This window comes from Geotrypetes seraphini, chromosome 3 (genome assembly GCF_902459505.1).
Source record: "Geotrypetes seraphini chromosome 3, aGeoSer1.1, whole genome shotgun sequence".
Classification (NCBI taxonomy): Eukaryota; Metazoa; Chordata; class Amphibia; order Gymnophiona; family Dermophiidae; genus Geotrypetes; species Geotrypetes seraphini.
The window spans coordinates 114,882,798-116,036,230 of record NC_047086.1 but is presented as its reverse complement, the minus strand read 5'-3'; the positions used below and the strand labels follow the sequence as shown (position 1 = coordinate 116,036,230).

At 41.8% G+C, this 1,153,433-nt stretch overlaps 1 protein-coding gene across 3 annotated transcripts; it reads right to left on the bottom strand.

The window, feature by feature from the left end:
- Positions 1-278,467: 278,467 nt before the first annotated feature.
- Positions 278,468-1,105,980, bottom strand: SUPT3H (SPT3 homolog, SAGA and STAGA complex component). Of its 3 annotated transcripts, XM_033937114.1 has the most exons (13): positions 1,105,846-1,105,980; positions 1,105,171-1,105,274; positions 732,937-733,021; positions 628,301-628,387; positions 619,463-619,553; positions 605,245-605,393; positions 525,308-525,383; positions 519,904-520,016; positions 514,210-514,317; positions 499,350-499,526; positions 439,830-439,940; positions 296,293-296,358; positions 278,468-279,458 (listed from the first exon to the last, which is right to left on the bottom strand). In XM_033937114.1, exons 1-12 carry the CDS (start codon positions 1,105,921-1,105,923, stop codon positions 296,293-296,295), a joined length of 1,245 nt encoding a protein of 414 aa, XP_033793005.1. In that variant the 5' UTR covers positions 1,105,924-1,105,980; the 3' UTR covers positions 278,468-279,458. The 3 variants fall into 3 exon arrangements, with proteins under 3 accessions (XP_033793005.1, XP_033793007.1, XP_033793006.1); XM_033937116.1 differs by lacking the exon at positions 296,293-296,358; XM_033937115.1 differs by lacking the exons at positions 278,468-279,458; positions 296,293-296,358 and adding an exon at positions 302,686-302,745.
- Between the last annotated feature and the right edge of the window lie 47,453 nt (positions 1,105,981-1,153,433).

Below are 1,153,433 nucleotides of genomic sequence, written 5' to 3'. Positions count from 1 at the left end.
TCCATTCCCTTCTGCCCGGCACCCGCAAATCCCCCCTCAAATGATCGCAGCAGGAGAGATGCCCAGTCACTCCTGCCCAGCAAATCCGACCTCCCCCCCCCCCGTAAGCATCGTGGCAGGAGGGATGCCCAGTCCCTCCTGCTGACACCCACCCCACCCCCAAAGGTTGCCCCCCAGACCCCTCCAGACCTCTCCATTCCCCCCAGGACTCCCTTACCCCCATCCAGACCCCCCTTTAACCTGTTTTAGATGGGAAGACGGATGGCTCCTACCTGCCTCCGGCTAGCAGGCTCACCTTCGCTAGAATGGCGGGCCTGCCCTTCCCGGTGCATCCTGTAGGAGAGGCCTTAGGCACCTGGGTCAACCGGAATCTTAGGCCCATCTCCCAGTTCATTCTAGGATGCACTGGGAGCGGCCTAAGATTCTGTTTGGCCAGATCACATAGGGCAACTCCCCATAGGGGGTGGAAGGGTCCGGTTGGGGGGTCCTGGTGGGCAACCTTTGGGATGGTGGGGGTGTTGCCAGGAGGACATCCCTTCTGCTGGCAAACTTGCAGGGGGTGGGGATGTTGGCTGGAGGGACTGGGCATCCCTTCTGCTGGCAAACTTGTGGGAGGGGGGTGTCAGCAGGAGGAACTGGATATTCATCCTGTCATGATCATTCAGGGGGGTTGTAGGTGATGAGCAGGAGGGACTGGGTATCCCTCCTGCGATCATTTGGGGGAGTTCACAGGTACAGGCAGGACAGATTGGGCATCTCTCCTGCTAGCAATCATTCGGGAGGGGGGGGTCACAGCAGGTTCTGGCAGGAAAGATTGGGCACCTGCACCCCAATGGGAGAAGTCTTAGGCATCTGACCCAGAGCCTTATGCCCCTCACCGGTGTATCCCAGAATGCACTGGGAAGGGGAAGGCCCACTATTTTAGTGTGGCTGGCTTACTGACTGGAGGGTGTAAGCATCCCTCCAGCCTGACTTTCTACAAAGAGGTACGGATATGGGGGGAGGGGTGCTTTGGGGTGCAGGGTGGGAGTCTAGAAGCTAGAGGGGTATGTATGTAGAGTCTGGGGGGATGTTGCTGTTTGGGGGGTCTGGAGGGGTTTGGAAGTTCCAGTAAGATTCTGGCGGGTTCTTTCGGAAGGGAATGGTCATCCATTCTGGCGGGGGGGGAGGGGGGGAGGGTGTCTGGGGTTCTGGTGGAAGGTAGGGAATGGACATCCCTCCTGCTGGGGGAATTATCTGGGAGGTACAGGGGTTCCAGTGGGAAGGAGTGGGCATCCCTCCTGCTTGGGACTTCGTGGAATGGTTCCCTGCTGCAGATGCTCAGCTGATCGTGGCAGTGGGTTCCGTTGCCATGATCAGCTGATGGCAACCCAAATCTCTAACCAGCACCTGTGACATGGGCACCAGTTAGAGAATCAGGACAATTAGGTGGGGTTTAGGCATCTCTCCGTTAGGGCAGATGTGATTCTGTATAAGACGTCAGTCTGTGATTCTCAGCCACTTCTTAGATGGCTGCTGAGACCAGCGTCCTAAACAGAATTCCCCCCAAATTGTGCATCCCACCCACATTCAGCCCAGATGTATGTACACATTCAGAAGTGTGGGTGTAAATAGAATATTGGCATTTATACATGCATATATATACATGCACATATACATGCATATATACTAGAAGTGCACATATACATGCATATATACATGCATATATACATGCATATATACTAGAATTTTGGCCATTTATATCCATTCTTGGTGCCTAAAATTCTTTATAGAATTACCCAATATTAATAGTTGAGTAGCTGTTGGATATAGCAGCACAAGATGAGTCCAACAGGACAAGATCCCACAAACACCAAACAGTAGAGAAAGCAATGGGAACGGACAATATGCAATCCACAAGAGCCAGCGGTATGAGTCAAAGCCTTGTTTATTTTAATCCAGGACGTACAGTAACATGGACCCACTGTAGACAGTCCATGTTATTGTACATCCTGGATTAAAATAAACAAGGCTTTGACTCATTCCACTAGCTATTGTGGATTGCTCATTGTCTGTTCCCACTGCTTTCTCTGCTATTAGCTGTTAGATATCACATAAAACTTATCCCAGAATTTTTTGACCTTACATGAATAAAATTAACTTAACTTTTTAAGGACTCTAATTTCACCTGTATTGTTTTATTAATATTTATTGTGTTTATGTTCTGCTACAAGATGGATTCTAATTTTTAAAAAACATATATAAGATATGGCTAGTACTGAGGTGTAACAAAAAACGAACTTGTGTGTATCTTGACTGCAACAGCAAGCTTAGGATCATATGACACCCTCAGATCTCTGCGCTGCTCAATAATCACATTGAGGCAGCAAATAGCAGATAGGCAGTTTTTCTTTCATCGGGTTGTCATATGTCCCATTCTGAAACTTCTTTTAATGTGTGCACCAAATTACCGGTGAACTGTATTACACCAAATATATAAACAAATAAATAAATAAATAAATAAAGGCAGCACTTAGCTTTATCTAGTTGCTGCTGGTGTGGCAAACAAACGCCTGACTCGTACACCCAATGGCCCGACAGGACCCGTTTCACCTAAAAAGGCTTCTTCAAGGGTCGTAGTGTCCGGGTGCGAACAGCTTGATCCACAGTTAAACGGATCAAAAAAATGGCGCCGATGAAAGAAAACTGCCTATCTGCTATTTGCTGCCTCAATGTGATTATTGAGCAGCGCAGAGATCTGAGGGTGTCATATGATCCTAAGCTTGCTGTTGCAGTCAAGATACACACAAGTTCGTTTTTTGTTTCACTAGTTGAGAATAAGGAACTTGTTACCACCTCATTTGCTAGTAGTATTGAGGTGTAGCAAAAGCAGCTCTGGCTCTTAGAGTGGCAATATTCAGTCACTATCCCCTACTTGATGGACCTTCGGTATGTCCCAGTATGGGAATTCTTATGTTCTTAAAACAAATAAAATCCGGGACAAGATTTAGATGTTGAAAGCAAAATGTATTTGTACAAACCTCTTACCAACTGCACACCTCACAAGAATTGCTGTGAAATAAAACATCTGTCTCATTTGAATTTGACATAAGAAAATTTAGATACACCATGAGCTTGACCTTTAGGAAGCCACAAGGAGAGCCCAGAAACCACAAGACCCAGATCAGCTGAAGGAAATAACTAAATGAAACCATTTGGATGGCTGAGAAACTTAAATGAGTCGATGGCACCTAACTAACTAACCAACGATCAGTGGCGTACCAAGGGGGGTGCGGGGGGGGGAGGTCCGCCCCGGGTGCACGCTGCAAGGGGGTGCACAGCCGGCCGGGTCCGGAACCTCCCGCGCTGCTGAAAACCAGGGCCAGATCTTCCCATTTCTGCCATGGCAGATCGCAGCAGGGGGAAAGCTTCGGGGCAGCGGAGACAGCAGGGCTGCGGCCAATCCATGGCGGGGAGCGGACGAGCATGCGAATCAGGAGGAGAGGTGGGGATGAGCAGCAGTCCAGGCCAATCGATGGGCTTCGGCGGGACTCGGTGACTCCGGAAGTGAAAATCGACAGTAAAAATCCTCCTGATTCGTACGCTAGAAATCGGAGCAGGGCAGTGGAAGGAAGGATGTGATGTCACTAGAAAAACTAGTCCCTCATCTTGGGGCGCGAGCTGCACTGGGATCGGGATGACCTCGGACCGATGCGCTTTCTCACAGCTCCCCTTCCTGTCTCTCACCTGTTCGTGTTGGTGCGGGCTGGCTGCGCGCCCAGCGCCTGGGACTACAAAGTGCCGATTCCGTACTCAGCGCGCGTCCCACCATGCTAGGGTGATGATTGCAGCACGCAGCTTTTGTGTAAGGGGAATGGATGGCATGGAGGGTGACAAAGGGGGGGGGGTCAGGGTGGTATGGAAACATGGTGAAAGGGGAGTCAGGGTGCTAGGGAAATATGGTGAAGGATGACAAAGGGGGGTTCAGGGTGCTATGGAAACATGGTGAAGGGGGGGTCAGGGTGCTATGGAAACACGGTGAAAGGGGAGTCAGGGTGCTAGGGAAACATGGTGAAGGGTGACAAAGGGGGGGTCAGGGTGCTATGGAAACATGGTGAAGGGTGACAAAGAGGGGTCAGAATGCTATGTAAACATGGTGAAGGGTGAAGGGGGGGTCAGGGTGCTATGGAAACATGGTGAAGGGTGACAAAGGGGGTCAGGGTGCTATGGAAGCGTGGTGGATGGAGAGAAAGGGGCAGATGCTGATGGAATTGCAGGGAAACAGATAAGGGGAAACGATACTGCATGGAATTGGGTTGTAGGGAGGGAAAGGGGGCAGATGCTGATGGAAGTGGGGGGAAAGAGAGAGAAGGGACAGATGATGGAAGTGGAGAGAAGGAGAGAGAAGAGGGCAGTTGATGGAAGTGGGGGGAAAGAGAGAGAAGGGGCAGATGATGGAAGTGAGGAGAAAGAAGAAGGCAGATGATGGAAGGAGGGAATAAATAAAAGGAAGGCACATGATGGGGGAAAAGGATTGAATTAGGGAAATACTGGAGGAGGAGAGGGAAAGAATGTGGTGAGCTGTAGGTAGACAGTAAAAAAGGAAATTGATGAGAAGGTAAGAACGTAATCTAGATGGATGCAGAAAATAAACTGAAAAGGAAAATGAGGGAAGAAAGGGATTGCAGAAGAGAGGTGTGGTAGAGGGAAGGAGAGGAGATGCCAGACCAAAGGAGAGATGGAAGTGGGAGGCATACAGTTTCTGGAAGGGGCATAGAAGGAAAGAAGATGCCATATAGGGGAAGAGAGACGGCAGACAGTGGATGGAAAGAAGAGAGTTACAAGAAGATGAGGAAAGCAGAAACCAGAGAAGACAGGTAGAAAATACTTTTCAATTTATTTATTGCTTTAGGAGACATGTGTCACTGTTTCTGTGGTATTGCATTGTATGCAGAGTCCAGCTTCTTGCTGGTTCAATTTAACCTTTGTCTATGTATTTCTATTTTATCCCCCCTTTTACAAAACTGTGGAGCGGTTTTTAGCGCCAGCCGTGGTGGTAGCAGCTCTGATGCTCAGAATTCTATGAGCATCACCATGGCTAAAATCCACACTACAATTTTGTAAAAGGGGAGGGGTTAGTTTGTGATGACATATTCCATACTATGCGAAGGTGTTTTCTGTGTTCTGTGTGTTCGAAAGACATGGTTTTCTGTTAGGATTGACGGTGTAGGATTGATCTGTACTAGTCTGGCTTGTTTAGTTTTACAATGGGTGTATTGATGTACTGCTCACTGCATATGTAAAAGGCTGCCTTTTCCTAGGTGTGACGTGTGGCTTGTTACTAAAAATCATGTTTTTCGTACAGATGGAAGGGTGCCAAAAAATGATGGGCCCCGGGTGTCACATATGCTAGTTACGCCACTGCCAACGATACTTTAAAGAATAGATTTAGTAAAGCATGCTGATAAACATGCATTGTTAGTAAAGAGATCCAATTGCAAATTGAGTGCAAATTGTGTGTGCGTGTGGGGCGGGAGTATGAGAGATACAGACTGAGTGAAGGCTGTGGGGAGTGGTTATGAGAGAGACAGAGCTGAGTGAAGGCTGGAGGGGGGATATGAAAGAAAGAGTGAGTGAAAGCTGTTGGGATATCCCCACTGACACTGAGTATCAGTACGTCTGTAGTTTTGCCTTCTATTCATTAATTTTAAGGTCAATTCATTCCGGAACTTGGAGGTGCAGCTGCATGGACGTGTAACTGCTGAGCTCTCACTCCTAGGCATCTACAGAGCATTTTTAAAGTGGAAATTTTTTTTTCCCCTCAAAGCTGATACACATAATTCTACTAAAGAATGACTTCTATCAGACAAACCAAAGTTGAGGCGACTTCAAATACAGGAGGAAAAGCTAAGAGGCAAAAGGCAGATCCAACTACTCCTTCTAAGGCTACTTTACCTATAGATGCCCTTGACATGATTGAATTGCTGGAAGAAATAAGAAGTATAAAAACAATGATTGCAGCAAATACTGAATAGCTGACAAACCTAGAACAAAAGATGGATGTGATAAGCAGAAGTGTGGGGCAACTAGAAACAAGAGTTGGGAAAATTGAAATGGAGCAGGTACAATTTAAAAACATTCATAAAACTATTCAAGATCTGGAGAAAAGGATGGTGGATATGGAAAACAGATCCAGAAAAAATAATTTAAGAATTTTGGGTTTGGCTGAGGGTATTGAAGGAAAAAATGTGGTTGCCTTTTTGGAGAAGAATATACCAAAGATACTCCCCATTAAACTAAAAGTGCTACTAGAAATTGAGAGGGCACACAGAATATCAGGTAGAAGGGCAAATGGTCAGTCAGGACCTAGACCACTAATTTTTCCGTGTTCTGCGTTTTCAACATGTTTTGGAAATATTAAAAGTTGCAAAGGAAAATAGAAACTTATCTTATAAAGACTCAAAGATCCTTTTAGTTCCAGACTGCAAGAGAAACTGCAAATAAATGTAATTTTTGATAATGAGATGAAAATTACAGAAAATTGGTGCAAGATATGGCCTCTATTATCCTAGTATAATGCGGATCACATATAAAGGTAAAACTATTCAATCTGAAGATCCTGATAAACTACAAGAATTTCTGGAACAGCAAGAAACACCAATGCACTGACTTAACTGTCCTGTGAGTTGTTTTGTTTTGTTTTGTGAGTTGTGGAAAAGGACAGCTTTAATTTATTGGCTTTATGTTTTGATTTGATTCAATGGATATGGCTAATGGTTTCTTTGGTCTGTTAACTGCCATAGAACAGATGATCCCGAGGATATTATAACTGCCTGTGGAAAAAAGCTGTGTGAGTGGACAAAAATCAATCTCAGCTTCATTTTTAGGGAATGGCAGGTTAGAATTGGCTTGTTTCCGCCTACTAGAACATTCCTAATCAGTGGGCACATTTCAGAAGCTGGAGACGACAAAGGAAGGGAATGAAGAGATTTTCAGCCACTACAAATGGAGCGTGAGAGGACAGACAGTATATATTGAATGAAGATGGTAAGGATTGGTTTGGTCTTCGTGACATTTGGAGCACTGAGATAAAGCATCAGATTACTGTGTCTCAATGGACTGCTCAATGAAATGCTGCGTCTCTATTAGACTTGGAACTATCTAATTTCTGTAATCTAACCGGAGTCCAAATTGCTCTATGTAACAAAAAAACCCCATGTCTGCATCTATGAGACAAACATGGGTTTTTTTTGTTACATAGAGCAATTTGGACTCCGGTTAGATTACAGAAATTTGATAGTTCCAAGTCTAATAGATGTTGGCACTGTCATCTTGAATCTGGGACTTTAGATCATTTATTATTTTATTGTCCCTTGATATTTCAATTTTGGAGATCCATTTTGGATCAGGTGAACAAAGTAATGGAAAATCCAGTGGCACTAACATATGACACTGTACTATTTGGCACTTTAATGAAAGCTAAAAGCCAAATATCATCTCACAATAACAAACTTCTCTTCATTATGACAGGGGTTGCCATACAGCTTATTTTAAGGAATTGGAAAAACTGGGATCAATTGAATTATACCTTTAGATGGGAGTCTTTTTGTCATGTCTTTAAAATGGAACGTATTATGGCTATACAACAGGGACATTATAAGAAGTTTCTGAGGATTTGGGAGCCATTGACAAAATTTTGCAAAGAGTTATTGTTGATTTTGCCCTTTGATCATGCACGTCCAGAGTGGGTGGGTGGGAGGGGGGTTGGAAAATATTTTTAAGTCTTTAATTTGAGTGCAATTTTTGAATACAAATATGGGGGGGGGGTGATAAATCTATTAGTCATAGATTATAATTTTGATTGAATTTAAGTGATTTTATAGCGTAATATGATTGTATAATATGCTGCACTTATTTATAGTTTCAAAATGAATAAAGATATTTTTAAAAAAAATAATAATTTTAAGGTCAATATGTAATATTGTTGTAATCCATATAGTTCTCTATTACCGAGGCATAGGACAATTTGGGCTCCTGAAGAAGGAGTATTTCTCTGAAACATGGACTGTGTTGGGTCCGTTCTCCATGTTAATGAGAGCCATTTTCTGGATTACTGTATTTTATTGACATTTATTGACTTTTAACAAAAATTCCTGCACTTTGTACATTCCTCTATGCAGTTTCTTTTTTTGTTTTTGGTCCTCGCCTTTCACTGCAGTTTTGTTGGATTTTTCTTTGTTTTGCATAAAGAAAGAAGTGGCAGGTTTTACCTGTCTGTTGGATTTGCACAGTGGAGTGAGAGGAATCAAAGATGACACCAAGGTTGCAAGCTAATGAGACAGGGTGGATGAGAGTGTTATCCACTGAGATAGAGTGTGTGTGTGGGGGGGAAGAGAGGTAGGTTTGGGCGGAAGAATAAGTAGTTCCGTTTTGGCCTTGTTCAATTTTAAATAATGGCAAGACATCCAGGCAGCAAGCAGGCTGAAAGTCAGGTTTGGATTCCTTTACAGATTTAAGGTATAGAGAGGTAGATCTGGGAATCATTAGCATAAAAGTGATATTGCGGAAATGATAGTGTGGATTACAAAATTTTTTTTAAATATTGAAAGCCATGGAAGGAGATTAGAGCAACAAGGGAATAAGTATAGCTGGAGAAGAGGTCCCAGGACAGAGCCCTAGGGCACTCCAGTTGATAGTGAGATAGCAGCAGAGGTGCGATGTAAGAGGTAGGAAGAGAACCAGAAGAGAACAGAGCCCTGGAATCCAAATGATAACTGCACGTCAAGGAGAAGGCAGTGGTTTACAGTGTCACTAGCAGAGGATAGATCAAGGAGGATGAGGACAGACTAATGGCCTTTTGATCTGGCCAGGAAGAGGTCATTGGAGACTTTGGCAAGGGCAGTTTCCAAAGGATACAGTGGGCAAAAGCCTGATTGGAGTGGGTTAAAGATGGCTAAGGATGATAGAAAGTACAGGCAGCAATGGTGAATGTTTGAATAACCTGGATGACTAAGGATGGAGTAAAATTGGTTGATGGTTTGCAGGGCAGGTGTAATAATGGCATGTTTGAAGGCATGGGTCAGTTGCAGTGGATTTAGGATGTGACAGATAGAAGGGATGACCATAGGAGAGATAGCTATGAGTAGATTGTGGGAATCGGATGAGAGGAGCAGGTAGTGAGTTTGGGGAGCATAGAAAATGTGCAGTTTCCTCTTCAGTGATTTTAGGAAAGGAAGAAAAGATGGCGCTGACCGAGGAAAAGTTGACAGAGTGGGCAGAGGGAGGAAGAGGTGGAGGTGGCATGTGTTGAAAAATCAATGTTAATTTTGTGGACCTTGTCATAGAAATACTCAACCATAGTCTGAGGAGAAAGCGATGGAGGGGTTGGAGGTGGGGGGGGGGGGGGGTGCTTTGAGCAGAGAGTTCAGCATGGCAAAGAGATGGCAAAGGTTGGAGACCAGAGAGTCAGTCTGGTGGATGTAGTAGACTTGTTTGGCAAGTGAAAGAGCAGACTGAAAGGCGGTCAGGAGCAATTTGAAGTGAATGAAGTCAGCATGGGTGTGGGATTTGAGCCAGAAGCGTTCAGTATATACCTGGCTCAGGAGCGTAAGTAGCAGATTTTGAGGTCCTGCCAGGGCTGTGTGCATCCCAGCTTCAGTGCTGACAGCTTTCCACAATGAACCCAGACACAGTGGAGCTGAGGCATCCTTTCTACAAGTCCTTGTCCAGAAGCCAGCTGTGAAACTTCAGTTTGGAGTCTGAGAGGGAAAGGAGAGACCTGCAACACAGAGGGAGCCAAAGGACTTTTCCAGGCAGCCTACAGGTGAGGTCAGTTATCCTCTCTATAGTAAGGGTCAGATAGAAAGCACTGATAAGTTCCAAGTTTGAGTCAGAACCTTTTTGGCATGTGGTTCTCCTTAGGCTAGCATCATTAGTTATATCTCAGGAATAACTATTAGGTGCACTGATATTTTTATCGTACAGTGAGTGTCGGAGCTGTTACCGCTGTGGCCAGCACTAAAAACCGCTTACGGTTTTATAAAAAGGCAAAAACTAAGAAGAAAACAGCTCAATCAATTAAAAAAAGAAAAAAGCTTTACCGCCCCACCCCCCTTTTACTAAGTCAAGGAAGAGGGGTTTCTAAATGCTCTGATGCAGCTCTGACGTTCATAGGAATTCTATGAGCTTCAGAGCATTTAGTATCCCAGGCCGTGGTAGAAACCTCTACTGCAGCTTAGTACAGATGTGTGGGGGTGGGGTGGGGTGGGGGGGGGTTAAGTGCTGAATATCTGAACTGAAAACCAGGCAATATAGTTGGTTTTCAGTTCAGTACTAACCTATTGTTTTTATTTATTCATTCAATTTTTTACAATGTTCTCCCCAGGGAGCTCAGAATGGTTTACAACATGAATTTATTCAGGTACTCAAGCATTTTTCCCTGTCTGTCCTGGTGGTCTCACTATCTGTCTGATGTACCTGGAGCAATGGAGGGATAAAGTGACTAACCCAGGGTCACAAGGAGCAGCATAGGTTTGAACCCACAACCTCAGGGTGCTGAGGCTGTAGTTTTAACTACTGTATCACACTCTTCCACCAACTAATTAGTTAAGTACTACTGAAAATTAGTGCAAATTAACTAGTCAGGAAGTGTTTCTGGCTAATTAAAATCACTTTTAATATTGACCCCATAATTTTCTGATTGGTGTTGCTTTAAAACAGCAACAGCAGCAGGATAAGACTGCATAAAAACCAGTCCCATCTTTGCCCAAGTAAGTATGCAGATACTGGCACTGAATATTGGCTTGCATCCGCATAACTTCCAGGTCTGCCAATGACCCTGATATTTAGTGCTTGTTTTTAAAGAAATGCTGAGTGTCACTGGCCGACTGTCAACCCATCAGTTTCTGGCTATCTGACTGATTTTCTTACGGTGTTGCCCTTCAGTATACAAAAGATTATCACTTGGATCCAGTTTTCAGGATTGGCCGATGTAGTCTTGCTTTTACCCGCTTGCTTGCATAGACTTGTAGTTCTAATTCCCTTAAGAAAGAAAAGCAGGAATGCCAATTTACACATGCAGTAGGAAAACCAGGAATGGCTCTGTCTATTATGAAAAAAAATGGAGCAAGTTCATAAAACTAGATTAGGATCATCCATGTTCATGCATTGCATGCTGGGCGCACACTGTCTCTTCTCACTTTTCAGCTGTTTTTGAAATAGAAGAGCGATTTAACATTAAAGAATACTACTATATGGAGGATTTTCCAGAAATGTCATAAATTGGTGTAATTCTTATCTAATATATAGCTCACATATTATTTTATTTGGCTGTAAGAGTTGGACAGCACTAAAGAGTTATATTTCTGGTTAACTGTTTTTCTGTGCCTATGTGCTTCTGTTAACTCTGGCTAAAATACAGGTCTTTTCTACCATCTCTTTACCTAAGGAGGTGATTTGGGGTTTGTAAAATATTCCAGTTCTGATAGCAAGGAAAAACTTCCAAGATTTAATTTTGAAAAAGAAAAGAAACAACGTTGATTTTGTTGGCCTTTACTATTCTCTGTATATTCCATTTGTATTTTTCAGTTCTTGTGACTGGTCCACTATCAAAACATGGCTTACTATTTCTGGTTCATTTTCACTCTTAGTTTGTAATTCACAGATATTATAGTTATTGGATATTCTTAAACCATTTACTGCCAAGTTTGGAATAATCAAGATTGTCTCTTCAAGAAAAAGCAGTAGGTGCAAACATAGTTACTAATTCATAGTTTTATTATGTTAAAACTAGATATACTCGTATTATTTTCATAGCTTTTTATTTTATAAATGGTGATATATTCAGCATTGTGAGGTGAAACAGCAAAACGTTGTCCAAAAGGTTTACTATAGCAGACACTGGAGAGGTGGCAGGATGATTCAGTGGGCTTGAACAGAGCTACCTAGAGGCCTCCCAGCTCAGATCTTTCTTGGAACACAACCATTTGAGAATTTATTTGAAATTATTTTATAATTTTTCCGCATTAAGTACTATGTGGTAAAGGAAAAATTCCTCATATACTTTCATAATCAAAACTTTCAAACGTCCCAAAAACAGGCTAAGTCGACATTTGACGTCCTAATAGCAGGGACGTCCAACTGCCAATAGTCAAAAACACCTTTCTGGATATGCAGCAGCACTTCTAAGCTGCTGTGTGTTCAGAGATCAAAGGGGCATGTTGGGAGGTGTGTTATGGGCGGGAATCAGGCGGGCTTCAACCTGGACGTACTGCAGCCATAATCAAAGTTTTCCTAGATGGAACTTATACACTGGCAGTTAGACCTGTTTAAGTTGTGTCTAAGTTCCACAAAGGTGCCCAAACTGGTAAGAAGACCACTAGAGGATTTGAGGCATGACCTCCTATTACTCCACCAGTGGTCACTACTACTACTACTTATCACTTATATGTATAACGCTGAAAGGCATATGCAGAGCTGTACATTTTGACATTTATAAACTGTCCTGCTCGGAAGAGCTTACAATCTAACATGGACAGGCAGACATGACATAGAAGGCAGGGGATGCAGAACCCAAGGTGAGAGGAGTTAGGAGTCAAAAGCACTCTCAAAGAGGTGGACTTTTAAACGGGCCTTGAACATTGCCAGTGACGGAGCCCACTGTAGGGATTCAAGCAGCTTGTTCCAAGCATACGGTGCTGCAAGGGAGAAGTGACAGAGTCTGGTGTTGGCAGTTGAAGAGAAAGGCACAGATAGGAGGGACTTATCAACTGAGTAGAGCTCACAGAGGGGATCATAGGGGGAGATAAATGAAGAGAGATAGTGAGGGTTCCAACCCCTCCTACCACCCAAAGAGCACAGAAAAACCCCAAAACCCATAGGCTTCCCATCAGCTGATTGTGGCAGAGGAAACCCCATTAGCTAAGCGAATCCAGCGTCCCCAATCCGTACCGGTGGTGTTAAAGTCCAAATTCAGTCATCAAGATGCCAGCACAAATCAAAAAATCAAAGCAATACTTATCTCCCTGAAATGAGAGCGTAAGATTTAAACACGTAGGCTCCACGTGCTATTTTAAGTTCAACAGAACTCTGTTTTAAAGGTCACTCCCTTCTTCAGGAACTGAAGCACTGTGTCGCTTGCTTGCACATCTCTGGCAATCTGTGAAATGAAGCAGGTAGGTTTGAAAAATGGTGCCATTTTGGATTAGAGGGAAACCATCAGGCTCCCCTATTAAGAGTTGTGAAAACTGAGGACCCTCTCTGCACACAGTTAATCTACTATAATAAAACACTAAGCGCACATGCATACTCCTACCTGCGTGTTCCGTGATTCGTATGTCCGTGGTGGTCTTGCCGGCTCCCCCCATCATTCACAGTAAGTAACTTCTTTGTCGGCACCCCCCTCCCACCCCGTTGCACCCCTACTCGAAGCACCCGAACCCCCGTTGACCCTCCCATCGCGGTCTGACCCTCCCATCCCTTCCTGCCATCTGACCAGCTCACTTAGTTCCTTGCCACCCCCCTTCCCTTCCCGCGGTCCCGACAAACCTGCCAACTCTAGCAGCGTCCGCAGCACTCTACACACGCTGTTTCGGGGCCTTCTACTGCCCTGATTTGCTTTGCCATGTCTCTGATGAGGGACTAAGGGAGCCGGCCAGACGACGGGAAGGGAAAGGAGGGTAGAGGAAAATGCTGCTGCTGCACAGGGAAGTGGTGTGGGGGGAGAGAAATGGAGGGGAGGGAATGCTGCAGCAGCTGCTGTACAGGGAAGTGGGGGGGGGAGGGAAATGCTGCTGCTGCTGCACAGAAAACTGGAGGGGGAAGGATAGAAGGAAAGACAGACAGTGAGAGGGAGACAGAAAGAAAAGAAGAAAGACACAGGGGCAGGAAGAGACACAGAAAGACAGACAGACAAAGGGGGCCAGGGAGAGAGAAAGACAGTGGGAGGGAGAGAGACAGAAATAAAGAAAGACAGACAGACAGATATTCTAGCACCCGTTAATGTAAAGGGCTTAAATACTAGTTTCATAATAATAATTTTTACATTTTTTGGGTGCACTAGTTCTGCTGCTACTTCTCTATCTTAGAAACGCAAGAAGGATTATTTTTGGTATTATTCTTTCATCCTTCTTTATTGGGTTCATTTGATTACAAACAAATCCAAGTTTGGACATTTTGCGGAACGTGGGCAAAAATCCAGTAGCAAACATGACCATTTTCAAAACAGAAAATCTATCTTTGCGTATCAAAAATGTTCATTTCTCAGACATCTCAGTGCATCTATTTTTTGAAACATAAAAAAAAACAACCCAAAACAAATATGTCCACCACATCCTTCCCCCCAACCACTTACCTCTGTAGATCTTTGCCAGCACGAGCACCTTCTCCTGCCAGTTGCTCATGCTGGCCTGTTTCCCCTCTGAATCACTTCCAGGTTGTGGGGCCAGGAAGTAACATCAGAGGGAAACCCAATGCTGACACGAGCAGCATACTAGAGAAGCCACTAGCGCTGGCAAAGATTTACAGAGTTATTGTGGGTGAAGGGAGAGCATGACTGTGGAGTGAGGGGGGCGCAGAAGAAGCAGTGGTGCGGAGAGACACCTCTGCACAGGGTGCCTCCTTCCCTCACTATGCCACTGCACTGGACCCAACTGTACACCATACCAATAGCCCATATGGCTCTAGGTGTCACCTACATGTAAGTACAGTGAGATCTGGGTGGGTTTTGGAAGCCTCACATATTCCACCATAAGTGTAGTAGATAGAGTGGAACATGGGTCTGAGTCCCCTTCTCTATAGTCCACTACATAGACCACTAGGCTACTCCAGGAATCTGCTTGCTGCTCAACTAGGAGCTATCATATAGGCAGGTATATACCGTTTTATTACTGGGAGGGGTGCAGTGACCACTGGGGAATGTGGGGGAGGGGGATCCCGCTTCATCTCTCCAGTGGTCACCTTGGCAGTCTGGTTACCTTTTTGGCACTTACTCTTTATTACAACAGGCCTAGCCCCAAACATCCAAACTGTGCCCTGGACATTTTCTAAAATGTTTGATTATTATTGCAGAAAAACTTCCAAATCATAAGCCTGCCCTAGTCCCGCCCAAACCACACCACCATCATGCCCCCTTTAGATATAGATGAACTGCAGACAGCCACCATGGAAATCTGTCTACAAAATACATTTTGAAAATAGTGAATTGGAAGGGTTTAGTGAGAAAAATGTCCATCTGCCCCTTTATGCCAAATTTTGGACATTTCTCTTTTTTGAAAATGAGCCCCATAGACTCTACTGCATAAACAAAAAAATAGCTTTGCCAAAGGTTTTTAGAATAAACTAAGCCATAAGTCTTATTTTAAACAATAAATATCCCTACTCCAAATGCAGTTCACTGTCTAGTTGGTTCCTAACATGGAACCAAGTATAGGCAAGTTGACAAGTGACCCCTCTAATTATATAGCTGCCGCTATCATCTGCACTTGGCCTCTCCAGCCTTTTACATTTTTTTAGTGCTCCATAGTGACTTATTTCCCTTGCACTATTATGTTTTGCATTCTGTGCACTGTGTACAGTATACCCCCGCAAACTCGCAATTTACAGTTTGCACCCCCAGTCATTTGCGGATTTTTCTGTCCGCTTCCTCTGGCCCCCCGATCTGCTCTGCCTGCCCTGCCCGTGACCTGGAATCCCACTGTGCCCATCATCCGGTGCGCCCCCCTCCCGATCCGCTCTGCCTCACCAGCGATCTTAGCCCGGTTCAGAGCCACAGGCGCTACCATCCGCATCGGCACTCGCAGCAGCTGCCGCCGTCACCTCTGCAGCCCTCTCCCACCTCCGATCCCCGCTCCTAAACCGCATCCAATAATTGCGGTTTTTGGAAGTTTGCGGGTGCTCCTGGAACGCAACCCCCGTGAACTTCAGGGGTATACTGTATTTCCTTTCCCTCAGGAGCAAGCTACACTCATGGGCACTGCCCCTTTAAGACTTAATGCTGCCTCTGCCTTGCTTTGAAGGCTTCAACTTCCTTTCCCCTTCTCTCCATCCCCCAGGGAAACTCCAATGGATGCTTGGCTTACACTAGAGGGTTGAAAACCACAGTTTCTTTAAATGCTTGCTTTATGTTTATTAGTAATAGATATAATGCCCTATCTTGGGGAAGTTCAGAGCAGTGTGCTTTGTTTTTTTTATCAGGTACTCAAAATATTCTCCCTATCTGTCCTTATTGCAAACCACAGTTCCTTTAAATCAGTGTCTCAAATTTTTTTAGCACATTTTTTGCGGTACATTATAACTGAAAGTATAAAATTGCAAAACCAACAAAAATTAAATTTGAGAGTTATTTATTTAAAGTCCTTTAAGCTATATGTGGGTAATTATAACAAGAGAAAAAGTCTCCCCTAACCCGAATCGAGTGAGGGGGAGAGAGCCCTGGCAAGAACACCTAATAAATTATTATGTGTGAATGGGAAGTCCTCAGTCCCACAGCCCGCAATGGGGAAAACACAGCCCCTAATGCACAGCTGTCACAATCATACACCCAACAGGGTATTACGTGTGAAACATCCTAGGACATCCCCATGTGCAATTTGTGACTATCTAGTACACAAATCAGGGTGCTAAAAGTGATTGATTAAATAAACAATAAAAACAAAAAAGAATAAATAACTTGTCAGGCTGTCTCTGTGAAACTAAAGTAGATAGAATAGAATTGCTAATCAATGCGATGGATGTGCTTGTTTTTGAGTTCAAAGTAGCTCAAAATGTGGCTTGATAGTTGACAAGCAATCATGCATTTCATCATTCATCATCTGCAGTTGTTCTCTGTTTTAATTTAAATTCTGTCAGAGCTGAAAATCCAAGTTTGTAAAGATAAGAAGATCCAAATGGTAACAAAGCTTTGATTGCTTTGTTGCTCAAGTTAAGGTAACTACTGCATAAAAAATAAAAATAAAATTACTTACCGTTAGTTTTCAAGGACCAATCACATCAAAGAATGATGCTTGTCTGGGCGATTGTATCCGATGCCTACAGACGCTCATAACTTTGACAGACTCTTGCATACATGTCATCTATTCTAGTGTATACTTATGAAAGGAATTTTTTAAAATAAAGTAAAATTCTGGAATCTCTCGTGGCACCCCCGGAATCTCTTCGTGGCACACCTCTGTGCCGTGGCACACAGTTTCAGAGACACTGCTTTAAATCTTTCATTCGATACCACTCCTCACTTAGTGGCCAGCACAAGCCTCTGCACTTTCTGGACCCAGTGAGGCAGTGAATCACAGCCTGCTCCCAATTCCATATTCCTCAGCATCATGGTTCAGCTTTCCTTGGCCTTTGCCAGGTCAGGAACCTCAACCCCTCCCCAGCACCAGCTTAATTCACAACAGCTGGCACCACTGCTATGTGACTCAGCATTTTGGGGGCTTCCTCACCCAGTGGGCCAGCCCAAAATGTATTATTTTCACTTATTTTACAGTTTGTTGAAGTTAAAATGGGGTAAAATGTAGAGAACACAACCAAGGAGCATGGGTAGGACCCTGAGAAGTAGAAAGGCAGAACTGCTTCTGTACAAATGTCATTGAAAATTACATTTAAAAGTCCCTCCAGACTGAGTCCAGAGCCAGACAGACTACATATTCACTGAAAGGGAACCCAAATAGTATGGTTAATTAGAGCACACATGCAGAGGCAGCCAGACTGTCATTTCAGATTGAATCACAAGACTTGGAACGGCTAGGCATGGAAATGTTATTAGGAGTAGGGTTACCATATGGCTCCAGAAAAGGGAGGATGGATTGAGACATCCAGGTTTTACTTCCATTGAAAGCAATGAGGTAAGGAAGATAGAGACATCTGGGTTTTGTTTCTATTGAAAACAATGGAAGTAAAACCCGAATCTCTCAATCTGCTCTCTTTTTTCTGGAGCCATATGGTAGCCCTAATTAGGAGCAGAGGAGTGAATCTTTCTTAGATATTTAGGACCAATAGAGAAGAAGTAATAGAACTCTCTGATCCTCTTTAGTCTACCAGCCAAACTAAAAAGAGATTTCTGTAAGCAAAAGCCAGTGAAAATGTAAAAATGTTTTTCTGCCTACATCTACACAGAGGAGGTAAAGACAGCAGGATATATATTCTGTTTCCTGCTGAGAAATATATGGAGTGAGTTTTGGCGTATACAGAATCTGATAAATTGTCATGTGTGTGGGATTTCCATCAGGATCATTAGCTATTGAATGTCTTAAAGCTGAGGCGGGAATGGAAATGCAAGTTGTAGGACACTAAGCAGTGAAGACTTAGAAGGTGACTGAACACAAGAAAAGAGCACACCAAAGGTAGAAAAGGTAGTGAAGTGTAAGGGACACAAGAAAAGAGCACCCCAAAGGTAGAAAAGGTAGTGAAGTGTAAGGGACACAAGAAAAGAGCACACCAAAGGTAGAAAAGGTAGTGAAGTGTAAGGGAAACAAGACAAGAGCACACCAAAGGTAGAAAAAGTAGTGAAGTGTAAGGGACATAAGAAGAGAGCACACCAAAGGTAGAAAAGATAGTGAAGTGTAAGGGACACAAGAAAAGAGCACACAAAAAGTAAAAAAGGTAGTGAAGTGTAAGGGACACCCCTGTGTGTTCTCAAGTTTATTCCCAGGATCAGTAACAACAGCAGCTGCAGCAAAGAAATATAGAAAATGAAGACATATATATATATATATATATATATATATATATATATATATATATATATATATAAATTTTTATTAATTTCCATGCATTAGCAGTGCATTACAAATAATAGGACAATAAAAGAAATTACATAAAAATGCACTATAATACACAAATAGAAAAGAAAACCAACCTTTTCTCCCATCCATCTCTCAAATATAAATACCTTAATCATATTATTTATATAATATTATACTCAAATATTTGATTCTTCAAAATACCATTCCCTCATATATTAATCTAAAATATACATGCTCTCCTTTCCTGTAAGGATTATTAAAAATGAGAAGAATAGAAAAAATAAAAAATAAACCCATATTGATATCCAAACCTGTGATTTTAAACTAAGTGAACAGATTGTAGATAATTGGGTGAGATTATAAATGGATCTCTAAAATGGAGTGAAAATGACAGTAGCAAATCTGTTGCTTTGCCATAATGACGTCCAGACATTCTTTGAGACTTTGAAATAACAAGAAGGGTCCATATACTGTAAATAGTGGAAGATGGTAAATATATTCTTCTAATAATAGGTTAGAGCCAGATCGAGCATATCTCTAAAAAAAACCCTCTCTTTTAGAGACTATGGAATTCAACTGCCTGCGGTTATTTGCCATAACATAAAAGTCAGGAAGATTCAAACAAAGAAAATAGTGTTCAATGCACCAATTCCAACAAAGTCAAAAACTCAAAAGAAAGGAAAATAAACAGTTCAAGCTAAGGTCCAACTTTCTCTTTCTTTCAGAGTCAGGAAATAATGCACCTGAGATAATGCTCTCCTCACAGCATCCTAATTACTCAATGCCAGCCCAGCCTGCTCCCAATCAGGTTTGGACAGAAAAAAACTCAAAAATGTAGTTCTCTGCACAAGTTCATACAATTCACAGTACTCAAAATAAAGCCTCAAAATAAAGTTTGAACAGTACTGCTGGGCAATGGAGAGTGCCTTAGGTTTGCCTTGCACAAGCTTTTTCAACAGCCTTCAAAATTCCCTCCCTGGGTGACAGCAAACCTCTCCCCAGAACAGAAAGGCACTTTCAGCTTCTTCAATGTCAGATAATGGCAGAGTTCAAAAACAGTTCATAAATCAAACTCAGTTTCCAGCTCAATGCTTGCATCTGGTGGCTAAGCCTACTTCCATCGGTTCAGGTAAGTTCATCACTTCCTCTGGCAGTTGTGCTTGAAATTCCATAGGTACTTCATCATCCGGCAAAGACAGATTCAATGCTTCACCAGCTTCTTCCACCTCCATAGGTATATATCTATCCCTCCTGCTTGGCCCAGGGAGATCCTCAGGGAAGAAAGGCTTTAACTTTCTCCCTAACCTGCCTGTCTGCCTGTTCCCAACTGCGGGCTTTTCTAATGCAGGGGCACCCCCTAATCTGGCTGGGCAGGGAACTGGGCAGCTCTAGAGCTCCCCTGGTGGTGACCTGAATACTGCCTGCCTAGAGATTTCTTAGATGTTTCTGGCTCCCCCTAGTGGACAGCTGGGAAATCACCGTGATCAGGGTCAGGTCGGGCTTTGTACATTCCCTTCCTGGGTTTCTTATTCACTTTCCTGTCTGCCTTCACTGGGACCATGGCAGGCACGGTGTCTGACTGGTCACAATCTTGATGCAGTAAATAATTGATCCACTTGTATCCGTTCTACACCACTCAGGATTTTGTAGACTTCAATCATATCTCCTCTAAGCTGTCTCTTTTCAAAGCTGAAGAGCCCTAACCTCTTTAGTCTTTCTTCATATGAGAGGAGTTCCATCCCCTTTATCATCTTGGTCATTCTTCTTTGAACCTTTTCTAGTGCCACTATATCTTTTTTGAGATAAGGAGACCAGAACTGAGTGCAATACTCAAGGCGAGGTCGCATCATTGAGCGATTCAGAGGCATTCTAAGTCTTGTTTACCATGCCTTTTCTAATCATTTCTAGCATCTTGTTTGCTTTTTTGGCTGCTGCTGCACATTGGGTTTAAGATTTCAGCATATTGTCCATCCATTGAGCTCTGACCCCCCCCCCCCCCCCCAAGGTGGACCCTAGCATCCAGTAACTATGATTTGGATTATTCTTCCCAATGTGTGTTACTTTGCATTTGTCCACATTAAATTTCATCTGCAACTTGGACGCCCAGTCTTCCAATTTCCTAAGGTCTTCCTGCACTTTTTCACAGTTTGCATGCGTTTTAATAACTTTGAACAGTTTAGTGTCATCTGCAAATTGAATCACCTCACTCATTGTTCCAATTTCCAGATCATTTATAAATAAGTTAAATAGCTCTGGTCCCAGTACAGATCCCTGTGGCACACCACTATTTACTCTCCTCCATTGAGAAAAATGGCCATTTAACCCTTTATTTTTTTATCCAATAACCAATTCTTAATCCACAAATGAACATTGTCTCCTATCCCGTGGCTCTTTAATTTTCTCAGGAGCCTCTCATGAGGAACTTTATCAAAAGCTTTCTGGAAATCTAGATGCACTACATCAACTGGCTCGCCTTTATCCACATGCTTATTCACACCTTCAAAGAAGTCAAACAGATTGGTGAGACAAGGCCTTCCTTGGTTGAACCCATACTGACCCTTTCTCATTAAATCAGGTTTGTCTACATGTTCCACAGTTTTATTTTTTATAATTGTTTCCATTATTTTGCCAGGCACTGAGGTCAGGCTTACCGGTCTGTAATTTCCTGGATCTCCCCTGGAACCCTTTTTAAATATCAACAATTTTAGTGACAGGTAACAGATCACTAACAATAGATCAGCAATTTCATGTTTGAGTTCTTTCAATACCCTGTGATTTATACTATCCGGTCCAAGTGATTTATCACTCTTTAACTTGTCGATTTGGCTTAGTAGTCTTCCAGGTTCACTGAGATTTCTTTCAATTCCTCCACCTCATCACCCTTGTAAACCATTTCCGGTTCTGTAAGATTTTTTATATCTTCTTCCGTTACAATCGAAGCAAAGAATTCATTCAATCTCTCTGCTATGGCCTTATCCTCCCTAAGTGCACCTTTTACTCCTTGCTCATCCAACAGTCCCAAGTAGATAGAATGTAGGGTCTGCTCAGTGTTAAAGTATTGCAGGAGCATTAGGGGGGGAGAAAAGAGAAAGAGAGCTAGGAGATTCTTGTGGGGGGAGAACAGAAAGAGACAGCTTGCTAGATAAGGGGCACTGGATGAAAGAGATAGAAAGAGGGCAGGTGCCATATAGGGGAGAGGCCAGGAGAGAGAGCAGATGCTGGATGGAAGGGGCAGAAAGGGCAGACACTGGATGGAAGGGACAGAGAAAGAAGGCAGATGCTGGATGGAAGGAAGACAGAGGGCAAATGCTGGATGGAAAAAAGAGAGAGGAGCAGATGCTGGATAGAAGGGAAGGGCAAAGATAGAGGGTAGATGTTGGATGGAAGGGAGACAGAGGCAAATGCTGGATAGAAAGAGAGAGGGGCAGATGCTGGATGGAAGGGAAGGGCAGAGAAAGAGGGCACACACTGGATGGAAGGGGCAGAGAGAGAAGGCAGACACTGGATGGAAGGGAGAAAGAGGACAGTTGCTGGATGAAAGGGGCAAAGAAAGAGGACAGCACTAGATGGAAGAAAGTGAAGAGAAGATGGGGAAAGCAGAAACCAGAGATGACAAAGGTAGATAAAACAAAGATTTTATTTTTTTGCTGTAGTATAAAGCAAGAACTCTCCATCCAGTCCTCAGGACACACCTGGCCAATCAGGTTTTTCAGGACACCCATAATGAATATGCATGAGATAAACCTGCATACACAACTTCCATTGTATGCAAATCTCTCTCAAGTATATTCATTGAGATTATCCAGAAAACTGACTGGCTAGGTGTCCTGAGGAATGGATTGAGAACTCCTGGGATAAAGTAGTATTGTAGCTGTGCTAATAAATATTTATAAACAGAACATGGAAATAAGGTGATCTTTTTATTGGACTAATTTTAAAACATTTTGACTAACTTTCTGGAGATCAAAACCCTCTTCAGGTCAGGATAGGATACCACAACAGTAGTATACTGTACTGACATGAGTAAAGAGGTTTTGGCTTCTGAAAGCTAATTGAAAGATGTATTAGTCCAATAAAATGGTATTATCATATTTGTTTTCTTTCTATTTATTAACTTGTAAAGTGGTGATTGGTATCTGCCAGGGTTATTTTTTCAAATTTACATCTTATATCTTTATATATTGCACATTACTAGCGGACATGCATCACTGTTTTGTTTTTGTAGTGTTGCACTGCATGCAGAGTCTGGAGATTTAGTTTAATTTTTGTCTTCATATTTCTATATTTAGCTTGTGGTTACTTGTTCCATACTGAGTGAGAGTGTACATAGGAGCCAACTTTTGAAAGTGATTGGAGGTGCTGAACTCATAACTCACAACAAATTTACTCTCACCAAGAAAAGCAAAAAAGGAAAAACAAAATACTTCTGAATGACCAGCTTATATCTAAATGTCAAGAACAGGGCAGGTAAATTGTGAGCCGCTTTGGCTAAAAGCAGAATACAAATGTTTTAAATAAATAAAATAAATCAAAAGCTAGGGTCCTGCCCCTCTCTCCTTTTCTTACAGCTAGTTAGCATCATACACACTCTCTCATTCCACCCCTACATTCAGGCCATCCACAGCACTTTTCTCCAAGCAGCCCCTCTCTTCCATCAGCCCATCCTTGTAATGAATACCTTATTTACCCAGTGACTGCAAGATTGAAACAAAAGAGCAGATACCAGCAGCTATCCAAAACTGACCTACTTCATTGAGCAATATCTTCATGTCCATCCAGTGATTCCTGGGCTCGTTGAGTTGTGGGGAAAATTATCTTTTCTTTGCTTGTTCTTGATTTTATCTTCCTAATCTCATCTCTCCTGCCACTTCCATCTTTTTCTTCACCCCCTTAGTGCAGTGTTCTTCAATGCAAGGCCCAGGGGTAGGTGGTGGCCCTTAGAGGCCTCTGAGTCAGCCCTCATCATCAATGTAGCTTTTTTTCTGTTATTCACCGCCTCTCTAACCAGGTTAATGAAAGAATAAGGTAAGTGGATGGGAGGAAGAGGCATATGCTGAAAAGAGAGAGAATTTCTCAATAGATATAGATAATTCATTTGGAAATGCTATCTCTTTAAGGATTCACCTAATAAACAGTTTGAAGACGGGATGGTGGGATGAATGCCATCAACATACATTGGTCAGCAGTGTCATGACCTTGCAAGGAAAAGCATTTGTCAGCTCTCTTTCAGCTTATTGGATCCAAAGTGGCCCTGACTTAGAGATTAGTGAAGACCATTGCCTTAGTGCTTCTTCCCTCCAATCTGATCCTTTCTTCTCAGAACCCTTTTCTCAGAATATCTACTATTACTACTACTATTTTACCATTTCTATAGCACTGATAGGCATACGTAAGTCTGCCCCATGAAATCTCGGCAGACATTTTGAAAATCTTGCAATGGCAGCGGCAGCAGCTCTAGCAGCAGCAGGGGCAGGACAGAGTTGGGCTCTGCCCTGCCCCTGAAGAAGCCACTAGACCACCAGGGATGATAAGGTAGGGCAAAGGGGGGGGTTGGGTCAGCACCATGGGGAGGGACTGTTTGGTGGGAGGAGGGATGGATGGCAGGGGAGGGAAAAGAGGGATGGACGTAAGGATGGCAGGCAGAACAGGAAGAGAGGGATGGCATCGGGGAAGCAGGCTGGGCTCCAACAGTCCTTGTACCTCCCTCTCTTCACTCTCCACTGGCTTCAATAGGTCAAAGTCAGTGGCAATGATTGCTATAGACTGCCTGGTGGTAACCAGAAGCATCTCCTCTGCCCCTGTTACAACTTCCTATTTCTGCTGGGGCAGGACGCAGCAGAGGAGAGGCTTCCGGATTAGTGACAGGCAGCCTGTAGCAATTGATGCCATTGACTGTGACCCATTGAAGCCAGTGGGAAATGAAGAGAGGGAGGAGCAGGATCCCAGACTGCTTCCCCAATGTCAGCAAGAGGGAAAGTTAGCTGTAAGGGCAATGGAGGAGGGATAGGAAGGAAAGATGCTGCATGCGAGTTGAGAGGACAAGAGAAGAAGGCTTGAAAGACATGAGGTGGAGGGGAGAAAGGGAGAGATATTACAAAGGGGTGAAGAGGGGCAAGAAAGGGAAATGTTACATATGGGGTAGAAGGGAGGGACAGAGACTGCAAGGAGAGGAGCAAGAGAGGGAGAAATGTTAAAAATTATGGTGGAAGGGAGGAAGGGAGAAATGTTTGACCCAGGGCACAAAAGAGGAGGAGAGAGATGATGGATAGTGGGAGAGAGGCAGAGATTTGGACATGGCAAAGAGAAATACTGCATGGGGAAGGGAGAAGAAAGATGCTGGACCAAAGATGCAAGGGAGGGAGAGGGGAAGAGAGAGATGAACATGTATGAGAGGAAGGGAGAGATACACAACAGGTGTTAACTTTTAATGTGGTAATTGTAATGTCAGTTTTTAAAATTTACATCTACTGTCTTTATATTTTGCACTGTTCAGGGAGATATCACTTTTTCTCTTTGGTGTTGCATTGTGGCTTCCTGGGGATTCAATTTAATATTTTTTCTATGCATTTCTTTTTTTTTGTAATTCTTTATTCATTTTTATAACTTACATCAAGTACATCAAAAGGTATCAACTATTTTAACTTAAATATATCACTTGAAATTCTACAATTCTTCATATTAAATAGAATTATCCCTTTCCCTCCCATCCTTTCAACATCTCATAACGCTTATACCATATGATAAAATCCCCCCTCCTCCACACCATTCTTACATTTGTACAAATCAAGGAAAATAATACTTATTCATTGCAATAATTTGTTAATGGACCCCACACATCTTGAAAGTTATTAAAATTTCCTTTCTGAATAGCTAATGTTCTTTCCATTTTATAAATATGACACACTGAATTCCACCAAAAACTGTAGTTTAATCTATTCCAATTTTTCCAATTGCATGTTATTTGTTGTATGGCAACTCCTGTTAAAATAAGTAAGAGTTTATTATTTTTGGAAGATATTTGGCTCTTAACCCTCATAAACATTCCAAATAGTACTGTATCATACGATAATACCACATGGTTTTCTAATAAACTATTAATTTGGCCCCAAATTGATTTCCAAATATCCATAATAAATGGACAATAGAACAATAAATGGTCTAAAGTCCCTGCTTCAAGATGACAATGCCAACATCTATCAGACTTAGAGCAATCTAATTTTTGTAAATGAACAGGGGTCCAGAATGCTCTATGCAACAGAAAAAAACATGTTTGTCTCATAGATGCAGACATTGTACATCTCATCCTCCAAGACCAAATTTGTGGCCATTGAGACGCAGTAATTTGATGCTTAATCTCAATGCTCCAAATGTCCCGGAGACCAGTCTTTGTTTTTTTATTCATAAATCCAGATATTAATTTGTACCACTGTGTCCTGTGGCCTGTGTCCCAGGAAATCCACCTGAAAGCATAAGAACTCTAAACTATATTGATTATTAAGATTTTTCCATTCAGGGAACCCCATATGAATGGCCTGCTTCTTGGGGATTCAATTTAATATTTTTTCTATGCATTTCTATTTTTAATTTGTGGTTGAAGATCTGTCTGTGTTCTGCGCATGATGGATCTGTACTAATCTTGCTTCTTTAGTTTCCCAATATGTTTATTGATGTTCTAGTATTCATTGTAGTGTTTGATGCTGTGTTTTCCTAAGTAGGTCCTTGTTACGTGACTCGTGGATGTTACTGCTATTATGGTATGGTAGAATTGTTCTTCAGGACCTGAGTGACATTTGTAGTATTATGTATTACTTCACAGTATGCCTGGTACTAGACTTGGATTTGGATCACACCTTTCTTAGTAAAAGCTTAAGGCAAGTTTCATTCAGATACAATAGGTATCATTTTCATCATTCGGGAGGGTTTACAATTTAAGTTTTGTACCTGATTCCTTGGATGGTTGAGTGACTTGCCCAAGATTTCAGGGAGTAGCAGTGATATCGCTGGTTCTCGGCCTTTCAGTCTATAGGTACAGTTAATACAGATGGCACATATTATCTATATTAGCTGTACCTAATCATCGGTAACTCAGCCCTTACTAATGGCTAGCAGAGCTGAAGCCTGGTGGCCATTTGGCAACCTACCAAAAACTGAGGTTTATGGTTGCTAGTAACCTCAGGATTTTTGGTTAGTGCTGTTGAAATATCAGTGTTTACATGGCCAACAGGAAAATACTGGACTAGCAAACTAAGTATTAAAATTCCAGAATACTGCAAATATGTTCAATATGTTTTCTATGCATTGTTTTGATTTTTTTATATACATACTTCCCTGGAAGTAATGTTCCATTTTTTAAAGAGTGGTTTTAAAGAGTGGTGCTCATACATGGCAGGACAGTATTCCTTTTAAGCTGCATTAAACATCTAGTATCTGAATTTTATTTAGGTAGCTATAAACTATATATGAATAAGCAGGGAAAGGATGCAAAATATGGCAATTTCCAACTTCCCTGCGATGTTTCTATATATATATAGGTTTAAAATGTTTATTTCCAATATCCTAGACTCATAAAATTGCATAAAATCATGTGTCTGCTTTGAGCAGGGAGACCTTGAGAAGAAAATTAAGACTGTGGGGACGGGATGGGGATGAAAACTTAGGAGACGAGGATGAATTTTTGTCCTTGTGTCACTCTTTATTGAAGTGCCCCACTGCTCTGCTGGGATGTGTGTGTAGCCAGTTTTCTAAGATCGCTGGCCCCTCCTACATCCTAATGGCTCGTTTTATGCGTGTCCTTTTGAACTTTTTTTTTTTTTTACCAAAACGATAGAGACACTGAGCACAAACACATCTAAGAAATGTTCATTTTGAAACAAAAAGATAGGAGTCCTTTTTACTAAGGCGCGCTAACCCATTTTGTGCTAAATGCTAAGGTGCCCATAGAATATAATGGGCGCCTTAGCATTTAGTGCACCCTAATCATTAGCGTGCGCTAAATGGTTCACAGTCATAAGCGCGCCGGACAAACGGGTGCCGACAAATTGGAGCTGACAATTGAGCGTAAGACAGCACGCTGCACAAAAACCTTATTTTAAAGGGCTCCGACGGAGGGGTGTGGGGGGAACCCCCCCCAGTTTACTAAATACTGTTCGCGCTGCCGTTGGGGGTGGTTTTGGGGGTTTGTAAACCCCCCCCCCATTATAGATGAAACTTAACTTTTTCCCTATTTTATAGGGGAAAAGTTAAGTTTTTGTATAATGTGAGGGGTTACACTTCCCAACACGGCAGCGCGAACAGTATTCAGTAAAGTGGGGGGGTTCCAACTGGTGCAGAATGCGGCAATGATTTTGGGTCTGAAGAAGTTCGACCATGTAACTCCTTCCTACTGACTCCTGCATTGGCTGCTGAAAGAGGCACATGTGAAGTTTAAATTTGGATGTTTCTGCTTTAAGGTACTTTCCGGCCTAGCCCCCAGATATATAACCGACCTTTTCTCTTTCTCAACCAATCGACTTAATTTTGTTTCTCCATCGGTTAAAGGATGTAAATTTAAAAGACATCATCAACATCTCTTCTCTTACCAGGCAGCATTATGGAGTAAAGATCTGAAACAATTACTCATGCTCGCAAACACTTATGGGGAATTTAGGAGACACCTAAAAACATATTTGTTCCTAAAGTACTTAGGCAGCTACACTGAACAATCTTTCCCCCAAATAACCAACTGCTAAATCTTAACTCTGTTAGTACTACTCAATCTGTAACTTTTTAATCATTGCAAACCGCATAGAATTTCACGGTCCTGCTGTATATAAACTGTTATTATTATTATTAACTTGATGATGAGTCAATTAAAGTCCCAATATCTCCTTGAGTTGTAATCCGTAGACTTGACCAAGCCAGTTGATCCTTATATTCATGATCCAATAAGAAATGCTTAATCAGTTCTGAGGTTCTCTCTTCTTAATCCTTATTGTTTTCCAGTTTTAGTTACTTATAGTGTTCAATCAGCTTAAGCCTCCAACTACAGCTGAGTTTCAGTTGAATCCATCATCAGGAAGGCTGAAGATATAAGTACTGAAATTACTTCTGATACAGATCTACGGCTGAGAGTTCCTGCTGATTTAATGCCATCAGGATGGCATTGCATTGATATCTGGTGATTCTCTTTGTGTAAAGCAAGGAAGAGAATATTAAATGCAAAGGCAGACCCAAGACTCTGGGAAATTTTATAAATTAGAAGGCTGAAACCTATTCAAGAGGCCAGTAGTATTTGCACAGACTACTCCGTGCTCAATCCTCCATGATATGAACAAATAGCAATACAGCAAGGCATTTCTTTAACTAGGCGATTGCAGTTACATGCTCCTTGCATGTGTAAGTGGTTCTGAAATTGGTACTTATTTCATTTCATTTATTAAAAATGCATATCCTGTTCTCAATGTAATCCTGTTGGCAACATATTCCAAGCCATAGGACCAGCCACCGAGTAGCTTCATTTATGCATCTTTTCAAGTCAAACCTCCTAAACTGTTGGTACTATCAGTTGAGGTGAAACTTCAGATTGCAGAGATCTCCATGGAATATACCACTGTAACTGGATATGCAGGTATTTACAAGGACATTGGTACAGAGACTCATTTATCATCATCAACAGTTTGAACTTGACCCTATTCTCAACAGATAACCTTTGTAAATTCCTATAATGAGTCAGATGGAACTTTGGATCATTTACTTTACTATTGTCCCTTGATACTACAGTTTTGGAGGTCTATTTGGGACCAAGTAAATAATATGTTTGAGAATCCAGTGGCTTTATCTTATGATACTATTTTATTTGGTACACTTATGAGAGCTAAAAGCCAATTATCAAAGAGAAATAACAAACTTCTTTTAGTAATGACAGGGGTTGCCATGCAGCTTATTTTAAGAAACTGGAAAGATTGGGATAGGTTGAATTACTCATTTTGGTGGGAATCCCTGTGATCGTTTTAAGACTTTTATGGATGTTTGGGAGCCATTGGCCATGAATTTGGACTTGGAAGATGAGATGTACAATGTCGGCATCTATGAGACAAACTTGGTTTTTTCTGTTACATAGAGCATTATGGACCCCTGTTCGGTTACAAAAATTGGATAGCTCTAAGTCTAATAGATGTTGGCACTGTCATCTTGAAGCAGAGACTTTAGACCATTTATTATTCTACTGTAAAGAAGAATAATTGAGTTTTATTTAATAGACAAGTACACATACACATCCTGGGGGGGGGGGGGGGGAAGGAAGGGAATGGTATAAGAATTGGTCCAAGGATTTTATGTATAGTTTCCTGAAAGTTTGATATATTTGTTTTTTCTTTTTTTATTTGGAAGGGTGGGTGAAACTTCTTTATGTAGCAATATTTGTAAGTTTTGTTGCGCTTATTATATAATGTACAAATCTGTGAATCATTTATTGTGCATTTGTAGTTTGAAAATCAATAAAGAATTTGAAAAAAAAGTCCATTTTCAAAAACTATGTCCAAAATATATATATTTTTTTCAAAAATCGTCTAATTGTACGTCCAGCCATTTGCTCATCCAGACCACTAAGTCATCTATATACCCTATTTTCGACCAAAATGAACTTTTAACATGTCCAACTTTGGGCGACTAGCAACTTAGGCCTAAAACAGATTTAGACATTTCTTTTGATTATGCCCCTCCACATCTTTTAGGCCAGAATTTTATCTTTTATGATTGATTATTTGAAAAAGAAGGATCATTAGTAAATTTCTGAAATAAATATGTCTTCAGTACTTTACGAAAAGTGGGTAGATGAGAGAGAACTCTATTTATAGAAGGAAAGTCATTCCAAACTTTTATGAATAAAAAAGAAAATGATCAACAAAGATTGGCCATGGTTTTTATAACTTTAACAGTGGGAAAGCCAAGTTTATATTTCTTAGAGCTCCTAGAATTAGAGATTTCATGTGAATTAAATGAAACAGGAACCAAAGAAAAAAAATACCATATAGGATTTTGAAAATTACAGTTGCACATTTAAATTGGATCCTCCAGTAAACAGGAAGCCAGTGAAGGGATCTCAGTAAAAGTGTGACATGATCATATGTATGTTTACCATATATCAGTTTAGCCACCGTATTCTGGATAAGTTGTAGCCTCCTCAAATTACATTTACTTAAACAAGCATAAAGTGAATTGCTATAGTCCAAGTGAGATAAAATAATGGCCTGAACCAAAACTGCAAAATGTTGCTGAAAAAAAACTGTTGAGAATGAATGCAGGAGCCCCCGGAGCCAGAATTATGTCTTATACAAAATGCCCCATAATACTCCTGGCCCCACCAACTGCACCAAAGCTACTATAAGAGAGACAATGGATGGGGAGCGATTTTTAAGCCTCTGTCTCTCTCTTGCATCCTGTATGGCTTCACAGTCCACACAACCCTCAAGATGGCCCTGGGTGAATTCATAGCCCCTTGAATTGAAATAATGGTCAAGCATATTCTTTTTTTTTCCAAATGGGATGATCTCTTTCAGTCAATAAAATGTACTGAACTGGTATAAGTTTTAAACAGAATTCACTTCTAATGTTACTGGTGTTTCAATTGGAAAATGTTCTCTCCTGGACATTGAAATATGCTCCTCTAATTATAGACATTTATTAGCAGCTGCCAAAAGGAATGTGGCAAACCTCTGGCAATCCTTGCCTAAGCCTTCACTGGGTCTGTGGATTAAAGTGATTTTGGAAGTGTAAAGAATGGAGAGAGTGACTTACTTTGTTAGAGATAATTATATAGTTATTGATATAGTTTGGCAGCTTTTTCTGTAGGTAGATGGATGAGAAGAATGGTTTGCATTATGTTAAGCTATGGAATCTGACATTTCTTTCCAAACAGTGATCCAAAAAAGCTCTGTATATAGAATATTAGTTGTGATATTGAAAGAATCCGTTCTGTCGTCTACCCTTTTTTTCTTGATTGTTTCTGAATGTGCTGTTCTAGTCTGCTCATATTTTGAACTTTGTGTTCATATTTTCTTGTGGCGTCCAACCTCAGCCCTCAGCCCAGGTCAATTTTTCAGGATTTCCCAAATGAATATGCATGAGATCTATTTGTATACAATGGGAACAATGCATGCAAACAGATCTCATGCAACTTCAGTCAGAAAATCCTGGAAACCCAGACTGGATTGCGATCCTCGAGGACCAACATTGGACAACCCTGTTGTATATTATATACAAAGAGGTAAATATTCAGCTAACGGCAGTGAGCATTTTGCTGACCACTGCCGGCGTTATTCCTAGATATTAGCTGTCAGGCAATGTCCAGGCCTGAATATTTGTTTTTTTGCAGAGCCGGCTAATGCATAGCCAGTTAAGTTAATATTCTTCACTTAAATGGCTATGGGCTACTGGAAAAGGATAGGACAGCCTTTTATGCAATTACCCTGGCTGATTAACTGCTGTATATCAGCACTTGACGGGGCAAGTGCTCACCCTGTCCCGTCCCCTCACCGGACCCCCCCCCCCAAAAAAAAAAAAAAATTGCCAGTTTTCACTTAGGTGCTAACTGCTAATTTTAAGCAGTAATGACCGGTTAAGTGCCACTGAAAATTAGTGATTAACCCTGAACATGTGATTCAGTGATGAAGTGAGGGTAGGAGGTATCCGGGGCAGTGGTGCTCCCCTGCGCACCACTCTCCACCCCCACCCCCCATATCACTCTTTGGCAGTGTGAGCAGCTTCTCAGGACCACAGTAATTGCAGCTCTAACTGTGCCCAGTTAGTTATCCAAACACTAGCATCAGATATCAGCTGGACCTGGATAAGTTCTAGCACCCCGCAAATATGCAGTATTTAGAGTCGGTAGCCAGATTAGGTCTAGCACTGAATACCCTGGTGTAATCCAACCTGGGTTGGCTGGTGCTTTAAAAAAAACCCAAAAAAAACTACCAGTCATGGGCTGAATATTAACACTACTATTTACACATGCATTCAGTTATAAAATTACATGCAAAGATGGCAATAATCTATGCAATTCATGTGGGTCAATTATTGCTCCATTTTATGTGTATAAAAGTGTGCACATGCTGATAACAATGTGGTATTAGATCAGAGAAGTAAATTATGTATGAAGACTGTGCAATTACATTTCTGAATGATTCTGGCATATACAATGCACTTGCTTCAATGCAAATGGAAAACTCAGAGCAGGCTTTTTCTGTGGGTTACTGAAACTCCCATGGATGTCCACAATTGGCCTCCTCCAGGGTAAATTGTCAAAGGCTTAGGACAACTTTTACTAATGTTTTTTTTTCGCCATTCTGAGCCTTTAGGAAATAAGTTCAGTGAATCGGGCTGTGAAGTAAGGCGCCTGTTTCTCAGGAAAAAAAATAATCTCACCTACTTAAATCATCCACTTGGAGGCAAGGGAATTTTCAGCTGTTTTAAACTATGCACCTTCTCTCTTCAGGTCAAAAATAGTAAAATAAAAACAAAGGTGTTTTTGGAGGTGTTTAAAATGTGTGTGTACACTTTGGGCCTGTTTTACAAAGCCATGCCAATGGCTGCCGCACAGCAACAGCCCCGAAGCCCTTTAAATCTCTGTGGGCTTCGGGCCCATTACCGCACAGCAGCCGCTAGTGGCTTTGTAAAACAGGCCCTTTGCCTTTTTCAGAAGGTACATATGCCACCAATATGCCAAATTTTACCTCCCTATTTCACACTGCCTAAATTATCCATGCAATCATCTACCTGCACAAGATGATTTTCAAATATGGTTATTTTTATTTGATATACTGGCTTTCCTCCACGGATATCAAAGCAGTTTACAATACAGTGAAATCAGGTACTCTTAAATATTTTCCCTATCTGTCCCAGCAGGCTCATTAACTGTGGTCCCTCGGGCAATGGAGGGATTAACTTCTGGATTACCTAACTGGTGCTGAAGTCGGCAGCTGCCTTAAAAGTGGTCGCTGATCACATGTCAATTATGCGACAGCACCTGTTAGAGAATCACCCCAGGGCCTACCATCAGCTGATCACAGCAGGGAAATCCCCAATCATCTGAGCCATCTTCGGGGCATCCTGCTAGCTTAGATGATCAGGGATTCCCCTGCTGAGATCAGCTGAACCGACAAGGAGATCCCCATTTCCTCTCTTCCTCCCACCCACTGAACCCCAGCACCCCTCAATAGAGAGCCCCCTCCTGCCGTGTCCAACACCCCACACCACCACAACACCCTTCCACACCCCTGACACTCCTACATATCCCCCAACATCCACCAAGCCCCCTTCCAACATCCCCACATACCCCTCTACATCCCCACATACTTTTGTATGAAACATCGGCAGGAGGGATGCCTATTCCTTCCTGCCAATAGGGCTGCCCCCTTCAAAATGGTAGCCCTTCCCCCTCCCAGTACATCTTGGGATGCACTGGGAGGAGCCTAAGGCCCTAAACCAATCAGGGCCTTAGTCCCTCCCAATGCATCCCAAGCAGCCCTGATTGGCTTAGGGCCTTAGGTCCCTCCCAATACAGCCCTTATAGAAATGTGAATGCTTATCCACCCAGAGTTGTGGAAGACCAAAGAAGGAAGACAACAAAATTGAGTGCATAATTAAAAAAATGTAAACCACTTTGGTTGTAACACAGAAAAGTAGTATATTAAATCCATGACCCTATGCAGTCCTTAGGGTCCTTTTACTAAGCTGTTGTAAGCAGTACCGTATTTGCCAGCGTATAAGACGACTTTTCAGTACCTTAAAATCCTCCCCAAAGTCGGGGGTCGTCTTATACGCCGGGTACTGTTTACATGCCCTTACTTTACATTAGAGAGCTTCACGGGGACGCCCCTAGGGTCGCGGGGATCCCGTGGGGACGCCCCCTAGGGTCGCGGGATCCCATGGGGATGCCTCCGAGGGTCGCGGGGCTGGATGTACTCAGTCTTCTGGATGTACGCGGCTCTTCTTCTCCCTACCTTCTCTGCTTGCAGCACAGAGCCGAACGGAAGTCTTCCCGACGTCAGCGCTGACGTCGGAGGGGAGGGAGGGCTTAAACAAAGCCCTCCCTCCCTCCGACGTCAGCGCTGACGTCAGGAAGACTTCCGTTCGGCTCTGTGCTGCAGGCAGGGCAGATAAGGAGAAGGAGAGTAGCCTCGCGGTTCGAGTGGCTACCAAGGGAGAGGGGCGGCCCGCCCCGCCCCGGTTGCAGCACAGCCGGCCAGGTTCCCTTACTTTTGTGGCACTTCCCCGACCGACCGATAACAGCCCGGGTCCGACAATCCTCCCTGCCCTGTAGCCGCGAATCTAAATTACCTTCTTACAGCAGCTGTAAGAAGGTAATTTAGATTCGCGGTTAAGGGCAGGGAGGTTTGTCGGACCGGGGCTGTTGTCGGTCGGTCGGGGAAGTGCCACAAAAGTAAGGGGACCTGGCCGGCTGTGCTGCACCCGGGGCGGTAGAGAAGGAGGGGGGGAGAGGGACGCTGAAAGGCCATGGTGAAGACATGAGGGGGGGGGAAGGACTCTGAAAGCACTTGAAGACAGAGGAGGGAGAAGGACGCTGAAAGCACATGGGGGAATACAAAGGGGTGGAGAAGGACGCTGAAAGGCCATGGGAAGGGCGGGGGGGGAAGGACTCTGAAAGCACTTGTGGAAGACAGAGGGGGGAGAAGGATGCTGAAAGCACATGGGGAAGACAAAGGGGTGGAGAAGGACGCTGAAAGGCCATGGGGAAGACAGAGAGGGAGAAGGACGCTGAAAGGACATGGGGAAGATGGGGGGGGAGAAGGACACAAAGGAAATGAGGAAGAGAGAGTAGGGAGATGATGCTGGCAGGTAAGAAGACAGATGCCAGACTATGGGGGGAGCGGAGAGAAGAAGATGGGTGCCAGACCAATTTGGAAGGGGGAAGAAAGGGAGAGGCACAGTAACAGAGCAAATGGAAGATGCAGAAGGAAGAGAGATAGTGGATGGAAGGAATTGAATGAGAACATGAGGAAAGCAGAAACCAGGCAACAAAGGTAGGAAAAGAATTCTATTTCTTTTTTTTTTTTTTGCTTCAGGATAAAGTAGTATATTAGTTGTGTTGATAAAAATTTATAAACATTAGAGGCTCTGGTAGAAACCCGTTTACAAAGTATGTATTCTTCCCAATTAATATTTTCAAATTAATAAAGTCTTTTTGCTTATTTGTAAATGGGTTTCTACCAGAGCCTTTAATTCAGTAGCATAATTAAATGAAATAACTATTTCTGAAGTTTATAGGGACGGGCGGGGACGGAGGGGATTCCTCGCAGGGACGGGTGGGGACGGAGGGATTCCTCACGTGGACGGGTGGGGACGGGTGGGATTCCTCGTGGGGACGGGTGGGACTTTGGCAGGGACGGGTTGGGACGGGTGGGATTTCTGTCCCCGCGCAACTCTCTACTTTACATGCCCTAACATCTCCTTCCTTACCTCCTTACGGTGCTTACGGTACTAGTAAACCTGCTGGGACATCAGCGGGGCCATGGAGGGACATCAGTGTGACAAGGGTGCCAGCTCCTTCATCCTGCGCAGCGGGAAGCAGTGGCGCTCTGGCCCCACCCCTTTTCTCTTTACTACGTCTCTCGCACATGCGGCCGTGTATGGAGTCTAGCCCTTAAGGAAGTTGCGGGGGCGAACAGGAGGCTTTTGAAGGCTTTTAAAGGGAAACTGTCATGCCAGCAAACTTGCTAGGGACTTGCCCGGCACTTGCTCTCTCCCTCTATGTGTTATCTTCCTTCTATCATTGACCGTTTCAGTTTGGTTAACAGTTTAGAAAACAAATAGCATGGCAGCTCCCATGGGTTTATTGTTCTATTCAGCTTTAGTGAATTAATTAAAATTGTTGAAATAAATTCTGATGTTCTTTTAAGTTTTATTTGTTGTGCAGAAGGTGTGCGGAAGAAGGGGTAGTCTTATATGGCGAGTATATAACAAACTCTATATTTTAACTGTAAAAGTTGGGGGGTCGTCTTATACGCCCAGTCGTCTTATACGCCGGCAAATACGGTATTTGTTTATTTATTTATTTAATTCATTTTCTGTCCCGTTGTCCCAAAAGAGGTCAAAATGGTTTACAGGTTGAATATACATAAAAGACTGTTAACAGGTTATGATTTGCCATACTTACAGTACAGTTTATGATACAAGTTTTTTTTATTCTAACTTGTTCTATACTAGGGTCTAATACCAATATACTAGACTAGTCTTTAAGCCCGTTACATTAACGGGTGCTAGAACATATGTGTGTGTGTGTGTCTTTATTTCTTTCTCTCTCTCTCCTTAGCCGCTTTCTTTCTTTCTGCTTTTCTTTTTCCTTGGCTGTCCTCTGTTCCTTTTTCTTCACCCCCCCTGTCCATCAGCATCTCTTTCCTTCTCCCCCTGTCCAGCAGTAGGCATCCCTTCCTTTTTTATCACCCCTCCTCCTTCTTATCCCTATGATACTCTTACCTTGCTCTGTCCCTGATCAGAGGTTCCCGACAGCCGCCCAGTTGCACCCATTGGAAAAGTTCCCACTGCCGCATCCCGTACCCCTCCTGATGCGGCTCCCGCTGTCCCTGGCCCCCTTTGCCTGTCTGTCTTTCTGTGTATCTCCCTGCCCCTGTGTCTTTCTTCTTTCTCCCTCTGTCTGTCTGTCCAAAGCAGCATTCCATCCCCTCCATTTCCCTCCCCCCACACCAGTTCCCTGTGCACCTGCCCCTGTGTCTTTCTTATTTTCTTTGTGTTTCCCTTCCTCTCTCTGTCTGTCTGTCCAAAGCAGCATTCCCTCCCCCTCCATTTCCCTCCCTCCCCCACCCGTTCCCTGTGCAGCAGCATTAGCGTTTCCTCTACCCCCCCCTTCCCTTCCCGTGGTCCGGACTACAAACGTGATGATTCCAGCAGCGCTTGCATCAGTCTCCACACGCTGCTTCGGGTCCTTCTACTGCCTTGATTTACTCTGGCACGTCCCTGATGACATCATCAGAGACGCGGCAGAGAAAATCAAGGCAGTAGAAGGGCCCAAAGCAGCGTGTGGAGACTGATGCAAGTGCTGCTGGAATCGCCATTCGGGCCCGCGGGAAGAGATGGGGATGGGTGTTAAAGGAGGAACGGAGATCGGCGGCGGCAGGAGGAATGGAGATCGTCGTCTGGCTTCGGTCCGGCTTGTGGAGAGCAGGGAGGCTGTGACGTACAAAGCAAGTAGGTGGTGACGTAAAACCCGCGCATGCGCACTCGTATTTTCACGATGGATCAGGGAACACGTTTTTTTAGTGCGCATGCGCGGCCTATCATTTTATTATATTAGATAACAGTTTATAGGTTACATTTTGTCACAGTCATCCTTACAGTCCAAGTTTTTCAATACCAATTATTAATCTAGCTTGACATATACAAGGGATAAAATACCAATATACATAATATATAATTTGCAGGTTAAATGTCCATAGTTACCATGGAAGAGTTTCAATTTAAGTTTTTACCCTAATGGGTAAAAACTCTAGTACCCATATACTGTACATTTCTTTGTAATCCATTGGTCATGGTCAGTGCAGTTAGGTAAAAAAAAAAAAAATGTTTTAATTGCTTTCCTAGAGTTGTGGAGAACTTCAAGGGATCTGATCTGCAGGAGCAGTCAATTCCAATGGCTTGGTATGAAGTGAGAATAGGCACATTGTTTGGCAGTTTCCAATTGTATGGTATGGCTAGGGGGTGTTTCGAGGCAAATTTCGTCCTGTGAGTGGAGGGACCTGTTTAGCACGTACAGAAGAAGCTTGGCTGTCACTTAGCCTGGTGCCATGTTGTTCAAGGATCTGAACGCTAGCTTCAGGCCCTTGCATAGTATTTGGCTATGGGTAACCAGAGAGCCGATGTTAGAGCCTGAGAGACAGAGTCATGGGCACAGAGGTTTTTTTAGAAGTTTGATCACTGCATTTTTGTACACATTGGAGACAATGTACATTCATTGCCATTAGACCGTTGAATAGCACATTGCAGTAATCCATGCAGGAGAGTACTAAGGCATAAAGTAGTTGAGTGAAGTCAGATTCTGAGAAGTAGATCCTTATTTTTCGGAGCTGTCGCAGGTAGCAGAATGATGAGGATACCACCACCTGAGAGGTATGATTGGAAAGCAATAGGTTGCCATCAAGGAGTATTCCTAAGCTGTGCACTTGGTCTTTCATAGTTATGGTAGTTGAGTCCCAGTATAGCAAGGGTACAGCCCTATGGCAGTCGCAGTGTTCTTTGTGGATCCAAAGGGGTTCCGTCTTGGAAGCGTTTAGTTGCAATTTGTTGACTGACATCCAGTTTCTGATTTCTAAGAGGCAGTTTAGGAGTATTGCAATCTGGACGTCACGGGTTTCTCCTAGCAGAAGGTACAGTTGTATGTCATCTGAAAAGGAGTGGATCTGTATTTGGTATTTGTAGGCTATGTCTAGAACAGGTCTGATATAGAGATTGAATAATAGGGGGGTTAGCAGAGACCCCTGCGGAACACCATATTTGATTGGTCTTGATTTCGATAGCTCATCATTGAGTTGAATGCATTGAGATCTATTTTTCAGGAAGGAGGTGAACCATCTTAATGCAGTGTCTTGGATTCCAATTTCAGAGAGCCATTCAATGAGGAGAGGATGGTCAATAGTGTCAAAGGCCACACTGAGATCCAGCAGCACCAGAAGGACATCGTTATCTTTGTTCATGAGTTTCCAGCAGTCATCAATGGTGTCAAGGACAGTTTCAGTACTGTGGAATTTCCTAAATCCCAATTGGAAGGTGGATAGGGCTCCTTGTTTGTCAATGAAGGGGTACAGTTGGTTTAACAGTGTTTTTTCCAGGATCTTGGAGATGAAGGGTAGGTTGGAGATAGGTCTAAAGTTGTCGGGCATGTTGGGGTCGAGCGTGGGTGTTTTTAAGAACAATCTGATAACCATTGACTTCCAGCAGGTTACTGCAGGTTAAAATACACTACCGCAGGGTGCGCTCAGGCTAGGGTTACCTTATGGCTCCAGAAAAATGAGGAAGGATTGAGTGAGACATCTGGGTTTTACTTCCATTACTTTCAATGAAAGTAAAACCCAGAGATGGGAATAATTAGTGAGATAATTAAATTTGCTGATGACATAAAGTTGTTCAAAGTTGTTAAATCACAAGAGGATTGTGAAAAAAATTGCAAGACAACTTTGGAAAACTAGACATCAAAATGGCAGTTGATGTTTAAGGTGAGCAAGTGCAAAGTGATGCATGTGGGAAAGAGGAACCCGGACTATAGCTGCGTGATACAGGGTTCCTCTTTCTCAGGAGTCACTGCCCAGGAAAAGAATCTAGGTGTCAACATTGAGAATAAGTTGAAACCCTCAGTTCAATGTGCAGAGGCAGCTAAGAAAGTAAGTAGAATGTTAGAAATTATCAAGAAAGGAATGGAAACAAAGATGAAAATTTTATAATGCCCTTGTATCACTCTATGGTACGGTCGCACCTCTAATATTGTGTGCAATTCTGGTCACCGTATCTCAAAAAAGATGTAGCGGAATTAGAAAAGATACAGAGAAGGGTGACGAAAATGATAAAAGATATGGGACAACTTCCCTATGAGGAAAGGCTAAAGTGGCTAGGACTCTTCAGCTTGGAAAGGAGACGGCTCAAGAGTGATATGATAGAGATTTAGCTCAGAATTACATGAGCCCTTATCGCTTAGAAAGTAGGTGTTGGTACCTGCTCACATGTTAGCGGCCATGCGCTAAAGAGGAAAATTAGCACGTGGCCATTAATGGGAATAGTGGAAAATGGGGCTATTTTACCATCATCCTAAAAGTGTTCTCAGTGCACAGGAAAGACCTGTACTGGGGATAGCGCTGGACACTTTTTTGGCGCAGCATACTAAAAGGGCCTCTTAGTTATAGCATTTTAGACTTCAACAACCAGACAAACCCACTGGCCTTTCTCAGTTTCTCATGTGCTATGTTAATATAAACCCTATCAAAATTTGCTCTTCAAGCACAGTTCCCTGGATATTGCCAGAAAAATGAACTTTCATGATTCTGGACTCATATTGACCCCATAATCTGAAAGTATAGGATATAACCTCCAGACTATACTGTGGATATGCACTAGAGATGTAAGGTTATCACAGTCTTCAGTCATGCCGTTTTCTTAATATTATTTCCCTCAAAAGATTGGAATTTAAGGGTTAGGAGAGGTCATGTTAGTTTTAAAATTATGGTCGACTGTACAAGCTGGGTTGCTTTAGGTCACAGTGATACAATTCCCTATCGTTGTCCTGTAAATGAGTAGTTCACAAAAATTCCACTAAGGCTGGGAACAGCAAATCCTTGCCAAATTCCCGAGCAATGCAAAACAGACTTACCTGTTTTATATGCTGCTTAACTAATTATTTTATAAAGAAGCTGCCAAGTTGGAACAACCAAGATTTTCTTCAAGCTGGAACATTTAAGAAAAAGAGTTCAGGGAGAAATAATATATCTATACAATGGAGCACCATTAGTACATGGTGGTTGAGAGTCAATGTTATATAACTGCATACAAATGGAGTACTTATAACTGGAATAACAGAGTAGCATCAAAGACCAAGTGTGAACTTTTATTTACAGCACTGAATGAATTGACAGATGGTATACCGTATTTCTGCAACAATACAAGATAAGAGTCAATACTGCATCAAACCACATTGAAAACCAAAAAATAAAATAACTGATATGGCATTATAAAGTCTATTTTAAACTAAAAGTAGGCCATTGCTTATTTTTTAAAGTCAGTAAACCTTAGCTAATTTAGGTTAGTGATGTTTTTTTTTTTTTCTTACAAAGTCTGTTATTCGCCTAAGGTACATGGGCCCAAATTCTCTAATATCACCGTTAAATCCTTCAGGTCACTCAAGAGCCGGGAAATTGTCTGATTTCAAAACAATTTTGCATGCAAATGAGTTTCACAGAGATCCACCATAATCCCACCCGATCAGTCATTGGAAAAGCGACTGACACATGCACAGAGTCAGCAGGGGAAGCCTGAACAGCTGAGCGGCACGGGAAGCCCCGAAGCAGCTTCCTGCCACTCAGCTGTTTGGGGCAGGAAGACTTTCTTTTTTTTCTTAATGGCAACAGATGTTCTGCATGCTACATATGCACAAAATCTGTCCTGATTGAAAATAAAAATGTCACGCCAGCCCCCCTTCCCGATGATGGCCCACTCCCCCCTGTCTTGGTGGACACCAGTGCACCCCCTATACCCGCAACACCCTCCCCCCTCCCCGTGAAGTTCAGCAGGATGGATATCCACTCCCTTCTGCCAGCAGGCCCGCATCTTCAAAATGGTAGGCCTTACACTTTCTGGTGCATCCAAGACTGATTGGTTCTGGCACCTAATGTCCCTCCTATGGGCAGGACCTTAATCACCCAAGTCAATCAGAGCCTTAGGCCCCTTTCCTAGCAGTAATTTTGGGTCGTTAGAAGTCATCACTATATTTTGTGCATCACAAAACGATGTTAGGGCATCGGTCAGAGTGCTCATTTTAATATTAATGACCTCGTTTTACATTTGTGTAGCAGATGGATGCTGCAACGAGCCCACGGAAAAGCTCACGGTGATCCATTATGTGCATCAGTCAGTGAATTACTTTGATACTAAACCGGTTCAGACTGGTTTAGTGTTGATCATTACAGGTGTGATGAGTTTAGAGCATCCAGGCCATGATTTCTTTATTTTTTTTTTTAATTATCTTTATTAGCAATTGCAAAGGGAACATACAACCAGGAAGGTTCTGCCCCATGTTCCTCCATAAATTTGATAACTTTATCAATAGCAGAGATTGCTTCATTAGGTGAGATTTTCATACTTGGGATGACATCATTGTCATCCTCATCACTGGTGTTGTTTTCTGGGATATCGTGCTGTGGTTGAACAGCTTATATATTGTTCTCCTCTGACATAAATTCTGTATTAGGAACACCTTCATAATTATTTCTGTCCTACTCTTACAAGTCGCTAATCATTTCAACAGAAGTTTCTATATCAGTCTTTTAACAAATTGTAGCTACAGGCAGCTTTTTGCTCATTTATCTGGTTAAACATATTTGATATCTGTTTTCAGTGAAACTTTCAGACTCGCTCTCAGAGACCCCGGAAGAACTGCTTTTGGCAAAGGCATCACCCAAGCCTCTCATCCAACAGTTTTCAATGTTGTTTTACATCATCCCATATCTTCTTAATGATTATAAATTTCAGATTCAACTTCTTCAGACATTTAGGAATGTTAAGATTTTCTGATGAAACAAGGGCCAAAATTACCTCTTGTATGCAATTGTATTTAATGTTCTGGATAATGCCTTGATCTAGTGGTTGGATTTTTGATGTGTTCAAGGGAAAGTAAAGAACTTGAATTTTCCTGTCTCTAGAGATCTGTTGGAGGGTGTGTAGGGCACTTATCGAGCAACAGGATTATCTTTTCCTTAAGCTTCTTTGAATGCAGATGCTTTTGAACAGATGGAACCAATGACTGATGAAACCATTCGTCCAACAAGGCACTGGTCATCCATGCATTCTTTTTGCTGCTTTTATAAATTACAGGCAATTTTGATTTATTTAGGCAACTGAGGCATCATGGATTTTCAAATCAGCCAATCAGCAGCAGAAGTTGCTTTGTGGCTGCTAGTTTTATTTATGCAGAAAAGCAGAGTGACACGATCTGTAATTTTCTTATAGCCAGTTGTTTTATTGGGCTTATGTTTAAATGCCAGTTTTATCTGGTAACCATTTTATAAACAAGGCTGTTTCATCACAATTACACACTTGCTCTTCTGTATAGCCTCCATTTTCAAGGGCAGCCTTTAACTCGCTGGGGAACATGCTGGTGGCAGCTTTGTCTGCGGAATGGCTTTCCCACCCCCCAAAAAAAAAATCAACACTTGAAATTCCATGGCATTTCTTGGACCTATTTATGTACCCTCTACTAGCAGAAAATTCATGTCTAATCAAAAGTCCACATTTTTCAGCTTGGGCTTGGAATTTTGGGCCACTAAGAAGTGTTCCTTTATCTCATTCTTGTGCAACCTACCTTCACAGTGCTTTATCAATCTCAGGCTTGGCCTTATCCATACGTTTTCATTCATGTCCTTATGAAGTGTCAATATGTTTAATGAAGTCAAATTGTTTAGCTTCATTTTCAAGCCAACCTCTGAGTGTTGATTCAGAAATTTTGAGGTCCTTCGAAATTTTAACTTACAACTTTCTTTTGTAGACTCTATCCACAGCTGATGATTTGTACTTGACAGAATAGTAGCGCTTTAGCTTATTTCCATCCATTCCAAATTTAAAATATGTAGAATTAGGCAGAAATATGTCTCACCAGTGTTACATTTGGACTGGAAAGAAAATTCATTCTTGCTACTACCAGGTCATTTCCAGTACAGCCTACTGCGTATTATAGAGTTTTGTGCTTTAATTTGATGATTTGGGGAGGTAGGTTATTTATAGCTTAAAAAGTAATCAAGCACATTAAAAATGCACCAACAATCGGCATTCACTTTGCTAATTTAAAATCAAGATCATAACATAAATATCCTATAAAAATGCAGGTTAATATGTGCTGACGGTTCGTTGAGCTTATGTGGGAATAAGGATCTCTTGGTTTGTTTTGACTGCTGCTGTCCCGAAGAAGCTGCTTGCCTAAGTGACCACTTAGTCTTGCCTAATCATTGGGCTGTCCCGAATATTAATAGAATGTATGAAAACAGCAATGGGAAGGTTTTTTTTTTTTTTACCACAGCAGTGTCATTTGTTTCCTTGCCTAAGCCAAGAGAGTGCTCTGAATTAAAGGGCCTGCAATTACAGAGCAATGTTAAAAGCAATCACCGGTTTTAATCAAATGTGCTGCTCTTCAGAATGTTAATCCCCCGGAATGCATCTCATTACTATATACCATTCATTTTCCAAGGCCTAGCATGGGCAGTGTTTCAAGTGCACCACTTAAAATAATAAACATGAAATATAAAGAAAACAGTTCTTAAGACATGATGGAACCATTTTAATGAAGTAAATCACTAAAAGTGTAAAAATCCCTTGTGCCAAAGAGTTAAATAGATTGTGTGACCTCTTAAAGCAAGAAAATGCTAACACATTATGTAACTGGACAGGAATTGTCAGATGCATGACAAGTTTCTCTCTGCCACAGAAACCTATGAACTGTGATGGACTTGTGGAGGGTGATTTTCAAAGTCATTAAGCCAGGTAAATACCAATGTGCCTCCTCAGATTGCCCTATTTGAAAACTGCCCATGTGATCTTGCTGTAATCAAATGATCTAAAAATAGCAATAAAAATAAAAGAACCTAAAAGTCTGGTGGATTTTTATCTTCATAGAAAATGTTCTTTTTTTCAAATATGCCTTAATAGGTTGTGAGCCTACCAGGACAGATAGGAAAAAATGCTTTGAGTACCTGATTGTAAATGGCTTTGGTATAAGAGGTATATTTATTTATTTAAAAAATATATGAATCGCTTAAATCTAAGCAATGTACAAAATATTTACATCCATAATTTCAAGCACAAACATTGTAAAATGCAGTTAACAAATAAGTCTTCCCCATAAATTTCCTCAATACCGAATTCTTTAAATCTAAAACAAATAATAGCCACAGAGTTAAAGAAAGGCGTCCACAAGTAATTGTGTTTTTAACATTTTCTTAAAAGACACACGATCATTGCATAATCTCATTATACCTGGAATTGAATTCCAGAGATTATTACCAGCAAGTGAGAAAATCAATATTCAAGATTTATATGTTATGAACAAATAAATAAATACGACTTTTGAATGACTATCGGTTATAGAAGCCACACTGTTGCAAAAGGGAGAGATGGATGCCAAAAGTGTGGCATTTTCCCTTGAAAACACTGAATCAGAAGTCAAGGACAGGCCTCAACGATGAAACGGAAGCACACAACAAGGAGTCATGAGGACAAGATGTTGGAAGTTCAGCCAAGGGTATATAGTTCAAAAAATCACTTTATTGGAGAATATGTCACAATAGCTCAAAGACTCGATACTGGCAGTATTTTGGCGTACGTGCCTTTATCAAGAGTCTGTCTCGAATGTAGGCACCATGAATACACGCACTTTGGTCTGGTGAAAGCAAGGTAGAAACAAGTGTCTGCACAAAAACTGAACTTCCAACATCTTGTCCTCCCATGTTCCCTTGAAGAACATGTCAACTGATTGAAGCATCAAACTGTAGTCAGAATAATCTCTTCTGCCAAACTTTAGAACTGTAAACATTAATGACTGATGTCTTCTTAGATTCTCAACAGTGACTTGGACACCCACACACAATCTCATCTCATCCAGTGTTCAGAGGACTAGGATGCAGATTTGTTCTACTAACATTACTGGGCTCATTTCTCACCTTCATCGCAGTTCTTAGATTTTACCTAACATATGCTGGGTTTTATTAGGTTTCTACCACGGCCCGGAGCACAAAATGCTCCGATGCTCATAGAATTCCTCTACAACGGCTTAGTAAAAGGAGCCCATAGTCACACTCATTATTCATGATGAAATTAGTTTTCTCTGGTATTTTTGGGACATAGACTGTAGAAGTCTGCCCAGCATTGCCCTTAGGTTCCAGCTACTGGAGTTGCCGTCAAAGCCCACACCAGCCTATCCAAATCATCTTGTCATTTGTGGGACACAGACTGTAAATGTCTGTCCAACCCTGTCATTGAATTTCCAACTATATTTTAACTTAATATACCACCTAGAGAAGACAATCAAAACGGTTTACATTCATAATGTGTTCAGGATACAGAAAATAAATTACAATAATATAGGAGAGAAAAGAAAGCAGGAAAGATTAATATGTGCAAAGTTAAGAGACATAAGACGCTGTTTGGAGAGAGAACCTGGACCTCATACATGACAAGCACTCCCAAAGAACAAATGCTTTATCAGAAAGATATGTTTGAGTTTGTTCTTAAAAGTAGCGAAGGAAGTTTCTAGATGTAGTTCTAATAGACATGAATTCCATGATTGTGGTCCCTGTGCACTGAATATGTTTGCTGTAGTGGTAGTGGAAGAGAGGTGGTGAGTGTAGGAAGAGGATATTCGCAAGAATTGATTTTGTGATGAGCGGAGGGATCTCGAAGGGATATAAGGCATCAGAAGCTTCAAAAGATATTGCAGCTGACCGGAGTGTAAACTGTTTAAAACAAGGACAAGTAGTTTAAATGAAATATGGGAGGGGACTGGAAGCCACTGCTCAAGACATCTCCTAACACACTAACCCTAAGGTGTGATTGGCCCAGGCTCGTAGGCACCTGGGCCAATCAGGCCTTAGGATTAGTGGGGATGGGCGGACCCGCTGTGCCTAAGGCCTGATTGGTCCAGGCTTCTAGATCCTGGGCAAATCAGGCCTTAGACTTAGCGGGGTTGGACCGGGAAGGGGCGGGCCCGTCTCATTTTGACGAGGCGGGCCTGTCGGCTGGACAGCAGCAAGACCTGTCCAGCCGACCAACATTTAAAGGTTAGTTGGGGTGGTAGGTTAGTTGGGGGGGAGGGTAGGGGAGTCATGGGGGGGAGGTCTTTAGCATGGGGGGTCCAGAGGGGGGTCTGGCTTTCCGGAAAGGGGTTGGGCACCTTCCTGCTAGCGATTGGGAGTTTGGGGGGGGCGGTGTTCCAGCAGGAGGGGTTCAGCAACCTCTTACCGGCGATTGGGAGTTGGGGGGGCGGCGTTCAGGCAGGAGGGGTTCGGCACCCTTCTGCCGGTGATCGGACAGGTGGCCGCGATCGCTATACTTATTGCGGCAGGGAGATCCCTTGCTGCGATAAGTATAGCGGCCGCGTCTACTTACAATGTAGTCTGGGGTTGTTATCAGTAGATTGGAGATTTGGTTGTCTAGTTTTGCCACTTGAGTGGCTAGGAGACCGTCCTATAGTTTTTATCCGTTTAACTTCTTTGATTGGAGGGTGTGTGAATGGGGTGTGAGTTTTCCTATGTCTGGTTGAGGTAGATTGGATGAGGTGGTTGTTCAGGTAGGTTGGGCTGTCTCCGTTTATAGTTTTGAATAGTATACAGTAAAACTGAAATAATATTCTTTCTGGAATTGTAAGCCAGTGTGAGTTGAGGTATGCCTCTGTAATGTGGTCATGTTTCCTCAGTGAGTATACGAGCCTTAGAGCTGTGTTTTGAATTGTTTGTAATTGTTTTGTCATTGTTGCAGGGCAGGGGAGATAGAAGGATTGCGAAGACCTGCAACGTGACATAAACACGCTTGATAAATGGGCCGCGACATAGCAAATAAAGTTTAATGAGGATAAGTGTAAGGTGATGCATGTCGGTAACAAAAATCTTATACACGAATACAGGATGTCTGGTGCGGTACTCGGAGAGACCCCCCCAGGAAAGAGACCTGGGAGTACTGGTCGACAAGTCGATGAAGTCGTCCACACAATGTGTGGCAGTGGTGGCAAAAAGGGCAAACAGAATGCTAGGAATGATAAAGAAGGGGATCACGAACAGATCAGAGAAGGTTATCATGCCGCTGTACCGGGCCATGGTGCACCCTCACCTGGAGTACTGCGTCCAGCACTGGTCGCCATACATGAAGGACACGGTACTACTCAAAAGGGTCCAGAGAAGAGCGACTAAGATGGTTAAGGGCTTGAGGGAGCTGCCGTACAGTGAAAGATTAGAGAAACTGGGCCTCTTTTCCCTCGAACAGAGGAGATTGAGAGGGGACATGATCAAAACATTCAAGGTACTGAAAGGGATAGACTTAGTAGATAAGAACAGGTTGTTCACCCTCTCCATGGTAGGGAGAATGAGAGGGCACTCTCTAAAGTTGAAAGGGGATAGATTCTGTACAAACGTAGGGAAGTTCTTTTTCACCCACAGAATGGTAGAAAGCTGGAATGCTCTTCCGGAGGCTGTTATAGGGGAAAACACCCTCCAGGGATTCAAGACAAAGTTATACAAGTTCCTTCTGAACAAGAACGGGCGCTGGTAGGGCTAGTCTCGGTTAGGGTGCTGGTCTATGATCAGAGGGCTGCCGCATAAGCGGACTGCTGGGCATGATGGACCACTGGTCTGATCCAGCAGCGGCAATTCTTATGTTCTTATTGTTTTATTTATTTGAGGTTGCACAGTGCAGTATCTGTCTATCGTCATTCCTTGTAGTTTAGGGTGGTTTGAATGGGGTAGTTGATTGAATTTATTTCTATATTGGTTATGGTTGGAACTTTGTTATTTTCGAGGAGGAGGAATTTTGTTTTGTCTGGGTTCAGTTTCAGTTTGTGATCTTTCATCCAAGTCGCTATTGTTTCTAGTGTTCGGTGTAGTGTGTCTGTCATAGAGGGATTAGGTTGATCAAAAGGTATGAGAATGGTGATGTTGTCTGCATAGCTAAAGGATGTTAGGCCTAGTTTGTCCAGGTATGCACCGAGTGAGGTAGTATAGAGATTGAAGAGGGTGGGGATAGTGGGGATCCTTGGGGTAAGCCATATGGGTTGGACCAAGGCTCTGATTTTTCTTTATCTGATTTTACTCTGTATGTTCTGGATTTTAGGAAACCTTCAAACCATGAGTATACTTTATTGTGTCCAGAATTTGTAGTAGGATGCCGTGGTCTACCAGTTCGAATGCTGCGGTCAGGTCCAGTTGTATGAGCAGCATTTTTTTTTCCTGTGCTGAGGTGTTGTCTAGCTGTCTCCATAAGGGAATCTAGTAAAGTCTCTGTGCTGAAGTTAGTTCTGAAGCCAGATTGTGTGGGGTGGAATATGTTGTGGTCCTCTAGATAGTTAGTGAGGAGTTTGGCTACTAGTCCTTCTGTTAGTCAAACTCCTCACTAACTATCTATAGGACCACAACATACTCCACCCCATACAATCTGGCTTCAGAACCAACTTCAGCACAGAGACTTTACTAGGTTCCCCTATGGACACAGCTAGACAAAAATCAGTTGGCATCCATTCATCATTGTGCCTTCTCTAAACATCTATCGATGCAAAAATCTGAATTTCTCATTTAGGATTTTTTTTTCCTTCTCACAGAAAGGTACTGACCTTGCCACATAAGGAGGTCAGACATTCAAAGAGGCCTAGTACTTGGATGGGAAAAGAGTTTTGGGGCAGCAGAGGGGGAGGAAGGGAGCCAGGTAGAAAAGAAGGGACTAAGGACTTGGAAGGGTCATAGGTAGGTCTACATAGGGCAGGGTCATAGGCAGGTTAGAACAGGGGTAAGAAAATGGGAGATAGTCAAGGGTATAGAGGGGGAGGGATACTTAAAGTTAGGAATGAGGAGAAGTTTAAGGGGTGATGTCAAAGTGGGTGAAGACTAGGAGCATGAAGAGGGGCATTTGCAAGGCCATGATCACCATTTTGCCTTCAGCTCTAACTAAGGATGCAGACTATCACTATATTCAGTGACGTAGTGAAGGTAGGATACACCTGGGGTGGTGGCCCCCTGCTCCTTCACACCCCCCCCCCCCTCACATCACATTCGCTCCCTTCCTTTCCCCCATACCTCCTTAAATCTTTGCCAGCGGGAACAGCTTCTCCAGCCTGTTGCTTGTGCAGGCGTTGGCTTTCTCTCCTTGCCCCGCAGCCCGAACATGATTTCTGAGGGGAAGCCAGGCCAGCGTGAGCAGCAGGCTGGAAAGTTACTCGTGTTGGCAAAGATTTAAAGATGGGAGGGCACGAGCATGGTGTGGGGGGCAAAGAGGTGCCAGTGCCCCACCAAGACAGCACCTGGGTTGGTCTGCCCCCCCCCCCCTTACTATGCCACTGACTATATTATAGCCTTTTATTGTTCCAGACATGGAACCATCCTCCAGCCCACCTCCACATATCTACAACTACAGTATCTTCTTTGCAACCAAATTTGAACCTCATGTTTAAATCAGTGCTATAATGCAGCCTATTCCTTATTATGAGCAAGCAGTACCTTGTAAAATGCTTTGATCTTTGCCATTAGCTGTTTCTGCTTGTGTACTAATGCTTGCACAACATCCACTCTGTGCGATTTTACCCCCACACACCTCTTTTTTTACATGCATGGAATTTTTTTTCATGGATTTGAATTATAGCTACTTGTGTTAGGTGCCTCTTGGTTATTTTACTGAATGGTACACGTTCAAGTTTCGCAGCCATGCAAATGGTTTCATTTAGTTATTTCCTTCAGCTGATCTGGGTCTTGTGGTTTCTGGGCTCTCCTTGTGGCTTCCTAAAGGTCAAGCTCTTGGTGTATCTAAATTCTCTTATGTCAGATTCAAACGAGACAGATGTTTTATTTCACAGCAACACTTGTGAGGTGTGCAGTTGGTAAGAGGTTTGTGCAAATACATTTTGCTTTCAACATCTAAATCTTGTCCCAGATTTGATTTGCTTTCTTATCCAGTGTCAGGTATGTTTGCTTTGGCAGGAAGAGCATTCCATTCTTTAACCTTAACCTAAAAATTGTGTTAATTCTTGGTGTTGTACTATTATTCCTTAAGGTTATATTTAGGGAGGAATTAATCAAGTAGAGTTAGGGCTTTAAGTTGTTATTGGCTTCTACTGTGACAAACAGCCCTGACATTGCTAGTCCAAAAATTAGCATGGCGATATTTAAGTTGAAGCACATTAACAAGTAATGATATGCAAATACATGTTTTGCATCTCATTACAATGCAAATCACCTAACATGACTTATAGTGATAGACTGTAAATTACATTAGGGTGTAAAATCCACGGTAAAATTACCCCAGCTCTTTGCTGGGGTTATTTTACTGTCTGGGAGCATCAGGCCATGCAAAGCTATGGCCCGATGTTCCCTGGCTGAAGTGATAAATTCCACCCCATCCCCTAAACCTTAAAAATCATTGGGGGTCCAGGAAGGGTCTAGTGGTGTGCAGAGAGGTCTTTTAGTGGGGTGCAAGGGGGTCAGCCAGGAGTGATAGCCAATCGCTCCTGGCCACTCTGGCACCAAAGTCAAAATGGCACCCCTAGCGGCAGTCTCACTACCACAGTGGGGGGGGGGGGGGGTCATATTTCCATATGAGATGGCTCACAAGCAGCGTTATTCCTATAAAATGCGAATTCAGCAACCTTGGGTGCTGGAATACTACAGGTTGCTGAATCCCATGGGGCAGCAAGGTGTGATAAAGGATGAACCTTTACTACATTTCTTGGTGAATGCCCCCCGACTTAAGCATTTTAATTTCCAGTACTGTTATTCTAGTATGCCTCATTAACTCTGAAAAGTCAGGACAATTTAAGAAGAAATAAAGCATGTCTCTGCAGTTCCATTTAATGAGACCAGTGCTTCCTAAAGCTGATGTCACAATGTGAGGTTATTCCTTCCCTTTGTCATGTCTCTATAATTTGGCTTTCATTCTCCTTCTGCTTTCTCTCTTTGTCTTCTAGCTTGCGCATGATGATTCTGAAAAGTTAAAATTCAGAATTAGGACCAAAATACTTAGTTGAACTGTATTCAATCATTACATCATCCTTGCTGTGAAATCTCTACGTTGGCTCCTGAGAAGATTTTTTTCACGCTCATTGGTTTGGCTCCAAGGCTACTGGAGTTACTCACTTGCTCCATTTTGCCTAAAGAGCTGCTTGTGTCTGACAGACATCCTCAGACTCTGAGATCAGCTACTAACGATTTATTGATCAGTCAAGAATTCTGACTCAGAATTGTGGGCACTTCAGCTTTGGGATCTTCTGACCTCCTTCTATGGAAGTAGCAGCATTTTGGCAAACCCTTTGTATGCACTTGAAAACAGAAAACATTTGTCTTTTTCTACAGTAGACCTCAGGTCTAGGGTATTTTGTTTCTAAAACAACTTGAGTTACATACAATAGTTCTATTGTTTAACTGATAGAAAACCTCAGACCATCAAATATATCTTTCTTTAAACTACCCACTTTTGGACATTTTTTAACCCATAGTGTTCTATAGGAGATAAAATAAATGACTGAACTCAAGTTGCCACAGATAATGATAGGGTAACAAGCTTTTTCACATGCCTATTTTATAAGGTCAAGTTATTCCTATTTAAATGCAGTGGTGTAGTAAGGGTAGATGGGAAGGCAGACCACTCCGGGTGCCGTCTTTGGGGGAGGAGGGTGCCGGCAACTCTCTGTCCCCCCTGCCATGCTCACACCTTCCCTTCTCCACTCCCGTACCTTTATGGATCTTCACCAGCGCGAGCAACTGCTCTGGCCTGCTGCTCATGCTGGCCAGGATCCCTCTGAAATCACTTCCAGGTCGTGGAGCTAGGAAGTGACATCAGAGGAAAAGCCAACACCGGCGCAAGCAGCAGGCTGCAGAAGCTGCTCGCACTGGCGAATATTTAAAGAGGTATAGAAGTGGGAAGGGAGGGCATGAGTGTGGCATGAGGCGTGCGGAAGGAGCGAGGATGGTGGAGAGGAGGGCATGGGGGGAAGCACCACTACACCAGACACCTCCTAGCCTTGCTACACCACTGGGTACATGTATACATGTGGGCATTAGCACTTACACCAGCTCCAGGATTCGTGTAAATGTTAACTTGTACTTTCTGCCCTTCATGCATACATTAAGGAACTTTATAACCTAAGTGTAGACTCCATCCAAATTCCATACCTATGCACACCCACAGTGAAAGTACGCATCATAAAATTTACATGCACACTTTTACATGCATTTGTGGTCACTTTTGTTTGCAAATGACTAAAATGCAGGCATTTATTCTGCCTTCTCAGTGGCTAAAACTATTATATATGGCTCTTTATGAAATTACTTCCTGAAAGCAACCTGAAAATCTTTGAAGACTGCTATAAGATTGCAGATTTGGAGAGGAGTGGTACCAAGATAGTAAAAGTCTGTGATGCATAGGGCTCTGTGTTGATACTTACCTTTTTTTCCTTATCTGGGCAAATGGAAAGGAAAGACAATGGTCTATCCCTTGGAGTCTTCAAAACTCTGATGTCTGGACCAATTGATACATTTGTAACCCATAGAGGTCCTTAAGCAAATGGAATAATTGAAGCTTAACCATTTAGCGGGGACTGCGGAGGAGGAATAAGAAGATTTGCCATACTAGGACAGACCGAAGATCCATCAAGCCCAGTATCTTGTTCCGAACAGTGGCTAACCCAGGTTCCAAGTACCTAGCAAGATCCCAAGTAGATTTAATGCTGATTATCCTAGGAATAAGCAGTGGATTCCCCCAAGTCATCTCAATAATGGCTTGTGGATTTCTCTTTTAGGAAACTATCCAAACATTTTTTAAACCCTGCTAAGCAAACTGATTTCACCAAATTCTCTGGCAATGAATTCCAGAGTTTAATCACACTTTGTGCTGAGCTTTGTTCTATTACCAGTGCTTAAAGTTAGGCACAGTTTATAGAATAGCACTTATACTCAAGAATCATGTCTAACTTTAGGCACATTTATTCCAGGAAGGCCTGGATCTCCCTTATTCTATAATTACATGCATAACTTGCAGGAACACTTCCAATCCGGATATGATCCTCCCGTTTCCATACCCTCTTTATGGACTCAAGTAAAATTTAGGCACAGATCCCCACTTAAATTTATTCATGTATTTCTAAAACAATTAGCCCCAATTTCCAATCTATAGAGAATAAATTGATACAACACACTAAAGAGCTTAAGGGTTTAAAAGAAGATCAGACAAGTTCAAAATCTTCTATTCAAAAGCTTGATCAAGATTTAAAAGTATCTAAACAATTACAAGAGACCCTGGTTAAGGACAATGTGAACCTAAGAAGGATATTAGAAATGTTGGAGAACAATTCTCGAAACAACAATTTGAGACATTAATTTCTCTAGATTACCTTTGGTAACTCCCAGGGAGATGCTTAAGAGATATTTGGTAGAAGCACTACAAGTTCCAGAAGAAAATTTACCTCCATTCTCTCAGGTGTATTATCTACCAAATAAAAAAAATGGGCCTCAAGCACAGTTGAAACCAGGTCAAGTACAATTGAATGTATCTGAAATTCTGGAAATGTCTGATAAGGACATGGTAAATCCTTCTACTTTGATATTAACAGTAGCTCTATCGATAGATAAAGCATGGTTATTGAGGCTTTTCTTTAAAAATAAACAGAAGGACTTTCTTGGATGCAAAATTCAAATGTTTCCTGATCTTTGTAGAGAGACTCAAAAACGTCACCGAGAATGTCTTCTTTTGAGACCTGGGGGTCATCTTATTGGGGGCTACATTTTACTTGAGACACTCTTGCCACCGCTCAGTCAAATATGTTTTCTTTGAGCCTCAACAGTTAACTGCTTTCGTGGCCCTGTCCTGAATGGAAGAGGGAAAATCAAAATCAAGTGCTCTATAGTTTAAAATGTTACTCCTACCTCAGCACTATGTATAGCATATTCTAATCTCTTATAATAAAACCCTAAGCGGTGTATGCACACTCTTATCGGCGTGCTTCCATGATCCGTAGGTCCATGGCCGGCAAGAGTGCGCATGTGCGCTTACTACGGCCCCACACGCGGCAGAGAAATTTTAAAACGCGGCACTCCCTGCTCTCCAGCAATGGCATTTTCTGCACGGCAGTTTCCCCAGATTAAAAAACAGACTACGGCGGTGGAGATAATAAGGGAAGCCGAAGAACCCAGCTGTTTGCAACGGCCCCACACTTGTGGTCTCGCTGGCTCCCTTGCTGGGGTTTTTTGCAGTGGCGGCTCCTCTTGTGTCCAGCCCTGTGTCCAGGGCTTCTCCGGGGGCTGACTCCCATGGAGATGTTGTTTTTCTGTTTGGGGCTGCGGTGGCGGCTTCTCTCGGGAGCCACACCAACGTCAGAGACCTCTCTGACGTCACAACATCAGAGACAAGGCTTCCAACGCTGGTGCGCCTCTTGAGGGAGGCTGCCTCCGCGGCTTTGGACAGAGGGGTAGCATTTTCGTGGGAGCCAGCCTTCGGAGAGGCTTGCGACGCGGGGACGGAGGCGGGAGGAGCTGCCGCCACGAAGGGCTTTGGTGGGGGAGCCAGCCATTTACTTATTATTAAAAGCACCAGATTGTGATGCCAGATAAACTTCTATGATCTGTATTCGTATGCGGCAAGATGGATCAAAAGCAAGGATGTGTATCTTATACTATATATATCTCAAAATATGGGAGATATTACCAAAAATAGCTGGATGAAATAATCAATAAATATCTAAAATCTCAGCTTTATTAATACATTTTCTTTAAAATATTTTTCTTTTTCTTTCATACATTCATAAAGTGCTCCATCGGTGTAGTCATTTGTGCGTGAATAACAAACTACAGTGGTTATTCAGAGGACTTCATACTCTTCTTTATCGTATTATCAATCTTCTATCATTGGGCTAAATCGCTCATTTATAGTCTCTCTTTAAGTTGATTTTTGTTTATAATCACTGAATAAAAGTGAACTAGTGCAAAAAGTGCTGTGATTTAAACTCCTTCGGGTTACATTTACCCCCCAACTCGAGTTTCGAGAATATCTTCGTCAGGAGGGGTACTAGGAGCATAAAAGCAATACAAAAAGTAAATTACTATATGCTTTTAAAACTCACGTAAACAACTCTAATGCTTATACATCATAAACTTAAATGATTGTTTCATTAGGTTAAATATTAAATCATTTCAAATATTCTTTCATACCTGTTAGTCGGCTCTTTCTCTTGGGGAGGACGAGCAATACCAGCGTCTCTCTCTATTCTTATCCCAACTTTATATATAGTATCCAATTACCTATTACCCATACCGGAATAACTCCTTCTAAACCGGAAGTGAAACATTTACAGAGCAGTCCACTCTACTTCCATATTTAACCCTGTGGTAGTGAATAATATAAAGAAAGACCTGTCAAAGCTTGAAGAATGGTCTGAAATTTGGCAGCTAAAATTTAATGCTAAGAAATGCAAGGTCATGCATTTGGGCTGCCAAAACCCGAGGGAACGGTACAGATTAGGGAGTGAAGAGCTTATGTGCATGACAGAAGAGCAGGTCTTGGCTGTGATTGTATGTGATGATCTTAAGGTGGCCAAACAAGTTGAAAAGGCGACGGTGAAAGCTAGAAGGATGCTAGGGTGCATAGGGAGAGGTATGGCTAGTAGGAAAAAGGAGGTATTGATGCTCCTTTATAAGACTTTGGTGAGACCTCATTTACAATATTGTGCACAATTTTGGAGGCAGCACCTTCAAAAAGATATAAAAAGGATGGAGTTGGTCCAGAGGAAGGCTACTAAAATGATATATGATTTTCATCATAAGACGTATGGGGACAGACTTAAAGATCTCAATCTGTATACTTTGGAGGAAAGGCAGGAGAGGGGAGATATGATAGAGACATTTAAATACCTACGTAATGTAAATGCACATGAGTCGAGTCTCTTTAATTTGAAAGGAAACTCTGCAATGAGAGGGCATAGGATGAAGTTAAGAGGTGATAGGCTCCGGAGTAATCTAAGGAAATACTTTTTTTCAGAAAGGGTGGTAGATGCATAGAACAGTCTTCCAGAAGAGGTGGTGGAGACAGAGACTGTGTCTGAATTCAAAAGGGCCTGGGATAAGCAAGTGGGATCTCTTGGAGAGAGAATGAAATAATGGTTACTATGGATGGGCAGACTAGATGGGCCATTTGGCCTTTATCTTCCATCATGTTTCTATGGTTCCATGTTTCTATGGGACCGGATAATGCCAACAAGACAGCCAAGGGCACTCATAATGCATCTTGGTGGAAATGCCAGGTCTATCCGTTCACTGACAGGCTCACTAATCATATATCTCGGTGGGAATGACATAACTGCCACATCGTCCCTCACTGAGTGTGAGAGGTAAGGATAGTGGAGACAACCAGACAACAAAGTTAAGCAGGGAATGGGCACTTCATATGACAATGTTCAACAGGTGGATGCGCAAATATCATATACCCATGATCCAGGGATCCATTATTCCACGTGAACTGATACATTTCTCGGACATAGGTCTGGATACTTTATTGGCGACATTCAGGATGCAACTGACCATTTGTTCCTTCATTAGGCCACAGCAGCTAGGCCTGAGGTGGGGACTTTCAGCAAGTGAGCTGTCACTGCCTTGAGTGGTGGCAGAATTGGTGACCCAGGAGGGCCATGAGATGAACAGGGGAGGTCCATGTAAGAGGAAAAGGACTAGGATTTGTGCCATTCTAAAGTGAGAGCTTCTACCCCTCGATAGCTAATGAGAAACCCTTCTAAGATGGAAGGGCAAGCCCAAGAAGTGACCAGCAGAACCCACTCGCTTGAATGGTGAAAAGGGTGCAGGAGCAGTCAACGGGGCCCTAGAAGCTTGGATGGTGGCTCGGGCCGACTTGAACAGCGGTGCCTACTCAGTTACAATCAGCTACACATTCTGAAATGACTAATGGAAATGGCAGCAGACCCAGCTTCACCCATTTTTGTGTGTGATAATGTGGCTCCCTGGGTCTAGATTAGGACAGCTACTAGCCAGGGTAGAAATTAGTGCTAGATACCGTGTTTCCCCGATGATAAGGCAGGGCCATCAAATAAGACAGCCCCCCCTTTTTAGAAAAAAATGTAAAATAAGGCACCCCCCCGCAAATAAGCCACCCACCGATACCTGCGCTTACCCGAATCGGGTGGTACGGTGGGTGACTCCGTGTGGTCCCTCCGTCTACCTATTTGCCTCCATGGCTGCGTGCCGTGCTTCGTCATGAAGTGAAGAGGAGGAAGTGACAGGACTGCAGCGTGCGCTCGTGACTCCGCGCCAGGAAACACAGGCAGCTTCCCTCATCCCTCCCTACAAAATTTTTTTTACATAGTTCCCCCCCCGACGTCCAATTCACCCCCCGCAGGACAGCTCGCACACACCCGCACCCCCACCCCGAAGGACCGCCGACTCCCCGACTCCCCGACACGATCGGGGCAAGAGGGAGCTCAAGCCCTCTTGCCCCAGCCAACCTTGGCACCCCCGACACGATCGGGGCAAGAGGGAGCCCAAGCCCTCTTGCCCCGTCGATTCCCCAACTCCCCGACAATATCGGGCCAGGAGGGAGCCCAAGTCCTCCTGGCCCTGGTGACCCCCCCCCCCTAGTTGTTCGGGCTAGGAGGGAGCCCAAACCCTCCTGGCCAAGGCGACCCCCTAACCCCACACTGCACTACATTACGGGCAGGAGGGATCCCAGGCCCTCCTGCCCTCGACGCAAACCCCCTCCCCCCAACGACCGCCCCCCCCAAGAACCTCCGACCGCCCCCCCAGCCGACCCGCGACCCCCCTGGCCGACCCCCACGACACCCCCAACCCCCTTCCCCGTACCTTTCTGTAGTTGGCCGGACAGACGGGAGCCAAACCCGCCTGTCCGGCAGGCAGCCAACGACGGAATGAGGCCGGATTGGCCCATCCGTCCCAAAGCTCCGCCTACTGGTGGGGCCTAAGGCGCCTGGACCAATCAGAATAGGCCCGGGAGCCTTAGGTCCCTCCTGGGGGCGGGGCCTGAGGCACATGGGCCCAACCCGACCATGTGCCTCAGGCCCTGCCCCCAGGAGGGACCTAAGGCTCCCGGGCCTATTCTGATTGGCCCAGGCGCCTTAGGCCCCACCAGTAGGCGGAGCTTTGGGACGGATGGGCCAATCCGGCCTCATTCCGTCGTTGGCTGCCTGCCGGACAGGCGGGTTTAGCTCCCGTCTGTCCGGCCAACTACAGAAAGGTACGGGGAAGGGGGATGGGGGTGTCGTGGGGGTCGGCCAGGGGGGTCGGGTCGGCTGGGAGGGCGGTCGGAGGTTCTTGGGGGGGGGCGGTCGTTGGGGGGAGGGGGGTTTGCGTCGAGATCAGGAGGGCCTGGGATCCCTCCTGCCCATAATGTAGTGCGGGGTGGGGTTAGGGGGTCGCCGTGGCCAGGAGGATTTAGGCTCCCTCCTGGCCCGAACAACTAGGGGGGGTCGCCAGGGCCAGGAGGACTTGGGCTCCCTCCTGGCCCGATATTGTCGGGGAGTTGGGTAGTCGGCGGGGCAAGAGGGCTTGGGCTCCCTTTTGCCCCGATCGTGTCGGGGAGTCGGCGGGGCAAGAGGGGAAGCAGCAGGACACCGGTAGGAGCTTCTACATGATGGGGGGGGGTCGGGAGGATGTGGGGGTGCGAGCGGTCCTTCAGGGTGGGGGTGCGTGTGAGCGGTCCTTCGGGGTAGGGGTGCGAGCGGTCCTGCGGGGGGGGGGATGAATCGGATGTCGGGGGGGGGGCATCAGGCTTTCAGGGTGGGGCAGGACTTCAAGGGGGAGAGGAGAGTCGGGGCGGGCGAAAGAAGAGTCGGGGTGGCCAGAGGAGAGTCGGGGCGGGCGACTGGAGAGTCGGAGACATTGTCTGGTTATGCTGGTTTGTAATGACAACTACCGTTATTACCATTATACTGTACCATATACAGGTAATAAAATTCTGTTTTTTTTCAACAATAACTGTGTACTGTAGTCTTCTTCATGGGTAAATAAGGCATCCCCCCGAAAATAAGCCCTAGAGCATATTTTGGCCTTCCAAAAAAAATAAGACAGTGTCTTACCATCGGGGAAACAGGGTAAGTAGTTATTGCTAGTGCTAAGCATTGTTATATCTATGTAGGAATTAAGTTGCATGTTGGTTATAATTACTGTATTGTTAGAGATGTCCAGGAAACCCGGACATGTCCAGAGGACTGAGTACCCAGATGGACTTTCCAAAAACCCAGTAGTTTGTCCAGGTTTTGGAAATCCCCGACCTCCTGGCCATGTCTGGAGGGCTTCTGAGAATGCACGGATGATGTCACAGGCCCATGCTCGGAAAGCCCCAAGATACGGCCTGGAGGTCAGAAAACAAAGACAAGGTTTTGCGGGGGTGGGGGGCAGGGCTGGAGGTGGAACGGGGTGTGGCTAGGGGAAGAACGAGACAGGGCCACATGTGTCTGGGTTTCTCAGGACAAAAATCTGGTTACCTTACTTATTGTTATGTAACCATGCTGCAGCCAACAATAAAACTTCTCTTAGTGGTAAATTTATAATGGACTCAGACTGCAGTTTGTTGGGAGGGAGAAAGGGAGGTGGGTGTGAAGGGGCAGGAGCAGATTAACCCGGCTGAGGCCTCCTCACTTTGTGGAAACAGGATACTGGGCTAGATGGACTATTGGTCTGACCCAATATGGTTATTCTTATGTTCTTATCAAAAGGCCAAAATATGAAAAAATGTTGCAGAAGGAAAGTAGACATCAGGAATTGTTTTTCATCCTTAAATTTGAGCAAGCATTTCAGTTAATCAAAGGAATGAGTGAGAATCCATGAAAACAGGAAGAGAAGGAAGCAATAACATTTGCAATACATGAGAAAAATTATTTAAATCTCGTAGATCAGCAAACAAGTTTAAAAAAATGGCAAATGTAAATATAAATACAGTGGGGAAAACAAAGTGTTACTTCAAGAATCATACATCAATCAAAACCTGACACATGAATGCTCAAAGAGAGGTGAACGGAAACTAAAGAATAAGAGACAAATTTCAGACGAGATGATTCACAGCAAGAATAGGAAAAATAATGGTATAACAGAAACGTGTAGATTCTGTAAAGAAGGGCTGGAAATGATTAATCATCTCATAGCTGGCTGTGAAGTTCTCATAGGAGAAAAATTCTATGCAAAGACACAATAAAGTGGCTTGACTCATCCACTTGAATTTTTAAAAACACTATAACATCATTGTAGTGGAAAAGCACTGAGAACATAAACCTGCAGGCACTGCGATCACCTGACATGAGAGGCGTTCAATAATGTATCTACCTTTAGAGTTTTTTAAAAAAATTTGTATTTTGTTTTTCAATATAGTTCTGATAGCTCCATACACCTCATCCATTTTTCCTGCAATTACTGTATCCCCTTTGAAAAGAATTCTTCTTGTTAGACTTTCAAACCAGGAGGTCACAGCTTCCCAGGGATAGATTTCTTCAAAACTCAGAACAGGAAATAATCTGAGGGAGCCAGGTCAGAACCATAGGGTGGATGGTTCAGCTGCTGAAACCCAGATTCTCAGATGGCAGTCTCTGATTGTCATGACATTGCACTGGCACACTGTTGTGAAGAAGCAACATGCCTACTGTGAATTTTCCTCATCTTTTCTCCTTGATTGACTCCCACAAAGCGATCATTGTGTTTGTGTAACTCTCTCCAGTTACAATTTGTTTGTCTTGTGTGGCATGAACTCCAGGAGCAAAAGTTCTTCATCATTCCAGAAGACAGTTTCTATGACTTTGCCTGCATATTTTTATGTCTTGAACTTTTGGGGGGTGGGGTCTGACTTGTGCTTCCATTGCATTGACTCTATTTTAGACTCAGGATCTCTATAATAGACCCAAGTCTCATCTCCAGTCACAAAATGATGAAAAAAGTTCACTTGGTCTTCATGGAGGATCTCCAAGTTCTCCTGAAAGCAATGGAGCCTTGTGGCCTTCAGACATGGCATCAGCATTCTTGGAATCCATCTTGCACTAACCTTGGACATACTCACCTTTTCATGAATTATTTTCCAAACTGTACTTGCCAAGATGATCATTTCTTCAGCTATTTGGGAAACCTTAATTTGTCTATCTGACAAAATTAAATTCTCGACTTTCTTGCACTTTCCTGAGGAAGTTGCTTCTACAGGCCATCCGGTGTGAAGGTCATCTTCAATAGACTCTCTACCTCACTTAAATTGCTTGCTCCAAAATTTTACTTTGTAAGATGACAGAAATTGCTGATCTGCTGTTAGTGATCTGTAACCTATTGCTAAAATCATCTATAGTTCCTGAAGATTAGAGAGTGGCTAATGATACGCTGATATTTAAAAAACCTTCCAGGAGGGATCTGGGAAATTACAGACTGGTGAGTCTGACTTCAGTGCCAGGAATAGTTGAAACCATTATAAAAAATAAAATTACAAAACACATAGAGGGACATTTTCAAAACATAAGTCTAAGTTCGATGTGGACAAATGGCGCTAGACGTCCAAAGTCGGCAGTAAGAAAATGCCTATTTTCAAAAGGCAAACGACTATACGTCTAGAAATAATTTTTTTTTAAAAAATCCTATATCTGGACGTCTAGACCATTGGGACATCCAGATCGCCAGGATAGAAACATAGAAGCATAGAATAAGACGGCAGATAAGGGCCGCAGCCCATCTAGTCTGCCCACCCCAATGACCCTCCCCTATTTAACTCTGTGCAGAGATCCCACGTGACGATCCCATTTCTTCTTAAAATCAGGCACGCTGCTTGCCTCGATCACCTGAAGTGGAAGTCTATACCAGCGATCAACCACTCTTTCGGTGAAAAAGTATTTCCTGGTGTCGCCGTGCAACTTCCCCCCCCCCCCCCTGATTTTCCATGGATGTCCTCTTGTCGCTGTCGGACCTTTGAAAAAAAAAGAAATCCTCTTCTACCTCGATACGGCCCTTGAGGTACTTGAACGTCTCGATCATATCTCCCCTCTCTCTGCGTTCCTCGAGTGAGTATAGCCGCAATAGGATGTCTATCTTTATTCCCCATTTTCAACTAAAATTTTGTCCAAGTCCCAGACACCCAGAACAAGACCATTTGGACGTGGGAGAGGCCAATCTTGTAATGGATTGGCCACCCAGACATGGCAACAGAGCAGTGGGGCACCTTACAGGATACTGCTGTGAACTTCACATAAAGAGTGCCAGATAAACATCTCACCAGAACTTCCATATAGGTTATGATGAGCCACGTACAGCAAACCCAAAACCCACTAAACCCACCTGTCTACAACCCAAACAGCCCTTATGGCTGCAGGTGGCACCTATATGGCAGTAGAATAGGATTTTGAGGGTGGGGGTTTGGTGGGCTCATATTTTCCACCATGAATGTAGTGGGCAGAGTGGCTTATGGGACTTGCTTCTCCTGTATATGGTTCACTAGCCCACCCACCAGGCTACTTAAGACACCTGTGCGCAGCTCTACTAGACTTTCCTATACCAGGTGCTGATGTTCTGGAGACATGTATGTACATTTGTATTCTGATCTTTGTGGGTATGAGAGGGTCAGTGAGCACTGGGGGAGTGTGGGGGTATCTTACCTTGATACATGCAGTAGTCATCTGGTCAGTTTGGGCACCTTTGTGGCACTTAGAGACCCTTCTAAAACAGGTTTGGTTCCAAACGTATAAGTTCCATCCAGGATGTCTTGCAAAATGTTTGATTATCGCAGCAAGATGTCCATGTCTAACCCACCCTTGAGAATGGCCAAAGCCCATCCATAATATGCCTCCACCAAGTCCATCTTGTGCTCTGAATGTACAGAGGCTGGAACACCTTGCTAGACGTACAGAAAGACGGTTTTGATTATCGGCATTTGGACATCCTAGCAATTAGGATGTCCAAGTGCTGATTTAGGATGCTTTTTGGACATCTATGTTTTTTTATTATGGGCTATACTCACGTCAAAAAGGAGGCAAGATCCACAAAATTATATTACTACTAGTTTTTTAGCCCGTTATATTAATGGGTGCTAGCAGCCCTTCTCCCTTACTTTTACCTCCTCCCTGTCCAGCAGCACGCTCCCATTCCCAGTTCCCCCTGTCCAGCAGTAGCCCTTCTCCCTTACTTGAACCTTCCCACTGCCCATTAGGAACCCTTCTCCCTTACCTGCAAACCATGCAGCCTTGGGGCTTTTGATAGGCCGGGCCACCTTATATTTTAGAAGTCCCCCACACCATTCCCTATGCAGCAGGGCAGCAGCATTTATTTTATTTTCTGGCCGGCTCCCTTGCCAAATTTCAAAGCCGCAGGCAGCGGCGACTCCTCCACCGATCCGCGCTTACAACGGCCCCACACTCGCGGTCTGGCTGGCTCCCTTACTAAAGCTTTTCGCGGTGGTGGCTCCTTTTGCATCCGGCCCTGTGTCCAAAGCTTCTCCGAAGGCTGGCTCCCATGAAAATGTTATTTTTCTGTTTAATGCCGCCGCGACAGCTTCTCTCAAGAGGAGCAACAGCGTCGGAAGCCTTTTCAAAAAAGATAGACGTCCAAAAGGCAGCATAAACCAGCACTTGGTTGTCTTACTAGTCAAAACGTCCAAGTGGGCATTTTCAAAACTGACTTTCTAGAAGTCTTTCTGGTCATTTTGTCTCCAGTGCATCTAAATATTTAGAATGTGTATTAGAGTGGGATTAGGGAGGGCTTAGCACTTGGACAGTGATAATCAAACATTTTACAAAACGTCCAGGGCACAATTTGGACATTTTGGGCTAGATCTGTTTTTAAAACAAATAAGGTCCAAAAAGGTACCCAAACTGACTAGATGACAATGGGAGGGATGAAAATATACCCCCCTCAAACACTTCTTGGCCCCCCTCCCGCCCCCACCCACACCTCCAAATATCTACACAAAACAGTACATATCTGTCTCTATGATTGCTGCAGATATTATGACCAGTCCTAGTAGAGCTGTAGGCAGGTCTCTGGAGTAACCTGGTGGGCAGTGCAATGGTTTTTAGAGGTCTGCACGGGAACGGGGATCGTGGGGATCCCGTGGGTTCCCCCCCCCTGGCCCACAGGACTCCCACGGGGACACCCCCTGGCCCACGGGACTCCCACGGGGATGCCCCCCTGACCCACGGGACTCCCACGGGGACGCCCCCCTGACCCAAGGGACTCCCACGGGGATAAAAACAGCCTACCTAAATTCTGGCGATGCAGGCATGCAGCTTACAAGTCCGGCGTCGCGCCGGGAAATAGCCATGCTGAGCAGTGAGCTCAGCACGAACACAGATGAAAGCCTTGCTTGCTGATTGGTCCGGCGGCCCCGCCCTGCCGTGCCGCCGGACCAATCAGCAAGCAAGGATTTCATCTGTGTACGTGCTGAGCTCACTGCTTAGCATGGCTATTTCCCGACGCGGGCATTAGGCTGTTTTTGTCATTTCGGGTGGGGGGTGGCAGCGGCAGCAGCAGCCTGAAAAAGAAATCATCCTGGCCAGGGTCGGTGTCATGCTCCGGAGCTTCTACAGCCTTCCTATCTCCCTCTCCCTTCTACCTGCTTCCGGCCACACCCCCTGCTCCGCGGCTCTCTTCGGCAACTCAGCAGCAGCGATCGACACAAGCTTCTGATGTCGGGGCCTACCCTCTGCGAATCCCGCTTGTTTCAACTTCCTTTTTTCACAAAGGCGGGACTCGTAGAGGGAAGGCCTCGATGTCGGCAGCTTGTCTTGATCACCGCTGCTGACGAGTTGCTTAAGAGAGCCGCGGAGTAGGGGGGTGTTGCCAGGTGCAGGTAGAAGGGAGAGGGCCAGATGTAGGACTCGTGGGTGAGGGAGGAGAAGAGAGAGAGAAAGAAAGAGGGGAGGAAAACAAAAGGAAATATTTCATACTGGGCTGGGCCGGAGTGGAGGGAGGGTGGAAAGATTCTGGCTACTGGGTGCATTAACAAAGGAAAAGTGGGGAAAGCTGAAAATGGAGATAGTGACACAAAGAAGAGAAAGAGTAAGCAGGACCTACTGAATAAGGATAGAGATACAGAGGGGACATGAAGAGGAGGTGAAATAGAGACACAGAAGTAATGCTGAAAAAGTGTGTGTGTGGGGGGGGGGAGATAAAGACATTGAAAGGGTAAATGGTGAACATGGGGTAAAGACAAGGACAGAGACAAATGAAGATTCTGAAAAAGTGGTAAGATAGGGATATAGGTGAGATGGACACAAAGAAGGGTGATGCTGGAAAATAGGTGGAATGGTAATTCTGACAGACACAGAAGGGAAATGCTGGATCAAGGAGAGATGGGGCTCAGGCTGAATGGAATGAGGAGAAATGCCTTGTTGGCCGAGAACTTCCTCTCCTACGTCAGAATTGACAACAGGGAGCGGAATGCTGGTCAGCGCGACGCTTCTGCAGGGAAAGCTAGGGACGGCGGTAGCTTGGGGGCTACTCCTCAACGGCGGTGGCAGCAAACCGAGTAGCTTGGGGGAGGGCACGGAGAAAGAAAGAAAGGGGGCAGGCTCACCACTCTGCCTCTGCTGGCAAAAGCACAGTCTGTCCCAATCTAGGGGGAGAAAACCTAGCAGGGACCAGGCTGCACCACAATACTGGCTTCTAGAAAGCACAATGGACTGGGGGTGGGGTCTAGCAGTGTGTGGCACCATTTGGACCCATGTAGACTTGCACGGCCATTCAGATGCTGACCTGAGGTCCCTTTCCATTCAGCATCTGCCCCTCCTCCTCTTTCAATCCAGCATCTGCCCCTCTGTCTGCTGCTTCTGCCCAGCATCTGATGTCTACTCTCTTCCTCCTTTCTGCCCCCTCTGTCATCCCATCCATCATCCACCCTTCTTTCTCCCCCTTCCATCCAGCATCTGCCCATCTTTCCCCCCTTTCAGCCCAGCATCTGCTTCATTTCTCTTTCTCCCCCTTCTATTCAGTGTCTGCTCCATCTTTCTCTTTCCTCCCTTCCATCCGTATCCTCCCCTTCTCCTCCTTTCCATTCAATGTCTTCCTCCCCTCTCCTTTTCTTTACATCCATCATCTGTATTTTTCTCTCTCCCCAGGCATTCCAGCTTGTCTTATCTTTCCCCTTTCATCCAGTGTGTCTGATCCCTCCCCATTTCTATCTACAGTCTGTCTCCTCTCACCTCCTACATCCAGTATCTACCCCCTCCCACCTGACACCTCAGCCACCGCCAGACTGATGCAAAGCCTTCCCTCCGATGTCAGCTCTGACTTCAGGGGAAGACTTCTGGGTCGACTACATATGGCTTGCTGCAGGCTGCCTCCAACCCCTGCTGTTATCTGGACTCGAATGAAGTGGTGGAAGGGAGTGCATTTTTGGACACAGAAGTCATGAACTGGGGAGAGAGGAAGGGAGGGAAAGAGATGCTGAGGTGGGGGAGGGAATAGAAAGAGAGAATTGGGCGTGGGTGTGTCAATGAGCGGGAAAGAGAGATGGTTGTATACACACGGCAAATGGAAGAAAGAGGAGAATTTTTGGTCGTAGGGAGGAAGGTACAGAATGTGATAGGGAAGAAAAAGATGAGAGTGAGAAATGTGGCAAGGGAACAATGGGACAGATTGAAAGGGATGCAAGAGGGAGGAATATTGGACAGTGGTGAAGGGAATGGAGGGAGAGATGTGACATAGTGTTGGAGAGGGGTGATAGAAGGAGAAATCTTGGGCATGAGGCTGGTGGGCAGGCACGAAAGATGAGAAAGGGATAAATGCTGGACCATGGTAGGGGGAACCAATGGACAGCAACAGAAGAATTTACAGAAGATGGGAAAGCGGAAAAAAAAAAACTAGGACCAACTTTATGGAAAAATAAGTCTCCAGACAACAAAGGTAAAAAACGGAATTTATTGACTAAAATATGTTAGCTTTGGGAAATGTATATGGCAGATGTCTTTGTTTTGTGTTCAAAAGAAAAGGAAATGCATTTCTGGTTTTATTTCTACAGTGTTGAAGTACTTGTTGACCCTTGCTGTGACTGGTGGGGATCCCCAAGCACCGCCAGCAGAGGACCTCCTCCACCAAGCGCAGCAGTCGCTGGCAGCATCCATGAGCCACTGAGGTGCCAGCATCTGTGACTCAGGGACGCTACTGCTGCCTGCCAAGCTTGGCAAAAGGGACCCCCGGCCAACTGCAAAGGAAGTCTTCAGCTGACAGTTTGTGGGTTCTCATCAGCTGAGTATTTATATTTTATATTTACATTAGAGGTTCTGGTAGAAACCCATTTACAAAGTATGTATTCTTCCCAATTAATATTTCCAAATTAATAAAGTCTCTTTGCTTATTTGTAAATGGGTCTCTACCAGAGCCTTTAATTCAGTAGCATAATTAAATAAAATAACTATTTCTGAAGTTTATAGGGAAGGATGGTGACGGAGGGGATTCCTCGCGGGGACGGGTGGGGACGGAGGGGATTCCTCACGGGGACGGGTGGGGACGGAGGGATTCCTCACGGGGATGGGTGGGGACGGAAGGATTCCTCACGGGGACGGGTGGGGACGGGTGGGATTTTGGCGGGGACGGGTGGGATTTCTGTCCCCGCGCAACTCTAGGTTTTCTCAAAACGTCCAAAATCTGATTTAAACGTCCAATTGAAAATGCCCCTCTACCAATGTTATAATGCTTCTGTATCATTACTGCATTCAATTCTGGTTGCTATATTTCAAAAAAGATATAGCAGAATTAGAAAAGGTTCAAAGAAGTGTTACCAAGATGATAAAAGGGATGAAACTCCTCTCATATGATGAAAGACTAGAGAGATTAGGGCTCTTAAGCTTGGAAAAGAAACAGCAAAGGGGAAATATGATTGAAGTCTACAAAATCCTGAGCGGTATAGAATGAGTACAAGTGAAACAATTTTTTTCTTCGTCAAAAATTACATGGATTAGGGGACACTTGATGAAGTTACAGGGAAATACTTTTAAAACCAATAGGAGGAAATATTTTTTCACTCAGAGAATAGTTAAGCTCTAGAACACATTGCCAGAGGATATGGTAAGAGCAGTTTACGTAGCTGTTTTTACAAAAGGTTTGGACAAGTTCTTGGAGATAAGTCTATAGTCTGCTATTAAGACAGACATGGAGGAAGCCACTGCTTGCCCTAGATCCGTAGCATGGAATGTTGCTACTATTTCGGTTTTTGCCAGGTACTTGTGACCTGGATTGGCCACTGTGGAGATGGAATAACCCAGTAAGGCTATTCTTATGTTCTTAAGATATATAGATTAGAGTGACATAAGAATGCAGTTGTGTGTGTGTGTGTGTTTATTACTGAAAATAGATACTTTATAAAGCTTTACATATAGGTAGACGATCTGACCAAATCATTAGCCTTCCACTAATACAATGTTCACACCAGCAGTTGTCTGGAATTCTAACACAGTCAACATCTTCTTGCATTTTATGATATAAGAGTCATGTATTATACACATCCCAGATTTTTTAATACAGATTTTATGAATCACTTGATGTGGCTTGGAATGGTTACATGCCTTTGCATGTATAAGAAATTCATTAAAACAACAAAAATGGAAAACAGTTTTTCAGCATCTGAAATTATTTGCCAGTCATTTAAGACCCACAATGTTAAAATGTGGTTGTCCCAAAGGGAGGAAGAATACAGTTCATCTTTGTACTTTTAAACTTATCCTACATAAATAACCCTTGCAAGGTTGACATCTACCCTTTAATTCTATAAACTAGCATGCTCAACTTTCTGACTAGTGTGAAAATTTGCACATGTACATTATAGGATAAGGCTAGTTGCACACATAGCAATTCAATAATTGGCTAATTGGCATTAACAGCCAATTATTGGCTATAAAGAGCTTTAATTGTCTCTAATTATCACCAGTTAGCAGTTATACACATAATTGCCCTTAAAGCTAGATTTACAAAGCAAACCGATCGTGTACCAATCGGTTTGCGACCCTTTGCGACCAGATTTCCCTCCTGCACTATTCACTAACCTCTCCAGCGATCCGCTTCAAATCCGTGCATACAAATGAGGGGAAATGCATGCAAAGTAGGCAGGGACACGATTCACCAAGCAAATTTGGGACACTGATTGGGCTGGTCCAAGAATAGAAGCGACTGCTGGGGACCAGTCGCACACGTCTTTGCCGACTCTCCTGCTCCATTGCCCTGCTCTCTGCCCCGATGCTGTGTAGGAAGAAAGGTATGCAGCACCGGGGGAAATAAACACATTCCTCTTCGCGGCTCCTGTCCCTGCTCTGGTCTCCGCCCTGAGCTCTTCAACCTCTTTGCGGCTCCTGTCCCTGCTCTGCTTTCTGCCCCGAGCTCCTACTCTCTGCCGCCTTCCCTGCAGTGCGAGCCCGCAGATTTAAAGCGGGGCTGCACGCAGTAGTGCAGCTCCGCTTTAAACCCGCGGGTTTGCACTTCAGGGAAGGCGGTAGAGAGCAGGAGAGTCGGTGCGCATAAAAATCAAAAACAAACCAGTAATAAAAAAAAAACCCCGGACACAAAACGCATGCGCAGCCCATCTGCAGGGAAAGCAGATGGTCTGCGCATGCGTGGGGATTGCATACCAGTGATCCGTGCCGGCAGATGGGGGCGTTCCCCATTTCAATAATGCGAAGCGGGCTGGCCTAGCAAAAGCCCTGAGGCTGCCCAGCCTAGTGGATGCTGGACAGTGAGCAGGTAAGGGAGAAAGGGTACTACAGGGGGAGGTAAAAGGAACATAGAAGGGCTACTGCTGGACAGGGAAAGTAGGGAAGGAGTAAAAGGAATGGAGAAGGGCTACTGCTGGACAGGGGGAGCAAGGAAGGGGTGCTGGTGGACATGGGAGAGGTAAAAGTAAGGGAGAAGGGAAAACAGCCAGGGAACAGAAAGAAAGAAAGAAAGAAATGCCTAAGTCTACACATCTATTCTAGTAATGTAACGGGCTAAAAAACTAGTAGATATATAATTTCAGATATGTTCAGGGAGTCCACAAAGCACTATTTTTTACACATATGAAGTGCAATTCTATAACTGGTTCCCACCTTTATGCACCCTTGCATGTTTGTATCCATAGCCTCCTGGATTCTACTACGGTACCCAAAATTTGGCACCAAAATGAGTTTAGAAATAGTAATTGGGTGCTAATAATCAATTACTGATGTTAATTGGTGTTCCTAAAAATTTGTGTGTGAACTAACTTCAACCAGGCCTTTTTATTTCTTTAAAAAAAATTATACTCTGCCTATAACTAGGCGATATACAAATAAAAAGGAAGCATGGGACGGGAGCATGTTAGGGCATTCCAAAATTTTTCACATGGATTTACAGAATTTTTTCATTTTTCTTGATATATAAGTTCTTTCTTCAACCAACTCAGTTTCTAAAGCTTTCATTTCTGCCAATTTTTCTTCCTGTTTTACCAATTTCTCAGTTGCTTTTTTTTAGAGCCAAACCCTGCTGCTCTACTTTGGAAGAGATAGTCCCTTAATCCGTGTTTAAAGTAGAAAAGGAAAGCTTAAGATTTGCATCCATTACTGAAATGGCCTGCCATAAGGCTTCCAAATCTATCTTATCAGGTCTCTCCAAAACCCCCAAATTGATGTTAGACCTGAAAGTAGGACCTCTCACCTCTGCCCTAGTGTGGGGTAATTGATGATGAGGTTGGTGTTGCTGGCCCTCCAACGCTGAGGTCTAAAACCTCCTGTCCGGGCTTCGGCTCCTCAGAGTCTTCCTCCACCGGCTTCCTTCCTGGTTGGGGTGGAACCTTTGCTCCGGGCTTAGCACCGCCCGTTCCTGTAAGCCAAGTTTGCCCGAAGAACTCAGGCTGTCCCCCGAAGTAGCTATAGCAGGTTTGCCTGATCGCAAAAAGGCTCCCTCTATAGTCGTCTGAATCAGCCATTGTGGGGTCGCCGCCATGACCGGAGGGTTAGTACGAGGGGCTCCCTTCCTCTTCCCCATATTCAAATATGGGGATCGTTGTTCAGCAACGCTGATAAGGGCGATTTAACGGAGCCTCTCTCTCAGGCGTCCGCTCTCGTCGCCATCTTGATTTCGTCCGACAGTTAAAGTTTTGAAACAGATACAAGCAAACTTGGAAATAATTCTGGCTTCCTTTGGCAACCAATGTAATTTTTTATAATAAGGGCTAACATGATCTGTGTTTTTTAAAGCCATAAATAAGACGAACAGCTGAATTTGGAATAATGTTCAATTTTTTGATAGTTCTCTTATAAGAACTAAGATATATTATATTACAATGATCAAGGATACTCAGTATTAAGGAGTTATCTTTAAGACATATTATTTTACCACTAACTCATGCAATTCTAGCACAAGTCCCATTTCATGCAATGTAACCTAGGGCTCCTTTTACTAAGGTGCGCCAGCGTTTTTAGTGCGCGCTACAATGCCACGCACATTAACCCCCGCGCTACACGGAAAATACTAATGCAAGCTCTATGGAGGCGCTAGCGTGTAGCACACCTTAGTAAAAGGAACCCCTAGTTCTTAATAAATGGGATTAATTATAAAATAACATATCTTAATGGTAGCCTATGTTGATAAATTCCTAATAATTTCTCCAATTCCTTCGGAATTCCACAAGGCTCAATTCTTTCACCGCTTCTATTTAATATCTTTTTAGCACCTTTACTAATGCTCAGTCAATCTATTGGGTCTTCTACATTTGCATACGCAGATGATATCCAATTACTTCATCCTTTAGATCTACTAGATTCAAAAGAGATAACATCCATAAATAATAAATTACTACAAATAAGCCAAAGGCTTAAGGATAATATGTTAGCATTGAATCCAACAAAATCCTCCGTGATGTTCTTCCCTTGGAAAAAAAGAGCTAAAGGAACAATTTTCATCTCAGATACTACTAAATAATATTCCCCTTCAGCAAGTGAATACAACAGAAATATTGGGAGTAACCTTAGATCAAGAATTTAGCTATCATAATCAAATCAGTACAGTGGTCAAAAACTGTTTCAATAAATTGCAACTTATCAGATCATTAGCTAAGGTCCTTAAACCGGAAGCACTTAATGTTCTTATTCATTCTCTAATCATCTCTAGATTAGATTATTGCAACTCTTTGTACTGTGGTATAGCTCATAAAGAAATAAGAAGACTACAGATAATACAGAATACAGCAATAAAAATTATAACAAATTCAAAAAAATATGACCATGTTACACCACTCCTACAAGATGCACACTGGCTACCCATCATACACAGAATAATGTTTAAAATTATATTATTAACATTCAAAATTCAACAATCACATGAGCCGTTATTTCTGGACAGACTACTAATACCTTACTCTTCACTTAGGACGCTACGATCATCGCAACAAAATTTATTAACTATTCCCTCTTTGAAAATAATCAGGACTAGAAGAGCAACTATATTTTCAGTACAAGCACCCCAACAGTGGAATAATTTACCAATCTATTTACGTAACGAATCATCCTTAGACAAATTCAAACGCGGCTTGAAAAGCATTCTTTATAAAGATGCATTCAATACATAGATAGAATATTCCAATAATTCCTGTACCTAGTCCTCAAAGAATTAAATGAACAGGATATCAATATGGAAACTATAAGTGCTTTTATAATCTAATCTTCTTACTTTTCTCTTCTTTTAAAAGGTCATTATTATTAATCTTAGTCTTCTTACTTTTCTCATGCTAAAGGCCTTCTACACTTAAAGTGATCAATCTTTCTCAACATTACCTAATTTTATTTTATTTTTTTTTCAAAATAATTAACGCCTTTTCAATCAATTCTTTTTATATTCTCTCTCAAATGACCCTATCCTTGTGTGCAAACCTTAAATGGTTTTTGTTTTGTTTTTTTTTATTTTATAAATTGTATAAATTGTATTTCTACCCTTTACCTATTTGTTCCAGTTTGTATTAATAGAACAAAATGATTAGTCTGTATAACTATGTCTTATTTGTATTTGTCATCCCTGGCTTGTATTGTATATTAGAATTATGTAATACGCATTGAAATACTGGATATTGTGTACAATCAAAATTTATTATTAAACTTGACACTTAAACTTAAACTTGAAACTTTAATCAGTAAATAGAATAAGATAAACTACTTATCATCAGATCAACCAGCTTAAAATTAAAATTGTACTGAAACCACATCAGATTTCTTATCATAGCCCATGTTGTGCCCATCTTTTAAAAAAAATTTATTCCAATATAAGCATCACACTTAGGGCTCCTTTTACTAAGGTGCACTAGCGTTTTTAGCTCGCGCTGCATTGCCGCGCACGCTAACCCCGCGCTACACACCAAGAACTGACGCCAGCTCAATGCTGGCATTAGCGTCTGGCGCGCTTAGCATGCACTAAAACCGCTAGCGCAGCTTAGTAAAAGGAGCCCTTAATAAAGGAAAATAAAAAGTCTACATTAAAGGAGAAAGAGAAATAAATCACCAGTCAAAGAAATAGACATAGAAGAAATCACCTGAAATGACAAAGGGTTAATATCAAATCATTCACCTACTGATCTTTACTATTTACAACCAATATAGCTTCCCTATCTTACATGAATCTTTCCAGCTGATCAGGCTCATAAAAATATACCCCACCCCCCCTTTTACTAAACTGCAATAGCAGTTATTAATGCAGGGAGCAGCACGGAGCATTCAGCGTGGCTCCGTGCGCTAATAACCACTATTGCGGTTTAGTAAAAGGGGGGGGGGGGATAATGAACATTTAAATAAGTAATCATACATTTGGCTGGAAATTTTTTAAAAATAGGTTGCTCCAAGAGCCAAAACTCTAGACTTATATTGAAGAAATTATTTACATCTAACTTGTGTTGCTCTAGAACAGGGGTAGGGAACTCCGGTCCTCGAGAGCCGCATTCCAGTCGGGTTTTCAGGATTTCCCCAATGAATATGCATGAGATCTATGTGCATGCACTGCTTTCAATGCATATTCATTGGGGAAATCCTGAAAACCCGACTGAAATACGGCTCGCGAGGACCAGAGTTCCCTACCCCTGCTCTAGAAACATTTGTAAATCTTTTCTCTGAAAATAACTTTTCAAAATCATTACCTTATCAAGCGATTTGCTACTGTTCAATTTGTCAAACTGACCCATTACACCATCCAGATGTTACAGAGATTTGTATGAGTTTCTCTGATTCATTAGAACTGAATACAGTTTTTGGCAATGGTATCTCCCCCACATCTTCCTCAGTGAATTAAAACAAAAATTCAAAACATTAGGAAATCCATAATTCAAAACTAAACAGCTCTCTCTATAACATTCTAAAAATGCCACTAAACAATTAATCACACTCACATTCAAACTTGTATATTGCCTTTCTTCAAACTTTCCCAAAATGGCGCCAATGTTTTAACTGACATTAAAGGCAAAAACTTTTACCACCTGACTCATGACATCAGGGTTGGATTCAGGCAATGAAAACAACCAGAAAGAATTCACAAAGACTTCCACTTGATTTCCAAGTTCAATCCATGTGGGTGAACTGTATTTAAATCAAACATTTTTGTTTCTTCAGCGGACCTCTACCCTGATGCAGGATACAAAACACTGGCTGTGTTGACAGTGGTCCGGTAGAGTGGCTGTAATGCAAGATAATTTTCCTGTTTTTTTGCATTCAGAAGTGTGGAATTTAAAAATTAAATATTCAAACATTCAAAAGTGGAAGCAGGAGACCAATGAAGTGGCTTTGAGCAATTCTTATGAATGTCTCTACAAAGCTCGATAAAGAGGATCTCCATATGCTAAAGCAACGTCATTAGTAGAATAACTGATTTATTTTGAAACTTGTGCTGGGTTTTTGACCTTGCAATTTAAAATTTAATTGATTCATGTTATAAAAATATAATCAGAATGGGCTATTTGGGCACTGAGCGTACTAACAACTGAATCTAGTCATCATTGGAACACTGTTGCTAATGGAAGACTCTAGTGAGATTTACTTTGATGCTGACACACATCAAGTGAAGTTTTTCACCTTCTGGTAAGGATAATGTAGCCAAGATGTTGAAGTGGTGGGTGACTCATTGCTAATACAGACGGTAGGAGCAGGAGCTATATGCTGTAAGTGTCTAGCTTGGACAAATGTTGGACACTCAGGGAAATAAAGCCTGAATGATATAAATAAAGAGATTAGCACTAGATTCCAAAAACTGTTTCTGAAACACTGCTAAAGAAAACATGAAATCAGGGAATACAAAAGGAAATTTTCTTACAGAAGATCACAATTAAGGCTTGGCAGACAGTTTCTACCCACTAGCCAACAAAATTCTATTTCTCGGTCAAATTCTCCAACTTGTAACTATCCTAATTGCCAAAAAGAAAAAGCTGTCTGGGATTTGATAAGAGAGCATAAACAAAACAAATGCAAAAATCAAGATGTACAGTATCTGGAATGGCAGACATGCTAGCAATAAACTGGGTACATTAATGAAAATTGACAGAAGAAATGCTTGCATTATGCTTAGTAGCATAATTCACAACTTATTACTGGGCAGCTTAGCTTGAAACACTATACTGTATTACTGGTGGTCAGGTGGGAACAATAAGTACTGAGTCCAAATGAAGGCTGCATGGGTCTTTGTGAAGAAAAGGGAGTTTAGCTGTTTTCGCATAATACTGTAATTATAACAGTACTGTAGATAGTCCCTGGTGGGTGTTGGTCTTAGCATTTGAGAAGAAATGGTCCGATGCAAAATTTTAAATTACATACCATTTGTTGTCATTCTCTCTTGTGCTGTTTTGGATGCTGTGTTTTCTGCTTGTTCTGCTCATGGTTGTATGTTCCATTGCAATTGTTAATAAAGATAATTTGGGGGGAAAAAAAAGAAATGGTCATGAAACTGGGCATGGACCTATCATTTTCTCCTTCTTCAATTTTGTGAAATTCTAAGTTCAAACCAGGGACAGATCATCTGGAGATGTTGGGGAGATTAATATTACAAGGGTGAAAGATTTTATACAAGTCCAAAAATTAGGCTCCTTAAAATTATGATTTTTGAACCATTGGGACTTCAAGTGCTGCACACCTTATCCCATGCAGAATTAAATCTACTTTGTTTTTAATTTCAGCAGATTTAATTCTGCATTCCGCTAAAACTGAGGGCCTTATATCTTCTAAGGAATTGTGATTCTTATCTCAGGATTTTCCATGGGTTCCTGATATTTACTTTATCCCTAAAATACACAAATCTCCAACAAATCCCCCCCGGACGCCCTATAGTAGTGGGTATTGGTTCAGTTATGGAGCCTTTGTCCCAGTACATAGATGGTTATTTGAAGAGATTCGTCCCTAAGGCCAGGTCATATATCAAAAATTCAGCACATTTTTTACAAATAATAGATGAGCTTTCATGTCAGCAGATATCTGAGAAGTCCATTATGGTTACAGCAGATGTGGTAGCTTTGTATACCAATGTGCCCCAGTCAGCAGCCATTTCCTTGGTCAGAAACCAGTCGAAATATTTAAATACCAGTAGCAAAGCAATTTATGGTAAACCAGTTAGCAGAAATAGTAATAGTGAACAATTATTTTAAATTTGAAAATTAAATTGTTTCTCCAGACTGAGGGAGTGGCTATGGGGGCAACTGTTGCCCCCACGCTGGCATGTCTGTACACGTCCCACTTTGAGGACTCTTTTGTGTACACTTCTAGACACTTTCAGCAAGTCAAATATTGGAAAAGATACATAGATGATGTCTTCTTTGTGTAGACTGGTGGAGAGGCTCAGTTGAAGCAGTTCCTTGGGGAACTTAATCAGCAAAACAGCAATATTAAATTTACCAGTAAAATGGATAAATATAAAATTTCTTTTTTGGATATTAATATATACAAACAAGGTAATAGCTTCTTCACCAGTCTACACAAAAAAAGTCAAATCGAAATACTTTGCTTTAATATGAAAGTTTTCATCCCAGAGTTCTCAGAAACAGCATTCTGAGAGGTCAATTCCTCCGTTTGAGGAGGATCTGTTTGGATGATAATGATTTTGGCATACAGGCCAAAGGGATGTACCACAAGTTTAAGAACAGAGGATATCCATGGAAGATAATCAAATGTGCTTGGAAGAGAGCCAAAAACTGTCAGCATCAGTGGCTTTTACATCCGGTTACTCATAAAGCTGACAATAACCTGGCTTGTATTTTACCTTATACTAACAACAGTAATGCTATTAAAAAAATTATACAAAAGCATTGGCCGAGCCCAATGGCATTAAGAGACTTACCGGTCGATGTGCTTCAATCCAAGATGGCCACGAGTGGTTGAACTCGGAGCGTCTCCTGAGCGTTCGATAGACTTACTTTACCTGTTCTGGTTATTCAGCTTGTTCTGAAGTTATCCTCATGCCTAAGAGGAGAGGGAGAAGTGCCGCCGGAGCCTCGCGGCGTTCTGTAATTCCTCCTCCTCTCACTATTGAGCGCCTCTTGACGCGGCTTCAGAGGGAGCCGACAACTTCGGGGAATCGCCCGCAGGACTTGGCGGTACGGGGTGACGCCGCTAGAATCCAGGGGCTAGAGGTTACGCTGAGCCCGGAAGTAAGAGATACTCCCCCCCAACCGCAACATACAAGCTCGCCGCAGGCACAAGGCATGTCCATAGAGGCACTGCCGCTAGCCCCGGAGGCTGGTTCATCTTCGAGTGATGTAATGGACCTATCAAAAGACTTTTTAAGTCTGGAGAAGGAAACTGCGGCTGGAACATCAAGGCAAAGGGAGATACAACAAGACTCGATTCCTACAAGTATGGCAGGTGAGACTCCCTTCTTTTTGGTTGATAAACCCACTGAAATTACAATGGAGTCTCTCTGGGACTTAGTAGTCAGACTGGGAAATTCATTGAATCCACAACTTAAGGCATTAGAAATGAAAATTGATAAGCAGGAACAAGAATTGACTCAAATGCAATCAGAATTGACTATAGTTAAAGCTATCTCAGAAAAAAATAAAAATGAGATAGTAGGGGTCAAACAAGTACAAGAAACTATGATCAGAGATAGTACAAATATCAGGATGAAACTGGAAATGATTGAAAATGGCCAACGAGCCAATAATTTGCAGTTCCTAAATTTTCCCAGGATATCTTCTATGTCTCCTAGGGAAATGTTAAAAAAATACTTCTTGGAGATTTTCTCAGTCTCAGAAGAATTAATTCCACCATTTACACAAGTATTTTACCTGCCTGATAGAAAATTGGATCAGCAATTGATCAACGAGGGACAACAGGAATCAAAATTGGACATTACTACATTATTGGAAAGTTCAATGAAAGAATTAGTTAAACCTGCGACATTATTGGTAACAGTTGCATTGATGCCACATAAGAACTGGATTATGAAGATGTTCTTCAAAAATAGAACTAAAGAGTTCCTGGGTCAGAAAGTACAAATTTTTTCTGATGTTACCAAAGAGACTCAAAAATGAAGAAAGCAGTTTTTGTTATTAAAACCAGGCGTAACTTCAGTGGGAGGAAAATTTTTCCTTAGATTTCCTTGCAAATGTATTGTTCATTATGGTTCTGATAAATATGTTTTCTTTGATCCGACACACCTAACCAAATTTGTGGTATTGAAACGTCTTGAGAAAGGTGAAAAAATGGAAATAACAACAGAAATACAAGATTAGCTACCCACGATTTCATCCATTTAGATTCTCTTAAGTATAAGATTAATCTTATGATCTTTTTTCTTTATTTCACCCTATTGAAGTCTAGGATCCAATAATTGTGGACTAGAGATTGTCTTTATAAGAAGAAGATGTTATGATATTTAATATCTTCTATATTGTATTGTAATTTGTTTTCTTTTTCTTTACTTGTTTTAAACAATCTTACTGTACAAGATGTTTATGCTTGGGAATAATGTATAAAATTATAAATAAATAATAATAAAAAAAAAAGCATTGGCCGATTTTACAATATCATGCTGTCGTGGCCAATAAGCCTAAATTTGCCTTTTCGAGGGCACAGAATTTGGGTGAGAAACTTAAATACAGAAAAACTGAAAGTTTGATATTTAGACCACCCTCCCCCCCACACACACTTGGAATATTGTGTCCAACACTGGTCTCCCTACCTAAAGAAGGATATAAAACTGCTGGAGAGGGTGCAGAGGTGAGCAACGAAGCTAGTAAAAGGTATGGAGAACTTAAGCTACAAAGAACGACTTAGAAAACTGGGACTATTCTCCCTTGAGAAGAGGAGACTGCGAGGGGATCTGATTGAGACTTTCAAAATACTAAAAGGAATTGACAAAATAGAGCAGGAAAAAAGTTATTTACGATGTCAAATGTGACTAGGACAAGAGGTCATGGACTGAAGCTGAGGGGGGACAAGCCCAGGACAAATGCCAGGAAGTTCTGCTTCACACAGCGAGTGGTGGACACCTGGAACGCTCTCCCGGTGGAGGTTGCTGCAGAACCCACCATTCTAGCATTTAAGGGCAAGTTAGATGCACATCTCCTCGCAAGATGCATAGAAGGATATGGGTGACTAAGGATTCGCCAGGTTACACCTGGCTGGGCCTCCGCGTGGGCGGATCGCCGGACTTGATGGACCTAAGGTCTGATCCAGAGATAACAGTTCTTATGTTCTTATGTTATTATCACAGATTATAATTAATTATCTCCCTAGAAGTTTGAGCTTCCAAAATTGAACACAATACTCTAAGTGCGGCCTCATCAATGACCTGCACAGGGGCATCAACACCTCCTTTCTTCTGCTGGTTACACCTCTTTCTATACACCACTGCCTTGTCACACTTTTCATCATCTTCAGATCCTCAGACACTTACCATTCCAAGGTCCTGTTCCCTGTCTATGCATATCAGCCTCTCACCTCCCAGCACATACATCTCCCTCAGATTTCTACTCCCCAAATGCGTTTCTCTGTACTTCTTTGCATTGAATTTTAGTTGCCAAACATTAGACCATTCTTAAAACTTTTGCAGATCCTTTTTCATGTTTTACACTGCCTGAGGGGTGTCCATTTTATTACAAATCTTGCTATCATCCACAAAAAGGCAAAACTTACCTACCAATCATTTGGCGGTCGCTCATAAATGGTTAGGGCTCTTCAGCTTGGACAAGAGAAGGCTGAGGGGAGATATGATTGAAGTCTACAAAATCCTGAGTGGAATAGAACAGGTACAAGTGGATCGATTTTTCACTCCGTCAAAAATTACAAAGACTAGGAGACACTCAATGAAGTTACAGGGAAATACTTTTAAAATCAATTGGAGGAAATTTTTTTTCACTCAGAGAATAGTTAAGCTCTGGAATGCATTACCAGAGGATGTGGTAAGAGTGGATAGCATAGCTGGTTTTAAGAAAGGTTTGGACAATTTCCTGGAGGAAAAGTCCATTGTTTTTGAGAAAGACACAGGGGAAGCCACTGCTTGCCCTGTATTGGTAGCATGGAATATTGCTATACCTTGGTTTTTGGGCCAGGTACTAGTGACCTGGATTGGCCACCATGAGAACGGGCTACTGGGTTTGATGGACCATTGGTCTGACCCAGTAAGGCTATTCTTATGTTCTTATTGAACAGAATTGGCCCCAGCACCGATCCTTGAAGCACTCACTTTTCCTTCCTCTGAGTGAATATTAACCAGGGAGATGTCTGTTTGTGAACCAGTTTCTAATGCAGTTCATCACTTTGGGTCCTAACTTCAGCCTGCCAAACTTGTTCAAGAGTATCCTATGAGGAACCATGTCAAAAGCTTTGCTAAGTTAATTATTTTATTTATTTTTCTATACTATTTTCCCAGGGGAGCTCAGAATAGTTTACATGAATTTATTCAGGTACTCAAGCATTTTTCCCTGTCTCTCCTGGTGGGCTCACAATCTATCTAATGTACCTGGGGCAATGTGGGAATTAAGTGACTTGCCCAGGGTCACAAGGAGCAGTATGGGTTTGAACCCACTACTTCAGGGTGCTGAGGCTGTAGCTTTAACCACTGCACCACTCTCTCTCCTTATATCTAGCACACATCCTTGAGGAGTTCTTGTATAAACCAAAAAGGGGAGCAGTCTTAGTAGCATAATTGTTTAAAATACATTCAAATAAAGAACAATCTCCAGAAATAGTGAATCCTGTTTGCAAAAATAGAATAAAATAATTCAAATAGGGTACACAGCTTCAAAGAATGTGCACTATTAGTGCACACTTTTTTTTTTTTTTTTTTGAATAGCGAGCATTCATTCCAAAGAGTGTGTATTTTCTCCTGACAATGTATGCATATGCACACTATCAGGAAAAAATGTGCACAATTTGCAAATAGGATTCACTATTTGTGAAGGTTGTGCTTTATTTGACATTTTTAATTCAATTATGCCACTATGATGGCTCCCTTTTATGGTTTATACAAGAATTGCTCTGCTGAGTATACCCTATCACAAATAGTGCACACTCCTTCCATAGAGGGTACAGTTTTTCCCTGTTATTTCAGGTTAAAAAAAAAAAAAGACAGAAAACAACACGTGAACAACATGAGAAGGACCATTTCAAATGAATGCATATCCCCAGTGAAACCACCCACTTACTTTTTCCTATTTGGGATGGCGGACAGAAGCTATTTTTTAAAAAAAGCTCTGATACATTGTTTTTAAAAATTGCCTTCACTTTGGATAAGTGCTCTGAATAAGAGCACCAGTAACACAGGATTAAATCTAAAAGGTCAACAGTTATTTAAGACAGCCACATAAAACGTATTTTTTACAGCTCATTCTAACACTATGTATATAACGAAACAGTTATGCACTGTCTCAGTAAAATTATTAAATTAGCTGTACAATAAGGAGGCAGACTGGAAATATGTTAGTAAGCACAGAGCTAGTGGAAACTAAACTGTTACTAACAATACAAAGAATTCATTTTACCCATTACTTATACGTTTTCATATCTGGTGTGTGTGAAAGAAAGAGAGAGGGAGAGTTAGTTTATTTGGGAGATAGGGAGAGACTGGGGAGGAATGAAAGGACTGGTTGATACAATGTATTATCACAGGAATTTAAAGCTTCTAACCTGTTTGTTGTTGTTATGAATCAAATCTCAGACCATATTGGCCTTCTTCATTTGATACATAAGTAAACTCCCCCCTCCCCCCACCCAAGACACAATAGGAGTCATTTTAGAAAGATTCTTCTGCAAGTAAATCCTGCTTACCTCATGAAAATGTAGTACCGTATTTTCACGCAGATAACGCGCACCCGTGTAAAACGCGCACACGGGTATAGCGCGCAGAAACCACGATTTTATGTACAAAAACTTTTGTATACCGCGCTCACGGGTATACCGCGCATGCAGCCCGACTGTCCTTTTGCCCGCCCCGACTCTCCTCTGGCCACACCGACTCTCCTTTCGCCCTCCCCGACTCTCCGTGCGCTGTCCCGACTATCTGTCAGGTTGGGCCCATGTGCCTCAGGCCGCGCCCCCAGGTGGGACCTAAGGCTCCAGGGCCTATTCTGATTGGCCCACGCGCCTTAGGCCCCACCAGTAGGCGGAGCTTTGGGACGGATGGGCCAATCCGACCTCATTCCGTCGTTGGATGCCTGCCGTACAGGCGAGTTTGGCTCCCGTCTGTCCGGCCAACTACCAAAGGTACGGGGAAGGGGGGTGGGGGGGTCGTGGGGGTCGGCCAGGGGGTCGCGGGTCGGCTGGGGGGGCGGTCGGAGGTTCTTGGGGGGGGGCGGTCATTGGAGGGAGGGGGGTTTGCGTCGAGGGCAGGAGGGCCTGGGATCCCTCCTGCCCGTAATGTAGTGCGGGGTGGGGGTAGGGGGGTCGCCGTGGCCAGGAGGGTTTGGGCTCCCTCCTGGCCCGATATTGTCGGGGAGTTGGGGAGTCGGCCGGGCAAGAGGGCTTGGGCTCCCTCTTGCTCCAATCGTGGATGCGGGTATGGGTGGGAGCGCGTGCGAGCGGTCGTTCGGGGTGGGGGTGCGAGCGGTCCTGCTGGGGGGGGTGAATCGGGCGTCGGGCGGGGTGGGAACTATGTAAAAAAAAATTTGTATACCGCGCTCACGCGTATAACGCGCGAGGGGTATGCGCGGTAGGTAAAAACGCGTATAACGCGCGCGTTATATGCGTGAAAATACAGTACATCAAAAGAAAAATCACTTTCAACTCCTAAATGGTAATTCATAAAAATGATATCAACTTATAATGAAAATCGTGCTCAGAAACATGGAGGTGAAACAAAGTGGTGAACCCCTAAACTATCACCTCACCACCCAAACATCGCATATTCAATATATTGTCAGTTGATATTTTAAGACTTGTTGTTTAGCTGTATACCCTCAGGTTAAAACTTGTTCATGTGGTATCTTAAATGCCAGGTTCCCGTGAAAATGGCTAGTGAAACACAGTTGAGAACTCCAAAGGCCTTATCTCCTGATGCAGGCAGTTTGCCAAAATGTGACTGTGTCAGATTTCCTTTGATGATGGCTCTAAAGAGTTTCTGTGGTTGCCATACTGCCTTTCTGTCTTATGTTGCTCATGCTGGAATACTGCTGGGCATTGTTGCATAGTGCAGGAGAAAAGATGGTCTTTTAAGGCTCTATTATGTGGGATAAACACAAAGGAATCTTATATTGAAAGAGAATGAACCAAACATAGTGGTGGTTAGATGGCAACTCCAGTAGTTGAGAGGCAAATCTCTAGTTATCTCAAACCCAAAGCTACTTAATATTCCTAGCCCTAAAGATAATTTGATTGAAATAGAACACATATTTTGGGGCCTTTTTAATAAGAACATAACAATTGCTATACTAGGTCAGACCAATGGTCTATTTAGTCCAGTATCCAGAAGTTCTAGTTTTTGATATCTCTCAGTAGAGAAAGAAGGTCTGAGTTTTCAGCAGTTAAGGAAGATTGGTGGTCTTGCAATTCCACCTGAACATAAGAACATAAGAATAGCCTTATTGGGTCAAACCAATGATCCATCAAGCCCAGTAGACCATTCTCATGGTGGCCAATCCAGGTCACTAGTACCTGACAAAAACCCAAAGAGTAGCAACATTCCATGCTACCAATCCAGGGCAAGCAGTGGCTTCCCCCATGTCTTTCTCAATAACAGACTATGGCCTTTTCCTCCAGGAAATTGTCCAAACCTTTCTTATAACCAGCTATGCTATCTGCTCTTTCCATAACCTCTGGCAACGCGTTCCAGAGCTTAACTATTCTCTGAGTGAAAAAATATTTCCTCCTGTTGGTTTTAAAAATATTTCCCTGTAACTTCATCAAGTGTCCCCTAGTCTTTGTAATTTTAGACAGAAAGAAATATCGATCCACTACTACCCATTCTACTCCACTCAGGATTTTGTGGACTTCAATCATAGCTCCCCTCAGCTGTTTCTTTTCCAAGCTGAAGAGCCCTACCCTTTTTAGTCTTTCCTCATACAAAAGGAGTTCCATCCCCTTTATCATCTTTGTCGCTCTTCTTTGAACCTTTTCTAGTGACACTATATCTTTAATGAAATAAAGAGACAAGAATTGTACCCACGGATTCCCTCACAGGTTTTCTGCTTCTGATGTACCTAAAAAATTATTATGACTTTTTGCTTCTGGCAAGTTTCTCTTTATATTCTTTCTTAGCTTTCTTTATCAATGCCTTGCATCTAATTTGCCAGTTCTTGTGCCTCTTCTTATTTTCTTTATTCGGATCCTTTTCCCATTCTTTAAAGGATGTTTTTTTTTGGCTCTAATAGCCTCTTTCACTTCAACTTTTAGCCATGCCGGCTCTCATTTCTTCTTCTTTCCACCTTTGCTGATACGTGGAATACATCTGGTCTGGGCTTCCACAATGGTATTTTTAAATAACATCTATGCCTGGTTTACAGTCCTAACTTTTGCAACTGATCCTTTTAGCTTCTTTTTAACTAATTACCTCATTTTATCATAGTCGCCCTTTCAAAAATTAAATGCCTCTATAGTGGATTTATTTTGTGATGTCACTCCTGGTATCAGTTAAAATTTAATCACTTTATGATTACTGTTTCCCAGCGGACCCAACACAGTTAACTCCTAAGCATTTTTAGTGCACGCACGAAATTACCGCACGGTACGCTTCTAGAATAACGCCAGCTCAATGCTGGCATTAAGGTCTTGCGCGCACGGCAATTTAGCACGTGCTATTCTACGCGTTAAGGCCCTAACGCACCTTAGTATAAGGAGCCCCTAGTTACTAATGACCGGGGTTAACAGTGAAGTTCTACTTCTTAATGACAGCCCGCATTGATAACTCCCTTTCCACTTTATTGTGCTGTAAAAGAAAAACTGATTTCATAGACGCGCATGTTAAAAAAAAAAAAGCAAATAATTTTGCCAGAAGTCCATAACATGTTTACAGTTTTAACATTACTTATCTAGTTATAGCAACTATCTTTCTATAAGCATAATTGATACCACACGCTCAACAGGCCAGTACCATTACAAGGTTTGTTTGCACTAATTTTGCAGTTCAGACCAATAACAGAAATGTCATCTATAACATATAAACACATCATTTTTCAAGGACACATCACATTAACAAACTGGACTGGAGGTATATAGTCTAGGAGGCAGATAAATTCCACATGGCATAAAAATTTACTCTCATCATCCACAGAAATTTAAGGCAATGAAGACCAAAAGACATTACATGTGCTAGTATTTCTTTGGTCATAATACTGTGATCTATCTCCTTGTTCCAAACCTTTATTCTAAGCGCAAGATGTATGGATTCTTTTGAAAGATGATTCAATAATGAATAAAAATGAGTTAAAGTCGTATTAGCTAAGACTGCATTCTTGATAGTTTCTATAACTGCTCACAGATTTTTAGGCTTGTACTAGCTGTTTTCAGTTCTTTTCAGAGTCCCTAGAGCAAGCCTCTAAGTGGGTCATTTTATAAAGAATTTTTCACACATAAATGACTAAGAGGACTTGCAAAACCATTGAAAATGAAGTCTGTGGAAGGTGAAACCAGTTGGAGCAGCAGCAATTATAGCAAATTGATCATATGTCTTCTTAGTGTTCCACTAACCCTCCTCCCTCTGCACTAGGCTTTTTTATCGCCGCAGCGGTATTATCTCCAATGCACATAGGGATTCTATGAGTGTCGGAGCTAATTCCGTCATGGTCAGCGATAAAAAAAGCCTAATGTAGTTTTGTAAAAGGGGGGTATATTTGCTGGTTGGCATGGTCTGCCTATTATGGTGGGAGAGAATGTGATCCTGTTTTAAATACAAAGCACAGTAGACCAATCCACCGCAAGTCCCCCTTAGAACTTTGCGAACCATAGATCAAAACATACTCACAGTGCCTTCTCCAAAAATAATTAATACAGGACGCAATTAAATATTCATAGTGCATGCCCCTCAGTTATGGAACTCTATGCCCTCTTTTCTCAGAAGTGTGCCATCTCTAGACAAATTTAAGCGTTCCTTAAAATCTTTTGAAAAGTAAAACTCTGTGCGACTCCTCTTTCTTTATCTTATGTTTTATTAAAGGATAAATGCCTTAAGTTCGGATGTAAAGAGGCTATGTTTATTTTTTTATTTTCAAAATTTCTATACTGTTTTTTTTTTCCAAAACGGTTTACAAGGAGTTACATACATAAAATATTAAGAGTCTATGCAAGATAAAAATAAAAACAGACAAATTCAGTCTTACATAAAATCAGTTGCTCAAAGAAATGGATCTACCAATAGTTGAGTCTTTAACATTTTCCTAAATGAATTCCTCTCTCCATATTTTCGAATCTGGCCAACAAGGCCATTCCATAGCTTGACTCCTGCACATATGAAAGTCATGGCATTTGTTTCCACATATTTAGGGTTAGCCTTTGTTTTCAGCAATACAGTACTTTCGGAATACAGAGATCTTTGTGGTTGATAACAAGACATCATATTCTTAAAAATTTCAGGCATCGTACCATATAGAATTTGATGACATAACATAATTGCTTTGTATTGATTTCGAAACACAACTGGTAACCAATGCAATTGTCGAAGATACGGAGTAATATGCTCATATTTTCCCTTATTCCCTTTTGTACTTTCCCTTACATGTCTACTTTCCTATAATTAATTGTAGTTCTTTCCCTTTTTTCCTTTTGTATCAAGTTAGTCTATGTCTAAGTTGGTTTTCTTTTTAAGCTGTAAGATAATGATTTTATTTTTAATATGTACATCGCCTAGAAGTTTTATAGAAACATAGAAACATAGATAGAAACATAGAAATAGACGGCAGATAAGGGCCCACGGCCCATCTAGTCTGCCCACCTTAATGTCCCTCCCCTACCTTTGCCCTGTGAATAGATCCCATGTGCCGATCCCATTTGGCCTTAAAATCAGGCACGCTGCTGGCCTCAATCACCTGTAGTGGAAGACTATTCCAGCGATCAACCACTCTTTCAGTGAAAAAGAATTTCTTGGTGTCACCTCGTAGTTTCCCGCCCCTGATTTTCAACGGATGCCCTCTTGTTGTCGTGGGACCCTTGAAAAAGAAGATATCTTCCTCCGCCTCGATGCAGCCCGTAAGATACTTGAACGTCTCGATCATGTCCCCCCTCTCTCTGCGCTCCTCGAGCGAGTATAGCTGCAATTTGTCAAGCCGTTTTTCGTATGGTAGATCCTTGAGTCCCGAGACCATCCGGGTGGCCATTCTTTGCACCGACTCCAGTCTCAGCACATCCTTGCGATAATGCGGCCTCCAGAATTGCACACAGTACTCCAGGTGGGGCCTCACCATGGATCTATACAATGGCATAATGACTTCCGCCTTACGACTGACGAAACCCCTTCGTATGCAGCCCATGATTTGTCTTGCCTTGGACGAAGCCTGCTCCACTTAATTGGCAGACTTCATGTCCTCACTGACGATTACCCCCAAATTTTAAATAAACCTGACACATGAAGTCCAGAAATAACCCATAGCAACAATTAAACACCATTTACTGTTGTGATTCTTCATCTCCTCCACTGTTGCTTTGGCTTGTTTTGGATACCCATGACATTTGGAATTGTTGGGAAAATATAGTTTAATATCTGTTTATTGTAAACCAAAAATAAACTACAAACCACTACAATACAGTACATGCTATTTCCATTTCTTCTATACTGTAGGAACAGAGAATAGTAGCAGAATCATACCATGACCAGAGACCCTACTCTTGTGTCTCCAGTCTTGGGTACAAATTGTCTAATTACAATATAATTTCTTCTCACCACCCATTAACCTAAACCAGCATAGTCCCCTCCTATTAACTTACACCAGCCCTTAAAGTTCCCATATACTCCCCATATAAAATCATAAAAGAGAACAATATCTTGAGATGACTTCATGAAAAGGACCTACTGTATATCAACATTAATCAATATAAGTTACAAATTTAACTTATTGAGTATTAAACTAAGGACAAGTGCCCACCCTATAGGGGGCAGCAATGACAAAAGGGCCAAGGCCGTTGCCCTGGGGGGGGGGAAGGGGTGAACGGAAAGGGAGGTGGGGAGGAGAAACTCGGGGTAGAAGAAATAGGATTAGGAGGGGGGCAATGAGGGTCAGGGATGTAGGCACGAGGGACGGGGGAACAAGGTCGAGGCAACCCGAGCTGTAGCAGAAGCTGCAGTTCGGCCCTCGCCATGGAAGCGTCGTGGCATTTCCTCCCTCTCACCCCAAAGGCAACCATAGATGCAACCATAGATGCAACAACGGGCGGAAATAATCATAGTGGGGTCATAGGCACAGCATACAGATAAGAAAGAACACTGCATTACAGTTGTTGATAGCAAAAGATGTGGCGAAATATAGCCTTGCAGAAGTAAGTGAGGTAAGCACTCAGAGGCTTGCTTGTCTCCCAGCTTCGACGGCGAGGAGGACATAACTTCTACAACCCAGACTACAAACACGGATCAAATTTGTAAACTATCCAACCCACACTCTGATGTATTGCAAATTAACAAAAATGGGGGTCTAGGATGACTTATACTTCCTTTAGTACAATTTTTCTCTCGCACCTACAGTGCTTTAAATTATAAATAATTAAATTTATTGGCAATAATTTAAAGCACTGTAGGTGCGAGAGAAAAATTGTACTAAAGGAAGTATATAAGTCATCCTAGACCCCCATTTTTGTTAATTTGCAATAACTTCTACAACCGACAGGTGGATGGCCCCTCCTTGAACAGGAGGGGGAGATGGCGGAGCAGCTTGAACGGCTCTCCCACGAGAACAATGGTGGCCCAGCCAGAGATGCTGGGCAGGATACGGATCAGTTGATGGATGTAAGGACTGAGATGCAGCAATATGATGTGCCTATGGTATATATATATATATATATATATATATATATATATAATGTTCAGGTTAATGAATATGATGATATACATTGGCATCTAAATTGTGCATGGTTAAAGTTTTGGTATGTTGGTATTTGCTGTTTGTAGATGATGTTGTAGTAGGGCATTTTTGGCTGCGGCCATTAATAAATCCACATATTGTTGAAGAACAGTGTGTCTGTGTAATACTTGCAAGTTATTAAGAGTTGGGTGGGAGGCAACAAGTGCCGAGTGCCAATTTTGTGAATTTTAGCTGGTAGGGCATTAACATAATGCTCCCAAATAGACCAAAATTGCTTTTTCCTTTTATAAGTCAAACAAGCATCTCTTGCCCCCACCCCCCCTCCCATGTCATTAATTGATGCAGCACATTTCTCTATTACCATAAGGAGGGCAGTATATTTTGTACATTTGTGAAATACATTTCTTCCCCATGTTTTTGGGAGAAAAAAACAATTACCTGATCACGTACCCGACCCAAATGTGAATTTCCCAAACAAAACCCCTGGTGGTGTAGGTAGTATTATCCATTGCAGTAGAGCCCCTATATAGTCAAATATTTGTGACCAAAAGTGGTTTGAATGTAAACAAGGCCACAGGGAGTGGGTAGGGGATTCCCTTGCCATGATTAGTTGATGGCAAGGGATCAGGCGTGATTCTCTAACTGGTGCCTGTGACATGGGCACCAGTTAGAGAATCGAGGCAGATAGGCATCTATCCATTAGGGCAGACACGATTCTGTATAGGGCACCAGTGTGCGATTCTCAGCCCCTTCTTAGGCAACTGATGAGACTGGCATCCTATACGGTTCTTTCTACACAGACGCGGCAAGACCCAGAAACTTGCTACAATTGTGATGCCAGCCGTGGAAGTCTTAGAGAACAGTAAGATCTTTGAGACTGTCACAACCCCAGCCTTAAGGCTAAGCTTGTGCCAGGTAAATCTCCTCATAATCCAACCCTTACCCTGAAAAGGGCTAACCAGTGTGACAGCTTAAACTCAGACAGACAGATAGGGTCTGAGTTCCAATGGAACCACCAGGTTACAGAACCCTGGAGAGGGGAAGATGAGTGGGAGAACAGCCTGGAGCAGCAGGAGGTGCCTTACAAAAAAGGACAGCCTAAGAGGCAGGCTCAGAGCTCAGATAATGCACAACTGCTGGGTCCAATTAAGGCCCAAAGGAAAACTCAGCATTAGCAGCAGGTTGCCCTTCCCCCTCACAGGTTAGGGCAGGGGTGCCCACACTTTTTGGGCTTGCGAGCTACTTTTAAAATGACCAAGTCAAAATGATCTACCAACAATAAAATTTAAAAAAAACACAACGCACACTGTACGCATAGAAAATGTTAATTATCATTCCTATTCCAGGGTTTTTCAAAGAGGTCAAAGCAGATGACTCTATGCACTATTACCTCAGTAACAACCATACAAAAATAGACAAATATACTCCCCTCCCTTTTTACTAAACCACGATAGCAGTTTTTAGAGCGCAGGGAGCTGCACTGAATGCCCAGCGCTGCTCTCGACGCTCATAGGCTCCCTGCGCTAAAAAACTCTATTGCGGTTTAGTAAAAGGGGACCTTAGTGTAAAATATAGACAGCAGATATAAATTGAAACACATTTCGATCACTAAATTTAAAATAAAATCATTTTTCCTACCTTGTCTGGTGATTTCATGAGTCTCTGGTTGCACTTTCTTCTTCTGACTGTGCATCCAGTCTTTCTTCCCTTCTTTCAGCCTGTATGCTTCCTCTCCTCCACACCTCATTCCCTCCCCCAACTTTTCCTTCCTCTCTCCCTGCCCTTTCTTTCTCTCTGCCTCCCTTTCCTTTTTTTCTGTTTCTCTTCTTTCCTTCTGTCTCCCTGCCTGCCCTTTTTCTTTCTTTCTTTCTCCCTGCCCTCCCCTAAGACACTGCCAGGACCCAAACCGCCACCAATAACAGGCCCGAAAGCCGACGCCAATAACACGCCCAAAAGCCGACGCCGCCCCAACCTCTCCCTGCTTCGGCCGACCAGCATCGCGAGGAACTGTTGGGGGAAATGCTGCCGGGTCCTGCCTTCGCGGAAACAGAAAGTAGGCAGGACCCGGCAGCAAGAAGAGGAAATGCTTCACTAACATGTCTCCCGCCTTAGCCCGTAGCGAACGCTTGCTTCAGGGCTCTCAACATGTGCGTGCAGGCTTCCCTTCTCCCCTCCCCTCCCCCTCCCCGGGCATAACTTCCGGTTTCGGAGGGAAGAGAAGAGAAGCCTGCACTCACACGTTAGAGCCCGGAGCATAAGTTCGCTAGGGGCTAAAATCTCTAAGCCGTTTTTTGGGGGTTTTTTTTTAATGTTCAGCAGCGGCAGATGACAGCTGGGCGGACCGCCCAGCTAAAAGGCCCTAGGGAGAACACTGGAGAGGAAGGCTGATCGGCCCGTAGATCAGGACGGCAACACGAGTGCGATCGACTCGAGTTGCCTTCCTGAGCTACTGGTCGATCGCGATCGACGCGTTGGGCACCCCTGGGTTAGGGCATGGCCAGCTCAGTGCTTTAGAAGCTGAGCTGAGAAAGACCAAATCAGTCTCCCCTGGGCCAGCCCAGGAAGGAGGCTCAAGGGACTGGTCTCCTGAGTCCACACAAAGCCAGGACATTGAAATGTTAGATGTAGCTCCTGTCCCTGAAGCCAGCCAGACAGCTAGCCCGGATGCCATGGAGTTTATGGACACTGCCATAGAACCGGAAGAAATATTCATGGATGAAAGCTAAGTGAAATAGCTTGACCTTTTTTTTTTGTATGCTTTGAATCTTGAAGTTTTCTTTTTGAACTGCCTGGAAGCACAAGTCTGGGACCAAGTGAGCTGTGCTAGGCTCACCGCTGCAGGTGTGCCTGATTTTTGGGACATTTAATGTAGTGTGGGTTTTTTTCTTGGCATTTCTACTTTTTGCCTTTTTGCTGCTTGTGTGGGGCTGGATTGCTGATTGGGTGAAGGGGTAGTAGAGTGGGGAGAATCCACACAAGATCCTCAGGGTGGGATTGTGCGGCCAATTGTGGCAAATTTATTTAAAGTGGATTCAGCTACTCCCCTCCCCCACCAGCTGCTTGTTAAGTTGGCTGGGGAAGGCCTGTTAAAAACCAGGCCTAAGCAATACGTTCTACAAGTATTTAGGAATCATAGTGAATGACCAGTAAAGAGACTGGATAGTTCTTGTAGCCTTATTTTGCCCTTTTTACTGTGGGACTGATAGGGCAGTGCTACAATATAATCATTTGGACACTTACCTGTAAGAAAGGTGTGGCTATGTTTTGGAAGCCCGGATTTTCTGTTCATGTTTTGAATGCTAAGCCTAAACTGTAGCAGCTTGCTACCTAGGAAATAAAGTTGGACTCCAGTTTGGTGGAAAAACTTTATTGTTCCTGACATTTTTTCTTTATTATACTTATAAGTACCAGCAGGACCTTCAACATCTTTTGAAGGCACGTCAAGATCGGTCGTTGCTGAGCCCTGGTCGGTGGTCAGTTGCAAAACCCGGCACCAGCAGGCTCACAAGATCAGCAGAGGTAGTGCTATTAGATGTACCTTCATTCAAGTCAGTTAGGCTGGAAGAATACAGAAATACTATACCTTTTACATCTCAGGTCCTAAACTGTGGAATATGCTACCTTTATCTTTGAGGATGGAGCAGGACGTTAAAACCTTTAAAAAGAATTTGAAAACTCTGCTGTTTTTTTAAGGCCTATCCAGTGGTGTAATCAAGGGTGATGGCGCACCTCCCCCGCCCTCTTCCCCACCCCCCTGCCGCATGCCCCTTCCCTTTCCCCCTACCTTTTAGAGTGAAACAATGTTTTATTGATGATAAGAACCCAACAAAAAGGTACAAACAGATCACCAAAATTGGAGAAAAGGTACAAACAGAAGAAAAAGCATCAAGGGCAAACAGTATCATCAAGTTTTAACAAAAACTGATAGAATACAAACATATCCATCCCAAATACAAAGCAAGAGTACAATCACAACCAACTCAGGGCCCTGGACTCTGAGGGGCCCCAAGGATCAAGAACAGAACCCCCCCTCCAACCTCCCCCCAACCCCCCATGCACCAACCCTTCCCTTGAAGGATTGGGCGGAAAGATGAGAGACAAAGATTGAGAGAACGGGCAAGGAACCCACTACAATAGAAAAAAACCAACCTCAGGAGAGATGCCAACAACAGTGCCCTCCCCAAAAACAAAGAAAAGAGAAACAATAAGAGAAAGAAAGAGAGGTAAAGAGAGCCGTAAAGAAGAGGAAAAAAGAGAGAGAAAAGGAAAAAAGAAAAAAAAAGGGGGGGGGGAAGGAGGCTTCATATAAAGGCATGGTAGAGTAAGGGCAGAAGAAGGATAAGAGCTTAAAATCCATGGCAGACCATCACCGAAGCCACCAGACTCAGAGGAAATTCAAGGCTAGACTGCGGGCTTTATGTGGCAGTGAATCAATATACAGACCCCAAATTTGTAGAAACAATTTCTTCTGTTGGAAGGACTCCTTCACCCGACCCTTCTCCAGGAGCATGAGAGCATGAATCTTATTACACCACATCCAAAAAGAGGGTGAGGCAGTGGAGATCCACACCCCTACAATAACTTTCTTGGCTACAAGCCCAGCCTTCCGTACGAAAAGCCGAGGAGAACTAGCAGGCAGGCGGAAGGCCTTATATTTATCTAATAGGAAACCCACTGGTGTCAAAGGAATAGGACGGCCCAATAAACGTTCAAGATAACGAACAGCTCTCCTTCAAAAGGCCTGTGTCCCTGGAGAGCTCCAAAAGGCATGGAAAAAGGACTTATCCACATTCTGATAATGTTCACATTGGGCCGAGACCGACAAACTCAATCTGTAGAGTTGTACCCAAGTGAAATAAACCCTATGTAACACCCAAAACTAGCATTCACGAAGCTCAGCAAAAGACGACAGGGACGGAATGTGGCCGATAAGGCAGCCCATATCCAAATCCTGAGGCAGAATACCTAAATCTGGAGCCCGAGTGCATAATTGCTCCCAGGATCTGCTAGGGGAGATAAGATATAAAGCCTTGTGGAGTAAAGTGACAGCCAGGCCCTCCTCGCCAAATCTACCAAAAAAAAGCTACGATATTAGTCTCCAAACTGCACCGCAAGCCGTCTGCCTCCAAGGATGCCACATAATGCTGTAACTGAAGATAAGCAAAAAATCTGCCGGCACAACACCTGGTTTACACCTAAAATCATCCCAAGGGATCAGTGACCTATCAGCCCAGAGAACATGGGACAACAAAGAGATGCCTGAATCTTCCCACCTCCGAAAGGGAGCATTATCACAGCCGGGCAAAAACTGAAGATTTCCCCTCAGCGGTAATAAATCGGACAACCCTGGCTGCCCCCCCCCCCCCTCCAAGGTCACCAAAGCCCTCCATGTGTCTCTCAGAGAACCAAGCAAGAAGCTGGACCACAAATAGGAAGGAAGGAGCAACCTGGGGGCCTGAAGCAAAGAATTGAGGCACCGGGGCAGTATCTGGCTAGCTCATAAGTAAAACAATAATCTCTCTATCTTTTAAATATCTCCAGCTTGAGCAGCATGCTGTCCACATTGGTGTCATCTCCTCTTTGGTGTCACTTCCTAGGTGCGGGTCCCGGAAGTGAAGTCAGAGAGAGCTCCAAAAAGGTATGGGGGAAGGCAGGGGTCATGGCGAGGAGCAGGAATGGAGCAGATGGGCGGGAGAGCGGGGGCAGAGAGGAGGTATGCTGTCACGCCCTTATGAAGACTATGCCCAGGGCAGACCATACCCCCCCCCCAACATCCCTTACTACTCCTATGGGCCTATCCTTCAGAAGTATGAGCTGAAAGTTCAAGCTGTGGGTATTGTCACCTTGTGTCACCAGGCCCGACCACGCCCAAAGCAGGGGTAGCCAAAAGAGCCCAGAGCACATGGTGCTGACCGAGCAGTTTTAATCAGTTCCCTCTGGAGTGATTAGTTCAAAAATCAAACAGCTTTATTTCTTCATGGACTTCAACATTTTAACAGTTCAAAATAAGCATTGCTGGGTTTCTTCACTTTCAGACATCACAACAAAATTCAATACTTTTGCATATGTTTCACTTTTCACACAGGCTTTTATAGCTCCTCAGTGTTGAACACAAACTTCAAAAGATTCAAGAGAAATCACAGCTTCAAAAATGTTTTCCAATATGGCCTCCCTTAGGCCTGTGCCTACCACTTCTATGTAGTTCTGCTCCCTTAGGCAAAAATAAATGCCTCTTCCCTGTGACAGTATGCTGTGTGTAGGCAGAACAGTTTGATAACTGAGTATTATGTGACATTTTACATGCATCCTAGTTTGTTTTTTGTAATTATTTTAATTATTTATGTAATCCCTGTACACCACTACAAATGCTAGAGCGGCAGCATATAAATGTATTAAAATCATAAATGTTAAATCCAATTACCAGCCTAATCACTGGTGCATGTACAGACGTCTATAATTCACAAACACAGCCTTCCTCTTCCCTGGAGGCATTCTGCATGAACTCTGCGACACACAATTGTACAGAATTCCCCTAGAAATAAAACCACCGTTAGCTTCTCCTTCTGGGTCAGGTTTTAGGGATGTATATGGACAAAAAGTTTCATTCCTTTTTGCTTCATTGGGGGGTTTTCCCAATTTTCTGACTTTTAGAGCTCCTTTCACATATTTGCATTAATATAAAAAATTTTTTTTAATATGCATTAGAACTCTGTAACATCCTCTAATCCATGTAATGTGTATTAATTCATAGGTTAACACAGGTTAAATTGATTTAGCAGGAACTAAATTTTTTTAAAATCATCTAATGAACCAAGGGCTAGATTCTATACACGTCGCCCTAGTTACCGTAGATGCCACTAGGTACCATAATTGAGGACACCTAAGGACATCTAACTAAAATCTGCACCTAATCTACATTAAATCAAGTTTCAAGTTTAATAAAATTTTGATTAATCACTTAATCGTAATTCTAAGCGATGTACACAGTACTAAAATTACAAAATTTAGGGAACAATACAACGCATAACAAGAGCTAAGTCTTGGAGGACTATTGACAAACTTGACAAACCTATAAAACACTAGGGAGGGAAGTAAAAAATAACTACATGTTGTTTGAAAGCAAGACATTCAAGGATAATACATGAAGGTATGGGAAATCAAAATGCTACAATGAGGTTATACAGTAGAATTAAAATCAGCTAGAAAACTGGCTAGCTAAGTATCAAAAGTGTCTTTAAAAAGGAAGCTTTTTAATTTACTCTTAAATTTTTCCAAGTCGCGTTCTTCCCTCAAATAAATAGGAAGCGAATTCCATGTTTGGGGGGATGTGACAGAGAAAATAAATTGCCGTCTTGTATTAATAATTTTGAGAAAGGGGATCGTCAATAAGTGCTGTTCATTGGAACTCAACGTTCTATTTGAAGTATAGGGAATTAATAATTTATAAATGAAAGCAGGAGTTTTATAAAGTAGGGATTTGAATGGCATGGCAATTGACCGCGCCATTGAAGTTAATTGAATAATTAATTTTAAAAAATTAAAATTAAAAGTTACGCATAGAATTCCACACTGTGCCTAACGACACAAGTAGAGGCACCTTCCAATGTCTAATGATGCCTACCTTAAAAGTAGGCATGATTAGGGGTGGAAAATAGGCTTGTTTGACTTAGGCATCACTAGGCATCTGAGCTAGGTGCAGTAAATTAGGCCTGGTAAAACCTATCACAGGGCGCCTACCACAAGGATGTCTAATGACACCTAAGCATGACTAGGCCTCACTTGGAGAGATTCTATAAACGGTACCTAGCTGTTGTTTGACAATTGTGCCGTGTGACACCTACAATTTAGGCACTGCTAGGTGCCATTTATAAAATCAGGGCCCAAATGCATGCTAATAAATGTCCATCAGTGTTGGGTTTGTGTGATTCATAAATTCTGTTGTAGACCTCCTGTAACAGAATGGCCTTCCCTGTCCTATCATTTTTAAATACTGTACTTGTTTTCATTTTAACATACTCGGAAGTACAGGAAAGAAAGTTGCCAGAGGATGTGGCTACAGCAATTAGCATAGTTGGGTTTAAGGGTTGGACAAGTTCCTGGAGCAAAAGTCCATAGCATGCTACTGAGACAGATGTGGGGGATGCCACTGCTTGCCTTGGATCAGTAGTATGGAATGCTGCTAATATTCGGATTTCTGACAGGTATTGTGATCTGGATTGGCCACTGTTGGAAACAGGAAACTGAGCTAGACCATTGGTCTGACCCAGTATGACTGTTCTTATGCTCTCATATCTATATCTTGAGGCAATCAAATAAACCGGAGGAAAAAGCCTAAGATGTCCTGTTGAGCACAGCTCAAAAAAAACCCCAGTTGCAGTGGCGTACCTAGGGTATGTGGCACCCGGGGCCCATCATTTTTTGACACTCCCCCCCCCCCCCCCCCATGTAAAAATTTTTTTTTTTTTTTTTTTTTTGCAATAACCATGAAATGGAATAAATGGTCAGAATAGAAACAGGCAGTGAAAATTTTCTTTTATTGAACCTCATATATGTAACCATTATTCCAAACATAACATAACATAAATTATGTCTAAATTGTCATGACATTAGAAGTACATATGGAGTAGTTGCAGGTGATGCTTGGGACAGTTCTGATTGTGTTAGTTCGGTTTTATGTGTTTTTTGAATAGAAGGGTTTTTATTTCTTTTTGAAGGTTTTGCAGTCTGTGGTTGATATCAATTGGTTGTAGAGTTGGGGGTCGAGTGTTGCAGCTCGAATGGCTAGGAGGTTGTCGAACAGTTTTTTTCTTTTGACGTTTTTGGTTGGAGGGTGTGTGAATGGTGCACAAGTTCTCCTATGTCTGTTTGAAGTGGATTGAATTATTTAGCTGAAGAAATTAGTTACCCCCCCATTCCACACACATTAATTCTCTTCCATTTTTGTTCCCATTATAAAAAAACACTGATGTTCCCAGGAAAAAAATACATTAAAATAAGAAGTGAAAACAAAGGCCCCTACAGATGAGAACATAACATAAGAATAGCCTAACTGGGTCAGACCAATGGTCCATCATGCCCAGTAGCCCATTCTCATGGTAGCCAATCCAGGACACTAATACCTGGTCAAAACCCAAAGAGTAGCAACATTCCATGCTACCGATCCAGGGCAAGCAGACACTTCCCCCATGTCTTAATAACAGATTATGGACTTTTCCTCCAGGAATTTGTCCAAATCTTTCTTAAAACCAGCTACACTATCTGCTTTTACCATAACTTCTGGCCACTTCATTTTTAAGTTTAGATCTTTCCTTTCAAACAGAGACCTTGCTAGATGTCAAATACAGCACAAGGTAACTTCACATGGACTTAGCTGTGCAGGAAATGTGAATCTCCTCATACACCCACCATATAGTGCAAAAATGTGCAAAGGTCTGTTTTTTTCTTTCAATCACTACATAGCCTAATGCCACACAAGCAGCGCTGTTACAAACATATTCTGTAGGTCAATGCTAAGGATAACAAAGTTTCCTTCCTTGGACCAGAAGGAGATAAACCACTGGAAGAGATCCCAAAACAACACCCAAAGACCCACTCAGTATGTGAATCAGTTGAGTGGAGTGGACTAACTGGGGGGTGGAAATGGGCCCGGAGTTTGCTCAGCAGAATCTCCCAGACCACCTCTTCCTCTCAAAACATTGACACGCTGCCACCATCACCACTAGGAACACCTCACTGGGTAGGCCAGCTATGCTATAAACTTTATAAAACACATTATTATATTTTCTTATAAAGCACATATTTTAACTGACCTCTCTGACATCCTCAGCCTTTCCATTCACAAAAATAGAAGGAAGAAAAGTTCCCATTTCCTGCTGTCTCATGTCCCCGGCCTATACAATATTTTTTTTCTGCAGACCCTTCAAAAGTCTGACCAAATCCTCGTTTCACTTGCATTATAAAGTACTGAGGATGCCATCTCTCCCCAATCCCAGGTCCTAAAGTCTAAGACAGTAGCGCAAACTAATGCTGCCAGATACAGGAAAAAAAATTTTGATTCGATTCAGCCCTATTGAATTGGTTTTTCAATTCGATTTTCCTGCCCAGTTGGGTGAATTTTTTCAAAACTCCTGGTGGGTTTTATAGCTTTTTCACCCCCTTTGGCTTCTCCTAACCACACTGGCGCTGTGGTGTAAATAAAATAAAGAAACAAAAAGGACTTTTCCTCTTTCTGTTAAATCCTAGCTCACGTTTGCAGTCCAACACCAGCTCTGGCAGGATACACATTTCAAATCTGACATGTTATAATCACAAAACAGAAAATAAAATTAATTTTTCTACCTTTTGTTGTCTGGTTATATTTAAAATCTTGTTGGTCCAAGGCTCTGGTTTTCTTCTGATAACTTGCTTGCCAGGGTCTCCTTCTTTCTGCATGCTAACCATCCATCTGCCAACTCTGTCCTCCCTTTCCATTTCCCTTCCCTTCCCAGGAAGTCTGGTATCTTTCCTTTTTTTCATCTCCCTCCACAGATCCACCTTTTCTTAAATACCCTTTCATCCGGCATCTCTCCCTCCTTCCCCACCATCCCAGAGTCCACCATCTCTCCCTTTCTTTTCCTAATTACCCTCCTATCCAGTATCTCTATCCCTCCTCCACACCATCCCTTGTGTCCAATTTCTCTCCCTTTCTGTTCCTTCCCTCCCTAAATCCCATGGTCCATCATCTCTCTCCCTCTCCTCTATTTTCAGACCCATTATTTCTTCCCCCCCCCCCAAAGTTTGGCATATGCATGTCTCTTTGAACACCCCCTTCCCTCCGTGTACTTCTAAATCATGGTCCCCCCCCCAAAGGCCTGTCCCCCCTTAAAGGTCTGCCTGTTCCACCTTGAAGGCCTGCACCCCCCTTGAAGGCCTGTCCCTTCCCCTTGTAGGCCTGTCCCCCCCTTGAAGGCCTGCCTGCCTGTCCCCCCCTTGAAGGTCTGCACCCCCCGAAGGCCTGCACCCCCCCGAAGGCCTGTCCCCCACTTGAAGGCCTGTCCCACCCCCTTGTAGCTTCTCCCCCCCCCCCTTGTAGGCCTGTCCCCCCTTGAAGGCCTGCCTGCCTGCCTTTCCCCCCTTGAAGGCCTGTCCCCCCTTGAAGGCCTGCACCCCCTTGAAGGCCTGCACCACCCCCCTCGAAGGCCTGCACTCCCTTGAAGGTCTGCACCCCCCCACCGAAGGCCTGTCCCCCACTTGAAGGCTTGTACCACCCCCTTGTAGCTTCTCCCCCCCTTGTAGGCCTGTCCCCCCCTTGAAGGCCTGCCTGCCTGCCTTTCCCCCCCCTTGAAGGCCTGCACCCCCTTGAAGGACTGCACCCCCCCCCGAAGGCCTGCACTCCCTTGAAGGTCTGCACCCCCCCGAAGGCCTGTCCCCCCCCCTTGAAGGCCTGTCCCCCCCTTGAAGGCCTGTCCCACCCCCTTGTAGGCCTGTCCCCCCCTTGTAGGCCTGTCCCCCCTTTAAGGCCTGCCTGCCTGCCTTTCCCCCCCTTGAAGGCCTGTCTCCCCCTTGAAGGCCTGCACCCCCCTTGAAGGCCTGCACCCCCCCTTGAAGGCCTGTCCCCCCCTTGTAGGCCTGTCCCCCCCCCTTGTAGGCCTGTCCCCCCCTTGAAGGCCTGCCTGCCTTTCCCCCCTTGAAGGCCTGTTCCCCCCCTTGAAGGCCTGCACCCCCTTGAAGGTCTGCACCCCCCCAAAGGCCTACACCCCCCCCGAAGGCCTGCACCCCCCTGAAGGCCTGCCTGCCCCCCTTGAAGGCCTGCACCCCTTGAAGGTCTGCACCCCCCCCCCGAAGGCCTGTCCCCCCTTGAAGGCCTGCCTGCCTGCCTGTCACCCCCCTCCCCCTTGAAAGCCTGCTTGCCTGCCCGCCCGCCCCACCCTGAAGGCCTGATGCCCCGACCCACCCCGAAGGACCGCTCGCCCCCCTGGCCTCCCCGCACCACCTATGAAGCAGCCGCAGCAGGATCGCGAAGTCAGCGTCAGCGATCCCTGCGCTGCTTCCTGCGCCACGGTCCCGCCCCTCCTCTGACATCAGAGGAGGGGGCGGGATCGTGGCGCAGGAAGCAGCGCAGGGATGCTGACGCTGACTTCGCGATCCTGCTGCGGGCTGCGTCACAGGTGGTGCAGGAAGGTCAGTGGGGCGAGCGGTCCTTCGGGGGTGGCGGGGGACTGAACGGCAAGGCCGGGAACACCCCCTTAGGGCTGGCACCCGGGGCGGCCCTCCCCCCCCCGCCCCCCCCCCTAGGTACGCCACTGCCCAGTTGTGCTCCATATTGAACTAACAGTCTGCATATGAGACTGGAGATTATTTTTCACTTTAAGAGACAGGTCTTAATGATGCTAGCTGCTGGGGGATGTTTTGAGCCAATTAAAGAAAATTGTCCTGAGTAATTCCAGCAATTGAAACAAAGTAGATGTGTACAACAGGACACCTGAGGCTTTTTCCTCCAGTTTATTTGATTGCCCTCAAGTGTATAAAGATTCTACTTTACTTTTTTATTTTCAAATGATGAATTGATTTTTGAGTGGTATCTTTCCCATTGGCAGAGGTGCTTATATCTATATCTGCCATTATTCAAAGGGAAATATTTGGACAACTGTAACCATTGGCTGCCATTGGAATCCAGAGTTTTGTTTAAGTTCTCATGCATTTGTTACAAAACAGTATTTGGCATGCTACCGGGTTATCTTATCCCTCATTTTACATTGAGTTACACTAACAAGAGCTCTCAAAGAATACACTTGTTTGCATATCCCTCAATAAAATTATGTCATCACAAAAGGTTCCTTGAAAGAACCTTTTCTTTTCAGGCGGCCAAACTGAATTTATGACTTGCCAATACTGTGTTAGAAGCCTCTTCTTATCTTGATTTTAGAAAACAGATAAAAACTCAATTATTCAATAGATTGGGTTCTTAATGTATTCTATTATTTTATCATTTTTATTCCATTTTAAAATTGCTTGTATCTTTTTTATATTGTATATATTTCTCCCTATATTGTATGTATATAACTTACCGAATCTCAAATGATTTGCACTGTTTGTACTATGCTTAATTGTTGTGAACCGCCTAGAACTTTCAGGTATGGCGGTATATATAAATAAATTATTATTATTATTATCTGGCTATTACGCTTAGTAGAAGCTAATCAGGGATATAAGAACATAAGAATTGCAATACTGGGACAAACTGAAGGTCCATCAAGTCAGTATCCTGATTTCAACAGTGGCCAACTTAGATCACAAGTATCTGGCAAGATCCAAAGGAGTAAAACAGATTTTATGCTGCTTATCCTATGAATAAGCAGTGGATTTGCCCAAGCCATTTCAATAATGGCCTATGGACTTTTGTTTTAGGAAATTAACCAAATCTTTTTTAAACCCTGCTAAGCTAACGGGAAATTACATTCAATCAGATCATATTTCGATACTTCCTCTCTTAGACTATTAGTGTAGTCTTTGATTCTCAGTATTCTGGATTATTATAACATCATTTATTATGCAGGTCTTCAAAAAAAAAAATCTTTATAGCCTGCGTATCATTCAAAACACTGCTGTAAGATGAATTTTCAATTTAAGAAAGTTAGATCATGTAACAAATTGCACTAGCTTCCAATTAAAGCTAGGGTGATATTTAAATGTGGATCCATGTGCTATAAGGTGTTACATGGCCTCACAGCAGATTATCTTTTGGATCATTTCATATTTTCCAACTCTAGATGTAGGCGGTAGCGGCTAACGCGTGTGGCAGTTTAGCGCACGCTATTTTGCGCGTTAAGGCCCTAGCGTGGCTTTGTAAAAGGAGTCCAAAGAGTTTAATAATCATTTAATTGTTAATTCTGCATCCTATCGACACTTTAGAAAATTATTTAAAACTTACTTAAATGATGCATTTTTGTAATTATAAGTTCTGTACTTTGCTGAAATTGTTCATTCTCTTTGAATTATGAACCGCATAGAACTGGAAGGTATTGCGGTATAAAAAATACATTTTTATGTTATGTTATGTTAATGACTTCACCACATTCTCCAGCAACGAATTCTAGAGTTTAATTAAACATTAAGTGAAGAAATATTTTCTCTGGTTTGTTTTAAATCTACCTGGTCTGGCCCAGCAGTGGCAATTCTTATGTTCTTATGTTATTATGCACCGGAAATGTAGGCTCAACATTCTCTAAATGCTCCTAGGCCCAAGAAAACTGCAACTGGAGGCCACAAGGCACAGAACCAGTGGTATAAGGGTAGGAGGCACTGGGGCAGTGGTGCCCCCCACCCTGCACCCCCTTGCCATCTGCTCCCACTCCTTCTATGCCCCCCGCTCCTTCTCACCGCCATTCCATACTTGCACTTTCCCTCCCCCCCAACCCATACCTCTTAATCTTTGCCAGCATGAGTGGCTTCCGGAAGTGATTCAGAGGGGAACCAGGCATGAGCAACAGGCAGAAGTTGCTCCCACTAGCAAAGATAATACAGAGATACGGGGTAGGGGAGGGATGGCTTGAGGGTGGCATGGTGTGCGGGGAGGGGGGCAGAGAGGTGCCAACACCCCCACCAACTTGACGCCCATGGTGGTCCACACCCCCTTACTACGCCACTGCACAGAACATTCTATTTTCAAGTGCCAGCTACATGGAAATGCCTCTCTTTATCTATCTGTAACATATCTTCCTTCAAGGATTTCAAAGTTGCTGTAAAAACATGGATTTCACCAAAGCCTATGATGTTTAACTAAGTCATGAGATTAATTCTCCAACAATGGTTTACTCTGCCTACGTCTTGTTACTCTATAGCAGTGTTTTTCAACCTGTGGTATGCGTACCCCAGTTGGGACGCGGGACACCTGTTGGGGTTATGTGGTCTGGCTACCACCCGGGATTTCTCCCTGCCTGCCCCCGTGGAAGCCACCTCCGATTCCTCCCTGTCACCCAATACGCTACATCCACATCCCCCCCCCCCGGTCCGACGCCACCACTCCATCCAATTATTCCCCATGCTCCATCCAATTATTCCCCACCGCCACCGCAACTCCAGGCAAGGCAATTGGCTGACCCAGAACCTTCTCTCCGACGTCAGAATTGAAGTCAAGGGGGAAGGCTTGTGGGCCAGCATTGTGCAATCACTATACGCGCTTGGCCCTTCCTTGCCCGGAGTTGTGGCAGTGGCGGCAGGGGATGATTGGATGGAGCATGTTGGGTGGTGGCGGCGGGTGCAGCGGCGGACTGAGAGAGGTGGATGTAGCGTGGCAGGTGTCAGGGAGGAATCGGCAGCGGTTTCAGTGGGGGGCAGGTAGGCTTTGGCGCGGGTCGGCATCAGGGGAGGAAAGGGGAGAAAAGGCTGGAAGGCAGTGAGGGGGAGGGTGCACAAACGGAAGGAAGAGAGGGGGGCATTAACTTGGGACACAAGGGAGGGAGGAAGGGGACACTAACTTGGGACATGGGAGGGAGGGAATAGAAAGGGACAATTGTTGGGCCTGAGTGTGTGAGTGAGAGGGAAAGAGATGGTGCACATGGGGAAAGGAAGAGGAAAATTGGGCAGAGAGAGAGAGGAGTGAAATAGAGAGGTATGTGGAATAGAAGGGAGAAATGTTGGATATGGTGGTGGAGAGGGAACAGAGGGATAGATTGAAGGGAATGCAAGGGGGAGGAATGTTGGGCATAGTGATGGAGGGGAGATGTGGCATGGTGTTGGAGAGGGGTGATAGAAGGAGAAATGGGCATAGGGTTGGTGGGCAGTGGTGAAAAATATTGCACAGAATCTGGGGGATGAGAGGAAGAAAAATTGGACTCTTGGAGGATTAGAGAGAGATGTTAGTTAAATGAGGTCTGGAGGAGAGGAAGCATGCAAGAGAAAGAAAGAAATTATTTTATTTTCAATTTAATGATCAAAATGTGTCAGTTTTGAGAATTTATCTCTACTGTCTATATTTTGCAGTATATTTGTCTATTTTTATTTAGTTGTTTCTGAGGAGCATATTTTAAAGTCATCTGCCTTGGCCTCTTTGAAAACCCCCTGAATATAAATGATAATTAACATTTTCTCTGCGTACAGTGTTCTTTATCTTTTATAATTTTGTGGTTACCATTATGTATTAATAAGATTATACTGTGTGTATATGAAAAATGGATAGAAGAAATTGCATTACAATTAGTACTAGTATTATGGGGGTGGAGTCAGGGGCAGGGTTTGGGTGGGTCAGGGCAGAGTTTGGTCGGAGGTACTTGGTTGGTATTTGTTAGGCTTAAGGGGTGCTTGGCTTGAAAAGGTTGATAAACACTGCTCTATAGCGCATCCCCTCTATTAGGATGACTGTCAATTTTTAGTATTTTCTCATTTAATTCTTTTGATTGATTGGTTGATGTGAGTGTGGATCTTTCCTATCATTTTGAGGGTGTTCCTTTCCTCCTTTTGTTTCAGTCTGTAAACAGCTTAGTTCTGCCTGCTCAGTTTTGGCGGTATAGCAAATTCTTAAATAAAGAAATAAACTCCACCCCCAGAGTGCCCCCAAAATAGCTGGTTTTGCTTTAAGCACTAACTGGTCTTTTTCAGGATTACTATGTGGATAAATGCCACTGAAAATGACCAATCAGCCATTTCTGGTCGGTTAAATCACTTTGAATACAGTCAACTCCACCTAAGTGCACGCTACGGTTATCCTCACCCTACCACCACGGTCCTGTTTTTTTTTTTTTACATTAAAGTCAATGGGCGTAAATCCGTATATTTGCAATGCGGATAAGCACACAATCCACTTATGTGCATTGATGTCACGTTACCTTCACTCCGGTTAAATCATGTTCTGACTGGGAAGAAACAGACTAGCAGAACAGATTGGCCACAATGGCTAGACTTCACACAGCACTGGGACAGCTGGGAAAGTGAGTGCTCCGCTTCCACTCAAGGTGTAGGGCATAGCTTTCCTGTACTTTAGGCTCCAGCAGCCCACGTACCATATTTAAATTGAGCTAGTTTAACTACAGCCTCCCCCCCTCCCACTCCTATTAAGCACGATCTCCGTTTAAGTGCACATGGCAACCCGGTCCGAAGGCCGTGCACTTAAGCGGAGTCGACTGTATCAACCCAATAATGATTACTGTATTAAACCAGTGCTGTGTTAACCATATTTATGCTGTTCTGAAAGGCCTGGAAAGTATAGTAACTCTTTCCTTGGTTTTCAAAATAGAACTTGACTATAGTGGAAGGCTTTGTAGTCAGAACGCTTATCCTTTGAGCAATCTTTGCATTACTAAGGTTTGCCCCAAACATACTGCACCATCAGAAACTCTGCAAACAGCGTGAGGTGTGGCTTAGTGGTTAAGACTATAGATTCATAACACAAGAGAAGGGGGGTTTAATTTCCAAATGCAGCGTCATATTCAAATCAGGATTAAGGCTAGGGTGGACTTTGATGGCAACTCCAATAGTTGGGAAGTAGGATTGGTGCCGGGCAGACTTCTAAGGTCTGTGCCCCAAGATTGGCAGGGAGAGACAGAGATAAAATATACTAGTATTTAATCATGGAGAAGTGGAACCTATGTAGAGTGCCAGATTCAACTTTGGCCACCTTGATGGACAGACTGGATGGAGCATGCAGGTCTTTTATCTGCCTACATTTACTATGTTATTAGTAAATCGGCTCACTGATGGAGAGGTAATTTAGTCTCATAATCACTAGTATAACTTAGTATGGCTTGGCAAGCAGCAAAAGCTCACCATGCATTTCTTCCTGAGAAAGAGCTCATTTTATTTGCGTACGAATGTGCAGGGTTTCATCCTCTGTGTGGAGCCCGTGTTAAGTTTTTCTAAGGCAAAACAAGAAACAGTCAGCTTTTGAAAGTTCAGCATGTGCCTGACGGAAATAGCCTTTATGGTGTATGATGTATGTCAGATGCTTTGAAGCAAACAATTTGCTTTCTTATTTGTATTTTAAATTGAGTTGGCCTTTTAAGGTGTCATCATGAGGCAGCCTTTTGCAATTAAGCAGTGACTTATAGATAGATACCAGAGGCATGATTTTAGAGTATTATGAAACTCTATTTTGCTTAAAGTGGTTTCAAAAACAGTTGACATATGTTGAATTTGAGTACAAGAAAAGGATAAAATCTGTTTATAGACTTTAATAAAATAGTAGAGCGTCATATTGCATTTAGGCAATTAACTTGACAGGGTAGAACATCTGTATATTTATATGAATAAGGACTTTCTTCTTGTACAAGGGAAACTTGGTAATTCAGTCACTATATTTTAATGTGAACATTAAGGGGTTCATTTTCAACACATTAAGATATCCAAAAATCATCCCTTGGATGTCTTCTTTGCCAAAATGTCCGAAGTGCCAATTTTCAAAACCAAATTTTTGCATATCTTGTTAGGTTCTTAGCCACTGTGCATCCAAAATTTGAAAGGGTATGTTATGGGTGGACTTTGGGTGTACCTTGCATTTGGACGACTCACAGTGATAAACATTTCCTAAGTCGTTCGGGATGGAACTTAGTTGTCTGGAGCTAGACCTGTTTTAAAGTGTCTAAGTGCCAAAAAGAATTGCAGACTGATCAGATGACCACAGGTGGGATTAAATAATGACCCCCCACACATCACCCAATGGTCACTGACCTCCTCTCACTCCACACATATCTGAATGAAATAGTACATACCTGTCACTAGGATAGCAGTACCTGGTATGGAAAATCTTAGTAAAGCATCACACATAGAAACCTGATGACAGATAAAGACCAAAAGGTCCATTCAGTCTGCCTGTCCACAGCATCCACTACCTCCTCCTCTCCCTAAGAAATCCTACTTGCCTATACCACGTTTTCTTGAATTCAGACACCGTCTTTGTCTCCACCATCTCTACCAGGAGACCATTCCACACATTTACCACCTTTTCTGTAAAAAAGTATATCCTTAGATTACTCCTGAGCCTATCACCTCTTAACTTTATCCTATGCCCTCTCATTCCAGAGCTTCCTTTTAAATGAAAGAGACTCACCTCATGCGCATTTATGCCACATTGGTATTTAAACACCTCTATCATATCTCCCCTCTCCCGCCTTTCCTCCAAATATACATATTGAGATCTTTAAGTCTATCCCCATATGCCTTATAACGAAGACTACTGACCATTTTAGTAGCCTCCCTCTGGACCAACTTCAGTCTCTATATCTTTTTGAAGGTGTGGTCTCCAGAACTGCACACAGTATTCTAAATGAGGTCTCACCAGAGTCTTATACAGGGGGATCAATACCTCATTTTTCCTACTGATATACCTCTCCCTATTCACCCTCTGACTTTCACCATCACCTTTTCAACCTGTTTAGCCACCTTAAGATCATCACATACTATTAAACCCAAGTCCCACTCCTCTTTTTTGTACCTAAAATACATAAGAATTTGAAGGAAGGCCCTTAGTGAATACAAGGGAAACTTTATTGGAACCTCTTTCCAAATTTCTAGATATTTTTTTGAGCCAGGAAGCTATGAAAGTTCCCTCTTTTCTAAAAGATACTTCACATTTATTAAAGAATGTTAGCGGAGGACATCCAGGTTCAGGAAGATACTTGGCTAGTAACCTTGGATGTCGTTTCATTATACACCCAAATTCCTCAAGAGGGAGCTTTATCTATTAGTGGAATTCTACATGCAAGAGAGGGAGAACAAAGAATTACCACACCATTTTTGGAGAAGTTAGCTTATTGAGTTATATTTCAAAATTATTTTGTACATAATGGTATATTTTACCAACAAAGCCAGGGGGTGGTGATGGGGGCTACATTACCCCCTTTGTCCCTACATTATATGTAGCATGTTTTGAAACACGGGAAGTTTATCCATCAGAGTTTTTCAAGAGGATATCCCTGTGGAAATGTTTTCTAGACATTATTTTCTTCCTTTGGGAGGGCACAGAAAGTGATTTGAATCAGTTTGTACAGTGGATAAACACGAGGGATCCTAATTTGCAGTTTACAGTCATATATAGTCAACATAAAATTGAATTTTTAGTTATAGAAATCAAGAAAGTCAGGTCTCAATTAAGTACTGTCCTTTGTATGAAACCAGTAGCATGAAACACATTATTACATTTTTCAAGATTTCATCCTTATCGCCTTAAATATAGCCTCCTGATAAACCAGTTTTTAAGAGCAAGGAGGGTTTGTTCGGCCCTCCAAGACTTTAAGATGGTAGCTAGATATTTAGAACAGCAATTTGCAGCCAGGGGCTACCCTAGTAAAGCCATCAAGCAGGCATACCTGCAAGCACGGTATGCCCAAAGGGAACTATTGCTTCAAGAAAAAATAAAGACAGAAGAATGAGAAGTTGATTTGTGTGTTACCATTTTCAAAGGCATCTAAGAAGGTGTTGATCTCTCTGCTAAAAGAACATTGGCCTATTCTTCAGCTTCATGGGGTATTTTTTTATGCCCTATGTTCGCCTTTAAGCAGGGGGTCAAACGATTGGCCAATCTTTCATTCATCAAAAATTAGGAAGAACAGTTGATGTAATAAGAGGGGTCCATGAGCGATGTGGGCATTGTCAAGGGTGCGACCGTGTGTTAGAGGGGCATCAGTGGCAAGATCCCCAGATGGGTCAAATACTTAGAGCAAGATCTGACACAAACTGTATGTCAGCAAGGGTGGTTTATTTGTTGATATGCCCCTGTAATTTAGTTTGTTGGTCGCACTATATACAGTTAAAATTGAATGAGCACAAATCCCGTATACACACTGAGTCTTTACAGGCTCCAATTGTTCAGCACTGGCTGGAGAAAAAACACACAATAGATCAGCTGCGTCGGACGGTGATTGATACTTTACAAGCAGGGAGGGAGGGTGGCAATTTGGAGGAAAGACTGAATTTCAAAGAGCAACGTTGGATATATTATTTAAATACAGTTTCTCCGGTTTAACCGCATGATTTAAATGCAGTTTCTCTGGTTTAAACGCATGGTTTAAATGCAATGTTAGAGTGGCTGTCTCTTGTCTAATTGAGGTTTGGAAGGGGAAGGAGCTAAGAATTGACAGTAATATTCCCCCCTGGAGCCATTGACACTGGTGACATAGTCCCAGCTGATGCGTATTTAATTGGTAGTAAAAGACGACAAGGTCATCTTTATTGGATGATGTGGTCAAAGACGTTGGCAGATAAGTTATTAGGTAAGGTGAGAAAGTGATGTAGTACTTTAAGGGGAGTATTTCTTCCCGATGATTTAGATGATTTAGCTTGAGTGCTCTGTTAGAATCTAGATTGAGAGTTAGTAACATTGATAAAGCACAGGACGAAACATGTTGGTGAAAATATCCCGATTCAGAGACCACAAAAGCTAAGTACTTCTTTAAAAATTAAAAATCTAAATTTATTAAAATATTGAGGAAGTTTATACCTAATAAATAAAAGATCAGTGATGATTTGACACATAAATCTTCAGACAATGAGATTTTGTTGAGCCTAAAGTGGTGCTGCTGAGGATCAGGTTGTAAAATTAGCAACACTGAATGAGGTATTAAATGTGATAGTGCTAATGATAGGCTATTCAAATAATAATAATAATAATTTTATTTCTTATATACCGCTATACCCTAAATTCGAAGCGGTTTACAGTGAAAGTCGTGTCTAGAGAGAGTACAGTGTTACCAGTAGGATACAAGATAATACAAAGTGAGCAGGTACTGGAATTACAATAGGTAATAAAAAAAAGCAGTTACAGGATGTTTACAATAAGATATGTGATATTATGCATATGTTCTGTCATTTTGTTCTTTATAATAGTCTCTACCATTTTGTCCGGCACCAACATCAGACTCACTGGTCTATAATTTCCTGGATCACCTCTGGAACCCTTTTTAAAAATTGATGTCACGTTGGCCAGCCTCCAGTATTCTGGTACTATGCTGGTTTTTAAAGAAAAATTACAAATTACTAACAATAGCTCTGCAAGTTCCTTTTTCAGTTCTATGAGCACTCTGGGATGTACACCATCCAGTCCAGGCGATTTGCTTCTGTTCAGTTTGTCAAATTGGCCCATTACATCATTCAGTGTTATAGAGATTTTTACGACTTTCTCTGATTCATCAGAATTGAATACAATTTCTGGCACCGGTGTCTCTCTCATGTCTTCAGTGAAGACCGAGGCAAAGAATTCATTTAATCTCTCCGTTATGTCCTTCTCTTCCCTGAGAGCCCCTTTTACCCCTCGGTCGTCTAGTGGTCCAACCGAGTCTGCTCCCATCTTCTTGTTTTTAATATACCTAAAAGAGTTTTTACTATGTGTTTTTGCTTCCAGCACTTTCTTTTCAAGATTTCTCTTCACCTTTCCTATTAGCACCTTGCATTCGACTTGACATTCCTTGTGTTGTTTACAATTATTTGCAGTTGGATCCTTCTTGCACTTTCTGAAGGATTCTCTTTTAGCTCTAATAGCTTCCTTCACCTCACTCATTAACCACACCAGCCTCCATTTGGTCTTCTTTCCTCCCTCTTTAATACATGGAATATTTCTATTCTGGGCTTCCAGGATGGAATTTTTAATTAGCATCCATGCCTGATATATATTTTTTACCTTTGCAGCTACACTTTTAAGTTTCTTTTTTACCAATCTCCACATGTTATCATAGTCTCCTTTTTTAAATTTAAATGTTGTTGTATTGGATTTCTTTAGATGTCCATAGGTATTTCAGTTTCTCGGTCATGGTTCCCACTCTATGAAACTCTCTCCCTCTCTATCTCAGTAGTGAGTCCTATTTTGCAAGATTTAAATCCCAGTTAAAAGCATATTATTTTTCTGTAGCTTTCAAAGACTAGGGGCTCCTTTTACGAAGGCGCGTTAGCGGTTTAACACACGTAATAGCGTGTGCTAAACCGCCAGACACGCTAGCCGCTACCGCCTCATCTTGAGCAGGTGGTAGTTTTTTGGCCAGCACGGGGGTTAGCACGTGATGAAAAGTCATGCGCATTAACCCCGCTAGCGCACCTTCGTTAAAGGAGTCCTATGACGTCCAATAACAAATAAAAGGTGTTTAGCCATATATGAGAGGAAAAAGGATCTCAGAAACCTGCTCAGTAACTGATGGAATACTGAAAGATTCAAGTCTGAGGGCTCCTTTTACAAAGGCGCGCTAGCGGGGTTAACGCGCGTGACTTTTCATCACGCGCTAACCCCCGCGCTGGCCAAAAACTACCGCCTGCTCAAGAGGAGGCAGTAGCGGCTAACGCGCCTGGCGGTTTAGCACACAGTATTAGGTGCGTTAAACCGCCAGTGCGCCTTTGTAAAAGGAACCCTGAGTCTTATCAGTTCCAGATTTCAATCACACATCCTATTTTTATTTTTTTTTTTAAACCTCTCATATTATCAAACACCCTATTTTGTGTATATTTATAATTTTTAAATATTTTTAACTAATTTTAAATACTAGGGATTGGACTGAGGGACTTATTTTGAGATAAGTTTGGTGGCTCTTTATTTTCACGTCAGCAGTTATTATCCAATATTCAATGTGCATCTGGTTATAGTCCAGAAAAATTGATCTATAATTTCCAGTATAACTTCATTCACTACATATATAAGAATTAATGAATGTACAGTAGTGTCTGAAGATATCACTTTTGAAAGTATTTAAAAGTATTTGTTATTGGAAGTCATAGTTTCATTTGAGCTTGGACTATTATTATGACTTTCAATCCATCTCATTTGTTGGGTAGTGCTGTCACTTTATTTTCCTTCCCTTCAAACCCTTATTAATATTCAAATCTTTCCTTCCCCTCTTTTCCTTTTGCTTCTGTAAGTCCTGTATTGTTTTTCATAATGTCCTCAGTAACCCCTTCCCCTTTTTTCTATTTTGTAAACCACCTAGGGCTCCTTTTACTAAGGTGCCCTAGCGTTTTTAGCGCGTGCACAAGATTAGCGTGCGTTACCTGAAAAATTACCGCCTGCTTAAAAGGTGGCGGTAGCGGCTAGCCCATGCGGCATTTTAGCGCACGCTATTCCGCACATCAAGGTCCTAACGCACCTTTGTAAAAGGAGCCCTTAGATTTTATTTGTTTACTGTATGTGATCCACCAGATTCCATATAGGTCACCCAAAAGTGTGGCGCACAGGTTTGGATACATCGCAGATCCGCATGTAAACTAATTAGGTGTTAACAATCTGTGGGTGTTGAGAGCACTTAATTGGCAGTAGTTAGGAGTTACGTGCAGATCTGCCTTATGCTCCATTCTATAATATGCATGCATAACTTTCATATCCAGTGAAAGTGTGTTGTTGTTTCTTACACTCTGTGTATGACCTCATATAGCCATTCTCTCCCCACGATCCTCAGAAGCGCCACCTCGGACTCCACTACTTCATTGTCCCAGGATTTAAATATGACATCCTCACTGGATCCTGTTATTGCTATTACAATTTTAATAAATAATTTATTAATATCACTTAGCGTTTTTAGTTCGTGAAATTGCTTAGCTTATATGTGGTCTTCTTTTCGGGGATAGCGGTGCCAATATGTTTCACCCGAATGTTTTATGAAGGCCACTCATTCCTATCAATAACTGGAAAAAACATTCTCATTTATCAATAGATATATTTATAATTCTCCCCCGCTAAGATCTAAAACCTGCCATAATAACAGAAACAAACTTTTCATCTGAGGCTACTTTGATATGAGGGGGCTTTGGTTGGGGAGTCCGTCCATGGTTTAGATAATGTCAGAAGTGCGTTTTGAGGATATTTCACTTTAAGGGAGGCTAAGCCCTTGCTGGGGACGCTGACAGCAGGAGAGATGATATAACCGCCAGCTGACCGACACAGGCGGGTGTTTAAGAAGGGAGGAGAAAGCCGCGGAGGCCATGTTAATGTATACCGTGGCCTGGTGGAGTGGCGCTAAGCTTTGTGAAGGTAAAAAATAGAAGCTGGTAACAGATGAAAAGTTTGTTTCTCTTGTTATGGCAGGTTTTAGATCTTAGCAGGGGGAATTATAAATATGTCTATTGATAAATGAGAATGAGAACATTTTTTCCCATTTATTGATATGAATGAGAGGCCTTCATAAAACTTTTGGTTGAAACATGTTGGCACCACTATCCCTGAAAGGAAGACCACATATAAGCTAAGTAGTGGCCTAAATCTTACACAGAGTGTAATAAACAACAATACACTTTTACTGGATGTGTTATTGGTGACTCTCACAAAGAAATATAGACTTGAAGAATTAAGTGCTATCATATGCATAACTTTCATGGCACATAACTCCAAAGGAGCATGGCCATGGGAGGGGCATGAGTGGGGCCAGAGCCATTCTCAGAAATTAGACATGATATTATTGAAAATCTGCATGTGCATGCCTAACTGCTGGCCTTTGGCAAGTGTAAGTGTTGACATTCAAAATGTGCTACGCTAACATTCTGTAAGGGTCGTTCCACATAGTGCGCCCTTTACAGAATACTAGCTTATGAGGGGATCACCTCAGTGCCTAATCTGAGGTGCCATTTATTGAATTTCTCCAAACTAGTGTGACCAACTTTGGAAAACCTCTAGAGCAGGGGTGCCCAATCACGATCGACTGGTAGATCTCGAAGGCAACGCGAGTCAATTATGGAGCTCATACAGGGCTCCGTGATAGACTCGCGTTGCCTTTGCGACCTACCGGGCTGATGAGCCTTCCTCTCCCCGACGTCCCCCACCGTCGCCCCAAGCTCTCCCTGTAGAAGCATTCTCCCCGACACCAATTCTGACGTCAGAGAGGAAGTTCTTGGCCAGCCAATCTCAGCCTGGTTGGCCCGGAACTTCCTCTCCAACGTCAGAATTGACATTAGGGAGAAGGTTGCTGGCCTGTTGCAGCGTCGGAAAACGAAGAACTTAGCAATGGCGGTGTCTGCGGTGGCTTGGGGGCCTGTTCCCAGATGACAGCCCCGACAGTGGCTTCGGGAGAAAGAAAGCAGATACAGTAAAGACAGAGAGGCAGAACAGGGAGACAGAAAGACAGGCAGAGAGGCAGAAAGAAAGAAAGGGGGGCAGGGAGACAGAAAGACAGACAGAGAGAAAAAGAAAGAAAGGGACAGGGAGACAGACAGAAAGAAAGGGGAGGGGAGGCAGGGAGAGAGAAAGAAAAAGTTGGACTCTTGGAAGGACAGAGATGTTGGTTGGGAATGGAATGAGGTCTGGTAAATGAAAGTGCAATCAGAGACTCATGAAATCACCAGACAACAAAGATAGGAAAAATAATTTTATTTTCAATTTAGTGATCAAAATGTTTCCGTTTTGAGAATTTATATCTGCTGTCTATATTTTGCACTATGGCTCCCTTTTACTAAACTGCAGTAGCGGATTTTAGTGCAAGGGGCCTATGAATGCTGAGAGCAGTACGGGGCATTCAGCGCAGCTCCCTGCGCTAAAAACTATTATCGCGGTATAGTAAAAAGGGAGGGGGGTATATTTGTCTATTTTTGTATAGTTGTTAATGAGGTGACATTGCATATTTTAAAGTCATCTGCCTTGACCTCTTTGAAAAAAACCCCAAATATAAATGATAATTAACATTTTTTCTGCGTACAGTGTGCTTTGTGGGGGGGGGGGAGTTAAAATGTTATTGTTGGTAGATCATTTTCACTTGGTAATTTTAAAAGTAGCTCACAAGCCAAAAAAGTGTGGGAACCCCTGCTCTAGAGAATCCAGCAGTATACACTCAGAAGATTTTATGACCAAATGTGGAGATATGCTCTGATTAAAGTTACAGCCCAAGTCATGATTTTCTGAGGTATTTACACCTCAAAATTTAGAAATATTGTAAAAGACTGTTTCATATAGTTGTAATATTATAAGCCATTGTAGCAAACTCTTTAATTTCTTTACCTTATATATTCCAGGCTCCCCAGTCTGTCAGCTTGGGTGGCCAAGGAGCGTTACTAGGAGTGAAAACTAATTGAGTATTTTACTCACTCTACCAACTATTTATTCAACAGCCTATAGTTCCCTCCATTTAAAAGCCAAAGGATTTCACACCTGATGGAGTTCACACTGTAAACATTGGAATATCCCATGAAGCAAGGCCCGTGGAGGGGCATAAAAAAAAAAAAAGTCTGTCACCTTTTGGTCTAGGCCCTAAACGGTGAAAGTAGAAGCAGGGAAAATGTCCATTCTCAAAAAAAACGTCCAAAATAATGGCCTACATCTATGTTCAGCTGTTTAAACGCCCAGACCACCACTACGTCTACACTTACAACATATTACCAACCAAAAAACAGCCTAAGTCCCAAACGCCCAAAACCAGGCCTTTTAGGCGAAGGAGGGGCCAGTCCTTCGCCTAAAAGCTGGATTCTGTACTGGTGTCTGTCAAAAACAACACCGGTTACAGAGTCCACAAACCCGCCCCCCCCCCCCCCCAGCAACGATCGCGGCAGGAGAGATGACTCATCTCCCATGCCACAATGGCGACTGCCCACCTCCCCCGAATCATGGCACTTCGGGGTGAGCATCGTGGCAGGGGAGATAAGCTGCAGGTTGGGGTGAGCGATCGCCATCGCTGCAGGAGAGATACCCACTCTGCTGCCGCGATCCACCCCCCTCCCCCTCCCAGATCAGATCGGGCAGGAGGGAGCTCAAACCCTCCTTCCACTACGCAGCCCCCACTGCTCCAGCGACCCCCCTACCCCCCCCCCACTAAGATACGGGCAGAAGGAATCCCAGGCCCTCTTGCCCATGACGAACCTTCCCCATGACCACCCCCGATCCCCTGATTGGCCCCCCATACCTTCACCCCACTCTGCAACACCCCCCACCCCCGACACCCCCCCTTTACCTGAAAGAAGTTGGCCGGACGGACGGGTCCTAAACCAGACCGCCCGGCAGGCCCGTCATCCTCAGAATGGCGGGGCTTAGGGGCAACCGGTTGGCACAGGTGCCTAAGGCCCCTCCTGTGGGTGGGTCTTGAGGTGCCTGGGCCAATCAGGCCCTAAGGCCCGCCATTCTGTGGATGATGGACCTGCCGAGCGGACGGGCTTGGGACCCGTCCAGTCAACTTCTTTCAGGTAAAGGGGGGTGTCAGGAGTTGGCAGGGGGTGTCGTGGGGTAGGGACAGGGTTCGTGAGGCTGATCTGGGGTTCGGTTGGGTGGTCATGGGCAGGAGGGCCTGGGATCCCTCCTGCCCATATCATAATGGGGTGCGGGTGGGGGTTAGGGGGGGTCACTGGGGCAGAAGGGTTTGGGCTCCCTCCTGCCTGGATCGTGTCAGGGGGTCTTTGGGAAGGAGAGGTTGGGCTCCCTCCTGCCCGATCCGATCGGGGGAGGGGGTGGATTGCGGCAGGAGAGATTTGCTATTTCTCCTGCCGTGATAGCGATCCGAAGTGCCGTGGTTGGCGGCACTTCCGGGAATGGTTATTGCGGCAGGGGAGATGAACCATCTCTCCTGCCCTAATCATTGTGGTGGGGGGGGGTAGGCAGTTTGCCGGGGCCGATAAGCTGATCGCGGCTGCTGCAATCAGCTCAGCGGCCCCTTTTTCAGCGCTTATACCTGTTTTGACTTGGTCTAAGTCAAAACGTATAAGTGCCAACAAGGCAACCTGTCTAAACTTTTGGTTATACCTGCTGTATGATTATGTCTAGGTCGGCCCTTTCTCATCCTCTAAAAACGTCTCTTTTCGCTCTATTCGTTTAGAGGCAGGGGAAAGGCTTACGCTGGTTTTCGATACATCTAAAACCAGCTTTGGTTATGGGTACTTGGACGATCAGGATTTTTGATCATCCAAGTACCCATTTAGGCCAGTTTGTAGACGTTTTTGTTTTTTGATTATGATTACTAAATGAAAGCACATTAATTGGATAATTCCGAATTCTTCACATCTAGCTTCATCCTTCAAAACCTTAAATTTAGAGCTATTCATCAAAAGAGTATTATAAGGGTAGTTTCTAAAAGCATTGCCACAAATAAAACAGGATATTTTTTTCTCAGAAATGGCTTTCTTGAAAATTTCCTACCCAATCTTTACACTTGTGCCCTCCATTTGAAAGTTGCTCCGAGTACTTCAGTATCCAAATACTATCAATGGTTATGCATTATATTTGCAGATGGAAAGAGATGATATGATCACTGTAGTAGTAGGTCTAGGAGCTACAAAGACAACTTATAGAAGATGATGAAAAAAGAGGGCAGAGCTCTTGATCCTAATCTACTTAGGGGTATATAAAGATGGCAGAAAGACAAACAGAAAACATATGGATTTTAATTTTTTGGTTTTATTTACAGTGCATGGAACTGAACTAGATCCTAGAAATTATAGTCTATTTAGCTTAATCTTTGTGGTTGGAACAAAATTCTTATATCATTTTCAAAACAAACAATGGAAAGTTGCTTTGAGGGGAAAGATCCTATTAGCAGAGTCAGAAGAAATCAGTGGAAAATTTTAGCAAAATCTTTAGGGATTTTTTTTTTTTTTTTACTGCATTTTACAATGGAGACTTTCCCATTTCCTCTCCTCATTACTGACCTCCCATATAGAATATAAAAATATAACCTTGGAAAAGACAGCTGGCTACGTAACAAAACAGAAAGGTCAGTGAGAGAAGACCAGTGGAAATGTGGGAGACATTTTGCTACTTCCCTTAACATATAAAAAAATAAACAAGCATCTACCCTGTGCCAAAGATCATACAATAGAATGACCCAATGCAGCCTTTCTAGGCTACTATATGTCTCTTTACTGTGTACACAGATTCAGTGGGTTTGCATAAGGTCACATGCAAAGACATTTACAAAGAGAAAACATTTAGAGAATGGGCTAGAATAGATACCGTGTTTTCCCGAAAATAAGACAGTGTCTTATATTAATTTGGGGGTCCAAAAAACACACTAGGGCTTATTTTCGGGGATGTCTTATTTTTTTTCATGTACAACGATCATCTCTCTTCCTCTCCTCCACCCCAATTCTTTCTCTTTCTTTTCTTCCCTCCCCCCCCCATGTGCAGCATCTTTCCTCCCCTCTCACCCATCCCCTTGCACATTTTCTATCTCTCCCTCTCATGCCACCGTGCTGCAGAACCCCACTGACCCTCTCATCCATCCCCTTGTGCAGCATCTTTCCATCCCTCCCTCCCATCCCCCCAATCAGCAGAACTCCACCGATCCTCCCACTGTGAGACCAACATACCTCTGCTTCAAACAGCAGCGGCGGCAGCACTCTAAACAGGCTGCTTTGTGGCCTTCCCTGTGCCGCGTCACTAATGGCATCATTTATTATGGGAATGCTTAACAACATTGGTATTAAACAGGCAAATCAAGGGTTAAAGCAGCCTCAAAATGCCTGGGATTTCAATAGATGCCAGAGATGGAGTATGATGTAGTGATTTAGGAAGTTTATTATAGGTAGATGATACAGCAAGACTTTGTCCCAACTAATGGAGGAGTAGAAAACTGAAGGTTCAAACTAGGGAACCTTCTCCATGGTAGCACACAGCACTTGTTACCTAAGCCATTGAAGAAGGGTAAATCATGTTCTGTTAGTTTTGGTTTATTTTGCATAGGCTATATTAGCAAAACCTCCTTCTTTATCACACTGGATATTCAAAAAAAGACACTGAGCATGGGGAATAAATAGGTAAATATTTCTTAAGTGAAGGCCCTACTCTGTATTTGAGCATTTTTGAATTTGATGTGGTACATGAGCTTTTGACCAGTCTTCGAAGAAGATATCGAAACGAGGCGCTCATCGGACTCATTCAACAACAAGCCAGCATGCAGATAAGTTTCTTGGCTTAAATAACAGGCATTTTTAGACGCTGAGCACACACATTTCTTCCTTGAACTGTCAGTTTTTGTTGAGTTTTTGCAATACATAGGACTGCTTTAAACAGTGAATGGACACTGAGCAAAGTGAAACTGGGACACTTGTATTTTTATTTGACACATAATTCTCACGGAAAGGTGTGTGCACAACACAGGGAGAGAGCATTTGTGATGTAATTGCAGCACTTGCTTATTGAGAATCTTTCTCGCATGCAGTTGGCTGAGCAGTGGGTACTGCTGAAATTACTGTTCTCCCCTTCACTTAAGAAATATATACCTATTTATTTCCCATGCTCAGTGTCTTTTCTTCAATATCCAGTGCGATAAAGTAGGCAGTTTTGCTGATATAGTATTTGTTAATTACTCCTATTAGGGATTTTCTGAGATTGAAATTATATTGCAAAGAGCCACTGTGAAGCTCTGCTATAGCAGGCTGACCCATTTTAAGCACACCAGTGCAACATGGGAAGTGCCTATTGTAAACAGTACTTCCCTGAAATTCACGGGGGTTCCGTTTCAGGAACACACGCAAATTTTGAAAAACCGCACATGCGGTTTTGAGTATGTCAAGAGGCAGGAGAGGGCAGCTGGGGCGCTGGCGGTACAGTAAATCATACCCGGTATGCTCTGGCCGTCTGTCAAGAGGCAGGAAAGTCAGGAGAGGGCAGCTGGGGCGCCGGCAGGTGCACTAAATCATATCCAGTATGCTCTGACCGCCTCTTCCTGTTACTAAAGTCAGGCTACACCAATCAGCAACTGCTTTGACACGCAGCTCCTGATTGGTGTAGCCTGAGTTTAGTACAGGAAGATGCGGTCGGAGCATTCCACAAATTACTGAGTCCATGATTCGTGAACCGAAAATTCGCGGGGGAACACTGTAATGGTATCTGGGAGCACCAATTCTGTAGTAGACTACTAGCACAAACCTAAACTGTGGATGCCTAAATTTAGGCATAACCACTTATACCTGGTCAATGGCATAAATGCATCATGAAATGCACGTAACTTAAGCTATGCGGCTCATAATCGAACCAAAAATACATCTAAAAACCCTCCTAAGTCAGCACTTGGAAGACCTAAGAGACATATCATCCAAGTGCCGATAATGAAAACGGGTTTTTAGACGTATCTAGAGGCATTTTAGGCCTCTTACTGCCACTGTGCATCCAGAGCGAAAAGGGGCATTTTTCGAGGAGTAGCTAGGGCAGGAGGTGGGATCAAACTTAGTCATCCTGCAGTGATAAACCCAACCCCCCCCCTAACCTTTTTTAGATGGCCGGACAGACAGGTCCTTTCTGCTTCTGGCCAGCAGGCCTGCCTTCACTAGAACAATCAGGAAGTTAAAAAAACAGTGAGATATAATAACGAGCCAATATAAATTAACATCTGTAACAGAGGTGTCTGACTTATATAAGGGTAGAAAGTACCATTGCAGTCATCCCAAAAAGGGGATGCTATAATTAAATGGCCTATACCCCATCTCTACTCTAAAATGGTATGATCCTGGATGCAGGAGCATACTGAGATAGTGAGGGTCCTGACACAAATACTGTCATGTACTATTACTACTACTTATCATTTCTACAGCACTACTAGATATATCCAGCGCTGTACGCTATATAGGTTGCCTACAAAATCATCACCAACTAGTATGGCGTTGAGCGCAATTCTATAAAAGTTAGGTATACTGTAAAGAACAGGGATGGGCAACGAGGGCCGGCATCCAGTCAGGTTTTCAGGATTTCCCCAATGAACATTCATGAGATCTATTTGCTTGCACTGCCTCCCATTGTATGCAAATGGATCTCATGCATATTCATTGGGGAAATCCTAGAAACCCGACTGGATTCCGGCCCTCGTTGCCCACCCCTGGTATAGAATCATGCATAGCGCTCATACCTAAGCGGCATCAGGTGCTGCTAGGCATCCCTAAGTTTAGACGCACTGTATTTATTCCAAGGTTTTCTTGGCCTATATATGTGCACCAAGTCAAAATCAGACACCTAACTCGAAAATACATTCATGATCTGCCCATATAACCATGCCTGCTTCTAAGTAGGCACTTTGAACTAGGCACCTACTTTTTATAGAATCCCATTTTCAATTAAGTCCAATTAAAGGCAATTATGAAGTGATAAGTGCCAAGTATCAGCACTGATTAAGCCTATTAATAAATTAAGTTAGGCTAGGCATGCCAATATAGGTATCTAACTTTAGGTGGACTTTATAGAATTTAGGAGTAAAGGCCTGATAATGTATATAGTACCAAAAAATTGGCACCTACTGGAATGGCGCTCAGCACAATACTGCAAGGTGCATGTATCTTTTTATAGAACTGCGCAATACGCCAGTGTATCAAATAACTTTTAGGCCATCTAGGCCAAGGAAAACCAGGCCTAAATACCTGCTCCTAACTTGTACACGCATCGGGCGTATTCTATAACAATGAGTATAACTTTTAGGAATGCCCATGATCCACCTATGCCCTTCCCCTGGCTATTCCCCCTTTTCAAATTCATGCATTAGAACTGATTTCATAGAATCGTGCTTTCCTAGTTGTGCCCATAACTTTTAATTTGTGCCAATTAGCATCAAGTATGATGTGCTAATTGCCATTTATCAGCGCTGATAAGGCTTAATAAACAATTATTTTTTCAATGCAAAACAGCTGTGTGCACCAATTTGTACACACAACTTAAGGCGCCATATAGAGAACTTGGGGATAGATTCATCAACCTGATTGATCCGGGCAGGTCCGTTGAATTCTGGAAGATAAAATATGCAGATGGGGCGATCGGAGGAATGCCCCCATCTGACTACATGGATCGCTGTTGTGCGATCCGCACACATGCGCAGACCATCTGTAGATGGTATGTGCATGCCCGTCCGAGACACAACTCTTTTTTTTTTTAACTTTAAACTTTTTAGTTTTTAGCCCTGCGAGCCCGTAGGAAAAGGACCTCATAATTTGTTATTGTCAAAAAAGACTGAATGAAAGGAAACAACCAGGCAAATGGTCCACCAAAGAGTCCAAAGTGGAGCAAAAAAAGATCTGTAGGCAATATGGAGGAGTGTGTGGCGCAGTGGTTGGATCTACAGCCTCAGCACCCTGGGGTTGTGGGTTCAAACCCCGCGCTGCTCCTTGTGACCCTGGGCAAGTCACTTAATCCTCCATAGTCCCAGGTACGTTAGATAGATTGTAAGCCCACCGGGACAGAGAGGGAAAATGCTTGAGTACCTGATTGTAAAACCGCTTAGATAACCTTGATAGGTGGTATATAAAATCCTAATAAACTTGAAACTTGAATATGGAGATTAAATTCAGATTTATTCGAGATGCTCCCAGCAACAGTGCCTGACGCGTTTCGCCGAGCTGTTGTTTTGCACCAGCTGGCTTTTAATGTTGGTGGAAGCTTTTCCTTATCCCAGTCTGTTACATGCCCCGGAGGCAGCCTTGTTTGGTGAAATGCATTGGGCGCTGGGAGCATCTTGAATAAATTTGAGTTTAATCTCCATATTGTCCACTGATCTTTTGATCCACATAAAAAGACTGAATTACATGTTTAGTCATTAGTACTAAAATAAATATATCATCCACATAAGATAAAAGAAACCGACCTTTTTCTAAACAAATTAAAGCCGGAGAACTCATAAAAACGTTAAATAAAATGGTGAAAAACGTTAAATAAAATGGTGACAGGGATGAACTCTGAGGCACACCACAAGGAGATTGCCAAGTGGATGAAAGAATACACTTCATTTTTAGCATATAACTCTTCTTTGACAAAAATTTCTGAAACCAGCTAAGTACTACACCAGAGATTTCTATTTCAGTCAGTTTAACAAGCGACACTGTATGGTCAGCTGTATCGAAAGCAGCAGAAATATCAAATAATTGATTGAGTGCAATTTACTGAGTGGGACAGCAAAATAGATTTAACTGCTATGTGACAGAATTCCTGACAAGGTCAGATAGAAGGATGAGACTATAGCTGATCCATCTTAAAAGAGTTTCTAATATATAATTTAAAAGGAACTTTCTGAAGAAGAAAAACTAACCCCCTCTTCTACAACCCCCTCTTCTATTATCGCGCTAGCGGCTGCTGCGCCATAATAGCCCCGAAGCCCATAGAGATTTTAAGGGCTTCAGGGCTGTCACTGCGCGGCGGCCGCTAACTTGGCTTTGTAGAAGAGGGGGTAAATTTGGTTGTGACACTCAGGGGCGACGGCCACAGAATAGAGCAGTTAATGCTTAGAGTGAGATTGCTAACTTCAATATTTCACTGGCAGAGATGAAAAGTTGGCTTTGAAAGAAAATTGAAAAGTTATGACTTAGAAACAGTTTAAAGATATCCTAATTCAGTGCAGCTATACTAAATAAAGAGTGAGATGTAGTAGAATTGTGTGAAAGGGAATCGTATGAAATGTTAAAATATTTGAGTGGTTTTTTTTTAGCATTATTTAATTACATATTTCAATCGAAATAAAGCAAATGAAATAGATAGTCCACATAAACAGGAGAAGGCAACAAGAAATCATTTTAGCAATTAATACCATAAAGGAAAAGATATGGACCCCATCTTCCTTTCTGCATTCTATATTGAATTCGTTCCTTAAATCGCCTGTCCCACAACAGAAACCTCTTTTTCAATCAACAATCTCTCAAGCTGAGAAGGATCAAAGGAAATATATCTATTAGACTGTAAAGTTATTATACATTTGCAGGGAAAATAAAGGAAAAAATAACCCCCCAAAGACAAAACTTTCAATTTTTCAATTTCAAAAATTCAATTTCAATTTCAAAAATTCCTTGCGATGTACTTGTGTGGACCTAGCCTCATCAGGAAAAATCCGGATGGGTTGACCACAGAACTGGGAATTTTTATTCCAGAAATGTTTTTTCAAAACATTTATTTTCTCCGTTGAAAAGTTGCAAGGAGGATTGTTCTTGTGGAAATTTCCTAGAAAATCTGTTAAATTCAAAGATTCTTTAGCACCCTCCTTTGCATTTCCCTCAACAATCTCAGCTTTTGGTACTGACACATATCTACAATCAAAAATAATTAAGGGCTCCTTTTACGAAGGCGCGTTAGGGCCTCAACGTGCCGAATGCGTGCACTAAAATGCCGCACGTGCTAACCACTACTGCCTCCTCTTGAGCAGGCAGTAGTTTTTCAGCTAGCACACGCTAATCCGGTGCGTGTGCTAAAAACGCTAGTGCACCTTCATAAAAGGAGCCCTAACTCTTCAACTTTATCCCAAAGCAATATCTCCCACAGTAAATGCTCCGATGCCCATAGGAATTGAATGGACACTGGAGCATTTTTCTGTACACAGAGTCCCAAGAGTATTAGTTATTTATATACTGCTTATCAATGGATGTTGTGTAAGTGTTTGAGGGGGGGGGTTTACATTCAGGTATTGACGTATTTTTCCCCATCTGTCCTGGAATGCCTGGTGCAATGGAAAATTAAGTGACTTGCCCAGGGTCACAAGGAGCAGTGCTGGGCTTGAACCCACAGCCTCAAGGTGGAGGTATATTACAAACTGTCCAACTACAAACACATATATGCAGCTCCAGAACACAAGAAGCTATAAACATTTATTTTGCAATGTTTTTGTCTCTAAATAGAAAATTAATTTTGTTTATACATCTAGGGCCTTATTCTATATATGGTATCTATAAACAGTGCTTCAAGTTGAGCACCATTTATAGAAAAGTGCTAAGCACCCATTTCCGTGCAAAAAACCATCCACTGATCAAAATCTGCACTGATGCTCCATGAAGATATTTTTACACCAAGCTCATCGCCAACATTGGAACATAATGTGTGATGACATCATATGTTGGTTGACAGTAGGAAAATTGGCATCCACCCAATGAGAGGCTTAGCAAGACCTCAAATTTTGGATGGGCCACTGGCAAAATGGGTGGATACTTGCGGTCCCTACATCCCTTCCCCCTCGGCCAACTTAAAGCATTATAAATACCTGAGCTGGTGGGGATCTCCGAGCCCCTCCTGTGCAAGGGTCCTCCAGTGGCAAGAAATCCTCCCTCTCCCACTTGCTCCAGCCCGCGGCTCTATCCATGCACTGCCGCTACCCCACCCTGCGCTCCCCACACATGATTAGTTTTCATACATGAGAGAAACTGAGTGCGTGCAGCAGGGGAGAGACTGGGAGATGGCCAGAGCAATGTCTCCATTTGGACAATGCTGCGGACTGGTGCAAGTGTTGTTCTGTGTTCATGGATGAAAGACTGAGGGTAAGACCACAGAAAACAAACACAAATTGGAACAGATGTGATCAGAGTATACATATTGAGGTCTCTAAGTCTCTCCCTGTATACTCTGGAATAAAAATGGGAGCGAGGGAATATGATAAAGACATTTACCGTAAATAGCTCCATGGCATTAATGTACAGGAGATAAGACTTTTTCAAATGAAGGAAAGCTCTGGCATGAGATGGCATAGGATGAAGTTAAGAGGTGATAGGTTCAGGAGTGATCTACGGAAATACTTTTTTACAGATAGGGTGTTAGTTTTCCTGTAGAGGTGGTGGAGACAAAAACTGCTTCTGAATTCAAGACTAGTACAGATCAATCCTACACCATCAATCCTAACAGAAAACCATGTCTTTCGAACACACAGAACACAGAAAACACCCTCGCCTAGTATGGAATATGTCATCACAAACTTACCCCTCCCCCTTTTACAAAACTGTAGTGTGGATTTTAGCCATGGTGGTAACAGCTCTGATGTTCATAGAATTCTGAGCATCAGGGCTACTACTACCATGGGTGGTGCTAAAAAACGCTCCACATTTTTGTAAAAGGGGGGATAAAATAGAAATACATAGACAAAGGTTAAATTGAACCAGCAAGAAGCTGGACTCTGCATACAATGCAACACCAAAGAAACAGTGACACATGTCTCCTAAAGCAATAAATAAATAGAAAATTTTTGTTCTACCTTTGTCTTCTCTGGTTTCTGCTTTCCTCATCTTCTTGTTACTCTCTTCCTTCCATCCACTGTCTGCCTTCTTTCTGCCCCTATATGGCATCTTCTCTCCTTCTATGCCCCTTCCAGAAACTATATGCCTCCCCTTCCATCTCTCCTCTAGACCCCCCCCCCTTTGGTTTGGCATCAATCATCTTCCCTCTGTTCCCTCATGGTCTGGCATTTTTCTCCTTTCATCTCTCTTTCCCTCCCCACTGTGGTTTTTAGCATCTCTCTCTTCTCATTTCCTCTTCTCAGATCTGATATCCTTCCCCATTCTCTGGCATCTCTCTCTACTCTCTCTATTCCCTTTCCTTCTCTGTTCTTCCTTCTTTATTTTCTGCCTCCGTCTAAATTAAATTCTTTCTTACTATGCAGCACTCAGTTTCCCTCTTTTCACTGTGTCTACCCACAGCATGCCACCCCTTTCCTTCACCTCTCCACTATCTCACTAACTCTATCTTCTTCCCCCATCCAGCATATGTCCTTTTTCTTTATCTCTCCTTCCATCCAGTATGTGTTCTCCTTCTCCACTTCCATTCAGCATTTACTCTCCCTTTTACCCACTTCCATCATCTGCCTTCTTCTCTCCCCCACTTTCATCATTTGCCCTCTTCTCCCCACTTCCATCATCTGCCCTCTTCTCTCTCTCACTTCTCCTCACTTCCATCATCTGCCCCTTCTCTCTCTTTCCCCCCACTTCCATCATCTGCCCCTTCTCCCCACTTCCATCATAGAAACACAGAAACATAGAAGATGACGGCAGATAAGGGCCATAGCCCATCAGGTCTGCCCACTCTACTGACCCACCCCCAAGTCTACTATCCTAGGGATCCCACTTCTGGTGACAGGTTCCCTTGGCTTAAGCCTCTAAGGGATCCCACATGGGCATCCCATTTGCTCTTAAATTCTTGCACGTTGTTTGCCTCGATCACCTTCACCGGGAGCTCGTTCCAAGGATCAACCACTCTCTCGGTGAAGAAATATTTTCTGGTGTTGCCATGAAATTTCCCGCCCCTGAGTTTGAGCGGATGCCCTCTTGTGGCTGAGGGTCCTTTGAGAAAGAGAATCTCTTCTTCCATCTAGATACAGCCGGTATTATACTTAAACGTCTCGATCATGTCTCCTCTCTCCCTACGTTCCTCGAGTGAGTACAGCCGCAAATTTTTCAGCCTTTCCTCGTACGATAGATCCTTGAGCCCCGAGACATTCCTGGTGGCCATCCGTTGCATCGGCTATACTCTCAGCACATCTTTTCGGTAGTGTGGCCTCCAGAATTGCACACAGTATTCCAAATGAGGTCTCACCATGTTTCTGTATAATGGCATTATGACTTCAGGCTTCCGGCTGACGAAACTCCTGCAGATGCAACCTAACAACTGTCTTGCCTTAGATGAAGCCTTCTCCACATGATCAGCAGTTTTCATGTCTGCGCTGATGATCACACCCAAGTCTCGTTCTGTTGAAGTTCTAGCTAAGGTTTCACCATTCAAGGTGTAAGTTCTGCACGGATTTCTGCTGCCAAGGTGCATGATCTTGCATTTCTTAGCGTTGAAGCCCAGCTGCCAGGTCAAGGACCAAATCTCCAACAAATGTAGGTCCTGTGTCATACTATCGGGTGAATTGCCGTCTCTCACTATATTGCATAGTTTGGTGTCGTCAGCGAATAACGTTATCTTACCTTGAAGCCCCTGAGTTAGGTCCCCTATGAATATGTTGAAAAGGAGCGGGCCCAAGACTGAGCCCTGCAGTACTCCACTGGTCACCTCCACTGCCTCTTCTCTCTCTTTCCCCCCACTTGCATCATCTGCCCCTTCTCTCAATATCTCCATCCATCACAGGCCCATCTCTATTCCTTCCTCTCACCTTTCTTTCCGATTTTGGCAACAAGATCGGCAAGGCCCCCCCCCGCCCCTGCAATGACACTGAAGTTAGGCAATGGGCTTCCTTATCCCCCCCCCCAGCATCAACAGTACTTCAGATCGGCAACCATGGTGCTCAGGCAAAGCTTCCCTCCGACTCGAACTGCCTGGGCAGAAACAGGAAGCTGAGTCAGAGGGAAGCTTTGGACTGAGCATCACAGTTGCTGATCTGTAGTGCTGTTGATGCCGGGGGGGACCCGTTGCCGATCTTAAATTGTGTCGGGGAGGGGGGGCGCCGATGCATCCCAGATGCTGCCGATGGCCCCAATCCGATCTTGCCGGCCCTTATGCTGCCCTGCGCGGACTGGCAACAGATGACCCAGACCTGACTAGCTGTATACCCCTTTAAGGCGTGCACCCAGGGTGGACTGCCCCCCCCTTGGTACGCCACTGGGCTATGTATATATTCTAGACATTTACAGCCAGAAGGGATATATAAATGCAGATGCCTAGATTTAAAATTACCATTAATATGTACTGTATAAGGGGTGCAGGTATAAAATAGCGATTATAAGGGAATGAGGCTTAGAACAGGGCAGGATAGCTGTTGAAAAGTAAAGAACAGAACAGGTCAAACTGATCCTGAAGAAAATGAACCCGGTCTTTTTAAAGTACCTTTTTTTCTGGAAAATATTACCCTGTATTTAAGAAGAGGAGATAGATAAAATGTGAATATATTTACCTTTCCAAACCCTTGGTGATTATAGTACCTGGATCAATGTGACTTGCCCAAGGTCATAAGGTTCAACACTGGAAGACGCAGGATTCCAAACCAGTTTCCCTGGCTTTCAACTTGCTGCTTTAACCACTGAGCCATTCTTCATTTTCATAAAAACTAATGAGAGTTGCATGATTTACCTCACCCAAGGAAGGAACAGGAGTAAAATAAAAATAGAAATGTGCGAGATCTCCTGAAGATCAATAAAATGCATACATGTATTGGACGATGATTGCGGATATGTAAGTAGATGGAGGGAAAGATGGCAATGGAATGTCTAAAGTCTTCATTTCAGGCTATAATTAATATTTTTTTTCCATAATATTTTCTGAATATCTGCTTTGTATAACTGTAGCTATTCAAGGATTTTTCCCCGCTATTTGGCCTCCAGAGTCCAAAAAAGAATTTGGCAAATTAAGCCAATAGAGAGTGTACCTAGTAACTTTTGAAGGTCTCTATTTTTTCATAATTTGACTTATTAACAAAGACACACTATTTTCTCTCTCTTTTTTTTTTTTTTAATCCCATGCACATCCTGAGCTAGAAATAGCAGTGTATATTTTAAAAATAGACTTAAATGGAAAGTGCAAAATTCACATAGAAGCATCTATTTTAGAGGAAACCTGGTCACTGCACATGATCTTGGACCATTTCATTTTCTTTCCTATACTTATTAGGCTGAGTGATTTACCGAGCAGCGTGTCTGGCTATGACTTACACATTGTCCAAAACTCCATAACTGTCGAACACATCATGGAAAGCTCCCAGGAAAGCTCCCTAGATGAAAAGCAAAAGTTCTGGAACATAACCTTTGCTGCCACGTATAGTGATTTATCAGTAGCACTCCTTGAGGAACTGATGCACAGATCAGTTTCCAAGTTGTACCTCCGTAATTTGACCTGCCAGATAAAATGCATGTTCCTCAGAGGTTTAACTGACTGCACAAGCGAAGACAGCAAACCTTATAGAGTTACTACTGAAAGGAAGGGCTCTGCATTTTGACTGCAAACCGTGAGTGTAAACAGGCAGGTTTTATTTCTCTCCCATTGTAATTAAAGTTCCTAGAAAAAGAAGATGAAAACGAGAGAAGAAAAATAATATAAATAAGGAAAAAGAACTCTTGTTTGAGTATCATTTTGGCACATTAGAAAAATATTCCAAAGAATGCATGCTGGGGATTTGACTGCATGTCCATTTACGATGGTGATGTTGTGACAAGAACCTTTCAGCATGATATCTGAAACCTTTGCCAGGGTAAGCTTATGAGGTGCAGTATCTGTTTAAGGATCTCTCACAAGCAGCATCGCAAGGAGGAAGGGATCTACCTCTGGGGTCTTCAAGAAACCCAGGCAGACATTCAAAGCTACTGATGTCAGCTTGAAAACACATACATTAGTAGCTGCAGTCTGTTTTAAATTTGGAGATCCTTAATATGAAGGTGTTTTCTGTGAAAATGTTTTATAGCACATAGTCAGTGCTTGTAATAGATACTATTGTGGCACCACTGGAAATTAAAATCATTTATTTATTCCAGAGAAGGGCAACCGGTGGCCGTCCATTGAATTTTATGTAGCCTGCAAAATCATGGGAAATAAACTTTGAGATCGATAGCATGGAATCTTGTTACCCTTTGAGATTCTGCCAGGTATTTGTGATCTGGATTGGCCACTGTTAGAAGCAGGATACTGACTCAATATGTCTATTCTTATATTCTTAGGCAGAGAAAATACCATTAACCTGAGCTTTGGCTATTTTAAATACAGTACTCCCCATTCCAGGAACCCCTGCAAATATTGAAAAACTGCGAATACGGTTTTTTTGCCTGGGGAGGCAGGAGAGGGCAGCTGGAGAGGCAGGATAGGGCAGCTGGAGCACTTGGCGAGTGAAGGAAATCACTCGCGGTATGCTTCAACCACCTCTTTCTGCACTAAAGTCTGGCTTCACCAATCAGGAGCTGCTTTGAAACGCATCTCCTGATTGGTGAAGCCCGAGTTTAGCACAGGAAGTCCCGGTCACAGAATACCGTGAATGACCGGAGGAACACTGTACTGTATTTCACAAATATTTTCAGAATAGCCAGTCTAGCAATTTGTTCCCATAGTTTTACGTTATTTACTTATGTATTTATTCATCACAGAAGGTCTGTGCATTTTCAGTTGTGACATTATGGGCTCCTTTTACGAAGCCGCGTTAGCAGCTTTATCGCACGTGACTTTTTATCACGCACTAGCTGAAAAACTACCGCCTGCTCAAGAGGAGGTGGTAGCGGCTAGCATGGCTGGCAGTTTAGCGTGCGCTATTATGCGCGTTAAACTGCTAACGCGGCTTCATAAAAGGAGCCCTATGTTATATTGCGGCCTGCTAAGGATTCATGTGGCCTTCTGAGCAGTGACAGTACCAGCTTTCTCACATTGCCCTGCACATATGCCTCCTTCCTGATCTGGAGGAACAATCCAAGGCACTGAGTCCTCATACTCATTCATGCTCAGATTCACTAAAGATAGCAATTCAGTTGCTGTTAGCTGATTCCTGTCCAATTTTAAAACAGCAATTGATTCACTATTTTTATTGCAGGCAAATGATTTGCACAGAGGTGCAAATCATTTGCATGCAAGCTCCCAACTCAGTCACTCAGTAAGCGATTGAGTCGGGGCAGAGACCTGACAGTGGTGACAGGAGAAGCAGCCTCCTGTCACTGCTGTCAGGGCTTCTCCTGGCTTTTTAAATTTTTTTTATGGGCCAGATATTTTGCGTGTATTAAACACACAAAATATCAGCCCAATAAAAAACAAAATAAATAAAGCCCCCCTCTATTCCCAATAAAGTGCCAACTCCCTCCCCAAACCCAAAAAAGATGCCCCCCGCTGCCGCCTGCTACTTCACAATTATGGCAAGAGAGATTCCCACTCTCTCCTGCCATCGGGCCGACTCCCAACTCCCCCCAAAAAAACAAATGGCAGGAGGGATGCCTACCACTGGATGCCCCCTCCCCGTTCCCATTTCCCTAAAACTTTCGCTTGTATTTTAAATTCAGTTTTAGTAAAGCAAAACCGACGATACTGCAAAAATTGCGAATTAGGCAAGCTCTCCTTTAAATGTACCGGGTGAGAACTTGAGAAATCCAAAAAAGTATTTCTATCGGTAATTTTCCGATAAATGGAGGTAAAAAAATCTTCTTTTTGTATTTTTATGAGAACATCCAAGAAAGAAATTTGATGAGTATCAAATGTCATTTCAAAATGTATTGGCGGAAGACAACTGTTCAAAAAAGAAACAAATGAACGCAGATTCACTTCAGAGTCATCCCATATCAGAAAAATATCATCTATATATCTGCACCACAGAGTTACACCAGTGAACCATACTGAAGTATAGACAAAATTCTCTTCAAAATATGCCATGAATAAATTGGCCAATGAAGGGACACATGTAGCCCCCATCTCTGTACCTGACGTTTGCTGATAGAACGTGCCCAAATATGTAAAGTAGTTCTTTTTCAAAGAGATTGAAAGAAATTTAATCAAAAAGTCAGAAGGTACTTGATGAGGTCGTTCACATTGATTGAGACTTTCTTCAAGACAAACTAAGGCTAAATCTTGTGGAATGTATTCAAATCCATGCTAAAAGCCCACTTTTTTTGAAGCTGTTTTTACTGTTTTTAACCCAAACCCACTTGTAAAGCAATCATATCTGTTTTGCTATTCCCTCTATAGCTCCCCACCCTTATCTGCCTTATCATTCCCTTTGTAATTCCCTACCTGAGCAGCGTATATAGATTCACCCTTTTTGTCTTGTTTGTCACTATTAGATTGTAAGCTCTTTCAAGTACGGACTCTCTCTTGCATGTTAATGTACAACACTGCACACATCTGGTAGCACTGTAGACATGATAAGCAGTAGTAGTAGGAAATGCATAGAACTTCCCTTGCCAGTCCAGTAGAAATTAGTCCACTTCCAGACAATTGGGAGAGTAGAGTCTGGAGCAGAAGAGTGGAAGTTTGTTGTGTGGGGGGGAAGCAAAAAGATCTATTTTGGGGGTCCCCAATCTGAGAAGATCTAACATAAGACAGATGTGTGGAGAGACCACTTGTGAAGTTGAAGGAATCTGCTCAGTTTGTCTGCTAAGACGTTCTGTTTCCCTGTTAGATAGACTGCTTTGAGGTGGATATTGTGCGCTATCACCCAATTCTATATTTCTATTGCTTCTTGACAGAGAAGGCGAGAGCCTGTACTTCCTTGTTTGTTAACATAGAACATGTCAATTTGACTGTTGGTTCAGATAAAGATGACTTGATTGTGTAAATGATCTTGAAAGATATGGAGGGAATTACAAATTGCTGGGAGCTCTAAGTGATTGATATGGAGAGTTTTCTCATGAGTACTGCAGTGTGGAGGCCACTGAGATGGGCTCCTCGGCCTAGTATGAAAGTGTTTTTTTCATAAGGAGCTTCTGGTGAGGAAGAACGTTAGGAGCAGCGTGGGCCATTCAGCATGGCTCCCCGTACTAGAAACCACTAGTGCAGTTTAATAGAAGAGGCCCTAAATGTCCTGCATGGCATGTAATTATTCATGAATGTTTCTTAGTGTATGCAATGCTTTCATTTTGCTTTCTATAGGATCATCACTGGTCTATATGTGCTGGGGAGAGAGTATATGGGCATTTTGGCAGTTTTGGAATAGTCCAAAAAGGATAATTACTGCAAGCAAGCATTATATATGTGATACTCATATTATAACCCCTTTTTTTTTTTTTTTAACAAAACCATGAAAGCGATTTTTAGCACAGGCCGGTGCGCTGAATGCTCTGTGCTGCTCCTAACGCTCTTAGGAACTCTCTAAGTGTCGGGAGTAGGGCAGAGCATTCACGTGTGCTCTCCTGTGCTAAAAAATGCTTTCACAATTTTGTAAAAGGGTTGGGGTGGATGATAGGGGTTGGGGTGGATGATGAGATATTTATTTTTCAGACTGATTTTTCATCCTTTTATTTCTATTTTAACAACAAACTTTAGTAAATATTCAAGATATTTGCTAACTGGAAAAATGTGATGTTGATGCCTTACTGATATGAATAACATTCATTTTATGTTATTCACAAGGCTGTTAAAAAAAACCCCCAAAACTTGCAGCCACATGTCTGGCAGGACATTTTAGAACTCATTAATCATTCAGTAGTGAATGCTGCTTGTATTACCATCTCATCTATGAATACTAAAACACCAATCTTAAGATGAATGGTATAGTTGTACTATAATGAACATCTATGCCATGAAATATAAGAAACAGTCTTATTAGTCTCTCACACCAACTTAATTATAGCTCATTAATTTATACTGATTTACAGTATCTAAAAGTGCCAATTTTACCCAAACTTTATGCAAGCTATTAAAAGGTTAATAAAGGAAAGGTCTTTGGGTTGATAGTAATTTGAAAGACACAAGTCATCAATATTAATTTCTAGATAGTCTGGCTCTTCCCTTAAGATCTTCTTGTCCTTAAGGTTGACCTATATTGAAATTTATCAGAAAAAGCCAATTAACTATTAGCTGCAAATGCAGCACCTTTGAGAAAGCATAAAATATAGGTCTATTGACTCATTCCTTCATTGATGGAAGGCAGTCAGAGGAGCTAAATCCAGGACATTTTAAATGTGTACATTATAAAATATGTGATTACACCTCTAACTTTGTGAATTTATTCACTCTAATTTAGGTTTACATTAAGAGAGCATACAGACTGTATATCTTATATATTCCTGCAAGATCTTATATATTGGATAAATGATGCAATCTATTAAACAACCTCGTATTACAAAACACTGTTACACAATTTGAAATGGAAAGGTCAACACACTGCTTGCAGCACATTGGCAACAATTCTTACAAATCTTAGAAGATTTTAAATATTTTGTGATGAAACAAAGTATGTTAATGAAGGAGATTTATCTAAAGTATATTTATTAGTGACCAATTATGAGCACAACAAACTTTAATGCAGAAATAGAATGACGTGCTTTCTATTCATTTTGAGATTTTTGGCAATAGCTGCCCCCAATGCATTCTGGGATATCTAAGAAAGTGTATGTGTGAGGCTGGGAATTAAGATAAGCAGATTGGAAAAAATAGGTTGAAGGGGCATCCAGCTGGATCTAGTTCCAAAGAAGGAGACCTAGATGCAAGACAGCCTAAAAGTGTTTAGATTGATGAGGGCAATGCTGGAGAAGACTGCTGGCTTTTGTTCTGAACTGATGCTTTCTGCATTTTGTTGTTGGCGTTTGCACTGCCGCTGGTGATATCGGCCCTGGACAAGCTTTTTCTGGGCAGTTTTCTTCTGTTGGTGCCTGCTTGCCTCTCCAGGACAGCGTGAAGCTCTGCCCTCTGTGATGCCATGGTGTGGCGGGAGCTTTAAATTGATGAGGACAGTACCGTAGGCACGCTGCACCAGAGGCCAAGCGCCAACTTCATTATGCTGATGAAGCATGACAAAGGAGCGCTCCTTTATATGCTCCTTCACGTGGACTTTGGAGGGCTGAAGAAGTGATATTGGTCTGTGGTCAGTCATGGGCTTTATACCTGTTTGTATAGGGAAGGGAAGGTATGGTTTACTATCGTGGAAAAATGACTTATCAGACTATCTTATAGAGGGCTAAAAGAAGTACATATTTCTGGGGACAACTGAGAAGTTGGTGTTTCTGACAGATTAAGCTTGATATTGGTCAACATGCAATCTGTATGAAACAAAATTGATATAATTATATATCTATTGTGTTCCAAAAAACCAGATGTTATATGTATCAAGGAATCCTGGTTATTAGATTCTGACCAAATGTTGTTGACTCAACTTTGTGGTGCTGATTATTATGCTTTCTCTAAATCTCATTGTGGGAAGAAGGGGATGGTATTTTAATTCTGCCTAATCTTACATGTAAATTCTCTGTTGATACATTGTTTCATCAAGGCAGTTTAGAATTTTTGATGATCTCCACTGTGCATTCTGTTGTGTTATTGTCCTGTCAGAGTGTTGATCAATGATTGTCTCTAGTATTGTCTCTATATTGTCTCTATTATTGGAATTTCTTATTGAAAATAAGATAGATGCCACATGTATAATTCTGTTGGAGATTTTAATATGTGGGTAAATCATAGTGAGACTGACACGCAGGTGGCTACATTCCTCACTACACTTGAGGGTCTAGAGTGGAAGCAAATCGTGTCTTCTCCTACTCACAAGGATGGTCACATCCTTGACCTATATTAGTTCAGATATGTGTTAGCGTTCGATTGTGATGGGTTGTCCATATGAGGTTCCATGGTCTGATCATTATGTCCTCTTTCAGCTTCCCGATCGCTGGATTGGTTGAGCAGGAGATTAAGAAGCCTTCATTGGTTATTAGAGAAGACGTTAACTTGCCAAAATTACAGTCAAAATGGTTGATGTTAGTCATGCTGTTGAGGGCTGGTACTCTTCATTAGTATCATGCTTAGATGACATTGAGCCTATGAAGGAAAAGGTGCCTTGCCGCATTCATCTGATCTTAGGGAATTGAAACAGAAGTTGTGCAGATGGTTGTGGCATAAGAATCCTAATCCTGACTCCTTGTTGGCTTATAAAAATATGCTTGATGTATATATGAGTTTGATGTTGGCAGCTAAGAAGGAATTTTTGCAATGTAAAATTGGGACTTCTGTTTCCTCATCCCAGGAATTTATTTAAAATTGTGAAGAAATTTACATCTGCTCTGTCGTGGCATTCTGAATGTTCCTTTGCGAGTCGGGATTTCTTGCTATTTTTTAATTCAAAAGTATAAAATATTGTACTGGAGTTCCCTAGAAATCAGTTTCCTTTTCTAGAATCAATTAATGATTCACTGTGGTCTGATTTTAAGGCTGTTACTGAGTTTGATATAAAATATTATTCAGCAAATGAATAAGGCGACTTGTTCACTTGATCCTTGTCCGATCGGGGTGCTTGCTTCGTTGATAGTTATTTTAACACTATCCATGCTACAGATAATTGCAAAGTCTTTGAAAACAAGTTGTGTTCTTCCCAGTTAAAGAAACCAATTGTGCGACCTTTATTAAAAAATCGTATGGATGGGTTAATGGGTTAATGGTAGACCATTTTTGTCGCTAAACTTTTTGGCTAAGGTGTTAGAAAAAGTTGTCTTGGAACAGTTAAATGAGTTTTTGGAAACTTTTAACATTTTGGATGATTACCAGATCCAAATATTCTATGGAATTGCTGCTGCTTTCAGTGCTTGATGATGTACGGAGGGGCTTGGATCCTGGTGAAAGCTTTTTTATGATCTTGTTGGACTTTTTTTGCTGCATTTGATACTATCATCAAATTTTGTTGAAAAGGTTGAGTGCTTTGGGCATTGGAGGAAAAGTGTTAGACCGGTTTCAGTCCTTTTTGGAAAATCGAATGTTTTGTGTAGCGATAGGTCAAGAGAAGTCTGGCTGGTATGAAGTCACTTGTGGTATTCCCCAAGGTTCCCTCAACTGAAATATTGCAATAGCCTAATCTTGGTTTTTAACACTGTCAATATTACATATGCTATAAATCTGCCGGCATTAAACATTCATTTGGAATTGTGAATAATAATTCATCAATAATTTATACTATACTATGGTCTTCAGATCATGCCAACCACCAGCCAAAATATTCATAGGCTTTTCTGTTTATAGGCTTTTTGTTTCTTGGCATTTTTGCCTATAGGTCCCACCCAAGGTTCAAACATACAATCAAAAATACAACTGAAGCTAAGCTAAGTACAAAAGCAATTTAAGGTTTCTAAAAAAATGTTATTTAAAAAAATGTTTTAAAATGAATTCTTCAATGATATGCACAATGAACTGCACAGAGCACAAAGCACTTTAAGTAAATTATTTATTAAGGTCTTATGATGACTAAAACAACAATAAACAAAAAGCCTACAAACAAAAAAGCCTACGAATATTTTGGCTGGTGGTTGGCATGATCTGAAGACCATAGTATAGTATAAATTATTGATGAATTATTATTCACAATTCCAAATGAATGTTTAATGCCGGCAGAATTATAGCATTCCCCAAGGTTCGGTATTGTCTTCTGGTTTATTTAGCGATATTTCTGAAGGGCTTTCGGGTAAGATTTGCCTCTTTGCAGATGACACCAGGATGGTGTGAATAACATGAAGAAAGACCTGGCGAAGCTTGAAGAATGGTTTGAAATTTGGCAGCTAAAATTTAATGTTAAGAAATGCAAGGTCATGCATTTGGGATGCAAAAACCCGAGGGAACGGTACAGCTCCGATTGATGTGATGTTGTTTACTATAAGATATATATTCTATGCCTCATACCTATGAATTCTAACCAAGCAGTCATTCTTTCTCTTTTTTTCTCTTTCTCATTTCTCTCTCTTTACTATTGATTTACTATTTATGTTAGTTTCCTTTCATATTACTCCTCTTAGTTGTAATGCAATGTCTGAACTCAGAATTTATTTCTCCAATCACTCATACCTAGATGCATTACCTTATGTAAGCCTGATCTTATTGTTACTATTTTGGTTGTCATTTATTGAAAATATAATAAAAATATTTGAACTTAAAAATATACCACAATGTTAATAGATAAATGGTGAAGCTACCCACTGAAATACATTTATTAATAGTAGAGAAAAAGCCTCAACTGCATTCAAAAATGCTTTCAATATCAAACAGCAACCCAACGGGTTATAAGCCAGTCAATTTCTGTCTCATAGGCAAAAAATTCCACAAAGTACAAAATGCTACTTTCAAAATGGGTTACCCAACACCACTGTGCACATTTAAATACATATGTGGCATAAGTACTCATGAGCTGAGTCTCTTTCAATTGAAAGGAAACTCCATAGTGAGAGGGCATAGAATGAGGTTAAGAGGTGATAAGCACAGGAGTAGAGAATAACATGAGGACAAATTTGTCCCCTCCCCACAGCAACTCGATTTCCCTGTCCTGTCCCTGCAAGTTTTGTCGCTGTTCCTGTACCAGCCCCATTCCTGTAAGCTCTGCCTTAACAGCACAAACCTCAAACACTTATGATTTTAAAGTGAGGCTTGTGCAGATGATGACAGAGCTTGCAGGAATGGGGCAGAGACAGGAAAAGAACTCACAGGGATGGGACAGGAAAATGAGTTCCCGTGGGGATGGGGAAAAATTTGTCCCCGTGTCATTCTCTACTCAGGAGTAATCTAAGGAAATACTTTTTTTTACAGAAAGGATGGTAGATGCATGGAAAAGCCTCCCATTAGAGGTGATAAAGACAAAGACTGAATTCAAGCATGGGATCTCTTAGGGAGAGGAGGAGATAGTGGATGCTGCGGATGGGCATAGTAAATGAGCCATTTGGCCTTTATCTGCCATCATATTTCTAAGTTTCAAAATGCATGCAGCCTGCATTTACCATACAGGTTTGACTTTCACTTGGTTATTTTTGCTTTAAATGTGCAGTAAGTGCAAAACTTACCACAGTTTAATAAAAGACCTCCTAAGACCTCTTGTGTTTCTATGTTCACTCAGACCTGACATCCTCAGTTGGCAAACTGCTGATAAAAGGCAAGCTTGACCCTTTCGATGTGTTGGCAGAGTTTAATGGCTGGGCCTAGTTTCAAGTCCATACACTCTTGGACAGCGGGCAGGGTCAGTAGAAGAAGTACTTGACCATCTATTTCCTGTTAATAAATACATAGGCAAAAGAGTTTATCAGGAAAAAAAACCCAAGTACCCCCCAGTACTTCCTATACTGGAATGTACTGGTAACTTGCTTTGAGATACCACCAAAAAAAAAAAAATGAGCTAAATTCAAAACCCCTTCCCTTAGTTATTAGACAATGAAAACCCAGGAGGCATTCTTACTTCAGTTGATATCAACTAGCAGTGAGCATCCTACAGTCTGATGATGTTAACTTGGGAGCTAAACACATTATCAGCTCTTTGAGCTTGGACTTGGACCAGCCGAGAAGAATAAATATTAAGCAAATGGTTTTGTTTTGCAAAGAAATACAGAGCTGTAGTCCAAACAGTCTGCTGCTTAGTATGAGTTTTCCTTTTCTTGCTCTTTGCCAGAAAACCCCACAGTGATAGGAGAGAGCGCCAGCAGAGTTAATCCCAGGTTTTGGCTGTTCATCAACCCTTTTCATTTTAACTTGTTCAAATACGGCTCTGTACATATGCAGGAAGGAGATGCTGCTGGGACGGTCAATCAACAAACCGCAGTCTTGCTGGGAGCTGCAAGCTCAATGGAATGCTCAGGTCTTGAATGATAGACACTGTGGAAAAAGTAGCCTTAACAGTGAAAAAAAATCTTATTATCCAGATTAATATTGAGCGTATGCAACAGGGCCTTATGAATCTGAGTTAGGTAGAAAGCAGAAACCAGGAAAATTTCTGTGAATGTTAGGAAATACAGTTAGGGTGGAGCTTCAAAGATACATTTTTTTTCCTGTCTTTTTAGTTAGATTAAATACACACAGTTGCATAGAGCAGTGTCCCTCAAATTTTTTAGCTCCAGCACACTAAATGGAGGAAATATTTTTTGCAGCACACTAAACAGACCAAATGTTTTCCACAGCATATAATAATTGAAATTAAAATTGCAAAACCAACATAAAAATTAAATTTGAGAGTTATTTATTTAAAATCCTTTAAGCTATTTATGGGTAATTGTAACAACGGTGCAGTGGTTAGAGCTACAATATCAGCACCCTGAGGTTGTGGGTTCAAATCCCACGCTGCTCCTTGTGACCCTGGGCAAGTCACTTAATCCCCCATTGCAACAAGTACTTTAGAGAGAGTGTGAGCCCATCAGGACAGATAGGGAAAAACGTTTGAGTACCTGAATGTAAACTACTTAGGCTATAAGAGGTATATAAATGCTAAAAATAAATAAATGTGATGGATATGTTTGTTCTTGAGTGCAAAATAATTCAAGACGTGGCTCGATAGTCAACAAGCAAATACACATTTCATCATCTAACATCTGCAGTCATTCTCTTTTTTTCAATTTAATTTCTGTCAGAGCTGAATATCCAAGTTCACAAAGATAAGAAGATCCAAATGGTAATAAAGCCTAGATTGCTATGTTGCTCAAGTTAGGATAACTACTGCATAAAAAAATAAACACAAAAATAAAATTCCTTGCCGTTAGTTTTCAAGGACCAGTCACATCAAAGAATGATGCTTGTCCGGGTGGTTCCATCCTTATGGACACAGATGCTCATAACATTGACAGGCTCTTGCATTCAAAATGTACATGTCATCTATTCGAGTGTATATTTATGAAGGGAATTTTTAAAAATAAAGTACAATTCTGGAATCTCATGTGGCACACCCGGAATCTCTTTGGGGCACACCACTGTGCTGTGACACAGTGTTTGAGAGGCACTGGCATAGAGTGTCGATTTTCTTTTTGGGGGGTATAACATGCATGAAATGGTTGGTGTGAAGAGAGAGCAAAACGCTGGGGTCGGCTGGAGGGCACCCTCCAGCCGACGGGTGTTTAGGTTCCTGAAGAAGAGCTCCTCCCCAAAACCAGCGCGGTTGAACCTGTTTGCCTGGCGTATTTCTATCTTGTGTTTCAGCTATGCGATTTTTCATTTTGCAGATAAGTACATGGTATTTTGTTTTATATTCTGTATTTTGATTTTTGGGTTGACGTTTTTTTGGGGTTTCAGCTGGTAGGGTTTGTTTAGGGGTCGCTCAGGTTTCATTGGTTTACTCACCTGTTTGATTTATTGGTTTGATTGGTGGATATTTTCACTTTGATTTTCAGCACACTCAGGGTGCTCAATGATGGTGTGCAGGTGGGGGTTTATCACCTCTACCTAAAAGGTGAAGCATTGGAGCTGGACTCCTATCTCTGGTGGTTCACACTGAGAGCACCCTTCATTTTGATACCATTTTTATTAGGCTGCACGTGGTTTGTGCGGTGTGCATAGTCTGTGACCCTGAGCGCCCCCTTAATGAACCTTGATTTGACTAGGTCTGTTATCATATTTAAAACAGGTATTTCATTACACATGAATTTCTCTTCCAAAATTCTGGGTATCATCCTGGACTCATTTCTCACATTTCATGATCAGATAAACTTGCTAGCAAAAAAATGCTTTTTTTAGTCTACGTATGCTGAGGAAAGTTAGATCACTATTCCATCAGGAACACTACTCAGTACTGGTTCAGTCTATTGTGCTTGCTCAGTTGGATTACTGTAATTCTGTTTAAGCAGGCATCAAACATGGCAGTCTAAAACGAATGCAGTTACATACAGAATACAGCAGCGAAACTCATTTTTGGGAAGAGAAAGTACGACCACGTCTCCCCTTTGTTGAGAAAGCTTCACTGGCTTCCAGTTCATTTTAAGATTCAGTTTAAGCGTGCATGTATTGTCTAAGTTTCTTTAAAGAATTTTTGACCCTTTTGTTCCTTTACATTGGAATACTTCTAGATCTGGCCACTCAAGAATTATACAGAAATATAAACTATCGTTCTCTTCTCTCAAGGGAATTACATCTGTTGGGAAGCTTAACCAATCTCTTGTGTTCAAACTGGTAGAAACTTGGAATAAACTCCCTGACTCTGTTAGATTGATACGTCATTTACAACAATTCTATAAAGTTCTAAAAACATTATTGTTTTCACAATATCTTAATGACTTACCTTCTGAATCAATGAACTAATAGGGTTTTAACACTTTTTTCTCATGTTCACATTTTATGTTACCTAATTTTAATTATTTGTGAACAGAGTTGAGCTCTACTATGGGATGACTCGGTATATAAACCAAAGATTAGACTAGACTAGATCAATTCCTTCTCCAGTTTTTGTGCACCATGGACAAATATTTGAAGTTGCTTTCTAATATTACCAGATCAGCAGGGAACAGCCTAGCTTTTAAAGATGCTTTGCCACAAACTTAACTAGCATTAGTTATTAATCTTTAATATTTATTATTTGCCAATGAGAATTGTGAGATCTAATGAAAAAGAGGGAGACATAAAGGAGTTGCAAGATCAGCTAGATTTTGATTTGACTAAGTTCTTATATAAGTCTTGAAAATGTTACTACCAGGGCTACTCTTTTGGTCACTTGGGCATCTGAGATGGATAAAACTGCTGTTTTGAAGGCATATTTTAAGAAAAAGGATCTTTCATACTATGAACAAAAGTTACAAATTCTTCCAGATACTGTAACATCTACACAAATGAGGCATAAAGCTTTTCTTTCTTTATGATCCAAGGATCTTGCATTGGGAGCTTCTTTTTATTTTAAGTTCCCTTGCAAATGCTTGGTTAAATATCAGAATATGAATTATGTATGTTTTCTTTGAAACTTCACAGCTCAAAAGATTTTCTTTTAGATAGAAAAGGATCTGTAGCTAGTGTGCTTTTGGTGGTGGTTTAGATTAAATGGGGGCTATGTCTAACCATATTTAAATAGAGGGGTGGGGTGGCAGTGGCATAGGAAACAGCTAGGGATTGGGAGGAGGTGACAGAAAAGTGAAGGGGCAATAGGGAGGGATGGATGATTTTGGCACTGCATACATGTGTTCATCGTAAAACACTTGGTGGAAGAAGGTCATACTAGGGAGCATATTTTCACTTGAAATGATCACATATCTGATTGTTTTGTTTACATGGGCACTTGCAATAAATTCCCAATCAAAAAACTACTGGGTCAAAATATATATATAACGCCGTCCCCCAAAAGGTAGAACCAAACAACTAACAAAACAAGGAGAACTTCATGTGTAAAAAAACTTTCAAGAGAGCAAAACCAAAGTGGAATTGTCCAATCAGAATGGTGCACAAAAAAAGTGTCTTTCAACTCATCTGATAGATCCAAATGCCTTTATTCATCCAAAGTTGTACGGATTCATACAATGACTCAATGACTCGACATGTACACGTTTCGGCCTACCCGGCCTGCATCAGGAGTCTATAAGTTATGTATATAAACATGAACAAATCAATAGACATATAAAACATAAAAACAATTTTGGAAAACAGCAAAGACTAGATTAATAACCTTTAATAAAAATGTCATGCTATTCCCAACCTATGAATAAAGATATGTAGTACATATGGTAAAAAAACTTTCAACCATAGAGGTGCTCAGAACCTTGAAGAAGGTGGTGGAAGCACTAACCGGGGACAAGCCCCTGTAAGTGTTTCAATGCTCTATCATCGCATCATCTTTGTTGTAGAAATAATTTTTTTATATATAAAAGACTTGTGAAGCAAAATTAACTTGTCCCCGGTTAGTGCTTCCACTACCTTCTTCAAGGTTCTGAGCACCTCTATGGTTGAAAGTTTTTTTACACATGAAGTTCTCCTTGTTTTGTTAGTTGTTCACTTGTAATAAATGCCACTTACACAGCAGACATGTATCCGGATGAGTTCATTCCTCACAACAATTAAACACTGGTAGGCCTGTTGGAGTGTTAGGTCTCCTTGCTGCATAGTCCCCTTCTTTATCAATGTCTTGGCTTGCTAGGATCAGGGCCTGCGGATCAGGTATCCATCAGCTGATGGTGAAGTGATGAAGCACACAGCAGGTCACAAAGATGTGACATACTTCAACTGGGATGTGGGGAAGTTCAGCTCTTGACCTGACCAGACACATGATCCCTCTTCACAATAACAGAAGTAAGGAAGAGGTTGGAAACTACAGGCAGGTAAGTCTGACTTTTATGGTAAGTAAATTAATGGTAACACTTTTAAAACAGAGAACAGTAAAGTTTCTGGAATCCATTGGATTACAGACCAAAGGCAATATGGTTTCACTAAATGCAGGTCTTCTCAGACAAATCTGATTCTTTGGATGACCAGAGAATTGGCATAAGGAACGCTAGATGTATTTAGATTTTAGCAAAGCCTTTGACACGGTTTCCTATAGACAATTCATTAATAAACTGAATGCCCTCAGTATTGATCCTAAAGTGACAGACTGAGTTTGGAACTGGTTGAGTGGACGGCAATAGAGGGTAGTGGTAAATGGAACTCATTCTGATGAAAGGGATGTTATCATGTTTATTAGTATATCCTGCAATTGAAGAAAAAGACAAAGGGTTCCTTTTACTAAGGGGCGCTAGCGTCTTTAGCACGTGCTGCCGATTAGCGTGCGCTAACCCTCGTGCTACGCATATAAACTAATGCCAGCTCAATGGTGGCGTTAGCGTTTAGCGCACGCTCAAACAGCTAGCGCGGTTTAGTAAAAGGAGCCAAAAGTGGCTTACAATAAAATAAATAAAACATTAATAGAATGACAGGAATGCTAATAAAAATAGTAAAGAAAAAGATCAATCAACCAGATTTTAAAAAAGAGCAATCATACAGGAGGAGGCATAAGAGTGCTAAACTGAACAAATCTGCCTCCCACAGTTCTTTGGTCATGAAATAGTAAAAAAGAATTGCTCTAAAGTGCAATTAAAGGTCAATTTGAAAAAATATGCTTTCAATAGAACTTTAAATTTTAGAAATGATAGTTCTGATCTAAGGAGTGGAGGGAGGCTATTACAAAGTGAAGGGGATAACAAAAAGTAAGCTGAAAGTCGTATGCATATCTAGGTGAAGGAAGGACCAGTCTGTGGGCATCTAAAAAGTATAAGGAATGAGTAGGTGTGTAGGGGGATTGTAACCAAAGATAAATACAGCGGTATCCCTACAAGTAATACAACTCCTTCCTGGACAGAACCTTCATGTTTCAAGCAAACAGACAGCAATCCTGGCTGGGAAACTGCATAAATGAAGCCAAATAGACCTACAACGCATTCCGAAAATCAATTAAAACCACTCTATTTGACAAATTCATTGCCTAAACAGATGACCTTCTCTCACTATGTTAATTTCCCACTGCAAACCCTGATGTAATCTCTCCGGTAACTCCAATATCTCATGTATTCCTTCCCCATGTAACTCTAATTTCTTATGTAACATTTCTCTTCATGCATTCTGTAATTCGCTGATTGTCCAGCCTTCTTTCAATGTGAACCGCCTAGAAGTCATTTGACTATGGCGGTATAGAAAAATAAAGTTATTATTATTATTATTATTAATAAAATTCAGGGAACTAAGAGGGTAAAATTGATAGCCAGACAAGACAGCCATGACTTATGAATTTCAGAGATGTGCCATCTTTCCCTGGCCAGATCATTGCTACCCATTTAGGGAAGCCAAAGATGGAAGGCTGAGAATAACGTCTAGTAGCCCAACATTATAAAATTAGATAAGTATGGCTTTGGCTCATGGATATCAAGGACGTAATGAGCTGTACATGAGAGAGAAGGGAAGAGGCACTGATACTTAGAGTCTCATTTTCAAAGCACATAGACTTACACAGTTGCATATGTTATATGGAACTTTAAGGGCTCCTTTTACTAAGCTGTACTAGCGGTTTTAGCGCACGCTACAATGCCGCATGCACTAGATGGTAACGCCTCCATTGAGCTGGCGTTAGTTTTTCCGCATAGTGCATAACGCTACCGCAGCTTAGTAAAAGGAGCTCTAAGTCTATATGCTTCGAACATGAACACCTAAATGTTGTGTTAGAATAAATTATTTTTCTTTCAATAAAGTTGTGTCAATTTGTACCTCGTACAAGCATTTATTTACTTATTGGGACTTAAAAATCACCTTTATGAAGAGTTTCACCTAAGTTCAATATAAAACTGCATTGTGCACAACCTCCTCTTTGGGGGAAGGAGGGGCAGATGTCTATAATGAATAAGTGACAGAAATATATTACATTTAAGCAAAGCATGATAGAATGTATATAATTCCCTATAACTGTTATAAAGGAATTTGATTTCAAAAATAAATATAAACCTAAGCAACATGGGCTCTTCTGGTGTTGATTTTTATCTAGTTTCAAGCCCTGTATATCTATAAATATTTCCATCAAACCCCTTGAGATAAGTATGATCAGGTATATTAAAGCTGGAATGCTTTTGGCAGCAATTACCATCTCAGATAACCTGCCTAGGGTTCCAGGGGTATGCCAACAATCTGTGCAATAATCGCTTTCATTTGGCCTGTTTATTTTCCTAGGCTGTCTGACACTCTACTGGTGCTGTGGAGCACTTAGCTGTCAGCTTCTATTAAATGCTTCACAGATTGGTCCCTCCTAAGACAGAACTGAGATTATCATTCATTTTCACATATTCATTAAAGTACTTCCCAGAGGAGGGACGCAAACAAAAAAAAGGACAACCAAAGAAATCATCCCTGTACAAATAATGAAACTTGATTGATTTTGTTTGGTGAAAGTGCCAATAAAAGCAAATGCTTGTCAATCTCAACAGTCATAGCCAAAAAGATGTCACATCAATTGCTACTCTGTTGAACAATGGGGATCTGGCATATGTTGCTCAGGGGAAAAAGAGAAGCCAGAATGATATTGTTTGAATCCATAATTAATCGTACACAATGATGCAAAATCCATTTATATATCATTGCACTTCCTAGCAAATAACAAAAAGATGAGCTAATTCTCTGACTTGCTAGCTCCACTAGGCAAAATTAGCATTGATATAGGTGGGACTCCACCAGAGGATTGGTAGTGAAACTGATGTATGATGCTCATTTCAAAATATGCAAAAGAAAAAGGACTCCTAACAAAACAGCTACAGCTATGAGATCTTCGGATAGCTCCTGTTGGACCTGTAAATCCTCTGAAGGCTCCTTATGCCATATGTTATATGATTGTCCCCATTTACAGGTTTTTTGGACATCTATTTGGCATATGATTACGAAAATCTTTTCTTTTAATGACCTCTTCTCATTTGATATCTTAATTATTGGACCCTTGGCTCTTTCCACATCTCTTTCTATGTATCATGATCGCCTCCTGACCCTTTTGTTATTTCTCGCTCTTCAATTAATCCTGCAAAATTGGAAGGACTTCACAAAATTAGACTTTAATCATTGGTGGAACTCTGTTTGTCTCCATATAAAATATGAACGCCATATGGAGGAACTTTGCAACTCATTATCCTCATTTACTAAAACTTGGTCGATTTTGGTGGACTTTTGTGATAAAGACCTTTGAATACGTACTTACTTGATTTTTTTTCTTGTACTGTAACACCAATCATTTTGATAACCCATGCTAGAATCTTCTGATTTAGCATGGGTCCTATTTGTAATTCATGTACCTGACATTGTTCTGCAATACCTTTGGTTTTCTTTCTTTCTCTCTTTATACAATTATTTTGGTGTACTCGTTCTTCTATTAACTCCTTTTATTGTTATATATTATATTATTATATGAATGCTGTATTGTATTATGTTTCTTTTCTTTTCTTGCTGACCTACTTTCCTACTGCAATCTGATGTACTTGATGGGTGTCTGTATCTCTGTTTTTTTTCCTTTAGCTTCCTCGGAAGCTTCTCTTTTATATTGTAGTTCTCATGTATTTAAAACCAATAAAATATTTTGAACAATAAAAAAATTCTTTATTAATTTTCAAAACTACAACAGTGCAATACAACTAATGCAACGCATAGTAATACAATAAAAGCACATTCATCTTTCTCATGTTCATAATTATACATTTCCCCCACCTACCCACCCACCCAAACAATAATCATTCAGTATAACACAAACATATATTATCATAAATATCCTACTTTATTCTGAATAATGATATCTTCTCACCCATCCCAATTATGAATATTCAAAAATCAATTTATGACATAAAGAATCCCCCTCCCACCCTGCCCTGGATATGTACCAAAGTAAAGAATAAACTGACTCACAGTCAACAAACAATTACAATGAGGTAACATATTAATGGGCCCTACATTAATTTAAATATATTACCATGTCCTAAATTTTCAGCTTTTATTCGTTCAGATCTATAACTAGAGCAAAGACTTGCTCACCAGAATGAAAAATTTAAACAATCACAGTTCTTCCAATTTCGAGTGATCATCCGGATGGCTATCCCTGTCACTATAAGGAAAAGATGACCTTTATATTGATAATATTGAAAGATAATTTTCAATTTTAGCCTAGTAACAGCAGTCACTGCAGCTGGGTTTATAAAAAGGTTTCTACAAGTTCCTAGAGAAGTCCATAGTCTGTCATTGAGATAGACATAGGAAAAGCCACTGCTTGCCTTGGGATTGGTAGCATGGAATGTTGCTAAATATTTGGGTTTTTGCCAGATACTTGTGACCTGGATTGGCTACTGTTGGAAAAATGACACTGGAATAAATGGACTATTGGTCTGATCTTGTCTGGCTATTCTTAGTTCAATTATTTTTACATAGGTAGTTACTAGTTTGTGTTTATAAAAAGCCCAACTGAAAATTGTCCTCCCCCCATTAGAAAAAAAGGAGAAGATCTGGGTGTTGTCTTCATTTGTCATGAGTGAGAATTCAAAAGTGGTGGTTATTAACTGATATCAACTCTTTGCAGAGACCTTAAACACATTGCCTATGTCAAAAATGTATAATATTTGTTCATAACTTTCAATAGGCACTCTTCACAAGAAAATTAATCATGAGAATCCCAAACAAGTCTCAACTAAACATGTATGCACTTGCCACCTAGTTTATGTGGGCAGGAGTAGTCGGGTGATATGTATGTGACTAACAGAGCATAAATCTAGGATCTCTACTATGAATATGCAAGCTCCGCTTCTTCAACACTGGAGTGATATGAAACATACCATTGAAGATATTCGATGGAGGGTAATTGACCAGATATCAGTTGGGTGGGAGGGTGGTGATTTTGAAAGATTATTGAATTATAGAGAACAACAGTGGATTTATTTGCTGAATACAGTGACACCATTCGGGTCGAGACTGAATGGATGTCATTGGTGTAAAAATAGGGCTCAGGGATTTCCTGTCTCCTGATCAGCTGATGGAATTAAATATCAGAAGAAAAATGCTATGGCCATCTTGGGAAAGATTCTAGGTGAGATATCAGGCGTGATAAAGCAAGGTATGTCTGTAGGAAGTTTATTTTGACCTGCTACCTTTTTATAAAAAGTTCTAGTAGGTATCAATAGAATCCTAACTAGAGATTGTTTATTACAGGAGACATGCCTTGAGACAGCTGTATGGAAAACTTGATATGTCCCCATTGATCAGATGTGACTGAAGAAACTAAAAGTGAGAATATATAATTTGTAGATATCTATGAAAAAATTCAAAATAATTGATAAGAAAAACATCTGAATGCCATTGTTGTGACTGGACTAATGATGAATCTGACATACTGAAGCTCAGTTTGGACCACATTAGTCCTCTAAGGGTAGCCACTGAGGTGTGTTATTAATTCGTATAAATATATAAGAGGTCTTTTTTGTTCTCTATACTATTTGTTCTTGACAGAAGAGGTTAGCCAAGTAGTTCAGTTAGGGGTTACGTATGATAATGATAATGCATGGATTGGAGACATGATAGTAAGATACTAATATCAATTGTTAAAGTATAGGCAAAACATCCAGAATGTGGCAGACATTTTTTACCTTGTAAATCATCCAAGCTTTAAATCAGATGAAGATTTGTGGTGGTAAAAAAAAAAGTTGACCACTAAGACAGTCCCCAAAATAAGATAACTAAGTTGACCACTAAGACAGTAAGATAACACTGCTGTTATTATCTAGAGTATTTTTACTACTAGGGTTACAAGTCTTTGTTTAGTATGAGGAAACAGCTGTCAGATTTAGCATTGTACCCAAATTTATTACTCTGTGATTCTTTCTCAAGGATAACAGAAAATATGGTTGAAGATGCACTGAATACCATCAGAAGGGGTGAGGGAAGAGAAGTAACCCATGCATGTTCTAGTTGGTGAAGTCTTTGAGATCAAAGTAGTTGTCCATTTTCATTGAACAGGACCTTATTTTGCTATATTGAAGTAGGAGGTAAGTTATTGTTACTGAAGAGCAATTAGAAATAGAGAATGACACAGAGACAAATTTTTCTCCATCCCCGCAGGCACTCAATTTCCCTGTCCCATCCCTGTGAGTTTTGTCACTGTCCCTGTCCCTGCCCCATTCAAGCCTCGAACACTTATGATTTTAGAGTGTTTGAGGCTTGTGTAGAAGAGGATGGAGCTTGCAGGAATGGGGCAGGGACGGGATGGGGAAATTGAGTGCTTACGGGAATGGGGAAAAATTTGTTTCCATGTCATTCTCTAATTACAAACTAATTTACTATGAACTACGAACAAGTCTCCAATCTTCCCACCATGTCTCAGTTGGTAGAGAAAATGGCATTGGAGTTTTTTAACTGAGTATCTTGAAGAACATTACCTGCTATATGAAAGAAAGGGACGTAATATGAAAAAAAATTATATTAATTTTTCAGCAAACAAGAGGTATACTGCAGAGTTTGAGGAGTGAAATGCTTGACTTCTACTGCTTGACTTCTCCTCCAAACTTGACATTGTATACCATGAATTACTTTTAGCCTGGCTGCATGCACTAGATACTTGTGGTATGGAGTTAAAATAGTTTTGTAGCTTCTTAGTTAAAAGGCAGCAGAAATGATATGGGAAGGACATGCTTCAAACTGGGAGACAGTGGAGTCAGTAGTCCCTCAGATCTCCTCCCTGTCTACCACACCATTGAACATTATTAAACAATTTTTTGCATTCTTTCTCAGGTGGAATGAATATCAGTTTTGTCTGTCTGGATCAAACATTTATTACTAGTGAGGAGTTAGCAGCAGGTTTCTACTGCAGTGCTGCTGGACCTGCAGCTTGTTCATGATTGGCCGAAGCAGAATAGTTTGGTTTTGAACATGAGGAAAACAGAGATCTCGAGTTTGTATTTATTTGATGAGATCCATAAAGCTTGAAGGTAGCAGATTCCAGTGTTGTGCAGTTTTGGGATTCAAGTTGCCACTTGAATGTGTAGTTTGAAACAAATCAAATCTGTGGTTTCTGTGTACTTCTTCAGGCTTAACTTGCTTCTTAAATTGTGAAACTTAGTAGCTGTGCAATTATTCGTCTTAACTCTTCAGCAAGCTGGATTACTGCAACAGTCTTTATTATAGGCTTCCAAAATATGTATTTCATACCCTTCAAAACGATTTAAAATGCTGCTGGCAGATTGGTGACAGGATGCCATTTGAGGGAAATATGTTAAGCGTTATCTAGAAAGAGCAACTAAATGGCCTCTCAGTGGTGCTGTGGTTTCAAGCTCATACTTGGAGTTATGAGTTTAAAGGTGTTTCTAGGTGAAGGTCCTGACTATGGGGGCAATTCTGTAAGTGGGCATTTAGATGACCCAATGCTGTACAGAGAGAGCTTATTCTATAATAGGATGTGGGCATGCAGATTCTGTTATAGAACTGGAAGAGACTTAATTACAGTTTCTGGTGGAACTCTTTATGTCACATTTATAAAATGGAAAGGACAATAGTCACACAGCAGGAGAATTCTAGAAAATTTCAGGAGATTTGGGAGCCATTAACAAAATATTGTAATGATTGAATATTATTTTTCCCCTGCACATCCAGAATGGGGGGAGGGGGATGGGTTTTTTGATTTGAATATTAAATAAGGTATATAGGAATGGAGTTTATGGTAGGTTTTCTTGAATTTAAAGAATGTTATTGATTAGGGGGGAGGGGGGATAAATTCTGATATGGATTTTAAAAGTGTTGTATTTGAGTTTAAAATGTTATAAATGCTGTTACACTTATTGTAAATTTTTAAAAAAGGAATAAAGAATTGGGGAAAAAAAAGAAGAATAACAGCATAATCTGGTATTGAAACATAGAAACATGATGGCAGATAAAGGCCAAATGGTCCCTCTAGTCTGCCCATCCCCACTAACCATTATCTCTTCCTCTCTCTAAGAGATCCGACATGCCTATCCCAGGCTTTCTTGAAATCAGACACAGCCTCTGTCTCCACCACCTCTTCCAGAAGACTGTTTCACGCATCTACCACCCTTTCTGTAAAAAAAAATTTCCTTAGATTACTCCGGAGCTTATCACCTCTTAACTTCATCCTATGCCCTCTCATTCCAGAGCTTCCTTTCAAATGAGACTCAACTCATGCGCATTTTCATTACGTAGGTATTTAAGCGTCTCTATCATATCTCCCTTCTCCCGCCTTTCCTCCAAAGTATACAGATTGAGATCTTTAAGTCTGTCCCAATAGGGCTTATGATGACAACCACATACCATTTTAGTAGCCTTCCTCTGGACCGACTCCATCCTTTTTATATCTTTTTGGTATGCCTTATATTTACTTGCCCACAGTTACATCAGCCATAAACTTGGCATAACTGCAAGTACATAAATGTGGCAGGGATGAACGTATCTAAGCACAGAAACATAGAAACCTGATGGTAGATAAAGGCCAAATGACCCATCCATTCTGCTCATCAACTGCATCCACTATCTCTGTGTTTTGGTTATGTTTAAGCAAAACTTGTTAGCCATCAACCGTGATTTCACTGTATTCAAACATGATCCAAGAAAGGCAAAGGTGGTCAGAAATCCTGTCTTTTCTTGGAAAAAAAAAACCCTGTAGGCCAACAGCATAGAAACGATAATGAATTCCCAAACAAGCTAGACATTTACAAAGTGGAACAATGTAGATGTTAGCCAATAATGAAGAACGTGAAGATTTTGTGGTACACCAGAGTAAACATTAAGCCATGAAAAAGTCTTAGAACCTACCTTGAATTGGAACAGTCACCCATCTAAAAATGACTCAGGCCACTTAAAACCTGAGCCAGTAATACTCAGAGCTTTTAATTACATCAATAACAAGTTGTGGGGTATTAGAATAGCTACCTTTTTCTTGGTATGGTTATATCTTTCTGACAGCACAGAACATTTTCCTTTCCTGTCCTTTGTCTGCTAAGCTCCTTGGAAGCATTCTACAGGGTTGAAAATCAGCCAAAAATAAAACTTGCACATAAGCAGTTAATATTCAGGATTGTAAGTTATGTTCAGTGTATTGCCTTACAAAATCATGCATTTTCAGCTCTTGAACAGCTGCCATATTTATTTACCTTTAATCTACAGAGTGACACATACGTAGAATTTACAAAACTCTTAAATTCCAAAGGAGTAATCCTATTTTGTTGGGAGTTTCTTTCCATAAGCAGCTGTGATCCTAGCTGCTAGTTGCCTTGTTGGTTTAGTCGACAGGCAGCTCATCAAATGTAATGCGTGTAAACAATTTTCTTGGTCAGAAGGTTTTTAGAAAAATTAGCAGTTAAGTTGTAGCAAATATGGACACAAGTTCAGCAGCAGGGACCAGCCTCACAGAGTTTAATGATACTAGCCACGATTACCCATGCATTTGGCTACTTGACACTTTCAAATGGCCCATAAAAGTTTTTTCTATAATTGTACAAAAATTCTTTCTTAGATCATTACTGTGGAGTTATATTTATTTTTGCATTATGTGTGGTCCCTCTCCCCCCCCAGTTCATTGTTTTCCCCCTTGTTTCATGGGCCATTTGAAAGTGTCAGGTAGCCAAATGCATGGGTAATCGTGGCTAGTATCATTAAACTCTGTGAGGCTGGTCCCTGCTGCTGAACTTGGGTCCATATTTGCTACAACTTAACTGCTAATTTTTCTAAAAACCTTCTGACCGAGACAAATGAACTGGGGGGGACCACACACAATGCAAAAATAAATATAACTCCACAGTAATGATCTAAGAAAGAATTTTTGTACAATTACAGAAAAAACTTTTATGCTCATAACAAACGAGAGGAAGCTAGCAACAAACTGGTGTCAAAACCACATCCTGCTTTTAATCATGGCAAAAGGGGTTGATATTAAAAACAATATAACTGGCCAGAAATAGTCGCTGACTGGGTAAGCCACTTGTTCAGGGCTATGCACTCATTTTCAGCAGCAATAACGGGTTAAGCACCGCTGAAAATTAGTGGTTAGCACCTAAGTAAAAACCAGCTATTGTTGAGGGGCAGATCAACCCTTGGCCAGTTAAGTGCCAATATTCAGCACTTAACCGGCCAGGATAACTGCTTAACTAGGACCACATAAAAGCCAGTCCTATCTTTGGACCCGTTTTACAGAGCCATGGTAGTGAGACCCAGCACAGCAAATGCAACGCAGCTCATAGGACGTGAATGGGCTGCGTCGCATTTGCCGCACAAGACTTGCTAATGTGGATTTATTAAAGGGGCCCTCTATGCACTACCCCATAGCTGATTACATAGTGAACAATAGCATAGTAAGGGGGGGGATGGGAGGCAGACTGCTCCAGGCACCATCTTCGCGGGTGGCACCAGCGCCTTGCCTCCCCTTTGCCCCCTGGTGTACCTCTTGAAATGTTCAGCGGCGCAAGCAGCATCTTCCGCCTGCTGCTTGCGCCAGCCTCAGCCCCCTTCTGACATCACTTCTTGGTCACGGGACCAGGATGTGACATCAGAAGGGAGCCGAGAATGGGTGTGAGCAGCAGGTGGAAGATGCTTCTTGCGCCGGAAAACATTTCAAGAGGTACACAGGGGGCAGGGGTGCCCAAGCAAAGGGGAAACATAGGGGGGCACATGGCACCTAATGCTGGGCACCACCATCCCAAGCGCCAACCTCCCTTGTTATGCCACTGATAATGAATATCAGCCTAACCAGCTATGTGCTAGCCATCTCTGCAAAAAACGATTATCACATTACATAGATTCTTATGTATCGCAATGACCTCACGGTTCTGTGCAGTTTACAAGTCAAGAATTACTAACAATGTAGCAGATCACAATCGATCATAAAGTTTACCAGAGATTATATTTCCAACAATTATCTAAAAGCTGAAATGTAATAGATCACAGTGAATTAGTCATGATGTTTACCAAAAAAGATATGTTTTTTCAACATTTTTCTAAAGGCTGAATAAGATTTGAGAAATGATGTATGAATACCAATTTCTTTTTCCCATAAAGCTGCCTGAAATACCAACATTTTACCAAGGAAACGTTTGTAGACACATCCCTTTATAGATGGAAAATCAAAGAGGCATACTATATGTAAATGTTTCCTATTAACAAGTTTGAAAGAATCAAAGAGATAGCTAGGCAGCAATCCATTCAAACATAAGCAATCCATTAAAACATAAACAGCCCAATTTGAAAATCACTCTAGCCTCAACTGTCAACCAATACAATTTATAATAATACTGCGAAACATGGTCTGTTCGTTTCAATCCAAAGATCAACCTTACCGGTAAGTCTCACATCAATAGTGTGCAAACTTATGGAAACGTTGATTAAACACAAATTAGATGCGATCCCGAGCAACGAGAGGCTGAGGGATCCCCACCAGCATGGATTTACAAAGGGAAGGTCCTGCCAATCCAATCTAATCAGCTTCTTTGACTGGGTAACAAAAAAGTTAGATATGGGAGTGTCCCTGGATGTCGTGTATTTGGACTTCAGTAAGGCTTTTGATAGTGTCCCACACCGTAGGTTACTGAACAAGATGAGTTCATTGGGACTAAGAGAAACATTAACTGCATGGGTTAAAGACTGGCTTAGTGGCAGACTCCAGAGGGTGGTGGTAAATGGTACTCCCTCCGAAATATTGGAAGTGATCAGTGGAGTGCCGCAGGGCTCGGTCTTGGGTCCAATCCTATTTAATATCTTTGTACGGGACCTGTCTCAGGGACTTCGAGGTAAAATTGCATTATTTGCTGATGACGCTAAACTGTGCAACGTAGTGGGCAAAGGCAACGTGCCTGACACTATGACACAGGACCTACTTTTACTGGAACAATGGTCCACAACTTGGCAACTGAGTTTTAATGCCAAAAAGTGTAAGGTTATGCACCTTGGCAGCAGAAACCCACACAGAACTTACACCCTGAATGGTGAGACCTTAATAAGAACTGTTTGAGTAATCATTAGTGAAGATATGAAGACTGCCAATCAAGTGGAGAAAGCATCATCCAAGGCTAGACAAATGCTGGTTTGCATCCGTAGAAGTTTTGTCAGCCGAAAGCCTGAAGTTATAATGCCGTTGTACAGGTCCATGGTGAGACCTCATCTGGAATAATGTGTTCAATTTTGGAGGCCACATTATCAAAAGGATGTGCTGAGAATGGAGTCGGATCAGCGAATGGCCACTAGGATGTTCTCAGGCCTCAAGGATCTCCCATATGACGAATGTCTAGGTAAGTTGCAGCTATACTATCTCGAGGAACACAGAGAGAAGGGAGACATGATAGAGACGTTCAAATATGTTACTGGCCGTATTGAGGTAGGACATCTTTTTCCTTACAGGACCTACGGCAACAAGAGGGCATCCGTTAAAAATCAAGGGTGGTAGATTTCATGGTGGACCTAGAAAGTATTTCTTCATCGAAAGGGTGGTTGATCGTTGGAATGATCTTCCACATCAGGTAATTGAGGCCAGCAACATGCTCAATTTTAAGAGAAAATGGGATAAGCTTCAAGGAAGTGCTTGGAGGGAGGGTTCTTAGAGTGGGCAGACTTCTTGAGCCGATGGCCCTTTTCTGCTGTCATATTCTATGTTTCTATATTTTGGATGATCTGCATCCTATTTATATTTTGCTTAGAGATTGAAAGATAAGGATATTACAGCAATTCACCACCAATGATTGAATACTAACCCCTATATCTTCAATGCCCAAATGATTTCATTAAAAATCTCATAAATAAATGCATCAAAAATTCAAAAAGACTGTATAATCACATAATTCCTTCCCAATTATATCTTTAAATTGTCACTTGGATATCCTAGAGAAGGTGATCATGCAGTCTTTTTTGAATTTTTGATGCATTTATTCATGAAAATTTTAATGACTCATACTGTTTCATTTTTTTCCACCTTTGTAATGATTATACGTTCTAAAAGTTAGATATGTTTTTTTGACACTGGTTCGGTGCTGGTATCCTCTCATTTAGTATGAGAACATACTTTTTTGTGAATATTTAAACACAATTATTTTTAAAACTGTTGCATGTGGCTATATTTGTTTTTACTTTCAAATGGACGGCACTGTGATGTTTACAGTCATGACTACTTTTCTCCCACATGTGGTGCGAAAATTCATTTTATAGTTACAGTAAGTTCAATTGTCAGTACTTTTACTTGTCACGAGATAACTTTTTTTTTTTGCCTTCCTTTTTACTTGTAACTCATTACAAGTAAGCTGTACTTTTGTACTTTGTAATGAAATACATGTTTAACAAGTATTTCCAGGACCATACCTCTGCTTCTTCCCCTCTACAGGTGATGTCAGACCCAGTTAACAGATGATTGGGCCCAAACCTCTGATCCCATAAAATAGAGGAGCTGGGACCGGAAGTTCAGAACCAAACTGACATCATTAGTCCCTGCATTGCCTGAACCATAATTCTTGTAAATGTTGCTGGAAGACTTGCTGCTGGGTTGCTTCTCCTCGTGCCATGCTGAAGTTGGTAAGGGTGCAGGGAGTGAGGGAAGGAGGAGCCTGGAGCATATGGGGAGGCCCAGGGCCTGTAAAAAAAAGAAAAGGGCGGGCTGGAATAAAGATGGATGGATGGATGGATGATTAGAGTGAGTGATGGGCCTGGAGCATATCAGGCATACTCTGCCACCTTGGTCCCTGGTAGCTACTGACATACAGGCCCTCCTGCGCAGCTTAAAGGAATTGCCAGAGACCATGGCAACAGAAAAACAAGAAGCAGCCTGACATGCTGCTGGGCTGCTCCTTCTCACCCCATGTTGAAGCTGGTGAGGGTGCAGAGAGGGAAGCAGTGAGAGGCCCAGAGCATGGGGAGGGAGGCTGTGAAAAACAGTGGGTGATGCACTTGGGGGTTTGAAAAAAAAAAAAAAAAAAAAAAGGTGTCTGATGTTTGCGTGTGTGTGTGTGTGTGTGTGTGTGGAGGAGGGAAGAGGTGTGTGCTTGTTTTATATGATCAAATGATTTGCTATATGCATACCATTTTCATTGTAGATTAATTTTACTTTTGTAAATGGTTTTAGAAGAACACCAGACTCATCTGGTATGATATAACATTAGATGAGCTGATGTCACCTGCTGGTAATATTTATTGGATGGTGGTGTGGGTAAAATGGGAGGGGGGCCAGAAGGTGAGGAGAATATATGAGGTGATGTCAAGGGTCTGTAGAATAAGGATTGAGAAGTTTATAAGAGGAGGTAAGAAAGGGTTAATAGAGATAGCCTGTAAGAAGAAAAAGGATTGGGGAGGTTTCTAAGGTGATGGGGGTGGAGCAGTCATGAGATTGGGTGGATATTGTGGCAGGTTAGAGGGAGTTCTATGAAGAAAGGGGAAGAGTAGAGTAGTCTCTTCAGGAAAAAATTATCCCTCCCTCCCATGTTTGCTGGTGGTATGTTTTGTGTCAGTGTTGGTGTTTGTGTGTGTGTGGGGGGGGGGGAGGGGGGGTTACAGGTTAAATGTGGATTTGGGTAGGTTTGAGCTTATGGGGTTGAGGAGGTGGTTGCAGCTTTGGGCGGGGCAGAAAATGGGATGAGCAGTTAATAAATAAGTAAATGTAACACAGCTGAAAGGGGAAGCATGGCCTGGCGTCACCGTGGGTCATGTTTGGGGGGAGGGGAAGCATGGCCTGGTGTCACTGTGGGTTATGTTTGGGGAAATGTTATAAGTTTAAAGACTTAATGGGAGCTAGTTTCGACAACAAATAGCTCCCTGGGGATGTGTGAAATATGCATTGGGGGTTTGTTGGTTTTGGACATGGATTATAATTGTAAGAGGAGATAATAATAAGATAGATAATAAAGCTGCGGCCAAATATTTATTCCAATAAAATTGAGTTGTATGATTATTGATTCATGGTGATTAGCTTTCAGTTGCGAATGCTAATGTTATCTTTCTTAATTTTACAAACAATACACTTCACACTTCTGTTTCCTTTTCTTATATAAAAGTAAACAAGGGATCACTCTGGTGTGAATGAAGATTAGAATTACAAACAGTGGTTTTCTGGGTTTTCTCAGTGATTTAGGGGAAGGGGTCTATTCTTACAAAACAATTTCAACATAGGCTCACTAACAGTTTTAACAAGCTTGCTAAGAAGGTTGATAAGTACATATGATCCTTGCCAATACTTGAATCAATGTACCAGGAGTCCATAATCACAAATCAGTACTGCTTGTTAACCTAATAGATTTTGAGATCTAACTTGAATACTTTTTACTTTGTAATTAAAAAGTAGTTTTAAACCTTGATAAAAGATACTACGAGCTTAAGGAGGAAAATAGAAATGTTAGAAAATAATGTCCGCGCATTTGCATTTTTTGAATTTCCCCCATGTTTTCTCTATTAAGCCTCGAGAAATGTTGAAAAGGTATTTAGTTGAGATAATAGGGGCCCCTTTTACTAAGCTGCGCTAGCGGTTTTAGCACTCGCTACAATGCCCCGCGCGCTAGACGCTAATTGAGCTGGCGTTAGTTTTTCCGCATAGCGCGGGGGGGGGGGGGGCAGCATGCGCTAATCTGCAGCGCGTGCTAAAAACGCTACTGCAGCTTAGTAAAAAGAGCCCTGGGTGTTACTGAGGAGTCAATTCCTCCATGTACTCAAGTATATTATTTGCCTAGTAATTCTAAAGAGCAACAAGAAGTTGATCAGAGTCAACAATTAGATGTAACAACACTGCTGGAGATCTCAGTAACAGAGCAGGCTAAGTCCGCAACTCTCTTGGTGACTGTAGCACTTACATTAGATAAAAATTGGTTGATGAAATTATACTTTAAGAATAGGAATAGAGTTCCTTGGTAAGAAAATTCAGGTTTTTCCAGATGTCTGTAAAGAGACCCAATCCTGAAGATGCCAATTTCTGTTGTTAAAACCTGGATTTTTAACCTTGAAGCACCTGGAGAAAAAAGGAACAACAGCAATGATTTAATTTGACTCTCTCATATAATGATTAGTTAGTCTTATTTCCTCTTTTCTTTTTCTTCTTTAAATTAATAATTATAGTATCCACTCATTAAAAATCTTGGATCACAAATTGAGGACTAGAGATTGTTATGTTTGGGGTTTTTACTTGATTTTCTTCTTTAATGTTTATCCTATTTGCCGTAATCTTTTCTGTACAAGATGTTTAAAATGCTTGTTAAATTTTGAAAATTGATTAATAAAATAGTAATAATAATAAAATAAAAAAAAGTAATTTTAAGAGCTGTACTTTTTGTACTCGAGTACTCTTACTTCACTATTTTGTACTTGAGTACTTTTACTTCACTATTTTTGAAACCAATACTTTTACATTTTACGTAAGTACTTTTAAAAAATAACCACCACATCTCTGTATGTTACCACTCATATCCATCCCCAATCTGTGCAGGCCAAGGATAAAACTACCCAGAGAGGACAGTGTGGAGAAGAATCTGAACCAAAGGTTAGTTTTCATTCATTTTTCTGTTTATTTATTTAATTTTCTATACCATTCTCTGAATGGTTTATATGAATTTATTCAGGTACTCAAGCCTTTTCCCCTAAGATTACACACTTACCCCTTCCCCCTCCCTTTTACAATATCGCAATAGTGGTTTTTAGCACAGGCCAGCATTCTGAATACTCTGCGCTGCTCACAACACTCATAGAGTTCCCATGAGCATTGGGAGCAGTGCAGAACATGCCGGCCTGTGCTAAAAACTGCTATTGTAAAAGGGGGGGTTATTTATATATTTATTCAATTTTCTATACCATTCTTCCAGGGGAGCTCAGAATGGTTTACATGAATTTATTCAGTTACTAAAGCATTTTTTCCCTCTCTGTTCTAGTGGGCTCACAATCTATCTCGTGTACTTTGAGAGGGTTACCAGAAGAGTTAATCAATTATTATCCCTATTCTCCTAAGTTGCAGGAATAAGCTTCCTTTTTTGTGTGTTTCCTTTGACAAAGATTTTATTATACAAAGCAATAATTTTAACTTCAGCAGTGGCAGCTATAATTGTTTCCCACGTACTCACCTTTATAGGACCCCCAGGGTCAATAAATTTTAGGTTCTGGAAGGATCATAGGGGATCAGTAGTCTATCTATGAATGCCGGGGCATTAGTTTGCATAGTTTTAAAGGTCAAGAGGGAAATTTTATATGTAATCCTATGTAGAACAGGCAACCAGTGGGCTTTTTGTAACAAAGGGGTGACTAAGGACTTTTCCTCCAGGAACTTGTCCAACCTTTTTTAAAAAAACAGCTCATTAACTGCTTTTACCACGTCTTCTGGCAACGCATTCCAGAGCTTAACTATTCTCTGAGTGAAAAAATATTTCCTCCTATTGGTTTTAAAAGTATTACTGTGTAACTTCGTCAAGTGTCCCCTTGTCTTTGTAAATCTTGATGCAGTAAAAAAACCAATCCGCATAAGTGTGCATCCTGCTCATACTCTGCCCTTATGTATTTCCCCCTTGCAAATACGAGCTATTCAAGATACTAGCATATTCCCAGAATATTTCTTAGGTGAAATAACCAGCATACGGAAACATGACTCCTAGCAGTAGTAGTGCAAGACTACCACTAGGGGCACAATTTTGAGGGATGAGACCAATAAGAGCAGGCGCAACTATCTATCGCTCCTTCCCAAAGGACCCATTAGACCATTAGGTACAGGCTGGTTGGCCCCTGGGGTGGGGGTTCACATCGGGGAGAGGGGTTTTTGTTGGGTGATGGGGTTCCTCATCAGAGGTGGGGAGAATTGTTATTGGGAGGGATCCTTTTCAAGGGGTCCTTATCAGGGGTTTTCTTGGGGGAGGGGGTTCTAATCACCAGGGTGGTGATGGGTCAGGGAGATGCAGATGCAAATCAGAGGGTGGAGGGCAGGCTAGTGGCCCTTTAAAGATGCAGACCTGAAGGCCCTGAATGGTATAAGAAGTTTAATTTTTAGCTGGGATTAGTTTACCGGCTGTACGTGGCTTGCAGTGTACACCAGGTGTACATAGCAAGGCACATAATAAGCTGCTTTATATATATTTCAATGTTTTGAATATCTTTACTTTGTTTCTTGCATTTACTTAAATAACTTTGCATTAGGGCAAGACAACCTGTGTTAGTGCCCTTTGTCATATTAAGGGTCAAATAATGCAGGTTATTGCCCTATAACAGATTGATAACTTCCCCGGCTAGTCATTCTTTCACCCCATAACAGGAGAGGATTATAGTTTAAGATACCTTTCAGTTTGCAAAAATGAGAAAGTGGTTTATTGGTCATCAGCCCTTGTAGTCTTTTATATGTACAAAAAATATTGACAGTTTAATAGAAGATCAATTGAACATAAACATGGCTTTAAAAGAAGCATAACAGACAAACTGCTTCATTCTTGAAAAAACATAACTTTAATGATTTCCTTTTTGTTGTTGTTTCTATGCCATATTTATCATGGAGGAGTGGAGATCTTGACACATTACTTTTGAGGATTGAACAGCAATTCACTTTTAAATCATATGGACTGAATCAAGAAGATCTTGGAGTGTTTTTTGCTAAGGTTCATACTTGACTGCTTATTGATTAAAAATATACTTTAATTTCATTTTATTATCAGCTGTTTGTATTATCTTCCTCATTCTATAATTTTGTACAGACAATTTTGTACTTAACAGACAAAATTAAGCACACAGTTTATAGAATACCTGCAGTTGTCTGTAACTTAATTAGGCCATATGGTCTTTATCTGCCTTCATATTCTATTTGTTTCTATGTAATTGACCAATTAGCTGCAAATTGGCACTAACAAGACATTTAGGGGCTGATTCTATAAACGGGAATCCCAATTGTAGGTGGCAGAAGGCATCCTACTGCCATCTGGCAGCCAATCGGGATGCACGTTAAAAAAAAAAACCAACCCTGAGGCAGGACATCTACACTGTAGGCATTTGTCACGGGTCTAGGGAGCAAAATGTTAGCCTACATTTGAAACATTAAAAGTAGACACAGCCAGTTGAGCTGATCATGGCAAGGGAATATCCGATCAGCTGGGCCGGCAGGCCTCCCTGAGGAAGGGGACTCCCTCAACAATTACCCCCAAAATTGGCAGTAGGGATTTCCACTCTCTCCTGCCACTGGCCCCTTCGATCTTCATAATCCCCCCCCCCCCCAGAATCTTTGGCACATACCCCTCCTGAAGTAGCCCTGCAGGAGGGAGACCCATTTCCTCCTACTGCCCCCCCCCTCCAAGTCTTAGGCCATGCCCATTCCATCTCAGGATGTACTGGGAAGAGGCCGACGGTTCTGACTGGCCCAGGTGCCTAAAGTGCATGGAAGGCGCTTTGGTAGAAGGGATTCTCATCACAGGTAGGCATCATAAATGTAGGCCTGTAAAACCCGGGTCTACATTTCCAGCGCCTATTCTTGATGTGGCTGCGATTCTGTAAATGGCGTCATACCATTATTGACACATGAACAGCGCCACTTATGTAGGTGGCAACCAATTTCAGTGCTGTTTCCAGAATCCAGCCCTAAGGGGCTCCTTTTCAAAGCATTTAGATGCACAAAATGTCATAGGTTACTATGGCACTTTATGTAAGTGCTTTGAAAATGAGCTCCTATGGTTATAGAATATCAACAGTTATGCATACAAGTAGGACATTTGAAGGACCTTTTAATAAAGGGATTCTAAGGCAGTTGGCTTCAGAGGTCTCTCCTGTTTTTACCAGAATTGTGAATAAATCATTAAGAGATTGTGTGATTCCAGATATCTGTAAGCAGTTCACTGTTAAACCAATTTTGAAAAAGGAAGGTTTAAAAGCTATTTTGATGTATAATTATCATTCTATATCGGTGGTTATGTTCTTGGGAAAGGTTTTGGAGAAATTAGTTTTACAACAGTTAGAGAAGTTTGTGGAGAATGTTGGCTGCCTAAGTCCATTCCAGTTTGGGTTTTGGCAGGCACATAATGTCGAATTATTATTGTTGTCTATTGTGGAGGTATTGAAAGAAGGTTTAGATCAAAATGAAACTTTAAAAAAAAATTTCATTAGATGGTTCTGGTGCTTTTGATTTAGTAGATTTGCATATTTAGGAAAGATTCTCTGCTCTACTAATTAATAATGGTACACAAATATACAATACAATACAACTTCTTATATTCTGCAATTTTCAATAAGGAATCATTGTGACTTACAGCAAGATGGGTTACATTTGTGGTACAGTGTTGTAGAGAAGCGAGATTAAACCCCCAGTGCTCATGGATCCCCTCATGCCCACAAAGATTAAAATACAAATCTACATACATTTGTATTTTAATCTTTGTCGGTGTGAGGGGATCCGTGAGCACTGGGGGAGTGTGGTGGTGCCTTACCATGATGCAGTGGTCATCTGGTCAATTTGGGCTCCTTTGTGGTACTTACACCCTTCTAAAACAGGTCTAGTTCCAAACGTATAAGTTCTGTCCAGTATGTCTTGCAAAATGTTTGATTATCGCAGTAAGACGTTCATGTCTGACCTGCCCTTGAGACTGCCCAAAGCCCACCCATAACATGCTTCCACCACACACATCTCGTGCTCTGAACATACAGAGGCTGGAGTACCTTGCTACATACAGAAAGATAGTTTCAATTATCGGCACTTGGACGTCCTGGCGATTAGGACATCCATGTGTTAATTTAGGATACTTTTTGGACATCTATGTCTTTTGATTATGGGCTCCACAATGTTAGTTTCTTACGTCATATGTTAACATAGGTCAAGATATCCCCATACATTACTGCTTTGGCTGTGTCCCAAAATAATATGGGGTTATCAATATGTTGGGCATTATTGGACTCATAATCTTCCCATTTTTTGTATAGCATACCTTTGGAAATCTGGGCTAGAATATAGATAGGGCAGGAATTGCCACATTCTAATCACAGGGGAAACCTTCACAAGTTCCAAATCCATCCAAATCATGGCATGATCTAAGATTTCCTCTGGACCTATCTCAGCAGATCAAACTTTACAGAACAAAGTTTCACTAACTAAAATATAATCTAACCGAGACACTATATAATGGGCTCTAGAAATGTGGGTATAATCACACTCATCAGAACAGAAGAGTCTCCAAGAGTCCACCAATGACAGGGTTCTACAAAAGCAATAAAGAGGAGAAGGTCCCTTTGATTTGAGAGATGCTACTGACCCATCCATCATTGCATCAAGTACCAAATTGAAATCACCAGTCACAGTAAGAGGGCCAGTTAATTTGTGAGTGCCAATCTCCAGTAGCTTCTAAAGGAATGAAGTCTCAGAACTGACACCAACTATATCTCTGAATATTGAGTCACAACAGTATCCAACCATCATAACTATTATGGAGCATTTCAGCCATATAATGTAAATTCTTTCTAAACAATATGGCTTATTCCACCCAGTTTTCCTCCCAATGTTGAAGAAAAACCTCCCCCACCTAGCGAGACTTTATTTTTTCATATTCTTTGATAGATAAGCAAATCTCCTGAAGGCAAATTATGTCTGCAGCCTGTCTATTGAAAGCTGCCAACAGTTTGCTTCATTTCACTGGCAAGGTGATACCTGCTACATTCCAAGAGAGAATTCTAATTGATTTATCCATTCTTAGCCAGGAGACCCACTCGTGCATCGAAGCATCAACAGAAAGAGATGTCATAGCTGGGCGCTCAGCCCTCACCCTGAGTATCACCAAAAGACAATTATTATGACTGAAAACCCACAGCAGTACTCTTCGAATCTTATAAGCTATCACATCCCACTCCCCTAATCTTCTACCCACTCAAACACTACCCCATTCCCCCATAAACATACACTTCCACTACTAGCACACCTGCACATTCCACTGTACAGGAGTACTGGAGAGCATGTTTAATGCCATGCCTCCCCCCTTCCCGAGCACAATATTAATGAATATTGTTTTCAAATAAACATAGCAATGAGACATAAAGAAAAGGATATATCAACCATGCATATTATACTCAAATACCACCAGAAAAATAAAAGAAGAACAAGTCTCTATTAATGTGAAATTGAGATATGCTAAAACTGGATGCTTCAGTTGGAAAGAATTAATCCAAAAAGTAGCCAAGAAAACATATCAGTTTTTCTCAGTTTCGACAGAAGATGAAGCATTAATAAATTCTTGTGCTTCTCCATGAGAATCAAAAGTTTTCCAGACACCATGATGATATATATTTTAAGCAGCATTATGTTCAGGAGCATGAATCTAATCTTGCGTTCAAATAATGATTGGCAAACAGATGTAAATTTCCTTCTTCTTACAAGCTGAGCAGCCACATAGTCTTGGAACATTTTTATTGGCATCTCTTCATAAGTAAGATGATCTTTCTTGGTGTGATATTTCCTTAGTATTTCCACCTTATGTGCGTAGTTAAGAATCTTGACAATCACAACATGCGGTCTGGACTGACCATCCTGTCGGCGTCCCAGCCTATGCGCTAGCTCAATGACACAGAGCTCCGAATGATCTGTTATTTGAGCTCTGATAATAGCCACTACTCCAATATCTGAGGTAAACATTGGATGGATTTAGGGAGGCCCCTTGGTGCAAATTATTGTGCATTGAACCTGTTCTCTAGGTCCACCAATTTTACAGCCTGCATTGCCTATGCTTATTTAAGCTCCTTGGTATCCTCCAGAATGAAGACTCATTCATCTAGAACAGATTTTCTCTGCATTAATTCTGTCATCAAAGTCTCCAAGGTTTGAAATTGTCTGGAAAGTTTTTCTAATTGCGACTCCAAAGCTTGGACTACCGTAGTAATAAATTATGAAATCTGAGCCTCCATTATTTGCAAAGCCAACTACAAATTCCTGGCCACCATATTGCCTTCTTGTGACCTGCTTTGCTCTTTGTCTTTCTTCTGTCTTGAGGCCATATTATCTCCTGATTTCTTTACAAATTTGCCCATAAAGTGAAGTCACACTGTGCAATGAAGTCTAGAGTCTCAATTATCCAGCCAAAAGTTCTGATTATCCTGGATTAGGGTAAGGGGGACTGGGAGCAAGACAGAGACCAGCCTGCTTCTCACTGCATCACAAGATTCCCCCCACCCCCATACACACACAGACCTTATTCTGTAACGGTGCATATGAATTGTAGGAATTCCCCTGGTCCTTCCATGACTATGCCCCGTTTTTGGAACCACATGTGGATCCTGCACCTACATTTATGTATATAATTTTTAATTAATTTCAATGTTCTTCTCATCTGTATTTACTAACGAAAACACATCCAACATGCCGGAACCTGAGAAATTCTTCAATGGAAGTCAAGCAGAAAAATTAACATTCATAGAAGTGAGCATTGAGGACGTTCGTAGGCAGATCGAAAAACTAAAAACTGACAAATCTCCGGGTCCGGATGGCATACATCCAAGGGTTCTGAAGGAATTAAAGGAGGAGATAGCGGAACTACTGCAGCAAATTTGCAACTTATCCCTGAAAACAGGCGAGATCCCGGAGGATTGGAAAATAGCCAACGTTACGCCCATCTTTAAAAAGGGATCAAGAGGTGATCCGGGAAACTACAGGCCAGTGAGCCTGACTTCAGTTCCTGGGAAAATGGCAGAAGCACTGATAAAAGAAAGCATTGATCAACATTTTGAAAAACACGAACTTCTGACAGCCAGCCAGCATGGTTTCTGCAAGGGAAGATCGTGCCAAACAAACTTATTGCATTTCTTCGAAGGGATTAACAAACAGATGGACAAAGGAGACCCCATTGACATCATATATCTAGATTTCCAAAAAGCCTTTGACAAGGTGCCCCATGAACGTCTACTCCGGAAACTGAAGAACCATGGGGTGGAAGGTGACATACATAGATGGATCAGAAACTGATTGGAGGGTAGAAAACAAAGGGTAGGACTGAAGGGTCACTACTCCGACTGGAGGAGGGTCACGAGTGGCGTCCCGCAGGGCTCGGTGCTCGGGCCGCTACTATTTAATATCTTCATAAATGATCTAGAAACAGGGACGAAGTGCGAGATAATAAAATTTGCGGATGACACTAAACTGTTTAATGGAGCTCGGACTACAGAGGAATGCGAAGAATTGCAAAGGGACTTGAACAAACTAGAAGATTGGGCGATGAGATGGCAGATGAAGTTCAACGTTGAGAAATGTAAGGTATTACATGTGGGGAGCAGAAACTCGAGGTACAACTATACAATGGGAGGGATATTATTAAATAAAAGTACCCAGGAAAGGGACTTGGGGGTATTGGTGGACATGACATTGAAGCCGACGGCACAGTGTGCAGCGGCCGCTAAGAGAGCGAATAGAATGCTTGGTATAATCAAAAAGGGTATTACAGCCAGAACGAAAGAGGTTATCCTGCCATTGTATTGGGCAATGGTGCGCCCGCATTTGGAGTACTGCGTCCAATATTGGTCGCCGTACCTTAAGAAGGATATGGCATTAGTCGAGAGGGTTCAGAGGAGAGCGACGCGTCTGATAAAAGGTATGGAAAACCTGTCATATGCTGAGAGATTGGAGAAGCTGGGTCTATTTTCCCTGGAGAAGAGAAGACTTAGAGGGGATATGATAGAGACTTATAAGATCATGAAGGGCATAGAGAGAGTGGAGAGGGACAGATTCTTCAAACTCTCGAATAATAAAAGAACAAGAGGGCACTCGGAAAAGTTGATAGGAGACAGATTCAAAACAAATACTAGGAAGTTCTTTTTTACCCAACGTGTGGTGGACACCTGGAATGCGCTTCCAGAGGACGTGATTGGGCAGAGTACGGTACTGGGCTTCAAGAAAGGATTAGACAAATTCCTACTGGAAAAGAAGATAGAGGGGTATAGATAGAAGATTACTGCACAGGTCCTGGACCTGCTGGGCCACCGCGTGAGCGGACTGCTGGGCACGATGGACCTCGGGTCTGACCCAGCAGAGGCATTTCTTATGTTCTTATGTTCTTATGTTCAATCAGCATTAATAATTGCTTGTTAAGATCCCAATTATTCAATTAAATTATGCATGCAAATTGGGCACATATCCAGTTTTGTGCATGCAATTTTTAGTGCCTTTTGCAGAATTCAGGGGTTAATGCACAAAGTTGTCCATCCAAGTTATAGAATAAAGTAAGTTATATATGTGGAGCGGCATAATAAAAAAACAAGGCTAAGTCCGTTTTGGGCATAGAGCACTAGTCACCTAAAGTCGGCAGTGTCCAAAGCCTATTCTCAAAAAATATGTCCCAAATTTCTTTTTTTGGAGAATCGTCTAATTATCGTCCAGACTGCTAGTACCTTTATCTTCATACCACATTCTCGTCCAAAAATCGTCCACGTCCAAAACACCTAGAAAAAGACCTTTTGGATGTGGGAGAGGTCAGCAAAGTGATGGACTAGCCACCCAGACATAGCAACAGAGTAGTGGGGCACCTTACAGGGCACTGCTGTGAACTTCACAAAAAGGGTGTCACATAAACATCTCACCATAGCTCCCTTGCAGATCATGGTGAGCCCCCTCCAAACCTATTATATTCACCTGTACCACCTGTGATACGTATGGGATATATATGATATGAGAGTTGTTTTTAGTAACAATGGCTGTTTAAGAAACCATCTTCTACTAAAAGGATCCTAATACCAAATAACAACTTTCTTTTTTTAAAAGGGGAACTAGAGTTCAGAAAGATAACTTGCACCTGGTGAGCCAGATTTAGTCAAAACAGGATATGGATGACTCAATCGAGAAAGGGGGAAAAGCAGGATATGCATAAACCGGATCCTGACCATAATACTTTGAGTAAAAAAGTGCCTATATGCTCATGTTTGAGCACAATACAGGAACCGGATCCTGACCATAATACTTTGATAAACCGGATCCTGACCATAATCTGGGCATAAAAAGACAGGCAGAACTCAGTGGAATCGGGACTTCTCCACTGCTGAAGAGCCGTGTGATGCTGATATGAGATGAATGCGCTGCCTCCGATGTTTCGCTAGTCCCCCGATATCGGAGTGATGATGCAATATATGGTAATAAATTATTGATTCCTTACTGCATGATTTCATTATTCTAAAATTGTATGAATAAACCTATATTATGCTTTCAGTCATCTGTGTATGCTATTAATTTTCCCAGTCAGGGAGCTGGTGAGGGGAAGGGAAAGTGGGATATAGCATTACCCTAAGAATAATAGCAGTACATTAATTGGCGTAGTCGGCAGGATCTCCCTAAATAAGACCGAACAATGTTCCGGCATAAGGAGAAATCTAAAAAAAGAACCTGCAGGGATACCTGGCTGGACCGGGGACCCGTATGAAATAATAGCGGCAGAAATGGCCAATCATGGATTGGTGGAATCATGGAATAAGGAATTAAGGGAATTTGAACCAAAGAATGTGGTACAAGTACTTGAAACAATCCCTGTGAAAACAGGTGAAGCAGTTACCCTGGCTCGAAGGAGTTGGGTGTTGGCCTCTGCATACCGTGGGGTGCACAAGCGGTTGCAGACGGCACTTAAACCAAAGAATGGTGTACAAGTACTTGAAACAATCCCTGTGAAAACAGGTGAAGCAGTTACCCTGGCTCGAAGGAGTTGGGTGTTGGCCTCTGCATACCGTGGGGTGCACAAGCGGTTGCAGACGGCACTTAATGAGAAAGGGAGAGTAGAACAGAGTAGGTTAGAATTAGAGGGACGGTGTCTGGTGCTGGAATGTAATAGTAAATTATTAAAGGATAAACTGGAACATTATCAGGATGTAGCAGAAAGAGCAGCTGTAAAAGTGGCACAATATAAGTATAAAAAGAAGAGAAGGAGGGAAATTCCACAGTATGGAGATTTTCTTTGTCTGAGCTGCTGAGATATCTTTCAGAAATAGGTATCGATCTTTAAAATGTGCTTAAATATTAACATATGGTGGATTTCAAATGTAGTAACTTGCAATTACCTTGTTAGCAGCAGGAGGATTTTTAGATTTTTAGAATGAAAACTTTACGAGCATACACAGGGAAATGTATGCTGTTTGGAATTCCGATCAGCCGTGGGGAAAAGTTCTTGTTGTTTTTGATGTTCAAGAAACAAAGAATGTTTGCGTATGTTGATTTAAGTTCAAAAGAGTTTTGGCAGTGTAGATCTGTGCTGTTAAGAATAATTAAGGTATTTTAGTAGTTTAGGAGCTGTTTGTCTGAAAGTTCTGTACGAGAATGTAGCCTGAATTTTTCCCTTGTTTATTAGAATGTTGAAAGAAAGGTAATGCAAAGTATGTTAGAATAAGGAATGTGATTTGAGACAAATAATTTTGTCAAGCCAGATAGTTACATGTTCTGGCAGTTGTAAGAGTGCCTGCTGGTTTATACAGCACATTTGTTTGAAGGTAAGATATGTGAAAGCTGGATCTCAGGCATGTTACAGTAAAAGAATACTTTTCTGAAAAGAAGAAAGATTTATTCTAGCAATAGATGCCATGCTTAAAAGAAATATTGTGTTTGTGACGGTGTGCAAAAGAAAAAAAGTTTCTTTGCCTTTATCTCAGTGTTTCAAATTAGTTTTGAATATGACTTTTTGTGCCCCTGCATGGTTTATAAAGTATTTTTTAAAAGTATGCATTGCCCGAAATGTATGATTAGGGAGTAATTAAATTTAAATGCATTTTAAAATTAAATTGGGAAGTTTAAAATAAAAAGATTAACAAAAGTAGAGGTTAAGTACCTATACAATTAAAATAAATGTGAAACAAAAGGCTTGTTAACCTTGTTACCGGAAAAGAATAAGTATAATAAACTTTTATGTAAGTGGATGAATTCGGAATTGAAATTTTGCTTACTTTTTACAAGTAAGCTCTTCAGGATAGGAACCTAATAAAGAATATGGATTAAGAAGAATAATTCCCTGATGTTAGGAAAAAGACAGTCTAATTTTAGAATGTATCTGCCTGTTTAAATTTTCCTGTGGCCATATATGGTACCACAGGACCCTGAAATAAGTCTATTTAATCTGTGTGTTTTGTGTTTCAGGAACACAGAGACTGTGACTCTGCAATACAAGAATTAGTACTGTTTGCAGAGGGGAAAACGTGCCATGTGTTTCTTTTCTTTGTTCTTTTATTAATGAACATGTGCTTTCCTTCCAGGATTTACACTACCAGCAGTACCACATTCCACCACTAGAGCTGTGGAGAACACAGAGAAAAATTCCGAAAGAACATTATGAGCAATTGGTAACCAGATCCAGTTATGCCTCAAAAGGAATAACTGTCTTGGGAGGGGTAATTGATGCTGACTATCAACACAGGGAGAAAGAATTGCACAACTGTTGCTAATTCCTATATATATAGCTCCGGTGAGAGAACCCACAGCCCCTACAGAATTGACGGTTAGGGGGGGCAAAAGGGTTTGGATCCACAAATACTGTAAATGTTGGGGCCAAAATATGGATTAGCAACCGAAATGGTCCCCCTTCTCCCGCTGAAGTGATAGCAGTGGGACAAGACCGTACGCTCTTGATAATGAGGCCCGGGGTAGAAAGATGGGAATATGTCCCACAGGAGAAATGTTACCTACGGGAGTAATACTGTGTTTAATTTTACAGGAAACCCTAATCGTCCTATGTGTATTCACCGTCCTTGGTATCGTATCTTTGGGTCACGTAGAAGGATGGACTCCGGCTAGGCGTCTGGTTTTGGATGACAATGCTCGATTTCAATGGGGATGGAGAAGTGCTACCAGCAGACGACAACAGGAAAAGTTTAGTTGTGAAAAAGGACAGAGATGTACAATAGCTAACATCACAACTAATGTGGACATATGGAATCTTTAGCAAATAGGCTGCATAACGCTGGAAGTAAAATTAATGATGCTTTAACTATACAAGCTAATTGGATGCCTACTATTTGGTACCCAATGACACTAGCAGCTGGCGTGGATAACGATATGTTAGATCTTTTTAATGCTAGTAATTCTCTAACCTTCCTTATAGATACTAATATTACTCACATAATCAATTGGACTATATGTTCTTTGCAAACATTACAGCAGCAACAACAGAAAAATGTCTTTCAAACACAACTTTTGACAGCAAATGAACAAGTGTGGAGGACCGTTTTTTCTGATGTAATCCGTGCAGGCCATTGGCTACAAATACCTAGTTCGGGGATAAGGTGTGAGGAAACCCTATGTCAGGGATATTTTACCATTTACAATGTAACCAAACAGAGTATAATGTGTAAATACATAGTGATGCCTTTACTAATTGGGTCAGCTCCTAATCAACACTTTTGGACCCCCACCTTTTATGGACAGGTGATAGATATGTATAATCGTACCCATGATTTAACTTTTTGTGATAACACTTTAAATGGAAAAGTTTGTAAATTACAATCTGCTGTATATGAACCATGTTTATTGCAAAATACTGTAAACAAATGTGAATGGACTATTATGCCAATAACATATAGGTATATGGTCGAAATAGCACCACAAGTAGTATGTGTAGTAACTGATCAACCAGTGATACCAGGAATGGCAGTGCCTTTTTCGGGATGTATTCATAACATTTCAGTATTACACTGGGAAAATGACACATTCATATTAACTTCCGATGTGGATAAACACGTAGCTATCATTTGGAATAGCACTAAATGGGATGTTCCAAATTGGGATGTAAATTTGACCAGATTTAAGAACATATTAACTCAATCAACCAAAATACAGAGTGCCATCCAATACCTAAATCAAAGTATTATGGCTCATCAGCTTACCACCACTATTGCAGCAGACTCGATAGTGACAATAGGATCAGGAATAGCTGATGCTACTTCACATCATTGGTGGGATATATTTTTAGGATACTCACCTTCAGCCAAAACGACTCTGGATTGGATCATCCATCCTCTGTTAATAGTTGTTATTCTGGTAATAATTTTATCTATCTGGAATTGTTATGTGGCATATGGCATTTGTTGTAAACAACAAAAAGTGATGATGGTTACATACAACACTCATTGTTAAGGACCGAATGTGATACGTATGGGACATACCTGGAGTCTGAGAGTTGTTTTTTGTAACAATGACTGTTTAAGAAACCATCTGCCATGCAAAAAGGGATCTTAATACGGAATAACAACTTTCTTTTTTTAAAAAGGGGAACTAGAGTTCAGAAAGATAACTTGCACCTGGTGAGCCAGATTTAGTCAAAACAGGATATGGATGACTCAATCGAGAAAGGGGGAAAAGCAGGATATGCATAAACCGGATCCTGACCATAATACTTTGAGTAAAAAAGTGCCTATATGCTCATGTTTGAGCACAATACATAAACCGGATCCTGACCATAATACTTTGAGTACATGTTCATGTTTGAACACGTACATAAACCGGATCCTGACCATAATCTGGGCATAAAAAGACAGGCAGAACTCAGTGGAATCGGGACTTCTCGGGACTTCTCCACTGCTGAAGAGCCGTGTGATGCTGATATGAGATGAATGCGCTGCCTCCGATGTTTCGCTAGTCCCCCGATATCAGAGTGATGATGCAATATATGGTAACAAATTATTGATTCCTTACTGCATGATTTCATTATTATAAAATTGTATGAATAAACCTATATTATGCTTTCAGTCATCTGTGTATGCTATTAATTTTCCCAGTCAGAGAGCTGGTGAGGGGAAGGGAAAGTGGGATATAGCATTACCCTAAGAATAATAGCAATACACCACCCCAATAGCCCTTATGACTGCAGGTGGCATCTAAAGTATATGGCAGTACAGTAGGATTTGGGTTTTTTTTTTGGTGGACTCACATTTTTCACATGAATTTAGTAGATTTAGCAGTGGTTAGAGTGGCTTATGGGCCTGGGTCCTCCTCTCTATGGTTCACTAGCCCACCCCCCAGACTACTTAAGCCACCTCTGTGCAGTTCTAGTAGGCTTTCCTATGCCAGGTGCTGATGTTCTGGAGGCAGCTATGTATGTTTTTATTCCGATTTTTATGGCGGTGTGTGGGGAGGGTCAGTGATCACTGGGGGAGTGGAGGGGGGGCTGTACTTTGTCCCTGAAGTGGTTATCTGGTCACTTTGGATACCTTCTGTGCAATTAGACCAGTTATTAGATCGCCTAGGTCACAACGTATAAGTTCCGTCTAGGCAGTCTAGTCAAACTTTCAATTATCGCTGCAGGACGACCATGTTTAGTCAGCCCACCTCCCATCCTAACCACTCTTCAATAAATGCCCCTTTTTTCTCTGGATGCACAGCAGCAGTCCAAAGGACTAAGCTGCTTTCAGATATGTCTAAAACCCGTTTTGATTATCAGCACTTGGATGATCTGTCTTTTTGATCGTGCAAGTGCTGATTTAGGCGGGTTTATAAACATTTTCATTTTGATTATATACCTCATAGCCTAATTGATTAATTAGAGGCTAATTGGCTTTAACAACCAATTATTGGCAATAATTAGTGCTAATTTTTATGTATCTTTGTACTATTCTTTTGTGGTATTGATCTGCAGTCTCTACATTCTATACAAATGGGCCTTTACATCTGGCCCAAATTATCTCACAAATTACCATAAGGAAATTAGGGAAATCTTGGTGAATATAAATTTTTTAAAAGGGTTCATAGGTGAGCTAGGAAATTATAGACCGGTGAGTCTGATGTCAGTACCGGGCAAAATGGTAGAAACTATTATAAAGGACAAAATGATAGGGCACATACATATGCATTGATTAATGAGACAGAGCCAGCATGGATTTAGTCATGGAAAATCTTGCCTCACCAATCTACTACATTTCTTTGAAGGGGTGAATAAACATGCGGAAAAAGGTGAGACAGTCAATATTGTGTATTTGGATTTACAAAAGGCATTTGACAAGTACCTCATGAAAGACTTCTGAGGAAATTAGAAAGTCATGGGATAGGAGGTAACATCCTATTATGGATTAAAATCCAGTTGAAAGACAGAAAACAGAGAGTAGGGTTAAATGGTTAATATTTCAATGGAGAAGGGTAAATAGTGGGGTTCCTCAAGGGTCTAAGCTGAGATCATATATTTATCAGTGGTCTAGAGATGGGGATAGCTAGTGAGATAATTAAATTTGCTGATGACACAAGGTTGCTCAAAGTTGTTAAATCTCAAGAAGATTGTGAAAAATTCCAAGAGGACCTTGCAAGATTGGGAGACTGGACATCAAAATGACAGATGATGTTTAATGTGAGCAAGTGCAAATTGATACTTGTGGGAAAGAGGAACCTGAACTATAGCTACATGATGCAGGGTTCCACTTTAGCAGTCACGGTCCAGGAAAGTGATCTACGTGTCATTGCTGAGGATAGTTAGAAACAGAAACATGATGGCAGATAAAGGCCAAATGTCTCATCTAGTCTGCCTATCCCAGGCCATCTTGAATTCAGACACAGTCTCTGTTTCCACCACCTCTTTCAGGAGACTGTTCCACACATCTACCACCCTTTCTGTAAAAAAGTATTTTCTCAGATTACTCCGGAACCTATCACCTCTTAACTTCATCCTATGCTTTCTCATTGCAGAGTTTCCTTTCAAATGAAAGAGACTCGACTCATGCACATTTATATTATGTAGGTATTAAACGACTCTATCATATCTCCCCTCTCCAGCCTTTCCTCCAAAGTATACAGATTGATATCTTTAAGTCTGTCCCTATAAGCCTTATCACGAAGACCACACACCATCCTTTTTATATCTTTTTGAAGGTACAGCCTCCAGTGTGTGACAACGACTAAGAAAGCAAATGTTAGGAATATCAGGAATTATCAGAAAAGGAATGGAAAACAAAGATGAGAATGTTATAATGCCCTTGTATTACTTCATGATGCAGCTTCACCTCAGATACTGTGTGCAATTCTGTTTGCTGCACCTCAAAAAAGATATAACAGAATTAGAAAAGGTACAGAGAAGGGCAATATAAATTATAAAAGGTATAGGACGACATTCCTATAAGAAAAGACTAAAGCAACTAGGGCTCTCCATCCTGAAGAAGAAACAGTTCAGGAGATATAAACTAGAGGTTTGTAAAATATTGAGTGGAGTGGAAAAGGTAGGTGTGAGCAAGTACAAGCAGAAAAGAAGGACCAGTGTTTCAAGGACGAAACTGGAAATGATAACACAAAGAAGAATACAAGTCTCTGGATGTCCAGGAAAAAATTATTTATTCAACTAGTCAATTTGAAGCAACCTCAGGATTAATTAGGTACAGAATGTGTTGCTGATGGTACATGCTCACAAAAGTGAGACTCAGACCCTACACGGTCTGTGTTTCTGCTAATGATCAGCCTTCCTCAGGGGTCCCAAATTTGCTGACACAAAAAGTGTGGTACCTAATGCCTTAGATCAGGGGTGTCCAATGTCGGTCCTCGAGGGCCGCAATCCAGTCGGGTTTTCAGGATTTCCCCAATGAATATGCATTGAAAGCAGTGCATGCACACAGATCTCATGCATATTCATTGGGGAAATCCTGAAAACCCGACTGGATTGCGGCCCTCGAGGACCGACATTGGACACCCCTGCCTTAGATGAACTATGAAGAATGTCCGGAGCTAGCCTTCAGAAATGAAAAATGTTCAGAGCTGACCTTTCAAAATGAAAGTGAAACCAAACAGGTAGATGTGAATTACTTGTTTACTCTTTCCATAAATACTAGGATTAGGATGCATGTGATGAATCTACTGGGAAGTAGATTTAAACCAAACCGAAGAAAATATTTCTTTACTCAATGTACAATTAAACTCTGGAATTCATTGCTGGAGAATGTGGGGATAGCAGGGTGTAAAAGAGATTTGAATAATTTCCTAAAAGTCCATAAGCCATTATTAAGATGGACTAGGAGAAATCCACTGCTTATTCCTAGGATAAGCAGCATAAAATCTGTTTTACTCCTTGGGATCTTGCCAGGTATTTGTAACCTAGGTTGGACACTGTTGGAAACAGGATACTGGGATTGATAGACCTTTGGTCTGTCCTAATAAGACAGCTCTTATGTCAGACGTAAACATATTACTATGAGGGCATTATTTGGCTATTCTTTGCCTTCTGGCTCACCCACTCATACCTGCAATGTGCAAGTTAAAGAAAGTATAGCAGTCACCATGTTAGCCCACTTAAATATGCAGAAATAAATGTCACCTGCAAATTATTTGCTGATCTTGATTTTTACATAAAATGAGAAAATGGTAAGTAAACTGAACTGTAACCAAGATGTGGACTACACAAGAAAGAGAACTATGTAACCAAGATGTGGACTACACAAGAAAGAGAACTATGTTAAATCATCATTTGTGTCAGTTGCAGTATGTCTGTGTCTGTTGCTGTTGGCCTGGCTCATCCTTAGTGAAGGCCAAGCAAATGTGCTTGATGTATGCTAGGAAAAGAGAAATGGTAAGTGATAGAAATGAACACGTTAACCTTTTAATTTATATCCTAACTATAATTACATTTGGAATGGTTTGAAAAATATAAATATTTGCATTATTAGTGAAATATGAAATTAGATCACATGCAATGTGAAATTAGATCACAAGGATCAGATTAATGTAACAAAAAAGCCTGAATTCAAACTGTTGACCTTATTTATCAAGCATTTCTTCCATTCTATAAAAAAACTTATAATTAAGACCTCTGGACTTGACTTAATGTGATTAGATGCTGCCTCTGGCTAGATACAAACAGCTCAATCAACCAAATGCAGCCTGATCAAGTGCCTTAGCAAACAGTTTCTTTATTTTCCTTTTATCAATAGCACAGTTCCACACCCCCAAGGCACCATGGTCACTTCAAATATATATGGAAAACCCTTCGAAATAGGCTATCACAGCTCTCTGCAACAGTCAAATATTGTTTTCTGCTGATTTTGTCATGCCACCCCACCATTCCTTGGCAGCTGTCTTCCCATTGCACTTACTGGGGTATTTCCAACCTAAAGAGTCTCATCTAATCAGCCTCTGTTTCGCTTTGGCTCTTCAGCAAACTCCCAGCTTTAGCAATCACCTGTTCCAAGAGAGACTAGGCTCTAACTACCACACTTATGGTGGAATATGTGAGTCTTCCAAAACCCACCCAAATCTCACTATACCTATATACAGGTATACAGCTGGGTCCAGTAGGTTTGGGTGGTTTTGGAGGGCTCACCATACACTATAAGGATTTATAATGAAATGTATACCTGGGTCTTTTTTAGGTGAAGTTCACTGCAGTGCCTCCTAGGATATCCCACTGCTCTGCTGGTATGTCTGTGTGGCCAGTCAACTAAAAATGCTGGTCTCTCCTACATCTTGATGACTTGTTTTGTGTACTTTACTTTTGGATATTTTTTTTTTTCAAAAATGTTTCAAAAAAGATAAGACACACATATGCAAAATGGCCATTAAAAAACAAACAAACTTGATAGATGTTTTGAAACTGGGCGTGTTTGGTACTGGATTTTTATGTGAGTTCCACAAAACGTCTAAACTCGGATTTAGACATCATATAAAAAATGGCCCTCCACATCTTTTTTGAGATGAGACAACCAAAACTCATGGCAGCCATTTTTTGATTGTGGCTCTGCACAGGGCAGTAACATAGAACATTAATAATACATAATACATTATTACCTTTGAGACTTTTTGATGTTTATAAAAATAAAATAAGTGCCTTTTGAGAATTTTAATATGCTTCCAAAATTACCCCCAGTATGTGGTTAGTGTGCTGTGCTTGACTTATACATTGTTTATACTTTATTTTGCAATCTACCCTGAACATGATTTATTGGATTAGAGGAATATAAGTCATGCGAAATAAATAATAATAAATATGTATCTAGGAGAATGTCATAACTTGTTCAAGGATTATAGAATCTGCTTGAGATGGCATTCTACCATGAATCACCTCTCGAGAGACACTAAAACAGCTATGAACTGTTCAGAATGTAAACAGTGACAAATGCATTAGCACTCTTTAGTCAGATGCTGCAAAATCTAACACTCCATAGTTTCTACTCTGTATTACGATATGGCAGGGAGAACAATGATGAAAGGAAAATATTGCCAGATATTAATAACAAATGTATTTATGTCACAAAGGTATTTAAACATCTCTATATCTCCCCTTTCCCGCCTTTCCTCCAAAGTATACATATTGAGATCTTTAAATCTGTCCCCATATGTGTTAAGACGAAGACCACCGACCATTTTAGTAGCCTTCCTCAGGACCGACTCCATCCTGTTTATTTCATTTTGAAGGTGCGGTCTCCAGAATTGTGCACAATATTCTAAATGAGGTCTCTCCAGAGTCTTATACAGAGGCATCAATACCTCCTTTTTCTTACTGGCCATACCTCTCCCTTTTTAGCTTTCGCCATTGCCTTTTCTACCTATTTGGCCACCTTTAGATCATCACATATTATCACACCCAAGTCCTGTTCCTCTTTCGTGCAAAAAATTTCTTCACCCCCTAAATTGTTTTTTTGTTTTGGATTTTTGCAGCCCAAATCAATGACCTTGCATTTCTTAGCATTAAATCCTAGCAGACAAATTTCAGACCATTCTTCAAGCTTCATTATGTTATTCAACCTTTATGTTATTCAACCTTCCTCATGTTATTCACCAACTCTTCAAAAGTTTTCTGGCACCACTGCTGACTCTAACCCAATCTATCAGTTTCACCACTTTTGCTTACGCCAATATTCAGCTCTTATACCCTCTGAACCCTGACAACTCCGAAGAGATTCTTGATTTAAATTGAAAACTTGACCAAATCAGTCTTTGGTTGAGCCAAAACATACTTGTCTGAATGTAGAAAAAAGCCAAAGGTATACTGTTTCATTGCTCTGACAAGGAAGATCTTACGACCCCCATCTGTATCAAAAACACCTCGATCAAAATGGACTCTAGAATAAAATTACTGGGAGTTACTCTTGACAAATTAGTACTGTTGTCAAAAAAATCCTTCTTTAAACAAAAAATGATCCGCTCTATTTCTTCGCTTCTAGATTCATCCTCTCGCAACATCCTTACTCACTCTCTTGTTATTTCCCATATTGACTATTGAAATTCCTTATATCAAGGTTCGACACAAAAAGAAATCTGCAGGCTACAGATCTTACAAAACATGGCAATAAAACTTATCCATAAGGCAAATAAATATAATCACATTAACCCTTGCTCTGAAAAGCACACTGGCTACCTATTTCCCATTGGATCACCTATAAACTACTCCTTCCCACCTTTAAAATAAGACTTACAAACTCTCTCGCATTCATCGACAAACTTATTACTCCCCTAACTCCTCTCTCTAAGATCCAGCACTCAAATTCTTCTTGCAGTGCCCTTTATTTGTGAAATTTTCTATGATCATACCCACAAATCTATCTTCTCCTCTATGGAATGCAATGCCCAACAAACTCAGACTTGAATCTTCCTTACCAGCATTCAAATCTAAATTAAAAACTTTCCTATTTCAAGATGGTTTCGATGCAGGTTAACCATCTTATACCCTTCTGTCAAATATATTTCCCTCACCTACTGTTCTATTCCTACCCGATACCCTTTTCCAAAGCTAATTTTATTGTAACTTTACTTCCCTCTCCAACCTCCCTCTTATATTTGTTTGTCTGTCTTCCCTCCACAATGTTTTAGATAATATTTTATTCTTTTTTCTTTTAACCTATTGTAAACCGTCTAGATACTTGGGATAGATGGTGTAACAAGAAATAAATAAACTTGGAAACTTGGATTCACACTATCAAAATGTCTACTCTGTTACAGATTTTGGTATCATCCGCAAAGAGGCAAATCTCACCTGACAGCCTTTAGCAATATTGCTTACAAAAAATGTTTAAAAGAACAGGCCCAAGAACTGAACCTTGAGGCACACGACTGGTAACTTTCCTCAGAGTGATCTTCATTACCCACTACCCATTGTCACCTTCCACTCAACCAATTCCTAACCCATTCCGTTACTTTGGGGCCCATATCAAGGGCACTCAGTTTATTTATTAGATACCTGTATGGAACAATATCAAAGACTTTGTTAAAATCTAAATATACCACATCTAGTGCTTTCCTGTATCACCCAGTCAAAGAAATTGATCAGATTTGTCCGACAATTCTAGTGAATTCATGTTGCTAAGGTCCTATAAACCACTGGATTCCAGAAAAGTCACTATTCTTTGTTTTAAATGTGTTTTCATTAATTTACTTACCACAGAAGTCAGACTTACCATCCTGTATGAGTAGTTCCCTACTTCTTTCTTCCACTTTTGTGGAGAGGGAACACATCTGTCCTTCTCTAGTCTTCTAGTACTGCTCCAAACTCTAAAAAAAGCATTGAAAAGGTCAGCAAGAATGACAAAATACATTTTTAGTATTTTGTATCACCTACAGTGATTACCTATGGGCTCAGTATGGCACTGGAATGGGAAAAAGGTACAGTAGAGAATGTCAAGCAGTTTTACATAAAAGAAATGCTATATTCCACATTTTAAGAACTCAATGTACATAATTTGAGGAAAGATTTCTATGGGAACATACTTCTTTTCAGAAAGGTTAGTAGATATGTGGAATAATATATTGGTGGAGACAAAGACTCTATCTGAAATCAGGAAAATACGAAGAGGAAAGGAGAGTAGACAGTATGGATGGGACGACTAGATAGGCCATATGGTCTTTATCTGTCATCATTTTCTTTGCATTTTTGTTAATGGACTTAATAGATCAATATTCAGAAGTACTTGTCAGATAGCACCTGCTATCCAGATAAGCGCAATGGCCTGGGGCTATCTTGCGATTTCCACTGAACCTACTGATTCAAATTAAGACTCGTTTCAATCACACAGTGCATTTTTCACACAGTGCATAGCTAAGAGTGTATCAAACAGTTGTCATCGTTGTCATTTTTTTCCCACCACCACATCTGTTTAAAGGGCCCTCTATGAAGGCTTCTCCATGGGCTGCTAATTACAATGCTGAAAAAATGGACAAAGGCAACTGCTGCCCTCCACTACAGGGAGAGATTTGGATTTGAAATGTATTAAGCACTTTTTACAAATCCAGGCTCAAAGTACAGTACAGGATATACTTTTCTGTGCAAATGGGCTCACAACAGATTCCTACCTAATGGAAAATAAAGCAACTTGCCCAAGTTCACAAGGAGAATCAGTGAGAGATTTGAACCCTGGCTTTTTTGGTTCAGTATCTGCTTCTCTAACCACTATGCTACCAATGATTTTTCACAGTGAAGGAATTTTTCATACGACAACAATTGGAAAGTATGGGGGGAGGGTGGAACAATCAACTACATGTAGGATTTCATTCTTAAATCCTCTCCTCAGTTCAGCATTGACTTTGTCTCTGCTGATAAGAAAGTGCAAGGTCAGATGATTCCAATCTAGCAATCTTTCAGTAATTAGAGAACCATAGTACTATATCAGGAATGTGGTTAATATAAGTGGAAACTTTGACATTTGAATCCTGTCCCCCCACAAAACAGGCTCGGTTTTAACAGTAACCAACATATACAAATTCTGTATTCAGAAACTATGTTCACATTTTTAAAATTTGCACTGTATGAAGACTAAAACCTAGATGCTTTTTTGGTAGTGGCCCAGAGCCCTAAAGACCATTACCATTATCTAGCAGTAATTAGAATGCCTTATATAAGTATTTATACCAAGCGGCTGGAGAGATTCCTACTCAGTTAAACCATGCTAAGCAGGCTGGTTGTTGATATTCAGCAGCACTTAACTAGGCAGTGCTGCTAAATATTAGTTCTGACGAGCCATTCTCAAACCGAGGAGGGTGGTCCAGGATGGAATTGGGCAGGGCCCAGGAGTTAGGTGAGTACCAGTGTTAGTGTTGGTGAACACAGAGCTAAATGACTACATAGGAACACAAAAAGACTGTCTCTTCAATTACCGTATTTTCACGCATATAACGCGCGCGTTATACGCGTTTTTACCTACCGCGCGTTATACGCGTGAGCGCGGTATACAAAAGTTTTTCTACATAGTTCCCACCCCGCCCGACGCCCGATTCACCCCCCCAGCAGGACCGCTAGCACCCCCACCCCGAACGACCGCTCGCACGCGCTCCCACCCGCACCCGCGATCGGAGCAAGAGGGAGCCCAAGCCCTCTTGCCCGGCCGACTCCCCGACAATATCGGGCCAGGAGGGAGCCCAAACCCTCCTGGCCACGGCGACCCCCTACCCCCACCCCGCACTACATTAAGGGCAGGAGGGATCCCAGGCCCTCCTGCCCTCGACGCAAACCCCCCTCCCTCCAACGACCGCCCCCCCCCAAGAACCTCCGACCGCCCCCCCAGCCGACCCGCGACCCCCCTGGCCGACCCCCACGACACCCCCACCCCCCTTCCCCGTACCTTTGGTAGTTGGCCGGACAGACGGGAGCCAAACCCGCCTGTCCGGCAGGCAGCCAACGACGGAATGAGGCCGGATTGGCCCATCCGTCCCAAAGCTCCGCCTATTGGTGGGGCCTAAGGCGCGTGGGCCAATCAGAATAGGCCCTGGAGCCTTAGGTCCCACCTGGGGGCGCGGCCTGAGGCACATGGTCGGGTTGGGCCCATGTGCCTCAGGCCGCGCCCCCAGGTGGGACCTAAGGCTCCAGGGCCTATTCTGATTGGCCCACGCGCCTTAGGCCCCACCAGTAGGCGGAGCTTTGGGACGGATGGGCCAATCCGGCCTCATTCCGTCGTTGGCTGCCTGCCAGACAGGCGGGTTTGGCTCCCGTCTGTCCGGCCAACTACCAAAGGTACGGGGAAGGGGGGTGGGGGTGTCGTGGGGGGCGGCCAGGGGGGTCGCGGGTCGGCTGGGGGGGCGGTCGGGGGTTCTTGGGGGGGGCGGTCGTGGGAGGGGGGGGGGTTTGCGTCGAGGGCAGGAGGGCCTGGGATCCCTCCTGCCCGTAATGTAGTGCGGGGCGGGGGTAGGGGGTCGCCGTGGCCAGGAGGGTTTGGGCTCCCTCCTGGCCCGATATTGTCGGGGAGTCGGCCGGGCAAGAGGGCTTGGGCTCCCTCTTGCTCCGATCGCGGGTGCGGGTGGGAGCGCGTGCGAGCGGTCGTTCGGGGTGGGGGTGCGAGCGGTCCTGCTGGGGAGGGTGAATCGGGCGTCGGGCGGGGTGGGAACTATGTAGAAAAACTTTTGTATCTCGTGGGCTCTTATTAGACTCTCTGCTGTGTCTTCCAGAAGGGAGGATATTTAGTGGGCAAGCCATAAGCTTCTAATAAAAGCATTTATGAGGGGGCGGTCGGAGGTTCTTGGGGGGGGCAGTCGTTGGAGGGAGGGGGGTTTGCATCGAGGGCAGGAGGGCCTGGGATCCCTCCTGCCCATAATGTAGTGCGGGGTGGGGGTAGGGGGTCGCCGTGGCCAGGAGGGTTTGGGCTCCCTTCTGGCCCGATATTGTCGGGGAGTCGGCGGTCCTTCGGGGTGGGTGTGCGAGTGGTCCTGCCGGGGGGGGCAGGGCAGGGCGGGTAAACGGAGAGTCGGGACAGCGCACGGAAAGTCGGGGAGGGCGAAAGGAGAGTCGGGGTGGCCAGAGGAGAGTCGGGGCGGGCGAAAGGAGAGTCGGGGTGGCCAGAGGAGAGTCGGGGCGGGCGAAAGGACAGTCGGGCAGCATGCGCGTTATACCCGTGAGCGCGGTATACAAAAGTTTTTATACATAATATCGTGGTTTCTGCGCGCTATACCCGTGTTCGCGTTATACACGGGTGCGCGTTATCTGCGTGAAAATACGGTAGATAAATAGTTTTCCTTTATATTTCTCCTTTTTTTCTTTAGTACAACCCTGCCCCCCCCCACACACACACACACTTTAGTGGTCTAAGGAAAACTCTATATTGCCTGAATACTACAGTATACTTGTATACAGTATTCTACTATTTACTTGTTTTCTATCTATATTTCTGATTCAAGAGTATTCTTGTATGTTAATTTCTTGGAAAAATTGAAAATAAAGAATAAAAAAACAAAATAAAAAAGACTGTCTTAAAGTCGGACACTTACAAAGGTGCGCTAGTGTTTTTAGTGCGCGCACGCTAGCCTAAAAACTACCGCATGCTCAAGAGGAGGCGGTAGCGGCTAGCACACGCTATTCCACACGTTAAGGCCCTAACGCACCTTTGTAAAAGGAGCCCTTAGCTATGCGGATGTTGGCACTGAATATTGGTCAGCACCCAATAACTTCCAGATTGCAGTTGTTGGGTTGCTTATCCAATCATTCCCCCATCTCCCTGATCTCCCACTCCAATCTCCCAAATTCCCTTTCCCCAGTTCCGATCCTCTGCCATTGGCTCCACTTTCTGATCCATTCTCTCCCTTCAGAAATCCCCCTTTTGATATGGTGCCCTACTCAGAAACACCCTTTCCTGATCTAACCTTCAACACTCAGATCCTCCTCCGATACTTTCCACCCATTGTGACCCTTCAAGAACACAACAACATCTTCTCATAATTCCCTCCATTCGACAGTTATTCTATGACATACCTCATAAAACCATTTACTCAATGGTAGCACCTACATTATGGAACTCTCTTCCAATAACCTTGAGACAGGAAACTAATTCTAATAATTTCAAGTCTAATCTCAAAACCTCTTTAAAGATGCGTACGAGATCTAGTCCAAGAGCTCTTCTCAGATTACTTCCCTTATCCTGTTTTATCCTTCACCATCTCATGTTTATTTTAAGTAATATAACCCCACCCAGTTTCCTTATGTATCATATCTAGTCCATTAAAATTTTTAACATGTATGTCTTTACCCTATTTTTTTAAAGAGTTTTGTTAGAATTTGTATAATGTAAACTGTTTTGGAAATTAAAGTGGTATATCAAGCCATAATAATAATAATTCATTTTTATATACCGCCAAACCATCAGTTTGTGGCGGTTTACACAATGGTATTACACTAGGGAACAGAAATGCAAAGTCATAAAACAATTTTTAAAATAGAAGAAAACACAATTCAGAATAAAAGCACTAGGGAAAAGAAACAACCTTGTAAAACATGTAGAAGATAGTGATTACACAGTACAATTAATTACAATATAGTAAATAGAAATTACACAATACAGTTGATTGTACGAATAATCATAAATTGATTCGAAGTTTAATACCTTAATAAATTTTAAAAATAAAATCAATTATGCATGTTATATTTTTGAATAGATAAGTTTTAAGATTTTTCTGACATTGATAAGAGGTGAGGGATGGAGAGATTAAGGCGTTCAAACATGAATTCATTACTCCTGCCTGGAAAGCCATGGTCCTATCCAAAAAATTTTTATAACGACATTCTTTAACTGAGGGGAAAGAGAACCAACCTGAGCTTCGTGTATTTTTCTTAATAGTATAAAATCTAAAATGGGAAGAGAGATAAGTTGGTGCTAAACCAAATAAAATTTTTAAACAGATACAACCAAATTTAAATAACACTCTGGCTTCAAACGGCAACTAGTGAAGTTTTTGATAATATAAACTGATATTATCATGTTTTTTTAAATTAAAAATCAAACAAATTGCTGTATTTTGTATCATTCTCAATCAACTGATTGTTTTTTATAGGAACCTAAGTAGATGATATTACAGTAATCTAATATGGAAAGAATTATTCTAAAGAGCCTTAACACGGGTTCATTACCTCAGTTATGGAAAGCATCAACAATTTTTCCAATAATAAAAGATCATAAATCTAGCCACGAGGATGCTTCAAATTATCGCCCCATCGCTAATATACCATTCTTGGCTAAACTAACAGAAAGATTAGTATTTGACCAACTATCAGATTTCGTTGAATCAACCAATGTTCTACATCCAAACCAGACAGGATTTAGAAAAAACCACAATACTGAGTACTCACTGATTGGACTGACTACAAATATACTGTACCACTTAGATCATCATTTCTCCGTTATTCTTTTCTCTTTAGATCTGTCAGCAGCATTTGACACCATCGATCATGTCTTACTTCTTGACAGACTAAAATCTATAGGTGTCTGTGACCAAATACTTGATTGGTTCACTTCCTTCCTCTCTAATCGATCATCCATAGTTAGTTTCAATAGCACGACATCAAAGTCTTATTCTGTCAATTATGGCATTCCCCAAGGATCCATTCTATCCCCACTATTGTTTAACATCTTTCTATCTCCTTTATTAATTCTATGTCAATCGATAGGCTTTACTACTTACGCATATGCCAATGACATCCAAATCTTGCATCCCCTAAATCCAGAAAATACAGAGGAAATACTTGAGATCAACAAAAAACTTGAAACAATCAAAGACTGACTTAATTCCAACATGCTAGCTCTAAACATTCAAAAAAACAAAAGCTTTACTTTTCCCGTGGAAAAAGGGAATAAGCTTGACTATTCCTTTCACTCTCAATAGCATTCATTTGGACTTAGTAACATCTTTAAAAATATTGGGTGTCATAATTGACAATGAGTTTTCTTATCACGAACACATAAGTAATACTGTTAAATTCTGCTTCTATAGACTACGCATGATTCGCTCGATCTCCAAGTTTCTTGAGCCAAAATCATTAAACATTCTCATCCACTCCTTAATTATCGCCAAACTGGATTATTGCAACTCATTACTGATAAACATCACACAAAAAGAAAAGAAGCATCTTCAAATAATACAAAACACAGCCGTTAAACTTATCCATAATGATAAAAAATATGATCATGTTACTCCCTTTCTGATTAATTCACATTGACTTCCCATCAACCATCGTATCACCTTTAAAATATTACTCTTAGCATTTAAAACTCTGTCCACTAATGAACCACAATTTATTAACAGATTGCTTATTCCTTATAATATACCGCGCTCCCTCCGATCCATAAACCAAAAGCTTATAGTAGTCCCTTCTTTGAAAGTTATCGGTACCAGACGTTACGATATGTTTTCAGTGATGGCCCCGCAACTTTGGAACACTCTGCCTCAATATTTAAGAGATGAAAATGATCTTAGCCGTTTTAAATATAATTTAAAAAGTTTTCTTTTTAAAGATGCTTTTAATCTTTAATTGTAAAATAGTTATCCTCCAGGCTTATACTATTCCCTCCCTAATGTTTTTCCCATCTGAGGCTCTTTCTATTTTAAAGCACTGATTTGTAATTTAATTCCTCCGTTCCTTGTGTATCAATTAGTCTGTAAATTTGTCAGTCTAACCCATTATTTTGTTTTAAAATTTTAACCAACATTTTTAAACGTATTTTATTGTAACTCTCTTAGTAAATTGGAATAAGCGTTTTATCAAATCAAAATAAAACTTAAAAACTTGAAACTTGAATTGACGATTGAACCAAAATTTTAAAGGATATAAAATCCAAATATTTCCTACTTCCAAAGGGTAGTAAAGCATCTCTTGACCAGTAGTAAAGCATCTCTTGACAAGTAAATCTGTGTGAGCTTTAAACGTGAAACTTGATCTACCCAGGGGTCATCTGTGATGGTCTAGCAAGAAAGGGCAGGAATTTTGTACCTGGAGCCAGGCAGGGTAGGAGCAGAAGGGGACTACTCCTACCCCCCTCCTACTAGACTACCACAGTCCTGGAGATTTTGGGGGGAGGCATTGGTGGTGTAGGGTTCTGAGTGGTAGTGGTAGGGAGTGGGAATGGACAATGAACACTCCACTGAAGATCACTGATGTAAAACCAACTTGTTTATTTCAGAAAAGGACACAAGCAGAAGCTGTGTCCTTTTCTAAAATAAACAAGTTTTGTTTTACTTCAGTGATCTTCAGTGGAGTGTTCATTGTCCTTTCCCACTTCCTTTTGTACTGTTTTATACCCGTGGGTTCTCTGTCCTGTTGGATTTTTTGGCATTTACTTGGTAGTGGTGAGGGTCAGATCAAAAAGGGGGGGTTCTGTGTGAAGAAGGTGGATAGAGTGGCCTCTGATAGAGGGTTGTAACTGGGGATACGAGTTTGATGCATAGATAAATTCCTTTATGTGGGTCCCAGCCAATATTCAGCAGGGGCCCACATAACTGTCTTCTGCTGGTCCTGGCTGAGTATTATCTGGAATCCACATACAAGCTGGTGGCCAGCATAAACCCAAATAGCTCTGGATATTCAGTATTGGTGCCTGAACATAGCCTGGCATTGAATATCTGTGTCTAATTTAGCCAGAAATGACCAGCATTTAAAAAACACTCATCACTTGGGGCATAATAAGACATTCAAATTAGTTTGGGGTCCATTGACATCTTTTGTAGATTTGTTATAGTTGTCCTTTATCTTTATTTTCCGTTGTTTTAGCACCCACACAACCAGGGGAGTATATCTTGTTTTGGTATTATTCCTGATGGTAATGTTGGAGGGGGAGGGAGTTTTATTTTTGTATAGATACTGATTGATTATAAAAAAATAAAATTGTGGAACACGTAGAGAGAGTCAGCTTGGGTTCAGTCGAGGGAGATTTGCCTCACCAATTTGTATGACTTCTTTGACATGTTTATTCACATGTTTATGACATGTTTATTCACACCTGTCAGAAGACAGGTGTGAATAAACATGCGGATAAAGGTGAGCCGGTTGATGTAGTATATCTAGATTTCCAAAAAGCTTTTGACAAAGATCCTCATGAGAGGCTCCTGAGAAAATTAAAGAGTCATGGGATAGATGACAATGTTCAATTGTGGATTAAGAATTGGTTATCGGACAGAAACCAAAGGATAGGGTTAAATGGCCATTTTTCTCAATGAAGGAAGGTAAATAGTGGTATGCCACAGGGATCTATCCTGGGACCGGTGCTATTTAACTTATTTATAAACTAGTGTTTTAGCCCGTTACATGTGTTACAGTAACGGGTGCTAGAATAGCCCCACCTATACCATGACCCCACCCATACTCTGCTTCTTCCATGCCTGGACCCTGCCTCCCACTAATCCCAGTCGCACCACCTCACCTTTCACCATTTCCATAGTCCTCTGTACCCTTTTGGCCCTCATAGATCCTCCACAGCATTTATCACCCTTTTAGTCCCAGCTACATTCCTATCTATCCTTCCTTCCCTTGCCTCTAAGACCATTCTTCCTTTCCCTATATTCCACCCCCAACCAGCTTCTCTTCCTTTTTTACCCTTTCTCTTGTACCCCACCCCAAAGCAGTACCCCTTCCTTCTTTCTGGAAATCCCCCCTCTGCTCACCCACGGCACCTCTTACCCTCACTACGCCACTGCGCTGAGCCATTCTGATTGGTGTCAATTTTTTTAGGCATCATATATGGAATTAGCACACAAAAGCAGATATGCTGGACCAGGGAGAGTGGAAGAGGAAGGGAGAGATGCCAGATCGCGCGGGAGGAGGGGGATAGGGTGTTCCGGGTCCCTGAATGCACGTGAAGGGAGTGGAATGCGTGTGGCTTGGTATCTCTGCTTACGTCATGACCAGACCCCCCCTCTCCTCCTCCACCACCCACGTTGTTAATTTTATTCTAGTTCCAGCTGTGCTGCATTGATTGCTTCCCATTGCAGGTGTTTGTTGTAATAAGAACAAAAGCAGTACAGTGTATGCAACGTATCAATACCCGCATGGATCCCTCGCCCTGCTACTCCCATAACAATGGCAACCCTGACAAAGCTCTCTCCCGGCAGCAAGCGCACCCTTACCCCCCAAACCAAAGCAAGATCGCATCACCGCTTCTCCTTCCAGACGGTAACGGCTACCTTCCGACCATGGCTGCTTCTTGGCAGTGGTGGCCATCAAGACAGGCTGCTGGCGTCGGCGCTTTCCCTCTGCGAGTCCTGCCTCTGATGGGCCGCCGCTAGAGCGGACCGCTAGGCACGATGGAGCTCTGGTCTGACCCAGTGGAGGCAACTTCTTATGTTCTTATCGCTCAATGGTGCAACTTCACCTTGAGTACTGCATTCAGTTCTGGTCTCTTTTTCTCCATAAAGATAAGGCGGCACTAGAAAAGGCTCAAAGAAGAGTGACCAAGATGATAAAGGGAATGGAACTCCTCTCGTATGAGGCAAAACTAAAGAGGTTAGGGCTCTTCAGCTTGGAAAAGAGACAGCTGAGGAGAGATATGATTGAAGTTTACAAAATCCTGAGTGGTGTACAATGGGTACAAATGGATAGATTTTTTACTGCATCAAGATTTACAAAGACTTGAAGTTACAGAGTAAAACTTTTAAAACCAATAGAAGGAAATATTTTTTCACTCACAGAATAGTTTAATCTCTGGAATGTGTTACCAAAGCATGTGGTAAGGGAGGTTACTGTAGCTGGTTTTAAAAAAAGGTATGGACAAGTTCCGGGAGGAAAAGTCCATAATCTGCTGTTGAGACAGACATGGGGGAAGCCACTGCTTGCCCTGGATCGGTGGCATGGAATGCTGCTACTATTTGGGTTTTTGCCAGGTACTTGTGACTTGAATTGGCCTCTGTGAAGACGGGATACTGGGCTAGATGGACCATTGGTCTGATCCAATAAGGATATTCTTATGTTCTTGCGGTACGCTACATAGTATAGTCTAATAATCAGAGTGAGTCCATCTTTTAGCACTCTGTATTGTCTATTTAACAGGAAACATTGGAACCATTGTTCCCTGAAGTCATGCTGAGTTCACAGCAAAAGATGAATCCATGGCAATACTTTTGCTCTTCGCATGCTTCACTAATGGGATCATTAGACCAGTGTTTCTCAATTCAATCCTGGAGTATTTTTATTTAGTTTTAAAGCCCTATACTGGAGAATTGGATTAAGGGTTACAGAGGTACCCCCTTGCCAGTCAGGTTTTCAGGTTATCCACAATGAATATGCATAAACTTGATTTGCATATGCTGCCTTCATTATATGCACAATTTCTTTCAAGCACTGCATTAGACCATGTGCAGGATCTATAATTATGCCCCATTTGTGTATTAGATGTGGTCGTTCACATAATAACGATAACAGCAGCATACAGGGCAAGATTTATCAAGGGTTTGAATTTTCCACAGAAAAAAGTGTGAAGGAACCCTAATATATCAATCTATAATTCTTTATACAATAACTTTTAAGAAAGAGAAATTCTTTTTTAAAGAAAGTAAAGCATTTCAGACCTGATTTTTCTACTTAGACACATCAGGCCCTAGTGAGGCATATCTGAAAGGAACATATGTTGAATAATAATGCTTGTAGGTGAGACGTCATCTGGATAAAACTAGGTATCTCTGTTTGCTTGCTTTGGTTTTGAACAAAAGCCAATATAAGCACATTGTCATGGGGAGCAATTTAGTACTATGAGCAATTATTCAAGTGCAACAATATTTAAGGACCCTGTGGTAGATCAAAATTACAGGGTGCTGTGTTCATGCAGCAGCCAGCATTGTAATGAAACCAGCTGCTATATTTGATATAAGTGAATTTAATAACAGTCCTTCCATAGGAGCCCCTAAAGGTCAGAGGCTGCTATAAGAGCTTTATTTTTTAGATTTAAGATGATTCCAGACTCATATAAAACCATATAAAACACCTTTTTTCCAATAAGATTTCCCTTATTTAAAACATATTTCACATATATATTATACAGATAACAAGGATAATTATCACAGAGCTTTACAGGTGACAAGGAGGGAGAGTCATTTAAAACTTCCTAAAATTCAAGTTATAGGTTTATTTTTTTATATATATTCCACCTATCAGGAGTATTATCTAGGTGGTTTACAATATTTCAAAACAATGTTGATGTAGGGAGACAGAAAAGAGGGAGACAGAGAAGAAAAAATAGGATGTATATCATGTAGAAAGAAGGTTAGGTAACGGTTCAGGGAGATGAAACTAGTTTATTGCATAGGCATTGGGGGGGGGGGGAGCCAAGGATGCCACGGTACCCCAAAAAATTGGCAGTAGAAAGTTTACTCCTGGCAGAATTTTGCGCAACTGTGCAACACAGAATTTCCATAGAATTGCAGTCACATAGAATTCCCTTTTTCCATGCAGAATTTCCTTTGGCAATGGTGTCGCTTCATCGGGTCACAGTATTGGCAGTGATTCCAACACACTGCCAATACTAACCCAGAAGTCTCTTCAAAGTACAGGAGAGGCTTCCGAGTCAGCAACAGTTAGTGTGTGGGAATCACTGCCAATGTCGTAACTCGCTGAAGCAAGCCTTACTTAAGAAGGATACCAAGAAGGGAAGGAGGGGGGGGAGGAAGAAAGATGCTAGCATGGGGGAGGAGGAAGGAAAGATGTTAGTAAAGGGGGAGGGGAGGGAGACATGCATGATGAGGGAAGAGGGAGAAATGTTATATATGACAATGGAGAGGAGGAAGGGAAAGATTGTGCATGGAGGGGGACAGAGAGGTTTGACCCAGGGCACAAGGCAGGGGGAGAGAGAGAGATAGTGGACATTGGGAAGGAAACGAATGTTGGATATGGCAGTGGAAGGGAGGAAGTGAAAGAATGTTGCACAGTGGGAGGTATACAAGGGAGGGAGAGAGAGAAATGATGGACATGGGGCTGGATAAGACGGAGGAAGAGATACACAGGAGGTGAAGGGGAAGATATTGAATCCAGGAGCAGAATGGAGTGATGGAGAGATGCCTGGCAATGGGAGCAAGGCAAGAGAGTGGGACAAATGCTGGACCCATGGGGAAAAGTGCAGGAGGGAAGAGAGAAGAGAGAGGGAGGTCAGGCTATAAGGATGGGGCAGGAAGGAAGGAGAAGATGCTGGGCTATAAAGGTGGAAGAAGGAAGATGCTAAGAATAGTAGAACCCTAAGGCATAGTGAGAGAATAGAAAGGAGAGAGGAAAAAAGACAAATGGATAGCAGCCACTTGAAGGAGAATTAGCAGATGACAGAAAAGCAGAAAAGACAAACTGAAACCAACATGATAGAAAAATAAAACATCCAGACAACCAAGGTAGAAGAAAAAAAACATTTTATTTTAAATATTTTCAATAGAATATGGATAATAATGAGGAAAAATATTGTTTAAATTTTGACAAATAAACTTGCAGAATTTGTTAATTTTGTGCACAGAATTTTGAATTTTTTCTGGAGCACTCTCCAAGGAGTAGAAGTTATATGACATATAACTTCCTACCACCTTCTGTGTCTGCTCACCTCGTGGCGCATGCATCACCGCCACCAGACTGCCGCTACCCCTGCCCTGACTGTTGTCCTGTCTCAGGGCCTCCACTGCTGCTACCGTCTCTGCTGCTGCCACCACCTTGAGACTGCCGGGATTTCGGGCATTACAATTAGGGCTCCTTTTACGAAGGTGCGCTAGCGTTTTTAGCGCATGCACACGATTAGCACGCGCTTTACTGTGTACTAGCTGAAAAACTAACATCTGCTTAAAAGATGGTAGCAGCTAGCACGCGCTAAAACCGCTAGCACACCTTTTTAAAAAGAGCCCTTAGTACTATTATAATGGGCGTGAGGCGTGGGGCAGAGCTTGGGCAGGGTCTGGGGAAGAGTTTGGGCACTCTCAAATAAAAAGGCATTCTGCTGCCCCTGGTCTGTTGTATATGCCAGATCCTCTCCCCATTGCCCTGCAGTGACAGGGGAAGGTGGGAGTTGTCAATTTCTGAAGAAATTTTCAAAGAAAGATGTCTTTAGGCCTGTCTTGAACGTCAAAGAAGATTAAAGACGTTAGATGAAGAGGTAGTTATGTGACAAGGGAGGTTTGGCAATGTTAAAAATAGAACTTTGGATGAAATGCAATCATATTTTTTGAATTCCAAATGTGGAGTATGATGTAATCAGGTCTTTCAGAATCAGTTATGGCACTCTTGTCCAGAATGGACATCATTGCTCATCAAATACAGGGAGTCTTTCTGTTGGCTGATGCTGAACCTATGCAACACATAAGTGTTGCCAAATTATGTCGAAGAATATGATGCAATTTACAGAAAGGTTTTTGGAGCCCTCAGGATGAAAAGGAATAGGGTCAGGCTGGTGTCGAAAACATCCTGGTGAAGTACGCATGGGAGTTTATTTTTTACTTCCCTGCACGTGCTCTCCAGTAGAGAGTTCACGCCTGCAAATCCTATCAGTACATTGTCCCTTGGGAAGTGAGCTTGCAGCTCTCAGGGATAAAAGCGACCCTTAGACAATATGTACAAATTCACTACAGTAGCGTTGAGATGACTAAATTCATTTCACACATTACCTACATACAGTGTATGCTTCAGCTGTACTGTTAGAAACAGCTTAGATTTATATCTGCCGAATCCTGAAACCCTGTAAGATTTAGCACACTGTCCCTTTGGCTAGCTCAGACATGGATTCGCTTTTCCAGTATTTTCTTCCTCAGTACTTCTAATGTAAATTTAATGTTTGGTAGCACAATGTGAAGGCTTAAAACCAAATGTTTATTTTCCTAAGCTATAAAAAGTGTATAAAAGCAGCTGGTATCCTTACAGGCTGCTGTGAAGTGATTTGCATTCATCTCCAATACAGAAAAGCTTTGTCTCATACTGGAGGGAAATCCTTGTGCCACATATGACTAACAGCCAAGAAGAATAAAACAAATCCTCTGAAAACACATACATATGGATTTAAAATATGATTTAAAAAAAATGAATAAAAACTGCACGTGTGAAGCCATGCATAACAATGATTTTGTGGCAATGGCCTCTCGAAATACTGCATATGCGGTTCATGAAATAAAGATTTTTGAATTCTTAAGACAATATAATCTTCAGAAATAATCTGCATTTGAGTAGGAAAAGAATAGAGAAATAGTATAAACACGGTGCAAAAAACAAAAAAATATTGTACAGAAATGCTAAACAGTAGTAGTAATAGTTGAAACAGTTTATTATTATTTATTTAAAGCCTTCAAATACTGCCAAATCAGTACAGGAACTACAAAGGTAAGAGGAAAGAATGATACAACAAAAGACAAGACAAGAAACCCCCACCTCTAACAACATGACAAGGACCAAGGCAACGGCAAAAATACAAATGCTGATACTCTCATGTACGCAACTGCTCACAGGTGCTAATGTGAAGAGTAATAGACCCTAGAAAGCAAAAAGGTCTTTAAAAACACCTTAAACCTCCTATGGGATGCCTCAGAGCGCAAAGATTCAGAAAGGGCATTTGAAAGCGCTATAGGCCCAAGCTGCTACCGAAACACTAAGATGCAGGATCACAGAAAAGACGGTATAACACAGCAGGAAAAAAAGTTATCGAAATGTCAACCTCAATAAATATACAACCTGTGAGAAGGAAAATCAACCTTGTTTCTAATATTTTCCGCACATCGAGTTGCTGACAATAGTCATTTTGCATTTGTGATTGATATAGTGGGTGCAAGGAACAACTGCAGCAAGTTTCCCATCCCTGAACAAGCTTTCAAAAATACTGGGTCCCTTATTCCACATGCTATTTATACTACTATTTATTATTTCTATAGTGCTACCAGATGCACACAGTGTTGTACATTAAACCTACAAGAAACTGTCCCTGCTCAAAAGAGCTTACAAATCTAATTATGAAAGACACACCGGACAAAATGATGAATCAATATATACTGCTCACGTAGGAAAATACAAAGGGAGAAGAGGTAGAGAGGGTAGGGGTTACAGAGGGAATGACAAGTAGATGTGGTGCTTTACAAATTGATAGGGTTATGACTTAAACGCAGTTTTAAAAAAGCAGGCCTTCAGCCTGGACTTGAATACCACCAGAGATGGAGCCCGATGTACCGAGTCAGGCAGGTTGTTCCAGGCATAAGGCGCAGCAAGACAGAAAGGACGGAGTTGGGAGTTGGCCGTAGAGGAGAAGGGTACAGACAAGAGAGACTTACCCGACAGAGTTCTCTTCCTTATAAACTCCTCTACACTCCTAGATGCAGTACCAGGAAAGTAGCTTTATCCTTTCTCCTCCTCCTCTTAGACACCTTCATAAATAAAGTTTTATCTTAGAGCAAAAGTTAGAAGCACCCCTGCAAATTCCACAACTGTGTCTTCTACTTCCACTGCAATAGAAACTTGGAAAGATGAAAAAGAAATAAATATATATATTTTGCCAAAATTCTTGCACTCTGGTCATGCAGAAAAAAATGAGAAAAAAGGGTAGTATATTTTTATACCAAGAAGAAATAGACAAGAGCCCAATTAAAATCTATATTGATCATCTCCAGAATAAATCCTTTGAATTTGCCTATACTAACAAATCTATACAGGACAAGGCAAGCATTGTCCAGGTTTCTCTGAAAGGGAAAGCAAATAGAAATTCCACATTAAACATCATTTCCCATTCATATCATCATTGACTCCCCAAGCTGACATTATGAACGTAATTCCACTTTCAAGTGGTGCAACTGCTTTTTCCAGTGTGTTAACTCTGCTGGGATTTTTTTCTAGACAATAAATTTTTATGCCCTTTTTATTCAATCAGCAAATAACCATAGCAAAGCACCACTAAGCCTATCAGTACAAACTCTGAAACAAATAATAATTATTGCAATTAAAAATTGATGTAAGCATTGTGACCGGCAAGAGGCCTGTCATGTAAGGTAGTGGCCACAGGAGGGAGCTTGATGACCAGAGATGGCTGATATATGAGTGGTATATGCCCAGAGGCCATTGAGGGGAGCTCTGTTGTGCTGTTTCCAGGAGGAGAACCAGAGAAGGCCAGGCTTGTGTTCAGTGAGAACTATACTTCCCAGGAGGCATAGGGGCCAAGGGCTAGTTGTTTGGGAATGTGGGAAGCAGAATATGCTAGAAACAGGAAGGGAGACAGAACCTTCCAGTAGCCTCCAGAAGAGGGATGGCTGAGAAGCAATCTGAGTCAGCCAGGGGTGGATCCCTGGGAGGACTTGCTCCAAACTTTTCTCAACTCCTAGATAAAAGCAGATGGACTTGATGAGAACGAAGGGGGAGAGTGCCTGGAACTGCCTAAGTCTGATGCCTGAAGGGAGGAAGCCTTCCTAAAGTTGGAAGAAGCACTGGGAGAAAAATGGTTCTACAAGCCCTGAGTGAGGATGGATAATGAGAATGGACAGAGTTACCAGGACTGCTCATTGAGGGAAAGTCCAGTGGGGAATAGAGAGCAAAGGTATTGAGAAAAAGTTTTTCGCTACCTGTTTGCATTATAAGTGGAGTAGTGCTGGATCACTACTGTGTGGATCATGATAAACTATGGAGAACTCTAGCACAAATGGAAATACCCAAACATAACTCATTTGATAAAGAGCCTCTACAAAATTCAAGAAGCTGCAGTGAGAACAGAATATGACAACATTGGTTTCCAATTAAATGTAGCATCAGGCAAGGAAGCTTCTTGTCACCTTATCTGTTCAACCTTTATGGTGAAGCCATCTTCAGACAAGCAAATTTGGAAGAAGAGAGTGTTGGTTTCAAAGTTGGTGGTCAAAATATAAACAACCTGTGTTATGCAGATGATAAAACACTCTTCACCAGCAGCTGTTAAGAAAAGTCAAAGCTGAAAATCATAACTTGGGATTAGAACTGAACATATACAAGACGAAGATCACAAACACAGAAAATGATGAAGATTTTGAGCTTGAAGGTGATAGAATAGAAGTAAAGGATTTCAATTTCCTAGGCTCTTTTGTAAACAAAGAAGCAACTAGCAGGTAAGAAATACTCTGCAGAATAGCACTGGGTTGCTCTTCAATGAAGGCTCTTGACAAGGTATTCAAAGGCAAGGAAATAACACTCCAAACAAGATCAGACTTGTCCATGCACTCATTTTCTCAGTGGTCAATTATGGATGTGAAAGCCAGACACTACGGAAACAAGACAGAAAAAGATTGACTCATTAGCTTTGGTGCTAGAGAAGGATTTTATGTGTGTTGTGGACCACCAGAAGAACTAACAAATCGATTCTGGAAGAGATCATATCGGCTATGTCATTTGAATCCCAAATGATGAAGTTATGACTGTCTTATTTTGGCTACACCATCAGAAGAGAAAGATCATTGGAGAAGGACATTAAGTTTGGGAAGATCAAAGGAACCAGGCGAAGAAGGTGACCTGCAATTAGATAGCTCGACATGTTGAAAAAAAACATGGGGATCACGCTGGAGGACCTTACCGAACTAGCACAGTACCGATCTCTTTTTAGATAATTCATCAAGTTGCTAGGACTCAAGCTCAAGCAGATGGCACTTAATAAAAGAGCTGGTGGGGGGAAGAACCCAGCACTGGTTTGTCAGATAAGTTGCATGATTAATGCAGGAATGCTGGGAGAAGTTAGAATTCCGCACTGTTTTGTATTGTATTAAGTGTTGGGGGCTACAGTTCTGAAAGCAGCCAGTAAGTATAGGCAGAACTGGAATATGGACAATTTGTTAAAGGACTGGTCAATTAAGAGGAAACACCTGCAAGCTAGGATAAAGGATTGCAGGGGAGGGCACTAAGGGGAAAAGATAAGTAGTGTATTTTTTTGGTTACTCTGATGTAGCATGATTAGGCGAAACAGGAGTGCCCCTGTCGGGAGTTGTACTTGAAAACTATAGCCTTTGTGCTTTTGTGCAGTCTGAAGAGATTAATCTAAGTAACTTTGTTATAAAATAATCATATTGCGATGGGTTTTTGAATGGCTTACACACCATGTACAATTCATCTATATGATATAAAAGCCTTATTGAAATGTATTATTATGGACATCAAGCGAAATTAAGGAGTTTAAACAAAAATAAATTTAAAATTGAAAGTGAGTTATTATATATGTTACATGAAGGTTTTTTCAGAGCCATGATGATATGGGCTATATTTGATTTACTATAAATCGAGAAGCCACACATATTGAGGTCTGTTTTTCTCCATTGTATGTAGTTGTCTATTGCCTCAGTATTCTGAATGAATGTATGTCCCAATAAGACCTTAATAGCAGTGTGTAAATGCTAACGTATACTCTATTCCAGTGGTCTCCAACCTTGTCCTGGAGGACCATCAGGCCAGTCGTGTTTTTGGGATAGCCCTAATGAATATGCATGGGGCAGATTTGCATGCCTGTCACCTCCATTATATGCAAATCTCGCTCATGCATATTCATTAGGGCTATCCCAAAAACCCAACTGGCCTGGTGGTCCTCCAGGACAGGGTTGGGAACCACTGCTCTATTCTACAATGGAATCTAGGTATACAGATGCCATTAAAGAATTTGTGCTTAGCACCTTGCATTTTAGTACCTAAATATAGGTGCAGAATGGGATCAAGTTTCAAGTTTATTTAAAATTTGATTAAAACGCTTATAAAAGAAATTTCTAAGCGATGTACATAAAAATGTGGAATATCAAACATTTAAGATTAAACAAATCATCCTAAACCCTTCAGCGGCAGCACGGCTTGAATTGTCCCATTTCGGCAGTGGCCAAAAAATACTTTTTCAAGGAGATGGGGGAGGGTAGAACAACGGTCCCATTCCAGCAGTGGTACAGCTCAGTAGAATATGGGGGGGGAGGGGGCATTGACCTCCAAATGAAATACATATTTGAATGAAACGGGGTAGATGGAATGTAGAACATGGACAAGGAGAGGGAGAGGGGGCATTGCCCCCCAAAACACTGAATTGCATGGAACGAATGGACAGGGTGAGTGAACCTCCTTTTTTTCCTCCAATTCATCCGCCTATCTGCAGGACAGGTACCATGTATTGTGGCTGATTCAGCGCTACAATGGCTGCATTCAACTGGCCACGATGAATCATCTTAGATGACCCCTATAGTATCAAATATCACGTTATTCCTGATAGCCATATCATAAACAAAGCTGAATTGTTTACAAAATACAGAGGAAATTTGCACATATAGGAAAACAGGTATTGTGACAAGGATACTAGAAAGCTAAATAAATGGATCTCATGTATGAGTACACAAATCTCTGAAAGGATTTTGCAGATCATGACCAACCAATGTTCCTTCTGAAGCAGAGGGGTACTATGATTAGGGTTACCAGATGTCCGGGAAAACCCGGACATGTCCTCTTTTTAGAGGACTATCTTGGGTGCCCGGACAGACTTTCCAAAACCTGGCAGTTTGTCTGAATTCTGGAAATCCCCACCGCGTCTGGAGGGCCTCTGGGCGTGTGTGAATGGCAAATGCATCCGTGCATGCTCGAAGACCCTCCAGATGCTGCCTGGAGGTCTGAAAACAAAGATGAGGCTTTGCGGGGGCAAGGCTAGAGGCAGAATGGTGTGGAGCTGGAGGCTGAACTGGGCATGGCTGGGGACGGAACAGGGTGGGGCCTTGAGCACGGGTTTTTCCGGACAAAAATCTGGTAACCCTAACTATGATCCTTCTGTTTGGCATCATAAATGACCTTAACTGCTGTGTTTTGTAATAACTGGAGACAGTTCAAACACTGGACATAAAGTCCATGAAGGAGGTAATTACAGTAGTCCGAGTGAATCAATATACAAAGTGACAGATTCCAAGCAGGAATATGTAGAATGAAGCAGTTACCAGCAGTGGAACATGTTTTTGAAAGTCCAGTTGGCAATCAAGGGTGATTCCCAAGATCTTCAGTGAGTCCGCTATCTCAATGAAAGAATCGTCCACTTGTACTGATTGAAGAAAAGAAACATCACCAGTATAAGAAAATATCATAGCTTTAGTCTTCGATGGATTAAGCGTTAACTTATGATCTGAAAGCTAACCTACAATAGCTGTTAGTTTAATATTAAGTGAATAGATATTTGACTCATTGGAAGGATCAATGGTACATAGTATTTGAATGCCAGCAGCGTAGATAAAAGCAGCACAGTTTACAGCCTGAATGAGGCAAACACCAATCCCTGTGGAAATCCACAGGGGAAATAGTATTGAGCAGAACAAGAATTATTCCAGATCACGAGCCACATTAGTGGTTTGGTTAGACAGGAGTGAAACTAAGAATAAGCTGTTATCGGTGACACCAGTATTAGAGAGCTGATATAAAAGAAAGATGTAGTCTAGGGGTGGGGAATAAAGGCTGTAATCTAGTCGGGTTTCAGGATTTCCCCAATGAATATGCATGAGATCTATTTGCTTGCACTGCCGCAAATAGATCTCATGCATATTTATTGGGGAAATCCTTCACTGGATTGCAGCCCTCGTTCCCCACCCCTGTCCATAAGGTTGAATGCTGCTGTCAAATCCTTGTTGATGTTGAACCAATCGAGTGTAAATGTAAGACAACGAGACTATTTTCAGCAAGGCAGTCTCAGTTTTATGGTGAGCTCGGAAAGTCATTTGAATCTATACGGTTTATTAAGTTCTTGAAGCTACATTTTTTTAAAGTCAGATTTTGTTGTTAAAGGGAAGAGGTGAAAGGATAGGAGGTTGGCTATAGAAAGAAGACATATCTCTTCCCTCTAAAGCCAAATGAGTCCTAAGTTAAATTTGAGAAATCCCATTCTGATAAGAAACTAATAGGACAGGAAAATGTTGTTGGTGTCAGACAAGTGTTTTGGAACGCAATAAGGCAGGGGTATCAAAGTCCCTCCTCGAGGGCCGCATTCCAGTCGGGTTTTCAGGATTTCCCCAATGAATATGCATGAGATCTATTAACTTACAATGAAAGCAGTGCATGCAAATAGATCTCATGCATATTCATTGGGGAAATCCTGTAAACCCGACTGGATTGCAGCCGTCAAGGAGTGTCTTTGACACCCATGCAATAAGGGAATTATCTGTTCAAGAAAGAGTGGTAAAAATTATAGCAGAATCAGAGAAGAAGAGTGTGCATATATGCTAATATTATTATATTATACTGTACTATCCAGAGACTTATATTGCATCAATTTCAAAAGATTCTAAGCAGATAACAATAATAAATAACCTCAACAATTTGAGGGATGATACAAAATAGTACTAACAAATTAAAAATAATATAAAATAAACAGATTTACAAAATAAAACAGTTTTCAAAGCTCTGTCAAACATAATATAAGGAGGTAGTTTACTAAGCCTTAATGGGAGACTATTCCATAACCCTGCTCCCTGAAAAGAAAAAGGCATCTCTAGCTGTTTCTTATAACAAATTTTTTTCATAGATGGAAAATTGAGATTCATTTTGTTAATTTGGCACAAAAGATTAAGAGAAACTGGGTCTCTTCTCCCTCAAAAAGAGGAGACTGGGAGAGACACGTGATGCCGCGAAGCTGATCGGACGTGTCTCCATTCAGCTCCGGGTCGTGCTGTGCTAAATCTGCTTTCTACATGCCGTAAACACTGAGAAACACGTCGCACGCTGAACCACCATCTCCAACCTAGTTTCCACGGCGCAGGGAGCACTTCTCGAGGCGGAACGAAGCCCGGAATGACTGCTCGGGCGCAGCGAGACACCCGCGGAAAAGTGAAGCCGGCGGATTCCAAGATGGCGGAGGGCCACGAGGTCCCCATGTTCACGATCCAAGAGGCGGCCATACAAGAGCTGACTAAGTCCCTGACTCTCGTTATGGAAGATAAATTAGCGAAAATCCAAACCTTTATGGAAGATTTCAGGGAAACGCTGGAAACACATGCGGGCCGACTTCAGAGAGTGGAGGACCGCGTGGCACAACAAGAGGACCGGGCAGCCAACTTCGAGGAACGCCTGAGGGTCCTAGAAACCGCAAAAACCGCTTGCCTGGACAAACTGGAGGACCACGAGAATCGAAACCGTAGAAATAATCTACGTTTTATTGGTCTTCCCACCGCCATCCGGGATGTGGATCTGAGAACCTGCCTGGAAACCTGGCTGCAGGATTGCCTGCATCTCGGCGAGACGGGGGAGCGGGTGCTGATCGAACGCGCCCATCGAGTGGGCCCTCAGCGTGAAGGTGACCAACGCCCCAGACCGGTCCTTGCGCGATTTCTTAACTTCGCCATGAAGGAGCGCGTTCTCACAAGCTTCCGCCGGGGGGATAGCTTCTGCTTCGAGGGAACTAAAATCCTGGTCTTTCAAGACTTCTCCCCCCAGGTGTCTTCACGCAGAAAAGCCATGGCACCTCACTGCAACACGCTCTACCGGAGAAAAATAAGAGTGTCCCTGCTCTACCCTGCAAGAGCCCGGGTCTCGTACAATAACAAGATCCACTACTTCGAGAATCCACGGGATCTGGAAAAATTCATCCAGGACTTGCCGGCACCCCCGCGCCTGGAACCGGAGATGGCCTAGTCTGGCAAACACACACCGCGCTATCGGGCTGAGGCGGGTGGTAAGACAATCATTCACAACTTCTACAATGCGCCCCCCTTTGCACCCCCTTGCTGCTCCCGAAGCCTCTGATAGTGGACCACTGCGGCGTGCGCTGGGGGCTGAATCCTCAGACGGGGACGACCTGCCCGTGCCGGGGGCGCCTCCGCGGCCTGATCTGATCTGATCTGCCCGCTCATGCGGACAGAGCACATTGCAAACAGGGACCTGGGACTGTAGGGCTCGCTGTATGGCCGCGGAGTGCCCCCCTTGGTTGGGGGCCTGACGGACTAGAGGGGCGCATGCAGGTGCGGGTCAGGTAGTACATGACTGGGACGCGCCACTCCAGACAAACTGTTTCTGTGACACGGAGCTGCTGCTTGTTTCCTTGAATTCTTTTGAGTGCCTGACCCCCTGCTTTCTTTTTGTTTTTCCCCTTTTTGATCTCCCCCATTTTATGGTGAGGGAGCTCCTGCCATTACGGTCATTACTGACATTATTATTTTCTTCAATGCGATGGGACACGCTGTTACTGTTATAGTCAATATCACTGTCAATGTTACTGTTCTCTTACATCACTTGGCGTAAGCCACTACTCATGTTTTGCCTACACTGTTTGAGTTGCCTCTCTCGGCTCGATTGTTCCCGAGAGGGCCCGCTGTTGTGTTTATGCTGGTAGGTGCTGGGGGACTGCGGGATGAGCTTGTATTTGTGCTCTTGGTCCATGCGGGAAGGCACCCGCTCCTCGGTGCCCCCAGACCCCATGGGCATGTGTACTCTGCTTTTGTAACTTATTTGTAAGCTTGCGCTGTGTGAGCTCATGAGTTTTTTCAGTTGTTGGTCTTGGTGTGTTCATGTTCACGTTCCTGCCCTTGGTGGGCGCGGCCCGGGGCTGTTTCTTCAAAAGTTTTTTCATTCCTTAGTATTAGCATGGTATTCCATGCTGGGGTTTGGGGGAGGGTTGTAAGGAGGGGGGAGGGACGAGTGAGAATGCCTGGGGGAGTGTGCATGTGTATGGCTCGGGTATGTATGAGGGGTATGTATGCTGGATGGCTTAGCCTGAGCGGGTTCACCTGGTATTTAAGGAGTGGGTGGAGGCATTGGCTGGGACGGCCTCCACCGCTCGTCCTATGGTTTTTCATTGTTTCTTATCTGCATTTCTGTAAGTTCCATGGTACAACTGCATGTTAAATCACTGAATGTGGATGGCATTCATTCACCCATTAAGCGTACAAAAATCCTAGCATACCTTAAGCGTGAACACACTGACATAGCATTCTTACAGGAGACTCATCTGAGTTCTGGGGAGCATGGGAAGCTGCGCAAGGGCTGGGTGGGTCAGGTACACTCGGCCTCATTTACTACTCGAAAATGTGGAGTAGCCATTATTATCCACAAGAACATACCCTTTCATGTCCACAGCCAAATCGATGATCCCAATGGGAGATTTCTGGTTCTGGTGGGTGAACTCTGGGGCAAACCTCTAATCTTATGCAATATCTACGCCCCTAATACTTACTCCCATGCTTTCTTCACCTCAGTGGTGGGTCATTTGGCACCTTTCATGCCCCAACCGATCATCATGGGGGGCGACTTTAATTTTGTTGCTAATCCTCAATGGGATCGTAGTCCGGCCAGACCGGTACCGAGGGGCCACTTCGCTAGGGGTATACATTTCCTCATTAAAGAACTGGGACTGTTGAACACTTGGCGCACACTACACCCCACTGACCTTGATTTTTCTTTCTACTCGCACCCTCATAAGTCTCATTCGCGCATCGACTATTTCCTAATCTCCGCCTCTCTATTTCCGACCCTATCGGCCTCGGCTATCTCACCACCTCTTGTATCTGATCATGCTCTGCTCAGCCTTGACTTACATTTCGGGACACAGGTTGAGGGGCGTATTTGGCGGATGTCTCCATTCCTGTACAAAGATGCGGAGTTTCGTGAATTCTTTCTAAAACGATGGGAGGAGTTCCATAACACCAACTCGCCTACTGACGTGGACCCCGTTGTCTACTGGGAGGCGGCTAAAGCGGTCATGCGCGGCCACATATTGGCATACGCGGCGTCCCTGAATAAAAAACGAGACGGGGAACTCTTGGCTCTGTCAAGGGACCTCGCCAGCTTTCGTTCTCTTCATATCTCTCGCCTGGACGATGTCTCCGGAAAGGCCATGATTGACGTTAAGCAAAAAATTAATCTCCTGCTGGATCAACGGGCTAACCGTAACATCTACTGTTACAAATACAAACTTCACCGCTGGGGGGATAAAACGGGGAGATTATTAGCTAACCTGGTGCGCCCACACAGAACCCGCCATACCATTACTTCCATTAAAGATAAAGGTGGCGTTACACATGTTACTCACTCAGCCGTCACAGACCAATTCGTACACTTCTACACAGACCTATACTCCGCGCAACCTTATGACAAAACCGCTAGTGATTGTTTCTTTCAGGGCCTCTGTCTACCGACCTTGACGGACACACAGTGCCAAGCCCTTAATGGTCCTATTTCAGGAGAAGAACTCCAGACCGCTATCAAAAAGCTCAAGTTGGCCAAAACTCCAGGCCCAGATGGCTTTGGTCCTGAATTCTATAAACTGCTGGACCCCCCAGCACTAGCTTCTCTTCAACATTACTTTATGGGATTGCGGAGCGTCCTACCTCCTGGAAATTCACATAACAGGGCACATGTGATTATTCTTCCTAAGCCCGGACGCCCGCTTGAGGCTTTGGGGTCATACCGCCCCATCTCCCTGCTTAACCAGGACGTAAAACTCTTGGCTAGCATCTTGGCGGCGCGTCTAAATAAATTCTTACCAGCGCTCATTCATGAAGATCAAGTTGGTTTTGTGCCTGGTAGGCATGCGTCCATGAATCTCCTACGGGTCCTTGCTGTGTTACAACAACCACGTGCCACCTCCGACAGGGCACTTATCACTAGCTTGGATGTAGAAAAAGCGTTCGATATGGTCTCTTGGCCACATATCTTTCAGACGCTGGGTAGATTCGGGATTAAGGGAGACTTCATGGCCTGGCTGTCAGCTCTGTATCATTGCCCCACGTCCCAACTTCTGGTGAATGGAGGACTCTCCCAACCATTTCCTCTGGGACGGGGTACTCGCCAGGGTTGCCCACTCTCACCCCTCCTTTTCCTTCTCTCGCTGGAACCTCTGGCGGCGCGTATTCGCCAAGATGCGAAGTTGGAGGGTTTAGGGGTGGGCTCTAATGAATTTCGCATAAGTATGTTTGCGGACGACATGCTATTATATGTCAACCATGCAGACCGGACGATGCCTGCCCTGATGTCCCTCATCCAGGCGTATGGAGTCTTTTCTGGTTTGAAGATTAATTTTGAGAAAACGGAGGCTCTCCTATTAGGGGACTCCCGGATGGAACCTTGGTGTCGGAATCTTGGAGTTAGTATTGCACCTGGAAAGTTGAAATACTTAGGTATTATGCTTTTTAAAGATCCACGCAAATTGTACGAGGCTAACATATCCGCTACTATTGGAAAGATCAAAACTTTATGTCTTAAATGGCATTCGCTGCCTCTTTCGCTTCTGGGGCGTGTAGCCTTGGTTAAAATGGTGCTGTTCCCGAAACTGCTATACCCCCTACAAACTATGCCCGTCTGGGTGACCCGTGCGGATGAGAGGGCCTACCAATCCATTATTTGCTCTTTTGTGTGGAGGGGGAGGAAAGCTAGTATTAATGCCCTTAAACTAACCCAGAGTCGAAAGCGAGGGGGTTTGGGCTTGCCATCCCTTCGATTATACAATGTGGCCGCGCTCCTCCGCTGGATTCATGAACAACTAGTTTCTTCCCGCCGCTACTCCCCTGACTCCTTATTAGAGGATTGTTGCTTGCCGTGGACCTTTTCCTCCTTTCTTCATGGAGCGGGGAGGGGGGGTGTGCGAACCCGTTCAGCCGCTTTACCATTCCTCCTTCCATTCAGACGGGCATGGCGTTGGTGGCGGTCTCTTCAGGGTAGGTCGCCCATTGTATCGCCATTTCTCTCTCTCCTCCGGAACCCTAGCTTTGCGTCCGGGGTGGGGGGTCTGGCAGGACTGAGGGATAGAACCGCACGTAATACGACAGTGGGGGATGTCTTGGCCCTGGGCGGGGGGGCATTCCCTTCTTTTGCACAAATGCGAATGGCGTGGCACCTACCTCCAGCGCACATGTACACTTATTTGCAAATTCATCACTATTTTCACTCCTGGGCTCGTGAGCATGGGGAAGCCTGGAGAAGTGGCCCCTTGGACTTAGTCTCCTTACCACCCCTACTGCTTCTAACAAAATTTCCACGTGGTATAAGGCGGGGAGAGACCACCTAGGAGAGGGATGCCTGCGTATTGTGGGGAGAGAGTGGTCCACAGAGCTTGGCATGCAGGTGACGGGTGACGATCTTAGGCCTCTATTTCAAACCTTGTACTTATATGTGAAAGCGTCCGGCCTGCAGGAAACACAATACAAAATATTACATAGGTATTACCTCACTAGGGCTAGAGGCTATCATATGGGTTTGTGGGGTACCGACACATGCACTAAATGTATGTCTCATAAGGGTGATTATATTCATTCATTTTTCACATGCTCTAAACTACATTTTTGGGGTCAGGTGCAGCACCATTTGGCAGCCGTCTTGCAGCATGCCGTACCTTGGAACCCACCCGCCCTGTTACTGGGAGATATCATGGAGTTTACCCACCACGGACTGGAGTTTCCGGCCCACAAATACATTCTCCACGCGCTCCTCGTAGGCAAACAACTCGTCCTACAGTTCTGGGCTGCCGCAGAGGTCCCGACCTATTGTATGTGGACAGCGAGGATGCAACTCCAAGCACGATTTGAATTGGACACTTATGCGTCCCGCTCCCAGCCCCACTGGAAACACTATTGCTCCCTTTGGAGGGAATCTCTGGCTTGGATTGCTTAACTTCTAGGTGGCTGGAGTGCTCATGTATTTCTGTATTTCATGACTCTATATATTCCATCCCAGCCCCTCAAGACTCCTGCCTCTGTGTACCATCCCTCTGTATACCATCACAATGTACTGTCATGTTTATATCATGTATTCCTCTCTCGGACAGGATGCAGCATGTTCACCTCTGATTCCTTGTATCTTATAGTCATGCATAATCGAATGCCATTCCTTTTTCTTGCTCAGGTGGCTCGAGTCATTCTGACTACAAAGCTGAAGTATAAGAGTGCATATGTTGGGTTGATTGTGGTTCGATTGAAGATGTGTGTGTTTGAATGGGGTTTGCATGATGTGAGCTTGTGGAGGATCGTTTGGGGATCCTTGCTGATGTCATAGCTTAATTACCTATAAAAGGTGAACGAGGGATGCTGAACGGTTCACTGTTTTTCTTTATAACCACTGTTTACTATTCAATGGTGTGCTGACCATTTCTTTCGTACTATCTCTCCAGAGCATATTATGTTCCTGCCCATGCTTATGACCCGCTATTACTTTGTTTGTCTGTACGGGTGCGCTCATTGACCTCTTGAATTGTGCCTTCGCTCCCCAGGTACATCGCTATATACTGCTATATTTCTGCACTGATTTCTCGATGTCTCACTGTTGATTGTGGATGTTCATGCGTTTCTTGTTTAATAAACATGATATTTAAAAAAAAAAAAAAAAAAAGAGGAGACTGAGAGGGGACATGATCGAAACATTCAAGATAATGAAGGGAATAGATTTAGTAGATAAAGACAGGTTGTTCGCCTTCTCCAAAGTAGAGTGAACGAGAGGGCACTCTCTAAAGTTAAAAGGGGATAGATTCCATACAAACGTAAGGAAGTTCTTCTTCACCCAGAGAGTGGTGGAAAACTGGAATGCTCTTCCGGAGGCTGTTATAGGCAAAAACACCCTCCAGGAATTCAAGACAAAGTTAGACAAGCTCCTGCTGAACTGGAACGTACGCAGGTAAGGCTAGACTCAGTTAGGGCACTGGTCTGTGACCTAAGGGCCGCCGTGGAAGTGGACTGCTGGTCACGATGGACCACTGGTCTGACCCAGCAGCAGCAATTCTTATGTTCTTAATAACACTGTTGGAGTGTTGACCCTGAAAAGACCTAAAAATAAAACAAGCCAACTTAAATTTAAATTGTGAATCAATTAGAAGCCAGTGCAATGACGTCATGAAAGGAGTCACTCTTTCAAATTTGCCTAGAAAAAAAATAAGAAGTCTGGCTGTGGTGTTCTGGAGAAACTGAAGCTTATTTGTAATTTTAAGGAAACAGTACAATACGACGAATTACACAACTGATTTAAATGTTATGGAAGGAGGGGGTTCAATTGTAAGCTTTCTGGGGGCAGGAAAATACCTGGTCTTCCTGAATGTTAACTCACCTTGAGCTACAACTGAAAAAGGCATAAGCTAAATCCAGAGAGGTAAGCACAACTGCCTCCTCAATCAGTGGTGCTGCAAACTCCAAGTCAAAACAAGCTGTTAAACGACATGCCTGTCTCAGACCACATATAAATGGCAACATTCAGATTTTTAAAAGTATGCACGTTTGCATTATAAAATCAGAATTAAAAGTATACTTTTCTTATCCTCCCATGACTTACCCCTTTGTAAATCGTGAATGGTATCAATCTTTACATATAAATACTTTTAAAACAATGGGAGGAAATACTTTTTCACTCAAAGAATAGTTATGCTCAGGAACTAGAGGATGTGGTAACAGTGGTTTTAAGAAAGGTCTGGACAAGTTCCTGGAGGAAAAGTTCATAGTCTGCTACTAAGACAGACGTGGGGAAGCTGTTGGGAGCCCTGGATCAGTAGCAAGGAATGTTGCTACTATTTGGGTTTCTGCCAGGTACTTGTGACCTGGATAAGCCACTAGATGGACCACTGGTCTGACCCAGTACTGTATGCTACTCTTATGTTCTTAAGAGTGGCTTTCTGAATTAGCTGATTACACATACTAATCATTTACATGTGTAAATCCCATTATTTACACATGTAAATGCCTTGCAAGCCTTCTAAAATGACCTCCAGTAATTGTTTACCAGTGAGATAACTGCTTTAGGAATTATTACATCCTCTGTGGGAAAAAACTATGCACACTGCCAACAGTGCACATACTTTTTCCCCCATGGGCAAAGAAGCAACCATGAAGCTAGGGCTGGATTGGACCTGGAAAAGAAAGCACAAAGATTTCATTTTCAGATCTCTGCACATGGATTTCACTGATTTAACCCCAACCTTTGCACTGCTGCTAAGCATACAGGTAAAATATTTTCCACAGCCATAGGAGAACTTAGATTCTATATTTTAAACTGCAACTCCCTGAAGGAGGAACAGTCCCTGCTTAGGCCTTCACAATGGAAAGATTAGGTTCTTACCTCAGTAATCTTCTTTCTATTAGACAGTCACAGTATTCCTGAACCTTATAGAGAGCCTCATTAGTATTCTTTTGCTCCACCTCCCATCTCTCTGGGCTGTCCTCCAATTCCTCAGTTCATACCAGAGCAGATGGTCAGCCCTAGAGAGGAAACAGAACAGTGAGGGTACAGGGATGTTCCTTAAGAAAGATGGTCTATTCTGCTCATAACATTAACATCAAGCAGATGAAACAAAACTTAACCATATGCAATCCATAACAAGGTGAAAACAAACAAGTCACCTACCTGAGTGAAACCTACACTAACAGTGTGGGAGATTTTCCAGATACCCCCTAGATTCTTTAAAGCGGCAGTCACATCCTCTATCTTTGTCAATGCTGGATAAAGGAAAGAAACAAGATGTCCGGATTCTCTGGCACATTTGAGGTAGTAAGTAAGCAAATGAACATCTGACAGGGCAGGCTTCAGAAATAATGTGTCTGTCTACTAGAAAGAAGATTACCAATGTAAGAACCTAATCTTTCCTTCTAGTGTGACAGACACATTATTCCTGAATCTTTAGGATGTATCAAAGCAGTCCCTAGAGTCTAGGGTGGGACAGATGAGCCTGTGGACAGTACAGATGATTCATATGTGGAGTCCATTTGGCCACTACGTCCACCCTGTAAAACTTTGTGAATGTATGGAGAGAGGACCATGTGGCTGTTTTACAGATTTATTACAGAGACATTGCTGAAGATTCCGCTTATGGGGAAGCCACACTTCTAGTGGAGTGTACCTTTACGGATATAGGCAGTCACTTTCCACTTCTGATATAGGCTGAAGAAATTACCATACAGATCCATCTTGAAATGGTCAGTTTCAAGGCTTTTAGGGGAAGAACCCGCCAGTACAAAGAGAAGATCTGACAGCTGAAATTCATTCATAACCTCCAAATACTACAGCAACACTCTGCGCACATCCAATAATTTCAGCACTTTATCATGCTTCCTCAATCCACACTTCCTGATTGATATGAAAGCTGGAGACCACTTTCAGTAAGAAAGATGGTACTGAGGAAGGGATCTGTGCATGACAATTTCGACATCCATTGAGCTGAAGTGATTGCTACCAAAAGCACCGTTTTGATTATAAGATCCATCAGTGAAGCTTGCTCGAGAGGTTCATAGGGTCCTTGAGTTAACATCCTTAGGACCAGAATAAGACTCCATGTCGGAAAAGGATGTCGTACCGTAGGATGTAGGCACAAAGCACGCTTTAAAAACCTGGCCACTTTATGATGCCCAGCTAATGAGCTTTTGTTAACCTTAGGCCCAAAACATGAGAGCCCCACAATCTGAACTTTCAGGGAGCCAACCACTAGGCTTTTTCCACTTCTTTCTGCAGGAAAGCAAGCATCACAGATATCGGGGCTCAGTTCAGGTCCTCACTTCTCTGAGCACACCAAGCTTGGAAATATTTCCAGGCTTTCGCATATGCAGCTAGAGTCGCTTTTTTTCTACATCTTAGAAATGTGGACACCACTTTGCCCGAATAGTCTTTGCACTCAATAGCCATGCCATAAGACCACAATGTTCCGGATCCTTCAGGGCAATTGGGCCCTGCATGAGGAGTTGCAGATGACATGGAAGTCTGAGACTTTGGTCCCTTTGCAGATGGACCAGATCTGCATACCATGGATGTCTCAGCCAGTCTAGTGCTACTAGAATCACCAATCCTTGGTGCATCATGATCCTGTGCAGAAGTCTGCCTTTCAAGGGTCATGGAGGGAAGATGTAAAGAAGGCCTGCCTTTGGTCAAGGTTGCACCAAGACATCCATGCCTTTGCTTCCTAGCTCATATCTTTGACTGAAAAACTGAGCTGCCTTCTTGTTGGCCGCCAATGCCATCAGATCGAAAGTTGGGCTTCCTGAGACAGTGAAAAACAACTACCGTGCTTCCCTGAAAATAAGACAGGGTCTTATATTAATTTGTGCTCCAAAACATACACTAGGGCTTATTTTCAGGGAATGTCTTATTTTTGAGGAAACACAGGTAGTAGTAACAGCGGAACCTCACCAACCCTCCCTCCATGAGCATGACATACCTCTGAAGCCTTACACTTGACTACTGATGTGCAGCTGCTCGCTGAGTTCCTCCTCATGCAGGCCGTTCTTGTTGTAGCTGCACTGGCTTAAGCCACACTGATGGTGCACCCATGCAGGACCACATGCTCAGCTATGGCAGCAAATTTCTCATGTACCAGGTCTTGGATCGCTGGAGCCTGCTGTCCAAAGAGGGGTCTCCGCCGCCCACTGCCAGTGCTCTCGCTTTCTGCTCCCCGCCAGTACATGGCCGCTGCCTGAGTACCCTCGCTGCTACTGCTGCTTTCTGATGTTGAGCTGGGGCTGGCAGCGGTCACTATCGGTGTCTAGCTCTTCATGGCCAGTCACGTACTTGGCCAGTCACGTACTTGGCCAATTACTATCGGCTTCTGGCTCTTCACGTACTTGGCCAGTCTCTCCACAGCACTCATCCTCACCCGAGATGTGCCTTCTAGCTGTCTGCGCAGGTAGTCGGGCCCTTGCCACTGTTTTTGGAGGTGGGGTGGAGGAGAGGAAGGGAAATATGATTGGCAGCACTAGTGTCATAGATTTTAACTAGGGTTTATTTTTGGGGTACGGCTTATATTAGGACCTACCCTGAAAATCATTCTAGGGCTTATTTTTGGGGAAACACGGTAGGTTTCATAACACAACTTACATTGTCATGTTTATTACAAGACGAAAAGATCTCAGATGCCTGCACTGATTAATGTCAATGATAACACTGTTTGTTAGCAGGTCAAGCTTTTTTCAATGTGAAATTTTGAGGTTTCAGTCCATTAACTGGTTATTTAGTATTATATTAGATTCCTGAGACAGTGACCACTCCCCGGGATCCAGGGTCTTCTGGTTGATTAAATCCACTTGCACATTGTCCACTCCTGCCACATGTGCTGCCAAGAGTACCAAGAGTTGGATCTCTGCCCATCAAAACAGCATCTGGACTTTCATGCATAGAGGAGCACTCTTGGTGCACCCTGGCAATACTCCTGTTGAATTGTCTAAAAAAAACAAACAAACCATACAACATGCTCCTGAATGCCTGAAGCACCAGGCAAATGGCTCAAAGTTCCAAGAGGTTGATTGACCACTTCTTCTGAGAAAAGGACCAGTGCCCCTGAACTGGATGCCCTTCGCAATGTGTACCCCAGCCGTATAGGCTGGTGTCTATCATAAGGATCACCCATGTGGTGATGCGAAGGGGAACTCCTCTTGTTAGAGACTGAGATTCCAACCACCAGGCTAAACTGCCACTTTCTTCCATTGTCCAAGATAGCTACTGATTCAGCACATCCCTCTTCGGGTACCATTGACAGAGGAGTGCATTCTGGAGCAGATGCAAATGCGCCCTTGCCCAGGGAACCACATCCATGATTGCTATCATTGATCCCAACACCTGTAAGTAATGCCAGGGTGTCAGAGCTGTCTTGCTTCAGAACTCCCATATTTGACACAGGAGCTTCTCTCTACAGGCTTCTGGAAAGAATACTCTATTATCTGGGTGTTTGCCAGGTACTAGTGACCTGGATTTGCCACCTGAAAGATGGACTACTGGGCTAGATGGACCATTGGTCTGACTTGGTAAGACTGTTCTTATGTTTCCTTGTGTCGAACCAGACTCCCAAATACTCCAAGATCTGTGTCGGCTCCAGGTAGCTTTTCTGAAAGTTGACCACCCAGCCCAGCCTCTGCAGTAGCTAAATCACTCTCTGCTCAGACATCTGCCTTTGGATTCTGACTGGGTTCTTATCAGCCAATCATCCAGATATGGATGTACCTGAATACCCACTCTGTTTGTAGAGCAACTACCACCATTATCTAGATCAGTGGTTCCCAAACCTGTCCAGGGGGACCCCCAGCCAGTCAGGTTTTCAAGATATCCCTAATGAATATGCATGAGAGAGATTTGCATACCTGTCACTTCCATTATATGCATATCTCTCTCATGCATATTCATTAGGGATATCTTGAAAACCTGACTGGCTGGGGGTCCCCCAGGACAGGTTTGGGAACCACTGATCTAGATGAAGGTATGTGGCACTGTGGTCAGCCTGAAGGGTAAGGCCGTGAACTGGAAGGTTTGCTCTAGCACATGGAATCACAAGAACTTCCTGTGCTCTGAAAAAATGGGAATGTGCAGATAGGCCCCCGTCAAATCCAATAAGGTGAGAAATTCCCCAGGCGCCACTGAAGCAATTACTGACCTCACTGTCTCCATCCGGAAATGTGGTATCTTGAGGGCCGCATTGACCGCCTTGAGGTCTAGAATCAGCCTCCAGTCTTCTGAGCCACTTTTGGGCACTATGAAGTATATCCATGTGGCCCTTCTTAATCATGCAAACTTCAAACATCATATTGATGAATTAAGGACATCCAGATTGCCCAAGCGGATGCTCACAAGCTCCTTTCTGGGGTTTTGTGGCAGTGGCATAGCTGTACTTCACCGGGGAAGCACTTTCGCTGCTTCCTGATTCAAACCTTGAATTTTATCTGGTCTTTGCACCATCTGGATACTAATATCCCCTGAGGAACTAGAGGAGGCTAAGCCAAAGGATCCCATCCCCTCACATACTGCAGGGCATGTGGAACACAGTCGATCTTTAGACAGTCATCCAGCTAAAATCTGGCATGAATCCAAGGTATCTTGGCCTGAGGAGTCCATTACACCTGTTTCTGATTAAAATCAAGGTGTTTTGAGGCAGATGCAGGCTTTCATTTTCAAATCAGGAAATCCAAGATGGTTGCAGTGGCAGCGATTTTAGTGCCAAAAACAGCCTGTGGGCAGGGCCGCCATCAGGGCAGTACTACCAGTCCTGCATTCAGGGGCCCGGAGCTGACAGGGGGCCCGGGCCAGTAGCGTACCTAGGGGGGGCGGTGCGCCCCAGGTGCACGCCCCAAGGGAGTGCACAGGAGAGAGAGCTGAACGGGGATGATGGGGGACCCGCGGGTTTAAATATAACTCGAGCCGCGAGGCTCGTCTTCTACTCCGACTGCCCTGCCGCTCACACATAGCCGATCGGAAATCTTCCCCGACGTCAGCGCTGACGTCGGAGGGAGGGCTTAAGCAAAGCCCGCCCTCCGACATCAGCGCTGACGTCGGGGAAGACTTCTGGTCGGCTATGTGTACGCGGCGGGACAGGCAGGAAATAGAAGACAAGCCTCGCGGCTCGAGCTACATTTTGCTGGGAAAGTTGCTAAGATGGGCTGGGAGGCAAACGAGGAACACAAAAGGGGGGAGGGAGTGCGTTTTGGACACAAGGCATGAACTTGGGAGAGAGGAAGGGAGGGATAGAGATGCTGAGGTGGGGGATGGAATGGGTTTTTGGACACAGAAGGCATGGACTTGGGAGAGAGGAAGGGAGGGAAAGAGATGCTGAGGTGGGGGATGGAATGGGTTTTTGGACACAGAAGGCATGGACTTGGGAGAGAGGAAGGGAGGGAAAGAGATGCTGAGGTGGGGGAGGGAATGGGTTTTTGGACACAGAAGGCATGGACTTGGGAGAGAGGAAGGGAGGGAAAGAGATGCTGAGGTGGGGGAGGGAATGGGTTTTTGGATACAGAAGGCATGGACTTGGGAGAGAGGAAGGGAGGGAAAGAGATGCTGAGGTGGGGGAGGGAACGGGTTTTTGGATACAGAAGGCATGGACTTGGGAGAGAGGAAGGGAGGGAAAGAGATGCTAAGGTGGGAGAGGGAATGGGTTTTTGGACACAGAAGGCATGAACTTGGGAGAGAGGAAGGGAGGGAAAGAGATGCTGAGGTGGGGAGGGAATGTGTTTTTGGACACAGAAGGCAAGGACTTGGGAGAGAGGAAGGGAGGGAAAGAGATGGTTGTGTACACGGGGAATAGAAGAAAGGAGAACTTTTGGTCATAGGGAGGGAGTGAGGTACAGATAGTGGCATACCAAGGTGGGGGTGGGGGCGGTCTGCCCCGGGTTTACGCCCCAAGAGGGTGCACAGCTGGCCACCCTTCAGTGTTCTCCCTAGGCTGGCAAACTGCGTCTCTTTAGCCACTTGAGTGCCACCGTCGCCATTGGGAACAGGCCGGTACCAAGTTCTCCCTGATTTTCCCTTTGGAGCCGACCAACTCTCGCCACCCGCGTCAATTCTGATGTCGGAGAGGACGTTCTGGGCCAGCCAATCGCTGCCTGGCTGGCCCAGAATGTCCTCTCCGACGTTAGAATTGACGTCGAGTGGCGAGAGTTGGTTGGCCCCGCGGGGAAGAGAAGCAGGGCAAACTCGGCGCTGGCCTGTTCCCGATAGCAGCAGTGGCAGCCTATTCCCCAGTGGCGGTGGCAGCATTTTCCCAATGGTGGTGGCATAGGGGAGGGCAAAGAGAAAGAAAGAAAGGGGGGGACAGGGAGCCAAAAAAAAAAGAAAGGGGGCTGGGTGAAACAAAGAAAAATGGGGCACGGAGAGAGAGAGAAAGACAGACATACAGAATGAAAGGGGGTATGGAGAGAGAGAAAAAGAAAGAAGGGGGCAGGGTGAAACAAAGAAAAAGTTTGGGGAGGGAATGAGGTCTGGAGGAGAGGAAGCATACAGGAGGCTGAAAGAAGGGAAGAAATATTGGATGCACAGTCAGAAGAATAAAGTGCAACCAGAGACTGATGAAATTACCAAAGGTAGGAAAAATGATTTTATTTTCAATTTAGTGATCAAAATGTGTCTGTTTTGAGAATTTATATATGCTGTCTATATTTTGCACTATGGCCCCCTTTTACTAAACCGCAATAGCGTTTTTTAGCGCAGGGAGTCTATGAGCTTCAAGAGCAGCGTGGGGCATTCAGCGCAAGTCCCTGCGCTAAAAACCGCTATCGCGGTTTAGTAAAAAGGGAGGGGGAATATTTGTCTATTTTTGTATAGTTGTTACTGAGGTGACATTGCATAAAGTCATCTGCCTTGACCTCTTTGAAAACCCGCGGAATATAAATGATAATTAACATTTTTTCTGCGTACAGCGTGCTTTGTGTTTTTAAAATTTTATTGTTGGTAGATCATTTTGACTTGGCCACAAAGGTAAGGGGGAGGGAGGGGAGCTGCTGAAAGAGTCTACCTTGACGTGGTTACAGACTTACAAATCTTATGGTTAACGAGTGCGGCGACAGAGAAAAGTATGTGTGTATTCGGCCCATGGAAGAAGAGGGGGTCAGGGGGGGAAGGGGTGCATGGGGGGCCCAATAGGATTGCTCAGTAAGGGGCCCAGAAATTTCTGATGGCGGCCCTGCCTGTGGGAGCTATGCTGGGTTACAAAAAATTGCAATTTGGGGATTTTAGAGGTGGAGGACCCTGACTCTTACCCCAGAAACCAAAAAAAATTCCACTTTTAAAGACACCTCCCCCAATTTTGTATTAAAATGCTGCTAGCCTCTTACTCACTGTGCATGCTGTGTGTGGGATCTGCTTGAAGTGAAGCTGCAGACCGCTTACAGGGAGAACTTCTGCCTCAAACAAACCTGGAATCTGGACTGTTTGTCTCTTCAGACTGCTCTCAGTCCCAACTACTGTCTGAAGACCTTAACTCTCACCAGAACCCTGCGCACACATTCAGGGGAGAAAAGCAATCAGCCTCGATCCTGGAAAAACCACCATGGAGCCACTCAGCCTGCGCTCAAGCCCACTGCAGACAGAACCTGGGGTGAGCCTTGCTTCCAAGGGGCTGATCCCTGAGCTCCCAGACTGTTAGTGAAGGCTGTCCACATGGGTGCACTGCAAGGCAGTCTGCCCCTTGGATGCAGAACTCAAACCTTGGAGTCTATGCTCTCCCACAGCCAGAGATGTCCCAAGATTGGGATTCTCTACAGCACCAAAAAGCCTCACAAATGGTAAGTAAAAAAACAAATTTAATAAGAAAATAAGCATAAGCAGAAAAGACAGGCTCCTAAAACATCTTGCCTGTAGAGAGACAACTGAGGAATTGGAGGACAGCCCAGAGATACGGGAGGCAGAGCAAAAGAATGCTAATGAGGCTCTCTACAAGAATTCTCGCAGGAATAGTTTGACTACCCGAAGGTTCAGGAATAATGTGTCTGTTGCACTAGAACTAGTATTTACAATCAAGTTGCTACTTAGCCAGAAGACTACACAATGCATTTGAGGATTTCATGGATCCAATATTTCTGTATGTGCAATATACAGGCAGTCCCCGAGTTACAGATGCCAGGCTTAAGTATGACTCATACTTAAGAACGTGATTGCGGCTTCATTTGATTTCGTTGAGCAGTATTTTCAGTGGCATAGACTCCTATACTTCTCCTGCAGCAGATTCAGAAATGGTGCATGGTCATATTAAGAACAGTGGATGATTGTGCATGCTGTACCTTAGAGCACAGTTCTTCAACCGCTGGTCCACGGACCGATGCCGGTCCGCAGAAAATTCCTGCCGGTCTGCACAGGACCGGCGAGATCAACATCTTTAATTTCCTGCCGGTCCACACAGGACCGGCAAGATCGAGGAGCTGTAGTTCGCGTTGGCCCAGAGAGATAACGGGTAGCCTACGACAGCCGTGCTTTCTCCCCTCCCAGCAGCTCTCCTTACTTAACTACTGGACCTGGAGAGAGAGAAGGAGAGATGCTGCTGGAAGGGGAGGGGGGAAAGGAGTCTGGGAAGCTGCTGGGCATGGTGAAAAAAAAGGGACAGCTGCTACTGGACCTGGAGAGAGAGAAGGAGAGATGCTGCTGGAAGGGGAGGAGGGAAAGGAGTCTGTGAAGCTGCTGGGCAAGGGGAAAAAGGGACAGATGCTACTGGACCTCGAGAGGGAGAAGGAGAAATGCTGCTGGGAGGGGAGGAGGGAAAGGAGTCTGGGAAGCTGCTGGGCAAGGGGAAAAAAGGGACAGCTGCTACTGGACCTGGAGTGGGATAAGGAGAGATGCTGCTGGGAGGGGAGGAGGGAAAGGAAAGGGAAGAGAGTTACTGCTGGACAGGGGGAGGGGGGAAGTGAGAAGAAAAAAGGAAGGAAACAGCTGGCAGGGAGATTAGAGGAGGGGAAGGGGAGAGACAGGAATGAGATGGGAAGGGGGATCAGCAGAGAAATTGAGAGGGACAAAGATGCTAGATCTGGTGTAGGAGAGATAAAAATGAAGAGAGCAGTGAAGCTGGAATGAATCATGTAAAAAGGAGAGAGGGGGCATAAGCTGGATGGAAAGGGGAGAGGGGCATAGAAAGAAGATAAATACCATATGGAAGGGGGAGAGGTCAGACAGTAGATGGAAGGGGCAGATGCTGGATTGAAGAGACAGAGAAGGCAGACGCTGGAAGGAAGAGAGTGAAAAGAAGATGAAAGCAGAAACCAGAGACAACAAAAAGGTAGAAACAAATAATTTTATTTCTATTTTGTGATTAGAATATATCAGATTTGAAATATATATCCTGCTAGAGCTGGTGTTAGACATAACTGGGGACTGCAAAGTCCAGGCAGTGGCTTAGGTTTCTCTCTGACCAGGGGGGCAGTTGCCCTAGTTCAGGGGTGTCCAATGTCGGTCCTCGAGGGCCGCAGTCCAGTCGGGTTTTCAAGATTTCCCCAAAGAATATTCATGAGATCTATTTGCATGCACTGCTTTCATTGTATGCTAATAGATCTCATGCATATTCATTGGGGAAATCCTGAAAACCCGACTGGATTGCGGCCCTCGAGGACCGACATTGGACACCCCTGCCCTAGTTGCACTCCCCTAATCCTATTCCTGCTATGTGTGACTGCGGTATTCTGTTAGCATGATATTTCTGTGTAGCATTCTGTAATAATTTGGCTTATTCAGTTTTCTTGATAATAGAGGGGATATATGTGAAGGGGAGGGGAGACAGGGGTTTTGTTGATCCTTGCTCTGTATTATTTGTATTTATAAAATGACAATTGTACAGAATATTGTTTCTTTTTATACTTTAATAAAATACATTCAGTATAAAATCATAACTGAGGCTTGTGTGGATGGGATCAGATGGTTTACGAGGACCGAGCTCGCGTTAAATTTCAGTCCTAGTAGTTTGCCAGTCCACAAAATACTTTTTTTTTTCCCGCCGGTCCATAGGTGTAAAAAGGTTGAAGAACATTGCCTTAGAGGGAACACTGAGTTAGGGACAGTTTGCCCTTTTGTTAGTTGGGAGCAGAGGTAAGCAAAAAAAAATCTTAAAATCTACAAGTTCTGAGTTCCACACAAATTCAAATTAAGAACAGCTTTAAAAGCGTAACTCATTCTTAACCCTGGGACTGCCTTTATTCCTAAGCCTGAGTTATCATATTAAGCAACCACTACTTTGAAAGAAGTTTCTAAGGTGATTCCCTTTGAAAATCCAGTCAGCAGGAGCACAGTGTGTACTTAGACTGAGAAATACATTTTACATATATTTAATTATCTCTTACATACATTTTTATTAGTGCAAATCGAAAACCCAGTAAATATTTTCCCTTGTTTGACCTGACCCTGCCTCTAACTTGCCAGATCACCATAGCACAGTCCCTGCAACAGTAAGTTTATCACCAAACTAATTGCTTCTGGGAAGCTCATTCTTTTTCCTCAGACCCTTGAAGGGAAATAGATGACAAAACCTCTGGAGTATGTATCAGTGATGCTCGCAGAGACTTTATCATAGGTCTTAGGCCTAGGAGTTAAATAATAGGCCAGCAAGCCTACAAGCCAAATTAAATATAACTACAAAATAGTACAATAAGCTTCATCCTTAGAGGTCTCAAAATGTATACCTGCAATGTTCCAGATCTGGCATCATCAATTCTTAACACCACTAGACACCAAACCAAAGTACACCGCTGATTTGCATAGGTTCTCAGAGGAAAAGGACTTAATTTCACTGACAGGTCACAATAAAATTCTCTTTTTGTTCTATATGGCTGTCTTGATATGGTTGTAACTGTTTCTTGTGTGTGCCTCTGCAGTGCTCCCTACGTCAAACAGATGAGGAAGAGAGGGAACATAGGTGGAGGGGACTAGGAAGAAAGTGAAGGAAATGCAGATGATGTGAGGAAAAGGAAAAAGTGAAAAGGGAGTGTTCTTGACAAGAAAGCCCTGCATATGTCTATCCATGCCCTGATTATAACCCACAAGTCCAGAATACAAAGGATCTGAAAAAAATTACAAGAAAGAATTCCATGTCCTAATTATGTAACATTAACTTATGAGGTGGATAATAAAACCCAGTAAGTAAATGTACAACATACAAAGAAAAAGAAGATCCTTTCTACACCTCCTGTCTATGCTTTTCGGTCTGTCCAATGCAGTTCCTTTCTTTTCTTCTTATTTTTAGATTGTAAACTAGAGAATGACACGGGGTTACATTTTTCCCGGTCCTCGCAGATTTTGTCGCTGTCCCTATCCCTGCCCCATTCCAGTAAGCTCTGCTTTAACCACACAAGCCTCAAACGCTTATGATTTTAAAGTGTTTGAGGCTCGGGAAGATGAGGACAGAACTTGCAGGAATTTGGAAGGGACAGGAAAAGAATTTGCCGGGACGGGACAATAAGTCTCGTAGCTAGTATGAAGGGTGGTATGGCAAATGGAAATAAACATAGGCAGAGAGGAGCAAATAAATAGGTAGAGAAGTTAGAGGTGGAAAACAGGAGGAGATATAAGTATAAGACAGTGACATAAAGGAACAAAAGAACGCACTGGTGAAGAAGAGACAAATGAAGCAGATATTTAAAGGAAAGTTGACAAAGAGACAGGAGAAAATAAACATAAATTAAAAAAGAATGAGGGGGGGAAAAGCGATCAGCAGAGCCAGAAAATGAAGCCAGAGACAACAAAGTTAGGAAAACTGTTTTATTGGTCGAATCGGAATAATAATTAACTTATCAACATAAAATATCCTGGGACCTGATTCAAAGTGCCATGGTTTTCATATGTCTCCTGCATAAAGAGCTTACATGCTGGAAAAGCTAAACTGGAAAGGCTGATTCAGCTTTTTCCAGGGTTTAGTTCTCATTTCTGCAAGAGATGTGTGTCAGCCCTGCCAGTTTGCACAGGGTTCCTAATATTCTGTAATTTTAAAAAAGGTTTTTTTTTGTATTTTTTTAAATGCTTCCTAAGTGGTAGGAAATTGCATGGTTTCAAATAAGATTGCTAACACGTTTCAGGGAGGAAATACCCTCTGAACTATTTGCATGCTGTGCTTTGGGCCAGCAGTACCACTGAAGAGTACTAGACTTTTATGGCTGAAATTGGATAACTTAATGTGACAAACACACCCGCTGAGTCCCAAACCTCTGCTGTGGGCCAGTGGACTGAAAAGTAGCCCGAGTGCCAGAAAGGCGTGTGCACTGGAATCCTCAGTGAGCACCACGGCACTCTGCAGCAAGAGAAGTAGCCAGGGCAGAAGGCATTTGCCTGGCAGTAGCAGCTGAGTTGCTGCTGGTCCCAGTTACCCATATTTAGCTGTGGCTGACCTGGAGCTGAGAGGACGTGGCATGGATCCTTTCTCTCTTTTACCTCTTTGGAGAGGGTTGGAGACCAAAAGAAAAGAAGGAAAAAATAGTGAGGAAGTCTAGAGGACAAGAAGGAAAAGCAATAGCGATAGAATTTCTACATTAACCTCCCCCCCCCCTGCTTTTACTAAGCTGCAGTAAAAGTTTCTACCATGACCTGGAGTGCTAAATGCTCCGACGCTCAAAGAATTCCTATGAGCGTCAGAGAAGTGTCAGAGCATTTAGCACTCCAGGCTGTGGTAGAAACATCTATTGCGGCTTAGTAAAAGAGGGCTTACATTTGCAGGGATCCCCTATAAACTACGTCATGTTTTGGTTCTGGTATATATCTCAAGAGATTTTTTTGTGAGAACATGGGGGTAATTTTATAACTGATAATGCATGCCTACTATTCCCTATGTAGGTATTGGCAAATTTTCAAAGTCAAAAATATGCACGTACTTCTGTTTTGAAAATTACTCCAGAGAATTTACCCGTCTTGGGTGCATCCAGTGATGTAGAATGAGTGTATGTCACATTCCCTCTTGTTGTTCCCAGCCATAGAAATACATCACTTGGTTATCCCTCAGATTCTGTATAGGTTGCCCAAATGTAAACGCAGATCACAGATCCACACGCAAACTAGTCAATTAGGCATTATCAATTATTGCAATTAATTGTGTCATGCCCTTTTTTGGTTGGCTTTGAGCCTTGTTCAAGATTATTTTTTGTACTTTTTTTTTTAATTGTTCTGTAAGGCACAATCTCTATACAAAATTACAGTATATTAAACATTTTTGTAAAAATAAAAGAACAACAAGAAACAAGCACTGAATTGGCAGTAAAATGTTAGGGCTATTCAGTTTGGAAAAGAGATGGCTGAGGGGGAACAGGTAAATGTGAGTCAATTGTTTATGCTTTCAAAGGCTAAAAAGGGGACATTCCATGAAGATACATGGTAAGCACTGTATATACAAATAGGAGAAAATATATTAATCAAAAGAAACATCTAAGTCCCCTTTTGGCCTAAGTTCCTAAGTAGGCAGCAGGGAAATGTCCATTCTCATAAAAACGGTCTCTTATACTAAGCCAGCTTGATTACTAGATTGCCTATTTGGCAATTTCCCAGAAGAATATGCAACGATTGCAAATAGTACAAAATGCGTCGATCAGGCTGAAGAAATATGATCATATAATACCCTCCTATCGAGTACTGCATTGATTGCCAATGGAGGTGCGGGTGAAGTTTAAGTTTGGTTGCTTCTGTTTTAAGGCTTTGTTTGGTTTAGCTCCTCAATATATAATTAAGCTTTTCTCTTTTGCAACCAACAGACATAAGAGAAACTCACATCTGAATTTTGTTTTTCTGCCTGTTAGAGGATGTAAACTTAAAAAACATCATCAAAATCTTTTTTCGTATCAAGCAGCGTTTTGGGGGTAAGGATTTAGAACAGTTACTTTTGCTTATTGACACTTATGGGGAATTTAGAAGACATCTAAAAACATATCTGTTTTTGAAGTAGTTAGGCAGCTAGTTTGTAAAAATTTTATTATGCACTATTTTGATAATTTTAGTGTCTCTAATTATTGGCTTTTAACTTTTTTAGTTCTATCCAACTTCTATTATTGGGGTTTTTTAAACTATTGTAAACCACATAGAACTTTACGGCCTTGCGGTATATAAACTGATTATTATTAAAATGAGAGTTTTCTTTGAAAATGGCCTACCTCTATGTTCGGCAATGTAATCGCCCAGACTGCCACTATGTCTAGCCTTTCCACACATTCTCGACAAAAAAAATCGCCCAAGTTCCAAACATACAAAACAAGACCTTTTAGGCAAAGGAGGGGCCAGTCCTTCGCCTAAAAGCAGATTTCTCTAACTGGTGTCTGTCATAAACAATGCCAGTTACAGAATCCTGGAACCGTCGTCCCCCCATTCCCCCCCCACAAACACACTATGATCGCGGCAAGAGAGATGCCTAATCTCTCCTGCCCCAATCCCCCTGCCCCCGATCCTCTCAAGCAGGAGAGATACCCAATCTCCCCTGCCAAAGAGCAGCCTCCCCCGCACCGATCATTGGCAGGAGGGAGCCCAAGCCCTCCTAACAAACAACCCCTCTGCACCAATTATTTGCAGGAGGGAGCCCAAGCTCTCCTGTCGAAGATCCCCCCCGTACCAATCATTGGCTAGAGGGAGCCCAAGCCCTCCTGCCGAAGACCACCCCTGAACCCCCTTCCCCCTGACCGTGCACCCAACCCCCCTTCCCCCGACCCCTCCCTCTAACCTTAATAGATGGTCGGACGGACTGGTCTTCCCTCTGTCCACCAAGCAGGCCTGCCTTCCTCTGATGCACTGGGGAGGAGCCTAGGGAGAAGCCACCAGGTAAGCTGCATCATTAGAGACCAGTGTGCTATTCAATTTGCCTGATGATGAGCTCAACTCTCACACTGAGGAAGACCACTGCCTTAGAGGAAGAAAGCTGACTGTTGCTGATACTATGCTGCTTATTGAAAAACAGTGTCTGACAATCCTGAATGCCAACAAGTTCACATTTTAAAAAGTTGCTTTGTTTAACTAGAAGCATAAACATATGCTTAAGTGAGACAAGTCTGACAGCAAAGGAGCCTAATGTTTTCATTAGCAAACGTCCATGCCTATTACTCTGTCTCCCTGGATTTCCTTTAGTGTCATAGCTATGATGATTTTGCAACAGAATATACAGATATTCTAGAGTTTGCATTTTGATTACACTTAGTATTAAAAATGTTCCAATATTTTTTTCTTACACAAATCAAACTAGAGTTTCCAGACCAATGACCAATAAAGGCCTAGTGATATTTTCACCTTGGAAACCTGACAAAATTCACATACTAAAAAGTGTACATGTACTTTCCACTAATGCAGGTTTTTAAAATACTGCAACAAAGAATAGGTGGGGAAGGAACTGTATACATCAACCAGAGATAAAGTAAGGTTCTATGTTTTCTTGAAATAGTGTATTAAAACCAATCTATCTTGCAGACCTGACACGGCTCATGTTTCAGCTTTTAAAGCTTGCCTCAGGGGTACAGATGATGACCTGATAGATGGTGTATAAGCAATACAAACAATCATTTGACAACACAATGGATTAAGAAACTATGGGCCTGCTTTATAAAGCCGTGCGGCAACAGCCCCGAAGCCATTTAAATCTCTATGGGCTTCGGGGCTGTTGCCACGCAACAGCCGCTAGCGTGGCTTTGTAAAACAGGCCCTATATGTTAAAATGTGAGACTGGTGTGTCTCTCTGGCAGGGAAAAAAAGTTGCATTTCGCTGAGCACTGTATGGCTGTGCAAATATCAGTGTATCTTCTGAAGAAATATCCACACATGCTGGATACATGTCTATGTGTTATTCTGAAATATGTCTAAATGGAGAACTTTTAGTAAAAATCCAGAGTATATCTTAAACTCACAATATCATTAACCACTGAATTAATAAATCTATACAGACCTCAGCGGCAAAGTATATATACCTTATTAAATGTGCTTGTGATTTAATATATGTAGGGTGGTCTAGTGGATACAAAGTTAAAACTAAATGAACATAAATCAAGAATCATTATTGGTAATTTATAAGAATCTTTGGTGCAACACTAGTTAGATTTAAAAAAACAAAACTTGATATGGAGGATATTCAATGGAGGATAATCGATCAGATTATTGAGGGGTGGGAGAGTGATAACAATGAATATAGGTTAACTTTTAAAGAACAGAGATGGGATCTAACTAAATTCAGTCTCTTCATTTGGGTTAAATGCTGAGTTTTAGAATGGGTGACTGTGAGGAAGTCTATAAAACGCTATCACTCCCTCTGCTGGATACTCCCTCACAATGCTGCAGCCACCTTAACATAGGTAGCTCCTCCTTAGGAGGAAGTGACACAGGAAGGAGTCAGAAAAGCAGTGTCATGCTAGTTTTAGCAATTTTATTTGGAAGAAAAGGATAAGATGTGTATGTTATAATATGTTTTGAATATGTATGATTTCTACTGTAACCCGCTTAGGTGATAAAATAAGTGGGGAAGAATTTTTTTAAATAAATACCAGAAGTATAAAAGGCAGGGCCAGAACTAGGTTAGAGAGACCCAGGGAAGAAGAAGGAAGAGGGGATTCCTGTATGTGCCTTGACTACAAACCCTAGACACTCTGATTGGCTGAGGTAAACCAACCTTTTCCTTTGCTGAACTACCTATCAGGCTCATTCTGTGGTCTGGCTGGGACCAGCACTTCTTACCTGTCTCACAAAGGACTGTTACAAACTGTTTGGGGCATGGCAGTCACAAGCCCTAAAAAATACCAGGACCTTTACTTCTTGAATGAAGAGACTGCTACTTATATATAGCTGTCCAAGTGAAGTAACAGGGTGCAGGATTTTCTTTACCGCTTGTGGTTTTCTTTACTGCTTGTGTCTGGGTCAGGCTGTGTGGGAACAAGCCCAAACCTAAATCCCGCTCGTGATGTTACACTGATACTGATTTGATTGTTAGGAAGTACTGTGATTAGTTGAGAATTATCAGTTGTTTGAGTCATATAGTATAAATAGGTAAGATATCATCACTGCCATGTTTGTTAAGATGGTTGGTATGATGACGAGGACCACTAAGGTGGTTTTAGTCATTTACTATTTATTATTGATTTGGTTTGCTAAGATGGTTGGCAAGATGAGGGGAATGGCTGACTAAGAGGAATTCCTTGATACAGCGATAATGAAAGATAGAGTCTGTCAGAAAGTGATCCCCTAGCTGAATCATATACATGTAATTAAAGAGTAGCAACATTCCATGCTACCATCCAGGGCAAGCAGAGGCTTCCCCCATCTCTTAATAACAGACTATGGACCTTTTCTCTAGGAATTTGTGGAAACCTTTCTTAAAACCAGCTACACTATCCGCTTTTACCACAACCTCTGGCAACATGTTCCAAAGCTTAACTATTCTCTAAGTGAAAAAAATATTTCCTCCTATTGGTTTTAACAGTATTTCCCTGTAGTTTAATCGAGTGTCCCCTAGTCTTTGTAATTTTTTGACGGAGTGAAAACTCGATCTACTTGTACCTGTTCTACTCCATTCAGGATTTTTGACTTCAATCATATCTCTAACTTAATCTTTTTACTCTTTCCTCATATGAGAGGAGTTCCATCCCTTTTATCATCTTGGTTGCTCTTCTTTGAACCTTTTCTAGTGCCGCTATATCTTTCTTGAGATAAGGAGACCAGAATTGAACGCAATACTCCAGGTGAGGTCACATGATGGAGCGATTCGGAGGCATTATAACATTCTGTCTTGTTAACCATCCCTTTCTTAATAATCTCTAGCATCTTGTTTGCTTTTTTGGCAGCCACCGCACATTGGGTGGAAGGTTTCATTGTATTGTCTATGATGACACCCAGATCCTTTTCTTGGGTGCTAATCCCCAAGGTGGATCCTAGCATCTGGTAATTGTGATTTGGGTTATTCTTCCCAACGTGCATCACATTAAATTTCATCTGCCACTTGGACACCCAGTCTTTCAATTTCAAAAGGTCTGCCTGCAATTTTTCAAAATTCCCATGCATTTTAACAACTTTGAACAGTTTAGTGTCATCTGCAAATTCAATCACCTCACTTGCCTTTCCAATTTCCAGATCATTTATAAATAAGTTAAATAGCAGCGGTCCCAGTATAGATCACTGAGGCACTTCACTGTTTACTCTCCTCCACTGAGAAAAATGGACATTTAACCCTACCCTCTGTTTTCTATCCAATAACCAATTCCTAATCTACAACTAAACTTTGCCACCTATCCCATGACTCTTTAATTTTCTCAGGAGCCATCTGTCAAATACAAACTATATAAGATAAATGCATATTTAGAGAATAACACTAAGGCCGAGTGCTCCTTTTGGGACTCTTTTGGGTTCCTATGGAGTTCGATTGTGGGTTCGGAAGCTTGGTATATTGGGTTTGAAAGCAATTTTGAAACTGTGGACCACACAGGATTCCCCCTCGTATTGGGGTTGGAGACTGGCTATCCCTGAGTTACTGAGTTGGGAGGCTAAGGATGCAAGAAGCACCTCTAAGCGGAAAGAGCAGTTTTTAGCTGTTTGAGATCCCTAGCTTAATTCTCTACCACCTCAAAAGCGCAGTCAAATTTTGAATTTGCTTTAAGGCTACCCTGTTTTCCTCTGCTTTTGGTTTCCTTTCTACCTCGTCTCTATCCTGGGGGGGTTAGCTTGTGGTGGGGAGGGTTGGGGGGAATTATATGTTCTCTTCGGTCGATGGTAGGCGCTGGAAATATAGGCCAGGGTTTTACAGACCTATATTTGTGGTGCTTACTTTCAATGAAGAATCACACTTAGTGCTTAAAATCAACCCCGCCCATAATCATACCTCTTTTGACGTTCGGCGCAGCTAAGCATCTCTGTAGATGCAATTCTGGTGCTGTGTTTTGTAAGCACCTTGCGGAACCTACTTTTTTTTTCTTTTAATTTGTTTTTTAACTGGTTTTTAACAGCAAAGTCAATTGCTACGCTATTAATAGACAATTAGAAATATTAACAGACACTGTTAGAGCATCTACTGGAGCCTTCCTAACTGCGACGGTTTTAGAATCTGGGCCTTACTCACATATGTGCACACATACATGTGAATATGCCATTATTCTTTTAATTTAATTTTCAACAAAAATATACAAGCAATCACCATACTTCTGAGATACAATAGAGAAGAATAAGAAAAATACAATGGCAACATAATAAGTTAAAAGTACAGATTGCATTCACTACATAAAAAACTTAGATCCAAGAATCGGAAAAATGAAAATTAGGAAATAATCAGAATAGAAAGGCTAGCCCTCTGAGTCACCCTCTCCAGCCATCCCTAACAGTGAACATATGGAACTATACAGTAATATTAACATCCTCCTCGGTTTTAGGAAACCTTCCAGTTGCTTGGAATAAAAAAATACCCATGAAATTGTTTACCTTCCAAAAATAATAAAACATATACAATGAAATCTTAGCACAAAATTAGTACCTAAGGCTTGAACTCTGGACAAGATGCCAGGAAAGCCGTTCGCCTTTTTTGCTTACTCTGAAAAAATTCTTATTTTAGACCCCCCAAAACAACGTATCTAAGTATCTAAAAGAAAGTATTGCGATCTGGCTCAAGCACAAAGTAACATAGAAACATGATGGCAGATAAAGGCCAAATGGTCCATCCAGTCTGCCCATCCGCAGTAACAATTATCTCTTCCTCTCTCCAAGAGATCACACGTGCCTATCCCATGGACTGAGAACAGATTTTGGCAGTTTTGTAAACATCTTTTTGGTGCTGAGCGTGAAAGAAAACAACGCTGGATAGATGGCGGCTACCATGCTTTCGAGTTAAGTGAAAGTTTTCCTTTTTCAGTAACCTTGTTCACAGTAGTGGCTTCGTCCCTGTGGGAGACTATTTTTTGCATGTCGAGCTTTTTATGCTGATGAGAAGCAAATGTGCAGCTTGAAATCAATGTTGATTACTGCTTTGTAATAGTAAATTGAGGCTTTTTCTCCACAATTTGAAATAAATGTGTCTCTCTCTCACCACTGACTAGTAACATTGTTTTTGGAAATTTTCTATTTAAATGTCTCTATCATATCTCCCCACTCTTGCCTTTCCTCCAAAGTATACATATTGAGATCTTTAAGTTTGTCCCCTTATGCCTTATGACGAAGACAATTTTAGTAGCCTTCCTCTGGACCAACTCCATCCTTTTTATATCTTTTTGAAGGTGCGGTCTCCAGAATTGTACACAGACGAAGGAGGTCTCTGTACAGACCGAAGTTATACCCCAGCTAACAACTTCAATCTCAGTGCAGACAGAAGAGGTCGACCAGCAACAGCCTGACAGAGACATCCTGCAAGAGCTGATGAGCCTGAGGGAAGAGGTGAAGTGCCTGAGAAATATCCGGGAAGATGAAGCCTTCATTGATGGAGTCCTCCAGGAGCTGTCCCAAGTCTCCGAGCAGGTGCAAGGAGACAAGACCATCTTTGAGACACCCAGACCAACCAGACCTGATGCTTTGGAAGTAATGGTTGGGGTACAAGAAGAAATTGGAGAGGCCGACACCTGGCAGCTGGTTACCTCTTCAAGCAAACACAGAAGGCCTTCCTCTTCTTCAAGCAGCACAGAGACAGACTTAAGCTCAATCCTCAACCACCTATACGATCTTTTTAGTAAAGGTACCAGCGCTCTAATCTTACAACTAGATTTTAGCAGTGCATTTGACCTAGTTGATCATGAAATAATGCTGAATTACCTAGATGCAATGGGAGTGTGTGGTGCAGTGGTTGGATCTACAGCCTCAGCACCCTGGGGTTGTAGGTTCAAACCCCGCGCTGCTCCTTGTGACTCTGGGCAAGTCACTCAATCCTCCATAGCCCCAGGTATGTTAGATAGATTGTGAGCCCACCGGGACAGATAGGGAAAATGCTTGAGTACCTGATTGTAAAAACCGCTTAGATAACCTTGATAAGCGGTATATCAAATCCTAATAATAACTCTCGTGAAGAGTTTGGAACTGGTTCCAGGGCTTTTTAACCAAAAGATCATATCAAGTGATCTGCTACAGGAAATACTCTAATTCTTGGAAAAACCCTTCGGGAGTACCTCAGGGTTCCCCTCTATCTCCCACCTTGTTTAATATTTACATCTCATCTTTAGGACACCTATTACAAAAGCTAAACCTAAAATACTACATATATGCTGATGATATCTCTATTTAATTCCTCTGACCAACGTGACCAACGAAACTTTAAAACACATTTCCCTTATCATGACTGAAATTGAACAATGGACTATCAATTTTAAATTGAAATTAAACACAGAAAGACAAAAATATTCTTGGCAAGCCCAAAGGACAAAATCACTATAACATCAATACACCTAAATGGTCATGATCACCCAATATCAAAAACTATAAAAATATTATTATGTTTCTCACCTTAGACACCCACTTGACCTTGATCGAACACATGAACTAGGTGACAAAAAAGTGCTTCTCCACACTTTGGAAATTAAAAACCATCAAAAAATATTTTGACCCTCTATCTTTCAAACTACTGGTACAGCCAATGTTTCTATCCACCCTAGACTACTGTAACGTCATTTATGTGGGTATACCTAAAAAAACCGTGAAAAAATTAAGAATAGTGCAAAACACGGCCGTCCGCTTAATATTCGGTCTAATGAAAAGCGATCATATTAGTTCCTACTACAAACTGCTACACTGGTTGCCAATGGAGGCACGAATATTATTCAAATTCTCTTGCTTTTGCTATAAAATGGTGTGGGGAATGGCCCCTACCTATCTCTTACCACACTTCAAACTATACATCCCTATGAGGACAACCAGAAATCGCAATCTCTTTGCCTATTCAAAGATCACTGATTGCAAATACAGGTCCTTTCTGGACAGAACCTTTAAGTTTCAAGCTAGCAGACAGCAAACCTGGCTAGGCAATTTCATCGATAGAGCCAGGTCGACCTACGGCGCTTTTCGGAAAGAAATTAAGACAGCTCTGTTCGATAGATTTCTCTCCTGGTCAACCCCCCTCCCCCCTTTTAAAACTATCACTCAACATGTTGATACTGCGTATTCTCACTAACTGTGTTCTGTATTCACTGACCGCTGTGACATCTTCGTCATTTGTATTCTGAAATTCACTGGTTGTCTAGCCCTCTTCACTGTAACATGTTAATATTATGTTTGTAACATATTAATATTATGTTTCTCACCAATTTGCACTCTGTAATCACTGACTGCTCAGTGACATCTTCCCTATTTGTACTTTGTAATTCGCTGATTATACAGCTCTCTTCACTGTGAACCGCCTAGAAGTTGCAAGATTGCGGCGGTATAGAAAAAATAAAGTTATTATTATTACTTCCACTTTTGTGCAGACGGACCTTCTCTAGTCCTCCAGTATTACTCCCAACTCTAGAGAAGCATTGAAAAGTTCAGTCAGTGGAGCCACCAAAACTTTCCTAAATTCCTTCAGTACCCTCAGATGTACACCATCCTGCCCCATCACTTTGTCTACCATTAATTTAACTAGCTCCTCATGAACATAACCCTCTGAAAATCGATCAGGGTCTACCTCTCCTCCATCCCTATTTGTGTTTGTCTTTTGCAGTCCCGCTCACAGCGCTTCAGCCGTGAACACAGAACAGAAATATTTGTAAAGCAATTCAGCCTTTTCTTTATCAGCTTCTACATATTTCTCCCCTTTACCTTTGAATCTCACAATGCCACTTTTGTACTTCTTCCTATCACTGATATATCTAAAAAATGCCTTGTCTCCCCGTTTTACCATGCCTGCTATTTTTTCTTCCATTTGTATCTTTGTTTCCTGACTACTTGACCAGCCTCTTTTAACTTTTCCAGATAATTTTGCCTGTCTTTCTCTTTCTGTAATCTTTTGTAGTTTATGAAATCTATCCTCTTATTCCTTACCTTCTCAGCTACTACTTTTGAGAACCAAAGCAGCCTTCTTTTCCTCTTACTTTTACTTACTTGCCTCACAAAAAGGTTTATCGCCCTTATAATAACTCCTTTTAGTTTTGCCCACTGTATTTCTACTCCTTCCAGACATTCCCATCCAGACAATTCCTTGATGTAATCTCCCATCTGAAAAAAGTTAGTTTTTTTAAAAAGTCTAGAACCTTTACTTTTGAATGAGCCCTCTGTATACCCATCTCAATATTAAACTACACCATGCAGTGATCACTGGATGCTACATCACCCATTGTAACATCAGAAACACTTTCCCTGTTTATAAACACTAAGTCCAGTATGACCCCATCCTGCATGTGTTCCATTACCAACTGCTGGAACAGTTCTCCTTGTAGAGAATCCAGAATCTCCCTACTTCTAGAAAATCCCGCAATCAACATCCGGCATGTTAAAATCACCTATTAGTAAAACTTCCACTTTTATAGATATATTCTGAGTGTCTCCTATTAAATATTTGTCCACTTCTTCCATCTGTGAAGGAGGCCTATATATCACATCAATGTAAATATATCTACCAGTCCCTCTTTCCAAATTGATCCACAGTGTCTCTTCCTTGCCCTGCAGATCCTGCAATTGTGTGGCTTTAATATTATCTTTAGCATATAACACATTCTTCCTACTCTGTCTTTCCTGAACAGATTAAAGCCCGGTATAACTACATCCCAGTCATAGTTCTCTGTGAACTACTTCTCCTTGATCGTCACTATATCCAACTCATCTTCTTCAATCACAGCTTCTAGATCCAGTATCTTGTTTCCCATACTTTGAGTTATTAGTATACACTGCTTTCAAGACATTGTCCCCTTTTCCCATCTGTGTAGATGTATTCAGTGATTTATTTACCTGAGGGCTTTGATCACCCTACTACATCGCTTCTAGTTTAAAGCCCTCTTTAGTAGATTAGCTAGCCTGATGCTGAAAACCATTCTTCTCTTCTTTGAAAGATGCATACCATCCCTGCTCAGCAGCCACACATTTATCTCCAGGATGTGAGCTTCTCTGCCCTTTCTTTTACCCTCGACAGGGAGGATGGACAAGAATACCACCTGTGTACCTGACTGCTTTACTCTGTCCCAGAGCCACAAAATCACTTTTTTAAAAAAATCTTTATTGATTTTTAATCTAAAACAGTGTCATTCAAATGAACAAACAGTAGGTATCTGTACAGGTAACATATATATCATTCAAGATTTTTAGTTATCCTACATATAATAATAACAACATAATATAACAAAATATGTGGAGGGGCATAATCAAAAAAAATATCTAAGTCCCCTTTAGGCCTAAGGCCTTAAACATTGAAAGTAGAAGCAGGGAAAATGTCCATAATCAAAAAAACCGTCCAAATTGAGGTTTTTTTTTATTATGGCCTGCCTCTACATTTAGCTGTTTAAACGCCCAGACCACCACTACATCTACACTTATACCCCCATGACGTCTACACTTATACCCCTTAATGAACTAAAAAAATGCCTAAGCCCCATAAGTCCAACACAAGGGCTTTTAGGCGAAAGAGGAGCCAGTCCTTCACCTAAAAGCAGGATTCTGTAACCAGTGTCTGTCAAAAACAACACCGGTTACAGAATCCACCCCCACCCCCCTCACGACATCAGGGCAAGAGGGAGCCCAAGCCCTCTTGCCCCGCGGCACCCCCGACCTCCCTGACATCGGGGCAAGAGGGAGCCCAAGCCCTCTTGCCCCGCGGCACCCCCGATCTCCCCGATGACATCGGGGCAAGAGTGAGCCCAAGCCCTCTTGCCCCACGGCACCGACGACCCCCCCCCCCCGACAATATCGGGGTAAAAGGGAGCCCAAGCCCTTTTGCTCCATGGCACTGACGATCCCCCCCGACGATATCGGGGCAGGAGGGAGCCCAAGCCCTCTTGCCCTGCAGCACCGATGATCCCCCCACACAATATCAGGGCAGGAGGGAGCCCAACCCCTCTTGCCCCGTGGCACTGATGACCCCCCCCCGATGATATCAGGGCAGGAGGGAGCCCAACCCCTCCTGCCCAGGCAGACCCCCTATCCCCCACCCCCCACTACAATACAGGCAGGAGGGATCCCAGGCCCTCCTGCCCTCGACACAACTCCCCCCCCAACGACCGCCCCCCCGAACCCTCGTTCGGCCCGCCGCCGACCAGCGACCCCCCCCAATTCCACCCCCAATACCTTTGAAATGTTGGCCGGACGGACGGGTGCCAAGCCCACCCGTCCAGCAGGCCAGCTGGCTCCAGAATGGGGCCGGATTGGCCAAGACGGCTGAAACCCCGCCCACAGGTGGGGCCTAAGATGCCTGGGCCAATCAGAATAGGCCCGGGAGTCTTAGGCCCCTCTTGTGGGAGGAGTCTCAGGCACATGGGCATCTCTCCTGACGCGGGTCGCAGCAGTTCGGGTAGAGGAGTGATGGCATCACGGTAGGGGAGATGAGGCATCTCTTCTGCTGTGATCATTGCTGTAGGGGTAGGCAGGTTGCTGGGGCCGCTGAGCTGATCGCAGCAGCCATGATCAGCTCAGCGGCCCATTTTTCGGCACTTAGACCTGTTTTGACTTCATCTAAGTCAAAAATGTATAAGTGCCGACTAGGCAACCTGCCTAAGGTTTTGGTTATACCTGCTGCACGCCTAAGTGTAGGTCGGCCCATCTCCCACCCACCGCCCGCCCTTTCCCCTCCTCTAAACACGCCTCTTTTCTCTCTGTGCGTTTAGTGGCAGGGGAAAGGCCTAAGCTGGTTTTAGATATGTCTAAAACCAGCTTTGATTAAGGGTACTTGGACGATCAGGCTTTTTGATCATCCAAGTAGCCATTTAGGACACATTTTAGACGTTTTTTTTTTTTAATTATGAACCCCATAGTATAAATAAAGAATAAAGTTACCCAAATTTCCCCATCAATATTTATTCCCCTTCCTCCAACCCCTCACCCCCCATGGATGTGTAAAGGTACATGAACAAAAGGAAAGATAAGATAAATACATTATTATAATTTCACAAATTTAGTCAATGGGCTCCAAACTTTATTAAATACACCACTAAGTCCCTTACACTCTGCATTAATTCTTTCATATCTGTACGTAGTGCATACGTTCACCCACCAAAAAGTGTAACTTATTCTATCATGGTTCTTCCAAATACTCGTGATCAATTGCATGGCTACACCTGTCATGATCATAAATAGACGACTCTTATATTTATCTAGAGTGGGTTTTACATGTAAAATTGTTCCACAAATTATAGCCTCATATGATAGTGGAACATTTGAATCCAAAACTAGATTTATTTGTCCCCAGATTGACTTCCAAAATATAAATATAAATGGACAAAAATATAGCAGATGATCCAAAGTCCCTATATCAATATGACAATGCCAGCATCTATTAGACTTAGAACTATCTATTTTATTTAATCGAACTGGGGTCCAGAAAATCCTATGTAACAAAAATAACCATGTTTGTCTCATAGATGCTGATGCTGTACATTTCAATCTCCAAGTCCAAATTTGTGGCCGAGACACAGAAATATACTGTTTTTATCTCGATGCTCCAGATGTCTCTAAGATTATTTTTTGGCTTTTTATTCAAAAATCCAGAAATCAATTTGTACCACTGGGCAGCCTGATGTCCTACTAGATCAGTTTGGTAGCAAAGGATTTGCAGGCTAAAATAACTTTTGTTATGTTTGCAGGGGTACCTGGCAGTATCATTAGTGCCAACGTGGATGAGCAGCATCAGACAATAGTCATCAGGCTTGATGAGTCTCAGCAAGCTCTCCGTAACATCTTGGATTTTGGCATCAGGCAGACAGCAAACCTCCCAGAACATCATGTCTGGTTTGCAGATGGACGTTTCTGTGCCCTTCAGAAGGGAATCACCAACCACCACTACCTTATGCTTCCTAGTGATCACAGATCTAGGAATTTGTGGGATTTCAAGCTTTGGTCCTTCCTCTTCCTGAATGCTCTCATCTTCTTCACTTCCAGGGCAACATACCGGTTCTTCAGTTCAAGGGTGGTTAGAGTCATACTACCAATCTTGCAGGATTCTGTAATCTGAGTCCATCTGTATTCTCTCAGCACAGCCTCCTCTTCCCCACTGCTGGAATTCTTTGATGCCTCATGAACCATTTCATCAATGTACTTCTCATTCTCACAGATGCTTCTCAGTCTTGCCACTTCATCTCTCAGTTCTTTCATGAGGGATTCAAACTGAAGAAAGCTTGCACATGGAACCACTCCCTCTGCCTGGGTAACATTTTCTGTCTATAGAGAGACAGAAGCTGTAATCTGAGCATCAGCTTTGGTGATACGATGTTTCCCAGCCATACTGAAGTTGCAGAAGTACTTAAACCTGGAAGAAAAAAGAAAGAGTAGAAAAATCCTACCAAAGCAATGCCCTGTTCCTGGTTGACTGAAGAACCTGTAAACCAAAAAGCTTCACCTTAGGGTGGGCAGGAGGGAATTAACACCAAACAGAGACTTTCCTCAATAGCTATTTGTGCCTTAATCTGATCTTATGCCCTGAAATGGAACCTAAAATACTGATCTAGACTAAAACAATGTTTTTGTATGAAAATCTGAGACTCTAAAGGTTACACTATTGCCTAACTGATTTTGCTGAGCTAAAAAAGAGAACTATAATGAAACAACCTAATGAAACCCATGTTTACCTTTCCCACGTTTGAATGCTAGCAGGCAAGATATTCCAATGGATGTTCCTTCTCAGCAGAGCAGATCCTCCCTCAATACCTCTTCAGGTGTGGGGAAAGGGTGAGTTTCCAGATTTAGTGAGAGGGTTTGGAGATTAGATATTTCAGGTTTGTGGAGACAGTCCTTGTTAAGATCAGCTAGGGAATTGTGGAGGGTAATTTAAGAGTAGTATAAAAGTGATTTGAGCCTAGGGATGGGTGGGCTGTGGGGAGGGAGTGTGGGCAGAGGCAGACTGTAGTTCATAGGTTGCTGTGAAAACTATCTTTAATGCTGAACCACAAACTATCTCGTAGAACCAGGCTTACTGAGGGTTAGGCACTAGGCTAGCATTCCTCCCCCAAGTGTCACCTGTAGAATCTGATCTCTAAAATGGTCAATGTGTAATATTAGGCAATGAGCACTCAATAAAAGGAACCTAGATTCAATTTTCCCTCTCCCTGGCCTTGTAGTTCCAGGCCATCAGATTTCTTGTACCCAGAATCTACTAAGCTCTCACTACAGGGGGTAAATGAATCTGTAGGCTTTTTTTTTTTTTTAGAACATCCATCAAATAATTTAAAACATATTCAATGTAGAAACAAGAGTAGACAGAAAAATTTAATTGTCTTAAATTATGTCTTCCAACCTGGTTCTCCATAAACTTCACCAAATAATAGGGAATGTCAGCCTCTGAATACAAGTAATGAACAATCCAAAGAAGAACAGAGCAGTCCAGGTCTTCAACCAATGGGTATTTAATAGCAAATGTACAAAGCAATACCAAAACTCCAGTCTTGATATTGCTTTGTATATTTGCTATTAAATACAATACCCATTGGTTTGAAGACCTGGACTGTTCTTCTCCATATACTCCAGCCAGTGATGAGTAAAGATTTTATCCTTAAGAAAGACTGCACCAACACTTTCCAGAGTCTACACCTTAGTTTTTAAAGTTTCAACTTCTGAGAGCTGTTGGCTAGTAACCTAAGTCTGTATAAGGATGGCATTGGAAATTACTGCTATATTTTTAGACTTCTGCCTAGTTAAAACGAATAAGAAAGGATGTGTGTTATTTATAGCATCCTATAATGATTCTGTCATGGCAGCAGGTCTCTCTTCAGGCCAAATTGCAAAATTAGAAGCAGCCTAGTTCTTATTTCTGGCCAAGCCACTTACAGATTCCTGCCCACAGATTCTGGTTGGAGCCTGCAAAGAAAAAACCTTCCTTCAGAGTTAAAGCTGAAGTTGTGGCAAACAGCCCCCTTGGAATGCCAAGATCCACCACCAATCACTGTGACACCTTGGCTGAATGCTGACTCTCCTTGAAGCTGCTTCCTGGTTGCAGAGGGTGTCATCCATTCAATATGCCATTATTCTAATAATTTACATATGTAAGCATGTAAATGTTAGTGTCCATCATATAGAATTACCCCCTAGTAATAATCCAATTCATACTGTGAATTATTTGGGAATACTTGTCTCAAAACTATGAGATCATAAAAGTAGAACTGAAAGATAATTAAGATTCACTTTTATAAGCTTTGATTGATACATATGCAAGGGTATATTCATAAGTCAAGGCAACACTGGAAATTTAGTATATATGTTTGAAAGTGTGTGTTTAACTTAACATCCTTCACAATAGTCTCCTAGGTTGTCTTGTATATCATCCAGTTCGTGAGGGACACACTGTGAATGCACAGTATTACAAGTCATTTCTGCAGTATCATTTGCGTCGTGAAAATGCTACAGCTCACACAGCAGACAGCTGTTTACAGCATTGGGGATGGAAGACTACTTTGGATGTTAGCAGTTAAACATACTCACGCTCATGCTGATTGTGTGCTTGGTTTAGTGAAACAGCTGACATTTATTAGTTAGTTAGGTGCCATTAACTTGTGTTCGAGTCCTAGCAACTTGATGAATTACAGATCTAAAAAGAAATCAGTTTTGTGATAGTACAGTAAGGTCCTCCAGCATCAGTTCTATGGTTGCTTTCAATGTGTCCAGCTATCTGATTGCAGGTCGCCCTTTTTGCCTGGTTCCTTCGAACTTCCCAAACATTATGTCCTTCTCCAATTATTCTTCTCTTCTGTCAGTATGACCAAAATAAGACAGTTAATTCATCAACTGGGCTTTGGGTGACATAGCCGGTTTGATCTCTTCCTGAATCTTATTTTTTGCTTCTTCCCTACCAGAGACCCTACCTCTCATCTGGTGGCAACATTAAGAAGTACATGTCACATACTTTCAAACAAATATATTAGATTTCCAGTGTTGGCACATTTTCGATAGAAAAAAAATAGTTGCTATGACTTATGAATCAGCCCTTGTATTAAACAATCCTGTTCAGATTTGTGTGCTATGGTCTAAATAACATTTTTATCACCCATTGATTTAATATTGTTGACTAATCTTCTGATGTCTGTCATCAGTGTACACTACAAAGTGAAGAACGCTACAGCTTATACACTGACTGGATGAACATATATATGCACTTCATTGGTGGCCAACTCTTGATTTAATTTCTCACATTTTGCCATTTATGGTGCTTCATGGTTTCTGCCCTATATATTTATGTGTTTTAAATACCTCTTCTCCAATTTGCTAGCTTCAGTCCTTGGAACAACTGCTTACTATCCTTTCATGGGAAGAGATACATGAGTTAGTGCCTTTCAGGCTGCTGGTCCCCAGTTAGGCAACATACTTCTTAGTATTCCTATGGCTAGAATCTGATTTATTGAAATTTTCAGAAAGGGGTAGAATAACTTCTATTTGCTAGGTCTTTCACACTTTTATCTGTGATCAGATTTTGTATTATTATAATAAAAAGCTAATTGACTCAAGTGATAAAAGAGTTAGAAGAGGTCAACTGCCCACCCCTACTCACCCTGAATACACCCATTGGTCTAACGCCCTATCGAACCAAAGGAGAAATTTGCTGAAGTCCAAAAGCAACATCATCTGGTGCCAGCATCAAAGCACATTTATTTTCTGTAATCCTGTACAGTGGCTGAGTTCATTGGTTGTTTGTTTTGGGAAGAGCAGTAACATTATCTTTGGCTCCTAATCAGAAGAGTTGGCAGATAGCTGCAAATGTTAAGAAGTAATTGCTGTTTGAATATTAGATTTTTATATGGATGTATTCCTTAAAAAGTAGGGTTGAGGGTGACACACAAAAATCTATGATACAGGAAGAAAGAAGATATTAGATAGGAAGCAAAGTGAAGGCAAACGAAAAGACCCTTTCATGTTTGAACCTTGATGTTTATTTTTACTGTTGCAGTTATGATAACAGTGTAATTATATAATTAGCCATTTTAGGTTTTTTTAAAAAAACTTTTCAAACAGTAGCCATGAAACAAGGGAAAGTGAAGCCCACCACAGAAAGGTTGACAAGAAGTTCAAGATGCTAGATTAAAAAAATGCCACTATATATTTTAGTTCCCTGTGGTCATGGCAAATGTTCTTATTTTTGAAAGTTGACAGCTAGCGTACAGAGTAAACTGATTAGATATGCTTTTGCCACAGAGCATGCTGCGAAATGTGATTGCTCACACCACTGGCAAATGTCTAAAGGGAAAAAGGCAAGCCTCAACCAAAGCAACACATTCTTGGACATAACCTGAAAGAATGCTATCAAGCTCAGGGCTTCTGTACCCAGTGCTTATTTGTAATAAATATTCCTTCCCATGTGAATAGCTTAGGGCAACTTATACATTTAACATTTCTGATATCTTGAGAACTGCTGGTGTTTCTACTAGTGCCAATAACAGGGATGTATAAGGTAGAACTACACCATGCTAAAACAGGTAAGGAACATTTCAGCAGGGTTTAAGAAAATTTTCAGCTAGGCTTACCCTCAGATTCTATAAAGTGCGTCAAGTTATGTGCCTACATCAATGCGCCTAGCCAATGTAGGTGCATAACTTAATTGGTGCTGATAATTGGCACTTACCTCATGATGGATGTTAATTGGACTTAATTGAAAGTTAGATGGCTAACTCAAACACAATTCTATAAAAAAATAGATGCCTAATCCAAAGTGCCTAAAAAAAGTCATCGAGGTTAGAGAGTGGATCGTGGGCATGTTTTCAAGTTAAGCACTTGCTTTTGAATTAGGCCAAGAAAATCCTAGCACAAATAAGGTGTGCCTAAAGTTAGAAATCAAAAATCAAACAAAAAACACTGTGTAATCAATGTTCTTGATGCAGGTGTTTATTCAATCCAACATGTAGAAAACATTCAGCATTTCACAAAGAAAATAAATGGTGCAGACCCAAACTACCTTCCTCAGGGGTCCCAAACTATGAGGGCACAAATTTTGAAGGCACAGATGTGGATGAAAGCAAATTATCAAGCCTGCTATAAAAAAACAAACAATGAGCAGGATCCGAGGACAAGTGACCTACCTAAGCCAGAACTAGGGCAGAACCGCAGCGCTTAAAGTCAGGACATCGCTTACTGCAATCTAACCCCGCTTAGGTTGCACTAAGTGTGATTCCATACAGTTCACTTAAACTTTTATAGAATCACACTTAGCGCCGCTGTAGTCAGTGCCAATTTTTGCAGTGACCTATACAGAATCAGGGCCAAAAGCCCCAGAAAAGGATCAGCAATATAATATTGACCTTAAAGTCAGTTTCAAATCTCACGAGCTACAATACACCATGTTTATCAACAATAAAGAGCTACTCACGTCATAGAATCAAAGAATATGACTACTGGTACTGTAAGCATTACAAAGTATTGATTTCTGCTCATTTTGCTCAAATGGTCAAACAATTCCTCTAAATCCATTTAAAGATTTACTTATTTATATTTTGCCACACCTAGAACTCACGGCAGATCACAAATAAAATACACATAATCCATACAGCAAAACCACATCACATGACTAAACAAATAACATGGAATGACGACAGCTCTAAAAATAAGTCTCGATCATCACTCTCTGGGAGTCCACCAGGTATCAGTTATAAGCAGAAACACTTGCCATACAAGGCTCAAGACAAGATTTTTTATAAAAAGAAATGCATCTTTAATCATTTGTGAAATAAAATTGGTTTTTCTACTTTCACAACTGGCTAGGCAAAGTGTTTCATAACTGTGGATCAGCCACCTGAAAGATGGTATGGATGGGAAGACTGGATAAGCTGTATGGTTTTCATCTACTATCATTTCTCTTTCTTTGTTTCTATGAATTAATAACAAAATCTTGAACTGAATCTGTTATATTATAGGAAGCTCATGAAGAGCAGCTAATATAGGTGAAATATATTGGTACTTCCTTCCATCTGTTTGTGACTACTGAAGACGTCTTTGAATCCAAGACTTGTTGAGACTAGCAAAATGACTTCTGCTGCGCAGGAGTTAGGTTATGGAACTCCTTTGTGGGGCAGATACGAAATTGCTGTGAAAAGGGTAGCTTTAGAAAATTACTAAAGATGCAGCTATTTGTTGATGCCTTTTTTTAGGTATTTCTGACAAGGTTGATGAATTAACTATGATCTTTCTGCCCACATTATAGTATCTCCTGAAGATTGTTTTTATGTCTATTTTATCTCATGCTTTTTTATCTATCCGCTCTCTTTTATCATGTGTTTATTTTAAATACTGCGTATGTAAACCTTGTAAACCGTTTAGTTTTAAACGGTATATACATTTTTAAAATAAATAAAATAATCTTGCTGCTGCATTCTGGGCATGCAAAACATAAGCTGGTAACCTTAAATATAAGGAGTTACAGTAATCGAACTGCAGCATTTCACTGCCCCAAGCCACCAGTCTGAAAGTTTCAGGAGATAGAAAATTCCAGTTTTCTCACTGGTTGTAATAAAGAAAACGGTTCTAATTACAGATCTCAATTGTGGGCACATGGTAATGAGGAATCTACTATGTGCTTCAAGGGATTCTAGGCATACTCAAAATATCACCACAGTTGGTTGTCACTATTAGCCTGCATAATATTAATATACCATGAAAGAAAATTGATCAAACACACCACATAAGCCTCTCATGTAATAGAGTACATAACAAAAAAATAAATAAATAAAAATTGTGGACCATCAGAACATAATTTGCTATCAAATTTTTTTTCAAAGCACCCAATCAGCTCCTCAGAAGTCCATTTTCATATACAGTAAAGTTCAGTTTTTTAAACATACTTCATAAATATTCAAGCAATTCTTATAACAACAGTGATGAATTCATATCAAATATGTCCATAAAAAAATCATTTAAGCCTTGTGGAGACACTGTTTGTAAATCAAAGATCCATTTCTGCTCCTTATAATTCAAAGATTTTTCACAGTTGTCTCCGCAAGGCTTAAATGAAGAATTTTATTAGATGTCTTTGGTGCAAGGTGATTGGCTGGATGTTGTCATGTGATATGATTAAATAGAAAATGTTCCTAGAATTGGCTAAATCCCCCCTGTGCCTGAGCCAGAAGTCTGCAGTATTGCTGAATGTAAAAGCAGTAATATAGTCAAGGTCAAAGATATCAGTATGAGCCCACCCTAAATCGTGGAAACTTTTTGGCTCAGGCTAAATCTCATAGGTGACAAGCACCAGACATACGTCTAAATGAGAATAGCCTCATACATCATCAAATCTAAGACCATTGTTTCTATAAACAAAATTATTGGTGACAATTAGAAAAATGCAGGCTTGTGGTTCAGGAACACGGGGAATATGAGGACATAACAAACAAATACCCCATCACAGACTAAACCAACATCGTAAATGTAAACAATTCTAAAAACTAGAGAGAAATGTGTGAATAGTAATAGATAGATTGCACAGGCTAAATTTTAACCTGAAATTTAATAAATAAATACTAAAACTTTTAGTTCATCAGATAATATGTCACACCTAAAAATAATCTCAAAGATTAATCCATTGGGAGGATTATAATGTGCATAATTGTGCTAAATGTGCAAAGACTGCCTAAACCTTGAAAAACAAATGACAAAATGTGCAAAATTGTATGCCTATGAAAAGTGCCAGTGCCAGCACCAATCCAGAAATTCCTATCTAAAATAGCAGCAAAATCTTACTCATTGAAGTAAAGTGCAATAATTCGAATACCAATAAAATTTCCCACATTCCAATGCAGTTGAAAACAATGTATAAATAACACTCATATAACCCGACTCTAGTGACTAATAAAACATCATTCCTGTGTCAATTTACTACACATATAACCAGAGGTTCTTTGCACATTTAGCACAATTTTGCACATTATAATCCTCCCAATGGATTAATCTTTGAGATTATTTTTAGGTGTGACATATTATCTGATGAACTAAAAGTTTTAGTATTTATTTATTAAATTTCAGGTTAAAATTTAGCCTGTGCAATCTATCTATTACTATTCACACATTTCTCTCTAGTTTTTAGAATTGTTTACATTTACGATGTTGGTTTAGTCTGTGATGGGGTATTTGTTTGTTATGTCCTCATATTCCCCGTGTTCCTGAACCACAAGCCTGCATTTTTCTAATTGTCACCAATAATTTTGTTTATAGAAACAATGGTCTTAGATTTGATGATGTATGAGGCTATTCTCATTTAGACGTATGTCTGGTGCTTGTCACCTATGAGATTTAGCCTGAGCCAAAAAGTTTCCACGATTTAGGGTGGGCTCATACTGATATCTTTGACCTTGACTATATTACTGCTTTTACATTCAGCAATACTGCAGACTTCTGGCTCAGGCACAGAGGGGATTTAGCCAATTCTAGGAACATTTTGATTAATAGTTTATTGGCTATATTTTGTAGGGTTTTGTTTTTGCCGTAATGATTAAATAGAAACATGATGACAGTTAAAGGCCAAATATCCCATCCATTCTGCCCATCCACAGCAATCACTATCTCCCTAAGAGATCCCATGTGCTTGTCCCACGCTTTTTTTAATTCAGACACAGTTCTTGTCTCCATTACCTCTGCCAGTAGACTATTCCTTGCATCTACCACCCTTTTTGTAAAAAAGTATTTCCTTAGATTACTCCTGAGCCTATCACCTCTTAACTTAATCCTATGCTCTCATATTCTGGAGCTTCCTTTCAAATGAAAGATTTGCCTCCAACGTGTACATATTGAGATCTTTAAGTCTGTTCCCATATGGCTTATGATGAAGACCGACTCCATCCTTTTTATATCTTTTTGAAGGTGCGGTCTCCATAATTGTACACAATATTCTAAATGAGGTCTCAGCAGTCTCATACAGGAGCATCAATACCTCATTTTTCCTACTGGCCATACCTCTCCCTAAGCACCCTAGCATCCTTCTAGCTTTCACTTTTGCCTTTTCAACCTGTTTGGACACCTGTAGATCATCACATACTATGATACTCAAGTTCCTCTCCTTTTTTGAGCACAAAAGTTCTTCACCCCCTAAACTGTACTGTTCCCTCAGGCTTTTGCATCTTAGCATTAAATCTTGCTACCAAATTTCAGATCATCTTAGAGCTTCACTAGGTCCTTCCTCATGTTATTCACTTTATCTTGCTTTGTTGAAGAGAGGACTGGATGTAAGCTCCTATACCATAAGAATTGTAAGCATTAGGATGGATTTTTTTGTGGATATGATATTTGAGATAAGTGTTTTACTTAAAGAATAATGATCCCCTGATGCAGTAATTATGCAAAACATAGTACTATGTCAGAGTTCTGTAAGGACGACTGCATGATATTTGATTCATGATAAAGATACTTCAGATAAGTCTTTTAAGAAACCTTTTTTGAATATTTGAATGCATCATTGTTGTTATAAGAATTGCTTGAGGATTTATGAAGTATGTCTGAAATACTGAACTTTATATGAAAATGGATTTATGAGGACCACAGATGTTTGGCCATAAAGGACCACAGATGTTTGGCCATAGAGAAAATAATTTTATCACAGGGCGCCTATGTGAAAAGCCCATAAAGCTCAAAGTTGTCTTAAATCCAGCTGCTTAGCTGTGTGGGTGTCTGCACCAAATACTGGCCAGCATATGCATAATTTTAAAATCCTTATCAGGTTCTCTAATTGCTCTCCTCTGAGACAGCCTCCTTCCTGTTCCCCTCCCTCAAAACTACCCAAAGTATCATGAGGTTCCATAAGAGATTGTGGAAGCCATTTGTGAGATAGTTGTTAGAAGAAGTAACAAGTGGGGCTCACTCCTGTCCTAAACACCCTTTCTGGACCACCAAGGAGATCCTATGGTGATGGCAGGGATGTTGGGGAGACCGCACCTTCTAAAAGACAGAACTTCTCTGGATCCACAAAGATCTATGCGTATACCCCCATGCGTCCTTTTCCTGGGGCACAAACACCCTTACACCTAAAGACAACGTCCGCAGTCTAGGAGTAACTCTTGACTCTAACTTATCAATGACAGATCACGTATCCAAACTAGTATCATCCTCCTTCTACTACCTCCGCCAGCTAAAAACCATATGTGCATACTTCTCAAAACCCGAATTTGCCCAACTACTCTACGCTTTTGAACTATCCTGCTTAGACTATTGTAACACTCTACTAGTGGGCCTGCCTACCAAAACTCTCTCCCACCTCCAAAGGGTGCAAAATGCTGCAATCTGCCTTCTGAAAAACCTAGCATCCGCGACCATTTTACCCCTGCATTAGCTTCCATGCACTGGATGCCCATTCAAATACGCTGCACCTTTAAGGCCCTGGTCCTCGCTTTCAAAATCTTCCATGAAACGATTCTGTATTACATGGAAACTAAACTTCAAATCTATTTCCCAAAGCGACCACTGAGATCCCAAGGAGAAAAACGACTGACCAATATCTCCTGGCCGCTCCCTCAAAACTGAAACAGCCTAGACTTTGGCACACCATCCCCCCATCTGTTAGATCACTAGATAGACTCTGGAACTTCAGGAAGGCCTTGAAAACATTCCTCTTTACAAACTCAGCGCCTTAAAGTTATTCACCAGAAATGCCACTCAGTCAACGCACCTATGCCACCTAATCTTACCAGATGCTACTTAGTTCATATGTTTTATTGTCATGTCTATATTGTAATTTATGTAAATTATGTCATCTCTGTCCTGTCTCATTATGGATGTATTTTGTAACCCGTTCTGGGCTCTTTTGGGAGGACAGGCTAAAAAAATTGAATAAATAAATAAAAGATATAAAAAGGATGGAGTCGGTCCAGAGGAAGGCTACTAAGATGGTGCATGGTCTTTATCATAAGGCGTATGGGGACAGACTTAAAGATCTCAATATGTATACTTTGGAGGAAAGGCGGGAGAGGGGAGATATGATAGACTATTCCTAATGAGCACACATATGTACAGAAACATGCATGCACACACAAGAATACTCTTTTAATATGTGCAGCTATGACTTATATCTAGTAGTCCAGCTTCAGATTTTTTAAAAAATCAAATCTTATTTTATACTTTTAGCATGCCTTCTGTTTCCTGTTTCAGATTCAGAAATGACTTCACCCATCAATATATCAACAGAATAGGAACCATATTTCAGAGAACCATTCAGCCCTTTCATTAAGATTATACAGTATATATAATTTTTCTACAACCAGAGTCTCAGCAAAACAATGTTAAGGCAGGCCTGGTAATACTTTTCATATTTGTATGCTGAAATGAAGTTTTAGCATGGTACATATTCATGCAGATGCACAGAAACATCTAGTAACTTATTCAACTCTGTGCAATACATTAATTCAGTACAGAAGTCTTGAAGATGTTGGAAATGAGCTAGGACCATGAAAACAACCTCTTGCTCTCTTATTTTGGCAAGTTGTAAAATTTAATGATATGCACAGAAATGAGAATTTTTATAATGCAAAACAGTATAAAAGTCTAAACTGAAAGCATGCATTTTTATAACACATTTTTGCAATTATGGAAAATAATATATGAAGGGATTGACAAATAAATCTAGGAGATGTGGAGGGTCATTTTGATATGACATCTAAATTCAAGTTTAGAGGTTTTGTGGAAAAGGTCCCCAAAATCCAGTAGCGAACATGACTATTTTCAAAATAGGAAAGTGTCTTATCTTTTTGTTTTGAAAATGGTCATTTCTTAGATGTTATTGTGCTCACTGCATCTATTTTTTGAACCATTTTAAAAAAACAAAAGCAAAACACATCCAAAAGAGTGGGGAGTATGTGGCACAATGGTTAGAGCTACAGCCTCAGCACTCTGAGGTTGTGGGTTCAAATCCCATGCTGCTCCTTGTGACCCTGGGCAAGTCACTTAATCCCACCATTGCCCCAGATAGAGTATGAGCCCTTTAGGACAGATAAGGAAAAATGCTTGCGTACCTGAATGTAAACCATTTAGGCCATAAGTGCTATATAAATACTAAAATAAATAAACAAGCCATTGGGATGTAGGAAAGACCAGCAATCTTAGTAGACAACCCAGCAGAACAGTGAGGCAGCCTAGGAGGCACTGAAGTGCACTTAACATGAAAAGTCCTAGGTACACATATTACCATAACCTTTTATATTGTATGTTGAGCCCTCCAAAACCTACCCAAAACCTACTGTACCCAACTATATACAACAATAGCCCTTATGCTTGCAGGTATCACCTATATTTATTTATTTAAAAAATGTATAGTCCACATAGCCCACAATTCTATGCGGATTACAACAAAACATCCAAAATAAAACCAAGAACATAACACATGACAGTTTACTAAATAAAATAAAAGCATCCTATTACACATTAAAATAATCAAACTCATCAAGAAACTATGCCTGTAACAATACAACCTTCCACCTTCAGCAGCATTAATGAAAACTGACTAGCAGCACATCATACACTACTTCAATTTATAAAAGTGCGCAAAAACAGTACAGTTGTCAACACGTTCCTGAACTGTAGTACAGTGGGATCTTGCCTAAGCTCCAATGGTAGCTCTGTAGGTACAGTAGTTTTGGAGGGCTCACACATTTCAGCATAAGTGTATAAGTTAGAGTGTGATATGGGGCTGGATCCCCATCTCCACAGTCCACTGCACCAACCACTAAGCTACTCCAGGAACCTGCTTGCTGCTTTAATAGGACTGGCCATAACATCTGAAGTTGTTATACAGGCAGGTACGCACTATTTCATTCACATCTTTGGGGTGGGAGGGGGGAGAGTGAGATGGGATCGTGCCTTCATTTCGCCAGTGTCATCTGGTCAGTTTGACACCTGATAGTATAACTTTCTATCAGCTTTGTTGCATCCCTTAGTCTATTGATATTATATGGGATCCTCAGCGCCACCACTCAGAGCTCAAATAGATTTCATAGCTCTAAGCTTTATGTGCCAGCTCCTCATTGGTTCCCTTTATTTAATATGAGACTGATATTAAATAAAGGGAACCAATGAGGAGCTGGCACATAAAGCTTAGAGCTATGAAATCTATTTGAGCTCTGAGTGGTGGCGCTGAGGATCCCATATAATATCAATAGACTAAGGGATGCAACAAAGCTGATAGAAAGTTATACTATCAGGTGACAAGTGTTTATGAATTATAGCTCCCTGAAAGGATTTAAGTTGTGCATTAGAAGATCTGGTCAGTTTGGGCATCTTTTTGGCACATATTCATTATTGAAACAGGTCTAGCACCACCTTAGGTGAATATCTTCATAAAGGTGACTGATAAATCCCAATAAACAAACATCTAATCTAATCTTTGGTTTATATACCGGGTCATCTCCCAGTGGAGCTTGACTCGGTTCACATATAATTAAGACTAGAGTGCATAGCAGAAAACATAAGAGAAGGAAGAACTAACTAACTAACTAAATAAATAAACACATCCATTTTTTGCCCGGGATGTTTTCTGTGATGTTTCATTATTGTAGGAAAATGTCTAAGTCATAAGGCCGCCCTAATCCTGCCCAAAACACACCCTAATATGCCCCTTTTAGATTTAGACATACTGAAGACAAACAGGATAGAAAAGTCTCCAAAATGAGTTTTGAAAATAGCGATTTGGACATTGGTGAAAAAAACATCCATCTGCCCCTTTATGGATGTATTTCTGTTTTGAAAATGAGCCCTCGTAGTCCAATAATATGCCTTTAATATATCAGAAAGTAGCAGATATTATAATACTATTTTAGAAATAACCAACATGTCAGAGTTTAAAGAGATTACGGGACCCTTTTATTAAGCTGAATTAAGCAGCTAAGTTGGGTTTTACTGCAGTGTATAAGTGCCAAAAAGGCAGCCATAGTGATAAAAAACCTGTATTAGTTGTCCAATGCAGGAGTGGCACAACATGGGTGGGCAGCAGAGGAGGTTAAGGACAGTTGCTCTACTGGCAGTATGGTAATGCAGCCATAGACCAAGCAATAAAGAATCAAGGCCCCTCCTTTGCCTTCAACCCAACATGTTTGGTTTTTTTTATAACTCTAATTTTAGTCAAGGACTTTTTCATTAGAAAACCAAGAAAAGAATAAGATATATAAATTTTAAACAAACATAAAATAAGTCCTCTGATCTTTAAAGAAACTAAATCCTTGGCCCCTACCCTTCTTACCCACCTCGCATTCCAACCCACATAGACCAACTGTTTGCACCTCAGGGTGTCCATTGTTGGTCCTTCAATGGACACCAGTTTCAAAAGAAAGACCCCCCCCTCCATTTTGATACAGCATAAGTCCAACAATTATGTCATCATTGCATTCAAACAAGTCCATTCCTTCTTTGTAGCATCAAAACGCCCATGGGGCAACCTGTTAATTGTTCCAGGACCTGGACCACCGTCAATCTAAGCATTCAATCTTGTACAGTAGACTCAGTGGTTTTTTTCCATTTCACTGCAATTTCACACATAGCATCTGCCAACCACATTCTCTTGGGCCTCATTTGCCATTTGTGCCCCGTTTATTACCCAATCTCAATAGACAAACTTCAGCCCATAAGGAAATGAGGCTACCAAAACTCTCTCCAGCATCTGAATCACTGCTTTCCAAAGTCAGCATTTTCCCCACAATCTTTGATGCACTTCCAGCACATATCCAATGTACTACCTGGAAACATTGCCTTCGTTTTAACCAGTGTTACTAGGTGATACCACCTAGTAACAACTTTATAAGCATTTTCTTTTATTAGCACATAAATTGATGCTTTTATACCTCACAAAATATCATTTTTCAAGCACCCTTACTGAAACTCCTCCCCCAAATGCCTTTCCCATTGAAGCATACATATTTTTTTTCAAATTCCCTCCTGCTTAAGAACTTATATAAAATGGAAATAGGTCCTTTCAATTTTCCCAATGTTACCCACAAGTTTTCAAGATGTTCCTTATCCTCAGGATCTTCTTTCAACCAGTTTTGAGAGATTATAAAGTGTTTAACCTGTAAATATGGAAAAAAGGTTTTTGAAGGGTTGATAAGACTTCCGAAGTCCACCAAGGACATATCTCCCTCACATCCAAAAACTGTCGGAAATGGTTTAAACCCTCTTTTACTCATTTAGAAAACACTCCACTTTCTTTTCCGACAATAAATAAAGGTTCATAATAAATTGGGGCTAAGGAGGATATCTTTCCAACCCCTCCAAAGCTTGTCCTTACTCGCACTGAAACCTCTAGCAAATGTTTCATGTTTAGAAATTCAAGGGCAAATTCTATAAGAAGCGCCCAAAAGTTAGGCGCCTGTATAGGCACTGTTCAGCGTGATTCAAGTAAAATTGGGTGCTGTTTATTGGCACCTATTTTGGAGGCGCCCATTAAATAGGCCAGCTCTAGACATACTTAAAAGTTAGGCACCTAGCTGAGTGCTTAGGAGCAGTGATTCTGTAAGAAGGCGCCTAACACTTAGCCACGCCCATGCCCAACATGCATAGCGCCTATGTTTTTGAAGGCCGCTTAAATTTTTTGAGGTGCCTGTGTTTCAATCAGTGCTGATTAAAAAGCTTAATTGGTCTTGTTATGCAATTTAGAGAGGCGCCTATCTTGATGGGCGCCTCCGAAATAGGTGCCTAACTTTAGGCACTGGTTACAGAATTTGGGCCTCAATGTCTAATATATTTTTCCATCCCTTTATCCACAATAAATGTTTTAAAGGAAAGTCTGGGAAGAGAACCTGTTTCAAAATGATCCCTGCATCATTGAGACTGATTTCCCACTCTAAAAGTAGTCTTAATTGGGATGCTCGATAGAACCCAGAAATATTTGAGACTCCTCTCCCTCTCAAGTCTGTACGTTGGTACAAAATAAGTTTTGCTAGTTTGGGTGGTGTCCCTCCCCAAATAAACTTATCGATTTCCTTCTGAATGTTATTCAGTATCGCCCATGGCATATCTAATGGTAGAGTATGAAATAGAAACAACAACCAGGGTGGTATATTCACTTTAATTACTACTATATGACCCCCCATCTATAAACAAGTATCCCAAGTGGTAGTAAATTATAAATGGAAACAAACTAGCATACCACTATAACCATGCACTTCATGGTTATAGTGGTATGCTAGTTTGTTACTATATGACCAGACCATGATAGTTAAATTCACATCCATTTACCTAAATGGAATATTGTTGCAATATTTTGGTATATTTCTTTGCATATAGTAAAGCTAAAACCCTGGGGATTTGTACCCCCAAGTAATGGAACCCCACACTAGGCCAGCCCATTTCAATAACTTCTCTTCCACTCTCTCTGTCTTATCCAAATTCACTTTGAATCCCACTACTTTACCATAATCTTGTAATTCACACATTATCACCAGAAGTGTTAGGCTAGGGGAAACCACATTTAGTAAGATATCATCAGCAAAGAGCGCTATGTTATGTTTGTGTTCCTCCCCCCTCCCCCTTGATCTCCTTTGATATCTGTATTATAAACTGATTTTTTTGAGTTAGGGCAGGTACTATTTTCAGGCCCTCGGTATGTTTATCATAATCACAAAAGTAAAATAAAACAGTTTTTTGATCAGATGTCTCTTTAGCTATAAATGACAATATTATTATTAAGACTTAGCCAAAAGAAAAGATTTATAAACTATAAAGAGTTTTACTGCATGCAAAATTGTCATTTCTTTAATAAGACATGAACTATTTTTTTCTGAGGCCCTCCAAGTACCTACAAATCCAAAATGTGGCCCTGCAAAGGCTTTGAGTTTGACACCACTGAGTTAGGGCTTCTGTTGAAAGAGCATGCAATAAAGGTGACAGAGGGCACTCCTGCCTGGTACCTCTCCTAATAGGAAATGGATATGTCTATTTACCATCATTTACTATGTATAGCTTCCATTTATTTTAATATATGCTTTAGGTGATTTGTAAAGTTTTTGGACCATATGTAGGAATGGTCATCTACACTCATTTTATGCAAGATCTGCCACAAGAAAACCCAGCTAAACTGATCAGAAACCTTTTCAGGACCTATAACACTACTGTCTTTGATCAGACCTACTGAACTCAGTGTACAGTATGCCTAAGGTGACCATACGTCCTATTTTCAACAGGACCATCCCATTATTGGACCGACCTTCCTGTTGTCCCAAGCCACTGCTTCAGATGCCGAAATTTCCCATTTTCAGGGACAGCGTCCCGAAGCTGTGCATGGGGACAAGGGGACGGTCGGTCCAGCGCCAAACCCCCGCAGTGTTCTCCACGCCCTAATCCACTGCTGCTGCCGATGTTCCTTCCTGGGCTGACTCCAAAATTCAAATTGAACCCACGCTCTGGGGTTCAAACATGTGCATACCGGCTTCCCTTCTTTTCCCTCCGAAACCGGAAGTTACGTCCCGGGGGAGGGGAGAGGAGAAGAGAAGGGAAGCCGGCACGCACACATTCAAGCCTCGGAGCAGGAGTTCACTACGGGTAACGACGGAGGGAAGCTAAGGGAGACACGGAGGAAAGCTTACAACTTGCTTCGGGCCTTCCTCGCTGCCGGATCTGACTCCTGCCTACTTTCTGTTTCCGTGAAGGCAGGACCAGGCAATGAGGAAGGCCCAAAGCAAGGAAGAGCAGCAAGTTATAAGCTTCCCTCCGTCGCTGACCTATAGAAGATAGGTCAGCGATGGAGGGAAGCTTGTGACTCTGATAATAGAAGGGATGGGAAGAGAAAAGCAGCTGCTACACCCAAGGGGGAATAGAAAAGCTGCTGCTGCACCCAAGGTGGGGGGGGGGTGGAGAGGGGAATTGAAAAACTGCTGCTGCTGCACCCAAGGGGGGAGGGGGGAAGAGAAAAGCTGCTGCTGATGCACCCAAGGGGGGGATAGGGGAAGAGAAAAGCTGCTACTGCACCCAATTGGGGAGGGGATAGGGGAAGAGAAGTGCTACTGCTGTACCTAATTGGGGAGGGGATAGGGGAAGAGAAGTGCTGCTGCTGCACCCAACTGGGGAGAGAGAGAGGGGAAAAGGAAGACCAGGGAAGGGAGAGGAGAGGAAAGAGATGCCAAGACCATGGGAGGGAGGGAAAGGAAAGGAGCTACCAGACCATGGAGGGGGGGGAGAGATGTCAGGGTATATGGGGGGAGGGGGAGGAGACAGATGCCAGACCAGGAGGAAGGAAGAGAGAAAGGAATAAGAGATGCCAAATAATGAAGTGGGAGGGGGAGATGGAAGGAGAGGAGAGAGATGGGAAGGAGATAGAGATGCCAGACCATGGGGTGGAGTGGGAAGGAAGGAAGGAAGGAAAGGAGAAGAGAGAGATGCCAGAGCACAGGGGAGGGGGTGGAGACAAAGGCTGGAAGGCAGTGAGGGGGACATAGGAAGGAGGCACCGAGGACACTAAGGATATAGGAAGAGGCACTGGGGGCACTAAGGACACAGGAAGAGGCACTAAGGACATAGGAAGGAGGCACTGAGGACATAGGAAGGAAGGAGGGAGGGAACAGAAAGGGAAAATTGTTGGGTCTGAGTGCAGAAAGAACGAAATGAAAGAAAGGATGCACAGTCAGAAGGAAATGCAACAAGAGACTCATGAAATCACCAGACAGCAAAAGTAGGAAAAATGATTTTATTTTCAATTTAGTGATCAAAATGTGTCAGTTTTGAGAATTTATATCTGCTGTCTATATTTTGCACTATATTTGTCTAATTTTCTATAGTTACTGAGGCGACATTGCATATTTTAAAGTCATCTGCCTTTGACATCTTTAAAAAACATCTTAACATTTTCTCTGCGTATAGTATGCTTTGTGGTTTTAAAAATAATTTTATGGTTACCATTATGAATTAATAAGATATTATGTGTACATGAAAAATGAATGGAAGAAATTGGGGGTGGAGCTGGCGCGAGGCTAGGGCAGGATTGGGTGTGTGGCTAGGGTGGGTTTGGGGGGCGGGACTGAATATTAATAGATGTCCCATTTTGATGAAAAAAATAAATGGTCACGTTATCTGCCACCTGGCACTTTGGTACAAAATCGGAGTGATCTATGTGTATCAAACCTGACAGCACTAGTGATAGTTGCTGAGCCAGCATTTTTGCAATCAATTTAAGAATGATATGGGTCAATAAGACCTCCACACCGAGGAGTCTTTTCCAGGTGTCAATAACCTAGAAACACCTGCTTCATACATACCATACTAGGCGGTAGTGGGTTTCCTATTCTACATAATATAGCTCCCACATCCTCCAAGAACAGTTCGTAAAATTTAGCTGAGAACACATACAAATAGAGCTCAACTCGGTCTACAGAAAAATTTACAGTGATGAAAAAGAGAAAAAAAAAAGATAAAGAGAGTTTTACAGTTTTGAGAATAGCCAAGTTTTCAGATGTTTTTGAAATAATTGTAGAGAGCCCAGATCTCGCATCTGTAAAGGAATGTTGTTCCATAGATCCGTTATTTTGAAAAATAACAATTTACCCAGTTTACCAGTGGATGTAATGCCTTTCAGTGAAGGGAAGGAAAAGTTTTTGAATGGTTCTAATTAGATCATATCTTTTCGAATTCCAAGTAAAGTAAAGGGCAAATACCAAACAGGATCTTAAATGTTATGCAGGCACATTTAAAGCAGGGGTCTCAAAGTCTCTCCTTGAGGGCCGCAATCCAGTCAGGTTTTCAGGATTTCCCCAATGAATATGCATGAGATCAATGTGCATGCACTGCTTTCAATGCATATTCATTGAGGAAATCCTGAAAACCCGACTGGATTGCGGCCCTCAAGGAGGGACTTTGAGATCCCTGATTTAAAGTAAACACTAGAGCAGGGGTGCCCACACTTTTTGGGCTTGCGAGCTACTTTTAAAATGACCAAGTCAAAATGATCTACCAACAATAAAATTTTAAAAAACACAAAACACACTGTACGCAGAAAAAATATTAATTATCATTTATATTCTGGGTTTTTTTTTCAAAGAGATCAAAGCAGATGACTTTATGCAATGTCACTTCAGTAACAACTATATAAAAATAGACAAATATAGCCCCTCCTTTTTTACTAAACCACGATAGTGGTTTTTAGCGCAGGGAGCTGCACTGAATGCCCTGCACTGCTCTCGATGCTCATAGGCTCCCTGCTCTAAAATCCGCTATTGCGGTTTAGTAAAAGGGGGCCATAGTGCAAAATATAGACAGCAGATATAAATCCTCAAAACGGATACATTTTGATCACTAAATTGAAAATAAAATCATTTTTCCTACCTTTGTTGTCTGGTCATTATTCAAATCTTGTTGGTCCCAGGCTCTGGTTGTCTTCTGATAACTTGCTTGCCAGGGTTTCCTTTCTTCTTTCTCCATGCTAACCATCCATCTTCTATCTCTGTTCTCCCCTTCTGTTTCCCTTCCCTCCCCTGGAAGTCTGGCATCTTTCCTTTATTATGTCTCCATCCACAGATCCACCTTTTCTCAACTACCCTTTCATCTAGCATCTCTCCCTCCTTCCCCAACACCCCAGGGTCCACAATCTCTCCCTTTCTTTTCCCAACTCTCCTCCAATCCAGTATTTCTAGCCCCCCTCCACACCATCTCTTGTGTCCAACTTCTCTCCCTTTCTGTTCCTTCCCTCCCTAAATCCCATTGTCCACCATCTCTCTCCCACTCCTGTTTTTAGACCCATTATTTCTTCCCCCCCAAAGTCTGGCATATTCACATCTCTTTGAACCCCTCTTCCCTCCCTCCCTTCTACACCAGGGCCCTCCTCCCCCAAAGACCTGTCCCCCCATGAAGGCCTGCACCCCACCCCTGAGGGCCTGCACTACCCCTGAAGGTCTGCACCCCACCTCTGAAGGCCTGCCTGTCTCCCCTGAAGGTCTGCACCCCCCAAAGGCCTGCACCACCACCCCTGAAGGCCTGTCCCCATCCCCCGAAGGACTACAACCCCCAACCCCAGAAGGCCTGTGTGTTCCTCTCTGACCTCCCGCACATCCCTTTACCTAATTTTAGCGATCGACTTATTGGGCACCCCTGCCCTAGAGATTATTGGAAGCCAGTGAAGTTTAGATAAGAGTGGAGATACATGCTCAAATTTGCTTTTTCCAAAAATTAACCTAGCAATGGCATTTTGGATCAACTGTAGTCTTTGTAGACTTTTATTGTACATACTTAAGTAGATGAGAGTTGCAGTAATCTAATTGCAAAAGAATAATTGATTGTACAAGAACAACAAAATGTTGTTAGTGAAACCCAGGGCTTTTCCACTTTTCAGGTTTTTTTAACTGCTTATTCAGTCTCCCACAATGATATTGTTTCTTCTCAACCTTGAAGTGGCTTAAAAGAGAAACAATATTATTTTGCTCATTAAACTTTGAGAACTAAGATTATCCTTTCAAAAAATAGTTTTACAGCAAAATGTTTAACCCCAGCTGTACTTTTGGTATCACATCCTAATAAAACCTGAATAGGAAAAGAAAAGGGAACATTGTATAACCACATGAAAAACAATTGTGGAGTATTTATTGTCTGAGTCTCAAATGTTTCAAAACTTGAGACCAATAAAATGCCGAATAAAGACAGATTTCCTAATGTAAAGGAGATCACACATTTCTGCTTCACAAGGCATAAACTGAATAAAAATAGCAATTTGATATTATCTGCCTCAAGAAAAAAAATCTCCATCTAAACTGAGTCTGTAAACCCCCCCCCAAAAAAACCCCAACACCCCAACAAAACCAGAGGGTGCAAGTGACTTGCCTTTGGGAGTTTGAAGGAAGCCAATAGCAGCCAAATGGTCAATTTGTGCAATATGGCAAAATGGGACGACTTATCATATACTATTCCAGTAGCCAAAAAGATTTTGTTTATGAGGATCCAAACTGTGATCAGCTCTTTCAGAATATGATCCTGCTATAAAAATACAGACTATCACCTTCAATCTGTAAGCCACTAACTTACTTGGTTGCTGTATAGGTTCTTTGTGTTACTATTGGTTTTCCAAAACAAAATTCTTTTTAGAGATCATTTTATTTTGATAAAAGCATCTATTGAGTTTTTCTGAATTTCCCAAAAGGTGAGGCATGATTTTCTAAGAAGTGAAATCATATATATTTGAATAATATAAAATCCTACAAGATATATTAGCATGGAGGGGCATAATCGAAAGGGATGTCTAAGTCCGTTTACGTCCATCTCACAAGTCGTCCAAAGTTAAAAAGAACCTAAGACACATTTTCGAAAGATATGTCCAACTTTTTTTTACTTTCGAAAATCGTCTAATTATACGTCCTGCCGATCTGATCGTCCAAGCCACTAAATCGTCCATCTTTATACCACATTTCCGTCCAACTTTCCGTCCAAGTCCAAAATGCCTAGAACAAGCCCTGTTGGACGTGGGAAAGGTCTGCAAAGTGATGGACTTCACACCCAGACATGCCACTTAAATAGTGGGGTACCTTACAGGGCACTGCTGTGAACTTCACATAAAGAGTGCCATGGCTTCTCCTCACTACAGGTCCCTTATAGGTGACGGTGAGCCTCCCAAATCACCTCCAGAATACCCTAGACCCACTTATCTACCATCCCAATAGCCCTTATGGCTTGTGATAAGCAGACTATGCCTGCTAGGAATGTCCCTAGTGCAGGTCACAGTTCTAATCCTGACCCTTCCCATATTCTTCCATGTTAACCATTTTCTGTCTCTGAAACTGAATTTTCTTCTAGGTCCTGTAGAGGGAGGAAGAGAGCAGCAATGCTAGGATCCCATCCCCCTCTAGGTCCCAAGGTGATTACCCAGAAATCCATTGCACCTGAAGGCTGGGGGCGGGGCTGCAAGCTGCTATCTCTGAGAACTAGGCCCCTAGAGAATCAGAAGAGAGAAGAACAGCAGCAGGACAGGTCAGAACACTCAGGGCTGGGAGCTCCTGATAGCAGCCAAATTCCTGAGTCCATGGAGTTTGCTGAGGCTGGAGAAAAAGTACCTCTCACTCTGGTAGAGGAACCGCTAGCCTTGGAACTGGAAATAAGCCCTGAGGCTAGTGTTGAGCTGACACCTGAAGTTACTCCCATGGAAGTTTGCACCACGAAAGCAAGTATCTGAAGGTTGGATAAGATTAATGGAAGTTTTTTTTAACCTGCTTTATTTCAAGAACTAAATAATTCTATCTCTTGCAAATGAGAGAATTTTCTCTATGTTGAAATTGAGCAAGGAGTAGGACTTCTATTTTGAAGTTTGTGTTTGGAAGTTTAATCGCCTTTTTCCTGCGAGGAAAGTGAACTGAGGGACGCTGAGACAGTGGGGTTTGCCCCGTTTTACGTGGTGAGATAGTGGGCCTCATATTGGCAGTCAAAGACCACATGGAGCACACTGTCTTTCCAGCCCCGGTTGCTGAAGAAGCCAGTACTGTTACACTGACTTGGAGTTGTGTTTTGTTTAAAAAAAGTTTTTTTTCTTTTGTGATGGACTATTGCTGGACTGCAAGTTGAAAGAAAACTTACCTCTGAGAAAGAGAGATTTTTGGTTATTTGAATTTGGACTCTTTTTTTTTTTTTTTGTATCAAAGATTATTTACTAAACATTGTTTGAAATGTGGATAAGAAGCCCGCTGGCTTCCATATTTTGATCCTGACAAGCAAGTTGCTGTTTTTTTTTTTTGTTTTGACATAAAAGTATTCATTTCATTGACACTGGGCCTTATACTTTTGATGGTGTTCCTTACATTAAACGCTGAATTATTACATCCTTGTGCAGCTCACTGCAGCTCACAAGAGTTTACTTGTCACCGGTGATCCCAGACCCTCGGCCTGGAGCTTGCCAGTCACAGGCTGCAGGAGCCACTCATATGCCAGTAAAAAAGAGTTTTGGGGGTGTATAGGGCAGTGCACATGTTTCAGTATCAATGCAGTGATTACAAGGGCTTATGGGCATGGGTCCTCCTCTCTATGGGTCCCTAATCCACCCTCAAGATGACTTAAGCTGCCTCTGGGCTGGACGACTAGGCTTTCCTATGCCAGGCGGCCAGGTGATGATGGTCTGGAGGCTGAAATTTAAAGTTGTGAATAAAATTTTTGTGGGGGTGGTGGGGTTGGTGATCACTGGGGTAGTGTGTGGGGGTCCAAGTTTCGTCTAGATTCTGTTGTAAAACTTTCAGTTATAAATGCTATACGAATAAGTCTAAGCCGGCCCACATCCCGCCCTCGACACGCCTCCCGAAACGCCTCGTTTAGCTTTGGACATTGAGTGGCACTATGAAGGCCTAGGTTGTTTTTAAATACGTCCAAAACTCGTTTTATTCTCGGCGCTTGGTCGTTTTTGAGAAATGTTCATCCAAGTGCCGACAGGCCGGTTTTTGGACATTTTTCTCTTTTGATTATGAGCCCCATAGTGAATACAAAGTAATGAGAGATGGAAAGGATTATGTCACATTTTGAAAAGATAAGTGGGACTATATTATCTACAATTCTAAGCTTTTTGAGATACCATTTAATTCCTTCAGTTATTTACTCACTTTAAGGCATTTCTATAACCTGTGTATCCACATTTACATGTGTGTTACATTGAGATGTCTGAAAGGGGGGGGGGATATGATTGAGGTCTACAAAATCCTGTATGGTATAGAATGGGTAAAATTACAAAGACTAGGGGACACTCAACGAAGTTCCATGGAAATATCTTTAAAACAAATGGGAACTTTTTTTTAAGTGTGCAGTGGTAGCGCCAGTTCCTAAGGGTCTGCGTGCTTTTTTGAAGATCGCATTTCTTTTGAGGGTTAAAGCTATTCTGCTGCATTGGCTGCATTCTGGCCTTCCATCACTGGCTCAATGGCGAGCCCTACTGATCCACCATCTACAACTGGAACGCCAGGGGACTACTGATTTAGAATCCTCCTAAGGTCGTTGCCTGCAATCCACATGGGAGCCATTTTGGAATTCTTTGACAATAGTTGCTCACAGTAGATTGTTAAATTTGTAACCCTTTGGGTTCCTTCTTATTCAGTGTGCACTCCTTCTTCAGATTCTTTTGGACAGTTGTATAGGTGTGTGGGTGTGGGGGAGGGATAATAATTGAAAAACTTTATTGTTCCATGGACTTGTTGTACCTTGTTTATGGCAGTGCTCTTCTTTCTCTTGCCTGCCGTTAATTGTATTGCTATGCCAATTTTTCAATAAATATGTTTAAACAACCTCCCCCCAAATGGGAGACAATATTTTTTCACTCAACAAATGGTTAAGCTCTGGAACTCATTGCCAGAGGAGGTGGTAACAGCAGTTGATGTAGATAGGTTTAAAAAAGGTTTGAACAAGTTCTTGGAGGAACAGTCCATAGTCTGCTATCGAATATAGAAATAAACATGGGGGTAGCATGGAATGTTGATACTCTTTGGGTTTCCGCCAAGTACTTATGACCTGGAATGGTTAGATGGACCACTGGTCTGACCAAGTATGGCGATTATATTCTTATGTGTAAATATTTAGAATACTAGTTGTTACATGCATACTTGCACACATACCTGTGTAAGTGATAGCATAGTACATAGGCACTATTTAAAAAAATACACCCTTGAATTACATAGCTCATATTTGCAAGGGGGCATACACAGGAGCTCAACAAAGGAAAGATATACGTGGGGTTCCCACTTATATAGGTATCTCACAAAATAATATCAGTTACACACAACCCTGCCATATTTAAGTGCCCGCATTTATACCACTTCTATGGCTGGTGTAACTTAAGGCACCTAAATATTAAGTACAGGCAGGAGGTAGTAGATATCTCTCCTGCTGATTTCAGGTGTGTGGAGGTGTTGTGGGAGGGGGGGTTGTCATTCAGGCAGGAGTGAGTGAGCATCCCTCCTGACGATTTCAGGTGTGGGGGTGTCTTTAGGCTGGAGGTAGTGGGTATCCCTCCTGATGAATGGGGTGGTGGTTCCTTCTGCCTGCTGCAGCCAGATAAGCTGATCATGGCAGGGAAATTTCCCCTGATCAGCTGAACCAGCAGGACTGTCTGAAGCCTCGGTTTCGGCGAGTCCTGCTGGCTCAGCTGATCAGATTCCCATGCTGCTGTCAGGTGATGGCAAGATGCAGTCTAGATTTAGGATCCCCCAACAAAGATTGGCAGCTCAAATGTAGGCCAGAGTTTTCAGGACCTACATTTCAGCCACCTATCTTTGCGTGAATTGTACCTACATGTAGACCACCTAATACCACTTCCGGTGTCGGTATTTTGGTGTGTGGCAGCCTAAAGTACCTAGAGTAGGTCCGATTCTCTCACCTTTTATTTAGACACCGTTAGGCGCCTCAACCTTACTATTTTTTGCCACTTCTAATGGTGTTTTTCAATTAATTTAGGAATTGGTAGGGCACCTACTGGTGCTGGTTTTAGAATTTTCCACCAAAAGTCAGTGTCAATGTTATGGACTATGGCAATATGCAGTGGGTGAGGACCCTACATGGGCTGTGTTTTGGCCAATGTAGAGGCCTTCATCAGGGGTCCAAAACTGTCCAGAAGAGTGATAATAAGAATACACAAATTATGCTAAAACACTGTGTCTAAAATCACTCCAGAGTTTAAGTGCCTATTTTCTATTATAGAATTCATATCTACCCTGTAGCATCAGGGAACCTAAATGGAGGCATCCAGTTATATAGAATTGTGCCCTATAGGGCCTAACTAGACAAAAGAACATAAGAATAGCCTTACTGGGTCAGACCAGTGGACCATCTAGCTTAGTAGCCTGTTTTCACGGTGGCCAATTCAGGTTACAAGTACCTGGCAAAAACCCAAAAAATAGCAAGATCTCAGATTGGGGAAGGAGTTTTGCATGCATATAAATCCTGAACTAGTCAATGACCTAGCATAGGGTTTACAGGCAATGTAAATCAACTAACAGAATTCTAAACGTCTCTCTTGATTGAGACATAACTGTACATAAAGTAACAATTGAAATTATTGCGTTATGACGTTATGAGACATCACAGAACTGTGTTATTGTTTTAAAATATTCCATTCTATAAGCAAACTGCAATCAAGCAATTTAGTCAACCCACAGTAGTAAACAAAAGAGAGACAAAATGTTTTGTGATTTTTAGTTTCTAAGTACACAGCAGACAGAGATGTTATGATCTATTTAACCCTATCACATTATCTAAAGCAGTGGTTCCCAACCCTATCCTGGAGGAACACCAGGCCAATTGGGTTTTCAGGCTAGCCCTAATGAATATGCATGAAGCAAATTTGCATGCCTATCACTTCCATCATATGCAAATCTCTCTCATGCATATTCATTAGGGCTAGCCTGAAAACCCGATTGGCCTGGTGTTCCTCCAGGACAGGGTTGGGAATCACTGATCTAAAGTGTACATTTCTAGCATATACTGACATAGATTGTGCCAGATAAATTATACTAGAAATTCTTAGAAGCTATAATCTATTTACAGAGCAAGTATACTGATATTCTTGTTGGGGAGATGTTTCAAGGCATATGGAAGAGTCCTGCCTATTTAGGGCTCCTTTTACTAAACAATGGCAAAGATTTCTACTATGGGCCAGCGAGATAAATGTTCCGTGCTCATAGGAATTTTATGAATGTAGGAGCATGTAACTCGCCAGTTTGTGGTGAAACCTCTACCACCATTTAGTAAAACCCAACATTAATTTTTGAGCAATTATCAGAGATTGCCAATAAGAATAATAACTATATGTACTTATTGTTCATCATTGATGATGAGGCTTGTCCACTGGGAAGCAATTCCATCAATTTGTTCTATATAGAAAAATGGACAACTGCTAAAAGCATGAATGACCTAAATAAAATTCTAAACAATGACTTAGTTAAGGAAGTCCTATTGGTGTCAAAGCTGAAATGTTATTTCATGCCAGAGTGCTAGGATGTACCTTTACTATGGCACTCATGCACAGCCACACTGAGGAAACGCTGGCCAATTGGGCAATCAAAAGATTAGATTCTTACCTCGATAATCTTGTTTCTGTTAAGATATAGAGGAGTGCGTACTTTAGCTGTTGATTCCCACTAACCGTAAATCTGCAGAAGGGTATCACTTTAAGATTTTGAATTCCTCCTCTTCTGCAGTGGAGAACAGCTCCCTCTTTAGTTAGTACCAAAGCAATCGAACTCCACTGAAACAGAAGAAAGGGGCATGGGGAGCTTCCCCCGGCAACATATTCTGTTCTGAAACTTATGATAAATTAACAATGGTTGATAAACAGTTAACAATTTAACATTGAACAACAAATTATGCACATAAATAGCTAGGAACCAACCCGTTATGTGCAATTAGTTGGATCCGTAAACCCCCCCCCCCCAAAGGGAATAGGAGTCCTCATGTTCCTACGGTTTTGTCTCTGCTAAATCTTAGATACAGGAGAAGAGGTCCTGAGACGGACACTGGTAACGTCCGAGTCAGAAATCAGGAGAATCAAAAGTATACGCTGAGTGAACTGAACGCACTCCTATGTATATTAACAGAAACAAGATTATCAAGGTAAGAACCTAATCTTTCATTCTGTTACATATACACAGGAGTCTGTACTTTAGCTGATGTACCAAAGCAGTGCCAGATGTCTAGGGAGGGATAGATGAGCCTGCCTGCAGAACCGAGGACCCAAAAGCGGCATCTGTAGAACTTCATAAAGGTGTGAAGAGTAGCCCAAGTAGCTGCTCTACAAATTTTATCAGGAGAGACAGTCCGGGACTCTGTCCAGGAAGTTGCTACACCTCTTGTTGGATGCGCTGCAAGAGAGATAGGGGGGCAATGTAGAAAGATGAGGTCACCATAAAAATCCACCTGGCAATGGAAGCTAGCATGCCATACCTCGAGTGGTGGTCAGCACGAAAAGCTGATAAGTCTGGAATCATTATGTTTATTAAGAACTTTATATACCGCATAACAGCCTAAAAGGATCTAAGCGGTTTACAATACATAGTTCATATTCATCAAGAAAAGAACTCCATTAAAAATAGAAAAGGAAAGATTAAGAACAAAACTAAAAAAATATATATTTTTCCATAAAATATCATAGCAAACATCAATAACAATTCTAACAATAAAACCATCAAATCTCAATGAACCATAGTTAATACATACAGCTAAAAATATTCCATTACAAATGCAATTATTACTTAAATACAGAATTAATCATTACATAAACACAAATCACAGTCCCAAACTCTGTTCTAAGTTGAGAAAGCCAATTGGAAAAAATGTGCTTTTAAATGTCTTTTAAAGTTGATATATGATTCTTCTTTTCTCAAGTCTATGGGCAAAATATTCCATAACCGTGGAATTAAATAAAAGAATGCACAATCTCTAGTTGATGCAAGATGTGCCTTTGAAATATGAGGAACGACTACCCTATTGTCATTCAGAGATCATAATAAACGTCTTGGGGCATAGAATAGCACCAAATTAGAAAGATATGAAGGCTGTAACTGAAATAATGCTCTATTTGCTAACATTAAGATCTTAAATTTGATCCTAAATTCCATTGGTAACCAGTGGAATTTTAAATACAAAGGTGTCATATGATCACAAATAAATGCCTGGCCTAGTAATCTAATTGCAGTAGTCTGCATTGTTTACAAACGTTTCAACTGTCCCAACCCAATGCTTGCATATACTAAATTACCATAATTTAACTTTGACAATACAAAGGCATGAATTAATGTATGCAATGATTTCTCATCCAAAAAAATCTCGAATGGCTCTAAGCTGTCTTAGTGCCCCAAAACCTTTAGCAACCATACTTGAAACCTGTTCCTGAAAATGTAAATGACAATTGATTATAACCCCCCAAATATCTGAAACTATCTACTGCAATTATTTAATGAAAAATCTAGTTGAGGTGTTGCTTTATCTCCAGAGATACAACATGCTATGGTCTTAGACATATGTAGAACCAATTTATGATCACTCAGCCATTCTTCTATTCTATTTAAGCTAGCCAAAAGAGGACCTAGATCTAACGTAGCAGGTGATAGTCTATAGCAGTGGTTCCCAAACCTGTCCTGGAGAACCCCCAGGCCAGTCGGGTTTTCAAGATAGCCCTAATGAATATGCATGACAGATATTTGCATATAATGGAGATGCCAAGAATGCAGATCTGCCCCATGCATATTCATTAGGGCTATCTTGAAAACCCGATTGGCCTGGGGGTCCTTCAGGACAGGTTTGGGAACCACTGGTCTATAGACTAGTAGGATGTCATCTGCATAAATATATGTACTGATTCCTAATTCCTGGATTCATCTTGCCAAAGGGCTCAGGAAAATATTAAATAAAACTGGCGATAGGGCTGACCCTTGCGGTACCCCACAATCTAACGCTCTATTCTGAGATATTAATCCCTCAGTGACTACTTTAAAAGTGTGTCCTCGGAGAAATGCTGAAAACCAGTCCCAAACTACTCCTGTTAAACCAATCTCTTGTAAAAAGTTTAATAAAAGGCCATGCTCCACTAGATCAAACGCTGAACTCAGATCTAATGACACTACCATTGCAAAATTCCCCCCATCCAAGATAGAATGAACCTTACTAAGAAAGCCTGCTAACACTGTCTCTCCAGAAAGATAAGCAGGGTTCTGCACACATCCAGAGTTTGCAAAAGTCTGTCCTGCTTTGTCAAACCTGTAGGGTAAAAGGCGGGTAAACAAAGCTACTGATTGATATGGAAGGCATAAACTACCTTCAGAAGAATGGAAGGTACTGTACGCAAACACCTGACTCTGGAAAATGGAGAAAGGGCTCCCTACATGACAAGGCTAAAAATCCAAGATGGCTGCTATCTGAAAATTCATGCCAAAATGGGCCGTTGTCAAGTCATATTCTCTAGATTATTTGTGTGTACAACATGCTTGTATCTTGCCTCGTTAACATTTCTCTTTTTGTACTTACATTTTTAAAACAATAAAATCTTTGACCTGAAAAAAAAAAATAGTGATTTTAGGGTTTTGGAGGAGAGAGAACCTAATCCTAACCTCATAAACCCTGAAAAATAAAATTTTCAGATCCCCCCATCCCATTTTACCCATATGAAATAATGGAAGTGCTCACTGTGACTTCCTGTGCCTGCTAAGCTTGGAATAGCCTGCTTGCGGGGAAAGGATTTCTGCCTCAGAGATTATCTGGAACTCAACTGCTGATGGAAATCTTCTGACTATTGGCCGACCGGCCCTCAACCATGGACTCCCACTCTCAACATTCCTCATGATGTGACGGAGGGAGAATCTATACAGCCAGTTCTGATACCCAGAGGGTTCTTACTCAGGGGCACCACAGCCTGCGCTCAAACCTCTGAAGAATCAGCAAGAGAGCAGCTCCCAAGGCACACCAAGCAGGCTGGCTCCACAGCTACTCTGAAGAGATTGGCCTGGGAGCAGCAGTCCACCCACGTGGCATTGTGCCCTTTCCCTGGTGGAGTAAGGCCAAGAAGAGGACCTCTGAGCACCGAAACCATGAGGAAATTTAAAAAAACAAAAAAAAGGAAAAATAGCTGAAAATAACAAAAAGCAGAGCAGATCAGAACACACCTTCTGAGTTCGCTTGCAGAAGGAAAAACTAAAGAGGGAGCTGTTCCCCACTGCAGAAGGGAAGGAGTTCAAGATCTTAAAGTGACACCCTTCTGTAGATTCATGGTTAGTGGGAATCCACATCTGAAGTACGGACTCCTGTGTACATGGGTGATTTCAATTACTTAGTATCAGGAGAAGGAGAGCATTCATTCAAACATCATACAAAACTATAAATGCACCCACTCACAGTTTTGGTTTCCGTATCTCAAAAAAATATAGTGGAATCAGAAAAAGTTCAAAGAGTGATCAAAATGATAAATTGGATGGACCGCCTCTCGTCTGAGGAAAGACTAAAGAGGATGGAAAAGCTTGGAAAAGAGATGGCTATGAGGGGATTTGATTGAGGTCTAGAAAATCCTGAGTGGTGTAGAATGGGTAAGATTGAATTGCTTTTTCACCCTTTCCAAAAGTACAAGAACCAGGTGATACTCAATGAAATTACATGGGAATATTTTTCAAACAAATAGGAGGAAATATTTTTTTACTCACAGAATAGTTAATCTCTGGAACCTGTTGCCAGAGGAAGTGGTTACAATGGTTAGCATAGCTAGATTTAAGAAAGTTCCTGGATAAAAAGTCCATAGTCTGCTATTGAGACATAGGGGAAGCCAGTGCTTGTCCTAGGATCAGTAGCATGGAATGTTGCTACTATTTGGGTTTCTGCCAGACACTCTGACCTGGATTGGCTACTGTTGGAAACAGGATACTGGGATAGATGGACCACTGGTATGACCCAGTATGGATGTTCTTATGTTCTTAAACTGAATCCAATGAAAAATTGATACTTAAACTTTGCTTGAAAACTTTAGTTGTAGTTCCAACTTCCAAACTATTTACAAAAGTTTCATGATTCCAATTCATTTTAACATTCCCTCATCATGTTCCCAATCTCCACACATACAATTCCTTCTGTACTTGTGGTGAGCCACTCTGGGTCCCCCCCTCACTCCTCAGCCCAGGACCAAGCTATCTTCCTGCTAAGTCAAAACAATTCACTGAGGTTCTGCTGCAAGCAGAATCGCTCACACTCTTATTAACCCAGAGACAGATATCCACACAGTCTTAAGAACATAAGAACATAAGAAGTTGCCTCCGTTGAGGCAGACCATAGGTCCATCCTGCTCAGCGGTCCGCTCCCTGAGCAATGGTCTATATCTATCTGTACCCCCCAATCCCTTTTTCTTCTAGGAATCTATCCAAACCTTCTTTGAATCCATTTAGTGTTTTCTTGTCCACAACAGCCTCTGTCCTCTCCTGGCAACAACCCTCAGATGCAGAGCCCCTTTGTTTTAACTCTTAGTGAGCCACTCCAGGTCCCACTCTCTTCCATCAGCCAGAGGTCACCAATCTGAAACAATCCAGTGCTTGTTCTGCTAGCAAACTCACTTGGCTGCTGATATCTCCAGGAGTCTCCCTCAGTACTTGGGTTCTTGCGGGATATCAGAATAACTAAAAGCCGTGCTCTCTCCTTGCACAAATCTTTAATACACTACTCCTACCTCCAGTTCCACTCATTAGTATTCTCTACACATGCACCCACTCTTAGCTACTCCTAAAGGAATCTCATGCCTCCTACTCTGTAGCAGAGGCATTCCTTTTGAGGATCACACTAATGTATTTTCAAAAAAGGACATTTTCCTAGTCCTTAATTAGGCTTCTTGGAGAATCATTAAAATAGTCCAGACTTTCTATCGTCAATTACTGGTTGGAGAGACAATCTCACAAACTCATAGGCAGATGAGCATTCACCTGATAAAAACGCTTAGATTATTAGCTAATTAGAGAACTCCATTACATCGGGTTTTCAGTGTGGTCAACAGTGCTAATATATACTGTGCTCAAATGGTAGCCTTTGTAATAAAAACCCGGCATTAGCTGGGGGCTAGGTTTGGGTATGTCAGGGGTAGGCAAAGTTTTCAGTATACTCAATTAGCCCAAGTCTGCTTATACTTTGTGACAGTGACTACTTTGAACATCTAATTCAAAGTGGGCCTGAATCTATACCATAATCCATACAGGACTCTGAGGCACACGGCCTTGCATAAGAGTCACCAGTATTATCATAGGCCTGTAACTGGAAAAGGCCCAGTAGAGAAAACTCCCTGAAGGAGAAAAAGTACTAAGTAAACAAGATGGCCAGAGTTGAATCTGGCACTCCGGTTCAACTTCTTTATTAATCTCTCTCTCCCTGCCAAATTCAGGGCACAGACCATAGAAGTCTCCCGGCAGTGGCCCTACTTCTCTGCTACTGGAGTTGCTGTCGAAGCCCAAACCAGACTTGATCCTGATCCATTTATGTCATTTATGGGACCCAGACACAAGAAGTAATCATAGCACTCTGCAATCATCTAAACGTGTGGTTGATTGGTCTCTTGGAGATAATAAGGCTGAATATGTATTAAGTGAATTCCTTTAACATGATGCATATTTTTCTTGTGATCTGCCTCAGCACCCTGAGGTTGTAGGTTCAAATCCCGCGCTGCTCCTTGTGACCCTGGGCAAGTTACTCAATCCTCCATTGCCCCAGGTACGTTAGATAGATTGTGAGCCCACCAGGACAGATAGGAAAAATGCTTGAGTACCTGATTGTAAACCGCCTAGATAACCTAGATAGGCGATATATAAATACAAAAATATAAATAAAAACATGTTACCAGATAGATGTGGATTGTTAAGTACAGTTTAAATTAAACTAGAGTGATCAGGAATACATTTCTCATCTGCTATCATTTTCTATGTGCTCCTTAATGCATTCTGACCCATTTTTTTTCAGATGTGAGCATAGGAGAGAAGTGTTTGTACCTACAGTAGAGGTCTTCAGAAAGAGGCAACAAGAGACTGAAGTTGACATCAATTAGAATCATAGTTCTCACTTTCTCTTATCAAGCCAGTGGGAAGTTATGTAGCAGGATTCACAGATTTACTGGAATTGTCAGCTGTGGCTTTTTCTTTTCAAATACGTGCACCTAATCTGGGATTTGAAATGGTGGCCTAGAGGTGAAAGGTGAGAGTCTTAGATGTGGTTGGTCTGGATTAGGAAATGTTTACATTCTTATTGTATTGCTATATATTTACTGTATTGATATATTTTGTTTTTCTAGTATGATTTATTTGCATGTTATATAAGTATATGAAAATAAGAGAAGATGTGGCTGAACTTATCTGTCCACAGAGCTATCCAGTACTGATAGTGATGTTAATTCATTCACCATTGTATATTTCCTGAAGCTATGTTCTTGTTTACTTTGGGTCATCCAATAAAAGCAAGAGGCAGAATATTTCCTCTACATACCACAAGTGACACACTGATTCTGTATGGAATGAAGCAGTCTGTCAAATAGTAGCCTGTCAGTTTACTTGACAAACAAAACATCTTTTTTTTTGAGAGAGAGAGAAATGAACCATATGTTGAGTCTACACTCTTGGGGTTATTTTTTACTTGGTCTGCTCCAGCATCCCCTTCTTGCACTTTGGTTCTGAATATTTCAAATACACCTTTTTCAAAAGGAATAGCGAAGGCATAGGACAATTTTGACTGCAGTGCTCACTACCTAAAATGCTCCATTTTGTTTCCATCTGTATAGTACCTTACAAAAACAAAATAACTACCGATGACCTTGCCTAAACTTGTTTATTTTGGATGCTTAATGCAGAGTTATAATTTTCCATGATTAACCATGCCAAGAAAAATAACAATGATGATGAAAAAATGGTTTAATTATATACCTCTAGAAACCCAGCTAGAATGCCAAAAATCAAAACAGATTTTTTATACATATTTTATTTTTTGCATACAAACTTGCCACACAACTATTTAGACAAAACATGAGGAATACAGCTTAAAGAATCTAAATATCAATGAATGCATCTTTGTCATACTTAAGTTCACATTTACAAAGCTTTAAATTTTTATTACAATGCACAATTAGAAATACAGATTTTTTTATGACTTGATAATCTGAATGATTTAATTTATTAAAGTGAAATATGGCAGGATCTGACAAGTACAATAATGTAAAGAAAAAAATATAAATGATAATAATGATAGCAAAATATTTCTTTATCTACCCACTTCTAAAGGTCATTGTTCTTCAAGCTAGCCCTGAAATTCCATCACCACCTCCTTCCTCGAACAGCCTGTTTTCAGGATATCCACAATGAATATGCATGAGATAGATAAAGAAACAACAGAAGTATTAAAGGCAAATCTACCTCCTGCATATTTAGTTAGATAATCTGAAAACTAGAGTGCCCAGGACTAACTTGAGAAACATTGCTCTAGATCAGGCTTAAAACAAAAGGAATTGACCCTGAAATATCCACAGAGAAGAAAATCCAAAGAAAACCAAAAAAGCTCTGTGGAATTTTGATGTTCCAAAATGGACTTTATTTGAAAGTGTCAAAGTTCCAAAGATACACTGAAATCATCCACATAAAATAAATTCATCCACATAAAAATAGGTTATCCACATAAAAGCCTTAAAGGACCTAGTCCGCTAGGGATACAGGACCCAACACGGTCCGCGTTTCGACAAAAAGTCTTCTTCAGGGGTTCCTGGGGGTCCTATAAAGGTGAATACATGGGAAACAATTGTGTGGTGAACCGGAAGTGAGACACTGCTCGTTTCCCATGTATTCCACCCCAGGATTCAAAAAATCTGATCTGAGATTTCAAGACTGTGGCTTGTGATTTATAAATTGTTACCAGGTCATTTCCACCAAGTAATTTTGGAGCATCAGGACTCAGATTATTTTTTATGGGCAATATAAGGATTGAGCAATCAAAATACACTACCACTCATTTGACTCAAAGTGCTATTTTAGCTGTTCATGAAATATTGATCTATATCTGTGGTCTCTATATTGTGATGGATGGACTTCCTAACTTGTTTCTTGCTATCCTACCTAGTGATAAATCGTTTAAAGGGATTTCAAATTCATAGGAAGAAATTTGGCACATCTCTCTACAAGCAATCTAGAGCAACTTGCTGGTCTTCAGTAAACATCTTCAGGCAACGAAAGAGATGTATTTTATGAGCCCTTTATTACATCCTCATAAGTTCAGCAGTTGCTAGCCTTGTCTCCAAAATCTGTTTGCAAACCATATCCATAAAAATATATTCCATTGAAAAAAAAGTATACGCACAACACTGTAGTTTGCATATGTTGGCTGGAAGCTATAAATACAATGCAAAGCGTCAACATTATATGAGGTGCATTTTTGTCCCAAACATCCTGCATTCATTAGCAAAATGCTTCAGCTAGTAAAGTGTAATAAGGACTGTGGGAGTTGGAAAAAGAGAGCAAGTCCGCTAGTCAGCAGTCACAACAAACAAGCCCACTCACTGAGAGCTCATGCATTAATGTGTCTTTATTTATTCTCACATTTTCACAGGAAAACAAGTCACCTTAATATAGCACTGGCTTTCCTGTTTCGTTGGTCATCCTAGCAGGCCAGAAAAGTCATCCCACTTCTGCGGTATGCATTCTGTAAAAGAAAAGAGGAAAATCTGTAATGAATTATTACGTCAGTTCCAGCGAGAGGAAGAAGCCAGAGAGAGGAAAAAAAAGCAAGGATTTCTTCCTGTTCGGAGACAATTCTGGTGGCAATCTAATAGCATGCTTGATCTGAACATTTCTGGTGGTGAAACTGTAAGCAACTCTTCTGCCTATTAAAAAAAAATCTGTGTGGTTAACAAGTGGTTTGCAATGCTATTTTGGGAAAACAGAAGATACCGAAAGCTACGGCATCTTATTTTATTAATTACCTACTAAGTATGTTGGTGAAAATAAATGCCACAGTGCTGAAGCTTTGTGTCTCGGATAAGTATGTGTTCTGTATTCACTGTAATCAAAAGTTCTTTCAAGTTTAAGTACTGGCACACACAGCAGCAGCTCATGTTAGCTGGAAATATTTGTCTGGTTTCCATTTCTTTTTACATACCATTCTCTTTATAAACTCATAATGGAATTACTGCTTAGCTTGGATCACACCAGCTTTTCTCTTTTTCAGTTCATTAGATAAGAACATAAGAATTTGCCTCCGCTGGGTCAGACCAGAGGTCCATCCCGCCCAGCGGTCCCTCAGGCCTATCACCTGTGCATTGGTCCCTGATACTAGCTCATATTTCCAGGTATTCTGTTAGCTCCTTAACATTAAACTCGATTATTTCATAATTTTCGTCTTTCACCTCTTACTTCCATTTTCTAGAGCAGGGCTGCCCAAGTCCGGTCCTGGAGATTTACTGGCAGGCCAGGTTTTCAGGATATCCACAATGAACATGCCTGAGAGAGATTTGCCTGCACTGCCTTCTTGGTATGCAAATCTCTCTCATGCATGTTCATTGTGGATATCCTGAAAACCTGGCCTGCCAATAGATCTCCAGGACCGGACTTGGGCAGTCCTGTTCTAGAGGGACTATTCTCATCTTGGTTTTGGTATTTTCCAGCTCACACTATTCAAAAATAGCAAGCACTAAAATCAACACAAAAGCTTCTCCCTTTACTTACACTGTACCCCCATCTGTGTCTCACTCCCCATTGGTGCTATTTTCTAAAATGGTATACACTGGTCATAAAGTGGTGACATGATAGCATTAGGAAGTACAAAGGGAAGTGCGAGCAGCGAGGCCATATAGAGGGAAAATATGGAGGAGGGCAAAAATTGCTCCCAGCCCTCCAACTTCTCTTGTTGGTGGTGGGAGGTGAGGGGGGAGGGGACTCACCAGTTTACGCACCATACTTTACTCTTGGGGGAAACTGTGCCATTGTACAATGCAGGATTCCCCTCATGCATAATTTTGTACAGGAATCAGAAGGTATCAGTGACTTGCATTCTTTCCCTCTCTCCTCAATGACAGAACTACCATCACCCCACATGTATACACCCTGACCACCCCAAGGCTGCTCTCCTTCCCAGAGAAGAATAGCTACACATCAAGCCCCTTCACTTCTCTTCTGCCACCCCAGTCTGACAGCTAAATTTCAACTTCCTTCCGACTGTGCATCCAATATTTATTTCTTTCTGCCTCCTGCACACTTTCCTCCTCCGGACCTCATTCCCTGCCCCTCCAACTTTTCTTCCTCTCTCCTCCACCCCAATTGACAATATTTCTCCCTCTCTTATTTATTTATTCAATTTTCTATACCATTCTCCCAGGGGAGCTCAGAATGGTTTACATGAATTTATTCAGGTACTCGAGTATTTTTCCCTCTCTGTCCCAGTGGGCTCACAATCTATCTAATGTACCTGGGGCAAAAAGGGGATTAAGGGCTAGATTCACAAAGCAAACCGATCATGTACCGATTGGTTTGCGACCCCTTAGCGAGCCCGGCCTGATTCACTTACCTCTCTGCCGACCATCCTCCAATCCGTGCATGCAAATGAGGGCAACGGCATGCAAAGTAGGCAGGGACCCGATTCACAAATCAAAACCCTGCAACACTGACTGGACTGGCCGATCACAAACAAGCGACTGCTGAGGACCAGTCGCTGAAGTCCTTTCCGTCTGCCCTACCTTCTGCCGCCCTGCTCTCTTCCCTGTCAGCCCCGGTTCAGCACCATGACTCGATCAGTTAGTAGAGGGATGAAACACTCTATTTTCAACATTTGTGCAGCTTCTTTCTTCCTATTCGACGGAACTGAAACTCATAGCTGTAAGCCGCCTGCCTGCTGTATAAGCCGCCTCCATGCCCCGATCGCCTGCCTGCCGGCCCTGACTCTCCCACCCTTCCCCTGGGTCCAGTGCATGCAATAGTAGTTAATGGAGCTCAGCCCAAGAATCTGTTCACCCCGATCTTCCAGCCCTTAGCTCCTACTCTCTGCCGCCTTCCCTGCAGTGCGAGCTCGCGGGTTTAAAGCGGGGAGGGCTTCAACGGGAGTCTCAGCAATTTGGAATATAAGGACAATGCTGGGCAGACTTTTACAGCCCATATCCCAAAAATTATGACTTGATTTGGATAGGCTGGAATGAGATTTGAACTCCAGTAGTTGAAATCTAAGGACAGCATCGGGCAAACTTCTACAGTCTATGGCTCAGAGATATCAAAGAAAAAAGACAATTTAATTATGAATTTATAATGCGTGTACCTGTGGGGCAGACTGGATGGATCATTTGGGTCCTTTATCTGTAGTCATTTACTAACTTTTCATAAAGCAATTTTTAGTTTTTATAGCTATATAATACAAACAATACAGAGCAGAGCTGGACCAATTAGAAAAGGGAATCAAAGTGCTAGAGATGTTATGATTCACAAAAGGGATATTAGGACACTCTAGTATTTATTGAGAGTTAAGTTCCAACCCAATGATCCTTTCAGAGTTAGAGGGGAATTGCATATCTAATATGCTTCATACTACACTGCTAGTAACAAACTAGATAAAATATTGGCATCATATCTGAAAGAGAAAAAAAAGAAAACCTATTCACTAAACTAAAGATTCTCAAGGAAGCTTTCAGAAAAGCAGGAATAGTCTTCCAGTCCCATGACTACAATAACCAGCGATACCAAACAGAATAGGCAGGACAAAGAATAACATCAATTTTCTTTGTTTTAATTAAATGTGCAAATTACTGTATTACAACTCATAAGAGCACGAAGAGATAACAAAGAAACACAACACCTTTCATACATAATCCACACCAAAAAGAAAGAGGATCTTCCTAAAATATGAAAATCATGAAATCAGATGATGATAAATCTCCAGAAAACTGAGCCTAATCCTATTTACTGACTCCATTATATTAATGGAAACGCAGACGATTTGTTCCGCAACACAAAAACTTTAATACTTGTATTGCAAGACCTCACTCACTACACTCTTGCAGCATCAGAGAGAGAAAACCCATTGGCTCAGTTGTGATGATGTGACGCGTGTATATTGTATGTACTTGTATTGCAAGACTTTGCTTGTTTAGAAAAGTCACTACACTCTTGTAGTGTCAGAGAGAGAAGAACCATCGGCTCAGTTGTGATGTGTGTATACTGTATGTACTTGTATTTCAAGACATTGCTTGTATATCAAGTTAAAATTTAATCAAATGTTTTGCTTGTCTTGCAAAACACTTGCAAACCAAATTATTTGCAATCCAAAGTTTTTTTGTATTTTAAAAAGTTTTTTTTTATTTTAAAAAGACACAAAGGCACTTATTTATCTTTGTAAAATAACATCTTTAGTGCCTACTTGTCCTTTTTAATCAAGTGCCCTGTGCCAAGTACAAGGCTATTTTCACACATATTGGCAAGCATTTCTATTCAGAGTATTGACTAAGTGTATAGTGATGCTAAATATACCATACCTATTTCAAGGCCAATGCCAGCATTTAAATTAATGCAATTGTTGCTGCCCAAATTCCCCCCGCATGATCACTTGCTATGTTTTACCTTATAGAAAATTAATGGCAGTGTTGGGTCAATAAAGACAAGTCCCTGTTCATTGAGGTTTTGTGCTTTTTTTGTTGTATTATTAAAACTTTCCACTTATTTCTGACCAGATTACAGTTGATAAGATTCTGCTATTACTGAAACTGACCTGTTGTTTGTGTAAGTGTGGAGTGCTGCTGGCCATGCTTCATGAATGCCTCCGTCACATTTGCAAGATTGAGCCCTTGTGAGTGATTGATGCGACTCCCATGCCCCTAATCTTGATGGTCTGTATGAAAGATTATGAAGCCATGCTAGCATTGTAGGGATTGTAAATTACAAGACAAATGTGTATGACAACTATCTTGATGATCTTGTAGCTTCATGGAAAAGACAGATATGAGTAAAACATAAAGATTAAGGATTATATAGATGAAGAGCATTTGGACATAAATTGACTTTTGAAAGTCATCCATTCCTCATGACCCTCATGTTAAGCAACTGGTAGTTTATCTGATTGCAATAAGTCTTTATCTTGTATGTGCAAATGAGGTTTGTGTAGACAGAAATGGAAGCACTTATTGTTACCTTCTTTTTCCTACAATTCACTATCTGATGGCCTAAGCATGCCCTTTTCAGTTGGAGACCAGCTTCAACAGAGCAACTGTGTGCCTGAAAAGGATTAAGAGACTTGTGCATTGAGAAAAGAGGAGGCTAATATGCTGTATAGCTTGGAGCAAAGAGGGCACAACATGCTCTCACTCCATTTAATCTTATTCAGTCTCCTGTATACTCGTGTTCTGAATAACAAAAATTTTTATCCATCACTTCCTTGAATAGTTATTTGTATCAATTTCCTGCCTCCAAATGAGTGAACTTCTATTACGGTAATAATTTCTGTTCCTAACTAGAATGCATCATGCATTTTCTATTACCACCTAGAATTTCCTAAGACTGTAACATAGTGATGGATTTTTGACTTTTTTTTTAAAACTTGATGGATGCTGATGAGAAATTGTTTTAAACCTCAAATAATCATTTCATTAAAAGATGCACACCTCCTACATTCCAAAAAGAGCCTAAAGAGTTTGTGTGTTCAGTCTACCCAATTAACTCTACTAGGTACATAAATAACATTCATACAAGAATAATTTTAGCATGTTGGAATTAAATATTTTTCCAAGTTTACACCCACAGTGTCAACACTGAATACGGATATACTATTCAAAGCCACTGTACAGTTTATATTGAACTAAATGAACCTCAAGCTAAAGCTGGAGTTACATTAAACATAAAAGGTTGTTAGATTCCATTTGGGTGGTCCCACCTTATTTTGGAATGGTTTTCTGACTACAAGGCAGATTGGCGTAGGGTTAGCTGAATTCACCTGGGAAATGTCAAGTTGAAAAGGTCTCCAACACATCAGATTATTTCATCTACTATTGAAAATGTTATTTCTGAAGAAATTATGGGAGCTTTCAGCTCCATTTTCTTAGAAAATCTAAACTTGTAACAACCTATCATAATATTATTTTCTTTCACATGTCAAGATATTACAAATTATTTGCCCAAAAAAACAAATGAAAATGCCACTCTGAAATATATTACTAACAATCTGATGTGGAAATGAACTCCGGATCTACTCTATATGGTGGGCTAGTTAAACACAAAAATGCTCAATGATGACTTGGTCTGCATAAGTATGATGTGAAAGAGATGGTCAATGAGCTAATTATCATTTTAGCACATTGAAACATTGTTTAAAAAAGCAGGGGTAGGCAAACTATGGCTCACAGGTCATATCTGGCCTCTCTAAACATTTTGTTCAGATAATGAGCTCCACTGCTTTCTGCCGCATCTCGAGTTACTGATTGGGGACCCTTGAAACAGCACTTGGTGCGAAACATGTCAGGTCTACCTCTCCCGGGTCAAACTAGTTCAAAAAGACAAGTGGCTTTAAAGCAACATTTAAATATATGAACTCGCAAAAAGAATGTGCATTTAGATAATGTGGGTTTCAAAAACAGTTTAAAATTGAAATTAAAATTGAAACTAAACCAATATTATAGTAAACTTGAAGGGCCAGTGACGATGCTACACGCAATTCTTCCCTCTATACAAAATTGTTAGAGCAGTGGAGTGGTGGCGCTGAGGCATGAAAATATATGGGTATAGAAGCTGACAGCAGCCATTCGAAGTGCGGAGCCGGATCAGGCAGGCACGCAAAAAGCACGCGCCTGCCTCGTGCACTGCTCTGCCACTGCTGGAAGAGTGCAGGGGCAGTGATCAGGAGGAAGCCGTCCAGTGAGGCAGGAGCGTGCTGGACTGCTGGGATGAAAAAAAAGGTATCGTGTGTGTGTGTGCTGGGGGGCTGGCTGGCTTCCACTACACATGCCTACCATTAGATGTGCTCACTAGTAGACATGCCCTGTACCCTGTCCTGGTCTACCACTAGACTACCAGAGAGGGGGGAGGGGGGGCAGAGTACAGGGCACACCCATTTGGTTCAGAACTTTTTTTTTTTTCTTGGTTTTTCCTCCTCTATAGGTGGGTGCGTCTTATGGTCAGGTGTGTCTTATAGAGTGAAAAATATGGTATATCATTTTTTAAAGACTGGCTAATAAAAGAATGCACAGTTACATAAACATTGCTAACAGTGGTGTAAAGTATGTTTGTTTGTGACATGCCTATTGCCTCCAGCACCCAGTAGGTCCATGCTTTTATCAATGCCCCCTATTCTGCCCCATTCCCTGCACTCTCTCGCACCTGACTGAAAATATCATCCTCCTTTTCCTCTCAGGCTCAGCCTCAGTACTCATCCTCTCCCCAGGCCTGGCTGCAGTATTCTGGTACGCCCGCTTCCCTGCTTACCTCATGCCTGACTCCAGCATTCTCTTTAACTCAACCAAGGTCTGACCCTAAAACTGTCCTTCCCACCTCCCCAGTTCCAAAACATGCATTAAATATGTGTATCTTCATAATTGTGTTTATTTTAGCAACTGATAGAACATATTTCCAGAAAATTTGAAAAAAAGAAAGAAGCCTATTTTATGTTAGAAACAAAAGAACTGTTTTGGAGTTGGTAATAGCATATGTATTTGATATCTCATCTGACCAATTAGTTGCAATCAGTGTCACAAGGCTGGTAACCCAGGAGGGCAGGTTTCAGGATGACTGATGACATTGCTAAGGCACTGTGACAACTGATAAAGAAAAGCCAAATGAGTAAGGAATAGATATACAAGTAATTACCTTACAAGTCTTCATTTAACTTTCTCCACATTGCATCTGAGACCATTTTCCAAACAGCCAAATCCACTATACATGCCAAAATGCTTAAATGTACTTTATTTTGTAGTTCTAAACTGATATTACACTTTTTTTCCATAAAGAAAGGTTTCATATTAGTTTAAAATTGAAATACGAGACATTTTAGATCAGAGTTTCCTTATTTGACCTGCGGATTCCACAGTCAGGCGTGTTTCTAGGATTCTAGAGTGTGACATAGAATGCCATGCCCTGAGTGGCTTTACTATTAGGCTCTGATGTACACACAATATCAAATACTGTATTTCAATGCGTATTACAAATTTAAAAAAGGGGACAAACAATAAAAGTTTATTACAAAATAAAATATATGCATACAAATTTATTACCAATACAAAAGGAAAGGGGGGGATGAACTACAACCATTAAAGAAAGAGGAAAAACATTTATGGGTAACACATCAGGAGAGGAAAAGAGAAGGAGGACGAAAGAAGGGAGGAGGATTTGAGTTCAGTGCATGGAGTATACAGTACATCTTCAGTTTCAGGGCTGAACTAGACCCTTCTACAGTAGAGTAGAGTATAGTGGTTAGAGCTGGAGAATGACATGAGGACAAATTTGTCCCTAACCCCACAGGAATTCAATTTCCCTGTCCCATCCCTGTGAGTTTTGTCGCTGTCTCTGTCCCATTCTTAGAAGCTTTGCCTTAACCGCACAAGCCTCAAACCCTAATGATTTTAAAGTGTTTGGTGTTGTGCAGATGAGAACATAGCTTGCAGGAATGGGGCAGGGACAGGAAAATATCTTGCAGGGATGGGAAAATGAGTTCCCACGGGGACGGTGAAAATTTGTCCCCGTGTCATTCTCTAGTTAGAACTACAGCCTCAGCACCTTGAGGTTGTGGGTATAAACCCCGCACTGCTACCTGTGACCCTGGGCAAGTCACTTAATCTCCCACTGCCCCAGGTACATTAGATTGAATTATGAATCCACCGGGACAGATGTATGTATGTAAACCACTTTCAGTGTGGTTGTATAACTACAAAAAGGCAGTATACAAATCCCAAACCCATTCCCTTTCTAGGACACCAACAATGAATATTCATGTTTTCAATTTTCATACATTGAGTTTCCATTTGTTTCCATTCATCACAAATATTCTGAACCACATTGGCTGTGTGCATCCTGAGAACAGATTTGAGAAGTCTTGTCTTAATCCACATTGGAATACTGTGATTTAAAAAGATAAATGTCACTTATACTTTAGAGTCAGCTATAGATTTTAGGATTTTGATGTGATTCAGACGTTCAAATACTTGAACGGTATTAACGTAGAACAATATCTTTTCCAGAGAGCATAATTTGAAGTTGAAGGGTGGTAGACTGAAGAATAATGTTAGGAAATTCTTTACGGAGAGGGTGGTTGATGCATGGAATATGCTCCCGAGGGAGGTGGTGGAGAAGAAAACGGTGACAGAGTTCAAATAAGCTTGGGATGAACACAGAGAATCTTTAATCAGAAAATAATGAGTATATAATGAAGGAATTAAGGCCAGTACTTGGCAGACTTGCACAGTCTGGCCCTGATACTACAAAGTGCGTCCCGATTTTAGGCAGCTGTAGGCATCCTACAGCTGTCTAATCAGCCAATCGGGATGCACGTTTTTTAAAAAAATGCTCCCCAGGCAGGCCGCCTATATTGAAGGCGCCTCCGGGAGCCTAGGGAAGCCCGCAAGACGCCTAAGCTCGCCTAAGGGCCTTAGGCGGGCCTTATGCGAACTTAGGCGGCCTACGCGTCTCCCTAGTAGAGGAAGAGATGCTTACAATGTAGGCCAATAAAATACATTGTAAATAGACGTGGCCGCTATACTTATCGCGGCAAGGGATCTCTCTGCCGCTATAAGTATAGCGGCCGCGGCCGCCTGTCTGATTGCCGGCAGGAGGGTGCCCAAACCCTTCTGCCGAAAGATGCCCCCCCCAACACTACCAATTGCCGGCAGGAGCGTGCCCAAATCCTCCTGCCGAAAGATGCCTCTCCCCCCCGACACTACCGATCACCGGCAGGACGGTGCCCAAACCCTCCTGCCGGAAGACGCCCTTCCCTCCCCCCCCCCCCGACACTACCGATCACTGGCAGGAGGGTGGCTAATCCCTCCTGCCGGAAGATGCACCCCCTCCTGCGCTACCAGACCCCAAACCTCTCCCCCACCAAACTAACCTTTACTTGTTGGCCAGATGGGTCTTGCCCATCCAGCCGGCAGGCCCGCCTCGTCAAAATGAGGTGGGCCCGCCCCTTCCCGGCCCATCACGCGAAGCATAAGGCCTGATTGGCCCAGGCTCTAGAAGCCTGGACCAATCAGGCCTTAGGCATAGCGGGTCCGCCCATCCCCACTAAGCCTAAGGCCTGATTGGCCCAGGTGCCCTAATGCTGCATGAGGAACACCTATTCTATTATAGCATCTGGATATCCAAATCCCATTACAGAATACTGGCATAAATTTATGCCAGCTGAATGGTAGGCACAAATGGGCAGGCTTAAGTACAACATGCGTAACTTATAGTTACGCACATACTGTAAGTGGGAAACACATCTATTTCCATGAATACCACCTATGCACTTAACATCATATACACAGTTATAGAACTGCTTTTATAATAATTACCCTACTGATATCAAAGCTGATATTAAAAAAATAGCTAGGATGCCTAATTTCAGCTGAACTCAGAAACTTACTGTACATTTTCAGCAAAAAATACATCTAAATTAGGTTTGTAATTTATTTGCTTAGATTTAGGATCAAAAGTTAAGTATTTAAAGGGCAATTCTATAATCCAGGTGCCTACATTTAAGCACTTCTTGTGTGTGGGAAGATTAAGTACGTATCTTGATAATCTCCTTTCTAGTAGATAGAACATCATTCTTGAACCTCTGGGTTATGCATCTCTGATTGCGAGATCATTTACATTTTTCTGCTCTGTCTCCCCTCTCTCTGGGCTCTCCTGTAATTCCTCAGTTTGTATCATTCCTAGAGAAGAAAACATAACAGAGAGGGGTACATGGACTCTCCCCAAGAAACAAGTCTGTTCTGCTCATAGTACAATGTTTAATACGAAATAATCATAAACCCTATATAACAAGGTAGAATGAACAAGCCACCTACCTGGGTGCAACCTGCACTGAAAGTCTTGGAGTTCTGAAAAATACCCCATCGTCTCTTCATAAAAAGGAAGTGGTCTCTCTGCTAGACAGAGGAAAGAAACAAGATATCCGGCAATACGGATGTGTCTGAGACATAAAGCAAGCTAATGTGCATCTGTCAGGACGGGCTTCAAGAATGATGTGCCTATTTACTAGAAAGATTAGCAAGGAAAGTACCTAATCTTCCCTTCTAATACAATAGAGTGGGACAGATGAGCCTGCTGAAAGTACTTAATATCCAAATATGGTATCCAATTTGGCCACAACATCCACCCTATAAAACTTTGTAAAGTATGGATGAGGACCATGTGGCCAATCTACAAGTTTCTTCAGGGGAAACTGCTCCAGGCTCCACCCAGGAGGATTCTACACTCCTAGTGGAATGTGCCTTTAAGGATACTGGAGGCTGCTTTCTGCTTCCAATATAAGTCAAATAAATGGCCATAGAAATCCATTTAGAGATGATCACTTTCAAAACCGGTCTGCCCTGGTGGTTACTACCTGCCAACACAAAGAGATGATCTGACAGTCAAAACTCATTCATCACTTCCAGGAAATGAAGCAACACCCTGCGAACATCCAGCACCTTCAGAACTTTGTCATTCTTCTTGGACCCTGAGGGCGTGAAGGCAGACAACCATACTTTTTGGTTGACGTGACATAAATATCCAATGACGTCCCAGCTCCCTTAGTGGAACATACCAATTGGGAACCAATTGCATAGTCAAACCATCACCTGCTAAACTTCTTCCTCAAGTTACCCAAGACTAGCATATGAGCAACCAAAGAAACACTAGGGATATCAAAATGTGGCAAAATACCAGCAGAGAAATTCTGGAATGCACTCACGACTCAGCTGCAACCAGTGGACGCAGATACTGACACAACCATCGACTCCTGGCAAAACCTCACTATATCCATTCCTAGAACACATTGCCCCTCTCAGAACAATACAAATAAAACCAGGATTTTCAGTTTCAATAGAAAATGAATTACATTGCTCTTTTTCACCATAAGAAATAAAACGGTGAATCTGAATATTGGATTCAACAGAGGTATGTAAAATATATGAATTGGATGTCACTGGAAGCTCTATCACTGGCATAAACTGAAAAAAAAGAAATCCCAACTGAATGGTTCACAAGTTTTGTTGGGGGAAGTGGAGGAGGTACACAGTCACAATAATCTCATGAGGCTAGTAACTTATAAGAAGCTAGGCTACTTTTTCCCTTCAGTAGAGGCTTTCAGGAATACTTTTTAAGGTATAAGCTATGGCTAAGTTTGAATACTGAGACAAAATGATACTAAAACATGTTCTGGGAAGCAGAACTGGCTTTAATCTACATCCTAGCGCATATACAAAATCTGGGATATAAAATCTGCTAACATGAGCATTATACAAGGTTCTCATAACCCTTTGTTTTGCTGTACTCTTTGGGATATATGAGATCATCACTTCAAAGTTACAGAATAACAACCCCTTTTTTAAAGATAGAATGCTACTTCATTGCTGTCCCTAGGACTGTGTGTGGGCAACTGATTTAATTACAACGAATAAGGATGAATGACTGACTGAAATTCAGAAATCAAAGAAAGGCCACTGGCTGAACTTCATTAGCAAGCATAAATAAAATATGCACATCTTGTTTGTGACTTGCCATGCAATGTTTATTTCCCCTTTTGATAGTTTTACTGTATTCTCTGATATTTGAAAAATATAAAGAGGACCATATGGCTTTGACTGTCTACTGCATTATGGGACTGCATGTAAACCCCCTTTTCATCAATAATTGTTCTCTTGGTTTCCACCCCTTAAGGTTAAATATATGATACATCTCTGAGATATTCATAACAAAAATTATGAATTTATTTAAGAACAAGGGAAGGCACCCTATCTCTTCAACAGGAGACATTCTTAGATAAGATACTGGTTGCCCAAATGGAAGAAAAAAATAATAATCAGGATGTAGCATTAACTTGCATTCCAAGTATCTTGGAATGCATGAAATGCAAAGATTCTCTTAACTTGAAATATGCTACACTTCCAAATTCTTCATCCTTCTATTTCATTTGGGTGATTTTTGCTTTGAAATCTCAAAGGCATCCATAAAAACCAGACATGTCATGCTTTTGACAGATTCATTGCTTCATCAACATAAACCAGTCTCCATTGAAAAAATAAATCTACATGATTAAAAGTTAACTTTTCAAATTTCCCTAGTCTTCTAAGAGAAACCTAACACAGTGAAGGCTTAGATTATTTGTGGTTTTTTTTTAAATTTATAAATCACTTGCATTGATGCTATACGCTGAACTTCATTAGTAAACATAGTTTTTGCAAATTAACTAATTTATATCAAAATTTAGCAAATAAACATGGATTGCCCTGAGGTAAATAGAAAAGTCCAGGGCAAACATTTTTTTCTGTAATCGTAATGGCTGCTGCTGCATTCAGTTTACTTTGCTGACAATACTGACTTCTTTTATCAGCCCCAGCCTCTTTTACAAACCGGAAATGAGGGAATATAATTTTCTAAGGTGACTGAATTATGATTGTTTATGAAAGAGCTACAGTTGACATCTTTAGGACCAGTCCTTTAGTTCTCTAGTCTCAAGCTTGTGCCAATTAAACCATTTTCTTTTTATCAGCGTTAATGTCTCCTGATGGGTTAATTTTATATATACCTTGATAATAATGAACCTTATTCCTAACCTAAGGTATGTAGAGGAGTATGATTGCAATCTCTGAAATGTATTGCTAATGCTTGCAGTAGTACTTGAATTGTGCTAAATAGAGCTTCCTTCTGGAGTTAAGATGTCACATGTATGGGCAACTTATCCAGGTGTGGTTGCAAATTCCATTTAATCGGGCCAATGGCACCCAAAACAATACAAAAGTTTTATGCCGCATTTTCTAGGTCTCTGACTGCATTTATTTGGGGTACTTGAGGATCTTTTCTTTCCCCACACATTTCACCGATTAATCGGTCAGCACCAACACCTCTATTATCAATGCAGGTCTTTGTGCTTTTTTTCATTCACCATTATGTCTAGTTGTTGGTTGGAAGGGAAAATCACAAGCAATCATAACTTCTTCATTTTCTATAATTTTCTATGGGTCGTGATCCCAGTGTTTGTCTGGTACAGCTATGTCATAATGTGGAAAAGTTTCCAACAGATGAAATGTGCCACTTTATTATGTCTTCCTGTATAGAAATTTCCTGCCATCAGATCTTAAAAGCTAGTTACAAGATGAGAAACCATTCCAGCTATATAAAGGTAACACTGTAAACTTTTTGTGCCCCTAAAATGCTGTTTTATGCATAAGGCCTCTTATAAAATAAGGTCATGCCTAAAATACACATGAGGCAAGCTGGCATGCATTTGTTGAGTAAACGTGCTCCAAGGAGGAGTTTGAGTGGAGAATAGGCTCAGTCATTTTATATATACACACACACACACACACACATATATATATATATATATATATATATATATATATATATATATATATAGTCATACGAAAAAATTAGAACACCCCAAGAAATTTTTTTTTTTCTCTGGAAAAGAAAGTGATGTAATTGCAGGTAAACAACAAATATTTTCCTTGATTTACACTTGAAACAAAAGAAATCCACAAAAAATGTGTATTCTAACTGAGGAATAAATTAGTACAAGTGGCTCAAATCACACACAGATGTATCACATCAGGTGCCCATGATTAGAACATCGTTATTCAGCATTTTGAAGGAGGTTTGCCCTACTTAAACCTCAGACATTTAGTTTGGTGTGCTCATGACTGCTGCGTGAGAGTGAATACCATGGTGAGATCAAAAGAGCTGTCTGAGGCCTTCAGAAAGAAGATTGTACAAGCACTGGATAAGTGCTTTTTGATTTATTATTGCTGATCTTTTGACATACAGTCGTGCATAAGTTATTTGCACGTTCTTTTGACCAGCAAATAAAGAGGTTTTTAGACCAATGAAAGAGAACCTGATCCTGCTTAAGCCATTTTTGAATCCTTATTCTATATTGGTGCAGGAAGCCGAGGACTTTTCCTCTCAAATTGTGCTTGATTCTATTTGTGTATTGGAGACCTATTTTTTGTTTGTGCCTAACCTCAGTGTATCACTATTTGTCTGAGTATATGCATGTGTTATTTGCTCTATAATTATAGTTAGGCAGCTTCTTATATATGTATCAGGGATACTTTCTTGACAGATCAAAATAGGTCTTATTTTAACATAGAAACAGAGACAAATGAAGGCAGATAAAGGCCATATGGGCCCATCCAGACTGCCATTCGATGCCGTCCATTAAATCTTTCTCTCCCTTTGAGATCCTATATACTTGTTCCAAGCTTTCTTGAATTCAAACACAGTTTTTTGTCTTCACCACCTCCACCAGGAGGCTGTTCCACAAATTCACCACTCTTTCCATGAAGTACTATCCTCTTTCACCTTCATCCTATGACCCCCTCATATTAGGGAGGTCAACTGAAAGAAACATGCCTCCTGTGCATTTATGCCACGTAGGTATTTAAACATCTCTCTCATATCTGCCCTCTTCTGTCTGTCTTCCAAACTATACATATTGAAATGTTTATATCTGTCCCCATATACTTAATGAGGAAAACCACTGGGCATTTTAGTATCCTTCCTCTGGACTGACTTCATCCTTTTTATATCTTTTTTAAGGTGCAGTCTCCAGAATTGAACACAATATTCTAAATGAGGTCTCACCAGAGTCTTACACAGGGTCTTTATCATTTCCTTTTTACTAATGGCTATTCCTCTACCTATGCACTCAAGTATCCTTTCTAGCTTTTGTCATCACCTTTTCTACCTGTTTAACCATTTTAAAATCATTGCATACAATAACACCTAAGTCCCACTCCTTTTTGATGCATAAAATTTTTTTTATCCCCTAATCTATATTGTACCCTTAGGTTTATCCAACCCAAATGCATGACTCTGCATTTTTTAGCATCAAGTCTTAGCTGCCATATTCTGGACCATTTTTCAAGCTTTGTTAGATCCTTCCGCATGTTATCTATACGTTCAGAGGTGTCTACCCCTATTGCAGATTTTAGTATCATCCACAAAGAGGCAAACCTTACCAGAAGTTCAGCAAAACATGTATTTCGTACAAAAATGTTAAAAGAACAGGCCCAAGAAACAAAACTTGTGGCAAACCACTGATAATATTCAAAGGCCATCAGTTTGCTGCGAGATTACTTGGAAATATACTACAAGTATTTCTACTACGTACTGCCATTAATTATATCTATAGTGCCACTAGATGGGGATTCTTTTTTCGCTGTTTTCCCATATCATGATTTTATGAGCTCTAGTTGTAACAGTCTAATCTAATCTGTAAATCTATGCACATGCTTTCTTCTCACATGATATTTCTGTTGTCTGTAAAACTGGAGGTATAGTTTAGATGGTTTTACTGTATGTTTTTAATAAAGCTTCTAATCCAAAAAATAACTCAAGCAAAGTTAGTATAAGTGCCAGCCCTGCATGACATGTAACAATACCCAGTTGAATTCTGGCTTTAAAATACCTTCTCTAAGCCAGACTCTTGGTGCAATTTGCAACTATACTGCCATAGCTGCACACATTATGCTTTTGATTAAATCACTCAAATCATGCCACTATATTCAGCAAAACCCTTTATTTAGTGATTAGTAAGCTACCGTATACAAGTGATGAAGTAAAGGGGATGTACAATTCAGAATATCGGGCAAAGCAGTGCCCTACATAAATATATTTTTGTTGTATAGTAGATATATTTTATATAATATGGGATGCTTTTAGAGAAATTCAAAGGTAGTTTTGAGCACTAAATATAGTTTAACATGCAAAAAAATTGGTTCTTTGAAAACTTATCACATTCCTAGGGATGGAATTTGGGTAGACAATGCACTCAGGTACAAACTTTTGTGTGCAACTTTCCATGGACTATTTGAAAACTGATGTAAAGTCTGTGAGTAAAATTTACCCACAGACTTACCACATCTGTGCTTTGTTTGAAAGTAGTCCTCTATACTCTTCTCTGTGCAGGCTTTTCAGACAGATCTCATGGGGAAATCTGCACATAGGATCCTGGCAGCAGGAAAATATCCTGAGTAAAAGCTTCTAGTCACACACTCTCTTGCCTGTTCTGGACCTTTATGTTCACACAAGCACCAATGGCACTCCCTTTGCTAGGAGATTACCCCTTATTTTCTTTTGTCCCTAAGTTAGTTCTCAGTGGCCCACCTTCCTCAAGACCCAAGGCTTCCTATTTATAAGCTCCTAGTCTGCTTTGTTGAGATACAGAAAATAGGCACAAGACTCTTCCATCCAAATCTGAGGCCTTATATTGAGTGGTTCTCAATCTTGTCCTTGGAGCATACCCAGCCAGTCAGGTTTTCAGGATATCTACAATAAAGATGCATGAGATAGATTTGCAGGCACTGTATAAAAAGCTATCTCGTATCGCTTACTTAATTTGTATTTTGCTTAAGGAATCCCCTCCATGGGTATACTGGATCTCCCCCGTTAATGGTGGTCTAAGAAAGAAAATACAGATAAGCTTTCAATTATAATTTCCTATGCATTATGTATTATTTCTGTTTTTCTTTAACAAATGTATTACTTGTATAATGATTATAAACTTGATAAATAAAGGGAAAAAAAAAGCTGTCTCGTGCATATTCATTGTTGATATCCTAAAAACCTGACTGGCTAGAAGCGCTTTGAGGACTTGGAGAACTATTGCCTTGTATAATCTAGGATGTGCTCTGTTCCTCTTCTGGGCACATCTCAGTTGAGTACCTAGGCTTTTATCCTTAGGCTGTTTCTAGTGTACTTTTGTCCCTGAAATGACATGAAAGAGAAAATTCACCTTCAGCTGCAAGTGCTTCAATGACAGGTCACATACTGTATATATACGGTACTTGTAATCACCTAAGTAACATGATGGCTGAGACATGAATATTTTTAAAGTGTATTAAAACACCTAATGAGGTTTAGTAAATAGGTCCTAATGTATTTATGAAAAATACTGTTTAAATATGGTCAGTTTCAATTATTGTGCTTAAAGTAAGAATTTTCATATTAAATAACAATCTAACAAGGTGAACATTTGCAGATTAGGGAAAGGGATTGGGAGTGTATACTGCCTTTTTGTAGCTATACAACCACACTCAAAGCAGTTTATATACAGGTACTTCAAGCATTTTCTGTATCTGTCCCAATGGGCTCACAATCTATCTAATGTACCTGGGACAGTGGAAGATTAAGTGACTTGCCCAGAGTCACAGGGAACAATGTGGGGTTTGAACCCATAAACTCAGGGTACTCTAGCTGTAGCTCTAACCACTGCACCACACTATTTGGTCCATCCAATCTACTCAGTTGTCCCTGCATACATTATTCTAGTTCTATCCATTATCACTCTTTCATATACTGCGAAAAAAAAAAAAAAAAAAAATCCCACCAGAATGACTAGTGGTATAAATCTCTAAGTGGGGTAGGAAAAGCCTCAGGATCGGAGCACACCACCTTTCAAGGTGAAAATTAAATAAGTTCCTGCTCTAATCACCGGCATAAAAACCTCCCCCTCCCAAAACCACAAAACTTTATGGTAAACTATATACAATTTCAAAACTACAATATTAAATTTAGACTCTTTCTGATTCACTCCTCTCCTTTATTTTCATTTAGTAGCAACTCCTTCAAAACCACAGTCATATCAAGATATTGACAATGCAAGGCAATACAAAAAATGCACTTATCCTATTGAAGAAGATCTTGATAGCACATTTTACTCTACAAATCCAAGTTTTTCAAAACTTTATAGCCACTTCCTGTCATCCCCTCATAAGAACATAAGAACCGCCATCTCCGAATCAGACCTTCAGTCCATCAAGTCTGGCGATCCGCACACGTGGAGGCCCAGCCAGGTATACACCTGGCGTAATTTTAGTCACCCATATCCCTCTATGCCTCTCGTAAGAAGATGTGCATCTAGTTTACTTTTGAATCCTAGGACGGTGGATTCTGCAATAACCTCCTCTGGGAGAGCTTCCAGGTGTCCACCACTCGTTGCATAAAGCAGAACTTCCTGATATTTGTCCTGGATTTGTCCCCCCTTAGCTTCAGTCCATGTCCCCTTGTCCGTGTCACATTGGACATTGTAAATAATTTTTTTTCCTGCTCTATTTTGTCGATTCCTTTCAGTATTTTGAAAGTCTCTATCATATCCCCTCGCAGTCTCCTCTTCTCAAGGGAGAACAATCCCAGTCTCTTAAGTCGTTCCTCGTATTCCAAGTTCTCCATACCTTTTATTAGCTTCGTTGCTTATCTCTGCACCCTCTCCAGCAGTTTTATATCCTTCTTTAGGTTGGGAGACCAATGTTGGACACAGTATTCCAAGTGTGGTCTGACCATTGCTCTATAAAGCAGCATTATAACTTTCTCCGATCTACTCGTGATTCCTTTCTTTATCATGCCTAACATTCTATTTGCTTTCTTTGCTGTTGCCGCGCATTGTGCTGACGGTTTCAGGGTCCTATCTATCAGTAAACCCAGGTCCATTTCTTGTTCACTCTTACCCAGAGTTGCACCTGACATTTTATACTCGTGTTCCTTGTTCTTTCTGCCTAAGAACATAAGAGGTGCCTTACTGTACATGTGTCAAACACAAGGCCCACGAGATGAATCTGGCCTGCCTGGCCATTTTATGTGCCCAAGGTAAATGTGCCACAGCACAAGGCCGGCATTAGGGGGGGAGCAAATAGGGCAGCTGCCCTGGGACCCGAGGCTCTGGGGCTCCCTAGTGGGTTGGCCTGTCCATCCCCTTCTATCCGTGCCAGTCTGACGTCTTCCTCTAATAGACACATCTATTTTTGTTACAGGGGGCTGCCGTCCCTATCATTGAATCTCAAATGCTACTTGCGGCCTCTCTCTGTGCTTTCCTTTTGCTGCGGTTCATCCAGACGGAAACCTGAAGTTGCATCATTGTGGACTGACAGCGGCAGATGGAAAGCACAGAAAGGGGCTGCATGCGGTGGCTGAGAATTGCTGCCGAGGCTGGTGGTCCCCTGCAACAAAAATGGATGTGTCTGCAAGACTCAAGGTGAGGATGACGTCGAATTGACGCAGATAGAAAGGGGAGGAAATGCAAGGCCAGGAAGCCCCCTGGACAAGCTTCTTAAATAGAATGGGGGAGGCTGGGGTGGGAGAGAGGGGGAAGGGGAAGAACTTATGACAATGGAAACAGAAGAGAGAGAGAGAAAGATAATGGTCAATGGTGCAGATCAGGGATGGAAGGGGAGGAGGGGAGAGAGAGATATGATAGATTGCGAGGAGAGAAATAGCAGACTACGGGAAGGGGGAAGGGAAGGAGAGAAATGGACCATGGAAAGGGGTAGAGAAGGCAAGAAGGTGAGAGAAATATGCCAGACTGCGGGAAGGAGAAGAGAGTGATACCAGATCAGGGGAAGGGGAGACGAAAGGAGAGAAATGTCAGACCACAAGAAGGGGGAGGGAAGGAGGAGAGAGAGACCACAGTAGGAGGAAGGAGGGAAAGGAAGGAAGGGACAGAGATGCCAAACTGTGGGAAGGAGAGAAAAAATATGCCAGACCATAGGAAGGAGGAAACAGAGATGTCAGAACACAGGAGGAGGAGAGAGAGGGAGGAGATGTTGCACAGGGATGAAAGGGAAAAGAGATGGAAGATATGCTATTTAGGATTGATGGGAAAAGGGGAAAAGGTTAGGGAGGAGATGGTACACATGTATGGAGAAGAGGGGAAGATATAGAAAAAATAGATTGCGAAGGAAGCAGAAAAATGGAAGAATGTTAAAGGTTAATGCCAAAGATGGATGTAGGGCAGAACATGAAGGAGAGAAAACCAGCAAATGGATAAGAAGGTCTTGAAAACAGAGTTAAGAGCATAGGCAAAAGGAAGTGCAGCTATACTGGGAAAAGATGATTAAAAAATAAAATCACCAGACAACAAAGGCAGGAAAATGATTTTATTTTCAATCTAATGATTGAAATATGTTAGTTTTGAAAATTTACATCTACTATCTATATTTTGCACTGTTCAGGAAAGAAATTCCTTTGTTTCTATTTCTCTGGTGTTGTACTGCATGCGCTAGACGTGGTGCATTTAGATTTAGATTTTAGCAAAGCCTTTGACAGTGTTCCACACCGACGTCTAATAAATAAACTGAGTGCCCTCGGGATGGGCCCCAAAGTGACAGACTGAGTTAGGAACTGGTTAAGTGCAAGATAACAGAGGTAGTGGTCAATGGAGTTTGATACCCCTGCACTACTGGGTCAGATCTTGTGTCCATGTAGTCCATTATCCTACATTACAAGTACCTGGCAGAGTCCAAACATATGTGTGTTTATTCCTGTTAAGACAGCTTTGTGCTTAAAAAGCAATACACTTTTCCACAGAAAAAAAACAGGGTATGTATTGGGAAATATCAAATAAATAATGTGTGCAGCAATCCTTTGTACTGTTATACTATCACTCGTGGTCTCCAAAAACAGTACTTCACACATGTTTACTTATAGCTTTTTACTTATTCATTGGTCAGAAGTGCCAGTATTAGCCAATTGATTTGAGTGGCTAAATACTATATGGCACTAGCCTCCTCATCAGACCGTTGTCTTTTATATAATGTGCTTTAGTGCTTCAATACTTCAGTAAATAAATAATTAATCTTTCAACTTATCTTTTTTTTCTTTCTTTTTCTGAGTTTTCCCTTTGTCAGTAATTATCGGGAAGAGACCTGTCATTCTGACATGTTTCGCCCAAAGGCTGTATCAAGAAAAAAGTCCCCCCTTCTACTTTAGCTCCACACCATCCCGATCACTGGCAATTTTGTGACAAAGATAAAAATCAAATATCAAAGCACTGGTATGCCTTCAGTTACCAAACAATTTTACTGTATAGGCCCTTCTGCATCCTGATAAAGATGTCATCTAGAATCAAAAATTATGGAGGTTTTTAACTAATTTTATTTTTGGTATCCCTGCCCGATAACCATTCTGTAAATCTTTTATTGTGACTATCCTCTACAAAAGAAATTTTAAAGTAGAAGACACAGTTCCACACACTGGGCCTCCTATATCTTTTCTTGTTAAAAGTAGATGTATGAGGGCAGTTTTATCTTGCCTCAGCACTCATAATAGTATATCCATTCTGCTTCTCTGTAAAAGGAACCTTTCAGTCATAGTGAGAGGAAAGGAATGCAATATATCAGTCTATACCACTGGAAGAAGGAATAAGAGAGAAAAAGAGCAAAATACATATACTATTTCTATCAATGTGTACAAATAGTTTTGGTCTTAATATAGAAGAAAAAAATATTTATTCAAGAAACTCCTCCTCAGGTGTTAAAATCCATACTACTTCTAGTAGGGTTTGGTTTGGCAAGTGTTGCAAAAGAGGGAACGCTAAATTGAGCATGTCTATAAACAAATATCTATATTTTAAATAAGGCTGACATATTAAATACATTACAATATTTCAAATATCACTTAGCCCACATTATTTTTTTTAATTGGTCTCCTTTGATGATATGTCTAGATCTACTTAATCGTCTGGGTTATCATTATTATTTAATATATACAGTATGGGGCTCATAATCGAAAGAAAAAAATGTCCAAAAACTGGCCTAAGTCGGCACTTGGACGATCATCTGTCAAAAACTTCCAAGTGGCGATAATAAAGCTGGATTTTGGAGGTGTCTTAAGCCATCTTGGGGGTGGGTTAGGGGCCCATGGAGAGGACGACCCATGCCCATAAGCCCCTGTAATCACTGCACTGAGATTTAAACTTGTGTACTCCCCTATATACCCCCCAAAACCCTTTTGTACTGGCATATAAGTGGCTCTTGCAGCCATAAGGGCTATTGGGGTGGTAGATGAGTGGGTCTAGGGGATTCTGGAGGTGATTTGGAGGGCTCACCATGACCTATAAGGGAGCTGTAGTGAGATGATGACATGACACCCTTTTTGTGAAGTTCACAGCAGTGCCCTGTAAGGTACTCCACTATTTAGGTGCTGTATCTGGGTGTTCAGTCCATCACTTTGTAGACCCCTCCCACGCCCAAAGGTGCTTGTTCTAAAAGTTTTTAACTTGGACGAAAATGTGGTATAAAGATGGACGATTTAGTGACTTGAACGATCAGATCAGCAGGATGTATACTTAGACGATTTTCGAAACAAAAAAAAATTTGGACGTATTTTTCGAAAATGTGTCCTAAGCTGTTTTTTACTTTGGACGACTTGCGACTTAGATGAAAACAGACTTAGACGATTATGCCCCTCCACTTGTATGTTATTGTTATTGAGTTGGTAGAAAATCCATCCATTTAACTGCAGGATCCACTACAATTATCTTTTCCAGTGCTGCAAATATTGATTGAATTATATCACCTTCCTTTTCCGAGATACAATTATTATATAACTGGACGCCTATACATTGATACTCAGAGGGCACACAGTTGGTGCCTTTTTTTTTTTTTTTTTTTTTAAAGGACATCTTTTATTTGGTATTTCAAGTCATAAAAAATAAGTAACATAAATTTTCAGCTCTTTCAAATATAGCAAATCAATACTATCTTTAATACCTTTAATAACTTCAGGCCCTCAGCGACACCACTCAAAATTCTCTCATAACGGTTTAGCTTCACGTGCCTTATCGTCATAGGTCCAAGCTTTAGGCAAATCTTTAGCCTTTATCTACAATTGCGCTTCCCGTTCTCTTTAATAAATAATTTTCTAGCTACCATATTTAAATAGTTTGAAATATTTCAATGATATTGCTTGCTTAAAATAAGCAAAACTAACTTATCTTCAATGCTGCTTTAATCTACAGTCTGAGGAGGTTAGATCCGACATGTTTCGCTCTGTAGCTTTTCCGAGGATCCTCCCTAAAGATAGAAAAAGACTTTGCTAGTTATGTTACATTTAAAACAATAACTTTCCTCCAACATAATTCCCTCCATACATACCAGAGCCGTCAATGCCATCTAAGCTCACTCATTTAACCGAGATAAGATGGCAGTGGCATTTTTTTACTTCCTCAGGCCGTAGACTAAAGTAGCATTGAAGATAAGTCAGTTTTGCTTATTTTAAGCAAGCAATATCATTGAAATATTTCTAACCATTTAAGTAGTCCTTTCACTAAGGTGCAGTAGCCGATTTAGCGTGCACTGCATGCGAATGCGTCTGTAGGATATAATGGATGCAGAACCACGTGTTAGCATTTAGCGCGCATTAATATGTACTACGTGCTAAAATGGCTAGCGCACCTTAGTAAAAGGACCCCTAAAAGTGGTAAGAAGAAAATTATTTATTAAAAAGAATGGGAAGTGCAATTGTAGATAAGGGCTAAAGATATGCCTAATGCTTGGACCTATGACGATAATTTTCATTTTTAAAATATTTTTATTGGATTTTAACACAATAAATGTATAAATAATATAAATCAAGGATATTTTACAGTTAAAGGTATCACTTACAATCACAAATAAATCAAAAACAAGGATATTATACAGTTACAATGTTCCTTACAATCAAATCATAGATGCAACGAGGACTAAGGCATCTATGTTGTCAGTCCAAAGTTCATATAAAGTCATTTATTCATAGACAGTTATAAAAACTCCATATAGACCAGCTATCAGATCAGATTTTAATTACAAAAACCTACTAAGTTTATTTATTTATATAATATATTGTTCATAATAAAACCAGTTGGAAAATATTAGATTAAAAAGAAATTTTTTTTATTGGTGACCAAATTTTATTAGATTTGAAGCTTTTGTTAATAAGGGAGTTGGCTTTGCACTCATATTTATGAATCATCATAATTGTGACCCACCAAAAAGACACATTTAACTGCTGAGCTGACTTCCAATGAGAAAGAATCATTTGTATAGTAACAGCTATTAATATAGCAAATAATTTGGACTGCCATTTATTGAAATCATCAGACAAAGCAAGAGATTGGAAGAGAACAATGCTAAAAGTTAACTGAAAAGAAATTGGTAACACAGAACAAATATTTTTCCAAACTGATCCCCAGAATGGCTGAATAATTGGGCAATCATAGATCATATGTTTTAGGTCACCTAAATTAACCATACAATGCCAAAATTTGTTAGAGTCTGTTAAATTAGCTCTATGTAATTTATTGGGGGTCCAATATGCTTTATTAAATAGAAAATATAGTGATTGCATTAACTTGTAGACAGTGTGGGGTGCTGTGAAAACTTGAAAAAATGAAACCAGTGCCCTTCAGAGCCAGACTAGGTGGATTTAGAATTCCATATACGTTTCATACACTTATTTTGGGATAAAGATGACGAGATAAAAAACTTGTAATACATCGAGGTCGTATGACCCTGAGTAGCACCTATTTGACAAAATTCCAAAAACTTATAAACTAAAGGAGTTTTAGACTTTAAAAGCCATTCCAATTTTTTAAAACAATGATGTAATTGAAAACATCTGTAAAATTTGGTAGAAGAAAGGCCAAATTTAGATTGCAGTTGTTGAAAGGTCAGTAGAGATTTATTTTCTATAAGTTGAATAATATACCAAATATCTTTTTCCATCCATGAAGACCAGTGTAAAGGTTCCCCTCCAACAACGATATTTGAATTATGCCAAATAGGAGCAGAAAGAGTTTTTACAGCGTGATAACTCAGGGGAAGCTTTTTCAAATGTTTGTATAGCGTGGTTAGTAAATACAATAGTATCATAAGCTGATAAACGTTACTCAGGAAGGGAATACACCTCCGTAGGATTGGTGAAGCTAAGTGTGTTCAAAAGTATACCATGAAGGTAAGGTTACTAAGGGCTGAGGACGATCAACCATCCTTAGAGTGCCATATCTTAAGAACATCGCCAAGTGATATTTATAGAAATCTGGAAAACCGTCATTTATTTTTGGTAGTTTTAATGTAGAAGGGTAATATGTGGAGGTTTATTTTGCCAAATAAATTTGGACAAAATAGATTCCAAATCTTTATAAAAGGACCATTCTGGGAAGCATCCCCAAAACATAGTTAATTATAGGGGTTATAGTCATTTTCACCGCTTCTATTCTGCCTCACCAAGATAAATGATATGGAGATCACCTAGAGGTCAAAATTATACTTTTTGATTGGAGAGATTTCAGATTTAAAGACAAAAGAATATATCTATGTTTATGGAATAAAATGCCCAAAATATTTTAGTTGATCAGGAGATCATTTTATATTAGCAGGGCCTAAATCAGTTAAAAATGTAAAATCATTTAATGACATTGCTTCTGACTTGTCCCAATTGATGCGATAATCAGAAAATTTAGAAAACTCAGCCACAACCCGGAGTAGTACAGAACTGAGTCAGACGGTTCAGTAAGGAAAATAAGCAGGTCTTCAGCATATGCTAATAATTTAAATTGATTATACCTACAAAATATTCCTTTAACTAAAGATGAACTTTTTATAGTAATAAGAAGAGGTTCAAGCGCGATGTTAAATAAAAGAGGGGACAATGGGCAACCCTGCCTAGCACTCTGGTTAACATCACTTCTTCAGAGATGGTATCACTGATTTTTGAATCTAGAAAAGGGAGAAGTATACAGAACCTGAATCCAGCGTACAAAATCAGTCCTGCACCAAAACCACAGCAAAGAATCACACAAATGAGGCCATGCCACCATATCAAAAGCTTTTTCAACAACCAGTGAAATGGCAATGGCAGGGTTTTTGCTAGATTGCGCTAAATCAATAAGGTCATGAAAGGTACAAGCATTGTCACCAATATATCTACATTTCATGGTCTGGATGTATTATGACAGGTAAAAATGATTCAAGCCTGGATGTTAGAACTTTAGCAAGGATTATGCAGTCTGCATTAAGAAGGGAAATGGGTCTGCAATTTTCAACTTTAGTATCATCCCTACCCGACTTTGGTATGACCACTACTAAAGCTTCAGTAAAGCGACCCTGATCTATGGGGTTTTGCCATAAGTAATTAAAGAGAGATGTTAATTTTGGAGCAAGAGCTACATTAAAAGTTTTTTTTTTAAATTCAGCAGAAAAGCCATCAATCCCCGGGAGTCTTTTGAGAGGAAAGAGACTTAGGGCTCCTTTTACAAAGGCGTGCTAGCTTTTTAACGCATGCACCGGATTAGCGCGTGCTCTAGCGCACGCTAGCTGAAAATCCACCGCCTGCTCAAAAGGAGGTGGTAGCGGCTAGCGCGTGGGGCAATTTAGCGCGCGCTATTCCGCACGTTAAGGCCCTAGCGCACCTTTGTAAAAGGAGCCCTTAATAGCTGCCAGAACTTCAGTTTCAGAAATAGGAGAACCCAACGAAGCTTCTTGTGATTCCGTTAGGGATGGGTGAGGTAAGTTTTTTAAAAACAATTCACAAACTGCTTGGGAATCCTCTAATGAGGAAGCAAATAATTTTTTGTAGAATTTTACAAATTCTTTTGCAATATCGCCATCACTTGTAACACTTAACCCACTCTCAGAAAAAATGGACGCAATTCTAGATCTTTCTTTTTTGTTAGCAAGAAATTGTGCTAACGATCTACCCGCTTTATTAGCATTCATGTATTGGCCAGATTTATTAATCAACATCAAGTTTCAAGTTTATTTAAATTTCTTATACCGCCCAATCAACCTTCTAGGCTGTGTACAAATTCATAAAAACATAAAACATACTTTAGCTAAAATACAAGTTTAAGCTGACATTGCATCACCAAACAGTAACAATAACTTTCGAAGACTTTTAAAAACAAAGACAAACAGGAACAAAAGGTAAAAAGGCAAGAACTACAATAGTCAAAGTAAAAGAGTACAATTAAGGAAAAAAAAACAATAAGAGGGGCTGCTATAATAATGTTGAGCTCAATAAAGTTGAACTCAATTGCCCTTAAAAGGACAGTTAGGTCTCGAAGGCATCAAGAAAGAGAAATGTCTTTAGCTTCGTCTTAAAATTATTAAGTATTGATTCTTCACATACGTAATTTGGGATACTATTCCAGAGAGAAGGGGCGGTAACAGAGAAGATAGTAGACCTCAATGTATTTATATATTTCAGTGATGAAATAGAGAAAAGGTTATTGGTTGTCGATCTTAGAGTCTTAGAAGAATTATAAGGGGTAAGAAGATTATTAACAAATTTAGGGTGATTGTTTTGTCTGGTCTTAAATGTTAACAGAAGAATTTTGTAAGTGATTCTGTGTCCAACTGGAAACCAGTGGGTTTCTTGTAAAACATGGTCAGATTTCTTTGCATTGAATATAATCTTTACAGCGGTATTCTGTATTATCTGGAGTCTTCTTATTTCTTTTTTTAGTTATGCCTTTATAAAGGGCATTACAATGCACAGAATCACGAGAGAATGAATCAAGATATTCAAAGACGCAGCATCTAATAGTTTGGATAATGACCTGATCATACGTAGCCAATAAAAGCAATGTTGGACCACTGTACTGATATGAAGATGATAATTAAATTTACTATCAAAAGTGACTCCAAGTAATTTGAGTGAAGGTACGATTTTAATAGATTGAGACTTGAATTTAAGAGGGGTCTGCATAGAAAGTCCTGCCTTGTTAGGAAAAATCATTACTTTGAACTTTTCAATGTTCAAAGAGAGCATATGCAGGTCCAACCAGGAGTTAATCTTTTCCAGTTTTTGGTTTATGAACTTTATTTCTGATTATTTAGATCTATCAGGTGAATTAGTTGGACATCATCTGCATAAGCAAACATTGTGAATCCGATAGATTGCCCTAATGTTAAAAGGGGGTCCAGAAAAATATTGAAAAATAGGGGAGATAAGATGGAACCCTGGGGGGATACCATAATCAGACGATATTGAGTTAAATACTACCTTGGAGGAACGATCTGCAAAAAAAGATGAAAACCAGTCCAAGACCTGGTCTTTGATTCCGATTTCACATAGACGAGACAGAAAAAGCTTATGATCTATCGTGCCTTCTTACTAGCCAATGAATTATACTCATACTTTAACTTGATAATTTGTTGAAGAGTAGTGGTATTTTTATTTTTGATATGGTCTTGTTCTAGCAGAGCCATTTTAGACTCTAGTTTAGCTAAAGTATTATTTTCAGACTTTTTTTCGAGGCAGAATAACTATCGTATTTTCACCCATATACCGCGCGCCCGTGTAAAATGCACACACGGGTATAGTGCGCGGGGAACAGAAATTTATGTAAAAAATTTTTACTATAGCGCGCACACGCGTATGCCGCGCATGCCGCCACGACTCTCCGTTCGCCGCCCCGACTCTCCTCTCACCGCCCCGACACTACGTTCGCCACCCCGACTCTCCTCTCGCCGCCCCGACTCTCCGTTCGCCCGCCCCGACTCTCCGTTCGCCCGCCCCGACTCTCCTTTCCAAAGGACCGCTCGCACCCCAACCCGAAGGATGTCAGAGAAAGGTCGGGACCGCCGGAAGAGGAAGCAGCACAGCGCAGGGCTCAGAGAAGGGGCAGGACCGCTGACAGAGGAATCAGCTGGGCTCACTGGCATCCGGAAACAACGGTAGGCAGCTTCTCCATGCGGGAGGGGGGGGGGGAGGCTGTGGGGGTGCGAGCGGTCCTTCGGGTGGGGGTGTGAGTGGTCCTTCGGGGTGGGGGTGTGAGCGGTCCTTCGGGGAGATGAATCGGACGTTGGGGGGGGAACTATGTAAAAAAAATTTGTACAACGCGCTCACGCGTATAACGCCCATGGTTATGCACGGTTTGTAAAATTGTGTATAACGCGCGCGTTATATGCGTGAAAATACGGTAATAATTTCTCCCTGTAAACAGGCTTTGAAAGCTTCCCAAATAGTATTAGGTGATATATCATCAGACTCATTATTTTGAAAAAATTCCGCTATAAAATTATTTATTCTTTCAATGAATTGTGAGTCCAAAAGATAGGAAGCATTAAATCTCCATATTTTCTGCTTCGATGGAGAAGCTAACCAAAAGTCCATGGTAATTAGTGCATGATCTGATATCAATATTGGAGAAATGTTTACATTTAGAGTATTAGGAACTAGCGATTTGGATACAAGAAAATAATCAATTCTGGAATACGATTGGTGGCATGCGGAGTAAAAAATGAAGTCCCTACTTGTAGGATTAAAAATTCTCCAGGGATCAGAAAGACCCATGTCCAAGATAATAGATTGTAATTCAGACCACATTTTGGATGGATGCATGACAGAAGTAGACTGCCTGTCCAAAACTAAGGGCTCCTTTTACGAAGCCGCATTAGCGGCTTTAGCGTGTGCGACTTTTCATCATGTGCTAACCTCTGCGCTGACCGAAAAACTACCGCCTGCTCAAGAGGAGGCAGTAGCGGCTAGCGCAGCCGGCGGTTTAACCACTAGCGTGGCTTTGTAAAAGGAGCCCTAACTCTAAGGGAAGATTGAAATCACCCTCAATAATCAAATTATTTATTAAAAAGAACGGGAAGTGCAATTGTAGATAAGGGCTAAAGATATGCCTAAAGCTTGGGCCTATGACGATAAGTCACATGAAGTTAAACCACTATGAGAGAATTTTGAGTGGTGCCACTGAGGTCCTGAAGTTATTAAAGGTATTAAAGATAGTATTGATTTGCTATATTTGAAAGAGTTGAAGATTTATGTTACTTATTTTTATGACTTGAAATACCAAATAAAAATTGTTCTGGATAATATATAATTTCAAGTAAAAGAGAAGGAATTACAATTAATCAATTGTTGGACTTTTTTAAATAAAGGAACATAGGTGAAATTTTTTCTTTATGAACTACTAATCGAACTGCAAAAATAGCTGGTGTAAATATATCTGCCTAAGCTCCTGTGATACTCAAGAAATTAACAATATTCTGTAAGTTACATGATATAGTCATGTATAGCCCGTTCTCCACCCTGACTCTATGCATATGACTACCTGTAAATAACTTGCTATGTCAGATGAGCATGCATTTACAGAATGCTTCAGCTAATATATATCAGCTCAGCTAGTGCCACACTCTGTTTATAGTTAAATATTTTCATTTCATTTAAATATTTTTTATTGTTTCAAAAATTTAACAGTGCAATGTATAGGTTAATAACAGACAATAAAGCATAAAAGCACATACAATTTACAAGTATTTATGCACAATCAATTTATACCACCCTCCCTTCCGATAAATAATCATTATAAATAACGCTACCGCAGCTTAGCAAAAGGAGCCCTTAGACAATGGTTATTTAGCCCTCGCGGACTCCCTCAATTTGGCCGCAGATTTTGATTTTGTCTATCATTGACTGTTGGTAGACAGATTGATCTCCATAGATATTACTTCCACAGCTTTAAATTGGTTCAAGTCTTACCTTAAAGACAGAACTTACTCGGTTATTTATTTACATTTTTTATATACCACTTCTATTTAAAGCGGTTTACATTCAGGTACTCTAAGGGCTCCTTTTATCAAGCTGCGATAGGCGGTTAACGCGCGGAATCCTGCCCGTTCAACCGCCTGACGCACTAGTCGCTAACACCTCCATTGACGAGGCGTTAGTTTTTTGGTGTGCCATAGGGGTTAGCGTGTGATGAAATGTCCGATGCGCTAACCCTGTAGCGCACCTTGATAAAAGGAGCCCTAAGTATTTCTCCTTATCTATCCTGGTAGGCTCACAATCTAACTATGGTACCTGAGGCAACGGACTGTTAGGTTACTTGCCCAGGGTTACAAGGAGTAGCACAGGGATTGAACCCACAACTGCAAGGTGTTGAGGCAGGGGTTCTAACCCCTAGGCCATTCCACAAAATCATCTACATCCCACCTTACATGTTGGGTACCCCAAGATCAGCATTGTCATCTGTCCTGTTTAACATCTTCATTGCTCCCTTACTACCTATTCAGGAGTATGGTCTAAAAGTCTATTGTAATGCAGATGATATTTTAATCACAGCTAAAAGTGATCTGATTCAGTTAAACATGACCAATTATGGATGGTCTCAAAGTGGTAGCTCAGGGATTGAACCAGCATAAATTGATCTTGTGAAATGCACTTCTTGCTGGATCAGAGACCACTGTCTAAAGTCTAAAGTAAACTTAGCATTTTTTGAAGCAACTACACCAGCAGTGCAGAAATGTAAATATCTGGGGGTGATAGTGGATTTTCAATTAACTTTTGAGGATCAAGTTTCAGCATTGGTTAGATCTTGTTTCCATATCCTTATAGCACTCAAGCGGTTAGAGGTTATTTTGAAGAACATAATCCGAATACCTTGATCCACGCATTTAAGAACATGAGTGTAGCCTTACTGGGTCAGACCAATGGTCCATCAAGCCCAGTAGTCCATTCTCACGGTGGCCAATCCAGGTCAACAGTACCTGGCAAAACCCCAAAGAGTAGCAATATTCCGATCCACTGTATTCCGATCCACTGTAACATCAAAATTAGATTACTGTAATATAATATATATGGGAATTTCAAAGAACAATCTTAGATGTCTGCAAACAATTCAAAATACTACTCTTAAGCTTTTGGGATTTACAAAAAAATAAAAAATTCAACAGGGTTATACAACTTTTTTAGTAATATCACTGGCTGCCGGTCTCTTATAGGACATAAAATCCTTGTGTTGACACAAAGCACTCTTTCTACATTCACCAAGTTATCTACATACGTTAACTATTGTTTTATGTTTTATTAAAACTTGTTATGCCGCCTGTTTTTATGACAGGTCCAAGTGGTTTACAATTATAAATACAACCCATCAACTACCTAGAATTCCAGAAGAAACTAAAGACATACCTCTTTTCACTATAGTCATTTTCTTACCCTTCACCCCTCCTTCCTAAACCAATGCTACTACAAACAATGTAACTTAAGAACTTGTTCTAAAATCTTATTGTAAACTGCATAGATTCCTTGCAGAACATTGCGGTATATAAGATACTGTATTGTATTGTAAATGCCAGCCAGAACTCTAAGGTCTCTTTAAGATAACAGATTGGTTTTGCTTTCTGTTAGGCGAGCAAAGTGAGAATTTACTAGGAACAAAGCCTGTCATTACTTAGCACCAAAGCTCTGGAACCGGCTTCAATGCAACCTGCGCTTGCATATTAATTACATACCCCCTCTTCTATGAAACTGCGCTAGCGGTTTTTAGCGCAGAGAGCCGCGCTGAATGGCCCGCGCTGCTCCCGATGCTCATTCAGTTCCAATGAGCATTGGGAGCAGCGTGACTCCCCGCACTAGAAACTGCTAGCGCAGTTTTGTAGAAGAGGGGGATAGCCTTCAAAACCATATTTTTTTCCAACAAGCCTTTGGTGTAGATCTCTCGCAGGTGACACCTTAATTGAATCCTGCAAAAATAAGGTCAGGGTGCTGAGTCCTGTGGTTATCACAATCTTGAATATTGTATTTTGGTTTGAGTGTATTTTCAGTCTCTTTCTTGTATTAATGTGTTGCAGTAGGTAGGATTGGTCTGTACTATATTTTTTTAATGAAGTTCCTTTCCTTTGTTATTATTTGGTTTGCTTGTTTCAAGTTTATTTAAAATTTGATTCAGGCCTTTTGGAAATCTAGATGGAGCGAAATTACTGTTTTATTTGGTACCTCATTAATGCCCAAGAGGCCACTTGATGATCATAAGGATAGGTTCCTTCTTGTAATGTCTGGAGTTGGGTTCCAATTAATTACAATTGGAAAAATTGGGATCGTCTAAATTTTCCATTCTGGTGGGAGACACTGAGGGGAATAATAAAAAAAATGTCTAAGTCCCCTTTTGGCCTAAGGTCTTAAATGTTGAAAGTAGAAGCAGGGAAAATGTCCATTATAAAAAAAAACGTCCAAAAGGAGGTTTTTTTTTGATAATGGCCTGCCTCTACGTTCAGCTGTTTAAATACCCAGACTAAACTTATACCATATACTCAACCTAAAAAAAGCCTACGCTCCAAACGTCCAAAACAAGGGCTTTTAGGCGAAGGAGGAGCCAGTCCTTTGCCTAAAAGCTGGATTCTGTAACCGGTGTCTATTAAAAACAACACCGGTTACAGAATCCACACCCCCCTCCCCACCGACAACATCAGGGCAAGAGGGAGCCCAAGCACTCTTGCCCTGCGGCACCCCTGACCTCCCCGACACTATCTGGGCTCCTTCCAATTATTCCAAAAGCATCTGAAAACTTGGCTATTCTCAAAAATGTAAATCTCGCTACCCTCTTTTAATCACTAATTCTTATTATGTTTTTCCTTCCTTATATTAAATTTCCTGTAAACCGTGCCGAGTTCTATATTTATGGAGAGGATACGGTATATAAACTTAAGGTTTAGTTTAGTTTACCGACAGCACAGCTTTCAGCTTCACAGATATGAGCAAGCCTCAGTGGCATCACAAACCACATACCATAACAGGAAAAAACAGCCTTTATGATGGCTTAAATTAATCCACATAAATGTATGTGTAGCAGTTACAATATTGCCAGCTATCCATATAGTTAGGCATAAGGTTCATATTCCACCTTGCTCTGTCCTAGTACTATCCAGATAGTGCCAGGGCAGACTAAGAAACTTTCACCAGCAGTATCTGAAGACTACCACAGAAAATTAGCAGATAGGGCATTTATCCATACAATAGTTGCTGTTATATAGAAAACTGCTTTAACATATCGAGGTGGACATGTGTAACTCTGTACCAAGTAGAACCCATGGTTCAAAATGGATTTGTGTCCTTGATGAGGCCAAAGTGACACAGGCTTTATAGATGTTATAGAGATGATTCTTAACCTTGCCCAAAATGATTCAGCCCTTTCATCTCAGCCAAAAAGTGATCATTATGGTACATGCAAATTATTACTTACATACATAACAGTGGTTTCAATTAGTTAGGGAATATGCTATACACATCCCAGTGGATTTTTGGAATTTTTTATGTATTCTTTAAGCTACATGTGGAACAAAACATGCTGGAGATGGTGAGTAATATAATTAGAAGAAGCTTGAGAATTTAATATTGCCTTGATTGCTTTATAATATAGAGCTATTTCAAGAGAAATAGTTGAAGAACATTGCAAAGGAAACTTTCCTTTCTGGATACAAAAGAGTAGTAGTAATTTAGCCAAGAATATATTATCAGTTAAAGAGATTTCCTAAGGCTTTGAACCACCATGCCAATGACTAGCATGTTTACATTTGCAGACAGAAAATAAAATAAATTATTCCACATGTGGTCACCTTCTTTTAAGAAGCAAAATTTATTTTTCCAGTTGTATATGGAGTAGTTTTGGTTGCTTAGAAAGATTAAAGCATTCTGAAATAAAAGTATGCATAAAAAATAAAAAAGGAAAGAATCAAAGCTCAGAAGCTAAAATATGGGGGGTCACGTGATGAGTCTGGAGTGAGAGGACGTGTTTTTCTGAGCTCTCTGACCTCGGGTCTCCAAATACCTGCTTAACTCACTTTAAAATACTGGCTGGCTATCTTAGCCCCCACCGGATCTTTTGCCGCAGTTGGGAGTGTGCGGGGGGTGTCTCGCAGGGTCGCTGGGACCCGGTATGCCGGTACGGTTAGCAAAGACACCAAAGCAGAAGTCGGCCCTGTCGGGGTCTAAGATGGCGGCGTCCCCGACTCCAGTTTCGGCACCAGCACAGTGGGGTGAATGGGCCCAGGAGATCTCCCGCATGGTTACAGCGGCCCTGGAAGATCGATTGCACAAACTGCAGTCTGCAATGGAGGGCATAAATGAACGCTTTGAGTCCCACGCTACCCGCATCGCAGAGGTGGAGCAACGCATATCTGATGGGGAGGACGCGGCTTCACAAGATCGGGAAAGTGTGATCGCCCTGAGGGCTCAGGTGGCCACCCTAACCGGCCGGCTAGATGATCAAGAAAATCGCCAGCGGCGAAATAATCTACGGGTGGTGGGTCTGCCGGAGCTTCGGGCAGATCTTGAATTGTATAATTTTTTCCAGGTTTGGCTCCCGACGCGGCTGGGCCTAGAGCCGCCGGTGGCGGGCTTTCTGTGCGAGAGGGCACATCGCCTGGGGCAGCGATCGGGAGATTCTAACCGTCCCCGAGCAGCGATAGCGCGCTACCTGAACTGGAGGGAGAAAGAGCTTATTCTTCATGCTTACAGGAAAGCCGGCATGCTGGAATATGAGGGGCGGAAGTTGCTGATCTTCAATGACTACTCCCTCCACGTGGCGTCCCTCCGCAGAGAAATGGCGCCCCTGTGCACAGCATTCCATCGGAGAGGAGTGCGCTTTGCGCTAGTCTATCCAGCGTCTCTGCGTGTCTGGAGGGAGGGAAAGCCTTACACCTTCCCTGATCGTGCGGAGGCCCAGCGATATTTGGATTCCCTACCTGTGGCTGACAACGGAGGAGTCCCTGCAGCAGATCGGGTGGCTTGAGCAGCATGGTCGGGGAGTCCTGCATCCGGTCTTTGCCTCTTAACTTTCTGCTTGCGACCAGGAGAAGCGACTGAGACACTGTGCTTCCCGGTGCTCTGCTGGCCGGTTTCGGCTGGTGTGAGCGGGGGAGGATGGTGGGACTGGGGTCCGGCGGGGTTTGGTGATTCTGCCGTGCTCCCTTGCTGTTGGGCTGAGGGCTGGACTGGTTTCAGGGTTCCCTGCCTTCTTCTTTCCATATCTGGCTGTTGTTTGCTCTTCTATTTGGGGTAAAATGGGCAGTGTCGTTCCTCCTGTGGTGGGTGGGCTTTCTGGTTGTATATCTGCCAGTATTCTTTCTTCTTTTGTTTAGGGGGATCCGGGGGTTTTGAGAGCTCTGTAGGGGATGTAGGGGATATTGGGTTGTTTCTGTTTTTGGGTGTGCTGTGCATTGTTTTTTCCCTCTCCGTGTTCTGTTTTGTTAGGGGTAAGGTCTTTGGGGATGCCTCCGGGGATGGTTTCCTATGGGGGACGGGGTGGGGCTGTTCCCTTCTTTTTCATTCTGGGCTGGGAGGCCCTGGGGATGGCTCTGGGATAGTGTTTTTTCAGGGGGTGGGCTGGGGTTGGAGGGTAGGACGGGTTGGGAGAGGGGGGGCAGGGGGGGGGGCTGTTGTGTTTGCTTGTGGGGTTGGATGGCTGTGGGTTGGAAGGGCTGGGGAGTAGTCTGTGTGTGTGGGGGTGCAGCGACCCCGGGGGTGGATGCAATGGATTTTTTGCTCTGAGTTCCTGCTTGGGGAGATTTTGGTTTTCTGGATTCCAGATGGGTGGCCTAGCTGGGGGGCAGCCCGTCTCTACTACTTTCAAGTATACTGTTCTTCTGACTGGGACATTTTCTTCATCATGACTAAGTTGACCATATCTACTTTAAATGTAGACGGGATTCATTCCCCTATTAAGAGGAAAAAATTGTTATCTTGGTTCCGGAGGAGGGGGACGGACATCGCTTTTGTGCAAGAAACCCATCTTTCGGCTGCGGAGCATCTTAAGCTGCGGCGAGAATGGGTGGGCGAGGTCTGTTCGTCCTCCTTTGGCGCCCGGAAACGAGGGGTTGCCATTCTTATTCATAAACAGCTGCCCTTCCATGTTCATAAAGTTCTCCCAGATCGGGAGGGCCGCTGTGTTATTGTCTTGGGGGAACTCTGGGGTCAGAAGTGGCTGTTGTGTAATGTGTATGCTCCTAATGTGTATAATCATAAATTTTTTTTGGATTTGCTTGCCAAGATAGCCATGTATCCTGAGTACCAACCGGTGGTAGGAGGGGATTTCAATATTACCGCTGATCCCACACTGGATTGTCGACCGGCCAAGGGTGGGACCAGGGACCACGGAGCCAAGGGGGTAAATTTTTTGCTTAGCCAGTTGCAGCTGTTGGACACTTGGAGGATTCTGCATCCCGCGGAGCGCACTTACACTTTCTACTCGCATCCCCACAATGTATATGCCAGATTGGATTACTTGTTGGTGTCGCCCTCTCTGCTCTCAAAGGTGTCTGGGATTGATATTGAGGAGGTTCCCCTGTCGGACCATTCACCAGTCGTCATGGAGCTTCAGTTCACGCCGGATCCTGGGGAACGCCATTGGAAATTTCCGTGCTCTTTATATCGTGATCTTGACTTTCATAAATATCTTCGGGAACAGTGGTTGGAGTATAGCTCACACAATAATACTGAGGATGTTGGTCCAGTGACATATTGGGAGGCCTCCAAGGCGGTCCTGCGAGGGTTTATTATTGCTTATTTGTCTCGTAAACGGCGGTCCCTAGATGCGGAATTGTTGACTCTGTCGGGGGAGCTTCGACAGCTGCGGGCGCGCCATTGTAATTCTCTTTCACTGGATGACAAACTTCGTCTCTTGAACGTTCGGCGGCAGATCGACGCCATCCTGACGCAGAGGGCTTCCCGCGATATATATTTTCAACGGTATAAATTGTATGCCTGGGGAGGTAAGACAGGGAGGTTGTTGGCTAATTTGGTCCGGCCTCCGCGTACCAGACAGGTTATCCTCTCCATCAGGGACCCCAAGGGTACCTGTTACACGCAGGAACGCCAGATTCAGCAGCAATTTGTTCACTTTTACGAATCTCTGTATGCGAATAGACCGTTCTCGGACGCTGACCGGGATGCTTTCTTTCAGGGGCTTCGGCTCCCTCGGTTGACGGAGGCCCAGTTGGGACAATTGAACGCCCCTATTAGCCCGGAGGAAGTGCAGCTTGGTATCAAGCAGCTTAAGTTAACTAAGGCACCGGGCCCGGATGGGTTTGGATCTGAGTATTATAAGATTTTGTCAGATCAGATTTCTCCGGCTTTGGCGGGAGCGTTTAATGCACTCTCTGAGTCTCGCGGTTTGGGGTCTCCGAATTTGGCCCATGTGGTGCTGCTGCCTAAGCCGGGCAAGGATGCGGCCCAGGTGGGTTCCTATCGACCTATCTCCCTCCTTAATCAGGATGCCAAACTCTTTGCCGCTCTTTTGGCGCGTCGTTTGAATGTTTTTTCTGCCGCTCTTGATCCACGAAGACCAGGCTGGCTTCGTGCCAGGCCGTTACGCGTCCATGAATTTAGTTAGAGCTTTGATGGCCCTCCATTCCAGGCGTGGCCTGGCTGGAGAATCGGCTATTGTAGGCCTGGACATGGAAAAGGCCTTTGATAGTATCTCCTGGCAATATCTCTTTTGGATTCTGCGGCAGCTTGGCATAGACGGTACTATTCATCATTGGATCCGTAGCTTATACATCCAGCCGCAGGCCAGGCTGTTGGTTAATGGTCAGTTTACTGCACCGTTTGCTTTGGGTAGGGGGACGCGACAGGGCTGTCCGCTGTCCCCATTGCTTTTCGTGTTAGCTATTGAGCCCTTGGCGGCTAGGATTCGAGCTGATCCGGATATTCGGGGCATTCGTATTGGAGACCTGGAGAGTCGCATTAATCTTTTTGCCGATGATATCCTTCTTTATCTGGACCAACCCCGGAGGGATTTGGGGCGGGTTCTCGCTTTGGTCCGCTCCTTTGGCGATATTTCTGGGCTGCGAGTTAATTGTGATAAATCTGAACTTCTTCCATTGCAGTCTACTCGGGTGGAGGATTGGCATGCGAGCCTTGAGATTCCCCCGGTGAAGGGGCCGATGCGATATCTGGGGGTGTATTTAAGTCCTGATCTCAAGCTTCTGTATCGATATAATGTGCTCCGTCAGTTGGAGGAGATTCGGCGTTTGTGTGAGAAATGGAGAGAACTCCCCCTGGGGGTTTGGGGTCGTGTGGCTTTGACTAAGATGGTCCTCCTTCCCAAGATTTTGTATCCGTTGCAGGCTATGCCGCTCTGGGTTAATGCTAAGGAGGTGCGTCTTTTTCGTTCGCTTGTCTCCTCTTTTGTTTGGCGTCATAAGCGAGTCCGGATTAGCTCTGCTACATTGACCTTGGATAAATATAGGGGTGGTTTAAACCTTCCTGATCTTCGCTATTATAATGTGGCCGCTTTGTTCCGCTTTATTCATGAAGGATGGTCGGGGAGTTACAAATTCTCGTCCCGGAGCTGGGTGGAGTCGTGGTGTGCCCCGCACTCGGTCTTGTCTCTTTTGCATATCCCATTGTCGGTTATCCCGGGAGGGGGAGCTAAGTTTGCTTATCTCTTACCTATGAGGCGGGCGTGGCGGTGGTGGAGACGACGGCAGGGGAAATCTTCGGCTGCATCCCTTTTGTTGCAGTTATATGGGAACTCCGACTTCCCGCCGGGAGTGGGACAAGCCTGGTTCCGGCAGTGGGAGCAGAGAGGGGGACGAACACTTCATGATATTGTCTCTGTGGGGGGGGGGGTCGGTTTCCTTCTTTTGAACAGCTGCAGACTCACTGGCACTTGCCTCGGACTCACTTCTGGGCTTATCTCCAGGCTCGGCATTATTACTTCTCTCTTGACCGTCGCTGGGGGGCGGCTTGGCTCTGTGGTCCCTTGGATGTTCAGTTTTTTCAGGTTTCTCCTGCTTCCAATAAGTTGGCTACCTGGTATCGGATTCTGAAGGCCGCCTCGGATTTGGGATCTATTGACCGTTTGGCCTCCCGGTGGCAATCGGAGCTCGGTATTGACCTGGACCGAAAGGCCTTTCTTGATCTTTTTGCTACCGTGCACGCCATGGGGGGTTCCACAGACTTTAGGGAAATGCAATTTAAAATTTTGCATCGGGCTTACTTTATCTCGGGCTCAGGGAGCTCGTATGGGCCTATGGGGGGACGCCGTGTGTGTTAAATGTAAGCGTTTCGTGGGTACCCTAACTCACCACTTTTTGGAGTGCCCTTCTTCGGCAATCTGGCTGCAGGTTCTCCCCTTTTTGGAGCGCCTTTTTCACCGAGCTATACCATGGTCTTATGGTTTTCTGCTCTTGGGGGATCAGAGGGATTTGATTGAAGGGGGGCTCACGCTCCCTCAACGCAGGGTTATTTACATGGCTGTCTTGGTAGTAAAAAAGCTCCTGTTGCAGCATTGGGTGGACGAGTCTGTTGCATCCTTTCCGCAGTGGCTGGCTCGTTTGGCAATGGTGGGACGGTATGAGCTTCAGCGTCTTCCTAAGGCTGGGAGTTTGATTCACCGCTGCTATCGAGATCTGTGGCAGAGGGTGTTGCAGCTCTGCTCCGGTTTGGAGTCGGAGGGCATGTCTTCCTCTTCCTCTTTTTGATTTGGTTCCTCGGGGGGTGGTTGCGATATCTCCCTCAGTCTTCTTGATTTTGCTTTTGCTTTAGCTTTTGTTCTGGATCTTTCTCGGGGGGCTGCACCGGTGTGGATGTAGGGGGGGAGGAGTGGGCGGTTTGGATGTTTGGCTGTCTAGTGGTATGTGTGGGGGCTGATTGTTGTGGTCTGGGTTGCGTGAGTGGGATTGGCGTGTGTTTGCGTGGTGGGGATTGGTATTTTAAAATGTCAATTGTGAGGGGAACCCACGCATGGGGTCTTTTGTACTGCGAATTTTGTTGCTCTGATATCTTGTACTGTTTTTGGATGCTCTGTTTTCTGATTGTTCCACTCGTGGTTGTGTGTTCCTTTGCAGTTGTCAATAAAGATAATTTACAAAAAAAAAAAAAAAGAAGCTAAAATATATTTTGAATATTTTACACATAGGAAAAAAAAGAGTTTGGGTTTACTTAACTTTCTACTGAGATCCTATACTCTGTAAGGTAAATTTATAATAAGCTGCCTACTTATGCAGCAGGTATGTGCATAAATTCTGACAATGTTTCAAATAATTTCTTTGGAGAATTTTCCATGGAAAATACATATTTACACCTCTTATTTAGAATGCATAAATTTCCAACATTATTTTTATTTATCCATTTCATAAAGCATGTGAATAACCATTAGCTCCTCCCCATCCTGGCCTCTGAAATCATTCTGCTCAGCTTGTGTAAACTTACACGTACGTACATATGTAATTGCAAGACATGATGGCTGCTTAGAGCACATGCTCTCCCATTCTCAACTTGAGCATCAATTTTTTCAACTGTAAAATTGGTTTAAACATCTAACTTTAAGAGATTTCTCTTTATGAAAAGGTCTACATCTAAACTGCACAAGCAAGAAACTAATCTGATCTTACCAGTAGGCTCTAAAAGATCAAAAACCTATCCTCTTTCTCCTGAGAGCCTGGTAAACAAATGGTAAGCAACGCTGAGACACTCATAGAAGAAATAAGAGCTCTGAAAGACATTTTAAAAAACTCATTATATACTACTCATGAATTAAAAGCTGATTTGGCTTCTCTCACCATTTTAGTTAAAAACCTTGCAATCCTGCATCGATAATAAAATTAAGCAACTTGAATACCATATTGAAGAAATGTCCAACCATCTATGTAAACTTTTGTTGTTTCTATTCAGATCTGGCCATATTACTTCACAATTCTATAAACTTTTTTAATGTAAAATTATTTTGGCAAACCGGTCAAAAGTTAATCATCCATTATTGTCTGCCAATATGTTACACTCGTTATATGTTTTACTTCACCAATCTATTTGGACTCCAAAACATATGGCTGTTGCAGGTCTTACCTCATCAAATAAATTCTTATCGTGCCAAAAACATGATGGTACTTTACTACATATGCTTTTTGACTGTCAATATATAAATTCTGTTTTGGACTGAAATTTGGAATATAATTTCAAAAATCTTTGCAATACAAACATCTTTCAACCCAAAGTTAATCATCTTCAAGCCAATTAGATCAACCAGTTCCTTGAATCTCTATTAATCAAAACTTTTTTGACATTTTAATCTCTATAGTGCTCAAAGATGTTTAATCAAGACTTTAATATACACTTCTGATTATAGTGTTACAAATTCATAAATTTGAAATGTCATCAGCAGATAAAACTAACTTTCTCATCAAAATCTAAAATGTGGTCATGTTTGGAGCAATTCCTGCAATTCTGTCAAATGTTACGGATTCTATACCTAACTTGCCCCCCTTTTATAAAACCGTGAAAGAGGTTTTTAGCAGAGGCTGGTGTGCTGAATACTCTGGGCTGCTCCTGACGCTCATAGGAACTCTATGAGTGTTGGGAGCAGCGCAGAGCATTCAGCACGCTGCCCTAAGCTAAAAAACACTTTTGTGGTTTTGTAAAAAGGGGGACTTAATGATATACTTGCTCTTACATGTACTTTACTACCGTTGTGTGCGTATACTAGAGTTGCCCGATTCAGGAACAAAAAATTTTTCGATTCAATTCGATTTACCTGCACAATTGGATGTTTTTTTCAAACATCATGGTGGGTTTATTTTATAGCCTCTTCACCCCCCTTTGCCTTCTCCTACCCACACTGGCGCTGTGGTGTAAACAAAATAAACAAACGAAAAAGACTTTTCCTCTCTCTGTTAAATCCTAGCTCACGTTCAGGGTCTAACACCAGTTCTAACAGGATACACATTTCAAATCTGAAAAACAAAAAATAAAATTATTTTTTCTACCTTTTGTTGTCTGGTCATTATTCAAATCATGTAGGTCCCAGGCTCTAGTTGTCTTCTGATAACTCACTTGCCAGAGTCTCCTTTTCTCTTCTTTCTCTGTGCTAACCATCCATCTTCCATCTCTGTCCTCCCCTTCCATTTCCTTTCCCTCCCCTGGAGGTCTGGCATCTTTCCTTTTTTCATCTCCATCCCCACAGCTGCAGCGATGGACCCCACCATCCCCAGATCCACCATCTCTCCTTTTCTCAACTACCCTTTCATCTAGCATCTCTCCCTCCTTCCCAGCACCCCAAGGTCTACGAGTAGTCCCTTTCTCTTCCCAACTACCCTCCTATCAGTATCTCTATCCCCCACCTCCACCCTCCACACCATCCATTGTGTCAAACTTATCTCCCTTTCTGTTCGTTCCCTCTCTAAATCCCATTGTTTACCATCTCTCTCCCTCTCCTCTGTTTTTAAACCCATTATTTCTTTCCCCCAGTCTGGCATATGCATGTCTCTTTGAACCCACTTCCCTCCCTCCCTCCATTTATTCCTAGACCAGGGCCCCCCCTGAAGGCCTGTCCCCCTGAAAACCTGCACCCCCTGAAAGCCTGCACCTTCAGGGGTGAGGTGCAGGCCTTCAGGGGGGACAGGCAGGCCTTCAGGGGTGGGATGCAAGCCTTCAGGGGGGACAGGCAGGCCTTCAGGGGTGGGGTGTAGGCCTTCAGGGGGCAGACCTTTAGGGGAGGAGGCCCTGGTGTAGAAGTACACGGAGGGAGGGAAGGGGGGTTCAAAGAGATGTGCATATGTAGGACTTTGTGGGGAAGAAATAATGGGTCTAAAAATAGGGGAGAGTGAGAGAGATGATGGACAATGGGATTTAGGGAGGGAAGAAACAGAAAGGGAGAGAAGTTGGACATAAGGGATGGTGTGGAGGGGGGATACAAATACTGGATAGGAGGGTAGTTGGGAAAAGAAAGGGAGAAATGGTGGACCCTGGGATGGTGGAGAAGGAGGGAGAGATGCTGGATGAAAGGGTAGTTGAGAAAAGGTGGATCTGTGGATGGAGACAAAAAAAAGGAAAGATGCCAGACCTCCGAGGGAGGGAAGGGAAACGGAAGGGAGGACAGAGATGGCAGATGGATGGTTAGCATGGAGAAGAAAGAAGGAGACCCTGGCAAGCAAGTTATCTGAAGACAACCAGAGCCTGGGACCAACAAGATCTGACTAATGACCAGACAACAAAAGGTAGAAAAAATCATTTTATTTTCTGTTTTGTGATTACAATATGCCAGATTTGAAACGTGTATCCTGCCAAAGCTGGTGTTAGACCGCAAATGTGAGCTAGGATTTAACAGAGAGAGGAAAAGTCTTTTTTGTTTGTTTACACCACAGTGCCAGTGTGGTTAGGAGAAGGCAAAGGGGGTGAAGAGGCTATAAAATAAACCCACCAGGATGTTTTAAAAGAACACCCAATTGGGCAGGAAAATCGAATCAAATTTTTGTTTTCCTGAATCAGGCAGCACTAGTATATACACATAAGTAGCAAAAAGCATGTGTCAGGTGCTTTTCCAGTTATGCAGAGAAATGTCCATCTGGGGCTCTGGTCCAGAAATCCAAAACAGTTCACAGGAAAAAAGAAAGCGTGAATCTGGATTCAGGTACTGGAGGAAGAGATGAAAAAAGGGTCCGTAACAATCAACAAGCCCAGCAGCAATCTGAAGGGAATGTGAAGTCCAGAGAAAGGATGGTATCTCTGGAGAACATGCTAGCAATGATTGACATCCCAATCCTGCTTGTAAGTTTATACTCTGAAAACTGCAACAAGACTTAACAGTCTTATTTTCCCCCTGTAAAATCTTTTGTCTTATACGGAAAGTCTTTCAACTGTTAAATCCTATATGCCTTTGTTTTTGACAGAAAATCTTTCCCTTTTATTACTTACAAGTTCAATATTGTATTATCTGTTGAATTTTACCTATATTTGTATAACAATTCATTTAATTGTACTAATGTCTTGAAAAAAATAAAAGAGAAAAAGGAAGAATATCCTCTGCTGAAGGATATATGCTAAGATTTGAAAATGGTTTGTGAGACACTTTGAAATACACAAGTCCCGTATAGTGAATAGGGTAGCTCAGGCTCCCTTAGTAGAACACTGGCTTAAATAATTATTTCTTAGTAAATGTTTTATTTTGGGGAAGAAATGTATCTTGTGTTGTTGGCTGTCTTCTGAACCACCTTCATTCTGGTATTGGAGGAATCGCCTCCATGAACTTATGGGTTGGGAGGCCCGTTTGGCACGTTCTTCCCGACGCCGGAGCAGAGACTTTGTTCACACTTGGACTCCATATTTGAACATTTTGCCTCCTGAGAGTCGTAGCCGGGTCTTGAATAGACTCCACCTCTGAAACTGTGCTTCTAGATGTCTCTGCTGTTCCCTGCTTACGAGTGTTTATGTCTCTGTGGGGGGATGGGGAGGGGTGGGTGGGGGGTAGGGTTTTCTTTGTTGGGGGTGGGGGTCAGGTAGGTCCGGGGAGGACATAAGAGTCCAGTCCTCCGCGGGTGTTTGCTGAAAAAGCATACCATGGTTATTATTGTAGTTGTACTTACTGTTGTTTAATAAAATAGATTTAAACATAAATACAAACACTCTGTAGAAGATCTGTGATGGCGTATTATTTGTAAGATCAACGATGCAGAGGGGGAGGTGGATCAGAGACAGTTAAATGAAAAGGAACAAAGATACATTTTTAAGGTGGATATGGTTGAACCCCGCGGGTTAAACAGCGGGATTGAATGGGGTTCTGTGATGTAAAGAAAACACGAGTTGAGCCAATGAGCTGCAGGGGGGTGTGAACCTTTTGGGAGAGGGAGGATTTAAATCGGGTTCTAAGGACGCCGGCGCCATCTTTAGCTCATATTAGCATTTGGAGTCGGATGACGGCGGCGACCTTGGTAAGCTGTAAATTTTTCATACGAGATTTTAACTTTGCAACCTTTAGGTAAGGGAGGGGGCTGTACACAATTGTATGCTTATGGCTCCGTTTCTGTATTTTCCAGGGAGACCCTTGAAAAAGCACTGATTTTGTGCGAAACATGTCGGGTCTGACTCCCCAGGTTTGGCTGAGATAAGTACTATTTTAAATTTTGGATCTATCACTAAAAAGTTTAACAAAATAATGATTTATCACTAAAAAGTTGTAAAACACAAAGTAAAAAAACTAAATTTGGAAAAGACAGCCAATGATGAAGCACCACACTTAGCTTCCCGCAGTATAAAATCTTTTACAGCGGTGGAGTGGTGGGGCTGAGGCGTCCTTTCTAATAGTGTGTAAGATACAGCTAGCAACAACAATATCCAGACCATTCACACAATTCTAGTTATATTAAAATATAACCCCGGCATGCTTTACCACAGTGCGTTGCCACATAAGATAGGTTGGCATGTCACATTGCAAAGAGGTAAACAGATTCTACTAGTGTGCCATCTCAGACTACTTTTAATTTTTCTGTCTCTTATGGCATCTATTTTTTTCTTTATTTTATTTTTGATCAAGTATATACAGTACGATGCTGCCCAAAAGCAGCAAAGTATTCCTACCAAAATTACTTCTCTAGCAACAGGACCACAAAGCCTGAAACACAACATGCTGTCTGCCACCACCCTACTCCAGCCGATTGTCTTTTAATAGCTACAATAAAAGTTGTACAAGGAAATAATATTCTACAGTCTTGGCTCTCTAGGGCAGAATATGGACAGTCCCATAGGAAAATGGGTCTTAGCTGAATCTGCTACTTTATGAGTAAAGCAGGAAGTTCAGTCCCCTTTTTATTACAGGTTTTTTCCCTTTTTGTTTTGAAAAGCTGCCTGAGTGGTTCCAAGTTGGGACTGAGTAAAGTTATTGATGTCAAGATGCCAAAATCTTTCTCCATGGTTTGCTGAATGAGGAAGGAAGAAAATTATTTGTACTCGGCTGTCCTGTGCTTCTCCAGCACTAATCCTGAGCCAAGGAAGCAGGAAGAGGAGGGAGACGAATAAGTGAAAAGGGATGATGTTTATCTTAACAAAATCACAATGTTCTGCTTCTAGCTATAGCAGCCAAGACCTTCTGTTGCATCTTTAAGACAGACTCTTCTCCAAGAGACGACAGACTAATTATAGTGCTTCTGCCAGAGGGAACTCACACATGCAAACCATTATGTAAAATATAATTTTTTTTCTCCAAGAATGCTCACAATCATTAGACATGGTTACTTCAGTGCTATAATATCAGGGCCAAAAAGTGAAAATAAACAGTTTCAAGTATTTTCAATATAATTCCCTCATGCATTTATGGAAATATAGTAAAAGTGCCCTAAAATGTGGTTTGACATTTCATGCTGTACTTTTTTTTTTCACTTCATTTTTCCAATTCCCAACATTTGCCCTCTTGTCCTCTCTCATTTCTTCTGCCATGTGTTTGAAGTTTAGAGTAGCAGCAACTGGCAACCCTGACCATTTCAGAACCTTTCACCACTTTGTTTAACCAATGCAAAACACAAAATAGCCTTAAAGGATTGAATAAATGAAATAAACTTTTGTAAATGACATTAGAAACAAAGAAGAGCACAAAAACATGTGCACAAATGCTAGATAAAGATGGTAATTCAGGTTAGATATGTTATAGAAGGAAATATTGAAGCCCAAATCAGATACAGGGACTGAGGTCTTAAACAGTAATAATAAAACATTTATCACATGATAAATGCTTCGTCCTATGTTATATAAATAGAGACATGCTAATGAAGAATAAGTAACTCAATAGCCATTTTACAAATATGTACTAAATCCAAGTTCAGTCCTCAAGGGCCAAAAACAGAGCCAGATTCTCAGAAATTCCTCAATAGACGCACATGATTGATTTGCACATCCACTATCTCCCCCTTATGCAAATCTCTCCTGTGCATAGCAAGTATCCTGAAATCTGCCATTTGTGGCCCTTGAGGCCTGAACTTGGACAAACTTGAACTAAATGGTTAAAAATGAGGCAATATTTAGAGTGATAATTTAGTTAGACAGAAGTTTGGAGGAAGATCTGCACCTGACAGCATGACATTTTTCATCAACATAAAGCTTCTGTGTTCGGACTGCAGAAGCAGCGGCAACGAGAGCAAAGCTACAGAGAAATAGGGGAGAAACTGTCCAGAATAGAAAGGGAGACAGGAAAGGCCTCAGCAACTAGTGCAAAGAAAGTCAGATAGCAAACAGCCAGGAATTTTAGGTTTAAACCCATTCCACTAGGCCCTCTAGGTCAGAAGTCATTCGTAAAAACAAAGTGAGCTCAAATGCCATTATTGCCTTATATAAAAACAATTAACAAGGCTCAATAAGTTCCAGCACCAGGGCTTAACTTAAAATGTCAGGCTCATAATCGAAATACATAGAAGTCCAAAAAGCATCCTAAATCTGCACTTGGGCGTCCTAATCGCCAGAATGTCCAAGTGCCGCTAATAAAAACCATCTTTCTGTACATCTAGCAAGGTGTTCGTTCCAGCCTCTGTGCATCCAGAGCATGAAATGGGTGTGATGGAGATGTGTTATGGGCGGGTTAGACAAGAACGTCTTGCAGCGATAAGCAAACATTTTGTAAGACATCCTGGATGGAAATTATACGTTTTGAACTAGCCCTGTCTTAGAAGGGTCAAGTGCCACAAAAGAGCCCAAACTGATCAGATGACCATTGTATGCATCAAGGTAAGACATCCCCACATTCTCCAAGTGCCCACTGACCCCCCTTCTACCACATAAAAATGAGAACATAAAGGTACATAACTGTCTAAAACAGCAGCATCTGGTATGGAACCTAGTAGAGCTGCACACAGGTGCAGCCGTAAGTACTATTGGGGTGGTACACAGGAGGATATAGTAGGTTTTTTTTTTTTGGGGGGGGGCTCACCCTAAATTATAAGGGGGTTATGGTGAGATATACAGCTGGCACCTTTTATGTGAAGTTCACAGCTGTGCCCTCTAAGGTGTCCCATTGCTCTGTCCGGGTGTCTATGTGGCCAGCTCATTACTATGCTGGCCCGAACCACATCCAAATGGTCAGGATTAGGATGTTTTCAATCTGGGTATTTTTCTATCAAAAATGGGGTTTAAACTTAGGGCTCCCTTTTACAAAGCCGCACTAGGACCTTAACGCATGGAATAGCGCGTGCTAAATTGCCGCACGTGCTAGCTGCTACCGCCTCCTTTTGAGCAGGCAGTAGATTTTCGGCTAGAATCCAGTGCGTGCGTTAAAATAGCTAGCGCACTTTGTAAAAGGAGCCCTAAGTTAGATGTCCCAGTGGCCAAGACGTCTAAGTAGACAATTTTCCAAAAAATATATATATATATTTTGGATGTCCAGCATTATGTACTTACCTTGGTAAGATCTTTCCAGTAGATAGGTGAGATATTCTAGAATCCCAACTTGTCTTGACAGTGCCTGCTTACAGTTTTCAGGCACTTGGGGGTTGGGATGAATTTGTATTTATTGGAGAATACTTTCTGAGCCTCATTAAAGCCTGTGTTGGATTTAACTTGGAAGAAGTGGTGGACACAAAGACTGTCTGAATTCAAGAAAGCATGGGATAGGCATGTAGGATCTCTTAGGGAGAGGAAGAGATAATGGTTACTGTGGATGGGCAGACTAGGTGGGCCATGTGTCCTTTATCTGCCATCATGTTTCTATGTTTCTATGTAAATTATAATACTTTAACAATCATTAAACTAAGAAAAATAACCTTAACTTATAGTTAAATAATGCATTTTCATGATCTACTTAAGTTGAAAATATTTATTTTCTCTCTCCCAACTATGTTAATTAATGACAAGTAAATCTCCTATTCCAATTATATATAAACAGTTGAACTTTTTGAAAATTCCTATTTCCAGACTGGTTACTTCTAGAGACGTATTTTGATGCTTTCAGGTCTCTGTGTTGAAATTTCCAGAAACAACTTCAGAAGCAACTAATCAAAAGAATTCCTTTGTTTCAACAAACCTATGAGAATAATACGGGAATTGAACTCAACCAGAACTTGATGTTTCAGTAATTTTGGAATCATCTGAAGCTGATGTCTCAGGAAGAAGTACAATATTGGTGTGTTTTGTCTTTTTACAAGACAAAGAAGCAGTTTTGAAATTATTTTATAAGTCAATGAATACTACTTTCCTAGATGGAAAAGTTTCTAGTTTTTTCCAGATGTGTATAGGTGGATGCAGATCAGAAAGAGGAAGTTTTTGCTGATGCGACAAGCTAACTCAATAGGAACTTCTTTCAATTGGGATTTCCTTGAATTTTCTGATGTAAGGAAACAAAGCAAGTGATCCACCAAAGAATCTAAAGTGGAACAAAGGAAAATCAGCAGACAATATGGATATTAAAGTCAGATTTATTCAAGGTATTCCCTGGAACTGTGCCTAACACGTTTCGCCAAACAAGGCTGCCTTAGGGGCATGTATTGTAGCTAGCTAGGATAAGAAGCAGCTTCCACCTGCAATTGCAACCAGCTGATGTGATAAAAACAGGTTACTCCAACACTGGCTGAGATAAGAAACAGCTTTCACCATCAATTACAGCCAGCTGGTGTGAGAACAACAGCTAACTCCAACAAGTGTCCTGGGTTAGTAGCTGGCTGTAATTGATGGTGAAAGCTGTTTCTTATCTCAGCCAGTGTTGGAGTAATTTGTTTTTATCACACCAGCTGGTTGCAATTGCTGGTGGAAGCTGTTTCTTATCCCAGCTAGCTATATGCCCCTGAAGCAGCCTTATTTGGCAAAACGCATCGGGCACGGTTCCTGGGAGCACCTTGAATAAATCCGACTTCCTCCATATTGTCTGCCGATTTTTTCTTACACCTTGAATTTTCTGAACCATCACAATTGCAGTTTTTTCTTGAGAGGAAGGGGGATCTAAATAAAGCATTACCACAATCACTTAATTATTTTGATCACATTTAGAATGTAAGGAAGGTTGTTTTCTCTCCATTGTTTATTTCTTTACTTTTTCTTGTTCTATTTCAGCTTTCTATGTAAGTTTTATAGGTCCTTGCCCCCCCTCCCATTGTGGACTAATTGATTAAGAAATTCATTATTTATGAATTATAAACTTTTAAATCCAAATAAAAACACAAAATAGAAATAAGCTGTATAAAAATTTGGATATGATTACTTTTCTTTCCAAATTCAAACTCAATGCAAGTTATATTCATTTATAGTAGCAAGAGAGCTTACAAATAAGGGTCCACAGTAATAAACTTCCAAAGAAGCAAGAATCATAGTGCACAGAAACCCCCCCCACCCCCTGTGCTACTCATATCATAGTTAACATGGAGATGCATTTTAATAAACTCCATATGGAATTATTTAACATAAGAACATAAGCCGTGCCTCTGCTGGGTCACACCTGAGGTCCATCATGCCCAGCAGTCCGCTCACGCTGCGGCCTATCAGGTCCAGGATCTGTATACTAGCCCTCTATCTATACCCTTTTATCCCCTTTTCCTTCAGAAAATTGTCCAATCCCTTCTTGAACTCCAATACCGTACCCTGTACTATCACTCCCTCTGGAAGCGCGTTCCAGGTGTCCACCATCCTTTGGGTGAAGAAGAACTTCCTAGCATTGGTTTTGAATCTGTCCCCTTTTAATTTTTCGGAATGCCCTCTCGTTCTTGAAAGTTGTTGAAAGTTTGAAGAATCTGTCCCTCTCCACTTTCTCTATGCCAGTGGTCTCAAACTCAAACCCTTTGTGGGGCCACATTTTGGATTTGTAGGTACTTGGAGGGCTGCAGAAAAAATAGTTAATGTCTTATTAAAGAAATGACAATTTTGCATGAGGTAAAACTCTTTATAGTTTATAAAACTTTCCTTTAACAGTTAAAAGGAAAGATATATAGTTTTACCTTATGCAAAATTGTCATTTCTTTAATAAGACATTAACTATTTTTTCTGCGGCCCTCCAAGTACTCTATTTTTTCTGCAGCCCTCACATTTAAAGTTTAATATCTTTTCTTTCTCAAAACTGACACATTTCAATCAATATATTGAAAATAAAATCATTTTCCCTACCTTTGTTGTCTGGTGACTTTATTTTTATGTACTTTCAACTATATTTCCAGGGCTTTCTTGTCCTTTGACTGTTTTTCTCTCTGTCTTCACGTTCTGCCTTGCATCCATCTTTGGCATTAACTTAATGTTCAATTTTTCTGCTTTCTTTTCAAAATCTACGTTTCCATGTCTTCCCTTCCCTTCCTATCTCTCTCTTCTTCCATCCTATTTCCATGGTCTGGCATCTCTTTCCTTCCTTTCTCTCCCTCTTTCTTTCCTATCCACTGGTCTGGCATCTATCTCCTTCCCTTCCCCCATGCCCTGGCATCTCTCCCTCCCCCTCCATGGTCTGATATCTCCCTTCCTTCCCTCTCTCCCATGAACTTGGCTTCTCTTGTTCCTCTCCTCTCCCTTCTCCTTCCCTCCCTCTCTTTCCCCAATTGGGTGTAGCAGCAACAGAAGCAGCTTTATTTTATTTTTCTTTCCAGCTTATGATTTATCTTTAATCTTATCTATTGTTTTGCCTTTTGTCTTTGTTTTGTTCTATTTCTATCATTTAAATTTCTCCAGAATTCTACTGTTCAACGGCTCCCCCTTCTGCTTCTATTCCTTTCTCTCCTCTCTTCTACCTTCCAAAGTATTTAGATCAATGCTGTCTTGTTAAAATGTTTATTTTATTTTTATTTTTCCTCTAACTCTACTTTTCACTTCTCTATTACCCTCCAGGTACTTTAGTTAAATTGTGAGCCTTCGGGACAGTAAGGGAATTTTTCAAGTACCTTTCTTATTTCTAATCTTAATGTATATTTTCTGTAAACCGCTTAGAACCTAACGGATGTAGCGGTATATAAGAAATAAATTACATTACATTACAAATTACATTACATTTCCCTTCCCCCTTTCCTGTGCATCAGAAGCATTTCTCTTCCCCTTTCCCTCCCCCTCCCTTTCCCTGTACAGCAGCAGCATTTCTCTAGGGATTTCTCTTTCCCCCCCTTCCGTTCCCTTCCTTGAGGAGCAGCAGCATGTCTGGCCGGCTCAGTTGATCTTTCTGTTCAAAGCCGCGGGTGGCAGCTCCTCGCGAGATCCGTGCTGCATCTGAAGCCTCTCTGATGTTGTGACGTCAGAGAGGCTTCCGATGCAGGAGTGGATAGCTCAAGGAGCCGTCAACCCGCGGCTTTGAACGGAACGATGGACTGAGCCAGCCAGACACGCTGCTGCTCCAAAAGAAAGGGAAGAGGGAAGAGAAATGCTGTCTTGATCGCGTCCAGTCTGCGGGCCGCAAAATAGACCTGGAGAGTCGCGTGCGGCCTGCGAACCACGTGTTTGAGACCGCTGCTCTATGCCCTTCGTGATCTTATAAGTCTCTATCATATCCCCTCTAAGTCTCCGCTTCTCTAGCGAAAAAAGCCCCAGTCTCTCTAATCTTTCAGCGTATGAAAGGTTTTCCATACCTTTTATCAAACGTGTCACTCTCTTCTGAACCCTCTTGAGTATCGCCATATCCTTCTTTAGGTACGGCGACCAATATTGGACGCAGTACTCCAGATGCGAGCGCACCATCGCCCGATACAACGGCAGGATAACTTCTTTTGTTCTGCTTGTAATACCCTTCTTGATTATTCCTAGCATTCTATTCACTTTCTTAGCAGCCGCTGCGCATTGTGCCGACGGCTTCATTGTCATGTCCACTATTACCCCCAAGTCCCTTTCTTGGGAACTCTCACTCAATAATAGCCCTCCCATCGTGCAGCTGTACCTCGGGTTTCTGTTTCCTACGTGTAAGACTTTACATTTCTCTACACTGAAATTCATCTGCCATCTCGTCGCCCACTCCCCTAGTTTGTTCAGGTCCCTTTGTAAATCTTTGCAGTCCTCTTTAGTCCTAGCCCCATTAAATAGCTTGGTGTCACCTGCAAATTTTATTATTTCACTCTTCGTCCCGTTTCTAGATCATTTATAAATACATTGAATAGCAGTGGTCCAAGCACCGACCCCTACGGAACACCACTCGTGACCTTCCTCCAGTCCGAGTAGTGGCCCTTCACTCCTACCCTCTGCTTTCTGCCCACCAACCAATTCCTGATCCATCTGTGTACCTCTCCTTCCACCCCATGGTTCTTTAGTTTCCGAAGTAGGCGTTCATGGGGTACCTTGTCAAAGGCTTTTTGGAAGTCTAAGTATACAATGTCTATGGGGTCCCCTTTGTCCATCTGTTTGTTAATTCCTTTGATGAAGTACAATAAGTTCGTAAGGCACGATCTTCCCTTGCAGAAGCCATGTTGGCTTGTTTTCATAAGTTTATGCCTCTCTAGATGCTCTTCAATGCTATCTTTTATCAGCGTTTCTGCCATTTTCCCCAGAGCTGAGGTCAGACTTACCGGTCTGTAGTTTCCCGGGTCACCTCTCGATCCCTTTTTAAAGATGGGCGTAACATTGGCTATCTTCCAATCCTCCGGGATCATGCCTGTTTTCAGGGATAGATTACAAACCTGCTGTAGTAGTTCCGCTATTTCCTCCTTTAGTTCTTTCAATACTCTAGGGTGGATTCCGTCCGGGCCCAGCGATTTGTCAGATTTTAATTTTTCTGTCTGCCTGTGTAAGTCCTCAAGGCTTACTCCCATGGATGTTAATTTCTCTGCTTGGTCTCCTTTGAAGATTTGTTCAGGTTCCGGTATGTTGGATGTGTCTTCTTTTGTAAATACTGAAGAAAAGAACATGTTTAGTCTTTCCGCCACTTCTTTCTCTTCCTTCAACATTCTCTTCCTATCTCCGTCATCCGGTTTGAAATTTTGTGCTTCCCTGGCTAGCCTATCTTCATATTGTCTTTTTGCTTTTCTAACCACGAGGTGACATTCTTTTTGATACTTCCTGTGTTCTTTCCAGTTCTCCTCAGTTTTGCCCTTTTTCCATTTCTTGAATGAATTCTTCTTATCCCCTATCGCTTTCTTCACTTCTTTAGTTATCCACGCCGGGTCTTTTGTTCGGCTCTTTTTGCACCCTTTTCTGAATCTGGGGATATACCGATTTTGCGCCTCGCTTACCGTGTCCTTGAATAAAGACCAGGCTTGCTCCACAGTCTGCCATTTCTTTGTGCTGTTCCTGAGTTTCTTCCTTACCATTACCCTCATTGCTTCATAGTTTCCTTTCTTGAAGTTAAAAGTTGTTGCTGTGGTTCTCTTTCCCTTTGGTATTCCTACTTCAACTTTGAACTTGATCATGTTATGATCGCTGTTTCCCAACGGTCCCACTACTTCCACATCCTTTGCAGGTCCTCTTAGCCCATTAAGGATTAGATCCAGAGTGGCATTTGTTCTCGTCGGTTCTCTGACAAGCTGATCCATGAAGCAGTCCTGTATAGCCTCCAGGAATCCGGTCTCCCTAGCGCATTTTGAGTTTCCAAGACTCCAGTCTATTCCGGGATAGTTGAAGTCTCCCATAATGATCGTGTTACCGTTTTTGCATTCCCGTTTCATCTCGGCTTCCATTTCTTCATCGGGAGTATCAAGGCTAGCACAGGGTTTTTGTTTTTTTGCTTTATTTTTTTTACTTTCCTAACAGTGCTGAAACAGGTGAAGTTTTAAATTCCCATTCTCTCCTGACACTAATCAAATCTAATCTATTTACCTATAGTTTAATCCCAATATTTGGTCCAAAGTTGTTCACAAAAGATAATGAATACAATAAGGAAGATAAATTATTAAATTACTAAAGCTGCGGCATAAGTGGTCTTAGCATGGCCCTTACCCAGGTCTTTCCCATCTGCTAAGGCCACTTTTGCCATGGCCGGAAAATATCTTGTTTTCCCATTTTCCGAATTAATAGCCACGCACTAATTTTGCCATTAGTGCTTGGCCATTAAAAATAAACTTACTGCGTAAGCCCTCACTGTCACCTATTTTATAGGCTGTAATGCCTGGATTCTATAAACAATGCCTTAACTTAGCTGCCTAACTTAAGTTGAAAATGCTATTTAAAAAGAGCATTTAAAAGGAAAATATAGGTGCCTGACACCTAAAAAAATGGCACTAGAAACGGGCCTAAGGAAGCACAATATAACACCTAACACCATTGTAGGCATGGCTAAAACCGGAAGTGGTGTTAGGTGTTATAAAGCATCTCCGTAGGCACAATTCACGTAAAAGGCAGGCGCCAGAAATGTACGCCTTGAAAACCCTGGCCTACATATTCCAAAGCTGCGATTATATAAATGGCACCATCAAGTGATTGATAAGCGATCAGCGGTCGCTGGCAACAGTGCCATTTACAGAATCTAGGCCCCCGCACTAAATTAGGGCTCCTTTTACAAAGCTGAGGTAGAGGTTTCTACCAAGGGCCGATGAGGTAAATACTCCAATGCTCATAGGAATTCTATAAGCGTCGGAGCATTTACATCTTTGGCCTGCGGTAGAAACCTCTACTGCAGCTGTTTAAAAGCCAGCGTTTGTGAATTGTAACGTCTCCCACTCTAATTAGTGCAATCGTGCTGACAGTTCACCCCTAACATACCCCTTTTAAGGGAAATAAAAAATATTTTGCAGCACATGGTGTATTTGCACAAAAAGGTGCATTTACTACAGAATGCCAATGCACATCCTGTGGTAAACCTTTTTAATGTGTTGTAAAGCACACGCTAGTGCGTACTGCAGTTTAGTAAACAAGACCCCTAAGTTAGATATATCTGAAACAAATTATGTTTTTTGTTTATGAAAATTAGCATTAAAAGATGTCCAAGTTAGAAAAGATGGTAAAGCATTCCAAACAAGAATGTGTAAGTCTCTTTAAGAATGTCTGCACTTTCCCCTGAATTTGATAAAAAGCACTAAATATTGCATGCACACATTTGAGCGCACGCCCATTTTAATTGAATAACGAGCCAACTGAAATCTTAATGTGCAATTATTGGCACTAATTAGTTTTAATTAAAATTTACACGCCTAAATTTTACCTGCAAGTCAAAAAAGGGGAAGTGGAAATAGGTGGATCAGGAGTGTTCCCTGGATTTATGTGCATAGTTATAGAATAAGGGGGGATCCACACCTCAATTAGGCATTCAGTTGGTGAAAATGGCCATGCCTAAAGCTTGTTGCGGTTCCTGGCATTAAGCTCTGTTCTACAAACACGCCTGACTTTGCGAGCCATGCATAGAATAGCAATGAGCATTATTTTTTTTCAGTGTTAATTTATTAGGTTTCATTAATAGAAGTCAGTATGTTAAACTGTAACAGAGCCTATCAGTTTGCCTACAAAGCTCAGTTGGACTACAGCATAAATCCAGCGACAGTGGTATCAGATCATTTTTGACTGACTGAAATTATCAAGTTCTGAAGTTGTAAGATTGTTGTATACCAGTATGCTCAATTTTAGATACAAATCTAACCCTACACCCCCCCCCCCCCCATTTTAACAAAGCTGCGCTAATGGCTGCCACTGTGGCAACTGCCCTGAAGCCCATAGAAATTTAAAGGGATTTTGGGATTTTGCCATGCGACAGCCACTAGCGCAGCTCTGTAAAAAGGGGGTAAACAACAATTTCAGAACTAAAATAATTTATTTTGATCACTCTTCCATCATAATCACTCTGATTTGAAAATCTTCATATTAAAAAAATTCCATTCTCTTCTTTTCAAAACCATTATTTCCACTAAATCTAGTTTAAACTGTTAATAGTTTTAGCGGATACAGCAACCAATTACATTATAGAACTATAGTATGCCAAAAGCACCAAATGTTCCTCTTCTGTGCTGAGGCTGGTGAAATTCTCAGACTTGGTGAACTCCTTTCTTTTTGCCATAAAAATTGACTTGACTTGGCCCAAAGTGTATCAAAGGTCACTTTCAACCACTACATGTTCAGCAGTGTTTGTCCAAGGAAACTGTATGTTTTCTTTTTGAACATGCAGCAAAGCTTTGCAAAGTGGCAGTCCTCTTTTCACTCTTCATATAATATTTGGGAGGCAGGAATAAACTACTTTTCATTGGAGAGAAAGCAATTTAATTATCCACAGCAATTTAAATATTATCCACAGCCAAAGTTCGCTGGTTTCCTTCATTATGATCCGAGTTCTACCCAAAGGCTTGGAAACTGAGCTGCTGTCTGTAGTCAAGCTGTTGAATTTGTTCTAAAGTTAGACAGTACAAATTACTTTTTAGTCATCATGGTCAAGGCAGGATTAAGGGCTCCTTTTATCAAGCTGCGCTAGCGGGGTTAACGTGCGTGACTTTTCATCATGTGCTAACCCCCGCGCTGGCTAAAAACTACCGCCTTCTCAAGAGGAGGCGGTAGCGACTAGCGCGGCCGGTGGTTTAATGCGCGCTATTAAATGCGTTAAACCGCTTACGCGGCTTGATAAAAGGAGCCCTAAGTCTTCGAAGGCCCCTAGGCACACAAGTACACTGGGCCTCCTGCCTGTTGTCCCGTCCCCCCCCCCCTCCACTTACATGTCAAACTCATTCTGGACATTAATCAGGTCTACAACTAGAATTTTTCACATTGTTCAAATGCATTGTAAAGCAGTAATACTATCCGAAACATAAACATAAGTCTACATTAATAACCAAGTCTGCAACTCCTTTCAACTGCCTCAGTCTATATCGTCCAACTGTAACCCATATGTATGTATAGAGAACCAAATCTGTAACTCCTCTAGCATGTTCCAATCCATATATGTTAACTTGTAATGAAACAAGGCAAGCAGTTCACCAAAGAATCCAATATGGAACAAAAGAAGATCGGCAGCCATTTAGGAGATTCAAATGTTTATTCAAGGTGCTCCCAAGAACAATGCGCGATGCATTTCGCCCAACAAGGCTGGTCAATGCTAACAGAAAACCATGTCTTTCATATACACAAAACACAGAAACACCCTTGCCCGGTAAGGAATAAGTAATCACAAACTCCTCCCCCACACATTTTTTACAAAAGCACGGGAGACGTTTTTAGCGCTGGCTGGCACGCGGAATGATATGTGTGTGTACAAAAACTGAACCATAAAGAAGCAAGGCTCTGCATACAATGCAACACTACAGAAACAGTGGTGCATGTCCCCTAATACTGTACAAAATATAAAGACAGTAGATCTAAATTTGAAAAAAGAGAAATAACAAATCACTTTACAAATTAACAAATAAAAATAAAACAACAAAAAAAATGAAATGATAATACCATTTTATTTGACTAATACATTTTTAAATTAGCTTACAGAGGTCAAAACCTCTTTCCTCAGGTCAGTAAAGTATACTGCTGTTAGAGTATCCTGTCCTGACCTGAAGGAGGAGAATTTGGTTTCTGAAAGTTAGTAAAAAATGTATTAAAATTAGTCCAATAAAAGGATCACCTTATTTCCATTTTCTATTTATAAATATTTATCAACACAGCTACAATACTACTTTATCCTAAAGCAAAAAAATAAAATAGATTTTTCTTTCAACCTTTGTGATCTGGTTTCTGCTTTCCTCGTTTTCTTGTCATTCTCTTCCTTCTATCCAGTCTGCCCCTTCCAGAAACTGTCTGCCTCCCCCTTTCATCTCTCCTCCTGCCCTCTAATTAGTCTGGCATCCATCTTCTTCCTTCTGTTTCCCTCATGGTCTGGCATCTCTCTCCTTCGATCTCTCCTTCCCTAACCACTGTGGTTTTTTTAGCATCTTTCTCTTCTCATTTCCTCCACTCAGATCTGATATCTCTGTTTCCTTCCCCATTCCCCCCCCCCCATGCTCTGGTATCTCTCTCCTCTCTTTTCTCTACCCTTTTCTTCCCTGGTCTTAATTCTCTATTTTCTGCCTCTGTCTAAATTCAATTCTTTCGTATTATCCAGTCCTCCATTTTCCTCTTTTCATGGTGTCTACCCACAGCTTGCTACCCTTTCCTTCACCCTCCTCCAGTATCTCAATAACTTTATCCTCTTCACCCCATCCAGCATATGCCCTTTTTTTTTTTTTTTATCAAGTTCATGTTCAATTTATTCAATATACCACAAATATAAAACAAAAGTTAAAATCTAAGCAGTTTACAATGAATCTAAAATGGGGAAATAAAACAATACAAAACAAACTTTTACAATTAAAGGGAAGAATAAGGATAAGTTACAATAAAATTTGCAATGGGATATTAGAGAAAAGGAAAAAAAAGTGAACCCATAATAATATAACTTCCATCTAGTATGTGCTCTCTTTCTCCACTTCCATTCAGCATTTGTTTCCCCCTCTCTCCCTTCCCAACTGACAAATAACGTCTGCCCTGTTCTCTCTCTCCCTTCATCTCACTTCCCTTCTTTCTCTCTCTCTCTCCAGCCCAATTCCATCGAGCTATCCTATCCCCTCACCTCTCTACCGCTGCTCTTCCACACTCCTGATGGCACAAGAAAAACCTCAAGTACCACTTAACCTCTTCCCCTTGTTGGACTATCTCCCTCACTTTCGCGATCGCATTTCTGTTTCAAAATCTAAACATTTTATTTTTCAGACGAGCTCTGGTGTCGGCAACTGTTTCTCTTGCAAGCAGCTGCTCGGTCCAAAGCTTCCCCTTTGATTCGAGCCACCCAGGCGGAAATAGGAAGCTGCATCAGAGGGAAAGCTTTGGGATAAGCAGCTGCTTTCGATGGTTGCTGACACCAGGCGTATATGAAAAAGAAAACGAGTTTGAAACAGAAAGGCGACCGCGAAGGTGAGGGGAAGGGAGGGAGATGGGCCAACTAGGGGAAGAAATGCCTGGACCGTAAGGCCCCCTGGAGTTGTGGGACCCAGGGCAGCTCCCCTATTTGCCCTCCCCTAACAACGGCCATGGTCAAAGCACCACACCGGCGGTAGATACCCCTGACATTTTCGGGCCCGGGGCACATGGCTACTGGGCATACCCTTTAATCCGGTCCTGCTCAAGGTATTGTACTTAGTGCCCTAATGACAGTCAGTACTATGTTTATTTTATTTTCTAAATATTTTTACTTACAAATCTTGGTATTTCCTGACCTTGTATTCCAAATTATTGCCTTTAAAAATGTTCATATCAACAAATCAAACATGTTTCCTCTGACCCAAGGGCTTAGAGGAAAAGTATCACTGTTTGCCAACGACGCCAAACTATGCAACATAGTAGGTAAAAGCAGTGTGCCTGACATTATGACGCAGGACCTACGGCAGCTGGAACAGTGGTCGTCAACTTGGCAGCTAAGCTTCAATGCTAAAAAATGTAAAGTGATGCACCTAGGTAAAAAAAATCCACACAGAACTTACACACTAAATGGTGAAACCTTGTCCAGGACCAAGGCAGAACGTGATTTAGGAGTGATCATTAGTGATGATATGAAGGCTGCCAATCAGGAGGAGAAGGCTTCGTCCAAGGCAAGACAAATGATGGGCTGCATCCGTAGGGGTTTTGTCAGCAGAAAACCTGAAGTCATAATGCCGTTGTACAGATCCATGGTGAGACCTCATCTGGAGTATTGTTTTCAATTCTGGAGACCGCACTACCGGAAAGATGTGTTGAGAATTGAGTAGGTTCAGCGAATGGCTACCAGGATGGTCTTGGGGCTCAGGGAATTCACGTACGAAGAAAGGCTAAAAAAACTGCGGATGTACTCGCTGGAAGAACGAAGAGAGAGGGGAAACATGATTGAGACCTTTAAGTATATTACGGGACGTATAGAGGTCAAAGATGCTATCTTCTGTCTTACAGGGCCCTCGGTTACAAGAGGGCACTCGCTGAAAGTCAGGGGAGGGAAATTTCATGGTGATACCAGGAAGTACTTCTTCACCGAAAGGGTAATCGATCATTGGAACGAGCTACCTCAGCAGGTGATTGAGGCCAACAACGTGTCAGATTTTAAGAGAAAATGGTATATTCACGTGGGATCTCTAGGGGAATAAAAGTCAGGGAGTGGGTCATTGGTGTGGGCAGACTTGATGGGCTAAGGCCCTTTTCTGCCGTCAATTTCTATGTTTCTATGTTTTTACTTTTCAATTGTTGTTGCACAAAGTCCAAGTAAAATAATTTAAATTGAAAAAAAAACCTGCTAAATAGTGAGATCAAAAATTAAATGTATTTATAACATTTCTTTCACAACCAAATTCTCAATTTTTCAAATTTTTATAATTATAATGTGTGTTCTGCTCAGATAAAATAATAAATGCTAGGTTAGCGACCATAAACAATAACAGTAATGATGTTCTAGGTTTCAGGCAGTCTAGATCTTAAAGTTCAACAAAATATTTACATATTTTCAATAACTCTACCCATAATTTCATGCCTCCAATAGTCTAACTGGAATTTATATATTTTAATGCATAAAAACCAATTTCATCATGTCTTGTTTTGTATTCGGTATCAAGGAAATTCTATAACCAGCACCAAAACTTAGGCGTCAGTAGGCACCCTGCCAATGCCTAAGTTAATTGAAAAATGCCATCAGAAACAGCAAACAAAAAAACAGCAGTGTTGAAGCGCCTACTGACGCCTAAATAAAAGGCAGCTAGTTTGCCACTTTAAGTCATGGAACGCCAAAGTAAGTGTGGACAATGCCAGAAAAAGAGATTATGTACTTACCTTGGTAAGCTCTTTTCCAGTAGATAGGTGAGACGTGCTAGACAGATGGGTTATATCCCTATAGCTCCATGCATCTGCAGAAAAAATCTACTCTAGATTTTTCACTCTGCCTCTGCGGTACCTCACTGGGCTCCTTAGCTCCACCTATAGTTAGTACCCAACACACGTAAAGCAGAGGCACCTGTAGCCAACAGGCTTAGCAACAAGCTGCTCTGCTCAAGAAGTACCGTGTATACTCAAATATAAGTCGCTCTGAATATAAGTTGAGACCCCTTCCCCCCCAAAAGGAGGAAAAATGGTTGAGTCGAATATAAGTCGGGCGGCTTAATATTCAAGTGCTCTGCACCCAGCCCCCTCCCTTCCAAGCTCTGCACCCAGTCTCCTTCCCTCCCTCCCCTGTCAGGCACTGCACCCAGCCCCCTTCCTACCAGGCATTGCACCCAGCACCCTACCCTCCCTCCCCTGTCAGATTCTGCACCTAGCACTCTTCCTTCCTTCCCTCCCTCCCCTGTCAGGCTCTGCACTCAGCACCCTTCCTTCCTTACTCCCGTCAGGCTCTGCACCCAGCACCCCTTCCCTCCCTCCCATCATGCACTGCACCCAGCACCCTTCCTTTCCTCCTCTCCCCTGTCAGGCTCTGCACCCAGCACCCTTCAAGTTTCAAGTTTTATTAAATTTTGATTTTACGCAATATCAAATATTTCAATGCGTATTACATAATTGAAATGTACAATAAAAAAAAAAAAACTGGGGTGACAAACATAAATACAAATAAGACAAAATTTTACAAACTAATCATTATGTATTATTAATACAAACTGAAACAAGTGGGTAAAGATAAAATGGAATTACAATTAATTTAAAAAAAAAAAAAAAATTTTTTTAACAATTAAGGTTTATACATAAGGGTAGGGTAGGTGAAATAAATGAAGAAGGAAAGAAAGAGAGAAAAGATAACAAAAAAAAAATATATTTTGCATGTTTAATTCCTAAAGGATAAATATTGTGTTTATTATTATTATCTATTTATGTATTAAATGCATCTATATAAAGAATGGTTTTCAAACCATGTTTAAATTTGTCCAGTGATGTTTCGTTACGTAAATAAATAGGTAGATTATTCCACAGTTGAGGTGCTTGTACTGAAAACATAGTTGTTCTTCTTGTCCCAATTATTTTTAATGAAGGGATAGTTAGTAAATTTTGTTGTGTTGATCTTAACGTCCTTAACGAAGAATAAGGGATTATTAGTCTATCTAGAAATAATGGCGCGTGTACTTGTTGGATTTTAAATGTTAGTAATGCAATTTTAAATGTAATTCTATGTATAATTGGTAACCAGTGTGCATCTTGTAATAGCGGAGTAACATGGTCATATTTCTTTGAGTTTGTTATAATTTTAATGGCTGTATTTTGTATTATTTGTAATCTTCTTATTTCTTTATGAGTTATTCCACAATATAAAGAGTTACAATAGTCTAGCCTAGAAATAATCAGAGAGTGGATGAGAATATTAAGTGCTTCTGGTTTGAGAACTTTTGCAATTGATCTAATAAGTCGCAGTTTATTGAAACAGTTTTTGACAACTGTACTGACTCCCTCTCCTGTCTAGCACAGCACCCTGCATCCTTTCTTTCCTCCCTCCCATCAGGCTCTGCACTCTTCCTTCCTTCCTCCCCTATCAGGCTCTGCACCCAGCACCCTTCCCTTCCTCCTCTGTTAGGCTCTTTACCAAGCATCCGTCCCTCCCTCCCCTGTCAAGCACTGCACCCAGCACACTTCCTTCCCTCCCTCCCCTGTCAGGCTTTGCACCCAGCACCCTTCCTTTCTTCCATCCCTCCCCGTCAGCTTTGCACCCAGCACCCTTCCTTCTCTCCTTCCCATCAGTTTCTGCACCCAGCACCCTTCCTTCCTTCCCCTGCCAGACTGCACCCACCCTCCCTCCCTCCCAGGCTGTGACCCCCTGTCCTCCCTCCTTGCCCTATCCTCATACCTCTGCCGATCCCTGGTGGAGGTACAGCAGGCAGAAGCAAGCTTTCTGAACTCCTGCCCCGGTACTAACTGGCTGCGGAGACCCAGTTTCTTCAGGTGAGCGGAACGAACAGGAGCGCGATTTGGCGCTACTGCTCGATGCTGAGCAGCTTCCTTACTGGCTCCCATGAATTCTCATGCAAATTCACAGGGGCCAGTAAAGAAGCTGCTCAGCGCCGAGCAGCATTGCAAAGTCACGCACCTGCTCGTGCCGCTCAGCGGCTGAAGAAACTCGAACTGTGGCAGCCGGTTAGAAGTGGGGCAGGAGTTCGGAAAACTTGCTCCTGCCTGCTGCACCTCCACCAGGGATTGGCAGAGGTATGAGGGCAAAATTCTAAGAGGGGGCATTGGCTCTAATATAAACCGGGACCCCCATTTTTGGGCCCAAAAATCCCGGTTTATATTTAAGTATATATGGTAAATCTGACAGTAATGTCAACCGCCAAGGAGCACAGAACTACTTCATAGAAAACGGAAACATATATACATTATTCCTCCCAGCCCCCAAGGGATAACAGACATCCAAGAATCAACTTGGAGAATCATAAACAGACTGAAACAGTAAACAGGTGCAGGAAGGACTGGGCGGATGTCTAGAATGTCTCACCTATCTACTGGAAAAGAGCTTACCAGGGTAAGTACAAAATCTCTTTTACTAGTACAATAGATGAAACATTCTAGACAGATTGGACATACAAAGAGTCCCCAAAAAGCTAGGGTGGGCTTGCTGTGCCAACCCTTAAGACTGAGGATCCAAAAGCAGAGCCCTATCTTGCTGCCACATCCACTTTGTAAAACTTGGCAAATGTGTAAAGACCACATTGCCGTCATGAAAATCTCCTCAGGGGAGACAGCTCTAGCTTTGGCCCACGAAGAAGCCACACTCCTGGCAGAATGTGCCTTGATGGAAACAGGGGACTGTTTCCCAGAAAGAATGTAGGCTGATGAAATGACTTTATGAATCCATCTGAAAATCGTGGCCTGAATGAATCAGCACAAATGGTCAGAGAGACAAAACTTGTTAGTGACTTGTTAGTTTCTTCAACATATGATCTTGTATCCTGGAACCAGTAGGCTGAAAGGCAGACAAACACACTTCCCGATTAACATGGAAAGCCGAAACCACTTTCAACAAGAAAGAAGGAACCATCCAAAATATGGAGGCACAGTTCTCTGCAAAACATAGCTTGTAGTTCTGACATACGTCATGCTGAAGTAATGGCAACCAGAAAAGCATCAAATCCAAGAGGGAAGGCTAGACAGCACCAGGTTAAGGTCCCAGGAAGGGAACGGTTGATTAACCAGTGATCTGACATGAAGAGCCCACTTCTGAAATTAAACATCAGGATGAGACACCAACAAGGACCAAAGATCCCAGGATCTAAAACAGGAGAGCCCAGACACCTGAACTCTAAGAGTCACCACAGTGAGGCCCTATTCAAGTTAGCCTGAAGGAACACAAGAATTGAGATCAGAGCTGAATAAGGGTGGGAAGGCCTTCCATGCCTTAGCATAAGCAAAAACTGTGGATGACTTCTGAGACTGGAGAAGAGTATCAATAACCATAGGAGAATATCCTTTGAGCTTTAAAGATGCGCAATCAGGAGCCTTACTATAAGAACAAAGTGATCTGGATCCTCCATGCAGACTGGATCCTGCTTGAATAGGTCAGGATGGGTGCTCAGCCAAAGGCTGCAACCCCTGCACAGACGCATCAGACCTGTGGACCACGGTCTGCGAGGCCAATCTGAAGCCACCAGAAAGACACAGCCCGGATGGACTGCAATCCACCAAGACATACAGGAGAATCTCCAGAGGCCATAGCTGACCAAAGCATAAAATCCCTTGCTTCTAGGCTCGGATCTACAACCAAAGAAAATGATTCGCTGTCTTGTTTCTCACCATGGCTATGAGGTCAAAGCACAGCCGATCTCAGCGCTACACTATGGCTCAGAATGCCACTGTGGAAAGAGTCCACTCGCCCAGATCCAGAGTCTATTGTCAGCACTTGGAAGTGACATTCTGCCCAAAGAAAAAGAAGGTGGGCTTCCTGAGCCAGAAGGGTGCTTTAGGTCTTTCCTTGGCGATAAGATGTAAGCTACTGCCATTGCAAAGTCAGAGAAGATCCTGATTGCTTGGCCCTCCAGAGTCTCGTGCAATTGCAATCGAGCTAGCTGAATGGCTCTGAGCTCTAACCAATTGATTGACAATTTCTGCTGAGAGGGAGACTAACTCTCCTGAACAGAACAATTGCAGTGGGTCCCCTAGCCCCGAAGGCTGCCATTGCTCATCACCATGATTCAGGAGGCCAGGTGTAGCGGTATGCCCTTGCAGAGCGATTGTGGGAGAAGCCACCAGTCCATGAGTGTTTAAGCTTCCAGAATCCAAGGAAGACTTTTCTGTAACACACCCCTGTGCAGAGCTTAATGAGATAACAAAGCATGCTGAAGGGGATGCATGTGCGCCCTTGCCCAAGAAACCACATCTAAAGTGGCAACCATGGATCCCAGAACTTGAAGATAGTCCCATGCAGAAGTAGCCCGCTGCTCTAGAAGGCAAGAAATCTGGGTACACCGTTTCTGCCTGTGGACTTCTGGTAGATAGACTTGACCTGCAGCCATGTCTAAGAGGACTCCCAGAAATTGCAGTGACTGCATGGGCATCAGATTGCTCTGTCTGAAAGTTGACGAGCCAACCCAGGTCATCCAGCACCTGGAGAACCTGCTCCACCATGCACCATCCCTCAGACACAGTGCTACTCCAAAGGGTCCAGAGAAGAGTGACAAAAATGGTTAAGGGACTGGGGGAGGCTAGAGAAACTAGGCCTTTTCTCTCTTGAGAAGAGAAGGCTGAGAGGGGACATGATTGAAACATTCAAGATATTGAAGGGAATTGACTTAGTAGAGAAAGAGAGACCACCAACTCCAAGGTAAAGAGAACGAGAGGGCATTCGCTAAAGTTATAAGGGAAAAGATTCCATACAAATGTAAGGAAGTTCTTCTTCACCCAGAGAGTGGTAGAAATCTGGAACGCTCTTCCGGAGGCTGTTATAGGGCAAAGCACCCTTCAGGGATTCAAGACAAGGTTGGATAAGTTCCTACTGGAACAGAACATACACAAGTAAGGCTAGACTCAAATAGGGCACTGGTCTTTGATCTAAGGGCACGATGGGCAAGATGGACTACTGGTCTGACCCAGCAGCGGCAATTCTTATGTTCTTAAATAAAATAGAACCCCTCTCCTCTTCGCAAAATCAAAATTATAATTTTAAAAATACAGTATATGTTGCATGACTCCTAACTTTCCTACAGGTGTTGCTGTGACATCAGGGCTCTTTTACTAAGCTGTGTTAGTCACTAATATGCGCCTAAAACATGGATACACTACAACCGCCTGTATAGTTTTGTCATCTGCATGCTTTAAGCACATGCAATTGTCAGGGCGGAGAATGGAGTGAATGTGCAAATCAACTGACATTATTGCCTGATTAGTGCATCCATAAAACCGGAACTCTTAGTGCTGGGAAGCCCAAAAGGTCGATTGAAATCGACCAGTAGATTGCAAGGGCAACATGAGTTGATCATGAAGCCCATCCCGGGCTCCACGATAAGACTAGCCTTGCCTTTGTGTTCTCCATCCTTTCCCGACTCCGCAAAACCAAGGTCCATGCCAGGCCAACCATCCTTCCCCCCCTAACGTCAATTCTGACATTAGAGACAAACTTACAAGCCCGTAATTTCCTCTCCAATGTCAGAATTGACATGGGGGGGGGGGAGGCTTGTGGGCCTAGCATGGGCCTGGCTTTTGTGGCAGTGGCTTGGGGGTAGGGAGAGAGAAAGAAAGAAAACCAGAAAGTAAAGGGGGCAGGGAGAGAGAAAGACAAAAAAAAAAAGAAAGAAAGGGGAGGAAGGGCAGGTAGAGGGGAAGAAAAAGTTAGACTCATGGAGGGACAGATAGAGATGTTGATTGGGGAATGGAATGAGATCTGGAGGATAGGAAGCATGCAGGAGGAAGAAAGAAAGAAATATTGGATGCACAGTCAGAAGGAATTGCAACCAGAGGCTCATGAAATTACCAGACAACAAAGGTAGGAAAAATGATTTTATTTTCAATTTAGTGATCAAAATGTGTCCATTTTGAGCATTTATATCTGTTGTCTATATTTTGGACTATGGCACCCTTTTACTAAACTGCAATAGCGGTTTTTAGCGCAGGGAGCGTATGAGTGTTGGGAGCAGCGAAGGGCATTCAGCGCAGTGCCCTGTGCTAAAAACCGCTATCGTGGTTTAGTAAAAGAGGAGGGGGTATATTTGTCTATTTTTGTATAGTTGTTACTGAGGTAACATTGCATATTTTAAAGTCATCTGCCTTGACCTCTTGGAAAAAAATCCCCGAATATAAATTATAATTAACATTTTCTCTGTGTACAATATGCTTTGTGTTTTTTAAAATTTTATTGTTGGTAGATCATTTTGACTTGGTCGCAAGCCAAAAATGTGTGGGCACCCGTGCCTTAGCACCTCCTAAATCTGCATCAACTAATGCAATTGCATGCCACAGGATGGCAGTATAACACACATGTACATAATATAAGCTTTATGGACAGAATAAGGCAAATTTTTGATTCAGAGCACTTATTATATAACAGAAGTGGTAGACGACTTCTTAATACACTCAAATCTACACATAACTACATATTATATTAAATAAATGTGTGGTTTTCAATTGAATGGCTAGCTCAAATTGGTAAACAAATGTTGCACTATACATGTGGATTATCACCTTGTACTACACTGAGCCTATCTCACACAAGCTCAGGACACCATTTCCTCCTCCTCACCAATTAATAATTATTTGAACTGCTCTAATTAACATCTTATCTACCTCTCCTTGATGACAGTTGTAAGGAAAGTAGGTGACTTTCCTCCTCTCTGGCTCTTCTCTTCTTTGGTTGTGGAAGAGCAGTGCCTTAGCTTCTTTTTTTTTTTTTTTCCTCTCTGCTTTACTGGTGAGGAAGAGCTGTGTAGATGAAAACAATCATGCTTGTTCCTGTCTCCTCAATGTTTTGGTGTTTTCGTGAGGAAGAAGACTATGTTGCTCATAAGGGGCAGCCCAAGGGTATGTGTTACCCTAGACCAGGGGTCAGCAACCTTTTCATTTAAAAAAAAACCTTTATATTGCATATGACACCAATCTGTGTTGGTTACAATGTAAACAAACAAATTAATTAAAAAACAAATGACAGATGCATATCAAAACCAGGCAGTAAAAATTAGAATAGAACTTTTTGCAAATTACGACAAACCATAATGCAAATTATCAACCCTTATCCCTTAGGTAGTACTAAAAGCCTTTGAAAAAGATGTGCTTTTAAAGTCTTATGATCTGATAAATAATATCACGCAGGGAATTTCACATTTGCGGCCCTATCACAGTAAAAACCGTAGAACAAAAACAAAGAGCCATTTTATACTAAATGTTTGAGATATGATTTTTAATGCAATATGGGTATATATGCATTTAACACAAAAACAAAACTTCAAGTAAAAACAATTTCATGAAACTTGACACTGTTATTTCTGCACAGAGATGTTTCTCCCTCTCTCCCCATGTACCATATCTCCCTCCCCTCCACCCTTATGTCCAAATCTCCCTCTCTTACCTCTCACATCCCTCCTGCAACCCCAACCCCACTCTCCAATATTATGCTCCTTCTTGCTTCAACAGGTTAGTGGCAATTTCTACAGCTGCCAGCCGCTAACCCAGAAGCCTCTCCTCTGTTGCTTTCTGTCCGGACAGAAACAAGAAGTTCTGACAGTGGGCAGGATACGGCAGAGAAGAGGCTTTGGGGTTAGTGACAGGCAGCTGTAGGAATCGCTGCCGCTAACCCACTGAAGCAAGAGAACTACCATAGCCAAGTGGTGAATGAGCCACATGTGGCTCGTGAGCCACAGGTTGCCGATCTCTGCCCTAGGCAAATAGTCTGCTATCCCTACACCCTTCCCCAAGTCTAGCACCTTGTTCTCTTTCCTAGATCCCCTACCTCAGCCAGCATGTCCCTTCTTCCTCCCTATCCCCAAGGTGTTCAGCATTCCTCCTCCCCCCATCAAGTCCAGCATCTGATCTTTTTTGCCTAGTTTCAGAATCTGATCTCCCCTTCTTCTCCATCCCCCATATCTAGCTTCCTCCCCCTTTCCTCTCCCCTGCCAGCCTACCCCTACCTCTCATCGCTGCTGTTCTATCACTGCCATTGCCATGCCTTGCCCTGAAGTATTAAAGCGGTCTGTGCAGATGGAACATGGCTTTAAGCATGCTCAAGATCTGCTGATATCCCATCCCCTCCAAACTTCCTGTTTTCAAGAGCACTGGATGGAGAAGACCTTGAGCTCACACGTGTTAAAGGCTCCGAGCTGTCCAAAGTGATGTCTCTTTGTGGTGTTTGACTACAGCACAGTGCCCCAACGTACGGATGATTGTTTCTGTCATGCAGGTATCAGGGCAGTGTCACACCCCCATGTAGGGTAATACAACTGGTTGCTTATATGTGAAGGCCTGGCAGGTGCTTACCATATTTCAAGCCTGTCTGTGTAGGCAGGTTCAGAGGGTTGCTGGGGTGGGGGAGGGAGATTGAGATGCCTGGCATTCAAGATCATTCACGGCATCCTTCTGCCGCTAATCCCTCTATCCTTCCTCGCCCTGACGCCTGCTACCACCAGATCAGCCCACAGACATAAACTATCCTTCCCCTCTCTACACGGCATCCTCCATGCAGGAAAACTGGGAAGATCCCTCCTCTCCAAAATCACAGGCCTTTGGAACGATCTCACTATCCCGCTGCGGAACCTGGGCTCCCTCCAACTATTCCGAAAACAACTGAAAACCTGGCTTTTCTCTAACATATAACATCTCTTCTCCTGTTACATCCCTTCTTTATATATGCCCTTGTAAATCTTTCTCCCCTCTCTTCCTATATTTTTAAGCTTTGTAAACCGTGTCGAGCTCCACTCCCGTGGAGATGATGTGATATATAAACTTAAGGTTTAGTTTAGTTTAGATGCCGGGGAACATGGGGGCGGCAAGAGAGCAGAGTTCCAGGACATTTGGGTGGGAGTAGGAGAGAGAAAGCAAAGAATATACAGTATCTCCAACTTGCACAAAATGCAGCAATCAGACTCCTGAAGAATCTTCACACCTATGACCCTGTCTCTCAGGCTCTCGCATCTACTCACTGGCTACACATAGCTAAATGCAGATCTATCAAAGGACTCCTGAACTTTAGGAAAACAATAAAAACCTACCTTTTCACCTAATTCCTTGTCTACTGATATATGAGGAATGGAGAAGAAAAAATGTATATTACTCTTAAGTACAATCAAGAAGAAATGTATATTGGAACTAGATCCCCTGTATAGAGCAAATTCAGATGAACATATTGTTTGTAAATACATCAACTGTAGCCTGTCATGACTATATTCTATATATGTATATGTGACTCTACCTGGGCTCTGCCCTATACATGCCTATACATGGGTCAGAATGGGTAAAAGTGAATTGATTTTTTACTCTTTCATATAAGCACAAAGACTAGGGGACACTTAGTGAACTTACATGGTAATATTTTTAAAAACAAATAGGAAGAAAATTTTTCACTCAACAAATAGTTAAGCTCTGGAACTCGTTGTCAGAAGATGTGATTATCATGGTTAGCATTTCTGGGTTTAAAAAGAGTTTGGGCAAATTCCTGGAGGAAAAGTCCATGGTCTGCTATTTAGACAGACATGGGGGAAAGTCACTACCTGCCCTGGGATCAGTGGCATGGAATCTTACTACTATTGGGTTTCTGCCTGGATTGGTCATTGTTGGAAACAGGATAGCGAGCTGGATGGACTATTGATCTGACCCAATGTGGTTATTCTTATTTTCTTATTTCATGTGCAAATGTGTGTTTTCTTGGCTTTTCTTGCACATAACCCCTGAGTTAACCTTATAAGAACTCTTTCACACACAAGAACTATCTTATAAAATTACTTCCAATATGCTAGTCACTGCTTTAGGCTCACTACTCTCATCTGATCATGTTTCTTTCTTTTCAAATTGATCTTTTGCTCTTTAAGGTTGGCTGGAGAATGAAAACTGAGTTGTTCCAGAAGATACAGTATATTAGATAAAAGCCTGTTACCTAAGCTGACCCAGGATCTTAGATGAACTTCACCTGCTGAAATGTTCTATCCTCGGTGGCTTCAAATCTGCTCCTAGTGAATATCTGATTACTAAACATATTCTGAAGAATAGAATTGCAAAAATAGCTAATCAAAGCACTTATAAATATAAATGAAAACAAAGACTAATTTCGTGATCCAACTCACCCACTCTACAAATTCAGATATACAATATACTCATCCATATTTATCCCTTGGCTCCCATAGTGTTGTGAGCCTGACTGATCTACATGCCATATCATCCGACAGTTTATTTATTTATTGGGATTTATTAACCACTTTTATGAAGAGAGGCAGCCAAGTCGGTGTACAGCTCAAAATAACTTACAATTTTGTTAACAGCATAACAATAGCAAATAAACAAATATGAATGAGGCAAACTCAAAATCAGCAAACTTAAAATTAATAATAGGACTACCATGAAACAGTATAAAAAATATACATATTTAGACACACTGAAATTGAAATAGCAGAGATATACCAATAAATTCTAACAACACAGATATGATGCCAATGCTTTTCATTAATACAGTTTATCATATAGCCGAGGGTCCTAGTGCAAAAATAGAGATTGGGACAAGATGGGTAGTACAGAGTCTGTTGGGATAAACAGATGGGCAGCTAAACTCAAGGTAAGTTATTGGTACAATTAAACAGGATATAAGGAACTGATCTAAGTTACAGTGTGCGTAATAAGATGGTCTACATGCAGAATGAGTGTATAGTCAGTCACCCAAGCTCCCGGCTCTCCTGAATCCCTGACACCCCCCAAACCAATCCCCCCAATTGAAGATAAACAGGAGGTTGACAGAGTGGATACCTGGAAGGGGTGGTGGGGGAGGTGACTTCATTGAGAATTTAAGGTGGATCTTGAGAATCTTGTCATAGAAGAACTCTGCCATTGTCTTGGGGGGGGGGGGGTGAGGAGGAGATAGTAGATGGGGGTACTCTGAGTAGAGAGAGAAGTGTGGCAAAGAGATGGTGAGGGTTGGCACTAAGAGAGATAGTTAAATGGTTGTAGTATTCTTGTTTGACAAGAATCTCAGATTTGGAAAAGGTATGCAATAAATCTCAAGTCACAATCTAAAACCAAGCTGTGATGACATTAATGAATTTTCTGCTAAGAAAATGTATAAATGCAACACCCCTGGAAATTTTATAAAGAACATGCAGTAACTTTAAAATATACGTGCTATATTATAGCAATTACTATGAAGATGAAATTGATTAGCACAAGTCTCATTCTAAGATACAAATTTAGCCACATTGAGACCTTCATGGCTGGCTCATATTCCTCTCCCGGAGGTGATGTGTGCTGGATCTGAAAACAGTTTTGGCCAGTATAGAGAATGCTGAATTTCTGAGACCATAAAAAATTGAATCTCATTGAACAGAGACAGATATTTTCTCTGAATACAGTGGAACCATATGGATTGAATGGGGAGATAGAGTGGATGTCTGTGATTGGTTAGAAGTCTAGCCAATGATCCTCCAGGGGCTGGAACAGTAGGGATATTTAAGGGCTGAGGAGAACGCCGCGGCCATTCTACTCTAGACACTGAATGAGTCGGATGACACGCTGCACCTCGGTAAGGACACTTTGAAATATGTGGTTTAAGATGAATTGAGTATTTTAAGGGGAAATTGTTAGGATAAAACACACTCTAACGCTCCTCTTTACTATTTATTTTTTAGGGAGACACTTGACACAGCGCCTGTATGGTGCGAAACATGTTGGGTTAAACTCCCCAGCGTTGGCTGGATTTAGCTATGCTACTTAAAGCTAAGTACAATTAAGTACATTTGATTCTTACAGTTAAGATGGTTTTATAGGTACACATAAAAAAGATACAAAAAAAGAATTAAAAAACAAGACTAGCAGATTTAAAATGACTATGAGCGGCCAATGATGAAGTGCCACATAAATCTCGCTGCAGTTAAGAGCTAGCACAGCGGTGGAGTGGTGGGGCTGAGGCATACTCATAATTAATTGAAACGATTTGAAAATACTCCATACCGGTTTCTTTATATGATTATAGTACATTTAGAGATTTGATCCCGGTAAACTAATATAAGAAGATAGCCATTTTCTCAGAGGCTAATAGTGGAATTTCTGAGAGCATGCATCCTTTCTATAACAGATATACAATATGCTGGCTTTGAAAGTTTGGATTAAGCCTAGTGTTAGAAAACCGCTAAAAGCATTTGTGTATACTTCATTGGAGGTTTCTGAATTAAATCTACATTGTTTCGAAAGATTGGTTTACAGTAAAATGAATTGAAATAAAGAAAATTCTGAATAAAGAAATCAGAAAATACCATGTGATAGCTTGCATTAGACTGAGAAGTAACCTTCAAGTCATGTTTACACATAGTGTCCTGAAATTTGCATAAGTTGATTGTGATCAGTTTAACTATAAGTTAAATTAAAAAATATGCCTCAATAAGTGGTGGATCAGAAGATATATCAGCCTGTTGTGAAGAAACAAGAATACAGTATCTACTCATCAAGCACAGTTTATTTGTGGCTGTTATGAAACTCCCTCATAGTAGACAATCACAGTGGCCTTTGAACACTTCTCAAGTTTCACATATGGCAGTGTAATAGTTTTCAGCAGACTCTGATCTGAGCTCTGATTGTTCTTAGTCCATTGCCAGTTCTTGGCACTGAAGTCACTTTTCACTCGAGGTTGCCTTTTGGAAAGTCTGTGAATTAGCAATCCTCAAAGTCAGGACCAGCTTTAAATGTACATTTGATTTTCCTGAAGACACAATTATTGCATCAACCAAACTATGGATTATTTTAAATGTTTCATCTAGTCGTTTTGCTACAGTACTGCAGTTGAAAAATGGAAAACAAATCAGATGAGAACAAGACGAGTGTGATAGACGGAAAACAATCTTGGAACAATACACAATTGACTTGATTGTCAACAGCAAATAGGAAAGGCAAACACATTTGAAATAAAAAAAAGGAATTAATGTAAACCAGGAAAATTGGCTTACAATGTGAATATTTAAGGATTCTTTGCCAACACACTTAAAGACAGATACCAGATGCTAGGGTCCACCTTGGGGGTTAGCGCCCATGAGAAGGATCTGGGTGTCATTGTAGATAATATGACGAAACCTTCCACCCAATGTGCATCAGCCAAAAAAGCAAACAAGATGCTAGGGATTATTTAAAAAAACGGATGGTTAACAAGACTAAGAATGTTATAATGCCTCTGTATCGCTCCATGGTGCAACCTCACCTGGAGTATTGTGCTCAATTCTGGTCTCCTTAGTTCAAGAAAGATATAGTAGCACTAGAAAAGGTTACGATGACTAAGGGAAACTCAATGAAGTTACAAGAAATACAGTAAAACCTTGGGTTGTAAGCATAATTCGTTCCAAAAACATGCTTGTAATCCAAAACACTCATATCAAAACAAATTTCCCCATAAGAAATAATGGAAACTCCACAACCCCAAAACCTTAATACAAAATACTGTATGTACTCGTATTACAAGACCTTGCTTGTTTAGAACAGTCACTACATTTCTGCAGTGTCAGAGAGCGAGAAAAGCCATCGGCTCAGTTGTGATGATGTGATGTGTATATACTGTATGTACTTATATTGCAAGACCTTGATTGCATATCAAGTTAAAATTTTATAAAACTTTTGCTTGTCTTGCAAAACACTTGCAATCTGTGCAAAACTCTGCTGCGTGACTCATCTTCTACCAACCTCGCTACGCTCATGTCACCCCTCTCCTTAAGTCACTTCACTGGCTTCCTATCTGCCATCGCATACAGTTCAAGATTTTATTGCTGACCTACAAGTATGTTCATTCTGCTGCCCCTCAATCTCTCTCCTCGCTTTTCTCTCCTTATACACCTCCCAGAGAACTCCATTACTCAGATAAGTCACTCTTAGCGTTAACCTTCTCGTCCACTGCCAATTCTATACTTCGTTCCTTTCATCTAGCTGCACCCTATGCCTGGAATAAATTACATGAGTTTGCCCATCAAGCCCCTTCCCTTGTTTAAAAGCAGACTGAAAACCCACCTTTTTGATATAGCTTTCAATCCTTAACCCTACTCCTCTGCCCACCAACCCAGCCAGCTGATTAACCGTTCCCTTAACTGACATCCTGTGTGTCTGTCTTGCCTGTTTAGATCGTAAGCTCTTTCAAGCCGGGACTGTTTTCTTACTCTTTGCGACTCTGTACAACATTGCATGCGTCTGGTAGAGCTATAGAAATAATTAATAGTAGTAGTAGTAGTAGATTGTGAACCTACTAGGACAAATAGGAAAAAATGCTCAAGTACCTGAATAAATTCATGTAAACTGTTCTGAGCTCCCCTGGGAGAACAGTATAGAAAGCTGAATAAATAAAAAATAGTACAATGAGGTCATTAATATTAAAATAATCAGTCCAAGATACCAGCATTGGAGGAGAATCAATATGGCGGCAGCTAGGAGTCCGTTGTAATATCGAAATTGGGAGTGTTCTTTTTTGGAGGAATTCCAAGATGCCACACTCTAAACGGAAGTGAGGACGTCTACCCCGACGCAAAAAACTATGCTTGATTTCACAACAGTCTCCCTCAATCCTACAGAAATACCTGGAGGTGTGCCCGAGCGTTCTGCAGCTGGAAGAGAGGCAGGAAATTCGGAGCTGGAGATATCTCTCTCCCCTCCAGCAGCCATTCCGCCGCCACACCCTGCTCAGCTTGCGAGCCTGTCAAGTGAACCCTGCACCGAAGTGAAGACAGGGGAAACCTCAATGCAGAGGGCTGGACTCGTGAGAATTTGCAGCGAGCAGGGAAATTTAAATGCTGGCTTGGTTTCCGGCCCTGTATCATCTAAAGCGATGGTGATTACCCTTGAGAAGATATGAGAATCTCTCTGGGGTTGAACTCTCTGGTAGCCAGGTCAGTCCAGGAAATATCCACCCTGGTAACTACTGTAGATGTCTTGGGGAAAGCTTTAACAGCAACTAAAGAAGAATTGTCCTCAGAAATTGGTAACGTAAAAGACAATGTTGTTGGTATTCAGGCTGTAACTAACAACCTGGTTAAGGAGAGGTTACTTTTGAACAGGAAAATTGAACAGATAGAGAATCATAATCGAAGACTTAATCTTTGTTATTTGAATTTTCCAAAGGCTTTTGGTGTGGCGCCTTTAGATATGTGGAAGCGTTACTTAATAGAAGTTCTAAATATTTCATCAGTGAACCGAATTTACTATCTACCTTTTAAGAAAAAAAAGACGACCCTACACCAGAAGCAGAAACACCTCCACAATTAGAAAAGTCTTTAAATGTAACAGAATTAGTGGAAACAACATTGTCTGATGCTACAGAAAGGGTTACATTGCTTATTTCACTTGTATTTGAACAAGATGTAAATCTTATTATGAGACTTTACTTTCGTAACCCTCAGACTTTGTGTTACGGGAAAAAGGTTTCAATATTCCCTGATGTCACAAGAATTACACAGGAGCGGAGGAAGTTATTTCTAGCAATGCGTACTGAGACATTGACTCTCAGAGCAACATTTCTACTTGCATATCCATGCAAATGTTTGATAAAATATTTGAGAGTACAAGATGTCTTCTATACTCCAGACAAATTGCAAGCTTTTCTGGACTTGAAAAATTTGGCAGCTGGAAAGATTCAATGAATGACAATTAGGATATTGGGATTGGGTTGTTAAGCCTATGTCTTTGTGTTGATATTTTTTATCTTTTCTTCTATTGGAGCTTCTCTTCACTCCTTTTTCTTTTCTCCTCTACCTTTCTCTAATTTAGTGGTCTAAGAAAGATTGTATATTATTTTCTGGCTTACCAGCAATTGCTGAATCGTATTATTCTTTTTACTATCTATATTTCTACAAGCAAGAGTTTATCTTGCAAAATATGAATAAATTCCAATAAATAATAATAAAAAAATAATAATAATAATCAGTCCGAGCGATTCTCTATAATTGTCGAGTGATTCACTAACCTGGCTGTGCTACATTTGCGGCCAAAATTTACTGACAGGTGCTGAGGGTGTAGCTTTTAACCACCGCGCTACACTCTTCCCTTTCTACTATGGCTCAGCTACCCCGCCCACTAATTTCACCTTTCAGGTTTCAGCTACCTCCTGGCCTAAGGCAGCTGCCTAGCAAGTAACCAAGTCTTCACAAGGATTGAATAAACAAAATTGCATTTATTCTGGGTGTAACAACCAGTGGTGTAGCAAGGGTGAGAGGCGCCCTGTGTGGTGGCACCCCTCCCCTGCCTTCTTCTCAACCCCTACACACTCCTTCCCCACCTCTCCATTGCCGCAGAAGCACCGCTTACCTTTCCCCGTAGCTCTGTAATAATGTTCCTGGCATGAGCGGCAACCCTGAACCTGCTGTTGCGCTTGCGTGGGCTCCTCCTCTGATGTCACTTCCTAGGCGCAGGTCCAGGAAGTAATGTCAGAAGAAGCACGACAGCAGGTTGGGGGTTTCTGCTGCGCCAAAAATGTTACAGAGGTACGGGAGAAAGGAAACGGTGCACATGCGTGGCGGGGGGGGGGGGGAAGAAGCAGGGGTGGAGAGGAGGACAGATGCCGTGCTACTACGAACACGGCACCCGGGGCAGACCGCTCCCCCTTACTAAGCATGGGGTAGAGAGGAGGACGGGTGCCATGCCCCTATGAAGATGGCGCCCGGGGAAGACCCCCCCCAGTATGGCAGTTACTATGTCACTGATAATTTTCATTTACTTAAACAGGGTTGCTCTCTTAACCTTCCAAAGAGTAAACATAATTCAACAGTATTTCTTGGCTTCCCAGTTCGACTATATAACAAAGTCAGGTATGGATTACATTATGAACTCTATAGGCAAGTTTTCCATGAAATCAGTCAACACAGAACATCACGAGCAGACTCATATTCCTTGTTACAAACTTGTAGAAAATGCTTTATACAACATACAAGGTTCCTTTAAATACATCATCTTCCTCTATTACTCCTGTCTAAAACTTATTACTCCCTGGTTTCTAGCTGGGTTAACTCAGGGCTACTCTATATACTCAAGGGCAGTTCCCCATACAACACTACCCTTTTTTCAACCAAGGGCAATTCTCAAACCCCTTGCTGTAATGTCTGGTGTTGATAAAGCTTCAATGGCTCCCAGTTTGCTTTAGGATCCAGTTTAAATGTGCATGCATAATCTTCAAGCTTCTCTATGGAATATTTGATCCTTTTGTCCCCTTATGTTGGAATACCCTTAGACTTTGCCATTTGAGAAACACACAAAGATATAAGTTAGCCTTCCCTTCCTTTAAGGGAATTAAATCTGCTGGGAAGCTCAGTCATTCTGTTGTTTTCAAGTTTGTAGAGATCTGGAATGAACTTCCTGACTTCATTAGGCTTATAGACCAGCTGCAATTATTTCATAAATTCCTGAAAACTTTATTGTTCTCGTAATTTTTAAATGGTTTAACTACAGCCTCAACGAAATGATAATATTATAGTTATTTTTCTTATGCTTTTCTTAAGTACTTTAGTTTTTAATTAGTTCTTCCTTCTCATGTTTTCTGCTATGTACTCTAGTCTTAATTATATGCGAACCGAGTCGAGCTCCACTGGGAGATGACCCGGTATATAAACCAAAGATTAGATTAGATTAGGTGCTTCAGGGTATGTTTAATGTAGCATGTAAGGGTGAATTTAGAATGTCAACACTTGAATAGCAATGTGTTTGTACTTAATTTTATATAGTGTCTGACACATACCTTAGATGTGTGGCTCTATTGTTTTGGAACTTCCCCTTTAAAATCATGACAAGTTTTTATACTATACTGTGTAGAAAGCATGACGATACAATAATGTCTTTCTGGACAGTATCCATTTGATGTTTTAACACTGTAATAAATCCTTAATTGTTATTTAAATCTCTAGCACTTAAGAGTTGTGTTGTTAAATTCAATTAAAGATTTTTTTTTTTTTTTATTAAGGTTTAACATAGACTGTGAGTTTATAAGTTTAATTGAATAAGGTGAACTTATTCTGGAGTGGTGCATATAGATTGTTCTGTAATTTGGCGCTCTGTTTTGGACTCCAGCAGCTCCCATGGAAGAGGATGTGTACCTTGATCACATGATTGCCAATGTCACTGGGCCTAGAGAAGTGAATATAAATTCAATCCACCTTTAACACCCTGTTTCATGAGCTGTTCTTTGGGATGAGCTCTATACAGGGCATCACTCACTCCAGATGGTGGTGGCTTTTTTTCTTTTTTTACATTTCTCAATCTCCTGCTGCTTTTTGTTACATCTGTATTTTTTTTTTGGGGGGAGGGGGGGGGGGAAAGGAGGTCAACGGCCTCCTGTAACACCTTATCGCTTACTCTAGATCCTTCCATAGGTATCTATGTGGATCTTTAAATTTCAGATCTCTGGCTTTTTTTTTTTTTTTTTAAACTTATTTTTATTGACAGTGAAAAGTATACCGCCCAACAGGATACGAAACTCAAACAGCAGGAATATAAAAATGGTCCACTATTCTAAGTCCTGTGGTACTGAGATAATCCCTAACATTTATCTAAAGTGAAATTCATAGCAAATTGGAAAATGTTTTTATTGCTGTCATGGAATCACGTTTGACTTGGTACAAGTTAGACAAATTCCTGCTGAACCAGAACATGCACAGGTAGGGTTAGTCTCAGTTAGAGCGCTGGTCTTTGACCAGAGGGCCGCCGCGTGAGTGGACTGCTGGGTACGATGGACCACAGATCTGACCCAGCAGCGGCAATTCTTATGTTCTCTTTTACTACACAGGCTTTCATCGATCACACTGCAGACTCGGGCGTTGAACTGGTTTACTTCTTTCTTGCAGAAACATTCACTTGCAGTCTCAGGATCATCCACAGTATCTTCCATTTACTCACTAAACTGTGGCATGCCTCAGGGATCTATTTTATCATCTTTATTATTCAATATTGTTCTTATTCTCTTGGAACATTAATACAATTACTTGGCATTAGTGCATACTATTATGCCAATAATATCCTTTTGGTTCATTAAATAGATAGTAAGGCCTGGTTCTTCATAGGGTCACTGGCAGAGGCAGCAAGTCCCATATGCTGACTGGGCCTGACTTGGAAACCTACCCCCTGCTGTGTCTTACCCCTCCCAGACACAACTTCCTATTTTACCTTTGCATGCTGTGATTAAGCACAATTAAAATTTTTAATTGCATGATTAATCACGATTCAAATTTGTAATCATTGCCTACCCCTATTTAAAGATGATGATTCCCTACTGCGCTCTGTTATAAAAATACCTTCAATCCCCTTAATTCTCTGGCAGTTAGCTATGAAATTTACAGTAGGCTAAAAGCCCACTTTTTTGAGGCTGCTTTAACTCCTAACTCTTACCAATGTCTGTTTCATGATTCCCTCTGTGAGAAATTCCTTAACCCCTATTTGTCCCGTTTGTCTGTTTTGATTAGATTGTAAGCTCTATCAAGCAGGGATCGTTCTCCTACACGTTTAATGTACAGCACTGCAGAAATGATTAGCAGTAATAATTCTATACACTTGCGTACACAATTTTGAGTTAACAAATATGCTTATCTGAAGCCAAATAAAATCCCCAGGCAAGCACATTTCTTCATTCAAATTTAAGTTCATGTGGAATTACATTTAAAAGCACAGACTAAGGAGTAAAGGGTTTTTATGACTGTGATGGATGTTCAGCAGTAAAGCAAATATCAAAAGCTCACTTTTTCACTAGTGCACTGTTTTCTGTTAAAGGTGACATCTGAGGCCTTTTTCTTCTTACTCCTTCCTAACTGTGATTAGTGAATATTTACATGGTGAGTTTTGGCAAACAAGCTAGAGAGTATTTTCCATTTCTGATACTGTTTCATGTTGGTCCCATTACTAGGGGCTCCTTTTACTAAGGTGCGCTAGCATTTTTAGCATGTGCTGCTCTCCGCGCTACGCATAAAAACTAACGCCAGCTCAATGGTGGCGTTAGCGTCTAATGCGCGTGTTAAAACCGCTACCGCAGCTTAGTAAAAGGAGCCCTAGGTTTCCATTTGCAATCCCCACGTTTACCTCATTGATTGTATCCTTGCTTACATTTGGTCATTCTACCATCGTTATACCGTTAAGAAAACTGGAATTTTTTAAACCAAGCTGCACCTCCTGTATACCGCCTTAGGTGAATCTCTTCATAAAGATGGTTAATAAATCCCAACAAATAAATAAAATAATTGAATCAGAAAACCCCATTTAAAAGTGTTTCCGTTCCATGCTTAGGGCAGAAACCAAACTGATACCAATCAAGCAAATCATGATCATCAAGAAAATCCTGTGTTTTCAAAGGAATTTAAGACACAAACAGCAATGATGAAATTGGCTGTTAGTTATAACAAGAAATAACTGGCATGAAAGAGGCTTATTCTCACATGCGATATAAGCCAGTAAGACAGCAAAAAGCTGAGGATTATAGGGTTTAGTGTGGGTGGACTCAGAATAAGTATTCCCAGTTTAGCTTTCTTTTCATAGAGTAAATGAGGAATACAGTGCGACCACATAAAATGAATACAGTTACAATTCACCAAGCAGAACCATAGATATGCCTGGGATTTTTTTGATCTTATTCCAAGATTCATATTTTCTTTTGCCCAAATTGATTTATTTTTTTATAATATGTATACAACTTTTGGGGGAAATGCATATTTATTTCAGAAATTGCTTTTCTTGAGTTGTTTATGTATAGATCTGGAGATGGTCTACTCAGTAACCCTACTACTTAAAGAGCCATGTTAGTTAAAACATAAGAATTGCCAGACTGGAACAGATCAAAGGTCCTTCAAGCCCAGTATCCTGTTTCCAACGGTGGCCCAGGCCCCAAATACCTAGGCTAGATCCCGAATAGTATGCTGCTTATCCTAGGAATAAGCAGTGGATTTCCCCAAGCCATTTCAATAATGGCTTATGGCCTTCTCTTTTAGGAAATTGTCCAAACCTTTTCTAAAACCCGGTAAGCTGATTTCACCACATTCTCCAGTAATGAATTCTAGAGTTTAATTACACATTGTATGAAGAATTATTTTCTCCAGTTTGATTTAAATCTACTACTTAGTAGCTTCATTGCATGCCCTCAGTCCTAGTATTTTTGGAAAGAGTGACCAAGTAATTCACATCTACTCTTTCCACTCCACTCAGTAATTTATAGACCTCTATCATATCACCCCTGAACTCTCTTTTCTCCAAGTTGAAGAACCCCGTCACTTTAGTCTTTCCTCATAAGGAAGTCATCCTATTCCTCTTATCATTTTCATCACCCTTCTCTATACCTTTTCTAATTCTGCTATATTTGTTTCCAGATATGGCAACCAAAATTGCACACAGTATTCAAGGTGCAGCTGTAACATAGAGCGATACAAGGGCATTCAGTGGCGTACCTAGCATATGTGACATCCGGGGCCCCTCATTTTTTGACCCCCCCCCCCCTTCATCTATATGAAAAATATAATTTTTAGTAACAATCCACATATCGCACAACAAGAGTGTACCTAGGGAAAGGCAGCATCTTAAACACTGCAGTGAGCACTAGAATACCAACACATACATTGTAAAACTAAACAAGCCAGATCCCAGTCAATTGATCCTGCACAGTCAATGCCAGCTGAAAACTATGTCCTTTTCATACACACAGAACAGAGATAGACCCTCACCCAATATGGAATAATCACAAACTAAAAATAGAAATATGTAGACAAAAGTTAAACTGAACCACCAAGAAACCAGACCACAACACCACAAAAACAGTGACACATATCCCTTAATACTGTGCAAAATATAAAGACAGTAGATGTAAATTTGAAAAAAACTGATACATAACAACCAACACTTTACAAATTAACAAATAAAAATAAAACAAATAATGAGAAATAAGAAAATACCATTTTATTGGACTAATCCATTTTTCAATTAGCTTTAAGAGGCCAAATCTTTCTTCAAAACAGTACAGTATACTGCTGTTATGGTATCCTGTTCTGACCTGAGGAAAGGGGTTTAGTCCAAAAAATTGCCTTATTTCCATTTCCTATTTATAAACTTTTATCAATACAGTTACAATACTACTTGATTCTAAGTAAAGCAACAAAAAAAATCTTTCTACCTTTTGTCGTTTCTGCTTTAATCATCTTCTCTTTGCTCTCTTCTTTCTATACAGCGTTTGTCCTCTCGCCCTTCCATGCAACATCTGCCCTCTCTTTGCCCCTTCCACCCAGCTTTTGCCCTCTCTCTCTACCCCTTCCATCTACTGCCCACACTCTCTCTGCCCCTTCCATCTACTGTACGAGGAACAGCAAGTACCGACATCGATAAATTTGCAACCAGGTACTGTGAAACTTTGTGATTTGAAATTTTCCTATACAGTAGCACCTTTGGAAAAGCCTACAGTAGTTGACTTAAACTCTATATGGGAAGCAATTTCAACTTTACAGCTTTCTTTGGGGACACAATTGCAAACGTTATCTATCCATTGCACTGTGATACTAACTGAGACACTAACTTTGCAACAAAAAGTGGATAAATTTGAAAAAAATCACTTGAACAAGAGAAAAAATTGGAAATTCTTGGAGCGCAAAATCAGCTCCTAATGAAAGAAAATAATATTAATTTCAAGATGGAAGTTTAGGAAAATACCACACGGAGCCAAAATTTAAGGCTGATTAACTTTCCTAAAACAATTACTACTTCTCCAATAGATATGTTTAAACGATATCTCTCAGAGATTCTGAAAGTCCTTCAAAACTCTTTTCCATCTATTTCTAAAATTTATTATATTTCCTTAGGAAAGAAGATGACTCTGGAAGACCATCAGGAACCAGTAATAGATTTATTGGACTTGACAAATTTAATAGAAAAATCTGATTCATTACAGTTTACATTTGCTACACTATTTGTGCAATTAGCTCTAGATTCAGATAGAGATTATCTATTGAAGTTGTTTTTCAGGTATAAAGATGTTTTGTTTCTGAATCAAAAAATAAGAATGTATCCAGATGTGTCCAGATTAACACAAAAAAAGAGGAAACAATTTTTGTTATTGAGACTTCAGGTTTTAAAACTGGGTGCTACTTTTGTATTAAGGTTTCCCTATAAATGTTTGATTAATTTCAAGGGAGCTAGGTATACTTTTTTGGACTCTACACAGTTGACAAGATTCATTTTGGAAAAAGAGGTGAGGTCTGCAAGTACCCCTGTCAATATCCAGGAATGAATGCTCGAAGATAGAAGTTTAGATTAGGTCCACTTCAGGCTTCCATCTGTTTCCTTAATAAGTGAGAGTAAAATTAGTCTTCGATCTTTATGAAACTCCTCTTTCATTTTATTGTGGACTAACAAACAGTTGAAACATGTCTAATTTACCTTATATTATTTCTTTTGAGATTTGATATAAGTTGGAAACTGTTGATTGCATATGATTGTTATTGTCATAAAAAATTGAAATTCAATAAAGAATAAGTAATAAAAAAAATTGACAATTTTTCTGGTTTTCTGCTATTCTGTAAGTAAGCAATAATATTCACTGGCACCTACTTTGTATGTGCATGTTCACATGTGTACCATTAGACTAGAACATAGGACGGGGGTCCATATTTTCAACATAGATTATAAAATATTGCAATCTATGTACAGTCATGTGAAAAAATTAGGACACCCCATGAAATATTCAGTTCTTTTTTAAGAAATGTTTATATAACAATGTCAAATCATTTTTTTTTATCTCTGGAAAAGAAAGTAATGTAATTGCAGGTATACAATAAAAATTTTCCTTGATTTACTCATGTAACAAAGATATTTAAAAACTGAGGAATAAATTAGGACACCCTACACCCTAATAGCTAGTGTTACCCCCTTTGGCTGAAATAACTGCAGTGAGATGTTTCTTGTAGCCTTCTACCAGTCTGACATTGGTCTGAGGAAAGTTTGTCCCACGCCTCAATGCAGAATTCTTTCAGCTGTGAGAAGTTTGAGGGGCTTCTTGCATGTACAGCCCGTTTCAAATCACCCCAGAGCATCTGAATGGGATTAAGATCAGGGCTGTGACTTGACCATTCCAGGACTCTCCATTTCTTAGTTTTCAGCCAGTCCTTGGTGGATTTACTGGTATGCTTTGGGTCATTGTTGTGTTGCAGGGTCAAGTTCTGCTTCAGCTTTAATTTTCTTACAGATGGTCTCACATGTTCCTTAAGCACCTTCTAGTAGATTCTATGATGGTGAGCTGGCCAGGTCCTGTTGCAGCAAAGCATCCTCAAACTATGATACTTCCACCTCCATGCTTCACAGTTAGTATGAGGATTTTTTTTTCCTGGAATGCTCTATTTAGTGTATGCCAAATATGTCCTCTTTTCTGGTGTCCAAATAATTCAATTTTAGACTTATCTGTCCATAGAACACTATTCCTGAGGTCCTGGTATTTATCTATGTTCTCTCTGGCAAACTTCAGTCTGGCCTTGATGTTTCACTTAAAGAGCAAAGGTTTTCTCCTTGCATACCTCCCATGCAAGTTAAATTTGTGCAGTCTCTTTCTGATTGTAGAGGTATGCATTTTCACATCAACAGTAACAAGAGCCTGCTGTAGGACCCGTGAAGATATTTTAGGGTTTTTGGAGATTTCTTTTAGCATCTTGCAATCTGCTCTGAGGGACATCTTGCTTGGACGGCCAGACCTTGGCATGTTAGCAGTTGTTTGGAAAGTCCTCCACTTGTACACTATTATCCAGACCGTGGATTGGCTAATGTCAAATTATTTCAAGATCTTTTAAAATCCCTTATTAGACTTATAAGCTGCTACAATCTTCTTTCTGAAGGCCTCAGTCAGCTCTTTTGATCTCACTATAGTGTTCACTCTCACCGCAGCAGTCATGGGCACACCAAATTAAATGTCTGAGGTTTAAGTAGGACAAACCACTAAACTAAAACTAACCTAAACTAAAGCTTAACTTTATATACTGGGTCATCAACCTAAGGAAGCTCAACTCAGTTTACAACAATTAGATAAAAACTAAAGAAAGTTTACCATTAAATAAAAACTAAAGAAAGTAATAGCAAATGTTTCAAAGAGATTCATTTTCAAAATGTTTGGCAAAAAGAAAGCTTTTTAAAAATTTACGGAAAGATTGGAAAAAACTGGGGCTCCTCAGAATTAAGGGGAGTTCATTCCATAGTTGAGAAAGTTTGAAAGCCAGAGATTGACTGAAGATCTTAACTCCTTTAATTCCTTTTCTAGAAGGAAAGGAGAGTTTGAATTGTTGGATGCCTCTTGCAAAGGAAAATCTGTAAGCATTCCATAAAAAGGGAATGAGGGGAATAAAATGCCATATAAAATTTTGAAAGAGATGCAAGCACATTTGAACTGAATTCTAAGATAAACTGGGAGCCAATGAAGACTCAGGAGCAAAGGGGTCACATGGTCAAATTTACATTTTCCAAAGATCAGCTTCGCAGCAGTATTCTGAGTAACAATGTTCTAATCATGTGCACCTGATGTGATACACCTGTGTGTGATTTGAGCCACTAAATGGGAGGATATATGTGAACATTTCTTAAGAAAGACCTGAATATTTTTGGGGGGTGTCCTAATTTTTTCACATGACTGTAATTACATTCACAGTCTAGAATTCTAGAATGCACATTTTTATAGTCCGGCATATGTGCTCATACCTAAAATTTAGGAGCATATTAGACCTGTTATGCTAATATTCTAAGAATGAAAAGTAGGCACTAATTTTTCTGTATAGAATAGGCTCCAACTAGATGTGTTCTTGGTGCCTAAAAACAGGTGCCTATTTATAGATTACTCTCTTACTGCATATCTTCTTCCAACCCCAGAAGGTTTCAATAAGAGAAATTATGTTATCTGTTCTACAATACTCATATTTGGCACTAAACCATGTGTCACACTGCCTTGTTCAACCTTCCTTCCTCTCTTTGGAATTTCCTGCCTAGTTACTTGTGGGCTAAAACTTCCTGCCTTATAGTTTAAAAATCTACCAAACTAATATGACTCACTTCAGGTTTTCAATAAGTGACCTAAATATTAGCTTTGCTCAGAACAGCTTGTACAATCCAATTTTCTTTGATAGCCAGCGGCAGTAAGACTATGGTTGAGGATTAACCTTATCTCTTGTTCCCCCGACCTTGAAAAAGAGTTCCGAAACGCATCGGGAAGGGGAACCGATAAGGATTTAAGATAAGTGATGCACTTTTAAACCTTTTTCTATATATAAGCTATATTTAAGCTACATTGAAACATAAATAAATTATAATAAAGAGAAAATAAGAAAATAAGCAAAAAAATTAAAAAAAAAATATATTGAGTACTTTCCAGTTATGGGGAATGATGAAGAATCCCAACACCGCTGACTCGTTTTGAGGAAGTGGATTCAGAATTCCCATTAGATTGTACAAGCTGTTCTGAGCAAAGCTACTATTTAGGTCACTTATATTTTAAAAAGGAATGAATGCCTTGATTTCACAGAGGCCTATAGGGAAGCACTGCAAATAGCAGACCAGTATTAACACCTCCCTTTCTTTCCCTTCAACACTTTATGTTTTATAGTAGCATCAGTTCAATTCTTTACCATGTACTGTTGCCTTCTTACTAAAATTAGTATATTGCCTCTGCATCCTCCCTGCCTTTTTTTGTTGGTTGTGAATTGTTTTGCTATAAGCTGTGTAAAAGTTGATATAGCAAAATTTAGAATAAATTAAATTAACATTGAGCTCTTGTCCCCAATATTGTCCAATGTATTGCTACTACCTCTTTGGGCCAAATTGGAATCCTTCAGTTTGATATCCCTGATATATGCTGATATTACAGTTCTGCTCTCAGTATTAGGGGACTGGGACTAACTGAGACTCTAACTTTGCAACAAAAAGTGGATAAATTTGAAAAAAAATCACTTGAACAAGAGAAAAAATTGGAAATTCTTGGAGCGCAAAATCAGCTCCTAATGAAAGAAAATAATATTAATTTCAAGATGGAAGTTTTGGAAAATACCACACGGAGCCAAAATTTAAGGCCGATTAACTTTCCTAAAACAATTACTACTTCTCCAATATATATGTTTAAACGATATCTCTCAGAGATTCTGAAAGTCCTTCAAAACTCTTTTCCACCTATTTCTAAAATTTATTATATTTCCTTAGGAAAAAAGAAGACTCTGGAAAACCATCAGGAACCGGTAATAGATGTATTGGACTTGACAAATTTAATAGAAAAATCTGATTCATTACAGTTTACATTTGCTACATTATTTGTGCAATTAGCTCTAGATTCAGATAGAGATTAGCTATTGAAGTTGTTTTTCAGGTATAAAGATGTTTTGTTTCTGAATCAAAAAATAAGAATGTATCCAGATGTGTCCAGATTAACACAAAAAAAGAGGAAACAATTTTTGTTATTGAGACTCCAGGTTTCCCTATAAATGTTTGATTAATTTCAAGGGAGCAAGGTATATTTCTTTGGACTCTACACAGTTGACAAGATTCATTTTGGAAATAGAGGTGAGGTCTGCAAGTACCCCTGTCAATATCCAGGAATGAATGCTCGAAAATAGAAGTTTAGATTAGGTCCACTTCAGGCTTCCATCTTTTTCCTTAATAAGCGAGAGAGTAAAATTAGTCTTCGATCTTTATGAAACTCCTCCTTCATTTTATTGTGGACTAACAAACAGTTGAAACATGTCTAATTTACCTTATTATATTATTTCTTTTGAGATTTGATATAAGTTGGAAACTGTTGATTGCATATGATTGTTATTGAAATAAGTAATAAAAAAAATTGAAATAAGAAATAAAAAAAATTAAATATCAAACCATCAAACCATGTAGACACTATTGATCGGTGGATGACATCATGCGCTAAATGTAATTTACTTAGAATTAGGCAAAGCCTCTGACACGGTTCCTCATAGAAGGCTCTTGAACAAACTTGACCAGCTGAAGTTAGGACCCAAAGTGGTGAAATTAATTAGAAACTGGTTGATGGACAGATATTAGAGGGTGGTAGTTAATGGAATTCACTCAGAGGAAGGAAGGGTGAGTACTGGAATGCCTCAGGGATTGGTGCTGTAGTCGATTCTATTCAATGTTATTCAATCTCTTTCTTTCTCCTCTCCTTACTATCACACAATCCATTGGCTTTACTATCTTTGCATACGCAGATGATATTCAACTAATTCATCCTATTCAATTAGACAACTTGCGCAAATTCAAGAAATCAACCAAAATCTTACCCTCATTAGTAACTGGCTATCTCAAAATTTACTCGCCCTTAACATCAACAAAATGAAGGCCATGCTTTTTCCAACTAAAGAAAATGAAATGTTGAAATCCCAATTATGCATTTCTTCCACTCCAATCCAACTGGTACCGACTATTCAACTTTTAGGTGTAATTTTTTGACAATACTCTTTCGTTCAAAGCCCAAATCAGCTCCGTTGTGCATAAATGTTTCTTCAAACTAAGGATGATACCCTCTATTTCATCTCTTCTAAACCCTAAATCTCTCAATATTCTAATCCATTCTTTAGTCATTTCCAGTTTAGACTATTGTAATTCCCTCTATCAGGGAATTATTAAAAAAAACAGATCAGGAGATTACAAATAATTCAAAATACATCTATTAAAATAATCTTTAAAGCAAAAAAAAAAAAAAAAAAAAAAATTGACCATGTTTCCCCTCTTCTTAAAAAAAGCTCATTGATTACCCATCATTCACCGAATCTCATTCAAAACTCTTTTACTAACTTTCAAAGTTAAACTCAATCACTCCCCCATATTCATTAACAGACTTTTAATCCCTTACGAATCCTCAAGGTCACTAAGATCATCTCAGCAACATCTTCTGACTGTTCCCTCAATCTAACAGCTTTTCTATGACACAGCATGCAAAACCATTTACTCGGTAGTTGCGCCAACACTATGGAACGCTCTTTCCCTTACCCTAACGCAAGAAACTAGTTTAAATAACTTTAAAATAAATCTTAAAACTTTTCTCTTCAAAGAAGCCTATGAGATTTACGGTTGATAATGAAAAAACAACAAAAAGCAAATATCAAAGATGCTTGCTCAAGTCAACTCCCTTCCCTGATGTTTTTTTTCCTGTACCTTTCCTTTTTATTTTTAATATTGTATCCTTACCATTTTTCCTTTTGTTTCATTTTTTGTCTCAATAATTACTTTTAGTTTTGTTTGTCTATTCCCCCATTTTTTAATTATTAATTTTTTAACACAGTAAAGTTGTAAACCGCTTTGGAAAGTAAAAGCGGTATATCAAGACATAATAAACTTGAAACTTGAATATGTTTGTGAGTGACATTGTCGAAGAGTTAGATGGTAAGATTTGCCTTTTTGCAGATGATACCAAGAACTGTAATAGAGTGGCAATGGAAAATATGAAAAAGGATCTGCAAAAGTTGGAAGGATGGTCTAATGTTTGGCAACTAAAATTCAATGCAAAGAAGGGCAGAGTGATACATTTGGGGAGTAGAAATTCAAGGGAGATGTATGTGCTGGGAGGTGAGAGGCTGATATGCATGGATGGGGAGAGGGACCTTGGAGTGATAGTGTCTGAGGATCTGAAGGTGACAAAGCAGTGTGACAAGGTGGTGGCTGTAGCCAGAAGGATGCTAGGCTGTATAGAAAGAGGTGTAACTAGCAGAAGAAAGGAGATGTTGATGTCCCTGTACAGGTCATTGGTGAGGCCCCACTTGGAGTACTGTTCAGTTTTGGAGACCATATCTGGCTGTTATAAGAAGACTTGAAGCAGTCCAGAGGAAGGTGACGAAAATGGTAGGGGCCTGAACCAAAAGGTGTACAAGACGACACTGGAAGACCTGAATATGCATACTCTAGAAAAGAAGAGAGATGGGGTGATATGATGCAGACATTTAAATACTTGAAAGGTATTAATATAGAACTAAATCTTTTCCAGAGAGGGAAATTGGTGAAACTAGGGGACATTAATTGATGTTGCAGGGTGGTAGACTTAGGATTAATGTCCCGAAGAGAGGTGGTGGAGAGGAAAATGGTGATGGTATTCAAAAAAGCATGGAATGAACACAGAGAATCTTTAATTAGATTATGAATGGTATCAATTGTAGAACTAATGCTGAAACCGGGCAGATTTGCACAATCTGTGTCCCATATATGGCAATTCGATTTAGGATGGGCTTGGGAGAGCTTCGATGAAAGCCCCAGCAATTTGGATCATGAGGACGGTGCTAGGCAGACTTTCACAGACTAAATCCCACATACAACAAGATGGTTTGGATAAGCTAGAGTAAGCTTTGACTGTAACTCTAGTAGTTGGAACCTAAGGTCAGTATCAGGCAAACTTTAAGGTCTTTGGTCTAGAAATAACAAAGAATAGAGACACTTTAATTTAATCATTAAATTGTAATGCATGTAATTATAGGGCAGACTGGGTGGACCGTTCAGGTCTTTATCTACAGTCATTTACTATGTTACTATCATATAAACTGATAATTAATATGGAAAAAAACCCATTTCTTTTGCTGTCTTTTCCATGTCATCCTTGGATTGATCGTAATTTTTAAATGGCCAACTATTTTCACCATTTTGAATCCTAAGGATTTTAGGAATTCAGGTTTATTTTTTTCTGAACAGTATGGTTAGAAGTGTTTTTCTTATATTGAAAAAGCTAAGGCAAGCTATAAAATTTCCGTATATTCAAAACTTTGTTCTGGTTGTTCAAGCCCTAATACTCTCTAAGCTAGGTCATTGTAACTGGGGGCTCTGGAAGGGCTCCTAGATTGCTAATTCTCATGTCCTTTCTGTGGGCCACTTTTAAGACCAGCCCCTCTAGGTGAAACTTGAACATTCTGCAATATTTCTGCTCAGGGATTTCCTTTGCTTGCTCTCAAGCTTTATATTTTGTATGTGTACCTGGATTGCCCCTCAAGTTTCTTCTCCCTATGTTTAGAATATGGTAAAAAATAGCCCTTTTACAAAATACCCACCAAGTAAGAAAAAGAAGATTATATATTAGAGCAAAAAACAAAGGAGACCTGGGAATTATACCAAAGAGAAGCCCATAAGAATCAAGGAACAGGTGTTAAGGAGAATCCAGTTATTATACTATAAAAATACAAAATATTGGTGCAAACAGTTATGTCAATAACACAAGGGCATTGCCAAATGTTGCAAAAAAAAAAAAAAAAAAAAAAAAAGAGACACTGCTTGAAATCAAAGTATATGTTTTCCTAGGCTTATAATTTTGCTTCATTATGTAAACTAAACAAGTTCATACACCTTAAAAGCCATGCTGAAAATAAAACAATGCATAGATTGTATGTTTGTAAGAGATATTTTACTGACTTCTCTTACAGTTCAACTAGATAATTTTTTTTGTCATTAAGTAATTATAGTAAGACGCTTGACATGTCTCAGAAAAGCAAATTCCATGGTCCTGCTGCAGAGCCAGAAAGCATGCATTTGAAAGGCTACAAGAGAGTTCATAATATGTTAGAGTCTTCACAACTTCTGAAACCATCATAATCAGTGCCTTGCTCAGTTTACTAATGGCAAAATAAGGAGCAAAATATTGTTCAATGAAATGCTGTATACTTACACAAGAGTACTGCATATCTGTGGACCATTTTACATATCATATGACTGCCAGTAGCCACAGTATTTCTATAAGCACAAACTAATCTTTTCTGTTCTGTTCAAGTAAGAGATTTCTTCCACTTATGACCTGTATTATGTCAAGAACTCCAAGCCAAGTAAGATACTTTACATCCACAAAAACCATAAACTGGCTGCTTGGCAATTCAAGTTCTTTGTGCATTAAAATGTCCTGCAGAATCAGAAAGTTTTATCTGGCTTGGTTACTTGCAGCTCAGTTCAAACCTTTTATCTGTACATTTATGATATCCATTTACGAAAAGGCAAAACTAGCCAGTCTGATTGGCGAGTTTCACTTTTTATGGTGGATACCACTGGATGATACCTGGCCAAATATAGCAAGTATACTGTAAAACCTTGGTTTGCGAGCATAATTCGTTCCAGAAGCATACTTGTAATTCAAAGCACTCGTATATTAAAGCAAATTTCCCCATAGGAAATCATGGAAACTTAGACAATTTATTCCACAGCCCCAAAACTTTAATACAAAATACTGTACGTACTTGTATTGCAAAACCTCGCTTATTTAGAAGTCACTACATTCTTGCAGCGTCAGAGAGAGAAGAACCATTAGCTCATATGTGATGATGTGATGCATGTATACTGTATATACTCGTATTGCAAGACTTTACTCGTTTAGAACAGTAACTACACTCTTGCAGTGTCAGAGAGAGAACCATTGGCTCAGTTGTAAAGTGTGTATACTGTATGTACTTGTATTGCAAGACATTGCTTGTATATCAAGTTAAAATTTAATAAAATATTTTGCTTGTCTTGCAAAACACTTGCAAACCAAGTTACTTGCAATCCAAGGTTTTACTGTATAAGGTTTGATTCAGGCAATAGCTGCATTTGGCAGAAACAATATTTCAAGGGAAGAGTAAACATCACAAAGCCAATAATCAATTCCTTGTTAACTTCTCAATAATTTAGCAACAAAATCCAAAAAGGTATATTGTTACAGTTTTCTAGTGGATCATCAGAGGTGTGCTTCAATTATACTTTCTTCAGGTTTAAGTATACCAGCAAGTGTCATCAGTTGAAGGATTTTTTTCAGTCATTTATATTTTCAGAAAACAATGTATTAGTATATATACATAGAAGAACTTTTCTGTACTTAGTACGCTATTCCTAGGCGGTGGATTATTGCCGACATAAGCTCAAGTTTCACCCGCAGCTGTTTCAAGGCCCCGTAAAAAAAGCCATCCAGCATCATTAATCAGCACTCAAAAAAGAAACACTCCATAAATAAATATATATCTGGTGCTATCAAACATCTTCATACCTTTAACAGTAAGGTTTAAATCTCCTCATGGTAATTTCAATCATGGCTGCAGAGTTGTTGTTTTTAAAGTAGTGGCATCGCGGTCATGTGCAATTTTCATCCAATCACGCCCAGACTCATACCATCATCCATTCAAGGAAAAAAGACAGGATCAAAAAGACAGGTCATCCAAGTGTCGATAATCAAAAGGACTTTTTGGACATATACAGGGACTTTTTAGGCCTCAGAATCTCGCTGTGCGCCCAGAACTCAAAGGGGCATTTCTGGAGGAGTGGTTAGGGTGGGAGGTGGCCAGGATGTAAGCCGACCTAGACTTAGTCATCCTGCAGCAATAATTGAAGGTTTGATGAGACTTCCTGGACAGAAGTTATACGTTGTGACTTAGGCAATCTAAAATCAGGTGTAAGTGCCCAAAAGGTATCCAAAGTGACCAGATAACCACTTCAGAGACCAGGTAAAGACTCCCCACACACTCCTTCCGTGTTCACTGACCCCCTTGCATCCCCACAAAAATTGGAAAACGTACATACCTGCTTACGGAACATCAGCATCTGACATAGGAAAGCCTAGTAGAGCTCTGCAGAGGTCTCTTAAGTAGCCTGTGGGGGGGGGGGGGGGTTAGTGAACCACAGAGAGGAGGACCCAGGCCCATAAGCCACTCTAACCATGACATTAATGTGAGCCCACCAACTCCCCCCAAACCCTACTGTACTGCCATATAGGTGCCACCTGCAGCCATAAGGGCTATTAGGGTTGTAGACAGGTGGGTATAGTGGGTTATGGGGGTGTTTTGGGGGGCTCACAATAACCTGCAAAGGAGTTGTGGTGAGATGTTATGTGTCACCCTTTTTGTGAAGTTCACAGCAGTGCCCTCTAAGGTGCCCCACTACTCTGTTGCCATGTCTTTATGGCCAGTCCATCACAATGCTGACCCCTCCCACATCCAAATGGTCTTGTTCTAGGCATTTGGAACTTGGATGATTTTTTTGGACTGTAATGTGGTATAAAGATAAATGACCTGGTGGTCTGGACGATCAAATGGCTGGACCGGCACTGGACCGCGGACCGGCAGTTGAAGAACACTGGGCTAAGTCGTGGGCCAGACCCTGCCTATCTCTATCCAATCTCTGCCCCAGATCCGCCCCCATAATAATACTAATTGTAACACCATTTTTTCTATTCATTTTTCATATATATATATATATATATATATATACACACACATACACACACAATATAATTGTATTAACGCGCTACCGGAGGATGTGATAAGCAGAAGCACGCTACAGGGCTTCAAAGAGGGTCTGGACAGGTACCTGGAGGACAAAGGGATTGAGGGGTACAGATAGGAGTAGAGGTAGGTAATAGGGATAGGATTAGAGGATTAGAGGCAGTTACAAAATTAGTCAGGGACACTGTTCAGGCAATTAGGCCTGATGGGCCGCCGCGGGAGCGGACCGCTGGGCAGGATGGACCTCTGGTCTGACTCAGCGGAGGCAACTTCTTATGTTCTTAACCACAAAATTAAACTACACAAAGCACACTGTATGCTTCTCAATATTCATTCCTACCAGTACACAGATAACCCCATACAAATACGGGACCAAAAACTAAAAGTACTAATATATACAAACAAACCCTAAGGCGCAAGACTCTGCATGCAGTACAACCCCAGAGGAAAAGAAACAAATGCATTTCTTCCTGAACAGACAGCAGATGTAAACCAATCACTAAATTAAAAAAATAAAATCATTCCCTCTACTGTTGTCTCCCTCCCTCCATGCTGTGCCTTGCCTTCTGGCCTGCCCCCCTGGTGTTATCTTCGGGTTGTCTCCCTCTTTTTCAGTGCTGCAGTGCACAGAGCCGTGGGCAGCAGCGCCTCATGTATCCTGAGCCTCATCTGGAAGCCTTCCCTCTGATGTTGCAACGTCAGAAAGAAGGCTTCTGGTTTAGGCACAGGATGCACTTAAGAGCCTCTGCCCACGGCTTTGTGTACTGCAGCACTAAGGAAGAGGGAGCCGGTCCAAAGACAACGCCTCAATGATTGCACCATGGACCGGCAGATGAAAAGCACTGTCTGGGGCCCGAAGTACGTGCTGGCCCTGCGGACCAAAAGGAAATTTCTACGGACCGGCAGTTGAAAAACACTACTTTAGAGAACCAAAGCAGCCTTCTTTTCGTCTTTTACAGTCAAACCTCAGTTTGCAAATAACGCGGTTTGCGAGTGTTTTGCAAGACGAGCAAAACACGCGAGCAAACTTTAACTTGTAAACCGAATGTTGACTCAATATGCATGCCCCCACCCCAGGAACCAGCTTTGCTTCTCCCCCGAGGCCACTGGCGCTGCTCCCTCCCTTCACAACCGAGATAACCTCCCTCCACTAGCCAGCCATGTGCTTACCTTACCATCCGTGCGCCGGTGCTGAAAGTGCCTGTTGCTGGTTCTATGCTGGGCTGCTGCAGGGCCTTGTGCATCTGCGCATGATCAAGGCCTTCTGGCTTTCACCCTCTCCAAGATTCTCATGAGATTCTTGGAGTGAGAATCTCATGAGAATCTCAGATGCACAAGGCCCCGCATCAGCCCAACATAGAACCAGCGGCAGGCACTTTCAGCACTGGCAAAAGGATGGTAAGGTAAGCATATGGCCGGTCAGTGGGGAGAGGAGGGAGGTGATCTTGGTCGCGAAGGGAGGGAGCAGCGCCGGTGGCCTCGGGGAAGAAGCAAAGCCGGTTCCCGGGGTGGGGTGTCAAAGTGGAAGACAGCAGTGGGAGAAGACAGAAGAAGGGATATGGGGTGGGTTGGGTCGGGGGGCGGAGAGAGAGAGAGATGTACCTATTAAATCAGTGGAACGAATCATCTGAGTTACCGTTATGGCCCATGGGGAACTTTGCTTTGATATATGAGCACTTTGGATTACGATCATGCTTCTGGAACAAATTATGCTCGTAAACCAACGTATCACTGTATTTACTTTCCTAACAAAAAGGTTTGTAGTCCTTAAAATAGCTCATTTCAGTTTTGCACCCACTGTTTTTCTACTTCCCCTAGCTGTTCCCAGCTAGCAAACTCCTCCTTGAGGTATCCCTCCATCTTGACAAAGTTTGGTATTTTTCTGTCTACAAATAAACCCTCTCCATTTGTGTCTTAATATGGAATCACAATTTCCAGTGATCACAAAATGCCAAATGATCAGCCATTATAACATCAGAAAAAAACATAAAAACATAAGAGTTCCTATACTGGGACAGACCAAAGGTCCATCAAGCTCAGTATTCTGTTTCAAAAAGTGGCCAATCCAGGTCACAAGTACCTGGCAAGATCCCATAAACGTAAAACAGATGTTATGCTGCTTATCCCAGAAAAAAGCAGTGGATTTTTCCAAGTCACTCTTGATAATGGCTTATGGACTTTTCTTTTAGGAAATTATCTAAACCTTTCACCACATTCTCTGGCAATAAATTACACATTGAGTGAAGAAATATTTTCTCTGATTTAAATTTACTTTTTAGTTTATGTTTATTAAACGCTTCATACCTCGCTGATTGTAAAAAGTCACAGTGGCTTTTTTCACAGTGGATTTTTCAGCGATTATTACTAATTTGAAATACATCACTAGACTGGAATTGAATGGATCTGCACTTATTGATTATTGTAAGCATGAACATATCCCAAGAGGCCTCTGGATGACCACAGCTCCGCATATCTTCAAGACAGATGAAGTATTTGTAGACACCTGGAATAAGATCTTAAACAGGTGTTCTTTAGATTTAATGCTATTCATCATAGAGCGAAGTAAAAAATAACTTTTGCATCAAAAAGGTCTGTTAGATGAATTGTTGCAGAGTAAAAAAAATAGTATTAACACCTGAATTGTTTGAACAAAAAATGAATGAAATATATGAGATGATAGATACTTATCGAGATACAATAAGAAAACAAAAGCAGAAAAAAGTAAACCGTGATGCCAATGATTATACCAACAATAAAGTGTATAGATGGATGTATACTTCTCAACAGAAAACAGATGATACATCTTCAGATCATAGTACATCATCATTATCTAATTCATCTAGGAGTGATGGTTCCGATGGTAATCATGCAGAACAAAAAAACTTCCAAAGAGGCAGAGGCAGAGGAAGACCCAGAGGCTGAAGAAATGCCCGGAACAACAATTATTAATCAATACTCGACAAAATCCTTCTTCTACCATTATCAATATTTCTGACCGGATTTTGACCCAGGAAGAAAGTAATGCATTATCTAAGGGGTTGTCATTTGTACCGACGGTCTCTTTAGATCATTTTCAATTTCAGGTTGATTTAGAAAAGTTTATAAGATCTTTATCCTTAAAAAAAATTGGAGGGGCCAGTAAACCACAGGAAGATAGATCAGTGGTTAAGAAAAAGTCTACCTGGACTCCACCGGGACCATTGGACCCTCTTCTCTCTATCTTTAAACAACTGGTGCTCCAAGATGTTGCAAAATTATGATATAAGAAAATAGACACTTAGGCCCTGATTCTCCAAAAGTGCGTCCTGATTTTAGGCAGCTGTAGGCGTCCTACAGCTGTATAATCAGCCAATCGGGATGCACGTTTTTAAAAAAAAATGCTCCCCAGGCAGGCCTGAAGGCGCCTCCGGGAGCCTAGGGAGACCCGCAAGACGCCTAAGGGCCTTAGGCAGGCCTTAGGCGAACCTAGGTGGCCCTACACGTCTCCCTAGTAGAGGAAGAAACCTTAAAATGTAGGCCAGCAAAATGCTGGTCTACATTGTAAGTAGACGCAGCCGCTATACTTATCGCGGCAAGGGATCTCTCTGCCGCTATAAGTATAGCGGGCCGCGGCCTGTCCAATCGGATGCCCCCCCTCCGCCACTACCGACCGCCCCCCCCCGACACTACCGATCTCCCTCCCACCCCGACACTACCGATCGCTGGCAAACCCTCCTGCCAGAAGATGCCCCCCCCAACAATATGGATCGCTAACAACCCCCAAACCTCCAAACTAACCTGTTCTTCAGGCCAGAAGGTTCTTGCCCGTCCAGCTGGTAGGCCCGCCTCGTCGAAATGAGGTGGGTAAATGAGGTGGGCCGCCCTTTCCCGGCCCATCCCGCCGAAGCCTAAGGCCTGATTGGCCCAGGCTCTAGAAGTCTTTAGGCCTTAGATTAAGTGGGGATGGGCGGACCCGCTATGCCTAAGGCCTGATTGGTCCAGGCTTCTAGAGCCTGGGCCAATCAGGCCTTAGGCTTCTGCGGGATGGGCCGGGAAGGGGCGAGCCCGCCTCATTTCGACAAGGCGGGCAAGAACCGTCTGGCCTGAAGAACAGGTTAGTTTGGAGGTTTGGGGGTTGTTAGCGCCGGGGGGGGGGTGCGTCTTCGAGCAGGAGGGATTGAACACCCTCCTGCCAGCGATCGGTAGTGTCGGGGTGGGAGGGGGCAGTCGGTAGTGTCGGAGGGGGGGCATCCAATCGGACAGGCCGCAGCCCGCTATACTTATAGCGGCAGAGAGATCCCTTGCCGCGATAAGTGTAGTGGGCCGTGTCTAATCTAACCCGATTCTCTAACCAGCGTCTGTAACATGGACAGAATCGGGGTTTTAGTGTAGGCCGATTCTGAATAGGACGCCTCTCCCGGGCATCCTATACAGAATCAGGGCCTAGGTGTCTTGCGGGCCTCGCCTTCAATATAGGCGGCTTGCCTGGGGAGCATTTTTTTTAAAAAACGTGCATCCCGATTGGCTGATTAGACAGCTGTAGGACGCCTACAGCTGCCTAAAATCGGGACGCACTTTTGGAGAATCAGGGCCTTATAATTTAACTAGAGCTGAACATAAAGCTTTGCTTAATCTTCAACAAGATCATACAATTGTAATTAGCAGGGCTGATAAAGGCGGTGCTATTGTCATTTGGAATGAGAGCGATTACAGAAATGAATTGACTCAACAGTTGTCTGATAACACTACATATACTCTTTTGGACATTAATCCTACATCCCATCTTAAAGCACAAATTTTGGCTTTAACACAAGAAGGTTTTGATGAAGGTTATGTTACCAAACATGAATTTCAATTCCTGAATAAAGAACATAGCACTATACCATGGATTTACTTAACACCTAAAATACATAAAAGATTATATAAACCTTCAGGGAGGCTGATTATATCTTCTAACAATTCCATTCTTGAACCCCTCTCTATCTATGTAGATTATTTTTTAAAACCTTTAGTAGAGAGCAGTGATTCTTATATTAAAGACACAAGTCATTTTTTACTTTGGTTACAAACAATAGACCTTGCAGACAAACCTACTATTCTGGTCACGTTAGATATAGTGTCTCTGTATACCTCTCTCCCCCAAGATAGATGTTTGGAAATAGCACATGAAGCATTACATACTCGGGTTCGTCCACACCAGAGCCCCACTGAATTTATAATGGCGCTACTAGAATTAGTGTTAAAAAAAAACTTTTTTACAGATGGTATTAATTTATATCTACAAATTAAAGGGATGGCGATGGGTGCCACATGTGCCCCTTCAATTGCATGTCTGTACATGAAACATTATGAAGAAACCCACTTAGTGGCTCATCAATGGAGCCAACATATCATTGGTTGGAAAAGATATATTGATGATGTTTTTTTGTTATGGCAGAGCTCTAATGATCAACTTATACAGTTTACTGAATGGCTTAATACTAAAGACAATAACATCCATTTTACAATGAATCAATCTACAGAAGGTATTAATTTTTTAGATACGTGGGTTAGTATTACATCAAACCACCTTGAATTTAAGTTATATATTAAGCCTACGGACACAACCAGTTTACTGCAGTATGACAGCTGTCACCCAATACCTCTCAAAAATAGTTTGCCTTTGGCTCAGTTCTTACGTTTTAGACAGATATGTACGCACACGGAGGATTTTAAATCTTCAGCCAACAAGTTGGCAAAAAAATTTAAGATATAGAGGTTATCCTGAAAATGTTCTAAGGAAATCCTACCATAGGCGAAATATAATCATCAAGAATGGCTTTTACAACCATCCACCTTGGAATCATCTACCAATGTTTATGTATCAGGAGATACTAATGGAACATCATATGACGAAGCTCAGGTTGAAATTTCTGAACACATAGATGAATATCAGACATGTGTTCTTAGATATAATGTAGAATCTGAGCATATTGCCAATATAATCCATAATCATTGGAGAATTGTCCAAAGGAGCCCATGTTTTGAAAATTCTAAACTCCGTTTAGCATATTCCAGATCACGGAATTTAAAAGAACATATGAGATTAAATCCAGATATGGCACAAAAAGATGTCAATATTAAAGGGTTTCACTCAAGATGTGGGAGATGTCAAATTTGCTCTTTAACCATCCAGGGGGCAGTGTTTGAAAACCCGTTGAATCATAAATGTTATGATCTAAGACATATTACCACATGTAAATCTGATTATGTGGTATACATGATCAAATGCCCATGTCAAAAAATCTATATTGGGAAGACCACTAGACAGTTTAATATACGAATGGCGGAACATAAATCTTGTTTACATCTTAAAAGAAAAGAAGCTCCGCTGGTAGCACACTGCTTAGACCATGAACATTATTTTGATCAATTGCGGTGTATGATTATAGACAGAATGAATGAATCTATAAGAGGGGGAGGATTAGGGTAAAAAACTATTACTGTTGGAACAGAGATGGATTGATCGTTTGCACAGTTTGCAACCCAAAGACTTAAATACGGCCGTTAATTGGCAGGTTTTTTTCTGAATCATGATACTAGTACGTACCTGCCATTTTATTTCTTTGTACAACCATGAAATAGAGCGGTTAAGGCATCTTAGATCTCTTTAGTAAACGTAGGTTTTATTTAAAAAAAACAAAACCATTATATAGAGTGTAGTTGGATGGTTAAGCAGTTTTACCTAAAGATTTAATCTACTAGTTTAAGGTGGGCTGTTTTATTTTCCATTTTTTATTTCTAAGATAGGGAGAGCGACACGGAATTCATTCCTGCCTTTTTCCGGTAAAGTTACTTCCGGCAGTGACTCGTTTAGTTTAAATGATGAAGTATTTAAAATGGGTAGGTCTGAACAGTCCGATAACCATTTCCGGCAAAATAATCCCGGAAGTGAAGTAAGACGTCCTTAGATTCTCCGCGATCAGCGTCTTGGGCTATCCCAAACAGGGAGTGCCACTTTGCTAAGCAGCGTTTAAGAACTAAACAGGTACATCTAACATTATGAATTGGGTTTGTTCAGGTCAAATTGAATTACTTTTATAAGCTGCACTAAATATAAATATATATATATAAAAGTTATATAAAAAAATGCTGTATAAAAGGAATAAAAGGGGTAAAATGGTATATTCACATTTATATTTATAGTAAGTGAATGAAATATTTAAAATGATTAAATACGAAATATATGTAAAGTATAGTAAGGTTTTATAGCCTTAGGCGGTCCCATGGAGCCTTTTTTAATGGTGAGAGTTAGGTAATGTAAGGAAATATAAGATATTTATTAAAAATAGATGATTACATAATTATTTGTTATGCTTTATTGATAGTGCCGATAAACTGCACTGTTCCTGAAGAAGCTCTGTCATTTTTAATGAGAGTGAAACGGAGATCTTCCATTGTCCAGTTTTCAATAGGCCAGGTTAAGAACCTACACCCGAGCTAAGTATTTGAATAATTTTAAATGCAGTAGCATAACAAATTAGAACAGCAGGGGAGAGAACTACAGGAGGAGCAGCGCTGACGGTGCTCGGCACCAACTGCCAGTTTCACTAGTGGCCAGATCGGGAGCCCTTCCCTGCAGAGCACCTAGCATCATCTACACCCCTCCCTCGTTCCAGCAGGGGAGAGCCGACAGATGAGAGCTGCAGTCCGACGCTCAGACCAACGGACGGTTCGGAAGCCTGTTCCAGCAGGGTACCCGACATCATCTTCACTCCTCCCCCATTCCGAAGGGTCTACCTCTGAGGATCTCGCATCATGTGCGGCAGCGGTGGAGATTACCTTGCCAGAGATGTCGCCTGTTCTTGGAGGAAACTCGGGACCCAGATGATAGCCATCGGAACTGGGGTTGACGGCAGTTAAAGAATAGAATGGGAATGGTGGTTGAAGTGAATTGGGGTGGAGATGGAGGTGGGTATGGAGAGGGATAGGGATATGATGTATTCCGGAAAGACATTTAAGATCATAATAATTACAAGTCAAAGATCTTGATGCTTTTTTGGAGTGTGTTTCTGTTTCTCTCTATGCTTATTTTTCTCTCTATTTTGTTTACTTTAATTATTATTTTAATTCTATCTTTAAATTATTTATTCATTACTTGTTGGAATATTTCATTTCTATCTCTATCTCTACCTCTGTCTTTTTATTTTTATTTTTCATACTGTTTCTTCAGGTAGTTTAGTTAGATTGTGAGCCTTTGGGACAGTTAGGGAATTTCCAAGTACCTATCTTATTTATTTAGATTTTATTTATTTATTGTATCTTTAATGAGTCATTTTTGTAAACCGCTTAGAAACCTCAAGGTTATTAGCGGTATATAAGAATTAAATTAAATTAAATATTAAATAATAAGATTGAAATAAATGAAATTAAATCATATAATAAAAGTTTAAAGGACCGATGATAGCTCACATGATAGTTATATGGTAAGACTTGTTCAACCGGCATATAACTGTGAGCACTTGAGATCTTAATAATCTCTTAATTCAACTGTTTGGTTGGCATGTAGCTTATGTTTAAACTCACGCTATAGCCTATATTTTGAGGATTTCAGTGTGTTTACAAATAAATAAACCAAATTAAAAGAAAGACCACCATAATAAAAAATAAATGAAAATTATACAGCAAACCAACAGAATATAATCTAAAATGACTATCACTGTGTTTAATAATTTATCTGAGTATGAAAGAAAGTAGCAAGTGTGTTGAAACAAGTCTGTGCATGTTGTGGTATGTCTCAAGGTTACTCATACATAGTTGCAGCACAATGCGAGTCTAACATTCCAAGAGACAGGATTTCAGGAGAGTCCTCGTGTGAATCAAGTATGAAACTGCTAGATTTGGAGCACCATTCAGTGATAAAATTTCTCACAAAAGGTACTTTGTCAAATGCCTTTTGAAAATCCAAATACACAGTATCAACTGGCTCACCTTTATCCACATGTTCATTCACCCCTTCAAAGAAATGCTGTAGATTGGCCATGTTGGCTTTCTCTTATTAATCTATGCTTATGTATATGCTCTGTCATTATGTTCTCTATTCATTTATTTAAAAACTTAATATACTGCCTGGAGTCACAGCGGTTTCCAAATAAACATGCATAGATCAAAACAAAAACAATACAAATCATTCTTCAAAATAATATCAACACATGAAAACAAGACTTACAAATTCTTTAAGTAACATATTTAAAAAATATTACAAAAATGCCCAAACGTTAGGAAAAACAGATCAAAAGTATGCATCTCTACCAATTTGCCTGGCACAGACATCAGACTCACTGGTCTATAATTTCCCAGATCACCTATGGAACCCTTTAAAAAAAAATAGCATCATGTTGGCCACTCTCCAGTCTCTTCCAATACATGCTGGATTTTAGAGAAAAATTACAAATTACTAATAGCTCTGCAAGTTCATTTTTCAACTCTATTAGCACTCTGAGATGTATGCCATTTGGTCCAGGTGATTTATTACTATTCAGTTTGACAAATTGACCCATTTCATCTTCTAGTGTTATGGAGATTTGATTTGAGTTTCTCTGATTCATCAGAATTGAATACCATTTCTGGCATTGGTAACTCACTCCCCCACATCTTCCTCGATGAAGACCAAAGCAAATAATTAATTTAATCTCTCCACTATGGCCTTGTCTTCCATTAGAACCTCTCTTATCCCTTGGTCATAAAGCAGTATAACTGATTCTCTTCCAGGCTTCTTGCTTTTAATATACCTAAAAAAGTTTTTACGGTATATTTTTTTTAACTTCCAATGCAATTTTCTTTTCAAGGTCTCTCTTCACCTTCCTTATTAGAACCTTGCATTTGATTTGCCATTCCTTGTGCTGTTTACAATTATTTTCAGTTGGATCCTTCTTCCACTTTCTGAAGGATTCTCATTTGGCTCAAATAGTTTCCTTCACCACACTCATTAACCACGCCACCTACAATTTGGTCTTCCTTTCTCTTTTTATAATACATGAAATATATCTAGTCTGGGCTTCCCAGATAGTTTTTTAAATAACATCCATGCCTGATATAAATTTTTGACCTTTGCAACTGCTCCTCTAAGTTTCTTTTTTACCATTCTCCTCATGTTATCATAGTCTCCTTTTTTTAAAAGTTAAATGTTGTATTGGATTTCCTGTGTGAATTTATTCCAGGGATTATATGAAATGTGATCATGTTATGATCACTGTTATCAAGTGGCCTAGCACCATTACCTCACTTACCAATTCATATGCTCCACTAAGAACTGGGTCTAGAATTGTTTCACCACTTGTCAGTTCCTGAATTAGCTGCTCCACAAGGCAGTCCTTGATTTCATCAAGGAATTTTATCTTTCTAGCATGCCCTATTACATTTACCTAGTCAATTATCGGGGTAGTTGAAATCATCCATTATTATTTTGTTACCCAGTTTGTTAGCCTTCCTAATTTCTGATAACATTTCAGCATATATACATTTATCCTAGTCAGACAGACAGTAGTACACTCCTATCACTAACCTTTTCTCCTAACCAATGGAATTTCTACCCATAGGGATTCCAAGGTGTGTTTCAGCTCCTGTAGAATTTTCAGTCCATTTGATTCAAGGCCCTCCTTAACATATAGTGCTACATATCCACAAATTCGATCCACCCGATCACAGCAATATAGTTTGTACCCTGGTATGACAGTGTTCCATTGGTTATCTTCCTTCTACCAGGTCTCAGAGATACTTATTATGTCTATCTTTTCATTTAGTACAATATATTCTAACACTCCCATCTTGTTTCTTAGGCTTCTGATATTTGCATACAGACATTTCAAACAATGTTTGTCATATCTATTTACATTTGCTCAGCTGTTAGCATGGATAATTTGTAATCTTTAAAATCAACCTGCTCTGTATTTAAAGAAACCTGGTCTACTTTGGCCTGTATTGTAGTCTCGCTATTGACTTGTTCTGTCTTTTAAGGATACCTTGTACTGAACTATGCTCTTTAAACAACTGTTGGCCTTCCCCTAGTTTCTAGTTTAAAAGCTGCTCTATCTCCTTTTAAATGTTGATGCCAGCAGCCTAGTTCCACCCTGGTTAAGGTGGAGCCCATCTTTGAGTAATAGGCTCCCCCTTCCCCAGTATGTTGCTCATTTCTAACAAATCTAAAACCCTCCTCCCTGCACCATCACTTCAACCACGTATTGAGACTCCGGAGCTTTGCCTGTCTCTTGGGTCCTGTGTTTGGAACAGAGAGCAATACTTACTAATGCTCAAAGATAAGATGATGTATCCCCACTTTTAAAAGATCATCACTACTTGTCCATTAAATGTTGTTTAATGCATAAAGCTATGATTTTGGCATTTAAGGTTATGCACTCAGGAAAACCCGACTACTTAGTTAATCTTTTGGTTTCTTACAGACCTACTAGAGCATTATGCTCGTCAACAGCTCATCAACTAGGGTTACCTTCGGTTCACATTAGAGAATGACATGGGAGCAAATTTTTCCCTGTCTCCGCAGGAAATCATTTTCCAATCCCGTCCCTTGAGTTCTTTTCCTGTCCCTGCCCCATTCCTACAAGCTCCATCCTTATCTGCATAAGCTTCAAACACTTTAAAATCATAAGTGTTCAGAAGAGATAAAGGGATGAGAGGTTGTGTGGTTAAGGCAACTTTGAATCGCAACTTTGTGCTCTTCTGAAGACATATCATTTTGGCTAAGCTTTCCCAATTGATATTTAATTTTGTGGGGATCTCCATCGATTTCATGGCAGTGGGATTGAATGATTGTATGTTTGTTATGAATATGTTTTGTGGATATGCTTCTCGAGTGAGGTGTGTCTGTCAGTCGGGTGAGATGTCTTTTGTCTTTTCTTGCTTTTACTCTTATAAAACTATCATTCCTTTCTGTATTTTTATTGTGTAAATCGCTTTGATGTTAAAGCAAAGAACGGTCTATAAGTTCTAATAAACATAAGACATACATATGGAGAGGTGCAATTAATGAGGAAAAAGAAATGATTGTACAAGTCACTGGTAACATTCAAGCACCATATCCAGCTCTGTAGTTCATACCTATGGAAGAATATAGAAAATCGTTGAGACAGTCCAGAGAAAGACTAACAAAGTGATACAAGATCTGCACCAAAAGTCTTATGAGATGAGATTACAATATGTTTACCCTAGAACAGAGCTAGATACATTCTAATTAATTAAATATATTAATAATGGAAAAATAGAAGAAGCAGTGATCCACAGAGGGACAAGCAGCACAAGGAGCAGACACAAGGGTGAAGTCAAAGAACTGTAGTTCAAACAATTGGTTCATAGTCTAAAGCGCGCGAGGACAAAGGCACACCAACAACCAAGTGCGGACAACTGAGCGCAGGACTTCATCGCGCCGAAAAAAACCCGTATTTTAAAGGGCTCCGATGGGGGGTGTTGGTGGGTAACCCCCCCCCACTTTACTTAATAGAGATCGCGCTGGCATTGTGGGAGGTTGTAACCCCCCTCATTATACTGGAAACTTAACTTTTTTCCTGTTTTTTAGGGAAAAAGTTAAGTTTTCAGTATAATATGGGGGGTTACACCCCCCCACCCCACCAACATGGCAGCGTGAGGCAGCGTGATCCCTATTAAGTAGAGTGGGGGGGGGTTCCCCCCCCACACCCCATCAGAGCCCTTTAAAATACAAGTTTTCTTCGGCGCAATTAAGCCCTGCGCGCTTTTGACCCGTCACCAAACAATTATAGGGTAATACATGCCTTGTACTAGGTGAGTTAATAAATTAACTGTACCTCCAGGCATTACTGGCACTTTGAATCGCATGCCAAATTATGCCAGTTGTGCCATTTTAGATTTGCTGCAACTGATGGCTGGATAGAACTAAATTCATTTTTGGCCTATATTGATTTTTGAAGATTTATTATAGGACATGGATAGGAAAGTAGGGTTTGGAGATGGATTAAAGTAGGAGATCTTGGGAACAAAAGGGTTTTTTTATGGAGAAGGTTTCATTCAGTGTTATCCATTTCTTTTATGTTGAGGAAGTCTGTGAACAAAAATTAGGCTGCCCTATATAACAATATTATTTGGACTACACTGTGTTTTATACTGCTATGTTAAAGTTACAACATTGTGTACAACATTATTTTAGAATACTGAGCATTGTGTTTATAAAAATGTGGGTTAGTATATAAGCCTCTTTTAAAATAAATCACATATAAAAATATTTACCCTTGTATATGACAGCTATAGGAAAACTTCCAGATGGCTAAGGGGATTGTTACTTAGTGCAAATAACACATTAAAGCAGTTAATAGTAATAACAATTTTAATTTATTTATTCAATTTTCTATACTGTTCTCCCAGGAGAGCTCAGAATGGTTTATATTAATTTATTCAGGTACTCAAGCATTTTCCCCTGTCTGTCCCGGTGGGCTCACAATCTATCTAGTGTACCTGGGGCAATGGGGGGGGATTAAGTGACTTGCCCAGGGTCACAAGGTGTAATGTGGGTTTGAACCCACAACCCCAGGGTGCTGAGGCTGTAGCTTTAACCACTGCGCCACACTAAGAAAAAATTACAGCAGAACTGCTAAACCAATACTTCTGTTCAGTATTCACCCGAGAAGCGCCGGGAGTTGGTCCACAGTTACAGACGGGAGATAACCAGAAAGACCCGTTTCAAGATTATGAATTTACGACGAACTATCAAGACTCAAAGTAAACAAAGCCATGGGACCAGATAACCTGCATCCCAGAATGCTCAGGGAGTTAAGGGAAGTCCTGGCAGAACCATTATCTGTTCTTTTCAATCTTTCCCTAAGCACAGGAAGGGTCCCCTTGGACTGGAAAACCGCCAACGTAATCCCACTCCACAAAAAGGGCTGCAGGACAGAAACAGCAAACTACAGACCAGTGAGTCTCACGTCTATAGTGTGTAAACTCATGGAAACACTGATCAAACAGAATATTGACACAATCCTAGACGAAGAAAAACTGCGTGATCCACACCAACACGGGTTCACCCAAGGTAGATCCTGCCAATCTAATCTGATTAGCTTTTTTGACTGGGTTACTAGACAACTGGATGCAGGAGAGTCACTGGACGTAGTGTATTTGGACTTCAGTAAAGCATTTGATAGTGTTCCTCATCGAAGATTACTGAACAAGCTAAAATCGATAGGATTAGGAGACACTCTAACTACATGGGTTGGGGATTGGCTGAGCGGCAGACATCAGAGGGTAGTGGTGAATGGTACTCCATCTGAAGCATCGGACGTGATAAGTGGAGTGCCGCAGGGCTCGGTCCTGGGTCCGATTCTATTCAACTTATTCATAAGAGATATGACGCAAGGACTTAGGGGAAAGGTATCGCTGTTCGCCGACGACGCCAAACTTTGCAACGTAGTAGGCAGAAGCTTATTACCTGATAATATGACACACGATCTACTGCTGCTGGAACAATGGTCAACTACTTGGCAGCTTGGCTTCAATGCTAAAAAATGCAAGGTAATGCACCTGGGAAAGAGTAACCCACGTAGAACTTATGTACTAAATGGTGAGACCTTGGTTAGGACCACAGCGGAACGCGACCTAGGAGTGATCATTAGCGAGGACATGAAGGTTGCCAATCAAGTGGAGAAGGCTTCCTCCAGGGCAAGACAAATGATGGGGTGTATACGCAGAGGTTTCGTCAGCAGGAGACCTGAAGTTGTGATGCCGTTGTACAGAGCCATGGTGAGGCCTCACTTAGAGTACTGCGTTCAGTTTTGGAGACCTCACTACCGAAAGGACGTGCTAAGAATCGAGTCGGTACAGCGAACAGCCACCAGGATGGTCTTGGGGCTCAAGGATCTCACGTATGAGGAAAGACTAAAGAAATTGCGACTGTACTCACTTGAGGAAAGAAGAGAACGGGGAGATATGATTGAAACGTATAAGTATATCACGGGACGCATCGAGTCAGAAGATGATATCTTCCGGCTCATGGGACCCTCGACCACCAGAGGGCATCCGCTGAAAATCAGGGGAGGGAAGTTTCGTGGCGACTTCAGGAAGTATTTCTTCACCGAGAGAGTTGTGGATCATTGGAACAGACTCCCACTCCAGGTGATAAAGGCCAGCAGCGTGACGGATTTTAAGAGAAAATGGGATACTCACGTGGGATCTTTAAGTGAGTAAACTCAGGGGGGGGGATACACGGAATGGGCAGACTTGGTGGGCTATAGCCCTTTTCTGCCGCTTTTTTCTATGTTTCTATGTTTCTATGTTCATATAAAATGCACTATTTCCTAAAAATAAAAAAAAGAATCCCAGTCATAAAATCAAGTGAAATACAGTCACAATAACCACAGCTCTATTTAAGAAGCATCTTCAAGGCTTATTAAAACAAAAATCAATTTGCAAAAAACTGCCATTGTCATATAAAAACATGTTAGGGGGCATTGGGGTTGTATTACATATTGGTCTTGTAAAAATAAGAGTTGAAGATGACAAAGCCTGATGTGTCATTCCAATGGAGACACAGGCAGTACGTATTTTTAATATTTTAGGCACGCTTCAGACAGATATGGAGAGCAGAGGAGCAAAGGGATGAGAGGTTGGGTAAAAGACAAGACGGCGGAAGGGGAGCAGCTAGTTTTGAGCTGTATGTGAGAATGTATTAACTCGTCTATCTACAGTAGAAGAATTTCAGCCAGGGAGTATGAATGAGTCAGTTCAGTCTTTACATGCTATCATTTGCTATAATACTAGATAAAAACATAGAAACATAGAAAATGAAGGCATTTAAAGACCATATAACCTATCCAGTCTGCCTACTATTTCTTCCTCTCCATTAGAGATCAAATACAGTTTTCATCTCCACTATCTCCACTTGTCCTCTTTTACTGGTTTAACCCTACTATTTATTTAGGGCTATGTTTCAGCATTAGCCTTCATCAGGAATCCATCAATCATCAAGAGCTACAGAACACTAAAAAAAAAAAAAAAAATCACATCTCAATGTGCGTGATAAAGATGTGAGTTTTAGTGTTCAGCACACTTTAATTTTAAAAAAGCATCCTTTAGTTTAAGTTCATAATACAAATACCATAAAACTTGACTTTACTAGATTTCTCTTTGTATGAGAATAGCATAATGGTTAGTGTAGTGGGCTGAGAACCTGGGGAACAGGGTTCAATTTTACTCTCCGCTCCAGGTACAAAAAAACATAGACCTCAAACTGCTTTGACTGTGCATAGAATAGCAAAGATACTTACCTGTAGCAGGTGTTCTCTGAGGAGAGCAGGCAATATAACCATTCAAAGTGCCTGGCTCCCGGCTGGTTTTGCTGGGAGCCAGAGACTTTGAAAGGTTACAGTCTTCCCCTGAGGCAGCAGGTGTGGACTGCGAAACAGGACTCCTGTCAGGATTGGATTTCAGTACCCATGTTGAATTATGTTTGACTTGTACTGTTGGGGTGCAAAATGAAACATTTACGAGAGAACAGGGGGTATACTAATAAAAGAGACTGGACTTGGTTCATACATATTTTGGATGAATTGATAAGAGCAATAGCACTTCCATATACAGTACACTTTTGACAAGTATGTTTTGCTTTAATGATTCTGAATGAATAAGTAGCAGGTTTTGCCAACTGTGGAGTTTTTTTTTTTTTTTGCTAATGAATGAATGTGATCCAGTCCTTCGGATGAATGGGACTTTGTGCTCTTTTGGAACTGAGGCTTTTTTCTCCACAGTTTATCTGTTCATGGTTAGTGCCTTGGCTCTGTACACTGAATATTGATTGAATTAGGTCCATTATTTCAATTACCCCGATATTGACTGGGTAAGTGTTACATTAGGGAGGAACTAGTCCAGGAACCAACAAGAGGAGGAGCTATTTTAGATTTAGGTCCTGATGCTCAAAAGGTTTCTGTGCCAGTAAGACTTGTTAAAGCAGACTTACTGGCAAGGAAACTCTCTTCCCAAAGTTCAGATAGGCTCCTGTGGCTGCTACCGATCCTCGTAGCAACCATCAAGAACCCTATACAAATATATTACAAGGAGCTCATTAGTATTCTAATGAGCTCTCCTTATGATGCACTAAAGGAAACGGCCCGCCTTATACAATTGCAATTTTCTGCTAGTTGTTGTGCATGTGTTATGCACTCACACAATAGCTGCATCCTCTCCAACCCGCCCCCCCCCCAAAAAAAAAAAGACTTCATCCGCCATGCTCCTCTGTCCAGCTATGGCAGTTCTGAAGCCGTGATCAGCTGAGAGCTGGCAGAGGGGCAAGCAGTGGCTGCCAGCTTAGCTCATTTAGGGCTTCTCCTGCCGGCTCCAGAGCCTGAGCTAATTGGGTCTTCTTCCCCTGCTGGGTAGCTGCGATGAGCTGATTGGAGCTTCCTTTGCCGGCCCTAGAGCAGTGATGAGCTTGATCAGGGCTTCTCCTGCTGACTCCTGCACTGGAGCTGATAGGGAAAGCCCCAATCAGCTGAAACAGCTAATCACAGCTCCGGAGCTGGCAGGGGAAGCTCCAAATGAACAAAACCGACACCCACTATACACCACTGTCAGCTCTCAGCTGATCATGTCTCTGGAGGCACCATCAGCTGAGCAGAGGAGAATGGCCACTACAGGTAGGCAGGAGGAGCTGTGCCTAGCGACTGCTCATTTGAGTAGGCGCTAGGCTCAGTTCCTCCCCTCTTTTATGGGGCTACTTCACACAAATAGCATGCATATGATTTGCATGCTATTTATCTGTACATAGCCCTGCAAAAGAAACTGCTTCCAACATGATATGTTTTACTGCATTGTGCATCCTGCCCTTAGACCTTAGTGGAATGCAGGGGATAGTATGAGAGGTAATGGTTTTGGGTCTGCTGGGTAACAATGATTATAGCATGATTAAAGTTGTGCTGATATCTGGAGTGATGTCACTAAAGAAGTCTACTGTGGCAGCATTTAATTTTCAAAAGGACAACTACAATAAAATGAGGAATATATTTAAAAAGAAGCTAAAAGATTGGCGGCAAAGATTAGGACTTTAAATCAGACATGGAAGTTATTTAAAAATACCATCATGAAAGCTAAGACCAGATAGAAACATAGAAATAGACGGCAGATAAGGGCCACGGCCCATCAAGTCTGCCCACTCCAGTGATCCTCGCTATCTATCTTTGCGGATAGATCCCACATGTCTATCCCATCTGGCCTTAAAATCCGCCACACTGGTGGCCTCAATAACCCGAAGTGGAAGACTATTCCAGCGATCAACCACCCTTTCAGTGAAGAAGAACTTCCTAGTGTCACTGTGCAGTTTCCCGCCCCTGATTTTCCACGAATGCCCCCTTGTTGCCGCGGGACCCTTGAAGAAGAAGATGTCTTCTTCCACCTTGATGCGGCCCGTGAGATATTTGAATGTCTCGATCATATCTCCCCTCTCTCGACGCTCCTCGAGTGAGTAGAGCTGCAAATTCCCCAACCGCTCCTCGTACGGGAGCTCCCTGAGTCCCGAGACCATCCTGGTGGCCATCCTCAGCACATCCTTGCGGTAATGCGGCCTCCAGAATTGCACACAGTACTCCAGGTGCGGTCTCACCATGGATCTATACAGTGGCATAATGACTTCAGGTTTACGGCTGATGAAACTCCTGCGTATGCAACCTATGATTTGCCTTGCTTTGGATGAAGCTTGCTCCACTTGGTTTGCCGACTTCATGTCTTCCCTGACAATCACTCCCAAGTCTCTTTCTGCTACAGTTCTTGTCAGGATCTCGCCATTTAGGGTGTAGATCTTGCATGGATTCTGGCTTCCCAGGTGCATGACTTTGCATTTTTTGGCATTGAAACTGAGTTGCCAGGACCTAGACCAGTGCTCCAGCAGAAGTAAGTCATGCACCATATCGTCTGCCATTGCTTTTTTGTCTGTTGTGCTTTTGCTCACTACATTGCACAGTTTGGCATCATCGGCAAACAATGTTATTTTACCTCGAAGCCCTTCTGTCAGGTGATATATAGATGTTGAACAAGATCGGGCCCAGGACGGAGCCCTGTGGCACTCCACTTAACACCTCCGACATCTCGGAGGGAGTGCCATTCACCATCACCCTCTGAAGCCTACCTCCAAGCCAGTTCCCAACCCATTTGGTTAAAGTGTCGCCCAAACCTAAAGAACTCATCTTGTTCAGCAACCTGCGGTGTGGCACGCTATCAAATGCTTTGCTGAAATCCAGGTAGACGATGTCCAGGGACTCACCAACATCCAGCTTCCTCGTCACCCAGTCAAAGAAGCCGATCACGTTGGATTAACAAAGGTGCAAAGAAGAGCAAATGAGAACCCAGAAAACATCCTTTAAGGATGGGAAAAGGATCCAAATGAATAAGAAGCAACATAAACACTGGCAAGTTAGATACAAAGCATTCATAAAGAAGGATAAAAAAGCATATAAAGAGAAGCTTGCTAAAGAAACAAAAACTCATATTAACAGCTTTTTCAGGTACTTTAGAAGCAGAAAATCTGTGTGGAAATCTGTGGAACCATTAGCCCATCAAGGAGCACTCAGGGAGTATAAGATCATAGCGGAGAGATTGAACTAATTCTTTGTTTCAGTCTTTATGAAAGGTAAGAGAGATCTACCTGAACCAGAAATGGTTTTCAAAGTGATGAAGACGATGAACTGAAGTAATCTTTGTGAATCTGGAAGACATATTACATTACATTAGTGACTTCTATTCCGCCTTTACCTTGCGGTTCAAGGCGGATTACATAAGAATTGTTATGATCTTAATACATAAGCTTATATGGTAAGGTTTTTTAATTTGCTGAGGCGAGTGAAGTGGGTGTTGGTGGAGTTTGGAAATTTGTTGGTAGAGGGATAATTGGTTTTATGTGTTTTTTGAAGAGTAAGATTTTAGTTTCTTTTTTGAAAGTTTTATAGTCTGTGGCCAAACTGACAAGTTAAAGGGTAATAAATCACTAGACCAGTTGGTATATATCCTAGGGTACTGAAAGAACTCACAAATGAAACTGTTGATCTACTGTTAGTGATCTGTAACCTGTTGATAAAATTGTCCCTAATACCTGAAGATTGGAGGGTGGCTAAAGTTACACTGATTTTTAAAAAGTGTTCAAGGGGTAAACTGCAAAATTACAGAATGCTAAGACTTTAATTCCACACAAAATAATGGAAACCAATATAAAATATAAAATTACGGAACATGTAGACAAACATGGTTTAATAGGACAGAGTCAGCATGGGATCAGCTAAGGGAAGTCTTGATTCACCAATTTGCTTGATTTCTTTGAAGGTATGGAACATGTGGATATAGGTGAGTCACAATGTAGTGTATCTAAATTTTCAGAAAGCTTTTGACAAGGTTCCTCATGAGAGACTCATGAGAAAATTAGAGCCATAGCATAAGAGACAATGCATTATTGTGGATGAGAAATTGATTACTGGATAAAACAAAAGAGGGAAGGGTTAAATGGTTATTTTTCTCAGTGGAGGAGCGTAAATAGTGGAGTGCCACAGGGACCGATGTAACTTAAATTCATAAAGGAGCTGGAAATTGGAACAACATGTGATGTGATTAAATTTGCAGATGACATAGAACTGTTCAAAGTTGTGAAACACATGAGAGCTGAAAGATTGCAGGAAAACCTTAGGAAATAGGAAGACTGGGCTTCCAAATGGTAGATGAAGTTTAATGTGAGCAAATGCAAAGTGATGCCTATCAGGAAGAATAATACAAATCATAGTTACCTTATGCTAGGGTCCACCTTAGGAGTCAGCACCTAAGAAGAAGATCTGGGTGTCACTGAAGACATTACTCTGAAATCTTCTGCCCAGTGTATGGTTGCAGAAAAAAAAAAAAAAGCAAACAGGATACTAGGAATTATTAGGAAAGGGATGGTAAATAAAACTAAGAAGACCAAGAATATCATAATGCCTCTGTATCACTCCATGTGGCATCTTCACCTTGAGTACTGTGCACAATTCTGATCACCATATCTCAAAAATAAAAAAAAATAGTGGAATTAGGCTAAAGAGGCCGGGGTTCTTCAGCTTAGAGAAAAGATGGTTGGGGGGATAAGATTGAGGTCTACAAGATTCTGAGTGGCATAGAATGGGTAAGAGTGAATTGATTTTTCATACTTTCAAAAAGTAGAAAAACCAGGGAACACTCAATGAAATTATGTTACATTACATTCTGATTTATATTCCATCAAAGCTCTTACGAGTTCATTGCAGATAACAATATATTTCTATTACTGGAAACAAACCCAGTTAAACATACCGCAGTGACAAATATTCAAATAAAACATTAACAATGGAAGATGATAAATTTCAACATAAAAATTTTTTTAAACAAGAATATCTTTAATAGTTTTCTAAAACCAGTATATTGACTTATTGATCTTATTAAAAAAGGGACATTATTCCAAATTAAAGGGGCCTGATAAAAGAACATAAGAACATAAGACTTGCCTCTGTCGGGTCAGACCGGAGGTCCATCGTGCCCGGCAGTCCGCTCACGCGGCGGCCCCTCAGGTCCAGGACCTGATAGTGCTCCTACCCTAAAACTCACATATGCTTTTCGCTTTTGTCCTGTAGTGTAACCTTCTATCTATACCCTGTAATCCCCTTCTCTTTCAGGAAGTCATCCAGTCCCTTTTTGAAACCCAGTATTGTACTCTGTCCTATTACCTCCTTTGGAAGCGTGTTCCAGGTGTCCACCACCCTCTGAGTGAAGAAAAACTTCCTTGCATTCGTTTTGAATCTGTCCCCTCTCAGTTTTTCTGAGTGACCTCTTGTTTTTGTTGTCCCCGCTAGTCTGAAGAATCTGTCCCTATCCACCCTCTCTATGCCTTTCATGATTTTATATGTCTGTATCATGTCTCCTCTCAGTCTCCGCTTTTCCAGGGTAAAGAGCCCCAGTTTGTCCAACCTTTCGGCATATGAAAGGTTCTCCATTCCCTTTATCATCCTAGTTGCTCTCCTCTGGACCCTCTCAAGTATCGCCATGTCTTTCCTAAGGTACGGCGACCAGTATTGGACACAGTATTCCAGATGCGGTCGCACCATTGCTCGATACAATGGCAGGATGACCTCCTTCGTTCTGGTAGTGATACCTTTTTTGATAATGCCCAGCATTCTGTTCGCTTTCTTTGAGGCCGCTGCACATTGCGCCGCTGGCTTCATTGTTGTATCCACCAATACCCCCAGGTCTTTTTCTAGGGTGCCTTTCCCCATCTCCCTTCCTCCCATCGTATAGCTGTACATGGGGTTCCCTTTCCCGATGTGCAAGACCTTACATTTCTCCACATTGAAGCTCATCTGCCATCTTTTTGCCCACTCGCACAGTTTGTTCAGGTCGCTCTGTAGTTCTTTGCATTCCTCAACAGTTTTGACCCTGTTGGAGAGTTTTGTATCGTCCGCGAACTTGATAACTTCACATTTCGTGCCCGTTTCCAGATCGTTAATGAATATATTGAACAGCAGCGGTCCCAACACTGACCCCTGGGGGACACCACTCGTGACCTCTTTCCAGTCAGAGTAGTGTCCTTTTACTACTACCCTCTGTTTCCTATCCATCAGCCAATTTTGGATCCATCTGTGGACGTCCCCTTCCACCCCGTGGTTCCACAGTTTCTTCAGCAGGCGCTCGTGGGGTACCTTGTCAAAGGCTTTTTGGAAATCCAGATAAACTATGTCAATGGGGCTACCTTGGTCCAAATGTTTGCTTATCCCCTCAAAGAAATGTAGTAGATTCGTTTGGCACGATCGTCCTTTATAGAAACCGTGCTGGCTTGATCTCATCAGTTTATTTTTTTCTATATGCTCATTGATACCCTCCCTGATCAGTGATTCGACCATCTTCCCTGGAACTGAGGTCAAGCTCACCGGTCTATAGTTCCCCGGGTCGCCTCTCGATCCTTTTTTGAAGATTGGTGTAACATTTGCTATCCTCCAATCTTCCGGGATTATCCCTGATCTTAAGGATAGGTTGCAAATATGCCTGAGTAACTCCGCTATTTCGTCTCTGAGCTCTTTCAATATCCTCGGGTGGATCCCATCTGGGCCAGGAGATTTGTCGATTTTTAATCTATTTATCTGCCTTAGAACGGCTTCGAGGCTTACCTCCATGTATGATAATATACCCTCCTGATCCTCCTTGAAGATTTTTTCTGGTTCCGGCACGCTGGATGTGTCTTCTTTTGTAAAGACCGACGCGAAGAACTTGTTTAGTCTATCAGCCACCTCTTTTTCCTCCTTCACCACTCCTTTCTTGTCTCCCTCATCCAGGGGTCCCACCTCCTCCCTTGCTGGCTGTTTCCCTTTTACATATCTGAAAAATGGTTTAAAGTTTCTTGCTTCCTTGGCTAGTCTCTCCTCGTATTCTTTCTTGGCTTTTCTGACCACTCGGTGACATTCTTTCTGATGCTCCCTGTGCTCTTTCCAGTTTTCTTCCGTTTTGTCCTTCTTCCACTTCCGAAATGATGTTTTCTTGTCTCCTATCACTGTCTTTACTTCATTGTTTATCCATGCTGGGTCTTTAGTCTGATTCTTTTTGCCTCCTTTCCTAAATCTGGGTACATATAGGTGTTGTGCCTCGCTTACTGTGTCCTTGAGTAGGGACCAGGCTTGCTCCACAGACAGAGCTTTCTTGTAGCTGTTTCTGAGTTTCTTCTTCACCATTTGTCTCATGGCATCATAGTTCCCTTTTCTGAAGTTAAACGCTGTTCCCTTTGTTCTCTTCCCCTTTGGTAATCCTACTTCCACTTGGAACAGAATCATGTTGTGGTCACTGTTTCCTAGCGGTCCCATTACTTCCACTCCCTTTGCAGGTCCTTTAAGCCCGTTGAGGATCAGGTCCAGGATCGCTGCCCCTCTCGTTGGAGTCTGTACAAGTTGTTCCATGAAACAATCCTGGACGGCTTCCAGGAACTCCGTTTCCTTCGTGCATTTTGAATTTCCAAGATGCCAGTCTATCCCGGGATAGTTGAAATCTCCCATAACTATAGTGTTGGCGCTCTTGCATTCCCTCCTCAGTTCGGCTACCATTTCTGTATCCTCTGCTTCAAATTGCCCAGGTGGACGGTAGATCAGACCCATCTTTATCTCGGATCCGTTTTTTCCTGGTATTTTAACCCACAATGACTCTAGTTGTCCATTTACCGCTGCTGTATCCACACTGGTTGAGTGAATGGTTTCTCTTATGTTCAGTGCTATTCCGCCTCCCTTCTGATAATTCCTATCTTTTCGGTAGAGTTTATACCCTGGCAGTACTATGTCCCATTTGTTTTCCTCGTTCCACCATGTTTCCGTGATCCCTATGATGTCTAGGTTCTCATTTTTGGCCATGACTTCCAATTCTCCCATTTTGTTTCTTAGGCTCCTTGCATTAGTGTACATGCAGTTCAAGTCCTGGCATTTAGTCTTCCTCGCTGTTTTCCCATGTGCTTCAGTCCTCTTTCTGTCCTCTTCCTGGCCAGCCAACTCCTGTATTTTATCTCCTTTGTCCTCCCTTTGTGATATGTTTCTATTGCCTCGCCCATGTGGCATGTTCGTATTTACTACTTCCTGAGCCTTCCATTCTTCCTGATCCTTTTTGACTTCCCCTTGTAGTATGTTTATCATGTCCTCCTCCCTCTTCATCTGTCTCCCTTGTTGTTTCATAACCTGTTGCTGTTCACATGTGTCTGCCCAGCATTTATCCCCCTCAGTACCTTCACTGGGTACTGGGTCCCGAACCGTCGATATCAGTTCGACTGTCGGCTTTCCCCTTCCATTTAGTTTAAAGCTTGCTCTATCGCTCTTCTGATGTTATTTGCTAGTTGTCTAGTTCCTGCCGTGCTCAGGTGCAGACCATCCTTCTTGTAGAGCTTGTTCTTTCCCCAGAACGTTGTCCAGTTCCTCACGAAGAGAAATCCCTCTTCCTCACACCATCTCCTCATCCAAGCATTTATTGATTGTAGTTCCGTCTGCCTCTTCGTTTCTGCCCTCGGTACTGGCAGGATCTCTGAGAAGGCTATCCTCTGGGTCCTCATCTTCAGTTTCCTTCCTAGGATCCTGAACTGTTCGGTCAGTGCATTCTTGCTGTAGTCTCTCCTGGTGACATCGTTCGTCCCGACGTGAACTATCACTGCTGTCTCTTCCGTCTCTGTTCCCTCCAGGATTCTTTCAATTCTGTCCACGATGTCCTTAGTTCTTGCTCCTGGGAGACAGGTCACTAGCCGATCCTCTCTCCCTCCTGCTACGTGACTGTCTACTTGCCTTAGGATTGAGTCTCCCACTAGGATTGCAGATTTCCCCTTTTTTAGCCTCCATTGAACAAATTATCTAATTGTCTTTAGTGCAGGAAATTAAAGATAGAATTGGTTCTGTACAATATGACCTGGTCTTCCCACTAGTAATGAAATCAATTCCACACAAAATATGGTATCTGGCCATATAGAATATTAAAAATTATAATACAAAGCTTAAAAGAAATCCTGACAATCTACTGGCAATCAATGAAATTTAATGAAATATGATATAATTCTATCATATTTAGAGTTGAAAAAATATCACCCTCACTGCAGTATTCTGCAGTTTGTAATCTTTTCAACAATCCTTTAGTATATCCTAAATAAACAATATTACAGTGATCTTTCTGGGAAAGAATAAGTGATTAAACCACTATTGCAAAAACTGACATAAAAATATTTCCAAACTACCCGTAATTTCCTTAAAAGAAAAAAATTATTTTTTACTAACCAGATTAACTTAATGCTTCAAGTTTAATGAATTATCTAATTGAATGCCCAAAAGTGCATATCAAAGGTTTAATTTTTTTGGCCAAAGTGTGATAAAAGATCCAATCTACCCTGATCCTATGAGTGTAGCCAAAAAAACCTTGGGAATACTTTTAAAACAAGTAAGAGGAAATATTTTTACACTCAAAGAATAATTAAGCTCTGGAACTCATTTCCAGAGGATGTGGTTACATCAGTTAGCATAGCTGGGTCAAAGAATGGTTTGAACAAGTTTTTGGAGGAAAAGTCCAGTCTGCTATTGAGACAGACATGGGGGAAGCCCCTGCTTTCCCTGGATTTGTAATATGTAAAGTTGCTACTCTATTTGGGTTTCTGCCATGTACTGTGACCTGGATTGGCTGCTGTTGGAAACAGGGAAACTGAGCTAGATGAATTGGTCTGTCTCTCTAAGGCTGTTCTTATGTATCATTGGGTTGATAAGGTCCACTGTGGAATTCTGAAATAAAGACTTGAGAATCAGTTCACATGAACCCTTTATGCCATGTGGCCAAAAAGGCATTATGATCTGGTGGGCTGAAGTGCACTTGAGGGTGGAGGTTGTTTGACACAGGTGAATGAGATTGTCAACCCTCTGCTTAGGTAGAAAAGCCTGACCCTGAACAGTGTTCAAGAGTGTTCCTATGAACTTCAAGGTTTGAGATGGCTGTAGATGTGACTTTTGGTAGTTGATGGCAAATCCTAGAAGTACAAGTAGATGAACTGTTGAGTTTATGACAAGCTGAGCTGCTTGCAATGATGAAGCCTTGATCAATCAGTTGTCTAAGTAAGGAAATACATGAAACCCCCATGTGTGAAGGGCTGCTGCAACTACTACTAGGCATTTCATGAAGACATGAGGGGCAGAGGCTAGTCTAAAAGGTAAGATCTAGTATTGGAAGTGCTGTGGACCTATGCAAAAGCAGAAATATTTCCTGTAAGCAGGTAGGCAGGATATGTGAGTGCAGGCTTCTTTGAGATTTATAGAACAAAGCCAACCTACTTTTTCTAGTAGGGGTAGAAGGATTACCAGAGAGACTATGCAAAACTTTAGCCCTTGGAGATCTAGAATAGGTCAAAGGCCTCCGACGTTTTTTGTTATTAGGAAATACCTCGAGTAGAACTCCCAGCCCCTCTCCTGCAGAGGAATAGGTTAATTGTGTTTAGCTGGAGAATGGCTGAGAGTCTTCTGGAGAGCCCTGAGTGAGGACTTGAAGCACTCAATGAGACTGGACACCAATGTTTATGAAAGTAGATCAATCTGCCTCGGATGGGGAGAATGGGAAGTAGAATCAGAGGAATATTACCAATGCTCTAGAAAAGAGTCAAAAGGATGGCTGCTGTTTGGATTGTGAATGAGGTGGAGATTTCTGTGTCTTTTGTTGCTTTGCACAGGGCAGCTGACCAGTAGACCTAAAGGATGATGAGGACGGCTGATTGTAATGAAGTTTTGTGTTGTAGCAGTATGAATGTCTAGATGGAACAGAGTATTTTCTAGAAGCAGCAGCTTGAGAGATTTGAAGCTTAGACAAAGTTGTCATGGTATCTGTGTTTTTAAAAAAAAAATTATTAGCCACTTCTTCAATCTTCTCTCCAAACATAATATCACCCTTGCAAGGCATATCTGAAAGGCGTTCTTGGGCTGAAATTTCCAGATCAGAGACCCTGAGCCTAGATAAATGGCGCATAGCAATTGCAACTTCTGGTATTCTAAAAGAAACATTGAATGCACCAAATATGTCTGTAACAAGGAATATTTTGGTAGTGAACATGTTATTGGATAACTGTTGGAATTCTTTAAATTTCTCTTGAGGGAGGAATTCTTCATATTCTGAAAGTTGTTTAAGCAGGAATTTAAAATAAATGAGAGTAGAACTGGTAGTCCATAATTCTATTTATGAGAATTGATGATTGCAAAATATGTTTACCAAAATAGTAATGTTTTGACTACCCTTCCTGAAGGAGCAGAAGCATAAGACCTTGAATTGCATGAGCATTTTAGAGCAGATTCCACAGCTAGAGAATGAAGTTGAAGTTGTGTTATCTCATACCCTGGACACTTTAGTATTTTGTATATTGTGCCAATCTTTTCAGGAGCTACCTGGACTGAAAGAGGGATTGCCCAGTTCTTAAACAGAGATTTCTCATGACTCTATGTAAAGACATTTTGATACATTCATTTGGTGGTGATTCATAGTCAAGAAGCTGAAGCTCAAAAAACTCTGAGCTAGGTTCTTCCTCTGTCTCCATTATAATTAGAAGAGTTTGACCCATTTGCCATACAAAGCCAGTAAAGGATATGCTCTCCAGTGCAGACTTATACCATTGAGGCAGAGGAGAAGGATCAGAGGGTATGCTGAATAGTCTGGTAAATACTCTTCTGAGTGGTTGGAGATATCTGAATCAGACTCCTCAAAATATTCCCCTTTAGGTGAATCAGAGAGAGTGCATTGAGAGGTACATTGACTATACATCAAGATGTGTTGAGGCATGAGTCGATGCTCTGACCCAGAAGATAGCTCCTCTGCCGATGACTACGCTTGAGTGTAATAAGTCCATGGTAACCCTGATGCTTGTCACTGAACAGGGGTGTGTGATCTCATCCCCCATTGATGGTTCAACACATCTTCTGGCTGGGTTGAAGCAGGCATGGGTGCCTTTAAAGCCTGTGAATATTGTACCTGCAATAGCCCTGAAAGCTCATTTGAGCATAGCCTGGGTCTCTATGGAGCGTTGGTGTCTGCACCGGAAGACACATCAGTATGGAAGCAGTCTTTGGTGCATTTCTGAGCATGGAAGACCTTGATGTTAAGGTGCACCTGGGCAGAGACATGATCTTCTGCAATGGAGAGTGGCTCATGGTGTGCTAACACTTCCTACATGTTGATGAAGTAGATGTCTATGATGATGCTGTGCAATGCCTAGAAGGGGAGGAATGTTTGTGCTTCTTAGCTTTCTTATGTGATATCTACCCCGATGGGTGAGGCATGGACGAATATGATGTTGAGTTCTATCTCTGCAGAGAGGCTTATGGTTAACACTCTCTGTTTGACACTGGTACAAATGGTATCGATACCGATGCTGATGTCAATGTAGGGAAACTCCAGCCATGCTAGATGTTGATGCCGAGCTAAAATGTTTATCACACTGGATTTGTTGGACTTTTAGTAATCTTTTTTGCATACACAGACAGAGTTCACTACAAATGTCTCAGCATTCAGGACCTAGACACTGAACAAACCCATTATAGGGGTCAGAGCCTGAATTGGTCCAAATACACTGAATACATTTCTTGAAGCTGCTCAGCAACCTCTTTGACATGGAGGGAAAAATGACCAACATGAAGGCAAAAAGCTCGATAACTTAGGGATCTTGAATGAAAAGTATGCCAAAACCCATCAAAGCTCCTTGAGGTAAAAACAGGCCTCAAAGTAGACTGAAGGCCAAAAAAATAAAAAATGAACAAAATGTAAACAAATTCCAGGTAATGCCTTAAAAACGAGAACAATGAAGAAAGCTACAATAAAGTTAGAACAGGAAGACACAAAAAAGATTTCTAAGTTTGATGCGCCAAGGAGAATCCAAAGACACAGCTTCTTTGCTCCATGGAAAACTAAGAACTGATGGTACCATAAGCCGACATCAGATGGAAAGGCACTGGTATACACGTGGTATGGGCAATGCCTAAAGATTTAAATTGATAGTGCACTTGGCAGTGTCCATACCGGGTTCCATGGATGATGTAACCCATATGTGAGATTATTGTGCCTGTTGTCCTCGAAGAAAGTGGTATATCAAATCTCATTACCTTGTACCCCCTTTACCTACCAGTTTTGATAGCTGTAGCCATCTTTAACCTGACCAAATATACGTAAATGAATACTATAATGAAAGTTTTAAAAAAACTACATCCCAATATGGTGAGAATCAGAAGTTGAGCCTGTAAAACCACAAATGTGATCCTGAAATACAAAATGAATTTTAACTGAGTCCTATGACTATGACTAGGCATTTCAGTTATTCCAAAACAAATATTGGTTAAAACTATTTATACTAAACATCAACCTATTACAATAATGATCTATATGTTGCTTTTTCCTGTTCTATGATCATGTAACAGAAATAACAGAAACGTGGTTTCTTCACCAAGGAGACATTAAGTGATGCTTCATCCCTGTGCCAACAGGACTTCCATTACACAACAGCACATGGATGTTGTCATTTAAGGAAAACAGCCACACCAAAACACAATAATGACAGGATGTCTAGACCTCATTCCAAAGGAACAATAATAAAAGAAAAATATTCTTTCTCTTTGCTTGCCTCAAATTGCAAAATCATTTTTTGCACTACTCAAGAAAACAGAGGCCCATAATAAGCTTGCGCACATTGGTGATTTCATATTTTCTGAATATCTACAATTTTAACAACTGAAAAAACCCAGATGTTTAATGCAAGTCTTTATATATATATATATATATATATATATATATATATATATATATATATACACACACAGTATATCCCATTTTTTATCTACTTAGTTAAATTGTCCACAAACTAAAATCAGGATAGAAGTGTTATCTGACCATTCCATGTTTAGAAAGATAATAAGTTGAGTATGTATTAATAAAGATTTGTTTACAACAATACGCTTTCATCTTGCAACAATTCATCTTTGCTTTGTTTTTCTTCACTGCTTCCTTGGGATGATGTTTACTGTGATGGACTGATCCAAAGTTCATTTCACTGGAGTGAGAAATTATAGTTGATCTACAAATCAAAACCTTATTTGTTTAATGATAACTTCCTTACCGTTCTTCAGTTTGTCGTTTTTATCTCTTCCTATTTTTTAAAATTTATTTTAAAAATCTATAAACCACCTGGAATCTCAGCAGTTTCCATACAACAAACATACATAATTACACATAAGTCTTACAATTGACAAATCATTTACATCATCCTGGAGCAATAGCTCCATACATCTTAACAAATAACAAAATACCTGGGATATCCTACCTCAATATTATAAAAAAAAACCAAAAAGCAAACTATGTTCCGAAAGAAATAACAATAACTTGTACAGAAGTAGTTCTAAACATAAGCATCAACAAACAGACTATTTGTATATTGACAGGAGCCAATCATCTTGCACATATCATACACATCCCTTATAACTTAAGTCACTTCTAACAGTTTCAGCTTTCTCTTCAAATTATACAACAGAAAATACTGGTAAAAGAGTATTCTGATTGCCAGCATATCTTGTATGGGTGAATGTGAAAGGACCACTCTCTATATAATTAAATTACAACAGAGTTCCATTCCTAGCTGCTCCAATGCTTTCCTGGCTGATAATCTCCGAACTGACTCAAAGGAAATAAATTGCTTATAAAGGGGCTGATACATATTAACCATGCCAACATAGCACAAGTGATTCAGAAATAAATGACCTTTCCCCCTTACCCCTTTCCATTTCAAGGGCCTAGTTATCAATGCAAGCTATTAAGACATATTATACCACCATTAGCTTGAGCTATTTTAGCACAGGTCTCATTTTATACAACGGGACCTAGTTATTAATAACTGGGCTAACAGTAAAACAACATATCTTAATGATAGTGAATATTAGTAACTACACTCCAGAATCATCTTCTGTTTTCTTCCCTGCTCACTCAAACAGGGAGGATGGGTCTAGCAATGCTTTTTTCCATTTGTACTAATTATCAGAGCTGTCCTGATGGTGAGCTCTTACTGCCTTTAATGCTGCTGCTTTGTAATATTGTCTAAGATTTGATAACCCAGTGCCTCCCTTTCCCTTCTACTGCATCTTCCTGCTTAAGTTCAGCTTGCCACCATCTCCAGAAAAACTTCAACATCATCTTACTCCATAAAACAACTGTTTTTTTTTTTTGTTTTTTTTTGGTATATGTGAAAACAGGAAGTGAAGTTTTGGTATATCATTATCTTTACCCTTCCCCACCAGGATAACAAGCAAGCCCCAGTCATCCAGTTCTGCTCTCACCATGTAGTTTATATAAACCTGAAGAAATCCTCTATTTAATATAATAGTAATATATAGTGACATAGTAGATGGTGCCAAATAAAGACCCGAATGATCCATTCTGTCTGCCCAACCTGATTCAATTTTTTTTTTCTTTTCTTCTTAGCTATTTCTGGGGAAGAATCCAAAGCTCTACCCGGTACTTTTCTTGGGCTTCAACTGCTGAAGACTCCGTCAAAGATCACTCTAGCACTTCCACACCCTACCAGCCATTGAAGCCCTCCCCAGCCCACCCTCAACCAAAAGGCCACACAAAGACACAATACAAAGCTCTACCCGATACTGTGCTTGGGCTCCAACTGCTGAAGTCTCCATCAAAACTCCCTCCAGCCAATCCACACCCTCCCAGCCATTGAAGCCCTCACCAGCCCATCCTCAACCAAAAGGCCATATACAGACACATATCATGCAAGTCTGCCCAGTACTGGCCTTAGTTCAATATTTAATATTATTTTCGGATTCTAGATCCTCTGTGTTCATCCCATGCTTCTTTGAACACAGTCACCATTTTCCTCTCCACCACCTCTCTCGGGAGCGCATTCCAGGCATCAACCACCCTCTCCATAAAATAGAATTTCCTAACATTGCTCTTGAATCTACCACCCCTCAACCTCAAATTATGTCCTCTGGTTTTACCATTATCCTTTCTCTGGAAAAGATTTTGTTCTACGTTAATACCTTTCAAGTATTTGAACATCTGAATCATATCTCCCCTGTCCCTCCTTTCCTCTAGGGTATACATATTCAGGGCTTCCAGTCTCTCCTCATATGTCTTCTGGCGCAAACCTCCTATCATTTCCGTCGCCCTCCTCTGTACCTCTTCAAGTCTTCTTACGTCCTTTGCCAGATACGGTCTCCAAAACTGAACACAATACTCCAAGTGGGGCCTCACCAACGACCTGTACAGGGGCATCAACACCTTCTTCCTTCTACTGGCTACACCTCTCTTTATACAGACCAGCATCCTTCTGGCAACAGCCACCGCCTTGTCACACTGTTTTTTCACCTTTAGATCTTCAGACACTATCACTCCAAGGTCCCTCTCCCCGTCCGTTCATATCAGCCTCTCACCTCCCAGCATATACTGTTCCTTCCAATTATTAATCCCCAAATGCATTACTCTGCATTTCTTTGCATTGAATTTTAGTTGCCAGATATTAGACCATTCCTCTAACTCTAACCATTTCTAAATATTTTATTCTTACTCTTGCAAGCCTTATTTCTCAATTTATTGTAGTTCTACCCTTTCCCTTCGTGTCAGTTTGATATGTGAGTCTTAGTACTTGCCTTTACTGGATATTATTTAACTATTAATTTTAATGTGTCTGTATTACCCTGCTTTTGCTTTTTATTGTAAAGCCGCTTTGTAATTTTGAAAAGGCGGGATAACAAATTTTTAATAAACTTAAAAATCCTCTCCAAGATCCTGTGTTGATATATGAAAACTTAGAGATTCCATTCTGCCATGTTGACCTTAAATCCTGATACTTCCCCAATTTTTTCCAATTCCTTTATCTATGGTTTGAGAGTGTGCTTGGGATCTTTCATAAATATTAAAGTGTCATCTGCCAATAGTAGATCTTTATATTCTACACAGTTCAAGACTTGTTAAATCTACCCACTGAAGCAGGTTCTTACTGCTTAGGGCTCCATTGGCATGGCGAACAAGAGAGAAGTCATAAGGGAATCATTGCCTAGTTCCTCTATCAGGATTAAACGCCTCTGATTTCTTCCCATCAACCAAAATGGTGCTTTTAGGTCCCCGATATATCACTTTTAAGCAGCAAGTGTCTTAAGAACTTAAAAGGCAATTGTATAAAGGACACTAAAAAGTAGGCACCCCAAATCTGTGCATTAAGTTTTCTATTAAAGCATTCTGGGCTACTACATGCTGTTATGGAATAGAGCCAAAGCTGGCATTTGAGCACCAACATTTAGGCAAAAGTAAACATTAGCACCTAGATTGGCAACTTACAGTATTCTATTATTCTATCATAGCCCAACACTAAAGTCTGTGGCCCGCTCATGCCCTGTGCATATGCACACCCCTTTTGCAGGTACATGCTAAAGCATTTACCGTATTTTCTCGCATATAACGCGCGCGTTATACGTGGTTTTTACAAACCGCGCATACCCTTGTGCGTTATACACGTGAGCGCGTTGTACAAAATTTTTTTTACATAGTTTCCCCCCCCGCCCCCGACGACCGATTCATCACCCGGAAGAAGCGCTCGCACTCCCACCCCGAAGGACCGCTCGCACCCCCACCCGAAGGACCGCTCGCACCCCCACAGCCTCCCCCCTCCCCCATGGAGAAGCTGTCTACCTTGTTTCCGGAAGCCAGCCCAGCTGCTTCCTCTGCCGGTGGTCCTGCCCCTTCTCAGAGCCCTGTGCTGCGCTGCTTCCTCTTCAGGCGGTCCCACCCTTTCTCTGATGTCAGAGAAAGGGTGGGACCACCAGAAGAAAAAGCAGCGCAGCAGGGCTCAGAGAAGGGGCGGGACCGCCGGCAGAGAAAACAGCTGGGCTCGCTGGCATCTGGAAACAAGGTAGACTGCTTCTCCATGGGGGAGGGGGGGAGGCTGTGGGGGTGCGAGCGGTTCTTCGGGGTGGGAGTGCGAGCGGTCCTTCGGGGTGGGAGTGTGGGTGCGTGCGAGCGTTCCTTCGGGGTGGGGGTGCGAGTGGTCCTGCGGGGGGGGTGAATCGGACGTCGGGGGGGGGGCATCAGGCTTTCAGGGTAGGGACAGGACTTCAAGGAGGAAAGGAGAGTCGGGGCGGGCGAAAACAGAGTCGGGGTCTCCAGAGGAGAGTCGGGGCGGGCGAAAGGAGAGTCGGGCAGCATGCGCGGTATACGGTTGTGCGCGGTATATAAAAATTTATGTACATAAATATGTGTTTTTTGCGCGCTATACCCGTGTACGCGTTTTACACGGGTGCGCGTTATCTATGTGAAAATACGGTACTAGCTTTGATGAGCAGCAACTGCAAATAATTAATCTAATCTGGGATTTATGAGGTTCAAGGTGACTTAAAGTACAATTTAAGGAGATACAAATTAGTACAGTACAAGGATGTCATAGGTGGTACATTGCAATACAGAATGAGCGATGGTACAATACAAGAGGAAATAAACTAGTATTATTGTAAGAGTGGTGCTGTGAGGTTTATGGTGGAGGAAGCTCAATCCAAGGTCACGTGTGTAGTATCATTGAGGTAGTAAAATGTTTGTAGGCTCAAAGATCATTTTCTGGGTTGTGTATGGTGTCAAAGAGGTAAATCTTTAGTTTCTTTCAGAATGTGAGGTACGAGGGTCATTTCATAAATAATGCACACTATTTTAAAAAATTTACTTTTTTTTTAAGTATTTCCTTACAATCTTTCAATATAGTCTCCCTGCTTTGCAATGACCGAGTCCCAACATCCAGGAAGCTTCATAAGTGTTTGAGGCTTGTGCAGTTAAGGCAGAGCTTACAGGAATGGGACAGGGGCAGAGGCAGGGACAAAACTCGTGGAGACGGGGAAATTGAGTTCCTGCGGGGATGGGACAAATTAATCCCCGTGTCATTCTCTACTTTGTTTATCCCATATGTTTTTGAATTCTATCACCATCATCAATCAATCATCTATCACCATCATCATCATCAATCATCATTTTCATCTATACCACCTCTCCCAGAAGAGCAATCTAGGCATCCACTATACTCTCTATGAATATGTCTACCACCATGTAATCCCAATTCATGTCCTCTAGTTCTACCTTTGGAAAAGATCTGTATGTATAGTGATACCTTTCAAGTATTTAAATGTCTGCATTATATCTCCCCCTATCCCTCGTTTCCTTTAGGATATACATATTCAGGTCTTCAAGTCTCTTCTCACACATTTTTTGTCACAAATCTCGTATCATTTTTGTTGATTTTCTATGAACCGCTTTAAGTCTTTTAATGTCCTTACTAGGAAAGGGAAAGGGGGTGGGATTTAATATACTGCCTTTCTGTAGTTACAATCAAAGCATTTTACAAATGATATATACTGTAGGCATTAAGTGACTTGCATAGAGTTACAATAGGAATTGAACAGTTCCCTTGGTTCTGAGGCCACAGCAATAATCATTAGGCTTCTCCTCTACTTCTTAACAAGATATGGCCTCTAAAACTGAACACAATATTACTAGAGAAGCCTCATTAACAACTTGCACAGGGGCATTAATGCCTCTTTTCTTCTGCTGCTTTTACCTCTTTCTATGCAGCTTAGCATCTTTCTGATTTTGACCACCACCATGTCACATTGTTTTGCTGGCTTGAGATCCTCAGACACCATCACCCCAAGGTCTCTCTTCTGAACTGTGCTTATCAGTCTCTTACCTCCATCTCATTCATCTCCTTTAGATTTCTGCAACCCAAGCACATCACTCGGCACTACTTCACATTCAATTTTAACTGCCAGACTTTAGACCAGCCTTCTCTTTTTAGTAGATCTCTTCTCATGTTTTCTTCTCCCTCTAGGGGTGTCCACTCTCTTGGTAATCTTCATGTCATTCACAAAAAAGCAAGCTTTCCTTTCTAGCCTACTTAAAATATATTAAACCAATCCAGTACCAATCCCTGAGGTATTCCACTGTCCACCTTCTTTTCCTCCAAGCAGGTTACATTTACCACTACACTGTTATCTGTTAGACACATTGTCTTGCGGTAGGAATTTAATATGACCTAGCTCTACCATAATAGGATTTTCCACTTCTTGCATCTTTCTCAATGTCACTATCTTGCCTGGCATGTGTAGATCTTGTTTTGGCAGTTTGCCACCATATACCACATCAAATACTATTACAATCTTATTTTGTTTGGAGCTTCAAGAATGGTACTTGAAGGCAGAAAATCAGATCAGGGAGATGTTTTTGTTCACATCAGCCCATGAAAATTGAATTTGACTCCACCCCTAAAGTCTGTGTTTGTAATTCTCTGTCAAATATCTTTGACTGCTGACTGTTTTATACTCGTATGCCCATTTGATCTACTTGCGTTTGTACATCGCTCTTTGCATTTTGGGTAAGCCCCTTATGTTTCTTTACCTAAATGGCACAATGACAATTCTTTAGGGCCTGAAAGTTCAATATAATAATAATAATTTTATTTTTAATATACCGCCTAACCAAAAGTGGTTCTAGGCGGTTTACAACAAATAATAACTAGTCATACAGTGAAGAGTACAATTTAAAAAGAAAATACAATTCTAAGCAATGTACAATAAATAGAAATATGAGATCTACAGGCAAAATGAGTCCTACATAAGTTTGGAATGTGGCCCATTTAAAACTTTTAGCATCCTTCCTTCCTAATCCAGTGCTAGTGCTTCATCTGGCTTCAATTTGTGTCTGTGGCGTGTGCTGCTGATTTATCTTTCAGTACAGTTCAATGGCATGTTAGAACTCCTCATGCTCAGTACTGCTATAGAGCACAAATAGAGAGCGATTCTATAATAGGGTGCCAATAGGAAACTATTGTAAAAGGAATGTAGCCATCTACTTTCCTTTATGGAATACTAGTGTAAACACATTTGCACGCATTTGCACTTAGGCACAATCGCATTTACCAATCATGTAGCCAGTATAAGTGATTATGTCTAAGTGCTGGAGATAGACACGTAGGCCCATATTCTATAAACAACACCTTAACTTAGATGCTGGTAGGTGCCCTACCAGCACTTATGTTAAGTTCAAAATGCCTTTTAAAAGTGGACGTAAGAGAAATTAAAAGGTGACTACCAGTTCCCAAAAATTAGTGCCGGAATTGTGCCTAATGCTAGGTGTGTCTAATGCCAGAAATGGCATTTTGGAACCAGTAGGCACCTCCGGAGGCGCAATTCATGAAAAAGGTAGGCACCAGAAATGTAGCCTTGAAAACCCTAGCCTACTTTTCTGGCACTTGCCTTTGACAGAGGTGCAATTCTCTAAACAGCGCCATCATATGATTGACAAGCGATTGGCGGACGCTATTAATGCGACCGCCAATAACGGTGTCATTTTTAGAATTTGGGCCATATTTTAAAGATACATGAGCATATCTGAGTGTGCCCATGTGTACGCCCACCTGTCAAATATGTGCATATTTACAAAATAGCACTTAGGTGGAATTCTGGTACATATACACATATGGACACATATATGCTGGTAATCAAAATATTTGTATATGTTAGTAGTCTAAATATTTACATGCTTAATTTTCATGTACATATTAGCACCTTTCTTTACTGGATTCCCCATAGGCAAATATGCAAACATTGAACCCTCATGAAAAGAATACACTGACTCAAACCGCAACACCGTCTACATCTCCTGTTCTGGTTCTTTGGGACTCTGGAGTTTTGGTGTAGTTCCATGATTTTATTATTGCCTTATGCAAGGCCCTTTAGCAGAGCACAGTAGAACTACAAAGGAGTCAAAGTTGCATAAACAGTGTATGCAGGTAAACTGCTGATCTGCACCCAGCAACTCAATCAGCTGCGCCTCTCAGTCTCTACACACATGAATTTCCAATAAGGGTTGGCTGTGAATTCAGTCAAGTACCGCCTAGCTATGAAGGAGAAAGCATATCTTGACTACATGGTGTGTAATGATCTGGTCAGTTTTTCTGGTGAAGGTGCAAGTTACAGTAAACATCCTTAACCTTGTGAATGAATCAAGCACAAGCTTTTAAGCACAAACAGTGCTGTACAGACACACATATGAGAGTCTTTGCTTCAGAAAGCTTGCAACCCAGGTAACGAACCACAATGCATTTTTACTGCTTCCAGATAATGCAGATTAAAGCAATACCTGATTTTATGACCACAACAGATTAAGATTTAAACACTTACCAAGGCTCAGGTACTGGAATGAGATTTCCTGTCATGCTCAGAGAATGAAACAGCATTGGATGCAAATGTGCTTTAGAAAAGGGGGAGGGTATAGGATGAGTATTTGTATCCCTTTTGGAGCTCAGGTAGGAAGAAGAGCAGGAGTCAGAAACTGCTGGAGATGCAGTGTTAATCCAGGGACAAGTAGGAGAGGAACAGATGTGCCAATTGAAATGAGATGAAAAGAGTACTAGGTATAGCAGAGAATACTATGGTGGAGCTTGGCAAGTCAGAATTCTGGATCCCACTCTCAGGCAGCTCTATAAGACTGAAAGGAAGCAGGAAGAGGAAAGATATTTGGCAAACAGCTAGTAGTGTGGCCTACTAGAGAGAAACAGGAGACAAATGCAAAATAGCTCTTAGGCACCATTTTGGTACATTTGCAGGTAAATGGAGACTTACGCATGTAAGTCTAGACACTTGTGTGTAAAGGGTGTATGGGCACCTAGATTATGGAATTAACCTTCAAATATGTACCAACAGGGGGAAAAAAGATTATGGGGCCCATTTATATTATGGACTGAAGGCTCAAGGCAGAGATGCTTAGGGAGGGAATTCCAGAGCAAGGCAAAACGTATGTAGAAGGTAAAATCACAGATGCAGGCTAATGGAGCAGAGGGAGGAATCACAAGTAACTTGTCATTACATGAGCACATAAGTTATCATGAAACCTAGGGTTATCATATTTTTGACCTGAAAGAAAGAGAACACATGACCCCGCCCCATCCCCAGCTCTGCCCTCACTCCACCCTACCCCCTAGCCCAGCCCCCCAGAAGCTAGTTTGTCAGGGCTGGTTTACAAGGAATCCGGTGGCTCTTCCTCTCTTACCTTCTCAGTGCAGCAATTTTGTTTTCTTCGGGCTGTTGGTAGCTCAGCAATGCGAGTCTGCTGCTGACAGCCTGCCTAGAAACTGCCTCTTTGCAGCAACTTCCTGTTCCCGCTGAGGTGAGACCTGGAGAGATGCGGCTTCCAGGGCAGGCCGACAGCAGCAGGCTCACATCGTTGAGCTGCTGGCAGCCCGCAGAAAATAGAATTGCAGCGCCAAGGAGGTAAGAGGAGGAGTCACTGGATTCTTTGTAAGCTGGCCCTGCCAAAACCGAACAGACTCCACTATTTAAAAACCCATCCGGACACCTGGACAGTCCTCTAAATAGAGGATATGTCCAGATTTTCCCAGATGTATGATAACCGTAATGAAACCTGAAGTAGAGGAATAGGGGATGGGACTTGATATACCACCTTTCTGTGGTTACAATCAAAGCGGTTTATATACTACATGCATGTACTTATTTTGTACCTGGCGCAATGGAGGATTAAGTGACTTGCCCAGAGTCACAAAGAGTTGCAGTGGAAATCACAACCATTTCCCCAGGCCGCTGTACTAACCACTAGGCTAACTCCTCCACTCAAATACTGGAGAGAGGTGCATTGCTTTAAATACCACAATAAGAATCTTAAATTTCACCTTGTAACTGATAAACAGTGGTATTCAACAAACAGAGGGGTGGCATGGCACATAGATCCTGCACCATGAAGGAGTAGTATATCTATATTTTTCATCAACTGAAGTCTTTCTAACACAAAATGGAATTGCAGTAATGTATAGTAAATGGCTGGTAACAAGGTATGAATGAGGGTGTGAGTGACATCCCTTTCCTACTTATATGATATAAGAACATAAGAACATAAGCATTGCCTCTGCCGGGTCAGACCAGGGGTCCATCGTGCCCGGCAGTCCGCTCCCGCAGCGGCCCTCCAGGTCCATGACCTGAAAGTTTTCCCTACCTAACCTAAAATGTCCATACCCTATTCGCTCAATGTCCTGTAAGGTAAACTTCTATCTGTACCCTGTTATCCCCTTCGCTTCCAGGAAGTCATCCAGTCCCTTTTTGAACCCCAGAATTGTACTCTGTCTTATCACCTCTCCGGGAAGCGCGTTCCAGGTGTCTACCACCCATTGAGTGAAGAAGAACTTCCTTGCATTCGTTATGAATCTGTCTCTCAGTTTTTCTGAATGACCTCTTGTTTTAGTTGTCCCTGCTAGTCTAAAGAATCTGTCCCTCTCCACCTTCTCTATGCCTTTCATGATTTTATAAGTCTCTATCATGTCCCCTCTCAGTCTCCGCTTTTCCAGGGTAAAGAGCCCCAGCCTGTCTAACCGTTCGGCATATGAAAGGTTCTCCATACCCTTTATCATCCTCATTGCTCTCCTCTGGACCCTCTCGAGTATTGCCATGTCCTTCTTGAGGTATGGCGACCAGTATTGGACGCAGTATTCCAGATGTGGGCGCACCATTGCTCGATACAGTGGCAGGATAACTTCCTTCGTTCTGGTAGTGATACCTTTTTTGATAATGCCCAACATTCTGCTCGCTTTTTTTGAGGCCGCTGCACATTGCGCCGCCGGCTTCATTGTGTTATCCACCAATACCCCCAGATCTTTTTCTTGGCTGCCTTCCCCGAGTACCCTCCCTCCCATCGTATAGCTATACATGGAGTTCCCCTTCCCTATGTGCAAGACCTTACATTTCTCCACATTGAAGCTCATCTGCCATTTTTTTGCCCATTCACTCAGTTTGTTCAGGTTGCTCTGCAGTTCTATGCATTCCTCAACAGTTCTGACCCTGCTGGAGAGTTTTGTGTTATCCGCGAATTTGATAACTTCGCACTTCGTCCCCGTTTCTAGATCATTAATAAATATATTGAACAGCAGTGGTCCCAGCACTGACCCTTGCGGAACACCACTTGTGACCCCTATCCAGTCAGAGTAGTGCCCCTTTACTCCTACCCTCTGCTTCCTGCCCGCCAGCCAATTTTTGATCCATCTGTGCACGTCCCCTTCCACCTCGTGACTCCACAGTTTCTTCAGTAGGCGTTCATGGGGCACCTTGTCAAAGGCTTTTTGGAAGTCTAGATATACGATGTCTACGGGGTCACCTTGGTCCAATTGTTTACTTATCCCCTCAAAGAAATGCAGTAGATTCGTCTGACATGATCAGCCTTTACAGAAACCATGCTGGCTTGATCTCATCAGATTATGTTTTCCTATATGCTCATTGATACCTTCCCTGATCAGTGATTCGGCCATCTTCCCCGGAACAGAGGTTAAGCTCACCGGTCTGTAGTTTCCCAGGTCGCCTCTTGATCCTTTTTTGAAGATCGGTGTAACATTCGCTATCTTCCAGGACAGGTTGCAAATATTACATTACATTACATTAGTGATTTCTATTCCGCTTGTACCTTGCGGTTCAAAGCGGATTACATAAGAAGAAGCTGGACATTTCCAGGAGGGTACGTGACATTTAGGGTAAGACATAGTTACAGAATGAGTATAGACTTGGTAACATTGGATGAGAGCAGTTATATTACATTACATATCAAATCTTTTTCCAGGCGTTGGTAGGTAATATGAGTCGGTAGGAAGAATTAGGTTTTTATTTTTTTTTTGGTCGGTTGAGGATATGGTGTCAGGGAGTGGGTAACCTGGTCGGTGTATGTGGAAGAGGAGATTAGGTGTTTTGATATGCCTCAGTAACTCTGCTGTTTCATCTCTGAGCTCTTTCAGTATTCTCGGGTGGATCCCGTCTGGGCTCGGAGCTTTGTCAGTTTTTAATCTATCTATCTGCCTGAGAACGTCTTCGAGGGTTACCTACATGCATGATAATTTCCCCGCTTGATCTCCCCTGAAGATTTCTTCCAGTTCTGGCACACTGGATGTGTATTCTATTGTAAAAACCGACGAGAAGAACTTGTTTAGCCTACCAGCCACTTCTTTTTCCTCTTTCACCACTCCCTTCCGGTCACCCTCATCCAGGGGTCCCACCTCCTCCCTCGCTGTCTGTTTCCTTTCACATACCGGAAAAATGGTTTGAAATTTCTTGCTTCCTTGGCCAGTCTCTCCTCATACTCTTTCTTGGCTTTCCTGACTACTCGGTGACATTCTTTTTGATGCTTCCTGTGCTCTCTCCAATTTCCTTCGGTTTTGTCTTTTTTCCACATCCGAAATGATTTTTTCTTGTCTCCTATCACTTTCTTTACTTCACTTGTTATCCATGCAGGGTCCTTAGTCTGATTCTTTTTGGATCCTTTCCTAAATCTTGGTATATATAGCTTTTGCGCCTTGTTTACTGTGTCCTTGAATAGGGACCAAGCTTGCTCCACAGTCCAAGTTTCCTTGGAGCTGTTTCTGAGCTTCTTTCTCACCATTTGTCTCATGGCATCATAGTTCCCTTTCTTGAAGTTAAACGTTGTTGCTTTGGTTCTCTTTCCCTTAGGTAATCCTACTTGCACTTTGAACTGAATCATGTTGTGGTCAATGGTTCCTAGTGGTCCCACGACCTCCACACCCTTTGCGGGTCCTTTCAGCCCATTGAGGATCAGATCCAGAATCGCTGATCCTCTCGTTGGTGCCTCGACAAGTTGTTCCATGAAGCAGTCCTGAACAGCTTCCAGGAACTCCGTTTCCCTTGCACATTTTTAATTTCCAAGACACCAGTCTATCCCAGGATAGTTGAAATCTCCCATAACTATGGTGTTTGGGTTCTTGCATTCCCTTCTCAGCTCGGCTACCATTTCTGTATCCTCAGCTTCAGTTTGCCCAGGTGGACGGTAGAACAGTCCTATCTTTATCTCGGATCCGTTGCTTCCTGGTACTTTGACCCACAATGACTCCAGTTGGGCATTTGTCGCTGCTGTGTCCACAGTGGTTGAGTGAATGGTGTCCCTTATGTATAGTGCTATTCCTCCTCCTTTCTGGTAAGTCCTGTCTTTTCGGTAGAGTTTGTATCCTGGTAGTACTGTGTCCCATTTGTTTTCCTCGTTCCACCATGTTTCTGTGATCCCTATGATGTCTAGTCTCTCATTATTGGCCATGACTTCTAGTTCCCCCCCATTTTGTTCTTTAGGCTCCTTGCATTAGTATACATGCCGTTCAAGTCCTGGCCTTTTCCCTTCCTCCATGCAAAATTGGGCTTAATATGTGGTTAACCTGTGTATAAAAGACAGCATATAGAAAAATTCATTCCCAGACATGGTGACAGCTATAGCACGTTTATAGAGCTTCTTCACTTTAAAATCTAGTTGTGAAGGAACGCATCACTGTTGATTAGAAGCCCATGCAGGAGGTAACTATAAGGTCATTTTCTTGCTATAAAATTCAAATTGGTGTAAAAGTATCGTACACCTACATTGTCATGAGGGCACATGTTCTGTCAGTAAGCACAGCTGAGTGCAGCATGCAGCGTTCAGAAGTATGTATGAGGCCTAAAAAATACTTTAATTTATTCACATACTTACAAAACTTTATATGTGAGCCGGTATAAAGGTCAACAGCATTTGAAGCGCAATTTCTGCCACTTAAGCTTATATTTTATAAAGACACATACATACTGCTATAAACAGTGCCTGAACAGGCACATACATACTTGACCTCTTAAACTAGGCACCCATTTATATTTACCCTCATAGAAGTTACTTCTATAATTAGGGGCCTATAATTAGCCATTCCGATGGTGCCTGCAAGGAGCCTATTCCATAAAGAAATGTAGGTGCCTATTTTTCTTATGAATACCAGCATAATAGTAAAAATACATGACTAAGAATTAGATGTGAATACTTTCGCCAGTCTTAGAGCTCATCAAAGCTTGTGTGCTTTAGCTCCAGGGAAACATACATAACTTACTGAATTCTGTATGTTACAACTGACTCCTGGTCACACTCTGCCCAGGCTCTATGTAAAATACATGTTATGGAAGATATACATGTATTTTCAGAAGAGAACATAGGTGTAATTTTGCCATTTATGTGTGTATGTACTTACAAACCTTCAGAATGCAGGTGCATGACTTGGGTGGTGCTTGGTATGGGGATCATGTCAACTAATTGTTGGCCCAATGCCATTGGTTACCAATCTGATATTAGATACGTTTTAAGATTTGGAATTGGGACATAGGGACCTTTATATGTGTGAGCCACTGTATTTGGCCTCGCTTGTTGTACCCCATGTTTCAGGGAAGGTCTTGAGATCTGCATCCTCCCATGGTCTGCATGGTTGGCAGAGGCTCCATTAATCTGTACCTGTGATCCTATATTTTATTGACTTGGCACCTCGTCTTTGAAATGAGCTGCCTTTATTCCTCCAGACTGAGGTGTCCTTGAAAAGGTTCAAGAAGTTATTGAAGACCCATCTCTTTTATCTGGCCTTTGGGGATCAGATAGAGAGGTTGCTAGCTCCTATAGCTGCCTGCAAGTCTTAGGGTCTGATTGCTGTATTTCCTATTTTATATTAGTTTTCTTTTCTCCTGCTTATTCTGTTTATTGTAAACCTGTGATCATTTTTATTGGAAGCTGTGGTATATCAAACCTAAAAAACTATATATGAGGTCCGACAATTAAGTTCATGAACTCATTCTTGAAAAAGTGCTACATACCTCACTGCTAAATATCACTATGGTCAGCTTTGAAGTACTTCCCTTGGGAAGCTATGCACCGATGCCAGGACCTAGTCCACTCTTCAAAGCAATTTGGTACGCTTTTTCTGGAATGTCCATCAGAGCTGTTGTCGTATTACCCTTGATGTCCTGAATGTCATCAAAATGTCTTTCTTTCAATATTTCCTTTCTTTTTGGGTAAAGAAAAAAGCCATTGGGGGCCAGATTAGGTGAATAGGGAGGGTGTTTCAATACAGTTATTTGTTTACTGGCTAAAAATTCCCTCACAGACAGTGCAATGTGAGCTGGTGCACTGTCGTGATGCAAAAGCCTTGACGGACCATTTTTACACACACCTTTCTCAAGCCAAGATTTTCAGTTAAGATTTTCCTGTTTCTCCATTGATGTTTACTTGGTCTGCTATGCTTCTCACAGTCAGCTGATGATTTGGATGCACAATTCAACAAATTTTTGCAATGTGTTTGCCAGTTCTGCTTATTACTGGTAGTCCTGACCTCTCATCATCAGTGACACTTTCTCTCCCCTCAGAAAAATGTTGAATCCAATTGTACACTGCCGTTTTCTTCATGGCATTATCCCCATTAACTTGGACTAACACGTTCCTGACTTCACTTCCACTCTTGCCAAGTCTAACAAGAAACCTATTGTTTGTTCGTTGCTCTAATTCAAACTCTGTCATTCTCGGGACGGCAGACAAAAACATGCAACAACAATCATGAACGCTACTCAGCAAGACATCGCCACATGTCGACACGAACACAGTTGTGAGACACTGATATACCAAGATTATTAAACCTTACCGAGCTGTTTGTACAGTGCTGCAAACATAAGCGCTCAGTGGCAAGTTCATGACCTCATATTTATGCAAATCTTCTAATGATTACATGTAGAATCAGTGTTTAACTGTTGGCGAACACTTTATAGAATCACCCTCATATTTTGCAACCAACAATTCGTGGATTATGTTGTACATTAAGACACTGGCGTATAAGCATTCCAGGAATTTTAATACCCCCCACAGGATTTAAAATGCTATCCAGACCATTTATAAATGCTTTCCTGTTAAAGCAGGAAGTGTGCCAATTTATTGCATACATACTTAAGCAGTCCTTTAGAACAAAAAATCTAAGTGTGTAGGTTCCTGCTTAATAAAATGATTTAGGCAATGTGCTGTTTCATCAGCTCTGCAGGCAAAATGCTTCATTACTGAATTATCTTTGAATGTTAGTCTTGCCTCCAGTTGAGACAGCTGGGAATCTGCAACATCAAGTGAAAAGGCATGTTTAATGAGTGATGAAGTCCTGGAAGTGTGGTCCAGGATGATACATCATTGTGTCAGACACTTTTCGGCAATGTTCTGTTTGGTCTCTCTCTAGAAACATGAAACCTCTTGAAACTGCTACCACTAAGTAGCAAGGCATTTAGATTACTGCCAAGCCACCTGTTCTCTGCACAAACTATCTGAAACCCTTCAAATTAATAATGTCATTAAGCTGAATGGATAAAATCCTCTTTGCATTTTTGCTCTTTTTTTGTTCAAGGAAAATGCTGGAATTATTTCATGACATCGGGCCACGTTTCGCTATAAATCTGTCTATAGTTTCAGAAATTTGAATAAATAATCAAAGCTCTCAATTTTATGTCATCAGGGATAGTGCTTAAAGTATGTATTATGGCATCAACCTTTAATATTAAAAACCTTAAAAATAACTAATGGTTTGGCAGTATATAAAAATACATTATTATTACTATTATTATTTTTCATCAAGTTATTTATCCTGATCATCTATCTAAACTCCTGTTATTATATATTATGTCTTTATGTTCCATCTACATTTACACCCGTGCTGTCCACTATGATATTTTAATGTGTACTGTATTGATATTGCAAGTAGCACACCATGCCATAATGTATACTGCTACTGGACTATTTTACTGTTGTAATTGTTCTTTGCCTATGTACATTACCTTGGGTGAATTAGTTCAAAAAAACAGTAAATAAATCCTAATGAATAAATAAATAGAAAATGAATAATCCCAATTATCCATTGCAAGTTAAAAGGCTAGAAGTAGCATAGCTCTAAAACACCAGGCTCTCAACAGAGAACAATAATGCAAAGGATTAGCCTGTCTGTACTTTTATGATTAACACTATCCACAGAACATATTCCAAGAGAACAGAAAAACATCACTCTTAGGCATAGGAGAAAACGGCTCAAAATAGTAATGATACCTCTTCATTACAGACCCTTCCTCTAAAAACAAAGTGGTCAATAAAAAGTTCTTATATATAAACTACCTCAAAAACACCATAAAAGGTGAAGATACTACCTTTAGATGCAAAAAGTAGAACTTCTGCCAATAGGAACCATCATACCTTCTCCCCGCACCACCACCAGCCTTTAAACACCACATTTTCTCATGATGCTGAATGATTGATAGGTAAATCAGGGTGCAATAAAACCATTTTTAAAAAGGGTCTGAAGGCAGGTGTTATGCCAAAACAATCAGGGCCATTATTCTATGTATGAACATACACAACTAGCCTAGCCAAGGGGTTCTTTTAGCAAAGTGTGGTAAGAGTTTGCACTTTTATAACATCAGAAAAAAGACTGTAAGTCCAGTGGGGACACAAAAATACAGAATCTAACTTGCTTTGAACTTCAGAGAAAGGCATGAGCCAAATCCAAATTTGTTCTTGCAATATTCAGGTACATTAGGTATTTCCAGTTTCCGAAAACAGGGGGTGGGGGTATGTTTGAAGCTTTTTATTTGAGGCGTTTATTGTTACACCAGCTTTATTCCTGTATCTTGTCAGGGAAGGAGATAAACAGGATTTTTGTTTGTTTGGTTGTTATACTTTTCTTAGCATGTGAAGTAAAAAAAAAAAATAAATAAATAAAGGCTAAAAGCATTCTGTCCACAAGCATCCAAACTTACTGTATCAGTTTATATATATGCATCCACTAGGATGATTTACAGGACAGAGGTCAGTGGAACAATTTTTTTTTTTTTTAAAGCAAAGCAGAGGATGGAAAAGGACATATATCAAAGGTGACTGGCAGGTAAAGGATATATCTAACGTTTACCCAAACCATGCACATGCTGGCAACATTCAAATTACATCATTTATAAAACTTTTAAGCAACAAATACAAAAAAGGGGATCTGGTGCTATCTAAATCCATAGATGGATTACACACGACCAAAATAAACACTTCCAGATGCAGGTGAACAAAAAACCTTTTACTGAAAGAAATGTTTTCTTTCATAAGTCCAAGAGGAGTAACTGTACAGAAAAGAAGGGGGGGGGATGGTAAAACTAAGGGCTCTTTTTACAATGCTGTGCTAGCGGTTTTAGTGCGAACTTAGCGCGCACGCTAAACGCTACCGCCAGCATTCAATGTGCGCTAAAAATGCTATCGCAGCTTTGTAAAAGGAGCCCTAAATGCCTCTTATATTTAATGAATAATAGAACATAATTTCCAAATGCAAAATATTTATATGATAAGTAAAATGGACAAGAAATGAGAAACATGATTTAGCAGAGTGTGGAGCCCATTGACTGTATTTGTTACATCTTAATAATTGTCATGTATTTATTTATTTTTGTTGTTGGTTTTCCTTAAACATCCAGGGGAAGGTGGGGGGAGGGAAATGTATTTTGATTATTAAAATTACTTAATTATAATTTTGTAAACACATAATTGTCTTCTTGTATTAATAATTGGGAGGAGGGGGGGAGAAAATGATTGTTTTATGTATAAATTGTGTATTTAATAGTGCATTTTATGAACTATTTATGTTCAAGTAATTGTATTGCACTGTCAAGGTTTAAAAATCAATAAAGATTTTTTTTTTTTAAAAAAAGAGAAATATGAGCATGAAGCAGAGAATGGTTTGGATGCTACTATATTTATAATGAAACATTTAGCAGACAACTTCATTTTCCTTAATCAGCTCTTCAAGTCCTCTACTGTATTATCAAGTACCCTAGGGCTAGGTGGAGAGTTTATTTTTTTCCCCCAAAAAGGAAATACAAAAAGAGATTTACTGTTTTTTGCATATCCACAGTAACAAGCCCCAGTCCTTCAAAATGCATTTGATATATATAACCCATTGGCATTATTCATAAAAAGTACTGCAACAGATCTCTACCATGACTTTCTATTGATAGTTCTATTTCATTTTTAGGTGTTTATAAAAGATATGACCAACAATTGTAAAAGATAAGCATGCACGTTTTTGAAAGAAGAACAACCATTTTTCCCCATTTATTTTATACATTGTGTAATATAGGACCCTATGCATTAAGGGCGCAATTCTATAATTGGGCGCCTCCAGTGAAGAGTGCCGATACTGCATGCTGTTGTACACCAATTCTATAATGACATCTGTGTGACAAGATGCTATTATAGAATACTAGTAATGTAATGTAATTTATTTCTTATATACCGCTAAACTCCGTTAGGATTCTAAGCGGTTTACAGAAAATAGACAATAGTATGCATTAAAATTATAAGTAATATAGGTTTACAGAGAAAATATACATTAAAGGATACAATAAAAATAAGATGAATAAATAAAGATAAATAAATAAAGAATAGGTACTTAGAACTTCCCTTACTGTCCCGAAGGCTCACAATCTAACTGAAGTACCTGGAAAATTAACAATTAGTTGGGTAATAAAAGTAAGAAATAGAAATAGAAGAAAAAAATAAGAAAATAAAAATTCCAACAAGACTACATTGATCCAAGGACTTTGAAAGGTAGAAAAGAAGAGAGATAGGAATAGCTGCAGAAAGTGCACATTAGCATTGGCATTGCTGTTCTCCTCTAAGCATAGCAGGAGTCCTCCAACTGCATTGCTTCAATACTGTGTTTTCAGTCATTAGGAACAGGCAGGCTTCCCTGGAGTCCTGCACAATTTGCTTGCCCCTCACTATTGAAAATGTGATAGTGAAACAGCACCCTCCACCACCACTGGCAGGACTGTGGGTGGAGGACTCCCGCTCAGTTTAGAGCAGGGGTGTCAAAGTCCCTCCTCGAGGGCCACAATCCAGTCGGGTTTTCAGGATTTCCCCAATGAATATGCATGAGATATATTAGCTTACAATGAAAGCAGTGCATGCAAATAGGTCTCATGCATATTCATTGGGGAAATCCTGAAAACCCGACTGGATTGCAGCCCTTGAGGAGGGACTCTGACACCTCTGGTTTAGAGGGATCAGTGATTGTCGAGCCTAAAACTAGGCAGAATCATTTACCCCTATCAATGGCAGAAACAATTGGGAATAACTAGGTGTTCCCTGCTGTTAACTGATAGTATTCTATAAGTTACACGCATAAATTGGAGACACGCCCATGCTCCATCCATGTATACTGTGACCACCACTGTAGCCCAGGGCTGGGCTCTATAGCAATCCCGGTGGTTACAATAAACAGTGCACCAGCGTGTGACCCGACATGGAGTCACCCTGCAGGACTGGACTCTCAGCAGTAATCAAAATTAAAGCAAAACAAAATAAAGTCCCAACAATTGAGGTTGTTTAGAGAAATAGTTCATTTTACTCATTTCTTCATGCAGGTAAGTAATTCATCAAACCTTTGCAACATTAGTCAGGATTCCACACAGCATTAAAGCAAAACTGCCAAAAAGGGCAAGAAAATAAAACAGTCCAAAATAAAGTCCAAACTTTCTTTCAATCCTAATTAAGTCCCAATTGCTCCTGAGACTTCAGCTCTCCACAGAGCTAGCACTGCCTGCTCCAAAGCAGGTAATTCAGCAAATCAAAAATAAAGTTCAGGATATTTGTTTCCACAATTCTCAGTAATTAAAGAAAATGAGGAAAGCCTCTGGCAATATTATATGACTGCCAGGAAAGGAGAGTGACACAGGTTTTGTCAAAAATACAGCCACAGATATGGCCTTCAAAATCCCACCCAGGGTGACAACAAAACCTCTCCCCACACACTCCTAGCTTTCTCAAAAAACCAACATCCAAGAAAAAACAAAACACAGCAAACAAACAGTTCCAAATAATCCACACTCACTGTTTGTAGCTTGAGGCCAAGTCCACCTGCATAGGCTCAGGATAATTAGATTCACAACCTGCACAAGCTTCTTGACAGTCCATGGGCTCTCCATTCAGGAATGGCAAGTCTTCCACTTGTCCAGCCTCAGTCAGCTCCATAGGCATAGGTCTGTTGCTCCTGTTTGGCCCAGGTGGATCTTCAGGGAGGCAAGGCCTGAACTTCCTCCCTAACCGGCCTGCTTGTTTGAATGCCACTGCTGGCTTACATACTCTAGGGGCGTGCCCTGTTCTGAGTTGAGTCAGCAGTGTTCCAGGGACCTCTTGGGCTCCCCCGGTGGTGACTCGGGTAAAGCTCACCTACTTCCTCCTCAGACAAATCCGGCTTCCTCTGGTGGTCAATGGCATTATTTCCAGAATCATAACCCTGGGAGATCTTGGAACTTTCCTTCCGTGTTTTTACTTTTACTTTTTCCCCTGGCTTAACTGGGACCTTGGCAGGCCTTGTGTCTGACTGGTCACAATACGTCCCTTTGCAGTTACATGCTAAAGCACTTATGGACTGGACTTCTTTATCAAAATAGTGTGTGGTGCACTTACAGGCATAAATGCCGCTATTCTGTGCACTTACACAAACAAGTCACACATAGCTACACACGACCAGTTCCAAAATTGCCATTCACAGCTTAAAATGTGCAAGCTGAGGCCATTTATCATGAACTCTAGATAGTGAATCATGTATTGTGGTACATACCCAGGTATAAATGAAAGAATGTCAGATGCAAATTAGGCCAGGGTTACCACAGAGCTCCAGAAAAAGGAGGAAAAACTGAGATATCTGGGTTTTACTTCCATTGAAAGCAGTGGAAGTAAAGCCTGAATGTCTCAATCCGTCCTCCTTTTTCTGGAGCCATATAGTACCCTACTTTCAGTGGGTAGGCAGAAACGTGTATGTCAAAACTAAGCTCTCCTTTAAGGGCTATTTAAAGTGTGCTTGTTGAAGTCTAAAATTACACTGGGATAGATGCACTTACACTACATGTATGTTCAGAGTCTCTGTACCATGATCACCCGTATCTAACCCCTTGACACAGAGTTAAATGGTCAACAACTGAATGGCCTTCGTAGCTATGACATACTTAGAAAACAACCTATAACAGATATTATAGATATACAGAAAACTCTTTCCTGATACACGATGTACCTTTCATCACAACTAAAAGCATATTAGTTCTATCTTTGTGATAGCCAAGTGCATACTTCCCAGGCATGCTTCTGCCATTGCAACAGCATTTAGTATTGCCAATGGTTTTAATATTGATCTAAGAACTTCTGGAATGTAGTCTGACTGTTCCTCTGCCCTAAGAAATCCTAGAAGAAAAGCCCCAAGGGTCCCTCAATGCTTGGAAGACACATAAGTGCACGGAAGGGCTTGCTTTATATGTCATGTGAGGATTCTGCACCTGCAACTTAAATGTATAAATCTTTTCAAAAATATTCAAATACTGAAAGAGCGCCCTCAGTGAAAGAGCGCTCCCTTTTTTTTTTGCCTTGCCAGCCCACTCATACCCATACTCCTTGGCGTTTTATTTTATTTCTCTGATCCGGTTCCTGATGAAGAGGTGTTTGCCCCGAAACCTTGCTCCGTTGGACCATGGTTGGACACAGGAATGGAATGCAGTAACAGTTTGTGAATACCATTATCTTTTGTGACTACTAGTGCTTCATCTATCAGAAACGGCTTTTTATTCTGCTAAGTACTTGGAGTTACTATTATTTTTCATTTGCCTTTGGGTCTGCGGGGTTTGGCGTTAGTGGGGTATCATATGCCATGTGATAATTATGATTCTGGCACTTTGTTTGATGTGAACACTTGACACTTTATTCATTTTTTTGCACAAAATGCACATGTGAGCACCCTGAAGATGGTGTGTGGCTGGCCCATTTAGTGTTGCCGGCTTTGTTTCATTGCGAGCATTAGAACTAAGGGCGCTCTTTCACTATTTAAATTTTTTTGAAAATATTTATACATTTAAGTTACAGGTGCCAGAATCCTCACATGACATATAATACCTAAGGCAAGCCCTTCCCTGCACTTTTGTATCTTCTAAGGAAACATAGAACAACTTAAAACACTCTAGGTTAGTTTGCTTTAATTGTGATGTCTTAAATGATGATATTGGCAACCCCAAACGATTAAGAAATCAGCATCTGATAATCAGAGATGGTGTATAAAAAAAAAAGAAGGATGAAAACCTTGTCCTATCAGGTCTGTGTCAGGTCCTTGGATCTATTTGTGATTTCCCTCTTGTGACTTTTATGTACTCTTTGCCTGATTATATTAATAACAGATTTTGAATTACATCCCCTAGTGCTATTATGCTTGAGGAAGAACTATGATCATCTCTACTCTGAAAGATTTTACTGTGCTATTCAGAGATGTAGCATCCTTCTGCACAGATTTTATTTACTAAGCCTTTCTCATCCAGAGCTTTGATTTCAGAATTCTCAAAGGATAAGGAGTCTATATGCTAAACTGTATTAGGTATTTAACTTCGGTTTGAAAGTAGGTTAACAGAGCAGCATTTTGTTAACTGTTAATACAAGTTGTCACGTAAATTTACCTAATGCTGGTAATCTTACCTCTTGATTGACATGAAACGCATAAAGGATGGGACTGTGCACAAGGAAACTCCCGTCTCCATGATCTTGATTTAGGGCTCCCTACATGACAGGGTCTGCAGCACTGACTCATCTCGCTGATTTAAAGGCCACGAGGATAATGGTCTTGATGTTAAGATCCCACAAGCACAAGAGGCCCGCCACTTGGACCCTGAGTGATGCAGCTGTGAGGCCTTTGTCGAGACCTGATTGGAGAAAAGCTAGCACCACTGCGGAGCATTAAATGGCTCCACCTTCTCTTTCATACACTAGTGTTGAAATGTCTCCCATGCCTTAGTGTAAGTGGAGACCATAACAGGCTTCTTGGCACTGAGAAAAGTAACAATGACAAATCTCTGAGAATTTTTTGAGCTCTAACAAACATGTGCTCAAGAGCCATGCTATAAGACCAAAGTGACCTGGATCTTCTATGACCAACGGGTCCTGCGATAGAAGATCAGGCTGTACCTGTAAGTCTGAGACCCTGGTCCCTCTGAAGAAGCACAAGGTTCACATGAACAATCTGGAGCTACGAGGACCACTCTCCCTGGATGGTTTGCTATTCTGTGAAGTATTCGCCCTACCATGGGCCAAGGAGGAAACATATACAAAAGCTCATTTTTTGGCAATGGCTGGATTAGGGCATCCAAACCTTCACTTCTTGGACCACATCTATAGTGGCTGCCATGAAGCATAGTACTTAGTGTCATGCAGATGGGGCTGGCTTGGCCATCATGTCCATTATCTGAGTACAAAGCTTCTGTCTGCTTGCCTCTGGAAGAAAAGTTGCAAGATCTGAACAACTTGAGCCACTGCTTGTTCCCCTTCTGATAATTACGGAGCTCTGGTCAGTCATCCAGATATGGATGCACTTGCAATCCTGCCCTACGGAGATGCGCTGTTACTACCACCATCTCCTTGGTGAATGTGTAGGGTGCTGTTGCCAACCCAAAGGGAAGTGCCAAGAACTGATAATGTCTCTACAGCACAGGGAATCTCAGTAATTTCCTGTATTCTGGAAATATGTGAATATGTAGATAGGATTCAAGCAAGTCTAGAGAAGCTAGAAATTCCCCGGAATCACCGCTATGATGTATGAAATCTTCAGGGCCTCATTGACATGTGTGAGATCCAGAATGGGTCTCCAGTTCCCTGAGCCTTTCTTGGGCACTATGATGTATATGGAGTATCTGCCTGAGTTTGATTCTTCTGGTGGCACTGGCTCTATGGCCCAAATTTCTAGAAGTCTCTGTACTGTTGCCAAGACTCTGCATGACCTTTCTGGTTGCCCATTTGGGGAGTTCACAAACCAGTCTGTTAAGGGATGGTTAAACTTGAGCTTGTACCATTCCTGAATGATCTCCAGCACCCAGCGGTCTGAAAAGATCTGAGTCCAGCTGCATACACTAAGAGCCACACCAAGAGCCTTCCTCATATCCTTAGGGGGAAGACTTTGACCCTGGCATCATTGTGCTTTCTTGGAGGCTGCTGTGGGATGAGAGCTGGAGACTTGGCTTTGCCTAGGTCCTGTGAATCTCTATCTTGATTTCTAACAGATCTCTGAGATGAGGCTCCTCCTAAGAAGTGCCTAAATTATGACGATTATACCACCCAGAACCTCATGAAGTTTGCGGTCTGCTGTCAGGCAGAGATTTTGGCCAGCGATCTGCAAATGCAAGACATCAGATCATCCAGACCCTTTCCAAACAACATCTTTCCTTTGAAAGGGAGTCTGCTGAGAGTAGCCTTGGAGGTAGAATCTCCTGCCCATTGTCTATCTATAGCATTCTGCAGGCTGAAATGAAAAAAGCCAAGACTTTGCTTATGACTCTAATAATGTTAGAGAGAGCATCATCTACATAATCCACCCCTGCTAGCATAAGTTGGGGCAATGGCTCATCCTTTGCCAGGGTAAGCTCACGCTCTTTGTATGACAAAGAGGCTGCTGCAGCTGCTTTGATCCCTAAGGCCAAAGCTTCAAACTGCCTTTTCAGTACCACATCCACTCTGCGATCTTATGTATCCTCGGTTCTTAGTTGAAAATGCGCAGGACAATCAAGTGTTGACAATACCAAGCAGACAATTGCGCGCCAGACTTAAACTTAATTTTAAAGTGCTCCAAGGGGGGGAGGGTTTGGGGAGGGAACCCTCGCAGTTAAGTTAGTACTGTTTGCGCTGCCATTGGGTGGAGGTGTTGGGGGTAACCCCCCCATTATAGAGGGAAGAGGCATTTTTCCCTTTGTTAGGGGAAAACGTCAATTTCCTCTGTAATGTGGGAGGGGGTTCCCTCCCACACACTGTGATCAGTCAGACTCTGTGCCTGATGTGTTCCCAGCTAGAAACCCCAAGCCCCATTGGGGCCATTAGCCTAGGTTCCCTGAATACATTAGGGAGGTCTCAGCTGAAGTTGAAGTCCTATCTTACTATTCAAAAGCTGAGGACATGGAAACTAAGCTCAGCTCTGCTAGGTTTGCTCCCAAACCTGTGAATATTAGGTTTAGGCAAAATGCCCCTGGGAGAAAACCCTGCAGTTACTACAATATCCACAGGGGGAGCCCAAGAGAGCCTCAGAACAGCGCAGGCACACTGAGAGCAGGGTGTGGCTCTCACACTGAAAAGCCAGCAGCTTTCTCTCCAGAGTTAGAGAGGATAAGGAAGGGCAAAGGTCCTCTCTCCAGTGTTCAGCAGCCAGCCAGACCAGAGCAACTAAATAGCCTGGAATCCATGGAAGTGGAGATTGTAGCTCCTGGCCAGGAAGCTGAGGCCATGCCTCAGGAGGAACAAATTGACATTGGTAAACAGGTATTTCCAGACCCAGAAGCCATGGAAATAGGAGTTGCCTGTAAGGCCCACTGAGTAGAGGTCTGCACGGGAACGGGGATCGCGGGAATCCCGCGGGTTCCCCCCCTGGCCCACGGGACTCCCACGGGGACACCCCCTGGCCCACGGGACTCCCACGGGGATGCCCCCCTGACCCACGGGACTCCCACGGGGACGCCGCCTGGCCCACGGGACTCCCACGGGGATGAAAACAGCCTACCTAAATTTTGGCGATGCAGGCATGCAGCTTACAAGTCCGGCGTCGCGGCAGGAAATAGCCATGCTGAGCAGTGAGCTCAGCACGTACACAGATGAAAGCCTTGCTTGCTGATTGGTCCGGCGGCCCCGCCCCGCCGTGCCGCCGGACCAATCAGCAAGCAAGGCTTTCATCTGTGTACGTGCTGAGCTCAGTGCTCAGCATGGCTATTTCCTGCCGCGACGCCGGACGTAAGCTGCATGCCTGCATCGCCAGAATTTAGGTAGGCTGTTTTCATCCCCGTGGGAGTCTCGTGCTCTATGGCTCTAAGTCTTCTTTAAGTCTTCTTACTGCAGAGTTGGTTCCATTCTCAGTAGGGGATACCTCGGTAGGCTCACTGCTCAGCTACTGGGAACCCAGATTCGATCCTGTTCTGGGTGGAGGACATTTGTGGGGTGGGGTGGGGTGGGGTGGGGAGGGGGGATAGTTTGCGACATCGTGCAGGCTCACCACTCTGCCTCTGCCGGCAAAAGCACAGTCTGTCCCATTCTAGGGGGAGAAAACCTAGCAGGGACCAGGCTGCACCACAATACTGGCTTCTAGAAAGCACAATGGACTGGGGGGAGGTCTAGCAGTGTGTGGCACTATTTGGACCCATGCAGACTTGCACGGCCATTCAGATGCTGACCTGAGGTCCCTTTCCATCCAGCATCTGCCCCTCCCCCTCTTTCCATCCAGCATCTGCCCCTCTGTCTGCTGCTTCTGCCCAGCATCTGATCTGTCTCCTCTCTTCCTCCTTTCTGCCCCCTCTGTCATCCCATCCATCATCCACCCTTCTTTCTCCCCCCCTTCCATCCAGCATCTGCCCATCTTTCCCCCCTTTCAGCCCAGCATCTGCTTCATTTCTCTTTCTCCTTCTATTCAGTGTCTGCTCCATCTTTCTCTTTCCTCCCTTCCATCCGCATCCTCCCCCTCTCCTCCTTTCCATTCAATGTCTTCCTCCCCTCTTCTTTTCTTTCCATCCATCATCTGTCTTTTTCTCTCTCCCCAGGCATTCCAGTTTGTCTTATCTTTCCCCTTTCATCCAGTGTGTCTGATCCCTCCCCATTTCTATCTACAGTCTGTCTCCTCTCACCTCCTACATCCAGTATCTACCCCTTCCCACCTGACACCTCAGCCGCCACCAGACTGATGCAAAGCCTTCCCTCTGATGTCAGCTCTGACTTCGGGGGAAGACTTCTGGGTCGGCTACATATGGCTTGCTGCAGGCTGCCTCCAACCCCTGCTGTTATCTGGACTCGAATGAAGTGGTGGAAGGGAGTGCATTTTTGGACACAGAAGTCATGAACTGGGGAGAGAGGAAAGGAGGGAAAGAGATGCTGAGATGGGGGAGGGAATAGAAAGGGAGAATTGGGTGTGGGTGTGTCAATGAGCGGGAAAGAGAGATGGTTGTGTACACACGGGAAATGGAAGAAAGAGGAGAATTTTTGGTCGTAGGGAGGAAGGTACAGAATATGATAGGGAAGAAAAAGATGAGAGTGAGAAATGTGGCAAGGGAACAATGGGGCAGATTGAAAGGGATGCAAGAGGGAGGAATATTGGACAGTGGTGAAGGGAATGGAGGGAGAGATGTGGCATAATGCTGGAGAGGGGTGATAGAAGGAGAAATGTTGGGCGTGGGGCTGGTGGGCAGGCACGAAAGATGAGAAAGAGATAAATGCTGGACCATGGTAGGGGGAACCAATGGACAGCAACAGAAGAATTTACAGAAGATGGGAAAGAGGAAAAAAGAAACTGGGACCAACTTTATGGAAAAATAAGTCTCCAGACAACAAAGGTAAAAAACGGAATTTATTGACTAAAATATGTTAGCTTTGGGAAATGTATATGGCAGATGTCTTTGTATTGTGTTCAAAAGAAAAGGAAATGCATTTCTGGTTTTATTTCTACAGTGTTGAAGTACTTGTTGACCCTTGCTGTGACTGGTGGGGATCCCCAAGCACCGCCAGCAGAGGACCTCCTCTAGAGATGGCCAGAACTCCCCTCCACCAAGCGCAGCAGTCGCTGGCAGCATCCATGAGCCACTGAGGTGCCAGCATCTGTGACTCAGGGACGCTACTGCTGCCTGCCAAGCTTGGCAAAAGGGACCCCCGGCCAACTGCAAAGGAAGTCCTCAGCTGACAGTTTGTGGGTTCTCATCAGCTGAGTATTTATATTTTATATTTACATTAGAGGTTCTGGTAGAAACCCATTTACAAAGTATGTATTCTTCCCAATTAATTTTTCCAAATTAGTAAAGTCTCTTTGCTTATTTGTAAATGGGTCTCTACCAGAGCCTTTAATTCAGTAGCATAATTAAATAAAATAACTATTTCTGAAGTTTATAGGGAAGGGTGGTGACGGAGGGGATTATTTGCGGGGACGGGTGGGGACGGAGGGGATTCCTCGCGGGGACGGGTGGGGATGGAGGGATTCCTCACGGGGACGGGTGGGGACGGAGGGATTCCTCACGGGGATGGGTGGGGACGGGTGGGATTTTGGCGGGGACGGGTGGGATTTCTGTCCCCGCGCAACTCTCTACCACTGAGCTCTAAAACTGTGTTTGTTTTGTGAGAAGTTTTCATAGCTCACTATTGCTCAGAACTGAACTGTTTGAATGCTGCTTTTTTTAAATATATATATGAACAATTACTAGGGCTTGTGTTGCAGCCTGCAACTTAGTAAGAAAGAGGTTGGTTTTTTTTTTGCTTTTTCCTTTTTGCTCACAGCACTGCTGAGGCCCAATGCAAGGCCCCAGGTGGGGCAGGGTTTTTTAGCTGTAATGTTATAAAGGACTATGGCTGGTGCTTTCACAGTTTGTTTTGCTGGAGAAATGATTTGTTTGTTTTTTGAACTGCATTGCTTTTGATTTGAATGCAGCAATGTACAGGGACTGAGAACTGTTTTAAGTGGGAGAAGTTTGTCAAGACCTTGGGTGGGAATATTTGAATATTGCATGATATTTGTATGAAGACAAACTTGGCAGTTCTCCTGCCCCAGCTCAGGAGCAGAGTTGAGGGCCTCCTGAACATTTACTTTTTTGCTTTGGTGTTTTGTGAAGTAAAGCAGTGAAGGTTATTACACCGTGTTTGGTGAGATTAACTCTCTAGGGTAAGGCCTAGGCCCAGGTGAGGTCTAGCTGCAAGAAGCTGTGCTGCACTTGCTATAGCACAGATACTTTGTATATCCTGATTTGCTACCAGGATTTTTGCTTTGGAGTTTTTTCTTGTGTTATGTTTGCATTCTGATTTTTGTCCTATTGAGGAATAAAGAACCCTGGACAGGATTCTGACAGGGGTTGAACTCCCCCCCCCCCCCATCGTGTTTCTGACTAATTACCTGGTTTACTTTTGACTATTTTATTTGATATTTTGCCTGTGGGGACTGTCTCCTTATCGAGCAGCACGCCAGTGCAGTTTTCCTGTGGTCCACTCGGGGCACTATCCGCCTAGTCCAGGGACCAGTGGCCAAACCCCACCCCCACCCCCAACAGCAGCAGCAACAGTACTAACTTAAGTGGGGTGGTTCCCCCCCCATTACCCACACTCCCTCGGAGCACTTTAAAATTAAGTATAAGTCCGGTGCGCTAATGTCCTGCACGCGATTGTCTGCTCGGTATTGTTGGCGCTCGATTGTCTCGTGCGCTTTTGTCCCGTCACCGTATCCTCTAATACAGGGGTGTCCAACCTTTTGGCTTCCCTGGGCCGCATTGTTTGAAAAAAATTTTCTGGGGCCGCACAAACGCTGCAGCAAGACAGAGGAGGGAGCCGGCAAGACGGTAAACCCTGGAACCAGCAGAGGAAAACACTGCATCGCCCTCGACCGAGGCTACACAAAATACTTCATGGGGCCACATGTGGCCCTTGGGCCGCAGATTGGGCACCCCTGCTCTAATATTATGCCTCATTCACTTGGCAGGGATGTGCACTTTACCTGAGCAACCAAGGAATCCATCTTAGGCTGAGCGAACATTTGTTGACACTCCTGTGCCATAGGATACAGTCCAGTCATTGTCCTGGCTACCTTTATAGAGCCATCAGGAGCAAGCATCCCAGTGCTCTATGACTAAAATATTCATATTAAAAAGCCAGGGAAAAGACATGGGCTGCACTCTTACTCCGCTCAGGATAGAACACTGAGTAAAAGGGGCCTGCTGGGAGTCTAATTCTAATTCCCGCAGGGAGCCAGTAATGATCTCTAATAGTGCCAAAGGCTTGAACATCTGGCATACTGTGGGATCCTCCCATAGGTGATCCTATATCTCCTAGCAGGGAAGACTCGCTCTGTAACAGAAAGGACATAGAGACAGATCCCTCGCCCTCTGAGTCCCTGTCAGAAAGGTCCACAGGATCCTTGTCAGCTGCTGCCAATGACCCTGATGTACCCTTGGAACCCAAGTCCCTTAGTGCACCCTCTGGCTCACTGCCAGACCTCATATAAGGATCCAGCTATCCAAATAAGCCCTCCACGTGAAATTAACAAATTCAGGAGAAAAAAGCTTTACTAGGCACCCCTGAGTCCTCTTTAGGTAACTCCACCTTATGTCTCTTGGGCTTCTGGGAAGAATTTTCTCTCGGTAGACAGACCCCCTAAAAGTTCCTCAGCCTCAAAACCAAAGAAGAGGCTAAGACTGAACTACTGGTCATCTCACTCCAGAATACCCTGCTGTTAATTCTTCAGCAACACAGTCTCCCAATAGCTCCGCCTCCTGCTAACATCAGCAAAAGCCGTTGAGCTGTTAAAATCACCTGGGCAACGCCGGAGGTGCCAATGGCCATGCGCCTCCTAGTCACGCCGATGAAGGAGCATCATGGGACTGAAACTGTAGAATGCCTTGCCCTCTACTCTTCATATAATGTCCAACTTTGGATCTTTTAAAAATGAGCTTGAAACCATTTTGTTCTTATGTGCCTATGGGGTCTCCTTGAATGTATTCTCCTCCTAATCATTTGGGACTTATTTTCATTGTAACTTGTCCTTGACTGTTCATTGTCTAATGTCTCAATTTAATACTTTGTGTGTTTGTTGTAATCCACCTAGAACTTTGAATAGTGTGGAATATAAATATACAAATAAATAAATGCAATCTAACCACCAGTCTACCTCCTCTTTTGTAAATGCTACTATCATTATCTACAATGATCTACCAGTGCAAATAAGAACCAAATTTAGTTATTTGAGGTTTTGTAAAAAGTTGAAAACTTTCTTATATGAATTTGTTTAAATTGTATTTTGATTTAAGCTGTTTAAATTGTGTGTGTGTGGGGGGGGGGGTTGTTTTTTTTTTTTTTTTTTTAAATCTTCAAATAGATTGTGTATGGCTTCTTTTGATGTATTTTGAACTATTTGGTATTAGTACAATTCCTAAATCCTGTATTAGATTTCTATAGCACTACTAGATATACACAGTGCTGTATACATTATATTCAGGTACTGTACTTTAACTGTCCCTAGTGCACTCACAATCTAAGATTTGTACCTAGGGCAATGGAGGATTATGTGACTTGCCCAATAAGTTGCAGTGGGAATCAAACCCAGTTTGCCAGGATCAAAGCCCCCTTAGGCTACTCCTCTATGCCAAGAGACCATGGATATCTTTGCAGATGTGATTTGCTTGCATTTTTTTTGGTATAATTCCCAATGTTCCTGTTTTGCTTATTATTTGTTATCCTGTTTTGGGCTTTTCTCTTTTTTTGCATTACTTATTAAAGGAAAAAAAAAAACCTGAACTAAAAAATTCCACAGATATTTTAACATAAGAATTGACATATTGGGACAGCCCAAAGGTCCATCAAGCCCAGTATCCTGTTTCCAACAGTAGCCAATCCAGGTCACAAGTACCTGTCAAGATCCCAAAGAATAAAACAGATTTTATGCTGCTTATCCTAGGCATAAGCAGTGGATTTCTCCAAGTCATCTCAATAATAGCTTATGGACTTTTCTTTCAGGAAATTACCCAAACCTTTTTTAAACCCTGCTAAGGTAACTAATTCCAAGTACATAAATGTTAGCTGCTCAATATTTAAAACCATTTAACCTGACAAGAAATGCATTCAGTGGGAAGCTCATAGTCCTTCTGCATCTCCTCCTTAACAGCTCTCAAATGGTGCTATGTAGGAATATGTGTGCGCTATAGGAAAATATACAAACACTCCAAAAACATACCAATTGTACAGTATTTTACTGCAGTTGAAAGTGGGTTCAGAAGAAAAGATCCGGTTAACATCATTAAATCCATCACATATCAGCTGAACTTCTCGTTAATTCAAGGAGTGCAAATAACTTCAGAATGCAAAATCCCTTACAGTATCCTCAAACATGCAGTTTTAAATTAACTTCAAATCCAAACTTTGAGCAAGAAGGAATAATTCAAGAAAATGAAGCACTTCTGTTTTGAGAAAAAAATATATATACATGTATATCTATATATAGAGAAGATTTTATCCTTTCAAATTGAGTCAGAAATTACTGAGTTTTATTTCCCAAGGGAATTATGCCACTTTTATAAAGAAAATTATGCTAACCCACAAATTGCTTTCAACAATTCCAGCGCTTCTTCATTTGACCACTTGAATATCAAAGTTCTTGAAGATTATAAATATAACTTTTTATAGCTCTTATTACGTACTGTGAATGGTGAAAGCGGGCCAATCTTGTGGCCATAGCGCCGAACGGCCTCTCTGATGTGGCTGGGCTGGATGGCACTGCTTTGAGTCTCTATACCACAGGCTGCAGCACTCTGCAACAGAAAAACACATAAATTTTTGCTAAATCAAAAACACATAGGCTTACAGTGCATAAAATATGAAACTAAAAACCTTTTCAAAATGTCCTATTATTCTTTTTTTCCTTCTGGGAACACATTGTTTCTGTCATACACTATATTAGAAAAAAATATACCTTTAGCAAATCAAAGATGACTTTTTACATGACTCCTCCTTAGCAGACATGCAGAAGGCTAGATTATTTACTTAAATTGTTCATGTTATTACAGGAAGCAAATGAAAGTCCAGTTTCAATGTAGTGCAGAAAAAAACCAAAACCAAAACTACTTTTAAAAGACACCAAGATACTCATTCTTAATGCACAAAGGGAAAGGGATTTGGATTTTATCTCAGGCCTTTTCAGAATTTCAATGTGAGGTGTAAAATGTATTTCCTTGTCCCTAGATGGTTTACAATCCTGGGCTTCCCTCAGCCCACTGTTCTAACCACTAAGTTACTCCTCCATCCTACAGATGCAGTAGCATTGTGAACCAATGTTCAAACCACAAGAGATATGTTTTCATAGCCATTATCTAAAGTAAATTGACGTGTCTGAAAATTGCATTCTTCTGCCTGACTAGAAGTACACATAGATTTATCACACAGAACAATGCACACACTTTTAATCGCCTTTAAGATAAGAGATCAAAATTATAACGAATAGGAAAAAAATTTTATCACGTAACTCCTCTCCTAAAAGAAGATCATTGGCTACCAATTGCCCACAGAATCTCCTTTAAAATAGCACTATTAACATTCAAAATATTAACAACTAAAGCTCCATCATTCCTAGAAAGGTATATTATTCCATATACTCCAACTAGAAGTTTGAGATCAGAGGACAAAAATCTTCTAGTAATTCCATCGCTTAGAATAATAAATACTAGACAAGATATGATCTTTGCTGTTACTGCGCCCAGAATATGGAACTCTTTACCAGTATTTATTAAAGAAGAAAAATTGCTAAGTAAATTTAAAGGACTGTTAAAATGCTGGCTGTATAAGGATGCCTTTGAGACATAATCCTTGCCAGATTCTCTATTGATCCTGCTCGTTGCAGAAATTTTTGTTTCTTTTGTCCTAGGCCTTGAGAAACTAAAATTCTTTTAGTTTCCTTTTATTTTTTTAATTATACTTTAAAAATTCTTACCCTCTCATTGTACTTACCTTTTATGTTTACTTTACTATGCCTATTATAGTTCTCCCCATTTCCCCTATGTATAAGTCTGTAAAGTCCGTGCGTTTGTTGTAGCTAATAATCGAGATCTGTTTTTTAATTGTAAATCGCTTTGAATTTATGATATTGTGATGCATCAAAATTTTAATAAAACTTGAGAGTTACATAGGGTCAGAAATTCCACTTATCCCCATAACTACTATTTCATCCTCACAATTAATCTCCTCCATTCCCACCTGTACCCGCAAGTAATTCCTTCAATACCCCACCCAAATGACAGATTAGGTTCTTACCTTGATAATCTGGGTTCTGTTAGGACACACAGGAGTCGGTACTTGAGCTGTTGATTCCCATTTCCCGCGAACTGCAGAAGAGTATCACTTTAGGAACTTGAGGGTCACGTGATGCAGCCTGTCTGAGCAGACGTGCGATCGGAGAGCTCCTGCCCCACGGACATATAAACCACGCTAAAATCAGCTTCTCCTGCACCTGGACGGGGACTGCATGATTTTTTTCAATCGGAGACTACTTCCTGCTCTCCGGCGATCCTTTTAAGCGGGTACATCGGAACGGGGTATACCAGTAAAAACAGCGAAAGGCACCCGGGATAAGCCCTCTCTCACCCCCCTCCAAGATGGTGGCGGAACCGGCTAACTTTACCATACCCGCCGGAGACTGGATCGCTGACATCACGCGGTCAGTCTCCGCGGCGCTGGTGGACAGGCTCAATAAGATTCAGTCGGCTGTGGAGGAGATGAACGAGAAATTTGATTCCCACAGCCGACGGCTCACCAAAGTGGAACAGCGAGTGTCCAACCAGGAAGACACGTGTGCGGGCCTAACCACCCAGGTGGCTGAACTGAAAAAAACGTCCCGGGAGTTGCTGGCCTCCCTGGAGGAACAGGAGAACAGAAGCCGCCGAAACAACTTGCGGATGGTCGGGCTCCCGGAGACGGTAAGCGATCAGGATCTGTATACCGTCTTTAGTAAGTGGCTACCTGAACGCCTGGACCTGGCAGGGGGCGCCGAGGGCTTCGCCTGTGAGAGAGCCCATCGCATCGGAGCCAGGCCGGCGGAGGGGGGAAAGCGATGACTGCTATAGCCCGCTTCGCCTGCTGGAGGGAAAAGGAGATGATTCTCCGGGCATTTCGCAGGGCGGGGGCCCTGGATTACAAAGGCTCTCGGATTCTCCTTTTCAATGACTACTCTGTGCGGGTGGCGGCCCAGCGCAGGACCATGGCGCCCTTCTGCACGGACCTCCACAATAAGGGAATCAAGTTCGCCCTGGTTTACCCAGCAAAGATCTGGATATGGCATGAAGGCAAAACCCTCAACATAACCACCGGAGAGGAAGCCAAGGCATTTCTAGCCAAACTGCCTGCTTGACGTAATAGGCGAGAGTGCCTTTACCATCTACTTTCTGCGTTTCCTATTAGACTGAGCTGTGAGCACTTGAAGCCTGGACCGTAGGGCTGACACTTATCTACTTACTTTCACATACAAGGTTCGGGGATGACAGACCCCGGTTACAGAGGTGGAACCACCTTTTTCCTGCTTCAACCCTGCCTCGGAGGACTCGCTTGGGAGGAATGTGCCGGGCCTTTGTTTCCAGTGTCTGCTGGGATTCTTATACCACCTCAGCACCATGTCCCACCTTGTGGATCTTTTGCGACGGAATCGGTGGTGGAATTTCTGGCCATTGTAACTACCCCTTGGCTGTACCTATAGACCTTGTTCAGCACCTGATAGGGATCTGTTACTGACTTTATTATGCTAGTGCTTAAAGCCTTGCGAATCTGGCTTTACCTTTTTTTTTTTTTTTTTTTGGGATGTGCGGTCCTACGGGATGCAGAAGGGGAGTTTACTGGGGGTGGGGGAGGTCTCCGGATAGGCTGGGGGGTACATATGGGTATGTATGCTGGCTGGGAGGGCTCAGCATGGGGGGGGTGGGGAGGGGGGAGATGGGATGCTGGGGGTTTGTGTTTGAGTCAGGAATGTGTGTGGGGGGGGGTTGTGTAGGGGTATGGTTTGCTGGCCTCTGGGGCACTGGGTTACCGAGGGCGGCGAAGCTTAGCTGGGAGGCTTCGTCTGCGCCTATCTGTTATTCTTGCACATGTGCAATTCCTGTATGGCTGGTGGAGAATGGATGAATCTTTACGCTCTCGGAGGGATGTTTTCCTCTGGGTTTTTGCGAAGTATATTGTTTTCCTCTTTATGCTATGGCTGATTTAAGGGTTGTCACCTTTAACGTTGATGGCATCAGGTCCCCAGTTAAAAGATCTCGCATACTCACGAGCTTGCGTAATTTGAAAGCGGATGTGGCTTTTCTGCAGGAGACCCGCCTAACTCAGATTGAACATTCCAAATTGCGGAGAAATTGGGTCGGGGATGTTTACATCCTCCACTTCTGGGGGTCGACAGCGGGGGGTAGCAATTCTGCTACACAAGCGGTTGCCCTTTGTCCTGCATAAACAATTAACGGACCGGGAGGGGAGATATGTTATTATCCTGGGGGAGGTTTGGGGTCTAAAGCTGCTGTTCTGTAACTTGTATGCCCCGAACTCTTACTGTCATAAATTTTTCTCCACAGTTCTTTCCATGGTATCGGCTTACCCAGATTACCAGGTGATCTTGGGGGGAGATATGAATATCACTGCAGACCCAGGGGTGGATTGCAAACCTCCTAGGGGCAGCTTGAGGGACCATGACAACAAGGGGGTGGGATTTCTGGCACAGCACTTAGGCCTGGTGGACGTCTGGCGGGCACTGCACCCGTATGATTCGGACTTTACCTTTTACTCCCATGTCCACAAAGTGTACGCCCGACTGGATTACATCTTACTTGACCAACGGCTGTTCTCCAGGGCTACTAGATCGGAGATTGTGGAATCCACGGTTTCTGACCACGCCACCGTGGATCTTACTCTGACCCTTGCAGCGGGCAGCAAGGCTTCTTCCTGGAAAATGGCGCTGCATTTGTACCATGATCAGGAATTTCGGACCTACCTGCGGGCGTGTTGGGTAGACTACCAGGCCACTAATGATACTCCTGAGATAGGGCCGGTATCCTATTGGTACGCCTCCAAGGCAGTCCTGAGAGGGCACGTGATCGCATATACGGCTGCCAAACACCGGGCTTGGGGAGCAGAGCTTCTAGCGCTTACGCGTCAGCTACACCAATTCCGCAGGGCCCATATCTCCTCTCTGTCGGAATCCGATAGACTGGACTATAAGAAAATTTGAGAACGCATTGAGATTTTACTTCATCAGCGGGCGGAACGGACACTTGCGTTTCAACGGTATAATATGCATAGGTGGGGGGGGGGGCAAGACAGGGAAACTTCTGGCAAACCTAGTGCGACCGTATAAAAAATGCCAACTCATCACTGCAATCCGCGACACTACGGGAACTCGGCATGAGGGGGAGAGCCAAATTGCAGAACAGTTTGTCAGGTACTATGAGACCCTGTATGGTAAACGCCCGTTGGATGAGACTGCTCTCGCGGAATTCTTCCGGGGCCTATCTCTACCACACCTGGAGGAGGATCAGGCTGCATCGCTGAGCCTACCTATATCCGAAGCTGAACTCCGCGTCTCCATCCGGTCTCTCAAACTGCCGAAAGCGCCAGGTCCCGATAGGTTTGGACCTGAATATTATCGGATTCTTGAGGACCTGGTGGCGCAACCCCTGAGTGAAATGTATAACGCGGTAGCGGAGATGGGAGGCCCCTTTCCGGATAATATGGCCCACATAGTTCTGCTCCCAAAGCCGGGCAAGGACCCGGATCTGGTGGGGTCGTTTCGTCCCATTTCCCTTCTAGATCAGGACATTAAACTCCTGGCCGTGAGTTTGGCGCGGCGTTTGAATCGTTTTCTACCTGATCTTATTCATCCAGACAAGGTTGGGTTTGTACCAGGCCTCTACGCCTCTATGAATTTGCTGAAGGTCTTGGGCGCGATTCACGACAGGGTGGGTTGGAGTGGCCAAGAGGCGGTGGCAGGACTGGATATGGAAAAAGCATTCGACAGCATCTCCTGGAATTACCTTTTTTGGGTCCTGCGCAGGGGTGGTTTTCAGGGTGAGTTTCTGGCCTGGGTGACGGCTCTATATCATAACCCTAGGGCGCGCTTACTGATTAACGGGGGTCTGACTGGGGATTTTGGTCTGCAGAGGGGTACGAGACAGGGCTGCCCTCTTTCCCCCCTCCTTTTTCTTTTGGCTATCGAGCCCCTAGCAGCTAAGGTCCGACAGGATGAGACCATCCAGGGCATTGTGGTGAGGGGGCAGGAATGCAAAATCAGCTTATTTGCTGACGACATCCTACTTTATATGGACCAGGTTCCCCTGCACCTGCCCAGAGCCTTGGCGGTGATTCGAGCCTTTGGAGCCTTGTCTGGTTTACAAGTTAACTGTAGCAAGTCGGAACTCCTATTGCTGTCAGGGGGCCCGGCGCAGCCTTGGCATGCGGTGTTGCCCATTGCACCCACGAATAAACCGATGCGCTATTTAGGAATATACCTTAGTACTGATCTGCCTACTCTTTACAATGCCAATATTCGACGACAACTTGAAGCTATTGGAAAGTTGTGCCAGGCCTGGCAGGAGCTACCATTGGGTATCTTGGGACGGGTAGCTCTGGTAAAGATGGTTTTGGTTCCGAAACTTCTGTACCCCTTGCAGACTATGCCTCTTTGGCTTAGCAGGCGGGATGAACTTGCTTTTAAATCTACTATTTCTCGTTTCATTTGGAGGTCCCGAGCCCCCCGGATAGCGATGTCCAAACTTACATTGGATAAATGCCTGGGGGGACTTAATGTCCCGGATATTCGGCTTTATAATGTAGCGTCTCTCATTCGCTGGATCCATGAGGGTTATACAGGGTGCTATCGTTACTCTCCCCGGGGTTGGCTAGCGAGCTGGAGCTCCCCTTTTCACTTTATGAATACATTACACCGTCAGGACGATCCCGGGAGGCGATATCTAGTTTGCTTTCGTTTTTTACGACCGTTTAGATTGGCATGTTTCAAAGTTTCAAGTTTAATATATCTCTTGATTGATCGCTTAGTCAGATTTCAAAGCGATTAACAATTTAAAATACATTCATTAGCAATTACATTCATTAGCAATATAAACAATACAATACAAACTTTGAATAGTGACATTAAGTTAAAAACTAAAACATCATTTAAAAAACATAGGGAAGAAAGGGATAGCAAAATACAACTAGGAATAGTAAAGCAATACAAGGAAAAGTATAAAAGGAAGATAAATTAAACATAATTTAATAATATGTAATCTGTGGCCTAGGGGCTACTAAAAGCATCTTTAAAAAGGAAGGTTTTTAAATTACTTTTAAATTTACCGAGGTCCTGCTCCATACGTAAGTAAATTGGGAGAGAATTCCATGTCTGTGGGGCGGTCACAGAAAAGATGAATTGCTGTCTGGTATTAATGATTTTAAGCGATGGAATGGTTAAAAGATGTTGCTCATTGGATCTTAATGTTCTAGATGGATGGTACGGAATTAATGATTTATATATAAATGCTGGGGTTTTGTATAAAAGAGTTTTAAAGGTAAGTAAACAGAGTTTGTATGTTATCCGGTGATTGACTGGGAGCCAGTGCGCATTTTTCAGAAGTGGTGTAACGTGGTCAAATTTTTTTGATTTGGTTATGAGTTTAATAGAGATATTTTGGATAATTTGAAGACGTTTAATTTCGTTTAATGATATTCCTTTAAAAAGAGAGTTACAGTAATCTATTTTTGAAATCACCAGAGAATGAATAAGAATATTTAGTGATTTCGGGCATAAGAATTTTGAAATGGATCGAATCCTGCGTAATCTATAAAAAGTAGATTTAACAATGTTACTGATGTGGTCGTGAAAATTTAGTTTATTATCGAAAGTGACTCCTAGAATTTTTGTATTTTTAACTATTTGAAGGGGGACATTTTTTTATAGTGATAGGAGCAACGAGTTCAAGATTTTCTTTCCACGGAAAAAACATCACGTTAGTTTTTTTGATATTAAGGGCAAGTTTATTTGTTTTTAACCAATTATGTATTAGATCTAATTTTTCATCGATCTCTTGAATATCCGATTTTTTATTGGTATCTATAGGATGCAGCAATTGGATATCATCTGCATACGCAAAAACTTGAAAACCTATGGATTGACATAAAGTGACTAGAGGGGCAAGAAAGATATTAAATAGTAATGGAGAAAGAATAGACCCTTGGGGAACCCCATAAGTAGTTGATGAAGATTTTGATAGCAGGTCTTTAAAGAAAACGGTAGATGTACGGTCAGTTAAGTAGGATGTAAACCAAGAAAGGACTTGGTCCGAAATACCAATAGAATGGAGTCTATCAAGAAGGAGTCGATGGTCAATTGTATCGAATGCGGCGGAGAGATCAATAGAGATTAATAGTGTTGATTGATGGTGGTCTAAGAAATATTGGATTGAGGTAGTCATACCAATTAATGAGAGTTCAGTATTGTGATGATGTCTAAAGCCAGTTTGGTTAGGGTATAGGGCATTGGTTTTTTTCTACGAAATCTGAGATTTGATTGAAAACTACCTTCTCTGTTATTTTTGCCAAAAATGGTAAATTAGCTATAGGTCTGAAATTAGATAGGTCTTCATTACTAGCATTCTTATCTTTGAGGATAGGTCGAATAATTGATTTTTTCCATGTTGCTGGCACTAGTGGCGGCGCAGACAGCAGCTGTCATCGGAGGTGTCTCCTTTTGTATGTCTGGTAGGCAACTCCAGGTTTCAGCCGGGTTGGGGTAACTCAGTATTTCAGCAATGGGCGGTTCGGGGCTGCGAGACGATGGAGGACTTTCTTGATGTATCCCCCGCCAGATTCCCATCCTTCCAGCAAACATGGGACGCATGGGGCCTTCCCTCTTGCTATTTATTTTCTTACTTTCAAGTGCGTCACTATTGGGATGTTGAACGCAGAGGAGGTGATGGGGTCTGGGTTAAGGGTCCTCTGGATACTCTTTTCTCGGCTACCCCGCCAATAGCTAACTCCCTTGCTCACTGGTACCGAGTCCTTAAATCGTCTCTTCCCCTATCAGTGCTTACCCTTGTGCGCTCCTCCTGGGAACGGGATTTGGGACAGGATATTTCCGAACCTCAATTTTTAGCTTGTTTCAGCACTTTATACTCTTACACTAAGTCCGCTGACTTCCAAGAACTCCAATATAAGATTCTCCACCGGGCCTACTTCACTGCTCAGCAAGGGGCCCGTCTGGGGCTCTGGGATAGTGATTTCTGTGTTAAATGCAAGAACCGAGTAGGTACGTACCTTCACTCTTTTCTGGAATGCCCCCAATTGAGTATCTGGCAGGAGGCTCTCACCCTGCTGGAGCGCGCTGCGCAACGTACTGTTGAATGGGACTATGGGTTTCTTCTTCTGGGTCTGCAGACCTCCCTCCAGGATCAAGGTTTCACTATCCCTCAATGTAGATTCTTCTATAATGTTATCCTCGTAGTGAAAAAGCTGATTTTGACTTATTGGATGTCGGTGGAACTGCCTCCGATACCCCACTGGAGGAGTAGACTTCGGGAAGTGGCTCAGTTTGAAATTCGATTGTATGCTAGGTCCCCGAGTGTGCTTAAGCAGCATTACGTTGGCTTGTGGGAGAGACTGAGGGACTTGGTGCCATCACAAGAACAGGATGGGGGACTGGCGCCTGTTTAGTTTTTATTTTGTGTTCTTCCTGCAACACCCCTGATATACTCCATTACCTCTTCTCTCTATCATGCTTTGGTGCCCCAGGGATGGGGGGGAGGGTAGGAGGGAGGGAGGGAGGGGATGGGGGAATGAGTGTTCTGTTTGAGCGGTGTGGATGGTGCAGTGTGTGAGTGGTGTTGTGAGTTATTTGCGGTTTTCATGGGTTTTTTGTATAATATATAAAAAGGTGTGAGATCGCCGTCCCTGCTGGGCGGCTTTATCTATTTCTGTTGTCCTTCATCGCTTTAGTTTCCGATGCCCTCGATGCCTCTTTTTACTTGTTACATACTGTATCTGTGTGGGGGGATCTGTTTGGGAGGCTTTGCCTCTGCTACTGTATTTTCGCTTGTCATGGACTACTTTTGTCCTATTGTTGTTGTCCTACTTTTGTTGTTGCGCCCTGTTGGGTGGTGTATCTTTCACTGCTAATAAACATACGTTAAAAAAAAAAAAGAACTTGAAACTTCTCCCCTTCTGCAGTGGAGAACAGCACCCTCTTCAGTTAGTACCAAAACAATCAAACTCCACTGAAACAAAAGAAAGGAGGAGGAGAAGCATGGGGAACTTCCTTGGCAACAAACATATTCTAGTCTACTCTGAAACTTAATAAATAGAAAAATGATTAATAAACAATTAACGAGCAAAGAGTGAACAATAAATCAAGCATATGAATAACTAAGAGCCAATCTGCTAAGCGCAACAAGCAGAGGCTACAGGACCTTCCCAAGAGAAAAGAGAACATAAGAAGTTGCCTCCGCTGGGTCAGACCAGAGGTCCATCCCGCCCAGCGGTCCACTCTCGCGGCGGCCCATCAGGCCTATCACCTGTGTAGTGGTCCCTGACTATTCCTATAACCTACCTCTACTCCTATCTGTACCCCTCAATTCCCTTATCCTCTAGGGCCCCCCTCCACACCTGTTCCTGAAATGTGTTTCTGCTTAATCTTAAATTCAGTAGAAGAGGTCCTGAGATGGACATTGGCAATGTCCAAGGCAGAAATCAGGCAAATCACAAAATTCCACACAGGGAAGGTAGTTTGGACTCCTGTGCATCGTAATGGAACCCAAATTATCAAGGTAAGAACCTAATCTGTGTGGCTCGGGAAGAAAGACACAGCCCTGTGCCGTGTCGAAGTGGATGCCCAGATAAGCCAAGCACTGAGTTGGCTGAAGGTGACTTTTGGAAGTTGACTATCCAGTCCCGGTCATGTAAGATGCTCACCACTTGCTATACCATATGCTCGTAATCCTCCAGAGAGGGGGCCCTGATCAGCCAATCATCTAGGTAAGAATGCACCTGGACCCAATCCTGCAAAGGTGGGCTGCTACAACCACCATCAGCTTGGTAAAGGTGCAGGGAGTTGTGGTGAAGCCAAAGGGGAGTGCTATGAATTGGAAGTTGCACTGGAGCATATGAAATCTCAGATATCTCCTTTGAGCCAGAAAGATGGGGATGTGAAGATATCCCTCCATCAAATCCAGATAGAACATAAGAACTGCCATCTCCGGATCAGACCTTCGGTCCATCAAGTTTGGCGATCCGCAAACGCGGAGGCCCAGCTAGGTGTACACCTGGCGTAATTTTAGTCACGCATATCCCTCTATGCCTCTCGTAAGGAGAAGTGCATCTAGTTTGCTTTTAAATCCTAGAACGGTGGATTCTACAATAACCTCCTCTGGGAGAGCATTCCAGGTGTCCACCACTCATTGCGTGAAGCAGAACTTCTTGATATTTGTCCTGAACTTGTCCCCCCTTAGCTTCAGTTCATGTCCTCTTGTCCGTGTCACATTGGACATTGTAAATAATTTTTTTTCCTGCTCTATTTTGTCGATTTTGAAAGTCTCGATCATATCCCCTCGCAGTCTCCTTTTCTCAAGGGAGAACAATCCCAGTCTCTTAAGTCGTTCCTCATATTCAAAGTTCTCCATAATAGCTTTGTTGCTCATCTCTGCACCCTCTCCAGCAGTTTTATGTCTTTCTTTAGGTTGGGAGACCAATATTGGACACAGTATTCCAAATGTGGTCTGACCAGTGCCCTATAAACCGGCATTATAACTTTCTCCGATCTACTCCCAGAGCCACAGCTGCTAAGATGGAAATGACTGTTTCCATATGAAAGCGAGAAACTTTTAGGGCCTCGTTTACAGATTTCAAATCCAGAATAGGCCTCCATTCTGTGCCTTTCTTTGGCACTATTAAGTACAAAGAGTATCTGTGTGATCCTGATACTTCTTTGGGAATTGGTTCTATAGCATGATTGTCTAAGAGTTGTTGTACTGTAATGTAAAGCTAGCTATCCTCTTCATAACCTCTAATTTCTTATTATGTCCTTCCCTCATTTATTGAATTACCTGTAAACCGTGCCGAGCTCTATCTTTGTGGAGATGATGCAGTATACAAACTTAAGGTTTAGTTTAGTTTACTGTTGCTTGGACTTTGACCTCCTTCAATGGCTATCCGGCCGGGGAGTCAAGGAACAGATCTGGAGGGGACTGGAAAAACTTGATCCTGTGCTCCTCCATGATAATGTCCAGAACCCAGTAGTTGGACGAGATCTGTTCCCATTTATTCCAGAATGTCGAAAGCTGCCCTACAATATGAGGAGCAACCATCTTCCTGGCATCATTGTTGCTTCTTAGAGGTTGAGCCACTATGGCAATCCACAGGGGGCTGGCACCTATAACTGCCAAATCTCTGTCTGGACCTCTGATAGGGCCTTTGAGAAGAGTGCCAGAGGAAAATTGGTTAGATCTCCTAGAGGCATGAAAATTGCCTTTACCGTCCCCAGCAGGGCGACAGGTCCTATTATCCAAAAGGGATTTTGGAGCGACAATATGCCACAATGGCCATGAGGTTGTCTAGTCCTTTGCTAAACAGCATCTGCCCTTGAAGAGTAATTTGCTGAGAGTGGCCTTGGAGAATGAGTCACCTGTCTGATCCAGGGCATCTGATGGACAGAAATGGCGTAAGCCAAAACCTTACTCATGACCCTGATGATGTTGTAAAGAGCATCAACCACATAATCCACACTTTCCTTAAACATGTGGAGATAGGAGTCCCCAAGCTCTGAGGGAACTGTCCGCAGTCTGGTCTGTCAAGCCCGCACTAGAAAGGAGGCAGTTGCTGCAGCTTCGATACCCAAAGCCAGCATTATAAACTGTCTTTTCAGGATCGTATCCACTCTACGGTCTTGTGCATTCTTCAGCATCACTCTACCTTTACTAGGAAGGGAAGTGCTCTTGGTCACCTGTGTTACTGTGGAGTCTATCTTTGGCTGGATAAACAGCTACTGGAAGTCCGGAGCCATAGGTTAGAGCTGAGACATAGCTTTGGCCACCTTAAGAGAGCTTTCAGGTGCTTCCCATTGGTTAGTTACCATGGAGGTAAGACCTGGAAGAGCAGGAAAAGAAGTTTGTCTGTGCTTAAGAGGCACACACGATGGAGCACTGTGAGATAGAGGGTTCCTGGGCATTGAGCTTCAATATAGACAGGGTGTCAGAAATGATATGAGAAATTGAAGCTGACCTGAAAAGGCGATGCATGGAGGGATCATCACTGTGATCCATCGCCGCTTCTGCCCCCTGGCTGCTAGACCCCATCAGGAATCCCAAATCATCAATCATCACAGGAGAGCCTTGCGATAAGAAAAGCATGGAAGGGACTTCAAATCATCCCAGTCCTGCTCCGAAGGATTACTGACACTGGAAACTGGCATGATATGAGGTGGGATGCCTGCATGGGAGAATGATCCCCCTTAAGTGAGTAGACATTTCCGAAGGCAGCAAAGTACTTCCTAGTCCTGTTAAGTAGGCTTTCCATAAAATACTTACTAAGTCAGAAAAGCCCTGCATTGAGGGACCTGCAGCTCCTTGTGTAACCCCAGACTGAAGCAGAAGATATGAATCATCCACCACTACATGCTTGCGCTTCACCCCATCACTATTTAGCTCATCTAAGCAGGATCTCTTCCCTTTAGACCAGCTTTTCTGGAATTTCGGGAGTTCCAAGACTTTGGAGGACAGCCTGGAGGCTGAGCCTGAAACTTCTGCCCCTTCTTCTGTGTCCCGTGGAATACAGCCACTCCTCAACCAGCAACTCTGCGCAACTAACACAGGATCTGGAACTAGAAAGGCCTGGAACATTCATATGAGGTTGTCACAAACAAAAATGAGTGGTTTGGAGGTAGAAAAAATTAGTTTTAATTTGGATCGCTAAAAATCACAAAAAAACCCCAGCGTGTTGGAGACAAAAAAGTGAAAAAATATCAATTTTAGGGTTTTGGAGGATAGAAACCCAAAAGCTAACCCGGAAAACTAAAACTACAGACATCCCTCCCCCCCACTCGATGTTTCCCATAGGGAATAATGGGAGTACTCATTGTGACTTCAGGTGCGTGTTTGAATCAGTCTGGCTACAGGAAAAGGATTTCTGCCTCAAAAATTGCATAGACCCCCAACCATCAAAGGAATTGTTCAAGCTGTTGGTTGGCTGGATCACAACTAAAGCCTCCTACCCCTGAGATTCCTCACAAAACAACTAGGGGAGAAATTACGCAGCCAGCTCTCTGATACCCAGAAGGTTCTTACTCAGGGCCCACACAGCCTGTGCTCAAGCCTCCTATAAAATCAGCAGGCAAGCCATTGCCAGAGGGATGGACTCTGAGCTCCTGAGGGACCCAAAGCAGGCTGACTCCACAGGTACTTTATGAGAGTGGCTTGGAGCAGCAGTTCTCCTATGCGGGACTGCGTCTTTACTCTGATGGAGTATGCCCGGGCAGGGAACCTATGAGCAAAATTTACCAACAACCTGCTACAGTTAAAAAGCTAAGTACCAGGCAAATTAATTGTTCTTTTATTGCTATTAATTTGCACACTAAGCACTTTAGGATAAGGAAATAAGTTATAAGAAATAAAAATAATTAATTAAAGAAAAATTTTTTAAATTAATTTTAAAAAGATTGAATAATGAAATAAAAAATGATGGGAGTACATGGGACCTATGATAGCTCATGAATTGGTTGCATTGACAGGACAAGTTCTATAATCAAACAACTATGAGCACTTGAGGTCAATATTCCCTATAAAAATATAAAAAGGATAGAGTTTACTCTCTATTAGGAACACACTAGAAGCATGCACTAATGTTGCCATTAGTGTGCACCTAATAAAAAAAATGGCATGTATGCACTTACCAAAACCTATTTTGTAGGCAGTAAGGACTTGCACACAAATCCTGCATTAACCAGTAAGTGTGCAGTAATGTAGCTGTGCTGAGTAGTGTCCAATCTTTACCCCAGACAAACCCCCCAACAAATTTGAAAATATATATTTTTAGTGCATAGTTAGAACACACCATGCTAAGCCATTTTAGACTGTGGTAAGTTTAAAATACATCCACTTAAAAACTAGCAAAACAATTAATTCAAATAATGTTTCCCTTATAAACATTGGATTTCACTTAAAGTATAATAAAAACCTTCTACTGCAAAAATGGTGTCACATCTGTCATACTATGGTAATGACTGTTTAAACAAAAATGCTTTGAGTTGTTTCCATAAAATAACATTGGTTAGCAGCATCAAATCCATAGGTAATGAATTCCATAATGTTGGTTCTGCTACTGAGAACACACATGAGCAAGTGTCAGCCAGATTAACATATCAGTGAATCAGTATGAGTATGTACATTCTCACCATTTAGCTCCTCTCCCCCAGATCCATCTGAGAAAATCCACCTACATATTATCCATCCTTGCAATATGCATCAATCCTCTATAATAAAACCCTAAGCGCGCATGTACACTTAGGATGGCATGATCATTGCCACCATGGTCTCTGGGTCCGTGCCGAATTCCATTTTCGAACACGCCGGTGACTCCCCCCTCCCGCCCTCACTCACCAACTGTTGCCGCAGCCGCTACTCCTCTTCAAAGCAGCCTGCTGAGGTTCACGGCCGGCTGTAGCGAACCTTGCAGGCCGCTCTGCACCTCGGTAGCATGTTCCCTTTGACGCAGGGGATCGCATCAGAGGGAACGTGCTACCGATGTGCAGAGAAGCCTGCGAAGCTTGCTACAGCCGGCCGCGAACCTCAGCAGGCTGCTTTGAAGAGGAGGGCAGATGCGAACGACCAGGAAGCCGGATGCTGGACAGGGGGAACAGGTAAGGGGTGCTGCTGGACAGGGGGAGCAGGGAAGAGGTGCTGCTGGACAGGGGGGGATGTAACAGGAAGGGAGGCCTACTGCTGGAAAGGGGGGATCAAGGAAGAGGTGCTTATGGACAGGGGGGGATGTAACAGGAAGGGAGGCCTACTGCTTGGCAGGGGGAGCAAGGAAGAGGTGCTGCTGGACAGGGGGGGAAGTAACAGGAAGGGAGGCCTACTGCTTGGCAGGGGGAGCAGGGAAGAGGTGCTGCTGGATAGGGGGGGATGTAACAGGAAGGGAGGCCTACTGCTGGACAGGGGGGATCAAGGAAGAGGTGCTTATGGACAGGGGGGGATGTAACAGGAAGGGAGGCCTACTGCTTGGCAGGGGGAGCAAGGAAGAGGTGCTGCTGGACAGGGGGGGAAGTAACAGGAAGGGAGGCCTCGTATACATCCTAGAGTACTGATAGAATTGAAAAATAAACTTGCAGAGCTATTGTTTTTAATTTGTAATTTATCTTTAGAACCCAGCATAGTACCAGAAGACTGAAGAGTGGCCAATGTAATACTAATTTTTAAAAAGTATTCCAGAGGTGATCTGCTATCTGTGCAGGGCAAATGTTAGAGACTATTATAAAAAAACTAAATGACAGAGCATATACATAATCATGGATTAATGAGAGAGTCAAGGAATTTAGTCAAAGGAAATCTTGCCTTACCAATCTACTACATTTCTTCAAAGAGATGAATAAACATGTGGATAAAGGTGAGCCAGTTTATATTGTATATCTAGATTTTCAAAAAACATTTGACAAAGTACCTCATGAAAGACTTCTGAGGAAATTAGAAAGTTATAGTATAGGAGGTCATAAGAACATAAGAATTGCCGCTGCTGGGTCAGACCAGTGGTCCATCGTGCCCAGCAGTCGGCTCACGCGGCAGCCCTTAGGTCAAAGACCAGTGCCCTAACTGAGACTAGCCTTACCTGCGTATGTTCTGTTTCAGCAGGAACTTGTCTAACTTTGTCTTGAATCCCTGGAGGGTGTTTTCCCTTATAACAGCCTCCGGAAGACCATTCCAGTTTTCTACCACTCTCTGGGTGAAGAAGAACTTCCTTACATTTGTACGGAATCTATCACCTTTTAACTTTAGAGAGTGCCCTCATGTTCTCTCTACCTTGGAGAGGATAAACAACCTGTCTTTATCTATTAAGTCTATTCCCTTCATTATCTTGAATGTTTCGATCATGTCCCCCTCTCAGTCTCCTCTTTTCAAGGGAGAAGAGGCTGTTTCTCTAATCTCTCAATGTACGGCAACTCCTCCAGCCCCTTAACCATTTTAGTCACTCTTCTCTGGACTCTTTCTAGTAGCACTGTGTCTTTCTTCATGCATGGCGACCACTGGATGCAGTATTCCAGGTGAGTGCTGGTTATAGGATAGAAAATAGAGAGTAGGGTTAAAAAGTCAATATTCTTAATGAAGAAGGGAAAATAGTGGGGTCCCCCAAGGGTCTGTGCTAGGACTGCTGCTTTTTAACAATGATCTATAGATGGAAAAAACTTGTGAGATTACTGATGAAACAAAGTTGTTAAATTGCAAGAGAACTGTGAAAAATTGCAAGAAGTACCTCCATGGACTTGTGAGACTGTGAATCAACATGGCAGATGACATTTAATGTGAGCAAGTGCAAAGTGATGTATGTGGGAAAAAAGAATCTGAAATATAGCTATGTGATGCAGGGTTCCACATTTGGAGTAATCGCCCAAGAAAAATATCTATGCGTCATCACTGAGAATACGTTGAACCCTCAGCTCAGTGTGCAGCGGTGGCTAAGAAAGTAAATAGAGCATTAGGAATTATCAGAAAAGGAATGGAAAACAAAGATGAGAATGTTAAAATGCCTTTATTGCTCTATAGTGCAGTCACACCTCAAATTCTGTGGGCAATTTTGGTTGCCACATATCAAATAAGATGTAGTGGAATTAGAAAAGTTTCTGGGAAGGGTAACAGAAATGATAAGAGGGATGGGATGACTTCTCTATGAGGAAAGGCTAAAGTGCTAGGGCTCTTCAGCCTGGAAAAAACAGTTCAGGAGATTAAAGGTTTATAAAATATTGAGTGGATTAGAACAGGTAGATGTGAATCACTTGTTTATTCTTTCCAAAAATACTAGAACTAGAGGGCATGCAATGAAGCTATTAAGCAGTAGATTTAAAACAAACCGGAAAAAAATGTTTCTTCACTTAATGTGTAATTAAACTCTATAATTTGCTGCCAAAGAATGTGGTGAAAGCATTTGGCTTAGTAGGGTTTTAAAAGGGTTTGGATAATTTCCTAAAAGTCCATAAGCCATTAACAAGATGGACTTGGGGAAATCTACTACTTATTCCTAGGTTAAGCAGTATAAAATCTGTTTTATTCCTTGGGATCTTGCCAGGTACTTGTGACCTTGGTTGGCCACTGATGAAAACAGGATACTGGGCTTGATAGACCTTCGGTCTGTCCTAGTATGGCAACTCTTATGTTATTGAATTTGTTGAATATACATATGAATGTACATATATATCTATTTTCAGTATTTCTGAGAGCTGTTTGATTATTGGGTGGTATGTTAGCATATGTTATATAGGACTCTAGCCGACTCTTGTCAAAATTTATCACCCAGCTGAGCCCCTCCAACAGGCAGATTTTGGACCAATCAGTCAACCAAGCAAAGATGTATCCATATCCCTGCCTGTGAAGATGCGCTGCCACTGCTGCGATGACCTTGAAAGGTTGCAGGGTACCACCGCCACGCCAAAGGGCAGAACCCTGAACTGAAAGTGCCTGCCAAGGACAAAGAAATAGAAAAAGTGTTTTTAAGACTCCTGAATTGCAGGGTGAAGATATGCCTCCACAAGATCCAAAGTAAAAAAAAATAAAAAATCACCCAGTCTGACCGAGAACACAGATTTAAGTGTCTCCCTACGGAAACACAGGACTCAAGATGGATGCATTAACTTCCTTTAAATCTAATATGGATTAGAAGTATTCACTCTTCTTGGGGGCTATTAAATAAATGGAGATGCAGCCCTCACTCTGCTCCTGGGAGAAGACTAGCTCCATAGCTCCCAGCTTGATTAACTGCTGCTGTATGACCTTTGCTACTCTCTTTTGAGGGGTAACTACAGGGGGACACCATAAAGGTGTTGGAAGGTTATGAAAAATTCCAGGGCTACTTAAGCTACATCATCTCCAGGACACACTGGTCAGAAATGAGGAAGACTCATTTATCATAAAACAGGCAGAGCCTGCTGTCCACCTGCTCTTGTAGTTTTGGGTTTTCTTCTCCTTTTCCATATGTAGGCAGTACTTAAAAAAAACAAACCCAAAACTACAGAGTCAATAATGAGCTCTAATAGTGCTAAAGGTTTGAAAGCCGACGTACTGGAGGATCCTCTTTTTGGTCGAGGGCCACCGTTGCTTCATTTGTACTTGCTCCTGTGTAAGGCTTCATATTGCCCAGCAAGGAAGACTCACTCTGTGGCAGCAAGGGCATACAAAAAAGATCTCTTGCAATCATAGGATCCTGGTCAGCCTCTGTCAATGACCCTGATGTGCCCTGGGAGCCCAAATCCCCTTGCACGACCCCTGTTTTATTACCAGAGCTCATATGAGGATCCCAGCTATCCAAATGAACTCTCCACATCAAATTCAGGAGAAAAATTAGGCAGCACTGAGTCCCCTTTAAGTAACTCCACCTTACGTGTCTTGGGCTCCTTGATTTCCATTATCTTAGGCTTAGGTACCCCACTTTTCCAGGGCTTTGAGAGGGGTTTGCTCATGGAAGACAGGATCTCCAAAGGATCCTCAGCTCTAGAGATCAAAGAGGAGGCTAAGTCTGATACTCCTGCCCTCTTCACATGCTGCATGGCATGTGGCATAAGGGCGCTCTTCTGGTGTCAATCCAGTGCAAATTTGGCATGGATTAGGGGTAAAAGAGCCTAAATACTCAATCACCGCTAGTTTTGAGGCAAACTGAGGCGATTTGAAGGATCTGGAAAGCTTTGACAAAAATTGGGAAATCTAAAATGGCCACCTTAGCAGTATTTTATTACCATAAAAATGGCTCAAAAACACGTTAACTAAAGGTAAAAAAAAAACCCTCAGAAAAAAGGATTTTAGAGGAGGGGAACCCTACATGATGTGGCAGAAACCTTAAAAAACAGTTTTTTTCAGACCCCTGCCTTCTGATTTTGCCCACAGAGTGTAATAGCCTTACTCACTGTGGACGTACTCTGAAGGTGCTGCAGCCTGCCTCAGCTAAAAAACGTAGCTGGATCTGGGAGAGGAATCCCTGTCTCAATCTGTCAGTCCTCCAAACTTTGAGATCTTTGGGCTGCCAGTCGGACTAAAGTTGGAATGATCTTCAATCCCTGCAGAATGATGCACGTGAAGGGAGGAGGCAAAATCACAGCTGGCACCCTGAAGAGTCCCACTGAGCCCCCTAGGGATGCCTAACAGCCTGCATTCAAGCCCCTGCGATTCAGTAGGCAAACTAAGCTATTAGAATGGGGTGCTAAAAAGTTCTCAGCCCAACCAAGAAGGGAATGATGTGAAGCTATGAAACTTACAAGTTATTCCACATATTCACCCCTAAGTTCAACACACTTGGCACATCATGTCTAAACCCTTCCAAAAAATACTTTGATATCTGCTCACTGAAATACTGCTCCGATGCTGCAATCACCTCCACATTACTTGAAAAGTGTCACCCTTTCAAACACCTTTTAAGGTTTGGAAACAGAAAATACTTGGAATAAGATCTGGTGAGTAGGGTGGGTGGTTTGCACTGAAAGAGTTATTACAACACCTTCCAGATCCCAAAATACCATGGCTATGACCTTTCCTGCTGACTTTTCAGTCTTTGAATTTCTTTGGCCTTGGAGAACCTGAGTACTGCCATTGCATAGACTGCTGTTTTGTCTTAGGATCATAGTGGTGTAACCATGTTTCATCAATAGCAACTAGTCATTCCAAAAAGTCAGCACCAGCTCACTGAAAATGCTGCAAAATCAACTTGGAAGTTTCCACTCAACATTGTGTCTCTTCAGCATTCAAACATTTGGACACCCACTTGGCTGACAGCTCATTCCCTGGATATCTGTAGTGTCTCAGTAATTGTTTTAGCCAACAGTTGCTGATCTGCAAAAATCAGGTCATGGACATGGAATTTCAGGAGTAGACACCGTTTGTGGCCTCCAAGACTTTGCTGCATCTTTGTCTTGAAATTTCCACGCTGAAAATTTGTACACCCCTTCTTTACTGGGGAGTACAATGCTCATTTGTCACTCAATGCAATCATCATATTTATGGATTTCCTTTGGAGTTTTCTTCTACAGGAATAGGAAATTCATGATGGTGAGGAGTTCCACATTTGAAAATTTCATACTTTTCGTTGACATGGCTCAATCAATGATCTGAAACAATGTCAAGATGAAACAAACCACAGCGGCGATACGACAGGTGTTGGTGTGCAGTTTATTTAGCAGTCATAAAAAGTCTGTGTGTTGGCTCGACACGCACATGTTTCGCCCAATTTGGCCTGCCTAGGGAGCTTTATTTAATATATTCAAATTCTTGAAAGATGTTGACTATAGTAAATGATACACCTCATAGAAGTGTTATGAATTCGAATCATGATACCGTAGCGATAGGTGTATCATTTACTATAGTCATATCTCCACTGTGGTTTGTTTCATCTTGTTTGGATTGTGAAGAACCTTCTCCTGTTTTTTTCTGATCTGAAACTATGTCAAAACATAGCATTACAGTTCTGCAAATTGGCACTTTACAAAATAAAATAAAACACTTTTCAGCCACAGTGCCAAAATGACACTCACAATTTAGGAAGTTGGTTGGGCTGAGAACTTTTCAGCACCCCTTCGTAGGAATACAGATCCTGAGCTTCACAAAGTGTTCTGCAGGCTGGCCAAATAGTTTTCCAAGGGATTAGCCTGCTGGCTGCAGACCCAAGGCTGCTTCTTCTCCACGCTGGGAAGCTCTGATGTAATTACAGCCTCAGAAAACATGAAAATAATAAAGAAATCTTTCTTTTGGTTTATTTATCTTTACACATCCAGGCAGGGTGGGGGAGGGGGGGTTGGAGGGAGGGGAGTAAATATTGATAGTGATATTTGGGTAACTTTATTCTTGTTTTGTATTATATATTAGGTAATATTCTAATATTATTAGATGCAAGAATCTGAAATTATTGAATGATATTTATGTTACCTGAATTTAAAAAAAAAAGAAAAAGAAATAGATAGAGAAGATCAGAAAGACATCTTCTGGCTCCCTAACACAAGGAAAAGCTGAAGGGGACAGCAGAGACCTCTGGAGAAGGAGTGGAAAGCTTGGAAATGTTAGGAAGTGAAGACTGAAAATCAAAAACAATTACCCACTCAAATGTTTTAACAAGAACAAAAAAACAAACAAGGCAGGACAAGGCCTCAGAAAACTAGATAGACACTAAACTTCAAAGTGCACGCCATATTTCAATCACCAGACCAAAAAACTTCCTTAAAACTTTATTTTAAATAATTTTAATTAAAGAAAAATGTTTTATAGTTTCAAATATAAACAAACATATTTTGGCAAGACAAGTGCACAGCTTTAAAAACTTTTATCAGATGACTGAAAGATGGCGAGCATTTTGAAATTTAGGGCTCCTTTTACGAAGGTGCGCTAGCGATTTTAACGCATGCACCAGATTAGTGCGCATTATAGCGCGCTAATGTTGAAAAACTACCACCTGCTCATGAGGAGGCGGTAGCGGCTAGCGCGTGCGGAATTTTAGCACGCGCTATTCCGCACGTTAAGGCCCTAATGTGCCTCCGTAAAAGGAGCCCTTAGTGTACCATTTTCTTGGTGTTCTGTTCTTGCTAAAACATTTGAGTGAGTAATTGGTTTTAACTTTGAATTTTGTGTATACCTAATTCACCTCTTTTTGATTAGAAAGTGAAGATTCTTCATTTACAAAACCAAAAAGAAAGATCTATGCTCCACGATATAACTGAGGAAACCACAAAGAATAAAGGTGGAGCATACGTCTCTGGATGATACAGGAACAGTTTATTAAAAATATAAAAATGATAAAACCATAGATAACAGTAATGTGATCACTGTATTACAATGCACCATTCACACTGACCTTTTTTACAAGCAAATTGGTGCTTTGTATTACAGTGATCACATTACTGTTATCTATGGTTTTATCATTTTTATATTTTTAATAAACTGTTCCTGTATCATCCAGAGACTCAAGCTCCACCTTTTTTCTTTGTGATTATTTACAACATTCAATTTACTATCCTTACGGAATATTTGCTATAAATGGCAGGATAATCAACATATGAATTAAGTTCTAATGATATGCTCTCAAACAGAATGGCATTTTGTTGTTTTAAGTTTTGTTTACTTAAAATTGGTATTGTGATCGGTTTTACAGCACACTCTGTTCCCATTCCTGTAGTCGGTAGTTAAACGTATGCCTGCAGTTGTCATGAGTGTGTTTTATTAAGTTAAGTTTAAGTTAAGTTTATTAGGATTTTATATACCGCCTATCAAGGTTATCTAAGCGGTTTTTACAATCAGGTACTCAAGCATTTTTCCCTCTCTGTCCCGGTGGGCTCACAATCTATCTAACGTACCTGGGGCTATGGAGGATTAAGTGACTTGCCCAGGGTCACAAGGAGCAGCGCGGGGTTTGAACCCACAACCTCAGGGTGCGGAGGCTGTAGATCCAACCACTGCGCCACACACTCCTGTAGACAGGTTGTTAAATACAGTATTTAAAGCCCCAATTTCCATGTCTGAAATCCTTTCTACAGTACAGGTAAAAGAAGTGCTTTGAATACTGCCCTGGGTGCCATAAGTTGAATTTATATCATTTAAAGTTATCTATTTCTGAATTCATTCCATGTTGGCATCAAGTTCCTTTACTGTAAAGAGAGGAGCTACATGTATGATAACGACAAAATGGTCAGTTAGTCAAATTGTGGTATGCAAAGAAAGCCTTGAAAATTATACAGCTTAAGAAGAAATTACCACAAATAAAAACACACCTTTTTTGGTGTGGCATAGCACTTTGAAAAGTTTTCAATTGAAGATTAAAAGTAAGAACTGCTTTGTTTTTAAGCAGATTTGGAAAAGAGACTGCCTTTCTAACATGAGCAGGTTGAACATTGTTTACTATAATTGGATAATAGTCTAGGACTACTATGCACAATCCTACCTACACTCAAGAATTGAAAAATCATAATGTTCTCACCACAGAAAAATATGCTAGCAGTTCTTCTTAGTTAATTTCAGTAAATTGCTAAAAAAAATTTAAAAAGAGTATAATGGGGCAATCCAATGTCTTAACAGTGTGGCAGACACAAGTTCCACAAGATTTTCATAAAAGAAGAGCCCCCCCCTCTCACAGGGATTTAGGAAAAACCTGTGAATAAGAGTTGGGTTCTGTATTAGAGGCTATTGTAGTAGATAGAGTTGTGATTTTGATTTTTTTCTGCCTCCTACATCTAATTTTGGATGTCTATATATTTTTTCATTTCTAAGAGTTCTGTCTCATTCAATGGAAAATGTTCTCTAGAAGCCTGAAGATAAGTATAAGTCTAGTAGTTAGAAAGGGAAAACAAATCTGAGCTAAATTCTAAGATGGAACCCCCCCCCCCAAAGTTTGAAACCTAGAGGACAATAAAACAAGTCCATGGAAACGGTATTTTTGTTTGCCTTGATTTATAATACAGAAGCTGACACAATACAACTTCAACTATGCAAAACATTCTACAACGCTCATACTAAAAGTCTCCCATAATGCCATGCTGCTGCTCAAAATCCACAATTTTAACTACAGAGTTGCCAAGTTGCCTATTTCCAGGAAGGTGATTTTAGGCTGCTCTTAGATTTATGATGGCACTGATAAATTATGTGCTATGTAGAAAGTAACTGTAAATTCACTCAAAAATGAAGGAAAAAGCCTCAGAAAGGGCCCTCCACCTCACCAAAATGGCTTAAAGAGGCGGTCGAGTGGTCACCTCACTGGCAAAAAACCTTCATTACATGTTCATGCCTTATGCTGTGCTGTGCAATGCCAATAAACAATGAGGATAGAGGAAATTATTCCACTTATCTTGCTGATCGGTACACCAACGGTGGTCAGCGTTTCACACTTTCATGCTGCCTCAGGGTGTATCCTGAGCGATCAGACTCTATTCAAAATGGACGTCTCAACGTCTCAATCCGAAACAGCACTACCCACAGATAGAAGAGTAGGTTGAGGACTCCTGAACAGCTTAGAGGGAACATTGACTAGGAGTGTAGTTTTGAGCTGAATTGCCATGTACATGTATACTTTATAAAATACACACAATGAACACATGAATACATTTACACATTTATACTTTCTTGAGAACAGGTTTGAGTGTTGGCATTTATGCACTACTGGAGCTGGGAACCTTTTTTAAGCACATAGATGTTCATACAGCCTTCATAAAATAGATGCCTTTTTGAACTTCTCTCATTGCTGTTTCGCACTGTTACTATTTGTCCTACTTTTGGTTTTTATGTTACCTATTGCAATTGCTAATAAATATAATTGGAAAAAAATAATCTCCTTTGTGATTCTTTTTCTAGGTGAAAATCTGTAATCTATCTTCTGGAAAGTTATTTCTTTAAAAAACTTAACATAGGACAAAATATAAATTACTCATGGCTTCAATTTTCCCATAAGTCAGGTAACAGCTACGGGCCACTGTTTCCTATTATGCCCATATACATATATATCAGGAGGGCTGACTGAAGAGAGAAGCGTGAATTATTGATTACTTTTTAAATCATGACAGGTGGGTTGAAATCAATACAAGTCAAAATGAGTTACAAAAGGTTATTAATGAACCTATGGAAGTAATTAGAAGTTAAAACGGCCTGCAAAAAAACAACAAAAAAAATATTCATAATATGTTAACACAATGGTGTTTATTGATATGTTTTCATCTATTCAACTTATTTAGGTTTCTGACAGTTCAGTATTTGCGATCTTTAAACTAACATAATTTTATCCTTTCCAACCCAAAAGAAGTTGGAAAGAATTATACAAAAGAGGCTGAAAATGTGTGTCTGTCTTTCTGTCTGGGGGCAATATAACTCTTTGAAATTTTAATGGAACGAGATAAAACTTGGAATGAAATAAGTTTGAAAATGGGCCAAATTGGAATTGGTAGTTAGACAAATATTCTTCCCTGCTCCCCCACCCCACACAAAAAAAGAAATCTAATGAATTTCTATGGAAGAAGGAATTTAAGTATCTGTAGAATGGCTAAATTAATGGAATGGGATGGAACTAATCATGTGGGCAAACCTCATAAAAAAACATAATGAGTTTGATTGAGTTTGAAAATGAATCAAATTGGACCAGGTGTGCTGTTCCAGAGCCCCTCCCCCCAAAAAAAAAAACTTTGTAGTATAGAAACTTAGAATGAAATGTAGCAATTAGAGAGCAGATCAAGGAGTATAAAGTGTTGAATACCCTACTCTTCCTGCTCCTGAAAACTGCTCCCACAACCTAAAACTGCCCCCATTCCACAGACTACCTACTGCAACTGCCCTACTACACCACAACTGCTCCACCAGTTCACAGATTTTGCCATACCCAAAACCCACCTCTTGCAACTCCAATACCAATCTACTTAATGCCCCAAACCTACAAATATCCCCTGCTCATAACTCCCTCACAACCAACTGCCCCCACTTCCCTAAAATTACCCCTGAAAACAGCCCCATTCCATAACAACTATTCCCCCAAATAGCACCACCCTGTTTCTATGCCATAGAAGTGAAGTTCTTACATTTTGTAAGGGGTGGAACAAAAATGCCCTCTCCAAAAATTCTCCAAAATATTTCTATGGTAGCAGTTCCAAAAACTATAATATACTTACACGGATTCACTGTAACATAGTAGTTAAATGAATGTACTTTTCAAACTGCCTTTCTTACTCATCTCTATTTCTAATTATAGATAGACTGAAAGCAAATAAGGTCACATGCTACCACTTATGATAATCCATTTTCTGTCACCATAATAAGATTTGGGCATTGACCAATATGGAATAATACAATGTAGGCTAACACTTACTAAACTTTCTGTGGCAGTGATCCAATTATTGTTGACTCCACAAAGCACATGACCCCGGGAATCATAGGCAAATAATATTTCTATTTACAACTCGCCCAGATCATGACTTCAAATGCAAATTTTGTGACCTTATTTGGGGGCATGACTCACCATTAGACGAGCCCTGATCACATCATCAAGGCAGGCTCTTTTCTGTGCATGCAGCCAAGGCAGAAAGCCATTGAATTGCAAGAACCTTGGTTTCAGGGGTTAAGAGAGTTCACTGAGTGTCTTTCTTTCTCCCAAATACAGTATATATAAAAGTACAAGAAAAACAAGGTCATTCAGCTATCATCTTCAAATAATGTAGACCACTAAACTGTATTTTCAGTACTGAGCTCATTAACTCTTATCTGCAGTGTCTTAATAGAATAAAAAACAATTACAAATAGAGTGCTATCACTAATAAACATAGAAACATAGAAATAGACGGCAGATAAGGGCCACGGCCCATCCAGTCTGCCCACCCCAATGACCCTCCCTATCTATCTCTGCGAATAGATCCCACATGTCTATCCCATTGGGCCTTAAAATCTGGCACGCTGCTGGCCTCAATGACCTGAAGTGGAAGACTGTTCCAGCGATCAACCACACAAATACAGTAGAAACTAAAAAAAATAAATAAATCAGAAATGTAATATTAATATTTAGAAATATGTCACAGTCTGAGAAGCCAAGTTGCCAATTCTTTTAAAGAGATAAATAGAAACTAGAAACATGATGGCAGATAAAGGCCAAATAGCCCATCTAGTCTGCCCATCCAAAGTAATCATTATCTCTTTCTCTCTCCGAGAGATCCCACATGCCTATCCCAGGCCCTCTTGAATTCAGACAGTCTCTGTCTCCATTATCTCTTCCCTGCATCAACCACACTTTCTGAAAAAAAAAAAAAAAAGAATTTCCTTAGATTACTCCGGAGCCTATCACCTCTTAACTTAATCCTATGCCCTCACATTGCAGAGTTTCCTTTCAAATGAAAGAGACTCGACTCATGCGCATTTACATTACATAGGTATTTAAACATCTCTATCATATCTCCCCTCTTCCGCCTTTACTCCAAAGTATACAGATTGAGATCTTTGAGACTGTCCCCATACGCCTTATGATGAAGACGACATACCATTTTAGTAGCCTTCCTCTGGACCGACTCCATCCTTTTTATATCTTTTTGAAGGTGCAGCTTCCAGAATTGTACACAATATTCTAAATGAGGTCTCACCAAAGTCTTATACAGGGGCATCAGTACCTCCTTTTTCCTACTGGCCATACCTCTCCCTATGCAACCTAGCATCCTTATAGCTTTCACCATCACCCTTTCAACCTGTTTGGCCACCTTATAGAGAAACATAGAGCATGACAGCAGAAAAGGGCCGACAGCCCAACAAATCTGCCCACTCAAATAACCCACCCCCCTAAACACTTCCTCAAGTGACCCCACATGTTTATCGCATTTATTCTTAAAATCTAGCACATTGCTGGCCTTTACTACTTGAAGTGGAAGATTATTCCAATGATCAACCACCCTTTCGGTGAAGAAATACTTCCTAATGTCCCCATGAAATCTCCCACCCCTGATTTTTAGCGGATGCTCGCTTGTCCTCATAGGTCCTATAAGGAAAAAGATGTCTTCATCCATCTCCATAAGGCCAGTAACATATTTGAACGTCTCTATCGTGTCTCCCCTCTCTCTGCATTCCTTGAGAGAGTATAGTTGCAGCCTACATAGACGTTCTTCATATGGGAGATCCTTGAGCCCTGAGACCATCCTAGTGGCCAATCTCTGAACCGACTCCATTCTCAGCACATCCTTTCGAAAATGTGGCCTCCAAAATTGAACACAGTATTCCAGATGTGGTCTCACCATGGACCTGTAAAGCGGCATAGATGGTGAGACCACATCTGGAATACCGTGATTACATACAATCACACCCAAGTCCCGCTCTTCTGTCGTGCACTTAAGTTCTTCACCCCCTAAACTGCACTGTTCCCTCGGGTTTTTGCAGTCCAAATGCATGACCTTGCATTTCTTAGCATTACATTTTAGCTGCCAAATTTCAGACCATTCTTCAAGCTTCGCCAGATCTTTCTTCATGTTATTCTGCTCTATTGCAGATTTTGGTATCATCCGCAAAGAGGCAAATCTTACCAGACAACCCTTCAGCAATATTGTTTATAAAAATGTTAAAAAGAACAGACCCAAGAATAGAACCTTGGTAACATCCCTTTGCTCAGAGCGATCTCCATTGATCACTACCCTCTGTCGCCTTCCATTCAACCAGTTCTTGAACCAGTCTGTCACTTTGGGACCCATCCCAAGGGCACTCAGTTTATTTATTAGACGTCTGTGTGGAACACTGTCAAAGGCTTTGCTAAAATCTAAATACACCACATCTAGCACACATCCTCTATCCAATTCTCTGGTCACCCAGTCAAAGAAATTGATCAGATTTGTCTGACAAGACCTACCTCTAATGAATCCATGCTGCCTCCCGTCATGTAATCCACAGGATTTCAGAAACTTTACCATTCTCTGTTTTAAAAGTGTTTCCATTAATTTGCTTACCACAGAAGTCAGACTTACTGGCCTGTAATTCTCTACTTCTTCCTTACTTCCACTTTTGTGGAGAGGGATCACATCCACTGTTCTCCGGTACCACACCTGACTCTAGAGACTCGTTGAAAAGGTCAGTGGATCTACCAGAACTTCTCTAAGTTCCTTCACCATTCCTTCTTTCCAAATTGATCCACAGTGCCTCTTCCTTGCCTTACAGATCCTGCAGTTGTGTGGCTTTAATATGATCTTTAACATATAATGCTACTCCCCCCTCCTTTTCTTCCTACTCTGTCTTTCCTGAACAGATTATAGCCCGGTATAACTACATCCCAGTCATGGTTCTCTGTGAACCATGTCTCTGTGATCGCCACTATATCCAACTACTCTTCTTCCATCACAGCTTCTAGATCCAGAATCGATCCATACTTTGAGCATTAGTATATACTGCTTTGCAGACATTGCCCCCTTTCTCATCCATGTAGAAGTATCCAGTGATTTACTTACCTGAGGGCTTATACTCACTCGGGAGCTTTGCTCACCCTGCCCCATCACTTCTAGTTTAAAGCCCTCTTCAGTAGATTAACCAGCATGCTGGTGAAGACACTTCTTCCCTTTTTTGATAGATGGGCACTATCCCTGCTCAGCAGTAAATATTTATGCAATGTACTCTCTGTAGCACCCCTGAACTGTATCAAATTATTTCTCTAAGCTGCATTGTAATACAATCTCTACCTCATAGAATCTCAAACAGTTTTACGAGGGTAAATCCAGAGAGTAGAGGCAAAATACATTTAACGGCTTTAATAGATGTAATTGTGAGCAATTGAACATATCACTTTTCTATACAGTCCCCATGCAAGATGATACATTTGTTGTATCGTTCAACTAGTGTAAATCGTTCCCTTGCTGAGAGACTCTCTCTTAAATAAGGCCGAGGGTTACTCTCTGCAGCCAGGAAAACAGTTACACTAACAAAATAAACCTTCACCCCCCCCCACCAAAAACAAAAAAAAAACAAACAGGTGAAAAAAACAATAAATGTTAAAATATATTTTTATTTATCTATAAAACATTATTGTCTTAATTTTTTAGATATTAAAAGAAATCAATACATTCAGATGAAATCAATACTTATTCAAAATTTTCCTCACAGATCTCCACAGACAAGATTTTTTTCAGCAGCAAAACAGTCCTTTTATTCCTCCGTTGGGATCTGTTGTGTACCTTTCTTCCCCTCCTGGGCCAGAAAAGCTTCTTCAAAGATACCTACTCCCTAACTAAAAAACCCAAAGGAAGCAAAATCCTATATCCCTATTTGGTGAAAAAAATAATAAACACTGTGGCCACTAGCTACCCAAATAAATGAAAGGATAATTAAAATTTTCCTGTTCTATCCGACCCACAAAAGTATCTTAACCCTTAGGGCTCCTTTTACTAAGGTGCACTAGCGGTTTTAGTGCGAGCTACAATACCGCGCACACTAAACGCTAACGCCTCCATAGAGCTTGTGTTAGTATTTTTTGTTTAGTGCATGGTTAGCGTGCGCTAATCTTTAGTGCGCGCTAAAAAATGCTAGCGCACCTTAGTAAAAGGAGCCCTTAAATTTATAACCATAGTTATAAATTAAATATGCATGTAAATCAAGATTTTACTCCAATAAAACATATTCCAGAATCCCTTAATTTACCAGAACATATCAATAACTATTTCCTTTTACACCACTTCTTTCGCCACCATAAAGATACTTTAGATTCGAACCTTTTTCCTAGCCAGCCAGAAAAGGAAATAAATTCTTTGTTACTACTTTACTGACAGATGAGGTCTGTAATCGACCCCAAAATGAAGGAAACTGAAGCTGAGGACACAGAAGATAGCATTCTCAGAGATTTTGCCAGTACCGAGGGCAGACGTGAAGAGGCAGTCCGAGCTACAAGCAATAAACGCATGGTTGAGGAGATGGTGCGAAGAAGAAGGATTCCTTTTTATAAGAAACTGGACAACTTTTTGGAGGAAGAACAAGCTCTTCAGGAGGGACGGACTACACCTGAGCAAGGCAGGAACGAGACTGCTAGCAAACAACGTCAAGAGAGGAATTGAGCAGGCTTTAAACTGAGAAAAAGGGGAAAGCCGATAGTTGACCTGACGTCGACGGTTCGGACAAGAGTATCCAAAGAAGATACTGAGAGGGAAAAATGCTGGGAACAGGCAAGAGACGAACAACAGAAGCTGTTGACCAACAAAAAGGACAATCAGATAAAATTAGAGGAACAGGAGAGATCAGGAAATCAGGATGCAGACGAAAAAGATACACCAAAAAATAAGGAACAAAGGAACAGAAAAGATACACCAAAAAATAAGGAAGGAGGGAACAGAAATGAGGGACCGACAGCCCAAATAGGGGATGGTATGGGGAGCAAAACACATGTAAAACCAGCAGAGAAAAGAAAAGACCAGGACTTAAATTGCTTGTACGCTAATGCAAGGAGCCTAAAGTCCAAAATGGGAGAATTAGAAGCCATAGCCATAAAAGAAAACCTAGACATCATTGGAATCACGGAAACATGATGGAACGAGGATAACCAATGGGACGTAGTGCTGCCAGGGTACAAACTCTATAGAAGAGACAGGACCAACAAGAAGGGTGGAGGAATAGCACTATACATAAAAGACACCATTCCCTCGTCCGGAGTGGATATAGAACCAAAGGCGGAAGGACTGGAGTCATTATGGGTCAAATTACCAGGAAAAGGTGGCCTTGACATAAGATTGGGTCTATACTATCGTCCACCTGGACAAACGGAAGCAAACGACAAAGATCTGGCGGCAGAATTGAGGCGGGAAGGCAACAACAGGAATGTGACAGTAATGGGAGATTTCAACTACCCCGGGATAAACTGGAGTATTGGAAACTCAAACTGTGCGAGGGAAACAGAATTCTTAGAGGCTGTGAGCGACTGCTTTATGGATCAGCTTGTCAAGGAACCAACAAGAGGAGATGCCACTCTTGACCTAATCCTCAACGGATTAGGGGGACCTGCAAAAGAAGTGGAAGTAGTAGGGCCAATAGGAAACAGTGATCACAACATGATCCAGTACAAATTAGGAGTAAGTACAACAAAAGGGAAAAGAACCACAGTGACAACGCTCAACTTCAAGAAAGGGAACTATGATGCTATGAGAGCAATGGTAAGAAAAAAACTTAGAAACAGCTCAAGGAAAACAGAAACTGTAGAGCAAGCATGGTCTCTATTCAAGGGCACATTGCAAGAAGCACAACATATGTACATCCCCATATTTAGAAAAGGGTGTAAAAAAAACCGAACAAAAGACCCCGCATGGATAAACAATGACGTGAAGAAAGCGATAGGAGACAAAAAAAAATCATTCCGGAAATGGAAAAAGGACCAGACTGGGGAAAACTGGGATGAACACAGGAAAGGCCAAAGAGAATGTCACCAAGTGGTTAGGAGAGCGAAAAGAGAATACGAAGAGAGACTGGCCAGGGAGGCAAAAAACTTCAAATCATTCTTCAGATATGTTAAGGGGAAGAAACCGGCGAGGGAGGAAGTAGGACCGTTGGATGATGGAGATAAAAAGGGAGTGATAAAGGAGCAAAAAGAGGTAGCTGACAGGTTAAACAAATTCTTCTCGTCAGTCTTCACAAGCGAGGACACATCCAATGTACCGGAACCCGACGTGATCTTCCATGGTGATCAAGAAGAAAAACTGTTGGCAATAGAGGTGAGCCATGAGGATGTCCTCCAACAGATAGATAGATTGAAAAGCGACAAATCACCAGGCCCAGACGGAATCCACCCTAGGGTACTAAAAGAACTAAGAAATGAGATAGCGGAAATACTCCAAAGAGTTTGCAACCTATCCTTGAAAACTGGAGAGATACCGGAGGACTGGAAGATAGCAAATGTCACACCTATCTTTAAAAAGGGGTCAAGAGGAGACCCGGGAAACTATAGGCCGGTAAGTTTGACATCGGTTCCAGGCAAGATGGTAGAAGTACTGATAAAGGACAGCATCTGTGAGCACATCGAAAAAAATGGGCTGATGAAAGCGAGCCAACATGGCTTCTGCAAGGGAAGATCGTGCCAAACAAACTTACTGCACTTCTTCGAGGGGGTAAACAGCCATTTGGACAAAGGGGAACCTGTAGACATCATCTACCTTGACTTCCAAAAGGCCTTTGACAAGGTACCCCATGAGCGGTTACTTAGGAAGCTGTGGAACCACGGGGTGGAAGGGGACGTACACAGATGGGTCAAACACTGGTTGGCAGGCAGGAGACAGAGGGTTGGAGTGAAGGGTCACTACTCGGGCTGGAGAAAAGTCACGAGTGGAGTTCCGCAGGGGTCTGTACTTGGACCGCTGCTGTTCAATGTATTTATTAATGACCTGGAAACGGGGACGAAATGTGAAGTTATAAAATTTGCGGATGACACTAAACTCTGTAGAAGAGTCAGAACTAAGGAAGAGTGTGAGGCCCTACAAAGAGACCTAAGCAAACTGGAGGAGTGGGCAAATAAATGGCAGATGAAATTCAATGTAGGGAAATGCAAGGTCATGCATATAGGGAGAAAGAACCCGATGTTCAGCTACCAAATGGGGGGATTAGTATTAGAGGGAAGTAACCTTGAAAGAGATTTGGGTGTACTGGTGGATACAACAATGAAGTCAATGGCGCAATGCGCAGCAGCCGCGAAGAAGGCGAACAGAATGTTGGGTATTATTAAAAATGGTATTACGACCAGAACGAAAGAAGTCATCCTGCCGTTGTATCGGGCAATGGTGCGCCCGCACCTGGAGTACTGTGTTCAGTATTGGTCACCGCATCTTAAGAAGGATATGGCAATACTTGAGAGGGTCCAGAGGAGAGCGACACAAATGATTAAGGGCATGGAAAACCTTTCATACACTGAAAGATTGGAGAAGCTGGAGCTCTTCTCCCTGGAAAAGCGGAGACTCAGAGGAGACATGATAGAGACCTACAAGATCATGAAGGGCATAGAGAAAGTGGAGAGAGCCAGATTCTTCAAACTTTCAAAACATAAAAGAACAAGAGGGCATTCGGAAAAATTAGAAGGGGATAGATTCAAAACAAATGCTAGGAAGTTTTTCTTTACTCAGCGGGTGGTGGACACCTGGAATGCGCTTCCAGAGGATGTAATAGGGCAGAGTACAGTACTGGGGTTTAAGAAAGGATTGGACAATTTCCTGTTGGAAAAGGGGATAGAGGGGTATAGATAGAGGATTATTACGCAGGTTCTGGACCTGTTGGGCCGCCGCGTGAGCGGACTGCTGGGCACGATGGACCTCAGGTCTGACCCAGCAGAGGCATTGCTTATGTGCTTATGTACAATCAAATACGGCTTCTCAACAAAACAGCCTCACAATAAAACAGGTTTTTAAAGTAGTTTTCTGACCATCAGTAACTACAACCAACCTGTCCTTCAAACTGCTAACCACCCAACTTCTCTCCCTGGGAGTTTAGAACATTTTTCAGCACTGCTCACTTCCTGGAGAGAGCTGTGCTGCACAAAATTCTACAGGTGACACAAGAATTCTTAAAGCTACAGACACAAATTTTTCTCTTTACCTTTAAATCCTGGTTACACTCGCCCTAGTTAACTTTAAAAAAAAAATGTTAAAACCATTTAAAAAATAAAAAAAAATCATACATACATATAATTTTTTTTATTATAACCTTGGTTATATTAGCTTCTGCAGGAAGAAGTTTTTCACCTGCTCCCGCTTCCTTTACTTCATCGTGCTTTTGTCTTTTGCTTTCCAGAGTGCAGAGTTTCACCCATGTCTCATCACCAGTGACAATTCACTCCAGAATATGCAGATCTCCTTCATACCATCTCAGGAAATTGATTGCAAGCTCCACACACTATGGTGTGTGCAGATCAGCAAGCCGTTTCGGAACTCATCGTGCGCAGACTTTCCTGTGTCCCAAATCATCATGCATTATGGCAAATGCAGATCCATAGCTGATGTCCAAATTTGCAGCTGAGACACTGTTATCCCTTGGTCTTCTCTAATTAAGGCATCTGCCCTGTCAATGTGCTCATGTGTGCGCAATGTTGATGGGTGACCAGAACGACCTACATCAGTTACACCTGTTCTTCCTGCTTTAAACTTTTTTATCCACTCATAAACCTTTCGTTGATTCATGGTGCTATGTCCATACTGAGTCAATATCTGAAACTGAATTTCCACAAGTTTCACTCCTGCCCAAAGAAAGCGCACTACTGTGTGTTGTTCTTTGATGGTGCAATCTTGCACAGGAGTGGCCATGTTTCTGACCTCATGGTCAAACGGTTCATAGACAGTGGAGCGTAAGACGTCAGCGCGCTGACAATCCAGCGCCACCAATTCGGCGTAAGACAGAAGCGTGCGAGGGAAAAAGTAATTTTTAAAGAGCTCCAACGGGGGGTTTGGGGTTGCAACCCCCCCACTTTATTGGTTAGTGTTCGTACTGCTGCTGGAGGGGGGTTGGAAACCTCCATTATAGCGAAAACGAAACTTTTTCTGATTTTTTTGGGGGAAAAGTTCTGTTTTCTCTATAATGTGGGGGGTTTCACCCCCACACCCATCCGCAAAGGCAGCGTGAAAACTAACCAATAAAGTGTGGGGGGGGGGGGTTGCCACCCCAAACCCCCAGTCGAAGCTCTTTAAAAATTATTTTTTCCCCCGTGCGCTTCTGTCTTCCGCTGGATTGTCGGCGCGCTGGCGTCTGGCGCGCGATTATCCCATCACCAGTCAAACTATCCAACAGGCAATGTGTGATTACATATAACATAACATAACTTTATTTTTGTATAACGTCACAATCAAAATAATTCTAGGCGGTTTACACAAGAAAGAAAAACTGGACAATCAGCGAAGTACAATATTAAAATGAGAATACAGCATATTACTTAAAAAGACAATAAACATTTAAGTGAAAGCGGTAAAATTATTATATTAAGAATAAAAACATCAAATTAAGAAATAAATTTATCAAATAATACTGTCTTAATTTCTTTTCGGAAGGTGCTGTAAGATAACATGGCTCCGCTAATATAGTTACCAAACCAGGACTGTTGCTTACTTGCTTGAAATGCAAGCATCCTGTCTAAAAAAGACCTAACTTTACAGCCTAACATCTTCGGGTATGCAAATAAGTTACAATTCTTGGTTACCCTTACGGGATTATATAGCACAAAATGAAATAACAGGTAGGTAGGGGCCAATCCCCAAACCAACTTAAAACAAAGACATGCTAATTTGAACATTACTCTTGCTTCCACTGGCAACCAATGTAATAATCGATAATAGGGGCTGATATGTTCGCTTTTCTTCAGTTCCAGTTATCGCATAATTTAACATAATTTAACAACTGCCTTTAATTTTTGATTCACCCTCATTTAAGGTACCTCTACTGCACCCTTGCACTGTACTAAATTGTATGTCCTTAAAGTGCACTGTAAATCACCTTGAACCTTAGGCATAGCGTAGCTCATAAGTCTCTAGGGTGCTACTGTGACTGCTAGGAAAATTATTAAAAGATATCTCCAGGAAATTTTGGGAGTTTCAGAGGAACATTTGCCTCCTTTTTCATAGGTTTACTACGTACCTTCAAGAAGTCAAGTTCAACTTCAAAAAGCTACTAATCAAGAAGTATCAGATGTCTCAGCGTTGCTTGAGACATCAGATAAAGATATTGCAACTCCTGCAACATTGATAATATCGGTAGCTCTTCAACCTGACAAAGCGTGGATTTTGAGACTATTTTTTAAGAATAGGCAGAAAGAATTTCTTGGGTATAAAATTCAAATATTTCCTGATTTGTCACGTGAGATGCAGAAGCGTAGGTGTGAATTTCTTTTTCTTAAACCAGGAGTATTAGCTTTAGGGGCAATCTTTTACTTGTGACACCCCTGTAAGTGTATTGTGTATTACCAAGCAAATAAGTATGTATTCTTTGAACCTTTTCAATTAACTAATTTCCTGTCGCTTTCCCGTTTGGAGAAAAAAAAAATCATGAGCTCATAGATTGATTTATACATTTTGCTCTCAGCTTTAAGCCTTTATTCTCTACTAGTCTTTAAGCCCGTTAGATTAACGGGTGCTAGAACATATGTGTGTGTGTCTGTCTTTTTTTCTCTCTCTCTCCTTAGCCACTTTCTTTCTTTCTGCCTTTCTTTTTCCTTGGCTGTCCATCACCACCCCTTGCCTGCTCCCCCTGTCCATTTTCCCTTCCTTTTACCTCCACTGTGTCCACCACCACCCCTTCACTGCTCTCCTTATGCAGCAGCAGCCCTTCTCCCTTTGTTTTACCTCCCCCCTGTCCAGCAGCACCTCTTTCCTTCTCCCCCTGTCCAACATTAGTCCTCCGTTATTTTTTCTTCACCTCCCCTGTCCATCAGCATCTCTTTCCTTCTCCCCCTGTCCAGCAGTAGGCATCCCTTCCTTTTTTATCCTCCCTCCTCCTTCTTATCCCTATGATACTCTTACCTTGCTCTGCCCCTGATCAGAGGTTCCCGACAGCTGCCCAGTTGCACCCATTGGAAAAGTTCCCACTGCCGCATCCCGCACCCCTCCTGACGCGGCTCCCGCTGTCCTTTCTGTCTGTCTCTGTCCCTGGCCCCCTTTGCCTGTCTGTCTTTCTGTGTATCTCCCTGACCCTGTGTCTTTCTTCTTTCCTTTCTGTCTCCCTTCCTCCCTCTGTCTGTCTGTCCAAAGCAGCATTCCATCCCCCTCCCCCCACACCAGTTCCCTGTGCACCTGCCCCTGTGTCTTTCTTATTTTCTTTGTGTTTCCCTTCCTCTCTCTGTCTGTCCAAAGCAGCATTCCATCCCCCTCCATTTCCCTCCCCCCACACCAGTTCCCTGAGCACCTGCCCCTGTGTATTTCTTATTTTCTTTGTGTTTCCCTTCCTCTCTCTGTCTGTCTGTCCGTCCAAAGCAGCATTCCCTTCCCCTCCCCCCCCCCACCAGTTCCCTGTGCAGCAGCATTAGCGTTTCCTCTACCCGCTCCTGTCCCTTCCCCTTCCCGCGGGCTGGACTACAAAGGTGGTGATTCCAGCAGCGCTTTTATCAGTCTCCACACGCTGCTTCGGGCCCTTCTGCCCTGATTTACTCTGGCACGTCCCTGATGACATCATCAGAGACGCGGCAGAGCAAATCAGGGCAGTAGAAGGGCCCGAAGCAGCGTGTGGAGACTGATGTACACGCTGCTTGAATCGCCATTCGGACCCGCGGGAAGAGAAGGGGGTGGGCGGCAAAGGAGAAACAGAGATCGGCGGCGGCGACAGGAGAAACTGATAACGTCGTCTGGCTGCGGTCCGGCTTGTGGAGGCGATCGGGTGGTGACGTATTCGCGCGCATGCGCACTCCTTCGGCCACAGACCTACAGCGCACGGAACACGAAAATAGGACTGCGCATGCGCGAGTTAGCCTTTTATTATATAGGATTGTACATTTTCTTTGTTTTCTCGCTAAGTGTTTAATCTTGGATCTCAGTTGAGAACTTGAGTAAAGTTAAACCTATGCTATTGATATTCTTACTGTTAGTTGCTCTGTTAAAGTGAAAACTTTATTGAACTATGTACACGGGTTTAATTTCTTTCTGTACAAGTTGTAATGCTTGATATTTAATTTGAAATTTATAAATTAAAAAAAAAAAAAAAGATAGGTAGATTTACAGTAATCTAACCACGAGAGAATAATTGATTGCACAAGAACAGCAAAATGTTGTTGATGGAAACAAGACCTAACTTTTCTCAGCATGTCAAGGCTGAAGAAGCATTTTTTTTTTTTTAACCAGAGAATTAATGTGTTCATTAAATTAAAGTGAGGAATCAATAATGAAGCCCAAAACTTTGCTTGAAAAGTCAATCTGCAAGGATGTCCCTGATGATAAGATAGAAAAAGGAAGATGGTCTAACATAACAGTTTTGTTTTTGTCTCATTTAACTTCATTTGAACAGAGAGGGCCCAAGATTGAAGTTTCATTATACATTTGATTATGTTTGTGGATAGGTTAGAAATATTCGAGTCTACCTCAAGGAGAACAAAGATGTCATCAGCATAATTATACAGATATTCAGGGGAGATAATTTGAAGAATTTCTGGGTGGTCATATAAATATTGAAAAGAATGGGAGAGAGAGGTGATCCCTGAGGTACTCCGCATGACGGCTTCCAGTGAAGAGACATAGGGCTAGATTCACTAACCTGCATTGCGTTCCCGATCCGCGGCCGATCCATGCAGGCCCAACAAATTCCCAAAACAAAAAATTTTAAATGGGGGCGATCGGAGGAACGCCCCCCTCCGATCGCATGTTATAGTGGACAACATCAAAAGCCACCGATAGATCAAATTGTAATAGAACTGTGTATTTGTTGCTCAAGTGTAATTGCTGAACTTTTGATATTAATAACACCAGTAAGGTTTCTGTACTGATATTTGGCTTAAATCTGTACTAACATGGTAGGAGAATGGAAAATCTCTCCAAATAGGAGGAAAGTTGGACAGAAATAATGGATTCCATCATTTTGGATACTAGAGGGATATTTGCTATAGGTCGATAACTTGATGGCGATAACTTGATGGCAAAGATGGATCTAGGTTGGCTTTGCTTTAGCAGTGGAGTAAGAGAAATATATCCCATGTCAATGGAAAATAGTCCCAATTCTAAAGCAGAATTTGTGAGATTAGTTAGGAGCGCAATAACCTGGGTAGGAATCCTCTCTTATAACTATGAGACAAAGGGGTCTAAGACATATTTGCATGTTCTTAATTTGTGACACAACTGCAAGACCTATACATTGGGTTTTGGCCAGATACTAGTAACCTGGATTGGCTACCGTGAGAACAGGCTACTGGGCTTGATGGCCCTTTGGTCTGGCCCAGTAAGGCTGTTCTTAACTGGATGAAAGCATTCCTCTAGTTTGATTCTGTGTTGTGTTATGTTGAACGATCCTTGTGTATTCTGTTTTCCCTATGCTGAATTATTCTACTAATAATTTGGTATCATAAAAAGTAAATGAAATCCAGAAAAAGTCTGTTGGTCTTATACTGTGGTTGCAGAAAATGTTATAGTAAATCAGTTCAGATTTCATTTTCTCCTGAAAGTAAAAAAGGCTGATTTTCACATAAAATTATTTCTAAAGCAGAATTATGCCAACAGCAATAATTAGCTAACAGTAACTTGTTGAGTTGGACAAATATAGTTGGAATTAATCTCTTCTAAGCCGTCTAAATGAAGACTCCACCGATTTTTAAAAATAACACTGTCCTAATGTTTATCTAGCAATTTGCATAAACCACAGTATAAAAGAGTCTGATTTATTTCTTTAATACAGTACACTGTATGTCCTTTAAACCGCCATCAATCTTGTTGTGCTTGTAATAAAATCACTTCTGATGATGGCTCCGTGACAGGCAGCATTCTAAAATAGAATCGCAAAGAAAGTAACTTTTCCTTACTTATAAAGTGGTTTTTTCCAGCATACCATTTGTACTTTATACATATGTGTAAAAAAAAAAAAAATCTAAACTGAAACATATAGAAAATAAAGTATAAAGACTGCTTCTAGGCAGCAGGATGAATGTATATTCATTCAGAAGCAAATTTTAATTACTATTTATAGAAACATGACAATAGATAAAGGTCAACTGGCCCATCCAGATTGCCTATCCACAGCATCTATTATCTCCTCTTCTCCCTATGAGATCCCATGTGCCTGTCCCATGCTTTCTTGAATTCAAACACAGTCTGTCTCCACCACCTCCACCACTCATCTACCACCCTTTCTGTAAAAAAGCATTTGCTTAAATTTCCCCTGAGCCTATCATCTCTTAACCTCATTCTATGCCCTCTTACTCTGGAGTTTTCTTTCAGTTGAAAGAGACTCGCCTCAAGTGTATTTATGCCACATAGGTATGCAAATGTATATCATAACTCCCCTCTCCCATCTTCCTTCCAAGGTATACATATTGAGATCTTTAAGTTTGCTCCCGTTTGCCTTATGACATAGACCATCAACCATTTTAGTTACTTCCCTCTGGACCGACTCCATCTTGTTATATCTTTTTGGAAGTGTGGTCTCCAGAACTGTACACATCATTCTAAATGAAGTCTCACTAGAGTCTTATACAGGGGCATCAATACCTCCTTTTTCCTACTGGGCATTTCACGCCCTATGCCCAAGCATTCTTTTAGCTTTTGCCATTGCCTTTTCAATCTGTTTGGCCACCTTAAGATCTTCCTATACTATCACACCCAAGTCTGCTCCTCTTTCATGCACAAAAGTTCTTCACCGTCTAAACTGTACCGTTCCCTTGGATTTCCCTTGCATTTCTTAGCATTAAATGTTAGCTGCCAAATTTCAGCCCATTCCTCAAGCTTCACTATACCCTTCCTCATGCTATCCACACCTTCAGGGGTGTCTACTCTATTGCAGATTTTGGTATCATTCACAAAAAGGCAAATCTATCCAGTCAGCCCGTCAGCAATATCACTTACAAAACTTTTCTATAATGCTGCTAGATGTATGCAATACTTGCATTCAGTGGTGGAAGAGCTTGGCTTAGTAGAGGTCTTGTGGTTGCAACACATCTGACATATAAGACCTTCACCTTCTTTTCTTTACCCCCTTAACAAAGTCCCTTCTCTTTGTAAGGCATACCGATAACCATGCAGCACTTATCTCAAATCATGCAGCAGTAAACTTATATTTTCATGGACCTAGCTGAATTGACTCTCAAAGAAGGTTCAATTCCAGCCTCTTAGCAGCAGATAAATTTCATGAGGTACTCAGATAGCCTAAGGAGTCATTTTTTAACATAGATATAGATGTAGCTAGGTGGTGTCATAAAAAGGAACAAAATCAAAAATTAAAGTAATAAGAATGATAGATAAAAGCTTTTGAACATCAGCATGTTCGTGGCACATTTGATGCCCTACTCCAATTTAAAAAGTTAATTAATTGTGATAGGGTCTGAGCCTACCAGCCTGGCAAAGGCCGTCCCCTCATCACATGCACATAGTCCAGCTTTATGGAGTGCCAATAGGGAAGCAGCAGTATTCCCTATGCAAACAGCTTCAGAGTCATAATCATTTTCCAAACACAAAAAATGGTTTATTTCTTTACACTTAGGGCTAGATGCACTAAAATCAGTTGGTAATACCAACTGGATCGCTGTTGGCCGATTGTGGCTAAACAATCGAAGCACTACCAAGTTTGCATGCAAATGATATGGGCTACTAAATCAGTATGCTCCATTCAACCTCAACAGTGTCTGATTCACTCACCTGCTGGCTGTTTTAACACTAGGGGCTCCTTTTATCAAGGTGCGGTATGCAGTTAACACGTGGAATACCTCATGTTTAACTGCCTGCCGTGCTAGTAGCTAACGCCTCCATTGATGAGGCGTTAGTTTTTTGGCTTGTCACGGGGATTAGCACGTGATGAAATGTCCGACGCACTAACAGCTCGTAGCGCACCTTGATAAAAGGAGCCCTAAGGGTTCCTTTTACTAAGGTGCACTAGCGTTTTTGGCGCATGCTAACCATGCGCTAAATGAAAAATACTAATGCAAGCTTTATGGAGGCGATAGCGTTTAGCGCGTGCAGTATTGTAGCGTGCACTAAAACTGCTAGCGCACCTTAGTAAAAGGAGCACTAAGGTGCAGCTGTTAATCTATTGAATCTCAAAACTGGCCTTAGTTAAAATGAGTTGCTGGCAGGAAGAAAGGAGGGAGGGAGGGAGAACAAGAGCCAGAGAAGCAGCCAGGCCAATGCACAAGTTGAGGATCTTGCTGGGATCTGGAGAAAACCAGGATTGGTGATTCAGACCTTATTGTAACTGAGAGAGCAATCTGGGAAGAACAGAGATGGAGTAGAGGAGCCAGCAGAATAAAGGGCATAAGTTTTGATTAAGTGATTTTATAAAATTCTGCACCTTTGAGTAAAAAAGATTTTCTCTATTGCATCTTCAATAAATTATTACTAAAAGGTGATGGTTATATTGTATTATGAGGTCAAATGAAGTTGGTAGAATTTTTCAGATTTCTAAAACTTTTTGTAAATTTTTTTTTTTTTTGCAGAATTTCCCCAAGACTAATGGTGAAACTTAGCCTGTTTATAAAAAATATAGGCGTGCAACAGCAGGGAAAAATAAGTATGATGTAAGATCACAATGGAAACGCAAGACTGGATGGTTCTAATTAGCCATGAATACTGTAAACATTCAGGCCAATTTGTTTGCTATTTTATATATAAAACTTAAAGAAATTTTAACATACAAAGACAAGACATCTACATAGGTTACAAAAGGCTTGACCTCCCAACCAAGACCACCTGTTATAAGATTACTCTCTATCAGCAGTATTTTAGAAAGGATTTTCAGCTCGGAAATTAGACGTCCAATTTGGGATATTACATTAATATTTACAGACTGCTAATATGCCTCAGAAGGCATTAAAAATGATTTACAATTTAGAAGAGCCTGGCTATGTCCAGGATTTACATTATTTCATTAGAGTTCATGACATAGAAATCTTGGTTTGATTTTGTTAAGTGTATGATTATGGTATATGGTTTGGAGATAAGAATGGTCATATCTGGGGTTGTAATCTTGACATTACGGGTTCTGATATGAGTGTTAATTGTTCTTATATGAGTGTTAATTTCCTGATCATCTATCGAGATGGGAGAGGTGGTTTCTGCTTTGTTTGGTTTCTGTTGGTCATGGCCTGTTGTTTGTGGGGGAGGTGGGGGGAAAATATTTACAAAATAGACAGGTTTTCAGGCCTTTACAAAAGTTTTGATAGGAGGGGTATTCCTTAGTTATGCTGGTAAAAGATACCACTATTTTACTGCCAGTTATGGAAAGATTGTAGAGAGAATAGTTTTATATTTGATTCCTCTAGGATTTGGGAACTTTATTCTCATATGCTTGCTGATCAAGTTACATTTGTCTTTGGTTGGTATCTCTATTAAATTCAACATGTAGTCTGGTGTTTTGCCATTATATTCTATGGACGATGTGTTTGTTAGAAATCCTTCTAGCCAAGGGTACACTTTATCGCTTATCCCTAGAAAGTTTAGTATCACTAATAGGAGTTGATGGTCTACCACATCAAATGCATTAGTTAAGTTGAACTGTAGTAGAAGGACTTGTTGTCCCATGTTCTAGTCTTGGATGTCAGGGCACCGAGCAGTGTTTCAGTGCTATAGTGTTTTCTGCAAACCAATTGTATGATATCTAATAGTTTATAGCGTTCCAGGTACTTTGTGATTTGATTTGATTTGTTACCATACCTTCTAATAGATTGATGAAGTGGGATTGAAACTACTGGTCTGTAATTCTTGACATCGTTCATTTCTCCATTTTGATCTTTTGGGATGGGTGTTAGAATGATTTTTCCTAGGTGCTTGGGGAATATTCCTTTTTTTTAGCGAGTTGTTCAGCCGGTCTAATAGATAGTTGCATATTTTTGATGGATTTTTGTGTAGGAAAATGGGGCACAGATCTAATGAGCATTGAGATTTGGCGTATTTGAGTAGAAATCATAACTTTTTCTGTGATTTTGTGCTGTTTCCTAGTACTTCTACGTAATTTGCTGCATTTCCTTTGTTAGTGTCAGTTCTGATGTGGTCTATATTTGCTTTGAAAAAGGTTGCCAGTTCAGCTACTCAAGTTCAAATTCAATTTATTTGATATACCACAAATATAAAACCGAGGTTAAAATCTCAGCGGTTAACAATTTAAAAAAAGGGAGTGGTGGGATGCATGCAAACAAGTAAACGATATACCAACTGGAGAGACATGTCTTGAAACATCAGGAAAGGGAAGAAGGGTGAGCTACATTTGAGCAGTAGCATAGGAACGGGATAAGAACATATAAGGAAAGGGTAAAAATATAACAATTTTTGGTTGCTGCCTGTGCTTATTGAGTTATAAGTGGAATGACAGAGAAAAGTAGTAGTATGCCTGAAGTTGTATCTTAAGTCTCAAGAATAGTGCTAACTTGCAGCATTAGATTGATTAGGAAGTTATTGAAGTTCATCCAAATTCATCCAAATATCTTAACCCCTCTTCACCTACCTCCAGATAATTCACCTACCTACAGATAATTCTTCCCCAATTAACCCACCTAAACACCTTCCAAGCAAACAGACCCCTAAAATAGATGGTAATCTTACCTACCCTAACTGTATTCTATTTGTCTATATCACACAGTTCGGCACTGTCATTTTACTATCCAACCCCTAAGTTCCCCTAGGATTCTATCCAGCTATCTCTCCTCTGTTAAAAAAAAAAAAAAAAAAAATTGTATCTTCACTGGAAAATGTCCAGTCAAATCTTTTGTAATCCGCCTTGAACTGCAAGGTATAGGCGGAATAGAAATCCGTAATGTAATGTAATGTAATGATCTTTGGCTTCTATCTAGTATTTTAGGAACACATTATGTTCTCTGATATTTGCTAATAATAATAATAATTTTATTTTTGTATACCGCCATACCCAGGGAGTTCTAGGTGGTTCACAACAGATAGATGAATTACATACAGTGAGGTTGAAATTGAAGAACATAACAAAGCAATCATAGAGTCAAACTAGTTTACATTTACAATTTAGGTGAAGGAAGGACTATATACAGAGCATTTACAGTGTATACGGCAAGAGAATACAATTGAATTTAAGAGAAGGGAACAAAGCATATTAGTTGAGTGGAGGGAGCAACCATCTTAGAAGGGTGGGGAGGGAAGAGGTGGAAAAAGTTAAGGAAGAGGTGGGAAGCGTTGAGTAGGGGATAGGGAGCGTTAAGGATTTGGTCTGTTGCAAAGAAGAGTTTTGATCTGTTTTCTAAAGTGGAGATAAGAAACGTTAAGGAGGAAGTGGGGAGCATTAAGGATTTGGTCTGTTGAAAAGTAGAGTTTTGATCTGTTTTCTAAAGTGGAGATATGAAGAGGCGTCAAGAATAATTGGGGCGAGCCATGAGTTTAGTTTGGCCGCTTGAAAAGAGAAGGTTCGTTCGAGGAATCTTTTGACACGATTTCAATGAGGGAAAAGCGAACAGAGTGCCATTCTATCAAGAGATAGGAAGAAGGGAGATAGAGGTTGGGGAGAAACAGGACTGGAATATTACTCAATGCATATGGTGACCATTATTATGCACATTGTTGGAAACACAAATAATTTCAATAAAGAAGATAAAAGTCCTTGAAGGGGGAGTGGTCAAGATGGTAGTTTGTTAGCAGTCAGGGTTAGTGCTACATCTTGCCGTTACCAAGATTCTTTGGTTGGCAAATTTGTTCTTTTTTGTCTTTCTTCAATATAATGCCTCATACTAAATGTAAGGGCATTGTCCGGTTGAATCCCTTGTCAACTGGACAATCAACGATAGATCGTTAATTGGAGTTGAGTCTCCCACATTAGTTTTGGAGGAAGGAGCTTCAAAAGCTTTGGAATTGGATATATTGTTATCTCCTCTAATCACCCGACCTCCACCGTATCCGGTGGTAGTGTCCGACGAGAGCAGCAGGATGTGGCCCAGAAGGGGTTGCTAAACCCAAGCGGAGAGGGAGCACAAGCAGACCAAGTCGCCATGTTTTTGAACACCCAAGGAGCTGGGACACTGGAAAATATATGGAAGGTTCTTCAAAGATTCAAAACTGCAGTGAATTTTCTGCTATTGTGAGTAAAATTGACAGTTTATCAACTAGTATGGAAGCTATTAAAACTGAAACTTTCAACAGATTTGACTAGATAAATCAAGAGGTAACTTCTTTACAAAATTTATCAGTGAACTTTATGAAAGATAAAATGTTTCTTCAAAGGATAATCGAACAGCTTGAGAATTTCAAAAGGAGACTGAATCTTAGAATGTTAAATTTTCCTAAATCTACAGGAATTACACCTGGAGATATGTTTACAAATACTTAACTGAAATATTAGGTTTCATTGTTGAATCTCTACCTCCTATAAATCTGAGTACTATATATTATTTACCAGTTAAACAGAAACCAGAAGACTCCTCACAAGTAAGTAATGCACAAGCCATGGATTTAAATAATTTATCTGATTTCCTTGAGAATTCATTAGTAGAAATTGAGTCTCATTTGTTTTTGAGCAAGACTTGAATGCTGTTATGTGTATCTATTTTCATTCTCTACAAACTTTGTTTTACGGGCAAAGAGTTTGAGTTTTCCCTGATGTGCCGGAGACAACTCAAGAATGTAGGAAATTGTGTTTGAATATGAAACAAGAGGTAAAAAATCTAGGAGCCACTAATCTCTTGAGTTACCCTTGTAAATGTCTGGTTAGATATGCAGGGATAAAATACATCTTTTTTGCTCCTGATCAGCTTCGAGATTTTATAGATACTAAGAGAGAAATTGAGAAGTTTTTAAACTAGGAAGAAGGGGAAAACCGACAGTTGACCAAGAGTCGATGGTTCGGGAACCGGTATACCCAGAGGATACCGTGCAGGAAGATAGCGGAAAAGACTCACCGGATCATAGGCAAGACAGAAATCCTGACGGATCAAAAGGGACACAAGAGGGAAGGAAATGCAAGAAAGTAACAGGCCACAAACTCAAGTGTATGTACACGAACGCAAGGAGCCTAAGGAATAAGATGGGGGAATTGGAAGCTATGGCACAAAAAGATAACCTTGACATCATCGGCATCATGGAAACATGGTGGAACCAGCAAAACGTCTGGGACACTGTGCTACTGGGATACAAGCTATACCGCAGAGACAGAGTAGGTCAAAAAGGTGGGGGTATTGTCCTATATGTCAAAGAGGGAATTGCCGGAAACAATAAATAAGGTAGAGTCTCTATGGGTCAAAATTCCGGAAACAAATGGAATGGAAAAAAAGATCAGCATCTACTACCGTCCCCCAGGGCAGTCCGAAGAAATTAATGGAGAAATGACGGACGAGATTAAACGCAACTGCAAGGGAGGCAAAGTTATCTTGGGTGATATCATGAGTAACTTCAATTATCCGGGGATAGACTGGAACTTAGGCACCTCTGGCTGCAGTAGGGAGACCAAGTTCCTGGATGCTGTAGGCGATTGCTTCCTGAAACAACCTGTCAAAGAAAATACGAGAGGAAATACAATTCTGGATTTAATTCTAAATGGACTACGAGGACCAGCACAAGGTGTAGAAGAAGAAGGGATGCTGGGAAGCAATGATCACAATATGATCCGCTTAAACCTGGACACTGGAGCAAAACATCGATCTAGAACGACGGCCACGACACTGAACTTCCAAAAAGGGAATTACAAAGGGCTGAGACTCATGGTGGGGAAGAAGATTAAGAAGAGGATAAGCACTGTGAAATCATTAGAGCAAGCATGGTCCCTTTTTAAGGCCACAGTCATTGAGGCGCAAAATCTATATATACCGTGTATCAACAAGGGATCCAAGAGGAAAAAGAACAAGGATCCGGCGTGGCTCACTGTAGCAGTGAAGGAAGTGATCAGAGACAAGAAGACTTTGTTTAAGAAATGGAAAAGGTCAAAAACGTACGAAAACTGGAAAAAGCACAAACAACATCAAAGCAGGTGCCATAAGGCAGAAAGAGGAGCCAAAAGAGACTATGAGGAAAAAATAGCCAAGGATTCAAAAAACTTCAAGCTGTTCTTTTGCCATATTAAGGGGAAACGACCCGCAAAGGAAGTGGTGGGGCCATTTGATTGAGCATGGAATAAAGGGAGTGCTAAAGGAGGACAAAGCCATCGTCGACAAACTGAACACATTTTTTGCGTCTGTATTTACCGAAGAGGATATACACAACATAATAGAAGCGAAGATGGGAAACTGACAGGGTTGACAGTCAGTCTAGAAGAGGTATGCAGGTAGATTGATAGGCTTAAAAACGATAAATCCCCTGAATCGGATGGCATCCATCCTAGGGTAATCAAGGAACTGAAAGGGGCTATAGTTGAACTGCTTCAACTAATAGCCAATCTGTCGATCAAAAAATCGGGAAGGATTCCGAAAGACTGGAAAGTGGTGAATGTTACGCCGATCTTCAAGAAAGATTTGAGGGGAGATCCGGGAAACTACAGACCAGTGAGTCTGATCTCAGCACCGGGAAAGATGGTAGAGGCGCTGATAAAGGACCGCATCATTGATCACCTTGATGGACACAATCTGATGAGGACCAGCCAGCACGGCTTCAGCAAAGGAAGATCTTGCTTGATGAACTTGCTGCACTTCTTCGAGGGAGTAAACAGGAAGATAGACAAGGGTGACCCGGTCGATATCATATATCTGGATTTTCAGAAGGCGTTCGACAAGGTTCTGCATGAGCAACTACTTTGAAAAATTACGAGCCATGGAATTGAGGGTGAAATACGTGGATTAAAAACTGGCTGGCGGATAGGAAACAGAGAGGGGGGGTGTAAATGGACAATACTCGAACTGGAAAAGCATAACGAGTGGAGTGCCGCAGGGTTCAGTGCTTGGACCTGTGCTCAACATATTTATAAATTTGTACGACGAGTAAGGTGATTAAATTTGCAGATGATACAAAGTTATTCAGAGTAGTGAAGACGCAGGAAGATTGTGAAGACCTGCAATGTGACATAAATACGCTCGAGAAATGGGCCGCGACATAGCAAATAAGGTTTAATGTGGATAAGTGTAAGGTGATGCATGTCGGTAACAAAAATCTTATACACGAATACAGGATGTCGGTGCAGTACTTGGAGAGACCCCCCAGGAAAGAGACTTGGGAGTACTGATCAACAAGTCAATGAAGCCATTCGTGCATTACACGGTGGCGGCGAAAAGGGCAAACAGAATGCTAGGAATGATTAATAAGGGGATCACAAACAGATTGGAGAAGGTTATCAAGCTGTTGTACCAGGCCATGGTGCACCCTCACCTGGAATACTGCGTCCAGCACTAATCACCGTACATGAAGGACACAGTACTACTCGAAAGGGTCTAGAGAAGAGCGACTAAAATGGTTAAGGGGCTGGAGGAGTTGCCATACAGTGAGAGATTAGAGAAACTGGGCCTCTTCTCCCTTGAAAAGAGGAGACTGAGAGGGGACATGATTGAAACATTCAAGATAATGAAGGGAATAGACTTAATAGATAAAGGTTGTTCACCCTCTCCAAGGCAGAGAGAACGAGAGGGCACTCTCTAAAGTTAAAAGGGGATAGATTCCGTACAAAGGTAAGGAAGTTCTTCTTCACTCAGAGAGTGGTAGAAAACTGGAACGCTCTTCCGGAGGCTATTATAGGGGAAAACATCCTCCAAGGATTCAAGATAAAGTTAAAACAAGTTCCTGCTGAACCAGAACGTATGCAGGTAGGGCACTGGTCTTTAACCTAAGGGCTCCTGCATGAGCGAACTGCTGGGCACGATGGACCACTGGTCTGACCCAGCAGCAGCAATTCTTATGTTCTTAAGAAGTTAATCCAGAATGTATAGGGTTTGTAATATGATAAGATGATGTTACACGTTAAGCCTAATTGTCTTTATAATATGCAAAGTTTTCTTATTAGAGATCTCCTTATCTATTTTTTCCCTTACCTCTCTCCCCTCATAGAATTGTGGTCTAATGAAGAGTATGGAAATGCTTCATTATATGTTTTTTTCTTGATCTCTGTATTTCTTTAACAAGTGGATGCTTGCAAGTTTATTATTAAAATATAAATAAAATAATAATTAAAAAAAAACCAGATGATAGAAGTTTAAAAAATGAAGAACATAATATGTTGACATAGGGCCTGTTTGAAATTCATGAAGAAATAGATTTTCACTTGCTAGTTACATGTGGAATGGATATTAATTTTTTTAAAAAACCCAGACATCTAAAATAACAACAGGGACAAAAGTTATATGGACATCTATGTAGGAGCATATGAACCTCAATGTTATGAAACAGTAACACAGATGTTCATTTGCAGCTATTTTAAAAACATGGATGTCCATTTTTCTTGAAACTATCACATACTCCAATATCTCTTGTCAGTTTCACTTTCTGGTTTGACATCAACTCTGGGAGTTAAGGAATTGACTTCCCTTAATCTCTCTTAGTGCAGCACTGTTCATTTAGAACCCTTCTCTGTCTCCTAAATGTCCCACATAGCGGGGCTTAATTTAGATATCCATCTTTTTAGACATAGACCTCTATGCCCCTTCTAACATAAGAAACACAAAAAAGAGTGGGGAAGGGACACAGTACATCAGCCTCAAGGACAATCAATTTATTACAAACATATAAATAACTAAAACATATAGAAGAAAGAATGCAAGCCTATCAGAGAGTCTTTTATCCTTTTTTGTACTGGACCCCAACATGGTCCATGTTTCGGCTTAGAAAGCCTTCCTCAGGGGTGTGCTAATGAAATCCAGTAGAAGGCGCCAATATATTTGAAAAGGAATGATCTCAGTTCGAGTGTAAAAGTTTGCAAAAATCAACGTTGTGCCCAGTTTCAAAATGCTGTGAGCAATAGTATCTGCTGAATAGCATCGCCGCTGAAATGAGATAGACATCTTTGCCCCTTCAAAAATAAGCCCACACAGTCTTCAGTTTTGGACATTTATATCCTGGTTTTATAAAATTGGGATTTAGATATCTATGCAATAAAGATTTTTACATGTTGGTTTATGTACAATCTGGTTTATGTACTTCTAAATAAGCACCTACTGTTTATGAATAATATTAAACAAAAATTTCCTTTTAAAAGAACACTACTACTTGAATGTAGCTCACACTTTTTTCAGCTGTAGCTCAAAGCAAGCTACATTCAAGTACATTGGGTATTTAAAAGGATGAAACACTAAAAAATACAGCCATTTCCACTTCTGTCACATCACTATGTTCATTTTTGTACAATAGTAAAGAGAAGCCAAGAAGTACAGTTAGCCAAACAACATTAGCCAATAAACTGCAATGAATTCTGCTACAATTCGGACAGTGCAGTTGAACAAAAACATCACCTAGCTATGAGAAGCTTTTAGATTTCTTGACAGCATAATAAAATCCAAATTTCTAATGTAGCACAAGCCAATTCAAAACTTCTGTTATCCATTGGGGTTTCTTGGCTGGCTCCATGGAGTTCAACAGAGATGCAGTATATTACTGTTACACATACCAAGGCAGAGAAATAACAGGCTTACCATTTTTTATAAAGGTAATGCGGACTAAATCTAATACTACATGTTCATAAATTTGTAAAGACAAAGGGCATGCAATGGGACAAATAATCACCAAGTGCTATAAATAATTTAGAATATAGCTATGATAAAGCAATTTCAAAATTATCATTGCTTTCTTTGCTACTTACTTTATTATTGAGGCTCCCTAGATTACTCCTGGAACAATTGGCTGACTTCAAGTTTTAAAATAATTGCTTAAATTGACATTCTGAAAAGGTTTAGGAAACTGGAAGATGCTGCTAGCCAGCTCCATTCTACTGTGGTCCAAACTGGCACAGACTACCAGCATAAAAAAAAGTACTTTTTTCCTCTGCTGGATGCTCTTTTGAGCCAGAGAAGAATCATACATCCTGAATCTATTTTTTTTAAAGTTTTAACAAAAACAAGGAATGCAAGACGGCAGAGGCTACCTTGTTTTTGGTTCTGTTCAGTTCTTTTGCAAATTTCTATTCATACACAAGAACCTCAGACTACAAAGTGGGGAAGGGGGCAGAGAAGACAGCTATAAAAAGAGAAATAATAGGATATTGTAAGAGTTAAAAAAAAAATAAGAAAATGAGAACCAGCTATGTTTTTACTACCACAATCATCATGCGTTTTTCACCTCAATGTTTCTACCATTTCCATAGAATAGTTTCTGAACAATCCTAATAGGGTCTGCATGTTCTTGTACATTTACATATGTTAAATGGCTTCCATTATACTTATATAAAAGCTCATGTTTCCATATTCAGCATTTTCATTTTTTTTGTGGCCATTTTATAAGTGATTGGTCATACTTTTCAGGCATACACAGAAAGATTTATACATGTGGAACCTCAAACCAGAGCCCTGCAGGCTCTAAAATCCTTTCATGCACATCTTTCTGCCCATACAGCTCCGTGGGTGCTTGAATGTATGTTAATTATATAAAATTTAAATAAAATTTCAGAACTGATCACCCTCAGTATTGAGCAAATTCTGAATGTCTCCAGGGAGGGTTAATTTCTGTTGGATTTAGCACCCCCAATCACTTTCAAACGTCGGCTCTTATGCTTCTGAAATGGACAGAGCGCCTTCCAATTGAATGAGAACACATTCTGCTTCTGTGTTTACACCTACAGGATTGTATACATCAGACTGAATTTTGTCTCATCATATCTACACTATGGAAGCAAGTCTATAAAAGAGGCACCTCAATGTAGTGCATATTCTAAAACAGCATCTGGGTGCTTAGATTCTGTTATGGAATACCAGCATAAACCCACATCAGGAAGAATCACTTATGCTAGGTATAAGGTTGACATATATGAGTGCGCCTAAGTACAACATATGATGCATGTTAACTCTTAGGGCTCCTTTTACTAAGGTGCGCTAGCATTTTTAGCGCGCGCTGAAGATTAGTGCAAGCAAACCCCCGTGTTACACGGAAAATACTACCGCAAGCTCTATGGAGGCATTACCATCTAGCGTGCGTGGCATTTTAGCGCATGCTAAAACCGCTAGCACACCTTAGTAAAAGGAGCCCATATTGTTCTATACCTCCCTTGCAAGAATGCCTTACAGAATAGCATATAGTACGCTTATATGTTTCATATATCTATTATTCAGTGAGTGGTCTTAACATGAGTGTTGCTTGGCCTATTTTACAATGGAGTTCAATTTTCCCACTTTTTAAAATTATTTTCATGAATATTGTACACCACTTTGTCCTGTTTTTCAGAAAAAGCGGTATAGAAAGCATGCCTTGATAACAAAAAGGGAAGTGGTGAGCTCTGTGCTGTCAGCTTTATCTATGGAAATTCAATGCAGGGCCATATTTAGACTCCAGCATTGAATTTCCAAGGTATACAGAGCTGGCAAAAAGTTTCTCACATGTAACAGGTATTCTCTGTAAACATCATTAATCAGACACACAAGTGGGATGATATCATTTAACTTCACAAGTGTTCCCAGAGCTCAGAACTAATGCAAAGTTCCATGCTTGCATGACCATTCCTGTGTGTATATATGTTCCATCAGTTCAGCTCGTTTGGATTCAAATTTGAGTAGACAAGTGGGATATGTACCCAACTAATCTTGCTGCCTAACAATAATACCTGTTACAAGTAAGTAACTTTGCTTTTTCTGTTGACTGGCAAAATTGAATCAATGGGTGACTCCCAAGCTCAAGATTACTCCATGTTTGACAGAATTATCTCTTTACTGAGAAACAACTTACTCAGATGCATATGTGAGAGAAGAGTAGCTCTGAACAGACTGTTCTGTATTGCTTGACCAAAAATGCTCTTTCTGAGGACTATCTCAGGGAATAATAAGAAGTATGACTCAAAGACCAGATAGCTGCTTTTCAGATGCTCTCTAGAGAAGTTTTCCATGTCAGTCCAGGACACCAAACCAATATATGTGGAGTAGTGGTCAAATAATACAATACACAAATGAAATTCCCACTAAATATATAGGTGGTATATCATCAAATCTCAATCAAGTAAAGGGTAGGAAAAGCCTCAGAGGTAGAGCCAGCACAGTATGGAATAACCACATTTGCTCACATTCAATCATCGGCAAAAAAAACCCCTCTCGTTTTAAAGATTGATATAACTAAACAGGTGAAAAAAATATGTCTTCTTTACTTGCTTTAAGTGTGAATTATACCAAAAACTCAATATCAAAATCAATATAAAAACTGGAATACCACCAAAGTCACCAAAGAGGCAGCAAAAATATATCAAACAGTACTTATCTCAGTTATTGAATAAATTTCAGTGCTTCTAATCTTCTGTAATAAAGTAGTTCATTTGTCCAGGATATATAATTCCTTCTTACTGCTCATATCTTAGTAGTCATCTCCACACAAACCCGATGTGGCCAGTGTTTTGTGGTGATCAAAAAGTGCACCGCTGCATCAGGGCAAGTAATGAAGTAGCTCTAAATTGTTCAGAACCATCACATTGCTAATTCTTCCAGGTTTCTAGGATAACCACAATGAATATGCATGAAAGATATTTGCATAGAATGGAAGCAGTGTATGTAAATCAGTCCCATGCATATTCATTACAGATAGCCTAAAAACCTGACTGGCGAGGGGGTACTCCAGGATAGATTTGGGAAACACAGCTGTAGCGCAGTGCTTCTTAATCCAGTCCTTGAAGCACACCTAATCCCATCAGGTTTTGAGGATATATACAATGAATGTGTCTGAGGCAGGATCTGAAAATGGAAAGGTCCAATTGCCAGCATCTTTTTTAAGAATTCTAGAGGCCAACAATTCGGTTTTAGCAGCTCAGTCCAGGCAGACCAAAGGATGCTGCCAGCTTCGGCCATGGTAAAGAATATGTTTAATTTGTCTTTGCGGGCCATTACTCCCTTTCAGCTGTCAGTTCTCCAATTGGGTTTGCCATTTATGGCCAACAGAGGTATATGATCCTTTTGCGATGAGAGAATATTTGAATAAATGCATTCATAAATTAAGGATAAGGGTATTTTTTGCACAACATCAAGAGTTGAGAGGGGGGTTGCAAAGTGCCGTTTTACAAAAATGCAAAGTAAAATTATCTTAGACTTCCCCTGGATAACTGGATCTAGTTATTAAGACCTTTCAATGGCTAATATGGAAAGAGCTAGAGGATCTAGAGAAACAGAGTTTGCCCCAGTACAACAAATAAGTTATGATCAAAGATTGGTGTTGAAATCTCTTCAGGAGGATAAATCTATTTATCTAATGAGGGCAAATAAAGGGGGACTAGGAATAGGGGGACACTCAAAGTTACAGTTAAAATTTTAAAACCAATAGGAGGAAATATTTTTTCACAGAGAGAATAGCTCTGGAATGTATTGTCAGAGACTGTGGTGAAAGCAGTTAATGTAACTGGTTTAAAAAAAAGTTTTGGACAAGTTCCCGGAGGAAAAATCCATAGTCTGCTGTTGAAACAGACATGGGGGAAGCCATTACTTGCCCTGGATCGGTGGCATGGAATGCTACAAGCATTTTGGGTTTTTGCCAGGTACTTGTGACTTGGATTGGCCTCCGTGAAGATGGGATACTGGTCAAGATTGGATTGAATTTATTATTTGACTAGTGTTTAAGCCCGTTACATTAACAGGTGCTAGAGTAGATGTCTGTCTATCTTTTTTTTTTCTTTGTCTCTCTCTCCTTGGATGCTGTCTGTCTGTCATTCTTTCTGTCTGTGTCTCTCCATGGCCTCCTGTCTGCCTTTCTTTCTGTCTCTGTCTCCCTGGCCCCCTGCTTGCCTGTATTTCTCTGTTGTGCCATGCCTGCCTGTCTCTCTGTGACCCCCCTTCCTATGTCCTTAGTGTCCCATCTTATGTCCTTAATGCCCTTAGTGTCTCCTTCCTATGTCCTTAGTGCCCCCAGTGCCTGCTATGTCTTTAGTGTCCTCAGTGTCCCTTCCTATGTCTTTAGTGCCCTCAGTGCCTCCTTCCTTATGTCCCCCTCACTGCCTTCCAGACTTTGTCCCACCCCTACCCACAAAGCTAGCCTGCCTGCCTGCCTCCCTCCCATCCCCCGTACAGTAGAACCTGGCATTTTTCTATCCCTCCCGTCTATCCCCCTGTGCAGTAGAACCCTTGAGCAGCATGTTTCCATCTCCCCCCCGTCACTACTGCCACTGTGTAGCCGACCCCACTGACCCTCCCATCCGACACTCCCACCGCGAGACAACCAACATATCTCTCAACTACAGCAGCGTCCGCAGCACTCTAAATATGCTGCTTCATGGCCTTCTACTGCCCTGACTCCCTCTGCCGCGTCCCTGATGATGTCATCAGGGATGCAGCAGAGGAAATCAGGGCAGTAGAAGGCCGCGAAGCAGCGGAGTGTTGCAGATGCTGCTGGAGCCGGGAGGTTTCTGGTCATCTCACGGTGGGAGGGTCAGATGGGAGGGTCAACAGGGGTTTGGGTGCAGCGGGGAGGGGTGTGCCGGGGGGAGCGATGACGACGAACAGCGGGCCTTACAGTGAGTCAGGGCGGGAGGGGGGAGTCGCCGGCATGTTCCCTGCCGCTGTGTTCCAAAATGGAATACGGCCACAGAACACAAAATGCGGCGGCAGGGAACACGAAACCCTAAGTGCGCATGCGCGCTTAGGGTTTTATTATCTAGGATTTACCGCTACTGACATAAGTATTTAGTGGTGCACAATAAAAATCTTATATTGTAATAGATATTAGAGGAAATACTGCTGTCCCTGAGATTGTAGTCTGGAATATTGCTACTATTTGGGATTCTGACAGTTATTGTGACCTGGATTAACCACAGCTGGAAGCAAGGTACTGGGCTAGATGGACCATCGGTCTGCTCCAGTATGAATGTTCTGCACATTCTCTAAATTTGGTTGGCTCATGCGCTGCAGAATGTTGTCTGAAAGCTGTTTTATTCTTCAGCTTTATGCAGAATCTTTACAATTTCTTCTCTGTTTCAACTCAGTGCTGGGAGATTCCCCTGGGAGATAGTATCTCCAAAATTGCTTGTCGTGATCCTTGACAACTATTAAGTCTGCTTTCCTTTCCAGGCAAAATATCCTTGAATCATTCCAGGATAAGAGTAGGCCATCAATAGGGATATAGACACAATGCAAAGATCTCTATGGCACCAAGAGGGAAGGACAGATTCCAAAAACATAGTAGGCCAATTGTGTCAATTCCAGTGAAGTTCTCACCCCTAGCTGCCAGCCACTTCCTTCTGCCATCTCCAAAGAGACTCACTGCTGTGACAACCTCTGCCTATAATATCAGCCTCACATTCTGAAAGAACAACTGCAATTCAAGCCATTAAGGCTATTCTTATGTTCTCATGATAATAATTCAGAATGTGGAAGATTATGAGCAAGAGGCTTTATACACTAATATTCTGCAGAATAGTGTGCTAGAGGTAATCTTAGCTAGTTTGAACCAGCAACATTTTGGGGAGGAAAGTTAATAGCATGGTGACCAATGGACTTTCCTCATTCACCTCAAGCCCCAACCAATCGGATTTGAGGACCTACTATATAAAGACAAACTGCAGACCTCACAGCATACCCTGAAGAAAGCCACAGCATGATGGCTGAAACATCGGTTCTACCTGACAAGATGCAGCGAGACCCAGAAACCTGCTATAAGCACAAATGCATGATGTTAGCCAATTAGCTGCTTTATGGTTTGCCACAGGACTACCAAGTCTTCTGAAGTCAAATGAGAGAAACAACTATATAGCATTCCTAATGAATTTTGTTTCTTTTCAGGTTGTGAGAGCTCATTTACAGTATGTGAAGATGACTTATGTCATTACAGCAAACAAAACTTGTTCCCTGTCCAGAGTCTAATCAGTAAACCTCCTTTCCAACTCCAAGTGTATGTTGCTTTAATGCAAAATCCTCAGAGGGAAGGCTTCCGGGTCAGCTGTGAAGCCGCATGTAAGAACCAGTGGCTGCAGCTTCGCAAAGAGAAGTGCCACTGGAAGGAGAGAGCCGGCCAGAGGAGGTAAACACTCATGGGAGGCACAAAGGATCTCTGGATCTCTGACAATCTCGGAGAGAGTGAGACTAGAAGGCCTTGAGCATGTGCAGATGCTCAAGGCCCAGCATAAGGAAGACAGCAGATCTTCGGGCACCGGCACCGGCATGTCCTGTGTTTTGGTGCTGGTGCCAGATGGGGGTAAGCCAATATATTTGTGTGGGTGCCTGGGGGATGCCAGATCATGGCGGGGGGGGGGGGGGGCGATGCGAGCGGAGGGGGATGCCGGATCGCGGGGGGGGTGGGGGGGCCTCATAAATCAAGTCAAGCTTGGTTTCTGAGGCGCCGATTTTGAAAATGTTTTGCTCGTCTTGCAAAACACTCACAAACCGGTGCACTCGTAAACCGAGGTTTGACTGGACTTTGTTTTGAGGACTGTTCCTTTAATGTTTTTATAGATTTATATACAAATTTTATAGAGTTACATACAAATTCAACTTAAGAATGGTTTAAAAAATGGAACTCGTTCTTAACCTGGGGACTGCCTGTACCTTGTTACTATTGTGTATGTCACTTTCAAGGTACTGTTACATGTTAGTAATGTAAGATTAATGTCTCATTTGACATACGATTCTCACAGCAGCATGATCGAGACCAGGACAGCTATAGACTGACAGAGGATTATACTGATAGTAAGCCACTAGTGCTCCTTCCTAAACATCTGGTGCACTATGGATTTTGTAGACTAAAATGTATTTCTGATATTTAATATAACTTCAGATCAGTAGAGATGCTGACAAACAGAGAAAGTGTTGCTTGTCTGAACTATCAGAGAAACAGGCCCAGAACAGGGGAGCTAGTGCTGAGATACATATTTGATAATTTAGGCACTATACATTCTCATTTATGTCACACCCACCTTTTTACGTTTTCTTTGTTTAGTTTTGGTGGAGTCTTGTGTGAGGCTGCCATTTCCCAGGGATCCAGGCTGGATTTTTCCTACATGGTGAACTGGAGGTGTTGGTGTAGGAGGTGGTGTGTTTTCAGGAGAGTCAGGATTGGTCTTCACCATGACATGCTGCCCTAAGAGGTTTTGCTATAAAAGACAAATATCAAGAGGAAAGGGATCAAAACAGTCTAAGAAGAATTTAAAAAAAAAAAAAAAAATCAAACAAACAAAAAACTAAAATGCACAATTAATAAGGACTTCATAGAAAACAGAAGGGGGTGGGGGAGCAACAAGAGAACAGCAAGCGTGAGCAACAGCAGCAGCACTGAGGGAGTAATTCTGTAACTCTATAAAGCAGGTGCTAACATTTATGCATCAGCTCTATGGCTGGAGTAGGTAACATACACAATAGATGACAGCAGATAAAGACCTGTACGGTCCCATCCAATTGCCCAACAAGATATATTCATACTATAAGTATAATGTGATACTACATATGCATGCTTGATCTTGATTTGTCCTTGCTATTTTCAGACCTGTATAACAAATCATTTTTGGTGTTTTTTTTTATTTTTATTTCTCTTTAAAAAACCTCCCAGGTATAAAATACTGTTGCCCAATGTGGCCACATTTCATTGGCCAGCTGCCTCAGGGGCAAGAAATACCAATTGTTGATAAATCCAGCTTCCTCCTAAACTAGTCAAACAGCACCTCAGCCTGGGATCATTTGTAGAGGTCTGCTCTTTGTGTTTCTTCCACCTTGGATATCACAGACCGCTTGCCTTGCTGTTTTCACAGCACAGACTAAAGAAGTCTTCCCAGCTATACCCTTGCTCTCCTACTATTCAAGCTGTCATTGAAACCCCACTCCAGACTTTCCAAATCTCTCCAGCCACAAACCGGGCACAGACCATGGAAGTCAGCCCAGCACTGGCTTTGCTTCTCAATGACTGATGTTGCCATCTAATCACCACTAAGCTTGTTTGCTTATGCCTAAGCAAACTACTTTCTGTAGTTGTCGAGAATAGTGACAACTATGGGAGTATGTGTGCCCATAGATCTAAAGGCGAAAAAACAGTGTGACAAGGCGGTGGCTGCTGCCAGAAGGATGCTGGGCTGTATAAAGAGAGGCGTAGAAGGAAGAAGGTGTTGATGGAAGGAAGAAGGAAGAAGGTGTTGATGCCCCTGTACAGGTCATTGGTAAGGCCCCACTTGGAGTATTATGTTCAGTTTTGGAGACCGTATCTAGCGAAGGACGTAAGAAGACTTGAAGCGGTCCAGAGGAGGGCGACGAAAATGATAGGAGGCTTGCACCAGAAGACGTATGAGGAGAGACTCGAAGCCCTGAATATGTATATCCTAGAGGAAAGGAGGGATGGGGGATATGATTCAGATGTTCAAATACTTGAAGGGTATTAATGTAGAACAAAATCTTTTTCAGAAAACGGAAAAAACCAGAGGACATAATTTGAGGTTGAGGGGTGGTAGGTTCAAGAGCAATGTTAGAAAATTCTACTTTACGGAGAGGGTGGTGGATGCCTGGAATGCGCTCCTGAGAGGTGGTGGAGAAGAAAATGGTGACAGAGTTCAAAGAAGCGTGGGATGAACACAGAGGATCTAGAATCAGAAAATAATATTAAATATTGAACTAAGGCCAGTACTGGGCAGACTTGCAAGGTCTGTATATGGCCGTTTGGGGGAGGATGGTTTGGAGAGGGCTTCAATGGCTGGGAATGTGTAGATGGGCTGGAGTAGGTTTTGACAGAGATTTCAGCAGTTGGAACCCAAGCACAGTACCGGGTAGAGCTTTATATTCTTGCCCAGAAATATCTAAGAAGAAAAATTTTAAAAATTTAAATTAAATCAGGTTGGGCAAACTGGATGGACCATTCGGGTCTTTATCTGCCGTCATCTACTATCTTACTATGTTACATACGCACATATTTGTGACTCTGTACATGTGCCGAGAGAACACCTGATTGGCGCATAATTCTATAAAGAAAAGTAGACATCTACTTTTCATTATATAATACAGTATTAGTGTACTGGGTAGATTTGCACTTATGTGTTTAGGCTTGGGACATACAACTGGTGAAAGTGTGTGCACCCACGTTCCATAGATGTGTCATATAGTAGGGGAGAGTGGTGCAGTAGTTAAAGCATACATACAAATAAATATAATTGCCACTAGAATTTATATTTATTTGTATGTATGCATTTTGTATTCCAGTTCCTTCTAAGAATTCAAAGTTTGTGACTACAAAGCAGTGGTTAAAGCTACAGCCTCAGCAACCTCAGGTTGTGGGTTCAAATGGGGGGATTAAGTGACCCTTGGCATGTCAATTAATCCCCCCATTAGATAGATTGTAAGCCCACTAGGACAGACAGGGAAAAATGCTTGAGTACCTGAATAAATTCATGTACACTTCTCCCTTGTTATTCGCGGGGGATAGGAGCAGAGCCAGACTGCGATTGGCGAAAAACTGCAAATATCTGGCTCTGACCCACCCCCGTCTCCCTTCCGCCTTCCCCCGGCATCCCGGCCTTACCTGGTGGTCTAGCTGGTTTTCGGGGCAGGAGCGATCTTCCTATGGGAACTCCCCACAGCCATTTCCTAATGACTATCTGCATGGGGCAGGAGCGTAGGAAGATTGCTCCTGCCCCAAAAACCAGCTAGACCACCAGGTAAGGCCGGGATGCCAGGAGGAAGACAAAAATATGGGAGGGATTTTTTTCCTCCTCTCCCCCCCCAAAAAAAAAAATCATGATTATGTGAAATCGCGAGTAGGGAAACCGCGAATGGGGAGGGGGAAGTGTAAACCATTCTGAGCTCCCTTGGGAGACTGGCATAGAAAATTGGATAAATAAGTCTATAAGTTACAAACCAGATTCTGTAGATGGCCACCAAATTTGGGGGCTGGAAAAATGAGCAATAAGCACTATTCCATAAGCAGCGCTCCATTTATAGAACAGTGCTTAGTGCCAGAATCCACACCCAATTTTGTGTGAATGGATTTACACCAACTGAAACTTGGTGTAAATCCTTGCGCCTAAGTGCAGATCTCCCGTATTCTATAACAATGCATGCAAAATTTAGAAATGCCCATGATCTTCCCATATACCTCCCATGGTCATGCCCCCTTCCATGTACATTTTTATAGAATCCTGACTGGGAAGATGTGCCTGCAAATTCAAATCTTTTGCCAATTGGTTGATTGTTAGCACCCAATTACAGGTACTAATTGGCTTGTTATTCAATTAAATTAAGCAAACAGGTTAGGCATGTGTCCAAATTTGCATGTGCAATTTTGAATGCCATATATAGAATTTGGGGGGGGTGTAACTTTGCGCCCCACCCAAGTTCTGCCCATGTGTACACTCATCTGCAAACTGAATACTATTAGAAATATGCACATACATAATCACAGACTAAGTTTTAGGCATATATCTGACAAATGCACATATAAGAACATAATAATTTCTGAGGGAGGAGCCAAGATGGAAGCGTGATTCTGGTGGTGCTTGGAGCTCGTACAGCTTTCTGTATCTTCTTTTTTTTTTTTTTTAAACATCTGCTCCGGCGCTGGCTGGTTTTCCCCTCATCATGGGCAGTTGAAGTCTTTTTGGGAGACTTTGGGTATATGAGAGCTTAATTAAGGACTTTAGGTTGTTCCACTTCTTGAGAGTGGGATTTTTTGTTCTTAGTTTTTTCTTTTGTATTGGGGGATTTTGGGGATGGCTCTGGGGAAGCTTTTCTCTGGGGGGCCGGGTGAGGTTGGTGGGGAGTGGGTGGGGGGGAATGCTTGGGTGGGGTTGTGGGGGGATGGACGTTGGAACTGAATGCGGGTATGTGTGGTGGATGCATGTGTGGGGAGGGCTGTCTGTGTTGGGGTGCATCTTCTTTTTTAATAATGCCGCATACCAAATGCAAAGATGCTGTCCAGATCAGACCCTTGCTGACGGACACTTCTTCGCCTTTGTAGCAGAGAATTTCAAGCTTTACCTCCAGAACTCCTTCAGTTACTGGGATGTGAGGCCAAACTGTGTCAGTAGCTCAAGAGCCGACTGCTACACATGAGCCAGAAATATCACTGTCGCCCCCGGATCCATTTGTTCCACTGTGTCCAGCAATCTCATCGAATGAGTGTTAGAGAAACGTCGATGCCAAAGTGGTTGCAAGGTTTTTCTCTATTGAGAGGCAAAAGTCTAACATGAAGAGAAGATATTGAAGAGAAGATAATAGGGGCTGGAGTTCAGTCAGAAACCCTCTCGGAGATAACCCTAGAAGATATCTGGAAAATGCTTCAAAGACTAGATGGGACGGTATTAAAATCAGCAGAAGAAATAACAGCATTGGTATGTAAAATGGACTATCTAAAACTGTTGAAGACATTAAGAGTGAAAATTTGTCTCAGTTTGCAAGTGTTAATGAAGAACAACAATTATAATTAAAGATAAAATTTCTGTACATAGAAGATTGGAGCAATTGGAGAACTTAATTTACGTACCTTTGAATTTCCTAAACCACCTGATATGACCCTTGTTGACTTGTTTCGTAAATATCTGATCCAGATTTTGAAATCTGCCTCAGAAGCTATTCCACCATTAAACAAAATTTACCTTTTACTAGTTGCCTTAAGTAAAAAACTTGGGGGAGAAACAGGTGGTCTGAATCAAGAGTCTCAACAGTAAGATGATTGTATTAATTTGGATAATCTATCAGCGATTACACTGCACAACAATTTTTTGGTTAAGTCTTGATTCCTGAAAAGTTTTTGGTGATTATGACAGGTACCAACTTGGTATGCTCAAATATGGTTTTGGTTTTACTGCATCACGTAAGAACTATGAGAAATAGACATTTTTATGTTTACTGAAAATAAAATATATAGTCAAGTTTACGTTTCGCACAAGCGACTAAATGAAACAGAATTAAAAGTGTTTTGCTCCCGAGTTTCTTTTATATTCAGTGTCTGGTGCATCACGTTGTAGCATCCAACAATAGTCGGCAAGCATTGACGGATTCCAATTGCCCTGGTATCGTTTCTCCATCGTAGCTATGTCTTGATGAAACCTTTCACCGTGCTCGTCACTCACAGCACCGAGATTTGCGGGGAAGAAGTCCAAGTGTGAATGGAGGAAATGAATCTTGAGTGACATATTGCACTTCATTCTCTTGTATGCTTTGAGAAGTTTGTCTACCAGCTGAATGTAGTTTGGGGCTCTGTAATTGCCCAGAAAATTGTCAACAACGTCTTTCAAGGCTTTCCAGCCAATTTTTTCCGGCCCAACTAACAGATCTTCAAATCGCTTGTCACTCATAACATGTCTGATCTGGGGGCCAACAAAAATACCCTCTTTGATCTTGGCATCAGTTATTCTTGGGAACATCTGTCTTAAATAACGAAAACCTTCCCCTTCCTTGTTCATTGCTTTCACAAAATTCTTCATGAGTCCCAGTTTAATGTGAAGAGGAGGCAAAAATATCTTTGTCGGGTCAACAAGCGATTCATGTGCTACATTTTTCTGTCCTGGAACTAACTTTTTACGGAGTGGCCAGTTCTTTCTAGAATAGTGCGACTCTCTGTCTCGGCTGTCCCATTCGCAGATGAAACAGCAGTACTTTGTATAGCCAAGCTGCAGTCCTAGTAACAGAGCAACGACTTTGAGGTCTCCACAGATATTCCAGTTATACCTGGTATACTGGACATACTTTAGTAACATTTCCATATTCTCATATGTTTCTTTCATATGTGCTGCATAGCCAACAGGTACTGAAGGATAAACGTTGCCATTGTGCAACAGAACAGCTTTCAGGCTTAACATTGACGAATCAATGAAAAGACGCCACTCTTCCGGGTTGTGATCACAACCAAAGACCGAGAACAATCCTTCAATGTCACAACAGAAACAGAGACTGTCGACTTGTGCAAAAAATTTGGTTATATCATGATGCCGGTCTCGAAACACAGAAATTTTCGTACCTGGTGATAGCAAACACCATTCCTGCAGTCTCGAACCTAGCAGCTCAGCTTTTGCTTTTGACAGACCCAAATCTCTGACCAAATCGTTCAATTCGGACTGTGTTATCAGATGTGGATCGCCTGATGAGGATGGTTCAAAATCCGGGTCAATGTCACTGTTAGAACCCTGCACTGCAGTTTCTTCATCTGGTTCGTCTAAGGTCCAATCCTCTGGTGGTTTCGGAACTGGAAGACTGTCATCATGTGGCATGGGTCTCATTGCTGAAGGCAGATTAGGATATTCAATTGACTTCTTGTTTTTGGCAGAGAAACCAGACACATTAGTCAAACAGAAATAACAGTCCGTCACATGGTCTTTCTGTTCTCGCCATATCATCGGAACAGCAAATGGCATCGTCTTTCGAGTACCTCTGAGCCAGGCTCTCAGACTAACAGCACATGTCGCACAGCAAATGTGAGGCGCCCATTGCTTGTCTTGATCACCTATTTTGCAGCCAAAATACAGATGATAGGCTTTCTTTACAAGGGCAGTCATCGAACGTCTCTGAGGCGTAAGTGTATATTCCCCACAGATATAGCAGAATGTGTCGCGGCTGTTACGACACCGACGAGACATATTGCCCGACACCAAAACGTCTATAGCATCAAGCTTACTTACTGTTATATTGCTACAGCTACTATACTACTATACTTTACTATACTGATACTATATACACACACGGACTATCTATATTAACCAAATGAGCAGGATCGGTGTATGGAAGCCACCATTATAGCATGGTGAGACAGCGCAAGCTCGTTCAGACCTGCCCAGACATGCCCAGGATGTCATCTTCCATAAAACAGCTTCCAACCTGGCTAGATTTTATGCATGGACATACCCAGGTGGCACAAACCGTTGTTGATAAGACACTTATGGGAGAAAAAATTGTTTGCATCCAAATATAAGAAAAAATCACGACAAAATTGAAGATTTCTCTGAAATGGTACGTGATGGGTAATTTTTGATGTAATATTCATGATCAGCATCCAAAATTCTATAAGAAACACCCAGCAGTGTTCAGGAAGCAAAAACTTTGTTGTGCAGTGTTATAGAAGAATCCGTAACAGTAATTGAGGAAAGAGCTACTTTATTAGCCTCACTTGTATTCCAACAAGACCTCAACGCAGTGATGAAATTTTACTTTCAAAATGCTCAGACTCTATTTTTTGGACAGAGGGTTTGGATTTATCCTGATTGACAAAATAAATGCAGGAAAAGAAAAAGGTATTTCTAGCTATGAGACAAGAGGCAAAAAATTAGGGGCTACTTTTCTGTTTGCATATCCATGTAAATGTTTTGTTCGATATATTTTTTATGCCCAAGACCAGTTGAAAGCATTTTTAGATTTAAAAAAGATCTCTAGTGGGTAATGGATGTTAATAAATTAGGAGGAGTGGTTCCGCTAAGCATATTATATTGATTTGTATCTTCAGTTAACTTTTAGTTAGTTTTTTCGGGCTGACCTCCCCTCACACTTTGGCCTCCTTTTACGAAGCTGGGTTAGCCGGACGCACTAGCTGGTACCGCCTCCTCTTGAGCAGGCGGTAGTTTTTCAGCTAGCGCGGGGGTAGCACATGATTAAAAGTCGCGCCGCTAACGTGGCTTCCTAAAAGGAGCCCTTTGTGGTCTAAGGAGAAAATGTAATCATTACTTATTGTTTTCTTTCACTTTTCTTGAAACAAGTGTTGTACTTGATTTAAAAAAAAAAAAAATATATATATATATATATATATATATATATATATATAAATAAATAAACAAATAAAAAACAAAAATACATAAGAATTGCCATATTGGGACAGACCAAAGGTCCATCAAGCCCAGCATCCTATTTCAAACAGTGGCCAACCCAGGTTCCAAGTACCTGTCAGAAACCCAAAAGGTAGCAATATTCCAGAGCTCAGACTGTGATGTCATAATGCCTCATTCTACCAATGCCTAAGAGACAAACTCATCAGTGATGTCACAATGACTTGGTTGTTCTATACTTGGCTCACATAAGAATTGCCATACTGGGACAGACCAAAGATTCATCAAGCCCAGAATCCTGTTTCCAACAGTGGCCAACCCAGGCCCTAAGTACCTAGCTAGATCCCAAGTAGTAAAACAGATTTTATGCTGCTTATCCTAGGAATAAGCAGTGGATTTCCCCAAACCATCTCAATAATGGCTATGGACTCCCCTTTTAGGAAATTATCCAAGCCTTTATTAAACACTGCTAAGCTAACTGATTTCACCACATTCTCATACAGCGAATTCCAGAGTTTAATTACACATTGTGTGAAGAAATATTTTCTCTGGTTTGTTTAAAGTCTACTACTTTGTAGCTTCAACACATCCCCCTAGTCCTAGTATTTTTGGAAACAGTAAACAAAGATTCACATCTACCTTTGCCAATCAGTATTTTAAACTGAAACAATTTTTTTTTTTTTTATTAAGAGACAGCAAACAAACAACAAAGAATACACAGCATCCACAAAAATCTCTATTATATCACCCCTGAGCTATCTCTTCTCCAAGCTGAAGAGCCCCAGCCGCTTTAGCCTTTCCTCATAGGGAAGATGCCCCATCCCTTTTATCATTTTCGTTGCCCTTCACTGTACCTTTTTAATGAATTATACATAGTATTCAAGGTGCAGCAAACAGTACCATTGAGCAATATAACATTATAACATTTTCATCTTTGTTTCCATTTCTTTCCTGATAATTCCTAACATTCAGTTTGCTTTCTTAGCTGCCATCACACACTGAGCTAAGGGTTTTAACGTATCCTCAGCGATGACACCTAGATCCTTTTCCTGGGCAGTGACTCCTAACGTGGAATCCTGCATCATGTACCATATTTTTTGCTCCATAAGACACACTTTTTTTCCACCCAAAAGTGGGTGGAAATCTCGGTGCATCTTATGAAGCGAAGGTGCAAAATTTGAATCCCCCACATGGCTGCAAAACACCCCCCCCCCATGCACCAGCTTTTTAAACACAGCCCATCACTCCCCCCTCCGTACAACTGCAAACCCCTCCCCAGCGGCTGCACCACCTTTCAGTCACACCACTTTTTTAAACACTGCCTCGCCTCCCCCCCCCAGACAATTGCAAAACACTCTGCCTCGCAGCACCACCTTTCAGCTGCACACCTTTTTAAAACAAACCCCTGCCACTGCTGTCACCGCTGCCTCTGTCTTTGCCGCCATACCTTTTAAAGCCTGGTGGTCCAGCATATATCCCTCCCTAAACGGCTCTGTAATATTTCCCAGCAGCAGGCGCACAAGTCAGGAGCGTGGCAGCCAGGCCCAAGCTTTACACGCTCCCACTTGGGCCTGCACTTCTTTCTGAATGGCTGGTGGCAGTTTTTGCGGGACTCGCAAGAACTGCTGGCAGCCATTCAGAAAATGACGCGGAGTCAGGTGGGAACGCAGAAAACTCACGCCTGACTTCCGTGCTCCTGACTCATGCGCCTGCTGCCTGGAAGCTGTCGAGGGAGGGAAGAATTTAAAAGGTACGTTTTTGATTTTTTTTTTAAAAGGGGGTATGATTAAAGGCACAAGGGGGGTATGATTAAAAAGATACAAGGGGTGTATGATTAAAAGTATAAAGGGGTATGATTAAAGGTACAGGGGGGTATGGGGCCTGCCTGCCTGCCTGTCACTAGGACTGCCTGCCTGCCACTAGGCCTGCCTGCTCTGTGCCCTGTCCTGGCCCACCACTAGACCACCAGGGGGGGGGGGGTGGAAGAGGGTGCAAAGCCTGGCAGGGAGAATTTCGTTTTGAATTATTTTTTTTTCTTGTTTTCCTCCTCTAAATCTAGGGTGCTTCTTATGGTCAGGTACATCTTATGGAGCGAAAAATACGGTAGCTATAATTCGGTTTCCTCTTTCCCACATGCATCATTTTGCACTTGCTCACATTAAATGTTATCTGTCATTTTGATGCCCAATCTCCCAAGGTCCTTGAAGTTTTTCAAAATCCTCTTGCAATTTTTTTTTTTTTAAATAATATCTTTATTTGGACTCCAGCACGGTCAATACAGGGGAACAGGGCATCACCAATACATAGTACAAAGATAAGTAAAGTGACATAAGCACTTCAAGACAATCCAATAAGGCCAACATCAATATAAAAGGACTCGAACCCCGGCATACTATCCAAAGCTCATTTTATAAGTGAACCCCCCCCCCCCAAACAAACCAATTCCCCATCCAAACCATTGGAAGCGAAAGCAGAGAAAAGTGGAAAAGAAAAAGAGAAAAACACACCATTCACACAACATGCATTCCACAGGCACTCTCCCCCCTCCCCCACCCCCTATGAGGTGAGCAACAGAAACTAGACTAGCATCTAGAGGAGACTGGTGAGGTAAACCGGTGTTCCTCTTGCAATTTAACAACTTTGTGTCATCAGCAAATTTAATTATCTCACTAGTTATTCCCATCTCTAGATCATTGATAAATGTTAAAAAGCAGGGGTCCCAGCATAGACTCCTGCGGAACCCCACTATTTACTCACAAAAAAGAACTGGAAAAAATATATATAGTAGAACCAAACAGGCAACACTTAAACAGTTATTCAAGGAGGAAAAGCCTCAGACCCCTTTGGGGAGACCCTCTTTCAAATTGAGAGGGTTAGATAACTTCACAGGCACAAACCTCCTTTCCATCTGTGTTACAGCTGCTAAATTTAACGTGCTTATTTAAAGTGCTGTATCCATTACTACAGCCCAAAAAAAATCTAAAGTGCTCATTGAAATACTTTTGAAGTGCTGTTCAAATATTCAGATCACTTGATGCTGTTTCCTAATCCACTGTTACTAGTTAACGATTTACAATCAATAATAATAAAACGCTAGAGCGCGCATGCGCTCTTGAAAATTCGTGAGGTGTGGCGCCGTGAGGTGTGCTTCTGTGGCAACATTCTAACCTCACGGCGCATGCGGAGGCTGAAGGCATGCGACTGTGCTCTCTCCCTGTCCTCGGCGTGTCACCGCCCTCCCTCACTCGCTGCTGCCTCTCACTCGCTGCCTGCCTGTGTCCTCGCCGTGTCACCTCACTCGCCGCCGCCGCCACTGATCCTCCTCTTCAGAGCAGCCTGCGATCGTGGCCTGCTTTAAAGAACCTCGCAGGCCGCTCTCCAACCTCAGTAGCACGCTCCCTCTGATGCATGGGATCGCGTCAGAGGGAACGTGCTACCGAGTTGGAGAATGGCCTGTTAGGTTCGCTAAAGCCGGCCACCAAGATCGCAGGCTGCTTTGAAGAGGAGCAGGCCAGAAGACGCCGGGATGGAGGGGAGGGTAAGAAGGGGATCAATACCGGGAGCCAGGGGGAGAGGGAAAGGAAAAGGGGGCTGCTTTGGGGGGAGGGGTGTGCTGGGGGGAGACAGAAGGGGCTATGGAGAGCGAGCGGGAAAGGGGGCTGCTTTGGGGGGGAGGTGTGCTGGGGCCAGCTTTGCTCTGGGAGGAGACAGAAGGGGCCATGGAGAGATAGGGAGAGGGAAAGGGGGCTACTTTGGGGGGAGGTGTGCTGGGGCCAGCTTTGCTCTGGGAGGAGACAGAAGGGGCCATGGAGAGATAGGGAGAGGGAAAGGGGGCTACTTTGGGGGGAGGTGTGCTGGGGACAGACAGCTTTGCTCTGGGGGTAAGACAGAAGGGGCCATGGAGAGACAGGGAGAGGGAAAGGAGGCTGCTTTGGGGGGGAAGGGGTGTGCTGGGGAGAGACAGAAGGGACCATGGAGAGATAGGGAGAGGTGTGCTGGGGACAGACAGCTTTGCTCGGGGGCTGGAGAAGACAGAAGAGGGCCATGGAGAAACAGTTAGGGAGAGGGAAAGGGGGCTGCTTTGGGGGGGAGGTGTGTCCTGGGGGCAGACAGCTGTGCTCGGGGGTGGGGTGGGGGGGGAGACAGAAGGATACAGACAGCGGCCAAGGAGAGAGAGATAAAGAAACACAGACAGACAGACACATCTATTCTAGCACCCGTTAATGTAACGGGCTTAAAGACTAGTATTGTAATAATACAACAGTAAAAACTTATCTGTGGTTCTGTGCAGGTTATGTGCCGGGAGACTTGTCTGTTGCACTATTCAGGCTTTAATTCCCACCCCCTCCGACGTTGGGCAAATAGCGTTTTGCCAGAAGGCTGCTTCAGGGATTGGGAGGTTTTGAAAATGGCACCTGAAGTGCTCAATGCCTGTGCTACAAAGAGTGATATAAGTTCTAACTGGTTTTGGTTTTGATTATGAATCTCACTCTTTACCCTTCTCTATAGAGAATATTGACCATTTAAAACTACTCTGTTTTCTGTCGTTCAACCAGTTCTTAATTTATAGGACATTACTTTCTAATTTATTCAGAAGTCTTCCATGAGAGTACCCAAGAAAGGGACTTGGGGGTAATGGTGGACAAGACAATAAAGCCGGCGGCACAGTACGCAGCGGCCGCTAAGAAGGCAAATAGAATGCTAGGCATAATCAAGAAGGGTATTACAACCAGGACGAAAGAAGTTATCCTGCCGTTGTATCGGGCGATGATGCATCCGCATCTGGAGTACTGCGTCCAATATTGGTTGCTGTACCTTAAGAAGGATATGGCGATACTCGAGAGAGTTCAGAGGAGAGCGTCTGATAAAAGGTTTGGAAAACCTTTCATACGCTGAGAGATTGGAAAAACTGGGACTCTTTTCCCTTGAGAAGAGGAGACTTAGAGGGGATATGATAGAGACTTACAAGATCATGAAGGGCATAGAGAGAGTAGAGAGGGACAGATTCTTCAAACTTTCGAATAATAAAAGAACAAGAGGGCATTTGGAAAAGTTGAAAGGGGACAGATTCAAAACAAATGCTAGGAAGTTCTTCTTTACCCAACATGTGGTGGACACCTGGAATGCGCTTCCAGAGGGCGTAATAGGGCAGAGTACAGTACTGGGGTTCAAGAAAGGATTGGGCAATTTCCTGCTGGAAAAGGGGATAGAGGGGTATAGATAGAGGATTACTGCACAGGTCCTGGACCTGTTGGGCCGCCGTGTGAGCGGACTGCTGGGCACGATGGACCTCAGGTTTGACCCAGCAGAGGCATTGCTTATGTTCTTATGTTCCATGAGGTACTTTGTCAAATACTTTTTGAAAATCCAAATACACAGTATCAACTGGCTCACCTTTATCCACATGTTCATTCAACCCTTCAAGAAATATAGTAGATTAGTGAGACAAGATTTCCCTTGACTAAATCCATGTTGGCTTTCTCTCATTAATCCATGCTTATGAATATGTGCTATCATTTTGTAATTGTAATAGTCGCTGCCATTTTGCCCTGCACCGACATTGGACTCACCAGTCTATAATTTCCCGGATCACCTCTGGAACCCTTTTTTAAAAATGGCATCACGTTAGCCATCCGCCAGTCTTCCAGTACTATGCTGGATTTTAAAGAAAAATTACTAACAATAGTTCTGCAAGTTAATTTTTCAATTCTATCAGCACTCTGGGATGTATACCATCCAGTCCAAGCAATTTGTTACTGTTCAATTTGTCAAATTGACCCATTACATCTTCCAATGTTACAGAGATTTGTTTCATTTACTCTGATTCATCAGAATTGAATACCATTTCTGGAACCAGCAACTCCCCTAGAACTTCCTCGAAGCAAAGAATTAATTTAATCTCTCCAATATGGCGTTGTCTTCCCCAAGAGCCCCTTTTATCCCTCGGTAGTCTAGCAGTCCAACTGATTCTCTTCCCAGCTTCTTGCTTTTAATATACCTAAAAAAAGTGTTTACTTTGTGTTTTTGCTTCCAACACAATCTTCTTTTCAAGATCTCTCTCCTTATTACATGCCAAATGTCTTTCCATGCAGACACATGATACACCTGATCAGTGGGTGCCAATGACAGCTGTTCGATTGATTTTTGGTTTAAAAAAGAACGACCATATTAGTCCATATTATCATTTATTTCATTGGCTGCCTTTGGAGGCAAGAGTATTATTCAAATTTTCCTGTATCTGCTTTAAACTGATATCGGGATTGTCTCCAGCTTACCTTTTTCCTCATTTTGTGTTGCATAGACCATCAAGAGAAACTAGAAACTTCTACTTATTTGCTTATCCAAAAATTAATGGGTGTAGATATAAGACCTTAGATAGGACCCTAGCATTTCAAGCTGGTAGGCAACAGTCTTGGTTAGGTAAATGTATTCAGCAAGCTATGTTACCCTATTGCAATTTCCGGAAATTAATTAAGACCACTTTGTTCAATAAGTTTATTATTTAGTGAGTTTTATTATTGAAATTCTATTTTACAAATATTTGTATTTTTTACTGTATTATTGTATTTCGCTGATTGTCCACTTCTTTTTAGTGTAAACCGCCTAGAACTTTTGGTTATGGCGGTATAAAAGAATAAAGTTATTATTATTATTATCCAACTCCATCAGCCTACCTTCAAACTTCATTAGTGGGTATCCTTAAGATTATGAGCATTTCCAAAGGCATTCTCTTTTATCTATTGAAAAACACCTTGTCCTTCAACTTTAACCTTACTGTCCTGAGCCTAGGTAGGAGAAACAAAAAGACAATGGGAGCCTGCCATTGCCCATCCCCCACCTCTCGGGCCTTGCATTGAAGAACATTAACCTAGGGTATTATAAGAGTACATCTACTCCATTTTCATTATTATTTTCCTGATGTGTCATTATGTAATAAAAGGTTTCCTTCATACATTAGTTCATCGGAAATAAAGTGCATTGGACAGAAGCATTCATGGACAAATTCTGATTGAGCATTACAATAAAAAAAGGACTTGACAACAAAAACATTTACCTCAACAGAACTATGATGCTGTATGAAGGTAGCAGATACAGCATGAGTGAATGGGTCACCTGCCTTTGGAGTCATGTCCTGTTTGACCAAGAGAGCCAGGTCCACTAACTACAAGAAACAAAAAATAAAGAATCACAAAAGAAAAATAAATGAAAGGATAAAGTACTAGAACATAATTTTCAAAGATAGTGGCTCAAGAGTGTTACAGTGATGGAGCATAGAACATGCATGTACTGAATATATGGAGATTTTCCACAACCTAGAATTTTTAAATTCTTAATCAGTGTGAGACTGATTTATGTAGGCTTTTCTCACATTTTGTGTCTGTGGGAAAATATTTAGTGAATCAGGGCCACCGCAGCATTTTGATAAAATTTGACCTTACCTGGTAAGGTCCTTTCCCTAATTCCTGATAGACCAGTCCAGACCAAAGGGGTATATTCCTCTACCAGCAGAGGGAGGCAGTGGCGTACCACGTGGGGGGAGTCCGCCCCGGGTGCAGCCTTAGGGGGGTGCACAGCCGGCCAGGTCCGTAAAATGGTCGATTGCCAAGACAAAGTTAGTCGATTGCGGAGCCCATCCCGGGCTCCGTGATAGACTCACTTTGCCTTGGCGATCTACCAGGCCGATCAGCCTTCCTCTCCCTGACGTCAATTCTGCCTTCGGAAAGGAAGATCGGGCTAGCCAATCGCTGCCTGGCTGGGCGGAACTTCCTCAATGACGGCAGAATTGATGTCGGGGAGAGGAATGCTGGTCGGCCCGACGTAGAGAAGCAGAGAGAGTTTGGGGTGGCCGCGGCCGCGGCTTTGGGGCCTGTTCCCCGATGGTGGCAGCAGTGGCTTGGTGGAGGGCAGGCAGGGAGACTGAAGGGAAACAGAAAAAAGAAAAGGGGCATGAAGAGAGAAAAAAGAAAGGGAGGCAGGGAGAAAGAAAGGGCAGGGAGAGAGGAAGAAAAAGCTGAGGGAGGGAATGAGGTCTGGAGGAGATGAAGCATACAGGCTGAAAGAAGGGAAGAAAGATTGGATGCACAGTCAGAAGAAGAAAGTGCAACCAGAGACTCATGAAATCACCAGACAAGGTAGGAAAAATGATTTTATTTTCAATTTACCGTATTTTCGCGGATATAACGCGCACCATTGTAAAACGCGCACAGGGGTATAGCGCGCAGAAATCACGATGATATGTACAAAAACTTTTCTATACCGCGCTCAGGCATATAACGCGCATGCTGCCCGACTCTCCTCTGGCCACCCCGACTCTCCTTTCGCCCTCCCCGACTCTCATCTGGTTGCCCCGACTCACCCTGACTTTCGGTGCACTGCCCCGACTCTCCTCTGGTTGCCCCGACTCACCCTGACTTTCGGTGCACTGCCCCGACTCTCCTCTGGTTGCCCCGACTCACCGTTCACCCGCCCTGACTTTCGGTGCACTGCCCCGCCTCTCCGTGCCTGTCCCCCTTGAAGTCCTGTCCCCCCTTGAAGGTCTGCCTGTCCCCCCTTGAAGTCCTGTCCCCATCCTGAAAGCCTGATGCCCCCCCTCGACGTCCGATTCTTCTCCCCCCTCGGCAGGACCACTCGCACCCCCACCCCGAAGGACCGCCGACTCCCCGACTATATTGGGCCAGGAGGGAGCCCAAATCCTCCTGGCCACGGCGACCCCCTAACCCCACCCCGCACTACATTACGGGCAGGAGGGATCCCAGGCCCTCCTGCCCTCGACGCAAACCCCCTCCCCCCAACGACCGCCCCCCCCCAAGAACCTCCGCCCGTCCCCCAGCCGACCCGCGACCCCCCTGGCCGACCCCCACGACACCCCCACCCGCCTTCCCCGTACTTTGTGTAGTTGGGCCAGAAGGGAGCCCAAACCCTCCTGGCCACGGCGACCCCCTAACCCCACCCCGCACTACATTACGGGCAGGAGGGATCCCAGGCCCTCCTGCCCTCGACGCAAACCCCCCCCCCCCAACCACCGCCCCCCCCCCAAGACCCTCCGACCGACCCGCGACCCCCCTGGCCGACCCCCCCACCCCCCTTCCCCGTACCTTTGGAAGTTGGCCGGACAGACGGGAGCCAAACCCGCCTGTCCGGCAGGCAGCCAACGAAGGAATGAGGCCGGATTGGCCCATCCGTCCTAAAGCTCCGCCTACTGGTGGGGCCTAAGGCGCGTGGGCCAATCAGAATAGGCCCTGGAGCCTTAGGTCCCACCTGGGGCGCGGCCTGAGACACATGGTCGGGTTTGGCCCATGTGCCTCAGGCCGCGCCCCCAGGTGGGACCTAAGGCTCCAGGGCCTATTCTGATTGGCCCACGCGCCTTAGGCCCCACCAGTAGGCGGAGCTTTAGGACGGATGGGCCAATCCGGCCTCATTCCTTCGTTGGCTGCCTGCCGGACAGGCGGGTTTGGCTCCCGTCTGTCCGGCCAACTTCCAAAGGTACGGGGAAGGGGGGTGGGGGGGTCGGCCAGGGGGGTCGCGGGTCGGTCGGAGGTTCTTGGGGGGGGACGGTCGTTGGAGGGAGGGGGGTTTGCGTCGAGGGCAGGAGGGCCTGGGATCCCTCCTGCCCGTAATGTAGTGCGGGGTGGGGTTAGGGGGTCGCCGTGGCCAGGAGGGTTTGGGCTCCCTCCTGGCCCGATATTGTTGGGGAGTCGGCGGTCCTTCGGGGTGAGGGTGCGAGTGGTCCTGCCGGGGGGGGGGATGTATCGGACGTCGGGGAGTCGGCCGGGCAAGAGGGCTTGGGCTCCCTCTTGCTCCGATCGTGGATGCGGGTGCGGGTGGGAGCGCGTGCGAGCGGTCGTTCGGGGTGGGGGTGCGAGCGGTCCTGCTGGGGGGGTGAATCGGGCGTCGGGCGGGGTGGGAACTATGTTTAAAAACTTTTGTATACCGCGCTCAGGCATATAACGCGCGAGGGGTATGCGCGGTACGTAAAATCACGTATAACGCGCGCGTTATATCCGCGAAAATACGGTAGTGATCAAAATGTGTGAATTTATATCTACTGTCTATATTTTGCACTATGGCCCCTTTTACTAAACCACAATAGCGGTTTTTAGCGCAGGGAGCCTATGAGCGTCAAGAGTAGCCCTGGGCATTCAGCGCAGCTCCCTGCGCTAAAAACTGCTATTGTGGTTTAGTAAAAAGGGAGGGGGTATATTTGTCTATTTTTGTATGGTTGTTACTGAGGTGACAGTGCATAGAGTCATCTGCCTTGACCTCTTTGAAAAAAACCCAGAATAGGAATGATAATTAACATTTTCTCAGCGTATAGTGTGCTTTGTGTTTTTTTTTTATTTTATTGTTGGTAGATCATTTTGACTTGGTCATTTTAAAAGTAGCTTGGAAGCCCAAAAAGTGTGGGCACCCCTGAGCTAGAGCGTTGAAGCTGCATGTGGCTGCCGTAAAGGTTATCTCTGACACAACTGGAAGTTGCATCAGAGACCACCTTTACGGCAGCCATATGCAACTACAACGCTCCGGCTGCTGTAAGAAGGCAGTTTAGACATCGCCAGCCACAGGGCAGGGAGGTTTGTCGGACCGGGCCTGTTGTCCGGGGGGGGGGGGGGGGCGGGCAGGCGTTGCAGATCTTGTTGCCAAAATCGGAAAGGTGAGAAAGGGAGAAAGATGGGCCTATGGTGGATGGAGAGATTGAGAGAAGGGGGCAGATGATGGAATTGGGTAGAAAGGGGAGAGAGAAGAGGTCAGATGATGGAAGTGGGGAGAAGGGAGAGCAAATGCTGAATGGAATTGGAGAAAGAGAACACATACTGGATGGAAGGAGGGATAAAGAAAAAGGACATATGCTGGATGGGGGAAGAAGATAGAGTTAGTGAGATAGTGGAGGGGTGAAGGAAAGGGGTGGCATGCTGTGGGTAGACATAGTGAAAAGAGGGAAACTGAGGACTGCATAGTAAGAAATAATTTAATTTAGACGGAGGCAGAAAATAAAGAAGGAAGACCAGAGAAGGAAAGGGAAGAGAGGGAGGAGAGATGCCAGAGAACGGGGAAGGAGACAGAGATATCAGATCTGAGCGGAGGAAATGAGAAGAGAGAGATGCTAAAAACCACAGGGGGTAGGGAAAGAGAGATGAAAGGAGAAAGATGCCAGACCATAAGGGAACAGAGGGAAGATGATGGATGCCAGACCAAAGTGGGGAGGGGGTCTAGAGGAGAGATGTAAGGGGAAGGGGCATAGAAGGAGAGAAGATGCCATATAGGGAGGGGCAGACAGTGGATGGAAGGAAGACAGTAACAAGAAGATGAGGAAAGCAGAAACCAGAGAAGACAAAGGTAGAACAAAAATTTTCTACTTATTTATTGCTTTAGGAGACATATGTCACTGTTTCTGTGGTGTTGCATTTTATGCAGAGTCCAGCTTCTTGCTGGTTCAATTCAACCTTTGTCCATGAATTTCTATTTTATTCCCCCTTTTACTAAACTGTGGAGCGTTTTTAGTGCCAGCCGTGGTGGTAGCAGCTCTGATGCTCAGAATTCTATAAGCGTCAGAGCTGTTACCACCGTGGCTAAAGTCGACACTACAGTTTTGTAAAAGGGGGAGGGGTTAGTTTGTGATGACATTTCATACTAGGCTAAGGTGTGTTCTGTGTTCGAAATACATGGTTTTCTGTTAGGATTGACGGTGTAGGATTGATCTGTACTGGTCTGGCTTGTTTAGTTTTACAATGGGTGTATTGATGTACTGCTCATTGCAATATGTAAGATGCTGACTTTTCCTAGGTACTCGTGTGTGACGTGTGGCTTGTTACTAAAAATCATGTTTTTCGTACATATGGGGGGGGGTGCCAAAAAATGATGGGCCCCGGGTGTCACATATGCTAGGTACGCCTCTGGAGGGAGGTAAAAAATCTGAACTTTTCCTGTGACATTACTAATATAAGGAGTGGTACAGCCTAGAATCTATCAGTATGTTTATGCCAAAGATAGAATAAACAAACTATATTTAAAGATCAAAAAGTTCCCCTAAGGATTCCTCTGCAAATATGGACAATTAGAAACCAGAAACATTGAGGGATAAAGCTCTCAGACATTTGTTCAATGGGCAAATGGCTGTGGCTTTTAAATACCTACATGGCTTAAATGTGCATGAGTCAAGTCTCTTTCATTTGAAAGGAATGAGAGGGCATAGGATGAAGTTAAGAGTTGATAGGCTCAGGAGTAATCTAAGCAAATACCTTTTTTCAGAAAAGATGGTAGATGCATGGAACAGTCTCCCGGAAGAGGTGATGGAGATAGGAGTAATCTAAGGAAATACCATTTTACAGAAAGTATGATATGCATGGAACAGTCTCCCAGAATAGGTGGTGGAGAAAGAGACTGTGTCTGATTTCAAGAAAGCCTGAAGATGTGGGAACTAAGCCAGGGATCAGAAGCACTAGCCTGAACAGCCTAACATCTGCTAGAAGTAGAGAAAAATACAGAAATGTTCATTGAGCACCAGCAGATTATACCAGTAAGTTCATTGGAAAAGATCGGTTTTCTCTACCTCCATCTGTTGGAAGGAGGGGATAATGCCCGTTTGTTCAGAATGGTAGAGCCTCAGATGACAAGGAAATGGGATTTCAAGCTTTGCTTCCCTGATTCTCACCTTCAACTTTAACCATGAGACCATTCCACCAATTTGAGAAACACACACAATTATTGCTGCTAAGACAACTTGGAAAAAAATCCTTCAAGATTTCCTTACCTGAGCCACAGTTTCATAAGCCAGATAGGCTAAAATCTCCATAGCAATTGCATTTGGTTTTATCTCCATGCTGCTACAGTCTAACCAGTCTCGAAACTTTGAAGCTTTCTTGGCTGCCAATTTAAAATGGAGAATAAATTGAACAGTATTATTATACTGATGCTTATTTCAATGCTTAATACACACCACTTCTCATAAAGCAGTTTGCCATAACCAAATACTGAAAGCATGACAGAGAAATACAGGTTAAATATACACAGTAGGAAAGAGGCAAATAGCACAACAATATTACCAACACAAAATGTAAACAAGAAAAACAGGAAAAGAAAGGGTAGGAAGAAACAGATTAGTGAAGACAAAAGGTAGTTAAGCAATTTTAGGAAGGCCTGGGCAAAAGGTCATGTTTTTAGGGACACTTTAAACTCAGGAAAAGATTGCAAATGGAAGGTGCTACACATTAGAGAATGACACGGTGACGGTTTACCCGCGGCCACCGCATTTAAGCCGCGGGTCACCGCCGAAAACGGGGAAGAAAACTAGCAGTCGCTGCGGTGACGGGGACAAGGCCATTCACCGACCGCGGAAACGGTGAACAGGTTTGTCCCCGCGGGCCAATGTACCCCCTTCTAGGAACCGCTATTTACCTGTGTTTCACCGTGCTCCTCATTTGTCAGATCAACCCTTCCTGCCAATCGCAGCAGAAGGGTACCCAACCCCTCCTGCCGGTCCTCCCAATGGCCTCCCCTAAGATCGCCGGCAGGAGGGTACCCAACCCCTCCTGCTGGACCCCCCCCCAACGAACCCTCCCACCCCGGAACCCCCTTAGTCTTACTTTCCAAGTTGGACCGGACAGCTCCTCGCTCGTCTGGCCAGCAGGCCTGCCTCCGTCCAAATGAGGTGGGCCCGCCCCTCCCCTCCCCTGCCTCCCAATGGCCTCCCCTAAGATCGCCGGCAGGAGGGTACCCAACCCCTCCTGCTGGACCCCCCCAACGAACCCTCCCACCCCGGAACCCCCTTAGTCTTACTTTCCAAGTTGGACCGGACAGCTCCTCGCTCGTCTGGCCAGCAGGCCTGCCTCCGTCCAAATGAGGCGGGCCCGCCCCTCCCCTCCCCTGCCTAACCCACAGGATCCTAGGGCCTGATTGGCCCAAGCACCTAAGGCCCCTCCTATAGCGGGAGTGGCTTTAGGTGCCTAGACCCATCAGGCCCTAGGATCCTGTGGGTTGGGCAGGGTAGGGGCGGGCCCGCCTCATTTGGACGGAGGCAAGCCTGCTGGCCATACGTGTGAGGAGCCGTCCGGTCCAACTTGGAAAGTAAGACTAAGGCGGTTCCGGGGTGGGAGGGTTCGTTGGGGGGGGGTCCAGCAGGAGGGGTTGGGTACCCTCCTGCCGGCGATCTTAGGGGAGGCCATTGGGAGGACCGGCAGGAGGGGTTGGGTACCCTTCTGCTGCGATTGTCGGGAGGGCCGTTGGGGGGTCTACAGGAGGGGTTGGGTGCCCTCCTGCCGTGATCGCTGGGGGGAGGGGAGACTTGCAGCCGTAGCCGCGGTCACTATGCTAATCACGGCAGCATTTAAAGTACATGTCGTGTTTGTTTTTGCATTGCTAGCCCCAGGGGTGGTGGAAGATTAGTGATTGAAAAACTGTATGAAAAATAACTATTTTAAATTTAGTGATCAAAATGTGTCAGTTTTGAGAATTTTTATTAATTAATTTTTTCTCTGCGTGTTTTGTTTTTGTATAGTTATTAACTAATATTTAACTAAGTTTTAAAGTTTTAAAGTTTTAAAGAATGTTTCCTTTATACGTAAATAAAGAAAAGTGAATGGGATTGCAGTGGCGGTGACGGGGCGGTGAATGGGGTGGCAGTGGCGGTGACGGGGCGGTGAAGAGGATGGTGAGACGGGGACGGGGCGGTGACGGGGATGGTGAGACGGGGACGGGGCGGTGACGGGGATGGTGAGACGGGGACGGGGCGGTGACGGGGACCAATTTTTTCACCGTGTCATTCTCTACTACACATTACAAACCACATTTTGTGAGAAATCGCGCTTAATTGGTGCCAAGGACCACCTAATATTACAAAATTTAATTTGCATGTTGGTTTACTGAATCTGCAATCACTTCATCATTGAAATTTTAGGTCACATTTTTGTTTAATTACAAAAATAACAACAGAAAGGTTACAAGGATAGTGCCGCCTGAGCACAGATAATTGCCAGTCAGATATGTCACTGCAAAATCAACTGTCCTTCCTTCCTCCCTCCACTCGCACTAAAGATACTTTTGCTAGTGGGTATGCTGAAGCCCCACCAGTCAGTTCCTGAGGCGCTACTCTCCTCCTAGCATAAGAACATAAGAATAGCCTTACTGAGTCAGACCAATGGTCCATCAAGCCCAGTAGCCCATTCTCAAGGTGGCCAATCCAGGTCCCTAGTACCTAGCCAAAACCCAAGGAGTAGCAACATTCCACGCTACTGATCCAGGGCAAGCAGTAGCTTTCTCAATAACAGATCACAGACTTTTCCTCTAGGAAATTGTCCAAACCTTAATGTAGAAGTTGTTGACGTTCCTCCAGCCACCGCCAAGACTTCCTGTGAATGCTTTGAGCATGCATAAGAACTACCGACAGTGGCTGGAGGCATGCCACTGACTTCTACATTAAAGAAGCAGCACCAGGAGGACAATATTGCCTTGCGAACTAACTGGCGGGGCTTCAGCATCCCCGCCAGCAATTTAAATTGGTGCTATAGTTCTAGAGAAGGCCTAAGCTCAAATTGGGGGAGCCCAAGCCTCCAAGGCCCCCTTGTGTCTATGCCACAGGTCAGAACTATTCATGGGATGAGCTGAAGACTGACTCAAATATAAATCTACATACAGGAAATGACTTTTTCCTGTCTTCCAGCACAAAATCCTAATCACTATGTTTTATGCATGTTTTTTCAGATGTGCTGAAATAGTTACTTGAAACTGTGACTATAATTTAAATCCTTAGTGAATTAACCTCTAAATATGATTTATTTATATCATTGGATCCAGGTTCAGAAGTTCTTAATTTTTTTTAATTTTTTTATTTTTTGTAAACTGAAGATTTACATTTGAGTTAGGGCTTGATTATAATTTTTAGGTTTATAAATGGCATTGTCACAAGCCTCTCATTTGCTCAAATCACCCTATCTGAAGTACCATTTACTTAATGTTTCACAGATGTACAATGCAAAATTTCAACCGAGTGTGCAGACTGCACTAAATTAGAAAAAAAATGGGATCAGAGAACGTGTTTTCTTACATTTACTGGCATTTACAGAACTTGTTATTTATGATTCATTTTATTTGCAGTTTATGATTTAATAATGAAATATTCATTCAACTGAAATGAGTCTTTATTTTCGATAACTTACTTGCACGTCATTTAAAGATACCATTGTGTTTAATCTTTTATTGTAGGGTCATGTGCTGTTTTGTAATGAATCTTTAATCACATTCAGGCTCTCTCCTTTTCTATGACCTTTGCCTTAGTCATCCTCTAACTGTTGCTGTAGGGATGTCTTGATACATAACTAACTCCATTCATTTACTGCCCATTATAGTTGTGTACTACAAATGCCTGTATTAGATTAGTGCTGGTAAAGCCCTAAATCTGTTATATTATTACTACTAGAATGGCACGTGCTGATGAATTTGGACAATGTTAAAGATAAAAAGCATAGTAGGGGGTTACAATTTAAAATAGAAAAGACTCTTCCATTTTATGTGTGGTGCGTGCATGCATATAAAATTGAGAATGAAAACTGACTACCATTAGCTAATTTTAGAAGGCTTAAATAATCAGTCATGCAACTATACTTTGCCAATCTCTCTACTGTGCATAACAGTAATGCAGAAAACATGTTGTGGAAAACCATGTAGTCTGAAACATGAGCAGTTTGCAACCCACTGAAAAAACGCAGCAATGCACTGGCAAGTGCAAAGATCTGATAAATGGCACTGTGAAATATGTATTTACTGCACTTATGGTAATGAGAAAAAAAATAAATTCTTAGCAGGGTATTCTTAGTTACCTTACTCCCCCCCCCCCCCACCTTTGTGATTTTGTGGGCCCAAATAATTTATTCGGTTTCTTTAAAATTCCAAAATGAATAAAATCTTCTCTGCATGGCACCATTTTATTTTCACAGTCTTTGTAGGGTGATCAATGCCAATACAGACATGCAAATTTAGGAGCTGTAATGATCAGGTTTTCACTCAGAAAATGCAACATTTGTGAATAAAATGTAAAAAAAATGATTTAATGACATTTCCTCACATGTCAACATTGTACTTCTTTGAAGGCACACTTCTCTCTTAACAAGGAGATCCCAAGGAAATAAAGGGCCAATTCTATAAGTGATTTGTTTAGGTGTCCCAATAACACATGGTGACAGTCTATTCCAGTGGATCCCAACCCTTTACTGGAGGGCCCCCAGGCCAGTCGGGTTTTCAGGATAGCCGTAATGAATCTGCATGGAGCAGATTTGCATGTCTGGCACCTCCATTATATGCAGATCTCTCTCATGCATATTTATTAGGGCTATCCTGAAAAACCGAATGGCCTGGGGGTCCTCCAGGACAGAGTTGGGAAGTGGGAACCACTGGCCTATTCCATCGTGGCAGCTGAGCAGATCATTCCTAAAGTGTAATCTGGTATTTACATGTCTAACATTTATATCCCAAGAACCGGCATAACTGAGGGCACCTTAATGCGGTAGCAACATGTATAACAAAGATTCTGTAAGTTATTTGCACAAGTAGGAATCCAACCTGTTTCCCACCCATGCTCCATCCCGTGTACGTCCCTCCATTAATTTTCATGCCATTACAGAATGGCATATGTGTACACATGAGAATGTCACCGTTAGTTATTCTGAACATTTAGGTATATAACTTGTGTGTAAATGTAAAGGCTCCTTTTACAAAGCCACGCTAGGGCCTTAAAGCGCGGCATAGCGCACGCTAGATTGCCGCACGCGTTAGCCGCTACCGCCTCCTTTTGAGCAGGCGGTAGATTTCCGGCTAGCACGCACTAATTCGGTGCGTGCGATAAAACTGCTAGCACGGCTTTGTAAAAGGACTCCTAAGTGTCCTGTTGTAGAATTGCCCTTTAAGAGACTGATAAGGATATGCTTAAGATTTGGTGAACACTTTATAAAATATGATATCTGATAGCATAAAAATATTACATTTTATTTTTTAATATGAAAAATGAATACAATTCAATACTTAAAAAAGAAATATAAGTCCAGTAGGATCACAAGTATGGCAATACAGGATATGAAGGACCCTTCACCTTAATAAAAATGCAATGAATAATAGCTTGTCTCGGCGTTTGAGGTATCATCTTTACACACTTGTTGGAGAATACTTACAAAAACCCAGTTGTCGGCTTTCATAGAATTCTGCATATTGCGCTGAGTCCATCATTCTAGTTTGTTTTTCTGCTCTCTGAAATAGGAAAAAAGGTGTAAATCAGAGGGTAATGTAATGGCTTTTTTATAATCCTCAGAAATACAGCAGAATCCCAATTAACCGGTATTCAAGCAACTGGCACTCATACCAAACTGTTAAAAAAATTTTTTTTTTAAAAAATACTCCCCCCCCCAAAAAAAAATTGTCCCTGAAGCAGCAGCAGTGGTCCTGAGCCATGAACCCCCCTCCAGCCTCGAAGCAGCAGCAGCATTCCTGAGCCATAAACCCCTCCCTCCCCCCCAGACCTCCATCCAACCTTGAAACAGCGGCAATGGTCCTGAGCCGCAAACACCCCTCCATCTAGCCCTAAAGCAGCAGTAGTGGTTCTGAGCAGCGAGCCCCCCTCCCTCCAGCTCTGAAGCAGCAGCAGCAGCAGCAGCAGTCCTGTGCCACAAATCCTCCCTCCCTTAAAGAAGTAGCAGTGGCAGCCAGCCAGTAGAGGCAGCGCTGAAAACAGGCTGCTTGCAGCCAGCCCTGGCAGGGCCTTTCCTCTGATGCATCACTTCTGACATGGCAGAGGAAAGGCCCTGCCAAGGCTGGTTACGAGAAGCCTGTTTTCAGCTCTCCCTCTGCTGACTGGCTGCCACTGCTGCCTCAGTAAGTGAGGGGGGTCCAGAAGGGCAGACTTGCAGATGGGGGGGGGGTGGGGGAGGTGGGCCACATGTGTTTTGAGGGAGGGTCCAGTAGGGTGCAGGGGAGGGGAGATGGATAGATGCTGGACCCATAAGTGGGGGAAGAAGGGGGGGAGAGAAAGTGCCTCAGAAAGAAGGGAAGAACAGATGCTAGACCAACAAGTGAGGGTGGGGATGATAGAGTGAAATGGGAAGGGAGACAAAATTATTTGTACAGTAACTCTCAAGCAACCAGTAATTACAGTTATCTGTCATCCACCAATTCCCATGGTTGCCGGAAAAACTGAGAGTTTATTGTATATGTAATAAGAACATAAGAACATAAGCAGTGCCTCCGCCGGATCAGACCACAGGTCCATCCTGCCCAGCGGTCCGCTCCCGCGGCGGCCCAACAGGTCACGACCTGTCTGAATCACCAGACGGGGCTCCCTTGCCACCTTGGTTTCTCATTTGAAGTCCTATTATCCCATCGAAGTCCTAACCCCCCGGTCTTGCACATGCATGACCTGGTTGGCTTTCTATACTTATTACCTGGTTAGCCTTCTATACTTGTATTACATCCCAGCACCTCTCTCAGTATCCCACGATCCCTTTATCCCTCAGGAATCCGTCCAAACTCTGTTTGAATCCCTGTACCGTACTCTGCCTGACCACTTCCTCCGGTAGCGCATTCCAAGTGTCAACGACCCTTTGGTAATGTTACAAAGCTTTTCTTTACACATAAAGCACATAAGTCTAACAATCACCCCGTCCACAAACTGGAACCCCTCTGCTTGGCATGGATAAAAGCATGCTCAGAATAGCATCTCATGTATACCTGTACTTTTAACTGTGCTTAAAAGAAGCCATATCTGTGCATAAACACCTGCCCTTCATGACAGATTATTTAATTACATGTGGCCTATCTGAAAGTTCCAAAAATGCACCCATTTTATGCTTATTTCATAAAGGCAGTCTAGGAAGTAAGACCTATCTGCTTTATAAAATAGTCTCCTACAATGCCCCCAGGTATCAATATGAGTATATATTCTATAAGGGCAATGATATAGCTGGGCATGACATAAAAATTGCCATACTGGGACAGTCCAAAGGTCCATCAAACCAATTATCCTGTTTTCAACAGTGGCCAACCCAGATCCCAAGTATCTAGCTAGCTCCCAAGTAATAAAATATTTTATACTGCTTATCCTAGGAATAAACGGTGGATTTCCCCAAGCCAGCTCAAAATGGCCTATGGACTTCCCTTTTAGGAATTTAGTCAAACCTTTTTTAAACCCTGCTAACCTTCTGATTTCACCACATTCTCCAGCAACGAATTCCAGAGTCTAATTACACATTGTGTGTTGAAATTTTTTTCTCCGGATTGTTTAAAATCTACTACTTAGTAGCTTAATCGCATGACTCCTAGTCCTAGTATTTTTGGAAAGAATAAACAATTGATTCACATCTACCCTTTCCACTCTACTCAGTATTTTTATAGAGCCATCTCTTCTCCAAGCTATAAAGCCCTTGACACTTTAGCCTTTCCTCATAGGGAAGTTGTCTTGTCCCTTTTATCATTTTTGTTGCCCTTCTCCGTACCTTTTCTAATGTCGCTATATCTTTTCTTAGATATGGTGACCAGAATTGCACACATTATTCGAGGTACGGCCGTACCATAGAGTAATACAAGCGCATTATAACATTTTCATCTTTGTTTCCTATTCATTTCCTGATAATTCCTAACATTCTATTTGCTTTCTTAGCTGATGCTGCCCCTTGAGCTGAGAATTTCAATGTATCCTCAACAAAGACATCTAGATCCTTTCCCTGGGCATTTGCTCTTAATATAGAATCTTGCATCATGTTACACAAATACAGGATGTCCGGGGTGGTACTTGGAGAGACCCCCCAGGAAAGAGACTTGGGAGTACTGGTCGACAAGTCGATGAAGCCATCCGTGTAAAGCATGGCGGCGGCGAAGAGGGCGAACAGAATGCTAGGAATGATTAAGAAGGGGATCACGAACAGATTGGAGAAGGTTATCATGCCTCTGTACCAGGCCATGGTACACCCTCACCTGGAATACTGCGTCCAGCACTGGTCGCAGTACATGAAGAAGGACACGATACTACTCGAAAGGGTCCAGAGAATAGCGACTAAAATGGTTAAGGGGCTGGAGGAGTTGACGTACAGCGAGAGATTAGAGAAACTGGGCCTCTTCTCCCTCAAAAAGAGGAGACTGAGAGGGGACATGATACAAACATTCAAGATACTGAAGGGAATAGACTTAGTAGATAAAAACAGATTATTCACCTTTTCCTAGGTAGGAATAACGAGAGGGCACTCTCTAAAGTTAAAAGGGGATAGATTCCGTACAAATGTAAGGAAGTTCTTCTTCACCCAGAGAGTGGTGGAAAACTGGAACGCTCTTCTGGAGGTTGTTATAGGGGAAAACACCCTCCAGGGATTCAAGACAAGGTTGGACAAGTTCCTACTGAACCATAACATACGCAGGTAGGGTTGATCTCAGTTAGGGCTCTGGTTTTTGACCTGGGGGCTGCTGTGGGAGTGGACTGCTGGGCGCGATGCACCACTGGTCTGAACCAGCAGCGACAGTTCTTATGTTCTTAGGGTTGGGAGTTTATCTTGCTGGTAGTCTATGGCCCCAATCAGAAGGACGCAGTATGTTTCCACTGCTTACTATCTTTGCGTATCAGAACAAGACCATAATAGTGGTTGGTGATATGAACTTAGTAATGGACCCTTCTATGGACAGATTGCAAGGAACATCTTTTGGGGGTTGCTCCTTTTCTCATGTTTTATCATCCTTTATCTCTAAATTACAGTTGACAGACACTTGGAGATCTCTCCATCTGCTTAGATGAGACTATACACACATCTCTAGGGCTTACAGCTCTTACTCCCATTTATATTATATTTTTACTAGTCTTTAAGCCCGTTACATTAACGGGTGCTAGAATATATGTTTGTCTGTCTTTCTTTATTTCTGTCTCTCTCTGCCGCTGTCTTTCTTTCTTTCTTTCTGTCTCTCTCCCTGCCCCTGTCTCTTTTTTCTTTCCTTTCTGTCTCCCTCCCTCCCACTATCTGTCTTTCTTTCTCTCCCACTTCTTTCCAACATCTGCTCCCCCTGTCCCTCAGACTTCCATTCAGCGGCTGTCCCTCCTCTCCCCCACACTTCCATACAGTGTCTGTCTCCCTCTCTCACCCCTTTTATCTACTGTTCATCCTCTTGTTTTCCCCTTCCATTCACTGCCCTCTCTTCTCTTTCCATCCAGTGTCCGCCTTCTCTCTCTCTCTGTTCCATATGGCATCTCCTCCTTCCTTTCCCCCTTCCTTTTCACTTCGTGTGGCATACCTTCCTCCTTCCCTGCATGCCCTGCCATGTCTTCTTCCCTCTAAGCCATTCTCTCCCCCTCTGCTCTCTTTCCTCCTTGAACTTCATTGGGCAGCAGCAGCATTCATAATTTATTGTTGTTGGCAGGCTTCAGGTCTTCCTCTCTGGCCGGTCCTGTCTTCATGAAAACAGGAAATAGGCAGGACCCGCCAGAGAGTAAGGCCTGAAGTCGGCAACAGCAGCAAATTTTAAATGCTGCTGCTGCCCGAAGAAGCCAGGCCTTAACAACAAAGCTCCCTCCAGCGTTGGCAGCCGCGAGAGCGAGGTAGGGATACCGCTGGACTTACAGGTTTAAAAAAAAAACAAAAAAAAAAAACTTATCAACGATGGCGGCGGTGCTGGGGGGAGGGGGGGTTTGAAAAGCCATTGGCCGTGAAGTATGCCACCTGCATACTTCATGGCCGACGGCTTTTCCGGACTTTAAAAACTTAGCAACGATGGTGGCAGTGCTGGGGAGGGTTTGAAAAGGTGCCGCGGCTCCTCTGTCGATCCCCGTCTGACATTCACAACAGCAGTTTAAGTCCGAGGTAGGGTGAGAGGAGCCGACACGGAGAGCAGGAAGTCCAGCGCTAGCGGCGAGTGGTAGATGCTGGAAACTTAAGTAAGGCTGGGGACTCGCGCATGCGCACTCCTGCAAAGCCACGGACCTACATCTCACGGAACAGGGATTACAGAAGCACGCAGTTGAGTGCGCATGCGTGGCTAGCATTTTATTATTTTAGATTAGCATAGCTTCTTTTGCAGTAGTGTCATCGGCAGCTATTGGCCCCGAGGTTTCCGATCATTGTATGGCCTGGATTGATGTAGAATTTCACCCTGATGGCTAATAATAATATTTCTGGGGTTGCGGATTCCTTACTCCAGGTTAAGGTCTTGCCTTAAGCTGATGATCTGCTGCTGCTATTGATATCTCCTGAGCTCTCTTTGCCAGCTCTACTGACTAGTATCCACACTTACAGAGCTCCTTCTAGTTTTTCTCTTAACCTTTCTAAATCTAAGGCGTACCCTTTGTCTCAGGAAGTATGGGAGGGCTGGGGAGGGAACTTTCTGCTACAGTGGAAAGCTTGTTCCTTTAAGTACCTTGGAATAATAATACTGGCTCAATTATTCACTTTATATGAGGTTAATGTGCCTCTGTTATTGTCCGAGACATCTGTAAAACTAGCTTTATGGAAGGCTTATACAGTACATTTAACATGATATTGGCCCCCAAATGGCTTTATGTACAGTAGTTCAAATGCCCCCCTTATTTCTTAAAGTAAAGGATGAGAAAAAAACTGCACTCCCTTTTGCAGTTTTATCTGTGGCAAGGCAAGAGAGCATGTCTCCCTATCACAACTATTCAAACACCTAAGCGATAGAGGGAACTAGGACACTTAAATATTCAATATCTTACTGTAGCCTGTGCTATGCGGCATGTTAATGACTGGTACAGAACCTTTCAGGACTTCTCTGTGACACCTATGGAACTTTCTTTGATGGACCCATGGCACTTTGGCTGCCATCTTCATTGTATGGGCCTTACACCTCCGACGATACTTCAGCTGTCTCGTTTATTGCCCACTGTCTACTTGAAGATGGCTTTGAAAGTGACAAGGATTCTCTACATCTGTGATACCTTATGTTTCTATCTGTGGCAATCATGCCTTTCCTCCTGGACACACCAGTTCTATGTTTCACTGCTGGCAGACACTGGGTATCTGCTACTTGTTTCAGGTGATAACTGAGGAGGGCCATATGAAGTCATTTGTAGACCTTCAAAAGGAGTTTCCTCTCATGCCCAACTATATCTTCTCATATCTACAACTCCGCCACTACATTAAAAGCCTTTCCTGGGAGGACTTGATGGAGGATGCATAGGACAAGTTGGTCACGTTACACCTTGGGAGCTCAGCTTAAAATTCCCTTGAGATTCCATTACAGATACCTACAGGACTCCACCACAGAACTTTATTATACTAAATATGTGTCGGCCTGGATTGAAAATCTGGCTATTCAGCTGATGATAGCGAATTATAAAATGTATGTTTTGGATTATACCTCAGTAACAGAGAATGCATTACACTGGGAGCAACATTATAAATTTGAGTTGCATCTTTTCATTTCTCCTCACAGAGCTATACGTATGGACCTCTCCTCAACTGGAGCATGTCCTAAATGCAACCATTTGCCCGTCACTTTAGGACATATGTTTAGACATGTCCCTTAATACAAGTTTTGTTTTATTTATAACCTGCCTTTCCCAAGGGAGGGTTCTTGAGTGGGCAGACTTGTTGGGCCGTCGGCCCTTTTCTGCCGTCATACTCTATATTTCTATGTTACATAATAAAAAACATAAAATACATATAAAACAAACAATGAAAGTTTCTTAATGCCCATATTTCATCTTGCAAAATAAATGCCTCTTCAGTAATTTCTTAAACGCCCCGAGATCGCTTTGCTTTCTAATGTACAAAGGTAGCCGATTCCATTCCTGGGGGCCCCTACAGGAAAACATAGTTACACGTGAGGTATTCAATCTCAATTCCCTTACAGATGGCGCAACCAAGTCACCATGATGGACAGAGCACAACTTGGATAAAGGGACATAAACTTGAATACTACCCACCAAACTTGCAGGAGCCAAACCACTGAAGCACAAGAAGGCCATCACAAGCAGTCTAAAGTACGGTCTTCCAGCTTCAACCAATATAACTCCACATAATATTCTGTGACATGTTCAGTCCTTTCTAAACAAAAAAAAGTTCTAGCCACCGAGTTTTGAGCCACCTGTAACTCACTCAGCAGGGTTAGTGGTAAACCCATAAGCACAAGATTACAATAGTCCATATATGATAATACCATTGACTACAACATGACCCTAAAGATATTAGCAGGGAAATATGATCAAAGCCTATTGAAGAAAACAATCTGAAAAAAAATCTTGAACATGGCTTTTAAAGGTCAATTTTGAGTCCACCACAACACCTAAGTACCTAACCTCTTCAGATAGTTTTATCAGGGTGTCCCAAAGCTGTAAAGACCCAGGAGATTCTTGTACCTACAATCTCCAAAATAGCATCATTTTCGGCTTCATAAAAGGGGTGTGTGTAATACATTGCAACTCCATCTAAACTACATGCTCAGAAACAGCTACTTAAAGCTTGTATGTATGTGCACACAATCTTAGCATCAAAAGAGAACACCACCAGCTGAGGAAACTTTTTCTGGCTTTTTTTACATCAAGTGCTCTGCCTGATTTAAATACATTTTTTTTGTTATAATTTTACAGTATATTGCTGGGTTATTTTCTGTAGTAGAAGGGGATTCATTTATATTGCTTGTTTTAGGGAACTTGTTCGCTTGCCTGCTCAAGAACTCTTACCACCACTTCAAAAGGGGAGGCAAGTTAATTATTCCCTTTGAAGTTACAGCACTTCTTAAATGTCAGTTCCCTTCCCATCTTCCAAATCTTGCTATATAGACCCACTCATTAATTAGCAAACTGAATTACTGTAGACAGAAGTGTTTGCTAATGGTGGGAGCAAAATACTAAAATTTGAGGTTAAGCCTACAAAAGGAACACAATAGATTTCAAAAATCAAATATATAAAACCCCTTTGCTGATGGCTGTAAACCACTCTATATAATAATAATAATAATAACTTTATTTTTATATACCGCCAACAATCTTGCGACTTCTAGGCGGTACCAAAAACCTGTTAGGAAGCAAGCAGGACTATAAACAGAAAATCAGAATACAAAAGAGGCTAATTTTCTCTTTTCTCTTACAAAGCAGCTGAGAAAAGGTAGAAAACTTTAGTAATTATACTCTTTTCTTTCAACAGGTTCAACAACTCCTAAAACGGAAGTATGGATGGGTTAAGACTGTACCACCAAAGCTCCTGCCTCTGTCCAAACAAAAATGTGATCTAAGATGAAGAATGGGTTCCCCATATGAGATGTGTGGAGGTTTTTCTTTAAAAACCAGCATAGCACAGAAAGACTGGAGGGTGGCCAACGTGACGCCAATTTTTAAAAAGGGTTTCAGAGGTGATCTGGGAAATTATAGACTGGCAAGTCTGATGTCTGTGCTGGGCAAAATGGTAGAGACTATTATAAAGAACAAAATGACAGAACATATATGTAAACATCGATTAATGAGAGAAAGCCAACATGGTTTTAGTCAAGAGAAATCTTGCTTCACCAATCTATTGCATTTCTTTGAAGGGGTGAACAAACATGTGGATAAAGATTAAGTGGTTGATATTGTGTATTTGGATTTTCAAAAGGCATTTGACAAAGTACCTCATGAAAGACTTCTGAGGAAATTAGAAAGTCATAGGATAGGAAGTAATGTTCTTTTATGAATTGAAAACTGGTTGAAAGACAGAAAACAGAGGCAATTTAAATGGCCAATATTCTCAATGGAGAAGGGTAAATAATGGGGTTCACTCCACACACTCTCAAACACAAAGGGACTATAATTATCAAAAATTCCACTCCCCTTAGTGCAAATCCTGTTCTCAAAAAAAGAGATTTCACTTTTTACTCCTTCAAAATTGCATAATTTAAACCTCTTTCTTTGGCTCAACAATGCACTGTGGACTTTAAACTTAGGGCCTCTTCTATTAAACTGCGCTAGCAGTGTCTAGCGTGGGGAGCCGCGCTACTCCCGATGCTCATAGAGTTCCCATGAGCGTCGGGAGCAGAACAGGCCATTCAGCGAGGCTCTCTGCGCTACAAATTGCTAGCGTAGTTTAGAAGAGGGGGTTAATAAAGCCACTACTATACTTCTATTAGGAATCTTGTAAAGGGGGAAAAAAAGCCTCAGACTCGTGCCTGCTGCTAATATTTTAAGCATTCAGGCTACTATTAGAGCTACCTCATCAGCATAAAAAACCCCTCCTCCAAGTATTCCTATTTTCAGTAATAAATATTTTTCAAATGTTTCTATAAATTATATTTATCAATTTCAAATCTCAATAATGATTAAGCTTAGAAATCACTGAATTCTATTCTTTACATCCACGTGCGCTGGGAGCCCTACTCTAAAACTCCTAAAGAACTGCTGTGTCGGGAGTGACCATAAAATCGCTTCCCGCTAGTGTAATTGGACTGCGTCTGGGTTGCGTGCCAGTATGTAATGTTACTAATGCTATTATGATAAACACTTATCTTTCCCAGGGCTATGCTGGATCAGGCAAACGGCTCTTCACACCTTCTCCGAATGTCTCTCATACACATTGCTATTTTTGTAGCAAGTCTGCTCAGCCAAAGCCGACGATAGCCAGCCAGCGTTTCACTAAGCTGCGTCAGGGCTTCCTGAGCTGCGATTGGCATTTAATCTCTGTGCTCACAGGCATTGCGACTTTCAGGCTTTTCCACTGCTTATTCCTAAGATAAGCAGTATAAAATCTGTTTTACTACTTGGGATCTAGCTAGGTATTTGGTACCTAGGTTGGCAATTGTTGGAAACAGGATAATGGGTTTGATAGACCTTCGGTCTGTCCCAGTATAGTGATTCTTATGTTCTTATAAAAGAAGTGAAAGAACTAGGAGGTGGTAAGGTTGAGAAGCATCTGTAACCATGTGAAATACATTAGTGGAATGCTTGTTGATGTATGTATCAAGGATCTCCAGAGGAGGTGAAGAAGAAGCTGTGCTGAAAGAAGAAAACTGCATACAAATCACTATACTCTGCAGAATAGATACCCCAATTTCACCTTTCCTTGGAGTGAAGAGTTAGTATGCTGAAATGCAAATGGAGGAAGTGAAAATATCCCAGGAATAGGAGGGACTGAAGCTCAAGAACCTGAAAGTTGCCATATCATTACATTAGTGATTTTTCATTCCATCATTACCTTGAGGTTCAAGGCGGATTACAGAAGAGGATTTCTGGACATGTCCAGAGGTGTTACAGAGTTGAGTGGGTTGCTTCAGAGGACTGAAATTTCATACGGTTTTAAGTTAGTCTTCATGGATTTCTTGAATAGCAGGGTTTTGATTTCTTTTCTGAAAGTTTTGTAGTCTGGGGTCGTGATTAGTAGACTGGAGAGTTGGTGGTCTAGTTTTGCTGCCTGTGTGGCTAGAAGGCCATCGTACAGCTTTTTTTCCGTTTGATATCTCTGATTGGAGGGTATGTGAATGGTGGCTGGAAGCAAAGGTTGTGCTGGTTGAGGATTCCCTTCTGAGAGGTACAGAGGTATCCATCTGTTGATCAGATATAATATCCTGGATAATGTGCTGTCTGCTAAGTGCCATGATTCAAGATATTATGGAGGTTTACCTATCTCGACAATCTTACTATTACCCAGTGTTGCTCATCTATATTGGCATAAAAGATACTGCTAGGTACCCAGCTGAAAATCCAAAATAATTTCAAGGCTCTGGGAGAAAAGGAGAGCAGACAGGGTATAAGTTTATGTTTATTGGAAGCTTCTATACCGCTACTAATGACTGGGGAGTCAATTCGGAACGGTTTGAATGAGCTTCAGTAATGGTGTTACAATACACGAGCTTCAGTAATGGTGTTACAATAAATGAGTTAAATATATGTATATCTTACCTATTTATACCATCTATATACACATACTATTATTATAGTTTCTGTATATCATATATTCATCTTTTCATGAGTTCACCCTTTCATGTTCCAAGTGGGTAGTAGCCTGCTGTTTCCTCCATGTTGCTATTTCCCCTAATTATTTCTTTATTTGCTAGAGTGTTCTGTGAAGAGTATTGTCTTTATTGAAGTTTGTATCCTGGAGATGAATGCACCACTGCCTAGATTGTTTCGAGAGCATTTTGGGTTTCTAGACTATGGGATGATTTTCCAAGAGCTACAGAGCAGAGATGGTGAATGCCTATTAATGCAAACACATAGGACTAAATTCTATAAACAGCACTATTTTATAAATAACACTCAAAGTTAGGTGCTATTTATAGAAAAGCGTTTATGCCAGGACCCACAATCAACTTTAGACATGAGCATTTACACCAACTAAAACGTGGTATAAATCCTCATGCCTACATTAGCTGCATATCCCTGTTATTCTATAACAGTGTGCATAAATTGGAGCCCCTGACTCTCCCATCTGTACCTCCTTTTTGGGAGTCACCTATAAGATTTACATGCACATTCCAATACCTACATTTAAATGAAAGCCAATTGGAACCCATAATTGATTTTTAGGACTCAATTATCAGTGCTAATTGACTCAAAATTATTTGAGTTGTGTAAGCAAATCATAGCACCATATATGGAATTGGGGGGGGGGGGGGGGACAAAGTGTTTCACAGCAGAATGAGTAACCTGCAGAAGAGGGCTTTAAACCTGAATTATTAGATGCCTCAACAGAGCCCCCAGATAAATACAGCTTTAAGGGATGTAGTTATCAATGTGGGTTACCATTAGATGTGTTATTTTACCACTAACTCATGATGTTTTAGCACAGGTGCCATTATATTCAATGAGACCTAGTTACTAATAACTAAATAGCTCAATAGAAATGAGATAAGGAGATCAGCATTTTGAAAGCTGTGTATACGAATGCCCATAGTATATGAAATAAGATTCAGGATTTAGAGGCTGACTTACATGAGTGGAATATTTATAACAGGCTAAAACTATTCAGGAAGGACATGGTGGGAGGAAAGGGAGGGAGAGTGGTGTTATATGAAAATCTGTTCACACTAATGCGCTAAACAGGCCTTCCTGAAAGGCAGAATTAGTGGATAATGATTTAACTGAATGCATTTACAATTCAGGGGAAGTACTACTAATGGGTGTTTTAAATATGTCATATGTTGGTTGAAGGGTTGTATAGAAGTAGGGAGATCCTGGATTCTCTACCAGGAGAAAACTGTTCTAGCCATACTGCACCTAGTGCTTTTAAAGGGAGAGTGTTTCTGATGTTATAGTATGTGATCATCTGATATCAAGTAATCACCAAATGGTGTGTTTCAATATTAAGACACAGGTGGAGATGGTTTATTCAAAAGAGAACATTCTAGACTTTAAAAAAAAAACCTTAGCAAGATGGGCGCAGTCATGAAGAAATTGAGGAATTGTTAAGCTAGATGGGAACACTGGTGAGAAGTAGAACAGAAGTGGATAAAACTTGGAAAGCAGCAATTTTAAAGATAAATAAAAGAAAGAGAAAAAGGAGGTTGCTTTGGTTCTCAAAAGAGATTAGCCTTCATAAACTAAGGGCTCCTTTTACTAAGGTGCGTTAGGGCCTTAACGCGCGGAATAGCGCATGCTAAATTGCCATGCGCGCTAGACCTTAACACCAGCATTGAGCTGACGTTATTCTAGAAGGGTACCACGCAATTTAGCGCACGGTAATTTCGTGCATGCGCTAAAAACGCTAGCGCACCTTAGTAAAAGGAGCCCTAAAAGAGATCACAGAAAGAGGAAGATAGATGACAAAATTTAGAAAACCTAAGAGAAGTAGGTAAAATAGTAAGAAATGCAAAGATGCACATGGAAAAAAATAGCCAATAAGATAAAATAGATGGAAAAGACTTTTTTTTTTTTAAACTGATGGAAGAAAGTACTAAAGAAGCTCAAGGAAGAAGATGAAGAATATGTAGAAGATGATAAAAGTGGAATTACTTAACAAATATTTATGTTCTGTGCTCACAGATGAAGGGCATGGAGTAGGACTGCATTTTTTTCTGTTGTGTGAAACGATCTGATTATGCATCTCTTCTGTTGTTTCACCTACATTGGCTGCCCATCAACTCTTGGATACAATTTAAAGTTCTTTGCCACACCCATAAGGCTTACTTCAACATGTACACTATACTCTTTGGATGCTCACCATTTGGTGCTTCCTTTGCTCCACTTCACTCTAGTAGAGTCCACCAGGCATGCAGCTTTACTCTTCCTGGCAGCATTATTATGGAACAACTTCTCCGGTCACTAAGAGCAGAACAATCTTTCTCCACATATAAAGCCCTTTGGAAAACCTATATTTTGAAGTTAATTTTAGGCATGTGCTCTGATATACTTCTGTTCATATGTTGCTTTCTGGTTAGCTTCCTCTATTGTATTTTCCTTTGTATCCTTTAGTTAGTATTATTGTTTGATCTTTCTTTTTACTTTAATGGTGTTCCTTTCCTTATTTCTTATGATATTGTATATGTAAATCACATTGACCTGCCAGTCAGATAACACCGTATTATCAAGTATCCATAATAAACATAAATGTAAGAATTAACATATCTGCACTGACATTATTGTTAAAATATGTAGTAAACTATATTACTTCTACATGCATCTCCAGTCACAAACAATGCTGCATACTCATTCTCATTTCTACCTATTGAATAGTGCAACTCTGCTATCAACTGTATCATTAGCAGTTAATACCCTATCTCCATTTGCACCTCTGTCTCATATTGGTATCCAAAAACGAGTTCAATCAATGCAAGTCTTTGGGTTTCTATTTGATGACACTCTAGCATGGATTTAAAAACAAACAAACCCAGCAATGAACTATTGCCTCCTATTTTTCTCGATTTGATCAATTCCAGCTTAAGAGTCTGGAATGCTCCTTAATGCTTGGAAGAAAGCTTTAATTTGACTGCTCTGTAAAAGTCAAACTTAGATGCCTCATAGTTATCTAATTTTCATCTTATAGCTAATCTCATGCCTTGCAAAGTTGGCTGAGAAAGCTGTTCTACAACAATCCTGAGGTTTTAGGAGCAACAAAAATCTTTCATCCCCAAAAGACCAGATAATGGAGGTGGAAGTGAGTAAGCAGGAAGTTCAGTATCACTTTAGAGCTCTGTGCATAAATTTGCACCAGCCTGAAATTTAAATGCATATCCTTATCTTTCCAGAATGTCCATATAGCCACTTAGTAGAGACATACCCTTTTCTACCTAGTGATAAGAGGCAGATGAGAGACACATTAAGAGCTCCTAGACATCACCATCTAAGCCATGAAGACTCCATAAATGCATCTGTGGAGTGTTGTGTGTGTGTGTGTGGGGGGGGGGGGGGGGAATTAGAACTAGAATTTACCATGAGTGGCAGCAGAACACATTGGACCCATACTTTCAAGAATGGGGTATTATAAATCAACTGGACCAGATGGTATTCACCAGAATGCTGATAGAATTGAAAAATGAACTTGCAGAGCTATTGTTAGCTATTAGTAATTTTTATTTAAAAACCAGCATAGTACCGGAAGACTGAAGGGCGGCCAATGTGACACTAATAACATGTCAAAGCAGTTCCTGATTGATGTAGCCTAACTTTAGTACCAGGAAGAGGCAGTTGGAAAATACTGAGAATGATCCCATACCCGATTTTCAGCACCAGCCGTCCCCCTAGCTGCCCTCTCCTGCCTTTGATCCGTTCCTAAACCGCATTTGCGGTTTTTCAAAATTTGCGGGTGTTCCTGGAAAGGAACCCTTGTGAATTTCGGAGGAGTACTTTAATGCCTTTGTATTGCTCTATGGTTCGGCCGCACCTCAAATACTGTATGCAGTTCTAGTCACCATATCTCAAAAAAGAAATAACGGAATTAGAAAAGGTACAGAGAAGGGTGACAAAAATGATAAAAGGGAAGGGACAACTTCCCTATGAGGAAAGGCTAAAGCAGCTAGGGCTCTTCAGCTTGGAGAACAAATGGCTCAGAGGTGATATGATAGAGGTCTATAAAATAATGAGTGGAGTTTAAAGGGTAGATGTGAATCGCTTGTTCACTCTTTCCAAAAATTCTAGGACTAGAGGACAGCTGATGATGCTACTAAGTAATAGATTTAAAACAAACTGGAGAAAATATTTCTTCACACAACGTGTAATTAAACTCTGGAATTCACTGCCAGAGAATACACTGAAACCAGTTAGCTTAGTTTGGTTTAAAAAAGGTTTGGAAATTTCCTAAAAGAGAAGTCCATAGGCCATTATTTTGATTGATTGGGGAAATCCACTGCTTGTTCCTAGGATATGCAGCATCAAATCTATTTTACTACTTGGGATCTAGCTAGGTACTTGGGACCTGGGTTAGCCATTATTGGAAGCAGCATACTGGGCTTGATGGACTTTGGTCTGTCCCCGTATGGCAACTGGGGATGTAGACAGGTAGGTATAGTGGGTTTGGGGGCAGATCACCATAACTTATAAGGCAGTTCTGCTGAGATATTTATCTGGCACCCTTTATGTCCTCTAAGGTGACCCACTGCTCTGTTGCAATGTCTGTCTGGCCAGTCCAAATGATCTTTTCCTGGGCGCTTGGGATGTGGATGAAATTTTGGTCGAAAATGTGGTATAAAGATAGACATCCTGGTGGTCTGGGCATCCCAATGGCCTGGATGTCCAAAAAGAGTATTAAAAAAAAATTCTAGTTGTATGCCTTAATAGGCATTTTCTTACTGCCGACTTTGGATGTCTAGTGCCATACGTCCAATTTGGACTTAGACATATGTATTGAAAATGACCCTCTATGTGTATACAAATAGGGTAAGAGGTGAAATGTATTTATTTATTTATTTTATATAAAACATTTATATCCCGCACATCCAAAAATCTAGGCAGGTTACAAAAAAAAATAACACGATTACCGCATGTCCCAAATATAGGCCACCTCTTTGTATAGGCTGCAGGAAATGCTGATGTAGGTTTTAAAACTCTTAGATAAGCCGCCCCATGTTACTAGCTGCGGCTTATCTAAGAGATTTAAAACCTCCATCGGCCTATACATCATCCCCCCCTTAAATACCTCCCTCGCTGGTAATCCTCCTGGACAGCCATGCCTGCCTCCTCCAAACATTCTGGCTTCCTCCTCCAAACACGCTGTGCAGGGCAGGAGTGATGTTTGCAATCTCAAGCCTCGTCCCGCATCCTTCCTGATTGGCTGCCATCAGTTCTCACGATAGCAGCCAATCAGGAAGGGTGCGGGACGAGGCTTGAGATCACAAACATCACTCCTGCCCTGCACAGCGTGTTTGGAGGAGGCAGCCAGCGTGTTTGTAGGAGGCAGGCATGGCCGTCCAGGAGGATCACTAGTGAGGGAGGTATTTAAGGGGGGGGGAATGGTGTATTGCTCCATGTATATGCCACCCCATTAGGCCGGTTTGCAAAATCGATGTATAGGCTGCAGCCTATACATGGGAAATACGGTATACAAAAAAATAACAATTATACAAACACATTCCAATACTAATACATCACACTTTAACTTTCTCAAAATATAGCTTCCAATTCTTCACTGTTTAAAATAATTCTGTACTGAGCATCTGCTGAGATGGAACTTTTGAAAAATCCCTATGTTGTGCCTGATTGACCAGTATTTGCTAGCAGACTCATGATGATAGTCTATCCATCTTGTGGTATGATCTGCTTCTGTAGAACTTTTCATTGTGTAAAAGAGCTATAATGGGTATACCAGTGCAATTCATAGCTCCAGGGATACTGAGGACTTGGGCCAGAGCAAACGTTATATTTCATTTGTTTATATTACTGTGGCATAAAAGGAAAATTAATATGAACATATACATGGCTAAGGATATTAAACAGACATCACAAACTTGATCCACAGGAATTTTGATATGATTACCTTGTTGCCAATTAACTCTGATTGCTTACTGTCCTCTGAAAAGATTCATTGTCTGAAACACCAGTTTATGTTTGGAATACTAGAGGGAAATATGTAAGTATTTACTTACTAATAAAGAGTGAATACCAATATTGTTTACTTTTCCCTCTAGTTCATTCACACCTATTTCAAAAATAAATAGTCTGTATATAACTTACAACCTGTAAACAACCTTTGTTGTAAATAATTAAAGAAAAACAAGAAAAGGACCTCGGACAAACCCTTCAATGGGTAACAAAATTCCTAGGGGTAAACATAAACCATTGATCCAAAAAATAATTTTTAAGAACATAAGAACATAAGCGTTGCCTCTGCCGGGTCAGACCAGGGGTCCATCGTGCCCGGCAGTCCGCTCCCGCGGCGGCCCCCCAGGTCCATGACCTGAAAGTGTTCCCTACCTAACCTAAAATATCCATACCCTATTTGCTCAATGTCCTGTAAGGTAAACCTCTATCTGTACCCTGTTATTCCCTTTGCTTCCAGGAAATCATCCAGTCCCTTTTTGAACCCCAGAATTGTACTCTGTCCTATCACCTCTCCGGGAAGAGCGTTCCAGGTGTCCACCACCCTCTGAGTGAAGAAGAACCTCCTTGCATTCGTTATGAATCTGTCTCCTCTCAGTTTTTCTGAATGACCTCTTGTTTTAGTTGTCCCTGCTAGTCTAAAGAATCTGTCCCTCTCCACCTTCTCTATGCCTTTCATGATTTTATAAGTTTCTATCATGTCCCCTCTCAGTCTCCGCTTCTCCAGGGTAAATTCCTCTTTAAGTTCAAACAATTTTTACTGATGCAAACAACATCAAATAAAGTATAAGGGCACTCCAAGGTGCATAATACAATAACAATGCATCAAATAAAATAAAATAAGGAGCATATATATCCCCCACCTCCCCTCCCCTAACCCCCCCCCCTTCCCAATGATATTCTCTATTTAACCTTACTATGACACATCAATATACTCTAAGACACCCATCTTAAAATTGCACTACAGCCCTTAGGAGGCAAGGTTTGTAAGTAAGGATCCCATATTCGCAGAAACAACATTTTTCGCTTCTCAGGCCTTCCAGCATCTCTCGCCTCCCAGATGGCCAACTGATGCAACTGGTTTCGCCAATGCCAAAACTTCGGTGGGTCAGGGCCAATAAACTCATCTTCCTACACAACACCCGATGACCCCTAGGCAAATGACTAAAAGCATCTGGCAAACCCAAAACAAAATGGGTCGGAAAACTACTTAAAGATCTCCCAACTATTTTTGACATATAAGATATTATTCTTTTTCAAAAATTTTGAATAATGGGACAAGACCAAAGTGCATGTCCCAAAGTATGGCCCCCTATCCCACATTTATAACATAATGGTGTAGGTAAACTTCCACGGCCCATCTAGTCTGCCATTAGTGTGGGCAGACTAGAAGGGCCGTGGCCCTTTTCTGCCGTCATGTTCTATGTTTCTATGTTCTAACTGTGTACGAGTGTAATAAGCACGTAAAGTCACCCTATAAGTTTCTCTTAACCATGCACACGGGGTCACCCCAGGTGTCGCCTTCAGAATTCGCGCTATATCCCAATGTCCCAGATTAAGCTGTAGTTCTCTTTCCCATTTACCCCTAATATTCCTGTAGTCCTTTGCAGGTTGCAATTTTTGTAATCTAGCATGTATACAAGACACAGAAAGAGACACCCCCTCCTCCCGAGTGAACAATTCTCGTAATTTAGCCCCCAAATGTAAGCACAATTGTGCTCCGTCAAGGGATCTCACATAGTGCTCCACTTGAAACACGCAAACTATGCACCCCAGGTCTCCCCCACCTTAGCTAACAATTCTGCACGGGCCAACAGCTCCCCTTCATCTCCCAATATATGTTCTAAACTCTAAACTCCTCTTGATCCCCATAATCGGTACTCTCTAGAGTCCCTTCCTGGAGGAAAGGCCGGATTACCTTGCAAAGGCAAAAGACCAGTGACCAACGGATCACCTCCCAAGGCATGCACAAGCCAATGCCATACCGCTTGTAATGAATTAAATAATAAACTTGAACAAAAAGAAGAGGGCAATGCCCTACGGGAACTATGAAGTAACGCAAATAAATTGAAAGGAGCAAAAAATTCCTGTTCCATATGAAGAAGGGTGTAAGTGTTAGTCACATTTACCCAATCTCCCAAATGGCCAAGCAGACATGCATAATTATAGATTCTCAAATCCGGTAAACCCAACCCCCCTCCATTCCAATTCCCCAACAATTGTGTCAATTGTAATTTAGGTTTCTTGGCCATCCAACAAAAATGAGAAAATTCTTTATAAAAAATGTGTAAGTCCTTCTTTAGCAAACAAATCGGCAAAGTCTGCAACATATAACCATTTGGGAAAGATAAACAGCTAAACCAAGCAGATGCGTCCCATCAAGGAAAGAGGTAACGCCTTTCAGGTATCCAACAAGAGTTCCATCTTTTGTTGAAGTTTATCCACATTAAGGCGATATAATTGAGAAGTCAACATAGTCATCACAGTCTCCAAATACACAAACTGCCCTTGCGCCCAAGTCAAAGGAAACTCCGTCCCCCATAAGGATTGAACCTCCACAGAGGATGCCAACACCTCTGACTTATCTAAATTTAATCTAAAAACAGAATAATCTCAATATTCTTTAATCAATTCCATCAAAGCCGTTAAGGAAGGCAAAGGATCCGTAAGGTGTACTAAAATATCGTCTGCAAAGGCCGATAACTTAAAAGTAGTATTTCCAATGTCAATCCCTCTTATAGATGGCATTGCATATATGTCCCTAATAAGAGGGTCTAGAGTAAGAACAAATAATAATGGCGATAAGGGACATCCCTGTCTCATTCCCCTAAAAATCAGGAATTTTTCCATTACAAAATCTTTCAACACCAATTTTGCTTGTGGAAAAGAATATAAAGCTCGTACCGCAGATATAAAAAAAACAATCAAAACCATATGCTGTTAAAATATCATAAAGAAAGTCCCACCTTACTTTGTCAAATGCCTTTTCAGCATCGAAGCTAACCAACACAGAAGGAAAATTATGCATCGATCGCTGCTCCAAAGACAGCAACAATTTTCTAACATTTTTAGCAATTGTCCGTCCCTTCATAAACCCACCTGAGCATCATGTATAAGGGAGGGTAACACATTGGCCATCCTATTTGCCATAATCTTTATAGGTGAATTAATCCCCCCCAAATTCCAAGATACAAAATTAACCAGGATCCACTTCTATTAACCATTCCACATTCTCCACCATGAAAACCCGTGTAACCTGGCCACCCCAGCCCCTGACCAGGCTCCACCAATACCTCAGCCGACCATCCATCACCAAAGCCAAATAGAGAATACCATTTCCCCTCCTCCACTCTCCTAATCTCAACCCTTCCCCCAGCCCTTCCTCCAATACCCATCTGCCCCCCCCTACCCTACCATCCAGTATCCCTCCCACCTAATCCCTACCCAAAATTGAATCTCAAGATCTTCCATACGGATCTCAAGAATTCCAAGGAAGAAGTAACTCCACCACCTCAGCCACCCCAACACACTGTTCAACATCCTAAGACATATTTCTAATATAATACTATAAATTCCACATAAGATCTTATAATCTTGACATTTATTTCAACACACACAATCATCAATTCTGCTACTACTCTATTACACACCTGACCCCTCTCTCAAATCCCCACCATTTATTAATTTTCAGATAAATTTCTAAATCTCTCAAGAAAATGTTCACATTCAACAACCCCCACCCACACCCCACACATTCTTCAGTTTCTCTACAACTCAGACACACACCTAATCCCCCTCTCAAATCCTCATTATTTATTAATTATCAGATAAATTTCTAATCCATTCAAGAAAACATTCATACTCAACACCCCTCCGCCCACACCCCATTTTCTTCAATGAACAGAAGTCCATATATAAATGTCTGTTGATGTCAGCAACTTTCTCACTTCGTTCGACCCGATGACTCATTACTTCCAACATTTCTCGTCATAGCTCCTCTAGTCTGATGCCGCCATCCGGAAAAACTACTATAATTCAGATAAATCTTGTCATTTGTTTTTAATGTAAAATTTAATCAAGACCCATAGCCAGAAACACACAAGATAAGGGTATTATACACTTGTTCAGAAAGAAATGTTGGCTTTTAATAAGCGCACATGAAACATGCCTGTCTCCCCCCAAAACTCAAAAGAAATGTGATTTTACTACCCTTCACTAAAAATATATAAATACACTTTTTTTTCGTTAGCCACAGTCAAAACACAAGTGCTGGCACTGTAATGGCACCCCTGGACCAGTCGCCAAAAGCCAATACCGCTCTTTGAAAATGCCTTGGCGATTTTTAATAATCCACCGGAGGGCTTATTTCAACATTAAAGAGCACATTTGCATGCCATTGTCGGAGACTGCTAGAAGCCTCGCTAAAGACAGAGATAATCCATTTTGATAATCTGCCACTAAAACACGTGCAGGCTTAACCGCTGAAAAATAGTTTAGCGACAGCGTTACAGTTTTGAGAATCTTGCCCTCAGTTACTCCTAGTGACTCAAACCACGCTGCCACTTGAAATCTAAAACACATCAAGTCCAACATTTCTGCTTCCACTAATTTTCAATAGGTAGAAAAAAGTCAAAATCTTATTCAAAACTTGATGGATATTTTATTTTTTTGGACATATACCTCCTAAACACCTTCTTTTATGACAGTTGCTATTTGAGTTTCTTCCTCCCTTATATAATGCTCCTCCAAAAAGATTTTTACTGGATCAGGTCCAAAAGTAATAAACTGAAACATTTTCCTTTCATGGAATGTCCTCACCTAAAACCTAGAAACAGTTTTAACTAATCCTTTTCTTCTTACATGTTGTTTTAAATATGATATTACTTGGGTAAATATTTAAATATAATATTCTTTTTGTTGCATTCTTGACAGGAATCTTAATTCTACCTGTCTGCCAAGTATGCTGAAAACCTAAATCCACTCTATTTGCCAGGATAAATGTTTATTTGTTTTCCCACATAATGCATTTTTCAAATGTCAAAAGCACACCAAGCTTGATTGTACTTTTTAATAGGATTATGGTGCTTTTTTTAAAGTTAGGAAGTAGGGTTCTACCCAAAACAAATCTAAACTGAGAATATCCCATAATTACTTTCATAAAAAAACAAACTTAACTGGAATGCCATCTTCTTGTTATTCACCTATAACAAAAGGTGTGAATAAACATGTGGATAAAGGTGAGCTGGTTGATGTAGTGTATCTAGATTTTCAGAAAGCATATAACAAAGTTCCTCATGAGATGCTCCTGAGAAAATTAACATGAACCGACGGCAGCCATTCAGGGAGCAGTGCGGGCCCAGGCTGAAGCACGAAAAGCTCACTCCTGCCTTATGCGCTGCTGACCCCGAGATAATAAGGCAGCCATCTAGCGAGATAGGGGCAGGAGCGCAGAAAGCTCGCTCCTGCCGATACACTGCTGGACTACCAGGATTTAATGGGGATTTAAACAGGTATGACGGGGGGGGGGGGGGGGATGTAAAATTTTTTTTATTATATTCGCTCCATAAGACGCACATACATTGCCACCCACTTTTGTGGGGGAAAAAAGTGCATCTTATGGAGTGAAAACTACGGTACTTGATTATTCCATCTCACAAAAAAGTTTAGGGTTGGATTCTTCACACTATGCAGCTTTTAGTCGTATTGCTTCTCAACCTTGGAATTGTCTTTCTCAGGACTTCAAACACAAAGTATCTTATTCAAAATTTAAAACAGGTCTAAAGACATGGTTGGTTGTTCAATCAGGCTTTTGGTAATAATAACTTATGATCCACATTTGGAGTCATAGGGCTCCAAATTGGATATTTGGAGTCATAGGACTCCAAATTGGGGTAGCATTTGTAGGAGCAGATATCTGATTTTATTATCTTTCCTTGAAGTATACTGTTTTTCTTGCTTGCTAATATCTAACAGAAGATACATTGCTGTCCTATTCATAATCTCTTGTTAGATCTGTTAACACATTTACTTATGTATCTGTTGCTTAAACTTGTCTTTAAACCATTTTGATATCCTTTTTGAAAGGTGATCTATCAAATGATTCTAAATAAATAAATCTCATTCATATTTACTCAGTTCCCAATTCCTATTACTCCCAATGACCTCTTTTTCCTCTATATTTTATAACATCGTTTAGTTAAAAAAAAACACAAAAAATATATATATACAGTGGTACCTTGGTTTACGAGCATAATTCGTTCCAAAAGTATGCTCATAAACCAAAATACTCGTATATCAAAGTGAGTTTCCCCATAGGAAATAATGGAAACTCGCTTTGATACGTTCCTGCCCCCCCCCCCCCCGAGGCCAGCAGCGCTGCTCCCCCCCCCCAAGAACCGGCATTGCTTCCCCCGCTCATGAAGGCCCACCTGTGTGATTCGCCATCCCCCCGCTCATTTCGCCCCCCCCCCCGCTCGCGTCGCACCCTCTCCCCACCGCGATCCGGCATCCCCCAGGCATCCACCCACTCACCTGATCACATTTCTTACCCCCGTTTGGCACCAGCACCAATGCACAGGATATGAATCTCAGAGAGAACGGGAAACCGAAGGCCTTGAGCATGCGCAGATGCTCAAGGCCCAGCGCGAAGGAGGCAGATCTTCGGGCACTGGCATGTCCTGTGTGTTGGTTCCGGTGCCAAATGGGGATAAGAAATGTGATCGGGTGGGTGGATGCCTGGGGGATGCCGGATCGTGGCGGGGAGGGGGTACGACGCGAATGGAGGGTGCCGGATCGCAGGGGGCGGCGCTCGTAAATCGAGGCACGCTCGGTTTCTGAGGCGCCAATTTTGCGAATGTTTTGCTCGTCTTGCAAAACACTCGCAAACCGAGGTACCACTATGTGTGTGTATGTATATATATATATATATATATATATATATATATATATATATATATATATATATATATATATATATATATATATATATATATATATACATACATACATACATACACACATACATCTGTTTTAAATACTGGAACATTAAAGCTCAAAACAGCACTATGAAACTGCTGTCATTCTGCAATATTATGCATATATCCCTGAAACATATTTCCATAGTAGAATTTTCTATTATTCACAACTTATCATAAATCTTCATAATCTAGCATGGATTGCTTTGCAGGTAGTTTTACAGCCTAACTATATTTTAACAGAAACATACTTGGAGACTGATTCTCACCAAGCTGGGATTCAGAACACATTTCAGTTATGTGCTAAATTTGACAAGTGAATACAAATAATCACATTTTAGACTTTACAAATGCAGGTGTTGATCACAGAAAAGCTAAACAATCCCTTGTTTACATGAGTTTTTAGATTGACCAGTGCTCTGAATATTATAATCCATTAACAGCTTCATTTCAATATGCATGGCACACATTATCCTTTTTCCAATATCCAATCGCTCTTCCAATTTCACTGTCATCTGGAATTGAGTAAAGGAAACTATTTTAGCATGCTTCCAACATGATGTCAGCTTGAACTAAGGATAATAATCACACTGCTGCATTTAAATTTACTCAAAACCACTTATGTTGTTTAATACCACAGGAAGCAATAAGGAAGTATAGCTTGCTTAAACCAGTGCTATAAAATCCTACAAACACATGTCAAGACCAAAACTAGGTCTGTTATATTTGCAGACAAATGAAAATATAAATCTTATAGGAGAAAGTGGGAAAGAGACGGAACGAGGCTACTTGCTAGCAACATCAAGAGAGATATTGAGAAGTTTTTAAACTAGGAAGAAGGGGAAGCCGACAGTTGACCGAGAGAGAGAGTCGATGGTTCAGGAACCGGTATACCCAGAGGATACCATGCAGGAAAATAGAGGGGAAGACTCACTGGATCACAGGCAAGACAGATCGGAAGGGACACAAGAGGGAAGGAAATGCAAGAAAGGAACAGGCCACAAACTCAAGTGTATCTACACAAACACAAGGAGCCTTAGGAATAAGATGGGTGAATTAGAAGCAATGGCAAAAAAGATAATGTTGACATCATCGGCACCATGGAAACATGGTGGACTGAGAAAAACGTCTGTGCTACCGGGATACAAACTATACCGCAGAGACAGAGTGGCTCAAAAAGGTGGGGGCATAGCCATGTACATCAAAGAGGGAATTGAATCTACTGGAGAGAACACGCCACAACAGATGGATAAGTTAGAGTATCTATGAGTCAAAATTCCGGGAGCAAATGGACTGGAAACGAAGATCGGCATCTACTACCGACCCCCCAGGGCAATCCGAAAAAATTGATGGAGAAATGACGGATGAGATTAAATGCAACCGTAAGGGAAGTAACACAGTTATCATGGGTGACTTCAACTATCCGGGGATAGACTGGAACCTAGGCATATCTGGCTGCGCTAGGGAGACCAAGTTCCTGGATCTTGTAGATGATTGCTTCCTGGAACAACTTGTCAAGGAAAATACGAGAGGAAATGCAATTCTGGACTTAATTCTAAATGGACTGTGAGGACCAGCACGAGATGTAGATGTAGAAGGGACGCTGGGAAACAGCGATCACAATATGATCCGCTTCAACCTGGATGCAGGGGCGAAACATCAGTCAAGAATGATGGCCATAGCACTGAACTTCCAAAAAGTGAATTACGAAGGGATGAGACTCATGGTGGGGAAGAAGATTAAAAAGAGGATAAGCACTGTAAAAACCCTAGAGCAAACTTGGATCCTTTTTAAGGACACAGTCACCGAGGCGCAAAATCTATATATACCGCATATCAGCAAGGGATCCAAGAGGAAAAAGAACAGGCGTGGCTCACTGTAGAGGTGAAGGAAGCGATCAGAGACAAGAAAACTTCATTTAAGGAATGGAAAAGGTCAAAGACGGATTAAAACTTGAATAAATACAAACAACATCAACGCAGGTGCCATAAGGTGGTAAAAGGGGCCAAAAGAGTCTATGAGGAAAAAATAGCCAAGGAGGTGAAAAACTCCAAGCTGTTCTTTCGATATATTAAGGGGAAACGACCCACAAAGGAAACGGTGGGACCGTTGGATGACCAAGGAATAAAGGGAGTGCTAAAGGAGGACAAAGCAATCGCCGACAAACTGAACACATGGTTTGCATCTGTATTTACCAAAGAGGATATACACAGCATACCAGAACCCATCAGGCTATATGCTGGAAACGAAGACGGGAAACTGGCAGGGTTGACGGTCAGTCTAGAGGAGGTATGTAGGCAGATTGATAGACTTAAGAGTGATAAATCCCCGGGACCGGATGGCATCCATCCGAGGGTCATCAAGGAACTGAAAGGGACTATAGCTGGACTGCTTCAACTAACAGCCAATCTGTCGATCAAATCAGGAAAGATTCCGGAAGACTGGAAGTTGGTGAATGTTATGCCGATCTTCAAGAAAGGTTCGAAGGGAGATCCGGGAAACTAGACTGGTGAGTCTGACCTCGGTACCGAGAAAGATGGTAGAGGCGCTGATAAAGGACTGCATCATTGATTCCGTTGTCGGACATGGGCTGATGAGGACAAGTCAACATGGTTTCGGCAAAGGCAGATCGTGTTTGACGAACTTGCTGCACTTCTTTGAGGGAGTAAATAGGCAGATTGACAAGGGCGACCTGCCTCAGCTCTAAGAAGTAGTTGGATCTGCATGAAGAATCCCTGCCTCAATCAGCCATTCCTCCAAACTACTATTGCTATTTAATATTTCTAAAGCGTTATCAGATGTATGCAGTGCTGTAAACACTAAGATCTTCAGGCTGCCAGTCGGACTGACACTCAACCCCCACAGAACCAAGCATGTAAAGGGAGGGGAGACAAAATCCCAGCCATCACCCTGAAGAGCCCCACTGAGCCCCCTTCAGGAGCCTAACAGTCTACACTCAAACCCCTGCAATTCAGTAAGCGAGCTAAGCTACTAGGGATACGGACCTCAAGCTCCACAAAGTTTTCTGCAGGCTGGCCAAACAGGTTCCCAAGGGCTGCAGACACAAGTCTGCCTCTTCTCTATGTAGGAGCTCTGGTGCCCTGACAACCACAAAAATCATGAAAGATACCGAAAATAATAAGGAAATATACAGGAGGAGATCAGAAAGAAGCCTTCCAGCTTGTATACAGAAGGAAAACTGGAGGGGACAGCAGAGCCCTCTGGAGAAAGAGGAGGAGTTGAAAACCTGGAGTGGACTTCTTTTGCACAGATCATGAGCAAGGGGAGAATACCCTATTGTCCAGAATAACACATCTATTGCACTAGAACTTGCATTTCTTAGCATTACATTTCAGCTGCCAAATTTCAAACCATTCTTCAAGCTTTGTTAGATCCTTCCTCCTGTTATCTACACAATCAGGGGTGTTTACCCTATTGCAAATTTTGGTATCATCCACAAAGAGGCAAATCTTACCTGACAGCTCTTCAGCAATATCGCTTACAAAAATGTTAAAAAGAATCGAACCTTGAGGCACACCATTGGTAACATCCCATTTCTCAGATCAATCTCCACTGACCATTACCCTCTATCGCCTTCCACTTAACCAGTTCCTGATCCAGTCCATCACTTTGGGGCCCATACTGATGGCACTCAGTTTATTTATTAGATGCCTTTGTGGAACACTGTCAAAGGCTTTGCTAAAATCTAAATACACCACATCTAGCATCCTCTGGTCACCCAGGGCCAAATTCTCAAAACTTTTTTAATGATTTTAATGATGGTTGCTAAACCGGTTTCAGCTGGTTTAGCGTTCCAGTATTTTACCAGCTGATTATCAGAATGGCTCACCATGATCTTTTTCGAGCTTCCTAGCGTACAATGAGGTCATTACTATTAAAATGATAGTAAAATAGGGTCAGTAATATTTAAATGATCACTTTGGGTGATTCTCTATCATCTCCAAGTGATTCTTTAACCTCATTGTACTACATTTACAGGCAAAATTTTCCAGCAGGATCTGAGCTGTCGTAGCCTTGCTTTCTACTTTCTACTGCCACCAGCGTCTCCAACCTTCTGACAACACCCCAACCCTCCATCAACCCCCACTTTTAAACTGAAGGATGTCAGGAGGGATGCCCGCTTCCTCCTGTCACCAGGGTACCTCCAACAGCCCCCTGTATCTTGAAATGGAAGGACAGCCAGAGGGATGCCCATTTCCTTCAGCCAGGAAGTCACTCCTCTGTAGATCTTCAAGCATTAAATTCACATAAATGTAGAAGTATTCACTGAATGTTTCAAAAACTAATATGCTCAGAGATTTGAAGGTAAAAACAAGGGGCGAACCCCATGAATATCGCCTTACCACCCAATCATTGCATATGTTTTAAATGGCATCAAAAAAACTTTTGTTAGCTGCATAACACAGTCAGTTGCTGTAATAAGACTCATATATTTAAAAGGCTGAGCACTTATCTGCTATCAAAGGGGAGGGGCCTTAAGCACCAAAGCCAATCAGGGCCTTAGGCCCTCCTAATGCATCCCAGGATGCACCGCAAAGGGGAAGGCCCACCATTTTGAAGAGGCGGGCCTGATGGACAGAGGGAGTGGGCATCCCTCTGGCCATCTTCTATTTCAAGGTATGGGGGACTGTCAGGGGGTTGTTGGGAGGTTGGGGACCCCAGGGGCAGGAAGGAGTAGGCATCTTGGACAGGGTGTCAGGGGGGTGATGGGGGTTCCAGGCAGCAGCAGGCAAGGGATGGGTGTCAGCGGGAGAGGAAACTCTTCTTTCTGCTGCTCTCCCTGCCTGTCAATCAGCTGAGCTGGCAGGACTCAGGGAGACCTGCAGCTCAGTTGATCGGGACAAGGAGAGCAGCTTTGACAGAAGGGAGGAACTATGCTTAGCGATTGCTCTTCTGAGCAATCACCAGGCACAGTTCCTCTCTCCCTTTATCAGCGATTCTCTGCATAAATAGCATACACATAATTTGCATGCTATTATTCTGAGAATTGCCCATAAAAGTCAAATCATTCCCACTACTCCCACTATATCAACTTGCTGGATTTTACTGGCAAGTTTTGAGAATCCGGCCTCAAGTCAAAGAAATTGATCTGATTTGTATGACAAAGTTTGCCTCTAGTGAATCCATGTTGCCTCGGGTCCTATAATCCACTGGATTCCAGGAAAGCCACTACTCTGTTTTAAAAGCATTTCCACAGAATTAAGAATTTCTCTTACTAGAAAATTATATTAACCTACAGTATAAGAAGGACAAACACCTTTACCATAATTCTAGAAAAAAACAAACATTTTATTTTATAAGATGGCATTTCAGACTACTGTGCTCTTTATTTTTTCCAGTATTTCAGAGCTGATCTATGCCCAGATTTATTCCTGTTTGGTGTGGCACTTGTGAGGAAAAGCCCAGTACCATATGCTGTGTATAGTACAAATGGCTTACAATTTTTCCTGCAGATGTTGGCAGGCAGAGAACCCACAGTTCTTTAAATAACACCCCAATATAAAAGTCTTGCTGTCATCATAGCTTTATTTTATAGGATATGAATCCCACCCAAGAGGATGAATTGATTTTAAGTAATGCCATCTGACACAAAGAGGAGATTTAAAAAAACTGTTAGATCTAAGAAAGTCCTAGAGAAGATTAATTGTTAGCCAGAGGAAATAAAATCCAGGCCATTGACTAAGACAACTCATCTTCTTTTTGTTTGATGCAATGAAAATCCAAACATTTTAAAACTGTTTTTTATGATCTGTATGCAAAGTTTCCACAGCAGTCAAGTAGACAGGAAGGCAATAGTGATTTTCCAATTGCATTTTTAAATATACAGCTCTGAAGGATTTTATTTTTGTTTGTTACAGAAGGAAGCTATAAAAGATTTTTCAAATAAAAGGACATGATTGTATGGTTTGTATTTCCTTTGCAATTATTTATGTTCTCCATTAAATAACATATTTTCCTCACAACCTCTGCGGATCTATAGTTCAGTGATAATTTTCAGTGTTAGATTTGCACAGAAGTCTATACTAAGGATCTGATTTTTGTAAGATCTCCAAAATAGTAGGTAAATGGTTCTAAATACATTTGATCACATAGTTTCAGATTCTTGCATCCCAAGAAGCAATGGAAATCAAGAGGAGACTGAGTTTGTTACCTGGCCATATCTGTTACTGGAAGATGGAACAGACAGCCTTATAGCAACTCAGGTAGAGATGCCCCTGCAGGATTTAAGCAGAATTAAGTCTCTTTGACTACCTTCTGCCACTGCTGATGACAGATGTGATTCTTGGATAGGGGAGGGGCTCTTTCAATTGCCTTGGAGTAGTGTGAGCTTGGTATGCCCATGGTGTTGCCTTAGTCCAGGGGTGCCCACACTTTTTGGGCTTGCGAGCTACTTTTAAAATGATCAAGTCAAAATGATCTACCAACAATAAAAATGCTAAACATATATATATATCTATTTATTTATATATATATACACACACCAAGTGTACTTTGTATTTATGTTCAAATATTTTTTTATTATACAGCCCCCCTCCCCCGAAGGCCTGACCCCCCCCCCCTTGAAGGTCTGCATATTCCCCCTCAAAGGTTGACTCCCCCCTTGAAGGCCTGCACTACCCCTTGAAGGACTGCACTCCTCCCCTCCCCCGAAGGCCTAACCTCCCCACATCCATTTACCTAATTCCAGCAGGGAGCAGTCTGCAGAGAGGATCGCTGGTACTTTAGCGATCCTTGCAGGTTGTCATAGGCCTCAGGAGCTGTCTTCCCTCTGCCCCAAGCCTGTCTCTGACTTAGAGGAGGGGCAGGACCACGGCAGAGGGAAGACAGCTCCTGAGGCCTATGGCAACCTGTAAGAATTGCTAAAGTACCACCTGCCACCGGCCGTCTCCCATTCGTCCCCTTTGGAGATCCCCACAGGAATAAGGAAGTTAAATTAATAGAATACTTAGGCACAGAAAAACAAGAAATACTTCCAAAAACTGCCCCATAAGAACTGCCTGTCACAATGCTCATTAGTGGAACTGAATAAAAGACAAGTACAATGGATTTAGAAGGGGGACGATCCGCCCGGGTGCACGGCTTGGAGGGGTGCACAGCCGGCCAGGTCCGGGTCATCCTGCCTTTCTTTTCCCCCGGTCCGCGCTCGGGGCTTGCGCCTGCCTGGTCCCGCGCCGACGCTCAAATGGTGCCGTCAACTCCTGCGAGTCTCGCGATAACCAACAGCACCATTTGGGCGGCGGGTGCGAGCCCCGTGCGCAGACCGGTGGAAAGGAAGGGCAGGAGGACCCGGACGGCTGTGCATCCCTCCAAGCCGTGCACCCGGGGCGGGGGCGGACCACCCCACCTCGGTACGCCACTGATTGGGAGGCCGATTTTGGGGTTTTTAAAATTGTATATCGGGCAGCATTAGGCCTCGCTCTTACCTCAATCATTACAGGCGCTTCTATTTCTTGTGATGCGCTGAGCTCCATCCCCCACCGACCTTCACCCCACCCTTCCAGAATTCTGATTGGCCAGCGTTCTTTAAGAGGCGGGCCAGTCAGGAGGGGAAAAAAAGAGAAGGGAAGAAGGGAACCTGCTGTGCGATCGACTGGGGTCGCCTGAGCGAACGACCTGTCGATCGCGATCGACGCGTTGGGCACCCCTGCCTTAGTCACTGAGTTTTGAGGATCAGCAATAGCCAAAAAGGTGAGAAGATTGGTCAGACAGAGGTTTGTGTAGGTGAGCACATGTTTATAGTGGGGATCATCTCTAAGAGAAGCTATTTATGACTGGTTGCTAAAAGTTACCTTGAATTTGCATTCTATTTCATCTCAATTGAGGGTTCTTATGCAAGGTAAGTCTGATTTCTGTTGTAAGTAAATAAATGGAAATGGTTTTAAAACAGAGAAAAATAATGTTTCTGCAATCCAGTGACAACATGGATTCATTAGAGCAGTGTCTCGGCACAGTGGTATAGTGCTGCCCAATTTAGGGAAAAAAAATGTGATTCAGTCTATTGAATCGATTTTTCCAATTCAATTAGATTTTCCTGCCCAATTGGGTGATTTTTTTCAAACATCCTGGTGGGTTAATTTTATAGCTTCTTCACCCCCTTTGCCCTCTCCTACCCATACTGGCACTGTGGTATAAACAAAATAAACAAACAAAAATACTTTTCTTCTCTCTGTTAAATCCTAGCTCACGTTCGCAGTCTAACACTAGCTCTGGAAGGATACACATTTCAAATCTGACATATTGTAATCACAAAACAGAAAATAAAATTATTTTTCCTACCTTTTCTTGTCTAGTCATTTTTTAAATCATGTTGGTCCCAGGCTCTGGTTGTCTTCTGATCAGGCTCTCCTTTCTTCTTTCTCCATGCTAACCATTCATTGTCCTCCCCTTCTGTTTCCCTTTCCTCCCCCAGAGGTCTGGCATCTTTCCTTTTTTTTCATGTCTCTCCAGCTTTTTCTTTCTCTCTTCCTTATCTCCTGTATCCCCTTCCCCAGGTACAGGCTTTCTCCTACTATCTCTCCTGCCATCCTGCACCATGCCCACCTATTTTGGAGCAGTATCTGTCCCTCTTGTACCCTTCCCCGTGTGGTCTTGAATTTCTCTCTCCATTAGTCCAGTACCTCTCCTCTGCTTTCCTCCCCTTCTTTCTGGTTTGGTCTCTCTCTTCCCGTCACTTCACCCCAGGTCTCCCCTCTCCTCTCTTACTCCTTCCTCCTCCTCCCTCTGCACAGGCCTGCCTCCACGCCGCGAAGGCACTCTTCCTCCTCCTCCTCCCTCTGCACAAGCCTGCCCACCGCTGTGAAGGCCTGCTCCCCGCCACGAAGGCCTGCCTTTTTCATTTGAAAGGAAGCTCCAGAATGAGAAGACATAGGATGAAGTTAAGAGGTAATAGGCTCAAGACTCAGGTGCCATTAACTCTTGCTCGAGTCCTAGCAACTTGATGAATTGTTACTACTACTACTATTAATTCAATTGTATCCAACCCTCTGTAGGCCAGTCTTTGCCATGCTTCCCTGTTTTCCAAGGCTTCTTTCAATAGCTTGATGTTTATTCCCATGTCATTCTTGATGGTATCCAACCAACAGGCCTTTGGTCTCCCCTGCTTCCTTTTACCACTGACTATTCCGAGTAACACCTCCTTTTCTAGTAAATTTGCCCTCAGGTCAGTTTCTATCTGGTAATCTTGCCTTTCAGGGACAACTCTGGGTTTTTACATGATCAAGAACATCTTTGTTGGTGATCCTAGCTGGCCATGGGATTTGTAGAAGTCCTATTACAGATCTAAAAATAAATCATTTTTGTGCTAGTTTGGTAAGGTCCTCTATTGTCATCCCCATGATTGTTTGTTTGTTTTTTATTAAGTATTTTCAACATATTACATCCATTTAAACATAATAAGATATGGAATCACAGAAAATTATACACCGTCCAAAAAATAATTTTAACCATAAGTTAAATATCCATCTAGCCCACAATTGAAGGAAGACATCTCTTGTAATTTAAATACACATCAAAAATGGAAATCAAAATAGGTATAAAAGGAGAAGAATAAACTTCCCCCCTTCGACAACCTATATAACTTCTAAGGCGCTATACTTATAAAACCCCACTGAGAAATAATAATAACTAGTCCTATTTCTTTCCCTTAAGAAATATTTCTAATTGAGATGGGTCCCAAAAAACATAGTCTTTGTCTTGAATATGCAACAAACATTTGCAAGGAAATTTAAGAAAAAAACGTTGCACCAATTTCAAGAGCTTTAGGACGTAAAGCCAAAAAGGCTTTCCTCCTATATTGAGTAGCCTTTGCCACATCAAGAAACATTAAAACCTTATCTCCGCAGAATTTTGCCTCTCTATTTTGAAAATATAACTTCAGGATTAAAGTTTTATCTATTTCATTCACACAAGTAATTAACAAAGTAGCCCGGGTTGGGATCAATTCTTGAGAATCTTCAAGAAATTTTGTTAAATCTACATCTGCTACACTCAATTGATCCATTCCCCCCTCTACTGGAAATTTCTTCTTTTGAGGTATATAAAAGAAGTTAGAGAACATCATGGTATCAGAGCTTGTGACCTCTAGTATTTCCTTGAGATACCTTCTCAATAGTATCTCAGGAGATAACAAATGGGTCAGTGGAAAATTTACAAATCTTAGATTCCTCGCTCTAACCTGATTTTCACTCATTTCTAATTTATAATGAATATTCAAAGAATCTTTTGTAGATGCAACCATAGATGTCTGTAAATTCTTTATCCGTTTTCCTAAAGAGAGTGTTCGTTTATCTAAATTCCCAATGTTAGCATCTACATTTCCCAATTTATTAACAACTTCATTGGAAAAGATCTGAACTTGATTAGTAACTTTCCTCAACATTGCCGCCATCCTCATATTTAGTGACCATAAATCTTTTAAGGTAACTTCCTCTGGGTTTTCTTCCAACCCCTCTGGCTGACTAATTGTTCCGGAAAAAACTTGTGGCATCTGAGTAAATACTATCTCCGCAGCCTGTTGGGAATCAGAGGTTTCAAAAGAAGCCACTTGCGAACCTGTAGGTTCCAAGTCCCTGGGAAGATCAGGAGGGAGGGGAGGGGTACACTCTAGAGCACAGTTCTTCAACCGCCGGTCCGTGGACCGTGCCGGTCCGCAAACAAAATCTTGCCGGTCCGCGAAGGATTCGGTCCCCGCCGCAACGAAAGGCCGGCGTCAGCTGACTTGCAACTTCCTGTTGCAGTCGCTGTGCCGGGACTCCTGCCTTCCACCGCGTTTGCCTCCTACCTTGTCTCCGCACCTCCAGACCAGCAGCGGCAGCTCTGTATGCTTTTAACTTCGGCACAGAGCTGCCCCTAATCAATAGTTTAGCGTGGTTTCATAAGGCAGCCTCGGGGCCTTTGCTAGGCCGGCCCACATCGCATCATCGAAGCGGGCCGGCCTAGCAAAGGCCCTGAGGCTGCCTCATGAAAACGCGCTAAACTAATGATTAGGGGCAGCTCTGTGCCGAAGTTAGAAGTACACAGAGCTGCCGCTGTTGGTCCGGAATCTTGGGCCGCTGAAGGAGGGCAAAGAGCAGCTGTCCTGGAGGTTTCCCTTCCTCTCGCCTTTGCGGGTCCCTTTTTTTTTTCCTTCAAACGGCAACGGGCCCCAGCATCGACATCAATCAAGTAAGTTCCACTGTTCCTTGCAAGCGGTTCTGCTCGGCCAAAGCTTCCCCTCTGACATGAGCCACCCTCAGGGGAAAGAAAGTGACCCACAAAGGTGAGGGGAAGGGGGGCAGATGATGTAAGTTGGAGGGGGGGAGAGAGAGAGAGAGAAGGGGCAGATGGAATGGAGGAGATGAGAGAGAGAGAAGGGGATAGATGATGGAAGTGAGAAGAAGGGAGAGAGAGCAGAAGGCAGATGAATGTCAGTTGAGAGGGGAGAGCAGATGCTGAATGGAAGTGGGGAAAGAACACATACTGGATGGAAAGAGAAGATAAATAAAGGGGAAGAAAATAGTAAGATAATGGAGGGGTGAGGGAAAGAGGTGACAAGCTGTGCTTAGACACAGTGAAAAGAGGGAACCGGGACTAAATAGTAAGAAAGAATTTAATTTAGATGGAGGCAGAAAATAGAGAAGGAAGACCAGAGAAGAAAAAGGAAGAGAGAGCAGAAAATGATATCAGATCTGAGTGGAGGAAATGAGAAGAGAGATATGCTAAAAACCACAGGGGGGAGGGAAGGATAGAGATGCCAGACCATGAGGGGAACAGAAGGAAGATGATTGATGCCAGACCAAATTTGGGGGGGGGGGGGGGGGAGGGCAGGAGGAGAGATGGCAGGGAAAGACAGACAGTGAATGGAAGGGGCAGATGCTGGACTGAAGAGACAGAGAAGGTTATCATGCTGCTGTACCGGGCCATGGTACGCCCTCACCTGGAGTACTGCGTCCAGCACTGGTCACCGTACATGAAGAAGGACACGGTACTACTCGAAAGGTCCAGAGAAAAGCAACTAAAATGGTTAAGGGGCTGGAGGAGTTGCCGTACAGCGAAAGATTAGAGAAACTGGGCCTCTTCTCCCTTAAGCAGAGGAGATTGAGAGGGGACATGATAGAAACATTCAAGGTACTGAAGGGAATAGACTTAGTAGCTAAGGACAGGTTGTTCACCCTCTGCAAGGCAGGGAGAACGAGAGGGCACTCTCTAAAGTTGAAAGGGGACAGATTCCGTACAAACGTAAGGAAGTTCTGTGGTAGAAAGCTGGAACGCTCTTCCAGAGGCTGTTATAGGGTAAAACCCCCTCCAAGGATTCAAGACAAAGTTAGACAAGTTCCTGCTGAACAACAACGTGCGCTGGTAGGGCTAGTCTCCGTTAGGGTGCTGGTCTTAGACCAGAAGGCTGCCACGTGAGTGGACTGCTGGTCATGATGGACCTCTGGTCTGACCCAGCAGTGGCAATTCTTATGTTCTTAGGGCAGACACTGGCTGGAAGAGAGTGAAAAGGCAATGAAAGCAGAAACCAGAGACGACAAAAGGTAGAAAAAAATAATTTTATTTCTATCTGTGATTCAAATATATCAGATTTGAAATATGTATCTTGCTAGACATAATTGGGGAGTGCAAAGCCCAGGCAGTGCTTCTTTAGCTTCCAGCTGGCTTAGGGCTCTCTCTGACCAGGGGGCAGTTGCCCTAGTTCCACTCCCCTAACACCATTCCTGTCATGTGTGACTGTGGTATTCTGTTACTTGATATTTGTGTAGCATTCTGTAATAATTTGGCTTATTCAGTTTTCTTGATAGTAGAGGGGATATATGTGAAGGGGAGGGGAGACAGGGGTTTTGTTGATCTTTGCCCTGTATTATTTGTATTTATAAAATGACAATTGTATAGAATATTGTTTCTTTTTATACTTTAATAAAATATGTTCAATATAAAATTATAACTATTTGAGGCTTGTGCGGATGGGACCGAGCTCACGGGGACGGGGCGGAGAGGGTTTTTAAAAAAAAATTTCAGTCTTAGTAGTTTGCCGGTCCATGAAATAATTATTTTATTTCTGTCGGTCCATAGGTGTAAAAAGGTTGAAGAACACTGTTCTAGAGAACTCAAGGAGGCCCCTGAAAAAGAATCAGGTTTATCTGTTGACCTTACAGTACCTGGTAATATCAAGTGTTTGTCCATAGGTCCAGCAATAACGGGAGTTTCCCTTTACATTTTCCCATTAACAGTTTAGAAAAGCAATCCAAACATGTCGAAATAAGAAATAAATAAATTAACTAAAGTCCATTTCAACTCCAATGGCTCCAATGGCTCTCAAGGGGCTCATAAAGGGCATGACCTGCCCCTCAGGGCACACCCCTCCGGCCACGCCCGGGTGTCCCATGGCCGCGCCACAGGAGGAAGCTCGTTCTTATCTCCCGGGCTAAAGGACCCGATGTTATAGGTATCCTTCTCTGGTGCATGTTGGCAATAGGCACTATGCTGTCGGGGGAGCACTCCGGAGGAACAGTAAGTGGAAAAACTGTTCAGATAAATCCCTGGTCTCTAGCATCTGCGCCCTCCAGGAGAAGCTTCCTCCTCCATGATTGTTTTCAATGTGTCCAGCCATCTGGCTGCAGATCGCCCTCTTCACCTGGTTCCTTCAATCTTTCCAAACATAATGTTATTCTCTGATGATCTTTCTCTTCTGACAGTATGACCAAAATAAGACAGTCGTAACTTCATCATTTGGACTTCGAGTGACATAGCTGGTTTGATCTCTTCCAGAATCGATTTGTTAGTTCTTCTGGTGGTCTACGGCACGCATAAAATCCTTCTCCAACACCAAAGCTAAAATGAGTCAATCTTCTTTCTATCTTGTTTCCATAGTGTCCAGCTTTCATATCCATAATTGACCACCGAGAAAATAAGTGCATGGACAAGAAAAGGGTTATAGATGTATGGAATCTCCCAGCAGAGGTGGGAGATGCATGGAGTCTCCCAGCAGAGGTGGTGGAGCTAAAAATTGTGTCTAAATTCAAGAAAATGTAGGATAGGTACATGGGATTTCTTAGGGAGAGGAGGAGATAATGGATAGAGGGTGGTAAATGCATGGAGTCTCCCAGCAGAGGTGGTAGAGATAAAGACTGTGTCTAAATTCAAGAAAATGTGGGACAGGCACATGGGATTTCTTAGGGAGAGGAGGGGATAGTGGATACTGTGGATGGGCAAACTGGATGCACCATTTGGCCTTTATCTGCTATCATTTTTCTATGTTTCTATGATAAGGTGAGATAGCCTTAACATTTTGAAGGTTCTCCGAGTCCACCTGTTCAATGGGCAAATTGTTTTTTCTACTTGGCTAAAAGAAGTAGGTAAGAATCATTCATTGGATGTTACCAACTTGCTTGAAAACTCAGAAATGGCAAATGGAGATAGGGCCATTTGTTTCACTGAACTTAATAATGTGGCATTACTTTCACAGTATGATGGAGCTATAAGTGTCCCATATGTCTCCCAAGATCAATGTCAGGATTTAAACCTGCATTCAGGGATGTCTAGGTTATATAAAGGTGTACTTGTACAGTGCTCTACTGAAGAGATTAGGAAAGGAAGCCCCCTTAATCCCCCAGTGTTTGTGCCCCCCCCAAAAAAATAAATAAATAAATAAAGATACTGGCAAATGATTCACGCTTTGCAATAACCTGGGGAAATATATCTGTATGTTTCTAAAATGGCAGATATACTAGTGCATGCAGGTGTATCTTGCAGTATTGAGCTGTTCATATTTTAGACACCGACTATTGCAAAATGGGTCCTGCAACCATATGTAGCTAGCACATACAATTCCATTTCTGCAAGGCTCTATATCAGCAGATTCTTTTCTAAAATACTAGTGGAAATCAACATATTCTAACCTCTATGTTCCAATCTGATTGGTACAAACTTTCTAAAATTTGCCTTTATATGTACAGGCAATCCCTGGGTTAAGAACGAGTTCCATTTTTTAAACTGTTCTTAAGTTGAATTTGTATATAACTTGGATCCCATTCGCAGCTCACCTGGAAGCCTTCCCTCCGAAATGAGGAAAGGCTTCCAAGGTCAGCCATGAGCCTCATGCTAGAACCAACGGGAGAGAAGTGCCACTGGGAGGAGAGAGCTGGCCAGAGGAGGTAAACACTCATGGGAGGCACAAAGGGGCTGCCGAGTCCATCGCAAGCTGCGGCTTTGCAAAGAGAACTGCGATGGGAGGAGGAAGCCAGCCAGAGGAGGTAAATACCCATGGGAGGCATGAATTTGGGACGCAGAACGGAGGAAAAGACGATGAGGGATGAATTGGGACAGGGAAAGGAAGAGGAGGGTCGTGTTTGGACAGGAAGGGAGGAAGAAGGGATGCGTTAACTCAGGAAAGGAGAGGCAGGATCCTGGTTCATAAGTATGAGTTTGACATAAGTCAGGCGTTCTTAAACAGGAGACTGCCTGTTCAGTATGCTTCCTTTACATATTACTATCTTGTATTTGGAAATAAACTTTTGCAGGCATTTATGGATCAAAACTGCCTGACTTTTCATGTATTGTATATATCTGTACACACACGTGTATAAAACTTTGAAACCAAATGTTGTAGTCTATTTAACTTGGTTATACTTCAAATTTTTCTTTGTATCTCCTACCAAATGCATAGAAAATTTGATTTTGAATGGGGGTGTCCTACCCCATTATTTCCAACAATCAGGATTTTAGGAGTATACTTTGATAAAAATCTATGAGTGATTATATTGATGTTTTAGCACCTCATCATTAGCCCTTATGTATTTATCACAAATCTAACTTTTTAAATGCTCAATTTTCCTTCCTCTTTTATCAATGAAACATAACTGTTTAAGAAGAAGTTATCTTTTTATGGCTTTCTGTCTGTCATGTTTCGCAAAACTGAAGCGGCTTTGTCAAGGACTTCACTGCTGTGACAAACTCTGGACCCACCAATTACCCCCGTAGTTCCAGTAATTCTTGTCTAACCAAGCCCCCGTCAAACCCTGTTGTCTTGGAAAATCATATTGGGAGTTCTTTGTTAGGGTTTCCCCCCCCCCTCTCTCTGTTGAGTTATTCCAAGTAACTAGCTGTTTTGAAGTTTGTCTTTTGTCTTAAACTCCAGGGTTGACACCCTCACCACCCTTCTGTGGTAATGTTTCCCCTGCAGCAAATGCACCAAAGCCCTTTCAGTTTTATGGTTTTGTAAAAGGGGCCCATAATGCATTGATTATACAGATTTTTCTGTTATTGAGTTTAAACCGTTTCCCAGTACATGTTTTTGATGCATTTATTCAAGTTTGGCGTGCATCATAATAATGTTCTGATTAAGCCTACTAGTACTTATGATTGCATATGAAGTAAAGAATTTCATAAAGTAATATTACTTATTCAAAAGAAGGCATCTTCAAAGGCTTTATTTTGAACATGCATGCCAATTTTCTAAAAGTTTACACTGCTGGGAAATTTTTATGACTAGCTCATTCTAAGGATGAAGAGACAGAAGAACAGGAACTGCAAACCAGGACATATGCCTTGTGGTTTTCATTTTTACAGCAAAAGAAGTTTTTCTCCACAAACGGAAGATAATTTTCAAAGGGATTTCCATGGGCAAAAAAGTTTTACCATGTAAATCACCCATTTGAAAACTGATCATGCTGTTTGTGAGTAAAAGTAAACACATTATTCTAGAGCTTTTACCTATTTTGTGGTACAGGTATTCCTGAAACAGGGCTGAGTAAAAGGGGAAGAAATTACACTCAGTTTTGGATTTTCCAATACCATGTATGTAACATTGATTAGAGAAAATATCTGTACAAAAAGCACAAGCAAAACTCTTTGGGTACCTTTTCTTTGAAACCTATATCAACAAATGTGGATTAAAAAGTACCCAAGGAAATGTAACAGTGCAAGTAGATTGAAATCTGTCCCCATAAAGAGCACATAATTCACCCATTCTTAATGGTATTATCTTAACTGCATTCTAAATATTTGGCTCATATATATATATATGGGTTAATACAGTAAAACTTTGGATTGCAAGCAACTTGGTTTGTAAGCATTTTGCAAGACAAGCAAAACATTTTATTAAATGTTAACTTGATATAGAAGCAATGTCTTGCAATACAAGTACATACAGTATACACACATCACAACTGAGCCAATGGTTCTTCTCTCTTTGACGCTGCAGGAGTGTAGTGACTGTTCTAAATAAGTGAGGTCTTGCAATACAAGTACATGTGGCGGGGCATAATAAAAAAAACGTCTAAGTCCCCTTTTGGCCTAAGGCCTTAAACGTTGAAAGTAGAAGCAGGGAAAATGTCCATTATCAAAAAAAACATCCAAAATGAGTTTTTTTTAAAAAATAATGGCCTGCCTCTATGTTCAGCTGTTTAAACGCCTAGACCACCACTACGTCTAAACTTATACCATATAATCAATCTAAAAAAAGCCTAAGTCCCAAACGCCCAAAACAAGGGTTTTTAGGCGAAGGAGGAGCCAGTCCTTTGCCTAAAAGCTGAATTCTGTAACCGGTGTCTGTCAAAAACAACACCGGTTACAGAATCCACCCCCCCCCACGACATCGGGGCAAGAGGGAGCCCAAGCCCCGATGGTTGCGGGTGGGTAGGTTGCCAGGCCGCTGAGCTGATCGTGCCAGCCGCCATCAGCTCAGCGGCCCCTTTTTCGGCACTTATGCCTGTTTTGACTAGGTCTAAATCAAAACATATAAGTGCCGACTAGGCAACCTGTCAAATGTTTTGGTTATACGTGTTGTACGCCTAGGTGTAGGTCAGCCCGCCTCCCGCCCTTTCCCCTCCTCTAAAAACGCCTCTTTTCGCTCTATGCGTTTAGAGGCAGAGAAAAGGGTACTTGGACGATCAGGCTTTTTGATTGTGGAACGAATCATCTGAGTTTCCATTATTTCTTATAGGGAAATTCGCTTTGATATACAAGTGCTTTGGATTACAAGCATGCTTCTGGAAAGAATTATGCTCGCAAACCAAGGTTTTACTGTATTCAGCTACTTCAATCAGGATTTTTTTTTTAAACTTCCAGCTGTAGTGGTCAAAAAATATCCAAAGATTCATCACCACTATCCAAGTAATGGCCAATACAGAATATCCAGATAAGGCAGTCTGATCTGGAAGTTATCTGCATAGTGTAAATATAGTACTGAGGGACCCTTTTACTGTGCCTTAATGTAGGCTTAAGGAGCAAAAATAAAAGAAGAGCTTGACCTGCTAGCAGTAGTGCCAGTAGACCAACACTCATTCAGCTCCCTGCATTAAAAACCGCTATCGCGGTTTAGTAAAAAGGGAGGTGGTATATTTGTCTATTTTTGTATAGTTGTTACTGAGGTGACATTGCATAATGTCATCTTCCTTGACCTCTTTGAAAACCCGTGGAATACAAATGATAATTAACATTTTCTCTGCGTACAGTGTGCTTTATGTTTTTTAAAATTTTATTGTTGGTAGATCATATTGACTTGGTCATTTTAAAAATAGCTCGCAAGCCCAAAAGGTATGGGTACCCCTGAGCTAGAGAATGACACGTCACCGATCGGACAGCTCCCTCCCTCCCCCTTACCTTCATGGCAATTTTATTTTTTTTTTGGTCTTCCAGCTGCCCGAGCCAGCTTTCATCAAGTCACGTGTGGCTGCCAAAACTTCTTCTCTGACGCAACCGGAAACAGGAAGTTGCATCAGAGGAGAAGTTTTGGCAGCCACATGCGACTTGATGAAAGCCGGCTCAGGCAGCTGGAAGACAAAAAAAAAGAAAATTGCCATGAAGGTAAGGGGGAGGGAGGGGGGCTGCTGAAAGACATCTAGTAATCCTTGCAGGCTTGACTGTGCAGGGAATTATTTTGGTAAAATAATGTTTTGTTATGTGAATGGCATCATTTAGACTTTGATTTCTATGAATGAATAGAATGAAAATGATATAAAATTGCTTGCTTGATTTTATGCGCGTGCGCTGAAGGGAAGTGGAGAGAGAGTGGACTGAGGACGCTGAAGAGGAATGGGGAAGATAAGTGGAGAATGGGGTGAAGGCGCTGAAGGGAAATGGGCAAGAGAAGTGGAGAGTGGGGAGAAGATGCTGAAGGGAAATGGGGAAGAGAGTGGGGAGAAGGCACTGATTTATAAACTGACAATTGTACAGAATATTGCTTCTTTTTATACTTTAATAAGTTCAGTATAAAACTATTTGAGGCTTGTATGGATGGGATCAGATGGTTTGCGGGGACGGGGACAAATTTTTTCCCCGTGTCATTTTATAGGCTCTGCCACGAATCAATTTCGACTAAATGCGGGGTGTCATTAAATACATGTTTTGTCATATTTATATTTTAATGTAAAAAGTATTTTTTTGTCAATAAAAAGATTGTTATTATTATATCTGGTTTTATTGAATGTTAGTAGCTAGTTTAAAACGACTCTTAAAAACATGGTTCTTGAAAAGAATTTGGTTCTCAAAAGAAATCTTAATCATTGTACTGCTGATCTTTGGCTCTTTTGATTAATGAGTTTGCCTATCATTGCCCAAGACCACCAGGGATGCACTGGGGCAGGTCTAGGGGGCTTAACGGGGAACATCTTTGCATTTAGGGGAGGGGACACTCTTTTACTCATCAAGCTTTGATCCTTTTAAGAAAGACTCCTTGGGAACACTGGGACACATGTTAATGGATTAAGAGAGTCATTCTCTTTAGTCTTACATAGTTCTTTTCCACCTCCACAATGAAGCTATATTAAAACTGAGTCCTCACTATTTTGTTGGTAGCACTTACACAAGTAGGTTTGTAAAATGGGACAACATGAAGTTTTGGCACTTAATGTAGAAGTTGAAAAGCTGCTGATTCATGCTGTACTTTTTTTACTGTATATATTTTAAACATGGCTGCTCCCATTGAGCTTGCTGGCAAATATGTCTGCACTCCAGACATATTTTGTAAAAGGATCTGTGTCTGCTCATCCTTTTCTAAAATACCACTGGGTTGTTCTTAATTCCAATCTGGACACTTCAATTTTAATCTCTAGGTTCTATGTAATATAGGCTACTGTGCCACCTGGATCATCTTCATTTACATGTTTATTAACCCCTTCAAAAATCTAATAGTATTATCTGCTGGGGTGTTGATTTACCATGGTAATGGACCATCAGCCCTTCAAATAGCTGGCCCCACAAGAAAGAATCTAATGGTCAAATATGATATTTCCTGAGCCTTGAGAGGTAGACCTCACTGATGTAGGTACACACAGGCATGGGTGAGCTTAGGAGAGGATATATGATGAAGAATTTAGGAAACTGCTAGTCCCCTTTAAGCATATTTCCCTACAGAGTCACCTTAAAAGACCCAGCTCTAGAGGGCTCAGCAGGAGAGTGTGGTTCAGCCACAGGAGATACAAACCTAGAGAAAGGACAAGCTAGGGAGGCCAACAGCAGGAAGCAACAACCCTTCAGAGTACACCTCCAGAAGATTTGCCCAGATTGGAAAATTTGGGCCTAGAAGAAGCCAGGATTTTCTAGATTAATCCTGAACTCCAAGCTGATATCTCTCTGCACACTGATTTTTTGCATCATGGCAGGAGCCTTTTGATGATTGGAATTGAACTATAAGATAATTTATGTTTATTCCTGAGTTTCTGGGTTTGTGAAGAGAACAGATTCTTTGTATATTTGTGCATTTTGTTTTACTTTTACACTGTGCCTTGGCTATGTCTGTGGGGACTCCACATCCTAACCCACTCACTCTATCACAAGCATCTATATTTAGGCATCCATAAGGTGCCTATTAACTGCCTATTCTATAAAAACATAGATGCCTACTTTCCTTGATAGGATACTAGTGTATGTATTTAGGCATAAACATTTAAACCAATCATAGAGCTGATGTAAATGTTTGTGCTTAGATTTGAGAGATAAACTTATAATTTAGTATTCTATACATTAGATAAGAATTGCCTGAATGGACTGAAGGTCCATTAAGCCCAATATTCTGTTTCCAACAGTGGCCAGCCCAGATCCCAAGTACCTAGGCTAGATTCCAAGTAGTAAAACTGATTTTATGCTGCATATCCTAGGAATAAGCAGTGGATTTCCCCAAACCATCTCAATAATGGCCTATGGACTTCTCTTTTAGGAAATTATCCAAACCTTTTTTAAACTCCGCTAAGCTAACTAATTTTACCACATTCTCTGGCAATGAATTCCAGAGTTTAATTATACATTGTGTGAAGAAATATTTTATCTGGTTTGTTTTAAATCTACCACTTAGTAGCTTCATCGCATGACTCCTAGTCCTAGTATTTTTGGAAAGATTAAACAAGTGATTTACATTTACCCTTTCCACTTCAGTATTTTACAGGCCTCTATGATATACACATCTGAGCTACCTCTTCTCCAAACTGAAGAACCCTAGACACTGAAGACTTTCATCATAGGGAAGTTGTCCCATCCCTTTTATCATTTTCGTTGCCCTTCTCTAATTCTGCTACATCTTTTTTTGAGATACGGTGACCAGAATTGCACACAGTATTTGAGGTGCAGCTGTACCATACAGCAATACAAGGGCATTATAACATTTTCATCTTTGTTTTCCATTCCTTTCCTGATAATTCCTAACATTCTATTTACTTTCTTAGCCTCCGCTGCTGCACATTGAGCTGAAGGTTTCAATGTATCTTCAATAATGACACCTAGATCCTTTTCCTGGGCAGTAACTCCTAATGTGGAACCTTGCATCATGTAGCTATAGCTCAGGTTTTTCTTTCCCACATGCATCACTTTGCTCATATTAAACATCTTAAATAAATTGGCCACTGAGGGGGGCCATAGTGGCTCCCATTGCAACCCTCAAAATCTGTTGAAAAAGTCGACTACTATGCCTGAAGAAATTCTTCTTCATGGCTATAGTAGCAAAATGAGGGAAGTGGGTATACTCCTCCTTAGGGAATCATCTTCTAGATAATCAAGTAAAATAGATAACGTTTCATCTTGAGGAATCACAGTGTACAGGGATTGAACCTCTAAAGTTATCATAAAAGTTATCTTATTAACTTCTTCCACAGCACAAATTTTACTCAAAAGCTGTGTGGAATCCCTGATATATGAAAATCCCTTTTCTGGGAGTTCCAATGGGAGCCACTATGGCCCCCTCAGTGGCCAATTTTTTTATGACTGCCTTTGAGAACAGGTAGATCAAGTCTAATCCTTATTTGAACCACATTAAAATGTAGCTTAGATACATGGATGATGTTTTTGTTTATGGACAGAAGCCTTGATAGATGAGTTTTTTGCATGGCTTATGCCATTCATACATCTGATTCTGCTTAACTGCGCATGCGTCTGAAATTGCATTTTGGGATGTTGGTTGTTAAGCAAGATGACACATTCTCAACCACTGTTTTTAAGAAGAACACAGACAGAAATACATTATTGCACTATGGTAGTTTTCATCCCACTGCTTTGAAGAAAAGTTTGCCATTTTCACAATTTGTACGGTTCAGAAGAATTTGTTCAGATGACTGGGAATTTTAAAAGCAATCCAAAGATTTAAAAATTTGTTCACTGGACATGGGATATCCAGACCATGTTTTGAATACTTCTCGCACTACAGCTAAGTATTTGAATAGAGATTTGCTGTCTGAAACTGGAATCAATAAGGAACAGGACTGGACACCCACATGCGTGTTAAGATACAGAAAAAATAATCCAGAAAGTTACTACCACTTTGTGTAAACATTGGCCTTTTGAAGTTAAGGATTTGAATAAGTCCAGCAGATGTATATAGTGACCAAAGTGAGTGCAAGGGTGGGCATTCTAAGTGTTGTAAGTGCAAGACCTGTGACAATACCATTGAGTACATGCAATTTTTTTAAGCATCCATATAACAATCAGAAGTTTTATGTGCATTTAATAGATTGTAGCACAGATTATGTGATGTGTATGATAGTTTGCCCTTGCTCTAAAATATATATTGGGCTAAAAATCAAGGGCGGGAAGTTTCATGAGTCACCAGGAAGTACTTCTTCACCAAAAGAGTGGTTGACAATTGGAATGGGCTTCCAGTGGAGGTGATCGAGGCCAGCAGCGTGCCAGATTTTAAGCATAGATGGGATGTTTATGTCGGATCTCTAAGAGGGAAGAGTTGAGGGGATGGGTCATCAGAGTGTGATCTCTCAAAGGGTAACTAGGGGGGAGGATCAATAGAGTGGGCAGACTTGATGGGCTTTGGCCCTTTTCTGCCGTCACTTTTCTATGTTTCTAAACTTTGTGGCCCTTTTGTACAAGGATGAGTGAACACAGAAGCCGTATAATGCACAAAAACCCCCAGACAAACCTGTTGCATGAATGATTTAAAATGTGCAGTTATAGATCATGTTACTCTTCTATGATAGGGTGGTGATAGGAGAATTTTGTTGCTGAAAAAAGAACAAGAGTGGAACTTTCAGATGAACTCTGAGAAACCGAATAGATTTAATTCCAAGACAGAGTGGTGTCATTTCTTTTCGAGACTTACTTCTTATAGAAACTTACATCTTTCATTCAAAAATCAATTTCATATTTTTCATTGAAAGACTTGTTTCTGTTTCCAAGGCATTAGCTTAATAAAGTTGTTCTGTTAAAAAAAAACAAACAAACAAACAAAAAAACAAAAGTGAGGTTACCAAACTTGCTATGTGTCTCTAAAGCAACAACAAAATAAAGTTGTTTTGTTTAAAAAAAAAAAAAATACAACAAGAAGTGAGGTTACCAAAGCATATAAAAAAAGGTATCTGGAGTAGGCAGCCATATTTTCCAGAATCAAGAGCATGGATATATGTCGGCAATATATATGTTTAGTGTCAAGAGGATTCAGCAAGTTACAAAGACAAGAAGTTTTTTTATATTGCATTTCTTTTACAAGGTCGGTCTCTTAAAATTCTGAAGCAGCCTATTGGCGAAATGCTGTTCACCGTCGAAGGCCCATGTCTTGCTATTTATTGCAGTTGGGAAGATAAGTTTTACTAAATTTCAATATTAAGACAAACTGATATGAACATTTATACTGTACATTGCTAAGTTTGTGAAACTGATAGATATGAACATTTGAAAGTGCATTGTTTTACGTGTGAGATATATGCTGGAGGTTTGTTTTGCCTACGATGTTAATTTACCCTTTCAAGTCAGAGGATAACTTCCCCTAACGGGGTTGTGTGGCTTTTATCTCCAGTTTAAACAAGAGCAGAGTATCTATATAGTAATTACTGTTCCTTTTGCTCTCAGCCTTATGTATACAATATTAAGTGGGGTTCCCCAGAGGTCTGTGCTGGGACTGCTTCTGTTTAACATTTATCAATGATCTAGAGATGGAAATAACTAGTGAAATAATTAAATTTGCTGATGTTAAATTGCAAGAGGACTGTGAAAAATTGTAGAGGACATGAGACAGGGGAGGCTGGGTACTCCAATGGTAGATAATGCTTAATGTCAGCAAGTGCAAAGTGATGCAGGTGGGAAAAAGGAACTCAAATAATAGTTGTGATGTAAAGTTCCACATTAAGGGTTCCTTTTAAAAAGGTGTGCTAGCGTTTTTAGCGCATGCACAAGATTAGCGTGTGCTATAGCATGCACTAGCCAAAAAATTACTGCCTGCTTAAAAGGAGGCGGTAGCGGCTAGCATGCGCATTAAAACCGCTAGCGCACCTTTCTAAAAGGAGCCCTAAGAATCACCACCTAGGAAAAGGATCTAGATGTCATTGTTAATGATACATTGAAAACTTATGATAGAGGTCAATAAAACATTGAGTGAAATGTAATGGATGGACGTGAATTATTTTTTTTTTTACTTTTCCAAAAATACTAGGACTAGGGTGAATGTAATGAAGTTACTAAGTAAATTTAAAACAAACCATTAAAAAATATTTCTTTGTGCAATTTATAATTAGACTCTAGAATTTGTTGTCAGAGAATATGGTATAAGCAGTTAGCTTAGCAGGGTTTTTAAAAAGTTTGGATACTTTTCTGAAAGACATAAGATGGACTTGATAAAATCTGCTGCTTATTTCTAGAATAAGCAGCATAAAATTTATTTAACTCTTTTGGGATCTTGCCAGGTACTGGTAATCTGGATTGGTCACTGTTGGAAACAGAATACTGGGCTTGATGAAACTTCGGTCTATCCTAGTATGCCAACACATAAGTTCTGTTCTACGGTAGAACATTAGTACAGCTATTGGGGAAACTGAATAATCCACATTACTAGAGATCCTTACATAGAGACTCCATTCCAATCATCTGAACACAGAGAGACCCTCACCAAATACAAACAAAGTGGCCGTAAACTAATAAAATTATATAGACAAAAATTGAACTGAAACCCTCAAAACAGACTTTTGCATGCAGGACAACACCAAAAAATCCCCTTGTGCTGCTATAGCAGATGTCAGGGTCAGCACTTAGGGGGTGGGGTAGTAGCTGCAACTAAGGCAATTGCTCTGGGCCTCAAGCCTGCCCAAAACTAAAGGAGGAATAGCCTATTAAAAGGCACTAGGGTCCCCTCTCCAATTTCAGCATCGGGCCTGGGCATCCCTCTCTAATACTGGCTTGGTACATTCCGAAAAATGACATATTCCAATCACTAAGTAAAAAATAAAATCCTTCTGTCTACCTTTGTCTGGTCATTTTATTTTTCTATTCACATTGTCCCAGTCTCTGGTTTCTGCATTCCTCTGTCTTAACTTCTTTTCCAGTATCTCCTGACCATTTGATATTTCTTCTCTCTCCATGTCTCTTCTGTGTCTCTGTCCTTAGCCTCCTCTATTCTTATCCCCCACTGTGTCCAGTCTTTCATCTTTGTGATCCCTTTCCCATGTCCACTATCTCTCCCATTTCTTCCAAAATGTCCATCCCCTCTGTGTCCAGTCCTTCTCTCAATCCATACTCCCTTCCCCCACATTCCTTCCTTCATATGCAGCATACCCTGTGTATGCAACCATCCCTTCTATGTGTGTAGCTTTTCTGTATCCAGAATTTTCCCCATATCTTCCTTCCTGTCCAGTATGCCTTCGCTATGTCCAGAATCTACCCCATTTTTCCTTCCTGTCCAACATATCCTTTCTGTGTCCTGTTCCTCCCTGACCACACTCCCCCCCCAACACACATTTTCCCTCAGTCCATCATGCCCTTTGTGTCCTGTGTCTCCCCGAGTCTAGATTTCCCCTCCATTTCTGGTGTCCAAAGCGAAACTGAGGGTCACGAGTGGAAAAAAAAAACAAGATATTTTCCTGTTCCTTCTAAATTTGACCTGCACTGAATGCTCTATTTATGTGATAGAACTACCAGCCATTGAGACTTTTGACAAAGGCATAGATGCCGAAACACTATTAGTGTCGAGTCTTGAGTCCTCACAGTGCTACTATCAATAAAGTGAACTTTGAAGTTTACACTTGTGGCTGAATCATTGACATCTCATCCTCACGACTCCTTTGTTGTGCCTTGATTGTCTCATCGTTGGGGCCCCCTTTTTGGTGGCATCATAAACCAACCATTTTATTGAAGCATGGAGTACAAGAGTCCACTTCATTATATGCATCAAACAAAGTGGACTTTTAACCTCCAAAGTTTATGCTGCAAAAAACTGGTTAGTTTATAAGGGACCACCAACCTCAGAACTTGATGGCATTTACAAAATATCAGAATTAGGGCTGCACATTTAGCGCATTTTTAACGTGATTAAACTATTAAAATATTAACGTATTAATCACATTCCTCCTCCCCCGGCGACCCTCAGAATTTGCCCGTAGAGATGGCAGCACTAGACACACCCTTCTTCTTCCTAGCCAAAGCCATTCCTCTCTAGCGTCCTGCCTCCTCTAACGAAACTGCCCGTTTTCTGCAGGCAGAACACAAGAGATGGTGGTGCAGAGCAAGTTGAAGATGGGGAAGAATGAGTCTGGAGGAGGAGGTGGTATTGGAAGAGTGGCATGGGGCTTGGAAGATCCTCCTCAGAATGTCTTGCAGTGTGGGTCACAGCTGCCACACACAGTGAGTGTGTTAAAAGCACACTAAATGTGCAACCCTATTAGAAACTGAATTTTAAAATATCTCTCTACTTTGGTATGTATGTATATATGCGTATGTATATATGGTATGTATATATGCGTATGTATATATGTATATATGCGTATGTATATATGGTATGTATGTATATATGCGTTTTTTGGGCCCAAAATTAATATGACAGTATCTTATTTTCGGGGAAACAGGGTAGGTTGCCCAGATTTTACTTCTGGGGGTTAAGAGTTCACCTGAGAGCCAGCAATTTAACTTTAGACATACAATCTCTATCATCCTTCTGTGGGGGGGGTCCATGACATTATATTAGGAAAGGAGACCCTTTAGATTTGTGTGCCATTGGAGTTAATAGTAGTAGCCTATTCTATAAAGGTATGTTGGTGCCCATGTTGCCCTTATAAAATGGGCATAAAATAGGTGCTTTTTTGCAAGTGTTACATAGGTGTCCTTATGAAATTACCCCCACCTTACCCTACCTACCTACCAGGCAATTTCCTAAAATCTCCGTACTTTGATGTGTGTGTGTGTATGTATGTATGTATATATATATATATATATATATATATATATATATATATATATATACATACATATGTATATATATATATATATATATATATACATATATATGTACATATATATATACATATACATGTATATATATATATATATATATATATATATACATACATACATACACACACACACATCAAAGTACGGAGATTTTAGGAAATTGCCTGGTAGGTAGGTAGGGTAAGGTGGGGGTAATTTCATAAGGACACCTATGTAACACTTGCAAAAAAGCACCTATTTTATGCCCATTTTATAAGGGCAACATGGGCACCAACATACCTTTATAGAATAGGCTACTACTATTAACTCCAATGGCACACAAATCTAAAGGGTCTCCTTTCCTAATATAATGTCATGGACCCCCCCCACAGAAGGATGATAGAGATTGTATGTCTAAAGTTAAATTGCTGGCTCTCAGGTGAACTCTTAACCCCCAGAAGTAAAATCTGGGCAACCTACCCTGTTTCCCCGAAAATAAGATACTGTCATATTAATTTTGGGCCCAAAAAACGCACTAGGTCTTATTTTCGGGGTAGGTCTTATTTTTTCATGTACAATGATCATCTGTCCCTTCCTCTCCTCCACCCCAATTCTTCCTCTTTCCTTTCTCTCCCCCATATGTGCAACATCTTTCCTTTCTCTTACCTATCCCCTTGTGCCTTCCCTCTGCAGCATCTTTCTATCCTTCCCTCCCATCCCCCCGTGGAGCACAACCTTTGCACAGCATCTTTCTATTCCTCCCTCCCATCCATTGTGCAGAACCCTTTCACAGCTTCGATCCCTCCCTTTCTCCCATCCCCCCGTGCATCTTTCTATCCCTCCCTCCCATCCCCCCTACTGCGCAGCTGAACCCCCGCTGACCCTTCCATTTCTCCCTCCCATCCGAACCCCGCCGACCGCGAGACCGACATACTTTCTTCCCAGGGCAAGATTAATTCTTCGAGAGCCCCTTGGCACACAAGTTCACTGGGTCCCCTAGCCCTGCCGTGCCCATGCCCCACCCCATTCATTTGCCTGTTTTCTTCTTTACTTCTTTATTTCCACTTATATTTCTTTTTTTTATTATAAAATTCAAAACAAACAACAAAGATTACCATACCAGTGCCAGTGTAGTTTTAGTTCTATGCAAGCCCCAAACACTGGTTGCCGTACCTTAAGAAGGATATGGCGATACTGGAGAGGGTCCAGAGAAGAGCAACAAAAATAATAAAGGGCATGGAGAACCTTTCGTATGCTGAGAGACTGGACAGGTTGGGGCTCTTTTCCCTGGAGAAGCGGAGGCTTAGAGGGGATATGACAGAAATAGAGAGCTGCACGAGAACGGGGATGACGGGAATCCCGCGGGACCCGCGGGGATCCCGCGGGTTCCCCCTTTGGGTCACAGGGAACCCGTGGGGACGCCCCTTAGGGTCGCGGGGATCCCGTGGGGACACCCCCTAGGGTCACGGGGATCCCGTGGGGACGCCTCCGAGGGTCGCGGGGTTCCTGCGGGGTTGGATCGCAGTGCACTCGAGCCGCGAGGGTAGTCTCCTCCTCCTTACCTGCCCTGTGCAGCACACAGCCAAACGGAAGTCTTCCTGATGTCAGCGCTGACGTCGGAGGGAGGGCTTAAGCAAAGCCCTCCCTTCCTCCGACGTCAGCGCTGACATCAGGAAGACTTCCGGTCGGCTGTGTGCGGCAGGGCAGGTAGGAAGAAGGCAATGGCGTACGAAAGAGGGGGGAGGGGGCGGTCCACCCCGGAGAATGTGCACAGCCGGTCAGGTCCCCCGATCGACTGACAACAGGCCCGGCCGACAAATCTGCCTGCCCTGTAGCCGCGAATCTAAATTACCTCTTACAGCAGCTTCACTACTCCAGCTGCTGTAAGAAGGTAATTTAGATTCGCGGCTACAGGACAGGGAGATTTGTCCGACCGAGCCTGTTCTGTTGTCGGTCGGGTGCGAAAGCGCCACAAAGGGAGGGAGGAAAAGTGGAGTGGAGAAGAAAAGACGCTTAAGGGGGGAGAAGGCCGCTGAAAGTACTGGGGAAGACAAAGGGGTGGAGAAGAATGCTGAAAGGACATGGGGTAAAAGGGAGGAGGGGGGAAGGATGCTGAAAGCACATGGGGAAGACAGAGGGGGGGGGGAGAAGGACCCTGAAAGCACTGGGGAAGACAAAGGAGTGGAGAATGCCACTGAAAGGACATGGGGAAAACAGGGGTGGAGAAGGCCGCTGAAAGGACATGGGGAAAACAGGGGGGGGGGGAAGGCCGCTGAAAGGACATGGGGAAGACAGAGGGGGGAGAAGGATGCTGAAAGGACATGGGGAAGGCAGAGGGGGGAGAAGGATGCTGCCTGACAGGACATGGGGAAGATGGTGGGGGAGAAGGACACTGAAAGGAAATGGGGAAGAGGGAATGGGGAGAAGACGCTGGCAGGGAAGAAGACAGAGGTGCCAGACTATGGGGGGAGCGGAGGGAAATAGATGGGTGCCAGACCAATTTGGGAGGGGGGAGAAAGGGAGAGGCACAGTAACAGAGCAAATGGAAGACACAGAGAGAAGAGAGGCAGTGGATGAAAGGAATTGAATGAGAACATGAAGAAAGCAGAAACCAGGCAACAAAGGTAGGAAAAAAATTCTTTTTTTTTTTTTTTTGCTTAAGGATAAAGTAGTATATTAGTTGTGTTGATAAAAATTTATACTGAATCCCAATATAAACAACTGGGTATGTTTCAAAACAAATGTTCCTGAAGGGTTATAACTATTAACACATAAAGGAACAACAACCACTTCAAACGTCTTTTAACTTTCAATGGTGCTCAGATTCCAAGATGGAGGTTTAAAGTACTCAATAGGGGCATACAGCCCGTGAGAAACTTTATATGGTATCAATCATTGCACCTAGTTATAAAAGATGTTTCAAAGTCCTTAATCAGTAATAATTTGTAATGCTTGAAGGTCCAAAAAGTGAAAGCACTGATAATCCAAATTTTAAACTGTGTATATAAAGAACTTCCAAAGTAAATCACTTAGCTGAAACATAAAGAATGCGGTGAAATAGCTGGGTCCTGACGCGTTTCGCCACACAGGCTTCCTCAGAGAACCCGCTTGCAATTCCTTACATTCAAACTGTAGTTATGTTTTCAAATTTTCAATCCTGCTGTTACTTCTGTAATCTTTTAATGTCCTATGACGTTAAAAGACGTTTGAAGTGGTTGTTGTTCCTTTATGTGTTAATAGATAAAAATTTATAAACATTAGAGGCTCTGGTAGAAACCCGTTTACAAAGTATGTATTCTTCCCAATTAATATTTCCAAATTAATAAAGTCTTTTTGCTTATTTTTAAATGGGTTTCTACCAGAGCCTTTAATTCAGTAGCATAATTAAATGAAATAACTATTTCTGTAGTTTATAGGGACGGGTGGGGATGTAGGGGATTCCTCGCGGGGACGGAGGGGATTCCTCGCGGGGACGGAGGGGATTCCTCGCGGGGACGGGTGGGGACAGAGGGATTCCTCGCGGGGATGGGTGGGACTCCTCACGGGGACGGGTGGGACTTTGGCGGGGACGGGTGGGATTTCTGTCCCCGCGCAACTCTCTAGACAGAAACTTACAAGATCATGAAAGGTATAGAGAAGGTAGAGAGGGACAGATTCTTCAGACTGGCAGGGGCAACAAAACCTAGAGGGCATTCAGAAAAATTGAAGGGAGACAGATTCAGAACAAATGCCAGGAAGTTCTTCTTCACTCAGAGGGTGGACACCTGGAGGAGGTAGTAAAGCAGAATACGATGTTAGGTTTCAAAATGGGACTGGACAAATTCCTGAAGGAAAAGGGGATTGAAGGGTATAATTAGAGGGGTACTATACAGTACAAATGCTTTAGAGTAATAGATCACTTACAGGTCATTGACCTAGGGAGCTGCTGCGGGAGCGGACTGCTGGGCATGATGGACCTGTGGTCTGACTCGGCAGAGGCGATTCTTATGTTCTTATCTCTGAACAAATCCCCCCTTCCTTCCCTTCCCACCTTCTTGTCCAGGACTTTAACTCTGAATCCTTTCCATACGTATATAAAAGTGTTTAAATGCATTGTAAAGCAGTAATAATAAGTTTATATTAATAACCAAGTTTGCAACTCCTCTCAACTGCCTCACTCTATGTCGTCCAACTGTAACCCATATGTATGTATAAACAACCAAATCTGTAACTCCTCTAGTACATCCCACTCCATGAATATTAACTTATAACAAAACAACAAGGCAAGTGGTCCACCAAAGAATCCAACGTGGAACAAAAGAAGATCAGCAGACAAATAAGGAGATTCAAATCAGGTTTATTCAAGGTTCAAGGTACTCCCAAGAACCATACCCGATGCATTTTACCTAATAAGGCTGGTCAATGCTAAGAGAAAACCATGTCTTTCATACACACAGAATCACCTTCACCCAGTATGGAATAAGTAATCACAAACTAACCCTTCCTTCCTTTTTACAAAAGCACGGAAAAGGATTTTACCACTGGCTTGCATGCTGAATGTTCTACCTTGCTCCAATGCTCATAGGAACTCTATGACCATCTGAGGAGCTCAGCACATTCAGCATGCTGGATGGTGCTACAAACTAAAGGAACAGTACAGTTTAGGGGGTGAATAACTTATGTGCAAGACTGAAGAGCGGGACTTGGGAATGATTATATGTGACGATCTTAAAGTGGCTAAACAGGTTGAAAAGGTGACGGCAAAAGCTAGAAGAATGCTAGGGTGCAGTAGGAAAAATGAAGTATTGATGCCCCTTTATAAGATTCTGGTGAGGCCTCATTTAGAATATTGTGTGCAATTCTGGAGACCACACCTTCAAAAAGATATAAAAAGGATGGAGTTGGTCTGAGGAAGGCTACTAAAATGGTCCGTGGTCTTCATCATAAGGCGTATGGGGACAGACTTAAAGATCTCAATATGTATACTTTGGAGGAAAGACAGAAGAGAAGAGACATGATAGAGACATTTAAATACCTACATGTTGTAAACGTGCATGAGGAGAGTCTCTTTCATTTGAAAGGAAGCTCTGGAATGACAAGGCATAGGTTGAAGTTGAGAAGTGATAGGCTAGGAGTAATTTAAGGAAATATTTTTTTACAGGAAGAGTTGTGGTTGTGTGGAATGGTTTCCCTGAGGAGGTGGTGGAGAAAAGAGGCTGAATTCATGAAAGCCTGTGATAAGGATATGGGATCGCTTAGAGAAAGGAAGAGATAATGGTTACTGCGGATGGGCAGACTAGATGAGCCATTTGGCCTTTATCTGCCATCATGCTTCTATGGTTTCTTCTGCTCTTTGGTAAAAATGGAAGGGTGGGGGGGGGAGGAATAAAAATATGCATACAAAAACTGAACCATAAAGAAGCCAGGGACTGCATACAATGCAATACCACAGAAAGAGTGGTGCATATCCCCTAATACTGTACAAAATATGAAGATAGCAGATATAAATTTGAGACAAGAGAAATAACAAATCACTTTACAAATTAACAAATAAAAATAAAACAAATAATGAGAAATAAGAAAATACCATTTTATTGGACTAATCCATTTTTCAATTAGCTTTAAGAGGCCAAATCTTTCTTCAAAACAGTACAGTATACTGCTGTTATGGTATCCTGTTCTGACCTGAGGAAAGGGGTTTAGTCCAAAAAATTGCCTTATTTCCATTTCCTATTTATAAACTTTTATCAATACAGTTACAATACTACTTGATTCTAAGTAAAGCAACAAAAAATCTTTCTACCTTTTGTCATTTCTGCTTTAATCATCTTCTCTTTGCTCTCTTCTTTCTATACATCGTTTGTCCTCTTTCCCTTCCATACAACATCTGCCCTCTCTTTGCCCCTTCCACCCAGCTTCTGCCCTCTCTCTCTACCCCTTCCATCTACTGCCCACACTCTCTCTGCCCCTTCCATCTACTGTCCATCCTCTCTCTCTTCCATATGGCATTTTCCCTCTTTCTATGTCCCTTCAATAAACTGTATATCCTGTGTCCCTTCTCTCCTTTGCACATGATTCATTTCAGCTTCACCCCCTCTCCATTTTTCTGTCTCCACCCCCTACCCTATGCTTTGGCATCTCTCTCTTCTCCTTTCCTTCCTAACTTCCCACTCCACTCCATGGTCTGGTATCTCTTTCTCCTTCCCTTTCTTTCCCCATGCCATGGCATGTCTTCCTTCCCCTCCATGGTATGGTATCTCCTTTCCTTTTTTACTTTCCCTCCCTCCCATGGACTTAGCATCTCAGGTTCCTCTCTCTTGTCTTCCTTCTCCCTCCTTCCCTCTCTCTCCCCAATTGGGTGCTGCAGCAGCAGCATTTCTCTCCCCTCTTTTCCCTGTGCAGCAGCAGCATTTCTCTCACCCTTGCTTGAGCAGCATTTTTCTCCCCCCTTCCTGTGTAGCATTTTTACCCCCCTTCCCTGTGCAGCAGCAGCATTTCTCTCCCCCTTGCTTGTGTAGCATTTCTCCCAGCTTGCTTGTGCAGCATTTCTCCCCCCTTGCTTGTGCAGCATTTCTCCCCCCTTGCCTATGCAGCATTTCTCTCCCCCTTCCTGTGTAGCATTTCTACCCCCTTCCCTGTGCAGCAGCAGCATTTCTACCCCCCACTCCCTGTGCAGCAGCAACATTTCTGCACGCGCCCCCTTCCCTGTGCAGCAACAACATTTCTCTTCCCTGCCCAGCATTTCTGGACAGTTCCTTGCTGCAACTGGTTTTCTATTCAAAGTCACAGGCGTCTACACCTCACGCGATCCGCAGCTGCGTCGGAAGCCTTCTCTCCGACGTCATGACGTCAGAAGGAATGCTTCCGACGCAGCTGCCGATCGCATGAGGAGCCAACGCCCGCGGCTTTGAGCAGGGGAGCCGGCCAGAAGCTGAACAACCACCGGACACACCTGTTTACAGTCGCTGCTGCTGGTTAAGGAAAGCAGCAGTGGCAGAATAGGGAGGGCAACACGCATCAACAGCAAAATCAGAAGTTCCAATCTTGCAGTTGATGCCGGGGGGGGGGAGCATGTTGCCGATTTTACTTCCGATCTTGCGATTTATGCCAGGGGGCTTCCGCCGCCATCCATTGAGCCCCCCTGCCAACGTCTGGCGCGGCAGCAATTTAAACAGGCTGCTTCACGTCCTTCTCCCACCAGGACGTTCTGTGTGCCATGTTGCTGATGACATCATCAGTGATGCAACAGAAGAATGCCCCAGTGGGATAAGGCCGCGAAGCAGCCTGTTTAGATTGCTGCCGACGCTGCCGTTTGGAAGAAGGTATGCCGGTCTTGCGGTTGGTGGGGTTCGAATACGAGGGAAAGATGGAAGGGTCAGCGGGGGTTTGCGGGGGGGAATCTCTGCTGCAATATGTCAGTTTTGAGAAATTGCATCTGCTATCCATATATTGCACTGCTTAACAGGAAACGTGTGGGGACAATTTATGCAATTAATTGTGTGATTAAAAATTTAAATTGATGTACAACCCTAATCAGAATTTCATTACAAGACTTTCCTAAGGTTTGTAAGTTATGTCACCAATGTTGAAATTTGCTTTGCAAAGTAAACCATTTAGCTATCCATGGCGAGATCATTGCAAGTTCTTTTGAGCGGGAACTGTCTCTTCTATGTTTTGATGTACAGTGCTGTGTATGTCTAGTGGCGCTAAAGAAATGATAAGCAGTAGTACAGATCAATCTCTAATTGTAACTCCCATCTCCTCACTTTTGTGACAAGTCAATCATTTTACATTCTTACTGCATACATCCAACAAACCATGAACCTTGAGAAACATACTGTCCTTTTCTGATCAGCTGTTAGTTAACCAATGTTAACTCAACCCCTCTTTCAAAGCTCTGAATTACATTTATATTGTAAAGTATTAAGTGTGTAAAAAAAAATAGTGTTTTTTACATGTAATCTTACCCAACATAAAGGGCTCCTTTTACTAAACTGCAATAGTGGTTTTTAGCGCGCAGAATTTTAGCGTGTGCTAAACCCGCACTATGCGGCTAGAACTAATGCCAGCTCAATGCTGCCATTAGCGTCTAGCGTGCGTGGCGATTTAACGCGCACTAAGCGCGCGCTAAAACCGCTATCTCAGCTTAGTAAAAGGAGCCCAAAGTAACAAATAGGAAACAGACACATGTAGGTAACTAGAAGGTTACAGTTTTACAAAAAGACAGTGCTAGGCTTTCTGTGTATATTTTACTAGTAAGTGAAACTAGTACATGAACCATAACAGTGCAAAATCTGCCATGCAGTTTTAGATATAATTTTCTAAAAGATTGTTAAGTATAAACAATATCTATTTTTTTAAGAATGCATCAGAAGTAAAACCATACCACTAAACAAATGGCTCCCATTTAAGCCATAATGACGTCAAAAGTATGTATTTATGGCATGTGCTGTACAGTTTTGCATGATTTAGCCCTAAGGCAAAGTAAAACAAACCATTTGCAGTTGCCGAAAATGAAGACAGCCACACATTATTAAGGTAACTGATATCAAAGAGAAATACTTTCATAAAACAGTTAAAGTGCCAAGCGCTCTATTTTCTTAGAGAACATCGATAATGTTTTGGAACGAGTCTTTTGCATGTGCCTATTGGACTACCATTAAACTCAAAACAGGTTAATTCTTTTACATGCTGCATAGACAAATTTAAAAAAAAGAACACATATCAATTAATCTTTATCCAACCAGACTATAAAATGTCTTTAAAAATAATAGGCTCTCTAAGAAACTCTCTCAAGCACTGCGGCTCATTTTTTACATAGTAGAGAACACTCTGCTAGATGGTTATCTAGCAGGTGAAAAGTATGGAATCAGCTAGATTCCCTTATTTATCTCTTTAGCTGCTTTGATACTTTTGCCAGCTGAGCAAATTATTATAATTATAAGATGACTAAGGGCACAGACGGAGAGCACTTACTATGCTTAGAAGTGGGCCAGTGGGATGATGTTGCAGAAAGTTGTCATGTTTTCCCTCTTGCAGCTCAGAATTAAAGCTGAATCTGTTCCCTTTCATGAGTCACCCATTAAACCACAAACATTTGCCCCAAAGTGAGGTCAGGGCTGATGAACAGGAGGCCCATGTTCTTGAAGCAGACACTGTGCTATAGTCATTAGTGTGTGTGACTCAGAATTATAAGGAGAAACACAAAATCCTGACTAAAATCTGAACTACTAGTAATGTGTTATAATCATGGATTCCTCACTAAAGGGCTGCGAGCTCTTGTCTTTCGGGAAAAGGGGGGGGGTGCATCTTTTTTTCAAGCAGATATTATACAAGGGTCATTTCATAAATAATGCACACTTTTAAAAAAATTTACATGTTTTATTTTTTTTTTGGAGCTGAAATCACAGTCCAACGAGTGGAGAGCTCCATCTTCCCCACGACCTAAAAAGATTTCAACAAGATCAATCAAAAGTCAAACAAACGATGATTTTTTGCTTATGATCATGAAGGCATCATCATCACAGACAAAGTTCCATGTGGAAGAAGTGTCACAGCAGTGTATTATTGTGATTTTTTGCAGAAAAATGCACATAACCCGACCTCAGTTGCTCTTGGCTGGGCCACTCATTCTTCACGACAATGCCTGCCCACACATAGATAATGCTGTCATTTAAAAACTACGCGAATACGGCTGGAAGGTGTTACCTCATGCTCCCTACAGTCCAGACACGAGCCCACCAGACTGCGACCTTTTTCCAAAGTTGAAACAACCTATGCGTGGACACCGTTTTGCATCTCTGGAAGATCTTTCTTCCGCCGTTACCCGAGCCATTCAGCAACTGAACAAAACGGTCCCTTGGATGGAATAATGAAGCTTCCCAGACGCTGAGACTCGGTCATTGCAAAGCAAGGAGACTATATTGAAGGATTGTAAAGAAATACTTGAAAAAAAATAAAATAAAACATGTAAATTAAAAAAAATAGTGTGCATTACTTATAAAATGACCCTCGTAAAAAGCCAATACATTATTGCTACTACTACTTATTTCTCTAGCACTACTAGAACTATACACATTATAGGTACTTTCTCTGTCCCCAGTGGGCTCACAATCTAATTTTTTGCACCTGGGGGAGCAGAGAAGTTAAGTGATTTGCCCAGGGTCACAAGCAGCTACAGTAGGTACCCAGTTCCCCATCATCGCAGTCCACTGCACTAATCATTAGGATACTCCTCCACTCCTGTTTCACATATCGCCATAGCACAGCACTGTGTATGTCTAGTAGCGCTATAGAAATGATCAGAAGCAGCCTGGGTTTGGACCAGTTCTTCTCTCTCTCTCTCTCTCATGTATCCCTTACTCATCCTTTCTCTAGTTTCTTTCTCTCTCTGTCTCACTGTCATGTACCCTCTCCCCCCAGTAGATGTGTATATCAGGACATTATATGATCCTCAACCCCACTCACCCCCCCCCCCCCCAATCTATTCTATTCCATCTCACCCCGGCCCACACAATCTATTTTTTTTGTACCTGAGGCAATGAGCCCAGGGTCAGAAGGAGCTATAGTGGGAATTGAACCCAGTTCCCTTAACCATCAGATTACTCCTGAAACTTTCCAATTGTAATCTGCAGTGGTATGATGATACTGTTGCATACATTGAATTAATTTTAAAATATGCATGTTTTAATTTGTCTACAATATTTATCTATTTCAATGCATTTTAAGGCAGAGATAGGATAAAATATGTAAGACACAAGAAATTTCACTACCAACAGGAACACCTACTGGTTAGTGAATGGACACTAGCATTTAATTTCTGGGTTGGCTGAACACAAAAATAAGGGGATATAATGGATGAAAATCATTCGCAGTTAAGGAGGAGAATATATCAGATTGAGCTGGAGGCACAAACAAGAAATAGGTTAGCTCTCTCTATATATCCTTAGCCACCACAACACCTACCTAACCCCCCCTCCAAAAAAAAAAAATTGCATGAATCTGCTACCTGTATTTTAGGGCTGCAAATTCCCCCTTTTTACAAAACTGTAGTGTGGTTTTTAGCGCCAGTCGCAGCAGTAACAGCTCTGACGTTCATAAAATTCCTATGAATGTCAGAGTTGTTACCGCCATGGCCTGTGCTAAAAAAACACGCTATGGTTTTGTAGAAAGGGGGGGGGGGGGGGCGTTTAATGAATTATTAATATGGTTTATGTTAAAATTTTAATGTGTGTTAATAAGTTTAATATGATTAATGCATTAACCCCTCCCCCTTTTACAAAACTATAGTGCCGGCTGCAGTGGTAACAGCTTCAACACTCATTCCGATAAGCATTGGAGCTGTTACTGCCATGGCTGGGGATACAAACTGTGCTATGGCTTCGTAAAAGGAGAAGTAAGGGTTAGAAGGAAAGGTTTGCCTTTTTGCAGATGATACTAAGATTTGTAAGAGTAGACACCGAGGAGGGAGGAGAAAACATGAAAAAGTATCTACAAAAGTTAAGAGGAATGATCTAATATCTGATGACTAAAATTCAATGCAAAGAAATGCAGAGTAATGCATTTGGGGATTAATAATTGGAAGGAAGGTGGGAGGTGAGAGACTGATATGCACGGATGGGGAGAGGGACCTCGGGGTGATAAGTGTCCGATGATCTAAAGGTGAAAAAACAGTGCGACAAGGATGCTGGGCTGTATAAAGAGAGGCGTAACCAATAGAAGAAAGAAGGTGTTAATGCCCTTGTACAGGTCATTGGTGAGGCCCCACTTGGAGTATTCAGTTTTGGAGACCATATCTGGCGATGGACATAAGAAGACTTAAAGTGGTCCAGAGGAGGGCGACGAAAAAGATGGGAGGTTTATGCCAAAAGACATATGAGGAGAGACTGGAAGCCCTGAATATGTATACCTTAGAGGAAAGGAGGGACAGGGGAGATATGATTCAGACGTTCAAGTACTTGAAAGGTATTAACGTAGAACAAAATATTTTCCAGAGAAAGGAAAATGGTAAAACCAGAGGACATAATTTGAGGTTGAGGGGTGGTAGATTCAGGGGCAATGTTAGGAAATTCTACTTTACGGAGAGGGTAGTGGATGCCTGGAATGCGCTCCCGAGAGAGGTGGTGGAGAGTAAAACTGTGACTGACTTCAAAGAAGCTTGGGATGAACACAGAAGATTTAGAATCAGAAAATAATATTAAATATTGAACTAGGCCAGTTACTGGGCAGACTTGCACGGTCTGTGTCTGTGTATGGCCGTTTGATGGAGGATGGGCAGGGGAGGGCTTCAATGGCTGGGAGGGTGTAGATGGGCTGGAGTAAGTCTTAACAGAGATTTTGGCAGTTGGAACCCAAGCACAGTACCGGGTAAAGCTTTGGATTCTTGCCCAGAAATAGCTAAGAAGAAAAATTTTAAAAAAATTAAAATTAAAAAAAAAAAAAATAAAAAAAAAAAGAAATTTAAATTGAATCAGGTTGGGCAGACTGGATGGACCATTCGGGTCTTTATCTGCCGTCATCTACTCTGTTACTATGTAATAATTTCATTTTCCTGCATATAATATTATCATAATATATCCTAATATATAATACAAATTAAGAATAAAGTTACCCAAATATCACTATCAATATTTATTCCCCTCCCTCCAACCCCCCATCCCACTGGATGTGTAAAGATAAATAAACCAAAGAAAAGAAGAGATATGATGAAAATGGTAGAAGTTATTCTGAAAAACAAAATTACTGTGCAAGTGAACAGGCATACATTAATAGGGACGAGCCAAAATGGATTCAGCAAAATGAAGTTTTGCCCTAACAATTACAGTGTTCTCCCCAGAAATTTTTTCCAGCCGGATGGCATGAAAAAGTAGCCGGGTGGGGCGGGATGGGGAAATTTGGTGGTGGGGAAAATTAACCCCCTCTTTTACTAAGGTGCGCTAGCATTTTTAGTGCGTGCGCTACGTGGGAAAACTAACGCCAGCTCAATGCTGGCATTAGCATCTAGCGCGCGTGGCAATTCTTCGCGTGCTAAGCGCACACTAAAACCATTATCGTAACTTAGTAAAAGGAGCCCTAAATGTGTACTATTTTTATTAGTTACGTATTATTATTATTTTCCAATGCTCAATATGACTTCCTTTTTTAAGGTTTGACACTTGTGCCAGAATATTTTTTCTAAATTTAAGAAGTATTTGCCCTCTTTCAAATGGTATAGAGGTTAAAAAAAGGGAAAGGCATTAATGAAAACATCAGGTTCAATCTAGGCATTTATTTCTACATGAATTTAAACAACTAAAAAAAAAGAGATAAATATAGGTTATCCAGTCATACAAAAAATGGCTCTACAGCAGGGGTGTCCACACTTTTTGGGCTTGCGAGCTACTTTTAAAATGACTAAGTCAAAATGATCTACCAACAATAAAAAATTTTTAAAAACACAAAGCACACTGTACGCAGATAAACTGTTAATTATCATTTATATTCCTCAAGTTTTCAAAGAGGTCAAGGCAGACGATTCTATGCAATGTCACCTCAGGAACAACTATACAAAAATAGACAAATATATCCCCTCCCTTTTTACTAAATCGCAATAGCGGTTTTTAGCGCAGGGAGATGTGCTGAACGCCCTACGCTGCTCTCGAAGCTCATAGGCTCCCTGTGCTAAAAACTGCTATTGCGGTTTAGTAAAAAGGGGCCATAGTACAAAATATAGAGAGCAGATATAAATTCTCAAAACAGACACATTTTGATCACTAAACTGAAAATAAAATCATTTTTCCTACCTTTTTGTCTGGTGATTTCATGAGTCTCTGGTTACACTTCCTTCTTCTGACTGTAAATCCAATATTTTTTTCCTTCTGCCCCTCCCCTTTTCTTTCTGTCTCTCTTTCTTTCTCTCTCCCCCCTGCCTGCCTGTCTTTCTCTGTTCCCCTGCTCCCCCAAGCCATCGTGCCAATATCTCCATCAAAATATTCAAGGTACTGAAGGGGATAGACTTAGTAGATAAGGACAGGTTGTTCACCCTCTCCAAGGTAGGGAGAACAAGAGGGCACTCTCTAAAGTTGAAAGGGGATAGATTCCGTATAAACGTAAGGAAGTTCTTCTTCACCCAGAGAGTGGTAGAGAACTGGAACGCTCTTCCAGAGGCTGTTATAGGGGAAAACACCCTCCAAGGATTCAAAACAAAGTTAGACAAGTTTCTGCTGAACAAGAACGTACGCTGGTAGGGCTAGTCTCAGTTAGGATGCTGATCTTAGACCAGAGGGCCGCCGAGTGAGCGGACTGCTGGGCATGATGGACCACTGGTCTGACTCAGCAGTGGCAATTCTTATGTTCTTATGTCCACTTCCCCGATTCTTTCCCTACCCCCTAAGCTACCACGCCGATTTCTCCCTGCTGCTTCCACGAGCCAGGCCAGGCATGTACAAGCGACGGACTCACAAGACTTTACCTTTGATGTCAATTCTAATGTTGGAGAGGAAGTTTCAGGCCAGCCAGGCAGCGATTGGCTGGCCCAGAACTTCCTTTCTGATGTCAGAATTGACGTCGGAGGTGAAGTCTTGTGAGTCCGGAGCTTGTTCACGCCTCGCCTGGCTCAGGGAGGCAGGAAAAAAAAGATTGCAAAAGCAACGCGATCGACTCACATTGCCTTTGCGATCTACTGGTCGATCGCGCTCGACCATTTGGGCACCCCTGCTGTTATAGTATCCTGTCCTGACCTGAGGAAAGGGGTTTAGTCCCCCCAAAACTGCCTTATTTCCATTTCCTATTTATAAACTTTAATCAATAGATACAATACTACTTTATTCTATGTAAAGCAATAAAAAAAAAATTTCTACCTTTTGTCGTTTCTGCTTTAATCATCTTCTCTTCGCTCTCTTCTTTCTATTCAGCATTTGTACTCGCTCCCTTCCATGCAACATCTGTCCTCTCTTTGCCCCTTCCACCCAGCCTCTGCCCTCTCTCTACCCCTTCCATCTACTGTCCACCCTCTCTGTGCCCCTTGCATCCACTGTGCACCCTCTCTGCCCTTTCCATCCTGTGTTCACCCACTCTGTTCCATATGGCATCTTCCCTCTTTCTATGTCCCTTCAATAAACTGTATATCCTGTGCCCTTTCTCTCCTTTGTACATGATTCATTTCAGCTTCACCCCCTCACCTATGCTCTGGCATCTCTCTCTTCTCCTTTCCTTCCTTCCTTCCCACTCCACCCCATGGTCTGGCATCTCCATCTCCTTCCCTTCTCTCCCCCCATTGCCCTGGGATCTCCATCCTCCCCTCCCCCCATATGCGCTAACATCTCTCCCCCCCTCCATGGTCTGGTAGCTCCTTTCCTTTCCCTCCCATGGTCTTGGCAGCTCTTGCCTCTCCTCTCCCTTTCCTGGTCTTCCTTCTCCCCTCTCTCTCCCCAATTGGGTGCTGCAGCAGCAGCACTTCTCTTCCCCTCCCCAATTGGATGCAGCAGCAGCATTTCTCTTCCACCCCAATTGAGCAGAAGCAGCATTTCTATTCACCCTCCTCCCTAATTGGGTGCAGCAGCATGTCTCTTACCCCTTCCCCCATTTGGTACAACAACAGCATCATCAGCATTTCTCTTACCCCCCCCAATTGGGTACAGCAGAAGCAGCAGCATTTCTCTTCACCCTCCCCCCATTGGGTATAGCAGCAGCAGCATTTCTCCACCCTCCCCCTCTAATTGGGTACAGCCGCATTTCTCCTCCCATTCACCCCTCACCCCTCCCGGCCTCACACACCCGGCAGATTCGCTACAGGCAAGTTGCAAGTTTCCCTTCTTCGCTTAATTCCCAAAGGTCAGCGACAGAGGGAAGCTTACAACTTTCTGCTCTTGCTTACTTCGGGCCTTTCTCGTTGCCGGGTCCTGCCTTTGTGGAAACAGAAAGTAGGCAAGACCCGGCAGCGAGAAAGGCTTGAAGTAAGCAAGAGCAAATAAGCTTCCCTCCGTGGCTGGCCTATTTCCCGCATGCTCTAATGGTACCACTGTCCATGCCGGCTTCTCTTCCCTACCCCCCCCCAGACGCAACTTCCGGTTTCGGAGGGAAGTGAAGGGAAGCCGGGTTCAAGTCGCTTGCTGGGTTTTGTTTAATCAGACGGGAGTCTTTCGGTGGCTCTTCAGGCTGCGTGTTAAGCAGTGGCAGGAGCAGGATTCGCGGCAGATGACAGCCGGGAGGGCATCTAAATTTGCTGGGCGGTGCGCCCGGCTAAAAAGCGCTGGGGAGAACACTGAATTAGTTTGAATTTTTGAGGTTATAGATAGTAAGTTTTTTTGGGGGGTTTTGTAAATCTTTATTAAATTTCCAAACTACCATAGTGAAACAAACAATTTCAATATACATAAATTTACATGAAATGCACATTAAACTTATAGACATTAATGCACAACTATTCCCCCCAAATAATCATAAAAAGTACATACCTACAGGAAACCCTCCATATATTCCTCGAATGAAATTCCAATGCAAAACCCTCCCCCCTCCCACCCACCCTGGATGTGTATGATTAAGGGTTTATACAATAAAATCAGTTATCATTCCTTACAGAACTTAGGCCTCCTTTTATCAAGGTTCGCTAGCGGTTTAACGCCGTGCTAGCCGCTACTGCCTCCTCTTGAACAGGCGGTAGTTTTTAGGCCAGCATGGGGGTTAGCGCGTGATGAAAAGTCGCGCGGCTTGATAAAAGAAGCCCTTAGTCAATGGTTCCCAAACATCCATAAATTTTGTATACCGTCCCTGTTGTACGGCCATCGAACGTTCTATTTTAAAAGTATAACAGAGAGATTCCCACCAGAAAGTGTAATTTAATCTATCACAGTTCTTCCAATTCCTCAAAATAAGCTGTATGGCAACTCCTGTCATTATAAAGAGAAGTTTATTATTTCGAGCAGATATTTGGCTTTTAGCCCTCATTAACGTACCAAATAAGTAAGTTGATAATGTGAGCTGGCTGATACAGTGTGTCTTATTGTCTTGGTTTTCAGAATGCATTTGATAAAGTGAAAGAAAGGGAAAAGCCATGGGGAAGGACATATTGTCCTAATATGGATCAGTAAGTGGTTAAAAGACAGGAAACAGAGCGAATGAAGAAAGATAATTGGAGTGCCTCAGGAATCTGTACTGAGACCAGTGCTCTTTAACCTGTTCATAAATGATCTGGAAAAAGGCAGCAATGAGTGAGATGATCAAGTCTGCAGATGACAAAGTTATTATTCAAAGACAAGAAGATAGTAAGGAATTATAGGAGAATCTTGTGAAATGGGGGACAGGATATATTATAAATGGTCGAAGTTTAACATGGACAAGTGCAAAATGAGCAAAAAACCAAGGAAAAAGACCTCCACAAACAAGTCAAGATCTACCATTTGGTATTTTGTGCCACATTTGAGACTTTTTATCTTTTGAAATAAGCGCACTAGTGCGTGCATATGGACAAAAAAAAGTTAAATTATTTCAAAATGAATAGTAAAATAGCTATAAATGCCTTTTTATCAATCCACAGTGAAACTGCAACTGCAACTTCAGTATAGTGTGTAGTTCCAGTCACTTCATGTTAAAAAAACATAAGTTAACAAAAAAAAGGTGAGAAGAATAACAAAATAGTAGTTTTTGTGCCCTTGATGACCACAAGTTTGGATTTTATCATGGACATAACAGCAAAACATAGAAACATGATGGCAGATAAAGGCCAAATGGCCCATCCAGCCTGCCTATCCGCAGTAATCATTGTCTCTTACTCTCTCTGAGAGATCCCACGGGACTATCCCAGGCTTTCTTGAAATCAGACACAGTCTCTTTCTCCACCACCTCTACCTGGAGAATGTTCTACGCATCTAACACCCTTCTGTAAAAAAGTATTTCCTTAGATTACTCCTGAGCCTGTCACCTCTTAACTTCATCCTATGCTCTCTCATTCCAGAGCTTCCTTTCAAATGAAAGAGACTCGACTCAAGCACATTTACCGTATTTTTTTGCTCCATAAGACGCACCCTAGATTTAGAGGAGGAAAACAAGAAAAAAAACATTCTGAACCAAATTCTCCTTGCATAGCTCTGCAACCTGTCCCCCCCTCCCTGCCAGGCTCTATACCCTGTCCCCACTCTGGTGGTTTAGTGGCTGGCAGGCAGGTAGAGACAGGGCACAGGGCAGGCAGGCCTAGTGGCTGGCAGGCAGGCAGGTAGGGACAGGGCAGGCAAGCCTACCCCCCAAGACCTTCTTCCCCCCCCCCAAGCCTCCTCCTTTTGCAGGCAAGCAGGCCCCGGACTTACCCCCCTAACTAATTCCCTCCATACTTATTTTTAATTCAAGCGGCCCCCCCCCTGTACCTAATTCCCCCGTACCTATTTTTAATTCAGCAGGCCCCAGCCCCCATTACCTTATCTCAATTCCATTGCCTTCCCTTGCTAGACACGGCTACCCCGTTGCCTTATCTCAATTCCACTTCCCTCCCTCGCTAGACGTGGCTAACTCTCCGGTGGCAGAGCGGCACACATCCCCTCGGCTGATGCAGCTGCCTCCTCCTCTCCAGGGCAGAGAGGTGCACAAGCCCACCGCCTCCTCCTCTCCAGTGGCAGAGCGGTGCACAAGCCTGCCTGCCCAGTCCCGCGAGAAATCAGTTCTTGTGGGAAAAGGTGCGGGACCAGGCATGTAGCCTCGTGCACCGCTCTGCCGTTAGAGAAGAGGAGGCAGCTGTGTCAGCCGACCAGGCAGGCAACCCCGTGTGCTGCTCTGCTGTCGGAGAGGCAGCCGCTTCCAACGGGGGGGGGAGGGGGGGAGTGGAATTGAGATAAGGCAACGGGGTTTGGGTATTCACTCCATAAGACGTACCCTTATTTCCACCCCCTTTTTGGGAGTGGAAAAAGTGTGTCTTATGGAGATAAAATACAGTAAACATCTCTATCATAACTCCCCTCTCCCACCTTTCCTTCAAAGTATACAGATTGAGAACTTTAAGTCTGTCCCCATACGCCTTATGTAAAAAACCACGCACCATTTTACTAGCCTTCCTCTGGACCAACTCCATTCTTTTTATATCTTTTTGAAGGTGCAGTCTCCAGAATTGTACACAATATTCTAAATGAGGTCTCACCAGAGTCTTATACAGAGGCATCAATACCTCCTTTTTCCTACTGGCCATACCTCTTCCTATGCACCCTAGCATCCTTCTAGCTTTTGCCGTCACCTTTTCAAACTGTTTCGCTACCTTAAGATCATCACATACAATCACACCGAAGTCCCGATCTTCTGTCGTACACATTTCTTCAGGTTTTTGCAACCCAAATGCATGACCTTTCATTTCTTAGCATTAAATTTTAGCTACAAAATTTCAGGCATTCTTTAAGCTTCACCAGGTATTTCTTCATGTTATTCACACCCTCTGGGGTATCTACTCTATTGCAGACTTTGGTATCATCCGCAAAGAGGTAAATCGTACCTGACAGCCCTTCAGCAATATCACTTATAAAAATGGTAAAAAGAACAGACCCATGAACAGAAGCTAGAGGCACACCACTGGTAACATCCCTTTCCTCAGAGCGATCTCCATTGACCACTACCCTCTACCATCTTTCACTCAACCAGTTCCTGATCCAGTCTCTCACTTTGGGGCCCATTCTAAGAGCACTCAGTTTATTTATTAGACGTCTATGTGGAACACTCAAAGGCTTTGCTAAAATCTAAATACACCACATCTAGGGCACTCCCTCTATCCAATTCTCTGGTCACCCAGTAAAAGAAATTGATCAGATTTGTCTGACAAGACCTAACTCTAGTGAATCCATGTTGCTTCTGGTCCTGTAATCCACCAAATTCCAGAAACTTCACCATTCTCCGTTTTAAAAGCATTTCCATCAATTTACCACAGAAGTCAGACTTATTCTCTATTTCTTCCTTCCAATTTTATGTAGAGGGATCAAATCTGCCCTTCTCCAGTCCTCCAGTACCACTCCTGACTCTAGAGACTCATTGAAAAGGTCAGTATGCGGAGCCACCAGAACTTCCCTAAGTCCCTTCAGCACCATCAGTTGTACACTATCCAGCCCCATTGCTTTATCTACCATTAATTTAGCTAGCTCCTCACGAACAAACCCTCTGAAAATCGATCAGGGTCTACCACTCCACCATCTCTATTCGCATTTGTCTTCTGTGGTCCCACTCCTGGATCTTCAGCCATGAACACAGAACAGAAATATTTGTTAAGCAATTCAGCCTTTTTTTATCAGCTTCTACATATTCCTCCCCTTCACTTTTGAGGCTCACAATGCCACTTTTGCACTTCTGCCTATCACTGATATATATAAAAAATGTCTTGTCTCCCCATTTTACCATGTCAGCTATTTTTTTCTTCCATTTGTATCTTTGCTCTCTTGACTACTCTTAACTTTTCCAGATATTTTTGCCTGTCTTCCTCTTTCTGCAATCTTTTGTGGTTTATGAAAGCTAACCTCTTATTCCTTACCTTCTCATCTACTACTTTTGAAAACCAAAACAGCCTTCTTTTCCTCTTACTTTTACTTACTTGCCTCACAAAAAGATTTATCACCCTTACAATAACTCTTTTCAGTTTTGCCCACTGCATTTCCTCTCCTTCCAGACGTTCCCATCCAATCAACATTTCCTTGACATAATTCCCCATCTGAACAAAGTTAGTTTTTTTAAAGTCTAGAACCTTTTGAATGAGCCCTCTCTATACCCATCTTAATATTAAACTGTACCATGCAGCGATCACTGGATACCAGATGATCACCCACTGTAACATCAGAAACACTTTCCCCATTTGTAAACACTAAGTCCAGTATGACCCCCCATTCCGCATGTGTTCCTTTACCAACTGCTAGAACAGTTCTCCTTGTAGAGAATCCAGATCTCCATACTTCTTGAAGACCCTACAATAGGGATACCCCAATCAACATCGAACATGTTAAAATCACTTATTAGTAAAACTTCCTCTTTTTTAGATATATTCTGAATGTCTATTATTAAATCTCTGTTCATTTCTTCCATCTGTGAAAGAGGTCTGTATATCACAACAATGCCATTCCCTCTTTCCAAATTGATCCACAGTGCCTCTTCCTTGCCCTGCAGATCCTGCAATTGTGTGGCTTTAATATGATCTTTAACATATAACGTTGCTCCCCCTCCTTTTCTTCTTACTCTGAATAGATTATAGCCCGGTATAATTATATCCCAGTCATGGATCTCCGTGAACCATGTCTCTATAATTGCCACTATATCCAACTATATCCAAAAGCCTTTCACTCTCCTCTCGATACACTTTGTCATGTCCTAGATCAGGGGTGTCCAACCTTTTGGCTTCCCTGGGCCGCATTGGCCCAAAAATTTTTTTTCTGGGGCCACACAAACGTGCAAACGCTGCAGCAAGACAGAGGACCGGGGCTGCACAAAATACTTCACGGGGCCGCAGGTTGGACTTCCCTGTCCTAGATTCTTTTTTATAGTCAAATCTTTTTATTGAAAAAAGAAAGAACAACAGAAAAATACAGCAAAATAAACAATCAACAATCAAGAGCAGCAGCAGAACAACACGACACATATGATGTTACAATTCTTAGCAGCATCAGGAATTGTGATACAGTGGTATACAGGCATATCAAGTGACGGAATCACAGTAGTATTGCAGTGGAGACCAGATGCCATGAAAAGATTTTTGGGAGCCTCTACACTCAGCCAATCGTAATTCGTATTTATAGCACAAAAGTACCATATTCCACCATTGATTCGTTGGTATTGATGTGGTACATTTCCAGTGAAGAAGTACTGTCTTAATGGCTAGTCCCATGAGTATGTCATAAAGAGCAGAACATGGGCGAGAAAGTGGAGGCTCCAGTAAGGTAGATCTTAATATTACCTGATTATAAGTCATAGTCGGAGACAAAGAGAAAATTTGACCAATTATAACTCCCACCTCAGACCAAAATGTGAAGGCAATATGGCAATTGAAAAGCATATGCTGGAAAGTTCCCAGATGAGTCTTGCACCGCCAACATTTGTTGGATGAAGTTGGGGAAGCCCGATGATGTTTGACAGGAGTCCAGAGCGATTTATGAAGAACAAAGAATAAAGATTGTCTGAGAGACGCCGAGTGTAGCGGTGTTACAGTAGCTCCATACCTGCAACCAGCGTTGTTCGGATATAGGAAAGTTAAGATCTTGGGACCACTGTCGCTGAATCGGTAGGGAATTATCTGGATCAGCACTCTGTATTATATCGTATATCTTAGACATCAAATGAGGCTTAGTACTCCATGTAGAAAGTAAATTGGTCGTAGGGAAAGAGCTCCTTCGCAGACGCTCTAAAGTAGATCCAAATGCCGCATATATACTGTGACTTAATTGGAGGTATCTGTAAGCCTGATGAGAAGGTAAGTTATACTTGAATTGTAATTGGGCGAAAGACATTAAAGCATGATTGATCAGAATGTCTCGTATATGCCATATACCCGCATTGATCCAAGACGGCCAATGCACCATATTTGAGCCAACAATAATGTTAGGGTTACCCCAAATATTAGAAGAGACAGTGGTATATATCGGATGCTGTAGAGTACAACCCAAAGCCAAGACTGCCTTTTGGGTGGTATGCAATACCTCCCATTTGGTAAAACATGTAATAGTTTTAGAGTAGATGGCTTCATGTAAGGTATATGGTAGTACTAGGTCTCTTTCTAGCATGTACCAGTATGGTATAATAACACTGGAAGGAGATATAGCCCAAATGCTAGCACCTCTCAAGATTGCTGCCGTAGCATATCGGCTATATTGAGGGAAGTTAACTCCTCCCAGAGAATATGGTTTCTTGAGAGTGGATAAAGCTATACGGGAGGGCTTTCCAGACCATAAAAATTTAGTCAAGATACGGTCAATCTGTTTGAATAAGGTAGATGGTAACGGCAATGGTAGCATTTGAAGCACATATAATATTTGGGGGGTCACCATCATTCGTATGGTCTCCAATCTGCCCCACCAGGTCAAGTGCAAAGGGGACCACTGATGACATAGGGTGTGAATTTTGGAGATCAGGAGTTTGCCATTATGATCAACCGTATCTTGCCAGGTATTACGAAATTGAATTCCTAGATATTTAAGAGTCGTGGAACACCACGTAAGTCCATACGGTGCAATCATATCTTGCGTACAGTATATGTTTAGAGGCAGCACTTCAGTCTTATCCCAGTTAATGGTATATCCTGAAAGACGACCAAAACTGGAGAGAAGATCGAGTATCGCCGGCAATGATTCAGTAGGATTGGATACATATAAGAGTACGTCGTCTGCGAAGGCAGACAAACGCACTTCATTGGGTCCTATCATTATACCAGTAAAGGCTGGGTCAGAATCTAGTCTGTGCAACAATGGTTCCAGGGCCAGATTGAATAGGAGGGGCGACAAAGGGCAACCTTGTCTAGTTCCCCTAAATAGGGAGAAATAGGAAGAAAGATAGCCATCCACATTCAATCTGGCCCTAGGATTTGTATAAAGTATATGGATCATATCTATGAAATCTTGTCCCAATTGGAACCACCTTAAAGTGTAAAATAAGTATTTCCATTCCACATAATCGAAAGCTTTTTCTGCGTCCAAAGACATCACGCATGTCGGAGTGGTAACATTGCGTGCAGCCTGTAATATATGACAAAAGACTCTAGAATTATCCGCTGTCAGTCTACCCTTTACAAAACCACATTGAGTAGGATGTATAAGCAAAGGGAGGACATTAGCAAGTCTGTCTGCAAGAAGTTTTGCATAAATTTTACAATCATAATTGAGCAGTGATATGGGTCTATAATTTTTTGGGAGCATGGGGTCACGCCCAGGTTTGGGAAATACTACTATATCTGCTTCAACAAAAGTACCCCCACCAGAGTTGTTATCCAAAAAGTTAGAATATAATGCAGATAGTTTAGGGATAATAATCTTCCGAAAGACTTTATAAAATCCCAGTGAGAGTCCATCTCCTCCCGGCGCCTTGCCAGATTTCAAACCATCAATGGCCTCACCTATCTCCATTTCAGTTATCTGATTATTTAACTTTTCTAACAGCAGAGATGGTATACCAGGAGGGGTCATACCCTTGAAAAAATCATCAAAGTCAGCCTCAGAGGGATCTACTCCCGAATTATATAAGTGCTCATAAAAAGATCTAAAGGAATTGGTTATTTCGTTAGGATCTGTGATAATAGATGCAGCTGGTTTAAGAGCTTTAATACGGCCAGCTCTTTTCTTCTGCTTAAGGTAATTGGCCAACAATGTCCCCGCTTTATTACGGTGCTCATAGTAAAGGGCTCCTTCTTTTACCAGTATTACACCAGCCCATTCTGATAGTATGGAGTTATACTGAAATTTAAGCTTGCGCAGCCGAAGCAAAACTGGAGCAGAAGGAGACACGTGATATTCTGTCTCTAGTTGTTTTATTTGAGTTTCTAGATTTGTGAGTTCACTTTTCCTCTTTTTGTTTAAATGAGCTGAATAACCTATAATTCGTCCTCTCAGATATGCTTTATAAGCATCCCATACAATTTGAAATGACATCTCCCGGGAATCATTGTGTGTAAAGTATTCTGTCGTCCAATGGTCAACCTGGGATATAAAGTCTGTATCTGATAGTAAGGCCGTATTGAGTCGCCAGACCGGCTTAGGTGGTGAAGAAGTAGTCAGAGAAAAAGAAACAATGATACCTGAATGGTCAGAGAGTGGGCACGAAATGATAGAAGTAGATCGTATACTATCCAATAGAGAATGAGATAGAAGGTAATAATCTAGTCTCATGGCAGAGGCGTGAGGTGCAGACCAAAAAGTATATTCAAGATCTTTTGGATGATAAAGACGCCAAACATCCCTTAGCCCAAATGAGTGAATAATGTGTTTGAGGATAGGAACCGTAGGGGGTGGTCGGTAGGTAGATTGGGATCTCCTATCTAGATGAGCATCAAGTACTATATTCCAATCCCCCCCCATAATATAATGATCAGTGGATATTGTGGCTAGTTCTTTAGCTAAAGATTTGAAAAAGTCAGAATCAGGGATATTGGGACCATATACAGTGAAGAAAGTATATCGGACAGAATTAATTTCTAGGGTAACTGTAACCCAGCGCCCTTGTGAGTCATGAGATGAATGTAGAACAGAATAATTAAGACGTTTGGACAATAATATGGCTACCCCTCCCTTGGATTTTACTGCAGGGGAAAAAAAACATTGAGAGACCCAATCACGCTTTAGCTTAGCTGATTCAATTAAATTCAATTTAGTTTCTTGCAGAAAGACTATCTGTGCTGAATGGTGCTTGCAATACAATAATACTTTTTTTCGTTTGATAGGATGATTGAGACCTTTAATGTTTAGAGATAATACCTTACATGAAGCCATCAGAAACTATCAGGGAAGCAATGATGATAAGTACAAGAAAACCAGACAAGTATAAACTATAACCTGTACTGTAGCTTTGGAGTCATGTTACATCTGCTGCGCTCTGCTCATAAAAGAAACAAACCCCACACACACATACAAACTTACACCCCCCCACCCCCCCTTCACTCAACCAAAATCCCCCCATCCCGCAAGACAAAAGCCCTGCAATCAACCCGCCCAACTGGCGCCCCGAGGGCCTGCGGAGAGGAAGAGACACCCCAACATGGAGATCTCGAGTCAACCCCCCCCCCACCAATCCCGCAGAAATAACAGTAATGCATCACAATCCTACTTAAAGAACAGTAATACATCTCGAAACTACGTGTAGAGAAACATATCACTCAAACACAACAGCAGTATACTTTTAGTAACAAGCAGAAGTTTCGAATAAGAAGCCAAGATAATATCATAGTCACGTTTCCATATGCAATAGTGCTTCTTGCTCTTGAAGAAAATGCTCCACCTCACCCGGATCGGAATAAGTTTTTGTTTTATTTTGGTATGTTATTTTAAATCTGGCTGGCGATAAGAGACCAAAGCGGGCTTCCAAAGCCCTAAGACGAGGGCGTAGAGCGAGAAATTTTCACCGCTTATCGGCTGTAGCTTTCGTGTAATCCGCCGAGATATAAATGGTCTGGCCTTGCCACTCGATCTTATGGAGTGATCGCATTTTCTCCAAAATCGCTGCCACGTGGGGGAATCGAAGAAGTTTCAGCACTATCGATCTCGTCTTCTGGGAGCCATTTTGTAACTTCGTGGGCACCCGATGAGCCCTTTCCACCTCTAAGGGCCTGGTAAATTGAAGGGAAAGTACTTTTGGAAGCCATTCCTCAAAAAACTTACAGGCGTCCGGGCCCTCAGTACCCTCGTTTAGGCCACTGATTCGCAGATTCTGACGACACCCTCGGTTACCCAGATCTTCCATCTGGGCCTCCAGGGCCTGAATTGCTTTTCTATCAGATTTTTGTTTTGTGCAGACTTCATCGATAAGCAAAGTTTTCCGTTCCAGCACAATCATTTTGGCATCCATCGCTGAGATCTTTTCGGTAAGATTCATGATCTCATATTTAATGTCTTTTATGTCGTCTTTGCTTTCAGACAACATATTGGAGATCTGTTGCAATTGATCTGAGATCGTTTGTTCCGAGTCGTCACGCGGTCTGCCCGACTCACCTTTCGTGGTAGTCGGGGGATCCTGTTTTTGCCGCTTGGCGCCCGAATTTCCGGCAAAGGCAGCCTCAATCTTACTCTGCTTAGGAAGAGGCATCGCAGACACGCATCGGAATCACAATTTGTAAGTTGAAAAATGGTGATATATTTATGTAAGCGGGACTAGTGGTGGGAGCTCGTGACTCAAGCCTCCATCTTGAACGGGCTCTCTAGCGCCCCCCCTGTCCTAGATTCTTAATCAGTCTTTGTAGTGCTGTGAGCTCAGCCTTCTATCCTGTCCTGCTGATTTGTATGAGAAATCTAGATATGGGCCCTGTTGTGCTTTCCTGATTTAGATGATAATTTTACCAGCATAGCTAGATCGTTATGTTGAATTGGAAACCACTGAAGACATGGAGTTTTGGATTTAGCTCATACTACTTACAGCTGTGGCTCAAGGTTAGTTTCACTCATGTATACTAGACATTTCCCTGTCTCCAGAGGACTTACAATCTAAATTTGCACCTGAGGCAATGAAGGATTAAAACACAAAAGAACCACAGTAGGAGTTCAACAACATTTCCCTAATTCTTGGCTGCTCAGAGCTCTACTCTGTCATTCATATTATTTGGTCTGTACTTTCACCCTATGGGGATAATTTTATAAAGCTCTTTCTGCATGTAAAGCCACTTTAGCACACAGAAAAGGGTTTTTATAAAATTGAGCAATAGCAAACATACATAAAAGGTATGGGCATGGAGCGTGTACATTTACCTTTACCTGGTCTTTGCACAGGGATTCCTGAGCGTATAGTTTTAAGCAAAGGGTAGGTAAAGTGGCAATACATATGTATGTTTTACACCAACTCTGGAGCAGTTGTACAATTGTATATCAGCATTTGTATGCAGTAGGTGCTAGTTCTGGGTGCATATGTACATAAATTTCACCCATCGAGATCAGAATTTTCTGTTCTACCAACCCTTCTGCAAATAGCATTTGCTTAATCATAATGCTTCGTGGGGGCACTAGAGATCCCAACAAATATGGCAGCATAATTGCACAGCTTTCTCAAGTTTTTGCCTAGTATCAAATCAACTCATCTAGACATACCATTTTTTAAAATTGCAAATCAATAATAATAGCCAACATCCATAATGGCAATCTCAAAAACGAGCAAAAGACACAAACTGGAACCACAATCCCCATCTACCAGGTACAGAGAATGGCATCACAACTGAATACTGTAAGAAATTAAAGCGCTTAAAGAAATAATACATGAAACCAAAGACGACACAGCCAATATCAAAGATGATATAACAAATGAAGTATCACAATTTAAACTCCAAATTAACAACTTAGAAACCAAGACAACCGTCGCTGAAGTAATTTCACCCATTACCACTCATACCCACTAAGATCTATTCCATCCCTACAATTAATCTCCTCCATCCCCACCCATATCCACAGGAGTCAAAACTATTATCTTTTTGTTTGCAGCCCTCATTTCCTCCCAGCCCCAACGGCCTCCTGTAATTTTTGGGATGGTATTTAATATTCAACTAATGGATGTTCTAAGCCTCAATCTGGTGTTACAGTTGCCTCTCTGGACATTCCAAACCTCATTCTGGAGACACCAGAGATTTTGATTACACTCCCAGGGGAATTCCAAGGCAACTTCTTCCATCCCCACAGAATCCTATGCAAACATCTTCCATCCCTGTGGGTATCCTGCAAGTTCTGTGGCACTTTGGTTGCTAATGTTTTCTTTTGGTATTTATTATAAACCACATGCAAATGAAATTCAGCTTCTTTTGCCAGTCCAGCTGAGTACAGAATCAAAGCTAGGGAAAATCAGTGCCATTCTACAGAATCAAAATGGGGTCAATTCATCAAAAAATTAAAGGAGGATAGGAGAAGAAAGTGTGTTTCATTTATCAAGCTTTAGCAAATCAAAAATGTTGCATATGAAATATATTTTTGTCCTTCAGTGTTTTTTTGAGAAAAATGCATATGAGGATGCAGAAGGAACTCACCTCCATTCTTTCTTGCTTAACTTCATCAATCTCTTCATCATCAAGCAATGCCAGAAGCTCCCCAGTTTGGTCTATCGAGCTAAGAAAGTCATGAGCTAGTTTTTGACGTTTATTTATGTGGAAGTTGCTGCTACCAGCGCCAAATTTGTCTACACAGAAGCAAAAGTAAAACAACAAATAAATAAAACCAAAATGACTGCAGCACATCTGCAGGCCAGTTGTGACCATCTGAACCTGCTTCACATGCTTCAATCAAAGTCTTCCTTTTCCAATATTAAATTGAAAAGTTTCATAATTCATTATTATAAACTCTTCACCAGAGTGCAAATATGTCAGGAAGACAGAATGTGCATTTCCAGATAAATATGACACACACACCAGCATCAGGGAATACCAAAAATAATTTAAAGACATAGAACACTCTTCCTTTAGGGCTGGATTCCGTATAGGATGCCAGTTTCTGCAGCCATATAAGAAGTGGCTGAGAATCACACACTGGCAACCAATACAGAATTGCGTCTACCCTAAGCGACAGACGCCCAACCGTACCTAACTGGCCTGATTCTCTAACTGGTGCCCATGTCATAGTCGCCAGTTAAAGAAACATACCTGATTCCTTGCCATCAGTTGATCATGGCAAAGGAATCCCCCTGCCGTGATCATCTGAGCAGCTGCATCAGGGAACCCAAACCCCTCCCCCCCACGAAGTCGGCCAGCAGGAGAGATACCCATTCCCTCTCGCTGGAATCCCCGATACTCCCCCCCCCCTCCCCCCCGCGAACACAGCCATCAGGAGGTATGCACATTCCCTCCCACCGGAACTCCCAACCCCCCACGTGAACTCAGCCAGTAGAAGGAATGTCCAGTCCCTTCAGCCAGAACCCCCAAACTCCCAAGCGAATTTGGTTAGCATGAAGGATACCCACTCTCTCCTTCCGGAACCCCTTGAACACCCACCCATAAAGTAAGCTGGGCAGGAGAGATCCTCCCTAAAATCTGGATGCTCTTTATAGAATTTGCCCCTTAATGTTATGATTATATTAAGTATTTCCTAACTGTGTGATGCCTGTCAACTGATATGTCCACTGATGATAAACAGACGATTCAAGACATTCAGAAGTGCTTATGACAGCAGGCATGTTTAAACACTAGCTTTGGTGGAAAGTTATCACTGGGGCCCAGATTCTAAAAGATACCTAAAGTTAGGTTCCTAGATTGGCACGCCTAGCCGATCTAAGTGCCTAACTTAATTATTTAAAAAGCTTACTGTATATACTCAAATAAAAGTTGATCCAAATATAAGTCGAGACCCCCATTTCCCCCCAAAAAGGAGGAAAAACGGTTGACTCAAGATATAAGTTGGGCAACTTAATATTCAAGTGCCCTGCCTGGATCTTAATATTCAAGTGCCCTGCCTGGATCAAGCGCCCCCTCCCTCCCCTGTCAGACTCTGCACCAGCCCCCTTCCCTCCATCCCATGTCAAGCTCTGCACCCAGCCCCCTCCCTGCTAGGCACTGCACCCAGCTCCCTTCCCTCCATCCCCTGTCAGGCTCTGCACCCAGCCCCCTTCCCTCCCAGGCTCTGCATCCTGCCCCCCTCCCTGCCCTGTCTGTCGTACCTGCTCTGCTGATCCCTGGTGGTCCTGAGGTGCAGTGGGCAGGAGCAAGCTTTCCATGCTCCTGCCCCGCTGCTAAACCTATTGGTCAGTCACTGTCATGGCCACCGCGAGTTCCGGTTTCTTCAGCCGCTGAGCGGCACGAACAGGAGCGCGCTTTAGTGCTGCTGCTTGGCACTGACCGGCTTCCTGACTGGCTCCCGCAAATTCTCATGACCAGGTTAACAGCGGGGCAGGAGCGTGGAAAGCTCACTCCTGCCTGCTGCACCTCTGGACCACCAGGGATCGGCAGAGCAAGTACGACGGGCAGGGCATGGAAGGGGGGCAGGATGCAGAGCCTGGGAGGGAAGGAGGCTGGGTGCAGAGCATGATAGGGGATGAAGGGAAGGGAGCTGACCGCATGACTGACTGATGGACATATGGGTGGGCGGGTCCACAGAGAAACCAGATTTGGACACTATAATAATACAAGTATTGAGCCTTCTCTCCACTGCCAACTCCATAAGAACATAAGAACATAAGAAGCGCCATCTCCGGATCAGACCTTCGGTCCATCAAGTCCGGTGATCCGCACACGCGGAGGCCCTGCCAGGTATACACCTGGCTTACCCTATAGCCAACCATATCTCTATATGCCTCTCTCAAGGAGATATGCATCTAGTTTGCCCTTGAAGCCTAGGACTGTCGATTCTGCAATAATCTCCCCTGGGAGAGTATTCCAGATGTCAACCACTCTCTGTGTGAAGCAGAACTTCCTGATATTAGTCCTGAACTTGCCCCCCCCTTAGCTTCATTTTATGTCCTCTTGTCCGTGTCAAATTGGACAATGTAAATAATCTTCTCTGCTCTATTTTGTCGATTCCTTTCAGTATTTTGAAGGTCTCGATCATATCCCCACGCAGTCTCCTTTTCTCAAGGGAGAACAATCCCAGTGTTTTAAGTCGATCCTCATATTCCAGTTTCTCCATACCCTTCACTAGTTTAGTTGCTCGCCTCTGCACCCTCTCCAGCAGTTTTATATCCTTCTTTAGGTAGGGAGACCAATGTTGGACGCAGTATTCCAAGTGGGGTCTGACCATTGCCCTATAAAGCGGCATTATAACTTTCTCCGATCTACTCGAGATTCCTTTCTTTATCATGCCCAACATTCTATTTGCATTATTTGCCGCTGCCGCGCATTGTGCCGACGGCTTCAGGGTCCTATCTATCAGTACACCCAGATCCCTTTCTTGTTCACTTTTTCCCAGAGTTGCACCTGACATTCTGTACTCGTATTCCTTATTTTTACTGCCTAAATGCATTACCTTGCATTTCTCCACATTGAACTTCATCTGCCATTTCTCCGCCCAGTTTTCTAACCGACACAAATCGCTCTGGAGTTCCTCACTGTCCTCCTGCGATCTGATTGCCCGGCAGAGTTTTGTGTCGTCTGCAAACTTGATGATCTCACTGGATGTTCCGTTTTCCAGGTCATTGATATAAATATTAAAAAGGATCGGCCCAAGTACCGAGCCCTGGGGTACACCACTAGTCACTTTCTCTCAGTCGGAGAACTTCCCATTTATGCCCACTCTCTGCTTCCTATTTTCCAGCCATTTGCCTATCCATCTTTGTATATCTCCCTCTATGCCATGGCTTTGTAGTTTCCTGAGAAGTCTTTCATGTGGAACTTTGTCAAATGCTTTCTGGAAGTCCCAAGTATATTATGTCCACCGGCTTTCCACTATCAATTTGCTTGTTCACGGTCTCAAAGAATTGGAGTAAATTCGTCAAACACGATTTCCCTTTACTGAATCCATGTTGACTGGGTTTCATCAAGTCGTGTGTGTCCAAGTGCTGAACTATGCTATCCTTGATCAGTGATTCAATCATCTTGCCGGGGACAGACGTAAGACTCACAGGTCTATAGTTGCCCGGTTCTCCTCTCGATCCTTTTTTGAAGATTGGCGTGATGTTCGCTTTCCTCCAGTCGTCTGGTATCTGACCAGTTCTGATTGACAGGTTTGCAAGTTTTTGCAATAACTCTCCGATTTCAACCTTCAATTCCTTCAAGACTCTCGGGTGAATTTCATCCGGTCCAGGGGATTTGTCACTTTTAAGTTTGTCGATCTGGTAGTATATCTGATCTAAGTTCACTTCAACTGTGGTGAGGCTGTCCTCTATTTCTCCTGTAAACAGTTTCTCCGCTTCAGGTATTGTTGAGGTGTCCTCCTTCGTAAAGACGGACGCAAAGAAGGAATTTAGTTTGTCTGCGATTTGTTTATCTTCCTTGATGTACCCTTTTCTTCCCTTGTCGTCCAGGGGTCCCACTGCCTCTTTTGCAGGTTTTTTCCCTTTCACGTATCTAAAGAAGGGCTTGAAGTTTTTAGCCTCCCGGGCTATTTTTTCCTCATAGTCCTGTTTTGCATCCCTCACCGCCTTGTGACATTTCTTCTGTTCATCTTTATGTTTGTTCCAGGCTTCGGTTGTCTTCATGCATTTCCATTTTTTGAAAGAGTCCTTCTTTTCTTTTATGGCTTCCTTCACCTGTATGGTAAGCCATGCCGGTTCTCCTTTGCCTTTAGTTCTCCGATCTTTGGAAATCCTCGGAATGTAGAGATCTTGTGCTTCTGCAATAGTATTTTTCAATAGGCACCATGCCTGATCTACTGTTTCAAGTTTGTCCACCATCTTCTCGAGTCGTTTTGTTACCATGGCTCTCATGCAATCGTATTTACCCTTTTTAAAGTTTAAGGTGGTGGTTAAGGTTTTGGTATGTTTCCCTTTCCCGATGTCAAGTTTAAAGTTGATTACATTGTGATCACTCGTTCCCAGTGGAACCATGACTTCTACTTCTGTTATCGGTCCGGTGAGACCATTTAGGACCAAGTCCAAGGTGGTGTCTCCTCTTGTCGGCTCTTTTACCATTTGCTCCAGGAAGCAATCCCCTAGCACCTCCAGGAACTTGGCCTCCTTGCCGCAGTTGGAGGCTCCTAGTTTCCAGTCTATTCCTGGGAAATTGAAGTCTCCCAATATAACTACATTGCCTGTCTTGCATACTTGTTTGATTTCCTCCATCATTTCTGAGTCAGTGACCTCCGCCTGTCTTGGGGGACGATAGTAAAGGCCAATTTTTGTATCTGCACCATTGTGACCAGGAATTTTGATCCAGAGGGACTCCAGCTTCTCTTTCCTGTCTGTTGTAATTATTCCAACAGAATCTAGTCCTTCCTTAACATATAGGGCAATACCTCCACCTTTCTGCCCTTCTCGATCCCTTCTATATAGTTTGTATCCCTGTAGTACTGTGTCCCATTTGTTTTCTTCATTCCACCATGTTTCTGTTATGCCAATGATATCCATGTTCTCATGTCTTGCTATCGTCTCTAGTTCTCCCATTTTGTTTCCTAGACTTCTAGCATTTGTATACATACATCTAAGTTCCCTTTGTGTTACCTTTTTGGACCTTCTACTCTTGGCTGTCCTTACAGTTTCATTTACGGTATCCTTTACTGCTCCTGTGTTGTCTCCCATGTTTGCTGTGTGGTCATCCCCTCCTGTGTCTGAGTTGTCCCTTCCTGCTTGTTCTCCTTTGTTGGCTGTGAGGTCGACCTCTCTTGTGTATGAGTAGTAGTCCTTTGTTTCTACGTCGGGGCATCCTGTTGTCCGTGCCATCGACCGGACTCCAGACTCCAGACTCCAGACTGTCCCTTCTTTCTCGCTGTATGCCTGGAACAGGTTGACAGAGTCCATAGACTGTTATTGCTTGCCCTGGATCAGTAGCACAGAATGTTGCTACTCTTTGGGGTTCCGGAATCTTGCCATTCTTTGATATTCTGGCTGTAATCTTGATACTATTTGAAGTTCTAGAATCTTTTGTTACTGGGGGTGTTTTTAAAAGGTATGGGGGGGTGTTTTTAAAAGGTGCTGGGGAATTTAAAAAGGTACTGGGGGGACAGGGTGCAGAGCCTGGCAAGGAGTGTGGGGTTGGGTGCACAGCTTGGCAGGGAGTGAGGGGGTACTGGGTACAGAGTCTGGTATATATTAGTACACAATTTGGTTCAGAATGTTTTTTTTCTTGTTTTCCTCCTCCAAATCTAGGGTGTGTCTTATGGTCAGGTGCATCTTATGGAGCGAAAAATACGGTATAGTACAAAAGTGGGTGTGCTGATTTGGCAACAAAACTTGCATAGTATGTTTAGACATTGGGGAAGTATTGCCCTTCCATTCTACTTTTCATGAACATCTCTGCATAGCTTACAACCATGGTAGCAATTTACAGGGCAAATTGGTTCTTTCAGATGTGGGGGAGAAAAAGATGGCAGCATCTACGGGCACTAAAGACTTGCACATTGAAAGTTGCTACTAACAGTACATTCACTTTTGTAGTATATGTGATTGTGGTCCCTGTAACTTGTTATATGTGGGTTGCACTACAAGAACAAGACTCGTTTAACAGAACATAAAAGTAGACTTAATATATCCAACTAGGTCTACTACCCTAGTCACACCTTGTTTGCAGAATGGTCATCAATTTGTTGATTTGAAGTGGCACATCATTGGCCAGATATTGTTCCATATTTGGGAGGTGATTTGAGAGCTGTGATTAGTTCATAGAAATTGGGAGCTGTCTATCCCTGCAGGTCTTTATTCAAATGATGGTATTCCATTCAATCAATTCATTCAGTTTAGCATTTCTTATTTTGCATAGTTTTTGTTCAATGGGTTGAAAGGTGGGTTATTTTAATTAATTTTTCATAGAATTAATTTTTTACCGTATTAATTCAGTTTGTTCATTTGAGCAAGAATTAGGGGATTGAGTCTGTCAGTATTCATTGGAGATGATGCGGTATACAAACCTAAGGATTAGATTAGATTAGATTGTTAGTTCAATAAAGCTTTTCAGAATAACTGATATGTCATTTCCAGGAACCTGACTTGCCTCGAGCCAAAGAATGCTTTCATGCCATTTTGGAAATGAGATTAAGCAGTATTACGGAACTTTTTCCTTACAGATATGGATGACTCTTGTTACAGGATAAGATTTGCAGCTCACCCAAGTCCTTGAGACAGCCAGTAAAGCAAAACCCGTAGTGTTGGGTGTGTTTATTAGGGAAGCGTTTGAAGAGAAATTCCATACATTTAGATTGCTGCTTCTGACATCTTGTCAGATAAGCATTTATTATGCTACTTATGCATTAGTAAAGGAATACTGCATGTAGAACTTGAGCATTAATATATAGTGAATGGGTAAATGCAAGCAGTAACAAATTATTTAAGCAAACAGCATTTTACACCCCTCCCTCTTTTTTAAATCTAATTTTATTTATTTATAACTTTTCATTATTATATACCAAGTAAAACACTTGTACAGAAAGTGAGGTAGTAGGAATAGAACTTCATAAAGTATAAAACACATTACACCTTAATACAATTATAAAAGAAATAAGAAAACTATTTTTATAAACTAACTCACTCAAGTCCTCAACTTGTGATTCCAAGATTACACATAGGCGAAAAGATAAAGGGGGAAAATAACACTATAGCAAGATAGGCTACAGATAATACTGAGGTAGGAGCAGCTTCATTAACTATTGAGCAGTTGATTTTCCTTCATCCATTTGGAATATTGCCAAAAAAGCACTTAATTGTTGAGGTTCAAAGAAAACGTATTTAACTGAGCGGTAGCAAATAATACACTTGCAAGGATGTCTTAAGTAAAATGTTGCCCCCAGTGAAGTGACCCCTGCTCTCAAAAGAAGAAATTCTCTACAACACTTTTGAGTTTCTCTTGAAAGATCAAGAAATATTTTAATTTTACATCCAAGAAACTCTTTCTGTTTGTTTTTAAAGAAAAGCCTCAACAACCACATTTTATCAATTGAAAGAGCTACTGTTATTATCATCGTAGGTGGTATAGCAATGTCTCGATCTAACGTTTCCAAAATTTCTGATACATTTAATGGTGCTTGATCAGTCATTTTTTTCTGTGTTTGACTCCCTTCTTTATTAGGCAAATAATACACTTGGGAAAAAGGTGGCAAACTTTCCTCTGGAACTTGAAGAATTTCAACCAGGTATCTCCTAAGCATTTCCCTAGGAGTTACCATTGCTAATCTTGGAAAATTAATTAATCTCAAATTATTGTTCCGTGCATTATTCTTAAGTGTTTCTAACGTCTTCCTAAGACTCACATTATTCTTAACTAGGGAGTGTTGGACTTGTTTAGCAAATGATAAATCCTGGTCAAGCTTTTGAACTAAGGATTTTGAAACAGTCAGGTCCTCTTTTAAAGCCTTAAGCTCCTTAGTATGTTGAATCAATTTAGCTTCAACATATTGGAAATTGGGGCTAATAGTTTGTAATTAAGTCCCAAAAAGTTTGTAATTAAGTCCCATAAAGATTCCAGAGTCACTTGTGCTGGCTTGTCCAAAATTACAAGTTTTTGCTGAGTGTAGAAATGCTCACCCTCAGAGGAATCGGGTTCTTGGCTTTGTTCCAGTTGGATAACTTCACCTCCCGTTGCTGAATCAACCCGGGTTTCTTCAGCAGACACACCCTGAACCAGGGGTTCTGCCTCCAAGTTCTCCGATGGTGAACTTCTTGCCTCAGGGAAAAGTTACTCCCCCATCTCCGGGGTTTCTTCTTCCCCTGGAGAACTAGTGACTCGGGGTTGTGGGGGTGGGGCTCTTACGTCGGGGCTGAGCGTGGTAACCGGCCCAGGAGAAATGATTCTGGTCTCGCCGTATCCAGGCACTCTCAGTGGGCTACCCTCCGGCGTTGCGACGGCTGCTTCCTGTATCTGCTGCAACATCTCGTCTATGGTGCAAAAGGTCGGCATTTCGGAGCGCCGCAAGGCGTTAGCAGCAATCCTGCCTCTCCTCTTCGGCATCAATTGAGGTAAAGCGCATAGGCCTTCAACAATAAAGAAAAAATTCTCTGAGAAGAGCAGCTCAGATATGTTTCTCTCAGCACTTCTGTGCTGCGACCATCTTGGAATCGAGATCCCCCATCCCTCTTTTTACAAAGGCGTGGAAAAGGTTTTTAGCACCAACTGGAACGCTGATTGCTCTACGCTGTTCCGATGGTCATAGAGTTTCTATGAGCGTCGGAGCAGTGCAGAGTATTTAATATGTCAGCCGACGCTAAAACCCTCTTCCACACTTTTGAAAAAATGGGGTTTGGTTATTTAGCGCACAATGGTGTAAGAGAAAAAAATTGATTTTTTTTTTTCTAATGAAAGAGAAACTAAAACATTCACTTGTATAACGGTAACATGTAGATGCTGTGTTGTACATGAGTTTTACATCTGAGGGTTTCTCCAAATAAACCTACATGTCTACATTCTTTTATTATTGATATCCCTTCATTATTTTCAACTTTTTAATGTGCGGTAAGCATGTGTTAAGTTAAAGGACCCCTTATTTTCTATAACAAAAATATGTATTTAATTTTACACCCCAAAATTATGTTTTCAAATAAAATTAAAACTATTATAGATCACATACAATAATTTATAAATCATATTTACTTCAGACAATATATACATCATAATAAATACAAATTACAAAAAATAATGTCCAAAATACAAGATTATAAAATATAAACATGCAGACAAAAATCTAATGAAACATCAAAGCAGCTCATTTAGTAATTCCAAAGAGTGAGATGAAACTTTTTAATAAAAGTTTCCAGAACATTTCTAAGGAGAATACCTTCTCATAATCTGCTCGTTTAAACAGGATGAAGGAGTAGCATTACACAAGTCCTACAAATACAGAATTTAATGTGGATTCTTTAGTGTTAGAAATATTCTACATGAGAGATAGACAATCTACAACCTGCAAGACCTCGGAAAGTATATACAGAAAACATCATTAACCAGAGTTTTGGCAATTTTAAATACTTTATTTCACAAACATTTTCAAAATAGTCATTCCAGCAGTTTATTTTAAATTTTTATTTGTCACAGAATATTTATGGAACTCTCTGCATTTCTGGCTCCAATATTATATAACGTTGTGGCCCACCAGGGAGAGTACTGGCATTAAGGTGCACAAAGGGGAAAGAAAAAAGTATAGTGGTCAGGCTAAATAATGAATGCTACAAATGCTGAATGCTACAAAGAATTAGGCTTAAAAAAAAGACAAAAGTACTCAACACAAGCTGTGCACTAACCCAGTGTTTTTCAACCGCTGTTCCGCGGCACACTAGTGTGCCGCGAGATGTTGCCTGGTGTGCCGTACGGTGCAGACACTGATTAGGCCTCAGGCCGGGTCCCGCACGCGCTCCCATGAGACTCCCCCGGTCCCCGCTGCTGTTCAGTTTCGATCTTCTGCTCTGACGCAACCGGAAACAGGAAGTTGCAGCAGAGCAGAAGATTGAACACTGAGCAGCCGCGCATGCGCGGCTCTTTGGGAAAGCATGCATGTCGCCGAAAAACAAAACCTACAAACTAAGGTGAGGCGAAGGGAGAGAGCTGGCTAAACAGTAGGATCGATTGGGCAGGCGAGTGGTGGCTGCGGGGACCGTGCGATCGCTCGTGTTCCTGGCTCAAATTGGAAGGAGGGAGTGAAAGGGAAAAGGATTCTGGGCCAAGGGGATGAAGACGGAAAGAAAATCCCACAGCAGGAAAGAAAGGGAAGGACAGGCAGGTGAGCCAGATGCTAGAAGCAGGGGGGGGGGAAGAAAGAGGGAAAAAAGCTAGATGGGGTTGAAAAGAAGAGACACACTGGTATGGAAGAGGAAGATAGGGGAAATCTGGACACAGAAAGGTAACAGAAAGAGGGGAAATTATGTGCATGGGGCATATTGACAGAGACATAAAGGGGACATGCCATGGGGATGGTATATGGACACAGGGGGGGGGGCAATGACAGATACATAGGGGAGATATTAGAAATGGAGAAAATAGGAGCACAGAAGCGAGATGGTTTGTGGGGATGGGACAGGGACCGAGCTCGCAGGCTCCAGTGGCTTGCACAAATTACATTGTAACGTGCCATGAAAATAAGAGGGAGGAAGGTAGATAGATAAGCCACGTGAGAGGAGCTGAAGGGTAGTAGAAAGGAACAGATGGTAAAGGAGGGAGGGAAGGGTGGTGGTGGAAAGGAATAGGACAGACATTGAAGGAGGGTGGAGAGGAACAGACCCCGAAGGGAAATGTGGAAGACAGAGTGGGAAGAAGACAGATGCCAGACTATGGGGGAGCGGAGGGAAGAAGATGGGTGGGGGTGAAGGGAGAGGCACAGTAACAGCAAATGGAAGACGTAGAGAGAAGACACACAGTGGATGGAAGGAATTGAATGAGAAGATGTGGAAAGCAGAAACCAGACAACAAAGGTAGAAAAAAAAATTATATTTATTTATTTATTTTTTGCTTTAGGATAAAATAGTATATTAGTTGTGTTGATAAAAATTTATAAACAAAGCCCTGCCAGCTGAACATCTCTTTCTCTAGTTCAGCAGCAGGAACTTTGATTTATAAGAAAGGAATAAGCTAAATATTACAGTACTAAGGCTTATATGGATGCAGCGGGGACGGTGACGGGGCGGTGAATGGGATGGCAGTGGAGGTGACGGGGCGGTGAAAGGGATGGCGGTGACGGTGACGGGGCGGTGAAGGGAACGGCTGTTGACGAAGAGCTACGTGTGTGTCTTTCTTCGATTCCAGCCAGAATATCAGCTTTGTGTTCAGCCAAACAGGCCCAGGTTTCGCACTGAATAAAGTATTTTATAATTTTTCACTATTCTGTTTACTTAATATTTCATAATAAAGTAATTATAAAATACTTTCTTTGTGTTTATTTGATTCCTATTCAAGAGAATTACTTTATATATAGTCAATATAGGCACAGAGTTAAATTTTTTAACATTTTCTAATGGTGGTGTGCCTCGTGATTTTTTTTCATGAAACAAGTGTGCCTTTGCCCAAAAAAGGTTGAAAAACACTGCACTAACCAACCCAGAGCTGATTTATTTCAAGTTTACACTTTCAGCCCCTTTTCTCAAGCTGCACTAGAGGTTTTTAGTTTAGGCGGACGTGGTAAATGCTCAGACGCTCATATAATTCCTCATTGGTCTGTGCTAAAAATCTCTAGTGTAGCTTGATAAAAGGGGAAGGGTTTAAAGGGTTTTGTACATTTCTTATAGCCCTTGCCTTTTGCAGTCCAAATGACTGTGCTGCTACTTGAAAAGCCTTCTTGGACTGAAATAAGTAATACTCGGTTTCCCTAGGCTTTTGAATTTTAAAGAACTTTATAATCTAAAGCATTGTTTCTCAACCTGCAGTACACATACCCTAGGGGGTACACAAACCGTCTGTTGGGGGTATGTGGGCTGACCGCCGATGCCTCCCTGCCACCCTACGCCAGCTCCATTTAATTATCCCCCACTGCCGCAGCAACTCTGGGAAGGGAAGGGCTAGGCGTGTTCATCGATTGCACGCCGCCAGCCCAAAAGCCTTCCCCCCCATGTCAATTCTGGTTCCGGGTCAGCCAGTCATGGTTCCGGGTCAGCCAATCGCTGCTTGGTTCGCCTGGACCTTCTCTCCAATGTCAGAATTGACATCAGGGGGAATGCTTGTGGGCCGGTGGCGTGCAATCGCTTCACGCACCTGGCCCTTCCCTTCCCAGTTTTGCGGTGGCAGCTAATTAAATGGAGCTGGCGTGTGGCGGGGTGGATAATTAAATGGATCCAGCGGGGGTGGCAGTGGAGCGGGGGGGAGGAATCGGTGGTGGGTTGGTTTGAGGGCAGGCAGGCTTCGGAGTGGGTCAGCGGGAGGGAGGTGGGACAAGGACTGGAAGGAAGGGAGGGAGGAAAAGGGCATGAACTTGGACACAGAAGGAAGGGAGGAATAGAAAGGGACAATTGTTAGGCCTGAGTGTGTGAGTGAGAGGGAAAGAGATGGTGTACATGGGGAAAGGAAGAGGAAAATTGGGCATAGTAGATATGCATGAGGGATGAGAGGGAAAAATGTTGGATATGGTGGTGGAGAGAGAACAGAGGGATAGATTGAAGGAGTGCAAGGGGGAGGAATGTTGGATATAGTGATGGAGGGAGAGATGTGGCATGGTGTTGGAGAGGGGTGATAGAAGGAAAAATGGGCATGGGGCTGGTAGGCAGTGGTGAAAAATGATCTGGGGGATGAGAGAGGGAGGAAGGAAGGAAGGAAAGGAAAGGAAAGAAGGGAAGAAAGGAAGGCACAGTCAGAAGGAAGTGCAACCAGAGACTCATGAAATCACCAGACAACGAAGGTAGGAAAAATGGTTTTATTTTCAATTTAGTGATCAAAATGTGTCAGTTTTGAGAATTTATATCTGCTGTCTATACTTTGTACTATATTTGTCTATTTTTCTATAGTAATTACTGAGGTGATATTGCATATTTTAAAGTCATCTGCCTTGACCCCATATAAATGATAATTAACATTTTCTTTGCGTACAGTGTGCTTTGTGTTTTTATAATTTTGTGGTTACATGTTATGTATTAATACGATTATATTGTGTATATATCAAAAATGGATAGAAGAAATTGCATTACAATTAGTACTATTATTATGGGGGTGGAGTCAGGGGCGGAGTTTGGGCGGGTCAAGAGTGGAGTTTGGGTGAGGGTACTCAGTTGGTATTTGTTAGGCTTAGGGGGTACTTGGCTTGAAAAGGTTGAGAAACACTGATCTAAAGTACTTCTGGGTTTACAGGAAGAAAAGGGTATTTTTTGTATAGAGAGATTCTTAAAAGTGAGCAGTACAAGGGAAAATAATGTTCTTCAGAAATTTTCTTGATGTCATTTTTCTAAAATTTCATCTTCTTTGGGATTGTTAATAACCTTAGCCTCCATTTTAAAGAGCAGTACAGATTTTCCCTTATACCGTAATTAGTTTTGTTTTCTTTTTGTCTCCCTTGATTCTCAACCATTCTTGGAACCCTCTGGATATAGCTAATGTATCTTTAATTCTAATAACAGTCTCACCTCTAAGGCATCCACCACCCTTTCTGTGAACAAAAAAAATCTAAACCTTTTCCATCACATGGTTAAAGTCACAGCTTTCTACTCAAAAATATCTTATTTCTTTCATATTATGTTCATCCTCAGGTATTTGCATGTCTGTATCATATTCTGGCTCACTCCTTTCCTCCAGGCTGTATAGATATATTTAAGTCACTAAGGGTTTTTTTTTCACTGAATGCATACTATAGTTATAAAATGGGCTTCTTGGCACTTAGCATGCACTATGATTTAGTAAAAGGGCCCCTAATTCTCAAGTGTTTGGGTTTACTATGTACTATTTTTATTTATTTTATTTATATACCGCCTATTGATAGAGGTTGTCTAAGTGGTTTACGTTCAGGTACTCAAACATTTTTCCATATGTGCCCCGACAAGTTCAAAATCTAATATATCCGGGGCAATGGAGGGTTAAGTGAATTGCATGAGGTCACAAGGAGCAGCATTGGGCTTGAACCCACAATCTCAGGGTGCTGAGGCTGTAGCTCTGACCACTAGGTCATTCCTTCCTTTACACAAACACAAAGATGCATATGTTAGTTTCAAATTGGCTCCCAAAGAGTAAATGAATGATTCCCCCACCCCAAAGCAAATTAACCAAAAGATGAACAAACCTTCAAGTAGGTCATCTTCTTCCAGTCCTTTGGTAACTCTAGATTTGTAATCCCGGAAATTCATATATTTTAGCAGTCTTCTGAGTTTTTTCTAGAAAAATTGAAAAATATTTCAGTTTCAAACCATTTTTTTGAAAGGTAAACAAGAGTACCAAAACAAATATTGTGATTGGGAAGAGGACAAAATGCTTTGTGACTCCCATTGCTGAACAGTTTTAATGTGTGTATCCAATAGTGCAGTGGTCTTCAATAATTTTTAAGCTAGGGTCATTTTGAATTCTAATGAACTGAAGGAGAGACGCCAAGTATCTTCCCTTGTGGGGTCATTACACTGCTGACCAGGGTGTGTCAATGACCTCCATCTCTACCAGCCCACCTTCAAACTTCATTGATGCATTCTCTTTTGTCTATTGAGAAATGCCTTGTCCGTCAAGCATGCAGATCTTCCCCCCCCATCCCCATCCATGTTTCCCTTTCTGTTCTGAACTGGGTAGAGAGTAGCAGAAAAAAAGATAGACAATGGGGGCTACCCCAGAGATTCCTGGGGGCCATCATTGATCTCTCTGTGCACACTTTATAACTTATACTATAGACCAGTGTTCAATGTTCTACACACTAGCCCAATCCCAACTTAAATGTGATACAGTTCTTATGCTAAGAGGAGGGGCCTCAGATCCCCGTGTGCTGCCAGCAGTCTGCTTATCAGCCACACTAGAAAGGGAAACTAGGGCGGTCGCTGTCCTTGCCTTTGTGAGCTAGTGAATTCAGCCGAGAGTCCAACGCCCTGATGCAGCCGTTGTAGCGAAACGTCGGCGGGACTGGGCAAGCGAGGACAGCGTTTAAAGAGACCTGAAGATTTTTTGAATAAAACCCTGCCTGAGCTAAGTTCTTCTATCTTTTCATCTGAACATTCATTGTTATATATCACCAGGCAGGAGGGGGAGGGAGGCCGATGAGGTAGTTTCCCTTTCTAGTGTGGCTGATAAGCAGCCTGCTGGCAGCACACGGGGATCTGAGGCCCCTCCTCTTAGCATAAGAACTGTATCACATTTAAGTTGGGATTGGGCTAGTGTGTAGAACATTGAACACTGATCCAGTGTTCTCCCTAGGGCCTTTTAGCCAGGCGCTCCGCCCAGCTAATTTAGATGACCGCCCAGCTGTCATCCAATCGCAAATCCAGCTGCTGCTCAACTTTAAAAAAAAACAAAAAACAACTCACCGGCTTGAAGATTCCCACTTTAGCCCGTAGCGAACTCGTGCTCCGAGGCTGTAAAGTGTGCTTGCCAGCTTCCCTTCTCTTCCCTCCGAAACCGGAAGTTATGTCCGAGGGGGGGGGGGAAGAGAAAAGAAGGGAAGCCGGCACGCACACTTTACAGCCTCGGAGCATGAGTTTGCCACTTAATATCTGATGAGGCTTCAACCATGCTGCCTGAAGATATCCATCTAGAACGTGCTCATAGAGCCTTGCAAGCGCCACGCGCTAACAGGTCGCGCAATATAATAGCCTGTTTTCAAAACTTTAAAGTCAAGGAGGCTGTCATGGCTAAAGCTCGGGTGCAATCGCCTCTTCGGTGGAAAAATTATGACCGGCTTGGCGTTGGTCACTTTAAGGCGGAGAGTCAACTTAAAAACTGGTCTTGAAGTACTTGCAAAAAAGGCGATTCGCTATCGCTGGCACCACCCATTTGCACTATTATTTCATCTGAAAGGAACTTTGAAAACAGTGCATTTCATGGAGGATGCGATCCAGATTTTTCTGGACGTGAACTTTGGGGTCCAGGAATCGTTGGCGGGTGGTGGCCTTTGAGATTTCCAGCTTGATGGACAGTTTTCAGGACCTTTTTGGCTGTTACTCATATTCTGGAACTAATTTCAGGGATTTGCTTCTGTTTTTCCTGATGTGTGTTTGAGTTGAGATCGTGTGGTGTTTTGTGGTTATTGAGTGTAGCGGAGTGGATGGCTGGATGTTAGTTTTTACTTTCATACCGGTTGCATTTAAGGTTGGTGGGGAGTGGGGATTGGCCACCATGTGGTGGAATATTTCCAGTAAATTGTTGATTGGGAGTGGGTGGGGTGGGGGTGGGGAGCTCAGTATTTTTCTTTTCATTTGGTTCTCAGGGTCTTCAGATATTGAGGAGGGGTTTTGTTGAAGGTCTCTCTTTTTTTTTTTTTTTTTTAAGTACAGAGGGAGGGAGGGTACTAAAAGAAGTGCTAGATTGGGCAGGGGAGTGAGCTTATGGGGCCAGAAACAGAGGACAGACAGAGAGATGGTGGGCAGGGTCTGAAGGGAGAGAAGTTGTTCCAGGGGTGTATGGTGGAAGAGGGAAAGAGATACTTGAAGGGAGAACTGTTTGGAAGAGAAAGGGAAAAATGGTAGACCTGGGGAAAGGAGGCAGGGGGAGAGATGGGGTGGGAGACAGTTGGGAAGAGACAGGGAGAGAAGATGGATCTGGGGATGGAAGGGAGGTAGTGATAAATTTTAGGCCTGTGTATGGAAGACAGAGAGATGCAACATCTCTCTTTTTTTTTCCCTTCATTTCATTGTTCAGCATCAAGGGGGGAGGGAAGAAGAAAAACAGAAAAGAGAGGAAGCAAAATGTTGGACCATGGGGATAAGGAAGAGAGATGGACCCATGGGAGGGCAGAAGGGAAGAGAGCTAGGATAAGAAAGGGGATGGAAAGAAAGGGACAGGGGGTTATAGCCTGACCAGTAGAGAGAGGGAAAGGGATTCTGAAAGTGGTGAACCACGTGAATGAGATCAAAAGAGAGATGATGACAAGATGAGTGAGAGAGAAGTGAGTTCGTAGTAGAAATGTGGTAATGGGGAGTAGATAGCAGGAAATAAAGGCTGGGAAAGGAGTGAGATGGGAAATGGGAGAGCTAGGGACAGAGAAGATTGAGAATTGAGAGGTAGCTGAACATTTAAAAAGAAGAAGGGTGAGAAAGAAAGCAAAATTTGAATGGACAGAGGCAAAAAAGAAAAGAAAAAGTTAAAGCTGAAAGGGAAAATCAATATGTTGGAGACAAGCTTAAGGAGGAAATGGAACAAGAGGAGAAAAAATTGAACACAGCCACTGGAAAGAGAATTAGTTGAAGATAGACAAAAAGCAAAAAGACAAACTGGGACCAAGATGATGGAAAAACAAAATATCCAGACAAGGTAGAAAAAATTGTTTTATTTTGAATTTATTAACTAGAATATGTTAGCTTTGGGATATGTGCATCACAATTATTTTTGTAGTCAGTGGCGTAGTCATATACAGGTGATTTGGGGGAGGGATTAGAGTCCAAAATTAGTGGAAGGGCACCAAAGTTTCTTCCCACCTGAGTGCAATTTACAAATACTTGAGCTATTGGGGATTCCCAAGCCCTGCCACCTGAAGACATCTTCCTCCAGTCTGGCAACCCCAAATCTCCAAGCTTTGCAGCCAATGGCAATATCCTCAAGCTGCCACTGCTTTCATGCATGCAGGAAAGCCAAGGTGATGGGAGGGGAAGGCAGGGAGGAGGGAAGGCAGCAGCTCTGCAATATTGCTGCCTGCTGCAGAACTTGGGAAGTTGGAGGGGAGGAGGTGGCCATCAGTTGGTGAGGCTTGGGGATCTCTACTAGCTATAGCAGGGAGATGTTCATTTTGAGGGAGCCTAAGCTCAAAGTGGGAGGCCCAAAAAAGCAGTAATATTTACCCTGACTGAACGATCCTCCACCTGCACCGCTGACAACTGATGTAGCATCCCCGCTCTGAAGAGGTTCACCGTAGCTGTAATAGAAGTGAATGGGAAAACCACGAGCAGGCATCCCTGTTCATTAGAGTCGGGATGCGGAAGCCTGTGCTCCCCCTGTCAGCGGTCTACGTGGAGGATCACTCAGTCAGGGTAAGCGTTATTGCTTTTTTGGGTTCCTCTCCACAGTGTCCCTTTAATGAAGGTTTATTTTTAGATACGTACATCTTCTATATTAATGATTGCAAATTTGGGACCTGCTCAGCCTTTTTTTTTTTTTTTTTTTTTGCTCATCAGCTAGTGTTAGTATTTGTGCGGCCCCAGATTTTTTTTTTCGTCCCATGTGGCCCAGGGAAGCCAAATGGTTGGACACTGCTGCCCTATTCCTTCACCATGAGCAGGGAGAGGTAATTTTTATAGTGTTCCAGGCCATGCACCAACCCTATTCCCCACTCCTACTCCTTCACCGTAAACAGAGAGGGTTAATTTGCATAGCACAAAATTTGAACCACCAAATTTCCCCGTCCCGCCCCACCCAGCTACTTTTTCGTGCCACCCGGCTGGAAAAAATTTCTGGGGAGAACACTGCTGATCTATAGTATAAGTTATAAAGTGTGCACAGAGAGGTATTAGTTTTAGTGACAAGATTATTTCTCTCTAGATCCTACAGATTTATTATTGATTTTGGCCATCATTGATCCCCAGGCCTTGCATTGAAGAACATGTAATGGTGCAATATGTTTATTAATCATTTGATACCCCGCCATTGCAAAAGGTCATAGTGGCTTACAATTTATACATAAATGCAGAGAGAGAAAAAAAAATTGGACTAGTAATTTTTAGATTGGGCAGACTGGATGGACCATTCAGGTCTTTATCTGCCGTCATCTACTATGTAGTATACCGTCTTTTTGTAGTTTTACAACCACACTCAAAGTGGTTTATATACAGGTACTTCAAGCATTTTCCCTGTCTGTCCTAATGGGCTCATAAGCTATCTAATGTACCTGGGTCAATTGGTTGATTAAGTGACTTTCCCACGGTCACAAGGAGCAATGCTGGATTTTGAACCCACAACTTCAGAGTGCTGAGGCTGTAGCTCGAACCACTGCACCACATTCTCAAAAGTGAAAGAGAATGCCAAAATTAAAAGTAAAGTCCACAACCAAACAAGTAACCAATCACACACAGCATCTATTTGTGCCATGTAATTCTAATCAGGCTTTCCGTAGAGAGCAGTTAAAAAACATTTTTTTTTTAAATGTGTTTTTAAAAGACTTAAATTTTAAAAATGATTGTTCTGCTCTAATAAAAGAAGGTAGGTTATTCCATAAAAAGGAGAAATAAAAAAATAAGCTGATTTTCAAGTGGATTCGTAATGAGCTAGTTTAGGAGGGGGAAAAACAAGTCTGTTAGAGTCGTTGGACCTCAAAACACAAGAAGGGGTATACGGTATAGTGGCAGATGCTAGATAAACTGGCTCAGAAAAATGATATGCTTTAAATGTTAAACATAAGATCTTAAATTGACATTTGAACTGGACAGGAAGCCAGTGCAACTGAATCAATAGAGGAGTGACATGATCATACAGTTTTGATTTATAGAGAAGAGTCAGGAATACTTTATTGTTGATAATAGAAGCCCGAGAACCCGTCTCATGAACAGTTTGAAAAGTTCCAGTCATGGGGCCACAGGAAATCATGTGATACCTAAATTAAAGGAAACTTGGGGGGGGGGGGACTGTTCCCGAGGGGGGGGTAGGAGTTAGATGGGGATCTGCCTTGTGGGGAGGGGGGGGCTGTTTCAGGTCCCACTGGACCACCAGGACTAGGGTTTTTAGGAAACCTGTTTGGGGCAGGTTGGTCATTGCCCTAAATCAGGCATTAGTTTCTCAGAACTAAAGGTGCCTGGTAGCCCTTTTTTCTCTCTCTCTTTTTTAAACATGCGATGGACATACTAATCACCACATTTAAATGTGGTCTGCGCTGAAACCATTAGAGCATTCTGCGCAACCTAATTCTGGCACTATTCAGAAGCTAATTGCCTTCCCCCTCCTCCTAGATAAATTCTCCTCCAAAACCTCCACTTAAATAATCTCTTCCTCCCCAAACACCAACCAAGTATTCAGATCCCTGAAATGTAACATAATCTTATTTGTACTCTAACTGTAATCTATTTGTTATATCACACAGTAACGTACAGTCAATTTAATATCCAATTTGCAAGTTCTTCCGGAATTAATCTAGGTACCTCTCCTCCCTTTGTAAACAAAAAAACAACAACCCAAAACTGTTGTAACTTCACTGGAAATGTCCAGTTAGCTCTTTTGTAATCCGCCTTGAACTGCAAGGTATAGGCGGAATAGAAGTCCCTAATGTAATGTATTGCAGGAGTTAGGTTTTGAGCATCAGCCTTTTATTGTCTAAATCTAGGTGTCCCTTAACAGAATTACTCTCCACGCGGTATGCCAGACAGACTTTTACTAACTACAATGCAGCCTGGTAGATGTGCAAGTAATGTAAGCTCTATAACTAAACTAAACTAAACCTTAAGTTTATATACCACATCTTCTCCATGAATATAGAGCTTGGCACGGTTTACAAGAGCTTAATAAAGGAAAAGAATAGCACATTAAGTTTGGTGGATTGAGTATTGTGACAAACCTGTGGCCAGCTTTGTCCCTGTATGGGATAAAAGCAAAACACGGTCCCTGGTCAGAAGGGCTGACCAGGTTAAAAGTAAAAGTTTGGTTTTGGCTGACTACCCCTCAGAAAGTGAGGTAGAGCAGGAGAGGCAGGAACATAGATACATCCAGCAGAGGGCGCCATCTAGAAAGCCTGAGAGGACTCTTATGGAGAAGTGGAGTCCTAGGGCTGGGAGGTATGCTCATTACCAGCCTAGGAGAAACCTGAGTTATTTCCCTAGGGATTTCCTGCCTAACACAGCTGCTCTGAGGAGAGAGGGATGGGGCTTTAACCAACATAAAAACAGAGTATGGAATCTCAGTAAGGGGAGCAGGGAAAGCCGGGACGGAGCTAGGGCTAACGAGCTCAGGCAGCGGCAGGAGAGACAGCAGAGCTTGGAGGCAGATGAGGGGAGAAGTCTCTCTCCTCCAGCACGCAGCAGTGAGGACGTGGAGATGACAGAGGACTACCTCAACTCCACCCCAGAGGCTGCTGGGCAGACAGAGGCTATGGACATCGCTGAGCCATTGCTGGAAGCTAGCCGGTTCCCCACTGACATGGAGGTTAGTTACTAAGGGAAAGGAAGCAAGGCTGTGCTTGTGCTGTCTCCCGTAACCCAAGCCCAGCTGACAGAGATTAGGAGAAGAGCAGGAAAATATCTCCGCTACTCTGTATGACTGCCCGGAGAGCTTTGTTTATTCAAGGAACCTTATCTGTAGGGGTGTGAAAGCTCCGTGGGAAAAACCCAAGTAAAGTTCACAGCTTATATAATGCCTTATTGTGTTCCATCGGCCAGGAAGCCCAGCTGATTATAACGAGCTGTGAAGCCTGCTCTGCAAGCCTGTCCGTGTCTCAGCTAGGTAAGCTGAAACGTTTAAGAAAGTCAGTACTAAGTTTTGAAACTGTAATTACTCTGGCTGTAGTCACAAGGTGTGCCAAGTTTGAAAGTTTTATTTTCTTGATATTTTTCATTTGCCTTTTTCCCTGGTGAAGAGGACTGTAGTTAAACTGGAAAGTCCAGGGTATTGAACTGTATGTGGCATTTATAACAAGCCATTCTGACAACTGCAAGTTATTGTGTATTTTATAATTTTTGCCATGACATACGGGTGGCTGATGGTATTCAGACCCCCGGGTTCAATAAAGCTCAAGAACAATCTTTTGTAACAAGACTTACCTGTGTGGTCTTCTCTTTATAAGTTACTCTCAGTGTGGCCTGGCAGACTAGGCAGGTGCCTAGGTCTGTTCTACCCTGAAAAGCCTTCCTCCAACCTGAGGAGGCCACGCCGACAGGCCTGAACTCAACACACTTAGTCCCTCTGCTGGTTAGAGTAAGGGATAAGTGTGTCACAGTATAGGGGGGGAGCGTTACATTTCTGTGAAAAGACTGGTTTTCAGGTGCTTACGGAATAGTTGGAAGGAGACCTGATTCCGCAGTGGGGTAGTAAGGTTATTCCAAAGCCGTGATTCTGAAGAAGAGAGATTTTCCCAATTTTCCCGCATAGAGGATACCTTTTAGTGAGGGGAAGGATAGTTTAAGTTTTTGGGTGGGCCTGGTGTTGTCGGGACTCGGGGAGTTCCAAGATAGAGGGATTAGAGGAGGGAGGATGCCGTGTAGGATTTTAAAAGCTAGACAAGAACATTTAAAATGAACCCTGGCGATTATTGGGAGCCAGTGGAGTTTGGACAAAAGTGGGGAGACATGGTCAGATTTACGTTTTGCGAAGATCAACTTGGCCGCAGTATTCTGAATTAGTTGAAGTCTATGAAGACTCTTTTTGGTTAGACTTAGGTACATGGAATTACAGTAATCTAGTTTGGAAAGGATGATGGATTGAACAAGGACGGCAAAATGTTGTTGGCGGAAGCAGGATCTCACTTTCCTCGCATGTGGAGGCTAAAAAAGCATGATTTTACCAGGGAATTGAGGTAGTCATTGAAGGAAAGAGAAGAGTCGATGATGATGCCTAGAACTTTGCTTGAGAACTCAAGCTGCAGCGTGGCGCCAGAAAGCAGTGCAAAAAGGGTGGTCAACTGTTCTAATTTTGGACTGAGCCAGAGAAGTTTCGTTTTGGACTCGTTCAGTTTCATTTGAACAGAGAGGGACCAGGATTGGAGTTTCATTATACAGGCTGTTATGTTCTCAGAGAGGTTGATAAGGTTCAAGTCTGGTTGGTAAAGTGTCACATATGTCATCTGCTCAATGCAGGTGAACTGAGCGCTATAATATAGGAGTGTACAGTAGAAGGGGCTATCAGTAATGCAGGAAGTGATTTAATGATCCAAGGGGTTATGCTTCTTGAAGCTATAAGTGAAATAAACTAAGAGATCTTAATCATCATTTAAAAAGTTTCAAATTAAAACAATGCTGTGTTGTGTACCAGTGATTCACTTAATACGATATGCTTCTTTAAAACTTAAAGACTCAAGTACCTTGTCTTTACACATCAAAAACAGAAGGTCTTCAGCGGAGATAACCCGGGCACCTCGTAACTGAGAAACTTCAGCTGCTTGCTGCAACTAAAAAAAGAGAGATAATTAACCCATGTCAAAATACAATCAAATGGGTCTGATTTTCAAAGATATTACTAATGAATAAGCAGGAAACACAGTTGCACAACTGATATTTACTCTATATTCTTCCTGCAAATGTATTAGATGTGGCCTCCTACTAGTGCAGCTCAGCTCCCTGAGATGATATTCTTTGATTCAGCTTTCAAAAGTTGAGAAAAACATGAAACTGCATTTTGGCAACTTGTTTTACTGAAGCATAATCTATGGCAAAAAAAACAGTTTTTCAAGCTCAGAACTGTGGGACGCTAGTGTCTAGGTTCTTTCCCCAGCTTTGCATCTACAGCCTTTCCAGTTCTTCCAAGAAAAAGGGAACACATTGGAGTGTTTTGACTCTCAGCAAGTTTATTTATGTAATGCCTCTACTTGTCTTAATGTACAGAAATGCAGATGTATTATATGGATTAAAGTGGTAAAGGGTGCAGAGTCAGCCAGAGGAAGTTATTTGGAAAAGGAAGAATAAGTAGTGGGAATAGTAAAGGTGAGTATGTGAAACGGGTGTAGAGATGGAGTAGGAAAAGGGTTAAGAGCGAGAGTCCCCTTCATGACTCTGTACAGCACTGTATATATCTGGTAGCACTATAGTAGTAGTAATGGTAGTAGTAGAATAAAAGTGAACAATGAAGCTAAGGTATGCAGGCTGTAAAAGCGAGAAAATATGATGCCAGGTTTCACATTAGGAGCTACTATTAGGAACAGGATGTAGGTGTCATCACTGAAATCTTCTGTATATTTTGTGGCGGGAACAACATATATACTCTTCCAACAGGTAAAAAGCTTTGGATGAATTCCTGTTGGTAAAGTCTATAAACCTTTATTAGTAGATACTTGGGGATAGTCACTGCTTATACCTGTAGTTAAGTAGCATGGAATATTGCTACTTGTTGAGATTCTGACAGGTACTTGTGATCTGGATTGGTCTCTGTTGGAAACAGTATACTGGACTAGATGGACTTTTGGTCTGACCCAGAAGGATAACTCTTATGTTCTTAAGAGTAGGAAAGAGATTGAGTGAGGACATTGAGGTTGAGAAGATGGGGGTAAACAAGCAAGTAGGGCTGATGTCAGAGGTAAGATTGAGCAATGAAGATCATGGAATAGCAGAACAAAAGTGAAATATAGATATGGGAGGGGGGACTGAAGGAGGAGGATCAGGTTCCTAAAAGAAAAAAAAGACTTGGAGCTACCAAATGTAGATTATACAATAGCTATGACTAGAGAATGACACTGGGACAAATTTTTCCCCATTCCCCCAGGAACTCAATTTCCCCATCCCTGTGAGTTTTGTCGCTACCCTATTCCTGTAAGCTCTGCCTTAACTGCACAAGCCTCAAATGCTTATGATTTTAAAGTGTTTGAGGCGTGTGCAGATGAGGATGGATCTTGCAGGAATGGAGCAGGGACAGGAAAATAACTCATGGGGATGGGACACGACAATGAGTTCTTGCAGGGACGGAGGAAAATTTCTCTAGCTATGACTACAACAGGACTTCAAATGATGTAACAGTGATGACAAAATGATTTGATTTCTGATTCTCAATCACTGCAATAAAGATGCATCATTAAAGAAATCTACTCAGTTGTATTCTCTATTTTTTGCTTCTTTGTCAGCAATAAGAATTTATTTGGTTACTTGGCAACTACAGTCGACTCCACCTAAGTGCACGTCGGTTAAGCACACGCTTCAGTTATCTGCTCCACCACCATGGTCCCGTTTTTTTAAAACATTATAGTCAATGGACGTAAACTCAGAATAATTGCAATTCTGATAAGCACACAATCTGCTTATGCGCACTAATGTTATAGGTCCCTCCTCTATGTGTTCACGTTACGTTCACTCCAGTTAAAAGCAATCAGGTTCTTACGTTGATGAGCCACGTATTTCAGATCAGTAATCTAGGCCTGGCCAGGTGTTCGAACTTTTGAAACTACATCATGGCATCTCATGGAGAAAAACCTTTGTCTTTGGCTGGTCAAAAGTCATTGTCTCTGGCTGAACGTGTCCACCATGCTGGACAAAAGTCATTGTCTTTGGCTGAACTTGTCGATGTCTTAAAGAGACTTGACCAATGGAAGGGTCAGGTCTCTATTGCAAAACATTACAGTGTTCATCCTAGCCAGATTTCTCGGATTCACAAAAAAAGCAAGCCATATTGAAAGACTGGCAAAACAACAGCAATCCTATCAGGAAACGGAAAAGAATTGGGAAGACTAGAGACGTTGAACAGGCGTTGCTGCAATGGGTTCCTGAAGCTAGAAGTCGTCAACTGCCAATCAGTGGGCCTCTGCTGATGGAAATAACAGCACAGCTATCCAAAAAACTGGACGTAGAAGACTTCAAAGTAACAAATGGATGACTAGAGAGGTGGAAAGTTCATAACGGCATAAAATTTAAGAAGCAACATGGTGAAAAACAAGATGCTGATAAGTTTGGTGCAGAAAGATGGGTCATGGAAGTGTTGCCATCAGTCATTGGCGGATATGAACCATGCAACGTTTTCAATGCCAATGAGATGGGCCTGTACTGGCGTGCCATCCCTGATGGAACATTGGCTTTTAAACGCAGCAAAACATTAGGCTTCAAGGTGCCAAAGGAACGATTGACATTGCTGCTCAGTTGCAATATGGACGGTAGTGAAAACTTGAGCCACTGGTGATTGGGAAGAATCAAAATCCTCGATGCTTCAAAAACATCAAATGCCTGCCTGCTGAATATGAAAGCAACAAAAACGCATGGTTGACGGCAACACTGTGGATTGAATGGTTGTAGAAGCTTGACAATCTGATAAGAAGGTGTAGGAGACACATTGTAATGCTATGTGATTACTGTGTAGCACACAGCAATGACGTACGACTAACCGACATCAAACTTGTGTTTCTGCCAAACACAATCTCTTTGATCCAACCAATAGACCAGGGGATAATCGCCAATTTCAAACGTCATTACAAGTTGCTCGTCCTAAGATATGTGATGGCAGTGACTGATGCAAACACGGGAATCCAGCTCCCGAGCTGCTGAGCTCGCGAGAAAAATGGTACTGGAGGAATGGAGTCGAGTCTCACCATCAACAATTTCAAATTGTTATCGACGGGCAAACTTTATTCACGCATCTGATGAGACAACTGAAGCTGACACTTTATCCATTGAACTCCCAGTTGGACTCTAGCCACAAGAGTTTGAGCTGTTATGTCAACGTTGACAATGATGTGCCCACATCATCTGACAGCACTAATTCCGATATCTGTACAGTCATAAAGGACACTGCAGACAACCAAGAGTCTGATGATGACAAAGATACTGCTACGGTCATCACAACTAATGAAACACCTGCAGAGATTGTTTCCTTCTCGGACGCGCTGAAGTCCCTGCACACGCTGCGTTGTTATCTGGAGATAAATGGATATCATGACTATGGACAATTTTACAGCATCAGTAGTGAGATACACAACCGGAATCGTGCAATCCACGTGTAGAAAACAATGACTGATTATTTCAGTAGAATATTGGTTTAAAAAAAGGTTTATAGGGTATTGCATTAGACAGAACAGTGCTGATTATAAAACTGAACCGTGTAGAATTGTTTTACGTATGTTTTTTTACTGAATAAAAGTTTTATTGTATTTGCCTACAGCGTACTGTGATTTTTCATGACTAAAAAGTGGTACTCCGTATAAGCGCAGGTAGTGGTCCGGTCCAGAGGCCTTGTACTTAAGCAGAGTCGACTGTAGATGACTCTAATGCTATTTTTTCTGTCCTGAACTATTGTAGAACTTCTGCTTATATCCTATTTTCATGTTAATAAAACAAAACAGCTACCACACCATTTATTTTCATGAATCTTTATAAAATGACCATTTACCTGAAATTATACATGCTTAATTTAAATAACATACATTTGTATTTAATTATATGTTTAATTTAATTTAAGCACTTATTATCCACTTAACCGGCCCAGAGTTCAGAGTAGATTATACCTTAACAATAAATCTATAAAACTTGGATCAACTACATTACTGATTAGTAAAATAGATACAAAAAGGAAACAACTGTACATGATTATGTAAAGAGAGGGCTTAATGAGATGGTATTACGATATGACAAAAAAAAAAAAAGTACTTGTAAAGTAACCATTTCAGCCTTATCATTAATCTGAGAAGGTCAAAAACAAAACACCATACAACTTAAACACAGCTCAACTTTGTCAGGATTGATTTTGAAGAAGCAATTATGTCTTTAAAAAGTGTCTAAAAGTCATTTAGTTGGTCTCTACCCTGATTTCATTTGAGAGAGCGCTCTAATAGTATGAGACACCATAACTCAAAATTTTCTCATATTCAGTTTTCTAAGAGGAATGTTTTTGAGATGGGAACTGCAATATATTTGATCCAAAAGGTGGTTGGGGCATGAGTGGGCCAAAATTACCAATGGCGACAAATAGGCTGGTGCTCGACCATTAATGATCTTAAAAGTCAGGAAAAGTAATTTTAAAATGACCCTAGCCTAAAATAGCAAGCAAAAAATGTTCATTTAGAAAATGAGCAGGTGATTCCCATTTTTTTTTTTCACATGGGAACAGGTCTCCCCCATTGCTTTCTTTTTAGCAATAATTTGGCAGTTGCGTTCTGTAAAATCAGTAATCTATTTTACAGTCTGAGATACTCAAATTAACAATGTTCTAATTGAATTGTGAAAGAATAAATTGTATAAATCAAAACACATTCCACAGCCAAAAATGTTCCAAACTGACATTATGTCCTGAAGAAGAAAAAAAACATTTTTGCTTAATCTATGCAACTGGTGCTTTTATGATAACAGTTGAAATCTAATGCAACTCCCAGTATCCTCAAATGGGTAACAATCCCAGCTATAGTAGGAATCAGTTCTGGGCAAACCAGCTTATTGTAGTCCATAATAAGTTCATTTCTTGAGGGTTTAGTATAAGACAATTAGCTGTCATCCAACATTCTATTCTCTTATAGCAAACATTCAATAAAGCATAGGTCTTTGTAAGATTTTATTGAAAAAGTATGAGTGAAAATGTTGTTGGAATAAAAAAAATAAATATCATCAAATCTCCGGAAAGCAGCCACAAACGTACTTTAAAAATGTTAAATAATATAGACGAGAAGGGAGAACCTGCACAGCATGACAGCTCAGTTTTCACATATTGAATATCTCAGTTCAACATTTCACTAAATACCACCTGATATTGTAAACTCATAAAACAATGTTAAAACTTTGCTTCAAATGCTCATAACACTTAATTTTTCTACCAGCATATTATGGTCTCTCGAATGTGGGCAATAGGTCCAGTTGCATCACAACAGTCTGTCTTTACTTATCTATCAAAACAGATACTCTTGTACACAGGCAAAATCAAAGTAAGCTGAGCCAACAAGCCCATGTGTGTAAAAGTTAAATGCCGTAAAATACATACATATTATGTATGGGGTAAACTTTCATTTAGGCCCCCTTTTATAAAGCCATGTTAGGCTTTTTTTTTTTTTTAATCAACACAGCCGGCTATAAAAAAGTCTAACACAGCTTTGCAAAGGGGGAGGAGGATTAAAGCATCATTAAACACTTTTAGACAAGCTTGCAGACTTGTGCAACCAGTTAAGGTGCTCAAAGACAAGGTTGGGAAAGATTCTTAAGATTTAAAGAATCTGATATTTTGTGTAGAGAAGCGGTGGACGCATCTCAATCAGCTCAGGCTGCTGTGATTACAGACTACAATCTTAAGAAGGAAACTGGACAATTTGGAAAATATAGAAATTTGTGCTTTTTAAATTTATCTTCCTTTGTTTGCTCCCCAAGATATGTTAAAGACAGCCAATTGAAATATTTGGAATCCCTGCAGAGAATCTTCCCCCTTCTGTACTTGTTAACTATTTGCATATGGATAAGAAGAATGGAACTGTAACTCAGAAGATGTTTTTTGGATGTTTTTGATGTCCTATTTTTAGACGTGGCAGCTCCTGCTATCTTGATGGCCACAATGGCTTTAAGTTTTGAAAATGACTAGCTTCTTAATTTTTAAAAAAGTGTAAAGGCTTTTCTTCAGTTGAAATATTAGTTTTTTTTCCCAGATGTAAGTGTTTAATACTTGGTCGTAATTTCAAAATTAGAAAAATTAACCCCCACCCCAATCTTTCACTAAGCTGAAGTAGAAGTTTCTACCACAGTCCAGGGCGCTAAATGCTCCGAAGCACATAGGAATTTTATGAGTGTCGGAGTGGCATTGGAGCATTTAGCACCCCAGGCCGCGGTAGAAACCTCTACCGTGGCTTAGTAAAAGGGGTAAGGGGCATATAATTTATAAATTCAGAAAATTTACCCTAGGAAAATATTTGCTCAACTTATGCATACTTACCCCTCCACTCTGGCACACATATATGTTCAAGGATAATTTACTTATGAGCAATTAAATAAAACTTACTTCTATGGGTAGATTATTGTTTTAACTGTGGAAATGTCTTTGATAATTCTCTCTCTCTCTCTGTACAGAACTTTGTGCATCTGGTATGCACTATACAAATGATTGATACTAACATGTAGTCAAAATATAATATAAGAAGCCAAAAATTCTTTCTTCAAATCTTTTGGAATGCTTTCCCAAAGTCATGCATCTGTACGCTGTCCTTATTTGATTTTTAAAGCAGTTCTGCTGCACTTTCTTAAAATTTTACAGGTCATCTGGGCTTAGAACAACGGCATCTGATTGGCTTGTGCAGTGTGTGATACCATGGCAACATGGCAGCTAGGCTTCAATGCTAAAAAGTGTAAGGTAATGCACCTGGGAAAGAGAAACCCGCACAGAACTTACATACTAAATGGTGAGACCTTGGCCAGGACCACAACGGAACGTGATCTAGGGGTGATCATTAGTGATGATATGAAGGTTGCAAATCAAGTAGAGAAGGCTTCCTCCAGGGCAAGGTAAATGATGGGTTGCATCCGTAGAGGTTTTGTCAGCAGGAGACCTGAAGTCATGATGCCGCTATACAGGTCCATGGTGAGGCCTCATTTGGAATACTGTGTTCAATTCTGGAGACCACACTACCGGAAAGATGTGCTGAGAATCGAGTCAGTTCAGCGTATGGCCACTAGGATGGTCTTGGGGCACAAGGATCTCACGTATGAAGAAAGACTGAATAAACTACGGCTGTACTCACTTGAGGAACGAAGAGAGAGGGGAGACATGATTAAAACGTTTAAGTACATTACGGGCCGTATCGAGTCGGAAGAAGATATCTTCTACCTCAAGGGACCCTCGACCACCAGGGGGCATCCGCTGAAAATCAGGGGAGGGAAGTTCCATAGCGACTACAGAAAATACTTCTTCACTGAAAGAGTAGTGGATCATTGGAACAAACTCCCACTGCAGATGACTGAGGCCAACAGCGTGTCAGATTTTAAGAGAAAATGGGATATTCACATGGGATCCCTAAGGGAGTAAAAACAGGGGGGCGGGTATTTGGAATGGGCAGACTTGGTGGGCTATAGCCCTTTTCTGCCGTCTTTTTCTATGTTTCTATTTGTGATGTCAAGGAGGTAGTGCATGGAAATCTCATGCATGTTTTTTAATGAATATCCTGAAACTAGCGTGTATCCTGAGGACTAGATTAAGAATCACTGATCAAGAGTCTTGTGGAACCATCTTACTGAATTTCAAAATGAACTAGTTAACAGTAAATAGATTTCAGCCTCATGGTATAAGTACAAGATGAAAAAAAATATATATAGTAGCAAGTGGAATATTAATAAGACACACCACCAAAAAATATTCCAATAAATGCTCACTGCTATGGAGAAATACAGACTAGAGATAAGGATATGTAGTTATATGGAGAAAAGACCTCAGTTTCCTCATAAAGAGGTCTCTATGTCTGCCGTACACAACTTAAAGCAGCATAGGAGAAAACATCCCAGGTCAGAAAAACTCCACTACATACTACTAGCAAAACGACTATTAGTTAGAATCAAAGAGACTAATAGTTAGAATCAAAAAAACTACAGAGTCTAAATTGTCTCTTCAGGTACTTTAGTTAGATTGTGAGCCTTTGGGACAGTTAGGGAATTTCCAAGTACCTATCTTATTTATTTTTATTTATTGTATCTTTTAATGCATCATTTTTGTAAAACGCTTAGAAACCTCACGGTTATTAGCGGTATATAAGAATTAAATTAAAATAAGCTGCAATTGGTGCAGAAGTTACAACCTTCAGACAGTGCAACACAACAAAATGACCAGGTGTTACTCAAGTAGCCTCCGAGATCATCGGACAAGACTATGGCTTTTTTCCTTTGGGAGTACGTGAAAGACAGAGTGTACGTGCCTCCACTACCCGCAACTGTGGATGATCTTCAGGAACGCATCACTGAAGCTATAAACGTGATCACACTAGATATGCTTTTGAGAGTCTGGTCCGAGTACGATTATCGCATTGATGTTTGCCGAGTAACAGATGAGGCGCACATCAAACGTATGTAATCACCAGATACCTTATGAAACTTTATGAGTTGATGAAACTCTAGCCTCAAAGGTGAAAGAATATGCTAATAAATTTTGGTTTTGTAACCATTTAAAATCAAGGAGAGTTTTTGTGGGCATCTTGTACTTATATTCCAATAAATGCTCACTGCTATGGAGAAATACAGACTAGAGATAAGGATATGTAGTTATATGGAGAAAAGACCTCAGTTTCCTCATAAAGAGGTCTCTATGTCTGCCGTACACAACTTAAAGCAGCATAGGAGAAAACATCCCAGGTCAGAAAAACTCCATTACATACTACTAGCAAAACGACTATTAGTTAGAATCAAAGAGACTAATAGTTAGAATCAAAAAAACTTATCTCTTAAGGTCACAGTTCTCCAGGTGAGACAAGAATCCAGTTAGGTAACATAGGATTATCACATTAATCTTCATTCAGAGTCTTAATGAATGAAGATTAATGTGATAATCCTATGTTACCTAACTGGATTCTTGTCTCACCTGGAGAACTGTGACCTTAAGAGATAAGTTTTTTTGATTCTAACTATTAGTCTCTTTGATTCTAACTAATAGTCGTTTTGCTAGTAGTATGTAATGGAGTTTTTCTGACCTGGGATGTTTTCTCCTATGCTGCTTTAAGTTGTGTACGGCAGACATAGAGACCTCTTTATGAGGAAACTGAGGTCTTTTCTCCATATAACTACATATCCTTATCTCTAGTCTGTATTTCTCCATAGCAGTGAGCATTTATTGGAATATAAGTACAAGATGCCCACAAAAACTCTCCTTGATTTTAAATGGTTACAAAACCAAAATTTATTAGCATATTCTTTCACCTTTGAGGCTAGAGTTTCATCAACTCATAAAGTTTCATAAGGTATCTGGTGATTACATACGTTTGATGTGCGCCTCATCTGTTACTCGGCAAACATCAATGCGATAATCGTACTCGGACCAGACTCTCAAAAGCATATCTAGTGTGATCACGTTTATAGCTTCAGTGATGCGTTCCTGAAGATCATCCACAGTTGCGGGTAGTGGAGGCACGTACACTCTGTCTTTCACGTACTCCCAAAGGAAAAAAGCCATAGTCTTGTCCGATGATCTCGGAGGCTACTTGAGTAACACCTGGTCATTTTGTTGTGTTGCACTGTCTGAAGGTTGTAACTTCTGCACCAATTGCAGCTTATTTTAATTTAATTCTTATATACCGCTAATAACCGTGAGGTTTCTAAGCGTTTTACAAAAATGATGCATTAAAAGATACAATAAATAAAAATAAATAAGATAGGTACTTGGAAATTCCCTAACTGTCCCAAAGGCTCACAATCTAACTAAAGTACCTGAAGAGACAATTTATGAAAAATAAAGATAAAATATAAAGACAGAGGTAGAGACAGAGATAGAAATGAATATTCCAACAAGATGGCAGCCAGTTAGGTCATCTTCTGTGCTGTCTTCCTTGTCCTGCTTTTGTTTTTGTTTTATTTTGCCTTTGTAGACTTTTCTTTTAAATTTCTTTTTTGTTGGTTTTTTGTTCCGTCTCTGCTGTTTTCATTTGGGACTTCCAGTCTCGTTGGTGTTTGCTTCTTTTGAGCTCACCTACCGATTTCCAGTTTACAGTGATAAGGGTGAAAGTGCAAGCAATTGTGTAAGATCTTGCTAACCGTGTTTTTTAGGACTTGTATTTGCTGTCATCTTATTTATAAACATATTCCAATAAGTTTGGATTTTGTAACCATTTAAAATCAAGGAGTGCTTTTCTGGGCACCGTGTATTAGTGTTTGCAATATGTATTTGTAAAATTATGCCTCAATAAACTAAGAGTACAGTTTTCTTTGATGCTGAAAGCTAAAACTTGCAGTCCAACTTTGTATATACACCACTTTGTTTGGAATCTTATACTGAACTAGCATCAAAAAATATAGTGCCCCAGCTTTCAAGATCACAAAGCTCCTATCTTTAGATGCAAGCACACTGCACCATTTAATTTGAAACAAAGATACTTGATTCTCATTATAAAAATCAGGAAAACTTAATGTTCTGGTTATGTCTGGAATCTGTCATGACTTAATGCAAAGGGAAAAAATCTTTAAGCTCAAGCTCACAAAATACACTGCAGCACCTGAAAATAATTTTATGATATTCAATCCTTCACACCCATATGAGCAATGAATTTACTCAGTATCACTGACTGAATAAGGGTATTATTAATTTGAGGACCCATGCTGGTACAGATTGAAATAGGCCTATTCAGAAGTTTTTAAAAGATCAACAAAAACAGTAGCTGTTTCTAATATCCAAAAGAAAAAAAAAATAATTTTACTTTTGGCAAAAGTTCACTGGGCAAGCAATGCAGTCCATAAATCATAGTATTGGCCTCCATTGCTTTTTTTTACATACTAATCACATGCCTCCACAGAAAGCCAGCTATTGCTGGTGAATGCAATGCAAAACATTCTACGTGAAATGTTAATGATTTTTCCCCCCCTAAAAGACTCACTTGGGCCCTTATGGCAACAAAGAGCAGAGACACTAGGGGAATATGCAGGAATTCATAACCAGTGGCAATATAATCTGTCTTGAAACTACCCCAGAAAATGTAAGAATGTGAAAAATGATAGCTCTACTTTCTTGGCAATGGCAAAATTAACTCTCTTTCTAATTAGTTTAAGGGCATTTGAGGTACTTACGTTTCTACCAGAAAAAAAAACAAAAAACAAGTTGCAAAACACGTCTTACAAAGAATTTATTACTTTTCCCAAAATACGATACGAGAGTACTTCAAGCACAGAGTAACTCTTGGTTCTCTAAACCAAGACCAAAATAGTCCAACACTGCAGCATGAAGAACAATGTGGGGCACCAGGGATTTCAGTGGCAGAGGAAGTACAATGGACAGGGAAGGGAGGGGAGACAGGGTGGAAAACCTGAGAGGGAGGGAGGGAGGGAAGGGGGCTATATGCAGTGCCTGGCAGGGAGGAGGCTGGATACAGAGCCTGACAAGGGAGGGAGGGGGCACTGGGTGCAGATCCAGGCAGGGCACTTGAATATTAAGTCGACCGACTTATATTCGAGACAATTATTTTCCTCCTTTTTGGGGGGGGGGACATGGAGGTCTCGACTTATATTCGAGTATATACGGTAATAAAACCAAAATAAAAATCTCATTATTTAGTCTCTTAGGCCCAGATTCAATAAACAGTATGCTAGCTAGGCACCACTAGGCATTGTATTTGAGGCTGCCTAGCAACGCCTTACTAAAATCTGTGCCTAACCTATATTGCTTCAATTAGTTTCAATAGTATGATATAACCACGCCACTGAAGTTAATTGAATAATTAAAGAAATAAAATTAAAAGTTAGGTGGAAACATCTCCATCAGCTCAGGACATTCCACACATGCCTTAGCAACGCCTAAATTGAGGCACCTTCCGATGCCTAATGATGCCTACCTGAAAAGTAAGCGTGGTTAGGGGCGGAGAATGGGCATTGCTAGGTATCTGAATTAGGTGCTGGTAAATTAGGTCTGGTAAAATCTGCACATGAGTCGAGTCTCTTTAATTTGAAAGGAATCTCTGCAATGAGAGGGCATAGGATGAAGTTAAGAGGTGATAGGCTCCGGAGTAATCTAAGGAAATACTTTTTTACAGAAAGGGTAGTAGATGCATGAAACAGTCTCCCAGAACAGGTTGGTGGAGACAGAGACTGTGTCTGAATTCAAAAGGGCCTGGGATAGGCACATGGGATCTCTTGGAGAGAGAAAGAGATAATGGTTATTGCGGATGGGCAGATGGTCTATTTGGCCTCTATTGCCATCATGTTTCTATGTTTCCAAGGAGATTAATAGAAGTCAAATGAAAAAAAAACAAAAGGCCTAATGTGACATCATTCATACTATCATCATTCTAATCCCAATTTGCTCTCATATTATTTTCTTTAGATCAAGAAAGTCCTTCAGTTGTTCAGGGGAATAAAAAGCATATTTAGTTCCCGCATATTGAACTAGTCATTTGCACGGATATGCCAGCAAAAAAAATCACTCCTATATTAATAGTCTCTTGTCAAAGATAGAAACATTCTTCTCCACGTTTGTGTAGTCTTTGCAACATCTGGATAAACACAAATTTTTTGACCCCCCCCCCCAAAGGAAATATAAGAGTTTTTAAAGTCTTAAGATCATATTCATATCTTGTTCAAAGACAAATGATACTAATAACGCTGTTCTCTCAGTGGCATCCACTATAGATTGTTCTAAAATAGCGGATATATTATTGAAGACAATCTGCGCATCTCCAATGTTTTCCCCACCCCTAAATTCTTGAGCTACATTCTTGGTAGGTAAATAATATGTTTTATTTATCAGAGGTATAGAATTAGAAGATATTTTTAAATTTTCCACCAGATGTTGTGCTAGACTTAGTTGTACTAAATGTATAACCAAATTTTTTACAACACAGCCTAGAAGGAACTTGGACGTTGTGACTTAGGCCATTTAAAACATGGTCTAAGTCAGTGTTTTTCAACCTTTTTGTACCTATGGACCAGCAGAAATGAAGGAATTATTTTGCGGACAGGTGGCTGAGGAGTGATGGTGTGGACTCGGGTGCCGCTACTGGACTGCCAAGGGAGACCGGGGGAGGGAGTGACTTTTCCTATTAGGAGGCTTCTCCTCAGCCTACCTGGGGGCTTGGGAGGTCGTGTTTCACGCTCTGTCTTGCTGCTCCGGTTCCGTGCCGCGTGTTGCAGCAGCGGGACCTTCATTCCTTTTGGCTGGGTCTGGGAGGGGCGGGGGACCTTCTGCTCCTTCCAGGGAGGGCTGAGAGGAGAGCGCAGGCGGTGGCTTTCTGTGCATGCATAGCGGATGCCTTCGGGTAACATGGTTGGCAGACTCGCCACGTGGTGCCCACTTTGCATGCCTCTAGCTCTCCGGTGGCCTTTGACCCAGAGTTGCCCATCGGCCACTGCACCAGGTTCATGTGAGCTTCCCGTTGGTGGCCCTGGCGCTGCCTGGAGGTGTTGGAGGACAGCTGCACTGGTGTTTTTGCCTGGGTGGTCCACGAGGCGTTTGCAGTGAGCCACCTTTATAACTCTGTGCTTGCAGGGGACGCTGGTCCTTCACGGACCGGCAGGAGATTTTTGCAGACCCGCAGTTGAAGAACACTGGTCTAAGTCACAAAAGCCTATATAAAGTGACCAGATAAGCACTGCAAACACATAATACAGACCCCCCCACACACACTACCCCAGTGATCACCGACCCCCACAAAAATCGTAATCACAACTTTAAATATCTGCCTCCAGAACATCAGCACCTGGCAGCCTGCCATAGGAAAGCCTAGTAGAGCTGCACAGAGGTGGCTTAAGTTGTCTTGGGGGTGGGTTAGGGACCCATGGAGAGGAGGACCCAGGCCCATAAGCCACTGTAATCACTGCATTCAAAATGAAATATGTGCATTCCCCAAAAAACCCCAAAACCCTTTTGTACTGCCATATAAGTGGTTCCTGCAGCCATAAGGGCTATTGGGGTTATAGGCAGGTGGGTATAGTATGTTTTGGGGTTTTTGGGGGGGGCTCACCATGACCTCTAAGGGAGCTGTAGTGAGATGTTTATGGGGCCCCCTTTTTGTGAAGTTCACAGCAGTGCCCTGTAAGGTACCCCACTATTCAAATGCCATGTCTGGGTGTCCAGTCCATCACTTTGCTGACCCCTCCCATGTCCTACAGGGCTTATTCTAGGCATTTTTGACTTGGATGAATATTTGGATGAAAATGGACGATTTAGCAGCTTGGACAATCAGACGGCTGGACGTATAGTTAGACGATTTTCGAGAAAAAAAAAATATATATATTTTGGGCGTATTTTTTGAAAATGTGTCCTAAGCTGTGTCTGACTTTGGACGACTTGCGAAAACGGACGTAGATGTTTCTTTCCATTATGCCCCTCTCTTTCTTCAAACTACGATTATTGCTATTGCTGTTATCAGCCTGTAAGGATCCTTTCAGGGCCCCATAAAATTCTTATGAGCGTTGGAGCATTTACCTTGTCGACCCGCGGTAAAAGGAACCCTAAGTTAGCTATTTTGCCCGTCATAGAATATTGCCTAAGTTTTAGCACCCTTCACTGAATTAAGTCCTTAGTTATAGCACCCCTCTTGGGAAGAATATGTGTGGCAATAAATCCCAGAAAATAGAAACTGAGTTCAAGTCAGGGGACCTTAGTGTACATATTACAACTCCTGTAGCAACTTAAAGAAATCACCAGTATTAAGATGCAGGCAGCAAGATGGGGGCTATCCAATCTTCTGTAAGAGTGTCATATGTTTGATTATCTCTCAGTTGGTGAGAGGTCTTATGTGTGTGCTTGGTGCAAAGAGCTCCTAGCACTCAGGGAATGGATCCGATCTCTTGAGATTAGAGTAGCAGACTTGGAGGAGCAGAGAGAGACAGAAAAGTACATAGAGGAGACCTACAGGGACACTGTGAATAAGTTCACCTCCAGTCTGGTAGCTTCTGTGCTGCCTTGGAGGGAGGTAGGTCTTCTTAAAGGAGATCATCACTCTAGTGAAGTAGGAGTCAATCCTGTAGCCAGGATCTGACCACCAGGGGATACAATGTCCTCTCGCACTGAGGATGTGTCCCCAGGGGCTTCTGCCCAGGAGGGAATAGTTAGGATGGTCGTTACAGTAGGAGATTTGATCATTAGGCGTGTAGATAGCTGGGTGGCTGGTGAATGTAAGGAACATTTGGTCACTTGCCTGCCTGGTGCAAAGGTGGCAGATCTCACATGTCACCTAGATAAGATTTTAGACAGTGCTGGGGCGGAGTCTGCTGTCTTGGTACATGTGGGTACCAATGACATAGGAAAATGTGATAGGGAGGTTCTGGAAACCATATTTAGGCTGTTAGGTAGGAAGTTAAAATCCAGAATTTTCAGAAGTGCTCCCTGTTCCGTGCACAGGACTCAAAAGACAGGCAGACCTCTAGAGTCTCAATGCATGAATGAGGCGATGGTACAGGGAGGAGGGTATTACATTTGTTAGGAACTGAGTGACATACTGGGGAAGGGGGGGTATTCCACAAAGTTGGGCTCCACCTTAACCAGGGTAGAACCAGGTTGCTGGAATCAAACATTTAAAAAGGAGATAGAACAGCTTTTAAACTAGAAACTGAGGGAAAGCCCGATTCAGAATAAGGTATCTTTAAAAGATATCATCGTAAAAGTGAAGATAGAGCATCCCGATAGTGAGATTGCAATACAGACCACAGTAGACCAAGTTTCCTTAAATAAAGAGCAGGCTGATTTTAAAGATTGCTAATTATTCATTCCAATTGCTGAGCAAATTGTAAATAGATATGACAAAACACTGTTTGAAATGTCTGTATGCAAAAGCAAGAAGCCTAAGAAACAAGATGGGAGAGTTAGAATATATTGCACTAAATGAAAAGATAGATGTTCGTTTTTGTTTCTGGTTTTGTTTGTCTTAAGTTCATTTTTATTTCTGTTTTTGTTTTTACTAATCAATCCCCAGTAATGATACACTTTTTTGTTTTTAATCTTGTGTTCTATAATATTGTATATTGATTATGTATTTTATTGTACAACACTTTGAATTTTAAGCGGTAAAATAAATTTTTAATAAACCTTGAAACCTTGAATGTAATAGGTATTTCTGAGACCTGGTGGAAGGAAGATAACCAATGGGACACTGTCATACGGGGGTACAAATTATATCACTCTATGGTAGGGCTGCACCTTGAATATTGTGTGCAATTCTGGTAACCGTCTCAAAAGGATATAGCAGAATTGGAAAAGGTACAGAGAAGGGCAATGAAAATGATAAAAGGGATGGGACAACATCTCCATGAGAAAAGGCTAAAGCAGATAGAGTTTTTCATCTTGTAGAAGAGACGGCTCAGGGGTGATATGACAGAGGTCTATAAAATATTGAGTAGAGTGGAAAGGGTAGAAGTGAATTACACGTTTACTCTTTCCAAAAATGCTAGGAGTAGGGGGACATGTGATAAAGCTACTAAGTAGTAGATTTAAAACAAACTGGAGAAAATATTTCTTCACACAACATGTAATTAAATTCTGGAATTTGTTGCCAGAGAATGTGGTGAAATCAGTTAGCATAGCAAGGTTTAAAAAGGTTTGGATAATTTCCTAAAAGAGAAGTCCATAGGCCATTACTGAGATGGTTTGGGGAAATCCATTGCTTATTTCTAGGATAAGCAGCATAAAATCTGTTTTACTATTTGAGATCTAGGTAGGTACTTGGGACTTGGGTTGGCCACTGTTGGAAACAAGACACTGGTCTTGACGGACCATTGGTCTGACCCAGTAAGGCTATTCTTATAGTCTACAGATGTAAGAAGTTTAGGATATTTAAGTTCCCTGGGCTTTCTCACACATGCATGCAGCTTAACAGTTCACTCACAGACATCCTGAGATTTTTACATGCCACTTTCATCAACTAGTTTGGCTGCCTGCCAACATGAATCCATAGTGCTACTGTTCTGTACAAATTAATTTATCAAGTTATTAGTCATGAAATAATGAAACCATTCTTTCTTGGGAAATTTCTGCTTCAACTGCTTTAATTGAATTTATCATTTTAGTTTTCTTAACATGGCCAAAAGGATATAAGCTGACATTTTGGGAACTAAGCAGAAACTCAAAGCTGTTTTTCCTGGGTTAATAAATCCCATCTATTCTTACCACAGTGTTTACTGTGGTATGCAAATCAGCAGGTTATGTTTACATTATACCGCAGTTTCCTCTCCTTTGGTTTCAAACACATTTGAAAACCAAAAGCAGGCTGAAATTAAGATTCTACTAATGCAGTTACCAAATGTGCCAAGTGCTATAAATTTGGCTCTGTTGTTTTAGAATAGGTTTGGATGTTCTCATGCCATACATTACCATACTAATTTGTATAAACTTCCTTCTCATGGTTTTGCAAAATCCTATCACATATTTAAATAACTGGATCTATAAATTGTTTATGTATGAAAAACAACAACTATACATTTTAGACTATCAAATGAGTTACAATAGTGAAGAATATGTAAAAATACCATACCTGATAAGAAAAATCTCACATGTGGTCTTTAGAATTTACTGAGAGTTGTCTAATAATTGACTAACAGCTGTGTTTAGGCACAAGAGAAGGAAATGTGTAAAAGGGATGAGATACTAAAGAAAAATTAGGTTCTATAATCATCTTTTCTAATGGGAAGTCATCTCGAAACTATGTTCTTGCAGAAGTTTCCAATCATCTTCTTGCATGGCTCCACTTCTCTTCCCAGAGGACTATGGTGTAGACCCTCGGTTTGTCCCAAAGCAATGGAAGTAACTAACAACACATAGAAATGGGAAACTCTTCGCATAATAGTTATAACTCTGTTCTGCTCTGTAAATAACATGCATAAACCACATGATATAAACCTTTAAACACAAAACAAGGTGGAATAACATTAGCCACCTACCTGAGTGCAACCTGCACTAACAAGGAATTTCATACCAACTTTGGATAGGCTCTTAGACTTCAGAAGCCTCAGCATTCTGTGACCCTGCTTGAAAAGGGAATTCAAACAGCGGTTAATACATACCTGTCTGTAGCAAACAGTGCAGTCTATCACAGTACTCTTCAAAAACAGGAAGCAGATAACAGTAACATCTGAGGGGTGGGCTTCAGGATCTCTACTCCCATTTATAGGAAAGAAGATTATTGAGGTAAAACCTAAGCTTTCTTTCCAGTGTAATGGGAGCGGAGATCTTGAACTAATGGGATGTACCTAAACAATCCCTAAAGTCTGGGGTGGGACAGATGAGCCTGCTACCAGCACTGAGGATCGAAAAGCTGTGTCCATGCGAGCCGCAATATCAACCCTGTAAAACTTTATGAAAGTATGGAAGGTGGACTATGTTGCCATCTGCCAATCTCCTTGGGCGGCACTGCCCAGGACTCTGCTCAGAAAGCTGCCACTTTCCTAGTAGAGTGTGCTTTCAATGAGATTGGGGATTGTTTTCCACTCCCGATGAATGCTGAAGATATCGCCATATGAATCCATCTTGAAATGGAAGCTTTGGAAGCTAGCCTTCAACTCTGGCTTAGATTCATTAAGATGAACAAATGATTGGACAGTCAAAACGTATTAGTCATTTTGAAGTAGATGAGAAGAACTCTCCTGACATCTATCAACTGCAAAATCTTATCTTCTTTTCTGGAAGCCGGACCTCTTGATTAACATGAAAAGCCAAAATTATTTTCGGCAAAGAAGGAACTGTCTATATCTAGACTCTGGCCTAATTAGAGAAATGGCTCTCTACAGGACATAGCTTACAGTTCTGAAAACCTTCCTGGTGAGCTGATAAACACCAAAAAGACCATCTTTGCTGTATGGTCTCATATAGTGCCCGACAGAGATCCTTCAGAACCCAAGTTAAGGTTCCACGTCAGAAAAAGCTGTCTCACCGGCAGGCTTAACCGCAATGCTCCCTTTATAAATCTTGAGACATCCAGGTGAGAGGCCGAGGGGATCTTATCCACCTGTGCTCAAAAGCACTAATGACCCGCAATCTGTATCTTGAGCAATCCAACTGTTACGCCCTTCTCACGACCATCCTGGAGAAGAGCCAGGACTGTAGCAATCAACATCGTAGAGGGTTCCATTTTCCTATTACACCAGCCTCTGAAGCTCTTTCAAACCTTAGCATAGGCAGAAACCATCGCCGGTTTTTTGGACAAAAGAAAGGTTACAATAATTACCGCCAAATAGCCTTTATTAGGCCTGCACAACTCAAAAATGATCCGGGGCCAAAACAAAGTCGGAAAATGTAGCGAGGGCCGCAGGTAGTAGCCATGGCTTGAGGCACCCGGAAGTGCGCGGACGTTGCTGTGATGACATCATGCGCATGCGTGACATTATCACATCAACATACACCCTTGCACAGAGGCCTTCCAGATAGGCCCCGAGACACCAGTAGGGGGTGCCAGCAGGGAAGAGGGCAGGAGAGAAGGAGAGGCACTGGCGCCGGTTGATTGCCTAAAGTAGTGTTTCTCAACTACTTCAAGCTAAGTACCCCCAACCACAGACCGCCCAAGCTCCGCCCTAAACCCACCCAAGCTCTGTCCCAGATCCTGCTCCCTTTATTAATGGTAATGCAATATTTTCCTTTCATTTTTCATATACACACAATACACACAGCAGATATAAATTCTCAAAACTGACACATTTCAATCACTAAATTGAAAATAAAATCATTTTTCCTACCTTTGTTGTCTGGTGATTTAATTAGTTTCTGGTTGGACTTCCTTCTGACTGTACATCCAACATTTCTTTCACAATCCAGCCCCATCCCCTTTGGGACCAAGTTTCTCTCTTTCCCTCCTCTGTTATGATCTTGCATCTCTCTGTTTTTCCTCAGGGTCTCTCCACCTCTGTCTGCACCTCCCATAGTCCAGCATCTGCCTCCTGTTTTCCCCTTTGGTCCAGGCCTCTCTCTCTCTCTTTCTTCTGCTTACAACCCCGCACCCCTCCCATGTCCAGCATTTGTTCTCCTTTCTTCCAGGTCTTTCTCTGCTTCTCTCTCTCTCTTGCCTTCCTCCCTCCCTCCTTGGTCCAGAATCTTTCCACCTCTCTGCAGTCTCTTTCTCTCTCTTCCTTCTAGACATCCCCAAGTCCAACACTTGCCCCCCTCTCTTCTGCCTCCCCTTTGTTTCAGGTCTTTTTGTCTCCCCCCTCCCAGGGCCTGGCATCCTCTGTATTCCAGGCTCCCTGTCTGTGGTCCGACCTCTCCCTCATTCTCCACGTTCTACCCGCAACTTTGCTTCTTCAATGTCCTGCTTCCTCTGCTGCAACTTCTTTCCATGTGTCACATCCCACCCTACCGGAAACAGCTGGTTGCGGCAGAGGGAGGGAAAAGTAGCCGTTGGAAAGCTTTGGGGCTTATTCCTGTCAGTGGGAAAAGCTGGCAGCGCTGGCGCGGCAGCTGAATCCCCACAGGCAGGAAAGCGGAGAGAGCCGTATCAGGCGCGGGACGCAATGAGAGCCATTTTGGGCCACATGCGGCCCGCAAGCCGTATGTTGTGCAGGGCTGGTCTTTATGCTCTAGTGATGAGTGCTCGAGTCATTTTGTAAGCCCAAATTGTTATGGATCTTCCAGATTAACCGGACCTTGAAAGAGCAGCGCAGGATGAACTGGGCAGCTTAAGTCTTCTGTCTATTTTTCAGATGCACTAGATCCGCATACCAAGTCTAGGGCAACAAGAATCACAAAACCAGAGTACACCGCTATTCTCCAAATGACCCTGTCCATCACGGGCCAAGGGGTAAACAAGTACAACAGCCCTGTCTCGGGCCACTGTTGTACTAAGGCATCCATGCCTGAGTTTCTGGGATCATATTGTCAACTGAAAAACCTTTCAGCTTTCTTGTTGTTCGCTGTCGCCATCGGATTGAATGTTGGGTGTCCCTAATACTGTATAATACTTCTGAATGTTCTCAGGGACAGGGACTACTCCCTACGGTCCAGGTTTGCCAACTCAGGTAGTTGGCCTGAACATTGTTTACTCCTGCTACATGAGCAGCTGAGTGTGCCTATAGGTGAACTTCTGCTCATCGAGAAAGCAAATGGGCTGCTAGTCTTAGGGGAGCACTCTTGGTGTCTCCCAGTCTGTTGACATAAACCACTGCCATGGCATTGTCCAAAAGGACCCTGACCGCTTGGCCCTCCAGATTGTTTTGCAGGTTCCGCAGCACTAGCCAAATGGCTCACACCTCCAGATGGTTGACTACCCTCAGAGGGCCCTACATGGATTCCCAATGCTCTGTGATGAGTGCTATAATATCTGGATGCGAGGGAAAGCATGTGGTTTGCATTTTAGAACTCATTACAAAACTCTTTGCAGTTGAGGACTGTAGCAGTTCCAATTTCAATTCCTGCCGGCTTGAGATACCTGCGCACAGTTGGGTCATCACCCTAATTTAGTATCAACCTGACCTGCTGACCATCGGCATCTGCCTGAGCTTCAGACCCCCCAAAAATGGAATGTTCGCTCTGAGAAAGCAGAGGCATTGAGTCTGAGCTCCAAACATCCCAGTCCATTTCCGACTGGCTTTCCAGGTCTGCTGCCAACACCTGCTTAACAGACCCTATGTTCCTGGGGGGCAGTCCACCACAGGCTACCACTGGAGCAGGCATACAACTGACAGACTGACTTTTATAGTTCAAATAGGCATCATACATCAAACTTTTAAAAAAATCAAGTATAAAGACCTGAACGGAAGGGCCTTTTTGACAATCCAGCGCAGTGTTGTTTTGCTGCAGACGCAGATTCAGCTTTTGCTGCTTCTGAAAATTACTTAGACCCTCTAAAGCCCTCTCAAGGGACCTGTGGATACTGAGCCTGAGGACCATGCCCTTCCTTCATATGCCCCTTGGGATGTAGAACATGGACACTCCTCGAATGGCCATTCAGTGTAAATCTAGCATGAATCCAGTGTATATAATCACATGGATTAAAATCTGGCTAGCGGATAGGAAACAGAGAGTGGGAGTAAATGGACAATACTTGGACCGGAAGAACGTCACCAATGGGTGCCACAGGGCTTGGTGCTTGGACCCGTGCTCTTCAACATATTCATAAACGATCTGGAAATGGGTACGACGAGTGAGGTGATCAAATTTGCAGACGATACAAAGTTATTCAGAGTACTGAATACGCAGGGGGATTGTGAAGATCTGCAACGCGACATAACCATGCTCGAGCAGTGGGCAGCGACATGGCAAATGAGGTTCAACGTTGATAAGTGTAAGGTAATGTATGTCGGTATTAAAAATCCCATACACAAATACAAGATGTCCGGGGCAGTACTTGGAGAGACAACCAGGAAAAAGACTTGGGAGTACTAACGAAAAGGGCAAACAGAATGCTAGGAATGATTAAGAAGGGGATCATGAACAGATCGGAGAAGGTTATCATGCCGCTGTACCGGGCCATGGTACGACCTCAGCTGGAATACTGCGTCCAGCACTGGTCGCCGTACATGAAGAAGGACTTGGTACTACTTGAAAGGGTCCAGAGAAGAGTGACTAAAATGGTTAAGAGTTTAGAGGACTTGCCGTACAGTGAGAGATTAGAGAAGCTGGGCCTCTTCTCCCTTGAAAAGAGGAGACTGAGAGGGGACATGATCAAAACATTCAAGATAATGAAGGGAATAGATTTAGTAAATAAAGATAGGTTGTTTACCCTCTCCAAGGTAGAGAGAACAAGAGGGCACTCTCTAAAGTTAAAAGGAGATAGATTCCGTACAAACGTAAGGAAGTTCTTCTTCACCCAGAGAGTGGTAGAGAACTGGAATGCTCTTCCGGAATCTCTTATAAGGGAAAACACCCTCCAAGGATTCAAGACAAGGTTGGATGAGTTCCTGCTGAACCAGAACGAACGCAGGTAGGGCTGGTCTCGGTTAGGGCACTGGTCTTTGACCTGGGGGTCGCCGCATGAGCGGACTGCTGGGTGCGATGGACCGCTGGTCTGACCCAGCAGCGGCAATTCTTATGTTCTTATGAGATCCCCATGTTTCCTCAGGGTCCCACTTTTCTCATTGATTCTTTGTTTCTCTGGTAGCTCTATGACTGAAACAGACTCAGATCTCCCTTTTGGAACAGGCAAGGAATAATATGGTAAATTCTCAGGTTTTGGAGCCCGCCCTGGTGTTTTTTTAATTATTGTTTATAAATATTTATTCATTTTTAAAAGCCAACATAAAGTACAACAGGTTATCAAACAAATAGTACAATAAACAGCACTCATTACAATCAAATAATATAATAAGTACATAACACCCCCCTCCCGCACCCTCCCACCCATCCTTCCTGGATGTGTATAACACTCATTCAGAAATCAAAGGGAAATACTAATGATCAATTCTTACAAAATTTTGTTAATGGACCCCAAATCTCTTTGAATTTATTATAGTGTCCCAATTGTAACGAATCCATACGTTCAAACTTATAAATTTGACATAAGGTTTCCCACCAAAAACTATAACTTATGTTATTCCAATTTTTCGTGATTAGCTGCATAGCAACTCCTGTCATGAAGATAAATAATCTATTCTTATTTGCATTGATTGGACTCTTGGGCATTAATAATGTACCAAACAACACCACATCATACGACAATGACAATGGAACTTCCAATATCATATTGATTTGACCCCATATGGATCTCCAAAATTTAAGTATCAAGGGACAATAGAACAGCAGATGATCCAGTATCAGCATCTATTAGATTTAGAACTATCTAACTTTTGCAAACAAACATTGGTCCAGAAAATTCTACATAACAGAAAAAACCAAGTCTGTCTCGTGGATGCTGATGCTGTACATCTCAACCTCCAAGACCAAATCCATGGCCATTAAATAGCAGAAATCTGCTGTTTAATCTCAATGCTCCAAATGTCTTTTAGACTAGTTTTAGGTTTCTTGTTCAAAAATTCAGATATTAATTTATACCACTTGGTGGCCTGATGCCCTAGCAAATCTGTATGGAAGCATAAGCCCGGCAAGCTATACTGATTATTTAAATTCTGCCAATCAGGCAACCCCTTCTGAATGGCCTGCTTGAACTGCAACCACTTCTATGCTTGAGACTTTGCAATGCCAAATGAGCCTGCCCTGTCTTGTGCTCCACTTTCTGTTTAAATGCAGGGTTTTTGACCGTGACAGGGTCCTGCCTGTCACACTTTACATACAGCTCTTACACAAAATTCATTTCTACAGAAGGTGCGCACAAAATTGTATGCAAAAGCCAAGCTAATCTGTGCAAAAAGCCTAGCACACTTTCTTTCACGGGCCCCCTTAATGCATGATTTTTACACATTTCTTAAAACACTTTGACAGAAAGGCGTTCCAAAGTGTATTACTAAAAAATAAATGATAGTTTCAACAGTGGTGGTTCCATAACCTCGCTTTGTGAGAGCCATTTTTTATAGCAGTTGGTTAATTTTTCTGAACTGGAAGACCTTTGTCACACTGTTTTTGTGCTTTAAAAATGTCCACTGGCCCCTTATTAGGTAAAATGTAGCCACATAAGGCATCTTTTATTAAATATACTCTAGAACTTCTTTTTAGAATACTTTGTTTCTGTTGTTATCCACTGCTTTCATTTTGATAGGTTAGCTCCTGCCACCTTGTTTGTTTGGTGCAATAACACTTGGGGCTCCTTTTACAAAGGTGCGTTAGGGCGCACGCTAGCACCTTCTCTTGAGCAGGCAGTAGTTTTTCGGGTAGCTTAATCCGGTGCATGCGCTAAAAACGCTAAAGCACCTTTGTAAAAGGAGCCCTTGGCCGCCAAAGAATTGATCATATTTGGGCTTTGATGGTTAGTACAGTGGGCTGAGAACCAGGGAACTGGGTTCAATTTCCAATGTGGCACTTTGTGGCACTGGGTAAGTCATTTAATCTTGCACTGCCCACTGGAAAAAAAAAAACAAAAAAAAAAACAAGTTAGATTGGGAGTCCACCACTCGCCAAGGTTGTCCTCTGTCCTCGTTATTGTTTAATTTAGCTCTAGAACCCCTTCTAGCTCACATCAGACTGTTCACCTCTATCAAGGGAATCTCAATTGCTGACTTAGAATTTAAATTGTCTGTTTATGCTGACGATATCCTTCTCTATCTTTCTGACCCTGAGCAATCCTTACATTCTCTCATTGATCTTATCTCTCAATTTTCCTCTATGTCAGGATATAAGGTCAATTGGGACAAAACCGAACTCATGCCCCTTAATGACGCTTGCTTACCCTTTTCTTTATCCTCCTATCCATTTACTTGGATCTCCACTGGGATGAAATACTTAGGTATCCCTTTTGATAAAGATCTTAAGACTACAGCTGATCTTATTATGGCTAAGACTACCTCCTCTGTGCAATCAGCCCTATCAAGTTGGTCTCCCCTACACCTTTCTTGGTGGGGGAAACTTGATACCCTCAAGATGATGGTAGTACCAAAAATCACATATATGTTTACTATGTTCCCTCTCTTATTTCCTAAATCTTTTTACAAACAATTAGAAAAGCTTCTTCTCGATTTTCTGTGGAACAATAAACCCCATAGAATTTCACAATCCAAACTTAAATCTCCCAAATCAGCTGGGGGGTTAACTTTCCCGATCTGTTTCTTTATCATCAAGCCTTTTTACTGAGACAAGGATCCGAATGGCTATATTCCTCTGATTCCTATGACACCTCTATGGTCCCTAATTGGCTTAGATTGGAACTAGCTCTTTTACATCCTATCCCTCCGCTCTGGCTTATTGGTTCCACTCATCTACAAAATAAGTCCTGTAATCCCCTAATTCTCACTTCTCTCCGAATTCTCCAAGATTTAGACCGTGGTCTGGACTGCCCTTGGTCTCAATCCGCTTTATGTCCCTTATGGAGAAATCCTAACCTCTTGATTGGAAAAAAACGGTCCTCTGGCCATCTTGGACTGCTCATCAAATCTGGGATATTGCTGCATTATGTCACCCTGATGGCTCCTGGTTCACTTTCCATGAGCTTCAATGTCAATTTGGCCTACCTGACTCTTATTTCTACCAATGGTTGCAATTACGTTCAGCTCTACGTAAATCTAATCGTGCCCTGGGTGCTAATCATCACCCTCAAACTTTGTTAATTCTCTCCAACCAATTCCAAACTTTAGGTCATTCGGCGTCCAAATTCTATAATATTCTTAAAGAATTGCGGTACCCGCTTCTTTCTTCTGTTAAAAAATCCTGGGAGGAAGATATTGGTAGCCCCATCTCTGACCGTGACTGGTCCTCCTATTTACAATCTGTTTTTCATTCCTCTAGGTCAGCGTCACTCACCCAGAGCTTATTTTTCTTATGCCATAGAGCCCAATGGACCCCGATCAAATCGAACCGTATTAATCCCACTTTTGCAAAAGAATGTTGGACTTGTTCTAAAGATATTGGCTCTCTTAAACATTTATTATTCCTATGTCCCTCTATACAAACATTCTGGTCATCCATATGGAACACTATCTACTCTCTTTTTCATATTGATGTAACTCTCTCGTATCAAATGCTGCTACTCAAATCCTCTGCTCTCCCTTCTCCCCTTTCTCATGTCGATGCTTCTCTCTTTGATATTCTTATCTCTCTGGCTTTGAAACTTCTTCTCAATTCCTGGAAAGACCTTTCTAAGGTGTCCGTGACACAATGGTGGAATCTTGTCCGCCTAACTTACAGATATGAGGCATACTTAGCTAAAAAATGTGACAGATTCCCTCAGGTTCTTCATAAATGGAACTCCCTCAAACTTTACCTCCAGGGCTCCGACTCTTAATTACTCTTAATTACTCTTTTGTTTATATTAATCTTATTTCTTCCTATTTTCTTCTCCTCTCTTTACTTTCTCTTGATACAGGTAATGTCTTACTCATGTGATTTGTTTTGTTACATATCTGGTTGTCTTTGAGGCTTCTAGTTCTGATTATTGCCTCTGTTTACCGTATTTGTTACTATGATTACCTCTGCAGATGTGTACAAGATGCAGGCAAAATTTATTGTGACAAATATAAATACAGTGGTACCTCGGTTTATGAGTGCACCAGTTTGCGAGTGTTTTGCAAGACGAGCAAAACATTCGCAAACTTGGTACCTCATAAACCGAGCTTGCCTCGCAGTACGAGTGCCCCCCCCCCCGCGATCCGGCATCCCCCCCCCCCGCTCGCGTTGCCCCCCTCCTCCGCGATCCTACTTCCCCCTCCCCAAGCAGTCAATGACACCCTTTACCCGACTTGGCACCAGTACCGGTGCCCGAAGATCCTCCCTCTTCTGGCGCGGCCTGGGCTGGGTGGTGCGTCGGAGATCCTCCTTCTTCTGGTCTGGTCTGGGCTGGACTGGCTTTGAGCATTTGCGCATGCTCAAAGCCTTCTGGTCTCGCTCTCTCCGAGATTGAGAGCGAGATCAGAAGACTTTGAGCATGGGCAAATGCTCAAAGCCAGTTCAGCCCAGACCAGACCAGAAGAAGGAGGATCTCCGACGCACCGCCCAGCCGCGCCAGAAGAGGGAGGATCTTCGGGCACTGGAACTGGTGCCAAGTCGGGTAAAGGGTGTCATTGACTGCTCGGGAGGGGGGAAAGTAGGATCACGGTGGAGGGGGGGCAACGCGAGCGGGGGGATGCCGGTTCGCAGGGGGGGAAGCTAGATCGCGGGGAGGGGTTTGGAACAGCGTCGGATTCCTCAAGGGGGGGGAGAATGGAGCAGCGCTGGTAGCCTCGTGGGGGGGGGGAGGAGGTTGAACCAATCAAAGCAGTTTCCCTTACTTCCTATGGGGAAACTTGCTTTGATATACAAGCAATTTGGTTTACGAGCATGCTTCTGGAACAAATTATGCTCGTAAACCAAGGTTCCACTGTATATAAAAACCTTTTTACCAAACAGTGGACTCGACACAGTCCGTGTTTCGGACAAACCTTCGTCGGGGGTCCTATTGAGTACAAATATAATACAAAAATAATTATTTAAATTATAAAAACAATATAAAATGTCATATATATGGACAAGAAGATGTTGTTGTGTCATGCTCTTTAGGATTTGTGATAACATGAAAGGAAAACAGGTGTACGAAAAGCATGCAATCTCAAAACTGCATGCATAGGGATAAGTGTAAGACAAACGTTGGTAATAAAAAACACAGATATCTGCACAGGAACAAACAAACCACATAAGTGACATAGGGATGACATGAAACAAATGGTTGCAAAAGGAACAAAAAACGTGATCCAGAAGACTAAGAAAGAAAGGGTATAAGATACATACCAAGATGAAAAAAGGTTAAAAAAAAAAATATGCCACAAAAAATTGTAGAATAGAATGTCATAAACCTAAAATACAGGCACAATGTTATATAAAACAATATCAATAATAACGAATACGTGTCTCACTTCCGGCTCACCACACAATTGTTTCCCACGTACTCACCTTTATAGGACCCCCAGGGACCCCTGAAGAAGACTTTTTGTCGAAACGCGGATCGTGTTGGGTCCTGTATCCCTAGCGGAGTAGGTCCTTTAAGGCTCTTATGTGGATGATTTACTTTTATGTGGATGATTTTAGTGTACTTTTGGAACTTTGATACTTTCAAATAAAGTCCATTTAGGAACATCGTCACTCCACAGAGTTTTTTAGTTTTCTCTGTAAGTCCTCAGGGCCACAGCTGCAATGCAGAAAGTAGAACCAATGCTAACGAATACCCACAATTATAGGTTCACTGAGAATGAAACAGCAGGTTGAAAGGCAACAGGCTGCCCAGGTACTGGCCTACCCTAATGAGGAAAAGCATGACACCCAGCTGAGAGGTGAGAAGACAGACTGCTGGCCAAGGACCAAGCATTATTTATGACAGCATGAAATTCTGGTAACACCAGACTTGCTGAATGAGTTTGTTGGTTTATATATCCTTATCTACTGTTAGAAACTGTTTTGTATAACTTTTTTCTTCTGCCAAGAATCTGTATTTATGTTATACCTTTCTGCTCAGAAGAAGCTGTTTGTGTTCAGGGCTTTTCTCCTGCTGCCAAGCTGTTCTGAATAACCACAGAGACTATATGGTTGCTTGGCTGTAAATAAACCTTTATGAATTGCGTTCATGTGGCAGAGTCTGTCTGTTCTGCACCAAGCCCCAGACTTGCTCTCTTAAGAGAGGATCTTACTCAAATAGGGGAAAAATCCCTTGGTAGTTAACAAATGAAGGTTCACGGCGCCAGAATACCAGCACTGCTTTCCATTCAGCTAGAAGAACAAAAATGTGTAGGAACTATCAAGCCAAAATAAAGACATTTTCTCTTTTGAAAATGGAATCTGTTTTCAGAGAATGTGGTTACGGCTAGTAGTACAGCTGAATCTAAACATTTGGATAAGCTTCTGGAAGACAGGTTCATTAACGATTTGGCACTCTGGTGACTCTGTTGTATACTTCGGTTAATAGGCAACATGGAATAGACCCTCTTGTTAGGAACCGTCAAGTACTTCCAAGTGACCCAGACTGGTCACTGTCAAACTGGATGCCGGTTTCAATGGGTAACTGCTCTGTCTCAGCATGGCATCTCTTTATGTTACAAAACATCACATTGTCCTTATTAACCGCGTAACCGTAAGTTCAACGCGGTTTACGAAAGACTATAGACAATGAACAAAATCATTAAGAACAAAATAAATTATTTAACCAAGTATTTTGAAAAAGGTTCTTGTTTCCATTCATTAGAGGCAATCGCAATCTATGCAAATTAGAGAAATCCTGAAAAAGGAGGTGGCTGGGGGAGGGGCAAGAACCAATTTGAGACCACTAGCCTAGAAGATCAGATTAGGGAAGGCAAAAAAAAAAAAAAGAGTCACTTCAAATTACTTCAGGACCCTCCCCTTTCCAGAACGCAATGTGCCATGTTTCTCTGGGTAGTCACTCACTGTCTTATCATTGTGCAGACATGTCTTCCTCATCACTACTAACATGATGATAAATAAACCATTACAATTGCCTCTTTGATCACAGACTACTTGAAATATACCTTGCAGTGACAAAGACAAGTGTTTCAAAGAGTAAGGGTACGTGGACAAAAACAGAGCACAATGACAACTTAGGGCTCCTTTTACAAAGCTGCGCTAGGGCCTTAACGCGCGCTAAATTGCCGCGTACACTAGCCGCTACTGCCTCCTTTTGAGCAGGCGGTAGATTTTCGGGTAGCTCGCGCTAGCGCAGCTTTGTAAAAGGAGCCCATAGTACAATACTGATGGCATCAATTAACATAGTTTGTATATTAGCTGTATATCAATTTTTTTTTATTCTTTATTGATTTTCCTAACTTCAATAGTGCAATACACAAATATATCACACATAATAAATCAATAAAAGCACATTCAACTTGAAAAATATACACAACCAACCATTTTCTCCCACCCACCCACTCAATGATTATTCAATAAAACACAGAAACATAAATTTTCCCAATAACCTTACTCTATTCAAATAAATAATACCTTCCCTTCCTCCCACCCACCCCAAGTGTAAATATTTAAAGATCAAATTAGTACAGAAATAACCTCCCTCCCACCTTTCCCTGGATGTGTACGAGAATAAACAACATCTGATTTATAATCAAAGACCTACTATAGTGAAGAGATATGTCATCGGCCCCCAAACCAATTTAAATAAATTACTGTGCCCCAAACTATCAGCATTCATCCTTTTCTATCTATAGCTGGAGCAAAGATTTGCCCACCAGAAAGCTGTATATCAAATTGATTTTTCCCTATCCCTGGAAAAAAGTATGAAAATGCAGTGTCAGTGTGTTACCATACAATTATACGAGTGTACTGAGCCTTATGTAACTACAGTAAGTAAAACATAACCTTGACACCTAAGACCTCAGAAATCACAAGCATTATTGTTACTACGAGTAAATTAGAAGTAGATAAAAAGATGCAAAGGTGGGAAAAGTGTGACTGTTTCATTAGTAATAACATGTACTGTAAGTGATAGCAAAAGCACAGAAGCTTGCTACAAAAAAAAAAAAAGAAGAGAAGAAAGAAATTATGGAGCCACAGGAAAAATACAGGTACAGGAGAGAGGGGCCAGGATAGGAAAAGGACCATTCCAAGCCGAAATTGTGCCCTGTGTAAAATTCCCCCTTATGCTCTGCCTTGTTCACTGCGCTGTGGCCAAGAAAAGGAGACAATGGATGGGAAAACAATTGTTCTACCTCTACCTCCCTTATGCTCTATGCAGTCCCACCACTTGCACATCCCTCATAAGAACATAAGAATTGCCACTGCTGAGTCAGACCAGTGGTCCATCATGCCCAGCAGTCCGCTCACGCAGCGGCCCGCAGGTCTAAGAGCAGCACCCTAACTGAGACTAGCCCTACCAGCGCACGTTCTTGTTCAGCAGAAACTTGTCTAACTTTGTCTTGAATTCTTGGAGGGTGTTTTCCCCTATAACAGCCTCTGAAAGAGCGTTCCAGCTCTCTACCACTCTCTGGGTGAAGAAGAACTTCCTTACGTTTGTACGGAATCTATCCCCTTTCAACTTTAGAGAGTGCCCTCTTGTTCTCCCTACCTTGGAGAGGGTGAACAACCTGTCCTTATCTACTAAGTCTATCCCCTTCTGCATGGGAACTACTATGCATGTGTCATCAAAAGGCTTGACCAATATGCAGGTGATTAGGGGGGTTTTGCTTGTCTTTGGAGCAAGAGCTTTCTCTTTCATCAATTCATTAGTTGGGACATAGTCCTTTAAGTACTATTTAGCTTGTGAAAAACAGAAGTTTTATTTTTGTAATATCTGGTGGGGGTAGTGTATGTATAAAACTACTCTTTACCTGATACCCAATGACTTCTAAGTGAGTTTTCTATGATAACTGGAAACTTTCATGCAAGCTTTGCATTTAGATCATTTCATTCTGAACCAAATGCATTTATAGTTAAATGAGTTGCAGGTACTGAACACAAATACTGGAAAGGAAAAGTTAATGTGTGGCCTATACAGCTTCCTCAGCAAATTTACACAGGAGTGAAAGTAGGTTGCTGAAGAACCACAATTAAATGTTTACATCCGAATACATTGCACTGGAAACAGCAATGGGAAGTTATTAATTCAAAAAGATCTCTAATTCGACTTTCAACAAAGCCTAGGTTAATTGGGCAAGAAGGTACATATGTTGAATATGTTTATAAAGACCCATAGGCTCCTGGGTGCGTGAAAACTTTGTCTCATGTGAGCGAAAAGTTCTAAAAGGAAATTTTTTTTGTGTAAGCAACAAGTTCTAAATACCAACAATTTTCCAGATTTGCAACTATTTTTGCGAACAACCATGGCAAATCTGTGCGCTCCTAAAATGTATGATCAATTGCTCATGTGCTCAGCTTAGAGGGAACATAGCTCATATGCCTTTCTACTACCTTGTTTCCCCGAAAATAAGACAGTCTTATATTAATTTTTGGTCCCAAAAACACACTAGGGCTTATTTTTGGGGATGTCTTATTTTTTTCATGTACAACGATCATCTTTCCCTTCCTCTTCTCCACCCCAATTCTTGTGCCACATTGCAGAGGGTTGTGTATCTTAATAATCTGTCCCCCTTCCAGCCACGCCAAGACTTTGTCCCTTTACTTCAAACTCGTGGCATAGAACGTGGGTAGCTAAACTTCCTGATTTATGTGGAAGACTGAGATCACTTTTGGCAGAAAGGAAGGTATTGTGCGTATCGAGACTCCTGCCTCCATAAACCTGAGGAAAGGCTCTCTGCACGACAGAGTCTGCAGCTCTGCGACCCTTTTTGCTGAGGTGATAGCCTATCTCAATGGTAAGATCCATCAGCGACACATCTTGCAAGGGCTCATACAGGGCCTTGCTGAGAGAATGCAATATCATATAGAGGTTCCAAGTTGGAAATGGCCATTGCACAAGAAGATGCAGCTGCATCGCTCCCTTCAAAAATTAAGCTACATAAGGATACAAAGCCAAAGAAACTTCTTGCACTCGAGCCCTAAAGCAGGAGAGGCCTACAACCTGTACTTTGAGGAAACCAATTGCCAGGCCCTTTTCTAGGACATCCTGAAGAAATGCTCAAATCACTGACAGTGGAGCCTGAAAAAATCTCCACATTCTTCTTAGGGAGTATGTGGTACAATGGTTAGAGCTACAGCCTTGGCTCCCTGAGGTTGTGATTTTGAATCCTGCACTGCTCCTTGTGACCCTGGGCAAGTCATATAATCCCCATTGCCCCAGGTACATTAGATAGAGTGAGAGCCCACCGGGACAGTTAGGGAATAATGCTTGAGTACCTGAATAATTGTAGGATATGCTGAATATAAATTATTAGAAAGAAAAGAAAGATAGCACACCAGCACTGAAAAGTCTTCCAAACTTTAGCATAGGCCATAACAGTCGCCGGATTCTTAGATCTTAGGAGGGTAGCCTTGACCACCTCAAAGTAGCCATTGCACTCTAAGGCCACACACTCAAGATCCGTACTGTAAGCACAAAGCATTCTAGATCCTCCAGGGCCACTGGACTCTGTGAGAGAAGAGTTGAATGAAGGGGAAGTCTAAGATGTTGGTCCCTCTGCAGCCGAACCAGATCTGTGTACCACAGCCGATGCAGCCAATCTGAAGCTACCAGAATTACCAACCCTGGGTGGAACACTATTCTTTGAATAAATTGGGCTATCTTGGACCACAGGGAAAACACATAGAACATTCTCTTCTCTAGCCAAGGTTGTACTAGAGCATTCACTCTGGTGCTTCTGGGCTCAAATCGTCAGCTGAAAAAGCCAGCATATTTTTTTGGGCTGCCAATGCCATCAGATCAAACATTGGACATCTCCAGCAATGCACAATGCTGTCAAAGGTTTTCCAGGAAAGAGACCATGCCCTTGGATCTAGGGGCTGCTGGCTGAGATAGTTGGTTTGAACATTGTTCACTTCCACTATTTGTGCTGCTGATAGTGCTTGCAGGTGGACTTCTGCCCATTGAAATAACTGGGCCTCCATTTTCAATGGGGCACTCTTGGTGCACCCCGTCTGTTGATATAAGTCATAGCTATGGCATTGTCTGAGAAGACCCTGACCACTTTGCCTTCCAGAGTAGTCTTGACTGCAGCACTAAATAAATGGCCTGCAGCTCCAATCTGTTGATGGATCATTTCCTCCAAGAGGGCGACCAGTGATCCTGAACTGGATGACCCTCACAATGAACCCCCTAGCCATAAATACCGTATTTTCACGCATATAACGCGCCCTCGCGCGTTATACAAAAATTTTTTTACATAGTTCCCACCCCGCCCGACGCCCGATTCACCCCCCCAGCAGGACCGCTCGCACCCCCACCCCGAACGACGGCTCGCACGCGCTCCCACCCGCACCCGCATCCACAATCGGAGCAAGAGGGAGCCCAAGCCCTCTTGCCCGGCCCGACTCCCCAACTCCCCGACAATATCGGGCCAGGAGGGAGCCCAAACCCTCCTGGCCACGGCGACCCCCTACCCCCACCCCGCACTACATTACGGGCAGGAGGGATCCCAGGCCCTCCTGCCCTCGACGCAAACCCCCCTCCCTCCAACGACCGCCCCCCCCCAAGAACCTCCGACCGCCCCCACAGCCGACCCGCGACCCCCCTGGCCGACCCCCCCCGACACCCCCACCCCCCTTCCCCGTACCTTTGGTAGTTGGCCGGACAGACGGGAGCCAAACCCGCCTGTCCGGCAGGCAGCCAACGACGGAATGAGGCCGGATTGGCCCATCCGTCCCAAAGCTCCGCCTACTGGTGGGGCCTAAGGCGCGTGGGCCAATCAGAATAGGCCCTGGAGCCTTAGGTCCCACCTGGGGGCGTGGCCTGAGGCACATGGGTCCAACCCGACCGGAGAGTCGGGGCAGTGCACGGAAAGTCAGGGCGGGTGAACGGAGAGTCGGGACAGCGCACGGAGAGGCGGGGCAGTGCACGGAAAGTCAGGGAGGGTGAACGGATAGTCGGGACAGCGCACGGAGAGTCGGGGAGGGCGAAAGGAGAGTCGGGGTGGCCAGAGGAGAGTCGGGGCGGGCGAAAGGACAGTCGGGCTGAATGCGCGGTATACCCGTGAGCGCGGTATACAAAAGTTTTTGTACATAAAATCATGGTTTCTGCGCGCTATACCCGTGTGCGCGTTTTACACGGGTGCGCGTTATCTGCGTGAAAATACGGTACTGCCATCTATCATCAGGATCACACAAGAGGAGATGCAGAGAGGTAAGTCTTTCGACTTTGGGCTAGAATGCACGCATTGAATAGGCAGCTTTTTTCTGAGCCATCATTATGTGTGTTTGTAAAAGTGATATCGAATTGGTTGCTGGTGGATTAAGGTGGAGTCAGTTTAGCCATTTTAATCAGCGACTTATATTGCAAGGGCTCATACAGGGCCTTGCTGAGAGAATGCAATATCATACAGAGGTTCAGCAAAACAAGGAAGTTCCGGAAAGGCTGTTTCAAGGCGCACTCATGGGGGGAGTGCCTTGAAACAGCCTTTCCGGCGAAACATGAATTTGTGTCAGCAGTAACATTTCCTCCCCGATGTGCATTCAGGTGGAGGAGCATAATCGAAAGGGATGTCTAAGTCCGTTTATGTCCATCTCGCAAGTCGTTCAAAGTAAAAATCAGCTTAAGACACATTTTCAAAAAATATGTCCAACTTTTTTTTTGTTTCGAAAATTGTCTAATTATACGTCCTGCCAATATGATTGTCCAAGCCGCTAAATCATCCATCTTTATACCACATTTTCATCCAACTTTCCGTCCAAGTCCAAAATGCCTAGAACAAGCCCTGTTGGACGTGGGAGGGGTCTGCAAAGTGATGGACTGCACACCCAGACATGCCACCTAAATAGTGGGGTACCTTACAGGGCACTGCTGTGAACTTCACAAAAAAGGTGCCATGTCTTCTCCTCCCTACAGCTCATGATGAGCCCCCCCAAACCACTTCCAGAATCCCCTAGACCCACTTATCTACCACCCCAATAGCCCTTATGGCTGCAGAAGCCACTTATATGCCAGTAAAAAAAGGGTTTGTGGGGTGTATAGGGGAGTGCACATATATCAATATCAATGCAATGATTACAGGGGCTTATGGGCATGGGTCCTCCTCTCTATGGGTCCCTAACCCACCCCCAAGACAACTTAAGCTGCCTCTGTGTTGGACGACTAGGCTTTCCTATGCCAGGTGGCCAGGTGATAATGGTCTGGAGGCTGAATTTTAAAACTGTGATTAATATTTTTATGGGGGTAGGGGGGGTCAGTGATCATTGGAGTAGTGTGTGGTCGTTCAGTGGTACTATGAAGGCCTAGGTTGTTTAGAAATACGTCTAAAACCCATTTTTAGTATCGGCACTTGGATGTATTTGAGAAATGTTCGTCTAAGTGCCAACTTAGGCCGGTTTTTGGACGTATTTCTCTTTCGATTATGAGCCCCATAAGTCTTTTGCTTCAAATATATTACAAAATTTATAAAGTTTTGGAATTGAGTTAAAAACATTGTTTATCTTAGCATTTTTACACTTTAAACAAACTAAGCACTTTAAGCAAATTAAAAACTTTATTGTTATACTATTAAAAAAAAAAAAACACCCATGGACTAATAAAGAAATATGGTGGTTATCTACTCCGAATGGACATGATATTGTAAGTGACACCTCTGAAGTCCTTGGAAACGGTACAAAATCTTTCTTGACAAAAATATATTTCTTTATTTCCTTTAAGTTTGATGAATAAGCATTATTTGAATCAAAATCCTTTATTTCACTACCCTTTCTATCTCCCTGTATTCGATCACTCAGAGTTTTTGATTTCAGAAGTAAATACTTAACATATTTAATTGTTCCAGGGTCTTTAACCTTAACTCCTGTACCAGCTTTTCCAGTTAATCTTGACTATAATTCTCTGGGACGATTTAGTGCCTTATTGATATTTTTCTTGAATATAGTTTTGTTTCTCATCCCCACATAATCTCAAATATTCATGTAAACGCAATTCATAACTATCAGTCATCTTTATCTTTTGTCTTCCTCCATATTATCTCTGATCACTTAGAAAACAATTTTAATTTGAGCACATTATTAAGTCAATTAAGCTTGTTATTGATCCCAATTAAGCTTTTTAAATAATTAAGGTAGGTACCTAATTAGCTAGGCATACCGATCTAGGCACCTATCTTTAGGTGGTTTTTTTTTTAAATAGAGTCTGGCCAAAATGCACACCAAACTAATATTCTTTACAGGTTGTTCCATGCAGACATCCCTTTACAGAATACTAGCTTCGCACGGATCATCCCGACACCTAACTTCGAGCACCATTTATTGAATTCCCCCAACTTTGTTCTGTTTTTGAGGCCAAGGACATAAAAAGACTCTTCCTCATTTATTCAATCTCAGACCCAGTATTTCATCTGACTAAACAAATGCCTTTTGAGTAATCTCTTGAAATTCTGTATATTCTGCTGTTGGCAAATATACTCAGGGAGGTTATTGCATTCCCTGGGCCCAATACAATGAAAAATACTATCTCTGAATGATGTGTTAACTTAAGGACTTAAATATTTATCCTAGAGAAGAAGAGTGACAGGAGACGTCCAAAAACACATCTGTTCCTGAAATACTTAGGAAATCAACCTATACAATCCTAGCCCTCAACAAATGATCTCTAGAACTGTCAATCACCAAGTCTATACTTTGTTGATTCCACTCTAACTGTAACATCTTTAATCATTGTAAACCGCATAGAACTTCACGGTCCTGCGGTCTATAAAAAATTGTTGTTATTATTATTATTAATATAGAGATTTAAATCCTTGAAAGATAGTAAAGAACAAAATGACCATCTTCAAAAATGAATAAGCAATAGAACTAGAGGCCATGAAATAAAGTTGCAAGGAGGGAAATTTGAAAAATATCTTCAGGCAACACTTTTTCTCAAAGAGAATAGTGGATGTCTAGAATGTTGTTCCATGGGAAATGCTGGGGTCGAAAACAATGACAGGATTTAAAACAGTGTGAAATAAATACAGAAGTTTCCTGCATAGCATAACGATGGAATATTCAGCTATATTTTAGCATTTGCACTCACAGTAAAACTTAACTTTCACACGCTAAAAAATGTAATCAGAGAATACTGCACCAGGTGTCTGTTACAGTTCTAAAGAAAAAGGGGGCTAACCTGCACAGAGTTGAAGGCACAACCCTGGCAACAACTTCTGGGCAGATGAATAGGCCATTATGGTCTTTATCTGCTGTCATCTACTGTTACTGGTATGTACCTGAGGCACAGCTTAGTTTGCAAGGTTATTTAACTGGAAAGGTTTGACCTGTTTTAAGTGAATAAATTCCAGACATATGGCTGCATATTGACTGTGTAAAGGGATTGAACAGGCCCCTATGTGAAGCCCTGAACTACTGCCAAGTACATTGTAAGTAGATTTTTCCTTTGAAGATTTCAATAGCATTTTCTGTAAACTAGATTTCTTTGCATAATGAAAACTGCATTGACAAGGTTGCATTTTTCATCCTTGCTTATTTTTTTAACAATTCACCGGTCTTCTGAACTTTTGCATATATGTTATTGATTTAAAGTTGACTAAGCTTAAGTGATGCACTGTATACATGAAGAGTACAAAGCTATACCAGCTCTCAAAATTGAAGCCATGTGCCTAACACAGAGTCTGGTCCATAAATCATACACGTGAATAGCATTTTCTATATTTAAAATGTTTTTCTCCTAAAATATTTCCTTTTTGCCCAAATATTAGAAAAAATTTGGGACCAGAGCACAAAAAGTAGCCCTTTTAAAAATGGTATTTCTTACAGATTAAGCAGTATTGTATATGCAGATAAATCATACCAGGAGCGTTGGATACCAAGGGACAAATGGCATGCAGAAAAAGGGGGCCCTTTTACTATAGCTTAGCGCAGGGATAGGGAACTCCAGTCCTCGAGAGCCGTATTCCAGTCGGGTTTTCAGGATTTCCCCAATGAATATGCATTGAAAGCAGTGCATGCACATAGATCTCATGCATATTCATTGGGGAAATCCTGAAAACCCAACTGGGAATACGGGTCTCGAGGACCGAAGTTCCCTACCCCTGGCTTAGCGTGTACATGTGATAAATGCTATGTGGCCTTTTTTATACTTTGAGCTATGTGGTACTTAGTACACATTAATGTTTGTTAGTATGTACTAAGCTTTAGCAAAATGACTCTTTGTTCACACAAATTATTATTAACCAAACAGCAATGAGATTGAAAACAAACAAACAACAAAAGTTAAAATGTTATATATAGTATATAAAAAAAAATATCCACCATCACTTAGGGGTCCTTTTATTAAGGTGCCCTAACAAATTAATGTTCATTGACAGCCATGTAGCCCATAGCTGTAAAATGAGCTGCAAAGCGTCAGCATACATTAGGAAAGGAACCCTACATTGTGATAGCAGCTTATAGATACCAAGATTTTCATTTGTTTTACCTCAACTTGATAGGTATGCTTCATTTGTTAAGACTGAACAGAGCTTCAAAATGCTGTCAGTCTTTTCACAATTGGACAGATTTGGCTACAATATTCAGATAACCAGAAGGAAACAATGCGGCCTCTGCATATTTATCTTTCTCAGATTTTCAGTCATACCAGTTGACCATTGGAACAATTTTCCACTTCAGGTGGAACATGACTGACTTTAAGATCAAATGGGATCAACATGTGGGCTCACTTCAAAAAAGAACTTAGAGGGGAGGGTTATCTGAGTGGGTAGACTTGTTGGGCTGTGGGCCCTTTTCTGCCGTCATATTCTATGTTTCTATAAGCTGTAGTAGGACCAGTGACGTAGCCGAACTATGTTTAAACGGATAGTCATTTATGCAGACACGGTCTGTTCTCATTATTTGCATTAGTATGGTTCCCAGAAAAGTCCACAAACTGTAAAATTGTGCATAGTGAAACACTGCGCCTATGGAAAAATAGAGACGAGTTTCCAGCAGTACATTTTGCATCTCAAACCCGCTTAAAGTGTGAAACCGCATAAAGTGCGAAACCGTATAAAGTGCGAAAAATAGGATTAGGTTCCTGCATGGTTCAGCATTTGACCAAAACCATAGTAGAATATTTAGAATGTTGCAAACATATTTTTTATTTGCAGTACTGATTATAGAAAAGACATTCTTAAACAAAATAATTGTACAGAACAGTGCTAGAAAATAAATAAATGTACGTTATTGCACAACCATAGGAAGCAATTAATCTTCTCATCAACCAATGTATCTCTAACTATGAATGTTCCATTCAATTTATAGAATCTTCTAATTCATTGTAAATCGCATAGAACTTCACGGTCCTGCGGTATATAAACTGTTATTATTATTATTATTATTAATAATGTAATCTCACCATTAGAAGTGCAGTAGCACTGTTAAAAAAACAATTGCACACAACAGTGCTGAAAAATAAATACAGTAATGTACTTACAGTAATGCATTACCACAGCAAGCAACTAGTCTGCTCATTAACCCAAGCAATGAACCATGCTTTTCTTACCATTAGAAGTACAGTACATTGTTAAACAAAAACAAAAAAATAATAAATGAATACCATAGTGCTGAAAAATAAATACATAGCCACTCTGGGACATGCTATTGAACTTTCTAAAAGGGGCCCTCAGTATGCTCACCATTAGGGCAAAACGGTTCAGAGGTACTGTAGGATGCTACAGAGCAGACTGGAAAAAGGACATTCGAGTTATAAAGAGATAGTACACTACCATTATGAAAACATTGCTTGACAAAAACCAGCTTTATACAAATACAGGTGTACAGTGCTGTACTGTATCACTCAAGGTGTATCACTCAGTCTGATCAAACTCTAGAGCAGTTTCCGCAAACTTTCTCGAGCCGCAGCACGCTAAAAGTAGTGGCCGTGGCTCGAGGCACCTGGAAGGGCACGGATATCTCCGTGATGACATCACGCGTATGTGTGACATCATCATGTCGATGTCCGCGTGTGTGTGAAGGGCCTCCAGGTGGGCTCTGAGATGCAAGTGGGGGGGGGGGGGTGCCAGAAGGGAAGAGGGCCAGAGAGAAGGATAGGTGCTGGCGCCCACTGATTGCCTACAGGACGTGCCTCTCGCCACAAGAGGCACGTCCTGTAGGCACTAAGCTGGTGCCGGTGCCTTTCCTCCTCCCCAGTGTACCGCAGCACACCTGAAATCTCAGGAGGCACACTAGTGTGCCTTGGCACACAGTCTGAGATACACTGCTCTAGAGCAGTGGTTCCCAACCCTGTCCTGGAGGACCACTAGGCCAATCGGGTTTTCAGGCTAGCCCTAATGAATATGCATGAGAGAGATTTGCATATAATGGAAGTGAGAGGCATGCAAATCTGCTCCATGCATATTCATTAGGGCTATCCTGAAAACCCGATTGGCCTGGTGGTCCTCCAGAACAGGGTTGGAAACCACTGCTCTAGAGCATGAGTCAAGGTTGACAGGTCAACTTCTAACGTATCAACCTCTGGTGCATGAGTTTTGTGACTTGTTGACTGAAAAAACTGTATCAGCTTTGTCTGCTTGGCTTTCCTTCTCAAGTCCTTAAATGTCTCAGCGGAGGGGGCAATCACAGAACTTGTCAGATGCTTGAATTATAGACTGCACTTCAACATGGGATTGCATTTCTTCAGGTCACTGAAGTTTTCCCAGTGTTGATGCCCTTCCTGGCATCCAGTTCAGGTTCTTTCCTTTAAGTTCACTAAAAAGTTTCATGTATAAAGATGCCTTTGAGATATAGACAAGAGAATTAGTCTAGGATTAAGGCTACATATTCCTGTATTTTAATTTTTCCCCATTTGCTGGATTCAATTCTTTTTTTTTCCTCTTCTTTCTCTTTACCTCTTGCCCTGCCCTGAAGTTCTATCCAGATATGTTCTCTCTTTGCTTTAATAATTGTAGTTTATCCCTTTATCCTTTTGTACCAGTCCGGAGTTTGTTTGCATTATTTTGTATTAATGTGTTGTATTGTTTGCCACCCTTTTTCAGATTTGTAATATGCTTTGGAAATATTTGACAATGCATGTACATCAAATTTTAATAAAAACTTGAAACTTGAAGAGTGCAAGGATTTGGGGCTCTGTAGATGTTAATAGGCTTGCATTTGAAATCATCCTCGGCATTGGCACAAAGTAGCAGGGTGGTACGATCTTTCAATGCTTTGAATCCTAGGGTTTCTGCTGCCATTTTCATTACATAGGTCCATTTCGCAGTCTGCTCATATAACAAGCCAGTCTCATCCACACTGAATGTTTCAAGTTTATTAATATTTTGATATACCGACCATCACAAGTATCTGGTCGGTTTACAATAATAAGAGATAAAACTTATAAAAAAGTTGTATATAAAAAACAGAGTAAAAATAGGGGGATAGTGTCAATACAAAGACTTGATTACGAAGGGTATAAGACAAAAGGGAAGAAAGGGGAAGGGAAGATTTTTAAATTAAATTGTATAAATAAAAATAAAATGAGGAGAAGAGGGGAGGGTAAAACGAGAGGAAAAAAAAATGGGGTATTGCTTCCTGGAAGCGTTTTTGTTGTCCTATTTTTATTTGGGTCTTGAATCGGAATTTTGATAAGCATCTTTAAAAAGAAATGTCTTAAGGAGTGTTTTAAATTTCTTTAAGGAATTTTCATGCCCCTTTTCTTCCATTATTCTTAGCAAGTATGTTTTAAATTCCTCAGCAGTTTCATTGTCAGCTGAACCTGCCTCCCCAGAAAGGCTTACATTTTTTATCACATATTGCTTTCTAAAATGCGCTAGCCAAACTGAACTCGCAGAAAAGGGTTTCACGTTTTCCTATCCCTGGGTGATGTGTTTGTAAATGTCTCTGGCTTTCATCCTGACAACAATGCTGTCCACTGTGCTTTTTTTCTCATTCACCATTTGAATTATCCACAAATTTTGCCATTTCTCCATCTTTTCCATTGATCACGAGCCACAGATATTTTGGAACTTTTCAGTGCAGCTTCACGAACAAACTGACAAATATCTTCCTCTTTTTGCTGGATGGATCACACTGTGGAATCATTCACATTGAAATCATGGCTGACAGCAGAAACAGACTTGCCAGAACGAAGCCTGTCTAAAACATGTATTTTGACACTCAGACACATGATATACTTATTTCTCTTTGGAGCTGATGCTTCTAACTCACTTTCTTATGCTTTTAACTCAATCTCTTTATGCTTAGTTGCAATTTCTGGAAGCAAAGCCAAAATCAGAAGAGGAAGAGAAAGGAAACAAAGCTTTTTTCCTAAGATCAGAGGTCTCCGAATTATGCAAACACATGGCAAAAATGGCAAATTGCAGTCACAATGCATGCAACTGCGCATAAGCGAAATCACAAGTCAGGAACACGCAAATAACAAGACTGGACTGTAAACAGAAAGAGGTTGAATATCACTAATATCTGCTTAACTTTTTGTCTTCCCACCTCTCATTTTTAAAGAAGCCCAGCCAAAAATTATATGGTAACTGGCTTCAATTTCAGGATAAAATTTATGCAGGCAGTTTTGGAGTCAAAAACTCTGCTATTCAAAAAATTTATCCAGATATCTTAACTCTTCCCCCTGTCCTTCTCCTCCCTTGTAATAGTCTTACCCCCTCTTGTAATTTTTTCTCTCTTAAGTATCAACCATGTATTCCACTACTTAACTTGCAAATCTTTTGGAAATATCCAGTTAGCTTCATTGTAATCCTAATACCTAAACTGTAATGATCCTGGAAATGTCCAGTTAGCTTTTTTGTAATCCGCCTAGAACTGCAAGGTACGAGCGGAATAGAAGTCACTAATGCAATGTAATATACGGTAAGTTAAATATGAGTTAAGTATATAATTTATTTTACCTCATTGTCTTCTGTGCATTGCTCAAGCACCTTAATTACTGCAAAATAAAATTTCAAGTAAAAATGCCTCATTTTTATGCACTAACCTCCCTTTTATAAAGCCAGACTAGCGTTTTTTTGTTTGTTTTTTTAAAAACACTGGCCGTGGCGGTAACACCTTCGATGCTCATAGGAATTCTACGAACATCGGAGTTGTTACCACCTTGACCAGTGATTTAAAAAATGCTAGCGTGGTTTTATAAAAGGGGGGGGGATGGTTAAATCGGGGATAGCTCCTGAGTGTGACTATTTTTTATGGTATATCATTTTTACCAAAAAGTGTGATAGGATACTGAGAATTGTTCAGGTATACATAAGAATAACCAGCACTGGTGAAACCTCATGTGGAGTACTGTATTCTATTCCGAACAGCAGAGATAGTATAGAAGACAGTCTCCAAATAGTGCAGTGTCTATAGCCTAAGCCATATGAGGTGAAAACTAAAGGCTTAAATACTATTGTATGGAAAGCTTTAACCACTTCCAAACTGCATGTTTCAATAACTCCCTCAGTGAACCAAAGCTAATAAAACCTCTACCTATTACAAAGTTAAACCTGCATCTTTCAAAAAAATATATGCTGTATACTTAATATTTATCTTCAGATTTTAACAGACTAAAAATGATAAATAAGCGAATATAAAATCTTTGGCTGAATTCTATGTGTGCTTTTGAGCTTATTAAAATCTGATGAGGAATATTTTTCCCATAAACATGGTCCATCCAGTCTGCCAAACAAAACGGGGCACATGTAGATTTTTATTATACCTAGGACATTTCTAAACTAGGCCCCCACCCACATTTACTTGAAATCTATGTGTGGTATAGATCTCTATATGTAAATATTGTCTTGAAATTGCCATTTAAACATGCATACAATCTACATATGCAAATGTCACTATTTACATCTAGAGATCATTCTGAAACAACTCCCATAGTGTCGGTGGAATAAAGAATGAATTCAAGCAATACAGTATCAATAGAGCCTAGAAGCTAATTCTCCACAACTGGTAATGATACTAAAGCTGAAAAGTGAATGAAGATTTTGACAAGCCAATGATCTAAAACATACTACAAAATCAATATAAAAATAATTTCTGAAAGAAAGACAAAAGTTTTGGAATATCCTTCATGGTCTCCATACCTGAATATTATTGAAAATGCTTGGGAAGATCTGAAACCTACATTGTATGAAAGAAGATCTAATGATATTTTTAGTACAAGAATTATCCAAGGATGAGTAGGGGGAACTTCCAAACAGCAAATAATCATCAATTATGTATCATACTTTACAAAAAGATGTCATGTTTTTCTTTGTCGCAAAAATAATTAGTTTGCTAATCTGTAAAATTAGAAGAAAATGCAACATCCTCATACAAATGCTGATACCAAACAAGGCCTCAGAGATCCAAAAGCATATTAAGACCAAAAGACTTTTAACTGTCTTATTCTAAAACCAGGAAAAAAAGAACAGTGTGAACAAGCTAGACCAAGAAGGAAAAGACTGACACATGAGACAGATGGCAACTAGATAGAAGGCATTTTGAAGCCTTTCTAAGCTGTTAATAGGGGCTTGAGACAGAAACCACATTTTTGAAAACTGCCTACTTTACTTTAATATGAAGTATGTAAAACTGCTATCACATAACCCTTTCCCCTTCATTATTCAACTCTGTGGCTGGTATTTCTTTAAATGCCAGCTGCAATGTTTAAAGCTATACCCAAATTTTCAGTGCCATCTGCTATCTATATACTGATGCTGAAAATCTGAGTTTAGAGATACTGAGCACCATTATTCAAGTGTTGACAATATTCAGAAACACTCAGATAAATATCCAGTTAGCTTAAGATAGCCTTCTTGTTGGCCTATGTAAACTGGATAATTATCCGACTAGCAGTGCTGAATATCACCGATACTACATAAAACCCAGCTCCTTCTAGACTCTGTCCCTGGATCTCACTGGCGAGAGGTTTTAATCATAAACACCAAAAGAAGACAATGTGAAGAACTTATGCTACTAGAGCTATATGCCGCATATCGTACTGAGGTTCTTTCAATTTGGCTCACCAGCTGACAAAGTGAGACTTGGAAGGTGACAGTTTTTAAGAGCATGCTCCTCTCTGTGAAGATATATGCCAACAGAGGCTCTCAATACAAGATATCTACGTAACAGTAGATCCAAATGTGTGCTTGCTACTCTCCATCTCCTATTCATACAACTCACAATCCATAGTGCAGGTGGAAGGAAGCAAATGTAGCTCTTTATCTGGCATTATTACTCAGAAGCAACATGTCTTCTATGGCTCTTATGGAAAATCTGCATTTCCAAATGCCTTTTACTTGGCACTGTTGCTCTCGTTCAACATCAAGTTACGTAAAGCAGATGTTGCACCATCTGCCAATTAAAGGGTTACATTTTTATCGGGAAACAATTTCATTTTTTTGAAACAAATCAGATCACATCATGCTGCTGCTACTTCTGAAGCACTAAGGAATCTTACCGAGAGGAGGCTGATCATATATATTCTGTACATTCCTCCTAGGAGCAATGAGGTGCTGAACACACCAGAATAAGGTCAACTAGGATCTGAGTCACCAGAAGCAACAGTGATAATTCTAGATCTTTAAAAACATTAAACTATCCACTTTTCTTGTAAATAGGAAAATGAGTTTATGTCCTACTCATATAAGTCTGCATCTCATTCATGTAGGGATTCCTGTACCAAAGTATGATCAGTTTTTGGACTTAACATGCTTTAACAGCAAAAATTAACAAGTAATAAATGCAAAGGCTGTTTAGTGATTGTTGTGGGCATCCCCGGAATTTTCTCTGCAATTATCACACCAAAATGTTCTACCACTTGTTGAGTGTTTGCAATTAGTGCAGACACGATTAATGTCTGCTCTAGAAGCTATCTACACAGTGCAGTTAGCACATGGTACTCAAACCATTAGTGCAGGCACACTTACCTCCTTCTCAAGAGGAGGTATTAAGTGCATCTGCCCTAACTGTGAAGATTCATAATGTGCAGTAAGAACTTTTCTGTGTGAGAACTGCAGAGAATATTCCGGGGATGCCCCCAACATTTACCACACATCCTTTGCACTTACTGTCTGATAATTTTTCCTTTTAAACCATGGTAAGTGCAAAAACTTACTGTGCTTTAGTACAAGATGGAAAAGTTTGCCTTTTTGTGGATGATACCAAGATTTGTAACAGAGTAGACACTAAGGTCTGGATTCTATAAACGGTGTCCCGATTGAAGGCGGCCAACTGTTGCCTAACCAGCCAATCAGGACACATGTTTAAAAAAATACAAACTCCTGAGGCAGGCTGCCTACATTGGAGGTGCCTCCGGGAGCCTTGGGAGGTGTGCAAGCCTGCCTAAGGTTAGGCGTGGGTTGGCCTACATTGTAAGCAGACACGGCCACTAAGTTTTTCATGGCAAGGGATCTCCCTGCTGTGATAAGTTTAGCGGCAGTGGCTCTCCCCCCCCCCCCCCAGTACATCGCCGGCAGGAGGGATGCCCAATCCGTCATACTGGAACACCCCCCTTGAATAATTGTGGCAGGAGGGATGCCCACTCCCCTCCTGCTGACACCTGCCATGAACCCACCCAAATGATCGCGGCAGGAAGGATGCCCAGTCCCTACTGCCCAGTGCCCCCAAACCATCCCAATGTTCCCTGGATGCCCAGTCCCTCCTGTCTGGTGCCTCCGAACCCACCCCAATATTTCCTGGCAGGCCAGATGCTCAATCTCTCCTGTCAGACCTCCCCCCTCCCCAATGATCACAGCAGGAGAGATGCCCAGTCCCTCCTGCCTGACACCCCCAAACCCACCCCAATGTTCCCTGGCAGGAGTGATGCCCAATCTCTCCTGCCAAAACCCCACACCACTCTCTCCCAAATGATTGAGGCAGTCCCTCCTGACTGGTACCCCGAACCCTCCCACAAACATCACCCGGCAGGAGGGGCCTTAGGCACCTGGGCCAACTGGAATTCACTGGGAGTGGGCTAAGATTCCGATTGGCCAGATCCCCTAGGCCCCTCCTGACATGCGATGTACAGGAGGGGAGGTGGGGGGTTCCAGCAGGAGGGATTGGGCATCTCTCCTGCCATGTGATGTTCGGGGAAGGGTTCGCGGGTGGCAGGCAGGAGGGACTGGGCATTCCTCCTGCTGCAGGATGTTCAGGGGTGGGGGTTCTGGCAGGAGGGATTGGGCATCCCTCCTGGCAGTAGTCTTCACAGGGGGTACGGACGGGTTGCTGCTAAACTTATTTCAGAAGGGAGATCTCTTGCCACGATAAGCTCGTTGGCAACCGATTCTCTAACCAGACTCTAACATGGACGTTGGTTAGAGAATCGGGTTCTTAGGTGGGCTTAGACATGATTCTGTAGAGGACGCCCATGTGCGATTCTCAAAAGCTGCTTAGGCGGCTTCTGAGACTGTGCGTCCTATACAGAATCCTGGCTTAAGGAGGGAGTGGAAAACATGAAAAAGGATCTGTAAAGTTAGAGGCATGGTCTAATATCTGGCAACTAAAATTCAATGTAGAGTAATGCATTTGGAGATTAGAAATTGGAAGGAGCAGTATGTTCTGGGAGGTGAGAGGCTGATATGCACAAATTGGGATAGGGACCTTGGGGTGATAATGTTCAAAGATCTAAAAGGCATAGTGCTCGAGGCACAAGACCTGTGCGTCCCAAGGTTTAGGAAAGGGTGCAAAAAAAATCGAACTAGAAACCCAGCATGGATAACATCTGCGGTTAAAAAGGCGATAAGCGACAAGAAATCATCCTTCAAGAAATGGAAAAAGGATCCAACAAAGGAAAACCAGGAAGAGCACAAAGACACCAGAAAGAATGTCATAGAGAGGTCAGGAAGGCAAAGAGAGAATATGAGGAAAGACTGGCAGGAGAAGCAAGAAACTTCAAACCCTTCTTCAGGTATGTGAAAGGGAAACAACCAGCCAGAGAGGAAGTGGGACCACTGGACGACGGAGACAGGAAAGGAGCGATAAAGGAGGAAAAAGAGATAGCTGAAAGGTTAAACTAATTCTTCTCGTCGGTCTTCACCAGAGAGGACACATCCAATATCCCAGAACCCGAGGTGATTATAAACGGAGAACACAACGAAAGGCTGGTACAACTAGAGGTAAGCAAAGAGGATGTCCTCAGACAGATAGACAGACTAAAGAGCGACAAATCACCAGGCCCGGACGGCATCCACCCAAGGGTACTAAAAGAACTGAGAAACAAAATAGCAGAGACACTTCGCCAAATATGTAACCTCTCCCTAAAAACTGGGGAGATCCCAGAGGACTGGAAAATAGCAAATGTCACGCCCATCTTTAAGAAGGGATCAAGGGGTGACCCGAGAAACTACAGGCCTGTGAGCTTGACCTCGGTTCCTGGAAAGATGATGGAAGCAATGGTAAAGGACACAATCTGCGAACACATAGAAAACAATGGACAACTGAAGGCGAGCCAGCATGGCTTCTGCAAGGGAAGGTCGTGCCTCACGAACTTGCTGTACTTCTTTGAGAGAATAAACAGTCAGATGGATAAGGGTGAATCCATAGACATCATTTACCTTGACTTCCAAAAAGCCTTCGACAAGGTACCTCACGAACGGCTACTTAAAAAACTGTGGAACCACGGGGTGCAAGGGGATATCTACCGATGGATGAAACACTGGCTAGCGGGCAGGAAACAGAGGGTTGGAGTCAAGGGCCAATACTCAGATTGGCAATGGGTCACGAGCGGAGTTCCGCAGGGGTCGGTGCTGGGACCTCTACTATTCAATATATTTATTAACGATCTGGAGACGGGGACAAAATGTGAGGTTATCAAATTTGCTGATGACACCAAACTCTGCAGCAGGGTTAGAAACACGGAAGACTGCGAAGACCTACAAAGGGACCTAAAGAGACTGGAAGACTGGGCAAAAAAGTGGCAAATGAGTTTTAACGTAGAAAAATGCAAGGTCATGCATGTAGGGAAAAAGAACCCGATGTTCAACTACAAAATGGGGGGAACACTGCTAGGGGTGAGTAACCTGGAAAGGGACCTGGGGGTGATGGTCGACTCATCACTGAAACCATCGGCGCAATGTGCGACAGCCTCAAAGAAAGCAAACAGAATGCTGGGCATCATCAAAAAGGGTATCACAACCCGGACGAAGGAAGTCATCATGCCGCTGTATCGCGCAATGGTGCGCCCGCACCTGGAGTACTGTGTTCAATACTGGTCGCCGTACCTCAAGAAGGACATGGCGGTACTCGAGGGAGTGCAGAGGAGGGCGACTAAGCTGATAAAAGGTATGGAAAATTTTCCATACGCTGACAGGTTAAAAATGCTGGGGCTGTTCTCCCTGGAGAAGAGGAGACTTAGAGGGGACATGATAGAAACCTTCAAAATCCTTAAGGGCATAGAGAGAGTAAATAAGGACAGATTCTTCAAACTGAGAGGAGCCACAAGCACTAGGGGTCACTCGGAGAAATTGAAAGGGGACAGGTTTAGAACAAATGCTAGAAAATTCTTTTTTACACAGAGGGTGGTAGACACATGGAACGCGCTTCCGGAGGAAGTGATAGGCCAGAACTCTGTACAGGGATTCAAGAAGGGTTTGGATAGGTTCCTGGAGGATAAAGGGATAGAGGGGTACAGATAGAACTAGAGGTAGGTTATAGAAGTGGTCAGAAACCACTTCACAGGTCGCAGACCTGATGGGCCGCCGCGGGAGCGGACCGCTGGGCGAGATGGACCTCGGTCTGACCCAGTGGAGGCAACTTCTTATGTTCTTAAAAGCAAAGAAACAGACTGACATGGTGGTGGCTGTTGCCAGAAGGATGCTGGGCTGAATAGAGAGAGGTGTAACCAGTAGAAGAAAGAAAATGTTGATACCCCTGTGCAGGTCATTGGTGAGGCCCCACTTGGAATATCATATTTAATTTTGGAGATCATATCTGGTAAAGGACAAAAGAAGATTTAAAATGGTCCAGAGAAAGGCGCAAAAATGATAGGTGGTTTGCACCAAAAGATGTATGAGGAGAGCTTGGAAGCCCTGAATATATATATATATATATATATATATACTAGAGGAAAGAAGGGATGGGGAGATATGAATCAGATACTCTAATACTTGAAAGGTATTAACATAGAACAAAATATTTTCCAGAGAAAGGAAAATGGTAAAACCAGAGTGCATAGTTTGAGGTTGAGGAGTGGTAGACTCAAGAGTAATGCTAGGGAATTCTTCTTTATGGAGAGGGAGGTTGATGCCTGGAATTAACTCCTGTGGGAGATGGTGGAGAGGAAAACAGTGACAGAAGTCAAAAAAGCAGGCAAGCAGGAGGCAGGAAAGGAGAAGGAGAGAAAAGCAGAAGGAGATAAAAGTAGAGAAGAGAACAGGAAAAGGGAAGAAGGAGCAAGATAAGGAAGGAGAAAGCAAGGGCATCGGCGAGAGGTAGATCTGCCCACCCCCCCAACATCATCCACCAGAGCTTCCCCTTAAAAGGGGAGGGGCCAACAACACTCAGTTAACAGGCTTGGGCAGGCTAGCAGGAGGCAGAAAGGAGGAGAGAAAAGCAGAGAAGAGAACAGGAGAGGAGAAGAAGGAGCAAGTGAAGGCAGGAGAGAGCAAGGGGCATCGGCGAGAGGTAGCTCCATCCACCCCCGACGTCATCCACTGGAGCTCCCCCTTAAAAGGGGAGTGGCCAAAGGTGCTCAGCCGTTCAGTGCGCGAAGGCGAGCATTATAGGTGCTCAGCGAGAGCGCCTTTGCGAAGGACCTTAAGAAGGGACAAGCTCTGCAAAGAAGAAACACTAGGGAAGGACACCTACACAGGCAAGTACCACAAGGGCAACAGGATAGACAAGAAGTAGATAAACAAACACAATAGTAGCAGAGGTCAACCACAGCAGACACAGAGGTCACACACATGCAATAGGGGTAAGCAGGTTTAAAATCAAGAAAAGGACTTCACAGTAACACCAAGGATGCTACACAGATTCCTACACAAGGAGAAGCCACTTCAGATGACAGACCGGCAAGTGGACAGCAATGGATGCAGCAGACAGAAGCAGGATGTTGAGCTACCCAGTTTTCTGCACCGTTTGACATATGTATGACTACCTCCCCTCTGGGAGGCGGTCTTATGTATGCACTCGATGCGAGGAACTGGAGGGCCTGAAGAAGCAAGTCAGACTCCTGGAGGGCAGAATACTAGAACTAGAAGCACTTCGAGCAGTGGAAGAGGAGGACAAAGAGGCAGAAAACTTCATGACAGAGGAAGCCATTAAGGAAGAAGTCAGGGAGTTAGAGAAGTTCATCGAGTATGCATACAGGGAGGGTCGTGGAAAATCACCAATAACAGTGGAGTTGCCAAGATACACCTACAGTGAGTGAGGATCACCTGGAGGACAACCATAAGGAAGAAATAGGTGACACAGCAGCGAGACATGGAAACAACGGAGGGAACCCATAGGAAGACGAGTCCGGTGCAAACCAATGCTAGGATGAGGGAAGATGGAAGTGCACAGAGGACATGGACCTACGACTGGAAAGATGGTCATACACCAGGGACACGGACCTGCAGCTAGAGAGGCAAGAGAAGATAGAGAGGATAGCAATTGTTGTGGGGGATTCCATTATCAGACAAGTCGACAGCTACATAGCGGGAGGAAGACAGGATCGGCTGGTGACCTGCCTACCAGGAGCCACAGTAGAAGATATAGTAAGCCACATCGACAGCGTGGAAGAGGAAGTTACAGCGGTGGTGATCCACGTGGGACAAACAATTTGAGCAACAGGAACTACAGCAGGGAAGGACTGAAGGACCAGTTCCGGATGCTAAGAGGGAAGCTTAAGACCAGAACGCCATGGGTAGCGTTCTCAGAGATCCTGCCGGTACCCAGGGCCGATGAGAAGAGACAGACGGAGCTGCAAGCAGTCAACACATGGATGAGGCACTGGTGTGAGGAAGAAGGATTCCGCTTCGTGCGCAACTGGACGACGTTCCGGGGGAAGAGAAAGCTATACAGGAAGGATGGACTCCACCTCAGCGGAGACGGAACGAGGCTACTTGCAAACAACATCAAGAGAGACATTGAGAAGTTTTTAAACTAGGAAGAAGGGGAAATCCGACAGTCGACCAAGAGTCGATGGTTCAGGAATCGGTATACCCAGAGGATATCATGCAAGAAGATAGCGTGGAAGACTCACCGGATCATAGGCAAGAGAGAAATCCTGACAGATCAAAAGGGACACAAGAGGGAAGGAAATGTCAGAAAGTAACAGGCCACAAACTCAAGGGTATATACATGAACGCAAGGAGCCTAAGGAATAAAAAGGGGGAATTGGAAGCTATGGCATAAAAAGATAACCTCAACATCATCGGCATCACGGAAACATGGTGGAACGAGGAAAACGTCTGGGACACTGTGCTACCTGGATACATGCTATACCATAGAGACAGAGTAGGTCAAAAAGGTGGGGGTATTGCTCTATACATCAAAGAGGGAATTGAATCTACTGGAGAGAACACGCCGGAAACAAAAAATAAGGTAGAGTCTCTATGGGCCAAAATTCCGGGAACAAATGGAACGGAAACGAAGATCGGCATCTACTACCGACCCCCAGGGCAGTCCAAAGAGACTCATGGAGAAATGACTGACAAAATTAAAAGCAACTGCAAGGGAGCACTGTAGTTATCATGGGTGACTTCAATTATCCAGGGATTGACTGGAACCTAGGCACCTCTCACAATCAGGCTTCAGAGGCCAACACAGTACTTAAAAATTACTACTCTCTCTAATCTAATCTAATCTAATCTAATCCTTAGGTTTGTATACCGCATTATCTCCACATTCGTAGAGCTCGACGCGGTTTACAGTAGTAGAAATAGGAAGGAACTACAACAGAGGGTTAGAGGTAGAAGTGTGAAGAAAATTTAGAGGACTTGGGATACCAAGATATAAGAGTTTCCTTGATTCCTAAATTGGAGGGAGACTTACATTTTTTGAGAAAAGCCAGGTTTTCAGATGTTTGCGGAAAACTTGGAGAGAGCTCAAGTTCCGAAGAGGGGAGGTAAGGTTGTTCCAGAGCTCAGTGATTTTGAAGTGGAGGGAGGTCCCTAGCTTTCCTGTGTGGGAAATGCCTTTTAGCGAGGGGAAGGATAATTTTAATTTGTGGGAGGATCTGGTGGTATTAGGATTTGAGGAATTCCAAGAAAGAGGGACTCCTAGACACAGCCAAACAACACCTAAGCAAAGGCAAAAAAATGCTGCTCATTCAACTAGACCTCACCACAGCATTTGACCTGGTAGATCATGACATCTTACTACAAACACAGGAGGCAACAGTAATCACAGGCAGAGTCTACAACTGGTTTGAAGGATTCCTCCACTCAAGGAAATACAGAGTCAAAACAAAATAAAGAACAATCTGAAACCTGGAACAATCCCTGTGGAATCCCCCAAGGCTCGCCACTATCCACAACACTCTTCAACCTGTACATAGCCACACTTGGCACATACCTAGATAAATTAGACATAACCTCATACAGTTACGCAGATGATATCACCATCATCTTGCCTTTCGACCAATCCACCAATGACACAACAATCAAAATATATACAACATTAAAAACAATGGATGAGAGACAAATTAAAGTTGAAACAAGACAAAACCAAATTCCTACTTCTAGAAAAAAACAAAACACCCTCCATAACAAACCTAGAATTAAACTTTATCCTATACCCCCTACAACCCAACCTGCTGGGAATAATAATAGACAACTTCAAATCAGCAAAATAGTCCAGAAGGCATTCACAACCATGTACAACCTAAGAAATAACAGAAAATACTTCAACAAAGAACAATTCAGTCTCATGATCCAAGCGCTAATCCTGGGTCTCCTGGACTACTGTAACAGCCTGTACCTGCCATGCCCCGCCTATACCTTAAAACAATTACAAACGGTGCAAAACACAGCTCTTAGACTGATATATAAATTGAAAAAATATGATCACATTACCACTGCTTACCAAGACGCACAATGGCTCCCAATACAAGCACACATATAATATAAATTCTTCTGCACCCTATTCAGAACCCTAAATGGATCTGGTCCCAGCTACCTAAACAAACACCCTATCAAAAATAACACTTCAAAACCAAGGAGAACAAAGGCTCTTTTCACCCATCCCCCAGCAAAAGGCATACAAAGCAAAAAACTATATGATGAACTACTAACCACCAGAGCAGTGAAAATAGACTGCCACCTCTCCAAGCTACTGACCAAGACGACCAACTACAAAACATTCAGGAAAGAACTGAAAACTATACTAATAGACAAGGGTGACCCGGTTGACATTGTATATCTGGATTTTCAGAAGGCGTTCGACAAGGTCCCGCATAAACGACTACTTTGAAAAATTGTGAGCCACGGAATCAAGGGTGAAATATTCACATGGATTAAAAACTGGTTGGCGGAGAGGAAACAGAGAGTGGGGATAAATGGACAATACTCGGACTGGAAAAGCATCACGAGTGGAGTGCTGCAGGATTTGGTGCTTGGACTCGTGCTCTTCAACATATTTATAAATGACCTGGAAATTGGTACGACGAGCGAGGAATAGATTTAGTAGATAAAGATAGGTTTGTTCACCCTCTCCAAGGTAGAGAGAACAAATGGGCACTCTCTAAAGTTAAAAGGGGATAGATTCCGTACAAATGTAAGGAAGTTCTTCTTCACCCAGAGAGTGGTAGAAAACTGGAACGCTCTTCCGGAGGCTGTTATAGGGGAAAACACCCTCCAGGGATTCAAGACAAGTTAGACAAGTTCCCTTTAAACCAGAACATACTTAGGTAAGGCTAGACTCAGTTAGGGCACTGGTCTTTGACCTAAGGGCCACCGCGTGAGCAGATTGCTGGGCATGATGGACCACTGGTCTGAACCAGCAGCGGCAATTCTTATGTTCTTAAGCATGGGTTGAACACAGAGGATCTCTAATCAGAAAATAATGGTATATATTGAAGAACTAAGGCCAGTACTGGGCAGATTTGCATAGTCTGTGTCTCATGTATGGCTATTCAGTTGAGGATGGGCTGGGATGGTTTAGATGGGATGGAGTGAGCTTTGATGGAGGCTCCAGTAGATGGAAGCTAAGCATAGTCCTGGCCAGAGCTCTGGGTTTCTGGCCCTGAAATATCTATGAAAAAGAACAATTTAGATTAAATAATTAATTTATAGAGAGTATATGGTTGGGCAGACTAGATGGACTAATCGGGTCTTTATCTGCCATCATTTACTATGTTACACGAGCCCCTATATGAATGAAATGCAGAGAGGACAGCTAGATCATCGATTTTAAAAATGACTAATATTATGATTGCAACATCTAAATCAAAACTAAAATTTTTACTCTCTAGTACAGGCTCCCTTTTGAAGAGACCATAGATTTTCACTATGGTTGTAAAGTGTCTCTTTCCCACAATCTTTAGGTTACTTTTATTCTTTGTAGTAATGTGGTGTGGTAGTAGATACTGGTCTTATAAACAGCAAATCTTTTTCCAATTTAGAAAAACATTTTTTTGAAAAATTACAGTAAGACAAATGTTAGTTTTCAAAACAATATGAACTGAAATCTGAATAACTGGTACAGCATCTGTCTGCAAAAATGTGCCAGTTTTTGACATTAATTTCATGTGTAATCTTTAATTGACATGCAGTTCCCTAGGACATTGATTTCAATGGACTGTTTCACATCAGTTTAGCGTAGCAAGAAAGGATCGCTTTCAAGCTGTGGAAGGGCAAAGAAAAAAAAATAAACATTCCTGCTGAACATAAGTTCCTCTTTATTGCTACTGCAAAGTTATGAAATGAAATCTATTATTTAATTACATTGGATCAAGCAACGGGAAAAGAAGGGGAGTGTTCGAGTCACATCTCTGTAAAGATAAATTAGAAAACTTGCCTCTTGAAGAAAACAAGCTTCATTTATAGACTCAAATTGTCTAAACAGCTCAAATCAAACTACTGTGAAATCATCATACAAGCAAAATGGCTTCAATGGATTATAGAATGGCAAATGGAAGAAAAATTTGAGTACAATAAAGGCATAAGGGCTGATTCTATAAACGGTTCCTAAATCGACTGGCACCTAAAAAAAAAGGTGCCAGCCATGTGTCAATCATGCTTAGGTGCTATTTACAGAATCGCAGCTAGCGACACCTATGTAAAAACTTAGGCACCTGAAATGTAGGCGAGGTTTTAAAGGCTTACATTTCAGGTGCCTGTTTTTGGAAAATCACGTTTAGAGGTAACTAACTTACGCTCCACTCATAGAAAAATCCACTTTGGCATTAGGCACCACTAAGCGCATTGCGATAGATGCCTGTCTTTTATATAACCAGATAGGTGCCTATCGCCCAATTAAAAATGTTTTAGCCAATTATTGAGGCTCTTAGGGGTGTTCTGTCAATTAAGTTAGGCGCCTAACTTTAGGTGCCCTTTAAAGAATCAGCCCCAAAATGCGAATAGACAAAAAAGGGGGCAATTTTGTACAGGTCACCTAAAGTTTCCAAGTTTATTAGTTATTTATATACCGCCTATCAATTGACGTTATCTAAGCAGTTTTTACATTCAGGTACCCAAACATTTTTCCTTATCTATCCCAGCTGGCTCACAATCTACTTAACCTACTTAAACTGTGGGTGCTTAGTACAAATTTTAAAGAAGCATTCCATGTATAATAGTTATTACAGAATACTAGTGTTAAGTCTGCATTTACACATTTAATTTCAGACATGCTTGCATCTAAATGCTGTCAATTACACATGTAAATGAAAGCATTCTATAACCTTGCTTACCCATGCATGACCCTCCACATTAGTGCTGTCCGATTCAGGAAAAAATATTTAGATTCAATTCGATTCAGTCTATTGAATCAATTTTTTGATTCGATTTTCCTGCCCAATTCGGTGTTTTTTTTCCAAACATCCTGGTAGGTTTATTTTATAGCCTATTCACCCCCTTTGCCCTCTCCTACCCACACTGGCACTGTGGGGTCAACAAAATAAACAAACAAAAAATACTTTTTCTCTCTCTGTTAAATCCTAGTTCACGTTTGCAGTCTAATACCAGCTCTGACACATTGTAATCACAAAACAGAAAATAAAATTATTTTTTCTACCTTTTCTTGTCTGGTCATTTTTAAATCATGTTGGTCCCAGGCTCTGCAACAAACATCTTCTGATAATTTGCTTGCCAGGGTCTCTTGCCCATTTGTTATTTTCTTCTTTTTCCGAGGTAACCATCCATCTTCCATCTCTGTCCTCCCCTTCCATTTCCCTTCCCTCCCCTGGAGGTCTGGCATCTTTCCTTTTTTCATCTCTATTCCCGTAGCTGCAGTGATGGACCCCACCATCTCCAGATCCATCATCTCTCCTTTTCTCAACTACCTTTTCATCCAGCATCTCTCCCTCCTTCCTCACCAGCTCTCCCTTTCTCTTTCTAACTACCCTCCTATCCAGTATCTCTATTCCCCCTTACACCATCCCTTGTGTCCAACTTCTCTCCCTTTCTGTTCCTTCCCTCCCTAAATCCCATTGTCCACCATCTCTCTCCCTCTCCTGTTTTTAGATCCATTATTTCTTATATCCCCCATCTCCCCTCTCTATGATCTCCCCCAAGTCCATCTCCCCTCTCCACCATCCATCTTTCCCCCTCCACCAAGTTCACCTCTCCCATCCATCTTCTCCCCATCTCTCCCTCTCCAGTCCACCAACTCCCCCATCTCTCCCTCTCCCCAAGTCCATCGCCCCTCCATGATCTCCCTCAAGTCCATCTTCCCCCTCTACCATCCATCTTCCCCCCTCCACCAAGTTCATTTCTCCTATCCATCTTCTCTTCATCTCTCCTCCAGTCCACCAACTCCCCCAAGTCCATATCTCCTCTCCCCATCTACCTTTATTCTGATGTTACAACATGTTGCCGGTAACAGTAGTGATTTAGTGATCCACTCCTGCTGTCACTCCTTGTGTCTTCTCTCCACTGTGGCCCACCCTCAGTGAAAACTTCCTATTTCCGCTTGGGCGGCCGAATGGAGTAGTGGCAGAGTAGTGAATTGCATTTGCTACCGCTGCTTTTGCCTGGCCGGGGAGGAGAGGAGAAATACTTCCGGCCGGGGAGGAGAGAGCCTTGCTGCCGCCAATCTGCCTGCAGAGGTCCATTCGGGCTTTCCCTCTGCCACCGGAGTCCTTGCTTCTGATGTAACTTCTGGTTTTGCAAAACCAAAAGTTACATTAGATGGAAGGCATTAGATGGTGGCAGAGGGAAAGCCCGAACGGGTCTCTAGCAAGGGGGCCAACGAATCAGTAAGTTCGATTTTTTTCCCCAAAACAAACTGATTCAAATCGATTCACCCAAAGTGAATCAGAGAATTGATTTGCATCGAGAATCGGGCAGCACTACTCCATATCTACACCCCCCCAAGCAGTTGAATGCTAAAGGAGTTTCATGCTAAGGTTATAAAATTGCAAGTGCAATTACATGTGTAATGTCAAATTAGTGGCACCAATTAACTCCAATTAAAGCCAGTTATTGGTAGTTAGTGCCAATTAGTTCCTAATTTATCCAATTAGTAACTGGCTCTATTCCAGAACCTGCATGTGCCTCCAAAGTAGAATTTAGGGCACAATTTTATAAAATATAGTCACAAAGTAAAATGTAGAAATGATATATGTGCACGCACAGAGGTGTATACATTCAGTTCTACTTCATAAAGGAGAATAAATATACATATACATAAGTAATGCACAGAGGTATATGCACCTATAAAAAGGGCTTATTCTGGACAAATTTTATAAGGTTTGGAGGCTTTCCAGTCTCCAAAGATCTTTAAAGGAAAGCTCCAGCAGTACAGGGAATAAGACATATCTCGGCTAGTATGGTGTGATGAGGATCATGATTCCCTATCCTTCTTGAGTTTCAGGAGAGTTGTCACACTGAGAGGCCTTGGAAAACTGACTCCAATTTAGGATAGAGGTATCATGTGATTCCAATCTGGAATAGTACCGAGAGACTTTCTTATTGAAGTGACTGATTAGATCCACCGAGAGGGTGAGGGGAGGCCCTCTTCTGAAAGATCTTCTGGGCAATGCCCATGTCCAGAGACTATTCGTGCAACTGTATGACCTAATTTAGCTTGTCCACCTGACAGTTGCTTTCCCCTACCAGCATCATGTGGAAGGTAGCCAATGACTATAACATGACTGCTTTCTGACCCGTGCCTCCATACTTGTTAATGTACCATGTTTCCCTGAAAATAAGACACTGTCTTATATTAATTTTGGGTCTTAAAAACGCACTAGGGCTTATTTTTGGGGATGTCTTTTTTTTGTGTGTGTACAACAATCATCTCTCACCCATCTCCTTGTGCAGCATCTTCCTATCCCTCTTTCCCATCTTCCTCCCCCCCATGCAGCAGAACCCAAAAGCAATTTCATTATGTTGCATTAGATCTAATCTAATCTAAGCATTGTTCTTGTAAGCCACATCTTCCCTATAAAATAGAGCTTTAAATGGTTAACAAATAAATAAATTACAGATCATCCTTAACAAACGGAATTTTAGATGTCATAACATTTCTGAAATAAAATAAGTCTTGAGATCTTTGTGGAACAGATAATACAAAGCCATTCCCCCCTTGTATCAGAACCCAGACAACCCCACCAACCCATCCCTCTGTGCAGTATCTTTTGATTTCTCCCTCCTATCCTCCCCATGCATCAGAACCCCAATGACCCCGCCAACCCATCCCTCTGCACAGTATCTTTCAATCTCTCCCTCCCATCTCCCATGTCATCAGTAACACAGTGGCACAGGGAAGGCCCTGTGCAAGCCTGTTCAGTGCTGCCACCACTGCTGTTTGGAATGGAGGTATATTGGCCTCGCGGTGGGAGGGTCAGCGGGGTTCTGCTGCGTGGGATGGGAAGGAGGAATGAAAAGATATTGCACAAGGGGTGAGAGGGGAGGAAAGATGCTGCATGGGGGAGAAAGTGCTGCCGCCGGTGAATCAAGGAGTGTAGGGAACATTCAAGAGGGGCTTCAGGGATCAATCCAACTAGGACTTATTTTGGGAGTAGGGCTTATATTAGGACCTACCACAAAAATCATGCTAGGGCTTATTTTCAGGGTAGGTCTTATTTTCGGGGAAACATGGTAGTACATTGCAACCTGGTGATCTGTTTGGACTAATCTGGCTTATCAGCTGATCTCTGAACACCTTTAGAATATTCCAGATCCTCTAAGTTTTGGGAGATTGATTGTCTATTCTGGTCAGACCACTGACCTTGGGTATAAAAGCCAGTCCCAGGTTGGATGCATCTGTCATTAGTGTCTAATGGAGTTGAAGAATTTGAAATGGGAGTCCCTCATCAAAATTGTTGTGAATTAGCCACCAAGACAAAAAAGTGATGACATCATGAGGGTTCCCTATGGCCTGAGACTACTGGGAACACAGGACCAATGAGCTGTCCTCAAATTGAAGCATGTCATGAGTGTGACATGCACAGTAGAAAACCAACATCTGCTCAGCTGATATCTATTCACTCTGCTGAACCACCCAAATCACAGAGGTGAAAGCCTCTATTTGCTAAGTCAGAGGAAAACACTGTCTTGGGTTGTATCTAGCAGGACTCCTGTAAACTCCAACCATTGGATGAACTGAGGTGGGGGCTTAGGATAGCTTATAATGAACCTTAGCAGCTCCAGTTCCAAAATGGCTCTGATTCTTTTGCACCTTTTTCTGATGTGCTCTGGACCAGCCAATTACTCAAGTAGGAAAACATGTGCACCCTTGGTCTGTGTAGTGAATCTGCGACTACCACTACACATTTTGTGAAGATCCTGGATTCTGACACAAGACTAAACCAAGAATTGCATATACTTCTTGTGACTGGGAATAGGCATCCTTCAAGTCCAGAGAGCATAGCCAATCCTGTTCCTGAATCATTGGACATAAGATACCCATGGAAATCATCCTGAACTTCTGCTTTGTAAGGTACTTGTTCAGGGCCCTTAAGTCTAAGATGTGACAAAATCTACCTGTCTTATTGGTTAACATGAAATACTTGTAATAAAGTCCCCTTCTCTTTTCACCTGGTGGTACTGGTCCTGCAAAAAGGAAGATAGTTCCTTTGTAAGCAATTCCTGGTGTTGAGAGGTTAACTTTGTTGCTCTTGATGGGCAATTTGGAGGATTGTATTTCAACTACACTGTGTAGCTTGTCTAGATTATTCTAAGGACCCATCAATCTAAAGTTACAAGAGGCTACCTTTCTTGGGGGGAAAAAATGAAGCCTCCTTCCTACCAGAAGGTTATTTGGAAGAGCTACAAGAATTGCAGCTATGTTCTAATGGAGCCAGTCAAAAGCTCACCTGCACTGACCAGGGAGATGGTTAGATCTTCTGCTACCTTAGGTCAAAGTGAAATCCCTGGTTATTCTGGGGAGACTGAGAGAGGGAAGGAAACCTATGCCTCAAAATTGCCTTCCACCACATTATCTCTTGGATGCAGAGTCCAAGCTGGGAGCAGGTTAGGATACCAACTTAATGGTCTTAGAATATTTCTCAATGAGATATGCAATTTCCTCCATCTTAAAACCATTTTTGCCAAATCATGTCTCACTTTGTCAGCCATGCTTGTAATACTGTGTCTGCCATGCTGTGTTCTAACATTCTACGCTCACCATGCTATGTCTCACCATAACATGTTTTGTCATTTTATGTTTTAACATGCTTTAACTATGTTTTGTCATCTCTATCAGACAATGATTGCATTACTATTTTCTATATTATGATGGCTGAGAGTGTGCTGCATGGGTTATAACTACAGCCTTGCCATCCTGTGATTGTAGGTTCAAGCCCACATTGTCCCCTGTGACGCTGAGCGGACCACTTGGTCCCCCAGGTACATTAGATAGATTGTAAGCCCACCGGGACAGATAGGGAAAAATGCTTGAGTACCTGAATAAATTCATGTAAACTATTCTGAGCTCCCCTGGGAGAATGGTATAAAAAACGGAATAAATAAAATTAGAACCCAGAATTTGTTCATACATTTAAGTAATTATGAGTATGTAACAGCAAATTACTGTCCATTTCCAGGACAAATCTTTATAATGGGATGGATCTAAACACTCTGTACTTCCACCTTGACCTGGATATACCCAGATCTCTCTAGAAATACCTTCACAGTTTGCTTTAGAGACAAGACCAACCTCTTGATGGCTTCCCATATGGTGTCACAGTTGACTACTGCTGGTTTCTATAATTCACTGAAGATGATCCTATGCTGAGCCAACCCAGCAGCACCTGAAGTTAAACCTTCATTGCTGATAACCTCTCCCCTGGCCAAGTTTGGGGAGAATGGTGCATTCCATACACTGGCTCCCCGCTCAATAGAAGCTGACTAATTTCTCCTGCCCCTTCGCAGACTGTATGAAAGTCCACAAACTGCTTCCTGTTATCAATGAAACCAGTCTACCTTCAGGGCTCAGACGCCCACTCTGCACTAAGGCCCAATTTATTAAATGTGAGGCCCTTCAAAAGCACTACAACGGATCTATAGGTCATGATACCGGCAACTTAGAGGATGGTCTGAATCAGCTCATGAGCAGAACTTTGCACATGCGGGTAGGTACATATGTAACCTTTCTACTTCTCCCATTGTAAGTTCTTTCAAACAGGGACTGTTTTCTTCTTTGTGACTCTGTACAGCGCTGCATACGTCTGGTAGCGCTATAGAAATAATTAATAGTAATAGTTGTAAGATATTTATTGACTTTTTTAATAGTAATAGCAGTAAGATATTTATTGACTTTTTCTGGTGGGAATAAGGTAGCACTAGGATACTTGCAGTGTCCGTGCAATATGTTTCTGCCCTGTGTTCTTGCACATACTAGATACACCTCATATATTTATCATGCCAGCTTTACATTTACTGTTCACTAGATGTAAGCACACTAGATGTAAGGGTAAGAGACAAAACATCCCCTTAACAAAAGGGCCTATTACCTCTTTAAAAGAAACACCAGCTTATTATCTATAGTTGTGTTAGACGGCAGCAGTATACTAGTGTATTCCTGCAATACTGAGTGCCTGTATTGTCAAGTTATACAATGTTCTATTCTAACACTTAATGACTGGATCAAGTCTGACAAGAAGTCTATGACTATTTCCATATGAGGCATGATCCATGGAGACATAACTATTTGCAAGTAGTACATTCAACTACAGCAGAAGCTTGAGGGCAAATTGTAAAATGGAATGGCATCTGGAAGCAATCAGAGTTAGAATCGCCCTGAAAGTGTTATTAGAACAATGCATGGTATGTGGGGGAAGGGAACACCTTGGACTTTATATTTAAATATTCCGATCTTTCTGATTAGAACTTTAAAAACATTCTATGTTCCATACAAAAGAAGCATTTTAAAGGTTCACACAATATATATATAATTTTTTTTTTTTTTAAGTAACTGGACGAAGCCTGAACTGAAAAGAAAGCTTTTCCATTGATAAGAACTGCCATACTGGGTCAGACCAATGGTCTGTCTAGCCCTGTTTCCTGTTTCCAACAGTGGCCAACCCAGGTCATAGTGCCTGGCAGAAACCCAAATAGTAGCAACATTCCTTGCTACTGATCCAGGGCAGGCAGTGGCTTCCCCCATATCCCCATATCTTAATAACAGATTATGGACTTTTCTTCCAGGAACTTGTCCAAATCTTTCTTAAAGCCAGCTACGCTAACTGCTGTAATCACATCCTCTGGCAATAAGTTCCTTCCAATTGTGGCCAGTGTAATCTTTAAGATTCAACATGCTCTAAATCAGTGTTTCTCAACCTGCGGTACACGTACCCTACAGGGTAGGCAGGCCGCCTGTTGGGGGTACTTGGGCTGACCGCCACCCGGGATCTCTCCCTGCCTGGCCTGCCGATTCCTCCCTGCCACCCCCGCCGCCCGCACCATTCAATTATCCCCCACCGCCACACTGGGCAAGGAAGGGCTAAACGTGTAGCGATTGCACATCGCCGGCTCACAAGCCTTCCCCCTGACATCAATTCTGACATCAGAGAGAAGATTCCGGGCCAGCCAATGGCAAAATATCTGTGCCATTGAAAAAAAACCAGTTACCAACAGGTCTAAACTGTCGTTTTTTTCCAACAGCTAAAACCCCTGTTTTGTTGGGAGGGGGGGTTGTTACATAGCCAAGTGATGTTAGTGCGTCAATGCTTGGATACTTTGCATGGGCTTTAGCTAATTTGCATGGCCAGATTGGAAAATTGATGATCAAGGGGAAAAAACATGCAGTAAGCCATTTTATGAACCGGGTCAGTAATAGCGATCATCGCTAATGCTATGAAAACAGGTTTAGCGTTGATCGCTGTCTTTAGTGTACCTAGCCCAAAATGTCTTCCTCTCCCCCTCAGAGTGTAATATAAAATACTGTATCCCACAACAAAAAAGAAGGCATGACCCCATGTAAGGAAATACAAAACAACAAAAGTAAGGAAGGGACACTACACATCTATCTCAAGGACAATCAATTTATCGAGAACATATAAACCCTGTCCTGGAGGACCATCAGGTCAGTTGGGTTTTTGGGAAAGCCCTACTGAATATGCATGGGACATATTTGCATGCCTGTTACCTCCATTATATGCAAATCTCTCTCATGCATATTCATTAGGACTTCCCCAAAAACCTGACTGATCTGGTGGTCCTCCAGGACAGGGCTGGGAACTAAACAAAACTAAACCTTAAGTTTATATATCGCATCATCTCCACAACTGTAGAGCTCGGCACGATTTACAAGAGCTTAATATAAGAAGGAATAGCATAATGGGGTTGGAGGTTGAGTACAGGGGGGAAGAGAGCATTACATTTTTGTGAAAAGCCTAGTTTTCAGGTGCTTCCAAAATAGTTGGAAGGAGCCCAAGTTCTGTAGTGGGGCAGTGAGATTATTCCAAAGCCCTGTGATTCTGAAGAAGAGAGATTTTCCCAGTTTACCCACAAAGAGGATACCTTTTAGTGAGGGGAAGGATAGTTTGAGTTTTTGGGTGGGCCAGGTGGTGTCAGGACTCGAGGAGTTCCAAGATAGTGGAATTAAGGGAGGGAGGATGCCTTGTAGGATCTTAAAAACTAGGCAATGAATCCTGGACATTACTGGGAGCCAGTGAAGCTTGGCCAGAAGTGGGGAAACATGATCAGATTTGCGTTTTACGAAGATCAACTTGGCCACAGTGTTCTGAATTAGCTGAAGTCTTTGAAGACTTTTTTTAGTTAGACTTAGGTAGATGGCATTACAATAGTCTAGTCTGGAGAGGATGATAGATTGAACAAGGACGGCAAAATGTTGTTTGTGAAAGCAGGATCTTACTTTCCTCAGCTTGTGGGGGCTAAAGAAGCATGATTTTACCAAGGAGTTGAGGTGGTCATTGAAGGAAAGAGAGGAGCCAATAATGATGCCTAGAACCTTGCTTGAGAACTCAAGTTGCAGTGTGGCGCCAGAGGGCAGTGAGAAGAACCACTGATATAAATTGTAAAAGCATAAACCACTGATATAAATTGTAAAAGCATATACACATAAATAGCTAGAACATAAGGTAAGCTTTATGAAGTGCTAGCAGCAATGCAAATTGATAGCTCGCAGCGTTTTTTGGTCCGGGCCACATGTTGTTTTGCAAGTTCTTGGAAGGCTTCTTAAGCCAAAACAAGCACCATGTTGGGGTCCAGTACACAAAGGATTAAAACTCTCCATAAAGCTTGACTTATTTATTTATTTAATACATTTTTAATCCGCCTTTATCCAAGGTTGCTTACAAATTTCCACACATAATAAAATATCAAAAAACATATATCAAATAGAGGAAAATACAAAATTACAACATTCTATCTGTATAGCCACAGCATGACTACATTCAAACTACTCTTAAGTACCATCATTCTTCAATTTAATAAACCATTTACAGTACTTGTAAAAACATAACTCAACCACTGTTATATATTCACTTTAAAAAAAAGCTTGAAAAAACAGGTAGGTTTTAAGCAACTTCCTAAATTCCAGGAGGTTTCTACAAAGCATTTCACATCAGTGGACCGGTAGAGAGAAGCAAGAACTCTTTGTTCGTACATACCGGATATTATTCACTCTCTTTGTGTCCGGCAATAGATGATTCTCAGATCTCAGCTTCCGTGAAGGAATATACAGCATTAAACATTTTTATAAATAATATGGTAAAAAATCAAAACACCCTGATGTATGAGTTTCAAAACCTTGAATTTAATGTGAAACGCTATGGGCAACCAATGTAATCTATTAGCTATTTATGTGTATATTCTTTTATGATTTATATGTTCTCAATACATTGGTTGTCCTTGAAGTGTAATTGGTGTCCCTTCCCCACTTTTATATATATATATAAAAATACTGTATGCATACTTATTCTTGATTTGTCCTTGCTAGATCTGGATCATGGACTGTGGAAATCTGTCTGGTACTATCCTTACTTCGCAATTGCTGGAATCCACTTTAGCTCATCCAGATGTCTTTACCTAACTGGAATACAAGTAGAAAGTATGCCCTGTTTTGCAATATTTAGGACACAGACTGGAAAAGTCTGCCCAGCATAGGTAGATTCCCCAACTACTGGATTACCATCTAAGTACCTCTAAGTTTTGTTCTGATGTCATCCTCTTTTCAAACAGGGATCATTTGTGTTGATCCCATGCACTTTTGAATTTCATTGCTATTTTTGTCTCCACCACCTCCCCTGGAGGGCAATCAAGGCATCTATCACTCTCTCATTGAAATTGTATTTCCTGATATTGTATTTCCTGATATTACTCCTAAATCCTGTAACCTCAATTTATGTCCTTTAGTTCTACCACTTCCTCATCTCTGGAAAAGATGTTTGTAAACATCTGAACATCTGTATCTTATCTCCCCTAGGATATAATTCAGCTCATCAAGTCTCTTACTGTAAATCCCACACTAATTTTGTCACTTTTCTCTAGAGCACTTGAATTCTTATGTCTTTAGCTAGATACAGCCTCCAAAACTGAACACAATACTCTATGTGGAACCTCACTACTGACTTGTATAGGAGCATTTTCAACATCTGCTGGTTATGTATTTCCCTCTCTCTATAACTTTGCATTCTTCTAGCTACAACTACCTCCTTGTCACATTGTTTTGCCACCTTGGTTCTTCTGACTCTTTATTACCCCAAGATTTTTCTCCTGAACTGTGGGGCTCATCAGTCTCTTGTCCCTTATCTTGTATATCTCCTTCAGATTTCTAAACTCCAAATCTTGCTTTATATATAATGCTCTGATTTGTTTCTCTTTTCTTTTTAATTTTTCCTGTTAAGGATGTCTTTAATTATCCCTTATCTTCTTTGTCTTTGTTCCTTCCCCCTTTATGGTATTTTAGAAATCTAGTATTTAATTTCCTGTGTTATTCAGAAGATTGACTCATTTGAGCTTTAGTGATGGAGAAGGATTTTATGTGCACCGTGGACTATCAGAAGAACTAACAGATTGATTCTGGAAGAGATCAAACCAGCTATATCACTCAAAGCCCAAATGATGGCACGGATACTCTTTAAATTGGGATGCTTCTGTTTTAAAATGTTGACTGGTCTTATACTAAATTATTTCATTGATCACTTCCTTTTCATCAATAGAAAATTAACCTTACGCAAGCTTACAACATTCGCTTTTCCTTCAGTTAAAGGTTGCATCTACAAGCGCTTTTTTCAAAGAATTTTAGCTTATAAAGTTTATTTATTTATTTAAAAATTTATATACCGCATACAACTATGCAGTTTCCATACCACATACATAAAATCTAGTTTCCCTCCGATTATCACAAATAACGTAGATATGTCTAAACAACATCGTTAATCGTCCCTGGTATAATAGGGACAGAGCACAAATTCAATCAATTCAGAAATACAAGCAAGCTTAAATCATACACTGATGTCAGAAAAATTCTAAAAGACTGAAATATACCTTACCATAAAAAGGCATTGGCAAATAATTGAGTTTTCAGCATTTTCTTAAAATTCATCCTCCCCATACAAAACCGCAGGATACCAGGCAAGGCATTCCATAGTTCTACACCAGCCACAGATATCATTGATGCTCCAATCCTAGCATGCATAGTTGACATTCTACCCTCCAAACTTAATTTCATCCCATTTACATCTCTAAGCTCTCTTCTCGGTTTATAGGTTGTGTTATCGGAAAGGAATTTTGGTAAACTAATACAGGATTCTAGTTCTTATCAGGGTTTTTTTTTTATATATAACTTTACTTTATTACTTACCAAGTAAAACACTTGTACAGAAAGTGAGGTAGTAAGAATACAACTTCATAAAGTGTAAGACACATTACACCTTAATACAATTATAAAAAAAGAAATAAGAAAACCATTTTATTTTTTAAACTAACTCACTCAAGTCCTCAACATGTGATTCCAAGATTACACGTAAGCGAAAAAAATAAAGGAACAAATAGAATATAGCAAGATAAGCTACAGATAATACTGAGGTAGGAGCAGATCAATTAACTATTGAGCAGTTGATTTTCCTTCATCCATTTGGGATATTGCCAAAAAAGCACTTAATTGTTGAGGTTCAAAGAAAACGTATTTAACTGAGCAAGTAGCAAATAATACACTTGCAAGGATGTCTTAAGTAAAATGTTGCCCCCAGTGAAGTGACCCCTGGTCTCAAAAGAAGAAATTCTCTACAACGCTTTTGAGTTTCTCTTGAAAGATCAGGAAAATTTGAATTTTACATCCAAAAAACTCTTTCTGTTTGTTTTTAAAGAAAAGCTTCAACAACCACATTTTATCAATTGAGAGAGCTACTGTTATTATCATCGTAGGTAGTATAGCAATATCTCGATCTGACGTTTCCAAAATTTCTGATACATTTAATGGTGCTTGATGAGTCATTTTTTTCTGTGTTTGACTCCCTTCTTTATTAGGCAAATAATACACTTGGGAAAAAGGTGGCAAATTTTCCTCTGGAACTTCAAGAATTTCAACCAGGTATCTCCTAAGCATTTCCCTAGGAGTTACCATTGCTAATCTTGGAAAATTAATTAATCTCAAATTAATATTCCGTGCGTTATTCTCAAGTGATTCTAGCTTCTTCCTAAGACTAACATTATCCTTAACTAGGGAGCATTGCACTTGTTTAATAGATGATAAATCCTGGTCAAGCTTTTGAAGTAAGGATTTTGAAACAGTCAGGTCCTCTTTTAAAGCCTTAAGCTCCTTAGTATGTTGAATCAATTTCATTTCAACATATTGGAAATTGGGGCTAAGAGTTTTTGTAAAATTTGTAATTAAATCCCATAAAGACTCCAGTCACTTGTGCTGGCTTATCCAAAATTACAAGTTTTTGCTGAGTGTATAAATGCTCACCCTCAGAGGAATCAAGTTCTTGGCTTTGCTCCAGCTGGATGTCTTCACTTCCCATAGCTGAATCTACCCTGGTTTCTTCTACAGAGGCACCCTGAACTGGGGGCTCTGTCTCCAAGCTCTCCGCTGGTAATCTTCTTGCCTCAGGGAAAAGTTCTTCCCCCATCTCCGGGGTTTCCTCTTCCCCTGGAGAACTGGTGACTCGGGGTTGCGAGGTGAAGACCCTAGGCCTTCACAGATAGACCACTCAACTCTCCTTATGCTGGTTCAAATAATATGAATTTAATAATCAAATAGTAATAGCTTACAGGAACAAATCACACAGCATACAGAGTGATAGAGCACACACCAGACTGGCCAGGCTGATGGAGAACCTCCGATGAGTTCTGAAACCATGGTTCAGAGAGCTTTCTTTTATATGATTCTGACAGCTCTGGCCCACGTTGGTGCATGTTACATTTCACACTTTCATTGGTTAATTCTATTCATTATCTCATATATTAAGCTATGGATTGGTTAACATAAATTGAGTGATTCTGTGTCATGCCTTTTTCCATAAGCTTCTCCCTCATTTCTCCGTAAATGTCCCGTTAATATACCAAGTTCCTCTTTTGAGCACCTGGGCCTAACGGCTTTTCAGCTCTGTGGTTAGCCTTCTTGTATACTTATGTCCGTGGTTCGTCTTTCCTCTGGTTATCATGTTGCTTGTCTTTCCTCTAGTGAAAGTTATCATGTTGCTTATGTTTTTCATCAGAATTATTTTTCTTTATAACTACACTTGTTGTTTCTAGGAAAAAGCAGAAGTGTCTTTCAGAGTTCACGGCTGCTCTCAGAGGTGACAATTTCTAGTCAGAGAGCCTATTTGCTTTTTCAGCAACCATTTTAAGTCTTAGCTGTACTGGCCTTGCTTTGGCCTGCTACTGCTGTGACAGGGAAATTCTTGGGGGTCTTCACCTGAGCTTACAGGACTTTCCCCTCCCCCTCCTCAGAGGGTGGAGCTCTCACGTCAGGGCTGAACATAGTAACCGGCCCAGGAGAAGCGACTCTGGTCTCGCTGTATCCAGGCGCTCTCTGCGGGCTACCCTCCGGCATCGTGGCTGCAGCTCCCTGTATCCGCCGCAACATCTTATCAATGCTGCCAAAGGTCGGCAGTTCGGGGCGCCATGAGGCGTTAGCAGCACTCCTACCTCTCCTCTTCAGCATCAGTTAAGGTAAGGCACACAGGCCTTCAATAATAGAAGAAAAAGGATTCTGAGTGGAGCGGCTCAGATATGTTCCTCTCAGCGTTTCTGTGTCACGGCCATCTTGGAATCTCTTATCAGGTTTTTATAAAGGCATTGAAGACTTATTTGTTTGATAAATTTTATAAATGAGTTTATAATCTGTTATGCTTACATAACTTTCTTATATTGTAAACCACATTGAACTGAAAGATATAGCGGTATATAAGTGTATTTTTATGTTATGTCCTCGGTTTACCGAGATTGCGCAATTAGCCAATCCTGGCATTTTAAGACTGCTTTGGTAGGTCACACATCTAGAATGTCTCACCTATTGCACTGGAAAAAGAGATTATGTACTTACCCTGGTAAGCTCTTTTCCAGTAGATAGGGAAAACATTCTAGACTCCCACCCTGTCCTGCACCTGTCTACTGACCATTTATGCTTCTCCAAGTTGATTCTTGGATGTCAATCAGCCCTTGGGCTGGGAAGAATCTGTACATATGTTACTGTTTTATGCAGGAGTAACTTCTGCGCTCCTGTTATGTATTTGCTACCTGTTTATAGTTAATGTTCTCATATTAATTCTTGAGCAGAACACTTGTTTATGGACTTCGTTGCTAAGGATGCCTCTACTTCATGTTTGTAAGATGGCTTTCGGTGCTTGGGTACTAACTGTAGGTGGAGCTAGAGGCACAGAAAAAAAATCCAGATTGGATTCCTTCTGTATATGGCACGTGTCTAAAATGTCCCCCCCCCCCCCCCCCATCTACTGGAAAACAGCTTACCAGGGTAAGTACATAAGCTCTTTTTTTTACTACTTGTGATCTAGTTAGGTACTTTGGGACCTGGGTTGGCCACTGTTGGAAACAGGATACTGGGCTTGATGGACATTTGGTCTGTCCCAGTATTGCAATTCTTATGTAATGAGGTCAACATGAAGGTTAAGGCAGCCAGTCTCCCTATGTAGAATATGCTTCTACAGCAAGAACATAGTTTAAAAATGTGAGGGCTTATTATTTTCTTTTGCGCATTATCAGTTTTCTTCTGTTTAAATAGCCATGTATACACATACCATGCTATTTGTTTCTACAGCTCTTGTTGCTTTGCCATTAACACCACAAAAATAATCTGAAATTTTTTTAAAAAAAGTTCAACAACAAAAACAGAGCAAAAGCCAAGAACTGCTATTGGAAGGAATACACTGAGTGTGCGGCAAAAAACAAGCAATGGGATCTGCCCTTGGCCTTTCATCCCACTGCTTTATATTTCTGAGCAACACTTCATTTTTGCCAGCTGAGAACAGTTACAACAAATAACAATGCTAATCATTTTGAAAACACTTGATGAACCTCAAAATATTTTCCCTGAGGAGAATGTTTGCAGTGTTCTGTTTTGATAGCTACATTTGAGTCACTCTATTATTAGAAGTGGAATCAAGTTCCTGTTGGAGATACAAAAACCATAAATCTGTGGCTCCCTGTGTCTTAGTTTAGACAAATTGTATTTACTTTTACAAATTCATACAGTATGTCTCAAAGGCTACTCTGTAGTAGAATATGGAGGGACTGCAGTCCTTGAACGGGAAAGCTGCTTGTGTGTAAAGTAGCAGAATTACTGCTGGTAATAGAGTGACCAGCCTTTTGCTAGCATTCCGTATGGAAATCCACCAAGCTTTCCCTTAGAAACAAACACAGTGAAGCATAAGAACATAAGAACATAAGAACTGCCATCTCCGGATCAGACCTTTGGTCCATCAAGTCCGGCGATCCGCACACGCGGAGGCCCTGCCAGGTGTACACCTGGCATAATTTATAGTCCACCATATCTTTATATGCCTCTCTTAAGGAGATATGCATCTAGTTTGCTCTTGAAGCCTAGGACGGTAGATTCCGCAATAATCTCCCCTGGGAGGGCATTCCAGGTGTCAACCACTCTCTGAGTGAAGCAGAACTTCCTGACATTAGTCCTGAACCTGTCCCCCCTTAGCTTCATTACATGTCCTCTAGTCCGTGTCAAATTGGACAATGTAAATAATCTTCTCTGCTCTATTTTGTCGATTCCTTTCAGTATTTTGAAGGTCTCGATCATATCCCCACGCAGTCTCCTTTTCTCAAGGGAGAACAATCCTAATGTTATAAGTCTATCCTCGTATTCCAGTTTCTCCATACCCTTCACCAGTTTTGTTGCTCGTCTCTGCACCCTCTCCAGCAGTTTTATATCCTTCTTTAGGTAGGGAGACCAATGTTGGACGCAGTATTCCAAGTGTGCTCTGACCATTGCCCTATAAAGCGGCATTATAACTTTCTCCGATCTACTCGAGATTCCTTTCTTTATCATGCCCAACATTCTATTTGCCTTCTTTGCCGCTGCCGCACATTGTGCCGACGGCTTCAGGGTCCTATCTATCAGTACACCCAGGTCCTTTTCTTGTTCACTCTTCCCCAGAGTTGCACCTGACATTGTATACTCGTATTCCTTATTCTTATTGCCTAAATGCATAACCTTGCATTTCTCCACATTGAACTTCATCTGCCATTTCTCCGCCCATGTTTCTAACCTATACAAGTCGCTCTGGAGTTCCTCTCTATCCTCCTGCGTTCTGATCGCCCGGCATAGTTTTGTATCGTCTGCAAACTTGATGATCTCACTGGATGTTCCTTTCTCCAGGTCATTGATATAAATATTAAAAAGGATCGGCCCAAGTACCGAGCCCTGGGGTACACCACTAGTCACTTTCTCCCAGTCGGAGAACTTCCCATTTATGCCCACTCTCTGCTTTCGGTTTTCCAGCCATTTGCCTATCCATCTTTGTATATCTCCCTCTATGCCATGGCTTTGTAGTTTCCTGAGAAGTCTTTCGTGTGGAACTTTGTCGAACGCTTTCTGGAAGTCCAAGTATATTATGTCCACCGGCTTCCCACTATCAATTTGCTCGTTCACGGTCTCAAAAAATTGGAGTAAATTCGTCAAACATGATTTCCCTTTCCTGAATCCATGTTGACTGGGTTTCATCAAGTCGTGTGCGTCCAAGTGCCGGACTATGCTATCCTTGATCAGTGCTTCAACCATCTTGCCGGGGACAGACGTAAGACTCACAGGCCTATAGTTGCCCGGTTCCCCTCTCGATCCTTTTTTGAAAATTGGCGCGACGTTTGCTATCCTCCAGTCGTCCGGTATCTGTCCAGTTCTGATTGTCAGGTTTGCAAGTTTTTGCAATAACTCTCCGATTTCAACCTTCAATTCCTTTAAGACTCTCGGGTGAATTCCATCCGGTCCAGGGGATTTGTCACTTTTAAGTTTGTCGATCTGATAGTATATCTGGTCTAAGTCCACTTCAACTGTGGTGAGGCTGTCTTCTATTTCTCCTGCAAACACTTTCTCCGCTTCAGGTATTGTTGAGGTGTCCTCCTTCGTAAAGACGGACGCAAAGAAGGAATTTAGTTTGTCTGCGATTTGTTTATCTTCCTTGATGTACCCTTTTCGTCCCTCGTCGTCCAGGGGTCCCACTGCCTCTTTTGCAGGTTTTTTCCCTTTCACGTATCTAAAGAAGGGCTTGAAATTTTTGGCCTCCTGGGCTATTTTTTCCTCATATTCCTGTTTGGCATCCCTCACCGCCTTGTGACATTTCTTCTGATCATCTTTATGTTTGTTCCAGGCTTCGGTTGTCTTTATGCATTTCCATTTTTTGAAAGAGTCCTTCTTTTCTTTTATGGCTTCCTTCACCTGTATGGTAAGCCATGCCGGTTCTCTTTTGCTCTTTGTTCTCCGATCTTTGGAAATCCTCGGAATGTAGAGATCTTGTGCTTCTGTGATAGTATTTTTCAGTAGGGACCATGCCTGATCTTACATTTCCTTACCATATAAAAAAACAACTACTGAGATGATAAAATTGTTTGCATTGCAAACCTGAATTTTGGAGAAAAAAAGAGAATACCTAGAGCATCTCCACAAAATGCTATTTATTCCAAACATAAGAAAGCACAAGCAATGTTCATAGCAGATATGTTGACCTGGGCTCATTTGATTTTATGGTGGGAGCAAATATATTGATTTATCAGGCATATAGGGGCAATTCTATACAGCCCACCAAACGTTAGGTGCCATAACATAGAGCACTGATTCCATTAGAGAATACTGGTACAATTTGGAACCTGTATGACAGCATTTAGGCAAGCCCACATGTCATATCTATGGAAAGTGTAAAGGCTTAAGCCTAATTGTCATGTAAATGATCTTATTCTATAAGAAACATAGAAACATGATGGCAGATAAAGGCCAAATGGCCCATCTAGTCTGCCCATTCACAGTAACTACTATCTCTTTCTCTCTCTGAGAGATCCCAGGTGCTTATCCCAGGCCCTTTTTAATTCAGACACAGTCTCTGTCTCCACCACCTCTTCTGAGAGACTGTTCCATGCATCTACCACCCTTTCTGTAAAAAAGTATTTTCTTAGATTACTCCAGAGCCTATCACCTCTTAACTTCATCCTATGTCCTCTCATTGCAGTTTCCTTTTAAATTAAAGATACACAACTCGTGCACATTTATAATACGTAGGTATTTAAACGTCTCTATCATATCTCCCCTCTCCTGCCTTTATCTAAAGTATACAGATTGAGATCTTTAAGTCTGTTCCCATATGCATTATGAAGACCACATACATTTTAGTAGCCTTCCTCTGGACCGACACCATCCTTTTTAAATCTTTTTGAAGGTGCAGCCTCTAGAACTGTACACAATATTCTAAATGAGGTCTCACCAGTCTTATACAGAGGCATCAATACCTCCTTTTTCCTACTAGCCATACCTCTCCCTAGGCAACCCAGCATCTTTCTAGCTTTCGCCATCACCTTTTCAACCTGTTTGGTCACCTTAAGATCATCACATACAATCACACCCAAGTCCTGCTCTTCTGTCATGCACATAAGCTCTTCACTCCCTAATCTGTACCATTCCCTCAGGTTTTTGCAGCCCAAATGCATGACCTTGCATTTCTTAGCATAAATTTTAGCTGCCAAATTTCAGACCATTCTTCAAGTTTCACCCGGTATTTCTTCATGTTATTCACACCATCCGACGTGTCTACTCTATTGCAGATTTTGGTATCATCCGCAAAGAGGCAAATCTTACCCAATAACCCTACAGCAATATCATTTATAAAAATGTTAAAAAGAACAGGTCCAAGAATAGAACCTTGAGGCACACCACTGGTAACATAATTTTCCTCAGAGTGATTTCCACCCTCTGTCGCCTTCTACTCAACCAGTTCTTGACCCAGCCCGTCACTTTCGGACCCATCCAGAGGGCACTCAGTTTATTTATTAGATGTCTGTGTGGAACACTGTCAAAGGTTTTGATAAAATCTAAATACACCACATCTAGTGCACATCCTCTATCCAATTCTCTGGTCACCCAGTCAAAGGAATTGATCAGATTTGTCTGACAAGACCTAAATCTACTGAATCCATATTGCCTCCGGTCCTATAATCCACAGGATTCCAGAAAATTGACCATTCTCTATTTTTAAAGTGTTTCCATTAATTTGCTTACCAGAGAAGTCAGACTTACTGGCCTGTAATTTCTTACTTCTTCCTTACTTCCACTTTTGTGGAGAGGGACCACATCTGCCCTTCGCCAGTCCTCCTGACTCTAGACTCGTTAAAAAAGTCAGTCAGCAGAGCTACCAGAACTTCCCTAAGTTCCTTCAGCACCCTAGGATGTACACCATCCAGCCCCATTGCTTTCTCTCCTCACGAACACAACCCTCTGAAAATCTATGAGGGTCTATTACTCCTCCATCTCTTTTCATATTTAAATTCTGTGGTCCCGCTCCCGGCGCTTCAGTCATGAATACAGAACAGAAATATCTGTTAAGCAATTTGGCCTTTTCTTTATCAGCTTCTACATATTCCTCCCCTTCACCTTCGAGTCTCACAATGCCACTTTTGCACTTCTTCCTATCACTAATATATCTAAAAAATGTCTTGTCTCCCCATTTTACCGTGTCAGCTATTTTTTCTTTCATTTGCATCTTTGCTTTCCTGACTACAAGATGTGCGTAATGATAGGAGGGGCCCATGCTCCACCTAAGATACACCCACATGAATGCCCTTGCATCTGCACAAGTTACACTTTAAAATTATAGAATGTAGCGTAGTTCCCAAATAACAGTTATGTGAACAAATATTATATTCTCACACAAGTGCGATCATGCTATCACTAGAGGGGAATAGTGGACAATTCTATAAGAAGGCACCTACATTTATGCACTCCAAATATCATCCAATGAGAGACTCAGCTGCACACTCTTTGTGCCTCTCTGGTTATTGCTATACTGTACACCACCCCTGTAGAATTGTTTGAGAAGACTCACGGGTTTGTGCCTCTGGACTCTACTGCAGTCTCTGCCCCACCAAATGAATGGCCTCAAGTAGTAATCCACTGATCGACCACTTCCCTTGGTAGATTGACCCCTTGACAACGCCTGTGGGCGGCGCCAACAGTCCATCCTGGCCAAGGTTACTGGTGTCCACAGTAGGGGCATCTGAAGTGAATCCGATTTAGGGGACCACCGAGATAGAAACACATTCTGCAGAGGAAGCCTACAAGCCTCTGCTCAGGGACCTCATCTATTGTGGTCAACCTGGAACCCAGCACCTGGAAGTAGTGTTATGTGGACTGAGCTGGACTGCCCCACAAACCCATCAACTGAGTGCAAAGCTTCTGTATGTTTACCTCTGGTAGATAGACACAACCATCTCCTGTGTTGAAAAAGGACTTCAAGGTATTCCAGAGATTATGATTGAATCAGTTGGCCTTTTCAGAAATTCACTACACAAACCTGATTCTGTAGTACTCAGATCACATGAGCCACATCTTGCTCTCCTTCTGTGAACAACAAAGCTACCAGGAACAAGACATCCACGTATGGCTGAACTTGCAAACTCATCTCGCACAGGTGGGTAGCCGCCGCTACAACCATCTCCTTGATGAACGAGCAAAGAGCTGTTGCCAGCCCAAAGGGAAAGGCCGAGAACTGGCAATGGTTTTGCAGGATATGCAAGCTAAGGAACTCTCTGTGATCTGAAAACATGTGAATGATGAGTTAGGGCTCTGTCAAATCAAGAGAGGCCAGAAACTCCCCTGGAGCTGCTGTCACTATGACTGAATCTACTGTCTCCATGAGACATAAGTTTCAGAAGTGATCTCCACTCATCTAAACCACTGTAAGGTCCAATGAAGTATATGGAGAATGTGCCTAAGCCTGAATCTTTGGGCGGCACCAAGTCTTAGACCTGAAAATGCCACAGTCTCTGAGGTGTAGCCGTGACCCTGCTACCTTCTCTGGACGCCCCCTGGAAGTCTGCCAACTAGTCCGTCAAGGGCTGGGCAACTTAGAGCTAATTATCACTCTGAATGATCTACCAAGATCTGGGCTCAAGCTTCCAGAGGGTGAGAGTTGTCCCCTTATCTTCAAGGGGAGCGCTCCGGACCTGGTATCACTGTGCTGTTGCGAAGTTCGAAATGGGATGAAAACTGCAGGCTTGCTCCACCTGGGACCTGAGAATCTCTTTCTGGATCCCTAGAATGATCTCTTGTTCAAGACTGTCAAAAGCACCTGGAGACACTAAAATTAGACTGCCCAAAGCCACAGGCAAAGGAGTCGGCCAATGATCTGCCAAGCTGGTCATGTGATTGTCCAGTCTTGTTCAGAACATTTGACCCTTGAAAGGAAGTCTACTGAGGGTAGACTTGCAGGTAGAAATGTGAGTCCACTGCTTGATTCAGAGCATTCTCTGGGCTGAAATTGGAGAAGCTGAAACATTGCTCATGATTAGAGAATGACACAGGGACAAATTTTTCACCATCCCTGTGGGACCTCATTTTTCTGTCCCAACCTGGAGAGTTCTTTTCCTGTCCCTGCCCCATTTCTTCAAGCTGTCTTCATCTGCACAAGCCTCAAACACTTTAAAATCATAAGTGTTCAAGGTTTGTGCAGTTAAGGCAGAGCTTACAGGAATGGGGCAGGAACAAGGACAGCAACAAAACTCACAGGGAAGAGATGGGGAAAATGAGTTCCTGTGGAGACAGGGAAAATTTGTTCCCGTGTCATTCCCTACTCATGAATCTAATGTCATAGAGCATCGACTACATAATCCACACCATCCAATAGGAGCTGGGACAAAGGTGGCCTTCTGCCATCTCAGGACTCTGCAACCTGGTATGACAGGCACATGACACAAAAGGAGCTACTACAGCTGCTTTGATCCACAAGGCCATACATATAAAGAATCACAGCCACTTTGCCCTACTAGATAATCTTGAATACCATGTTTCCCAAACTTGACAGGGATGTGCACTTGGCAACCTGTGATGCCAAGAATCTCACTTAGGCTGAGAGAATTGCTGCTGACACCCCATGCCATCATCCCACCCTGTGCCATCAGATACAGCTGAGCCATTGTCATAGCAACTGTGAGGGACCCTTCAGCAGCATCTCAATACTCAGGGGCCAATAACATTATACCAGGATGCCAGGCAAACACATAAAACTGGGTTCTCATTCCACTTATTATAGAGCAGGGAGCATAGGGAACCTGCTTGGAGACCAAAAGTAGCTCCCGCAAAGAATCAGTAATAACATCTAAACAGAGCTAAAGGTCTGAAAGGTCGATTGACTTGGGAGCTATCTGATGCATATGCACCTGAGCTCGCTCTGTGACCATAAAGGTATACCAAAAGATGTTTCATCCTCAAACTCCCTTGGAAAGGCCCACCAGAACCTGGCCAGCCTCTGAACTTGAGGCAGACACACCCTGGGAGTCCCAACTTCCTTCTGCACCTCCTAGTGCACTGTGGAAATGAGCCATTCTGAAAGGCTCTCCACACCAGATTAAACATTCTGGAGAAAATCTCGTATTAGTCTTCTTTAGAGGACTCCAGCTTGCGTCTCTGGGACTCTATAGTCTTCATGCTCCTGTATTCAGGACGACCGCCATTCCGAGGCTCTTGACAGAATTTGTCCCCAATGAACAGGCTGTCCGCCCATTTCTAGGCCTCAGAGAGCAAAGGGAAGGCTAAGTCAACTGCTCCTGCCCCCCCCCCCCCCCCACACACACACATATGCTGCATGGCTTGTGGCACAAGAGCACTCTTCATGTGCCCATCTAACACAAACTTGGAATGAATTAGGGATAAAGGGTGATGGTTTACCACATCTTCATGAATCCCCCCTCCAGTGCATTATGTTCAGGAGGAAAATGTGACAAATCCCACTAGCTGAAATATGAGCAGTTTGTAATATCCAGTCAGGAATATTTCAGGGATACTCCTTATCACCACTCTTTTTTTGTTTGGCATTTAATCCACTGAATATTCTTACTAACCTGCTTTGTCTACAGATTTAGCCTTAATTTTATAAATTATAAAGTTCTGCAGGTAACATCACAACTGTTTATAGATTACATTAAGCTCCAGTACTCAACACCGAACTGAAAACTATTTGTAGAATAAAGCTTTTCAGATGACATCAAAATGACTTTTGGCCTGAACCAGGAGTTCTCAAACCAGTCCTCAGGACATACCCATATAGTCTGGTTTTCAGGATACCCACAAAGTATATGAGATACTACTACCATTAATTATTTCTACAGTGCTACCAGACATATGCAGTGTTGTACAAAGTCACAAAGAAGGAAACAGTCCTTGCTCGAAAGAGCTTACAATCTAAACAGATCTACATACAAAGAAGGCAATATATACAAATTTATTTCACTAAAAATCATTATCTGAATTACTTCTAATTCTTTTGTTCATTCTGTCTATATTTGAATTTGTAATGCCTTCCCATTTTTTGCAAATTTTTCTCATAAGAAAATAAGAATTGCCGCTGCTGGGTCAGACCGGTGGGCCATCGTACCCAACAGTCCGCTCCCGCGGCGGTCCTCTGGTCAAAGACCAGCGCCCTAACCGAGACAAGCCCTACCTGCGCACGTTCTAGTTCAGCAGAACTCATCTAACTTTGTCTTGAATCCCTGGAGGGTGTTCTCCCCTATGACAGACTCCGGAAGAGCATTCCAGTTTTCTACCATTCTCTGGGTGAAAAATAGCTTTATGTTTGTATGGAATCTATCCCCTTTCAGTTTTAGAGAGTGGCTTCTCGTTCTCCCTACCTTGGAGAGGGTGAACAACCTGTCCTTATCTACGAAGTCTATTCCCTTCAGTACCTTGAATTTCGATCATGTCCCCTTCTTGGGAGAAGAGGCCCAATTTCTCTAATCTTTCGCTGTACGACAACTTCTCCAGTCCCTTAACCATCTTAGTTGCTTCTTCGTGTATGGTGACCAGTGCTGGACGCAGTACTCCAGGTGAGGGAGCACCATAGCCCGGTACAACAGCATGATAACCTTTTCCAATCTGTTTGTGATCCCCTTCTTTATCATTCCTAGCATTCTGTTCGTCCTTTTCACTGCCACTGCACATTGAGTAGACGGCTTCATTGACTTGTTGATCAGAACTCCCAAGTCTTGTTCCTGGGAGGTCTCTCCAAGTATCGCCCCGGACATCTTGTATTTGTGCATGAGATTTTTGTTACCTACATGCATCACTTTACAATTATCCACGTTGAATATTCATTGTGGATATCTAGAAAGCCATTCTAGCTTGGTATGTCCCAAGGACAGGGTCAAGAACCCCTGGATTGAACACATGTGCTATGGAAACCTCTCTTACGAGAAAAATTGAGCAAAATAGAAAACATCTCTCAGACAACTATTTGAAAAGGAAGATATGTAGATGTAGGAGTCTAAGAAAGAGCGATAAAATTAGCAAAGAACAGTACAACAGATGTAAACAGATATGAAAATAAGAAAATGAACTCTGGATGCCCAGTGAGAAATCATACATACATCAGAAGTCATATGACTGTACTGTATCTTATTTTTAATATTAATGATGGTGTTTAGAGAGAACCTGTCATCTGGATGCCATTACCTGTAGGATGTTCAGCTTGTACATGTCTTTTCAAAGGTTAATTTTCTTTGTTGAACAAAAGAAGCTGATTAGAAACAGATGTAAAGCATTTGCATTGTTCAAATTTCATTCAATGGGCATTAAATTACCTTGCATTAACCCAATGTCTGAACTGGAAATGTTGAGTGAGTCAAATCTATTTTTTTTTTCATTCATTCCAACTAATAAAACAAAAGTGCTCAAGGCTAGAAACAAAATCTGCTAACAAGAAAATTAAGAAATAGTTTCTCAGATTAACATACTTTTTTTAAACTAATGCAGCAAATATAATTCTTTGCTATCTTGGATCAAACTTTTAAAAATGTTGTTCATGAGTTTTACATGCAAAGGACAAATTTTTGTTAACTAGTATTGATATTCATTTTTGAATGATTTCAATATTTAAAAATTAATATACAGGAGGGGCATTTTTAATATGCTGAAAATATCCAAAAATCAAGTGGTGAACATAGTGATTTTCAAACTAGAAAAATGTCTTTTTGTTTTGAAAATCACCATTTTTTATGCTCAGTGAGTTTGTCTTTCAGTACCATTATTGAAAAAGTCCTAGGGAAAATGCATAAACAAGCCACTGGTATGTCTGGGGGCTAAGATGTCATGCAGACATCCCAGCAGAGCGGTGGGGCAGCCTAGGGGACACTACAGTGGACTTCATATAAAATGTCTCTAGTACACATCTCACCATAATCCTCTTATATTGTTTGGTGAGCCCTCAAAGGAATAGCAAAAAATGTACTGAACCCAACTGAATACCACTACAATAGCCCTTAAACCTGCAGATGTAACCTGTATGTAGGTACAGTAGGTATTTTGTGGTTTTTAGAGAGCTCACACATTCCACCACAAATGTACCAGATAGAGTATGATATAGGCCTGGGTTCCCTTCTCTACAGTCCACTAGGCTACTCTAGGGACCTGCTTGTTGCTCTAAATGGAATGTCCATTATATCTGATGCAGTAAGAGCCTGGTATGTACTGTCATGTTCATATCTTAGGGGGTTGGGAAAGGGGGGGGTCAAGGACCAATGGAGGATTAAAAAGTCATGTTTTCATCCCTCCCAATGGTCATCTGGTCAGTTTGGGCACTTTTTTTTTTTTTTTTAAGCATTTTGACATTGTTGAAACAGGCCTAGACAAAAATGTCCTGTGTTTTGGTCTGGATGCTTTGTCCATGTTCCATTATCATACACAAAAAAGTCTAAATCGTAAGCCCACCCTAATCCTGCACAAAATATGACTCCAACAGCCCCCCTTGCAATTTAGACAGCTGGCAGAGAAAAATGTCCTAAATATGAGTTTTGAAATGTGATTTGGAGATTTTCCAAGAAAACCGTCCATCTACCACTTTGGGTTTCTTTTACAAAGCCGCAGCAGAGGTTTCTACCATGGGTTGGCAAAGTAAATGCTCCAAAAGCTCATACCAACAGAGCATTTACCTTAACAGCCCATGGTAGAAACCTCTATTGCAGCTTTGTAAAAACCAGTGTTTATGCTGTTTTTGTGGCTCATTTTTGAAACAGAACAATGTTTGTGACTAACACTGTGCCAATAGGGAATTTCTTTAAACCTTGTTAAGGTTATGATATAAATTGTACAGTCATTTTTTGTGGTCCTACAAAAAAAAATTCACATTATTAATTTGAGTATACATGTACTCTTCACATTACATGCTACTACCAATAAAGCGTACTTTGAACTGTATACCCGTGGCTGAATTATTGACATCTTATCTTCACGACTCCTCCATTGTGCTGTGCTTCTGTCGCCTTCGAGACCTTTTTGGGCTCTCTCTCCAGTTTATTTAAGGTATCCCTTCTATACATTTCTCATGGCTTGATTTTTATTGTGGACAAAATCATTTTTGTTCATCAAAATGCTAACCAACTGGTTTGTGGGGTTTCTTTTTATAGTCTCCTATCACACTTTCTTATATATTTATATTTGAGAGGTTTTTATTAAGTTGATATATCTTTTGAGTACCGGTAATCATTAATTAGTGTGTTGCAAACTTGTATTATCACATACTGGTATGCAGCTAGTAATAATGTCCCTATTTTAAGGTTATTTGGCTATCAATGTATGTATTATGGCAGGAAACTGCTATGGAGTTCATAATAAAAAAAAAAAGTCTAAAAAGTGTCCTAAATGGCTACTTGGACAATCAAAAAGCCTGATTTAGATGTTTCTAAAAACAGCTTAGGCCTTTCCCCTGCCTCTAAACGCACAGAGAGAAAAGAGGTGTGTTTAGAGGAGGGGAAAGGGCGGGCAGTGGGCGGGAGGTGGGCCGTACAACAGGTATAACCAAAACATTTACAGGTTACCTAGTCGGCACTTAGATCTTTTTGACTTAGACAAAGTCAAACCAGGTCTAAGTGCTGAGAAAGGGGCCGCTGAGCTGATGGCCGCTGGCACCATCAGTTCAGCGGCCCGGCAACCTACCCACCGCAAGCATCGTGGCAGGAGAGATGCCTCATCTCCCCTACCGCGATGACATCACTCCTCTACCTGAACTGCCGCGACTCGCGACAGGAGAGATGCCCTATCTCTCCTGCCATGGGTCGCGGCAGCTCGGGTAGAGCAGTGATGGCATCGCGGTAGGGGAGATGAGGCATCTCTCCTGCCGCAATGCTTGCGGTGGGTAGGTTGCCAGGCCGCTGAACTGATGGCGGGGTTGTGTCGAGGGCAGGAGAGCCTGGGATTCCTCCTGCCCGTATTGTAGTGGGGGTGGGGGGTAGGGGGTCTCAGGGGCCAGGGGGCTTGGGCTCCCTCCTGGCCCAATCCAGTAGGGGGGTCACCGGGGCCAGGAGAGCTTGGGCTCTCTCCTGGCCCATTGAATCGGAGGGTGGTCGCCGGGGCCAGGAGAGCTTGGGCTCTCTCCTGGCCCGTTGAATCGGAAGGGGGGTCACCGGGGCCAGGAGGGCTTGGGCTCCCTCCTGGCCAGATCGAGTCGGGGGAGGGGGGGCACGATCGCCAGGCCAAGAGGGCTTGGGCTCCCTCTTGCCCCGATATCGTCGGGGGTGCCGCGGTTCAACGGGGCAAGAGGGCTTGGGCTCCCTCTTGTCCCGATGTTGTTGGGGGTGGGGGGGGGTTCGCAGTTTGACATAGCAGGAGGGCTTGGGCATGCTCCTGCCTGGATCGTTGTGTGTGGGGGGGATTCTGTAACCGGTGTTGTTTTTGACAGACACCGGTTACAGAATCCAGCTTTTAGGCGAAGGACTGACTCCTCCTTCACCTAAAAGCCCTTCTGTTGGACGTTTAGGGCTTAGGCGTTTTTTTTGTTAATTATGGCCAAAAAGTGTAGACGTCGTGGGGGTGTACTTTTAGACGTAGTGGTGATCTGGGTGTTTAGTAGAGGCAGGCCATAATCAAAACAAGGACGTTTGTTTTGGTTATGGACACTTTCACTGCTTCTGCTTTGAACGTTTAAGGACTTAGGCCAAAAGTGGACTTAGACGGTTTTTTTTATTATGCCCCTCCATGTATATAAGAATTCTGATCTTTCAGTTTCTTTTTTGTATAAGATTTTGACTTGGATGTAAGAGACTTTATATTTTGCAACAACATTTATCATATATAAGGTGATTCCTTATATGAACAACTCCACTGAATGGTAATGGCAACCATATCTGTCAAGAAGTTGCTGGAATTGGACTTAAACACAAAGTAATGATTTTATAAATTTATGTTCAAAAAATGCTGGCATCTGGATTATAGAAAAGATTTGAATGTTAAAATATTGTTTAATTGTGAGTTTATCATAATACTCATCATACAGGTTGTTGCTCTATCAATGTGTAATGTAAAATATTTTCTTTATGTGATTAACAAGGGTGTTGATAATTTAGAATTTTTTAAAGGAGTGTTAGGAGTATGTTTGGATAGCTGTTTGACTATGGAAAAACAAATATTGAAAATAATCCAAGTAGGATATATGCAGTTGCAAATGTTATATAGAGTAAAGCCAATATTAACAAATTATGATTTTTGTAGTGTGGTAGAGGTGTTGATATTGAGTAGAGTAGATTATTGCAATGCATTGTACCTTGGAGTTTCAAAGGTGAAGATGAGGTCGCTGTAGGTGTTGATTAACTGCAGAAAGGTTGATCACGAGTATCCCCAGAATGACCCATATAAAACAGCTACACTGTTGCACTTTAACATTTTGTCAATAATATATCAGATATTGTACCATGCATCTCCTACTGTTCTGCAGGGATTTTTGAAATCTATCAGCCCAGACGGAATATGAGATCAGAAAACAGAATGACAATTTCTCATTCCAGGATTGGCGAGGCTATGCTGTCGGTGAGGGGTGCAAAGCTTTAGAATGCTTTGCCAAGAGTTCTGCGATTATGCACTGTTAAATTGGGTTTTAAGAAAATGTTGAAAACGCAATTGTTTGTAAACACCTTCTTATGTTGAGACTTTATGCGATATAAGTATCTGCTGATGTTTTATTAGCTTGATGATTTGAATTTTATAGCAATGTTTTTTTGTAACTATTTAATTTGTGTGTACTGCCCATTATTTATAACTGTGGTTATGTAAACCATATAGGTAATATACGGTATATAAATTTTTAAATAAATAAAGTCATAAAAATTATTTTATTTTATTATTGGTGTATTTACTGTTTATATATAAATCAACATAGATGTTATCATTGTGCAAAGACTGGCCTGTATATTTTGAATCTAATTTGGATTTACATTTTTTGCATCTTTCGTACTCCTAATACATCTGTTTGGGCAAAATATAGCCATGTTGGGTTTTATTTTTGGAGTTTTGACTAATGCATGTTTTATACATTTAACTACCGTATTTTCACGCATATAACGCGCACGTTATACGCGTTTTTACCTACCGCGCATACCCCTCGCGCGTTATATGCGTGAGCGCGGTATACAAAAGTTTTAAAACATAGTTCCCACCCCGCCCGACGCCCGATTCACCCCCCCAGCAGGACCGCTCGCACCCCCACCCCGAACGACCGCTCGCACGCGATCCCACCCGCACCCGCATCCACGATCGGAGCAAGAGGGAGCCCAAGCCCTCTTGCCCGTTCGACTCCCCGACGTCCGATACATCCCCCCCCCCCGGCAGGACCGCCGACTTCCCGACAATATCGGGCCAGAAGGGAGCCCAAACCCTCCTGGCCACGGCGACCCCCTAACCCCACCCCGCACTACATTACGGGCAGGAGGGATCCCAGGCCCTCCTGCCCTCGACGCAAACCCCCCTCCCCCCCAACGACCGCCCCCCCCCCCAAGAACCTCCGACCGCCACCCAGCCGACCCGCGATCCCCCTGGCGACCCCCACGACCCCCCCACCCCCCTTCCCCGTACCTTTGGTAGTTGGCCGGACAGACGGGAGCCAAACCCGCCTGTCCGGCAGGCAGCCAACGAAGGAATGAGGCCGGATTGGCCCATCCATCCTAAAGCTCCGCCTACTGGTGGGGCCTAAGGCGCGTGGGCCAATCAGAATAGGCCCTGGAGCCTTAGGTCCCACCTGGGGGCGCGGCCTGAGGCACATGGTCGGGGTTGGGCCCATGTGCCTCAGGCCGCACCCCCAGGTGGGACCTAAGGCTCCAGGGCCTATTCTGATTGGCCCACGCGCCTTAGGCCCCACCAGTAGGCGGAGCTTTAGGATGGATGGGCCAATCCGGCCTCATTCCTTCGTTGGCTGCCTGCCGGACAGGCGGGTTTGGCTCCCGTCTGTCCGGCCAACTACCAAAGGTACGGGGAAGGGGGGGGTGGGGGGTCGTGGGGGTCGCCAGGGGGGTCGCGGGTCGGCTGGGGGGCCGGTCGGAGGTTCTTGGGGGGGGCGGTCGTTGGGGGGGAGGGGGGTTTGCGTCGAGGGCAGGAGGGCCTGGGATCCCTCCTGCCCGTAATGTAGTGCGGGGTGGGGTTAGGGGGTCGCCGTGGCCAGGAGGGTTTGGCTCCCTTCTGGCCCAACTACCAAAGGTACGGGGAAGGGGGGTGGGGGGTCGCCAGGGGGGTCGCGGGTCGGCTGGGGGGGGCGGTCGGAGGTTCTTGGGGGGGGCGGTCGTTGGGGGGAGGGGGTTTGCGTCGAGGGCAGGAGGGCCTGGGATCCCTCCTGCCCGTAATGTAGTGCGGGGTGGGGTTAGGGGGTCGCCGTGGCCAGGAGGATTTGGGCTCCCTCCTGGCCCGATATTGTTGGGGAGTCGGCGGTCCTTCGGGGGGGAGGGATGTATCGGACGTCGGGGGGGGGGCATCAGGCTTTCAGGATGGGGACAGACCTTCAAGGGGGGACAGTGCACGGAAGTCAGGGGGGGTGAACGGAGAGTCGGGACAGCGCACGGAAAGTCAGGGCGGGCGAAAGGAGCGTCGGGCAGCATGCGCGGTATACCCGTGAGCGCGGTATACCAAAGTTTTTGTACATATCATCGTGATTTCTGCGCGCTATACCCGTGTGCGCGTTTTATACGGGTGCGCGTTATTTGCGTGAAAATACGGTATATACTTCCCCCTCAATATTCACGGAGGTTAGGGGCAGAGCTAGCCCGCAAATATTAAAAAAACGCGAATAACTTTTAGGACCAGCTCTGACCCACTTCCGCCTTGCTCCTGGACCTCTCCCCTGCCTCTTGGACCTCTATAGTTTCAAGTTTCAAGTTTATTAGGATTTTATATACCGCCTATCAAGGTTATCTAAGCGGTTTTTACAATCAGGTACTCAAGCATTTTTTCCCTGTCTGTCCCGGTGGGCTCTCAATCTATCTAACGTACCTGGGGCAATGGAGGATTAAGTGACTTGCCCAGGGTCACAAGGAGCAGCACGGGGTTTGAACCCACAACCCCAGGGTGCTGAGGCTGTAGATCTAACCACTGCGCCACACACTCCTACATACTCCTATAAAGCTTGCCTGGTGGTCTAGCGGGGAAGCAGCGCTCTTCCTATGTTCCTGCCCCGTACAAGGAGGCGAAAAGACAGCAGACTTCCCCTTCCCCGAGCACAAGGATGATGCCTATTGGCTGGCTTGGCGGTGGGTTGGCGTGACAGCGGCGGAGACCCTCCTCAACATTTACTGCGCCCACCTAGTGCTGCGAAGCAGCTGAGACCAAGGCAGCCACTGATTGGCTGGGGCGCCGGCGCTCAGAAGCCTGGCTGGGGCAGGAGACTGGTAGGTGGGCGGGTGCTGTGGCTGTCTGAGGGGCTTTGTGGGAAGTGAGGTTTGAGGCCATTAAAGTGATGAAGGCCTGGGGACACCATGGCCAGATGTTGTGATGGTCCTGGGAGAGGTGAGGCTGTTAGAGCAGGGCTTCGTGGTTGTGTGCATTTTATGAGGCGTTCGGGAGGCGGGGTGGGTCCGGGTTTAGAAACTCACAAATAACCGAATTCGCGAGTCCTAAACCTGTGAATTGGGAGGGAGAATTGTATTAATTGTTCTTTATTTTTTTCTTTTCGGGGCCACTTTTACTAAAGCCATGGCAAAAGTGGTCTTAATGTGTACTTACTCTGGGACTTTTCCATATGTGGATGCCAATTTTGCTGTGGATGGAAATAGGCTGATTTTCCTATTTTCAGAATTAGTGGCTATGCACTGAGGGGCAGATTCTGTATAGGATGCCAGTCTCAGCAGCCACCTAAGAAGCAGCTGAGAATTGCACATCAGTGTTCTATACAGAATTGCGTTTGCCATAACAGACAGATACCTAACCCCGCCTAACCACCCTCCCTTCCCTTGTGAGACCAGAAAAGGTAAAACTTGATTTTGATTTGGACTCTATGGAGGCAATTCTCCAACTGGGTGCCTCTGGACTAGTGCTGCCTGATTCAGGGAAAGTTTTTCGATTTGACTTGGCCTATTGAATCAATTTTTCAGTTTGGTTTTCCCACCCAATTGGGCATTTATTTTCAAATGTCATGGCAGGTTTATTTAGTAGTCCTCAAACCCACTCCACCCCCTTTGCACTCTCCAACCCCATGCCAATGCTATGGTGTAAACAAAATAAACAAAAAATATTTTTCCTTTCTCTGTTAGGTCCTAACTCACGATCGCTGTTAACACCAGCTCAGGCAGGATACACATTTCAAATCTGACATACTGTAATCACAAAATAGAAAATAAAATTATTTTTCTACCTACCTTCCTACAATACCCACCATGGCAGGCAGGCACCTGCCATGGTTAATAGTTCAACTCTGAGGCTAGAACAGACCAAAAACAAGTCTTTGCTAAAAGGAGGAGAAAGGATTTCAATGCAGGTTCCGGGAAAGGAAAAGGACATTAAAACACAGCAGCCTGGAATTCAGGTGGGGTGGGCTACTAAAACCAACTCTTGCCAGGTCTGAAGGGAAGATTGAGTCTTTTTCCCCTGCAGCTTCCACGCTGGGCAAGGAAAATTTTTGTTGTTTACCTGCAATTACATCACTTTCTTTTTCATAGATAAATTAAAAAAAAAAAAGATTTGACATTGATATGTGAACATTTCTTAAGAAAGAACTGAATATTTCATTTTTTCACATGACTGTATATCACTAGACCAGGAAATAAATTGGGGAGACTTTATAGGCCTACAGAGGCCTCCTTTTTGTTTCTCAGAAACAGAAATGTTTAAATATTGCCCTTTGGAAGAAAAATTTTAACCATGAGCATTTGAAAAGTGTTTTCCCAATTATCCAAGGTAGAACAGACTGTCAAAAGAGAATAAACCTTCCTTTAATTGACACTAAGGCTCTAAGGTCACTTACATCATGTCTGAACTGTCAATAGTGAAAATAGAGTGCCTTTTAAATACAAAAACAAAGAACAGAAAAATGTCTAAGATTAACAAGCCAGAGATAGAGAGAAGAGGGGGGGGGGGGTATGACCAATAACTCTTAAGCATTTATTAACACAAAAAGAAAATAACAGAAGGGTTGTCCTACTGGGTCATATCAAAGGTCAATCTCGTCTATAAATCAGGGTTCTGATAGTAATCAATCCAGGTCACAGGTATGTGACACAATCCTAAAAAAGTAGCAAGAATCCATAAGCAGTGGCTTTCCCTTAGTCTACTTTAATAATGATTTAAGAGCTTTATCTCCAGGAATTTGTTCAAACCTTTTCAACTACAGTTATTTTAACTATTTTTATCACATCCTCTGGGTAGCAAAATGTGATAGAAATTTAAGGAAGTTTCTTTGAGATAAATATCTGCAGGTGTATGTGAACTCGCAACTCAAAAGGTGAGTTTCATTGTTCAGCACCTTGGATTGGACAGCTCCCATGACAGAAAAAGTTTAATAGTGCTATTCTGGAATGTGCAAGAAACATTTACACTGTCCTTCATAAAAGACAAGAATGTATCTTCAATACAATAAACTATTATAGTGTGTATGTAAGATCACTAATTTCATATTTCACAGGGCAAAAACTGAAAATTTCAGAAAACATCAAACTACTTAAATCTTTGACTTCTTTACATATACTTTTGGCTTCTGGGGAAAATGTGTAATAATGTACATACAAAATATATGCAAACTATTTGCTCCACTGCCATAATACATATCGTTTGATTTACTGAATTAAGAAATATTGAGGATGAGGATGAAAAGTAGTGATCCTAAAATTTAGGGCTTGCAAGAAGTCCAAGAACTATATTAGTACCCTTATTAAAAACTTGTATTTATTAATAAGGCTTCAGTTCCTAGGTATGCATTAAGGCCCTCATTTTATAAACATCCCCATATGTAAATGGCAGGATTTAAACTTCTAGAGAGAGCTAGTACATTTAAATGCCACTTCAGAGCAGGAACCGCTCCCATGTGGGATGTTTCCTATGTCTATATGTCAAGGGAGTGTGGGTAAGGCAGGGAGAGGATGTCCTGAGTAGGCCTACAAATATAAATTCCTGGCCTGTATTGAAAAAGGTACATTATCAGTGTTTATACCAGATTAGAGGCATGTCTAAGTGCTAGCTATAAGGAGCATATGTAAATACCAGTCTTTGTTCATATTTCCTCTGATGGTTGTTCCCCCCCCCCTCAGATCTGATCACAGCCTGACCCACCATGACATCTGTCCCCATCTCCATGGTTTACCCCCAACCTCCCCAATAGCAAGATGCTACTGGACATCTAGCACGCGTCCTTGATCCAATTCTCCGGTCACCCAGTCAAATAATTCAATCAGTGCCAAACAAATCTGATTGAATTCTTTGACTGGGTGACCAGAGAATTGGATCAAGGATGTGCGCTAGATATAATTTACTTAGATTTCAGCAAAGCCTTTTACACAGTTCCTCATAAGAGGCTCTTAAACAAACTCCATGGGCTGAAGTTAGGACCCAAAGCTTTATCAGCCGAAAACCCAAAGTTATAATGCCATTATACAGATCCATGGTGAGACCGCACTTGGAGTACTGTGTCCAGTTTTGGAGGCCACATTACCACAAGGATGTGAAGAGAATTGAGTCAGTTCAGAGAATGGCCACAAGGATGGTCTCAGGACTTAAAGATCTTTCATATGAAGATCGTCTAAGCAGTCTGCACTTATACTCGCGCGAGGAGCGCAGAGAAAGGGGGGGGACATGATAGAAACTTTCAAGTACATAACGGGCCGCATCGAGGAGGAGGAGGAAATCTTCACTCTTACGGGTCCCACGATGACAAGAGGACATCCGCTAAAACTTAGGGGAGGAAGATTTCATGGGGACACCAGGAAATACTTCTTTACCGAGAGGGTGATTGATAGATGGAATGGTCTTCCACATCAGGTAGTCGAGGCTAGTACCACGCTCGACTTCAAGAGACAATGGGACAAACATGTGGGGTCGTTACAGAGGTATGATAGGGGATAGTTTCTCAAGGGTAGAAGGGTTCATGATTGGGCAGACTTGTTGGGCCATCAACCCTTTTCTGCCATCAAATTCTATGTTTCTATGTTAAAGTGGTAAACTGGATTAGAAACTGGTTGACGGACAGACTCCAGAGGATAGTGGTAAATGGAATTTGCTCGAAGGGTCAGGTGAGTAGTGGAGTGCCTCAAGGATCAGTGCTGGGACCAATTCTGTTCAATATTTTTGTGAGTGATATTCCTGAAGGGTTATAGAAGGAAAGGTTAGCCTTTTTGCAGAGGATACCAAGATTTGTAACAGAGTGGACACCCTGGAGGGAGTAGAAAACATGAAAAAGGATCTGCAAAAGTTAGAAGAATGGTCTAACATCTGACAACTAAAATTCAATGCGAAGAAGTGCAGAGTGGTGCATGGGGGGGGGGGGTAGAAATCCAAAGGAACCATATGTGATAGGAGGTAAAATGCTGATAAGCACAGATGGAGAGAGGGACCTTGGGGTGATTGTGCTGAGGATCTAAAGGCATCTAAACAGTGTGATAAAGCGGTGGCTATTCCCAGAAGGATGCTAGGCTGTATAGAAAGAGGAGTAACCAGCAGAAGAAGGGAGGTGTTGATTCCCCTGTATAGGTCATTGTGTTCAGTTTTAGAAGACGTATCTGGCGAAGGATATAAAAAGACTTGAAATAGTCCAGAGAAGACGATGAAAATGGTAAGAGGTTTGAACTAAAAGAAGAATGAGAAGAGACTGGAAGACCTAAATATATATACTCTGGAGGAGAGGAGAGACAGGGGAGATATGATACAGACATTTAAATACATGAAAGACATTAATATAGAACCAAATCTTTTCCAGAGAATAAAAAATGGTAAAACTAGAGGGCATAATTTGAGGTTACAGGGAGGAAGACTTAGGAGCAATGTTAGGAAATTCTTCTTCACAGAGAGGGTGGTAGATGCCTGGAATGCCCTCCCGAGGGAAGTTGTAGAGAGGAAAACGGTGATGGAATTCAAAAAAGCGAGGGATAAAAATAGAGGATATTTAATTAGAAAACGAAGGATGTAAATTAAAGAACTAAGGCCGGTATTGGACAGACCTGCAAGGTCTGTGACCCATATATGGTGATTCGATGTAGGATGGGCTGGGGTGGGCATCAATATGAATTCCACTAATATGGAACATGAGGTTGTTGCTGGCCAGACTTTACGGGATGACTGGATAGGTTGGAGTGAATTTGGATAGCAACTTCAGCATTTGGAACCTAAGACAATACCAGACTTTTCAGTCTATGGCCCAGACATATCAAAGAAGAGACAAGTTAATCTAATCAAGTATTTTTTTGAAATGAGTACCACTCTGCCTTTCCTCTTTAAAAGTGATATTATTATATGCAGGAAAATGAAATTATTGAATGATATTTATGTTACCTGTATAGATAATAGTGGAATATGTGGAATATCTTTTGTTCTTTCATTTGTATGACACTGTTTTTGATTAAAAATCAATAAAGAATTTAAAAAAAAAAAGAGTATCACTTATGGGCAGACTGGATGGACCGTTCAGGTCTTTATCCTCCCCATGGCATCCCTCCTCAACATAATAACTCCCAATACAAACCCCTCTCAATCCTCCTCCTACTATGTAAGTACCCACATCTTCAAGTCCAACCACCCCCTCAAGGGCAGAAAGACCAAGAAGGCTTTCCCCCACAGCTCCAAGACACTTTAAGCAAATATTTCTGTGGGTTTGGTTCTTAGACAATTTTTTTTTCCTCTGAAAAGGTTTGAAAGCGGACCTGGATTTATTTGTGAATTGGATGAACAATTTTGATCAGCACCTTCAGTTTGCCATGCAATGCCATCAGAAACACATTGAGTTTCTCAATGTTTAAATTTTGAAAGACCACTCTCAGCTCTCTACTACTTTGTTTAGGAAAAAAGTTACTCTAAATACTATATTACACTTTAGGAGTTTTCACCCATACAAATTATGGTTTAATCTCAATATTAGCCAATTTCTTTGGATAAGGAAGATATGTTCATCTCTAGAGGAGTATAAAGTCGAAGCCCGCCTGTGAGGGTATCCGAAAAACTCTATAAAACAGACTTTTTTTGAGAGCTAGGTTTGCCCAATGGGACTTACTATTAACTAGTAAACCTACTATTAACTAGCACACCAAAGGAAACAGATAGGCAGTTAATGACTTGAGTGCTGCCGTTTTCTAGGGCAGTTGGACAGTTGGTACACTGTATGAGAACGTATTGGCCTATATTGCATTTACATTCAAATCTCAGTGACACTAGGGGTAAAACTATTCGCCAAAAACTACATTTTCAAAAATTTGGTATTAAAGAACACAATATTCAACAAGGGGAACACACAAGTTGTGGCAAGTGCTAGCGGTGCATAGGTAGTATAACAGGGCGGGAGTAGAGGGTTCCGGGGAAAAGGCATGTATTAAAATCGCATACTACCACTGACTAACAGCAAATCAGTGGTTTATGCAACATTATGTCTGCGAGAACTGACTGTAGCCATTCAGGGAGAGGGGCCCAGGCTGGAGCGCGAAAAGCTCACTACTGCCTTGTGTGCCGCTGGCTGCAAGATGTGAGACAGCAAGGATAGGGCTCAGCACGGAAGCAGGAGCGAGGAAAGCACGCTCCTGCCGATACATCGCTGTACCACCAAGATTAAAAAGGTAAGGGGCAGGGGCAGGGTAAAATAATTGTTAGTCGTCCAGGACAGATCCCTCCTGTCCTGGCCTACCACTAGACCACCAGAGTGGGATAAGGCAGGGAGGTGGGGGGACAGGGTGTATAACCAATGCCACAACGGAGACAGAACAGACCAAAACTGGCATTCAATTTGGCAGAGGATGAATCACAGAGATTAATCACTTAGCTATAATTTGTATCACTTAGCTATAATTTGGGTTCCTCTTTCCCACGTGCATCACTTTGCACTTGCTCACATTAAATGGCATCTGCCATTTTGATGCCCAGTCTCCAGGCCTCACAAGCTCCTCTTGCAATTTTTCACAGTCCTCTTGTGATTTAACAACTTTGTGTCATTAGCAAATTTAATTATCTCACTAGTTATTCCTATCTCTAGCTCATTGATAAATATGTTAAAAAGCAGGGGTCCCAGCTTCTCAAATCCAGGAGCATTTTGGACTTTATATAAAAAGTTAGTCTTCTTATGAATGGACTGTACAGACACAGTGTTCCCTCTAAGCGGGCGGGTGTTGTGAGCAAACTTTTTTCACTGTGAGCTAAAAATATCGGGCGCCAGCAAGTTATGAGCCAAATAAATATGTTGCTTTCTACCACAGAACTTCCTTACGTTTGTATGGAATCTATCCCCTTTCAACTTTAGAGAGTGCCCTCTCGTTCTCCCTGCCTTAGCTACTAAGTCTATTCCCTTCAGTACCTTGAATGTTTCTATCATGTCCCCTCTCAATCTCCTCTGCTCAAGGGAGAAGAGGCCCAGTTTCTCTAATCTTTCGCTGTACGGCAACTCCTCCAGCCCCTTAACCATTTTAGTTGCTCTTCTCTGGATCCTTTCGAGTAGTACCGTGTCCTTCTTAAAGTACCAGTGCTGGACGCAGTACTCCAGGTGAGGGCGTACCATGGCCCGGTACAGCAGCATGATAACCTTCTCTGTCTCTTCAGTCCAGCATCTGCCCCTTCCATTCACTGTCTGTCTTTCCCTGCCATCTCTCCTCCTGCCCCCCCCCACCCCCCAATTTGGTCTAGCATCCATCATCTTCCTTCTGTTCCCCTCATGGTCTGGCATCTCTATCCTTCCCTCCCCCCTGTGGTTTTTAGCATATCTCTCTTCTCATTTCCTCCACTCAGATCTGATCATTCTCTGCTCTCTCTTCCCTTTTCTTCTCTGGTCTTCCTTCTCTATTTTCTGCCTCCATCTAAATTAAATTCTTTCTTACTATTTAGTCCCGTTTCCCTCTTTTCACTGTGTCTACACACAGCTTGTCACCCCTTTCCCTCACCCCTCCATTATCTTACTATTTTCTTCCCCCTTTATTTATCTCCTCCTTCCATCCAGTATGTGTTCTTTCCCCACTTCCATTCAGCATCTGCTCTCCCTTCTCAACTGACATCCATCTGCCTTCTGCTCTCTCTCCCTTCTTCTCACTTCCATCATCTGTCCCCTTCTCTCTCTCTCTCATCTCCTCCATTCCATCATCTGCCCCTTCTCTCTCTCTCTCTCTCCCCCCCCCAACTTCCATCATCTGCCCCCCCTTCCCCTCACCTTTGTGGGTCACTTTCTTTCCCCTGAGGGTGGCTCATGTCACAGGGGAAGCTTTGGCCGAGCAGAACCGCTTGATTGACAGTGGAACTTACTTGATTGATGTCGATGCTGGGGCCCGTTGCCGTTTGAAGGAAAAAAAAAAAGGTGGAAAAAAAGGAACCTGTAAAGGCGAGAGGAAGGGAAACCTCCAGGACAGCTGCTTTTTGCCCTCCTTCAGCGGCCCAAGAGTTCAGACCAGCAGCGGCAGCTCTGTATGCTTTTAACTTCGGCACAGAGCTGCCCCTAATCAATAGTTTAGCGCGGTTTCATGAGGCAGCCTCGGGGCCTTTGATAGCCGGCCCGCTTCGATGATGCGATGTGGGCCGGCCTAGCAAAGGCCCCGAGGCTGCCTTATGAAACCGCGCTAAACTATTGATTAGGGGCAGCTCTGTGCCGAAGTTAAAAGCATACACAGCTGCCGCTGCTGGTCTGGAGGTGCGGAGACAAGGCAGGAGGCAAACGCGGTGGAAGGCAGGAGTCCCGGCGAAGGCAGGAGTCCCGGCACAGCGACTGCAACAGGAAGTTGCAAGTCAGCTGACGCCGGCCTTTCGTTGCGGCGGGGACCGAATCCTTCGCGGACCGGCAAGATTTTGTTTGCGGACCGGCGGTTGAAGAACTGTGCTCTACACTGTGTGCGCTGTGACGAGAAACTTGTGCGCTGCGAGGTAATATTTTGTGCGCCAGCGCAGCTTAGCGGGAACACTGCGGATCTCCCACTACCATCTGTAAAACCTTAAGGATTCGTGAACAGGCACTGTCACAGTTTCCTTAGGAGGGGCATCAGTCAAGGATGTCCATTCTATGCTTGTGTGCACTAAAATACACACATAAATGAATCTATGTGTGTAGCTTATAAAGTACAAGAAAAATTGCTAATCTTATCCATGTTCTGATTATTATCTGCCCCTAGGAATGCCTAGAAATATATTGAATTTGATATCAGTTTTTATATTCTTTCCTGCTAATCAATAAGACAGTACAGACTGGATCATTTATTTATTTATTTTAAAAATGTATATTCCGCTTAACAACCTAAGCGGATCATTTAGGCATTGTGTTTCTCTGTGTCTACTTATGTGCATAAATCCTTAGGCAATCTTATAAGGGACTGCCTCAGCATGTACAACATTTTTCATTTTCTGGCAATAAACACAGGACTTAAGTCTGCCAATGCAAATCCCTTAAGGAGAGGAAGTGGTCTAGTGGTTAGAGCAATGGACCGAAAACCAGAGAAGCCTGGGTTCAACTTCTGCTTCTGCAACCTTGGGCAAATTGCTTTATTTCCCATTGCCTAAGATACCCACTTAGATTGTAAGCTGCTTGGATCAGAGACATATTATACCTGAATACTTAGCGCCATTATAGAGGCCTGTGTACATCCATTAACAAAAGTTTATGAGATTATTTTTAGTTTCTATAGTACAGGTCTAGTACACGACTCAAATTTTTTTTATTAAATCTAAGAGCTAGAATAAAAACTTAGAGGCCAGCAGTCGAGCCTTCTCATTCCCCCCCCCCCCCCCCCCCATTCCTTCCAAACTGTCCACATTGATTTTTCTTTTTTCAGGTGAGGGTGAAATGGCAGGGAAGGGAGGAGGGGTGGGAATCCCCTCTTAGATCAGTAGTAGTTCTTTTAGAAACTGATTTACTAAGGCTGTTTTCCCCATCTATGTCTGTAGGCAAAAGAAAGTAAATCCATTCATTAAGGTGCCTCTGCAAATAACTGGCAGATTCTGTCCATAAATCATACTGTCAGCTACATAACAGCACTACCTTGATAGGTGAGGCAAAGAAGCAATTGCCTCATTACTGTTATTACGACCCATTATTCATTTAGCCCTATTAGATATAGACAGAACTATACATATTATACTGTATATATACTGTATGCAAGTAATTTCTCTAAGTTTACTTTTGGTTTGGGGTTTTGTTTATTTGGGGTTTTTTGTGCCTAGGGCAATGGAGAGTTAGGGAACCTACCTAGGATCAAGAGGATCTTCAATGAGAATTGAACCATGTTCCCTAGGATCTCAGGCTACTTCACTAACCATTGGGATCTTTGTATTGTTTATGTTCAGTTCTAATCCCATGTTATGACTTCCAGCTTTGAATTTTCTCAATAGATACAGCTGCTGGTGATGAGCATTGTATTATCTGCATAGCACGGGTTGTTTATATTTCTGCCACCTACTTTGAAACTAATGCTCTTCTCTTTCCAAATTTGCTTTTCTGAAGATGGTTTTGCCGTAAAGGTTGAACACATAAGGTGACAAGATGCATCCTTGCCTGATGCCACATTTTATTGGAAACCAATCAGTGTTGCCATATTCTGTTCTCATTGAAGCTTCTTGATTTTTGTAGAGGCTCTTTATTACTTGAGTCATGTGTTTGGGTATTCCCATTTGTTCTAGAGTTCTCCATAGTTTATCGTGATCCACAGTCAAAAGCTTTGCTATAGTTGATGAAGCAAAACTAAAGGGGCTTTTGGTATTCTGTGTTCTTCAAGTTTATTAAAAAAAAAATAATAATAAATTTCTCCAATAAGATTTTATTGAAAACTTTTGAAGAAAACACAACACAAACAATATAATATAATAAATATGATCAAAGGGTGTCATAACATACATTATCAGGTTCCTGAGCGGTGTACATATTTAAAATTATAAGTTAGGGTGACAGACAGAAAAAACATATTAACATACAGTAACAAATGGTAAGATGGGTTAGAAATACAATTCCAATAGGATGCCATACCATTAAGGGTAGTACGATTGGGGAGGGATCCTGGCTGTAAGTGGATTTTTGAGAAAATAGGTTAAAGATTATAGGCATCTTTAAATAGAAATGTTTTTAATTTGCCTTTGAAACGACCTAAAACAGTTTCTTCCTGAAGTTCTTCGGCATTCCATAACGTGTGCTCCTCGACCTTGTCTGAAAACTGTTATATTATTTTCAGCAATATTTTGGTAGTGTGTGGAATTAATGCAATTGTTCTGTAGTTGTTACAGTCCTTGGCATTGCCTTTCTTCGTCATATGTATGAACAGTGATCTCCTCTGATCAGTTGGACATGCTTTCTCCTTCCGAAACTGTCAAGTAATCCAAGTGAGACTTGGATTACTTTATTTGGAATACTGTTGATACCAGGTGACTTGTTTTTTGTTGTTCTTTTAAATAAAACTTTAATTGCTGCTATGACTTCTTCTTCTTTTAAAATATCTGGTTCTTCATTGATGTCAGTTCAATTTCCCAAATGTTATCCTTATTGCTTTTTTTGTATACATTTTCCATATATTCTTTCCATCTATTTTTAATGCTTTCTGGATCATTCAATATCAAGTTTCAATAAAATTTGATGGATCACTTATTTGTTATTCAAAGCGATGAACAAATCTAAAAACATGTAGTACATTTCTCAGTGTGGGGAGCCGACATTATTAACATAAGTCGGACAATAAAACAAAACAGATCCAACAGGAAAATAGGGCAAGAACTACAATATTTGACAGTAAACGAGACAAACAGGGGTAAAACAATAGGAAGGGGAAAGACCACATATAGGTCTTGTAAAAATTAAGATAGTAATAAAATTCCAATTAAGATAATAAAATTCTGAAGGAAAAAAAATTAGCAATTAAAAGCATCTTTAAAAAGGAAGCATTTCAATTTGCTTTTGAATTTGTCTATATGACATTCTTCTCTTATATATACAGGAAGGGAATTCCACAGTTGAGGAGCAATGACAGATAAAATGTATTGCCTATGGGTATTAATGGATTTCAAAGAAGGGATTACCAGCAAGTGTTGGCTATCAGATCTCAGATTATTAAGTGATCGAACGGGAGTATAAGGTATTAAAACTCACATCTTTAAGCATCCCCAATTGAGGTGGAAATTTCTGCCGCAATCTTGTAACATCCTGATATACTAATCTGGTTTTAAAGTTTATATGTTCCGAATCAATTTTGAGACAAATAGCCTTTAGATATTGGTTTTGTCTTGCTGAAGTTGACGTTGAAACATGGTTCATTTGTGATACTTTCTTTTTATCACCGGAAAGTTTGGCTTGTCTTCTTTGTTCTGCTACTATTTTGGTTTCTTCTAAGATCCAAGGCTTTCTTTCTCTTCTGAAGTGGCTTTTTTTTTTTTTTTTGTAAGTTCATCACTAATTATAGTTTTGATGTCATTCCATAACTCTTTGGGCTCTCTATCTCTTGTATCAAGACAGACAAACAGTGTGGACCAAGGGCGCCTTCCCCATGCCTTCATGAAGTCTCAGGGGGCAGGAAAGAGTTGGGCTCTTTCTTGCTTCTAAAGAAGCCCCATTGGGGACATTGGGCATGGAGGGGGGGTCAGCGTCAGACCATGGAAGGGGCTAGGTGGGAGAGATGGATGGCAGGGGAGGAGAGACATGGACGGATAGCAGGCAGAGCAGGGAGGGATGATGGATAGATGGCATAGGAAGGGAGCAAGAGTATAAACAGTAGGTGAGCCCAGCTGCCCGCGACTCCCCCCCCCCACACACACACACGTCAGTGAATAGCAGAAATGAAGTGGCCATGGAATGCTGCTACTATTTAGGTTTTTGCCAGATACTTGGATTGGCCTGCATGAAGATGGGATACTGGGCTAGATAGACCATTGGTGTGATCTAGTAAGGCTATTCTTATGGTCTTTATTATTATATAGGTATGCAAATATCTCAAAGGCTTAAATAAGAGCTTACAAAATGGGGTAATTCTATAAAGTAGGCACTTACATTTTCATGCCAATTACACATGTAAATGATTAGAATAGCAGCACATACATGTGTATGTGTATACAAAGGAATGTACAAATCTAAATACCATTAATCTGAAATGTGTATACAGTATTTACAAAATATGTATTTTACAGGTAAGCATGTGCAGTGACGGAGTCTGAGTGTATATCTCTGGCATTTAGGCACACTGGCATTCTATTCTAAGGCAACAAGGGGATAGACTCAAAAGCAACATCAGAAAATATTTATTCAGGGGAATAGTGTTGAATGCAAGAGAGGCAGTGGAGATAGCAACAGTATCCAAATTCAAGCAAGGATGAAATAAACATAGAAAATCCAGGAAATTGAAAACCAGAGATGAACTGGGGGTCTGTGGCTGAGCACAAATGGAAATATTACAAGGGCCTTAAAGTCTACAATCTTTTTTGTCTATTTTTCATCTTGGTTTTGCCATCACAGTTCCATAAAAAAAAAATATTTATTTTCCTCCTGGTAAAGACCAACTGTGAACTATACTCAATGTAAACGCACTGCTGTGTAAGTAGTATTGGGAACACCATTCAAACAGGCATAAAATGGTGGCCATTTTTGAAAACATTCCCACTGTTTTGTGGCGTTGTGAGCAGATGAAGAATTGCTCATTTTCCCCTGAGGTAGCTTGATTAAGCAGTGAAACAGGAGGACCCCTATCAGGAGAGATTCTGGGTGAGATAAGTGAACTTTGCCTCTATATATTGGAACATTTCTTATGAGAGTTCACTAGGAATACTGCCATTCAGGCAATTTCCCCACCTTTTTTTCACTTTAGTTGCCATCACGTTTACAAGTTTATTGTTGTGGACTTCTACTGAAAAGAACACATACTGAATAGTAAGATTATTAAGAAAAATATAATTCGACTTTCCAAAAGTTTGATACAATGTAAATCACCCTGGAAATTCCTGGACTCATATGTTCAATCTATTTCATAGACACTCCTGTCTTCTTCTTCTTCCTCTTCTTTTTCTTTACCTTCATCTTTTTCCTCATTTTATTCTTTTTCTTTCTTCCTTCACTTTCTCTTTCCTCTTATCTTTTCTTTTATTATTTTTTCATGAACAGTCCTAGTACTTTGGATCTTTTAAAACGATTCAATTCTACATTGCACACTGTAACTGAATATTTGTTATACTAAATGTTTTGTTTTATTTTTTGATATCTTGTACTTGAACTGTTTCTTATATTTTTTCAAAAAACTCAATAAAAAATATTGAACTAAAAAAAAAAAAAAAAAAAAAAAGAATGCATATTGATTTTCTTATGTGGAGGTATTTTTACAGACCTATGATGATACAGGTTCTAAAGGACACTTTGCGAGTCTAGGAGCCTGGTCTGGTTGTCTCCATTTTAGACTTTATTATTTATCTGTCTCAGTTATGAATGTTTGAATGGTGGTCCCAATAGTATTTACACAGCGGCACGTTTACATCTGCATCCAGAGAATTTGGTATTTTCACAATAAAAGTCATGCGTGACCGGCTCTGAGAAAAGGTGACTAATGCAGCAGATTAAAAATGTTGAGAATGGTCAATTTTTCATTTCACATTGTCATAGGTCCATAAGCAGTCTGGAAAAGTTACTTAAACTTCAGTAATTTTTCTTTTTCTTTTAGTTTATCACATAAAAGAATGGAGGTTTGGACTTCAGTATTACAAATTTTTTATTCTAACAATTCATTAAAACTTCATTTCTGGTGACTTTAAGTAACTTTTTCCCCAGAGATGGTCACAATTCTCAACTTTAACCGCTGCAAAAGCAGCCAAAGAACAATATATTTTCAAAATATTTTTGCCAAGTTACCAAACAGTTCTTACCAAATTAATCAGCTGGGTATGGACAACGTCTTCCACTAACACTGCTGTTTCATGAAGAGGCCTGCGCACATCTCCTAAAGAGAACCTGCAACACACACAGAATGCGATCAGTGAATTAAGCAAGAAAGCAAATTTAATTATGGCAAAGTATGACTAAATCAGGGGTAGGGAACTCTGGTCCTCGAGAGCCGTATTCCAGTCGGGTTTTCAGGATTTCCCCAATGAATATGCATGAGATCTATTTGCATGTACTGCTTTCTATGCATATTCAATGGGGAAATCCTGAAAACCCGACTGGAATACGGATCTCGAGGACCGGAGTTCCCTACCCCTGGACTAAATGGACCTTTGTAGATATGAAAAGGGCAACATTCAAAAGCCCTATATCCAGGTAAATGGGCTTTTGAAAACTGTTTGCCCTCCAAGTAGCTAAAAGCAAGCACAATCGCCCAAATTCTGCATATGGTTCAAATCAGCACAGTCAATTTGCGCACACAATTGTTTAACAAGCCTAATTAGTGCCGATAACTGGCAATTAACCCCTCATAATTTATGCTAATTGACAGAAATTAGAAGCTGCGTGCACAAATTTGCAGGCGCATTCTATAAAGTGCTGTGTGTCCGTTTTATTACACTAATCTGATACGGGGACATGGTTAGGTGAGGGGAATGGGAAGATCATAGACATACCTTAAATTTATGTGCACTCTTATAGAATGCATGCACAAGTTAGATGCAAGTATTTAGGTCTGGTTTTCCTTAGCCTCAATGGGCACACCTAAAAGTTATGTTATGCACTGACATCTAGAATGATTCTGTAAGATGTACATACATTTTATAGAATCACTCTAAGTGCAGTTCTAGGCAGCACCAATTTTTTGGGCACTATATATAGAATATGGTCATAGTGCCTATGCTGTCTCATGGGAAGTGACAATGCACAAGGATTTAGTGTATTCAAAGTGATGCAATTGCTTTAAAGAGAAAAAGATGGCTGCAAATAAGGCAGATACAAATCTTTACAGGTGTTTTTTCACTGAGCCAAGTTCAAAATGTAGAGAATCACTGCCATACCATAGATCCTTTGCATCTTAAAAGTTGAAGGATGGGAAAAAAGGAACCTCAGGAGTAGCGCAGAACATTCAGCGTGGCTCCCTGAACTAATAACCGCTACTGCGGTTAAGTAAAAGGGGGGGGGGGGGGAAATTATTTGAAGAACAACTTATTCCATATCGGGTTTATTTTCACTGACGTACATAGCAGCCTCTCACAGACATTTTCAGAATCTTTTATCCATAAATGTTATATGTAAGAGTGATATTCAGTGATTCACATGCCTGAAAGAATTATGTTTTAAGAAAATTGTTCCCTTACAATGTGGTACAATGGCTGGGGAACCAAAAACAAAGATTTCAAATAGAGCTGGGGGTTTCATTTCAGTCCCAGTTTCCTTCCAAAAGTAGGCTCCTTGTACCGTTACTTCATTGGGCAGGAGAAGCCTTCTCTTGTTCTGGAAACTGTGGGGTATATACAGGTCACAGGACAATACTTTAGTTGAGTCACTAGAGGTCTCTGTCACATACTTAAAGCAGATCCTAAGGGGATTCTACGCATACTTTTATGCACATACAACCCAAGCAGCTTTATATAGGCCTAATTCTGCTCCTAAAGCACTACTTCAGGCACCAAAATTGTTTATAAAACTACTTCATGTATATAAAACAGTGTTATCCTTTCTTTGTTTTTCAAGCAGTAAAATTCCTTTATACACAGTAATCATTTCTGTAACTATATATTTCTATTTTGTATTTTAGTCCTATTCCTTAGCTCCTAAACTTTCTGCTTAACACCACTGCTCCGGTATCTCCTCTCCTACCTTGCCTCTCGCTTTCCTCTCAATAGCTACAATTTTTACTAGTGTGTGCTAAAGGTTTGTGAGTTACTACACTACACTTCTCCCTCCATATTCGCTGTGATAGGGGATTGACAGAACCGCAAATACAGAAAAATCACAAAATAACTGTTTCATATGTTATTCACTGTTTTCTATTAAAAACCATTGTGAATATAATGAAACCACAAATAATGGTGGGAGACCTGGTCTGTTCCTGAAGGAGAGGCAAAACATGGTGAAGAAAGTGCTGGGAATCAGCGATTTTCTCTGTAAACGCTTGGAATCAGCGATTTCTCTATGCAAGCTGATGTAATTTGGGGGGAGGAGCCAGCAAGCCAAAAAACGTGAATAATTGAAACCGCGAATACAAAAGGAGAAGTGTATAGCTGCAAAACCTCTGGGTTAATTATTGTTGTTGGGGAGGGGGGTTCAGCATTCTTGGAAGTACTAACATGCACAATACATTAAAAAATAAAAAATAAAAAAGTCATCGCCTTAATTCTTAATGTTTCATCTCTGAGAAATTGGAGGAATGTCAAGTCCCCAAAAATGGAATGGTTAGGATTCGATGAATCAGGAACTAATTCCTTGTTTTCTTTATATTTTGTCTTAGTTGTAAGGTTTGACTCTCCAACTTTGTGGGCTTAAAAAGGAATTTTTGTATTATATGCATAATTACTGTTAAATTTTGTGAAATAATCCTTTTTCTTTGGTATCATTTGATATTATTAATTGTAAAATTTGCATAAATAAAGAGAAAAAAAAAGTCACTACTGCATATTCTCAGGGGGCGGAAAATTTCATGGCGACACCAGAAAGTATTTCTTCACAGAGAGAGTGGTTGATCATTGGAACAAGCTTCCAGTGCAGGTGATCGAGGCAGACAGCGTGCCAGACTTTAAGAATAAATGGGATACCCATGTGGGATCCCTACGAGGATCAAGATAAGGAAATTGGGTCATTAGGGCATAGACAGGGGGTGGGTAAGCAGAGTGGGCAGACTTGATGGGCTGTAGCCCTTTTCTGCCGTCATCTTCTATGTTTCTATGTTTCATATTAAAAGGCAAGTCTATAAACTAGACACTAACATTTACATGCATTGCACAGCAGATGAACCACATGTGGACAGCATGGGCAGGATATATGCAAAATTTACAAAAGTTAAACCAGCTCTATGGCACCTAGATGTTAGGTACGCTGACACCAATTCTAGCCTAGGCGCCTCAGTTTTGTTATACAATAGGCTCTTACTATGTATCCTTATAGTGCTAAATGGAGACTCCTAGTTATAGAACTCACTCCTAAACTGCAAAGCAGACAACACATGATGCATCTCTTGAGGCCAATTCATTGCTCTATATTATCCACTGCATTAACTGTTAACACGTAGTGACGTCCTTTGTGTTAGCTATCAGGTGCTGTCCCTACCCCAAATTGGCATTTTCCATATTAGCAAACATGGTAATTAGCATGCACTAACCTTTTATGTGAGCCCCTGTGTAATTTCAATATTAAACAAGCAATTCAGCAGAGGAAATAGGCCACATCTTTGATAAATATTTGTCCATTCTGCTCTTAAGAGCCTCTAATGCAGATTTCATCTCTCCACAGAATATTTTTTTCAGAACTTATCTACTTCTTCAATTGGAAAATTATCTTAATGTCTTAGCTATATCTTCCTAGTGCAGTTTAAGCCCTTTATTTTTTGTAATGCTCTTAGTGGAAATATTAAACTAATTTCCCTCCTTTTACTCTTCTCCACTGAAGTCCAAATAAGCTCAATTTCAACCTATTCTCATAAGTCATAAAAGCCAGCTGTTCGAACATGATTTTACCCCTTCCTGGACTGGACACAGTTAAAAGGTTTGCTCCTAAGTAGGCCTATAATAATTTTTGTGCTCTACACAGATATCAGATTTGGTCATGAATCTTGATATTTCACAATTTAACCACTGTGTTGAAATGTCAGTCTCAAATCCATGAATTAAGACCCCCAACTAGTAATAATAATAATAACTTTATTTTTATATACCGCAGTACCACAAACAGTTCAGAGCGGTTTACAGTGTAAAAGACTGTACATTTACAGCGAAGATACAATGTGAACTGAACATATTCAGTATAGGTATTTTATACAGCAAAGAAACAGTGTAGGTTTATCATACAGGAGACAGTACATATACAGCAGAGATATGTATATAGTGGTGAGGCAGTGCGAGAGGCATTATAAAGAACAAAGCAGTGTACAAAACCAGTGCAGGGTGGAGAATGTCAGGAAGACAACTAGTTTCAATTATTGGATGGTAGTCTTTAGTTATTTGGTGATGGGGGAGGTTCTAGAAATTTGTCATAGAGGAAAGATTTGAGAGATTTCCTGAAGGATGAGTAAGATGGGGCAGATGAGATAAGGGTGGTCAGGCAGTTTGTCCATCTGCCAGCTTGGTATGAGAGAGTTCTATTGAAGAATCATTTGTAGGTGCATCCCTTTGGGGAAGGGTAGGTAAACAGGTTGGCATTACGCGTGCGTGTGGTTCCAGGGAACACGAAGTGGTGAGACAGATAAATTGGGGATAAGCCAGTTAAGGTTTTAAAGCTGAGACAGGCGAATTTGTACTTTGAAAAATGATTACTCCAAACCACTTTTGCATTTCACTCCATGGAAATCACCAAGTTTGTTTCTGAGCCATTTCACACATGTGATCAAATACACCTCTACTAATTAAAAGAAAACGCTTATCTTTTTTTTTAATCTTTAAGATCTGGCTTTATCTTTGTTCCTATTCACAAATTTTCACACACATCATCTGCCAGCAACTTTCCCACACACGGAAAGCTTAGATATTGGTATGGTGGTTTCTGCAGAAAGAAGTGAAAACCACGACAGCTAGACACAGCTGCTTCCTCTTTCACTGTAATATACACAGTAGATTCAAACTACTTAACTAAAATGTGCAGCCTAAATAATTAGTAGCAGTTTTTGTATACTTTTGCTCTTTATTCTATGAAGACACTATATTCATGAACTAAAACAGCTCTCATAATATAAAACTAGACAGAAGTTTCTCCTATTTGCCCTAAAAATGTACTTTAAAATGGGGCTATTAGCCACTGAGTAACTTTATCATAGTTCCATCATATATCAAAGTCACATCTCTTGGCCTGTAAGTAAGATCTGGCCAGCAGATGTCAAAGAAGTTTTCTGTGAGTCATATTTATGTAATCAGGTTGGACAGACACCACAAAACCACAACATTGTGCTTTCCATTGGTCAGTTCCACACATTAACAAAAACCCAAAACACTTCATTTTTTTTTTTGTACCTATGCCTTTTTTTTGTTTAATTCTTTATTGATTTTCAAATTTTGACAGTGCAATACAACTATATTAAACATGAGCATTATACATAACGCACTTAAAATACACAAAATTAATACATTACCAATCCTTTTCTCCCTCCCTTCCTCATATAACTATTACACTGCATATGCATATATTATTGCAATATTATAGATAAATACTTTTAGCAATCCCAAATACCTTCCCCTCTCCCCCGGATGTGTACGGAATCTGTAAAAAGGGAGATACCCGACATTCAATGCAATTCAACATATGCAGTCAATGGGCTCCACACCTTATTGAATGTCATATTAGACCCCAAACACTCCTCATTCATTCTCTCATATTTATATGTGTACCTAATGCCTTAATCATTTAAATTTTTTATGTAATTGGCTTCAGCTCATATCTTTTTCTGTAGTAGCTCAAGATAAGTTACATTCAGGTACACTAGGCATTTCTCTTTCCTTGGAGAGCAGACATTCATGAAAAGCAACTAGAGAACTGAACAGGACTGGAGACTGCAGGAATCCCACAGAACCCACAGGATTCTCGCAGGTATGATAGAAGATCCACGGGATTTCCATGGGGATGGAAAACATTACCATGGGATTCCCAGGGGAGTATAATAAAAATCTCTCATGACTCCAGAATGGGGTTTGGAATGCACTGAGTTCCACTTGGAGCACCAGAATAAGGCTTGGAAGGTACAAAGAGAAGCAGCTCGAACACCAGACTGAAGCTTGGAATAACATCTAAACACCGTACCATACATTTTCTTCTATACCGCAAGTTTCTACAAGGATTCAAACACATGGGAGGCTGTTGGGGTTGGGAGGAAACAGAGGGCTGTGAACAAGTGGAGAATAGTGTTGACTCCTGTGGGTATAGGTGGAGATAGAGGAGATTAATTGTGGGGATGGAATGGATCTTAGTGTGTTCAGGTTAGATTCAAATTTACAAGTTGGATTGGGAGGAGGGGAGGGAAGGGTAAATTTATTTTATAAGTGGTATTAGGTATTGTTTCTAGGATAAAACAGGGTGGGAGGGGTGGGAGATATGAGCATATCATTTACACCATTGAAGATTGTTAAGTGACATAATTATTGTTAATTTGTTTGAATATATTGTTGCACTTATTGTAATTTGAAAATGAATAAAGAATTGAAAAAAAAAAAAAAAATTATTTTGGGGATGGACAACTATAGGTGAAATTCCTGTCCCTGTGCAACTCTCTAAGAGCAATTCTATAACTGGATGCCTACAGTTGCATATGCCTTGTACTCATGATGAGGAAATGCACTTATGTATGTAAGTGAACTATGCACTTCTCCTTGGCAGAGGTCCCACCAAGTGGAAACCTATAGGCACCGAGCCTCCAAAGAGCACTTAGAAAAAAATACCCTAAGACAATAAAACCGTACAGCAAAGCAGAAACACTTCAGAGCGTCTTGTTTGCAGAAAACAAACTGAGGGGGCAGGAACAGCTCCCTGGGAAGGAGATGGAGTTGAAAATATGATTGACAGTTTTCTGCCAAAAAAAAATAAAAAAATTGCAAGTTGGGATACAAGACCCTAGCGTTCAGGACCACTAGACACACTGCACCAGAACGGCCACATGACAACAAAATGGCTATGAATTGCAGAACCAGTAGTGGAGTAATGAGAAGGAGAACTCTCTCCAGCATCATGCAAGGATTTTTACTAGGATTTTAAATTAATGTTAAATAGAGCAATAAAAGAAGCATTTTGATGGGTTGGCTTTTTTCAGAATAATGGAAATAACTACCGTAGTTCCTTCCTAGACTCAATCTCTTACATTAATAAAAGACAAGTAGAAAAACAAATTAGTCTTTTTTAAAAAATAACATTCAATTGCCAATCCATGACCATGTACATTTATCGGAAGATAATTTACACTATGTGCAAATAGCACACGCTTTTTAAGGACAGCATGCACCCTCTTAACAGCATCCATTTCCACATGGAAAAGAAAAAAAAAAAACACATGTCCTACTGACCTACTGTTATGCCTCACAGGCTAAATGCAGAGACAGAATAGGTGACATTGCTCAGTACAGCTCGGCGTTTCAGACCATGGTCCCAAGCTAAATTAAACTTTTTTTGCTTTTTCTGTGCACAGTGATGGGTATATTACCCTTTTGATAATTACATTTCAGTGGTGGTGGAGTTTTTTTGCCAGTGATAGTACATAGAACAAAACACAAGAAACCCCCTCTCATCAATACTGGGCAAGTTTCTCAAATAGTATCTTCATATAACATTTAAAGGCTTTTAAATATTTAAATGTGCTCATAAGCTCTTCAGCAAGGTGCCACAGCAGCGGTACAATGTCACTGGAAAGGTGCTTGAATTTTAATCATAACACATTGGATGGAGCAAGGATACTTGCTTCTACTGGAGTGGCAAATGTTATGGCTCTACAAAAGTTGTTTAACAGTAGGAGGAAAAACACCAGAAGCACAGGAATTGCCAAAAGGAATGTCACCGAGAGGTTAGAAAAGCAAAAAGGGAATACGAGGAGGGGCTGGCCAGGGAGGCGAAAAACTTCAAGGCATTCTTCAGTTACGTAAAAGGGAAGCAACCAGCGAGAGAGGAGGTGGGGCCGTTGGATGATGGGGATAGGAAAGGAGTGATTAAGGAGGACAAAGAGGTAGCTGAGAGGTTGAACACGTTCTTCTCGTCAGTCTTCACGTGCGAAGACACATCCAATATACCGGACTCAGAGGAGCTCATGAGGGGGGAACAAGCCGAAAAATTGGAGCATATAGAGGTAAGTCAGGAGGAGGTCCTCAAACAGATAGACAGGCTAAAAAGTGGCAAATCACCGGGACCGGACGGGATCCACCCAAGGGTTCTAAAGGAACTAAGACAGGAAATAGCAGGCACAATCCAGCATGTTTGCAACCTATCCCTGAGAACAGGAGAGGTGCCAGAGGACTGGAAACTGGCGAATGTCACACCTATCTTTAAGAAGGGATCGAGGGGTGACCCCGGGAACTACAGGCCGGTGAGCCTGACTTCAGTTATAGGGAAGATGGTGGAAGCGATGATCAAGGACAACATTTGCGAACACATCGAGAAAAATGACTTACTGCGAACAAGCCAGCACGGATTCTGTAAGGGAAGGTCATGCCTTACGAACCTACTGTACTTCTTTGAGGGAATAAGCAGTCAGGTGGACAAAGGGGAACCCATGGACATCATTTACCTCGATTTTCAAAAGGCTTTTGACAAGGTGCCACATGAAAGGCTGCTTAAGAAGCTATGGAACCACGGGGTGGGCGGGGATGTACACAGATGGATCAAGCACTGGCTGTCGGGTAGACTGCAGAGGGTCGGAGTGAAGGGCCAATTTTCTGACTGGCGGGGAGTCACGAGCGGTGTGCCGCAGGGATCGGTGCTGGGGCCGCTACTCTTCAACATATTTATCAATGACCTGGAAGCGGAGGCAAAATGCGAGGTTATAAAATTTGCGGACGATACCAAACTCTGCGGCAGAGTTAGGACCAGGGAGGAGTGTGAGGACCTGCAAAGGGACCTGTACAAGCTGGAAGACTGGGCAAACAAATGGCAAATGCGCTTTAACGTTGAGAAATGCAAGGTCATGCATATAGGAAATAAGAACCCGTTGTTCAACTACAAAATGGGGGGGGCACTGCTGGGAGACAGCGGACTTGAGAGAGACTTGGGTGTGCTAGTGGATGCATCAATGAAGCCATCCGCACAGTGTGCAGCAGCAGCGAAAAAAGCCAACAGGATGCTGGGCATCATAAAGAAGGGTATCACAACCAGGACGCGGGAAGTCATCATGCCACTATATCGGGCGATGGTGCGCCCGCATCTGGAATACTGCGTTCAGTATTGGTCGCCGCACCTCAAGAAGGACATGGCGGTACTTGAGAGAGTTCAAAGGAGAGCAACGAAGCTGGTAAGAGGGCTGGAAAACTGCCCATACGCCGAGAGGCTGGATAAGCTGGGTCTCTTCTCTCTGGAAAAGAGGAGGCTCAGGGGAGATATGATAGAGACCTTCAAAATCCTGAGAGGCATAGAGAGGGTGGATAGGGACAGGTTCTTCAGACTGAGAGGGACAACGGGTACGAGGGGGCACTCGGAGAAACTGAAGGGGGATAGGTTCAAGGCAAATGCAAGGAAGTTTTTCTTCACCCAAAGGGTCATGGATACATGGAATGCGCTCCCGGAGGAAATGATCAGGCAGAATACAGTACAGGGATTCAAACAGGGATTGGACGGATTCCTGAGGGACAAAGGGATCGTAGGGTACTGAAAGGGGTGCAGGGACAAAGGGTCAAAAATTGGATGGGAAGATAGGACTTCGATGAGAAACCAAGGGGTGATTCAGACAGGTCATGACCTGTTGGGCCGCCGCGGGAGCGGACTGCTGGGCGTGATGGACCTGTGGTCTGACCCAGCAGAGGCACTACTTATGTTCTTCTTATGTTCTTATCACTTATCTGAAAAGGTCAGTTCACGGCTCCAACACAGTCTATGTTTCGCTATGCTACATCAGGAAGCCGGAAGGATGAGGTTTTTAATCATAACAGTGATAGTACATAAGCAGCTTGGACTTAAAACAGTATTGAAATTGTTTGCTGCTGCATTGAAATTTTTGAGGCTTTTTCTCCACTGGTTTGTAAAATGGTTATCGGGGGAGTGTAACCCATCTCTGGTGAGTAATATTTTGTAGTTAAATTTTGGGATTTAAACTTCTCTATCATATCTCCCTTCTCCTGCCTTTCCTCCAAAGTATAGTTATTGAGATATTTAAGTCTGTCCCATATATCTTATGATGAAGACCACCAATCGTTTTAGTAGCCTTGCTCTGGACAGACTCCATCTTGTTTATATCTTTTTTGAAAGTGTTGTCTTCAGAATTATATACAATATTCTAAATGAGGTCTCACCAGAGACTTATATGTCTCTGCTTCAAGGTACTATCTGGTCTAGCCCCTAAATATATAACTGACCTCTTCTCCTTCTTAACCAACAGACATAAGAGAAGAACACACCTGAAGTTTGTTTCCCCATCGGCTAGAGCAGTGATTCCCTGGAGGAACACCAGGCCAATCGGGTTTTCAGGCTAGCCCTAATGAATATGCATGAGAGAGATTTGCATATGATGGAAGTGATAGGCATGCAAATTTGCTTCATGCATATTCATTAGGGCTAGCCTGAAAACCCAATTGGCCTGGTGTTCCTCCAGGACAGGGTTGGGAACCACTGGGCTAGAGGATGTAAATTTAAGAGACACCGTCAACAACTTCTATCGTATCAAGCAGCCACATGGGGCAAAGACCTGGAAAAACTAATTATACATGCAAATAACTATGGTGAATTTAGGAAACACCTAAAAACATACCTGTTCTTGAAGTACCTAGGTAACGAATCTGCACAATCGACCCCATCACAATCTCACCCCCCAAATCTGATCCCGTAAACTGTTAACCACTAATCTCTAACTATGAATGTTCCATTCAATTTGTAGAATCTTCTAATTCATTGTAAACCACATTGAATATTTCTAATTCATTGTAATTCATTCTAATTCATAGAATCTTTCTAATTCATTGTAAACCGCATAGAACGTCACGGTCCTGCGGTAAATAAACTGTTGTTATTATTATTATTATACTAATACCGTACTTCCTTTTTTCTACTTGCCGTACCTATCCCTTTGCACCCTACCATCCTTCTAGCTTTCTTCGTTGCCTTTTCAACCTGTTTGGCCACCTTTAGATCATTACATATTATCACACACAAGTCCCGCTCCTCTTTAGTGCACAAAGTTCTTCACCTCCTAAACTGTACCGTTCATTCAGGTTTTTGCAGCCCAAATACACGGTCTTGCATTTCTTAGCATTAAATTTTAGCTACCAAATTTCAGATCATTCTTCAAACTTTGTTTGCTAGGTCCTTCCTATCAGGGGCTCTACTCTATTGCAGATTTTGGTATCACTCGCAGAGGCAAATCTTACCTAAGAGTTCTTCAGCAATATCATTTACAAAACTTTTAATAAGGACAGGCCTAAGAACTGAACCTTGAGGCACACCACTGATAACATCCCTTTCCTCAGAGAGATCTCCGTTGACCTTTACCCTCTGTCACCTACCCTCTGTCACCATCCTGACCTAGTCTGTCACTTTGGGAACCATCCCGAGGGCACTCAGTTTATTTATTAGATGCACATTTATGCCTCTTATGTATTTAAACATCTCTATTATATCTCCCCTCTCCCGCCTTTCCTCCAAAGTATATATATTGAGATCCTAATTTTTTTTTGTTTCTTTATTACTATTTATTGTAAACCATATTGAGCTTCTTCTTTGAGGATGACATGGTCTATAAATCTAAATTTTAAATTAAATTAAGGGCTTCTTTTATGAAGCTGCGTTAGCGGCTTTATTACACGCAACTTTTTAGCGCATGCTAACCCCTGAGCTAGCCAAAAAACTACCGCCTGCTCAAGAGGAGGCGGTAGTGGTCGGCAAATTAGCGCAAGCTATCACGCGTGTTAAACCGCTAATGCGGCTTCATAAAAGGAGTCTGTCACCATATGCTTTATGATAAAGACCACCAACCATTTTAATAGCCTTACTCTGGACCGACTTCATCATGATTATATCTTTTTGATGGTGTGGTCTCCAGAACTGTATATGATATTCTAAATGAGGTCTTACCAAGTCTTATACAGGAGAATCTATCATTAAAGAAGCAAAAATTTACATAACTTGCACATGTTCCCACTACGGACAGAAACAGTACCTGCACATAATATAAGTAAACTACTTTGGTTGTACCCACAGAAAAGCAGTATGTCAATTCCATGACCCTTTCACTTTTACCCCTTAAAATGGAGTAAATTTAATTCATTGTACGTAAAGTTTCTCTTTATTGTATCGAGATGTACACTGCTAAACTCCTCAATTCATTGTACGTAAAGCCTCTCTTTATTGTATTTACATTTTCTTCATTGTATTCACAATCTCTTTTACTGTAAACCGCCTAGAAGTCGCAAGATAGCTGGCGGTATATAAAAATAAAGTTGTTATTATTATTATTATTATAAATGCTGCTGTAGCCTTTAAAAGCAAAAAAGTTCCATGCAACTTTCCTTTCCTTTGACACACTATGATGTGCAAAACATTGTTGGGAAATGCAGGCATGACTCTAAAAACTGGGAGTTGTTCAAAGGTTCAGTATTCCTTTAATCCTCTATGCGGCGTCAGCTAGTTCTTGGTCTAGGACTGTGAATATCTAATGTGATGCAGTTCCAGTACAGCCTGAGCATATGGAATGAAAGCTGAACATCAAAAAGGCAGCAAGCAAAACCACTGGTTTTTTTTTATTTTAAGAACCAGTGAGCACAAATCAAGTTATACAGTATAAACAATTCTGAAAGTATTTGAAAATCTGATATCATAATCAATTTGGCCAACATAACAACAAAACACAAACAACTGATTTAAAACGTGACTTGATAGAGATACAAAACTAAAATCAGGTCATGTCACTGTTTATCAAGGAGCATGCATTAAAAACAATATTTTTAGGAAGCTAAATCTATGTTTGTTTTCAGCTTAGGGTTACAAAATAATTACTTACATCAGCAGATGCATAGAAAAAAAATGAAGAAATTGGAATTTTGAATAGGACTGGAAATAACACAAAGAATATTACTACTTTTTAAAAAATTGCTCTTAAGATTGCACTTAACTAACAGTCTCAGCAAGTAAAGGTAGGCCATAATTCCAAACAAAAATCAAAGAAAAATATATGCACACACCAGTGCCAGATAAACATTCTCAAAAGGAAGGACCTATTAACCTCCAAGAACAAGGAAAGAAAATAAAAATAAAACTTTCAAGAAAGAGAAACAAAGTGCCTTGTTACTTCACAGTGCTGCTGCTAAATAAACTACATAAAAAAAAAAACACAAATCAGCATCTATAGGCTATCAAGGAAAATCTTAATTGAAAATCTTAAAACACATATATTTAACACTTTCATTTCAAAAAATAACATTTACAGGGAAATCATGTAATACATGATGCTGAACCTCAGGGTAAGAACATAAGAACATAAGAAATGCCATCTCCGGATCAGACCTTCGGTCCATCAAGTCCGGCGATCTGCACACGCGGAGGCCCTGCCAGGTGTACACCTGTCGTAATTTATAGTCCACCATATCCTTATATGCCTCTCTTAAGGAGATATGCATCTAGTTTGCTCTTGAAGCCTAGGACGGTCGATTCCGCAATAGTCTCATCTGGGAGGGCATTCCAGGTGTCAACCACTCTCTGAGTGAAGCAGAACTTCCTGACATTAGTCCTGAACCTGTCCCCCCTTAGCTTCATTACATGTCCTCTAGTCCGTGTCAAATTGGACAATGTAAATAATCTTCTCTGCTCTATTTTGTCGATTCCTTTCAGTATTTTGAAGGTCTCGATCATATCCCCACGCAGTCTCCTTTTCTCAAGGGAGAACAATCCTAGTGTTATAAGTCTGTCCTCGTATTCCAGTTTCTCCATACCCTTCACCAGTTTTGTTGCTCGTCTCTGCACCCTCTCCAGCAGTTTTATATCCTTCTTTAGGTAGGGAGACCAATGTTGGACGCAGTATTCCAAGTGTGGTCTGACCATTGCCCTATAAAGCGGCATTATAACTTTCTCCGATCTACTCGAGATTCCTTTCTTTATCATGCCCAACATTCTATTTGCCTTCTTTGCCACTGCCGCGCATTGTGCCGACGGCTTCAGGGTCCTATCTATCAGTACACCCAGGTCCTTTTCTTGTTCACTCTTCCCCAGAGTTGCACCTGACATTGTATACTCGTATTCCTTATTCTTATTGCCTAAATGCATTACCTTGCATTTCTCCACATTGAACTTCATCTGCCATTTCTCCGCCCATGTTTCTAACCGACACAAGTCGCTCTGGAGTTTCTCATACATAGTTTTGTATCGTCTGCAAACTTGATGATCTCACTGGATGTTCCTTCCTCCAGGTCATTGATATAAATATTAAAAAGGATCGGCCCAAGTACCGAGCCCTGGGGTACACCACTAGTCACTTTCTCCCAGTCGGAGAACTTCCCATTTATGCCCACTCTCTGCTTTCGGTTTTCCAGCCATTTGCCTATCCACCTTTGTATATCCCCCTCTATGCCATGGCTTTGTAGTTTCCTGAGAAGTCTTTCGTGTGGAACTTTGTCGAACGCTTTCTGGAAGTCCAAGTATATTATGTCCACCGGCTTCCCACTATCAATTTGCTCGTTCACGGTCTCAAAAAATTGGAGTAAATTCGTCAAACATGATTTCCCTTTCCTGAATCCATGTTGACTGGGTTTCATCAAGTCGTGTGCGTCCAAGTGCCGGACCATGCTATCCTTGATCAGTGCTTCAACCATCTTGCCGGGGACAGACGTAAGACTCACAGGTCTATAGTTGCCCGGTTCCCCTCTCGATCCTTTTTTGAAAATTGGGGTGACGTTCGCTATCCTCCAGTCGTCCGGTATCTGTCCAGTTCTGATTGTCAGGTTTGCAAGTTTTTGCAATAACTCTCCGATTTCAACCTTCAACATAGAAAGGATTCACAAACCAGGTCACGGAATATCCAAACTACTAAACCAATAAATAAAACATGTCTATTCCTAAAGAAAGATTAGGCTCTTACTTCAGTAATCTTTTGTAGATTTGTCTAGTGGTTCTGAAACAATAGGGTTCTGTACCTCAACTCTGTTGCTTGCAGAAAACTGTCAATCATGTTTTCAATTCCACCTCCTTCCCAGGGAGCTGCTCCTGCCTCCTCAGTTCATACAAAAGCAATCAAGTAGCACTGTAATAAAAGGAAGGAGAGAAACGGGGAAAAATCCTCAAAAACTACAATTCTGTTTTGCTCGGTAATACACATAGTAATCTACAATATAACAACCAAACTTCTGCAACCAGCACTAATCATGTATGGAGTTGATAGCTACTTGCATGTCCTCTTATCAAGCAGAGACTTAAGCAAGACTGTATGGTCTTGAGGATTTTCCTATGCATTATCCATTTTTTAAAAATCCTCTCAGCAACTCTGAGAGATAGAGAATTCTTCAAAACCAGACTGATTCTAAGGCAAAAGGCAGGCAAAAACCATTCACAGGACAGGGCTTCAGGAGCATCAGAGACAAGAAAGAAGGTTACCGAGATAAGAACCCCGATGCACAAAAGGCTTCCTTGCAAACAAGACTGGTTTTAACCAGTCTTACTTGCAAGGAAACTTTCCTGCAGATGCACAAAAGGATTCACCATGGTTGTTCTTGATCGTCAGTAGCAGCCATGTAATGCATTACATGGAGCTCATTAGTATTCTAATGAGAACTCCATGCAATGCATAGCAAGGAAATGTGTTGTTTCCTGACAGAGTTTGGGCTGTCATAGTCTTACTTTCCTGTCAATGCCTGAACGCTGATTGGCTCAAGCACTGATAGGAAAGTAGGCCCTGAGAACCATTAAAAATAAATCCCTTCCATAGATCCCCCATCCATGCCCCCGTCTCCACTCCCGCCAAGCCCCCACCAATGCCGCCCCCCAAACCCCCATACTTTCTTTTTCAAGATCAGAAGGAGGAATGCCAACACCATTCTGCCTCGTATGCTTCTGCCCAGAGCCCCCACCCTCACCCGTACTTCTAATGAAGACAGGCAGGAGGTATGCCCACTCCCACTCCCTCCTGCCTCAGTTGCCACTGCCCAGAGACCCCCCTCTCCTAATACTCCTACCTCCTAACCGTCTAAAGAAGATCGGCAGGAGGGAAACCCATTTCCTTCTGCCAGTAGACCTGCCTCTTCACAATGGTAGGCCTTCCTCTTTCCAGTGCATCCTTGGAAGGACTGGGAGGGGCCTAAAACTCTACCCATGAAAAAGCGCTTTAGATCAGTGTTCTTCAACCACTGGTCCATGGACCAGTGCCGGTCCACAGAAATTTCCTGCCGGTCCACAGGGCCAGCACGTGCATCAGGCCCAAAACAGGGTTCTTCAACCGCCGGTCCATGGTGCGATCGATGCAGCGTTATCTTCGAGCCAGCTCCCTCTTCCTAACTGATTCAGTGCACAAAGCCACAGGCAGTGGCTCCTACAGGCATCCTGTGCTCACGACTTAGCCCAGTGTTCTTCAACCGCCGGTCTACGGACTGATGCCGGTCCACAGAATAATTATTTTATTTCTGCCGGTCCATAGGTGTAAAAAGGTTGAAAAACACTGCTTTAGATAACTGAACCAATCAGGGCTTAGGACCTTTCCAGTGCATCTCAATAATGCATTAGGAGGCGCCTAAGGCCTTGATTGGCTCAGGTGCCTGGGAATAGGTCTTATGTGCCTGAGCCAATCAGGGCATTAGGCCCCTCCCCGTTCATCCCACAATGCACTAGAAAGGGGAAGGCTCATAATTTTGAAGAGGCAGACCTGCCAGCAGGAGGGAGTATGAATCCTTCCTCCTAGTCTTCAATAGAAGGTAAAGGGGAGGGGGTGAGGTGTAGGAGGTCAGGGCAGTGGTGGTTGAGGCAGGAGGGAGTGGGCATCCCTCCTAATACTCCTACAAAGGGGGGGGGGGATTCATGCACAACTTTTTTTTTAAAGGGCATAGATGTTGTGTGCCAAGGAGCCTTTTTCATCCCAAGATTGGAAACAGGAAAGGATCGCCATCTGCACTTGCAGTGATCATTCATTCATTCAATTTTCTACACCGTTCTCCCAGGGGAGCTCAGAATGGTTTACATGCATTTATTCAGGTACTCAAGCAGTTTTCCCTCTCTGTCCCGGCAGGCTCACAATCTATCTAACGTACCAGAGGCAATGGGGGGGATTAAGTGACTTGCCCAGAGTCACAAGGAGCAGCGTGATTTGAACCCACAACCTCAGGGTACGGAGGCTGTAGCTTTAACCACTGCGCCACACCCTCCCCAACAGCCCCTTCTGAAGACATTCCTGCAAGTCTAGAACTACCGAAATTGAAGGTTGTGAAGGCTTTACATCCTTCAGAACACACCAGAGCTGAAAGGACTTCCAGGTCTTAACACAGGCTGCCACTATTGACTGCTTCTTAGTTCTGATAAATGTACTGATGAACAAGTCTGAATAACCCTTGCTCATCAGGAACTCAAAAACCCAAAGCATTCAAGATTCTCAATAGGAACCGGTCCCCGAGTGAGAAAATATACTTGGACCGTCAGTCTGAAGCCTTCATCCCTATGGAGACGAACCATGTCTGTGAGGCCAATTGGGTGCCACTAGGACCACCAATCCTGGATGGTTTGCAATACTGCTAATGACTTGACTGATCATGGGCAATGAGGGAAACACATATAAGAGAGCCGACCCAGCCATGGTTGAACTAACACAGACAACCCCTCACTTCTTGTATATTTGGCTGTAAAAATGAGGTGCCTTGGTGTTCACTGCCAAGGCCATCAGATCCATATTTGGAGATCCCCCACTGTTGAACTATGGCGTTAAATGCCTGTGGAGACAGTGATCATTCTCCCGGGTTGAGAGTGCTGACTGAGAAAGTCAGCCTGTACATTTTCCACTCCTGCTACATGCGCAGCCGAGAAAGCCTGCACGTGAGTTTTTGCCCACCGGAAGAGGAGTTGAGCTAAATGCAAGGGGCAGTTCTGGTGTCTCCTTGCTTGATGATATAAGCTACCACTGTCGCATTGTCCGAGAAGACTCTGACTGCCTTGCTTGATGAATGGCTCCGACTTCCAGATGATTTACGGACCACTTCTGCTGAATCGGAGTCCAACGCCACTGGACTGGTTATCTATTGCAATGATCCCCCAAACATAAAGGCTGTAATCAGTCGTTGGTATCTCCCAGGAGGAGATGGAAAGAGGCATGCCCCTAGAGAGGGTGGATGACCTCAGCTAAAATAGGATGCTCTTTGCTGTAGGCAGCTAGGGGAGTGACTGTTGTAATGAGTGCATTTGAGGGGACCAGCAGGAGAAGAAAGAGTCTAGGAGGGGTCTTATATAGGCTCTGACCGAAGGAACACCTCTATGGTTACCGTCATCGAACCCAGGACCGGCAGATAATGCCACGTCATGGGAGCAGCTCTGAAATCTGTAGCAGCTCTGAAATCTGCTTCAGGAACTTCAGTCTGTGTGATTTCCAGATACTCCAGGTGCTGAGTTAGTTCCAGCTGACTCTTCTTTAAGTTGACTATCCATCCCAGTCTTGGAGGAATTGCACCACTATATGCTAGGAATGATAAAGAAGGGGATCATGAACAGATCAGAGAAGGTTATCATGCTGCTGTACCGGGCCATGGTGCTCCCTCACCTGGAGTACTGCGTACAGCACTGGTTGCTGTACATGAAGAAGGACATGGTACTACTCGAAAGGGTCCAGAGAAGAGTGACTAAGATGGTTAAGGGGTTGGAGGAGCTGCCTTAGAGCGAAAGATTAGGGAAACTGGGCCTTTTCTCCCTCAAACAGAGGAGATTGAGAGGGGACATGATCGAAACATTCAAGGTACTGAAGGGGATAGACTTAGTAGATAAGGACAGGTTGTTCACCCTCTCCAAGGTAGGGAGAATGAGAGGGCACTCTTTAAAGTTAAAATGGGGATAGATTCTGTACAAATGTAAGGAAGTTCTTCTTCACCTAGAGAGTGGTGGAAAACTGGAACGCTCTTCCGGAGGCTGTTATAGGGGAAAACACCCTCCAGGGATTCAAGACAAAGTAGACAAGTTCCTGCTGAACAAGAACGTGCGCAGGTAGGGCTTGTCTCAGTTAGGGCACTGGTCTTTGACCGGAGGGCCACCACGTGAGTGGACTGCTGGGCATGATCGACCACTGGTCTGACCCAGCAGCGGCAATTCTTATATTCTTATATGAGCTCTGGGACAGGGAAGTTGGAGGAACTTCCAGCTTTAATTCTTGCAGCGAGGTAATAATAATGCTTGAGCGTGCAGAGATTTTGAACAGTCATCAGACTGTGGCATCTTCCTCCTGATCTAGTGCGGTCCCCACCTCTTAACCGCAATTCTCATGCAAAGAAGCGGACTCTGTCGGAGAAACTTCATCCAGTGACAAAAGTGGCATGGCATCGGATTTTCCAAATTCCCAGTCTATAACAGACTGAACCTCCTGGTCCAGGTCTGTGTCCTTGTCTGGTCAGGGTGCATGTTGAGGGGAGTTCCCCTGCGCCACCGCCACTGGTATTCTGCAAACAGATGCTGAGGACCCTCAGCAGTTCAAATAGGCATTCCATATAAGGCTCTCAAAATCTGGAGTGAAGCCTTGTACTGGGAGTCTTGAAGATGCTGGCAGGGTCCCCCTAGCAATTCTCTTGGGCTCTGCGGCACTCATGCGATTGCGCTTGGCCAAACCACCTTCAGAAGGGCCTGGAAAGGGTCTCTTCCCCTGGGAAGAATGCACCTCCTGCGGATCCCCAGCCCTGCAGAACTTAGAGGTGGCTGAGCCCAAGGCTCCTGCCTCTCCCTGCACATTCTGTCACACAAGGAATATGGACGCTCCCTGGCCAGTCATCCAGCGCAGACCTGGAATGATATAGGGGTAAGAAGGCCTAAGGAGTCCATCCCTGTTGATTTTAAGCAAAATCTAGGGGTTTTGAGGCAGATGAAGGCCTCAGAAAAAAAAGATTGTTTAAAATCCAAGATGGCCATTGCTAGTAAAATGCACCAAAAACAGATCATGGAGACTTCTGTGAAAGTCAAAAAAATGCAGAGAAAGGGGTTTTAGAGGTGTGGGTTCTAGCTGGAGAAACCTTCAAAACTGAGTTTTGGAGAAACTCCCCTCATTTTCCCCATAAGCTACAATAGCCTTACTCACTGTGTCAAGCAATGCTTGCCTGCCTGAGCACAGGATTTCAGTTGAAACAAATGAAGAACTCTTCTCACAGATTTGCTGGATGAACCTGGTCCTCTGGCTGCCAGTCGGACTAAGGTCGGATTGAAACTCAATTTCCAGAAAACCTCGCTGTGAAAGGGGGAAGGACTACATAGCCAGCCTACTGTGTGGCTCTTTTGTTGTCATTATCGCTAGAACTGTCAAGAAAGTTGGATAGCTCCAGCTGTTCATAGAGAGGTCCACAAACTGTCCCTCCCTTAGAAACTCTTTGGTGTGGAAATAAAAATCTTTTCTAATAAGGAGAATTAAGAGTTGTTTATTTTATTCCCACTTATCCAGGTTGACTGACAAGACCATCATAATTCTCATTAATAGGAGAAAAGGTATCTTCTGGAATTTTAAATATATCCTTCATAACTCTTAAATAAGTTAAATGGTGAAATATAGTTGACAAAGACACAGAAAGACTGTGGGGTGGTCAACGCCCAAAAAAGGCGGTCCAACTTCACACAGCTAAGGATCTTGGTGCCACAAAAGTCAAAGATAAAGCAAGCAAAAAAATGGAATCCAGTCCTGGACTTGCAGGAGTAAAAATAATATTTATTGGTTTAGATTGAAATGCAATAAAAAAGGTTATACTATGAAATCTAGCCAATGCCAATAGTGTATAAAAATAGTGCTATATATGAAATCAACAGACCCTACACGGTTCGTGTTTCGGCAACACAGTTGCCTTCCTCAGGGGTCCTTAGCGCAGTGAGCTGAAAGTCAGGCAGCCGATTGCATCATCAAAAGTACCTCAGCCAAGCTGAGTATCTAAGGGTTGTAGTCAAGGCACATTTAAGAATCACCTCTTCCCGAGGCCCAGGAAAAAGAAGGAGGAAGGGGTGATTCCTAAATGTGCCTATATAGCACTATTTTTTATATTTTATACACTGTTGGCATTGGCCAGAGTTCATAGTATAATCTTTTTATTGCATTTTGTTGTAAACCAATAAATATTGTTTTTACTCCTCCAAGTCCAGGACTGGGTTCCATTTTTTTGCTTGTGAAATACAGTTGAAACATAAAAAGTTGAGCATGCTCAATTTCAGGCATTTCATAGTATTCTCTAATTCCCAAGGCTTCTGTTGTCAGAGTTCTTAAATCAAGCCTGCTGTATTTTTGACAAATGTCACCTCCTGCTCAACTTTCCCAATTTTTTCCAATAATGCCTCAATCTTCAACTCCAAAGTAAACACTGCGTTTCAGAAGCAAGAAAATGCTCCATCAGTGAGACACAGCTCCAAATACTATTCAGAGCAATTACTGTAGGCTTAATAGAAGGTGACTTACAACACCTCAACAGAGGAAGTATGCTTGATAATCATCTCTGTCAAACTTGAAAAGCCATCAGCTGTCTCTATGCCAGCCTTTCCCAAAGACTGCGACGTTACCGCCAGAGCTCTTTGTTAAACTGCTGACTACTCACATAGTAGGGGCACAGTATAATTACTGGGACTCAATCAGATGTCTGCCTCAAGTTGATCAGATGTTCTTCTCTACTAGCAGCTAAACAAAACCAAAACTTGAGTTTATAGACCATGTCATCTCTTTATAACAAATAAAATAGAACAGAAAAAAGAAAGGGAAGAAAAAGTTTACCGTTTGGAAAATAACCAAGTTTTAAAATATTTATGAAAGGCTTGAAGAGAACCTAGTTCTCTTAACCACAGAGGAATATTGTTCCATAATTCTTCCCTGCAGTATTTTGAATCAGCTGAAATCTTGGTCAGACTTAGATAGATAGAATTATAATAGTCAAACTGCAAAGAATAATCGATTGAACGAGAACAGAGAAATGCTGTTGATGGAAACAGGACCTGACTTTCCTCAGCATGCGACGACTGAAGAAACAATTTTTTACCAGGGAATTATGTTCATTAAATGAGATTGATGAATCAATAATAACACCCAGGACTTTAACAGAGAACTCAATCTGTAAAGATGTCCCTGACTGCAGTAAAACGGAAGAGGGAAGATGATTCAACTTTGGACCAAGTCATTACAGTTTTGTTTAATTTTATTTGTACAGAAAGGGCCCAAGCTTGAAGTTTCATTATACAGTCAACTTCGCTTAAGTGCAAGACCCTCAGATCGGCTTGTCACGTGCGCTTAAACAGAGTGTGCGCTTAATTAGAATACCATGTGAAGAGAGTCAAGTACAGTCATTATTCTTGCGAGATCAGCAGCTCGGGGGCAGGATTTCGTGCTTGCATATCTTAGGACGAGTGACCTGTAATCACATTTGAAGTTTGTGATTATCCCTTGTTTTTTGTTGCTTTCATATTCAACAGGTAGGCACCTTGAAGCCAACAGTTTTGCTACATTTGAAAGCGGTGTATGGGTCTCTATTGCTTTAATTCGGAGACCATACATGAGCAACTGAAGAAGGACCTGGAGTAAACCACTCTAAGGGGATAGGCCCTTCCAATTTATGTACAAGTACTGTAATAACAACGCCAAAGCGGCGTCTTGACACCAGCATGGTGGACATATTCAGCCAAAGACAATGATTTTTTTTCCACACGACACCACGGTGCAGTTCCAAAAGTTCGAACACATGGCCAGGCCTAGACTGCTGTTCCAAACCACGCAGCTGATCTACGTGATTGCTTTTAACCAGAGTGAACTTTACGTGAAAGAATACAGGTGGGACTTACGACATCGGTGCACATAAGTGGATTGTGTGCTTATTCGAATTGCAATTATCCGGAGTTTATGTCCATTGACTTTAATGTAAAGAAATGGGACCATGGTGGTAGGCTGCGAATAACCGGCTTGCGCTTAACTGACGTGCACTTAGGTGGAATCGACTGTACGCTGGATTATGTTTACAGAGAGATTAGAAAGATTTGAGTCTACCTCAGCTGACTCTTTTGATGATTGCCCATATAATTTGGGATTGATGGCTGACAATGCAGAGTTTCCTGTGAGAATACAGAGTGTATCCCTATCAAGTTGAGTAGGAAACGACAAACAGATAAGAAAAAGACCAAAAGCTTGCAGCCAGTCTCTCAAACAGTCACCATTTTGATTTCCCTCCTTTGCCAGAAATATCAATTCTAAAAAATTACACAGACCCAGAGACCAGATAATGAATGTGCTGTTTGATTTTTAATGCCCACGCAGACAACAAGGTCTTACACTGGAATTTCTTTCTCTCAAATTTTTAATGCACACACATTCATAAGACAAACTGTATTTAATACTACTTCCTGAACTACCAAAGGGGTGTGAGACCACCCACACTTAAAATTGGACATATTTCACCTTTTTGTTTCCATTGAGAATAAGTTATGATGTTATTTTAAACTAAAGTAACATGCTGACAAACAAGGTCGATAATTTCATGAACATAAAAGAAATAAAAACATACACACATTCACTAACAACTCCCCAAATTAATTACTTAACCAATCAAAATTCTGCGAACCACTTCCAAGCTTAACCACACCACTTATAGCTGAACACCCACATTCAACAGTACATACTGCCAGCCTATTGCAATTCAATATTATATTGTGGTTGAAGATCACAGATAAATACTGATCTATGAAAACAGCATTTATACCAATTTAATTTTAACCAAAACAGCACTGGAAAAAATATTTAATTATTACATCTCGGTGCCAGAGAGGTATATTTCCAGATCTGTCCATTCTGCAGTTTTGTCTATAAAATTTTGCTTTAATAGGAAAAATCTTAGAACAGCAAGCAGTTTTGATCAACACATGTGTATAACAAAAACAGGCATTACATTATGGCACTAGAATTTAGCTTGAAAGGCTATTAATGCAAAAAGATGTGCTTGAAAAATTAATTTGACTGACTTATGGGGCTCCTTTTACTAAGGTGTGCTAGTGTTTTTAGCGCATGCAGGAAATTGCCACACACTACGCAGCTAGAACTAATGCCAGCTCAATGCTGGCAATAAGGTCTAGCGCGCGGCAATGTAGTGTGCGCTATTCCGCGCGTTAAAGCCCTAACGAAGCTTAGTAAAAGAAGCCCATGGTTTTACAAATGTACTACGAAAAAAAAATCCAGAACAAAATCAACTTGTACTTTAGAAAAATACTGCCAAGTACAGTACATGAAAATTGTTACTTTTTGTCCAAATCAATATACAGATGAGCAATAAACTCATATACCAATTTTTTCTGTGCAAGTTTCCTCTTTGTTTTGTCCATGATTCCAGATCTTGATGATCATTATTTACCATATACTGTATATTTGACTGTAAGTTGAGAAATTTGTATATCAAAATTAATTTTAAAAATCCAAGGTGGTCTTATCTACAGATAGCACCCTGTAGCACTAAGAAATGTATCTCACTCCCCCACACCACACATATCCCTGTCAACATCATGATCTGGGCTACCGAGGAGCTATGAGAATCATAACGTAACATTGTACTTCTTAACCGTGTAACCATAAGTTCTATGCGGTTTACAAAAGATTATAAACTAAAGATAATTTAAGGATGACAGAAATAAATTATTTGACCAAGTATTTTGAGAAGAGATGAGTTTTCAGTTGAGTTCTAAAATGTTTATAACAAGCTCCAAGCAGCAACAATCAAAATTCTCTATCATGTGAAGCCGCTTGGAATGCTAAAGTATGGTCAATAAATATTTTGGCTTTACAGCCCTGTACTGATGGAAAGGTAAACAGAGCATGAGATTTTCTACTATATTTGTACGATGCTAGGGAGAATCTGTTAACCATATAAGATGGAGCGGTACCATACATAACCTTATAGCAAAAACCACCCAGCTTAAACAAAACATGAGCCTCCATTGGCAGCCAATGCGACTCACAGTAAAATGGAGTTACATGATCATACTTTTTTAAGACCATTGATCATTCTAACCACTGTATTCTGAATCAATACGAGTCTAACCATGTCTTTCTTGGAAATTGTTAAATATACAATATTACAATAATCCAAAAGACTCAGTAGTAAAGATTGTACCAGAAGTTTAAAAGCAGAAAATTCAAAAATCATGGTGGCTGATTCACATTTGAGTTTCAATAATGTCTTTAGAACAAGAGGGTTTGGTGGAAACGCATATATAGGAATTGTTTGACCAATCCAGGAGAAATACATCTGCTTCCAGACAATGAGGGGAGAACTACCTGGAGCAGAACTGAGGTAACTTGTGATTGTGGGGAGATGCAAACAGATCTATCTAAGGAGTCCCCCAAATTGAGAAGATGTGGTGCAAGACCTCAGAATTGAGAGGCCACTCATGCGGTTGAAGAAACTTGCTGAGCCTGTCAGCCAGAGCATTCTGCATTCCTTGTATGTTCCTTGAGGAAGATATTTCAAGAAATCACCCATTTCCAAATAGGAAAAGATTCCTGACATAGAAGAAGATAGCCCATTCCCCCCTTGTTTGTTGATATAGTAGATTGCCACCTCATTGTCTGTTTTGACAAGGAGAACCTTGTTGAGAAGACGATCCTATGTTTTGAGAGCATTGTGAATTGCTTGAAGCTCTAACAGGTTGATGTGGAGTGCTCTCTTCTGAGTAGACGATACTCCCTGAGTTTGCAGACCGTCTAGGTGAGCTCCCCATGTATACATGGACGCATCCGTCATGAGTACTTGCTGATGTGGCAGAAAGCGGAACTTCAAACCTCTGGATAGATTTGCTGGTCACAATCACCACTGAAGAGATTGACAAAGAGATAAGGAGACCCTGATCCACTGAGATAGTGGATCCGTGGCTTGAGCCCACTGAGATGCTAGATTCCATTGAGCTGGTCTGAGATGGAGTCGGGTGAAGGGGGTCACATGAACTGTTGATGCCATGTGACCCAAGAGGCACATCATTTGTCTAGCCAAAATGTTCAGAAGAACAGACATATGATTGCAAAGTTGAAGCAAGGTGTCTTGTCTCTTCTGGGCAAGCTCGTAAAAGATTGGTGTTGCGATCCAAGATGGCCGCGATGGAATGATTGTGGGTGAGACGCTTTCGGAATAGCTCCCTACTTTACCTTTCCGCAAAATGCCGAAGAGAAGGGGTAGAAGCGCAGTCGGAGCCTCGCGGCGTGCAGATACCCCTCCTACGGTGGCTATAGACGAGTTTCTGAGGCGCCTACAACGGGATCCAGTTTTGTCGGGGATTCGCCCGCTGGAAGTTCCGGCAACGAGTGAGGCGGCAGTGAACTTCCCTGGGCTCGAGTCGAAGCTGAGCCCCGACGTAAGATCCCCGCCTCCACAGCCCCAGAGAGCCAGCTCACCGAGGGACGACAGTCTAACCTAAGTGGTGGACTCTCTACCCCAGGAGGCTAATTTGAGCTTGGCCCCGGAAGTCCTTAATCTTGAGGCAGAAACAGCGGTGGAGCAGTTAGAAGAACAAGGCAAAGGAGAGACAAGCCCTGAGACTGGAGGAATTCAATCAATACAACCAGGTACATTTGCTTCAATAAGACCTACTAATATCACCCTGGATTCAATTTGGGACCTAGTTGCAAGCTTGGGACAGACTTTATCTCCACAAATATTAGATTTGGAAAATAAAGTTTTGGAACAAAAGGAAGAATTTAAAGTTGTGAAAGAAGATACTTCTCTACTGAAAACCAAAGTGGACACAATTGAGAAGGAATTATTAGAAGTAAAACAGGTACAGGGTACTTTAATCAGAGATAACACCAATTTAAGAAGGAAAGTTGAAAGTTTAGAAAATACTTCGCGTTTAAATAATCTTAGAATTTTGAATTTTCCTAAAACTTCAACGATATCCGCAAAAGAAATGTTGAAAAAATATTTGACTGAAATATTAAATATTCCTGAAGATATGCTTCCTCCTTTCCTACAAGTGTTTTACTTGCCAACAAAAATAAAAGAAGAATCTTCTCAGTTGGAACAAAATCAGAATTCTCCAATGGATGTAACAACAATTTTGGAAACTTCTCTTAAAGAAATAGTAAAACCTGCTACTCTTTTACTTACGGTGGTATTAACACCTGATAAAAATTGGTTACTGAAATTGTTTTTCAAAAATAGAGATAAAGAATTTCTTGGACATAAAATACAGATGTTCCCAGATGTGACAAAGGAAACCCAAAAACGTAGACGACAGTTTTTGCTTCTTAAACCAGGGGTGGCAGCAGTGGGGGGAGTTTTCTTTTTACGATATCCATGTAAATGTATTGTGAAATATAGATCCAATACATATATATTCTTTGAACCATCTCAGTTAACAGGTTTTCTCACCATGAAACGCCTTGAAGGGGGTCCAATAACATCAAGTTAATTTAGTAGTTAATCCTGTAACCACAGTCAGGAAATCGCTATCTTATTGTTTAATTGGATGATTCCATTTTCCTCTTTCACTCATTAACATTCTTGGATCTATAAATATTGGACTAAAGATTGATTAAGAAAACTATTTTCTTTGTATTTTATATCCATTTATTATATATTGTAATGTCTTTCTCAATAATCTGAACAAGAAAGTTTTTTTTTTTCTTGATGGTTTTCATGTTAAAAATAAATAAAGAATTAAAAAAAAGAAAAAAAAAAAAGATTGGTGTTGCATACAGCTCCCATAAACTCCAATATCTGAGTCGGCTGGAGAAGAGACTTTTGATAATTTACTTAGAATCCTAGAAGTTCTAGAAGAGTTATGGTTACCTGTGTAGCTGACTGGACTGCATGAGATAATGAGGCAATCGTCCATATAGAGAAACACCTGAAACCATAAGTAAGAAGGGTTGCTGCTACCACCACCGGGCATTTTGTGAACAGTCTTAGAGAAAGCTAGGCCAAAAGGTACCACCTTGTATTGAAAATGACAATGGCCCACACAAAAGTGAAGGCATTTTCTGTGGGTTGAATGCATAGGGATGTGTCTGTATGCCTCTAGAGCGCACAGCCATTTGTTTCTTTCTAAAAGTGGGTATAGAGTCCCTAGGGTTAACTCTCTGACTAAATACTTGTTGAGAGTTCGGAGATCGAGAATGAGACAAAGACTTCCGGTCTTCTTTGGAATTAGGAAATACCTTGAGTAGAACCCCTGGGTTTTTCTGGATAAGAGGAACTGACTCTATAGCACTGAGCTGAAGTAGAGCTTCAATTTCCTGAAGGGATATCTGTTGAGATATGCAAAAGGACTCTTGGAGGGTTGCTTGGAGAAATGCTGAAGGAATGTAGAGAGTAACTCTTCTGTATTACTTTTAGAACCCAAAAATCAGTTGTGATGAGTCCACAGCTTCTGATAGGTTGGGGAGGAGGCTGAGTAGGAGGAAAGGACTACTGGTAATGAGAGCACTTCTTGAACCTGCTAGAAGGCCGCAACATGAGAGGAAAAATCTTGGCAGCAAAATCAAACAACACAATGGTTGTAAATGCTTAGAGATTATTCAAAGTTCAAAGTCTGAAGGCCAAACGGGCACAAGTCACAACAGAGACAAATTTGGGGGGTCAAAAATTAGATAAAAAAAGGAAGAAAAATTAAAGGAAATACTAGCAACAAGAAAAAGTAATAAATGAGCCGAAGGCAAAGTGCATGGACCGAGTCCAGACACTTCTTTGCTCTGCAGAAAACAACTGAGGAGCCGCAAGCCAACGTTGAGTGGGAAGGCACTCGTGTGTGTGCAGTGCAGGCTGTCTCAAAAGCTTCACTAAAGCTTAAAGTGAAAGTACACTTTAGCACTGTCCATACCGGGCTCCTTGGTTGGCATCATCCAAATGTGAGAATATGCTGCCTGCTTGTCCTAGGATAAAGAAAGTTGTTGTTTTTTTTGCCAAAGTTTATAAGTTTTTTTTGCCAAAGTTTATAAGTTCTCTTCACAGAAAGAAGAATATGATATGAAAATGGGTAAAGATGAGAGCTAAGGGAATATTCTGTAAGTATTTTAGAAAGAACACTAATTTTTAAAAAAACATATATTGACTTTAAGCCATCCCGGGTAAGCCAATAAAAATTCCTTGTCTATTCCTACATAATAATGAACTCGACATGCTGATCTCAGAACATTTCCATCTCTTATTTCCCTTAGATGATTTTTATTTAAGTGTAGCTTGGCAGCTGATTCAGAGCAAAAATTTTTTTAAAAAATTTGGTGTTAACAAACTTGCCGTGTTTTTAATCTGTATGCTAGAAGAAAAATGTGTGTATGTGTGTTTTTAAATTACCACATCTGTTTCCATCAATTATGTTTTGGTTACTGAGTTTGTACCAAGAGGCACACTCCAGCAGCTGCATTCACAATTTACAATGAATCACCACAAGGGCATTTCATCATTAGGTATAACCAGGGGATTTCTAAAGAGATTTTCTTTTTTTTTTTTAATAATCATTTCTATCTTTTGAAACCTGCAACTATTTTTCATAAAAGTCATCAAGGAGTGGGTCTTACCTAATTTACAAAAAAATAATATTTTACATAATTAAGCACCAAGATTGGACTTGAGATGTTCAAGTTGGGAAGTTCAATTCCAGCAGTATTTTACAAACACTCTGCTGAACATACATATAAAGATGCACTGAAGTGCATGTGTATTTGCCTGTACATGCAGGTAGAAGAGCCATTTTATAGAAACACAGGTTGAAAAACTAAACAGCACAAACCTGGTAGTTTACGCATGTAGTATTCCCATGTAGAAGCAGTGATTTTGCACCTTCCATACACAAGTGGCATCACTTCACATGTAGCTGCCCCACTTTACAAAACTAGACGTGTAAATTAAGTAGCAATGTCTCAATTTTTTTTTTCTTAATTTTGGAGGTGAAAATAAAAAACAAGGGATTAAAGTGTAGTAGTCCCTTTATCTTTTATTTATTTATTATTTATTTATTTAGATTTTTATCCCGTCCTCCCAGTAGCTCAGAACGGTCTACAAGTGAACATACACAATGGAGAGTAATTAGACATATAAGAAGTACAACAGGTTTAAATGTTTGGACTTACAAGAATGTGATGTAATTTAAATAAAGGGAGAATACAGCAAATTAAGAGTAGAGTTTAAATATAAGTAGTTTAGTTTAAGTACAGTTCTATGAGTTTAGATACAGTTTGTCAGTGTAAAGACTAAGAGAGGACTATACTGAAATTTAGGGAGAAGATAGGCAGGGGAGAGAGGAGAGAGGGGAGCTTAAGGGGGGGAGTAGACAGAGGGTGATCTTTAGTTGAAGAGGAGGGACTTTATCAATTTACGGAATGTTAATAATGAGTTCTGTTGTCTGAGTTGAGGGGGGAGTTGGTTCCAGAGGTGTGGAATGAAGTGGCTGTAGGATCGTTTGCGGGCAGTTTCTGTGAGGAGGGACCTTCCGGGGGGGGGGGGGGGGGGTGCATAGGCATATCTCCGATTTTGAGCGGAGGGTGCGAGTGGAGGTGTAGATGGGAAGCTTGGATTTTATGTAGGAGGGGGTGGTGAAATAAATTCTCTTGTGGGCAATTGCCAGGGCCTTGAAAGCACAGCGCTGGCTAATTGGGAGCCAGTGCTCAGCACAGAGTGCTGGGGAGATGGGATCGTGGTAGTTGAGGTTGTGTAGGAGGCGGATAGCTGCATTTTGGACCCGTTGGAGGCGTTTGAGATTATTTTTGGTTAGTCCATTAAATAGGGAGTTACAATAATCCATTCTGGAGAGGACATATGCGTAGAGGAGTTGGGCGAGGTCCGGTGTGGAGATGTAGGGTTTGATCCTTTTCAGTTGACGAAGGTAGTAGAAGGAGGTGGAGATTACTTGGGATATGTGGGCAGATAGGGATAGGTGTCTGTCTAGGGTTACTCCTAGGCTGCGAACCTGATCTATTGCCGTTAGTAGAGTGGAGTCCCATGCTAGTGTAGGACGTGGGTATTTGGTGTTTTTTTTTCTGATCCATAAGAGTTCGGTTTTAGAGACGTTAAGTTGAAGTTTGTTGTTTGACATCCAAGTTTTCATGTCAGAGAGGCAGTGTTGGAGGTTAGCAATTTGGGACGACCGGTTCTCGCCTAGAGGGAGGAGCAGCTGGATGTCATCTGCATAAGAGTGGATTTTAATGTTATATTTCTGCGCTATATCGATGACAGGCCTGATGTAGAGGTTGAATAGGAGGGGGGATAGAAGGGCGCCTTGAGGAACACCATATTTGATAGGCTTGGGGTTAGATTTATGTGTCCCTAGTAGGACAGTCTGGGTCCTTTGATGGAGGAAGGAGGTGATCCATTGGAGGGCTGTGTCCTTGATTCCGAGGTCGTAGAGTCTGGATGTGAGGAGATGATGGTCGACTGTGTCAAAGGCAGCGCTGAGGTCAAGTAGGACTAGTAGGGCATCACTGCCTTTGTCGAGTATTGACCAGCTGTCATCAATGATATCAAGGAGTACTGATTCTGTGCTGTGGCCTTTTCGGAAGCCGGATTGGGCTGGGGATAGAGCAGCTTGTTCTTCAATGAACGGGTGTAGTCGATGGAGCACAATTCGTTCAAGGAGTTTGGAGACAAATGGGAGGTTGGAGACTGGGCGATAGTTGCCAGGTTCGTTAGGATCAAGGGTGGGTTTTTTGAGAGTGGGCTTGATAATAGCTGACTTCCAGCTGAGGGGAACAGTCCCAGTGGTTAGAGAGGTGTTAATGATGGGGAGGATGGATTCTGCCATGGCATCTTCTGTGGACAGCAGGAGGCTGGACGGGCAGGGATCGAGGAAGGTGTTGGAGGGTTTGAGTTCTCTCAGTGTTTCGAGAACCTCAGTATGAGTGGCTATATGAAATTGGGAGAGAGCGGCGGAAGAGGGGGTATTTGGAATCGGCTGGGGCTGAGTAGGAGCGGGTTTGGTGTTGGCGTCAAGATTATCTCGGATGGTTTGTACTTTGGACTGGAAGAAGTCCGAGAGAGTCTCGCTATCGAGTTCTGTTTGGTTGCTGTGACTATTTCTTTGGGCGTTAGTGAAGAGTTGGTTTGTGAGGGTGAACAGTTGTTTAGATCTAGAAGGGGCTAGTTGTAGGAGGCGAGAGTAGTAGGTCTTTTTTGCTTCTAGAATGGCTGCTTTGTAGGTGATGGATATGTTATTCCAGTGGGCTTTGGTTTCTGTGCACGGGTGTTTGATCCAGATCCTTTCTGCTTTTCTCAGTGATCGTTTTATGGATCGGAGGTCATTAGTGTACCAGGGAGCAGGTGCTTTGTTGGTGATTATTTGGGTTGTTTTTGTCTGGACAAGGCTATTATAGAGGGATTGGATGTTGGAGTGCCATGTGGAGGCTGCCAGGTCAATGGAGTGGGGATGTTGGGTGCAGGTTTCATTTAGGGTGCAAATACCCGCGGCCATGGCTTGAGGGCTGACCGAATTAGGGAGTTGACGTAGGGGGGGGGGGGTAGGATCTTTACGCGGGGTTAGGGTAGTTTCGAGTGGGAGTTCGAATTCAATGAGGTGGTGGTCTGACCATGGGACAGGTGTGGTGGTATAAGTTTGTTGGGGCTCTGCAGTTGGGTCTCTGAGGGTGAAGAGCAAGTCTAAGATGTTGCCTGCTGAGTGCGTGGGGGTGGTTATAGCTTGGTGGAATCCCAGATCAGAGAGGGAGGAGAGGAAGTTGTCAATTTGTCCTGAAGTGTTGGGGTAGTCTGGGAAATTGAAATCTCCCAGGATTGTCACGTGTTTGTGTGAGATAGATAGTTCGGTGATGAATTCGAGGAGGGTCTCTAGGGTATCTGCTGGGAGTTCTGTAGAGGAGTATGAGGGCGATTTTTTGTTTGTGGCCTATGGTGAACGCAATTGCTTCTAGGGAGGGAATATTAATGGAGTTTATCAGTTTTGGTGTGGCGGAGGTCTTGACAATGGTAGTCACTCCACCTCCTTTCCCAGAGGTACGTGAGCAGGCAAGGGCCTGGTAGCCTGGAGGACATAGTTTATGTTTAAGTCTATTCTGGACTTAATATACCTCTTGTGTTTCCTCAAAAAAGGCAGTTTACAAATACAAATTAGAAAACTCAATCTGGAAAAGAACTACATAATAAAACAGAACATGACGGAGGGAAGAAGTGGAAAGGGGTGAACGTCTACAGTAATGATATACACAACCCCTAGACATCTTCATTAGCCAGAGGAAAAAAGTAAGTTTTTAATGCTGCTTTGAACTTGGGGTAAGATTGCTGTAGCTGAAGAGCTTTAGGAAAAGAATTCCAAATTGAAGGACCTATATAAAAAAAGGCACCAATTCTTAGCGGATTTCAAATGAGCAGCAGACACTGGTAGTAAGACCAGGCAGAGATCACAGAATGAACACAAGAAGTGAAACAGGAAAACAAAAGTGTGGCTGGGTATGGAAGGTTAACCTGATATAAAGCTCTGTGGAACAAACTACACATTTTGCACTTACTCTGACAAGGAATCTTAAAATAACTGTGGCGATTAAGTAGTAGGGTAACCCTATCAAATTTACTTGCCCAAGATATATGTTACACCACCATATTTTGGATAGTCAGTAAACTCTTTAATAGGCTCTGGGATAGGCCAGCATATGCCACATTTCAGTAATCTAAGTGAGAAAGAAGCAGTGAAGGAGAAAAGTAAACTACAATTTAGAGTCAATTAAATTGTGGGTCAAACAAAATTAATTGAAGGCCCCAAAACATTTATAAGCCATAGATTTGACCTTTAGCTCAAAGGATAGGCACTGGACAATAACAACTTCAGGGTACTTGAAGGAGTCTACAACAGGTAGAACAGTGACAAAGTAATAGATAACCTAATCTGATAGTCTGTAATCAAGCAAGCAAATGATTTAGATGGATTAAGAGCAAGGCAATTTGACTTAAGCCATTCCATAGCATTATCTAGGTGCACCTGTAAAAGCGAGTTGTCCAAGGATGCTGAATAGAAAGGAAGAAACATAAGGATATCATCCACAGAAAAATATGTTAAGACATCCTGTATGAGTACAGTAAGAGAACTAAGATGCATATAAAGCAGTGGGACTAAAACAGAAACCCTGGGGAACACCCTAGATTAGAGGCTTGAGTAATGACTGGGAAGATGGTAAAATTACCAAGAAGGAGCGATTCTGGAAAAAGGATATAAATCATTGCATGCCAGTGTGCCCAAGATCCAAATGAGAACAACAGGTAAGAGGAAGAGAGTGATCCATAAGAACATAAAATAACCTCACTGGGTCAGACCAATGGTCCGTCAAGTCCAATAGCCCGGTCTCACGGTGGCCATCCAGGCCCTTAGTACCTGGTCAAAACCCAAGGAGTAGCAAAATTCCATTCTACCAAACCAGGGCTACCAAGAATAGTATGGAGTAGAGAATGACATGGGGACAAATTTTTCCCCAACCCCGCCCCATTCCTACAAGCTCTGCCCTCATCCACACAAGCCTCAAACACTTTAAAATCATAAGTGTCCGAGGCTTGTGTGGTTAAGGCAGAGCTCACAGGAATGGGGTAGGGACAGCGACAGTTGCAAAACCCATGGGGACGGTATGGAGAAATTGAGTTTCTGTGGGGACGGAGACAAATTTTTCCCCATGTCATTCTCTAGTATGGCGCTCACTGAGAAAGCCTGCAATAAGTATCTCTTTATTGTAGCCCAGAAAGAAATCCAATTGTCTTGGTGGAGAACGTTGGAGTGTTCTATATGCAATAAAAGTTGAGAGTAAACTGTATTTTCTAAATGTTTTGAGGACAGATCTGAAACTGATATGCCACTCACCTGAATGGACCTATCTAAAGTTGCCTTCTTAATAAGTGGGTAGATAACAGCAAGCTTCGAAAAGGGATTTCTCCACTCAATAGGCTATAATTAAGGATGGAAAGAAGGATAAAGTTAATGGCCAGAGGGGGGGGATGTGAATAAAGAAAGGTTAGAAGGGGTCAGGTGAGCACAATGTAGTTATAGAGCATGCCAGAAATTTAGAAAAAGCAGAGTTATTTAAAGTGTTCAAAGATGACCAAGGACAAAAAGACACCGAGGTAGTTACAGACAGAGTTAAAGATATTGAGTTATGGTCTAGGGAAGGAGCAAGTTTTGGATCTAGGGTCAAAAGAAGGAACAAGTTGTGAATTAAAAGTGGAGGAGTGCCACAGTTCTAACATCTTATAATTAAACGAGTAATAATAATAATAACTTTATTCTTTATACTGCTATAGTTGTGTGACTTCTAGGCGGTTCACACTGAAGAGAGCTGGACAGTCAGCGAGTTACAACATGGAGATAATCAGTGAATTACAGTATGCAGAATCTTAAAAAGCAGTGAATTACAATATACAGATTGTTAAAAATTTCAGACTTATACGAAGGGAATTACAATATACAGATTGTTAAAACTTGTTAAAAATTTCAGACTTAAGAATACTCAATGGCCATGGTCTATTCAGTAGTTAAGGAAGCATACAAGGTAGATAAGATTTTTTGAATGGTTAGCAACCAAAGTAATCAACAGAGTGGTCGATTTTCTGTGTTAATTTAGTTTCTTATGTTAAAATAGATAGGCTGCCTTCTAACAAGCAAGCAAGATCATGACAAGAAAGAATGTTCCCATCTTTTTTCAGTCTGTCTTGCCTGACATTTCAACAAACGCAGGCCTCTGTGATACCAACATTGAGAGTGACAGGGATGGGTGGTAATTGATTTCAGAGGCACATGCAAATCTTGTGCAGAAGGCAACCTGGGTTAGCGACATATCTTAGAATTCAGCAGAAAAAAAGAGTGAAAAGCATCTAGTGCAGAAGAATAATAACAATGTAAACCTTGAGAGAAGAGGAGGAAGTATAGGACAGGGAAGGATGTATGGTCAGATTAAAATAAATCAATCGAGTCTCAGCAAGAAAAGAACTGACGAGGGGGGGGGGGCCTTCAGGTAGAGTTATAATGAAATCTAGTGTGTTCCATTGCATGAGTTGAAAATGAAACATACTGAAGATGACCCAGTTCAGACAGCAAGTTAAAAAAAAACAAAAAAACAAGTATCTATAGGTCAAATTGAGCAGTCAGCATGAATGAAGTTACCAAAAATCAATTTGAATGTAAAATCAAAGCCTCTGAAAGAGTAATCAGCTAGGGAATGCCAAGCATTGAAAACAGGAGGAGAGTAATAAAACAAGAAGAGTAAGATTAACCCACAGAATAAGCAGGTCAGCATAGGAAGAGGAGTGAAAGGAATTTCAATAAGTGGGAGAGTGGCAGAGAAGATGGCTGCAACACCACCTCCCGTCCTAGAAGATTGAAGTAGAGAAGGTGGTACAGACAGGAGTAAACAGCAGAAAAGGAATGTTTCCTCGCCAAGTCTCAGTTAAACAGAGCAATCGGAAGACAGAGGAACAAATAACTAACATCTTACTGCTTAGTAATCTAGAACTGAACCTCATTCACAGCCATTTTTAGTTGATAAGTGTACATTTACTTACAGTGATTATCTACATACAATATGTTTTTTGAGATTTACTATCCCACCTTTTGTGATAACTGGAACAAAATGATTTACAGTCTAAAAAGCATAAGAAGAACAGTGCTTGAAATGTCAACCATGGCTTTGCACTGATCAAAAAGGGTGCTGATCTTAAGTGGAATCAGATCTTGAGCTAGATATATGTCAATTAAAGCAATTCTGGAAGTACAACTGGAAACAGGACATTCTAGCTTAGCTGCTTCTTTGGCCTGGGACTAGGAAAATGTTTTCTTCCTAGTCTTTCATCAGCTAGGCAGCAGGAATGTATCCCCCTCTCAAGATGTACAAGTGTAATTGTACCTATGCATCAGCACATGGTTCATGCAAAAATATACATGCAGAAATCTATTATGCATCTGCTTTCAGGAAGTATGCACATTTGGGGGATGAAGATAAGCCTATTTTATAAACTGTGTGTTTCCTGCCACATAATTTACAAAATACTTGGAAGGCCCTTTTTCAGTGTACAGCATTCCCTATCTGCCCTGTATATAATTACCCTCTTTCTAAGCTGAATAGAAATATTTGCAAAGAGGAGACATATATTTTTGCAAAAAAAAAAAAAAAATTCCAAGCACTGTTTGAGTGGATAGGAGATAGGCAGCACTAGTCTGCCGAAATTTACTCCTGTGCAGAATATTTTCCACACCTCTGGGTTCTACAGAATAGATGCCACAAAGATCCGTATAATTCTTTTGCAATTAGCAGGAACCAAACTGAGAATGGGCTTGGTCCCACATGTCAAAACAAACTTCTAGGACTCAAGACTCCCATGGTACCATGTTAAGTTTATAATTACCATACTATGTAAGAAAACCATCCAGGATTTGGAATGGTAAGCAATCCTGCTTCGTTTAAAATAGAACCCCCTCCATCTGCAAATTGTTAATTGAAATGTTTCTGTGTTATCCAATGCCAGACCTGGCAATATCATGAAGTGGTTAGGATAGAGTTGCGAGATCCTACTTCTGTTCCTCTAGTCACCACTCACTGTGTGGTCAGAAGCATGTTACTTAGCCTCACTGTGTCTAAATTTAAAATTGCATGCTCTTTGGAGCAAATACATCACAGATTCCTAAAGCTGGCAGCAATCACTTAAAATTCTATAGTTCAGAAGTAGAGGAGGCCAAAATGGCAACACAGAGAGGAGCTTGGTTACACTGTTCTGATAGTCTGGCCCAGGGGTCCCCAAAGTCCCTCCTTGAGGGCCGAATCCAGTCAGGTTTTCAGGATTTCCCCAATGAATATGCATGAGATCTATGTGTATGCACTGCTTTCGATGCATATTCATTGGGGAAATCCTGAAAACCCGATTGGATTCGGCCCTCAAGGAGGGACTTTGGGGACCCCTGGTCTGGCCAGTCATTTCCCTCCCCCCCACACACAGTTCTTTAGATCCTTCCTTTCGCTATACTCTTCTATTTGCTACTGTTATTTCTTATTTGGAGTACTCTAATGTGGTATATGCTGACCTCCCTAAATATCATCTCAGGTGATTGAAGGTCTTTCAAAACACAACTGTCTGACTTCTCTCTTGCACCGGCAAATTCAATCTGTTCACTAAACATCACTGACCCTTTACCAAAGTCAGTTGAATGTGCATCTTGATTCAGAAAGCACTGTTATTTGAGCTATTTATTTATTTCATTTCTATCTCGTTGTTCCCAAAGAGCGCAAAAATGAGTTACAGGTTAAACATACATAATATCAGTACAAAATTACAATGCAAGTTCTCATCCTAGTTGGCACATATTAGGTGTAGTTATCCTTGCGTCATACAAACTGGTTTGGTTATCAATATATAATTCTTTGTAGTACATGCATGGATTAAGGGCAGGGGGTCAGATGAAGAGATATGTTTGTATTGCTTTTCTAAAGTTGAGGAGACCTTCAAGAGATCTGATCTGTGATGGCAGTCGATTCCAGTGGCTCGGTATGAAGTGAGTAGGACTGTTGTTTGACTGCCCACCATATTTAATTGCACTTCTGTTTTGTCAATCAACTCCCCACTTTCTACATTCTTATTGTGGCCCTCAGCTGATTCTTCCCTCAATTTCTGCTTTGCACCTTGTATCAAACCAGAAAAACTACTTTTTTTCTATTTAGGAGCATCATTAAGAGCTCCTTTCCTGTGCAGCTGCAATTAGAAGTCTCCTATTCCAAGATCAGGACAGCTCTGAAAGCCCATCTTTTCTCCCAAGCGTATTGGGGGGGGAGGTCTGCCTGAGAGGGTATTTGATACTGCACACTTGTCTGCTGCCTGCCCTTCTACCTCTTCTTTGACTTCGTTTCTCATTCCTTTTATGAATGGAGTTACTTTCTGTTCTCCTGCTTTATTGTAGCTTTTTACACCTCCCTGATTTGTTGAAAGAAGGGTGATATATTCCATTGAACTGGAATCTAAACCAATACAAACAGTTTTAACTAAAGTTACTGGGGGTTATCTTTGATGGAAAAGTATCCTTTTGTGATCAAGTCAGTGCAGTTACCCAAAAATGTTTTCATTGTCTACACCTAATATGATCACTGGCTAAATTATTAAACTCTTCAGCATTAAATATTCTCTTCGACTCTTGTAATTTCTTGCATTCATTACAGTAATGCCTTATATAAAGGAATAAACAAAAAAGAACTGTAAAAATTACAAATTATTCAGAACACTTCAATAAAAATTATTACCCACAAATAAAAATATGATCATGTAACTCCCCTGATGATCAATGCCCACCTGTTGCCCATAAAACATCGTATAGCATACAAGATAATGTTATTTGTTTTCAAAACTAGATCCAGTGGCCAACCAGACTTCATCAGTAAGCTTTTAATTCCTTACACTCCTCAAAGATACCTTCATTCGGTTACCTAAAACCTACTTTCTTTCACCTCATTGAAACATATTAATATAATACGGACTAATATTTTTTCAGTAACAATTCCTACGCTTTGGAACTCAGCTCCCAACTACCTGCGAAAGAACACTTCACTAGACATTTTCAAAAGTAACTTTAAAACATTCTTGTTCAAGGATGTCTTTGGACTATAACCGTCCTTTTAAGGACATTTTAGTACCATTTTAATCCAGCAATACTGCTGACTGTTATGCTTTCCCTCCCTTCTGTTTCTTCCTATCCCTTAAATATTATAGTTCTCCCCTATGCCTCCCCTTTGTTTTCAGTTATGTCTGTGGTTCATTGTGTTTTGTCTATTGATACTGTATTATTTTTAAACTTCTTTTTTTTATCATTTCAAGTTCAAGTTTATTAAAATTTGATAAAATGCTAAGCATAAATATTAAGCGTTTGACAATAAAAATTAAAATGGGGAACAATCAACGGACTTAAGACATAACTTTACTTACATGAAAACAACAGGAAAGTGGGGAGAAATACAATTTTAAAAGGAGAGAGTACAATTAAGGTTTAAAACAAAAAGGAAATAGGAAAAATCATATTGATGTTGAATATGAGTAAAAACAGAATGTGGTAAGAAAAGAGACAGAGATCGATTAGCAATCATAAGCGTCTTTAAATAAGAAGCTTTTAAGGTTGCCCTTAAATTTATCTAGATTTTGCTCCGCTCTTAAGTATGATGGTAATGAATTCCATATTGTAGGGGCTAAGAAGGTGCGGTGATGCAGATCTTAAAGTTCTCAAAGGTTTGTAGGGAATAAGATACTGTACTTATGAATAAAAGCAGGTTCTTTGGTGTTCATAGTTTTAAAGGAGATTAATGCAATTTTATCTGTGTAAAACCGCCTTGAAATCTGACAAGGCGGTATATCAAACTTGAAACTTGATATATTAAATCCAAATGAACATAACATACTGAAGTGAAAGGCTGCTACTTTACCTCAGGCCCGATGTGATGATAAAAAAAAAAAAATTACATTGTATATTCCAAAACATATAACTTTTTATTCTAGTAATTAGTATTATAGCAGCATTTGTCAAATCAGAAATAAATCAGTTTGGACATATACAATGGAGAGAAAAGACCTCATACCAACAGTGCCGGCATCTTTCTGTAAGCATGGCATAGTTTCTCTAAAGAGACTGCCAGAACAAGGGGTTTTATACAGAAAGTATCTCTTTCTAGTAAGACCTTCCCCTGGCTATTAATGTACCACCCTATTGGATAAACCAAATGCCTATCTAACTTCCTCTCCTAGTCCACGCATCTATTCTTTCCTGGGGGGCCCCGGACAGGCATAGCGTCTAGAACTTTCTTCTTCTTGAAGTTTCCATTCTTCACACAGGTACAGCATCACGATATCAGTTCTTAGGTTCCCGGATGGAGTGTTTTTGCTGACTTGCATTTTCCTTTCAGCACTGTTCATTGTCTTTTCCAGCAGTGGTTAGTGTCCTTGAGAAACTCTTCACAGCAAGAAATCTACACACTCACATGCCACACATCTGAACTGAAACTAGTTTGCACAAGTCCGTGACTAACAACTTCAGCAAAATGTAGGAATAGGTCTCACAACCTGTAAAAGTCTCCCATAGGCTCCTGTCATCCATCTTAATACCTAAGCCAGTGGCTGAAAACCTGACTGCCTGTTTGGATGCAAATTGCACTGTGAACAAATTCTCATTTCAAGAAACAGAAGCTGCAAATATCATGAGACAATTTCAGAATATTACATTGAGTGTGGAGAACAGTACTCCAGACAAATGGCATGCAGCTGTCTTGGGAAGACCTAGTAGTTCACCTAGTAGTTCAATCTGTTAGAGGGAAGAGTGCTTGGAGCATCTGAAGTAGTAGAAATATTGGCAAATATCAGTAGGGATATGCCGTTGTTTTTGCCTTCTACTGTTTCCACTGAAGTAATCTGGTTGGGCTGAATTAGAGAATGACATAGGGACAACATTTCTAGTGATTTTAAAATTAAATGAAGCTGAAAGTTCAGATGCAGATATATAGAAACATGATGGTAAACAAAGGCCGAATGGCCCATCCAGTTTGCCCCTCCAGGGCATCCAATTTATCCTCCTCTCCCTAAGAGATCCCACGTGCCTGTTCCAAGCAATCTTAAATTCAGATAGTGTCTTCATCTTTATTACCTCCACTAGAAGACTATTCCATGCATCTACCACCCTTTCTATAAAGAAGTATTTTCTTACATTACTCTTGAACCTATCACCTCTTAACTTCATCCTATGCCCTCTCCTTCTGGTGTTTTCCTTCATTTGAATATGATTCACTTCCTGTACATTAACTCCACAGAGATATTTAAACATGTCTATCATATCCCCTCTCATTCCCTCATGCCTGAACCAGAACATACATAGGTAAGGCTAGTCTCAGTTAGGGCACTGGTCTTTGACCTAAGGGCCGCTGCATGAGCAGACTGCTGTGCACGATGGAGCTCTGGTCTGACTTAGCAGCGGCAATTCTTGTCTAAGCAGACAATTTAAAAAAAAAAAAATTTTGGGATGTCGAAAATGGCTGTTTCTGTGTGTCTGACTTTGAATGTTTTGCAGGAAATGTCCAAAGTTCGACTTAGACGTCCTTTTGAAAATTGTGTATCTAGATTTTCGATTTTCAGAAGGCATTTAATAAAGTATATACACTCAAGAGGATAATTGGATATCAATCAACCATACATAAACCAAACCATATATCCAATATTACAGAGCTCACACAAACACATAACCACACTTTCACAATTTCATGGTGCTGAAAAAAGACTCAGATTAGAAGATTACTCAACCATATGTACATATATTAGCATTTTAAAAGGAAAGTACCTAATTAATGACTCCTGAGTAAATCAGAAAATCATAGAATAAAAGGCAATATTCTATTGTGGATTAAGAAGTGGTTAAAAAAACCCAAACAGAGTAGGGTGTCAATATTCTCAACAGAGAAGGGTAAAAGAACATAAGAACTGCCATCTCCGGATCAGACCTTCGGTCCATCAAGTCCGGCGATCCGCACACGCGGAAGCCCAGCCAGGTGTACACCTGGCGTAATTTTAGTCACCCATATCCCTCTATGCCTCTCATAAGGAGATGTGCGTCTAATTTGCTTTTAAATCCTAGAACGGTCAATTCTGCAATAGCCTCCCTCTGGGAGAGCATTCCAGGTGTCCACCACTCGTTGCGTGAAGCAGAACTTCCCAATATTTGTCCTGGACTTGTCCCCCCTCAGCTTCAGTCCATGTCCTCTTGTCCGTGTCACATTGGACATTGTAAATAATTTTTCTTCCTGCTCTATTTTGTTAATTCCTTTCAGTATTTTGAAGGTCTCGATCATATCCCCTCGCAGTCTCCTTTTCTCAAGGGAGAACAATCCCAGTCTCTTAAGTTGTTCCTCGTATTTCAGTTTCTCCATACCTTTTACTAGCTTCATTGCTCATCTCTGCACTCTCTCCAGCAGTTTTATATCCTTCTTAAGGTTGGGAGACCAATGTTGGACACAGTATTCCAAATGTGGTCTGACCATCGCTCTATAAAGCGGCATTATAACTTTCTCCGATCTACTTGTGATTCCATTTTTTATCAAGCCTAACATTCTATTTGCTTTCTTTGCCGCTGCCGCGCATTGTGCTGACGGTTTCAGGGTCCTATCTATCAGTACACCCAGGTCCTTTTCTTGTTCGCTCTTACCCAGAGTTGCACCTGACATTCTATGCTCGTGTTCCTTGTTCTTTCTGCCTAAATGCAATACTTTGCACTTTTCCACATTAAACTTCATCTGCCATTTCTCAGCCCATTTCTCGAACTGACAAAAGTCACTCTGGAGTTCCTCGCTATCCTTCTGCAATCTGATTGCCCGGCATAGCTTTCTGTCATCTGCAAACTTGATGATGATCTTACTGGATCCTCTAGGTCATTGATGAAAATATTAAATAAGATGGGCCCAAGTACTGAGCTAGTCACTTTCTCCCAGTCTGAGAACTTCCCATTTATGCCCACTCTCTGCTTTCTATTCTCCAGCCATTTGCCTATCCATCTTTGTATATCCTTCTCTATTCCATGGCTTTGTAGTGGGGTTGCCCAGGGATCTGTTCTGGGATAGCTGCTTTTTAACATATTTGTAAATGATTTGGAAACGGGAATAATGAGTGAAGTGTTTACATTTGCTGATGATACAAATGACCTGATTCTAAAAAAAAGATGCCTACAGTGAGGCGCCAAGATCAGCGCATCTAGCCAATCTAGGTACCTAACAATTTTTTTTAAATTGCTTAATATGCACTGATAATTGAAATTGCCATTAAAAACTAATTTTAAAATGTTTTTAAAAAGTAATTAGCTGATAGGTACCTAACTTGATAGGCACCTAACACTTCAAGATAGGTGTCTACACCGAAGCACCTACATAGCAAGTAAGCATGGTTAGAGGCGGATTTGGGGTAGAGTTTGGACATGGATTGAGTTAGACGTTGGTAGGCACCTACCCTTAGGCACACTCATTTAGGCCAAGAACCCTGGCCTAAATGGCAGTGCACCATAGGATTTAATGCTTACTGGTGCCTTAATTGTTCTCTTTTCTCAAAATATTGTAGTTCCTACCCCTTTTTCCATTTGTTCCCGTCCATCTTTGTTTGAGTATGTCACATAGATTTTAATTGTCAATTGCAAACCTTACTTTTGTTGAAAACTATATTTTTATTGTACACCGCTCAGAAGTCTGATTGAGAAATATAAAAAAATTTAAATAAAGTTGAAACTTGAAGATCGCTAAGACATTGCTAGGCGTTTAGTGGTTGATTGACAACCATACCGAATGGCGCATAGGAGTTCGATATGATTTAATAACTCTGGTCCTGATTCTACAGACGCAAGAGGATTGTAAAAAACTGTAATGGGACCTAATGAGCCTTGGAGACTAGGCATCCAAATGACATTCAATGTGTGCAAACCTCCCTCAAAATGCTGAGTAACGATGTTCTAATCATGTGCACCTGATGTGATATACCTATGTGTAATTTGAGCCACTTTAAGTGGGAGGATTTATTCCTCAATTGGAATACACATTTTTGTGGATATCTTTTGTATCATGAGTAAATTAAGGAAAATTGTTGTTGATTACCTGCAATTAAATCACTTTCTTTGCCATAGATAAATAAAAAAAAAAGATTTGACAGATATGTGAACATTTCTTAAAAAAGAACTGAATATTTCATTGCGTGTCCTAATTGCAGACAAAAAAGTTGGGGAAGTATAATTACCTAATTATTTTCTGATACTACAAGAAAAAAATGTCACAACAAACTTACCCAAAACCTATGAAATACTCTCAGACTGAAGGATTATGCATGAAAACATCAATCAGATCTTTCCTGCAGAACTGGTAAGGTTATTCTAAGTTAACTTTATACTGATCTGTCTATTTTATTTATTGCTATATGTTCCAAAAAATATGACACTAAACTGCTCAAGCTTGAAAGATTTTTTTTTGTCTGCTTCTATGTGATATCATTGCTACAGCAGTGCATCACATCTTTTCAGATGTACAATTTTAATCATAGGGACAATATAACCATGCAGTATGATTCACATTCAGTGGAGCTTTAAAAAGTTAACCTTGTAATAATAACAGAGAAAGCCTACTCTAAAAATATTAGTGCTTACTATGCTGAAAAATAACGAACTCTGTAATAATAAGTATACTTATTTATAAAGACTCTAGGTCCAGACCATAAAAGCAAAAATTCCAGCCAAACCAGATCATCATCCTCTATTCCAAATAAAAGAACAGGAACCAAAGCCTGAAATTGACCCATCCATCATGAGGACCCAGTAACATCATGTGAGACCATTGCTCAGAGAGTCTGCCTTGACAAGAAGCCACTTTACACAGAACTTACTTTTCATCCCAAATTCCCCTGCTGCTTTAAGTACTGTTATCTGCTCCAACTTTAGTACTTCCCAGCTCCTGCTTTTCCCGAAGGGCTCAGTCTTTTACTAAAAGTGCCTCAGACCACTTTTATGCTCCTTAATACAGATCAAGTGTGGTCTCATATGGTAATTTGCTTATGACCAAGCAATATTTTTAAGCTAGTTATGAATGCTAGCACTTTAGATGATCTATTGCATTTTAGTTTCAGGTTGTTTCAGTGATACACATGTATGTCTTGACTATTTGGGTACTGTTGTTTCAGATTATTATAGAATTATATTTAGATTTTATGGAGTCTTTGAGCATTCCAGTAATCATAAGACAAAGTCAGCATGGGGACCTGGCTCATCAAGGTAGGAAGAAGCACTATAGACCTACCTACTTCACTCTAGGTTTTCCTTTGCCCAAGGATGTCTATTGTATGATACAAAGAATGTTTGTTCCCTTTTCTGTTTTAGTAATTGTAAGATCGAAATGAAGAGCAACTGTCAGATTTGATCTTTATCACAGAATCATGGCTGTTAGATTCAGAAGTAATCTTGAAGCAATGTTGTCCTCCCTCTTATACTTGGACGGTACATTTTTGTGTAAATAAATGGGTTAGGGAGCGTGGAGTCATAATAATTTGGAAGAAATCAATGATGTTATTCTGTATACCTCTCTAGTATCTCTCTATGCTAACAAGCAGTTTGGGACTATTTTGCTGACTGATTCTACTTGGTCCAACTGTTCCATCCACTGCCCCCACAGACTTTGCCCTTTTGATTGCTTTCAAATTATGGATGTACTATTACCATAACAGCGGGATATGTATTGGCCAGCTTACCCTCTATCACCCCCATCCCCACACCAACCCCCCACCAATAACCAAACCACACTCTGCTTATGGATAAATAGCCGCAACTCTGTTTATTAACAAACAATTAATTTAACACACTCATAAGAACATAAGAATTGCCACTGCTGGGTCAGACCAGTGGTCCATCATGCCCAGCAGTCCGCACACGCGGCAGCCCCCAGGTCAAAGACCAGTACCCTAACTGAGACTAGCCCTACCAGCGCACTTCTTATTAAGCAGGATCCTGTCCAACCCTGTCTTGAATCCCTGGAGGGTGTTTTCCCCCACGACAGATTCTGGAAGAGCGTTCCAGTATTCCACCACTCTCTGGGTGAAGAACTTCATTACGTTCGTCCGGAATCTATCCCCTTTCAACTTTAGAGAGTGCCCTCTCGTTCTTCCTACCTTGGAGAGGGTGAACAACCTATCTTTATCTACTAAGTCTATCCCCTTAAGTACCTTGAATGTTTCGATCATGTCCCCTCTCAATCTCCTCTGTTCAAGGGAGAAGAGGCCCAGTTTCTCCAATCTTTCATTGTACGGCAGCTCCTCCAACCCCTTAACCATCTTGGTTGCTCTTCTCTGGACCCTCTCGATTAGTACCATGTCCTTCTTCATGTACGGTGACCAGTGCTGTACGCAGTACTCCAGATGAGGGCGCACCATGGCCCGGTACAGCGGCATGATAACCTTCTCCGATCTGTTTGTGATCCCCTTCTTTATCATTCCTGGCATTCTGTTTGCCCTTTTTGCCGCCGCCGCACATTGTGCAGACGGCTTCATCGACTTGTCGATCAGAACTCCCAGGTCCCTTTCCTGGGAGGTCTCTCCAAGTACTGCCCCGGACATCCTGTATTCATGCCTGAGATTTTTGTTACCGACATGCATCACTTTACACTTATCCACGTTGAACCTCATCTGCCATGTCGATGCCTATTCCTCGAGCCTGATTATGTCACATTGCAGATCTTCGCAGTCCCCCTGCGTCTTCCCTACTCTGAATAACTTTATATTGTCTGCAAATGTAATCACCTCGCTCGTTGTACTTATGTCCAGATCGTTTATAAAGATGTTGAAGAGCACATAACAAAATAGTTTCCCGAGCTACACCTTAAACCATTACCAATAATATTCAGCCCCCGACCCTGCCATGCCAGCAAGGGTCTGGAGGGTGGCATGTCCCTACATGCCCCTTTAACCAAAGACACCAGAACTCGGGCACGGCTCCCTGCCGGCCCCCCGCTCATCTCCTGATGAGCTCCACCATACAGTAGCTCGGGATAATCACCAACCCAAACCCAGCAACCTACCGAACCAGATAAAAAGGGGGTGGGAGGGTGGGCAGGAGAAGTCGCCTCAGAGGACCCAGGAAGATGCCGGGTCCTCCGAGGTCCCGGCTTTATAGGCTCCGCCCCGACCATTGCCCTGCACCTCTCCTATCAGGAGGCCGCCCCGCGGTGGGAAAAACTCACCCACCGCTAAGCTGCCTCCTGCCCTCTTACACCCACCCTCTCGCGTGGCACTATGGTCTCCATGGAAGGCAAAGTGGGCCCTCCATCCCCGCGTTACAGCCGCCCATCGAGATGAAGACTCTCAGGCTTTCCTTTAAATAAAATCTACTTTGATTTTTAAGAGATTTTAATTTACATACATTATCAGTACATCATAATGAGTTTCAGTTCACAGTGAGCACTCTAGATTTTAATCAGATTAAAAGCTCTATGCTTGTCACAGACTTTGTTTCTCTTGGGGAGGATCTTTTCAACAGCAGTAGTCCAAGGACCAGATTCACTAAACTCCCCTACCGATCCGATCCGATCCGATCCGTGACCAGGGGTTGATTCACGATGCGTCCTCATGCAAATGGGGATGATCGGAATCACACTCCCAACCGACTGCACGGATAGTGAACCTGACGCATGCGCACACCATCTGTAGATGGTCTGCGGATGCTTACAGAGCAACAACCTTTTTTTTTTTTTTTACTTTTTTTTACTTATACTTTGCGAGCCCGTGGTTTTAACCTGCTAAAACCTGTGGGTTAGAACCACTGGCTCGCACTGCGGGGAAGGCAAGGAGTCGGGGCAGAGAGCAGGAAAGTCGGGGTAGAGAGCAGAACAGTTGGGACAGAGAGCAGAAAAATCAGGATAGAGAACAGGAGATGCTGTCGGAAAGGACGTACGCGACTGGTCCCCAGCAGTTGCTTGTTTCTTGATCGGCCAGTCCAGTTGGTGTTCCAGTTTTTGTTAGTGAATAGCTGCCTGCCTACTTTATATGCCGTTTCCCCTCATTTGCATGCATGGATCGGATTGGATTGGAGGATGATCAGCCATGAGGTTAGTGAATCGGGTCAGAGGAAAGTGGTCGATGTCCTTAGTGAATCTAGCCCTAAGTTAGTCAGCCTACTCTGTCTCATACCAGATAATTACTGCTTGCATTTGAGGTCGTTTCTTGATACACGGAACTGTGATTCAACATTGCCAACAGCATCCAGGGTTTACTGATATTGAGAAATTGCATAGCACTTGGCTTCTTGTTAAGGGCTAGACCCCTGCCTACATGACTAAAATACAGAGCTTGTTAACAACCTCCTACACTCCATACTACAAATGTGCATGGATAATGCTTCAATGCAACATGAAATTTTGTGCCAGTATTTGTCAAAGCTTGCACTTCAACAGGAAGGTGTCTGTGGCCCACTTTAGTTGATACAAGAAGTGAGCAATCACTGTGAAATGAACCTTTTGTTCAGAGACAAGAACGTCTGGTATAGTCAATTCCAGTTGCTTTGGAGCATGGGTTCTAGGGAAATTACTCAGAAATAATGTCATAAGACTGGAGCCCTGAATTCCAAGAACTGCACCTTCTGGTGACATCAAAAGACATTCTTCTGGTTCTCCAAATCAAAAAATCCAGTTAAGAACCAATAATTACTACTACTATTTATTATTTCTATAGTGCTGAAAGGCATACGCAGCACTGTACATTTTCCATCTTATCTTAAGAAACAGTGCCTCTATTAGAATATAAAAGCACCTCCGGGAGTCAAGAGTTATTTGGTGCTATCATCGTATCCCAAGCCAAAATTGTCTCGTAGTCTTAACAGCTCATATACTGCACTAAACTCCTCTACTCACCTCTTCATCACTGGAACACTTCAGAGCATGCCTGGCCAATGTGACCACCTTCTGACCTATACCTCAATCCCAAGGGAGCAGAGACTAGCTTCACCATCAGGATGTTCCAAGTTACATGTCACTGATAAGTATTCATACAACTTTTAAAGAATGTTTGTCTACAACTTCATTCTTTACGCCAGTCTATCGCAAACTGTGGCCCAAGCTTCTCAGGCCCTACCTGTGGGCGGGGTTTAAGCCGCCTGGGCCAATCCGGCCCCAATCCGGAGCCGGCTGGCCTGCTGGACGGACGGGCTTGGCACCCGTCCGTCTGGCCAACATTGACAAGATATGGAGGGTGGGATTGGGGGTGGGGAGGGTCGCGGGTCAGCGGAGGGGGGGCGATGGGGATTCAGGGGCGGTCATGGGGGGGCCGATTAGAGGGCAGGAGGGCCTGGGATCCCTCCAGCCTGTATTTTAGTGAGGGTAGGGGGTCCACCTGGGCAGGAGGAGTTGGGCTCCCTCCTGTACGATCTTGTATGGGGTGGGGGTCGCTTGGGCTCCCTCCTGGCCCCATCAGACTCGGGGGGGGGATTGGAGATTGCGAGGCAGGAGGGCTTGGGCTCCCTCATGCCCCAAATGTAATAGGGGGTTCGGGGATGGGCCGCGGTGCAGGAAGGCTTGGGTTCCCTCCTGGCCCCATCGGACTCGGTGGGGGGGTTTGGGGATCGTGGAGCAAGAGGGCTTGGGCTCCCTCTTGCCCCGATGTTGGGGGGGGGGGGTGGATTCTGTAACCAGTGTTGTTTTTGACAGACACCAGTTACAGAATCCAGCTTTTAGGCAAAGGACTGGCTCCTCCTTCGCCTAAAAGCTCTTGTTTTGGACGTTTGGGGCTTAGGCTTTTTTTGGTTGATTATAGGGTATAAGTTTAGATGTAGAGGTGGTCTGGGCGTTTAAACAGCTGAACGTAGAGGCAGGCCATTATCAAATAAACCTCCTTTTGGACTTTTTTTTGATAATGGACATTTTCCCTGCTTCTTCTTTCAACGTTTAAGACCTTAGGCCAAAAGGTGACTTAGACCTTTTTTTGATTATGCCCCTCTTTGGTTCTAAGTCTCTTTGGTTCTAAGTATATGAATATAACGAGAACAGGGAGTTTGCTGTGACCCACATACCCTATATCCCATGAGATATAAAATGATATCATAGACTGGCATTTGGAATAAAAAGAAAGTCCTGTGCTTATTTTGAAAGACAAATGCATAAACCACCTATCAAAACTGTTTAATAATGCATAACTGTTTATGAAGTCCTTTTATTAAAGCTTTGCACAAGCTAATACTACACATCGCGTCAACATCTGCGCATGTCTGGAGGCCCATCTGGCCGCAACCCACTTTGGTGGAGGGATCTGGGAGGTGCGGCGAGAGGAGAAGAGATGCTGGCCAGGAGGAGAGTCATCTGCACCAGCTGACTTCCTACAGGATGTGTCTTTCACCACGACAGGCACGTCCTGCAGACGATTCTCCTCCTCACCAGTGTGTCACGATACACCTGAAATCTCAGGAGGCACACAGTTTGCGATACACTGCAATAGTCCATGAGTCAAATAGTGCATGATCATGTCCATTAGTGTAAACTAAGCTTTTGTAAAAAGGTCCCTGAGGTCATGTGATATGTTGATCAAGACAGGACTTGTTTCTGCCGAGCTCCTGGGCCCTGAGCTTCATCTGCCCCCATCGGGCTTTTCATTATATTGAGCAAAGACTTTCCATCTTGTGTTTGTATATGGACAGATTTGTCTTGCGTTCGGATTTGGCAACGAGCAGCAAGATTATCCATAAGGAGAAAAAAAAAGAAAAACAATAGAAGCCTGATCCTAAGATGGCGGCTGCCTCGGAGCATCCCACGCTTCCTATAGCTCTGGAACATATTGCTGCCTTTACCTCCGCAGTGGTACAGGCATTGGAGCCATGACTGGCACAATTTGCTCTCCCCTCCAGCCACTGTTTCGCCGCCACATCCTGCCGGAGTTGCTCCTGCTGGAGGAGCCCTGCATGGAGACGGAGTCAGCGAAAACCCCAGAACAAGGGGCAGGACTTACATTTTGAGCACGGCAGAGAGATTTGAGAGCCTACTTGAATGCTGGCCCGGGAACAGCAAGACTAGCGGTGATTACTCTTGAGGCGATTTGGGATGCACTCGAGAGATTGAATTCCTCTGTGTCCGGGTCTTCACAAGTTGCCAACTTTGTAAGTACTGTGGACAAACTTGGGAAATCACTTTCGTTCTTTCCATCTCCTTTGCTTTTTAATTTCATGCAATGTATCTTACCCACATCCCTAATGCAGCATGTTTTTTCTCTGTAATGTTCATGTTGTCTGTTTTTCCCCATTTTTATATTTTAATGTACTTTTTATATTTGTAATATTGTAAACCGCTTTGTTTTTAAAAGCAGTATATCATGAATAAACTTGAAACTTGAAATTGCTAAGGAAATTAAATAAGTTAAAGAGAGTGTTGTAGAGGTTCAAGCAGTAATTTGGTTAAAAACAGAACAGTTTTGTTTAAGAAAATGGAACAATTAGAAAACTATTACCGAAGATTAAATATCCATATTCTGAATTTTCCTAAATGTTATGGTGTAGCTCTAATGGATAATTTGAAAAAATAGTTGATAGAAATATTGAAAGTTTCTTCAGAACATATACCTCTAATAAATCGTATATATTATCTGCTAGTTAAAAAAGTTGTGGGAACTAAGCCTGAGATACAGTGGGGAAAGAAGAGACACCTTTAAATGTTACTGAATTGCTCAAATCCACAGTCTCTGAAAACATAGAAAAAGCCACTTTATTATTATACAGTACTCCCCCAAAATTCATGGGGGTTCCGTTCTAGAAACACCCACAAATGCGGTTTAGTAGCGGATCGAAGGCGGGAGAGGGCAGCTGGGGCACCAGCGGGTGCTGAAAATTGGGTACAGGATCATGCTTAGTATTTTCCGACCACCTCTTCCTGGTACTAAAGGTACTGACTTTAGTAACAGGAAGAGGCAGTCGGAAAATACCGCAAAAGACTGAGTCTGTGATTCGCGAACCATGAAGTCATGGAAGAACACTGTACAGTCAAACCTCCGTTTATGAGTACCGCGGTTTGCGAGTGTTTTGCAAGACAAGCAAAACATTTTCACAAATCGTGACTCGCAAACTGAGCACTGACTTGATTTGTGAGTCCCCCGCCCGCAAATTGGCATCACCCCCCCCTCGCCCGCAAACACCCCCCCCCCCCCAGCGAACTGGCATCTCCCGCCTGCCCAAACTGAAGGCTTACACCAATATGACACCGGCACGCAGCACCAACCCACAGGAGGTGCTGGTGACCGAAGATCCTGCCTCTTCCAGGACTGGGCCTTGAGCATCTGCGCATGCTCAAGGCCTTCTGGCTCCCGCCTCTCTCTGAGATTCTCGGAGAGAACGAGAGCCAGTAGGCCTTGAGCATGCGCAGATGCTCAAGGCCCAATCCGGCAACCAGCACGATCTTCAGGAACCGGCACCGGCACCTCCTGTGGGATGGTGCTGCATGCCGGTGCCACACTGGGGATAAGCCTTCAGTTTGGGCAGGTGGAGGATGCCGGTTCGGGGGGAGAGGAATGTGGAAACATACCAGTAGCCTCGGGGGTGGGGGGTCTTTTGGGGATGTGATGGAGTGGAGCAGTGCCGGTGGCCGTGGGGGGAGGAGGGGAGGTGGAACCAATCAAGCAAGTTTCCCTTACTTCCTATGCATATACGATTAATTTGGTTTACGAGCATACTTCTGGAACAAATTATGCTCGTAAACCAAGGTTCCACTGTATTTCATATTTGAAAAGGACTTGAATGCAGTCATGAAACTATTTTTTTGTAACTCTCAATCCTTGTTCTATGGTAAAAAAAAAAAAAGAGTCTGGTTGTTCCCTGACGTCACCAGAACTACACAGGAGCAGAGGAAATTATTCCTTGCTATGCAAAATGAAACATTAACCCTGGGAGCAACTTTTCTACTCGCTTATCCTTGTAAGTATTTAGTAAAGTTCCTAGGAGTTAAATATGTTTTCTTTGTACCAGATCAATTACGGTCTTGTTTGGATTTGAAGACCCTGACAATAGGAAAAGATCAGTGAACAGTTATTAAAATTAAGGAATTTGCTGCTAAGACTGTTTCCTGGTAAATAACTTTGCATTCCTTTTTTTTTGTCTCCTTTAGCTCTGCTGTACCTTCCCCTCACATGTGGTGGTCAGAGGAAGATGATTTAATTTCTTCTATTCTGATGTTAAGCAATAATGCTGAATTTTCAACTTTTCTATTTACTATCTGTTTTTCTTGTACAAGAGGATTCTTGTGTGTAATATTGGAAGTTAAAATAAATAAATAAAGCTATCTTTGGCTACTCTATAATAACAATGGCTACAGACTAGGAAAATCCTTTTTAACACCACAGAGACTGGCAGGGGAAGCATCAAAAACCAGCCCTCCAGGGTGCAAAAGTAACCACCAAAAGTCAAACAGAAGACTATAATTGTTTATGATCTTCCCATCAGAAACCACAAGGCCAAAGGTCAAATGGTTGGAAATGTCATTAGAAAACAGAGAAGACAAATTACAACTTTCATTATATGCTAGTTGATCACAGTTAATTTTGCATATTAGCCATTCTTTATCACACTCAAAGCTGTATTTTCTTTATTCTCCGTTCTCTAGCAAAATCAGGACAGAACATATTTCTATAACTTTCTCACTTTTTTGACTCGCGAGATACTTTTAAAATGACCAAGTCAAAATGATCTACCAACAATAAAATTTAAAAAAAACACAACGCACACTATACGCATAGAATTGTTAATTATCATTCCTATTCCGGGGTTTTTTCAAAGAGGTCAAAGCAGATGACTCTATGCACTGTCACCTCTTCTATTAAACTGCGCTAGCAGTTTTTTAGTGTGAGGAACCGTGCTGCTCCCGTTGCTCATATGAATTCCTATGAGCATTGGGAGCAGCACGGATCATTCAGCGCGGCGCTCTGCGCTAAAAACTGCTAGCGCAGTTTAATAGAAGAGAGGACTAACCTTGGAATGATCCACAGAATGAAGGATGCTTGACTGTCTATGGATTGAATGGAGAGCAGCCAAAGAACAGACTTCAAATTCACCACTTAACAGTGAAGCCGCACCTCAGTCTCAAATTTCTTTTATCCAAACTATAGCTTTTATAGAGTCACTGCTTTGAACTTTTCAATTGTGATGAATGACAACACATGCAACTTTATTGCTTAGTGGTTTGAAAGCATTAACATTATGGTGTTGCTTTGAGCCTAACAGGGAAGCATATAAAAACGAAATCCTGCTCTGAGTGTTGGGGCAAAAGACAGCACTATAACAAGATCATTGTGCTAGCCTGTTTGTCAGCTCACTCCTCACTGCTTACTATTCTTTCTCTGCAGCTTGAATACAGTTGCATGCTTGGCCAATAAGTTGGGGATGAAAGTACAAGGTGGGTAAGGGGCAACAGGGAAAAGCAAGCAGTTGTCAATCAGAGCCCAAAGCTTGCAAAACTAAACTATCCTTGGGTTTTGGATACGAGTTAAGGCAAGGGGGTTTTATAAGCCTCCTTTGCCCTACCATTTTAAGAACCAAACTCAGAGATGGAATAATTGGCATTGCATCTGCACAATTTTTCTACTAATGACCATCTTCTCGGCTGATCTTTCCAAGATTGAATCCACTTTTCTCCAAACAAGAAGCATTAGCCCGCTTAGTCACTCTTCTTTGAACCTTTTCTAATTCCACTATACAGTATCTTTTTTGCCATATGGCAACCAAAACTGTGCATTTCTCAAGGTGAGGATGCATCATGGAGCAATACAGAGGCATTATAATATTCTTGGTCTTATTTACCATCTCTTTCCTAATAATTCCTAGCATCCTCTTTGCTATCATCAGACCATATTTGATTTTATGAACAAAACAAAGAAAGTTTATAATCAGTGTTGGCTACATCATCTATACTTCATAAATTCTGGAGACTGTACCTTCAAAAAGTCATAAGCAGGATGGAGTCAGTCCAGACGAAGGCTACTAAAATGGTCGGTGTTTTTCAGCATACAGTGTATGGGGACAGACTTAAGGATCTCAATATGTATACTTTGGAGGAACAGTAGGAGGGGGAGATAATATAGAGCTGTTTAAATACCTATGAAGCATAAATATGTATGTGCATGAGGTGAGTCTCTTTCAACTGAGAGGAAGCTTTGAAATGAGTGGGCTTAGATGTATGTGAAAGCAGATAGAAGTAATCTCAGAAAATACTTTTTCACAGAAAGGGTACTAAATGCATGGAACAACTTCCTGGCGGAGGTGGTGGAGATGAAGAGTATCTTAATTCAAGACAGCTTGAAACAAGTACATTGGATCTTTAAGGAAGAGGAGAGGATGGTGAAAGGCATGGTTGGGTAGACTAAATAGGCCATATGTTTTCCAGCTTTCTATGTTTCTATAAAAATAAATTATTATTATCAAGCTGCTTCTTAGAGCATGTTACTACACTATCCATTTAAATTAAACATCCTCAAAATAGTGCCAAACAAAAAGGCATACATACGTGTCAATAAAGGAATTGAGCATCACAGGTCCCTTTTTATGTCTTTCTTGAACATATACAACAGAATAATAAAGGTACAGATAGAAGTAGAGGTAGATTAAAGAAATGGTCAGGAACCACTTCACAGGTCATGGACCTGATGGGCCGCCGCTGGGCGCAATGGACCTCTGGTCTGACCCAGTGGAGGCAACTTCTTATGTTCTTATGTTCTTATCAGTGCAGCATTTCAAAAGCCAAATATCTAGGTTGGAAAAAAATTTTGGAGCACTCCCACACACTGTTGTAAAAGGTCACCCAAAACAGGCTTCAACTTAAATCCATTTAAAAGGCATATGATAGATTTCTAAGTCATGACAAAACAATGCCCAAAGAGGCTGTCAAGTAGGACAGTAAAATAAACCTGCACTGAGGTTGATATTACATTAAAGTTGCATATATATTGTATTTGTTTAATTTTACAGAAGTAGCAGAGCAGTTTAATTTCTTTGTTAATGTCAACTGTAGTAAAGATGAGTAATGGTCTCTATGCTTATAAAGCATCACAGATCAAAAGTATTTAGCTAATCATTAGATTGAAATGTACCATTTATCTCTATTCACCACACATTTATTTTTTTTTTAAACCCATTTGGAAAACTGCCTATCCATTATGTGCTCTATGTAAGGGAAAAAAAAAAAGATAGCAATCCTCTACGTATGACAACCATAAAGAAAAAAGGGTGGACCGGTCAAATTCCAGCACAAGGATTTGATTTTATTTTAAAGATCAAATGTAGATCTGTGTTTCAGGGCAAAAGAACCTGCTTCAGAAGTCAATAATTTACTGTAAACAGGTATAGATGCATACAATTTTCATACAGAAGAACTGCAGAAGCAAGAACAAGCTGCATCCAAAACAGTGGGTCTATTAGCACACAGGGTAATTATCTATGATACAATGAAGATTATTACACACGCAACAAAAAGCAGGAGGACAGCAGAAAGACTGCATCAAAGACGTATGAAGTCAGCTTTAAGATGGCAAAATGCCACCAAAAAGTGTTAACAAACATCAAGATTGGTAAAAAGGAAATTGAAAGTTCTCTGTTGGAAGCCAAACCTAAGTTTGAAAGATTTTTTTTTTAACTATTTTAAAAAAGAATTCATAATCAAGAAACAGTGTCACTAAGAGAATGGAGTCAATCCAGAGAATGGCCACTAGGATGGTCTCAGGACTGAAAGGCATCCCTTATGGAGAACGTCTGACCAGACTGCGCTTCTATTCTCTCGAAGAGCGCAGAGAAAGGGGGGACATGATAGAAACATTCAAATACATAACGGGTCACATTAAAGTGGAGGAAGAAATCTTCTTTCTAAAGGGTCCCACGGCGACAAGAGGACATCCGCTGAAACTTAAGGGGGGGAAGATTTCATGGTGACACCAGGAAATACTTCTTCACCGAACGGGTTATTGATCGATGGAATGATCTTCCACACCAGGTTGTCGAGGCCAGTAGCGTGCTCGACTTCAAGAGTCGATAGGACAAACAGGTGGGGGCACCACAGAGCAATGCCCAAAAGATGGATACCCCAGGGAGGAGGGTTCGTATTGATTAAGTGGGCAGACTTGCGGGAGGGAGGGTTCTGGAGTGGGCAGACTTGTTGAGCCGCCGGCTCTTTTCTGCCGTCATACACTATCTATGTTTCTATGTTTCTCTATGTTTAATTTTGATTTCATACCAAAGACAAAAGATCTAGGGCTCTTTATACTAAGGTGCGGTAGCATTTTTAGTGCACGCAGCAGATTAGCTTACGCTAACCCCTCACTACACAGCTAGAACTAATGCCAGCTCAATGCTGGCGCTAGCGTCTAGTGCGCGCAGCATTTGTAGTGCGCGCTACTCCGTGCCTTAACGCCCTAACGCAGCTTAGTAAAAGGAGCCCCTTATGTACACATCTATCATGGTCCATTTATAACTGGGATAGATTTAAATATAAATTCTTCCTTAATATTCATAGTTTGTTGGAATAGCAGAAAGGTAAAGGGGTTCAAAAAAAAAAAAAAAACACCTGCTATGAAATATCTGATGCATTCAACTGGGTGGTCTTCCCTAAGGAGCTCACTAAAGGCAAGTTCCCTTTGGCTTGTTCTTTCTCAGTCAATTGAAACTAGCTGTCTCTGGTGACAGCTAAAAAAAAAAAAAGGAATAGTTTTGAATTTTACTACATGTTTAGTTCAAAAGAAAAGAATACTTATGTGATATATTTGACTGAATATGAGATTGAAAGGGTGGGAGGGAAGGGTTTAAATTTTATCTATTAATATTATAAATGATAGAATTTCAAGTGATGTATTCAGTGTCAAATGTTTAATTTTTATGCACTTATTGTAAGATGACAAATGAATAAAGATTTATTTAAAAAAAAGAAAAGAAAATAGCATCAGGGCAAGGTACAAATTCCACAAAAGAGGAAAATAGCAATAAGCACCAATGGGTCAGACCTGCTTTATTCGGGCAGTGTCAATAGTTATGAAAATAGTAACACTCTGATGATATCAGGGAGCCAGAAGGCCTTGAGCATGCGCAGATGCTCAAGGCCCAGCCCAGGCAAGAGGCAGGAGATTTCTTTCAGTGGCACAACCGGCAGATGGGGTAAGGAGCATGTTTGGGAGGAAGGACGGGCGGATGCCGCTTTCAGCACAGGGGTGCGATGCGGTTCTCACGGGGAGGCGTTCGCGGGGGGGGAGGGTGCGATGCCGGTTAGAGCGAGGGGGAGGGAGTGATGGAGCAGCGCCGGTAGCCTCGGGGGGGGGGGGATGAGGAGGTAGAATGAATCAAAGCGAGTTCCCATTCATTCCTATGGAGAAACTCGCTTTGATATACGAGTAACTTGATTTACGAGCATGCTTCTGGAACGAATTATGCTCGTAAATCAAGGTTCCACTATATATCAAAGCAAACAAATATATATATATATTCATTCATTTGCTTTGATTGAGGAACACAGCTCATATTCCTATTTATATATATATATATTTTTTTTTTTTCATGGGCTTTGATTGAGGAACACAGAAGCCAAAAGCGTTTTGTTGGAATTTTTTTAGAAAACAGCAGAGCAACTGGACAAATGTTGAAAGTACATGTTTGATATTTATCCTAGAGATATGACTACTTGTGAATCAAGAGGATATAAGCTTTGCTTTGGAATTGATATGTGGTTTAATGGCTGAGTGTATGGTGTAGTGGTTAGAGCTACAGACTTAGCACCCTGGCGTTGTTGGTTCAAATCCCCTGTTGTTCCTTGTGACCCTGGGCAACTAGAACAGAAGAGAAATATGATAAAGGAGCCAAATTTAAATACCATGTATGATATAAGTGGTATATAAATAATTAAGAGATAAATAAATGAAATTTAATAGCGGTGCCAGCATTTTACTGCATACAATTTTAATGTAAAAAAAACCCAGTATAAAATCACTATTCAAAGGACATTATAACACTAACACATGATAATATTATAGACGTAATTAGGATGTCTATGAAATGCCTAAAAGGCGATTCTGCAAAGGACGTCTAACATAAGAACATAAGCATTGCCTCTGCCAGGTCAGACCAGGGGTCCATCGTGCCCAGCAGTCCGCTCCCGCGGCGGCCCCCCAGGTCCATGACCTGTAAGTTCTCCACCACCTAAACTGTTTATGCCCTAATCCTGAAGTACCCTGTATAGTAACTCTCAATCTATACCCTGTAATCCCTTTCTCCTTTAGGAAGTCATCCAATCCCTTTTTGAAACCCAATATTGTACTCTGTCCTATCACCTCTCCTGGAAGCACATTCCAGGTGTCCACCACCCTCTGAGTGAAGAAAAACTTCCTAGCATTCGTCTTGAATCTGTCTCCTTTCAGTTTTTCTGAATGCCCTCTTGTTTTTGATGTCCCCGCTAGCCTGAAGAATCTGTCCCTCTCCACCTTCTCTATGCCTTTCATGATTTTATAAGTCTCTATCATGTCCCCTCTAAGTCTCCGCTTTTCCAGGGTAAAGAGCCCCAGATTCTCTAGCCTTTTGGTATATGCAAGGTTTTCCATGCCCTTAATCATCTTTGTTGCTCTTCTCTGGACTCTCTTGAGAATATGGATGATGAACAGGATTTCCCTACCAGATGGGGAAAGTTCACCAAAGAAGTATTAAACAAAATAGCACCAGTTCAAACATACATAAAGAAAGAAAGGGTATCAAAAGAGTGGTTCGATGCTGAACTACTAGCTCTTAAACAGGAACTCAGAAAACTAGAAAGAATATGGCTCAAAACAGACAAAGAGGAAGATAAAAGAAACTGGAAACAAAAAATGAAAATATACAAAACCCTGATAAAAGAAAAACGTTCTAAACACTATGCACAAAAGATAGGAGCAGTCAAAACAAATAGCAGAGAACTGTTTAAACTAATGAACAGACTAAAAGACACTACACGGGTCCTGAAAAATAACAACGAACAGATACCATCGGTCGATACCCTGGTCAGCTACTTAAACAAAAAAATTTTAGACTTAAGAGCTACAATACAAACACCCTCACCCGATTTCAAACTCCAATTCAGACCGCAGGAAAGGGTGCCCAGTGTTGACATGCTCTGGGATCATTTTGAGCCCCCCAATTGGAACCAATTCTTCACTTTGTATAACAAATACGCCAAATCGAATTGTTTACTAGACGAATGCCCTTCTAAGATCATGAAAGTTGCAGTACCAGAATTTAAAAAGGTTCTATTTAACTGGATAACATTGTATCTCTGACCGCCAGGCACTGCAGAAAGCTTCAAATGATTGAAGCCATAACCCCTCCCCTCTGCTAGCATATCCTGGATCATGCTCAGTAGAATCCAGTCAGTCTTCAAGCAGCTAGAAACATCTACAGAAATAATAAACAAGACAGAGAGAGGGAAACGAGGAATTCCCCGCCAAATAGATTAATTCTGCTCATTTTAACATATGCAAAACAGGTGAACAAACATTAGAACCTGAACCACAAAACAGTGCTATATGGAAACACATCTGGCACTGACAGAAAGAGGACATAAACCCAGGGACCCCGCAAACACAGTTCTACATATAGTCAGATGGTACTCATATAAAGGCTGGTCCAAAACATAAATCCACCTTACCAGTACTTCCAGGCAGGTGAACAGTGAATCAGCCATACATAGGGCGGGTTCCCGGAATAAATTGTAAATTTACAAGAAAGAAGATTAGAAGAGGTAAGAACCTAATATTTCGTTCTTGTACAATCCCACTTTATTTCGGGACTAGTGGGACGTAACAGAGTAGTCCCGAAAATTCAGGATGGGACTAATGAGCTCGCTGCCAACACCAAAGTACCAAAAGCGGCATCCCGCTTGGCCATCACACCAACCCTGAAAAACCTGCAGAGAGGACCATGTAGTAAACACCGGAGGAAGAAAACCCCCTGATAGAATGAGCCTGCACCATGAGGGGGGGGCTTCTCTCCTGCCGCTACTTAAGCTACAGAAACAGTTGCTCAAATTCATCTCAGAATGGAAGCCCCAAAGAAAGAAGTTAGGACCCACCATATAAACAGCTGGTCAGAGACCCAAAACTCGTTTGGTTATCTTCAAAGCCTGCTGTAAAAGCTTGCGCTCAACCAGGGATCGCAGAACCTAGTTCCAGACCTGCACCGGAAGGAACAAACGCAGAAGGCAAACTGTCGGATTCACATATAAAACAGAAACCACTTTTAGAGGAAGGAAAGAACCGTACACACAAGGGTACCCCAGTATCTGCAATAAGGATCCCGACAAGAAAGAGCTGAAACTCCAAAAATGTCCATGCTGACATGACATGCACAAGGAATACTGTCTTGAGAGAGAAATCCATCATGGATGCCTTCTCCAGAGGCTCACAAGGCAGCAAGCCAGGAAGTGGAGATCAGATGCAGATTGCACCTCAGACAAGGGAGGCGCAAAGAGAGTCTCAGACGAACCACATCCCATAGAAAATGGACCACGTCCGAAGAACCGCCAAAGATATTCTTAAGGCATTAGGGACCAGAAAGGTGATATCTGTAAACTGAACTTTTAGGAAAGCCACTGCAAGGCCCTTTTTGAGGCCATCCTGCCAAAATTCCAGCACCCGAAGAACCGAGGGAGAATAATAATCCTCCTGACAGCTAGTGTACCAAACCACCGAGGACTTCCACATGCTGTGAATAAGCACAGCTAGCACCGCAATAGAACAGCCCCGGGCTGACAAGGCCATGCTCTCAATAGCCAGATGCAAGACCAAAGAGGCCCAGGTCCTGCAAAGCGATCGGCCCCTGAGTGAGGGGCCGAGGGTAACAGGCATCACCCTTTTTGTGTTCTGCAGTTCCTGCTGGGGAACAAAGCAAAAGATTCAGGCCGAGAAGCGGTGACGTCCCCACTGACAGCTAGGCATCAGTGGGACGATCACAGGCATGGACTGCTTTAAAAATTATGCCTGAAAGAGCATATGTACAATTCCCAGGAAAAAGGAGGATTCCTGCGGCAAAAGCCGTCCTGTGCTCCTCAGACTTGGAGGACTTGTAAAGTTTTTCTCCTGAAATGCAATTGCATTACGCCAAAACGCCGACGGTACTCACCTGAGAGCTCCCAAACATGATTTTTGTGGAAATTGGGGCAAAAGGCTCAAAGAGGATCTCCTGTGAGATGAAAGGCACCACTTCCATGCAAATTTATCTCCCCTCACAGGCCACAACACACGCGGGACATGGCTGCACAACTTACAGCTATCCACAAATGAGGCATGAACTCATCCTAACCTAGGAAGGCCATATATGAAGTTTGGAGCAAAAATGAAGCTCCTAACTTAAAAATATTGATTTATTCAAATTAGGAAAATCCAAGATGGCTGTCGGGTGCCAATTTTGCAATAAAATCATGCGAGAAAGGAACAGGAATCGGTATTTCCCTCACGGGTTGGCCATTGTGTTATGGAGGTTCCCTGCGGGGACATCCTTGCGGCGGGAGATCGCGGATGGTTGAAGAACATCTGCATTACTGAAACTATCCAAAGAAAACACAAGCAAAAGAAATAAGCTCCTACAGGCATCGCATGTAGAAAGCAAGACTGGATTCTACTGAGCATGCTGCTCCAGGATATGGTAGAGAGGGGTAATGGCTTCAATCATTTGAAGCTTTCTACAGTGCCTGGCGGTCAGAGATGCATAAAAAAACACTGGTCCCAGAATAAAGTGGGATTGTACAAGAACATGGCATGGCCCTTAAGAACAGAACAATCTACTAATAGCATCCACTGACTAGAAATTTATAAGCTTGCTACTAGCATCCTATGACAAAGGTTATATAGGATTTTATGTACTCAAGTCTATAGCTAGAGGACACATCATAAGGGGAAATTTATTTTAGAACATTCTACAGTTTTTATTCTCCTTTACTCAGATTACCAGCAAAGAAATTTAACAACTTAAAAATTGGATTAGCCAGAAAAACTTTGCATATCAGGTAGCATTCCTGATTAGACTGAATAACATGATTCCAGTGGTGATCCAACAAGAAATCTGTAGAGACATACCAAAGACATTCTGTAGCTAATTCAATCAATCTCAGCAACACTTAAACCTGGCAGTGCAGAGAAGCCAGCAGTGGCTGGTGGTTAATTTTAAGAACTTAACTCATTCTCTTGACCTGCAAATGTTTGGAAAGTGAAAGAGCTTACAAAAAACGTGATGACAACTGCACCTATCTTAAGCAATTTAGTTCATCTGATATATGTTAACACTGTGAAAACTTCAAAGCGTAGCTGGCCCTTAAACCCTTGAGTTATGCAATCTGTAGCCTTCAGCAGTGATTAGCAGGAAAATGCAAAAAAAATCTCTTCATATCTGTAAAAGTAAAACATTCAGATTTAGAGTTTCACCCCTTCTCATCATACATATGAACTATAATGCATTTTGAGGTATATTACTCATTAACAACCAATATATTAGTTTTCAGGGTGAACATTAGGGTTGGCCCGACCACTAAATACGACAAAGCAGTTGCCCGGGGGGAGGGGTGCCAAAGAGCAGCTGCAATCAAAACAAAATAGTAGGTCCTGACAACCACACAAAGTAAAAGAAACAAAATAGGGTACTCTCACCAGTGGGGAGGAGTCGTGTTGGGGTTATCATGATTGTTGGGAGACCTGAAAATTTGCGACCTGGAGAACAAACTTATAGCCTCCTAATTCTATGGCAAAACAATTGAAAGTGAGTAGTGGCACCCAAAAAAAACCCAACATGCAAAAAAGCAGTGCCCGATAGCAATAAATATAAAACCCAGAACAAAAAAATGCTGTTTTCAAATGAACAGGGAAGTGAAAACAACAAAAAGCCTGAAGTACTAACAGATTGTTCCTATTTTGTGTCTATGGGAAAAAAAACAAAACTGAAGTTGTCTAGTCTGGCTGAGTCATTTACTGTTTTGTTAAAAACTATATTAGTTATTCATAAGACATGAAATATTGCACAAAATTAATACTAGACAATACTTTCTTCCTCTGTTGAGTTATTTCCCACGACAATAGATGCTCATCCACCAGACACCTAGCTTCTGTTAAAAAGCACAAGTCTATTCATAGTCAAACCAAATATTTCCAGTGTCTTGGAGCGGCATTTGTATATACTGTAATTTTAGATTATAGATAAATATTTACACACATATAGTATTTGGCTATTTGGTTATTCAATTCTTTTCTAGATTAGAATTTTATTATATTTTTTGTAGCTACAGAAACAAACAAAAACATAAATTTATATCCAGAGCAAATTAATTTTAATCCAGCTAATCAACATTTCTAAGTCATAAAACATGGGATATTGATTGACGGGTTACCATCATAATTTTTATCTTTCCTTACACTTCTACCACACAGTCACACTCATTTCATTTGACTGTCCCATAACTCTTCAGCGTTCTGGCTAGAATCCACAAGGTCTGATCTAAGGAAGATCCAGGCTTCTTAATTTTCTGATTGATATAGAAAACCACAAAGGTGTATGCGTGTGTGGGGGGGGGGGGAGAGGAGAGATTAACATTTTATCACCTGGCCTTCACTATGGACAAGATGATATAATAACAGCAGCCAAAGCAGGAAAATAAAATCTTGTGTTATTTGAAAAATAGTCCACATCCTTTTCTCAGGGTGTAGAGAAAATATCTTCAAGGAAGGCAATAAAATCTCAGATCCAATTACACTAACCAAATAAAATGTGAACGCACCAGACTTGATCACCCTGAGATTAGTCATGAGCAGGGAGATGAATAAGGAAATTTAAGCTGTTTTTGAATATGATATGACAAACTGATCTGAAGGCAACAATGTATGTTCCTAGCATGTAGGCACCATCAGCAAAGTAAGGTGAACGAAGAGGTAGGAGCAGTAGCACTTGAATGAAATGCTTTCTGCCCTATGAACTCTGCATCTGCTTCTGCTGTAGTGCTGGTATCAGAGTAACTCATTAAGCTTGACTTTCTAGTATGGCTGCACATTTAACGCATTAATAATGTGATTAATGCGTTAAACATTTAATATGCATTAAAAAATATTCATGTATGTCAGGGGTGTCCAATGTCGGTCCTCGAGGGCCGCAATCCAGTCGGGTTTTCAGGATTTCCCCAATGAATATGCATTGAAAGCAGTGCATGCAAATAGATCTCATGCATATTCATTGGGGAAATCCTGAAAACCCGACTGGATTGCGGCCCTCGAGGACCGACATTGGACACCCCTGATGTATGTTAACACCCTTTGCCTCCTCAGCTCTGCCCCGTCACCTGCTGTTCACTGCCACTACTCATCATGGTCCACTATAATCCCTCTCCCTTCCTGTTATAGCCTGTTGGCAGTGCTAGTGATTAAAGCAGAGCACTGCCAACAGGCTTGCCAGCTCCAGTATCTTGTGGATTTTTCAGTCCCTGCTACACTGGAACAGAAGTTACATCAGCCGTTCCGATGTAGCAGAATACAGCCACCTGCCACCGCCCACCACCTACTGTTGCCACAGCCTGCCATGGTCCATTATATCTCCTCCCTCCTCCAACTAACCTTTTATAGACTGCTGGCAGTGATAAAGATTCAAGTAGCATTAAAAATAGTAATGCATGTTAAGGCCCTTTGTCTACTCAGCGCTGAGGAGTTGAGAAGTGTGAAAGTTTAAAGTAGAGCACTGCCAGCAGACTTGTCAGTTCCAGCTACTTGTGGCCTCTTTAGGCCCTGATACAATGGCACAGGAAGTTACATCAGCTGTTCCAATGTAGCAGGTACTGAAGAGAACACAAAAAGCTGTGGAGCCAGTAAGCCTGCCGATATTTCAATCACTAGCACTGTCAGTAGGCTATAAAAAGGTTAGTTAGAGGGTATGAAGGAAAGAGAGCGACCAACCCGACCACAGAGGGAAGGTGGGGGAGAGAGAGAGAGAGAGAGAGAGAGAAAGAAGAGGGAGGAAGGAGAGTAAGAGAAAGATACCCAATCACAGAGAGAGGGAAAGAGAGAGAAAGATACCCAATCAGAAAGAGGAGGGAGGAAAAAGATACCCAATGATGGAGAAAGGGAAGGAGAAAGAGATACCCAACCAGAGAGGGAGGAGAAAGATACCCAACCATGGAGAGAGAAAGATAGGAAGGAGAAAGATACTCAACCATGGGAAGAAGAAAGGCGAGAGAAAGAGATACCCATAGAAAGAGGGAAGAAGAAGAAAGATACCCAACTATGGAGAGAGAGGGAAGAAGGAGAGAGAGAGAAATAAAGATACACACAACCAGAAAGGGTGGGAGGGAGGAGCAAGAGATACCCAACCATGGAGAAAGGAAGATTTGATGGGAAAAAGAGGTGCATATTGGGGGGAGGGTACGGGGGGGAGGGTGATCTTTGAGATGACCAGATTTTGGAAACAGGGATGGGAAAAACAAGGGAGATTGAAGACAGGGAAAAGAGAAGGGAAGAGAGGGTATCCATGGAAGGGAAGTGAAGGGAAAAGAAGAGGGAGATGATGGTGTCCATGAATGGCAGGGAAGGGAAGAAAAGAAGAAAGATAAAAAACTAGACAGATTTGAAAAGGAGGAAGAAAAATAGAAGTAAAGTTGATCGTGAAAGATGGATATAGGGCAGGAAGTAAAGAAGACAGAAAAAAGAATGAGTGAATAGACAGAGCAGGGAAGCAAAACCAGAGATGGAATATGATATGATTAGAAAGTTAAAATCACCAGATAAAAGTAAGAAAAATGATTTATTTTTAGTTTAGTAAGGAGGGTAATGGGATTTGATATATCATCTTTCTGTGGGACAATTGAATTGAATTGTGTCAGTTTTGAGAATTTACATCTGCTATGTATATATTGTACTATACAGGAGCAAATGTGAGGAGTGCTTTATGTGATTAATCGCTTGATTAAATATTTTAATCACGATTAATCATGCAACTAAATTTTTAAATCAATGTACAGCCCTACTTTCTAGTTACCAGTGTTAACTAGAAACTATAAGTCTGCTACAGTACTGGAATCCCTTGACAAAAGTCACCATTGTCAAAATATGTTGGCTTTGTAATGTAGTACAGCAACTGCAAATTCTTGATTTTAGCATAAGTTTTTACAGCTGTACTGGAACTAAGGAAAACTGGATTTCTGGCAGGTAGTGAGTTCATCTAAGTTACAATGGATGAACTTTCAAAACCTCACAGACCTCTTTTTCCACAGTATCGCACCATTGGTCATTTCACTCTGCATCTGTCCTACCTTTAGCCAACTCCATAGCTTCACAGGGCTTCTGATATTAAGGTGAGAGACAAAGCTTAGAAAGATATTTAAAATCATATTTTTGCAGATTTTAGACCTGAGGAAAGCTCATTGGTAATTAAAACAATCAGTTGTATTTTAATGATTAAAATATATATATATATATATATATATATATATATTACCAGGGCTGTAGAGTCGGTAGATAAATGTTCCGACTCCGACTCCTCAGTTTTTTGTACTTCAGACTCCGACTCCAGGTACCCGAAATTTCCTCCGACTCCAACTCCTCGACTCCACAGCACTGGTTAATTTTCAGATCGTTAAAATGGAATGTCAAGTTGAGAGAAATGAGCATTTTCGACACCACCTTCTTTTTGCTTTTAATCAAGGTTCTAAGGCCACAGAAACTGCTCGCAACATTTGTGCTGTGTATATAGTGGGTGCTATAGCTGAAAGAATCGCTCGTGATTGGTATGTCAAGTTCAAAAATGGAGTCGGTAGATAAATGTTCTGACACCGACTCCGACTCCTCAGTTTTTTGTTCTTCTGACTCCAACTCCGACTCCAGGTACCCGAAATTTCCTCCGACTCCGATTCCACAGCCCTGTATATTACTGGGAGCAGCCAGCCTCCCTGCCATGCAGAGAATCTAAGTCAAGTTTTTCACACTCCAGGAATGCCAGGGCTGGGAGACGCTACACAGAAGAGAAAAGATATTCCACTCATTATGCAATAGCAACACCCAATGGCCATATCCAGGACCCATGATTATAGGGTCCTCAAAGATCTTATGTATGGCCTTCAGAAAAAAATAATTAGTTTAGAGGGGAAATGGAATGGTGGTGGTGGAATCCCTAGATATTTCCAAATGAAGCCTCATTGTGCCATTCCCGGACTGGCAAGAAGAAATTGCTGAGCCTCCAACAAAAGAATAGTATTACTATTTACACCAAAATGACTGGAGATATTGTCTTCATTATCCCTACATGAAGAGGATACAGGTTTTATCTTTGAGTTCTCAGGGCCATTCTGTCTTCACTCAGTGCCATTTAGTCTTTAGTTCCATGCTGTACAACCCTGAACTATTACCTTATGTTTGTGTGCACAAATCTGGAATAAGCAGCTCTTAATGCTGTTTTGATGCTTCAATGTGCAATTTTTTTTTCACATAACTTTAGTTTATATAGTGAAACATCAAACATTATATGTTTCAGTGTCTCTTCTTTCAAATACAACCAATTTTGTACACTGGATATGCATTCATATTGTGCACTGCTTAGCAAATAATAAATGTAATGTAATGTAATTTATTTCTTATATACCGCTACATCCGTTAGGTTCTAAGCGGTTTGAAGAAAATATACATTAAGATTATAAATGAGAAGTAAGAAGGTACTTAAAAAATTCCCTTACTGTCCCGAAGGCTCACAATCTAACTAAAGTACCTGGAAATTAATAAAGAAGAGAAAATAAAGATGGTTGAAAAAAGAAAAATTCTATGTGAACTTATAGGATGGAAATTAAACTGACAGTGAAGAACTGTATGAAAAATACATATGGAATGCAGTTAGAGAGGGTAGGTTACAATCTATTTATGGTATTTGTTTAATTGGAAGGTGTTAAGGTGGGTAATTTGGGGGAAGGTTATCTGAAGGTAGGTGAATCTTCTGGAGGTAAAAGAGGAGGGGTTAAGATATTTGGATGAATTTTTTGAAAAGCAGGGTTTTGATTTCTTTTCTGAATGTTTTGAAGTTGTCTGATATTGTCATAAGATTGGAGATGGAATGGTTGATTTTTGCTGCTTGTGTTGCCAGAAGGTTGTCAAACATTTTCTTGCATTGTGTGCCTTTGAGTGGGGGGAAGGCGAAAGGGTTCGAGGTTCTTCTGTGTCTTGAGGTGGAGATTTGGTTTAAGCGGTTGTTTAGATAGGAGGGGGAAGAGCCGTGTAATGCTTTGAATAAAGTTAAGCAAAATGGCTCTTTGTGACCCTGAATAAGCCATTTAACCCTCCATCACCCCTGGAACAAAACTTAAGTTTGTAAGCTCACTTGGGACAGAGGAAGTATTTGTATGTAGTATATAAACCACTTTGGTTGTAGTACAGAAAGGCAATATAACAAAAATCTACTACACACATGCAGAGGATTTAGAAATCATTCCATGAAGCATTCTTTTTCAACAATACACCCTCCTACTGCCATTTCCTTTGCCACCTCTGCTGGGCAGGTGCAGTGATTTAAATGTGTATCTCATTTTCCTTATTGTAAATTCTATTCAGAATGAGTGTTATACACAGTATGACACCTAGTAATTGAATCATGTAATTTGCTACTGGTTGCTATTGTGTGGCTTCCTAGTAGTAAAGAATACTTTGGGCCAATACCTGGGGCCCTGATACACAGGTACACTATAATATAAATCAGTGGTTCCCAACCCTGTCCTGAGGGACCCCCCCCAGCAAGTAAGGTTTTCAATATATCTCTAATGAATATGCATGAGAGAGATTTGCATACCCATCACTGTAATGTGTTGAGAGAGTTGGTTGCAAGATTGCTGCCACTGAGACACCAGGGTCCATTGAGGAATTCTGAAGTGAAGTCTGGCAAATGGAGTCATGGGAACTATAGAGGCCATGTGACCTAGAAGAACCATCATTTTTGTCTTGCTGAAATTCACGTGAGGGAAGACACCTGCTGACAAAGGTGAATGAGAGCATCTTGACCTGGTTGAGGCAGGAATGCTCTGAGTTGAAGAGTGTCCAGGATGGCTCCAATAAACTGAAGAGTTTGGGAGGGATGTAACTGGGACTTTGGAAAATTGATTTCAAACCCAAGACTTTGGAGAACGCTATAGTCCATTGGGTCGCTACAATAACCTCCTGAGGCGACGAGGCTTTGATGAGCCAGTCGTCCAGATATGGAAAGACTTGAAGACACTGCGTCCGCAGGGCTGCAGCCACCACCACCAGGCATTTGGTGAAGATTCTGGGAGATGAGGCAAGTCTGAAAGGAAGGACCCAGTACTGAAGATGAAGATTCCCTACCCAAAACCTGAGGTATCTGTGAGAGGCTGGATGAATTGGGATATGAGTACATAAGAACATAAGAAATGCCTTCACCAGATCAGACCCTAGGTCCATCTAGTCCGGCGACCCGCACACACAGAGGCCAATCCAGTAAAAGCCTCATTGAGATCTAGGGAGCATAACCAATCTCCTTGATCCATCAGTGTTGGAAGAGAGAGCATCCAAAACTTTTCTTTGACAAGAAATTTGTTGAGAGCTCTGAGATCCAGGATAGGTCGCAAATTCCCCGTCTTCTTTGGGACTAGAAAATAACAGGAATAAAAGCCCGTGTCCCGTTGGGTCAAGGGAACCTCCTCGACAGTTGGGAGGCGAAGAGCCTGAGCCTCCTGAAGAAGAAGGGGAAGTTGCGACGTGTTGGAAGGAAACTCTCTTGGAGGGAGATCTGGTGGAATGATAACCTGACCTGCATAAGCTATTTAAATGATTATTCATTGAAAGCACAGGAGCTTTGAGTCCTTTTCCTCTCATTATGCAGCACTCTAGTTGTGTTATAGAAACATGTTTTTTGACTGTATATATATGAATATTATCAGCACTATGAATTTTTTTTCCCAATAATTATGAAATGCATTTTCTTCTCTGTTTGAACACAGTAAACCTCTTCCTGTGTTCTTTTCAGATGTCCTTGTATCTGTTGGTGGGGAATAGAACTCTGGTTCCAGATGTATGCACAAAATATTTGAAGGGCTAATGGATGTAGCAATAAAAGATAAAGCTAGTCATATGCTTGCACAGTATTTAAAATCCAAAATAAATAAAACTAGAGTTTCTTTTTCAGAAAAAAAAAGTTCATTATCAGTCAACACTGTCATCTGCTGAGACACCAGAAAGAAGTCGGTGCTGCCCTGTCACTAAAAAATGAAAGATCATACAGATACAGATCACATGATGCAAACCTGCATGAACTTAGAGCTAAGCTAGTGAGAGCACAGAAAATACTGCTTGTTTTGCATACTCAGCTTGCTTCCCCTCTATCTGGAACTAGCAGGCCCAAAAAACCCACATCCTAAGCCACAGACTACAAGCACCTGGGCTTATGGCTAACACAGAAAGACACAAAGGACTTTTAACTCACAACATGTATGCATTCTAAACATTTGTTTAGAAGATTTTTACCTAACAAAATTAAACTGTTAAATCCTTCCTGAGTTCAGGTCATCGGCAGCTAAATGCAAAAATAGTGCAGTCTAGGCAATTAAAAGTCAAAAATGTTCTTCCTGTTATCAAAATAAGTTACTCACCATTGAGTTTTGAGCCTCCAGTAAGACAAAAGGTAGCTTGGGCTTTACCAGATATCTACATTTGTAAAAGGGAATACACATCTATTATCTGTAGGATGGAACAATTAATACGATTAATACGTTAATAGTTTACCATCTTTAAAAAGCTTCACTAGGTCCTTAACTCACATTATCCACACCAGAGGTGTGTACTCTATTTTAGACTTTGGTATCATCCACAAAGAGGTGAATCCAGACAGCCCTTCAGCCATCTTGCTTACAAAAATGTTAAAAAGAACAGGTCCAAGAACTTAATCTTTGAGGTATACTACCAATAACATCCTTTTCCTCAGAGCGATCTCCATTGACCACTACCCACTGTCGCCTATCATAAAATCAATTCCTGACCCAGTCTGTCACTTTGGAGCCCATACCAAGGGCACTGAATTATTTATTAGACGCCTTTGTGGAACACTATCAGAGGCGCTGCTAAAATCTAAATACACCACATTGGGGATTCAGGTAGAATAAGTACAGTCAAACCTAGGATAGCGAGTAATGTGGTGTGCAAGAGCTTAACTCAGTACGAGCATGTATAAGCACATCACGTCATTGCATCGCTGATCACATCCAGAACCCGCAGTTCAAGTGCACACATCTTATACGGTGCTTGGCTGAACGTCACGCTCAATTTACCCACAGTTCAAGCATGCACTGAATGTAATAGAAGTGTCATACCCGTTGCTCACGCGCTCACAACATATGGGCTGTGCAAGTACACTCACAGCATACACAGCATACACTGTAAAAGTGCACATATCAAGCATGCACTGCCTTGTAGCTTCTTCTACAGTGTGGCCAGTTTCAGCTAGATTTGAGCAGCCACAGCTGCAAGAGATTTTGTAGACCTGGGCAGCTTTGAGGAGGAGCCGAACCACTGCACAGTTACAAGAATGCACATCTTAAGCGCAGTACAGGCATGCATATCTTACGCGCAGTACAACTGCGCGCATCTTAAGCTGTTTGTACAGTTCTGTGACTGTACTGCAACAATGGCACCTACGAAGAAGGATGAAAAGGAAGGTGGTAGGATGAAGGAGATGATTATGATGGAAGTTAAGAAGGAAATCATCCAGAAGCATGAATGATGTATGCGAGTGGCTGACATTGCAAGATGTTATAACAAATCTACCTCGACAATTTGTACAATATTAAAAAAGAAAGAAAAAATAAGGCGGCTAGATGCAGCGAAAGAAGTTACAAGAGTATCAAAGCAATGGCCATGAGATCTGGATCTGGATAAATGAGAAGCAACTCGCAGGTGATACTGTGACTGAGAACATTATCTGTGAGAAGGCAAAAACCTTGTACACCGACCTCGTAAGCAAACTGCCAGGTACATCAACAGAAAATGAAGAAAACTTCAAGGTGAGCAGGGGATTGTTTGATAACTTTAAGAGGAGAAGTGGCATCCATAGTGTTGTGAGGCACGGAGAGGCTGCAAATTTGGATTCTCAGGCAGCTGAGACGTTCATTGCTCAGTTCAAGTTTCCAAGTGTTACCTGCCACAGCAAGTTTTTAAGTGTGATGAGATGGGGCTTTTTTGGAAAATGATGACTAAGAGGACCTACATTACAGCAGAAGAGAATGCATTGCCCGGTCACAAGCCCATGAAAGACCGTCTCATTCTCTTGTTCTGTGCTAATGAAAGTGGGGATTTCAAAGTCAAGCCCCTTCTTGTGTATCATTCTGAGAATCCACGAGCGTTCAAGAAATGCAAAGTGCAGAAAAGCCAGTTAAACGTTATGTGGAGGTCCAACAGCAAGGCTTGGGTCACTCGTATCTTGTTCATTGAATGGATCAACAAGGTCTTTGCTCCCGCAGTGAAGAAATACCTTTTAGAAAAGAATCTGCCATGCAAAGTCTTGCTGATTTTGGATAATGCTCCTGCTCATCCTCCAGGCCTTAAGGACTACTTACTGGAGGAATATGAGTTCAATAAAGTCAAGTTCCTTCCTCCCAACATGACTCCACTACTCAAGCCCATGGACCAGCATGTCATTTCAAACTTTAAAAAGCTTTACACAAAAGCACTATTTCAGCAATGAACAAACCCATACCCTCCGAGAGATTTGGAAAAATCATTTCCACATCGTTCACTGCCTCAAGATCATCAATAAAGCCTAGGATGGAGTCACCAAGAAAACCCTCAATTCTGCTTGGAGAAAACTCTTGCCTGATTGCGTCTTGACTATGTCTTGGAGGGGTTTGTTCAAGAACAGGAGCCACCAATTGTCAATGAAATTGTGTCCTTGGGGACGACTATGGGACTGGAGATGAATGAGGATGACATACAATAGCTGGTGGAGGAACATGGTCAGGAGCTGACCACCGATGAACTGATGGATCTGCATCACGTGCAACAGCAAGAGGTAATGGAGATCTCATCCGAGGAGGAGGAGAAAAAGATGGAGGAATCTCTCACTCCAAATGAGATTAGGGAGGTGTTTAAAATGTGGGAAAGAGTGCAAAATTTTGTAGAAAAGCACCACTCAAATAAGGCTACAGCCATGCGAGCAATGAATCTTTTTAATGACAATGCAATGTCACATTTCCACAAAATCCTCAAAAGGAGGCAGAAGCAACTGTCATTGGATAGATTGCTTGTTAAAGTCACACAGAAAGAAACAGATTCCAGTGAGCAATGATTTTGTTAGTTATAGTGAAAAGTCGTCCTACACAATAAACCTTATCCTCTCCTCTCTCTCATCTCCCTCACACCAGCCACGATTCTATTCAAAAGTAAAGTTCAGGCTTTTTGTTTTACTGTATACATTTTTACTTTATACAGTACAATATTTTGTATTAAAGTTTTGGGGTTGTGGAACAAATCATCTGAGTTTCCATTATTTCCTATGGGGAAATTTGCTTTGATATACGAGTGCTTTGGATTACAAGCATGCTTCCGGAACGAATTATGCTCGCAAACCAAGGTTTTACTGTATTTAATTTGTAAACTGCTTTGTACTTGTATTAGTTAAGTGGTATATCAAGTTTAATAAAATATAACAAACCTAAGTTCATAAACACTGCTGTGCAGGGAAATGTGATATCGTTTATCATTTCTATCCCATTTCCAATAATGACCAAACCAAGACAAAAGAGAGGAATAAACCTAATGGTTAGTGCACTAGTGAATTAGGTTTCATTCCCACTGCAGCTCCTTGAGACTCTGAGCAAGTCACTTAAGGGGAAATTCATGAAAGGGCATTAAGCACTCAGATGCCCACAGAAACATAATGGGTGTCTTTAGTGGTTAGAGTGCACTAATGAGCTTAACACCCTTTCATGAATTCTCCCCTTCATCATCCATTACCCCAGGAACAAAAACTTAAGATTGTGAGCCCACTAGGGGAAGAGAAAGAACCTGCATATAATAAATATAAATCACAGAAAGGTGGTATATCAAATCCCATGACCCAATGACACAACTACCTGGCAGGATCACAAAATGTAAAATAGATTTTGTGCTGCTCATCACAGGAATAAAAAGTGGATTTTCCCCAAGTCCAATTTAATAATGGTTTATGGACCTTTCTTTTAGGAACTTGTCCAAACTCTACTGTGCTAATCATTTTTACCACATTCTCTGGCAACAAATTCCAGACCTTAACTACACCTTCCATGAAGAAATATTTTCTCCAATTTTTGTTCTAAATTTAGTAACTTCACTGTGTGCCCTCTAGTCTTTATACTTTTGGAAAGAGTAAACAAGTAATTCAAATCTGCCTGTACCACTCCATTTATAATTTCATAAACCTTTATCGTTATCTCCCATCAGATTTCTCTTCTCCAAGTTGAGAAGCCCTAAATTCTTTAGTCTTTCCTTAATTATTTTGGTCACACTTCTTTGTACCTTTTCAAATTAAAATCAAAGAAAAGTAAGGGTCAGATAGATAGTTTTTCCAACCAATAAACTTTTATTCAATCTCTTGGACTCAACACGGAGCCATGTTTCGGCAGAAGCCCACCTGCCTCACAAGTCAAAATATATGTAGTGATCCAATTCTACTTAAATAGAAGCAGTGGATAATCTTCTACATAGATAACCAAATTATCAGCTTCTCCTAATTCTTCTTGAATGCTATTATGAGCTCACACTCTATTAAACAGAAGGCTAGTCTTCATTCACTGGAAAAAAAACAACAAAAAACCAACCCTCCACCATTTCTCAAAACCTGTAGACATATAAACAGTTCCTCCCAATTAGAGAATGACATAGGGACAAAATTTTCCCCATCCCCGCAGGAACTCAATTTCCCCATCCCGTCCCCATGATATTTGCCCCATTCCTGTAAGCTCTGCTTTAACTGCATAAGCCTCGAATACTTATGATGTTAAAGGGCAGGTGAGGGCAGACCTTGCAGGATCAGGACAGGGACAGGCAAGAATTCACTGGGATGGGAAAATGAGTTCACACAGGGATGAGGATAAATGTGACCCCTGTCATTCTCTACTCCAAATCAGCAGGAAAAAAATAAAGGATTCCCCAAAAGTTAATAATGAACTGTTTAATATAATAGTATCACAGTTCTTATAAACTGCTTCATTCGATATAGTCTCAATCATTTCTCCTAATTCTTCTCGATTGCATTAAAATTAATAGTAGCAATTAAATATCCTATTGAAGAAAAATTTTAACTGAGTAAAGTTCACTTATATATCCATGCAAAAAACTTCTCTATAAAAAGAAATAAAACTCAGTGAACGCCGTCACTTCTGTGTGCAGCTGAAAAATGTAACTCTCCCGTTCAAAATGATAATCCAAAAGCTGTTCAAAAAAGATGTTCAGCCACTTAAATATTCAAAAAAGATTTTTTACTGAGTAAAATTCACACTTAGGGCTCCTTTTACAAAAGTGCGCTAGCGTTTTTAACGCATTTACCAGATTAGCCTGAGCTATAGCGCGCGGGCTAGCTGAAAATCTACCGCCTGCTCAAAAGGGGGTGAAGCGGCTGGTGCACGCGGCAATTTAGTGCGCGCTATTCCGCACGTTAAGGCTCTAGCGCGCCTTTGTAAAAGGAGCCCTTAATCTGTATATACATGCAGGAAAACCTCTGTGGCCTAAAGAGATGAATGCTTGTGATCATTTAATTAAGATCACTGAAGAAATTAGAGTACTTGGCATGATAGTAGATGTGCATCTATCTTTTAATGAAGAGGTCTCAAAAGCAGTGAAGTCAGCTTACTTCACCATGTGAAAATTGTCTCATTTGAAGAATATCTTGTCAAATTGGGATTTGAGACAAGTACTTCAGGCACTAGTACTATCACAGATAGATTACTGTAATGGTATCTATCTAGGTTTGCCTCAAGTATGTATTAAAATGTAAGTTCCCTCCACCTGAATTGTTTATGCTCTAATCCTGAAGAACCATGTAAAGTACCCCTCTATCTATACCCTGTCATCCCTTTCTCCTTCAAGAAGTCATCCAAGCCCTTTTTGAAACCCATTATTGTACTTTGTCCTATCACCTCATCTGGAAGCGCATTCCAGGTGTCCACCACCCTCTGAGTGAAGAAGTACTTCCGAGCATTCGTTTTGAAACTGAGAGGAGACAGATTCAAAACGAATGCTCGGAAGTATATAGAAACATTGAAGATGACGGCAGAAAAGGGCTACAGCCCATCAAGTCTGCCCACTCTGCTTACCCACCCCCTGTCTATGCCCTAATGACCCAATGTCCTTATCTTGACCCTCGTAGGGATCCCACATGGGTATCCCATTTATTCTTAAAGTCTGGCACGCTGTCTGCCTCGATCACCTGCACTGGAAGCTTGTTCCAATGATCAACCACTCTCTCTGTGAAGAAATACTTTCTGGTGTCGCCATGAAATTTTCTGCCCCTCAGAGGGTGGTGGACACCTGGAATGCGCTTCCAGGTGAGGTGATAGGACAAAGTACAATAATGGGTTTCCAAAAGGGCTTGGATGACTTCCTGAAGGAGAAAGGGATGACAGGGTATAGATAGAGGGGTACTTTACATGGTACTTCAGGATTAGATCATAAACAATTCAGGTGGAGGGAACTTACAGGTCAAGGACCTGGAGGGCCGCCGCAGGAGCGGACTGCTGGGCGCGATGGACCCCTGGTCTGACCCGGCAGAGGCAATTATTATGTTCTTATGTTCTTACAATTGATACAAAATTCTGCTGTTCAACTACTGGTTGGAATATCTTGATACGAACACATTACACCTATTTTAAAAAGATTGCATTGGTTGCCGATATTGTTTTGTATCCAATTCAAAGTCTTAAAACAAGGTGTTTATGACATTCTGCCAAATTATTTGGCAAAATTCCTAATTCTACATACTCTGCCAAGGATGCTGAGGTCACAGAATTGTTGGTTGTTAGATACGACAACGGGGTATATTTTACGATATATACGGACCAAAAATTCATGTTTTTCTGTAGCTGGACCATTTATGTGGAATGCGTTGACTGGTACTTTATGGTTTTGTAAAAATCTAATGCAATTTAGAAAGCTGCTTAAAACCCATCTGTTTGTGCAGGCTTTTCTAAGCTAATATCCTGCTTTTTTAAGTTAATATTTTATCTTCTGAATGTCATCTTCTTTTGCAGGTAATTTGATCTGTTTTGCTTTATTGTGAAGTAATGGTAGTATAAGTAGATGAATGGCTGAGATGTAATCTATAGGTTCAGATAATATAATCTTATGATTTTTACTGATGTATGTGACTTTTTAATATGTTCAAACCTGAATTGTGTATTTGATACTGTGAGCCGCCTTGGACAAAGGCAAATTAGAAATGTTTTAAATAAATAAATAAGAAGAAAACACCTTCACTTATCAGTTTACATCCAAAGAGTATAACTCTTTCGCCGGTCCCACTCCAAATACAGTCAAAGAACTGTCAAAAGAAGATGATCGGCCATTTAATTATCCCAAAAATATAGTCCAATTATTACATTACATTAGTGATTTTTATTCCGCCATTACCTTGTGGTTCAAAGTGGATTACAGAAAAGGATTTCTGGATATGTCCAGAGGTGCTACAGAGTAGAGCGGGTTGCTTCAAAGGATTCCATTCCCTCGCCCCTCTCTCCACTAAAACCATCTCCTATTCCCGCAAGGCCCCTTGGTACCTCCCATACCACAGAGAACTGAAACAGAAATGCCGAACTCTGGAACGAAAATGGAAAAAATCTAAATCCCCTACAGACAGACACTCCTGGAGGGTCAATATTAAATTCTACAATACTGTTCTAAAAAAAGCAAGGAAAAACTTCTACGGTGACAAAATCTCCAAATCCAACAACCAGAGTAGCACATTATTTAACATCTGGCGTTCCTTAACCTCCAAAAATGCCTCCATCCTTCCCTCCTCTCCCTCACCCAAGTCTCTGGCAAAATTCTTCAGCGATAAGGTCTCCACCTTGAGGCGCTCCTTCCCTCCTGCAATCTCCTACAAATCTCTGATTCCAATCGATCCCAACCCTATCCTTACAGACTCCTACCTTATCCCAGCTGACATAAGAACATAAGAACATAAGAAATGCCTCTGCTGGGTCAAACCCGAGGTCCATCGTGCCCAGCAGTCCGCTCACGCGGTGGCCCAGCAGGTCCAGGACCTGTGCAGTAATCTTCTATCTATACCCCTCTATCCTCTTTTCCAGTAGGAATTTGTCCAATCCTTTCTTGAACCCCAGTACCGTACTCTGCCCAATCACATCCTCTGGAAGTGCATTCCAGGTGTCCACCACACGTTGGGTAAAAAAGAACTTCCTAGTATTTGTTTTGAATCTGTCTCCTATCAACTTTTCTGAGTGCCCTCTTGTTCTTTTATTATTCGAAAGTTTGAAGAATCTGTCCCTCTCTACTCTCTCTATGCCCTTCATGATCTTGTAAGTCTCTATCATATCCCCTCTAAGTCTCCTCTTCTCCAGGGAAAAGAGACCCAGCTTCTCCAATCTCTCAGCATATGACAGGTTTTCCATCCCTTTTATCAGACGCGTCGCTCTCCTCTGAACCCCCTCGACTAACGCCATATCCTTAAGGTACGGCGACCAATATTGGACGCAGTACTCCAAATGCGGGCGCACCATTGCCCGATACAACGGCAGGATAACCTCTTTCGTTCTGGCTGTAATACCTTTTTTGATTATACCAAGCATTCTATTCGCTCTCTTAGCGGCCGCTGCACACTGTGCCGTCGGCTTCATTGTCATGTCCACCAATACCCCCAAGTCCCTTTCCTGGGTACTCTTATTCAATAATATCCCTCCCATTGTATAGTTGTACCTCGAGTTTCTGCTCAACACATGTAATACCTTACATTTCTCAACGTTGAACTTCATCTGCCATCTCATCGCCCAATCTTCTAGTTTGTTCAAGTCCCTTTGCAATTCTTCACATTCCTCTGTAGTCCGAGCTCCATTAAATAGTTTAGTGTCGTCCGCAAATTTTATTATCTCGCACTTCGTCCCTGTTTCTAGATCATTTATGAAGATATTAAATAGTAGCGGCCCAAGCACCGAGCCCTGCGGGACACCACTCGTGACACTCCTCCAGTCGGAGTAGTGGCCCTTCACTCCTACCCTTTGTTTTCTACCCTCCAACCAGTTTCTGATCCATCTATGTACGTCTCCTTCCACCCCATGGTTCTTTAGTTTCCGGAGTAGACGTTCATGGGGCACCTTGTCAAAGGCTTTTTGGAAATCTAGATATATAATGTCAATGGGGTCTCCTTTGTCCATCTGTTTGTTAATCTCTTCGAAGAAGTGCAATAAGTTTGTTTGGCATGATCGTCCCTTGCAGAAACCATGCTGGCTGGCTATCAGAAGTTCGTGCTTTTCAAAATGTTGATCAATGCTTTCTTTTATCAGTGCTTCTGCCATTTTCCCAGGAACTGAAGTCAGGCTCACTGGCTTGTAGTTTCCCGGATCACCTCTTGATCCCTTTTTAAAGATGGGCGTAACGTTGGCTATCTTCCAATCCTCTGGGATCTCGCCTGTTTTTAGGGATAAGTTGCAAATTTGCTGCAGTAGTTCCGCTATCTCCTCCTTTAATTCCTTCAGAACCCTTGGATGTATGCCATCCGGACCCGGGGATTTGTCAGTTTTTAGTTTTTCTATCTGCCTGCGAATGTCCTCAATGCTCATTTCTATGAATGTTAATTCTTCTGCTTGACTTCCGTTGAAGAATTGCTCAGGTTCCGGCATGTTGGACGTGTTTTCGTTAGTAAATACAGACGAGAAGAACATGTTAAGCCTTTCTGCCACTACCTTCTCCTCCTTCACCACTCCCTTCCTGTCTCCATCGTCTAGCGGTCCCACTTCCTCTCTAGCTGGCTGCTTCCCTTTAACATATCTGAAGAATGGTTTGAAATTTCTTGCTTCCCTCGCTAGCCTTTCTTCATACTCTCTTTTAGCTTTCCGAACCTCACGGTGACATTCTTTTTGATACTTCTTGTGCTCTTTCCAGATACTGGTCTTCCTTCGAACTTGTCTCTGAATCCCTGGTCCATAATCTCTGCCTCAAACTGAAATCCTGCAATTAGATCCATTCCCCGCCTACCTTTACGAGAACACTCCCCCTAAGGCCATCTCATCTCTTACCATTCTCATAAACTTCTCCCTCCACTCGGGCCTATTCTCCCCAGAAATGGGCCATATCTCCTTAACCCCACTACTGAAAAAACCTGATCTAGACCACTCTACACCATCCATCTACCATCCCGCTTCTACACAGTCAACATGAAGGGCATTTCTTCCTCCCCCTGGAACCCGATCTGTGGAGTCCCACAAGGCTCACCTCTCTCTCCTATCCTTTTCAACATTTATATGTCCTCCCTCAAACTCCTCCATCTCTCCCCCCTTGAAACACTTTACACACGCAGATGACATCTTTGTCCTTCTTGAGACTGACCGGAACCTCACCAACCTCTCTGCGAACATATCCTCATGTATACTGAACCTTCAATCCTGGGCCCACTCTGTGCAGATAAAACTGAACGAATCCAAAACAAAACTTCTCTGGCTCGGCCCAAAATTGGACCAACTGCCCACCTCCATCCCTCTGTCCTCTGGTTCCACTCTGCATCTTGAATACTCAAGTAAAATTCTGGGAGTCATCATTGACTCTACACTTTCCTTCAATGATCACCTCAACCCCCTATTAAAAAAATGTTTCTTCAGCCTTACATGCTGAGGAAAGTGATAACCTGTTTCCATCAAAAACACTTTGCCGTCCTTGTCCAATCCACCATCATTTCCAGACTGGACTATTGCAACTCTATCTACCTAAGCCTAACAAATAAAAACCTTCAAAGACTCCAGCGGATTCAGAATGCCGTTGCTAAGCTTATCTTCGCAAAAAGCAAATTTGACCACGTCTCACCGCTTTTTTCCAAGCTCCACTGGCTTCCGATAATCTCCAGAGTCCACTTCAAATGTGCCTGCCTTACTTTCAAGATCCTAAACGGCATCCTCCCCCCCTTTATTCCTCTTTCTTGAAACTCCTCTCACCCCAATTCCACCAGATCCATCCAAAAACTGAAACTTTCCTTTCCCTCTCTAAAAGTTTGTAGGAAAACTAAGTTCTTCCCTCTCTTTTAGAATCACTGAGCTCTGGAACAACCTTACCTCCCCTCTTAGGAATCTGATCTCCCTCCAACTCTTCCGTAAACATCTGAAAACCTGGTTATTCTCAAAAATGTAACTCTTCCTCCCTCTCTGTTTACTCTAGTCCTCTAAATTTCCTCTTCATCTTTCCCTCCACTGGAGTTCCTTTCCACCCTAATTCTTGTTAACCGTGTCGAGCTCTGCATATGTTGAGATGATGCGGTATACAAACCTAAGGTTTAGTTTTAGTTTTTAGTTTTAGGATTTAAATGTTTCATACACATCCCTACAGACATACCCTGTCTTACATAGGCATCTTCAGGGAAGCAAATATCCAGAATCAAACAGGAAAGAAGCAATCAAATATGGCAACAATACACAACAACACTGCAATTTAAATTTTAGCGTCATGACATCATCCATTCATGCATCTGTCCAAAGATTACCTTCCACTCCGTGGCCATGTTTAACCCATTCAGGGCTATGGATTCTAATTTAAATATCCATCATTGTTCAGGCTACCTTAGCTATCAGTGAATGTCTCCCCGAAATTCACTAGGACACCTGCACTATCACCATACATTTAAGAAAATTCATGACCTTTATCCACAGTGTTCCACTAAGGGTTCCATCATCTTCTTCAATGATATATAATGCCTATGTTTTATTAAGCATATCTTCAATAATCTTAACATTTGCCCCACACATACCATAGAAACATGATAGCAGATAAAGGCCAAGTGGCCAATCCAGTCTGCCAATCCACAGTAACCATTATCTCTTCCTCTCTCTAAGTCTAGAGATCTCACGTGCCTATCCCATGCTTGCTTGAATTCAGACACGGTCTCTGACTCCACCACCTCTTCCAGGAGATTGTTCCACACATATACCACCCTTCCTGTAAAAAAGTATTTCCTTAGATTGCTCCTGAGAATATCACCTCTTAACTTCATCCTATGCCCTCTCATTCCAGAGGTTCCTTTCAAATGAAAGAGACTCAATTCATGCACATATATGCCATGTAGGTATTTAAATATCTTTATCATATCTTCCCTCTCCTGCCTTTCCTCCAAAGAATACAGATTGAGATCTTTAAGTCTGTCCCCATATTCCTTATGATGAAGACTATGCACCATTTTAGTAGCCTTCTTCTGGACAGACTCCATCCTTTTTATATCTTTTTGAAGATGCGGCTTCCAGAATTGTACACAATATTCTAAATGAGGTCTCACCAAAGTCAGGGGCATCAATACTTTTTTTTCCTACTGGCCATACCTCTTCCTATGCAACCTAGCATCCTTCTAGCTTTCGCCGTCACCTTTTTAACCTGTTTGGCCACCTGAAGATCGTCACATACAATCACACTCCACATAAGTTCTTCACCCCCTAAACTGTACTGTTCCGTCATGTTTTTGCAGTCCAAATGCATGACCTTGCATTTCTTAGCATTAAATTTTAACTGCCAAATTTCAGACCATTTTTCAAGCTTATTCTATCACAGCTTCTAGATCCAGAATTTTTTCCCATACTTCAAGCATTAGTTTATACTGCTTTCCAGACATTGCCCCCTTTTCCCATCCATGTAGAATATTCAGTGTTTACTTACCTGAGGGCCAACCCAAATAGAAACTGAGGTAACCTTTTCCTCCCAAAAAGGAGAAAAAAAGGTTGACTCAAATATAAACCAAGGGGTTAATATTCAAGTGCCCTGCCAGGCTCTGCATCCAGCTCCTCTCCCTCACCTACCCTACCAGGCTCTGCACCCATACCTCCTCCCTCCCTGGCTCTGCACTCTGTCTACCCTCTCTCTCTGTCCTGCCAGGCTCTGTATCCTACCCCCAGTACTCTGTCCCCTCTCCCTCCTTCCCTCCCGATGCCTTGTAGGCCTCCATTGGGCCTGCCATAAGACCTGGTGATCTAGTGATGCATCAGGACAGGAGGAATCCTTTCCGTCTCCTGTCCTGGCTGCCTCTAAAAACATTCAATTCCCTTTCACCTCCCCCACTTGCCTTTCAATTCCCTGGTGGTCCAGCGATAGGCTGGGACAGGAGGGATCCCTCCCCTCTCTTGTCCTGGCCAACTATTACAACTTTTACCCCCCTCCAGCCTCCCTCGTGTACTTCAAAAATCCCTGGTGGTCCAGTGGTGAACCAGAGCAGAAGCAGTCTTCCCACGCTCATGCTCCATGGAGAACTGTTAGTGAATGGCTGCTGTGAGAACTTGTGGCTACCATTCTCTAGTGGCTCTCCATAAGGCAGGAGTGTGGGACGACTGCTCCTGCTCACTGCTGGATCACCAAGGATTTTAAAGGTATGCAGGGGAGACAGGGGGGAGGTAAAAGTTGTAATAGTTGCCAGGACAGGAGGTGGGAGAGATCCCATCCCATCCAACCGCTGGACCACCAGGGAATTGAAAGGCAAGTGGGGGAGGTGGGATGGAATTGAACATTTTTAGAGACGGCTGGGACAGAAAATGAGAGGAATCCCTCCTGTCCCGGCCCACCACTGGTCCACCAGATCTTACGGCAGGCCCAGCGGAGGTCTGCAACATGTCTGGGAGGAGGGCAAGTGGTTGCTGACCCGAATATAAGCTGAGACCTCCATTTTTCAGCCATTTTTGGGGCCTAAAAATCTTGGCTTATATTCGAGAATACAGTGTATGGTAATTTCTCACAGTGGAATAATAAATCATAGATTACATTTTTGGATTCACATGAAGTGACTGGTCATAATTTAATCTTCAGTTGAGTATTTGGGTCCACAAAAGAAGTCCATTTTAACATTATTGATCATGTTGAACAATGGCTAAACTTCATATGTCTACTTTAAGCCACCCTCCTCTGCCACTCTTGGGTCCATACCATTGCTGAATATAAAATATCTTTCAAATTTCTATTCCTTAACAGGGAAAAAATTATATTGGGAGAATTAAATACTGGGTATGACAGTAACTCCAAATGTTTATTCATAATCTTTACTATCTTCGGGGTAAATACATTGTATTTCAATATACATGCAATAATATCTCTCGTAAAATTAGATCCTGCTCTTTTTACTGCATTCTTCACAAGATGATTGTAAAAATAACAGCTTTATTATAATATTCCTATTTTGAAAAACAAATTCAGTATCAGAGAAATTGTGAAAAGGGAATGCTCCTTCTTGAATGAATCAGATGCATGCTTGAAAAATGCAAAAGTGTATTTCAGTCTGTAGGCTTCATATACACAGAATTCTCAAATTTATTCTGAGTCCATCCCACTTGCATGTCCAGAAACATCCCAATGTGCTTCAAATTTAATAGTGGAATGAAACTGATTCAATTCTTGCACAAATTATATATTATTATAGAAGATTAAATTGTGGACGAATCCAAGAATGTAATCTATGTTTTGTTATGCCCCTGTGAGAAATTATATGAAGGTCAAACGTCAAGATTATTGAAGATACGGTCAATAAAACATAGGTATTGTATATCATCGAAGAAGATGAAGGAACCCTTAATTGAACACTGTGTGAATAAGGGTCATGATTTTTCCATTACCAACTGCTGGAATAGTTCGCCTTGTAGAGAATCCAAGATCTCCCTACTTCTAGAAGACCCCACAAAGGGATACTCCAATCAATATCCGGCTTGATGAAATCACCTATTAGTGAAACTTTCCCTTTTTAGATTTATTCTAAATGTCTACTATTACATCTCTGTCCACTTCTTCTGTCTGTGAAGGAGGCCTGTATATCACACAATTGTAAACATATTTACCATTCCCTCTTTTGAAATTGATCCACAGTGCCTCTTCCTTGGCAAGCAAATCCTGCAATTGTGTGGCTTTAATATGATCTTTAACATATAATGGTACTCCCCTTCCTTTCCTGAATAGATTATGGCTCAGTATAACTACATCCCAGTCATGGTTCTCCATGATCGCCACTATATCCAACTCATCTTCCTCATAGCTTCTAGATCCAGAATCCTGCTTCCCATACTTCGAGCATTAGTATATACTGTTTTCCAGACATTGTCCCCTTTCCCCATCTCTGTAGAGGTATTCAGTGATTTACTTACCTGAGGGCTTATATTCACCCGGGAGCTTTGATCACCCTGACCCATCACTTCTAGTTTAAAGCCCTCTGCAGTAGATTAGCCAGCCTTCTGCTGAAGCCACTTCCCTTCTTGGATAGATGCATACCATCCCTGGTCAACAGCCCTTGGAAAACCATCCCATGGTAGAGGAAGCCAAAACGCTCTCAACAACATCATTCACGTAGCCACACATTCATCTTCAGGATGCGAGCTTCTCTGCCTTTGCCTTTACCTTTACCCTCAATAGGGAGGATGGATGAGAATACCATCTGCGTACCTATTAGTTTTAATGTGGTTGAGAAGAATTAGGAGAAAGGACTGAGACTATTTCAAATGAAGCAGTTCATAATAACCGTGATACTATTAATGAGATAGTTCACTATTAAATTTTTTTTAGTTCTTTATTTCTCTTTTCCTGCTGATTGGGAGAAACTGCTTATATGACTACAGCTTTTGAGAAATGGAGGGGATCTTTTGACCAGTGAATTAAGGATAACCTGCTGTTCAATAGAGTACTAGCTCATAACAGAGCTAATAGAAGTTACTGAGGTCTTTTTTTCTCCACTTTTGGATGCTGGTACCATTGAACTGTTCCTCTCACAGCTGTTTTGGTATATGTGAATGATTACTACTCTATCCTATGAATTATTTTTATGATTGAAGTAAGATAGTTTAAATCAGTGGTTCTCAACCCTGTCCAGGAGGACCATCAGCCAATTGGGTTTTCAGGCTAGCCCTAATGAATTTGCATGAGAGAGATTTACATATAATGGAAGTGACAGGCACGCAAATCTGCTCCATGCATATTCATTAGGGCTATTCTGAAAACCTGAGTGGCTGATGGTCCTCCATTATTATTGTGTTACCCAGTTTGTTAGCTGGCTTAATTTTTGATAACTTTTCAGCATCTGTTCATTCTTCCTGGTCAGGCAGATGTTAGTACACTTATCATTATCCTTTTCTGCTTTACACATGAAATTTCTACCTCAGTATGACAGTGTCCCATTGGTTATCTTCCTTCCACCAGGTTGCCTATTATATCTATCTTCATTCAGTGCAGTTGAATTTAATTTACAATATCCATGTAAATGTGTACTAGTGTTTGAGAATCACTCCTATATCTTTTATGAACCTTTTGTGTCATAATCTTGCTTTCAGATTTAAAACTGGGCTTTAATAATTCCAGTCAGCCTAGCTGCTCTTTATTTTTGTTTCATATTTTCTATTTTATTCCAGCTTCCTCTTAAGTCTGATTAAGAAGAAAACAATATCAGGCTTTTTAAATAAATAATCTTCCCTTTGATTCTGTCCTATATGGGCTAGTTGCAATGCATCTTCACTGTCCATTTTTGTAGTTTTCTAAATTACTTATTTGATTGTGCAGATGCATTGTTTTTTCTTTTAAAAGAGCTTCTTTGTTTTAATATATTTTGAAGACAAAATAACTTATCCCTTATCTACTTTTTGGGCTCCTGCCAGGTACTTTTGATCTGGATTAGCCACTGTTGGAAAAATGATGATAGGTTTGATGGACCTTTGGTCTGATCTGGTATGGCAAATCTGATGTTCTTATGATTGTTAGATTTGACAGCATTATGATTACTGCTATGCACGATACGCTGAATTTGATTTTGCTTATTTTGTTTTCCATCCCTTCCTTCATTGTTTCTTTTTGTTTGTTTGCTACATTAAAAAAATATTAGTTACTCTTATGTTTGAGGTACCTTGTTTCTAATCATGAGAAATATATGAATACCACAGAGGTATTTTTTGAGCTGTAAATTTTTTAAGCTATATCAAACAAAATGTCTATTCAAAAATAAAACTATAAATTAGATTATATAAAAGTACTGAAGTATGGCTCTGAAGTTTAGATCTTAAGATCTGCCATAAAAATGAATGAGCTAAACATTTGTGACTTCAAAAGTTTCTGCAAGCACAGCAAAACCGAAAACTAAAAATATTGTTTTAGCTTTTGAGAACAGCTTTTTGCATATGTAAGTGAATTATCATGGGTTTTCCCACTGCTTGTAATTTAGGCTCTGTGCTGAAATGGGCATGAAAACAATCTGTCTAGTGTCTTTTAGGCAAAGAGAGTGGAAAAGGAACCAGAATGACAATGTAAGAGGAGGAGAAAGAAGTAAAGCAAGCAAAGACAGAAAAATAAAAGTAAAATTTGAAATGCTGGAGAAGTATGGCTGGTAAGAAAGGAACTATTTTTGGGGGGAAATCAAAAATGGTTCAAAACATCATTCCTTTTCATAATAAAAAGTGATTAGGGTCTGAAGTGATTAGGGTCTTACCTTGCTAATATCTTTTTCTAGCAGACAGGTGTATCATTCTAGATGAGCAGGTTATATCCCAGTGCTCATAAGCCTTGCAGAAGGAATCCACTCCAGATTTTTTTCTGAATCCCTCCTACTTCACAGAGGGCTCTGCTGCCCCCTACAGTTAGTTCCAAAGCAGGCAAGTGTCCTATCTAGAACAGATGTAAAGCAGGGGTACAGGGAAATTCCTCGAAGAACAAGTTTCTTCGGCTCTGAAATTTTAACAAACATGTTACATTGAGCAATTAAACAGTGAAACAATCATGCCAAACAGAAACATTAATGGAGCTCAAATAATACCCCAAAGTATTCTAGTAATAGACTACTCTTCATACCCTTAAGATCTGACTGGCATTCAAATTGCAGGGTTGGATAAGAACATCCTGAGTATGAAAGTAGGCAGGTGCAGGAAAACAAATGACAGGGCAAGAATCCAGAATAATACACCTATCTACTAAAAAATATATTAGCAAGGTAAAAACCTAATCTATTTTTCTAGTGTAATAGGTACGTCATTCTGGACAAGTGGGATGTATAAAAGCAGTCTCAGAAATCTAGGACGGGAACACTGTGCTGGCTCATAACACTGAGGACCCAAAAACAGAGTTGTCCCTTGCCACCACATGCACTCTATAAAACTTGACAAATGTATGTAGAGTTGACCAAGTTGCCACACTACAAATCTCCTTGGGGGAAATTGCCCTAGTTTCAGCCCATGACAAACCCACACTTCTAGTCTAATGCACCTTTACAGAAACATGGGATTGCTTCCCACAAACAATGTATGCTGACGAAATGGCCCTATGGATCCATCTGGAAATTGTGGCCTTAGAAGCCAGCACTTCGTACAAAAAGATGGTCATCCTAAACTCGTTGGTGATATCAAGATATTGGAGAAGTACCCTCTTAAGATCCAACTTCTTCAGAATCCGGTCCTTTTTCTAGGAACCTATGGACTGGAATGCTGGTAATCTGATTTCCAGATTGAAATGGAACGCCAAAACCACCTTCAGTAGAAAGGAAGGTACGGTGCACAAAGAGACTCCAGCTTCAGTGAATTTAAGGAAAGGCTCTCTGCAAGAAAGAACCTGTAACTCCAAGACCTGGCTCATTGAAGTAATGGCCATCGGAAAAAAATGTTCTGAGCATCAGGTACATCAAGGACGCCTCCCTTAGCAGCTTGAATAAAGACTGGTTGAGGCCCTGCGAACCCACATTAAGATCCCAAGAGGTCTTACTGGGGGTCTGATACACCGTGTTCTCTTTAGAAATCTAGCTATGTCCGGATGAGATGCAAATAGATCTGTAGTCTTGAGTCCTAAAACAAGAGAGTCCCATAACTTGGACACTACCGTAAGTCCCTTGTCAAGGCCAGCCTGGAAGAAAGCAAATACCATAGAGGCAAAAGCAGAAAATAGCTCCTTATTTTCCTGGACACACTAGTGCTGGAAAGTTTTGCAAGCCTTAGCATAGGCAGAAACCGTTGTTAGCTTTTTAGACCCAAGTGGACATAGTAAATGGATCAATGCCAGACAAGGGAGGGTATATGGAAACAGAGGAAAAATGGCTAGACATGAGAGAAAATAGGAACATAAAAGAGAGATGCTGGACTTAGAGGGGTATAGGGGCACAGGGGAGTAATACTAGACACAGGGGGGGAGGGGATAGGAACATAGAATAGTGATGATGATAAAGGCAGGGAGATGGGCACAGGGGAAATACTAGAAAGGGAAGTATAGAAAACAGAAAAGGGAGATGCTGAACATGGGGGAAAACATACACAGAGATTGAGAATGTATGGTGAGAATGGGGAAAGAAGAAATGTCAAATGGTCAGGAGACCCTGGCGAGTTAAAAGACAGAAGGAAATCAAAACCAGAGTCTGAGATCAATGTGACTTGAAGAATAAAATGACCAAATAACAAAAGGTAGAAAAATAATTTTATTTTCTATTTTGTGATTTGAATATATGAGATTTGAAATGTGTATCCTGCCAGAGCTGGTGTTAGATATAACTGGGAACCACAAAGCCCACTACCAGATTGTGCAGGCTTAGGGCTCTCACTAGCCAGGGGGCAGTTGTCCTAGCTGCACTCACCTAACACTGCTCCTGTCATGTGTGACTGAGATATTCTGTTAGCAGGATTTTTCTAAGTAGCATTCTGTAGTAATTTGGCTATATAGTAGAGGGCATATTTGTGAGGAGGAGGGTAGGTGAGACAGGGTTTTTTTGATCCTTTGTTCTGCATTATTTGTGATTTATGAAAATTTTACAGAATATTGTTTCTTTTTATATGTTAATAAAATGATTTTAATATAAAATCATAACTATTCAAAGCTTGTGTGATGGGATCAGAGTTAGCAGGACAGGGAACAAGTTCACGGGAATGGAGCAGGGATGGTGACAAAGGTCGCGGGGACAGGGTAGGGATGAAGTTTGTCTGCATGTCATTTTCTATTTTCTACTCCCTCTGTAACATCCACTCTGTTGGATGTATTCTGTGTCGTATGTAAAAAGGACAAATCTTTCCTTCTAATGCTTCAGCAATGTCACTCAACTATTTTAATAGAAACAGTCCTAGTACTGATCCCTGAGGCACTCCACTATTCACCATCTTTCCTCCCAAATAAACTCTATTCTTCACCATTCTCTGTCATCTATCAGTCAACCAGTTTCCAAATTCAATATACCACTTTGGGTACTACTACTACTACTATTTATTATTTCTATAGTGCTGAAAAGACGTACGCAGTGCTGTACATTTTAGCATACAATAGACAGTCCCTGCTCAGAAGAGTTTACAATCAAATTTAGACAGGACAATACAGGGTTGGAGAGAATATGGTAAAGGAAATGATACAGTAGGTATAAGTATCTGACAGCAGTGAGTGAGAGTTAAGAGTTGAAAACAGTTTCAAAAAAGTGGGCTTTTAGCTTGGATTTGCACACTGCCAGGGATGGAGCATGACATATTGATTCAGGCAGCCTGTTCCAGGCATACGGTGCCACAAGAAAGAAAGGACGAAGTCTGGAGTTGGAAGAGAAGGGTACAGATAAGAGGGGCTTGCCCGATGAGCAGAGATCATGGTGGGGGGGGTACATAGTGGGAGATAAGTGAGGAGAGATATCGGGGGGCTTCAGAATGAATGTACTTGTAAGTCAGCAAGAGGAGTTTAAACTGTATTCAGAAATGGACGGGGTGCCAATAAAGTGACTTGAGGAGAGGGGTAATGTGAAAATAGCGGCTCTCACGGAATATGAGTTATGCAGCAGAATTTTCAACGGATTGAAGAGGCGAGAGACAGGTGCGCGGGAGGCCCAAGAGAAGTACATTGCAGTAGTCTAAGCACGAGGTAATGAGAGCATAGACAATAGTTTTGGTAGTGTGTTCAGAGAGAAGAGGGCAGATTTTGGAAATATTACAGAGGAGGAAGCAACAGGATTTGGATCTGAGCAGTTTGTTGGATCTGAGCAGAGGAGAGAAGAGTCAAAGATCACCCCAAGGTTGCGAGCCGACGAGGCAGGGAGGAGGATAGTGTTATTCACAGAAACAGAGAATGGCGAGAGGGAGGGGAGGTGAGTTTAGGTGGAAAGATAAGGAGTTCAGTTTTAGCCATATTCAGTTTGAGATGGCAGTGAAATATCCAAGCAGCAATGTTGGACAGGCAGGCTGAAATTCAGGCCTGAACTCCTGTAGAGATATCCGGCGTGGAGAGGTAGATCTGGGAGTCGTCAGCATAGAGGTGATATTGAAAATCATGAGAGGAGATCAGTGTACCAAGACAGCGGGTATATATGGAAAAGAGGAGAGGGCCCAGGACAGAGCCTTGGGGTATGCTAATAGACAGCTGGATGGCGGTAACATATGCTGAAGATACGACGAGAGAGATAGGAAGAAAACCAGGAGAAAGCAGAATCCTGGAATCCCAGCGGGTACTACTAACTTCAGCCTACTCAGCTTATTCAGGAACTTCCTGTTATTGCAAAGGATTCCAGTCTAAACAGAAGCTGCTCATGATCAATTGATCTGAAAGCTGCCAAAATGTCTAACTGCATTAAGATAGAAGATAGAGGTTTTTAAATCAGTAACTAATGCTAATAAACAGGTTTCAGTACTATTAGATTTCCTAAAACCAGACTGCATTTTATCCAATAAAGAGTGCTTATCTAAATAATCTTGTAAAATTGATCAGTAACAAAAGGGAACAACCTCCTGTAATCTGTCCTACTACTACACAAAATGAGAACTTTTACAAAACCTATGCATACCTAGGAGCAGCTGTAAATCTCCTCTCTAATCTTTCATTACATTATGGTGTCCCCTGGTATTTGAGTCAGGTGTTGAAAATATACCAACCGAATCACTCACTGAGATCAGAAGGAACACTGCGATTAATGAATGAGGAACAAGATCTTCCGTAATTTCAGTGGCCGGGGTGTTTTGTGGAACAATCTGATAGGATCACTTACAGTAATTTCTGACATTTGGAAATTTAAAAAGGTTCTGAAGACAATTTTATTTGTAGAGGCTTTTCACGAAGATGATTTGTTCTAATCATGAAGAGTGGATTTTTATGTATGACTTATTTATTGCTGCATTGTCCTATAATTATGAATGCATTATGTGGACCACTTAGGTGTAAGTTGGGTACAAGTTTTTAAATAAATAAATAAAATTACAGTGCAGATATCCCTACTGAAATGGAGAATACACATGTATTTTTCCAAAAGTTTACCAATTTATTTAAAATTTCTTACACCGTTAAATCAGACTTCTGAGCAATGTAAAATAAAAAATACAGCTTACAAATAATAAAACAAGGTTAGTACTTGACAATTAACAAAATAACAGTGGAAGTTAGAGGACCAAAAAACTTAGACAAAAAAGGACAGGAACAAATGGGAAAAGGGGAGAACTACAATATTTTGAGAAAAGAGAACAAATAAGGGGGGGGGGGAAAACAATGGGGGGGGGGGGTTGCCAACGGCAGTCAGCAAATGTTTGGCCCTTACAAGGGCAGTTAAGTATCAAAGGCATCTTGGAATAAGAATGTTTTCAGCTTTGCTTTAAAATGAAGTAGAGATGGTTCCACTCTTTGATGCTTCAACAGCAACTTCCGTAATTAGGAACTAGCCAATGCTAGCTAGACTTGTAAAGACTATGTCCCCAAAATGACAAAATACAGAACAGAATTATGTATGTGTGCTTAATATTTCATTCAAATCAGATGCTATAAGTATGAGTGCTGGGAAATGGAAGGCTTCTTACGGTTAAGATTAGCAAGTAAAATAGTTAGTTAACAATATTGTTGAACTGTTGGATTAATCACGTATTGATAGTGTTTCCCCGAAAATAAGACCTACCCCAAAAATAAGCCCTAGTCCCTGGATTCGCCGGCAGCAGTACTTCCCTCTGCCCCTGCTGCGCAGCCAAACCCCCGCTGACTCGCCCATCTTTCCATCTCTCCCTCCCATCTGAACCCCACCGACTCTCCGATCGCGAGACCTACATACCTCCCTCCACAGAGCAATATTGACAGCATTCTAAACAGGCTGCTTCGTGGCCTTCTCCCGCCAGGGCATTCCCTCTGCCACATCACTGATGATGCCATCAGTAAAGCGGCGCACGAAGGCTCCGGCGGGAGAAGGCCGGGAAGCAGCCTGTTTAGAGTGCTGCTGACGCTGCTCTGTGGATGGAGGTATGTAGGTCTCGCAGTTGGCGGGGTTCAGATGGGAGGGAGAGATTGAAGGATGGGATGGTCAGCGGAGGTTCGGCTGCGCGGTGGGGGGGCTGATCAAGAGTTCTGCTGCAGCTGCTTGGAAGAGAAGGATAGAAGCTGGGCAAGGGTTCTGCTGCATGAGGGATGGGAGGGAGGGAGGTATAGAATGATGCTGTGCACAGTGCAAGGGTTCTATTGCATAGTGGAATGGGAAGGAGGGACGGACGGATAGAAAGATTCTGCAGAGGGAAGGCACAAGGGGATGGGTGAGAGGGGAGGAAAGATGCTGTACATGTGGGGAGAGAAAGGAAAGAGGAAGAATTGGGATGGAGGAGAGGAAGGGAGAGATGATCATTGTACATGAAAAACATAAGACCTATCCTGAAAATAAGACCTAGTGTGATTTTTCGGCCTAAAATTATTATAAGACAATATTTTATTTTTGGGGAAACATGGCAATTAATGTGATTATGATGCAGCCATACTAAAACTACTCTTCAGACTATTGAAAACGTGCTGTGGTAATCTGTTCCAAAATTTCATCATATATAACTGCCCATATATGGTTAGCATGATGGAATATTGTCAACTTTTGTGTTTATGATCCCTGTATTTAATCAGAGTGTAACATGCATGAAGTACAGCTCTGGCCTCCTTGTTAGGCAGACTAGGGGGCTCCTTTTACGAAGCCACGTTAGCGTTTTAATGCACGTAATAGCGTGCGCTAAACTGCTGGCCGCACTAGCCGCTACCGCCTCCTCTTGAGCAGGCGGTAATTTTTTGGCTAGGGTGATTAAAAAATTGGATGCGATAAAGCCGCTAACGTGGCTTCGTAAAAGGAGTCCTAGGTGGACTATATAGGTCTTTATTCGCCATCATTTACTGTGGTACCATGTAGACTTCCATGTGTAAACCCTGCTGTTGAAAATTAGGTATCCATATTTGTCTTGGGTGTATGTTTAAACGCCTTTATTCACACAAGTAAATCACAAATAGGGCTTCTAAAATAACTATCTACGTCAATTAAGCATTTCAGTAATCTTTAAAAAAAAAATGGAGGCAACATTCCGATTGTGTCTCTTATTAAAATCTATATAACAGAGTATATCATCACACTTCTCTTTTTAGGTATGCACTGGATTTTTCAAATGAATGAGACTTTCATTAATGAAAGGTTACAGAATGTGAACATATTTCCTATGCAAAATCAATTGTATTATAAAACATAGGCAGAGAATATTCTATTAACTCTGCCTTCCCTTTAGCAACTCAACCACTTATAATAGTTCTAGTTAGACAAAATTTCTACTTAAAGGAAATGCAGTTAGCTTAAACATGAAGGGAGGTGAGGCTTTAGTGACAAGCTCATTTGTTTCTGGAAAGGATTTTTCCCCCTATTTCTCTTTCCATTAAGAGCCAGCTTCCCCGCAGATCATCTTGAAAGTTTCCAAAACTATCACTTCCTGACATACGGATGTTTTGTTATCCTACACAAAGTCTGATGTGCTCCACATGGAGAACCACAGCTCATAAAAACATGGGATATGACACAATCAGCATCCAGAAAAATGGTATCAATCACTGACTAATAATTGGCAGAGTGGTTTTTGCAGCTAAAAATAGAGAGTGAATCAAAGACTGTGCAAAAATAGCTAACCCCAAACCCACCTCAATTACCAAGTAACAATGCAGAAGTTCATAAAAATAGCATTCACAATAATTGGTGGACAAATAAACCACTCTCTTGCTTCTGAGCATCTGTTCATATCCAAAATAAATAAAATAAAAGACTATTCGGCAAAGCTCATTTTTTCTATAGTTATTCTTTTTTTAAAGCTTCCTTCCCTCCAATCACTCTCCCCTCTTATGCATACTGTTTGCACAGACATATACACACACACTGAGTTTATATGCTAGGAGATCAATACACAACAGCATCCTTCCAAATATACTTGAATATCAACCGACCCAATTATAAACCGAGGTAACCTCCCCCCCCCCCAAAAAAAAAGGGGGAAAAAGGTTCACTCAAATATAAACAGGGAGGGTGGGTTATATTCAATTGTCCTTCCTTGCACCCAGCCCTTCTTCCTTTCCAGCTCTGTGCCCAGCCTCTGCTGCCCACTGCATGCCTCCCTTAAGCCCTGGTGGTCCAACAGTGAGCCAGGACATGAGTGTTTCTTCCCATGTCCTGTCCCGGCCAACTGTTAACCACCCCGCTTCCCTCCCGCCTCAAGGACCTTTTGCAGTTCTCTTGCGGGCCTGCCTTAAGCCCTGGTGATCCAACGGTGAACGGGACATGAGTGTTTCTTCCCATGTCCTGTCCCGGCCAACTGTTAATCACCCACTTCCCTCTCGCCTCAAGGACCTGTTGCAGTTCTCTTGCGGGCCTGCCTTAAGCCCTGGCGGTACAGCGGTGAGACGGGACAGGAGCAATTTTACTGCATCCTGTCCTGGTCAACTGTTAACTACTCCACATCCCTCTCACCTCCTACAACATACCTTTGAACCCTGGTGATCTAGCGGTGAAGAGGGGCAAGAGTGATCTTCCTTCATTCCTGCCTCGTGCAGTTGCAATCAGAAATGGCTGCTGGGAGTCCCTGTAGAAGTCTCGCAAATTCTTACGGTCTCATGAGACTACCCCAGGAACTTGCGGCAGCCATTTCGGATCGTGGCTCTGCATGAGGCAGGCAGAAAGGAAAGTCAAGTGGGGAGAAGTGGGGAGGTCCAGCAGTGCTTCTGTCCTGGCTCACCGCTGGACCTCCAGGGCTTAAGGCAGGCCTGAAGGAGGCCTGCAACAGGTCCGGGTGTGGGCACAGAGACCTGAGAACCCGAACATAAACTGATACCCCCATTTTTGGGCTCAAAAATCTCAGTTTATATTTGAGTATATACAGTATCTGGTTAATCTTTTTCAGCCACATAACTAGTTAACTTGGTACTGCTAAATATTGCAAAGTATTTATTTAATTCATTTATTTATTTATTTGATTTATTTTCTATCCCGTTGTCCCCAAAGAGCTCAAAACAGGTTACACATACATAACTTCAGTACAAGTTCACAAATTTTTATCCTAATCTGACACAGTATACTATTAATTAATACAGTAGAACTATATTAATACAGTATACTATATTAATACAGTAGAACCTTGGTTTACGAGCATAATTCGTTCCAGAAGCATGCTCGTAAACCAAAATACTCGTATATCAAAGCGAGTTTCCCCATAGGAAATAATGGAAACTCGCTTGATACATTCCCCCCCCCCCGAGGCCAACGGCGCTGCTCCCCCCTGCTCGCAAAGGCCCCCCACGCGAACAGGCAAATCCCCTCCCTCCCTGTGTGAACTGGCACCCCCCGCCCGAACAACTTCAAACTTACCCCAGTCTGGCACCGGCACGTAGCCCACAGGATGTGCCGGTGCCGCTTGAAGAACTTCCTACATGCATCTACGCATGCTCAAGGCCTTCTAATTCTCCCTCTCGCTGAGATTCTCGGAGATCTCCGAGATTCTCAGCAAGAGTGAGAATTAGAAGGCCTTGAGCATGCGCAGATGCATGCTCAAGGCCCAGCAGAGGAAGGAAGTTCTTCAAGCGGCACCAGCACGTCCTGTGGGCTGCATGCTGGTGCCAGACGGGGGGGTAAGTTTCAAGTTGTTCGGGGGGGGGGTGCCGGTTCGAGCAGGGGGGAGCGATGCCAGTTCTCGGGGGGGGGGGTTCGGAAATCGAGTCAACACTCGGTTTGCGAGACAAGTTTTGGGAGAATGTTTTGCTCGTCTTGCAAAACACTTGCAAACCGGGTTACTCGCAAACCAAGGTTTGACTGTATACATAATATACAGTTTACTGGTTACAATTTGCCATAGTTTTCCTTACAGTCACAGTGCAAGATTTCAGTACAAGTTTTATCCTAATTTGATAGTTTACATGTTAGTTTTGCCATAGTTACATTGCAAGATTTTACAATTCAAGTTATCCTTATGTGACACATACTGGTTCTGGTACCAATATACATTTATTTGTAGTCCATGGTTTAGGTGAAGAATTATGTTTTTATTGCTTTTCTAAACCTAAGGATTCTTTCAAGGGATCTGATCTGTGGGGGCAGTCGATTTCAATAGCTCAGTATGAAGTGGGAGTAGGACCATCAGTTGGCAGTTTGCAGCTGAAGGGCACAACCAGGGGGCGTTTTGAGGCGTATTTCATCCTGGGAGCAGAGGGACCGGTTCGGCATAAAGGAGGAAGCCATTTCATGTAAGGATTTGAATGCTAGCATTAGGCCCTTGAAGACACGTTTGGCTATGGGAAGCCAGTGAAGTGACAATAGGGCCTGGGAGACAGAGTTGCGGAAACTGAGGTTTTTTAGAAGCCTGATCGCAGCGTTTTGAACATGCTGAAGATGTAAATTCTTCGCTATGAGACCACTGAATAGCACATTGCAGTAATCAATGCGGGAGAGTACTAAGACAGAATAGTTGGGCAAAGTCAGACTCTGAAAAGTAGTTCCTTATTTTTTGGAATTGTCGCAGGTAGTAAAATGAGAAAGATACCACCTGAGAGATATGGTCGGAAAGCAACAGGTTGCAATCAAGGAGTATTTCCAGGCTGCACACTTGGTCTTTTGAAGTTAGTCGAGTCCCAGAGTAGCGAGGGACGGGCAAGGACCCAGCGTTCTTTCAATCAAGGAGTATTTCCAGGCTGCGCACTTGGTCTTTTGAAGTTAGTCGAGTCCCAGAGTAGCGAGGGATGGGCAAGGACCCAGCGTTCTTTGTGGATCCAAAAGAGTTTCATCTTGGAGGCATTTATTTGTAATTTGTTCACGGACATTCAGTTTTTGATTTCCGATAGACAGGCTAGGAGTTTCACAATCTGGGTGTTATGGGCTTCTCCTAGCAGTAGGTACAGTTGGATGTCATCCACGAAGGAGTGAATCTGTATTTGATATTTGTGGGCTATGTCTAAGACAGGTCTAACGTAGAGACTGAATAATAGGGGGATAGCAGAGCCCCTTGCAGAATACCTTATTTGATCATTTTCGATAGCACGTCACTGAGCAAAACGCTTTAGGATCTGTTATTCAGGAAAAAGAAGAACCATCGTAGCAAAATGTCTTGGATTCTGATTTCAGAGAGCCGTTCAATGAGAAGAGGCTGGTCAATAGTGTCAAAGGCCGCGTTGAGATCAAGCAGCACCAGGAGGACATCATTACCCTTGTTCATGAGTTTCCAGCAGTCGTCGATGATGTCGAGAAGGACGGTTTCAGTATTGTGGAATTTCCTGAATCCCGATTGGAAGGCGTGATAGGGCACCTTTTTTGTTGATGAAGGAGTGTAATTGGATTAACACTGTTTTTTTCCAAGATCTTGGTGACAAAGGGTAGGTTGGAGACAGGTCAAAAGTTGCCGGGCATGTTAGGGTCGAGCGTCGTTTTTTTTCAAAATGGTCTGATGACCACCGACTTCCAGTTTGTGGGCACTATCTATCTATGCTAACACTCTATGCTGTCTATTATAATGTTTAATGAGCATTATGTCGATATTGTAATGTAGTATAGTCTGCCATACTTTGATTATAATTTGAATATTTTTACTGCTGTAATTGTCTATTGCTTATGTTTGACTTATTCTTGCTGTACACTGCCTTGAGTGAATTCCTTCAAAAAGGTGGTAAATGAATCCTAATAGCCTCTCCTTTTATTAAGCTGCGCTAGAGATTTTTAGTGCAGGCCAGCGAGATAAGTGCACTGACACTCATAGGAATTCTGAGAGCATTGGAGTATTTACCGTGCCAGCTCACGCTAAAAACCTCTAACATAGCTTGATAAAAGGGGCTCTAAATAAATAAATGGAAGTGAGGCTTGATTTTGGTTGAGGGGAGGAGGGAGAGAATTGGAGGCTGCAGTAGGGAATCAGGTACTAGTGCTGCCACACTTCTTGACAGCATGCCGCAATACTGGACTGCTGGTGGCAAAGCAGTTCCCTTAAATTTGGCTGTGCTATCAGCAGTTTGAACAGTTAGCACAAGGTAAATGACTCATGAGCTAGCTTTCAGAGCAGCCTCACATCTTTCCACCTCTATCACAGTCAGATCCTGCCTACTCCCATATCAGGAAGCTAACATGGTGTCTTTACCAGACAGGCTCCTGTTTTAGCACAGTACACAGCATCACAGGTCTGCACGTGCTTTTAACCCATTAAATTTACAATAAACCCTTTATTTAGTTAATTCCTTTTTTAAAATAACCAGATAGATTTATTTATTTATTTAAGCATTTATAGACCACTTATAGCCTAAGTGGTTTACATTCAGGTACTCAAGTATTTCTCCCTATCTGTCCCAGTGGGCTCACAATCTGACTAATGTACATGGGGCAATGGAGTGTTAGTGACTTGCCCAGGATCACAAGGAACAGCGCTGGGCTTGAACCTACAACCTCAGGGTACTGAGACTGTAGCCCTAACCACTAGGCGACATTGGTGCCCTACCATAAAATTTCAAATATACCCTTAGTTTTCATCAAATATAAATAAATAAATAAGGTGGAGTGTATTTTTTTGGCAGACATTCACAGAACCTACTGGCAGTAAGCTTCATTCTCTATAAGGAAAACCACCAATTAATCCTTGATATCCACCTCATTTCCCTTTTGGCAGCCTGGAATGAAAGAGCTGTCAGTCTCTCAAAAAGAAAAAGAACAGCACCTGTTCTGCAAACCCTGCATTGCATCTGCTGTCTTAACACTTTGCTTTTCTCTTTTAAAATCTATGGGAGCCCTTTATGGTTGAAATGGACATTTCAGTTTGCATACCGAGTAGATATGGTGTAAAATTTCAGCTCCCAAATACAGTAGCCAAGAAAAGTTTATAATTTCTGGACTTATTTGCACTCGATAAAGAAAGACAGGTGGTTGGAGGTAAGATTCAAACACTGTTGCATTCTGGTACAAATTTATTTAAAAAAAATCACCAGGTAAGGGGAAAGGTAAGGGGAAAGGTAAGGGGAAAGAAATAGAAAGAGATTCACTGGTTCTGATTTTTTGATGTTCTGACATGTACCAGAAAATGTGAGTTAGCACAGGCAAAGGGAGCAGGACAACTACTTTTTTGATCTGTCATCTAAAGCAGTGTTTTTCAACCGTTTTTGGGCAAAGGCACACTTGTTTCATGAAAAAAATCACGAGGCACACCACCATTAGAAAATGTTAAAAAATTTAACTCTGTGCCTATATTGACTATATATAAAGTAATTCTCTTGAATAGGAATCAAATAAACACAAAGAAAGTATTTTATAATGCTGCCACCGCCAACAACACCGTTGGCGGCGGTGGCACTCAAGTGGCTAAAGAGCCGCAGTTTGCCGGCCTAGGGACAACACTGGAGGGTGGCCAGCTGTGCACCCCCTTGGGACGTAAACCCGGGGTGGGGCAGACCGCCCCCCCCACCCTGGTATGCCACTATCTATACCTCACTCCCTCCCTATGACCAAAAATTCTCCTTTCTTCTATTCCCCGTGTACACAACCATCTCTTTCCCTCCCTTCCTCTCTCCAAAGTCCATGCCTTCTGTGTCCAAACACTCATTCCCTCCCTTCCTCTCTCCCAAGTCCATTTCTTCTGTGTCCAAAAACGCATTCCCTCCCCCACCTCAGCATCTCTTTCCCTCCCTTCCTCTCTCCCAAGTCCATTTCTTCTGTGTCCAAAAATGCATTCCCTCCCCCACCTCAGCATCTCTTTCCCTCCCTTCCTCTCTCCCAAGTCCATTTCTTCTGTGTCCAAAAACGCATTCCCTCCCCCACCTCAGCATCTCTTTCCCTCCCTTCCTCTCTCCCAAGCCAATGCCTTCTGTGTCCAAAAACCCATTCCCTCCCCCACCTCAGCATCTCTTTCCCTCCCTTCCTCTCTCCCAAGTTCATGCCTTGTGTCCAAAACGCACTCCCTCCCCCCTTTTGTGTTCCGTGTTTGCCTCCCAGCCCATCTTTGCAACTTTCTCAGCAAAACGAAGCTTAAGCCGCAAGGCTTGTCTTCTGCTTCCTGCCTGCCCTGCCGCGCACAAATAGCCGAACGGAAGTATTCTCCGACGTCAGCGCTGACATCGGAGGGCAGGCTTTGCTTAAGCCCTCCCTCTGACGTCAGCGCTGACATCGGGGAACGCTTGCGATCGGCTATATGTTAGCTGCAGGGCAGGCAGGAACAGAAGACGAGCCTCGCGGCTGGAGATGTATTGAACTCCGTGGGTCCCCCGTCCAGCTCTCTCCTGTCCACGTGGGGCGGACCGCCCCTCTCCCTAGACTGGTGGTACTGCCCTGATGGCGGCCCTGACCTTACGGCACACCAGGCAACATCTCGCGGCACACTAGTGTGCCGCGGAACAGCGGTTGAAAAACACTGTTCTATTCTAAAGCCTTTTCTAACCTATGAAAAATGTTTGCTGTTTTCCAAATCACTAGTATTTGGCATTCTTGACTATTACAATGGTTTGTATTTAGGGCTGCCTTTTTCATCACTGCAAGACCTCCAACTTGTCCAGATCACTGCAGCACATGTTTTGACTGGTGCACTTAGGACTAACCATACTATTCTTGTTCTTTTTTAGCTTTGCTGGTTGCCAGTTGCCTGGAGAATTAGATTAAAATCATGGATTTAAAGTTTAAAGCTTTGAATATCAGTTCTGTTATTAAAATTCACTGTCCTGTTACAAATGGGGGGGAGGTGCTGGGAGTTTGCTTGGAGAAACGCACCAAAGTCCTATGTCTAAACTATAAAAGAATGTTCCACCTATCCCGACGTTGAATAATGTGTCAGTGTTTCATGGAGGAACATCATTATTGGCGCCAAACGGTGGCAAGGTGAGGGAAGGCAAGGTTCAGCTGTACTTGTAGTTACAACTGCTGGAAATCTGACATCTCTATTCCCCCTCAAGCCGTTGGAAAGACCTCGGACAGTGACTCCCTTTGGACTGCTATTAAGAATTTACACTCAGTATATGTTAATTTTGTTTCAGTTTCTTTAAATTCCTCCATCAAACTGTATCACCTCAAGAGTTTGACTCAACAACAGTCAATTACTTTAGAGAAAAATCTTCTATGGAGATGAAAAATGTTATTTCTCAATAAGTGACAGATAAAGTTTTAATTGTAAGGAAAATTGAAAATCTGGAAAATCAGTATAAGAGTTTAAACTTCAGAATTTTGAATTGTCCAGATTTTTGATTCCTCAAGAACTTAAAAAAAAAAAAATTATGGTTACCATCTTAAATTTCGGAGTCAAATCTCCCTCCAATTCAAAATGTGGAGAAAGACCCCATAGAGCAGTAATCTCAAACTCGTGGCCCTCCAGGTACTATTTTGAGGCCCTCGGTATCTTTATCATAATCACAAAAGTAAAATGAAACAGTTTCTTGATCATATGTCTCTTTAGCTATAAATTACAATATTATTATTAAGACAGCCAAAAGTCAAATTTCACCAGAGAATAACAAGCTTTTATTAGTCATGACAGGGGTTGCCATTCAACATATAACCAACAATTGGAAGAATCATAGTAACCTTAGTTATACATTTTGGTGGAATACAATATGTCATATATTCAAAATGGAAAGAGTAATAGCAATACAAAGAGGGACATATACTATATTTATAAAAATATGGGGGCCATTGACAAAATATTGCAGTGAATAGTCATCACTTCTTCTTTTCTTCTTTTCTTTCTCTTCTTTTTGGCACACCAAAGGGGGAGGGTATTGGTAATAATGTTACATAATATGTTTTGCAATATGTGTATATTTTGGTTGGAAAGTAGATGAAGGGTGGGTGGTGGGGGAGGGGTTAAACATATTATTAGATTTTATGTAGTAGATATCAAAGTGATGTTGTGTAAGAACTCGTTGTAATATAATATTTTGTGCACTTATTGTCAAATATGAAAATGAATAAAGAATTATTAAAAAAAAAACTTAGCCAAAAGAAAAGATTTATAAACTATAAAGAGTTTTACCTCATGCAAAATTGTCATTTCTTTAATAAGAAATTAACTATTTTTTCTGAGGCCAAATCCAATATGTGGCCCTGCAAAGGGTTTGAGTTTGAGACCACTGCCATAGAGGATAAGAAAGCTTTAGATGTGTCTGCATTATTAGAATCATCTAATATAGAACTTCTAGATGAGCAACAATGTTGGTTGCTTTTGTGTTTTACCAAGATAAAGAAATATTACTGAAATTATATTACAAAGTTAAGCAAATCTCCTATTTCCTGATGTCTCAAGATGGATGAGGATTCGGAGGAAGACATTTCTAAATTATCGAAGGCAGTTATATCCTTGGGAGCAGAGTTATCAGTTGAGATTTCCATGTGTTAGTCTTTTCAGCAGCAACTTTTCAAATTTAGAATATAGACAAATAGTATTCCACCAAGAATTAAAACTGAGTGCTGAAAAATACTTCCAACAGGCCAATATAGATTATAAAGCAATTAGCAGTAAGCATTTGAGCAATTTGGAATCATATTTATTTAGGTATAACGTTATAGCCTGTGCTCCAAAGATAATCACTGAATAGGACAGGTCGTCACAAATCGGTAAGATCTTACATATCGTCAACCAGATCTCTACCCATTAGCCCTGTAAATGTGGACAATGATAAATCGTGTGGTCTAAAGTGCCAATGTGTTGAAGACAAGACCAACATATATTAGAGAATGATGAGTTAAGTTTTGATAACTTATAGGGTGTGCAATATGCCCTGTGAAAAAGGAAAATAACAGTTTGCATGATGGCTGTGGATTTAAGGGCCTTGAAAAGGAGGTTAACCAGTTTTCTGACCATGTCTGTGAGGCAAAACTTGTGGAAGTATCATTCGACCAAACATCATATAATGCTGTTTAGTGAGAGAATTTCTTCTGATGTAAAATTTTATACCATAAAGATGCTTCTCCAGGTTTGGCTGCGATAACATTACCCCACTTCATTATAATAGGAGCATCATCCAATAGTGTGGTTTGTTTTAAATAATCAGCAACAGTGGCATAACTGTAACTATTTGAAATATTGCTTAGGGTCCAGTTCATATATTTTAGAGAGTGTATTAGTCTAGAAACGTATGTTCTGACAACAATTGATGAATAGACCAAATGCCCTGTTTTCTCCAAGATTGCCATTCAATGTATTGCCCTTGAATTTTTAATTTCGGGTTGTGCCATATGGAAGACATCGTGGTGGTATTCCATTGAATAGTAGCAATGTTGTCAATTTCAGTAATGCTAATTTGGTGGAAGAAAGGATAGCGTTATGTTTAACCATGTCATCAGCAGGTACGAAGGAAAGATATTTCAAATGATATTCGTCAAATAATTTATGTTCCAATTGCAACCAAGTAGGAATGAATGATCAATTTGATTCTTGTAGCCATTTTGTACCTTGTCTACATAAAAATGCTAGACGGTAATCGTATATGCTTGGAAAATTAACCCCTCCATTTTCCTTGGAACATTTCAGCTTTTTCAATGCTATACGAGAGACTTTGGCATTTCACAAAAAGTGAACCATCAGTGATTCAAATTTTCGATAAGCTGAGGCTGGTAATAAGAAGGGGATCAATGACAAAATATAGTTGATTTGTGGTACCAGAACCATCTCTAAAGAGTCCAAACCACCCCACCAAGAAAGCTTGAGCGGAGACTAGCGTGTAGTAGTGGATTTGATAATTTGATGTATATAGTCTATATAAGCAGTAGTATTTTTAAAACAATAGCACTATTCAGAATTGAAACCAAATGCTTGCATGTCATAATGTAGATGTCATTGCGCCTCGCTAACCTCCACCCTCCCTCCCAAACAGATGCAGTTCCCCTGTTCCCTGACCTCCGCCTCACCTGCACATGATGGGGATTTTTTTTGTTTGGGTTTTTTTTTTTACATTAAAACTTCTCCACTGGCTCTCACTGTCTGCTCTCTCTGAACTCAGAGTTTAAATCTGCTCCAGCCTCCAAAATGATTTCAACTGGCAGGAAGCTGGCCTTACCTAGCTGCACTCCTCCAGTTCCAACTCTCCACCACCTGTGCCCAATCATACAGCAGAATTGTCGTTGACATCACTGCATGGAGCTGGCTCCAGTGGCATAGTAAGGAGGGTGGAGCACCCCGAGTGTAAACGTGGCATGGGCACTGGCACCTCGCCTCTCAGCGAAGGGAGGGGTCTATGAGAACTTCCCCCACCCCCCACACACCTCTTCAAATCTTCACCAGCAATGAGCAAGCTGTCCTATGCACTGCTTATGCCGGCCTCATCCCTCCCTCTGATGTCACTTCCTGTTCATGGGACCAAAAGTGATGACAGAAAGAAGGCACAGCCAGTGCGAGAAGGTGTAGGTCAGCCTGCTCACTGCTGGTAAAGATTTAAAGAGGTACGGGGGAGGTCAGCGATGTTGGGCCAACGAGGAAGAGCATATCAGGGGGAATGGGCGCACAACACGGTAATGGGGGTGCTAACCTCCCTCGCTATACCATTGACTGGTTCTGCTGCCTGCAGTGCTTCTGGTTCTTAGGGGTAGGCTTCCCTGGTTATCATTGATTCTGCTGGACTTTTTTCAACAAAGAGGCTGGGCTGAACAGGCAGCCACTGGCTGTGGTTGAGCAGGTAAATGAGGAGAAACTAGAAAAGGTTTCACAAGGTAAAATAGGAGGGAAAGTGTGCAAAGCGGAGCCCCAGCTTATTCATAATCAAATTGAAAATGCTTTTAGGCTGAATACGAGATACAAATAAATGTATTTGGGGAACTATTCAGGATCGAGTTGGTTGGAATATGGATAGTCAGTACAGCCCTACCTATTAGATCCTTCCCTTTTTTTTTTTTTTACTTCTAACCACTGCCATTTTACAAAATGTATAATAAACTGTATAAAATGCACCACTGAAGAATATAAGTCCACACAAGACTGCAGAAATAGCTGGAAAAATCTTCAAAAAATCAGTTTTGCAAATTTACTATCCTTTGCATTTGGCTGCATTGAGGCTAAAAAATGTATATTCTTTAGAATCCTAATAGATTCTAGCAGAATGCCTTCATCCTAAGAATATCACATATCACTCTATCCTGCAGCACAAATTTTATTTTTATTTTAAAAAAAAATATTCAGTCTTAATGACTATCCCACAGTCCACATATGGATCTATCATAACTGTACATATTTACACTTCATAACCTCAAGTTACAGGCTGATTGGTTAATGCCCATCCAAGATTTTTTGTTTAAAGCCACACCTTGTTGTCTGAGCAAACCACCTCGAAAGAGGGACTGAGTCAGCTCCATAAGTAAACTCATGCTAAGAAAAGAACTGTTTATCCTCTTGCAAATAGAGCAGTTGTCTGAAAACAAATTTATGTTTTCCCTGAATCAGATGACAGTTCCAGGTATTCAAAATGGACGCATTTATGCAACCCAGATTTCTCTGGGCAGCTGCTGGTAAAACAAAAGCGTAAATGATATCTGTCTTTCTCAGAATACATAATCTAATGTAGCAGAAGACTTTAGGGCATTTCTTAGGGAGCCTTTTAACTACAGTGTAGTAAAAATTTGCAGTTCAAAAATCTAGATGGCAGAAATCCGGATCACCCAAGGATCTGGATCCCTACAAATTGCACCATCCGGACTGCATGAGAATCTGGACAAGTGTCTCTTCCCTTGCACAATCCAGCATCTCTTCCTCCACACCCTGCCCACAGCTCTCCCTCCATCCCACAGGCAACCCCCCCCCCCCCAAATATAAAGGACTGTACCTTTTCAGCATAAGGAACCCTTCCAAGGAGTAGCACTAGTGGCAGTCTTACATACAGGTTACCTCTGGCTTGAACTGCATCTTTCTCTCTGACTTGCCCATCCTTCTGAAAATAGGAAGCTACATCAAAAGGGGTGGGGTGGGTCAGAGGGAAAGGCGCAGTGCAGGCCTGAGACAGCCTGTTTATAAGGCTGCCACTAGCACTACACCGCAGAAGTTTCTTTACGCTGGAAAAGTATAATACTATACAATGGGGGAGGGGAGGGTGCAGAAGGGGGAAGATGTACAGGGGGAGCAATGGCCAAGGCAGGGCATGAAGGAAGAGGTGTCAGAGCGTTGGTGGTGGGGCTCCTCCTTTGAATTTTAGAAATATTGCCTGAGAATCCAGAAAATCTAGACTGAGCCGATCCCTGAACAGTCATTGGAATTGTATTACAATTTAATTGCAAAATTTTAATGTGTGGTAACTGCAAAGCTTGTGAAGTAGCTGTTGGGGATGTACCTAGCCTCTTCTTATAGAATTACTACACAGAAAACACATATCTATAACACACACAAAAAAAGACTGCAAAAAACATGAGACACAAATACAACCCTCAATTCTCAGTCAACTTTACCTAAACTTCACAGAGTATTTACATAGCATTAATCCAACAGGTCTACTTCAAATGCCTCTCAAAATAGGTGAACTTTTAGACATTTTCTGAAATGGGCCAAAGTATGAGATGCGACCATATCATACCATATTTTTTAGAAAACTTCACTGGCTAGCAAGTACAATTCCGGAGTAAATATAAAACTCCGTCTGATCTTCAAAGCCCTTAAAGCAAATGGCTCAGAGTGCTTGAAGAACAGGATATCCCTCAAGTACTCCCAAGAAGTACCCCTAATCACACCCTCTCCAAAGGACATCATGCAATGTGATACTCACAAAAGAGCCTTTTTCAGTGTGTGCACAAACTGCAATGCGCTCCCTTAAAGTCCTCACTTAGGGCTAGATTCACTAAAGATAGTGAGCCAATCGCTGCTGGCCGATTCTCTGTCTGATTCTCCAATAGCGACTGATTTACTATCAAGTTTGCATGCAAATGATTTGCATGCAAACGTGATTGAAACATGTGCACAGCCCTAACAGCAGTGACAGGGAAAGCAGTCACCTGTCACTGCTGTTAGGATGTGCCCCCCCCCCCTGTGCAGTGCCATGCCCCCCTAAGTCACCAACGCCCCCACCCCACCCCAAACAAAAAAAATGGCAGGAGGGATACCCACTCCCTCCTGCCACCAGATGTTGATACTCTCCTCCCCCCGCCCGACCACATTATTTCTCAATGCAGCGGAAGCATATCTTTGAACATAGGGTTCAGCAATAAATTATAAATCCCCCGATGAAGGTCTATGCAGACTAAAATGCTCTGAGGAAGATTGAGCGTCGGGTGTTTCATTGAAAACCAGCGTTGGATATGGCAGTTCAGCAATAAAAGATAAGTTTTGTAGATGACTAAAAGCTACATGCCAAACTAATTAAGAAATCACATTTACTTAAGGGATGGGAAGGAGGGTTTTGATATAAATGATTATATAACAATGATCACACAGGATGTGGACTTGAAATAACATATAAGTTATAGGAGGTCCTATGAACTGAATCCTTTGGTCTATATGATATATCAACCTCCCTGTTGATGAAATTCTTGGGATAGATTGAAGAGTGGGTTTGCTAACAGCTTACATATAATTACTAATAGCCAGCTGTGATTTGAAAAGTTCAAATAATTTTGCAGCATTAATTTGCAATATAAAATATAAAGAAAGTAGGAGTTGGAATCCAAGATGGTGGCAGGCTAGACGAGCTGAGCGCTTCACACAAGAGTAGCGCTGTGGATAATAAAAAGTTTTCTTAACGGTAAAGTTATTTACCTACAATGCCAAAGAGGAGAGGCTGGAGCGCTCTTCTGCCTTGCAGTGCCCAGTCTCGGCAATATCAAAGAACTTTTGCAGCAAATGCAATATCATTGGAAAGTGGTCTGCTGAGGACGCAGGGAATCTGCGAGCCCGCAGCGATTCCTCCAGGACTGGATACAACCCTCAGCCCCGATGTTAGGGCACCACCCCCGCAGCCTCGGATTACCAGATCTCCAAGGGGTGGGGAACCCCGGAGCTAGTGGAGTTCCCTTCCCATGAGGAAAGTGTTTTTTTCAACAGAGGGATTGGAAGCTGGGGCTCCTGTTCAAGGAGCTCTAGTGGAAGAATCTGGGGCAATTCCAGCTTCGGAGGATGGATTAAGCCAGAGAGATGGACGCCATCAAATTCTTCAGAATGGTGAGCACTTTTTCACTAGACATTCGCTAATCTCCTTGGGCAAACCCGCAGAAGTAACTCTAGACTCTTTGTTGGGATCTTATGGCTAGCTTCTCAAAAACCGTAAGTCCTAATATTCAATTCATTGAAACAAAATTAACGGAACACACTAAAGAGCTAAAAGATTTGAAAAGTGAAATGGCTGTTCCTAAATCTTCTATCCAGAAACTTGAACAGGAAACAACATCTAAACAATTGCAAGAGACATTAATAAAAGATGACATTAACTTGAGAAGAAAAGTTGAGATGCTTGAGAACAATTCTCGAAGTAATAACTTAAGGCTGATTAATTTTCCTAGGCTGGTGATGGTAACCCCTAGGGAAATGCTTAAGAGATATTTATTAGAAATCTTAGAGGTTTTAGAAGAAACATTACCTCCATTCTCACATGTATATTACCTGCCTGAAAGAAACTTAACAAAAAGAGTCTCCAGCTCAAGAACTAATGAATGTTTCTGAATTATTAGAGACGTAAGACAAAGAGGCAGCAGTGCCAGCAACATTGATTATAACATTACCCTTATTGATAGACAAACCATGGTTCTTAAAAATTTTCTTTAAAAATAGACAGAAATAATTTTTAGGCCATAAAATACAGATGTTTCCTGATCTTTCACGAGAGACGCAAAAGCGTCGCCATGAATTTCTTCTTTTGAAACCTGGGGCTATCCTGGGAGCTACATTTTATTTGAGACATCCTTGTAAGTGTATTGTGTGTTATCGTACTGTTAAATATGTTTTGTTTTTTTTTAAATCGAATCAGTTGGCAACTTTCTTGGCATTATCTCATCTGGATGTAGAAAAATCTTGAGCCCTATAGATTTGGATTTAAATATGGAACCCTTGCTCTCAGCTCTATAGCCAATAGCATTCTTTAATATATATTTCTTTTTCCTTTATTCGCTTATTTGATCTTGGATTTCTATTGAGGACTTGAGCATAAATAATTAGTAAGTTTCTTTAAATAATGAATGTTAAAGACTTCTTTCATTAATGAATGTTAAAGATCTATATTTTACTAGGAATTTAATTTGTATATTATTGTTGCTTTCTGTACAAGTGTAATAATTGATGTTTAAGTCTGAAAATCAATAAATAATAATTATTTTAAAAAAATATAAAGTAAGTGGGATGGTCTATTTATCCATTAACCCCTGTTTTTCTTTGGTAACAAAGTTACAGACAGGTCTACAGCAATCGGGTTTTAGGATCAGTAAAACCCGATGCTAAATAGCCAAGCGATGTTAAGTGAATCAATTGCTTGGCTATTTTGCATGGGTTTTTACTAATTTGGATGGCCGGATCGGAAAATGGGCAATTGAGGGGAAAAACATGTAGTGGGCCATTTTGTGAATCAGGTCAATTAGCAGCAATCGTTGCTAAGCCTGTGAAAACAGGTTTAGCGACGATCGCTGACTTTAATGAATCTAGCCCTTAATACAAGACACTCTACTTCAAGAAGCAGGTGAAAGCTTGACCCTTCACCCAGGCCTTTAATGGAAAAAGTAACTAACTTCCTAGTTGCACAAACAAAAGGAGTAATACTGGCTGCCCATACTATAACAGAACATGATTATTCACTCTTACCCTGAGATAATATTCATGCACCTTTCTGACTTCATATGCAACTTTCTTTATATTAGTCCCCTTATTCTCTAACTCCTGTTACTCTGTTATCTATCTATATGTTCTATCTTTGCTTATACTGTCTATTAGAATATTTAATTGCAGATTGTGTTGATATTGCAGTGTAGCTTACTATGCCATAATACCTTCTATTGTTAATAATTTTACAATACAAATCGATCATTCAGGGCCTGAATAATACTACCTGTTCGCTTGATCCTTGCCCTCTTGGCATTTTTGTGTCCATGTTGGATGCATTGTCACCTTTTATTTTGCAGGTCAAAATGACTGTTAGCTGGGTCTGTTCCATCTAAACTCAAGAAAGCCATTGTTCGCCCATTGTTGAAAAATCATATGTCTGGGACTGCCTTGGAGCATTTTCGCCCGATCTTATTGTTGAATTTTCTAGCTAAGATCTTGAAAAAGGTGGTTTTATGGTAATTGCAAGTCTTTTTAGATCAAAATTTCTCCTAGATGACTTTCAGTTTGGGTTTAGGCCAGAACATTCAACTGAGCTTCTTTTGTTATCTGTACTTGATACTGTGCATAAAGGGCTGGACCACAGAGTATCGTACTATGGTATTTCTGGATGTTTCTGCAGCCTTTGATACTATTAATCATCAAATTCTGTTGGCAAGACTGCAGGCTATGGGCAATGCGAGAACTGTTTTGGACTGGTTTTGGTCATTTTTGGCAAATAGATCTTTTTATGTTGAAGTTGAACAGGAGAAATCTGATTGGTCTACACTGACTTGTGGTATTCCACAGAGGTCCACCTTATCAGCGGTTTTGTTTAATATCTATACGGCGCCGCTGTGTAAGGAGTTGCAAAAGTTGGGTGTTAATTTTCATTTAAGCTGATGATATCCAGTTCTTTATTCTGGTTGACAAATCGAAGGATAAAGCGTTGTTAGTTCTTAATAACTGTTTTAGTGTCATCCAGAATTGGATGTGTCAAAATTAACTGAAACTAAATGTGGCTAAAACTGAAGTGTAGTATATTAGCCGTGAGAAGAATCTGTGCCCTTCTGTGGTCATGCTTGACTGTATGGCTGTTCCAGTCCTACAGCAATGCAGGTATTTGGGGGTTCTGCTAGACTCCTCATTATCCTTCAAACCACAGATTAAGACTGCCATTTCTCATGTGTTTTTTCAAACTGCAACAGTTACGTAGACCACTAGAAGGGTGGAAGCGGATTAAATAAGTGTTAATAAATAAAGCTATTCAGCTTGTGCAATGTAAGAGCACTATCCCCAACGGAAGAAAAAGCCTCAGGTAATATTATGGCAGAGCATGAAAATGCTCAAACCTCCTCCACCCACATCATCATCAAAAACTTCCGAGGGGAATGTGCAATGTCCACTACCTTATGCAGGACGAAATGTGTAAGCTGCCTTCAAAAATTGTGAAGATGGTGAGTGATGCTGTGTATAGACTAACGTTTCACAGTGTGTAGTCATTTCTTCAGGGCTTATTCACTCCTCCATTCGCATTCATCTGTCAATACAAGCATAAATAATAATCTTGTGTCTCATTCTAAAATCTAGAACAGTCTACAGAAAAAGGCCCGCGTAAATTGCTTCTTAGCTCTTACCGATGTCCTGTCACAGTAGTGGTGCCTTAGTACATTTTAACGTGAGCTATGCCAATCAATCTACTCCACGTCGCTTACATGGGGGACATTGGCTGCTCTTTTCTGATTGGTCAACCCGACACTGGCTCATGTGGATTGGTCATCCAGAAACACGGTGCATTTAATCACAATCTTGAAACAAAATGTTAAAAAATAACAATTTTAGTAGAAATAATACCAATCTATACATGTATTCAAGCCTTTAGGCATTACAGAATCCAACTCGTAAATCCAGCGTTGCTCCTTCCGTTGAAGAAACAACCATCTGTTCCCTCCCCGTTTGTCATTCTTCACATGATCAATAACATAACACTGGAGTTGAAAGAAATCATGATGGTAATCCAGGCAATGCTGTACTATCGGAGCTTGTATAACATGTCTATTGATGGCACTTCTGTGTTCATTTAACCGGAGCTTCAACTGTCTACTCGTTTGGCCCACATAAACCCTAAAGCACGGGCACACTAGGCAATATACTACAAAATCAGTTGCACAAGTTGTCTCAAATCACAATGTATACTTTCTCTGATTTAAATGATTGATAAACTCAGTGGAGGTGACCATAATAGCACAGTTCTTACAAATGCCACACGCTGAGTGTCCCCTTGACTGTATTCTCATTCTGCTGTTCTCACTTCTTAATACCGCAGGGCTTAGTTCTTCCTTTAAATTTGTCCCCCTTCTATAAGCCAACCTTAAAGTGTGATCCTTAAATGGTGGCAACATTTGTATTAGGGGCCAATGTTTATGTAAGATCTTGCCAACTTGATGTGATTTCTGATTGAATTTAATAGTGCACGTCTTTGTGTCCTCTCTGGCCTGTGGCCAGTTAAGTAGACTGCAAGATTATCAAGTGATCATTTTAAAATGATTATTGTGATATTAATAACACCATTGTTTGATTACTGCAATTCACTTTATTTAGAGTTACCCAAATGTGTGCTGTGAGCGATGCAATTGGTGCAGAATACTGCTGCACCTCTCATTGCTAATGCCTCTAAATTTGATCATATTACACCAATTCTTCATGATTTTCACTGGCTGCTGGTTAGCGCGCAGATTGAATTTAAGGTCTTCTCCATAATTTTCCACTGTTACAGGACAACTGTCCGTTGAATTTACGTCCTGTTTTGCAGTTGTATTACAATAGCTACAATGCGTCAGCACCTCTGTAAGTGGCATTGCTTACCAGATGTTTTTTGAAGATGGCACTTTAGCAGTCACACAAGTGGGTGATGTCAACCAATGGCATAACAGAGATATATGTCCCAGAGTTTTCTAGGAAATTCTTTGAGATCTCACCAAGAAAGCAAAGCAGCTCCTGAACCCCCAAGGTTCAAATTCTTGTCAAATCCAATGGCCACCAATAAATCCATACTGAATACAAGGGAATACTTTCACCTACTTATTTAAATAGCTATGTCTTTGTTCCCAAGCAGTCTTGTGTACAGTAGCCAACAACCTGAATCAAATTCTCTAAGAGATTGGCAACCAGTGTAACTGATATACAATGGGAATGTTCTGTCTCATTTTTTAGCATGGTTTATCATCTTTATCATAGCATTTTGAATTATTTGTAATTTAACCATCTGTCAACAAACTGAATTACAAAAGTCCAGGTTTGGAAGTGTAACCCTTTTCTTCATCCAGATACATCTTAAGTGGGTTAATTAAATTATATAAAGCAGTGTTTCCCAACCCCGTCCTGGAGGACCACCAGGCCAGTCGGGTTTTCAGGATAGCCCTAATGAATATGCATGAGAGAGATCTGCATATAATGGAGGTGTCAGGCATGCAAATCTGTTCCATGCATATTCATTAGGGCTATCCTGAAAACCCAACTGGCTTAGTGGTCCTCCAGGACAGGGTTGGTAACCACTGATATTAAGGTTATTGGTAGATTCAAGTTACGACCAGCATTAACTAGGGGGAGGGGGGGTCACTGGCAAAATGTATCTACTCACTCCACATTCCTCTGACACAAAGTAATTCATTCCAGTCTGATCCAAAAGGGACAGCAATTTAAGCAAAAATGGACAATTACTATCACGTTTTCCGGTTAGTCAGAAACAAAAAGAAAATGTATTTATAACTGTTAATATTCTTTCCTTGAATCCTGCTAAACCAATCCACTACTACTGGTCTATGTCCCTTCCTGCCCATCATGTGGAGATGGAGTTACCAAACTATTTCAGTGACATCACTAGTATATGGACTGGTGCCTGCTGGAATCCTTCTGTATTACTACTGCCCAAGCAATATAGGACCCAGACATAATTAATACCACAAAGGGATAATACTCTTCAAGGCATAAATGCACAGGAGGCCAGTCTCTTTCAACTGAGAGGAAACTCTGGGCCAAGAGGGCATAAGATGAAGTTGAAGAGGGAGAGACTTAAAAGCAATCTAAGGAAATATATATTTATGGAAAGGGTGGTGGATGCATAGAATGGCCTCCTGGTGGAGGTGGTAGAGATGAGAACTGTAACTGAATTCAAGAAAGCAAGGGTCAGGCATGTGGGATCTCTTAGGAGAAGAAAGAGATAGCAGATTATATGAATGGGAAGATTAGATGGGCCATGTCGCCTTTATTTGCCATTAGTTTCTATGTAAATCTGCAAAATATAATAGGACCCTATTTATCAATTTCTTCAAGGAAGATTCCACACCTTATAAACATTGCTGCCTTCCAGGGCTAGTCTTGGACTGGTCTAGCAGGATTCAAGGGAAAAAAATCAAACAGATATGAATAAATTACACCCTCCTTTTCAGCAGCTAAATCAGTCCATTACCAGTGGGATGTACTAGAGCAGTCCCTTAAAGGGAGGAGGAAGATGAGGTCCCCCTGAGTGATCACCCAACCAAAGGCTGTTTCATCCCTAGCCAACTTGTAATGTTTGACAAGTGTGGCAACAACCACATTGCTGTTCTTCAGAAACCTTCTGGTTCAGATGCTCCCTCCAGGGCAACACCTTCTGCAAGGAGCTAAGAAATGGGAAATAAATTTCAAAGTCCCAATACTGAAGTGCTCATCTTGATAGGAATCCTTCTCTGCAGAGTTCTCATGTCAGTTCTTGCCCATGGAATCACCTTGATAGTTGTCACCATGGACCCTAAAAGCTGGATGTAATCCCAAACCTTGAATATCCTCTGCACATTAAATCTCTTTTGGATCTGAAGCTTGAAGATCTTCTCCTACAGCAGGAATACCATACCCTGATTCATGTTGAAACATACTCCCATCACCTGAGAGGGCAACAACTGACTCGGAGTAGCTCACCACCCAAAGCTTTCAAAGAAGATGATCACTATAGATGTGGACTTCCTGGTCTCTCACTTAGATGACAGGCTGATCTGTGTAAGCTCAAAGTATGGGTGAACCCTTACCCCCTTTCTACCATAAGGGTCTGCTATCTGCTATCACCTGGCCTCACTCAAGCCACAAGTTCTCTTGTCTGACTCTGTTCCCCAACCAGCTGAGATAGGTACTTCATGTTGCTTCCCATAGGTGCACTGGTTCCTGCACTGGTTCCGTCTTCTTGGCAGGCTGGGCAACTGAGGTCAAGATCACCATGCAGCTACCGTGAGGTGCACCCAAACACCAGTTTCTGCAGTACATGCCTCACTGAGAATCAGTACAACTATTGACTTAAAGCATTATATTCCAGACAAAAGGAGATGGAAGTACTATTGGTTGCCAGCTCCCATAGCAGCGAGCCTGTGGCACCATTCCTTCTGAATATGAACTCACCACAACCCTTGATGCAAAGAATGGGCAGTTTGCCCCCCACCCCCATCCCCTGGCTTCCAACAGATATTTTTTTTAAAAAAGGCTCTTCTGGAAGCCCTTTCTTGTAATTTTGCTTTCATTTAACTTTATTCCTCTAGCTAGTCCAAAATATATTTTTTTTCTTTCTTATAGAGTTCTGCAGTGCCTTTAAGTGAATCCCCCCTCCCTTGACCCATTCTCTTCTGTCAGGGACCTTGTAGTGATATTTGTTAGTAAGCCCTGGGAACTAGAGCCTATTGGCCAAAGCTCAGGGTAGGAGGCTACTGGGGTAAGGACCTTGAACCAAAACCTAAAAACATATAGACCATGGACCAGTCCTAGTGATGCAGGCTGTGGACAGCTATCCAGGAGATCAGGCTTCCTAACCTGACTATGGCACCAACCTAATCTTGCCATCTGCTTGATGTAAATAAATACTGAAAGACTGCCAAAGACATCTGCCCAAATACCAATGATGTCACTGGAACAGTTCAGTCTCTCTACCTCTATCTGCTGGTGAGGAAGGGGTACAATTCACTGGTGATGGACTGCACTTTCTGGATGTAACGGAAATAAAAAAAATCATCAATCATTCAATAGTTTCTTATCTGCTTCTTCAGGACTCTATTTTCCTTAGAGGCTACTAATGAAGTCTTTCACTGTTGTCTTCTCCTATAGACAAAAATTCAGATAAGGCTAGGGCAGTCACAGTTTTCCTCTAAAAGAAGTTGACTCCCATTATTACTTCACTGGTTAAGAGAGCCCTCCCCTTGTTCCATAAGCTGAGGTGAATAATTACAAGTCAAGATATAATACTTTAGTAGAGCCGCCAGAGGTCTCTGCTATCCATTCAGTGCAGAACCTTAGCTGTCTCTAAACAATTACAGCCAGCACCATTTAAGACTTAAAGATTTTAATACATTTATATAACACCACTCTTAACATTATCAGTGGTTTACAAAAATTACATACATAATTAAAATAATTACAAAAACAGACTATGACACATAGAATTATCACAGTCATCATAATGCTCTTCCTAAACCCAGCATACCCAGAGTTTGCTGCTCATGTTTCTGAAGGATAGGCATTAAGGAACAACAGAGTTTAAAAATTATTTTTAAAGGTTTTAACACCCTGCTCCGTTCTCAAAGTTAAAGGTAGCATGTTCCACAATTTAGGGCCCAAAATGTAAAAGATAGCCTAACTGATTTAAATGAAGGTACATCCAATAGCATAACCTCTGCAGACCTTAAAGATCCTACTGACTGGTAAAGATATAAATTAGTAGCCAAAACTGCTGAAGTCTGTTTGTTAAGTACCTTAAACACCATCAAAAGTATCTTAAACAGACTCTATATTCAATCGGCAACCAGTATAGTTAAGAATTGGCAAGATATACTTCCTAGTTCAATATTTTTATTAAGCTTTATGAAAAGATACAGTCCAAAAATGCATTCAGATACATGTACGATACCGGGATCTCGAAACTAATAACATTTAGTGTAACACAGCAGTAACTACAATCAATTGTAATTGGGTTTGAAACCTTCTAAGAGATCCAAAATACTTGGACTGCTTATAAGAAAACAGAAAGAAAGAAAGAAGGAGAAAAAAGATAAAAGAAAGAGAAGGAGAGAAAGAGAAAGAGAGAAGGACAGGAGTGTCTATGAAACAGATCTAACATAGGAGTCTAAGAATTTCCAAGGTGAGTTGCATAGTGTCATGGCAAGATATACTTCCAATGAGAAAATCCTCCCACTATTCTAGTGGCCGAATCCTATTCTATTTGCATTGCTTTCAAAATATTCTTTGGAATTCCTGCAAGAGACTATTACAATAGTCAAAACACAGAATGCCCAAACTGAATAATTGTTCTAAAACTCTCTTCAGAAAGGAAATCCCTCGATCTTCTATTTAGTTTCAATCTGTAAAAACCTGGCCTTTCATTGTTAATTTGGAATCTAAGTGTACTCCTAGGTTAAATAAGCCCGGATTCTACAAATAATGCACTAAACTAGGTGACGGTAGGCACCTTACTACCACCTAACTTAATTAGCTTAATTGATTTTAATTAGTGCAGCAATTGTGTTGTTTCAAATCAATTATTTTCTCATTAAAAAATGGAGGTGCCTCCAGCAACAGCATTGTTCTTTTGACTATGGAGGCACATAAGAATGCCTAAGGTCACTGAAGACAGGTTAACTCCAGAAGTGACCTTAAACACCCTTAGGTGCCTCCAGAGTTGTGATTTCCATCTAAGATAAGCGATGGACATGTAGACCTTCAAAACTCAGGCCTATATTTCCGGCGCCGATTTTTTGCCCTGGCCGTGATTCTCGAAATGCTGCCATTGCGTGATTGACACATGATCAGTGCCACTTTTTTAAGTGGGTACCACAAAAGGCGCTGTTTCAAGAATCTGGCCCATAATATGTTCACTATCGGAACTTGTTTCTCCAATTTTAATTTCAGTTGGAACATCAGAAATTCAAAAATTTCCAAAATATAAGACTTGAGTTTTCATCACATTTAATTTTAAATTACTTCTCTTCATCCAGTTACCTATTATTTGCTGGCATAACCCTAGACATTTTATACACTACCCAACCAAATCCACAATAGGTATCAAAATCCCTAGTCCTAGGTCTCCTCAACTACTGCAATATCCTCTATCTCCCCTGTCCTGCAACAATGATAAAACAACTACACTTCTTCCTCCCTATTCGCGGGGGTTAAGGGCAGAGCCAGCCCACGAATATGGAAAATTCACAAATAACTTTTGGGCCAGCTCTGACCCACCACAGGACTTACCTGGTGGTCTAGCGGTGACGCTGGGCAGGAGCGATCTTCCTACACTCCTGCCCCGTGCAGAGCCATGCTGTGAGTTCCCTTGGTCTCACGAGACTACAACAGTCTGTTGTAGTCTCGTGAGACCAAGGGAACTCACAGCATGGCTCTGCACGGGGTAGGAGTGTAGGAAGATCGCTCCTGCCCAGCGTCACCGCTAGACCACCAGGTAAGGTCCGTGCTCCTGGGGCAGCTGGCCTCCTCTGTCTCTGCCTCCGATGGCCACCCTCTGCCTCCGATGGCCACCCTCTGCCTCCGATGGCCCCCTTCTGCCTCCGATGGCCACCCTCCACCTTCCTCCTTGCCCCGATCCAAGTCCCAGGGCCATTTTTTAGTGCAGGCTGCCAACGAGCATCTCTCCAGGGGGAACAGCCTGGGGAAACCTCCCGCGAATAATCGATACCGCGAACAACGAAATCGCAAATAGGGAGGGAGACATGTACAAACAGTACAAAACACAGCCCTGAGACTAATCTATTCACTAAGAAAACACAACTGCATCACCGAGGCATACCTCGACTCACACTGGCTCCCAATTCAAGCAAGAATACTATTTAAATTCTACAATCTATTATTTTAATACATAAATGGTGACAGCCCAGCCTACTTGAACAACCGCCTAATCCAAACTACCACAATCAGACACAGGAGAACCCAGACACCATTCACATACCCTCCAATCACAGACATCAAATGTAAAAAAACTGTATGATGGCCTTCTAGCCACACAGGCAGCAAAACTAGACCACCAACTCTCCAATCTACTAATTGCGATCCCAGACTACAAAACTTTCAGAAAAGAAATTAAAACCCTGCTATTCAAGAAATCCATGAAGACTAACTAATACTGTATGAAACATTTCAATCCTCTGAAGCAACCTACTCTACTCTGTAACACCTCTGGATATGTCCAGAAATCCACTTCTGTAATCTGCCTTGAACTGCAAGGTAATGGCGGAATAAAAATCACTAATGTAATCTGCATATAGACAATATTGTACTCCCAAACAATTTAATAACCTACATAGTGGTAAAAAAAAAAAAAAAAAAAAGATATTGAATATAAGTGATAAGCACGATCCCTGAGGTACCTCTGTATTACAATTAATTAATTCACATTTTTGCCCTCCAAATGAGATCTGAAATTGTCTTTCACTCAAAAGTGAGCCAAATCATTGCAACACCATCCTGCTAATACCTAAGGCCTGTAAACGATTAAGCAGTATTTTATGATTCACTGTATCAAATACTGAAGAGATATTGAGAATGACCAGAAAAAAAAGGTTCCTTTGTCAAAACCTGTTTTAACCTCATCCAGCATTGAAACCAGTAGAGTTTCTGTAACATAACAAAATCACATTTCTATACCAAAAAAACCCTCAGTTCTATGCAGTTTGACAAACTAAAGAGACTAAACAATCACAGTGATGTACAAATCAATCCCCCCAAAAAAAATTTTACAAAGTTGATTTCAGCAATTTCCTGAAATGCACGTAAGATTTAGAGAAAGATAATAATCTATGAAGATCGGCATCCCAGCTAGCAGCTTGATAAAGACAATTATCTGTTGCAGAAACCTCTTGTATACAGAACCCTGATTAGAGTGAAAAACAAGCAGAGTTGTCATACAGAGAATGATTTCAATTGACAAATGTAAATTGTTCCACCAAATAATTGGGTGCATAACCATGCAAGGTCTTATAATATATGGTTCCCACTACTCTGCTGTAACCTCACACATGCGCTTTCCTACGTCTGTACGCAATTGTGAGATGGAGTAGAGAGGACAATTGCATACAGATGCAGGAAAGCGCTTGTGTGAGGTTACAGCAGTGAGGCGGGCAACGTTCCAGAATGTAAGGTAACCATTGGACGCAGTGTAGCTTGTGCGTGTGTATGTAATCTTGTGAACTCTTGCAAAATTTGGCACCTTTCTTGGCGGTGACTACTTGATGTAAGATGGCAGTTGTGTCCGGTACTGGAGGTAAGAGCTGAAGATGGTTGCGGACGCGACTACCGGACGCTTAAGGCACAAGTTTTCCAGGCACAAGTCGGATATTGATTCTCCCCTCTACAAAAAAGCCTAGAGGACTACACCAAAATCTTGTCTATTGCAGTTGATACTTTAGATTAGAATCGAAATCACAATTTTGCATGAGGTAAAACTTGTTTATAAATCTTTCCTTAATTGCTTCTGATAATTTCAGCTATACACAGCTGAAAGCAGCGCAACATGCAGAAAGTGAAAAACTATCTAAATTTCACTTTCTGTATGTTGCTCTGCATTCAGCTGTGTATAGTAATGCTGCCCGATTCACGATTCAAATCGGTTCACCGATTCACTTCGGGTGAATCGATTCGAATTGATTTAAAACAAAAAATATTGGCTTCCCGATTTGGCTGACCCTCCCCCCTCGCAGGAGCAGCAGCGCTGCTCTTGCTGGACGGCCGTTGCCGCACCTGCTTTAGAGGGCATGGGGGAGGGTCAGCCGGTTAGTGCTGGCGTCTGGCTTCCCCCCCCCTGGCATCCGGTTTCCCCTCCTGGCCTCCCTGCACCGTTTACCTTAAAGAAGCAGCCTGCAGACAAGATTGCGATGCTAGCGATCTTTGCAAGCTGTTTCTGAGCTGTTCCCTCTGCCGCGATCCTGCCTCTGATATCAGGGACCGCGGCAGAGGAAACAACTCCGAAGCAGTTTGCAAAGATCGCTAGCATTGCGATCTTGTCTGCAGGCTGCTTCTTTAAGGTAAACGGTGCAGGGAGGCTAGGAGGGGAAACCGGAGGCCAGGGGGAACACGCAGGCCTTCTGGGGGGGGTTAGCAGTCCTTCAGGGTGGGGCAGGCCTTTAAGGAGGGGGGGACAAGCCTTAAAGGGGGGAACAGGACTTCAAAGGGGGAACAGGCCTTCAAGGGGGGACAGGCCTTCAAGAATGGGGGGCAGGCCTTCAGGGGGGACAGGCAGGCACCAAGGGGGGACAGGCCTTCAGGGGGGATAGGCAGGCAGGCCTTCAGGGGTGGGGGGCAGGCAGGCCTTCAGGGGTGGGGGGGCAGGCTTTTAGGGTGAGGTGTAGGCCTTCAGGGAAGGGAGGCCCTGGTGTAGAAGTACATGGAGGGAGGGAGGGAAAGGGGGGTTCAAAGAGACATGCATATGCCGGACTTTGGGGAGGAAGAAATAATGGATCTAAAAATAGAGGAGAGGGAGAGAGATGATGGACAATGGGATTTAGGGAGGGAAGGAACAAAAAGGGAGAGAAGTTGGACACAAGGGATGGTGTGGAGGGGGGATAGAGATACTGGATAGGAGGGTAGTTGGGAAAAGAAAGGGAGAGATGGTGGACCCTGGGGTGGTGGTGAAGCAGGGAGAGATACTGGATAAAGGGTACTTAAGAAAAGGTGGATCTGGGGAGGGAGACGAAAAAAAGGAAAGATGCCAGACTTTCGGGGGAAGCAAGGGAAACGGAAGGGGAGGACAGAGATGGCAGATTGATGGTTAGAATGAAGAAAGAAGGAGACCCTGGCAACAAGTTATCAGAAGACAACCAGAACCTGGTACCAAAAAGATTTGAATAATGACCAGACAACAAAAGGTAGAAAAACTAATTTTATTTTCTGTATTGTGATTACAATATGTCAGATTTGAAATGTATATCCTGCCAGAGCTGGTGTTAGACTGCAAACGTGAGCTAGGATTTAACAGAGAGAGGAAAAGTATTTTTTGTTAGTTTATTTTGTTTACACCACAGCGCCAGTGTGGTTAGGAGAAGGCAAAGGGGGTAAAGAGGCTATAAAATAAACCCACCAGGATGTTTGAAAAAAACACCCAGTTGGGCAGGAAAATCGAATCAAATCGAAAAACCAATTCAATAGGCTGAATCGAATCAAAATTTTTTTCCTGAATCGAGCAGCACTAGTATATAGCTGAAATTATCAGAAGCAATTAAGGAAAGATTTATAAACCATAACGAGTTTTACCTCATGCAAAGTTGTCATTTCTTTAATAAGACATTAACTATTTTTTCTGCAGCCCTCAAAGTACCTACAAAATCCAAAATGTGACCCTGCAAAGGATTTGAGTTTGAGACCATTGCACTATATGGACAGTGCGATGATTGTGACAGCATTCATTTAGGTCTGCTTAACTTATCTAAATAGCGGCAGTATCTCCACAATCCACCAGCCCATTAATATACAGATATCTAGCCACTATGCAACTGAAATAGCTCAATGATATCCATGTATTGTTTCAAAATAAATGGGCAACTATGTATTCACTGGTGAATGCATAATATATGTTCAATATCAATCTGATAGAATATAATTGATCATTCATATAGGACAGTGATCTTCAATGCAAAGCCCCTGAGCAAATGGCAGCCCACAAAGACATTCTGCAAGGCCCACGATGCAGACCGGTATTTCCATGCCCCCACCTGCAGGATCCAATGCTTCTCGACAGCTGCTCTGTCACTCTTCAGGCCGCCGGCAGCATGAGTGAGGTAAACATGCTGCATTTGGCAGCCTGGAAGATTTCCCTCTGCTACCGCTTCCTGTAACAGAAGGGAAGCTTACAGGTCACTAAAGGTATCGTGTTTGCCTCACTCATGCTGCCAGCAGCCCAAAGAGTGCAAGAGCAGTTGCCGAGAAGGAGAAGGGTGAGGAACTATCAGGTTCCATGGAGGGGAGAATGTGGAATTCACGGCAGCCATTTTGATGATGGCTCTGCACAGGGCGGGAGCATAGGAAGATCGGTATGCCCCGCGTCACCGCTAGACCACCAGGTAAGGTCCAGGGAGGTTCGGGCAGCCTGCAAATAGAAGAAAAAGAAAAAAAAAAAAAATTGAGAATAATGGAATTTGCAAATAGGGAAACCGCAAATACTGAGGAAGATCTTAAATTCACAAATAAAACTATATCGCCTATTACAAAGGCATATTATATTCTTCTGGCTTGGCAGAAGGAGAACATATGTGGAAGAGGGCAGGGAACAACAGTGCTTAAACAATCTGAATGTCAGTGGTATGAGGAAGAAAGTAATCATACTGATGGTATTCTTTGCTCTGAAGCTGGGAAAATTGGAAGAAACAGAAAATTTATTGCATTGCACCAAGCACAAAGTTTTTCCTTACAGTTCTCTGCACGTATCTGGTTAGGTTCCCCTCCTCAAATAAACTGTGTTAAATATTTGCTGTTTCCCCTCTTTCATTATTTCCTTTTTCCAGCAGGATACCTGTTAGATGATACTTTTTATTCTGAAATGAAGTGAAACTGGTGGCGCTTTTGAACATGTGGTTTCCCCCTCACCCCACCTACCCCAGCAGCTCAGGGTTAATGAGGCAAAGCACAACTTGTGTGGGGACCTTTGTATTATGTGAATGATCTTTGATTAACTGATGTTCATGAAAAATGACAGCTTTCCCACTATAAAATAAGCATAAGATTTGTTATCTTTACATGGGACATTGTTTTTCACAATGTTTTATTTGCTATAACATAAAATATGACTGAAGTCTATGATTAACATCAGTAAACTGGGCCAGCAATTTACTGAACTGCACTGGCTACACTATGAATATACTGTACATTGCTTTGTAAAAGTCTTCACACTCATATACATGGCATTCTGCTATCTACAAGATAAAACCAGTATTAACTTATAGCCCCTTTTATCAAGCTGCACTAGAGGATTTTAGTACGGGTCGGCATGGAAAATTCTTCAATTCTCACAGAATTCCTATGAGCATCTGAGCACTTACCTCGCCAGCCTTACTAAAAACCTCTAGTGCAGTTTGATAAAAAGGGTTAGGGTTTTTTTCATTATCTACACCATAAACCGTATATACTCAAATATAAACCAAGATTTTGGGGTCATAAAATGACTTATAGTTGGGTCATCGCCCACCCGCCCCCTCCTGAACTTGTTGCTGGGCCTGCCGTATGGCCTGGTGGAGTTGGCTGAGACAGGAGAGATCCCTCCCGTCTCTTGTACCAACAGATTCTGCCAATTTTTTTTATCTCCCGCCTGCCTCCCCCAGTGTACCTTTTTGAATCCCTGGTGGTCCAGCGATGTACCGGGCAAGAGCAAGCATTTGGCATTCCTGCCGGCGCTGAGCCACTTGCTGAATGACTGCCCCGAGTTCTAGCAGAACTCGTGAGAACTTGCGGCAGCCATTCAGATATTTCAGAATTACATGAGCTCATATAGCTCATGTGTTGTATGTATTGTAACACTAATATGATAGCTCACATATTAAAGCTCATATAGTGTAACACCATTACTGAAGCTCATGTAAACTACTCTGAATTGACTCCCCAGGCATTAATAGCAGTATAGAAGCTTTTAATAAACAGAATACCTCAGTTAGATAACTTACACATGCTCACCATTCAGACCACATTATAACTCTTCTCAAGGAACACCATTGGCTTCCTGTTCCATTTCAGATTCAATTTAAACTTTTCACTAGCTTTTAAGACCTTGCATTCTGCTCATCCTGGTTACTTAGCATCCTTACTTAGGAAACCTGAGCTGAATGTGCCCTGTGTTCTGCCACTGATCATCAATAGTCTGTTCCATCAGTTCGACTAAATTACAATCCACGCACCACTCTGCTTTCTTTGCAAAAGTCCCCTCACTCTGAAGTCTCTCCCACTTTTACTTTGCTCAAAACTTTCTTATCCAATATTCCATACCATCTTGAACATTCACCTGTTTAAACTTGAGTTTGACCAGGAGGATTGACTCTTTTTGAGTGATTTTTAGGCTTGAAACGCTTTAGCGCCAATTGTTCTTTTGGTGGTTTCCTTTCCCTCTTTTTACTGTTTTTCTGTTCTCGTTTCCAAATTTTCAACTCTTATCATTATAAATTTGTAGTTCTTTTCCATTTCCTATTTCAGATTGTAAACCGCTATGATTTTTGTGAGAGGTAGTATATAAAAAAATTTAAACATTAAAACAGAAAAAAATAATATCTTTCTTGCAGAAACAATTGATACCTATAGCAGAATACTTACAAGAAGTAACAGCAAAAGCTATAATAAAATGTGAACAAAAATTTAAATATCTCGTACGCAGTTTAGTCACAGACAATGCTGCAAATGTATCCAAAATGAGAAGAAATTTAGAAGAGCATGACGAGAACACCAAGCTAATAACATATGGTTGCAGTGCTCATTTACTGCACCTCCTAGCCAAAGACTTGTGTCCCAGAACTAAAGACTAATGTCATTGAAATTGCTAAATACTTCTGTAACAATCATTTTGCAGCACCAGTTCTGAAAAGAATGGGGAAACCAAGCTGGATGGAATTCTGTAGTGGAGCGTTTTGAGCAATATATTAAGAACTGACCTTTTCTGATGACATCTGGTTATAAATATTAAAATTATACCAGCAGGAATGAGTCTATAGAAAACCATGATTTAAATCCGCCAAATATCAGCTCAACCAATAATAATCAGTTATAGGTGGGAAATACAATTCTCTTTCAAACACAAAGTTGATTTGGAGCATAGAGTTTGATATACCTGGAAACTGCAAAGAATCACAAGCAGTACTAAACTAAAATCCATACTGAGCTACCAAAAGGAAAAGGATAAACTGCTAGTGAAAGAAGTGAGTGACACTGGTAAATAACGACAATTGCTTCCAGACACAGGCAAAGGAGGATTAGTAGCACCAGAATAATAATTTCTTTTTTTTTTTTAAGATTAAAACTTTCAAAATCTCAATAGATCACTATCTCTGATTACAGAATCACAGCATACCTATCTCTGATGCACGTATGTTAGTAAGCAAGAATAGTGATTTGAGCGAGCTTTAGAATATACAGTAATTCACATTATTTTTTAATACTCTTCTATGGAAATTGTGGTTTGCTTCAATGTGTATTCTTAATATGAACTGTAGTAAAGACTGAATTCCTCACCATTCTATCTACACATTGACAGTCCATTTTTTGACATTTAAGACGCAAATTAAAGACATGTTATTATTCTCTGACCCTACTGCACGGGCAGTAATCAAACATGACCATATTTTCACCCTCACCTTATATGTTCTATCCCTTCCACCTTCCCCCGCTTTAATTATACCCAACCCATTTATTTCCTTACCTTCATGTCTCTAGATATGTCCTATAAGTTAAACTTTGTTAATTTGTTTGTGCATGTTCCCCTCCACCCCCATTTTTATTTTTATTTACATTTTTATATTGTAAACCGCTTAGATTTTAATCTCATTTTACATTTGCGATATATCAAATACATTGAACTTGAACGAATCCACAAACTACAGCTAGGGAAATACTTAGCTTTCAATAGCAGCCACTGAAGTATATAGCCCCTGACGAAGCTTTGCGAAATGGGGTACTCCCATTGGGACATTTGGTTACTTGGGATAGTTTTTCTGACTCGGGATAGTGTTTCTGATGGATTAAGGAAATTCAACACTCAATTCAAAATGTCTTCGACTACTTACTCTATCAAAAAATAGATGAACTATGCTTGAAAGTGTTCCTTACTTTAGTTATTGATCTTACAACTTTTTATTCAACAGTCATTCTGGTGGAGAAGGGATACCTCAAGAGTCTGTAGCTATTAATGACATTAGAACTAGTCTTGTCAATGCAGCCTTAATGCAAGCTATCATTGGTCCCCTTTGAATTCTCCTTTCATATTTCTTTCTATTATCTATAATTTTACTTCTAAATATCAAATTTCCAAATTAATAGCGTTAGCCAATACTATTTAAAAGATGTATAATGTAATTTAGCTTTTGTACTTAACTTATCTTCTTCAACCACCGTATGCAAGCCTCTGATAGTGTGATTTTAGAATGCTCAAATGGTGGCTTGAAAGTGCTCTGTAAAGTATTTAAATGCTCAACGGAGCATCTCCGTTTCAGTCTGTATAGAGCTTCTTCAGGAGAATAATTTCTGTTAATGTTTGACGCTAATGCCTACTATTTTCACATTTGTTAGCTCGTGGCGAGTCCGCTATGCCGATAATCCTACTATGTAGCGATGGCATCAGTAGTTTTAAATTTCAATGAATTTCCAACTAGGATGTTGTCACTACATAATATGCACTTTTTTCAGTTTTAAAAATTAATAAATTTTTTTTTTTAAAAAGAAAATGCCATGAAATTATCTACTGATAAAGAGAGGAATATAGTGCATGCAAGGGGGCCGATTGGGGGTTCTGGGGGGGCAGTCATTGGGGGGAGGGGGGTTGTGTCGAAGGCAGGAGGGCCTGGGATCCCTCCTGCCCATATTGTAGTGGGGGGTGGGGGATAGGGGGTCGCCAGGGCCAGGAGAGCTTGGGCTCCCTCCTAGCCCAATCCAGTCAGGGTGGGGGGTGTCGCCGGGGCCAGGAGAGCTTGGGCTCTCTCCTGGCTCGTTCGTGTCGGAGGGGGGGGTCACCGGGGCCAGGAGGGCTTGGGCTCTCTCCTGGCCCGTTCGTGTCGGAGGGGGGTCGTCGGGGCCAGGAGGGCTTGGGCTCCCTCCTGGCCTGCTCGTACTTGGCGGGGGGAGGGCACGATCACCGGGGCAAGAGGGCTTGAACTCCCTCTTGCCCCGATGTCATTGGGGGGGGGGGGGTCGCGGTTTGACGGGGCAAGAGGGCTTGAGCTCCCTCTTGCCCCGATGTCATCGGGGGAGGACACGGTTCGAAGGGGCAAGAGGGCTTGGGTTTCCTCTTGCCCCGATGTTGTGTGTGTGTGTGGAGGGGTGATGTATCGCGGCAGAAGAGATGCCTCATCTCCCCTACCATGATGCCATCACTCCTCTACCCGAACTGCCGTGACCCGCGGCAGTTTGGTAGAGGAGTGATGGCATCGCGGTAGGGGAGATGAGGCATCTCTCCTGCCACGATGCTTGCAGTGGAGGGGTAGGCAGGTTGCTGGGGCCACTGAGCTGATCGCAGCAGCCACAATCAGCTCAGCGGCCCCTTTTTCAGCACTTAGACCTGGTTTGACTTTGTCTAAATCAAAAAGGTTTAAGTGCCGACTAGGCAACCTGCCTACGGTTTTGGTTATACCTGCTGCACGCCTAGGTGTAGGTCGGCCCAACTCCCGCCCACCGCCTGCCTTTTCCCCTCCTCTAAACACGCCTCTTTTCTCTCTGTGCATTTAGAGGCAGGGGAAAGGCCTAAGCTGTTTTTAGATACGTTTAAAAACCAGCTTTGGTTATGGGTACTTGGACGATCAGGCTTTTTGATCGTCCAAGTAGCCATTTAGGACACTTTTTAGACTTTTTTTTTATCTATGCGATTTTGTGAATTAGTAGGAATATGGTCAGCAATGAGGGCAGCAGCTTTTATTAGATATAAGATGTATTGTTTTAACATAGTAACATAGTAGATGACGGCAGATAAAGACCCGAATGGTCCATCCAGTCAAATACTTTGTATGTTGATTGTAAACTGCTTAGAACTGTAAGCGGTGTATACATTTTTTAAAAATAAATACAGTACAAAAAATATAAGACAGGCAATGACAGGATAAGTTGTCTCATACTGCCATACCTTAATCTACCACTCAAAGAGCTTTAACTAAGAGTATGACTTATCTGATAAGAATGTCATTACTGATGTCTATTATTACAAAATTGTGATTTTTTTTTTTATTTTAGTTATATTCTACTTGGAGCTAAACACAAGCAAACAATCCATTCCACAGCAGCCACAGAATTGGTTTCAGATCATAAGGTTTTGGTCATGCCTGGCCTGACTCAGATTTTAACTAGTGACCTAGAGGTGGAAAGCTCTGTAACCTTATGCCAAGTCAAAAGTCAATCTCCCTAGGTGCAGTACTTTTTGTATCGGATCACTTTCAAACCAAAAAAGAGTGAATCAGAGCATTTGAGATGAGCTTCTAAATTTCTACACTTCTAAATTCCCTTAGGAAAAAAATCATTGTGGCTTTAGAAACACTTAATAGCTGTTCAGGTTTGATAAAGACTTGTATGTGTACAAATAAAAATCAAACCGCAAAAAAAGACAGATTCTTTGCATTTCCCCACCCATGTATATTGTGAGATAATGTGCTTGTTCCACTAAAGAACACCTTCATTACTCAACTCACTTCATTCCTAAATAAAAATGTCACAGTGTCATTCAGGCTGTCCATTCAATTTCTCAGCTGTTGAGCTAATTGGATGTTGATACCAACAAAATGATCTTTAAAAAAACTCACTGATGTAAAAATCTTACAACAACATTTTAACTTCTTTGTTGCTGAACACTCGGCTCTTATAAACAAATAGACTTTTAACAAGTTCAATTCCCACTATGGGAGTAGAAAATATTTTTTTTTTCTCATTTAAATTTGATTCCAAATTAAGCAATAAAAAAGTTTGTCATATTAAAAGTTCATTTGAGAAGACCGACAGAATATTGAATTAAATTTAACTTGATTTAAACTAAACCTTAAGTTTGTATACCGCATCATCTCCATAAAGATAGAGCTCGACACGGTTTACAGTTAATTCAATAAATGAGGGAAGGACATAAGAAATTAAATACATAATTAAAACAAAACATTACATACATAATCAAACAAAATATAGCAGAATATTAAAATAACAGCATACAATAAACAACTTACACATGTGCCTTAAAATAAAAAGGCAAGCAATTATAAAATTAGATTACAAAATAAGATTACATGAATAAGTACATATATGCTCAATAATATCTAGCTTCATCTGTGATCATATTTCTTATTGAACAATTTAAAAATATACTCAAATATGTGCTGGAATGGAAGACATGGCCGTAAATAACCCTCCCAAATAATCTACTTATTTTACCACTTATATCACTTTTTCAGGAAAGAACTAGTTAGACAAAAAGTTGTCTTCAGAAGGACTCCTACCATTCTATAAATACTGTCCCACAGCTGTTTAAAATTTATTTTTTTAGACCATAGCAACACTGTTTGGTTGTTTCCAATTTCTAAAACCACAAATAGTAAAAGTGTACTCAGTCTACTGCAAACATAAATAGCAAATGCACGCTTCAGCACTTTTAAAAGGATATAGAAATTGGCAACAAAAATGCAATTCATGTTGAAAATTTACGAGGCCCCTGCCATATTTCTTAAACACAATCAGGTAAAAATTAGGAAGATCTTGACCAGCTGGGTGGCATTTTTGGGTTTTTTTTTTTTTATTTTAAATTATATTTTTCCCCCCAAACTGAAAGACTTTCATTATCCAGCATCTGGCACTTGATAAAAACAAGCAATGGTACCTTTGCTAAAACCACAGTTTCTTTAGTTATGTTTAGCATTAAACAAACATCTTTTCACCTTAGATATCCTCTGGAATTGAAGTGTTTAATTTCTCGTATTCTGAAGCCTATTACAGAAGCCTCTACAAAATTACACCTTGTCTAAAATTTGCCATCTCTTGCATACAAATGGTTCTCTGCATCTCTCCCCACATGTATTTACTGCCTTTTCTAATTAGAGACCCTTGTGCGGTTATAGTACATATTTCTTACTGTGTAAATATATTTGAAGGACATTGGTGGATTATACATTGTGGATGCAGAATTCTTCACAGTGCCATCATTTTAATAAATATCATTCCCATTGATTTAGATTTAGCTCATTCATTTTTATTGGTAGTTTGAGGCAAGTTATAATCTGATACAGTATGTATTTTCTTGCACTATGAGGGCATATAATCTGTTAGTCTTCCTGCATGTTAATTTACATTCAACATGTATTAGTGTGATTAACTCATTAGTAAATAGTACGTTCAAGTTCAATGTATTTAATATACCGCAAAAATAAAACCAGAAGGCAAATCTAAGCAGTTTACAATTACAGTGGTACATTGGTTTACGAGCATAATTCGCTCCAGAAGCATGCTCGTAAACCAAAATACTCGTATATCAAAGCGAGATTCTCGGAGAGAGCGTGAACTCGCAGGCCTTGAGCATGCGCAGATGCTCAAGGCCCAGCAAAGAAGAGGACACAGATCTTCAGGCACCGGCACCAACGCACAGGACATGCCGGTGCCGGTGGCCAGATGGGGGGTAAGAAGCGTGTTCGGGTGGGTCTGGGGGATTTCAGTTTGCGGCGGGGAGGGGGTGCGACGCGAGTGGGGGAGGTGCCGGATGGCGGGGGGGAGGGTGCTGGATCGTGGGGGGCGCCGCTCGCAAATCGAGGCAAGCTCAGTTTCCGAGGCGCCGATTTTGCAAATGTTTTGCTCGTCTTGCAAAACACTCGCAAACCGGTGCACTCGTAAACTGAGGTACCACTGTAAATTTTTTTTTTTTAAACCAAAAATTAAGTAGGGTAAGAACAGAAAGAAGACAAAACGTACCCATTGACATAAAGTGGCTTGCATTAAGGGGTTCTTTTACTAAGGCATGCTAACCGTTTTAGCGTGTGCTAAACGCTAACACGTCCATAGACTATAATGGATCTAGAAGCTGTGATGAAAGAAGAAGAGTAGGGTATAGTAGCAATCACAGAGACATGGTTCACAAAGAACTATGACTGGGATGTAGTTATACCGGGCTTTAATCTGTTCAGGAAAGACAGGGTAAGAAGAAAAGAAGGAGTAGCGTTATATGTTAAAGATCATATTAAAGCCACACAATTGCAGGATCTGCAGGGCAAGAAAGAAGCTCTGTAGATCAATTTGGAAAGAGGGAATCTAAATAAATTTAAATTGGTGTTATATTCAGGCCTCCTCCACAGACAGAAGAAGTACACTTTTCCCTCCGTATTCACTGTGACAGGGGATTAACAAAACGCAAATTCCTCAAGTGTAGTTGTGTGATTGCAAACCAACGAGGCCCACTGGGGACTGTCTGAACTAAACCCACGGGAGATTATTCTCAGAACTGCAAGTACAGGCTGACAACTGAGAGAGTCATTTTAACAAGGACTTCTCAATAAGTCTGGCATGTTTAGATTCCCAAGTCAATGTAGATGTAGTTACATATCCTCTGAGACAGAAACTTTCTAAGAATATGTAACAAAAAAAAATGATTACCAACTTTTTATGCTTACCAAACTGTGCACAAATAAGAGAAAGTAGCATTCAGGTATTTCCCATTTTGTATTTATTTAAAGGACAAGCATGAAAGAGATTCTTCTAAAAGCAGAGTAAAGAAATTCAGACACTGAACTACATGTTAAACCAGTCTGATGCATAACCCATAATAATAAAAATAAAAATACATTGATGTTAATAAATATAAGGACTATATGCTCTGGAAATTACAATCAAGAGCAATATATTTCTTAAATTATTTTCTAATATATAAACTTAATTTCAGTGTAATATCATTTCCCTACTAACACTATAAGCTTGACCAGAACTTGTGCTTGAAAAAAATTCACTGCAGGTTCCTTCATCCTAGAATCTAGCTTCTACACATCACAAGTCTGATTAAAACTCTGCATTTTCATCAATTCAAAGTTGCCCTCAAGACTTAGCTATTCACCCAAGCCTTCTCATCTACTAAGCACAAAAAACTTGGGTCTCTGACTGGGGAGGGGCCTAAGGCTCTAATTGGCCCAGACACCTAAGGTCCTTAGGAGGGGCCCTTAAAAACCTGGTCCAATTTGAGCCATAGGCCCCTCCCTGGCACATTCCAGGATGCACTGCAGAGGGGAAAGCCACCATTTTGAAGAGCTGGGCCTGTTGAATGGAGGGAGTAGGCATCCTTCCGGCCAGCCATTGTAAACAAGGTAAGAGGGAGGTGGCGGGGGTCATCAGAGACACAGGGGGAGGGTATGTCAGGCGGGTTGCATGGTGGAAAGAGTGAGTGGACATCTCTCCCACTGCCAGGGGGGAGATCAGGTAGGGGGCTGCTTTATGGCGGCGGCGGCGGGAGGGAGTGGGAATCTCTCTCACTGCTGGGGAAGGGAGAGGTGTCAGTTTGGGGGTTGCTTGACGTTCGTAGCGGGAGGGAGTGTCGGGTGCGTTACTTGGCAGTGGGAGTAGGCATCCCACCAATTGCTGAGGGATTGCTCAACATCGGCGGTGGGAGGGAGTGGCCATCTCTCCAGATGCCAAGGGGGTATTGCTTGGTGGCGGGAGGGAGTCAGGGATGGGGTGTTAGGTTGCGGGTTGCTTGATAGTGGCAGGAGGAAGTGGGCATCTCTCCTGCTGCTGGGGGGTGTCAGGGGGAGTTGTTTGGCAGAGAGAGGGAGTGGGCATCTCTCCTGCGGCCGGGGGGTTGACTTCGGCGGTAGCAGGCAGAGGGCATCTTTCCCATTGCCTTGGGGGAAGGGTTTGCTTGACTTCAGCGGCAGGAGGGAGTGGGTATCTCTTCTGCTGATCTTCAATTTGGGGGGGGGGGGGGTTGTTGTGCATTTGTTCTGCACATTTGCCAATCACTATCCCAGAGATGGGCACATGCAAATTTAGCGAACCTTTGCTACTCTCTGCCAACCTCATTTGTATGCGCATTTTTTGGAGAATGATGCCTTTTTTTTTAATCGCTACAATAACAGCTGCAACAGCAGCCCATTGATTTTTTTATTTTTTTTTTTAATAATTTTTTATTTATACTTTTACAAGTTAACATTCAATCAATACTTGAAGGAAATATAACAATCCAATAGGAAAAACAAATATTAATTATAAAATAATATCACATAGTAACTATGAGTAAAGTCCACAATCTGGGAGGAGAAGGAATCAATCACTTCCAAGGGTAGTTGGTTCCAAGAAATAAACTAAATTAATACAAATAACAGAGTGCAGTTGGAATTATTTAACTAATGGCCTGCTGGGCTGATTCCATGGAGGTGTCTGGAATTCTTGTAGTTACTTTACCTTCAAGAAAAAACTGCAGTTGATCGGGTTCATAAAAAATATATCTATTACTCTGATAGGTGATACAGCATTTACAGGGGAAACGTAATTGAAAGGTTGCCCCTAAGCTCAAAACAGACTGACGACAAGCCAGAAACTTCTTACGTCTGGCTTGTGTCCATTTAGATACATCAGGAAATATACAAATTTTTAATCCATGAAATTCCACCTTATCAGTCCTATAGAATAGGCGAAGAATTGCTTCTTTATCTTGAAGAAAGACAAAAGTTAACAATAAAGTAGCTCTATTCGTTATATCTTCTTGAGATGTCTCCAGCATACCAGTGAGATCCAATTCTCCTGGTATAGCATTCCCTTTATCTTTGTCCTCCTTTGGTAAATTTAGGTAATATATCTTTTGTAATGGTGACATATTGTTTTCAGGAAATTTCAGGACGGTATTCAAAAAGGACTGAAATAGATCCCTAGGAGATTGAAACTTGGAGATAGGAAAGTTTAAAAATCTCAAGTTTAAGTTCCTATTAGCGTTTTCCAAATTCTCAATTTTCCTGGCAAATAAACCTTTCTCCTTAAGTTGTGAATTAGTGGTAATCTTCCCATCTGCCACAGATTTCTCCAATTTGTCCATTCTATTAGACTGTTGCTGAAGTTTCTCTTCAAAAGTTTTAAATTTACTATTAGTATTTTGTGTAGAAAGTACAATTTGGGAGCATACCTTGTGTAAAGTCTCCATAGCACTCCATAATGCCTCCATGTCGATCACCGCTGGTTTAATCAGGAGAGCAGGGGTAGCTATTCCGGGGGACTCCACCAAGGGATCCGCCTCCACCTTCCCAGCCTCCCACTGACTTCCAGATCCTTCGAAGCTCAATGCTGACTGCAAAGGAGTCAGCAAGCTGTAATTCCCATCCGGGGTCTGGGGTGAGACCTGCAGCGCCGCCAGAGACGTCAATTCTGGCGCTTCCTGTACATCTGAGGGCGTCCCCGACATCATCCCGGGACGCGGAGGTACTCCAGGCCCGAAAGGGCTAAGCGAAACGTCGCCTTCCAAGACCGAGGTCTGCCCTCCTCGGTCAGCGGATACGCCCTCACCAACTGGAACGACATAGGATGTTATTGCCGCTTGCCGAGTCAATGAAGTGGAAGAGGAGGCAGGAAGCACACTCCTCTGCTTACCCCTGCGCTTGGGCATAACAGGTAAATTTCTTTGTAGAAAGTTGAAAAATTGCCGAACAGAGCAGGAGCCACCTGATAGCTCGACTCACTCCGATGCCATCTTGATTCCCTAGCCCATTGATTTTTAACGCAGTTTTGAGAATCCAACCCTGGGTCAGACAGTGGCCCATGTAGCCCAGTATCCTATCTTCACAGTGGCCAATCCAGATCACAAGTTGCTGGTAAAAACCCAAATAGTAATTTGTTGATGATGTTCTCTTATTATTGACCCAGCCTCATGGTTCAAGTTTCAAGTTCAAGTTTCAAGTTTAATGGTTCTATTCAGAGGGTTTTGCAGTTGGTGAGGCACCATGGGAAAGTGTCGGGCTTTGAGTTGAATTTAGAAAAATCGGAGGCCTTAGCAGTTGTGGGTACGGTTATAAGGATTGGAGAAAGGTGGCACATAAACTTAAATATTTGGGAGTATATATTACCAATGATTTATGAAAAGCCTATAAGGACAATTTTACTGTGTTATTGGGAAAGACACAGGATATTCTGGCCCTTTGGGCTGGGTTTCATTTGTCTTTACGGGGACGTATTGCACTTTTCAAAATGGTATTGTTTCCCAAGTGCAAACTTTTCCTATGTATATTACTAACAAAGATCTTGGTCTGTATCAAACTGCTTTGCGTAAATTTATTTGGAACAATAAGAAACCCCGTTTGACTCTTGCTCAAATGTCTTTGCATGTGGGGTGTGGTGGATTGGCACTTCCGGACCTGTGGCAGTATAATATTGCTTGCCTTCTCCTCCATTTGGTGGACTGGATCAAGAACATTCACTACTACACGTCTGTCTCTCTTGAGCAACAGTTGATGAAACCCACCCATTTGCTCTACTATCTCCATGCAAAGAGTTTACATCAGATTTTTCCTACACAGAGACACCCTTTATTGAAGTCCACGAGACAATGCTGGCATTGGTTGTTCAAACGTCTGCATTTGCCTTTTACCTCCACGATGTGATGTCGGAGGAGGGTACACTACTTTCCTTTCAGGATTTACAAGCTGCAGGTTGTATGGAGGCTAGAGATTGGCTTCATTCTCATCAGATCTCCCACTATCTGCAGTCTCTGGATGAAGCTACTTTGACTGAAGATATGGCGGATGTGGTGTGTGGGACTAACTTTATTCCATTTGACAAGGATCAGTTTATCTTTTCATCAGATCAGCTTGGGTAGCTTCAGTGTCCCTTGGGATTACGAGGTAGTGGCTGCTGTGTGGAATCAAGATCTTTCTCCTTCTGCACCTATCACGAGTGATGGCTTACATCTACTTATGAAACATCTTCCCCGGCTGACTCGCTCCATTGTTTTGCAAGAACAGCAGTATAAATTTATTCTGCGCTTGAATGTGTCACTTTACCGGGCCTATGTTTCAAGGAACGCTTCTCATACTAAGTGTCCGGCGTGCCAGTCCACCCCTGCAGGCCTACTACATATGTTCTGGTCCTCTGACAGACTGCAGACGTTTTGGTCATTTGTGGGACTGTTCTGCATAAAGGGATTCTTATGAGGGAGGATGTTCTGCTTTTTTTCTCAGGTCACTTCTCTGGGGTTGTCCAGAGAGGGGAATTTGTTAATGCAAAAGGCTTCTTTGATGGCTCGCAAATGTATTCTTCTCCTGTGGAGGCAGGCGGATGTGCCCAATATTACTATATGGCAAAATGAAATGTTCACCTTGTTAAAATTTGAATATTTAGATGCGAGAAAGGGTGGTTCTGGTCAGTGGAGAAAGGTTAGGGGAATCTGGGTGCCCGTTTGGGAGGGTTTGTCCCATTGAGCTAGGAGTACTCTTTTGAATTTTTGACACTGGAGTGCTGGGAGGGAAAGGGGGTTGGGAGGGAGGGGATGGTTTCCTCCAGGTAGAGTTTGAATCTTTTAAGTCTCCGTGAAAGATTCACACGGACGACTTTCTTTTGTCTGATTTGTTTGAATGTATTATTGTGTTTGTTTTATATGCTTAAATAAAAACATTTGAAAGAAAAAAAAACCCAAATAGTAGCAACATACCATGTTACTGATCCAGGGCAAGCTGGGGCTTTCCCCATGTCTGTCTCAATAGCAAACTATGCACTTTTCCTCCAGGAACCTGTCCAAACCTTTAAAAAAATAGCTATGTTAATCATTTTTACCACATCCTCTTGGTTTTAAAAGTATCTCCCTGAAACTTCAAGTGTCCACTAGTCTCTGTAATTTTCGATTGAATAAAAATATTGATTCACTTCTACACCACTTAGAATTTTGTAGACTTCAATCATATCTCCCCTCAGCCTTCTCTTTTCCAAGCTGAAGAGCCCTAACCTCTTTGTCTTTCCTCCTATAAAAGGAGTTCCATCCCCTTTAACATCTTGAACGCAATGCCCAAGGTGAGGTTGCACCATAGAGCGATACATAGACATTATAGCATTCTTAATCTTGTTTACCATCCCTTTTCTAATAACTCCTAGCATCTTGTTTGCTTTTTTGGATGACAATGCACATTGGGCAGAAGGTTTCTAAACAGGGCTCCTTTTACTAAGCTGCGCTAGCGGTTTTAGCGTACGCTTAGCACGCGCTATTTTGCCACGCGCGCTACACGCTAACGCCTCCATAGAGCTGGCGTTAGTATTTTTTGGGTTCCGCGGGCTTAGTAAAAGGAGTCCATAGTGTTTTCAATGGAGGTAAAACTCAAATACCTCCTATTATATGGCTCTTTCTGGAGCCATATGGTAACCCTATCCTCTCTAGCTTTATTTATTTATTTAGCCCGTCCTCCCAAAATAGCCCAGAATGGGTTACAAGAGTACATACACAGAATGGTCGAGATAATCCAAACAAGTCATAATAGGAAAGAGTAGTACAGTCACATTACAGTAGGTATAAACCAGGGATCTCAAAGTCTCTCCTTGAGGGACGCAATCCAATCAGGTTTTCAGGATTTCCCCAATGAATATGCATCGAAAGCAGTGCATGCACATAGATCTCATGCATATTCATTGGGGAAATCCTGAAAACCCGACTGGATTGCGGCCCTCAAGGAGGAACTTTGAGACCCCTGGTATAAACATTTGAGATACACTAATTTACAATGCCTACTTTGGGGTGGGACTTAGACAATAGCCTACCTAGATGGTGGGACTAATGGGTTCTTTAACGCTTGGTCTTTTCATGGAGCTGAGTTCATAGTGAAACATTGTCTTCTACCTTGATCTGTAGTATCTTCTCAAATCTCAGTATATAACATCCTCTGCAGCTACTGAACTACGTACATATTACAGCTCAGTTTCTGGTCCATTAGTGACAAGCTGGCCACTAGAAATTGTGTGCCCTACAATTGCCCTTCTATGATTTTCTGACTTCATGACTATTTTTTGTAATAAAGCATAAACTGAGAAATTAGTTATACATTTCTGTTTTTCTTAGACCAATAGTTTTATTTTGATTTCTATAACAAGATACCTTTTTTTTCTGCCAGTATAAAAACATTTACATATCAAAAAAAAAATTTTAAAAATACACTGGGTTTTGAATGCAGAATGTCAAAGATCAGTTAAAAACAGTGCTGCTTTAAGACTGGAGCCTTATGTTTGAGGCTTAACTGACAAGTATTTTTCTATCACAGGGCAAGAGCGGACACCTTCTATTTTATACAACATAATTCTATTTCCAATCCAGGCATGCATCAGGCAAAGACGGTACCGAGGAAATGCTAAATTGTACAACTCTGACAACACAAAATGCAAGTATATAGCATTCATAATCTCTTTCAGGATATAAAGTTCTGGAAACAAAAATACAAGAAACTGTAGAGAAAACCTGAAATGATAAACTGGATATAAGGGAAACAAAAGTAAAGAAAAATAAATAATCAAACTGCTGCTGAATTAAACTGTAGACAAAATATTAGGCTAGTCAGTCACTGTGGGCCCTATTTACTAAAGTATGCTTAAAGATTAACATGGGAAACAGCTTCTCAGTTTATGCTATTTTCCACATTACCCCCTGGATTCTATACATAGCACTTTGAGTTGAGAGCATGCCCAATTGGCATACCTGCTGGGGATCAATACAAACCTTGGGCATTTCAGCTCATTTGCGAGCACTGCCAAAAAAAACTTGGAAGGTAAGGCAATTTTGATTCTCAATACGATGGTGGAATTGTCTGCTATAAAATTTCATAGAATGTTTAATTTTTAGAAATATTTAAATTTTAAAATTTTCTGATATGAGATATGTTGTGAGTGTCTTGTAACCAAACAAGAAAAGGGATCACTGAAAGCTGCACTACAATTCTCTCCTAACTCTGCCTTTAACAGAGACTAATGCTCTAATCCAGGGATCTCAAAGTCCCTCCTTGAGGGCCGCAATCCAGTCGGGTTTTCAGGATTTCCCCAATGAATATGCATGAGATCTATTAGCATACAATGAAAGCAGTGCATGCACAAGGATCTCATGCATATTCATTGGGAAATCCTGAAAACCCGACTGGATTGCAGCCCTCAAGGAGGGACTTTGAGACCCCTGCTCTAATCAGACCAAGCCCCAGATGGCTCTCTCTCTCTATCTGTCCCCTCTACCTAAAACAGACTGCTTCAACTTTGAAGACAGTCATTTACTTCACCTGGGGTTCTGCAACTAACACTGAAAGCTGAATTATAATTCTCTCCTAACTCTGCCTTTAACAGAGACAGAAGTGTTGGGGCTAAGCCTAAGGTATCAGGGTCTGTGTGGTAATGATTTTCAGTGGGGAAGGTGACAGAGGTCATCATATCTACCCTGACTGTGATGACTGGGATGGGGGAATACATGATGATAAGGGAGTAATTGACATTAAATAGGAGAACACATGAAGGTAATGTAATTTTGAGTGGCTGTGGTGGCCATGTTAGGAATATAGAGCTTTGGTAGGATTTGGTTGGGTAGCAGGTGGTGTGTGTTGGGGATGATTGGTGGGTGTGTCTATATATGTAATGTGTTCCTAGGGGTGGGTGGGAGGGCCTATCTCACTATCTCAAAGGGTCTCTTGGAGTTAGCATATGCTATGTCAAGGGTCAATTTTTCTAGAACAGACTCTTTGCTTCTAGAAAACCTGGCCCATATGCCTATGAATCCGCCCACAGCTGGTTGGCGCAGGCGCCTCAGGCCCCACCTGTGGGCAGGGTTTGAGCCACCTGGGCCAATCAGGCGCTAAGGCCAGCCATTCGTGGGATGGCTGGCCTGCCGGACGGATGGGCTTGGCACCCGTCCGTCCGGACATCGTTTACAGGTACGGGGAGGGGGATTGGAAGTGGGTGGGTGGGTCATCTCATGGGTCGGTGGGGGGGCCGAAAGGGGGAGGGGGGTGCGTCGAGGGCAGGAGGGCCTGGGATCCCTCCTGCCCGTATCTTAGTGGGGGTATGGAGTAGGGGTTCACCTGGGCAGAAGGGATTGGGCTCCCTCTTGCCACATTGTAGTCAAAGGAGGGGGTGCTGCGGGGCAGGAGGGCTTGGGCTCCCTCCTGCCCAATCATAGTCGAGGGGTGGGGGGTGCCGCGGGGCAAGAGGGCTTGGGCTCCCTCTTTCCCCGATCTTCGTTGGGGAAGGTCGCGGCTCGCAGGGCAAGAGGGCTTGGGCTCCCTCTTTTAGGCTTTTAATCTTTAAAATTTTGAGATTTCGGCACTGATCCAAGATGGCCGCACGAGAGGTTGTTTGAGTTTCACTCTCCCTGAAGCTCCTTAAAATCTCCGTGTACTTCTAAATCTTTTACCTGTTTTGAACAATGCCGAAGAGGAGGGGACGCAGCGCTGCTGGAGCCTCGCAGCGCTCCAGAACGGCCGTCTTCGGGAATATAGAGGAGCTGATGCGGAGAATGCAGGGCACGCCGGCGGCTTTGGGGAGTTCCCCGCGGGAGACGCACAGTGGAGGCGCGTCTGTGTCGCTCTCCATGGGGCCGAAGACATCGTTGAGCCCCGAAGCAAGAGCACCTCCCCCACGCCCTCAGTCTACCAGTTCCCCGCGAGAGGAGGTACTTCCTGAGGTCGGAGTTCACCTCCTCCCGGAGGCTAAGGAGAACAACGGGGGAACTGTGTTGCAGGACTCCCTGCCGGTGCAGAGGAGTCTGAGCGAGGAGACTGAGGAGGAAGCGCTGGGGGATGAGAGAATTCGACAGACTGCCGTTGAAGATAAGTTGCCAGAGGGTGAGCTAATTAAATTAAAATCATAAACTTTTCAACTTGAGAAGCCCCGAGAGGTTACATTAGATTCTCTGTGGGATCTTGTGGCCAATTTGGCAAGATTTATTAACCCACAACTACAACAACTAGAAAAGAATCTTAATAACCATGAGACTGAGATTAAAAACTTAAAGACTGGATTAGAGGACTCAAAAACTTCAGTACAGAATGTCTGTCAAGAATTAAAAGTCTCCCAACAAATTACTGAGACATTAATTAAAGACAATATTAACCTAAGAAGGAAGATGGAGGCAATGGAAAATTTTTCTCGTAATAATAACCTCAGACTGATAAATTTCCCTAGGGTTTCTATGATAGCCCCAAGGGAAATGCTGAAACGTTATATGACGGAAGTATTGAACTTCCTGAAGAGTCGTTACCACCATTTACACAGGTCTATTACCTTCCAAATAAGACTCAAGATCAACAACAACAACAACAACAGAAAATGGGACCTGATTTAATGAACATATCTAATATTTTGGAAATGTCTGATAGAGAATTAGTGACCCCAGCCACTTTACTTTTGACAGTAGCTCTCGCACCAGATAAAAACTGGTTGCTGAGACTTTTCTTCAAAAATAAACAAAAATAATTTTTAGGTTGTAAAATTCAGATGTTCCCGGATTTGGCTAGGGACACATAGAGAAGGAGACGAGAATTCTTCTTAAGGAAATCTGGTGTTATATCTCTGGGGGCGACTTTTTACTTGCGACATCCATGTAAATGTGTTATTAATTATCATTCTCATAAATATGTTTTCTTTGAGCCATCTCAACTGACAACCTTTCTTTCAACTGCATCTCTGGAGAAAGAAAGTGCTTAGTTTAAGAAGGGTGCTTTAATCTCATTCAACTAGTTATTACTTGGTTTATATATAATTACTTTGATTCGCCTATTTCCCCTCTTGGATCTTATTGAGGACTTGAGTAGAAATTTATACTTATATTTGATATTTCTTTATATATGTTTTCAATTGTATTAATTTCATGCTGAATTTCCTTTCTGTACAAGTTTTATGCTTGATTATATTGAAAAATTCAATAAATATTAAATAATTAAAAAAAAATAAAATTTGAGATTTCTTTTCCTAGGATCTTTTCAGCAAAAGTGAATCTTTAAAAATAGAAGTCTCTAAATACACGAGAAATAGAATGGGGTCCCTACGAATAAATATCCAACTATTGTAGGCAATATTGTATACTTATTTGCATAAGAGTTATAAGGAGCCAATGTGGTCAATAGTTTGCCCATCAAGTGCTGTGTAATATAAACCAAGCTTTTTTCTACACATAAAACAGGGGCACCCGACACTGTCTTCGCTCCTCCCCCATTCCAGCAGGGGAGAGCCGATGGAGGAGGGCTGCAGTCCGGCCATCAGACCAACGGTCGGCTCGGGGGCCCGTTCCAGCGGGGCACCCGACACTGTCTTCGCTCCTCCCCCATTCCAGCAGGGGAGAGCCGACGGAGGAGGGCTGCAGTCCGGCCATCAGACCAACGGTCGGCTCGGGGGCCCGTTCCAGCGGGGCACCCGACATTGTCTTCGCTCCTCCCCCATTCCAGCAGGGGAGAGCCGATGGAGGAGGGCTGCAGTCCGGCCATCAGACCAACGGTCGGCTCAGGAGCCCATTCCAGTGGGGCACCCGACACTGTCTTCGCTCCTCCCCCATTCCAGCAGGGGAGAGCCGACGGAGGAGGGCTGCAGTCCAGCCATCGGACCAACAGTCGGCTCGGGGGCCCGTTCCAGCGGGGCACCCGACACTGTCTTCGCTCCTCCCCATTCCAGCAGGGGAGAACCGACGGAGGAGGGCTGCAGTCCGGCCATCGGACCAACGGTTGGCTCGGGGGCCCGTTCAAGCTGGACTTCAGTTTTGACTGTTTTGATTTTATTTTCACTTCTTTTTAGTTTATGATATATTTTTAATCTCACTTATTGTTTTACCACTTATTTTGTTTTATTTTATCATTCAAATTTCATTTAAATTTCCCCAGAATTCTATTGCCTCAACGGTTCTCCCTCTGCATCTATTCTTATCTCCCCTCTTTTTAACCTTTCAAATTCCTTTAGATCATTGTAATCTTATTAGTATGTTTATTTTCTTATTTTTCTCCTCTATCTCTATTTTCTTTCTTTATTACTCTTCTAATTGTCATTTTTCCTGGTACTTTAGTTAGATTGTGAGCCTTCAGGACAGTAAGGGAATTTCTAAGTACCTATCTTACTTATAATTTTAATGCACCAATATATTCATTGTAACCCATTCTGGGCTCTTTTGGGAGGACGGGCTAAAAAATTGAATAAATAAAATAAAAATAAATAAAACATGCACACACATAAAGGAGACATCACCAGACTATGAAATATAATTAAGGATATATATGACTTGAGCAAGTGTACGGACGTGATTGCTTGCCCTAGCTCTCCCTGCCTTACTCAAGTCTTCCAGCTGCATAGCCTTGCAGTGTTTGCTTTTCTCTAAGTCTATCTCGCTATTACTGAGAGAAATGTCTGCACAGAACACAACAATACCAACTACTGAATTTCCTCATTCCCATCGTCATCCTGCTCTGCACAGTATATATTCTATGCAACAGTTTTAACACAACTATATTTTAGGTAAACACTAGCTCAAAGTGCCCCTAAAAATAAAAAGAACATTTCCGTTTTGTCATTTGCAGTTATTTGTCTTACAGCATATAAAATTAGCCCCCATAGAAAAAGGCATTAGAATGTTTCACATTCTGGCCCAAAAGTATCAATAAAATTTAAGACATCTTTTATGGTGCATGCTGCAATAATACAAGGTTTCACGAGGTGAATCGAAGCATTTAGTACAAGGTAATATTAACTCCTCTTTTTTCCTGCTCATTTACTACATATAACTAGTATAGGGAAAATGCCTGAATACCTGAATTTAAGGATTTTAGTGTGCGCTAAACCCGCGCTACACTTCTAGAACTAATGCCAGCTCAATGCTGGCGTTAAGATCTAGCGTGCGCGGCAACTCAGCGCGCCCTATTCCACGCGTTAAAGCCCTAACGCACCTTTGTAAAAGGAGCCCTTAGTCTATCCACCAAAAGTTTGGAACAAATTTTACAGTCATAATTTATCTGGGAGATAGGAAATACAATTATAGTGGCCTCCATAAAAGTTCCTGCGCTAAAATGACCATCCAAGAAAATCTGTTATAGAAGCGCCAATTTAGGCACCAAGGCGGCCTGAAAGATTTTGTATAAATTCCACAGTAAACCCATCATTATTTGGTGCTTTCCGTGTTTGCAAATGCTTTATAGCATCACCAATCTCAGAAGGCTGAATAGGCCGATTTAAGGCTTCCTTCTATGCAGGCATTATAGTAGGAGGTGTAATGGACTGTAAAAAAGATTGGAGAAATTCCAGATTTATAGAGATTAGCATAAAGTTCCCTAAATTGAAGTGCTATATCTGAAGGGGAGGTTACTATTTGATCTCCTTTTTTAAGAACAGGAATCTTGGAACCGGTTTTATTTTTCTTAAGATAATTAGCAAGAGTATGCCCTGCCCTATTCTTCCCTTCAAAATAGAATGCACTGTCTCTATAAAAAAGGAAACCCACACATTTGGTAAGAGTGAATTAAACTGAAATTTCAATTGTTGCAATTGGAATCGTAACTCAGGGGAAGAACTGATAATAAATCTAGCCTCCAATTCCTTTATCTGCTGCTCTAGATCCATTACGTTACATTAGTGACTTTTATTCCGCCATTACCTTGCGGTTCAAGGCGGATTACATAAGAGGTTATATGGACATTTCCAGAAGAGTTACAGAGTTGAACGGGTTATTTTGGGGGACTGAAGAGCTTCCTGTGGTATTAGTTTGGTTTGATGGATTTCTTGAATAGCAGGATTTTTATTTCTTTTCTGAAAGTCTTGTAGTCTGGTGTCGTGGTCAGTAGATTGGATAGTTGGTGGTCTAGTTTCGCTGCCTGCCTGGCCAGTAGGCCATCGTACATTTTTTTTGCATTTGACACCTCTGATTGGGGGGTGCACAAATGGCATCTGGGTTCTCCTTTGCCTGGCTGTGGTAGTTTGGATAAGGCGGTTGTTCATATAAGCTGGGCTGTCTCCATTCATGGCTTTAAATAGTAGACAGTAAAATTTGAATAGTATTCTTGCTTGTATTGGGAGCCAGTGTGAGTCGAGGTATGTGGCGGCGATATGTTTGTATTTCTTCAGCGAATAGATCAGTCTCAAGGCTGTGTTTTGTACTGTTTGTAGTTGTTTTATCATGACTGCTTAATAATGTTTGCGCTGTCGTGTTGGGGGCGTAACCTCCCACATTCTACAGAAAACTTAACTTTTTATCTAATTTTTCAGGGAAAAGTTGTTTTCTGTATAATGGGGGGGGGGTTTACAACCCCCCAAAACCACCCTCAACGGCAGCACCAACACTATTAAGTAAAGTGGATAGGTTCCCCACACACACACCCCGTCGTAGCCCTTTAAAATAAGCTTTTAGAGCAGCACGCTGAAGTCTTGCGCTCAATTGTCCGCTCTCAAATGTCGGCGCGCGCTTATGACTGTGAACCGCTTAAATATTTGTCTACCAATTTAGAACAGCACTCCCTTATAGTAGTGTTATGATTTACCTAGGTTCACCATAGGCATGGCTAAGCATAAGTTTTCAGAAATCCTAATGAGTAAAAAAAGTGTAAGTATGAAAAAGGTGTTATTATATATTCTACAAGATATTTGATCATATGTTAGGAAAGGGGGGGTGATAAGAGTTTATGATTTGTATCATTGCTGATTATTAAGTGATGTATTTATTGTTAATTTGTTTTAACATTTGTCACACTTATTCTAAGTTTGAAAATGAATAAAGAATTTTAAAAAAAAGGTGTGGTCCTGCTGATTAGGTTTAAAGCTGAATGAACTACCCAAAACAGGTTTGCTAGCACTGCCACTTTAATAATAATCAATGAAAAAGCCAGACAGAAAAGCCTGGACATAGACCGATATGTTTATTCAGTCAAAACTTAAGTCTATGTAACAGATTCTGTGTCGATTTTAATTCCTAAAAAGAATATTTAAAAAAGTATAACATTCTAAAACAAAAATTGCCTGTTTCTATTGAAACAATTTCTACAAGCAATTGAAAAAGTCAACATATAATAAAATAAACAAAAACCTAGGCCACTGAAATTGAGACTCGACTGTATTGAAATTTATTTTAAAACCATAAAAATAATCTAATGTTTTTATAGGCTGGGGTATGCTTATTTCTAAAGTACAAAAACATTACAGCCTGCTCCAAGTAATCTTGCTCAATGGGTCCCAGAAAACAGTAGTACCGGGTCTTTATTAGAACTGCTTGCACAGTCCATTCTCAGAAAGAGAACACTTTTTTTTTTTATACAGAGCAATATTTTATGTTGGGTAAATACAGAATATGTGAACACCATGGAAATGTTTGAAACAGTTTTGTACTGTATTCAAGAGTGCAAACCTACCTCTCCCCCAAACAACAAAAAAAAACAATGAAAAATTTCTCACAGTTTTATTTAGTGCAATCTACAATGTTTTAAAACACAATATTACACTGGCAGAGTATTTCTGAATTAGCACTAAACTCACATTGACTCCAACTCTATTCAATCAGTGTGATTTTTACACTGTGCATAATTGTTCCACATAGAATTCTTATGACCCTGCACGGACTGTTATAGTAAATGTAATTCACACATGCTGTTTCTTATTCAGAAGGAAATGCAGAATAGGATGTGGAGAGCTTTCTAGCCAAATCTGTATTCAGTTCCAAGATCCATGGACGCCACTGTAATTGAGAGGCATTCCCAACAAGATAGCTGTAGACTTCGTTTTCCTTTAAAATAATAGTTCACCCACACCAGTTCCAAGTAAAACAGCAATGTTCTTCAAATTGAAGCAAACTGCCTCAAGCTGAACTTTCTGCAAATTATAGTTTCTTGCACATATAGAACTTTATGAAAAGCTTTGTTCAGACATTCAAACGCATAGCTAACTTCAGAATAACTTATATTCAAATGCCTGGTTCTAAGTAAGGAAAAAATAATTAGTAGATACTTTTGGTACAGCAAATTTCCAGAACCCTGTTCTGCATTCTGGCACTTAACTTGCAAAAGGAGAGTTACTTGCCCATACTTTAAACTATATAAAAGAGGAGGAGGATAACCCTTTGAACGCAGAATTAGGAAGCTTCAGAAGACACATCTGCAGGGACACATTTTTAACCCTGAAGCTACTAACTTACGAGACCATGCAGATTGCTATTTTATTCATTCTGTTAGGGAAAGGATACAGGAACACGATTTTGTAGCAAGCTGGACATTTATATCCAAATAAAAAATTTAACTACCGTATTTTCGCGGATATAACGCGCACCGTTGTAAAACGCGCACAGGGGTATAGCGCGCATAAATCACGAAGATATGTAAAAAAACTTTTCTATACCGCGCTCAGGCATATAACGCGCATGCTGCCCGACTCTCCTCTGGCCACCCCGACTCTCCTTTCGCTCTCCCCGACTCTCCTCTGGCCACCCCGACTCTCCTTTCGCCCTCCCCGACTCTCCTCTGGTTGCCCCGACTCACCCTGACTTTCGGTGCACTGCCCCGCCTCTCCGTGCCTGTCCCCCTTGAAGTCCTGTCCCCCCTTGAAGGTCTGCCTGTCCCCCCTTGAAGGTCTGCCTGTCCCCCCTTGAAGATCTGCCTGTCCCCCTTGAAGATCTGCCTGTCCCCCCTTGAAGATCTGCCTGTCCCCCCTTGAAGGTCTGCCTGTCCCCCCTTGAAGATCTGCCTGTCCCCCCTTGAAGGTCTGCCTGTCCCCCCTTGAAGGTCTGCCTGTCCCCCTTGAAGATCTGCCTGTCCCCCTTGAAGATCTGCCTGTCCCCCCTTGAAGATCTGCCTGTCCCCCCTTGAAGATCTGCCTGTCCCCCCTTGAAGTCCTGTCCCCATCCTGAAAGCCTGATGCCCCCCCTCGACGTCCGATTCTTCTCCCCCCTCGGCAGGACCACTCGCACCCCCACCCCGAAGGACCGCAGACTCCCCGACAATATTGGGCCAGGAGGGAGCCCAAATCCTCCTGGCCACGGCGACCCCCTAACCCCACCCCGCACTACATTACGGGCAGGAGGGATCCCAGGCCCTCCTGCCCTCGACGCAAACCCCCCTCCCCCCCAGCCGACCCGCGACCCCCCTGGCCGACCCCCACGACCCCCCCACCCCCCTTCCCCGTACCTTTGGAAGTTGGCCGGACAGACGGGAGCCAAACCCGCCTGTCCGGCAGGCAGCCAACGAAGGAATGAGGCCGGATTGGCCCATCCGTCCTAAAGCTCCGCCTACTGGTGGGGCCTAAGGCGCGTGGGCCAATCAGAATAGGCCCTGGAGCCTTAGGTCCCACCTGGGGGCGCGGCCTGAGGCACATGGGCCAAACCCGACCATGTGTCTCAGGCCGCGCCCCCAGGTGGGACCTAAGGCTCCAGGGCCTATTCTGATTGGCCCACGCGCCTTAGGCCCCACCAGTAGGCGGAGCTTTAGGACGGATGGGCCAATCCGGCCTCATTCCTTCGTTGGCTGCCTGCCGGACAGGCGGGTTTGGCTCCCGTCTGTCCGGCCAACTTCCAAAGGTACGGGGAAGGGGGGTGGGGGGGTCGTGGGGGTCGGCCAGGGGGGTCGCGGGTCGGCTGGGGGGGAGGGGGGTTTGCGTCGAGGGCAGGGGGGCCTGGGATCCCTCCTGCCCGTAATGTAGTGCGGGGTGGGGTTAGGGGGTCGCCGTGGCCAGGAGGGTTTGGGCTCCCTCCTGGCCCGATATTGTTGGGGAGTCGGCGGTCCTTCGGGGTGAGGGTGCGAGTGGTCCTGCCGGGGGGGGGATGTATCGGACGTCGGGGAGTCGGCCGGGCAAGAGGGCTTGGGCTCCCTCTTGCTCCGATCGTGGATGCGGGTGCGGGTGGGAGCGCGTGCGAGCGGTCGTTCGGGGTGGGGGTGCGAGCGGTCCTGCTGGGGGGGTGAATCGGGCGTCGGGCGGGGTGGGAAATATGTAAAAAAACTTTTCTATACCGCGCTCAGGCATATAACGCGCGAGGGGTATGCGCGGTACGTAAAATCACGTATAACGCGCGCGTTATATCCGCGAAAATACGGTAAACTGTATAATATCATAGAATAGCTTTATTAAGTATATCTATTCAGTCACAAAAATAAATGTTTCTGAAAAGACCTCTACAATCAGAAAGAGACTGCACAAATTTAACTTGCATAGGAGGTGTGCAAGGAGAAAACCTTTGCTCTCTAAGATAAACATCAAGGCCAGACTAAAGTTTGCCAGAGAGAACGTAGACAAACACCAGGACTTCTGGAATAGTGTTCTATGGACAGATGAATCTAAAATTGAATTATTTGGACACCAGAAAAGAGGACATGTTTGGCGTACATCAAATACAGTATTCCACGAAAAGAAACTCATACTAACTGTGAAGCATGGAGGTGGCAGTGTCATGGCTGGGGGATGCTTTGCTGCAACAGGACCTGGCCAGCTCATCATCATAGAATCCACCATGAATTCTACCGTGTATCAGAGGGTGCTTGAGGAACATTTAAGACCTTATGTAAGAAAATTAAAGCTGAACAGAACCGCACCTTGTAACACGACAATGATCCAAAACATACCAGTAAATCCACCAAGGACTGGCTGAAAACTAAGAAATGGAGAGTCCTGGAGTGGCCAAGTCAAAGCTCTGATCGTAATCCCATTGAGATGTTGTGGGGTGATTTGAAATGGGCTGTACATGCAAGAAACCCCTCAAACATCTCACAGCTGAAAGAATTCTGCATTGAGGAGTGGGCCAAACTTTCCTTAGACAGATATCAGAGACTGAAAGACAGCTACATGAAGCGTCGCACTGCAGTTATTTAGCTATTAGGGTGTACGGTGTCCTAATTTATTCCTCAGTTAGAATAAACATTTTTTGTGGATATCTTTTGTTTCATGAGCAAATCCAGGAAAATGGTGTTGTTTACCTGCAATTACATCACTTTCTTTTCTAGAGATAAATAAAAAAAAATATTTGACATCGATATGTGAACGTTTCTTAAGAAAGAACTGAATATTTCATGGGGTGTCCTAATTTTTTCACTTGCCTATATTCAGACTTCAAAACAAGTTTAAAAACCTGCCCAACATGTTTCGGCGTCGTGATGCCTGCGTCAGGGGTGTTAATGATTAAGTCTCGAGTCTGATCTATTATAACAACATATATGCATCCACCTCTCAAATTGCACCACTTCATACAAAAAGCAAACCTTTTCAAGCACTCAAAAACAGTGATTTGGGCACAAAACTGGAACTAGCAACATTCATGTGCAGATGTTTCAAAATGGACACGTGCACGTGTAAAATACCCACAGTGAAGGAGGGCAGTGGTATATGTAGTGTGTTTGATAAATATAGAGTTCTGCATGAGCCTGACCTTCATGTGGAGTATAACTGGGGCTCTAAGGGGATATCCACATGCAAATGTCATTTTTTGTTTAATATTAGGTCCACCAATTGGATACATTCATTTGCCACCCTCCCACCCCCTTTCCATATTTATGGCACATTTCGCCATATTTATTTATTTAGATATCTATCCCGTCCTCCCGTGAGCTCAGAATGGGTTACAAAAGCACATTTACAGTAGATTACACTAGATACATTTGGTTAGAATATATTAGACATTCATGGCACATTACAGTTATATTAGGAGTTCATGGTACATTACATAAGGCAGCCATGGAACTGCGTAGCCATGGTAGCATAGGACAAAACAGGATGCAGAGAGATGATCTGCTGGAAGAAGAGAAAAAGGGTACTGCTTGCTGGAGGTAGTTCAGGTGAAAAGGAAGGTTTTTTACTGATCTTCGGAAGCTCCTCAGTGAATTCAGCGATCTTATCTGAGCAGGCAGTAGGTTCCATAGGCAAGGCATAAAATGGCTATAGGAGTGCTTACGGGCTGTTTCCATCTGAAGAGATCTCCCTGGGGGGGTGCATTGCCGGCTTTCTACTTCACAGTGGAGGGGGCAGGCAGATGTAGGCGATGTAGGCTGTAGTGGCGAGATGGAGACGTTTGTGAGCTATTATTAGGACCTTGAATGTGCAGCATTTGTTGATCGGCAGCCAGTGTTCTAAGACGGGAACTCACGGCAGCCATTTTGGATGAGTGATCTGCAAGGGGCAGGAGCGTAGGAAGATCGCTCCTGCCCCGAAAGACTGCTAGACCACCAAATAAGGTCCGGGGAGGTCCAGGAGATGGGAAGGAGGTGGGGGTAATTCCGGTTTTAGGATATCGCAAATAATCGAAATCGCGAGTCCTAAAACCGCAAATCAGGAGGCGGAAGTGTACTGCATTCATAAGTATGAAGAGATGACTAGACAGCCAGAACTTATTGATCACCTCCAAGTAATAAATCAAAATTTGTCGCACATCCAGAACTTTCAACACACTATCTGTTTTTTTCACTCCCGAAGGTGTGAAAACTGGAACTCGCACCTCTTGGTTCATGTGAAAACTGGACATGATTTTTGGTAGGTAGGAAGGGACCATTTGAATCGAGATGCTAGCCTCTGAGATGTGAAGAAAAGGTTCCCCGCAGGACAGAGCCTGCAGCTTCAATACCCTTCTCACTGATGTCACAGTCACTCATAAAACCGTCTTAATAGATCAATCAAGAACGCCTCCTCCAAAGGTTCATACAGGACCTTCACAGGTGCCTGCAGAACCAAATTAAGATTCCAAGATGTTATCTTTTTGTAATACTGATTGGCCGAAACGCAATAAAGGAACCCGTCCCCCTCACAAAGTCAGCCAGCAGGGGGGATGCCCGCTCCCTCCTGCCGAAGCCTCCCCCCAATTGTCCGCGGCAGGAAGAGTACCCAATTCCTCCTGCTGCAATGATGAACCCTTCTGACACAGTCCAAAGCAGGAGGAATGCCCAATACCTCCTGCCGCCACTCCCTGAGGCATCTCCAGGCAGGAGAGATGCCCACTCCCTCCTGTTGCTGGCCCCATCATCCCCCAAACCCCAGCAAACACTCCACGACGCCAGCCCTGACACCCACAACCCCCTGAAACTCCCCGACTCCACCCCAACACTCCCAAGATCCCCCTGAAACTCCCTGACACCTGAAATGACCTGATTTTGTTGGCCTTCATCTTGTCCATCAAATTCATTTTTTAATTTCTCATTCACATTTTAGGCAAAAGAAATGTTGCAATTAAAAAAAACACCTAAGTCAAATAGATCATTTGTCAATATTTTTCTCCCAACCTACAGTATACCAGAGGGAAAAACAACTATGTCCGGTATGTACCCAAGCAAAAAGTATAAGCGGTTTTGATTTAAAAGAACTATTCTTATCCTACTGTTTTCACATCTTCAAATTTGACTGTATACTTGCATGCATCTATATTTTAAAGTGCAGCAAATGGCATAACCCGCATTTATTATTTACTTAAAATATTTATAAATTGCTCTATCCAAGAGTACTAAGCGGTGAAGAGATTAAACATTCATAATCTTAAAATACAAAAAAAAATCAAACTATTATATAACAATAAAAACAAATACAAAATGTCATTATTAAGCCAAATTAATAATCATCATATAAAAATCATTAACACATAATAAAGCCAATCCCAATCCTATAAGAACAGCCTCTGTTGGTAGATATTAGTTAGGTGCCATTAACTCGTGTTTGAGTCCTAGCAACTTGATTAATTCAGATCTAAAAAGAATTTGGTTTTGTACTAGTCCAGTAAGGTCTTCCAGCGTCACTCCCATGGTTGTTTTCAACGTATTCAGCCATCTGATTGCAGGTTGCTCTCTTTGCCTGGTTCCTTCAATCTTCCCAAACATGACGTCCTTCTTCTCCAATGATCTTTCTCTTCTGACAGTATTACCAAAATAAGACAGTTGTAACTTCATCGTTTGGGCTTCAAGTGACATAGCCAGTTTGATCTCTTTCAGAATCAATTTTCAAGTTCTTGTAGCAGTCCATGGTATGCATAAAATCCTTCTCCAATACCAAAAGCTCAAATAAATCAATCTTCTTTCAGTCTTGTTTCCATAATGTCCAGCATTTGCATCCATAATTGGTAGATACTGCATGTGTAATACTTATAATTTTCAAAGACACTATATAGGCATGATGGTGTCAGGTCAAAAGCGCGCCGGGACAAAGGCGCGAGCAGACAACTGAGCGCAGCGTGGAGGCGCGCGCCGAAGAAAAAGACTGTTTTTAGGGGCTACGATGGGGGGTGTGGGGAGGAACCCCCCCACTTTACTTTATACAGATTGCGCCACATTGTGGGGGCGTTGTGGGGGGTTGGGGGGTTGTAACCCCCCACATTTTACTGAAAACTTAACTTTTTCCCTGTTTTTAAGGAAAAAGTTATGTTTTCACTAAAATGTGGGGGGTTACAACCCCCCAAACCCCCCACAACGCCGCCGCAATCTGTATTAAGTAAAGTGGGGGGGTCCCCCCCACACCCCCATCGTAGCCCCTAAAAACAGTCTTTTTCTTCGGTGCACGCCTCCGTCTTGCACTCAGTTGTCGGCGCGCGCCTTTGTCTTCCGTGTTACTGTCTATGAACCAGGCATGATAGTATAACTAAACAGGTACTTTGCTGTACAGGCAGTCCCTGAGTTAAGACCAAGTTATGTTTTTAAAGCTGTTCTTAGGTCAGAATTGTATGTAACTCAGAACTTGTAGATTTTAAGGTTCACTGCTTATCCCAGCTGACAATAGCGCTTTTTAGCACAAGCCGGCGCACTGAATGCTCTGCGCTGCTCCTGACGCTCACAGGAACTCTATGAGTATCGGGAGCAGCACAGAGCATTCAGCACACCAGCCTGCGCTAAAAACTGCTATTGTGGTTTTGTAAAAGGGGGGAGTAGCAGATGTAAATTCTCAAAGCTGGCACATTTCAATCACTAAATTGAAAATAAAATCATTTCCCCTACCTTTGTTTCTGGTGATTTTATTTTCTAACCATATTTTCCCAGTCTCTGGCTGCACTTCCTTCTGTCTGTGCTCTTGTGTATTCTGGGCCTTCTTATCCATTTGCTGTTTTTCTCTACTTCTTCACTTTCTGCCCTACATCCATCTTTAGCATTAAACTTTTAACATTCAACTTTCTTCCATTTTTCTGCTTTTTTCTCAAAATCTACTTTTCCATGGTTTTCCTTTTCCCATCTATCCATGTGTACTATCTCCTCCCACTTTATTCTCCCCTATTCTCATCTATCCATAAGCATTTCTTCTTATCTCTTCCCTGCAACACCCATTGCTGTGCACTATCTCCTCACTCTGTCTCCCCTTCCCCTCCATCCCTGTGCACCAGACAAGGAAAAATGCTTGAGTACCTGAATAAATTAATGTAAACCTTTCTGAGCTCCCTGGGGAGAAGGGTATAAAAAAATAAAAGAAAAATTACATATAAATGCACACCTGCTTGGTTTGCAAAGTAATTTCTTATGAAATATGCTCAGTTCTTTAGATAATAATTTAAAAAACAACATAGGCTTAGGTTGGCTGTAGACTAAATGCCATGAGACAGCATCTTGGGAATTTGTCTGCTGATGTATACATCTCAGATGTATATTTATCAAGACACACATCAGTTTTAGTATGCAGGAATTATAGGTATACAACAATGGACTTTGTCTCATACCTGGAGTACACATCTGAGCTGAATGAAAACAATCACATTTGCAAATTTTATAAGAAGGAAGGAGATGGAAGAGGTTAATTCCAAAACAGCTCATCACATTAGAAAGAAGATATGTTAAAATATGCTGTATACTTATTTAATATTCTGTTGTTAGAAAACATGACATCTCTTAAGAAAACTATCATGGTAATTTAAGTCAGAAATATTACTGCAACCCTGAAAAATCATAGAATTTATATCACTTTACCATATGTGAATAATTCTAGCTCTGTTTGCTCTGGTATACAATTAAAGAGGCTTTAATATAATTCTTAAAATCAAAAAAAGTCAGCATGATGAGAGCAATTAGCTCCAGGAAGAGAACTCAAACAATAAAGTTACATACAAACGAGCAAGCATGGCTCACAGCTACAGTACCAGACCGATTAATGGCCACCCAAGCACAATATGGTACAGTCGAGAAGGAAGAAACGTGCTTCCTGCGAGAATCAGAAACTCCCTGGCCACACACAGACAATATGGACAAAAAGAAATATATGGAGGAAAATAGCTGAACAATTTAAGGGAAATATATAAAATCAGAATGTTTTGAAAATGTGCCTCCTCCAGACTGACAGCGCTTAGGAAGTTTAAACTCTCAAAGAACATGGCAGAATGCCAAAGGATGTAAAATGAAAGCACCATGAAAACAGAACTTTTTTTGAAAAATATAAGAGCAATTCTGTCTCTAGGACAAGCCAATTAATTGTATTGTTTTTCATTCTTACAAAAATGATTGCACTCATAGAATTAGACATAGTATTTGCAGTGGGGCAATCTATAAGTACCACACAAACAATAGATTCCTGGAGATATCTACTATCTTAAATTAGTTGAAGCATTAGTGACCATTTATTTATTTATTCAATTTTCTATACTGTAATGTAATGTAATTTATTTCTTATATACCGCTACATCCGTTAGGTTCTAAGCGGTTTGAAGAAAATATACATTAAGATTATAAATGAGAAGTAAGAAGGTACTTAAAAAATTCCCTTACTGTCCCGAAGGCTCACAATCTAACTAAAGTACCTGGAAATTAATAAAGAAGAGAAAATAAAGATGGTTGAAAAAAGAAAAATTCTATGTGAACTTATAGGATGGAAATTAAACTGACAGTGAAGAACTGTATGAAAAATACATATGGAATGCAGTTAGAGAGGGTAGGTTACAATCTATTTATGGTATTTGTTTAATTGGAAGGTGTTAAGGTGGGTAATTTGGGGGAAGGTTATCTGAAGGTAGGTGAATATTCTGGAGGTAAAAGGGGAGGGGTTAAGATATTTGGATGAATTTTTTGAAAAGCAGGGTTTTGATTTCTTTTCTGAATGTTTAGAAGTTGTCTGATATTGTCATAAGATTGGAGATGGAATGGTTGATTTTTGCTGCTTGTGTTGCCAGAAGGTTGTCAAACATTTTCTTGCGTTGTGTGCCTTTGAGTGGGGGGAAGGCGAAAGGGTTCGAGGTTCTTCTGTGTCTTGAGGTGGAGATTTGGTTTAAGCGGTTGTTTAGATAGGAGGGGGAAGAGCCGTGTAATGCTTTGAATATCAGGCAGTGGAATTTGAATTGGATTCGTGCTTGTATGGGTAGCCAGTGAGAGTCTAAGAAGGCAGTTGTTATGTGATCATATTTTTTGAGTGAGTAGATCAATCTGAGGGCGGTGTTTTGTATGGTCTGGAGTTGTTTTATCATAGTGGCTGGACAAGGAAGATATAGGGAGCTGCAATAATCCAGCAGACCTAAGACTAGGGATTGGACGATTAGTCTAAATTGTGCTTGGTCAAAGAATTTTCTGATTTTACGGAGATTTCTCATGGTTAGAAAAGCTTTCTGGGTTGTTTTGTTGATCTGGGGCTGCATTGTACAACATACTGTTCTCCAAGGTACTCCTTCTTCCCTTTTTTTCCTCCTTTCAGAATGAACTCATTGATACAAACTACAGTAAGTTCAGAGTTGGATAGGCAAGTTTACTAAATAACTGACAAGGAAAAATTATGTTCTTACCTGTTAATTTTCTTTCCTTTAGATGCAGCAGATGAATCCAGAGACCAAAGGGATAGCATACATCTACCAGCAGGTGGAGATAGAGAAACTGGTTAACAGGTAGTCCTATTGGCTGGCACCCCTCCTGCATCTTCAGTATTGCTCCTTGACCAAGCATTCGTAACCATCAATATGCTTAGCATGTAAAAAACTTCTTTCCCATAACAAATTTCAAGTTCAAGTTCAAGTTCAAGTTTAATTTATTTGATGTATCGCTTATTACAAACTAAGCGATTAACAAAGTATAACAATCATCGTTAAATTATATAATATTGAACACAAAAGGGGTAAAATAACAGTAAAATAATATTTCTTTAACTAATAAGAATTTGACACACAAAACAATATTGACAGACTATGACACATATGGAATAAACATAAGGAATTAAAGTTACAAAAATATTTTCCCTAGGAAATAATACAGAATACAACTATCAAGAATAACAGACTTCAAAAGTTGCAAAAGAAAAAACTGACAGTCAATATCCAGAAAGGGTTGGGCTTTGGATTCATCTGCTGCGTCTAAAGGAAAGAAAATTAACAGGTAAGAACATAATTTTTTCTTCATTAGCAACAGCAGCAGGTGAATCCAGAAACCAATGGGATGTAGCAAAGCAATCTTCAATCTGGGTGGGAAGCAAATGCTGCCTCCGCAACAACCAAAGCACTAAACGCTGCCTCCACATGCACCCCCACATCCAACCGGTAATGCTGAGATAAAGTATTTTTGGAAGCCCAAATAGCCGCATGACAAAACTCTTCCAAGGAAAAACCTGTGGACTATGTCCAAGAAGCCACCATTGCTCTGGCTGAATGGTCATGAACGTCTTCCACCAAGTAAGCATAAAGAATATCCTCCTGGACCCTTCGAGCGATGGAGGCTTTAGACACTGCCATATGTTTGTCGCATCCCTTAAAAAAGAGGTGATCTAAATGACTAAAAGTCGTTAGAAACCTACAGATTGCGGAGAATGCTACGCACTTTTAAAAAATGCAGTGATGAAAAGCTCGCCTCCTCCCAGGAAGGAAGGAAGGAAAAGTGAGAGCGGCATAAAAGAAAGGATGACACCACCTTAGAAAAAAATTGTGGTACTGTCCGAACTGACACCCCAGAATTTGTAAATCAGAAATAAGAATCCTCGCCGTACAAGGCCTGCAACTCAGAAAACCGCCGAGCTGAAACCATGGCCACAAGAAACACCGTGTTCAATGTCACAGCCTTTTAGAGTCTCAAAAGACAAGGTTGAAACGAAGCCTTCTGTAAACTGCGAAAAAGTACCTTAAGACTGTACTCTGGACAGGGCTTAAGAGATGTACGCATAAACTGTATTCCTTTTAAGGAACTGAACTACATGAAGCTGAGAAGTAAGCGAAGAGCGAGATACCTAGCCCTTGTAACAAGCTAAGATTTCCATTTGAAGCTGAAGGGAATTGAATGCTAAGCCCTTGGCAATATGCCTGTGTCAAAAAGGAAAGAATATAAATCATAGAACTCTGGAAGGGTGTCAATGTTGAGAAGTACCCAAGAAAGGAAAAGCCTCCAAACGGAAGCATAAGCCACAGGTGAAGACATCTGTATCGCTTGGAGAAGAGAAGAAATAACCTGCTTCGCATAAATCTTACACATCAGCCATGACTTTTCAAAAGCTAGGTCGTAATACCAAAATAGGACGAATATCCATGTTGATCGGACCCTAGGTGAATAAATCCGGAGATACCAGGAATCTCAACAGTTCGGCCATTGAAAGACTCATCAGATCTGCATAGCAAGGATGGTGCAGCCAATCCGGAGATTCTCTAATTACTGTGCCCTGAAAGCGAGCTTGAGATGGCAAATCCATCCAATCATCAGCCAGGGGAAAACACTTAAAAAGAGAAACCAGAGGCGAGAAAGAAGTAACGCTGCTACCCCCTCTGACTGCTACTCCCTATGACTGCCACTGAAGAAGCTAGGAAGCTTTGAATTTCGAGATGAGGCCATGAGGTCTAGTTCTAGGAGATCTCACCTTTATACAAAGAGCTGGAATGTCTGAGCAAATAGTTCCCAATTTCCAGGATGTAGAAGATTTTACTACTACTTATTATTTCTAAAGCGCTGAAAGGCAAACACAGCGCTATACATTTTAACATACAATAGACGGTCCATGCTCAGAAAGTCTATCTAAACCCTTTTCCTGTCCTGTAAAATGATGCGCTGACAGAAGAGGAAGATGGGATTCCATCCATTGAAGCAGAACCATTACTTTACTCGCCAACTGAGTACATTACGCACTTTCCTGGCTGTAAAGAAATACCACTGTTATAACAATGTCCTAAAAGACCTTTATCGTCATTCTGGAAGAATGGTCTGAAACTCCTGAAACGGTAGCCTGACCATGCTTCAGTCCAGAAAAATGAACGAGTACTGAGTCTCCTCTTAATACCAGAGTCCTTGCGCTGAGGATTGAAAGCACTGAGCCCCCCAACCTGACAGCCTGGGATGTTTGGTGACTTTGAGCCAGTCCAGCAAAGACCGAGGCATGCCTTTGAAAAGATTAATCTCGCTGAGCCACCAAATTATATTGAGCGATGCTTGAGGAGCCTACTAGATACTACAATTGGAGCCTTGAGATACCGGGAACCATTGGAACAAAAGCGACTGCTGTAGCATTCTCATGTGAAAGCAAGCCGAAGTTCCCAGTGGAGTCACCACCATAGATCCTAGAACCTGTACAGAATCCCATACTCTTGTTATTGGTGACTGAAGAAGGCAAACCTGAGACTGTAACCTGTCGTCCCAGTTTCTGGGAAGAAACACATCCCCTGATATTCCAATAATTAGCATAGGAGAAAAGAGCTCTTTGGAAATTTGAAGAATCACATCCAAAGAATTGAAGAAAAGAAGTTCAAATAAAAGAAATCACCCGTTTGTGTCTGACAAATTGACCTGGCTGGAAGACATCCGAATCAAGCAGTCGTCTAAGAAAGAAAGTACCTGAATCTTCTGTTTACGCCAAAACGCCACTACTGCCCTCATTTTCAAAAATGTTCATGGAGCCGTAGCTAGGCCAAATGGCATCTGTCAAAACTGATAGCGCTGCTCAATGAGAGCTAAGCGAAGATAGTGCAAATTCGGTGTCCATAGGGAAATTGTAAATATTCTCAGAGTTTTTCTCCAGAAATGTCTAACTCTGAGAAATTAATTTACCAGAATGAAATCCAGCCCCCGTCTGACCAATTCCCCTGTCTTAGGCACTATGAAGTAAATGGAAAAACTTCCCTTAGTTCCGGAAGAACTAAAACTACTGCCCCGAGTACCAGTAACACTTAAAAGGGGTCTCGCACGAATGTAACCTTTGCAAGCTCAATACATGGTCACTCCAAGAAAGAATCTGAAATGGGAGGAAGATTTAAAGTTGCAAGCAACCTGAAAAATGCCCAAAGCCCCCTGATCTGACATCGTAGTGTCTCCCCCTCACGAGAAAGCATAAAGAGTTACCAGAGGAAGTGAAGACCCCCTTCAGAATGAAAAGCAAACAGTCGGGGAACGACTGGACAAGAGCTGTAAATTCTGGAAGAAGAAAGGAACTTTTCCCAGAAAAAAATCCAGCTTTGCAATGTAAGATGGAGTATGTTGGAATTCTGAAAACAGTGCTAACTCCATGTAATGTTAGCCAAAAACTTATTGCCTTTAAAGTGAAGATGTACTAGATGTAATCTAGAAGCTGCATTGACCGCCCCATGGGAAACAATCTGCACCCTAATTGTTACTATACAAAGTTCACATCCCTAAAGAGAGCTTCAGGGATGATTCCAACAGCCACATAGCATTTGTGGGTTTGGGAGAATAGATAACTTGTCCCTGGTTAGAAGGAGCCACACAAGTCTTCCTGCCAGTTTGAGGGACCGTCTAACAGGTGCCATGAGAAGATGGCGACCCGAGAAATCTGTGCAAAAAGCTTTGAAACTTGCAGTCCCTGGCACACTAGAAACAGAAAAGACAGTTCAGGAATCAATTCTATAGTGCTACCAGACACACACAGCGCTTCAGTGCTGCCAGACACACACAGCGCTTCACAGAGGCACAAAGAATAAGAAAACCTCTAAACCTACATAGACTCAGCCTTCAGGGACACCGAGAGAGGCAAAAGATACCCGTATGAAACACAGGGTACTCTCATGCCGCCGACATCACTATGCAGCAATTTGCCTTCTGCCGACCCATAACGGCAAAACACCGAGATTGGGAGGCCGAGCACAGGGCAGAATCTCTTTCTTAAGCACCGTGAGGCATAACAGTACAGTCACAATTAAAGTAGTTAAGTCTTTTCAAGCAGAGAAAGTGGGGAAACACACACAAGGTATATCACCGCAACAGTGGCAAAAGCTGTTGAAACACTCCTGGCGCGTAGAACCCCGAAAACAAGGAAGCCGCAGGATACTGACCTAAGTCAGCTGCAAAATAAACTCCATAAATGCTGTGGTGCTCCCGCTAGCGTCAGAGACCCAAGCGTGTGCCTGTTTCATGCTGAAATGAGCTGGCTCTATCAACAATGCATTAAAAATCCTACCCGGAGCCAACCATTAAAATATTTTTCCCACTGTCATGGAATAAAATGCTTAAAATAAACATTGGAGAGAAATAAATGAATGCTGCTTTGTTCTCAACTTAGGAAAATAAGCTCACGCCTCTTGCGCTCAGTCAGGAACTGGCTATGTGAAGAACACACCCGGAGCCATCCAAATATTTACCTGCACCCAGCCACGGGAACTGCCAAGCAAAGTCCGTCTCAGAGAGAAATCCCACTACCGCTGTGGCACTGCGGCCAGAGTATGAAAATAAGCATGCGTCTATAATACGCGGGAAGGCACTAGTTCCATCAACCAAGCTCTATCCATACACCCAAAGCCCTTTACTGTATAAACTTCATACAAATGTAAATTTACTTGTCAGTCACTAAACCATTTCCACAACTCTACAAAATATAGCGTTTGATAAAAAACATATTCCTTCTGTAGACTCACACCGAGCCCGCAGCTCCACCACAACCAGAAACCGGAAAAGAAGTGCAAATAAAACATATACTCACAACTTTGTTGATAGTACCGGGAGATGCCGGTTGCTCAGCACTATGAGAGCAGAATTGTTTAATAGTCACTGTGGTCTCTTTTTTTTTTTTTTTTTACAGTGAAGGGAAAGAAGAAAAATCGAGACCCAGTCAGACCCTCTATCATTGGAGGGAGGGTGAGGCAGGGACCTGGGGGGGCCCAGGTGTAACCCCTAAAGCCGGCACCGTTCAGCCGGACACCCCTGTCTCACTGAAGAGAAACCTCAACAGGAGAAATAAAATTGTCATCTCACTGAAGAGAAACCTCAACAGGAGAAAATAATTTTCCAGTCACAGCCAGAATCCAGGAGCTAGTTGAATAGCGACTATCACCTGCTGGGAGATAGAGCATACTGAAGATGCAGGAGGCATGCCAGCCAATAGGACCACTTGTTAATCAGTTTCTTTATCTCCACCTGCTGGTAGATGTGTGCTATCCCATTGGTCTCTGGATTCATCTGCTGCTGTTGCTAAGGAAAGGATCTATTTAAGTATCCAGGTGCTGCAGCCTCTGTTCTCCTTTTCCTACATCTCACTTTATCCCTTAACCCAGGAAGATGTCCTTCAGGCTAGCAAACATTCAAGGATCATTGTTCCTCAGGGCAGTCAGTAGCAATATGCATTCATTAGCATCCCTTAAAAATTTAATGCATGCAAAATCAATTTAACATGCATTAACCTACAAATTAAACACACAAAGGTCAATTTGGGTGCATTAAAATCATTTAGATGTATAAAAAAGAACCAAAAAGTCTGAAAACCAGGAAAGCACACCAGAAATCTGAAAATGAACTAAAATGCTTGAGTACCCGAATAAATTTATGTAAACCGTTCTGAGTCCCCTTGTGAGAACAGTATAGAACAGGGGTCTCCAACCCCTGGTCTGTGGCCCACTAGTGGGCCGCGGCCGTCTGACAGCAGGGCCACAACAGATCCTCAATTCCTCAGCAGAACCCCACCGATCTCCGTTCTGAAAAGCAGCAGCGGTGGCAGCAATGAACAGGCTGCTTCGCTGCCTCCCCTGGGGCCTTCCTTCTGCCGCCATATCACTGATGACATCATTAGTGACACGGCAGCAGAGGGAAGGCCCTGGCGGGGAAGGCAGCGAAGCAGCCTGTTAAGTGTTGCTGCTGCTGCTGCTGCTGCTTTTCAGAATGGAGGTATGTCGGTGCCTCGTAGTCGGAAGGTCATCAGGGTTCTGCTGCACGTGGGGGATGGGAGGGAGGGATGGAAAGGTGCGCAGGGGATGGGTTGGCGGGGACGTCGTGGTTCTGCTGCACGTGGTGATGGGAGGGGGAGATGGGTTGGCAGGGTCGTCAGGATTCTGCTGCACGTGGGGGATGGGAGGGAGAGATGGAAAGGTGCACAGGGGGATGGGTTGGCAGGGTCATCGGGGTTCTTCCGCACGCGTGTCACTAACTTCCATCATTCTAAGATGGGATCATCTGGTTGCAGGAAAACAAGCTCAGGGCTCCCAGTGATTCTGAATTATGGTAAGTTGTATAATTTCTATTATGAAATTATAACTCAATAATAGAAATGTAATGTATTTTGTGTATAAAACTGCCCTAAGAATCCACACCCAAATCCTCCATACCCCCCAAGTCCCTGGAAAAATTTGCTTCTATAAAAGCCGTCCTTGATGTCAAAAAGTTTGGGGACCACTGATATAAAAAATTGAATAACTAAAACAATTTAAAAAATGATTTACCTGTGCACATATCTAGCAGTCTTTACTGATGCATTGTGTTTCAGCCACTCACACATCAAAACACAAACTATGATGCAAACATCACTACAAACATGTTTTATCCAAAATTTATTTTGCCAACATTTAAACTGTTTTCTTTTAACTCTGTCAGCTGTGCACTAAGCCAAATGCAGAGAGAAACTAAACACTATGTCAAAAGATAACTCTGCTTTCATAATAAACATCTTTAGCACCCAGATTACAAAGGGCTATAAAATGATCACCTGAACAGTACTGTCCATGTTCCCATGTAACAATGAAAATGTATCAATGTATTCAAAATGCACGAAAGTGGCATCAAGGAAAATTCTACAGCTTTAAGTTGAACATTAATGACACAAGCCCGAATAATTCAATAGTCACACCTTAGGAATGTACGTCCCATCGGGAGCAATGTACTGCACTGTAGATAGGCACCAAGGGAGTTAAAGCAGAGAAAAAGCAGCTTGCTTTTCAGCACTCATTCATTTGACAAACTTTATTAAAATAAATATTGATCCATGTATCTTACTTCCTAACAGATAAAGCTTTTAAAAAACCATATCAGTTCTGCTTATGCGAAGAAAAAATGTTGCACATCAAAGAGAATCTGAAAATTCACAGCTGTACTTGGAATTTTGTAATGTAATGTAATGTAATGTAATTTATTTCTTATATACCGCTACATCCGTTAGATTCTAAGCGGTTTACAGAAAATATACATTAAGATTAGAAATAAGAAAGGTACTTGAAAAATTCCCTTAACTGTCCTGAAGGCTCACAATCTAACTAAAGTACCTGGAGGGTAATAGAGAAGTGAAAAGTAGAGTTAGAGGAAAAATAAAAATAAAATAAACATTTTAACAAGACAGCATTGATCTAAATACTTTGGAAGGTAGAAGAGAGGAGAGAAAGGAATAGAAGCAGAAGGGGAAGCCGTTGAACAGTAGAGCTTTGGCCCGATTCTATAAGCAGCACTGTTGTCGGCCACCTAAAAAACAGCCGCCGATCACTTGTCAATCATGCAACAGAACTGTTTATAGAATTGCGGCTTCGTGAAAGGTAGTAACATAGTAACATAGTAGATGACGGCAGATAAAGACCCAAATGGTCCATCCAGTCTGCCCAACCTGATTCAATTTAAATTTTTTAATTTTTCTTCTTAGCTATTTCTGGGCAAGAATCCAAAGCTTTACCCGGTACTGTGCTTGGGTTCCAACTGCCGAAATCTCTGTTAAGACTTACTCCAGCCCATCTACACCCTCCCAGCCATTGAAGCCCTCCCCTGCCTATCCTCCTCCAAATGGCCATACACAGACACAGACCGTACAAGTCTGCCCAGTACTGGCCTTAGTTCAATATTTAATATTATTTTCTGATTCTAAATCCTCTGTGTTCATCCCACGCTTCTTTGAACTCAGTCACAGTTTTACTGTCCACCACCTCTCTCGGGAGCCGGAAATGTAGGCCAAGGTTTTCAAGGCCTACATTTCCAGGGCCTATCTTTCACATGAATTGTAGCTAGGGAGGCGCTTTACAATGCCTAACACAACTTCCAGCATTAGCGATGCCTACAGTGGCTTTGGGCGTCATAACGCACCTCCGTAACCATGATGCAGGTGTCTACATTTTTTTAAACGGCATTTTCCACTTAAGTTAGGCGCTGGTAGGACGCCTACCGGAGCCTAACTTAAGGCACTGTTTACAGAATATGGGCCTTTTTCGTGATAACATAGGCTTCAATTCCTTACTCTTGGCTTCATTTCTCATATTCACAAAAAATACATTCTACACATTTCCAGATGAGCAGCCTTTCTCTGTTACCAAAAAAAAAAGAAAAAAAAATTAAGAGAAATCTTTCTTCAGAGCAAATAAATCAGAATCATATGCTCTTTTAAATGCGATGCTAAAGTCAAGATTCTGAACGTATCATTTTTATTTAATTGCATAGTAGTTTGTGCAACTTTCTTCTTATAATGGCTGCATTAGATCATTGAAATGTGATGCCAGTTTCATAACATACAGTATCTGATCAGTATATTCCACACTCTTTCTGATTTGGCCACTGGAACTTCTGTTGGGTATAAAATCTTCCGACTCACATGCTGTTTTCATTAAATAAAATTGCATACTAAAGGAAGGAGCATTAACGTAAAAATAATTAGACATAGTAGTGACTGCAAGCCACGATGAGGAGATGGTTCCAGGCATCTCTCACATTTCTAGACATGAGAGTATTTCTTTCAATTCATCATATGCTACTGGGTCACAGAGACATACTCCAAACAAGCTGACCAACAAGACAAACTCTTAGGTTCAAAAAAGAGGGGAGAAAAAATTGAAAGCCTAATATAGTAAACAATAATAATAATAACAACTTTATTCTTTTATACCGTCATAACTAAAAGTTCTAGGCGGTTTACACTAAAAAGCTGGACAATCAGCGAAATACAATAATACAAGGTAGAGAAAGACCGAAATGGCCTACTGGTTCTACCCAGGAAGATTTGGGGGATTTTTAATTTACCCCACAGTACATGTTACTTTGCTGTTGAGGTAGATGGTGTAAATGGACTTGGACCAGTGCTTCCCAATCTTTTTGTAGCTGTGACCCCATAATTACGGCCAAATAAAACTATGCGACTCCCTGGAGGTGCAGAATAGTAATTCACCTATGGAGAACCCATCTAAGTTGTGACCCCCAAACTTAGGTTTCATGACCCCATTTGGGGTCCTAACAGTTTGGGAAGCAGTGCAGACATGGTTCACTGATTCATATGAATGGAATATCACTATACAGTCGACTCCACTTAAATGCAAAGTCTTCGGACCACCACGTGCGCTTAAATGGAGTGTGCGCTTAATCAGAGTACCACTTTTAGTCATGAAAAATCACAGTACGCTGTAGTCAAATGCAATAAAAATTTATTCAGCAAAAAAACACACCAAATACAGTTTAGCACGATTCAGTTATAGAAACTGTTCTGTCGAATGCAATACACTGTAAACCATTTTTTTAAACCAACATTCTACTGAAATAGTCATTGTTTTCTGCACACAGATTGCACGTTTCAGGCTGTATATCTGACTACTGATGCTGTAAAACTGTCCATAGTCATGACATCCGTATATCTCTAAATAACAACGCAGCATGCGTAGGGACTTCAGTGTGTCCGAGAAGGAAACAATCTCTGCAGGTGTTTCATTAGTCATGGTGACCGCAGTAGTATCTCTGTCCTCATCAGACTCTTGGCTGTCTGCAGTGTCTTTTATGACTGTACAGATATCGGAATTAGTGCTGTCAGATTGTGTGGGCGCATCGTTGTCAATGACGACATACAGCTCAAACTCTTGTGGCCAGAGTCCAACTAGGAGTTCAATGGATGAAGTGTTAGCTTCAGTTGTCTCATCAGATGCGTGACTGAAGCTTGCCTGTCGATAGTAATTTAAAATCATTGATGATGAGACTAGACTCCACGCCTCCCGTACCATGTGAAGAGAGTCGAACACCATCATTTTTCTCGCGAGCTCAGCAGTTCGGGGGCTGGATTCGATGCTTGCATCAATCACTCCCATCACATATCTTAGGACAAGTGACCTGAAATGGCGTTTGAAGTTTGCAATTATATCTTGGTCCATCAGTTGGATCAAAGAGGTCGTGTTTGGTGGAAGAAACACGAGTTTGATGTTGGATAGATATACATCATTGCTGTGTGCTGTACAGTTAACACACAGCATTACAATGTGTCTCCTAAGCCTTCTCATCTGATTATCAAGCTTCTGCAACCATTCAATCCAGTGTCACCGTCATCCATGCGTTTTTGTTGCTTTCATATTCAACAGGCAGGCATTTATGCCCGGATTCTGTATAAGACGCCCAGGAGGGGCATCCTATATAGAATCGGGCCTACACTAGCCCCGATTCTGTAACCGGCGTCATTCTAAAAATCTTTACTGACTTCCAGTATTGAATTTACATTCTCTGATTGTTCTGAGGAAATGGAGTTACCTATATCTAAGCAATTTTTTCTCTGACTACAACATAGGGTATTCCAGTATATATAGAAGCATAAACCTCCAAGGGTATATTGGGATAGGATATATAGGGATCGTTCTCTTGGAGAGATGGGTGTTCCTAATTTTCTCCACTATTTTCAAGCAGCTCAACTTAAATTCTATTGGAATGTGGGACTTTCATAAATAAGCAATGGGTACAATTAGAGCAGGGCCCCTTACCTCTATTTAAATTACCTTGGTTTCATTGGGCTAGACACAATGGGGCTCAATACGGTGTGGCATGTACACTTGATGCTTAGATAGGGGTGCAGAGGAAGTTCTTTCCACACCAGCTGCTGAAATGCAGGAAGCATGAAGAAAAGAGAATAAGATGATATTTTCATCCACACTGATGTAGTCTGCAGGCCTCCAATTCAAACAGAAGAACTGGACAAAGATCTAATCAATGATATTTCTGAGGTGGGAATGAAATAAGTGGTGATAATATTGAGTGATTTAATTAATCTACTGGTGGATTGGAGTATCCCATTTGTAAATCTAGAAAGTAACAGAGAATATCTTACAAGGGATTTTGCTCAAACAGATTAAGATGGAACCCACCAGGGAAAGGTTGATACTAGCTTTAGTCTTCATATATGGAGAAAGTGCATCTAATCTTGGGGAGGTCATTCACCTGTGTAGCAGCGATTGCTACATGGTGTAGTTTGATTTAAAAGTCAAAGTGGAAGCCAGCTATACCAGTCTGGATTTCAAGCACAATGTCTTTAGTAAAATGAAGAAGTACCTGAAGAAGTAGAGTGGAAAGACAGAGGGTGTTGAGAGGTTAAGATTGTGGACAAAATGAAAGAAAATGTGCATGCCATTTGCAATTTCTATGGTGTGGAGGGAGCCTAAAGGCCACCTTAATGACTGTTGCTTCTGTTTAGCTAATGTTCAGGGGTGCAATTCGAAAAATAAGAACCAAATTTTGTATCCAAGTATTCCTTCAGCCATTAGGCCAGTTCCACATGGAGAAGACCTGCATGCTCCTCTTCCTCCAGCTGTTTTAGAGAACCTGGCAGAAGATGATGTTGTAAGTGAACTTGATGCAATCACCAAAAACGATACTGATGTCGTCTACCAGTCTGAATACGACTTTACTCCACAATGGTTCTCTTAGAGTGCACTTAATGATCTAGTACGTGATTTGAATTTGCCTAAGGAATCTGCAGAACTACTTGGCTCCCAGCTTAAAAGTAAGAATCGCGGGAGCCTTGCTGGTGAGGATACAACTGGAGGGCTTTCTCGTTTGGCTTCTGGCCACCTGCAGCAGCGGTTTTGCTGCTATTTTCCCTCAGCGTGCAGGCACTCACAGAGACGGACCCCTTGATGTCATCGGGTCCGTCTCTACACCTTTAAAATCAAGCCGCTGCCGCAGCTGAATTCAGAAGCCTTGCTGGTGAGGATACAACTGGAGGGGTTTCTCGTTTGGCTTCTGGCCACCTGCAGCAGCGGTTTTGCTGCTATTTTCCCTCAGCGTGCAGGCACCGTACAGGCACTCACAGAGACGGACCCCTTGATGTCACCGGGTCCGTCTCTACACCTTTACCGGCGAGCCCCTTGGAGCCACGAGGAGTCCGGGAGCTGGAAGCTGTTCTGGTAATATATTAAAATCTTTCTATATACTTTTACATGACTTTAAAAATATGGGAAAAAGAAAGATAAAACCTAAAAGCTCTACATCAGTGGTATTGGGCCCTATGGACAGACATTTATTATTACTTTTGGATAATCCACCAGTGGTACCACCAGATGTAGACTCCTCTTTGTCAGGAGCCTCAATGAGTCCTCTCAATCGTACTCCTCCCCTTCATCCAGTACCCAGTGATAGTGGGAATATAACCCCCACTATATCTGATGCTCAAGTGATTTCATCCATCCATTTAAGTAAATTAGTATATGCTGAAATACCTAAACCTTTGACATTTTCTGGTGGAGTGGATGAATGCACACGAACAGAAGAAACACAGGACTTATGGTTAGGTATATCCAGGGTTGAAGGGTTTCTCAGGACAACGATGAAGCAAATGGGAGATTATTCCCAGTCAGTTTCTTCTAAATTAGAAAATGTGGATGTTAACTTAGGTTGTTTGGATAAACGACTAAATGTGGTGGAAAATCAATGTAATAACTTGCAAGCTGTCTCTGTATCAGCTGTTAAAGATTCAACAGTAATACATTCTAAAATTGAATCTATGGAGAATATGAATAGAGTGAAAAAATCTACGCTTGGTCAATTTTCCAGTAACTCATTTATTGTCACCTGAGATTTTATTAAGGAAGTTCTTTAAAGAAGTACTGGGATTGACCAATGCGGAGAATTTTCCGATAAATAATTATTATTATATTCCTTTCAAAAAACTCGAATCTGCCCAGGAAGAGGACCATCTGACCACACCTGAGATAAATTTGACTGAATTTCTAGAAGACACACAGGATGTGATTCAGACTCGGTCCACCCTGGTAATAACATGCATGAGCGAGATGGACAAAATGTTGATAATGAGACTTTATTTCAAAAATAGGTTAACAAAATTTTGTGGAGATTTGGTCAGGATTTTTCCGGATGTATCCAGAACCACACAGTTGAGGAGGAAAGAATTTTTGAAACTGAAGGATAGAGTGTTGGCACTGGATGTATCCTTCTACCTGAAATTTCCCTGTAAATGTATGATCAAACTACTAGATATTGAATATTATTTTTGGGATCCAATACAATTACAACAATTCTTAATTGCAAGAGAAAAGAAATAGAAATGAAATGAGATTTGTTTCATCTTACTGAGAAATATGAGGAGAATTAATATAACAGTATCCTAGATTAAGGAATGACTCAGGGTTCATAATTATGAACCAAGAATCATCATTCTTTATATTTCCTGAATTTTATTTTATTAGAAATAGCAAGATATACTCCTCATTAATGTGGGCTTGAAAGGAGCTTTGTATGTATGATTTGATTATGTTTTATTTTATGTGATATCCTTTTTTCTTTTGAATTGTTGGATATTGTAAAGTATTCAAAATTATAAATAAAATAAAAAAGTAAGAATCTTCTAGAACCAGAAACACATTATTCATCGTACAGACACAGAGAAAAAGAACTACAGTAGTTCCTTTATTCTCACAGAACGGTTCCTTGGTTTACTGCAATAACAAACGAGTTAATGCACTTCTATGGCACTAAACATGATCCTATTCAGTGGAGACTTTTTATAGACTCATCAAAGAGGAGCCTCAAAGACATGTTACTGCATAATGGCAATGTGTATGGGTCCATTCCTGTGGCCCATTCAGTTCAAATGAAAGATACATTCGAGAACATGAAGCTACTTTTAACAAGTATCCAGTATGAGGAACCCAAATGGCTTATTTGCGGTGACTTCAGTTATTAGGACAACAAGTTGGGTTCAACAAAATGCCTTGTTTTCTATGTGAATGGGACAGTCGGGCAATGCAAAGACATTGGAGTGTGAGAGTTTGGCCAGAGCAGCAAAATCTTGTGCCTGGAACTAAAAACATCCTGCATGAAACAATTGTAGACCCCCAAAAAGTCCTGCTTCCACCACTACACATCAAACTGGGCTTGATGAAGCAGTTTGTAAAGGCTCTACCACAGGATGGGCCCTGCTTAAAGTACCTTTCTAAGAAATTCCCTTCATCACACAAGAAAAATTGAAAGCTGGAATTTTTGTGGTCCTCAAATAAAGAAACTGATGAAGATTTTGATAAAACAATGAATGAGAGAGAAAAAGACACATAGACCGCCTTCTGATCTGTTACTGAAAACTTTCTAGGGAATAACAAAGATCCTAATTACAGGGCCATTGTTGAAACAATGTTGGAAAATTTCAAGAAGTTGGGTTGTAACATGAGTGTAAAAGTTCACTTTCGATATTCTCATATTGACTACTTTCCGGAAAATCTGGGACATTATAGTGAAGAGCAAGGTGAACGTTTTCACCAAGATATTAAGGAGATGGAGAGGAGGTACCAGGGGAGATGGAGTAAAACTATGATGTTGGTTGTTGAAGAGGGACAGTCAAGCTCTTCAAGGATCTGCAAGGAAGTCAAAGAGGAAAAATTTTGAAAATTAATGGAACACTGTTTGCTTTTTGTTTTGTTACAGGGTAGTCAAGAAATAAATTAAGGCAGTTCTTTACAGTATTTTTTAAATGTGTCTGTAATAAAAATTGACCTTATGTGAAATGGTGTTTAAAATACATTTGTGCTGAAGTAGTTAAAATCATGAAAACATAACTTCTTATTTTGTGTAAAAACCTGACGTGATAGGCAAAAATGGAAGTCATTTCACGAATCAGCATAAAAAATAGATGATTTCTTAAAAGTAGTTCTTGAATCAAAGTCTAAATCCCTCTTTTACTAAGGTGAGCTGCGTTTTAGCGCATGTTAGCGTGCGCTAACGCCTCCATAGGATAACATGCATGTGTGTTTAGCGTGTGCTAATATTTACCACGCGCTAAAACGCAGAGCGCACCTTAACACGGTGAGCCGCACTGCTACAGAAGCTCATAGAATTCCTATGAGCATCAGGAGCAGCACGGGCTATTCAGCGTGGCTCTCTGCACTAAAAACTGCTATCGCAGTTTTGAAGAAAAGGGCCTTAGTAAAATATGAAGAAGTCTTGAGGTGCTGTCCTGCTAGATTCCTAACATCACTCATGTTTGCACTCTATTCTGCAGCATATATTCAACTATGGCAGTGGCTCACAGTTCTGAAGAGGGCAAACTACAACTTCCACTTAAGCCTCTTCAACACTGCATGCCAAGTCAGCCAAAGGAAAGTCCCTGAATCAACTTCTTGCAAAGAGAATGCTAAAAGTGTAAGCCTACCCTCAGTAAGCAAAGCACAGCTTTCATTTGATACTCTTCTGAAACCATTTACAATCATGATCTGGCATAGCTAGTGAAAAATTTATAAAATCATATCTAGAGAAAATCTCCTAAGAAACAGAGAAAGAAATTGTTCATAAGACTAATTTTTCCACTTGACTATTAACAGTCAACTAGTGTTAGCATAATCTAAAAAATACATGCACAGATGAGATCACAGCTTGTTTTGGGGGTTTTTTCCCTCCACTGTTTTTGAGCACTCAAATGATATTATGTTTTGAGGAATGGATGTGAAGGCACAGGTTTAAGTACTAAAATTAAATATATATTATGGAAAAAGAACAGATTTAATATAAAGAAAAATTCTAAAAATAAAGCCATACATACCAGATATTTATTACTTACTTGTGGGCCTTTCTACTAAGCTACACTAGTAAAAAGGCTTAGCATGTCCCAAAGTGTATCTTTCCTGTGTGCTAAGATCCACTTCTAGCACAGCCATAAAAGAGGAAATTTTCTTTTTATTGAATATTTAGCTGTGTGCTCATATTAGCATTAGCATGGAGTATTTTTTATAAAGTTAACAAAGGAACACTTATTGCAGGGATTCTTAACCTTTTTTGAGCCATGGACCACTTTAAGAATCTGAAGAAAGCTATGGACCCCCTTCTCCAGAAATATTCACATAAACACAGCTTTGCATGCAATGAATATAATGTATTTTATTCATCGAGATTTGATTGTTTCATACATATAAGACAGGGATCTCAAAGTCCCTCCTTGAGGGCCTCAATCCAGTCGGGTTTTCAGGATTTCCCCAATGAATATGCATTGAAAGCAGTGCATGCACATAGATCTCATGAAAACCCAACTGGATTGCGGCCCTCAAGGAGGGACTTTGAGACCCCTGATTTAAGACATACACAAAGTATTATTAAACTTTAAAGTAAACAATCTAAAAAACCCACTACTTTTATGCAAAAACTAACGGCCAATCAAATTATGAAATACAATCCTCTTATGCTTTCCCCTGTAACAGCCTCTGGAATAGCGTTCCAGATTTCTACCACTCTCTAGGTGAAGAAGAACTTCCTTATGTTTGTATGGAATCTATCCCCTTTTAACTTTAGAAAGTGCCCTCTCGTTCTCTGCACCTTGAGCATGCACAGATGCATGCTCAAGGCCCAGCAAGAGGCAGGAAATTCTTCAAGTGGCACCGGCACATCCTGTGGGCTGCGTGCCGGTGCCAGACGGGGGGTAAGTTTGAAGTTGTTCAGGCGGGGGATGCCGGTTCACGGGGGGAGCAATGCCAGTTCACGGGGGGGGGGGGGTACTCGCAAATCGAGTCAACACTCAGTTTGCGAGACAAGATTTGCAAGAATGTTTTGCTCGTCTTGCAAAACACTCGCAAACCGGGTTACTCGCAAACCGAGGTTTGACTGTACATCGGAGAGTCTGGTATTAGGAGCTCATGTTAGTGTGAGCCCTATTGAAGTGTCTGGGACAATTTCAACTTCTGAGGGTAGACTGAACCAACAGGGACAACAACAAGAAGTACAATAGTCCGGTGAGCACTATTTCACTACTCAACATTTAATCTCATTTGAAAAACCTTCAGAGGTAACCCTGGATTCACTATGGGATCTTATGGCCGGCCTTGTGAAGACCATAAGCCCTAATTTTCAGCAAATTGGAGGGAAATTGCTTGAACATACTAAAGAGTTGAATGATCTGAAAAGTGAAATGGCTGCCTCTAATTCCTCTGTTCAGAAACTTGAACAGGAAATAAAGACCTAGACAATTACAGGAAAGTTTAATGAAAAACATATTAGCCTTAGGAGAAAGATGGAAAATTTGGAAAATAACTCCAGATACAATAACTTAAGACTGATCAATTTCCCTAGGTTAACATTGGTAACACCTAGAGAAATGTTTAAGAAGTACCTTCTTGAAATTTTGGGGGTTTCGGAAGATTCGTTACCCCCCTTATCACAAGTGTATTATTCCTGATAAAAATCAATCTCAAAAAAGGTCCTCAGAACAAGAATTATTGAATGTATCAGAGCTATTGGAGAAATCAGATAAAGCGGTAGCAATGCCAAGTACTTTGATTATATCTATAGCTCTTTCTATTGATAAAGTGTGGTTGCTAAAACTTTTCTTTAAAAATAGACAGAAAGAATTTATGGGATTTAAAATACAGATTTTCCCTAATCTTTCACAGGAGATTCAAAAGCGTCACCGTGAATTTCTCTTGATGAAATCTGGGGTTGTATCTTTAGGTGCCACATTTTACTTACGGCATCCTTGTAAGTGTATAGTGCACAACCGTACTGTTAAATATGTTTTCTTTGAGCCTACCCAGTTGACTTCTTTTTTAGCGTTATCCCATTTGGAAGTAGAAAACCCTTAAGCCCTAAGGATTAAAGAATTTAACTCCTTTACTCAGCCTTATAGCCATTATTATGTATTAGAATGTACATTTAGTCCATTCTTTTCTTATTTCTCGCTAATTGTAACATCTTGAATCTTATAATTGAGGACTTGAGCATAATTAGCTAAGATTTATTTTTAATGTTATTATATGAATTTCTTGATGTATATATAGTAGCCAATCTTGCTTTCTGTACAAGTTATTCTTGGTTGTTTGATTTGAAAATCAATCAATAAGTAAATAAATAAAAAAGAAACTTAGAGGCATATGTGTAAGAGGGATTGTCAGTGTGAATGTTAAAATCCCCAAAAGGAGGGAAGGAGAAGTTGAATCAAGGAAGCCTGAAAGCCAAGAGTCAAATTCGGTGAGAAAGGAGGAAAGGGACTTGTTGGGGAGACAAAAAACGACTGCTATCCGTAGAGGTAGAGGAGTGAATAAGCGGACAGAGTAGACTTCAAATGAGGAAAGGCTATGTGATTGAGTTGGAATCTGTAAGGAAGAAAGAGAAGGCGGTCAATACCTCCGCCTTGACCACTAGGGCATGGTGTATGGAAGAAGAGGTAGCCACCATGGGAGAGGGCAGCAATTGCAGTGGAATCCTCAGGGCAAATGCATGTCTCAGTTAGAGTAAGCAGATGGAGGAACTAGGAGATAAAGGGCAGTTTGTTGGAGGCCGAGTGAGCAGTCCACAAGGCACATGAGAAAGGGAGAGAGGAACAGGTATAAGGTTAGGGCAGTTGCACATGTGGGGAAGTAGATGATGTGGAGGGCCAGGGTTGGGATTGACATCCCAAGTGGTGAGCAGAAGGAGTAGGAGAGTGCACCGAAGCAAAGGGGAATAATGACAGCAATGATGAAGATGGGAGGTACTCAAAGAGAAAGAATATTGATGAATGGAAGGAAGAGAATGTTTGAGCGTGAGAGCAGAGAATATGTTAGATCACAAGATGGCTGATGAAGGAATAGGAAAAGGGAAAGGATATAGTGAGGACTTGTGGTATGGAGGGGAGAGGGAAAGGGAGTAAGATTAGGGATAGTGAGTATGAGAAGCAGAAAGTGAGTTGGAACCAATAAGGAGAGGAATAGAGAAAGGAAGAGGTCAGCTGTGTGCTTGCTTGGGAGGGGTTACAGGCAGCAAAGGAGGGGCTAGAGTTAGGCAGCAGCAGAGATGAGTGTTGGAACACACAGGGCTCCTTTTGCGAAGGTGCGCTAGCGTCTTTAGCCCACGCTACAATGCCACATGCGCTAATCCCATGCTACACGGAAAATACTAATGCCAGCTCTATGGAGGTGTTAGCGTCTAGTGTGTGCGGCATTGTAGCGCGTGCTAAAACCGTTAGCGCACCTTCGTAAAAGGAGCCCACAGACTCTCAGTATATGACTGTCAGATGTTGTTTTGCCTTCCTTTCTCCTTTTTTAATACATAGATATAGATGCTGATGCTGTACATCTCATCCTCCAAGTCCAAATCCGTGGCCATTGAGTAGCAGAAATCTGCTGCTTTAACTCAATGCTCCAAATGTCTTTTAGGCTTGTTTTAGGTTTTTATTCACATAATCAGATATTAATTTATACCATTTGGTGGCCTGATGCCCTAGCAAATCTGTCTGGAAACATAGGCCAGGCAGGCTATACTGATTTTCCAAGTTGCACCAATCAGGGAACACTTTCTGAATGGCCTGTTCCAATTGCAACCATTTATAAGTTTGAGACTTTGATATGCCGAATGATTGTAGCAGTTGTAATAAATTTAGCATTTTCCCATTTGAGATCACATCATCCGATGTACGTATGCCTGCCTGTAGCCAATGTTTCCAGAGGATTTTAGACTCGCCGATTTGAATCTTGGAGTTTAACCATAGAGATTGACAGGTGGATTGTTGTATTGGAGTACGTATTAAATTATTAATAAATTTTAAAGTATTCCAGGTGGAAAAAAGAATACTATTGTCCTCATATATTCTAAGTAACTTGAGACTCAAAATATGGCTCAGACATAATGGGGATACGAGGTGACTTTCTAATATCAGTCAGTCCGGTAGATTCTTCATTAGCTCAGGAAGGATCCAATACAAACCCTGACGCAATATAATGATACCTATAAAAATTTGGAAAATTTACCCCACCCGCCGATTGTGATTTTTGCAAAGATACTAAAGCAATTCTAGCAGTTTTAACCAACCAAATAAAATTTGTTAGGATAAAAGGACCCTTGGAAATAAACTGGCAACATACTCATTTGGTAGCAAACTACAGGCAAAATCATCATTTTCATGGTTTGGACTCTCCCCCATCAAGAAAGATGTAAAGGGTTCCAATGCTCACACATTTCTTTGACTTTCAATAAGGATTTTTCATTTACGCTTTTAGTGATTAACTGAATTCTTTTCGTTTTTAATATTTTATATTAAATTTCTTCCCCTTTTCCTAATGTTATTTTACCTTAATTGTTTCTTTTATATTTAATTGTATTTCTTCCTACAACTTTCACTTTATTTGATCATGTAAGTAAAACAGTCTTGTTAGTTATGTTTAGTCATGTTATTTTATGTTATGTATTTTTACGATATTTTAATATGTTTAATATTAATTTTGTTAGTCATGTATGTTTCCCCTAACTTTGTAATTTTTAGCTGTACATCACTTAGAATCTGGAATAGGCGACTAATCAAATCTTATAATAAACTTGGAAACTTTATCTTCCAATGTTCTTTGAATCATGATACCCAAATATTTTATACTCTCTTCCTTCCAAAGAAATGAGAATGGGTCAAACAACCCTTTTACACAATGCACATTTAATGGAAGAACCTTTGATTTACTCCAATTTATTTTGTATACAGAAAATTTGCCAAATCGATCAATCAATTCCAGTAAATGCGGGATGGTAGATTTAGGATTCTTCAAATGAAGTAAAATATCATCTGCATAGGCCGAAACATTATAATCTCGACCTGCACATGGAATTCCCTGTATCTCTTTTGCCTGCTGAATGGCCAACAAGGGTTCCAAACAATATCAAAAAGCAAAGGAGATAAGGGATATCCTTGTCTAACTCCCCTCTTCAGTAAAAAATGCTCTGAAAATGTATTATTATATATATAATCTGGAAGAAGGGGAACTATATAAGGTTTGAATCATTTGAATAAATCCGGATCCTATTCCAAACCAATCCATTGCTTGATATTTGAAAGTCCATTCTACACAATCAAAGGCCTTCTCTGCATCCAAAGAAACAGAGAAGGCCGGATCCTCCATTGTTTTTGCTAAATTTAGCATATGAAATGCCAATCTGGTATTATTTGAAGAATGTCTTTGAGCAACAAAACCTGTTTGGAGGATGAGATGTACAGTGTCAACATCTATGAGACAAACATAGTTCTTTTTGTTACATAGAGTTTTTTGGACCCCAGTTCATTTGCAAAAGTTGGATAGTTCAAAGTCTAATAGATGCTGGCATTGTCTCCTTGATGTAAGGACACTGGATCATTTGTTGTTTTATTGTCCCTTGATACTCATTTTCTGGAAATCAACATGGGTCAAATTAATATGATACTGGAAGCATCGATTCTATTGTCCTACGATGTGGTCATCTGTGGGATATAAAAGCAGACTCTTTATCATTATGACAGGGATTACCATGCAAATGATTACCAAAAATTGGAAAAACTGGGACAGGCTTAATTTTTTCCTTTTGGTGGGAAACCTTATGTGTGGCACAGTGGTTGGAGCTACAGCCTCAGCACTCTGGGGTTGTGGGTTCAAATCCAGTGCTGCTCCTTGTAACCCTGGGCAAGTCACTCAGTCCTCCATAGCCCCAGGTACAGTAGATAGATTGTGAGCCCGCCGGGACAGATAGGGAAAATGCTTGAATACCTGATTGTAAAATCGCTTAGATACCCTTGATAGGCGGTATATAAAAAAACCTAATAAAACTTGATAAAAACTTGATGTCTATGTTATAGATATGAAAAAATAAATTCAGAAATATTGGGTCATAATAAACTATTTAAAATAACATGGGGTCCATTAATGAATTTTGTTAACTCTGACTAGTTGTATAATGCCTTTATTTCCTATTTGATTTGCACACAATTCCAGGTAGGGTGGGAGGGAGGGAGGAAATACATTTTGTATTATTCTTTGATCGAATGTAGTGCTCTTCATGATATTAATTGTATGTAAAATTTATTGCATTTTGTACTCGAATTGAAAATCAATAAATATTTTTTTTTTAAAATACATAGATATAGATCATTTAGTTTATATTCTTTGTTTTATATTTAAATTGTTCAATTTTGATCAAGTTTCTCCAGTAAGTATAAAATTTCATTGGCTGCTGGTGAATGCATGGATAGCATTTAAAATATCTTGTTCTGAAATAAAAATTCTAAGTGGAGTGGTTCTATCAGTTAGAATACAGTTTAAATTAAATCCACTCTCACGAAGGAAGAATTTACATTCAAAAGACTGTGCTACATTAGGTTTTCCTTCCTTCAGGGGGATACGTCTTAAGAGAATGTAGAATAGCTCCTTTCCTTAGCAGCTCAACACTGGAACATGATTCCATTATTGTTAGACAACTAGCAGCTTATACTTTATTTCATAGACATTTAAAAGTTTTGTGGGTTTTTTTTTTTATTTCAGAAGTATATGGAAGTAGGGTAAGCAAAATTTTAACCTTTTTGGTTGCAATGCTTTTATGGTTATGTATTTGTTAACCGCACTTGTGGGAACCAGTTGAGAGATTAGGCAGTTTATAAACTCTAGATTGTGATTTTTATTAGACTGGAATAAATTTGCTTTAGGACTGATTTAGTTGAACTAGTTCATTGAGAAATGCAGTTTATAATTTTCAAATTAAACCTAGCATCATACAATAGGCTACTACACATAATTTATTTTTTTATATATACAGTAAAACCTTGGATTACAAGTAACTTTGCATGCAAGTGTTTTGCAAGCAAAACATTTTATTATATTTTAACTTGATATACAAGCAAGGTCTTGCAATATAAGTACATACAGTATACATCACAACTGAGCCAATGTTTCTTCTCTCTCTCTTTCTGACACTGCAGGAGTGTAGTGGCTGTTCTCATCAAGCAAGGTCTTGTAATATGAGTACATAAAGTATTTTGTATTAAAGTTTTTGGGTTGTGGAGTTTCCATTATTTCTTATGGGGAAATTTGCTTTGATATAGGAGTGTTTTGGATTACAAGCATGTTTTCGGAACAAATTATGCTCACAAACCAAGGTTTTACTGTATATCTGGATAAAGCCTTTAGCAAATATTTAAATGGTAGCTACTCTTTAAAGGAAAAAAAGAAATGTTCACCATTTCCCCAAAATGCCCTATTTTTTCCCTAGCAAGGCCTCAAAAGAAAGCACCCATAGTTGGTTTTTGTTTGTTTGTTTTTTTTTAACTTTGGCATTTTCATGAGTAATTGTCTTATTACCACTGAAAAACAGTTTTGGAGCCTTATGGTCAAACAAGTTTTGCAATAGAAACAGAACAGTAAGAACTCTTTGGGAACTGAGGGCTTCTGCATATGATCTGGTCCACTTTAACTAAAGTGGAGTAGACACACACACCTAAATACTTGCAAACTGACACACTATTTTTGTGCACCATGTAGCAGAATCATTTTTGATTCTCACAGTCTATGATTAGTCTCCATATGGAAAATACAAAAAACAGCTATGGCTGCTGCAAAGCTTAGGACTGGTGTCCATATGAGTATTTATGGAGCTAATTCAATAAGCCCACATTAATACTGAAAGGACAAATAAGGGATTAAAGAGTTTTGTTTATTATGTGAATGATTAAAACAACATGTCTGATTTGAATAGAGCTAGCGATGGGGCATACCGACTCAAGAAGTCTTTCCCAGACAAATAGTGCTGCAAGATGGAAAGAACAGAGTCTGGATCTGGCAGTGGAGAAGGGTACAGCCAACAGATCCTGCTGTTTATGAGACTGCCAAAATTTCAGTGGCCCTGGAAACTCTACTCTAGCATTCTCATTAGTTCCTGCCAGTCCGGTGAAGCTACCAAATTGAGTGGCAAGTGTCTTCAGGGATGCTACCGGAACAGAAGCCCATAGGGCCAGATAGACTGGCAGAAGAAAGCATCTGAGATGGACGGTGACTCCCCTACTCCCACTGGGCTATTTTACTCCCCTGTACCAACTCCAGCTACCATCTTTCTTTCTCTCCCTTTTCTCCCAGTAACCTCTACTCTCTGGTCCTCTGTATTCTCCTATACATACTGTCTCCTGAAAGAAAGATTCTCCATCATGAGAATTAAGTAAAAAGGGCAGCCTTAGAAAGAAGAACACTGCTTGATCCTTCAATAGTCTTCTCTTCAGCTATCAAACAGCAAGAAAGTAAATTCAGGTTTACATACAATAGAGGTAGTATGCACGCAAATCTCTTTCATATATATTCATTAGGGATAATCTTGAAACCCCAACTTGTTGGTGGCCCTCAAGAACTAGAGGTGGATTCAAATTTGACTTTCAAAAGTCATGTTCAGGAACGGATAAAAAGAGTTTTTTCAGATTTCGCTTTTACAATAGAATTCAATCATACTTGTCTCCTGGTATTTTCAGGGTCATTCTGCAGTCAATGGTCCTGTCATGTTTGGACTATTATAATCTTGTGCTCTTGGGTTTGCCAGGAACCTTGTTGAGTGCATTGCAGGTCGCTCAGAACTCAGTGGTTAGAACCCTCTTCTGTTTGGAAAGGACCGAGCATGTCACTAAATACTATATGAAGCTATACTGGCTGAAATTAGAAGATCGTATACATTTCAGGTTGCTTGTGATGGTATATTTTGTTTGAATGGTATGGCTCCTGCATGTTTGGTGGATGCTATTCATGCTTATGTCCCTCTGTCAAAATTGTGCTCTGTCTATTATGGCGATTTGGCTGTACCATCTGTAAGAGACCTGAGATTGAATTCCTCACATGTGACTATGTCTCCTGTAGAGGACCCCAGGAATGGAATTTACTACCTTTGTATATCAGACAGCAATGTAATCTCGATGGGTTTAAGAAATTATTGAAGAGATACTTATTTTGCAATATGAAATATGGGCATTAAGGCAACTGTTTAGGTGTAAGTGCTGGTTGCTTATTTGTGTGACTGTTTTTATATGTATATACTTCTACTATGTATGTTTATACTTGAGCCGCTTTGGGAAAAGCGGGTTATAAATAAAATAAAACAAAACAAACTAGGATTGAATATCATTGATCTAACCTCAACTTGAAAGTTATTGCTGTAGAAAGCATCAAGCTTTGTGCCACCTTGAAGGGACAATCTACTACCCTGCAACATTTCATTGTTATCCCATTCAACCCCAAAATACTCGTTTAGCCAGCAACTCTTTATCAATGAAAAGCAGACTGTACCGGTGATGGTGTATTAGGGCATTTCAATGTTGACTCTTGCAGCTTAATTGTCTCTTTATTCTATTTCCCAGTCTATGGATTGTAAGCAAAAAGCCAAGTAAGTCTCTGCACAGACTTCATACCTGTGACAGGGCCATTTGATTTATTTCTTTAACCAGACATTCCTATAACTCCAGGTGGCAGATGGCAAGAGTGGAAGGAGGCTCCCTCTTATGCTCGAGTTGGAAGTTTCTCTGTCCCCAGAGGCTTGAAGTCCCCTCCACTTCAGCCATTTTGAGGTGATGCTGGCTACTAAAATGGTGTGTGGTCTTTGTCATAAGGCATATGGGGATAAAGATCTCAATCTGTATATTTTGGAGGAAAGGCAGGACAGGGGATAGAGACATTTAAATATTTACGTAATGTAAATACGCACGAGTCGAGTCTCTTTCATTTGAAAGGAAACTGCAATGAGAAGGCATTAGTGATAGGCTCCTGAGAAATGTAAGGAAATACTTTTTTTTACAGAAAGGGTGGTAGATGTGTGAAACAGTCTTCCATAAGAGGTGGTGGAGGCAGTGACTGTGTCTGAATTCAAGAGGGCCTGGGATAGGCACATGGGATATCTCAGAGAGAGAAAGATATAATGGTTACTGTGGATGGGCAGATTAGATGGATCATTTGGCCTTTATCTGCCATCATGTTTCTATGTTTCACTGTGATTATCTTCCCCACTTACAGCAAGAGCAGGCCTTGCTGACGCCGCACTTTGGGTAGAGGAGCCATCTCGCTCTCTTACCAATCCTGCAGATGAGGAGGAAATCTCCATCTACTTCCTTGACTGAACAAGGTGCTATTTGAGTGAAAACCATTTTGGTAACACCCAAAACCTTTAATTTTGAAACTCTCTGGGAAGGGTATTTCCTTACTTGAGAAGTTTTTGACTACCATTTCAACTTGTACTAGATAAATTAGAAGAAACTAGTCAAAATGTTGCAGCACAGAAACAAGAAATTGGGTTTCTTAAATGAGATCTATCGACTGAGAACACAATTGAATAAGAGCAAAATAAAGGGGAAATGTTTACTAAGGACTTAGTGGATTTACATAGAAAAATTGAGAACCTTGAAGATGCAATGAGAAAGAAAAATCTATATGTTCTAAACTTTCCACTTATACCATCTATATCAAGTTTCAAGTTTCAAGTTTATTAAATTTTTGATTAATCGCTTTGTCATATTTTCAAAGCGATGAACATAAATACAAAGTAATAGGAGTGGATACAAAAATTACCTTATTAAAAAATAAAAAATAAAAATTACATATAATCTAAAACATTAATTATCCATAATCAGTAAACATATACTATATACATACTTGACAAGACATGAATAAAAGGGAAAAGGGATAAGAAATACAAAATTCAATAAAAAGAGAGGTAGGTTCAAAACATGAGGTTGGGAATTAAAATTAATGCATCATTGTGTTCCTATTTATGAGTACTTAATCGAAAGCGTCTTTGTAAAGGAACGTTTTTAGGTTGATCTTAAATTTATCGATATCATGTTCTTTTCTTAAATAGATTGGCAAGGAGTTCCATATTTGTGGCGCTGTAACTGAAAAGATGAATTGTCTTCTTGTATTTATAATTTTAAGAGAAGGAACTGTAAGTAAATGTTGTTCATTGGATCTTAATGGTCTACTAGTGGAATAGGGAATTAAAGTTCTATAGATAAAGGCCGGAGTTTTAAAAAGCATTGCTTTAAAAGTGAGCAGACATATTTTATATGTTATTCTGTGTGATACTGGAAGCCAATGGGCGTTTTTGAGAAGTGGCGTTACATGATCAAATTTTTTTTTTTTTGTTATTAATTTAATGGCGGTGTTTTGAATTATTTGTAACCTTCTTATTTCTTTTTGTGTAATCCCTTGAAAGAGGGCATTGCAATAATCAATTTTGGAAATTATTAGAGAGTGTACCAGAATATTTAATGATTTAGAGGAAAGATATTGCGAGAGAGAACGTATTTGACGAAGTCTATAAAATGAAGATTTAATGATATTGCTTATATGTTCATGGAAGGTTAATTTGCTGTCAAATGTAACTCCTAGAATTTTTATACTGTCAACTATTTGAAGAGGAGTGTTTTTTATAGTGATGGGAGTAATTATTTTAGAAGTTTCTTTCCAAGGAAAAAGTAATGTTTTTGTTTTTTCAATATTGAGAGCCAACCTATTTATATCTAACCATTGATGAATTTGTTCAAGTTTATTATTTATTGATATAATGTCTGAAGTACTGTTGGGATCTAATGGATGCAAAAGTTGAATATCATCCGCGTATGCGTAAACATGAAATCCTATTGATTGACAAACTGTCATCAAAGGTGCCAGAAAAATATTGAAAAGTAACGGGGATAAGATAGATCCTTGAGGAATACCATGGGAAGATTGTGAGCTTTTAGTTCCTTTGGAACTGTTTAAACATTTTGACAAATGGACAGCACATTTGCAAAAGACAGGAAAGAAAAACTGGAACCGATTTGATAGAAAAATAAATGTCCAGAAAACAAAGGTAAAAAAAGTATTTTTAAAAATTTATTTACAGTACTTCAATGATTTTATTGCCCTTATGGGGAAATCGAGATTGGGATCCGGACGCCACTAAGACTTACTTGCGGATATGGCTTACTCATGGTCTAATTTATGTGAGGGATATATGGTATCTGAACAGGGCACCCTCCTTTCCTTTCAGGATCTCCAAGCTCGGGGATTTTTGGATTGTAGCCTTTGATAACCAAGGTTGCTCACCTCTGAAAGGGAGTAAAAGACTTGCAGCCTGAATGCTATGATAATAAAGTTTGATAATAGTGCTTTGGGAAGATACTCATGTTGATTAAACCTAAAGAATCCTTCAGTGTCCTTTGGTGATGAAAGGGAGCTTCTTTGAAAGTAATCTGTCCCTCATTTATAAAAGTGATGATGGTACAGTACCTTCTGACAAGTAGGAGTGAGGTGTTGCATTTCTACGGGAAAAAATATCTAAAAGTAATTAGTCTAGTTTAAAGTTCAGTTTTGGAGGACATATCTCAGAAAGGACAGAGATAGGCATGCAAATTAGTATGATGTTTTCACCAAAAGATATATGATATGAGAACATAAATACATGTGCATAAGAACATAAGAACAGCCATACTGGGCCAGACTGAAGATCCATCTCCCCAGCATCCTGCTTCCAAAAATGGCCAATCCAGGTCACAAGCAGCTGGCAGAATCCCAGATGGTAGTAAGATTCCAAGCTGTCGTCTTTGTGACTCTGTACAGCGCTGCGTATGTCTAGTAGTGCTATAGAAATAATTGTAGTAGTATTTTGTTTCTGCAGACCTTAGGAAATTGTAAGACTGGGCGTCCAAATGGCAGATGAAATGTAATGTGGACAAAAGCAAAGTGATGCACATTGGGAAGAATAACCTGAATCACAGTTACCGGATGCTAGGGTCCAGCTTGGGGATTAGCGCCCAAGAAAAAGATCTGGGTGTCATCGTAGACAATATGATGAAATCTTCTACCCAATGTTCAGCAGCAGCCCAAAAAGCAAATAGGATGCTAGGAATTATTAAAAAAGGGATGGTTAACAAGACTAAGAATGTTATAATTCCCCTGTATCGCTCCATGGTGTGACCTCATCTAGAGTATTGCATTCAATTCTGGTCTCCTTATCTCAAGAAACATATAGTGGTGCTAGAAAAGGTTCAAAAAAGAGCGATCAAGATGTTAAAAGGGATGGAACTCCTCTTGTATGAGGAAAGACTAAAACGGTTAGGGCTCTTCAGCTTGGAAAAGAGACGGCTGAGGGGGAGATATAATTGAAGTCTACAAAATCATGAGTGAAGTATAACGGGTACAAGTAGATCGATTTTTCAGTCCGTCAAAAATTACAAAGACTAGTGGACACTCGATGAAGTTACAGGGAAATACGGAATTTTTTTTCACTCAGAGAATAGTTAAGCTGTGGAACGTGTTGCTAGAGGATGTGGTAAGAGCGGATAGCGTAGCTGGTTTTAAGAATTGTTTGGACAACTTCCTGGAGGAAAAGTCCATAGTCTGTTATTGAGAAAGACATGGGGGGAAGCCACTGCTTGCCCTGGATCGGTAGCATGGAATATTGCTACACTTTGGGTTTTGGCCAGGTACTGGTGAACTGGATTGGCCACCATGGGAATGGGCTACTGGGCTTGATGGGCCATTGGTCTGACCCAGTGAGACTATTCTTATGTTCTTATAAATCTACACATTTATTTATTCACAATTTGATATACCACAACAACTGACTAGCAGAACTAAGCGATTTACAGGCTAATAAAATAAAACCAATACAAAGAAAGGAACTCCATTTGTGTGAAAGGAAAGAACCAGTTTATAATGTTCAGAGACAAAACTAAACAGAAAAAGCAAGCACAGCCAGGTTTTTAAAAATGAATTTAAATTTCTGGAGGAATATGTATATTTGATCCTAGTCAGCTAGAAAGATTAATGCCTAAAATCTAGAAATTTAACTCTATTCATCCTAAACTAAAATCCCCCACATTCTCCTTCCAATGAATGTTCGAGCTATAGGCCAATAACCAATTCCCATTTTTAACAAAGCTTACAGAACAAGTTGTATTTAATCAATTATCCAATTTCCTTGATAAAACCAATACACTTCATCCGAATCAAACAGGTTTTAGACCCAATCATTCTACCAACCACCTCGATCCTATATTTTCTGGTTCGTAGGAAATCTGTCTTACTACTAATCTCTCTTGACCTATTCAATACAATTGAACATTCTCTCTTACTTGCTTATTTAAAATATTTATAGCTCACTTGTCCAACATTTCTAAGCAGTTAACAATTCTTCAAAGGTTAAAAACTATTGGGTCTCAGGAACGGTTTTAGACTGGCTTATCTCCTACATCAGACTGTTTTTACCAGATGACTTAAGATAAATCTAAATCAGAAATCTATACCCAAGGTTCAATTTTATCCTCAATTTTATTGTCTCTTTCTTACACTATTATTTACCTCAGCATAATCAATAGGTTTTACAGTTTCTGCCTATGCAGATACACAATTTTTGCATCCTTTAAACTCTCAAAATCCTGTCAAAATTCAAGAAATGAATCAACAGTTAGAACAAATTATGCAATGGTTAAATTAAAATATGCTTTCTTACTAAAACCTCATAACTCCTAGCTGTATTCGATCAATATCAATTCAAATGGATATTACTATCAAACTACTGGGTGTAATTCTGGACAATAACTTTTCAACAACAAGCACTGTAGTTCAAAAATGTTTCTATAAATTAAGAATGATACATTCAATCTCAGCTCTCTTAGAAACTGCATCACTTACGGCCTCTTTTACAAAGCCGTGCTGCGCTAACGGCCCCGAAGCCCATAGAGATTTAAAAGGCTTTAGGGCTGTTGCCACACGGCTTTGTAAAAGAGGACGTTAATATCTTAATTCATTTCCTTGTCATTACATATCTTGATTACTACAACTCCTTATACCAAGCTATATGCCAAAAGGAGGTTAAGACAATTGCAAATAATACAATATACTGCTGTGAAACTTTTATTGAGGGCAAAATATTTTGACCATGTTACTCCACTTCTTATTAATGCTCACTGGTCACCCATCTCTCATCGATTGATATTTAAAATGTTGTTTCTTATTTTTAAATCTCAACAAGAACATTCTTCAGTATTTATAGATTACTTCTTCTGTATAATCTTTCAAGAACATTACTCTCCAGTCATCAGAATCTACTTACTATTACATCATATTATTTATGACTAGTCTTTAAGCCCGTTACATTAACAGGTGCTAGAATAGATGTGTCTGCCTGTCTTTCTTTCTCTCTCCTTGGCCGCTTTCTGTCTGTCTGTCTTTCTGTCTCTCTCTCTCCTTTTCCGCTGTCTGTCCTTCTTTCTGTCTCTCTCTTTCCTCAGCTGTCCACCATCACCCCTTGCCTGCTCCCCCTGTCCAGCAGTAGGCCTTCTCCCCTACTTTTACCTCCCTTCCCCTGTCCAGCAGCATCTCTTCCCTGCTCCTCCTGTCCAGCAATAGGCCTTCTCCCTTCCTTCTGGGTTCACCTCATTCCTGCTCCCCCTGTCCAGCAGTAGGCCTTCTCCCTTCCTTCCGAGTTCGGCTCCTTTCCCCAACGCCAAAGATTCAACGACCACCAGGTTCATTGGGACCCGATTAACCACTGGATCCCTCGCACGGGTGCAAACGCCGACACACACCACACAGGCGGAAGAACACTCAGAACCAAATTGCCACCGCCGCTGAAATCGCCCCACGTGCCACAAGCCCCACATTATGGAATGCCATGCCTTCCTATCTTCATCAAGAATCTTCCTCAAAACTTTCCTATTTAAAGATGCATATAACATATAAGAATAAGAGGCTTTCTTTGCCATTCTATTCTTTTTTTTCACTAAATAAGAACGGGACTATTTTAATCCAAACTTAAACAAAGTTTGGAGAATTTTAACTATATGCCCCTTTCCCATTTGTGGTTTTTTCTTTTGAAATATTGTATTTCTCCCCCTCTTTCCTTATGGATCTTGTCAAATGTATTTTTATTATTCCCTGTAATTGTATTTTAGTTTCTTTTTTTTTTCTCCTTACTTTTAATGTAAACCGCTCAGACATTTGAATGGCAGTATATCAAAACTTGAATAAACTTGAAACTGTGAATTAATACAAGGCAAAGATGTGATGGTTCCAGTATTGAATACTGGTCCTATTTAATTATTTATTTATTCATTTTTATAAACCGTCCTTCCCCAGGAGCCTAGAACGGGTTATAAGGATACATACACAAAGTTTTCAGGAACAGATATATGTATGCTACAGAGTCAATAACATGCTACAGGATCAACACACAAAGTTATAGAATCAGTACTTTACAATATATAGAGAATGTGACTAAGAGCACAAGCTTTACAGAATCTAAGGGCTCCTTTTACAAAGGTGCGCTAGCATTTTTAGCGCGCACTAGCTGAAAAATTACCACCTGCTTAAAAGGAGGCGGTAGCAGCTAGGGCACTCAGCATTTTATTTATTTTTATTTTTTTTTTGCAATTGTTTATTTATGACAAGAAAAAACAGCACAGCAAAACATCAGGAAAATCCAACAACAGTACAGGCAGGCAATCTGCAGAACAACAAAACCCCTGATGTCGCCCCCCCCCCCCAGTGACAGCAAACAGCACCCTGCACCTCCCGGGAACCCTAGAACACCACCAGTAGGCACGGTAGCACCCCAAGGAGAGGAAAAGAAGAAAAATCAGAAAAGAAGGGGACAAAAGAATACAGAACCCCAATAATACAAACCCCCAAAGATCCAATCCAGTCCGGGACCAGTACTTCATCGGACAACAGAACTATCCACATCCATTCCCTCCAATGCCAGGTATCTCCCCCAAATATCGTAATATTGCTGCCATTTTCTAGTCAACAGGGCCGAGAGCCGGTATTTCTCACACACCCAGCCAAATTTCTCTCGCACTAGAGCCAAAGGAGGTGTAGCCGTACTGCGCCAGTGGTGAGCCCGTGCGCTAAAACCGCTAGCGCACCTTTGTAAAAGGAGCCCTAAGAAAATGAAACCATAGAGTTTATTTCTTTCTTTCTATGAAATTGTCTCTCATTGGTTTGGACTATGTGAAACATTATTTATATATATATGTGTGTGTGCGTGATAAATGCAAAAACACACCAAAATAGGAGGAAATATTTTCACTCAAAGAATAGTTAAGTTCTGGAACTTGTTGTCAGAAGATGTAGTAACAGCGGTCAACAGAGATGAGTTTACAAAAGATCTGGAGAAGTTCCTGAAGGAAACTCCATGGTCTGCTATTGAGGCAGACATGGGAGAAACCACTGCTTGACCTGGGATTAATAGCATGGAATGTTGCTGTTTAGGTTTCTTGTGATCTGGATTGACCACTGTTGGAAACAGGATACTGGCTATTCTTATGTAATTTTGTATGTTACTTGTTTATATATTTATTTCCTTGTAAAGTCTACATTGTACTTTTTTAGGGCTGAAGGAATTTAATAGCGATTAATATGTAATATTTTAAAAGAAAATCATTTAATAAATATGATTTACATTAAGAAAATACTAGAAACACATAATTCCTGAAATCAAGCATAATCCAGCACAACTTCCAAAACAAGGATCCTATTGCTGCTTTTGATGTAAGAGGCAACTTTTAAAAATAACTGAGGGGTGGAGGTTAACTTAATACAAACTGAATTGTCTCTCTCTGGACACACTGAAGGAGACTGCTCAGTCCTGGTGGAGGGAGTGGTTCAAGCACCCTTAACACCCACAGAGCTGGCACTTATGGCTTCTGATGATATTTTGACAGAGGTAAGTACCTTCCCCTCCCCCCACCCCATTTTTATTATGATTCTATTTTTGTTTCAAACTTTCCTCTGGCACTGGAGAAACTTATTTCTGCATGAAACATTTTTTGGGTAAAGCTCAGATCCCACAAATTTCAAGTGCATGGCCATGAAAAATCCTATTGGAATTTTGGAATGATTTGTAGCTTGAACCATGTTTTTCTTGGGAAAAAAACCGTTTCCATTGCCAAACTTTCTATTTTCCCACCTGGAAAGCTATTCATAAGAACATAAGAATAGCCTTACTGGGTCAGACCAATGGTCCATCAAGCCCATTATGTCACTAGTACCTGGAAAAACTCTAAAGCATGTTATTAAAATTCTTATTTAGCATTGGCCAATGTGGATTTTCATAGTGGGTCTGAGCATGGTGAGCCTCAAAGGGAGGAGGTACCAATTTGTTCAGGTGCATTCCTGCAGGTAAGATCCTGCTCGGCACAGTCAGGATCCAGTGCTGGCGTGGACTAAAGGTGTTATGTGCTCCCCTTTCCCTCCCCCAGCTCCACCATGGTGCTTTCTTCAACTCTTACCTTGCTGACACTGCCCAGCAGAGATGAATAAAGGCCTGCTCAAGAGACTTCCCTCAGCCGCATCCCGCTCTACATAAACAAATTGCATTAGCATGGTGGGATGCGGCTGAGGGAAGGTCCAGAGCAGGCCTGTATGCATCGCTGCCAGGCAGTGCCAGCAAGGTAAGAGATGAAGAAAGCAATACGGTGGAAGTTGAGGGAGGGAAAGGGGAGAGCAGCAAGGTAAGAGGTGAAGAATGTGCTGTGATGGGGGCTGAGAGAGGGAAAGATTAACACACTATGGATGCCAGACCGGTGTTTATCAATGCAATTAGGGGTCCTTTTACTAAGGCGAACTAGCCGGGCTAAATGCTAACACGACGCCAAACTTTGCAACATAGTAGGTAAAAGCATTTTACTTGATAATATGACGCAGGACCTACTGCTACTGGAACTATGGTTAGCAACTTGGCAGCTAGGCTTCAATGCTAAAAAAATGTAAGGTAATGCACCTGGGTAAGAAAAACCCACGCAGAACTTATGTACTAAATGGTGAGACCTTGGTCAGGACCACGGCGGAACGTGATCTAGGGGTGATCATTAGTGATGACATGAAGGCTGCCAATCAAGTGGAGAAGGCTTCCTCCAGGGCAAGACAAATGATGGGTCGTATCCGTAGGGTTTTCATCAGCAGAAGACCTGAAGTCATGATGCCGTTATACAGATCCATGGTGAGGCCTCATTTGGAGTATTGTGTTCAATTCTGGAGACCACACTACCGGAAGGATATGCTGAGAATCGAGTTGGTCAAGCGAATGGCCACCAGGATGGTCTTGGGGCTCAAGGATCTCACGTATGAAGAAAGACTGAATAAATTGTGGCTATACTCACTTGAGGAACGAAGAGAGAGAGGAGACATGATTGAAACGTTTAAGTACATCACGGGACGTATCGAGTCGGAAGATGATATCTTCTGTCTCATGGGACCCTCGACCACCAGAGGGCATCCGCTGAAAATCAGGGGAGGGAAGTTTCATAGCGACTCCAGAAAGTACTTCTTCACCGAAAGAGTGGTGGATCATTGGAACAAACTCCCACTGCAGGTGATTGAGGCCAGCAGCGTGTCAGATTTTAAGAGAAAATGGGATACTCACGTAGGATCTCTAAGGGAGTGAATTCAGGGGGGTGGGTATTTGGAATGGGCAGACTTGGTGGGCTATAGCCCTTTTCTGCCGTCATTTTCTATGTTTCTATGTCCATTATACTCTATAGGCATGTTAGCGTTTAGCGCGCAATAAAACAGCTAGTGTGCCTTAGTAAAAGGACCCCTTAATGCATTAAAAATTTTAACACACTATTTATGTTATGTTGAATCGATTTTTATTTTCAAATAACAAGAAATAAGCACATATGCCCTAACCTCTCCAGCAGAAGAAACAGTCAAAAACAAAACAATAGATCCAACAATCCCACCCCTCCCACCCCCCATCCCCAAACCCCCTTTACAAAAGCAGAGATAGTGAACTGCAGTAGGCTTGGACTCTGATAGCCCACCGCTAAAAACAACGAGTAACTCCAACCAGGAGAAAAGGGAGAAAAGAAAGAGAGAAAGAAAAGAAAGAAGAAGAAAGAGAAGTATACCTGGCACCCCGCAAGATGGAGATCAAGCCCGGTTCTCCAAAAATTCACAAGGAATTCAAAATGTCACTTCTAGCCCGTGGTGATAAGGAAAATAGATAAGAATCCCAGGTCCGAAGAAACTGGCGCTTTTTTCGCAAGCTAAGAGACGCATCCTTCCGCTCCAGCAGCAGCAGAGCATGCAAACGATTTCGCCAGTCCCAAAAGGAAGGTAAAGTTTCCCCAATCCAAACAGATAGAATTACCTTCTTCCCCAAGACACCCACCCTTCTCATAAACTGCCGCTGACCCGAATCTGATAAACGGAAGGCCTCATACTTATCTAGCAGGAGTCCAGCTGGAGAAAAAGCCAATGTAGTGCCTAACACACGCTCCACATAAGATATAACTTGACGCCAAAAATGTTTGATTTTCACACAAGTCCAAAAGGCGTGAAGAAACGAATGGGGCAGCTGGAGACATTTGGGGCATAAAGGAGAATCCGTGTAACCCGAATAATACAATTGGCTCTTCGTGAAATATCCCCGGTGAAGTACCCTGAACTGACACTCCCGCAGATCCGCATTAACAGAGATTCCCGGGATTCGTGCAATCAAGGAAGAAAGATCCAGAGCGTCTCGCGCTATCCCCAGATCCTGACACCAACGATCATGTAGGACAGCCCGATCAGGCGAGCCCAATAAACGATGGAAGTCTTTATAAAGGCCCGAAACTGTAAACCCATCTTCCAAGTAGGGATCCAACAATGCCGCAAATTTGTCTTCAATAGGAAAGGCCAAAGCGGTCCGGGGGAGGGAACGGATGTAATGCTGAAGTTGCCGAAACGCCAGAAAGTCGCCCGCTGTAAAAACCCCCGCCCGGACCACAGCATCCCAGGATATTAAAGAGCCATCCTCCTGAAGAACATGGGTAAGTAACGTGAAATCCCGGGATGCCAGCTTACGAAAACTCGCATTCTCCATGCCGGGGCTGAATTGTAAATTCCCCTGAATAGGTAAGTATCTAGTAATCGAGGGAGTACCCTTCCATGAGTCCAACACATAAGACCAAACAATGCGGAGCGAGTGCAACAACAGGCTCCCCCGGAGGGCCGCCGGTAGGGCAGAACGGGGCGCATGCACCAGAGACAAAATATGCCAGGGCGCAAAAAATTCCTTCTCATAGGCTTTTAGAATAAAATCCTGACGATCTGAGAGCCACTCTCCCAGAAATCGCATCAAACAAGCAGCGTTGTACAGCCGAAAATGTGGCAACCCCAGTCCCCCTCCACCCCACGCTCCCAACAGGTAACGCAGCGCCACCCGAGGCCGTCTTCCCCCCCAACAAAATCGAGAAAGCATAGAGTGTAGTCTAATAATATCTCGTTTCAAAAGCCAGAAAGGAAGCATCTGTAAAGTGTAAAGCCATTTAGGAAAAAGGACCATATTAAACAAATGAATCCTGCCTGATAAAGACAGAGGAAGAGGAGACCATCGAGCGAAACAGTCAGCCGAAGAGCAGAACAAAGAATCAATATTTACTCGATATAACGCAGAAGTACGAGGCGTCAACTGGATCCCAAGATAACGAAACGATGAAGAAGCCCATTGAAGAGGAAACTGTCCCGGCCAGGAGTCCCGCAGGTCCGAGGATGTGGCCAACGCCAAGGATTTATCAAGGTTAAGTTTAAAACCAGAATAATCTCCATATTCTTGAAACGTGGTCATCAGATTAGAAAGAGATATCACAGGATCCGAAATATGGACCAGAAGATCATCCGCAAAGGCCGAGATCTTAAATTCAGAAGAACCTATTCGAATACCCGAGATCGCTCCATTAAGCTGAATATCACGGATCAGAGGATCCAACGACAGTGCGAAGAGCAATGGGGAAAGGGGACATCCCTGACGCGTGCCCCGACATATTGAGAATGAAGAAGAACAAAGTCCATTGGCCCAGACAACAGCAGTAGGAGATTGATAAAGCACCCGAATCGCATCCTGAAAAAGACCCGTTATGCCATACCGATTTAAAACCTCAAATAAAAAAGTCCAAGAGACCCGATCGAAGGCCTTCTCAGCATCAAAGCTGACCAATAGAGAAGAGGTTTTGGTTCTCTCCACGAATTCCAGAGACGCCAATATGGATCTAATGTTTTTCACACTAGTCCGCCCCTGCACAAATCCCACCTGCGGGGATGCAATCAAATCAGGGAGAACACAGGCCAATCGATTAGCCAAAACCTTGGCGAATATCTTGGCCTCCACATTCAACAACGAAATGGGGCGGTAAGAGGAAGAAAGGGTCGCATCCTTATGGGGTTTCAAGAGCACAATTATTTGAGCTGAAGTGAGAGATACCGGAAGGGCACCTCGCTGAATGGCTGCTGTGAAGGTATCAGCCAATACAGGAGCTACGGAAGGATGTAAAAGTTTATAAAATTCCATCCGGAAACCATCCGGTCCGGGGGCCTTTAACAAAGCTCCCTTCAGTATGACTCCTGCCACCTCCTCTGCCGATATGGGGGCATTAAGTTTGGCCACCGCCTCCTCAGATAAGCACGGAAGGGAAAGGCCATCCAAATATGCCGAACCCTCCATTAAATCAGGTTGTCGAGAATAAAGCTTTGTATAATAATCAAAAAACACTGCATTAATCTCAGCATCCGTCCTGACCATATCCCCCCCTGCTGAGCGAAGTTGCAAGATAGGAGTACGACCCGTCGACCTTCTGGCCACCCTTGCCAGGAGCGCCCCACGTTGATTTCCATGACGAAACAATTGATACTTATAGTAAGCTAGTGATTTGACGGTTCTAGCATGCAACAATTCCTGAAGCTGACTCTGGGAGGCTAAAAGCTGGGAACGTAAGGATGGAGCGTGAGACTGACTATAGAGGCGACGGAGGGTGCCAATCTTACGTTCTAACTGTAAGAGCTCTCTGTCTCGCGCACGACGTTGATGGCTGGAATATGCTATAATCTCACCGCGGAGTACCGCTTTCGCGGCTTCCCAGTAGAGTGAAGAGTCAGTCCGATGTTCATTATTATGGATTTGATATTCAGACCATTTTTGAAGTAAAAAGTCCTTGAATCTCGGATCTTGATACAAACGGAGCGGGAATTGCCAACGGAAGGTGCCCGGAGAAGAGACATCCAAATGCAAGATCAACAAGAGCATGGCGTGATCAGAAGCATCAAAGGAACCAATAGTAGCCGATTCAACTCGAGAAAACAGGGAACTAGAGGGTAGCCAATAGTCGATCCGGGACAACGAAGCGTGAGCTCTAGATATGTGAGTGTAGTCACGTTCACCTGGGTGAAGCGTCCGCCAAACGTCAAGAACATCTAAGGATGAGCAAAGTAGGGAAATGCCTCTAGCGGGATGCACCCGATCTTGGGGAGCAGGAATGGATTTATCCAAGAAGGGGTCATGGACACAATTGAAGTCCCCCCCTACCAGCAAGGGAATATCCGAATGTTGACCAAGAAGGCGAATAAGAGAAGAAAAAAACCGAGAGTCATAGTTGTTAGGGGCATAAACATTACAAAGGATTAATGGCTGACGATTAAGTAGCACCTTGGCGATGATATACCTACCCCCTGGATCAGTCCACTGCTGTTGAATGGCAAAGGATACTCCCTTCCGAATCAATATCAAGACTCCCGCCTTACGATTATTTGCTGGCGCTCCCACATGATGGCCAACCCACCAGGTCTGAAGTTTAGCATGCTCCGCCGCCGACAGATGCGTCTCTTGTAAGAAAGCCAGATCGGCTCTCTGGCGGTTCAAGGCTCTCAAAATCTTATGTCGTTTAATAGGCGAAGTGACACCATTTACATTCCAGGAAATACATCTAAGAGGTTTCATGAGAAAAAAAGGATATGGCCAAAATCCAATGAAGTCTCATTATATAGTTGAGAGCAAGGCCGTCCCAGCCAGCGACCAGCTCCCGAAACCTTGATCTAGACCCTTGCGTCCACCCAAGGTGAAAAAGCCAAAAGCAGAGCACCAGGAATACAAACAAAAGGAGTAGAAAAGCAGAAAAGAGAGAAACAAGAGTGAAAAAGAATAGAAAGAAAAAGCAGACAAAAACCCCATCATATCCTCCCTCCCACCCCCCCTTCCCCCCCACCACCCCGTCCCCCTCTCTCATGCGACCCACTAGTGGTCTAAGGGTCCTGTGGAGCAGCTCCCAACTCCCCTTCCCAGCAAACTAGACCTACCATAAACCCCTCCCTCCAAACCCACACCTCCTCCTATAGACTCTCATAAAAAGGGGGGAAGATCCCGATATCCCGTCCAACCCGTACAGACACAAATGCCCTGACTCGTAATATGTCCATGAACAGGGTGGGCATCAAAAACTGACATCCGTAAATCCCCACAAAGCAATATACTAATGCTCATCCTTGAAAGGTACAGAGAGTCGCCCCTTGAGTCTCAATTATCACCCCCCCGACAGACATACCTCCCCACCCTTAACAAACACATGTGTACCCCTCCCACAACCAGTCAACAGCAGTCAACATCTGCAATAAACAGGCATTCCCCCAGCAAAGAATGGCAGAACATCCCCACCAACACAAACAGGCCCACCCCCCCCAGCCATCCACACAGTCCAAAAAGAAAAAAAAAAAAAAAAAGAAATAGGCTCAAAAAAAAACAAAAAAACGTCCAGAGCCATCCAGTGCCCCAAGCCCTAGCGCAAGGTCCTCAAGCCGGCAAAAAAGGGCACAGCAACAGTCAAACCACCTCGTGATCGGCTCTTCAGACACGAAAACGTGCAGGATGCATCTGGCTGAGGGAAAACACCGGGTTCCATGCTCCTCGCAAACGTCCAACCTGAATCAAAATAACTAAACCCAAATCAGTCAAGGAGCTGGTTCAGGAACTTGCAGGGACTGGAGAAATCGAAGAGCTTCGGCCGCCTCAGGGAAGAAGCGGGTCTGACCAGCATGTCTGATCCGCAACCGGGCTGGGTATAGCAAGGCAAAAGGCACTTTCAGCCTGAACAGCTGGGAACAGATGGGGGTAAATTCCTTCCGTTTAGCTTGCAAAGCTGGAGAATAATCCTGGAAGCAGAGCACCCTGGAGTTTTCATACAGCAGGGGGCCCGAAGCACGGATAGCTCGCAAAATCTCTTGTTTATGGGCTGAGTTCAACAACTTGAGTATAACAGTGCGGGCTCTCGAACCAGGCTCACCCAGTGGGCCCAACCTATGGGCTCTTTCAATTCTCAGGGGACCATGTGCTGTGGTTAGTTGTAGAGTGCGCTGCAGCCAAGACTCTAAAAAGGTATGGAGCTCACCATCCTTCACCGACTCAGGCAGGCCAACCAGACGCAGGTTTCCCCGACGGGACCTATTCTCAAGGTCCTCAATCTTAGCTTCCATGGCAACAAGTCGAGCACGAAGCTGCTGATGGTCCCCTTCGCGTTGCTGCACGCGGTCCTCCAGGGCTGTGAAACGGTGTTGGAAGTTAGAAAATTCACCCTGCAGGGTTTCCAGGCGCGTATCCACCGTGTCAAGTTTATCTACAATCGGCTGCAATTTCGCTGTGAGGGAGCCTTCTAGGAGAAGTTTCACCTCCGCCACGATCTCCGAAACCCACGCGGTCGGCGCCGGGAGCGGCGGGGGGGATTCGCGGTCGGCCATCTTGGACTCACCCGCACGGCCGCGATCCCTCTCCCGACGGGGCAGTCTGCTGGTCATAAAGCCCCGAACTCCTCAAAAATGCAGGCGGAAGTCAACCTCGACCTAAGCGCCGGACCGCAGCGGCAGAAACGCGGCTCTCGGGGGTATAAATTTCGCTGATGGCGGGAACAGGATCGGGACCCCACTCCACTGACGTCCGCTCAGCAGCTCGACATCACGTGACCCCCAACACACTATTTATGTTAAAAACAGTGTTAAATATGCAGCCCTCATTTTTTTCTTTTTCTGGACAGTCTATCATTGTACTTTTATTATTACTCAAATATTCATAAACAACAAAAATTTGAAAAACACACACTTTGCATGGTAAACACATGAGGAGTGCATTGGTAACTCTAACTAGGCCATGTCTAAATGACTTGTTTTAAATAAATAAATAGAAAACAGTGAGCAGCAGGTCCAGTCTTCAACATTTAATTACAACAAATGAGAATCAGCTGAGCTGAACATTTTATTTTGAACATAAATAACCCTGTACCTAACTGAATTCTCTGTAAACACATTAAAATTTCTAGACAGGGTGGGAATACACACGTATACATTAGTGAACTACAGATTATGCAATAATTTTGCAGATCATCATTTTCAAGAATGATGGAAAGAACACCAGGGATTGTAACCTAAAAAGATTTAGGGGGAAGATATTGGTTTTAAAAGTATTTCCCAGGGACACTCAATGAAGTTATAAGGAAATACTTTTAAAACTAATAGGAGGAAAAAAATTTTACTCAGAGAACAATTAAGCTCTGGAACGCATTGCCAAAGGTTGTGGTACGAGCGGATAACATAGCTGATTTTAAGAAAGGTTTGGACAATTTCCTGGAGGAAAAGTCCATAGGCTGTTATTGAGAAAGATATGGGGAAGCCACTGCTTGCCCTGGTCAGTAGCATGGAATGTTGCTACTCTTTGGGTTTTTGTCAGGTACTAGTGACCTGGATCGGGCACCTTGAGAACAGGCTACTGGGCTATATGGACCACTGGTCTGACCCAGTAAGGCTATTCTTATGTTCTTACCATAAGGATGAGTTATTTTCCCTCTAGCTCATGCTTCTTTAGCATATATTTCATTTTATTCAATGAAACCTATTTACCTTAACCTGGGAGAACAGTGAAATAACACATATCTCAAGGAAACCCTTACTGAAAAGTGGGGGAAGTTAAGTCTCATCCATAATGTTCATGTAAATGTCACACAGTATTGTCAATCAGAAGCAACACCTTCAGACATCTAGAAATTTATTTATTCTTTGGGAAGTGTTGTTTGTTGGGGAGAGGTTGCATTTTAACAGACATTGAGGCAGTAGACAGTGCCTGACCACAAATCAGCCAACCATTATAATTATTCATACTATTTCACGTCTGCATAGATGCTGCATAAACGTGTAATTACACAGGCAGGATATCCCCAAGACCTGGGGAACATCATCAGCTCTACAATATAAGCACAACAAGCTGAAACCTATACATTCATGAAAATTATTTTTCAAGGAAAGCTTAAACCTCAATTATAACTGGAAGAATTGTAAAGGAAAAAAAAATGCACAGGAAAAAAATTGATAAAAATGTCAGAGGTACAAGCTCCTGCAGGTCATGAAACATTTCCCAAGTGTCCTTCATAAACCTTCCTCAACACAATAAAAAACATCTAAAATCTGTGAATGTGTTCTTTGGATAGCAATTCCAGAACATGTTGTTATGTCATAAAGTCTAAACACTATTGTTTTGCCTCACATTCCAATATCACATGCCTCATGTACCTGTATCACATGACTAAAGCAGTTTTTATAATACTATCTGCATGCTGAGCTGGCTCTAGAGCAGTGGTCTCAAACTCAAACCCTTTGCAGGGCCACATTTTGGGATTTGTAGGTACTTGGAGGGCCGTAGAAAAAAAAAATAGTTAATGTCTTATTAAAGAAATGACAATTTTGCATGAGGTAAAACTCTTTATAGTTTATAAATCTTTCCTTTTGGCTAAGTCCTAATAATAATATTATAGTTTATAGCTAAAGAGATATATGATCAAGAAACTATTTTATTTTACTTTTGTGATTATGATAAATAAACCGAGGGCCTCAAAATAGTACCTGGCGGGCCGCATGTGGCCCCCGGGCCACAAGTTTGAGACCACTGCTCTAGAGCAAATAATAACTTGGGTGACAACCATGGATTATACCAGTGTCTTTCAAACTGTGTGCCAGGGTACAGTGGTATGCCCCATAGAGATTCCAGGTATGCCACGAGAGATTCTAGAATTTTACTTTATTTTTAAAAATGCCCTTCAAAAGTATAGACTACATGTATGTCGTGTACACGACTGCAGATGGTGGATGATGAAATGTGTGTTTGCTTTTTGACTATGGAACCACATTTTGAATTAATTTGCACTCAAAACCAAGAACAACTATCACATTGACTAGCAATTCTATTCTATCTACTTTACTTTCATCATTGTTACAATTACCCATACATAGCTTAAAGGATTTTAAATAAATAACTCTAAAATGTAATTTTTTGTTGGTTTTGCCAGTTTATAATTTCAATTATAATATGCCGCAAAAAACATTTGCTCCATTTAGGGTGCCGTAAAAAACATTTGCTCCATTTAGTGTGCCAGAGCTAAAAAAAAGTTTGAGAGACACTGATATAGGCAAAAATGATTTAATGAGACAGAATCATAAGAACATAAGAACATAAGAAGTTGCCTCCGCTGAGGCAGACCCTAGGTCCATCCTGCTCAGCGGTCCGCTCCCGCGGCGGCCCACCATGCCCATTGCCTGAGCAATGGTCTATACCTATCTATACCCCTCAATCCCTTTTTCTTCCAGGAATCTATCCAAACCTTCTTTGAAAACATTTAATGTTTTCTTGTCTACAACAGCCTCTGGAAGCGCGTTCCATGTATCCACCACCCTCTGAGTGAAAAAGAACTTCCTAGCGTTTGTTCTAAACCTGTCCCCTTTCAATTTCTCCGAGTGCCCCCTTGTACTTGTGGCGCCCCTTAATTTGAAAAATCTGCCCCTGTCTACTTTTTCTATGCCCTTCAGGATCTTGAAGGTTTCTATCATGTCTCCTCTAAGTCTTCGCTTCTCCAGGGAGAAAAGTCCCAACTGCTTCAATCTTTCAGTATATGGGAGATTTTCCATTCCCTTTATCAGTCTAGTTGCTCTTCTTTGTACTCCCTCAAGTACCGCCATGTCTTTCTTGAGGTACGGTGACCAGTACTGGACGCAGTACTCCAGATGCGGCCGCACCATTGCACGATACAGCGGCATGATGACTTCTTTCGTCCTGGTTGTAATACCCTTCTTAATGATACCCAACATTCTGTTTGCTTTCCTTGAGGCCGTGGCGCATTGGGACGATGCCTTCAGTGTTGCATCTACCATCACTCCCAGGTCTCTCTCCAGGTTACTGACCCCTAATGGTGTTCCCCCCATTTTGTATGTGAACATCGGGTTCTTTTTCCCCACGTGCATGACCTTGCATTTCCCCACGTTGAAGCTCATCTGCCATTTTTCGGCCCACTTTTCCAGCTGTGTTAGATCCTTTTGAAGATCTTCGCAGTCTTCCCTGGTTTGAGCCCTGCTGTATAGTTTGGTGTCATCTGCAAATTTAATGACCTCACACTTGGTTCCCGCCTCTAGGTCGTTTATGTAGATATTGAACAGGAGCGGTCCCAGCACTGACCCCTGCGGAACTCCGCTCGTGACCCCTTTCCAGTCTGAGTAGTGGCCCTTTACGCCAACCCTCTGTTTCCTGTTTGCCAACCAGATTTTGATCCATCGGTGGACCTCCCCTTGTACCCCGTGGTTCCATATCTTTTTAAGCAGTCTCTCGTGTGGCACCTTGTCGAAGGCTTTTTGGAAGTCAAGGTAAATGATGTCTATAGATTCCCCTTTATCCATCTGGCTGCTCACCCCCTCAAAGAAGTACAATAAGTTAGTGAGGCATGACCTGCCCTTGCAGAAGCCGTGTTGACTCGGTTTTAGCTGCCCATTTTTTTCGATGTGCTCACAGATGCTGTCTTTAATCAGTGCCTCCATCATCTTTCCCGGGACTGAGGTCAGGCTCACCGGCCTGTAGTTTCCCGGGTCTCCTCTTGCGCCCTTCTTGAAGATGGGCGTGACATTTGCTATTTTCCAATCCTCCGGGATCTCTCCGGTTTTTAAGGATAGGTTGCATATCTGTCTAAATGGCTCCGCTATTTCGTTTTTTAGCTCCTTGAGTACCCTTGGATGAATGCCATCCGGACCTGGTGATTTGTCGCTCTTTAGTCTGTCAATCTGCTTGAGTACATCCTCTTGGCTTACTTCTAAATCGACCAGCTTATCGTCTTGGTCTCCTATAACGATCTCCTCGGGTTCCGGAATGTTGGTTATATTTTCCATCGTGAAGACTGACGTGAAGAACTCATTTAACCTGTCAGCTATCTCTTTCTCTCCTTTTACTACTCCCTTTCTGTCACCATCGTCCAATGGTCCCACTTCTTCTCTCGTCGGTTGCTTCCCCTTGACGTATCTGAAGAACGACTTGAAGTTTGTTGCTTCCTCTGCCAGTCTCAACATGGGTTCAGCCAAGGAAGGTCTTGCCTCACTAATTTGCTTGACTTCTTTGAAGGTTTGAATAAACATGTGGATAAAGGCAAGCCAGTTGATGTAGTGTATCTAGATTTCCAAAAAGAACATAAGAACATAAGCAGTGCCTCCGCCGGGTCAGACCATAGGTCCATCCTGCCCAGCAGTCCGCTCCCGCAGCGGCCCAAACAGATCACGACCTGTCTGAATCACCAGAAGGGGCCCCCTTGCCACCTTGGTTTCCCATTGAGTCCTATCTTCCCATCGAAGTCCTAACCCTCCGGTCTTGCACATGCATGACCTGGTTGGGTTTCTATACTTATTACCTGGTTAGCTTTCTATACTTGTGTTACATCCCAGCTCCTCCCTCAGTATCCCACGATCCTTTTATCCCTCAGGAATCCGTCCAATCCCTGTTTGAATCCCTGTACCGTACTCTGCCTGATCACTTCCTCCGGTAGCGCATTCCAAGTGTCCATGAACCTTTGGGTGAAAAAAAACTTCCTTGCATTTGTTTTGAACCTATCTCCCTTCAAAACAAATGCAAGGAAGCTTACAACAAAGCTTACAACAAAGCTTACAACAAAGTTTCTGAGAAAATTAAAGAGTCAAGGGATAGGAGGCAATGTTCAATTATAGATTAAGAATTGGATATCGGACAGAAAAAAAAAGGATAGGGGTAAATGGCCATTTTTCTCAACAGAGAAGGGTAAATAGTAGTGTGTCTCAGGGATCTGTACTGGGACTGGAGCTATTTAACTAATTTATAAATGATCTGGAAATTGGAACTATGAATGAGACGATTAAATTTGCAGATGACACTAAACTGCTTAAAGTACTTAAAACACATGTGAACTGTGAAAAACTGCAGGAAGACCTTAGGAAATTGGAAGACTGAGTGTCTGAATTGCAGATTAAATTTAATAGCGATGCACATTAGGAACAATAATCCAAATTGTAGTTACCTGATGCTAGATTCCACCTTGGCAGTCAGCGTTCAAGAAAAAGATCTAGGTGCCATCGTGGACAATATGCTGGAACCTTCCGCCTAAAGTGCGGTGGCGGCCAAGAAAGCAAACAAAATGCTAGGAATTATTAGAAAAGGAATGGTAAACAAGACTATGAATGTTATAATGCCTCTGTATCGCTCCATGGTGCAACCTCACCTTGAGTATTGTGTTCAGTTCTAGTCTCCTTATTTAAAAAAGATACAGCAGAACTAGAAAAGGTTCAAAGAAGAGCAACCAAGATGATAAAGGGGATGGTACTCCTCTCGTATGAGGAAAGACTAAAAAGGTAAGGCACTACAGCTTGGAAAAGAGATGGCTAAGGGGAGATATAATTGAAGCATACAAAATCCTGAGAGGTGTAGAATGGGTACAAGTGGATTGCTTTTTTACTGCATCAAGATTTACAAAGACTAGGGGGGGGGACACTCAAAGTTACAGAGTAATATTTTAAAACTAATAGGAGGAAATATTTTTTCACTCACAGTATAGTTAAGCTCTGGAATGCATTGCCAGAGGATGTGGTAAGAGTGGTTAATGTAGCTGGTTTTAAAAAAGGTTTGGACAAGTTCCTCGAGGAAATGTCCATAGTCTGCTGTTGAGAGAGACATGGGAGAAGCCACTGCTTACCATGAATCAGTGTCATGGAATGCTGCTACTATTTGGGGGGGTTTCCAGGTACTTGTGACTTGGATTGGCCTTTGTGCTGATGTAATACTGAGCTAGATGGACCACTGGTCTAACACAGTAAGGCTATTCTTATGTTCTTATTAAAGTCTGTATATCTAAGCCTACTTACAATAAGGAGCTTATTTTCAAAGCATAAGGTCATCTCAAAATGCCAAAACGGATGTCCATGTGCTTGAAACATCCAAATTCCAATTTTGCAAAGGCAGAAAAGGGACATTCATCACTTCAGTATGTCCAAGCATCAAGGGAGCTTGTTAGAACCCAAAATCAGGAAGTCTAACAGAAATTACTTAAGAAGGAGAAATGTCCAAGACTAAAAGGAAGGACGCCCTAAGTTAGACCTGTTTCAGTCACGTCCAGGGTACAGCAAGGTACTCTGACTGAACAGCTGATTACTGGCAGGACTAAGGTATGACAATTTTGTAATTCCCCAGTGGTTGTTGGCCATCTCCCCTTCCACTGAAAGTGAAACTGAAAGGGAATACCAGGCTCTATGACAACTTCAGAGGAGAATAACAGTGGCTAGTGAAGTGAACGTTAAACCAAGGGACCCAAGTTCAAATCCCATTTAAACTTTTTTTATTATTGTGAGTCCTCCGGAAACAGAAAAAACCCACTGTACCTAAATATAGTCATGTGAAAAAATTAGGACACCTCATAAAATATTCAGTTCTTTCTTAAGAAATGTTCAGATACCGATGTCAAATCTTTTTTATTATCTCTGGAAAAGAAAGTGATGTAATTGCAGGTAAACAACAAAACTTTTCCTCGATTTACTCATAAATCAAAAGATATTCTAACTGAGGAATAAATTAGGACACCCCCTCATATCTTCCCACTTAAAGTGGCTCAAATCATACAGGTGTATCACATCAGGTGCACATGATTAGAACATTGTTACAGCATTTTGAAGGAGGTTTGCCCTTCTCAAACCTCAGACATTTAGTTTGGTGTTCTCATGACTGCTGTGGTGAGAGTGAACACCATAGTGAGATCAAAAGAGCTGACTGAGGCCTTCAGAAAGAAGATTGTAGCAGCTTATAAGTCTGGTAAGGGATTTAAAAAGATCTCAAAAGAATTTGAAATTAGCCGTTTCATGGTCTGGAAAACAGTGTACAAGTGGAGGACTTTCCAAACAACTGCCAGCATGCCCAGGTCTGGCCATCCAAGCAATTTGACACCCAGAGCAGACTGCACAGTGCTTAAAAGAAGTCTCCAAAAACCCTAAAATGTCATCACAAGACCTAAAGAAAGCTCTTGCTACTATTGATGTGAAACTACATGCCTCTACAATCAGAAAGAGACTGCACAAATTTAACTTGCATGGGAGATGTGCAAGAAGGAAACCTCTGCCAGAGAGAACATAGACAAACACCAGGACTTCTGGAACAGTGTTCTATGGACAGACGAGTCCAAAATTGAATTATCTGGACACCATAAAAGAGGATGTGTTTGGCATACACCAAATACAGGAAAAGAACCTCATACCAACTATGAAGCATGGAGGTGGAAGTGTCATGGTTTGGAGAATCTTTGCTACAGCAGGACCTGACCATCATAGAATCCACCATAAATTCTACCATGTATCAGAGGGTGGTTGAGGAACATGTGAGACCATCTGTAAGAAAATTAAAGGTGAAGCAGAACTGGACCCTGCAACACGACAATGGCCCAAACCATACCAGTAAATCCACCAAGGACTGGCTGAAAACTAAGAAATGGAAAGTCCTGGAGTGGCCGAGTCAAAGCCCTTATCTTAATCCTATTGAGATGTGGTGGGGTGATTTGAAACATGCTGTACGTGCAAGAAACCCCTAAAACATCTCACAGCTGAAAGAATTCTGCATTGAGGAGTGGGCCAAACTTTCCTCAGATCGATGTCAGAGACTGGTAGATGGCTACAAGAAGCATTTAACTGCAATTATTTCACCAAAGAGGGTAACACTAGCTACTGTGTTTCCCTGAAAATAAGACAGTGTCTTATATTAATTTTGGGTCCAAAAACACATTAGGGGATTATTTTGGGGGATGTCTTATTTTTTTTCATGTAGAACAATCCTCTATCCCTTCCTCTCCTCTACCCCAATTCTTCTTCTTCCCTTTCTCCCCCCCCCCATGTGCAGCATATTTCTTCCACTCTCACCCATCCCCTTGTGCAGCATCTTTCTATCCCTCCCTTCCATTCCCCTTTGCAACAGAACCCCACCCACCCTCCTACCATGAGACTCCAAAAACAGCAATGGTGGCAGCACTCTGAACGGGCTGGGCTGCTTTGAGGCTTTCCCCACTAGTGTCTTCCCTCTGCCACACCAATACTGCTTTTGGAAGCCTTGGAGCAGAAGTATATCAGGTCTCATTGAGGTATGGGGGTCGCTGAATTGACGAGTCCGATTTTTTCAGCGAATTGGCCAGCACTAGTGTCAGGGATTCACTCAGGAAGTGTCGGGGATATTCGGGGGGGGGTCGATCTTAACTAGGGCTTATTTTGGGGGTAGGGCTTATATCGGGAGCATCTTTAAAAATCATGATAGGGCTCATTTTTGGGATAGGTCTTATTTTGAGGAAAGCAGTGTATTAGGGTGTAGGGTGTCTAATTTATTCCTCAGTAAGAATGCACATTTTTGTGGATCTCTCTTTTTTCATGAGTACCGTATTTTCGCGGATATAACGCGCGCGTTATACGCGTTTTTACCTACCACGCATACCCCTCGCGCGTTATATGCCTGAGCGCGGTATACAAAAGTTTTTAAACATAGTTCCCACCCCGCCCGACGCCCGATTCACCCCCCCAGCAGGACCGCTCGCACCCCCACCCCGAACGACCGCTCGCACGCGCTCCCACCCGCACCCGCATCCACGATCGGAGCAAGAGGGAGCCCAAGCCCTCTTGCCCGGCCGACTCCCCGACGTCCGATACATCCCCCCCCCGGCAGGACCACTCGCACCCCCACCCCGAAGGACCGCCGACTTCCCGACAATATCGGGCCAGAAGGGAGCCCAAACCCTCCTGGCCACGGCGACCCCCTAACCCCACCCCGCACTACATTACGGGCAGGAGGGATCCCAGGCCCTCCTGCCCTCGACGCAAACCCCCCTCCCCCCCCCAACGACCGCCCCCCCCAAGAACCTCCGACCGCCCCCCCAGCCGACCCGCGACCCCCCTGGCCGACCCCCACGACCCCCCCACCCCCCTTCCCCGTACCTTTGGTAGTTGGCCGGACAGACGGGAGCCAAACCCGCCTGTCCGGCAGGCAGCCAACGAAGGAATGAGGCCGGATTGGCCCATCCGTCCTAAAGCTCCGCCTACTGGTGGGGCCTAAGGCGCGTGGGCCAATCAGAATAGGCCCTGGAGCCTTAGGTCCCACCTGGGGGCGCGGCCTGAGGCACATGGGCCCAACCCGACCATGTGCCTCAGGCCGCGCCCCCAGGTGGGACCTAAGGCTCCAGGGCCTATTCTGATTGGCCCACGCGCCTTAGGCCCCACCAGTAGGCGGAGCTTTAGGACGGATGGGCCAATCCGGCCTCATTCCTTCGTTGGCTGCCTGCCGGACAGGCGGGTTTGGCTCCCGTCTGTCCGGCCAACTACCAAAGGTACGGGGAAGGGGGGTGGGGGGTCGTGGGGGTCGCGGGTCGGCTGGGGGGGGCGGTCGGAGGTTCTTGGGGGGGCGGTCGTTGGGGGGGAGGGGGGTTTGCGTCGAGGGCAGGAGGGCCTGGGATCCCTCCTGCCCGTAATGTAGTGCGGGGTGGGGTTAGGGGGTCGCCGTGGCCAGGAGGGTTTGGGCTCCCTTCTGGCCCAACTACACAAAGGTACGGGGAAGGCGGGTGGGGGTGTCGTGGGGGTCGGCCAGGGGGGTCGCGGGTCGGCTGGGGGACGGGCGGAGGTTCTTGGGGGGGGCGGTCATTGGGGGGAGGGGGTTTGCATCGAGGGCAGGAGGGCCTGGGATCCCTCCTGCCCGTAATGTAGTGCGGGGTGGGGTTAGGGGGTCGCCGTGGCCAGGAGGGTTTGGGCTCCCTCCTGGCCCGATATTGTTGGGGAGTCGGCGGTCCTTCGGGGTGGGGGTGCGAGTGGTCCTGCCGGGGGGGGGATGTATCGGACGTCGGGGGGGGGCATCAGGCTTTCAGGATGGGGACAGACCTTCAAGGGGGGGACAGGACTTCAAGGGGGGACAGTGCACGGAAAGTCAGGGGGGGGGAACGGAGAGTCGGGACAGCGCACGGAAAGTCAGGGCAGTGCACGGAAGTCAGGGGGGGTGAACGGAGAGTCGGGACAGCGCACGGAAAGTCAGGGCAGTGCACGGAAGTCAGGGGGGGTGAACGGAGAGTCGGGACAGCGCACGGAAAGTCAGGGCGGGCGAAAGGAGCGTCGGGCATCATGCGCGGTATACCCGTGAGCGCGGTATACAAAAGTTTTTGTACATATCATCGTGATTTCTGCGCGCTATACCCGTGTGCGCGTTTTACACGGGTGCGCGTTATATCCGCGAAAATACGGTAAATCAAGGAAAGGTTTTGTTGTTTACCTGCAATTACATCACTTTCTTTTCCAGAGATTAAAAAAAGATGGAACTCCTATCATATGAGGAAAGACTAAAAAGTTTAGGGATCTTCAGCTTGGAAAAGAGAGGGCTGAAGAGAGATATGATCGAAGTCTACAAAATCTTGAGTGGAGTAGAATGGGTACAAGTGGATTGATTTTTCACTCCATCAAAAATTATAGGCTAGGGGACACGCAATGAAACTGCAGGCAAATACTTTTAAAACCAATAGGAGGAAATATTTTCTCACTCTGAGAATAGTTAAGATCTGAACGCGTTACCAGAGGTTGTGGTAAAAGCAGATAGCGAAGCTGGTTTTAAGGAAGGTTAGGACAAATTCCTGGAGGAAAAGTCCTTAGTCTGTTATTAAGACATGGGGGGAAGCCTCTGGTTGCCCTGGATCAGTAGCATGGAATATTGCTACTCCTTGGATTTTGGCCAGGTACTAGTGACCCGGATTGGCCACCGTGAGAACAGGCTACTGGGCTTGATGGACCATTGGTCTGACCCAGAAAGGCTATTCTTATGTGAACATTTCTTAAGAAAGAACTGAATATTTCATGGGGTGTCCTAATTTTTTCACATGACTGTATATATACAGTAGAATCTCAGTTATCCGGCACCCATGGGGATTGGTGGATGCCGAATAACTTTCTGGTTGATTGTGTGTTAGAAACCTTGTCTAAGACAAATATCAATTCCCCCCTCCCTCCCACCCCAAAGCATCAGAGCGGCAGTGGTCCACAGCCGCAAAGCCCCTGCTCCTTCCCTCAAGCCCTGAAGCAGAAAGCAATTCTGAGCCACGAACCCCCCCCCCCCACCACCACCACCACCACACTCACACACACTCCCTTCCTTACCTGAAGCGGCACCCAGTCAGCAGGAGGCAGCACTCAAAACAGATTGCTCACAGTCAGCTCCGGCAGGGCCTTTCCTCCGATTCATTGGAAGTGACGCATCAGAGGAAAGGCCCTGCTGGGGATAGCTGTGAGCATCCTCTTTTAAGCGCTGCCTCCTGCTGACTGGCTGCCGCTTCAGGTAAAGAAGGGAGGGAGCAAGGGGGTTCATGGCTCAGGACCACCGCCTTCGTCTGCTACTTCAGGGCTTGAAGGAGAAAGGAAGGGGGGCTTGGCAGCTCAGGACTGCTGCCGCACTGGTGCTTCGGGGCAGGAGTCTCAGGTTTCGTATCTCGGGGATTCGTGTCTCGGGGCTTGAGTACTTGCGGGAGGAAGGGGCTCAGGATCACTGCAGTGCAGGTACTTCAGGTCAGGAGGGAGGTAGGGTTGACCGCTCAGGACTGACGCCGCTTCTAGTGCTTCAGGGCTTGAGGGAATGAGGGGATTTGTGGCTCAGAACCAATGCCGCTTTGGGGTACCTTTTTCCCCCTGGCAATTTTTTTGCCCGTTGGGTGAGAATGCCAGTTAACTGTACCATCTGCAAGCCTGAAGGCTCTTGAAGTGGTATACATTCAGATATAGCAGGTAATTTTCTGTTCCTGGAGGATTCACAATTACAAAATAAAAGAGCTAAAGTGGGATTTGAACTTGGATCCCTTGGTTAAAAAGTCCACTGCACTCACCACTAGGCTGTGCCTCTGCTCTGCAGGAATGTCCTTGTTCCTGCTTTTTTTCCCCTTTTGCTATTTGTTAGACCAGGGCTGTCCAAGTCCAGTCCTCAAGATCTACTGGCAGGCCAGGTTTTCAGGACATCCACAATGAGAGATTTGCATACCAAGAAGGCAGTGCAGGCAAATCTCCCTCATGCATATTCATTGTGGATATCCTGGAAACCTGGCCTGCCAATAGATCTCGAGGACTAGACTTGGGCAGCCCTGCGTTAGACATTCATTTGTAAAATAACTATTCACACTGGATGTCCTCAGCACATGGACATCCATCTCAAGCAAGTATTTTTGAACAGAAAATCCTGACATATTTCCTGTTGGAAAATGCATGAGAGATGGATGCCTGTTTTGGATGTTATAAGCTGGATGTCTCTGTTCTGACTTGGACACCTTTTAGAAAATGCCCCTCCATGTGTACTAATAATTTATTAAGCTGATGAACTACAGCATTAATCTTGTTATAAAGCAAAAAAAAAAAAAGTTCTATAGCTGTATTTAATCCATTCTTGGCCCATTTGTTAACTTTTCATTGACTGGCTTGAGCTAATTTGTTATGAAAAGTTTTAAATAAATTTAGCAACAGTTGAGCTCACCCACATATAATCATTTCCCCCCTTATGGTCCTTATCTTATTTCTATGTTCACCTCACTTTTACTTATTAGGAATTAAAACTCCACCCCCCCCCCAGGTTAACTAGAAAATGCCCTTGGGACTGTAAAACAAATATTTCTCTCTGTTCTGCTTATTGGAAAAAGAAAATAAGAAACTAAACTATAAATAATTCTACCTGTAAATTTTCACTTGAGCTTACAGAGCTACTCAGAACTTTAAGCAAAACTTGTTTTGCTCTTTCAAGCTTCTCTACAAAGATTGATTGAACTTTTTTAAAACTTACTTGGCTATTCCTGTCATGTGGAGGCTGGGTGGTCTTCCCATGTTTGTTTCTCAGATGACTCCTATAAATATCTTCTCCTTGGAGGTAGAGCCTTACATGGCTGCTTTTTTTTTTTTTTTAGGTAATAGTCACATTCTGCCATGCTTGTATGATAGTCTCTGGATACTTCCAGACCATTTCTGTTCCTTGGCTCTTCCACAAACAGGATTGTTACAGTATGGCACTCCACAAGACTCCCACTGGCACCAGTGTCTCTGCTCTTCAACCAAACCCCAATCACGGTGAAGGACTTCTCTGAAAGTGTGCCACTGGCCCTGCTACATCCTTAGCCAAATCAAACAAGCTGTATTTATAAAAGTGGTTCTTCCTGACGCCTAAAAATACTACATTAACTATGATACCGCTGGGCTGAACTCAAAGTTAATTCCTCTGAACAATGCTCTTATTAGTTTGCTAACCAGAGTAATATTTTTCTTTTAAGATATGTATAGCACAAAGAAGATAAACATGGCTGCCGAGATAAGCCTCCAGTTTCAGGAGAAATGCAACAAATCAGACCACTTTTTTCTCCTTTTCAGTTCAGTGGAAGTTTTTATATTCTTGACAGGTCCAAATTCGCAAAATATCCATTAGTTCTGAAAAATTCCAACTATAATTTTGAGGGAGTAAACAGGCAGATAGACAAGGGTGACCCGGTCGACATTGTATATCTGGATTTTCAGAAGGCGTTCAACAAGGTTCTGCATGAACGACTACTTCGAAAAATTGCGAGCCATGGAATCGAGGATGGAATAATCACGTGGACTAAAAACTAGCTGGCAGATAGGAAACGGAGAGTGGGGGTAAATGGACAACACTCGGACTGGAAAAGCGCCAAAAGTGGCGTACCGCAGGGTTTGGTGCTTGGACCTGTGCTCTTCAACATATTTATAAATGACTTGGAAATTGGTACGACGAGTGAGGTGATTAAATCTGCAAACAATACGAAGTTATTCAGAGTAGTGAAGACGCAAAAGGATTGTGAAGATCTGCAATGTGACATAAACAAGCTCGATAAATGGGCCGCAACATGGCAAATGAGGTTTAACATGGATAAGTGTAAGGTGATACATGTTGGTAACAAAAATCTTATACACAAATACAGGATGTCCAGTGCAGTACTTAGAGAGACTCCCCAGGAAATAGACTTGGGAGTACTGGTTGACAACTCAATGAAGCCGTCCACAGAATGTGCGGCAGCGGCAGAAAGGGTGAACAGAATGCTAGGAATGATTAAAAAGGGGATCACAAACAGATCGGAGAAGGTTATCATGCCGCTGTACCGGGTAATGGTATGCCCTCACTTGGAATACTGCATCCAACACTGCGTTGCCGTATATGAAGAAGGACACAGTACTACTCGAAACAGTCCAGAGAAGAGCAACTAAAATGGTTAAGGGGCTGGAGGAGTTGCCGTACAATGAGAGATTAGAGAAACTAGGCCTCTTCTCCCTTGAAAAGAGGAGACTGAGAGGGGACATGATCGAAACATTCAAGATAATGAAGGGAATAGACTTAGTAGATAAAGACAGGTTGTTCACTCTCTCCAAGAGAGAATGAGAAGGCACTCTCTAAAGTTAAAAGGGGATAGATTCGGTACAAACGTAAGGAAGTTCTTCTTCACCCAGAGAGTGGTAGAAAACTGGAACGCTCTTCCAGAGGTTGTTATAGGGGAAAACATCCTCTAAGGCAGGGGTGTCAAAGTCCCTCCTCGAGGGCCGCAATCCAGTCAGGTTTTCAGGATTTCCTCAATGAATATACACTGAAAGCAGTGCATGCAAATAGATCTCATGCATATTCATTGGGGAAATCCTGAAAACCCGACTGGATTGCGGCCCTCGAGGACAGACTTCGACACCTGTGCTCTAAGGATTCAAGACAAAGTTAGACAAGTTCCTGCTAAATCAGAACATACACAGGTAAGGCTAGACTCAGTTAGGGCACTGGTCTTTGACCTAAGGGCCGCCCCGGGATCGGACTGCTGGGCATGATGGACCACTGGTCTGACCCAGCAGCGGCAACTCTTATGTTTTTATAAGAAAAGTGGTGTTCCTAGAAGGGGAAGAAATCTTCTGTTTCTTAGCTTTCTCACATGTCCTCCAATACTCAAGGCATCGATAAATAGGAAGTAGAGTCTCAGCGCTGCATGAAGTCCGATGCTCAACATTCCCAATATGGTGTTGATGCAGATGGGGAAGATGTCAATGCCGGTGTGTTTGGGCATCAGGATCCAAGTCCCAGTCATGCTTGATGTCGATGCTAATGTAGTATCAAGTGGTTTCTCGAATTTAAGTTTGAAGGTTTGAAGTGACCTCTTTTGCATACATGAAATAGAGAGAGCATACATGAAATAGAAATAGAACTTTATGTAATTCTAGGTTGCTCCACTTTCCAGATCCCAAGGAGTTGTGCTATACGAGTATTTTCATATCAAGTTTTGATTATCAAGCACCAGAGAGATGGCATTTGCTTCCTGTAGATATCGACGGAATTCCAATTGAATTAATAAAAGTCTCAGACGGTGCTATCATGGCTCTCACTCAACTGTGTCAACAGATTTAGAAGGAAAAAACATGACCAACCAATTGGAGAAACATAGAGTATGACGGCAGAAAAGGGCCGGCGGCCCAACAACTCCAGAACCCTCCCTCCTGCAAGTCTGCCCACTTAATCAATACGAACCCTCCTCCCTGGGGTATCCATCTTTTAGGCATAACTCTGTGGTGCCCCCACCTGTTTGTCCCATCGACTCTTGAAGTCGAGCACGATACTGGCCTCGACCACCTGGCGTATAAGATCATTCCATCGATCAATAACCCGTTCGGTGAAGAAGTATTTCCTGGTGTCACCATGAAATCTTCCCCCCTTAAGTTTCAGCGGATGCCCTTTTGTCGCCGTGGGACCCTTTAGAAAGAAGATTTCTTCCTCCACTTTAATGTAACCCGTGATATATTTGAATGTTTCTATCATATCCCCCCTTTCTCTGCACTCTTCGAGAGAATATAAGCACAGTCTGGTCAGACGTTCTCCATAAGGGATGTCTTTCAGTCCTGAGACCATCCTAGTGGCCATTCTCTGGACTGACTCCATTCTCTTCACATCCTTTTGATAATGTGGCCTCCAAAACTGGACACAGTACTCCAGGTGAGGTCTCACCATGGCTCTGTATAACAATAGTATGACATCATGCTTTCGGCTGACAAAGCTTCTTCTGATGCAACCCAGCATTTGTCTAGCCTTTGCTGATGCTTTCTCCACCTGATTGGCAGCTTTCATATCTTCCCGGATGAGAACTCCCAAGTCTCTTTCTGCAGTAGTTCTAGTTAAGTTTTCCCCGTTCAAGGTGTATGTTCTGCATGGATTGCCGCTCCCAAGATGCATTACCTTGCATTTTTTGGCATTAAAGATTAATTGCCAAGTACTGGACCATTGTTCCAATAAAAGCAGGTACAATCACCCCTAGGTCCCTCTCACCTCCCAGCATATAAGGTTCACTCGGATTTCTACCCCCCAAATTCACCACTCTGCACTTCTTCGCATTGAATTTTAATTGCCAGATGTTAGACCATTCTTCTAACTTTTGGAGATCCTTTTTCATGTTTTCTATTCTCTCTGGGGTGTCCACTCTGTTACAAATCTTGGTATTATCCACAAAAAGGCTAACCTTACAATGTCGCTCACAAACATATTGAACAGCATCAGTCAATTAATCACCACCCTCTGGCATCTGTCCATCAACCATTTTCTGATTCAGTTCACCACTTTGGGCCTTAACTTCAGCCCATGAAGTTTATTCAAGAGCCTCCTATGAGGAACAAGCTTTGCTGAACTCTAAGTAAATTACATCTAGTACATGTTTTTGATTCAATTCTCAAATAATTAAATCAGATTTGTTTGTCATGATTTACCTTCAGCAACATTTCCATTATTCTTATCGGCCTATAGTTTCCTGCTTCATCTCTGCGACCACTTTTGTGAAGAGGGACCATATCCTCTCTTCTCCAGTCCCATGGAACCTCTCCACTCTCTAAAGATTTATTGAAAAAATCTTTAATAGGACTCATCAGAACCTCTCGGAGCTCCCTCAATATCCTGGGATGGATCCTGTCCAGTACCATAGCTTTGTCCACCTTCAATTTTTCAAGATGTTCATAAACACTTTCTTCTGTGAAAAGTGCGGTATCCATTCCATTCTCAGGTGTGACTTTGCTAGCCAGAAGCAGTCCTTCTCCAGGTTTTTCTTCCATGAACACAGAACAGAAATATTTGTTTAGCACGTTTGCTTTTTCCTCATCATGCTCCACATAGCGGTTCATACCTTCTTTCAGTCTCATAATTCCATTTTTTGTCTTCCTCCTTTCACTAATATACCTAATAAAAATGTTGGTTCCTTTTTTTATATTTCTAGCCATTTGCTTTTCCAGACATATCTCTCTCTTGGTTCCTTCAGTTTTATCCGATATCCCTTTCTGTACTCCTCTTCTTGAGGTTTTTTTTAATATTTCATGAACGCCTACTCTTTTGCCTTTATTTTTCTGCCACTAGTTTGGAGAACCACATTGGTTTCCTTTTTCTCTTATTTTTATTTATTTTCCTCACGTAAAGGTCAGTAGCTCTTTTTATTGCACCTTTCAACTTGAACCGTTTTTCCACTTCCCTTATATTTTTCCATCCAATCAGCTCTTTTTTCAGGTACTTCCCTCCCTCCCCCCCCCTCAATGCTACTGAAGTCTGCACATTTGAAATCCTGGACTTTGAGGTTTGTGTGGCAATCATCCACTTTGGCTGTTATATCAAACCAAACCATACGATGACCACTACTTCCAAGGTGGGCCCCCACTCAGACATTAAAGACACTTTCCCCATTTGTGAGCACCAGATTCAGTATTGCTTTTTCCCTAGTCAGTTCTGTCACCATTTGTCTGAGCAGAGCTCCTTCAAGGGCATCCACTATCTCTCTACTTCTCTCTGATTCTATAAATTGAATTTTCCAATCAGAATCCGGCAAGTTGAAATCGCCCAGCAATAGTACCTCTCCTTTCTTCCCCAGCTTTTGGATATCTGCACCAGTCAAGGAGCGGTGGTCGGCCTCCCAGAGAAAGTGATCCGTTTAATGTCTGGAACTCTGGGCCATTTGATTGATGTTACAGAAGCCAGAGAAGAGTTTGGAAGGACAGGTGGTCCAAGTCTCAGACAATTCTATAACAATGTTGTATGTCAATTGCCAAGGAGGTACCATTTATTGTTCTGGTGGGCAGAGCTTCACCTACAGATGATCTCATTAGGGATACCTCAAAAATCCGATAGTTGGGGGATCTCCCAGGACAGGTTTAAGAACCACTGGTCTAGATTACTAGCACTTATGCATGCTAGTGCACATCCACAAAAAGATTAGCAGGGTACCTAAATAGATTTTTGAAGAATATCACTTAAGTTACAGTGTATCTGCATGGCGGGCATACACATTGGTGGATCACAGGCAGGGTTCTTAATTACATATGTAACTTACAGAATACTGAAAGTTACATGCATCTCTGCCATATTTAGGCGCTCACAGTTAAGCACAAATACAGGGTTATGCTAGTATTCTTTAACAGATGCTAGGCACCTAGATTCTGCCCTCAGGGTACCTAAATGGAGTCACCTAGTTGTAGAATTGACCCATAGTGCAGAATGCCACTGCCAGGTTACTGATAAGCACTGCAAGTTCACATGTCTCCAATTTTATTTCAGTTACTTTGGCTGCCATCATTTTCTGGATCAAGTTTATGATTCTTGCAAATAATACCCAATGTATTTGAGTTTGGTGCTGACACTTAGGTCTTGGAGATGAGTTGTTAAGGGGGATATGATTGAGGTCTATAAAATCCTAAATGCAGCAGATCAGGCAAACATACCGTAAATACTCGAATATAAACAGAGATTTTGGGGCCAAAAAAATGGCCCAAAAATGTGGGTCTCAAGTTTATATTCGGGTCTCGCCCCTTTCCTGAAGATGTAGCAGGCCCCTGCCATGAATGCCATGAGACAGTGGTGACTGGGACAGAAGGGATCCCTCCCACCTCCTGTCCCAGCTAATTCTAAGAATTTTTACCTGCCTCCCGCCTCCCCATGTACCTTTAGAAACCCTAGTGGTCCAGTAGTGGGCAGGACAAGAGGGATCCCTCCAGCCCCCTGACTCAGCTGATTCTAATCATTTTTCCCTCCCTCCCACCTTCCCCGCATATCTTTAGTAACCCTGGTGGTCCAGCGGTGAACCACGGCAGGAGCAACCTTCCTTCCCTCCTGTCTGGTTCTTGTGGCAGACAATCAACTAGTGGCTCTGCACAGGCAGGAGCGAAGGTCGCTTCTGCTGCAGTTCACAGCTGGACACTGGACACTCTTCTGTTGGAGGCCTTCAAGACATCAGGAGGGAGGGGGAAGAGGGTACATAACCTGGAAGGGAGGGAGGGGGGCTGGGTGCAGAGACTGGTAGGGCAGGGCAAAGCAAGGCAAGGCACTGTACTTGAATATTAACCACTACCACCACCACCCCGGATTTATATTCACATCAACCTTTTTCCTGCTTTTTTGGGAGAAAAAGGGTTTATATTTGAGTATTTTTCCTCCTTTTTTGGGAAAAAAAAGGGTTACCTTAGTTTGTATTTGGGTTGGTTTATATTCAAATATATAGAGGAAATCAAAACTCTTTCAAACAGTACACTCTGTGAACTTACATAGTGGCCCATTTAAAATAAATAGGAGAAAATTTTTCACTCAGTGCAGAGTTCAATTGCTAGAGCTTGTTGCTGCAGCAAGGGATAAAAACAGTTAATGTAGCTGAGATTATAAAAGGTTTGGACAAATTCATGGAGGAAAAAGGTCCATAAACCATTATTAAAGGTAGACCTGGGGAAAGCCAGTACTTATCTTTAGGATTAAGTAGCATGGAATCCTGGCACTTTTTGGGTTTCTGCTGGATACTTGTTAACAGGACTGGCCACAGTTAGAAAGAGGATGCTGGGCTAGATGGACCCTTGGTCTAAACTAGTAGGGCAACTCCTATGTTCTTATCTATAAACTATCTTATTTATGAAATGGTACTCGTTTGCCATTCCATCTATAAGAAAAATAGATTTTTGATGAGACAAGGAGCCGTGCTTTTTAGTAGCAAGAACCGCTGAGCAGACACATGTTCCTTTGTTTTTAAGGACAATGCCTGATACACCTCTTTTAAAAAGCTATTAAAAGCTCATCTATTTGCTCAGGAATGCACACCATAACTGAGAGAAGCATCATAAAATTAAATTCACATCGCAAGCTGGCACAGCCATTTCTTGCACAAGAATTTGTAATTTTTGGTTGCAAAAGAGCTACATTTCTAGAAAACTTATCGGAAAACTTCCTGGAATAGCTTCTCTTCTACTGGATGAAAGAAATGCCTGGTCAGCCACAAAATCCAAGCCGCTTAGCGTAACCAGAAGTCTGTGCATGTTTACTTTTATCACCCACAACAATTCCATGCTATAGTCTGCAATTCTAAAGTAATGAAGGCACTCCAAGATTCTGTCAGAGAAAGTTCTGATTGAATAAAGGAAGAATAACAGAATGCATCATTCAAAAAGGTCCCATCAAATAAATTCAATGTACAGGTTCAAGAATCCAAGCTACCTTCAAATGAGATTACTCTATTGTCACATCACCTGGCTGGGCAAAAATGGAAATCAATGTTGTTTATCTTTAACCGGTGTTTTTCATACATAGCAGCATTGATAAAGCTCATAAGTGGGTGATGTCATCCAACAGTGCCAGGACCGAACAGCTCTCCAGTTCTCTTTACACTAAGTTCTGAGCATATGTGGCTCTTCCTGTGTGTAATGGTCTGCTCAGCTCTTATTTAGTTTCAAAGCTCATAAGATGCAGACAAGTCTCAGGAAGATGGAAGGGACTATACGCCTTATCAATTCTGCTCAAACAGTGCAAGAGACATTGGGCACTCACTCCTCCCACCACCTACAGCCAACCCCTTTTCCCGATACATCAAATACTTCAGTGAGGTTTTGGCAAATGTGACAAATATAATGGTTTTATTCTTGCTGCAGCATTGAAACTTATCATTACCAATAACAGTGAAATGAAAATACACAGCTTAAAATAAAACCCCAGACCTGTTTTCTAAATACAGTACGCTTCTTTGTAATGAGTAGCCAGCCATAGACAAGCACAGCTCTTAAATTTTTGTCACCAAACATGTTAATTAAGACCTCATAATTCAAACACTTTAATCATCCTTACATATGAACTAGTGCTGCCCGATTCAGGGAAAAATGTTTCAATTTGATTTGGCCTACTGAATTGATTTTTCAATTAGATTTTTCCACCCAATCGGATGTCTTTTTGTTCTATTTTTGTTTTTTAAATGTCCGGGCATGTTTATTTCGTAGCCTTTTTACCTATCTCACCCTCCTTTGCCCTCTCCAACCCCATGCCAGCGCTGTGGTGTAAACAAAATAAATAAAAAAGAAAGACTTTTCCTCTCTCTTAGGTCCTAGCTCACGCTCACTATCTAACACCAGCTCTAGCAGGATACATGTTTCAAACCTGACATATTGTAATCACAAACCAGAAAATAAAATTATTTTTTCTACCTTCTACTGTCATATCCAACATTTGTTTCTTTCCCACTGTCCATCTCTCTCTCTCTCTCTCCCCCCGCTCCCCCCCCCCCCGGTGCCCTGGGTCAAACCTCTCTATTCCCCTCTATGCAGCATGTCTCCCTTCCTCCCCTCCATTATCATGTGCAACAGTTCTTTCTATCTCCCCATGTCCGTTTATCCCTCCTTCTTCTCCTTGTATGTCTCCCTCCCGTCCACCATATACAGTTCTCCCTCTCACCCACCATATGCAGTTCTCCCTCTCACCCCTTTCCATCTCTTTGTTCATCTCTCCCTTCCTCTCCTCCACCCCAACAATTCATCCTCTCTCTCCATGTACATCTTTCCTCTCATTCCCCTGTGTAGTTTTCCATCCCTCCCTCTCATCCCCCTGTGCAGCAGCACCCCACCAACTCTCATACTGTGAGATCTGACATACCTCTGGGCCTCCCAAAGCAGCAGCAGCAGTAACCGGCCTTGAATAGGTCTGTCCCACCAGGGCTTCCCTCTCCTGCATCATCAGTGATGTCACTGATGAAGCAGCAAAGGGAAAGCCCCAGCGGGGCAGCCATTGCTACCGTTTTAGGAGGCCTGGAGGTATGTCAGGGTGGAGGGTTGGTCACTGAATCGATGAGTACAATTTTTTCAGACAATGAATCAATTTACCGAAGTAAATTGGTGAATTGATTCGAATTAGCAAATCGGGCAGCACTAATAGGAACCCTGCAAATTCTGTATTCCCAGGATCTGCCTGACTCCACTGGCAGCCATAAAAATCACCTTAGCCCCACTTGCATCTTCACAAACCTTTACTTACCACAGAACTCTTTTCCAATTAATGTCTGTGGTTAACAATGGCTATTTTACCCTTCTTCTATATCTAAGCAATTCTTATACAGCTACAAAATAACATACACAATCAGATGGGCCATTTGGTCTTTATCTGCCATCATGTTTCTATGTTTTTTTCAAGAAAGCCTGAGATAGGCACATGGAATCTCTTAGAGAGAGGAAAAGATAATGGTTACTGTGGATGGGCAGATTGAATAAGCCATTTGGCCTTTATCTGCCAAAATGTTTTTAACAAGATGGAGCACAACAGACAATAAAATAAATTACAAAATAATTAAAAGAACTAAAGGGCCCTTTTACTAACTTGCACTAGGCACTCCATCCTGTTTATATCTTTTTGTTGAAGGTGTGGTCTCTAGAATTGTACACAATATTCTAAATGATGTCTTACTAAGCTTATACAGAGGCCTCAGTATCTTCTTTTTTCTACTGGCCATACCTCTCCCTATGCACCCAAACATCCTGCTAACTTTCGCCATCGCCCTTTCAACTTGTTTGGCCACCTTTAGATCATCACGTACTATTAAACCCAAGTCCCGCTCCTCTTTCATGCCTAAAAGTTCTTCACCCCTTAAACCAGTGGTCTCAAACTCGTAGCCCGGGGACCACATGCGGCCCACCAGATACTATTTTGAGGCCCTTGGTATGTTTATCATAATCACAAAAGTAAAATAAAACAGTTCTTGATCATATGTCTCTTTAGCTATAAATTACACTAGCTATCTCTAAGCTATACTAAGTTTCTGAATGTCTGGTTATTCTATCAACTAATTAATTCCAATAATTACTGGTTAATTCCAACCAGTACTTGATGGGCCAGCCAACTACCAGCTCCACTAATTTTCTTCTAGCCCTGGCTCAATGCGTGACCATCTTTCTTGCCAGGTCTGTGAGGGGTAGGGCAACCAACCCGTCCCCATATCCTCACAGAATAGAGCCTGCTCTACTTCCCATCGATCGACAGATTACCTAGCTCCACTCTCTTTTATTCTTTCTTTTAATCGCAGGGCCAACATGTCCGACTTCACAGGAAAGTTTATAGCCCTCCTCCTTCTCTACCTACTTGGCACGAGAAATTGGATCTCTAGAGCCTTAACATTCGAATCTATCCCAACCTACTTCACATGGGACAGAATCACTGGGCCTGAAAAATCACTTCGCCCCCTCGTGTCCTCCATGACTACATGGAATCAGGTTCCTTCTCAATCTCTGTGGTTAATACCACCCGACACGCCACTAGACCATCGCAACAAAAGAAAACGACTCCTAAAAACTTATAATGTACTGAGCCTACAATACCTTCCGAACATCACATTATTTCTGGTGCATATCTGAACATTCACTCGGTCAGGAACAAAGTTCAATTGATCAAAGACTGGCTAGAAGAATCCCACCTAGACATCCTACTCTTAACTGAAACATGGCTAATATCCGATCAAGACACTATCATAGGTGACTTACTACCTTCAAATTACAAAATTATTCCTTTATCAAGAAACGCAAAGAGAGGAGGTGATTTAACAATAATTCTCCGAGATCACTTCCAGTTTCAAACTCTCAACTCTAAACTAACCAACGACCTGGAAATTCTCACCTGCAAAATATCCAAAGAAGACTGTAATGATAATCTGATCGTTACAGTATTCTATACCCCCCCAACAAATGGAACTTAGCAAAAGAAGACCTCTACGAATTCCTCCTCACAAACTCATTAGCCGGCGCACATGCTCAAGGCCCAGCACAGGAGACAGATCTTCAGGCACCGGCACCAACGCACAGGACATGCTGGTGCCGGTGCGGAGGCTACACTAAAGTAAGAAGAGGGTTCGGGTGGGTTGGAGGGACCTCAGGTCGCGGCGGGGGGTGCCCGATGGTGGTGGTGGGTGCTGGTTCGCGGAGGGGGGGTGCTCGCAAATCGAGACGCCTCCGTTTCCGAGGCGCTGATTTTGCGAATGTTTTGCTCGTCTTGCAAAACACTCGCAAACCGATGCACTCGTAAACCGAAGTACCACTGTACTTTCCTTCCTCTCATCTCTAGGCTTCTCCAAACCACCTCCGACAAAAAACGACAGGAAAGGTCACCATTTAGACTTGATCACATTTCTTTCCAATGCCCCTACTGCCCCCAGTATAAGTTTTAAAGATGAAACCTGGGCCAGCACCCCCTGGTCAGACCACCTTCTATATAATTTCAAATTACACTAGCTCAAAAAACAAACTAAAAGGCAACCAAGGATCAATCACAAAGAGAAAATGATATGGACAAGAGGACAACTAAACCCAGTAGAATTTTGGTCTCACTATAATCTAATATCCATCCCCCAACTTAGACCCAAATTTCATTATAGGATGGAAAAACTAAAGCAATCAGGTTCTAAACGACATTGCACCATTGAGAGTATGTAAGAAAAGACACCGTTTATCAGCCAGCTGGTATGATGCTGACTTAGCATTAAAACAAGAAGTACGTAAATTAGAAAGAATATGGTGCAAATCAGGAAAAGATAATGACAGATACACTTGGCGACTAAAAATCAAAGAGTAGAAAAGAATGTTTAAAGAAAAGCGTTGCAAACATTACTCCCAATCAATTCTCCTTCGCTGAACAGCAAAGAACTCTTCAAAACAGTCAATTCCTTATTTGATATCGACCCACATAAATGTTCCCACACAGATCTACCACCCTCCGCTGCAAACCTAGCCAACTACTTCGCCACAAAAATTCATAATTTGAAAACGTCTCTCCCAGCTACGAGCATAGACCCATCAATCTATCTACCTGCTCTAGAAAACAAAGGCTCAACTGCTGACATGATCTGGAATCATTTCGAAAACCTAGATTGGAACCAATTCCTCAAGCTCTACTCTAAATATGCTAAATCCTACTGCCTGCTAGATAACTGTCCACCGACTATCATGAAAACAGCCCCCGTCCCATTCAAAGCTGAACTTTTCAACTGGGTCTATCTTTGCATATCCACTGGCTACTTCCCGCTGGAATTCAGCCACATTCTAGTGACTCCAATTATCAAAACCCCTAAAGAACCAGTCTCTTCAGCCGCCAATTACAGACTTCTCTTCCTCAAACTAATGGAAGGTCTTGTTAATCTTGACCTCATGACATACCTAGAGAAGTTTAACATTCTACACGACTCCCAGTCAGGATTTCACACAAACTACAGTACGGAAACTGTTTTAGCATTGTTAACGGATCACCTTTTCCATCTGTTTTCTCTGGGAAAAAGCACACTGGTACTTCAGTTCGACTTAAGCAGTGCCTTTGACCTCGTCGACCATGGCATTCTGATTAGATGCCTCAATTACATAGGCATCTCGGGACAGGTACTAACCTGGTTCACAGGCTTCCTAAAAACCCGCAACTACCAGGTCCACAGCGATGGAACCTTTTCCCATTCTTGGTGTAACCCCTGCGGAGTTCCACAGGGCTCCCCTCTCTCCCCTTCTCTGTTCAACATCTACATGGCATCACTGGGACATATACTATCCGATTTAAAATTGAAATCATACATATATGCAGATGACATCGCAATTATCATCCCCATAACCTCACTGTTACAAGAGACTGAACAACTCACCTCATCTTGTCTCACTATGGTAGAACAATGGACTACACAATTCAAACTAAAACTAAACCCAGAAAAAACTAAGATTTTCCTCGCAAGTCCCAACCACAAACTAATGAATACCTCTCTGAAATTAAACGGGCTAACTTACCCAATCAATTCCACCATTAAAATCCTTGGAGTCATCCTGGACCAATGCCTGACTTTTGAAGACCACACCAATGCTCAGGTTAAAAAATGCTTCTGCATCCTCTGGAAACTCCATACCATCAAACACTACTTTGACTTCCTTTCCTTTCGATTGCTGGTTCAGTCTCTAATCTTAAGCACCCTAGATTACTGCAATATCATTTATTTGGGATCCTTCAAGAAAACCATCAAACGTCTTTGAATCATTCAGAATACTGCCGTCTGCCTCATTTATGGTCTCAAAAAGTCAGATCATGTAAGCCTGTTCTACAGAAAACTTCACTGGTTGTCAATGGAGGCAAGGGTCTAACCACCCTCATTTCAAGCACACCCTCCTACCAATCCTTCAGGAAATCAATTAAAACGTATCTCTTTGATAAATTTCTCTGACTCCTTCCTACCTTGTTATATCACTGAAATACCTGCAGTATCTCTGACATTTTTCCGGTTATACCTAACCTCTCTCGGCTCCTAATGTAATTGAAATTTGTTACCAATGTACTCGACAATACTTTCTGTAACATCGCTGTATATGTACAGTCTCTTCCTCTGCAAACCGCTCTGAACTGCTTGTGATATTGCGGTATACAAATAAAGTTATTATTATTATTATTATTATTATTAAGACTTAGTCAAAAGGAAAGATTTTTAAACTATAAAGAGTTTTACCTCATGCAAAATTGTCATTTCTTTAATAAGACATTAACTATTATTTCTGAGGCCCTCCGTACCTACAAATCCAAAATATGGCCCTGCAAAGGGTTTGAGTTTGAGACCACTGCCTTAAACTGTGCTGTTCCCTTGGGTTTTGCAGCCTAAATGAATGACCTTGCATTTCTTTGCATTAAATCTTAGATGCCAAACTTCAGACCATTCTTTGAGCTTCGCTAGGACCTTCCTCGTGTTATTTATACAATCAGAGGCATCTACTCTATTACAGATTTTGGTATCATTCGCAAAGAGACAACTCTTACCTGACAACCCTTCAGCAATATTTCTTGCAAAATTTTTTTTAAAAGAACAGGCCCAAGAACTGAACCTTGAGGAACACCACTGATAACATCTCTTTTCTCAGAGAGATTGCCATTGACTTGAAGCAATCCAGAGGAAAGCGACATAAATGGTAGGGGGTTTGCACCAAAAGAAGTACAAGATGAGACTAGAAGACCTCAATACGTATATTCTGGAGGAGAGAAGGGACAGGGGTGATATGATATAGATATTTAAATATTTGAAAAGTATTAATATAGGACTAAATCTTTTCCACAGAAGGGAAATTAATAAAACTAGAGGATACACATTGAGGTTGAGGGGTGGTAGACTTAAGAAAATTATTTTTCAAGGAGAGGGTGGAGTATGCCTGGAATGCCCTCCCGAGAGAGGTGGTGGAGAAGAAAACAGTGATGGAATTCAAAAGCATGGGATGAATACAGAGGATCGCTAATTAGAATATAAATGAGCAAACTTTCACAGTCTGAATCCAGCAAAGAAGACGGTTTGGATAGGCTGGAATGAGCTTCAACAGAAACTCCAGTAGTTGGAACCTAAGGACAGTACCAGGGAGACTTCTAAAATCTCTTGCCAGGAAATAACAAAGAAAAAAAAAAAGTAATGCAGTGATTACAAGACAGACTGTTACTACATTACTATAAATCCATTCTGGACAAAGAACCCAAACAGTAGACCAGAGAAAATTTAACCCTTTCACAAAATGCACTATATATAGATGCATAGGTAAGGAAGCCTTTTTGAATGGACTCTAAAGCAAGCTAGTGCCATGACCTGAACCTTTAAGGAACATAAAGTCAAACCTTTTAAACCCTCCTGAAGAAATGCAATATAGGAGAGCTTTTGCAACACCAGCTTTCAAAGATTCTTCAGACTTTTGTGAATGCTGTTAAAGTGGAATGCTTTCTAGTTGAAGCAAGGTGGGATTGTCTAATCTAATCTAATCTAAACCTTAAGTTTATATACCGCATCATCTCCATGAGAATGGAGCTCGACACGGTTTACAAGAACTTAAAATAGTGGGTAGAGAAGAAGAAAAAGGATTACATGAACTTATGTGTAGAAGGGGGGAGAGAAAGGGGGGAAGGATAGAGCTACAATTTGCTGAAAAGCCAGGTTTTCAGTTGTTTGCGGAATAACTGAAGGGAGCTCAGGTTCCAAAGCGGAGTGGTGAGGTCGTTCCAAAGACCTGTGATTTTGAAGAGAAGGGATTTTCCCAGTTTGCCTGAATAGTGGATGCCGCGTGGAGAGGGGAAAGCTAGTTTAAGCCTTTGGGCAGTTCTGGAGGAGTCGGGACTGGAGGAGTTGAAAGACAGTGGGATAAGAGGAGGCAGGATTCCGTGAATGATCTTGAAAGCCAGGCAGGAACATTTGAAATGGATTCTGGAGATTTTTGGGAGCCAATGAAGTTTGGCAAGGAGTGGGGAGGCATGGTCAGACTTGCGTTTTGAGAAGATCAGTTTGGCTGCAGTATTCTGGATTAGCTGGAGTCTTAGAATACTTTTTTTGATAGATTTAAGTAGATGGCGTTGCAGTAATCTAGTTTGGAGAGGATGATGGATTGGACAAGGATGGCAAAGTGTTGTTGGCTGAAGTAGGATCTAGCTTTCCTCAGCATGTGAAGGCTGAAAAAGCATGATTTTGCCAAGGAGTTGAGGTGGTCATTGAGGGAGAGAGAGGAATCGATAGTGATACCAAGGACCTTGCATGAGAACTCGAGCTGTAGTGTATCGCCTATGGGTAGTGTGAAAAGTGTGGGCAGGTGTTCGAATTTTGGGCCGAGCCAGAGTAGTTTTGTTTTAGATTCGTTTAGATTAGCCTTTATGTTTGAATCTCATCTTCAAAGGCAAAGCCATAAGATCAAAGGGTGAATATTCCATGAGTACTGGTCCCTGGCACAAGAAACTCTTAGCCTGTAATAACCAAGAGCCTGGTGGATTATCTGCAAGTTTATTGAAAAGTGGAAACTCTTATTAACCAATCATCCAGATAGGTCTAGGACGATTCATCTTGACTGTTTCAGCGCTGAGTCAGCCACGATGAATCTTCCTACACCTGGCTGTCAGCTCAGAGGCATCATAGCAGTGTAAATGCATCAACAGTAGCACCTGACCTTGTTTGGGGGGATAATGCCCCCCAACACCCTCCCAAATTATGGATGCCCCCTTACTCTTCGTCACCATTCTAGCGCCCCCCCCCCCCCCCGTGTCTCCACATATCTCTCGAAAAGTTTGCTGGTGCAAGCAGCATTTTCCACCTCCTGCATGCATTAGCCTTGACTCCCCTCTGACGTGACATCCTAGTCCCACAACTAGGAGGTGACGTCAGAAGGGAGCCAAGGTCAGCACAAGCAAGGGGTGGAAGATGATGCGAACACTGCCAAACTTTTCAAGAGGTATGCGGGGGGAGGGGTGGAGGAGGAGCAGAGGCACCAACGTCCCCAGCAAGATGGTACCAAGGTGAGTGGTCCACACCTCCACTCCCTCTTAGTACAGCACTGGGGCATCCCCATTCCCTCTTAGTACAGCACTGGGGCAGAAAGGCACCGATAGTGGAGAGGAGAGAATGATTCAGCATGGCAGCGCTGAAACAGCCACAATGAATTGTCCCATTCTGCATCCAGATATGAGTGGATACTGATATCTTCATGATAAAGGCAGGCCACAACTACCATGTCCTTGAGAGCCATGTTCTTGTGGCCATGTTCATGGCCACAATGTTCATGGCCAATTGTTCATGGCCACAATGTTCATGGCCAATTTCATTGTGGCCTTGCCATGGCTCCCATGTTCTGGGAGCCATGGCAAGGCCACAATGAAATTGACATCCTAGCACTGTAAACCTTACAAACCTCTAATAAGGAGGTCAAATAGCAGTATGCAAAGAGATATGCTTGAGATCTAAGGCAGTGAGGCATTCATCAGGATGAATCGAAGCTATCACTAACCACAGGGTCCCCACATCAAAGTGAGTCAATGTACTCTCTTGAGGTCTAGGATAGGCTAGTAGAAGCCAAACCCCATTTGCCACTGGCAGCTCCAGAAGGCTCTTCAAGGTGGATCTTACCACCTGCACCATGACTATAGCTTTGCAAACAGAAAATCTAAAAAGAAATCTGGAAGCAGGTGGGAAAACTAATCTGTAACCTTTCTTGATAATTTTTAGAACCCACTGATACAATGTTAATCAGGCTCATTTCTTGAAAAATTCAGACTGATGTCTTCCTAGTTTCCATTCCAAAGAATGGCTCAAGACCCTATCAATCAGCAGAGTGAGAGGCATATGTGGCTTGGCCTCTTTGATATCCTATACTCAAATGTAGACCCACCATTAGCTGATCCAGAGCTCTCTCCTTCATTACTACTATTACCACTACTATTAATCATTTCTGCACTACTAGGTGTATGCAGCACTGTACACATTACATGCAGGTACTATCTCTGTCCCTTGCGGGCTCGCAATCTAAGTTTTGTACCTGGGGCAATGGAGTGCCACATGGCCTGCACAGGGTCACAAGGAGGTTACAGTGGGTGTTTTAGGACCAGGGGGTTAAAATTTAAAAGCAACCTTGAAAAAGTGTGCTTTTAGTCTGGACTTGAATACTGCCAGGGATGGGGCTTGATGCACTGACTCAGGCAGTATTTACAGGCATATGGCACAGCAAGAGAGAAGGAACATAGTCTGGAGTTAGCAGTGGAGGAGTAGAGCATAGACAAGAGAGACTTGCCCAGTGATAGAGAGATAATGAAGAGCTACAAAGTGAATACATTTGTAGGTAAATAAGAGGAGTTTGAACTGTATGTGGAGATGGATAGGGAGCCAATGAAGCAACTTGAGGAAGGGGGTGATGTGAGCATAGCAAAACACAAGTCGTGCAACAGCATTTTGAATGGATTGAAGACATTACTGATTCAGTTGTTTCCTCAAGCTGAGAACTCCCCTCTCCAGAAACCATACCATCCTGTGCCAATTATTGTTGTAGTTCACCATCAGCTTGTAGCGCCAAAGTAGGAAAAGAAGGTGCTTGTTGCTGATCTGGGCTTAGAATAATATTAGTGTCTCCCAAGGCCACAGTTTCCATTGGCCCAGCAGGAGAGATCAGTGGTTGTGCTCAGGGAGAGTAGACTAGGGATGGTAGGCTGCCAGCACAGGGAAGAAATCTGGAATGTAGAGAGAAAATTATGTGTCTTCCCTTTGCAATTTTTGCCTATAACTTAAATTGGATTGCAGGAGCAATACACTCATGGCTCAGTTCAGGAGGACATCTTGAAACAAAATGTCTTATAAACTAAATTTATTTTTAAATTCATTAACCTACAAATTCAGGTACAGCTGATTTGCCTATATTAAGTTCCAACTCCCAAAAATCAAGAACATTTTCAAAGACTTCAAAAATGAACAAATTCTGTTGCCTCTGCATATCCCTATAAATAAAGTTGAAGTCTAGGCAATTAGCACTACCACTCATTAAGTTCAAAACTTTGTACTAAGTCAACTCTTTTTTGGGTGTTATATTGCAAAACATTTTGAAAGAATGGATAAGATCTCAATAGCAGAGTTAAAATATTTTCTGAAAAGCAGATGCTTTAGTATGAGACCATATCATCTCACAACTACTATGAGCTGCTATATGTACCCACAATGCCTCATTTAAAGAACTAAAGTAAAGTTATTTTTAAAACCCAACATATGTGTCTTTTCCATTTAAGTCTTCAGAAAAAAACACTCTCTATAATGAAAAACATGATCAAATTGTTCATAGTACATCACTATAAAACCCTGTAATTGACATTTTGGGTTGGTTTACTCTATGTCTATTTTGGTCCACATAGCAAACAGCAATGATGTGGTAGAAAGACCAAAGTGTAGGCCCCACTGCAGGATAAGGCTCCATCCTGATTAGTGCAGCAGTATCATATTCTCTCTGGGAAATGTGCCCATTTTATAAGAGTGAATTCAGACTACATGAACCACCTCTTTTTTTAATCAAGCAATGTAAGCTGCATAAACTTAAGACTTTTGAGTGGTCAAACTATAGCAAGAATGATTTCACCAAGTCATTTCCAATGACTTAACTGCTGGGTATGTTGTATCACTTTAGAATTCTTAACACATCATAGTTCTCATTTCTCCTCAAAATAAAGTAATCCCATGTTTTCTGAAGCTGCACAACTGATTCCTGCTAATTGCAAGTGAAGAAAATCGTCATGGCAACATAATTTATTTATTCATTCATTCATTCGATTTTCTATACTGTTCTCAAAACAGTTTATATGAATTTATTCAGATTTTCTATACCATTCCCCCATACTCTAGCCAACCGTAAAAAAGCCTGGATCCAGTTTATGATGTGATGGGGCGCTGCAGCCCCAACCTTCTTCACCTTCTTCTTCCCTTTCTTCATGGTGCGAACTTCCATCAATCAAAAAACGTCAATGCAGGTACGCTTCCTGATCTTCCGCCATAGTATAAGCCCTCAGGTCAGTAAATTACTGAATACCTCTACATGGATTGGAAAAGGGGTCAATGTCTGGAAAGCAGTATATATTAATGTTCAAAGTATGGGAAACAAGATTCTGGATCTAGAAGCTGGAAGAAGAGTTGGATATAGTAACGATCACAGATACGTGATTCACAGAGAACCATGACTGGGATGTAGTTATACCAGGCTATAATCTGTTCAGGAAAGACAGGGTAGGGAGAAAAGGAGGGGGAGTAGCGTTATATGTTAAAGATCATATTAAAGCTACACAATTATAGGATCTGCAGGGCAAGGAAGAGGCAATTGGAAAGAGGGATCAATTGGAAAGAGGGAATGGTGAATATATTTACATTGGTTGTTCGCTATTTATACTAAATTTTTTTTAATGTACAACGCTTTGTATCCCAGGAGAAGCATTCCATCAAAAAATTTTAATAAACTATGAAACAATAAACAGGCCTCCTTCACAGATGGAAGAAGTAGATAGAGATTTAATAGTAGACATTCAGAATATATCTAAAAAGGGGGAGTCTTCCTAATAGATGATTTTAACATGCTGGATGTTGATTGGAGTATACCTATTGTGGGGTCTTCTAGAAGTAGGGAGATCCTGGATTCTCTACAAGAACTGTTCCAGCAGTTGGTAATGGAACCCACGTGGGATGGGGTCATACTGGACTTAGCACTTACAAACGGGGAAAGTGTTTCTGATGTTACAGTGGGTTATCATCTGGCATCCAGTGATCACTGCATGGTACAGTTTAATATTAAGATGGGTATAGAGAGGGCTCATTCAAAAGCAAAGGTTCTAGACTTTGTTTGGATGGGGTTTACGTCAAGGAATTGTTGTCTGGGTGGGAACATCTGGAAGGAGTGGAAATGCAGTGGGCAAAACTGAGCGATTGTAAGGGTGACACCAAAACATCATTGTGCATTAATAAATTTAATTATCCTATTCAATCTACCATTAAAATTTTGGGTATAATATTGGACCAGGGACTAACAATGAAGGACCAAGTGGATTCTTTGGTTAAAAAGGGTTTCTTTACTCTTTGGAAGCTCTGGTCCATTAAGGCATATTTTGATGTTTCATCATTTAGAGTTTGGTGCAATCTCTTTATACTGAGTCGGCTTGACTACTCCAACATTGCTTATTCAGCAATTTCTCAGAAAAATATGCAATGATTGCGTATGATGCAAAATACAGCGGTTAAAGAAATATGACCATTTGATACCCTTTTATCGGATGCTTTTGTTTTAAGGTTCTATTTGGTTTGACTCCTAACCAATAGACATAAAAGAAGCTCAAATTTGAATTTTGCTTTTCCACCTGTTAAATGATGCAAACTTTAAAATCAACATCAGCATCTTCTTTCATATCAAGCAGCAGCATGGGGCAAAGACTTAGATCAATTGCTCCTTTTTACCAAAATTTATGGGGAATTTAGGAAACATCTAAAACACATTTATATTTGAAGTACTTAGGTAGTTAATTTGTAAAATTGTAGACTATGGGCTCTTTTTACTAAGATATGCTAGCGTTTTTAGCGCACGCTAACCACGCGCTAAAAGAAAAATACTAACGCAAGCTCTATGGAGGCGTTAGTATTTAGCGTGTGTAGTATTGTAGCATGCGCTAAACGTGTGTTAAAACCACTAGCGCACCTTAGTAAAAGGAGCCCTATGTAATTATTAGATTTTTAGGGTTTTTAGCCATTGGTTCTTAATTCTCTAATCTTCTTCAAGTTTTATTGTATTTTAAATTTATTTAAAATGATGTCAACCGCATAGAACTTCACGGCTTTGCAGTACATAAATAAAATATCATTATTATTATTAAAAGAAGGCTGCTTTGGTTCTCAAAAGTAGTAGCTGAGAAGGTAAGGAATAAGAGGTTAGCTTTCATAAACTACAAAAGATTGAAGAAAGAGGAAGACAGGCAAAAATATCTGGAAAAGTTAAGGGAGGCTAGTCATGTAGTCAGGAAAGTAAAGATGTAAATGAAAGAAAAAAATAGCTGACACGATAAAACGGGGAGACAAGACATTCTTTAGATATACTAGGGAGAGTGTGGCACAGTGGTTCAAACTACAGCCTCAGCACCCTGAGGTTATGGGTTCAAACCCACGCTGCTCCTTCTGACCCTGGGAAAGTCACTTAATCCCTCCATTGCCCCAGGTACATTAGACAGACTGTGAGCACACCAGGACAGACAGGGAAAACTGCTTGAATACCTGGGAAAACAGTATAGAAAACTGAATAAATAAAATTGAATAAATATTAGTGATAGGAAGTGCAAAAGTGGCATTGTGAGACTCAAAGGTGAAGGGGAGGAATATGTAGAAGCTGACAAAGAAAAGGCCTGTTCACAGCTGAAGAGCTGGGAGCGAGACCGCAGAAGACAAACGTGAATAGTGATGGAGGAGTAATAGACCCCGATCAATTTTCAGAGGGTTGTGTTTGTGAGGAGCTAGCTAAAATAAAGGTAGACAAAGCGATGGGGACGGATGGTGTACATCTGAGGGTGCTGAAGGAATTTAAGAAAGTTCTGGTAGCTCCGGTGACTGACCTTTTCAATGAACTTCTAGAGTCAGGAGCAGTACCAGAGGACTGGATAAGGGCAGATGTGGTTCCTCTCCACAAAAGTGATAGTAAGGAAGAAGTAGGGAATTGCAGGCCGATAAGTCTGACTTCTGTAGTAAGCAAATTAATAGAAAATACTTTTAAAACAGAGAATGGTCAATTTCTGGAATCCTGTGGATTATAAGACTGGAGGCATCATAGATTCACTAGAGGTAGGTCTTGCCAGACAAATCTGATCAATTTCTTTGAATGGATGACCAGAGAACTGGATAGAGGATGTGATGTATTTAGATTTTAGCAAAGCCTAGGAAAGTGTTCCACACAGACGTCTAATAAATAAACTGAGTGCCCTTGGGAAGGGTCCCAAAGTGACGGGCTAGGTCAAGAACTGGTTGAGTGGAAGGAAAGAGAGGGTAGTGATCGATGGAGTTCGCTCTTAGGAAAGGGATGTTACCAGTGGTGTGCCTCAAGTTTCTGTTCTTCGGCCTGTTCTTTTTAACTTTTTTATAAATGATATTGCTGAAGGGTTGTCGGGAAAGATTTGCCTCATTGCAGATGATACCAAAATCTTCAATAGAGTAGAAACGCCAAGATTATTAAAGGAACATTAGAACATAAGACCTCGGATTCTATAAGGGGCATCCAAAATTGGGCACAGAACCCAGACTGGCACCCAAAATTATTAGTTAATGGGTTCCAATGATTAAATTATAGGGAGTTACCAGGCACATAACTGGCACTAAATTAGATCACGTACAACTCAAAAAGGGGCATGGTCATGGGAGGCGCATAGACAGGTCAGGTCAGAGGCATTCACAAAAGAAGTACGCAGTGTTACAGAAGTGAGGATCTGTATACAACTTGCATAAGTCCTCACACCCAAAGTTACTCTAAAACTAAACTAAACTAAATCTTGGGTTTATATACTGCACCATCTCCACATTTGTAGAGCTCGGCACAGTTTACAAGAATTGTAATGAGAAAGGAACTCTGAGGGAGGGATGGGTGAGGATCAGAGGGCAGGGATATCAGAAGAGGAGGGGGTGTTAGGTTTTTGAGAAAAGCCAGGTTTTCAGATGTTTACGGAAGGGTTCGAGGGTGCTCAGGTTCCGAAGAGGGGAGGCAAGGCTATTCCAGAGCTCGATGAATCTGAAGAGGAGGGAGGTCCCCAGTTTTCCTGGGTGGGAGATGTCTTTTAGTGAGGGGAAGGATAATTATAATAAAAATAATATTCATCCTGGAATGTCCTTTACAAAGGTGCGCTAGCGTTTTAGCGCACGCACCGGATTAGCGTGTGCTATAGCATGCGCTACCTGAAAAACTACCGCTCAAGAGGCAGCGGTAGTGGCTCGCCCTTATTGCCAATTTTTGGCACCATTTAGAGAATTTCCACCAAGATGTGCAACATTGAATCAAAACAAATATCCAAACATGCACCCTGTCTCCAATGGTGGCCAACCTAGGTCATAAGTACACAACAGGATCTAAAGGAGTACGCCAATCCCTTATTATTCTCATCCAGATAGAACTGGTGGCTTTACCAAGGCCTCCAGAAAACTTGTTTAAACTCTTTCTAAACTCAGCTATGCTAACTACTTTGACTACATTGAATGACAAGTTATTACATAATTTGATTACTGGGTGAGTGAAACAATATATATTCTACAATATGTTCTAAATGTGCTACCTGTTAGTGTCCACTAGGTTCTATTTTATTTCTATGTTAAGGCTATTTGAAAGGGAAACAACCATTCGTTAATTGCCCATACCATCCCACTCATGATTTTATGGATTTCTATAACATTTCTCTTCGAATCGAAGAACCAGTTTAGCTTTTCTTCACAGAGAGTCTACTCCTTACTCTATTTTTATTGCTTCCCTTTCTGCTTTTTCTAGCTCTGCTAAATATCGGGTAACTGAAACTGCATATAGTATTCAAGATGCAGTCATTCCATAGATCAATATATCATATTCTTCATCCCTTTCTAAAACTCCTAACATTTCTATATGCTATTTTGTCCACCACTACACGCTAAGCTGAGGATTTTAGCATTGTCCTCAATGCCTCCAAGGCTGTTTTCCTTGATGACAACTCTTAAAATGGAATCCATCATTGTGTATCTATATAATTAGGATTATTCTAATTTTTAAAATATTTTGTTAACCCCCTCCCCCCTTTTACTAAGCCATGGTAGAGGTTTCTACCACGGCCCGAAGCGCTAAATGCTCCGCCACTGCTCCGACGCTCATAGAATTCCTATGAGCGGCAGAGCAGCATCAGAGCATTTAGCGCTCTGGGCCACAGCAGAAACCTCTACCACGGGTTAGCAAAAAGGGGGGCTAATTGTGATCTTTCTATTGTCACAATGTTATTATTTATGATTGTTAAATTGATTAATCTAACAAAAATTTAAAAAAAAAACAAATCAGGATTATTCTTCCTTGTGTGTGTCACATTTAAATTTCATCTGCTATTGAGACCCCCCGACTCCCAGTCTTGCCAGGGAACTTCTTACAATATGCTAATGAATTAACTAAGGTCTCCTTTTACTAAGGTGCGCTAGTGCTTTAATGCACGGAATAGCGCGTGCTACATTGCCACGCACGCTAGACCTTAATGCCTGCATTGAGCTGGCATTAGTTCTAGAAGCACAGCGCGCGATAATTTCCTGCGTGCGCTAAAAAACGCTAGCGCACCTTAGAAAAAGGAGCCCTAAATGTATTAAAATCAATCATTGCTGCTTTTTCTAGATTATTTATAGGTATGTATGTTGAAAAGGTTCAGATCTCTGGGGCACTTCACTGTTTACTTTTCTCCCTGAAAAAAACCCCAACCATTTATTCCTTCTCTTTTTCATCTTTTAGCTAGTTCCCAATCTACAAGAAAGCACTGCCTTCTATCCCATGCCTTTTTAATTCCCTTAAGAGTTACATATTAACATACAAAATAAAAGATTTACATTTATCATACAAAACACTTCAGAGACACTATAACAAATTACATACTTACATATCAAATCAAATTATATATAACATACACATCGCATCAACAACGAATTTCAATTTTAGGCCAAAACTGGCCAAACCCACACATACATCAAAATATAAAATTCCATAAGTCATACAAGAGTCTCTCATGAGAGGGACTTTGTCACGCACACCTTCTAAAAATCCAGGTTTACTATATCAACCCTTATCCACATGTTTATTAGCATCTATAAAAAATATTGGTAAGTCAAGAATTATTTTTGCTAAATCTATGCCATTTCATCACCTGTCTCTATGGATAGTAATTTTGCTTTTCAGAATAGCTTCAGTTATTTTGCCTTCTTGGCTGGCATTGATGTCTGGCTCACTAAGTTTCCTGAACTGTTCCTGCACTCCTTTTTAAAACTGGCATTAAACTGGCCATCATCCAATCATCAGGTACAACTTATTTTAAAAATAAATTACAGACTAATAGATCTAAAGTCTGCAGTTTCATTTTTGGAGTTCTTTCAGAAAATCTGGGTTTTATAGGGATACTCTTATTAAAGTTGAGCAATGTAATTCAAAAATTTGAGAAAGATCTACCAGCAATGATAAAAATCATTGCTCTATTATCAATATATAATGACATGATTTGATAAAATATACAGTAGACTCTCAGTTAACCGGCAACCATGGGGATTGATAGATGCCAGATAAAAGTAGTTTCTGGATGCTTGAGAGTTACTATTAAAAAAAGGCCTAATACTATACCCCATACTATGCTATACTATAAACTGTTCTAGACAAAGTACCAGACATGAGGTAGGCAAAGCATGGGTGTACTCAGGTGTGGTGTGCCAAGTTTACACTTAAATTGCTGCTAGAAATTGATTTTATTTTCACTTTTATTTAAAGTATTACAGTATTTCTTTGATTTTTTTTCTGGTTGCTTGAGAGTGAGAGTTCTGATTATATGAGTTCCGGTTAACAGAGAGTCTATTGTATTACATTCCAATTTGAGTAATGTACTTTTTCTCCCTACTTAAACAAATCTATGAAATTCATCCAGTTGACTTTTTTTTAAAAAAGCATATTCACCATGATAAATTTATAAATAAGTCATGTCTTCTGCTACACCAAGATCTTTAGGATCTTATAAGAAAGGGACTAAAATTATCTAAAAACATCCAAGAGGCAAAACAGTTTCTTCAAAGGATATGACCAAACGGAAGGGAAGAAAATCACAGGTTAAGGAACAATTCAAAGAACACAGTAGAATTCAAGACGACTACACTCTGTGGCCTTCTAAGCTCTCACTTCCTCATTCAATTATTTGGATCTTCCATCCAGCATCACCACTAGGTTAAATCTTCTGAGTTCGCAAACTCTATCCTTGAAACCAAGTGGATCACCATTAGTGGCAAACCTGGAAATAGCTGGTTTCACCACAGCTTCTCTCTTAAAAAGACAACTGAAACACCAGGAATGCAAATGGAGGAAAAATCATCTTAAATGCAGATTGCACAATAAACTCTATTATGGTGAAATCTTAAGGAGTAAAAGCAAATACAGTGGAACCTTGGTTTACGAGCATAATTTGTTCCAGAAGCATGCTCGTAGATCAAATTGCTCATATATCAAAGTGAGTTTCCTCATAGGAAGTAAGGAAAACTCGCTTGATTTGTGTGTGTCACCCCGAGGCTGCTCCCTCCTCCCCCCCCCCCGAGAATCAGCATTGCCTCCCCTTGATCCGGCATCCCCTACCCGCCCAAACACAATCCCTTACCGTGATCCCTTACCATGCTCAAGGCCTTCTGGCTCTTGCTCTTGCTCTCTCCAAGAATCTTGGCGAGAGCAGAAGCCAGGCCGCCTTGAGCATGCTCAGATGCTCAAGGCCCAGCCCAGGCAAGAGGCAGGATATTCGGGCACCAGCACGTCCTGTGCGTTGGTGCTGGTGCCAGATCAGGGTAAGGGTTTGTGTTTGGGCGCGCGGGCGGGGGATGTCGTATCGCGAAGGGGGCTACGCGAGTGGGGGGGCCGATGCCGGTGTGCAGGGGGGCTCACAAATTGAGTCAATGCTCGGTTTGCGAGGCACGATTTGCAAGAATGTTTTGCTCATCTTGCAAAACACTCGCAAACTGCATTACTCGCAAACCAAGGTTTGACTGTATATCAACACGAAACATGAAGAAATAGGAAACAACCCCCATCATCTGTTCAAAATTGTCCACAATATGATCAAAGACCCAAATAATAAATTATCTGACAAGTATGAAACCTTAACTGCTGCAGGCTTCGCGACTTATTTCAATAACAAAGCGATTAAGCTGTTCTGTGTACCTCCAAAAACAGTATCAGTCTTCAACCCTACAGAGGTAAATTCTGATTCTGATCATGTGTAAAATCTGAAATGCAACAATATATGGGACAATTTTCAATCAGTTGTGGAACAAATAATAAATTCTCTAAACTCTTTTGCTATCCATCTTGACAAAGTTCCATTTAAAATTCTCCGCTCTCATAGGAAAGAAATTGCTCACATTATTTGCTACATTATCTATCTTTGCTTACAGGCACAGTTCCAAACTGCACCAAGGTAGATTCTATAATGTCTATTATCAAAATGATGAAATCCTATAAAAGGCTGAATTGGGCTTTAATGCCTTATAGATCCAACTCAACTTGATTATAGCTTTTGATTCAATCTCTCACCTGAAACTTCTATAAAGACTTAGGGAGATTGGTTTGATTTCACCGTCCTACAATGGTTTTCCTCCTACTTCTCTAATCAGTCCTGTTCAGTTTATTGAAACAATGAAAGGTCTAAAAACAGACCTGTTATATCAGGAGTTCCGCAGGGATCCTTACTATCACCAACTCTTTTCAACTTCAATCTGGTCTCTTTAGCAAAATTATTAGTGTCTTGGAACATCTTTGCAGATGATATTCAACTGCTAATATTTGTGGGAAACAACCAAGAAGAAATTATCTCTGACTTTAATGGCAAATTGACAGATCTGACTAGCAGACAATAATCTAATTGTTAATGCAGACAAATCATCCGTCATGTGGCTATCACACAGCCAATCTGTCCTAGGCAAATTTTGGAACTCGCTGGCAAAAACCATTCAAATCAAACCTGAAATATTGACTCTAGGAATGCGCTGCAACTCCAATCTAAGCTACAAACCACAAATAAACCACATTGTAAAAATGTGTTTCTACCTAAGACTACTGCGCCAATTAAAACCTGTCCTGACTGCAAATAATCTAGATAAAACTAATTCATGCGTTTATTACTAGTCGTCTAGACCAGTGGTTCCCAACCCTGTCCTGGAAGACCACCAGGCCAATCGGGTTTTCAGGCTAGCCCTAATGAGTATGCATGAGAGAGATTTGCATATAATGGAAGTAACAGGCATGCAAAATCTGCTCCATGCATATTCATTAGGGCTAGCCTGAAAACCCGATTGGCCTGGTGGTCCTCCAGGACAGGGTTGGGAACCACTGGTCTAGACTACTGTAACACATTACTCCTAGGTTCAAGCTTAGCCAATCTGTCCCGCCTGCAATTAATCTAAAACACTGCAGCTAGACTCTTAATAGGTGAGCTCATTAATTACCACATTACGCCAATTCTATCTGATCTGCACTGACTGCCAGCAACTAAACAGTTCAAATTCAAGCTACTTTATCTAGTCTTCAAAAACTGGCATCTTCAGCTTCCTGATTTCTCATATGCAGGTTCTAACCTTTGGAACTCCATGCATCATGACTTCTTTGAGGAAACATCCTACTTCTTCCAAAAACTATTGAAATCAATTCTATTTTATCAACACAATGGAACTCTATGCAATACTCCCCATAATCCGCAAACGTGCATCTCCTACTAACTGCAATTTCTCCCTCCTTATTTTGTTTTTATTTTGCTGTGTTTGTCTTATTTTAATTTTTTTCTATCTCTTTTCTTCTGCCCGATATAGCAATTTATATTTACCTTGTTAGATTTACTATTCTATCTTTTTCTCTACAATGCAACCACACTACTTTACTTTCCCTGGTTCTCTACATCTCTCTGGGGCTCCTTCTTCCTTCTCATCTTCTTTCTATTTTTATCTTTAATACTATATATGAATGATGTTCTTTTTCTCTTAGGCACTTTAGTTTAGATTGTGAGCCTGTTCGAGGCAGACATGTATTTAGTTTTGTAAACTGCTTAATACTCATGTACAAGCAGTATATCAAATATAATAAATACAATACAATATATAGGGTTCCTTTTACAAAGGTGTGCTAGCGTTTTTAACGCACGCACCGGATTAGCACGCGCTAGCTGAAAATCTACCGCCTGCTCAAAAGGAGGCGTAACGACTAGTGCGCGCTATTCCACGCATTAAGGCCCTACCACAGCTTTGTAAATGGAGCCCATAGTTTGAGCCAAGTTAGGAATTCAATGTATGCAGTCAGACCACAGTTCCTCAGAAGTGATAATGGCTTCCTTATAAAGGAAGGTAAAGCCATTATCACTATCTCAAAAGAAGCAGCAGCCCTATTAAGACTCAACAAAAAATTCAAATTTGACCCTCTTTTCAGTATTTCTAATCAAACTCTTAAGAGTTCTCTTGGAGCAAGGGAATGCAATGGCTGTTCACTTGAGTACCAAGAAGTAGGCAAAAAACAATCAACCACTAGATTCAAATCAAACTATTTAAATATTGAAAAACTAGGTATATTAGCCCACTGCAACACTAGCTTGCTTTTCTTTTTTTACAAGCTTGTCTCATATAAAAAGGATCAAATCTACATAATCGATTAGCAATTTTGTGTACAACATACAAAAATGAATTCAGCTGTTACCAAATTTAAAATGATCTTCACATGAATTAAACATTTATCAGGCCATGACTTCTTTCAAAAAGATCACTGTTCACGATATTTAATTATGCAGAAGCTTCCTTGAACTCTGAACATGCAGAAGGGCAACTGTAAATTAAATGCACAAAACTGAATTGTCCTAACACACCAGTGTTCTTTTGTTCTAACATACAAATGTTCTAAAATTAAACTATGGAATACAGGGATCTCAAAATAGCTTTTACACGAATATTCAATTTGAGAATCTATGGTCAAGAGAGGCCATTCTTCAGAAAAGGATTAAATGGTAGATGATCTCACCTTCTTATTGGCAAATAGGCTGTATGTGTCAAAGAGCCAACATATTAGCTTCCAGAAACCACTAACAGGAGCTTACAAAGTCCCAGCTGTTATCCAGCTATTAACAAAACTTGATCTCACTTGAATTGTCTTGGTTTCTGACAAATAAATACACTTAAAAGCATTGGACCCAATATTCAAAGGCTACTGCCCAATTAACCCTGCTGAGCTGGCTGGCTGCTGATCTTCGGCAGCAGTTAACCAAGAAGTGCTACTGAATATCTCCACTAACTGGCTAGGTTAAGAACAGTCTGGGTTGGAGTTGAGGTGGGGGTCACAATTTCACCAGTTAGCAATGATATTTGGTTCGCTAACCAGCAAAAGTGAGCGCATAAAGTTCGGACAGTGAAAAAGGCGACCCTACTTTAAGTGCCAAGTTAACCAGGCACTGATCTGAATATTGGCTAGTGCCCAGTCAACTTCTGAGCCAGCGCACATACCTGCATACTCAATGCCAGGAAACACACATACCCTGGCACTGAATATTTAGAGTCAGTTCATCTCATAGCTGTGAGTGGCTTACAAGCTGCTTACTGCCGCGGACTGAATATTAGCCTCAATACATTTTATCTGGCAAATAAAGGACAGATGCCAGTGATCTCTGTTTCACAAATAGAATTGTTTATTAGGATTTATTTGTCACCATTTTGAAGGAATTCACTGAAGGCAGTGTACAATAATAATGTCAAATTTACAGCAGTAAAATTATTCAAACAACAATACAAGTATGGCATAGTATACTGCATTATAATGCCAACATAATATGTAATAGACAGTATAGGGTGAAAGCAAAGATGGAACATACAGGAAGGTGTTTTGAGTATTACCGTATATACTCAAATATAAACCAAGGTAACCTTTCCCTCCTCCCCCCGCCCAAAAAAAAAAAAAAAAAAAAAGAAGGAAAAAAGGTTAAGAACATAAAAATAGCTTTACTGAGTCAGACCAATGGTCCATCTAACCTAGTAGCCCAACCTCATGATGGCCAATCCAGGTCACTAGTACTTGACAAAAACCCAAAGAGTAGGTTGACTCAAATATAAACCGAGGTTAGAAATTTGTGTTTGTGAATGTCGTTTGTCAGGGATAATGCCATAAGTAATCACAAATTTTTCAGCTGGGGCTGTTTTGAGTCCAAAAAAGCTAAAGGAGAGCCGACAAATATTTTCCTACTTAGGGCCACGAAACCAAGCAAAGTTTCTGGACTTCTATCCTCACCAGAACACCTGGCCTCTGTCACACATGCAGAAAACAGGGGGGGGGAAACCCTTTTCAAATACAAATGCACAAATTAAAATTACTACTGTACACAAATGAAACCCTAATATGCCAGACTCTGCACACAGTACACCACAAGAAAAAAAGAAATAAATGCATTTCTTCCTGATCAGTCCAAAATATAAAAACTATGTAAATTTTCAAAACTGACATATTATTTCAATCACTAAATTGAAAATAAAATCATTTTTTCCTTCCTTTGTTATCTGACGATTTTATTTTTCTGATCATCTTGTTCCATCTGTGCTCTTAACTCTGTTTCCAAGGTCTCCTTATGCATTTGCTGCTTCTTACTTTTTGCACTACATCCTTCTTTGGCACTGATTTTCATATTCAGTTTCCTTCCATTTTTCTCTCTATCTCATATCTATCTTTCCAACTCTTCCCCAACTCTTCCCCTCCATCCATGTGCATCACCTTTTCCCTCCCTTCCCCTTCCCTCCATTCATGTGTCATCTCCTTCCTCTCCTCCCCATCAATGTGCCCTTGTTCCTTTTCTCTCTGCCTCTCCCATTCAGCATATCTCCCTTCTTCCTCCCCCCATCCCACACGGTTCCACCAAATGTTCTCCCCACCCAGTTCCAAAGCCTCCCTTACCATGGAAACTACAAGGAGGTCGACGGTGTGGAAGCGATTCTCTTGTGCTGCCCACAGCCTCCTCTGTACTGCTCCTTTGCTGCAGATAACCCAAGCGGAAACAAGAAGTTGCTTCAGAGGTAGGTGGACAGCGGCAAAAGAAAAGTACAGAAGAGGTCACTGGCAGTGCTGGAGATTTAAACAACAGTGGCTTAGGCATTCCTATCTTCCACTACCTGCTTCCTTCCCCTCCCCAGATTGACATCGCACTTACAGTCCCAATGCTCTGGAAGCTGATGCTCTGTGATGGGCTGGTGAAGGGCCTTGAGCATCTGTGCATGCTCAAGGCTTGCCGGACTCCCTTTGAGAATGCCAGAGAAGGCAAGAGCCAGAAGGCCATAAGCATGCACACTCAAAGCTCTTCAGCAGAGAAAAAAACGTTGGCTTCCAGAGCTCTAGGATTGTAAGTGCAATGTCAGTCTAGGGCAGGTGGGAGTGGGTAGTGAAGGATAGGAATGTCGGGCATTGGGAGGGGGGAGATAGGAATGCCATCATTGGGGGGAGGGGAATAGCAGTGCTGGACATTTGGAGGGGTAGAAAATAGCAGCATTATCAAAAGTTTCAAGTTTCAAGTTTCAAGTTTATTTAACTCTTGATATATCGCCTATTTAAATATTCTAAGCGATGTACATAATATCGTAAAACATAGAAACATTAATAAACATTTAAAAACAGTGAATTTCAATTTTCAATAATGACTAACAGGAAAGCGAGGGAAAGGGGGCAAAGTTACAATAAGGGTTTAAGAAAAAAGGAGGCTCGAAGATAAACAGAGACTCCCATTTTGGGGCGCAAAAATCTCAGTTTATATTTGAGTATATACGGTATCTCAGCTAAGGTAGGAGTTGCTAAAACATGTACTGTTACAGTATGTGCAGCCGGTATCTCTCCTTCTTACATTTTATATATTACAGCAAGAAAAAAATATAAAGAGAAAATTCTAACAAAACTGATAGAATATTGCTTTTAGCCTCGCTTTTTCTTTGTTTTAATATTTAACTCAGACTTTGTAAATTGTTAAACATTCCCCCCCCCCCTTTTTTACAAAAACGTAGCGCAGTTTTTAGCACCAATCGAGGCAGTAATAGCTCTTACGCTCACAGAATTCCTATGAGCGTCGGAACTGTTACCACCACAGCTGGCGCTAAAAACCATGCTACGATTTTGTAAAATGGGAGTTAATGAATAACAGAGATTAGCAATTTATCTTATTTATTTTCCATTTATATCCTGCTTTCGCAATAAAACATTTATATGTTTCCAACAAAAACAAAGACACACAAAGCACAATTAAATACAACACATATAAAACCTTACAGTAAATCTTTCACAGCTGAATATCTAGCTCCCCAAAGAAGCTTTCATAAAGCACTAAGTTTTCAAGCCTTTTCTAAACTGTTGAATATTTGAAAAAAAGACTCAAATATCCTGGCACATTGTCTGGTACAAAAATGGGGAACAAAGAAAACACAAAAGTATACGTCTCAGCGTAATGATAGGTTGAGAAAGAACAAATACATAACTGCCTAGTGAATTCTGATCGTAAAACACATCTTAGCTGATAGAGTTCTAAAGTATTAGAAAAGGAGATTATGTATTTACCCTGGTAAGCTCTTTTCCAGTAGATAGGTGAGACATTCTAGATAGCTGGGTAATTTCCCCATACCCACATGCTACAGAAGGAATCCACTATGGATTTTTTACTCTGCCTCTGGTGTTTAGTACTCCCCCGATATTTGTGGGGGTTCCGTTCCAGGAATCCCCACGAACCTTGAAAAACCGCGAATATGGTTTTTAGCGGCGGAGACAGGAAAGGGTAGCCAGAGAGGCAGGAGAGAGCAGCCAGAGCACAGGCGAGTGAAGGAAATCACTCGCAGTATGCCCCGACCGCCTCTTCCTGCACTAAAGTCGGGCCTCACCAATCAGTTCTCACCTCCTCTAGCACCGGACACACGCACAAGCTGTACTGCCTCCAATGGTTACCTTACGTTCTGGAACATTGCCCGCCTAACTTCGGTAACCTCACGCAAGTGCTTTCCTGCTTCTGCACGCGATTGTGAGGTGGAGTGGAGAGGATGATCAGTCTAGAAGAGGTATGCAGGCAGACTGATAGGCTTAAAAAATGATAAATCCCCGGGACCAGATGGCATCCATCCGAGGGTAATCAAGGAACTGAAAGGGGCTACAGCTGAACTGCTTCAAATAATAGCCAATCTGTCAATCAAATTGGGAAAGATTCCAGAAGACTGGAAAGTGGCGAATGTTATGCTGATCTACAAGAAAAGTTTGAGGAGAGATTTGGGAAACTACAGACCAGTGAGTCTGACCTCGGTACCAGGAAAGATGGCAGAGGCGCTGATAAACGAGCGCATCATTGATCACCCTGACGGACACAATCTGATGAGGACCAGCCAGCATGGCTTCAAAAAAGGAAGATCTTGCTTGACAAACTTGCTGCACTTCTTTGATGGAATAAACAGGCAGATAGACAAGGGTGACACGGTCGACATTGTATATCTGGATTTTCAGAAGGCGTTCGACAAGGTCCCGCATGAACGACTACTTCGAAAAATTGTGAGCCATGGAATCGAGGGTGAAATACTCACGTGAATTAAAAACTAGCTGGCGGACAGGAAACAGAGAGTGGGGATAAATGGACAATACTCGGACTGGAAAAGTGTCATGAGTAGAGTGCCGCAGGGTTCGGTGCTTGGACCCGTGCTCTTCAACATATTTATAAATGACCTGGAAATTGGCATGACGAGCGAGATGATTAAATTTGCAGACGATACAAAGTTATTCAGAGTAGTGAAGGCACAGACGGATTGCGAAGACCTGCAACGTGACATAAACACGCTCGAGAAATGGGCCGCGTCATGGCAAATGAGGTTTAACATGGATAAGTATAAGGTGATGCATGTCGGTAACAAAAATCTTATACACAAATACAGGATGTCCGGTGCAGTACTTAGAGAAACCCTCCGGAAAGAGACTTGGGAGTACTGGTCAAGTCGATGAAGCCATCCGCGCAATGCATGGCGGCAGTGAAAAGGGCAAACAGAATGCTAGGAATGATTATGAAGGGAATCACAAACAGATCGGAGAAGGTTATCATGCCGCTGTACCAGGCCATGATACGCCCCCACCTGGAATACTGTGTACAGCACTGGTCGCCGTACATGAAGAAGGACACAGTACTACTCGAAAGGATCCAGAGAAGAGCGACTAAAATGGTTAAGGGGCTGGAGGAGTTGCCGTACAGTGGGAGATTAGAGAAACTGGGCCTCTTCTCCCTTGAAAAGAGGAGACTGAGAAGGGACATGATTGAAACATTCAAGATAATGAAGGGAATAGACTTAATAGATAAAGAAAGGTTGTTCACCCTTTCCAAGGTAGGGAGAACTAAAGAGCACTCTCTAAAGTTAAAAGGGGATAGATTCTGTACAAACGTAAGGAAGTTCTTCATCTAGAGAGTGGTGGAAAATCGGAATGCTTTTCCGGAGGCTGTTATAGGGGAAAACACCCTCCAGGGATTCAAGACAAAGTTAGACAAGTTCCTGCTGAACCAGAACGTACGCAGGTAAGGCTAGTCTCAGTTAGGGCACTGGTGTTTGCCCCAAGGACAGCTGCTGGAGCGGACTGCTGGGCATGATGGACCACTGCTGTGACCCAGCAGCGGCAACTCTTATGTTCTTATGTTCACTGGTCTAAAGCCTGATTGGGAGTCATGGAGTAGGTGAAACTTTTCTATGTGGTTCATTAGTTGAGACTGAATTAGTCCTTTCATTAGTTTTATGAAGAGGGGAGTTAGGGCAATGGGTCTGTAGTTCTCAATCTGAGCAGTTGGTTTATTTATGTCTTGCAGGATAGGTCTGATGATGATGTGGCCTCTTTCTTCCCACTATGTGGCGGTGGCCAAAAAAGCAAACAGGTTGTTAGGAATTATTAAACAAGGGATGGCTAACAAGATTAAGAATGTTATAATGCCCCTGTATCACTCCATGGTGTGACCTCACCTGGAGACCACATTCAATTCTGGTCTCTTATCACAAGAAAGATATAGCGCCACTAGAAAAGGTTAAAAGAAGAGTGACCAAGATGATAAAGCGGATGGCACTCCTCTCGTACAAGGAAAGACTAAAAAGGTAATGGCTCTTCAGCTTGGAAAAGAGACAGCTGTGGTTGAGACAGATTGAAGTCTACAAAATCCTGAATGGAGTAGAATGGGTATAAGTGGATTGATTTTACACTCCGTCAAAAATTACAAAGACTAGGGGACATTCAATAAAGTTACAGGGAAATACTTTTAAAACCAAAGGAGGAAATATTTTTTCACTCAAAGAATGGTTAAACTCTGGAACGCATTGCCAGAGGTTGTGGTAAGAGCGGATAGCATAGCTGGCTTTTAGAAAAGTTTGGACAATTTCCTGGAGGAAAGGTCCATAGTCTGTTATTGAGAAAGACCATGGGGGAAGCCACTGCTTGCTCTGGATTGGTAGCATGGAATGTTTCTACTCCTTCGGTTTTGGCCAGGTACTAGGGATCTGGATTGACCGTGAGAATGGGCTACTGGGCTTGTTGGCCTATTGGTCTGAACCAGTAAGGCTGTTCTTATTAATCAGAAAGCAAGTCCTGCACTTAAACACAAAAGAAGCATCCCTTAAAGTAAGATGCAAACCACTGAAACGCATTCCCCTTTATACCATGTTCATATAACAGTTCTAATAGAAGAACACGATGAACCATATCGAAAACTGACATTATATCCAAAGAAATCAAACAAAAACAATGTTCTTATCATACCAATCCGTAACTATTATTGGAGAGTAATAAAAATTCTACATGGTGATGTTTCCTAAAGTCATATTGATGGCAATCCAACAGTTCTCTGTTATCCAGAAAATCTAACAATTGATTCAGCACTACTTGTTCAATAATCTTCCTCATGAAATTGGACTGCTTCTCTAAAACAATTTGACTTTAGCTTGTTTCAATGAATCTGGCAAACAATCTTTACACAAAGATTTATTAACAATCATTGTCAATGACAGCATGCCACCTCAGCAACATCTAAGCTGCTTCCATGGAAATAATGCATAATATACTGAAGACATCAGTTATTGGTCTTGTGCAAGTAATTTACCATTAAGCCTACACATCTACATTCAGAAACATGAAAATGACCATGAAACGTTGCACTAAATTGACTACAGTAACATTAGCATGACCAGTAATTCATATCCTACTCTATAGCCAGCTGGCAGAGTATGTTTAACTGCAAACCTGGAAACCTCATTCTGATCCTGGTCTCTCACTGTGAGTTTAAGCAAGTCACATACTGTAATCTACGTATGCGTACAACAACGTATCATGATGGCAGGTACAAAACCATTTGAGAAGTCAAAACTAACCACATATGATCCTTAGTAAATGTGTTTCTGCATTTGTTTATAAATTTCTATTCCCAATAAAGGTAAAGGGATGGGATTTGATATACTGCCTTTTCTGTGGTTACAATCAAAACGGTTTACATATTTTAGGTACTGTATATACTTGAATATAAACCGAGATTTGGGGGCCAAAAAATTGCCCCAAAATGTGGGGTCTCTGTTTATAGTCAGATCAGGGTTGACCTGTCCCCCTCCCAAACCTGTTGCAGGCCTCTGCTGGGCCTGCCATGAGACTTGATGGTCAGTTGGCACTCAGGAAGCAAAAAGATTCTGCAGAACTGCTTGTCCAACCTGGCCATGTCTTCTGGACTTTTGTTCCAAACAATAGTGAGAAGTAAAGATATGGATTGAGGAACAAGTAACCACTTGGTCCTCAATGGATGCAGAGTGGAAATGAACTACCAAAGCAGTCATTGCTCAGACATTGTGGGCTGTTAAATGACAGTGCAGCGTCAGCCAGCTCAAGTATACAAGGAGGAGATACAGTCCACAAATCAACTGGAGACAGTTCTCCTGCAAACATGAACTCCAAGTCTGTTAGGGTCAAAAGCCACAAAGAGCTGGGAGGACCCTGTATGAGATTTAGTGCATTGCAAGTAGTATGTCAGAATACGTCTGCAGTCCAAGGTGCGCAGTGCTGCTTCTCCAGGATATGAGTGAGGCTTTGGAAAGAAAACAGGGAGTACAATGGATTGGTTAAGATAAAATTCCAAGACAACCCTGGGTAGGAATTTTGAGGGAAGATCTAACACAAGAGCTTGAAGTTCATTCACACAGCATACAGATATGAAGGCAATGAGGAAAATGACTTTCCGAGAAGTCTGAGAGAGTAAGATGTATGCAGCTCAAAGGGACACTTCATAACACACAGTACCACGTTAAGATCCCAAGCAACAGGTGGAGGCTTGATAGGTGGTTTCATACTGAATAGTCTTTTCATGGGGGACTCCATAAATATGATAGATGGTGGAGGAAATAGAGTCATTGAAGCTAATTTTGTAATTTCAATCCTGGAAGTAAGAGAACCATTGCAGAACTGTACCGGAGTTGCTAATAGATTCTAATCTTTTAAGAAGTAGGGAATGATCAATTGTGTCAAAGGTGGATGTGAGATCTAAGGAAATAGGTGTCTTAGGCATTGGGGAGCTAATGAATGTTGTTTGTGCACCTTTGATTATTTGGTCAAAACGTTCAGCAAGGGCTTGCGCTGTAGGTTGATTTAAATTAGGGCCAGGTCTTCTAGCGTACGGGGAAATTGAGCGGACAATAGAGTATAGTGCAGAGGAGTTCCTGGCAGTGACTATGCGATTGGCATAGTATTTTTTCTTGGCTGCCTGTAGTGATTTTTTATAAAATGTAGCTTGAGTTAGAAATTAGGGGGAGAGGAGATATAGGTTTGGGCGGAAGGATTTTAATTGCTATTACACAAGTGATGGATAAAAGGAAAATAAAATACATAAATTCTAATGCTACAATTTTCTGATTTACAGGTAAGAAAAATATGCTGCTCTGATTCCCAATAGTCAGCCCTTAACTTCAAGAAAACAGGAATTGTAATTTTATCCAAGAAACCGAGTAGTTTTTAATGTATTATTCTTATTCATTTTTTTAGCTGTATGACCATTCTGTTTAGCTTGTAAAGATGCCACTCGGAAATGTAAGAAGTAAAATACCCTAGTTCTTAAAAGACTAGTATCATTTTTCATAAAAAAGAAATACAAACCGATTCTGAGCTATTTCAAACCTTAACAGAGAAAAAGTCTTCAAAAGATGTAATTTTTATTGTTTTGCTAGTTTAAACCTTGAGTAAGGACACAATAGTAAAGCCAGGAAATCTTTTCACAAGACCAGTCACTTCTACACATGAAAATGAAAGCTATATCAGTTACACATAAATGTGAAAACTCATAACTTTTGTTTTGCAAAAGTAAAACAACTGAACACTTTCATGGCCTGCTAGAATTGGTTTGGGCTTGCTTAAAAGTGAGATAGTTACCACAGTTGGTTAGGCTTAAAGACCACAGAATTCAACCTTCTTTTCAATTAACAGAGTTATGTCCACATGGCATACTCCAGGGAAATGTAGAGGAAAATATATGGTGCATCACAAACAATAAAGATGCTCACAAGAGGATTATTTAATCTTCCCAATCTGCCCACTTGCGCCTGCATACTGTGAGCCCACCAGGATAGACAGGGTAAAATTGAGTACCTGAATAAATACATGTAAACCGTTCTGACCTCTCCTGGGAGAACGGTATATATTCTGCAACAGTAACAGAAGTACAGTAAAACCTTGGATTGCAAGTAACTTGGTTTGCAAGTTTTTTGCAAGATAAGCAAAACATTTGATTAAATTTTAACTCGATATGCAAGCAATGTCTTGCAATACAAGTACATACAGTATACACACATCCCAACTGAGCCAATGGTTCTTCTCTCTCTGACGCTGCAGGAGTGTAGGGGCTGTTCTAAATGAACGAGATCTTGCAATACAAGTACAGTGGTGCCTCGCATAAAGAATGCCTCGCACAGCGAACGCTGCACACAACAAACTTCATTTCATGATTCATACAACGAACTTCGTTTCACACAACGAAGTCGCCCGAGCTTCCACGATCGCTGCCGATGTATTGCATCCTTCCGCGCAGGCACTGCAGGCAGTCGTTAGTCACTGCGCTTAACTTAAGCACGTATCGCGGCAATCGTTCTTCATTACGAATTAAATCACGCACGCACGCACGTATCACGGCAGTCGTCCTTTTAAGATAAACTCAATATTTTTTATATATCATGGCTTCTAAAAAAAGCAGGAAGGTGATTTCTGTTGAAATGAAACGGGAAATAATTAGAAGGAGTGAATGTGGGGTAAAACAGTGTGACCTCGTCAAAGAGTTTGGCCTCAGCAAGACCACCATTTTCACCATTTTGACAAATTTATCTTTTTTTATGTCATCTTAGCATATTTTATGCTGCAGAACGAATAATTTTTTTAACATGTATTGTTATGGGAAAACGCGTTTCACATAACGAACTTTTCGCATAACAAACTTGCTCCTGGAACGAATTAAGTTCGTTGTGTGAGGCACCACTGTACAGTAAAACCTTGGTTGGCAAGCATAATTTGTTCCAGAAGCATGCTTGTAATCCAAAGCACTCATATCAAAGCGAATTTCTCCATAGGAAATCATGGAAACTCATACGATTTGTTCCACAACCCAAAAACTTTAATACAAAATACTATATGTACATGTATTGCAAGACCTCACTCATTTAGAACAATCACTACACTCCTGCAGTGTCAGAGAGAGAAGAACCATCGGCTCAGTTGTGATGTGTGTATACTGTATGTACTTGTATTGCAAGACATGGCTTGTATATCAAGATAAAATTTAATAAAATACAGTGGAACCTTGGTTTACGAGCATAATTGGTTCCAGAAGCATACTCGTAAACCAAATTGCTCTTATATCAAAGCGAGTTTCCCCATAAGAATAAATGGAAACTCACTTGATTTGTTCCCCCCCCAGGCCACCAGTGCTGCTCCACCCCCTCTCCCCCCGAGAACCGGCATCGCCCCCTGCCAGCAAACCCCCCCCCCCCCCCGCGATCTGGCATCCCACACCCACCCAAACACCGTCCCTTACCCCAATTTGGCACCGGCACCAGCACCAACGCACAGGACATGCCGGTGCCCGAAGATCCTCTCTCTTGGCTGGGCTGGGCCTTGAGCATCCGCGCATGCTCAAGGCCTTCTGCTTCTCGCTTTCTCCGAGATTTTCAGAATCAGGAACTAAAAACACTGCACAACAAAGTTTTTGCTTCCTGAACACTGCTGGGTGTTTCTTATAGAATTTTGGGTGCTGATCATGAATATTACATCAAAAATTACCCATCACGTACCATTTCAGAGAAATCTTCAATTTTGTCGTGATTTTTTCTTATATTTGGATGCAAACAATTTTTTCTCCCATAAGTGTCTTATCAACAACGGTTTGTGCCGCCTGGGTATGTCCATGCATAAAATCTAGCCAGGTTGGAAGCTGTTTTATGGAAGATGACATCCTGGGCATGTCTGGGCAGGTCTGAACGAGCTTGCGCTGTCTCACCATGCTATAATGGTGGCTTCCATACACCGATCCTGCTCATTTGGTTAATATAGATAGTCCGTGTGTGTATATAGTATCAGTATAGTAAAGTATAGTAGTATAGTAGCTGTAGCAATATAACAGTAAGTAAGCTTGATGCTATAGACGTTTTGGTGTCGGGCAATATGTCTCGTCGGTGTCGTAACAGCCGCGACACATTCTGCTATATCTGTGGGGAATATACACTTACGCCTCAGAGACGTTCGATGACTGCCCTTGTAAAGAAAGCCTATCATCTGTATTTTGGCTGCAAAATAGGTGATCAAGACAAGCAATGGGCGCCTCACATTTGCTGTGCGACATGTGCTGTTAGTCTGAGAGCCTGGCTCAGAGGTACTCGAAAGACGATGCCATTTGCTGTTCCGATGATATGGCGAGAACAGAAAGACCATGTGACGGACTGTTATTTCTGTTTGACTAATGTGTCTGGTTTCTCTGCCAAAAACAAGAAGTCAATTGAATATCCTAATCTGCCTTCAGCAATGAGACCCATGCCACATGATGACAGTCTTCCAGTTCCGAAACCACCAGAGGATTGGACCTTAGACGAACCAGATGAAGAAACTGCAGTGCAGGGTTCTAACAGTGACATTGACCCGGATTTTGAACCATCCTCATCAGGCGATCCACATCTGATAACACAGTCCGAATTGAACGATTTGGTCAGAGATTTGGGTCTGTCAAAAGCAAAAGCTGAGCTGCTAGGTTCGAGACTGCAGGAATGGTGTTTGCTATCACCAGGTACGAAAATGTCTGTGTTTCGAGACCGGCATCATGATATAACCAAATTTTTTGCACAAGTCGACAGTCTCTGTTTCTGTTGTGACATTGAAGGATTGTTCTCGGTCTTTGGTTGTGATCACAACCCGGAAGAGTGGCGTCTTTTCATTGATTCGTCAATGTTAAGCCTGAAAGCTGTTCTGTTGCACAATGGCAACGTTTATCCTTCAGTACCTGTTGGCTATGCAGCACATATGAAAGAAACATATGAGAATATGGAAATGTTACTAAAGTATGTCCAGTATACCAGGTATAACTGGAATATCTGTGGAGACCTCAAAGTCGTTGCTCTGTTACTAGGACTGCAGCTTGGCTATACAAAGTACTGCTGTTTCATCTGCGAATGGGACAGCCGAGACAGAGAGTCGCACTATTCTAGAAAGAACTGGCCACTCCGTAAAAAGTTAGTTCCAGGACAGAAAAATGTAGCACATGAATCGCTTGTTGACCCGACAAAGATATTTTTGCCTCCTCTTCACATTAAACTGGGACTCATGAAGAATTTTGTGAAAGCAATGAACAAGGAAGGGGAAGGTTTTCGTTATTTAAGACAGATGTTCCCAAGAATAACTGATGCCAAGATCAAAGAGGGTATTTTTGTTGGCCCCCAGATCAGACATGTTATGAGTGACAAGCGATTTGAAGATCTGTTAGTTGGGCCGGAAAAAATTGGCTGGAAAGCCTTGAAAGACGTTGTTGACAATTTTCTGGGCAATTACAGAGCCCCAAACTACATTCAGCTGGTAGACAAACTTCTCAAAGCATACAAGAGAATGAAGTGCAATATGTCACTCAAGATTCATTTCCTCCATTCACACTTGGACTTCTTCCCCGCAAATCTCGGTGCTGTGAGTGACGAGCACGGTGAAAGGTTTCATCAAGACATAGCTACGATGGAGAAACGATACCAGGGCAATTGGAATCCGTCAATGCTTGCCGACTATTGTTGGATGCTACAACGTGATGCACCAGACACTGAATATAAAAGAAACTCGGGAGCAAAACACTTTTAATTCTGTTTCATTTAGTCGCTTGTGCGAAACATAAACTTGACTATATATTTTATTGTCAGTAAACATAAAAATGTCTATTTCTCATAGTTCTTACGTGATGCAGTAAAACCAAAACCATATTTGAGCATACCAAGTTGGTACCTGTCATAATCACCAAAAACTTTTCAGGAATCAAGACTTAACCAAAAAATTGTTGTGCAGTGAAATCAATGCGCTATAAGTAATTATTAAATTGTAATTCATATAACTTCTTGTACTATGTGATAACATTGCAACTCCTGTTCAAGCCAAAAAGTATCAAAATTTTACACACTGGTTATTTTTCTAAGAAAAGAAATAAAGATGATAATTCTGGGGGGTCAGAAATACTTAATGGGCAATATTCAACATAGTTTAAGCAGGCAGAAGAAACTCCTGCATGCTTAAAATCACACTGAATGGGCTGGAAATTGATATTCAGTGGCACAACTGGGTAGCGCCATTGCATGTTGACTCTGACCACTGCAGCACTATACAGGCAATGCCGGGATGGAGTCGGGAGAGGAGCCAGTTATATTCAGCCATATTCAGTATCAGAGCCCACATAACTTTAAGCAGGCAGATAGAACTGCACAAAAGTCTGCTTTATCTTTAACTACTTAGCTATGCAGGTACTGCCCCACCTGAATTACTTCCAGGTCACTATTTGACCCCAAATATTCAATGCTGGTGCCCAGACATGGCTTTGCACAAAATATCCAGGTTTAAATCTGCCCATGGCTTTAAAAAACCAGATACTCGGCCTGTGGTCTTCAACAGACCCATAGTATTTTTTCCCACTGGTTCATCGTCTTTATCGTCCTGCCAGACCAGTCCAGAAAAATGTGATGTACCAAAGCTCTAAGGCCCCAAGTGGAAAGACCAGACATAACAATGCACTCCTTTTTCAAGGCGAGTAATTTCAAGATGCTTATACTGGCGATGCTGTCACTGAATTGTCAAGTGTTCTTTGGCCTCCATCTGCTGGTATGGAGACATAGCCTATTTGTCTGGACTGGTCTAGCAAGATGATATGGAAATTTAATGTTTAAAAAAAAAAATGCACAACCAGCAGTAAAACTGAAATGTGAAATTAACAAGGGTTCAGAACAAAGTTCAAACATTTTAAGGTTTAAATAACAAACCAGTAGTTTAAATCCACATTCATTATAGCTGTCTCAGACTTCCATGAGGTCTTGGTGAGAAGCAGCAGTCTTCACCAAACGGAAAAAAGTGAAACTTGCACACTTTTCATTCAATTTTCACCCATTCATAAGAAAAATCATTAATGTAACACTTCCTTTTTTATTAGCCACCTAATAACTTTTCCTCACCCTGACATCAACCTATCAAAACTAATAAAACATAAGACATATCAGCTAAGAATAGCTTACAATAACTATTTTGAAGGCTGTGTGTGGCCCTACCCATATATTTTGGCAAGATGCACTCTCTCCAACCACAGTTATATTCATCCAAAAGAAATGGCGCTGGAGAGTCTCTGTCTCACCTGTCAAAATTGAAGGAGGCTGCACAGAGGACCACCAGGAGTTCATGGATAGGATCCATAGCAATAAAGCAGCTGGTCCTGATAAGGTTTTACCAAGGAAGAAAAAAAAAGTCTTCCCTATATGAAGATCTCCCTTCCTATACAGAAAGGCTGCATCATCTGTAAAGCTGTTAAAACATGCCTAAATGCCACACAGGAATGCCTGTCCAGCTTTTATTTAATCAAACATTTTAAGCAGGTAATGATCCACAAACCTAGATTACCCAACATATAAAATTATATTCTTTTTTTTTTTTTACCTATCATCAGAAGTATAGAAGCCACCATTTTAAGATTGGCTGTTTAGTTTAAAGATACTGAAAACTAGGCTATTCACAAAAATGTAATGCTCTCTTCCCCCGGGATCTCAAAGTCCCTCCTTGAGGGCCGCATTGAAAGCAGTGCATGCACTTAGATCTCATGCATATTCATTGGGGAAATCCTGAAAAACCCGGCTGGATGCAGCCCTCAAGGAGGGACTTTGAGACCCTACCCAACCTCCAACCCCATTATGCTGTACCTTCCTAACATTAAGCTCCTGTAAACCGTGCCGAGCTCCATATTTATGGAGAGGATGCGGTATATAAACTTAAGGTTTGAGTTTAGTTAGTTTAGTTTATACTGTACATTATGAGTGACTTGAGTAAGTTTACAGGAAATAGAAAATATTTATTAAAAAAAAGTTTTTTCCCTGCTACTTGTTATTACATGAGCAGTTGTAATCCAAGGTTTCAACACAGGACAAGTAAAGCACTTCAATCTTCCCAAGTTAGCTCTGTGGGAAGAACCAGATTTCAATGAATATTCTACAGGGAACAGCCCAGCTTACTGTTAAAACTCTTCAAACAGAATAGAAACCAAAGAGTAATTCAGAATAACCAGATAATGCTTCAGCATATGAACATTCCAGAAAGCCAGCACTGGCATTCTATTTTAATTGCTGACAAAACAATGCACATTATACACAGATGCACAGAAAATGAAGCCAAAGTTTTCACTCTTGTTAAATATAGGGCCTGAATCACTAAGCCTCCATGCTCGCTCATCTCCCTCTCCCCCCCCCCCAATTACACAAGGACTAAGAGAGAAGCTTTAGTGAATCAGGTCCCCAGTGGGTGTTTGTTTTGTCTCCTATGCTTGCAATGAGCTGTTTTTAGTTCATTCACAGTAACAGTGCATTGGTGGATAACAATTTTCCGAATTAGCACAGTTTTTTCCTCTGATGAGTACTGTGAGAAAAAACAACTCTGTTTTCCATGTGCTACCATTATTAAGGAAACATACAGCAGTAGCATATATTAGAAACAGCTCTAATTAATTGTGGTTATGTTTGTTGTAGTGGCAAACATTTATTAAGGATCTAACTAGTAACAATTGAATTTACTGCAGAATCATAAGTAAGAGCTATAATAACGGAACAGAAAAGGTTATGTTAAGTCAACAAATTGCTAGGCCATCAAGATATCAGTAGTAGGCACTGAGAATTAAGATTAAAAAAATAAACCTTAAAAAACATTACTACTACTATTATAATTTCTAGAGCGTTACCAGACATATGCAGCGCTGTACAGAATCACCTAATTATGACTTCCATAGAATATTTTACCACCTCAAAAGTAGTACTTCAGTATGGTAGCAAAATTGTAAATTGAAAACTAATTCTGAAATGGCTCTGCTGCAATAGTTCTGTTTATTAAAATTTTTCATATACCACCCTTTCAACAATGTCAAAAGTACAGTTCACATACACAGAACCAATACATCAAAAAAAGCACAAAAATAAAAATATAAAAATAAAAGCCTTCTTTATAACTATCCAGGTGTTTTTCCCACTTTTTTTTTTTTTTTAAATCCTCCCACCTTCCACCTAGCTCAAAGACCTCCATTGTTGAGTACCACAGAATGCAGTTCTCTCTCGAGTCCTATATACAGACCTCATTGCCTGTTTATTGCATTTCATCATGTGGCAGCCTAGAGACTCCCATCTACGGACTCTTGATGCTACTGCCTCCATTACACCCCCCAGGACCAGATGGTCCAAGAAGCAGAGGTCAGGCTCAGGAACTGAACTACATCTCTTACGTGGCAGCATACAGAACTTTCATTGGCCTATTGACAGGTAAATTTATTCTCACAGTCGGTGAATAAAAGTACAATATGGGTATGGGGGAGATTTTTTTTTAAATAATTGAAAGTGAAAATTATTTTCAAGGAAATGAAAATCTACAACATCCAGGGTTACTTTAATTAAATCAAATAATCAACGTAACAATACAAATGGTCAAAAAGAACAAAGAAAAGCCCATATATGTGAGCGATGTAATACTTTAAAAAATAACTAAGGGGCCCTTTTATTAATGCTTAGTATAGGCTAAATGCTAAGAAGCCCAAGGGTATAAAATTGACTTTTTTGCATTTAACACATGTACCAGAACCCTAAAAATAAAACCAAAATATATCTGTACTAAGTACACAAGGAAAAGATTCAGATAAAACAAAAACATAAAATGTTATATATACATGTTAAGAATCTATAAGCTAAAACTCATGGTAGGTTTAACATTTATGTTATAAAATACAAATACAGTAAAACCTTGGTTTGCAAGCATAATTCATTCCGAAAGCATGCTTGTAATCCAAAGCACTCGTATATAAAAGCAAATTTCCCCATAAGAGATAATGGAAACTCCAAAGCCCCAAAACTTTAATACAAAATACTGTATGTAGTCGTATTGCAAGACCTTGCTTGTTTAGAACAGTCACTACACTCCTGCAGTGTCAGAGAGAGAGAAGAACCATCGGCTCAGTTGTGATGATGTGACGCATGTATACTGTATGTACTTGTATTGCAAGACCTTGCTTGTATATCAAGTTAAAATTGAATAAAATGTTTTGTTTGTCTTACAAAACACTTGCATACCAAGTTGCTTGCAATCCAAGGTTTTACTGCACATCTTTACTCTTGCGGACAGGATTTATGAAAAGAAATCTAAATCTATCAGAAAGGGAGTCGAGTAACAGTTATGCTCAAATTATCTAGCATTACAAAAATTCAGTTCTATTAATCCAAAATATGTTGAGACCAGTGCAATGACTTTCTGTTGTGCAGGGGGTAAAATTGTGGAATTCTTTGGTGGGGCAAATACAGAAATGTGATGATTAAAGACACACTTAGGAAATTACTGAAAACTCATTTGTAAAAGCCTTTTTAGGCATTGATTTCTCCCGACCGCTGATCTTCTGAGAACTTAAGCACAATTGTTTGTAAATGCCTCTTTAGGCTTTGATTTTTCCTAATGATGATTCTGATAACTTGTTTACTTATGTTCATTTGTTTTACAAATTTATATCTGTAATATCTTGTAAACCGTTTAGGAATTAAGACGGTATAGAAATTTTTAAAATAAATAAATACAATTTTGCATTATTTTGCAATATATCCCAAATTTATTCTTAAGCATGGCTTGATTACTTTATAAGTATTTGTATGCGCACAAAAATACAACCAGATTGTTCCACTCCAGAGATGCTGAAATGTTACAAATGAAAGATATTATGAAGTCTAATATGCAACCTAATATAGAAATAAATTCAGATTTAAATGCTTCCTGTAAATAAATCTGCCCTGAAAAGCATCATTAGCAAATAACTAAATTATTTTTGCAGCAAAAGTAAGCCATTCTGCTACACGGGAAATAAAATAAAATCCATCACTGGCAAGATATAAAACACACATTTTTTTCTTTCATTTGCTATGAATACTAAATCATAGGCTAGTGGTTTCATTGCTCAGGATTCATGACTGAAAACATAAAGGGACCACCAGACAGCTCAGATTACAGAGCCTTTCACCTCTAGATCAGCCATCAGTTAAAATTTAACTCAGGTCAGTAGCTGCATGAAGTCGTTATCACCTAAAGGCCATCCAGTGGCCCATGCAAAATTAATTGGTAATCCCTGTCCATTTCCAGGTAAAGAAGTACCCAAGTCTCTCTCTCTCGCACACACACAAATTTTCACAATTTGACAATCTCCGCAGAGAGGTCTAATATTAAACAGGCATGCAAAATGAATTACCTTCTCACCATTAGTGGTGGGCTCTTCAGAGCTGGGTTGCCACACACCGCTGCTGCTCAAGCCAAATCTATGCTTTTATATGGAAGTTACATGGAAATAACTTTAAAACAACTATGGGGAAATATTTATTCACTCAATGAATAGTTAAGCTCTGAAATTCATTGCCAGAGGATGTGGTTGCGGTGCTAACGTATCTGGGTTTAAAAAAAGGTTTGTACACGTTCCTGGAGGAAAAGTCCATAGTCTGCTATTGAGAAGACATAAGGGGAACCACTGCTTACCCTAGGATTGGTAGCATGGAATGTTGCTATTATTTGGGTTTCTGGCAGATACTGTGACCTGGATTGGCCACTGTTGGAAAACAGAAAACTGAGCAAGATGGACCATTGCTCTGACCCAGTACGGCTATTCTTATGTTCTTAAAACTAAAGTAAAAATGCAAAACATCTATATACATTCCTCATGGATATTTATGTTCATTTTTATGTATAAAATTTTGATTTACCACACTTCAAATTTAAAAAAAACATCAAAGTAATTTACAATGCAAAAACATCAAAACAAATACATAGAAACACACTCATACTAACAAGAAAAAAACAAAAGCAGGTTTTGCATGAGATCTAGTCTCTGTGTTCCAGATCAAAAGCTAATTGGAAAAACAAAGCCTTTACAGCCTTCTTAAACTTAGGCCCTCTTTTACAAAGGCGCGCTAAATCAACGCATGCGCTAACGCGTCCATAAGATAACATGCACGCGTTAGCGTTTAGCGTGCACTAAAAAGCCTAGCGCACCTTTGTAAAAGAGGGGGGTTAGGAAAGAAGATGTTCATGATGATCATAAGGTGACAAAAAATTCCAGTGAAAGGCACCAAGATTAGAGAAAGTAGGTACACCGAGAAATAGTCACACACCTGTTAAGGGAGAGAAAACTGAAATAAGCAACACCAAACTGCAAGAGGAGTAATGGCCAAGTAAGGTTGACTGAAACAGAATGTGCAATGTGCTAAAACAAGAATTAAACTTGATCAGCATTTTGAAACCAAAAGAGGAGTGAAATAGTTCTAAGCTTAAATAAATGCTTATGGGAAAGTAGCAATAGTTAGGCTTAGAATCAAGGAAGGCAGCCCAGCGACACTTGTTTTACCCCCCCATTCTTTAAGGTACAGACTGTAAGCCCTGTGGGGCACCGAAATAACTTCTGTACATAAAATGCAATTCCAAATCCATAATCTTTCCAGATGCTTCTTTTTGTGACATGAGAACATGAACACATACTTCTGAGGGCGTCAGATCCCCATCTATGCAAATTCATTTGACAATCAACAGGGGAAACAAAAGAACGATATTGGGCTGAAGAGTATTTTTACTCATTGCCATTCCCCCTCCTTAACCCTTTACATAACTTGTAATACTTTGTGAAATCACTTTTAGCTGTGTACTTTACTTTTAAAACATTAGATTGTTAATAACTATAAAAGACACTTATTTTGAAAACACCACAATTAGTTAAATCCATTCTTTAAAAGTGCAAAAGTGCGTTGCAGCCCTAATGCAGAGTACCTTGTGGGAATTGCTACTGTATATCTTAGTCATACAGTATTTTTTTTTTTTAGTTACATTGCCAGATATCAAATATGCACATGCTACTTTGAGGAAAATCTCTCTTAATATAAATAATTTCAGGCCCAAAAAATGGAGGGAATTTTGTTTTCCCAATATGCAGAAAGAGTCTGAAATGGAGACTTGAACATAGAAAACAAATCACACAAACTATAACCAGACCTTGATGCAACATTCATTTTGATGGAGTTGTTGCTGGCTTTCTCCCAACATGGAATTACAGAGCGTTGAATATCAGGAGATCCAGAAGGCTGGAGGCTGCTATTCAAAAGACCTTTTGCTAAAACTTAATAGAAAGAGCAACTGCTCTGCACAGTAACACCCCCCCCCCCCCAAAAAAAAAAAAAAAAAGAAAAAAGTCTGTAAAATATTTAAAAAGTCACCATGAGTCAGCCTTGGACATTGTAATGAACAAGAGAAGTTGTAAATACATTTAGGAGACTTTTCAGGAAGGACAAGATCAATTCTAATGGGTAAAAATATGTTTATGTTACATAGGTTATCAGATTAGGCAAACAGTTTATTTCCAACACCAAATTCACATTTGTGTTATCCAATGGACAGTTATTATGGAAGTGCATTCATCAGTGTATATCCAGTTTATTAGCATACCTGAAAAGAATACGTTGACATATCCAATATCATTAATTCCCCCCACCCCCACCTCTTTATCAAGCTGGGCTGCTGAACAGTGCAAGCTAAATGCCCAGCTGCCCATAGGAACAGAATGGGTAGCTCGGCATTTAACTCACGTTATTTAGCAGAGTAGTCTGAAAAAAAAAAGTAGATAAATTTAATGCACACTGATCTACAAATTAGTATGAGATAATTAATTTGCACACATCAAAAAGTTTGAATGCCTCTTAAACTTTTTATTAAAATAAATGTCCTAAATGACCCCCCCCCCAAAAAAAAAAAGCACACACAAAAATTTGGAAAACATAAACAACCCCCCCTGAAAATCAGAAGAAATTTTGCCTATCTACATTCCTATCAGCAAAAGATTCCTTTAATAGCAAAGAATTAGGATTCACTTTACCATTATCAGACCAGCTAAACTCAATAAAACATTCCTCAATTTCCTAGGACCTTTTCACGTACAATTTTCATCTCCTAAATCTCAGAGGGACAACCATTTTCTTCAGGTCTTCTTCTTCTTATGAGCTTATTAATTACTTATTCAAAAAACGCAACACACCTCCAGGACTGAGCCAGCACATGTTTCAGGTTTTATTAGATTTAACTGTCCAGAAACAAACTTTCAAGGCGGAATACAGACAAAATATTAATAAAGATAAAAAGGTCAAAAAAAATCTTCAATAATAAAATAGGATAGAGGAAAAAAAAAAGTACTGCCTACTTAACGTGGCTCAAGGCTCTCATAGTCCAACGACGAGGATTAAATAGTCAACAGTTTAAGAATCACCATAAAAAGCTTCCTGAAAATAATAGGTTTTAAGTAATTTCTTAAAAGCAGGCAAAGAGGGCTCTGAATACAGGAGTACAGGAACAAGCTCGTGCATAGCTCCTAACCAGAATATATTTTAACTCTTATGGTTAAAACACTGAATTTGAATTTCACTGAAATATTCCAGACTAGATGTTTTCTACTTATTAGATATAATGGACTCTCTATTTCTTCAGCTCTTGTCTTTTGAATGCTATTTCAAGTTGAGAAAAGTCATCAAACTGAATCAACAGAAAGAAAACAGATAATCCTGTTGGTTAACTACTAACATCCCTATCTGTAAGTGTCTGCTCAGCAGCACAGTACTTTGAAATTATTAGACTCACCATATAGACTCCATAGAGAAATGATCTGAAACTCTGGCATTAAATATTTACCCAAATGAGAAAGTATGGAAGAGATTCTAATTGGCAGCACACAAAATAATAAGACACAAATGGTTATACTGTGGTTTTAGCACACTGCAGCTTGTATTACAATACAGACAACTGTAAGATATAATCCCACCATCAAAATAACAACATCTACGTATGCTACGGATCCACAGAAGCATGAAAGCTAGTCTCTTAAATATTTTCTAATTTTGTTCCAAACCTGAGTGAGCAAATCAGGGTTGCTAATATAGACTCTCAGGATATGTTCTTCCTTAAGACAGTCAGCATTTTATGATTTCAAAGCCCCTATTGCAACCAAACAAAAATATGGTTTCTGTTAACCCACTCTCCCCTTGGCTTGCAAAAAGCTTGAAAGATTTTTTTTTTTTTTTTTTTTAGTTTCTTTAAGTTATTTATATACTACCTATCAATGGAGGTTGTCTAAGCGGTTTACATTCAGGTACTTAAGCATTTTCCCTATTTGTCCCAGCAGGCTCACAATCTAACATACCTGGGGCAATAGAGCAGTGCAGGGCTTGAACCCACAACCTCAGGGTGCCAAGGTTGCAGCTCTAACCACCAGGCCACTCCTTCCTTCCTTTTTATGAAGTAACGTACATATTTTTCCTTTAAAAGAAAATGATAAATACAGCTCTGTGAAACTGCTTACTGTATCCTAAATAAAAATACTCTAAGCAATTTAGTCAATCTAACCCTTTTCTCTAAACATGAAACTCTGCTCCATGTGAGCTTTCAATATCACGCTATGCTTTAGAAACACACATTTTAGTATTTTTAATAACTTTAACAGTGCCATGCCTGTTGGAAAACATATTTCTGTGACGCTCATTTCAAAAAATGAGCTTGCATAATGCTGATTTCTGTCCAATAGAGTCTTTGTAATACAGTTTTTTTTTTTTGGGGGGGGGAGAAAGACAGAGAGAGAGAGAGACTAATGAATCAGTGCATTTAATTTTCATTATTACAGAAAAACTGCCAGCTAGTCCGAGTCATGCGTTAAGCTACAGTAGACAGACATGATTTAAGGTTTGTAAAGGAATCCCCAGACTAGCACTTCTATGACAGCCAATTATAGGGCAGAACATAGCCAAGCAAGCAGTCTGCTACCAGAGCTTAGGCAAAAGGTAAAGTTTCCTACAATGAGTTACAGATTCACAAGTACAGGAAGACCAGAAGGGGAAAAAAAAAGAAAAACAGAAGAAATCCAACCACCCCAGCAAATACGAAGCAGACCCTGGATCATGATACAATCCAAAAGATGTAAATTATTATAGATCAACACAGTTGTTCGGAATTTCTCACAGACACTTGTGCCAGTCTTGCTCACCCTTCAGAAGACACAATAATGAGCTAAGACTTTGGGGGTGGGGGGGGGGAGAAACAACAGAGAAAACCAAGGGGATTTTAACTTCAGAGAGCTCTGCAGTCCATATGCTTTAAACTGTACAGGAGCTTGGGATCTTACAACATTTGTATCCTCTCCAAATCTTCATGAGTCAGAATTAAAAAGCTATAGCCTTCTAAATGCCAAGAAGGGCCTTACCACGGGCCTTTTGTCAAAAAAAAAGAAGCAGCCAGCCACAGTGGAAGGAAGGCTGTCCCACTAGGAGTACAGAGTACAGTGATGTCACAAACCACATGATTCCCTCTCTCCAGTAACACTGCTTACAGAAAAAAAAGGAGTTTTAAAGCTTTTGCTTTTCTGGATTGTGTGAATGCTTCATTCGCCTCACAAACAACCACAGAACCACAAGTGCGGTGCAAACTTTCTCCAGGAGGACAGCAAAAAGCCTCTGGTTTTTAAATGGTTAATCTCCGCAGGTCACTACCAGCCACCGAGACCAACGCAGTCAGTAAGTGCTTTCTAAACCACAGAATATGTAGTAATAGCAATTATTTCAAATATGCTTTGTTTTGTTTCTTTGCTTTTTGTATGTTTCCAATGATACAATATTTAATTGGAAAAGAAAAGTCTGTACTGTACTTCCTGGGAATAAGTAAAAACTAAAATCGTCTCTGGGTCTGGTCTGTATTTTCAGTTTAAGGACTTCAAGGAGTATTTACATCAGAGGAGAAGAGATCTGTTTAAAGGAGAAAGAAAAAAAAAAACACATCACAAGCAAAAAGGAGGAATATGGCATCAAACAGCCTTTTTAGCTCAGTAGCACCATGCCAGCAAAACTTCTTTTGGGGTAAGTGACACTTGTTTTTTCTCCACCTTTATAGAAATGACCATTGGGCTAATCACAAAGCAACAACCTGTCAAAAAAGCATGCTCTTTTAAATAATATTTTATTGCATTGTACAATTGTGCTATTATAAACAGAACAAGCTAGTATACAGACCTAAAAATGCAAAATGCTGCCACAAAATCACAAATTTGCAATTTGCCACACAAAATCACAAATTTACAATCTGCCACCCTGCCAGGGTATATATGCGATCACCACAGCACTCCCCCACCACCCCCACCTGATAACACATGGCATGTCATTCACAGCTTAAAGTGACCTGCCACTTGTCCTGCAAAATCCACAGAGCACTAACTAGAATCCTGGGCAAGTACATGACCCAGCATTTCACATGTGCATCAGGTGAAAAGCTGGACATCCCAAAACAAGGTTTGTGAGAATAAGATCCTTAGGTTATGCATCTCTCTGCCTATTCGCACACTTTATCTCTACCTTAGGTAGAAAGAAAAAAAATAGCAGAAAAAATAAGACACCCCCCCCCCCCCCACACACACACACACACACACATCGGAATCTACCTCCAGTTCTTGGCATCTGGGAAATTTTGGGTTTCCTTATATCAACACCATTAAAGCCAAAGCAATTCATGTGCACCTCTGTAAAAATGTGGAACACTGCAAAAACTGTAACTGCTTGCATTCAATAAAAAGTGATGGAATTTGCAAGAAACACAATTCATCTAAGCTGACTGCTCTACTAAGAGTTATAAAAAGTGTGAAAATTCCAGTTTTCATCTACACTGAATTTTTAAAAAAGTAAAATCAAGCAAAAATTATGCTTAAAACTGTAATTGCTGATTTAGACCAAAACTGTTCAAGTGTGTTGCAAATATTGACTAGAATATTATCGGCAGTAAATACAAGATGTCTTAAAAGTCTACAAAATTTCCTGCCAATTAACTCAAACCAAATCAGACAGTATATGAATGTATCTATGTAAATGAAATAGAATATTATACATACACAGTCACAGGCATAATTGCACTTCTACATACACTATAAAGGTTAGGACATTTGCCTTCCCGACCTGTCAAAAGGTAGTATTAAAGCAACCCAGCAACCCACAAGCAAATTGTCCATGATGGAAAAAGCTGCAAAACCTGCCAGTAATTTAACTGTATCTTTATTTTTATACTAATATCTGAAGAGCTAAAAAGCTTTGGATAGTGGTTACTTGTATAACAAGTTCATATTTATTTCATCTGAGACATTTCTTGAGGAGGGAGGTCTTGTCTATATATTATCTGACTCATCCTCTCGTGGAACAACATGACAAACACAATCGAACACTTACAACAGCCTTTCCATGTTGTCCATCATTCATCAGCTTGTGCTGTCGCCCCGGCTACTTTTTGTTGCTTTTTTACATTTCCTGTCCTTCAAGAAAGATGCCAGTAGGACACCTATATGAAGTTTACATGTAGACTAACACCTTGTCACTGCCAGGGATCTTTAGCCCTCCTCCTTCGTCGTCTGCAATTGGCTGGACGCACAAGCACAACTACACTGAAGAAAAGGGGAGTTGCATGCCTAAAGGATCGGGGAGCAGTGACAAGTCTTAACAGAAACAAAATTTAAAGAGAGGATTTAAAAATCCGACAGCAATATTTCATTCTGGCTACCTGTAAATGGCCAAACTAATACAGGTGAAGCATGGACACAAGCATGATTATGGATAGAATCTTGCTCCAGAACTGTTAGATTTAACGAAGCACAGCCAGACTACATTATCCCCATGTTTACAACTGGAAGTACAGTTTACATGTATAGAAACTTTTTTTCTGACTTCCAAGAGAGATTAGAAGGAATTCAGTTAACTGAAACTGTCAGAACATAGCAGGGTTCTATTAACCTTGTCTAGATCACTGGGAAAGAGCTGACAGCATATGCAGAGCAGGCTCAAGGGCACAGAGCTGGAGGCAAATGTTTAGAAATTTACCCATCTAGGCATGCAATTCTACTACTTCCCCTCTTTAACCTTCTGAAGCAGCTCTGCCGAATCCTATAAGTCGGCCTTTTTTGCTTGAATTGACCATAAAACCATATGCTTCCAAGCTTGGTAGGGGGAGGGGGTGCAAGGACTGCTCCTAAACAAAATCCTATTGAAGGAGCTGATATCCCATATCAGATAAGGGCGCTGCTAGACTGGGGAAGCAATGGGCCATGGGCTTCCTGTATACATCTGCCTGTCCATCCAAAGCTTCCAATTTTGGGCTTTGGTTTATTTTGAGTATGCCTAGGCAGCTACTGTGAAAACCAGTCCACATTTATGAAGGTCCCACTGCAACAGAAGGCTCACTATAAAAAGAACTAGAGAAAACCAATAGATAGCAAGTCTGCATGGAAATATATATACACAGGCAGTCCCCGGGTAAAGAATGAGCTACATTTTTAAAGCTGTTCTGAAGTTGGAGTTGTATGTAACTCAGAACTTGTGGATTTTAAGATTCTTGCTGCTTACCTCTGCTCCCAGCTGACAAAAGAGCCAACTGTCCCTAGCCAGTGTTCCCCCTAAGGTACAGCAATGCACAACCACACACTGTTCTTAATGTGGCCATGTATCATTCCTGAATCTGCTGCAGAAGTGTAGGAGCCTATGCCATTGGAAATACTGCTCAGTGAAATCAAATGAAGCCACAACTGCGTTCTTAATTATGAGTCGTACTGAAGTCGGGCGTCTGTAACTCGGGGACTGCCTGTACTGTACAGTATATATAAAAACACTGTTGCAACCTAAGGCAGCTACTGCACAATTCTGTTCCCAAATTAACAAGCTAACGACTCCTCTCTGGTTAAAGAGGGAGCGCTTGATTTCTCTTTCCTTAAAGAGTAGCATAAAACACAATCCCAACTAAACCCTGCTCTGTGATGTAACACGCTGGAAAAATGTATCATAAATAAGGGCACATCAGATTGGACCTCTCCATGCTAATGAGGCTGTCGATCCCCACACTGTGATAGTCCCTTCCAAGTACTTGTGAGGTGAAAAATGCCAAATTCATTGATCACTAAAAATCCAGCTTCTTTAAACTGGTCACGGTGGGGAGGAGGAGAGAAAAAGATCATTTAAAATGATCCATTTATTACAATAGTTTATGGTTAACTAAACTTGAGAGGTGAGGGAAGATGGACAATAAATCACTGGAGGTACTAAAATTATATCGAGCACCGAGGATTAATCTTTATTGAATAAAATCCATTCACAAATCACAACGTGCTGTTTCAATACTTTCCGGCAGCTCTAATCAATTACAACCCCTTTCTGTTTCAGCTTCCATGTGCTTTTAATTTTATACACTGGTGGTCTAAAATATTGTATTGGGGGCTGAGCGAAGTCATTCTGCAGCTAGAGTTTTCGTTTTATTTCTCCTCCAAACCATCCATGTAAAGGTTTGCTTGAAAGAAATCACTTTACTCCAAGGGACTGTAGCAGTCTCTTCGTAGCGCAGCCCTTTGGTGAAGGGGGTGGGGGAGGGGAGACCCAAATATTCCTAATGAATAAAAAGAAAAGAAATTCACAAGAATTCCAAGGGGTACTGTAATAAGTATTTTTCGCATTGCCTAAGATTAATGATGCACCAGTGCATACTTGAACACTGAAGCAGAAACACCTCTAGTGCCTTTACAAACTACTAAGTTATCAGGCTTCCCATGCTGTCAAAACTGAAATAGCACTCTTCGAAGCCCCACAGAACTACCATCAGTACTTAAGACAGTGAAATGAATCATTTGGTTCACCTAACCATATCCAAAAGTTTTTGAAGCTACCTAGACACCAATACTATAAGTAATAAGGAAAAATAAAGTGTCTTAGATAATTAGTGTCAAGTGGTCATGAGGACAGCACTGATAATTCAATTAACTATATGCTATATTATTAAAAATATATATACTGTATAATGATACCCTTCTACCTATGTCCTTTTCTTCACCGATCACCAAATCCTTCTTAAATCCCATGTTTGACTACCCAAACTAATGTAAATATTCAAAGACAACAGATGCCTCTAAAATGTTCAAGACACAGTCGCAAACATGGAAAATTATCCTGCAAAGCAACTTAACCTCCAGTTTCAGCTTTGCCATTTCCCTTGCCTGCAGTTCTCTCTATAAGGCTGCTATAAATTTATCTAGCTTGTATAGCTTAGCAGTCTAAAAAAATGAGACTATTTAGTGGGCTTGGTATGGGAGAGAGCTTAGAAAAAAAACCCACAACGTTGCTCACACACATATGTATTTATTATCCCATGTGTTCTAGCCAGCCATAAAAATGATAACATTTTAAGCCCAAGGTCATTTCTGTAAACAACACTTATTAAATAATCCATAAAGAAATTATAACTGTTTTGTATTCATTTGTGAGTTCTTGGGAACAGAATATTTTTCTTACTGGACAGGTCCCATCCAGAATAAGAACCTAAAAAAACAAAGCATATTTTCAGACTAACTTGACCCATACATTTTAAGAGGGACATGATGTAGCATTTTGTTTGGATTTGACTCTTCCCTAAAAGTAGATTTGAAAACTAAAATGTTCTTTGCATCTTTCAGGAAGGATAGTGAATCAAAAAAGTTGAAAATTAACTCACAGCTATAATACACGTAGGCTGCATTTTATGTAACAAAAGATGGTACTCCATTCAAGCAAAAATACAGGGATTAGGAACCCTATACTTAATTCAAAGGGATTTTCCTTACAAATTTCTTCCTGTTCAAGGAATTGATCCCAGAGGTTTGTCCACTAGCAACAGACACCAAAGTCAACCAGACATCCTCTCCCTTCACCACAGGAACCTAACAAGAGCAACTTTTATGAGGAGTCTATCTCTATTACTTTCCACAGTGTCAATCTACACAATGCCGTCCCATTTGAAACTAATTTCTAAAGTCAATTTGGAGAGGGGAAAGAAAAGGGGATCGCTTATGTTTTCAGGTGTTCTTGTTTTCAGTTAGTAAAGCTCGATTCTAAGGACACGTTTCCTTTGGAAAACATGCTCTCTTCTACAAATAAATACAAGCCTTGCCACTCAATATGCTAAAAAAATCTCATTCTACTCTTATATACTGCCAATAAACACAGAGTCACATTCCCTTGGCTATTCTGGTTAATTGTCTTACAATACAGTTTAACGCTTCCAATTTATAAAAATATACATTTAGCTTTATAAATACACACAAACAATTTTATCCATTTGTCTACTGGCTCGGTCATTTTATTCAGTTTGATAGCATTCAAGTTAAGTCAAAGCATCAGACAGTTCTATGTCTGAGAAAACTTTCAAGAAAGCGCTCTCAATTTATTTTCACAGTCTAACAAACTGTTGTGTGTCTCCAGCACAAATAATATATTCTACAGTGAAATACATTTGTTCCAAATCAAGACTGTATACTTCAAAATAAAAAGCACGTCCAGAAAAAAAGGAAAAATTAATATAACTTACAACATATCTGGATAAAAGTTAGTCATTATTTTATTTGGTGTTAAAGCACATACAAAAAGAAATAAAACCCAGGAGAGAGTTCAGTGAGCAGAGAATTAATACTTCCACTTTAAACATAATGTAACTAAATACCTCATTGCTAAGGACCATCTGGTAGAATCTCTACGAAATACACCTTTCACATGCATTTTGCAAATGGGCAACCATTCCTACCAACAAGCACAGTTTTTCCTCTAAACAATAACCCATACTTAATTTGCCATGCGCATGCTTCCACAGAGTATATACGTCTCCCTCTGTATTCGCAGTTTCAGCACTTGCGATTTCGATTATTTGCAGTTTTTAGTTTGCTGGCTCCGCCTCCCCCCCCCAAAAAAAAATTACATCATCTATGAGTGCTGATAAAAATTTTGACACGTTTTTCCCAGCTTGCACAGAGAAAAACGCCGTTTCCCAGCATGCACAGAGAACTGGGAGTGTTTGCTGCAGGCACTAGAGTGGGCCTGTAGTCATCGGAGGAGGCCCGAATCATCTGTCTATTTAAAGACCATCCTTACCGCGGCATGTCTGAGGCAATATTCACGGTTTCATTATATTCACTTGGGTTTTTAACAAAAAAACACAAACGCACGAAAAAGTTATTTGCGGTTTTTCCGTATTTGCGGGTCTGTTCATCCCCAATCACCACGAATAGGGAGGGAGAAGTGTACTTCACTGAAATGCATTCTGGGTCTAAACTCAGAAAAGTCCTTCTAAAAGTTAATACATATTATTCATTTTTCCTGAATTTATTTGAACCAAAACAAAAGGTTACATTAATCTTCCTAGTTAGATATCTTGCAACAAAATTCACTTTGCCATTTGAAAGGGAGAGGCTGCCAGCTTTAGCAATATTTTATTGTTATGAAGAAAATATTAAATAATAGCCCATCACTCAGACCACTGAGGAAAGCATATATTAAAGCCAATGAGAGGGATGCACTGTTCAGTCTGCGAGGGATTCTTGAAGGTGGGATAAAACCTAGCATTTTCACAGGTACTGAAAATTACCAACAGATGTGAAACAATTAATGGCTATTTCCCAGTTAATTCCAGAGCAATGTTCCCTTTCTCCTCTGGCTCCACAGCAGAGTCCATTCATGAAGTTTTAATTTTCAAAGATAAGCAAAAAAGATTTGCAGCATAACTTCTGCATTTACTCTGTACCCCCCCCCCCCTCTAAAAAAAAACCCAGGGACTCTTTTCTACCACTTCAGTACTCAGCATGAACAATGCGTTAATTAAGACCTTTAATGCTATGCATCCAGGACCCTTTTTCCAGGGGAAACTGAGCCACATTCAGATAAAATAAAACAGCTTTCTAGAATCGGCAAACCTCCCTCTGTTCCATCGCTACCCTAACTTCTAGAGACAAGTCTTTCAAAACAGAACGAATACTGTACACAGCCCAGTGGTTGGAACAGTGAACTTATAAACCAGGAAAGACAGGGTACAAATCCCTGATATTCCTTTTCATTTGGACAAGTCACTTAACCCTCCGTTGCCTCAGGTCCAAGTTTAAACTTGTTAACGCTGCGAATACATATTATTTTACATAGATCTCATCTTATGCAACTGGACCCAGTTACTAATAGTACACGTTAATGTCAGTGTGCCTTAATTAGGGCTCCTTTTGCTAAGCTGCACTAAAAAGTCTTTCCTGCGTACTAAGGCTATTTTCAGGGCAACCAGTTTTGTGTTTTCCAAATGAATGACTATGCATTAACGTGGCCATTAACAACAATTAGTACATGAGCACTTACCGACACCGAATCTATAGGGCTCATGTGCTGATCACGTGATAATCAGCGTGCCGTAATGCAAACTCACTCACTGATTAGTGCAGAAATTACCACTTTCCGCCCTCTGCAAAATATTAAAATGATTTTTTTTTAGCACACAGTTTGCGTGCGCAGATTGCAAAATTGCCAAGGGATACCTTAATGCGTTCCATGGTAAGCTCTTAAACTTCAGTAAGCGTGAACTAGTGCTTGCTGCAGCTTAGTAAAAGGAGCCCTTAGGCTCCCTCTGTGAGCAGGCAAATGTCCACTAGCACTGTGTTTGAATGTAAGCTGCCTTGAACTACCACTGAAAAGACATGAAATAAATGGGGGGGAAACAAGTGAGACGCAGTGGAATATTTTTCAATGTGATATCTTCCTGTAAATCACTCAGGACATATACTCTGCTCTGTGAAGGATGTATAGATTTCCAAAAGCTTTGTTCAGTAAGTGTTTCTACCATGGAGAATAGGGAAAAACCTTTCTGACTAAGGGCTTAAATAATGGGCCAAGAATAGACACTCTTGAAACTATATATCTATTTCACTAGGGTCAAATGTCTTTTTAAGCGTACCTTACTAATAATTTTACAAGTGTTAAATCTACTATACAGGAGTTAAGCTCAATCAAAGCTAAAAGAACACAGCAAACCATGTTTGAAACAGAGTAGTTCTATTTGTTGTGATGAAGCACACACACAAACCAAGGTAGTCACCGTGTTACCCCGAAAATAAGACAGTGTCTTATATTCATTTGGGGCCCAAAAAAGACACGAGGTCTTATTTTCAGGTAGGGCTTATTTTTTTTCATGTACATGTTCATCTCTCCCTTCCTCTCCTTCACTCCGATTCTTCCTTTTTCCTTTCCCCCACATGTGCAACATCTTTCCTCCCCTCTCACCCATCCCCTTGTGCCTTCCCTCTGCAGCATCTTTCTATTCCTCCATCCCTCCCATCCCCCTGTGCAGCAGAATCCTTACCAGCTTCCATCCTTCCCTCCCATCCCTTGTGCAGCGCAACCCTTGCCCAGCTTCCATCCATCCCTCCCATCCCTCGTGCAGCATAACCCTTTGCCCAGCTTCCATCCTTCCCTCCCTCCCAGCAGAATCCTTGCCCAGCTTCCAATCTTCCCTCTCCCCCATCCCTCGTGCAGCAGAACCCTTGAGCACCTGCCACTGCCCCCCCTGCCGCGCAGCTGAACCGATGACCCTCCGTCCTTCCCTCCCAACCGATCCCCGCTGATCGTGACCATAAATACCTAGCTGCAGAGGAGCGTCGGGCCAGCAGCACTCACAGGCTGCTTCGCGGCCTTCTCGCTGGGGCCCTGTATACTGATGACATCAGTCTCATAGAGAGGGAAGGATGGAGGGTCAGCGAGGGTTCGGCTGCACGGCGGGGGCGGGAGGAAGCGTGTCTGCCTATGACTAGGGCTTATTTAAAATCATACTAGGGCTTATTTTCGGGGTAGGTCTTATTTTTGGGGAAACACAGTACCATGTTACCCTGAAAATAAGCCCTAGCATGATTTTCAGGGTAGATCTTAATATAAGCCCTACCAAAAAAAAACCCTAGTTAGATTGCCCCAGAAACCACTCCCACCGCCTCCAAACCCCGCTGACCCTTCCACCGCGAGACTAACATAGCTCCCTCCAAACAGCAGCATCGGCAGCACTTTAAACAGGCTGCTTCGCGGTCTTCTCCCACCAGGTCCTACCCTCTGCCGCATCACTGATGTCATCAGTGATACGGCACAGCGAAGGCCACAGCGGGAGAAGGCTGCGAAGCAGCCTGTTTAAAGTGCTGCTGATGCTGCTATTTGGAGAAAGGTATATTGGTCTCGCGGTGGGAGGGTCAGCGGAGTTCGGCTGCGTGGGGGTGATGGGGAGGAAGGAATAGAAGCTGTGCAAAGGTTCTGCTGCATGGGGGAGGATGGGAGGGAGGAATAGAAAGATGCTGCAGAGGGATGGGTGATGGGTGAAAGAGAAAGAGAAAGGAAAGAGGAAGAATTGGGGTGGAGGAGAGGAAGAGAGATATAATCATTGTACATCAAAAAAATAAGATATCCCCTGAAAATAAGGGTATCGGGGGTCTAATTGGGCTTATTCTGGTTGCTTGACATCTGCAGTTAGAATGACCTTGGGCTTTACTTTTTCTTTTGAGGGTGGGGGGAGCCTAACAATAGTTTGGCTTATATAGCCTAAGTGCTGATGGTAGTGAAGGCTTGACCACCCTGAATCTCAGTATAGATGGGGTGGACATCCATCAACTAATATGGAATGGTAACTCCTACTTCCACCTGAAATGAAAGGAAATGGGGGAAGGGTTCTTCTATGTCCACTTAATTGCCTATTCACTGAAAGGGCTGGACTTCTATGGTATGCTCTCAAGAAAGACTAAGTTCCCTGAAGTTGACATGGTATTGCTTGATACAGTGAGAACGATGCTGTCAGCCCCTAAGAATCTGAGGTATATAATTTAATTTACAAGCTACATAATTTAATGAAGGTGATTCAGTTAATATTGTTGATATTTATGCTAATCTAATGTTGTTTTGCTGAAGCAGTACATTTCCAACATAAAATGTTGATCTCAAGCGCTCAATCTAGATGAGGAAGGGGCAGATAGTTCAGAGACAGGTGTAGTAGCCAGAAATGTGTGCAGCTTGCCCAGTTACACTTCCCGTCTGATATCAAATAACTTTATGTAAAAGACAGCAACTCATTTGAGAGTAAATCTATGCAGTTACACTATAATTGATTTTATCTTTTCTCAAAGCCTTAAATGGACACTAACCCCCCTCTTCTATTAAACACTGCAAGCAGCTTTTAGCGCGGAAAGCCAGCTGATCCCAACGCTCAAAGGAACTCTATGAGCGCCAGGAGCAGCGCGGGACATTCAGCGCGGCTCCCCTCACTAGAAATTACTAGCGCAGTTTAATAGAAGAGACCCTTAGATAAATGTCTACTTGGTAATGAAAATGATAAAGAATCTGCATATAATAAATGGGATTTTGCTAGGTAATTGTGACCTGTGACTATGGAAACTGGGCTAGATGGATTACTAGTCTGACCCAGTATGGCTATACTTATGTTTGTTCTAAATCACTTTGGTTGTAGCATAGAAAAGGTGGCATATCAAATCCATAACCCCTTTACCTTACAAACAATTGAACACTGCCTTTAACACCCCATTAACAATTTTACATAACATGAATTTAAAAAAAAAAGATAGAAATTTAACAACATCTAACCTTGCATAAAGGGCAGTTCCTTTCAAGTTATCCAATCAACATGCTTTACTATTGTGAAATGTTAAAAAAATAAAAGTAATAATGATAATTTAGTATAACCCCACCCTGTATTAAAAAGAATAAATGCATCTGTAGTAACTAATAATGTTAGCTGCCCTAAAGAGGTTTTGGAAACAAGAACAGCAGTATTGGGTTTAAAAAAAAACCAGTTGGAAATCAAGATGGCAGGCAGGGGTGCTGAGGATTTGGCTTCTATCAGTAATTCAATGTATAAGTGTTTCGGGTGTGTCCTCAGAGAGCGCCAGTACTGTGTTGGGTTTGGACTTTTCTCTTTGAGATTAATAAACAGTTTTATGACATTTGCTGATTCTGGTCTGTTCCTCTGGCTTTGATCCCTTGGTGGAAGGCCTATTGTCACATCCCACTTCCTTGTTCCTGTTTTGTGTTTCGTGGGTTTGTATCCTGCTGGACCCCTTGCATCCTTATGTCTGAATCAATTCCTATTTTAGTATAAAAAAATAATCATTTAAGACGATGAATTAAAACTCATTAAATAAGCTGGAGCTAGTATTGTTTATCTCCAGTCTTGTGCTATTCTAATGAGTGCTGCTGAAAACGCTGAAAACACATTTTTCTTACTACTGTGTTTCCTTGAAAATAAAAGTGTCTTATATTAATTTGGGGTCCAAAAAAATGCACTAGGGCTTATTTTTGGGGATGTCTTATTTTTTTTTTTAATGTACAACACTCATCTCTCCCTTCCTCTCCTCTACCCCACCCCACTCCATTTTTCCTCTTTCCTTTCATCCCCCACCCCATGTGAAACCATTCCTCCCCTCTCACCCATCCTCTTGTGCAACAGAACCCCCACCGACCCTCCCACCGTGAGACTGACACACTCCCACTCCGAGGCCTCCTAAAGCAGCAGGGGTGGGAGTTGCTGAGTCGATGAGTCCGATTTTTTCAGCAAATCAGGCAGCACTAGTGTCAAGGATGGAGTCGGGGAGTGTTGGGGACATTCGGAGGGGGAGTCGATCTTAACTAGGGCTTATATTAGGAGCATCTTTAAAAATCATGCTAGGGCTTATTTTCGGGATAGGTCTTATTTTCAGGGAAACAGGGTGGATCTCGAGTAGCATTTGCCTTGACTCTATACACGCCCTCCATCTCCCCTCCCTTTTCCATTTTTCAGAGCCCCAGAACAGCAGAAAACATCCGGGCCCTTGCTTCTCCGTTCCCTAAAAACAGCCTTTCTGCTTTTATTTAATTATAGAGAATAACGAAGGAACATTCACTCAGTGGCAATAAATACAAGTCATGACTTAGAGAGTTTAATTGCATTTCTTTGTTTTATTTTATTTTTTGTGTTTAGCAAAGACATAATGCACAAACACACACACAAACAAAATCTATTAAACCAGACAGGAGAGGCTCCTGGGTGGTTAAATTACTTATGTGGGGCTATCCACTGGTATGAGTGGCACTTAACCAGTTACTGCCACTGAATACCAGCATTAACTGTTAAATTTATTTATTTAATCAATTTATTCAATTATTCTCCCAAAGAAGCTCAGAACAGTTTACATGAATTTATTCAGGTACTCAAGCATTTTTTCCTGTCTGTCCTGGTGGGCTCACAATCTGTCTTATGTACTTGGGACAATGGGGGAATTAAGTCACTTGCCCAGAGTCAGAAGGAGCAGCGGGGGTTTGAACCCATAACCTCAGGATGCTGAGGCTGCTCTCCCTCAAGCCATCATTTGCAATTTTGTGGGCAGTCCAGGAGGCAGAGTCGGCACTTCTGTGGTTAAGTGCTGATATTTAGTACTGCGGTAAAAAGAGGCCTTAAGTGTACCCTTATGCAGGTCTTTTCTGCACACTAGAGCCATATTTGACATAGCTGTAAAAATGGCTTTTTTGTTGTTGTTTGTTTTTTTGGGGTTTTTTATTAAATGGTCATTATGCTAATGTTGCCATTAGAGTGCAGGCATTTTTTTTTTTTTTTAGAATTACTGCCTGAGCACTTATCGCCACCCATTTTGTAGGCAGTAAGAGTTCACACAATATCTGTGCACTAACCAGTTAGCGAACAGTAATCTGCCTGCAGTTTGCGGTAACTGGTTAGAACATGAACACCCACTCTCCCACCTGACATGCCAACTCAAAAAAAAAAAAAAAAAAAAAATACTGCCCAGCCTTACCCTTTATGACTGTATTGTATAATATTGTATTGTATCACCAAATGTACTGTCCAATGTAACTTTTATGAATGTTGGCTTGTAACCCGTTCTGAGCTCTTGGGAGGACGGGATAGAAATCAAATAAATTTATACGTACACTTCCCCCTCCCCATTCGCGGTTTCCCTATTCGCAATTTCACATAATCGCAATTTTTTTTGAGGGGGGGAGGAAAAATAAACTCCATATTTTTGTCTTCCCCCGGCATCCCGGCCTTACCTGGTGGTCTAGCTGGTTTTCGGGGCAAGAGTGATCTTCTTACACTCCTGCCCCGTGCAGATAGCCATTAGGAAATGGCTGTGGGGAGTTCCCGTAGTCTCTCGAGAGACTACGGGAACTCCCCACAGCCATTTCCTAATGACTATCTGCACGGGGCAGGAGAGTAGGAAGATCGCTCTTGCCCCGAAAACCAGCTAGACCACCAGGTAAGGCCGGGATGCCAGGGGAAGGCGGAAGGGAGGCGGGGGTGGGTCAGAGCCAGATATTCATGGTTTTTCGCCATTCACGGTCTGGCTCAGCCCCTATCCCCCGCGAATAAGGAGGGAGAAGTGTACATATACTTTTTAGGAGAAAGCATGTGCAGATTTCAGGATTACTGTGTGATGATGTAGAACAGGGGTAGGGAACCCCCAGTCCTCAAGAGCTGTATTCCAGTCGGGTTTTCAGGATTTCCCCAATGAATATGCATGAGATCTATTTGCATGCACTGCTTTCAATGCATATTCATTGGGGAAATCCTGAAAACCCAACTGGAATACGGCTCTCGAGGACCGGAGTTCCCTACCCCTGATGTAGAACATTCCATGGTATTCCATTTTGTACTGTGTCAGGCGCGTGTTGGTGCCTAACGCAGCGCAGTAAAAGATCCCCCAAGATAACTGGACAAATCAGAATGTATAAGACACAGTTCTAACTTTGTCTGGTTTCACTTAGGAGGTTAAATGCTGAATATCACACTTAGGCAGATAAGGGATAGCTAACCACACATCTAGATATTCAAAGCCGTTGCCCAACATGGCCTGGCATTAAATATTTAGACAGAATACTGGCAGCAAGCAAACCAAAAAAAAAAAAAAATGCTGACCGCTGGTGCTGAATATTTACTCTACATTTTTCTTCCAAAAGAACTGTAGAAAAAGAAAACAAAGGCAGGCATTGCAGCTTTCTCTTATTTTATTCTGAGATCAGATGAGAGGTTACAATTAGAGAATGACAAGGGACAAATTTTTCCCCGTCTCCGTGGGAAATCATTTTCCCATCCCCGTCCCATTCCTGCAAACTCTGTTTTCATCTGCACAAGCCTCAAACACTTTATAATCATAAAGTGTTTGAGGCTTGTGCAGTTAAGGCAGAGCTTACAGGAATGGGGCAGGGACAATCACAAAACTCATGGGGACGGGACGGGGAAATTGAGCTCCTGCGTCTAAGTCCGTTTCTGGCCTAAGTCGCTAGTCGCTCAAAGTCAGCTAATGTCCATTCCCGAAAAATATATCCAAAATATTCCTCCCCCCCCTCCGAAAATCATCTAGATGGACGACCAGCCGTTTGATCATCCAGACCGCTAAGTTGTCTATCGTTATACCCCATTCCCGTCCAAAAATTCATCCAAGTCAAAAATGCCCAGACAAGCCCTTTTGGATGTGGGCGGGATCAGCAAAGTGATGGACTGGACACCCAAACATTGCACCAGAGTAGTGGGGTACCTTACACGGCACTGCTGTGAGCTTCACAAAAGGGTGCCACATAAACATCTCACCACAACTTCCTTAAACACCCCCAAGAACTTACTAGACCCACCTGTCTACCACCCCAATAACCCTTATGGCTGCAGGCGCCACTTATATGGCAGCACGAAAGGTTTTGTGGGGTTTTGAAGGGTGCACATGTTTCACCATGAATGTAGCGACCACTTAAGCCACCTCTGTGCAGCTCTGCTAGGCTTTCCTAAGCCAGGCTGCCAGATGCTGATGTTCTGGAGGCAGATGTGTATGTTTTTATTACGATTTTTATAGTGTTGTGGGGGGGGGAGGTCAGTGATCACTGGGGCAGTGTGTGGGGGTCTGTACTTTGTGTCTGCAGTGTTTATCTGGTCACTTTGGATACCTTTTTACCACTTAGACCTGTTTTTACATAGCCTAAGTCACAATGTACAACTTCCGTCCAGGCAGCCTCGTTAAAGTGTCAGTTATACTTGCAGTACGACTAAGTTTAGATCAGCTCACGTCCCGCCCAAATCCCACCCTCACCACTACTCCTAAAGCGCCCCTTTTAGCTCTGGTCATACAGCAGCACTGACAAGGCCTAAGTCATTTTTAGGTATGTCTAAAACCCATTTCGATTATCGGCACTTGAAAGACTTGTCTTTTAGATAGTCCAAGTATCGATTTAGGCACGTTTTTCGACGTATTTGTTTTTTTGATTATGAGCCCCAGCATTTAGCATGCTAAGCTTTAGTAATACATGAAGGGCAGCTCCTAAAGAATACTAATCAATTCACTGACCAGCTGAAATTAGAAAAATGCAACGTTTGAAAAGGGATAGGCAGGTCATGAGGCATGACTAACAGATTTGCAGAGGTCTCAACCAATGAATTAACTAAATTAAATAGCACTCATGCTGACAATAAAATGAAAATACTTTCAGCGCTGTATTGATTTATTACAAATAGCAGATAGTAATTTTTCAAGCCACAGCACAATCAGCTGGAAGTAGATCCCATCATACAGGGCTCACATGCAACAACAAACAGGGCTATAAATATGCAGGAGGGAGAATACTGAATATTAATTGTCCTTATGGTGCAAGTGCTGCTATAAATTCTATCACATTGCATGTGCCCTCTTTTGCAGAATTAAGTTCCTGCACCCAATTCTGCCAACCCTCCCCCCCCCCTTTTTTTTTTTTTAATCCAGCTAGGATAGCTATCCAGAAGATGCTTGGATAAGGATGCAGTTTATGGCCTTCAAGAAAAGCACATTTTCAACCAGGACTAAAAACTGAAAATACCCCACCATGATTGCTTTCCTCCAACAAATGAACTTCAGGGCCTCATTACTAAACTGCACTAAGGTTTTGCAAATAGCATGCAGTAACTGCCAAATTCAGGGGCCCTTTTAACAAACTTTGTTAGGAAATGGGCTTAGCGTGTTTTGACACAGGACTTTCCTGTGCACCAAGCCCTTTTCTAGCATGTATTTAATGTATTTTCAACCTACTATTACTATTATCTATCATTTCTATAGCATTTAAGGTATACGCAGAGCTGTACATTTAACATGTGGTCCCTGCTCTAAAGAGTTTACAATCTAATTTGGACATATGGGGGGGGGTTGGGGAGTTTCTTGTGGAGACAATGATAGAATGGACATAGGTATCTTACAGTAAGTGAGAGTTAGGAGTTGAAAGCAGCCTCGAAAAAGTGTATTTTTTAGCTTGGATTTGAATACTGCTAGAGATGGCGCCTGACATAATGACTCAGGCAGTCCGTTCCATGCATTCGGTCCAGCAAGATAGAAGAGATGGAATCTGGATTTGGCAATGGAAGAGAAGGAAACAGATAGGAGGGACCTACCTGATGAACAGAGTTCACGGGAGGGAGCATAGGGAGAGATGAGTGAGGAGAAATATTCAGGGGCTTCAGAGTTAATGCACTTGTAAGTCAGTAAGAGGAGTTTGGACTATACTCAGAAATAGATGGGGAGTCAATTAAGTTAGTTGAAGAGAAGGGTAATACGAGTATGGCGACTCTAGTAGAATATAAGTCATGCAATAGAATTTTAGACAGACTGAAGGAAAGAGAAATGGTTGAGTGGAAAAACTGAGAGAAGCAAGTTGCAGTAATCTAAGCAAGAGGTAATGAGAATTTATTTACTTTTTAATTATATGGATAAGGATTTTGGTAATATTATATATAGAATATTTTATTTTCAGGTCATATGCCAAATGTTCACATTAGTGCATGTTAGGTGAAAAACATTAACATGGGAACACTTATTGCCTTCAATTTAGGAGGCACTAAGGCCCTGATTCACTAAAATCAGCGATTGTCGCTAAACCTGTTTTCACACGTTTAGCGACGATCGCTGCTACCCACCCGATTCACTAAATGGCTCACTGCGTGTTTTTCCCCATTGTCCGATCCGATCCAACCCATGCAAATTAGTAAAACCCCCATGCAAAATAGCCAAGCAATTGATTCACTAACATTTGCCTGGCTATTTTTAATCAGGTTTTACTTTCCTAAAACCCAGCTGCTGTAAACCTGTCAGTACCGACAGGTCTGCCTGGTTGTTGCAATGGCACAGACATTTTGTGTGTATAACAAACACAAAATCTCTGGCCAATGAGAAAAAAATGAAAAAAAGCTTCCCCTCCTGACAAATTGCTTCCTCCCCGAACTCAAAATAATGGCAGGACGGATGCCGACTCCCTCCTGCCATCAGCGCTCCCCCCCTCCCCACTGTGCTCAAAAATATGGCAGGAGGGATGCCGACTCCCTCCTGCCATTGCCTCCCCCCGGGGCAGAACACCTCCTCCCCGTCGAATACCCACTGTTTATCAAACCATGCAGATAGCTTTGTGTAATTATACAGAACCATGATTCACCTACACAGATGTACCTATTTTACAATATAGCATTAAATAGTGGAATTTGTTACCTCAAAGTGTGTATCTTTAAAGGGAGGGACTGTTCTATTATTAGAGAAAGCACGTAAAGAACTATCTTGCTTTATTTTACATCACAAGTCATAACGTCTTTTTACCCAACCAATCTCCAGGAACATGTGCAACGCACATGTGAACAAGGCTACACCACACATCCAATTAGGACACACACAGCCACATGATTTGGAGCATTCCCAGTACGATCAGGACTTTGAGCAGCCGGATACGTGGTTAATTCACTGACCACACTTCCATAATTGAAAAACATCTGAAAAGATACAGCCCTAATTATTAATGGCATCTGTGAGGGCATATTTCAAGCTTCCTTTTTTAAAGTTTGTTTAGTTTAAGAACTACCGTCTCCTACACTAAACAGCCCCTCACCCCACCCACCGCTCCGAGGTACTGTAGAAGACGTCTGCATCAGGTCCGCTGTCTGCCTCACTATACTGTCGTTGCACAGTTTATATAAAACCTAAAAGATAATCCTTAAGAATGCAAAGGGCCTTAACTATGGTGAAAGGAATACAGCCTACATAATACATTCCAGCTTTATATGAAGCACAAGAGGAATAATGCTTAGTGTTAGACCAGTGCACTTTGAAAATGCACCACAGCGCTTAACGTGATTTACACATTGATAGAACGCAATCAGCAGCAATATTAAGGTCAAAACGCAGCGATTGCCGACTCACCTATCGAGGCTGACCATCTGAGATAATCGCTGAATGAAGGCTCGATTCAGACACAGAGGGCTAGATTCTATAAACGGTGCCTAAATCAGCAGGCACTGGCTGCACGTCAATCGCGCTTAGGCGCCGTTTACAGAATCATGCCCAATGGTACCTATCAGTAGGCGCCGGTAATGTAGGCTAGGGTTTTACTGGCCTACATTGCAGGCACTTAAGTTCTTTAGAGAATCACACCTAGCTGCACCTATGTCTGTCTCCACCCCTAAACATGCCCACTTAGGGGTTAGGCATAGCTAGTTGCCCTGCGATAAGTGCCTACCTTTAAAAGAATCGGATAGGTGCCTATCGGCCAATTATTTTTTTTTTCCCCCCCTATTATGAGTTTGTCAAAGCTCATAATTGAATCTATTAAGGTGGTCTGGGTATTGTGTTTAATATACTGACCATCAACGTGTATCTAGCCAGTTTACAATGCTAAAAAAAAAAAAAAAGAAGAAATATGAAATAAAATAATAATTATATATATATATATAGAGAGAGAGAGAGAGAGGAGTGAACATTACAAAGACGATAAACAAGGACTTACATGAATTTGAGGGTAATAAGGGGAAGGAAGGGTCAATAAATACATTATTAAAACGAAATTTAAAAGAAAGGGAGGAGGGGGGAGGGTATGATAACAGGGATAGGGTCGCTTCATAAAAGCGGTGGAGATGATTTTACTGGTTTTGGGAAAGGAAGTATTTAGAGATTATGATATGCATCTTGAAAAAGAAATGTTTTTAGTTTGGGTAATTAAGGTAGGTGCCTGACTTTAGGCTCCTCTTATCAAATCTGACCCAGAGTGCACAGATCGTACTGAATTCCAGCATTGCTTTTAAAGAGCGGCACTTCTAGGCAACTTTTTGGGAGCAGAATATACTGCATTTTCTTTTCTTTTTTTTAAACTTATACTACTTACCTGCCATCTAACACACACCGGTATCACTTCACTCTCCAGTGCAAACTGAAATCCTTTAAAAATCTGTACAGACAAACCTGATCTGCACATATACTATAGCCTCTTAAGTAATGCTTGATTATTTTACAGCTGCTCAGACGCCCTACTCAGGAATTTTCTTAATTTGATACCATCTTCTGAAAGAAATATATAACGTTTGCATACAGCAATAAGACTGTAGTAAATCCCCCCACCCCCAAACCCCCCAACACACACACACTACCAAGCACTGTGAAGATCTAATTCAAAAATCCAAGCGAACCTTAAAACAACGGGCTACCTGTTCTAGCCTTGCTTAGGAACGTGGCCAAATCATTTTTATTGATTTAACCTTTATAGGAATGTTACATATCCTCACAGCAGAACATTTCAATGTATTCAGAATATGATACACCTTAAAGAAGCTATGCAAAAAAATACAGGGGAAAAGCAACTTTGATATAATCTTTGTCGGCCTTCACACCCCTTAATCTGACTTTCTAAAACAAACCTCAACTGCATCAGAAATGCCAAAGCACGGCAGGCCAAAGGTCCACCTAGCTCGGCATCCTGTTTATAAACAGTGGGTGCTTCGAGGAGGCATAAGAGAAATAGGACAATTCCACATTTCACTATTTCCCTCACACCCTTCCAGTTATAGCTGAGGGGTACTCAATATATCTGATGACTGTTTACAAGTCTGTGATTAATCTACCTAATGGATTTGGATTTGAATACTTGCCATTCCAAATCCAGGCTCAAGGCAAGCTAAATTTCTATTTCCCTTTCCTCAGAGGGTTTACAAGAGGAATGTACGTAAGACAAAAATGTTTTGGTTTCTTTTCTGAAAAATTGGCTTTCCTCCCCACCACGATTTTCACTTTTTTTTTTTCAATTTGTTTCATTCATTCATTTTAATTAAAAAAGGGGGGTCTTAACACACATCAGATTTTAACATGTACATATCTTCTTAGGCTATGTATGTTACTTTACAGGTGTGTTAAACATTTTATATGCACTGAATTTCCTGAACTGTGCTAATACACTAGTGGGCGTAACTGACTTGCCAAGGAAGAGCTGGTGGCAGAGGCAGGACTTGAACTCTGGCTTCCCTGGTTCTTAGCCATGTGTTCTAAACACTAGGCCATTTCTCTACCCATCACTTTTTTTAAAAAAAATTCTTTATTGATTTTCAAACTACAAATGCGCAATAAATGTTTCACATTTTTGTACATTATATAATAAGCGCAACAAACTTATAAATATTACTGCACAAAAAAATCCACACACACCCCCCCTCCCGGCTAATAAACAAATATATCAAAACCTTCATGAAACTATTCATAAAATCCCCGGATCAATTCCAATTCCACACCCTCCTCTTACTCCACCCCCCAGGATGTGTATATTTACTTGTCTATAAAATAGAATTAATTATTTCTCTTTACAGTATTTAGCCAATGGCTCCCAAACATCCATAAAATTTTTAAATCGTCCCTGTTGTACAGCCATGTAACACTCCATTTTATATGTATAACAAAGGGATTTCCCCCAGAATGCAGAGTTCAACCTATCCCAGTTTTTCCAATTTCTTAAAATAAGCTGCATGGCAACCCCTGAACACCCATCACTTTTTAAACCCAGTTATACTATTTGCTCTCACAACATCATGAAAATTTGTTTCTCACGTTACCCTTCAGCTCTTATGTGAAAGTGAATAATAATTCCCTATTGGTCTGTTCCATACCCTTTCACCTCGCTCATCTCTTTTGCAAACTGAACTGTCCTCACATTATGCGACGCTCCTCAGCATCTATATGAGCTGCTGGGAGACACTTAAAATGCACAAAGCATGCTTTGTCTCTGAAATTTAAAAAAAATAAAATAAAATCTGTTAAATGTGAGAGTGTTAGAACACTCTAATAACGCAGCATCAGCCAGAATTATGAATTACTACTTTCACATTAGAAAAGCATAACTAGTCAAACACAGGCAGCTTTAGTCCTCAGAAAGCTTTCCGGTGACTGTAGAGCAGTTCGGAGAAATTTAGAAGTTATTTTAGCAAGGGTGCCCCAATTTGCTTCTATTCCTAAAAATGCTCCTGCCTAATTCCTAATATAGTGCATGTCTAAAAATCCAGATGCCAGAAATCCGGACCACCTGAAAATATGGCTCTTGGAGAGAGAGGGGGGAGAGAGAGAGAGAGAAAGAGGGAGAGGGAGAGAGAGAGGGGGAGAGAGATGGTGATGCTGGAGTTTTTACAATAAATATTCCGAAAAGAAAAAAAACTGAACATTCAAAAATAAATTTTACAGTAAAATACCTATGGGCTCCTTTTACAAAGGTGCGCTAATGTTTTTAGCGCCCGCACCGGATTAGCGCGCACTACCCGAAAAACCACCACCTGTTCAAGAGGAGGCGGTAGCGGCTAGTGCACACTATTCCACGCGTTAAGGCCCTAACGCACCTTTGTAAAAGGAGCACTATGTTTTCTCTGACTCGCTAATATATTATCTAATTCACTGAAACATAATACTTGTTTTTTTATATGATTTCCTGTAAATATGCCCATTTTGATAAGTGAAACAACAAAATTGGCTTGTTCTATTACGGTTACTACTATTACTACATTTACTCTCTACTGTGTTTCCCCGAAAATAAGACCTAACATGATTTTCAGGGTAGATCTTAAAATAAGCCCTATCCCTGAAAATAAGCCCTAGTCATAGGCAACCGCACTTCCCCCCACCCCCGCCGCACAGCCAAACTGCCGAACTCCCGCTGACCCGCCAAACCGACCCGCCGACCGCAACCTTGCTGCAGAGGAGCATCGGGCCAGCAGTACTCACAGGCTGCTTCGCGGCCTTCTCGCCAAGACCGTTTGCGTACTGATAATTTATGGTCGCAGTTGGCAGGGATCGGTTGGGAGGGAAGGATGGAGGGTCATCAGCGGTTCAGCTGTGCGGCGGGGGGGGGTGCTCAAGGGTTCTGCTGCACAGGGGGATGGAGGGATAGAAAGATGCTGCAGAGGGAAGGCACAAGGGGATGGGTGAGAGGGGAGGAAAGATGTTGCACATGGGTGGGGGGAAAGCAAAGAGGAAGAATTGGGGTGAAGGAGAGGAAGGGAGAGATGATCATGTATATGAAAAAAATAAGCCCTACCCAAAAATAAGACCTAGTGCCTTTTTTGGGGCCCAAATGAATATAAGACACTGTCTTATTTCCGGGGAAACACAGTAGTTATCTGCGAAAAAAATCAACAGTACCGGACCGTATGGTGAATATAAATTTTTATCTGACCCTCACAGACCCCCTGAAACCTGTCCAAGGGCCCCAGGTTAAGAACCCCTGCTTTATAGGTTTGCCCTCTGTGTTTAGATCTATTTTCATTGCTGTTTAAGGTTATTTCTGTTCTATGTTCTTTTTAATTTATTTCTCCATGTCCTTTTGGTTTTCATTTTGCTCTCTTCCTTTGTGAACTTTCTTGTATCCTAGGAATTCCATATTTGGTTATAATTTTGATTGCTTTTATGTTTATTGTATATTGTAAATAACCTCAGGCACTTTCTACTACAAAGACAACACACAAATTCAAGATACAAAGTGACAAGTAAAAATGAATGCCTGATGAGAATGTCATACCCTTCTGTCTGTGATCCTGCTTCAGATATTAAATAAGAGGTCTGGTGCTTTCCTTTGGTGTTATGTCTCCAAATGGTTTAGCTTTGTATACACCCTGATAGCAATGAACCTCATTCTTAAGGGTATACTGAATATTATGTCAGTATCTCAAGTTCACTGCTAGTGCTGACTTTAGTACTCAAAATTTCTGCAAATTTAGAACTTTGACATTCACAGGTTGCAATATATTTCATTTACTGCCTTTCTGAAGAAATTCTTCCAAATTAATGTACAGCTATTACCATGTATACTCTAACATAAAATCAATCCTAATATAAACTGAAGTGACCTTTTTTCCCCCCAAAGGAGGAAAAAAGGTTGACTCAAATATAAACTGGGGGTTTATATTCAGGTGTCCTGTCCTACCAGGTTCTGCACCCAGCCCCCATCCCTGCTCCCAGCCCCACTGCACCTAGCCCCCCCCCCCTCTTCCTGCCCTGCTAGGCCAGCCCCCCTCCCTCCATCACCGATGCCATGCAGGCCTCCCCCGGGCCTGCTGTAAGCCCTGGTGGTCCAGCAGTGGGCAGGGATAGGAGAGATCCATCCTGCCACCTGTCCTAGCTGACTCTGAGACACCTCCCTCCTGCCTCCCAGACTTTTATAAAACCTACCTTAAAGCCCTGGTGGTCCAGTGGTAAACCGGGGCAGAAGTGATCTTCCTACGCGCCTGCTCTGTACATTACCATGTGAATTCCCGCGGTCACGCGAGGTTGCTGCAAGAACTCGCTGCAGCCATTTCTGACAGCAGCTCTGTACAGGACAGGAGTGTAGGAAGATTGCTCCTGCCTCAGTTCACCGCTGGACCACCAGGGTTTGTTAAAGGTAAGGTGGGTTTTTTAAAGTTTGGGAAATGGTTGGGAGGTGGGATGTGTCAATCAACTGGGACAGGAGGAAGGAGGGATCCCTCCTGTCCAGGCCCACCACTAGACCACCAGGACTTACAGCAGGCCTGGGGTAGGTCTGTAACCAGTGCAGGGGGCGCTCACCCAAATACAAACCGAGTCCCCCATTTTAGACCCAAAAATCTCAGTTTATATTCGTGTATATACAGTATAACCAGAGACAGGCAATAGATATTTACAGCAATAAAAATATTCAAACAGAACACATTATGTCATAGTATGATACTTAAAGTGTCAACACTTTACAACATCTCTATCCTGATCTGAACTTCCTTTGTTCAAGATTGACTCCATCACCTATTGGTTGAGTGGCAGAACATAAGACCCAACCAGGAGAGGTAGACATGTTGGGAAAGAGACCTACTTCTACACAGAGAGATAAGCCCCATAGTGTACAACTGACCGAAATATGCCATTTTTATTAGAATTCTACTCCACATATTCATATACCCACCAGGAATACATCCTTTCAACTTGTTTGATTTTTTTGAATGCTATTAAAACCAGAATACCTACAGAACACCACAGTCAGTGATAGATTTTCAGGATATCTTTCAATCAAGAAAATACTCCAAAAATCCAATTTGAAAGCTACTGCTACTAATTTGGTTTTCTATAGCATTCCCTCAATAAGGATTGTAATAAGATTTACAGTCAAACATATTAAACGAGACCTTAAAGCACAGACACCAAATGACTCATCTAAGGTCACTGGACTAGAGAAGTTAAACCTGCATCTGAGGAGTTTATGATTCAGTAGTATATTTAATAATCACAACTACATAACTAATGGGATAGAATCAATATGAATTCAGTCAAGGGAAGTCTTTGCTTCATTTCTTTGAAGGCATGAATAAACATATGGATAAAGCGGAGTCAGTTGTTGTGCATCTAGATTTTCAGAAAGCTTTTGACAAAGTCAGTCATGACAGACTCCTAAGAAAATTAAAAAGCCATGAAACGGCAATTTTGTGGATTAGGAATTAGATAACAGAAAACTGAGAGGAGGGTTAAATGTCAATTTCTCTCAGTAAAGGAGGGTGAACAGTGGAGTGCCTCATGGGACTGATGCTATTTAACATTTATAAATTATTTGGAAAGGGGAATGATGAGTGAGGTTACTAAATATGGAGATGACATAAAACTATTCAAAGATGTTAAAATGCATATTGACTACGAAAATTGCAGGAAGACCTTATGAAATTGGAAGACTGGGCATCCAAACAGCAGATGAAATTTAAGTTTGTACATAAAACATGTACAACAATTCTTCAAATAATGTTCCCATTTTTATATTAGCAGAACCACCATCCCTCTCCCCATAGAATCATTAGATAAACCCCCACCTGCCCCAACAGAAAGGCAAATAACCAAACACAGAGGGCTTGGACTCTTACAGCTCTTCAAGGCCAATAGACAGAGCCAACATCTAACCTCAACATTCACAGGATGACAACAGGGACTGGGAGCAACAATTCTGTAGCATAAGATAATTTAAAGGACAATTACTTCAAATTTGCAGTAGACGGAAGGCTGAAGTCAAAGTTCATTTATCTCACACTTGCACATCAAATTAAGAGCCATGAACAAGAGTAAAAAATTAATGTAGACTAAAAAGGTGCATACAAAATCATTTCAGGGATAACACTGTATATCATTTGTATTATTATTTTCCTGCACTGCCTCTCTACCCAAAGGATGCTCAAGTGATTCGAAACATTTTAAGACTTGCATAATAAGCCATTACACACAAACACAACAAAACAATCTAACACTCATCCCTACAAATTGCAGATTGAACTTGTGGCCAGGTGATCAAGTGGCCCTGAACTGGCAGAATTAACCATGTCAGTGGAATCATGAATGAAGATCAGTTTATCACATAGAACAAAATCAAAGCAAAGGAAGAAGGAGAAACCAAAGACAGTCTGATTTGTGCATGATTTTGGCTCAATATGGAGATTTTCAAGCAATGTTTCCAGAATGGACATTAGCCATCATTACTTAAGTCATGGCACTACAGTATTGTACAGATTGCAAAAGACTCTAGGCCAGATATGGGCAACTCTGGTCCTCGAGGGCCGGAATCCAGTCGGGTTTTCAGGATTTCCCCAATGAATATGCATGAGATCTATTTGCATGCACTGCTTTCAATGCATATTCATTGGGGAAATCCTGAAAACTCAACTGGATTGCAGCCCTTGAGGAGGGACTGACACCCCCAGTGTATGCTATAACAAAGTAGTATGCTCATGATGTTAAATGTAAGGAAAGGTAAACTATAATGTATTTCTCCAAAGAGAAAAAAAGTGTTTTCACCATATCCAGGAAAAATACATTTTCATATTGCAATCTAATAGGTCTCACTGTAAAATTTCCCAACGTCAAAAGCATTTTGTGGGAAAAATTACCTTTAATTGTTATCATCATCATCATTATCCCTTCAAGTAACACTTCAGTAAAAAAGTTCTGCATAATTAATTTAATAAGGAAAATGTGTAACAGATTACAGCACCATTTTATTTTTCTGAGACTCTGCTTAGGTTTTCTCAGCTCAAAAGAATGGTCTGAACCATGCAAGTTTGTTTTCGGTTATGAGAGCACACCGATGACAGATCATTAACTGGCATCACAGTTCTCATGCTAATGTGCCAGGAAATATCTCCAAGCATGTTTGAGCAGCTCAAAAAATATAAACCAACAGAGCCTTGTAATGGGCTGGAGTACTAAGGCACTGAAACAGAATGGGCCAGTATTTACAGTGACACATTTCACATATACACACACACAAGACAAGCAAACGGGAGATAGGAGTGTTTAATGTGTTTGTATGTGTTGGCCTAATGCTTCTAGGCAGTAATTTCCAAAACAGATCAATTGTCCATATTATGAGAAAATACAGGGCTTGAATTAGAATGGTTACTGTTGTCGGCATATAATGGGTCAAAACCCTTAGCAGATCAGGTCTACATTGTCTTAATTCAATACCGACAGTATTACTAAGTGCTGAGAGCTGAGAAACATGAAGCCCCTGGTTCAGATGCCCTCATTATCCACAGAAATCCTGCTACAGAGCAATATATATGTAGCCTGATGAAACACTCTTAGAATAAAACCTAAAGAGAGTATATGAGCACTTATTTTGGATTGAAAACTAATGAATACACATTTCTAAGCATTCCACGGCTTATATTGTCAATGTAAGATCAAGAGGAAAAAGCCTCACAGCCTCACCACTACCCTCCAAAGACTGGTTAGTGCAGGGGTCTCAAAGTCCCTCCTTGAGGGCCGCAATCCAGTTGGATTTTCAGGATTTCCCCAATGAATATGCATGAGATCTATGTGCATGCACTGCTTTCAATGCATATTCATTGGGGAAATCCTGAAAACCCGACTGGATTGAGGCCCTCAAGGAGGGACTTTGAGATCCCTGGGTTAGTGTGTATTCAGGGTCAATGACACATCATTGGCATTAAAAACTTCCTGTCTTATAATGATAACCTATTTTAAAGCCTTCTGCAATGCAAGAAATGTGACTGAAAAACTTAAATGACTAGATGAGTATATCTTACAACAAGCTTCCGTTATGTAAAGACAATTTGGCAAACACACTCAGCTACAGATTCAGTACAAATACCGCAACAGGGATTTAATTGTTATCCACTGGAAGGTTAACAGAGGTCCTAAGGGGTATCAGACAGCCCTCCAAACAGCATAGTTTGAATGGGTAAATTCTTCATTTGCCCCAAGGTACCTCCTCCTCCTTACTTTTTTATATTTTTATAAATATTGTTTTAAGAATTTTTTATTTGTATTTATATTATAACTTTAGTTATTAAACTTATTCATGTTGAATATACTTAGCTTTCAACTTAGCATTCAGCTGCAAACTGTTTCCCCGAACGCCAACGCGTTCCGAGTTCTTTGTCAAGGCGACATGGGGAACTTATAGTTAACAATGCACAGCATACCATCTACCCGTATACGGGGGTTTTTGTTGGGGAGCCCCCCCAGTTTACTTAATAGAGATCGCGGCGGCATTATGGGGGGATTTGGGGGGTTGTAACCCTCCACATTTTACAGGGAAAACAGGGAAAAAGTGAAGTTTTCAGTAACTTGTAGGGGGTTACAACCCCCCAAACCCCCCACAACACCCCCACATCGCGACGCGATCTCTATTAAGTAAATTGGGGGGGTTCCCCCCCACACACACACCCCGTCGGAGCCCTAAAAACAGTAATTTTCTGCAGCGCGCACCTCCACGCTGCGCTCAATTGTCTGCGTGCGCCTTTGTCCCGGCGCGCTTTTGACCTGACACCGAATGACTCTCTTTTCTGTAATGTTCATTTTCTCCAAACTTTTGTACAAAACTTATATAGAAGTGGAAAATTGTATTAAAGATTTAACCCAGAAAGGCTTCAATCATGAACATGTAGTAGGAGGCTATGGTAATGTTATCTGGCACAGTGTAGGTGTCTTAACTACTGTACAAGGAGAATCTCAAACACCAGCAAAAGAAAGAGGCAAACAACTTGGTAATGTAGCTTTTTAAACATTAGATCTTCAGCTTCCAGTAGTGAAGAGAAGGGGGTCGAGTAGATGGAAGGGAAGGAGAAGATTCATATAATAATAATAATAATTTATTCTTGTATACCGCCAAAGCCATAATAGTTTGAGGCGGTTTACAATGAGAAGTACTGGACAATCTGTGAAAAAAATATAATACAAATCATCAGAAATACATACAAGATAAAAGATTACATCAGAAATACAGTTTCTTGATCATATGTCTCTTTAGCTATAAATTACAATATTATTATTAAGACTTAGCCAAAAGTAAATTTTTTATAAACTATAAAGAGCTTTTACCTCATGCAAAATTGTCATTCTTTTAATAACAATGTAAAGAGGTAGTAGGGAGATTGGATTATTAAATCTCATAAGATATAGAAGGTCAAAAATGAAGTAAGATATCAATACTGTAAGGAACTCCTGGAAAAAAAAGGAATTTAAATAAATTGAATTTAAGAAATTTCTATGATTTTTGTCACATACACTCAGAAATGTGTGATTCAGCCAGAAGCCGAAGCTCCTTTAGCCAAACCCACCGCCCCATCACTATGTATGGAAATATTGAAAAAAAGTGCTAGTGTGTACTAATCTAATAATACAAATTATCTTTCAATGGCAAAAGAGAAATCTTCCACTTATCTCTTGAAGGGTTCTCAACAGGTCCCGACATGGACCATGTTTCAAGGAACCCGAACAAAAAAGTCTTGGCGGTTCAAGTGCCAAAGGATTAGTGATAGTGCAATTGTGACAATGATCGCATATTCGTGTATGCTTGATTAGAAAAGACTTCTCTGCTTCTATTTTCCTAGAAATTTCTTACATACAATTTATTTAAATTCCTCTTTTCTCCAGGAGTTCCTTACAGTATTGATATATATTTCTTTTAATAAGACATTAACTATTTTTTCTGAGCCCCTCCAAAAGTACCTACAAATCCAAAATGTGGCCCCGCAAAAAGAATGAGTGAGAGTATAGAAGTATACACCTCATTCCTCCTATCTTCTTAACTCCCTGAGAATACTCGCCCTCTTCACTAGTCATGACTCTGATCTCTTCTTGTAACAGATCACTATTCCCTTCTTGTAACTGACCAACCTTAATTCTTTTGTAATCCGCCTTGAGCTGCAAGGTAATGGCGGAATAGAAATCTCTAATGTAATGTACCTGTATTCTCTTTCCCTTCACCATGGAATTTCTATCTACAACAATTCCACATTACTGCTGCCTCCTGAATTTATTATATATAATAATAATAATAATAATAAGTTTATTCTTATATACCGCCAACAATCTTGCGACTTCTAGGCGGTTCACAATAAAGAGAATCTGCGCAGGCAGCGATTTACAGAGTATAGCAGTGTACATCTGATAGTAACAGCATTAGTAATAGTAACAACAGTTTATATAAGTTTATATACTGCAGGACCGTGAAGTTCCATGCGGTTTGCAATGAATTAGAAAAATTCCGTAAATTGATTGGAGCATTCATAGTTATTGATTAGGGGTTGACAGTTTACAAGATCAGATTTGGGGGGATTACGAAGGGGGCTATTGTCCTGATTCATTACCTAGGTATTTCGAGAACAGGTATGTTTTTAGGTGTTTCCTAAATTCTCCATAGTTGTTTGTGTGTGTAATTAGTTTTTCTAAGTCTTTGCCCCATAAGGCTGCTTGATACGATAGAAGTTGTTGATGGTATCTCTTATATTTGCATCCTCTAGCCGGTGGGGAGACGAATTTCAGGTGTGCTCTTCTCTCATGTCTGCTGGTTGGGAATGAGAAGAGGTCTGTTATGTATTTAGGGGCTAGACTATATAGACTATATATGTGCAGTATCTTTCAAAGTCTTCATACTCTTGAGTGTGGCATAGTGGTAAGAGCTACAGCCTGGGCAAGTCACTTTGTCCTCCACTGCCCCAAGTACATTAGACAGATTGTGAGCCTACTGGGACAGATATGAAAAATGCTTGAAGTACCCGTATGTAAATTGCTTTGAGTGTGTTTGTAAAAACTACAAAAAGACGGTAAACAAGTCCCAACCCCTTAATCCCTAAAAAATACAAGGTATCCGTTTCACTGATTTACATAACATACACTACACTTTCACACCTCAAGACTGAATGCTAAACAGAAGCAAGTCCAAGAACAATCCCCAGCACCCCACGAATTACCAATCGTTCATCCAGTGGCTAATCCAGTCTTCAGGTCCTCCCCTAGGCTGCTGAGTTTAAATTTATAAGCCTCCTACTTGGACTGCATTAAATGCTTTGCTGAGGTCCAGCAATATTACATGTAGTGCAGACTTCTCAGATTTTCAAATTTATATCTCTCACCATTTAAAATTAGAAGCAAAAATTAAAAAGAGAACGAGGTGACTGAATCCTGTGACAATTACAGCAGTATTAAACTCAATAAACTATATACAAAGTAACAGTGTGCATAATCCTTTTTTCTGGTCCTGCATAAGGAGACGATGGCACGATGCACAAACTTTCCAAGAGTGGGATGGAGTAAAATAAAAACCTTGCTTAATACCATTCCTATCATTGCGGTGTCTTATTCCACATGTAAAGTCAGTTTTATACTTGGAAAGGCTCATTATAAAACTGCACAACCGTTTACATACATACTTAAACCCAATAAATTGAGTGCCATAGGTAGGAATTCCCAGGGGCACAGTTTGGAAGGAGCATGACAGTTACAACTTGAGGCTTGACAGCACATGCATGCATTTACATCACCTTCAAAGCTGGCATAAACATCAGCAGCGGCATAATTTTGGGTGTCTATTTTATAGGCACACAGATGTTTACATTGCCTTTAATAAAACAGAGCATTTTAGGACTTCCTTTCAAGTTTCAAGTTTATTACTCGTTCTGGTGGGCGAGTGTGTGTAATACGTATAAATATGAAAGAATAAACACAGAATGCTTAGGTTTTAGTAATTTATTTAATAAAATATGGAGCCCATTGACTACATTTGTTAACAAACAATAAGAATAATATAATGATTGTTTTTCTTTTGTAAATCTCCTTACACATCCAGGGTGGGGGGAAGGGAAGGAGGGATATTTTGAGGAATTAAACTATATAAGTATAATATTGGTAATAATTAATATGAGTTAACATGTTATAATTAAGAGAAAGAGGGGGGAAATGGTTATTTTCTTCTTTATTTGTATATTAAGGTGCATTTTATTTAAACTTTTAATGTTATATTATCTGTAATGCACTGACAATGTTTTGGAAATTCAATAAAGATTTAAAAAAATAATAATAAATTTTATATCGCTTAATGAAATTTCTAGGCGGTGTACAATGAAAAAATTCCAAAAAAACAAATTTAAAATTAGAAATACTAAACAAGACCAGGGTAGGTTAATAAAACACGTTACAAAACATATGAACTTACTTCACACAAAAGGGAAAAAAGGGCTAGAACTACAATCTTTAAGGAAAAGAGCACAGTAAAAGGGAAAAACAATAGGTGAGGGTAAAAAGCTATAAAGCTTTGTTTTGGTCCTTAAAAGGACAGTTAAGTGTCCAAAAGCATCCTGGAACAAGATTTAAACTGATTTAATATGGATTCGATGCGTGAATGGTTAGGCAGCGAATTCCAAAGAGAAGGTGCAGTGACAGCAAAATTGTTAGATCTCAACGTGTTGATTGATTTTAGTGATAGTACGACAAGGAGATTCTGTGACATTGAACAAAGCGATTTAGAAGGACTGTAAGGAATTAAGAGTCTATCAATGAACTCTGGTTGACTGTTTGAACATATTGTAAAAGTTAAAACTAGGATTTTGTAACTAATTCTAGGTTCAACGGGTAGCCAGTGTGCGTTGAACAAGAGAGGTGACTGACAGAATAATGTCCACATGGGTATAACAGGACCTGTGACAGCTAAATGAAAATTGTTAGGAAAGATTTATTCCAGGCAATGAAAAAAAGGACTTTGCCCAGCAACAAGAAATGCCAAATCTGAAAATCATTATTGATATTCTAAATAAAACCACATATCTTAAGGGGAAAATACTGGTTAAAAATGCAGAGAAGAATGAATAGGGGGGCAATTGTTATTTTCTGGCTTTTGTGTGCTCTCAATCACAGGAGAGAGGGGAGAAGTGTAGGGGGATAGAAGAGGAAGAGGTTTGAGGAGGGGAAGATTTACAGCCTTCTACACTTGTCTTTTCCTTCTGGTTTACGGTACACCCCAGAAGATATTTCAGATAGATATTTAACAAACATACTTCCCTGCAAAGACCCATAAAGCTACTCTGTGAAGCCTTGAACTAAAAATACCGATCTACCACCACATTATAGCTATGTGGTTAAATAAATAAAAATTGAATGGATCCAGGCTCTACTGGACAACCACACAGCTGCTTTTTGCCTTCAGAGCATGACATATTTCCTTGTTTTAAGCACGGGTGCCACTGGGATTTTCTTGGAAATTACTCCCAACACCAAACTCCTACATTCAGATCATCCTTCTTAACAAATAGGGGGGAAAAAAATCAGTCTAATTAAATAATACTAATAATTATTATATTAGCTACAATTCACTTGCACTGCTATACTATTTCATGAAAACATTATGAAATCTTTAAAGAAAAAGCAAACAGGACTGTAGCAGTCCCAAAAAATCTTGCATTTTTTAAATGCCAGTTAGCTTTATAAAAGGTGGATAGCGTGGCTCATATATTAGTCCATTTCAAAGTATAGAAACGCAGGTTAATTGAAGAATAAGGTGACCTGATTTTATCACACTAACAATCCATCTTTTGAGTAGATTAAGGAAATTAAAAGTCCCTTCCTCGGGGGGAGGGGGGAAGGTGTTTGTTTTTTGTTTTTTAGAGGGTGGATTCTCAGACAGTTTTCCATATGAATAGAATGGAAAGAAATGTTTTCACTGTATCGTTACATAAATGTCAGGATCCACATCTTTTGCTTCCATAGCAGATCTTTTCTTGAAATGAGAACCTGATGAATAAGTTTGAAGGTTGAAAGACTAGAATTCTCCTTTTGCTTGTTCTCTTGTCTCAAAATGTATAAGATTTTTCAGACTAGCATGTTACTTCTGGTTGTCATTCACTTCAGCTTTTGGCAACAACCAGCAAGCATGAAGCACTGTGGAACACATGAATTGGTACAAGAGATAATGGTTCTGGGGCCGCTTTATAATAGTGATCATAACAAGATCAGATTTGATATAATCCCTGGAATAAGTTCACACAGGAAATCCAATACAATAGCATTTAACTTTTAAAAAGGAGACTATGATAACATAAGGAGAATGTTAAAAAAGAAACTTAGAGGAGCAGCTGCAAAGGTCAAAAATTCCATCCTGGAAGCCCATACCAGATATATCCCTTATGTTCTTATGTTCTTATTAAAAAAGGAGGAAGGAAGACCAAACAGAAGCTGGCGTGGTTAACGAGTGAGGTGAAGGAGGCTATTACCGCGTTTCCCCGAAAATAAGCCCTAGCATGATTTTAGGGGTAGGTCTTAATATAAGCCCTACCTAAAAAATAAGCCCTAGTTAAAGTGCCGGATTAATAAGAGAAAGCCAAGGATTTAGTCAAGGGAAATTTTGCCTCGCCAATCTACTGCATTTCTTTGAAGGGGTGAATGAACATGTGGATAAAGGTGAGCCAGTTGATGTTGAGTCTTTGGATTTTCAAAAGGCATTTGACAAAGTACCACATGAAAGATTTCTGAGGAAATTAGAAAGTCACGGGATAGGAGGTAATGTCTTATTATGGATTAAGAACTGGTTGAAAGACAGAAAACAAAGAGTAGGTTTAAGTGGTCAATATTCTCAATGGAGAGGGGTAAATAGTGGGGTTCCCAGGGGTCTGTGCTGGGAACACTGCTTTTTAACATATTTATCAATGATCTAAAGATGGGAATAACTAGTGAGATAATTAGATTTGCTGATGACACAAAGTTGTTCAAAGTTGCTAAATCACAAGAGGATTGTGAAAAATTGCAAGAGGACCTTGCGAGACTGGGCGCCAAATGGCAGATGACGTTTAATGTTAGCAAGTGCAAAGTGATGCATTTGGGAAAGAGGAACCTGAACTATAGCTACATGATGCTGGGTTCCATGTTACGAGTCACTGACTAGAAAAGGGATCTAGATGTCATCGTGGAGGATACATTGAAACCACTCAATGTGTGGCATCGGCTAAGAAAGCAAATAGAATGCTAGGAATTATCAGGAAAACAATGGAAAACAAAGATGAAAATGTTATAATGCCCCTTTATCACTCTATAGTATAGCCATACTTCAAATACTGTGTGCAATTCTGGTCACCACATCTCAAAAAAGATATAGCAGAATTAGAAAAGGTACAGAGAAGGATGGGATGAATTCTCTATGAGGAAAGGCTAAAGCGGCTAGGGCTTTTCAGCTTGGAGAACAGATTGCTCAGAGGAGATATGATAAAGGTCTATAAAATACTGAGTGGAGTGGAAAGGGTAGATGTGAATCACTTGTTTACCCATTCCAATAATACTAGGGCTAGGGTGCATGCTATGAAGTTACTGAGCAGTAGATTTAAAACAAATAGAGAAAATATTTCTTCAAACAATGTGTAATTAAACTCTGGAATTTGTTGCCAGAGAATGCAGTGAAATCAGTTAACTTAGCAGCATTTTAAAAAGGTTTGGATAATTTCCTAAAAGAGAAGTCCATAGGCCATTATTGAGATGGCTAAGGGAAATCCACTGCTTATACCTAGGATAAGCAGCATAAAATCAGTTTTACTACTTAGGGTCTAGCTAGATACTTAGGATCTGGGTTGGCCATGGTTAGATGGATCTTTGGTTGATGGATCTTTGATCTGTCCCAGTATGGCAATTTTTATGTTCTTATGTACTGTCCTCTTGCTTTATAATTAAAATTTCACTGCAGTTCAATGTTGAATGCTCTCATGGTGTCATTGGTTCGTATGTGTGCTAGAAAACTGAGTAGTCAAGCCTTAGAAAGGCAAAACACTGACTCAGTTAGTGTTTAGAGAGTTTCAGTTCGGCAGTCAGGTGTTGTTTCAGGACTGAAACTATAGCCCAATGCACTTACAAAAAAAAAAAAATGTCCCCACTACAACATTATCTTACACAAATGACTCTGAATCACAGATTAAAGAAACAAGGATCCATTTGTTCAGAACTCAAGAAGAGAGAGTCAAACAAAAGGAATGCTTATTTGACATACTATTCCATCCAGAGGCACTGCATAATCTGTTAGAAGTTGTCAGTGTTGTCTTCTTTATTGTGTCTCCGGCTGGCTGCTTTTTTTTTTTTTTTTTAATACAAGTCATCTAGTTTTTCTTCACAAACACTCATTTAGACTAGAAAGGGAGGATGACTCAAAACCACAAGTCCTCTGTTTTCTGAAGACTGTATAAATCATGTTTCTGAGTGGAAAATAATCAGAACCAAAAATAAATTACAATGAAGTATTATTGCTCAGGGAGGGAGCGTTAGGGCAGAGGTTTCTGCAAATTACCACCACACGCTACTTCTAAATCTCTCTTTTCAAGAAAAAGAAAGAAAATTTAAAGTAAAATTGAAGAATAAAATTATTTACAACAAAAACCTGGAGCAATAAAGGGATAAGTGACTTGCCCAAGGTCATAGAGAGCTGCAATGGAAATTGATCATTGCCCCGATTCTCAGGCCATAGCACTAAACTTTATGCCACTCCTAAACTTCTCCACTCCTGAGAGACTTGGGGCAAGGAAACAGTGAATTCTCCACTCCTGAGAGACTTGGGGCAAGGAAACAGTGAATATGGCAAAAGACGTGGTTAAAAAAAAAAAAAAAAAAAAAAAAAAGAGAGAGAAAGTAAAAGGTGGGGGGAGGAGAGGTGTGGACTGTGGTAGGGGTCCAACAAGGAAGGATTAGGTTCTTACCTCATAGAAACATGATGGCAGACAAAGGCCAAATGGTCCATCCTCAGTAACCATTATCCTCTTTCTTGTAAAACAGTATACAACTCCTTACAGATGGCTTGTGTACCCCAACTCATGAGTTGGATTGTAGAAGGCAAATCAATCTTTTCTCGCAACTCCACCTCCTTGTTTCCCTGGGAAGTGCCCTCTCTTTTCAGTCCGTACCAAAGAAAATGATAACTTCTAAGAGTGGAAATGATAACAAGGAGGGGTTCAGGGAACTCCCTGATAACATTAACTTTGCTCTGCTCTGCAAAAGGAACAAAAATATAGTAAACAAACATTGCAATTGTAAAAATAAAGGTAGAACCAACTCACCACCTACCTGTGTGTAACCACTATTAACCTTAGTATACCTCTGTGAAAGCAGTGTGCAGCGAGCAATGGAACTCTAACCCACTGCCTTACAATAATTTTCTTTTCGCTGCCATGGGCCAAGACATTGGAATTCAACCCAGGCTATTATTCAACGCAGGCTGAATCCAACTGGCAGGGCGGGGCATAAGAAATTGTATGCTGTTTTACATGAAAGATGATTTATTCGAGATAATGTACAGGACTGGCTTCCAGTTTACTCGAGAATACATTTCAAATGTGTTAGTATAATTTTTTTAATTATGTATGGGATCTTTTCTCCTTATGTTCCTATTTCTTTCAACTCTTTTCTACCATCGAATTCCAGAAGTGCCCACAAATATAAACTTAGCTTTCCCACCTTAAAGAATATAAAAACTACAGCTAATTTCTGTTGTTTACTTTTTTATTTGCAAAGATTTGGAATGAGCTTCCATCTGAGATTAGACTCCTCTCTCAATTAGCAACATTTCAAAAAAAGTTAAAAACTCACTTATTTCAGAAGTATCAATAAAATTTTATCTGTGTCTAATTAACGATTTTTTATTTGTCAACTATGATTCTTTTCTGTTTTGATCTTAAATAATTGTAAACTGAGTCGAGCCCTCTATGAGGGATGAATCGGTATATAAAACTAAAGGATTGGATTGGATTGCATGCAGCTGGTAGCACTATAGAAATAATAAATAGTAGTAGTAGTAGTAGTAGTAGTAGTAGTAGTAGTAGTAGAGGTAAGAAGCTAATCCTTCCTTCTTGTGCAAACAGCATACAATTTCTTACAGATAGGACATACCAGAGCAGTTCCTTGAGTCTAGGGCAGGATAGATGAGTCTGCAACAAGCACTGAGGACCCAAAAGCTATTTTTGTTTGTGCTGACACGTCCATTCTGTAAAACTTCGTAAAGCTATGAAGAGTGGACTATGTGGTTGCCCTGCAAATTTCATCAGGCAGCACTGCCCTGGACTCTGCCTAAGAAGAAGCCATACTTTTGGAAGAGTGAGTTTTCAAGACTAACGGTTGTTTACCACAGCTAATGTATGCTGAGGAGATCGTCAGGCGAATCCATTGGGAACAGAAGCCTTAGAGGCTGATCTTCCCCAATAATTAGAGCTGGACAAGATAAACAGATTGTAATCTTGTCACTTCAAGATAGCAGAGAAGCACCTTCCACACATTCAGTAACTTCAAAACCTTGTCCTGTTTCTTTTTGTCCGTAGGCTGAAAAACAGGTAATCTTACTTCCTGATTAACATGGAAGCCAAAACCACCTTTGGCAGAAAGAAAGGTACAGTGCGCAAAGACACTCCTGCTCCTGAGAAAAGGCTCTCTGCATAATAATGCCTTTAGCTTGAACATCTTCCTAGTCAAAAATAATTGTGACCAAACACTTCTTCACAGTCAGATCTATGATAGACGCTTCCAATAAAGGTTCATATGGAGCTTTAGTGAGGGCCTGTAATACAATATTAAGATTCCAAGTTGGAAACGGCTTCCTTACCAGAGGGCAGAGTCTCAATGCTTCCTTCAGGAACCTGGAAATATCTGGGAGAGAAGCTAGAGACACTCGATCTACTCTGGCCCAGAAGCATGAAAGATTAGCTACTTGATCTTTAAGAGATTCAACTGCCAAGCTCTTCACCAATCCTTACTGCAGGAAAGAGGACCTCAGGAATGAAAGCCCAGAAAGGATCCAACTGCTTATCCTTGCACCAAAGCAGAAAATTTTTCTACACTTTAGCATAGGCCATCACTGTCGCTGGCTTTCTAAAACCGAGGAGAATCGATATCACCGTCTCCAAATATCCTTTCTGCGTTAAGATTGCACACTTAATAGCCACACCATAAGACCAAAGCATTCTGCATTTTCTAATACTATGGCCCATGTGACAAAATGATGTGATACAATGGTATTCTGAGACAGTGAGAATGATCTGGCTGGAAATCATAGAACTCCCTGATTATAACAAGATCTCCTTCGAGGAGAACCCACTCATATCACTGGAACATATTGTACCAGATGCATCTCCTCCAGCCCTGGACCTGCTCAAGCGCTTCCTAATATACCCATCAAAACAGAGGATCCAGGCCACAGAGGCCCTGTTGCACCCATACTTCTTCACAGAACCACTGCCTGCCCTTCACTCGGAGCTCCCATCCCCCAGCGCAGTGGGAAGAAAACCTGGAAACATCTGCAGCATCAGCATGAATACCACATTGATCATCCCCTGGAAGAATCTGTGGTTGATTCTGAATTGATCGCCCCAAATGGCATGCGATGAGGGGGAAAGCCCTGCATCCTCCAAATGTAGCTGCAGTAGCTTCCAATGTAGGTGGTGTTGGGTGGAATTTATCACAATATGAGCGAGAGTTGGAAAATTGTCTGTGTGTCTCAGTAATAATGTTATCTTTTAATCCATTTTTATCAGCTATGCTTTTATTAAATTTATTGTAAACCGCCTAGACATAATGATAGGCGGTATATCAAATAAATAATAAACTTGAAACCAAAGCGTTCTGGATTTTCTAATACTATAGCTCATGTGACATAATGATGTGATACAGTGGACCAGATCCATGTACCATGGGCAACGCGGCCAATCCATGGCTACCAAGACTATCAATGCCCAGTGGGTTGCTATTCTGTGAATGACTCTTCCTATCTTCGGCCACAGTGGGAACACGTACAGCAGTTCTCTAGGTGACCAAGGCTGCATGAGAGCGCCCATTCTGACGCTTCCTGATTTGAACTTCAACTGAAAAACTAAGGGGTTTTCTTGCTGTCCACCGACAACATGAGATCAAACTTTGGGCACCCCCAGTAGTTAAACACTCTTTGGAAAAATGCCCATTCCCTTGGATCCAGCGTCCGCCTGCTGAGGTAGTCAGCTTGGACATTCTCCACTCCCGCTACATGTGCCTGCAGGTGGACTTCTGCCCACTTAAACAATTGGGCTTCCAGCTTCAGAGAAGAAAACTTGGTTCCCTCTTGCGCTGTAGAATTGTTAGACAATACTCCGACTTCTTTGTTTTTCAGCCGTGTTTGGAAAAAACGGAGAGCTAACCGAATGGCTTTCAACTCCAGTCTGTTGATAGACCATGTTTTCAGCAGTGGCAGCCATCAGCCTTGTACTAAGAGACCCTCACAATGACCACCCCAGCCACAGAGACTGGCATCCTTTGTTGGTATCACCCACAACTCTATGTGGAAAGGAACACCTCTAGAAAATTACTCCAGCCAGAGCCACAATTTTAAGCTCTATAGCACCTCAGTTGTCCAGGCTAACTCCTTCTGGAGTGAGACCAACTGAGAAGACCAACGTGCCAGCAGTGAGCTCTGTAGAGGGTGAAGGTGCACTATTGCCCATGGAATCACCTCTATGGTCACCATCATGTACACTAGAACCTGCTGGTAATGACAAGCTATAAGAGCTGGCTTCACCAAGATGTCTAGGATCTGGTGTGTGAGCTTCAGTTTGCATGGCTCTGGAAGAAAAATTTGGCCTTCTGCCATGTTGAACAGGATTCCCAGATACTCCAAACACTCCAATTTGTGATCCTGCGTATCCTTCAGTATTATGCCCTCTTCACTAGGCAACAAAGTGCATTTAGTAAACTGCACTACCAGTGAATCCACCTTAGGTGATATAAACAATTGCTGAAATTCCGAAGCCATGTCTTTCTGAACATGATGCAGCTTTCTCCTCCAAGACACTTTATGTTCGAGGCTTGTGCAGATGAGGACAGAGTTTGCAGGGATGGAGATGGGAACAAAATCTGTCCCCGTGTCATTCTTAGAATTTAAATTCAGGTTTCCTAAACATTGCCACTAAGTCACTAGGTTGGTCCCATTTACCATATATACTCAAATATAAACCGAGGTAACTTTCCTACCCCCCCCTCCTCCCCCTCTGTCAAAAATTACAAAGACTAGGGCACATTCAATGAAGTTACAGGGAAATACTTTTAAAACCAATAGGAGGAAAAAAATTTCACTCAGAGAACAGTTAAGCTCTGGAACACATTGCCAGAGGTTGTGGTAAGAGCGAATAGCTTAGCTGGTTTTAAGAAAGGTTTTGACAATTTCCTGGAGGAAAAGTCCATAGTCTATTATTGAGAAAGATATGGGAGAAGCCATTGCTTGCCCTGGATCGGTAGCATGGAATGTTGCTACTCCTTGGGTTTTGGGCAGGTACATAGGGACCTGGATTAGCCACCATAAGAACAGGCTACTGGGCTTGATGGACCATTAGTCTGACTCAGTAAGGCTATTCTTATGTTCTTGTGACTCGAATATAAACTGAGTTTAGAAACTTGGGTTATCACTGTAAGCCAATCTACAAAGACTAGACATTTTTGCCATAAGTTTTAACACATTTTTAACTTTACAATGTTTCCTTTTAACCTCTTTGCTTCCCTGACATAAGAACATAAGAAGTTGCCTCCGCTGGGTCAGACCAGAGGTCCATCGCGCCCAGCAGTCCAAACCCGCAGCGGCCCATCAGGCTCATGATCTGTAAGGTGATCCTTGTCTAAGCCCTTTAATCTCTCTTATTTTTCTATCTATACTCTTTCTATAACCTATCTCTACCTCAATTTGTATCCCTCAATCCCCCCTATCCTTCAGGAATTTATCCAATCCTTCTTTGAAACCCCGTAGTGTACTCTGCCCTATCACAACCTCCGGAAGCGCATTCCAGGTGTCCAACTTCCTAGCATAGGTTCTAAACCTGTCCCCTTTCAGTTTCTCCGAGTGCCCCCTTGTACTTGTGGTTCCCAATAGTCTGAAGAATCTGTCCCTTTCTACCTTCTCTATGCCTTTCATGATCTTGAAAGTCTCTATCATGTCTCCTCTGAGTCTCCACTTTTCCAGGGAGAAGAGCCCCAGCCTTTCTAACCTGTCTGCGTATGAAAAGTTTTCCATACCTTTTATCATTTTTGTCGCCCTTCTCTGGACCCTTTCAAGTATCGCTATGTCCTCCAGTTGCGGGCGCACCATCGCACGATACAGCGACATGATGACTTCCTTTGTCCTGGTTGTAATACCCTTTTTAATAATACCCAACATTCTATTTGCTTTCTTTGAGGCTGCTGCACATTGTGCCGTTGATTTCATTGTTGTATCCACCAGCACACCCAAGTCTTTTTCAAGGTTACTGTCCCCTAACACTGATCCCCCCATTTTGTAGCTGAACATCGGGTTCTTTTTCCCTAAATGCATGACCTTGCATTTCTCTATATTAAAGCGCATTTGCCATTTATTTGCCCACTCTTCCAATTTGTTTAAGTCCCTTTGTAGGCTTTCACATTCTTCCGCGGTTCGAACTCTGCTGCAGAGTTTGGTGTCATCCGCAAATTTTATAACTTCACACTTCGTCTCCGCTTCTAGGTCATTTATAAATACATTGAACAGCAGCAGTCCGAGCACCAACCCCTGGGGCACACCGCTCGTGACCCTCCACCAGTCCGAGTAGTGGCCCTTCACTTCAACCCTTTGCTTTCTGCCTGCCAACCAGTGTTTAATCCATCTGTATACGTCCCCTTCCACCCCGTGGTTCCACAGCTTCTCAAGAAGCCGCTCATGGGGTACCTTGTCAAAGGCTTTTTGGAAGTCGAGATAAATGATGTCTATGGGTTCCCCTTTGTCCATCTGGCTGTTTATCCCTTCAAAGAAATGCAGTAAGTTTGTTTGGCACGATCTCCCCTTGCAGAAGCCATGCTGGCTCGCTTTCAGTTGTCCATTTTTTTCTATGTGCTCACAGATGCTGTCCTTTATCAGTGCCTCCATCATCTTACCCGGAACTGAAGTCAAGCTTACTGGCCTGTAGTTCCCCGGGTCACCCCTCGATCCCTTTTTAAAGATAGGTGTGACATTTGCTATTTTCCAGTCCTCCGGGATCTCCCCAGTTTTCAAGGATAGTTTACAAATTTGTCGGAGTGTTTCTGCTATTTCGTTCCTTAGTTCTTTTAGTACCCTTGGGTGGATTCCGTCCGGGCCCGGTGATTTGTCACTTTTCAATCTATCTATCTGTTGAAGGACATCCTCATGGCTTATTTGCGCCAGTTTTTCTTCTTTATCTCCACTTATGATCTCTTCGGGTTCTGGTACATTGGATGTGTCCTCACTCGTGAAGACCGACGAGAATAACTTGTTTAATCTATCAGCTACCTCTTTTTCCTCCTTTACCACTCCCTTTCTGTCTCCATCATCCAACGGTCCTACTTCCTCCCTCGCCGGTTGCTTCACTTTAACGTTATCTGAAGAACGTTTTGAAGTTTCTTGCTTCCCCAGCCAGCCTCTCTTCATATTCTCTTTTTGCTTTCCTAACCACTTGGTGACATTCTTTTTGGTGTTTTTTGTGTTCCTTCCGGTGTTCCTCGATTTGGTCCTTTTTCCATTTTCGGAACAATTTTTTCTTGTAACCTATCGCCTTCTTCACTTCATTTGTTATCCATACTGGGTCTTTTGTTCGATTTTTTTTTTGCACCCTTTCCTAAACCTGGGGATGTACAAGTTTTGTGCTTCTTGCACCATGTCCTTGAATAGGGACCAGGCTTTCTCTATGGTCTCCATCCTTTTTGAGCTGTTTTTGAATTTCTTCCTCACCATTGCTCTCATAGCATCGTAGTTCCATTTCTTGAAGTTGAGCGTTGTCGCTGTGGTTCTCTTCACTTTGGATGTTCCTACTTCTAATTTGTAACGGATCATGTTGTGATCGCTGTTTCCTCGTGGTCCTACTAATTCCACTTCCTTTGCAGGTCCCCCTAGCCCGTTGAGGATTAGGTTGAGAGTGGCATCCCCTCGCGTTGATTTTTTGACAAGCTGTTCCATGAATCAGTCCCTTATAGCCTCTGGGAATTCTGCTTCCCTCGCACAGTTGGAGTTTCCAATACTCCTGTCTATCCCGGGGTAATTAAAATCCCCCATCACCATCACACTTTCGCTTTTGCATTACCGCCTCAATTCTGCTTCCAGTTCTTTGTCGTTTGCTTCTGTTTGTCCAGGTAGGCGATAGTACAGTCCCAATTTTATGTCAGCTCCATTTCTTCCCGGTAATTTAACCCATAATGATTCCAAACCTTCCGCCCTTGCTGCCATATCCATTCTGGTCGAATGAATGGTGTCCTTTATATATAGTGCTATTCTCCTCCACCCTTCTTGTAAGTCCTGTCTCTCCTATAGAGTTTGTACACTGGCAGTTCTACGTCCCATTTGTTGTCCTCAGTCCACCATGTTTCTGTGATTCCAATAATGTCTAGGTCCTCTTTCTTGGCCATGACTTCCAGTTCTCCCATTTTGGTCCTTAGGCTCCTTGCATTTGCGTATAAGCAGTTTAAGTCCTGTTTTTTTTTTTCTTTTCCCTGCGGTTTTTCCTTGTAATTTGTTCCTCTTGCCGTCCCCCTCGCGGGCTGCCAGCCCCTGGATTCTGTTTGGTTCTTCTTCTTCCTGTGGTGCGTCTTCTTCGTCCTTAGCCTGTTTCCTCCTTTCTGCCTGTTCCTTTAGCGCCTGCTGTTTGTTCTCTAGTTCCACTTGATCCTTGGACCCTTGTAGTTTGTCTTTTGTTTCTTCCCAGCATTTTTCCCGCTCAGTATCTTCAATGTATACTCTTGTTCGAAATGTCGATGTCAGGTCAACTGTCGGCTTTCCCCTTTTTCGCAGTTTAAAGCCTTCTCTATTTCTCTCTTGACGTTGTTCGCCAGCAGTCTCGTTCCTGCCGTGCTCAGGTGTAGTCCATCCATCCTGTAAAGATTGCTCTTCCCCAAAAAAGTTGTCCAGTTCTTCACTAAGTGGAAACCTACCTCTTCACACCATCTCCTCAGCCATGCATTTATTGCTTGTAGCTCGGTCTGCCTCTTCACATCTGCCCTCGGCACTGGCAGGATCTCTGAGAATGCTATCTTCTATGTCCTCAGCTTAAGTTTCCTACCCAGGATCTTGAACTGCTCAGTTAGTGTAGCCCTGCTGTAATTTCTTCTGTTGACATCATTTGTTCCAACATGGATTATCACTGCTGTCTCTTCTGTCTCAGCTCCTTCCAGGATCCTCTCGATTCTGTCGGTGATGTTCTTCGTTCTTGCCCCTGGGAGACATGTCACTAGCTGGTCTTCTCTCCCCCCTGCTACATGACTGTCAACTTCTCTCAGGATTGAGTCTCCCACTACGATTGCAGATTTCCCCTTCTTCAGCTTCCTCTTTGGTCTCAAGTCTGTATCTTCGGTGTGGTTCGATACTTCTCCCTCAGGGTTCTGGTGAGTCTTGGCCTCCTCTGTTTGCTCGATTTTTCCATAAGGTCCTTCTCCCCTGGTGTCTGTTGGTTCCTGTCTTCCATCTGTTGGTTCCTGTCTGAGTTGCTGATGGTCCTGTTCCTCCACCCTCCTGTAGGCCTCCTCGATGAATCTCTCGAGCTTCCTTACTTGCTCTTCAATGTGGCTCTCTCTTGTGGGGTCCTCAGTTGCCCAGTACGGTTCTTCCAAGCTGCGGAGTTCCTCCAGCTCCTGGACCCTGTCCTGTAGTCTACCGACCTCCTTCTTCAGGCTTTCCAGTTCCTGACACCGATCGTATATGTGCGCCTGCCTTTCCGAGGGGAGGTAGTTGTACACCAGGAAGTATTTCTTCACAGAAAGAGTGGTAGATCACTGGAACAAACTTCCGGTGCAGGTAATCAAGGCCACAAGCTAGCTCGACTTTAAGAATAAATGGGACATCCACGTTGGATCCCTACGTGGGTCGAGCAGCACTCAGACTTAATGGGGTGGTCAGTAGAGTGGGTAGACTTGATGGGCTGTAGCCCTTTTCTGCCGTCACCTTTCTATGTTTCTATGTTTCTATATGACACTCCGTGCAGTACACTGGGAAGCTCCTCTGGGTTCCTGCTGCTTCCATTTCTCTTTCTCTCTTTAGTCTCTTGGTGTGTGGTGCGCGAAAACGGTCACTGCTTTGCAGCTAGGTTTTGAGGCTCTCTGTTAGTCAGCCTTGCTTCCTGGCTCCTTCTTAAGGCTTCTTCGCAAAGGCGTTCTTGCTAAGGCGCTCGTCTTTGCCGCGCGCCGAACGGCTGCAAGCCGTTGGCTCTCCCCCTTTTAAGGGGGAGTCCGGTCGCGCTGTTGGCGACGCGTTGGGGGTGGGCAGAGCTCCCTCTCGCCTACTCCACGCTGCCTGCTTCTTCCTTTCTCCTCCACTTCGTTTTCTCTGCTTTCTGCCCTCTGCGCTTTCTCTGCTCTCTGCCTATTGCGCTTCCCCTGCTCTCCTCCGGTGCCTTCTGCCTCCTGCACCGGCCGGAGCTTCTGCCACAGTCTCCCCTTTTAAGGGGGAGTCCGGTCGCGCTGCTGGTGACACGTTGGGGATGGGCGGAGCTCCCTCTCACCTACAACATGCTGCCTGCTTCTTCCTTTCTCCTCCACTTCGTTTTCTCTGCTTTCTGCCCTCTGCGCTTCCCCTGCTCTCCTCCGGTGCCTTCTGCACCGTCCGGAGCTTCTGCCGCGGTCTCCCCTATTAAGTGGGAGTCCGGTCGCACTGCTGGTGACGCGTTGGGGGTGGGCGGAGCTCCCTCTTGCCTACCCCACGCTGCCTGCTTCTTCCTTTCTCCTCCGCTTCGTTTTCTCTGCTTTCTGCCCTCTGCGCTTCCTCTGCTCTCTGCCTACTGCGCTTCCCCTGCTCTCCTCCAGTGCCTTCTGCCTCCTGCACCGGCCATAAACCTTAAAAACACCGAACATAAACCTTAAAAACAGAGAAAAGGTTTTGTATATAACACCACATAAAAGACTAAAACATAAAAATGGATAAAAGTCACAAATCAAAGATAAAATCAAGCAATATGGCACTTAACGCATATCATAGCTGAAACATAAATTAAAAATAATATTACAGCATATAATAAATATATGAATAACCACAATACTAGCAGATAAATATTAAAATGACATGCATTAACAAAGTCAATAATTATTCTGCATAGTCCAATACTTTAACCCCAGATCCCAATCCTTTAACCCCCAGAGACCCAAATATAGAAAAAAACGTAAAAAAATGTTTTCGAACGTTCACATGTTGTTATAGGAGGCTTGTGATCCCTAAATCAGTGGTTTTTTTTTTATTTTGACATTTTAGTAACTTTTGGGGAGGATGTTGTAAAATTGCAACGCTGGGCCTGTAAGGTAGCAGAATTTCAATAGTGTCACTCTCTCTCTGAACACATGTAAGGAATAATTAAAAGTTTATTTGTACTTTACAGCTTATAAAGACCCACCTAAGTTTATGTATATACACAACAACAATAGTATAATAAAGAAAAAAGTAATTTTTATTATCAATTTAATACAAAAAATGAGTATCATATAAAAACGCAAATTTTTCCCTGTGAAGCGCCCATTGACTTCTATCAGCGGTAATCAAGAAATTTCGTGTTTTTGCACAAAAAATTTCATGTTAGCGCAAATACGGGTAAAAACGGCCACGCTATGAAATAGCACTTGTGCTATCTTCATAGCACGGTTTTGTGAATCGAGCCCTATATGTGCATGTTTTATTTGTTCATTTATTCAGTTATGGTAGTTCCAAAAACAGTTATTTTGCTCTGAAAAGCACAGGCGAACATTGCACTTCCTGCAAAGTGTGTTGGTATAGCCTTTTGCACAGTGTCGGCACCGTCCTCTATCGGCTTTGATGGGAAAATGTCCAATCATGTCCTTGCAAACTTCCTTTGGAGGGTGTGCATTTGACTTTTTGGCTGTCATGGCAGCTGAAGAACCTCCATCATCTGTAAACTGCCTCTTTTGGGAAGTCAAGGTGCCCCCTCTTGATGAAACTGGGCTTGCAGATGGTCGCCCTCGCTTTGACACTGACCCAGCCGTTCCGATCAGGATAAGAGAAGATGCCAACTGGGCCTGAAACATTCTCCTGTTTAGCATCTGTTTCTTTGGGATATCCAAAGCTTTGCAGTCCCTTTTGTACAGGAGCCAAGCATTGATCACAGCTAGGTTAATGGTGTGCCAGAAGATGTAAAGGTACCAGCGGTAGGACTTCAGTGGAAACTTGTATTTTGCTGCAAATGAGTCTAACAAATCCACTCCGCCCATGAATTTGTTATAGGCAGCCACGATATAAGGCCTCTCAACTTCAACAAATCTTTTGGCAGTTTTGTCCCAGCGTTGAATCTTCTCCACTGGTTGTGGGCCAGCAAAGGAAGACACAAGTGTAACCTGTCTGTTGTCAAACCATTTCACAGCACAAATGTTGTGATTTGACTCCACTCTGACATCAAAGCTTCCTCTTCCCTTTTTCTTCAAGCTTTTCTCATCCTCAAGATTACAGTTTGGAAGGCGCACTTGTCTGGCTGTTCCTGTGTAATGAATTCCACAATCCAGCAGCCTAACTATCAATGGGATGCTGGTGAAAAAGTTGTCTGCATAGATCTTGTAGTTGTGACTATGTGGAAGTGTGGAAGCAAGTTTCATCACAACATCCCCTGATAGTCCAAGTTCAGATCTTGCCCGTATTCCATTCACACTGCCTTGGTACACATCAAAATCACAAAGTATACCAGAGATTCCAGTCCTTGCCCACAGCTTGAACCCCCATGGGTTTGGCTTGCCACGCATGTACTGTTTGATGCTGCTGAATTTCCCCCTGAAAGGGATCATCATTTCATCAACAGAGTTATGTTCTTCAGGGACCACTTTTAGGCATTTCTCTCTGAAAGCATCAAGCCATGGTCTGAGTTTCCAGAGTTTGTCACTTTTTTGTTCCATCTCAGACACGGTTAGATTGTTCACAAAATGTAATGATGTCAACAGAGACTGGAATCTGTTTCGTGACATTACATCAGCGACAGGACTGTATCTTGTGTCTGCTTCCCAGTACATACGGACTCCAGGCATTTGGACAAGACCCATCTTCAGATACATGCCAATCATCTGCTCTATTTCCTTTGTGTTTGTGTTTATAGATGATCCTTTCTTCTGAAAACTGTACTGATTTGTGTTATCTGCCAGAGCGTTGATCATATCTTCTGTCACAAACTTCTGAAAGTACTCCAGTGGTGTGCAGAGGGAATGGACATCATTACTCCAAAGCAGGCAACAGGGTTGTATGACTTCATGGCCAGATAAACAGACCTATTTACACATTCAACCATCCAATGGTGTTGCAGAACTGAACAATAGGTTCTATTAGTAATGTACATGAAGTTTTAAAAAGAAAAAAAATGGGGGAGGGTTTATTTTGTAGCCTTAAATGTGATGTTGTAATATTACAACACTGGGTCTCAGGGGAGTGCAGACAAAACCTTGCTATCACTTTGACCCACTGTTGTAAAATTACAACATAGAAATAACCAGCTCTAAATCTCTTAAAATCAGTATATTCAATGATGTCATAAAATCTGCATGATCTACACATATTAATGATCACATAAAAAAATATTTCAAGCTTTTTACTTACTTTAGTCCTGATGTATCCCGTCCAAAACAACAAGATGATATACTCCAAAGCAGGCAACAGGGTTGTATGACTTCATGGCCAGATAAACAGACCTATTTACACATTCAACCATCCAATGGTGTTGCAGAACTGAACAATAGGTTTTATTAGTAATGTACATGAAGTTTTAAAAAGAAAAAAAATGGGGGAGGGTTTATTTTGTAGCCTTAAATGTGATGTTGTAATATTACAACACTGGGTCTCTGTGAGTTAAACCATTTTCTTCCTGTTTGCTAATAATATAAATCAAAATACCCTCTTTGAAGATTGCATCCTCCCCCCCCACTTAACCAGCACTGCTGTTCCTGACCGGCACTTCAGTGCTACCATCTCCTTACTGCTAACCAGCACATCTGTTCCTGACCCCACTCAACTGGCACTTCAGTCCTACCACCTCCCTATCCACTAACTTGTACTTGTGTTTACCCCCTGCTCCACGGGCACTTCAGTGCTACCACCCTCCCACCCAATGATGACACATCTGTCCCTCCCCCTAGCTGATCGACACTGTTCTTACCAACACAGTTCTTTTCCTGTCTGAAGCTGAGGCCAATATTGTGTTGGGCCGGAGCGGGACCTTGTGCATTTGCACATGCTCAAGGCCTCTACTGGCTCCTTTCCGAGATTTTCTAAGACAGAGCGGGAACCAGTAGGCCTTGATCATGCGCAAGGCCCTGCTCTGGCCCAACACATAGCATTGGCCTCAGCTTCAGATAGGAAAAGAACAGTGCCGGTCGGCTGGGGAAAGGGCTAAATGTGCCGGTCAGCCAGTTATCAGGTGGGGAAGTGGTAGCACTGAAGTGCCCGTTGAGCAGGAGTGAAAACAAGTGGAGGCTAGCGAGTAGGGAGGTGGTAGGACTGAAGTGCTGGGCGGGAGGGGAGTGGGAGGTAGAGAACAGAAGTGCTGGTTAGCGAGTGGGCGGACAGGCGGGTGGGATGTAATCTTCACAGAGAGGGAGGGACATAAGGAAGAAGCAAGAAAGATCAAGACTCAAATATAAACCGAGAACCCCATTTTTGGGCCATTTCTTGCCCCAAAATCTCAATTTATATTCTAGTATATAACATACATTCTGCTTTCCTGCTTGCAGAAGTTCCCCATGATGCCTCATCTCCTTTAGGTCAGTTCTTCACTGCAACTCCAAACTGAGCTGGTCCTGTGTGTTTATAAAATCCATATTCAGCAAAAGCTGTGGGGGAGAGAGTGAGGGGGTGACATACCAGCAGAGAGTAATGATTTCATGCTGGAACACCAAAAAGACACAAAGGACAGCCTACAACTCCTTTTGGCAGCGAAACTAGGCCATACAAATTTTCAGCCTGCAGGTGATCTTCTCACAAATTGTAAAAAGATGCCAATCTATTAATCTTGAAGCATATTCTCACATACATTGGCGTGATTTAGATGACTGTAAGCAAGTCACAATTATTTTTCATCTTATTTGCAAGAGATTTGGTAACCCACACAAATCAAGGGAATCATTTTGGTGTACAACACAACAGGCCAAAGTACTGTGAATACAAAGCAAACTGAGACAGGAAACACTGAGGGGGGAGGAACAGCACAATAATGACCGAGACATTAATCACAATAATTAACAAATCAAAAATACTGGAAAAGAAAGTACTCGCACAATTGCAAGACTTCAAGGAGACAAATGTCACCCTCTCCAACTTCCAATCGGGCTTCAGGAAACACCACAGCACAGAAACAGTGCTTTTGGACATCCTAGATAACTGCTGGAAAATCCTAGACGACAGAAATGACGCATTGCTGGTACTATTAGACCTCAGTGCAGCCTTCAACATCATCGACCACTCTCTCCTCTTGTCCAGGCTAAAGTCCATCGGAATCCATGACAATGCACTTCAATGGTTCTCTTCATTCCTGAATGATAGATCTTAGAGAGTTCTACTAGGAAAATCCTTATCTGAACCCAAACCACTCCTCTACGGAGTGCCTACTTCTCAGAACCCGAATTTGCCCAACTACTCTACGCTTTTGTACTATCCCGCGTAACACTCTACTAGTAGGCCTACCTACTAAAACTCTCTCCCGCCTCCAAAAGAGTACAAAAGGCTGCAATCCACCTTCTGAAAAACCTAGGCATCCGTAACCATGTTACCCCTGCATTAGCTTCCATGGACTGGCTGCCCATTCAAGATCCTGGTCCTCGCTTCCAAAACCTTCCATGAAACGATTCCATACTACATGAAAACTAAACTACTTACAAATCTACTTCCCAAAGCACCACTGAGGTCCCAAGGAAAAAAAACGACTGACCATATCTCCCGGCCGCTTCCTCAAAAATGAGCCTGCAAATGCTCCTACTCACATTTCATACCCAGACTTTGGCACACCATCCCACCCCCCCATCTGTTAGATCACTAGATGGACTTTGGAGCTTCAGGAAGGCTGTGAAAACCTTCCTCTTTACAAACCCAGCACCTTAAAGTCATGCACCCAGAAATGCCACTCTGTCAACACATCTAAGGTACCTAATCTCACCAGATGCTACTTAGTGAAAATGTTTTATTGTCATGTCTATATTATAAATTATTGTCATGTCTGTATTGTAATTTATGTAAATTATGTCATCTCTGTCCTGTCTCGATTAATATGGATGTGCTTTGTAACCCATTCTGGGCTCCTTTGGGAGGACGGGCTAAAAAAAACTGAATAAATAAATAAATAATTTTGTGCATTATATTCCACAATATGGTTTTTCATTCTCAGCTACAATAAAACTTGCTATCATAATAATTCTTTAAAATCTAGCTGTTCCCCATTATATAATCACTAGTGATAATTGTTTCATATTTAATATCCACTGAACAAGCCTTGCACTTTCAACCAAGGACAACAGAAATTAAGTTCTCCCATTTTCCCAATAAACGCTCCCAATGATGTCATCATGCTTTCACAGTTCTCCATTCTCTTATCAACTTACATGTATATTTTTCCTTCTCCATTTTAGAAAATACAATCGACTGGTAGACTTCTCATGATTGAAAACCAACAGTATAGGAACACAAGTGAAACAGGGATGAGGGAAAAGAGATGAAAGGGAAACCAAGTTCTGTATTACACATTTCAAACTAACAAAAAACTGTAAAACATTTTCATTACACGTGTCTTTTTCTATCAGCTACAATGTACTTTACACAGAGGGTGGATAAATGTGCACTACAATACTGAGGAGTATTACAGCATAATCTCCGTTGTCTAGTCAGACACCACTAATGCAAGTTGCTTCAGATAACAGTGAGGCAAGCAGACACTGCTTAAGAATGTAAGCAACATAAGAATATGTTCAGTCATGGTCACAGCTCTAATTATGCTAGATTTTCAGAGTCCATCTACTGGTACCATATCTACTGCATGTATTACACCATGAAAAAAAAAAGTTGCAAAATTTATAAGCATATAATTAACATAATCATCTGTGGGCTGTTCTGCGGACAGAGCAGTTTCCAGTTAGAACTTGTGTAGGATCAATCAGACAGAACAGTAAATTCTGAACTGTCAGGACCATTCATGTTTCCAAAAGAGCTCCTTCAAATAACTGAGATATGCAGAACCAGACTCAATGTAAGAATGCAAAGGGCTGCTGCTTCCTCTTCAATTTTCCTCCCCAAAGGTTAATTGGAGTAAGAGATAGGGGAGAAAGGAGGGATCAAAAAAGTCTAGTTACAAGGCATAACATGGAAACAGAATACATATACACTGTGACCCCTCTCCCGCCCTCCCCCCCCCCTTCCACAGAGCTCGGCCAATTGGTGAAATTTAGTGTGTTGTATCCTGAGGGAAGTTGATGTAAAATGATGTCAATATTTCTCACTGTACCGCAGTACCACCTTGTGAAAATGTATTGTTTCTAAGGGATACGCGCAAAAGCAGATGATAATTTGTTAACAGTGTATGTCAAAATGGTTTTCACTTGCAGAAGACTGAACTCTGATAAAGAACTTGGTACTGCTAAAAGGTTACAAAAGTACATAAGAATTGCCATATTGGAACAGACCAAAGGTCCATCAAGCCCAGTATCCTGTATCCAAAAGTGGCCAACCCAGGTCCCAAGTACCTAGCTAGATCCCAAGTAGTAAAACAGATTTTATGCCGCTTATCATAGGAATGAGCAGTGGATTCCCCCAAGCCTATGGACTTCTCTTTTAGATAATTATCCAAATCTTTTTTAAAAGATTGTTGAAAGAGGTCCCACAGAAGGGTTGAAACAAATAGCTTTGATGTGCTGCACCTACACACGATCCAAGCAACAGACACTGTGGATCCTAAGCCAGGCAGCAGACAACCTCCCAGTATCTTTATCCCCCCTCCACACCATCCCTTGTGTCCAACTTCTCTCCCTTTCTGTTCCTCCCCTCCCTAAATTCCATTGTCCATCATCTCTCTTCTTCTCCTCTATTTTTAGACCCATTATTTCTTTCCCGCAAAGTCCAGCATATGCACATCTCTTTGAACCCCCCTTCCCTCCCTCCCTCCGTATACTTCTACACCAGGGCCCCTCCCTTGAAGGCCTGTCTTCCCCCTGAAGGCCTGTCTCTCCCTTTGAAGGCCTGCCAACCCCCTTGAAGGCCTGTTCCCCTCCTTTAAAGTCCTCCCTCCCCCTTGAAGGCCTTTAAAGGCCTCCCCCCCTTGAAGGCCTGTCCCCCTCCCTTAAAGGCCTCCCTCTCCCTTGAAGGCTTGTCCTCCCCCTTGAAGGCCTGTCCTCCCCCTTGAAGGCCTGTCCTCCCCCTTGAAGGCCTGACCCCTTCCCTTAAAGGCCTCCCTCCCCCTTAAAGGTTTGTCCCCCCCTTGAAGGCCTATCCCCCATCCTTAAAGGCCTCCCTCCCCCTTAAAGGTTTGTCCCCCTCCCTTAAAGGCTTCCCTCCCCCTTGAAGGCCTGTCCCCCTCCCTTAAAGGCCTCCCTTCCCCTTGAAGGCTTGCTCCCCTCCCTTAAAGGCCTGTCCTCCTCCCTTAAAGGCCTGTCCTCCTCCCTTAAAGGCCTGTCCTCCTCCCTTAAAGGCCTGTCCTCCCCCATTAAAGGCCTGTCCTCCCCCCTTAAAGGCCTGTCCTTCCCCCTTAAAGGCCTGTCTCCCCCCCTTGAAGGCCTTTCTCCCCCCCTTGAAGGCCTTTCTCCCCCCCTTGAAGGCCTGTCTCCCCCCTTGAAGGCCTGCTTCCTGTTCCCCCTAAAGGCCTGTCCCACCCCCCACACCAAAGGACTGTTCATGTACCCCCTCCCCCGGAAGACCTGCGAGTTCCCCCTGGCCTCCCACTGGTGTCCGGCTTCCCCCCTGGCTTCCCCACACTCGTTTACCTTTTGAAGAGCCTGCACAGAAGATCGCGGCATTAGCGATGTCTGCAAACAGCTTTGGAGCTGTTTCCTCTGCAGCGGTCTCGCCCTCCTCTGACGCCAAGGGGGGGTCCGGTCGCCAGGGGGGGAACCGGACAGCAGCACTTCGCGACTGACCCTCCCCCTTCGCCCTCTAAAGTAGGTGTGGCAGCGGCCGGCCAACAAGAGCAGCGCTGCCTGCTTTAGGGGGCGAGGGTCAGCTGAATCGGGAAGCCGTTTTTTTGTTATTTTAAATCGATTTGAATCGATTCACCCAAAGTGAATCGGTGAACCGATTCGAATCTTGAATCGGGCAGCACTCCGGGTTTTCTATCTCATTGGAGATTTTCTTTTTTTCCTTTTCTCCTTTTGAGTTTTAAAAGGAATATGCTAATTCATTCATGTGCACAGTGTGGTTATATAAATGGTATTTATAAATGGATGTTATTTAAAAGTTTTAAAAATTCATTGGTTGTTAATAAAATATTTGAAATTGCCCAGAAGGCTTCTTATTGATATTGTATTGTAAACGTTAGCAGAAGCCATTTTATTAGGTTATAGCTCTGGTTTGTATTGTTTGGTCTTTTTTCATCTGCGCAATTGTTTTGCAGCCTGCTTAGCAGCCTTGTAATCCATCCTCAATCGCAGAAAGCCGCTGATCAAGATGCTCAGTCCCCTTATTACATGTATCCATTTGTTGCGACAGGCTTGCAATTTCCTCTTGTAACGCGGAGATTATAGACATGCTTTCCTTTATCAATGTTTTAATGTCTTTCAGTTCAGACATTAAAGGTTCCAGGATATCTGAAAATATCCCATTCCTTTGATGCTTTCAGTGGTTTTGGCGGGTCAGGCTTAGGTCTCTTGGCATTGCCCGCTGTGAAAGCAGCCTCCAACTTACTTTGCTTTCCAGATGCCTTACTAAAATTTATAAATTATACCTACTCATTATATATGCATATAATGAGTACTCCTAAATTGCCCATGTTTTATATAAGTGTAACCTGCTAGTTAGGAAAAAAAGATGAAGAAGGGAGAGAGCCGTTGATTCAAACGTCCATTCCGCTTCAGCGCCAAGCCACGCCCCTTCGATAAACAACACTTCCAACAGTTGTCAGCCTAATGGCTTACAGGTCTGTATTGAGAAATTTTCCTCCAACAACACTCATTACCTACTGGCACAGCAATAAACCTTTGAAGTAAAATTGTGAAAAAGCTGTACGTGATAGAAGAAAACTAAGAACAATTCTAGAATCAGCATAAAAAAGTGAGGTAATATCACCTATTAGTTTTCAGTCAGACGATATCATGCAGACTAGTGAATCTACCGAATTGTGTTGGAGTTCTATTGTGGTATAACTGAACTGAAATTTTCAAAAGCGGATTTTATTGCCAACTTATTCAGATGGGCACATTGTAGATCTTCCATATTTTTCTTCAGGACATTAAGATTAATTTAAAATTTTTAGTGAAGCTAGACGTGTTTTCCTTGTTTGATCAATGCATAATTAGTTTTAAGTTTATGTATTTTGATACTGTTCCCCCTGAAGGAAGGAGTTCTATTACAGAGGCTGGGTGTTTATTATTTGATAACAAAGGTTTTGCATAAGGATGGGGCTTTCAATATAGTACTCTGCTCAGAATATGAGCTAGAGAAATTATGGAACTCTACAACTTAGGGGAAAATTCTCAAAACCCACAGTGCCTTTAACAATGGTCGTTAAACTGGTTCCAGCCGATTTAGTGTGGAAGTATTCTACCAGCCAATTCTCAAAAAGGCTCACTGTGGTCTTTTCCGAGCTTTCTGGCAGACTCTGACTCTGCCATGCAAATGTATTACAATGAGGTCATTAATATTTTATCCTGCTACTTGCTCTTTAGACTTCATTCCAGTTGTTTCAGTTACAACAGCTAAATATTTTATAGCAAATTTTGTCTTAGTTCACATGTCTTTAAATAGCAGTATATTTCCTTAAAAATGTGTTTTCTATTCAATCCATTTCAAAAAGGGGGATTTGTAACCTTAAATGGCTGCTGATCTCATCACCTAATATCCCGTTGTTAGGGAAAGTTATAAAGAAGTTATAGAACAAGTGGGGCAGTATCAATCAGCCAATTTTCTAGAGGATTTTTTTTTTTTTAATGTAGCACAGCATGGCTTTTGCGTGGGCTATAGTTCATCATTGCCTCTTTAATGGATACCTTTATGAAGGGCACTGCAGTTTTTGATTCAGTATCATTGGATATTTTGATTAGAAGACTGAATGCAAAAGCTGTAATTTCTTCATTCTACTCATATTTTTAGAACCATATGCAACAGGTTTATATTAGCAATAAGTAAAAATAGTAACATAGTAGATGATGGAAGATAAAGACCCAAATGATCCATCTCATCTGCCCAACCTGATTCAATCTAAAAATTTACTGGTTTTTTTTTTCTTCTTCTTCTTATCTATTTCTGATAAAAATCCAAAGCTCTGCTCGGTACTGTTCTTAGGTTCGAACTACTGAGGTCTCTCAGCTCATTCCAATTCATCTACACCCTCCCAACCATTGAAGTCATACCCAGCCCATTCTCCATCAAACGGCCATATACCGACACAGACCATGCAAGTCTACCCAGTACTGGCCTTAGTTCTTCAATATTTGCTATTATTTTCTGATTCTAGATCCTCTGTGTTCATCCCACGCTTTTTTGAACTCCGTCACCGTCTTCATCTCCACCACCTCTCTCAGAAGCGCATTCCAGGCATCCACCTCCCTCTAAGTAAAGAAAAATTTCCTTACATTGCTCTTGAGTCTACCACCCATCAACCTCAAATTATGTCCTCTGGTTTTACCATTTTCCTTTCTCTGGAAAATATTTTGTTCCACGTTAATACCTTTCAAGTATTTGAACGTCTGAATCATATCTTCCCTGTCCCTCCTTTCCTCTAAGGTATACATATTCATGGCTTCCAGTCTCTCCTCATATGTCTTTTGGCACAAACCTCCTATCATTTTCATCGCCCTCCTCTGAACCGCTTCAAGCCTTTCTGAGTCCTTCACCAGATACGGTCTCTCCAAAACTGAACACAATACTCCAAGTGGGGTCTCACCAACGACCTGTACAGGGGCATCAATACCTTTGTTCTTCTACTGGTTACGCCTCTCTTTATACAGCCCAGCATCCTTCTGGCAGCAGCCACCGCCTTGTCGCACTGTTTTTCGTCTTTAGATTTTCGGACACTATCACCCCAAGGTCCCTCTCCCCATCCGTGAATATACGGCTCCTTCCGATTATTAATCTCCAAATGCATTACTCTGCATTTCTTTGCATTGAATTTTAGGGCTCCTTTTACGAAGGCGCATTAGGGCCTTAACGCACAGAATAGCGCACACTAAAATGCTAGCTCTTCTCTGAACCCTTTTGAGTAGTACCGTGTCCTTCTTCATGTACGGTGACCAGTGCTGGACGCAGTATTCCAGGTGGGTGCGTACCATGGCCCGGTACAGCGGCATGATAACCTTCTCCCGATCTGCTTGTGATCCCCTTCTTAATCATTCCTAGCATTCTGTTCGCCCTTTTAGCTGCAAATTGTATCTAGATGTATTGAAATGGATGACAATGAGGTTACTCAGTATTCCGTTCCAATGCTCAGATAACTATGCAGAAAGAAAAGTTGGCTCTAATGCTGAAATCTTACCACCAATTCGGGGGTGGCATTGAAGGTTTTGAGGAGATTTCTTCTGAATTTCTGGACATTAGATTGCAAGTTTTATATTGTTTTGCAGACAGAAGGAAGCTCATGCAGCCTCTAAGCACTGATAGTGAGAAACAAACATGTGCGAGTCTGGAAAAAAAATAGCTAACATGAAAACATACATTGGCGCCTTCTTTTCTGCACTTAAATATGAACCTTTCTAAAAGTTAAGTACAAGCAGTTTTTGAAAAGCTTATTTAAAAAGTACAGAACGGCACCAATATGTGCTTGCACTTCTGGTTTTGCTTGGGCATGCACCAAGCATGCTTTCAGTTTAATAGTGTACATAAAATTTGAACATAATTTGATTTTACATTGCTTAGCTAGGTTTCTGTGCTAGGGGATTTGTATTATTAGTTTAGCGCAAGAGCTTTGAGGATTGACCTCCAAAACATACAGTGAACAGGCAGGTATGAAAACATCTGCTCAGGTGGTGTATGGGAGGGTATAGTCTTTTTTTTTTTTTTGGGGGGGGAGAAGAAGCGCAACTTTAGCCTGGAATAAGGGTGGCTTGGTCATCTCATGATAATGACCACAACTTTAAAGATATAGAATATACTTTCAAGCCTATTTCATTTTTTGTTGTTAAGGGGTTGGAAAAAGGAAGGATGAGAATGAAGATTAGGAAAGTCTGTGGAGACATATATTCTAGTCTGCTGTCATGGCGATCTCTCAGAGATAAGGAGAAATCAATAACCATTTGCTATACAGTTTAAATGGCAAGAACTACTCAAAGTTATTCAAACCAGTTAACAATTGCTTCCAAAAATGTCTCTCAATCTAATAGATTATGCAGGGGTCTCTGCAATTCTTCAGAGCAGGACTACAGGCAAGTGAAATGTGGAATTATTTACCCCCAACACAGAGCTAGAAGGTAAAATAACAACAACCACTGATCCTCATGGACTCAGCTACAGATACATGGAGTAGAAAGTATAGATCAGTTCTTACATATAGTATTTGTCTCTATTTCTATATTACCCTAAAACAGGCCTTGCCAAATCTTATTCATTTTATTTATATATTTGGATTTAGCTTACATCCTTGTCAGCAGTAGCTCAAGATGAGTTGCCTTCATTTATACTATGGGCTCCTTTTACGAAGGTGCGCTAAAAACGCTAGCGGTACGCTTCTAGAATAACGCCAGCTCAATGATGGCGTTAAGGTCTAGCGCGCGCTATTCCGCACGTTAAGGCCCTAACGCACCTTAGTAAAAGGAGCCCTATGTGCTGTATTTCACTATCCAAAGAGAGCTTTATTTAATTTGACATGCATTTCTTCCATCTGGCATTTTGTCATCTATGCTACATTTGTCCACCTGGTGGGTAAAATTAAATGACAAAACATAACTTTGTTCCCGAGATACAGTGCAGTTTATCACAAGATGTTTCTTTTAATCTTTAGGAAAAAAAAGTAATCATTAAAAACTGATTAATAAGCTTAAAAAAAAATACTTCCACCTAAGACATGAAAAGTTCAGCGAGTCAAAAAAAGAAAATAAAGCTTTGGTCTAGCTTCCTGCATCAATACCATATACTGTATGCAAGACATCTTTCAGTTTTCCTTTCGTGCTGTACAGTAAAATGGTTTTCTTCATAACAAGCTCTTCTCTTGATTCCTCCCTAGGACAACATTTTACATACAATATCCTAGCTAACAGAAAACAAAACAGTTACAATGCAAAGACTACTTTCAATAATAAAATCTCTCTGGCTCTAGCTCTCAATATAAAATTGACAGCCCACATTGTCCTGCTTTCTAACTTGCTGCCAAATTCTCACAATATATTTCCTTCTGATATCACGGGGGTATTACTAGTAAAAAATAGGGAAAGTCAGAAATTGCTTTAGTCAAAAATGTACATTTTTTACATTTTTGAAATTTTCACAATAGGCATAAAACAAACAAAAAAAAATGCAAACAGTGCACATTGGTACTCTCTCAGCCTTGCACGCCTGAAAATAAACTGCAGGGAAATAATCTGGAGCTGGGTGGGGCAAGTGAAGTAGGCTGGGTGGGTTTCAAACCAGGGCAATGTCTTCTGATGCCTTCCTAGGTGAAGAATACATGCTGAAAGAAAGGGAGAGTCACTGCATGTGTGCTAGTGGTACACAATAGGGATGCTATGGCCAGCATGTCAAATTCCCCTTACCGTTATTACTTCAAGAATAAAAATACATATGGCTCAGTCTTGTGGCAAGTTTTATCTGATTTTGTGCATCTCTAGCACATCTGCTAACATCAAACCCTTCTCTCCAGTTGTGTACAGTGACGAGCCCAAGAATTGTGCACGTTTAAATAAAACTGCTAATTTGGCTACCATTAAAAGAGAGAAGGAAGCCCGTCATCATTTGTCTATCTATATTTAGCAGGAACATAAAATGTACGGGGACATGCAAGTGGTATCAGAAAGTCATCGTAGAATGGGTTAACACACACTAATTTTAAACACTGCAGTCTCAGCAGATCTCTACATTCAAATCCAGTAAACAAATATTGAATAAAATTGAAAAATTCTTTACAAACCCAAATTGCAGTTTGGTTAACCAACATGTTCACAAGCCAGATCATTACTGTTGTTTGTTTCAAATACTGTTCATCCCAAGTGAATGCTCCAAAATCAGAAGACTTCACAGAGGAGCTTTAAAACTGCATCGACAATAAAACAGTGGCTACAAAGATATTTTGAAAGCACAGCATCAATACAACCCCTAGACAATCTCAGGGATTATATAATTATGTGGCAGGCAACCTAAACAGTAGAAATTTAGCCAAATTGAAGGGAAATTTAAAGACTTACCTTTTCCAGGATGCATATGACTCCTAAACAGATCTTAAATAGGGTCAGATTTCTTTGATAATTCTAACTGCCTCCCCTTCCTATTGTGGTCTCCCTTTTTTCTATTCTTTTCTTTAAATTTGTAGTTCTCCCACCTTTCCTACCTGTTTCTGTTAGTCAAATGTTTGTTCAGTGGAAATCTGTCAAATTATGTCTCTCTCCTTTTAATATAACTTGTAAAACGCTTAGAAATCTTGATTTGCGTTTAATCAAAATTTTAATAAATTTGAAACTTGGTGCATTAAGAGGTAATATTGTCTTTATACGAGACATTGATTAACCCCCCCTACATCAAGTTCTGTGTTCAACTCTAGAGCACTGGGAAGATAAAGAGACAATTTTGAGCAAGACCACCATAAATGAACACACTCAAAATGTAACCTGTAGAGCAGGGGTTCTTAACCCAATGCTTAGGACACACCCAGCCAATCTGCATGAGATTAGTTTGCATACAGTTCTTCCACTGTATGCTAATCTGCCTCATCAATATTCATTGTGCATAGCCTGAAAACCTGATTGGCAAAGTGTGTTCCAAGCATTGGGGTTGAGAAACACCGCTCTAGAGCAAAGAATAAGGAAGAATATAACAGATAAGCATATAGGCATCACCATATTATGCGAGACTAAAATGTCCATCAAGCCCAGTATCCTGTTTCCAATAGTGGCCAATACAGGTACATAATCCTTTATCCGAAATTCTTAAAACCATAAAACCCCCAAAACAGACAGACATTCTTTTGTAATGTTGATGCATTACTAATTTGCATAAAATGCTCACTTTTAACGTCAAAAGGGAATCCTGGCCCCAAAGTCACCTTAAAGAATTTATGCCGATATTACTTCAAATTTTTTTATCTTACTTCACATTGGTATATCTCTGTGGTGTTGCCTGTGGCCGCTGAGATTTATATTCATTGCCTGCTACAGCTCTGCAGGCTTCTCTCTATCACATCCAGCCGAGGAGTAAACAGGAAGTGACATCAGCAAGGCAGAATGTGGCAGAAAGAAGCCTGTGGGCTGTAGCATACAACTAATATGAATCGCTGTGGCCACCACCTTATTCCAAAAAATGATAAATTTGAAATTTGAAAATCTCTGCTCCTGAGCATTTAGGATAAAGAATTGTGAACCTGTACAGCTCACAAATAGTTGGCAGGATCCCAAAAGGATAAAATATTTCATGCTGCTTATCCCAAAAATAAGCAGTGGGAGTTTTTCTTTCAGAAACTGTCAAGTGTCTAGAAGGCTCCAATTACATTCAAAGAGATAACATTTTCCTTAGGAACAAAAACCAAAAGACACGTTGTCACATTATGATACGAGAAGGGAGAATGGCTTAAAAAGAACACATAATATATACAACACAGATGTTTCTTTGATACCTTAATGATTACAAATTCTTAAAAACATACATCCATTCTCAACATATTGTTTTGAATATTATAGAAATCAAGAAAAATGAGGGGGGTTTTTCCTGACAATTTAAAGTTGTCTCTAGAGCATTGTTTGTACTCGGTTTAGAAACAGTCTTTTCCTTCTATTACAAAATACTCTTTTTTTTCAATGTAGAAGTTACCTATCAAGTGAATTTTTTTCATCATCGTTGCTTTAATAGCAAAGATCATGACACAAAGCACACTTGGAACAGACACACAGAGCAGTGAAAGAGAGGCAGAAAAGCAACATGACATGTCTAAGTCTTGGCTTGAGTGTGAAACACATATGTCAACTTTACTCTGGTAGAGGACTAAAGGAGAGAAACAAAGTTTATTTACATAAATGAAGTCTGAAGATCTCCTGGAAAGATGGCAAAGCAAGAGTATGGACAAATGTTGAGATGATTTATCAAGTGACCTAGCACACATGAATGCCTACACTTAAGGCCAACAAAGATCTGAATCATCTTGGTAGTCAATATCTGTTAGGTTATCACAGAATTGCAAAACTAAGCTTGAAACAGGATGTTTTTGTTCACTTGCGTACAAAAAAAGCGCAGTGTATATTTAAGATATCTACACATTGACAAAGTTTGATATTAGCTTCCAAGTGTTTACAATAAGGATGGCCTGTAACTTTACATGGTTGTGGGGAAACAAAAGTGAACGAATGCCTTGAAGCAATTAGGAACAGGAGAATGGGGAATAAACTCCTACAGAATCCAACAAAAACACATACTTTTCATGGGAAATGGATAAATGGTTCCTCAGAATCCAGTGTTCTTCTGCTAGGAAAGTAAAACCAAAATGAAGAATCTGGGAGACACTTTGAACACCAAACTACGAGTCTATGGAGGTCTATATCATCTCTAATGAGAAGTGTCTTATTCTATTTACAGGGAATTAATGATCTTAGATGCTTTGAAGATCACAGTTCAAAAACAAAGGGGTGACAGACCACAAAAAACAATCCCAAAATACAAAAAGGGCAAGAGCCACAAATAGACAGGATGAGAACAGGAGTCCAAAAATCAAGCCACTTTAGTAAAATGAATGAGGCAGGAAAATCCAGATATATATAGGGACTCAACAGGGTCTGTGTTTCGGTAACATATTCCTTCCACAGGAGTCCTTAGGAAAATAAAAATACATAGGTTTTCCTTTCCGGTTTTCACATTTTCACTTCATTAAGGTTTAGTTGGTCTAATTCTTGGCTTCAACTTGTCACATAAGGTTGTTTTTTTTTATCTCAAAACAAATTTTTTATTCTGGTTAGCAATTCAATTTATATTCCTATTGTAGTTTTAGATTTACACTTCACGACTTAAATATTTGGTCACTATACTAGTCACTTTTTTTCAGCATGATTCATGCCTTTTCACACAATGCACTATTATTTGCACATACATTATTCTCTCATCTTACTATGTAACACATATTTTAGATTTAATATTAAATTATGTTATACAACCTATGTGTTTTATTTTCCTAAGGACTCCTGAGGAAGGTATATGTTACCGAAACACAGACCCTGTTGAGTCCCTATATATATCCATTCTATCTGGATTTTGCTGCCTCATTCTTTTTAATAAAGTGGCTTGATTTTGAACTCTTTCAAAAGATCACAGGAACACAGTAAATTAAAGCAGATGCCCACATGGTCCATCCAGTCTGCCCAACAAGTTGGCCAGAGCGACATCTGCCCCTCTATATAGGCCCCAGCCACTCATGCTTAAACACTGGTTGTCAAGTCTCCACCATGGTAATCATTTAGGCAGTCAAACATGCTGGCTTGGGGAAAATCCACTGCTTATTCTTAGGATAAAAGCAGCATAAAATCTGGTTTTCTCCTTAGGATCTTGCCAGATCCTTGTGACCTGGGTTGGCCACTGATGGAGATAGGATGCTGGGCTTGATGGATCTATGGTCTGTTTCAGTATGGCAACTCTTATGTTCTTATGATATCCACTAGAAATAGAGCTTTTTCTTAGGCTGGTACGTCATTATGGAATACTTTACCTTCAATTATTTCTGAACAGTCATTTTTCAGTATTTTGTATGGTTGTTTTCTTCCATTTTTACTAAAACCTGACTGAAGTAATTTTTTTTTCTTCCCATGTTATCCTATATAATAAAGAGCTAGCCGCGTATGCGCACTCCTATTTGCGTGTTCTGTGCGGTGTAGGTCTGTGGCCGCAGGAGTGCGCATGCGCGAGTCCCCAGCCTTGGCTGCGGCTTGAGGCGTATGCGCCAGTTAGCTGCATCGGGCGACAGGAGCGGCTCTGGCAGAGGATGGCGGGAGGAGGGCTCATGGTCCTGCTGCCGCTGCCGCTCCTGTTCACAGCGCCCTGCACGTCGCCGACTCACCCCCTCCCGCAACAACCGCTACAGCTCCTGTTCTTCCCCTCCCTCCAGTCACCGCTGCCATTCCTATTTAAAACGCTCCCACCAGAACAGCCCCCTTTCCTGCCTGCTCCATGGCCCTTCTTTTTCCTCTTCCCCTCCCGTTCTTCCCCTCCCTCCAGTCCCCGCTGCCATTCCTATTTAAAACGCTCCCACCAGAACAGCCCCCTTTCCTGCCTGCTCCATGGCCCTTCTTTTTCCTCTTCTCCTCCCGTTCTTCCCCTCCCTCCAGTCACCGCTGCCATTCCTATTTAAAACGGCCTGCTGAGGTTTGCGGCCAGCTGTAGCGAACCTCGCAGGCCGCTCTCCACGTGGTAGCACGTTCCCTCTGACGCGATCGCGATCGCGTCAGAGGGAACATGCTACTGAGATGAGCCACCACGGCGAGCAGGAAGCAGACAAGACCAGACCGAAGCTCCCAATTGAACTGCCAGTTGGCCGGCTCCCTTGCCAGAGTTATTTTTTCAGTTTAAAGGTGCCGCCGCGGCTCCTGTCACCAGCCGCACCTGCTTCAGAAAACACTTCTAATGCAGGCGGGGATTGTTAGAGAAGCCGCCATGGCACCTTTAAACTGCAAAAATATCTCCGGCAAGGGAGTCGGCAAGATCACCACGGCAGCCGCTCCCGCCCTCTCGGGCTACTCTCCGGGAGCAGGCAAATGAAGCCCGGTACTTCCGAGTAGCTAAGGGGCGGAGCGCGGCGCGTGCCCAGGGTCCGGGTGAAGAAGCCGGTGCTGGAGCCGTTCGCACACATTACCGCAGGTTAAAGCGCCCCGGGAAAGGCCTGAAAGCGACAGGGAGCAGCCACCCCCAACACAAACATGGCAGCAAAAATGGAACAGGGCTGCTTGACTTGAAGCATTTATTTCTCGATAACAATGTTCTCAGCTTTTTTGAAGTTCACAAATGTAACTATTGCAGACTGCTTGGTGGGGTGGGGAGGAAGGGAGGCCTACTGCTGGACAGGGGGAACAGGAAAATGTGCTGATGGACAGGGGAGAGGTAAAACAAAGGGAGAAGGGCTGCTGCTGGATAAGGGGAGCAGTGAAGGGGTGGTGGTGGACACAGGGGAGATAAAAGGAAGGGAGAATGGACAGGGGGAGCATGCAAGGGGTCGTGGTGGACAGCCAAAAGAAAGACAAAAAGAAAGAAAGACAGAAATACAGAAAGCGGCTAAGGACACAGAGAGAGAAATAAATAAAGACAGACACACATATATATTCTAGCACCCGTTAATGTAACGGCCTATTCAGTGAGGGTCTGGGCAGGGAGAGCGACAGAAAGGAAAAAGATAGAAAGAAAGAAATAAAGCGGGAGGGAGAAAGAAAGATAGAAGGAGAGAGACAGAAAGAAAAAAGATAAACGGGGCAGGGAGAGAGACAGAAAGAAAGGAAGAAAGAGACAGGGGGGCAGGAGAAAGACAGACAGAAATCTATTCTAGCACCCATTAATGTATCGGACTTAAACACTAGTTGATTTATATTGACGTTATATTATTTTATTAAAGATTTTTTTTTATTGTAAACCATGTTAAAATTTATGCTGGTTCTTTATTATGTAATACTTTAAACTTTAACTATTTTAGAATTGACTACTTATTTAGTATTTTGTAAAATCTTGAAGACACGGTTGTTGTTTTTCCCCGATATCATATTGATGTAATCGCTTTCTTCCCAAGTTTCTTGTGATTTATATTGTATTAATAGCAATTTTTTTTACTGTAAACTGCTTTTAAATTTTTTGTACCGAGCAGTATATAAAGTCAATAAATCCATAAGTATTGTTGACAGTATTCAAACTTACTAGTCAAGACGTTTCCCTCTCTCCCACCTCCCACCAAGCTGTACAGTGTCCACACTTGCAACACGTGATAATACGATTAACTACAACACTGGAGTTCCAAAAGCTTCACCTGTCTTTTACCATTTGTGGGACTTAAGGCTCCTTTTACGAAGCCGCAGTAGCGGCTTTAACACGTGTGACATTTAATCATGCGCTACCCCCACGCTAGCCGAAAAACTACCACCTGCTCAGTTCATAGAAATCTATCCAGATTTGGCCAACATAACACCTCTAACAGCCATATTGTGCTTCCATCCTCTTTCTATTTAGGCATCTTCCAAGACAAAGTTAGACAAGTTCCTGCTGAACAAGAACGTGCGCTGGTAGGGCTAGTCTCAGTTAGGGCTCTGGTCTTTGACCAGAGGGCAGACACGTGAGCGGACTGCTATGCATGATGGACCACTGGTCTGACCCAGTAGCGGTAATTCTTATGTTCTTATGTCTATCCCATGCAATTTTGAATTTTCTTAATGTTTTCGATTCTACTACCTCTCCTAGAAAGGCATCTACTAATCTCTCTGTGAGAAAGTATTTCCTAATGTTAACTCCTAAATCTACCTCCCTGCAACCTCCATTCCTGTCCTCTAGCTCTATCACCCCTTTTCCTCTGGAGGACATTTGTTTGTATATTAATACCTTTCAAGGAGCAGGATAGCCTGGCTTCCAAAATGGAAGCATTATTACTAGATTGAAAGATTGAATTACTGCAATAGCTTATCCCTGATCTGTCAAAAAGGATACAGTTTTTTCAACTTCAGCATTTGCAAAACACAGCAGTGCACCTCCTAACTGGCACTACTATTAGACATCATATAAGTGCAGTGTAGGGTAATTTTTAAAATAAATGGCTTTCATGTTCAAAGCTTTATTCATTCAATCAGGCTCCTGCTTGCCTTAAAGATTTATGGGTGAGGCATACGCCAAGACAGGTGCTAAGATCTGCTTCCAACATCTGTAAGTTGTACTCATAAAATTTTTTTAAAAAGTTCATCTAGTGAGAATGACAATGTGGGTCTTTGTCTGTGTACCTCCTATGCTCTTGAATTTGTTACCAAAGTAGCAAAGAGTGCCATAAGATTATGCTATATTTCCTAAAAAGCTGAGGACCTGGTTATTTCAGTAAGCATCTGAGGCAGAGAAGTAAATTAGTTAGGATGAGTTGGATAGGGGGAGGGCCGTAGAAATGTTGACTGAGAATGTCAGATCCTGTCAAGGGCCATGTTATCAGAATAAAAATGTAAGGTATGTGTTTATAGACAGGCAAATAATTTGAAATGGATGTGTTTATCTGTGGATTTTATTTTGGAAGATGTGTGCAAATACGAAGTCCTGATCATTGCTAGATTCTAGGTCTTAAATATTGTATTTTAGCAGCTTGTGTCTATTGCTATTTTATTGATTATTGCGATGTATTTTGCATCTAACGAAGTGGACTCTGGTCCTCAAAATCTCATGCCTTACAATGCACTTTTATAAAGTTTTAGGAAGGACAGATAGAATGCTCAAAACTGAGAAAAATTAGAAAGACCGAATACAGGCAGTCCCCAGGTTAAGAACAAGTTATGTTTTTAAAGCTGTTCCTACGTCAGATTTGTATGTACTGTAACTGCAAACTTGTAGATTTTAAGGTTCCTGCTGCTTACCTCTGCTCCCAGCTGACAAAAGGGCCAACTTTCCCTACCAGCATTCACAACCACACAGTTTTTAATGCGGCCATGCATCATTCCTGAATCTGCTGCAGAAATGTAGGAGTCTATGCCACTGGAAATACTGCTCATTGAAATCAAATGAAGCCACATCTGCGTTGTACGAGTCGTACTTAAGTTGGGCGTCTAACTCGGGGACTGCCTATATAATATATCCTCTTTAAAAATACTTTACAATGCTACCCATCTGTGACAAATTTTCCAACTTAATAAGTATTTTTTAAAAAGGTACATTTCTTTTGACTGTGTGTATGGCTCCTCCTTCACACAAAACCTGAGTTTAATTCCCTTAGCCAGATACTGGGAGACAGTGGCAGGCAGGTTGAGTTAATCCTCAAAGCAAAGGGGGGGGGGGGGGGGGAAAGGAAATATCAAGGAGGAATAATATTACTATACAGTGACAATAAAGAAAAAGGACCTCTAACAGATCAAAAGATCCAAAGCTGTCCCCAGAAGTAGCTGAAAAGCCTCTGCCCCAGCTTCAGAAGGGATCAACTAAAGGATTTCACTTAAATGTTGTCTTTATTGGCTATGTGGACTGCCAGTAAGGTGCCAAATTCATCTCTTCCCAGCATAAAAGGGCTGCCACCCTCTAGGGTTATACACTTATTCTTTATGCTACCCTGTTTGTTGATATAGGCCATCACTGTGGCATTGTCCATCATCACTCAGACTGCTCTCTCCAGAAACAGGGGGAGGAACTCAAGAGCTAAATTTAACCACCCAGGTTTCCAAGCATTTGATAGATCAAAGAGGCCCCTGCCCAAACAGCAAATTCTCCATCCTAGAAAACTTGTATTTATGGTAGCCATCTCACAATAGTGTGTCCAAAAGAATCACCCTGTAAAAGATGACCAGAATTGGCCTATCAATCCCAACTACATCATACTTTGGGAGGAAGTGATAACCTGCAGTTGAAATCCTGACAGGCCAGCAGTCACCAAGAAAAGACAGCCATCTGGAGGGGGAGGGATCTTGTGAGCTCATGACCAAGGTACCACCTCCAGTGTCAATACAATGAAGCCCAAGAACTGACGTGAAGGTAGTCCCAGACCCAGGGGAACCCACAACTACACAGGCTGCACTTCTGATAACATGCATGGCAAAATTCCAAGTGAAAAAGGAAAATTGCTTTACCTGGTTTACCATCCAACCTAGGAGGCTCTAAGAGCTTAGTATAGCATGAGCAGCCAGACTGGTTTCTCTTCTCCTAGGATTAAAAGGGATTCCAATACAGAAGATATGGATGGCAACTGTACGCAGTTTGATTGAGACTGGTGTCAAGACTGATACCCCTCCACCCTATCTCTCTGCTTTTGTTTGATGTTGGATACTGAATCCTGTTGGCATAGTTCAAATAATAATAATTCCCAGACTTCAATGTAGCCAGGTTTCGGTTATTTCTAAAACATCTACATACTGTTCAAAGAGGTGATTAGTAGCTGATCTGGCATTCGCCAGGTAGTCTGGAGGTGTCAGGGGTAAATTGGGTACTGTTAGACATGTGTTTGAATTCTTGCATTTATTTTATTTATTTTTTTATTCATTCATTTTTCTATACCGTTCGCCCGAGGGAGCTCAGAACGGTTTACATTAATTTATTCAGGTACTCAAGCATTTTTCCTGTCTGTCCTGGTGGGCTCACAATCTCTCTAATGTATCTAGAAGGGGCAATGGGGGGATTAAGTGACTTGCCCAGCGTCACAAGGAGCAGCGTGGGTTTGACCCCACAACCTCAGGGTGCTAACTGTAGCTTTAACCACTGCGCCTCTCTCTGGTTGGTGGGAATCAGTTTCTATTTCTACAACATTATACAGATAGACACGAGACAGACCCTTCTCCTTAGACCTCACAATCTAGTCAAGACATATACTGTAGATGTTAAATTCCAGGAATTTTATTAAAGAAAAATGGTTAAGTAAGACCTCAAATCAAGGAGAATCTAAGCTTCCTAAGATTCCTTAGTTTATATAGAGAGAGATGAATGGATAATCTCAGAACTCTGAAAATAAGAACACTATTAATAGCTGCAAAGCTCACCATACATTAATAGAAATCACAACGAGATCCTACATCCATTTATTCTAGTGAACATGCTGTACCTTGATAATATATCATCATCTTCAACATATGTTTCTACACCACATTTGATGCTGTGGCAAAACCTGTAGTATATAACAGATTTTAATAACTTAAACCAGTTGCATCCTATTAAGAACATAAGAACATCCTGTTAAGTACATAAGATCATAAGAATTGCCGCTGCTGGGTCAGACCAGTGTCCGCTCCCGCACCGGCCCCTAAGTAAAAGATCAGTGTCCTAACTGAGACCAGCCCTACCTGCATACGTTCCGGTTCAGCAAGAACTTGTCTAACTTTGTCTTGAATCTCTGGAGGGTGTTTTCCCCTACAACAGCCTCCAGAAGAGCGTTCCAGTTTTCCACCACTCTCTGGGTGAAGAAGAACTTCCTTACGTTTGAACAGAATCTATCCCCTTTTAACTTTAGAGAGTGCCCTCTCATTCTCCCTACCTTGGAGAGAGTGATCAGTCTTGTCTTTATCTACTAAGTCTATTCCCTTCAGTATTTTGAATGTTTCGATCATGTCCCCTCACAGTCTCCTCTTTTCAAGGGAGAACAGGCCCAGTTTCTCTAATCTCTCGCTATACGACAACTCCTCCAGCCCCTTAACCATTTTAGCTGCTCTTCTCTGGACCCTTTCGAGTACATTCAGCAACCAAGCAGCAATTACAGTATGCATCCTCCCCAACCTGGTTTCAATATCAAACTCTTAGGGTTTGTTGGATCCCATTAGTCAACTCTTTGTTACAGGAATACTTTAAATTCAGATTGTGCTTTAAATTAGTCAAATTCTATCCAGCTTGGCATACATATGCATCATACACAAGGGACCAATAAAACAAATAAAAAAAACCAATTATATTTAATTCAGCAGTCATATATAGTATACTCCTCCATGCAGTTCCTGGATATCAAAGGAGTAAATTTTTTTTTCTTCTCGACACCCACTTCATTTTATCACTTCTAAGGCTTTTTGGTCTCTTCTTGCACCATATTTCATTCTACTGATATTGGGTTCTTTACCAATTATTCCCCCTTTTATCAAGCTGTCCTAAAGGTTTTTAGCACGGGCTGGCGAGCTAAGTGCTCCAACGCTCATAGAAATTCTATGAGAGTCAGAGCATTTATAGCGCAGGCTCACACTAAAGACCTCTAGCGCAGCTTGATAAAGGGGGCTCAGTGTTGGAGAATGTTATCATCATCACAGGTTACAGCATGATGGTAACCATATTGATGCTTGAGAAAAGTGGATTCTTTGCTGATTATGATACCTTTCAATCACCTCAGTTGTTTGAAAACTATAGAGGCGACTTAAAAAAAAAAAACGACCTAGAGAGTCTCAAAAACTTTTATGCATTATTGTCTAGACACAGATCAGTTAACTGACACGATACTTTGGCAGCATATATATAAAGTAACAATTAAATAAAAAGAATAGGAAAATGTGTACTAGTGATTGCAAAAAAAGTATATTTCTAACTCTAGTCAATTGTTATGATAGTCTAATAAAAGGTTTCACAGTCATTTAAATCTGCCTCTGTACCAACAACAAAGAGCTCCAGTGTGACCCAAGTACCTACAGACCAGTGGAGCCTGGGCAAGTTAGCAGAAAATTATTATTAAGACAAAAATGATTGGTCTTGTTAAGAAACATAGCTTAATGAGAATGAGCAAGCATGGTTTGAGAAAAGGGCCATCTGGCATAATCTATTAATATTAGGTACAAAATTAGCAAGTGAGCAAAGGTGAACTGGTCAACATAATAGACTTGAATTTTTAGAATGGGCTTCGTAATGACTCATTTGGAAATTTGATAATGTCAAAAGGCACCATCTTACTGTGGATTAGTAACTGCGAGCAAAGAGTAGGACTAAATGGTCAGTATTCCTACTGGAAAGGGATATATAGCAGAGTGCCTTAAGGATGTGTTTAACATATTCATTAACCACTGGTCACATCTGAAAATAACAAAACATATTCAAAGTAGGTATACCACACGTAGACTGTGAGGCCCTTGCAGACTGGAAAAGTTAGTATTGAAATGGCAGATAAAATTTAATGTGTATAAGTAAAGAGTAAGGCAAACAGAGAAAAACAATCACAACTTTCTGTTGTCTTGACTCTGTTGTCCCAATCTATCTTTGACCCGCTTCAATTAGGCTTTCACCTTGTTCATTCTATGGAAACCACTCTTGCTAGTCTCCAGTGACCTATTCCTGGCCAAATCCAAAGGCCTCTACCCATCCTCATCCTCCTTGATCTATCTGTGGCTTTTGACTCTGTAGTTCACCACCTACTTATTGATAACATTATCCTCACTTGGGTTTCAGGGCTCTTATCTCATGGTTTTCTTCTTATCTCTCCCATTGGACTTTTGGCATATGCTCTGGTAGATCCTCTGCCGCTGCCATTCCACTCTTCTTTTCTCCATCTATACTTCTTCCCTTGGTGCTCTCCTTTCCTCCCACAACTTCCAGTATCATCACTATGCTGATGATTCACAGATCTACCTCTCTACACATGAAATTTCTACAGGAATTCAGGTCCAAATCTCAGCCTGCCTGGCTGACATTGCTACCTGGACATCTCAACATCTAAAATTAAAAATGGCCAAGACAGAGCGTCTTATATTTCCTCCTAAACCCACCTCTCCTCTTCTTCCATTCTCTGTACATAGCAATCTCATCAACTTATTACCCCAGAGGTCATCTTTAGTTCATCTCCTTTTCTTCACATATCCAACAGACCGCCAAAACTTGTTTCTTTCTCTACAACATTGTTAAAATCCGGCCTTTCCTTTCAGAGCACACTGCTAAGACTCTCATCCACATTCATCACTTCTCGACTAGACTACTGCAACTTGCTTCTCATAGGTCTTCCACTAAACCAGGCTTGTCCAACCTATGGCTCTGGGGATAGAAGCTAGCCCTTCATGTGGGTTTTTTTTGGCCCTCGGAAGCTTGGTAATTCATGTGGTGCTTATAGCAAGATTCATAGGAGCCAACTTTTGAAAATGATTTGAGGTGCTGAACTCAAAACTCACAACAAATTTTGCCTCACCCAGCAAAGAAAAACAAAATGCATCTGGTAGTGAATGACTAACCTGTATCTTAATGTCAAGAGCAGGATAAGTAATGTGGACAAATCAAAAGCTAGGGTCCTGCCACACTCTCCTGACCCTTGCAGCTTGTCACTATTATACTCAATATCTATCTATCTATCTCCATTCAGCACACTTCTCCAACCCAGTCCCTCAGCCCATTATCCACACCAAATTTTTTTCCTTCAAATTCTTTTCACTTTCCCATAATTTCTTTTTATTCCTTGCCCCTTCTTGTCCTCTTTCCTTTCCTCTGCACTTTTTAATTTTTTCTCCTTTTGAATAGGCATAATTTGATGTTTTATATTTGGAAGTAGAGATTTTAATAGCTCAATTTCTGATTTACTCCCTAAATTTCAACCTGTTCTGCTTCTCATTTCCCCTTGATCCAGGCTCCTATTTCCCTACACTCCCAAGCAAGGACCAATGCACTTTTCCCTAACCAGCCGATGTTTGATGCAGGTTTAGCTCACCCATCCCTTCACTGCCTTCCACTTCTCACTCTCCTCTACAGGTAAGTTTAACTCATCTTCACTTTTGACTCCCTATTGACCAAAAGCATGGATCATTTCCCTGCTCTGCTCTCCCTGGCTCCAGGCAGATTCCTGTTTTCTGGGATTGCTTCTCCATCCCCTTTTGCACTGCAGCATTTCTCCTAGTACTCACAGATTCCAGGCCAATGATCACCCTCTGCCTGTAGAGTCTACATGAAATTCTTTGCCACATGTTAACCCCAAGTTTTGGAAGCCCAGCAAAGATTACAGTTTGAAACCTCAGAGATTACATGTCAAATGGGAAAACATATTCCAGCAGCCCAGGGCAAAGAAGTATACACTCATACTAAGCCACTATGTTTGGACTGCCTATATGATATTGCTCCAGTAGCCAAGGAACAATAATCCAGCCCAGGGATCTGCTGAGATTTGAAAGATAGCTGCAGAGTTTTATTAAGAGCCAAGAACAAGGATTTAGCAATTAAACACAAGGAATGCCAGGGAGCCAAACCAAGAAATACACAGTTTGAGACAATATGTCCCTTTTCCCTCTCCCTCCAACTGTGTTAATGATCTCCCGCCACCTCTTCCTACTGCTGCTGTGCTTTTTACTTAGGCTCTCATAGACCAGTGTTCATTTCTGCCTCCTGTGGGATATAATGGGGGAATAATATTTTTTAATTTTTGTGAGGCATTGGAACAGTACTACTCTCCATTCCCCTTCAGTTCAATCCCTGACTGTAACCACACTCAACACCAGAGCTACGAAGAGAAAAATTTTTAAAAGGGAGAGTTCCAGGTCATGCTTCCACAACCTTGTTCCTTTTCCCCATCCTTCTAATAAAATATCTTATTTATCCCTGTGACTGAAAGGTTGGAAGAAAAAAAAAAGCAAAAGCAGAAACCCAAAACTGATCCAGCTCAATTAACAATATACTACATTCCTACTCAGTGATTCTTGGGCTTGCTCAGTTGTGGGGAGCAGCTGATAATTTTCAGATCTTTGAAGGCATGGTTCGAATCTACCTTTTCTTTATGTTTTGGGTGTATGCGTGTTTACAAATATGTATTAAACTTTGCTTTGTTCATCTAAAAGTATCTTATTGGGATGGATAATATTTGGGTGAGTTTAATAAATCAAAATATTTTGTTTGCAAGGGGCTAGGGTCCTAAAAGTTAATTTAGAGGAGAGTATAAGACGGAAGGTTCAGCTAGAGTGCCTCATACCCTTACACCGGCTCTAACTGATGGATTAAATTATAGGAAATTTAAATCAATTAATAGTAAAGAGGATAGAAGTGAAATGCTATGCTGGGTGACACTAAAAGTCCACCAACTTCAGCATCCTGTCTGTAACAGTGACCAATCTAGGTAGCATAGATAAGTGGGGGGCATCGGCTTCGGTGCATTTACCACAGCAGCATTGCTACCACGGTTTTGTAAAATAGGCCCTTAGGTTGTGATCTTGCCAGGACAGATAGGGAAAAGGGCATCTAATTACTATTCAATATATTGTAAACTGTTTTAGTTGAATCTCTTCATGAAAAGGCAATTAATAAATCCCAATTAAAAAATATATATATATATATACAGTCAAACCTCGGTTTGTGAGTAGCAAAACATTTTCTCAAATCATGACTCGCAAACCAAGCGTTGACTCGATTTACGAGTCCCCCCACCCGCGAACTGGTATCGCCCCCCCCCCCCGGCTAACTGGCATCGCTAACCGGCATCTCGAACGCCTGCCCACCCAAACTGAAGCCTTACTCCCATCTTGCACCAGCACCCAGCACCAACCCACAGGAGGTGCCAGTGCCGGTGCCTGAAGACTGTGCTGCTTGCCGGACTGGGCTTTGAGCATCTGCACATGCTCAAGGCTTTCTGACTCTCGTTCTCTCCAAGACTGCAGCAAATCATAGAGCGGCGAGACCAGGCAGGAAGCACAAAGGTCATGCTCCTGCGTTGTACGTCGCTTGTCTAAAGACCAAGGCAGCCATCCAGGGGATCACGCTGGACCACCTCCACTAAAAAAAAGTACCGGGGGGGGTGCTGCAGGCTTCCCAGCACCAGACACACCAGACCACAAGGTGCACCTACATGTAGAGGAGGAAAAACCAAGAAGAAAAAAATTCTGAACCAAATTTTTTTTTCTTGGTTTTTCCTCCTCTACAAGTGGGTGCGTCTTATGGTCTAAAAAATACGGTAATTGATTTTTAGATTTGATAAACACAGCCAGCCCAAATGAATCTAAACCTCACTGTATATTGAATCTTACCATAAGAGTGAATTAGTCACCATAAGAATTCTATATAAACACTGTAACAATCAAAGGAAATTCTAAAAGAGATGAGAAAAAAAATTTATTGAAATAGCACAGTTACTTACCGTAACAGGTGTTATCCAGGGACAGCAGGCAGATATTCTTAACACATGGGTGACGTCACCAACGGAGCCCTCGGTACGGACCTTTTTAACTAGAAGTTTCTAGTTGGCCGCACCGCGCGTGCGCGAGTGCCTTCCCGCCCGACGGAGGAGTGCGTGGTCCCCAGTTAGGATAAGCCAGCTAAGAAGCCAACCCGGGGAGGTGGGTGGGACGTAAGAATATCTGCCTGCTGTCCCTGGATAACACCTGTTACGGTAAGTAACTGTGCTTTATCCCAGGACAAGCAGGCAGCATATTCTTAACACATGGGTGACCTCCAAGCTAACAAAGAGGGAGGTGGGATGGTTGGCCATTAGGAAAATAAATTTTGTAACACAGATTGGCCGAAGTGTCCATCCCGTCTGGAGAACGCATCCAGACAGTAGTGAGTAGTGAACGTGTGAACTGAGGACCAAGTGGCCGCCTTGCAGATTTCCTCGATGGGCGTGGAACGGAGGAAAGCTACAGAAGCAGCCATAGCTCGGACTCTGTGGGCCGTGACAGTTCCTTCCAGGGAGAGACCGGCCCGAGCATAGCAGAATGCAATACAGGCAGCAATCCAATTTGAAAGTGTCCGTTTGGAGACAGGACGACCCAAACGGTTGGGATCGAAAGACAAAAATAGCTGAGGGGATGTTCGTTGAGCTCTGGTACGATCAAGGTAGTAAGCAAGGGCACGCTTACAATCCAGCGTGTGCAACGCCTGTTCCCCAGGATGCGAGTGAGGCTTAGGGAAGAAGACGGGCAACACAATGGACTGGTTGAGGTGAAAAGCCGAGACCACCTTGGGAAGGAATTTAGGGTGGGTACGCAGAACAACCTTGTCATGGTGAAAAACAGTGAATGGTGGGTCAGCAAAAAGTGCATGCAGTTCGCTAACCCTCCTGGCAGAGGTGATGGCAATTAGGAAAAGCACCTTCCAGGTAAGAAGCCTGAGCGAAGTAGTGGCAAGAGGCTCAAACGGAGGTTTCATGAGTGCTGAGAGAACCACATTGAGGTCCCAGACGACAGGAGGAGGCTTGAGAGGCGGTTTGATATTGAAGAGACCTCTCATAAATCTGGAAACCAGAGGATGAGCCGTGAGGGGTTTTCCGAAAATAGGCTCATGAAACGCAGTGATGGCACTGAGGTGGACTCTGATGGAGGTAGTTTTGAGGCCAGCATTGGACAGCGAGAGCAAATATTCCAATACAGTTTCCACCGCTAAGGAGGTGGGTTCCTGATGATGCCGGAGACACCACGAGGAGAATCTGGTCCATTTCTGATGGTAACATTGGAGGGTGGCCGGCTTCCTGGAGGCGTCCAAGATGAGGCGGACCGGCTGAGATAGGTTCTCTGGAGAGGTCAGCCCGAGAGAAACCAAGCTGTCAGGTGGAGCGAAGACAGATTGGGATGCAGTAGAGACTGATGCTGCTGCGTAAGTAGAGTAGGAAACACAGGAAGGAGAATGGGTTCCCTGGAGCTGAGTTGGAGCAGGAGTGAGAACCAGTGTTGGCGAGGCCACCGAGGTGCGATAAGAATCATGGTGGCGTTGTCCTTGCGGAGTTTGGACAAGGTCCGCAACATCAGAGGAAGTGGAGGGAAGGCATACAGGAACCGATCCCTCCAGTCGAGCAGGAATGCATCCGGAGCCAGACGGTGAGGGGAGAAGAGTCTGGAACAGAATTGGGGCAGCTGATGGTTGTGAGGTGCTGCAAAGAGGTCCACCTGCGGAGTGCCCCATCGAGCAAAGATGGAGAGCAGAGTCGGAGGGTCCAACGTCCACTCGTGAGGTTGAAGGATGCGGCTGAGATTGTCGGCCAGAGAGTTCTGTTCGCCTTGGATATAGACCGCCCTGAGAAAGAGATTGCGGTCCGTGGCCCAGGTCCAGATGCGCAGAGCCTCCAAACAAAGGGGGCGAGATCCGGTGCCGCCTTGCTTGTTTATGTAGTACATGGCGACTTGATTGTCTGTGCACAGGAGGAGGACTTGAGGGCAGAGAAGATGTTGGAAAGCCTTGAGGGCGTAGAACATGGCTCTGAGTTCCAGGAAATTTATGTGATGACGACGCTCCTGTGGGGTCCAAAGTCCCTGGGTGCGTAGATCTCCTAGGTGAGCTCCCCACGCGTAGGGGGACGCATCTGTGGTGATGATCATAGAGTGGGGGGGCAGATGAAAAAGTAGACCCCTGGAAAGATTTGAGGAGTTCAACCACCATTGGAGAGATTGCTGAAGAGATGATGTCACAGAGATGGGATGAGAAAGAAGATCCGTAGTCTGTGACCATTGGTTGGCGAGAGTCCACTGAGGCGTACGAAGGTGGAGACGTGCCAGAGGAAGGACATGCACCGTCGAGGCCATGTGACCCAGGAGGACCATCATCTGTCGGGCAGGAATGGAGGGATGCATGAGTACCTGACGGCAGAGATGGAGCAGGGTCCGCTGGCGATCGGAGGGGAGAAAGGCCCTCATCAGCGTGGTGTCCAGAACTGCTCCAATGAATTGAAGTCGCTGGGTGGGAAGCAGATGCGACTTGGGGTAGTTGATCTCGAACCCCAGGAGGTGGAGGAGAGAGATGGTGTGATGAGTAGCTTGTAGCACGAGTTGAGATGAAGGTGCTTTCACCAACCAATCGTCCAAGTAGGGGAACACCTGGAGGTTGTGAGATCTGAGGAAGGCCGCCACCACTATAAGGCACTTGGTGAAGACTCTGGGGGAGGAGGCGAGGCCAAACGGTAGCACTTTGTACTGATAGTGGTGGTGTAGCACCTGGAACCGCAGGTAGCGGCGAGAATTCTGATTGATGGAGATGTGAGTGTAGGCCTCTTTGAGGTCCAGGGAACATAGCCAGTCGTGATGAGAAAGAAGAGGGTAAAGCGTGGCAAGGGAGAGCATTCTGAACTTTTCCTTGACCAGACACTTGTTGAGGTCCCTGAGATCGAGAATGGGACGGAGGTCTCCCGTCTTTTTGGGAACCAGGAAGTAGCGGGAGTAGAATCCCTGACCCCTTTGATCTGGAGGTACTTCTTCGATGGCATTGAGAAAGAGGAGGGATTGAACCTCCCTCAGGAGGAGGGGGGTTTGAGATGAGTGTGAAGCAGACTCTACGGGAAGGTTGTCCGGTGGAAGAGTCTGGAAGTTGAGAGAGTAGCCGTGGCGGATGATGTTGAGGACCCACTGGTCCGACGTGATGACTTCCCAACGGCTGGAGAAAATGGTGAGACGACCCCCGATAGGCTGTGGAAGAGGCAGCGAGGGTGGATGACTGGCTATGCCCTGGAGAGAAGAGTCAAAAGGGCTGAGATTGTTTAGCAGGCTGAGGAGGCTTAGAGGGTTGAGTGGCCTGAGATCGAGCCTGGGCATGGTGCTGCTGTTGACGGGGTCGCCGAGATTGTTGGGGAGGCGGATTGAGTGGCCTGGCTGAGAACCTCCGCTGGTAAGATGATTGAGGCCGATAGGGTCGGGCAGGCGGAGCCTTCTTTTTCGGCTTGATCAGGGTGTCCCACCTGGTCTCATGGGCCGAGAGTTTCTGGGTGGTGGAATCCAGTGACTCTCCAAAGAGTTCGTCCCCGAGACAGGGGGCATTGGCCAAACGATCCTGGTGGTTGATGTCCAGGTCGGAGACTCTGAGCCAGGCTAAGCGACGCATGGCTACGGCCATGGCAGAGGCCCGAGAGGTGAGCTCGAAGGAGTCGTATATCGAGCGGACCATATATTTGCGCATTTGGAGAAGGCCAGAGATGTGTTGTTGGAATAGCGGGACCTTGCGCTCAGGAAGGTACTTCTGGAGGGCAGACAGTTGTTGGACCAAATGTTTCAGATAGAAAGAAAAATGGAATAGTTGTTTGCCCTGTTGGCAAGCATGGCATTCTGGTAGAGCCTCTTGCCAAACTTGTCCATGGTCTTACCTTCTCTGCCAGGAGGGGTAGAGGCATAGACACTGGAGCCCTGAGTCTTTTTTAAGGTGGATTCAACCAGAAGGGACTCATGGGGCAATTGAGATTTGTCGAATCCAGGAATAGGGATGACACGGTAAAGGTTGTCCAGTTTACGGGGGGCTCCCGGTACCGTGAGGGGATTTTCCAAGTTTTTGTAGAACGTTTCCCGTAGGATGTCATGCACGGGAAGCTTGAGGAACTCCTTAGGAGGTTGCTCAAAGTCTAAAGCCTCTAGAAAGGCTTGAGACTTTTTTGAGTCAGATTCTAGGGGAAGGGACAGGGCAGCAGACATTTCTCTCAGAAATTTAGAAAATGAGGACTGCTCTGGTTTAGAGGTGGCATCGGGTGCCGATGGTTCCTCATCAGATGAGGAGGGATCCTCCTCGGTACCGAGAGGAGTTTCCTCCCATAAGTCAGGGTCCCTGACCTCTGGTGCATGTCGAGACACCGGGGTGGAGGGCGCGGTATGGCGAGTCTTGGACAAAGACTTTCCAGAGCGCACCGAAACGGTACCAGGAGAGGACGACCGGCGTCGATCTCGGTCCCGGGAAGAATGCCGTCCCGCCTGGTGCCGAGGAGGATCCAATGTGGCCTGAGAATGAACCACCGGATCGCCATGGAGTTGTTGGGCCGAAAGGATCGGCATGGAGGTGTTCACAGGTACCGAAGGGGTGGACACCGGGGGCTCGGTACGGGGCTCGGGCCGGTCTGGTACCGGAAGGAGCGGTGCCAGGATAGTGGGCAACAGGTGTTCAAGTTGTTTCTTTAACTGCTCCTGGAGTTGAGCCTTTAAGATGGCCGAGATACGGTCATCTAGGGGTGGCATCGGAACCGCTTTCTTTTTCTTCGGTTCCTTGGATGCCGCTCCACGCCCCGGCGATGAGGAGGCCGATGACGAGGCACTCACCGAGATCGGGGCGGAGCGTTTGCGGGACCGGTGCGATGCCGGTAGGGATGGTGTCGCCACCGTAGCTGGAGGGCGCTCGAGGGAAGAGGAAGGCTTCTTAGCCGGCTTACCTGGCGCCAGCGACGCCGATGTGGGGTCGGTCGGTGTCGAGGTCGACGGTGCCGATTTTTGAGGTACCGCCGTTGAAGTTGAGGAGTCCATCGCCGACTCGGTGCCGAAGAGAAGAGTTTGTTGAATTCTTCGGTTTTTAAGGGTTCTCTTTTGAAGAGTGGCACAGCGGGTGCAGGAGTCCGCCCGATGCTCCGGTCCCAGACACTGCAAGCACCAATTGTGTGGGTCGGTGATGGAGATCGGGCGTGCACACCGCTGGCACTTCTTAAAACCGACCTGCGGGGGCATGAAGGGGAAGATAGCCTCCGCAAAATCGAAGCCCGAGGCCTGTATACTGGCAACAGGCCCCGCCGGGGCAAAAACGAAAAAAGCAAAGTTTTTTTTTTTTTTTTTTTTTGCAAATCAAAGAAAAATAAACCCGAAGGTAAAGAAAGAAAAAATAAGGAAAAAAAAGCGCGAGCGGGAAGGCAAAAAGTGGTTTCAACGGCCGTTGAAAAAACACACGCGTCTTCTTCGCTCCGCGGAAACGAAGAAACTGGGGACCACGCACTCCTCCGTCGGGCGGGAAGGCACTCGCGCACGCGCGGTGCGGCCAACTAGAAACTTCTAGTTAAAAAGGTCCGTACCGAGGGCTCCGTCGGTGACGTCACCCATGTGTTAAGAATATGCTGCCTGCTTGTCCTGGGATAAATATTAGTCTGGAGAGGGTTACAAATCTATTTCTAAAGTTCTGGGATGCCACCAAACCACAGTGAGTGCCATTATCTCCAAATGAAGAAAACTGCCAAAATTACTCCAAGGGTTTAGTGACAATTCATTCAAGAAGTCACAAAACATTCCAGAATGCCAAAACTCTAGTTTTCATGATCCATAATAAGGGCCTGGGCAAAAAATTATGTATAAAGGAAGTAGGGCAAGGCAACAACTGCTGTTATCCAAGAGTAACATCAATACATCTCAAATTTGTAAAAACACATCTTAATCTCCAAGTCTTTTGGGATAATTTTCTATGGACAGACAAGTCAAAAGTGGAAGTCTTCTACATCAGTGTTCTTCAACCTTTTACCGGCGGAAATAAAATAATTATTTTGTGGACCGGCACCAGTCCGCAAACCAGCAGTTGAAGAACACGGGGCTAAGTCGTGGGCCAGACTCCGCCCATCTCCACCGAATCTCCGCCACAGACCCCGCCCCCATAATAGTACTAATTGTAACACCATTTTTCCCATTCATTTTTCAAATATAAAAACACCCAATATAATCGTATTAACAACACATAATGGTTAACCACAAAATTAAAATACACAAAGCACACTGTATGCTTTTCAATATTCATTCCTACCAGAAAACAGATAACCCCATGCAAATGCAGGACCAAAAACTAAAAGTACTAATATTTACAAACAAATCCTAAGATGCAAGACTCTGCAAGCAGTATAACCCCAGAGAAAAAGAAACAAATGAATTTCTTCCTGAACAGACAGCAGGTGTAAATCAATCACTAAATAAAAAAATAAAAACATTCCCCCTACCGTTGTTGTCTCTCTCTCTCGCCTTCTAGCCTGCCCCCCGGTGTTGTGTTCGGGCTGGCTCCCTCTTCCTCAGTGCTGCAGTAAACAAAGCCATGGGCAGAGGCTCCTATGCGCGTCCTGCGCCTGAACCAGAAGCCTTCCCTCTGACGTTGTGACATCAGAGAGAAGGCTTCTGGTTCAGGCGCAGGACGCGCGTAGGAGCCTCTGCCCACGGTTCTGTGCACTGCAGCACTGAGGAAGAGGGAGCCGGCCCGAAGACAACGCCACATCGATTGCACCGTGGACCAACGGCTGAAGAGCACTGCACATGCCGGCCCTCTGGACCGGCAGGAGATTTCTATGGAATGGCCGTCTACATTTTACAGTAAGAACATACTAACGGTCAAACATGGAGATGGTAGCATAATGGTGTGGGAATGCTTTGCTACCTCAGGTCCTGGAAAATGTACCATTATTGAAGGAACCATTAATACTGCCCTGTACCCTAAAATTCTTAGGGAGAATATCTGGGCATCTGTACATGAGCTAAAGCTGTAGCTTAGCTGGGTTATGCAGTCTACATATAAATGGCCAAATTTAAAGTCCTGATCTGAACCCAAAAGAGTTGCTATAGCAGGACCTGAAATAAGCAGTTCATGCATGAAAACCAACATATTTGTCTGAATTAAAGCAGTTCTACAAAGAAGAATGGGCTAAGATTCCTCAACTGCAATGTGAAAGACTGATATCAAATTACAGGAATCATTTGGTTGCAATTATTGCTGTTAAAGATGGTGTAACCAATTACTAATTTTAGGGAGCAATTACTTTTCACATGGGTTATATGGGTGCTGGATAACTTTGTTCCTTAAACAAGGGAAAGTAATAAGTAATAATTTTAAAACCTGTATTACGTGTTTATCCAGGTTCCCTTTGTTTAATATTACACTTCATTTAATTTATAACATTTTATTGAAGAAATCCAGTAAATATACAATAATATAACACAATAAAATAGTCATTACATTAAAATTCATCATATTAATTTCCATGAAATGTCTTTCATTTCTTCAAAATATATTTCCAAATTACCCATTACATCTCTCAATACCCCCCTATTTCCTTCCCCCCTTCCCTTTTCCCTATTCACCTCTCCCCCTTATCACCCCATAATTTTTAATTATAACATTGTAATAAATGAATTAAACATAATACAATTCAAATAATTCCACATATATTACTATCATCCCATTACCACCCCGACCCTAGAATGAAAGGTGACATCAATTACCACATACTAAAAATGCAAAGAACGATTCCAAAGCTTCAATTTAAAGTATTAAGAATCATATTTCTTGCTTTAGAGGATAATTTTTGTATATAAGAGTCCCAAATTTTCAAAAATAACCGAGTTCTTCTAGGAAATTTATGAACCTCCCAAACCTCAAATAAAATTAAACGATGAAATTGATTCTTCCAATTGCCAATAACTAGGCAAATCTTTCTGTAACCAATATTGCAAAATACATTTATAGCCAATCATACATGCATTTTGAAATAGAATACTTCTTCCCTGACCAAAAACCCCATAAGCCGCAGCTTTACCATATATCACCCCCCTCGGAGATTCTACCAATTGACAATTCCATAATGAACCTAAAAATAATAAGATGGCAGACCAGAAAGATTTAATAAGATGACATTTCCACAATGCATGAGATAAAGTATTGGGATCTTTCTCACATTTGATACAAATAGGAGAATTAACTAAACCTGCATGAAATGCCTGTACCTGTGAGAAATATGCCCTATGCAAAACTTATTTCATTTAAAGATCATAAACTATTCAGTGTGACATAGTTTATACAGAATAATAGGGAAAACATTTTCATGGTACTTGTATATAGATACACACATGCATGCATAAATCATAAATATATAGTTTACTGGTGGCCCAAGAGACAATGAATATCAAGGCCTTAAACAAGTATTACACTGGCAGCTCTGAAATATATAAACAGAGACTGTGATAAACGAGGATTTTAGGGCTCACCCAGTCAGTCAGTCTATATAGTATGCAAAAGGAGGTAATTTGAACCAAGTCCGAAGAAAACGTTAGTCTTCCAAAGATCACTATAAAATTCTAATTTAAGAATATTTGTAAAATAAGGGACAAAACCATACAAGAAGTCATAAAAATAAAAGCCTTAATGTGTTTCAGATGCCCCTCTCCCAACAGCTGCTCTCACCACATGCTAAGATGCCAGTTAGCCTAACCATGATCATGGTACTTAAAATCTCTCCCTATGTCCCCCACCCCACCGTGAACTCTGTTCATTGGACAAGTCCCTCTTATTCATATCCTTCTTCCCCATTGCAAACTCCAGATTCCACCCCTTCTATCTTGCTGCACCATTTGCATTGAACAGACTGCCCTAGTCATTATGTCAGGCTTCGTCTCTAGCAGTATTAAAATCCAAGCTAAAAGACCACTTTTTCAAGGCTGCTTTCAACTCCTAACTCCCACTCACCATAAAATTACCTATGGTCATCCTATTATTCTCTCTGTAAGAAACTTCCCAACCCCTATATGCCCTGCCTGTCTGTCCAAATTAGATTGTAAGCTCTTCAAAGCAGGGACCACCTTATATGTCAAATGTATAGCACTGCATACGCCTTTCAGCACTATAGAAATGATTATTACTGTAGTAGTAGTTTATTTGCCTGATTCTCCAGTTTCCTGTGCCACAGACTGTTCCAAATTACGTAGGAAATGAAGCAGAAGATTGAGTCTCAAAGATGGCGGGACACAAGGTTAAAACTGGATCCTATAGCACTTGGCAAAACATACAGCACTTATCTAAGTTTAGAAAAAAGAAAGAACAATGCAATATTTGGTTAATTTGTAAAGTATGTGTTAAGGATAGGAACTAGGCAGAAGTGCTTTTATTCCTAATAGGCATAGTATTCTGCAATCAAAAAAGTATCTCTGGCCACATCTGTAATCATAGTCTTCAACCAGAAAAATACCAAACCTCAAAAAGGAATGCATTGAAAGGTTTTAATGTGGGCCGACCTGGTAATCAGTGGTAAGTGCTATATGCTGCCATATGGAAGACATAACCGATTCCTGGACCAGCCATAGACTGGGATTTTGTGGAAACGGACTGCGGAGGCGAAGGGAATCTCAACTATCACTCAATAGTGACAGTTCAAGACCCAGATTTAGGCTTCGCATTAGCTGAGTTCTAGAAGACTGCAATAACTGAACTGGGGGAGGGGGGGAGAGAGGGCAAAAAGCCCTGAGCAACTTTCATGAGCCTTCATTTATAATGCAGTTTAATGGAAGCAGATTCCAAACAGAGTTAAAACTACACAAGAAAAAGGAATTGCCAAGCTAGGAAAAATTATTAAATATTTTAGTACTTATGTACTTAGAAAGCAGCAAACAGATGTTCACATTAGATAGCCCCGAGCCTTAATTTGTATCTATATCCCATCCCGGTTGTCCCTCCATCCAGGGTTTTGTTTTAGAAACTCAAAATCTCATGGTTATTTTGTGCTGGAACAACACTTATATAGAATATCCCAATGCCCGATTTTCATTCTCGTTCCTTTTTTGAATTCCGTCACCACCTTCAGGAGGGCTTTCTTTGAAAGGTATTTCCCGATGTTGCGCCCGAGTCTGTCGCTCACTGCAGCTTCACGTTATGCATCCTAGTTCTACAACATCTTTTCCTCTGTAACAAGTAGATGATAGCAGATGAAGACCCACACTGTCCATCGAGTCTGCCCAACAAACGGAAGCCCGCACTCGCTATTCTGTGCAGGTTACTGTTATTCATGCTTAAACACTGGCTGGCAATTTGCCATCATGCCAACCACATATAGGTACTGTAGTTAAATATAATGCAGACTTGGAACAATATTTTATAATCCAAGTATTGCTAGCAGTATTTAACTTGCTATCTCAATGTTGTTTTCCCCTCCCCCTTAAGATGCACAGCACCCTTACTCATAGCATATGATAATAAAGCAATATATAGTATGCAGACTCCAATCTTCATCTGTCTTTTGCAGGACACAAACTGTAAAAGGCCATCTGGCACTGGCCTTAGCTCCCTAATTCACACCTGTTTTGCTATTTGTGGGACACAGACTGTGGAAGTCTGTCCACCATTGGTCTTGGTTCCCAACTACCCTTATCCATAATAATACATCAAAAGCCACATTTTGTTTCTGGCCTCCTATTTAAGCAATTCTTGTGTTTATCTCACATATTTTTGAATTCTCTCACAGTTTTTGATTCCACCACCTCTCTTAGAAGGGCATTCTAGGTATCCACTAGCCTCTCTGTGAAAAAGCATTTCCTGACGTTACCCCTAAATCTACCACCCTGCAACCATTCATGTCCTCTAGTTCTATTGCCTCCATGTCACTGGAAGAAGTTTTCATAGTAATACCTTTCAAGCAGAGGTGTACCCATAGGGGAGGCTTTGGGAGCCTGGTTCCCTTCATTTTGGTCTTGGGCCTCCTCCAGTCCTGCTGAATCCCTTTACCTTTGCTGGAGAGGAAGTCAAAACCTCACCAGCCAAATACAGTGCTACTGCTGCCCCCCCCCCCCCCCCCTCCTCGCGCTGATTCCTTAAGGCAGAAGTCAGAGGCTGAAGATACACCGACAATCTTTGCAGAAAGGAAGCGATACAAGGAGTGGAGTAGCAGCACCTGGCACCCTTGCCAGCCAAAGGTATGTAACACGGGGAGAGGAAATGAGGAGAAGAGAGTAATGCGTTGGTCCCCCTGTCCATCTCAGGTACCCCCAGAATTGGAGGGCTGGCTATGCTCCTTCTTTCAAGTACTTAAATGTCTGTATAATATCTGTATAATATTCTCTTTCTTTCTCCTTTCCTCCAGCATATATAGTACATATTCAGGTCTTCCAGTCTCTTCTCATACATCATCACCTTCCTTTGAACTGCCTCAAAATCTTTTTAAGACCTTGGACAGATATGGTCTCAAACAGAACATGGTTGTTCAAAAGGGGCTTCACCAATGACTGGTGCAGGGGGCATCACCAACACCTTTTTTTGATGGTTTATGCCTCTCTATGCAACCTAGCATTCTTCTGGCTATAGCCACCACCTTCCACTTTTGTTTTGTCACCCTGACATTGACACTCCAAGGTCTCTCTCCTGATCCATACATATCAGTCTCTCGCCTCGTAGCATATTCTGCTGTTTTGGATTTTAATACCCCAAGAGCATCACTTTGGCAATTAAAAAATAATGTGAAGTAGTGCAAACAGACCATTTCTCATAATTTTTGTAGATCCTTTCTCATGTTGACTACTCTGTTGCAAATCTTGATGACATCAGCAAAAACCCTTCAGCAATGTTACTGGCAAATATTTTGAATAGAATTGGGCCCAGTACCAATCCCCGAGGCACTCCACTACATACCTTTCCTCCCTCTGAAAAGAGTTTGTTTCTTGTGCATTATTATTTTTTCATGTACTTAATAGCTTATTATATCTCCTTTGTCACTCTTCTCCTCTCAAGTATATATATATACTTATATCCTTAAGTCTCGTGCCTCTTTAGTACAGGGCCCACACTACTTCGGTTTTTAGAACAGCCCTAGCCTCTGCATATTCTTAATGAAGCACAGCCAGAGATGTGGATACCTACCTTTTTAGGCCTAACCAGCAGAAAAGAGCAGGACAGGGAGCTGTAGGTAAGAGTTCTCGCCTCCTCTCCCCTGACTGCGTGTCCTATGCACATACTCTCTCTCTCTTTCTCACTATGTTCTTCACTCCATTCTCTCACAACCCTGCCCTCAGTAATATTGTGATGGGAAGGAAATTGGAGGGCCAGTCCTACCATTAAGCAACTACCATTGTTTTTCCACACATGGCCCCCCCTCTTAAGCCCCTACTGGTTTTTTGGGCAAATGAGGGTCCCCATCTCCTACAAGCTGCTCAAGCAAAATAAGCAGACTAGATGTATTTTTTTTTGCTGTAGTACCAGTAAATAAGGTTTCAAAACTAAAGAACACAAAGTAAAACGAGCACACAACACTCTAGACATCTATGCAACACTTGCACTCACTTCAACTTATAGCCAGAAATTCTCCACTGCTGCCAAGTTCCACAGTCAGACAGCCAGAATAGTCCAAGCAAAAGAAAAATCAATTTATTCTAGCTTCAGGCTGTCTCCCTTTAACAAGATTCACAAAATGTGCCCTTGCATTTGGAGTCCAAAAGCTTTTGGTTTAAGTCTTCAGCAGATTCTTCTTGTGAAACTGTAAGCATTTCATATTTTCATCGTTTTAGCTTTTAAGTGCCTGAGACAGGCTCCTTTTCTACACTACATTGCCAAATTCACCCAAATTGTATTTTGAAATGCCAGCTTAATTTTACATATAAAAAATTTAGGGTATTTTTTTTTTTAAAGAGTGAAAGCCTAGTGGCCACATCATGTGTCTGCTACCTCTTCACCAAGGAAATAGACCCAAGAGATTTCAACACAGTTTGGCCAGTTGTGCATTGTCAGTGGTCTCACCCTACCAGTCAAATTGCAAAGGTATCTCATCAGCAGTAGCTATATTATGAGAAGCAACTGGTAGCCTTGCAATAGGGGACATACTTTATCAACACCATTACCTAGCCTAAATCTCTCTGCTCGTGCATTTGTTTGTGGCCCCTTACTAGATCAGATGGAAAAGTGCAGAGTGCACAATACTTATAATGGCACCAAGACAGGAGCAGCAGAGTGCAACTGGAGAAGAACAGTAGATATCTAAAAACAGAAAAGACTGCACAACAAGGTGACAAAACCAAAAATAAAATAGATGCTTTCTCATGCAAAACAGCAGGAGATATACTCAGGCAAGAGAGAAAAAAAAGCTAAGTACATATAAGAAATGGTTTTGTTGGTAGAGAGGCAAGGTACAGTACAAAAGCACTTGTATGGCACCTTGCTAACATAGTGCTTGGACAAATTGAACATGCATATGCTAATCGTAAAGGGCAATTCTATAATCTAGGTGCCCACATTTGCAGGAGTAAATATCTCAAATAGCAGCACAGAGCATAAGAACTACTCTGCAAATACTCACTTGACTTATCAGCATGTATGCAAGAGGGGAAAACATAGGGATGGAGCATCAATGGGACATGAGTGGACCTCCCACTTATGTGTATAACTTACATGCACCCTTGCCTCATTTAGTCACCTAAAATTATGCCAGGTCAATGTCCAGCATACAGTACTGTACAGTGAAAGATTAGAGAAACTGGGCCTCTTCTCCCTCGAACAGAGGAGATTGAGAGGGGACATGATCGAAACATTCAAGGTACTGAAGGGAATAGACTTAATAGATAAGGACAAGTTGTTCACCCTCTCCAAGGTAGGGAGAACAAGAGGACACTCTCTAAAATTGAAAGGAGATAGATTCCGTACGAACATAAGGAAGTTCTTCTTCACCCAGAGAGTGGTGGAAAACTGGAACGCTCTTCCGGAGTCTATCGTAGGGGAAAACACCCTGCAGGGATTCAAGACAAAGTTACAAATGTTTCTGCTGAACCAGAACGTACGCAGGTAGGGCTAGTCTCAGTTAGGGCGCTGGTCTTTGACCAAAGGGTCGCCGCGTGAGCGGTCTGCTGGGCATGATGGACCACTGGTCTGACCCAACAGCAGCAATTCTTATGTACCTGCGAGTACCTAAAACTGGGTTACATTAGTATCTTATAGTGGAACCTAGGCACCCATGTTCCATTACAGAAATCGGCTTCCCCCACATGATCTCATGACACCTAAATGGAAGTGCCCAGTTGTAGAACTGCCAACACAATGGGCACACAGCATTCACAAAATAGACTGGTGCTCTTCATTTACTTATCTTTTTATAAAAAACGAACGCCATACTTGCATTTATCAGAGAAAAAACAGAGACCAATTAGAATCTTTAAAAGTTAAAATATTTCATTCAAAAAGCTGGCAAAGCCAAAATGCTGCACAAATCACTATATACGCTCAGCATTTTCTTCTCTATACCTGGAGCACAGTATACACTAAAATAATTTTCACACCCTAACCACACTTTAAAAACACAAACACACACTTGTACCAATGACATCTATGAATATCTTCTCTACATGCTCACAAGGCAATGGGAGACAAGGGGCACAGAAACAAGCTCTGACATCAAAGACATTAATGTAAACATTATCTAACTGCCCTGAAGGTTTTTCACAGTCACTAAACTAATCAATAGACTGGTATCTGAACATCACATTTCCACAATTTGCAATCCAGTCATATACTCAATTCAACAGTGATATTTTTTTTCTCAATAGGATAAGATAAGGGCTGTGATTGCAGGCATTATATACCCTGACAGCTGTCCGAAGATCCTATTGAGAAAATGTATCACTGTTGAATTGAGTATATGACTGGATTGCAGATTGTGGAAACGAGATGCTGAAGGTTTTCCAACATTTTGCATCTATGGGGGTAAATGGTTAGCACTTCTGGCTTTTTATTTTACCAATGAACATGTTGAGGGAGCACTTTACCCCACATGCTTTTTGAGTCAGCAACTACTCAAGACCTAGGTCTCCCAAGAGTTGCAGAATGCTTGAAAACAAAAGTCCAAGCACCTCATCAGCTTATTTGGTTTTTAATTACTCACTGTTCCAAACCTAAGCCAAGTTCCATTTCAGCCCTGTCTCAATCTAAGCACTAGATTTACATAAGTTCACTACCACATGTTATTATCTTTAGTACATACTTTGAATAAATAGGTCCCATGTGTTAATAAATGGTAGCACCTTTTAGTATATCCAACCTCAAACCTGTATCCAAGGACACAGAATGTAAAGCAACTTGCCAAAGTCATAAGGAGTGTTGGTGAGATAACTAGAACTTGAGCCCTGGCTTTCCTGGTTCTTAAACTAAACAAAATTGTGGATCCAACAGAGTTAATCTGCTGCTCTAAGCACTTGACTACTCCTACATGCCAAACAGATAAGGTAATTTGGGTATTTGGGAGTGGGCCATGTAGTCTATTGATTCCTGGATGAGAGAAAAACATTCCAAGAATCAAACTTGCTGCCCAATACTGCATCTGACTATAGAAACCTAAGAGACAAAAGCACAAGTTAAGCGTCACAGAGAATCAGTCAGAATAGTGCTGACAAACTTCTTGCTCTTAATGAAACACAGAGCACTACACCATGGTAGTACACATCTCATCTGACGGACAGGCAAATCTTTCATCACTTCAGTGTCTTTTAAAAACTCCATACATCACAATCAAGGTATAACAATTCTACTGAATGAATTACCACTGCAAAACTAGAAGCTGTTCCGTAACTGAGTCCATCTGCTCACATGAAAGAGCAGCCTGCCAGAAGCTGTAGAAGTTTAGAGAAGAAAAAAAAAAAAAGCATCTAGCACAGAACTGAATCTAAAGTAGCACAGAAAGCACCACTTTTCAATGTGTAAATTTGCTGGCTATATATATTTCTTGCAAGGATTCTTCTCAGGGTGTACTGCAGAGAGAAACCTATGAAAGTATTCACGGAAAACCAGAAATGTACAGTGGTATCACCACCAAAGCAGTACTGACCTCTATGCAGTCACATTTTCACCTACTATTGTAAGCTTTTCTGAGCTCGTTAGGGAGAATGGGATTGAAAACGAAAGAAATAATATTGTATTTTGCTAAATGTTCAAAATCAAGATGGTTAGCCTCTTAAAGAAAAAAATTTTCAAATTATGTCCATGAATAAAGCAGTACTTTACTCAAAGAAAGAGACTTTTTAAAGCTGCCTGCCCAATATGCAGTTAAAAGTTATGTGCATAGAGCCTGTATGTGCCAAAGTTTACCTGAACTGAGCACAGCATTTCTGGGAGTGAGACTGAGGAGGGATCTGCGTTTACATGCATACTTTTAAAGACCTTTTACAAAGGTGTGTTAGGGCCTTAACGCGCGGAACAGCTCGAACTAAAATGCCACACGCGCTAGCCGCTGCCGCCTCCTCTTGAGCAGGCGGTAATTTTTCAGCTAGCGCATGCTAATCCGGTGCATGCGCTAAAAACGCTAGCGCATCTTTGTAAAAGAAGCCCTAAGCCACATACACAAAACCTAAATCTAAAAATCTGTGCACGTCTTGAGAGGGAGTATAAATATGTATCATTTCCCTGGTTGGATTTTAAAAGTGGACATACATGCATTCTTTCACTTTGAAAAGGTTAAATTCAGTAAAAGCATGCATGCAGTTTTTGAATTATATTTTATGTGTATGGCCTTGGGTGAATCTCTTCATACGAACTAAATAGTTAATAAATCCCAAAGAATAAATGTAGTTTTTCAGGCATGCAGAGTTTTAAAATTACTCCTAAAGCCCTCAACCTACTAAAATGTTGGTGACTCATTTGCGTTAGCGGCGACACAGTTCAAGGAAGAGACTTCATACAACATAACATAACATACAACATAACCTACCATATATAACATAACATACAACATACCATGAATAACATAACATTGTGCTTATTGCCCGCATAACCAGAAGTTCAACACGGTTTACAAAATGTTATAAAAGTAAACATGTTACATGAAATAAAATGATTCATTAAACAGTCAAATATTTAGAAAAATGATAGGTCTTCAATTGTTTTCTAAAAATGGCCATAGGACAACTGACTACTTTCCTGAAAGAATTAAGTTAAATGTACTGATTTAGAGCCCACCACTTTCAGTTGATAAAGTTAATAAGGTTTTGTATTTACATAAATTTGTTACACCCCAAAATGTCTTTGGAGTACTCATGGTGCACAACTGCAACTGATTTTAAAAACACCACCATCCTGTCTACCTTTGAAATAGAAAGAAACACCATTTCTCTATCTCCACATCTATAAAAGGGCTGAATTAGCATTACTTTAAAACTTGTGACTAATGATAGCCATAAAGGCCTCAGCCCCAACTCCTGCAAACTATGGCTTTACTCATGAATTTTAAACTTATTTTGTATGTGCCACCATATGTATTTCTATACAATTAAAGAAAGAAAACAATAAAACAAACTGATTGAATTTTTAGATGGCTTTCAACTACGTATATTAAGTGCCACAACTTGATCTTGAACTCACAGTACTAAAACCTTGCTAATTTTCTTGGCATCAACAGTTGAGAATGTACTGGGGAGGGGGATCAAATAATGTTGCTTCAATTTGACATTTCCGTGGCATTCAAAACAGTAGATCATGATCTGTTGCTGAAGAAATTATCTTGTAGTTTGTTTAGCTGTTTCTGTTAAAAAAAAAAAAATAAATAAAACAGGCAGTACCAGGTAGTGCTGCCCGATTCACGATTCGAATCGGTTCACCGATTCACTTCGGGTGAATCGATTCAAATCGATTTAAAACACCCAAAAATCAGCTTCCCGAGTTGGAACCTCCCCCCTCGCCCCCTAAAACAGGAGCGGCAGCGCTGCTCTTGCTGGCCGGCCGCTGCCGCACCTGCTTTAGAGGGAGAGGAGGGAGGGTCAGTAGGGAAGTGGTACTGTCGGTTCTCCCCCCTGGCGTCTGGTTCCCCCCCTGGAGTCCAATTTCCCATCCTGGTGTCCAGCTTCCCCCCTGGACTCCCCGCACTGTTTACCTTATAGGTGAAGCCTGCAGAGCAGATCGCGGTACCAGTGTCTTTGCAAACTGCTTCGAGGCTGTTTCCTCCGCTGCGATCCCGCCTCTGATGTCAGAGGAGGGGCGGGACTGCAGCAGAGGAAACAGCTCAAAGCAGTTTGCAAAGACACTAGTACCGCGATCTGCTCTGCAGGCTTCACCTATAAGGTAAACGGTGCGGGGATGCCAGGGGGAACACGGAGGCCTTCCGGGGGGTGTGCGCAGTCCTTCAGGATGGGACAGGCCTTCAGAGGCACAGGCCTTGGGGGGGTCCAGGCCTTCAAGGGGGGGTGCAGACCTTCAAGGGGAGGACAGGCCTTCAGAGGAGGGGGGACCTAGTGTAGAAGTACACGGAGGGAGGGAGGGAAGGGGGGTTTCGAAGAGACATGCATATGCCGGACTTTGGGGGAGAAGAAATAATGGGTCTAAAAATAGAGGAGATGGAGAGAGATGATGGACAATGGGATTTAGGGAGAGAAGGAACAGAAAGGGAGAGAAGTTGGACACAAGGCATGGTGTGGAGGGGGGCATAGAGATTCTGGATAGGAGGGTAGTTGGGAAATAAAGGGAGAGATGGTGGACCATGGGGTGGTGGGGAAGGAGGGAGAGATGCTGGATGAAAGGGTAGTTAAGAAAAGGCGGATCTGTAGATGGAGACGAAAAAAAAGAAAGATGCCAGACCTCCGGGGGAGGGAAGGGAAATGGAAGGGGAGGACGGAGATGGCAGATAGATGGTTAGCACAGAGAAAGAAGAAAGAAGGAGACCCTGGCAAGCAAGTTATCGGAAGATAACCAGAACCTGGGACCAACAAGATTTGAATAATGATTAGACAACAAAAAGTAGAAAAACTAATTTTATTTTCTGTTTTGTGATTACAATATGTCAGATTTGAAACGTGTATCCTGACAGAGCTGGTGTTAAGAACATAAGAACCGCAAACGTGAGCTAGAATTTAATGGAGAGAGGAAAAGTCTTTTTTGTTTATTTTGTTTAGAAGGAAAAGGGGGTGAAGAGGCTATATAATAAACCCACCAGGATGTTTGAAAAAAACACCCAATTTGGCAGGAAAATCGAATCGAAAAACCAATTCAATAGGTCGAATCGAAATTTTTTTTCCTGAATCGGGCAGCAATAGTACCAGGTACTTAAAGATGATTCAACCTTCAAATTTTGGTGTTTTTCCATGCGGGATCCCACAGGAGTCACCTATCTTGCTATTGCTTTATAATCATTTCATGTCCTGTCTGTCTGATGTATGTTTGGATTTATGCAAGACTCTTTCTTCATGTGCAAATATTTTTCTTTTGGTAGCAAAAAAAAAAAAAAATACAGCAAACAGGATGCTGGGAATTATTTTTTTTAAAAAAGGGGGGATGGTTAACAAGACTAAAAATGTCATAATGCCCCTGTATCGCTCCATGGTGCGACCTCATTTGGAGTATTGCGTTCAATTCTGGTCTCCTTATCTCAAGAAAGATATAGTGGCGCTAGAATAGGTTCAAAGAAGAGCGACCAAGATGGTAAAGGGGATGGAACTCATTTCGTATGAGGAAAGACTAAAACGGTTACGGCTCTTCAGCTTGGAAAAGAGATGGCTGAGGAGAGGTATGATTGAAGTCTACAAAATCCTGAGTGGAGTAGAACGGGTACAAGTGGGTCGATTTTTCGCTCCATCAAAAATTACAAAGACTAGGAGATATTCGATGAAGTTACACAGAAATACTTTTAAAACCAATAGGAGGAATTTTTTTTTTCACTCAGAGAATAGTTAAGCTCTGGAACGCGTTGCCAGAGGATGTGGTAAGAGCGGATAGCATAGCTGGTTTTAAGAAAGATTTGGACAAGTTCCTGGATGGAAAGTCCATAGTCTGTTATTGAGAAAGACATGGGGGAAGCCACTCCTTGCCCTGTATTGGTAGCATGGAATATTGCTACACCTTGGGTTTTGGCCAGGTGCTAGTGACCTTGATTGGCCACCGTGAGAACGGGCTATTGGGCTTGATGGACCATGGTTCTGACCCAGTAAGGATATTCTTATGTTTTTAACTGATATGACTTTGCCCTATACTCTGAAAACCAATGGTATCAATAAGATTAAGATTTGGGTATTGCCTCAACACCTACAATTGAATACTGACAAAAGCAAAGTTAATTTGGTTTGGCCTAAAGCCTGACATGCTTCAGGACTCTTATATCAGTCGGTGATAAGCTTTTCTTAAAGGCAGATAGGTCTTCCAGAGTACTAGGAATTATATTGGATTCTTGAATATACAATTGCAAGTTAATAAACTAATTAAAAAAATGTTTTCATACTTAAAGTAACTGTATGGTTCGCTCTTTTTTATATTAACCATTTCAGGGTTCTGGTTCAGTTGCTCACTCTCTCTCACTTAGATTATTGCAATTCCTAGTACATTGTACATTCCTAGTACATAGTTAAACTGACTTCAAAGTTTATTGCACAATACTGATGCTAAACTTATTGTTGATTTAATTGTGTTGGTGGAGGATTTTCACCATAGTCACTTCTCAAATTAATTCAGTTGATTGGAGTTGCCAGACATGGATGTAATAAAAACAAGCAGTCTAATTCTGGTTGTTCCATCTGTAAAAAAACATTCACTCAGTCTTTATATGACAAATTATTTTTTGTTGTTGGTAAAGCTTTGGGATTCTTTACCATATTCTGTACATCAAAATGATGGATTTACACTTCTGAAAAGTTAAGGCAAATTTTTTATGAAATTCCTTAAAATTGTGACAGCTAACAACATGACTTACTGTAGCTACATGTTGGTTTTGCCTTATTACCCACTTTGAACCTTTGCGAATTAGGTGGAATATAAGTACACACAGAACTTCCATCTTTGGCTGTTCATAGAATTGTTATTAGAAGATTTATAGTTATTCCTCCTTCCAGTCATGACAAGAAAAGCAAATAATATTGATTTTTTTTTTGGCTCATAATGTTCTGAGAGAAAATATCTAATCATCACACTTGGGAAAAAAATTGGGGGGGGAGGGGGCACAGGTAATATTATCTTCAATACTGTAATCTGAAGATATTATGGCTATTGCTCAAAAAGGTCAGTTTTTATGCTTGTGTTGTCTACTTTAATTCTGTATGCATTATTGTTATTGGTCTAAAACTATGATAGCCAGGCTATAAATTGTATTAACAACTAAAGTGCTGCTCCACTACCCCAATCAGCATTACAGAACAGTAAGAAAGACTGATAGTATGCCCAGATGCAAAGGAGATAATATCCCAGAACAGAACTCTGGCAGCTTCTCATTTTGCAAAGTATGCCTTTAGACAATCAAAAGCAAGAAAGATTCCCAGCATACCATTACATTGAAAGAAAAACACCCAAAATAGTGTGCCAAAAGCTCTGTGCTGCAGTATCGAAGCACCATCAATAAAGCAGAAACCAATAGTACACCATGGGTCTCCAAGCACATAGGGCAAATGTTACATTTGCAACTCCCCCTCCCTCCCCCCACTGCCACATCACAAAGACCCTGGGCTTCTATTTATGGTCTTTCGGCTCCTCCTCCAACACCTCCATGAACTTGGGTCCATGGCCCCCTCCCAATACCACTGGCAGATGGAGAGAAGAGCAGTCAACACAGCACTTTAGGGAAAGAAAAGTTACATTTTTATCAGCACTGGCCCCATTGAAAATCCACAATGGGCTGAAACATTGGCAAGCATAAATTTTTCTTGCTTGCACCAATTCATTGGCCCGATAAGTGCTTCTACTCTAGTTCTGAATACTACTTATACAAAAAGTAAAGGAGATTCTACACAGGACAACAATGTTACATGACCCCAAATCTGAGTATTATGTGGAGAGACTTAGGGGCTGTTTCACTAAACTTAGGGGCCTTTTCACTAAGCTGCACTAGGTACTAACACAAAAAAATGGACTACCACAGAACACACAGCTACACTGCTTAGTGGTTTTGAAATGTGCAAGCGCTGACCGTGTGCAAAAATTTTTTGAGGGGGCATATTAGGAGTGGAGAGTGAGCATTCCTGTGCTAATTACTGCACGCTACCTGGTAACTGCACCGATAACACAGAAGCCTTTACTACCTACAAAACAGGATGTAGTAAATGTTCCTGCAGCAATGTTTAAAAATGGCCACATGCAATATTAGTGCACAGCTATTTAAAAAAAAAAAAAAAAAACCCCCAACAGAAAATACGGGTCTTTACAGCATGGTAAAATATGGTCTTAGCGCAGGGTAAAGACCCGCATAACTGCATGCTAAGGCCTATTTTTACCTGAGCTTAGTAAAAAGACTCCTTGGCTTTGTAAATCTACAAAGAAGCTTAGAAAACAAGAGCTACAATAAAAACACACAACTACAGAGCAAGCTTCAATGGGATGGGAGGCAACCATACAATGAAAATATCAAGGGGTTATCTTATGTAGTCCAAAAACAGTAAAGCTCAAAAAGAAAGTGAAGAAAAAACTCTTTTTTCATCGAGTATTGCGACAATAATACACTTCAAAGGTCTTCCAGTGAAGGTTATAGGAACAAAATGCAAAATTCAAGCCAAACACAGAAGGACCTCTGCAGCAGACAAGGGTGGGAGGTAATCCGTGAATAAAACCTGCGACAGGACAGTAGGCAGGTAGAAAGAAAGCAAACTCCATGCTTTACTCAAAGGGCTCCTTTTACAAAGGCGCGCTAGGGCCTTAACGCACGACGCGCTAAATTTCCCTGCGCGTTAGCCGCTTTTGAGCAGGCGGTAAATTTTCGGCTAGCGCACACTAATCCAGTTCATGCGTTAAAAACGCTAGCGCACCTTTGTAAAAGGAGCCCAAAATGTCAGCTTCTATGCCCCAGGAGGTCTCTAAAACCATTTTTTCAGCAGATTTCTATTCTGAAAAGCTCTTAAAAAGCAAAGGTACAATTTTGTTCTATTATACCAGTATCTTTCATGTACACCTAATAAAAACAAAATGTTAGTCAATTCTTTTTATAATCTCGCCAAACCGCCAAGATTAAGGGGGGGGAAATCAAAGGGCTTTTAGCGCCCTTTGATGAATTACCCTTAAGAACTTTTAATGTGTCAATCACATCAAACTATGTAAAAACCCTACAGACTTTTTAGCTTGCAACTTCATCAGTGGTATGAAACAAGGAAAACAAAAAAAAAACTGGACACTAGGATCCTTCCTCCCTTCCCTCAAAAGAGAAATGTGTACTTATTTAGTAATCCAGGGGTAAACCTTTCTGTGATACTCTTAGGGCTCCTTTTACAAAGGTGCGTTAGGGCCTTAATGCGCAGAATAGCGCGCGCTAAAATGCCCTACGCACTAGACACTACCGCCTCCTCTTGAGCAGGCAGTAGTTTTTCGGTTAGCGCACACAATAGCATGTGCTAATCCGATGCGTGCGCTAAAAACACTAGCGCACCTTTGTAAAAGGAACCCTTAGTCTGCTAGGTCTGTCTTCAGTACTGGAAGGAAGTTTTCCCCACAGGGTCCCACTGGTCCACATATACTCCTTCCTGCAGTTTGAAAACAAAACCACTCACTGGGTAGACACTACCACAGAGAGCTAATATTAAATTCAAGGCCTCAATTTTTTATTTTTTTTTTGCTAACTCTGGCCCCTTCTCCCTTTTACTACAGGAAAAAGGGGGAGGAGGCACTAGGAAAAATGTGTTTGCAGGAAGCAGTAAGCTTTCAGGAAGCATTACGCATTTCTTTGTTTGCAAGAGTTCATGCATGCGTACCTCCCACTCACTGGAAGAACTAAATCTGTAGCAAGTGGGAGGCTGAAGAGGGATCATAGAATGACAGCATCATCTCAGCCCAGTTTCTGAATGGCAACTAGGAAGGCGGAAACCAGAGCTCCACTTAGAAACTGAATTCAGGAAAAAAAAAAAAATCAGTGACTGCTTCTGACTGGTCACTGAGAAGGCGTGAAAGCTGCCACAGCCTACAAGCCTTGCATGTTCTCAGAGATCATGTTTATTCTGGAACTGGAGTTCTGGTTTTTCCATCCCCCATTCTTAAAAAAAATAAATAAAAAGAACAAAACAAGGAAAGCTTATTATTCCTCTTCCTAACCCACTAGTTTATATCTTTAAGGAGACCAAGAGAGAATGTTGCCTCTAAACATCGCTCTAGTGCTGTGGTTCACTTATTATAACACTCTTCTGACCAGAAGCCTGACCTCTGAAAGTCAGCTGCTTTTACAGTTGTGGCTGACATCACAAAGCAGCACTCTGATAGCTTTCTGAAAGCAAACACAGAGATTTTGGAGTGCTCAGACTATTTTAAGATGAACAGTATTTGAATTCACTATGTAATGAATGCGCTCTCAACCTAGACATATTTATAAATGTCCACTCTGGTCTTACGCACCATAAGCACCAACATTTCAAAATGATTGGGGTGCCATACACAATGCAAACTACATGCTCCTCCTAGTTTTCAAAATTAGGACTTCCCATTTCTTCGCCTTTCTAGACAAATATCTAACCCCTCATATCCCTGCTAGGGCCCTTAGATCTACTAATCAGAGCTTACTGACAGTCCCCTCAATTAAGGACTTATACTATACTAGAAATACTATATTTTCCACTGTCGCGCCCTCGCTTTGGAATTCAATGCCACCTCACCTCCGTGCTGAAAATTCCCTAAACAAGTTTAAAACACACCTTAAAACATTTCTATTCAAAGACGGCTATCTAAACTCCAACCGAAAACCCGAAAAAACAAAAACTAATAAACAGAGAAACACTTTTAAGAAGCAACATTCCCCTCTCCCTTTTGTTTTACCCTTCCCTTTCTTCCCTTCCTTTTTATTCATTTACATAATGTAATTAACAACCTCCCTTTCCCCCTCCCTTCTCTCATTACCCACTTGTCTCAATTGTATGTCTTTATCTTGTCATTTACTTCCCCATTTTTTTTTCTTAACTATTTATGCAATTTTAAATATCTTACTTTTTTATTTTTATTATTGTAAACCGACCAGATACTTGTGATGATCAGTATATCAAATTACAAATAAACTTGAAACTTGAACAAAGTGAAGGAGCTGGCACCCACAGAGTTCGATCCCATAATTCTACCTTACTTTTCAACATTCTGCTTTCTACCGTAGCAAACAGCTGTGCCTCACTGGTCTGTTTTACAAGTCATTTCATATTCCCAGCATAAATGTCCAGAATCATCACCTACATCACACTAAATTTTTCCAGCTTCAACTAAAATTTAAACTGCAACCTAATCCCTCTCATTTCATCATTTTTTCTGAAGTTATTATTCAGAAAAGTCTCCTTGAAACCCACAACCTTTCTGAAGTGAATATATTCAAGAGCATGCAATCCACCTTGTCCTGTAATACAACACTTACATCATGCTTTGGATTTCAGGGACAAAGCTGGTAGCCTTGGCTGCCCCTCTCCCACCACTCCCTGAGGCCAGAACTGACATCGGGCTGACTGCAGCACTACTCATCTGGTCATATAAAAGAAAAACAAAATACATACAGTCAGGAGAGACACTAATTGTATATAAACATTTTTTAAGACAGCATTGTGTCTTCCACTGTTTTCCGAATAATAATGCCTAAATATTTTATACCCTCTTCCTTGCAAAGGAAAGGGAATGAATCAAATATTCCTTTTGTACAGTGCACATTTAACGGAAGAACCTCCGATTTGCTCCAATTTATTTTGTATCCAGATAATTTACCAAATTGGTCTATCAATTCCAGTAAAAGTCTCAGTGTGCATTTTAGGGGAGGCACTGAGAGCTATGTTTCACAACCTTTTCAGCTTTGGAACAGGGATTCACTGGGGCAGTTAGGCCTAAGCGGGACAGTGTTCTCCCTAGCGTGTTTCAGCCGGGCGCACCGTCCAGCTACTTTAAGTGAGCGCCCGGCTGTCATTTTGCATATGCAGAGACCGCGCCGGACCGGTTCCGGGATCTGACATCGGACTCGCGACTCGGCGGTGGTTCGCGCATGAATTGTCAAGCGCCTGCTTCTTTCTGTTTGCCTGCACCCCGTACTTGAAGGTGAACAGACCTTTCCTGCCTGAACCACATCTTCAGCAGCACTTAATTCAGCACACAAACTTCGGATGATGCCTGTTCTTCCGCACATGCTCAGATCAGGTCTAACTGAGCATGAGCAGAAGAACCAGCATTAGCGACCAAAGCAAGCTTGCTGAATTAAGTGCTACAGCGCTGCTACAAGGATTTTCCATGAATCATTCCACTGCTCACGGTGGAGTACGGGCGGGGAAGGGGTAGTTTGCATAGCGCGCCAAGGGGTTGTATTTCGATTGGTCCAACGCCTTGGCGCGCTATGCAAATTACCCCTTTCCCGCCCCTACTCCTCACCGTGAGCAGGGTAGGGTAATTTGCATAGTGAGGGACGAGACAGAAAGTTTTGGGCGGGTTAGGTTGATGGTACTTCCCTCTGTGCTTTCAGCAGGGTATTTTTGGAGAGAAAAAAAAAGTTGTAAGCTCTTTCAAGCAGAGACTATTTTCTTACTTTTAACTCTGTGAAGCCTGGTTTGTCTGGTAGACCTATAGAAATATTTAATAGTAGTAGGTCCTCCAGAAAGGGGGGGAGGGAGTCCAGGGCCAGACTTGGCTGTGCTTTTCCCTCTTTGTGACTCTGCAGTGCTGCATACATCTGAGAGCACTATAGCAGTGGCGTACCGCGGAGGGGGGCGGTCCGCCCCAAGTGCACGCTCCAAGGGGGTGCACAGCCGGCCAGATGCGGAACCTCCCGCGCTGCTTCAAACGGCACTTCAGCCGGCTGCCGTACTTAGAGTAGAGTCGGCAGCCGAGCTGAAGTGATGAAGGTCCCACGATGACTGGGAAAAGATAAGTGACGTTGAGGGGGGGGGACCAGCAGCCACAGTCATCGTGGGATCTTGCCGCAACTAACTGTGTCTGCCGGCCCAGTCCCCTCCGACATCACTTACCTCTTCCATCCGAGGAGAAGCAGTCATCGCGGGACCTTTGGGATGCAGAAAGAAAGGAGGTCAGAGTAGTAGGGAATCATGCTGATGGGTGACAAAGGGGGGTCAGGGTAGTAGGGAATCATGCTGAAGGGTGACAAAGGGGGGTCAGGGTGGTAGGGAATCATGCTGAAGGGTGACAGGGGGGATCAGGGTGGTATGGAATCATGCTGAAGGGTGACAAAGGGGGGTCAGGGTGGTAGGGAATCATGCTGAAGGGTGACAAAGGGGAGTCAGGGTGGTAGGGAATCATGCTGAAGGGTGGCAAAGGGGGGTCAGGGTGGTGTGGAATCATGGTGAAGGGTGACGGGGTCAGGGTGGTATGGAATCATGGTGAAGGGAGAGAAAGGGGGTCAGGGTGGTATGGATGCGTGGTGGAGGGAGAGGAAAGGGCAGATGCTGATGGAATGTAGGGAAAGAGACATAAGGGGGAACGATACTGCATGGAATTGGGTTGTAGGGAGCGAAATGGGGCAGATGCTGATGGAAGTGGGGGGAAAGAGAGATAAGGGGCAAATGATGGAAGTGGGGAGAGAGAAGAGGGCAGATGATGGAAGGAGCAGGGAAAGAGAGAGAAGGGGCAGATGATGGAAGTGGAGAGAAGGAGAGAGAAGAGGGCAGATGATGGAAGTGGGGGGAAAAGAGAGAGAAGGGGCAGATGATGGAAGTGGGGAGAGAGAAAAGGGAAAATGATGGAAGGAGGGGATAAATAAAAGGAGGGCACATGAAGGGGGAAAAGGATTGAGTTAGGGAAATACGTCCCAGACTAGGGAATTATTCTACACCAGCCCATCACCTTAGTTTGCTTTGCTTCACCAGTTGGTCATAAGGATTTCCGGTGCTTAGTATGGTCCAGCCTGCAGCAAAGTAATAAATAAAAGGACCTCTGAGCCACTGCTCAAGGCCCTGGTGCATTTCTACCCCTTCCTTCAGCATTAAACTTATTTCATTAGTAAGAAGAAATCTATGGTAAAAAAAAAAAAAAAAGGGGGGGGGAGGGCAGAAACACAGCAAGGACTTGAACCCTGCAGGACCTCAGAGGCCCCATATTTATTTTTTTCTTTCTGTCCGCCAGCAGCATGACAAGTGCTTCCTAGTCCTAAGACTCCCAAAGTGTTCTGCACTGGTCCTAATGCCCTCCTGCTTCACCAAAGCCAAGTAGGCCTTCCTTTGCAGCACGACTCAGCTGAAGTACGCATCACATACTGCATGAACTCTGATGCTGGTCACGTGGTTCTAAATCTCACAAGACTTGAGACGGTGAAATATTTGGAGAACATGAGCAGCAACAAAGTGCCTGCGTCACACAATTCAAACTTCAGCCGAGTCACACTGACCAGTTTGGTGGTGGTGGTGTAAGGACACAAAATTTCAAGTGGCAGGGTAAAATTTTAGGCACCTAGTTTTTGTTGAGCCTTGTGATAAATATAACACCATACTGACAATGAAAGATATACACAATTATAACTATAAAAATTATTTTATCATAAATATATTTCAAAGATTCGGTGAACATACCCTGAAAATGTAAGTCTGAGATTAAAAGCCTTGCTCAGATGTTAATGTGTGCTAAAGGCAAAGAGAATGCCAAGCTTTCAAGCTTTTACTTCAAAATCCTAAAAATAACAAATTTAACTTCGAATGCTTATCAAACCACATTTCAGAATTTACCCTCCTGAAAGAATATAACAACATCCTTACTTATTATAAATTAAACTGCCTATACACAAATGCTAGGAGCCTGAGGGCCAAAATGGGAGAACTGGAAATCACAGCCAGCAATAAGGACCTAGACATAATTGGAGTCACAGAAACGTGGTGGACCGAGGACAATCAATGGGATGTGGCCATACCAGGGTACAAACTATACAGGAGAGACAGGACACATAAAAAGGGTGGAGAAATAGCGCTGTACATAAAAGACTCCATACCATCAGCCAGGACGGAAACAACAGTACGGGCAGATGGCCTGGAATCACTATGGGTTAAGCTACAGGGAGGAGCAGGAGCAGACATTAAACTGGGTCTGTACTACCGCCCACCTGGACAACCGGAAGAAATCGACCAGGAGATGGAGGCTGAACTGAAACAGGTATGCAGAAGCGGAAATGTGGTGGTGATGGGGGACTTCAACCATCCTGGGATAGACTGGAGTATTGGGCACTCAAACTGCGCAAGAGAGACAAAATTCATAGAAGTCACGAGGGACTGTTTCATGGAGCAGCTGGTCACGGAACCAACACGGGGCGATGCCACTCTTGACCTAATCTTCAACGGACTAGGGGGACCAGCAAAGGAGGTGGCGGTATTACCCCCACTAGGTAACAGCGATCACAACATGATCCAGTGCAAGCTTGAAATTGGATCATCAAAGGGGAAAAGAACCACAACGACGGCACTCAACTTCAAAAAAGGAAATTATGATGCCATGAGAAAAATGGTGGGAAAGAAGCTCAAAGGCAACATAGGGAAGACGGAATCCGTAGAAAAAGCCTGAACCTTACTCAAGGAGACTGTGCACGAAGCACAAAGCATATGCATCCCCAAGTTCAGAAAAGGGTGCAAAAAAAATAGAACAAAAAACCCAGTGTGGATAACAAGTGCAGTGAAGAAGGCGATAAGCGACAAGAAAGCATCGTTCAGAAAATGGAAAAAGGACCAAACAGAGGAGAACCAAAAAGGGCACAAAGAACACCAGAAAGAGTGTCACCGAGTGGTTAGAAAAGCAAAAAGAGAATACGAAGAGAGACTGGCAAAGGAAGCAACAAACTTCAAGTCATTCTTCAGATACGTCAAGGGGAAGCAACCGGCGAGAGAAGAAGTGGGACCATTGGACGATGGAGACCGAAAGGGAGTTGTAAAAGAAGAGAAAGAGATAGCTGACAGGTTAAATGAGTTCTTCACGTCAGTCTTCACGATGGAGAATATAACCAACATTCCGGAACCCGAGGAGATCGTAATAGGAGACCAAGACGATAAGCTGGTCGATTTAGAGGTAAGCCAAGAGGATGTACTCAAGCAGATTGACAGACTAAAGAGCGACAAATCGCCGGGTCCGGATGGCATTCACCCAAGGGTACTCAAGGAACTAAAAGACGTAATAGCGGAGCCACTTCGACAGATATGCAACCTATCCTTAAAAACCGGAGAGATCCCGGAGGATTGGAAAATAGAAAATGTCACGCCCATCTTCAAGAAGGGCGCAAGGGGGGACCCGGGAAACTACAGGCCGGTGAACCTGACCTCAGTCCCGGGAAAGATGATGGAGGCACTGATTAAAGACGGCATCTGTGAGCACATCGAAAAAAATGGGCAGCTAAAACCAAGTCAACATGGCTTCTGTAAGGGTAGGTCATGCCTCACAAACTTATTGTACTTCTTTGAGGGAGTGAACAGCCAGGTGGATAAAGGGGAATCTATAGACATCATTTACCTTGACTTCCAAAAAGCCTTCGACAAGGTGCCACACGAGAGACTGCTTAAAAAGATATGGAACCACGGGGTACAAGGGGAGATCCACCGATGGATCAAAAACTGGCTGGCAAACAGGAAGCAGAGGGTTGGCGTAAAGGGCCACTACTCAGACTGGAAAGGGGTCACGAGCGGAGTTCCGCAGGGGTCGGTGCTGGGACCGCTCTTGTTCAATATCTACATAAATGACCTAGAGGCGGGAACTAATTGTGAAGTCATTAAATTTGCAGATGACACCAAACTATACAGCAGGGCTCAAACCAAGGAAGACTGCGAGGAGCTCCAAAAGGATCTAACGCAGCTGGAAAAGTGGGCCGAAAAATGGCAGATGAGCTTCAACGTGGGGAAATGCAAGGTCATGCACGTGGGGAAAAAGAACCAGATGTTCACATACAAAATGGGGGGAACACCACTAGGGGTTAGTAACCTGGAGAGAGACCTGGGAGTGATGGTAGACGCAACACTGAAGGCATTGGCGCAATGCGCCACAGCCTCTAGGAAAGCAAACAGAATGCTGGGTATCATTAAGAAGGGTATTACGACCAGGACGAAGGAAGTTATCATGCCGCTGTATCGTGCAATGGTACGGCCGCATCTGGAGTACTGTGTCCAGTACTGGTCGCCGTACCTCAAGAAGGACATGGCGGTACTTGAGGGAGTACAAAGAAGAGCAACCAAACTGAGAAAGGGAATGGAAAATCTCCCATATACCGACAGATTGAAGCAGTTGGGACTTTTCTCCCTGGAGAAGCGAAGACTTAGAGGAGACATGATAGAAACCTTCAAGATCCTGAAGGGCATAGAAAAAGTAGACAGGGACAGATTTTTCAAATTAAGGGGCACCACAAGTACAAGGGGGCATTGGGGGAAATTGAAAGGGGACAGGTTTAGAACAAACGCTAGAAAGTACTTTTTCACTCAGAGGGTGGTAGATACATGGAACGCGCTTCCAGAGGCTGTTGTAGACAAGAAAACACTAAATGGTTTCAAAGAAGGTTTGGATAGATTCCTAGAAGAAAAAGGGATTGGGGGGTATAGATAGGTATAGACCATTGCTCAGGCAATGGGCCTGATGGGCCGCCGCGGGAGCGGACCGCTGAGCAGGATGGACCTATGGTCTGCCTCAGCGGAGGCAACTTCTTATGTTCTTATGTTCTTAAAATTAACTCCAGCATTAATAACACTGCTATTGCTAGTGTACTGCCTTTAATATAAAAATACTAGCTATAATCTGAATAAAAATTGGTGACATCAACTTCTTTTATAACAGGAGCAATAATTCATAATAGTGAGTAAAACTAAGCAGCAGCACTATATATGACATTATTATAACTGACACACAATGCACATTTCAGTTTAAGAATAAAACTTAAGAACGTGCCAACCCCTAACCACCGTTTTTTTAAATACGTGTATAGCTTTATAGCTAAAAGGCTATACACGTATTTTAAAAAACGGTGGTTAGGAGTTGGCACGTAATGCCACAGTGAGGCTTGGAACGCACTGAGAATCCTATTGGAGCACAAAAATGGGGCTTTGAATGCAAAGCAAGAGAGAGACGGGCGGACGGACGAGGCTTGGAATGCACAGAGCCGCCACTGGAACACCAGAATAGATATCGCCCCCCAAAACTGTACATTACTTCAAGAAAGTAACCCACAAACTACAGAAGTGCCAAATTACCCAGTGCCAGACTAGAAATTGTGGGACAGATCTGGATTTCTGAGCACCATATCAGTACTGTTTTAATAGGCAGGGATCAGGTACTATAAATGCCATACTGATTTCAGAACTGCCAACCCACCTGCTAAGCACCAATATCTGTCATTATTCCCTCTAATTCCCCCCACTTGAGCACTGTTTATAGATGCACCTTCTTGTCAGTTTGTTTTGAGCAGGGACTGTCTCTTCTATAATTTGATGTACAACACTATGATATGTAGATTGTAGAAGTAGTAGTAGAAGAGAGATTTGAGGACATACCTCTGCCTTCTAGCTCCACCTCCTGTCACACTTCAATCTTGTATCTCCAAAAAGTATGTTTTAGTAAATCATAAATCTCTGCTTAGAGTATGTACACCATTTAGCAATTTATATTCAAACCTCTAAGTCTCTAGCGATCCTTGAGCCTCAGTCCCACCACTCCACCACCTCAAAATACTCTCATTGCGGTGAGCTTTACATGGTCATTTCCTCACTGGCTCATTTCTACTTAATTTATCTTTTTTAGTTAAACTTTTTATTTCTTTCCATTAATTTAAAAGTGCCTTGTGCATTTTTCTGTTTGCTACTAATTATCTATTTGGCTTCCTTTAAAGTGCTTAGTACTTACCCAGTTCACTCCTTTCATAAATCTTCATAAAAGTTCATAAATATATTATAAAGATATAAAATATATCCAAAAGACTTAGCTGTTATGTTTACTCCTTCTTTACTATTTTTTAATTCTGACTTGTTCGGCTTGGGAGGATTAGACCCGACATGTTTCACCTACTGCTGTTTCAAGGGTCCTCCCTAGTAAAACAAAAAGTTATCCAAATTCAACCCCAAACTTCAAAGTGTAAGCCTTAACCACTAGCTGTTTTAAGTTCTTATTCTATAAACTATAGAAACAGCTTACCATAACCGCCCACGGTGATCCACCTCTTCCAAATTTTCAGTCAAAAGATGGCCGCAGCTTCTCTCAACTAACATATTTAAATGAAAACTTTTCCCCGCCTCCTACTTCCCATTGGGCAATATATCATAAGATCATAAGCAATGCCTCCGCTGGGTCAGACCTGAGGTCCATCGTGCCCAGCAGTCCGCTCTCACGGCAGCCCAACAGATCCAGGACCTTTGCAGTAATCCTCTATCTATACCCTTCTATCCCCTTTTCCAGCAGGAAATTGTCCATTCCTTTCTTAAACCCCAGTATCGTACTCTGCCCTATTACTTCCTCTGGAAGCGCATTCCAGGTGTCCACCATAAGTTGGGTAAAGAAGAACTTCCTAGCATTCGTTTTGAATCTGTCCCCTTTCAACTTTTCCGAATGCCCTCTTGTTCTTTTATTTTTTGAAAGTTTGAAGAATCTGTCCCTCTCTACTCTCTCTATGCCCTTCATATCCCCTCTAAGTCTCCTCTTCTCCAGGGAAAAGAGATGGGCTGCTTTCACAGCATTCTCCCTCCCTAGCCACTGAGGGGCAAACACTGCAGCTTTGTGACAGTTAGTGAAAACGAAACTATATTGGCCTTGCTTTACATGCTTTGCTTTATTTTATTCTATTTTTTTCTGGCTTGCTGATCAGTTCAAAGACCCTGAAAATTCCTGTTATTTTGAGTGTTTCTAAATACACCCTACATCAGGGGCGCTCAGTGTTGGTTCTTGAGATCCACAACCCAGTCAGGTTGAGTATTTCCTCAATGGATGTACATGAGATCTATTTGCATATAAAGAAGTAGTAGTAGTAATAATATAATGGAGGGCATTGAAATTAGTGTCACAAATCCCATAATACACCAGAATTGGATGCTCAGAAAACCAGGACTGTCCAAAAATCTCCAGCCTGGAACTGGGTAACTTGTCATCTCTATGAGATAGATTTCCATACCAAGAAGATAGTGCATGCAAATTTATCTTGTGTATTTATTGTGGATATCTTGAAAACCAGACTGGCTTGGAGTGTTCCGAGGACTGGGTTGAGGGCTCCTGATTTCTACATAAAATGCAATAGGAAATTGGATATTTTTTTAAATATAAGTAAGCATTATCAGGCTTGTGCTGTTTAAATAGTTGGCTTTTTAGGTATAATTAATGCATTTGTTTCTCTGTTTTAAACTGACTTTTGTAACTAAAATCATTCATAGAAGGCTGCAGGCCATATGGTTCATGGCTAGAAGTAACATGGTGGCCGCCACTCACAGATGGGGTTACCATATGGCTTCAGAAAAAGGAGGACAGATTAAGACATCCAGGTTTTACTTCCATTGCTTTCAATGGAAATAAAACCCAGATGTCTCTATCCATCCTTCTTACTTCCATTTCTTTCAATGGAAGTAAAACTCGGATATCTCAGTCCGTCCCCTTTTTTCTAGAGCCATATGGTAACCCTACACTCACAGAGCCATGAGCTGAGTGCCCATCCCTGCCAGGGGCTGCCACCACTTCCTTGTGCTGACTTCTAGTGTTGGAGAGAAGCCTACTGCTGATGATGTCAGTAATGCTTTGCTGACCTGGTTAGTGACTAGTCTGGCACTGGGAGGAAGGAGTTTAGTCGCCTGCAAAAATTAGAATAATGGAACAGAGTTAAACACATGCTAATTTACATAGCTGAATTGTTACAAAACGTGCTCTTCTCACACTTCTGAGTCGGTCATCTCAATGCTGGCTTCTATTAGAAATACTTGAAATAATAAATATTGATTCCTTTTTATTTTGTTTCTTTACTTCTTGATATGCACAATTTATAGGTCTAATCCATATCCAGTCTCCACAAATATCATCCCCCCCTCCCTGGCAATTCAATTAGCTTCTGGCTTTTAATGTCTTACTGTTGCATAATTTTCCCTATTAAATGGGGCTCATGATCAAAACTTTAAAGTCTAAAAACCCGCCTAAGTCAGCACTTTAAAGTTTTGATTAAAAACCCGCCTAAGTCAGCACTTAGACATTCTAATAGACAGGACGTCCAAGTGCCAATAACCAAACTGACTTTCTGAACGTGTAGCAGGATTTCTTATGTCTCTGAATGCCGCTGTGTGCCCAGGACTGAAAGGGGCATATCTAGAGGAGTGGTCAGGGCAGTATTTGGGTGGGATGTGGGCCAACTTAGAGGTCATGCAGCGTCGGGAGCAGCGTGGGCCATTCAGCGCAGCCCTCTGTGCTACAAACTGCTAGCGCAGTTTAATAGAAGAGGGGGCAAGGCTCCTTTTTGGAAAATGCTCTGATGCCCATTCAGTTCCTATGGGTGCCGGAGCTGGCTTACGCTGTTGGGCTTGGGGATGGGGGGAGGTAAAGTACTCAGGTTGCCATAAATTGTTTTCTTCTATGGACCTTCCGATCTTCTTCCCAAAACTTACTACTTGTGCCTGCTCTTAATACATTTGGCACTCTCTGGGACTCCTGTTTCTCCGTAACTGCTCCCCTCACTTGGAATGCTCTCCCCCTTTACATTAGAGAAGAAGCAAGCCTAGATAAATTTAAAGGAGCTCTTAAAGCTTTTTTATATAGCGGCGCCTTTCAACAATGATCTAATCTACTTTCCTCTCTTTCCATTCCTTGCGGATACTCAACAGTTTGAATAAAACTCCTACCCCCTCCCCTTTGTTCTATCCTTCTTTTTTGTTTTCGCTCCTTTACTATACCTTATTGTAATTCACCCTTAATCCTTTTGTGCCATGTTAGTCCGTTCTGTCTGTTTATCTAATAATATGTATTTTTGTTGTGTACCCCCTGATTTTAAATATGTTGTATAATTGCTTAGTATTACGATAGGCGATATATCAAATAACCATTAAACTTGACCTTAAGCCCCAGATTATGCAAATTTACTTGTGCAAAATTGTGTGCTATTCTGAGATGCTCATACAACTAAGGGCTCCTTTTACAAAGGTGTGCTAGCGCTTTTAGCACTTGCACCGGATTAGCGCGCTATAGTGCGCGCTATCCGAAAAACTACCGCCTGCTCAAGAGGAGGCGGTAGCAGCTAGCGCGTGCAGCATTTTAGCGCGCGCTATTCCACGTGTTAAGGCCTTAATGCACCTTTGTTAAAGGAGCCCTAAATTTGCTAACGAGTCGATTAGCGCCAGCCATTGGGTGCTAACAATCATTTCTTGGCATTAATTGGCAACAATTTGGATTTACAAGTGCATCTTGCTGCGTGCTGTTCTATAAAGATCTGCCTGCAAACCTTATAGTGCACAACACAAAAAGGGGAAGGTTTGGGAGGGTCAGGGGCATCCACTAAAGATGTGCAGTATTACCGAATACCGAGGATCCGCGCCTAACTTAAGCAACAGGATTTACACCACGTTTCTGTTGGTGTACATCCTCGCACTCAGAGTTTGGTGCAGAAATTGGCTCTATAAAAGGAGACATGATCGAGACATTCAAATATGTCACAGGCCGTATCGAGGTGGAAGAGGATCTCTTTTTCCTTAAAGGACCCAGGGCAACAAGAGGGCATCCGTTGAAAATCAGGGGTGGGAAATTTCATGGCGACACCAGAAAATATTTCTTCACCGAAAGGGTGGTTGATCGCTGGAATAATCTTCCACAACAGGTAATTGAGGCCAGCAGCGTGCCAGATTTTAAGAAAAGATGGGATTGGCATGTGGGATCTCTTCATGGAGATAGTTAGGGGGTGGACCATTAGTGTGGGCAAACTAGATGGGCCGTGGCCCTTTTCTGCCGTCATATTCTATGTTTCTAGCTTGGAGCACCATTTATAAAGCAGGGCCCCACACAGATTTTTTTTAGCACCCAAATGTGGGCACCATTTATTGAATCTAGTCCTATATTAGGGAAGAAAAAATACTTAACAGGTTCAAAGGACTATTAAAAAGCTGTCTTTACAAGGACGCATTTGAATCTTAAAATTCGACTTCATACGGATACATTCAAATCCTACTTTCATCTGAGGCCATTTATTTCTATGAGAAAACTGAATGGGTAATCAATTCCATATTATTCTAACCCTTTATGTTTCTCTTTTTCTCTAATTTATTGTAGTTCAACCCGCCTATCCTATGTTCGTCTGGTACTGTCCGAGTTTAGTGTACATTGAGTTTTGTTGGTACCCTGATTTTTAATTTGTACATCACTTTGGGCTCCTTTTACAAAGCTGCGTTAGCGTTTTTAGCGCATGCAGCATTTTAGCGCATGCTAAACCCGCACTACCTGGCTAGAACTAACACAAGTTCAATGCTGGTTTTAGCGTCTAGTGCGAACGGCAATTTAGCGCGTGCAATTCCGCACTTTAATGCCCTAATTCGGCTTAGTAAAAGGAACCCTTTGAAATATGATATTGCGATTGAATCAAATTTTTAAATAAACTTGAAACTTAATATTTAGAATATAAGAATATAGTCAAAAGTTATTATACAAATTGGGATAATATTAGAGGTATGCCAGAGCTGGGAACAATATTTATATGGAGAGTAGTGAAATTCAGTCACTATCTATATAGATCTGGATTCAGTAAATGGTGCAAAAAATAGACACCAGGAAAAATCCATGCTTGGCACTGTTCTATTAAGACAAAACAACAACATCCAAATAGTACCAAAAGGTTCCACAAAGGAAATGAAGCAGCGGAACAAAAAATCAGATGTACCAGTTTGTAGTTTAACATGCGTTCAAATAACTTTAAAACGATAATCTTAAAAACAATCCACAAAGGATGTATACAGTTACAAGTGACCCACAGGATAGAAACCAAATAGTGTATACAATAAAAAATGATCCAGATACAAGAATCGTGAGGAAAAGATGTCAAAACATACAGCAGTGGACGATCCAAAGCAAACTTTATTTAGCCAGCAGCATAGACTCAACACTGACACTGTTTCGGCAGTTCTGCCTTTCTCAAGAGTCTAATCTCTCAGCACAATATATGTGAATTGGTTCTGGACTTGCAATTCACATTCATCAATCTTGGAGACATTGAAGGGAGAAAATCTGCCAGCAACAGTGCACTGTTTCTTTCTAACTCGCTCAGAATTGTAGGATGTTAGCGAGTAAGACATTTTTAAAATAAGAATGAATAAATTAAAACATACTCCAGGCTGACCGCTTGATCCTGTCATTCCCAACTCTGAAAGATATAAAAGACAAGATGCTTCATAGCAAATCATTTACCCCCCTCTTTTACGAAACTGTGATAGCAGTTTCTAGCGCGGGGAACCACGCTGAATGGCCCGTGCTGCTGCCAACACTCATAGGAACTCAATAGAAACTGCTATCGCATTTTCGTAAAAGGAGGCCTTAACTACCAAATTGCAAAAGTGTGGAACTCACTTCCCACCGAAATTCGTGCAACCACTGTATATGCACTGTATATGTCTTCGCAAAAGTCTAAAACCATGGCTTTTCAAGAAGTCCTGGTTAGGAGCTTAAGGAAACTCAGACTTTATCATAAATGTTTATAGAACGACAATCTTAGTGGTTACTTGCTGTTTTATATGTCTTATCTTACATTGCATGAATAATTTTATGTAGCATGTATGAGTCTATGTATAATTCTATGTAGTGATATACCATTTGTAACCCACTTAGAACTTTGATTTGCAAGGATTTGACAGGATATAAGATTGCACATAGTGCAGATTCCCATGCCCAACTGTCAGCATAAGGACTTACACCAGGGATCTCAAAGTCCTTCCTTGAGGGCCGCAATCCAGTCGGGTTTTCAGGATTTCCCCAATGAATATGCATTGAAAGCAGTGCATGCACATAGATCTCATGCATATTCATTGGGGAAATCCTGAAAACCCGACTGGATTGCGGCCCTCAAGGAGGGACTTTGAGACCCCTGACTTACACCAACTGAAACTTGAAATCCTGACACACAACCCTCAAATTCATTAACACTACATGTAAATTTCTGGAATGCCCTTGACCTATCTGTGATCCTCCCTTGGCTATTACCCCTTTGGGGCTGCACACGAGAAGATTTAGGCACGGTTCTTTACAGAATCATGCATAGGCAGTTGTGCACAAAAGCCCAAATTAGTGGCAATTAACATCAATAATTGATTGTTAGCAGCCAATTATTGAGTGTTAATTGCTCATTATTTCAATCCCATGTGGAACTCAGAATCACGCCTATATTTGGGCACCCTTTATAGTATCTGGGAGATAACCATAACTTTACACAGATAAGTTATCTGTATAAAACTATGCTGGCATATTCATTGGTCACACTTAAGTGAATGATACAATTAAAACTACACATAAAATTATACAGATACATTATGGGCCTGGTTCTATAAACAGTGAATAAATTGGATCCACCTTGGAAACCACCCACCACATGTCAATCACAGATTGGCAAGAGAGATGTCCTTAAAACCAAATTATATCAATTTATTCTTTAACAAAGTAACGTCCCAACAAGGATCCAGGTTTATCTTTGAGTATGTTACGTATATTTTAATTGTCAACTTCAAACCCTATTTTTATTGTATACCACTCAGAAGTCTGATTGAGGGGTATAAATTTTTTTTTTAATAAACTTGCAACTTGATACTAAAAAAAACATAACAAATATACATATAAAAACATTTTTATGTAACACAAGTATTCTAAAAACTAACCATATCAAAAGAGTACAATATGGTAATGCCTTTCTTCTGTTTGTTTCATGATCCCAAGACAAGACTTTTTCTCTCTCTTTGCTGTTGGTTCAATCAAAGATAGGCACCATTTATAGAAATTCCTACCAGTGACTAACTTGACCTAGACACCAGAAAGCATTATAATGTTAGGCGCCGGTGTATTAGACCAGGGTTTTTATTTATTTATTTTTATTTAAAAAATGTCTCTTACTTGTTAACATCCTACAATTCTGAGTGAATTACAAAGATAAAACTGGCCTAATTTACCAGTGCCTAACTCATGCCCAATTTACTGGCACCTAACTCATACCATGCCTTTACTCTACCCCAAACCATGCCTACTTTTTGGGTAGGCAGAAGTAGGCATTGCGCTGAATTCTGTGTGCAACTTAAATTGTTTAAAAAAAAATATATATATATATATATTAACCACACCCCTTTTTAACAAAACTGTGGAAGAAGTTTTTAGCATAGGCTGGTGCGCTGAGTGTTCTGCGCTGCTCCCAACACTCATAGAAACACTATGATTGTCGGGTGCAGTGCAGATCATTCAACACACCAGCCTGTGCTTAAAACCGCTTTTGTGGTTTTGTAAAATGGAGAATAAATTAGCTTTTAGTTGCATTTTCAATTATCATGGCAATTAAGCTAATTAAAAATAATAAATTCTGTATAGAATTTGACTAGGCACCACCAATCTAGTTGCCATTTATAGAGCCAGCCCTTATCTTATATGGTCATTGGACTGTTGAATATTTGCCTCAAAATCTCCATCAGAGTCCAAATTAATATTTGCTCTCAAGTGAAAGGGATCACAATGGGCTCCTTTTACTAAGGTGCGCTAGCGTTTTTAGCGCATGCTGAGGATTAGCGCATGCAAACCCCATGCTAAACGAAAAATACTAACGTAAGCTCTATGGAGGCATTAGCGTCTAGCGCACGTGGCATTGTAGCGCGTGCTAAAACCGCTAGCGCACCTTAGTAAAAGGAGCCCAATGTCTTCCATCTGACTTTTGCAAAAAAGTGAAATCCAAAATATCAAAGGAAAAATGTAGGCCTTCTGACTGAGTTCCCTCATTTCTCTTTTCTTCTTGAATGGTGGAAGACAATAATAACTGATCTTTTAAGCTTTGCAAGTGGGAGAAGGAGAGAGCTAGCCTTTGCAAAACTGACAAATTGATAGTTTTGAAATCATCACGTATTTAAAAATCAGGGTTTGTTATGGAAGCATAAATGAACCAGGGAGCTAGTGCTCCTTACAGGTCAGAATTTCTGCTTCTTGGTTTTTAAAACTAGATGCAGATTTTCTGCAACTGACTGGAAGGTATCCAGAAGGTGTAATTATTGCTTCCCAAACTCCTGCCACCCAGACTGAAAATTTTAGGGCCTCTTTTATAAAGCCACAGTAGTGCTTCGCCAGTGGCAAATGTGCCGAAGCCCATAGGAATTGAATTGGCTTGCTGCAGAAGAATGTGTGGAGTGTGTGGCGCAGTGGTTGGAGCTACAGCCTTAGCACCCTGGGGTTGTGGGTTCAAACCCCGTGCTGCTCCCTGTGACCCTGGGCAAGTCACTTAATCCTTCATAGCCCCAGGTACGTTAGATAGATTGTGAGCCCACCGGGACAGATAGGGAAAATGCTTGAGTACCTGATTGTAAAACCGCTTAGATAACCTTGATAGGCGATATATAAAAACCTAATAAACTTGAAACTTAAAAGAATTGCTACCACCACTTTGTAAAAGGGGCCCTTAGTCAGGAATCAGGCTAAAAAAAAACAACCTGGAGGCTTTCTAGGAATACTGAGCTCTATCTGAAAAGAGACTCATAACCTTGTGTGAACTCGCTTGGAACTGGTAGCAAAGGCCCTTTCACAGTATTCTCTCTCTCTCTCCCTTTTGAGCTCCAAAGGGTACCACTGCCATGCCAGTGATCAACAGTCTTTGCTTATTCGGGCAGTCATTATCATCCAGGGCTGCTGTAACTAACAGTAGCACAGGGCAACCATATGGCTCCAGAAAAAGGAAAACAGATTGAAACATCCGGATTTTACTTCCATTGCTTTCAAGGGAAGTAAATTCCAGATGTCTCAATCCATCCTCTTTTTTTTTCTGGAGCCATATGGTAACCCTAAACAAGGATGCTGCTCCGGACTCAAAGTAGTGTCAGATTTCACAGAGCCCAGCAGTCATCGTACATCCTCTGCTTTCTTCAAAGATAAATCAGAGTATGAAGTAACAATGACCACACATGAAAAAAGAATTGATTCATGTGTCGCAAAAAAGTCCCCATTCCCCAACAAAAACATAGAACTGCCTTTATCAGGAGTCAAAACAATATGAATGGTTCTAAACATGAGTATCTGTTTTGGGGGATTAAATTAAATCATTTAAAAGGAAAATCTTGATATATGTGCTTTCTTTGCTCCACAGAAGTTTAGAGTATAACCAAATGAATTGATCCATTCAGCCAACAGTTGATAAAATCCTAGGTTCAGCAGAAAACACTCATGTTTTACATTTACATTTAATTCAAGTTGAATCCTGATTCCTGAATTGTTCTAAAATTATAAAACTTACTGGTATTTGGGCAACTTCAAAGGTGAAAACACAATACTGAATACACCAGATTAAATGAAAGACAGCACTTCTGCCTTGCTTTCTTTAATATTATTAACTGGAGTCTGAAGGTTCCAAATTTTTTTTAACTGAAATATGTGTTTTGAAGGAGGATGTTTTGTCTTGTATTTTTAATGCAGTTACTAGAATGTAGCAAATGCAATATTTAAGATCAGCTTTTCAGAATATTGACCCTACAGTCGACTGCCAAAACTGCAAACTTGTCTTGAATCAAGCATCAAAGCTATATCAAATCATAACATGTTTCATCTTCAAAATAGCGCCTTCATGTTTACTGCAGTCTAGACCAAATGAAAAAAATCTGGGAAATTCAAGGAACATAAGTTTCTATTCATGCTTGGAGGATATTCCCAGCCAGGAAGTTCCGAGGCTTGAACAAGGGACGATGGGCTCCCCATCTATGTAAGTCAGATAACTGTATTGGAAATGTAGGAATGATTCAAGCCATTCTCATCCTGCTTTGGCAGGCTAACAAAGGTAGCACACATGGCAGCAAAAACTCCTTCATGCAGGTTTCCACTGACAACACTAAAATGAAGCAACATGTACAAATTGTATATTTGCAAATGTCCCAGTTTCAAAATAAGCCTTTACATGCAGCATTTTTTGAAGTTCAACATGTCACGCTTAGCTCTTTTAAACAATATATAGCACTGTTCATTCTTCCCTATTCCCTTCAGAAGTTACCAATTAGTGCTGTGGCACCCACCCTAAAGTGACTGCGTGCATGCTTGTGAGGAACTGTGACCATAAAACATATTGAGATTCAGTTTCTATGAGAAGAGACTTTATATTGAAATTAGATTTTCATTTGGCTGATTGAACAGTTGTATGTAATGTGGTGAATAGGAAGCTTTTCTGTAGTAAATATTTTTGGCTCCCTACCCATCAGCTTGTAACATTTTAGTGAGTACACTCACTCCTGTTCTGTAATCCTGTGGTCCCCAACCCTGTCCAGGAAGACCACCAGGCCAGTCGGGTTTTCATGATAGCCCTAATAAATATGCATGAGAGAGATTTACATATAATGGAGGTGACAGGCATGCAAATCTGCCCCATACATATTCATGAGGGCTATCCTGAAAACCAGACTGGTTGGTGGTCCTCCAGGACAGGGTTGGGGTCCACTGTCCACTGCTGTAATCTGTACAGAAGAGTTAAGTATAAAAAAGAGGTGGAGCGGCATTTTCTATAGGACATCTAAGTCCGATATTTCCCGCAAAACGTCCAAAGTCAGGGACAAACAAATGCCAATTTTTGAAACCGGTGAAACCATTAGACATCCCAAAATGTCTTTTTTCAAAACTTGCCTACAGCATGTCCAACCTTAGGATGTCTAACTTTATTCACCATTTTCGACCACAGAAACATCAAGTGCAAACTGTCCAAATCCAGACCATTTGGATATGGGAGGGGCCAGCATTGTAATGGACTGGAAACACAGACATTCCAACAGAGTAGTGGGGCACCTTAGAGGGCACTGCTGTGAACTTCACATAAAGGGTGCCATCTCACCATAACCCCCTTCTAATGTATGGTGAACCCTCCAAAACTCCCCCAAAACCTATTATATCCACCTGTCTACTACCTCAATAGCCCTTAAGGCTGCAGGTGGCATCATATAGCAGTATAGTAGGGTTTTGGTGGCCTCACATTTTTCGCCATAAATGGCTTAATGGCCAGAGCTTTCCTCTCTATGGCTCACTAACCCACCCACCAGGCTACATAAGACACCTGTGTGATGCTCTACTAGGCTTTCCCATACCAGATGCTGCTGTTCTAGAGACAGGTATGTACTGTTTCCTTCAGATGTTTGAGGGGTAGGAGGGGGATCATCCCTCCAGTGGCCATCTGGTCAGTTTGGGTACCTTTTTGGCACTTAAACACTTTGAAAACATGTCTAGCTCAGAAAGTTTAAGGTCCATCTAGGATGTCTTTGGAAAGGTTTGATTATTACTGCAAGATGTCTACATCTAAGCACGCTCAAAGCCCACCCAGAAAATGCTTCCAACACCCCACCCCCCACCCCCTTTAGTCTTGGATGCACAGTGACTGGGAAGCCTAGAAATACATCCAGAAAGCCATTTTAAAAAATTGCCACTTGAACATCCTGGTGACTTAGGACATCCGAGTGCCGATTTATGCCATTTTATGGACATCTTTCTGTTTTGAAAATGACCCTATTATTGTCTCATCTGATTCCACCCTTCAAAGAAGCAGCTGGCAGCAAAGGCCTTAGAATAGATTAGGTGGTATTGACTGAAGAAATAGGACCAGGGCAATGTGTTGGACTAGCTTTAGAACCTATGGAACATTAGTGGAACAAAAAGGAAGAAGGTAAAAACTAATGAGCAGAGAGTAGTGGTATAACTATGAAGGTTCCAGCTCACATATCTCCTACTGGGCAGTTAATAACAGACATGTAAATAATTGCACTAAGGGTAACGGAGCTCATAATCAAAACGGAAATACATCTAAAAACCGGCCTAAATCGGCACTTGGACAATCAGTAAGACAAGTCGTCCAAGTGCCGATAATCAAACCGGGTTTTAGAGGTATTTAAAAATGACTTAGGCCTTTTCAGTGCTGCTGTACACCCAGAGCTGGAGGAATGCACTTTAGACACTGCCGACTTTGGCCCAAAATGGACTTATATGTTTCTTTTGATTATGCCCCTTCACATGTCTAATAACAAAATTCCAGAGTTCATAATGCCATCTTATTATTCACTGATAAGCTGCATGGACCACAGCAAGCAAATTGAAAAAGGTTTATTTACAAAGATAAATGCACTGAGGGTATCCAGATAAACCTAAAGTTGGAAAAACTATGCAAATTGAAGATTTTTCCCATGAATTTGATTCTTCTTGATTAGAAAATAATTTTTTACAAAAATTTTTAAGCCCATCCTGGGGTCTCTCAGAGCCACTGATTACATGAAGGGCTCCTTTTACAAAGGTGGGTTAGGGCCTTAATGCGCGGAATAGCGTGCACTAAAATGCCCTGTGCGCTAGCTGCTACCACTTCCTCTTGAGCAGGCAGTAGTTTTTCAGGTAACGCACGTTATATCGTGCGCTAATCTGGTGCGTGCGCTAACAACGCTAGCGCACCTTTGTAAAAGGAGCCCAAAGCTCTGTTTTTCTTAAGATTTGCTATCATTTCTGCGTAATGGAACAAATTTCTTGGTATTATAGCCATAACTTTTATGTTTTCATACTCAGCAATGAAACATTGATAAAAAGACATTTTATGTAAAGTCTGTTGGTTTTTTTAAAAAAAACTTTAACAAAAAGTGCAATATAATATACATACAAAACACAATGATCAAATAAGCACTTATAATAATAATAATAACAGTTTATATACCGCAGTACCGTGAAGTTCTATGCGGTTTACAAAAGACTAAAAGAAGGTACAAATTGATTTAACTTAAAAGAGGTGAAAGAAAGAAAGTGGTAATAGGTCAAAAGAACCGTTGAGGAGAGAGAGATGATTGGGTCAGTTGTCTAGATACTTTAGGAACAGATATGTTTTTAGGCACTTTCTGAATTCCTCGTAAGTAGTGGGCGAGAGTAATTGTTCTAGATCTTTATTGATGCATAGTGGTTTTTTGTTGTCAAGCGGATGTGGCGAAGCAACGAAGAATTTCGTTTTTCTGAATTAAGTTTGAGCTTGAAGTCAGTCATCCATTGCTCCATCAAATTTATAGCTTCTGATGTCTTGGAAATCAGTATTAATACAAAAATAAACTCCCTCTCCCATCCAACATTTTCCATCAGGGAATAATACCAAATAAAAGATATATCCCCCCTCCCGCCTACCCAAGCTCCCCTGGATGTGTGGGTGCTAAAAGAACGGGAAATAAAGATAAAGGACAACTATAACAACTCTACAAAAAACGTCAATGGACCCCAAACTAATTTGAATATCTTAGTATGCCCTAGCATGTGAGCATTCATTTTCTCATACTTATAACTTAAGCATAAGTTCGCCCGCCAAAAAGTAAAACTAAGGTGATCCCAATTTTTCCAGTTGCGAGTAACCATTTGCATGGCTATCCCGGTCATAATAAGAAAAAGTTGACATTTACACCTATCCAATGAGGGTTTAAGATGTAATATCATCCCACGTATGACAACCTCATACGGCAATGGAATCGATGACTTCAGTATGTTATTGATCTGTCCCCATATTGACTTCCAAAAGTTAAGTATCAAAGGACATTAGAACAGCAGATGATCCAGTGTCCCAATGTCTAGATGACAGTGCCAGCATCTATTAGATTTGGAACTATCTAATTTCTGTAAACGAACAGGGGTCCAGAAACTTCTATGTAACCCAAAAAACCATGATTGTCTCATAGATGCTGACTCTGTACATCTCATCCTCCAAGTCCAAATTTGTGGCCATTGAGACGCAGAAATCTGCTGCTTTATCTCAATGTTCCAAATGTAAAGTCTGTTATATTAAAAAAAGAACAATAACTCAGTATAGAAATAATACTAGAGTCTCCAATATGCTTATTATAACAAGTGGGGTTGGATTCCTTAGAACCCCACTAATACAGTGTTACAACCACAAAAGAATAGGAAAACATTCTCCTGTCATCATATAATGCTAAAAAGACATTTTGTGCAAAAAAAAACCCTCTAGCAGTATTTTATTAAATGAACCTTCAATATTTGCAATTTATTGTGGAAAATAACAGAAATTTAACATACTTCATTACTAACTCAACAGATACACTTTGGTGTAGTCATCTATCAACGGAGTTCCAAACACTCAAGCATTCAACGTCTTCTTGAGATAGTCAAGATAAAGCTTGCAAGGCCTCATGCTGCAAGGAGTTGAACAGCATCGCAGGCTTTATCCTTAGCTAAAAAAATAAAAAATAATTTTTAGTGCGGGGGCAGTGTGTGAACATTTGCAGCTTACTGCAGGATGCCCCAATACACTCCATAGTACGTGATTCTAAGCTGCGGTAAGCACGTATTACTGCTTAAAGCAGGTTGGTAAAAATATCCCTTAGTAGTCCTCTTACTAAGGTGTGTTAACCGATTTAGTGCACGCTAAATGCTAACGCGCCCATTATATTCTATGGGCAAGTTAGCATTTAGCGCATGCTAAATCGGTTAACGGGCCTTAGTAAAAGGACCCCTTAGTTACATACAGACTATGATAAAAATGCAGTATATGTCATTAATGTATAGACCATTTTAGCCAGCGATGAAAACATTCTTCATTTCTCATATTCTGAACTGTTTGATTGATTCTGTCTTCTGTTTTATGCATGTAGTTTTGCTTATAGGAATACAGTTTTTCTAATGCCACATTTGCCAGTCCACAGGTATTAAAAGGTATTTTTGGAAATTCTCAAAATCCCTGAATCTGCAGTTCCATTGGTTTCCAAAGCATAGTAACCTTTTAAAAACACTCTGGCATTATCAGGAAGAGGGGGCAGGAGCTCCTATAACCTGAAAACTGCAAAGTTTCGGAATTATATTTGTTTATTAAAATGTTGATATACTGCGTGTTCTTTGAAAAGATCAAAGCAATTTACATAAAAGTTAATAAATGAAAAGAGCTCCATTAATAATAGTAAAGAAATTGTCATGCTGTTTAATATTTTTTTTTTATTTTAGGTATTTATATAACGCCTATCAAAATTATCTAAGCGGTTTACAGTTAAGAACACAAGCATTACCATTATCTGTCCCTGTGGGCTCAACAATTTATCTAAAGTACTGGGGTCATTATTTATTTATTTAGAACATTCATATCCCACAGAACCAAAAATCCATGCGGGTTATAAAAGAAAACACATAAACATAGGTGAACAGAAACACTCAGATATTAAAATACGTATACGTACTAACATACAATTCTTAAACTTCCCCAAATTACACAATCACACAATTTTTTTTTTAAAGATCAAATTCTTACAAACATATAGATAATATAACAATAATGTCAAATTATAATAAAGTCATAACCCATCACAGACTTAAAAAATATAGGGCTCCTTTTACAAAGGAGCGCTAGCGGTTTAACGCGCGTAATACCGCGTGCTAAACTGCCGGCCGCGCTAGCCGCTACCGCCTCCTCTTGAGCAGGTGGTAGTTTTTAGGCCAGCGCGGGGGTCAGCGCGTGATGAAAAGTTGCGCGCGTTAACCCCGCTAGCGCGGCTTAATAAAATGAGCCCATAGTTTAACAGTTTAAATATTATGAAACATTCATACTCTAAAAAGCTAGATTGATCACAAAATAACCAGCCAAAAGCCAGTAAAAAAAAAAAAAGGGTTTTCAGATAGGTCTTGAATTTGTCAAAAGAAAGTTCCAAACATAATGGAATAGGGATGTTGTTTAGGGGTGAAATAGAAAATGCTGAATTCCCAGTGCTGTCTTAAAGGGCTCCTTTTACTAAGCTGCGTTAGGACATTAACGCGCGGAATAGCGCGCGCTGAATTGCCGCACATGCTAGACCTTAACACCAGCATTGAGCTGGTTAGTTCTAGCCACGTAGCGTGTGGTAATATCCTGCGTGTGCTAAAAACGCTAGCACACCTTAGTAAAAGGAGTCCAAAGAGCCTTTTTGAGAAATGGAAGTGTGAGTCATTGTCCATCAATAGAGCAGAGCGTTTGGTAGGTGTATAAGGGATAATCATAAGAATATAAGAACATAAGCATTGCCTTACTGGGACAGATTGAAGGTCCATCAAGCCCAGTATCCTGTTTCCAATAGTGGCCAGGTCCCAAGTAATAAAACATCCCAATAATGGCCTATGGACCTCTCCTTTAGGAAATTATCCAAACCTTTTAAAAACCCTGCTAAGTTAACTGATTTCACCACATTCACCGGCATCGAATTCCAGAATTTAATTACATGTTATATGAATAAATATTTTTTCTGGTTTGTTTTAAATCTGCTACTTACTGTGTTTCCCCGAAAATAAGACCTACCCCGAAAATAAGCCCTAGTCGCCAGCAGCAGTGCTTCCCCCTGCTTCCCCCCCTCCACATGCTCCTCGCCGACCCTTCCATCTCTCCCTCCCATGCGAACCCCGACCGCGAGCAGAAATACCTGGAAACAAACGGCAGTGTCGGCAGCACAGGCTGGATAGCAGCCTTCCCTTCTCATGTTCGGCCATTCTGTGCCACATTGCTGATGACATCATCAGGGATGCGGCAGAAGAATGCCCGGATGTTAGAAGGGCAGGCCATGATCCAGCCTGTGCTGCCGACACTGCCGTTTGTTTCCATATATTTCAGCTTGCGGTCAGGGTTCGCATGAGAGGGAGAGATCGAAGGGTTAGTGTGTGTGGGGGGTGCCGGGTGCGCGGCGGCGGGGAGAGATGGAAGGGATAGAAAGATGCTGCACAGGGGGATGGGAGGAAGGGAAGGATTGAAGCTTCAAGGGTTCTGCTGCACAGGGGGATGGGAGGGAGGGAGGGAGGGAAGGATAGAAAGAACTGCACAAGGGGATGGGTGAGAGGGGAGGAAAGATGCTGCACATGTAGGGGAGAGAAAGGAAATAGAAAGAATTGGGGTGGAAGAGAGGTAGGGAGAGATGATCATTGTATATGAAAAAAAATAAGACCTACCTGAAAATAAGACCTAGTGCCTTTTTGAAGCCCAAAATTAATAGACAGTGTTTTATTTTCAGGGGTAGCCTCATCGCATGCCCCCTAGTCCTAGTATTTTTTGAAAGAGTAAACAAGTGATTCACATCTACCCTTTCTACTCCACTCAGTATTTTTTAGGCCTCTATCATGTCACCCCTGAGCTGTCTCTTTTCCAAGCTGAAGAGTCCTAGCTGCTTTAGTCTTTCCTCATAGGGAAGTCATCCCATCCCTTTTATCATTTTCATTACAGAAGAAAGGTACAGAGTGGTTCTTCAGTGTAGAGCTTTTATGCCAAAAATAAAACCTTAAACCAAATATGAAACTTAGGCCCTCTTTTACAAAGGCATGCTGAGCATTTTAGCGTGGATTTAGCATGCATTAAATCAACACATGCGCTAACCGCTAACGCGTCCATAGGATAACATGCATGTGTTAGCATTTAGCGTGTGTTTAATGCACCCTAATATTTAGCACGTGCTAAAAAGCTTAGCGCACCTTTGTAAAAGAGAGGGTTAATTGTTGGCCAGTGCAGTTGGATCAATAATGGAGAGACAGAATCATATTTTTTGGCTTTAAGATGAAAACGAATAGCTGTATTGTGTAACATTTGGAGGCAGTGAATCTGATGGGAAGTAAGTTCCACATATATTGAATTACAGTAATCCAGTCAGGAAATAATGAATGCATGAAACAGTATGTGCAGCATTTGAAAATCCAGAAACTTTGAAATAGAGGATCATTTTATAGGGATATTTTTATACAGTAAAACCTTGGTTTGCGAGCATAATTCATTCCAGAAGCATGCTTGTAATCCAAAGCACTCGTATATCAAAGCGAATTTCCCCATTGGAAATAATGGAAACTCATTCATTCCACAGCCCAAAAACTTTAATACAAAATACTATGGGGTTCATAATCGAAAGAGAAAAACGTCCAAAAACCGGCCTAAGTCGGCACTTGGACGAACATTTCTCAAAAACGTCCAAGTGCCGATAATCAAAACGGGTTTTGGACGTGTTTAAACATGACCTAGGCCCTCATAGTGCCGCTCAACGTCCAAAGCTAAACGGGGCATTTCGGGGGGGGCGGGACGTGGGCCGGCTTAGACTTAGTCGTACAGCATGTATAACCAAAAGTGTAACAACAGAGCCTAGACAAAACCTGGACGTTTTGACTTAGACCATCTCAAACATGGTCTAAGTCACAAAAACCCACCTAAACCCACCAGATAAGCACTGAAAACACATAACACAGACCCCCACACACTACCCCAGTGATCACCAACACCCCCGACCCCCATAAAAATATTAATCATAACTTTAAATTTCAGCCTCCAGACCATCATCACCTGGCCGCCTAGCATAGGAAAGCCTAGTCGTCCAGCCCAGAGGCAGCTTAAGTCATCCTGGGGGTGGGTTTGGGACCCATAGAGAGGAGAGCCCATGCCCATAAGCCCCTGTAATCACTGCATTTACACTGAAACATGTGCACTCCCCTATACACCCCCAAAACCCTTTTTGACTGGCATATAAGTGGCTCCTGCAGCCATAAGGGCTATTGGGGTGGTAGCTAAGTGGGTCTAGGGGATTCTGGAGGTGGTTTGGGGGGCTCACTGTCACCTATAAGGGAGCTGTAGTGAGGAGAAGCCATGGCACTCTGTTTGTGAGGTTCACAGCAGTACCCTGTAAGGTACCCCACTATTTAGGTGCCCTGTTTGGGTGTTCTGTCCATCACTTTGCAGGCCCCTCCTACGTCCAACAGGGCTTGTTCTAGATGTTTTGGACTTGGATGGAAATGTGGACGAAAATGTGGTATAAACATAAACGATTTAGCGGCTTGGACGATCAGATCTGCAGGATGTATAATTGGACAATTTTCGAAAGTCAAAAGACGTTGGATGTCTCTTTTGAAAATGGGACTTTTTGACTTTGGACGATTTGCGAAATGGACGTAAACGGACTTAGACGTCCCTTTCGATTATGTCCCTCCACACGTACTTGTATTGCAAGACTTTGACACATCAGGTGTCAGAAAGAGAAGAATCATCGGCTAAGTTATGGTGATGTGACGCGTGTATACTGTATGTACTCGTATTGCAAGACTTTGCTTGTTTTGAACAGTCACTACATTCCCGCAGTGTCAGAGAGAGAACCATTGGTTCAGTTGTGATGTGTGTATAACGTATATACTTGCCTTGTATTGCAAGACATTGCTTGTATATCAAGTTAAAATTTAATGTTTTGCTTGTCTTGCAAAACACTTGCAAACCAAGTTACTTGCAATCCAAGGTTTTACTGTATAGAATTTTTCATGGGTAAAGACCTTTTTTATGTACGCGTGTTGAGGGACAGAATATGAGTGAAGTTATCATCTGCCGTGTTGTCCCTAGTTTTTTATAAAAACACATATCTGTGCCTGCGTATCCTTATAAAATAGGCTTCTGTTAGGTGTAAGCAAACTGTTATGAAATTACATTTTATCTGTAAATAATGTTTTCTGCTTTCCTGGATATATAAATATCACATTTGGCCACTCTAGCCTGCAAAGGCGTTCCCAAAAATACCAACTTTAACCCTCTAATTATACTTAGCAGTTCAGGGGTTGGATTATCGTTCCTCTAAGAAAAATGTTTTCACACATAGAAGCCAGCATACTAATCTGTGATAACATGAGCCATTATCATGCAATAATTATCATGGCATGCATTAATGACATGTATAGCATGCATTAATGATACGGAGGGGCATTTTCAAAACGTTTTTAAAAAAATGTCCATCGTAAAGCCATAATCAAACGGGAAAGATGTCTAGATTTCCTGTTCAATTATTCTATTCACAAGAAGTAAGTAAAAGTTGCTATTTTCCAACAATTGCTACTGCATGTTAGAGGAAGGATTAAGTTATTGGAGCATGTACGCCAGTTTTGGGGTTTTTGTCTGACAATGTGACTGAAAAAATATTGAGAGTATCACTGTTTAAAAGTATGCCAACACAGAGGGTTCCTTTTACAAAGGCACGCTAGTGCCTTAACGCGCAGAATAGCGCGTGCTAAATTGCCACGCGCGCTAGCCGCTACCGCCCCCTTTTGAGCAGGCAGTAGATTTTCAGCTAGTGCGTCCTATAGGGCGCACTAATCCGGAGCATGCGCTAAAACCGCCAGCGCACCTTCGTAAAAGGAGCCCAGAGTCGTTAATTGTTAAAGAGTGTATTTTAGACCATATTTTAATATTTTTCTCAGATATATTTATATTATCTGTAACTCCCCTTTTACAAAACCATAGCATGGTTTGTAGCGTCAGCCACGGCGGTAACAGCTCCGATACTCATAGAATTCCTGTGAGCGTCAGAGCTGTTACCACCGTGGCCGGTGCTAAAAAGCACACTACAGTTTTTCAAAGAGGTGGTGGTGTTAATTTAGAATTTGAGATCTTTGGAGTTCACATTTGACTTTGTAGGTATCTATGGAGTCTATTTCTCTATGTTTTATTTTAATTTTTGAACATTTACTTAATGCCTCATGATTTTAATGTACGCTATTAGCAAACAGGCCCACTGAAACTATGGGCTCCTTTTATCAAGGTGTGCTAGCGGGGTTAGCTTGTCGGACATTTCATCATGCGCTAACCCCGCGGCCCGCCAAAAAACTAACGCCTCGTTAATGGAGGCGTTAGTGACTAGCGTGGCAGGCGGTTGAACGCGCGGTATTCCGTGCATTAAACCCCCCCCCCTACCGCGCCTCGATAAAAGGACCCCTATGTCCTAAATATGAGGGGCCGCTGAAAAGTTCCCAGCCCAACCAACAAAGTTGGGGCAGTCTCTATCGCTGGTTATACAATTAGTCCAGTGATTTTCCGCTTTTTTCATTCTGTTGGAAAAATACAGAACGAAAAAAAGTGGGAAATCGCTGGATTAAGGGCTCCTTTAATGAAGCTGCGTTAGGGCATTAACGCGCGGAATAGCGTGTGCTACATTGCTGCGCGCGCTGGATGCTAATGCCAGCATTGAGCTGGCGTTAGTTCTAGCCATGTAGCGCGCGTAATATCCTGTATGCGCTAAAACATAGAAACATAGAAAAATGACGGCAGAAAAGGGCCAAAGCCCATCAAGTCTGCCCACTCTAGTGACCCTTCTCCTTGATTTTACTCACCATCCCCTGCCTTTACATCATTAGAGATCCTACATGAATATCCCATTTTTAAAAAAATCTGCCACACTGTTGGCCTCAATCACCTGCCGTGGGAGTTCATTCCAATGATCGACCACCCTCTCGGTGAAGAAATACTTTCTGGAGTCACCATGAAATTTCCCTCCCATGATTTTCAGCGGATGCCCTCTGGTGGACGAAGGTCCCATAAGACAGAAGATATCCTCTTCCACCTCGATACGGCCCGTGATATAAGTATATAGCCCTCGACAGAGACTGCCTCAACTTTGTTGGTTGGACTGACAACTTTTCAGCGGCCCCTCGTAATGCATACAAATTGTATTAACACATATAAACATGTTAGTGCACACTGGTAAATCTAAAGTCATGCGGCTCTTTTACTAAAGAACATTAGATTCTGGATTTAGTGCATTTTTTTTAAAATCTTTATTCATTTTTAAACTTATAATAAGTGTGATAACATATCCATACAAATAACCATAAATATATCACTTAATAATCAACAATGATACATATAATATTCTCTTAGCTCCCCCCCTCCCCACCCTTATCTATCATATAATCAATACTTATACAACATGTAACAATAAAAATACCCTCCCTCCCACCCCATAATTGAACTTATAAATTTACATTACAATACTTTGTTAATGGCTCCCAAATATCTTGAAATTTCCTGAAACAACCCTGTTATATTGCAATAAGTCTCTCCATTTTATAAATATGACATAAGGAGTTCCACCAAAAATTATAATTTAATCTATTCCAATTTTTCCAATTATATGTAATTTGTTGAATGGCAACCCCAGTCATTATAAATAATAATTTGTTATTATTTGTAGATATCTGACTTTTTGCTCTCATTGCCATACCAAACAGCACAGTATCATATGATAATGCCACAGGGTTATCTAATAAACAGTTAATTTGGTCCCAATTTGATTTCCAAAAATTCATAATGAATGGACAATAGAATAATAAATGATTTAGTGCATTTTAACGCGGGACTTTCCCATGTGCTAAGGCCAGATTCAACACAGCAATACTTAGAGCTTTATACATTTTGCAGGTTCTGTGCTAATTCTTCTGTTGGTGTGTAGGACTTGCAAAAAAAATTAACTCAGGAGCACTTACTGTGACTGTGTTAACTCAGCGTTAGCCAGTTAGCACAAGTGAATACAAATGTGCTTGCTGATTATTTATTTATTTATTCAGTCTTTACTCTTCTCCCAAGGGAGCTCAGAATGGTTTACATGAATTTATTCAGATTCTTAAGCATTTTCCCTGTCTGTCCCAGTGGGCTCACAATCTATCTAATGTACCTGGGGCAATGGGGGGATTAAGCGACTTGCCCAGGGTCACAAGGAGCAGTGTGAGAGATTTAACCATAGCGCCATACTCTCCTCCATGATGTAACCCCTGTAAAATAATATTTTTAAAAAATAGTTAATGCATGCTTAGTGTGAGCTAATAGGCAAAATACCGTAAAAGGCTTCAATGCATTTTGCAGTAGAAACATAGAAAATGATGGCAGAAAAGGGCCACGGCCCATCAAGTCTGCCCACTTTAATGACCCACCCCCATCCCACATGCCTATCCTATTTTTTCTTAAAATCTGGTACGCTGCTTTCCTCAATTACCAGTAGCATGTTTTTCATATGCTAAGAGCAGATTTGGATTTAAAAGGGCTCCTAAGTTAATAAACAGACCCCATTGTCCACAGTATAGTTAAGTGTGCACTTAAGAGAAATACCTGTGTATGGTTACCACCACTGTAGTCCACTGTCATGACTAAAAAGTTGGAGTCTGAAACGAAATAAACAAGTTATTTAAAAAAAAAAAAAAAACCCCAACACATTTATGTGACTAAACTGGTATGCCTTTATTCATGCAGTTGATTATACCTGGCAAAACTCAAATCATGTTGCCCAATCTGAAAACCAGACAACTTTGGTCCTAACTATAGACCACCTTAATTAACCAATATATTTTTCTCTCTAATCAAGCACAAGTCAAAACATCTTTAAATCATTTCATCTGCAGACATACTTAGACTTGGTGAAAGCAACCCCGTAGCTTGGACCAGCAAGAAGAAATATCAAACAGTTAGAGCATTAGAGGCTCCTCTGAAACCCCTCAAAATTCTAAAATTATTTTATAAATGAAATCATTCAGTGATATCTAAGGAAACTGTAGCATGCAAATATGTAAAGCATAGCTCTGTTGCCATTCCTTTGATCTCACTAGCCTAAATACATAGATCTAGTCAAAATGTGCAGATGGTACATACACAGAAATCATACTGCATATTCTTTCTTAACCAGCAGTTCTCAGGAGTTTATACCAATGCATTGTGAACCACTGGATCTATAATGAAAACCCATGGTCATGGCAGGATTAACCCTTTAGTGAGCCCCACCCCCCACCATAATATAAATACATTTTAAAACTCCCACAGATGGGACCTGGCTTAGCTTTGAATTAAGAGGAAAATGGATAGAGTAGTAGGTAAGAATATACAGACCTCTTCAGGAATTGGTGTCCCTGTCCCTTTTCCCTGCCCCCCCCCCCCCCCCAAATACACACTCTTCTTACTGTCAGAAGATGATTTACCAGGGCAAAAATCTACCTTAGATCCACTGAATTAGCACATTTGAGAGGACAACTAACTAAACTAAACCTTAGGTTTGTATACCGCGCCATCTCCACAAGCGTAGAGCTCGGCACGGTTTACAGAGTTAGGATAGAAAGGAACTCCAATGAAGGGTTATAGGAAAGGAACAAGAAGAAAGAGAGGGACAAGGGTCCCAGAGAGCAGGAGGTGTTAGATTTTTGAAAAGAGCCAAGTTTTCAGGTGTTTGCGGAAGAATTGGAGGGAGTTTGAATTTCTGAGCGGGGATGTGAGGTTGTTCCAGAGTTCTGTGATTCTAAAGGGGAGGGATGTTCCTAGTTTTCCTGCGCGGGATATACCTTTTGTAGAAGGGAATGATAGTTTCAGTTTTTGGGAAGATCTGGTGGAGTTAGGGTTAGAGGAGTTCCAAAGGAGTGGAATAACGGGAGGAAGGATGCCGTGTAGAATCTTGAAGGCTAAGCAGGCACATTTAAAGAGGACTCTGGAGTGTAATGGAAGCCAGTGGAGCTTGGACAGGAGTGGAGAGACGTGGTTGAACTTGTCTTTTGCGAAAATAAGCTTAGCCGCGGCGTTCTGAATTAGCTGACGTCTATGGAGGTTTTTCTTAGTTAGGCTTATAAAGATGGAGTTGCAATAATCCAGTCTAGAGAGGATGGTAGATTGAACAAGGACGGCGAAGTGAGAATGATGAAAGCAGGATCTCACTTTCCTCAGCATATGAAGGCTAAAGAAGCATATTTTTACCAAGGAGTTGAGGTGGTCATTGAAGGAGAGAGAGGAGTCTATGACCAGGACTTTGCTTGAAAACTCGAGCTGAAGAGTGGAGCCGGAGGATAAAGGGATGGAGGTGGGTAAATGATCTAATATTGAGCCGAGCCAAAGTAATTTTGTTTTGGACTCATTCAGTTTCATTTGTACAGATTGGGTAAATGTTTGGGTCCTAAGTTTGTGTCTATGTTTTATTTCATAGGAAGCGGAAGGCTGCTTTGTTTTTTTTTTTTGGGGGGGGGAACCCTGGAGCTCCGCCCTAGTGCACAACCTCTCAGCAGCTCCCGCATCCCCCACCCACCTCCTCCCAACACTATAGTTTTAAATCTTCAGGCAGCTGCCACGCAGTGTCCATGAGCGGGCATGCTCCCATAAGAAGAATGAAGGGTTCTGGGGCAGGCCTGCTGTTTGATGCTATGCAGCAGCTGCCCAAAGATTTAAAACCATAACACCGGGAGATATGAGGTAGAGTGGGCAATAATCAACGAACAAACATTTTTAGAGAAGCCATGGCCCCTGTGGCCTCCCCCGTTCCGATGCCTATGCTTTAATTTTATACAGCATAATAGGAGTAAAGGAGTAGGCTAATGGTTAGTGCAGCAGCTTGAAAACCTAGGACACCAGGTTCAATTCCCACTTTGGCTTCCTGTAACCCTGGACAAGTCACCACTCACCATCCAAGATGAAATAGGGGTCAATTCAGTAAAACTGACAGACAGAACCATACTCACTGTTATTCACAGCACGCAATGTTAAACAAGAGGAAACGAGAATCTCAGAAACCCACTCAGTGCTTGGTGATGAACCTACAGTCAGAGACTTAGCTCCAGATTTCAGTCACTGATTCTCATAAAACCTCTCCTTCAGTTATGAACATATTATATGAAACAGATCTTTCTCTTATCACCACCTCTTAAAGACACAGAGCCAGATATTCTAAAATCGCCATTAAAATCCTGTGGGTCACTGTGGTGCCGGTAAATTGTCCAGTTCGAAAACGTCGATCAATCTTCAAACAACTTTGCATGCAAATGAGTTTCTCGGAAGTCTGCCATAATCCCATCTGATTAGTCATAGGAGAAAACGACTGACACATGCGTACAATAGCTACATCGCAGGGATGCATGAGTGTCAATCATAGGCATTCCTTTTTGTAGTGCATCATTGGTGCATGTTGTAAGAGGGGAGGGGCAGAGAACTAATAACAAACCTTGCAAATGTGAAAGCACATGATATATATGCTTTTTTTCTACACTGCTTTGGCGGGACTGCTTCGGATGCCACCCCTGCATATCAAATTGGACTCTAGATAAGGAGCTGGCAGCCTTCATGTATCTTCAAGACATCTTCCCTAATCTGTCTGAGGCAAAAGTTAAAGCTGGTGTCTTTGTTGAACTACAGATGATGAAGATCCTGGATTACATGGAATTTTCAAAGAAGCTAACTAGGAAGGAGAAAGTGGCTTAGAACAGCTTTGTCGCAGTTGTTCGGGGCTTCCTGAACAATCCCAAGGCTGAAAACTACATGGAGTTGGTTGAGAATCTGGTGAAGAATTACAGTAAAATGGGCTGTAGGATATCTCTCACAGTTCATGTCCTTGATGTTCATCTGGAGACATTCAAGGAGAACTTGGGAACATACTCAGAAGCAAGGTGAGTGCATCCATCAGGATATACTGGAATTCGAAAGCCGCTACCAAGGACAAGATAATGAGAACATGATAGGAGGCTACATCTGGGCCTGATTTGTGAAAATGACAATGCCCTCGCCTTCTCAGGTTCATATTGCTTCTATTTTTTAATGTGCAGGGTCCCCCCATTTGGAGTGCACCTCACTCTACGAGACCTCTTTTGCTATGTTTAAGATGGGTTTGAAGACCCATTTATTTACTGAAGCATTTGGATGATTTTATTTGCAGCCAGCTTAGTTCTGCATTTTCCCCCAAATTCTGTATATGGTGCCATAGGTTGCACATGCAAATGGTGTGTACAGCCAATTTTCACATACAGCTAAATTATTTAACATGTCAACTGGCACTGATAATTGGCAATTAACACATATTGATGCTAATTGGCATTAATTAGAAGTTGCACACATGACTTGGTAGGCGTAGTTATAAAGTGGTGCGAGTTCTAGTGCGTTCTAATCTCAAAAGGGGGCATGACCAGGGGAGGAGCATGGGCAAATCATGGGCATTCCTAAAAGTTAGTTGCAGGCATTTCATCTGGTTTTCTTTGACCTAAATGGGTGCGGTTAAATATGCCACAAATGGCTGCTAAGCATGATTCTGTATATAACGGGAACCATTTTTTTTAGAATCATCCTAAGCATCTTGCTGATCGGCACTGATTTTTTGGCACCATAGAGAGAATTTAACCCGTTCTGTGTGGTCTATCTTCTTTTTCTCTTTTCTTGTCTAAATATATATTGTAGTTCCTTTTTGGGGCTTTTTTTTGTGAATTTGCAAGGTATTTATTTATTATTTGTATGCCTCTTCTAAAGTCTTTACTGTGAGGCAGTATATCAAATGTTATTAAAACTGGAAACTTACCTGCTAGGAGGCACTAAGTGCTCCTGTGTTAACTCTGCGTTGTCCAGTTAGCATGTGTTAAAACAAACTGGTGAAAATATTTCTTCACTCATTGAGCAATTAAACTCTGGAATTCATTGCCAGAGAATGTGGTGAAAGCAGTTAGTTTAGCAGGATGTAAAAAAATAGTTTGGATAATTTCCTAAAAGTCCATAAGCCATCGTTAAGCTGGACTTGAGAAAATCTACAGCTGATTCTAGTATAAACAGCATAAAATCAGTGTTACTCTTTTGGGATCTTGCCAGGTATGGGCTTGTGACGTGGATTGGCTGCTGCTGGAAACAGGATACTAGGCTTGATGGACCTTCGGTCTGTCCCAGTATGGCAATTCTTATGTTCTTAGGTTTAATGCTCTAGCTGGATAAAGTTTCCGTACTCATTTCCCACCCATGCTATACAGAAAATTCTTTAAAAATTGCTAACATGATTTACCACACATAAACAAGCAAAACACCACAAAACACTTTAACATGTTTCTGCAATAGTAAAGTGAACATAGAATTCAAATCACAGCATGAACTGAAACTGTAGTGAAAGACTCAGGCTGATAACACTTGTTCAATTTCACTGGAATAGCTACTTATGTATAGTTGCTTCCCTGATTTGCTTAAAATGTATTCAGAAAGCTTATATCACTATTTATATTCTTCTAGATTAATTATTGTCTCTGAGGAACTATGGGCTCCTTTTACAAAGGCGCGCAACTTTTCATCACGCTCTAATCCCGTGCTGGCCAAAAACTACCTGCTTAAAAGGAGGCGGTAGCGGCTAGCGCGTCTCTCAGTTTAGTGCGCGGTATTACATGCGTTAAACCGCTAACGCGCCTTTGTAAAAGGAGCCCTATAACTTCAATTGGACAGGACCTCAGTAACTCTAATGCCCTATTACTAAGCTGTACTAGCAACTGGGCTTAGTGTAGTGTATTGCAAGCTGCGTGTCGCGGCCCGCTAGTGTGCTGCCCGAGATTCTAGGTGTGCCACGAGACACCAGGGAGGAGGAAAGGCACCAGCTGACTGCCTACTAGACGTGCCTCTCGCGGCAAGAGGCACAGCCTGTAGACCGTCAGCTTGCGCCAGCACCTCTACTTCTCTCTGCACCTCTTTCCTTCCAGCACCCCCTGCTGGAGGCTCAGGGTTCCGTCTGGAGGGCCTTTCCACATGCCTGGTCATCGTGATGATGTCACACATGCGCATGACACCACATCAACGTCTGTGCACTTCCGGATGCCCGCGAGCTGCGTCCACCACGTTTAGTGCGCCGTGGCTTCGCAAAAATTTGCGAGACAGTGGCTTAGTGTAAGGGTTCAAAGCCCAATTAAAGCTTGCTACTTTTCATAAGCTTTCAATGAGTATGATATTCAATAAGGTGTGACTGCATATGTTGAATTGCAATGAATGTCAGGTATCTCCCTTTTTACAGATTCCTTACACATCCAGGGGTGGGGTGGGAGGAGGGGATGGTATTTGGGATTGCTAAAGGTATTTATCTATAATATTGCAATAATATATGCATATGCAGTGTAATAGTTATGTGAGGAAGGGAAGGAGAAAAGGAATGGTAATGTATTAATTTTGTGTATTTTAAGTGCATTATAATAATAATATTTTATTTTGTATACCGCCATACCCAGGGAGTTCAAGGCGGTTCACAACAGATAGATGAATTACATACAGTGTGATTAGAAAAAAAGAAGAACATAACAAGGCAATCGTAGGGTCAAACTCGTTTACATTAACAATTTAGGTGAGGGTAGGGCTAAATACGGGGTACATATAGTGTGTGCTGTAGAAGGATACAATTGAGTTTAAGAGAGGGGGGGAACAAAGCATATTAGATGGAAAAAGGGGGGGAACAACAAACTTAGAGGGGGGCGGGCGGGAAAGTAAGGAGGAGGAGAGGGGGGAGGGGGGGTTGAGATGGGGGAAGGGGGGCGTTAAGGGATAGGTCTGTTGCAAAGAAGGGTTTTAATCTGTTTTCTAAGGTGGAGAGGGGGAGACGTTACGGCGGGAGAGGGGAGTGTTAGGGATTTGGTCCGTTAAAAAGTAGAATTTTGAGCTTTTTTCTGAAGGGGAGGTATGAAGAGCTGTCAAGTATGATTTGGGCGAGCCATGAGTTTAGTTTGGCCGCTTGAAAAGAGAAGGTTCGCTCGAGGAATCTTTTAAGGTGACACGATTTCAGTGAGGGAAAAGCGAATAAAGTTGTTCTGCGGGAGCTCTTCTTATTATAGTTCAGGTTGAAGTGGGGGTAAAGATAGGCTGGTGACATACCAGATACGGTTTTGTAGCAGATGCAAGAGAACTTAAATAGAACTCTGGATTCGAATGGCAGCCAGTGCAACTTATGTATAATGCTCATGTTTAATATAGTTGTATTGCACTATCAAAATTTGAAAATCAATAAAGAATTAAACAACAAAAAAAAGCTTTCAATGCGTAATTTTCCTTCCCTTTTCATGGTTAAATCACAGCACCGAAACCATCATTGCCTCCCTCCTAGATCACATACACACACTCTTTAGCCTGGGATCCAGTGCCCTGATTTTACAACTAGACCTGAGCAGCGCTTTCGATCTAGTTGACCATGACATTCTCCTAGACTGCCTTGCCTACATCGGCATCTCCGGCCAGGTCCTTAACTGGTTCAACGGGTTCCTACGGAACAGATCTTACAGGGTATTCAAGAATGACTCCTAATCTTACACCTGGGAAAACTCCTGTGGTGTGCCACAGGGCTCCCCCCTATCCCCCACCCTGTTCAATGTCTACCTCACCTCCCTAGGAAACCTCCTGCAAAGCCTCAAGCTTAAATTCCTTATCTACGCAGACGACATTACCATAGTCATCCCACTAACTAGTTTCACGCAAGAACTCCTCACCTCGCTTGCAAGCATACTCAGTTAAACTGAACTCTGGATGCTATCCTACAGACTAAAACTAAACCCAGACAAAACAAAATTCTTCTTGGCAACCCCCAAAGACAAAATCAAAGACACCACAATTCAAGTAAAAGGATCCATTTTTCCCCTCGAACAAACCTTAAAAATACTAGGAGTCACACTGGACAAACACCTATCCCTTGAGAAACACACTGATATCACAGTCAGGAAATGTATCTCAATGCTATGGAAACTCCGTACCATAAAAAAATACTTTGACGACACTTCATTCCGCCTACTAGTACAATCCTCCATCCTCAGCATACAGGACTACTGCAACATCATTTACTTGAGCGCCACAAAGAAAACCATCAGGAGACTAAGGATAATCCAGAACACCGCTGTTCGCCTCATATTTGGCCTGAAAAAATGGGATCACATCACCCCTTTCTACCACAAACTCCACTGGCTCCCACTAGAATCCAGAATCATATTCAAATTCGCCTGTTTTTGGTACAAAACAATATTTGGTTTATCCCCAAACTACATCTCCCCTCACTTCACCCTAAACCACAACACTAAGAACTCCCGCAGAATTCAACTCTTCGCCTTCCCTTCCCTAAAACTATGCCACTCAAAAAAATTCCTTGACAAAACCTTCGCCTTCCAGGCCGCCAAGCTAAACCCATGGCTAGCCCAAATGGTCCTCAAGGCCCCCAACTACCTTGACTTTAGAAAATTACTAAAAATCCACCTATTCCAAGACCAGGACCCTTAATACCCCTTCATTAACCTCCACCTCTCCCCTACTGAACCCCCCCTGACTTCCCCCTCTCCTCCTTACTTCTCTTCGCTGTTCGCAACTTTGATCAATCTTGTATGGAGCTACTTGTAACTCTGTTTAATTAATGTGAACCGCCTAGAACTCATTTGGGTATGGCGGTATACAAAAATAAAGTTATTATTATTATTATTATTAAATTCATCTTTGCAGAATATTAGGTATCCCCAAAATCTTTTTTTTTTCCTTTCCCCAAAAGCGTTGAAATAATTGTAACCAGTCCTTCTTGGCTTTTTCCATGTGTTTCAGTTATGTTTTGTCTTGTTCATTGTCCAGTTGTGTTTTATGGATTTGTTCCTTTTCCCTAATCTTTTATTGTAAACCGCATGGATTTTAAACTTATTTTTATATTTGTGGTATATTAGGGTTGCCAGATTTCCTCTATAAAAAAAGAGAACACCTGGTCCCGCCCTGTTCCACCCCATTATACCTCCAGCTCTGCCCCAGCCTCACCCACACACAAACCTCCCCGAGCTTGGGACCATGTCTGCGTAAGCATGGACCTCAATGCGATGACATCACGTGCATGCGTGCATTGATATGATGTAGTCGCATCGACATATGCGCATGTGCAGATGCCCTCCAGATGAGGCCCTGAGGTCGGGGACTTCCAAAACCTGGACAAAATGCCGGGCTTTGGAAATCCCTCTAGGCACCCGGACAGTCCTCTAAAAAGAGGACAAGTCCAGGTTTTCCTGGACATCTGGTAACCCTCTGGTATATCAAACAAACTGAACTGAGCTGAATAATTTCTAGCACAACCGTCAAAAAGGGCTTTTTTGTATTTGTTGCATTTTTGGCCATGCACTAATGTAAGCATTAGCATTCATCAGTAGCTATTAATACTCATTCCTCACAATTATTTATAATTCTCAAAGGAACTTCAGAGGTATTTATCTGTTAGTAAAAAGCTAAATCTTTTTAGCCGAATCACCAGATCATCTTCATAAGTCCTAAGAGTTTGTTCATTCAGTCATCCACTATAACTCTTCTTAAAAAGAGATTAGTCATTTAAATCTTTACTTTATTTTAGTTAAGAGTCAAGCACTTACCTGAATTGTATCGGGGGAGGGTGGTTAAATCACCAACACAAATTCATGTTCTGCCCCTCTGAGGCTGTCTCAAGGCAAGTCTCCCTATGAAAAAAGCAATACATTTTCTCAATAGTATGATATTTTATTTCCACAATATCCCCATACATTCTCTAATCGCTTACCTTTTGCGTGACTCTCTTCAATCTATCTTTGTCTTATTCAACCAGCATGGCCGCGACGTCCTTTGTATTTTCCCAACGTCGCGATCATTTGACTTTAAACACCAATCAGTTAGAGCCGGCTAGACCAGCGCCATCCATTCTATTTCTGTATTGAGACCCTGCGGTTGCACTGTCTGGAGTTTAAAAATCCAGTATTGTTCTCTGTAATTGAGTCTCTTCAGAATATCACCACCCAACCTCTCACTTTCCACTATCTCCAAAATGCGCCACCTGATCTCGTTCACCGTATGTGATTTCAATGTCCAGTGCTGTACCAGAGGAGCATCTTCAGTGTGCATGTTAATTTTAGATTTATGACCAGTTAACCTCGTTTTTATAGGTCTACTACTCTTGCCTACATACTGTATACATAATCACACAGGCATTGTATCACATAGATTATATTTTTAATTCTACAGCATGCTGACTTGTTAATATGTATCTCGTATCCAGTTTTAGGATCCCTCCGTAATGACCCTGTCATTACTGTAGAGCATCACTGGCATGATCCACATTCGGTTTGAACAGCTTCTGTTTCACACACTGGTTGCGTACTCCCGTCCTTCAATAATTCACCAATATTTATTTCCCTAATATATGCAGTAGTTGGTTGCTCCCAAAAACATTCATGTAGCTGCAGAAGCCACCAATGCTGGAATATACTCTTAATGAGTTGAACCGAAATAAAAGAAATGGGAAGAACACATTCCAGTTCCTCTTCATTAATTGGTTGTGCATATTGGAGCAGCAAATATCTCTGTGCATAACATGCTCTTTAAAAAGTTGTATGCACTACTTTAGATCAGTAGTCTCAAATTCGCAGCCCTGGGGCTACAAGCAGCCCGCCAGGCACTATTTTGAGGCCCTCAGTATGTTTATCATAATCACAAAAGTAAAATAAAACAGTTTCTTGATCATATGTCTCTAGCTATAAATTACAATATTATTATTAAAACTTAGGGCTCCTTTTACTAAGGTGCGCTAGCGTTTTTAGCGCACGCAGGAAATTACCGTGCACTAAACCACACGCTGCATTTCTAGAACTAATACCAGCTCAATGCTGGCTTAAAGGTCTAATGTGCTATTCCACGCGTTAAAGCCCTAGCGCACCTTCATAAAAGGAGCCCTTAGTCAAAAGGAAAGATTTATAAACTATAAAGAGTTTTACCTCATGCAAAACGGTCATTTCTTAAAGACATTAACTATTTTTTTCTGAGGCCCTCCAAGTACCTACAAATCCAAAATGTGGCCCTGCAAAGGGTTTGAGTTTGAGACCACTGCTTTAGATGGATAGTCCCACTGACAAAAACGCTGAGTAAGCAATCTGGCCTGAATACAAAATTCTTGATCAGTAGAGCATATCCTCCTTATTCTTAAGAACTGGCTGATAAGTAGACTTTTCTTTGGATTATAAGGATGGAAACTATGAAATCTTAAATAGTTGTTACACTTCACTTCTTTCCAATATATAGTTGTCTCAAAATGCTCATAAGTCCTTGTAATAAGTATATTCAAGAAATTAATTGTGGTAGTTTGATGGCATTACAAACTTCAAATTAGGATCTAATGTATTAATCCACTTGTCAAAGTCCATAAACTGTTCCTCCAATCCACTCCATATAAAAAAGATATTGTCCAGAAATCTCCATATTTTTACCAATCAAAAGTAAGGATCATTATAACTAAGGGGTCCTTTGACAAAGGCGCGGTAGCGGTTTAACACGTAGAATATTGCGCGTTAAACCGCCTGCCGTGCTAGTACCTAACGCCTCCATTGACGAGGCATTAAGATTTTAGGCTGCCGCGGGGGTTAGCACGTGATGAAATGTCCGACGCGCTAACCCCCGTAGCGCTCCTTGATAAAAGGAGCCCTAAATGTCTCTTAAAGATTAGCTATGGTTGGAGCCACTGTGGCTCCCATGGCCACTGCATGAATCTGATGATAAAATTGCTCATTAAACCAAAAGTAATTTTGAGTACTGTAATCACTAATTCAGCCAGCTTCATCAGAAATTCTATGGTCAGTCTGGAGGTAGGGGGTCACATTTCTAGATTTTCCTTTATCATCACTAGGGCCTCATTCTGTGGAATGTTAGTATATAAGTATGCAGCCATTTGAAAAAATGAATACGAGAATACTTACTGCCTCTTACATAGGAGATGCTAAGGGCTCCAGCATTATAGAAACATGATGGCAGATAAAGGCCAAATGGCGCATCTAGTCTGCACATCCGTAGTAACCATTTTCTCTTTCTCTCTCTGAGAGATCCTACGTGCCTATCCCAGGCCCTCATGGATGTACTAACTATTTAGCTTGGAGGTAATGTCAGCACACTAGCTGATTAGCAAATCAACACCCATTCTTCACTCCCAAAAAATAAGAAAAAATAAATATTGTGCACCTAGCATGCATGGGTGGCAAAACTAATACAAAATGCTTTAGCAAGTTCTATGTTAGGCCATTTTTCCTGTGTTAGATGCATGTTACACCTAACAGCTTAGTAAAAGTGCCTCATGTGACTTACAGTATATGTCCCTGTGTATACTGTAATTATTAATGTATTTATTAATTATTAATGTACAATAACACTATTATTATGCACTGCTGCAGGACCTGTAGGAATAAACTGAATCCTGTAGGCCCACAAACATGCAACAACAGCAAAAAGCTCCCTAAATGTAAACATAAGAAACATGTTGTTATTTAAGTATGGCCTTCTGAGACTCAGTTAAGTTTTACTTTAATTAAACAGATGTGGTTAGGGAAAAATATTGGACATACACATGAAAAGTGGGGTACCATAGAAGTCGGAAAGGCCACCAGTGGGTGTAAAAGCTTAAAACCAGTCACAATCTTCAAGGAAGCTAACAGAAAAAAAAAAAAGCCAAAATAAAAAACAGTCTTTTATTCTTAAGGACATCAACTAGGAGAAGACTCAACATGGCTATGTTTCGGCTATGTAGCCTGTGTCAAAATTCAAAAGAATCCAGAACAAATAACACAGCAATGAAAGAAACCGCTGAAGGTTCCACAGTATAATATGCAAAATTGAAATGTTGTGCTGTACTGATATTTTCTTTTGGGGGGATTTTGGTAGATGATGATCTGATATTAGATTAAAGCCACACACACACACACACATAAAAAAAGATTTAATTTCAGGTATTACTGGTGTCCTGCTGTTTTACTCTCTGTGAGACAAATAATTATCCTGTGCACTAGTGATTGGGCCTCCTCCATCATTCCCTTCCTCCCTCCCCTGATTACTGCTGTCCACCATTTTGTCCCACCTGGCTGTGAATGCTGCATTTCCATGTTGAGGCTCAATGTCTGAATTTCAGTCTCTGATCTGCCAACCGTGCTTCACAGACTGAGGCTTGTGCTCTCTGCTTCAGCAGTGTTGATGGTTTCACGGCAGTGGTTTGTGCTGACCCACATCAGGCTGGAAGAGGAGTGAGTGTTAACATTTCCTCATTTTTAATTTTCTGCATTTTTGGTGTCTCCCCTTGCCATGCTTCTCTCTCATAGGAACCCTTTTATTAAGCTGCAGGTTTAAACACCACTACCGCGGGGTGTACTCAGGAATCCCACGGTAGTTTTGTCATCTGCGCATATTTCCAACATGCTAAAAAAATACTTTTTTATTTTTTTAGTGCTGGGGCATGGTTAGGGACAGAGAATGGGTGTGACCCTGGGCAAGTCACTATCCTCTACTGCCCTGGGTACATTAGATAGGCTGTGAGCCTTCTGGGACAAATAGGGAAAATGCTTGAATACCTGATTGTAAACCACTTAATACACCGTGTCCAAGTGGTATATCAAATCCCAATCCTAAATCCCAAATCTGTGCTAACAGGTTAGCACAGCTACATTGTCACATGCCAACGTGATTAGTGTGGGAGCCCTGGAGTCTGTAAGTGGGGGAAATTAGCGTGTGATCATTAAATGAGAAAATGGGAAATGTGGCCATTTTACAGCTGTGCTAAAAGTGGCATCAGATCATGGAAAAGCCCCACGCTTGTGGTTACCACAGGCCACTTTTTAGCGTAGCTTAGTAAAAAGGCCCCTTAACGAACTGCACCAACCTACCAACAATTTATTAAAAAGTTTTCCCGATTCATTCAAGCTATTTAACGCTTAGATCAAACAGGTGAACATCATTTTCTTGACACGATGAGCCTATCATTCTTCAGACCCCTTAAAATAATTACTTCCCCAGCCCACATTTTGTTTGATGGTTTATATAATTAGGTTCTTTACACATCAAAGTCTTACCATTCAGATACTCGGTTTCCTTTTTCCGGATATTACCAAATGTCAATGCAAAGCAGAAGCCCTCTTCAGTTAATTTTCTCCAATAAATACAGTTAACATGGCACTGAAAACCTACTGTAATCTTCCCAATGGGTTAATGCACTGCAGTTGTTCTAGCTTTGAATTGAATTACAGCTGTTTGCCATATTCAGCAAAATGAATGCAGATGTGTGAAGGCAGACCCAGATGACTTCAACATGCCACAGTTTAATATCAGCCCTGTAAGAAAAAGATAGCTTTGACTAAAAGGCTTCAAAAGTAGCAATCTGAAATGTATTTGGAACCAAAATGTCACTTTTGACATTGTTTTTACCCTTTTGCAAGAAAATGGGTAGACTGTGTCTAAATTCAAGAAAGCGTAGGTCGGGCATGTGGGATCTCTTAGGGAGAGGAGGAGATAGTGGGTGCTGTGGATGGGCAGACTAGGCCATTTGGCCTTTATCTGCCATTATAGTTATATGTTTAATAGAAACCCATGGCAAAAATGAGAGACGGTATATGAAGAAAGCAGACCATTTTGTTGGAGTTTTCTGGATCTTGCCACATCTGGGTAGGTAGAAACGACTTTTTAGCCAACATACTGTGGCTTTCTTCAGGCCACTTTTTAGCGCAGATTAGTAAAAGGGCCCGTTACCGCATTGCACCAACCATACCAACAATTTATTAAAAACGCAGTCAGATTCTGTAACCGACGCTGGTATTGGCTGTTGCCTCCAAAAGTGGCACCAGTTGCGAATCAATCAAGCACCGGTGCAGGTTGCAGAATCACGGCCAGACCAAACATAGGTGCTGGAAATATAGGCCAGGGTTTTGAAGTCCTACATTTCCGGCGCCTATGCTTGATTTGAATCATGTCTATGGAGGTGCCTACTGGTGCCTAAGGCCATTTCTGGCATTAACCACACCTCCATCGACCTTAGGCAACAGTAGGCACCTCCAATAGATGAGATTCCAGTGCCGGAAATGTAAGTGCCAGTGGGCCCCTATCTTTTTTTTTTTTAAAGTGCAATTTTAATTTTTTTTTAAACAATGTGGTCAGTTACCACATTGCTTAAAGGCAATTAAACCAATTAAGTTAGGTGGCGGTAGGACGTTGGATTTCCACAGACATGTCATCCTTTTGAGGATATGTCTGGGGGTCCGGACGGCACTTTATCAGGGGAACTGCTGGCGCCACATCCAGAATCAGTGCCACATTTTTTTTTAAGCATGATGGCTGAAATATCGTTCCTACATACCCAAATGCAGTGAGACCCGGACAACTGCAACAATCATGACACCATCCGTGGAAGCCTAAGATAACAAAACAGGCCATGTTGCTCTAATATTTTTCTTTCCATCACTTTCAGTCTGCATTATTATTAATATTATTTTGGTTTTGAATTGTTAAGCTAAAAACAAGTACCAAGAATTGTTGTGATTGCGAAGCCTACCATTCCTGTCCTGGATCATACAGATCTATTATTTATATTTACAGTATAGTATCACTGGATGCTTTTGTCACAGTGATGATGGTTAGTAGTCATAGGAGCTTATACATGGTCTTCCAGATCTAGCAGTGGAAGTATCATACCCTGTTTGACAAGAGATAAGAAAGAAGCATGTACGTATCTCTCTCTGTGCTGAGGCACCCATCCGCATCACTGATCCAGTATGTAATTTGTTGCAGGGTTCACAGTACTGTTGTTTCTGAAATTTCCAATTTGCATACTATCTGAAAGAAAAAATAATTCATGCAAAACGCTCCCCCTCACTTCCATGGAATTTAAATAGGAAGGAAGTAAGGAGTAAAATCATACTAATGCCAAATGACTGTGGGCAATATTGTATAAAAATTGTGGACTTCCTTGTTTGGAAGTTAAGGCACTTAAATTGCCATCTCTTTTTTTGTACTAGATAGATATGGATGCAGTTAAACACTGCTCTGACATTCTTGCCTTGTAAGGTGACCCTGCAATGTGTAAATTTGATTTTTCAGTTCTGATCATTACCCCACCCTTTTACAAAACCATAGCTGTGACGATAACAGCTCTGATACTCATAGGAATTATGAGCATCGGAGCTGTTACCACTGAGGTAAGCACTATAAACCACACTACGGTTTTGTAAAAAAAAAAAAAAATGGTGTGGGGGGTTTAGTTACAAACATTTTATTCATATTTAGTTTTTGCCCAGAAAAAGGCATCAGAACCTCAGATGATTCTTCAGGAAAGCCTGTTTTTCTATTGTCGGGTGTCAGCTCATCAGACAATCTTCTTGAGCTTTCAGTTCTGTTCCAGTTGTTTCCTTTTGTTGCAGCATTGTTATAAGAACATAAGAACATAAGCAGTGCCTCTGCTGGGTCAGACCAGAGGTCCATCACGCCCAGCAGTCCGCTCATGCGACAGCCCATCAGGTCCAGGACCTGTATAGTAATCCTCTATCTATATCCTTCTATCCGCTTTTCCTTCAGGAAATTATCTAATCCCTTCTTGAACCCCAAAACTGTACTCTGTCCTATCACACCCGCTGGAAGCGCCTTTCCAGATGTCCACCACCAACTTTGGGTGAAGAAGAACTTCCTAGCATTGGTTCTGAATCTGTCCCCTCTTAATTTTTCCGAATGCCCTCTCATTCTTGTAGTTTTTGAACTTTGAAGAATCTGTCCCTCTCCACTTTCTCCATGCCCTTCTTGATCTTGTAAGTCTCTATCATGTCCCCTCTAAGTCTTCGCTTCTCCAGGGAAAAGAGCCCCAGTTTCTCTAATCTTTCAGCATATGAAAGGTTTTCCATATCTTTTATCAATCGTGTCGCTCTTTTCTGAATCCTCTCGAGTATCACCATATCCTTCTTAAGGTACGGAGACCAATAATGGGCGCAGTACTCCAGATGCGGGCGCACCATCGCCTGATACAACGGCAGGATAACTTCTTTTGCTCTGGTTGTAATACCTTTCTTGATAATACCTAGCATTCCATTCGCCTTGTTAGAGGCTGCTGTGCACCGTGCCGACGGCTTCATTGTATTGTCCACTATTACCCCCAAGTCCTTTTCTTGGGTACTTTCACCCATTACCAACCCTCCCATCGTATAGCTGTACTTCGGGTTTCTATTTCCTACATGTGACACTTTACATATCTCTACATTAAACTTCATCTGCCATCTCGTCGCCCACTCTTCTAGTTTGTTCAGGTCCCTTTCTGGGACAGTGCAAAAGTGTATCGTCACTTTAAATTCTTTCTTAACTGTTTGCATGCTTCACTGAATGTACAGTCTTCTTTATGTGAACCGCTCAGAACTTATGGTAGGGCAGTATATAAGAATAAAATTTATTATTATTATTTATTATTCTTTAGAAGTCTTGCATGTGCCTGTATCACACATGCATGAGTGCCTTCTTGCCTATCAACTCATGGGAACATCAGTTCAGTAAAAAAAGCTAAGAAGTCAACTAGAGGAGGAGGGAGGGTTGTGAGAATATCTGCCTGCTGTCTCTGGATAATATCTGTTACAGGTAAGTAACTGCTTTATCCAAGGACAAGCAAGCAGCATATTCTACACAGATGGGACTCTCTAGCTACTGTGAAAGGGATGGAAGGAAGTTGGCACTTATGTAGAGAATAAATTTTGTAGAAATGCTTGGCCGAAACATGAAAGTATGAATTGAAGACCAAGTGACAGCCTTACAGATGTCCTCAATACGAGCGGAACGGAGAAAAGCAACTGAAGCTGCCATTGCTCTTACTTCGTGAGCTGTGACACAACCTGCCAACGGTAGCCCAGCCCGAGCATAACAGGAGATGAAGTCTACCAACCATGTAGAAATAGTTCTCTTGGTAAAGCACAGTTATTTACCGTAACAGGTGTCATCCAGAGACAGCAGGCAGATATTCTCACTGATGGGTGACATCACCGACAGAGCCCCACTATCATGTACAAAAAACAGTATTGAATGGCATTACAACTAGGTACAAAGGGTCACTGAAAAGTTCTCAGCCCAACTGACAAAGCTGGGGCAGTCTCCATCAAAGTCTATACACAGTGATTTTCCACTTTTTTTTTTTTGTTCCGTCGGAAAAATACGGAATGAAAAAAGTAGAAAATCACTGGACTAAGTGTATGGCCCTCGATGGGGACTGCCCCAACTTTGCTGATTGGGCTGAGAACTTTTCAGTGGTG

Bases quoted from the DNA above. Each gene is read 5' to 3' on its own strand.
- SUPT3H (XM_033937114.1), bottom strand. From the start codon at position 1,105,923: ATGTGCGGAAGAACAGGCATCATCCGAAGTTTGTGTGCTGAATTAAGT. The intron at 520,017-525,307 runs GTAAGTATTCTC...TTAAATTGGCAG, and splicing joins AAGCCGACAACTGGGTTTTT to CCAAGAAAGCTTCAAAGTTT. The intron at 514,318-519,903 runs GTAAGGAAATCT...TGTTTCTTGTAG, and splicing joins CTTATGAAACTGTGGCTCAG to TTAGTGGACCTGGCTCTCTT.